General features: G+C 46.2%; 3 protein-coding genes and 1 long non-coding RNA gene across 8 annotated transcripts in view; 2 read left to right on the plus strand and 2 right to left on the minus strand.

Moving 5' to 3' along the window:
• The window catches only part of IKBKE (inhibitor of nuclear factor kappa B kinase subunit epsilon), a 287848-nt gene extending 263705 nt beyond the window's left edge, over window positions 1–24143 (minus strand). Inside the window, exons 1-2 of the mRNA XM_078644578.1 lie at window positions 23897–24143; window positions 21851–21933 (exon numbers count right to left, since the gene is read on the minus strand). The gene's annotated coding sequence lies outside the window, so the exon portion shown is untranslated. The remainder of the gene's footprint in view (window positions 1–21850; window positions 21934–23896) is intronic.
• Window positions 24144–174368: 150225 nt separating this feature from the next.
• Window positions 174369–707315, minus strand: SRGAP2 (SLIT-ROBO Rho GTPase activating protein 2). Of its 4 annotated transcripts, XM_078644579.1 has the most exons (23): window positions 707182–707315; window positions 702855–703273; window positions 516549–516741; window positions 478085–478247; window positions 428268–428330; window positions 408429–408644; window positions 394280–394408; window positions 385093–385314; window positions 331258–331359; window positions 322154–322351; window positions 310059–310143; window positions 300796–300823; window positions 299844–299871; window positions 274402–274462; window positions 273673–273750; window positions 254590–254724; window positions 236890–236995; window positions 194223–194444; window positions 190719–190798; window positions 188474–188654; window positions 187433–187582; window positions 186469–186805; window positions 174369–179612 (listed from the first exon to the last, which is right to left on the minus strand). In XM_078644579.1, exons 2-23 carry the CDS (start codon window positions 702919–702921, stop codon window positions 179235–179237), a joined length of 3222 nt encoding a protein of 1073 aa, XP_078500705.1. In that variant the 5' UTR covers window positions 702922–703273; window positions 707182–707315; the 3' UTR covers window positions 174369–179234. The 4 variants fall into 4 exon arrangements, with proteins under 4 accessions (XP_078500705.1, XP_078500706.1, XP_078500708.1 ...); XM_078644580.1 differs by lacking the exons at window positions 702855–703273; window positions 707182–707315 and adding an exon at window positions 526632–527004 and having other exon boundaries at window positions 177005–179612; XM_078644582.1 differs by lacking the exons at window positions 428268–428330; window positions 478085–478247; window positions 516549–516741; window positions 702855–703273; window positions 707182–707315 and adding an exon at window positions 421925–422062 and having other exon boundaries at window positions 177005–179612.
• LOC144753687 (uncharacterized) lies at window positions 548526–549121 on the plus strand. The gene is made up of 3 exons (XR_013594480.1): window positions 548526–548679; window positions 548787–548813; window positions 548998–549121. It is a non-coding gene; the product is annotated as an uncharacterized LOC144753687 (long non-coding RNA).
• Window positions 707316–708247: 932 nt separating the features above from the next.
• Window positions 708248–776308, plus strand: FAM72A (family with sequence similarity 72 member A). 2 transcript variants are annotated; one of them, XM_078644584.1, is made up of 5 exons: window positions 708248–708383; window positions 712345–712510; window positions 754690–754767; window positions 755534–755658; window positions 770034–772119. In XM_078644584.1, the coding sequence occupies exons 2-5, from the start codon at window positions 712359–712361 to the stop codon at window positions 770126–770128; spliced, it is 450 nt and encodes a 149-aa protein (XP_078500710.1). In that variant the 5' UTR covers window positions 708248–708383; window positions 712345–712358; the 3' UTR covers window positions 770129–772119. The 2 variants fall into 2 exon arrangements, with proteins under 2 accessions (XP_078500710.1, XP_078500709.1); XM_078644583.1 differs by having other exon boundaries at window positions 708323–708383; window positions 712310–712510; window positions 770034–776308.
• The last annotated feature ends 377125 nt before the right edge of the window (window positions 776309–1153433 follow it).

A 1153433-nucleotide genomic window follows, 5' to 3' on the forward strand; every position in this document is an offset into this window, starting at 1 on the left:
CCCTATTTACAAGAGCAGCGTAAATGGGAAGCAGCGCCAAAATTAAGGCCAGGGAAAACCTGGTCTTAACTTGGCGAAACAATGAGAAATGCTTCATTTCTCCTCGTTTTTGTAAAACGCCTTGGATTGTTTATGTTCAGGAAGGCGACCCTTCCTGCACATAAACAATCTTTAAAAAAAGGAAAAGACATTTTGTAACTTCCATGTGTGATGCATTAAGCAGTACACATAGAAGTGACAAAATGACATTTTAAGATTGTTTATGTGCAGGATGGGGGACCTTCGTGCACATAAACAATCTTCCCCTGTTAAATGTAGCGCCAGCGCAGGGGAAACGCAGGGCTGCACCATATTCTTGTAAATATGGTGCAGCCTTGCGTTTCTGAAGTAGTAGAGTGTGTTGTTAAGCCAAGGAGGCTGGTCTGGAGAAGCACAAACTCAAAGAGTGCTGGTCTGGAGAAGCACAAACTCAGGATTCAGAACATAACACAGTGGTTAGTATTGACTTTAACAATAAAAATTTATTTCCACCCAAAGAAACCTTTTTAGAAGCATCAGGATACTGAAAGATTGAAAAAAACATGTCACTAACTTGTACCTTGCAGTTTGCAAGCAGCTGTTTGATGACAGTTTTTTGGTCACTGTGCTAGATTACGATTGTCACTTATGAACTGCACTGTAACAAAAGAATCTCTCTGACAAAAGCAGTAACCCACTGACCGATGCATATCAAATACTGTTTTTTAAAATGCATGGTACACTTCTTTGCAGTAGGCATATTAACCCTCCGAGTTACATTAGTTCAGTCACAGCTGCCACTGGACAAAACTCTCATGTCTCTCCAGCAGGGAAATTAATCACCGTTGTTATCTTGACACTTTTATTGTTCTTTGAAAACTGCTAATTAACCAAGATACTTTGCAGTGCTTTTAAAACTGCTGCCTGCGGGCCCCCTGGGAATGTGTCAGGGACCCCTGGGGGTCTGCGGACCACAGTTTGGGAAACACTGCTCTAGGGCGAAGAACCAATGAGTCACTGATTGCTAGTATGGTAGGGGGTTTGTGTAGTAAGGTGGGGTTTGGTACACCGTAATTCACTGAGGTCCTAAGTCTTTATGCACAGTTCTGTGTATGAGCAGAAATCCTGCAATAGTAGTTACAACAAAAAGGCTCGATAAAGGGCTTGCACTTTGAATATGAATATAAAATAGAAGAATAGTTGATAATCACAGCTAAGGAATGCAGCAATTAGATGTGTGTATGTGTAGATGATGTGTAGATTGAGTGGAAGATGAAAAACGTGAAAAATAAGAAAGGCTGGAGAGACGCAAACTACCCACTGCATTGTCAGTGAAGTAGATCTTTGGATTTCCAGGTCATTACACAGATAGGGTGTTGGATTCGGCTGTGGGAGCAAGAGAAACTAGTACCATATCTAAGTAAGAAAGGCTGGAGAGATGCAAACTACCCACTGCATTGTCAGGTCAGTGAAATAGATCTTTGGATTTCCAGGTCATTACACAGATAGGGTGTTGGATTCCGCAGTGGGAGCAAGAGAAACTAGTACCATATCTAAGAAAGAAAGCTAGTGCATACAGTACACACAGTTGGGCAGATTTACAAGGTCGTGGGAAAAATGATGCAAAAGGGGCGCAAGGGGTTTGTAAACCTGCCGCAGTGTGTGGTAGAAAAGACGCAAGAAAGGACGGAAGTGTGCAAATTACCCACTGCTATTCACGGGTAGTAGTTACCAAGAAGGCTGAATAAAGGGCCTGCACTTTGAATTTGAATTAAAGAAGAATAATTGATAAGCTCAGGCAAGAATGGTAGCAAGTAGGTGTGTGTATTTGTGATTGTTGTGTTGTTTGTGTGGAAGATGACTAAGGTGAAAAATTAGAGAGGTTCTAGAGATGCAAACTTTCCATTTCTTTGTAAAGGAAGTGGGTGTTTAGTTTTCCAGTGCATATATATATATATATTCACTGAAAAAACCATAGGTTTCAGCCACATTATAGTTAGGAATAAGCATTTAAAAAACCTTAGAAATTCACTGAAAAAACCATAGGTTTCACCCATGTTATTGTTAGCTGGACATTTCTCTCATACAAAACCATTGAAATTCCCTCGTTATAGTTAGTTCAGCTAACTATAAATCGCGCGCCCGCAATGCACTGCTGATGACGTCACATCACTTTAAGGTTTTTAAATTTGTACGTAAACTCAAATTACGCAAATGGCACAAACTTAAGAGATTAGGTCAAAACTACTCCACCGGCAACAGTAATAACACTATCACCTCCGATTTCACAATTGGAGATGCAGAGACATTAGCTGTTATGGCTGATCTTAATGAGAACACTGACACTTGTAACAATGACCTACCGATGCCTATCACACAGTGCCTCGATGAGATGAGCTTAACACAAGATGCACATGCAAAAACCACCTTTAGAGCCAAGTCAACATTTATGCCCACACTTCCACATGACAACATAGACACTTTTCATGACTGCGTCATCAAGGGGTTGGTGGGCCTTAGGAAAAAGAAACATACATTCAACAAAAGAGGTTTGAATAATAATCTATCTTTTTCCCAAAGGAAAGCACTCAGGGCTCTATATGAGGATAACAGCATAGTGATACGTCCTGCTGATAAGGGTGGTAATATCGTTATCATGGATCGCGAAAGCTATGTCAATGAGGCACTCAGACAACTAAGTGACACCAAGTTCTATATCCCGATCAACATTGATGCCTATAATACGAGCATCACCGAAATCTGGGAGAAATTGGAGACATGGAAAGACAAGGGGCTCCTGGTTTGGGAAGAATATCGCTACCTAAAAAAAGATTTCCCTAGACTTCCGATTCTGTACTTACTTCCCAAACTTCACAAAAATGCAACAGCTCCTCCAGGACGCCCCATAGTGTCCTCTATCGGGAGTATCAGTGAAAGTATCTCCAAGTATGTAGATCATTTTCTCCGAGACTATGTCATCTCATTACCCAGCTATATAAAAGACACTAAAGATTTTCTGTGTCACATTGAAGAAATTGTGTGGGAACCCGAATACAGTTTTGTTGTTTTGGATGTGCAATCTCTTTACACGATAATTAATCACCAACATGGTCTTCAAGCTTGTGAACATTTTTTGAAACACAGACCCTTATGTTATCGTGAACATTCCAAAATGATAATGGAAATGATGAATTTTTGTTTAACTAACAAAAATTTTTCCTTTGATGGCGCCCTCTACAGGCAAGTCAGTGGTACTGCCATGGGTTCTTGCTTCGCTCCTAGTTTAGCGAATCTGTTCATGGGCTATTGAGAGCAGGAAATCCATGGTAGTATCACACTGGCAGAGGATTTTAGGAAGGTCGTCGCATGGCTTCGTTACATCGACGACCTTTTTATCATCTGGAGTGGTACTAAATCTGAAGCTGAAGAGTTCATCAGGAAACTTAATTGTAACAGCTACAACATCTTTCTGTCTGGCAACGTTAGTGACAGCCAAACTGAATTTTTGGATGTCAAACTGGAGATTAGAGACCACAAAATCTACACCTCACTGTTTCGCAAGGCCACGGCGGGGAATAGTGTGCTTCACGCACAAAGTAGCCACCCTGAGGCACTGAAATGGAGCATCCCCTACGGGGAACTGCTCAGGGCCAAAAGAAATTGTAACACTAATGATGCTTACCTGAAAGAGCAGACAACCATCATAACCAGGTTTGAAAGCAGAGGTTATCCCAGTTGGGTCCTTAAAAAAGCCAAAATGAGAGCAGATGAAATAACAAGATCTGAAACATTAACTGACAAGGAGACTGCTGACACTGTGGAGCAAGATGAATCCACCAGACTCATCTTAACTTACAGTTCAGAGGTTAGTCAAGTCAAAAAACTGTTATCCAAAAATTGGGATATTCTCAAGACTGATTCCATTCTGGGAAACAGTATACCTGATCGTCCTGCCATCACTTACAAAAGATGCAGGAATATAGGTGACTTAGTGGTCAGGAATGACATTACTCAATACACCAAAACTAACTCTGAACATGGTCTAGTGGGTTTTTACCCATGTGGCCATTGTAAAGCTTGCAAGCACAATAAATACAGAGGATCTGTAGAATACAATAACATCACCAAAAATCTGACCTCTTTCTTTACCTGCAGCACCACATTTGTGATTTATGCCATCGAATGCTCCTGCAAACTGTGGTATATAGGCAGTACTAGCTGTGCTGCCAAAAAAAGAATCCTTGAGCACCTTAGGGCCATTACCAACAAGGACCCCAAATACCCTGTGGCACGTCATTTTGAACAGAAACACTATTCCAATACCTCTGAATTAAATTTCTTTATATTGGAACAGGTCCCCAGACATCCGAGAGGAGGTGACAGGGTACTCAACTTGAGACAACGTGAATCCAAACTCATAATTGAGTTCCAAACCAGATTCCCGGGAGGCCTCAACATGGATGAGGAACTGGCAATTCACCTGAGAGAGTAGTGTTTATCAACCTCGCTAATCGCCAGTATTATCTAGACCTTCTCAGCATATTGTGTTATGATGTAAAGCACCGACTCCGCTCATCGTCTTCTGACATGTTTTAACATAATTGTTATTCCTATTATGTTGTTTAGTCATATTTTTCTCATTTGTCTGTCTTATGTCATTGATTAGTCACATTTTTACTTTTAATTTTATTTTTGTTCTGTTTCATTCCTTAGGAGGAAAGGAGGGGGCCCACCACTGGATCACACCTGCACGGGCGCACCCAACCTTTGCACTCCTGGAATCACTGCTCGAGTTTGTACCACACGTCCAGACACCATAGTTTCAAGGTTTGACTTTTCCAGTTATATAAGATTTTGGCCCATTGTAGAGAAAAAAACAGCTTTGGGCAGATACAACTACCAGGTATTGTTTGAATTTCACGGTTGGGTCGATGTTGACACTGACTTAGCAGCACTCTCCTTAGCCGTCCCCCGTAACCGTGCCTATTACAGAGGCCTCTGATGGACTTTACAGACTTCTATCATACATATATATATTTTTGGGTGGAAGAGATCCACGCTATGAAAGTGTATTTTACTTTTTAGGCTGAACCATTATATTTACAAGCTATGCAGCATTTGGCGCTGCTAGCTTTGATACGAGTTGTTTTTTCTCCAGCGCATTGAGCCTGATTTCAACATTGCAGAGATTGCTCCGCAGCCGTGGGCTGTTTGCATGTACATATATGTGTCACACCAGAGCTAATGGGACAAATGCTGAAAATTTTCCTGGCAAAAAATGCAAATTATGTGCTTCATTTTCTCCTTTTCATGCCACTGGGCTAACTGAGTAGCCGGTATTCGGATATTTGCATACATGTTTTTTCCCCAAAAAAAAAAAAAAAAAAATTTTAAAAACGGGATTTTCCGCTAAATATGTTTTGTTTAGAATTTACACCATTGTAATTATTGATTTGCAAACTGCATGAATTATCAATCAATTGTGTGTACTATTCACCGAATAATAGCCAGGCACTGCAGAACGATGTATATTCCGTTTTGACCATTCCAATATGTCTGCCACATAACCACCTTTTTGCCAGTCCTACCTTGTTGTTGACTATGAGCCTACAGCACAGCAAAACTTTATTTATACTCGGTGTCTGTGAGTGTGGGGTTGCACGTGAACAAGGCTTTCTTTGCTGAAACGCGTTGTGCATTAAACTGCATTATCAACTATTTTGACCCTCTTTTTGCCTTCTTGTCCGAGAGCGCATTCAATTCACTTTGTGAGAGACTCCAGTTACATATATATATATATATTACCTACTGGCGGTCGCCAGTAGGTATATATAGTTAGAATTTTCAAAAATCCCATAGAGAAAAAATCCTATGTCTAATAACTTTGGCGTTTGTGGACGGAATTGGCTGAAATTTTCAGGAAAATGGCACATTTTGTTTCTGAGCAGCCCTTGAAAATTTGGGGGGGGTTTGTCAAGGGGGGGCCGAGAAAAAAGGGGGGTCCCAAAACGTGTTTTTAACATTGAGTTTTCCATAGGGCGGTTGGCCTCACTTTTAGCCCGAACGGCTGAATGGATTTGCACGAAACTTGGCAAAATTGTAGGGACTGGTAGCCCGATGTGCCTTTGCTAGGTCTCAATATATGTGCTCCAGTGGATTTTGAGAAATTAACGTTCAAAAAAAGATATATATCTGTAACAGCGGACCGGGCAGCGCTCCGGTTCGCGGACTTTACGCGTAACGGAACTTCGCGTAGCGAAGCTGATTGGCTCTCCGGCGTCTGTGAACATTCCAAACAGTCCGTAGCGGCCGCCATCTTGTCTCTCGGTAGGATCGAGAGACAAGAGGAGGCCAAAGCGAAGGGGCAAATGACCATAAGGGGGCATAGTAGATCCTCGCTGACCCCCTAGGTTTGATGTGGAGGTTTTAAAAGGGTCCCGCGGGGCAAAAAAAAAATAATAATAATAATAATAATAATCGAACGGCTGAATGGATTTGCACGAAACTTGGTAAAATATTAGGGACTGGTAGCCCGATGTGCCTTTGCTAGGTCTCAATATATGTGCTCCAGTGGATTTTGAGAAATTAAAGTTCAAAAAAAGATATATATCTGTAACAGCGCTCCGCTTCGCGTAACGGAGGTTTGCGAAGCTGATTGGTTCTCCGGCGTCTGTAAACATTGCAAACAGTCCGTAGCGGCCGCCATCTTGTCTCTCTGTAGGATCGAGAGACAAGAGGAGGCCAAAGCGAAGGGGCAAATGACCATAAGGGGGCATAGTAGATCCTCCTTGACCTCTTAGGTTTGATGTGGAGATTTTAAAAGGGCCCCGCGGGGAAAAAAAAAAATAATAATAATAAAACGGCTGAATGGATTTGCACGAAACTTGGCAAAATTGTAGGGACTGGTAGCTCGATGTGACTTTGCTAGGTCTCAATATATGTGCTTCAGTGGATTTTGAGAAATTAACGTTCAAAAACAAGATATATATCTGTAACAGCGCTCCGCTTCGCGGAGTTAAAATTATATCTGTATTACCTAGCTGTTGCTAACACCAGTTAGCGACGGCTAGTAGGAGATAGGGACCATCTTGGGCCCCACTTTGCATGTGAGTGATATTTATCACTAATGACATGCAAAGTGGGCATGCCAAGATGTTAGCGACTGGAAACAGTCGCTAACATCGCTATCTCCTATTATCAACTTTTGGAAATATTCGAGATAAGCGCGAATATCTCCAAAAGCTAGCACCTGCCCTGAGCAGTTCTTAGCCATGTTATCCAATGGGAGGTGGATAACATGGCTAAGAGCATTAGCTCGGTAATGCATGAATATCGCTGAGTTTTCAGCGATATTAATGCATTGCGGTCGTTTATTATCGTATTTGCGATAAACCTTGAATAATAGCAAGGTTTATCTGCGATAATTTCTGACGATGCTTAGCGGTAAAAAATTCGTTGCTAAGCATCGTTATGGATAAATATCGCTTAACTTTGGTAATATGCCCCAACGTCTGTTAACGTTCGATGCGAAGTAAATCAGGAAGTGTTGAAAAACAATTGTCTGCGCCATCTTGTCTTTTTTCAAATGCCACACTTTTGTCGTGCACGGCAGCCATTTTAGATGCCTTGACCAGACCCACTCTGTGCACGCTGTCGATCCTTAGCATGGCTCCCCACCCTCGCAAGCATCTCCCCCAGGCAGTGGTCACCCCCGCTCTCTGTCTTATGCATGGGTAATAAACCTCCCCCCATCTGCGCTGCTCTTCCCTGAGAATCACACCCTGTGCCCGCCCGACACCTCCCTTTCGCCCTATTCACTACCGCACCCTCTGACACTCCTTTTCCTCTGTGTCCGATTGTCCAGGCTGGTCCTAGGGTATCAGCTAGCCCTGCAGATGTAGTTTATGGCCCCAGCTGTAAAGAATCACCCCTCTTCAAAGGAGTTATAGTAGATCAAGGCCCACACTCGATGAGATCCGTCACAGCAGACGCGTTCCTATTATCTGAAAACCATCCTGTATTGTGATTGGGGAGGGGACCGAGCCTGAAGCGGAAGATTCCAGGGATGACTCTTTGTACATCAAAGTTTTTACAATTATGTGTCACATTAAAAATATATAGCACTCCGACAAAGTAGTAAGATTATAAAACTTTAATAACTTATAAATATATACAAGAAAACAAAAATAGTAATAACATATAAACATTTTTAGGGAAAAACAACGAAGTAGCGGTCGGCTGTGCGAATAGTCCCAACGCAGCACAACGTCCAGATTTCCGGCGTGGGGCGTCGCTGGGGGTGGGTCATCAGTAGCAAACTGTTGTGCGAATAGTTCCAAGGCAGCAGAATGATGGCACCAAGGTGATGTCCAGTAAGTTGCCGCACTGGTTTTGGTATCCTACAATGCTGCTCCGAATAACGGCGTGGGGCGCCCCGGGGGAGGCGGCGTGAACGGGCCTCTCCAGGTGGAGTGTCATCTGTTGTAGTGGGGCGCCCCTTTACCGTTTCAGTTGCCATTCCGTCCGTTTTTGGTCCACTGTGTCAAAATCCGCCATTCAGCTGAGTTGCGCCCACTCTTGCGGTGCAGCGATAGGCGGCTGTCACAGGACTCTCAAAATGGCGGCAGGCTCTTTCCTTTTTGGGCCTGGTCCACTGAAATGGCCCTGGGACACCTTGGAAATCGGACGCTTGTCTGCTAGGTCTTGGACCCCATTCTCGAAAGCGTCCCCTCCGCCTTGAGGATTCATCAAAAGTTTTGGGGGCCCCCGACTCCTGTAGGCTTCTGGTGGGGAGCGGTTGCCATGATTGCTCGCGGAATGACCACGACGGAGCTACGAGATGGTGGTGCTCTCATGCTGACGCCAGCTTCAGTCTGAAACATCCAGAAACAAGGTGGGGCTTTCATCGTTTGGGGAAAAAAAAAAAGTTTTCATCCAATGAAAAGTGTTGTTTTTAGGTCATATGATCAAGCCTTCCATCATTAGGAAACCAAAAGTAAAATGAACCAATGAAAAGTTTTATAAACAAGTCACATGACCTGTTATGCGGCATAGGGTATAAAATGCGGAGAAAATACGTTGGCACGTGAGGCGGCGTCAGTAGCGGACCGATGTGCGAATAGGCCGAAGGCAATACAACGCGCCAAGATCCGGATGGCACCGAGGTGGTGTCCAGCAAGTTGCAGCACTGGTGTGGCCATCCTACAATGCTGAAAGTCGGCGTGGGGCGCCCCGTTGGCCTGTGAGTTTGCGTCAGTAGCAGACCGATGTGCGAATAGGCCGAAGGCAGCACAACGCGCCAAGATCCGGATGGTACCGAGGTGGTGTCTAGTAAGTTGCCGCACTGGTGTGGCCATCCTACAATGTTGAAAGTCGGCGTGGGGCGCCCCGTTGGCCTGTGAGATGGCGGCAGTAGCGGACCGATGTGCGAATGGGGCCAAAGGCAGCGCAACAATATTTTCGGAATAGAAGACACCACAAGGCGCTGAGATGCCAAGATCCGGATGGCACCGAGGTGGTGTTTAGCAAGTTGTGGCACTGGTGTGGCCATCCTACAATGGTAAAAGTCGGCGTGGGGCGCCCTGTTGGCCTGTGAGATGGTGTCAGTAGCGGACTGATGTGCGAATGGGGCCAAAGGCAGCGCAACAATATTTTCTGACTGACACCACAAGGCGCTGAGATGCCAAGATCCGGATGGCACCGAGGTGATGTCTAAGTTGCGGACCGATGTGCGAATGGGGCCAAAGGCAGCGCAACAATATTTTCTGTATGGAAGATACCACTAGGCGTTGAGATGCCAAGATCCGGATGGCACCGAGGTGATGTCTAGCAAGTTGCTGTACTGGTGTGGTCATCCTACAATGCTTAAACTCGGCGTGGGGCGCCCCATTAGTCTGTGAGATGGCGTCAGTAGCGGACCGATGTGCGAATAGGCCGAAGGCAGCACAACGCGCCAAGATCCGGATGTCACCGTGGTGGTTTCATAGTTGAGAGGCACTTCATCTGCAGTGGGGCGCCGAGATCCGGATGGCACCGAGGTGATGTCTAGCAAGTTGCTGTACTGGTGTGGTCATCCTACAATGCTGAAACTCGGCGTGGGGCGCCCCATTAGCCTGTGAGATGGCGTCAGTAGCGGACCGATGTGCGAATAGGCCGAAGGCAGCACAACGCGCCAAGATCCGGATGTCACCGTGGTGGTTTCATAGTTGAGAGGCACTTCATCTGCAGTGGGGCGCCGAGATCCGGATGGCACCGAGGTGATGTCTAGCAAGTTGCTGTACTGGTGTGGTCATCCTACAATGCTGAAAGTCGGCGTGGGGCGCCCCATTAGCCTGTGAGATGGCGTCAGTAGCGGACCGATGTGCGAATGGGGCCAAAGGCAGCGCAACAATATTTTCTGAAGAGAAGACACCAAAAGGCGCTGAGATTCCAAGATCCGGATGGCATCGAGGTGGTGTCTAGCAAGCTATGCAGTTGAGTTGTGTGCGCACTTGCGGCGAATAGGTCGAAGGCAGCATAACAATGTTTTCTGAATAGAAGACACCACAAGGCGTTGAGATTCGGTTACCACCGAGGTGATGTCTAGCAAGTTGCCGCACTGGTGTGGCCATCCTACAATACTGCTCCGAATAACGGCGTGGGGTGCCCGAAGGGGGGGGGGGGAGGCGGCGTGAACGGGCCTTCCTAGGTGGAGGCTCGTCTGCTGTAGTGGGGCGCCCCTTTACCGTTTCAGTTGCCATTCAGCTGAGTTTCGGCTGCTCTTGATGCTACAGCGACAGGCGGCTGCAACAGGACTCTCAAAATGGCGGCCTGTTCTTTGGATTTGGGCCTGGTCCACTAAAATGGCCCTGGGACACCTTAGAACTCGGACGCTCGATTTTTTTTTTCCTTTCCTGTACATGCAAAAAAAGGTAAATGCCCGGTACGTTACACGCTTCATCTGCCACGATGAACTCTCCAGAGGAACCGAAAAAATATATAGTTATGGTAACTATACCATGCATCGTCATATGGAGAGGTGGCACCAATTAATTATAGTGCAGCATAAAAGAGAGATTTGGAGGAGAACCCCTGACCTGCTAGTACATTCATCAAAGAAGTGGCACTGACAGCATCAGAGGCAAGGGAAACGGTCCCAAATATTTAGAAGAACTTTGGAAAGATTAAAATGACATGTTTAGATTGTGGCAAATTAATTTCATGTGGACAGATGAGTGTTACTCTAATAAATACAGCATATGAACATCATCATAGTCGATGGTTGGTAGAGACATTTTGACTATATCCTGGACCTGCCCGTCCTCGCCCAAAATGGCGCCGGAATAAATGGGACTCGTAACTCCTTGTTGTGTACTGGTTGCAGAACCTTGAAATCACGAGATACGTATGCAGTTTTGAAGCACATGGCGGGCGGGGACGAGAATTGATTGAATATTTCGACATCCCTATTGATATTAAGTTCTGATGTGTTATTGATTACTGTACTATTGAAAGTTCGAATTAACGTCACCCATGGTACTTGCCCGCAAATGTATATCTAGATAATTTTATTGTAACTGGCCCTGTCGTATTTTAATTATAAAATGTACGTCCACCGATTCCGTAACTGTTAGACACCTTAGTTCTTGCAACCTAATGGCCCGCCCGTTACGTTCCTCTACAGTGTAAATGTCTACTCATCATATACGATTACAGTTTGCTCCGTGGCCGGCCCACGTGGTTATAGGCTCGTATTTGTATAATGAAATTTTCATAATAAAGGTTTTTAAAAGAAAACATGGTAGTAGTATATACATTGGTAAAGTTTTTAATAATAGTCACTGTTTTAGAATCATTAAAAGGCAAGTGAAATAAAGCAGACCAATTACATGAAGGGTAAAAGGTATAATACGAAGGAACGCAGTAAAGATAAATGGTCAAGGGCTGTTGTGTTTTCTATTCCTGCAACATAAAGTGATCGATAAGAATCTCATATTCAGGCGTATCGGCGACTAAGACAGCAGGTCGACCCTCTTTTGCTCAACGGCTCCGTCATGGGACGAAGAAACGCTCTTTTTTTCGAAAAAAGAATATATTTTACTTGCAGGACAGTTGTAAATTTTCCGGGAAAGTACATTAGCCTGGAACATTATAACATATATTTAAGAAAAAATAATGTTCGGAAGTAATAAAAAGCGTAATTTTTAGGTCATATGACCAAGCCTTTCATCATTAGAATAAGAAAAGTAAAATGAACCAATGAAAAGTTTTATTAACAAGTCACATGACTTGTTATGCTTACGTTACGCGCTGCGCGCCCCGGATGACTTCCGGATGCGCTAACGCGGCGCGTCATATGACGCATTACGCGACAACGCAGGTCCAGAATATAGTCAAAATGTCTCCACCAACCAGCGGTCGGAACACAACCCCTTTCAGCAGGCTAAATAGTTCTGTTAAATGACAACAGAAGGGACAGGCAACAAGAACCATCAGTCAAAGAGGGGAGGGCTAGTTCTTCTCTACCGGGTTACATTGGGGTGCTACCGGAACTGATCGAATTGGTAGTCTACAGTGTTTCTGGATGTTTCAGACTGAAGCTGGGGTTAGCATGAGAGCAGTACCATTTCGTAGCTCCGTCGTGGCCATTCCGCAACCAATCATGGCAGCCGCTCTTTATCGTTATTTCGGGCGGGGTGGGTGGCGGAGCCGAGCTGTTTTGCAGCCATCATTGTGTGGAGTTCAGTTCATCTCACTAGTTTTGTATTTGTCATGAGGAGTTGTTCCTAATGTTTCTATTTTAGCGAGGTCAAAAAGAGATCCCGTTAGTGGCCTACTGATTTTGCTCGATTCCTTTTCTTTTTTACACGATTTTTCGTTATCTGCAAAGACTAAACAGAGTATTGCGACTCTGTGTTTGTTTGTAAATAGAGAATGAACCAAAGAGAACCAATTCTAAAACAGTAAATACTTGGATAACAATCAATCAAATGGAGAGAGAAGCAGGCACGACGTATTACAACGGGGGCAAAGGCCTGCGTTAACTACCCTTCACTATGTGCAAAGAGAGAGTACTCCTAATAGAAATGAGGGGGGGGGGCACCATTCAAAGCAGATCAGTGTGCATAAACACGAAAATGTTTTCACTTACCACGTACTTGACATTCGACAGCTTATGATATTTGCTATTAAAAAACCATTGAAATTCACTGAAAAAACCATAGGTTATAGATCATATATAGTTAGGAATTAGCATTTACAAAACCTTGAAAATTCACTGAAAAAACCATAGGTTATAGACCATATATAGTTAGGAATTAGCATTTAAAAAACCTTATTTTACTCACACAAAACCATTGAAATTCCATATATAGTTAGTTGCACTAACTATATATCGCGCACCCGCAATCCACTGCTGATGATGTCACACATTACATCATTCATGACATGGTCAGTGACATCACTGATGACATCACTGATGACATCTCAAATGACATCACTGATAACATCTCAAATGACATCACTGATAACATCTCAAATGACATCACTGATGACATCACTGATGACATCTCATTTGACATCAATGACCACATCACTGATGATATCATTCATGTGACAATACAATGCATCTCCTCACACTTTAATATAACCTCTGTTACACCCAGTGTTAAATACAGAGTATAATTTTTGAAACCATTGACACACCAATACTAGTTACTACATACGCACTCAGTGATTCCTATGTTTACACACACATTCACTCATTTACCCATACAATCATTCATACATACAATCACTCATCTTTACAACACTATCATATGCACTCATACACCTATACAGACACTCACACTCTGTCACTCATCCATGGAGTTACTCACACACCTAGTCAGTCCTGTAAATAATCAATCACACTTCCATTTTCTAATCTATACAGTTAAACATAGAGCACCTTACATTTTGAAACATATACTAACACATACTTACTCTCTTATACAATCATTGATACAAGTACACATTGATCTGCACAGAGTCACACACCTCCCAGCCAGCCACACACACACACTCAGTCTCCCATACAAATACTTGGGCAATCAATCAATAACCCATATAGTTACTCATATAGCTACTGACCAACACATGCAGCAGTTTACAGAACAACAGACATAATGATGCACAAATTAAGACAGTTTAGTCACTAACCCATGCACTCAGTGAGACACATTTAATCACTCACTCATACAGTCAGTCACGCACCTACTAAATCCTTCATCCAGACACTTCTACATCTACTCATTCTTCAATATGTAAAACATATTTAAACTTTACAGAAACACACAGTCACTGGATGATGTCATCAGTGATGTCATTTGAGATGTCATCAGTGATGTCATCAGTGATGTCACTGACCATGTCATGAATGATGTAATATGTGACATCATCAGCAGTGGATTGCGGGTGCGCGATATATAGTTAGTGCAACTAACTATATATGGAATTTCAATGGTTTTGTGTGAGTAAAATAAGGTTTTTTAAATGCTAATTCCTAACTATATATGGTCTATAACCTATGGTTTTTTCAGTGAATATATATATATATATATATATATTTTCTACAAGGACCCAAAATACTCGTCAAAACTACAGTTTGCTGAACACAGAGCTACTTACTAATTAAGGTGCACAGTGACAGAAGGTAACATACAAAGTTAAAATGCTCTTAGCAAGTTCCGAGGTCTGAAGAGGATCAAGTGAAATCTATTTCTGAAACTACGTGTGGTGGACTTGCACCCAGGGTATTGTTCAGGCCTGTGCTTTCTGAAAGACATGCACCAGGAGCTAGCCCTCCAGTGACCAACTCTCCAAAGTGGAGTCTCTCCCACAAACCAAAGAAACCTGTTGGAGAAGAAGAGAAACTGGGCAAAGGAGAAGTAGCATGGAGACAAACTCTTCCTTAATTGAGGAGGTGGTACTGAGGAGGAGAGTAGGCCTGAAGGCCAACTCTTTCTTTCAAGGAGTTGGATGGAGCAATGGACAAGAGCAGTATCATTCATTCAGAAAAACTTTATTTCGGTCATTACGACCTTAAAAAGTGCAGCGCTTAAACAAACATGTACAGTAATATAGTTGATTCTCAGTATCAAGAATGGGGGTACAACAATAGTTTAAAAGCTCAGTTATCCATTACAAAAGATAGAGTATATTAAGACAGACAAATTATACTATATAAATCTGGAGTTGCTTAATAAAGGTGAATAAATAATTAAAAACTACTGATCTAAAAAAAATTTCAAGCACATTATAGCAACTTAATCATGATTTAAAAAGACAATTATAAAAAGTTCTAGTAAAATAATTGCCACATGCCCTGAACCTCATTGAATAATTTTTAGTAGGGCCCTTCTAGTACACCACATAGAAAACAGAAATCTAGAGACTGAAAACACAAATCGGGGTACTAAGGTCTGATTTCAAAATCCGAAAAGCTTCCAGATGATTCCTGGAGCCAGTATTTCTACAGATCTGTACCAACCATCGCTTTTGAGCCTTGTGGTAGCCTGGGCAAGCGAAGAACACATGTAGAACTGTTTCAGCTGGGAAACCACATGCAGGGCACTGTGCCTTATTATCCTTACTCCATTTTACCGTATAGGAGCGGAGTGGAAGGACCCCAAACCTAAATTGTAAAAAAATCTTTCTTGCCTCTGCCGGTGAGATAATGTCCTGTATTGACTCAAAACGGGCAACGTCCTTGACTTCCAAGAAAGCCATGGTTAATTTGCCCATCCTGGGGCAAGAGTGGAGTTGTGCACTTCTATATTCTACAAACCGGGATTTAGTAACATTTCTTGTGGTTTGGGGGTAAGCGTGTTCTGGGTCCGACCAGCAGTTGCCCAAGCCCAGGTTGGTTAATACAGACTTTATATGTGCGAACCAGGGAAGGTTTACGCTATCCTGGGTGCATCTAGATCTTTTGCCATTGCGAGTTCATTAATCAGCCCATTAATGTAGAGGCTAAATAATGTTGGTGCTAAAATGCACCCCTGGCGTACCCCTCGGTTAACGGGGATTGGGGCAGTGAGTTGGCCGTCCTTCCCAAATCTAATTTGTGAATAATTGTCATCATGCAATCTCCTAAAGAGATTGATGAGATATGCAGGGACCCCCATTTCTGAAAGAACTGTCCATAGCTTTCCTCTTGGCACCAGGTCGAAAGCCGACCTCAAAGTCTACAAATATCAGGTATAAACATCCCCCCCGTAGGCAAACTGTCTTCCAATATAAAAGCTGGAGCCTAAGAATCTGGTCCAGAGTTGAGATCTTTTCTCTGAACCCCGCCTGGAGAGGGGACAGGACCCTGTTTTCTACCATCCAGGTTTGTAGCCTGGCTAGCAAGACCCTAGAAAATAGTTTCTGAGATATGTCTATTAGACTTATGGGTCTATAATTTGTTGGCAATAGTGGAGATCCTTTTTTGAAGATTGGAATAATCTCCGCTCCCAACCAGCTATGTATAATCTTCATACCCTGGATTATGGCATTAAAAAGACCTAAGAAATACGGGGCCCCTTATGAATGGTTCGCTCCTGTATAAGTCCCCGGGGATCTTATCCAGGCCGGGGGCTTTACCTGAGGCTATTTTTAATAGGGCACCTTCGATCTCCTTTAAGGTTATAAATGGACAGGTGGTAGTACCAGGGTTTGCATCACAGACCAGAATGCTAACACTATTCTCCTCTGGTAGAGTTATCTTTAGAGGTGACCCCATCTCGAAGGGTACTGGACCAGGATTTTCATTAGTGTAGAGGGTTTTGAAGTGCACCCGCCATACCTCTTCGCTCAGGTTTGTTTCAATTGCTGTATTGGCAATGGGGGCACCTGTATGGACAATGCTCCAAAACGTCCTCATATCCCTGTCTCCCAGTGCCGTTTTAAGTAGATCCCAGTTCTCCCTTTCCCAGCTCTGTTTCACCTTTTGAATCATTTGCTTTTATGACTTCCTTAAGATATTAATAAGGGAATGTTTTTTACTTTTAATAGAATCCAAAAGTGCCTTTTTTGCCCTTCGGCATGCGCTGTTAAACCAGGGATGGCTGAGCGGCCTATTTGATCGGGGGGGAACTTTAGGGGAAAAGAAAGTCAATGGTGCCTCCATTAATTTGCTGTAGTTTTTATCTACAGCTCCCAAATCTAGGACCGCATTGCTTTGATACAAAACTGACGCCTCTTCCAACACAGGAATGAGCACTTCATATAGATTGCTCATCCTATCTTGTGACTGGAGGAACTTAGTCCAACGTACTTTCCTCCTGTAGTTAGAAACAGTTAGACCAAGATTATTCGGACCTTCTATAGCGATATTTTGTAGACTAGTGACCTTTATTTCCATTATTAGAGCGTGATGATCGCTGTCCGGTCGTAAAATAATTTTAAAATCAATCATCCTATCCCAGGAGTTTGAATTTATTAGAATGTAGTCAAGTATAGACCCACGCTTCTTGCTATAAAAAGTGTAGTCAGTGGATGAGTCTGAACTTGATCTCCCATTGCATGCTCTTAAAGAATGTCTTAACCCCTTGCATGCTCATGACGAGCTCAGCTCGTCATGCAGTACACTGCTTGTGTGCTCATGACGAACTGAGCTCGTCATGAACAATGGAATTCAAGGATCTGCAGCACAGAGGATGAATTGCTGTAGCATTGATGTGGTTAAAACCAAGCAGTTCAGCTGAATCGCTAGGGGAGACCAATGTTTAACTAGTGGGCATCTGGTTTCCGGAATTGCCAAAGTGAGGTCCTCATCCCCAATGTTCTCCAGGGACAAGCCCTCAAGAGGCTCAAATTGGCAATTTAAGTCCCCACCAACTATAATCACCTGATTTGGGTCAATAGAGCACAAAAACGTTGATAGCCTCTCAGCCGTGGTAGATTCTTTACCCCTGGGGTTGGGCTAGAATATATATTAATTAAAATAACAGGAGGGTTATATGGAAACTGTAATTGAACACAAAGAATGTCAATGGACCCTGATTCAATTTGTACCACCTTACATCCCAGGTGAATCCCTATCCAGGTCATAAGCCCACCAGACGGTCTCCCTACACTACCTTTTGTTGCCGGGATACTAAAAATGGCATTGGCTGGGTTAATTGTCTCTTCACAAGCCCAAGTCTCTTGAAACATACATACCTCGTAGGTCTATAAAAGCCCCCCAATCTGCATCACCCAATTTATTTTTAATGCCTGCCACATTCCATGACAGGACCTTAGTTATTTGTCTATCTTGTGGGGGGGGGGGGATCTGGGTGGCGTGATAAGAGGAGGCACCGACGAGTGAGTTGTCTAGCTGGTATTTGCCTCTTCTTGTGACCTAGTGGGAGGCAGAGGATCTGGTGAATCCCGCTGGGCAGAAACTCCTGGAGGGATAGTATCACTTTTGCTAGGGAAGCCGCTCATGCTTCTACTAGCAGATACCTCCCTTTTACTAGAGTGCGCCCTACTATGCTTTGCCCCTTTAGCCTGGGGTAGAGAGGGGGTGTTCTCCTTATTATGGGGGGGATGCTCTATTTAGTCAGTCCACCCCATCTAGTGGGCTATATCTATTGCCTGTCGGGACATTAAAACAGAAATCAGTTGTCCAGTATTGGCCTCGCGATGTTAATCTATTGTGTGTAGGTGGAAAGCTCCTACCCCTCCTCTGGTCATAGTTCTGATTACTAAATCTGTTAGGGGGATAAAAGTAACTTAGATGAAGGGGTAGGATGTTACTCATATTCCTCCTGTACTCATTTGCTAAAAAACTATGTGCTGTGTGGGGATTCCTAAAATTGATTATTATGCAATCTCCTGATACGTCCTTACTTCTATCGCCTATCCAGCCCACTCTTCTAGTAGTTAGGATCTCTTCTGAGAATTCATACCCCTGGGTGGTGGTGTTCGCTAACCAATTGATACATTTGTTTTTTAGCTCTTGGTGGCTTTCCAACAGGCCATCTCTTATCCCAGCAAGCACCACGACATATTGGGATGAGGCCGGTGGGAGGTTAATAGTTGGCGGAACATACGTTTTGGTTTTGGAGGGCAAGGCTAAACCATTTCCTTGGGCACTCGGTCTTCGGGTTTTCTGGGCTTCCCTGTTATTTCCAGGCAATGATTGGCTAACATTCATTGCTCTTGTCTGTACCACAGGGGATACGGGGTCGTTTACCCTCCTATCTTGGTGAATAATGGCCTGGGTTGTTGTAGGGGGTTGATCTACAGCGCTTGTGACGGGGTCAGCCCGATTAGTAGCCCTGTTGGCCAGACAAAGTGGGCTGGTTCCTGTATTGGAGACAGCTGTATTTTGCTCTTTGGTTTTTAAGAAAGGGTCCACCCTTGCAGCTAACCCCTCTATCATATCCATTAAAGTACTAAGTTCCTCCTTGATAATGACCCTCACATGCGTGTGTAAGTTATTCACCAGTGTTGATACCCACCCTAGCTGTTCACTAGTATGGTCAACGAGGACCCCATCAGTGTCACCAGGCCTAGGTCCTTCCAAAGAGGTAGGGGCTTGAGGTTGTGTTTTCCTTCTGGCCTGGCGTTTTGCTTTGGGCGTTGATCTTGTTTCATTGCTTCTACCCGGTTGCTTCCTGGTGGGTACCCTCGGTGACTCTATACTAGACTCTAAATCTACGGTTGGAGTGGTAGGGGGATCTAGTTGTGTTACCTCTGTATCACCCGAGAAATTATGGGTCATTGGTTCTATGTCTAGATTTGGGGTAATAGCTAAGCGTCTCTCTGTCCTCTCTATTTCTGTGGTGACAACAGCCAGAGCTTTCGCCAGCATCTGATCTATTAAGGTGGGTTTATGTGATGGATTTGGCACAATCGACATTTGTTTTTTCCCTACACAAACCCTTTTCCCCATTATAATTTTTATCCTGTTTATATGTTGTGGAGTAATAGTAGCCCACTATTTTAGCTACTCGTGATGTAGCCACACATTTGACCTTGGGTTACACGTGAAATGGAGTGTCCACACTTGGTAATCTAGTCTTTGATTGGTCAATGTCCCCAGTTTAAACAGTACCTTTTAGTCCAGGGTATGATGATGATCAGTTGTTAGGGGGGGGCCCCAACCCAGCCTCTTCCTGCTGCTGACGGCCGTAGACGGTCCCGCCCTTGTCCCGGGCTTCTCCCGGCGTCGCCCCACGCGTCCCGCGTTGCGTGGGGCGGGAGCGCTAATGCGGGGAAATCCCGGGGAGATGCTGGCGTCACCTCTTGGCGCTGCCCGGGGATGCTGGGAAGTGTAGTCCTTGCCTGGATGATGGCCGTGCCCCTCACGGCGGCGATGCTGCTGAGTCGCGGGCCGTTTCCCTCACGGCGGTGTCTGGGGCTGAGGATAGCTCACGCCGTTTCCCTCACGGCCGGTAAGAACTGGTGCCCCCAGTCAAGCGCGTCCCAGTCAGCGGAACTTCGTGCCTTCATTCTCCTCACTTCTGTTATTTTGACAGTATTGGCACCGGGTATCGCAGTAGAGCAGGGGTCGCTCGCCGACCCTCTGGCAAGAGCAGTATCAAAAAGTCAAGCTCTTCCTTTTGAGGAGTCTGTGGGACAGAGGAGGGGAACAGTACTGAGAAGACTAACATTCTTTTCGAGGAGTTGTGAGGAGGGGAGTATTAGGGAGTAGACAAATTCTTCATTTCACCAAGCGTGAAAAGCAACAGAAGATTAAGATCCCTGTGGCCGGGAGCCTGCTAGGTTCCTGACAAAGGCAACCAGAGTCCCTGCTTTCCATCCTTTTAGGACAAATGTCAACTAATCTCAAGCAAGCTTATGAGGATCACTATTGCTTGACTGTTAATGGTCACCTCAAACTTGTAGAGCTCCTTCTTGGGCAACTCACTTCACATGATTTGGAACTCTCTCTCTCTTTTTTTTTTTTTTAAATAGTTTCACATGAATCTTTTTCACTCCTTTATATACTGAATGTTCCACTGTGCATGAAGCTGCACCCATGATCACAAGATTTAGCACTGTCATGTGCACTTTAACAAAATTAATGTGCATGGTTATTTGCAACATAAATACCAAATTACAAAAATTGAACATTGTTACAAAGTGAATCAAATGGAACCACTGAGACTTGGTAAAATCATTTGGATCCGGGTGCATGTTGGAATGCAGGGTTTTCCTTGTTTTTTATTACCCTTTTAGACCTCAGTGCAAAATCACGACTTAATACTCTGTGGTTCTAATGAGGTCACCAAAGAGTATTAACTCTTAATTTAGAGAATTGCACATAGATGTGTTAAAAAGTGTGCTGCAATAGCAGTAACGTAGGACTTGGAACATTATTTCCACAGTTTAAACCACCTGCATTTTTGATGATGGGAAAGCTACATGAATGTTCAGGGATTCAGTGTGTGCACCACTGACACACTATTACAGCACAACTAGAAGCATGTCTCTAAATGTGCCCAAAAAATAATTGTGTGGTTATCTGACCCTCTTCAAGCCCATGAAACACAACTGAGTTCCTCTCTTGGTGAGCTCTCGTCAGATATATACCCTGGCTTTACTGTGGTGACTCCAACCAAATGTGAAGATTGAGTTACAGACTCAAGGTGGGCCCACTGTCTGCAGAAAAAGACTGACAAACGCGAGGGCCTCTTCCTCACCCTCTCGTCATCCTCCAATTCGAGACATATTTCTATCCCACACGTCCTAATAGCTATTTTGTTAATAATGTATGGAAGGCAATGCATTCACTTGACATTGTCTTCCTTCCTATCAAAGCACTCTCTCAATAGTTTAGATTTACTTGTGGGGAACATACACTGGGTGAGGGCAGCAATGTGGGTGCGACACTTACCACACTTCCTGTGCGATGGTAGACAGCAGCTCAGACTTCATACATGCATGTCGGAGACCTCGAGCTGGGACAGCCTGAAGAAGCTAAAAAGTGACGTGTAGAAGAAAGATGTCTCAGTTACAAACTCAGGAACATTACTAAAATCCCTTTGAAGCGAACTATAAATTTTTTCTGATGAAAGGGGATGATATAAAGTGCTATGTGCAGAAACAGAGTGTAGAAACAAAATACATCACATCTCACTCCCAAAAAAGTGAGCGGGGATTACTTTTTCCACACAAGATTGAATGGCACATACGGTCAAGACTTTGAGAGAAAACCGGGGCTGCATTATAAGGAACACAGTCGTTGTGGGAACCCTAATATCATAAGCAATTGTGGACTGGATGACACTCACAAATCACAGGCCGGCCCATATAAATGGCCTGAAAAGCTTATGAAATTATTATTATTTTTTTTGCATTTAGGTAGCTGCATTTTTACTATTATTAACCTAAGACATAAGCAGGATAATGGAAATTATGCAATTTTGTGGCTGTGGCGTTTTCCACATAATTATGGATTTGCCACACTTGCCACATAACCATCAACTGATGCATAAACTACAGATTTAAACCAAAAAATTCTTCTTGCCCAACCGGATCAAAAGTTACTAAAAAGACAGCAACAAGTTTTGGTAATTATCTGTTGCCGATTGGTGTGTTTGGATGTCAAACTGGTTCTAATGAGGTACAACACTTGTCCAGATAGTGTTAACATTTATACAAATGACAAAATGATAAGGTAGAGCCACAACAAAATGTGCTGCGTCACGCCGCATATTTTGCCATTTATAGCTGCATAATTTAGTCAACCTTGCAGCATAATTTGGTCCTCCCCTGCCATATAATTCCAGCATGCAAGTGAAACCTCAGGATTGGATAAGACCGGTCAGGAGACAACATGAGACGTCCATAGCTATCAAGTGCCCCGCTTGCCAAATGTCATACAGAAAATATGAGAAAAACGAAACCGCAATCCCAAAACTGCAATGTTCTGCTGAGTAAAAGGTAAAAGGGCTGGTTAAAGAGCCACACACTGCATGGGATCAATTGGCAGCACTGTGGCATAGCTGGGTGTATTAAATAGGCAGTCTTTCCATCTCACAGCAAACCCAGTTTCTGGATGTTGACATTCGTCCTGATAAGCACATTGCAAATACAATTTACATTACTCGACAATGTCTCTCGGTATTCCCTTTTACATGCCAGTGTAATGTGGTAATGAAGTCGCACTAGTCAAAGTAACGTAATCCAAGACTACAACTCCCATAATCCATTAGGACGAAAAATGGAGCTACACTGGCAGCGATCGGTCCGTAGTTCCATGGACTAAGCAAGGAGCCACATTAAACAACTATATACCTTGCTTAAAGTAGCACACACTAACTTCACCGCTGACGACGGGGAGTGGGGGAGGGGGTAGTAAAGAGCCAGGTGAAACATAGGGTAGGACTTCTCAGAGAACACGTTGAAAAACAATAGCCTTCAAAGTAAGAGTCTTTACGCAGCAGATGTTTGTAAGAGGCTCTCGCATCTGTATGCGCCGGTTAGAACATGATTCCAATCTATGCTGAACATTGAAATACCTGCATTTCTTCAGATAGCCCAGCTAGCGGACACACAAGCAGTCGCACTCGGACTCTGCCTTTACATGTAGGCAGTGAGTGGGTTTACTAGGCTCCCCTCCACAGCATTTCTTCCTTCTCCTATTAGGATTCCAGGACGTGTGCCATAGTTTCGAGTTAAAAACAAAGAACTGCAAATACCAGAATACAATGCAGGTACAGTGAGTGGCCTGGACACTCACGATCTACTACTGGGGAAACTCGGGATCGCAGATTAACTGCGCATTTTACAGTAGATGTCAGCAGTGAGTACTGACAAACTATTCGGCGAGTTAAAGGCGCTGTAAAGTAGTCTAAGAAAGTGTCTGTGTGATAAATAAAAAAGCCCAGTAAATAGAGTGAAAACAGAAAGGGCACTGGGCAGTGCCCGAAGCGCATACCTCTGGCTGTCCGTCAGCTGCAGGGTCTGAGACGTAGGTCTGGCTGCAGGGTATGAGACGTGAGGTGCAGCAGACACGGGGCTGGTCGTCGACAGCTCTGCTGCTGCTCTGACCACTTTTGGTTTCCAGTCTCACAATGAATAAAACACTTCCTCCTTTCCTTCTCGGTGACCACGCCTTTTAAAGCCGTACCTCCCCACATACATAGGGACACGCAGCATGTACATACAGTAGAGGCACCAGCAGCGCGAGCTCTCGCGCACAAAGGCACCTTGAACGTATGCAAACCTCATGATAGCTGCAGCAGTCCCGGTGCAGCTGCGCACACGCACACCAACCCTCACCGCAAGCCAACAGCACGCAAAGCTTCTCTGACACACCAAACAAGCGCAACTAAGGCTAAATTACTGTTAGTGCGCGCGTACAAAAATGAACTACAGCACAGTGGGCAACAGTTCAAGTCCCTGTGCCCCAGAATAAAACAACTACAGCAAAGGCACCAGCAGTGCTGAAAGACCCCACCAGTGGCGGCTGACAACGATAAGAAGTGGTAGGTTGGCAAGGAGCGGGGAAGGGGGCATGAATACAGTAAAAAGTAAATATATGTATATATATGTGTGTGTATATATATATATATATATATATATATATATATATATATATATATATATATCTGATTGATGCTCCGAAGAACAAATTTGAGTCGCACTCTGTGTGGAGTGTGAAAGCTTTATTTTGCCGGCATTGTCCTTATATATTTCGGTCTATCCAGACCTTCCTCAGAGGACCGCCGCTTCATCTTCCCAAGCTACATGAAAGACTGTATGCACAGGGTGTGTGGAAACGGCAGCGAAATCATCACCCACGAGAGGGGAGGAATATCGTTACCCTAACGGACCACAAATACCAGCATGCGCGTTTTCCCTACCATCAAGAATCCACCAGGGGGCACCAGGAACAGGGCTGAAAACGCCTACAGCTGGATGTGATCACGTTTTGGGGTCCCGAGATGAAGCGGCGGTCCTCTGAGGAAGGTCTGGATAGACCGAAATATATAAGGACAATGGGACAAAATAAAGCTTTCACATTCCACACAGAGTGCGACTCAAATTTGTTCTTCGGAGCATCAATCAGACATACAAATAGGCGTGGTTCCGCCTACGAGCTCCGCACCGCCGACAAGACCGCCAGCACATATATATATATATATATTCACTGAAAAAACCATAGGTTAGAGACCATATATAGTTAGCTGGACATTTTATTGACATAAAACCAATGAAATTCCATATATAGTTAGTTGCACTAACTATATATCGCGCACCCGCAATCCACTGCTGATGATGTCACATATTACATCATTCATGACATGGTCAGTGACATCACTGATGACATCACTGATGACATCTCAAATGACATCTCAAATGACATCACTGATGACATCATGACACACCAATACCAGTTACTACATACACACTCACTGATTCCTACGTCTACACACACATTCACTCATTCACCCATACAATCACTCATACATACAGTCACTCATTATTACAACACTATCATATGCACTCATACACCTATGCAGACACTCACACACTGCCACTCATCCATGGAGTTACTCACACACCTAGTCAGTCCTGTAAAGAATCAATCACACTTCCATTTCCTCATCTATACAGTTAAACACAGAACACCATACTTCAGTGACATCACTGATGACATCACTGATGACATCTCAAATGACATCACTGATGACATCTCAAATGACATCACTGATGACATCATGACACACCAATACCAGTTACTACATACGCAGTCACTGATTCCTACGTCTACACACACATTCACTCATTCACCCATACAATCACTCATACATACAGTCACTCATTATTACAACACTATCATATGCACTCATACACCTAGTCAGTCCTGTGAAGAATCAATCACACTTTGATTTCCTCATCTATACAGTTAAACACAGAACACCATACTTTTCACACATATACTAACACATACTTACTCTCTTATACAATCACTGATACAAGTACACATTGATATGCACAGTCATACACCTCCCAGCCAGCCACACACACACTCAGTCTTCCATACATCCACTCATTCTTCAATATGTAAAACATATTTAAACTTTACAAAAACACACAGACACTAGATGATGTCATCAGTGATGTCATTTGAGATGTCATCAGTGATGTCATCAGTGATGTCATTTGAGATGTCATCAGTGATGTCATCAGTGATGTCACTGACCATGTCATGAATGATGTAATATGTGACATCATCAGCAGTGGATTGCGGGTGCGCGATATATAGTTAGTGCAACTAACTATATATGGAATTTCATTGGTTTTATGTCAATAAAATGTCCAGCTAACTATATATGGTCTCTAACCTATGGTTTTTTCAGTGAATTTTCAAGGTTTTGTAAATGCAAATTCCTAACTATATATGGTCTATAACCTATGGTTTTTTCAGTGATCTATATAAATATAAATGCATGCATACATATACATATATGCATACATATGCATGTTATTTACATGAAAGTTTTAAAAACACTAATAAAAGCAAAGCTAAAAAGCCACCTCATTACAAACAGAATGGCTTTAACTTAAACGAGGGCGAGATCTATTGCATTTTCAATGCTTGTTTACTTTGGTTCTATCAAGAAGGCATTCAGATGTGTCACACATTTGCCATAAATTCTGAATGTTAGCACTCTAGTTGCTCATTAGATCACTGTAGTAAAGCTAGTGCTCACCAGGGAAGTCTGCTGCTAATCATGGTTTGCAGCCATTTTCCCGCATTTTTTATCCCGCAGACTTTCAGTCCGCATACCATTATCCCGCAAGGTCATTGACCTCGCATACCATTATCCCGCATTTTTTCAAAACGCATGTGCATTTATCGCGCATGCCTGTACAAAGAATTACGTTGTAAAGGCATGTATGGTAAATGCATTTGCGTTGTGAAAACCACGATGACTAGAGAGGTAAGTGGGTTTGTGTTAATTTTTTCGTGGGTTAGTGATTGTGTAGTGTAGTGTAGTGTTGTGTAGTGTAGTGTTGTGTTAGTGTAGTGTAGAGTTGTGGTGGTTGTTTAGTGTAGGGTCATGCTGGGGGTAGTGTTTTAGGGTTTAGGGTTGTGTTGTAGTGTTTGCGTAGTGTAGGGTCATGCTGGGGGTAGTGTTTTAGGGTTTAGGGTAGTGTTGTAGTGTTTGCGTAGTGTAGGGTCATGCTGGGGGTAGTGTTTTAGGGTTTAGGGTTGTGTTGTGGTGTTTGCGTAGTGTAGGGTCATGCTGGGGCAAGTGTTTTAGGGTTTAGGGTAGTGTTGTAGTGTTTGCGTAGTGTAGGGTCATGCTGGGCGTAGTGTTTTAGGGTTTAGGATAGTGTTGTAGTGTTTGCGTAGTGTAGGGTCATGCTGGGGGTAGTGTTTTAGGGTTTCGGGTAGTGTTGTAGTGTTTGCGTAGTGTAGGGTCATGCTGGGGTGTAGTATTTTAGGGTTTAGGGTAGTGTTGTAGTGTTTGCGTAGTGTAGGGTCATGCTGGGGGTAGTGTTTTAGGGTTTTGGGTAGTGTTGTAGTGTTTGCGTAGTGTAGGGTCATGCTGGGGGTAGTGTTTTAGGGTTTTGGGTAGTGTTGTAGTGTTTGCGTAGTGTAGGGTCATGCTGGGGTGTAGTGTTTTAGGGTTTTGGGTAGTGTTGTAGTGTTTGCGTACTGTAGGGTCATGCTGGGGTGTAGTGTTTTAGGGTTTTGGGTAGTGTTGTTGTGTTTGCGTAGTGTAGGGTCATGCTGGCGGTAGTGTTTTAGGGTTTTGGGTAGTGTTGTAGTGTTTGCGTAGTGTAGGGTCATGCTGGCGGTAGTGTTTTAGGGTTTTGGGTAGTGTTGTAGTGTTTGCGTAGTGTAGGGTCATGCTGGGGGGTAGTGTTTTAGGGTTTTGGGTAGTGTTGTAGTGTTTGCGTAGTGTAGGGTCATGCTGGGGGTAGTGTTTTAGGGTTTTGGGTAGTGTTGTAGTGTTTGCGTAGTGTAGGGTCATGCTGGGGGTAGTGTTTTAGGGTTTTGGGTAGTGTTGTAGTGTTTGCGTAGTGTAGGGTCATGCTGGGGGTAGTGTTTTAGGGTTTTGGGTAGTGTTGTAGTGTTTGCGTAGTGTAGGGTCATGCTGGGGGTAGTGTTTTAGGGTTTAGGGTAGTGTTATAGTGTTTGCGTAGTGTAGGGTCATGCTGGGGGTAGTGTTTTAGGGTTTAGGGTAGTGTTGTAGTGTTTGCATAGTGTAGGGTCATGCTGGGGGTAGTGTTTTAGGGTTTAGGGTAGTGTTGTAGTGTTTGCGTAGTGTAGGGTCATGCTGGGGTGTAGTGTTTTAGGGTTTTGGGTAGTGTTGTAGTGTTTGCGTAGTGTAGGGTCATGCTGGGGGTAGTGTTTTAGGGTTTAGGGTAGTGTTGTAGTGTTTGCGTAGTGTAGGGTCATGCTGGGGGTAGTGTTTTAGGGTTGTGTTGTAGTGTTTGTGTAGTGTAGGGTCATGCTGGGGGTAGTGTTTTAGGGTTTAGGGTAGTGTTGTAGTGTTTGCGTAGTGTAGGGTCATGCTGGGGTGTAGTGTTTTAGGGTTTTGGGTAGTGTTGTAGTGTTTGCGTAGTGTAGGGTCATTCTGGGGGTAGTGTTTTAGGGTTTAGGGTAGTGTTGTAGTGTTTGTGTAGTGTAGGGTCATGCTGGGGGTAGTGTTTTAGGGTTTAGGGTAGTGTTGTACTGTTTGTGTAGTGTAGGGTCATGCTGGGGGTAGTGTTTTAGGGTTTAGGGTAGTTTAGTTGTTTAGTGTATGCTAAAGGCATATTCGTTCTAAAAGTTTTCGTTATTTTAATTTGCGGCCTAATAGTACATGCGGGATTTTTTTTGCGGACTGATGGTATGCGGGATTTCGTCATATATTCGCTAATCATACTTTCTATGGCAAAATGAACCCCCTCATTTTGTTCATTTTTAAATTAAATGTTTTAAGAGTTACCACTTTATTCCAATCAAGATGGCTTCAGGTGTGCCATACCTTTGTAATAAGTAGGACTGTTAGCACTCTAGTTGTTCTTTAGAACACTCTGGGACATTCTGTCATTGGGCTATAGTTGGGCTACATCTGGCTGATATTTGGGCTACATTTGTTTTTTTTGTCTCTGGTGGCCATCTTTGGGCTACATTGGGCTACATTGGGCTACATTGGGCTACATTTGGGCTCCAACATATATATAGCCCAATGTAGCCCAATATATATTTTTCAAAGTTAATTTTCGTAAAAACCACTGGAGCCTATATCTTGAGACATAGCAAAGGCACATCGGGCTACCAGTCCCTACAATTTTGCCAAGTTTGGTGTAAATCCATTCAGCCGTTCAGGCTAAAAGTGAGGCCAACCGCCCTATGGAAAATTGCATGGGAAAAACACGTTTTGGGACCCCCCTTTTTTCTCGGCCCCCCCTTGACGAAACCCCCCCAAATTTTCAGGGGCTGCTCAGAAACAAAATGTTCCATTTTCCTGAAAATTTCAGCCAATTCTGTCCTCAAACGCCAAAGTTATTCGACATAGAATTTTCAAAAATCCCATACGAAAAAAATCCTAACTATATATACCTACTGGCTATCGCCAGTAGGTAATATATATATATATATATATATATATATATATATATATATATATTATTATTATTATTTTTTTTTCCTACTTACCTGACGCCGTGTCTTCCTCCTCTCCCAGATGCCACTCCCATTGGTTTGGGCAGCCTGCTTTGCTGCTTAGACGGTGCCTGGAAGTCTGTGGCTTTTCTCCAACTGGCCGTAGAGAAATGCTAAGAGCGTACGAGGGTTTGGCTGGCCTAGTATAGTAGTGCCCCCAACAGCTCTTCCTGAATCTCAGGAGGATGGCTCGGCCCTACAGCCCGGCTACCTAGCAGAAGCAATGATGAAAAAGGAAATGATAAAAAATCATTCACACTTGCCTCTGCTGGGTAGCAGCTGTGGGGCAACGCTCCTCCACTATAGCGGAGGAGCCGCCCCTGGCCCCCACAAACCACAAATACAGCTGAGGCAAATAAGACTTCTTCAGCAGGACCGGTTTTAGGGTTTGTGGGGTCCCGGGCAGAATAGGAACATGCAAGGCCCCTCTAAGATATGACATCACAGGAAGGGACATCAATTGAACATTAATGTTCAGTGATTGTTCAAGCAGCTATCCATGAAGCTACTTACCTAATGTGGATATGACTAAAATAGCAAACAAATCTACATAATCTTAATAAAAATAAGTCCATATTTTAAAGCTGTATAGAGTGGAAATACATTATATTACTCAAACTGCCTGAAAAGGCTAGCCTAGGTCTCTCCAGACTGATATGATTGCTACAATGTTTTCTAATAGCTTCCAGATTAGGACATGATTCAAATTCCAAATCAAATTGTCCCAGAACTATACAGAGTGACTTCAAGTTACTCCCCAGCTCTCCCTTTACGCTAGTGAAGTTCAAAATAAGGCGTTTGTTTTTCAGCAGACATAAGGGATAAAAGCAAGCAGATACATGCTAGCTCGGATGAGTGACCTGCAAGAGCTGCAGCAAACAGAAAGTACAGATTCCACACAATAAGAAAAGGAGACAGTACAAATGTCGTACAGAGGTGGGGTGTCTAATATATTGGCACGCAGAAGCAACAAAGGCTGGCCCACTCCTGCACGCCCAGCTCATAAGCACAGCAATTAGCCTCAAACTCAATTTTTAAGATATGCAATAAGAGGAACTAACAAAGATATACAGGAGGGATGGCTAAAAGGGAAAACCGTTTGTGGGCAGGGAAAAAAGACTGCCAGAGCTAAACTCGAAAGCAGTCACTAAAGAGATAATTTAAAGCAACAAAACAAAAAGAGCTTACTATAGTATAGTCTTTGCAGTTTACAGCTATATGGAAAGGAAATATAGCACGGTGGAATAGGTAGGTTGGGGGAGGTGGGAATTGACTTGCAAAATAACTCTAAAGTTATACCAGAGACTTGCAGTTTGAAATAAATTGTAGTCACATGTCCATAATATCTGAGAAGACACTTGCCAAACAGCAAAGGGACCAGAACCATGCCACTCAACTCATATTTAGCTTAAGAAGAAATAACCAAATTTGCCTGCCCTCAAGTAAAACCACTGGAATTTGGTTAAAGAGATAATTGATTGCAAGACCCTTGCAAGATCATTTCCATCCTTCACAAGTCACTCCCCACATACCTATCCAAACCTTTGGTCTACCAACACCAATGTAAGATCTGCCTCTCTGAATCTCTTGGTTACCTACTCTCATAGGCTCAGTATTTGGCAGATCACTCCATGTACATTGTTGTACTCTATGGAATGCTGCCAAACTTCTCAGCTGCCCTCCACCCGATCGCCTTCATCATCTGTACACTCCCTTCTTCCCCTCTTCTTTCTCAGCAGGCTAATTCTAACTGTGCACCTGAAAATCAGCTATTGCCCAGGCCTCGCTGTCACATCCAGAGGTTTGCGCTTATTTGTTGTGGGAGAGGGTATAAATCACACTGTGCTTGCCCAGGCCGGACCATTGTCATTCTGCACATGACCATGAGCATGGTCAGACTGACCCCTTGTAAACCAACCCTAAGACTGTAGCATCCTTTTGGGTTGTGCACCAGCAGCCAAGCCAGCCCAAGCAAGGAGCCACGTTTATCCTCAGTGATAAACACATCCTCTCACCAAGTAGCCTAGCCATAGGTGCGTCAGTCAACTGTGGATTCTCTGCCTTTCTTACTTGAATCCAGCCCCTTCCTTGGGCCGCACAGCAATCTAGTCTTGCAGGGTGGCATTTTCATTTTGCAGGACACTTTGCACACATAGAGATATTGTAAGATGTTTGTTGGGTGGTGGGGGACCATTAGTCACAGAACAAATGTTTTGTCGTTTCATTCCAATACCACCTGACCTAAATCAGTCCCCTTTAAAAGACATAGCTAGGCTTGCTGAGTAAAGTGCTTATCAGGTATGATGAAAGTGACTTACTTCATTTTACTTCCAACACCTTTTTCACCTTCATGAGTAAACTTCCACTGCTCGATATTGCCACCATTGAAGAGACAAGTTTCTAAAAGGAATACCTCTTTAAGAAAGGAAATAGTCAGTTCTAAAACTGCAATCGTAAACAACGGTGTCCTCCACAGGTGCTGCCAATTAATCTCCTATTGCCCGGACCCAAAAAAAAGGCTTCACAAAATACTTCCACTTTTTTCTTTTTACAGAAAAATATGGCCGGGAATTTGAGAAGCAGGTAGGAAAAAGATGTCCAAAGATGTGGCGAGGGTTTAAGCCTTCTGAAGGGTTTTTTGAGCACAGAAACAACCACAGCTTGTTTAGATTTTACATTGGTTGGAACGTATGACGAGCAAGCAAGATATTGCAAAGGGAGTTCAAGACAGGAGCTATGATCTCCAGAGCTCCGGTCAGGACATGGGCAGCAAAGGGTCCCACTGGGAGGGGGATTTAATTGAAAGGGCGAGAGGAGTAATAGAGAACACAGAGATCAGACTGTAATTCATCAGCAACATTGAGGATGGTTCAATCGCACAACCCTTTATGAAGGATTACACATTCATCTAAAAACTAAGACACACTCTCTTTTACATGAAAATAAACAGTGAATTTCAAAATTCTGCAGAAGGGTCAATGGACTTAGCAGCACACACTGGTTTAACAACATTCTGATCTCTTCTCCAGCCTCTTAGTTGTCTTGCTGATTCCGCCCATTTACATTCACCTCACCCCTCCATGATCTACTTTTCCTCTCCTCTCTTGCCCAGTCGATTACCTACTCTTGCTGTTTCAGCCTCGTTTATATCCCCTGAATCCATAATCTCCTGTTCACCTATCTCTCTGTACGCATCTTACCTTCTCTCTTTGATTCTGCCATTCTTACATCCATGTTTCCCCTCAATACTCTACTCCTTTCCTCTCTTTTTTCCACCCAGCCTGTCACCTGCTCTTGCTTCAACGTTTTTGGTGATTCTGCCCTTTTTACATTAATCACTCCCTTTTCCCCAGCGTCTTCATGCAGGTTCTGCCCCTCTTACATCCACATCTTCCCTCCATATGCTGCTCTTTACCACTCTTCTCCCCAAGCCTCTTACCTTATTTCAGCTGTTCTCTTCCTTTATATCCATCCATCTCTGCCTTCCAGACACACTTTCCAAATGTTTTTTAGGTTTCGCCCTGGCCGTAGCAGTTGCTCCGCCCAGGGCGAAATCTTATGTCCTACATATGGGGCTTTGGTCCCGCCTCTGTCTTCCATTGGCTAGCTCCATAAATGGAGGCTAGCCATTGGAAGAGATTGGCTGTCAATCACGCTTTCCCCGTGAAAACGCGATTCGGGGGCGTTTCTGGGTCTTTTTTTAAGTCCTGCCCCTTGTTTCCGTGTGTCCCGGGTCGCTCTGATTGGCTGCCGGCCCGGGACACCCCTGTGCCGTCATTCCCCGGGCCGCACTGTGATTGGCTGCCGGCCCGGGACACCCCCGTGACGTCATTCCCCGGGCCGCGCTGTGATTGGCTGCCGGCCCGGGACCTGACTTGTTCCTGGTTTATAAATGTAAACGAAGACAGACAGACACTTCTTTTCAAGCTCTGACCCTTAAGACTCCACTTTTCCTTTGCGACAACTTGATCCCTTATTTATGGATGAAATAATCACCCGAGTACGTTTTTTTCAATTCAGGAATGAGTGGGGTCACTGTCGGTGGAGGATATGGCGTAGCGGCCAGCGTTGCTGACCTTGGTGGAGCTGGGGAACACACTGATCTAGTATGGGAACGACCCAACACCTTGTGATTCTGGGCGAAACTCTTAATCTTCCTACGCCTACAAAAAACATGAACATGTCCTTGTGCAGATATGTAACTGGTGCTTATGCAAAGGACTCCAATGCCTGCGCGCTCGAATTCGCGCTGTATAATGCAAAAAAGAAGTGTGAGACGAGGAAGGAGTACCAGACACCTCGATCCCTCAGTTCTGTCCAATAGCCGGTGCCGGGCTGCTACTTTGCATCTCCTCGGGGGCGGAGGGGGGGCGTGTCGCTGCGAGGAGTGTGTTTGTGTAACGTGTAGGATGCGCCAGTGATCCTTTGCCCGCTGGCTCGGCTGACGGTCATGTAGGCTGAGTGCCCCGCACAAGGACCGTCCCAGGGCAGTGGAGCCGGTGACCGAGGTAAGACCAGACCCTCTGCCCAGCACAGCGAGCTGCCCCCTGGACGGCGCCCTCCGTGCCACCGCCGCTGCCAGCAATGAGAGACTATGACCAGTCCATCGCCTTCCTGGGCGAGTGGGGGCCCTTCCAGTGCACCATCTTCTTCCTGCTCAGCGCCAGCACCATCCCCAATGGCTTCAACGGCATGTCCGTCATGTTCCTGTCCGCCACCCCGGACCACCGCTGCCTGGTGCCCGCCAGTGCCAACCTAAGTGCCCCCTGGAGGAACGCCAGCCTGCCGCTGGAGAAGCAGGCGGACGGGACCCTGGCGCAGAGCAGGTGCCGCCGCTACCGGCTGGCGCTTCTGACCAACTTCTCGGCGCTGGGACTCTCCCGGGGGTGGACGTGGACCTGAGCGAGGTGCCGCAGGAGACGTGCCTGGACGGCTGGAGCTACAGCGCCGACGTCTATGGCAGCACCACAGCCACCGAGGTGAGGGGCGGGGAGAGGCAGCGGCAGCATAGAGACATGCCAGTCAGTGTACCCAGCATGGGCAGCGGCGTTACATAACCCATTGAGAAATATTCGAAATTATTCATGCAACATCATCTCATGCAATATACCCAGGATGGGCAGCGGCTGCATCCGCGTTACATAAATCATGAGAAATAGTCGAAATTATTCATGCTGCATCCGACTTTAAACAATTGTCCTAAGTATTCAATAATTTAAATGCAATATTGTTGAAAGTTAACGATTTTCTATATATACAATACCCCTACTTTGAACCATGTCCCAAATAGTTCTGAGTGAGTGGTTGAACGGAGTGAACCTTGCAGCCCTGTAGAAGATTGCTTCCCTGAGGGAATTCTACAATTCTTAAACTTTCTTTTTCCATTCTCTCCATCTTTCTTTCAGAATTGTGTGCTTCCTTCTTACCATCTGTTTTAAGTTTTTTCCTTTTTGATTTCTTTACTTTTTTTCATGCTCTTGGCTTTTTTATGCATTTATCTGGCCATTCATCAAGCCCTCCCATTCTTCTTTGTCCTTTTGCATCTTTCTTCTCACCAATCATCCATTCTTTTCTTTAGCCTTTCTTCTTCCCCCCATACGTCCACCCATCATCTATCCATATTACCTTCCTTCTAGCTTTCCATTCATCATTCTATTTTTCTTTTCATTCCATCAATCTTTCGCTCATCCATCTCGCCTTCTCACCATTCCTATATCCTCCTTTATCCATGTCTTCATCCATCCTCTCTCCATCTCTCCATTCTTATCTGAATTCATCCGTCCATTATCTCTCCATGCTTCTCTCCTAGTCTAATTAACTGACATCCCGCTCATCCACTGCAAGAGGTCGTATTCATGAGACTCCTGTAGACCAAGTATCCAATCAAAGTCAAAGGCGCCATAAACAAGAACTTAAAGGATTCATGCTACACAGAACTGCCCCGTGACACACACCAGAATAAGGTGCTAAAGTGGGGTTGCTTTGTTACGTACATCGAAAAGTAGTCACTTCTTATTGCTGTTGTGGAGCATTCTGGGCCACCGGTGTGGGACTAACATGGCCTTCAATGTGACCCACTCCTAGGCTTAAGTGATAAGACATTTCTAGCCCCAAATGTAGTACTATTTCCTTCTCCAATGGGAGACATTTCTGGCCACCAATTTGTGACAATTATGGGTGGTAATGTGGGTCCGTCCTGACCCCCAGCATGGGGAATCCTGATCTTTTTAAAAACAGTTGTGACCTTCAGTATTGGAAATTCATGGCATTCAGGTGTGACACTCCCTCTACTGCAGTGGGGAATATTCACAGGCTGCGTTGTGAAACACTTCTGCTCCAATGTGGGACAGTCCTCGTCTCCAATGTGAGATTATCCTAGCCTCCAATGTGAGACACGGCCTCCACTGTGAGACATGTGATTCGCCAATGTGGTACAATCCTGGGTGATCATATGGTACTTTCCTGGCCTTTGCGTTGAACATGGGGCAATCCTGACCTCCTGTGTGGACCACTCCTGGCTGTAAATGGGGGTTACAAAATGGCTTCCAATATGTGACACTCCCAGTGACCATTGAGGAACAATACTGGCCTTCATTGTAAGTTACGTCTGCTCCAGTTTTAGGTAAGGCTTGCCTCCAATGTGGGACTGTCTGGCTTCCAATGTCCTTTATCATCCTTCCTTCCAATGTGAGACACACTTACCTCCATTGCGATTCACATCTGGCCGCCAGCATGCCACATTCCAGAGCGATAGTGTTACAAAGTAGTGGCCTCCAACCTCTGTGCTGGGACACTCCTGGCCTCAGTGTGGGAATATTCCGGACCTCAGTATGTGACATTTCTGTTTCCAATGAAGAGCATTACTGATGTGCAATGAAGACACTTATTGCCTCCAGAGTGAGACAACCCTTGCCTCCAAAGTGGGAGTATCCGGGTTACTAATGTGTGAGGCTTCATGGCTCTACTGTAACACACACTCCTCGTCTCCAGTGAAGGGCTCTCCTGGCATCTAGTGTGGGGCATTCATTCACTACAGTGTGTATCACCCCAGGCCTCTGCTGTGTGATCATCCTGTTCTCCAATGGGAAACATTCTTCAATCAATCAATCAATCAATGCATTTTTAAATTGCCCTACATACCCGTGAGGGTCTCAAGGCGCTAGGTGGGGTGGGGGGGCGCTACTGGTCGAAGAGCCAGGTCTTGAGAAGTCTTCTGAAGGCCAGCAGGTCCTGAGTCTGTCGTAGGCTGGTGGGGAGAGCGTTCCAGGTCTTGGCGGCGAGGTAGGAAAAGGATCTGCCGCCGGCGGTGGTTTTTCGGATACGAGGAACTGTGGCGAGGGTGAAGTTGGCTGAGCGGAGGCTTCGAGAAGTGTGGCTCACTGGTTAGAGGCGGCAGACCCGTAAGCAGAGAACGGCCCGGGACCAGGGTTCGATTCCCGACGCGGCAGGGTCGTGTACCAAGGTCAGCGGACTCGATAATTCTCGCCTCGGTGCCTACTCTAGTCAGAGACCACACGCGGCAACTCTGGGCATCAGCTTGCCTCATCTTCACAACGGCCCCCCCAGATCGCCGGGGATGCTTGGTCGCACCTTAGAGATACCCATCTGGGACCATCTCTCAGGGTGAGCCAGGACGGGTTCCCCAGCGGTCGAAGCGTGGAGATACTCCTCCGGGAGTTGATTCCTAGCGCTATATAAACCCACAATTACAATTTTTTTTACAATTTCGGGTTGGGATGTGGAAGCTGAGTCGGTTGTTGAGGTATGTAGGTCCGGCGTTGTGTAGTGCTTTGTGTGCGTGGATGAGGGATTTAATGCGCAGTACTTATGGCCTATTTTGTGGGACAAGCCAGACTACCAATATGAGAAAGTTCTGGACATTAAATGGGGCACTTGTGGCTTGCCTCCAATGTGGGGCACTCATTGGCTTCAAAGTGGAGTAATCATGAGTGCCAGTGTGTGCAATCTAGAGTGGTGATGGGGTCAGTCCTGGATGCCAATGAAGGAGAGCCCTGTGCTCATAGAAGGAAGAAGATATTAATGGATACTCATTCATATTAAAAGGTTGTATCTCTGGATGCCAGTTATGGGCATTTCTGGATTTCAGGAATATCTGAGTGCCTTGGAGTCCCTCTGGCATTTCTTAGAACTGGACATTTGGTCATCTTTTGACACTTCTCGGCACCTTCTGTGTTCCTCCAAAATTGTCAGTAAAAGCAATTGAGTCATTGAGGTGCGCTGGTTTTGTTGAATTGACAATTATTAGCGACTATATTGTGTCTGAAATATCGATGCGATAGCTAACTATTGGAAGGCCTACCGCGTTTCCCCCATCCCATGTCCACTTGTAGTAAGGAGTGTAACGTTGATTTCCCCCTTTTCCCCATTGTGTTTCCAAGAAGTCCAAATTGCTCTGAAAGGGTCCCACCAGATGTGATCTTTTCTGAAGGTAGTGGGGTTGTGGTAGCCGCTCTTCAGCCAGGCTTGTGTGGGCCAAATATCTCCATAGCTGGATAGTTGGCAGGGTGATTACTGCTTCACTTTTGGATTTGGTTCTATACCTGGCACACAGAGGGGCCTGCAGCGGTTTTGTCACTTATAGTAGGTAGTGCCCCTTGCGCTTCTATATTTCTTTCTTTATAAATGTGTATATGTGTGTATATATATATAATGTCATCAGGTGCAAAAGCCTCAAATTGAAACATAATGCCCGCATGTTGCCCATGACCCCTCATTCACATTGCCGAAATGTTCCCGCCTGTTTATTGTTAACTGTCTTTTCCTTGTATTTTCTCACCACCAGCACTGATTATGCATCTCACATGCAAAAATGTATTCTACCACCCAAATTGTGTACGATCTTTTACATTGTAGCTGTGGGGTACAAACAGCATTTCTTGTTGAAATACCTTGTTCTTGCTCATTGAATAAATTCCAGAATATGGAAATCTTGGTCCCCTTGGGCTTCCGTCTGATCTGGTCACATGCTCTTTTAGTTCAGATTGGAGACGATGCATGGCGCCCCCAAAGCCTCCCTGATGCCAACTAGTTATCAGAACTTTCCAGTGGCCATTCACATAGTCTGCCAGTGTGGCAAAACTGCAAACTGGGGATTGTGCTTGGCATAGGTACATATCCTCTGCTGATCTTGCCTAATCCTCAATCAGTCAATTGTATTCCAAGCCAGGCTGCATGATAAGTGTTCACACCATATGACTCTCCTATATTTACTTAGATTGAAACCACTGCAACAAATGTCTTTCATCCAGTACCTCTAACAATCCATGGCAAGTAACCGCTTCCCTAGACAGGCACGTAATGAATGAAGAGGTCTGGCTGTAGCACTAGAACTGTGTGACAGGAGTACCACTAATGATAAATGTATTAAAACAAAAAAGCTGTCAATACAAATATTTGGAAACAAAATGAATGAAGAGATCTGTAACACTGCTGGCCCCCGGAGGACTCTCACAAAGTCCACCGTGCAGATCCCAACTAGCTTCATTCTCTTATCGTTAGTCAATAACTTATAATGACATTTATAGAAGCGGAGACTGTAACATAATCCATCCTAGAAAATCTCTGACTCTTCCCCAAGCCATACCTGCCCGGCTCCGTAGTACAGCAAAGTGGTTGATCCTGCACTGTAGCCAGAAAATTGGTCTGATTGCTGAATGAACTCATAATTGCCATAAAGGACCCAAATGGAACATCAAAGCTGCCAACATACCATAGACTATAACTGCATATTTCTCTCATGTGCGTTCATCCAACTCTTCGCTAAGCACTATGTCCTATAACACCACATAGAATTACAAATGAAAACAACACCCTTCCAGTTACACACCCTACATGGTATAGCACCCTAATACCCTCATGTGCGCCCCATATAACGGCATTAGGCGCTATAAAAATACTTCAATACAATCCAATATAAATTATTAATGGAAAAGACTCTCATCAGAATTTATTTTGTGGCACAGGCTTTACTCCTTCTGCTGTGGTTTGGCTAGCTAGTAATTATCTAAAAGAAAGGCATGTTACTTCCATGTGGAGTAAGATTATTTAGTGTGTGCAGGCACCTATGCTATCTAAAGGAGCAGGTACTTTCAGGCCCTGTGCACAGGCTGCTGCTGAACCACAGGGATCAATGGATAAGGCTGAACAAAAAAGTTGTGAAGATGAAGCGGTTACTGTGATGCTGAGCTCATGCAAGACTTCTTTGGAAGCATCAGGCACATACTTTGAGACGAAAATTTTAGAATGTCAGTAGTTGGTATCTTTTGATGCTAAAAAAGAGCCCACATTGTTTTTAGGTCTCAGCCTGCGAAAGACTGTGCACATGCGCAGTCGAGCTGGCGAGATTTAATGACATAGAGTATTTTCCACTAGTGAGGTTAAGCCCCGCCCCTCTTTTCCATTGGCTGGCGTCACCATTCATGCAAAGCGGTGGCCAGCCATTGGAGAAGAGGTCCTAGTGACGTTCTTCTTTCTCTCTAAGCCCCGTCCTTTTCAGGCTGGCTTACTTGACTGGTGGTGTAAAAGGTTTCTTATCTTCTTTATGGGTCCAACAGATGGCCCCATAAAGAAGATAAGGAACCTTTTACTACAGCAGGAAGTCAGTCTGAAAGGGACGGGACTGTGTCATGGCGAGCAAATGTTTTTTTTATTGCATTTCAGCTAACACATCGATCTAGAAGGGTTTTCTCTCTCACCGTCCCTCTGTGTTGGGCCTCCCGCTGTGCACATTAGTTCGCCTCTGTGACTGCCGGAAACTTTCTGGCCTCCGAAAAACTTCCTGCAACGCCACTGCACACCACGGCGGGCTCTTAGTAACTCATGCCTGCATTACCGGAGCCGGTCACCGTGGGCGACCTCCACAGCTGGCCACGGACCTGGCAGGGGGAATCCAGCGGCGACATCCCCACAACCAGAGGATCGGTGCCCAATTTGCATTAACCGGGCACAGCACAGCATATTGCATGTCCAGTGCAATTCTTAGTCCGAGTCGGGCCGCATTGGGTACTTTCGGGGAAAGCAGTCGCGGTTTTTAAGGACTGTTTACATAATTCTCAGATGAAGCTGCAATTAAGGATCGGTCCGCTACCAGTTGTCCAGCTTTCTGGCAGCCGGTCGGAAAAAGTTTAAATGACATAATTGCCCCAGTGCAAAACACACCTACATAGAGAGGTTTATGTTTTATTAAGCGACGTGAGGCGGATTTGTCAAAGATAGTAAACCCTACCTTACAAAATAATAAAATCTTCAAACTTTAAATGACTTAGTAAAATGATTAATTTTCGGTTTGCTGAATTTACTTGTTATAGAATTTACAGACTTTGTATTGCGGTTGTTGCGTGTACCATAAACACGTGTAATGACTGGCCAGCTGCTTTTCTTACTTTTCTGGTACCCGGGTGTCATTAACCGATCCCCACACTACCTCCACACTCGCATAACTCAGTTACGTGTGTACAGTGACTAGAGTCGGTGCACCGATTAGGTGGCATATGGTGAAACAGCCCCCAAACCCCGGGGATGCGCGCTTCTTTGTTCTGCTCGTGTGTCGGGGCTGAGATCTCGGCATGGTGGTATGGGGGTATATACTGCTGGACCCCACTTGTGCCAGGGGCAGCGGGCATCCCGTGTGCTTGCAGGCGTACATGTTGACAACCTCATGTCTGTGGCACTGTGAGGACCTGTGTGCTGCATTGGGTACTTGGGGACGCACCATGTGTCCATGCTCTTGCGAGTGAGCTCCCAACACGTACATCCCTTCACTGCGCGTCCCATGGGCGGAACAGGTTTAGACACGCCATGTTGTCTCTGATGCAACACTTTTTTTTGGGGGGGCTGGGGGCCATCTCTTCAACATACGCTTGGTAGGGAGCGAGGGAGGATGGGTTTAGGGGTTGCTTCCACCACGTGTGTTGCTGCAAGCTCTTTGCAACCCTGCACCTCCAGTGTGATGGTGTTTTGGCTTTCCTGCACGATTCTGACGTGGTGCTACTCATGTGTCATGTGGTGTGCTGGTTTAAGCATCGAATGAATAAACAGTGCTAAGAAGGTGCGCAGAACTACCGAAGTCCCATCCCTGTAACTGGGGCTCCAGTTACTTCTAGTGTTAGACAGGAATCGGTTTCTTGCAGATGCAATGGTGCTGGACTCATTCATTTAGGCTCCGTTCGGCAGTGAGTTCAGTGGGGGCTGTGTTCATCCCAGGTGGTGAATGGAGGCCGCTCTCGCTTGGAGTGTATGTGAACCCCTCGCGCGGTTCAAGATGAGGCCAGCGATTGGGGGTGGCATTGCCCCTCTTGTGTTTTCGCAGTGGTAGTACTCCCCTCTGGTTTCATTGCGTATTCGGAGTACCATTATACTCCTCTTGTAGTTCTGCTGGGCCTTGGGCCCAGTCCTGCGGTGGCAGTGCAAATCTCTGCTGGTCCTGGGTTGCAGTGCGCCCCTCCTGTGAGTCCATCTTGCAGATCCCGGTTCGCGGTGTCATCTCTTGTGGCATGGGGGCATCCCTGTCAGGCATAGTCCATGGCTTCTGCAGCCGGCGCGGCGGCACCTGGGCATCGTACCAAGGGGGGGCGCCGTGCCCAAGCTCGCACGGCTCTATGTGGATACTGTTGGCAGTTTACTGCACTAGCCAATGAGCCTGTGGCTCGAAAGGAATTAATACATGGGAAATATGCACTGTTTTTATTTCACGTAGTATGCTGCGCCCTCCGTTGTCGCGCAGTAACGCTCCACACAAGCCCCGCCACAGAATGTAAACAGAACTTCGTTTCTGGAAAAAAAAGTTAAACGTGGCTAGATCACTGTTTGAGAGAGCCCTTCCACCAGAAAATTTGAGTACAACAGTCACCGTCAAAGAAAGGCAGTGGCTTGGTGTTGTGTGTGTGTCTGGCTCTGTGTGTATGTGTGTCTGGCTCTGTGTGTATGTTTGGCTGTGTGTCTGGCTCTGTGTGTGTGGCTCTGTGTGTGTGTGGCTCTGTGTGTGTGTGGCTCTGTGTGTGTGTGGCTCTGTGTGTGTGTGGCTCTGTGTGTGTGTGGTTCTGTGTGTGTGTGTGTGTGGCTTTGTGTGTGTGTGTGGCTGTGTGTGTGTTTTGAAACATAAATAAAACGCGCCGTTATTTGCAATTTCAATAGCTCAAACTTGCGTAAATACACGACCTATTGCATTGCAAATGCAATAGATCTCGCATTTGCGAGAGATTAAGCTATTGGCATTGTAAATGACAATGTCATTTATTTATTTGTTTTCAAAACCAACACATAAATAAAAATGTTGTCATTTACAATGCCAATAGCTCTAACTTTTGCAGAGGCGAGACCGTTGCATTGTAAATGCTTGTTTTAATTTTGCATGGATTTTGCCCCTCCTAACATTACTCTCTTTTGTATGCTTTTCTAGGTTGGCACACCACTGTAAACTCTAGCAAGAGGCCTGGATCTGCTCAGCTCACGATCCCCTTGGAACCTCAAGCCGAAAACGAGCTGAGAGTAAACATGAGGCAATAAGGTCTCGTGGCCACTGCTGCCCACCGTGCCTCCAGGGGAGCCAGGCTTCAAACCTGGTTTTGGCTCAGCATCCTATATATCCAGGCAAATGTCTGTGCTGAAAAAATGACTGTAGTCTGTGTCTATTCTGAAGCACTCTTATGCCTATGGCCAATGTTCGTGCTATGTAAAACTGCCAAAAATACAATGTGGGCCCAGCCTGTCACCCAGACTCTAGTCTCATCCTAAGCTTGTATGCTATAAAGAGATACCCATGTAGTTGCCGAATTCCACAGTGAGAAACTGGAAAATATAGGATCAATCCCGGCTTCCCTGCTAGACCAAATTATGCGATCCTATGCAAATCCTTTATTTCACCAACCGCGATTTTGTTCATTTTCACACATTAGAGCACATTCAAATACCTGCAGTCAGGATGTGGGCTGTACAACGCCTCTTGAGTTTAATGGAATAGAATTTAATTTTGCTGCATGTTTAATAAGAATGCTACCCACATATATGTACACATGAACGCTGACATGCCTCCTAGCTAGGGCCACTGGAATTATTTGATTTTGAGGTTGCTGCATTTTCTGCATAATTATAGACTTGCAGCATTTGCCACATAAACCATATGCTCCATAACCTGCAGTTTTTAACACAAAAATAATTGTGTTATCTTTTAGACATCTTTCTTTTGCTTATTGCTGTATTTGGGTGAATGACAAAATAATGAGGTAATACTAACACAAAATGTGCTGCATTATGTCCCATACTTTGCCTTTTCTTGCTGCATAAGTTAGTAAACTCTGCCACTTAATTTGGTCCTGTCTTGCCACATAATTCCTGAGGCCCTGCTCTTAGTTCACTAATACCATTAATATAAGGGAAGGAGGAGCAGTGTTTTGCAGTTGGCGTTTAAAAACCCTCACTTTTACTGAATACGTCTTAATGCAGTGATATAATCTCATAAACTAAGGTAAAACGCTTCTGTGCCCCAAAGAAACCTGCTTTTTTAGGGTCGAACCTGAGAGTGTATGTGCTACCGCATGCGTCTAGCTTGCAAATCACTATTGTTCACAAAAAGGGCTTGGACCCCTCACATTGCTTCAGCGTCGCTCTGCTATGCAGTCTGTAATTGGCTAATCCAGCCGAAACATCACTTCCAGTGCTTGCTGTGGAGTATGGCCCAACACAGACTGATTCAAATTAATCAGCAAGGTCATTGAGGTACTATTTCTTCCCCGCTTCCACTACCGCTGCCCCCTTCATAGTATGGGTGTTTAAAGTAAAAATCCAGCTTTATTCGGTTTAAAAAAAAAACATATTAGCACATTAATACACAATTATATGTATAAAAACAAATACATGCATACTAAGCACAGAATCACATAAAAACCTAACTCATTTACAATCATTTAAAAATGACACACTATAGTACCGCATTGTAATCCAGTTACTATGACAACTATAAGTGCAATAGGTAATGGAATAGCTAAACCAAGAAGTAAAAGGAGGTCTTTAAATTCATGATAATTGATAACCACCCCTGCTCTCTGATTCATTTATCCCACTAAAACAGCATTCATTTCCCAGCTACTCCATGCAATCACAGTTGCTGCAATACATCTATATATAGTAATGCAGATCATCGGAGTCTGGAGCAGTTGCAGATAAAATAGGGCTTGTTTACACTTGCTAATATTGCGATTACACAGAAGTGGTCTCAGAAGGCGATGCCTCGGTTCTTCATGAAGACCACAAAAAAAGAGAAAGTGAAATTGCTATTGGAGCGATACAGAGTTACAGAGACATGGTGACCGGTCCTGTCTGTTATAAACATCAGATGGGTAAGATAACAGGTAATGAGCTGTGCCAAGTCTGAATCTGACTAAAAGAAACCTTTGATGAAGCTGCACTTTGAGCAGATAGGGCTTCATGCCAGGGGTGCTGCACAGTGGAAAATGCACCACTCTAAACTCAAGAGACAGCCTTGCAGCAGTAAAATGGTTTAATAATTCACGATTTACAGTGGCCTTAACGAGCTGAATAATAGTCTGTTGATTGTTATAAAAGTTAATCTCTTTTAATTGCCTGTACGTCATGCCTATCGCGTGTGAACTACACAATCTTATTTGCCCGTTCTAATTGAAGGCTATTGGCAATCACTATTTGATATTTTCTGATTTATATAGCACCCGAATCACCCCGTCAGGGGTATCTCCGCGCTGGGGCAGCATGCTACAGCCAAATCAGTGAGCCTTAGAAAAAATGGGTTTTTAGCAGCTTCCTGAAATGTGGAAGGCTCCGGCAATCGCGTAGTTGATTCAGGACAGAAGTAAGCACTCTCTGTTAGCGCATGATACGGAACTGTCACGGGCTAGTGTTCTCTGGCCTACTGGTGTACAGGCCCCCTGGACCCAGAGCACTGCACACATTCCTGGAGTCTACCGTAGACTCAATCACCTATCCCGACTGCTGCCCTGACTATCGCCCTGTCTTGGACCCTTTTGATGATTTGTAGAGCGAAACGATAGACGAGTCTTCTGGTGACGTCATCGATACCTCAGTTAAGTATAAGTGGAGCGTCTCCCAGTCCTTAGTTTGGTGACCTTAATTTTCATCTAGAGGAAAAGAATGATCCCAATGCAGCCACGCTAATTGACAACTTTCACAGTTTTGGGATGAACCAACTAGTCTTAAAACCCACGCACACAGCAGGACACACCCTAGATGGGATTTTCACTAACAATGAGTCTATAAAAGTCGCATCGGTCCTGCCTGTTCCCTGGTCTGATCATGCAGCAATCATTTTTGACTTAAAAATAAACTTTCCTGCCGCCTGCCGCAGAGACTTCTCGTTACCTGAAACAATACGTCCTTGGAAAAAGCTAGTACCCCACCAATTAGCTAGCATATTAGCCAGAAACTTATCATTACCGGAAACATTTAACAGTGAGACTGGGGTGACCCATTTCCATAACTGGATAAGCCAGGCAATAGATCAACTGGCCCCAGTGGAAATTAAAAAACCTAGGAAATGGTCAGCCAATGCACAATGGTACACTGCAGACGTAAAATCATTAAAACTTAAATGCCGACGCTATGAGCGGATATGGCGTTCAGACTACAGTCATCAAAATAGAACAGAATATACGAGAGTCTTGCATGAGTACAAGACAAAGATAGCACAGGCCAAATCCGCCTTTTTCACAAGAAAAATTCAAGAGGCCTCTAATTCCCCTAGGGAACTATTTAAAACGGTTGCCCATTTGGCAAAGAGTCCTCGTGACATCACCTTTGTTCCTGATCAAAACTTTGTTGACAACATTGCTACTTCTTTTCAACAAAAAGTGCAGACAGTATATGATGATCTTCAAGCCTTGGTAGTTGACAAACCTCCTACCTATCAAGAGAATACAACACCGACTGTCGCTAATTACTCTCAGTTTCCACTGCTAGAAGACACACAGGTCAGGAACCTACTCATTCAGATGAAATCAGGGTCACCCCTAGACCCTTGCCCTCCTTATATACTGCATCTAATTCCCGAAACAATAAGCCCAGCCCTGACACCTCTGTTAGATGTCATTGGATCTGGCAAATTTCCTCGTAGTTGGAAGAAAGCCTGTATTAGGCCCATCCTTAAAAAAGAGTCCCTGGATCCGGCGGAATCAAAACAGTACCGACTGATATCGTGCCTACCTCTGCCAGCTAAGATTCTGGAAAAAGCTATGAATCTAGAGTTAATGAAGTACATAGACCACAACAACCTACTAGACCCCTCACAACATGGATTTCGATCCTGTCACTCAACAGAGTCTGCACTTATAAAATTCCGAGGACATTCGCAAGACAATGGACGAAGGTGGTAGATCGGCCCTTATCCTCTTGGATTTAACAGTGGCGTTCGACACCGTTAATCACGAGGTCCTATTGAACAGACTGAAGGCCCTGGGAATCACAGGCACAGCCCTAACCCTTCTTAAGTCTTTCCTAGAGGCACGAATTCAGCAAGTCCATTGGGGAGGTCTCCAATCCAACAAATGTTCCCTCCCTGGGGGGGTACCCCAAGGCTCGGCAACAGGGTAGTGGCCCTTTCTGCCATCAGCCATCGCGGCAGGGTGGAGTACGTGTGGAATCACCTGCTCTGGGGACACCAGATGACTCCTTACCATAGTCATACTGGCTCCTGTATCCCTCAGAGCTTCCCCTCTTTGGCCATTGATGGTGACCCACTGCCCATACTTAGTAGTATTTGAGGGCACCTGGATCTTAGGAACCATCTCCTGATCTCCCAGGGACACTAAGGTGACTCCCGCCCACTCCCCTCCCTTATCTAAGGGCAACTCCTCCCCGAGCACTACACTAGCTACTCCCAGGGCTTTTCCTCCAGTGGGAGGGGGTGGTCTCTTTGGGCACTTGACGTCTCCTTTATAGTGCCCAACCCCACCACATTCATAGGGGAAACAACCATTACATCGCAACTTTTACAACGCACTACCATTACAACGGAACTTTTACAACGCAAAAACCATTACAACGCAGGTATTTACAACGCAGGTATTTACAACGCAGGTGCTATTACAACGCATACCATTACAACGTAAGTACTGGTAAGTATATAATTATAATTAAAATGTTATATGTTTGTTTTTTAAATGGGGTATTTTTTGGGTTAAGGGTCAGTTTTGGGATTTAGGGTAAAGGGGCATTTTTAGGGTTCAGGGTGAGATTTGGGTTTTTGGGCAAAGGGGTATTTTTAGGGTTCAGGGTCTGTTTTTAGTTATTGGGTAAAGGGGTATTTTTAGGGTTCAGGGTCAGTTTTCAGTTTTTGGGTAAAGGGGTATTTTTAGGGTTCAGGGTCAGTTTTTAGTTATTGGGTAAAGGGGTATTTTTAGGGTTCAGGGTCAGTTTTCAGTTTTTGGGTAAAGGGGTATTTTTAGGGTTCAGGGTCAGTTTTCAGTTTTTGGGTAAAGGGGTATTTTTAGGGTTCAGGGTCAGTTTTCAGTTTTTGGGTAAAGGGGTATTTTTAGGGTTCAGGGTCAGTTTTCAGTTTTTGGGTAAAGGGGTGTTTTTAGGGTTCAGGGTCAGTTTTCAGTTTTTGGGTAAAGGGGTGTTTTTAGGGTTCAGGGTCAGTTTTCAGTTTTTGGGTAAAGGGGTATTTTTGGGGTTCAGGGTCAGTTTTCTGTTTTTGGGTAAAGGGGTATTTTTGGGGTTCAGGGTCAGTTTTTGGGTAAAGGGGTATTTTTAGGGTTCAGGGTCAGTTTTCAGTTTTTGGGTAAAGGGGTATTTTTAGGGTTCAGGGTCAGTTTTCAGTTTTTGGGTAAAGGGGTATTTTTAGGGTTCAGGGTCAGTTATGGGTTTTTGGGTAAAGGGGTATTTTTAGGGTTCAGGGTCAGTTTTGGGTTTTTGGGTAAAGGTGTATTTTAAGGGTTTAGGGTCAGTTATGGGTTTTTGGGTAAAGGGGTATTTTTAGGGTTCAGGGTCAGTTTTGGGTTTTTGGGTAAAGGGGTATTTTTAGGGTTCAGAGTCAGTTTTGGGTTTTTGGGTAAAAGGGTACAGGGTAAAAATAAAGTAAAATTAAATTTAAATTAAATTAATTAAATTAAATTAAATTAGAATTATTTACATGTGTAATTTAAATTATATACTTACCTATACTTACGTTGTAATGGCATGCGTTGTAATAGCCCCTGCGTTGTAAATACCTTCGTTGTAATGCCATGCGTTGTAATGGCACCTGCGATGTAAAAGTTGCGTTGTGATGGCATGCGTTGTAAATGCATGCGTTATAACGTCATACATCCCATTCATAGCAGCGGACAACCCTTGGCTGCTGACTATGGTCAGGATGAGGGTTTTTCGGCGTGTTGGCCCTAGGAATGAATCCTGATGCCTTTCCTTGGAAACTGTTTTGGGGGCCCTTAGAGAACTCCCTTTTCTTGTCTCCCCCCTCTTTCTTCTGGGGAGCGCCCTGACCAGGCCTTGGGAATCCCCTCCAGTCCCCTTTAGGACACCCGGGTACTAGCCCAGATGTCCGCCTCCTCAGCAAGCTTCTGGGGGCTGGTCAGCTTGCTGTCCACCAGGTGTTGTTGCAGCTCGGGTAAACATTTCTCGAGTAGGTGCTCCTTTAGGATTAGATCATACAACCCCTCATAGTCCCCTATCTCGCTGCCTTGCACCCAACCCTCTAAGGCCTTCTTGGCATAATCTAGGAAATCCACCCAGTTCTGTGTAGCCAGTTTGTGGCTGTTCCTGAATTTTTGTCGGTACTTCTCAGGAGTCAGCCCAAACTTTCTTATCAGCGCCACTTTCATGGTGGGGTAGTTAGTCTGCTCCTCCTGCTCTAGGGCCAAAAGTGCATCCCTTCCCACAGGAGGCATGTATTTATACAGACCACCCCCCCAGTGTCTTTCCAATATCCCATGGGCTCTTAGCGAGACCTCATAGGCAGCCAACCATTTCGCAATATCGTCCCCTGCACTGTAGCTGGCGACTACGTCCTTTGGCAAATAGGGTCTGGGTTCCCTGGTTATCTCTGTGGGTTCGCTGCCACAAACAGGAGTACTAGGAATCCCTTGAGGGCCTTGAGGTCTAACTCCTTTAAACTCAATTCATGAGGCATCCTCTTTTCCTCCCTCTCCTTCTCCATCTTAGCTAACTCCCACTTCAACTGCCTTTTCTCTCTCCGGACAGCTAATTCGGCTTCGGTCAAGCTCCTTACAGAGACACTACTGCCCTCCCTCGAAAGTGTCCTAGGACCTGTTAGTAGGTTTCCCCCTTTGGTTTGGTACAGTACATCCACTCCGATGACAGTTTCCCGATACCCCTCTTCCTCCTCCTCCTTCCCATCTGGGTGAGCTGCCACCCATGCTCTCAAGCTGGTTTGGAGTTCCCCCTTTTTAGCACCACGCTTGAAAAACACCCCCTTACTTTGGCAAAATTCCCTGAGTTGGGCCGCAGTGTAGGTCTCCAACTCCTCCAATTCAAATTCCATTTTGCCAACAGGGTCTCTGAGAGTCACTTGGAAGAAGTCAAGAAAGGGCGATAATTAAAAGCTACCTCCACCCACCACCAGGAAAGAATTTGAAAAAAACAAAACTTTTAATAGGGAATCCGCTAGGAGAAAACTCCAGGTGTAGGTGTGTGGTGCACACTAAGCTACTGCTAAGTGGATGCAAGCACAAGCTCTAATCTCACCGCTGCCACCAATATGTTGGACCTGTGGTTACCAGTCCACATAGCTGATAACACGGCTTCGGCGCAGACCAATGCTCAGAACATCCTTAGACATACGGTTGGTTGGATGACTGCAAACCTGCTAAAAATATACCCGGAAAAAACGGAGATTTTGGTGGTTTCGACCGCTGTTTCACCCTGGAGTGACCTGTATTGGCCCCAGGAATTAGGTCCCACCCCGATACCGTGTGACAAAGTAAAAAGTCTCGGCATCAAGATTGACCATGATTTGTCAATGGCCAGTCAGATCTCTTCCGTCGTGGGGACGTTTACTGGCTTGATCAGACAACTTCGCAAGTTAGCTTTCTTTGTCCATGCTCCGTATGATTGTCTCTGTTACAATCATTTCGAGGTTGGATTATGGAAATGCTCTCTGTTTAGGTCTGCCTAAAACCTTGACCAATAGATTGCAGGTTGTCCTGAATGATGCTGCGCGACTATTTTTCAGGCTACCTTGAAGAACCCATGCCACTCCTTTATTGCTTAAGCTACATTGGCTCCCTATTGAGCAGAGGGCGGAGTTCAAAAGCTTATGCACAGCCCACAAGGCAATCTATTGGCAAGCCCCCGCCTATATTACAGAACGTCTGGAGATCTATAACCCCAAATGAATACTTAGGTCTTCTGATACCCAGCTGTTGGTCTGCCCTCGATATAAGCTAGCAACTAAGGGAGGGAGATCTTTTTCGGTTTTGGTTCCACAGATATGGAACAAACTACCAGAACCGCTTCGGAGAGAAGCAAATCTTCTGCGTTTTAGGAAGCTGCAAAAAACGCTTCTATTTAAGGAGGCGTTTGGCCCACTTAAATAGTATTGTATTGTGGGCCTCTCTTACGCTTTGAATCATTGCTGTCTGTCATCGGTCTTGAGCGCCTAGAGAACTGCAGGTGATTTGGTGCTATATAAACCGAAGTTAACAATAACAATAACATAGGGTAGCCTGGCACCGAGTAGGTAAGACTAAACTTAGAGGTAAATTGTGTTACGCTTGCATCACACCTCGCACAGTAATTCAGTGCCCATTCACAAAAAGAACGACTCTACACCAATTTAGAAAAATACAGTCTGCTTTATAAAACTCTTTTCAGTATCTCTTTGTCTCATAGCAGGGTTTCAAATCCATTACAATAAATAACTCCACATTTGCTTTTTTTGACGTCCATAAGGTTTCGCATTACATTTCTTATTATCTTTTTCTCAAGAGGAGAGGTTCTCAGCAATTACCCTTGCACCTACACTTTTCAGCTTTGATATCACAGTGCAATTGAGGTGAATTACCAGAATAATGCTTTTCTATAAGGAAACTGACATGTACATTACCCTTGGGAACTCGGGGTCAGCACAAACTAGAGATCACAGCTGTTCGTAAAACTTTCCCCATTGACACTCTTGTAAAATGACTCAAACAGCTGTGCATCTAAAAGAAAACAGGCAGGTTATACATGTATTTCATATTGCCATATTGCTTGCTCTACTCCTGCAGGGGGCTGGTATGCTTAACACCAGTATATTCTTATGCCTTGAGTAATCTACACAACAAGGTTCCCTGACTCCCGATTCAGCTATATTACCCTGGCCTCCAGTGGCTGATGACTGAACAATCATCTGGAACGGTCTCTCCCTCCCAGATCACACTCACTCGAGTAAGGCAGTCACTGGAATGTACAGTCCAGTACTTAGGGATTACCGTTCGTGATGCAGATTGTCTGATTTCCAACGCCTCAGGTCTGTGTCATTGCCTAGACCCCCAGCTCTCCACCAACTCAGGCCAAGACACATTTGTTTCCACGGCCACGCCCTCCCAGAGTAGGTATCCAGCTTACTTCGTTTTCATTGAGGTATCAATCGAGCTACAAACAGCGCTCGTTCTGTGTTCCTGATCAGAGGAAGGCTCCGCTGATGACTGGATTAACTTGCGTTCCGTTTCTCGCGAGGCAGAGTTCAGGCTTTCCTCACTCCGCTGGCTTGTAGCGGCGTCTGGCAGAACTCCCGCGGTCCTCCTCTCGCTGGCTCCACCCGCAACAGGCTCCGCCTTCACCCAGCCTCCTCCAGCGCCATCCGGCTTCTTCCGATGTCGCGGCTGGCTTCACACGCAACAGGCTCCGCCTTCACCCGGCCTCGTCCTGCGTCTCCACGCCTTCCCCGACGTCACCACAGACTTGCCTCAAGAGGTCAAGATGCCTCCACTGTCCTCCGGCTGCGCTTGCCGGCCCCCGCTACCACACCACAGCAGACGGACTCAGCGTCAGAGGGGAGGGCACCTCCACACAGAAGGGACAGTAGTTGGCCCAACGCGTCCTTCACCCGGTGAGTCCCGCTTCCCTCACACAGCTTGTCCGCGTTAAATTAGGCTCACAGCACTGCCGATTGATTCTTTCCAGGCATAACTAGGGGAGAATCTGGTTCCACGGCTGCGATGGATGTTCCTTCTGAGCTAGCTTCGCTCAGCTTTCCTGCAGCAACACAAGTTCATTTCACCAGGGGCAATAGTAATAAAGAGGGGGGGTATCTTGGAACTAGTTGTGGTTCCCCAATGGCAGGGTTTGGTCAACAGAAGAGGGGTCACGTCAGTACAGAAGAGCAGCCGGCCCACAGGTCAATCTATCCCCTCCTAGTGCGCCTTCCTCCTCACTCAGTCGCCTCACTACTCACCAGTTCCGCCCCACACCCTCTGGTCACTCTAAAATGGCCGCCCTTGCTCTTTACCTTTTATAGGCTGGACTCCGGCTAATGGAACTGCCTGGAAGGTTCTAGAACTTCCCTATGTTGTCCTATGGCTCAGAACCCTGAGGTAAAAAACTTGGCAGTTGCAAGCCACCATTTTGTGTCTCCCTTTTCTCCATCTTAAGAGAGCGCCTAGGCCTCAAAAAGTTATAGGGATAAGGTAGCACCTAACCCCAAGGACAGCACCAAAAATTATAGTGGACATAAAAATGAAAGGAGTTAGGAGGCAAAAAGGGGACAAAAATAAATAAATAAATAGGAGGGACCACCCAAATGGCTGACAGGTCTAACACCGACGTTATTCAACCTGTACGTGACACCTCTTGCAGCACTAATAAAATCTCATGGTCTGCATCTGGTGCCGTACGCCGACGACACACAAATTGTAGTGTAACTTTCTCAGAAGATAGAAATAACAGCAGAATGCTTCAGGAACTGCCTCTTAGATGTAAAAAATTGGATGAGCCACAATTTCTTAAAACTTAATACAGAAAAGACGGAGGTAATAGAGTTTGGCCAGAAACCATCTATCTGGAACCACCTCTGGTGGCCTCCGGAGGCCGGCACCTGTCCTGTCCCAGCAGATAAGGTTAGGAACCTCGGGTTTATGTTCGACAAAGAACTCTCCTGTACCGCACAAATAAACCAGGTGACATCGGCCTGTTTCTATACCATTAAGGTGCTCAGAAAAATCCTACCGCATATCCCACTCACCCTAAGAAAGACAGTGATGGGAGCCCTTGTAATGTCTAGGGTAGATTATTGTAACTCTCTCTACTTGGGTATGGGGGAAAAACAGATGGCTAAATTACAGGCAAACCAAAATGCGGCTGCTAGAGTTCTAATGAATCTGCCAAAACGTCACCCTACCTCCAAAACCATTCGCGAACTTCACTGGCTCCCGGTTAGGCGTAGAATCCAGTTCAAGGCCCTCTGCCTAGTCCATAAATTCCAATATGGGAATGGGCCGGCAGACTTCACCAATCTATTTCCGCGCTACGCCCCACAGCACACATTAAGATCATCTAGTCAAGACCTGGTGTGCCAGCCCAGAATACGTAGAGCCCGCTGGGGTGGGAAATCCTTTACCCACCAGGCCTCCAAACTATGGAACTCTCTGCCCACCGTGCTCCGGTCTGACAAATCCAAATTGAGCTTCAGAAAGACACTAAAAACCTGGCTTTTCTCTATGCCATAGACTCAGAATTACTGCCTGTTTCTGTTCTATAGCGCCAAGACGCCTCGGCAATAGAGCGCTCTACAAATATTTCAGTCAGTCAGTACAGTCCCTGTCCTGGACCATACTGACAACCACAATCCTGATAATATCCACAATCCTGATAATATCTTCAAGGTATTGAAGCCACAATTCCTCATGAACTATTAACGGCAAAGTGCATGTGGGGAGAGACAAAAGTCTGCATAGAAAACAATTTTCAATTACTTGAAAGAGGGAACAATCAGTAAACCTCCACTTCCCTGCACCATACGATGCGACTGAAACCGATCTTGCCTTATAAATGGTAATAGCACATTAATTGGCATAGAGCCTACTTTACCAACAAATTTGAAAAGCACAGCATTAGAATTTTCCATTTGTGTTAAAGAAATTTGCTTTTTTTTAGGGTCGAGCCTGCGAGTGCATGATCTGGCGCATGTGTCTCGCTTGCGAGACACTATTGGACCACTCCCATTGCTTACAATATGTGCGCTTTAGCATCACTCTGCTTTGCAGAGTCTGTAATTGGCTAGTCCAGCCGAAGCATCACTTCTAATGCTTGCTGTGGAGCATGGCCCACCCCAGATTGATTCAACTTAATCAGTGCCGGTACGCTGCTCCCAATGTGATTGAGGTACTATTTCTTCCCTCCTCCCCTTCCTCTCCCACTCCCTGCTGGTTCCTTCATAGAATGGATACTCAAACATTTACTCAGGGGCCACAAAGTTCAATCTGGGAGGTGCTCCAGGTCCGCATTGATGCTAGGCTATCTCCAGGGTGACAGGGTGGATGGGGGATTGTCTGGACAGAAAATAAAACAAATCTTTTTTTTGTTGCACTTTTTGCATACATGCCAAGCTGGTAGCAGCCCTGCCTATGTGTCCCAGGTACATATGTGATGTGTTGCCCCAGGCCAGGTTTTTTCTTTGAATTCTGAGACTTGTGCCATTGTGTATTCCATGGAGACAACGTTTACAACGCAGTCAACACATCGCAGTTACTTTACAACGCGGTCGTTACAACAACTGCATTGTTAGAAAGCGATGCCTTTACAATGCAAGTCATTAAATCAACGTGCTGTAGGGGGCGCTCTAGCATAAGGAATAATACAACTTCCTATTCCAACACCTTCCCTACTGTTGCACAGGCTGGAGTTGGAATAATAAATACTATTCCTAAATCTAGCGTGTCCACTACAGCAAGTCGATTTAATGACTTGCGTTGTGAAGGTATTGCGTTCTAACAACGCGGTTGTTGTAACGACCGTGTTTGTAAAGGAACGCGATGTGAAATCATGCGTAGTAACATGCTATATTCGTATTCCATTACAAAACAGGACTCCAAATCCAAGAATTTTGGCACCTTTGGTAGTGATCACACTATGCATTCCTACCAAAAAAATGCATTTCCATAAATGAATTTAAATTCCATTAACTTTTTATTTAACATATGTGCATCACATTTATATGCAGTTTCCTTTAGGTTAAGGACCAATAAAGTGTCACAGAATTGTTTTTTAAGTATCTGCTCACCCACTGCCCACATTGTCTAACACAGCCTATTATAGTTATATTTGCAGTTCCCATATCTATTCTATACCCTTCTACAGACCATTCAGATAAGTCTTCACCTTTAAGCAGGTCTGTCTACCTAGCAGTAGGAGCTGAAGTAGCTGTAGAAATAAAGCCCATAGCTAGAAGAGGGTAAAAAATGTATTCCAGTAACATTGTTTACTTTTTTTCTGATGATGGGTTTTGTTTCTGCAGTGAATTTAGCTTGTTCTATTAGCAGTGCTCCCTGATCATAAAATAAGCTGAACTAACTATACAAAAAAGCCAAGAATCAAAATACTAACTTGCTTGGTTAACAGGAAAAAAAGGGAAACTCGAGCAGCTTTGTTTCCCTGCTGCTCGTTCCCAAGAGGAGGTCTGCGGGCCGCAAGGAAAGGTCTTCTAGACCGCGAGCAGCACGTGGGCCATACACTGAGGACCACTGCTATATAACACTTTTTTTCCTTGTTTTTCATTATGAGTACAATACAAAAGAGAATCCAAACTATCCCAAATCAAATTGCTCACATTCCGTGATCACAGTGCCATCTATTGAGTGCCATATGTGCATTAATCGGCTTACGAGGCTTATGACATCTCCCATCCTCCTTGAAAGGCCTACTGCCCAATCCAAGGTGTCTGCCGCCTTCTCAGTACAGCAGGTATCACAGTTCTGGCTCCTTATACTTTGAGGCAGTAAGTGTATGGGACATCAATTTAGCAGCATATCGAACAAGCCAAGAGGGTTTCTTTTTCCTAACGAGGGGAGTGGGGTGGAGAGACTTTGCACTGGGTGTGATGTTAGGTTCAGTCAGTGCCCATGCTTTGATCGACCTCTTGGTGTGAGGTATTGGATGCACAAGATATACAGATGCCCCATCACAAAGGGCAGAGTAGATATATTAGGTGTATACATAAGCCCACCAGATGACTCAAATCGCCTAAGACTTTTGTTTAACAACTTACTGTGTTCCGGGAGTTGTAGTTCTACTTCAGTTGGACAGAATTTTGGATTACTATTTATCGAACAGAAAGACATTTGGGATACTGAAGACTGTCCAGAGGTGTTAAACAGTTTTATACAAAAAGGGGTGCGGCAATGAAGTACCGCAACTACCACTATGGTTGGGGAAAATTGTCAAATCACCTTAAATGGTGCTCAGAACCGGAAGATCAGCCCTTTTCACCTTTCAATAGAGCGAAATCTCCATTTAAATTAATCAATCAAAATGGTTCAGCACCACACTTATCCAATGAAAGTCATTTGTTAGGTTTCGCCTACGCAGTGCGCATGCGCTGCTTAGGAGGACCTTTAGCCGTCGCTCTGGTCATTTTCAAGCAAACACTCGTGCTTGTGGCAGCATCCACCTTGCAGGAGCGAGCAGGGGCTTGCCACAAGCATGAGAGCAGTGCTTGGAAATGAGCAGACTGTGCACGCACGCACTTCCCTCACCCTCCGTTAATCTAAATACGCTCATCTCCATTCCCCATCCTCACCCCCCTCTCTCACCCACAGCAGGAATGACCACAAAGCGGGCGCGCTTTTAAAGAAATCTACTTGGATGCTTTGTTCTTTCCCCTTCCTCCCCCATCTATGCCTTGCTCGCAGCTTTTTTTTTTACCAGATGCATTGTCCGCTTCATTGTGTTTGCATTTTTTTTGCCCTCACACTCCGTTAATATGTCTGTCCATTGCACCACATTTTATTCAAGTTAAATGCAGAACTTAAAGACGGCCCCCTCCTATCCGTCTTCCTCTGGATGTCTCTTCCCTATTTCGGAAAGTGGTCCCACGATAGTGCCCACACCGCCAGCGCTCGCTCCGCCTTGCACTTTATACACTTATAACCCAATAAAACTCTTGAGACATAATTGTGGGAAAGCAGTGCTGCAGGTTTATTTCGTACAAACAGGTAGTTGTTAAGGTGGGTCATCTTACAGGCGATCCAATGCGGCAGCCCCTCGCTGACCCGCATGCCTAAGGAGCCATCTTGCACGGCGAGTCGATGCTCTGACGGTGCAGTAAATTACCATTTTGTTATACTCCCGCCCCCCCTGTCAGGGCGGAGCGATGAGGCACACCCCCGGTCGGTTCAGGCCCCCCGACCGCCCGAAGGACTAACGGGACGCCGACGCTGTTTCCTGGGCCTCCTTCGGCTCCAGGTGCTTGGCTCAGGCACCCTTACTGTGCCAGGCAGAGGTATCTAGACTGTATCCTTCTGCCGCAGAGGTACCCTTACTGTCCATCTGCTTCCAGATCGCCCTGTGACTCCGCCTGCAACACAAAACATGACCATTAAAAAATTCACAATCTTCACCCTACCGCTCTGCAGCTGGGTCAGGGGTCAGGGTGGGATTAGCGCAGAGCCTAGAGAATCGTGGCGCGGGAAGAGAGGCCGAGCCAAGGTGCTGCGCCATTTTATACCGCTAGGAACGCCCCCATCCCGGAGTGAGCCCTCCCTATTGGCTACTGGCGCAGGGAGGTTGCTCAGGGAGGGATCCATGCTAAGGGCTCCGCTCGCCCGTCGAGTGGGACTAGGACGCTGTCCCGCCCATGCTCCCCTGCGTGTCGCGCGGTCAGCGGCATAGTGCCCACACCGCCAGCGCTCGCTCCGCCTTGCACTTTATACACTTATAACCCAATAAAACTCTTGAGACATAATTGTGGGAAAGCAGTGCTGCAGGTTTATTTCGTACAAACAGGTAGTTGTTAAGGTGGGTCATCTTACAGGCGATCCAATGCGGCAGCCCCTCGCTGACCCGCATGCCTAAGGAGCCATCTTGCACGGCGAGTCGATGCTCTGACGGTGCAGTAAATTACCATTTCGTTATACTCCCGCCCCCCCCTGTCAGGGCAGAGCGAGGAGGCACACCCCCGGTCGGTTCAGGCCCCCCAACCGCCCGAAGGACTAACGGGGTGCCGACGCTGTTTCCTGGGCCTCCTTCGGCTCCAGGTGCTTGGCTCAGGCACCCTTACTGTGCCAGGCAGAGGTATCTAGACTGTATCCTTCTGCCGCAGAGGTACCCTTACTGTCCATCTGCTTCCAGATCGCCCTGTACTCCGCCACAGCTCTGGAGGAGGCCTACGTCGATGACAGAGCCCCCCACCCACCTAGCTACTTTCGGTCGCTGTTTAGTGCACCTTTATCATAGTACCCTTCCATTTTCTCTTCGTATTGGTACCTGCCCAATGAAGATTTCTCAGATATGGTTCTCAGGTCATGCTCTCAATTACGTAGGCCACACCACTTACGGAGATTTCTTAGGACGGTTCTTAGGTCACGCCCTTAGTTACATAGCCCGCACCTCTTACAGGGATAGCTTAGATACGGTTCTTAGGCCACGCCCTTAGTTACATAGGCCACACCTCTTACAGAGATTCCTTCAATACGGTTAGTTGTTTTTATCCGGACCTATTATACTGGTAATCGGCAAGTGACTATTTGCATTATTGTATCCGCTGATAATGGAAAACCAGTGATAATCGTCCAAGCAAAGTGTTGGGATTATACAGTTAACCTGTAGCCCAATCATTTACTTGCTGCGTGGGCACAGTAGCTGTAATAATCATGAGAGTGAATGTCCAGGCAAATCACTGCAAGATCGTTACTTGAGATTGGTTAGAGCACAAACTAGCGGATGCCCGTAACCGTCAAATGTCATTCCCAGTTCTCTGTTTAAAGTGTTTGCCATTACTGCATTGCTCGTCTTGTACCTGTGTTTGGTACACTTCGGTACATGCCACGCCACTTCTCTCTTATAACACACTGTTTGCTATTTCTCACGTGTTGTTTGCCTTTGCACTTGCAGAAGTGCCACCCTTGCCTACGTAACGTTTGTTCTTGTGCCTGGGTGTCTAGCATGTATTGCAGTATTTGACCTCCATTTATACTGTATTTTCCCTTGTAACCTGCACACTGTTGTACTGTTTGCTACCTCCTGTATTTACCTCATGAACTTGTCTGCATTCCTTCCCGTCTGTACCCACCTTAAGTGCACTCCTTTACTGGAACAGCAGGACATCCAAGCATTTTTCTTGTAAATGGAGCTACATCTTAAGTGGCAAGGAAGATGTTGTAGTCCAATCAGGTGAAGAGGTTATTAAAGCCTTCACCTTGCAAACTCTATCCCAACCTAACTGGATTACTTCCATTGAGGGGGATGTTCTGGCCTGCGCTTTGTGGTGTGTATGTCCTGCAGAATGATCGTGAATCGCAATGTTCAAGTATATCTAGAAAATTGGCCCTATGCAAGGCCCACTGCATTGGTTGTATACCCTTGCACTATGCAGTGCCCACGTCACTATTTGCTCCTATTACCGCTTTTGTTTGCACTCTCCAATTGCTGTTTAAACTGTTGAGGGAGACCAAATGTCCTTGCTAAGCTAAGACATTTCTTTGTGTGAGTGTGGTTGCACTGGACAATTACATGTTTTCCACTTCCTGACCGTGTCATTCCATGAACTACACCCTGCCTGCAGGTGGTGTTCACCTATGCCTAAAATAGGCGGGTGATCCCGCCTCCCATGCTCCTCTGTGTCGTGGCCCTGCAACATGCATTAACGTTTGTCCAACCCACCTTGCCTTTCGGGACTGGTAGATCTCTTATTGACTTTCTGCTTTGCTTAAAATTTCTTACACGGATATTAAAGGGAGTTGCACTGCTGTTAAGTAACAACTATAGCTGGACATCTAGTGAGTTTATACCAGACTCCAAAGTTAGTTATACATTTATATTATCTCAAATGCATATTCCTTGTTTGACGCCCAACAGCGTAAAAGCGAGACCACCGGCAAAGCTACTGTGCTCGCCTTTCAAACGCATCCTCCGAGTCACCGTTAAGTAGTTTACATATGATATGCGAGGTATACTGCCGCGGCCCGCATGGACACTCACAAGTCAGATCGAAGCTGGGACCACCCCAGAACACGGACCTATACCAATTACAAACCAGGGGCCCCTGGTGTATCGAGCATCATTGCATGTGCCCGAGTCTATTCAACATGTCTCTGTGCGAGGTGCATAAGTATTTATACACATAGCACACATGCATTACACAATCCTGCACATGCATCCCGGTGAGGGGAGCATAGGCCCATATCCTACAGAGGCATTGAGCGAGTCGGCACGTGCTGAACGTGCAGAGCATGTCCGTGTACGTCCAGTGGAGCACTGAGTATGTGTACTGTGCCAAGGCTCACAAGGCTTTTCTTTGTGAGCCAATGAGCATTTAGTATGCCTTAATGTTCCCCGGTTTTACTGACTAAATTTCCATGGGCCCAATGTCGCTTTGTGTCTGGTACTGTGTTACGGTGGACTGCCCATGTATAATCAGCGTGTATACCTTGTTCGAACCTGTGATTTGCATACCTATATGCCTCCAGGATTCAGTGTGCATATGGACGTTTCAAACGTTCAATGAGTGGTCCACGTGTTCACTGGATGTCTTGGCGAAGTCAACATGTATGTCACACGCACAGAGATTTTCTACAAGTGCTTCATGTGGCATGTCGCCTGCCCGTGACACGGGAGCATTGAGAGCCTCTATGGGGCCCATTGTTAGCAAATAGATCTTCATGCGCCCAGAGGTTGCCGAATTGAATAAACGCGCTCACTGCACAGCTGCGCAGCGTGCCTTGTCCGCGTTGAAAACTGAGTAGGAGCATGTAGATGCGCGACACGTCCCAAGAACAAAGCCGACCCGGGAACGGCTAAATTAAATGTACCCGCATCCACCGGACATCGCTAAATCCAATGTCCACGAATTACCGGAAACTGAATAAAAAAAAACCCAGGAATAATGTCCGCGCTGTGCTGCTGCTTATTTTTTGTCTTGCTATTGAAGCAGAACGTGTCATGTATGACTAAACTAGTAAGCGCAAACAATTGCATCAGAATTCACCTTCTTACGCGCCTCAGGACTCAAGATGCCTTCTAGTGCTCGGGAGCAGTTCATCTTTAGGCTCTAGGAACGGAACAGGGGGCATTGCAAGGATTGGTGGCGTATCCTTTATGAAAAATTTCGCACTCGCCTATAAACTACAATTAAACCCTGAGTGAAAAAGCAGCGTTTATTTGCGTTCAATATTTCGTCACATTTCGTCACTTTAACTGCATCCTACTCAAGTCTTTCTCAACTTGTTTCACACAAGCGCACTACAGCCATGCAAGGCAACAATGATATATTACGAAGGACAGTTTTAATGTTCCGCCCTCTGTACTCTGAAGTAATGAAGCTCCTTATGCTCAGAGCAAAGAAATTCCTGGCACGTTTAATACAAGAAATGTTGAATTCTAAGGCCACCAAATATTCATTGAATGGACTGCAAACTCCCTGTTCAGAAACCTTTACAGGCTGTCTGCTTCTTAGAGTATTTTTACTATGTATTGGTACTGGATATGTAATGGCAGCAGCGACGCGTGACAAGGCCTTGAATTCTCGTGGCCAAGCTTTAACTGCTAAAGAATCACGGCGTTGCCGCACACAATGTGACATTTATGTGCTGGCATAATAAACCAAGCCGTACAGGGTGTAGATGAACGTGTGGAGTCTGCGGGATCACCAACAGCCCGATACGACAGATTAAAATGCCATATGAGGATATAGACAAGTATAAATTAGGCGGAAGTGAAGTGTGTTGGGTGCCACCCTCTCCCGCCCTTCACTGCAGGGGAACGCGACGCAGAGCGCTGATCCGCCAGGTGACTACTGAAGACCGATAACTATACGGCAAAGGTGTAAATAAGGCAGTTTCCTGAGCATTCTCCCCGCGCCGCCGGCAAATTTAACGTGTTCCTTAACCTTCTTTCTGTTTTTGGAAGAGTTTTGAATATCGCGACTAGCCCCGTTCGGTATCAGTGCGCTTTACATCGCACCAGTTACGTTATATGCAGCAAACCGTCAGGTGATTTGGTTTCAGTGGTTTGCCCACTTCACAGCCGCCAGTGGCTAGCAAAGAACACGCCCTACCTACCTTAGCTAAAGTGGAACCTCATGCCCCGGCGTTTTCGTGACATACTACATACTACTGATAAGGGTCTTTTGAAAGAAACCAAATCAAGATTATTACAACCACAACTCGCTACCACCGCGCATTCTACATACATCGCACCAGTTACGTTATATGCGGCTAAACTGTCAGGTGATTAGGTTTCAGTGGTTTGCCCACCTCACAGACCGCCAGTGGTTAGCAAAGAAGGCGCCCTACCTACATTAGAGCTAAAGTGGAACCTCATGACCCGGCGTTTTCGTGACATACTACATACTACCGGTACATACTACTGATAAGGGTCTGTTGAAAGAAAGCAAATCAAGATTTTTACAACCCTACCACTCGGCTACAACCGCGCATTCTACAATTTCCGAGATGCCTGAAATGGGCCATTAAAGGCCCAGTTCTGCTATTAAACTGGCTATGGTAAAATTACGCTTTCATTAGTGTGGGATTCTTTTTGCTTAGATGGCGCTTCTAGAAATAGCTTGATTCGCCGTGTGAGAAAGATCAAGCATACCGAGGCAATCAAAGTTAATTTACATAAATTTAAACACGGCACGTCTGGATGAAAACTGAGCCTTAGTGGCCTGCTCTCGAATGATGCTAGGCGCCGGCGTCCAGTTGCCCCAGTGCCGAGAGTGGCATGCAAGCTATGCTGGATTCCTGTGCTGCAGCACTCACCCTCTGTGCTGGTTTTGCATCCTGCTCCAAAACTACGGAATCAGAAGTTAAGAAGCGTTCACCGCTGTTAAACGATCCCAGGGTCCCGACGGAAGTGTCAATCAGCTGTGCTATTCCCACATTTTTTCCGCAAACTTTTGTTTAAATTATAAAATTTATCAATGGCAGACAAAGGGGAACGCCCAAGTCAGAGGGCCAGCATGCAGCTACCATTGTGCAAGTATTGGAGTGAGAGAATGCCTCCTCGCTGCCAAGAAGGTATACTGCAGAAATAACGAGTTAAAGTGGCCTGCAGAGTTGCGGTCGCATAACCCTACATCCGTGCATTTCAATTACGTTATCGAGCTCGATGAAATTACCAATCAGGCACCTCATCTAACGAATCAACGGAGGTAAAGAATCAATGGCGAGGTGGGTAGACAATGAGAGCCCCTCGGGGCGCGTCCCGTTGCCAACTGAATCAGCCCTGAAATTCGCGCCAGGTCGGGATAAAAGCCATCTTGATTGCTCGCAACGTCCCCGTCTCACCGCCTAATCCCGGCACTGAGCAGTAACACCGGGGTTACGGACGATAACCGGTTGCTGAAGAACCGAGCCCCGGGCATCCGAAGGGCCTAGGACAAAGGACTAGTGATGGCGGCGGCCCTGAACTTGGCGCCACCCGGACCGCGGCTACCTCAGTGGTAAATTAAATCAGGTGCGACCTTTTACTTTCAAATTCGCGGCGTTATCTGTATCTGTTATGCAAAAAACGACCACCGCAACCACATCAATAGACTGTAACCGGCTTATTTGCCTTTGATTCTGCGCACCGGACTAAGCGCTGCGCGCTTGCATGCCCTCCTCTAATGTGCCGGACGAAGAAATGCGGGGGTAGTCAGCCCACCCTCTGCTCTTCTACCCGCGTGTGCTCCCGGTAAGTGGACAGCGTGCCCGTGCAGCTCCACGGATAACACGCACAATGCCCCACGGCTCAACCGCCCGCCTGCCCATGCGGTCACGCCGCAATTTGGCCACGTCTCCCTCCCCCGTGGTATCGAACCACAGGCCCCTGTGCAACCTGAGCTTGACCCAGGGACGGGGCGGGGGGGGGGGGGGTACAGAGCATGGCACTCACCTACAGACGGCGACACCGAACCGAACCGAACGAAGACGTGCAGCAGGCATGCAGACCGCGCATAGCCGTGGGTGAAACAGGAAGGATTAGCGCAGAGCCTAGAGAATCCTGCCGCGGGAAGAGAGGCCGAGCCAAGGTGCTGCGCCATTTTATACCACTAGGAACGCCCCCATCCCGGAGTGAGCCCTCCCTAATGGCTACTGGCGCAGGGAGGTTGCTCAGGGAGGGGTCCATGCTAAGGGCTCCGCTCGCCCGTCGAGTGGGACTAGGGCGCTGTCCCGCCCATGCTCCCCTGCGTGTCGCGCGGTCAGCGGCAGAAATGGAAGTGCTCAGTTATTGGCACGTTTGGTCCCCCTGAAGTTTCAGGCCACGTTTTCTGCACACTCTCCTGCTTTCTCCCATCACATTCCAGCCAAACCTGGCTTACAACGTAAAGAGGCCTTTTACTCTTCCAGTAATGCTGCCGGTGTCTTCAAGAATCTTCGTTACCTGTGGCCTGTTCCGGGTGGCTTATCCTCGGCTGGACGCGGCCTGAACAAAGTATTCCTCACCAGAGGCACAGCATCGGACTGCTCTGACAAGGCCTCCTCTCCACACTGATGTCATGAAATTAGACATGTACAGTGCCCCAGTGATACTAAGAGCACCCCCTGTCTATGTTATCCATGGAGACACGTTTTATACACCGCAGTACAGCAGCAGTACGCGAGTTGAAAATGCTTCACTTTGCGAACTACGTGCAAGGTTAAACTGTTTCCAGACATTTCCGATGTTCTGTTAGGCGCGTGAAAGAATCCATGTAATGAAAAATGGAATTCATTTTTTGATAAAAAATATTTTTTGCACGAGCAACATTGTACTTTCTTGTCTTCCAATTTCTTGTGGAGAGTTCGTCTGAATTAACACTGAGCATGCATTGGAACAAACGTTCCATGTTCCACGTTATTGTAAGCTGGTTAATACTGATCGAACCCTACAAATGGCACATATGAGGTACTGCGCTCTAAAAGTGCTTTTAGAGCAATGGTTTTGTTTTTGAGATTTCTTAAATGTAGTCACAGGTTGCATCATTTAATCGACAGAAGGAGTCTGCATTTCAAATGTATGTAGGTCACATTTGCCACTTGAAACTGGGCAAATGCTCGGCCCGGGTGAATTTTTAAATTATGCTGGCATAATTTAGGCATGTTCATATTACGCTCGTGACACAAATTCCTGAAATTATGCCTTGCTGCATAATTGCATTGCAGTTGGCAGCAAAATTATAGAGCGGTAGTGCAGTAACAACACGATCAACAAGAATGCAAACTCCTACTGTTAGAAGTACTTGTTTTTACACTTTTTTAGCGCAAAATGCATACTCACATTAAAAATGGATGCAATGACTAATTTTGTGCTAAACAATGGACTTGCGTTTCACATCAATATGTGTAATTTTTCTGAAATTTTGAGTAATTATGCAAAAGCATATTACATGAATTTCGCCAACCACAATACAAAACCTCTGCTACCTGAAAAATAAAACAAGGTAGTAGAACTATTGCTTGAAGAACCACAGTTTATTTAATTTCGTGAGTAGTGTGGCTCACTGGTTAGAGGCAGCAGGCCCGAGAGCAGAAGTCAGCCTGGGACCAGGGTTCAATTCCCGACGCGGCAGGGTCGTGGACCTTGGTCAGCGGACTCGATAATTCTCGCTTTGGTGCTTACTCTAATCAGGGGTTCCACTCGGCAACTCTGGGCATTAGCTTGCCTAATCTCCACAACGGCCCCACCAATTCCGGGGATGCCTGGCTCCACCTTGGGGACTCCCAGCAAGGGACCATCCCACAGGGAAAGCCAGGACGGGTTCCCCAGAGTTATACAGCGCCGGGACGCCCCGTTGCTGGGGCAGCTGTGCGCTTTACAAGTATACTACATTTACATTTACATTTACATCATTTGCTGTAGTCTAATTAGACATAGGTTGCCAAGTGCAGAGGAAACAAGCATTGGCATAGCCAATAGGTCTCGCCTTTGGGACCTTATAAGTATTTAGTTATGAAGCACAATATCCTTACTGCAACAACATTCACTGTTGCATGGCTAAACCCTTATAATGTCCTGAAAGCAAGACCTATTGGCTATGCCAGTGCTTGTTGATCATAGCAGTTCAGCACAATTGAAATGCAAATCAAACACACAGTACATATAATTTTCAAGGCTCCATCAAAATAGGTTTGTAGAAAGTTCTTTATTCATATTCTTCTTATTGTATCCCTTATTATTCTCCTTAAAACAGTAGCCAATGCGTTTTGTCCTCATGGACTTCTTCAGGGCAAAATACATATAGATACAAAAATCTTATTTAAAATATATACAAAAATGTCAATGTATTCAATTATTACAACATAAATGAAATATTTATTATTAGAAAAACATTTTCATGTTCCATAACATGAACCATTTAAATCATAGTGTTGTAGATTATTTTCTAACATCCTCCTTTTACTTGTGTAGCTACCTAAGTGCTGAACTAAAACCATAGAAACACATTTATTTTGTCTATATCACATGTATGAGGGCTCCCTTTTTATCATACAACTACATCTTTGATACTTTGAAACTCCCTTTAGGAAAAAACTGTGGTCAGTCTCAATTAGACAAGTTATTATGTCCATTGAGGTGGAGCTATCTATATTTCTATAGTAATTGTATTCCCATACCTCTTTATCAAAATTCTTCTAACAAAGGTGATGTGCTGGTGTTTGTATCACTCATAGTGTGTCCATTCCCTTGCCGATGTCGTTACATATTAATTCCTAAGAAAAAGTTCAAAACCCAATTATATAACATTTTATAGAGCTAAAAGTTTATATTTGATTATTAAACAGAAAGGCGCAATGGAAAAGTCAAACTGGGCATACCTCTGAGGTTAGACTCAAACATGTCAATCCATGCAATGGACTGCAATGTAGAAGGTTCCAGTTTTCTTTAATGGAAAGATGGTTCATAATTTTTCAGGACTTGTCGATATAAGTTACCTGAATCCTAATAACAAAAGTCACTACTAGTAAATCCATTCGATGTGTAAATGTTAAACAAAACAACAAAGAAAACCGAACACCACCCAACACATCTTAAATTTCAATGTAACAGATGCGTTTTGAATTAATAATGTTGTCACATCATGAGAGAAAGGTCAGTATAGCTATATTACTGTGAATATGCAGCCTCACTATACCCTGTTATCGAGCAAAATCCAATGGGTGCTTCCTGAACTGGTTTAAAATTAACCCAAGTCGAACACGGAAGTGCATATAAATAATTTGAATCCAGAGAATTAAAGGCATTGAAGTTCAAAGTTGTTGGATCACGTTACAGGAAAGAGCGATAATATATCATGCGACTCTCACGCCTCACTATGGCACCTATAAAGCAGAACCGCACAGAGTACTTCTAGGGTCCTTTATGTGTTCTGTGAGTTGTAGTTCTACTTCGGTTGGACAGAATTTCAGTTTACTATTTATAGAACAGAAAGAGAGCTGGGATACTAATGACTGTCCAGAGGTGAGCAATTGGCTCTGTAGCAGAAGAAGAGTGAAAAGGACTTTAACAGGAGGGGCTGCCGGGTCTGGTGGCTCAGTGGACTAATGCCTCCACTGCAGGGGCCTGTGTTCGACCGCAGGGTCACAGTTTCAAATCCTGGCCTGTCCACTCAGCCTTTCATCCACCTGAGGTCAATAAAATGAGTACCATTGAGTTGGGTAACAACAAACATCTGTTATTCAGCGCCAAGATACCTCCGGGTGAACGTTCCAAATACACGTTATGTTATCTCATTAAACCAGTGTAGTTTGATTTGGCGCATGCCATTCCGCGAAGCAAAGGTCACAACACTTAGAGTGTACCAGACCAAATAACATTTGAAAAATGGTTTTGGCATAGATTGTATTTTCCTAACCTATCTAAATTACAACAACATAACATTTCAATTTAAACGGGAGATGGATATGCAGCAAGCAATTGACAGAATGGTGGAGCTTAAGCTGGCAAAAGGGGATGCAAATGGGGGATCTTGCACCCTAGTGTCCACCACTGACCGCTCAGCTGCTAACATATATGGCTGACTAACAATGAATGAGATTTTCAAATGTAACCAGAAAACGGTAGTGGAATCGCCACTGATTGGTCAGAAACATTTAGTTTTACATAAGGTCAGTGACAGTTCAAAAGACTTGTGGGCAAGCAGATGCCAATGATCTATAGTTCCAAATCAAGGGAACACTTAAAATGGATGACATTTCTTTCAATGAGAGACTTTTCCAGCCTCGGAGAATATTTATTTGCATTGTGGTTCCATTTTAAACGTGTTCACTGTCAAGATGAACTGCAATGACCATTTTATGTGATAACTTATTTGCATGCTTCGCTTGGAAGGGGATGTGGTGAGTCAGCCAGAGCCACCGACTTTAGAACTGGGGAACTGGGTTGAGAGTCTCAGTGTGGTAAGAGGCGCTTGAAATTATGTAAACTGTACATTTTACTGTGGGTTTCAGTCCACTCAGAGATGCAAAGCTCCCAAGTGCACAACAGGCTATAAACCTTGTCAGAAAACATTTTCCAAACGAAATATGCAATAAACAAGAGGGCTTAAGGAGAAACAGGAACCCCCTTAGGCGAACCAAGTTGTCATCGCGGCAAGGTCACCTGTTGCATGTTGATGCGAACAGATGATAGATACTTCATGTTGGTTACATATAGATTTAATGTAGGACACAGCCGAGCACAAGCCTCGCCAGCTGACCAGACCACCAACTGACACTAGTGGAATTCTCCAGGTAGAAGTCAGAACATACATAGGCATTGTGGTAGAGAGAGAACAAGAAAACACTAAGAAAGGACTAAGACAAAAGACAACCATATTGCATTAAGAATCAATGTACAACACATCTCCCTCCTTTATAGAAAAGAAAAGAAATAAAGGAAACAAAGATTACAATACAAAGACTGCAACGACGACCACAAAGACAAAAGAGTATTCAGAGACACAGAACGAAACGAAACTCTCAGATGAAACAAAAACACTCAAACAACACCTACCCCATGTTGTACAATAACATCATAAATCCGAAATATCAATACACTCCATCCCCCTCCCTTAGAGATTGGGAGAAACACAACATATCCCAAGAAAGTTAAAAACCCAAAAGTTCCCTTTTTACGGACACACAGACAGTGTAAACATGACCCTTAAAAATAAGGAACAACATAAGGAACCAAGCCTGGTAAATAACACAACTTTCCTTAAACAGGGTACACCTCAGGATAGACAACCAGGGAACTGACATGGGCAATGACCAATAAGAGCAGCACTAACCCTACAACCCATTTCAGAAAAACTAAACCAGACAACTGGAGAACTAATATAAGTATTGATTACTCACCAACTTTTCACCCTCCAAAGTAGGCTACACCACACGACAGCACAGGATGGTTAACCTGGAGATTGACTAACTTCCAACACTATTTCTCCAAAGAAGGGTACACCATAGAGTACAAACCCTGAAACTAAACCTACAGCATGCCATGGGTACCAACAGGCCCCACACTCTCCCCAAAGGAGAGTACACCAATGGATAAAACACCACCATAGGAAAGTACAACAACAACAACTCACACAGGTTGCACAGGGTTCACACCCTGGAACTTATACATCAACATGCCCTACATAGGGTATACCATGGGTACCAACCGGGCCCACACCCTCCCCATAGAAGGGTACACCATTGGTTAAAAGACACCGCCATAGGAAAGTAGAGCCACAACAACTCTCAAAACACTTTCCACACTGACCCCCAAAACACTAAAAAGGTTAAACACACCAGGAAAAACACATAAGTCCTCCTAGATAGTGTACATCGGAGGAAATGGCCCTTCAGACTAGAATGAGACACCAAATGTCAGTGCAACCTCATAATAAAGAATACGAAAGGAGAAGAGACCCATGAAACCGTCATCACACACCTGGTGTTGACCTCTCACAATAATGCAACATTTACTAACAAACTCGGTGACCTAACCACCAACAACACAACAAAACAGGGTGATAACAAACGTTGCACAAGGTTCACACCTTGGAATATATACTCTAACATGTCTTACATAGAGTACACCATGGGTACCGACTGGCCCCACACCCTCCCCAAAGAAGGGTACACCATTGGGTAAAAGACACCGCCATGGGAAAGAACAGCCACACACTTTCCACAATGACCCCCAAAACACAAGTTACAACAAACGTTGCACAAGTTTCACACCTTGGAATTTATACTCCAACACACCCTACATAGAGTATATCATGGGTACCAACTGGCCCCACACCCTCCCCAAAGAAGGGTATACCATTGGGTAAAAGACACCGCCATGGGAAAGAACAGCCACACACTTTCCACATTGACCCCCTAAATACAAGCTACAACAAACGTTGCACAAGGTTCACACCTTGGAATTTATACTCCAACACACCCTACATAGAGTATACCATGGGTACCGACTGGCCCCACCCCTTCCCCAAAGAAGGGTACACCATTGGGTAAAAGACACCGCCATGGGAAAGTACAGCCACACACTTTCCACATTGACCCCCAAAATACAAGCTAATGAGCTGCCTAACAACAAGACATAACAGCTCGTATTCCTGGTTCCTCTCAGAACCTCTCTGTAACAACTCGCCGTCACGAATCCTTAGACCTGGAACATCTTGAAACCCTTCAGTCTCAAATTTACTTCTTGGAACAGGGACTTTAACTTTCTTCTTTAATCAACTTGAAACATCTCTGTCAACATCGTTCCGGCACAGAATCTTCACCTTGCTTCATTGACATGCTTCCGGACTCACAGTCCCAATTCAGATTTTACCAAGTTTTGGAGTCACCATCAGTACAATCTCAGTCCCGGCCACTTGACGGTAAACTTTGTCCTCTCCCAGTTTGACACTGGAATCCATGTCTCTTTCCGGTCCCGAGATACACATCGACTTTTCTCTGTAACTATCTTGGATTCTTCATCAATGTTGTGGACTTACAGTCCAGAGACTCACTTACAACTTGCTGACCAGAGTCTCTTCTTCGTCAATATTGTGGACCTACAGTCCAGAGACTCACTTATAACTTGCTGACCAGAGTCTCTCACTTGGGATCTTTGTCCCCCGTTATGGACTTACTAATCAGAGACTCACTTGAGACTTACTATCCCGAGTCTCCCCAGGAACCTTTCCCCGTTGTGGACTTACTGTCCAGAGACTCACCAGGAACTTTCTGTCCAGAGACTGAGTTGGGACCATTATCCCCTGTTGAAGTCCCACCATGCAGAGACTCTCCTTTGACTTACAGACCAGAGTCTCACCAGAGACCTTTGTCTCTGCTGTGGACCTACTGTCCAGAGTCCCGCCTGGGACCTTCGTCCCCCTTTTAGTTTTTACATCCATACTCTCACCAAGGTACAGGGACAATCCGCACCAACTTCCTGGACAACTTTGCTTCCTTGCGACATCATTGCCCATATTTAGCTTAGGTACGGCCTTTGTCCAATCCAGCATTACTTCTGTCCTCTCGCACGCTTTTCCCCTGCCCTTCGGCTATCAGAAGATTCCAAGCTCCAAAAGTTAGTGGCTATTTGACAATAAGTTCTTTGACTTCTAGATCCAAATATCCTGCTTCTCGACCCAGTTAAGAATCAAATTCGACTTTCTGAGGACTCTGTGCATCGTTAGTAATTGATGATTTATCCATAGATTCTCTTTTTAAATATGAGCTCCTTGTGTACAAATCAGGTCTGAAATGTCATGAATGAGATAACTAACAAGGCCCATAAGATGGCAGACTTGCCAAACATTTCACAGAGTAAATTACATTAAATACACTTGTGAGTGCACACAATAACCACAATGTAGTCGACGAGTATAAGACTCAATGACTATGCGACGAAGCTTATGAATCTAACACGTCCATTTTTTTTATACCTCCCAGATACAAAACACTTCATTTCAGCAGAGCTTGCATTTTTTTTTTTCCATGCTTATTTTCGAGAATAGAGTCAGTTAAAATTATGCACACGCTTACCAATATCGTCCACATTGTGCTTCCGTGTAACCGTTGCTAAGTGAACTACAGATCAAGATGAAAACAAAATGGGCGCTAATGTTGCGCAATGACGCTTAAGACGTCACTAAGGCCACGCATTTAACCTTACGCCCAAAGGGAGCGCTTCAGCCTGTCACTTAGCAACCAGCTTGCGACATCCTTTATCCAGTCACAAACGTTGTTTAGCCTGTTACTCAGGCAGCCAGCTTCACACGTCACTGTCCAGCAACCACCTGTAGAAGTCTTTGTTTATGCTGCACACGCTGAAACCAGCTGTTCGCGTCACAGCTCACGTCACTGCTTCTCACCTTCCTCGAGATGACGTACTCAAGCAGGGAGTAACTTCTCAATTCCTCGGTGACACTGAACACTCCATGTCGCTAATGACGCTGCCCCTCCGCTGAGACTAACTCTAATACCACCACGTCATCATTTTCAAAAATGCCTTGATGAGGAGCAGATCAACACGGAGGCATATGACACTCACCAGCAGTTGGAAACTTCATAACAGACTCACGGTAGAAGCACATTGAACATAGTTTCTTCTTCTCCTCTTACACTTCGTAACAGACTCACGGTAGAAGAATTTTATTCACTCGTAATTTCCAGCATGTGTCCGTTTTCTTATTTGTTTCTCTCATTAATTTTCTCTTGGTTAGCATTCAAAGTACTTCTGATTAAATTCGTGCCGTTTCTCGTGTCTAGCACTTTATTTTAAACAAACATGAAGCAGAGATGAAGTTCCTTGAACTAATTTCCTGCAGTTTGCTATGTGTTTCTTTGCATTTCTCAGCTACTTTTGCTCGTGGTTTAAACTGCAGCCATTTCAGACGTAGTTCAGTTCAATTGTAATCGCCACTTTAGACAGGATTCTTTTCGCTATAATTTCTGGTTGTTTTCACCAATTCTCACTGCGCTGCGGCTGTTTTCTTCTATTCTTACTGCTCTGCGCTTTTATTTTCTTACAGCTTACTACTTGTCACAGTTAAAATTGCGCCGTACTGCCAGAAATGAGTAATGTACTCACAGTTTTTTGTTGCTTTAAATTCCTTTGAGTTTTTCTTCAATCATCTGGTTTCAAGCTTCCTCTGACAATGTTACTGGCAGTAGATAAGTTGACCGTTGTGGGTTCTTTTAGCGAGGTGTAGCTCAGGCTGTGTTTGATGGTTTCTTCCCTGGTCTGGTCAGCAGAAAACGTCGCCAAAATGTTGTATGTTGATGCGAACAGATGATAGATACTTCATGTTGGTTACATATAGATTTAATGTAGGACACAGCCGAGCACAAGCCTCGCCAGCTGACCAGACCACCAACTGACACTAGTGGAATTCTCCAGGTAGAAGTCAGAACATACATAGGCATTGTGGTAGAGAGAGAACAAGAAAACACTAAGAAAGGACTAAGACAAAAGACAACCATATTGCATTAAGAATCAATGTACAACATCACCAAACGCTCAAAGTCAGTGGTGCCTGCGTCAAACATGAGCGAGCGATGCTCCAGGGTCTTGACTTTTAGAAAAGAGAAGGGAACAGAACAGGTGACATTTAGGAAGCTTCATGCGCCTGCCACGGCTATGCAGTTACATTACATAAAGTGTTTCTGCCGATGTCATGTATACCCTGTTCACATCGGTACCTATGGTCACACACAAAGAAAGTTCTCTGCCGGATATGAACATTTCTGAGAAGCACGGTTGACAGTAGTTCAGAAGTACACCAACGCCGCACACATTTCATCAAACGGAAGAGTTGTGAACAGAGAAGAGATACAGGAACCGCAAGCAGTGATGACTGTAGTACAGTGAACACTGCCAGGTCGAAGCATCTTTTAAATTACAGCTGGCGCCCTGATGTCAGAGCTGCTGGGGCTGGACCGTGTTGAAGGAGGTGGAAAAGAAAATTCCCGTAATTAGAGAACACATCAGCACACTAATGTCGAAGAGATGTAAAATGATGGTCACACAATAGAGTAAGGCCACTGAGTTCTCACAGAAAGCATAATAAAACAAGCATTTGCAAAGCCAATACGTTTCACACATGTGAGAGTTGTTGGCTGTTACAGTGTCCTTTACCCATGTCGTGTGTAGCATGGCTACACATAGCGTTTTTTCTAGCTTTTAGCACACAACATTGCTAACAGAGCTAAAAGACATTATGAAAGTCAATAGATCTCGCATAGACAAGATCAATTGGTTTTGCCAATGCTTGTTGAATTTTGATGACGCCTGTCTCCCTTTCCTTCATCCTGGGTGACGAGACATGATTCTTTCTTTCATTGTGAGCTCTGTGGGAGACCCTGCTTTACTTTCACGTGGGGCAGGGCTCACTTCACACCTAAGGGCACTCCAAGCACCCATCCAATCACAGTTTTTAGGTCTCACCTAGCGACGCAGCACATGTGTTGGTCGCCTTGGCAAGACCTATTGTCATCGGTTTTGCTAGCGAAGGGGGACAGGAGATGTGCATGCGCCGGAACAGGCCTGCACGCACGCGCCTGGACTGGAGATGTGCAAGCGTATGGCTCACAGGACAACGAGCGCATGGCACGCTTTCACTTTCCCACTTTCACTTTTATTCTATGACGCGCATATTTGCTTCCCCGGCCCACGCTGGGACAGGACAGGCACAGTGTAGAGTCAGACATTTGCTCCAAAGGTAGCAGTCGGTCAATGAGGGTAACCTTCCCACTAGTGAACTGGGGGGTTGCCAATCAGAACCATACTGAGGACAGGGAAGCAAGGCAAGTCCCTGTAGTGCAACTCTCCCCCTTCCGGGAATTCCATTTTCAGCCCAAGGCTGCTGCATTTCTGCCATGGTTATAGTTTTGCTGCATTTGTCACATAATTCACCATTTGCTGCATAACCTACAGATGTGAACATAAATTATTGTTTCTAGCTCAAACGGATCAAATATTACTAAAATACAGTGTCACGTGTTGCTGCGCAGCGGATAGCCCGTTGCAAACAGTGACTGGTTACCTTTGTTGCTTATTTCTACATTGGGAAGTTACACCAGTACTGATGATGTGAAACCTATGGCCTGGCGGTTTAGCAAGTTTAACAATTATAAAAGAATGGACTGTTACTATCACAAAGCATGCGCCATTACACTGTATAATTTGCCTTGCTTACCACGTGATTTACTCAACTCTACCTCATAATTTTGTCTCCCTCTACGGCATATTTCCAGTCAGTGGCCCTGCCTAGAGCCTATTCATATGGGATTCTCGAAAGGCCCAGACCCTCTTATGTGGGGATGCGCAAGCCTTGTTCGCTATACCACTGACTAAAGACCGGAACAGTGTGTGTGTGGAGTCCAGCTCACCCCAAATCGAATTCCTCCATCCCCTTTTGAGTATACTCTGCCCCAGGGCAAAACTTGCTCATTTCTTGGACCTCACTATCTTTATCTGCCCAGCATAGAAAGCACTTAGAAGCAGCATACATCCGACTTGAAACGCTGCACATACAGAAAAATATCGGCCTTCCCTGGCAGGATGTGGAGGGCAACCTAGGACGTAATCCGGTTACCCATCGTGCCGCACAATATCGAGAAGCTTTTCACTGCCCCGCCCTTTACTTGGGAATTACAAGGTAGCATTTGAAGGGAATGGGGTGAATTGTAGACACGAAGTGTGAGTTCTGGAGACTGCTGTGAAGTGAAGTGAAGGGTGTGACTGACTGAAGCGCTGGTGACTCCCCGGGGTATATTCCAGGCCTGTTTCCGATCCTTGGCTCTGCCAGTAGAGAAGGGCAACAGACGAGTGCAGTCGCCACACCAGGCAGTGTGTTCAGGATTGCAGCTGTGCACCTGGGTCTGTAAACACACAAACACCTTCCGGAAGAAGAGGCACACCACCAAATAAGGCACTTTTTACCAGTCACGTTTAAATAGCATATCAGCAATCTAAAACACACGCTGCTTACGTACTGTCAATCAACTTCTATGCAAAGGATTCAGTCGCCAGAGAGCAGACACCACAATAACAACAACCATGTGACAATCAGCCCACAGCTTTTAAATCTACAGTACACTGAATATAACAAGCATTTGCAATGTAATAGGTCTCGCATTTGCGAGAGTTTGAGCTATTGGCATTGTAAATGACAATGCCTTTTATTTATGTGTTTTGAAAACCTGCAATCAGTGTATAAACACACACTTTGTACTTATAGTAGTAGTTGCTTACGAGAGGCAAGGCTGTCAGTAACTGTGCCTGTTTTACTGCCCGCCGTGCATTTCGTAAGCAAGGACTATAAGTACAAAGTGCATATTTACACTCGCTTGCAGGCTTTCAAAATAAAAGGCCTTGTCATTTACAATTCCAATACCTCAAACTCTCACAAAAGCGAGACCTATTGTATTGAAAATGCTTGTTTTTGTGTCGTCATTTTTTATTGAAACAAAACACTTGCCAAGGTCAATCTATGCAAAAGAAGGGTGGTGTGCAGCAGAATTTGGATGGTGTGTTATGGGCGGCATAGAGGGAAGTCTCTCGGAAAAGGATTCTGGAGTGGTCCGCATGGCCACCAGTCGGACTGGTCTTGACGTGCCAGGAGGGCAAGAGGTGGGTGGAGATCTAATCATGGTTATCATGCAGATGCAGCAATTGAATGTTTGAAGCCCTTTCAGCCAATGCCTGGGAGGGCCAGTGGCGGGCCCCTCCCTTGAGGCTCGCAGCATTGCACCACCGCTGCTCCCTGGGCTTCGCAACACTGAAGGTTTTTAAAATGCAGTGCGGGCCACTTCATTGTGAGCAGGACCAGAGCCCCGGGCATCTTCCCACACTGCCCATGCCTAACGTCCGCCCCGAAACTTGATGCACACATACAGGGCACAAGTCCTAAAAAAAAAAGTGGGGGGACTAACCTAATTAATCAGTATGCAAGTGGCATCACAGTGTGTGACATCGGGGCACGTGACATCTCATAAAGTGGCACCACAACAAGTCACATTATATCTTAGGCCCTCACATATATGTTTAGCAGGTCTATCATGAGTACATTTGAGCACATTTCATGTATATTTGCAAACCCTCCTGATTTAGGCAGAAGATTCACACTTTTGTAAGCTTCACATAAACCAATGTTGCCTTTTGTCAGTGTAAAGCTTCCTCTACCCATAGCGCTTTAAAAGAAAAGATAGTGATATTTAAATTATTACAGCGCCTCCTCATGGGTAGTAAGTGCTAAAAAATGCTATTTAGTGTGTGCAAATACTGGAAAAGATCATCACATATGATGTTCTTACAGTGCATGCAAATCTCCTAAACAGAGCCTGAACAAAGTGAAAAGATGCCTCTCTTAAGTATGTGTGAAGTGCTAACAAGGTGTCAGTGTTTGTTTCACCTCTGCTGCATTTGCTTCTAGGTGTGAGGCCCCTGACTGTTGCCAGCCAGGAGTCTCGAACAAGAGGAGGCCTGATGACCCCTCAAATTCGGCATTTGTTATGGACCCAGCAGGAGTCAGAAATAAGAGAGCCCCGTCCCGCCTGCACGTTGTTGTGGATGGGAACCCGATAACATGCAGGCGCTGCTGAAAGTGTCATGGTGCTTGGAAATTACACTGGAACAAATTCAGCATATATTTCAGTGGGGCCGAACTTCTTGGCAGGGTGGACAGCGTTCACCATGTAAAAAAAAGTGGGTGGACGCCGTCCACCCACGTGTACCCCCGACTCGTGCCCTGCACACACAAGCATGGCAGAAGCTGTGGTACATGCTAGCATCATACACACAACATGTCCAACAGTGTACAGGAGTGTAATCTTCCCTCTTACACAAAACCAGTTCAGCACAAGCAGCACGCAGTCCAAGCTTCCACAGCATGTTGAATAAGTACAGCACAGACCGCAGCAGTGGAACTGCTTGGAACAGAGTTGCCAAGTGGCTTCATGCCATTCCTAACTTCTCCAGACAGTTCTCTTTGGGCAATAAGCACCTAGGATTCAAGAACTAGTTGGTATATACCAATGGCGGCTGGTGTAATTTACAAGTTCTACTGGAATGGTAGTAGTTATACACTTACAATTTTACATTTCTCAGTATTTTAATCCTTTCATTATCAACTTAACTAAGGTGAACATTTCATTGTTTACACAAGGACAACATCAAATTTAGCTATGTGAAGTTTTTGGAGAAAGTTCTACTGTGATCATCAAAACTATCTCATTACCACATTTAAAGGTTACTCTGATAAAGTCAATAAACAACTACAACCCAGGGCAATAGGTTGTGGGGTTAATGCGCCAACTGCATACGTCTGTATGCTCTCAGCAGGTCACAGTCAGTTATCACTAAGAGGGTTAATCGCAACAGCTTTACAGCTCCGTCGAAGTGTAGTGCATCATTCAGGAATTGAATTCTCTTAGCAGGATAGATCAGAGGATAGGAGGACCAGCTGCAGGGGTCCCCTTCCTGAGCCACATGTCTGGTCTCAGTTGAATAATTCAAGGGTTTAGTGCATCGGCTGCAGCGTTCTCTCTGTCTCTGCAGATCTAATTTATTTGGCTTCAAAGCATAGAAGCAGCGGACTGGCTTAGAATCCTCTTTTCCAGATAGACCAGTGATAGTGAAACGTGCCTCTTGGAGCTATGCAGGTTCACTCCAGTAACCTATAAACAATCCTGCAGCTGTTCTCATGCTGGTTTCAGCATGAGAGAAGCAAAAGATTGAATGGAGCAGGCTAAGCGGGTGCTTCTTTTGCGACTGGGGGCCTGTGTCTTTAATCTCATAGCAACATCTACAACAGCTTCGACGAAGACAACCAACACACGGAACCCCCACCAGCTACTCCGACACCCTGAAGCCAACAATTGACAGCAGGACAGCCCTCACCACCAAAAACACACTGAAGACAATGAAGTCAACCCACTCCGTGGCCCCCACAGACCCCTGCCTCCACCACATCTTCAACAGAGCCACCGACAACCTCACACCCATGCTTCACCACACAATCAACCACTCCCTGGCGAACGCCTCCTTCCCCGGCGACTGGAAACATGCCGTGATCAACTCTCTCCTGAAAAAACCCTCAGCGGACCCCACCGACCTCAAAAACTACAGACACATCTCCCTGCGCCCGTTCCCAGCGAAAGTTATTGAGATAGCTATCTACAGCTAACTCGCCACCTTCATCGAAATGCACAACATCCTTGATCCGTCACAATCCGGCTTCAGAAAAAAACACAGCATAGAAACCGCCCTCCTCGCCGCAACAGATGACATCCACTCCCTACTGGACAAAGGAGAAACAGTAGCCCTCATCATCCTCGACCTCTCAGTGGCCTTTGACACGGTATCCAACCGCACCCGAATACGCAGACTCCACGACGCAGGTACCCGGGAAAGGCCCTCGACTGGATCTACTATTTCCTCTCCGGCAGAACGCAGTGGGTCAGACTCCCCTCTTTCATCCCGGTCCCTACACCAACTACCTGCGGAGTCCCCAGGGGTCCTCCCTCAGCCCAACACTCTAGAACATCTACATGGCTCATCTCTCCCCCATCGTCAGAACCTACGGACTCAACATTGTTTCATACGCAGACAACACCCAACTCATCCTCTCCCTATCCAATGAAGCTAACGCAGCCAGACACAACTTCAAAGAAGGCACGGAAGCTGTTGGCAAATGGATGAAAAGCAGCTGTCAACAACAACACCAACAAAACAGAAGTACTCATTATGGGCCCACACCCCAAAGCCCATGGACGCAACCTTGGAATCATCCTAGACTCCAAGCTCAAAATGTACCGCAGATCAACTCTGTCACATGCTCCTGCTTCCACATCCTCTGCCTCCTACGTAAGGCCTTCAAATGGATCCCCCTTGAGCACAGAAAAACCACCACCCATGCCCTTGTCACCAGCAGACTCAATTACGGCAAAGCACTCTATGTCGGAATAAACTAAAACCTCACCGCAAGCTACAAAACATCCAGAACGCCGCCACAAGAGCGGTCCTCAACCTACCACAAACCTGTCATATCTCCCAACACTTGCGCACACTCCACTGGTTCCTCATCGAGGCTAGAATCGCCTTCAAGATCCTCACCCACACATACAAAGCCCTCCACAACACTGGACCAGCATACCTCAACAGTCGAATCAACTTCCACGCACCCCAAAGAACCCTAAGATCAGCCCAGCTCTCCTACGCCGTGGTTCCCCACACCAGAAAGATCAGATCAGGAGGCCGCTCCTTCTCCTTCCTTGTGGCGAGAGCATGGAACGCTCTACTGCTCCACCTCAGGCAGACAACATCACTCCCCATCTTCACGATAAACTTCAAAACCTGGCTCTTCGACAGACCACCTCCTTGGTGGACTGGAACCGGCACCTCCCTTCCTCCCCAGCGCCTTGAGACCCTTACGGGCGAGTAGTCACGCTTAACAAACCTGTGATTGATTGATTGGTTACGCAGCTGCTGGATTGGTGCGGCAGATGTGCATATGTTGGGTTGGCGGTCGACAACCGGCCATTCCAAAATGCACACTTCACACTTGTGTGTTATCCCTGCTGCTGTTAATCAGCAGTTATCACCCCCGCACTCGTCAATAGCAATCACATCCTGGAAATGAAATTGAGGTCATTTTAATAATGTTAACATATTTGTTCCTCCTTTAGGGCAGAGGAGCATTGCAGCAGGCGTGGCAACGACGCTCATCCGCCCTAAAGGAGGAACCCCCGCAACACTAGCAGCAGTGCCAGCTTCCAATACGCCAAACAGTAACATGAAAGGCTGCAGCAGTGCAATCTTCCATTACTAACAGTTTTAAATTGCATTACAAACTACACATATATAGAACCTGCTGCAGAATTGCAACACGTACTAACATTCACAAAAGGTGGCTTACAATCTGTGTTATTGCGAGCTGTACAAGTAGCATTCAAGCGTCCCTGACTAGCAGTGCTGGGTTGGATTACGTGCCAGATTCCCTCATATTCCCAACAAGTGAAGAACAGGCTGTGTGATTGTGGGCTGTATAAGTAGCAGTGCATGCTTCCCTCACAAAGCATAGGCACAGGCAAAGGTAGCAGCAGTCCATTAGTTGCACAGAACATTACAGCACAGGCTGTGGGAGTGTAAAATTTCCACAGAGGGAAAACAGGTACAGTATAGACAGCCAGGGCTAGCTCTAGAGTGGTGCGAGCAGTGCAGCCGTACCTGGCACTGAACTTGAGGGGTTTGGGGTGCTGTGTTTGTTTAGCAATAACTTATGGGTTAAAATCACCAGCTGCAGGGGTCCTTGTGTGTCACACAGGCATAAGGCAACAAACAAAATTTCAAGATAACCCTGGTGATTAAAGTTTCTGCTGGAGAGAGATGAGTATTGTCTAGTGGCAGTTCTGATTCATCATAAAGTAGCATAGAGGGTTAATATGGCTGCTGCAAAGCATGTGTGCCATGCAGATCACATTATTGTGTATTCGTGTGAATAGCTCAGTGGGTTACTGCTTCGGTCTCAGAGTTCCTTTTGTTACTTGCAGTTTCATAGACCTTGCATCTTTTGGCATGATTCCCTCTGTCTTTATGCCTTCTGACCTCCTGTTTTGACTTTGTGCTGGCTGGTTTTAGGACTCTGGGCACTTTTTTATTGCTGACCAGTGCTAAAGTGCATGTGCTCTGCATCTAAAATGTAATGGAATTTGGCTTCTTCATGATTGGCATATCTGATTTACTGATAATTCTTTAGTACAGTGCACTTCATGTGCCCAGGGCCTGTAAATCAAATGCTACTAGTGGGCCTGCAGCGGATTGTGCCACCCACATGAGTAGCCCTTCAAACCTGTCTCAGGCCTGGCACTGTAGAGTCTTTGTGTGCCATTTTAAACTGTCTGGTCGAGCTTGCCAGGCCCAAAACCTTCCCTTTCATTACTGAGATGTTATGGGGTAGGCCCTATGTAGCCCCATGCACAGGAGCAGAGTATTTAAAATATGGAACATGTACTATGGAGTTTTACATACCCTAGTAGTGAAAAACTGCAAAATTCGTTTTTCGCTACAGCAAGGCCTATATGTCCCATAGGTTAGCATTCGAGCTGCCTTGTAAAACTTTTGAAGAGTAACTTCCAATTGGGAAAAGATAGAAAGAGTGGGTTTGGGGTCTCTGGACTCACAATTTAAAAACACATTTTTGTTAAGTTGTTTTTTAAATTGCAGGTCTGAAAAAGCCCCTTTTCAAAAGATGGAATGTTCTTACTTTAACCATTCTGTGCATCTGCCTGTCCCTAGAATACACATCTGGATTGGATGACATCTGGGCTTTGTGCATTCCCTCTAGACAGTTACACACAAATGAAGCGGAAGTGTGCCCTGCATATCTTGAATGGCCCTTCACCAGGCTGATGGGTCTTCCTGAGCTACAGTGAGAAGGAGGACCTGACACTTACACTTGAATCGGGCTGTGCCTGTCCCCACGCAAAGAGCTGCATACCCCCCTGTAGTGTGTCTGGAGTCAGGTCCAGGAAGGGCAGGGTCTTGTGCACTACAAAGACCTTCCTTTGAAGTCTCCCTACTTCAAAGGCTAAAATGAGTATAAGTACTGGACCTATGACATCATATACTCGGAACACTTCTGGACTGAGGGCATTCTGCCCGGAAGAAAAGCTGTTGGACTGCCAGGAGGGACTGACATTTTGCTACTTGCTTTGCTGTGTTGGCCTGTTGCTTCTTGACTGGGGGTGAGAGGACTGGAATTTACTCTCTACATCCTGCATATCTAATGGTTCTCCAAGGGCTTGTTTGGGCTTGCCATCTTTTTTCTGAAGTCTCAGGAATATCAAAGACTTCACAGCATCTTGATAGCAGCATCTGGGCTCCTCTGCTGTGAGTCCTGCTCTGCCGCTGCCAAGTGGTGTCAAATCCAGTCCTGGAACCTTGAAAGTGAGTGTTTGGTGCTGCTACCCAATAAACCAAGTCATCAATACTGAAGCATCTTTCAGAACTGGCATATTTCCTTCAAAATCAACACATTGCCGCTACCTGCACTGAAGCAACGCTCGCCAAGTACGCGACACAATGACTTTGACTTACAACGCAGTCCCAACTTTGCCGACGCAACGCCTCCAAATCACCACAGATATGAGAGTCTCAGACAACGCATCGCCGACGTATGTGATGCCCAGACCCCAACTCTGATGCATTTCCTTCCTGGCACGGCTACTAACCGACACATCGCTTTCTGCCAAGCGTTTTGACAGACACCTCAGAACCAACATACAGTGATCTTGACATCGACGCATCAAAGATTATGCCCAACTTCTGCACCAACGCATTGCCTGTAAGTATTTCAATGCATCGTCCCCAAGCATATCCAAGGAACTATCTGCAGGTCTGCATGACTCCTGTATCCAGCAAGCACTTCATCGCAGGCGGACTGAACTTTGAACTTTTGGATTTTCCAAGGACAAGCGTGACCAGATAGCCCCAGTTGGAGCTATTGATTTCTAAGTACTGCATTTTGATTAAATCTTGCAAAATGTATATCTTGTCTTGTATATGTTGGAATTTTGTCTTTTTGGTCGTTTTCCTCAGATAAATATTGGCCATTTATCTAAACTAGTGTGGAGTACTTTTGTGGTGTTGTCACGGTGTTACTGTGTGTGGGTGCACACATACGTTACACATTGCCTCTTTAGTTCATCTTTACTGCTCTGTGCCAAGTTACCAGAGGATGAGCACAGGTAGGCTTTTAGTGTGTTCCACACTCACCCTGACTAGGGTTGTGGTTTCTGCTTGGATAGGGTGCATATATCTGCCAATCAGAAACCCCATTTCTAACACAGCTCATAAGCTACAACCCTGATATAGCACGGTGGCCTACAAACTACCATCAACGAGCTTCATGCAAAGTGCAAGGAATAGGGTTAGAACCGTATGGATTTCCCCAGTCTTTCATTATCCTAATATTGCTATTTTTTTTAGTTTAGGTAGAAATACATTCTTAGTAGTAAAGCCAAGCCTAACCACAGTAGCACGTTTTAAATCCGGAGTTTGTGCTTATCCATACCAAAAACTCTTAAAATATATTGCCTACTAGCATAGGTGACATGGTTCCTACACCTTGTAATCCTCATTGTCTTATGTAACATTTCCTATAGACTGATTTACGCATGTATGCTTCACTGCCTCTGTATAATGTGTGTGTGATGTAAAGTACTCTGACACCCTACACTGATGTGAGTAGTGCTATAAACATAATGAAGTGCATGCGGGAGCGGGGCTAAGGAAAAAAAATGAGGGTAACATTGGAAGGAGGTAGTGGGAGAATCTGTGGAGAAGGAGTTCATGGGGAGGCACCAAAAACTATTCTTGCACCTTGCGCTACCAGAGCTACAGCCTGCCCTGTAGCCCACAGCAGTGCATGTTTACCTAATAGACAGAACAAGTACCACATGTGCTGCAGTGGTGCAAGCTTCCATCACATTAAAAAAGGAATAGCATAGTCAGAAACAGAGCAAGGTTCACTCAAACACAGAAGAGTTCTCATTGCACTAGCACTGCAATCCCGATGTCGCACTGTCTGGATACAATACATATGTAAAAGTGTGTAGGCTCTGGGGTGTTTTGAGGTAGGCGTAGACGTAGAAAGTGTGGGAGACGCAGGGTATTTATCCCCCCTCAGATTTTGAAGTGGGGGGACAATGACGGGGGGGAACCACTGGACAAAATAATTCTCCCACTCATCTCCACAACTCTCAGAGCCATTAGCACGTGAAAGCTGTACCAATAAGGGCCTTGCTCCTGATCTACTGTTCTACCACCACCCACAGAGCACCTTCAAAGGTGTTGTCACAGCTGCATGCAGCCTGCACCTGTGAGGATAAAGGCGGGAGAAGTAGAAACCAGAGATGCTGTCAGTATCCAGCCTATGGCTATTGAGTAGTATCAGGATCTTCATGCACCACCCCCTGCCTGTCTTGCCCAGAATCATCAAGCTCCAAACCCTTTCTCAGCACTACCCTATCTGTGACTTGAAGTCAAGCCTGCAGGGCAACGAGGAAGCTTCAGCCCTGGTGGTGCTGTTTGCAGGCGGAGATAGGGGACCAAGAGTCTGAAACAACAGGTGATGTCACAAGAAACGTTATCATAACTGAGCTTCAGTTAATTGAAAAGAAGCCCTGCAAAAAGGGATGAGGGGCATCAGGCTGATTGTAACTGTGAATCAGTAACCCTTTGCTATGCAATGACCAAAGCACCTGTCTCTGACAAGCCAGGACAGCTAGTTAAGCGCTCCCTTCTAATATCTGTTGTTCACCTGAAGGACATGGTAAGTTACCATCCCAGCAAAACTAACTCTATTGTTTTTTTTTCTGTTTCCTTTCTTTGTTTTGTGGGGTAGCCCCAAAAGTCCATCCTTTTTATTTAATTCCTTTACTCCCACTTAAACTCTTCCCTCCCCTTTCATCCTTTTACGACTCCCCTCCCCTAAACCTGAAAAAATCCTAACCTCAATTTACCTCTACCCGCCCATAGTTCTAAGAAACCCTGTACCTGTCCCTGCACCCAAACCCTAGAAATCTCTCACCTCCCTTTACACCAACCACCAGAGAACCCTAAAAACCTCTCACCACTTTGTACCTCTACTCACCCGTGAATCCACCCCCCCAGCAACCTTCCCTTGCCTGAATCTTAAAAACCTCTTACTTCCCTTTACCTTTACCCACCCTTGAACCTTAAAAACCCTTTATCTCTACCCGTCTCTGATCCCTAAAACCCTTCCTCCTTTTACTTCTACCTGCTGCTAAACCCTAGAAACCCCCCAGCTCCTATTGCTTCAACTTGCCCTAGAACCCTAAAAAAACCTTACCTCCCTTTAGTAGTACCAGCACTTGAACTCCAGAAACACCTGACCTCCTTTTACCTCAAGCCCTGAACCCTAAAAACCCTAATCTCTACCTGCCCTGAAGCCAAAAAACACCTTACCTTTCCGCTCCTGAACCCTATGTCTACCTGCCCCTAAATCCTAAAAACAAATTCCTCTGTTTACCAATTTCCACTCCTAAGCACTAAAAATTCACAGTAAGAAATTGAGTAATTGGTAGAGGGGTGTAAGTACCCACCTCCAGTAATAATGACCATCCTTGTCAGGGTGAATGTAGGAAAATAGGATCTGCTTCTATGGTTACCCCCACTTTTTGCCTGGTGCTAAGCTGTTATTGACCAGTCTGACTGGGGTACTTCTAATCAGGACCCCAGCCTATATGCTTTTACCCTAAATGTTATGTTCAGTACTTAGGTCATCCCAGATTGGATACTGGGGTACCCTTATAAGTGCCTAGTATATGATACTAAGATACGCAGGACATAGGTACCCCAGAGGGCCCACATGGGCTGAAGCATGCATTATGCCATCCATGAGAGGCCCTGCAAAATGGAACTACAGGCCTGCTATTGCAGTCTGTGTAAGCTGGTGCTAGTACCACTTAGTAAAGATATAGGTTTCCTATATCTAGGGTCACTGCACTTAAAACCTATAAGTCACCCCTATAGCAGGCCTTTGCAATCCTGAAGGCAGGGTGCTTGGTTCTAAGTGAGAGGGTGCCCCTTCAAGAGAAGGACACCCCTACAGCCTACGGAGTCCCTTCTTCCAGGTTGTCAGTGAAGCAGCCATATACTATATAGAGGAGCAAAGTGTAATTACGGGATGACCATTCTCGAAACTGGCTGCAACGCATCATATCATGTTTGGTATCAAACATTTTGAAATCATATCCCCACACCATAAACAGTGTGGGGGAGTATGATTCCAAGCACTGGAAGAGCCCTCCATTAGGCTCTCCATGTCACCGGTACCAGTCTTCCAAACGCAGACTGCACAAAATGGTTGCTGCCGACCAGAGACACGATTCTGCCCTCCTGCTGCTGTGCCAAGCTCGAGCAGGGGAAGGCAGAACAAACGGGATCCTGTCACAAGGAAGTGTGACCACCTCCCAGACAAGATTTAGTGTACTGGGGCAGGGTGGGTGCGCTTGCCAGCGCCACTCAGCCTGCATGAGGGGCACATTTGATGTCCCCATGCATAGTCCAGTTCAAACCAGTCCTGGAAGCTGTTGGCTCCTGCTCTGGCGTGGTGAAACTGGAAAAAAGAAGTGGGAGTAACTTCCCCACTGTTTGACCCTCCCCTGGGAGGGTCCCCTGAATTGTCCCAACCGTTTCTGTTGTGTAGTTCCTATAAACTTATATAGTATTTGCGCATATAGACAACATACATTATAGGATTTGTGTCAAACTGGTTCTAAACACTCCTACCAGGTATGTTAGCCTGGATACCAGCTAGCTCACAGTGCCACTATAAACCCCTCTTACCAAGGAGAAAATAGTTCTTGGCAAGTATCGAACATGACAACCCTGATCCCTCAAGATCGTGGAAGTAGTTTACTACTTTTCGCTCAGCCACTCGTGCTCACTTTGTCTCAGAGACATACACAGAATAAACGGTGGGGGCTTTTTTCAATAAGCATTTATTGAGCCAGCATCATTCTAGTGTGAAATAGGTGTGCTGAAACAACCATTAGACAGTAACAGATATAAATGATTATAAGCACTAACAGAGTAAAAGGATGGTAGATTTCTACCATTGTGCTAAAACAAAGAATACAGGCAAGTATATAAAATACATGAGAGCAGAATGCATACTCCTACGATGCATTCCTAACTAAATGTATCTAAATATACCTAGCATGTATGTGGGTGTGAAAGCCAAGAATCCCTCTAGGAAAAAGACAACCCCATTACCTGAGGTGAGAGACTGTGGGACCCCGTCTTGGTCTCAAGATGGACACCCCGCAAAAGATGTCAGACCACTATGAGCTGGAGTGTCTGCGTGCAGGAACCTTAGCATCTCACGTCAGTGTGTCGGCATGGAAGTCCTTTTCTCCTCTCACTACTTCAGACAGATTTGGTGTACATATATACTCAAAGTGGTATCCCCCTGGGGATATACCTTGCTGTGTCATGTCGGACTAGAATGACGGAAGGAATGACCCTTGTACATTTGTTATTATGCAGGAGATGGTAGGCCTGCTGTCCTGCTGTGATTCTGAGAATCCTCATGCATAATGAATGAGGCTTAAGCTTTTCCGAGAAAACCTCATGTCATCTTTGGACATTATCGTAACTAGGAAAACGGTCAGTACTAAAAATTGTTATGCAGTGTAATGGTAGGGGAGAATATAGGTGAAGGTTAGGTGATTACCTGAGCCTATATTGGGGTGCCTATATGGAACATAACATTTCCTTAGGGTACTTAAGGGCTTACCTGTGGGTGGGTCCCTAGATTCGTCATGGGATAAAATTCAGATCAGACACCACTTCTTCTACCGTCTGTTCACTCTGAACGTCTCCCTTCCAGTTTGCTGCATCGTCTGTGCCTGTGCCTGTGCCTGTGCACCATACAGGAACCTTCCAAGGTCTGTGGGCATCAAAGACACCTGAAGGAATCTCCCTTGGAGTGAAGGAGTCACTCGCCTGCATTCGCAGGCACTGCAACTAAGTCAACTGTTCGGCTTATCCTGAGCTCCTCCGGACCTGAAAGGTTCTGCAACACATGTGGTGGTTTTCCACAGCTCCCGAGGCCTGCCCTGCCACCAAGTTTGAGGTCAGTATCCCTCGCAGGGGTTGCAATTACCGAACCCTTGTGCACCGGGTCAACTTGCAGTTGCAAAGGCTTGTTGACTTCCTTCTACGAAGCTCTTCGGTCTCTAAGTAGCCCCAACCTCAAGCATCTACTGTGATTAGATTCTCCAGCCACACCGCATTGTGAGCCTCATGGCCTGCATCTTTTGGTGAGCTGCTTAAGGTCCTCTTGTGACTCTAGTGCTTTTGGCCTGTGGGTCTATTTGAGGGTCACCTTTGCTTCACTTGGGCTCCCATGATTGCTCGGGGCCTGCCCTGACCCCCCTGCTTGTGGTGAGTGCCCTGGACCTTGCTGGTCCCGAAGTTGCTCCTTCTTCAGCTCCTGCATTGTGTGCATTTGCCAAGGCTTGTTGGTGCTCCCGCCCGCCATCGACCCCTTAGCACTCAACATCCTTCTTGGAACAGCTCGTGCATGGCCCCTGGTCTTCCTCAGCATCACCTGGTCCTCACAGCTGCAGAGTCAATGTCCTTGTCAACTCTCCTGCAACTCCCGACATCGTGGGCATTCGTCTTCCAAGTCTCCTGGGTGACAGACTCGGTCCCCTCTGCTTGCTGGTACCTCTGAATAAGAATCCACCTTTGGATTCCAATGGACACTTTCTCCTCCTTCAGCAGCGGCACTTTCCTGAAGTACTCCTTTAGGTTTGACTGCGGTTTCCGACACCACTTCAGCCCTATGCACCTGGCTTCCCTGGTGTAGGTAACGTGGGTACTAGGGTATCCACGGGTGGGGTGGCCCTCCAACCTTCTGTCTTCCACTAGGTTTCTTCAGGATCCACTGGGAAGGGCCCTTAATCTTTAAAAATCCAACCACGACTTACACGTAGACTTGTACGGAGAATGCAGTCGTGTTTTCACACTGCAAACGCTCTCGGTGGGGATCTTAGTCACTCACCTTGGGTGGTTCCTTGAGTTCCCAGCACTTCTACGTCCTCTCGACCTTGTCTTGACCCGAGTAGTGTTTCTTATACCATTTTCTTGGTATATGGTATGGTCCCCCTCTGGGGTCCACTGTGTATTATGTGCTATTTACTGTGTTTCTTTGCGAAGTATTGAGTGTATTGTGCATATCTCTGGGTAGCGGATATTTGTGTGTTAGAGAGTATTATATAATAAATACATATTTTTATAAAAACCTTGTGTGGTTATTTTTCACGTAATCTATGCTATAAGATTTCATTCTGGTAAAACAAGCTGCTTGACACTTCTTTTGGACTAAGCCTGAAGGCTGCTCTCCACAGCTACCACTTAAGAGAGCTTTCTAAAAGTGTCTCACCATAAGGGTTCCCTGGACTGGTGCAAGGTGTCCACTTACATAAGTGTATATCATATACCAGGCCAGCTTCTCACAGTGAACAACTAATGTCACTAATTAAAACTGAGCTCAACCCACTGGTAGCTTGGCACAGAGCAGGCAGGCTTATCATAAATGCAATTTGTTAAGTGTTTATTCACTACCAAAACAGTAATAAAGTCGAAATGCAAAACAATAAAAATCTCAAAATAGGTTCAACATATGAGTAAATGTTACACAAAATGAAACCAAAATGACAAAAAAACAATAAGGGGAATCAGAGATATGAATTACTACAGTTTTAAGTAGAAAAAGCACCAAGAAGCACAAAGAACAAATGATAGTCAATGGTCACGGTCTCCCGAGAGCTAGGTGCAATTTGACGGTTATGGAGCGTGAGTCGGATGCACCAAGCAGGTTCCTACTGGTCAAAGAATTTGCATTATGACTTTAGTCCTTCAAGTCCCAATCCACCACAAGAGTACACTTCCAAAGCCCGCAGGACCTCAGGGGAGGAACTTAGAGATGCACAGGGTGGCAGTCAGAGTCCAGACCAGGTCCAGTTGGACAGTTGCAGAAAGGGCCTGTTGGAGATGGTTGTATCTCTGTAGCTTGAACAGGAAGTCAATCTTGTGGGTGGGGAGGACCACTGGGTATGCCCTAATTGATAGGGTAGGGTTTGTGGGGCTAACCCTACCTATGTTGGGAATTTACAAGATGGCTAAAGTCTTTGACCACACTGAACTTGGGCTTTGAGGTTTGGGGCTGTGTGTGGTGTATGTACTATGGTAAATACCAGTATACTCCCACATTTAACACTGAAATCCAGTTTCAGGCAGTCCCAGGACCCCTAACGAACTAAGACAGTAGTCTGGTAAAACCATAGCTGAGCTTTCAGTGAACAGACAGTGGATACACACTAAAGGCCTTATTATGAGTTCAGTCCGACTGCTGAAGGTCCTCGTCTGTGACCGCTAGGAGGCTGCTGCACCTGTGGCTTTCAGACTGCAGTATTACATGTGGCTGCAGTGGTCTTGCGATAGAGGGCAATGTATTTCCATATACATCGATGTTTGTGTGTACATTCTGACTGCATATGTGTTAAATGCACACACATGCATGATATTTGTGGAAAATTACCACCCACCCATTGCCGGACTCCGACTCATATATGGGCAGACCTGTTAATGGGTACATGGTGCCAAAAGCACTTACCTGTATTTTGCCGGAGACGGATCACATTCCTCGTGGTGAAGATGCTCCTGTTTGGGGGAACCTGGAGAAAGGGATCCATGTTGAAATTTGCTGGGAAGAACTAGAAAACCTTTGTTTCTATCGACCTTTAGGCGGCAGTCGGACTGCCACGGTCAGCTCATCAGGAAGTCAACTTGTAATACAGATGGCGGTGTTGCGCCTGTGTACCGCCCTATATAATCAGCCTTCCCTGACTGCGACCCCGGTGGTTGGTAATCCAGCCACGGTCTTCGAACAGACAATCTGCCCAACTTGTAATATGGCAGACTGCTCACCACCGTCTGACCGCCAGGACGGAGGTCCACGGACCGCCAAACTTGTAAAAAAGGCTCTAAATTGTTTTGGATTTCTGTTTCTCTCCTTTGAAGTGCAACCCAAATGTTATAAGAAAAGCCATAGCAAATTTGTCAAGCTGAATGTGACATTCTTATGTCAAACAGAATGCTCACTCACAGCCCGAACCCCGGTAGTAACTCTAAAAGAGTTTTGGGGCAACTCTCCCTTCCACTGGTGCCTGGCTTACTAGAAGGACAAAAGTGGAGGCAAGCCCAGGTTTAGGGTTAATATTTGAAAAGAAAGTTTAGGCCTGTTAAAATGGTTTATTTTGACAGTTCGAATTGGCATTTTAAAACTACACAGCCAGGCTGCAGGGGTAGGTCTGGAGACATGCTGTGTGTTGTCACTATAGTGGTTAGCACAAGGGGTGTGCAAGCCAACTGGTAGCATTTAGCTTGCAGACCCTCTGAATACATTGTACTATATATTATATATGTTTAGATAAGTTAAAGGGATCCATTTGGAGTATACCAATTTGACTATGTTATGAGACTTGGCAGGGTGAAAGTGCACAGAGGTCTACAGCCAGCATGAATAGGATTCAGCAAAAAGGTCAAAAATATTCCGGTAGTGGACCTGAAGAAAGTGCATGTTTCAAACACCTCCTACCTCTAGCTGCCCCTTGAAACCCAAAAAGGATTTATTTTGACATATCAAATTGGCAGTTCAAAACCAGACCACAGTTGCAGGCCTGGACACTCTGGCTTTACTCGGTCACTGTAGTGGTTTGCAGACTGAGTGCTGCAGCTCACTGGTGATATTTAACTTACAGGCCATGGGTATACTTTGTGCCATATGATAGGGACTTATGTGTAAGTTAAAAGAGCCAATCAGGAGTATTCAAATTTTAACATGTTGAAAAGAATTAGCATTGTTAGCAGGGGTAAAGTGCACAGAGTTCTATAGCCAACAAAATAGGGTTCAGCAAAAAGTTCAAGAAAATTCGGGGGTAACTCTACAGAAATGGCAAATTTCCAACACCCCCTCCCTCCTATCTCCACCTGCTAATTGAAGCCTAAAAACCTTTTACCACCATTTATCACTGCTTACCGCTGAACCCTAAAAGCCCCTTTAAAAGCCTTACTAGCCTGTATCCTTACCCACACCTGAGCTCTAAAAACATCTTTACTGTGTTTACTACCATCTGAGGTAGTCCACAACAGAACCCTAAAATCCCTATCAAATCCTAAACACCCACACTCTTATAAACCTAAACACGTTTTTTCACATTTGATCTAATTAACTTGCAGCATGTAAATATGTAAATAACAAAAAAACATAATTGCACACTGTGCCTACATACCTGATTTTCTATTTCACTTAAGAACTGTGCAGTTGAATACATTTCTTAGAATCTGTTACTCGTGGGCAATTTTTGAAAGTCCACCAAAGCTCTCCCTGTCCCGCTCAGAAATGTAACGTCTCCTACCCCCCCCCCCCCCCTCCAACCCCCCCCCCCAACCCACCCCCCAGCCCCCCCCCCCCCCCGGGAGGTGGGCTCATGTAGCAGGATAACGCATTGCTCTCCATCAACCAGCCTCCATTATGTCTGCCTTAGAAACACAATACCCTTCGGATTTTAGACTTGCACAAATATAGAAGGACGGTGTCATGTATTGATTGCCTGTGCCTCCAATTACACACATGAAGGACCCCAAATATTCATGGGCCCTGCACACTGACCAAATTACTGTCTGAATTACACATCATTCTTATTGACCCCAAGTATTTTAAAATGTGTTCTGACAACTACACTGGGAGCGAGGGTTTCAATGTTCAGGGCAAATACGAGGTTTTATGTGATCAAATTTCAGTCATCATTTGTCTCCAAAGTTATTTCCTAATTAATCGGGTTTGTGGTGCCGTAGCACGGGGAGGGAACACCTAGGCAGCAGAGTGGGGCTTAAACTACACTGCTTGAAGTAATGCACACAGACACTGGCTATGGCTACGGGCCGAAGACCACGAGCGGTCTCGCGCCCATTTATTTATACCCTTGAGCTAGCCCGCCCTCAGGGTGTAGGGATGCATGCGTGCGTGTGTGTGTACGTGTGTGCGTGCCTGCGGGTGTGGACAGGCTGGGTGGCTCCATCAGTACATCCCTCCAAACTCATAGATGTATAGTCCATTTCAAGGGGGCGCTTGTACAGGACCCAGTGTCCAGGCATAGTCCTTCAGCCGTTGGCTGGGAGTCGGGTTAGGTCAGAGGTTGTATCTCTGACTCCGCTGGCTCTCACCACTCCCCCTCTCTCCAGCACTCTCTGCAGGACTACCGGGTGCGCTTGTCGCGCTTTCGCTGCTCGCGGCTGCCTCCTGTTCCGATCTTGTGGGAGAGGCATCCCTCCCTTGGTTGGCTCGGCGGTTTATCACGAGGGGCCTGATCTCCTATCTCGCTGTCTCCATCTGCGGACGCGGGCCCCTCGTTTTCTCGACCTCTTGTGACACGTTTGATCCAGGACACATTCCGCCTCACAGCTCTGTTACCTCTGATCGCAGACACCATGGTGCCCTGAACATTTACGACTTCCCACACTTCGGGTTCATATGCTGTAAGATATTTCCAGTTGTGGTGTCGATTCTTCAGGATCACCTTGTCCCCGACTACCAGGGACCTGGGTCTCGTCCTCCTCGACTGGTTTGCTCTTTCATTTGTATGTTGTCTTCGCAGCTGGGTGGTGTTTTGATCCATTTTCGGCAGGCGCCAGGAGGGACTTTTCGGCACACAGTCTCTTGAGGGTTTCCTAAACAGCAGGTGCGCTGGTGCGCACTTGGTGGTGCAGTGGGGCGTCTGGCGATACGCACTCAGAAATTGCGACAAACACTCCTCCACCGCTTCTCCTTTCTCAACTCCAATCTGAAGAGCTCGGTTCAGCGTGCGCATGAACCTCTCGACCTCTCAGTTCACCTGCAGCCACTGAGGCGTGATCTTTCTATGGCGGATGCCCCTTGTCTCCAGATACGCTTGGAACTTCCTTCCTTGAAATGGTGGGCTGTTGTCCGACCGTATTTCCGAGGGCAGGCCCATCATGGCAAACGTTCGGTCTAACGCTGCCTAGACGTGGGCAAACGCTGTGGACGGCACTATTTCGACCACGGGGAAGCGGGAGTGCGAGTCTATTAGCACCAGGGTGTGCCTCCCATCCAAAATCAATGCTTAGCGTCGTCCACGGCTCCATACATGGCTCCTCAGTGATGACCGGGTGCGGGGCGGGGTCCTGGCCTGTGATGCTGCACGAATGACAATTCCGCACCTCTTCCTCGACTGCAAGGTGCATGCCCGGGAACCACACTTTGCTGCGCAGCCGCGCTTTTGTCTTCGACACCCCCTGGTGGCCCTGATGCGCGAGGCGCACCACTTCTTTCTGTAGACTCGAGGGGATTACAATGGCGGTGCCGCGCAGGACTACCCCATGGGGTCCTTCGCTGAGTTCGCTTTGAGCCTTCCAGATTTGCTGGCGAAAAGTCTTTTCCTCAGCTGTGAGGGCGCTAGCCCCATCCAGGATGTACTTCCAGCTGCGGTCCGCTAGTGTCGCTTTTGCTCGGCGAAGGCTTTCGTCTTCCTCGGTGGCCTTCCCAATGTCATCGAGTGTGAGGGCCTCGGGGCAAGCGTCCTAGGTCAGCATTCTTACGAACTCTTCCACTTCTTCTGTGTCCTCGTGATCCATCATGGGGAAGGCAGCTTTTGGGTGCCGAGACAAAAAGTCCGCGGGGTTGTCCGCTCCCGGCCGGAAGATGACTTAGAATCGATGTGTCTGCAATTGGACAGCCCATCGCTCTATCCTCGGGGGGGGGGAGGGGAAGGGGGTGAGCCTGTTTGTTCCTGCAAATAGGGGTACCAACGGCTTGTGGTCCGTGACAACTTTGAATTCGTGGCCATACAGGTATAGGTGGAAATGCTGGCAAGCCCATTTGATCGCTAAAGCCTCGCGTTCAATCTGCGCGTAGCGCATTTCAGTGGCCGTGAGGGCACGGCTGGCGTATGCAGTGGGGACCCATTTGTGTGCCTCCGTCTCTTGCATGAGCACCGCACCAAGCCCGACGGGGCTGGCGTCGACCACGACTTCTGTGCGACGATGAGGGCGGAAGTAGGCCATGACCTTGTCGTCGATTAGGGCGTCTTTGACTGCTGAGAACGCGCTGTCTTCCTTCGCCGACCATATCCAGGGCTGGCCAGCTTTGGTCAGCACGCACAGGGGGTCAGCGAGGGAGGCTAGGTTGGGGATGAAACGGCCACGATACGTTGCCATCCCAAGGAAACTCCTGACTTCAGTGGCCGATGTAGGTCTAGGCGCTGCGCGGATGGCCTCCACCTTCTTCGGGTCGACACGCAGTCCGTCTCGGGAGAACACATACCCGAAAAATTCCACCGACTCCTGGTAGAAGGAGCACTTGGCGCAGTGTAGGGTAAGGCCGTGATTCGCCAGGCGTTGCAGGGTGGCCCTGAGGTGAGCATGATGTTCCTCAAGTGTTTTCGAGAACACAAGGATGTCATCGCTGAGATTGATGACTCCTGTTAGGCCAGAGAGAGAGTCTTTGATTGTGTTCTGAAACACTTCGACAGCTGAGGAGACACCAAAGCTTAGCCGCTTGTACCGTCGTAGGCCGACATGTGTCGAGAAAGTGGTTATATTGCGGCTGTCTGGGTGGAGCTCTAGCTGGTGATACCCCGCATTTAGGTCCAACTTCGAGAACCACCTTTCCCCGTTAAGGTCCGCGACGATGTCATCCATCGTGGGAGTGAGGTGCCTTTCTCTTTTGACGGCCTTGTTTGGGAGGCGCATATCCACACATAGACGAATGGCGCCGGGTTGTTTGGGCTTCGGGGCGACCACAAGGGGGGGCACCCAGGGCGTCGGGCCGGATACCTTCTCAATGACGCCAAGTTCCGCGAGCTTCTGCAGCTCCTCTTCCACCTGCGGCCGCAGGTGGAACGGTACCCGTCTGTGCCTCAGCGCCGTCGATCGAATTTTATGGCACGACACGGAGGCCATATTATGCAAATCTCCTTTAGTACCACAGCTCAGTAGCAACAATAGAATGTAGAACATCAATGAACATTCTTAGTAAGAATAAAGTCCCTTAGAAACCATCTCCCATCCTTCTTTGTTGCTGCTGCTCAGAAAGATAAGTAACTCCTCCTTACTCTCTGACCTACTTTACTAATTACCTCTTATTTTATACTATATTTACAGTATATGGTAACTATTACAACACGGACTACTTTCCTTGTTATTCAGCGCATATTCTAGTGATATTTTACATATCTGGCGTTTTAAATTTCTTTCCCGGTTTGTGGTGTACCTGTAACCCCTTTCAACCTTTCCCTTTGGTGATCGGCCTCGCTATTATATCTATACCCCTTCTGGTTCTATTTCGGACCGGTTTCGTTGCCCATTATGTTTTAAATACATGCGCGCTCGTAAACGGAATCGCGCTTCAGCTGACTCACCCTTGCGAGTCTCCCCGCTCTCGGAACACGCCTGATCCTCACCGGGACCACACCGTGAAGACGGCGCGTCCCTAAGTTTACCGCAATGCTCCGACCCCCTCACAGCAATAGCGCGAGAGGGGCCGGATTAGAAAAATTGCCTTGGCAACGCCCGACGCACGCGTAATGCGTGCGTGGCGGCCATTTTAGGCGATTGGGAACTCGACATTGAAGGCCTACCGAACGGCCATTTTAGGAGGCTGGGATCGATCACTACCTCGATCCAGTGACAGTTTAACCCCACAGTCAGCCTCGGCTTTCGAAGATCAACAGCGTTTTTAATCTACAGTACCTCATATATTGTTTCAAGAACCTTACCTCATTATATCTCGATCTAACCCTTTATATATCTTTACTCTACCCCAATATGTCTGACCCTATCCCTAACATTGAGGGACAACTTGAAAAACTAGTCAACAAGGCCTTTGAAAAGGTCCTTGTCTCCATTGACGAAAATATTAATAAGAAACTTGAGGCATTACAATCCCCTCGCCCTTCTACCAGCGCAAATGAATCAGGAGCAACTAAGGCTCCCAAAAAGCGGGCAATCGGAGGTAAAGAACGCAGAGATTCTAAAAAACCTAAGACATCCTCTGCCCTCTCACGCCCACGGGGTGGTGACAAGAATGGTGCCTCGGGCACCCCATTCGGGCAAGATGAAGGCCCAGAGCCCCCTATTAACATTGATTCCGATGAAAACTCAGACCAAGAAATAGATCTATTCTATTCGTCTGATTTTAATACTGATGAAGATGAGACACAAAATAGGGGAACAGGGAGCTCTGATGGGACACCTAAGGTCCTAGATAAAAACATAGCCCTAATAGACCCATTTGGAGACCCTATGTTCGACCCACTCTTGATTAAACACCCTCTGTCCCCCGAGTGGGCTCCCTCCCAACATGTGGGAGAATACCTCTCATTCTGGTTACGAAAAGAGATCCCACAAGAGGTCAGGACAAGATAGATCCGAATGTCCCAGACCTTCCCTACCTAACAAAATAACAACTACACCTGAACTCGATCCTAAGGTGGTAGCGTTCATCTCGAAGACCTCTCGTGACCCTAGAAAAGGACTAGACAAAGGCCTTAGATCCTGCCAAGATCGCCTACTCGACTCAATTGGCCCAATAACAAAAATCTTCGAGATGGCAGAAACAGCATATCTACAAGACCGACAGGTCGACTCCAAAGAATTGAGAGAGTGGGTCCAGAGGGCTATATGTCTGATTGGTAATGCCAATGCTGCTCTTTCCATTGAAAGAAGAAAAGGGATCTTGTTCAAGATCGACCCCAAACTAATTGAGTTAGCAAAAAACGAAGGGGGGCAAAATACGCAAGGCTTCCTCTTTGGGGAAGATTTTATTAAAGAAATGGCAAGATATGTCGGAGCATTTAGCTCTATTCAAAAGTCACAAAAAGATATAAAAAGAGTTTTCCAAGATCGTGTTTTTACACGGGCCGGGAGAATGCGGGGTCGTTTTCCCGGCCGAGGAAACTCAAATTCAAGACCCTTCATGTCTCGTGGAGGAGGCAGATTTAACACCAATAACTCCAGCAACTTTGGACAATTCTACCCCCAAAGGCAAAGACCCCGTGGAAGAAACTTCAGGGGCGAGAGAAGACAACGCTCCTTCTCTACAGGTAAGACTCTTGTCAGACCCTTCAGATACCCCTCCAAAGGTGGGAGGGAGACGACTCCAGTTTGCTGGGAATTGGAACCTAGTAACCAAAGACCCCTGGGTACTCAATACCGTGAAAGGTTACAAAATAGATTTTATAGACACTCCCTTTCAGACAAAGACACCAGGAGAGATTACCTTCTCTGGCAAGGACAAGGTATTAGTTTCTCAAGAAGTCCAGGAACTCTTGAAAAAAGGCGCAATAATAGAGAGTTTTTCTGTGGGTTTCCTGAGCAACATTTTCCTAGTAGAAAAGAAAAACAAAGAGCAAAGACCTGTAATAAACCTGAAAGAACTAAACCAATGGGTGGTTTATCAACACTTCAAAATGGAGGGAATTCACCTCCTAAGAGATGTTCTAAGGAAAGGAGACTGGTTAACAAGACTCGATCTAAAAGATGCATACCTAACAATTCCTATCTGGAAACCCCATCAAAGGTTTCTCCAATTTACATGGGAAGGCCATCTCTATCAGTTTTGCAGCCTTCCTTTCGGCCTCTCCTCCTCCCCCTGGTGCTTCACCAAGGTACTTCGACCCGTCGCAACTTGGTTGAGACAAAGGGGAGTGAGGATGATTATTTATCTAGACGATATCCTCTTAATGGCCCAATCAAAAAAGACTGTCTCACTCCATACGGACCTTACAATACGCCTCTTACAACACCTGGGTTTTGTTATAAATTTAAAAAAGTCATGTATAATTCCTTTTCAGCAAACGCAATTCCTAGGCTTTCTAGTAGACACTGTGAAAACAGAACTCCGTCTTCCCAGCGACAAAGTGAGGAAAGTGAGGAAAGAATTGAGGAAGACACTTCATATGAAAGTCTTTCCCCTAAGATACCTGGCGAAAATCCTGGGCCTTCTTTCCTCCACAATTCAAGCAATATTTCCAGGACCCCTTCATTGTCGGGCATTACAAAGACTCAAGTCAAGACACTCGAGATCCAACGGGTCGTATTCCCAACTAATTTCCCTAGACCAAGAATCCAAAACAGAACTGCTTTGGTGGCTCAAGAATCTAGAGGCATGGAATGGAAGAGCCATTTTCGGAGAACTACCAGATTTAATAATAGAATCAGATGCGAGTTTAGAAGGCTGGGGTGCCAGATGTGGAAACTCGTCAACAGGGGGCCGTTGGACCCAACAAGAAAAAGAATTGCATATCAACTGCTTAGAGTTACTAGCAGGTTAATTTGCGGTTTGTTGTTTCACTCAAGACTCAATGAAATGTTGTGTAACTTTACGAATGGACAATGTGTCAGCAGTTCGCTATGTCAGCAAACTGGGCGGTCCCATTCCAAAGATTTGACAGACTTAGCGAAAGGCCTATGGTACTATTGTTTGAGCAAAGGTATTTCAGTTGTTGTGGAACATATTCCCGGACTGAAGAACGAAGTTGCAGACTGGTACTCCAGGAATTTCAGGGACTCCAGCAATTGGAGACTGAACAGAGATGTATTCCTATCCATCCAATCAATCTGGGGCCCATTCACAACAGATCTGTTTGCAGACCGTATAAACACCCATCTGAAAGACTTCTTCAGTTGGAGACCAGACCCTCAGGCCACGAAAGTAGATGCCTTTTTACAAGACTGGACAAACCTAGCACCTTATGCTTTTCCTCCCTTTTCAATGCTCCCTCGACTTCTCCTCCATGCCCGACGTTACAATCAGAGCATGGTCATGATAGCCCCTCTTTGGAGATCCCAAGCGTGGTTTCCAATTATTCTGGAAATGAGCATAGATTTTCCAATCTTAATCCCTTCTTTCAAGGAAATCCTTCTAGATCCAGAGGGTCATACACACCCCCTTGTAGAGCAAGGCCTTCTAACTCTGACGGCATGGAAGATTTCAGGAGACAATGGAGAGTCCCTGGACTTTCGTCAGATGCTTTCAGACTCATTTCTGAGTCGTGGGCACCCGGAACAAGAAAAGCATATAGACTGGCATGGAACAAATGGGTTCGCTGGTGCATTCAACGGTGTTACGATCCCGTTTCAACTGATCTAGTCAATGTTATCAATTACCTTTCAGATCTCTTTACTTCAGGTCTGTCTTACAGAACGGTTAATGTTTATAGATCGGCGATCTCAGCCGGTCATTCCTTAGTTAATGGGTTATCAGTTGGACAAAATCTTCTAACTAAAAAGATAATGAGAAGCATGAGGGTTCTAAACCCTCCTGGCCCAAAATATACCACACTGTGGGACGTTACTCTTGTACTTAGGACTTTATCTTCTTGGGGAGATAATACTTCTCTTTCACTCAAACGCATCTCTTTTAAAATTATTGTTTTATTATGTCTGGTATCTTTTCGAAGAACTTCAGACGTTAAGGCTTTAGACATTTCAAGTAGGGCTTTTCAACCTGAAGGTGTTTGCTTTTACCTAAAGAAAAGAACTAAGACTCTGTCCTCTACTATTTTCTATCCCTTTCTCTCTACGAATGATAGACTCTGCGTGGTTAATTGCTTAAAAGAGTATGAAAAAAGAACAAAACATTTAAGAATGAATGAATCACAACTCTTATTTTCTTATAGATCTCCTCATAAAGGGGTCTCTTCCCCAACCCTTGCTCGGTAGGTTAAAAATGTTATGCATGAAAGTGGTATTGATACATCCATCTTTGGTGCTCACTCACTAAGAGGTGCCTCAGCCTCAAAAGCCTTCTGTTTAGGAGGTGGATTACAAGACATCCTTAGAGCTGCAGATTGGTCAAATGATAGTATGTTTAGAGCATGTTATTTCAAACCAATACCTAATGTGATTGATAATGTTCTTAATGCACTTTAAACTTGCATAATATGGCCTCCGTGTCGTGCCATAAAATTTAGATTTATTTACAGCCTGCTGGGCAGAAAATCTGGATTTTATTAAGGACACGGAGGCTAATATTATCCCACCTCTTTTTTATACCCTCCCATTTAGAATAAATTTATGATGTTTATTTTTTCTTTCAGAATAACGTGATTCTGGATTTTAACTGTGGAATTTGGATCTTCAAGTTTTTGGATCCTCAAGTTTATCTCACGTTGATCTTTCTTCGCAGTTTTTGAACAAAGAAGGATGGGAGATGGTTTCTAAGGGACTTTATTCTTACTAAGAATGTTCATTGATGTTCTACATTCTATTGTTGCTACTGAGCTGTGGTAATAAAGGAGATTTGCATAATATTAGCCTCCGTGTCCTTAATAAAATCCAGATTTTCTGCCCAGCAGGCTGTGAAAAATCTAAATTGTCCGATCTATGTGTAGTTTGAAGGTTTTGCCTTTGAGGCAACCCAGGCCTCGGAAGAGGGTGGGAAAGTCCTTGAGCATCATGTCTGCGTGCAGCTCGTGCACCTGGTTGGCGAAGAACACCAGTTGAAGGTCTTCGGCTGTATGGCAGCTGAGCTGCGTGCCACGTTTTCCTCCGGTGACGTAGAACTTTGTTTTCACCCGATGACCATTGCTGCTTACCACCACGTCAATCACTACGCGCAGGGGTAGCGGATCATCACTGTCATAGGTGTAGATTTTGGCATTGGACGGAGAGAGAGGTGGGCGAGGGGAGAGGCGATCATATTGAATACTGTCCATGACGTTCACCGATGCCCCAGTGTCGATCAGAGCATGCACCGGGGATCCTGCGATCTGCACGTCACACATTGGTGGCGGCCGTCTTCTAGCGCCATCCATGCCAACGAAGGATACGAAGTACACCTCATCATCGTCCTCCAAGCTGAACGCCGCGTGAGATGCGTCACTGCAAGGCCCAGAGTCTTCAAGCAACAGCTGATGCACTCCTTCCTTGATCGCCGGCGCGCGAGACACAGTTCCGGGCCGGTGGAGAGCGGCCTCCATCTCATCGGCGCGGGCATTAGACAGTTCGTGAGATTGGGCCAGCATGAGTATCTCATCGAGTGAGATGCGCGGTTGCCGAAGGATGAGGCGTCGAAGCTGAACTGATCTGCACCCTTGTATGAGTTGTGCCCGAAGCTCTGCTCTTTGGTCCGGTAGTTCGCAGGCGGTCGCGAGTTTGCGGAGGCGCGCATAGTAGGTATCAATTGACTCAGTCTCACCCTGGCGCGCTTGGCGCAGCTTGAACCATTCATAGTCTGGGTTGACACGTGGGTCGAAGTAGCGGTTCAGAGCGGTAACGGCCGCATCGTAATTGTTGGCCTCACCCCTGTCCGGTAAAGTCTCAAAAAGCTCGTATAGCTCATCACCGCCATAACACATCAGCAGGGATCGCTTGACTCTGCCGTCCGTTTCCCGTACGCCGACAAAATAGTGAACGGCAGCAGCGGGCCGGCCACGCCATGGCCGATGTGCACTGGCGGTGCAGCTGCGACAGGTCCATGGGCACCGGCGTTGACTGGCGGCGCTGCTGCATTCTGGGGTGCCGCGACCTGCAGGGCCTGAGCAGCAGGGCCCGCGGTGCCATCGACAGCGGCAGCCTGATTCATCTCTTGGGCCGGTGTGGGCGTGCAGGCCGCCTGCGGGCGTCACACGTGATATCGTCCTCCCAAGGCCCTGGTTAGTGGAGGCTGCGCCACAAGGAGACAGGCCTGAGGTCGTGCTGTGGCAGAGGCAACGGCCTGGTGGACACGCTGTGGGGCCGGCTGCGAGGGGCTAGATAGCGGGCAGGGTCCAGCAGTCACATGGTGGGTCCTTCCAGCGCTTGGGCGCCACATGTTTCTCCCTCTACGGGGTGCTCGCCGAGCTAAGACCAGAGCGGGGGGGAAACGCGCCCCACGGCCCAACGGACAGGCTCCCGGTCTCACCGGAGGTAATCGGGCGGGTGGCGCCGCCGGGAGCGCCGTCGCCCAGCAGGGGCACTTCGCGGCAGCCGGCAGGAAAGGTTGACGCCTCCCGGCAGGGAGGGCTCACCTGGGCGCCACGCCGGGCGCGAAGACAGGCACGCGGAGGCAAGTCCCCGCCAGGCCACGGGTGCAACGGCCGGCCAGAGCCGGTCGGAGTGGCGGTAACCCTCGGGTAGGGCGCCGCAATCGCCAGGCACGAACACCGAGGCGTGAGCACCGGAGGAGATGGGAAGCGGCAGCGGGCGATCGCGAGGCGTGGGAAGACCCGTCTCGTCGCCAATGTGGTGCCGTAGCATGGGGAGGGAACACCTAGGCCGCAGAGTGGAGCCTAAACTACACTGCTTGAAGTAATGCACACAGACACTGGCTATGGCTACGGGCCGAAGAACACGAGCGGTCTTGCGCCCATTTATTTATACCCTTGGGCTAGCCCGCCCTCAGGGTGTAGGGATGCGTGTGTAAGTGTGTGCGTGCCTGCGGGTGTGGACGGGCCGGGTGGCTCCGTCAGTACAGGGTTCATTGAAAAAGAAATTGAAAGTCTTATTTTTTTATTTCAAGAGGAACATTTTTATTAATATTTTGTCCTGTATAATTTTGAAACAGACCGTTGTTTCAGAAACGTTTGTGTGTCTTGGAATTTCAGAATAGCTTTTTGGCCGTGCAAACGTTAATCAACTACCTCTTAAATCCTTAAAGTCCACACCAAAAAATGATACCCACAACCCCATTTGTAAAAGAATGGTTTGAATGAGTGGTAGAAATTACCTACCTTGAGAGTATTGTGTGAATAAAAGATGTACCACAAGATGGCACTGTAACCTCAGAAAAAAAGTCAACTAAATTTGCCTTTTAGTTTGACAACACTTAGTATTTCATTCTACTTGACAACTGCCACACATGAATCAGACCCGGTAGACTTATAATTGCAGCTCTAGCCATGCAGTGTTTTCAATAAATATGTAATAGGTGGGGGTAATTAGCAGTGCATGGCGAGGGCGCGAGTTATAGTTGCTTTAGGGCCCAAGTTAAAGTTTCTTGGGATAATTAACTGGTGAATTTCAGACGTTTTGTTCGTCTAAAATGGCATGTTTTTTTTTTGTATAATCAAAAGGAAGGAGGCAGAGTGAGAATCCTTTCAGTCTCCGTAGTATAATCTCTTAATCAAGAAGGGGAAAGGATCACTAGTCCTGCTTAAACCATGGTTATGCAGGTCGAAGGTAGGTATCTCCCAAAATATGGCCCTCATACACGTGTATGTTGGAAACTTCTCTAAGCGGTATATACTGTGTCCCCGCTTTTCTTTACACGTGCGTGCGTAATCATTGGGTCATTTTTTGTGTGTGCACCCTCCACCAGGAGGTTTTACCTTAGGTTTAAGGCAGTAGTGATCGTGAAACAGTGGGGGGGGTTTGGTAGTGGTTCTTAAAAAGTCCGGACAGCCAGAAGAAGAATTTTTAATAAATCTGGATTCGGACTATTTATAAAATTGTATGTGCAACCTACGAATTTGATAAGGAATTCAAGTGCACTTCTTTTAAAAATTAAAAAGAGGTCAACATGTTTCAGCCTTGGGTAGTCAATAGTTCAATAGGCTTTCGTCAGGACCAATAGGGGTGAAGAACTCGCTCGGAAACCCATTGGACCCAGGGGCTTTACCTGTATTAAGCTCCCCCAGGGCCGTGCCTAATTCCACGGTCGATAATGGAGTTTCAAGGCGTTCTCGTACGTCCTGTGGGAGCGCGCGGGGCGGAAGGTCAGCTATGAATTTGTCAATGTCCAGTGCAGGGAGATATTCCTGTGGAGCATATTGGGCCGCGAAATAGTGAACGAAGCTGTCCGCTAGCTTCTTCGGGGCCGAAATTGAGGCCTCAGTCTCATCCCTGAGGCCTGGGAATACCTGCGCCTGAAACGTATTTTGGCAGAGTCTATGAAGCATTGTACTTGACTTGTCACCCCATTGATAAATTCTGCTCCTTTTCGCCAGCCATACTTGCCGAGCCTCATCTAGTAGCAGGGACGCATATGATTGCTGCGCCAGAAGTAGCTGTCCCACCTCCTCCCCGTTTCTCGCAGCTCCGCACTGAGTCTCCAACAATTCTACCGCCGCTGCGGCCTTCACCAGCTTCTCTTTCCGTTTCCGACGCGCTTCCGCACACCAGGCAATATACACTCCACGAAGAGTGGGTTTTAGGGCCTCCCATACCGTCCTCACGTCTGACACGGTGCCTAAATTCTCCTCCCAGTAGTGAGCTATGGCCTCCATCATATGATGTTGGTAGTCTTCTTGTTGCAGATTCCAAGCTGAGAGGCGCCATCGAAATGGCTGCCTCACCTTATCTAAGGTTACATCTATTGTGACGGGAGAGTGATCTGACAGTCCGCGCGGTAGGATGGACGCCGAGGTAATCCTCTATATTGCGGCGCTAGGGACAAAGATGTAATTGAGTCTCGAAAAAGATTTATGTACCGCTGAAACGTATGCATATTCTCGTTTATGTGTATGGAGATAGCGCCAAGTGTCCACCCATCCCATGCACCATGTTTCCCAGTTTGGAGGGAGTGTCTGCAATTTGGTCACCCCGGGTCTAAAGCGGTCTAGTCGGCATTGCATAACATCATTCCAATCGCCTCTGATCACTGCCAGTCCCTCCGGAATCTCTCCCAATTACTAGCGACTCCGTGCCTATCATCCCCTTAATGAACACATATCGGCCCTGCTGATCAATCCATTGCGTCAAATGGGCGTAGGACAATCTGCGGTGCACCAAAATCGCCACTCCTCGAGACCCCCTCACAAACCCTGCATGGTAAACCTGGTCGTAGCCGTATCTCTGCAGGCTGAGTGCTTTATTGCCCAACAGATGTGTCTCTTGTAGCAAGAGAATATCCGCTCTTTCCCTTTTCCCCAGCCTTAGCACTGCGCCTCTCTTAATCTCATCAAGCATTCCCGCACATTCCAACTCATCACTCTCATTGAGGCACTAGATGGCCTCAGTAATGCAGCGAAGAGGGTTTTTGTTTACAACTCAGTAATAATGCGGCGCTCTGCCTAGTGTGTACGTCTCAAAGTGTTGATAACTTGGTGGTGGTGTGGTGCGTAAAGAGCGAGCGGAGAAGCCCCTAACCGCTCAAAGGCGAAATTCAAAGAATCCCACTGAACTGAAGCACAGCGTTGCTCTTGCACACACAGAACACAGGGTTTTTCACTAGTAATTGATTAGTTTAAACACAACAACAGTATCATAAAAGGACAGAAGCAGAATCCTGGAAATGTGTCTCAAGGCAGGTCGTTTTAATAAGTCCACAATCAGCCGACACGTGTTTCGTCGTGTGGGTGTAGTTCACAACGACTCTTCAGGGCTTGTGGCTAGCCTGCACATATGCAAGACTAGTAGAATAAATGTTCATGTGGAAATCAATCAAAAGATCACTGGGAGTCGATAAGTTGTCTGGGTTGTAAGGCAAGTGTGTATGCCTCTGTTATTGGTAAGACCGTCGAGTTGAAGATGGTCTCCGTATGCTTAATACGTGTGTGTATTAGGCTGTAACCGGGAGGGGATCCATTAGAAGTACACTTTTTGTCCTCTGGGCGGTTGTATTGCACAGTCCTGGCGATTTATTCTGGAACGTGGTATCCCTGGTTGCCGTTTTCCAGTATACGGACTCCCGGTTACAGCCTAATACACACACGTATTAAGCATACAGAGACCATCTTCAACTCAACGGTCTTACCAAACGACCTGAAGAGTCGGTGTGAACTACACCCACACGACGAAACACGTGTCGGCTGATTGTGGACTTATTAAAACGACCTGCCTTGAGACACATTTCCAGGATTCTGCTTCTGTCCTTTTATGATACTGTTGTTGTGTTTAAACTAATCAATTACTAGTGAAAAACCCTGTGCTCTGTGTGTGCGAGAGCAAGGCTGTGCACTAGATGGCCTCAGCCCGGGATCCTCAGCCGCCATCTAATCGCAAGCATAGCATCGGGTACAGCAATGGGCATAGTGGGCATGAACACACCAAAAGCAACAATCGAGACAACCATGTGCAGTGCAACTCTCCCCCCACCATCCCTCAACCCCCCTTCCACCCCCCTCCATCCTTCCCCCCCTCAAAAACTCCCAACCTGGTGTCCTCCCCCCAACTCCTCCTCAGCCCCCCAGCCTCCCCCCCATACCTCAGCAACGTTGAAGTACCTGTCACGGCATAGGACCTCCCCAGCCCCCAACGGGAGACCGGAGACCGTCTATCCCAATGGATCCCCATGAACAACCCCCCCAATCCCCAACCTATCCCCCAAAGGAATGAACTCCTCTAAACCTGGGGAATGGGTCCGCCCTCCAGTCCGCTCCCCCCCACCCACACCCGCATCCCATATCTGCAAATCCATAGTCCTCTACACAACATTGCAGTGCTTCTCAAAGTCGTCCGCCATTTTCAGCTAGGCCTCATATGACTGCTCACGTTTCTCGTGCTGTGATATGTCCCAAAATGTTAGTCAGTGCTTCTTCGTCCCTTACGGATCCAACTTCTGAGTGCCAGGAGTTCCGGTCTCCCCAGCTCACCCCTCCCTGGAGGGAGATCGCTTCGATGTTCGGGATCGCCAGTTACTCCTACTGCGTGAGCGTCTGGGGGTCCGTGGCGGTACTGCCGATGAGGGCGAGTCAGAGTCCCCGGCCGGCGGAGTATGCGCCCTAACTCAAACCGTCTCATCGGTCCAGGTGAACACTTCTTCAGGAGAGTTAAAGAACAGTGTACGTGACTGGTAGACTACCCGCAGGCGGGCCAGGTAGAGCAAGGCATACTGGATTTTGAGGGCCCTCAGGCGAGCTTTGGCCGCTTTAAAGGATTGCCGTTGTTGTTGCACCAGCCTTGTATAATCCGGGAATATCAGAATTCGCCGATTGTCGCACATAAGGGGCTCCTTCAGTCGCGCTTGTCTCAGGATAGTGTCCCGATCATGGTAATTGAGTAGCTTGGCTATTACCGGCCGCGGGCGCTCGCCAACCGGTGGCTTCTGGGTAAGCGCTCTATGTGCTCGTTCAATTACGAAGCAACTAGAAAGGGACTCCGGCGGGAACCAGCCCTCCAGCCACCAGGTGAGGAAGGACTCCATGTTGCCCTTTTCGCAATCTTCCGGAAATCCAACGAACCTTAAGTTGTTGCGCCGAGCCCGCCCTGCCGCGTCCTCTGCCCGGAGCGCCAGGCCCCTCTGTATCCCTTCCATGCTGGCCACTTTTTCATTTAAAATCGCCACATCATCCTCTACTCCAGTTATTCTGGTCTCAGCTTCTGTAATACGGGCCACGGCATTCCGCAAGTCATGTCTTTAGATTGTGTAATCGCCGCCATGAGAGCTGCATTGTCCGGCCCCTGCACCTGGTGACTTCCCGAGGCTCCCGTGCTCCCACCCGTGCCCGTGAACTTGTCGATTGTCCCCTGTTTCGAGGTGCCACTGCCACTCCCGCCTCTGGTCATGATCATTGGCAGTTGGGCTCACTCCTTCGGGTCCCGCCGTGTGTACCTCTTGGCTCCCTGCACCTCACCACCGGGGGGGCCCCCCTCGCCAACATGTCGCTCGTCCCCCGGGCCCCGCTAGCCACTCCTCCTGCAGAGCACTGGACCCAGATAGCTAGTCGGCCGTTGACTCAGGCCGCAACCAGCGATCTACGGACACAAATATCTGTCGCAGATGCCCGCTCTGCACACTCGCGTTGTCACCTTTTCCTGATTCCCTCGACAACGTGGCTCCAATCTCTTGAATCCAAGGCCTTTACTCCCAGCCTCTGGGCCCTATGCTCGCCTCTGCACGCCCGGACCAGTCTATTGCGCCACTTCCAATGTCCGTATGTCCATCTCCCCATGAACAGGGCGTTATCCCAGGGTCACGCCGCGGTCCGACTCAACCGCCGAGCAGGAGGTGTCCCTGACCCAATGTGGCTGCCCAGTAGCCCGGCTCGGGGGCCCCGGCCACCGCACCCCGCCCCTCCAGCAAAGGCCCACTCACCCCCGTGCAGCCAGGGAGGGGGGGAATGCAAAGAGGAGGGGGAGGAAACAGTCATCTCCGCGCCCGCTGCCACGGGCCCTTTCCTCCGTGGTCCGATGTGACCGCCTGGGTACCCGCAGTTGCCCCTCCGCTCCTGCCACTTCACTGGGCTGCCACTCCGCACCCCCGGGTCGGCTCACCGTTTGAATAGCACCTCCAGGCCCCAGCCATACCTCGGGGATGCTGCTACCGCCTCCGGCCAGCCGATGTCAGAAATTCAGGTCTCGGCTGCGCGGCGCCCTCCCGGTCACCACCACTGCGTCTCCGGATCCACCAGCCGGTCTCCGCTGTTATGTGCGATCCGGTGCCTTACCACTTCACGGGGCAGACAGCTTTCCGGACTATTGTCCTCGATTCTACCACCGCGCCGCAGGCGCGCCCCTGCACACCACCAGCCCGCCTCCGTCACTGGGCGCCGCCAAACTCGAGGTCCCCTGCGCCTCTTCATGATACAGGCCGCTCCGCCTCCGAGCGTGATATTCGGCTTTCCGCGCCTCCAATTCGACCCAATTTCGCTCCAGGCCTGCTGGCTACCCTCCGCTGCAAAGCACCTCGTCGGGATACTCTTGGGTGAGGGGGAAGCAGGATATATCAGCGGATATTGAATCGGCGGGACGGAGCTCTACTAGGCTACGTCCGCCATGTTGGCTGCCTTACCACGCCCCCCGTATAAATGGCATGTTTTGAACTGACGTTTTCACCTAATTATAATGTCACTTTAATTTTAGTTTTTTTCAGTGAATTTGTAAGGTTTTTATTAATGTACAATATGATTAGCATTCTTAACTATAATTTACTTTAATCTTTATTCTTTTTTTAGTGAATTTCTAGTTTTTTGTTTTTTTAAACAAAGTAATATTTCATTATCCAAAATAAAGTCAACCGGCCATCCGCGGTTGGCCACAGTCCCTTGTCTCATGCACGCCTTCAGCCTTTTGCAACGTGGTGTTGGCTGCAAGGCCTGGCCTGCAGCCAGGGCGTGCAGCAACACCCCACGGGCAACACCCCCGCAGCAAATGACCTTTGGCCATGCACAGCGTGGGGTTGAGGGCAGGAGTGTTGCACTGGCCATCACAGTGGGTGCGTGGATCCATAGAACGTTTTTTTTAATTTGATCCCTCCTCCCCCATCACAAAGCCCAGGGGGTCAGGGAACCCTTACCCTGCCAATACCACAAAAGAACCCCAGGCTCTACAGAAGAGGAAAAAGTGCTAACAGAGTGTCCCTTTTAAAGGACAGTTTCCCTCACTCACCCGAAGGTGGCATGCTTCGTCATAGAGGAACCTCCTCGCATTATGAACCTAGTCATAATGCTGGCTACAACCCCCTCTATGAAAGGGAGGAGCTGATGGTTGTTTTTAGCGAGGACAGATATACTAAATACCTTAGATGAACCAGGTGTTATGAGTGGTGCAGAGCATAGTGAATGTGAAACTAAAACTGGCTCCAGATAAAGCATTACACTTTATTGGGGTGCCCCTGGACTAGGAATAAAAACTGCGGTAGAACAGGAGGGAATTTGATCTGCTATAGAGTGAAAAATAGGTCAACATATTTAAGCCTGATACTCTCAACAGAGGTGCGGAGGCCTTCTTCAGGACCCTATATGGAAGCTTCTGCAAAGTTATGTGCAAGCACAGTTATATATCAATACAGTGATACAAAACAATTTGTTGCAAATAGAACCAGTGGTTGGAGTGGGGCTCCTCTTTATCAAGGATCCATGGTTGACCTGAAAGAAACAACATGTTTCAAAATAACATCAACTTCAATTATATTTAGTGAGACATTTCAAAATGTGTAGGTTGCAGGATTGGATCCTGGAATCTGATTCGGGCTACCATGACTAACCAAAACCTCAACCCTGTATATTGGCAAGTAATGATGACTCATAAAAACTCGGCATTTTGCTTATCAAAAAAGATAAAAGTGCATGAGCTTACCCACAGAAGTCAGGTAAAATGCCTCAATTTTACCTTGGTGCCAAGCTCAAGGGGTCATCAAGTCCTACATCAATAAAAACACACGTACAAATCAATTTGTCAAGAGACAAAAAGGGTAAAACAAGTGACTCAATTGTTAACCATATCAATACCCCAACTTTTGATTGATTGATTCTACCCCTACCCTGCCCTCTTAGGATAGAGTCACAGAGTCCTAAGCTGGCAGCCTCAACTTTTCCTTTAGGTTGTGGCCAGGCAATCACAATGCATTATTGAGCGTGATGTGAAATATACAACAGTTTTTACCTTAATTACTCAAAACCTACTTAATGGATTTAGACCAAATCATGAAAAGCACTGTTCCTGGACCAAGATCTAACATTCTGCGAAATCTGGTCTATATCCATGCAGCCGTTTGGGCTGCAGTGGTGTCTGAAGTTCCTATGGTAAAATGAATAGGAAAACATGTTTGGCCTCCACTTGACAAATCACCCCAAAACTTTCTAAGAAGCAGCTAAGGTGAAACATTGTTTGTTTTTTAAAAAAGATTTAAGATTCGTCAAACAGTGCCAAAGATCTAGAACACCCAAAAAATTAATTTTCTATGGAAACACAACCCTGACCTTTCCATAACAAGGGCAGTTTTTGTTTTGCTAATAGGCTTCTTGCCATTTGACAAATCTGCACAAAACTTTCCAAAACCTGTCCACCTCAGCTCCATCCTGGAAGGTTTCAGGCCGATACAGGAAGCGGGGGGCAAAAAACCCCAAAAAAGTGTGATCACAAAACATTGATTTCCAATCTTAATTCCCGTAGGAAAATTCGTTCATCGATATAGAAAAAATGGCTAACCAGAATTACACCAAATTTGACTAAATGTTAGAATTTTATTCAGAAATCTTGCTTTTTGTGATTTGGCATAAATCCATTCGGCTATTCAAGAACCTTTTGAATAAAAGGTGCTTGTGGTTGTCGTGAAAGGGTTCAAACAAATTGATACATCAGGACTGTTGGCTACACAGGAAACACATGTTACTGAAAATTTTAAAGAGTAGAAGCTGCTTATTGGTGAGGGAGCTTTTTATCGCATCTGCAATATTGGTACCGCTGGATTGGTACCATTCCCACTCTACCAAGAGATCTGATAGGCTGACTGCCATTCAGAGCAAAGGTATTGCAGCTGCCATTACAGGATTCAGGGACTCAAATCAGTGTCCTGTTTTTTTGTTGTAAAAAGTAGTAAAAGGGGGCAGGGTAGGATCTCCCTGACCCTCTGGCGCTAGTGGGGTGTACGGCATGAAGAGAGATCACCCAGGTGCTAAAAACTGGAGAAAAGAATCCTGAAACGGATTCTCCTGAGGCCTTGCTGTGAGGGATAGTGTTACATCTGTGGGTGCAGCTTCTCCAGAGAAAGCTTGCACAATAACACTGTCCCAAAGGGCTATAGCTTGAGCACTGGTACCACAGTACCTACAAATAGAAGAAAAGAATAAATTAAATGTGGGTTGGTGTCGGAGGGTGTTTGGTAGTCTTTGGAGGGTTAGAGATAAGACCTCGCCAAAGGCTGTACACACCTAGGGGTGTTGGCTGCAGAGCTTGGCTTGACAGAATGACACCAAAATTGGAAGAAAGATAGAACTTTCCTTAGAAACCATGCTTTTCGGGGGCGCTAGAGGGCGCACGACCGAGATGGCCGCACGTCAGTAAGGCTCCCGCCAGACCGGGCGGAAAACAAATTTAATCCCTATCCTGAAACGATATTAAAGCCAACCACGAGCCTAAACGGAGAGCGGAGACCACAAGGCACGACATGAAGTGATTCGTAGAGGGTGAGCCCCCTCCGGCACAGAAAACGAGATCGGCGAAGTCCTGTGCAAGGGGAGGTGGCAAACGGCTGGAGCGGTGAGCCGGCTGAGGACGCTGGGACAGGCCGATGCTGACGGGGCCTGCGGCGAGAGAGTGAGGCGAGGCGATACTGGGCCGTGACACTGGCGTTGCGGAGCTGCGGCGCACACGGAGGATAGCAATAGAGAAATAGACACGCAGCAGCCGCTGAGATACACCCCCCACCCTGAGAGTGTGAGTGGGGGGCATAGAGACTGGGAACACAGGCGGGCGGCCTCTGAAGCTGACACCAGGACTGAAACCACAGCAAGGAAGCGACGCCTATTTCTATTTGGCGCTGCGCGTAGCAGAGGCAAGGGGAGACTACAATACAGGGCCAGGCTCCAGCAAGAGAGGTCACCCACAGCAATAATTGGCACAAGGATAAAGCACATAAACCTAACTACCTTGCATAGGAATGCAGAGACACAATTGGGACGCATACAGGTAGTGGGAAAGTGAATGCTACATGCACGCTGCTAAACCGCCATTTTAAGAGGGCATATCCACCTGAGAAGAAGAGATCGAGCGGAGACTAACTGAGGCCCAAACAAGGAAATTAAGCAACGCGGGCGTGGCGACTGGTACAGGGGGCTTGCACACATAGTGCAGAATTGAACTCTGCCTTCCAGATTAAACCTCCCTGGAATAGTAGCGATTCAAGCAACTAGGGGACCCGCATACTGGAATACAGCAGGAGTGGACGGACTAGCTGAGGGGGCAAGCAGGAGATACCAGCTCCGGAGAGATCGAGCATCAGAGACACAACATACTGGACTCCAGGCTGAGGGAGGCATGAAGATAATGTTCGCAACAGGAGAGGCCCAATCGCTGGACCCCCTGTGAGGCCCATCCGGACTCGAGCGCCAGTAGGCAGAGAGCACCTACAACTCGGGGTGCCGCTGTAGATCTCTATCCCTACATACTGCCCTTAGCACATACGGACAATCAATATGGGGTGTACCGACACAAAACAGCCGAAAATATTGTTTGACTGTCGCAGACCGCCAAGATCACGATCATCGAAGCGGATGGAATTAGAATCGACTGACCACCAGGAAGACAACTGGAAAGCACTGCTGCTGGGAATGAAACAGAGTCTCACCTCCATTGATGCGGAAACGGACACCATGAACGCCAGAATGGACTCCGTGGAAAATAAGTTAAACCAGGATGACCATCGAATTAAGGAAGTAGAAACAAGGGTATGGATGGATGGGTTTTTATATAGCGCAATATCACCGCCAGGTCTCAAAGTGCTTTGCATTGGGAACCCGTCCTGGTTTTTCCCTGTGAGATAGCCCCTACTGGGTACCCCCAAGGTGAAAGCCAGGCATCCCGCCGCGGGGGGCCGTAGTAGAGATTAAGCAAGCTATTGCCCAGAGTTGCAGAGTGTGAACCTGTGATTCGAGTAGGCACCGAAGCGAGAATTACCGAGTCCGTGGACATTTTGGGCTCAAGACCCTGCCGCGTCGGGAATTGAACCCTGGTCCCGGGTCTGATCTCAGCGTCCGGGTCTGTCTCCTCTAACCAGTGAGCCACACTTCTCCACTATCGGAACTGGAAGATGGGGCAGTGGCAAGCAGAGAACAGGTACTCCAAATGGACAAACTGCTTAAAATAATTGCAGATAAGAACGAGGATTTGGAGGCACGCTCCAGAAGAAATAACATTTGAGTCCTGGGCCTAGCCGAATCCACCAATACTGGCAGAATGGAGGACTTTATGGAAAACCTGGTCATTAAATTATTTGGCAGAGACGCCTTTTCAGCACACATGACTGTGGAGCGGGCTCATAGGTCGCTAGCGGCGCACCCACCACCAGGAGCGGCAACGCGACCTATCATTGTTCGCTTCCTCAACTATCGAGACAGGGATGCGGTGCTACGCCTGGCCCGGGAGAAGCAACCAGTACGATACAAGAATTCCCTGATTTTACGCAAGCGGTACAGGAGGCCCGACGTAAATTTGTTGCAGTGAAGAAAAAGCTTGTGGCACAGAACATACCATACGCCATGATGTACCCTGCGAAACTGAGCATAACACACTTAGGGAAGCAAACATTTTTTGTCAACCCCAATAAGCGGAAGACTATCTCAAGAAGAATCGCCGAGCAGCATCCCAAGAAGCCGAAGCACGTAGGAGATCCAGATCCCTCTCGTCTATGGCTAAACCGGACTGAAGAAATTGACTGTTACTAGCGTGAGCAACACTATCAAGGCACATATACTGCCTGTGAACTTCTCCAAATTGGTGACGTATTATAATGTTTCTAACAGTATATTTAGTTCCGCCCGGACACTGACCTCCATCCCACTGAGGTCGTCTGCTTTAATTGTACAAGTTATCAGGAAGAATACAGGGAATGGCAGACATTACAGAAGATGTAAATGAGCTGAATGTCCCGACTTGGAATGTACGGGGATTGAACAACCCAAGGAAACGGAGGCAGGTGCTTGGGTATTTAGATAGACACCATGTCAAAGTGGTCCTACTGCAGGAAACACACCTAGACCCGAGGAATACGCCCCGGTTTGCAACAAAATTGGCGTCTCACCAGTGTTTAGTGTCATACTCTAGTTATTCTAGAGGCGTAGCCATCTTAATTAAACGGGGAGTGCAGTTCGTGATGGGAGGCTCGGATACGGCTAGTGAAGGAAGATACTGCCTACTCTGGGGAGGTTGAACTCTCAGGAGGTAACATTCGCAAGCTATTATGGACCCAACACGACGACACACACGCTTTACTCATGATATGGAGTAAAATTCAAGAAATAGGCACTACTTATGTTATATGGGGGGACTTTAATACTGTAGTGGACCCGCAGAATGATAGGTCCCGCACCTCTCCCATGCACTATACTAACACGCACCGAGTATTCAAAGACATAATTGACACCCATTATTTATTGGATGCGTGGAGGTATAAGCACCCTTCACAGCAGGAAGGGACACACCACTCAGCGGTACATTAGTCACGGGCAAGATTAGACTACTTGATAGTGTCAGTGGCAATGGCGCACTGGTTGGACAGAGTTGATCATCTAGCCCGCACCTACTCTGACCACTCACCTGTTGTTGCTGCCTTGCAGGCTCCAATCACTCAGACCCCCTATATTAACAGGCGACTTAACACCTTGCATCTACAAGATGAAGTGTTTAAAGCGGAAATAGAGAAGGAAACTCAAGATTTCTTTGAGAGAAATGTGGATTCGGTATCAAGCCTCACAACAGTGTGGGAGGCATTCATAGTCACTGCACGAGGTTTGTGCATCTCTAAAGGGGGAGGTATTCTTAAAGATTTGCGCAGAGACTTACATAAATTGGAGGGAGAGATTAAACTCTTGAGAGGGAACTAGCATCTCAGGGTGAGGTGGATGCTACGAGGGCCAGAATTTGTACCAAAATGACAGAAAATGAGGAAACGGCCGACCGGGAATGAAGGTTCAGGGGGAAATCCCATATGGCGCGGATCTACGGGGAGGGAGACCGCCCAGGGAAGGCTCTAGCTAAAGCTGTGTGCCCTCCCAAATTTGCGAATTACATAGCGGAAATACAGGATGAGCAGGGCCAGACACATAGCAACTTATCAAGGCAATTGGACACCTTTGTCGACTATTATAAAAAACTCTACACCTCTCTCAGAGGGGCCTTTCCCTGGATTTGCAGCAATATTTTGCGGATCCGGCCCTGGCGTGGCCGGGCGAAACCCAGCAAAAATTCCACAATCTGCACCTGGAAGTAGATGAGATTAGGAAGCAATATTGGGCATGAGTTTGGGGCGCGCACGGGGATAAGATGGATTGGCGGTGGAATTCTACAAAACATACACGTCGATCCTCGCCCCCATTCTGAAAGCAGTGTACTATGAGGCACTGGAGGAGGGCAGGCTACCGGAGACTATGAGGGAAGCCCAGATAATCTCACTACTAAAGCCTGGAAAGAACCCGATTTATTGTGATTCATACCACCCCCTCTTGTTGCTAAATTGTGACACCAAAATATTAGCAAAGGTTTGAGCTACCCATCTCAATCTGCTAATGGAGCGATTGGTTCTGCCTGACCAGGCGGGATTTGTCCCGAACCGAGCTACGTCCCACAATCTGAGAACCCTATTAGCCGTAATGCAAGATATAGACCCAAATTGCTCGGCGTTGGCAGTCTTTTTAGACGCCACCAAGGTGTTCAACTCAGTGGAGTGGGACTACTTAATGGGAACTCTGAGGTATGGCATGCCGCAAACCTTCCTAAATTGGGTGCAGCTACTATACCAACACCCACGAGCCATAGTATTACTGAATGGGAACTGATCTGCCAACTTCACCATCTCAAGGGGCACGAGACAGGGGTGCCTGTTGTCCCCAATTTTATTTGCGCTCACTATTGAACCTTTAGCGGCGAAATTGAGGCAGCACCATAATAACAGAGCGCTAGTCTACCCGTCTTGACAGCTACTAATCTCCCTCAACGCGGACGACATGACCCTCTACATAAAACAAAAACAGGAAAACCTCAATCCGGTACTGAGAGAAATCACTAAATATGGGGCTATCTTAGGGATACAGATACATTAGAACAACTCTGCTGTATAACCTTTAAAGAATAAGACTATTCGGCACCAACTGGATTACCCCCTGATCTGGGAGACAGAGGACTTTAAATATTTAGAGATACATGTTACTCGAGATAAAGACGAACTAATGCGAGCTAATTACGGGGCGGCCATACATAAAGTGGCAGATAATGTAGCCAAATGGATAAGGTTGGCCCTGCCGATGGCGGGCAGAATATCCCTCATTAAAATGACAATACTACCGAAATTCCTATATTTATTCATTAACATTCCTTATTACTCAGGAAGGTTCTTCGTTAACACGCTTAAAACACAGATAATACAACTCATAAGGGAAGGGAAACAGGCGAGACTAAATCTAGCCACATTGATGCTGCCTTACCATCAGGGAGGGTACAATGTTCCCAATTTTGAGCAATATTATTACTGTGCACAGGCACATTTTGCTGTCTACTGGAGCCACCCTCCCCCTTTATGCCGCATTTAGCAGTGGAGGATGTCTATATGGCCCGACACCCCCTGAGAGATACCTATTCGTACAGGTGAAAGAAAGAGAAACATTATATTTCTGCTGTACAAGCAGGTTAGACATAACCCTCTCCCTCAACCCTTGCGGGCCAGAGAGGAATGGGATAAGGACCTGGAAATGCGTCTAACAGATGACCAATGGGAAGTCTGTTGCACACAGACAGAGGCAGTCACTAGCAACAGTAGATTAAGACTGATACACTATAATTTCTCCACCGGCTGAACCATACCCCGGCCAAGCTACATAGATTCCATCTCAGAGCAGACAATAGGTGTGAACGCTGTGGGAGGGAAGGAGCGGACGTCATGCACTTAGCTTGGCGATGCCCGAAGGTGGCGGCCTACTGGGAAGAAGTGTTTGAGGGAATGTCTGATATGTTTGGAGAGCAGGTAGAGCCGTCCCCACTCCTGGCTCTCCTGGGCCTGAATGGGGATATAAGGACGGTGCACAAGAAATTCTTGGCAATGGGAATTCTGCTGGCGAGGTGACAAGTGGCATGCAGATGGGGGAAGAGGGCGGGCATCCAAATTCAAGGACTGGATTAAAAACTTGACAATGTGGCAAGAACATCTTCACAATTATGCAGAACTGCTTCCAATTAAATCCCGACCCAAAGATATCTGGGGACCACTGGTTACCTATCTCCTAGCACAACAGGCAGATAGTGAGGGGGAACAAAGAGAGGAGGAGACGACAGGGGGGGAGAGGGAGAACGAGCTCCTGGAAGGTCTTAAGGGGACACTACGTTTCTTGGTGTGGTAGGAGGGCTTAAGGAGCATATATGGAATGAGCACACATTTGAATGTATATACTGGAGGGCGCAAACTGAAATTAATCTGTAATAAGAGAATGAATAAGAGACATTGACGGGACATTGAAGGTGAAGCCCCGTTCCAAGATGTTATGAGAAGCTGTACTCTGTATGGAAGACTCGCTAAAGTACATGGGGTGGGAGACAGTCAAGAGGGGGGGTTGTAAAGAAATAGTAGTTTGAGGAAGTTTATTACAGAAGAGATACAAGGACACCTATAAGAGCATGACTGTAACAGATGTACGTGAACTATCTAATCCTTGTGATGCTGTAATTTGTCAAAAAAGAAACCATGCTTTTCATTATTTGGTGTAGATCTGTTCAGTAGTTTTTGAAAAATTAGCATTTACAAGGTGTTGTGTGTGGAGCATGAAGGGCTTAACCAATAGAAAACGTTAGTGATAGGCTCCGATTAGTCAATATAAATGGGATTGGTCAATCCAGATTCGTTGGCCACAACATGCACAATATGATGTAGCAGCTATTAGAAGACTCAGGACGTTGTCACTGTATCCTGAAAATGAATTTAAAAAACGTATAAGGAGTCGGGGTGAAAACATCCTGGCCCCAGGATGCATGTGGGGAGGTGAGGCCCAAAGGGAAATCTTCCTTGTGAATCACCTCGACATCCTGTTGCAGCCATTATAGGACTCAGGGACATGGATTCCATGGAAATGCATTGTAGTTTTTTTGAGGGTCACAAAAAGGAACACATGTGAATGGTGCCAACAGATTTTAATCACCTTGTAAATCATTTGTTGGTGGTATCATACTAATTTAAGTAATTGTGGTGTGTTCTGAAGGGATTATACGATGTGAAAAATGCTGATCCTCTCCTGGAATTAGATGAAACACATATGGGAGAAAACAGTTTTCTGTCATTATTTTCTCATTGAGGTTTTGGAAGTTGCATCAGAAGCTAAAATGAGAAAAAAAAATTTTTTTTATTTTTATTTTTCAGTTTTACACATACATGTCAATAAGCAATGCTCACAGCGGTACATAGCGAAGGCATCTTCATATACAAGTGTAACGCAATATATGTTACATATTAGAACCCATGGCACTAGTAAGCAATTGATCAGGTATGCAAGCCAAATCATATCACCAACCAACCTGCAGGTCATCCCAGCATCCATCATAGTCCCACCACCCCAAACCAGACCTCACCCGAACCATAGTTGCATACATGCATAGCACAGAAAAATAGTCATGTCATATGAATACAATTAGTTATGTCTCTCCTAGCCAACCCCTTCGGGAACAATTCGATTTGCAACCTGCGTATCCACCTCACTACGTTTCTTGGTAATGGATGCTCTGTATGGGCCCCATATATCCACAGGTCGCGAGGAACTGGGCACGAGGGTCGCATATTCCTCGCAGTTCACTTTACAAAACACCAAACTGCGAAGCCATGCCTGTAAGGTAGGGAATTTCCTACTACCCCATAATAACGTCACCTCCCACTTGGCCAACAGAAATCCAAGTGCTGCTAACTTTCTAACCTTCTTGTGGGAAATTAACCATATATCCCAACAGTGCAATTTGTCATAGAAAGCATGTCTCCCAGTGTGGCGTGTATCTGTACCCAGTATTGTTGTAACTTTGGACAGGTCCAGGAGAGATGAGCAAAGTCAGCATGTGGAGCAGAACATTTCTGGCATTGGTGGGGCCTAGAAGGATCTATCTTGTGGGACAATGCCAGGGTGTGGTACATCCTGTGGAGAAACTTGAAATGTAGCAGCTTATGCCTACTATTCAGGGACACCTTCTCGTGACCCTGTAACATTGCTCCCATTGATCATCAGTAATAGGGCGACCCAAATCCTGCTCCCATGCTGTGCGAATTTTAACGTCGGAGAAGGGGCGATCCATCACACATCATTTATACAATTTGGAAATCAAATGTGCACCAGTTGGACTTTCTATAATTAATGACAGCGGAGAGGCCGGTTCAGGAGCAACCGGAAAAGAAGGGAAGGCAGCCCGTAACATGGAATGCATACGTTGCAGTACAAAGACATCCATAAAGGAGCAATCTTGGAACCGTGCCTCCTCTGAGACAGAAAATATGGTTGTCAGGGGAAAGGTCACCCATCGTGTGAATTTGAAATTTCGCCAGTGCGCTAAAGTTTCACCTGTTATGGGGAGCAATGGGGGATTTGGAAGTGGCAATGCCAGGGAATACAATAGGTCTAATCCCAACAGTCTACGTAACTTCTCCCATGCCCAACAAGTGGTAGATCCCGTATGGATGTCCCGCGGGTCTCTCGGGATCCCTTTAGGTAAAACTGTGGACAATTTCTGCGGAAGTACCAAATCCGCCTCTGGTTTCAAATAGGGGATACGTGCGTCTGGGTGGTACCAGGCATAGGAATAGCAACATTGTGCCGTCAAATAGTATAGATACATATCAGAAACTCCAAACCCGCACCACTCATACGGCAGTGTCAGAGTCTGCCAGCTCACCCGTGGTCTCTTGTCACCCCATACTAGTCGTAAAAGAAGTTGACGCAGCTGTAAAATAAAAGCCTGGGTGAGAGGGATAGGAATGTTGTTAAAGAAATATAAAAATCTTGGGAGGACCACCATTTTGATAATGGCACTCTACCCACCATTGACAAAGGCAGCCGCAACCACCTCTCTACTTGTGATTCCAGCTAACTAATTGCACGGCCATAGTTTAATCTAATGATAGTAGCTGCGTCTAATTGTACATAAACCCCAAGATATTTAAAAGCATCATGGCACCACTCCAGCGGAAATTCCCATTCCCATGCAGTCGTACTGTTTGTTAACGAAAAAATCACGAATTTGTGCCAATTAACACTAAGACCAGAGAACCTGCCAAATTGAATATTTTCCCTAAGAAGTGGTTCGAGGTTAAGTTGGGGCTGCCGAACGTACAGAATAGTATAATCGGCATACAGGGACACAAAAAGAGGGCCGGTACGAAACTGCAAACCACGGTGCAAATGTTTCTCTTGAAAATGCCGAACCAATGGGTCCATTGCTAAAATGAAAAGTAATGGGGACAGGCCTGACGGGTGCCGCGGGACAGGCAAAAAGACGTGGAGATAGTACCATTCAGGCGCAGTCTAACTGTAGGTTCCTGTATAGCAGAGCGACCGTAGAGCCGAAACACTCAGGCATTCCCATATAGCGCATCACCGAAAGAAAAAAGGGCCACTCAAGGGAGTCAAATGCCTTCTCGGCATCAAGGAGCACCACAGCAGCCGGTGTATTGGGGTCTGTCCTATGTAACACTGTAAATAAGGTCCGCTAATTGAGCGAGGTGGACCTATGGGGGACAAAGCCAGACTGTGCCGGTGAAATAATGTATTCCATCAATAAAGACAACCGGATAGCGATCACTATGGCCAATATTTTATAATCAAGATTTAGCAGGGACAATGGCCGGTAGGAGCCGCAGAGTATCGGGTCCTTGTCAGGCTTGGGGAGAAGGATAATGACAGTCTCTCTGAAAGTTGGCGGAAGGATACCTACTTCAAGTGTCTCCGCATACACCTCTATTAACCTCGGAAACAATATATCTTTATATGCTTTGTAAAAACTGCGGAGAACCCGTCAAGGCCAGGCGCCGAGGAACCTTTAAGTGTATCAATCGCCTCCACTACACTCTGCTGGGATATGGGAATGGCAAGGAAGTCCTGCATATTCAAAATAAACCAGAGCAATTTCCGCGAGGTACTCTCCTTGTTCACGGAGGTCCCCAGTGAGTCTAGAGGTGTACAAAGTTTTAAAGTGAGAGAGGAACGTGTTGCATATTTCCGGAGTGGAGTGTAACACCTGGTCATTTGGGCCATTGATTTCAGTAATATAGGCTTTTTCGTGCGGAGGGCGGAGCGTGTGTGCCAAAATCTTACCGGGCCGTTAGCCCTGCCCATATCTTCTGGGAACGTACTGTTTGCTGAGGAATAAAAGTTCTCGCTTCAGTGGCCTCCCAAAACTCCATCATCAAAGCTAATCATCGAGCCTCGCAGGCCTCTGACCCATGCTCAAGCAGTTCCAAATCTAGGGCTGTAATTTCTTTCTCAAACAGCTTAAAGTGGATCGTAGAGCTCTCAGGACCCCTGCATTCTTAGCTATACAAACCCCCTTGATATACACCTTAAAACCCTCTCAAAGCACCGCCCAGGTATCCACCGACCCCGTGTTAATCTCAAAATAGTCCTTAATGGCCTCCCTCACTTCCTCATGAAATACCTGATCTTGAAGTACCTTCCCAGGAAAACGCTATTGTCTCTCATATCCCCAGGCCTCGGAATTTTGAGTCGAAGCAGGACCGGCGAATGGTCTGAGAACGTCTGAGGTAGTACATCTATTCCACTGAACCAACCAGCGACTCCCGGTGAGACCAACCAGTCATCTATTCTAGTCCAGGTGTTGTGGAACCCAGAATAATGTGTGTGTGATTCGAGGTGCGGGTGATGCGTGCTTTCAATATCGACCAGTGAGAAGTGCCTACAGCTGTCTTGCAGCACGAGGCGCGAGCAGTGCTTAAAGTCTGGTGAGGAGGAGGTACTATCCCTTGCAGGATCTAACAACAAATTAAAATCCCCTCCCATTATCAATAGGCAAGGATCCAAAGCCAGGAGGCGCACCTGTAACGCACTGTAGAATTCAGGCGAGTCTACGTTAGGACCATATATGCCCACCAGAGCAACATTATGTCCCATCAGAGAGTCGGCAACGATCAACAAGCGGTCCTCCCCATCAGCAACCACCCTATACAGAGAGAAAGGGACCCTTTTATGGATAAATATGGCCACACCTCTCGCATAACTGTTATAGTTCGAAAATATCTATGAGATCCCCAGCTCGCCGCCATCGGTGGTGTATCGGACTTGGACAAGTACGTCTCCTGCATGTAAACTTTGTCAATGTTGTGTCTAGCAATATAATTGGGGACTTGTCGTCTTTTTTGTGTGTTATTCAACCCCCTGACATTCCAGGACATCAGAGAGAGCCCGGAAGGTCCGGGCTGCCAGCCTAACTGTGCCATTTATTAAATATTACAACAATCATGCGACTTTTCAATCCAACCCAGCACCATGTACCAGTAACCTGTGCAGCAATACCTGAAAAACTATGAAAGAACAGCAAATGTCCCCCCCTTCCCGCCACCCAGCCTCACCCTGTCCCTGGCGAGGCAGAGCCCATCCCCATAAACCAAATGACGGTGCAATTCGAACAGGCTTTGTAATACAGTCATCACATATACACACCGTAAACTTGGCATATTTAGCAAGCAAACCTCGGTGTTCACCATTAGGCGCAGCAACACCACGCCAACCGGGCAATACTGAATACTATAGTGACAAATGGAAAACAATTACAACTATGGTAGTTACATAACAGAGCCTAAAAACATAAAAATGAATCAACCAGTCCCAGGATTAGAAAAGAGATCCATACTGGCCTCCGAACCGCTATGAGGGGGGATGTCACACGTGCTGCGGCTGTCGCTCCATTGTTGTTCTTTTTACACTCTTGGCAAAACTCCTGCGCCTCGGTCGGGGTTTCAAAGATGCAGGATCTGCCGTACACATTCACCTTCAGTCTGGCCAGATAGAGCATACCGTACCTAAGGCCCAGATTCTTTAAAGTGGCCTTCACTCCGTTAAACTTGCGTCGCGCATCTTGTACCACTACAGAGAAGTCTGGGAAAAAGGATAGCCTACTCTCCTGCCACTGGACCTCCCCCCGCTCACGGGCAGAATGAAGGGCTGTGTCCCTGTTCCTGAAGTTCATAAGTCTGGCAATGATGGGTCTCGGAGGCTGCCCGGGTTTGGGCGAGGTCCCAACAATTTGTGTGCACGTTCCACCACAAAGCCCTGGGTGAAGGCCTCTCTGCCAAACAAACCTGATAGAAGTTGCTCCACGAAGATATCCATGCAGCCAGTGGTGGCAGTTTCAGGCACGCCAATAATGCGTACGTTGTTCCGTCAACAAGGGGCTTCTAAATCTTCATTTCTTTATCGCCACTTCTTTCAGAATCCTTTCCACCCTCTCTAGTCGTTTCTGCAATTGCGCCGCTCCGTCCTCCACATCGGAGAACCTAGCCTCAACGACATCTAGCCGATGGTCATGTGCTTGGACCTTCGCACCCATATCAGCCAGTCTCTTATCCAGCGCATCAAATTGGCCGCCAAGGGCCTTGAAGCCAGCCCTCATCTCTTTGAGCATTGCCACAGTGAGTGAGGCAGGGTTGTAAACATCATCATTGCCCTGTGCCCCATCGCCCATGTCTGTAGGGTCATCAGAAGTGGCATCAGGGACCTTGTCAAACTGCAGCATCCGCTGTTTAGGATCCTTCCGCCCCATGGCTCAACAAGGCTGTCTGTGCCCACAAGTACAGGTGGAGAAAGGCCGAGTCGTGCCCCCAAGATCAAGCGTGTGAGCAGGACCACGAAAGTGCAGATATATGGGAAGCAACGATCCTCAGGGCCTAACCATTCAACTCAGCCCCAGAATGCAGGGGGGCTGCAGACCAAGTCAGATGATTTCACATAGCAGTACTGGCCTCGCAGCAGGTCGGAGTCAGTGCCTCAAGGAACGGAGAACTATAGGTTCAAGTAGGTGTAATGCAATTATATCACAGCGCCAATCAGCCAGCCAAAAGAGATGTCGGGCAGTGGGAGTGCGCTGCTCTCCAAACAAGCGCAACAGGTAGTGTAGGGGGTGTGAGCGTTGTTGCCAAAAGTTAACGCCAGTGTGTCAGTGCAGGAGCGCCGGGCACCTCCCCGCCGATCTGGTCATGCCTCAGCAGGATTCAGCCCGACCAGAAAACAGAGGGCATCCTCCCTGTGGTACTGCAGCGGCAGCGCAGAGGCTAAGGATGATGCCTCCCCACGTCAGCCAGTAGATGAGGCCAGGGTTAACAGGGCCCAGCGCAGCTCGAATCTCAGGCCAGGCGTTGAGGCATCAGCTACAGCATACCCGGGCCGATGTCTCACACCGCTTCCAGGGCCATCCGTGGGGGGGGGGAGGGAGCCAGCACACTCAATCAGGCCCAGCGCTTTCGCGACCCCCACAACGAGGATCAGCGGATCTCCCTCGCTAGCCCGCCACACCCCCGCTGCAAAACAGCGCGCCACAGCCCAGCGCGACCGCGAGGCCGGCAAAGCTCCGCAGCTGCCGAGTCCGCTGTAGGACCCAACGCACAGCACTAACAGGGGTGGGTGGGGGAGGGCTACCACTTAAGCGGTGGGGGGGAGATTCCGGCACCGGGCACCAACCAGGGGGCTCCGCTCACCTCAATGATCCGGAGCAGCTCATCTCGCATCAGCGTCGCTCCCAGGAAGGCCACAGGCCCTGCGCACGGGTCTCAGCAGCGCAGGTCCGAGAAAAGGGCGCTCCGCTCACTGGATCGACCCGTCGCCTGCATCAACTAGCTCCGCATCCGTTCCTGGGCATCATAGGAAGGCGTCCGCTAAGTTATGGGAAGCCCACATCGATGAAATCTGGCTTGTACAGTGCCCGGCAGGCAGAGCATCAAGCGCAGATGGCCATCTTAGTTGCCTGCGTGGCCACGCCAATGAGAACACATTTTCTATAAATTCACACTATCTTACTCAGCCATGTAAGAACAAAGTCTGATATTTTGAGTAAAACATTTACCTGCGACACTAGTAACGAGTCGGTCAGTTGATTCCCCTGAATTCTACTGCAGCTTCACCAGTTTTTTAATATACAACTAGAGGGCTAACATTCTATATTTACAACAAAAGTGTTGCACATCTTAACACTATCTTGATAGAATCAAAGCTGTAAAACCGAAAGCTTTTTCTACAGAGGGTACTTTAGCAAATGAAGAAATGAGGGATTCTTTTGGTGATCGAAATTATGGCTAGTGCTCTAAAGAAGTCAAATCAGGACTCATTTTCTGCGAGTCCTGAAATAGCACCTTCATCTGTGTCAATAAAACATTCTGAGATGCAAAGTGAAACATACTTCCAACACCAGCAGCAGTCTGTCAGTTAACTCCCTAGTGATCAACTGCAGATTCACCAGAATTCTAAAGAACAACTAGAGTGCTAACATTTTGTATTCAAGAGAAAAGTGAGGCACTCCTGAATGGCATGTTGCTGAAATCGGAGCGGTTGCATTTTAAGGCTTTCTGGAGGATCAGGATAAAGCAAATGAAGATTGTGGTATTAATATAGGTATGAAACCAGTGGTTACAAATTAGGGGGGTTTCAGCTTTTGTAATTTGAGGCACAATATATTTTTTAAGAGGCTAAAATAGTTCAAGAGGGAGGCATCTGCATAAGTACATTATAAGAAACTGATTTATTATTTTGAAGTTGGAGGGTGAGTGCTCACCTCAAGTAATAACCACAATCCTTTTCAGGGTGAACCACTAAAGTCACTAAATAAACCTGAGCTCAACCCCCTGGCATAGAACTGAAAGGCTCATCTTAGAGGCAGTGTGCAAAGTATTTATGCAGGGCTACAAGAGTAATAGTCGAAATCCAAACCAATAACAATCCCAACATAAATAAAAAATAGAGGAAAATGTACTAAATAAAACAGCGCCAAAATGACAAAAATCCATTAAGGGGAACCAGAGATATGAATTCTAAAGTTGTGAGTAAAAATTGCACCAATAAACACAAAGTGCCAATGGTAGTCAACTGTCACAGTAGAACAGGACCTAGGCACAATACACTAACCAGATTCATCTTGGTCCAAGATGTTGCCTATTGACTTTATTCCTTTATGTCCTAATCCACCATAGAAGTATACTTCTAGGGGACCCCAGGACCTCAGGGGAGGCAATTAGACTCACAGGGTGTCAAACAGAGGCCGACAGGGGGTCCACTCAAGACACAGTTGCCCCAGGTCAGCCTTGTGTCTTTCAGTGTCCTTGTAGCTTTAATAGGTTAGCCTTATGACCCTTAGGGTCCATTTATTTGTATTGGGTACAAAAGGGAGAGCAGGTCGAGGCTTCTAGGCTCTTCTCAAGTCTCAGACAGCAACCTCAGTACTCTTGTGAATTTCCACAGTTCTGGGAATGTTTTGAAGTGGGTGTCTGGAGATGCCACTTTTATTCAACAATTTTTTGTTAAATCCTCCAGTGGCAGAGGAAAAACAAGAGGTAGGTGTGGGTTCCTGGGTTTGGGATGGTAAGTCTCTCAATTAAGATTTACAGAGAGAATCTAATGTACGGCCAACCCGTTGCTACGGGTGGGAAGGGAAATAGACCCTTTTCTTTTTATAGCCCTCACTCACTCTAATAGTGACATGCTTCAGTATTGGGCTCACCCTAACTCCTAAAGGTCGGGGTGGGCTCAACCATCTTCCAGGGAGCACCTAAAATACGGTGTATGGGGGCGTACCATTAAAGATAAAATTCCTCACCCACTCCTAAAGAATTCTTTAGGAAACTTTGTGTGCAGTGGTGGTTGATGCCTGCAGAGGAACCCCATAGTGAAATGCATGTGCATTCCAAGACCCTCACACACCAGAGTGACATCTGTAGATGATAGCCAGTGTCAGCAATGATCTCAGAGGATCATTTTGTTGAAAGTAGATACCTCCATGTCGACTCATGAACACAAATGTCAACTGAGTAGCCGAGTCTTAAAAGAACAGAGACCTTAAGGACAGAAGATAGCCGGCGAAGATGCATGCAATGGATTCTGAAGACCCTGCGGGTCGCTCAACACCAGTGAAAGGATGTACATAGCCCTGAAGTGGTACTTAGAGAAGAGATATTCAGCATCAAGAAACATAACAGGCACTACAATACCTACTTTGAATGCTAACATTCCACCATATAATTCCATTACCTCAAAGCAAGACCCAACACACACAGAATGTGATGGAGTGTGCATTTAGATTGCTGAAGGACCTCCACTGGAGTGATGGGGATCCTGCTCATGCTTCAGACAAGGTGTGTCCTATCAAGCTCATGAAGTGCATGCTGCCCTGTCTGGCTTTGAGGCATCGTTTACTCACAGCTGTTGATAAAAAGAAAATCCACAGGGGTGACAGGCCCTACAGCAGTAGAACAAAAAGTGAGGAAAGAACTGATTCGAGATTATTTTTGATATCACAAATATGTGTTCATACTGTTAAATCGTAGCTTACAAACATGAACATCACCGGCGCCATCTTGCCTAACAAGAGCCACTGTCCTCACTTAAACGGCATCCTTTTTAGGTGCTGCGGCCATCTCGCGCTTTGCGAGTCACCTACGATTCACCCTGACCTCGCAACCATCCCCGGTGCCCTGAATCACAATGACCAAATGCTCTGAGGTCATAAAATCTTGTCCTCGTGACAAGACCCCGGAGCCACTTCCCGCCCTAAACACGTTTGTCCTTTCATCCTCCACACTCGAGCAGGCCCTTCTGATAACCCCCAACTGCACCTGGCCACTTGATCCGGTCCCAGGCTGTAAACCAAGCCTTGCAGACGTAGTTTATTGCCCCCACACAGCAGGACTTGTTGCACGAACAGAAATGCCTGATCTTATCACTTCCATAACCCTTAGATCTGATCGATCCCACACATATACAGATCCTGCCGGAATGTCCAGCTGCGAGATATCAATCACTAATTAAGATCCGGGTGGGGGATGACAAACTGTTGGGACTCTGTGAGAACCTGCTGGGGGCGGGAATTCCTAGGATGTTTGACCACCAATAAAGTTACTGTAAATTGTATAAAAAGGGGAGCAGCGGAGAAGTTGTTAGAACACCTCCTGAAGACATTCCTTGTGTCAGACCCGACGTGTTCTCCTCCGGAGCAATAAACCCGTTCTTGCTTTCCAGTTTCAGCGCCTGCCTCTTTATTTTTGTAACTATCGATATTGGGAATTAGAGGCGTCTTGCGCCAAGCAGCCTGGGTATTCGTTAGTGATTGGCTGTTTTTCCATGATACTACTTCTACTGACCATTCGATTCATATGCACAATAAACAGCACTTTAAATAAACTGCAATGTGTCAACAATTCATTAAGTGAAAAAAACCCTACTGTTCCCAATGTCTTCCTCAGCAACTCCATCAAACACACATGCACAACATTTACACTGGAGTACACAAAAAGGCATGGATGGAATGCTTGCACTGAGCTCTGCTACTGGTAATTAGTCGGCCTGCAGAAGAGAAGGCAACGTGTCCCTCTGCAAGTTGTGCTACACAGCTGGGCATAGAGTTTGCAATTCTGCATAGCACCCTGCAGTATAATAAGCTCTGTGGCTATGGGAAATAGACATTTTGTCATTTTCGACGTAAAAATTATGTTGCGCAGTAAACATTATGCATCAGGTCACAACTTAATACACAACAAAATATGGATTGTGTTGTTGGGGCCTTAACACTCATCCCCACAAATGTATCAGAGGTAAGGGCTCCCCAATGGGGAAGTAGCAGTGATGGATGTGCACGGGGCACACATGACTGTACTCCCCACTCAACAGCATAGTAAAACAAGGGAACTGGCCAGCCATGTACACCATCACACATCTCACACACCCTTTAGACTTCAGTCACCACCCGGCAGCCACAGCAGTGTTAGTGAACAGGATGGGGTAAGCGTTAGGTAAACATGCTGTTGAACTCAAAGGTTCCATCAGCTGGAGTACGTGCAGAAAATGCCACGATATGATGTACCACACTTCACAATGGACATTTTAACTTCATGTTACTTAAACCAGGTAATGAAAGATGCAGGGGTACCGATGGTAGTCCGTTGTGTCCTATATTAGATTCAGGCAAATAGTCTGGGAGACCAAATGCTGAGAACCATGGCAAAGAATAGCTTAAACAGAGTCCTTCACTGGAATCTTTAGAGACAAACTGAAAACTACTGGCATCAAAAAAGGACTTGAACCGATCTAACGCTGTTAACCACAGATCGATTTATGGTAAATCTGATAGAAAGGATGGTCGTCTCTCAGATTTCCAACTTTGTTGAGAAGAATAAACTACACTCAGATCAACAATCCAGGTTTTATTTTCCTGGTAGGGCATCAAAGGCATCTGAGACAACCCAAAATGAACAGTGGACAAAATAGAGTTACAGCTTTATTACTTTTAGACCTAACATCAGTCTTGGACACTGTACAGCATCAACCAATCAATCAATCAGGGTTTTGTAGAGTGTACTACTCACCCGTTAGGGTCTTAAGGCACTGAGGGGTGGGTGTGAGCAGCTCCGTTTGGGTCATTCGAAGAGCCAGGTCTTGAGGTCCTTCCTGAATGGGTGCAGTGTTGGGCTTCGCCGGAGCTGAAAGGGGAGACTGTTCCAGGTGTTGGGTGTAAAGTAGGAGAAGGACCTTCCACCCACTCTGGTCCTGTGGAAGTGTGGGACGGTGGCTAGGGAGAGGTTGGCTGAGCGGAGCTTTGGAAGGAAAGGCAATGTGTGGTGCAAGGTGCAGTGGCCTCCTGACGAGAGCCCAGACACTCATTTTTTACGTAATAAGCACTGCATACTCCCGTTCCTGCCTCGACTTCATGCTCGCCAACGTCTATTCTCACACTTTCTTCTGCACCCATGACTTTGCGCAGCCACACAATCTAGGCATCACACTTGAGCAGTCTGCCACATATGCACAACACCAAAACACTTCCACGCAAGCCACTCTGCAGGCACACGCTTCTATCCATCCTTACACTAGCGTTTACTGCCTAGGCGCCTTATCTGTTGCTCCTTTTGCTTCATGGCACAGGAAGAGTAGGACACTGATACAGTACCTGCATAGGTCACATAGAAAAACATGCTTCCATCCAGAGCACTCCTATGCGGCAGCCTGCTGCCGTTCCTCACATGCACTTTGGCGCCTCTTTGGGTCTGCAAATATAAACCAAAGTACAACACTATCAGTGGCGGCTCCTCCGCTAAAGCGGATGAGCATCGGCGCACTGGTTTTTAGCAGTCAAATAAAGAGAAAATAAAATATTAACTTGTGTTATTATCATTTTATTTTCTCCCACTTCTGCAGTTTTGAGAGAGGAGGCAGGGGCAGGGGTAGAGTGGAAGCACCCTCCTAAGTGTGCAATTGCTGCTTGGCCAGCCCCCTCGGTCCACTCAAAACAGTCTTGTGCACTTCCCTTGTTCTCCATGCAGGCTGCATTACAGCCTGTGTCGAGAACATGCCCAGGCTCCCAGTCGGTGCGAGAACCGAAATATGGCGCTCAGGCCAAGCACAATGCTGCTAAGGCAGCATTGTGATTGGCTGACTGGGAGCCTGGGTGCGCTTCCTGTTCAGGTCAGTGAGGGAGGACTACAGAAGATAGACGCAGAGAGAAAGCAGCGAGAAGGTACGTTTTTAATTTTATTTTTTGCTGCCCACATCCCCCTCCTCTCCCAACCCTGCCACCCCAACCTCTGATCCGTGCTGGCTGCCGCTGCACTCTATGCCTTTAACTGCGAATAAAAGACGTTTTTTTTTAGTGTCGTGTTGGCCTTATTGTTATTGTATCATCCATACGTCATACACTAGTATTGAAGAGTTATCGATTGCGCCTAAGAAAAAGCTCAGATTTCATTAAGCGGATTTATGGCTTCGTCGTGCACACGCCATGGGATTTGACAGTAAACTTCTCAGATGCAAGTGTGTGAATTGCTATTATGTTATTACCGTTAAACGTCTCTCTAAGTGGCAATCTGAAAGGATAGATGTCAATTAGGGGAAGACACGAGTAGCAGCTGCTACCCTGGGGTGTGCTTTGTACCTCTGGCACTGGCCTACCTACCCAGAGTCTCGGGTTCAAGAAGGCAGCATGATGCGCTGAAAGTGAACAGGATCATCAGGAAACTATTTTCTTTCTGTAGTTTTTGACTCCTTGCTTTTCCACCAGACTCAGCAACATACATAAGGATGTTGTGGAGATGTCACTTCCATTACTTCTTGCAGTTTGATGGATAAACATTATTTCCTGAATGTAAATGTGTAAATGTACAGGAATTTATATAGCGCAAATCACCAAGCGGTTTCTAAGCGCTTGCTTAGGGAACCTGTCCTGGTATTCCCCTGTGAGATAACCCCGGCAGGGTATCCGCAAGGTGAAAGCCAGGCATCCCGCCGCGAGGGGCCGTTGTGGAGATTAAGCAAGCTATTGCCCAGAGTCGCAGAGTGTGAACCCGTGAATCGAGTAGGCACCGGAGCGAGAATTGTCGAGTCCATGGACATTTTTAGGACTCAAGACCCCGCCGAGCCTGAATGCAAATTCATATTGAGGCTGCGAGTAGCGATATGAAAATCTGAGAGTGCTTATTCATGCCCCCTTTAAATTCCATCCAGTATTCCTATGCTTCTGAGCTAAGTTTACACCACGTTCTTACATATACATTTAGGAGCCTAGGCAGAACAGAACTTGAAGATGCTTCGGGGACGTCTTTCGCTTTTAAGATGGAAAGTTAGTCAATGCTCCTTTCTGACCAGGAAAAGACAGCCCTTTCTAGCACCACATTAGAGCCTAGAGAAGGAGACATTACGCAAACAGGTGCAGAGGGAGCGACTGGTCACTGTTCCATTTGATGGAAGGGGGATGGTGTTGGCATGAGCGCCTTTCAGTGATTGGGCATTGGCTCCTGTGATGAGCATACTGTGTACAGCGGTGCCTAGGCACAGGCCGGTGGCTTTTCCTGCTATTTATTTCAATTAGTCAACAGAATGTGCATGAAATATAATGCATGACCCCAGGTGCTTAGCCCAGTTATCCACTCATCATCTCTCAACTGTATTACAGTCCACACCACAAAAAGACTCTTCATAACAGCCACATACTAAAGGGGATGCTGACTTACCTATCCTGCCATTTCTTTATTTCAATTTTTGTCATCCCTGCTTTCGGCCGTTGTTCCCATTTTCTGCCTTACTCTCTCTCTAGGTAAAAGTTTGATGATAAAAAACTAAATTATAAATTTGGTCCTCAAAAATAAGGGCTATTGCTGATCACTAACAACCACTGGAACACATTAAGCACTTCACACGTCTTACATTTTTTAACACCAATTTAGTTTTTTCTTTTTGTAAAAAAGTCAATGTTTTCACATCTCTATGCTAACAGGTTGACTTACATGATGCACAAGTCTTTATCTAGTCAACAGTGATCTGATGCTAGGTGGAGAGGATATTACACAGAGTGCATAAAATTGATAACATTTGCATTCCAGCGTACACCACAGCACAAACAGTTGGGGGTTAGGGGTGTGACTGAGCCTCAGTGAGGTACCAGGGTGTTGAAGTACTTTCTAACTGATGAACCCTCTTCTCTTTCAAAGGATGAGGCAGAGCAAAGAAACCTGGTAGAAGGATAGAACATGGAATCGAGTCATGACATTTGACAAGAAGGTTGCCCAAGTCCTCAGCACCAAATTATCACTTATCTGTGAAAAGGTAGTTTATGAATGTTGCCATGAAAGTGCCTTTAGCTCACTCATGTGATGCGCTGAAATAATCACAATGAGGAAGATAGTCTTCAAGGTCAGGACACAGAGAGCAGCTGTGCATCAGCTTGAACCACATGAGGAATGCCATGAGCAAGTTATTGTCCCACTGTGGCATTACAGATGGCTTGGAAGAAAACAGGTCAAATCTTAAATAAATCTCAACACAAAAGTTAATTTGTAGAATGGTTGTTCCGGAAAATATAGAAAGAACAAAAAGGCCAACAATCTTTTACAGTATCCATTGCAATTCCTTGCTTGGCAAAAGACAAAACAAATAAAAGGTCATCTGACAACTTGGTCTATAAAGGTCTGTATTCTGGGCACTGTATCAGGTTACAGATTTGTTCCAGTGTCTGACATAAATGGATTTTGCGGATGGCTGCGTAGCAGTGAGGATGCAATTCATCACCGCAAATGGAAAATCAAATGTAGTCAATTGCCACACATGGAGTTGTAAGTTGCATAGATTTGGGTGTAAAACCTTGCCCGGTTGCTGAGATTAGAGGTCCAAACGATGTGTCAGCCTGATCAGAGGACAGATACTCATGCTCAGGAACTCCAAATATTACACTCTACTGGACCTATTCAGGGCACTAAGATGACTTGCACCAGGTAATCTTTTTTATCTTAAGCACTCAGGGCAGGAGAAGAAGTGTCAGGAAGGCGCGCCTCTTGTTCGATGCTAGCTAGAATGTGTCTCCCAACAAGTGCTCTCACAGAAACTCCAATGTCAACATTTGTGAAACTGCACGTATAACAGTGGTGAAAAGATTTAGCCAGGGTTCCAGGCTCTGGCAGAGGATGCCCTGTGCAACCTTGGGATGCAAGTGCCACTTGTGATCTGCCAGATGACGTCTGCTAAGTTCATTCACTCTGGTTTTCAGGGATCACGCCAGGTAGTTGGTCACCAGAAAGATGCACCGGAACTCCAGCCACCTCCAGAAGGCAAAGGCTTCAATATTACAATGATATTGCCTGAGACAACCTGCACCAGCCTCCCCTTGATGGATTGCAGTAAAGCCTTTCGGACCAGACGAATAGCCCACAGTTCAAGAAGATTGATGTGGAGTTAGCCCTTCACTGGAGACCAACGCCCTATCTTCTCCACCTCACCCACTGAGACACCCCTACCCACAGGTGATGCCTCCATCCACCGCTGCCAGCTCTGGGTGGGGAAGGGAGAGTGGCCTGCCAAAGGGTAAATTGGAGTTGGCTAACCACCACTGCAGATCATGATCTGCTACCTCTGAGATCTGGATGGTATCGGGAAGGCAGCCATGTTGCTGATCACACCTGGGTCTTGAAGTTCCACTTTAGGTCTTGCATGTGCCACTTAATTCCACAATATTGAGGACTGCCCTTATAAATGAAAGCCTCTAAAAGGGAATCAGGATTGTCTTTGGCTCATTTATTGTAGAAACCAATGATGATAAAAGTTCTGCCATCATCCGGAGGTGGTCCATGACTGACTGCTGAAAGAGCTTCTTCAGTAGCAAGTCAGGGTATGGGAAAACAGCAAATACCAACCTCTGAATGGAGAGAGCAACCACCACCTTGACTTTCATGATCATTAAAAATGGCACTAGCTGCTGGTGAGGCCCAAGGGAACCACAGCAAACTGAAAATGCTCTTGGCCCACCCTATACCACAGCTAACACCTGTGGAACTGCCGGACGAGTATATGAAAATATGCATCCTGCAAGACCACTGACACCATCCAGTCCTCAGGGTCCAGAGCAGATAAGATCTGGGCCAATGTGAGTATTGTATCTTTCCGTAGGACAGCGTTGAGGAAACGGAAGTCTAAAATATGGGTTCGCCACTGTCCGTGATATACCTTAACACGCGGTCTTTGGTGAAACACCAGCTGGAAATCTTCCAATTGTTGGATGACAGATCGGTCGACATTCTCCTTTTGTCAGAAACTTGGCTAACTGATGACTCTGTCCCTGACATTCTTGCTGCCATTCCTGTCGGCTACTACATCCTGCAAGCCAATCGACCTGCAGGACAAGCCGGAGGGGGTGTGGCTGCTATCATCCGTTCCCAGTATGTCTTTACTACTTTAGTTTGTGCAGTGATCCCCAGAACTGAGAGTCTCATTGTCAAATTTATGTCCCCTAGGTCTTCCTTTGTTGTTGTTCTTATTTATCGACCCCCCGACTCTATGCCTTCTTTTCCCCGGCAGTTTGGTGATCTTATTTCTCAACTCACTATTAACTATGCTAGGGTCATGATCATAGGTGATTTTAATTACTGGCCCTCCGACCCTCGGGAAAGCCATCTTTCGGAGGAATTCTCTAACCTCTTATCAGGTCTGAACTACCATCAACATATTACAAATCCCACTCACTGCAAAGGTCATATTTTAGATCAGGTGTGGACAACTAACCTAGATATCTCACTCCCTATCGTGACCCCATGCACCTGGTCTGATCATTATTTTATCTCTTTTGCTCTTAATTTGGCTACTCCTTCCCGCCCTCCCCTTTCGACCAACTTTACTGCTCGAAACTGGAAAAACGCCAACTTAGTGGAATTTCATTCCATATTGGCCTCTACAATCCCTCCGCCTTCCACTCGGGTGTCTCACCAGGCCTTCCTCCTGGATCAATGGCTATTATCTGCTTGTAACACCATCGCCCCCCTGAAAAACATCAAGACTAGGCGCCCTCATGACGCCCAGCGATGGTTTACTGACCAGCTGAAGGCAGACAAATTAGCCTTACGCCAGGCGGAGCGCCGTTGGAGGCGTAACTATGACCCTCAGCTGAAAATTGATTTCGTTGATTGTCTGAAAGCCTACGAAAAATCAATCCTATTGGCCAAAACCTCCTATTTTTCCCAAAAAATCATGGAATCCGCCTCTAAAGCAAAGGACATTTTCGCCATTGTGAACAAGCTTTCCCTACCAGACCGAGTTACCCCTCAACCTCAACCTTCTCAATCCTTATGTGACTCTCTTAATGTTTTTTTTATGGACAAAATTACTACTATTAAGAGCAACATTCCTTTGCCCTCATCTCCCCATCCCCCTCTCTTACCTCCTAGTAACCCCTGCTGCCTGGATGTCTTTCCCTCGATCTCCCTATCTGAGTTTTGTTCGCTCGTCCGTAAAGTGAGCTCTGGCTCCCCTACTGATTGCTGTCCTCCCCAGATTCTCAGTGAAGTCTTTTTGGCCTGCCCTGGTTCCCCCCTGGCCATACTTAACAATTCATTGGCCACGGGGGTGGTTCCAGATTCTTTCAAACGGGCAGTGGTGACACCCATCTTAACGAAGACCAATGCCGATCCAACGGTTTTGAGTAACTATAGACCCATCTCTCTTCTCCCCTATTTGGGGAAAATTTTGGAAACTTATGTCACCCGTTGCCTGAGTGCCTTCATTGAGTCTTCATCCTTCTTGGAGGCCCAGCAAGCCAGATTCCACCCTCTCCATTCCACCGAGTCGGTCATCGTGGCGGTCATGGACACTCTCAGAAGGGGTGCCGATAATAACATCTCCCAGGCTCTTGTCCTGTTGGACCTGTCGGCGGCTTTTGACACGGTCGATCATGCTATTTAGAAGAGTAGAGTGGATAGGGGGAAGTACCAAAAAATATAGAGGGGACTGTGTGGTATTACACTTTTCAGATCCTGAGGTGTTGCCAAATGTCCTGGCTAATATATATCCCCCACAGCGTAGATCCACAGAGATAGTCCCCCTAACTTTGGACTTTTTTTATGCAAGGAGAGGTAACAAGCTTAATCCCTCTGTGCTGAGAACGAAATGGAATACAGTGGTACGGAGAGGAAAGCCCTCTGACGCCAAAAGTAGCTGGGGTATGCCCTTGGATAACAGATTTTTAGCCTTATCAGACCTAAACGAGTGTGATTGACTGGATGAGAGGGAGAGTGACTTGTTGGAACGTACAGCCGACATCACATCTGGCGAAGCTGTCATTGTAGAGAGGAGAGTATCTAAGTCCATCCCTCGACTTGCCATTAAATCAGCAGAAGGGAGCAAACGCTCTCGGGGTAAGGTAGAGTATGGTCCAGTAAGGCACTTGGACTCTACTGTCAGATGTCCCAATGCTCATAGGGCATGTAGCCCTCGACTTAACCCACAATATCCTCCCAGTAGCCAAAATTTTTTGCTACCACAAGAGATGGACGGTTTGGCCAAAGAGGGCCTTCAACTTCTATCATGGAATTTGGCGGGAATTTCGAGCAAACTAGAGTCCCCAGAATGGGGGGAGTTTATCCCGCTCCACGACATAATCATGTTACAGGAAACGTGGGCAGTGCTCCCTGTTCACCGGCAAGGATTTCTCAATTTTTTTATCCCCGCAAAAAAGAACCCCAAGGGGCGCCCATCAGGGGGACTAATTATATGGGTTAGGCAATCTCTACAATGTACCACAAGAGCAAGGCCCGTGAATAATTGCGACATACTATCAGTTGTGATTACTTGGGGGGATGGGTCCGAGTTGGCCCTTTTTAACATTTATGCAAGGGGAGTACCTGGGGGTAGAGGTTCAGATGTGGTAACAGCACTAGATAATAACATGGAAGCTCTCCCACAGCATATTACAATCATGGTGGGGGGTGATGTGAATACCACATTTGAACCCTTGGGTCTTGAAGATGGTGCACTCTCCCAGGATGAGGACGCTAAATGGGGAATACTGCAGCTAGATTTACCCCCAATAAAGAAGTGGTCTGAGGCAGCCATTCAATTGAAGAGTATGTGTTTATCCAGGGGGTTGAGGGCTGCAAATGGACGCACCCTCTCAGACCTTCATGGTGCTCCCACCTTTGACAACCTTAGGGCAAGTAGTAGGATTGATTATATCCTTGTAGATATTAGAGTCTGGCACATGGTTAGGGATATGAGGGTCACCCCTAGAGTGGAGAGTGACCATAACCCGTTGTGTCTCCTCTTTCAATTAAATCATGGGGTGACAGTGCCAGGCTCGGATAAGGGGCTCCTGCCCCTGGACCTAATCTCCACTAATAATCTACGCCATATAAAATGGGCTGCACTGCTAGATAGGCCTGAAAAACTGCAAGACCTAAAAGGCGTGGTGGCAAATGAAGTGAGTAATTTGCAGGACCGACACAATGATACTGACTTCTATAAATTAATTGAAGAGACACATCCCAAATTCTTCTCAAAGTTACAGGGGTTCTTTTCAAAGGAGGTCAAACAGAAGAAGGGCGTGTATCCTTTGAAAACTGCAGGATGGTATGACCAAAACTGCAGAAGGGCGAGACAGAATCTAAGTGTGGTATTGAGAAGTAAAAATAGAGGAGAAGTCCTGAAGGCTAGGGATGAGTACAGAAAAGCCCAGATTAGGGCAAAACGTTCGTGGGATGAATGCCAGTGGCAGGAATTAAAGAATGCCTGTGCAGCTAAATAACAAAAAGAATTTTGGGCAATTATAAAATGGAATAGGGGTGGAATAGCTGAATGCCCAAAAAACCATGTGGCTAAAGAATGTTGGGTTGACTACTTTAAGCCGCAATATTCCTGTACAAGGCCCCTTGAGTGTCAACCCATCCCGCCTATAGTATTCTACAAAGAGGAAGTGTTCACAAAAAATGACGTAAGTGTAGCTCTAGACGGGGTGACAAGAGGGAGGGCACCAGGCATCGAGGGTATACCGGCCGACTTATTTTTATCAGACCGGGAGAATTGGTGCCTGTACTTTGCCTGGCTCGCGAATTCTATAGCACAAGGAGCAGAAATACCGGCCTCGTGGAAAGGCGCAGAGATTATACCAGTCTTTAAAAAAGGAGATAAGGCCTTACCATCTAACTACAGACCCATCAGCCTTATCGATTCGGCGCAAAAATTGATGGGTAGAATGATTCAGAACAAAATACAAGACTGGATAGATGAAAATTGAATTTTCTCGCCATATCAAGCTGGATTCCGCCCCCTAACCAGCTCCATCGACCAGGTGTTCCATTTTTTAACATTGTACTGGAAAAATGTCACCTTATTAGATGGCCCATTGTTTGCCGTTTTTGTAGATCTAAAACAGGCTTTTGACTTAGTTCCGAGGCAAAAACTATGGAATGTGCTAGGAGAACTTGGGATTAGCCCTGAACTATTGTCATTACTAGTGCGTATGCATGAGGGGAACTACGCTAAAATTAGATGGGGGTTACAGGGTGAAGTCACTGACTCATTCCCCGTAGAGCGTGGGGTGAGGCAGGGATGTATCCTGGCCCCCACCTTATTTTCCCTTTACATCAATGGAGTAGTGGACCATCTTAGGAAATCACCAACCGATGCACCCATCCTGGACGGGGAGCGGGTCCCGGTACTCATGTTCACGGATGACACCCTCCTGATATCGCGAACGCCTAGTGGGTTACAAAAGTCAATCAATGCCTTTGGGGACTTTTGTATGTCTCGGGGCTTGGAACTAAACACTGCAAAAACCAAGTTTATGAACATGAACCCTATTAAGAAGTTTAAGGGGGCAATGTATTTTAATGGGGCCATGCTAGAAGAGGTGGATGCCTTCACATACTTGGGTATTAATTTGCAGGGGAATATGCAGTGGAAAACACACATTGATTCCGCAGTTCTAAAGTTCCACCAGCTATCTGGGGCTATAGCTCTGAAGCATAAATCTTCATTGACAAAACCTATTCAACCTGTTATGGAGATTTATACCATGAAAGTTCTTGGTGCATGTCTTTATGGAGCAGAGCTATGGGGGTTCGCTAACATCAATGGGTTGAGAGTTGCTGAGAACAAATTCTTACGCAGGTTAATTGGCGTCCCGCAGAGTACCCCATCTATACCTCTCCTCTATGACCTAGGGAGGAAAAAAAATTGAGGACCAGGCTCGGCTGCGTCCACTATTATTCTGGAGGCGCTTAAAGACTACGCCCGAACTGGCCCACTACGCTGCTGCACTTATGGACATTGTCAACTCTGATCGGTTCCACAAAATCATGTGGCTAAAAGAAATCAGGAACCTATTAAACAAGCTCCATCTTGACCACTTATGGACTATTACAGACCCTACAGCCTTTCCCTCCAAGGACTTGTTGAAGAAAATGTACTGGGACATGATACAAAGCTCGGATTTGTCATCTAACCAGCCCTCGGTTTTAACATCCCAGTTTTTGGAACATAAACTAGTCCCAACCTGTGAACATTATTGGGACTTGATCACAAAACCATTGGACAGAAAGCTGTACTTCCAGTTTAGGGTGGGTTGTTTACCGCTTAATGCATTTACATTAAAATGGTCCCCTGGTAATGTCAACACCTGTGCTTACTGTAAGGATCCTGTTGAGGACATCCCACATTTCCTGTTCGCCTGCCCCCTTTACGCGGGTCCAAGACAAAGATGGTTAAAACCTGCATGTAGTAATCTAGGGACTAGAATACATCAAGAAGCGCTTAGAATTCTAAGAACAAATTGTTCCCCTTGTATTGCCATTGCACTAGCCAAATACTTGGGCTGGGCATGGATTATACGCACCCGCACTTTAACCCATGAATTGCCTCAAAACTAGCAGAATGCCCTTAGATGATTTTTTATTCATTTTGACGCACCAGCTTTCTATTTTTTAAAGGTTGTACATTTTTAATATGCCTTCGACAGCATTCTATGTTTAATGTGTATTTTAAATTGTTGTAATGTAGAATAGTATTTATTATGTCTAGAGTAGGGTGAAAATGCTTTTATGACAATGCTGTCGAATAAAGCTTTGAAACTTGACTTGCTATTTTGATCGACCGTGTCAGGAACGCCGGCATTCGGGGCATGGCCTTGGAATGGATTCGGTCTTTTCTGGATAGTCGCCTCCAGGCAGTGCACCTGTCTACCTTTTCTGCCTCTTACTCTCCTTTGTCCTGCGGTGTCCCTCAGGGCTCCGCTTTATCTCCTTTATTATTTAATTTATACATGCAACCTCTGATTTTTTCCCTGCATAATTCTGCTGTTACCACCTTTAATTATGCAGATGATTTACAGTTAATTTTTCCCATCGACACCTTTCCCTCCTCTCGTACTATTTCTCAGTCTACCGTGCTCGAGATCTCCAAATGGATGTGTCATAGCCAACTTAAATTGAACCCCACTAAGACGGAGATTGTCCTGGTGGGTGGAGCAGCCAACCCATGGAATGACAGCTTTTGGCCTCCCTCACTTGGGCTTCCTCCCTGCCCTGCCAAATCTGTGAAGAGTTTTGGCGTAGTCCTCTCCAGTGACTTATCCATGGGGCCCCAGATTGGTGCAGTCACGTCATCCTGCTTTTTCCATCTACGCAGGATACGTAAAATCTGTAGATTTTTCACTAGAGACGCTCTGATCCTTGTCATCATGGCCCTGGTCACGTCGAGAATTGACTACGCCAACACTCTGTACGCGGGTATCCCCGCATACCTTCTTCATAGATTGCAACTTGTGCAAAATCAGGCAGCCCGCCTGGTTTACAACCAACCTCGACACCAGCATGACTCGCCACTACTGCGGAGCCTTCATTGGCTCCCAGTAGCTCAGCGCTGTATTTTTAAATTGGGCTGCACAATTTTCAAAGCCCTTTCTGACCTCGCCCCCATTTTTATCTCTTCTAAATTGACATGTTATGTTCCCTCTAGAGACCTTCGCTCTTCTGGCCACAATCTGCTGGTTGTCCCAAAAATCAAACGGGAAAAACATGGCAGCTCTTGCTTTTCCTTTTGTGCCCCCAAAACTTGGAACTCCTTCCCGTCCGCCCTTCGACATTTCCCCACCTACGATGGATTCCGTAAAATGTTAAAAACCTACCTTTTCCAGTCTGCTTTTTAGTAACACACTCCTCCCTCATCCCGCATTTGTTATGAGCGCCATGAAACCATTTGGTGACCGAGCGCGGTATAAAACTTTTTAACATAACATAGCATAAAATAGGTCTGACACCCCCTAACCTTTCTCAGGATGAGGAATTACCAAGAGTAACAATCTGTGCCTTTCTACGAGTTGAATACCTTCTCGTTGGCACCTTTATAGGGCAAGAGGGGTACCTCCTCCAATAGGATGAGCAGATGCATGTCTGAAATCTGTTCTGGTGTGGGAGGGATTTTGGGTGGGAAGGAAAGAAAAGGTACGGCATAAGGTTTTGAATAATTTGCAAATCCCATCTTACAGATGTGATAGATCGCCATCCCATAAGGATGTGCCAGATCATTCCTTCCACTGCGTGGATATGCACTGCTGAAGGCAAAGTAAAGTGGTTTGTTGGTCACTGTAGGAGGAGTTACTACGCGACCGCCCGTGTTGGCCCACCCATTGCCTGCCAGATCCATGTCCATGTGTCAAAAGGACTGGGTTGTCTGTTGCATCGTTGTTTGGGAAGACTATGTCTGTCTACATAAAGGACCTGTGGACTAGCCTTTAATTTCCAAAACTGGTGCAGGAAGTGTTTGGTAGCTGTCAACTGTCCCAGGGCATGAGCTGTACCTCTACTATCTTTAAAGCATTCTGAAGCAGCGTCCACCTTCCCACTAAAGAGCCAGGAACCATCAAAGGGCATGTCCATCAGTGAAGCTTGCACGTTGCCAGAGAACCCTAAAGGGCATGTCCATCAGTGAAGCTTGCACATCATCAGAGAACCCAGCGGACCTCACCCAGGCAGGCCGATGAAGGACCACAGTGTTGCCAACACCCTCCCAAAGCAATCAGTGGTATCCAAACCCTCATTCTGCTCATCATGTATTATTTAGGCCAACAAGGCCCTACGATCTTCCAGGACGACAAAACACGATCTCGCTGATAATGTCTCAAAAGGCATGGGTGTATCAGCCCAACAGACAGACTGCAATACCAAACTTGCGGAGCAATACACAAGTCTAGCTAAGATGTCATTTCTTTTAGATTCTCTATCCAGAGGAGTGATGGGAAATTAATTTGGATTAACTTTATTGGTCGAGGTCTATACATTAGGCTATCTGGAGGAGGGCGCTTGGTCACCAAGTGCAGGCCTAGGACATCTGTCCATCTGCCTGTTAAAAGGAGGGCAAGAACATTGTTTAATAATAATATTAATCCACATTTGTAAAGCACACAATCACCCGTAAGGGTCTCTAGGCGCTGTGGGCCGTCGGGAAGATTAAGCGAGCTATTGCCCAGAGTCACATGGTGCTGGGCTAACCTGCCGCCGGAGCCGGGGATCGAACCCTGATCCTCAGATTCCAGCATCAGTCGCCCTGGCCGCGGCACCACACCTCTCCCTTGACCAATTAGCCGTCCGAGTATCTATGGGGACATCATTAAACTGAAGTAAAGATTCTTCAGCTGCAGGCCCTAGCTGCAGAATTTCTGTTGAAGCTTGTGCCTCTGTGGACGGCAGCTGTAAATCTTGCACCTTGGCTTCCCTCCAAAGCACCACTTCTAATGAGGCTGTCGCCTCCCTTAGTGGCCATTGTGGAGAGGCAAGATCTGTCTCAGGGGAGGTGTAAATCAAGGTGCAAGGCATCATCAGTGTAATGAGGGGGGGAGGGGAATCGCATCGCTCAACACAATCACCATCTTTTCCATTGTGGATGAGCTGGTCAAACCTGACCGCATCACCATTAAACCTCCCCCATCGCAAACTCTGTGCGACTCTCTTAACAGTTATTTTATCGACAAAATTACTACAATAAAAACTAGCATTCCTGTTGCTATCACTATGCCGGACCCTGCCACAGCTGCCCTCAATCACTTGTTCTATCTGGCATTCCCCATCCTCACTGAGGATATCTTCTTCTCTCTGTTAGGGAAGGTGAAGTCAGGTTCACCTCAGGATTGTTGCCCTCCTGCTGTTAGTCGTGACATCTATCACAACATTCCTACACCCCCTTTAGTCCTTTTGAACAACTCCCTCTCCTCTGGAGTGGTCCCCCTTTCTTTTAAAACAGCGGTGATTTCTCCAATCTTGAAAAAATCTGGATCAGATCCCAACACTCCTTCCAACTTTCGTCCAATCTCCCTCCTTCCCTACTTGGGGAAACTCTTGGAGGCCTATGTGGGCAGCTGCTTGACTGATTTAATTGAATCCTCTCACTTCCTCAATCCCCATCAGGCCGGCTTTAGACCACAGCATTCCACCGAGTCTATCGCCTTGGCCGTTCACGAGGAGTTGAGAAGGGGGCTGATCAGAACATCTCTCAGGCTCTGGTGCTCCTGGATTTGTCGGCGGCGTTCGACACGGTAGATCACTCCATCCTACTTGAACGTGTTGAGCACGCCGGCATCCAGGGGCTACCACTGAAGTGGATCACCTCCTTTCTTCAGGATCGCACTCAAGCAGTGTCTCTTCCACCTTTCTCCTCAGGGAAAAAACATCTTACCTGCGGAGTCCCGCAGGGCTCCTCACTTTCACCACTCCTTTTCAACCTTTATATCCGCCCTCTCATCTCGGAGCTTCAACAAAAATCGGTCACTATCTTCAATCACGCGGATGATCTCCAGATCATCTTCAGCATTGACTCCTCTCCGTCCTCCATACAACATGTCCACTCTGTAATGAATTTTATAAGCTCCTGGATGAATCACAATCAACTCAAACTCAACCCTGACAAAACGGAGTTAGTTCTCACTGGTCCCCACGACAATCCTTGGAGTTCACTTTTCTGGCCTCGTTCACTCAGTCCCCCCACCCCCTCCCCGGTTGATACTGTTAGGAGCTTAGGGATTACCATTTCCAATGACCTTTCAATGAGGGCCCAAATTAAGATCGTGGTTTCCACTTGCTGTTACCATCTGCGTCGCATACGGAAAATCAGCAGATTTCTCTCCCACGAAGCCCTTGTTCAGGTCACCCTGGGATTGGTTATCTCGCGAATTGATTATGCTAACTCGTTATTTGTGGGCATCCCAGCATATCAAGTAAAAAATCTCCAACTTATCCAGAATCAGGCAGCCAGGTTGGTCTATGGACTGCCTAAATCCACTCACACAAAGCCCCTGTTAAAGAGCCTCCACTGGCTCCCTGTGGCTCAGCGCAGCCTTTTTAAACTTGGCTGCTTGATTCACAAAGCTCTCTCCTCTCAGGGACCCGCCTTTATCTCTTCCCTTTTACATCGACATGTTCCTCAGCGCGACCTCCGCTCATCCACTCACAATCTCCTCACTCCCTCCCCTTTTAGGCGGAAAAAACATGGAGGGTTGCGGTTTTCTTCACAGGCCCCCCTTTTCTGGAATTCCCTTCCCCTTGCACTGCGCCTTCTTCCCTCCCATGTCCATTTCAGAAAATCCCTGAAAACTTGTCTCTTTTCGTCTGCATATAATTGAGTTCCTCAGACCAGGTTCAGACAGCTCCTCCTCCCCAGCGCCAAGATACCGTAGGTGAACGTGCGCTTGATAAATACCATTTACCATACCATCATCATCATCTAGGGGTGCACCCTGCTCTAGCACGGGGTCAAATTCAGAACCAAAAATATAATTTAGCCTCTGCTGATAGCTGTGATGCAAAAGAGGCACAGGCTGCATAACAATCAGTTGTGCTTTTGTAATTTCATAGGATGACATCATTCCAGCACAGGCGAATGTCGGCTTGGAGTGCAACTTGGGCATCAGCACCAGATCGTCCTCCAGCGCCAGTTGCCAGCATCAGGGTGATAGGAACCAGTGTGGATCACAAGGCCAGAGTGCAATCCTACTCTGGAGTTGGTAGACGCATGGCAATGGGGCCCAAGAGATTAGACTGCTGGGAATGGAGCTGCAGACTTGAGACCCCTTTGGTTCATTGTGGTCCAAAGCCATACCAGATTAACCCAAAAGTGCGCTGAATATTTGCAACATGGCTTCTTAGAAGGCCTTGATATGTTGTAGGGTCAATGTTTGCCTGAGGAACCTGGGATGTGTAAGGATAAACAAAAGAATCAACTCAGTGAAAGCAAACCTCGACTAAGTGCGACTCACATCGTGATGCCCTCCTGCCTTCCACTTGGAGTCACAGTGGCAAGATATGCTTGAGTCCAACTTCACTTTTTATGCTTGAATTGGACTTGGGCTTAGTGGAGGACAGAGTGGAAATTGCAAGACTTGCAGGAGTGGCCAAGAACTGCTCCAGGCCTGTGTCTTGGTGTGGTGCCTATGCAAGGTCTGCAACTTATTTCCTGCATTTGGTGGCATACAGCTTTACCTCCTAGTCTTGAATTGCTTTCGGGTGCATGAGGGCATGTCCTGTGCTCAGGCACCAAAGATACACCTTGAACGAATCCATGACTGACATTTGTTTCCTGCAGTCGCTGCACGGTATGGCTTGAATCATGTCATTTTCGGGGGATATCATTCCTTAGCACATCATTAAAAGTTTTTAAGTCCTCAGAAGACCTTACAAATTCGTGAACAGAGCGCAGGGTTCACGTAAAGGTGTGGAAAGAAAGTAACTGTGCTGGGGTGACACTTATATGTGGCTCTGCTCGGTCACTTCTGGGGCAGTATGGAGCCAACATGGAGCTGCAAGATGCCACTTAGCAACACATGGGAGCACTGCTATAAAAAATTTCTCTGGGTTCCAGTCTGGCATCTGGGGAATAGTCTGAGGTGAGGAATCTGAGATTGCAAGTATCCATCGGAAACGCACTGCACCTGAACCAGTTACAGCTCGTCCCCATGTAGACACTGGGCAGGGAACCCATGAAATCTGGCAAACAACCTTGGAATGTGTCTCCAGATTTGGAGAAGACTCGAATGTTCAAATTAAACAGACACTCCGACTGGCTTTAGCAGTCCGCTTTGACCATTATAGGGACATATGTAGTAGCACCTTTAGCCAGTACATTGTTTGTTCATTGTCATCTAAACATCGAGAAGTCCTGAGCACAAATAAAACAAATCAGAAGAGTTTGACTATTGAGAGGAACCTTTGCATGGTTGTGCAGAGTATGGAAAAGTGCATAGAACGTGATTACGTCTGTGAACGGAGAAGATAAGGAATACCTCACTGTCTGCAGAGCTGGGCTGCGCCTGCCATGAGGCTTGATGCACAAGTTACTACTTGTGTAACTATATATCTGTAAGAGACATTAGTTAGTGATAGATTCCTTACCTTAGAATATTCCCAGGTGTCAGACTGGATCAGGAAAGTTTTTCGTCAGCAGTACCCCTGCGCGTCGGTAGATGACGTCGTGCAGCTCCGCGTCCGTCGCTGGCGTTGTAAGCGCCGAGATGACGTCACGGAGACTACTTAGGCGCCACCCATGCGCGCTGGCATCAATTCTGTACACGACTTTCCGCGCCAGGAATGCAGAGCGATGCAAGAAACTGAACCCTGTTGCCATGAAACTAGGGTCCTGAAAGGATGACCTTAACTCTAGAAATCCATTTGCAGAACGGGAAGGATGGGTGGGGCGGTAAGGAATCTATCACTAACTAATGTCTCTTACAGATATATCGTTACACAAGTAGTAAGACACGTTAGTGATAGATTCCTTACCTTAGAATAGATAACCCAGCAATACCAACCCCAGTGGTGGGTCTGCGAATAAGATTACACCAGAAAGTCACGGAGAACAGAACGGCCAAAGAAGCTGTCTCTCCCAACTTGACTGTCATGGCAGTATTGCTTGGTAAACGTGTGCAGCTAGGCCCATGTAGCTGCCTGACAAATGTCCAGCAAGGGAAACAAGGCAGTAGTGGCTGCTGTCGCCCTAGTAGAATGGGCACGCAACCCCACAGGAGGATCCTTCTTAGCCAACGAGTAACATGCTTTGATGCACAGGATGACCCACTGAGAAATGGTCCGTTTGTGCACGGCCCGACCTTTTTTGGCGCCATGTCGCCAACAAAGAGCTGGTCATCGACCCGGAACTGTTCTGTGCGCTTCAGATAGAACGGGAGTTGATGTTTTGGGGCCAGACGGTGGAGCCTCTCTTCCTCTTTTGAAGGATGCAGAGGCGGAAAGAAGGTGGGCAAAGTGATGGTCTACCAGATATGGAAGGGCTTGACAACCTTTGGCAAGAAAGAAGGCCGGGTCCTTAAAACCACCTTGTCCGGATGAACAGAAAGAACAGGAGGTTTAGAAAAAAAGAGCCTGGAGCTCACTCAATCTTCTGGCAGAGGTGATCGCTACCAGGAACGCCGTCTTTAGAGTGAGAAGACGTAAAGGACAGTTATGAAGGGGCTCAAAGGGAGCGCACGTCAGATAGGATAAGACAAGATTTGTGTTGAGGCATTATGAAAGGCACGGGAGGAAATGTGTGTATTGCCTTTCAGGAAACGGTTAACTACCGGGGACTTAAAGAGAGAAGGCTGATCTGGAAGCCTTAGAAAGGCGGAGATGGCCGAAAAGATAACCTTTGATAGTGCCCAGAGCAGAGCCCTACTGGGCCAAGGATAGTAGGAACAGAAGGACCTCAGAAAGAGGGGCAGAAAGGGGATCCACAGCCTTTGCTGTGCACCATGCCACAAATGTGTTCCACCTGCAGGCATATACCGACTTAGTGGAGGGACGCCTGGCTGCCAGAATGACATTATAGACTTTGGGAGGAAGATCGAAAGCTGTCGAGTGTCGCCGCTCAATCTCCATGCCTGGAGGTGGTGGCTGGACAGGTTCGGGTGTAGGACCGTCCCCTGCTGCTGTGACAGGAGATCCTCCCGAAGAGGCAGTCGGATCGGGGGATTGATCGCCATGCTGAATAGCTCGGGATGCCAGTATCTTCATGCCCAATCCGGAGCCACAAGGAAAACTTGGCCCAGTCGCACCGAATCTTCTTCATCACTCTGGGCAGAAGTGGTATAGGCGGAAAGGCGTACAACAGACCTCAGCTCCACTCGCGATGAAAAGGATAGCCGAGCGAGTGCCGCCTTGGAAATTCCAACACGCAGAATTGATGACATTGTGCGTTCTCTTCGGTGGTGAATAGATCTAACCAAGGATCTCCCCACTGTAGAAAGAGACCTTGCGCCACGTCAGAGTTCAGACGCCATTCGTGATCCATCAAGCACCGGCGGCTGAGTTCGTCCGCCCTGGCTTTCAGAGAACCTGCCAGGTATTGAACCACCAAGGTAATGCCTTGATGTTCCAGCCATGTCCAGAGGCACAGAGCCTCCTGACACATGGTCCACGACCCCTCCCCGCCCTGTTTGTTGCAATACCATAAGGCAGTGGTGTTGTCTGTGAACACCTGCACTACACTTCCCCGAACAGAGGGAAGGAATGCCTTCAGTGCAAGTCGGAACGCCCGAAGCTCCAAAAGATTGATAAGGAGCCAGGACTCCACCGGAGACCAGAGGCCTCTGATCTCCGCCTCTCCCAAGTGGCCGCCCCATACCAGGAGGGAGGCACCAGTCACCACTGTGTGCTCCGGTTGGGGAAGGGAGAGGGATCTGCCATTGACCCAATCGCGATTCGTGAGCCACCACTGCAATTGTTGTGCAGTGCCCTCCGAGATCTGGACATAATCGGACAGGTTTCCCTGATGCTGTGCCCACTGGAATTTCAGGTCCACTACAGAGCTCCCATATTGGCATGCTGCACTAGCAGGATGCAGGAGGCCATCAGGCCCAGGAGCTGGAGGGTCATCCTGACTGAAACCCGTGATAGAGGCTGAAAGATCAGAATCATAGCCAGAATATCCCAGACTCGCTGCTCGGGAGGATACACCCCAAACTGTGTCGAATCCAGAACCACTCCGATGAAGGGGAGCTTCTGAGAGGGGCTCAGGTGAGACTTCGGCACGTTGATGGAGAACCCCAGCAAATGCAGGTCGGCCGTATTCTGAGGGTGGGTGACGACTGCCTGGGGTGAGCCCGCCTTCAACAATCAGTCATCGAGGTAGGGAAAGACTGACACCCCTGACCTGCGCAGATGAGCTGCGGCCACTGCCATCACTTTTGTGAACACCCGAGGGGCGCTTGTAAGGCCGAAGGGGAGCACGGCAAACTGAAAATGCTCCTGGCCTACAGTGAACCGCAGGTAACGCCTGTGGGCTGGCAGGATGGGGATGTTAAAATATGCGTCCAATGCTACCATCCAGTCTCGAGGGTTGAGGGCAGCCAAGACCAGAGCCAGAGTCAACATCTTGAATTTCTCCTTCCGTAGGAAGCGATTGACGTTCCTGAGGTCCAAGATGGGGTGCAGGCCCCCTTTCTCCTTCTTGGGGACCAGAAAGTAGTGGGAACAACAACAACATCCTACTTCTAGTCCAGGAACGTGCTCGATGGCCCCCTTGGCCAAGAGGTCCGTGACTTCCTGTTGGAGAAGCGCAAATTGGTCCCCCGACATGCGATGGAACTGGGGTGGCATGGCTGGAGGGGCAGATTCGAAGGGGAGGGAGTAGCCCCTTCGGATGACTTACAGCACCCACCTGTCCGAAGTGACAGACCACCAGTGGGGGAGGTGATGTTCAATCCTGCCACCCACCATCGTGGGGTGCACCCCAAAGCTTGGACTTGGAAGGCTTTGAGGTGGATGCTGCCCACTCCGTTCAGACTCGCACTGCCGTGCAAAAGGGCCCTCCAACCCCTCCTAATCATCCCCCTCCTTCACAGCCGAGGCACAGACTGCAGCAGCGGGGGAGGCACATGGGAAAAGAAATGCTCCAACGGCACTGGGAACGGCGCCAGTCAGCGCCGATCCGGCTCCATGTCCCAATTAGGGTCCCAAGCCGGAACAAAATTGCCCGGAAACTCGGGCAAGGGCGGAGGTGGGACGAACGTAACCCATTGTGGCGCCGGGAACGGAGCCGCCGGGGCCAGAGCCGGTGGCAAGCAAGGGCCCTCAATAGGAATCGCGGGGACCAAAGGCGTGCCGGCGGGAGCCTTAGGTCTGAAAAGGAGGTCCATGGCGGCAAGAAACTCTTGCACCTGGGCCGGAGTTGCCGATGGACCGGGGTAGGCCTCGGGACTCTCAGGCTCCAACGGAGCCGTGGGGGAAGGATCCCTGGCCCCCTCGTCCACGTCCGGAGACCGATGGGTGGGAGGTCGGAGAGCGCACATGCTTCTTTGACTTTTTCTTGTGACATCTCTTACCAGATTCCAATGGTTAAGACTTCGACCCCGAGGAGCGATGATCATGGCTCCGCGGTCGGTCCCTCGAATGACCGCTGGACCTCGAACGGCGCGGAGGCGACTGCCGGGCCTCTAGCAGCTTTCGGGACCGCTCCCGCAAAGCCTTCGGAGCCATGGCCAGATAGTCAAAACATGACCTGGAGTCATGGTCGCGCTCCAGACAGTAGAGACAGACGCCATGGGTGTCGGCAGCCGACATTGTACGGCGGCAGGCCCCGCAGGATTTAAACCCAGGCATCCGTACGTGACACCAGAAGTCAAATACTCAAAAAGAAGTAGAGACAAAAGTCTCAAAAAAGTTAGTCAAAAAGTGACTAGGGAACGTGCTCTAACCGGATCTGCGTTTGCTGGCGCGGAAAAAGAAAGAACTGACGTCAGCACGCATGGGTGGTGCCCAAGTAGTCTCCGTGACATCATCTCGGCGCTTACGATGCCAGCGATGGACGCGGAGCCTTACGACGCCACCTACGGACGCGCAGGGGTACTCCTGATGAAAAACTTTCAGGATCCAGTCTGAATCCTGGGGATATTCTAAGGTAAGGAATCTATCACTAACATGTCGCTTTCAGATGTAATTCTTAGAAAGATCACCCCAACGGTCATGCTTACTGGAAGAACATTTGTGTAGACATATCAATGGACAGAGACAGTTCAGAGCCACAAGTAGAAGCCCCGTTATCCAAGTAGAAGCTACAGCGACATCTGGGTTGAGTAGCTTCAGCATTAAGTATGATCTTGTACCATCCGAACCTGCCCTGTGTCCTTAGGGTACCTTACCCTCCTTCTTCAGACTCACATATGGCTTTCACTACTTTGCTGTGGGTTCTGGTCCTGCAGGCTAGAGGCGGGTACCCGGATTCCAAAATTCTTTGAACAATTGTGCTGGGCCATATGAATCCAGAGATATCAACTGCTGCAGCAGTAGTTAACTAACCTTAAACTATCCAGTAGCTACTGGTATCACCCATGAAAGCCATGAGAACCACCATTGATGCATAATCTTAAACATAACCAGCATTTTTAAAGACCTGCTGGGCCCTTCATCATCTCTGCACAGCAGTAAACCCAACTGCGTTCCCTAGTGGGCACTGGTCACCACCCCCTGGGTTTGCACCAAATTTACCAGGAACACCAAAATATTTCTTGTGGGTGGACATCTTGTTCCTGGGGTGGTGGGATGGGGGGGGGGGAGGTGGATGGACAGATAGATACCTCTCCAGAGTACTTCTTATTCTATTATCTACATAGTTTCATAGATCTACTATGTACAGGCCATTTTTAGGGATGCCCTATTTTATTCGGAGCATCTGTTGAGTACCAGGGCAGTACAGCAAAGCAGTGTTTGGAGAATCAATATTGTAAGGAGATGCCTCTTTTTTGCATGTTCACCCATACATTTTGGACTGATGCTGCTGGTTTTTCGACTGAGTGCTTGGAAGCCTGCTAACCAGACCTCAGTGCCAATGTTCAACCCCCTTACAAAGTGTATGTTGAATTGGCTACCCCCAATTGACAAGTACTGACTTACATTATAAGTCCCTAGTATATGGTACAGGGTACCAAGGGCATATAAAGCAGAGGGTCCACTTAGGGCTGCAGCACTGCTTGTCCCACCCTGTGTGAGACAGCCTGCCACTGTAGACTGGAAGGGCAGTTGTCACACTGTCAGTTTTACTTTGCCATTACCATTAATGGCAAAGACAACACTTCCCTTAATGATGTATGCATCTCCCCTAAGGAAGGCCTATAGAGCCCTATGGCATGGAGCTATATAATACTAAGTAGGACATGCAGTTTTATATGCGTCTTAGCAGCAAAACTCTTAAAATTGTCGTTTTGTTAGGGAGAAGTTAGTAACTCCATTGGCTAATACAGGGGTACAGGCTGGCTCCCCAGCCTGTCAAACGTCTGAATGGGACTACCTAATTGGGTGCTGTAAGGTATAAAACTAATCGTGGCATTAAACCAGACCTGATGCCCGATTCAAATTTAATGTCACTATTAAAGTAGGGCAACGTTTAGGAAGTTGCCACTCTGTGACTCAGTTGTCCAGTAACCTCACACAGCCTATGACTCACAGACAGCTTTCTGCCCGCATGGGGAGTAGTGTGAACGGTTCCCAGACTAAGATAAAACACACCCTGTTGCAGGGTAACGCGTTACACCTTCCCTTCTCAGGATCCCACTCCCAGTGTTAGCCCAAAAGGAGATCTCCAAAAGGAAGCAGCCTTTGATGGGCAAATGGTGAGAACACTCCTGAGGGTCTGCCTTTTATACCTATAGACTAGCTGTAAACAGAGGGGGAAAACCCCTAGGTAGCAACATCTCTAGGGTGGGCTACTGAGTTCCTAACATCCAAGGACAGGTCCAGACATCTTGAGAGAGGCCAGAAAGGGGCACCCTGGGATTGCTAGACGGTACATATTGCTGGAAAGGCGTCATTAAGAGGGAGAGTACCTGGCAGCCCATTGGCTAGTAACCACATGGTCCCCTCAGGGCACTTGAACAGGATAAGTAGGGCACCCCTAAACCCTTAAATCACGCTGGATTTGGAAAGAGGATCGAAGGACTGCCAAGCTGCCCATGAAACTGTGCGAAGAGAGGCTGCACCATCTGCTGGACTGCACTTGCTTCACTTTGGGCTAGCGAAGTTTGGACTGTGCCTATGGCTCCTAGTTCAGGGAAAAGTTGATCCCTGGGCCAAAGAAGTGACTTAAAGGATCAGTTTGCTGATCCCCTGCAACCAGCTCCAGGGACAAAAGAGCTGACAAAGCTCAAACTGGCAAGTTGCTAGCCACTGGAGAAGATTCTCTGCTAGCTGCTTTTGGGCACCCTAAGAGACCGATGGACAAAAGTTGCACCTACGTCAGCCAGACCCGGGAGTGCAAAGTCCGGATTGGTCGTCCAAGAGGGACCCTAGCCCCAACTAAATGATTTTGCTCCAACCGCTGTGCATGCAGACCAGCTGGCCTTCTACTGTCTCGAAGAGGACGTCGTGGGACCCCGACCTCTGTGGCCACATTCATCCCACATCACCTCAAAGGTAGTCCTGTCGACCACACCACAACCGGAGCATCTTTTCATCCTGTAACCCCCAGCATCAGGACCTCTCCATTACAGTCTATGGTGGCCGTGCTGTAAAGTTTGAAACTGGACTGGAAAATGCTCTGGTGGCCAGGTAACTGTCCAAATCTACCCCACTACACCCTCTTCACCAAGTCCTTTATTCTTTTGGATTTGCTAGCCAAGCTGGATTGGAGCAGTTGCACTAAGGGATACAAGTGGGATTACATGAAGGACATGGGCAGGGGAGTATCTTGTGAAAATTAGCGACTACAATGATATGTACGAATTTTCACTACACGGCTAAGTTTCCTTGACACATGCTCCAACTCTACGCCGTCCAGCCTCCAGGATGTGGACCTGTATGGCTGTGTATTGTCCTGCGAATTGCATGTAGATGATTCTGTCTTCACTTGGCCTGAAAAGCCTTGAGAACATGTGCCTTCCATAATTTCGCAATAAAAATATTTAAAAAAAAACTAACTTTTGAAAAGTTTCTAAACTTTTTGTTGACCAATGCTTGTTTGTGGGTAAATTAAAAAGAGATAAAAGCTTTAAAAATCTGCATCTCTGGAACCCTCTGGTAGATTATGCTCATCAAGGTCTCTAAAAATTCACAAAAATATGATATATTTTTATAAATTGGTGTTCTGTTTCTCTCGTGTTGTGTGGCTTTCTTATTTCGTTATGTGGTACTGTTAAATTTGTTGTCTAAGCCTTGCAGCTCGAAGCCAGAGCTGTTCTGGTTTGAGCTTAAGGTTTACAAACAAGCCTGACTGGACTCAATAAAGGTTTTGTAAGTGTATTCCATGAAAAGGACACCCAGCAATATCATTTAATAAACCTAGACCCTCACAAATATCATTAGCAATATCCCGCCAACCACCTCATCATTGTTCTTGAATGCTTCTGAAGAGACCTAGGTCAACCCAAATGACCGCCCAAGGGATATCATTGGTTCACATAGGGCTCAATGTTAACTAAAACTAACAATATGATTTGGAATTTGGTGAATGTGGGACATCAGCCAAAATGAGGCATTTGTCCCGCCCACACTATTTAAAGTGTAATTGTGTCTGTGTATTTTAATAAGGATGGGTGTAGCATCCATTACTCTTTGACAGATGTTCTGCACCCCCAAGACTTTAAATAACAAACTTTGTGTCTTGGAGGAGGGTTCTATATAGACATTTGGTGTTGTAACTTGTGCTCAGAAGGGATTCAGACCTCTGGAGTTTCTATGTTTATTTTAATTTTTTAATATACTGTTTACTTGCTTGCCTTTTCTATTTTTATAAAGTAGATCACCGGGTGGGTGCTTAGAGACATTGAGTGCTACATATTGTGTCACACTGTATCCGAGTCTCTAAGCCTCTCCACATCCAAGAGCACCTTTGACAGCTTGACACTGATAGAGTGGGTAAAATGCCTAAAACAAGTTTCTTGGTTATCACGTTTATAAAGTTTGGAGTTCACCAGTATTATGAACAAGTCAGTGGTAACTAACAGTAACCACTAACATCTGACTGCTACAGGACCCCTGGGAAAGGGGCATGGAGCACTGCAAAAATTACTTAATATCATTTAGCCAACCTGTTTATCCCAGCAACGGTAAAGTAGTGCCTCACAAATGCATCCATGAACGCCAAGTGGCTGCCTTACATAGGTCTTGAGAAGGATGTTATGGATGGAAACTTTTCTTGTTGGCTTAACTCTCTGTAAGTATGCTTCAAGTCAGATCATTAACGACTGTCTTGTATTTTATTAACAGAACTTAACGCAATGTATGATCCATATGGCTAAATAATAGTTACTTTTATGATTGTTACTTTACACCCAGGCCGTACACTCTTCCCTGATTTTATCTACCTGGGATTACAGTGTGTATTGTTGTAGCAGCGACCTCAGACAAGGTTTGCTGGCCAGGGAGTTGGAAGCTGCTTCTCCTGTTCAGAATCTCCTAGGAGACAGACCGGCTCAATCCACACTTTGGACTTCTGCAGGTAAAGGCTTCACTAACTCGAAATCTAACAATACTGTTTGAATAGAACTTTACTCCACCTGCTGGCCAAAAAACGAAGTGCACAGGCCCCAGCAATAACAGTTTAAACAGCTCACAGAAGCACCCTCGAATGTAGAATATCCCGGTGGTTGGGGAGGGGGGGGGGGGGGGGACAGGACGGCTGGCCTCACTGACTTGTGAACACAAAATGGTGGCTGGGGGTGCACTGTTTTAACACACAGGTATTAGCACAGAGCAAAGAAGAAATTTGGAGGGAAAACAGATTTGTCACCAACGAATGAGAGGGACAAACTACAGAGGTTGGACTGCAAACTCCACAATTCAACACGTTAAATGCAAGCAATCATGGGCAGGGAAAACCACAAGTTTAAAACACAAAACAGGTGATAAAATACACAATCACAGGCAGGTCAAAACTGCCATTTGAAACTGTAACAACCACATGCAAAGACAGTAATCACAGAAAGGGAAAATCGTTTTTAAACAACTTTGGTTTTGGGAAGAGACAGCACTAGTCTCTCTCCTTACCACTTCCTGGACTCTGCTCACTGCAATCTGGGGCACAGGTAGGCTGCAATTCACAACCAAGAATAATGTGTTGATAATTGCAGCAACCACGGTGTTAAATACAACGAATTCTCGAAAATAACACCTCACCAGTAATAGGTAACTGTAGTAATGAATATCCGAAGGAGAAATTTCTCCAGAGGTTGAAGAGTGCAGAAAACCTTCAGAAAATGAGCACTTGTAAATGTGCCTCTGACAAAAGTCTTATTGAAATATTGCCAAGGAAACGGAAAACAAAGCCAATGCGTAATGACTTAAAAGTGCAGCGTGAACACGTGACGTTTTTCTTTCTGCAGCACGTTCACGAAGCAGCGTGTGACCTCACGAATCTTTCCCAGCAGTGGAATCACACAGACACGGAACTTGGCCACCCGCAGCTTTGAACACAGAAGTCAGCAGGGCAGCTTGGAAATTTGAAGAAAAACGCTGGTAGTAAGAATACTTTTAAACCATGCCAGTAGCTGAAATGGAGGAAACTGGAAACTCTGCAGACCTCAAAAGGGAATGGCAAAGGGAAAGAAGATGCTACGCCCACGCAGCAGCACTGCATATCCAGCACATTTAGGTCAGGGTAGGATAGCACAAAACTAGATAATAGGTATCCTCAAATAAACGTCCAGAAATTGCAGCCAGTTTGAATAAATTCCCAAGAGAGAGAAAAAAAACCTCACACTAGTAGTTCGTTTGGTGGTGCTTCCCCCAGCGTTAAGTAGAAGAGTAGTCAGTGGGATTAATGAAACGCAGGTTTATACCATGAATTGGAAGCACCACCGGATACACGTCTTCCAGCTCTGGGAGGTTCCCCACAACTGTTTGTCTTGACTCGCAGCCTCGATCAGATGTTCTATTCTAGAACATCATGATCGCGCCATGAATCAAGACATTCAAACCAAAACACATACATGTATACACAACACAGAGCTTTGGACACCAGCACTTATTGTTTCATAAATTAAGCACTGCCTACAGGATATACATTGAATATGTAGACATTGACCAGAAGAACAAGTAGTTTAGAAGAAATTATATAGAGAATGTTCTTCAGCAGTGGCAGCTGACTAATATGCAGCTGCTATAATGGTAATCTGACCTGATATGGATAAAATCCCTATCAGCCATAAGAAAGGTGCCTTATTTTCTTGAAGAAATTAGGTGGGGTACCTAGCTATTGAGGCCAAACCAAACACTAATACTCTTATGAAAATTGTTCATTACAAGAACACAATTTGGTACAAGTTTTAGTTGTAAAAGCTTCAAACCATCCGGAAGTGTCTGACTTTAATAAAAGATTATCAGACCGGGCTTACGTGCATCTGGGCTGCAATAATTTGAGTGTTTTCAGAATGTGATAAGCAATTGAACCAGTAAGATCTTATGAGGTTTGCAAGAGACTGAATATATGTTTACTAAAATAAAAGACAGCCAATTGGGTACTCTTATAGAATAATGAAACTAGAGGCCTTTTCCATGAGCAATGAGAATAAATTGTACGTTCCGCTAAAGGTCTGGAACCAGTTCAGGGCTGTTCCTGTGGTACCCACCACAGTAACTAGTTTGATCAGGAGCAGGTATTTGCCATGCTCAATGTAGCATTTGATCCAAGGGTGTCAGCTTAAGGTCATCAAGGACGGCACCCAATGCATACTGTCCATGGCAGCAAGCCAGCCTGACGAGGGTCATGTCTCAGCAATCTGGAGTATGCGGAAGCAAAGATGAAGCTCTAAAATCCAAAGATTCAGTAGAGTCCATGTGGATTTTATTTAGCTGCGGTGTTGCCATCGCCTTTACACAAGCCAGGATACTGTGCTAATAGTTAAAAAGCATTGATGCTTACATTCAGTGATGGCCTATTAATAAAAACAAGCATTTGCAATGCAATAGGTCTCGTTTTAACGCAAATTTAAGCTATAGGCCTTGTAAATGACAAAGCCTTTTATTTATGTTCCAAAAACCAGAACGCAAAAATAAAGGGCATTATCATTTACAATGCTAATAGTTCAGACTCGCGTTATTGCGAGACCTATTGCATTTCCAATGCTTGTTCTTTTGAGCTTCTTTATTCCTCTGATAAATAACAGTTCAAAGCATCCTATCTATATTCATCAGATATTTTTCAGGGTCCGTTTAGTGTTAAAAAATAAAAAAAAGCCAACACGCAATGTTCAATAGTCGCTTTTTCAAGGCTTTATCATTTCTTAATAAACTTCTTCATGAAAAGTGTGCTAAGATTGATGCACACTCAGACTAGGAATTGTTTGGCTGTTGTCAAACCTGCACTGGTAGTTAGATACCAAAATGTTGAATATTTATAGATGGGGAGGTATTTGCTTTAGTGGAGTGGCCATGTTGGGCTCAGATAATGAGTGTGTACGTGAGGCCGGCTCTGCTCGGCCTGTAGGCATATCTAGCCCTGGCGGCGGGAGTGGGTGAGGTGAGTGGAGGTGGCAGAGGGGTGTGTGGACTCTGTGGAGTGAGAACCAGGTGTACCTGGAGGGCAGGACGGAATTGGGAAGGAGAGGCTAAGAGCACAAGGGGTGGGGGGTGAGGGGGGCAGAGATAGAGATGCAAAGGCAGGGAAGTGCGGAGTTCGGAGCGACACAGTGTGATGCCAGATAAAGGGAGGAGCGTTGAAGGGCGGGAAGACAGATGCTGGAGTCCCGAAGAGGGAGACCCACCAACAGGGGCAAGCGTGGAGTTGTTATTCAGAGAGGGAGACAGAGACTTGGGATTTGGGAACGCTGAGATCCTGAAGATCCCGAACAGTAGACCACGGAAGAAAGAGTTCAAGCGAGAGGGGGAGGTTAAGAAAGATGCGACGGCGCTGGAGAAGCCAGAGTAGAGAGAGGGTGAACGGAGGAGACATGGACACGAAAGAGCAGTGACAGGAGGCTAGACGTTGACAGCTGTTGAAAGGGAGAATAGATTTGATTAATTTTTTTATTTACTTTATGCGTTTTTATATAGCGCGGACTTTACCCGAAGGTGTCAAAGCGCTTCACAATGGGAACAGTAGCGTTACATGAGGAGAAAATTACAAGTGGACGTGTTACAAAAGCAAACGTTACATTGCATGAGGCAAAGATGACAATTGTGCATGTGCCAAAAGCAAACAAAATACAAGAGGTAGCAAGCGATACGTTACAAGAGGAAAAAGTGACATGTGTGCAATTACAAGTAGAGGTAAAAAAAAAGGCAGATAACAAGACCAGGGAGACATGGACGAGAAGGAAGACAATGGAGAATAGACGGAGCAAGAAAAGTCAAGGCAGGAGCTGTACGAGGTTGTTCTAAGAAAACAAATCTTCTGGTCGTGACGTGCGATCATTGGAGGGGGTGCAAGGGATGAGGGAACACGGCCTGGGGGAAGCTGGCTCGGGAGGGGGAGGAGAAATGCAAGGAAGTTAGGGGAGGAGAAGCCGAGAAGCCGCAGAGCGCACGCTGGGACAAGCCCTTTGATGTGCTGTGCGGCAAATGGAGGGAGGCTGATGCGCGTTCATGTTTGAACACGTGGTTCACATGAACTGCATGAAAACGCCAGCAAAAAGCTGGTGGTTTCATAAGCATTTTGAGCACTTGAATTCTCGTTCCTCAATGCGCTTGCGCGCATTTAAGGTCACGAGACCTAAAAACCTCACACATTTATACCTACAGCACAGTGCCTGGATACCCTCTTGGGTGATTAGCCGCGCTATACAAGTACTACTTGATTGATTGACTGATTGATTTGATACAGCACAAATGTGGACGGGCTGTTAGTAGATCCAGATTTAAGAGAAACCATTATTACACCTCGGTTTCAGATACCAAAAAAAGGTTCAGCGCACCCAGGGCCGGTCCTAGGATTTGCGAGGCCCTGGGCTAAAAGGGAACATGCGAGGCCCCCTCTAATTTAGATAAGTGCCCCCTTGCAAGGAGGCCAATCACAGACACTGTGGGGGGCCCATTGTCCAGCATTTTTGCGCCCCCACAGTTTTAACTTTTACTCCACAAGCATTTCTCACACCTTCAGTCCGATACGTGTGAGAATTGATTGTGGTCTAAAAGTTAAAACTCTGGGGGCACCAAAATGCTGGACAATGGCCCCCCCACAGTGTCTGTGAATGGTCTCCTTGCAATTGTAGGAGCGTCTCCCTCCCCTATGCCTCCAGACAGACCCCATCCCTGAGAGGCCCGGGGAGGGGGCACCCTCCAATGGACCTTAATTGCAAGGCGACACCTTTTTTAAAAATAGATCGCCAGGGAAACAACAGGACACATCACACCAGTGCGTGCCCCCATGCTGGTGGGCTGAGTGCGAGGCCCTTTGCAGCCGCCCACGCCTAACGCCGGCCCTGAGTGCACCAAGCAATGGAAGGCTATCTAACGTCCTCAATGCAGACAGATTGTTTTTCTCCTTAAATTCTATGTCTTAGTAGGAAACAAGATTATTTAGATTGGAGAGCGGTTCTCGAGGAGCCCTCGTTTAACTTCAAAACAATTTTTTCCTCCAGCTGAAAAAGGATCTCCAAACACCCTTTTCCATAGTCCATGGGCAATGTACAAACGTAAAGTTTTGAGTTACACGAGATGCTATTTTATGCGCAACCACTAGATGGCAGTAGAATCAAAGCATTAGAATCTCCAGTCAGATTCGTGATTCAAAACGAAAAGAACACCAAAACCCCTACGGTGCTTCAAATGAAGGAAATACCATAGTGCGAAGACAAACGAAGATAAGATAACCGTTAAACAGAACTTCGTAATGAATTACATAAAGAAGTTAAAAAGACCTTCTCAAAATGTGTGAGCCTATCGAAAACATAACTTATTTACGAAATCAATCTAGTCCAAAAAGTTGGTTATTTTTCAAATCTTAATGTATCTCCTTCGAACCATAAAACATAGAAAAAAGTAACTACGATATACAAAGAATCGGGAACCCTGACGTGCAGGATTTTGCAAAACAACTAGTTGCATAGGAACAAAATGTGATAGGAACCTTAAATAAACAAGCATTGGCAAAGCGGGCAGGTTTGGGATTCTCTACAAGCCTGTTAACTTTGTCTTTTTTAAAAAAATGTTTAAATATTTTTTTATTATACTTTCAACACACACATTATACAATATACCTTGAAAATTTTTGTTTCATTCACAAACACTATATCATTATGTTGTTACAGAACAGTACAAAGAGAAAAAAAGAAGTAACTAAACAAATTAATACAAGTTATGAGCAAAAAAAATAATGATAATAGCTTTACCCTATCCCATCCCTCCATTTAGCTAAGCGTTCCCATATTCTTACACCCCGAGCTCTTCCTACCCTTCCCTTCCTAGCGTATATAGGTTTTCCCAAATTATATGCAGCTATTAAATTTGCTAACCAAATTTGCATTTGTGGGGGCGTCGTATCTAGCCAAGCCCTTGCTAAGGTTAGCCTAAAGACTGCCATTGCCAAAAACATAAAATCCACATGAACAACGTAATTTCCCTCTGTTCCCATTCCCAGCAAAATCCAGCTGGGGGTTAAAGATACCTGTATCCCCAATGATTTATTCAGAAATCCCTTGACATCTTTAATTAAGGTATATAGTTGGGGGCAGGTAGCGAACATATGTATAATATCTGCCTCGGGGAGATTACATCTTGGGCAAGTTGTGCCCTCAAACCCCCCCCATTTGGCAATCCTTGCTGGCGCATGGTACAGTGAGTATAATGTCTTATAATGCTGGGATTGAAGGGGGGCTGAACACAGGATAGTGCGACCCAGATCTAATGAGTCTTGAAAAGCCTGATGTTCAATCCCTAGTTTCTCTACCCACTTGCTGCTATATTTCTCTATGTCATCGGGTTTACCCCTTACTAAAAACGCATAGGCAGATCTTATTGTAGTCACACCGCCAGCGATAAGATTCTCCATAAAATCATTACAATTATAACCAGCTTGCCCCCCTTGTCTGCTAGATAGAAAACTCCTCACCTGTAGGTACTTAAAGAAACCTCTTCTATCTATATTATGCCTTCTTACTAAGTCCTCAAATTGTACTATTCCATCAGAGTTCCTTAAGTCGCCAATCTGCATAATGCCTTTATCCTCCCAATCGGACATTACTGAGTCAGAGAATATTTCTGGAGGAAAGGATTTATTGTTGTACAATTTAACATATCTATTATATCTACCCAAACCAAACCTTTTCAGAAAGGCGTTCCATATTTTAAGAGCTGCCCCAATAGTTTGGGCCGGTTTCCTTCTGAAGTATCCTAAATCAACATGGTGCAGAAAACAATTTTCTGCCTCTGAGCCTAATACAACTGCATATACTTCTGTGGACATAGCTGTTACTTTCTGTAACATACCACCCCCTCCAATCAACCCCTGCATATATTGTAAAGCAGCCGCCATGTAATACAGCCTAAAGTCTGGAGCATCCCAACCTCCTCTTTCCCTTGGCAAAGACATAAATCTATATGCCCTCCGGGTTTTCCCGGTGGCCCATATAAACCTATTTAAGATGCCTTCCAGTGAATTGAACCATTTAGATTCAAAGAAAAGGGGTATCGATCTAAATAAATACAAAAATTTAGGTAGGATGACCATTTTCACTACATTAGTACACCCAACCAACGAGAGATGTAAATTATTTGTCCTCTCTAAGTCCTTTTTAACCTTAGTCAACAACGGCACCATATTGATCTCCACCATATTATCCAGGTTCGCAGATATTTCAATCCCCAGATATGTTGCTGAACTAACCACCCTCGTATCAATACATCTAATAAACTGGTTCTTAACTATTTGTGTCTTAGATTTATTCAGACTATACCCCGACAAACATCCAAACATATGAGCCTCTATTTCCACCCACCTAATAGCTACATCTGGGTCTGGAGTAAGAATGGCGACATCGTCAGCATAAGCTAGAGATTTGACTGTACAGCCATTCAAAGTCATTGGTGGAATCCCACTGCATCTTTCTAATCTACGTAATAGTGGCTCAAGATATAGTGCAAAAAGGAGCGGGGAAGATGGACACCCTTGCCTCGTACCTCTTGCAATATTCACTGTCTCTGAATGTCCCCTGTTAACTCTAATCTTTGCAGATGGATCCTTATACAAAGCTTGGATGGCGGTTATAAAACTTTTGCCTATCCCACTCCACTTCATTACTGCCCATAGGAAATCCCAGGCGACCCTGTCGAATGCCTTCTCGGCATCAAGAAGAAGTACCGCAACAGGATCGCCCGCGACCCCTGCAGCATCAAACATAGTGATTACTGTTCTAACGTGCTGAGTAGTGCTCTTGCCAGGTATGAAGCCATGTTGTGATGGGCTTACTAATTTTTCAATGCTCCCTGCAAGCCTTTTTGCCAACATTTTGGAATATACTGTCACGTCTGAGTTCATCAGGGTGATAGGTCTATAGGAACCAGGGAGTGTTGGAGGCTTCCCTTTTTTAGCAATAACAACAATGTCCGCTCCTCCCCAAGACTCCGGGGGTAACTCCCCGGTTTGTGTACGCTGCATAATATCAAACATATCTACCAACAGTACATTCTGGAATACCTTATAGAATTCTACAGGGATTTGGTCTGGACCAGCTGCTTTCCCTGAGGGAAGACTAACCAAAGCCCCAATAAGCTCATCCAAGCCCAGTGGAGCATCTAAAAACTCCTTCTCCTCAGGAGACAAAGAAGGGGAGGGAATACCGCTAAGATACCTATCCAACTCATCATTGCTTCTTATCAGCCCCAAGGTGTATAATTCAACATAAAAGTTTCTAAAAACTTCCCTTATTAAGCCCGAATCTGTAACTGAATCTCCCTGTGAATCCAAAATCTCCCTAATGTCAGCTGCAGCAGTACGTTGTCTAGTTCGGACAGCAAGAATATGACCAACTCTCTCACTCAGTTCATATACATCCTGTTTTTTAACTAGATAGTTTTCAGCCATTTTCCTACCAAAACCATCTGTGGCTTCTCCTTTAAGGGCTATCATTTTAAGCAGAAAGGGCTCAAGTGGAATATTCTGTCAGATCGCTGTTGCAAGATTTCCTTCTTCTATAATCATTCTTTGGCGGACTTCTTCTATTTTAATTCTTTCCCTTTTACGTCTGGCCAACACAAAACTGAGTGTTTCCCCTCTAACACCAGCTTTGAAGCAATCCCAAACTATTCCTGGGGATGCAGAACCTCTATTAATATCCCAGAAACATTTTATCCAGGCTTCCATATGTTTCTGGTAGGCCCCATCCTTTAATAGAGCGCGTTCGAAAGTCCACTGTGTGTTCCTACTCTGAACCATAGGTATAGTAACTACTAGCACCAAGGGGCTGTGATCTGAAACAATCCTAGGATGTTTTTCCACTTGGACACCAGGGATTAGAGATTTGGAAATTAAGAAGTAGTCCAATCTAACCAGAATTCTATGGGGGGCGGAAAAGAACGTACTACCATCTAAGAGTGGGTGTCTTTTCACCCATGGGTCAACTAAAGAGTTATGCTGAGACATATTAGCTAATGCTCTGTATGACTTTTTCTTCCTCCCAGTATAGCTCCCGCCCGGTTCTGTAAAAGAGCTTCCTGGGTCATGGATGTTAAAATCCCCACAACATACAATGGGCTCTGGCCACAAGGCCAGCTCTGTATCCATAAAGTGCCAGACATCAGGATCATCTTCAGTTGAGCCATAGATTGTGACCAGAGTAAATCTTACTCCTTTGAGAACTAATTCCACTATAACCCACCTACCCCATTGATCCTGCTTCTTCCGATGGACCACAACATCCCTATGTCTCCCCAAAATTGCCACCCCTCTGGTCCTAGTCCCTTGTTTCGTGGCTGCTAATACTGCGAAGCCTAATTGTCCCAATAAGTAAGCTTGTGTTGCTTCTATATGGGTCTCTTGGAGACATACCAAGTCTAAATGCAGAGCTCTCAATAAACCTGCTACTTTCGATCTCTTATTAGAATCGTTGAGGCCGCATACATTAATTGAAGCAATCCTACAGGACATTAAAAAAATTAAACAGGTCTCTGCTCATAAACTGTTCTATAACAAGAAAAAATGAAACAAATCTATGAAAACATCTTGCAATCCCAATGTACTTTCTGTGCTGCCTATACAATATCTGCCAACCAAAAAGAATGTGTGTTATTTCACCAAAAAAACCCATAATTCTAGCCATTTTTGCAAACCCCAGTACCCACCCTGGTCTACCCTCCCCTACAGACCCCCCACCACCCTCCCCCCCAGCTACAGGCAAATAGGTCAAATATGACCTATATGTGGCCGTTTTGGACTGTGACAGTCGCGCCCCTCCCCCATCGCCACTCTCCTACTGTTTAGCCCCCTAAAGAGAGAAAACCAAAGAGAAGAAAAAAAAAAGTATACACCCTTCGTGTCCCTATGCTCCTATAGAACTCCTATTAAACTTAATTTAATGTTTTTGATTTACCACCTGGCCATCGTTCAAATCTGTGCTTTTTTATTCCATATGCAGCTTATTTTTTCAACTCATCAATGTACTGCTGAGCTTTAATTTCCGAAAGAAACATTCTGACTCTCCCGTTCGTGACTACTTTCAGCTTGGCAGGGAACAGCAAATACGCCTCTGAGCCCAGAGCCTGAAATTGTGATATCATCTGCCTCAGCCTCCACCTTCTTTCAACTGTCACATGGCAAAAATCAGGCCTGGCAAAGAATGTAGTACCCTCAAAAGATCTCTTATTGTCAGGTCTCGCCTTCTCAATAATTTCTTGCCGTAACAGGAAGTTCCCTACATAGACTAAGATAGCTCTTGGAAAGGGCAGCTGACCTCCTCCTCCTGCACCATGCGTTTTCTTCTGAGTAAAGGGAAACCTATGGGCCCTCTGTATCTCCCTGTCCCATTGCCATTGCGACTCCGGGAAAGCGCCCTCAAGTAGACTAATAACATAGCGCCTGGTATCCTGCCCTTCCAGCCCCTCTGCCACACCCAGGAGTCTAATGTTGTTACACCTTTGTCTATTTTCAAAATCCTCCATTTTCCACTGGAAGTCCTCTGACATCCTTTCCTGCGTTGTTTTGAAGGTTTGCCAGTTTCCTAAGTCATCTTCGAGCTTGCTCGTTCGCTCTTCCACCTCCGTTACTCTAGTGACCAGATCCTCATAGAGTTTATTTGTCTTCTTCAGCTTCAGTTGGATTTTTTTAGAATCCTGCCTAGCTTTCCGGCTCACTGACCTAGCCTCAGCTTGCATTTGTTTTAGCATATTGAATAGAAGATCAAACGGGGCGCTGTGCTGTTGCAGAGCAGTTAGCTCCTCTTCCTGATAGGTTTGGGAGGTTGCAGAGTAATCCCATACAAGCTGTTTCTCTGTACCACCTGGAGAAGCTGTCAAGCGTCTACTCTGATTTAATTGTCGTTTTTTTTAGTTACATCATTGCCCATATCAGTCCCTGAAGAGCTAGAGCCAGACAATATATCTTCGTCTGCATCATCTTCTTCTGAGGTCTCCTCTCTGGGCTGAGTCTGAATCCTCATTCAGGGAGTAAAAGTGCTCCCCCTCCACTGAGTCCATATCGCCTTTTTTTTTTTACAGAATCCTGAGTTTCAGAGCTCCCAGCAAAGTACAGTTCTTTGTTGAGGAGACTAACTGAGCTCCCCCATGTAGCCTTATTACTCTTTGCGTCATGCAATTCTTCCTCTAGTGACATGATTGCACTCATCATGTCAGCGCTGCCAGTCCCTCCCTTGGACGCGCCCACTGTCATCTGGAATGTCTCGAGTTGCAAAGGTGCTTCTGTGTCCCTCTGAGATTGCTGTCCTTCTACCTCCTCAGAGCCACCAGCCGCCTCTCCTCGCGCAGCACCTTGGCTAGGGAGTTGCCTAGCAACGACAGGGGAAGCGTTCTGTGCATTCAGAGCGTCCGGAGCATCCACAGCGTCCTCGAGGGCGCCTCCATTATCGCTGCCTGATTGTTTTGCTGCTCCGTTGTTTTGCCCTGCTAATCGCCCTGTGGAAAACACCTCGGATAAGGTAGGCTGCCTAAGGGAGGTTTCCCTTAATTTACTCCTTTCCGAACTCTCCAAAAGCTTCCCGGACAGCGCTGATTGAACTTCAGCAGGGCTGCGTGTATCGGTGCCAGAAGCCGCACTGACCTTTCCGCGTATCTCTGTTTTTTTTCTCATCTGCTGCGGGGCCGTTTTCCTTATTGCTCCTTGATTCTTTGCTGGGAGCATAGTTAATCTCGAAGAGGCATCTTTTCCCCCTATGTCCGCTTGCTCTTTACTTTTGTCCTTTTCTTTAACTTTGTCATTTTTTGCCGAACGTGGGGGCATTTTGACCGGCTGTTGCTGCATTTTTTTAGATCCAAGGGAGCTCATGATTTCAGAGACCGTCCTTTTCAGTGAAAGCAGCTCCGCTGAAAGTTGTTTTTTAAGGCTGCATCGGGTGCATCGGAGAAAAGCGAAAATCGTTTTTACTAACAGCATTCAGGGAAGCATTCAGGGAAGCCTTGGGGGTTCCTATTGCTGATTAGACAATGTTCATCTTTTGGTGATGGGAGAGAGGTCTGGGTGCGACCTCTCAGCACAATCCGTCCGCGGCCATCTTGCCTCCGAAAACAAAACAAGCCTGTTAACTTTGCCAATGGTTTTTTTTAATCATTTATTTTGTAAAATTGCATTGCTGAGGAGCTGCTCAGCTTCACCAATACAACAAAACATTGGCCATGAACTGGCACTGAAGAAAACTACTTTGTGTGCATATGTGCGCTTGTGAAAGAGCAGAATTTCATCACACGCTGAATTTATCCAGTGAATGTAGCCAATGTCTGAAGTTGGTTGTCCCGCTGCCCAGTGGTGTATGTTGTAGTAAGAGGAAGAGAAAATGCAAAGTATACAACAACAAAAAACAGTGAATAAAAAGGCTGGCTGGAACCCGCTATAAGTATATTATAAGTATATTATAAGTATATTATTCATGTAATTTTAGTAAAATCAAAAAGTCGTGACTAACGCAAGACCGAAAATGCTGTTAGAAGGAAACAGATGCCACAAATAGGACCAAAAAGTCTGCCATTACGCTTGGCCGTATAGGTAGCAGTATAGCTAGTTTTGGCCTTTGCACACAGTCTATGCGCCATCCTTTTCTGCTCTGGAGGAGGTGGTTCCACAGCAGACCCTGGGGAAGAGAAAGAGTACATTAGTTTCCAACATACTGCTCCCGATTCACCGTTCTGCCAGGGAATGCTGGACTGTCCATACCCTTCTTTTCCCCTAGTGGAGGGTGTTCCGCACACCTTCCCTAACAGTGTTCAAGAAACCACAAATCACTGGGTTTTAACTTCTCTGGAAAGGTTAATGAATGGAATGGCTCCTTACCAAATGTAGACAGCACCCTGGAAAAAATTTATGGAATATATACATCAATTTTTTTTTTTATGTAGTACAAAATACAGTTTACAAAAATCAAAGGAGCAAAACTCTGAAAATGTTAATTATAAAATTTGTTAACCACATGATGACGTCAATCTGATCCCGGGTCAGTTGCTTTCGCCCTTCTGTGGCGGGAAGGTCTCTTTCTCGCTGCTCCAAAAGCAGCACGAAACTCCATCCCCGTGATGGGGTATCCTCATTCTCTTGTCTCTTTTTCCTCCACCCACAATCCCGAGGCAGCAGATCCAATGAGTGTCCATTCGCAGGATTGCTTCATCTTTTCTTTTCCAGGTGGTGCCTGACTGTTTTCCCTTCCAGATGATGCTATGTTTTGGCAAGTATTGTGAATGCCGTTTATATTACGAATGTTTTTGTGCAGGGCGGTGTCAATTTTGTCGTATTTTTATGTGCTGGTATCCTTGGTCTGCAGTAAGGTCAAGATTAGTCGGGCATTTTACCATCTTTTAGTAGGCATCACCATTATTAATGGAGACGCCTGGGAGGGTGAGGGAGTGGGGGACAGACAGTGGTCTCTCATCGAATTCCAGGGGGGCGTTTACAGCTGGTAGGCTGGAGGGTGCGGGGTAGGAAGTTCCACTTCTAGCAGGCCTTTGGGCCAATCTTCGCACGGGCACCAAGTTGGCATAATAGTCAGGCCCTTGGAGGTAGTATTGGAGGGCGTAGGGGGTGCCCATGCAACAAACTGAAGGGCAACCAGCCTCCTGCTCAAGGCCACACCGGTAAGAGGTGGGACCTAGCACATAGTTGGACAAGTCATGATCTTGCGCGTAGGCTCATCCGGGATACGCAGAAAACATGATTGTACATATTTCAGATTTAGGTTAGGTATGGCTATGTATTAGATACATGTTAAGGTTAGCCATAAAATATGTGTAAATACTTTGTACAAGGAAAATTGTTTATTGTATGAATATGTGTGGGTTTTCTGCATATTGAAAATATATTGAATTTTAAATGTGATTTTTTAATTTAATAAAATTTCGGCCCAGGTTATCCGACCTCTATTCCAAAACATGTGTGTTGAATTTTATCTATGCCTCGGGAGAATTGGGAGGGGGTCCCTTGACGGGGAGGAGATGTCACACTAAGGGAAGGGGACTCTGACTATGCTCCGTAAGGCCAGGTACTGCAAAGTAAGAAGAAGTTTTTATTTGGGAAAGGCGCAAACAGAAAAACCTGCACAAGCTGCTATTCCGAGTTAACAAAGGTGCATAACTGCAGCAGTGGCCATATTGAAATGTACAGATGCTTAAATGTAAATACATAGAGTAGAAAACCGCACCCAAGTAGGCTACCTATGACAAATATATTGTGATGTATTCACCCGCAGAATCTTTACATATTTCACATTATAATTAAGGCTCCCTGTTTTCCGTTTTTACCGATTTTTACAGATAAATACAGACAGAAAACATTCATTTTCTGGACTGTATTTTTTTATAGTGGATAAACATGGAAATTGGGTTGCTTTTTGAGTACTTATTTATCGGCTAAATAAATGTGGAAATCTACTAATTTCAGCTTAATTTTTCCACAAAACCCAAAATAAATATGGATACAGATAAAATTAGTAAAAAATAAATATGGATAAATACAGACAGAAATGGCAAAAACAAATACCATAAAACTAGGATCCCTAATTATAATCCAATACATGGTTCCTTGTAGAGGCTGATTCACGACTGCAGCTTCAAGTGCTGCATGCAACTAGTAGCGGTGGAACAAATTCCTCCTCATAACCTAGAAAATGTGTAGCGATTGTTTCTGGGGTGGAACCACAACGACTCATTGCTGCTGCTCCACCTGCCCATGGGAGGAAGGTTCAAACCCTCTGCTGCTCTCTATCTTGGGGTGGTACCTTCAAGGTGATGCTGCCGCAGAAGCATGGCACAGAGGGCATTGCTGGGCGCCCAGCTCTCAGAATGCAGAATAAGAAGTGAGCAGAGCAAGCATGGGTCTGCTGAAAACCTTTGCAGCGGGTGACAAATCCACTCAGCTACCTTCCAAGAATAGGAACTTGTAAGCCACAGGTTACACCATGATCTCTGCAGCAAATGCAAGAACCCTCGAAACTCAACACTAGAAATAATTCCATGTCACCAACAGGTCACATGAAATGTACTGATGAACACACTAACTACTTGAGATATTTTACCGATGCTGGATGCCGAGACCTGATGGACGCACACAGATTTCAGCAGTCATTGAGCTATCTCATCAACGGATACACTCAACCAGAAGACATGGCTCCTAGGACTCCCAAATGAACTAATATTTCTTCTCCAGAAACACTTCAGCAAGTTTAATATTCGGTATATTTAATACGCCACCTAACTGCAAGATTGAGATAAAAAAAAAACTACACACACACCCTAAGGGACTTACTCTCAAAGGCATTTAGGGAGTATGCAAAACCATAGGGTTGTAGTAGTCTTTAAAATACGCCTAGATGCATTTGTGATCAGCACCGAAATGTCAGTCATTATTAGTCAAAGTGCAAAGAGAGCACTATCCTTGTTATCTGAACTAACTTTATATGAATATTTCCTTTTTCGATATTAAGAGGCTAATTCAAAAAGGCGTACGTACAAGAGTAAAAAAAGAGTATGTGAAAGAGAACCAAAGAAGAACGTTTTTATGTATTCCAAAATACATTGGTGAAAGTCTCTCCAGCTATAGACTATTGCATTTGTAAATGCTTCAAAAATTAACTCGAGTGACCTTTTAAGACATAACAAGCTTGTCATCGTTTTGGAAGCAGGGATTACCATTAGATCAGAAGTACAATGAAAAAAGACCAGACAGAAAAACCTAAAAACTTGTTTTTATTTTGAAATTGCCGTGCTTTGGGTTCTTCCAGTCCAACATTCGTCAGATTTTGGATTGTACAAAGCATTTCCCAAGCATACATACACGACTCCAGTTATTGACAGATTACGTATGTTCCTTTAAGAATATACCATTGCATTGTACAAATACATTACATTACATACAAGTCAAACATCTTGAAGTTCGAATTCCTGTTCCCCGTGGAAGATCGCTTATTCATGACATGACAAAATAAACACACGCACAACTCTTTATACACGCTGGTCCTTTAAACTGCGTTTCCCCAAACACCATGTTCACTTCCACGTTATATGGAATTCAGTCAGTTAAAAAATGATGGAAGGGGAAAGTGGGCCGGAGACCTTTTGCAGCTTTAGAATTTTGGCCATGATTCTTTTCCGTTTTCAAACTAAAATTAATAACTTGATACCACCGATGTGCTAGAAAACAAAAGTGCACGTTTTGTTATAGCCTTGTGAGAAAATACCGGATTATAAACCCAAGTTACACAAGTGGACTTAGAGTAATTCTTTTATCTTCTGTAACTCTTAGGATATGCATTATTTCCAGTTAAGTTCAGGAACATCGTCTTCTTTGAGTTTTAGGCCTAATAGTAACTTTTTTCTTTAGATGCAGTGTGTAAAAGAAGCTGGACTGATCAGAGCTGTGAAATGAAAGGGTGTCAAGCTCACTCAGTTTAATGTAACGCACGGGCTGCGATAACTTGCGAATCAGACTCTAGGTACCTCGTGCAGAAAGCATCTAATGTACAGATATAATTGATACACAAAGGATGAATGCAAGAAAATACCAATAGTTCCAGGAAATATTTAAATAGGAAAAAATGGGACGTTTTGCTTCAATGTATTACTACTCCATGCCACTGCTCTCCAGGAAGACCTGATAACACTATGCGCTCTCCGGACAGCCTAGAGGTGGTGACAGCACCCCCACCCAAACCCTGGAGAAGACTTGTGACACAAATTACAAAGTCGCACGTCACTGGGTCAGCCTGCAACAAAAGAACCGGTCCTTTTGATGCAGCGTAATTTTTCCTTATGAATTGGCACCAATGCTTGAACGTGGAGCACAAGTTACGTTATTTTTTTTAGCTGGTCCCCCCGCCCCCCTTCTATTTTCACCCTTTCATGGAATTTGTTTCCTCATGGTCCCAGAGAGAAGATTCACATGTTGTCAAAGCTCCAGCCATTGGAGGTGGACTTTATTATTCAACCTGGTTTTCAGGTTTGAGACGGGACTTTCTGTAATGACTTACCACTGCAGGTTAGCACTTAAAATAGCTCACCACTCATGTCGCATAGATCTATGCAATGGTAAAAAGTTTGTTAAAACAATGAAAAACTTTCAGCGACTGGTCTTAGCAAGAAAAACAAATCCAGACTAGAAAATCCCAGCTGAACGGTCACATCAACTTTTTAAAGAAGGGAGCTTTCACTGAGATGTGCCTTGTGTAGTAGAAAGTCAGAAGGAACCCAAGAGATTTGAAGGAAATTGAGGCACAAGTTAAATGGCTCGCTTGAGTTACCCTACAATGCAAGATGTATCCACAGTTCAGGCAGCAGCTTGTTAACACTTCTTAACCGCATAAACTGTCTTCATGCACTCAACTGGAGTAGGATTATCAGATTGCTCCATGTCACAAGGACACCAACTTGTGGGGGTTTCTATTTGCAAACTTTTATAATCTGGCACTTTAACCCATCTCGTTCAATTGAAGTGTACTACAACGTTGAGAAAGAAAACTGAACGAAATTCTAGAAAAATACACGATGGGCAATGGTGCGCCTAGTGATACGAGATATCTAGTAACCCTACATAGGCGCAAAAACACATCTTAGCTGCTCACTAAACCAGGCATCCCTCGCGAGAGGGCCCAAGACTGTTTTTACATCACTTTACTAAAAGAGAAGGGGCCTCCCCCCCACCCCCCAACTCAGATAGCAAATATCTGTACTCACAAACCACAAGAGTTGGGGGTAAATAAACCTGTGGCCTTCACGATGCAGCTTTACAATTACTGCTGCAGAATTAATTATACTACTCCCCCCCCATCCCACCACCACCCCTCAAAGAGCAGGTGACTTTAAGAGTTTCCTCACTTCAGTGTTAAGAAGGCAAAACAAAAAATATACAGTTTTCTCCCACCTTAATTAAGCCTTAACTTGGATTTACAGTGCAGAGAAAATGTTAACATTTTTTTTATATACCCTATCACAGCTGAGACTTTGAAGAGAGTCTCTAGGCGAGAACAGTTACCTTTGGTACAGGTACTGTAGTAGTCAACTGAATAAAGTGGCTATGTGTAAACACAGCGACTGCCTCAAAACACCACTGCATCCTCACAGCGTGCTTTACACTTTTCTGACCCACCCAACAATGGCACGCTGGTCAGCAGATGTGGGCTAGGTTTCTAATTACAAATAACACCCAATGTTAAGACTGATTCAAAATAGCAACATAATGGATGCTGCCAGAAAAGTGCCCTTTGTAACATTATAAAATAAAAAAACAATACAAATAAAAACGAAGTGCTAAACAGCATTTTAAAAAGTATTTCATCACTATCATAAAATACTGATGGAACCAGAAATATACGTTTTCAGGATTTCCTTTAATGGTTCTGCACAGATTAAGAATTTGCAGCTCGCCTTTTCCCCTATGACTATTTCCTCTGTTGCAATGGAATAAAGTAACAGAAGAAATACATATATTGCAAACATTGTTTTCCCCTTCACGTTAAAAGAAAACACACAATTACCCGGCTGCCTTCCATTTGGAATACGCTAGAATACATCGAGTGGTTTAGTGATACATAGATCAGTCCTGGAACATCATCACCAAAAACAAAGTTACTTGTATATGTAAATATTAATGTTCCCAGTATATGCCTGAGCAAAAACACAGTGATTCCAGGTTCTGACCAGGTCTTTGTCTTACACAAACTCCGGAGGTAGAATGCATGAGCCTCCAATGGTTGGGAAACCCAACCTTACCACAAGGGAGAAGGGGGGCGCAAGCTGATTTGTCTTTGAGGCTTGACCTATAGAACACCACATTCCATCAGAGAAGACATTCACAGCAGCCCCTTCCTGCAGTACAAATATCACACAGGATCAGTAAGGAAACAGTCCTGCCAGACTTTTCCTCAGTGAGGATACAACATTGCTCAGAGAAGACGCGACTTGAAGTTCTGAGGGAACTTATTTCATTGCTTGGGGGACAATCATGTGGGGTGGAATATGTACTGGATTCTCAGTTGGTTCCCCTATTAAGAATCTGCCATAGATCTAAAATGTGTTTAAATAATTCACTGAATGTTATCTCCAACAGGTTGGCAAGTGAATATTAAAACTGGCATATAAGTTTCTTGTGCACCCAATGAGGATGGTGGAGCAATTCAGAGCACTCCACCTACTGCAGTATTGTGAGCCGATGGCTTGACCCCCACTGAACTTCCACTCTTTACAATCCGACGAATGCAGGTGCACATGGTGTGGAGATGGGACTCTGGGTCAGAGAGTTTTTTAAACCATTCTGTGGTTTGTGTATTCCAGCACCGGGACTCTGGTACAAAAACAAAAAAAGATTGGTACGGAGAATGCAGCTTGAACGGGTTGGCGAGATGACCCTTACCAGATTGTACATGCCCTACTGATCGAACACAACTCCCCACCAAAGTCTCCTATTGTAAACCCTCTACTGACTCCATGTGGAGAGATCTTAAAATTGAGTAGCTGACCCCTTGTCCACCTTGCGTTTGGGAACTTCTCCATCTTTATTGCAAACAATCAGTATTCTGTACCTAAAAACCACCTCCCGCCCCTAAAAATCCCAACTAAAGGATAAGGATTGGTAGGATAAAGGGGTTTCCCAGCTCTGAAGCACTCTAGGGAAGAACTTTCCACCAACAAAGATACGTCCCTCACAAAAGAACATTCTTTTAAGGTTTATTACATTTAACACTTCTTTTGTGAATGTAAGGGCAAGCTCTGTGGCAGGCTTCGGAGGCGCTCCTCAATGCCAGTACAATTTAAGCCGATTTTCCAACAAACAATGCTACCATATCTGTTTCCACGGACAGCAGAGAGCGGTTTCATTAACTAAAAACCATCAATTCTGAGTGACCTTTTGCCAATGGTGCAAATAACATGGCCTTGTAGGCACCTAATTTAATTATTGTTCTGATTTAGGGTGAGATTGGGTTGTAATGATTGGTGATGGGCAACAGAGAATTGCAGTAGTCCCTGAAATCCAACGCCGCGTCATTCTTCATCTTAAAAAAACAGCTTAGCAGTCCTGACACAGGGGCCAGTGTCATCCCCCACCAGTTTGCCAGTGATGTTTTTGCTTATTCCCACCCTCCCCTCACCACTCCTAGATTCTGTGAATATGACACATGGTTTGTGGGGACCATTTTGGAAAATGCCAACCTTTTTAAATCGAGACTCATGGTGGTTATGGATATTTGTAGGAAAAATATGCTTCGCGCGGATTCCTTTTAGTATTGCCCTTCTTTCAGAATTGCCAATGAAACAAGCAGCCTTTTAGTTCTCTTCGCAGCATGTGGCTTCCACCAGCGACCCTGCTCCCCCAAGCACAGTAGATGAAACATGTTTCTCCGCAGTATGGGGCTGACCCTTGACGCCCACTGTAAGACTGCAATAAGTTAGGTGCAACAGTAGAAAAGGCCCCATCGGATCACAATGGAAAAGTACTTCCTCCCGGGGGCGGACGCACCTAAAGTAATTGCTTTAAACGTACGCGAGGTTCCCTCTCTGTGAGTGGCACCAGCAAGGCCTGTCCGGAAGTGCTGGCCGCCGTCGTCAGACAGTACACGACTTGTCCGTCGGAGATGCCGAGGGGCTGACAGAAGAGTTTGGGCCACTGGTTTTGGGGAAGACTGGAGGCTTGGGCCTGGTGGCTGGAGGCCTGAGCGGGGCAGGCACCTTGCCGGACTTGCCGGGCCGGAAGGAGCAGGGGATCTCACCCGCGGTGCTCGCGCTCCGCTGGAAGGGGGGCTCGGAGTCTTTGAGCAGCTGGGAGTGCAGGGGGCTACAAGGCTCAGAGCTGGGGGTAGCGGCTGCAGAGTTCTTCAGGGGCTCCAGTGTGTCCAAGACCACATCGGGGGCATGCTTGGCACTGCTGTGCCGCTCCAATTCCCTCAGCTCGTGCAAAGCAGAGTTCATCGTGGCTTCAATATCCTGAAAAGAAAAAGAAACATGTTTCAGCCAAGGAAAGCAAAGCATTCCAATTAACTTCAGATCTAACCTGCGACATTTTGTTCCGAAATGAAAATTTCAAATACTCTCATGCAAATCACATTTGAATTTCTCTATTACCTTCCATTTTCATGTAATAGTAAATGCAGTCCGAATACTCCAAGACCCGATGGATGGGGAGTAAACGCACAAATATTGGAGGATACATTTTTGGGACATTCATCTAGGCTTGAAACAAATCTGGTCCCTTTTTTAGCAACTTAGATGGTTAAAATGTCCCCTAGAAAACCCCTGTCTCGTAGAATGCAGCGCGTTGGAAGGTGGGCTGGACAGCAATGTCTATTAGTGCTAGACACGGGTAGGAGCCATTACCCCGGCTTTGCACTATGGTACCCTGGGTCTGAGGTGACATGCGGCAGCAGCAACAAAGTAATCAGGAGCCTGAGACCTCTATTTCCAATCTGTAGCTTCCACTTCCCGCGCTTTTGCTATCCCGTCAGCTACCAACAGAATACTGTTTAAGAGCTAACGTTGGAACAAAGGGTGAAACCGATGAAGGTATTTGTGGTGAAAGGGTGAGTGATGTCGTCACTCCTGCTTCCTTCACTTCAAATGGGGCTCGACTTCCGGTCATATAGGGACACTGTATGATGAAAGGTATACACCAAACAAAAAACAATATCCCCTTGCACTTGTTATACGCAAGGGCAAGCCTTAATAATATACTTTCACATCATACAACATGCCTTGTGGAAAATGGATTTTTCGTCAAAGTAAGTTTAATTTTCCTCCAAGCATGATTACATAAAAAAAAGGGAACATGCAAGTTGGGCGGGAAAAGAGATTAAGATGGGAAATCAGCCACTGATAAAAATCAAAACGACTTGAGATCTCTTTTGTGTCAAACATTTTTTTAAATCAAGTTCACCAGCCGCATGCTTGATACACCAGCTGGCAGCTCACTGCCTTCAGCTACCACTCGCCCTACACATCCGCTTAGCCGTCTTATAAAAATCTATTCTACATCAGAGAAACGTGTATTTTGCTATTAGGATTGCAGCTGACAGAATGTGTTCTCCAGTAGTCGCGGATCTTCTCGCTTGAAACAGCCGCACATCTCAGGCCTCTATCTACCTTGCACCTAGGGAGACTGAGTCATTTTACTAAAGGTAACCAAGAGTTGTGTTTTAGACCCGGGGCTTGATTTCACAAACTAACCTAACAAAAATTTCTAATAGATTGCTAATGCTTAATGTCCCACACATAGCAGCACAGCAGTCCCTGGCAGCCGACATCAGTTGTGGAGCCCCCGCAGTGCTAGGGAGCTCTTACAAGAATGGATATACTTTTCAGTTCCTGTTCTGCAGACAATCGTCAGTTGTAGAAAATCAGCCCCCCTTCTAAAAATATAGCCACGGTGCACGACCTCGCAGCCACCTCTGCACAGGAGACCTGCTGTTAAAACAAGTGATCAGCACTGGGGAGCTTGGGTAAACTGAACCAGGAATCCTGATGAGTGAGTTAGATGGACAGGAGCAACTAGGAAATATCAGTTGCACAATTTCTCATCGCCCTGTTCTCAAGAACAGTATAGTACTAAGGTGCTGTATAGATCTGTGTGTGTGACCCTCGATCTAATGGCACGAAAGGATGGGCTTAATGGGCATGTATAGAGTTGCGCCCAAGTTCTGGAAAGCGCAGGCGATGGAGTTCAGAACGGAGGTGCCCTGGCAGAGCTTATACTGAAATAACAAGGACTCACTATAGGAGGAAACAATGGCTGTATGTGTGTTTTAGTGTTGAAACAGCAGGATGTGCTGCAGTCGCAGTTCAGAGTCGGTATGCACCTGCCTAGGGTGCCATCAACCAGGGCACCAGTTTGTGCCCAAAAGCAACACATTTGGCGCAACTACCGGTTAGTTTAGTGCATCATAAATCCAGGCACCATTCCTGGTTTCAATAGAGGTCTTTGCACCACCACTTGAGTGGCTGGGACACAGCAGATGGCAACGGAGGGACTTTAGTACAGACGTTTTTGGGTCTATAAGGTTTGTGAACTCAGTCGCAGCTACAGTGCTGTACCATGCCTTTTTACCTATTTCCAGTTTATGAGGTCTCCTACCTCGAAGATGCTTCAAGTTTACATGGTGCTTTATGAGTGAAAGAAAACCAAGATACCAATTCTAAGACTTACCCTGGCCCAGAAGCACCCCCTCTCTGTGCTTTTCATCTTCCTTGGAAGATAAGTTAATGCGTGACTATAAGGTGGGTAGCAATAATAATTCCCTAAACCCTGCATACATGTGCGACCAACATGGATTCTTTCAATGTTTGAGACCCTCATTTTTAGGAAGTGCGAAGAAAAAAAAAGGCACTCTGACGTGCCAGTCTGGGGAAATGTTTGCAAATCCTGCTCTACATTTCCAGAAATGCTGCTGTCAGAACTTTCATACCCGGTAGACTCTGTCTGGGGCTGGGTACTGTGTCCAGCTCCCAACACTGCCAAATGGATCATTAGCTCAGTAGGTTGTATGACGCAACAACACACGGAAATATTTTGCATGCCTTTACAGCGCACATTTTACTGGACATTTCTGTGGAACGCTCATGCTTTTACAACGCATGCCATTACCATGCATTATATATATGTATACAATAAATATATTACAAAAATGCCCCACCCACAAACCTAACTGAAATGCGTGGTAAAGGCATGCGTTGTAAAGGCATACACATGGTAAAAACCTCATTGTAAAGGTGGTTTTCCGCCCAGTACTGAACGCACTTTTGTGATCTCATCTTGCCCTGCAAAGTATGTGTGCTGGCACCCAGGTACGGCGAAGCTCTGATTGACAGGTGAAGGGCTGCCTTGAGAGGCAGAAGCATCTCTAATACGAGGAGCGGGCCAAAATCCCGGGTTGCTTCCTGTTCCAGCCAGTGACCAGGGTCATTGCCTGAGCAGGACACCTGCGACAGTCGAAGTATATGTGCCATGGCACAGGGGACAACTTGAAATACTACACAACGCAAGTGAAGGTGAGCAGTCCTTAGCATGCTTGTTCTCCCCCAGTACCACAGTCAGGTACCTTGTGCTCCCCTCAGAGGAGCTCCCTAGCCTCTGCTACACACTCAACCTTCACCACCAGCTGCTGTTCCAGGGCGACAGTATCCCGGGGCTGGCAACTCTTGGTAGCCTGTGAGGGTTGTCTGGTGATGCTTACAATATCCCTGGTTCCTGACAGACTAATGGTTCCCCATCACCTGTTCTAAGTTCCTTTGCTCCATGACATTTTAATGAGTGTGTAATATCAGGCTTTCAGGTTTCCCCATTAGTCCTTCAATCAATAAATCAATCAATCAATCAATGGTTTATAAAGCGTGCGACTCACCCGTGAGGGTTTCAAGGCGCGGGTCGGGTGGGCCTTTGTGGGGCGAGGGGGCAGATCCGGATCAGGTCGGCGGAACGGAGGTTCCTTTTGGGTACGTGGAAGGAGACTGTTTTGTTGAGGTATTTGGGTCAGACGTTATGGAGGGATTTGTAGGCATGGGTGAGTAGCTTGAAGGCTACTCTCTTTTCGACAGGGAGCCAGTGGAGGTCTCGTAGGTGGTAGGTCATGTGCTTGTGACGTGGGGTTCCGAGGACGAGTCTGGCTGTGGTGTTCTAGATGGTTTGGAGCTTGTGTAGCAGGGTCTTGTTTATTCCGGCGTGGAGGGTGTTACCGTAGTCCAGTCTGCTGGTTAGGAGTGCGTGGGTGACAGTCTTTCTGCATTCGGGGGTGATCCACTTGAAGATCTTGTGGAGGATGTTGAAGCTTGTGGAAGTGACAGCGCTGATCTGGCGGGTCAGGGTGAGGGAGGAGTCTAGGATGATGCCGAGGTTCCAGCCATGGTCTGTCGGGCTGGGTTCTCCATGAGAGAGTCTGAGCACTGAGGTTCAGTCAAAGAGCCAGGTCTCAAGATCCTTCCTGAATTGGGTCAGCAACGGAGATTGTCTGAGGTGGAGGGGCAGGGTGTTCTAAGTCTTGGCAGTGAGGTAAGAGAAGGATCTTCCTCCGGTTCCAGTCTTGTGGATCTGAGGGATGGTGGCAAGAGCCAGCTGGGGGGAGCAGAGGTGTCTGGTGGGTATGTGGAATGAGAAGCGGTGGTTCAGGTAAGCTGTTCCTGCATCATGGAGGACTTTTTAGGCATGTGTGAGGAGCTTGAAAGTGATTCTTTTGTTGAGTGGGAGCCAGTGGAGTTCTCGGAGGTGTTCGGTGATATGGCTGTGGCGGGGGGGATATCTAACACCAGTCTGGCTACAGCATTACTTGCAGTCCCCAATTTATTAAGACTTCATGACCGCTGATCTAGGTAAACTGTGACTCTTAATAGAAGATATTACAAGATGAGGAGAAAAAAACGACCTTGCTTCACCCTTTGACTTTCCTAGTTGCGGCTCTCAGTGAGGTTTTTGTCAGTGCTTACAACCAGAAGTCTAAGCCTGCTGAGAAGTTAATGGTGCACCACTCAACAACAAACACCCCTAGCATTACCTCCTAATGGGTACCATTACATTTTTGTATTTCAGCCCTAACTCCTAGACATTTTAAAACTCGAACCAACCTCTCACCACAGCAGCTATGGAGCACAGTACAGCACCGCAAGCAGCAAAGCTAGTCCCTGGAATGAGAGAAGAACCACTGGCCAACACGGAGACCCAATGGCTGGCCGACAGGATCCCAGTCCAGTGAAAGCAGCAGCTCCTGCATGTCAAGTTCAGAATCACTGACATGGATGTACGTGGGCCACTGCACTCAGAAAGCAGGTGGTACTGAGTGTCTACATTGAGGTGCGTAAGCGGAGCTGTGGTTGAATACTGCTACAAAAGACAAAGAGGAGAAGCTGTGTTCAAATTAGTACTTAAGTTCAGTACAGAATGCACAGAACTCTACACTCTATGCTAATTACACAACTTCTGAGATTAAATGCTGTTCTTGTGACCTTTACTTTCTCCAAGGCTCGGTTTCAGTGACTATTGCCTGAAGCTTGCCGGCGAGTGAGTCCGGGGGTTGAAAGGGGGAGCAGACCGTAACAGTACACGGCTCAAAGCCTCCTTCACTGGTCCCAGAGGATGGAGCTGGCTCAGGCCACTTTTAGCAGAAACACTATAACCACTATAAGCTCTAACAGACTGTGCTAAATAATGCATCACTACTAAATCCTGTTGCGAGAACAATATGCCGGTGTCTGTCCAGGTCTGAATCTGGCACGAAGGTAGCCAGGATCAAAGACACTCAGCAGCTGAAAGATGAGCAGCCTTTCCAAGCAGATTTACCCATTGCTGTCTGCTGGCAGTCAAGTGTGTAAGATGAGACTAAGAGCAGAAAGTGGGAACTGAAAGGGCTGTTTGTGGCTTCAGGACAGCACAAGAAGGGCTCGTTAGTGCTGTATAACTGCTAACAGGCTGAGTGAAGGAACTGTACATAGATATGGAGTGCTGCATGGAGGACTCATAGGCATAAGATACTGTATAATGAGTGAACGGAGCTGCAGGACGGCACTAACCGGTCTCTCTAGAGATGTAGAAGGGTGTAGGTACAAGGAGGGTTGCAGGAAGATCAGCATATAAATATAGCTAGTATCGCGGACTAGCGTTAAGGAACTGTATAATGGTGTAGGGAATGCAGGGCAGTGTTAGCAGATATTGTTTTATTGGCAGGGGTTACAAATCTGCAAAGACCATGAATTTGAATTTTGTTTTAGATTAAGAATCTACATAAGCATTCCTAGTCAGGTTCAAGTGATGAACTTTTTGTCTTGTACTAACTTTTCAATAAGGTACGAGGCCCGTACTCAATTTTCAAACCAACTAGTTCAATAAACACGCTTGTGCCAGGAGTTTGCCTGATTTGATCTTTATCTTTTTTCTTTTGGATTTTATATCACATTTTCACATATACACGGGACATTTACATACTGCACAGTGCCAATACAAAATAATTAGTGTATAACAACGTTTAGGACAATGTGTGACACTGTGCATCATACCTATTTGAAAAGTTAATACAAGACAAACAGTTCATCACTTGAACCCAAATAGGAATACTTATGTAGATTCTTATTCTAAAAAAAACCAAATTCAAGGTCCGGGAGGCACTTTGCTGTAGATACTTTTATCAATCAACATCATGACACCCGAGTATCCCCATCTTAGAAACACCAAGCCCAAAGAGTTGTGTTCATTTAATGCCAGTGTTGGGGGTCTCCTCGTGCTGCAGGTAGTATCCTACATGCAGCCTGGTGAGTGGACCTTGGTTCTTGAAGCAAGGCCATTCTACAACTACCCTGTGAACGTCTTGGCAGTTTAAGAGGGTGACCCTGTTGCCCAAGTGTGTTCTTACCAGCCCTCCACTTGTGGATGCCAAACTCTGCCAACCTTCAGAAATGACCATCTCAAATGGGCCCTTTCATAACAAGGCAGAATTCCAAGCCACAAGGAGATGCCCTTGTTGTGTCAGAACCACACATCCTCAAATCTCAATCTATTTTTCATGCGACATTAATTTTTCAGTTCTGGGAAGCGTACATATGGCATGGCCTTTATAATCCTTACTCCAAGTCGCACCCAATTGCACAGTCTCCAAAAGCGCCAGATCACATTTCTGCAGAATGTCCACTCATATCCTTTTTACATTGACAGTTAGAAAGAGGCAATGCACAGAATTCCCTAAAACCAATATCTTTGCATTACCAATTTGAAGTTAAGTGCTCTGAAGCCCTTGCGCACAGCTTGTAAGGGTTCACCAGTGCAGGGAAACTTGAGACAATGGCAAATGATTTCTGTGGGAGTCACAAATACCTGAACGATATACTCTGCATCCAATGGCCGGTGGTTATTGAAGCTCTTGGAACGCCCAGCAGCAGAGGTCTTCCGTGCCTGTTGACTGTCTATTCTGCTCTTCATAGACGAGTGCCGAGTGATGGAGTTCATGCTTCCATGGCCGCTGATGGAGCACTTATCTGGTGCCTCCTTCAAGAGGCTTTGGCTCAGGATTGGCTGAGATGATGGCCTGGAACTAGTCACAGCTCCTGGGGATGAAGGCTCGGAGGAGCAGGCTGCGCCCTGAGTTCCGGCATGACTATCACTCTGTCGGAAGGCTCTCCGAATGCTACCAGACTCCGGCCTTTTCCTCTGCCTTTAAGGTACAAGTAAAGAAATCACAGCATTAGTGCTCAAATGTACAAAATGAGAGCTAACAAGGGAAACACGGATGGAGTTTGTAATGCTACAGATGAACATAGGGTCTTTCCTCTATATTGTGTAGTTACGTTCACAGTTCTAACAATCTAAAACATAAACTTGGAAGCCCAAAATCAAAAAGAGAGACAGAGTTCAGGTTTTTTATTAGTTTCATTCAAAGAAACAGGATTCCCAAGGATAATGGAAATAGAGGTCAGGCCTCATAAACGGACATTTCAAATATTCAAGTTTTATGGGCGAAAATAATGTATGTATTTTTGGAAATAAATTGTACATAACTGACCCACATCTACTGCCCTAAAGCTAATTTATTTGTATCACATTTACAACATTTTTAAAAACAGTCTTTTACAATAACACATTAAAAAACTATCTACCAATTTGTGATTTTTTTTCCTCCAAGATAGAGAACTTCAATAACCTAAGCGAATGTGCGCATTAGCAATAGCTACTGAACTGCAGCTGGTCCATTTTCTCTCACTTAAGAGGAAAAGATGGGCAATAGCAGCCTTGTGTAAGTCAAAGTACAATAGTGAGCTCAGCCACAAGAGGTTTTTCTTACTTGTTGATGTTGGCTAGGTAGATATCTGCAACATGACCTCCGCTGGGACATGCAATGGTGGCTCTCGCAGTCACCTTCTCCTCAGGTGGTGGCTCAGGAGCAACTTCCAGCTCAGTTCTGGGGCTCGATCTCTCCAAAAGTGCATCCTCACTACATTAAGGGGCAGGTGAGAAAAATGAAGTCTCAGATGAAATATCATCTATTCAATCCTGCCTGCGATTCCGATATAAATTATTTTATTAACTGTTGACTGAGTTCTTCATGAGTGATCTTTCATAACCTTTCCATTCATGTCTACAGCCCTGCTCTTCTAGATGTTTTGTATGTATTGTGTCACAACCTTTCAATTGAGATCTCTTGTCTTGCATAACCCTCTAATCAAGTGTTCTAGTCATGTTGCCCTAGATCCATTTGGTTGAGGTTATTCTTCAATAACCCTTTGACTGAGGTCAACATTACTATTCTTCCATAATCTTTTGATTAATGTCTACGCCCCTCTTCTCTCCTAATGCTTGAATTTGTGCCTCGTCCTATTATTTTATAAATCTCTACTCCAGAGTTATAGTTAAGTGGTTCCATAACTTTTCAATTGAGGTCTACAGAGCTATCCTTTCATAATTCTTGCATTGAGGTTTCTATTCTTCTTTTCTACTAGTGTTATGATGCCTCTACTGTTTTACAGACTCCCTCAAGGCTGCCTTCGGTAAGACCTCTTATTCAATATCATGCTTCAAGATTGTCCTACATCACGGTCTTCTTCAAAAAAATTGAAGGCACAAATATATCCTGTAATGGCACTCCCTCCAGCTAACTATTCAACAGCAGTTCAACAATTTGAGGTACCAATTCTTTATTGTCTACTCAATGTCATTATTTTATCATCACTTCCTGCTACCTACTCTTTCAACTGAATTCCCTTTGTTTACGTCATTCCTCTATCAATTGACTATCCATTTTTCCACCTCTTACTTCAAACCAACCCACCTGTCATAGGAGAGTAACCATGTTTAGTATAACAGATAAAAATAAGAACCGACTTACGCATCCTGGGGAACAACATACTGGTGGGGGATGAGCCCATCAATCCCGTTGTGACGTCCATCCCACCAGTCTGTAGACGCTCTGTGGCATAGTAGAAGGGATGCCCCCTTTTTGAAGGACAGCTCTCGTGAGGTTCGCCCTGTGTAGTCGAACTTTGCAATGGCTTCGAAGGGCTCGCATTCTAACAAGCAGAACAAGAAGACAATATTAAGTAATACTTTAACTTGCCAAAGACAATCTGGTCATGAACACAAAGATGCTGGGTGTTCAGAGTAAGATGTCAGATCACTGCTTGCTTATGGACACTGCAAAGCACTTCAAAGTTAGCGGTTGGGGAAATAAGCATAGGGTGTTTCTCACATAGCCCATTAGAGACATGAGACATAGCTTGCAATGCTCCACAACAAGGCCGGCATCGGGATCTCAAGTGTAGAATGTCCACTTTACCCACTAAAATGGAGCCAATATAAGATGCCAAGCCCTTTGCACAGTGCCGCAATAGCATTCAAAGACTGTGCTCTAAGCAGCATCACAGCTCACAGTTCCCCAACAAACACAAAAAGAAAACAATACTCCATGCCACTGCAGTCCCAGTCCTCGTACTTGAAGACCAGTATGAGAATGATGCTAACAGAAAAGAAGACTCAACTGAACAAACATTATGCCTGCATTGCCTACTCATAGAAAGCACATAAAACAGCATCTCATGAACCAGACATAAAAAATATAAATACCTCTAAAATCTCCTATCCCTCAGAAAAAAATGAAAATTTATGTATTCCAAATCCACTTAGCACAGTAAAGACCTGCCTCCCTGTCCTCCTAGCCTTGCCCACGCAATGGATGCTCCTGAAACGAGCACCACTACCCATCCTTTGTTGTTCAGCTCCCACCTAGTACCAGTTTTGTTTTACTGTAATATTAGTGTAGCTCTGATGATGTATGCCTTTGTTATTCTGTACTAAAGTAGCCTGGTCTGTTCTTTGTAAGGCACTCTATTTCCCTAGTGGTTAGATCCATGCGATATAAATTAAAAAAAATAAGTGCATTCTAATTGATGCCTAGACATGCATGAATTGTCAACAAGTGGTCGACTATGCTATGCTCGAGACTGCCCACTACCTACAGACGGGTGGGTAGCCTTCTAATCCAAACAAGATAACATGAACAACACTCAAAAGAACATTTACACCAGTTTTGGTGTCGATAATAAAATTCTCTGGTTTCATTTAGCTACTTAATTATGGTCAAATGTAACAGCTACCTTTTAAAACAAAAACAAAAAAAACGAAACTTCCATATTTTAACAGATCCACTCAAACAAACCTATGGCCTCTTGGACTTCTATATAAAATCAGCAAAATCGGAACAGTTATTGTATCATTAACAATTTTGGTGTTTGCAGTTTTACTCTTCATAAACTATATTTGTTTTCGTGTTTTATACTGTAATACCTATTATGTCAAACGCGTGTATGCTTTTTGGTATGGCAGCGCTTTAGGAAAACTTTAAAGAAAATGTTCTTCTCGTGTCAGTATTTTACAGCCACCAGAGATACTAACTCAAACACTGCATCAAAGACAGGGCATAAACTACACGAGAAAGTGGGGCAAACAGTACATAAAGTGTATGGAGTATGTTTCCACATTGTTTACAGTAGCACTTAACATGCGCACTCCAAAGTAACTGGCATGTGAAAACTGACCTTGCATGGTTGCTGGAATGACTTACTCGGCATATTATGGCCAAGCTCTACAACTTAACCGCAATGGAAGAAGGTTTGCTGCTAAGAATTGCCCCCACAGCAACTCACACCAGGCGTAACACCCTTCAATATGTTTTTGTAAACAACCAAACCCAGGACAGTAAATAAGGCATGAGACACCCTTCAGACAAAAGTGCAAGTACTTGCAGTGTCTAAAAACTAACTTTCAGGCTCATATTGAAGCTCCAGAACAGGAATATATTGGCCTCGAGTATTCCTGTCTACATGCTCCCAGACCCACCAAACTTTCGGAAACAGTGGCCTGTCGGTCTAGCATCGGATGTTCCTAAAGGACATGATGCCTCTGGTCATAATAGATAGGACTGAATGTTCATCAGTTGATGTGACCTGTCCATCACAGAAGAATGATTCCATGTCCTCGCCCACAGATACTGCTACTCTCACTGCTACACCCCTTTTCCACAGAGGTTGAAAAGACTATGGAGGAAGCCTTGCAGATCAGGACACACAGATACCCACCATCCTCGCTGGCATGATGCTCTGCGATAATATCGTGCACTGAGTCGTCGACAGAAGTTGGCTCGCCCTGAGAACTTTCACTGCAGGAAAAAAAGAGAGGATTTATGCCACAACAGCCTTCACAAAGTGCTCATGCAAAATGTTCCGTCTACGACAGCGACACATACATCCACAGCCAGGCTGGACAGGACAACGCAAGAACCTCTTTTAAATCAGTTTTGTGCGACCACCACTGCTCGAACCTTCACACATTTCAGGCAAGTGATCAGAAAAGGGCACACTGTGCATAGGAAATTCCCTGGTTGAAGTGAAGGCATTGGAGTCTTAATCATGCACACTTCTTGGGGCGTATAAGGCAAGCCACAGAAAGTGTGACTGTCGGCAGGCATGTGCCTTCTAGTTACAGTTATGGGTTGCACGTATTTTGAGGTAGGGCTGTAGATTGAATACCTGCTAGTGAATCTCGCTGCACGAGGATGACCTCAGAGCACCTACTAGCGTGGAAAACGAAGGCTTACGTAGCTAGCATGACATGTTTTCTTGCAAGCCTGAGGGGGTGGGTTCTTATGGAAATGAATCTGATGAGGCCTCCTGCATAGTTTAATGATTTAGTAATCAGTTGTGGAACCAGGGAGTCCCACAGATCAATTGAAGCCTTCGGCTGAGTGTTATCCTCGCCAACAGTAGGGACAAGCCAGCTTCAATCTTTGCGGTCTCCATCTTTAGCTCTAGTCATAGATACCTAAATGGAGACCCCCAGGTTCAGAGATGGATTTCACGGAGGTCGAGCTCAACCTAGAGGAGAGAACAGCCCTCCTCAGCCCAATTAAATATGCTTGCAGGGAAATGAAATTCCGGTCACCTTACGTCACCTTAACTACTAAAACTCGTGGAGAACCCTGTGAAAGCGAATACACGTGTACACGCAGATCCATATGCAGAAAACTGGAGTTCATTTGGGTTTTTAAGACTCCCAATGTTGTCAAATGAATCAGTTTAGACATAGGCAGGGCCACTAGAATTATGAGGCAAGGAAGGACCAAATTATGTGACAGGGTTGACTAAATTATGTGGCATTAAAAGGCATAACGCATCCCATTTTTGAATAAAATGACCACTATTTTGTTATTTTTAACATGGTAATACTATCTGGCCATAGCGTTCTCCTCATTAGTACCAGTTTTAACATCGGTAATACAGCAATAAGCAATTGAAAGACGGACTTGCGTCTCCCCGTGTTTAGTAACCGTGGCCGCATAGCTCCGGTGGCCCTGGGCATAGGCAAGATAAAGTCATTTCTCCCAAATCACTGCAGGAATCAATAATGGATTTTTTTATGCTGCTGCTTTAAGGCGGCCTCCGGGGGGGGGGGGGGGGGGGGGGGGGGCTCCCCACTCCCAGCCAGTCGCACTTTTAACAGCCTTGACACGAGGTGAATCGGTTCCAGATGTTGCCTTCACACTCCATGGCAGGGCCCCTTTTAGGCCGACCGTGGAGGTCAGATCCAGCCTGAAACGTATTTGCTACTGAAGGGATAAGAAAGAATGTCTGCCTGAGTTTCTACTTTACTTGGGCACGTATTCGGGCAGATACCCTCGCAACAAGAAGTAATAACAAGCATTTGCAATGCAATAGGCCTCGCATTTGCGAGAGTTTAAGCTAGTAGCATTGTAAACGACAATGCCTTTTATTTATTTGTTTTGTTAATTAACACATAAATAAAAGCATTGTCATTTACATTTACAATGCCAATAGCTCAAACACTTGTAAATGCGAGGCCTATTCAAAGAAGCGGCCGCCATTGTCCCGGCTGCTCGGAAAGTGAATGCTGCAGGAAAGCATATCGTGCCTACAGTAGAAGAAACTCATTAAAGAAAATAGTGCTTACAGACTAAAAGAAGATATACCATGTAACAACCGAAGTTAAAGGGCCAGTCCTCATAGGAGGTTACAAATGAAGAGGCGGTACTAAGGAGGGACTACAAAGCCTATTAACGAATCAGAAGCCAGCATTTACGAAGGACAATGACAAATATGGGTGGAGTGTGGGCGGGGCTTCTGTTCCATACAGCATGCAGCAGAGCAGCGCTTGCGTTGCCCAGGCTCGACCTAAAAACTTGCAGCAACCACCTACTTCAGACAACACCAGGCAACCACACAAATGTATACAGACAGCATGAAGCATCAACACAGTCTTGAACAAACAAAAAATCCATAATCGCTTACGACAGCCAATCCAATTAGTCACATACATGCGCGCAAAAACAGGACAGTACTGTACACCGTGTAGTAGCAAAATAGCTCTTAAACAAAAATAAACTGAGCACCTATTGGACAGTCTTTGAAACTAAAAGGGTCAGCCTATTTCCGGGTGGCAGCCTGCTTTATGTGTTGCGGTGGATAGGGAGAGTTTGACACCATAAGAAATTAATGTTCGTGGCTTCGCATGTGTGAATGGCTGAGGGCAGTGACACCGGAGCGTCCGAGAACATGCCTCTGTGGCTTAAACGCATGCAGTACCTGTTTCCTGCCAGAAGTGGCAGTAGAGGGTTATGACTAATGTAAGAGTGGACGTTAGCGCCCTTACAAAAAAAAATAAGGGAGCCGCATCTACTCTGCTATGGCGGAAGTGTCAACCCCTTCACCCCCACCCTCTCCCCAGTTCACTCAAAACGGCAGGAAAGTAAAAGTAAAAAGATAAACACATTTTATTATCGTTTTATTTTTCCTTTCCTGTGGAGTCTTTGGGGACGGGGCCATGGGGGGACGACAGGCGCAGGGGGGAGTTGTAGTGCCATGATCAGTGCTCATGAATGTTCGGCAGCCCAAACAGTCATGCGCACTGAAGCAGTCTCCAACCCGAGCTGCTCTACCAGGTTGAAGAGAGCAGGCACAGGCTCCCAGTCTACCTAGGATTACAAATCCAGAGCACTCAGGCCAATCCGGACACTGCTCTCATGTCATGAGAGCAGAATCAGGATTGGCCGCAGTGGAATCTGGGAGTTTGTGCCTGTGAGAAGAAGAGCAGGACGCAGGCGGACGCAGGTAAGGTTTTTAAAAAAAATATATTGTTCCCTCCCCACCTGCCCCTCTTCCACAGCACTACCCGCTACTGTACCCCAAGCGCAGTACAAAATGCAGTGGGCACAAATGCTTTTGGCTGAAACGCTGTGCCTGTTAGAAAGTCTCCTCATGTATTACACACACGTTTGTGCCAGAGTAGGCACCTCCTATCAAAGTAGAGCTCCTGGTACATTTTCTTTGCTCAAAAACTACTGACTGGGCCGTCCAGCTCTTCAGAAACACGTCTACCCCACAAGTCATACTCCTAGGTCCTTTACACATCTTCTTAGCTTTACATACTAGTGTATGCAGAGTCCTTCAGATCCCCAGCTAATAGCAGGCGTTTCACACCCAAGCATCCCAGCCTTCGTTAAGTACATGTTGCCACACTCCCTCCGAAGGAGGTTACACATACTAGGAATCCAAGACCAGGCCACATACCAGTCATCTGTGCTCACTCCCCTTGTGTAGGTTGGTCCCTCTAGCTCTTTGATCCCTGGAAAGACGTTTTCATGCTGAATTATGATGGTCTTGATGAGCTCGTTGACGTGGGCCTGGCTGGAAACTTGGTCCTGCTCCTCAGGAACAGACATAAGGGTAGGCCCGAAGCAGATTGCCAGGTTGTAGGGGTCCATCATGTTCTCCTCACTGTACTGAGATAAACTGCAGAAGAAAACAGAAGGATTAGGGAGGAAAAATTCAATATGCATCACTTTAACAAACTTGTGTCATCACTTTGTTTTGAGTGGACGGAAAGCATAACTAAACTAAAACACAGTAACATTTACTTAATAGTTTTTCAAGTGCTCTATGCTACTTTTTAGTAATTTATAAGAACACTGGAGATACAAAGTAGGCAATGCACAAGAAGGAATAGGAACAGTGAAAACAGATCATGACAAAATTCGCTTTTAGTCCTATCGGTGTATTTGAAGGGAACAATTATCCAGCACAGTAAGGGGTTCTCCAAGGGTATAACTAATAGAATAGAGATTTAACTACTACGACGGAAAATGCTTGGGATTGAGGAGACTAACCCCCCACCGACACTACTTACCTGAAAGCCTATATATAAGTGGTGTTGGAAGGTCTTGGTATGGGTGAACCCTCAACAAGCGGTCAACAATGCTGCCCTCCAGAGATATAATCCAGTGTGCACTGATCTACATACAGATGAATGGGTAGCCTTCTAACCCAAACAGTGTAAAAATGATCAGTACTCAAAAGAACATTTAAATCAGTGTTGGTATCCATGTAAAGGTGAATTCTTGTGATGAGAAAACATTCTGGTTTCATTTAGACACTTAATTTATGGTCAAATGCACCAGCACAGGAGAAGCCCAATCCAGTTGTTTGGAGACCAGAAATCTGGCCACGTCTAAGTGAAGAGATGGGAACGGTTGAAATAGGTGACCTTGTACAATTCTGAAATGTGATTTGTTCGGCTTTGCTCACATTATGTGGACTATGCGATTTCTATTGACTTCTACTGTGAATTTGTCCAAAAACTGAAACACTTGGACGTGAGCCAGTCTGGTGCGCCCCGTTCTGAAAGCAGAACGGCATAGGTCAGTCTATTGATTTTGACTAGGATTGGTTTTGCTTTGAGACTGATTGCATGTCAGATTCCTTGCTGCATCTGATTGAGCCTTATGCTTAATCCAGATTCTGATTTACCATGCACGCTGATTACCTTCTGTGGGATACATTGCCTCATATGTTATATGTTCTTGAGGTTAACCCTGTATCTGGTCCTGCCCAGGTGCTTTATCTTCAATTGCCTTAGAAGATAGCATCAGCACTTGCAAGACATTTTAGGCCAGACATACAACCGTTTTTTAGCAATCGCAAACGGAAAAGCGGGCTGTTTGCGACCGCTAAAAAGCTTTCATCGTGTACTAAGTCGATAAGCTATTACCGATTCTCAAAATAGGTTTTAGGCCAAGGGTGTCCCTTCCTGATTCGAGTCGCAGGGGCAATAACGGATGTTTTGCGCCTGGAATGCAGTCACAAAACATTCATATTTTACCAACTCCGTGAAGGAAGTGGTAACCCATTCGCAAATGGGAGGAGACCTCCAAGGGACCCCTTCCCATTTGTGAATGTGGGCACCAACATTTTTTAAAGAGCAGGCAGTGGTCCCAGGGACCACGGCCTGCCTACTCTTAAAAAATGTAAATGAAAAGGAAACTTTTAATTTTTCTTTTTTAAATGCATCAAGGAAAACGGGTTCATTGAAAAAAAGCAACTACAAAAAACAATTGCTTTATTTCTAAAGCAACACAGACGTGGTCTGCCGACCAGCATGCCATCATCCCTGTGAGTAGAGGCCATTCCCAATGGGTCACAAATTGTGACCTGCCTCATGAATATTGATGAGGCAGGTCAAATTGCGACCCCATTGGGAATCGCTAAATGTGTCTGAGACATTAGTACATTTAAAATGGTCGTACATCTGGTTACTTTTAGTGGCTTAGAGACCATCCACTGCTTACTATTGGATGGCCTTATTTTTCACTCTAATTTCCTTGCTTTTCTTTGTTCAGTGCGTACCGGCTTAACTTCCCCTTCATATGTTAGTCCCTCCCCTGGAGCACGGCCCAGTTACTGCTTCCTTGGGGAGTGTCCTTTGACTGTGTGAGCTGTGAGAGCCATCTATTTAATTTTTATTGAAGCACTTCATGCGAGTGCATGCAGGGTGACCAAGTGCCCAAGGACCTAGGTAACAATTGATCAAATACTGGTGTGGCCAGTCTTTCCATGGTATATATTTGTTAAATAAAATTATACAAACATGACCTCTGGTTAGCCATGCTGTGTTTTCTGGTAAAATAAGTATAATTTGTATTTCTCTTGTCAGCGTCTGATCAGGTGCATTCACCTAGCACAACTTCAGAGAGGGCCCGTCTTAAAAAGCCTGCATGAATTATTTAGCTATTTAAAAAAATCCTGCTCCATGCAGAAAGTGCTGGAGGTGTTTAATTGGAAGCAAAATGTCCGACACCGAAAAGAGAATAAACTGCATACAATTAATGCTTCTCAGTGACAGTGAACAGGAATCTGGGTTTAAAAGCAGCGGGGTGGGGTGGGGGTCACCCATCCCTTAAACTTTGTTGTTATCTTTGAGTGGCAGGGCAATGGGATTGCTGCGTAGACAAAGTGGGTGAACCACTGAGTTCACTAAATTTAATTTTATTGGTCCCACTGACTTTAATTCCAAGCAGATGTGTCTTGTTCCACGATATATTGAATAATAAAAAAAATGTGGCTTGGGTAACCGATGCATTCACGAGGGCTTGTGTCAGCTGTACCAATACTTTCTGGAACACGAAACAAATCGTTCACCAGGAATTATGCATTTGAGATATGTATTAAAAAGGAAATAGATTGTCAGTTATTTGGTAAACCGTATGAATTCACGTTTTTCACAGTCAGCTGCAGGACGGAAAGTAGATTAAAGTGGATTATATGACATCACAGTGCAATTTAACACATTTGAACCTCTTACATCTGATTAGTGATATTGCGCTGCTGCAGTGCAGTTTACGCACAGATTTCCGCTAACTAATGGTGCGTACAGAATATTGTGCAAAATATACTACAATTAAAGTATTATCACCCGTGTGCTTCTGGCCCCCACCGAGCTCATGTTTCACTCTCTGGTCAGTGTGCTTATGTGCCCCCACAACTTGTTGCTCACGTTCATAGGCGTGCTTCTTTATCCCTAGCTCTCCTTATGCTTCTCTCTACCATTCATGTGCTGCTGCCGCCGCTCGCCACCCCACCCGGGCTCCGTTAACGCAGGTTTTATTTTTAAAAGCACAACGCTGGGTCGCGTCATTGTGCTTATTATTTTACTATTGCTTTTTTTACATACCTTCCCGTCATACTGTGCAGCCTGTATTGATGATGTACCCAAAAAGAAATTGGCTGACCCAATAAGTCTCTAAGGCGAGACTTATTGGCTTTGCCAATTCTTGTTTTTGGAATGTGTGGGGACATATCTTGATAATTCTGTTTTAGGGTGGATTAAAGCTGGGGGGAGGGCAAAAGGGAGGTGGGTTTCCGAACCGGCTACGTGGATGTTAATTTCCATACTGTTTCTTTTCGTGTTGGGCAGCAGACGTGGATCTGGGCCATTTTATCTTGATGTATTGTCAATGACCAGATCAGCCCAATAATAACGGGGCCCCTGGTGGGGTGGCAGGTCCGTGCCTGGCGTAGGACAATGGCCTGCGAAAGCTGCAGGCTACCAGAAGCTGACAGGCAAATGACCCTCGAGGATGGTGGTGTGGCGCTCCCTGGTCAATTTGCAGGACACAACTTCCTTCAATTTCAGTATATTCCGTGGCCCAAGGCCAGGGTTGGATTGGGATCAAAAATAGGCCCGGGCACACCAAAAACAGTGGCCCACATTTGTGAAATGCCTTTCCGCAAAACACTGCTTCAGCCAAGTTTTATGAAAAGAAAGGGGGTGGGGGGCATGTTCTATTAACTTCACTTAGACTTCACTTAGATTAAAAAACAAGCATTTACAATGCAATGGTTTCGCCTTTGGAAAAGTTAGAGCTATTGGCATTGTAAATGACAAAATGTGTATTTATGTGTTGGTTTTGAAAACAGATAAATAAATGGCATTGTCATTTACATTGCCATTAGCTTAATCTCTGCAGTCACTCTGCACTCCCTAGCACTCTGCACTCCCTAGCACTCTGCACTCCCTAGCACTCCCTAGTCACTCTGCACTCCCTAGCACTCCCTAGTCACTCTGCACTCCCTCGCACTCTGCACTCCCTCGCACTCTGCACTCCCTAGTCACTCTGCACTCCCTAGCACTCCCTAGTCACTCTGCACTCCCTAGCACTCTGCACTCCCTAGTCACTCTGCACTCCCTAGTCACTCTGCACTCCCTAGCACTCTGCAGTCACTCTGCACTCTCTAGCACTCCCTAGTCACTCTGCACTCCCTAGCACTCCCTAGCACTCTGCAATCACTCTGCAATCATTTACAATGGCAATAGCAGAGCATTGATATGCGCGTGCTCACACTGTTCACTTCTCACTAGTGGAGAAGTTACGGCATGAGGACATGCCAGGTGAGCGGTGTAGGGGAAGGGGAATCCTTTAAAGAGAGTAATTTTCTCTCTGGATTTCCCTTCTCTTTTTGAAACGAAGGAGCAGCAACATTGTCTTGGTCATGGTCTTGTGTCACCAGGGCTTTAAGTCAAAGCTTTTCCAATATTATATGCAACCCATAGTTGCTGCTTATTTATCTTATGCAACTAACGACTATTGACAAAGTCAATAGTCTCGACTTGTTGTAGATATGTTACTTTTATATATATCTGGATGTAATGACAGAAACAGCAAAATACAGGCCGAGCGGCACACTATACTATTAAGCACAGACTTTTAGTTTACATGTTTTAAGCCACGTCCTTAATTATATTGGTCATGCCCTTTGTGGGAGAGGTGTGGCGCCGCGGCCAGGGCGACTGACGCTGGAATCTGGGGACCACGGTTCGATCCCCGGCTCCGGCGGCAGGTTAGCCCAGCACCATGTGACTCTGGGCAATAGCTCGCTTAATCTCCCCGACGGCCCCCCAGCGCCTAGAGACCCTTACGGGTGATTGTGCGCTTTACAAATGTGGACTTTACTTTACTTTGGAGAGACCCCCAGTTTTTTTCATCCCACTAAAGGCCCAGCCTACACGATTTACTTCTTGCCCCCACCCCCAGAGAAGGCTATTTCTCTGCTCTGATTACTTCATCCAACAGTCACACGCTGCTGCACTCACGCCCATACCTGCACACTCCTCCGGGTTCTTCTTCTCAGTGTGACCACTCGCTGGTATGATCTCTGTGATCGGGCGGAGCGGCCTCTGATGGGAGGGTCCTGCTTCTTACACAACCCGAAAGTGAAGTCCAGCAAAACCCTCCACAACGGCCACAAACCTGTCTGTAGGTGGCATTCTGATCACCACAGCAACGGGGCTGCTGGCGTCTGAGGTCACGGAGCTAGAGAACACAGCAGGGCAGAGATGTCACGACCACTGAGGTCACGGCCAGCCCGTTGAAGATTAAACCGCGCAGTCGAGTTGGCCAGCTGTGACGGGAATGGGGCAAGGGAGAAAGCCTGGACAGAGAGAGGCAAAGAGAGGGAAGGCACAGCGAGGGAGAGGCGCAGAGAGGCACGGAGAGAGGGAGAGGCACAGAGAGGCACGGAGAGAGGGAGAGGCACAGAGAGGCACGGAGAGGGAGAGAAACAGTGAAGAGGGCCGGGGAGGAAGAAACAGACGAGGGGGCAGAGGAAGAAAGGACAGCAAGGAGGGGAGAGAACGGGAAAGGCAGAGAAAGTAGGCATTTATGGGTCATTAAATTCAAAGGGGAGACTGGAGGAAACTCAGACAACACTGGATTTAAAGAAAGAGAGGGACGTGAGGTGGAGTGGAAAGAGAGAAAGAGGCAGAGGGTGCACAGGGGACAGTTTGGAGAGGCAGAGAAAAGAGTCAGGGAGAGGCAGAGAGCAGGGCGAGACCGAGAAAGCGAGAGGCAGTAAACAGGCAGTGAGAGAGGAAAACGAGGGGTGCCTGCGGGGGGGGGGGGGGCACAGAGAGTAGAGGGGGAGAGGGCAGTGAAGAGGGTAAGAGTGAGGCATGAGGAGGGAGAGGCACGTTACGGAGGGTGACAGGCAGGGAGACGGGGAGCAGAGAAACGAGGGCGAGGCACAGAAAAGAGAAGCGTGCAAAGCAGGGAGAGAGAGAAAGGGGCAAAGTGAGACAGCAACATCGGGAGGGCAATGGAATGGATGAGGGAAGGAAAGAACCGGCGAGAAAAACACACTGGTGAGAGAAATGTGGAGGGGGTCGAATGATGGACGAAGAGAGAAGCAAAGAGAAGAATAAGAGACACACACCACACACACCAGCAGTCTATTGAGACTGCGGACACACAGCCTGCTGCAGAGGGCCCCGGGGCCCCACTCAGAATGCGCGGGAGGTGTCTGCAGTCTCAGCTGAGATGACACCATAAGGGACACACACACACCAGCAGTCTATTGAGACTGGGGACACACCGCCTGAATGATATGCTTAGTAAGTCAATGCAGGCACCCTACGCACCCCTCGGCACCCCGGAGGCAGCGACCTCGCTGCTACCCACCTCCAGCACCCAGACTCCTCACCGGGAGGGGCCAGGGGGGGTCTACAAGTCAGTACGCATATGGGAGGTCAGTCCACACTCCCATCCGCCCTGGTTAACAACAAGCCAACAAGAAATTCGGGCCAATCTGCAGTCGCCAGAGCCGGGTGTGTGCCAGTGCCAGCCCCTCTCCTCTCAGCCGTTCCCATACCTTCTTCCTCTACCCCAGAGGAGAACCATTGGCGTTCCCCATACAAACCCTGTACCTTTGCACATTCCAAGCTCTAGATTTCTTCCGTACTCTAAGTAACTGCCCTAACCGTCCAACATCCTCCCAAGGCGGGTTGTCGTCCATTCTTTACCTGCTGTAGCGCGCTCCGGGCCCGTTCTCCTGGCCGTGCCTCCCTGCTCTCAGCGCCGCTCCCTCCCGGGCCGCCTCCGCTCCTCCTCCATCCCCGCAACTCCCACTGTACACCCCCCGCACCCCGTACCGACAACAACATTCGGTGACGTCACTCGCCATCACGTGACTGACCCAGCGTGCCAAAAATAGAATGCCCCCGCCTTCTCTGGAAATGGTGCGTGGCCACAGGCGAGAAACCCGGGCGGGAGGTGGAAGAGAGGGAGTGAGCGCGCGCAAGCCATTTGGAAAAGTGAAGGACAAGCACCTACGAGGACACAGGGGGCGGGAGAGGACACGGACGGCGGGAGGGGGCGGGAGAGGACACGGACGGCGGGAGGGGGGCGGGAGAGGACACGGACGGCGGGAGGGGGCGGGAGAGGACACGGACGGCGGGAGGGGGCGGAAGAGGACACGGACGGCGGGAGGGGGCGGGAGAGGACACGGACGGCGGGAAACGTGCACAGGACAGCGAGGGGGGGCGGAAAGGCACACGGAGGGGGCGGGAATGGACAGACTTTCAGTGAAAGGGGAGGGAACGGGAAAAAACGTAACTCCGCCCTGGGAAAAAATCTCCGGAACGCCCCCGAATCTGGTCCGGCCTTGACGGACAGATCCGGCACTCAATGGCTAGCCTCCATTTATGGAGCTAGCCAATGAGAGCCGGGGGACGTTCCAGAAGTCCTTATTGTCGACATAGGATTTCACCTGCGCTGAAAAGCTGCGCAGAGCGCAGCCTTCGGCAGGCGAAACCCAAAAAACGCACAGATTAGTTCACACTGCTGAGTCACACATGAATGCAAGTGTAACCACTTCTGCTCAGGCCCATGCCCCAGCTCAATCAGCATTTATTATTGGGCCGGCACAGCGAGAGAAAGGGAGTGATACCTCCGCCCATCAGCTTCTAGAAAGGCCACTCAGGCACCCAACGGGCCGCTGGCAGCATCCTAACAGCACAGACAGCCCCCAGGCTGCCCAAAAAAGCAGCCCACAGCTAGAACTCGGCTACCGGGACTTCGGCCATTTCCGGAGTGCCCTCGTTACACACCCGATCCTGCCCAAGGCCAGGCACGTGAAGCTTATACTACACTTCAATTATACTTTTTTGTTTTCAAGATCGAATCAGACCGCATTTTCCCTGCTTGTGTTGGGGTTCATGGCACCTCTGGTGTGCCTCGCCCCATATACTCTGTCGTAGGGTCATACAATAGGATGCAGAGCAGGACGGACAGCGGGAAATGTACCGTGGTGTCTTCATTTACACCAAAAAACACCACATTATACATTCAGAAATAAAAAAATAAAATGTGTCACAGATGACTTTGTGGAAAAGTAAATTTTGCCATGTTCTGTGTCCCTACGTGTTCCCCATCCTATGTTGTATGTGCATGATTAATATGCATATGTATTCCCCATGATCGATTAAAGACGCAATTACAGTTGTGTCCATCTCTAGTATGCCAGTTTCCAGTTCTCGTGAAAGCTACGAGTATTAGGCCTATGTAAAGTTACGTTGCCACGTTTCTCAGTGTGCACGTTATTTCATTGAAAAGTCCCCGTTTCTAGGCCTCAAAAGGGCCCGGACACCAGATTCAGCTCCTGTCTCCTGAGCCCTCGCTGAGGAGCGATACAGCCCCCACCTGTGTTCCTGACCCTTCACTTACTTCCTGCCTCACAGTGCCCGGCCCGGCCTGGCTCTGCCTGCCAGTCTGCCAAGAGTCTGTTATGATTCTATTTATCAGTCCAGCCCTCCTTCTCTGCATTCCTAAATCTACTGAATCGCATCAATAGTTTCCGTCATCGTCTAGCCTTTACGTCTCCATGTAAGAGAAATACTGTATTAATGGTCATTTAATATTCTTCAACACGCACTACATGTAGAGTAATGCATGCACCAGTCTTAGAATCTGTTAGCCTTTACCCCGATAACTTTTGGATTCTATCAACATGTTCTCTAAACATCAGATACTAGATAGTGTTTAGGTACATGTCGCCCTGACTCTCCAGACTTCAGTCTCTGCTCCTAGCGCAGAAGTCATAGCCCCCAGCTTCTCCTAGTAACACGTCATTGTCAGTTTACGCGCACCACTAGGTTAGAGGTCCCGGCTCCTTAGGTAGCCCCCTCCATGTTTCCGCCCCATTTTATGACATATTCTGTTACGTTTACATCACATGTCTATGTTCACGCCTCTTGTTACACCTACTTTCACCCTTATCTTTCGCGACTGCTATTGACCACACCCACTGCTCCGCCTATCGTATGTATTGTAATGCAACTGTTTTAGTATATATGCTTGTGCACTGTTATTAAATGTTACGCCGATTCCGATCCTGCCCCCGGCAGCGCTGCCATCCTAGTCCTGTGCAGGTTGTCCTGTTCCTGTCCTTATGCTGTATTAAACCTGCAAACTCCTACTACCTCGAATCTTGACTCTTATTTATTGAGCTATCTGTTATTACTATATCCAGTCAAAAATAGATCCGGTATTATTTATTTATATACCACATAATGGCGCCCGAATAGGGACCTGCCCTTTCCCCACGCGCCGGTGAAGCCACGTATGCCCCCTGACCCTCTGCAGCCGTGACGGAACTCTTCTGCGCACCGGCAGATATTTCTGCTTCAAGTATCCCTCAGGCCCACGGAGGAGACGGAGGTTGCGGTCCAGCATCCAGACGAGGCGGTGGAGGAACGCGGCGAGTCCCGACCAGAGCCCAAGCCGAGAGTCCAAGGTCCGAGGTATCCGGAGGCCCACCCGTAACTGAAGTCCGAAGTTCGTCCGTCCGGCGTCAAAGCAGTCCAGTCCGAGGCCTTCCGTTCTTGCTGCCCGGTGAGTACCGTTGCTGGGGTAGTATCTAGACAGGGTCAATCTAATTGACTCTGGTCCGTGGGTTTGGTGGTACACAGATCCAACACGAAGTGTCCACTTAGGTGGATGCGGGTCCTGACGCGTCTCTTTATGAGACCGGTAAGTTTCGTACTGTTTTAGCAGTGCATCTAGTTTCTGTTCTAGTCAGTTCTGTTCTCGAGAAAATTAATGTATTCTGTTTTCAGTATTCCAGGTAGTATTTGTCAAGACTTATTTTAAAATGTCATTCATGTATTTTAATGGCGTGGAATGAAAGTGGTGTAATTATCGTGTTTATTGTGTATTGTATTGTGTCTAGATTACAGTCCAGTCATGCCTTTGTTTTCCAAACTACGTCAGTTAAAAACTAGAAAAGGTCTGTTAGAAGAAGCAGTTCCTGTCCCGCCTAGGGACAGTCCAGGTCATTTTATGTATCAGAAGCATGGCATAAGTGCCATATTATATCTAGATTTATGGGTGGAGTACACCAAAGAGTTAGAAGAAAAGTATAAATGGCCCGTATCAGGTACGTGGGATGCCGAGTGCATCATGCGAGTAGAAGAAGCATTATGGAAAAAGAAAGCCAGACAGTCACAGAAAGATGCCATCGAGTTATGGCGCAAAGAATCTCATAAGAGAACCGAAAAAGAAATCAGAAAGTCAGAATTAAGTAGAGAATCCATAGAAAGAGCCCAAGAAAGGGAATTAATCGAGATAGGTGAGCGAGTTAAAACCGAACAGTCAGACAGACAGAGGAATGCCCTCATTAAGGGTATGTATCCTCTTCTTGCCGAGGGCTTGCCAAAAGCAACCCCGGATGCATCCAGTAATTTTCCGCCACCATTAGTTCCGACCAAGCTACGTCACAAACCGACCGCAGCTGATATTTTTCTCTCGTCCTATTTGGACGACACAGTCCCAGAATACACAAATCCTGTTCCACCAGTTCCACCAGCTCCTGTAAATCCTCCTCCAGACACCGGGGTACCTGCTACGGTACCCCCGGTCCAGCCCACATTACAATTTCCCGCCGCGCCAGCACGAAGAGTATCAGTCGACGATTCCAGTTTAGGGGCCGCAGGAGGAGGTCCTCCTGGTACCCCGCCGTCACACCAACGTGTAACGTTAGTCGAGTTACATGAACGTGCGTTACAGCGTACGCCCAAATATAAGTCCGTCGCAGAAATCCGACGAGCTCTTACTGAATGCCGCTATGATCCAGTCGCAGGCGATGATAGTACGGTTATATATTCCATACGTGTAAGACGGGTGACCGGGTATTTGGACACCCTACCGGATATGAAAGAAGATCTAGACAGAATATATCGTTTCATCCGTACAGGGGATGATCCAGAAAGTATTGGCGAAACCATGTCCCAAAGGAAAGCTGAGATCCAGCTCATGATATTAAAGTTTCTGATTAATTGTTTAATAAGGGAACAAGATTACCCGTCCAAAGATCCGACAGAAATGAGAACCCTGACAAGGTGGAGTGATAATATAGCCGAGGGTAAACACAGAACCATCAGTAGTATAGAGAGTATGTACAAGAAAATTCGTAAGGAAATAATAAGGTTACACGAACAACGTAAAACAGCACAAGTAAGCGAGAAAGAGAATGACTCTCCTACAGAAGAGGTAGAGGACGAGAATACCGCCAGAATAGCGTATGTAGGTAGATCTAGATTTCCAGACCGCCATTCACGTTTGGAACACAAGAAAATCTTTCATCCTCCAGCACCAGAACAAGGTTCTCTAGAACAAGTATTTCAAGCTACCGATCACATTCTGAAATCACGAATTGGTTATAGTGAGTTAAGTACTATGCATGAACAAGAACTAGCCCGATCAGCAGTCCGATGGACTACTGATTCTACCACTTTTCCAGACGAAATAGTGGCACAAATGTTTCTGAAACTGCCCCCAGCCGAACAGCGACTGGTGGGTATGTATATGATTCAGCACCTCATCACCTTGTATGAGGGTCAACATTCTGATCCAGGTCCGTTATATGATGTCCTGAACGAGTTACTCCAGTATAGATGGAAAGGTTTAGGTACCGATTTAATTAGTGTCATTCTAGAACAGCGTCATAAATACAGTATGTTTTTGAACCCGCATTTTGTTCATGTCTCACCTCCAGAAAGTAAACCGTTTTACATAGATAGACAGAATCCGTTACGAGAAGTACACCCAGTCAGGACAGCAGATGGTGAAATGCAACGAGTATTTGTTTACACCCCGATTACAAAGATGGAACTCTTAGAGATGAAGAAATTAATTCCCTGTCACGACAAAGATCCAGCAGGGTTCCACCGAGAGTTAAAAGACATGCTCCGTATGGGAGAATATACGTATCCAGATATTATTAAAATGCTAAAGGTCCTGTTGCCCGCAGGGGTATACGAAAAACTCAAGGAAAAAGAATGGGAGGTGGGAGAGAAAAAGATCGATTGGGCAGTTCTAGAAGCTGAAGATAAGATACGAGTACCAGGTACCGGTCTTGGAGAGAAATGTAAAGAATTACCAGAATTGTTAATACAAGTTTTGCCCAGATTGTTAGCCACTAAAAAGGAAGACTGGGATGCAATCTCAGCCTGTAAACAGAAACAAGATGAAGACACTAGTGATTTTTATTCTAGATTTGAAAAATGTTTCATTATAAACAGTGGATTGAAGACGAGTAGCGAGTCATACCCTCATCTTTTTGTTACTAAATTAGTCGAGAATTCAAGTCCACAAGTTAAGAATCGAGTTTTGAAAGTCGAAAGTACATGGCAAGCTAGTACCCCGTCCCAGATGTTACAGATGCTCCAGTATCACCAGAATAGAATAAGAGAAGAGCAAGAACACGAGAGAAGACGTATGAAAGACACGAAAATGAAAGTACTAGTTGCACAATCTGTTCCTCAAGACAGTCAGAAGAGGGGTCCGAATCAAGTCAGTCATCCTGCAGCTCCCGTTAAAGGGACATGTAATTATTGTAAACAGCCAGGTCATTTCATAAACGAGTGTGCAGTTCTGAAACATAATATAGCTACCGGTAAAACTAAAGAAAGACCACGTCCGCCTAGACAAGAACAAGTTTCACAGACTTCTCAGCCACAGAATGCACAACAGACAGTTCCAGCACCGCAGCCTATTGCTGCAACACAGCATGTTACACAGCAGATGTACCAGTATGCTCAGGCAGAGTATCCAGAGTACCAACAGTATTCATGAAACAGCCTAGAGAGGGAGGTAGGCTTGCCTCTCATCGAGATTCCTGTAGATCAAGAAGGTCCCTATATTCATAGTCAAGTATTAGGGAAAGACAGAAAGTTTCTGATTGATACAGGGGCAAGTAGGACTACCATAAGTCACGCCGAGGTTCCAGGGGCTCCGCTCTCAGGCTCTAGAAATTTTTCCCTTGGATTTTCAGGAAAGCCTATTGTAAACGAGATATCTAAGCCAGTTACTCTAGACGTAGGTCCATTGTCCCGTACTACTGATCTATTACTTACGAAGTCATGTCCAGAAAATCTGTTAGGCATTAAGACACTGAAAGAATTAGGTGCAGTTATTTGCTGTTCCCCAGAGGGAATACGGTTGTTTTTACGTGACTTCAAGGGTCACTATGTATTACGAGATTTTGATCCAAGATTGTCAAATGTTCCGCAACATCTATGGGCGCAAGGTCCAACTGATGTTGGTTTCATGCAAATCACACCCCATCGTGTGACTCTCAAACCAGGTGTAGTGTTACCACGAATCAGACAGTACAGATTGCCACCTGAGGCTGTAGCAGCCTTATCCAAAATAATTGACGAGCTCATTGCTCAAGGAGTAGTTGTAGAAACTGACTCCAATGTATGTAATTCTCCGATCATTCCAGTCATGAAACGTACTGATCCAAATGCACCCCCAGTATATCGATTAGTGATTGACCTTCGAGAACTCAATAAATGTATTATTCCCCAGTACCCAGTTGTCCCAGATATCTCTTCCCTATTGACAGCCATTGATTCCGAAGCCACATTTTTCACAGTCATAGACCTCAAGAACGCGTTTTTCAGTGTCCCCATTCATCCAGACAGCCAGTACCTTTTCGGTTTTTGTTTAAATGGAAGGAGCTATAAATTCACACGAGCTCCTCAAGGTTTTACAGAAAGTCCTAGTATTTATAGTCAAGCACTTAAGAGACAACTAGACAACATTCACATGCCAGCTGACACTGCCCTGCTCCAGTATGTCGATGATCTACTGATTACAGCCCGTTCTGAACGTGCTTGCGAGCGAGCATCGCTTACAGTCCTGTATTTCCTAGCCGAGATGGGGCACAAGGTGTCCCCTTCGAAGCTTCAATTCTGTGTCCAGCAAGTGATCTACTTAGGCCACTTACTGTCCAAGTGGGGTAGGCAGTTGACACCAGATCGTATCCAGTTAATAGCGAGTCTTCCTCAGCCCAAGACACAGAAGGAGGTACGTGCTTTTATCGGCCTTACTTCTTATTGCAGACAATGGATTCCTCAGTATGCATTTCTAGCTAAGCCACTGATACAGTTAACGACACAGGAGGCAGCCGTATCGACTGTCCTCCCTTGGACATCTGAACATACACTTAGCTTCAATGAGCTAAAGAAAGCTCTATGCCAAGCTCCTGTTCTAGCTACACCAAACTACAGTAAGCCTTTTACACTTTTTGTTACAGAACGAGATGGTACAGCATTATCTGTTCTCACACAAGATCAAGCAGGACAATACAAGCCTTGTGCTTATTTTTCGAGCACATTAGATCCTGTAGCCCAGGCTCTGCCTGCGTGCCTCAAGTCAGTTGCAGCCACAGCACTAGCTATCAGACAAAGTGATTCCATAGTATTAGGACACTCTCTGACAGTACAAGTTCCACACTCCGTGGAAGTTCTTTTAAACCGAACACAGATTCAGCACTTGACAATTGCACGTTTGACAGGTTATGAACTGACACTGTTCCAGCCACACATAGAAATCAGACGCTGCAATGTTCTAAATCCTGCTACACTGTTACCGTCAGTTAATTCAAATCCTGCCACACACGACTGTGCGGAAGTAGTTAATACTATGACTAAGCCAAGACAAGATCTGACAGATATTCCATTACCAGATCCTGACCTGACACTTTATGTGGATGGTTCATGTATGAGAACAAGTACAGGAGAACTAGTAGCCGCGTATGCAGTGACTACTGACACTGAAGTTATAGAAACACACCGTATTGACACCCTGTCTGCTCAAGCAGCAGAGCTAGTTGCTCTGACCCAAGCCTGCATACACGCCAAGAACCTGAAAGTTAATGTTTATACAGATTCACGCTACGCATTTGGAGTCGTACACGACTTTGGAGTGCTCTGGCAGGAGAGAGGTTTCATGACTTCTCATGGAACCAAGATTCAGCATGGTCTCCTTATTCAAGCTCTGTTAGATGCTATACACTTACCGACATCTATCGCTATCATGAAGTGCAAAGCACACACGAAGGTTACTGACACTATTTCCCAGGGTAATGATCTAGCAGATCGCACAGCCAAGCTTACAGCACAGACTCCAGACATGTCAGTTAATCCGATACCGACACATACTCCAGAACAGACTACTTGTATGACAGTTAAGGACCCCACTCAAGATGTCATAGATATCCAGTTACATGCTACTCCCGATGAAATCAAGAAATGGTCCGAACAAGGAGGGGTCCAGACAGATCAGGGATGGGTAATGAAGGGAAAAGCCACATGGTTTCTCCCCGACTCTATGGTTCAAGTCATTATCAATACCGCACATAGTCCAGCACACTTAGGAGAAAAAGCCATGTTAGACAGTATCCAGAACATTTGGTTCAACAAGCATTTACGAGCTGCAGCCAAGCAGAAAGTCCGTACCTGTATGATATGTTGCCAGTTCAATCCAGGTAAAAGTGTCCCGGTGGAACAAGGTGGATTCCAGCCCCCTGACCACCCTTTTGAAGTCCTCCAGATGGATTATATTCAGATGGAGCGATGTCGAGGTTTCAAGTATGTCCTTGTAGTTGTATGCGCTTTGTCCAGGTGGACAGAAGCATATCCAGTCCCAGATTACACAGCCACGACCACTGCCAAGCAGTTGGTTCGTGAATTCTTCCCCCGCTATGGACTCCCAAGGGTCGTATATTCTGATAACGGCCAGCCATTCTCATCTGAGCTGATGAAACACGTTTCCCTGTTGTTAGGATACCAGTGGAAGTTCCATTGTGTACGCCATCCTGAAGCAGCCGGTCTAGTAGAGAGACATAACCAGACCCTAAAAATCCGCATTGCCAAAGTCTGTAAAGAGAAAGGTGTGGACTGGCTAGTAGCTCTGCCAGTCGCTCTGTTTTATATGCGCATGGTCGCACATTCCAGATCAGGTCTGTCCCCCTATAAGGTCGTATTTGGCCGCCCCCCAAATATGTGGGGTACACCTAGACCCCGAAGTATTACAGATGTTTCAAGTAATATGCTGACAGATTACCTAGCTTCCTTGATGTCTGCCCTACACTCTTGTCGTTCACAGGTTGCCGCCGCATTTCCAGACAATACCGAGGTGGCACCGCATGAAATCGTTCCCGGAAGTCTGGTTCTTGTAAGGAACTTTGATCGTTCAAGTCCGCTGGAGCCTCGCTGGAAGGAGCCAAAGCAGGTCCTCCTGGCCACCCGTACTGCCGTCAAGCTGGAAGGCAGGAAGGGGTGGGTCCATCTGTCTCACGTAAAGAAATTTTATGGACTAAAGACTGTTTCCAAGAACATTTCCGAGGATTTTAAAGACTGCCAAAGTACTATTCTCAAGGACTGTCCCGCAAAAGACACTGATTCAAAGCCCTCCCTGTTAGAGAAAACTCCGCAGCAGGAGTATAAGTCGAAATTAAGGTCTAGTAAAATAAGTCAGCCAGTTTGATTGTCTAAGTCCTCCCCTAGGTGAAACGGTTAGACCGGTTTCTGACATGTATAAAATAGACCCCCATAGAGAGAGAGTTAGTGAGAACTCTAAAAGTTGCATTATTATTTTATGTTTCCTGCTATATCTCAGCCTTATGATTACCTGCACGAGTTATGCATTTTATTTATGTTTTCCTATTTCTCATGTAAATAAGACTTCTAATACTACAGTAGAACACACGTTTAGTGATCTGCCTCCTCATGAACTATCTTATCGTCTTGCTATGCGAAATAATTCCTTTATCCGCATGTTACATTATTCACACCAGACCAGCAATGCCACTAATTGTTGGGTGTGTGGTCGACTCCCCCCTTTTCAGACACCGAAGGGAGTTCTGCCACTATTTCCTTATCCATTCTCACATACTGGTTCGTGTGGAGCATGGTCCACGTTAACGTCATCCTCACCTGATGTGTCCTTCCTGAACAGTACATGTTTTCCAGACAAGCAAGGTCTTCCCCACAGAACAGGGTTAGATCTAGAAAATGAAGTTTATAATTTGGGTAATTATTCTTCGAATTTTATGGTCCTGAATGTTCAGTCTGATTCTACTCCAGTCTTACCTGCTATGTCAGTATTACCAGTCAAAGGCGAATTATGTGTCAGAAATAATGGTTCCGTACATGTAGGACATAGTGATTGTACTACTATTGTCAAGTATAGTGACAGCAGGAAATCTATTTTCAAAGCTTCACGTCATTCTTATTTTGTTTGTGGTCAGACCGCATATGTTCGTCTGCCCCTCGATTGGGAGGGAACCTGTTACATTGCATTCCTTCTGCCACCAGTTTTTCTAGCCCCACCTGACTATCATAGGAATTCCCACCTAGTACATACTAGACACAAGAGAGACCTCCCGATTGTCGATTATACTGAAACTGCTCTAGAACAATACATAGATATCAATAAAGGTGTCTTCCCCTACTTAGGTACTGTCGTGAATAGTAAACTGATACGTAGATTAACCAGAACCCTTGAAGCAGTAGTGATTGAGACTACCTCTGCTCTAGGTAACTTAACCGAAGAGCAATCTTTTATGAGAATTGTCGTGCTCCAGAATCGTCTCGTCCTTGACGTCATACTGGCCGATAGGGGCGGGGCATGTAGAGTCATCGGATCTAGTTGCTGCATTTTCATTCCTAATAACGCGCCGTCTGTTTATTCAGCTATAACCAGACTCCATAAAATTGCCCATCTGTTACACCAAAATCCAGGCACCTGGACATGGTCCGGTTGGTTCTGGAATATAATTTCCGCCTGGGGATGGAAAGTGTTGTCCTTTCTAGGTATTGCAGTAGCGATCACATTCAGTTGCTGCCTCTGTATACAATGTGGCCCTGCGAATGGCGGCATTTGTGCTACCTCTTGTATTCCTAGTCCCAAGTCCCGTTCTAAATCCCGTTCCAAGAAAATTCGAGACGAGCAAATGATACTATATGAAATGATAGATGGTATCATGAATATTGATGTTTCCTGATGGAAACGTAGTGACAAGGAGGGAATGTGGAAAAGTAAATTTTACTGTAATGGGGCGCCATCACGCCCCCAACAATCGCACTGCCAAACGTGCGAATCGCCTTCATGATTCCTTATGTTTCATTTTTCATGTTCATCCATTTACTCCATTTCTGTTTCACATTTGTCATCCTTCTTAATCTGTTTTAATGCGAGCCTGCGCGCTGAGTGTACTTGCTGTTTCCGAGTTTTTACTGTTCACCCCCTGTCTATCCGGACTTTGTGAATGAACAGGACCAAGGCAATAATTCATGTCAGGCAGCGTTTTATTTAAGAAAATACCCAATGCATTTCGGGCTCAACGCCCTTCTTCGGGGGTCACTGTAAACAAATGACAAATAACCACAGTCACTAATTGTGTCATCCACTTTTAAAAAACATTGCTTAATGCTACTTTAATTAATCAACATGTTGCCCAATCTGTGTCCAGCACTTCAGTATATTACGCTGTGCACTGTTTGTTAAACCATTTGAATAATGTGCTTTACATTTAAATAATATGCTTTACATTGCTCCTAATTCTAATCTTTGTTTCATTGCCGCTTTTAAAAAAAGTTGAAACCACCTCGTTCTCCTCCCCACATGAGAACAACTCATCAATCACTCGCCGTCTGCCTGTGCCTCGGCTCTAAATCACACATTTTCCCCTTCCCAATCTTTTTCCATCTCTCTTCGTGCTCGTTTAAACTAACGTGCCCAGTCTCTCACTTAACCCCAACCTCACAGCCATCATTACTCCTAATTGACTCTCAGTACCCTTCCCTTCCTTCTTAGATGTTTTCACCACCAGAGATGAGCCCACGACATGCTCGCTTAACACATACCTGCTGCCCGTTATTTAAAACCGGCCGTCCTTACTCCGTCTGACTTCCTATGTGTGTCCTCCCAGAATCCCTCCCTTATTTAACACCTGGTTTCAACTATCCGATGACGTTACAAAATCACCCTCCCTCACAGCTGCAATGGAGGACTAATCTTCGTGAGTTACTACAACTCCCATAATGCTGTTCAAAATGCATTTAACAAACATAGACATTTTAGCAAGATATTTCGAACTGATCTGCAATATAAGTCTTTCACTTGGGCTTGAAATGTTAATTTGACACTTAGTGCAGGTGAATATCCGACATTAAATGTCATTTGCATCTAAAAATAATCCTACGACGTTTTGCAACACTGTCTTTGATGAACCACATCGATGTTTAAAGCGTGCAGACTCGTGTTTGTTGAAAGTTAGTCCTATTATTCATCTTAGTCATTGGGTGCTATCCTTGTTTGTTGGGCAAAAGTTAAACTGCGCTGTAAGTGGGGGTCAGGATGCACACCTAGACTTATATTGCAGGTGTTAAATAAGGGAGGGATTCTGGGAGGACACACATAGGAAGTCAGACGGAGTAAGGACGGCCGGTTTTAAATAACAGGCAGCAGGTATGTGTTAAGCGAGCATGTCGTGGGCTCATCTCTGGTGGTGAAAACATCTAAGAAGGAAGGGAAGGGTACTGAGAGTCAATTAGGAGTAATGATGGCTGTGAGGTTGGGGTTAAGTGAGAGACGGGGCACGTTAGTTTAAACGAGCACGAAGAGAGATGGAAAAAGATTGGGAAGGGGAAAATGTGTGATTTAGAGCCGAGGCACAGGCAGACGGCGAGTGATTGATGAGTTGTTCTCATGTGGGGAGGAGAACGAGGTGGTTTCAACTTTTTTTAAAAGCGGCAATGAAACAAAGATTAGAATTAGGAGCAATGTAAAGCATATTATTTAAATGTAAAGCACATTATTCAAATGGTTTAACAAACAGTGCACAGCGTAATATACTGAAGTGCTGGACACAGATTGGGCAACATGTTGATTAATTAAATTAGCATTAAGCAATGTTTTTTAAAAGTGGATGACACAATTAGTGACTGTGGTTATTTGTCATTTGTTTACAGTGACCCCCGAAGAAGGGCGTTGAGCCCGAAATGCATTGGGTATTTTCTTAAATAAAACGCTGCCTGACATGAATTATTGCCTTGGTCCTGTTCATTCACAAAGTCCGGATAGACAGGGGGTGAACAGTAAAAACTCGGAAACAGCAAGTACACTCAGCGCGCAGGCTCGCATTAAAACAGATTAAGAAGGATGACAAATGTGAAACAGAAATGGAGTAAATGGATGAACATGAAAAATGAAACATAAGGAATCATGAAGGCGATTCGCACGTTTGGCAGTGCGATTGTTGGGGGCGTGATGGCGCCCCATTACAGTGAAGTTCATAACCCTGTTGCCACGAGGGCATGGCAATAAACTCAATCTGCACGCAATCTGGAGAATAAAAAGACAAGCATGAAAAATAAGAAGTAAATAGGTGTGCATCCTGACCCCCACTTACAGCGAAAAGTAAATTTTGCCATGTTCTGTGTCCCTACGTGTTCCCCATCCTATGTTGTATGTGCATGATTAATATGCATATGTATTCCCCATGATCGATTAAAGACGCAATTACAGTTGTGTCCATCTCTAGTATGCCAGTTTCCAGTTCTCGTGAAAGCTACGAGTATTAGGCCTATGTAAAGTTACGTTGCCACGTTTCTCAGTGTGCACGTTATTTCATTGAAAAGTCCCCGTTTCTAGGCCTCAAAAGGGCCCGGACACCAGATTCAGCTCCTGTCTCCTGAGCCCTCGCTGAGGAGCGATACAGCCCCCACCTGTGTTCCTGACCCTTCACTTACTTCCTGCCTCACAGTGCCCGGCCCGGCCTGGCTCTGCCTGCCAGTCTGCCAAGAGTCTGTTATGATTCTATTTATCAGTCCAGCCCTCCTTCTCTGCATTCCTAAATCTACTGAATCGCATCAATAGTTTCCGTCATCGTCTAGCCTTTACGTCTCCATGTAAGAGAAATACTGTATTAATGGTCATTTAATATTCTTCAACACGCACTACATGTAGAGTAATGCATGCACCAGTCTTAGAATCTGTTAGCCTTTACCCCGATAACTTTTGGATTCTATCAACATGTTCTCTAAACATCAGATACTAGATAGTGTTTAGGTACATGTCGCCCTGACTCTCCAGACTTCAGTCTCTGCTCCTAGCGCAGAAGTCATAGCCCCCAGCTTCTCCTAGTAACACGTCATTGTCAGTTTACGCGCACCACTAGGTTAGAGGTCCCGGCTCCTTAGGTAGCCCCCTCCATGTTTCCGCCCCATTTTATGACATATTCTGTTACGTTTACATCACATGTCTATGTTCACGCCTCTTGTTACACCTACTTTCACCCTTATCTTTCGCGACTGCTATTGACCACACCCACTGCTCCGCCTATCGTATGTATTGTAATGCAACTGTTTTAGTATATATGCTTGTGCACTGTTATTAAATGTTACGCCGATTCCGATCCTGCCCCCGGCAGCGCTGCCATCCTAGTCCTGTGCAGGTTGTCCTGTTCCTGTCCTTATGCTGTATTAAATCTGCAAACTCCTACTACCTCGAATCTTGACTCTTATTTATTGAGCTATCTGTTATTACTATATCCAGTCAAAAATAGATCCGGTATTATTTATTTATATACCACAACTTCAAAATGTGTCAGGCTTTTTTTTCTTAACCAGTTAATATCTTCCAGATTCGGAGAAGATTAACCCTCTTTCCAGACATCATAAGGAAAAGGGCTTGGGAAAGGCAATACGTCCGCTGAGCTGGATTTCAGATGGATGCTTAGATCATGTGTATTATCATTCCCCCTCCTTGCCCCTGGACACACCACGCGTGCGCACACACACAGAATTCAAATCAAACTATGTGTCTGGTAGCAAAGACCTACGCCTATAGGAGCCCAATTTTCATACTGTCAAGCCTTATGCACTAGTCAACAGGTATTTGCCCAACACCACCAGCACAGGGAGGGAAGAGTGAACGTGAATAATCAGCGTATAAATGCTGGCACCATCCGGTTGTGTATTCAATACATTCCGCAGGTCATAACCGTATAGGAACTAAATAACTCCTTCTGATGTGCTTACTCTCAACACTGTAATCCATATCATTGGTCCCTGGTGTGAGACATCACAAAAACCGCCAAACCTTGCCGGAGCAGAAATGGATTCTGCAGATATTCCAGATTCTTTCGTTATGATTGTTGGCTGAGCCACAATCTGAGATGCAAAAGCATTCTCCTTTTTTGTCAGTTTCCAGTTCAGTTAGAAACGAACAGGAATTTGCAAGTAGAAAAGAAGAAAACAAGCATTTGCAATGCAATAGGTCTCGCATTAGGAAAGTTTGAGCTACTGGTCTTGTAAATGCCAGTTTTTTTATTTATGTGTTGGTTTTGAAACTAGCTAAATTAATAGCTTTGTCATTTACAATGCCAGTAGTTATAACTTTCGCAACTGTGACACCGATAGCATTTGTAATGCAACATGTTTTGTATTTACGTGACTTACATGTATTGATATTACAAATAACAATGGCTTTTAATTTTTTTAATTAATTAATACTTAAATAAAAGTGATTGTAATTTATAATGGCAATAGCTTAAACTTTTGTAAATAACTTTTGTGAAGATTATGTTCAGTGTATTTTATTGTGACGAAAATCCAAGAACAGAAGTGAAATATTAACATATTTTTGTGACATTTGTAAAAAAGCTTGAAACTTTGAGAGAACATATTTGAACCAGTTGTTGTTGAATGGTTGCACAGATTAATGCTGTGATGGCGCGGAGTGATGTTGTGGTGGCGACGAGTGATGCTGTGGCGTTCAGTGATGCTGTGGTAGCGCATAGTGATGTTGTGGTGCCCCTGGGTGATGCTGTGGAGGCCCTGAGTGATGCTGTGGAGGCCCTGAGTGATGCTGTGGAGGCCCTGAGTGGAGGCCCTGAGTGATGCTGTGAAGGCCCTGAGTGATGCTGTGAAGGGGGTGGCGCATAGTGATGCTGTGGTGTTCTAGAATGATGCTGTAGTGTTCCTGAGTGATGCTGTAGTGTTCCTGAGTGATGCTGTGGTGGTGCTGAGTGATGCTGTGGTGGTGCTGAGTGATGCTGTGGTGGTGCTGAGTGGAGGCCCTGAGTGATGCTGTGAAGGGGGTGGCGCATAGTGATGCTGTGGTGTTCTAGAATGATGCTGTAGTGTTCCTGAGTGATGATGTAGTGTTCCTGAGGGATGCTGTGGTGGTGCTGAGTGATGCTGTGGTGGTGCTGAGTGATGCTGTGGTGGTGCTGAGTGATGCTGTGGTGGTGCTGAGTGATGCTGTGGTGGTGCTGAGTGATGCTGTGGTGGTGCTGAGTGATGCTGTGGTGGTGCTGAGTGATGCTGTGGTGGTGCGTAGTGATGTTGTGGTGGCGACGAGGGATGCTGTGGTGTTCAGTGATGCTGTGGTAGCGCATAGTGATGTTGTGGTGCCCCTGAGTGATGCTGTGGTGCTGCTGAGTGATGCTGTGGTGGTGCTGAGTGATGCTGTGGTGGTGCTGAGTGATGCTGTGGTGGTGCTGAGTGATGCTGTGGTGGTGCTGAGTGATGCTGTGGTGGTGCTGAGTGATGCTGTGGTGGTGCTGAGTGATGCTGTGGTGGTGCTGAGTGATGCTGTGGTGGTGCTGAGTGATAATGTGGTGGTGCTGAGTGATGCTGGGGTAGCGCCGAGTGATGATGTGGTGATGCAGAGTGATGCTGGGGTGGCGCTGAGTGATGCTGGGGTGGCGCTGAGTGGTGCTGTGGTGGTGCTGAGTGGTGCTGTGGTGGTGCTGAGTGATTACATAGATTGTATTTAACGCCAATAAAACGGAACATAATATACCCAACAGAAGTCTTGCGCTTGGCCTAGATGCGGCTCCCCAGGGGGGCGCGTTACTTCTTGTACCTGGTCGTGCGTAGACTAAGCACATACTGGGATGAGATAATCACCAGGCTAAACAGGGTTACTTGTGTAGGGTTAGATGGATCAGTGAAACTGTGCATCCTAGGGGTTATTCCTAATCCCCAAAACACGGAGAGAGAACATAAATTTGCTCTGCTGTGACTGGTGTTAGTGAAGAGATGGATAGCCATTAGATGGTGACACTGGGGGGCTGTGGGGTGCACTGCTGGGAGAGAGATGTGGTTGAATGGGCTCTGGCAGAAGAAATAAGAATGGGGAGGTCCGAAAAGATGAGAAAACTCTGCTGCTGACATGATACGAGCAGACATGGGAAAGAAGGGAACAAAACCACACAAGATACAGCAGAGGAGACTAGTGTACTTGGATATGGCTGGTGAACCTGAAAAGTGATAAATGCAAGAAGGGAACAAAAGCTGTGGTAGGGAGGGATGCACACTGTGCTCACCACTGTCTGCAATAACCATATAATGTAAAGTCTAAAATAAAATGTAAAAAAAAATGGCTGTGGTGTTCTGAATTTGTTATTATCAATTGTTTCTTAAAAACTTGTGGGGTGGTCAGAGTGCAAGGTATCAAATATGTTGCTGATAATTGCGTCACGCACACGACGCTTCTCAGATCCGAAGTAAACTCTGCCCCGAACTGCAGTGGGGCAGGGCGTTCTCCGCCTCCTTGAAAGCGAGCATGTTACAGGGCGTTTCTCTAACCCTAGCTCGAGTCACAAGCTTGAGGCGCGAGCTGCCAGCTGGCACGGAGCGCATTTACAGTAAGCTGTTTACTTGCTGTCCACCAATGGCATCCACAAAGAAGGAATGTCTGAGCTCCACACAGCTGCAAGGCTTCAGCTGCAAGAAAATGAAGGCCACGGGCAAGCCATCGTGAGAGGATACTGAGGCAAAAAGGATAAAACTCGGACTAAGGCATCCGTTACAGGTCTATATCCTACTGCCTCAGGAGAGATAGGGCGGCATTTCTATAATAAAATCGACATAGAGAGCTCTTTCAGGGTACATTCAGAAATATATGGAGCAAAAGAGGAACCGGAAAATAAAATAAAGTTATCAGGCAAAGGAACGAAGAAAAACACAGGGGAATGAAAGGAAGAACAAATCTAATGCACGAATGAGAAGGGCACAAAAGGAAAGAAGAAGTGGAGAAAAAGAGAAGGAAAAGGAAAGGGAGTAAGAGAGAAGATAAGGGGGAGATGGAGAAAGAAAGTAGGAGGGAGAAGAGGGTGGAAAGGAAATGAGAGAAAGGAAGAATGCAGAGAAACAGAAAAGTAAACAAAAGCAAGAAGAAAGAAAAAGACTTTCGGAGGCGGGTGGGAGCAAATGGCAAGCGCGTGCATGAGCACATGCACTCGACGAAATCCGCGATGGTTTAGCCCTTGGTTTGGCCCCAATACTCTTGTCTATTTATTCCTTGGGGAATATAATAGACGAGACCTAAAAAACACAAGCACTGACAAAGAGAATATGTCTTGCCTTTAAGACCTACTGACTTTTGGCCATGACGTACAGCATCCATGAGGATGTTGAGAATGGTTAAATAAGAAAATAAAAAGGCTATGACGCGGCCAGGTGTGTCATTTTGAAGGTGTGTCCGCTACGTATGTGCGCCTACAAAATGACCCAGCCGCTCACTTTAGTTTTTATTTGCCAATCTGAGTTCGATATGCAAAGAAAAAGAAAACAGGGGGGAAAAGAAAAATAGTGGAGGGGAGCAACAGGGAAGGTGCGAGTGGAGAAAGCAACAAAAGGCGATGAAGAAGAACGACTCGGTGGGACTGGGACACGAGGACAGAAGTAAAATTAGAGCAGAAGTGGGGAGGAGAAACAACCGGGTGAGAGCAACATGGAGAAAGTGGAGACAAAGGAAGACACCAACTACAAAGGGAGAAAAGTATACGAGGGAAATAGCTGGAAAACACATGCACTCTGGTGGAAAAAAAGTTGTGCTTGAAAATCAAGCAGTAAAAGAATAGAAGCCAGCCAAACAAAAGAGATGGTAAAGAGGCTTCGCTCCATGGGAAGGGCAAACAGAAGACTGACAAGTTGGGACACGAATAAGAAGCAGACAAATGAGGCTGACCGAGAAGTAAACCAATTATAAGAAATGGATGAATTCCAAGCCCTTGTGTGTTCTTGATAAGTCCACAATGTGTCTTTCGCAACCGGAGAGCTGTGCTGTCTGGTAGTCGCGACCTAGAAAAGGCTCAGTTCATACCATAGTCAGCAGATACTTTCCCACTAGTGGCCCAGAACTCGGTTTGCAGATTTTTTACATGCGGAATAAGAAAGAAAAAGTGTTGTCACAGCTAACAGGTCTCACCATTCAATGATGTTTCCAGAGCTTTGGGCTTTGCCCTTACTTTTTGCTGATGCTGTTCTGCATGGGCAAAAATAAAATAAAAGCGCAATGATGAATGCAATCATGTGTCATCACGAACACACATCTATGTGTCATGTTACTACGGCAGCTCCAATAATGATGTTAAGAATTACCACGCACGGGCGTGCTTAAGACACAAAAGCATGGCCATGTTTTTATTTTCTTATTTACAGTTTCAAAGTAGTGGAGGTCCATCCTAGAATAGTAAATAAAAAAGAAAATAGAAAAAGTGTGCCAGATAAAAAAGGCAGCTTCGCAGCAAAAAGGATTGGGGAAATTGAGTACAATGGTTTAGTTCGAGGGTGGGTAGGGAGTGAGAAAGCAGGGAGTGGGGTAAGAGTAAGCAGGGATTTGACTGGGGAAGCAACACACTAGGGAGAAAGCAAGAACATGTGCACTACACTGGAGTGCTGAAAAAAAGAGAAAAACATTTCCTACATTTAGTTTAAGGAGGATGTAAGTCATCCAATTCAAATGATGGGCAATGAAAATAGTCTCTAGGATTGAGACAAGCTAGAATAGGAAGGAAAGCCACTGAATGAGACACAAGCAAATGAGATTGACAGGAAAGCCAATCAGAGGTCTAACTCAAAGCCCACTCTACATATTGGCATTATCTACAATAGGTATTCAACAACAGAAAAATAACTATGTGGTGTCAAAAAGGGGACATCTTATTTTTATGGCACACTGCCAAAATCCGTATTCCCTTTGAAAACTGCATGGAAATTGGCAGATTTCCTTTTTAATACCCCATCTTTGATGTCACTACGGTTACAAAACAGCAACAAAAAAAGCATACTTAATTGAAAAGTTGTGCTTTTCTTAGCTAAATTGCGATCTCTGCTACTCTTCTAAGACATCTGCATGAAGATACAAATATAAATTGTGTGCCTTGGTCAAACGTACTAGCAGGGAATCCTCTGGTCACTGTGGATGAGAAGACAGGATCCACACAGAGGTTGAAAGGGAATTGAACTGGGTGGGGGAACACTCCGAGTTGAAGTAAATGTTGAGGCCGTTTAAGCATATTGCTGCTGCCACCTATTCCTATAGCACCAGCACCCTAAGGGTGTTTCCTCCAGAACAACCACCAGATGCCAAAATAACCAAATCGTTACTAACCTGTAGGAGTAGTTTTCCAGACTAAAGAGTTTTTTAGAGTGACATGCTGTGCATCTTTCCACTATGTAAAGGTTGGGTCGGATATTGCCTTTCTACACCTCTTTTTTCATTTTACCCAGTCAACTACTTGGTGTCCTCGCTATCCCTCAGTGATATCAGACGCCTGCCCTGAAAGATGATTTGCATGGGAGCCATAGTCAGATTATTTTTCCTTTTTAAAGACATTTGTCTTTGTCATGGCTTCCTAATTATTTTCTATAATTTGTTAGACATTTTGAGTCCAACAACCTCCTCATTTCGGGGAGGCATGATGACCACATATGAATCCAGAAAATTCTTCAAGCTGCTAAGCTACTCCTGCAGGTGAACCATTCCGTTTTGAAGCATGAATCTTTTTTTTCCATGGAGTGCTAGAACAAAAATAAAAAGGTCGTTCTCTGCATGCATTTGCAGGATACTTGCCATCCAACCAGACAATAGTAAATAATAAGTGCACAAGAGGTGGAGTAACCAAAGAATGTTATGTTATATGTTATAGACATTTATTACGCGCACAGCTGCTCCAGCAAAGGAGCGTCCTGGCGCCTGACAAGGTACCAACATAACACAGCTAAAAAGGGGAAAAACCAAAGGAAAACAGATTAGGGAAATAAGAAGGTCTTAACGGCCCTGCGAAACGAGAGCAGATCACCGAGGGTACGTATCTCTACAGGAAGGGAATTCCACAAAGCCGCAGCATGTACTCGAAAAGAACGGCCGCCAGCACGGCTGCGCTTAAACCGGGGGACTACTGCCAATTCAAGGTCCGAGGAGCGTAGACATCGCTAGGGAGGAAAGCCATCAAATAATGAGCAGGGAAATAAAATCGACATAGACCACTATGTATTTAATGTATTACAGAAAAACGATAAAGTTGTCGGTAGGCAAGACCTATCCCACTTCAATGTCCCACCTCAACCAGAATGTTACAATGTTGCCTGTGCTGCCTTACAACCCTGTGTGGTGGAAGCTAAAAATAAAATGAACCAACCAATTGATTATTCAAACCCATGAAGATTCATCAATATTCTATAGCCACCTATTTTTCATCCTCAATTTAGCTTGTACTGTGTAATGCTTGATGTAATCTTAGAAGATATAGTTGATTTGTCTAATGTGATATAATTTGCAAAATATTGTTAAGGAACAAAAAAAATCCCTTTGTATAACGTTCTATTTTAAATATAGTACAATCTTGAGGAACAATAACACTCATGTACGAATCTCTCAAGGATCAGTTAATGTTGATGGTACTTTGAGGTATGGATACTTTTTGTTTAGGTTTTTAATAAAATTATGAATATTATAGACCAATGTTTTAGGTACAAATTGTGATAATAAAGCATGTCTACTAATTCCTCGAGTGACTTAGCCTTAATAGATTACAATTTTTTAATACAAATAAATTGAGTTGTCTAGGGTTTTTTGTATACAATACTACAGCCCAATATTTTAAGACATATGCCCAAAAGCTCCCATATGTTTCTCTCAAAAAAAAAATATGTATATCACCTACGGTCGCTAGTAGGTAGTTCTAGTTAGGACCTAGTTTCTATACAAAAAGCTTTCTTTTGCCAATATTTTTGGCGCCAGTAGATGATTCTTCACAAAATTTTCAAAACTAATTGGGCGCTCTGGTCAGCGCCTGTCTTGAAAGTGTCGGGGTGATTTGTCAAGCGGGGGCCGAGATAAAAGGGCAGTCCCAAAACACGTTTTCTCCATGTTAATTTCCATAGGAAATTTTTGTTCTGGCTACAGCCCTAACGGCTGAACGGAATCAAACCAAATTTGGCAGAGTGGTAGCTCTTTGTCCAGAGTGCACTCATCGCTTTAATTGGTGTAAATCAGTTTGTTAGTTCCTAAGAAATTCAAAAATAAAAAAGATTATAGATCTAGTGACCGTGGTGAACCCTCCCAATCACGAGTTTGTCTCCGATTGGCTGCCAACACTTCAAACCAAGAAGTGTCGGCAGCCATCTTATGACTCAGTAGAACCGAGTCACAAGAAAAAAGGTGAAAAAACAAGATAAGGGGCAGGGTAGAAACACCCTGACCCCCTAGCTCTTCACAGGGGGTCCCACAGAGACCCCCAAATTTAAAAAAAAGCATTTTTTCGGCAGGATTCGCGTATGTTGTGCAAATCCAGCAAAAAAAAAAAAAAGAAGCGCGGTGTACCACGCTTCATTTTAACAAGTCCCCGGGTGGGAAAGGTCCCAGGGGCAATGAGGAAAATATATGCGGGGGCCCCTGTAGGCCTAAGGACCGCCACCTCCCCGAGGCATGATTAATAATATGTGGGGGGGGATGGGGGTAAGGGGACCCCTGCAGCCCCGGGGACCGCCACCTTCATGGGGCTTTTAAAAAAAGAAAATAATAATAATTGTGTGGCGCTTCTGCCCTTCCATGCTGCCCCGGGGACCGCCACCTCCCCGGGGCGTTTAATTATTAAGGGGGCGTGGGCCTTGTGGGCCCCCCCAAACCCCAGGGACCGCCACCTCCCAGGGGCTTAAATTTGAATAAAAATTGTGTGTGTGGGGGGGAGGAGGTAGGGCGGCTCCTGCCCCTTCCCACACAGCCCAGGGGACCACCTCCCGGATCAAAGTTAAATTAAGGGCGGTGGGCCGTTGCGGACCCCCGGTGACCACCACCTCCCCGGCTCTTTAATCATGAAGGGATGGTGCTGTGTGGCCCCCCTCCTGGAGCCCTAGATGGCTCTGGGAATCACCACCTCCCAGGGCCGGCTCCAGCAATGTTCCGAGTTGCCCACCCCTGGGACATTGCAGCTTGCTATGGCAGGGCGGGAGCATGGCTCCCACCCGGTCATAGCAAACTCTGCTTTTGGGCAAAGGGGGCTGCATGGCAAAGGGAGCTGCATGTCAGCAAAAAGGCAAAAATAAGGCAAAGCCCCGGGGGATGGGGTCCCCGGGGCCAATAATGGCCTCAGGATGAGGGCGCACAGCCCCACCTCATTTTATTGCTAATGACAAAAAATAATATAAACATGTGTAGCCATGCCCCAGAGGATGGGATCCCCCGGCCGAAATCGGCCTTAGGAGGTGGGCCGCGCGGCTCCCTTCTCGATTAAACAAAAAAAAATGTCTCAGGCCCAACAATTGGCAGTTACAGGCATAGAGCAAAGTGGAGGCTTTACTTCTTTTAAACCTGCTTCACAATTCCTTCCCCAAATGACATTTGACGCTATCGATATTTTTGCGGAGTCGGTCATTAAAGATCTGAATAAACAACGCCGCAAACAAAGATTCAAAAGAGGCCTTAACACTACAAAGGAGAACTTTTCATTTAAACAAAAGCAGGCCCTCAAGAATTTGAGTATGGATCAAGAGATAGTGTATAAGCCCTCTGATAAGGGCGAGAACATCGATCTCCAAACCAGGAAGAACTATGAGAATGAGGCATTATGCCAACTCGGCATTAAGGAGACATATACTGTGATCAAGGTTGATGAAGATCAGAAAAGCATTGAAGATTATCATACCCGGATTTCCAAATGGCATAAGAAAGGATTGCTAGAAATGGATGAATTTTTATTCCTGAGACGGCTGAATCCCACTATCCCCACCTTCTACCACCTGCCCAAGGTGCATAAGGACAGGAGTGCCCCGCCACGGAGACCCATTGTGGCATCGCAGGGCAGTCTTACTGAACACATGTCCATTTATGTTGACTTTTTTCTTCTACCTCATGTAAAGGTCTTACAGTCATACATTAGGGACACTAAAGACCTGTTGAGTAAATTAGAGTTATTGCAGTGGGATGAGGGGTACACTATGATGGTCCTTGACATCACTAGTCTGTATACTTCAATAGACCATGAAGATGGCTTGGTTGCTACGAAGCACTTCCTGGGGAAACGTCCCTTGAAGTACACTGAACACAGTTCACTGGTATTGGAATTTGCTAAGTTTTGTCTGGTAAATAACATTTTTTTGTTTCAGACTCGACTGTATAGACAGACCTCCGGAACGGCCATGGGCACCTGCTTCGCCCCAGCTATGCGAACTTGTTTGTACGCTGATGAAAGGAGCAGGTGGCCTGGGCCAATCAGGAATGGACCAATCGTATCATCAGATGGTACTGTTTCATCGATGATTTATTCATCGTGTGGAATGGGACAGCTGAGACAGCTAGAGAGTATATGAAGGTCCTGAATGAGAATCGGGTCAATCTAGAATTCTCGGGCGAGGTCAGCAATGTGTCAGTGAACTATCTGGACCTTAATATTTATGTGGAAGGAGGCCAGCTCAAGACTAGATTGTACCACAAAGCTACTGCCGGGAACTCTGTCTTACGAGCTTCGAGCAGTCATCCCCCTAATTTGGTGAGGAGTATCCCGTACGGGGAACTTTTTAGGATTAAGAGAAATAGCTGGGATGACAGCGAATTCCAAAGGGCAGCTAGAGAAAGCATGCATCGATTTACAGTGAGAGGGTATCGTCAACAAACACTTGATGAAGCCTATATGAGAGCGAATACTATCACTAGGAGGGAATTATTTAAGGAGAAAGATCCTACGCCTAGTGATTTTAGTACCAGTGAGGGTAAGTTTCGCTTCATAACTCCTTTCACTAAAGATGCGAGGGATTTAAAAAGAATTATGAAAAAGAGCTGGCATATATTACAAACAGATGAGGTAATAGCAGATCATCCATCCAATCCCCTCATTACATTTAGGAAGGCAAGATCACTCAAAAACGATTTAGTACAGAGTCATTTTGTGGAAAAACAGAGACCTGGTTTTGGCTCTATGCTAGGCTTCTTCCCATCTGGGAAGTGTAAAGCCTGCAAGGCCAGTAAAAGAGTTCTATCCTATGAGATTCAGAGTATTGGAATCCGTAAAATATTGGCAAGTTTTTGACGAGTAGCACCCCTTATACAGTGTATTGCCTCGTGTGTCCGTGCGGCCTACGTTATGTAGGTAGCACTATTCATCCAGTGAAGATCAGGATTCTCGAACACATGAGGGCGATAGCTATAGGGGATGAGGCATACCCTGTTGCGCGTCATTTTGATTCAGAACATCAGAGCAACAGGGATATTCTGAGCTATTTTTGCTTAGACCATGTGCCCAACAACCCCAGAGGTGGGGACAGGATTTTGAGACTACGTAGGTTGGAGCCTAGATATATTATCGATCTTCAGACTAAGACTCCACGTGGTCTCAGTAGCAGTGAAGAACTTGCAATATATCTTGGAGATAGGTAACTGGAGCCTGCTGTAGCTCATTGATATTTGGAATCTGCTGAAATCTACATACGGTTCCTTTTATGAGTTCCTTCATCATGACATATGACAGTATGTACATTTTGTAAATATATATTTGACTGCAATGCTTGTAAATATATTTTTGATTGCAATGTTTATGAATTTCCTTAATTTCCTCTTTTCTTATTGTTATGAATTTTCATCAGTATGAAAATATTTTCATTATTTAGAATTGTCCTTTTATTATCATGATATTTTCATGATTTTGCCATGAGCCACATTATAGTATGTGGGTGTATTTGTTTAGAGGCTGCATTTAGTCTAACTGGTTTTGATCGTTATGTATATATTTACCGATATTGATGAATTAAGCCCAACCAGGGTGTGATTGATTGGATTCAATTGTAAATACATGGCGGGCCCATTAGCGGGCGTGATTTATTTCCGCATATACTGCATGTATTGTTTTGGAGTAGTGTATTATTTAGACACTCCAATATGGCGCTTATTTAAGCTCCGGTCAGACGCCTCTGTTATGAAGAAGTCCCCCTTTTGTTTCAATGTTGGGACTTGTATGTTTAAATAGTTAGACTTTACGGCGCTTCGGTAGACATAGAAAAAGGTCTTTACCGAAACGCACCTGTTTTGTTTGTGCAAGTTTGCGGAGAATAAACATCAGTGAGCAGCCCCTGCGAGTGCTTTTTTCTTCCAGACGGAGGTCTTGAGGGGAGGAGAGTTGAGCTGTAATTGTGATATGGGAGCACCCCCGTATGCAGAAGCACCCGCCGGTGAGTACACCACGTTACTGGTGCTACGGAGCACACACACATCTAGATCACGAAGAACCTCTCTACCAAAGAAAGGGATGAGCCGCACACATTACGGTGAAATAAAGGATTTCATTTAAATATAACAGTGCTGGCGTTCCTGATGCATTTCAGTCACATTGACTTTTTAAAAGGGAACCGCAGGCATCTTGAGGCTAAAACAACACATTGAACCAATTGCTTTTTTTTCAAGTGTTTGCCCCTGGTGGGCGCTGCGATGGGCTGAATGAATAGAGCATGCTGGTTTGTGTAGTGCGCTGTCAGTCCTGCAATTATTACCCATCAGTGGACAAGGGCGATGCCTTGATCTTGCTGCATTCTCTGGTCACCGTAATTCCCACGTATACCACTTTCAAGTTGCTGGGGTCCCTCAAAGGTCCAATCCCTGGCGGCTGCTGCTGCCCTTAATGCTTTCACATGCTTAACAAACAGGGTCCGATTCCGGGCAGTTTTGGCGCTATTTCATGGTGGTGCGTCGCTCACGGCAGGACCAAGCCGTATAAACATCACAAAGAACCTCTCTACCAAAGAAAGGGATGAGCAGCACACATTACGGTGAAATAAAGGATTTAATATAACTATAACAGCGCTGGGGTTCCTGATGCATTTCGGTCACATTGACCTTTTTCAAAGGGGAGCCGCAGGCATATTGAGGTTAAAACACACTGCTCCAATTGCTCCTTTTTTCAAGTGTTTGCCCCCTGGTGGGCGCCGCGATAGGCTGAATGATTAGAGCATGCTGGTTTGTGTAGTGCGCTGTCAGTTCCGCAATTATTACCCTTCAGCGGGCGATGTCTTAATGATCTTGCTGCATTCTCTGGTCACCGTAATCCCCACGCATACCATTTTTAAGTTGCTGAGGTCCTTCCAAAGTCCAATCCCTGGCGGCTGCTGCTGCCCTTACTGCTTTCACATGCTTAACAAACAGGGTCCGATTTCGGGAAGTTTTGGCGCTCTTTCTTGGTGGTGTGTCGCTCACAGCAGGACCAAGCCGTATAAACATCACAAAGAACCTTCCTACTAAAAAAAAAGGGATGAGCCGCACACATTACGGTGAAATAAAGGATTTAATTTAAATATAACAGCGCTTGCGTTCCTGATGCATTTCGGTCACATTGACCTTTCTCACAGGGGAGCCGCAGGCATCTTGAGGCTAAAACAACACACACATATATATATATATATATATATATATCCTTTCAAAACAGAGTTGCCTCCTGTGGAGGAGCCGCTTCAGGTAGGTAAAATACTTCTTTAATGTGCACGAAGGCTGCATACAGGAGAAAAGCGATGTCATCCAAAATAAAGCGCTTCACTGCCAGACGCGTTTCAAGTCAATAAGACCCTTCTTCAATGGCATCAGCTGCATAAGTATCACAAAACTGGTCCGGTGCAACTGCTTTTAAGTGAATGTTAATTTCATACCGCCCCAGTGGGCGTGGCCGCAGCATTGGCCTTCTGGTCTCTGTAGTTTGCAGTTACACCCAATATTCTCGAGTGAGTCCGTTTAGTGAGACTTTGCTTCTTGCAATGATTCCCAAGTGGGGTGATGTGCACCTGAAATTCTGCCTGCTGCATACTCATTCCTTCGTGGAGAAAACGCTACCTCTCACGCAGGCGATGACATCTGACTTCACCTTGAGAACGCTGCACTCGCAGCGGGGCTCTTCCGCGGCCGAGGCAGGCCGCTATCCATCCTTTCAACTCTGTTTTGAAAGGATATATATATATATATATATATATATATATACACACACATACACATGGGAGAGTGCTTCTCCCCCAGCTACGTGTGTTTACATGTTGGCTGGTGGCAGGAGCACGTTCTCAGAAACACCCACGGGCAGGTATATGGTGCACACGTTGTTGAATGGTAACGTTTTATTGATGACATCTGCATTATATGGCAAGGATCTGTACAATCGGCTGAGAATTTTACAGACACCATTCACGTGAATGATTCCAATCTTCAATTCACAGCACACATCAGTGATTAAAAGGTTCAGTTCTTAGATGTGGAATTGTACATATGCAATGAAACAATACAAACCAAGTTACACAGAAAGGTCACGGCGGGGGAAACTCTACTTTACACGCCTACAGCAGCCATCCTCGTCATCTCATAGGTAGTATTCCCTATGGAGAGTTCTTTAGGATCAAGAGAATCTGTAGTCTAGACAGATCATGAAACCTGTCAAACTGAGGCCTTTAAGAGATTTTTACAAAGAGGCTATGGTTCTAAGGACCTCACAGCAGCACTTATTAAGGCTAACATCATTGAGAGTATTGAATCTAGTGTGATGGTTACAGATCTTGTGCCTTTGAACACAGAGACCAGAGAATCCAACACGGTCAGGTTAATTACCACCACCAGTAACCATAAACATCAAGTTAGAAAGACTGTACTTAACAACTTGCATTTCATTAAAACTGACTTAACTCTCTCTCAAATATTGCCAGATAGTCCCTACATCGCATTCAGAAGGGCCCCCTCTATGCGTGATACTCTGGTAAAAACTAGCCAGGAGGTGATTGAGGTCCCTACCACTTGGCTATCCACCAAAAATGTTTTTTATAAATGCAATTTGTGTAGGGCATGCAAATCCGGTATGAAGAAAACTGACAATATCGATGCGTTTCAATCACAACCTATCTAAATCAAAGGTCGGTATACGTGCCACACAGAATGTGCGGTTTACGTACTAGAGTGCGCATGCCATCTGAGGTATGTGGGAAGCACGAAGCTTCAAGTATATAACCATATCCTTCAGCATTTAAGGGCCATTGTCAACACTGATCACAATTACCCAGTAGCAAGGCACTTTAACCTAGTACACCACAACAATTTAAAAGATCTTACGTACTATGTTATCGATGAGGTTCCCAAGTCACAAAGAGGAGGTAATATAGAGAGAAAACTGCGTCAGCTTGAGTCGCACTACATTCTGACTCTTGCCACCAAGATGCCCAACGGAATGAATACAGGTGAAGATCTGCACAATTATCTGTAAACATATCACTCATACCATGTTGACTTCTATACCTAGATTTTATAAATATTTCAACATGTTCTTTGATATTAATTGTAAGGCAGTCTTTTAAAGTGGTGTTTTTAGCACTCCTTGTATTCCAGTATTTTAAGTTGCGGTCTTTTATCCTATTTTTACAGTTTTTTTTAGCCTTTTCTGTTTTTAGTTGTATTTATGGGAGATGGATGGTTTGGCTTTTTATCTGGTTTTATAATGGAAATGCGTTTTAAGCTCCAATCTTAAAAGATCTAGGAGGTATTCATTCTTATATTGAAATATTCCCTCATTTTTTTTACACCTAAGCTTTACTTCAATGTTGGACATATACTCTTACATGTTTACATATTTATTTATTTATTAAGTGTCCATATAGAAACAACCAATTCGGTGAGGATGTTCTTTTATCATCTTTTATAATCGTTTATGATATGCTGCTGCTATACAAACTCTGAGACTCTTTGACATTGCACACTTTGCACATTTTGCATATTCTGGACTAACTGATATATTGGGTGTTAGACCTGTCAGCCTTTTGGTGATCCCTCCTAATTATTTATTTATTTTGTCCCCTTTTTGCCCCTCAACCTTTTTATTTTTTATGTCTACTGGACTTTTTAGGTGTTGACCTAGGGGTTAGGTGCTCTTTGCCCTCAAAGTCTTTCTCCTGGGGCCTAGGTGCCTTTCTGACTGAAACCTAGGGTTATACAAAATGGTGGCTACAACTGCCACCTGCTTGGCTACCTCAGGATAAAAACCCATAGGAAAGCATGAGGGATTCCAGAACCTTCTGGACTCCTCTGGACATCCTGAGGTCAGCCTATAAAAGGCGGAATGTTGGGCAGCCATTTGGTGTGTGGTGAAGAGGAGAGCGTTCAGTTGGAGTACAGGCTGGGAGAGGAGGAGGCTGGCGCAGTGTGGAGGACTTGACAGCCTCGTGGGGCTGCTTTCTGCTTGCTGACGCTACCCCTCCCTTATTGACCTGACCCAGCAGGAGTATCTTCTCTTCAGGACCCTCAGGATAGGAGGGATTGTTGCCCCTAGCTGAAGACCGGGTTATTAACTGAAGACGGTCAGGAGAGGGCCCGTGGGACTGTCTTCTTCATACAGAAATCGAATCCCTTATACCCGTGGGAACAATCAGTAATGGATTTCTGACCCCTCTGACGTCGTCTGGTTACCTGAAACTCCGTGGACTGCCTGAAGCGGTTTCTTTCCCACTCTTGGGCCAGGAACCCGCCTGTGTGGCGCGGCGGTCTGCCGATCTGGGTTTTCCCATGTTTGGGCGACTCTCTGCGGCGGGCGAATGAGGAAAGATCCGCTGCGCTAGAACTGAAACTGACAGCGCCTTGGGTTAAAGTTTACAGGGGCGTGTCGGTAGCGCCAGAGGAGTAGTGTGAAGCCGACATCCAGGAAGAGCAGCGCGACGTTACCCAGGAGGGGAGGAGCTGACAGCGGCTGAGCGGGCGTGATCTCTCCCCGGTGGAACCAGGAAGGAGGGGAGGATCTCGGAGGCGCCGAAAGAGTAAATCAGAGCGGTTCCTGTCAGGAAAACAGTTGGAACGTGCTCGTCACTCATCGGAAAGCCGCATCAGCTGGAGGGTCTGGGACGGCTGCGGAGGAAAAGAAGTAAGCTGGGGCTATAGACTGGAGGGGAGGGAAAGGTGACCGAAACTCCTACTCCTGGCGTAGCCATCTCCAACTCTGGCTAAGGGTTTGCACTGCAGGTACGGGGTGACAAAGATTTGCTGAATTACGCCCCGACAGGCTTTTCCCCCGTCTTCTGAACTTGTGGCTGAGCCGAATCTCCCGCCTGGGAAGTGACTTTCGGAGGTAAAGGAAACTTCAGGAAATAACAAAGGGAGCTTCCCACAGATTGGGTTGAGGGAAGAACAAGGCTGATCTGGGTATACGCACAGTTTAATAAAAAGAAATATCTTTGTGCAGGTTATCCAGGACCTGGGAGAATTATTGTGCTATAATGTTAAGATAAGGCAGTCATAGAGTGAACCAACCACTTATATGAGATATAGGCTTAGCCTGCCTGTCTCCGTTTAGCCAGTTAGCTGCTTGAAGTTACATAACCAAAAGAAACAACTGGAATTTTCTGCTGAAACCTTAATTCTGTATGTTTAAAAAGACCATGATTTATTGAGGGTACTGTATAGGCTGATTTCTCCAATTTGCTGGTCTCTCCTCATTAACTGTGAAGTAACTGCTAGAAGACTGGTAGGACAAAATTAGCGCTGGACTCTTATGTCTTAGGATAAGAAAGAGAAATATTAAATTGCAATGTATTGTTGAACCTCTAAGTGAAAAGGGGCATAGGGAGAAATAATTGTGTGAAAAGTAGAAGTGAAACAAACTATTTTTATAAACCAGTCCATATTTTTCTACAAATCTGGTGTAGTGTCGTTTTTGAATAGATAAGTACTGGGTTACTGTCAGGGTATGACGCAAACGTAACACTTTTACCTCTAGGTTTGACTGTCTCACACTGGGCCAAGCTACCCTATGTGATCTGGAGTCCCCAGGTCCAACATTGGGGCTATGCATTTATGCTGCTATACATCTCTATGATTCCTCTGCCTCGGATTTGAAACAGGACTATTTAATCACAGGATTTTTATTAGTTCCTATATGTAACCTTTTGTAGCACCCACAGGAATTCATATAGTATTACCGTGAATTTTACCGACATCGTCATGATTAGATTTATCTACTTTATTTATTTATGTATTTGGCACTATTTCATCAGTTGCCGCCTATACTGCACTTCCCATTATAATTACAACATATAGTTTGTGTCATTTTTTTGAACTACATTAGCACTTGCACTTTTTTTTGACATTTTTTCTACATTAATGACCAATTCTTTAAATTAACTTGCTTCTGTATGTAATGTATGCGAATAGTTGATACTTCTTTTCTCCCACGAGAGTCAATTAAAGCCACTTGGCCTTATTTTTTTGCATTTCCATGTTTCTGCAGCTGTTATTGACTCTGAGGGGGATATTCATGACTGTTATATATATATATATATAACAATATGTATTCAGTTCAAACTCTTTAATTTAATTATTTACAAAAGCAAGATGTTTTCCATGTCTATTGTATCTGTAGGAGTGGCTACCTATGTTTATGCACTATTTAAGACAAGCCTCTATGTTGGCACGTCATGTGATCAAGACCGGGGTGACCCGGTCGAAACGCATCATGCTGAGGAGGTCGTGGTGAAAATAAACAGCACTTGATTTTTCACGAGCCAGTTTGTGGTCTGTACCTGTTTTGCCCTTCAAGCCCTGAGGGGATAACGGATGTTTGCTGCAGGATCTGGCGATATATATTTTAAACAGTCTGGAGAAACAGCTAAAGGTGTCTCAAAGGCCAAACCTAAATATATTAAAAGGTGCAGGAGTGACACTGGGTTGCAAGGTATTTCCCCCAAGGACTGGATATAATATGGTAAAATAGTGTAGCAATGGCAACATCCGGCCACAAGAAAAACGCACAAGCAATTCCCTTTGGTCAGAGACAGATACGCTGAGCACTGACTGAACAGGACATCACTTAACTGGAGTAAAAGAGATTGAGTGGATGGAAGAAAAATAGCCACGCCCTTAAATCTGGGAAAAGTATTCTAGTACAGCATCGAAATCCATTAAATTTAGCATTAAGGATAAAACACATTATATTTGTTTTCTCCCAGTCCAGCCAATTCTAATTCAGTTGTCTGCAAGCGATGAGTAATAGAAGTCTCTTTTGAATGTAGAGATCGATAAGTGGTTAAATTAATTAATACGGTCTCCTCAGACACCTGCTGTGATGTGCAGATCCTAAATTTGAATCCCGGCAAGGACAGCTCTGACTTCCATCTTTCCATGTCTGGTAAATTGAGTACCAATACATTGTTTAATTTGGGCAGCGTTTTATGGCCCTGAGAAACTGTAGAAGTACAGTATCAACACTACAGCACAAAACCCTAAATGAAATAAATTACTACCAGACAAAGGTAAAATAGAATGGGATAGAAGAAGCATTTCTCTCTCTAGCAAGTTACCAATGGGGATACATTTGTCTTCAAATAGAAATGCCAGCTTGGCTTCAAAGGAAACTTTGGTTGAGAATGATCGAGAAACCAGGTGTTTATTCTCAAACGGAAGTGAAACTGTGGAATTAAACAAAAGGGAGAGGCAATGTCACCTCTTCAAAATTCGGTCTCTCACTTTGATACCTCTAAGTGGAGATTTACCAATGATACTTACTTTTACATCCCACAATGGCTCCCACCTCCGGTTTTTACTCCCATTACATGTTACTGGCAAGCCTAGTCTCCTGGGGCTGTATTATAGAAAGTGCCCGAGCCGCAAGGGGCATGTCCGCTTGTGTGGCACTTTATTACAGAAAAGGCAGCAGACGCTTGTGTTGCATCCATCTCTAATACTGATAGGGCTGGTGGACATGTAGCACCGGCGCTATCAAGAGGGCGTTCCCTCACTTGCATGGGGGCGTGGCCCCATGCAAATGAAGTTATCTTTTTGCCTCTGTGCCTGCGCCATATTAAGGACGCGGGTGCAAACGGCAAAGAAGCAGTCAAGTGGCGCACTGTCAGTGCACCCTCTGATGGAAGCCCTCTGGAGGGGGTCAAGCGGGTCCTTTGGACCCCCAGACATCCCCTTGCAGGAGGGGCGCAGTCACTCAATGCACCCATCTGTAAGGGATTTCTCTTAAAGGTGAAGCAGGCGCTCCATATTTCACTTTAATGTGCTGCCCTGGGGGCAGCACAAGTTTGCAGCTGACCTGGGGGCAGCATGCTCACTGTAATATGGCACACTAACCCTGTTTGAGAACAGCACGCCTATTTAAAGGTGCGCCGTAGTGCAAACAAGGAAAGGGCGCCATATATGTAACATGGCCCTTAGAGTCGGAATACAAGGATCACTTACAGAGCAAGACAAACTACTTAGCACTACAACCTCAGTGTGGTGGACCTCTGAGCTGGCAATAGCTGCATCACTGTCTTCACCGATATATCATTCGTGGTCAATGCTCCAAAGACTCTGTAGGCATGGGGAGCAACAATGTGCCACTGGTGGATTTACACATGAGCTCCATGTGCAATAGAGTCTCCCAGGGGCCTTTTTTTTCTTTTTTAGACACCGTATGCAGTTTATAACCCCAAATGCTTCACTTTTTTACTTTCATTACTCACGTCTGCTCAAACCAGTGCCAGTAAAGTGAACCACATGACTAGTAGTGGTTTTGCTTATTCCAGGTGGGGTCTTTGATTGTATTTTAACATTCACTACGATGTAATTCTTTCATTGGCATTGTAAATGCCTATGTCATGGCTTTTCCTCTCTGGACGGCACTATACGAATACGGTGTTTCAAGACCTTTCCCAGATACAGACATTTTATCGTTCAAAAGAGGGTGCTAGTTGTGGCAGATGCATTTCATTTAAAGTCCCTCCTTCTAAAGGTGGTGCCTCCTGCAGCATCATTAACAGTGTCCCACTGCAGCATAGTATGCACCCGAATCCATCATTCACAGCACTCACTACATCAGTATTAGCTTTCGGGGACTACCAAATCACTCCGCTCAGCTTCTACATTACTAATTTCGGTCTTCCATCATGTGAGTTTGTCAAGAGCCACACAACCTCAGACTACCTCAGAATGCAGCTCATGCAATGTCACACAAGGCAACAATCCAGCTCTTGTGGTTATAAACCATGGTCTCATAAATCAACACTTACTGGTTCAGGAAGGCGAAGAGATACCTCATGACAATCAGGGTGGACTTCGGCACCTTCTGGAACACTTTCCGCATGTGCTGCGCTCGTTCCGGCAGGTTTTCCATCCCTAGATGGGCAAAAAAAACACATCAATGATGCGCCAGGCACATTAACACTGTCATATCCTCATTTAATTTTGCAAAGCCTAGTTTTTGCTATAACAGCACCCACTATCACCATATCAAAGTATATACCTTGTGACAAGAAGAACAGCTTGAAAGGGTAGGGGTGAAACCAACTACCCTGTTGTCCTATTGGTAAACCATAGGCAGGACATTGAAAAGTGAATTTTCCTTTCTTACTCCACTTCTGCACCAATGCCCCAGCAAACGCCATTGATTTAGAAACAGAAAATGGCGAGCAGAGTAGAGGTGGGCGAGCCACTCGACGCTCAAGCCCGATGTCTGGCTCAGACTCATCTCAAGATTCTCTTAGACCTTGAAGCGTAAAACAAGCTGAGTTTTCATACAATTTCTCTCATTCACCCACACAGCAAACTCATGCACATAGAAGTTTGCAAAAAAACACCCAAGTTTTGTTTAGAGAATTCTAAATCTAAGAAGGATAAATAATCTAGGCACTATGTTTACTGTAACTTAGAAAAGTATCTTAAGCAAAAACGATTACATTTGAGTTGCGGGCATATAGCTGCACATTAATGTCTTAGTCCAAAAATGCATAAATTATGGGTTGAATACAAACAATACAAACAGACAAGATCTAGTATATTTTATATTCAAAATAGCAAAAATATTTATTTGATATACGATTGATAAGAAAGCGAAAATATCATTAGGAGACTATCCATACAGCTATTCACAATCATCTTTTGTGATGAATCTTACAGGATTTCATTTCATGAGCATACAACGGGACAATTTAATACAGATACAATCGGCTGAACATTTTCTCAAGTAAACATGATATTCTATATGACTAATAATGTTAATTCATTGATTATAGTCATTAGGTGATAACAGTACAACATATCAAATTATGGAAGGCTTGAAGATGTAATTACTACGCGTGTTTCGGCGAAATGCCTTCACCAGGAAGCCATCACATTAATATCTCTAAAGGGACAGAGAATAGAGGGATAGTCTTCATATGTAATATGCCCACAAAAGGATGATTAAGTTATCGTGAGAAAAGATCAAATTAAATTAAAAACTGTTGGTGTACTTACCACCAACTTAACCACCACGATAGATGTGTTATATAGCAAAAAATCATTTGTAAATATAAGAAAAGAAGAAAGTCGAGCCGTTACTAACCAGTGCATAGGTAGCGGATTATATACACTAAAAATAATATATGTGAATTAATCAAGTAGACCTTCAAGCAGAGATAACGATGAACCCTTAACATGCTGTTCCATAAGTGATGGGTATACAATGTGCCCTAAAATGATAAGGTGATACCTTTACATAAGCATTGGAGCTATGCCTGGTGGCCCTATGCCACAGACGAGCCAACCGCGGATGCAACCTGGAGATGGATGGGAGTGTGCCCACCGTGAAGATGACAAGAAATGTCGGATGGCACACTGTAAAAGGTCAATAAGAAAATAACTTGATTGCTAAGTACAGGCATCATAGAGTGCAGACCTTATGGGATCTTCCTCTTACTAGGCTTTTTACCGAAATGTACCACCTATACGGAGCAACCCCATGCTTAGCTTCTTACCGAAATGTACTCAAGTGCTCGCTAGTTTATACAGCGATGAAGGTATGGGAGAATGTGGCCTAACAGCTAGAATGGTCGACCTCGGAGCTGGGGAACTGGGTTCGAGTCTCGGAAGGAACACAACATTCTGTGATTCTGGGCAAATCACTTAATCTTTAGCCATGCTACAGGTTTGATTTAATTTTTAATTCATCTTTTCTTTAAATTTCAATGTTTTTTGATGGACTATGTGAACTTTAATATTGTAAGAAGTACTGATACCCTGAGGGTAAAGGCTGTATTTTATAAAAATGCATACATATAAAATTATCAAACATCTTCGGATCTTTATTGTGATCTTCAAGCAACTGGAATACAACCAGATTTCAACCCTCTACACTACACAGCAACAGAGCCCTGTCATCCGAAACCATGAAACCCTGGATCTAGTTGAGGCTTTCCCACCTGTTCACGTTGAGTGGAGACAATGGTGCATATTGCTTTATCCCCACAGAGGGTAAAAAAGGACTCCCGTCATAGTAGTTGGGCATAAGGGAAAAACCTCAATTACCCAGACAAGAGAAGTCATTTTTAGGTCTCGCCTGTCGATGCGCATGCGCATCGAGCAAGGCGAGAGTATTGCGAGTTATCCACTCTTTATCCACACTGCAAGGAATCGTGGCGATTCCTTGCAGTGCCCGTGACTTTTAAGGTCAATGCGCATGCGCATTAAGCTTATGTGCATGCGCATTGACCTTAAAAGTCACGGGCGCGTGCATGTCCGTCTTTGTTTACCCGCTCCGCCCCCTCCCGCCGTGTCGCCTTGCCTACTCTGCCTCCCCCAGCTCCGCCCCCTCACTACTTGATTGCACGGCCGCTAGGCCGTGCCTCCCCTACTCTCCTCCCCCCTCCTCCTCTCCTCCCCTGCCTGCCTGCCGCTAGCCTTGCCTACTCTCTCTCGCACCCTCCCCCAGCTCCGCCCCCTCACTACTTGATTGCACGGCCGCTAGGCCGTGCCTCCCCTACTCTCCTCCCCCCTCCTCCTCTCCTCCCCTGCCTGCCTGCCGCTAGAAAGCAAACAAAATGTTAGCGGTAGCAAGCAGCAGTATTGCTCGATACCCCGACCTCTTCCGGTGAGAATATTAATGAACTCGGGATGCGCCGCCATCAAAGGGGCCGGACGGGGTGGGGAGAAGTGCACATTCTGGCCCTGACTTGGCCGCTTTGATTCCCTGCTGCGCCCATTTAGATTTTGGAATTAATCTGTTCCCAACGCCGCCCCCCCCCCCCCCCCCAGCCATGCAGCCATCTCGCCCCCACGCTCCCCGGACAGGATTCTCAGAGCTTGCAGGGGGAACCGCCGAGAGCCTGAAAACGAACTGCAGGGCAAGACAGAGCTCTGCTGGAAGACGGGAGGGCTGGGGCGGCACTGCCGGCCACGAGCTACTTGGATTTATGTTGCGCTTACTACCCCTGAAGGGGATTGAAGCGCTATCCGAGATCCTGCTTACTATCTATGTATTTGCACGTCTCTCCTTTGCCTCGAGGACCGTGGCTACAGGCCTGAGTGCATCTCGTAACTCACAGAAATCAGATAGCCATTGAATAATTTATTTCTGAATTGTTTCGTTTCTCTCCCTGTATGGAAGTGTGAAGTTTAGAAACTACCTGAAAACGTGGTTATTGAAGCAGGCTGTAAATTCTGCTTTGGTGCTCGCTGGGCCGTCTATGGTGCCAAGAGGTTTCTTCTGGGGGGAGAGGGGGGTGTGGACTGTACTAATGAATGTCCACATTGATAGAAATAACCGCGAATGGTTTCACGTATCCGTTCGGCCTGAAATAGAACGTCTCTGCCTTATGAACATTGCGTTTTGAGAACATTCCCTGTTTTGCATCATTTTTATTGTAATCCTTAATCTGAGCTGTGTGCAGGGTGTGATCAGAGCGCCGAGTGAGCGGGCTGGCCCTTCGCTGGCTGTAAGGTTATGACGGTTTCCACCCAATAGGCCTTGCGGGGTGGGTGGCACCATCTTGTTTTCTGCGGGTTTGTCCCCATCACCTGCTGGTGCCTATTGTCCAGGCTCTTCGGGAGGATTCGAGCCCCCTGGCGGGACACCAGGCGCTGCCTGGCAGGATGTGTCTCTCTCGTCTTTCCGCCATCTTTGAGATGCTAAGAAGTTGCTGTCCACAGCGAGCATTGGTTCACTGGGAGCGAGACTGCCGCACAGGAGGGGTCCTCGCAGCCCAGCTTCAAGGACAGGCTCACCTTCAGATCTGCGGCTCCCAGAATATGTGTTCATTCGTTTAGGAGCCGTCATATTTCAATCAGAAATGTTGTCCTCACACACATCTTACCATATTGTGCCTCCTCATTCCAAATCTTTTTTTGTGTGTGCAAAATATTTACTTTCTGTTCTGTTTTTATGTTTGTTAGCAATTTAAATATTGTTAACTAATGTTTGTCGCACGTGTACATCTGTACATTTGTAAGACTTTCTTCACAGGCTCATGATGGTAGCCTCTAGACTACCCGTGATTTCTCTATGCCCAGTGTCTTCTCTTTTTCGACTTTTTCCACAACTTTCCGTCTCACCCTCACTCACCCTCAACCCCTCACTCACCCTCACTCTTCCTCACTCACCCTCAACCCCTCACCCTCACTCACCCTCAACCCCTCACCCTAACTCACCCTCACCCTCACTCACCCTCAACCCCTCACTCACCCTCAACCCCTCAACATCAACCCCTCACCCACCCTCACTCACCCTCACCCACCCTCACCCACCCTCACCCTCACTCACCCTCACTCACCCTCACCCTCACTCACTCTCACCCTCACTCTCACTCACCCTCACTCTCACTCACCCTCACTCACTCACCCTCACTCACCCTCACTCACCCTCGCTCTCACTCACCCTCAACCCCTCACCCTCACTCACCCTCAACCCCTCACTCACCCTCACTCACCCTCACCCACCCTCACCCTCACCCTCACTCACCCTCAACCCCTCACCCTCACACAGTGCAATAGGTCTCGGAGCATTTGAGTTAGAGCTTTTAGAAATGTTTATGGCTTTTTTTTTTAATTCTTTAGCATTGGCTACAGGAAACAAAAATGCTAAAGATTTACACAAAAACCCATAAACAATTCTAAAAGCACTAACTCTAATGCTGCGAGACCTATTGCATTTCCAATGCTTGTTGGATCTTAAGTAGGGAAGATCTATCAACAGCAAGTTTTCTCCACGCTTCGGAGTTGCTGGAAGCTCCTTGGCAGGGTCGAGTTGAGGTCTACAGATTATGCTGTGAAGCTAGAGTGAATGGTGTTAAAATGTGCTTAAATTATTTTAATTAAAAAAATTTATCTGAACATATGGAACCACTTTTAGGTTACTTGGGCCCCCGAAGGCCAAGCTTCGTATAAACTGTCAAACACATTTTTGGGGTAGGGGGCCTTTGAAAGAGGGAGGACCCCAAAAACATCAGTGTAATGGGGCAAGGCAATCAGACAATGTGCCAGGAATCTTGGTGCATTGACGTGGGAGAGGTGTGGCGCCGCGGCCAGGGCGACTGACGCTGGAATCTGGGGATCAGGGTTCGATCCCCGGCTCCGGCGGCAGGTTAGCCCAGCACCATGTGACTCTGGGCAATAGCTTGCTTAATCTTCCCGACGGCCCCCAGCGCCTAGAGACCCTAACGGGTGATTGTGCGCTATACAAATGTGGATTATTATTATTATGGAGACCCAAACCTGGTCAGAGTCAGGCAAAGCATGACTTCAAGGAAACAAGATGGACTGCAGCCTCTAGAAGCTTAGCAAGGAACGATAAAGATATTGGCATAAAGCTTTAGAGGACAGTTGGGTCAACATTTCGCTTTTTTAAACCGAGGGGTGACAATGGCCTTTTCCAGCTCGTTCGAATGGAGTCAGAACCCTGAGAAAGGGTACAGAACTCGGAGCACTGGAGCGATGAAATTGAGGGCCAACTAAATAATTATTATAGGTCAGGGTTCTGGGGTGGCAGGGTCTCATTGGAAGAAAGGATATATGTTTTATCATTTATAATGGGGGAAAAATGGGAAGAGAATTACCAGAGTTTGCACACTTTCAAGCTTTTGAACTGCAGTACAAGTAAGAGATCAGAAGAAACATAAGCCAATGAGAGAAAAGAACCGGTTGCGAAACAGGTGAGTAGTGAATGAATGCTGACCTGAATGAGATGTGCACACTACACAAATATCTCTGATCCACAGGGAAAGACAGAAAGCACTCTGACCTTGTGACGCCAACAGTGATGCTGCATGGCACAGCCATGGCGAGGGTGAATCCGATTTTGTCAATGGACAACAGGCGACAGAGGGGATACTGTTTTTAGAAGCAAAAGGGCCTGTATCGAACAGCTGCTATATCATACGATGAAAACATGGGATATTCAGATCTACAGACATAAGTGTAATGAAAATGAATATGGGTCTGCAGTTTGGACGAGGAGCCAAAGCTTGTATCCTTCCCACCCATCCCTTGCTGCCAGTAGAATGCTAAAGCTAGAAAGGTGAGCAGCAATTCTCCTCAAACACACCGTTGCTGCCATCAGAGCACCCCGGGGTGCCCCCACCTACCTCTGATGCCTTGGCCAGGCCCGTGTGCCTGAGATGTCCCGCACTAGGTCGGCTATTCCTAGCAGTGATTTAATGAATCATTAGGCAGAACGCAGATCACTCGGGAAGTGTTTGTAATTCATGTCCTCAACTAAGGGCGATCATTCAGACGTGCATGTCTTCATAGGGAAAGGAGGGGGAGGGTGCAGTCTGGCTACATGACCTCCAGCCAGACAGACCTCACCTCCAGATAACGAGTCCAAGAACTAGCATTTGCAATGCAATAGGTCTCGCATTTACGAGAGTTTGAGCTTGTGGCATTTACAATGCCAATAGCTTAAACTCCTGGAAATCAAATACTTATTGCTTTGCAAATCTTTTTTGTGTCAAAGCACCCATGCCGCACTTTCACGTGACCGCGTCCCTTTCTTCAGACAAGCGTGTCTAAAGAAAAGGGCGTGGCCGAGTTTAAAGTGAAACCGCGGCATGGGGGCTTTGACAAAAAAAAGCATCTGTTTGTCAAGTTGATAAATACTTTTTTTTTGTAAAAGCTCCCCATGCCGCGCTTTCACTTTAACAGCAGTCGCGCAAATTTCCTTAGATGCAGCTTGTCTAAAGAAATGGGTGCAGCCTCCATTAATGTGTAAGCGCCGCATGGGCGATAGTAAACAAAACAAATAAATAAGCGTGGCCGCCATTAGTAATTAAAATAAAAGCGGGCGCTGTGCTGCGATGTAGTGGGTGGAATAGGGGCAAATCATTGAAGAAAATAGTGCTCACTGACTACATAAAGCAAACCATGTAACAAGACAAGTAAAAATTCCAGTCTTCATGGGAGGTTACAAATGCAGACAAGGAGGTACCTAGGAGGGACTAACAAGCCTATTCAGGAATGAAAAGCAGCGATTTTGGAAGGACAATAACAGGAGCCAATTGAAAAGATGGGCGGGACATGGGCAAATCTTCAAATCCCAACCTGAATACAGCATGCCTCACAGAGCAGAAAATGCGCTGCCCAAACTCGACCTAAAAACACACAGATGCCAGAAATAAAAGGACACGTGCAATGGCTTGAAGTCAGTCAAACCCCTATTTTGTGAACCATGCTAGTAGCGGTCACACATTGGCAGATGTCAAAACACAATTTCTCAATCAGATGGCAACTAACCTCACAATTCTGTGCGGGAAGCCTAGATGTTTCATGCTTAAGGTGGTAATACAAGTTGTGAAATCATAACAGTTTGACGGCAGGTCAATTTAAATATCATTTCAAAGCTTTATTTATTTTATACCATCAAGCATGGCCCAAGTGTCATCCAACTTTGACAGTAATATAGAACAAACCTTTTGTTCCAATTTATACAGTAAGTACATTTCATAATAAGTGGCAGGATTTGATGAGAGATGGTCACTCAAAGCACTTATTCGTTTTTTGGAAAATGAAACTATTTCACCAGGCCTTCTATAAAGTAGTAAACGGATAGCCCCAGGAAGGCATTCCTAAGGGTGGGGGTCCATCTACAAAGGCAGGGTAGTGTGTTGGGATTTATGTATTGTCGTGATGAAGAAGAGAAAGGCTAGGAATAAGTTGCAGGAATGATGCACTGAGGAAGTAAGAGAAGATACAGTCCGTGGATTAACACCCTTAGAGAATCTACTGAGGCTTTGAAGAACAGCAATAGATTGCACTGTACAGGCTTCTAAAGGGAGGCAGGTGTGGAAGAAGATTTTTTTTTTATTATTATGTTGTCAAGACTTTACAATCCTAGTATCAGTGTCAAAAAATGTCAAGTGGGCCTGGGGAATTGGGTCCTCGAGACCACTATTGGCTCGGGGAGGTTGGCTGCAGGTGGCGGGTTGGACACAAGGCATAGAGCAGACCAGGCCCAGTGGCCAAAACCCTGCTGTGTATTGCTGAAGGCCGCTCGCAGCGTGGGTTTGGCTGCATGTGGGAGGTTGGACGCAGGCCTGGCCACAGACCAGGCGATGTGGCTAACACTCTGCTGAGTGGTGCGCAGCCTGGGGCTGGCTGCCTGTCGGGGGGGTTAGACACAGGTAAGCCATGTGACCAACCGTCTGCAGCGCAGTGTGCAGCATGGGATTGCATGCCTGTGGAGGGTTGGACACGGGGCTTGGCCACAGACCAGGCCCATATGCCAGCCCCACGTGGCGCAAGGCCAAAGGTCATATACAGCGGGAGATTGGATGACTGCCGGGGGGTTGAATGCAGGTGATGGCTGCAAACCAGGGCCCACGCCATACATGACCAACGACCATGTGAGGCGTGGGGTTGACTGCCTGCGGGGGGTCGGCCGGAGGGCCTTGACCATAGGTAATAGGTCAGGCCCGGTGGCCAAACCTGTGCCGCATATGGCTGAAGGCGGGAGGTTTGGTTTTATGTATGGTAACAAAATATTACTTTATGTTGAAAAAAACCTAGAAATTCACTGAAAAAAACAGAGGTTAAAGTAACATTATAGTTAGGTGAAAATTTCAGTAACAACAAAGTTTTAAACATACAAAAGCAATGAAATTCACCAATTATAGCTATCTCTGTTACTATAGCTCATGCCCTAAGGAAACTATAACTTGCACGCTTGCGATGCACTGCTAAGTATCCTGCATATTACATCACTCATGACATCATTGATAATATCACTGCAACATTTGTAATTAAATTATTGATAAGAAAACTGAGCATGGCGAGGGAGCAAGTTATAGTTACCTTAGGTAACAAGTAACAGTAACCCGAGGTAAGTGTTTTTGTATGTTTGAAACGTTACATTGTCACTGAAATTCTCACCTTATTGTGTTTAAAAATTCGCTGTAAAAAAACAAAGTTTACAGGAACGTTAGAGTTAGGAAATATTTTAATAAACAGAAATTGACTGCAAAAACAAATGTTACAGGGATGTTATAGTTAGGAAATAGAATTTAAAAGACCTAAGGAATTCACTAAAAACCAAAGGTTACAGGGACATAATAGTTGGGTTAAAACATTACAGACACAGCAGCAGTTAAAGTTAGAGATATATTAAGTAACTAAAATGCCACCCCGAAGGTAACTATAACTCGTGCCTCCCCTATGCATAGCTTTCTCATCAATAATTTTAGAGCAAATGTTGCAGTGATATTATCAATGATGCTATAGAAGATGTCATGAGTGATGTAATATTTGGCGTAATAAGCAGTTCATGGCAAGGGTGCAAGTTCTAGTTACTTGAGATAACTAACTAGAACTCTTACATTTGTACAGTTTTGTGTGTATAAAATCTGAACCTAACTAGAACGTCTCTTGTAACCTATGTTTTTTCAGTGAATTAATTTTTTTTGTTAAACATCAAATAATATTTAATTACCATACATTAATCCAACCGTGGTCGTGAACTGGGGGATTTGCAGGGCCCTCTAGCCAACCCCTCAAAGGCAGACAACCCGGGTGAGGGGCACACAGCCCTCCTCCCTGGGCTGATTTCGGCTCCGGGGAACATTTTGTGGGGGAGGAAGGCACATGTCTCCATCCCTGGGCAGAATTTGGCCCTAGAGACCCCATCCTCCAGGGCCCGGCACATTTTGAATAGGTAGGGGGCACCTGGCCTTCCCCGGGCAATTTTTGGTCCTGGCTACCCCATCCTTGGGGCCCATCACTGTAATTAGGGGAGGGGAGTATCAGCCACCCTCCCCAGGCCGAATTTGGCACTGGGGATCCTAACTCTGGAGGCCCAGCCATATTGAAAACTGGGAGGGGGCACGAAACCCCTCTCCACAGGCCGATTTTGGCCCCAGGACCCAGCACCTTTGGTAAATCAGGAGGGGGGCATGCCGCCCCATCCTCCCCAGTACGATTTCAGCCCTGGCCACACCATCCACCGGGGCTGGCCAATTAGGAAATGGGGAGGAGGGCATGTAGCCCCCTTCCCCGGGCTGCTTTCAGTCCCAGGGACCCCAACCGACGGGGCTCAGTCAATATTTAAAGGGGGAGGGGGCTGTCCCCCCCGCTCCCCAAGCTGATATCGGCCCCATGGACCCCATCCAATAACTAAAGGGAGAGGGGTGCTGCCCCGTGCTGATTTTGGACCGGGATCACCCCCCCCCCAGGGCCAGTCAACTAAGTGTAGGTGCCCTGGTGTGGTGGGGACCGCAGGGGGAGCCCCATGGCCCCCACGGTCACAGCCGGCTCCCCACATCCAGTGGAATTGCTCCTGCATGCAGAGAGCAGGTAAATGCTTCTCCCTGCAGGCAAGAGCAATATTCAGATCTATTTCCCTGCTCGAAATTACTGCAGGGAGGGAAACAGATCTATAGTCGGCTCCCAGCTGGCGGGAGCATTTTTAAAGCTCCTGCCAGCTGGGATCGGACTTTGTGTTTGCTCTCGCTTATCGGGAGCTTTGAAATTGCTCCTTCCAGGTCAGAGCAGACACAGGATTCCCTGCCCACACTGAAACCGCTATGTCCCGGGGGTGGGCCTCCCACAACATAGTTGGAGCCGCCCCTGGGGAATGGGGTCCCCAGGGCCAGTAATGACTTCGGGAGGGATGCCGGCTGTCCTCCTCCTCTTTGCTTTTGCGGCCGGGCCCCGGGACCGAATTCAGCCTGCGGAGGTGAACCGAATGCCACACCTCCCACTATATATGTTGAGGTTGGGCCCCAGGAGATGGGGACCATGGGGCCAAAATTGGCCGGGAATGGTGGCTGCGTGACCCCCTCTAACTATATCACTATATATTAAGGCCGGACCCTGGGGTCCCCAGGCCAGAAACCGGTCTGGGGACAGAGGCCACACATTCCCCCGTCCCCCAATTATATTTATAAATCTCCCCCGGACTTGGCCCACCCAAGGCGCATAAATGAAAAAAGCAGAGAAGCACTTGCTAGTTTAAAAAAACAAAAAAACTTTTACAGCAGATTTGCAGATTCGCCGCAAATTTGCAGTAAAATGTATATAATATGTCTTTTTTTGGCCTCACCACCAGGCCTGATCCCATCTCACAGATCCTACAGATCTCATCCCGAGATCTGTAGGATCCGTGGCGGCTCAAAGTCACTAGATATATAATAGGATTATGTTACTTACTTTGCAAGCATATGTTTGTGGTATGTAGTGCTGTAGATTCACATGCTTTGAATACTCGTGTCATCTAGTGTTGAGTCCAGATATGTTAAAGTTGTTTTTCTTCAAAGAAGTCTCTAGAGACACTAGGTAAAGTGATTCCTCCTCTCATGATAGTACACATGGACATCAACTCCATTGTTAGATTGTTTTCCCGCAGTTGGGTGAGAATGGAGTGCGAGTAAGTGTTACTAAAAAGATGGACATGCATATGATAGTGTAACTATGCACTGCACGGCCACAGGTGTCCGAAGAGTACGGCGGTGCATGTGAATCTACAGCACTAAATACCACAAACGGATGCTTACAGGGTAAGTAAAATATTCAGTATGATTCACATGCTTTGCATAGACTATAAAGCAGCGCCCTCCAAAAAGCGGTGGTTAACCTGTTGGTGTTGCAGTTGTTAGAAAGAGTACGTATTACTGTCTGTCCTAGATTTGGTTGTTGGCATGCAAAAACATCCACACAGTAATGTTTTGTGAAAGTGTGTGGGGTTGACCATATAGCTGCTTAACAAATTTCACCTTTTGGTATATTGCCCAGGTAAATCATAGATGCTCCTATTTTATGAGCAGAGTGTCCTTTAGGAGTTGTGTGAAAAGTTCTTTTAGCATTGATGTAACGTGTCTGAAAGCATTCAATTATCCATCTAGAGATGACTGATTTTGATATGGGATTTCCTATGTGAGGGGCTAAAAAGGCTACGAAGAGTTGTTTAGTTTTACGAAACTCTTTAGTTCTGTCAATATACTACATTAAAGCTCCTTTAACATCTAGTGTACCTACACCTGAATCAGGCTGTGGAAATAAGACTGGTAATTCAACTGACCGATTTAGGTGAAAGGTAGAAACTACCTTTGGAAGGCATTTCAGGTTAGTTCAAACGACTGCCCAATCCCTGTGTAGCAGGAAGAAAGGTTCTTCAATGGTTAATGCCTGGAGCTCATCGGCACATCTGCGAGAAGTCACAGCTACTAAATAGGCTACCTTCTAAGGTGGGAGTTGGAGGGGGCAGTTACATAAGCGTTCAAATGGTGGACCAATAAGTTTAGTAAGCATAATGTTGAGATTACAAGCAGGTGCAGGGTTTGAAGCCTGGGTGGAATTACTCCTTTAGGGCCTTCCATGAATGCCTTAATAACTGGTACCCTAAACAATGATAAATGCTGTCTATTTTGCAGGTAGGCAGCTACTGCAGCGAAGGGGTACTTAACACCTTCAATGCTATGGAGATTTTTCTCCTGCGCTGAAGATCAATATTTCCCATTGTTCATGACAAGGTCAGCTCGTCATAAGCACAGGTCCAGTGTACTGCATGACGAGCTGACCTTGTCATTAGCATAGAAGGGGTTTTAAGTATACAGTAGTCAGAGAAGACTGCAAATGCAGTCAATAGCAGACAATGTTTTGAACAGTTGCATCAAATGAGTCAATGTGTTTATCACACCAGTAGGAAACAAATATTTGTCACTTTACAGCGTAACACGCACCGATTGTAGGCTTAGGTGCCTCTTTGAGAATGGTCATACATTCTGGTGGGAGATTTAGGTTACCAAATTCTATGACCTCAGGAGCCAAACCGCAAGGTTAAATTCCTTTGGATTTGGGTGCCTGAACTCTCCATGGCTCTGAGTGAGAAGATCCGGATTAAGGGGAAGCTTCTCGTGTGGCACTACACTACAAAATGTTTGAGTAGCGTTGTGAACCATAGTTGTCGAGCACAAGTGGGAGCTATCCGAATGAGAGTGAGAGAGGTTTGCCTGAGCTTTCAAACCACAAACGTAAGACGAGAGAGAGGTGGAAAAGTGTAGGCAAATATCCCTGATCAGTTCATCCACAGAGCATTGCCCTTGGATAGTGGGTGAGGGAGGCTGGAGACAAAGTTTGGGCATTTTGTGTTGACTGCGGTTGCAAAGAGGTCTATATGTGGAGACACCCACCAGTGGAAGTATGAGAAGACGACTGGGGTGGTGTTCCCGCTCGTGGACTTGTTGACGCATCCTCCTGAGTCAGTCAGTCAAAGCAATGTTTATTTAGACCTTGGTCTTTAAACAGTTGTGAAGCTAATTTAAAGCAAAATAAAACATCAGTTTATACTTTCTCAATGTTAAAGAGTTGGTACATTTTCAAAAAATGGAGTAACAATTCCGGATTTCCTGTACAGGGCGACACAGCTCATTATAAGATTATGTATAATTTAAAACGTTATTTAAAATACAATTCATCTTTTTTTAAAATGTTATATTAACCTATATTAACCTTGTACAAAAATTAAGACTGTTTAAAATCTCTAAACATAACGGCTAATTCTCTCTAAGGAAACTTTTAATTACTTTCATATAGTTGCCCAATGCAATCGCTATGTCAAGGTTATGCATTTCTATAAGTAGTTCTGCCGCCTTAATCCATACCTTATATTAAATTTTTAAAAGATTGGGCGGAGGTATCGTTTACGCTACTCTAGTAATGTTACAGAATCTAGCAAGATATGCAATACATTACCTTTAGTGCCCAGTGTACACTTACAATAACCTTCATGATGTAGCATTTTCCTATTGGATTCCTCTTTTACCAGCCAGGGATTTATACCTATTCTCAAATTTAGGATCTCCTGTCTATACCAGTGGTTTGGTAAGATATCCAAATAGGGGAACCAATTTTCATTTCGCCATGAATCCCTCATAAATTGCACAGATTTTTTCCTGGCCAAATATTCCATATCTGCTCTTCTTGAGGCGTCTTGTCCATATATTGTAAGATCACTCTTAGTGAACTCTACCTGCAGGGATTCTTGGGAGATGTTCACCTTCATATTCTCACAGGCCAGTACTAATTTCTTCCTCATCTCATTAGCCCATTTTAGGCTGCTTGATAGGATCTCTTTCCTGCACCGAGGTGGACTAGAAATGCTTTCAATAAAAGGAGAACTGCTTGAAGTTCTAGGTAGTTACGTTTTTCTAGTAGGGGAAGAAACCATACTAGTAGTCCACCGACAGGTGTTAAGTGGGAGGGGAGAATGGAAAGCTTGAAACTGTAAGAATTTTGGAATTGGAGGGTGAGGTACGAGTAGGGGTACCTCTTCTAGGCCCTGTGGAATTATTACCCCTATATGTACCTTTATAATATCCTCTTGAGGAGGAAGTGCGATGCTGTTGCCTAAAGGAATAGGTAGTGGCATCTGATGATGTTGCTTTAGTGCCCAGTTTGTATGTGGGACGTCAAAAGGAACTACGAGGAGTTGGGGTTAGAAGCGCCGCCATTGACTTGGCAACCTCTGTGTATTTCTTCATTTTTTCAAGTGTTTAGTCAATTGGGAGACCAAACAGATGTTGATGGTCAAAAGGGACATTAAGAAATGTCTGCTGTACCTCTGGCTTAAAGTCAGATATACGTAGCCAAGCATATCTACGTAGCAGTGTCATTGTATGTATGCCCCTGGTGGCTGTGTCAATGGAATCAAGGGTACATCTGATGGAGTAATTTGATATTGTTTTACCCTCCAGTACAATCCGATGGTACTCCTCAGGAAGATGTTGGAGGAGTTCCTCCATCTCGTCCCAATGGGACCTGTCGAATCTTGCTAACAACCCTTCAGTATTTGCAATTCGCCACTGGTTGGCTGACTGTGCTGCAACCCTTTTCCCTGAAGCATCAATGAGCTTAGACTCTTTGTCAGGTGGAGATTCATCTGCTGCTGTCTGAGAGTTTCCTCTTTTGCGGGCATTAGATACCACCAGGGAGTCTAGAGAAAGTTGTCCTTTAATGTAAGGGGAATCTGAGGGTGCAGTTTTGTATTTTTTATGTAGACGGTGCAGGTTTGTATTTTTTATTTACACATGATGAAACAATGTGTGCTCGTACTGGATCATTAAATAAGTCATCTGCGTGATGGAGCATTCACTTGAACATGGCCAGATATTGACATGCTATATTAGTAGAGTGCTTCAATAGGAACACATTCTCTATGGGGTCTTTCTGCAAGGGAACCTGCTGATACGCAGCTGCCCTAGCTATAAGTTCTTGGAAGAATGTTGCATCATCTGGGGGTGATGGTTTAGCTGGGTAAAGGTCTGGGCCATTATCCACGGGAGGGTCTATGTCATAGCTGTCCCATGGATCTGTGGGCTGCTGATCGTCATATCCTTAACTGATCCCCATTATCAGACTGTGGAGAACCTTGTGGAGTAATGTCTCCTGTGTCAATAAGAGGGATGTGAGGAAGGAGGTGGTGTGGTGGTGATGTGGTGGAGAGTAATCAGGCAAAGTTGGCTGCAAAGGACTGTCCTTTTTCATGGGGAGGTACAGGTATATCAATGGCCTCCTGAAAAGAAAGCTGATGGGTTGATGAAATAGTACTGACTGAACTGCCTTTGCCAAATCCCTCCTGGAGATTGCTGAATATTTAACTTCAGATAGTCTCTCTCTCATACTTTCAAGGATCGGTTCTGGTGCTGAAATGGATAGTTTCAGTGCCTAACTTGGTTTTTGTTGAGGTGCAGGAGTAGTCGGAGCCAAAGAGGTGGAAGAGTGGGTGCTCGGTGCCAATCCTGCAGCTGATGTTCTCGGTACAGAGATTGGTCGGCTTGAAGTAGTAGGTTTCGGCTTGGCTTTTGGTGCTGGGCTTGATGGCGGGGCATCCTTAGCAGATAGTTGTTACGGACCATAACCTAATGGCAGTGGTGGCCCGGGAGCCATAATTTCGGTGGAAACTGAATGCCTTTTAGTGAGTTGGGCAAGAACATCGGTACTTTTACTGCGCGTTGTGATGAAGGCAAGTACTGTATTTGTAGGCCAGAGTATCTCAGGTTCGTATGCTGAGTCAGAAACATAAAAGTCCTCTTTGTCTACTGCCAAAGCCTTGTGCAGCTCCCCCTCCGTGTGTTAGACAACATGTTCGTCAAAGATGTCGGGCATCTCCTCCAGATCTGGGAGCTGTATTTCTTTCCAGCACGCCTGATGGTCCTGCAATGTTTTCTTTGGTCTAAAAGATCAATAGGCCTCACAATTTTCTTTGTTGCGGTCAGAAGAAAGACACAGATTGAAAACCTGATGAAGGTCTGTGTGTGAGTTTTCTGCATGGCAGGTGGGACAGAACCAAAGAGTTCAGTCCATCAGCAACACACTGTTGGTCAAATCCGATGATTGGAAAACAAGGCCCTCGTGGAATAGGCTTGTATAGGGAGAGGCCCGAAGGCCACGGTTGGAGAACTTCATATTGACGGTCTAGTTCGAGGGATTGCTTCTGTTTTCCAGAGGTAACACGAACGAAAACAACACTGACGAGTAAAGAAGTTGTCAATGAACCGAAGGAAACCCGAAAGCAATCTCGAACCATAGCGCTGAAGAACACGTCCGAACCTGAAGGTGGAAAGGAAACCATCTAACAATGACATTGATTCCCATGCACAATATCTCCGAGAGTCGGAGTCACTTCTTCTCGTGACTTGAGAGACTTCTTAGAAGAAAAACATCTTGCACAAATCTGGGCCCAACACTAGACGGTAGGCATATGCAAAGCATGTGCATCTACAGCCACACATGCCATCAAACATCCTTTTACTAAAGTAACTCCAAAACTACTGAACGGATTTGAACCAAGATCTAGCTTTCTGTCAAATTTGGTGTAATTACGCGCTGCGGTTCACACTGTAGTTGTGCTTGAAATCCCTATGAGAAATTGCATGGGGAAAACACATTTTGTACCCTGAACCCTTTTTCTCTGCCCGAGCTTGCCGAATCACCCTAAAACATTCCAAACAGCAGCTGAAGTGAGTGGAAAACTAGTTATAAAACTTTTGTGAAGATTCGTCAAACAGTGCTAAAGTTATTAGCAAAACAAAAACGGTGTGTGTGTGCGCGTACGCAACATACCAGCCCCTTAGAAGCAAGCAAATTAATATTCTCAGACATATGGATTACAAATTCTGATTGTCGGTTCTGTAGTCTGAATCATTATGGACCTGCTTGTGAACTCTGAAAGGCATCTGCTTAAGCACTAAACCTACAAGGTAGCTATGTTAAAGAATCCAATACATTTATTTCAGCATATGGAAATATTTTAATGTGGACGACTATGCACAAAAACTATTTATGAGGCGGCTTGGTAGTATCTTCTTAGCAGGCACAGGAACAGTATCACACATACTGACAGGCTGAAGAGGAGAGAACATGTCACAGCATCTATGTCACCCCTCTCAAAGCTCCCAACCTTCTCATCAACAATTTTGGGTGCCATGGTGATAAGAGAAGACACAGCCTTCCATATGTATTGAACAGATACTTACTGACACAAGCCATCAGGTCGTGGAAGATTTCCTTGGGTAAGAGAGGGTGCTCGAGTCCACGAAAATAGAGCTTCAGGACCCCTGCAACAGAGTCCATGTCATGGTCATTCTGATCTCCAGCCAGTGGGTCCTCACCTGGAAAGAGAAATGGGATGAGTCGAGAGAACAATAGCTTGGACACCGTTCTCACTGTGGCCTATACGTGGTATGAAGTATCCAAATGCTGAGTCACAGTGAACTAAACACTACTCATGCCTACACTTGACTGAAAGGCATGAATGAGGTTCATCATATTGCGATAAACTGCATGAACACAGAAGCATTTGTCCAATAAGACACAAACACATTAACAGTGACACTGAGGTAAAAAGATATCCATGTTAAAGTACATTGAAACAGAAAATTCTGCATGAGTCCTCTAATACTCCAAACACTTTACTTGCCTCTATTGTTGGTTTTCTGATCGTGGGTTCATTATCCTGAAGCATAGCAACTGGGTATGGTAAGCTCATTTCGTCTCACAAAGTTTAAAATGGTAAGAATCATGACACAACACTGTCAAACAATTCACTACTATAACGTGATCTGGACTAAAAATAATCTGTGCTTTGGGACCATCTATTTGTGCCTCAAATCTCTGGTGAAAAGCCTCAAGTGGTAGATGAGTCCTCCTAAATGGCACTGCCAGATTTTGTCAACTCTTTGCACCTTGACTCTTATAGGGACATTACAAACGAACATCTGTCTCAGGCGCTGACTGATAAAAGACATGAAGTAACTGAGCGGCATAGCGCTGAGCAGGAAATGCCAGCCCACTGAAGGTTACTTTCTCACAAATAGTGCACTTCTTTCAGTCAGGTACAGGTGGCTCAGCAAGAAAAATGAGAGAAAAGAAGAACACACAATAGCCACTGAAAACCCTAGGGACACCCATAGTTACTCTGACAGTGTGCTGAAACAGTGCATTATTTCTGAATAGGGATTTTGCATAAACGTCGATTGTGGCTGTTCAATACAGATGGAAGCAAACTATTTTTATAATGCAAACATCAACAATAAGAAATGAGCTTTCTTCACATGCGTATCTTGCAGCTTATATTTTTTTTATTTTCCTCAAGTCCAGTAGGCACAAGTTTACAAAATTAGGACAATTGTAGAATACATTTTAGGAAGAGCTGATCCGGCTTTGGCTGATCAGGACATTTGCACATAGGAACCAAAGTTGCTCTTTTTTCTTTGGAGGAAGAAAAGAAAAATGTGTTTTGTCGTCCTTTGGAATAATTGGCAGACCAATTAGAAGAATGTTTGACTTTCATTACCTTCAATTAAATCAATCAATCAAGGTTTTGTAGAGAGCACTACTCACCTGTGAGGGTCTCAAGGCTCTGAGGGAGGGAGTGTGAGCAGCTCTGCTGGGGGTCATTCGAGGAGCCAGGTCTTGAGGTGCCTTCTGAATTGGTGCAGTGTTGGGCTTCATCGGAGGTGGAGATGGAGTTCGTTGCAGGTCTTGGCTGCGAGGTAGGAGAAGGATCTTCCACCTGCTCTGGTACTGTAGAAACGAGGGACAGTTCCTAAGGTGAGGTCGGCTGAGTGGAGCTTCCTTTTGGGGGCATGGATGGAGATCCAGTTGTTGAGGTATTGGGGTCCGGTGTTGTGTAGAGCTTTGTAGGCGTGTGTGAGCAGTTTGAAGGTGATTCTTCGTTCTACAGAGAGCCAGTGAAAGTCGTGGAGGTGTTGGGTGATGTGGTCATGTCGTGGGATGTCGAGTATAAGTCTGGCTGTGGCATTTTGGAAGGTCTGAAGTTTGTGGAGGAGTTTTTTGTTGATTCCGGTGTGGAGAGCGTTTCCGTAGTCCAGTCTGCTGGTAAGGAGTACATGGGTGACGGATTTCCTGGAGATGGGGGGTATCCAATTGAACGTCTTGCCAAGCATGCAGAGGGTGTTGAAGCAGGCGGAGGACTCCTGGTGAGTGAAGGGTCAAGTATGGTGCTGAGGTTGCGTGCGTGGTCCGTTAGGGTGGGAGGGGGGCCACAAGGTGTTGTCCCGTGTGGAGGGGGTGGAGCCAAGGATGACTACTTCTGTTTTCTCTGCATTGAGCTTCAGGCAGCTGTTGCTCATCCAGGTCACAACGGCTTTGATCCCTTCTTTGAAATTGTGCCTGGTTAAGTTGCGTTCTTTGGTAAGGGAGAGGATGCGCTGGGTGTCATCGGTGTAGGAGACTATGTTGAGTCTGAGGTTTCGGACTATGGTTGCGAGGGGGGCCATGTAGACATTGAAGAGTGTGGGCTGTGGGAGGATCCTTGGGGAACCCGCATCTGATCTCTGTCAGTTCTGAGAGGAAGAGCGGGACTCTTATTCTCTGTATTCTGCCTAAGAGGAAAGATCGCATCCAGTCTAAGGCTATTCCTCGAATGCCGGCGTCGTGGAGCCTAGGGGCTAGTGTGCGGTGGGAGACTGTTTAAAGTTGCTTATGGATCCAGGAGGATGAGGGTCATCGTGTGGCCTTGGTCGAGGAGGGCACAAATGTTGGTGGCGGCGATGAGACCGGTCTCGGTGCTGTGTTTTCTGCGGAATCCGGACTGAGAGGTGCCTAGGATGCTGTTGGTTGCTATGAAGTGTGCTAGCTGGGTACGGAAAGCCTTTTGGATGACTTTTTCGGCAAAAGGGAGCAGAGAGATGGGCCGGAAGTTCTTGAGATCCGTCGGGTCGGTGGAGGGTGTCTTTGGGAGGGGGTTGACTTTGGCTGGGAATGTGGCGGTCCTCGAGGGAGCAGTTGATAATTCGGCATAGCTCTGGTGTGATGGCAGTGGCGGCCCTTAAAGATGTGCGGCGGTCAGGGGTTGGTAGGTGCTCCAAAGTGAATGCTCTTCATAGTTTTTAAGGTGTCTTCTGTGGTGAGAGGGCTCCAGGTGAGAAGAGTCTGTTGGATGGCGTCATTGGGGGTGGAGTTGGGGTTGGGGCAGTGTCGCGGTCATGGTCGAAGTTGTTGTAGAGCGTCTTGATCATGAGGTGAAAGAAGGAGCGGAGTTTGTTGCAGCAGTCTTGGGAGGGAGGGACATCAGTAGTTTCGCTGTTGAATTTGGCGAATTCCTGTATTGATGGTGAAGAGTTCATTGGAGTTGTGGGCGTTGGGAGGATACTGTCTTGGATGAAACTTTACTTTGTTGATTTGACGAGTTGGTGGTGTGCTGTCATGGCTGCTTTGTAGGTGGTGTGTGCGTCTGGGGTTTTGCTGTTTCTCCACTTTCTTCTCCAGTCGTCGGCAAACGCGCTTGGATTTGCGGAGATCCGTGTGTTGTGTCGTCTCGTGGAGTTCTGGAGGGGGGCGAGTGTGTTAGCGCAGTTGGCAATCCTTTGGTGGAGGTTGTTTGCCACTGTGTTGGCATCCATCATAGCAGGGGGAGGGGTGCAGGTGAGGTGTTCTTCGGAGACTTTGTTCCAGCTTCTGCATGGGGGCGGGAGTGTGCCCGAGTGCAATGGGTTTCGTGAAGGAGAAATTAATGCAGTGGTGGTCTGTCCAGATGGGCCGTGGTGTGGTTGTAAAAAATGTGTGTCCTGCTGTGTGAGAGGGGGTGGAGACAAGTTGCTTCAGTCCTATGTTGGTGAGGTTCTCCAGGAGGGCGGTGGTGTTGGGATCGCTGTGATTGTCCAGGTGGAAGTTCAGGGCTCTGAGTAGTATGTAGTCCATAGAGGAGAGTATGTGGGGTGCGATGTAGTCGGCGATGGTGTTGGTGAAGGGGGTGCGGGATCCAGGAGGTCTGTAGGCGAGTGTTCGGAGCGTTGTTCTAGGGTTGGGCTGGATTTGAAAGTGGATGTGTTCCATGGGGGGGGGGGAAGGTGTCGTCCGAGTTGGTGCTAGTGAGTCGCACTGAGCTCTTGTGGATGATGGTGAGGCCTTCTCTTTAGAAAAAAGGGGACCCCTATAGTAGCAACTAGCTATAACATGGGGAAATAGACCCAGTGTAAGGAAATTATAGCTAGAAACAGATAATAACCAAGAACTTATGTACTGAAAATACCTCTGTATTGAAAGTGAGAACGTGAGAATAATATTCTCACATGTAGATAAACTAACCACCCTATTCTAACAAATGTGCACACAAGATTCAATATCAAAACGAATTTTATTTTCTTATTTTATATATTGTTCATAGTTTACTTGATAAATAAAATATTGACATTCATATTGAATTTATGATCATGATTTCAAGGGAATTATATCATCAGAACAGCATGATTGTACATATATCAAATACGATAGACGGAAGGTTGATGGAGGCAGTGCGGCAGATGTGTACTACGTGCGTTTCGGCATACGTGCCTTCTTCAGGTAGCCGTCTATTGCACATTGAGTGATAGACTCAAACGTTGATGATGTACTATAGCTGCCAAGAATGGTAAATTCTAGTGGCTGAATATGTAGAGGAGTGAGATCACACATATATAGATGTTCACAATATCGCTGTTAATTCCAACAATATAACCATGGGGAATTATCCTGGGATGAGCCGCAAAGATATGCTGTGGTTAAGATTCCAGTTTAAAGCGGGTCATAAGACGGTCGATTGGAAGCAGTGGCGCCAAAACTGAGTATGGAGTCGGGTCAGCTGTGATTAAGCGAGGATGTACTCCTGAAATATCGGATAGGTATAATCAAATCTCCTGTGTAGCCGGGGCGCCGCAGGCCAGGGGGGTAACCGGATACAAAACCGTCTGATGTTGAGGCCTTCTCCTGGGCGGTTGGGGCGGTCTTTCCTCAGGATCTTGTATCCGTTGAGGATGGCAGTTGCAATGTCAGGTGCAGAGCTGGCATTGGTCCAGGTCTAAGTGAAGAAGGCAACGTCGGACTCGTGGGAGTTGAGGAGTTCCCAGATTTCTATGGCATGTCTGTGCAGGGAGCGTACGTTGAGGAGGATTCAGATCAGTGGCTTGTGTGTGGTGGCGTCCAGTGGTTTGGGGGTAGCTGCCTGGGTCCGGAGGAGGTTGAAGGTGTGGCAGAAGTGTTGGCAGGAGATTGGGTCCTGGTGTTGCTCGGTGTTGAGAGCTGGCAGATGTTTTTGCATCCGGGGTTGAGTGCGTGGAGAGTGCTGGGGGGTCGTACCTGGTGCGGGGAGGGTTTGGGGGACCATGGTTCCTGCCACTGGTGGCAGTTTGGTGTAGATGGGCTTGCCTTTGGAGCGCTTTCGACCGGGCATCGGCTGCCATTAAGTAGGCGTAGGGGAGGGTGAAAAGCTGGGAGGCGGGAACGACATGCTGGGTTTGAGGGACCGTGGCGGGGAGCTCAAAGGAAAAGGAGGCAAAGGAAGTCAAGAGGCAATGACAAGGATAGAATAAAGGCAAACCGAAAAGAGGCAGACAGAATAAAGGCCAACAGAAAAGGCAACAGAAGGAGGCAAATAGAAAAAGGCAGACAGTAAACAAGTGACACAGAGCGGACCAGCAGAAGAGCAAGCTCTTCCACTAGACCACCAGGGATGAGACGCAGGCAGGAGCCCGCGGGTGGGGGAGGGCCTCAAACACCTACCTGGCAAGGAGCTCGAGGGGAGTTAAGGTCAATCCCACAATGGTTGAGCTGAGTGGGAGCAGTGACTTTGTCCTGGTCAGAGGTCTTGCTCTTCTTGCCGTGCAGCGACCACCATTAAGTAGAGGTCGGGGGAGGGTGAACAGTAGGGAGCAACACATTGAGGGGGGGGTGTTCGGGGGAGAGCAGTGACTCTGACGTATTTCTGCCTCTTCTTCACTTTTCTGGTGATTTTGGCCACTCTTGTATCAAATACGCCTGCCTTATTTGAGAAATGTCCAGAGTGTGCCAGGAAGAAGGCCAGATCTGATCCACACAGGGTCTGTATCCTGTGTCTCCCTTCTTCTCATGTTCCTGGGACTTGTGAGATCTGCCTGCAGTTTTCCAGTAGGACCCTTAAGGACAGAGAGTAGATCAGGCTCCAAGGACTGGAGCAAAGAAGACAGCAAGGTCAAGGCGGGTCTGGGCAGGAAGGGGCTTCTTCCTCTGCCCGTGCTGAGGCCTCTGTGGGGCTCCCCAGTAAGAAAAAGGCCAGAAAACGCCACCGGACTCCGTCGGCGTCGATAGCCGCAACGTCGGCGTCGAGAGGAATGACCACGGTCTGCTCCCCAGGGCTCTGGGTCGGAGCGACGTCGAGACCTCCGACGAGGTAGACGTCGAGAACTGCTTCGTCATCAAGTCATCATCAACGTCGAGAGGGTTTGAGAAGGCGCAGGCGGTCGACGTCGAGGCGTCACAGTCGTTCACCATCGACGTCGACGTCGAGAAGGAGATCGCCATCGACGTCGAGACGGTCTTTATCGACGTCGAAAAGGCGCTCAGCGTCGAGGAGGAGAGCATCGCCCTCCAGGAGGCGTTACAAAGCCAGGACTGTGTCTTCGGTCATCACAAGTCCACGGTCGCGGCAGTGCCGTCGCTCGGCTGCCAGGGGTACGGCCTCTAGGTCCCCCCTTCAGGTCAGGCGAAGAAAAGGAAGAGAAGGGAAGAGGCTCCGGACTAGGAGCACTCACAAGTTTATTCCCCCACCAAGCCGAGGTCACCTACACCTCCTCCGTTACCTAAGGACCCTCCTCCACGTAAGCCGACGCCGCCTCAGCCACCTGTTCCTCCTCATCGTCCTCCACCTCCTACACCACCACCTCCGCCGACTAGTTCTACAGAAAACCTACAAGCATGGACATCACACGACTGACAGAATATGCCTTTTCAATGAATTCCTAAGTATTCTAATAACTTCTCTAATGGAAGCAGTGCGTGTGGTGTGGAGTGAGTGGTGAATGTCTTTTATGAGCCTATTTATGTTGAATATTTTGAAAACCACTAAATGAATTTAACAGTTCCTGCAAAATGCAATGAAAGAGGTCAAATTCGAGCTACCTTCCAAATTTGATGAACGTTACCCTGGATAAGTGTTGAGATAGCCAGTATCAAAAGGTCCCTGCAGAGCTGTGTGTTAAAGGCGCACATTTGGTATTTAATCTTTACAAAACTTGGTACAAAATACTGCCAAGCAAATTTTGTAGTTTTATGCACTTAAAGAGGCCAAAATTCAGTCTTTTAAAATGATCTCTTCCCATACAGATGAGACTGAAGCCCGAACTGTTGCTCTCCATTTCACTAAGCTAATTATGACACCTATTAAACTATACCTGATAGGTAAATTTTTGCTCCCAGAAAAGTTATATATTAGCTCCACAATTTTAGTAATAAGACAAATTTAGGAGGGTAATTCTCACTGCATGCACTGTTACGAGTTGGTCCATGTGTCCTTCACACTGTCTTTCACTCCAGTCATGGTGACCACAGCAGACAACAGAGTAGCTATTTTGGTAAACAATGCCAAAACCAAGAACTCATAAGTGAAGATGTAATATTACAACACACTATGTATGTATCAAGAGGAAATAGTCGACCTATATACCATGATCATCTGTACCTACAAGTCTGAGTTAAATCTCTTCCTGGTCTAGAAGAGCGATGATTGACAACTCAAACTTCATTCCAATACATTTGAATGTTTTTGTTTTGCCTGCAGCTGTCCACCTCAGAAGATTGGTAAATAAGTATGCCTCCCAGTAGTCCTGCTGATCCAAAACTTCTTAAATGATTTTGGAAGCTAGCTAAGCTGGTAGAACTTCTACGGCAGTGATCTGCAAACATGAAGGTTACATGATGAATTCACAGTGCAGACTCAAACCTTCATCCTACTAAGCTCAAAAAATAAGGATGTGTAACAAGTACACTGGCTACTAAAGCATTGACACTAACCAATTGTTGGCATGCAGAGGGAATATGGCCAACCCTGCAGCCATGCTCTTTTGAAACTATATGGCTCTCCACCCATTTCACAGGGTGCGAAAGAAGAGCATACTCTGACCAGGCCATGCACAGGAGTTCACGGAGGAAAAGCGTAGGTTACTTTCAAGTTTTGAGCGAGGACTGTGAAGTGCGGACAGGTCTGTCCACAGGACATACCGAAGATATGAAGATAGCTGGGGCCCTTCTCATCACATACAGCCAGGGTACACTCGGCGGCGCACTCAGGGCCTTGGAAAACCCTCCAAATAAGATTTTTGTTAACGAGTTTGCAAGAACCAGAATAGAAGAGGGAACGGCGCTGCCAGATGGTCATTGTATTACCGCTGCGTCATACAAACCTGTGAAAGGCTGTCATTGAGAGTACGGGTTCGGCAGACTCTCTGGAGATGAAGGATTACCTTGCAAAGAGTGACTGTCCCTTTCAGTGTCACCCTTGGCCAGATTTGAACTCCGCAGAATGACAGTTCAATGACAGATCGGCCCTCAACAGAAACTGCGTGTTCGTCTCCTCGCGGAGATGAAAGGACATTCCACCGCCCCAGCCCCCCTTGTGGAGTTAATAACACACACGGTAATGGCTGGGCAACGCTCCAGCTCAGCCTCGTCGGCCGCATTAAAGCTCACCTCAGCCCTGCGTGACGTCACATCCGCAGGGAGGCCAAATCACTGGGTCCTGGAGGCGGAGGCATCTATCTGTAATTTATATCAGCTGCTCCCACGACGTGGTCATCCGCGCGCGGATCCGGCTACAGCCACGTTTCCGATGACAGCTTGGGCAGCTTCGTACTCTTAAAATCTCCACTTAAACTACAATCGGGACCTAGAGGGAGAAGCATGGTGGTGATGTAGAGGGCTGGTAGCCCCAAATAATAGGCCCTCGAGTGTTTTCTGGTGGACAAGGGTAGAGACACTAAACGCCCACAGAAAGTGCACGACCCTTCTCAGTGGGGTAGCCTGTGTGTCATGGGTGCAAGGAAGAGAATGCGGCATCCCCATCCGGGGTGTTTGAACTGTGAAATACAACAATAACCATAGTTTAGTCGGCCCCTCATGCCTCCGGGCACTGGTGCGCTGCACCAATGTAGGCCACGCCCCTGCCCCTTCTGCCAATGGGCGACCTCTTGGCAGAAGATTAAATAGCCGAAGCTTGCCAACGGGATTAAGGCTTTTGCCTGGAAAGCATGGCAAGATGAGTTGGCTCTGACAAGAGGGATCGGATGTGCAAAGGTTTAAAGAACGTCTCTCAGTCCAACATCCGCGGTCTTGTATGGTCCAATGCAGACACAGCAGACATGGTGAGCAATGTCTGCCAGAAGCATCGGGCATCCTGGATCTAGGAGCCTCTTTCAGAGCATTCCCATTCCACAGTCTGGCAGCAGCACTGAGCTGGGTCTCTTGCTAGAAGTGTTCAATGAAATTAAAGATGATAAAAATAAAAAAACGTCTTGAGATTACAGCATTTATTAGAGGCTTGCCAAGGGGAAGTGTTAGATCTCACCTGTCCTTGTTTTGTCATTTTCTCTTAATCCCGCCCAGTCTTTCTTCATCTGGTCACTGGTCTCTCAGATGAAGAGTTCATCTTGTGGAGTATGGCATCTGCCAAGGGCTCTTTTACCGCTGTATGCGCATCCCTCCCCTCCCTGCACCCCCATACTCTGGGCTAATCCAAGGACAGCTAGCAGAGACTCCAGTGGGGTGAAGATGTGCTCTGTGAAATGATGGCTCTATAGTAAGGCCCATTGGAATTGTACTACATCTTCACTCACTGACAAGTGAGTGTCTCAAAAGTCCATACTGGTCACTTGCAATAGCGATCAGGCGATTTTTCGCAGCCACAACTTCAAAGAAAAACAAGCATTGGAAATGCAATAGGTCTCGCACCATTAGAGTTAGTGCTTTTAGAATTGTTTATGGGTTTTTTTTGTAAATGTTTAGCATTTTTGTTTCCTGTAGCCAATGCTAAAGAATTACAAATAAAAAAAGCCATAAATATTTATAAAAGCTGTAACTGAAATGGTCTGAGAGCTATTGCACTGTGTGAGGGTGAGGTGTTGAGGGTGAGTGAGGGTGAGCGAGAGGGTGGGTGAGGGTGAGTGTGAGTGAGGGTGAGTGAGGGGTTGAGGGTGAGGGGTTGAGGGTGAGTGAGGGTGGGTGAGGGGTTGAGGTGAGTAAGGGTGAGTGAGGGTGAGTGAGGGTGAGTGAGGGTGAGTGAGGGTGAGGGTGGGTGAGGGTGGGTGAGGGTGAGTGAGTGAGGGTGAGTGAGGGTGAGTGAGGGTGAGGGGTTGAGTGTGAGTGAGGGTGAGGGGTTGAGGGTGAGTGAGGGTGAGGGATTGAGGGTGAGGGGTTGAGGGTGAGTGAGGGTGAGGGTGAGTGAGGGTGAGGGTGAGTGAGGGTGAGGGGTTGAGGGTGAGTGAGGGTGAGGGTGAGTGAGGATGAGGTGTTGAGGGTGGGTGAGGGTGAGTGAGGGTGAGTGTGAGTGAGGGTGAGTGAGGGTGAGTGAGGGTGAGGGTGAGGGGTTGAGGGTGAGTGAGGGTGAGGGTGAGGGGTTGAGGGTGGGTGAGGGTGAGTGAGGGTGAGGGGTTGAGGGTGAGGGTGAGTGAGGGTGAGGGGTTGAGGGTGAGTGAGGGTGAGGGTGAGGGGTTGAGGGTGGGTGAGGGTGAGTGAGGGTGAGGGGTTGAGGGTGAGTGAGGATGAGTGAGAGTGAGGGGTTGAGGGTGAGGGGTGAGGGTGAGTGAGGGTGAGTGAGGGTGAGTGAGGGGTTGAGGGTGAGTGAGGGGGAGTGAGGGTGAGGGTGAGTGAGGGTGAGGGTGAGTGAGGGTTTGAGGGTGAGGGGTTGAGGGTGAGTGAGGGTGAGGGGTTGAGGGTGAGTGAGGGTGAGGGCATTCACATGTACTGCGCGTGGGTGTCCTTCCTTTCCTGGAAATGCTAACTTTACTGTCTTAAAAGAAAGTGAAAGCAAAGCAGACTAAAGATCGAACAGAGATCGTCGGGGACTTTCCACTTCGACGCAAGTGTGGCTTTGTTCAGCTGTTAGGCAGAGGGTGTTTGTGGAGTGTGGGCGGGGCTACCTGTATTTGATGGGTGACATCACCTTTCGTAGGAGTTTGGAGCTTAACATTGGCCACAGGCTAAGCCAATAGGCCCTAGAGCCCTAGTCTTCAAACTTTTTAAGCCCCCGCGTCAATACATTTCATTAGGGCTCCCAGGCGAGCGTGGGAAAGGAGAGGAGGGGAGAGCAGCAGAAGAAGCCGAATGAGAGAGATCGAATGAGGAGAGAGGCGGGGCAGGAGCCCGCTTGTTAATAAATAATCCCCGGAGGTGGTGATATTTCCCGGGATTGTGACAGAACATTTCTCGCTGCACCAACACAAACAGAGGCAGCGAGAGACATGTCACCGGGGGAGGGGGCGGGTGTCTGCGCGCTGCTCCGGGGACAGCGGGGGAGGGGCGTGTGTGCGGTGCTGCTGGGGAAGGCATGCGGGGCTGCTGAGCAGGGACAAAGGCAGAACAAAAACGGAGGTTGGATGGGCAAAGGAAGAAAGAGGTGACACACGAACTGGAATAAATAAAACTAAAAAGTAGAAAATTGGGGATATTAAATAGAAAGGGGTGAAAGAGGGGGAGGCAGGAAAGTAAACGGAGAGCGGTGAGACAAAACGAAGACTACTTTCAGGAGGCGAGCGCGGGAAAGGAGAGGAGGGGAGAGCACGGCGGGCAGGGGTGGGGCGGAGAGGGGAGAGGTGCGACACGGCAGGCAGGGGAGGAGAGTAGGAGGAGGAGGGGGGAGGAGAGTAGGGGAGGCACAGAAAGGTCTTCTGCTCGATGTTAATGATAGCCAAATGGCATATATATAACCCAGACGGGGCTTATTTACAAAGCCAGCGGGGATCTTCAAAGGGTGGCACAGCTCTTGCCCCGGTGGAGCAACAATGGGCAATGCAGCCGTCCAGGACTGTGTAGCTATGGAGAGCACAATATTATACCATTAGTTGCCCGAGGCTATGCCATGTTAGCTACAACTGTAGGGTGTTTGTAACACGAGCTCCAGACATTTGTTTCCACGCTCTAGGCATTGACAGTTATAGCCGCTCAGCAAAGCTTCGTGGTGCCTTTGTCTGGTGGAGCGCGGAGCGTAGATGATTTAAAAGGCAGCTGAGACATGCAGGATGAAAGAGGAGTGTCACTGTAGAATGCTGGAGATGAGAGGGACTGCCAGCCTAAGATCCAGGAGGCGAGAAAGACCGTCAGTGTGGAGTGCAGGATTCGAGAGAGACTGTCAGTGTGGAGTATAGGAATGAGAGAGAGCGTCAGTGTGGCGTGCAGTATTCGAGAGAGACTGTCAGTGTGGAGTATAGGAATGAGAGAGAGCGTCAGTGTGGCGTGCAGGATTCGAGAGAGACTTGTCAGTGTGGAGTGCAGGAGGCGAGAGAGACCGTCAGTGTGGCGTGCAGGATGAGAGAGAGACTTGTCAGTATGGAGTGCAGGAGGCGAGAGAGACCGTCGGTGTGGCGTGCAGGGGACGTAAGATATTGTAATTGCTGGGTGTACGAGGCGTGGGAGACTGTCATGTAGGGTGGGTGCAGCAAATGAGAGAGATTGTCAGTGTGGCGTGCAGGATACGAGAGAGACTGTCAGTGTGGGATGCAGGAGATAGAGACACTGGAAACGAGAGACTGTCAATGAGGCGGGAGAAACGGTCATTGTGGGAAGCCGGAGTTGAAATAGACTCAGCGTGGGACGCCTGGGATAGGAGAGACTGTCGCTGTGAGATGCAGAAGATGAGAGGCAGTGTGAGTGCAGGTGTGTGGGTAGGAAAGGACGGCGTGTACGTCATGAGTGCGGGCACGGTTTCTGTGGGGTGAAAGGGAGAGGAGGGCTGCTGGTCTGGGAGGGTGGTCTGTTGGAAGAGGGGGTCGCCGTGGGAGGCACTGATGACGCAGTACTGAGGGAGAGAGTCCGTATTTGCACCGAGTGGTCGTCGGAGGTGTGAGGGCACAGGCCGCGGTGCCCGTGACATTGTGAGTGAGGATACGAAGCCGGATTTGACGGACGGGATTGTGACAGAACATTTCTCGCTGCACCAACACAAACAGAGGCAGCGAGAGACATGTCACCGGGGGAGGGAGCGGGTGTCTGCGCGCTGCTCCAGGGGACAGCGGGGGAGGGGCGTGTGTGCGGTGCTGCTGGGGAAGTGGAATAAATAAAAACTAAAAAGGAGAAAATTGGGGATATAAAATAGAAAGGGGTGAAAGAGGGGGAGGCAGGAAAGTAAACGGAGAGCGGTGAGACAAAACGAAGACGACTTTCAGGAGGCGAGCGTGGGAAAGGAGAGGAGGGGAGAGCACGGCGGGCAGGGGAGGGGGCGGAGAGGGGAGAGGTGCGACACGGCAGGCAGACAGGGGAGGAGAGTAGGAGGAGGAGGGGGGAGGAGAGTAGGGGAGGCACGGCCTAGCGGCCGTGCAATCAAGAAGTGAGGGGGCGGGAGAGTAGGCAAGGCAGGCGGCTGGGGGCATGTGCACGCGCTTTTAAGCTCAATGCGCATGCGCATTGAGCTTAAAAGTCACGGGCACTGCAAGGAATCGCCACGATTCCTTGCAAGTTGGACAAAGAGTGGATAAGCCCCCATAGTCTCGCAAGCTCGATGCGCATGCGCATCGACAGGCGAGACCTAAAAATGGTTATGCTCTCGTTTATGCGAGGGCCCAGTCAAATCGAATCACAGGAGCGCATCAGCTAGGGTAAATGATGGAGATGGATGTTCGCAACCCCCTTCCCACCCCCAATCCACCCAACAAATTCATCAACATATGTAATCACTGTACGGCTTTCTTATAGTTGCTATGTGGCCACAGGGACATGAAACAAATTTGAGCTAATTACAAAAGGCAGGAAAATCTCATGTTTACAATGATCTCAAACTTCAGGGTTCCTATTCTCAAAACTGGCCAGGGTTTACCCTAGAGTTACTCCGAGGAAGATATGCAAGAGGACCACTGATGTCAAGGTGATTCTCATACATCATGTGAGAGGGGGTGGACATTCACCAGGGAATTGAGTCTCATGCAATCTATGCCAGGACATCAGAAAGACAATGCAAAAGTCAGGTTCACAACCAGAGAGCACTGGCAGTGCAGCTGGCTCGCCACAGACTACACAGCACAAGAAAACAGATAAAAAAAATATCTTTAAAAGATCTTCTTTCTGAGAAAGTATAGACTACCAGATCACAACATTGTTTTTAGGGTTTAAACAAAACTCTGATCTTGGAAAGTTTGGTATGGGGAGTGGGGGAAGGGGGTCAGACGTTGTATTCTAGAAGGTCCCAAAAGCAAATCTCGCTCATCTGGGTTTCAGGTGTGGTCCGAAAGGTTAGGGCCAAGCCCGCTCCCCTTTCTCATCTTCCTTCTGGCTACATGTGCTGTGACTTCGTAGTTTTAAGCTTATCCATGGGACTGTGGGTGGCTATACAAAGCATCCTGCCACTAATCTACTCTTCTTCAATGTCAACAGCTTCTACAGAAGCGAAGATGAAATTGACTTACTAGCACATGGGAGCCAATGTATGTATCGTGGTTTAGACTCTGGAGGGAAAACAGTGACCAATACCTGAGCCTACTACATGAAGTAATCACGCCTCCCGAGTGTGGGCCGGCACGGGCATATCCTCTGCCCAGCGAGTAGATGGACCTACACACCGTGCAGAGGATATGCTCACGCCAGCCCTCACTCGGGAGGCACGATTTTGAATATACTGCGTTACGCATTATATGGCCTTTTCACAGTGAAATGTACATCACAGAGAGAAGATCCTAGATAACTACAGCCCTGAGGAAGTCATAGGGTGACTTTACCCAAAGACTAAACACTTGTTGGCTGGTGTGAGAAGTGTTACTGATTGAAGAAAGGATTTGAGGAACATGACGACTGTCAGATGACTTTATATTGGACTCCAGTTCGCTGGGCTCGGAGCGCTTGTTTCAATTGTTGAAGAAAAGACGGTTTAAGGTAGAACCCTGTGGACCCCAGGAACTAAGTGGTATGATTTAGACCTATGATGATGTGAACGCACCTGAAAGGTGCGATGTTTACACACACCCAAAAAAAAAGCGCTCCGCCACTCCAGAGCTGTGCCCCGCACAGATCTCCCAGTCAGCAGAGTGGAGTGGTTCACAGTGTTGAAAACAGCACTAAGATCCCAAAATAATTCTGTAACGCCGAGAAGGGCCGATTGAATACTGTGACCAGACCAGAAACCAGATTGCGCTGGTTGCAGTAGACCATTTAGTTCGATGTAGAATGAGAGCTGCCTGTTGACGTGTTGCATAATGTACATCATACAACTATTAATAACCCTGAGGCATGTCAAACATTAACAGTGTGGACGTCGGACGGACGGAAGACGCCTCCCGTGGAGCACCCAAAATATTTGAATTAACCTAACATAACAATACTTAAGGATCACATAGACTGTGCACCTGCAAACAGATTGAAACATTAACAGAGACCATTCAAGATCTAGATTAAACCATATTTGGTGAGAGATGGCAGAAACTGCAGAGGTTATCATTCCACTCTACGAAATATGGTCACTATTGAATGCTAGGTATTTTGTTAACCAATAGATCAATTGCACAGACCACTGCTGAGATCCTTCACCTGCCTGCACATCTTTCAGATCACTCTAGGGTCAGTTTAATAGTGGGGTGTCCTCTAAAATGCAATGGATTGACATTGACAGGAACCTTCTGTTAATCCCCAAAGTGCTGTCCAAGATGAGATGAATGTCGGAGGAATTCCTCAGGTCTAATATTGGTCTGCCACACAAGGTACTCCTGGAGTCATTTCAGGCTCTTTTGAGGTGTGTTTAACAAAGGTTTCTATCCAAGGTAAATTAGTGTTGGAGTACTGTCTTCAACAAACATCTGGCATCTTAAAAGACAACATTTTGAACAGTGAAGACAGACAGAGGTTAATGGTGAAATTAGAGAAGGTGAAACCGATTATAAATACAGATCAGACATCCAGGGTCAAACATGGGAACTGAGTTGCCCCCAACATTTCGAATAATGAAAGACTAGTGTTGCGTTGTTCACATGGAAAGTAAGAACGGATATAAAAAGAAACTACAATTCACAATTATGAGAAATCTGGTGACTCCCTGATATTGGATTACCATAAATGCATATTGTTATTTTGTTAAACATCTACACAAAGAAAATATTTCTCCGGACTCCACTATTAAAAGGATGATTAAGTACATTACGATTACCAATAACTACATCAAATTAGCATAAAAATCTTCAAATTACCTGTCCTCCAAGAAGAGATAAGAAAGTTAGTATTGTGACTTAAATCGTAAAAAGCTGCAGGCCCGGGTGGACTTTCTGCCGAATTTACAAAACTCTGCTGGAAATCATTCACCTATTATCTACAATAGTCTATAATGGCATTTGATATAAGGGCTTACACTAGTTTCGACTCTTAACAAGGCCGTCATCTCATTGATCTTAAAAAAATGATACAGGACACTAGAAGTTCTGAATCGTATAGGTCCCTTTCTATGCTCAACTGGGACTATAAACTCTTCAATGGCATCAAAGGACAACACAAGATGTAACGTACCTCCCTGGATTTTGTATATGTTTATTGATCCCCCTTTCACAACTTCTTAGACAAGCTTCGAGAATAACGCCCTTTCAATGTAGAGATTAACTTGTAAGAAGGCCCTTTATGCAGACTATACAGTCATCTATCGTTCAGATCCACCAATTTCGATTATCACAATAGAAAAATGTACTCAGACTTCTCTTTTCTCTCAGGATACATGGTTAGTAGGAAGAAATCTTAAACCATAGTCTGGAATGCTAAATGTGAGAATAAACAAATTCGCTCAGATGTCCGGTACTTTGGTATCACAGCAACACATCATTTGAGCAAGATCTGTTCTAGGAATATGTAAAAGGTTACAATGCAAGTTGAAAAAAATTGTTCTTAATTCGGTTGACTCTGCCTAAATACACATTTCTATTCAGCACTACTCTTAAGCGTTGATAGTAAATAAATGGCTAGTTTGCATGGTAAACTGAACGGCTTTGGGTGGGGTGCTAAAGGAAAAGGCTCTCCTGGGAAAAGTTGAGTCGCTTTACTGGGAAAGGAGGTATTTCCCTAAGCCCATCTCGGCGTTACATAATGCCTGCACGGTCAGCTAGACAAAGGTGACACAGCAGCACTGATCCTTTTGGATTCTTAGTCCTAATTTTAGGTTTCCAAGCTGATGAATTTTAGGTGTTTGATAGATTACGCAAAATAAAATAGATTTGGTTTACATCTCAGGGCAATTGTAACTTGTTTATATAATACTAACTCTCTATAAACATGTTTCCCTCTCAAGTATTTTTAGAAGATTAGATTAAAGCTATTACAACCAGCTGCCAAACTCAGGATAATATTAGAATGGTCTCAAGGATCCTCTACTACTTATGATTTGCAGCAATGTGAGACTCAATGGGAACCCCAGAATGCTTGACATGTGTGCTTCACCGCACATTTCCGTTGCCAGGGATTGAAAGATGACATGGCTATAGATAGTCTTAGATCACGAGACTATGTGCGTGACATAAATGGAGGAATTCTATCTAGGCTTAAGCTTTTTCAGCTTTGAACCTGGATATCAGCAAAACCACTCATTAAGCAAAAGATTCAGCTGAACATGGAGGAGGAATTTGAAGCGCTGCACACTTCTAAAAAAGGATGCGCGATGGTACGGAGGACTATGCGAGGCAGCACAAGAGACGATTTCACAGCATACAAAATACTTTTTTGTACTCAAACGTTTGGGCTAAAACTGTGCAACATGAACTGTGAAATGGTCACATTGGTATACGCTATCCACCTGTTGTGGTAATTTAAGCACTGTATGATGATAACTTCCTCCACTCACAATGGCACTAGCACCCCCCTCTTTTGGTGAATCTCAGAAAAGTGCTAGAGCTGTATGCTGTGGGTCCAGTGCTGTCCATAACACCAATCCCAGTGATCCTGCAGCTACATAGCACCAGGGATGTATGACGTTACAACGCATACCTTTACAACGCCTACCTTTACAACGCATTTTTTACACCGCAACATCCATTACAACGCACACCATTACAACGCATGCCATTACAACGAATTCTTTGAAACTACCTTTACAACGCATTCCACTACAACGCATACTACATTTACAACGCATACCATTACAACGCATTACATTGCATTGCATGTAAGGTAAGTGTTGGATAGTGTAGGGGTAAAAATTACTATTCTAACTCCAGGGGGTGCAACAGTAGGGAAAGTGTTGGATAGTGTAGGGGTAAAAATTACTATTCTAACTCCAGGAGGTGCAACAGTAGGGTAAGTGTTGGATAGTGTAAGGGTATAATGTGTTGTAATGCTATGCGTTGTAATGGTATGCGTTGTAATGACTGCATTATAATGGTATGCGTTGTAGTGGTGTGCTTTGTAGTGTCATGCGTTGTAATGACTGCGTTGTAAATGCATGCGTTGTAATGGATGTTGCGTTGTAAAAGTTTCGTTGTAATGGTAGTGCGTTGTAAAAGTTGCGTTGTAAAGGTTGTATACCAGCACCAGTCTCCCCGTGGGACTCTTCTCCCAGATCCTTAGCATTACTGACCATTCAGATGATTTACCAAGTAGAGGTCGCTGCGGAGGTGGAGGGAGGATCCTTAGAAGGCTACATAGAGAAAGCATTATTTGACTTTCAGGGAAAGTGGTCATCAACCATATCTTCATCGGTGGAAGCCTAGAGTCACTAAACAAGCAATGGGGCTATAATGTCAAGTTGAAATTTATTGCTGGAACCCTCAAAATCAGGCATAAAGCTTCCCAGGGCGTTAGGAAAGTCGGTCTACTCGTCATCTATCGCGGTCTACAGGCCTCTGCACTTTTCAGAGGTGTTTGATCCATCAGGCCTGCACATGGTAGTACATGTTCTGGTTCCATCCACAAAGTGGAGCTTTAAACACAGGTTGGGGATGCAAAAGCGTATCCCAGAATGCTCGTGGGATTTGAAATACTTCACTCAAGAGATCAGAACGCACATGTACGTGCGGAAAATGAGGACACTGATACTTCACATTATAATGCATCGATTGGTTGCATTGTTCAGATATCCTGTGAAAATAGTAAGAGCTTTCATCACTGCATGCGTGGTTATTAAACCGTGTGATACAGCCGCCTCTCACCTCTCTCGAATGCGTTTTTGATGTCATTCACCTCCACCTGAGATCCAGACACCCGGAATATCCCTTCGTGTTGCATCCCTGGGTAGACAAAACAGCAGGTTATGGCATCTTGTTGGTTCATTAATGCTTGTTACCAAGTTAACCAGCGGCTCAAGAACACCTTCTAGCCATTGCATCTTTCAAGAACAGACAACAAAACCTGGCCCAACGTTTAGTTTGAAATCCCCAAGAGCACGGAAATACCAGGTAGAAATTTGTGAGCAGCAAGTAGAACTTAAAATTGAGGTGAGATATGGAATGACACAGTAGATACAAAGACTGTTGCAGGTATAAACTAGGGCAAAATAAATTAGCAGGTGTAACTTAGAAAAACTGTTAAGTTTGAGTTTAAGAAGTACACTGAAGGGGTGGATATGAAAATCTGGTTAGTGAAGGCAAATCTGAGATGTACATATCACGTGCAAGTTTGGAAACAAATTACTAGATGGTAGTTTGGGAAATGGACCTTATGCTAGATTGTGGGAAGGAGGTACTAGACATGCATTTTGAAAAACGTAGCAGTGGGCGAACCAGAACGCACATAATGAAGTGTCTGCTACGCACTTTTAGCCCAATTCCCACCAATGGCGCACTCGGGTTCACAATGGGCCATTTGTTGCTACTAGAGCAATGCACACATCAGAAACTATCCTTTCCTTTGATGGGATTCCGGCCAGCGTGCCAACCTACCATGCCTGCTGATGAAGCGGATGCAGCTCTCCACCACCAATGGAATAGCTTGGCCTGAATCCTGTGTGGGGGACAGATAAGGGCGATTGGTTTTATTTCTACAAGTAAAGATTTTATAGATTGTGTCCTATTGTAACAGCATTGTAAATCATACAAATAATTATCCTCATCTAAAAATACATAAAACCGAAATTTCAATGGTCTGCACAACTTGCAATATTCAGAATATACATTCAGGGCACAATATTTAACACATGCTTACATATACACGCTCACGCATACAAAATCACTACACTAACACGAGTGTATGGAAAAAAAAAGCACGCTAACACATGCATGGCCTCTCTTGGGCATGGTTAACATGCTCTAAAATTCAATTCTTTACGCTCCTTGCACATACATTAGCGCTAAGTTCATTCCATGTATGTCTAGGACACTGAAGACCTAAAGTTTGCTGGCACCTACTACAAGACGTTGGCTTTAAACAATGGTTATCCTAGCCAAGCCATATGAAGAAGGCTTTGAGTGTAGCACAGCATCTTGAACACAGACCTCACTGTCTTCATGATCAGCCTCCATTTCCCACAGCCAAGATTCATATAAATCAATGCATCACACAGATAGACAGTCATGGTCACAACTGATCTGCGTCCGTCTACAAGTACTTGACGCAAGCTTTGGCTCTCTTACAGAAGGTGACCCATAGACTCCCGTATTACCTGGGGCGGCTTCTTAAAGGAGACATCGCATGAGTTGGTTTATTCCCTCTAAGGAAGCCAACGTGCAATAGTACAGACTTGCGACTGGCCTGAAACACCCCTTGCGGCATTTGACAACATAGGTAATATGAAACCACAGCCAATCGATGACTTGAAGGGAAAGCGCCACCCACAGACCGACCAATTTACAGACCTTACCGTCGAGGTGACCCTTCTAGCAGAATACCTGGCATTTACCCTTTTGCATAACCGTACAGATATACATCGTGATTGGCTATTAAATACAGGGCAGCAACTGTGAAAATAAGCAGACTACGACATTCCTACATTAAAATACTTTTTTTTCGATGGGTCAACATGTTGCAGGTGGAAAGGGCTATTATATGGAGGACTGCTTTAGAAGTTAAACAGGCTTACAACCTCGGAGGGTCTAAAAAAAAAAAAAAGACTTAGAACGCTCGCATTCTGAGACACGCCCCTTCCTCCCAAGCCACTTCAGGGATTTTAGCGTGAAAGAAAAATGGACTAGATTTGGTATTGGATTGGAGCTCTGGGACCCTGGTGACATGGAGTCATCTGGTCACCTGTGGATAGAGGGCACCAGTAGAGCCGTGAACATTCTTGATATTACAGGTACGGGTTGAGATGCTCTGACAGAACTGCGAGGGTTAAGAGCAAGAGAAGCAGGGGTGCTGCATGTCAGCAGAGCTTTGTACCAGAATTGTGTGTTGTGTTCAGTGGGTGGAGAGGGGTGACTCAGCAGGGCAGGGTGGAGATGTTCTGACAGACCTGCCAGTGCCTCTGTACTGGAGTAACAGATTGCCTCATGGCGGAATTGGAATAATCCAAGGGTTGGAGTATCAGCTGGAGATACTGATCACGACTGAGGTGCGTCTGCAGAGCCGTGTACAGTGTGGGGTGCAGTGGGTGAACAATACAAATGATGCAGGTCAGGTCTGAGATGCACTAACAGAACGGCTGTAAGGCTTGCAAGTAGAATAAAAGAAAAAGGCCTCATTTATGGAATGGGGTGCTTTAATAAAGCTCCTTGTGATTCCAGGTGAGACTGCGGTGCACTGGTGGGGTGGAGTACGCTGGATGAACATTGTTGCTGGGCGCAGAGGCAACAAGGGAGGGGCTACTGCTGATCAACAGCAAGAATAGCAGGCTCTCAGGAGAGTGACTGTACTGTGCAGTGGGTGAATGCCACTGACACTGCAAGCCTTTACGAAGGTGCACGTTCAGAGCAGCTGCTGTTGACCCCAGGTGAGGGAGGGAAGGGAAGGGAAATGGTGCTGCAGATCAGGACTGAAGTACATCAGAGCGTTTACCATTGCCTTACAATAAGTGGATACTGGTATGTAAATACCACGTCCAAAGGCTAAACGAGCTTTCTGGGTTGACTTACTGCATTACTCATTTAGCATTTCATACCCCTGGCGAGACTGCGAAGCACTATGTTTCCTATCGAGTTCCAGGGTACTCTTTGAAGCCCAGGGATGAACAGTGTGTTTCTAGAATGGCAACATAAAGCATGTTGCTTGGACAACGTGATGCACGCGCAGTCCGCCTAATGTTACTGTGCATAATGTGTTGCCGAGCACATAAGAGTAGACACCGCTGCACATGCAGCTACTAACCAACTTTAGGATGGAGAGTATAAAATGCAGAGGCAGCCTTTGAAGTGCATCAGTTGGATCCCCTTGAGTATTTGGAGCCTGCTCTGGTGCATCAAAAAGATGCAAACCACGGGGGGACGGACGCTATCAAGGCTGTGCCATCTGAAGTGAACTCTGGAGTGGAAGAGGACCAGCCCTTTCAAGGCATGATTAAACCACAGAGAGAGCCGTATATAGAGCCCGCTCCGGGGCTATAGAGGACCAGCTACCTGGATGCACAAGGTACATGATTATCAGTGCTTAATTTGTAAAATATGAAGTGCAGGTGCTCACATTTTTTAAAGAGGCCACACCCACTTCCCCAGCTCCGCCCACTCCCTCCAGTGGCCCCACCCACTTTCCTTTATTGGCTCAAACCCACATCCACAAGCCTCAACACATCGGAGCCACCTCCTCACTTCTTGAGTTCCCCAAGAAGATGATGGCCTGGCTCTTCATAAAAGCACCTCAGGCACCTACACACCTGCCCAAGTCCCTGGATACCCTCCTTGGTGATTAGTGCACCATACAAATCAATATAACATAACATAATATCACATATGTATCCCACTCGATTACTATAACCTGGAACATATGTGGAACATATGTTGCCCCCGGGATATAGTTGTCCAGAAGCTTTGATCTTATTCTGAAACTCACTGTGCCTGTGCCCTTAGCCCTGGTAGATGCCCGTGTATGCTCGTTTTGTAGTAGTAAGGATAGAGCAAGAGCTAGGATAATTAAACGTAAAGAAAGACTAAATGGAACGGAGACGAGGCGCAGAGGGATAATTGGGGCAGAAGGTAAAAAACAAAGAATAGGAACAGGGAAACGAAAATGGCAACAGGTAAAGTCTGGAGGTGAGTGGAAGAATGTAGCAAGAGATTTTATTGAAGTAAAAGTTGGATAGGAGCGTGTGAAACAGAGGTTACAAACAGTCAGTGGACGAATGCAACCAGAGTGTCGAAAGCAAATGATTAGAGAAAAAACTGAAGTGAATCGAGCAACATCGACAAAGCTGCATGGAAGAAACTATAAAGGACAAGGAAACAAGGAGCTGATTCAGAACACCATTTGAATATAGAGAGTACTTCTACAGAGGCACACCCTTATGTACTGTTATATGTCACTGCATGTCAGCCTGAAGCATCCAATCACCTCTTGTAGAGTGGTGCTGAATAGAGTAGAGTGGCTTAGAGTGGAGTGATGCAGGGTAGAATAGAGTAGAGTTATACAGACTAGCACAGAGTGTAGTGACGTACAGTGCATTGGCATAGAGTAACATATAGAAGAGTCATGCAGAATAGACTGCAGTGGCGTAGACTTCAACGTTGCAGAGTAGAGAGGTGTAGAGAAGAGCGGGAGTAGACTATAGTGGCATATAGAGTGGAGTGGTGCACAATAGATTTGCAAAGAGTTCAGTGGCATAGTTTGCAAAGTTTTTGAGTAAAGTGGTATAGAGTGAATTGACATTAATTGTAGTGGTTAGAGTAGAGTGAAGTGGCATGGAGTAGAGTAGTACAGAGTAGAATAGAGTGCCGTTTATGGAGGGGTGAAGCTCAGATTGCAGTGGTGCATAGTAGATTGTTTCAGAGTAGAATAAAGTGATGTAGAGTGAAATGGAATGGTGCATGGTAGAGTGGAGTGGTTCAGGGTAAATTTCAGTAGCATAGAGTGCAGTGGCAGAGTGTAGAAGTGCAGAGTAGATTAGAGTGGAGTGGTACAGAGTAGAGTTCTGTGGCACAGAGTGCAAAGTAGAGTGACATAAAGCAGAGTGGCAAAGAATGCAGTGGTGCAGAGTAGAGGGCAGTCGCATGAAGTGGTTCAAAGTAGAGTGGGGTAATGTGTAGTATGCATGGTGTGGTAGCTCACTGCTATTACAGACCACATCTTCAAATTGCAATGACTATTATATTTGCACTGTTTTACTGATGAAGGTACACTGTGCACATACTATGTGTGTAAATATCATCACCTAGTGCATTGATTCATTTGAATGGTATTAAAATATTAATTTCCACCATATTTTAGAATTACCCCAGTATCCAGCATGATTGTCAGATTTGCATTCTCAATTTGAAGTTAATAAATGAAAAGTATACACCACGCTCCCACGGAAGCTGGGCCTGATATTTAACCTCTGTCTTTAAATGCCGAGCAAATGTGATTTAAAGGTCTAGTTACAGAAAGACAGTACTCGGAGGGGGATACTGTAATAAGGTTTGGGCAAGGGAAGGGACAAACTCAAGCTGGACAGCCTAAAACAAATAAAGCAAACAAGAAAATGTGAGCTACAAACCAAAATAACAATGGTAAGCAACGGGCAGAATGTATTCCCAGGGAAGCTTTCCGAATATCACCAAGATGTCTGCAGTCTGGTAGGCTCCGAACTAAAAATGGGCAAAGTCTTTTCCCATGTGTACCTACTGTATATGAATTTCCCAAATATTCCTATTTGATATGCTTTGCAGACAATCGACAAAGGTATGTAAAAGTATATAAATAGTACCACTGAGTACTACGTAACATACTCCAAATTGTGAATAGGCCATTCATTGTGATTAGGCCTCTCAGACACTTGAAGGAGTTGTGATGAATTGAGGATATAGGAAATCAAAGAGCATTAAATATACCTGGAGTTACTCGATGCGGTCAGTAGACGGTATCGAGTGAAATCAAACAGCGTCATAAATGGGGCTGGGCAGGCAGGGTGAGAAACGCTGTTGGAGTGGGAAGAAGAGTGCTAAGAGGGAAAGGTGGAAGAAAGAGAAGATGAAAGGAGAAGAAAATGAGTTTAAGGTGCAAACATCTGGATAGATAACAGAAACAAATCTCTCCTTTTAGCAGAACGCGGAAAAATAACTCTTAGCAACAGCTCCCCCGAGCTACGGCTGAACTTGGGGCGGGAGCTCATGAGTCATGTTTCCTAATAAAAAATGCACTGCTTTGGGTCAGTGGCGTAACGCAAAATGATGAACACCACCCCAAGCACCTTACATAGAACATGTTTAAGGGTCCCATATACTTCTGTGTCTCATATATATTTATGTGCTTTAGACTAAATATGGTGGTGGAGTTACCCTGAAGGGTGTGGTCACCCCCTGCACCGCTTTTACAGCTCCTTTACGCATTGGTCTGGGCACAGAAACGGCTGACGGATTGATACAAATATATTCATATGTACCCCGTGCAAAGGTTTAGTGAGTACAAAATTGAGCAATCGGATGTTGCTTGTGACTTGCTGGCCCCGGCGCACACGTCTTCGGGGTGTCATTTCCTGAAACGTGCAAAGGTATTTCCAGTAATGGGGAGTTCAGAATGAGTAATCACGGTGACTGCGGGGTGCCAGGCCCTGCCCTGCCTCACCTGCGCTGCTTTCTTTATGTTTTGAAATCATGATGATTAGGGCGCCGGCCTACCCCAGCCCACGCCTGGTGAGCTATGTACTGCAGCAATAGTATACTCCAGGAGTCAGCCAACCTCAACGTCGTCCAGGTCCGACTCCCGCTACTTTGAACGGCGGCATTTAAGTTCAACCACCATTTATTCAGTGGTGAGCAGGGCGAGGTGCGGCTGGGGCGTGCTGTGGCAAAGTTAAAGCAGTGAATGTGCGCGCATTCAATTGCAAAATCTGCGCACGCGTCACTGCCTCTGCCGCGCACATCCCCAGCCCCCGCAGAAGAAGACCAGCCCAGAGCCCATGCAAACCAAAGCCCTGCCCAACTCAGTGTCCCGCCCACTGGGCCACCCGGAAGTCTTGTCAGTGAAAAAACTACAATGAGGAGAAAATGAGAATCGGAGTTTCTTCATCATTTAAGACAGTAAGTTTTTCAGGCATCATGACCAAACACAACCAGTACGGGTAACTAAGTAACAGAAGCAGCACTTACGATACAGCAGCCAGCAGCACACACACACACACGCTCTCTGTGCCAGTGCCACGAGGCACACGACTCATTATAAATCAATTACTGTAACTGACATGCACTTAATGCGTGACTCACTGTAGACCCGGCCCTGATAATTAGGTGCCGGTGCTAAGCACCGGCACAAATTAAGCCCTGATTATCACGCCTAAAGTTGTATAAAGGGAAAAGCAACAGGAGTAAACCCACAGACCAGATTGAGATCTGGGTGTACATATGATCGTGATCGACTGATCAGATCACACGCCGCATTCGACCCCCAGACTTAGACGGCAGCTGTGCATTATTTACCGGTATCCTCATTGGGACCCAGGCAGCGGATCCCTCGACCCTGCCACATTTCCTAAACCATCTCCTATCGCCTCACGGGCCAGAACGGGGCTCCGTTTCTGTGCCATTGCCTAACACACGAACATTCAAGTGGACCCACACAGTGGATCGAGTGTCCTCGACCCTGCCAAACTAATTAATCATTAGTTGCCTCCCGAGCCAGAATGGGGCTCCGGTTCTGTGACATCACCATCTCGAACCTTCGATTGTACCTACACAGTGGATTGAGCGCCCTCAACCCTGCTATACCACCTTTACATTAATTGCCTCTCAAGCCAGAGCGGGGCTCCGTCTCTGTGCCGTCACCCTCTCACACCCGACCACAGACTCTGATGAGCCCCCGTCGACTTCAGCCGTATTCCCTTCAATCGCGACGTGTCAGCAGAGTTCCCATCCTCGCACAAAACACTAGAAACTGTTGAACTACCGGCCCATGACCTCTGCCATAAGCACTCACCCAATCCGGCAACCCGGTCCTGATGAAGATCCTAAAGAGATAGGATCGAAATGCCGTCGACCCTCAATACTGCGCATCATCTACTTTGGTTCCCAAGCAAATACCAATTACTCATCCACTGAGGACAAACCATTGTTTTTGTATATACTGTTCTTTCACTGTATCACCTTGCGTCCTTCGCTGTGTTCACCCACATGTCACTTGCGCCGTCACTCTTTGCTTCACTATCACTTAGTGCACAAAGTCCCCATGGGTTGCCACCGCATTCTATGCCTCCAGTGCTGCTTTTGACTATATTGCATAAAATATGTCCTTAATTATATGATACTTTATGCACTTCTAAAAACCAGAAATTCTGAGTCTCTCCCTTTTTCGTCCAGGTTTTTTGTAATGTTTTGTACATACAAATATATCTGCCGTTTTATTGAATCCAATTGAGATATTGTTGTTTTATGCGTAAAGTTGTATAAAACCACCACTATAAATTGATGGCATTGAAGGAGGGTTTAAATAGGACTGGTGGGCTTTGTTGGGTGCCCTGGTATGACCATGGGCAGTGAAGTAACCCAGCCAACCCTCTAATATGGGCCTATGCTAATGAAGGAGCACAGAGGAGACAAGATATGGTCAATCGGGATGATCGATCGGGTGGAAAAAACAGGGACCATGGTGGTTCGTACAATTACCATTCCTATGTTGCTCCGCTGTAGAACCTGAGACCGCCTAATATGGATGTTTGTATAAATGACCATTCTTCGAATGCCACTCCTGTGTGAAATTCCGTGTGTACATCATAATCAATGGAAGATTGCAACACTCAAAAGGTATTGCCTTTTTCAACCACTGAGCCGCTTTTTACTCTATATTCAAAGTTCTTTAAACTTTATGATACAGATCACATCGAAGATGGAAGGTATTCTGCATGAGCGACAATGACAATAAAAACACTTTTCTTCTTCTCAAAAGTATGCCTGTAGCTCTACATCTGCCACAATAAAGTCTGAGCAGTCTCTGCCACATCCACAACATTGAAACCATTCTCTGACAGGCTACATTACCCTCACACTGTCTATAAAAATAAAGCTTTTAGATCAAACTATTACCAAGTCTGCGCATCGGATGCAACAACACAGCAGTCGTCACTGGTCAAACAAAAACATTGAATACTTTTTTTTTTTACTACTTATGCGAATTAATTTACACATTACAGGCTTTTTTCTCTCAAAACAACTAATGTCAAAGGGGTAATCAAAATATTAAAGTGGGACAAATATACCGCACCACGTTTTAATGTCCTATGTTTAATGTTAGCTATCCTCATGGCTAAATACACTTGATCTATTATCTCGAACTCTGTTAACACCCTGCACCGAGTTGTACTACATGCTTGACCCATTTACTTATTTGTATGAGTTGTCTTATTACTCACGTGATGGGCTTTGCAGCCACCTATCTGTACTGTATGATCTATTGATTTATTGTTTGACTATGTTCCCTCATGTACCCCTCTATGTAAAGCGCTCTGATATCTGTGAAGATCTTGTTCGCGCTATATAAAACTTTGAAAATAAATAAATAAACCATGATTCTTAAAGTGCCTTATACTGAGACACCTACATGAAAAATATACACGGAATAATAAATACTTCTGCAGGGCTGTAAGATGCACATAAACAAAGAGATTCTATCAATGTGTAGTGATTTAATTTTTATTTTGTTTTTAGTGGGTGGTGACAATCTAATAAATAAACTCTCTCTTTGGGTGATAAAGATGAGAGCACAATGTGCTTTTTAAAATACCCCTCACACACTAAAAAAATCCAGTAGTGTCATGCTTCATCATTGGGGTCTTCCCGTCCCTCTACGGGGCGGGGCGTGCTACGACCTGACCGACTACGCGGGAGCACTAGTATGGTGACAGGACTATGTGACAGTGCAAGGTGGGTGGTGTCAGTGAAAGTGTAGGGACCTAACGATGTGTGGGAATTAAAAAAATTAAAAATCCTCTGGCTAGTGGAAAAAAACAATGTATTCACTTCCCTAGCTGGGGACGTTAAGAAGGGGGTTTTGAGGTAGAGCTATTTGCTACAACCTGGTCTACATGTTTCGTAGGCAGTCCCCTACTGCCTACTCATCAGGACCTTCTAATGGTCCCTACTAGAACAGAGCTCAGTTGCTAAGTGTAATAAGCCTGTCGTCCTAAAAACTAGCAGTAAAAATCCACTGTTAGTTTTTGCTTCAGGGCATGAGCTGGCCCCGGCGAAGCGAAAATTTCAAAAATAATGACCTGATTGTGGTCTCTGTAAAGCAAATAGGAAAAAAGGGGAGAGAGAAAAGCACAGATTTTTACATTTGTAACTGTAGTTTTATCTATAGGCACTCATTGCTTTTAGCGCCACAAATACCACTTGTCATTTTCATTTGCCCATTACATAAAGAATAAACTTGAGACTTTATGGACAGAGCGATGGTTCAATCTGCCATCCCCTGAACGTTCGTTTTGTGCCCGAACATTGTTGCGCCCCTTGTAATTAGGGCTGTCTTCATCTCTACACATACACACTCCCATAACTCAATGCATACAGCGGCACCCCACAGGGTTGAAAACGAGGAACCCGACTTTTTATAATGCCAGTAATGGTCTTAGGATCAAACATCAAATCAATTAAAATCCCCAAAGCAGGGAACACCCCAATTTCTGAATAGTTAGCGATACATACTGCTGTGGCGTATGTGATATGCCCCATGAGCTGACAATCGGTAGGTATTCACCGCGGAGCTCTGAAAAAGAGAAACCACGCCCTTAGCGTCGTAAACAAATACACCCGACAAATATTGCAGCCCGTGTCTCAAAAGCCAAGTGTTTTGAGACCTTTGGCAAAGTCTTTAACTCACATTGTCCGCATAATCTTTAAGCCTTACTTCTACCCGTATTGCCGCTCTGCTGAATGATCGCATCTGGAGCGCAGTGATAATATAACCTGCACTGAGCGCCGGTGTCGCGTTGGAAATCTCCTTTGCAAGACTAGCGCGCTGACCCAAAATGGCCGCCATGGATGGAACCAGGGTGTGCCATTGCGGAAGTCTTTCTTCCGTGCCTGTTCAGACCTACCTTAGAGACACCAAGGATGTGCTGAATCTACTTGAGGAGGTGTCATTCGATCCGAACACACAGCTGTTAATCAGCTGCGATGTGGAAAGTCTGTATACGAGCTTGCCCCACAACGAAACCTTGGCAATAATTGAAGACGTCCTATTCGCAGACGACTGGGAGTACCAAACCCCACGAAACGTGGTGATGGAGTGCTGCTCTTTGGCACTAAAGGAGAACTTTTTTGAGCACAACGGCACCCTGTACCTCCAGAAACATGGGACCAGCATGGGAAGCACATTTGCTCCAAGCATAGCTGGTCTCTATGTTCACCATCTTGAGGAAACCAAGATACTGAGTACCAGCAACCCATTCCAGCAAAAGATCTTGACCTGGAAGAGGTACATTGATGATATCCTGATCATCTGGGATGGAGATGATAAGACCGCCCAGCAGTTCCTTACATGGCTTAACTACCAAGACGAGTTCCTCAAATTCACCAGTGTCACTACAAAAACGAATCTGGTATTTCTGGATCTGAACATCTTTCCCAAAAATGGCAGACTGATGACAACAACACACTTTAAGAGTACCTCAAAGAATTGTCTCTTGATGTACCAAAGCTTCCACCCGAGACATCTGAGGGATAATCTACCCTACGGCCAGTTCCTACGACGACCAAGCCTACAAAAGAGCAAGGAACAACTGCAGGGAGAGCCTCCTGGAGGAAAAAGTGAAAAAAGTGGAAGAGCAGAGACCAATATGTGTCACCACATATAACACCAACTCAGATCAAGTGAGCAAAATCATTAATAAGAATTGGAAGATTCTTAATAGCGGGGGTCTCGACATTCCGAAACCTATGTTTTCACATAAAAGAGCACAAAGTGTCAGAGATATACTGGTACACACCAGACCCAAGGACAACAAGGTAAATACCAAAGTGAATCCCAATTTTGTACAAGGACACTACCCGTGCGGCGGATGCAAGGTATGCTGTCTGACCAAAAAGAGCAAGAAACTAACCTTCAATAATGGGACCACATGGGAACAAAGAGCCTTCAGTAACTGTAACAGTTCTAATGTCGTCTATCTCATTACTTGTCCCTGCAATCTTGAATATGTGGGCATGACGAGCAGGGCGGTAAAATTGAGAATAGGCGAGCACAAAAGTACAATCAAGTGTAAGAAATCGAGTACTAAACTAACAAACCACTTCTTAGAAAGTGGGCATAAACCTGAAGATATAACTTGGACAGTAATTGAACAGATTGACAACGAGAAACATCTCCTGGAAAAGGAACAAAGATGGGTTTTTCGTGTCCAGTCCAATAAACATGGACTGAACGATGAAATTCCGTGGGGTCAGCTATAGAATGCGTTTACCCACTCCCCACTGAGAGACACCCCTTCACCTGTGGCTAATTTACACTAACTTTGCTCCCTACCATGAGCCTAGCAAAATCTCCCAGCTGAGTAAACATCCCTCGATACACAGTGGAATGATCATTGTGTATTTTTACATCAAAGTTGCCAAACCTCTCACCCCAACCAACATAATCCAGAAAAGCCAATGGAATTAATCAGCCCATGGTGTTCACCCACATGGGTATTCCCCAAACTATTTCCCATACTGGCCAATTTCCATCCGTGAACCTGTAACAGAATCAGGGTAGAGGCTCCACTACCTCTTATAGTTCAGTTCCCCTATATTGGTATATTTTATCTGCGAGCCTGCCACCTAGCCCGGCACTTCCTTGCTTTGAAAGGGTTTCCAGAAAACCGAATCCATAAAAATACCCCTTTATTTAAAAAAAGAATTGTCACTGATAATTTTAAGCCGATCTGAAGAGATCACATCTCCAATAATTAAGTCTTCTTTATCAATGGGCTGGCAACTTCTGAACAGGCACGGAAGAAAGACTTCCGCAATGGCACACCCTGGTTCCATCCATGGCGGCCATTTTGGGTCAGCGCGCTAGTCTTGCAAAGGAGATCTCCAACGCGACACCGGCGCTCAGTGCAGGTTATATTATCACCGCGCTCCAGATGCGATCATTCAGCAGAGCGGCAATACGGGTAGAAGTAAGGCTTAAAGATTATGCGGACAATGTGAGTTAAAGACTTTGCCAAAGGTCTCAAAACACTTGGCTTTTGAGACACGGGCTGCAATATTTGTCGGGTGTGTTTGTTTACGACGCTAAGGGCGTGGTTTCGCTTTTTCAGAGCGCCGCGGTGAATACCTACCGATTGTCAGCTCATGGGGCATATCACATACGCCACAGCAGTATGTATCGCTAACTATTTAGAAATTGGGGTGTTCCCTGCTTTGGGGATTTTAATTGATTTGATGTTTGATCCTAAGACCATTACTGGCATTATAAAAAGTCGGGTTCCTCGTTTTCAACCCTGTGGGGTGCCGCTGTATGCATTGAGTTATGGGAGTGTGTATGTGTAGAGATGAAGACAGCCCTAATTACAAGGGGCGCAACAATGTTCGGGCACAAAACGAACGTTCAGGGGATGGCAGATTGAACCATCACTCTGTCCATAAAGTCTCAAGTTTATTCTTTATGTAATGGGCAAATGAAAATGACAAGTGGTATTTGTGGCGCTAAAAGCAATGAGTGCCTATAGATAAAACTACAGTTACAAATGTAAAAATCTGTGCTTTTCTCTCTCCCCTTTTTTCCTATTTGCTTTACAGAGACCACAATCAGGTCATTATTTTTGAAATTTTCGCTTCGCCGGGGCCAGCTCATGCCCTGAAGCAAAAACTAACAGTGGATTTTTACTGCTAGTTTTTAGGACGACAGGCTTATTACACTTAGCAACTGAGCTCTGTTCTAGTAGGGACCATTAGAAGGTCCTGATGAGTAGGCAGTAGGGGACTGCCTACGAAACATGTAGACCAGGTTGTAGCAAATAGCTCTACCTCAAAACCCCCTTCTTAACGTCCCCAGCTAGGGAAGTGAATAAATTGTTTTTTTCCACTAGCCAGAGGATTTTTAATTTTTTTTAATTCCCACACATCGTTAGGTCCCTACACTTTCACTGACACCACCCACCTTGCACTGTCACATAGTCCTGTCACCATACTAGTGCTCCCGCGTAGTCGGTCAGGTCGTAGCACTCCCCGCCCCGTAGAGGGACGGGAAGACCCCAATGATGAAGCATGACACTACTGGATTTTTTTAGTGTGTGAGGGGTATTTTAAAAAGCACATTGTGCTCTCATCTTTATCACCCAAAGAGAGAGTTTATTTATTAGATTGTCACCACCCACTAAAAACAAAATAAAAATTAAATCACTACACATTGATAGAATCTCTTTGTTTATGTATATCAGATTGGAGGGTGATTCTGTCAATACCTCTTCACTTCCTCAATTGTTTTGGAAGGGCTGTAAGATGCTTCAAAAGGCCCTCTAGTATTTTTTCTGGGTACATACACTTCAATTTGAGCAGCAGTTTTAAAACAGAACTATAATGTGCAGAAAAATTCGGGCAGCACTGTATATTTTACTTGAACTATTTTACTGGGACAAGGACTAAATAGAATTACAATACTGCGGGCAATTTCCATCTCCTTTGCACCAAATGCAGTAAATTCTGCAGGTTAATTTGATCTCTTTTATCGCTGCCTATTTCTAATGGCTCTGATTATATTTACACGTGTTAAGGTCACACTATATACTGTGGTGTAATATTGATTTGGCACATAACTTAGTCACTGCTGTTGCATAATTCTAGTAGCTCAGACTACTTTTAACTGTATGAAAACCATGTTACCTTGTGTTATAATACAACACAATACATTTCATAGCACGTACAACAAATTTATTTACATGCTTAAATATTTAATGTTATAACCAAACGAATTTTATTGGCCTCAGAGGGTTGAAAGGCCTGCAGGTTATTCGCGGATCTCTCTAGCAGCCACTCGTCTGCAACTTTACAGGTGTTGCACCAGAAAGCATACTGAAGTTTAAGTCCGTCACTCCAAAGGACTCACACTTCAATATGTGTCCCAGTGCACACAGATAGGGCGGGGTGGAATAAGTGCATTCACTGTTTAAAACCGAGCAGCTGTTTCTCCATTCTGCACAAAAATATGCCTGGAAAGCTCTACTTTAAGACACAGAGGCCCTCTGCGAGGACCTCAGTCGAGGCACTCATTCCTGGCTTGAACATTTAAACAGTAGGACACACGTGAGTGGATTAAACTGACCCATCTCCGGATAAATGGAACATTCTAGAAAACCTTAATTGCCAGAAGATTTTTTTAACCGATTCCCACGTTTTTCAATGACGCGGTTTGCCTTATTCTATTAACTCCGATAGAGATCTGACTTAGATGAGGAGGGGCACTTCATCTTTTGGATAAAATGAGGAGTCATTTGCATCATCAATTCAGACAGTAATGTATATGGGGCCTGCGAGAGCGGCAGAAAGGGGCGGTGCTTGGAATCGCGGCTGTTGCCGGCCAAGCAGCATCACTTGGGCTCCGGCAACGGCCCAAGACCAACACTTCTCCCGCTGCTGCTCGAGCGTGACATTTCATCAAAGGGGCCGGGTCTACCCAGCGCCCCGTGAATCGCCCACATCTGCGTCTCATTACCGACAGGGGTGCACAGCGCGTGCCTCCGCTTGGCCAGACCGAGCGAGCGAGGAAAGCCCCGCTATGGCTCCCTCCTCGAGATCAAACCGCAATCAGGGCGCAAAAAAGGAGCCAGGCAAGGAATGGAAACAACTACCAATCCACAGCCAGTCTTCATACATACCAATAGACCCGATTCAATCGGGACATTCCCGATTTTGCAAGCCAAGATGTGCTTACTTTTAGCTGTCTCCCGCATGAAATTGCCTCATTTTCAATAGAAATAAATGGGGAAAATACAATCTTCCGATTCCCCCCCCCCCCCCCCCAAAAAAAAATCTCCCACTTTCCGGTCTTAAAATGTTGACGTGTGTGTCTTGGTCAACTCGGCGTAAGTATCTGGTGATTTAAACGTTCAATTGTCCTGCAGTGGAAATAATGACAGGTTTACGTTTGACAGCTCAGGTGAATCACCACTAGATGGCTGCCGCTAAGAGGCACAGCCCTGACTGTCTCAGAGGGGAGGCGTCACGCGCGCTGGTGGATGTGGGGTCGCGTCACGCGCGCTGGTGGATGTGGGGTTAAACCTTAATTGTACACATGCCTGTGGGAGGAGCAGTGGAGACTGCTCCTTGCTCGGGAGAAAGAGCCCCCAATAACACTCACTGAAAAGGCCAACAGGTCCTGCCTTTCGAATGCAAGAGTAGAAGTAAAAGATTACCCGAAAACACGTCCGCACACACAGTTGTCAACTTGGATTTTTTTCTCTCTCTAAAGCAGAACAAAAATCATTCCAAGCATGGTGCTGGAGCGTGCAGATGTGTGCTAAATAACGACAGCCATCTTGTATTTTTGTGTCGTACTGGATTCTTAATGTACCATTACAATTTGGCAGACAGATTTTTTAGAATGGTAAATAAATACATGCAGAAATGGCATGCAATAAAAAAAAAAAACACATGCGAACCCCCGGCATCAAAAGTTGTAGAAAATAAAAATAAAGAATAGAAACGGACAAGCAGGGAAGTAAATGGTCTGGCAACAGTGTAAAGCTGCTGGTCCTTCGCAAAAGTGATGTAAAAGAAACTTTAAAAAAGTTCAACAACAAAAAAAATCATCATTGAGCAGCGGTGCGACGGATGCAGTGGGGCTGGCAATCAGCAGACTGGGCTAGAGCAAGGAAAGCCGTCCAATCGCATGGAGAACAAAAAGGCAAACAAAACAATGTATTGATGTCAGCAGTGGGAGGATAAACTCATCCAAACAAAAGGATGGTATAGAAGCAGTGCTTCAGGAGCACGAAAACAAAGGGTAGGGAAACAACTGATTCAAGAGCGTTAAACTGAGATGCAATAAAGCTATCCAACTGTGAGCAAGGACCTGACCCGAGGCCCAGTTTATGCATGGCACTGTGAACAATAGGTATTTGACAACAGGGCGAGAGCTGGAACATTTAGTAGTGTAGGGGGTTGCTCGAACGTGAGGTCATGGCATGTTCCACACACATTCAAGACTATATCATACCGCAGCAGTTTGTATTAAGACCAACTCTAAAACAAGCACTGGCGTTGCCAATAGGTCTCGCAGTAGGAAAGTTGGAGCTATTACAATTGCAAATAACAATGCCTTTTATTTTTGTTTTCATTTTAAAAACATAAAGGGCTTTGTCATTTACAAAACCAATAGCTCCAACTTTCCTACTGCGAGACCTATTGTGCACTGCACAGTGTGGGTGAGAGTGGCGTTGCGTGAGTGAGTGAGTGAGTGGCGTTGCGTGAGTGGGTGAGTGAGTGGCGTTGCGTGAGTGAGTGAGTGAGTGGGGTTGCGTGAGTGGGTGAGTGAGTGGCGTTGCGTGAGTGAGTGAGTGAGTGGGGTTGCGTGAGTGGGTGAGTGAGTGGGGTTGCGTGAGTGGGGTTGCGTGAGTGGGTGAGTGAGTGGGGTTGCGTGAGTGGGGTTGCGTGAGTGGGGTTGCGTGAGTGGGGTTGCGTGAGTGGGTGGGGTTGCGTGAGTGGGGTTGCGTGAGTGGGTCAGTGAGTGAGTGGGGTTGCGTGAGTGAGTGGGGTTGCGTGCGTGAGTGAGTGGGGTTGCGTGAGTGAGTGAGTGAGTGGGGTTGCGTGAGTGAGTGAGTGGGGTTGCGTGAGTGAGTGAGTGGGGTTGCGTGAGTGAGTGAGTGGGGTTGCGTGAGTGAGTGAGTGGGGTTGCGTGAGTGAGTGAGTGAGTGGGGTTGCGTGAGTGAGTGAGTGGGGTTGCGTGAGTGAGTGAGTGGGGTTGCGTGAGTGAGTGAGTGGGGTTGCGTGAGTGAGTGAGTGAGTGAGTGGGTGAGTGAGTGAGTGGGGTTGCGTGAGTGGGTGAGTGAGTGGGTGGGTGGGGATGCGTGAGTGGGTGAGTGAGTGGGTGGGTGGGGTTGCGTGAGTGGGTGAGTGAGTGGGTGGGGTTGCGTGGGTGAGTGAGTGGGGGTGGGTGAGTGAGTGGCGTGGGTGGGTGAGTGAGTGACGTGGGTGAGTGGGGTTGTGTGAGTGAGTGGGGTTGCGTGAGTGAGTGGGGTTGCGTGAGTGAGTGGGGTTGCGTGAGTGGGGTTGCGTGGGTGAGTGGGGTTGCGTGGGTGAGTGGGGTTGAGTGAGTGAGTGGGGTTGAGTGAGTGAGTGAGTGGGGTTGCGTGAGTGAGTGAGTGGGGTTGCGTGAGTGAGTGGGGTTGCGTGAGTGAGTGGGGTTGCGTGAGTGAGTGGGGTTGCGTGAGTGAGTGGGGTTGCGTGAGTGAGTGAGTCAGTGGGTGAGTGAGTGAGTGGGGTTGCGTGAGTGGGTGAGTGAGTGGGTGGGTGGGGTTGCGTGAGTGGGTGAGTGAGTGGGTGGGTGGGGTTGCGTGAGTGGGTGAGTAAGTGGGTGGGGTTGCGTGAGTGGGGTTGCGTGGGTGAGTGAGTGAGTGGGGTTGCGTGGGTGAGTGAGTGAGTGAGTGGGGTTGCGTGAGTGAGTGAGTGGGGTTGCGTGAGTGAGTGAGTGGGGTTGCGTGAGTGAGTGAGTGGGGTTGCGTGGGTGAGTGAGTGAGTGGGGTTGCGTGGGTGAGTGAGTGAGTGAGTGGGGTTGCGTGGGTGAGTGAGTGGGGTTGCGTGGGTGAGTGAGTGAGTGAGTGGGGTTGCGTGGGTGAGTGAGTGGGGTTGCGTGGGTGAGTGAGAGAGGGGTTGCGTGGGTGAGTGAGTGGGGGTGGGTGAGTGAGTGGCGTGGGTGGGTGAGTGAGTGGCGTGGGTGAGTGGGGTTGTGTGAGTGAGTGGGGTTGCGTGAGTGAGTGGGGTTGCGTGAGTGAGTGGGGTTGCGTGAGTGAGTGGGGTTGCGTGAGTGAGTGGGGTTGCGTGGGTGAGTGGGGTTGCGTGAGTGAGTGAGTGGGGTTGCGTGCGTGAGTGAGTGGGGTTGAGTGAGTGAGTGGGGTTGCGTGCGTGAGTGAGTGGGGTTGCGTGAGTGAGTGGGGTTGCGTGAGTGAGTGGGGTTGCGTGAGTGAGTGGGGTTGCGTGAGTGAGTGGGGTTGCGTGAGTGAGTGGGGTTGCGTGAGTGAGTGGGGTTGCGTGAGTGAGTGAGTGGGTGAGTGAGTGAGTGGGGTTGCGTGAGTGGGTGAGTGAGTGGGTGGGGTTGCGTGAGTGGGTGAGTGAGTGGGTGGGTGGGGTTGCGTGAGTGGGTGAGTGAGTGGGTGGGGTTGCGTGAGTGGGGTTGCGTGGGTGAGTGAGTGAGTGGGGTTGTGTGGGTGAGTGAGTGGGGTTGCGTGAGTGAGTGAGTGGGGTTGCGTGAGTGAGTGAGTGGGGTTGCGTGGGTGAGTGAGTGAGTGGGGTTGCGTGGGTGAGTGAGTGAGTGAGTGGGGTTGCGTGGGTGAGTGAGTGAGTGAGTGGGGTTGCGTGGGTGAGTGAGTGGGGTTGCGTGGGTGAGTGAGAGAGGGGTTGCGTGGGTGAGTGAGTGGCGTGGGTGGGTGAGTGAGTGGCGTGGGTGAGTGGGGTTGTGTGAGTGAGTGGGGTTGCGTGAGTGAGTGGGGTTGCGTGAGTGAGTGGGGTTGCGTGAGTGAGTGGGGTTGCGTGAGTGAGTGAGTGGGGTTGCGTGAGTGAGTGAGTGGGGTTGCGTGGGTGAGTGAGTGGGGTTGCGTGAGTGAGTGAGTGGGGTTGCGTGGGTGAGTGAGTGAGTGAGTGGGGTTGCGTGGGTGAGTGAGTGAGTGAGTGGGGTTGCGTGGGTGAGTGAGTGAGTGAGTGGGGTTGCGTGGGTGAGTGAGTGGGGTTGCGTGGGTGAGTGAGAGAGGGGTTGCGTGGGTGAGTGAGTGGCGTGGGTGGGTGAGTGAGTGGCGTGGGTGAGTGGGGTTGCGTGAGTGAGTGGGGTTGCGTGAGTGAGTGGGGTTGCGTGAGTGAGTGAGTGGGGTTGCGTGAGTGAGTGAGTGGGGTTGCGTGAGTGAGTGAGTGGGGTTGCGTGAGTGAGTGAGTGGGGTTGCGTGAGTGAGTGAGTGGGGTTGCGTGAGTGAGTGAGTGGGGTTGCGTGAGTGAGTGAGTGGGGTTGCGTGAGTGAGTGAGTGGGGTTGCGTGAGTGAGTGGGGTTGCGTGAGTGAGTGGGGTTGCGTGAGTGAGTGGGGTTGCGTGAGTGAGTGGGGTTGCGTGAGTGAGTGGGGTTGCGTGAGTGAGTGGGGTTGCGTGAGTGAGTGGGGTTGCGTGAGTGAGTGGGGTTGCGTGAGTGAGTGGGGTTGCGTGAGTGAGTGGGGTTGCGTGAGTGAGTGGGGTTGCGTGGGTGAGTGGGGTTGCGTGGGTGAGTGAGTGAGTGGGGTTGCGTGGGTGAGTGAGTGAGTGGGGTTGCGTGGGTGAGTGAGTGAGTGGGGTTGCGTGGGTGAGTGAGTGAGTGGGGTTGCGTGGGTGAGTGGCGTGGGTGGGTGAGTGAGTGGCGTGGGTGGGTGAGTGAGTGGCGTGAGTGGGTGAGTGAGTGAGTGGGGTTGTGTGAGTGAGTGGGGTTGCGTGAGTGAGTGGGGTTGCGTGAGTGAGTGGGGTTGCGTGAGTGAGTGGGGTTGCGTGAGTGAGTGGGGTTGCGTGAGTGAGTGGGGTTGCGTGGGTGAGTGGGGTTGCGTGGGTGAGTGGGGTTGCGTGGGTGAGTGGGGTTGCGTGAGTGAGTGGGGTTGCGTGAGTGAGTGGGGTTGCGTGAGTGAGTGGGGTTGCGTGAGTGAGTGGGGTTGCGTGAGTGAGTGGGGTTGCGTGAGTGAGTGGGGTTGCGTGAGTGAGTGGGGTTGCGTGAGTGAGTGGGGTTGCGTGGGTGAGTGGGGTTGCGTGGGTGAGTGGGGTTGCATGAGTGAGTGGGGTTGCGTGAGTGAGTGGGGTTGCGTGAGTGAGTGGGGTTGCGTGAGTGAGTGGGGTTGCGTGAGTGAGTGGGGTTGCGTGAGTGAGTGGGGTTGCGTGAGTGAGTGGGGTTGCGTGAGTGAGTGGGGTTGCGTGAGTGAGTGGGGTTGCGTGAGTGAGTGGGGTTGCGTGAGTGAGTGGGGTTGCGTGAGTGAGTGGGGTTGCGTGAGTGAGTGGGGTTGCGTGAGTGAGTGGGGTTGCGTGGGTGAGTGAGTGAGTGGGGTTGCGTGGGTGAGTGAGTGAGTGGGGTTGCGTGGGTGAGTGAGTGAGTGGGGTTGCGTGGGTGAGTGAGTGAGTGGGGTTGCGTGGGTGAGTGGCGTGGGTGAGTGGCGTGAGTGGGTGAGTGAGTGAGTGGGGTTGCATGAGTGAGTGAGTGGGGTTGGGTGAGTGAGTGGGGTTGCGTGAGTGAGTGGGGTTGCGTGAGTGAGTGGGGTTGCGTGAGTGAGTGGGGTTGCGTGAGTGAGTGAGTGGGGTTGAGTGAGTGAGTGGGTGGGGTTGAGTGAGTGAGTGGGTGAGTGAGTGAGTGGGGTTGCGTGAGTGGGTGAGTGAGTGAGTGGGGTTGCGTGAGTGGGTGAGTGAGTGAGTGGGGTTGCGTGAGTGAGTGGGGTTGCATGAGTGAGTGGGGTTGCGTGAGTGAGTGGGGTTGCGTGAGTGAGTGGGGTTGGGTGAGTGAGTGGGGTTGGGTGAGTGAGTGGGGTTGGGTGAGTGAGTGGGGTTGCGTGAGTGAGTGAGTGGGGTTGAGTGAGTGAGTGAGTGAGTGAGTGGGTGAGTGAGTGAGTGGGTGAGTGGGTGAGTGAGTGGGTGAGTGAGTGGGGTTGCGTGAGTGGGTGAGTGAGTGAGTGGGGTTGCGTGAGTGGGTGAGTGAGTGAGTGGGGTTGCGTGAGTGGGTGAGTGAGTGAGTGGGGTTGCGTGAGTGGGTGAGTGAGTGGGGTTGCGTGAGTGAGTGAGTGGGTGAGAAAGTGGGGTTGCGTGGGTGAGTGAGTGGGGTTGCGTGAGTGCGTGGGTGAGTGAGTGGGGGTGAGTGAGTGGGTGAGTGAGTGAGTGGGGTTGCGTGAGTGGGTGAGTGAGTGGGTGGGGTTGCGTGAGTGGGGTTGCGTGAGTGGGTGAGTGAGTGGGGTTGCGTGAGTGGGTGAGTGAGTGAGTGGGGTTGCGTGAGTGGGTGAGTGAGTGAGTGGGGTTGCGTGGGTGAGTGAGTGAGTGGGGTTGCGTGGGTGAGTGAGTGAGTGGGGTTGCGTGGGTGAGTGAGTGAGTGGGGTTGCGTGGGTGAGTGAGTGAGTGGCGTGGGTGAGTGGCGTGGGTGAGTGGCGTGGGTGAGTGGCGTGGGTGAGTGGCGTGGGTGAGTGGCGTGGGTGAGGGGCGTGGGAGAGGGGCGTTGGAGAGGGGCGTGGGAGAGGGGCGTGGCGTGGGTGAGGGGCGTGGGTGAGGGGCGTGGCGTGGGTGAGGGGCGTGGGTGAGGGGCGTGGCGTGGGTGAGGGGCGTGGGTGAGGGGCGTGGGTGAGGGGCGTGGGTGAGGGGCGTGGCGTGGGTGAGGGGCGTGGCGTGGGTGAGGGGCGTGGCGTGGGTGAGGGGCGTGGCGTGTGTGAGTGGCATTGCGTGTGTGAGTGGCGTTGCGTGTGTGAGTGGTGTTGCTTGGGTGAGTGGCGTTGCGTGGGTGAGTGTGGCATTGCGTGGGTGAGTGTGGCAGTGCATGGGTGAGTGTGGCATTGCGTGGGTGATAGTGGGCTTGCGTGGGTGATAGTGGGCTTGTGTGGGTGTGAGTGGCGTTGCGTGTCTGAAAGTGGTGCTGTGTGGGTGAAAGTGGCACTGCGTGGGTGTGAGTGGCTTTGCGTGAGTGAGTGAGTGAGTGAGTGGCGTTGCGTGGGTGAGTGGCGTTGCATGTGTGAGTGGCGTTGCATGTGTGAGTGGCGTTGCGTGGGTGAGTGGCGTTGCGTGGGTGAGTGGCGTTGCGTGGGTGAGTGGCGTTGCGTGGGTGAGTGGCGTTGCGTGGGTGAGTGGCGTTGCGTGGGTGAGTGGCGTTGCGTGGGTGAGTGGCGTTGCGTGGGTGAGTGGTGTTGCGTGAGTGAGTTGCGTTGCGTGAGTGAGTTGCGTTGCGTGTGTGAGTGGTGTTGCTTGGGTGAGTGGCGGTGAGTGGTGTTGCGTGGGTGAGTGGTGTTGCGTGTGTGGTGTTGCGTGTGTGTGCATCAGCTAAGCCAACCAAACGTAAATATTCTGCGTGCAGTGGAGCGCGAAGGGCAGCACGAAGAGCAGCACGAGTCTCTAATGTAAAATAAATACGCTGTGAGTAGTGAAGCGTGAAGGAGACCTCGAGCCTTCAAACTGAAAGGGAAAAGGCGCGAGGATCAAAAAGCGACGAATATCTCATGCTGGAAACACATTATATGAAATGCTACTGCTGCTAATTAAATATAAATAAAAAGTGTTTAGGGAGTCACGGCTGCCGAGAGTAACAAGGCAGTGCTGGGAGGGGGGCTGCGCACCAACTGAAGTGCTCTGGTTGCACGGCCTGCGGCCGTGTGAAGTGATAAGACTTTGAAGTATGTCACGGCGCCTGAGGGGAGAGCAGAGAGAAGAGAAGGCGACATGCTGTGACGGAGGTGTGAGAGGTCTGGCAGGGAACAGATGGCCTGGCCGTGAAGCAGGGGGCGGGGCAGCGCTGGGGAAGCCTGTGGGAGGGTGATTGATGCATTTGATGTGGAGAGGGAGGAGAGCCTTTTGCGAGCCTTGTGCTGGAGAAATGCTGCCTGGTGCACCTTTTGTTAAGTAGAGTCTAAAAAAGCATTTTAAATGCACTAAAGATTTATCAAGTCCCACTCTTAAAAGGCGGAGTGCTGCTACGGGCTGGGGAGGGGGGAGGAGAAATTAAAGGAAAGGCTGTGTTTGCGGGGAGAGAGAGGGGAGGTGCTGGTGTGGGAGGAGTGCTGCTACGGCAAGGCTGTGTTTGCGGGGAGAGAGAGGGGAGGTGCTGGTGTGGGAGGGGGGAGGTGCTGGTGTGGGAGGAGTGCTGCTACGGCACAGCTGTGTTTGCGGGGAGAGAGAGGGGAGGTGCTGGTGTGGGAGGGGGGAGTTGCTGGTGTCGGAGGAGTGCTGCTAGGGGAGGAGAAGCCCTGGCCGTGAATGCTCGTGCATGTTTGCTCACGTGATTCACGTGAACTGCAAGAAAACCGCGGCTGAAAGCCCTTTGGTTTGACGAGGATTTTGCCGACTTGAATTCTCGCTCCGCTCGATGCGCATGCGCGCATCGATAGGTCGCGAGACCTAAACAGAGTGCGACATTCAACGTGCAAAAATGACTCCTAAGTAACCACCTGGAAGAAACTAACCGCATTAGGGTGAATCAATGATCCCAGGAGAACAGAGCTATGCAATGCCCTGGGCTCGCCTCTCGTTCTGAACAATATGACACACCAGAGTGCACAGAGAGCCATGCAACCCCACTATGAAGGGGTTGTTCTTTTAATGGAGATGGAAGCTGGACGGGCTCTCCTTCTACATCCCCAACCGCCAGCTACGCTTCGCCGACCTCTCACTCGCCACCGTCCTGTGCATCTGAAGAACAACCACCGGTGGGAGATCCTTCTCCCACCTCGCCGCCAAGACATGGAACAACCTCCCACTGAGCCTAAGACAGACCCAAGACCTGCTGACCTTCAGGGGATACTCAAGACCTGGCTGTTCGATCAGTAGCTACTCAGACTAATGAGGGGTCACATTTTGAGGCTGTAAGGAGAGACCTAGGCTCAGGCTACCTATGGCAGGGCTACACAAATTGCCCCTAAAACGATGTCCTGGAGTAACCCCCCTTGGCTATGGGGAGCGACTGAATGCCTGATAGCAGTCTATCAGAGTTAGTGGTATAGCCCATTTCCTTATCAATAGGGGGTGGTCCACTGAGCCCACAGTGGAAAACCACTATAGACCTCCATAAGAGGAACTGTGTGTGTGTATAAAAAAACCTTTTATAAAGAATGTATAAATGTAATGTGGTTCACCACATACTCTGCTGGGTGGGTGGGTTGGGTGGGTGGGTGGGTGTGCAGCATTCAGTCTACTGAGACCTGTGAGAGTTTGTGTCTTGCTGGAGTCTGGAATAGTTGTGGTAAAGAGGGAGTAAAGCGGTTGATAAACCAACGAAGAAAATAGGGGGTAGAGAAAAAAGCAGTGGGCACTGGCTACCAAAGGAGGTAATTGGGCACCCCCCTGGGGAATCGATTATAGACCGCTATAAGTCAAGCCTAAACAATAAGAAGGTGTAGAAAGGGGACTATTCAGTGAAGGCAAATGGTGGATAGTATTGGGATAGCACAAAATACCTCAAAGGTGCTCCTTGGGTACAAAGAAAGTAGTGTTCAGGCATTTCCTTATACTATATTCTGTTTGAATAGCTGAGGGCAACTGGAAAAAGTAAAGATAGGAGACCTAAAGAAAAGCCTTGATCAGGGCTGCAACTTGGTCAGTAAGATGGGGGGAGCTTTAGATCTTCTAACAATCATGCTGGCATATCATGGACAAAATACATTATATAAGAAGCACGGCATGATGGGTGGTCTTAAGATGCACTCGAAAGGGAGAGGAGTGTAGATTGTTAGGGGTACATAAAGCTCATCATTTTGTGCAATTACAAAAAAATGGTAAAACCTTTAAAACAGAGACGAGTGTGTGTGCGCGCATGTATAACCCACGCTGTGGGGACTGGCTTGGTCCTCATATCGTGTGTTAACCTAGTCAGAACCTGACAAACACTATCTATGTGTGGACCGGTGCATTAGGAGGACCGGTCCTATAGTGAGTTTAGGTACTTTAGAGCGAGTGTATCAAAAAACTAAAAGTGCAGTTATATTTGCCTTGGTCCGATTTGTAACCTTCCCTACTATCAAAGCGTGCTTGGGGTTAGAATAGTAAATACACACTTCATTACAGGCAATGGCTGGTCCTCATAATAATAGGTATGTGTGCGTGTACAGGGGGTGTGTGTTTAAGGGGTGTGTGTGTGTGTGTATGTTTGTAAATCCCAGATGAAACCAGAGAGACGCCTCACCTTACCAGACTGAAAGCACATGTACCCATCTATTTATTAGAGAATATATTTATTGGGGCGGGGGGAGACACTCTTACACCCCCTCCCCCTAAAGCTAAGCACCTGTGCTTGATGTCCGATTATTGTGAGAGAGAGCTGGTGGGGGTTGGGCAGTGTAACTTATAAGTGAACTCATTCTTCGTAGTACTGGTACATTAATAACTCATCTGAGAAAAAAATGTATTCATATAAAGCACCAAAAACAGACAAACCCATCTTGGTTATGTGTAGGCCCATGAGTCCTCACCTGCTTCCTCACAGTAGAACTTCTCCTGCTATTGGTGGTGAATCCAGAACATTCCGAAGACATAGCAAGGATATAAAAAAAAAAGAATGTTACACAAAGTAATGCACGAAGGCAGTTGTTTCTTTAACTACAAAGGCAACATGGCAGGAACCAGCTCCCTCTTACCTTTGAGAGTCTATATACATAAGGGTGCTGCTATAACAGAGGTCACGTGTCAATAGCAAAGAGAAGGAGCTTCCCCTAGACATACAAAATAGGCACAACATGGACCGCAGAAGTGCAAGCTTCCCTCTCATACAGAATAGGTACAGAACAGAAGGCAGCCGTGCCATCTCCAAAGTATGTGACTTCCAAAGCATGAACCTAGCTACAAAGCGACAGGCAGATGTACACAATATACAGACGTGAAAGCAGACAAAACAGGTGAGAGCAATCGCCCAGCATCAAGATTGGGGATTAACTCTCGAGAGGAAATGACAGTGCTTAATTTGAGCTGGTGGGGGCCAGTGGGGATCACTAGCACTCATTTTTGGGGACCACCACTTGATTGTCCTGATCGGACATTTCCTGAGAGCAAGAGGGAGAAAAACACACAAAAGAGAAAGGAGGAGGAGGAAGAAAAAGACGGAAAAAGTTACAAAGGGAGAAAGCAGGAACCTGCGAGGGTGAGATAAAAGGCCATGGCGTAGTGGATTTGAGGCATGAGGTGGGGTCAGGACGACGCATTTGGCGCCAGGCATCTGAACATAGATTTGGGGACCAGCACTTTTTTTTCTCCTTTCTTTTAAACAAATTATTCACTGGGGGAAGAGTGCTGGGTGAGGTTTGTAGAGAACACCAGGAGTGGCCAGCTGTGGGTGGAGAGAGGCAGGGTGGTGGGCAGGAGTACAACAGGTACAGACAGAAGCAGTATACATCTAGGTTGTTTTGAAATGAAGGCATCGTTGCTTACCTGGCAAGGGAGCATTCGGACCTCTGACCTGGGAAAGAAAAGCAAAGACAGTGTAACACCCAAAGAACAAATCCACCTGCAACCGCTACTCCTAGAGCATTCTGAGGACATGATGACCACACTAAAGTGAAGGCACTAAAAAGCAGAGATCACACCAGTGAGGGGAGCTTGAAAGCAGAGGCCTCACTGGACAGAAGCCCAAACAAACCATTACACTTATCTGGGACGCCAACACACCAATAAGGAAGGGGGAGGGGCAATAGTGACATTACTACCCCATTCGATAACAAGGTGGTAAGATCACAGCGCAGGCAAAAGGGGCAGTGACTTCAGCTGCAAGAGCACTGCACATCACATAATTTTGGGAGTGGAGGTCAGAGGTCGCGTACATTCACAGAGTTATAGTCTTCTTCACACTCAGTAATGTTTCATTGGAGTAAAAAGATTCCCAGCAAACACTTGTAAGGAAAAGAGGGGGGTAGGCCTGCACACTGTACAAATCCGAGAGGCGCCAGGCAGGGTCACACTTTAAGCCCTCCCTCCCACCTTCAATGTGCGATAGGGGGAAGGGCACGAGAGAAGAGTCAGAGAGAGCGAGAGAGGAGAAGAGGGCGAGGGGGGTGCAAATGGATAAAGGAAGAGAAAGTTGTGGGAAGGGACTCGGGGCATAGCTTTGGTGTTGCGTTGTTTGGGGGTGTGACAGTCCTCTAAATAAATGCAATCTTGTCTTGGTAGTTGGGTCTGCGGGCTCTGCTATGTTTGTATTGGAGTGCCTTCAGATCAAATGCAAAGAGGTCTTTCATATTTAAAAATTTACTTTCGTCCTCATTTCACGGAGAGAATAGGATTTTGCTTTTTTTTGTAGGGCTAAATGGTTCCTGTTCAGCCCGGATTGAGGGGAGCACTAAGATATGGACAGAGTTTAAGAGCACGGGGAGTCTTATTAGTAGTCATGGAGCCTCTGAAAATCGGTAGGTATCCTGTTTAGACTCTACGCAGTTGTCTTTGCAATGAACGAAGCACCTCAGGTCTTTAGTCACAATTGGTGATGGTAGGAACCAAGAAGTACCTTGTTTAGACACAGAGTGGGTTACTTCTATGACCTTAGCACTGCAGTCCTTCAGTTGCACTTGGTGATGGCAGGTCAATACTTGGGGTGATCAGCGTCACTGTCCTGGCGCACTGTGTGGATGTATACGGGAAAGATAGAGATGTATATAGTCTTTGTATATATGTAAATATAGGTTTCTATTGATGTTTTAGATATTGCTTTAACCCTTGTCCTGAGGAGGCCAGAAGAAATGGACGGCTGAAACGGGTCCGCGTCGACAGCTTTTATATAGAGGAGTCACCACTAATGCAAACGTGTTGAATTATTTAGAAGCACAATTCTGAAAGGATAGGGAGGTGTTGTACCTCGTGTGCTAGAAGGACTACCTCTAAGTGTATCACTCCAATATTATGGGTGAACACTGGTGTTTCAAATTTCTTGTTAGGGTATTGGAGAAACTGTTATATATATATATATATATATATATATATATATACATACCACACCAAAGAGTTCGCTTCAACTCGAGCCGCTTCCGGCGACGGGCCGTGGCGGGTCAGCGACGCCCAATATTCCAACAAATCTGTCGTATTCATGTTACCTCCACAGAACAACAGACCACGGCACCACAAATGCTTTCCAGAAGAAATGTATTCAATAGGCAATCCCTCTACGCGTTTCGGAAAACTCAGTTTCCTTGTTCACGAGAACAAGGAAACGGAGTTTGTATATTTTGTGTTGGGCATTGTGTGTGTGTGTATATATATGTATGTGTATATATATATATATATATATATATATATATATGTATGTGTATATATATATATATATATATATATATATATATATATATATATATATATATATATATATATATATATAGTTTTATGTCTTTTGATCAATTTATTTTTGAAGTGATTTGTGGGTCAAAGACTGGTCCAATGGCATGTGTGTGAAATTAAATCAATTATAACTTGTGTGTAAAACGATACAGTAACGTCAGGCTAATTAATTGTACCCTTACCGAGAATAAGTGTGATATTCATCCCTCCATACTTCTTTGTTATTCATCTACTTGATGTCCTTTGCCCAGGTATAGGAGGGTCATTTGGGCATATCCCTGGTTTACTTTTTCCCTTTCTTCTTTTTTTGAGTCAGAAACTTAAAGCTATATGGTGACCAATAGGGGACAGGATGTGGCCTAATGTCTAGGGTGGTCGACCTTCAAGCTGGGGAACCAGGTTAGAGTTTCGGCAGGGATGCTCAACATCTTGTGATTCAGGGCAAATCACTTAATCTCCCAGTGGCTAACAAAAAAAAATTAATGTGTCCACCTGTAACACAACTAGTGCTCATGTAAAGCGCTACGATACCTTCGGGTCAAGTTGGCACTATATACACACACACACAAACCGTTTTTTTCCAACAAGAACAATTCCACGCGCACTCACGGATATAGTTGGTCTCCAGTTTCTTTATTTTTCTGACAACAACATTTGAAGACAATCCAACGCAGCCCAATGCGTTTTGGTCTCTCGTCGAAGACCTTGATCACAGGTCAAACAAAGCGCTGCAATTCTACCAACATTGTATGCTATCAAGGATTAGTTACATCACTTCCTTTAGTACAGTGCTTTGCATTGTGGTAGGTGTAATGTATGTATTTAGAACCCACCTATATGTGAAAACTCCCAAGCGTCAAAGGTGTACGTTTTACATAAATTTATCCGAAGGGGATTTACTCCAATACATTGCTGGCGCAAAACTCTGACCATTTCCAATGTGGGAAAGGGTCAGTTAGGAGCTTATGAATTCCCAGCAACTCCCAAGTTGGAGGGCAATGACAAACTCTCATGGTAAATCATGGTTGATCACCCACTCCACATTCCTTGTACAGGGTTTCCCATTACATAAATGTACAAAGTTGTGACGGACAATTATGCAGTAGAAAATGCTAGCTATCTTTTGGTGGAAAACCTGACTTTGTGAATTGTCAACATATTACAGGTCGGAGGAGCGGATTGCAAATATCAATGGTCCTCCTTTCTTATATTATTTGGGCATGGGGGAGTGTGAGATGGGACAGAACGACAGACACCCTCCTGGACCTTTCTTACACAGAGGGCACATGTTGCGTTGCCTGTTTGCGCCATGGAGCACATTTAAATAGGTGCGCCCTATTACAGAGAATGCCCTGCGGTGATGGACAGCCGTGAACTTGTGCTGCGGTGGGGGCAGCGCACTCAAGTGAAATGTGGAGCAGCAGCTTTGTAGCCGCTCTGTGTTTCACTGTGCAGACAGCAATCCGCCTGCACTTTGAGGAGGGGTTAGAGATCTCTTTGCCGCAGATGTAATGAGTGATTACACCAGCCTGCAAGGAGATATCTGGGGGGTGGGGAGAGAATCCATGGTCCCCCCTTTCAACCTCCAGAGGGGCGCACTGACTGCCACCTTTTTGTAGCGCACCTTCAGTGCGCCTAATGACAGCCTTTGCATTTACGCTCACGTTCTTACTATGGTGCGGAGGCAGAAAGATTCCCTCATTTGCATGGGGTCACAGCCCAGGCAAACGAGGGAAGGCCCCTTGAGATAGTGCGCGTACATGTAGCTCCCGCGCTATCAGTATTACAGAAGGGGCCGCACAAGTGTCTGCGGCCCCTTCAGCAATACCAAAGAGCACCGTGGGGAGGGGGGGGGGGAGGGGGAGAGGAAGCCACATGCTAATTGCGCCCCTGGGCCACTTTCTGGAATCCGTCCCCAGGTATTTTATACATAATATGGCAGTGCTGGAGTGCGAGCTAAAATCAGCCCTGGGGAGTGTTTAGCCTCAGTCCCTTACTGCAGCAAGTGAGCCCCACACTAGAGTAAAACCCTCTGCAGGACGCCTGGAACAAATCTGGAGCTTAACTACTTGACAGCACAGTTTGCCAAAAATATTCACTGGATGCAAGCCCATGTGTCCAATTAAAAAAGAAAACAATGTCAGAAAGCCGCACCCACAGGTTTCCGCCCTCTCTTGGGTCCTGTACCGCTTGGTCAGCTCACCCTGCCGTCCAGTGCTGTGAGGCTGGGAATGTGAGCAGATCACGGGGACACAGTGATTCGTTCTGTGGAGCATGTCATTGGGACAGAGTGGTTGGATCTGTGGAGCATTTTACTTGGACAGAGTGATTTGATTGGTTGTGTGGAGCATGTCATTGGGACAGAGTGATTGGTTGTGTGGAGCATGTCATTGGGACAGAGTGATTGGTTCCGAGGAGCTTGTCATTGGGACAGAGTGATTAGTTCTGTGGAGTTCGCGCTATATAAAACTTTATAAATAAATACAATAAATATCATTGGCACAGAGTGATTGGGTCTGTAGGGCAGATCCGGGAGACAGCGTGGGTCTGTGCAGCAGATCCGCTCTTCATACGCTGTGATGGTGGGTGTATAGTCGTGGTGTAATGTGCTTTAATATTACACACACATCGCTCGTGTAATAAATAATCGTGGTCCGCCCGCACCTCCGTAATAAAAATAAACGTGAACTGTCTCGCAGCCTGAAATGATCGGGGCTGTGGCGGTGTGAGGGTTAATGTGCCCTGCGAGGGAGCGCCCCGCCCTCCCGCGGGCACCTCTGGAGCCGCAGCAGTAAATCAGTCGCCTGTCCCGTGAAATGATTCAGCAGGCACGGGCTTTGCTTAACCTAATTGAGGATGTACATTAAGGCGTCATTAAGCACGGGCCCACCGACCATTACTCAAGCAGTCACTGCGGCAAGGGGTGGCCAGGCGCTGCTCCCAGAGGAGGAGAAATGATACCTTTCCACAGACCCGGATACAAGTGTTCCCTGAGAGTGGCAAGCAGGGAGAACGATGGGAGTCACTTGGAAAAGAACAGGACCCGCCCCTTAGCATAGGGTGACCAGACGTCCCCGTTTTCCCAGGACGGTCCCCGTTTTTAGGTCTCGCCTGTCGATGCGCATGCGCATCGAGCAAGGCGAGAGTATTGCGACTTATCTACTCTTTATCCACACTGCAAGGAATCGTGGCGATTCCTTGCAGTGCCCGTGACTTTTAAGCTCAATGCGCATGCGCATTGAGCTTAAAAGCGCGTGCACGTCCGTCTTTGTTTACCCGCTCCGCCCCCTCCCCTTCCCGCCGTGTCGCATTTCTCCTCCCCCCTCCCCTCTCTTCCCTCCGGCTTGTTTGTTTATTTGACCCGCTCCGCCCCCTCCCCTTCCCGCCGTGTCGCATTTCTCCTCCCCCATCCCCTCTCTTCCCTCCGGCTTGTTTGTTTATTTGACCCGCTCCGCCCCCTCCCCTTCCCGCCGTGTCGCATTTCTCCTCCCCCTCCCCTCTCTTCCCTCCGTTTTGTTAAAGTCCGTCGCTATGCTACTTGCCCTATCCAAATGGCTCTGAAGTGCCAGACAGCGGAACAACTTGAATTAGTCACTGACAAAGTCGATAGGTCGCTACCATGTTCCTTCAAAGAAGTTTTTGCGTGCTTTGCATGTACGTGTGATTCACAAGAGAAATCGGGGCTCGACGGTGCCTAGTTTGCACAAGTCTGCCTCCCGCTGTGGGTCGGCCCGATGAGAAGAGCTGCGCTGATTGGCAAAGTGTCCCCTCTACATTGTTAGTTGAGCCGGAGCTGTTGCGACTCAAGGTAGGAATCTGTGTGCAGCGAACTCTTATGTTTTACTACTTCGGACTGCTGATGCTTATTCTTGGGAATGTCGCACGGCGCATGCAATCTCCATAAGGTTTGGTGCTTTGAAAACTGGTGCCGAATTCCACTTTCATTCTCAGTTGCACTAAAATAGCCTTGCAGATGATGGTCACTTTTCATCTCAAACGTTTTAATGTCCTTCTATGGTTATACATATGTCTGAAAGCTCTGTTGAACTGCCAGTGCCCTTTTGCTTTTATTCTATAATTGCAATGCTTTTTAATTAACACGCCAATAAAGATGTGACACATGAAATTGTTTATGAAAAACAGCCACAGAGCACACGCTAAAAGCTGAGGCAGGCTAGGTTCAAAGTGTTTCCCCAGCAGGGCTTTAAGTGAGATGAAAACACAGGGGTGGTGGTCTCACAGAGGGCCATGGCCAAAGTAATTAAGTGCGTTGCTTAAACACACCTAAGCTAAAAATCTGTGCTTAGCATAGTGTTCCGCCCGACATGTATTTTGCAGCAATTATGGCTTGTTTTTTTTACTTGCCATTGTTTTTTAATGCGGTACTAGATCTCTCAGATTTGGGTTAGGTTGCTTCTTTTACGAGGCACGCGTCCTGCATCCAGTGGTGGTGGCTTCTCTGTTGCACTTCTTGGATGACATCACTGTCTGGCGCCGCTCACTTATTTCCTGGAAATAGAAACGTACTTTCTGCGGAGAGGCAGGACGTGCCCCTGTAAACGGCGATCCAGCATTTCTATCAGATGTGCAACGTAAAACCTGACCAAGGCGAATGGAGGCTCTTTTGGGGGAAATTAGGGCAGAAAGATTTCATTTTTCCAGACTTTTATTTTTCAAGTTCGCCTGACTTCACATTCCTGGATTGCAGTCGCCGAAACAAAGCGGCCAGCTCTTCTTCCCTGAAGCGAATCCTTCTGGCGCTCAACACTGCCGCTGACGTGCTTTCAAAGGGGCGTTTAAGAATGACCCGACAGGGAGCTTGCTCGGATCGTTACTTTGTTCCCCAATACGGAAGATGGGATGCAGCGACCCTCAACCCCTCACTCTCACTCACCCTCAACCCCTCACTCACCCTCAACCACTCACCCTCAACCCCTCACCCTCAACCCCTCACCCTCACTCACCCTCGACCCCTCCCCCTCAACCCCTCACCCTCCCTCACTCACCCTCACTCACCCTCACCCCCTCACCCTCACTCACCCTCACCCTCACTCACCCTCACCCTCACTCACCCTCACCCTCACTCACCCTCAACCCCTCACCCTCACTCACCCTCACTCACCCTCAACCCCTCACCCTCACTCACCCTCACCCACCCTCAACCCCTCACCCTCACTCACCCTCAACCCCTCACCCTCACTCACCCTCACCCTCACTCACCCTCAACCCCTCACCCTCACTCACCCTCACTCACCCTCACCCTCACTCACCCTCACCCATCCTCACCCTCACTCACCCTCAACCCCTCACCCTCACTCACCCTCAACCCCTCACTCACCCTCAACCCCTCACCCTCACTCACCCTCGACCCCTCCCCCTCGACCCCTCCCCCTCAACCCCTCACCCTCCCTCACTCACCCTCACTCACCCTCACTCACCCTCAACCCCTCACCCTCACTCACCCTCAACCCCTCACCCTCACTCACCCTCACTCACCCTCAACCCCTCACCCTCACTCACCCTCACCCACCCTCAACCCCTCACCCTCACTCACCCTCAACCCCTCACCCTCACTCACCCTCAACCCCTCACCCTCACTAACACTGAAACCCTCAATCACCCTCACTCTTATTCTCACTCACACTCTACACCTCAGCCTCACTCACTCACCCTCAACACCTCACCCTCACCCCCTCAACCCCTCACCCCCACTCGCCCTCACCCTCAACCCCTCACCCTCAACCCCTCACCCCCTCACCCTCAACTCCTCACCCTCAACACCTCACCCTCACTCACTCTCAACCCCTCAACCTCACTCACTCACCCTCAACACCTCACCCTCACTCACTCACACTCACTCACCCTCAACACCTCACCCTCAACCCCTCACCCTCAACACCTCACCCTCAACACCTCACCCTCAACACCTCACCCTCAACACCTCACGCTCAACACCTCACGCTCAACCCCTCACCCTCAACCCCTCACCCTCACTCACCCTCACTCACCCTCACTCACCCTCACTCACCCTCACTCACCCTCACTCACCCTCACTCACCCTCAACCCCTCACTCATCATCACTCACCCTCAACCCCTCACCCTCACCCACCCTCAACACCTCACCCTAACTCACAATCACCCTCACTCACCCTCACCCTCACTCACTCTCACTCACCCTCAACCCCTCACTCACCCTCAACCCCTCACTCACCCTCACCCTCACTCACCCTCAACACCTCACCCTCACACAGTGCAATAGGTCTCAGAGGATTTTTAGTTAAAGCTTTTACAATTGTTTATGGCTTTTTTGATTTGTAATTCTTTAGCATTGGCTACAAGAAATAAAAATGCTAAAGATTTACAACAAAAAACCCATAAACAATTCTAAAAGCACTAACTCTAATGCTGCGAGACCTATTGCATTTCCAATGCTTGTTGGAGAAGTTCCCCGTGTCCCGACACTTTTCTCCAAGTGACTCAAATGTCCCCGTTTTCAAACAGTGTCCCAGGTAAACACAGAAATGTCCCTGTTTTTCATTGTTCCAGTTGAGCATGCGCGTGCATGCTCTCTTTGCACTGGCATTTTCTATCCTGTGATGTTTTATTGATTTTTGGCAAATATATGCTGCAGTCCTTAAAAGTGTAAATGTAATAAGAAGTACTAATGCTGCTGTGTAAAGGAGAGGGGTTCCAATAAAAGACCTCGGATTTGTTGTCTGTAATGCTTCATCTCGGTCTGTGGAGGGAGCTGTCGTTGTTGTCCCTTTTCTATGTCTATGTCTATGACAGCTGTCAAATAATCCTACTTTTAGGTCGATGGTTACTGCAAAATGTAGTCCTACTTCTATGTCTATGACCGGTCCCCGTTTTTTGTTTTGAAAATCTGGTCACCCTACCTTAGCAGGCTACCGGACACACCAACATTCAACATAATATGTGCATTGTAAAGCACCTGTAGACATCTTGGCGCTGAATACAATATGTTTTTTGCTATCCAACTCAATGGTATTCATTTTCAATAACTCATTTTATCGACCTCCGATGGATGTAAGGCTGAGTGAACCCCCACCCGGGATTTGTACCTGTGACATGATGTCTAACACAGGCCCCTGCAGTGGATGCATTCGTCCACTGAGTCACCAGAACCAGCTTCAATCAAGGGTTAGAGTAACAATAATAGTAATAATGCTAATATTATTCTTATATAGAGTAAACCACCAGGTTTACTCTATAGCGAACATAACAGCATCACCGACCTCGGAAGAAATAAAGTCAGATCTCTGAGCACTTTACTTAGTAAGTTACCCAGGCCTCCGCAGCAGGCGCTCAACGCAGTGAGCTAACTCACAACGGTACTGCCCATACTCACTTTCTCCCAGGGTTTTCTGCAGGAGGTCGTGCTTGGCCTGCAGCTTGGTGATCAGGCTCCGCCCTTCCAAGTACTCCTTCATTTTCTGTAGGAATTCACACAAGAAAAGCAATACCAAATTAGGATTCCATAAGTTTGGGATCATATTTTTGGTTTGAGAAGACTCACATGCACCATTCATGGCAAAGATATTGTATGCTATATGTGAATTATTGCTTGTATGTTCACTACCTTAAGCCTGCACAATCACCTGTTTGATGCCCACATGGCAGATTGCATTAGCTCCTGGGGGCATACTGTAGGGCAGTTTGTGACCGCTTCAAAATAACAGACTGCGCAGCAAACTGCGTGACAAACAGCACGACAAACTAACTTAATATGCTTGAAACATGTCTCAATGTTCTAAGTGTCCCACGGAGTAACATGCTACCCATGTGGAAGGCGCTTCAGCACCTCATCAGAGGGCACTTTGTAAATGCCACTACAATACCCTGATGGACTCTGGTTCCGCTATTTTATCAATCACATGTTGGATCCCCCCCCAAAATACTGAATTCAATGGACAGTTTTGAAACAATGTGCTTTCTTTTCCTCTAAAATATATATATATATATTTTTTTTTTTTTCAACCATGTTTTATAAACCAGTATTAGCAAAGCTAACAGCTACTGGCTTTGCCCAAGCTTCTTTATAATTCACAAGTATCAAAATGAGGCCGCAAAAAGTGCAGTGTGTGTGTTCTCCTTCTCCACAGCAAAGAGGTGTCGTAGAAGAAGCACATAAACTGCCCATGAACTTGGCACTTCAGTCTGCAGGATTCACACTAGACCGCACTTCAATAGGGAGAAGAACCACAATAAATGGCCGAAACGCACCGCTCTTCATTTGTGTACTTTTTTTCTCACATACTCAGTGGATGTCAATTTTACCTGTGTTCACTTTCACATTCCAAGAAACAAACAATAATAAATAAAACATTCAGCCCACTAGGCACTAGAGTCTTAAGCTCCTTGCCCTCCCTGTGAAACAGTCTAGTCCCCCGAGCCGTTAAGGTTGAACTTTAAAAGATTAGCGCGTAGTGTCCGCGCTGCAGCTGGCTGGGGGACTCGAAGCTTGTCATCAATCAAAAGAAGGGGGAGAATGAACCACGTAGGTCTCCATACCAGAGTCTCCGGGACAGTGTCTCGTTCACAATCTGCGGAGCATATAATCTGCACTTAGTGTGGTTTGTTAGATAGTGTCATCATAGGGTCTGTCACTTGAGTCCCGTTCTCCAAGTGATCCACCAGGACACGAAGCTCCCACCAAGTGAGTCATCGCATCACCTGCACTGTAGCAAGACTGCCTTTTTGTTCCGCTGCCCGCAAGGCAATCTATGTAACCCCCCCACCCCCATACAAGGACCCAGTTTCTCACACATATGGGTTATAAGAATAACCCGCCCCCCCGGAAATGCCACTACATTCTTGGCCTCCCTTGATGAAACTCTGGCAGCTTTTCTTATTCATTACCCCACTTTCACTCTTCTTGGAGACTTCAATCTTCATCTGGAATCTGACACTAACCCCCACACTCTCAATTTCCGCCACTCACTGGAGATTTTCGGTCTCTCCCAATTAGTCTCCCTTCCTACCCATTGTGCCGGGCACACCTTGGACGGCATTTGTACCAATCTGTTCTCCTTAAATGCCGCTACCCCCGTACCACAAATATGGACAGATCACTGTCTCATTCCCTTCTCCATTAATAACAAAACCTTGCCCCCTCCTCCCATTAAACTCCCTCACACCTCTTTCCCTGTTAATTGGAAAAAGGTAGCTGCATTCATCAAACTCAATCCACAACTGGCAGTACCCCCCCCTACCATCATGGGCGACGCCTCATTAGATTCCACAAACTTCCACCTGTGGATTGAGAGAGTAATCTCTGTAAATGCAAAATCCGTCAGCCAAAAAACCGCCCGAGGAAAAAAGAAACCCAATGCCCCCTGGTATACTCCGGCCCTCGCTGACTGCCACCTCAAGTGTAGGCTTTTGGAGAGAGAATGGAGGAAAACCTACAACTCAACGTCCAGATCCACTTACATTCTCCAGAGAAAGCTATATCTCTCCGACATAAAAAAAGCAAAAAAGGCATTTTTCACTCTAGCAATAGATGCAGCAAAACAGAAACAACATACGATTTTCAATATCGTAAAATCTTTCACTCATCCCAAAGCACTGGCACTTGAAATTCCCCCCTCACAAGCCCTCTGCGATCAAATCGCTGATTTCTTTGAGGAGAAAATCAATAATATCCATAAGGACTTCCCCCCGGTTCCCATCCTAATCCAAGCGTCTGACACATCTACTCCCTCACTAAACCAATTTACAGCAGTCTCCCTATTGCAAACGCACAAAGCCATACTAGCCTGTAAATCAGGTGCACCCACAGATTCCTGCCCCCCAGTCATCTTGCACCACCTCATTGAGTCCGTCAACCCTCTAATCAATGCGATTGTGAACGAATCCCTTGACTCCGGTATTGTTCCTATTGAGTGGAAGAAGGCCACAGTCAAGCCCCTCATGAAAAAGCAAAATAAATCCCCTACTGATTTGTCCAATATGCGCCCAATCTCACTCCTCCCTGCACTAGGCAAAATTACCGAGCAACTAGTCCACGAGGAATTAAAGAATTTTGTGGAAAATCAATGCATCTTACACCCGCAGCAATCCGGTTTTCGTTCCGGCCACTCCACAGAGACCGCTTTGATTGAGTTGTCTGACACCATCAAGTTCTTGCAGGATGAGGGCAGGCAGGCCGTCCTCATCCTGCTCGACTTAACCGCGGCCTTCGACACCATCTCACACACTATTCTAATTAATAGGATGCGTGAGATCGGTGTCTCGGGCTCCGCACTTGCTTGGATTACATCATTTCTATCCAATCGCTCTCAATCGATCTCCTTAGGCCCCTTTGTTTCCGGTGAACGATCCATCACCTCAGGGGTACCACAGGGTTCCATCCTGAGCCCCCTCTTTTTTAACGTGTATATGGCCCCCCTTCTTGCGTTGATTGAATCACATGGGATCCTCGTGACATCCTACGCTGATGACACCCAACTTGTCGTCACTATTGATAAAAGACTCCCGGATGCTGCCATCAACTTCCAAAACTGTCTGTCAGAAGTCTTTTCTTGGCTCAACCTGCACCATTTAAAATGCAACAGCGCCAAAACAGAAATAATTCCCCTCGGTAAAGGCACATTCTTTTCCCCCAAAGACTGGTGGCCTCATAATTCCGAAGCACCACCGAGCGCGGTAGCCTCAGCACGCAACTTGGGTGTTCAATTTGATGCTTCCCTCAGCTTCGATGAACATGTGCGCATTACCGCAGGGCGCTGTTTCAGTCTGATCAGGCAATTAAAGAAATTTTTTAATTTTCTGCCTATCAGTGCCAGGAAATCAGTCGCGGTGGCGCTTGTCCTCTCCCGGCTGGATTATTGTAACGGCCTCCTGGCAGGTATCAAGAAGTCCTCTCTGAAAAAGCTACAAACTGTCCAAAATGCCGCAGCCAGGCTTGTTCTGAAACTCCCCCGCAGGTCCTCGGCCTCTGCAGCCCTCAACGCCCTCCACTGGCTGCCACTCCACAAGAGAATCCTTTTCAAGCTCTTAGTCACTGTATTTAAAGCTAACAGGTGCTTGGGTCCATCCTACCTGATTAAGCGCTTCCAGCGCTATAATCCAACTCGCTGTTTGAGGTCATCGGGCGCCAACCTCATCTCTGAACCCCGTATAAAATTAAAATCCAAGGGTGGAAAGACCTTTTCTTTTTTGGCGGCCAAGGCATGGAACCGCCTTCCCCCCAGCCTGAGGCACGCCCCCTCCGAAAGCCTATTTAGGAAATCCCTGAAAACTTGGATTTATACTCAGTCCGACTCTTCAGTTCTCGCAGCCATTTGATCCATGCTCCCCATAGACGACTTTCTGTGTGCTCAGCGCCAAGATGCTCCCTCCGGAGCGAAAGCCAGCGCTTTACAAATGACAATAAATATCAAATATCAAATACCCCTAGAACCACTGAAACAGAGCTTCCCTTCTGGAGAACTGAGCCCAAGCTGTCTACAGAGGTACAAGCACACCAGCACAAGCAGGTCCAGAGGCCGCCCACAGGCAGAACTGCCAGCCTCCTGAGGTCTATGGAACTGGCCCCAACCAGAGGCCAGCTCAGCCTGGGAGGAGGCCTGAGCAGCTGGCAGAAGGTGGGCTCACCCGCACCACACCAACGAGCACAGAATGCTTCTCCCTACCATTACCTGCAATGCCCGCACAGTGTTCACCTGAACACAGAGCACGGCTAGCCCTAGCTCTTGGGAGGATTAGAAAACAACCATGTTAAGATAAGAGGTGACTTTAAAAACTAACAAACCTATTGTTGTGGAGAACAAATGTTTCTAGTTCATTCATTCCACAGGTTTGGTCAACTTACAGGTGATCCATCCGGGTGTCAGCAGAGAGTTAGAGTAAAGCCGCAGGCACCAGTCCTGAGAAAGCGAGAGCGGCTCCCTTGGTAATGCACATGCACCATTTATTAATTCAAGCTCATTAAAATGTAAAGGTCTTTACATTTCCAACATTTACTTTAATAACGCTCTTTCTTATAAAGGGCCCAATCTTCCTACGGTTTATTGTGATACAGCTCGCAATCTGTCGGAGCGGACAGGGCCAGTCAGGAAGCCAGCTCGCCCTTGAAGATTTAAGGAGGATCATCACGTTCATCACAACTAACACCATAATGACTACTGTGACCTGAGGAGTCCCCTAACTCATCCTAGATGCACTATTTGTAGGCACTTGTTCAATAAAGCTGTAGGCTCACCATGTAGCTTGAACCCAAAAATAGGTCAAGCATCTCGAGCGGCCCTTTAATATATCCTCTGCCTGTAACCCACCTCCAGGCATTGGCATCATCAGGGGGGAAGCAAGGTGAGGGGGGTGTTAACACATTGGCTGCTGCTCTTATGGCACTAGCAGGGAGACAAAATTCCATATATTGCAGAGGAACAATAATAATTTGCTGTCCCCTTTTTAGTCAGCCTTTACATGTGGTCATTTGTGTCCTCCACCTCCAACCCCCCACCCGTCCCATTTGGTGGGGTAGGAAAACTGGAGATAGCCCGCTGGCGTCTGCACTGTGCATAATATATCTATCCTTGGCATACTGTGGCCAGACTTGCCATTAAAGTGGCCATTCCGGATATAGGGGTAGCCCTGGCTTTAGTAGTCACCAAAGTAGTTATTGCTGACAGTCCTGGAATTATGCTGCCCATTCTAGCATCATGGAGTACCTAGTATACAAATGACTGCAAATCTACTTTGAAGAATTGGGGTGCAAAAATGAAAATGCAAACGCATCTCACAATCTTAGGTCGTAGCCATCAGAGCTATTCCCCGGTCAGACAGATCTCAGATTCGTGCACTAAATTTACTACTCCAGTTACAGAGACGTTATTGGTTGAAACTGCAAACATATCATGTTTACACCACACATACATGTTGTGAACAGTAGTGCTGCCAATTTCATGAAAACTATATCAGCATAGATAATAAACCGCCCTACAACATTAATAAATTCGCAGACATAGCAGCTAGTGCCTTCTGGCTACAAAGAAATAAAATTGGCACGGTTTGTTCCATAAATACGTTATGAAAAGGTTATCATTTTGTCTCCAAATACCACCTTGAGATTTTTAACCCCTTCCACGCTCATGACGAGCTCAGCTCGTCATGAGTTACGACGCTCGTACGCTCATGACGAGCTGAGCTCGTCATCTAACGCGGCTTTTAAAAAAACGCAGCGCACAGCGGGAAAACCGCTAGCGCGCATGCGGTTAAAGAAATATGGATACTTCTAAATATGATCTTGAATACATTCAGTTCCTCCATGTTATTAAATTAACATTTTTGTAATCACAAAAAACTGTTTTTCATTTTTAGCCAACTCATAGATTTGATGCTCAAATACATCACAGTGTATTCTCATGCCCTACTGGACCACATGGAGAGGAGATGCCCGAAATGCTCATGTAAGTCCATTACTTGTCAGATGCCCTCTCATTCCAAGATGGATGCGTACACAAAGCTACACATTCACAACATATGCCCAGGGTTGCCAACATTTTTTAGGGTCACCGATATGACTGGGATAGCAACTCCGATGCCAGAGATGAGCACAGTAATGCTTAAGGTACCCAACATGAAGCAAGACCACCATTATACCAGGGATGACCGCCAATGTGCCGGCAAGGAGCACCATTCTGCCAAACAGATTTGTAGACTGGAATTCTACTTCCAATCTGAATGCTGGCTAATAAGTTTAATTGAGGATCCCCTGAAAGAGGCAGTGTGGTAGATGAAAGGAAGTGGAATGTTAAAGTGTAGTAAATTCTATACACACCTTAAAAAATATGCCATGTCAAAAAGCCCATCAAGATTATGAAAAGTGACCGTAGAATCTGTTTTTCTTTACCATTTTGGGGCAACTTTGCCCAAAACATGCATTTTCGACATCCTTTTTTTAAAGTTTTTTTGCAGAGAACCCTCGGGACACCAATATGAAGGGCATACTGGGTTGGCACACCATAACAGTATTACACTATTTCATAAATGACTCCGAGGAAAGAAGCAGCTTAATAGCCATTTTATTTTAAAATTGTACTGCAAAATACTCTGTATGGCTACATTATTTTCAAAAATCGTCCCTCACCTCAGTGAAAGCTGGGCTCACTTGTTTGGGCAAAATCTTTACATTGCCATTTTTCCTTCCTTTATTTATCCTTTATTTTAGCAGTCATCTTTGTGTGTTTAACTATGCCTTTCAGTTACAATAACTTAAACCCATTAGTGTTGTGCCAGTCACAATAAGAATCGTTTTCCAGTGCTGTGCATTGAAAGTAAAAAACACAAGTATCAACTCCTATTTTAGGTACACTTGCTTCCTAGAAAGCACCTGTACTGTTCTATTGAAATATGTATTTTTTTATTTAAAATGTATTGTAAGCGCTTTCGAGTAGGAGCATAAAAAAAATTGTGTGGCATACGCTTCAAATATTAATCCTGAAAAAAACAACCATCGCTCCAGCTTGACAAGAACAGACCTGTTGGCTTTGGTCATTTTTCAGGGTTGACCGCGGCTACGATTGAGTGGGAGGGGCACGTGCGCATCACCTCGCGCGCCAACGGTACGCACAATGACGTGCACGGTTCAATGGAGATTAAGATGACCCAGATGTCGGCCCTTCCCAGAGATCCCTGCGGGAAGGGTCCTCGAGGAAGCCTACTTACTCATCCTCGCTGGTAAAAGATGCGCTGTGGTCGCCGTCCCGTGGGACAGCGGAGGAGAGAGCAGACAAGACAGCCCGGACATTAAATTATATTAATGGAAAAGATGCAAGGTTTATTCCCAGAAGCCATTCCATTACGGGTAGCTATGGAGATAGCACATATACATAATGCTGCCAGTGCAGCTCAAGTGAGCATCACCGCGCTGTCCTCGAGCACCGCTTGGCTCGTGCTAAGTATGCAGACACACGTTTGTCACAGTGTATGGGGTGAACCAGCCCACACTCCCCTGAAGTCTTTCGAAACCCCACCTTTGCCGTAGGATGTTCCTCTATGGGCAGACAGCGAGCCTTTTATCAAAATCCGTGAATACACAATTGTTTTTTTATTAAAGTGCCAAATGTCAGCATTTTTCAGAAAAAGAACAAAATTAGAAGCAGTCTTTAAGGTAAGCTAGATAGAAATGGCAAAGCACATCCACTGGCAGGAAGCCATCTTTGACGGGGGCAGGAAGGCTTATCAGACTTGTCTATGTGGGAGATTGCATGGCCATGTCTCTGCAAGGCCTGTAGGACTGGACAAAGATGGAGGTTTGCAGGACAGTGTACTAGTTCTGCCCCAATCCTTCAAGCCTTTCAGAGGCACAGATATCTTGGGAAATCTCGTGTAGGCAAGCGGGATATGAGGAGAACTGGGTTAATAGGCCAGGATATCTGTGCTTCTGGGACCATTAGATAGAAAAGGCGCGGAAGGTTCGACATAAAATGGAAGTTAGACCACTAAAGGCAGCAATCCAGACAATCCCTAAGCAAAGACTAGAAGGTTGTAAAATTAAGGACCACTAGAGACAGCAGTCCACAGAGAAGGAAATAAAAAAAAAATGTAAAAAGATGAGCGGTGGGATGGCCGGGCCAGTGAGAGCGCTTCAGAGAGGTGAGTGGTGCTCAGTGCTCTGAGAGGCACATCTGAGATCTGAGCAATCGCTCTGAAATGCAGCCCTCCTTGAGCATGGGGTATCCTCAACAAGTGAGGGAGATGACGGCTTCTGCAGATCTCCAAAAAAATCGCAGAGTCCGTCTGGTTGTCTTCTTCTCCATTACTTGGTCTGCAGACCCTTCCTCCACACGTCCTAATTCCCTTTACCGTCTCGCTGCTGAGCTCTGGACTCGTTGGAGAGTATTAATTTCCTCGCGTGCTCTAGCAGTAGGGGAAGAATCTTGCGAGCAGAACGAAGTAACCCTATATAAGTGCCCGCTGTCTTTTTTGCTTGGGTCCTGAATGTGAGGAGAGGAGAAGTCAGGCAGGGTGGCTTTTCCTCTCCTTGTAAATATGGAGGAGCCCCCTGCGCCACCAGTACGCCACAAAAAGTGACGTACTGGTGGCACAGGGAACTTGTAAATCTGCCCCATAGTATTTGTTTTTTAATGTTTTTAGAACACGCTACACTACTTTGCACCCTTCGATAGTAGCTGAGAGGAGGGTGGAACATCCGCGCAAACTCCCCTCGAGTCTTGAAAGGCACAGAGGAGGCGGGCGGAAGTGTAACCCCACAGAGAAAGGTCACAGCACAGGCAGCAAGCAGTGCAGAGCTCTCTGCGCACTGAAGAGGTTCAGCGGCCGCAGCAGCACCACACGCCCTCGGCTCACAGCCGCACAAGGCACGGGGAACAAAAGCTTCCCCAGGCACGCCGAGCAACCATTCCTAATATAAACAGACCATATACGCTATTAATAACGGAAGTACACAGCCCCTCATCCGCAAAACTACAGCGTGCGCACCCAAACCGTGCACCAAAGGCAACAGCTGTGGATGCGTGCAAGGACAGCACTACAATCGCAATTCTACAAAATGTGAATGAAACCGGCGGCTCATCTATAAATAAAAAATAGAAAACATGTCTAGAGCAGATTACACACGAGTTGACATTTTACCGCCTGCTTCTATGAATAGAATATCTAGACACACACACACATTATTCTCGCCTGGTCTCCGGGGCCCTCTCTGGGGTGGTTACATCTCTCCTTCCCCCACCCCCACAGCCAGCATAAATCCCCACCGCTGTTTGACTTCAGGCGTTAACGAGACAAGACGAATGGCTCCCCTCACCACCCCCTGGATTTCACGGCGACGGGGGCAATATCCCCCATGCCCTCGGGAGCTGCTTTATGGCATTCGGATATGAACGGCATGGCGCACAGTGGGCTAATGAGATTAAAAAATTGGCGAGCTTGGGCGGGAGCCTCTCACGCGACATATTGGGGCGACTAATCATTGTAGAGCACAGACTGATCTATGCCCGCCAATTAGAGGTGCAGAGAGCATAATGGGGTGGGAAAGGCAGCCTCGTGCCCACACAGCGCCTCGATGCTATTGTGACAGGTAAGGCTTTTTTTTTTATTTCACCAAAGCGCAGCACCTCTATTTGGTTTGACAGACCGAATGTAGCACGTGAAGAGATTCAGCCGTCAGCCTCAAACTAAAAAATATAAAATCACCGTAAGAGATCGTCAAGAGGGATGGAAGGGAAAGCGGGCCTCACGTCATTGACGTCTCACAGCTGACAGACTGCAACAGCAGCAGAGCAACTATGGGAACCGTGATGGACTCTCTCCACTCACTGTGGTGTGATGTGGACTTGAAATAGGATTTCCGCTCTCTGCTTTTATCGAACCGTAACGGAGATTACGCCATAATGTAAACAAAAAAACAATTACTTTCATCTAAAGTAACCCATTCTGATCAGGACCCTCTCAAAGTCTTTCAGCTGGACTTATGTCCAATGCCAGGACTCATCTCTATGCACCACAGCCTTTAAGGAGCATTTACCACTTCTAAAGTTGGGACTGCGGGATCTCCTCATTGGCCTAGATTCTGGATACTGGACCGTGGTTAAAGAACTACATGGTAGCAATGGTCGACCCGTGAACCAATAAAGCGATTAGGCTCCAGGGGTATTATGCCAACAGAAATTGATAGGTTAAAATAAACCAATGGCATCCAGGGTTTCCATTTGCCAGTTCTTCAGTTTATCATATCCAGAGATTAATCAGCCAATGTAATGGAATGATCCAATGGTAATTTAAGGCTTATTGCTAACCAATGGACCCATCAGCCTTGGAGCTGCCCTTGGTGCTGAAAGTCTTTACAATGGGTTTAAGGGGTGACTCGGGAGGTCGTGAAAAGGTAGTTTGTATGGTTCGGGGGGACAGGGTGGAGGGATCAATTTATTACAGTTGTTATTGCTTTTTTTCTTGCTGTCACAATAAGAGGACTTTTGAGATAATTTGCAAGTTAGTGAAATAGGTGTATTCCTGTTATCCGATATCCATGTTCAAGTTATTCTTCGGGCCCCTTAGCTGGCCAAACCTTATATATTTGGAAATTAGAGTTCAGGTCTCGGTAACAACGTGTCTGGTACTCAGATAAAGGAAAGAGGGAGACAAAATGTGCTAATATGTAGGTTCTTGCTGGTTCCAGTAAGAATTAGCACTCTACCAGGCTTTATAACTTGCGAACCAGGGAATGAGGTCAAACGGGAAATAAAGGGGAAAGAAATAGAAACAATGCAAGGTGCAATTGTTGCTACTCACAGCTTTGTATGTTTGCCCCACAACGAGTCACATCTTCTAAACATCCAGATTTTTTTTGAGCCAAAGGGACTGAGCTGGTGTTATATTATATATATGTTTTTTGCCTTGTACGGTAAGGCGGCACACAGACAGGTCCCAGAATGCAAACTGTTTTTGGCACTTTTACAGAGGAAAATAACTGCAATGCTACTCATTTTAAACCTCTATGACAAGATATTTTATGTTGTCTAAAGATGAGGCTTATAATGGCGTTAAATCAACATGTTTTTCAAGGGGCTGGAAACGGGCAAAACATTGCTCGTGTGAGAACAAGATACGATAAACAGAGGGAGCAGTTCCTCAGGGTAAGGCACAGGACATGCCCTATTAGGTGGAATCAAAGTTCTGACCGGACGGATCACAAAGGGATCGGAGTGATCAGATCAAAGTGCCCTCACACACCTGGTAGGGGTGTCATGCTTTATCATTGGGTGCTCCTCATAAATCCGGCGCTACAATGCCGGACGGGCCTCAGTGAGGGCACTTTGATCTGATCACTTGGATCCCCTTGTGATCCAACCGGTCGGACCTTGGATTCCACCTAACAGGGCATGTAGTGTCCCTTACCAGAGTAACTGCTCCCTCTGTGTTTATTGTAATTTGACTTTGGAGGAGTAGGGTGCAGGACCTCGTTAAATATCACTCCTCGTCCCTCTTTTGATTATTTGCGGGAAAACAAGATATTCTTAAAAAAATTATGTGTTTACCACAGCTTGCTAGACTACAGACACGCCTCTACCATCGCTCCATTCGCAAAGGACACATTTTCCAGTGCCCAGATTCCCTGTGATGAGTCAATGTTTAGGCTCCAGATTTGGTTCAGAAATGCAGAGCGGAGGCCTATCCTATGGAACTCACTTCTATTTTCAATGAGAGCTGAAAAAAGCATTTTCCAACTTCAAAAATCTGGTCAAAATCTGACTTCATGCTCACTGACCACGTCTTGCTTTTTTTTTTTTTAAGTAAGATTCATCATTAGCGCCAAGACACTACCTATGAGTGCAAGTGTGCTTTATAAGTAATATAAAAATACAAAATAAAAATAAGGATGCTTCCATCTGCCTGCACCAGGTTGCACAGTTTGACAAAACAGCCTGAGTCAGTGAAATCTTAGGAAAAGATGCAAGCCGTGATCACCCTCCTTACCGTAAAGTAGAACTGCTCTGTCTCCTGCTGGTTGGCCCGCCGCTTGGCAATGCTGGGCTTGCCGAAGATGGTCTCTGTGACTGCAGACTTGACCGACTCCATAGAATTGCTGTATTGGAAGCAGTCTGCCACATCAAAGTCCTGGATAGTCACGATGTCCTGGATGGTCTGCAGGGTAGCTTCCATGGTCTTCTTAACCTGTGATCATGAGGGATAGCACGCAATTGGCATTGTGGACAACTAGGTGTTTTATGACCGTTTGACCCCTTTCAAGGGCACCTCAATGTAGAAGCATTCAAAGTTAAAACAATGACAGATGTAGCGGAGTAGAGACGCTGTCAATTTCTAAAGCGTGCTCACAGAAACAGGAGTCTCATAATCTAATCCCAGCTTTCCAATTTTTCTAAAAGTGTGTGCTACCATTAAAAGATATTGCAGATAATATCTTTGGGTCAGGGCGCTGTTCAGTGGTATTGGACACAGAGGCCCGTGGTCATCTTCAGATTAAGGCTAGGGGACTGCTATGGTACTTACCTGCAAGGCTAGTCTGGGCACATCCTCACACTAGGTAAATGAAAGAATGGAGTGAACTTCTACAGCGCTAAAGGGCGGTGTCCTAGCACCGAGGAGTGACAGTACTGAAACAGACTGGAATGACATGAGCCTCAATTTATTTAGTGAAACTTCAGATTTAAGACCCTATTAAATGCCAGATGATTTAAAGGTTCTCTGAGCAGGACGCAAAATATTTCAGGTCTTGGGAGTTAATTGGGAAAATAATCCACCTCCGCAGATGAAGGTTAGGGGCAAGAGGTAGAGACAAAAGGCACCCCTATTAGAAGAAAAAGGTCACTCGGTGATGCATAGAAGCAAGCCCACCACAAAGAGCCTGCACCGAAGATGGTCTTCTCACTTGCAGCTTGTCACTGTTGACACAGCTCTGCGCAGTCTCAAGTGCATGGCTGGTCATGGGCTTCAATGTGTTCTATGCAGCTCCTCCAGTGTCTTTGGGGTGACTCATGTTTCTTTTAAGGCATCAGAAAAGAGGAGCGCCATGGAGACCTCCAGGTTTGGCACAGCCTATGGAGGACAGGCCGCCCCGGTCCAGGAAGCACCGGCAATGCATGCATGCCCAATCCAAAGTAACTGTTAATGTTTGTTTATTTATTTATTTATTTATTTATTCAAAGTTTTATATAGCGCGAACAAGATCCTTACAGATATCAGAGCGCTTCACAGAGACAGGGGTAGGGGCAACAGGAATGAACAAGATAATGGGAGCAGTATAGTAATCAATAACATACTAGGATAACAATAATATACAGAAACATATCAATTTACAAACAGGTAAACAAGTAATATAAGACGGCACAAGTCATTGATCCCACTACAGAAGGGTTCAGGTAAAACCTTGGATGTGTGGATGGCTTATACCAATTTCTTAGGATAAGAAAGCACTGGGTGGGGGCAACGGGAGGGTGATTCAATGAACCAGAGTGTATCATATATTGGGTAGTGTACCATCAAGTAGAAGTATAGTGCCAAAGAGCAAAGTGATCAGTGATACAAAGCGATGCAGAATCTCAGATCCAGTACCTATAAAGTTCAGGAGATCTTGGCCAGAAGGATTGTTTTCACCTCTTTCTTGAAGAGTGCAGTAGAGGAGATAAGCCTGATTTCCGGAGGGAGCGCATTCCAGATCCTGGGTGCCATTCCTGAGAAGGAGCGCTTGTATGTTTTCTCTTTCCGGAATCTACGAGGTTTCAGGAGTAGGTTTTTTGTACTTCTATTGGATCTCGACCCTCCTGATATAGTCAACTTTTGAGCGATGTAGTTGGGTGCATTGTGGTGCACGGCCGAGTGTGTCATAACTGCAATTTTTAGCTGTATTCTGGCTTCAAAAGGCAGCCATTTTAGAGATTTTAAGTCTGGGGATATATGCGAATGTTTTCTTGAGCCAGTAATGAGTCTCGCGGCAGCGTTCAGGGAGGCCCTTAGGGGTGCTGTTGTGGATAGCGGGAGTCCGCTGAGGGCCACAATTCCGTAATCTATGCGAGGGATGACTAAAGCTTGTACAGCAGTTTGGAAGTCTTTGGCAGGGAGGAAGGGCTTAAGTTTCCTCAGTGTGTTGATTTGGAAATTAGCTCCTTTTGTGGCTTTGCTAATGTGCTGTTGCATGTTGAGCTTGGCGTCGAGTGTGATGCCTAGGGATTTCGCCGAGTCCACGATGGTAGGTTGGACATTGAATGCTGTTAGGTTATTGAGCCAAGTTTGGGTGGTGGAAATTTTCGCCGGGGGTGAGATGAGTAGGAACTCAGTTTTCAGCGCATTTAGTTTGAGGTGATTATCAGCCAACCAAGATTGAGTGTTACTAAGTGTGGAATTCAGAAGTTTGATGTCTTCCGGGGATTGTAGCTTTAGGTAAAGTTGTGTGTCATCGGCGTACATATGGAATTGAACATTGGATGCTTGGAGCAAGGTGGCGAGCGGTTCCATGACGAGGTTGAACAGTGTGGGGGAGAGGGAGGATCCTTGTGGAACACCAAGATCTGCAGGCACCGATGTAGATAGCACATTGTCGATCTTGAACTTCTGAGACCGGTTATGGAGGAAGGAAGAAAACCATTTGAGAACAGTTCCCGATAGACCCATTCTAGTGCTTAGCAGCTCCAGTAAGTTCTCATGTTTGACCGTGTCAAATGCTGAAGAGAGGTCAAGAAGGATGAGGAGGCAGGACTCATTGCGATCAAGGATTTGGAGGGCGTCATCAATTGTTATGTTATGTTATGTTAATGGTTTTTATACCGCGCACAGCTGCCCCAGCAGAGGGGCGTCCTGGCGCCAAGAAAGGTAAACACAACATCACAAAATGCGGCAGAGTCAGTTAGTTTTATTAAAAAGAAAAGTTTTGATGACACGTCTGAACCTGGTTAAATCTTCCAAAGCACGGATATCATTAGGGAGAGCGTTCCAAAGCTTAGCGGCTACTACTCGGAAGGAGCGGCCTCCAATCCTGCTCAGCAAAAAGCGAGGAGCAACAGCCAAATTCTGGCCCATCGATCTCAAAGAGCGAGAGGGGACATATGGGGTCAGAAGGTTCATGAGAATAGGTGGAGCCATGCCTTTCAAAATTTTAAAGGCCAGGCAAAGCACCTTAAACTCAATCCGCCGAGCAACAGGCAACCAATGGAGTGTTTGCAATGCTCTGGACACTGAGCAACGTTTGGGCAGCCCAAATATCGCTCTTGCGGTGGCATTCTGCACTCGTTGTAGCCGCAGAAGTTCAGCCTTGTTCGTGCCTGCTAGCAGAGCACTGGCATAATCTATCCTGGATAGTACCGAGGCCTGGACCACAAGCTGTCTAGTGGGGGCATCGAAGAATTTGCGCACCGGCCTGATGCCCCTAATAATGCCAAAACAAGAGGCAGCCACCCTCTTAGTCTGGCAAGTGAAGCTAAGTGAAGGATCCAGCCAGACCCCGAGGTTTTTTAACTCCATAGCAGGAGAGGGGATCATTCCTAACTCGGGGGGCCACCAGTTGTCATTCCAGCATCCAGGTTGTTTCCCAAACACCATCACCTCTGTCTTCTTTGTGTTCAATTGGAGACAATTCTGGTTCATCCAATTGGCCACCGAACGTAGCCCCTCACAGAAGTTGAGGGCGTCCATGGCTGAGTCCCCACTTAGTGTGACCGCCAGCTGCGTATCATCCGCATAGGACACCATTGTCATGCCCCAGCGTTTGACTACCGCAGCCAGCGGCCTCACATAAAGATTGAAGAGAGTGGGGCTCAGAGATGATCCCTGTGGGACCCCCAAAGTGAGTGGGTGAGAGGTGGATTTACCGGGTGGTATCGCAACCTGAAAAGATCTATTGGAAAGGAAGGAGCGGAACCAGCCTAGTGCCAGCCCCCTAACCCCAGCTTCCTCTAACCGCCGCAACAGGATTTCGTGGGACACCGTATCAAAAGCGGCACTCAGATCTAACAACAGGAGTGCCGCTGTTTGCCCGGTGTCCAGCACCATATCATATCTGTTTCCGTGCTATGTTTCGCTCGGAAGCCTGATTGGTGAGGGTTGAGGAGGTCAAATTGGTCAATGTGTTTTGTTAGTTGGAGTTGGACACATTTCTCCAGCAGTTTGGCCAGGGTGGGGCTATTGGTGATAGGCCGGTAATTATTCAGGTCTGACTGGTCAGCTGTGGGTTTCTTGAGTATAGGCGTGACTTGCCCCACCTTGAGGGAGTCTGGAATGAGACCTTGTTGAAGGGAGCTGTTGATGATTTTGGTCCAAAGAGGGAGGAGCAAGGGGATGAAGTCTTTTACTGCATTAGCAGGTAGGGGGTCTGTGAGATGATTAGAGGGCTTCAAGGTGCAGAGCAGTTTGTGTATTGCTTCTTCCGAGTAGGTGTCGAAGTACAGCCAGGATGCCTTGTTTTTAGGTTGAATGTTAGACATTCTAGTGTGGTTGGGGAATCGGTTTACATCCATGATGAGGTCATTTCTTATGCTGTCGGTCTTAAGCTTAAAGAAGGCAGAGAAGGCTTCACAGTGTGGAGTGTCGCTTGTTGCGCTGTTTGATTGTAAGGGTTGTGTCTTTGTTTGAGTCTTGATTAGTTCGAACAGTTTTCTTGGCCTGTTTTTTGCTTGGTCCAGCTGGCGGCTAAAGAAGTCCGACTTTGTGCGCTTTATTTTCCTAAAGTAGGCATTTCTCTTGTTTTTAAGCGTTTTTAGATGCAGTGGTGAGGGGTCAGATCTCCAGGTACGTTCTGCCATTCGCATAGTATGCCTATCGTCATTGAGTCTGCCGTCATACCAGGGGTTAGAAATTTTGGTGGAGACTTTCTTCAGTTGCAATGGAGCGACTTCATTGACTATTGAATTCATAGAGTCAAGGTAGTGGTCGGTCAGTGATTGAACATCCGAGGCACCTGAAGGGGGAAGGAGGAGACTGCCGATGTGGGGAGGCAGGGTAGTGGGGTTAAGATTCTTCATGTCCCTTTTCCAGGTTTTGGATTTGGTGGGTTGAGCCGGGTTAGGTTTAACTTTTTCATTGATAAAGAAGGTGATAATGTGGTGATCTGACCAGTCGCAGGGTTGGATCGCCTCCAGTTGGGTAGAGTCCTCTTTGGCGATGATGAGATCGAGTATCGAGCCTTTGTCGTGTGTTGGTCTATCGCATATTTGGGTGAGGTCAAGCGCATCAAGGAAAGTTTTGAGACTATTCACCGCTGTGTCTTCTGATCATTCCAGTGGAGGTTAAAGTCACCCAGGTAGACTTGGGTGATCTGCCGACCGGCATTGGATGTGATCGTGTCCATGAGTTGTTGGGTGAATATGAGGTTGTCACCAGGCGGGTGATAGATGAGATGTAAAGCACAAACTTGTTTGCCCTCGCTGGTGATATCGAGGCAGAGGAGTTCACAGGAAGTAGGGGAGGGGGAGGTGACTTTAGTAACGGAGAGGTTGCTCCTAAAAATGCATGCAATTCCCCCGCCCGTCTTGCCAGACCTGTCCAGTCTAATGATGTGATAATTGGGGGGGGGGGACTAATATGTCCATTATCGGGGTAGAGGCTTCAGTAAGCCACGTTTCAGTCAGGATGCCAAGGTCCAGATCCATTGCTGAGACGAGATCAGCGATGTCGGAGGAGTGTTTCTGGGCCGATCTGCAATTGAGTAGGATGCATTTGAGTTTGGGAGTGAAAAGGGTGGTCGAGCCTTCTAAAGAGAGGGGGACTTTTCTGAGGTTGTTAGGGATGGAACCTCTGTTGCTATGGGTTGGGAGCCTCAGAGGGTTTGAGAGAATTGTGGGTATGGGGATGTGCAGGTTGGATATGTGTTTTTCCGGACCTGGGCCATAAGAGCGTAGGAGAGAGCATAGGTCGCAGTCAGTGAGTTGAGGACACGGCGGGGGCGGTGGGAGTTATTGCGAACGGGGATAGTCGGCCAGCGTGGGGGTCGTTGGAGGCGAGGGTATGTAGGGAGGGTGCGTCGTTTGTAGGGTAGTGGGATGGTGGGAGGTAGACTGGGCTGTGAGAAGAGAAGGTCTTTGATTGCGCGGAGATCTTTTTTGACTTGTAGGAGATCCCCTTTGACTTGTTGGAGGGTGGATAAAGTCAGGTCAGGAGGAGGGTTGGAGATGGCGTTGGTGGCGAGAGCCATTGGTGAATGGTTGAGTAGTGAGCTGGAAAGCGGGCAGGGTATCGAAGGGGGGGATATACTAGCGTTGTTGGAAGGTTCTACGGTGATAATGAGTGGGATGGCATTCGGAGTGTGGGCGGGATTGTGGGCGAGGGGTGTGGGTGAAGTAGGGGCAAGTTTGTGGGCGAGGGGTGTGGGTGAAGTAGGGGGAGGGTGGGAGGCATAGGTAGTGTCGTCAGTGGGAGACGGTGCCGGTGAGTTGAAGAGTGAGTGAAGGCTGAAGACAGTGGGGGTGGCAGAAAGGTAGTGGGGGCTGAGAATGGGAGGGGAGAGAGGGGGGGATGCTAAGGTAAGGGAGGCGGTATGTTCTGTGGGACTGGTTGGGAGGGTGGGGGTGTCGTGAGTGAGCGTGGGGAGGGAGCTGGGGAGGGAGATGGATCTGCCGAGGGGGGGAGGGAAGGGGAGGGAGATATACTCCGGACGGTGGTGTGTTCAGAAGCGTTCATGAGGGGTGTAGCGTGGTGGGAAGGGGGCGTGGGGGTATCGAGGATGTGGGTGTATCGAGGATGTATGGGGGAGGGTGTACTTACGTGGGGACTGAGAGTGGGGGGGAACAAAGGGTGGGATTTGTCATTGCGCGTGCTGTTCTGGTGCTGATCTAGGTAGGAGGTGTTGTGGGTGGGGGTTGTTGTGTCAGGGGAGAGAGGGATGGGGGAGGTATGAGTGGGGGTCAAAGGGGTATTGTTAGAGGGGCGGCTAGTGTATGAGGGGGAGAGATTGGTGACTGCGCTTGGGGAGTGTGGGGCGGTAACAGCAGGTGGGCTATTGACTAGGGTGCTGGGGGTAGAGGTGAGGTGCGTGTGGATCCGACGCTGAGCTATGTTAGAAGTGTTGTGGGTGGGGGCTGCGACGTCAGGGGTGATAGTGCTGGTGGAGTTCTGGGTGGATGTCCGCAGCTTGGAAAGGTGCTCTTTGAACTTGGGGAACAGGTTGTCTAGAAGTTCCAGGTTCTTGTCCGTGGATTGAATTAGGACAATCCCGTTATTGTAGATAGTAATGGTGGTTCTGCCAGGGAAGAGTTGGGAAGGTGTGATAGAGAGAGTTATGCAATGAACTGTTTTCCTGGTGGTGGAGACGGTGAGTAGTGTTAGAAACGCTTTTCTCCATTGGGCTGTGCGTGAGGTGTGGAAGATGATATCAGTGTTTAGGGCTCCATTGCCCGGTGAGAAGTAGGTGTCAGCAAAGGGTGTTTCAGGGTGCGACCTCAAGAAGTTATGTTTAAAGTGTTTAGCGGCATTTTTGGTGAGAGTGGAAGGGTAGTTGATTCTATACGTGTGCTTACCGATGAGATCCATGTTAGGATGGCTGTAATGTTGGGTGTGGGAGAAGAGACGACAATAAAACTGTCAGCCGTTGGTTACAGGGCACAGGAGTGACAACTAGTGAGTGGCCGAAAGTAGCCAAAAGTATAAGAGGTAGCAGTCGATGCAATCCAGGAACAAACAATGCGTAGGAGCAGCTTACACAATGTACAATATATGAGAGGTAGCAGTCAGCTTACACCAAGTACAATATATGAGAGGTAGCAACCAGTTAGGTGGAGCCAAATTGACACATCATAATGTAAGGGGTAGCAACGGTGTAATGTTAACTAAACTTAACTAAACTTATAAAGCGCACAGCTGCCTCAGCAAAGAGGCGTCCCGGCGCTAACAGCAGAGAGACATGGAGGCTCTTCTTATAACTGTAGCATCCTGCCAGTTTATATCCACAGGTCATGGCAACTGGACCGCATCCACACCTGAGCCCATGTCAACATTAATGCACAATAGGCCACAGGTCTAGAAACCTAGAATGGTGTCTCACTCCACTGACCAAGACCAATACGTCAGCTTGAAGAAGATACGATGAAACAATTGCAATTTTCATTTCATATTAGATACTTTCACCCATATCATCTTTCAATCCCCACTGGCACTCAGTTCATTGGCACAAACCAGATCGTGTCTGCACCATGTATGTATTTAAATATGAAAGTGGTATGGATTTTTTTTGTCTTTGCATACCATAGATATTGACATAGCTCCATTTCTGTGGTCATCGTGAGTGGCATGTGTGATGCACCTATAGGTTCCACTAATTGAAACAGCAGTAGACACTCACCAAGTCACTTGTGTGTGAATGCTTCCAGGCTCAGCCTAGACACTGGGGTGGTGGTCAGTTGTTTATCGAGCTCTCCTAAGGAGACGGAGTGGTCCACAGTAGCTAGAGCCACACAGCTAGTGATGGACACCAGTAAGCGACCTGAATTCATGATCCACTGGAGGAAGGGACATTGTGCTGCGGGACTTTGGGGGTAGGGGGACACAAATTCATTCTTGTTATTTGAAGTATGAATTCTGGTACAGGATTGTGTCTGGATGTTGAAAAGTAGGCTGTCCTGTAGAGGTTCATTGTGGACTTGATATACAGCTGAGTTTCCAATACACAACTTCCTATATGCTGTTGGGCAGGTTAGAGGTGCGCTGTGCTTACTCTACGCACCCGACCAGCAATGGGAGCAAAGGATGGGGTCATGCGTTTCTCCTTGTGGGTTAATAAATGGCATGGACTGCGATATTTTGTTTTTACAATCGGTCTACAATCAAACCTAGATTTACTGTTGCCAAGTAATGGACCCCTTGAATGTTCCTGCTAAGTTCCAGAGTAGTTTTCCCCCACGTATTTCAATTAGCACCGATGGGAAACACTATATTGAAAGAGGTTTTAAAGTCCAAAAAGTGCTATTTTTTGTTCGAAAGTTGAAACGAGCTCTAGAAATCAAGGATGTAGATTTGGGTTTCACCTGGACTACGCCATTGGTTAAGTTATTTCAGTATACCACTGCAGCTTTCAGAGACTCACAAGGGAGGGACTGGCTGCAAGAGAAGGGTTCAGTTTTTACACTGGCTGCTAATCTCACCTCTTCATTTTCAATCCTGTGCGACGAGAGGCGACACTGCAGCTTCTCGCATCTCTCCGAAAGTTCAGCCTGGACCGGCTGCTGGGCACACAGCTGCGAAGACTGTAATAAACAGACAATGCTGTAAACAGAGCTGCAACGAGACGGCTTTATAGAGACACGATCTTACCTGTAACTATCAACCTCTCACTCCTGTTTCATCTGCAAGGCATCATGCGTTAATATATTCCAACTAAAAGGGTGGGACTGCTCAGTAACAGGTGAAAAAACTCTTTTTAACTTATCTGGATGTACCCACAACAGTACACTGGACAACAACGTTGAGCAACTAGTAAGAATAGAATACTGTGTATATTGTATAGTCAACGTTCTTTTACTTCTACCCAGACCCTTACCACTTTTCTGATTCACAGTTGCAGAAGAGCAGATAAGTCTCAAAAAGGCAATAAACGAAATTAGAAAAGGCAAACCAGTAAGTACCCTGCATGTACACCACATGGACAGGAATCAAATACAGTTTAAGGAAGGTAAGAACTAGTTACGTACCTGTAATAAATCCTCAAAATACCTTTCTTGCACCTGTAGCATCTGTAGAGGCTTTCAAATGTTTCCAATTACAATTTCAGTCAGTTTCTAATGGGCACTATTGAGGGTGACAATATGCACACTTCACAAGACATCAGGACCAAAACTTCTAATATGTTCAACCCCTCACTACAGAGTGCATTCACTCTCTAGTGAGGTGTGCTCTCCCACTGAAGTGTACAAAAGGAGAAATGGGCAGCTGTAGGGGGCTGCCAAACTCCCACAGACCTAGCCTCGATAGTCATGTTAACATAAGCAGAAACACAAAAAAGAAACAAGCTACTTACCTGTAGACCAAGTTTTTTTAACCTTCGGTAATGCTCTTGCTGGTAGAGATTCTTGTCGCGTATTTCTCTCTTTTCTATTACTCCCAGGTGTCAGACTGGATCCAGAAACTATTCAGCAGTATCTTTGCGTGCTGGTAGATGGCGCTAAGTAGCACTGGACCGACGCCGTTCAACTTCGGAAAGGACATGCAAAGCCTAAATAGGTACCACTCCCGTGCACTGATGTCAATTTCTTTCAAGACTGTCTGTGATCCAAGCCCCAATAGCACATTGGTTGAGACCAGTGTGTACATTCCTAGACTTGGGATCATATTATTTAATAGAGCCCAATCAAAGAACTAGAAGGACAGGATGGTCAGTGAGAAATCTGCAGCTAGACAGAGTCTCTACCAAAGGAACTGTTACCAATGGTAAGTAACTTGTTGTTCTGATCGAGACTTTAAGCTGCAGATTCCTCACCTTTTTAATAGATACCAAAATTAATAGTTTTACCTGTCGGTGTTGTTTTGCAGCTTGAAGATCTTTCTGGATTGACTATGCTGTGCATTATTCCGCGGTCTAGTGGTTGGGTCTGGAATCGTAGTCTTGTCTTTCTTTTTTTTCTTTTCTGTAGCCCGGGTGGGCGTCGACGTCCCACTTCCTGATGTACTTCCTGTGACGTCTGCACGCTTCCTGCGGAAGCTCCCACCTTTGGGCGCCATCTTCGGATTCTTTTTTCTTGTTTTTGTGTTCTGTTCGTGAATCCTTGGCCATGTTTTCCAGTTCTTTCTTAAAGTTAATTAATTTTCTCTTTGTCCCTTAAAGTGTCTATTTGTATTTTATTCCTTGTATTTCCACCTTCTTCTCCTGCCTCATCTTTCTGGCGGAGGTGGGTGGGTTCACTAGTGAATCCAGAAAGATCTTCAAGCTGGCAAAACAACACCGACAGGTAAGAAACTATTAGTTTTGCGGCGTGAATCTTTCTTGATTTACTATGCTGTGCATAAACTTTGCGGTTTTTTATGTTTGTGGCGGCTGGGTGGAAGATGAGCGTTGGTTGTTGAATATATGTTGAAGCACTTTCTGCCCTACTTGTGCTTCCTTGTTCATCTGTATATCCACGCAGTAGTGCTTAGTGAACGTGTGCACTGAAGCCCATGTTGTCGCCAGGCATATGTCTTGAATGGGTGTGTTAGCCAGGAAGGCAACTGTTGCTCCTTTTTTCCTAGTAGAGTGGGCTTGTGCCCCCTCTGTTAGTTCTTGACCTGCCTGCTTGTGGCAGAATTGTATTGTTTGTGCGATCCATCGTTCAATGGTGCCCTTTGTTACTGGTCTACCCAGGAAACTGCTTGCGAAGGACACAAAGAACTGCTTTGTTTTCCTGTGCTCTTTAGTTCTTTCCATGTAATGCATTACTGCCCTTCTAGCGTCCAGAGTGTGCAGGGCTCTCTCTGCGCTTGTGGATGGTTCCTGAAAGAAGCTTGGTATTTGTATTGTCTGGTTCATGTGAAACCTTGACACCACCTTTGGCATAAAGTGTGGATCTGTTCTCATGACCACCCTATCGTTGTGTATTTGAATGTAGGGTTCTTGCAGTGTTAGCGCTTGCAGTTTGCTTACGAGGTGGTTGCCACTAGAAAGGCTGTCTTCATTGTGAGCATTTGTAGTGATGCCTTATGAATGGGTTAGAAAGGCGCCTTCATAAGCTCTGTTAGGACTGAATTAAGGTTTGATGCCGGTGGTGGCATCCTTTTGGGTGGCGCTATTCTTTTAGCCCCTTCCAGGAATCTTTTTACTACTTGAGTAATAAAGAAGCTCTTTCCTGTCTCTCCTCTTGTGTAGGCTTCTATTGCTGCTAGGTGTACCCTCAGTGAGGTGGAACTTAGGTTTGATTTGAGTAGGTGTGTTAACTATTTTAGCACCGTTGATTCCCTTGTCATCTTCTTGTACAGTTTCTCCTTGATACACCATTGTGTGAATCTTTTCCATTTTGCCACATAGCACTTCCGTGTGGGAGGTCTTCTTGCCTATCGTAGCACCCACAGTGTGTTTTCCGGCAGTTTCAGTTGTGCAAACTATGTCTTCAGGAGCCATGCCACTAGGCAGAGGCTATCTGGCTCTGGGTGGAGTACCTCTCCGTTTTGAATGGAGAGTAAGTCCCTTCTTTTCCCGAATTTGTGAGGCGGTCCCTGCGCCATCTCCACTATTTGCGGGAACCATGACTGCCTGGCCCACTGTGGTGCCACCAGAATCAGCGTCATGTTGCTGGTTCTGCATTTGCTGAGTACCCTATGCATCAGTGGTATCAGGGGAAAAGTGTGGGCAAATGTTTTCGACCAGCTTATCCATAGGGCATTCCCTTGGGATTGTTCCCCTGGTTGCTGGATGCGAAGTATCAGCATTTTGCATTCTGGTGTGTTGCAAATAGGTCTATTGTCAGGGTCCCCCACTTCTTGAATAACCTTTGTATTTCTTGTGCATTGAGCTCCCACTCGTGGGATGCCGATGTCTGTCAGTCTGCCTCCACAGACATCGGCATCCCACGTTGTCCTTACCTGGTAGGTGTATAGCTAGGAGGTCTATTTTGAGTGGGATGGCCCATCTTCATATGTCCTGTGTTAGGTTGGATAGTGCAACTGATTGTGTTCCTCCCTGTTTGTTGATGTAGAACATCGTTGCGGTGTTGTCGGTCTGTATCAACACTCTTTGCCCGTACAGTGGTTTCTGGAAGGCTTTCAGGGCGAGGAACACAGTCTTTAGTTCCAGGTAGTTGATGTGCCTGATCGCATCTGTTGGATTCCACAGGCCCCGCACCTTGAGTTGGTTCATGTGTGCTCCCCATCCCTTCTGGGATGCGTCTGTGGTGATGGTCACTGTTGGGTTTTGTGGTGTCAAAGGCTTCCCCTTTGTTATGTTCTCCTTGTTCCACCACGCTATCTTCTCTTGCACTGCGTGCGTTACAACCACTAGATCTTCCCAACACCCTGTAGCTTGTGACCATTGTTGTTGCATCCATTCCTGGAATGGTCTAATGTGTAGAAGTATATTGGGGACTATGTGTATGCAGGACGCCATCATCCCCATGATCTTGCTCGCTGTCCTCACTGTCAGAGCTCACCCCTTCTGGTACTGACGTGTCACCTTCAGCAGAGCAAGTGTTCTCTTGTCGCTGGGGAACACTTTGCTCTGTATGGTGTTGATCTGTACGCCTAGGAAGATCTTCACTTGCTCTGGTTCCATTGAGGATTTCCCCCAGTGAATTGAGAATCCCAGTTCCGTTAGCGTTTTTGTGACCCATTGTGCATGCTCCTTGCATTGTTTGTAGGAACTTGCTTTTATGAGCCAGTCGTCGAATTAGGAGTATACATGGATCCCTTCCCTCCTTAGGTGCGCTGCCACGGCAGCGAGGCACTTGGTGAAGACCCTTGGTGCGGATTTAAGTCCGAAGACCAGGGCGGTGAACTGGTAGTGTGCTTTGTTGATGGCAAATCTCAGTAAATGTTTGTGCTGTCTGTTCATGGGAATGTGTAGGTAGGCGTCCTTTAGGTCTATGGTGGACATAAAGTCTCCGTCCCTTATCTGAGGAATGACTTCTTGAAGAGATGTCATCTTGAATTTTTGTGTTCTTATGAATTGGTTTAGGAACCGTAGGTCCAGGATGGGTCTTAGTGTTTCGTCCACTTTTGGTACGAGGAAGTAGTTCGAGTACACTCCCTTGTTTCTTTCTTTGAATGGTACTGTTTCTATGGCTTCTTTGTGGAGGAGTTCTTGAGCTTCCTCTGTGAGTAGCGCTAGTTCTTTTGCTGAGTGCGTTTTTCTTTTTGGTTTCCTGTTTGGTGGTTTCCTTTCCAGTTCTATGCAGTATCCGAACTGTATGATGTTCAGTATCCATTTGTCTGTTATTTTCTTCCATTCGTGGAAGAAGTGTTTTAGTCTGCCTCCTACTGGTGTTGCATGTTCGTTGATCTTTTGTCAGTGTGACCCTTTTTTTGCAGACTTTGTTGTGCCCCTCCCCTAGAGGTGTCATGTGGGTGGGTACGGTTGGTGGTGCGGAGTCACTTCGAAGTGGATTGCTGGCCTCCCCTTCTTGTTTGCCCTCGTCCATTTGCCCTCCCTCGAAAGGACTGGCCCCGAGGTTGGTATTGCCAGGTTTGTTTTTGCTGGCCCTGCTGTGCTTGGTTATCGCCCTGGTAGCCCTGCTGGAATGGCTGATGCGACGTTCCCGGCTGGTTTCCCCCTCTTCCATTTGGCCTCCGTGCCTCTCCTCATTCCTCTGAATTGCACGGCCTTGATGGACCTTGCAGTTTAATTTTCCTTTTTGAGTTGGGTGAGTTTCTCATCCACTGGTGCTCCGAACAGGGTTTCACCATTGAAGGGGGTGTTCAGGATGTTATTTTGTACTTCCGGCTTGAAGCCTGATATTCTCAGCCAGGCATGCCTTCTCTGTGTGACCCCGAACATCATGAGCCTGCTGGACGTGTCTGCCGCATCCAGGGCTGATTTTAGGCATGAGTTGGCTATATTCTTGCCTTCCTCCACCAAATGTGTTGCCCTTTGTTGGTATTGCTCAGGGAGGTGTTTGAGCACTTGTCCGACCTCGTCCCAATGCTGGCACGTATGCCTGTTGAGTAGGGCATTAGAGTTGGCAATGCGCAAGTGTACTGCTGCATTCCTCTCTATCTTCCTTCCAGTGAGGTCTATCCTCTTACTCTCTTTGTCAGGTGGTGGGCCTGAGTTTGTGGGAACATTGGCCCTTTTTAGGTCGAGCAGACGTACTCTCAATGCGTGAGCATTGAGAGTGTCTGCTCGACAACTAATGTTGCCCGTTATTGGGAATGTGGACACCAATGTGTCACGAGCGTTTCCTTTGCAGTTTTCACCGCGGGAGCGCGCGTCTGACCCGCGCATGCGCAGAGTAACTCCCAGCCATTTTGTTGTTTTTTTTCAGACATACAGGCACACGGCACAGACACTCGCTCACACACCCCCCCCTCCCCCACAGTCACACACACGCACTCCAAGACACATACACGCACGCACGCACACACACACACACATACACAGCCCGCCCGCCCCCCCCCGCACTCGCGCGCGCGCGTGCACATGTCCCCTCCCCCCCCCTCACACCCCACTCACCGAGTTCTTTTCGTGTGTCCCTCTCTCCTTCGGCAGGCAGCGGCAGGCAGCGGGTCATCCTCAGCAGCAGGCGGGGCTCTCCACGAGCACGGGAGCCCCGCTAGCTGACGCGCAAATCTTCCGGCAATCTTCCGGCTGACGGGCACAGGAGCGCTTCAGCACAGGAGCGTGGGGTAGGCTCCCGTCGGCTTCCTGTCTTTTTGCGGCCCCGCCCCCGTCCCAACACAGGTTGCCTGGCTTCCTGTACAAGCCGGGCTGCGGCGGTGAGTTTTTATTGTACTTGTTTAACCCGTCTCTCTTTGTTCTTGTCAGCTTGTAGTTGCGCCCTTCCACCCTCGCATTCAATGTCACTTTATTTATTTGCGCACAGCCGCTGTTATGTTATGTTATGGACATTGCATCATGTATTTTTTGTAAGCACAATAATGGAATAAAAAAAAAGGAAACGCTACACAATTATGTGGTTATTAAAAGCTGGGTCAGAGGGAGGAGAGTGAAAACACCAGCCAGGTAGCAAACGCTGAAGATTAAACATACTTTTCCCAAAAAATTAAACAGTTACCTGTCTGTCCTCCTTCTGTTCCGGCATTTGTTCTGGCATTTAATTTAACTTTTGCGTGCGATCAGTTGTAGCAGTTTAATTTTTTTGCAAACTAAGGTTACAGAAATTGTGTGTTTAGGCTAACTTTTTAAAGTAAATGTTTTACACTCTTTTAGTGCACATTTCGGTGTCAGTGTTTTAGTTCAACAGCTACAATGCTTAATTAGCAACTTTTAGCTGAGAACAGAGGCCGCGTAGCTGTAGGCCTCTGGGGCTAAGCATGCAGTCCAGTAGCTGTCACGCCCCTCACAGTGTGTGATAGCACCGTGATTCCCCTTGGTCCGGAGAGCAGACATGGCAACCTCATGGAAGGCGTCTCCTAGTGCCTGGGTGGCCGCTGCAGTGCTCTGCGTGGTTGATGCTGTGTGGATGCAGGAGGCTGTAAGCTGAGGAGAAGGCATGTGAGGTCTAAGTGCGCAGGAGAGAGGGGCTCGTCGGGCCCTGCATGTCGCCATTGTAGTTTTGCAAGGATCAGATCATCCAGTTAGAACACCGGTACACACTCTAGTAAAAGATTACTACACTGGAAGAAGTGACTTAAAATGAGCCCCTCCACCCCCCAGTAGACTCAAAGAAGTACCTGACTACACGCACACTCATGCTGGTGATGAAGCACACTTTGCAACAAAATGTTGCTTGAAGTTTGTGGAGTCAAGGCCTATAATTTTAATAAGTCTAACATGTGTATTGTCTGTCAAATTAACTCAACCTAGTTTAAAAATGCATCTGTACACACGACACGTGGGTTTAACAGGAGCCTTTTTTGTTTGCATATGTGGTGATTAATTTTTGTAAACTGACCTACAGTCTTTGACAGTCTAATAAAGCGGCTGTTTTACTTTAAAAGCATGAGCTATATTTTTCTGTGCACTTGTCCTGTTTTGCTATGTGATATTGGCTGTTGTCTTATGCAGCCATTTGTAATGCATGATAGTGTTTCATGTGCTTTTTGCTAGGAAATCTAGTTAAGGGGTTAATATTTAGCAAGTGGGGTGGGTTGATTCTCGTTATATTTCTATATACATATGGAAGGGATATGAATAGATGTACTGCAAGAGTCACAGGAATGTTAGAGTAGAAAGGTCTACTGCATATACTAGTGAATACAGTCATCTCTATATACAGAAAAAATGAGTTATATTTAGAGGGGTCGGAGTGGGACACAGTGGGTGGATGGATGCATGATGGATGGATGTATGCATGATGCATGGATGTATGGGTGGATGCATGGATGGGTTGTTGGTTGGATGGGTTGGTGGATTGCATAAATTGTTGAGAGATTGGCTGTATATATGCATCTATCCATACACCCATCCATGCTTCCACCAACTCATCCATGCAAGCATTACAACAAGAGCCCGCAGCTCTCCTTCGTCTCTCCTCGCCCCCCCTTCCCTGAGCCCGCAGCTCTCCTTCGTCTCCCTTCCCTGTGCCCTGCCCTGATATTGTAAATGAAAATGCCATTTATATATGTTAAATAAATAAAAAAAATGTCAAGAGCAATGCCAATGGCTCTAACTTTAACAAAGACAAAACCATTGCATTGTAAATGCTTGTTGCTTGAGCCGGCTGTTTTTTTGTCACCGTCCTTATCGTAAGTGGATCAAACAGCGCCACAAGTAGAGGTTACAGCAGTTTTCGATAGAGGTTAATTTAATATTTGGAAATATGTTCCATGCACCACTGAAACAGTACTCACTCCAAATATGCAAATCTCTACATTTAATCGTTTGTATTGTCTACATAGAAGTTGCTAACAGGGAAGTTCATTCTTTTCTGCTTTTCCCTGTTTCCGCCACACACTCCACTCCTTTGTGTCTCCTTTCTGGCCCCTTTCCTACTTAACTTTTAATCCTTTCTCCTTTAATCTCATTTCCACCATCGAGCACTGTTATCTTAACCTTTGTGTTTCTCTCTGTCTTATGATGTCCTGGCTGCCACCATTTACTTCGGACCCTTCCTCACCCACCCTCCCTCACCCACCCTCCCTCCCTCACTCTCCCTCCCTCACTCTCCCTCCCTCACTCTCCCTCCCTCCCTCACTCTCCCTCCCTCACTCTCCCTCCCTCCCTCACTCACCCTCCCTCACTCACCCTCCCTCACTCACCCTCCCTCACTCACCCTCCCTCACTCACCCTCCCTCATACAACACATATTGCATTACAAATGCTATAGGTGTCACATTTGCGAAAGTTATAACTATTGGCATTGTAAATGACAAAGCTATTAATTTGTCTATTTTCAAAAACAAAACATAAATAAAAAAGTGTCATTTGCAATACCAATAGCTCAAACTTTCCTAATGCGAGACCTATTGCATTGCAAATGCTTGTTCTGACTGTTGCTGCAATGATGGAGTCAGCTGTGACGGATCCCTGGATGTAGGGAGGATCCTTAGAGGAGTGTTTGTATTTTTTCTCTGTCCTGGGTGTGACAGACCTGCAGCTTGCTGGTTCTATGAATGCCTCTCTCCTCTTGTCCAGGACACTTGGTAGCATGGGGCTCAGGAGTTTTCGGCGGCTCTTCGGCCTCGAACTCCTCCTCGACTTCGACGATCGGCGTCGCCGGGATGGTGAACCTCTTCATTAGTTTGTCGAATTCTCTTTTCCTTTGCAGAACGTTATCCATTTCAGCCTCGAGCCTTCTCTTTTTCCTTTCCATGTCGGCGACCTGTTCGGCGTCGAGTGTTTCGGACGATCTCTTCGACGTAGACGTCGACTTCGAAGAAGCCTTCGGGTCCTTTTCCTTCGGCGTCGAGTGCTCCTTTTCGGGGGGGTGCTTCGACAACCTAGGCTTTTCGTGTGTTTTCGCCGCTTGGGAGTCCTTTGCGAAGTATCCGCTGGGCTGTTTGTCCCTGGATGCAGCTGCGGCCGTCGAAATTTTTGGCGCCGGTGCTCCTTTCGTGGACTTAGACTCTGTTTTTCGAGAGTCTGTCGGGGCTTTAGGGGTCGACGTCTCTCCTACCTCTTTTGTAGTTTTCTTATCGGTCTCTACGACCGTGAAGTCATCTGGTTCCTCGGCGATGTTGTCCTCTTCGTCACTTGAGAGGCCCAAGTCCCGAAGCGACGGAGGTTGGCCTTTTCCTTGCATGCTGTGGTTGGCTATCCTCTGTCTCTCTCTAATCCTGAGAGTCTTCGGGGTGAAGACGGAGCAGACGTTGCAATCCTTGCTTTCGTGGTCGACCAGCAGGCAGAGGTTGCCAACAGTGTACTGGTCCTTCTGCGCGTACTTGTGGTGGCAATTGCAGCAGAATTTGAACAGGGTCTTGTCCATTCCTGCGCTCAGGGGGCTCTCTGTGTGCGCATCCTCCGTTGGACGTCGAAGTATTCGAAGTTCTCCTCCTCCTTCCTCGTCCTGGCTCGGAAGTCTTGTTCCTGGATGTATTCTCCAAACTTTTTCGGTAGATTTTAGCTTTTTCCTTCTTTTCTCCAAAAACTCAGGAACCTCTCTGACGATCCAGACCCAACAGGGGAAAAAAGAATCTGAAGATGGCGCCCAAAGGTGGGAGCTTACGCAGGAAGCGTGCCGACGTCACAGGAAGTACGCCAGAAGGTGGGACGTCGACGCCCACCTGGGCTACGAAAAAAAAAAAGAAAAGACTACGATTTCGGACCCAACCACTAGACAGCAGAATAATAAACAGCATAGTGAATCCAGAAAGATTCACGCTGCAAAACAGCACCTATTGGGTGGTGGGTCTGTGAATAAACTCAAACCAAAAAGCCCTGCGGACAGAGTGAGCAAAATACCCCCTCGGCAAACGGGACTGTCAATAGAGCTTCATGATCGTATGGAAAATGCCCACATAGTCTCCTGGCAAATCCATGACAGGGACTCGTGTGCCAATGAAGTTATAGGAGCCATGGCCATGGTAGAATGCACACAGAGTCTTTCCAGAGGCTGCCTTTTTGCCAGTGCATAGTCAATCTAAATGCAAAGAACGATCCAGCCAAAGATGTTTTTCTTCTGCACAGCATTTCCCTTTTCCATTCCAGAGAATACCACAAAAGCTGATCATCCACTGGGAGTGTCCTCTGGAAAGACCAAGTTAAAAGTTAGAGCTCTCTTGGTGTCTGTAGGAAGGTGGCTACCTGACTATGGTTACCCCAGATTTTTTGCCTGTGTTTAGCTGGTTTTTTGACTTAGTTGACCTGGTTCCCTGCTAATCAGGGCCCCAGGCCATCTGCTCTCTCTGTAAAATGGATTCCATGTACCCTAGGTACATACCAATTGGAAATGGACTCCTTGTCAGCCCCTGTAGAATGCACTATAGGTGCACAGGGCACAGGAGCCACTAAGGCCTACCAGGGGCTGCAGCATATCTTTTGCCACCCCTGGCTGGTTCTTAAATTGACACAACTGGCTGATCACTCAGCTGGGGTAAGGTGGTGTACACACCCCTTGCTTAGATATAGTATACCTATGTCTAAACCTATATCTGGACACATGTAAACCTGTGAGCCACTCCTATAGACAGGCCTCACCAATCCTGGAGGCTGGGTGCATGGTTTTTATGTGAGATGGAGCTCTAGCATGAGCTGAGCCTGTCTGCAGCCGTCGGGAACAAATCCCTAAGCTGTTTCAGGATAATGCCATACCATATACTATTAAGTGCCTTATAATCCTCGCGGTTATTTAGCAACTCTGGTTTGGCTTTATCAAAACATGTCGTGTAAGGTGTCATACGCTTTGGAATACCATCCCCTCGCCAGTTCTGGCGACGGGGATGGCATTCCACCCCTCTAGAGGGGTAAGACATGTTACTTCACTTTAATGCGGTTGATTTCTCCAAAGGCCTTAAGATCCACAAAATGGATGCCTCTGCCACAGACAAATGTCTGGACCCCTGGAGCTGACCGAAACCCAGTCAAGGGGGTCCTGGACAAAGGGTTTCCTGTCACAGGAGGGTGTCACCGCCCTCCAGACAGGAGATAGTGTATTGTAGCAGGGAGGTTTGAAAGAAACCAGACACTGCCTGGGGCGCACAAGGCTGCCCCTTGCATAATCCGGCCAAACCGGTTCTGGGGCACTCCAGCCCTCGTGCCAGGGCGGCCTGGATCAAAGGAAGGGGGTGTATCCACCCACTTCCTGGGTCCCACCCATAGGAGGGGACCTAGCAGGTAATCACGCCCACCAGATTCGAATAAGAGTGGGAGCAGTGCCAATGCACATCAGATTTCCTGGAAGAAACATTTGAAACGATATTCTGGACCCTTCGCCCTCCATCTCAACGTGGAAGCCCGAAGAATCTCCCTTGTGGTCAAGGAGTGACCACCCTGCAGCAGCAGGCACCATCCAGCCCTCGACGTCTACTTGGTTGCAGTTCCCGCCGGAACTCGAGCGACTGAGATCGACGAGATCAAGCCTGCCCAGCTTCTAACAGCCCGATCCACAGTCCCTGCAAAGCTGAGACCCGTGGAGGCGACCGGAAGCGTGGGGCACGCCATCTTGAAGTGACCACGAGACGCTGACCGTGCAGCCCACGAGTGACCCTCGAAGCTGTACACCGGGGTTTGAGAAGCCCCCACCCTGAGCTACTCCTGAGCCGAAGTTCAGCCCTCCACACTCGACGAGTGCTGCGTGGGGCCCTTTGGCACGATTTGGCTCAACGCGTTGGCCCGGTCACTTGCCAGCTGGCTTGTGGTCCCTGTGCCGACGAACTACAAAAGAAGACTCGTGATTCTGGTTGCTCCAGATCCACACCAGCTCCCCTGAAAGGGAGCCCCGACTCTGACCTTCCTGGTCCGAGTGAGACGCCATCTTCCAATCCCGCGTGGATTGCTCTTACCAAGGCTTGTTTGCTCCAAACCGGAAGCCGACTGCACCGACGGTGAGAGCCTGCGTGGGACAGATCGTGACCTGCTCCTGGACGTCGCAGATGCCCCAGAGCCCACGTGACAGCGAAGAGAAGCGCCTCGACGACCACCTGATTGCGCCCGACATTGCCTGGTTCCGTCCTGGTTCCACCCTGGTCACTGCTGAGTGACCCAGACTCTGTCCCCTCTGCTTTCAGGTACTCTACAACTTGAGTCCACCCTTGGACTCCACCGGACACTTCGTCTTCACCCTGCCTGCAGCCCTTTCAGCTTCAAGCACCAAGAGCCTGCGTGTCAAAACCCGACGCCACTTCGACCCTGTGCACCCACTTCCTGTGGGTGAGGTAACTTTGCTCCGCCGGTGTTCCCACACTGGTGCACACCTCTAGGGTCTGTGTGTTAAGTTTTGTTCCTCTAGGTTCAGCGGAAGTGTCCTTAAACTTTAACTATTTGACTTTTACGCACCATTGGTTAACATTGGTGCATGCGTGCGCTTTCCGCACATCTCCCGAATCCCGAGGGCCATTCCCGACTTCAGCATTGCTTGTCCCGACTGCTCCCAGCGATTCCCTAGGCCCTAGGCCTAACCACTGTTCGAGTGGCCTCTCTTATACCACTTGTTTAGTATATGGTTCGAGTGGCCCCCTGCCCTCATCCATAATTGTGCAACTTTGTATGTTTAAACAGTGCTTTTGATTTAACGCTTGTGCCCCTTTATTCATAAAGAATACTGGGGATTGTTTTTAGTAATAAACACATATATTTTTATAATATATACTTGTGTGGTGTCCTTTCATTTGGTATTACAGGATTGTATGTGGTAAAACAGCTCGCTTAACACGACCTCTTAAGTTAAGCCTTTAGGCTGCTTAGTCCATGCTACCCCTAGGATAGCTTGTCTAATAAGGTTGACTTACAACCAGACACCATAAGGGGATTGTTTGGTCAGGTAGTAGGTGGTTCCAGAATTGGAAACATCCCCTACCAGGCCAACTTCTCACAGTGTCCAAACATGGAGTCTCTCCTACTCCTCAGATGGGTAAGGCAGAGCACAGAACGCCAGCAAGATGATATTTTGACCGATTTGAGGTGTCACAACTTTAAGCAAGAAAGATTTCAGTGCTTCGAAAACCAGATTTTCTGGCAAGAAGGTGGTATACAGTGGGTTGAGACAGAGCGTGAAGCGGACTCACACTGCCCTATTGTTATGGTGACGAGGAACACTATTTTGAGGGTGAAAAGCCTCAAGGAACAGCTGTGAAGCGTCTCAAAGGGAGAGCACCTCAGAAAAATGAGGACCTGATTAAGGTCCGACTGTGACATGAAAATGGGAAAGTGAGGAAACAAATGTTATAAACCTTTCACAAAGCACATAAAAACTGTAGACTTAAACAATGACTAATCCAGCAATCAGCAATCGCAAAAAGGCCGAAAGGTACCCTTCAACAGTGCCCAGAGCAAAACCTAGCTGGACTAAGGACAAAACAAACTGCAAAATGAGGAAAATCTTTGCCTGTATGGGTCTATCTGCAGAGAACAACACCAAGCCACAAATGTGTCCCAATGACAGGTATATAGGGATTTTGTCGAGAGACACCTGGCTGCCAAGATGATATCAACCATCCCGAGAGGAAGGTCCAAGTTGTTCATCTGCTGCCACTCAATCTCCAAGAATGAAGGTGGAGATGGCAAAGGCCAGGGTGCAGAACCCTCCCTGCCTGCAACAGCAGATCCTCCCATGAGGTGCAACCTGATCGGAAGGCAGGTGCTCAAGCCCAAGAGTTCTGGATACCAACTTCAGATCCCACTGCAGAACCTGCAGATTGCACCTGGTGTGCTTTGCCAGCAGGATGCAGGTGGACATCAGTCCCAGCAGTCTCAGAGTCAACCTCACTGAAATCCAGGACCAAGGCTGAAAGATAAGGATCGTGGCCTGAATGTCCTGGACTCTGTCCCGGGGATAAATTACTAACCGAACCATGCCCAGAATGGCTCTGATGAAGGGGGCATTAGATGAGTCAAGTGTGAATTTGATACATTGATGGTGAACTTCACAGATGTCTGGAGGTAGCCAATGACTGCCTGGAGTAAGCTTTCTAACAGCCAGTCATTGAGATAGGGGAAGGCTCGAACACCTGACCTCCATAGGTGTGCTGCTTCCACCGCCATCAGTTTTATAAACACCAGAAGGACACTGATGAAATCAAATAAAGCACAGCAAACTGAAAATGGTTCTGTCCCATTACGAACTGCAAGTAGCATCAATGGGACTGCAGGATGGGTATATGGAAACAGGCGTCCAGCAGGTTGAACACCACCATACAGTCTCCAGGGTTGAGGGCCGCCAACACCTGGGCTAGTAAAAGTAAAGTCCACATTTGTAAAGCGCACAATCACCCGTAAGGGTCTCTAGGCGCTGGGGGGCCGTCGGGAAGATTAAGCGAGCTATTGCCCAGAGTCACATGGTGCTGGGCTGACCTGCCGCCGGAGCCGGGGATCGAACCGTAGTCCCCAGATTCCAGCGTCAGTCGCCCTGGCCGCGGCGCCACACCTCTCTTCAATTTTTCCTTCCAGTGGAAGGCGTAGTTCTAAAATGAGACAAAGCCCTACGTCTTTCTTGGGTCCTAAAAGAAGCAGGAAAAATAACGACATCCAACTTCTGTCATGGGCACCCTCTCGATAGCCCCTTTGGCCATAAGGGCTTGCCCTTCCTACGGAAAAATGTATAGATGGTCCTCCGTCAATCGTTGGGGGGACGGTGGACAGTGCATCCGTGTTGAAAGGAAGAATTGAACAATTTGCAGAACTCACCTGTCGGATATGACCTGCCAATCCAGCAAGAAGCGTCGGATCCTGTATTCTCCCGGTTGGCTGTGTTCTACCAAGGGCATGCTAAATGGTTTTGACTTTGGGAGGGGTAGCGGGGTGAGGACTGGACTGGGTGGCTTGTTGGCCTTGACCACAAGAACAGTGGGCACCACAGCCTTGACTGTGAAACGGTCGCGCACCTTGTTGAGGCTGGATTGGTTGGTGGTATAGGGCATCTCTCCCGAAGCTGTGAAATGAGCGATTGTGCTGATATGGTGGGTGAGGTGAGTCACTGTTAGAAGGTGGTTCTGACACTATGGGCCGCCCGGATTTTTTGCTTTTTGAGCACCTAATTGTTGAGCTGTTACTGTGGGGGGGCCTCATAATCTGGGACTCACCCACAGTGAACTCATAATGAAGCAGACTGCATGGAGATTTTACTGGTGTCCCCCTGGCTTGAGTGCGGAATCACGTTCAAATTGGTTTCTAATTATACGTCCGAGCAAAACGATTCACGCACCACCAACAATCAAATACAAAAAACATGCAATTCGCGGAAATTGCACACACCACGGAACAAAGGGCAGAAACACTAGTCTTTACAGAGGAGGATACCAATCACATTTATTCCTTAATTGAAGAAACAGAAGAAATAAGTCCTGGTACAGGTTCAAAAGAATCTACAATTAAACAATTGTTATACATATCCAAACGAATAGTCAATCAAAAACTACACGCGAGCACATTAATAAAGTATCACAAAACGCAAAGGATTCCACGAGGATTAAGGATATCTTTAAAATCAACTTTATGTAAAAACAATGCAAGGTTAACAGAACGTTGGCATGCAATATTGAATAAGTGTTCACTCGATTTGATTTTACTAATAATAGAAGAGTTGGCCAAATTAATAGAGGATCTTACAAAGGAAGTAAATCAAACCAAAGAGGATGTGTCAAAATTAACAACTAAAGATGAATGGAATCAAGTCTTAGCAGACATTAATATAAAATTGGATGAATACACAAAAGAGATAAATGATAGGAAAGTGCGCAAATTCAAAAGGGACACTACTGATTACCGCCTAGGAGAAGTATACACATGGGCGGAAATCTACGCAAAAAGACGCCAACAAAAACCTAATGCTTCAACGAGTGAAACCTCGTCAGACAGTTCTGAATACAAAAGACCAACTTTTGAAAGAAGACCAAGAACAGGTCAAATAACACAAAAACAATCAGGCAAAGGAGACACACAAGAATCAATTAATGTGGAAGCACCAACAATTTCACAAACCCCTGTCTCTTTTTTGGAGCCAGGTCCTGGACCTTCGGTAGAACCCGGAGGAGCAAAAAAACAAACAAACATAGAAACAGTGGCTCAAAACACCAGGAGTCAGAAACCCTAGTCATAAATATCTCAAAACATACTTTGAGTGACACAGAATTAAAGACACTGCAAAAAGGATCATCGTACGTTCCAACATATCATTCAAACCTATTAGAAACCAAAATTTGTTTGTACAAATTTCTAAGATCATTACGATTAAGACATTTTTTTAGCAATGTCGTTGATTCAGGAGTTTCAACAGGGAAAGAGAACACCTTAATGGGACTGAGATCCAAAAGTAAATTCATGGCTCCAGTTAGCCATAAAGTATTAGATGCTTTTGAAAAAGTGGTAACAATTGAACTTGAAGAAATTTTCAAACGTCCCAGACCCAAACATACCAATTTATCTCCAAAAGAAAGAAGCACACTACAAAACTTAGCTAACAATCTCCGGATTACAATCAGACAAGCTGATAAAGGAGGCGCTTTAGTAGTGATGGACACGACATTTTATGAACAAAGTGTAGATACCCACGTGAATGACATCAACACTTACACAGTTATTACTTCTGATCCAACGAAAGAATTCATCAAAATACTAAAGACCATAATTGAAAAAGCCATGGATACAGGAACCATCGGTTTAAAAGAGAAAGAATACCTAATGAAGACCAACCCGAGCATACCATATATATATATGATCCCCAAAATTCATAAGAACGCAACAACACCACCATTGCGTCCAATTGTATCAACCATCGGATCAATTCACGAACCAGTGGGAAAATATATTGACAGACATTTGCAAAACATCGTTCAGAACAGCAGTACGTACATAAAGGACACAACCCATTTTTTAAACATACTCGAAGAAGAAAAAGACAAATTCACCAGAGACATGCTCATGGCAAGTATAGATGTAAAGTCGTTATACACTTCCATACCTCACAACCTTGGTATATCAGCAGTAGAAAGTTTTAGTGGATGAGGACAAACCTGAAACATTGAAAGTGTTCATAATGGAACTATTACACTTATTATTATTATTATTATTATTATTATTATGCGTTCTTATATAGCGCTCGATTACCCGTAGGCATCTCGGCGCTTGCCTTGGGTACCCGTCCTGGCTTCCCCCAAGGTGAAAGCCAGGCATCCCGCCGCAGGGGGGCCGTAGTGGAGATTAAGCAGGCTAATGCCCAGAGCTGCAGAGTGTGAACCCATGATTCGAGTAGGCACCGAAACGAGAATTATCGAGTCCGTGGATATTTTGGGCTCAAGACCCTGCCGCGTCGGGAATTGAACCCTGGTCCCGGGTCTGACCTCTGTTTCAGGGTCTGCCTCCTCTAACCAGTGAGCCACACTTCTCCACTTCACGCTGTATCACAGCTACTTTAAGTGGAAGGATACATTTTACATACAGGCCTCCGGTACATCCATGGGCAATTGCGCAGCTCCTTGCTACGCAAATACCTTTATGCACAGGTTTGAGATCGACCATATACTCAATAATGAACAATGGCAGGAGAATCTCATCATCTATAAGAGATACATCGACGACATTTTCGTCTTATGGAAAGGCAACCGAAACAGTTTAGAACAAGCCTTAAAGAATTTGAACGAGGTAAATGAAAGGATCCAGTTTACCTTTACCATCAACAAAAAAGAACTATCATTTCTGGATGTACTGATAAACAACAAAGAGGGAATAATTACCACCAGTGTATTTTCAAAACCAACCGACAGAAATAATTTACTACACTACAAGAGTTTTCATCAAAATTCACTCAAAAACCATCTACCGTTTTCTCAATTGCTGAGAATAAAAAGAATAGCATCAACTGAAGAACTGTACCAGAAACACAAAAAGGAAACATTGGACAAATTCAAAAAACGAGGATATCCTGACACCATCTTGGAATCAGCTGCGGAGAGAGCAGATAAACTTCAAAGGAGACATTTACTCACACAAAAAACAAAAGAGGATGACCAGAGAATGGTATTTGTGTCAAAATACTCCACTAGAAGTGGAGAAATCAAAAGAAGCATCAAAAATCACTGGCCACTCTTAACCCTTGAGGAAGACTTTAAAGGCATTTTTAAAAAAACTCCCATCTTTGCGTATGAAAGAACGAAAAACGTCAAAGAATTAATTAAACAAACTTCTAATCAAATGATATCGACATACAAAGGCACTTTACCTTGCCACAATTGTGGCAATTGCTCAGCAATAATAAAAAGTAACATCATCAACCACCCTACAAAAGGAACACCCATTAAGTTGAAAGTAACAGGCACGTGTGATTCGAACAATCTAATTTACATGTTAAGATGCCCATGTGGGATGTCATATGTGGGTAAAACCCAACGTAAATTGAAAACCAGAATAATCGAACATAAAAGTAATATCCGATTAAACAACCAAAAATCACCTATTGCTGTACATTTCAACGAAGCAAATCACAATGTGAGTCAACTTCGATTTTGTATCTTGGAAATGGTGCCAATCTTGCCAGGAAGAGACAACAACAGCCACCTGTTAAGGAGAGAAACTTTTTCGATAAATTTTCTTAACACAATGAACCCATTTGGACTCAATGAAAAATTAGATCTGAACTGCTTCTTATAAATCAGTTTTTCCAACTAAAGATGATCAAGTCTGATGTAAATAGTACTTTGAATCAAGATGAAATGTGCTGCATAACATTTTGTTTTCGTTTTTCCAACTTCTGTTAAAACTTTACTTAAAATTGTAATTTTGATTGCCTAAAAAGTTTGGGTATGTTTTAATACACACTTCGTTTACCAAACACACTCGAACATTTCCACAGCCATTCACACGTAGAACCCGATTGACTTTTAAAACTATGACCATACACGACTGTTAGAAGAAACACGATTGTTCCTGCACAGAGTCCTACACTTATTTTTAGTCTACTCGGGACAACACGTCCCTTTTCACTGTTCACACTTCCGACATCCAATATGAAGCGGGTTCCGGTCATAGGATCGGAACTCGCAAACAAACGCGACAAACCCGTAGACCCGCCAAAAGACGAGAACGCATTGACCATCGCGGGTAAAACGCCGTGCGGCGTAATTTTGACTACGTTCATACAGATTACTGTAGAGTTTCATATGTAAAATTTTGACGGCCGTACATTTACTTTTTAGATCGTGATTTCGAACTACGAATCTGTTTTGAAAACTTTTGACGACCGTGCAAAGGTTAGTCCCCCAAAAAATGTTTTGGCCATCACGTTCACAGACGGGTTATAAGGTCACACATTATATAAACCTCACTCAAAAAGGGAAACAAATGTTGTTTACAACAAACGCAATTTACTACATGGCTTGTGGTTTTTTCTAAATAATTTCGAATTATTTGGTGCAAACAAAGTGTATGAGATTATAACATGAACAATTGTATACCAGACACTTAAAATTTCTTACATTAACTGTTTCAGAGAAAGAATCCCCTGAGGAAGGGCTGTATTGCTTGAAATGCATTGGGAATCATGAAATGCATAAAACATTGTATGAAAATAATACATAAGAAAGAAATCATGATCATTGAAAATAATGACAATAATTGAAAATAAAATATGATGAACAAGATATACTCGAATGGACTAATTATTTAAGGAAAATATAAAGGAGTGCGAGGCAGGAGTGATTCTTGAGTGCCAGGAACCACAAAGGACGTCCCCCTGGCTTGACCAGGCCGCTGCGCAGCAGCTGGAGTAAGGGACACCGGGCTGGTTACATGCAGACACAGGTGTACATGCGTGTGCACACGTGTAGGAGCTGCGCAGGGGAGATTCCTAGTGTGCGCAGTCCAGGAGCAGCTACAGAGTGAATGGCGTGGCCAGCTTATGCAGAATTGGGCGGTGACATGGAATAGGCTTTATACCCTGGGAAGGAACATGCCAGGGAAAGTCAGTGTGTTTTACTGTGTTTTTACTTCATTATTTCCCTATGAGGATGTGGGAACCATGGCTAAAATGACTTCCACAAAGCCTACAGATTCCAGACACGCACAAATGTCCAGTGTAGCAGATGTGAAAATGAGTATTCTGCAAAGTCCAAAGTCATATTTGTACTGCTTTTGGGTCGTCCAGAAATGTCATATTTCTCTGAGTCCCTGACTGGGGTCTGGCCATGGCAGGTTAGATTAATGACCTTTCTTCCCAGAGCAAGAACTTCCCTCCAAGGAGAAAAGATAGGTGGAGCTAAAGCCAATCCATCAACTGCTGTCGCTGGGTGCCAGGCACCAGTTTGCACCCAGGAGAGAAGGCAGTGAAGGGGGAAGGAGTTGGGTTTCAGAGGCCATGTGGCCAGAGACACTGGACTACTCCATTTTGAACTACGCAGAGGCTGGACAAGAAGGAGGTAGGGGGCAGGGGAGTGATGCGTCGCTGTGTGATAGGACACACAGAGACTTCCTGCCAGCCCCCTACTCAACTTTTAAAAAGTACTTGCACAGGAAGAGAAGCTCTCTCTGGGGTGTGGTCTGCGGAGGCGAAAGGTGCTGGAGCCTGGTGCAATGGGCAGTTGGAAGGAGGAAACCCCTGACTGCCCCCCAAGCCCCTAACAGCCCCAGAAGAAGAGCCTAGGATCGTGGCGCAGAAGAGGAGGCCTCTGCGCAGGGAGAAGAGAGGCGCAGGGAGGACATGAAAACCGCTCCCTGCAGAATGCACCCTCTTGGAGACCCGGAGGACGAAAGAGAGTGCTCCCAGAGGCTGGGGGACACCACCAGGAGCGAGAAGACGCGAAAATGGGGCAGAGCGGACCCCCAGGGGCTGAGATATGGCCCACGGAAGGTGAGCGACCTTTGACCCCTAAGAAGACCGACGACGAAGCGCGTGGGGCTCCGCCGCCGGTCCCAGAGATGCCCCCGGGGTGGGTCAGGTCCTGGGGGCTGCCCCCGTAAAGCCGGGGTGCGCCGTCGCGCACCCCGTGAATATGCCCCCGCGGGGTGCCAGGAGCCCACTCTGGCGCCCCGCCGAAACCTGCGCTGGGAAGCGCCGTCGCGCTCCCCCTGAAGCGGTGCGGGAGTTGAGGGGCCCGGGAGCCCAACTCCGGGCCCCGTGTGAGGAGGCGGGAGGCGCCGTCGCGCCCCCCGCAAAGAAGATAGGAGGAGGGGCCCGGGACCCCATCCCCGGGCCCCGCGGCGCCTGAGTGAGGGGGAGCTCCGTCGCGCCCCCCCGAACGAGTCCGGGGGCCCGGGACCCCATCCCCGGGCCCCGAAGTCAGGAGGAAGGAGGGGGGGGGAGTGCCGCTGCACTCCCCCGAAGCCAGCGGGAGCCGCGCTGGTCTCCGTGTCTGTCCGCCGGCGCGGGCAGACGAGAACTGAAGGGCCGGCTCCCGGGTCGCACACAAGGGTGCGGGCCGAGCGGGGAGCCGGCGGGGGCAGCCAGGGGTGGGCTCCTTGGACTGCCCTCCAGCATGGAAGGCCGAAGGGGTCCCGGGTGGGACCAGGGCCCCCAGAGAAGAGAAGGAGGAGCCAGGGGCCCGGGTGGGACCGGGCCCCCAACCAAAGCGCCGCGGACCCTTACCTGGGGGTCCGGGTGGGACCGGGCCCCCCAACGAGGCCTGAGGATGCGGCGAAGCCGCCGGCGGATCAGCGCGGCTCTCCCCAGCACAGCGGGAGAGCCGCTCATCCAATATGCAGGAAAAGGAGCGAAATCGCCCCAGAATGCCTTGCAAGGCATTAGGAAGTCGGCTGTTTCTGGTGCTGGTGGCCCCCAGAGGAGGGGGGGTCACTCAATTGTTGAAGGAGGGGCAGGGGGAGCGGCAGGAGCAACGCAGCCTCCCCCAGCCCAAAGAAGAAAAGTCCCACCCCAAGTGTCTTGGGGGTTCTAAGGAATCAACCCCGCCAGGGCTCTTCTGGCAGTTTACACCTTCTGGGCTGGAACTTTTGTTCTTCAGCTGAGGGTGTTGTGGATACTGCATCAAGGAGTGAAGGGCTGAGGTGGGGATGCCTAGAAGGGCATCCCCTGGAGGTGAAGAGGTGTAATTGCACTGAACTGCGATTATCAATGGTTATTTCTTATAGAGGGACTGACTTTCACCTGGTTACTGTGAGGTGCTGGTGCAAGGTGATGCCATATGAAAAATAGATTTAAGTGGCTAGACATTCCTGCTAGGGTGTCTGACAGTAGATACTTAAACCTGTGGTTTTATCTGTGATGCCTTTAGGGGCTGTAATTGCAATGCATTCTAATGATATCCAAATGTGCTGAGTACTGTCATTCTAAAGTGTGCGTAAACATGTATTCTTGCAGCTGCGCTTAGGTGAAGACCCCAGACTGTTAGCCCTTAAGATGAAGAGGTGAATACTGTATGGTCGGTAGGAGATGCTCAGTCAGGGTCATGTGTCACCAAGGCAGGTGTCGCCTGTTTAATGCTTGTGGAGGTAATGGGGGCGGGGGGTCGCCATTGGGATGGTGCCAGTGTGCAGGGCCCTCGCTCCAGATTAAGATCAATTCACTGCATTGGGGGCAAGATGATGTGCATACATGGGAGTGGTGGTACTGGACCCCCACCCCCCCTGTGGGAGGGGTGGAGATGTTATGCAATGTCACAAAGTAATTCCATCAGCGTCAGGTGCTGCCCTAGGGTGTTTGGTTCCCAGTGAAGGACAAATGTGTCATGTTATTTGTGCAGGCCTCACAGATACTGCCTCGTTTTCCAACAGTCACATAAGCACAGGGGGCATGCCGTGGCCCTACTCTCCTTGTACAACTCAAGAGAAGGCTCTGCTTATCCCCAAAAAGGGGAGTCCATTCAAAAGGCATATTCACCCGCTGTCTTAATGGGACAGTTAGTCCTCTTCCATGACACGTCCGACCTCTCAAATTCGACAAATCATGGAGGACATCTCCTTGCTACAGGGCTCACTGTAGCAAAGATATGCGTCCCCCGTCACTGGAGAGTGTCACAATGACCTACACATAACAAATGGCTGGCTCAAATGGAAAAAAAAGCCTTATACGAATGGGTACAAGACAAGTCTGCCGCCTTCCTCCACATTTGAGAACCCTTTAAATAAAAAAAAAAATAGATGAGAGCTGAGATGGTCTATCTCCCTACAGGGAATGGACTTCCGGGTGGAACATCGGCCTGGAGTGGACCACGCCAATGCAGACGGTCTCTCCAGGTATTTCCGCCTTAGTGATGAGGACTCCCAAGGGGTTGGGTAGCTCTCCCCACTTTCAGCTGGGGGGGACGCGTGTTAGACCTGTCTGGCCCTTTGCGTAGTCCCTCCAATTTATTATTTATTTTGTTCCCTTTTTGCCCCTCATAACCTTATTCATTTTTGTGTCCACTAGATTTTACAAGGTGTTGGTCTAGGGGATAGGTGCTCTTTCGCCCTTATAGTTTTTCACCTCAGGCCTAGAGGCCTTTCCTGACAGGAATTTCTTTGGAGTCACAAAATGGTGGCTACCAACTGTCATAACTGACATACTTAGAACCTGTCCCATAGGATAGAGTAGGGCATTCCAGAACCTTCTGGACTCCTGAGGGTCAGCCTATAAAAGGCGGAATGCTGGGCAACCATTTTGTCTTGCCAGTGAGGAACAGCTAGAGTGAAGGCTGAGGTCTGGAAGGGGTAGGGTCCTTAAGGGTGGACTGCTCTACAAGGGTTGCCCTCTGTCTGGGTTCCCCGCCCCCCATTCCTGCTGTCCTAGCCGAGTTAGTTTCGTCCTGCTGACCCTGGTCAGGGAGGTGCCCAAGTTAGGTGAAGGGGTCAATCCCAGTGGACTGTGGAGCTGTGGAGATCCCTGCTGTGGGAACCAAACAAGGAGTTCTCCTGTGCACCTGTTCCTGTCCAGTATGGAGGGTTAGTGGATTACTGCTGTAACTGGAGATCTGGGGGCCCAAATGTGAGGGATTCCACATCTAACCCCCTCTCTCCATGGTGTGAAGCAGGTTCCTGCCCTGCGTGACGCCGAGACCCCCTTACCGGTGTTTGGTCCTGCAGCGTGTGAGCAAACCTCCCCACTCGTGAGGAGAAAGAGTGGGGTGACAGGGTTATTGGGGCTGAGCCGTCTTCCCTGATTCCGCCGTGAGCGGGACCCCTGGGGCGCTGATCGCGCTTCCGTGACAGCGCTGCTTTAAGAAAGAGAAAAAGGGGACTAGCGGTATAGTGCCCGGCGCCACTGCGCATATTCCAAGTTGAACTGGTGATCCATCACAGGAGGGGCCTAGGACCGAGCAGGCCGCTGCGGAGCAGACTGTTGGCTGGTCTGCTTACTCCCCGCGCATGCGCGATTGCGTCCTCGCGGGGGAAATCCTGTCAGCAGCCGGTGAGGAGATCTTCGGGGAGCAGCCGCCGAGCACCGGGCTTCCCGCTTAAGCGCTGGGAGCTACATCAAGGTGGGCCCCTGCTTCTCTGAGAAGAGAGGGAGCGGGCGGCCCGGTTTCCAAAGGAGAGCGCACTTCAAGCGGAGAGGTGCGACTGGTGTGTCCTCTTTCCCTGACTCCGCGCTAATGAGGAGGAGGGACGAGGGGCCGCAACTTCGGCCGGAGGAGTCTGGGTCCTTTTGTCTTTTTCCCCCCAGCAAACGGAGACAACGGCCGGTGGGCCCAACATAAAACAAAGTAAGGAGAGGTCGTGAGGGGGATCTTGGAGGCTTTAGCGTCTCTCTTAAAGGAGCAAAGACTTCCGGTTGGCTATATTAGGATTGGGCTAGTACTGGGTAATGCCCATCTAGGTTCTTGAAAGGATCTTCTGAAACTTAACTTTGAATGTAGGATGTTCCCCGTTTTGTGATTAAATAACTATATTCCAACCTCCCCTTGCTTAGAGAAACTAAAGTGAGTGAGGCTAGCCCATTCTTCTGGAGTCAAAGGTGGAGAGGGGGTAAAGGTATAAAACCCTTCAGAGGAGTCAAGTCTAGCAAAGTTTGGAGACTAATGTAATGTGCTGTTAATGCTGATTAATGACATAATTTGGCAACTTTGAAAATCTTCATAATTTCATGGATAAGTGTAATGTACTGAACTGTGATATCTGAAGACAAGAGAGCAGAGAATATTTTTATAAACAAGTTCGTATTTTTACACAAATTTTGGTGTAGTGTCATTTGTGCGTGTTATTGCATTGAATTACTGCTGGGCGGTCTGCAACCTTTACACATGTGCCTCTAGTGATTTTGTCTTACCCTAGGCCAGGCTACCCTAGGTGACCTGACATATTTAGGTTCCAACAAGACTTCACACCCCTAGACCGCTAATGTAGTTCTATACTACCACTGGTGGTAGTGCTGGACCTCTTGCTCTTGGTCACTTTCCCCACTCTGCCATTGGAGCAGATCCCTCTTTCTCTCTCCCCATTCCTACCTCCACCTCCCCGTTTCCCCCCCCCCCATCACCACTGTTCACTGTTCTTATGAATGTCTGGGTCCCTCAGGTTTTCTCCTGACAGATTAGCGTTTTCCCTCTGGTTCTTGTTCTGCTTATTGATAGGGGAGCTACTAAAATCCTTGATGAGCCCTTCTAATGAGCCACACTGCCCCTATTATGTTTATACTTGTCAAAAGTGTTTACTTTTATAAATGAGGAAAATACGCCCCCCTTTTCTTGATGTATATGCTATACCGGGATTTGTAATGTACTCTAACTTGCCTCCATCTTTGTTTGACGTGGACTCAGTGAATGGTATGTATATGGGATGGTGACTCAAAGAATTACTACAAAAAAAAAAAAAAAAAAAAAAGGCATGCCCATGAGGCATGTACATGAGTTGATCGCAAGCCAAGCGTGGCAGTGAATGGCGATACTGGTGCCAATTGTCAACCGATGGAATCAGTGGTGAAAAGGCACAACAAATTGTGAACTTGGCTGAGTCATGCCCGTCCTGTATAGCCTGGACAGGGACAGGTCTGAGATCTTCAAGAACACCTGAGAGGACTTGAGCCACCATGACCCAAAGGGCAGGGGAATCAAGCCCCAGGAGGAAGCTGCTCGTTACAGATCTAGCCGCCACGCTAGAGGACGTGAAGACTCTTTACAAAGATCTCCACCAATTTGGACTACCTCTTGGGAAAGTAGTTGGGAAGGTGCTTGGATTAGTCCTTCTTGTAGACACCTGCACCACCAAGCTTTCAGGGGTGTGGTGCGGAGATAACACTGGGTCACCCAGGACAGGGCAGTAGCATTGTGCAATTTGATGTTTACCTGGGGTGGGAGGCAGAGCACGGTTTAGCTCATGGCCCACAACAAGGTATCCATAAGTGTCTCATTAAAAGGCAAGAGGGGCTCAGTGGATGTTTGCCCCAACTAGAGGATTTCAGTCTAGACATTGGTCTTCACCCCAAGGTTAGAAAGTGGACATCAAGTCCTTTCGGCCGCTCTACGAATTTCCATGGCATAAGAAGCACTCTCCTCAGTGACCGGACTTGGGCATGAGGAGCCCTGACTCAGGGGAGGGATGAAGGCCACTAGCCTCCCGAGGTCTTCATATAAAGTAAAAGTAAAAGTAAAGTCCACATTTGTAAAGCGCACAATCACCCGTAAGGGTCTCTAGGCGCTGGGGGGCCGTCGGGAAGATTAAGCGAGCTATTGCCCAGAGTCACATGGTGCTGGGCTAACCTGCCGCCGGAGCCGGGGATCGAACCCTGATCCCCAGATTCCAGCGTCAGTCGCCCTGGCCGCGGCGCCACACCTCTCCCACTCTCCCACTATATCAATACTCCTCATGGTATGTCTAGAGAATCTCATCACCTGCACTGTAGTCATTGTCTGAAACTAGGACAGAGGAAATGTAGGAAGTGCATTCTTCTTTGTGGAGGTGGCAGATCCAGTGGAGGAAGAGGGGCCTCTACAGTGGCTGAGTGTGGCCTCAGTTGAGCCCGAACCGGTGACGACTTTGCGTCAGAGAGGACAAATTTGACCTCCTCTTCCAGCATCGATGGAGTCAGCCTCTGCGTCAAAGTACAGGGACCAAGCATGAACAATGGTGCCGGAGTCAGAACTGAAACCAGAGGCGGCCCTGTGATGGTCGCCGAGGATCCAACCAGCAACAAGGGCAAACCCATTGACACTATTCCAGATGGAGAACCTTCTGGTCCAGGGGCTCAGAGGCGTGCCAAAGTGAGTCAGCAAAGATCCAAAGAGTCGGAGTATGGCATCATGGAACTCTTCGATCTGTGTGAGTGGCGGATGACCCCGGATACTCTGGTTGCTCCAAGATAAGTTGTGGGATAGGCTTCAAAATTGAGCGATTTCTGAAGCTAGATCTAGATGTATAGTGGCATTCCTGTGCCTTCTCAGTGGAGTATGAGTGGAGGGAAGAGGCATAGTCCGCTTAGATTTCTTCTGCTTTTTCTTCAACTTGCTCAATGTCTTTGAACGAGAACACCGAACTCTGGAAAGACTCTCCTACAACTTCTGGATCTTTGGCAGAACCAAGACCACACTTTCAACTTGGACCAGTCTCGTCACAGAGTCTTGGGAATGTGGAGTTTTGCCCTGCGATCTCGTATGGCCCTCAGGGTCATCAACACGCAGTCAGTGTAGGCCTTAAAGTCGTGACAGGACCGGAGGCACCACAGGCAAATCTGATTAGGTTATGTCCCAGACATTTGTTTGAGACAGCCCTTACAAAGTTTAAAACCTGTAGTTTTAGGAGGTGAAATTTCCCTTTCACACTAAAGTTGAAATTATAATCGAGGTAACTAGTAATTTGAAATTGTAATTGAGGTAAGGGTCTCAGAGACAAGCGATACCTCTGGACCTGCATCTGGTGGCATGGAAAGAAATGAATTAATGCCAGCACAGAGACGCACAGCGCCACCTACTCGCACACACAGATACTGCTGAAAAGTTCCTGGATCCAGTCTGATGCCTGGGAATATTCAAAAGATAAGGATTCTGCAGCTAGAAGTCTGTGAGAAATTCTAGTTTAACAACCTTAAAACATGTACTAGTGTCACATGTTGTGCCTTATACTGCAATTTACTAGTGGTGTGTTATTTGTGTGCTTTTCTGTTAGGAATAGCTTTGTGAACTGAAAGATATACAAACTGTTACAGATGTTTCTTTTAGCCACCAGCTCAGTTAGAGTGGGCATATTCTGGGAGCACTGAGTCAGTGCAGGATTTTAGCAAGGTTCCTCCACAACTGGTACCTCTCTCCCTTGGACTATGCACCTTTCATCACAATAGGAGGAAAATGTTGCTGCTAAGTGATACCACCAGCATTAAGCCTTGTATACACCACTGCCTATGAGATTCAGTAAAAAAGATGATTTCTAGGTGAAATATGGTATGAACACAACATTTCCTGTAGGTTTCTTCAACTGAACATGCCTCTGAAGTCACATAGAGCACTGCATCATATACACAGTGAAGAGATGTTCTCAATTCTCCACTACCACAAAGGAACGCCATAAAATACAACGCAGACAATTGTAATTCAGCGCCCATGGTAACTATTTAGGGTGATGGGTCTGTACAGGGAGGGGTCAGTCTGCTTAGGTTTATGTCATACTCTCTAACTCGCACATGCAAAACCAACAATAACCACACACTTGCACAAACTAAAGCAACGCAGAAGAAATGGAGCCCTACCAGATATAAAATAACCACAAACTTGGGCAAATGGAGCCAAGAGAGGAACTGGAGCTCTATATAAGATATAAAATACCCACACACAATTGTGAAAAATGAGCCAACACAGAAAAACAGGAGTCCTACTAGATACAACAATCACACATACTTGGGAAAATGGAGCAAACACAGAAGAACTGTAGGCCTACCAGATAATGCCCTGTATTATGCAGTCTGTGTACACAAAACCAGACATTGAAGCGGCAAGCTGAGACACAGTAACTAAAGCTTTGGTTTCTGAAATGTAGGCCTGCGATAGTGTGTGTACAGTTTTGTGAGGCATAATAGTAAACTTCACAAACTAGACAACCACAACCATCTGTAGTATTTAGGCCATGTGGAACTATTTGAAGTAACAGAAGCGGAGGCATGAAAGCTTGTCCCAGTTCTCCAAGTCTATTTTGGCACTTAGACCTGTGTTAAGAAAACCATTTAAGGAATGTGTGCTGTGATATGAAAATATACGCACAACCTCTCCCTCTCTCCTTAATTGTCCTTCTCTAACGCTCTTCCTCTTGCCCTCTTTCTCGCCCCTTGCTGTCTGCATCTCTCTCCCTCTCTTGCCAAGGACAGGTACAATAACAAACATAGGTGGCACATTAGTAAACACCTGGCCACAAAAGTGGATGAAGTTCGGCAGCCTCAACGCCCCGTCCAGACTCTGGTGCAGAAAGGCGCCGCGGCAGCATCTACGCCGACAGTAGTAATCGCGAACAGAGACGGGAGTCACCTCAGGTCAGCAGCAGCGCAAACCTCTGGAATCCAAGGCCCTTCCAGCTCGTCTGAGCCCTCCGCACAAGACTTCCCATCTATCTGGACTGCTTTAGTTTATTTTTTAACCAGGCAAGCAGAGTGGGTTTTAATGCCAGAGGATCACTGTTTCATTTTGATCCTCAAATCCTGTGTTTTCTTTTTTTGTTCCAAATTCCTCAGCGAGGTGCTGATTTCGACTGAGGTCATGTGGACGGTGCATGGGGGTTTGTGGGGCCTCGTCTGTGCCGTCGGGTTAGGGAGGAGGAGGGGTATATGTTGAAAGTGCCATTCCTGGTCCACTAGCATGGATATGGGGCATAATTGTAATTGCATTTATATAGTGTTAGCTTACTACCCCTGACGAGGCATCGAAGCACTTTTTCGGCGAGTAGCACACTACTCCGGAACCCATAAGGATTAGTGTTGAATAGTGAAATATGAAAGTAATTTTGTGTGGCGCTGCACCTGTTTTAAGGGCGCAGTGTGCGTAATTCATGGGTAGTGTGACCCGCAGCGTTATGGTATGTTACATAGACAGTGGTATTTAAGCAACACAAACTTACAAGCTGAGCAGCGATGTAACTGGCCAACGACATTGGGGGCATATTTATGTATAATGCATCACAAACTTGGGTCCATTTAACATTGCGGACGTGCGGTTTTGATGCACTAAGGCTGATGCGACCAGACGATCAGTGTCCCTCCCAGTGCGCACTTTTGCCCAAGAGACTTCCTTTCCTGAGGTGCAAAAGTGAAAACACCAGCCGTGCCCCAATTCTGCAGTAAAATTATATTTCAAGGCCTTAAGTCATGTACTTTTGTTCCTCTTTTATGTTCTTTCCTATTCAACGCTTTTGTGATTCCATTTGTGCAACAGCTAATAGACGCCACATCCGGGTACGTGTACATGTTTGTGGCCCTAGCATGGTTTAAGATTTGCAGCACAAACCTGAAGAATGTATGACTTAGACGAGCCATGAAAAAACCTGGTGTCGCTAAAGCTGCGCAATTTTAAAGTGTGATGCAAAAGGAGCTCAAGAAAGTAGCTTTTCCCCCCTCCTTCCAAACCTGGGCCTCAGAGTCCAGACAAGGACAGTGTGTGTCGGTAGGCCACAAAAATCTACGCTGTCAGTTTCCTTCTATGCATGCACAACTGTTGCAAATAAGTGCCAATCAATTTTGCACTTTGCGCTGTACAAAAAACAGCTTTTGTGGAACGTGAAACTAGGCACGTTGTTTGCATTGTTCCTTCAAGCAATTTCCCATGTATTACATTGTATGAGAAACCACAGGTGAACACGTTAACAAAAACAAACAAGCATTTGCAATGCATAAGGTCTCGCATTAGGAAAGTTTGAGCTATTGGTATTGTAAATGACACATTTTTTATATATGTGTTGGTTTTGAAAATAGCAAAAATAATAGCTTTGTCATTTACAATGGCAATAGTTATAACTTGTGACACCTATAGCATTTGTAATGCAATATGTGTTGTATTCACGTGACTTAGATGTATTGATATTACAAATAACAATGGCTTTGAATTTTTTTAATAATTAATACTTAAATAAAAGTTTTGTAATTTATAATAGCAATAGCTTAAACTTTTGAAAATAACTTTTGTGAAGAATATGTTCAGTGTATTTTATTGTGACGAAAATCCAAGAACAGAAGTGAAATACTAACCTCTTTTTGTGACATTTGTAATAAAGCTTGAAACATTGAGAGATCATATTTGACCCAGTTGTTGTTGAATGGTTGCACAGATTGATGCTGTGGTGGCGCTGAGTGATGTTGTGGTGGCGACTAGTGATGCTGTGGCATTCAATGATCCTGTGGTAGCGCATAGTGATGTTGTTGTGCCCCTTAGTGATGCTGTGGTTGTGCGATAGATAGAGTGAGTGGGATAGATAGATAGAGTGAGGGCGATAGAGGGAGGGCGATAGATAGGAGTGAGGGCGATAGATAGGAGTGAGGGCGATAGATAGATAGATAGAGGGAGGGCGATAGGAGTGAGGGCGATAGATAGCTAGACAGATAGATAGAGTGATGGCGATCAGTATCTAAATAAATAGAGTGATGGCGATCAGTATCTAAATAAATAGATAGAGTGATGGCGATCAGTATCTAAATAAATAGATAGAGTGATGGCGATCAGTATCTAAATAAATAGATAGAGTGATGGCGATCAGTATCTAAATAAATAGATAGAATGAGGGCGATAAATAGATAGAGTGAGGGTGTTAGGTAGAGTGAGGGTGTTAGATAGAGTGAGATGTTAGATAGAGTGAGATGTTAGATAGAGTGAGGCCGATAGATAGAGTGAGGGCGATAGATAGATAGTGAGTGCAATAGCAAGATGGATAGAGTGAGGGCAATAGCAAGATAGAGTGAGGGCGATAGATAGAGTGAGGGCGATAGATAGAGTGAGGGTGTTAGATAGAGTGAGGGTGTTAGATAGAGTGAGGGTGTTAGATAGAGTGAGGGTGTTAGATAGAGTGAGGCCGATAGATAGAGTGAGGGTGTTAGATAGAGTGAGGCCGATAGATAGAGTGAGGGCGATAGATAGATAGTGAGGGCAATAGCAAGATGGATAGAGTGAGGGCAATAGCAAGATGGATAGAGTGAGGGCAATAGCAAGATAGAGTGAGGGCGATAGATAGAGTGAGGGCGATAGATAGATAGAGTGAGGGCGATAGATAGATAGAGTGAGGGCGATAGATAGATAGAGTGAGGGCGATAGATAGATAGAGTGAGGGCGATAGATAGATAGAGTGAGGGCGATAGATAGATAGAGTGAGGGTGTTAGATAGAGTGAGGGTGTTAGATAGAGTGAGGGTGTTAGATAGAGTGAGGGTGTTAGATAGAGTGAGGGTGTTAGATAGAGTGAGGGTGTTAGATAGAGTGAGGGTGTTAGATAGAGTGAGGGTGTTAGATAGAGTGAGGGTGTTAGATAGAGTGAGGGTGTTAGATAGAGTGAGGGTGTTAGATAGAGTGAGGGTGTTAGATAGAGTGAGGGTGTTAGATAGAGTGAGGGTGTTAGATAGAGTGAGGGTGTTAGATAGAGTGAGGGTGTTAGATAGAGTGAGGGTGTTAGATAGAGTGAGGGTGTTAGATAGAGTGAGGCCGATAGATAAGAGTGAGGCCGATAGATAGATAGTGAGGGCAATAGCAAGATAGAGTGAGGACGATAGATAGAGTGAGGGCGATAGATAGAGTGAGGGCGATAGATAGAGTGAGGGCGATAGATTGATAGATTGATAGATAGAGTGAGGGCGATTAGATAGATAGAGTGAGGGCGATAGATAGATAGAGTTAGGGCGATAGATAGATAGAGTTAGGGCGATAGATAGATAGAGTTAGGGCGATCAGTATCTAAATAAATAGATAAAATGAGGGCGATAGATAGATAGATAGATAGAGTGAGGGCGATAGGTAGATAGAGTTAGGGCGATAGATAGATAGAGTGAGGGCGATAGATAGAGTGAGGGCGATAGATAGATAGAGTGAGGGCGATAGATAGATAGAGTGAGGGCGATAGATAGATAGAGTGAGGGCGATAGATAGATAGAGTGAGGGCGATAGATAGAGTGAGGGCGATAGATAGAGTGAGGGCGATAGATAGAGTGAGGGCGATAGATAGTGTGAGGGCGATTAGATAGATAGAGTGAGGCCGATAGAGTGAGGGCGATAGATAGACAGATAGAGTGAGGGCGATAGATAGATGGACAGATAGAGTGAGGGCGATAGATAGATAGAGTGAGGGCGATAGATAGATAGAGTGAGGGCGATAGATAGAGTGAGGGCGATAGATAGAGTGAGGGCGATAGATAGTGTGAGGGCGATTAGATAGATAGAGTGAGGCCGATAGAGTGAGGGCGATAGATAGACAGATAGAGTGAGGGCGATAGATAGATGGACAGATAGAGTGAGGGCGATAGATAGATAGATAGTTGTGTGTGGTTGTGGTTGTGTGTGCGTGGTTGTGTGTGTGTGGTGTGTGTTAGGCTTTGTTTTGCTATGTTTTGTTATGCTATGCTATGTTTTGTTGTGTTTGGTATGCTATGCTATGCTAGGCTATGATATGTTTTGTTTTGTTATGCTATGTTTTGTTTTGTTATGCTGTGTTTTGTTAAGCTATGCTGTGTTTTGTTGTGTTTTGTTAAGCTATGCTATGCTTGGTTAGGCTATGCTATGCTATGCTTGGTTAGGCTATTCTATGCTTGGTTAGGCTATGCTCTATGCTTGGTTAGGCTATGCTCTATGCTTGGTTAGGCTATGCTCTATGCTTGGTTAGGCTATGCTCTATGCTTGGTTAGGCTATGCTCTATGCTTGGTTAGGCTATGCTCTATGCTTGGTTAGGTTATGCTCTATGCTTGGTTAGGTTATGCTCTATGCTTGGTTAGGTTATGCTCTATGCTTGGTTAGGTTATGCGCTATGCTTGGTTAGGTTATGCGCTATGCTTGGTTAGGTTATGCGCTATGCTTGGTTAGTATAGGTTATGCGCTATGCTTGGTTAGGTTATGCGCTATGCTTGGTTAGGTTAGGTTAGGTTATGCGCTATGTTATGCGCTATGCGCTATGTTATGCGCTATGCGCTATGTTATGCGCTATGCTATGCGCTATGCTATGTGCTATGCTATGCGCTATGTTATGCGCTATGCGCTATGTTATGCCCTATGTTATGCGCTATGCTTTGTTATGCGCTATGTTATGCGCTATGCTTTGTTATGCGCTATGTTATGCGCTATGCTATGCGCTATGTTGTGCGCTATGCGCTATGTTGTGCGCTATGTTATGCGCTATGTTATGCGCTATGCGCTATGCTATGCGCTATGTTATGCGCTATGTTATGCGCTATGTTATGTGCTATGCGCTGCGCTATGTTATGCGCTATGTTATGTTATGCGCTATGTTATGCGATATGCGCTATGTTATGCGATATGCGCTATGTTATGTGCTATGTTATGCGCTATGTTATGCGCTATGTTATGCGCTATGCGCTATGTTATGCGCTATGCTATGCGCTATGCTATGCGCTATGTTGTGCGCTATGTTGTGCGCTATGTTATGCGCTATGTTGTGCGCTATGTTGTGCGCTATGTTATGCGCTATGTTGTGCGCTATGTTATGCGCTATGTTATGCGCTATGTTATGTGCTATGCGCTGCGCTATGTTATGCGCTATGTTATGCGCTATGCTATGCGCTATGTTATGCGCTATGTTATGCGCTATGCGCTATGTTATGCGCTATGTTATGTGCTATGCGCTATGTTATGCGCTATGCGCTATGTTATGCGCTATGTTATGCGCTTTGTTATGCGCTATGTTATGCGCTATGTTATGCGCGATGTTATGCGCGATGTTGTGCTCTATGTTGTGCTCTATGTTGTGCTCTATGTTGTGCTCTATGTTGTGCTCTATGTTGTGCTCTATGTTGTGCTCTATGTTGTGCTCTATGTTGTGCTCTATGTTGTGCGCTATGCGCTATGTTGTGCGCTATGTTATGCGCTATGTTATGCGCTATGTTATGCGCCATGCTATGCGCTATGCTATGCGCTATGTTATGCGCTATGTTATGCGCTATGTTATGCGCTATGTTATGCGCTATGTTATGCGCTATGCGCTATGTTATGCGCTATGCGCTATGTTATGCGCTATGCGCTATGTTATGCGCTATGCGCTATGTTATGCGCTATGCGTTGTTATGCGCTATTTTATGCGCTATGCGTTGTTATGCGCTATGTTATGCGCTATGTTGTGCGCTATGCTGTGCGCTATGTTGTGCGCTATGCTGTGCGCTATGCTGTGCGCTATGCTATGCGCTATGTTATGCGCTATGTTATGCGCTATGCACTATGTTATGCGCTATGCACTATGTTATGCGCTATGTCATGCGCTATGCTATGCGCTATGCTATGCGCTATGCTATGCGCTACGCTATGTTATGCGCTATGCTATGCTATGCGCTATGCTATGCGCTATGCTATGCGCTATGTTATGCGCTATGTTATGCGCTATGTTATGCGCTATGTTATGCACTATGTGCTATGTTATGCGCTATGCTATGCGCTATGTTATGCGCTATGCTATATGTTATGCGCTATGTTATGCACTATGCGCTATGTTATGCGCTATGCTATGCGCTATGCGCTATGTTATGCGCTATGCGCTATGTTATGCGCTATGCTATGCGCTATGCGCTATGTTATGCGCTATGCGCTATGTTATGCGCTATGATATGCGCTATGTTATGCGCTATGCTATGGGCTATGCTATGCGCTATGCTATGCGCTATGCTATGCGCTATGCTATGTTATGCGCTATGCTATGCGCTATGTTATGCGCTATGTTATGCACTATGCAATGCGCTATGCAATGCGCTATGCTATGCGCTATGTTATGCGCTATGTTATGCGCTATGTTATGCGCTATGCTATGCGCTATGCTATGCGCTATGCTATGCGCTATGCGCTATGCTATGCGCTATGCTATGCGCTATGCTATGCGCTATGTTCTGCGCTATGCGCTATGCGTTGCGCTATGTTATGCGCTATGCGCTATGTTATGCGCTATGCGCTATGTTATGCGCTATGTTATGCGCTATGTTATGCTGTGTTTTGCTATCCTATGCTTTGCTATCCTATGCTTTGCTGTGTTTTGCTATCCTATGCTTTGCTGTGTTTTGCTATCCTATGCTTTGCTGTGTTTTGCTATCCTATGCTTTGCTGTGTTATGCTTTGCTGTGTTTTGTTATGCTGTTTTGTTGTTTTACTATGATATGCTATGCTTTGCTATGCTATGTTTTGTTTTAAGTTATGTTATGCTATGTTTTGCTATGCTATCCTATGCTTTGTTTTGCTATGTTTTGTTATGTTCTGCTGTTTTGTTCTGCTGTTTTGTTGTGTTATGTTATGCTATGCTATGGTTTGTTTTACTATGCTATGTTTTGCTATTCTTTGTTATGTTATGCTATGGTTTGTTTTGTTATGCTATTCTATGTTATGCTATGGTTTGTTTTGTTATGCTATTCTATGTTTTGCTGTGTTATGCTATGTTTTGTTATGTTCTGCTGTTTTGTTATTCTATGTTTTGTTATGCTATGATTTGTTATGCTATGATTTGTTATGCTATGTTTTGTTCTGCTATGGTTTGTTGTGTTATGTTATGCTATGTTTTGTTGTTTTACTATGATATGCTATGTTTTGCTATGCTATGTTTTGTTTTGCTATCCTATGCTTTGCTATGTTTTGTTATGATCTGCTGTTTTGTTCTGCTATTTTGTTGTGTTATGTTATGCTATGTTTTGTTTTGTTTTACTATGCTATGTTTTGTTTTGCTATTCTTTGTTATGTTATGCTATGGTTTGTTTTGTTTTACTATGCTATGTTTTGCTATTCTTTGTTATGTTATGCTATGGTTTGTTTTGTTATGCTATTCTGTGTTTTGCTGTGTTATGCTATGTTTTGTTATGCTATGTTTTGTTATGCTATGTTTTGTTATGCTATGATTTGTTATGCTATGTTTTGTTGTGTTATGTTATGCTATGTTTTGTTGTTTTACTATGATATGCTTTATTTTGCTATGCTTTGTTTTGTTATGCTATGGTGTTTTGTTGTGTTTTGTTATGCTATGCTTTGTTGTGTTTTGCTATGCTATGTTTTGTTGTGTTTTGCTATCCTATGCTTTGTTTTGTTATGCTGTGCTTTTGCTATCCTATGCTTTTGTTTGTTATGCTATGCTATGTTTCGTTATGCTATGCTATGTTTTGTTATGCTATGCTGGTAAGGGTATGTGAGGGTGTGTGTGTGTGTGTGAGCGAGTGTGTGTGAGGGTGAGTGAGGGGGTGAGGGAGGGTGAGGGGGTGTGAGGGTGAGGGTGTGTGAGGGTGAGGGGGTGTGAGGGTGAGGGGGTGTGAGGGTGAGGGGGTGTGAGGGTGAGGGTGTGAGAGTGCGTGAGGGTGAGTGAGGGTGTGTGAGGGTGGGTGAGGGTGTGTGAGGGTATGTGAGGGGTGTGAGGGTGAGTGTGTGAGGGTGAGAGTGTGTGAGGGTGAGGGGGTGTGAGGGTGAGGGGGTGTGAGGGTGAGGGGGTGTGAGGGGTGTGAGGGGGTGTGAGGGGTGTGAGGGTGAGGCAGTGTGAGGGGGTGTGAGGGTGAGGGGGTGTGAGGGTGAGGGGTGAGTGAGGGTGAGGGGTGAGTGAGGGTGAGGGGGTGTGAAGGTGAGGGGGTGTGAAGGTGAGGGGGTGTGAGAAGGTGAGGGGGTGTGAGGGTGTGAGGGGGTGAGAGGGTGAGAGGGTGTGTGAGGGTGAGAGGGTGAGTGAGGGTGAGAGGGTGAGTGAGGGTGAGGGTGTGTGAGTGAGGTGGTGTGAGGGTGAGGAGGTGTGTGAGGGGTCAGGGGGTGTGAGGGGGTGAGGGCGAGTGAGGGGGGTGAGGGCATGAGGGTGAGTGTCTCCAATGAATGTCGCTGCTTCGCCTTCTTTGAAAATGTTCAGTGCTGCAAATAGAGCATGCCGCCCTAATTATCACAGCATGAGGCCCCAAAGTGATAATAATCACAGCATGCAGAGAGGCGCCCCACGCTGCTGGAGCACTCAACTGTGCATTAATTATAGTTGAGTGCTCCAGCAGCCTGAGGCACCTGTTGACATGCTGTGATAAGTGGGTCTCATGCTGTGATAAGTGTTGCGGTGCCTGAGGAAGTGGAGACTCCTGCTGGGATAATTGGTCTTGTGGCCTCAGGAAGTAGAGTTTCATGCTGGGATAATTGGTCTGGCAGCGCTTGCGGTGCCTGACGTCCAACAAACGTGCACAAGCTGCTCAACCTTGAAGCACGTTCACAGACCTGGGTCGGCTCGTGCCCAGGTCTGTATCGGGCTCGTTCACAGCTGTTACTCCCTTGACAGGGATGAAGGCGGCTATAAGTCTCGTTGGCGGCAGCGCTTCGCGCTGCAACGCCAGCGAGACCTAAAAATACAAAAAGGAAAATAGATTTAAAAAGTGAAAATAGACCTGCAAATTGGCATTGGCCCAATTTAGAGATCACAAAACCACGGCATTCGTTTAGTCCTGGAACTCACCTATAACAGCAAATTCAACACCATCACATTATGGGCTAAGGGAAACTATGGACACATAGAACCCAAAAAAGTGCCATGTCATGAATTTTGGATCAAAACCAACCATGACAAAGAACACCAACAAGTGTGAAGTCATGAGTCTGGGGTCCAATGGACTTCCTGTCGAATTCTCTGGCACTTACATCTCCCTGCGTGTCCCTTTATTTTTGGAGCTATTTAATAGAGGTACTGGGACATTTCTGTCCACCCTCCGCCCGAGAGGTGCGTTAGTGAACCTTCGGAAGAAAAGGTGGAGACCCTGAAGAGGTGTCGGCACACATCTTTTGATGTTCTATTTAGATGATAAAATACTGAGTACTATCCTCGCCGCCAGACTGCTGCCCCTAACACAGAAACAAATACACTGTGACCAGTGCGGATTTACTCCAGGAAGAAACACTGCCACGACCATAAGCAGAGTGATGTAATTCTCTTTCCCCCACAAGCTGCAAAATTATCGGTTGATGTTGAAAAGGCATTCAATATCCTAAAATGGAAATATCTGTATGGAGTGAGCTATGGGAATAGGGGGGGTTACAGAATGGACTGGACTGCTGTACACGAAGTCCACAGCAAGGGTTTGCACTGGTGATCTTCGAGGCAGATAAAGTGGATGGAGCAAGCAGGGATTTCCATTTTCTCCCCTTCTCTATCACAATAGAGGCGCTAGCTTCTAAGGTCACATATCTTTCCAACCTTGTGAAAACGGAAGCGGGTGCATAGAACCATACAATATCTAGGGGAGCAGGTTTACAGCACAGAGGAAGACTTACCAGATAGAAATCTCAAATATGCTCCAACAGCAATAAGGGGAGTAGTTTTGAGTGAAACTTCCCATATCAGTGGCTGTGAATTATTGCAGTTGCGAAAATGGTGGCCCTCCCTAGATTATTACACTTGTTTACTGCAGTGCCAGATATAACACTGAAAGGGTGGTTTGGAGAACGAGGCACCATCCTCACAGATTTCACACCGAATAGCCCTAATTAAGTTCCAACTACCCACACAGGAAAGGGGATTGGCAACAGTTGACAAGGAAGCCTATTATCTCTGTCAGACTACAGTAGCTGACAAGGCGGTTATCCGACAGCATACAGCAAATGCAATAGACAGAACTAATGGTGTCTCGGCTTTGCTAGAACTGCTGATGAACCTAATGGCTGCAACCCAGCCCCCACTCCAATCACAGGGAAGAAGCTGGAAGGGGCCGGGGGTTTGAGGGTTGAACATGTGGGTGACCAAGGGAACTGAAACAAGTCAGACATGTACAGAGAGGCATTGATGGAATTTAGGAACTAGTAGAATTCGCTATCCCTAGCAGAGCACTTACTACTTTGCTGAGCGGTGATTGAATCACTGAAACCAGAGAGGAGAATATGTAACTGAGAATCACTGATTAACCAGGGTCTTAAAGTAAGAGTCACCACTGTTATGCAGAATCCTAGTTAGCCCCAAGCTTCCCCCGAGGGAGAAGAGGGCAGCAGATATCCAGGAACCAATCGCAGAGGACTGGGACCAGGTACTTCAATAGGCCCCGAACGTATCTAGGAATACCCGTTTCAGACTGATTCACTTTTATCATGTCCATAGGGGGGGCATCGCTCCTGGCAGGTAAATAAATCTCACCCAGGGGCCCAAGCGAATTGCCTGAGAAGTAAGGAGGAGGGAGCAGATCTTCACATGGTATGGCAGTGTCCCAGGCTATGAATTCCACTGATGAAGCCACAGATAGGCGCATTCCGACAACACCAGAACCTGGTTTCCCTGGCTTGTACCCTAGGCCCAAATAGAAAAGTGTGATTAGCAAATTAATTACCCTAGCATTGGCTAAAAGACGGGTAGCCCCGAGATGGAAATTGTCAAAAGGGCCAAGATTTCACCTTTGGAAGCGAGATTTACATAAATGGGCCGAATTTAAGCATATGGTACTACAGAGGGACACGAAGAAAGGGACGGGGAAAAAGTATACTAAGCGGGAATGGGATCAGACAATAGCTGCACTGACCGCGATAGCAAGTGAATAACTTAAAAATCTGAAGCGGAACATCGGCCTACAAGACGAAGCTAGGTCGAGCTACACATTCCACGTGAACTGGGTATGATAAGGAAAATGCAAGGAAAACGCAAGTAATCCGGTAAAAGCCAAGAACAGGAGGGAAAGCTATGCTCGCCCGAAACTTAAACACAGGAAAACGAAAACATTGCTACCCTCTGCTCATTTTTAGATGTTATAAATTGAATTTTAAGATATAATAAGTTGAATTAACTGTTCTTTTTATTTAGCTTGCTGGTCAGATGAGCTATCGGAAGTTAAAGTGTACCAATGGGGACTAGCCAGGCAGAAGATATCCCTAAAGGGTGGCTTTACGTACTGCACTAGTCGCCTGATCAATCTTATGTTGAACTGTACAAGGCGTTGTAACATGGTAAACTTTGAAGGTGCTATATGTTGACAACCAAAATTTTCATTTTCTCAGAAATTGATAAAACAGGTTTATAAAAAGTGTTATGCCATGAATCAAGGGACGATGACAACTGTGAAGATATGGAACCCTTTAACTGTGAGGCAGTTGTGAGGACAAAGAAACCCATCAAGTGTGATCTGGTGAATTACAGGACAAAGTTATCCGTGAAGACACAGACACAATCAACTGTCATGCCATTAATAATGGGGCCGAGACAACTGTAAAGACGTGGAACCCATTAACCGTGAGGTCACAGAACATCACAGAGTGTCATTTTTACAGACTTCTGCACACTATAATGTCAACAAACCATGCCCACTTTGGCATCACAGAAGCCAACCAAGTGTGACAACCAAAGAACACTACAACAATCAACCATTTTCGGGACACTTTCAACTTGACCTTTTACATTTAACATTTGGCAGAGTATGCCAGCAAAAAGCTGCATTTATTTTAGTTTTCCATCACAGAAACCCCCCACCAGCTGCGACAATGTGTACAGTGAAGTTATAGATTCATACACATATTTAGTCGCGTACCCACAAAAAATCTCCAGCTCCACCAACAGAAAAACCTGTGATATGAATTGATTATCAGGTGATTAATGCTCTGGATTGTGGTACAAGTCCGAGCCAACACACCCCTCATTAGACCCTCCTCAGTGGCCTAACCTACTTCAATTGAACTAATGCAGGCTTCATCCGTGCAGTATTTAACCAGGATGTGTTAAGAAGCATTGGCCAGAGCAGGCCTTTCACGACCAGGCGAGCTTTCCACATGCGATTCTCATTTACTTGGAACCAATTTCGCTCTTCAGTGTGAACTGATCTTCACCACCAAGAGAGCGCGAGGGAAGTAGACTTGAATTTCCGAAACCGCAGCGATGAAAGAAGGCTGGCAGGTCATGGATTCCCCCTTTCACAACCCCTCGGAGTGCACTGCTCATTCCTCAGATGTTCCGACAAAGTCGGATACCAAAATGATGACAAAATCTCAGAAGAACATTCGGCATGCATGTCTGTGCCCGCGCAGGATGCACTCCTGGGGGTTGTGGTTGATGCAAAGAGCAATACTGGTGAGTGGCTTAGCATTATGATATAGGGTTACCAGATGGCCCCATGGGATCCGAGATGCAATTTTCCATACTTGAGCTCTCCTTTAACAATCTACTGTATTGCATTCTGGGAGTTGTAATCCTGGTTCATGTCAACAATAATTGGAGTAACACCTCTAAATAAAGTTTAGAAGGGAATTCAAGGGCTAAAGCACGGAGTTTCTTATGACATGGATTAATCAGGTAAAGTTTCTTTGAAAATGCACCAACAAAGATGAATGCGCCTTTTAATAGAAAGGGGACATCAAATCCCCAAAACAGGGTATCGAAGTAGTAACCATCCACTGGTCTCCACAACACACCAAAACACATAACAGCGCATACAATTAGCACAGATTAAAGGAGCAAAACCTCATCAGTATTAAGCCAAAAAGAATAATCATCACACGGAGTCTGTCTACAGGGAAAAGAACACGTACGCAGAACATTTCACGTACAGAGTTTATTAAAGCTCCCTTCTGTAATCGAATGAGTCAGGGGGCGATTCCGTTGTTTAAACTATAATGGTCATCAAACACCATTTTATTCAGACACATTTAAAGACAATAGCACCTAACAATGCAAATTACTCACCGACAACGGAGTTTGATAAACACTGAATGCACAACCAGAGCTCTAATGCCCATGGTACTGAGATAGTGAATTTACTCATATGTGCCTTAACACACATAGGTTTACTAAGAAACACTAATGCTCATGTGTGCCTTAATGTGTTGAGTTGTATTTTATTAATTTAATACAGTAATTTTATATCAGTTTGAAAACTACTAAAACCTCAATACTGTAGCACATTTGCACACATATTGGTTGTGTAATTCCATGTTGTACAATGCACACTTTATTGAGCTGTGCTAGTGAAGCATAGCCGCCTTGTGATATTGACTCAACGAAGCGAGGCCTTTTGCTAGTAGTAGAGCCAGCTCCTGTTAGTGTTACCTGTATCTCTCGCTCAAGGACTTCACATCCCTTCGCACAATAGGTTACTGGCACCTGCCCAATAGCAAGTATCCACAACTTTCTATTTGTCACATGTTCCGCACCTATTCGCTTGCATTAAGAAAAAATGTACAACAATGACAGAAAATTGTATGGATTTTAGCATTACAAGTTCCAACTGATCAGGGACAAAGCTCTAACTCGTTGAAATGGCAATCACATTGCATTATGTTTGATTGCTCGTTGGCTATTTTACATTAAGAACGTTCGACGTTGTTGGCTGTCCTGAGTGTCTTGTGGATGTTACTGTAAAAGAAAACACAACAGAGTCTTTCACCAGGGACTCCCTTTAAAGAGTGGCATTCATAGGACAAAACGATTCCACGGAAAGCGACAGTGTAATGCACGCAGTACACATTTTGACTTCTCTCAATGCAATTGGAGCATCCAGGCACCAGAGTATTGCAGCGCAAAACCACATACCATACCCTAGTGGTTTAAGCCAAGGGTAGAGATGGCGGGTACTGTCTTAGAGTAGCGTAAGAAAACAAAGCCCCTGTCATTCCTGGCCCAAAGACTCCATGCTAATGTTTTAACAAATTACCAATGGCTTACAAGCAGGTCACAATTAAAACTAAGTAAAAACCACTTTAAAAACTGGGCATTTTTAAATCTTCATATGCAGCCTAATTAGTTGAGCTGAGAAGACATTCTCCCCCGAGAGCCTTCAGGTTCTGTAAGCTATCTGTGACCATAGATTCCTCAGCCTCTTCTCACGATCACCCCATCCCTCCCTTCATAAATGCACTCAGTTCTCGACAAAGCTCTCCAAAGTGGCTCAAAGGTGTGCTGCCTTCCTGGTAAATTATGTAAAGGAGTTCCAATTAATTTCATTGTAAGTACATTTACCCTATGTGGTGGTCCTGAAAATTTAGCATGGCTTTGGCACTCTGATCTATATTGGCCTAATTTATTTTCCATAGGATTAAGCCAATTGGTCTTGTGCAGTAATGTAGGGAACAGGTTTATGGGCCTCCAGGTTAAGTGTAATGCTAGGTACACCTTCTGACTTAGATGCCACTAAGTGATTGCAGCAGATTGCCCTTACCACAACTCCATAAAAGCATTCATGCAATATGTGGAATGTAGGAGATAAAACCAAAAACACTTCTCTTCAGTCATACTCCATAAAACACATCACTGTTGGTGTGCTTTTACAGACAAGCTGGGAGAAAGTGGGGTGCAACACAGCTCGTAGAGGGGAGAAGTTTGCTTGAGAGGGTGAAGAAGCACACAAGGGAGAGAGCTAGAAAGCACATGCACTCACAAACAGTTTTGAATGAAAATTAAAAGAGAAGCTCCCTTAATGTGAACAGTCTTAGCATACAAGTTAGCCAATCAAAAGGGTCACAAAAAGGCTATGCTCCAAGGGAGAGATAAACACAAGAAGGGGTAGTCAAGCAGTCAAATAAGAGGCAAGCAAATACAAGTGGCAATAAAGTCAACCAATCGTAAGCAACAGGCAGGGTGTAAATCCACCCTAAGCTGACAATACATATTTTAATGTTCGGTAGGTGAGATCTAAAAAAGCTGCATGAGGGGACAGGAAATATCAACACATGGTAGACAAAGTTTTTTTGATTGCAGGCCAAAAGTGGATAATCTACCACTGAACTCATTTATGCAGGGATGCACCTTTCAGGTCTCACAAAAGCCATTTCACTCGAGAGTGCACTCCCTGCAGCAAGAAGTGCCGCAGGGCTCCTCACTGAGCCCAATCCTTTTCAATGTCTACATCGGCCCTCTGGCGGAGGTCACTGAGCGATATGGTTTCACCATTATATCATACGCTGATGACACACACTTATCACCTCAACGGGAAGCCAACACACCCTCAGCCAGTACTCAAACGGTGTGGAACAGCACAGACTCATGATGAGAATCAAATGGCTGTAGACCACCATTAACAAATTCAACTCATCGAAAACCACATGGACTGGCTGGACAACGAGGACCACTGCGCCGGACATCATAGGGAAATGGGAATATCTCCACCAGAATTGGCCACGCTGCTTCGTGGAAGCTTCCCTCACACCAAAACAAATACAGGAACTCATATTCCAGGTTTAGCTCCGCATATCAACCAAAGTGTGCAGCAATTAAAAACAAAACAAAGGGCAGATAAAAAAATAGAAACTGAAGCCTCTAAGAACCAGCTGAATTAGCAAAAAAGGCGCACATATCTGGGTAGTACACGTGAAGTCAGTATACATTAGCGATCAGAAACTTACATATGCAAAGGGTCAACACCTGCAGAGCAAACTAGGAAATGTCAGAACTGACTGCGGCAGGCCCTCTGTGGAATTCACAGCTTTAAGTGTGGCCGCTATCCGCACTGTTCTAAAAGGGATCCGGAAAAATGGAGCACCAGGCCCTAATGGCTTGTCCCTCCCTATTCAGGGAGGATACCAACTTCTGGTCTACAAATCTTGCAATGCTGTATGCAGAATGTAGGCTTTCAGAGGATGTGACAGACTCTTGGATGGGTTCACTGATGCAACCGATTTTTTAAAAAGGTGCAACCACTGACCCCAGGAACTAACGGATGATCGCTCTGCTGGACATAGAGGGAAAGGCATACGCAAGCACCCTTTTGCAGGAACTAGAAAACTGGGTACACTCCAAAGGCCACCTGCCATTTTATCAGACCGGGTTAAGACAAGGTGGCTCTAGACAACATCACAGTCCAGTCATATCTAGCCCAACAAGCTGTTGTTCACCCCTCCCTTCAATCTTCGCATGCTTCATTGAGTATTCAGCAGCCTTTGATGGGGATGACCGAAACATCCTATGGCGGAAACTGGTGAGGTGCAACATCTGCCAGAGCCTACTGCAAGCCATTACATCATTGTACACAGGAACTTGGGTAAGGATAAAACTTTCCAGGGAGTCTGCTACAAAACAATTGCCACCGATCGGGGGATAAAGCAGGACTGTGTTTTAGCACCACTACTATCCAAACTATACACCGCCGATCTGGGCCCGGCACTGCAAGGGAACTCCCGCGCCACCCCAAAAATTGATGACAAAAAAATCCATCTAATGCAGTATGACGACTATCTAGTTATTTTGGACCATACACGAACAGGCCTCCAAAAAGCTCTCAATGTCCTAGCTGAATTAAACACCAAAAACGAGCTGCCAGCTAATGCGAGCAAATGTAAAACTGTGATCTTTGGAAGCTGCCCAAAGAAAAAGCTCATTAAGTGCGTTTGGGTACTGAGCCTGGATTGTGTGCAAAGTTACAACTACCTAGGTGAATGGCTAAGCAAGAGTGGCCGCCCCTCGCTACAAAAACTGTGGCTGTAAGGAAAGATGTCACACACTCCCTTTGCAAGCTGCATGCCACTCTAGATTGCCCAACAACTATGGCTAGCTGAAGGGTATTGCGGGCTAAACTGCTACCGACACATAATTACGAGCAACAGGCTTTCCCAGGAATGCTTGCGGCAAACCTGGAGAAAATATAATGCGCTGCGTATAAAAAAATATATTGTTTTCCAGCATCCACAAGAAACACCTTGATCCGCCTTGAGTTCGACCTCATCCAACAAAAATTAGAAGAGCTGACCACCTTAGCAAAACACTACCACCTGGCAACTATGGCCCCAGCTAACTCCATGAACGCAGTCATAAAAACCATTTTCACAAAACCAAACAATTCCTGGTCTACTAAACTTTCAGCAGCAAATGAGCTATTGCAGCTAGCCACTGAGAATCGGGACCCAAGAATAACAGACTATGCCACCATCAAATCTATACTAATATAATAAAGAGAGAGCCCAAACCTTTGAGGCGGGTAATCTCAGGAACCACAGCACCAATCACAACACCCAATACAGCATTGGAAATGACAGTTGCAGCAGATGGACATAGGCTATACAGCTGGCCACCATATACATTCAAAGGGTAAAAGAACCTTAGGGGCAAAGTAGTCCCTTGTGGGCGTGGGCATTCTGCTCGGGGCGTTGTGCTGGGGGCGTGTGCGTTGTGGTGGGGGCGTAGCCATACAGCAATGGGCGCAGCATTCGCTACGTGTTAGTACTTCCTTGTGGCCGTGTGCGTTGTGCTGGGGGCGGAAATCAGGTAAGACAAGCGTTTGCAGGGATCCCATGTGTGGGCGTGGCTAACGCTACGTGTTAGTACTTCCTTGTGGCTGTTTGCATTGTGCTGGGGGTGGAAATCTGGGGGCGGAACTTAGGCAAAACAAGCGTCTGCATTGTGCTGGGGGCGGAAATCAGGTAAAACAAGCATTTACAGGGGGTCGGTTGTGGGCATGTGGGGGGTGAAAATCCTGCAAAACAAGTGTTCACAGGACTCCGTTGTGGGCGTGTGCATACCAGGACAACGTCGGGACGGGCTGCTAGTTAACTATAAAAAAGCAACTGCGTTTTTGCTCCCGCAAACTGGACATGGAATCCCTTGCTGTCAGGGACTTCCACAAAACTCTGTGCCTTCCACAAGTCCTACAAACGACCAGGCGCCACCTCACGCATGCCATAGGGAGTCAAGAATTATATCAGATTTTAGCCACGAGACTACATCCGCTTCCCATAAAAGAATTCTATCCAACTTGGAAAACGCTTACAGATAACAGAGTGTCGTCTAAGTGACTATAAAAGGGAGTCCCTGGCACATATACTCCTATGCTGCCAGGCTCTGCGGCAAGCCCGCCGATTCTACCTCAGACCCACACTCCTCTAATTGGGCACTCGCACAGGATGTGATCTGCCAGCTCTACACCTTGGACACAGTGAAGGATATGGCCAATTTTTACGAATTCATTCACCAAACACGTTCACTCTTGAAAGGAAAAATGGCACACGGAGAGAGTGACTAACAGTCTGACGTGCTCAACTACATCAGAACCCCACCCGCAAGGACCACTTTTCCTTAGGGACTCAATAAAAGAACTATATTGACTTCTTAACCCTACTTGCCAACTACACAGTCCGCATCGGCTGTGTACATACCCTTTCGCTGGTACGATTTTAAAGCTTCATTCCATTTTTAATTCATGCTATATGCTTTTAACATCATATTGTAACGCATTTAAGTATTCACACAATAAATGTATTCATTCACATCTTATCACCATCTCTCAGAAGAGCAAGCTCATGGGCTCTTCCCTCTGCTCTTGCCCGTCAGAGGTCGCTGCCAGGATGGACCTACACTGCTTGAAGCTGAATGCTGGGATGATGAAGGTATTGGTCCTAGGCAGGCACTTCAATATCTGGCCAAATGCATGGTGCCCCAATAGCTCGGTACTTTACTACCTCCCAAGCCAAAAACATTTTGGCATCTGGTTTGATGAAAAACCCCTTTGATGCCCAGATTAATGCCCTCTCAGGAAAATGTTTCGGGATATTGAGATCCGTGAAGCAAATTCTTCATCTCTTACCTGAATCCGCCCAGTAATCTGTAGTCCAGGCACTAGTCATATCCAGGCAGGACTACTGTCCTCTACTTGGGCGTATCTCAGTCCCATTTGAACAAGCATCAACTGGTCCAGAACGCTTCAGCTAGGGCCCTGATCAGACTCCCCAAGCGGGCCTCCATTAGCACCGCTCTGAGAAATCTGCACTGGCTGCGAGTGAAGCAAAGAGTTAGGTTCAAGGTTCTATGCTACTGGTACAAGGCTCTGGCCTCTAAAGGCCACACGTATGATTACTCCTTATTTTCTGACTAGGTAACTAAGATCGGCAGACACAAATCAGGCCATCATCCCCAAATTCAAAAGAGCCAGAACTGGAGGCAGTGCCTTCAGTCATCTTTGCACCAAAGATCTGGTACTCTCTCGTGGCTGCAATCTGGCCATCTTCTTCCGAAACTCTTTTCAGGAAGAAAATTAAGACCTGGTTCTTCATAGCGGGTTAACACCTCTCCAGCGGTAAGGGCAACTCGTTTCTCTGAAATCTGTATCCCAGCGCTTGGACTCATTGCAAGAAGCAGCCATACCCTTTACAAGTCACACTACTGTTACTGAATTGTTTAGTAAAAAGTTGTAAGTATTGCATAAAAAACATGCACTAGGCCCTAAATCTGTTACTCTGTATGATATAACATTGGCTATGAAGCTTGGTATCACCCAAACCTCAAACACCCCACGGCATTTGGAGGAAGTGGTTTAAAGAGGGTTAGTTCTGGTTTATAACCACGAGATGTCACACAGGTTGACGCAATAGTTACAGTCCCTGTACCAGTGAAGCTTAATGATTCATTATGAACCTCGATGGGGTTCGAAAAAAATGTATAAAGAGCAACTGAAAGTTGCGCCATTTCATATTTTTCAACCCGAATTTCCCTTTAAAAGCTCAGATTGAAAGAAGACAACTATTTGCAAGACAGTCATCAAGTATTTAAAGACATGCCTTTACAGATTACCACATTTTACTCAACAGGGAAGATATATGTGGTCCTGTCCGGGGGCCTGGTTTAACACTACTCCCTCTGGACCAGCGTTTGTCCGCATGCAGATATAACAGTCTGGGCCTGGGATCACTTGTACAGTTATAAAAATGTATATTTGCAAAAACCTTGCAAATCTTTCCCCCGGAGCATCTTTTAGAAACTATTTTCAAACCAGCGTTGTTTACAAGCAAGAAAGACTGATGAATGTAAAGTTCACATCCAAGAAGCAACTCTTCCTACTCCAGAAAAAACAAAAGATCCCCTACTACTCCAACCCCCTCCCCCCTCGTGACCGAAGGGGGAATAAGAAAACATCAAATTTCCGGGCAAACACAGCCACGCAGTAGAACACGCTCACCGAGCTGGGGAAGCTCGGCTTTAAGGTCTTTTTTTCAGGTTTTTTTTCTTTTGTTAATAAAGAGTCTTCGCATTTTTTTCTTATCAGATGCACTCGAAATCTGCTGCTTTGTTTCACTGTGTACCACAAAAGGTTTTTCCATTAGATTTTGATTATTGAATAGCTTCTCTTGTAACTAGACAATTTGTGCGTTATCAAAACACTAAATACATTTTTCAAGTCAATTTGATTATCACGAAAAAAATCAATTAATGACAAAACAAATTCGTTTTGTTCGGAATCAATTGCTTTTAGTGAATCGATTTGTTTTGCGCTTCTTCAAACTGAATGTATAATTTAGGTGAAATGTAGTGCGTCATTCGCAGCAAAACAAATTTGTGACCAAACCCGACTAACCAGCTTCTTAATTAATCAAATTAATCCAACCCTATCCTTTCAAATTCATGTGCATTTACCAACACAGACAGCCTAACCCAAAGGACATCATATAAGGAAATAAACTTTTCAAAAAAATGTTTTTTTGGGGGTACTTTGTTTTGATAGTATAGTGTTTTCTTCGAAGTCCTTGCTCTCGCATTCAGATCTTCTGGAGAGTCAGACAGACTGGCAAGAGTAGCGGGTATTCTATGCCAAAATCCTTTGAGATCCCAGGGCAACACGTGCAATGACGAGAGCGCAGATTACCAAGTGGTCTTTCCCCCATCATGGACGATCATAGCTAAGTGGTCATTAGAGCATGGTAATGATGCATATACCTGGAAGCACTGAGCCTCCACCCATCTCCCAAAGGAAGCTATACGACAACTGCCCCATAAGGCAAAGTGTCTAACTATTACTTGTTGGACAATCGAAAGCATATCAGTTAAACTAACCAATCAACCATATAGTATCCATATGGTGTTTTATGGTTTTCGAATCTTTAACCAAAAGAAGGATTTTCCGCTCCGCCCATTTCACTGTCAGAGCCCTTTCTCCAGTGCAACTCACCAGGGTCTCTAGATATACCTGCTTTATCCCTAGTATTTTCTGTAGTTTATGGCCAGGCTTAGTTTTCTTTTGTATGCAATTGTTACAATAACTTCAAGTGGTTCATGCATAGATATACTGACTATTACCAAAGATGGTAATGGTATATCATCACAATGGGTACTTTCGGTTTCTGAACGGGTGTAGTGATTACGCGTAAGAGTCTTACTTAAAAGTTTTTTCATTTGAGCAAAAACCTCCCGTCGTAAAGAGTATTAAAAAAAAAACCAGCATGCAGTCAAATGATTGACCATATAAAAGCCAAATCATAAGACAACATCATACATCAGCCCCCACACAGAGAAATACATTTTTCAAGAGAACCAAAACATGGACTGAAACACACAAGGGCCGGAGTAAGAGTTCCGATTCTCAAAAACCGCTTGAGTAAGCCTGCCAGCCTAGATATGAGGAGACGTAACTCTTATGGGAATGAAAGGGTAAAGGATCCCAGGGCTTGCCACCAGTCCCAATCGCGAGGGGGCTGAAGTCCAGAGGTCCTTCTGCCCACCTTGAAGTGAATGTGGCGATCACGCATATGATAACAGATCACGAGCAATGGGGGCTTGTATTCTGAGCTTCGAAAGGAGGAAAAGGAGCTTTCCTTACAGAGCACTCCTGTCATGAAGCCATGTCAACTCAACCTGGCTTAGCTGCTGGCCCGAGTAGATGGTGAAGGTCCAGTCCTTCTGCATTACAGAGGGGCATGCATATCCAGACATGCCAAGGGCGCATACATGAGCTATTGAGAAAAGACACATGCCATGACTGGGGATACCTTACACCGAGCGCGCAGGACAGGGATTGTGAATAAGGTACTTGTAATACTTCTCTGAAGCTCACTGCATGATAACCCCTTTCTAAGCGCGATGCACTGGAATTTAACTGGTCATCAAATATACACTCCATGTTTACAGGTCAAGGGGTAAAAGACAACACCAGGGTGCATCTCTAACTCGCATGGTCAGGCTGAGCTCTCACTGAACCTAGCAGACAGGCCCACTGTGGAGAAGGCTGAAGCAAAGGCCAATGTACGTCCATTGCCGCCTCAGACTATAGCGGGGTAGACCACAGAACGTTGGAGGAAGGACGATATGGTCTTCAATGTATAGGTCGCTTAAGGAAACAGTCACCAGGCAGAATATTAAATACTGTCCTGCATTCAGAGTCCATCCGAAGATGGAAACAGGAAAGCTTTGCCGCTCTGTCTATTTAGAAAAAGTGTAGTCCTGCAGCATCAATAATGTCAGTGCGGGGGATTAACAACAGTGGGTTGACTTGCAATTTGAAAACAGAGAAAATCAGATTATTAAAAAAACGACAACAAAAATCAAGTAATACGCAAACAAGCATTGGCAAAGCAAATAGGTCTCGCTTATAAAAAAGACCTAATGGCTTTGCCAATGTTTTTTTAGCCATGCTGTAAAAGATGTGATGTGGCCACCGGGTTATGTTGGCGGCGCACGCACTAGTTCACCATGAATGCACAGTTTACAAATGGATATATATATCTATCTGTTTTTATCTACCAATCTGAGATGGACAGGTAAACAAAAAACAAAAAGTAGTACAAAAGCACGCTTTTAAAGCTTAGTGTGAAACTGCTTTAAAAAAGTACGTTTTAACAAAAGACGGAGTGGGTTGGCGAGGGGATGGGGACGAATCAACATGTCAGCCATCCTTTACAAAGCAAGCAAATAAGAGTGACAGTAAACCAACCAAAGGTTGCAAACCTCTGTACGTCCTTGGTAAGCCTGCAAGCTTGCGCTGTCTGGTAGGCTCAACGAAAAAGATTAGAAACAAGTCCATTTTGTCACTGTATTGATTTTTGAGCATTTACACTGGATGAACAAATATGGCCACAAATTGTAACTCTCCCACAGATCTTTGTTTATGGCGGTGTGAGCACAACTCTTTCCTGCTATCCTTCGTAATGCACCCAATGATAAGCTGGAAGCTTTGCTTTCAGATTACAGCAGCTGAACATTTATCTGGTATATGTATGTCCATACGCTCAATATCGACTTTCCTTTTCCTCCAATAGTAGAGATGCTTTCCCCATTGTCTCATCACTTAACCATGGGATAGGCCGGCGAAAATATTAAAAGTAACTTAGAAAAGGCGCTGACAAGTCTCTGCCACAAGTGTGCTCACGCTGGGTCCAGTACAACAGACCCATGGCAGACTAAGGATAACCACAGACTATTTCAATGGTTTCCATTTAATTTCACTGTATGAAAATATATTTAAGTGGCTATCATGAAAATCTGATATGGATCCGGCCCTCTAGTGTAGATATTGGATCCCTGAATTCCACCCCAATCATAGCAGTTTGTAGCCTGCACCCACATATTTTTTGTGCGAGGATGTGAGTGACAAGTAGACATGGTTTTCCGCCAATCACAAGCTTGGAAAGATGAAGAGAACAGAACTGACCTCGTCCCCCATGTGGGGCTGGAATTCGAACTTCATGGGCGGGCAGAAGACATTGTTGCTCATCTCCATCAGGCGCTGCTTGTCGCTGTTGGCATCCAGGTTGTCCACAGCGTGCTCCAGGGTCTCAAGCCCCTCATGCTTTGACTGCTGGCAACTGGACTCGGAGGAGAGGTAGGTGCGCAGCGCCCGGTTCAGGCTGGCGTGGTAGCCCAGGTCACAGCACTGCAGGAATGAGAGAAGGGAAAAAGGTATGACATGCTACTGACTCTGGGAACCTTTTTCTAATGAAGGAAGTAGCTTCCTTTGACTCCTCCCAATTCTGCTTGGAACTCTTCTCTTATTTAGACATCCTTCACTTTACACAGAAGCTGGATGGGTATGAGGAATGGAGGGAGGGTGGAGGGGGGATTCTTAACTAGATAATACCTACAGAAGAGGCTGAAGGGTGGTGGTAGAGCCAGGCACATGACAAGCCCCTCCCCCGACCTGTGACAGACTCACCCACCCCCGCCCTTTCAGCAACCAAGAAGAATTCACCATATCTTGACAACTCAAGACTTCTTCTACCCCAGCAGGTCTCTCTTCCATGAGGCATGGACACGCTCCTCCTCCAAGACTCTTCCTTTGACTCCATAGATTCCAAAATTTTTCTCTTCGCAGCCTCCCCTTTATTTCATTTTCTCTGCTCTAGTTCTACTCTAATCCAAATTAGATATGTAACCTCCCACATTTCTGTTTTTGCAACCTCACTCGCTGAAACATTCCTTCTTTCCTTTGATTCTCTCATGCTTTCTGCTCAGCTCTACCCACCTAAAAGGTCTTTGGCCACCAGCATATAATCAGCTACCCTCGTGTGATGTCCTGTTTCTTAGCGTTCATTTATGGCGTCATTGTTCTAATTTCTGTAAACCAGAGCTTTGCTTTCCTGCACAATGACAAGAGGTTGGACTTATCTTAGAAGAAGGGTGAGGACAAAAATGGAGAGCCCCATAGGGACCCATCTCAGCATCTGCTTTTAAGTACTGCCGGTGCTGAGCACCGGCAGTACCCGGCCCGCTTAAAGCCCTGCCTTCAACCTTCTACTGCCCAGTGCACACTGTGTAGCCTTGTGGCTTTTTATGTACTTGGACTTTAATTTCTGGCAAGCCACAATCGAGATGCACCAACAGTGCAGAATGTTATTGATTTACAATGGGGCCAGCACATCAAACCAGCCCCTGGGCAAGATTTGGTGGTGGTAATGTCCTTGCTGGGTGTGGTTCTGTGGTGCTGGCATAGTATAATTTCAGTTCCTGTACTGATGTCCCATTTTAGGTCTGCCTTTGGTACGGGGACTGGTTCCTTGGAGTGTGTCAGTTTCACATCAAACACCTTTAATAAAGCCACTGACTGGAGTTTAGGTTTCTGAGGAGATTCCACAGTCGATGTCAGGTTTTTGTGGAGAGAGGTCTCAGAAGCCGGGACACTATGGAGTGGTGTGGCTCACTGGTTAGAGGCGGCAGACCCAGAAGCAGAGAACGGCACGGGACCAGGGTTCAATTCCCGACGCGGCAGGGTCGAGGACCAGGGTCAGCGGACCCGACAATTCTCGCCTCGGTGCCTACTTTAACCAGGGATTACACTCGGCAACTCTGGGGATTAAGCTTGCCTCATCTCTACAACGGCCCCCCACAGACGCCGGGGATGCCTGGTTTCACCTTGGAGATACCCAGAAGGGACCATCTCATAGGGAAAGCCAGGACGGGTTCCCCAGCGGTCTCCAGCGCCGGGACGCTTACGGGCAGCCGTGCGCTTTACAAGTCCAACACATTTACATTTACATTTACTATGGGTACAGAGCGCCAGCAGTCTGTGGCTTGGATCCAGAAATACGTAAAAAAGTTTGGAGGTACCCCTGCTTTTGTACAGGGTGGGGGGTTCAAACAGTAGAAATATCAAACATACCCTGTCTTTAAAAAAAGGCCAATGGCTGGTGTAAGTACTACTGGAAGTGGTCTGGGTAAGGGAGTCTACTATTCACCAATCACTATATGGTCAAGATACACCTACTAAATCACACAATTTTACACCATTTAGATGAACTTGTAAACACACTCAAATATATCACGCAGAAGAGTTTTGTGTCTTGTTAAAAGATTACTCATCAATGATTTATTTACCTCCCACTGGGGTTACAATCTAACATGTTATCACTAAATTAAAAAGAATTTAAAAAAAAACTCATACATGATTATACATTCATAAAATAAGTCAAAATTTAATCAAAAAAACAGTCGACGCAGCGTTTCGGTGCTTTTTCTCTTTTACACCTTCTTCAGGACTTTACAACATTTTGACTCCATTGTTTCTGTGTTTTATTAAAAAATGAAACATTTTGAATCTGCAGGCTGCTCAGGTTTTTCAGTTTCCTTGAGCTGAACTACTCTGTATCTGACAATAAGGTGGTGTATGAAAAACCAGTAGAAGTTTTATTTTGATTGATGGTGGCTCCTCCGTACAGATAGAACACAGAGATACTCAGATACAGAGTAGTTCAGCTCAAGGAAACTGAAAAACCTGAGCAGCCTGCAGATTCAAAATGTTTCATTTTTTAATAAAACACAGAAACAATGGAGTCAAAATGTTGTAAAGTCCTGAAGAAGGTGTAAAAGAGAAAAAGCACCGAAACGCTGCGTCGACTGTTTTTTTGATTACATTTTGACTTATTTTATGAATGTATAATCATGTATGAGTTTTTTTTTAAATTCTTTTTAATTTAGTGATAACATGTTAGATTGTAACCCCAGTGGGAGGTAAATAAATCATTGATGAGTAATCTTTTAACAAGACACAAAACTCTTCTGCGTGATATATTTGAGTGTGTTTACAAGTTCATCTAAATGGTGTAAAATTGTGTGATTTAGTAGGTGTATCTTGACCATATAGTGATTGGTGAATAGTAGACTCCCTTACCCAGACCACTTCCAGTAGTACTTACACCAGCCATTGGCCTTTTTTTAAAGACAGGGTATGTTTGATATTTCTACTGTTGGATCCAGAAATGACACATCCACACCCCACATGAAGACAGAATTTTGCATAGATATGATTTTTTGAAAGACTATTAAAACGTAGATTAAATTGACCCTAATTGTGCATTTCAATTCAAAGCTAAACTCTTATTTTTCAATTTATTATTTCAATAGAAAAAACACAGTACTGGAAACGATTATACTCCAACTTATTTCCAGCGCTTTTGTATTTGGTATTAATATTCCCCAACTGAATAGCACTCATTTCATAAACCACAAAATCAGAGCTATGCGCATTGTCCATCTCCGCAGTAAACTCCAGCCTGGTTTTCGGAACAGCCACAATAAATATGAATGAGACAAATGCGCACATGAATTTTACCTAAGATAATTTTCTCACTTGTGGCTTATTCAAAACACGGACTGGATTTTACGATTTCTTGGGATGACAAGGCCGGCCCTAACCGGAGAGATGAAAAGTGAATGTGCCGGCCAGGGTTCCCACATGTAATCTGCAAGCATGGATCCCAACACCCCCCCCCCCGCCCCCACCCCCAATCCAAACCCCCCCCCCCTCAACCCCCCCCCCAATCCCCCCCCCATACATACACATGCTATTCTGTTTGTTAAAAGAGAAAACTTTGGCTGACGTTCTCTATACGCCATTCCAACTGACACAGCTTGGAAGAACATAGGTCCTTAAACAAATACTTGTTTACATTCTGCAATATACCTTCGTATTGCAATCAACAAAATCCATGGGGGTGGAAAAAGGGAGAACCCTGGACAGCATGACAGCATATTTCACCCGTTAAATATTTTACAATGGCACGAAACGCCATATTCATAAAAAGTGTGTCAGCCCGTGAGCCGCAGCGAGGTTAGATAAATGTTTGATGGGAAAGGTCTCTGGAGAAATCGCATTTTTAATCAGGATTTAATGATGGCGCATCGGAACACTTTCTTCCAGACGGACCAGTTAACCTCTTTAGTGCCAGGAGGTCGCATTTAGCACAGCCGCCGGGGGCCACAAAAACAGGATCGGAGAGAAGGGCAGAGGCGGGGAAAGGAGAAAGAACACTGGAATAACAAAGAAAAAATGGAAAATAAATGGGGGGGGGGGGGGGGGGGGGAGAGGGGTTCACACTACACACCAGCCCGATAAAGGGACCTCTCTCGTTTTTATAGTTGCATGGCCCAGTGCATAAGAGCAAACCCTTCGCGCCCACCACATCATAATACGGACTGGAGACCAGAGTCGAGAAAGCGAGTTAGAAGGCGTATACGAGGTGGAGCTGCGTTTGGAACCATGAAAGTCCAAGCAATAAATAAAGATGTATTTAAATTGTGTATTTATCTTGTCACGTTTGCTGCATTTCAAAGACAGAGGTCAAATACCAGCCTATGATTCTGTCAAAGTGCTGCTTATTATTTTAACATGGGGATTGATGTTTACAAACCCCTATCACTTTGCAGTCCTAGAAAGAAAAGTAAAGTGAATTGTGTGACAATTGTGCCGCTGTATAGTGAATTTGAAAGGAAAGGCTCTAGGATGTCTTTTTTGTAATGCAGCAAACATAATGTAAATACCTGTAAATTAACTGTACACATTCAGCAGTTAGAAAGCAAAATTCAAGCACTTTTTTGTAATTCAGCAGTGCGACAGAAACAAATATTAACAGGATCAAAACAAATCAGGCACTTTACTTGGTGATGCACAAATGATAAATATTAACTGAAATGAGATTTGCACACATTATTACTTGTGTGTTCTATAGATCTACCAGGAAAACTGTATGTCTGTGCAAATTTTATTGCAATTTCAATGGTAATGTGTGGCCTGTAAAGGACAGTGCGCTACCAGAAAGTTTTAGTTACATATATATATATATATATATATACACATATATTTTTAGGTCTCGTCTATTCCACTCCGTAGGGATGGTAGGCGAGATTTATAGTAAGGCTTCCGAAAAGTCTACCCAAGTGCAGATCGCGTACAGTTCATGTGAGCCAGGCGCGTGCACAGGAATTCGCTCCCCCTACCCCTCCCACTAATAAAGACAAGACAAGAACATCAAAGGGACCGCGGCCGCTCTCATTCCATTTGCCACCAGCCACTTCACGCGCTCCGCAGGTCATAAACAGGACCATCTGTTTGTGAATTGGAATGCTGGCATGGTTGCCCAGCCCCCCTCCCAGCGCTGCCTTTCCTCTGTCATTCTATGGTTTCCAATATGTCTGACTAAAACCTAGTTATCTATAGGTAATTTTTTTTAGGGGACTTGTTTGCATGTTTTGACGTGGCTGAGTGGGAAACAAATCGTTTCTCTCATTGCAGAAGAAACCTTTCAAATATGTGTTCCTTCTATCCACATGAGTTGGAAATTACGTAAAACATGCTATTTCTGTGAGAAGGGCGGTGGTTAGGCTTCGACTCTAGATTTCTTCTTCATGGTTTCCTACAACACTTAACACTGACAGTAGCACTCTACCGCGCTCACTCTACCACTCTACCGCCCTCACTCTACCACTCTACCGCCCTCACTCTACCACTCTACCGTCCTCACTCTACCACTCTACCGTCCTCACTCCCTCACTCTACCGGCCTAATTTTACCACTCTACTGCACCCTCTACCGCACTCACTCTACCGCACTCACTACCACTCTACCGCCCTCAGTCTACCGCCCTCGCTCTACCACTCTACCGCCCTCAGTCTACCGCCCTCGCTCTACCACTCTACCGCCCTCAGTCTACCGCCCTCGCTCTACCACTCTCCCGCCCTCACAACCTCACTCTACCGCCCTCACAACCTCACTCTACCGCCCTCACTCTACTGCCCTCACAACCGCACTCTACCGCCCTCGCTCTACACCTCTACCGCCCTCGCTCTACACCTCTACCGCCCTCGCTCTACACCTCTACCGCCCTCGCTCTACACCTCTACCGCCCTCGCTCTACACCTCTACCGCCCTCGCTCTACACCTCTACCGCCCTCGCTCTACACCTCTACCGCCCTCGCTCTACACCTCTACCGCCCTCGCTCTACACCTCTACCGCCCTCGCTCTACACCTCTACCGCCCTCGCTCTACACCTCTACCGCCCTCGCTCTACACCTCTACCGCCCTCGCTCTACACCTCTACCGCCCTCGCTCTACACCTCTACCGCCCTCGCTCTACACCTCTACCGCCCTCGCTCTACCACCCTCCCGCCCTCACACTACCACTCTACCGCCCTCACTCTACCGCCCTCACTCTACCGCCCTCACTCTACCGCCCTCACTCTACCGCCCTCACTCTACCGCCCTCACTCTACCGCCCTCACTCTACCGCCCTCACTCTACCGCCCTCACTCTACCACCCTCACTCTACCACCCTCACTCTACCACCCTCACTCTACCACTCTACTGCCCTCTCTACCACTCTACCACTCTACCGCCCTCGCTCTACTGCCCACTCTACTGCCCTCTCTACCACCCTCACTCTACTGCCCTCTCTACCACTCTACTGCCCTCTCTACCGCCCTCACTCTACTGCCCTCTCTACCGCCCTCACTCTACTGCCCTCTCTACCGCCCTCACTCTACTGCCCTCTCTACCGCCCTACTGCCCTCACTCTACCGCCCTCACTCTACTGCCCTCACTCTACCGCCCTCACTCTACCACTCTACCGCCCTCACTCTACTGCCCTCTCTACTGCCCTCTCTACCGCCCTCACTCTACTGCCCTCTCTTCCGCCCTACTGCCCTCACTCTACCGCCCTCACTCTACTGCCCTCACTCTACCGCCCTCACTCTACCGCCCTCACTCTACCGCCCTCACTCTACCGCCCTCACTCTACCGCCCTCACTCTACCACTCTACCGCCCTCACTCACTCTATAGCCCTCCATCTATCTACCGCCCTCCCTCCCTCCCTCTATCTACCGCCCTTCCCTCCCTCCCTCTATCTATCGCCCTCCCTCACTCTATCTATCTATCGCCCTCCCTCACTCTATCTATCTATCGCCCTCCCTCACTCTATCTATCTATCGCCCTCCCTCACTCTATCTATCTATCGCCCTCCCTCACTCTAACGCCGCCCTCACTCTAACGCCGCCCTCACTCTAACGCCGCCCTCACTCTAACGCCGCCCTCACTCTAACGCCGCCCTCACTCTAACGCCGCCCTCACTCTAACGCCGCCCTCACTCTAACGCCGCCCTCACTCTAACGCCGCCCTCACTCTAACGCCGCCCTCACTCTAACGCCGCCCTCACTCTAACGCCGCCCTCACTCTAACGCCGCCCTCACTCTACCGCCCTCATACCCTCACTCTACTGCCCTCACTCTAAAACTCTACCGCCCTCACTCTACCACTCTACCACCCTCATGCCCTCCATCGCCCTCCCTCCCTCCATCGCCCTTCCTCCCTCCATCGCCCTCCCTCCCTCCATCCCTCTCCCTCCCTCGCCCTCCCTCCCTCCCTCCCTCGCCCTCACTCCCTCTCTCCATCGCCCTCACTATCGCCCTCCCTCTACCGCCGCCCTCCCTCTACCGCCGCCCTCCCTCTACCGCCGCCCTCCCTCTACCGCCGCCCTCACTCTACCGCCGCCCTCACTCTACCGCCGCCCTCACTCTACCGCCGCCCTCACTCTACCGCCGCCCTCACTCTACCGCCGCCATGCCCTCACTCTATCGCCCTCACTCTATCGCCCGCCCTCCCTCACTCTATCGCCTGCCCTCCCTCACTCTATCGCCCGCCCTCACTCTAACGCCGCCCTCACTCTACCACTCTACCGCCCTCATGCCCTCACTCTACTGCACTCACTCTACCATTCTATTGCCCTCACTCTACCACTCACGCCCTCCATCGCCCTCCCTCCCTCCATCCATCGACCTCCCTCCCTCCATCGCCCTCCCTCCCTCCATCCATCGCCCTCCCTCCCTCCATCCATCGCCCTCCCTCCATCCATCCATCGCCCTCCCTCCCTCCATCCCCCTCCCTCCCGCCCTCCCTCCCTCCATCCCCCTCCCTCCCTCCATCCATCGCCCTCCCTCTCTCCATCCATCGCCCTCCCTCTAACGCCCTCCCTCTATCTATCTATCGCCCTCCCTCTATCTATCGCCCTCCCTCTATCTATCGCCCTCCCTCTATCTATCGCCCTCCCTCTATCTATCGCCCTCCCTCTATCTATCGCCCTCCCTCTATCTATCGCCCTCCCTCTATCTATCTATCGCCCTCCCTCTACCTATCTATCGCCCTCCCTCTACCTATCACACTCACTCTATGCGCTACCACAGCATCACTCGTCGCCACAGCATCACTTGTAGCCACCACAACATCACTCAGCGCCACCACAGCATCAATCTGTGCAACCATTCAGCAACAACTGGTTTAAATATGTTCTCTCAACGTTTCAAGCTTCATTACAAATGTCACAAAATGATGTTAGTATTTCACTTCTGTTCTTGGATTTTCGTCACAATCAAATACACTGAACAAAATCTTTACAAAAGCTATTTACAAAAGTTTAAGCTATTGCCATTATAAATTACAATAAGTTTTAAGTATTAATTATTTAAAAAAATTAAAAGCCATTATTTGTAATATCAATACATCTAAGTCACGTAAATACAACACATATTGCATTACAAATGCTATAGGTGTCACATTTGCGAAAGTTAAAACTATTGGAATTGTAAATGACAAAGCTATTAATTTAGCTATTTTCAAAACCAACAAATACAAAATTTGTCATTTACAATACCAATAGCTCAAACCTTCCTAATGCGAGACCTATTGCATTGCAAATGCTTGATTAAATTGTCCACCTATGTCCATTACAGTTAGGTGGGTTGCAATTGCAAAAGTTTATTGTTCTAAAAATTGGATTACAGTTCTTAAAGGTTTGGGAAGAAGCACTAGCTTACAGGGTTTGGAGGGTGCTGAAAAGATCTGCGTCTAATTTGAGTTTATGGGTTCGATGAGCCTTAGCGGTTTATTCTTCAGAGGTTGATCAAATGAAGTGCATTCAGTGTGCTAATAATACAAGTTGGTCAAAGCACCACCTACAGAGAATACCTTTGGTGGTTTGCACCTTGTAAATGTTTATTTTGCCACTGAAATAAATCTGGTTTCTGCAGGGCAGCTGCCTTGTGATTGGTCATGCAATACCTGGCAATAGTTAAACTTACGTCCATGAGATCCGACAAGTCATGTATGTAGTATTTGAAGACGCAGGCGTTGCTGGCCTCAAGCGTCAGCACATACTCGTTCCTCGCCTTGATGGCCTTCAGCTTGTTTTCTGTGTATTTTGCTTGCCTCTAAAAATTAAAACAAGAACAATTTTTTAAAAACCCAGCAAAAATCAACAAGAACTGTTTTTTGTTTTGTTTTAAATTGGATATAATGGGAGACCGGATGCTTTTCTGTTACCATTAAAAGACAATGTACTCTAATTTGAACAGTAGCACTGCAGAGCTAGCAATCCCAAACACTATCTTATGTTTGAAGCATTCTGTCCTGCAGAAAGGTCCACTTAGCTTTCTAGTGATTTAGGATTGCTGCATTGAATATAAAGAAAGTCCCTGCTAATATGATATGATCCCAGTTGCCACTATTGCAGGTCAACTCCGAGGAAGAGCAGACGGGTGAAGTGCTGTTCACAACTATCCAGAGGGACACTTGTAACAAGCACTGGCAAAGCCAAAAGGTCTGGCCTATGCAAGATCTATTGGCTTAGTCAATGTTTTTTATACATGTGGCACAGCAGCACAAGCTGCTTTGCAACATGGCTCAAAGTTAAGAAAAGAAACTGACTATGCAGTGTCATGTAGCTTTTTTAAAGCCATGTTGCACTGCAGCCGTGCTGCTGTGCCAAATGTTTTTAAAAGGCGTGAAAAAGAAGCAACACAAGGGAGGCGTGGGCGAGGAGGGTGTCAGCAGCAACAACAGGAAGGGGGAAAGCAACATGCGAGACGAGGGAAAGGGAGGAGGAAGAAAACTACTACCTGAATCACTGAGCAAGTAGAGAACGGGCACTAATTAAGTTGAATCAACCTGTGCTTGCCTAAATCCAACAATTTAGATAAATTGCAGGCAGGTGAAAACTTCATTGAGTCAAGGGAACGATGTGGCCCTGTGAACTCAAGTTCTATTCCCAGCTTACCACTTTTAGCACCAATCACCTCATATTCTGAATTCTTGGTCCTGATGTGGTTAGGGTCAGTTCTCAATTGAGTGTTTTTGCACGCCAACCAGTTTATGGCCTGGCCCTATTTTATGCTGCCAATGATTTACCGCACAAGATTTCCATTCGCAGAAGGCTGCAAAAGCACCTGCCTCGTTAATATTTTAGAAACAGTACCTCTTTTGTGACCAGCAGTGAATGTAGCCTATGAGGGACAGCAGACATTAATCCTAGCATTAACATTACCCGACTACCAACAGTTTTTTGTTTTCCCTTTTAAAGCATTCCCTTTGAGGTACAGGGACTGCTTTGAACAATAAAAGTAGCATTTAGTGAAAGGCATTTGGGGAAAACGCAGTGGCCACAAATTGAAAGCTAGCAGTCAGAGACAGCTTCAAATTAGTTAATGTGTTACTACCCCTTTCAATCTTCTATGACTGAATACTTGGTTGTGACTAAAATTGTGGTTGCAAACCATTGATACCGCGCATGCCTATTCTGAAAGAAAAGGAAACACAATGCAAGCCTGCTTTTCTTTTTCAATTAATACTGATTGTAAAACACACTATGTTTGAAACACTTTTACAAGATGCAATGTGTTGTTTGTATGTTGCAATATTGTTCTCAAAGCTTGAGATTTAGATTTAGTGACTCATAGGATTTGTTACCACATAATAGTTTCATACATCAGGCCAAAAATTCCCATAAAATGCAGAAAAATGCAAGTTGTAAGAAACAGGAATCATGCAGTATTGTGAAAGAAAACCGTCACTGTAAGAAATGTAGTTCTTAGTTGAAGGGAGTAAGCACCCAAATCAAGTAATAATTACAATCTTTGTCCAGGTGAACCACTTTTGTCACTAAATAAATCGGTAACTACGGTACAGAGCAGACAGGATTAACTTAGAGGCAATGTGAAAAGTATTTATGCATCCCTAAACAGTAATAAAGTCAGAATGCAAAAGAATAAAAATACCAAGATGTATTACAAAATAGAGTAATATTTAACACACAAAAGGACACCAAAATGACAGAAATCCAATACAGGGAACTAGGGATATATATATTTTTAAGTTTAAACTAGAAATGGGGTCAAGAAGCACAAAGTGCAACGATAGTCAATGCTAGAGTTAGCACAAGATCTAGGCACAATTTGACACTGACCACGAAAGAGCATGGGTCGAATATACTAACCAGTATTATGGTGGCTAAAGATTGTATCTTCTAATGTAGTCCTTTAAGTCTCAATCCACCACAGGAGTACACTTCTAAAGTGACGCAAGACTACACGGGGACACAATTTGAGACCCACAGTTGGCAGACAGAGGCCAATAGCAAGGACCAGTCCAAGTCTAGTTGCAACTGGTCATCTGGCCACTTGCAGCTTGTTGTTTCCATGCAGCTTTAAAAGAAGGTCAGCCTTATGACCCTTGTAGTTCACTTCTGGGTACACGAGGGAGAACAGGTCCAGTCTCCTAGGCCTTTCTCAGATCTCAGACAGCAGGTTGAGTCCTCTGCTGATCTTCCACAGGTCCAGGAGTGTTCTCAAGTGGGTGTCTGGTTAGTCTCATTTACGCTCGGCACAACCTAGTGGGTGGAAATAACCTCTGGGGACACTCAAACCAGTGGGGGTAAAGGTTCCAGGGGCTACCTCTACCTACTATGGGCATTTTCAAGCTGGCCAAACTACTTAGCCTTAAGCCTTAAACTTGGGCTTGGAGGGCTGGGGGAATACTGTGGTAGTCCTAAAGTCCTTCCACATTTAACACTTGTCCGGTTTTAGGCAGCCCATGTACTCTCGACAAACTCAAGAGACAAAAGTCTTTTTGGACAACGCTGAGCTTCCAGCAACCAGACAGTGGATGCACACAAAGGGTTTTGGAGCTCTATTTTACTCTTTTTAAGTGAGCTATATGAAATTCACCATAATACCGATCAAGGAGATCTTGAAACTATCAGGATCTAACGCTGCAATGTCAACAAGAGACCCACTGTGATGGAGATTGGTCTGGCTGGAGGGACAATAAAAGAGTGTTGGCCTGGGCATTAGTTACATCTGCTTGTGAGAGAGCAGGCCTCTTTAAAGTTAACCAAGCCGTTGGGGCTAGCTCACTCGCCATCCTGTCAAGGGCACAACACCACCACTCCACCCCAAGGCCTTTTGTACCTGTCCTGGGAGTAAGTTCACATCTCATTCACACCCATTGAACTACTCGTTAATGGCTGGCAGAAGGAAGAGAGCAAAATGTAGATTTAGATTCCAGGAACTTCAGACAGGGTAAAGGTGACTTTTCAAGAGTTATTAAAAAAATATTTAATTACACGCAGACTTCATCAGTGAAATGGGTTTGAAGAACAACTTACTTACCTTCAGAAATGCCTTATCTGGTAGAGACAATATCTAGCCGCAGCTTCGTTACCGCGTGAATTTCCTCTGGTGTCAGACTGGATTTTTGTGAGCAGTACCCCTGCGCGCTGGTAGTTGGCGATACTTGGCTCCTCGTTCATGCCGGGTGCAACGTCACCGTACCTATATAGCTACCCAGGTGCGCTGACTTCAGCTTCTTTTTATGACTTTTCATGCCAGAAGCGCAGAGCCATGAAGAACATTGACCACTGGTGCCCTAGGGCCCTGAAAGGGATTATCCCTCTTCCTAGAAATCCATTTGCAGAGTAGGGAGGATGGATTGGCAGGTAGGGAATCTGCGGCTATAGTCTACAAGATAAGGCGTTACCTAAGGTAAGTAACTTGTTAATCGGATAGAGACTTCTAGCCGCAGATTCCTTAACTTGTGATTAGATACCCAAGCAATACCATCCCCCGAGGAGGGTCTGCAAACTAATTTCAAGCAAGAAAGTCCTGCAGGACTCAACGGGTAAAGTGCCCCATGCCTGCGGACCAGACAAAAACGTTTGGTGAGCGTGTGAAGAGAAGATCACATTGCTGCCTGGCCGATATCCAGAACTGGAACTCGGCTTGCTAACACAGTGGACGCAGCTTTAGCTCTGGTGGAATGAGTCCGCAAAACTTCAGGAGGTTGCTTTTTGGCCAGTGAGTAGCAGATTGTGAAGCAGAGCACGAGCCATCTGGAGATGGTGCACTTATGCACAGCCCGACCTTTCTTTGCACCAACATACCCATGAAGAGTTGGTCACCCACCCAGATCCCTCATGTGCAGTCAAGGCAGAACGGCAACGCTCTTTTTGGGTCCAGACGGTGGAGTCGCTCCTCTTCTTTAGAGGGATATGGAGGAGCATAAAAGGTAGCCAAGGTGATAGATTGGCCTAAATGAAAATGGGTGACCACATTTGGTAGAAAGGAGGCCGTTGGGCGAAGCATTACTTTGTTGGGATAGACTGAAAGGTAAGGAGGCTTAGATGCCAAGGCCTGCAGCTCACAATGGGCATATGTAATTGCCACAAGGAAGGCTGTTTTTAGTGTGAGAAGCCTGAGGTGGCAGTTGTGGAGAGGCTTGAAAGGAGTGCACATTAAAAATGGCAAAACTAAATTATGGTCCCACTGAGCCAAAATGAATGGCAAATGTGGAAATACATGAATAAGACCTTTGAGAAACCTGTGTAAAATAAGGGACTTGAACAGAGATGGTTGGTCAGGCAACTGCAGAAAGACAGATAGCCCTTAAGAGCTCCCATTGTAATGTCCTGCGGGGCTAAAGAAAGATTGAAGAGTAAGACTTCAGAAAGAGGAGCAAAAAAGGGATCAATCGATTTTTCTACACACCATGCCACAATTCTTTCCAACAGCAGGCGTATACCATCTTGGTGGACAGCCGCCTGCCCGCCAGAATGCCGTTACAGACTTTGGGAGGAGAGGGGTTGAAAGGGGTCATCTCTCACCACTCAATCTCCAAGCAAGAAGGCGGAGAGGGGACAGGTTCAGGTGAAGGACACACCCCTGCTGCGACAGAAGATTTCTTCCCTCTCCTACCCCCCCCCCGCCCCCGAAGGGGCAGCATGATCAGGAGATCGATGACCATGCTCAGTAGCTTGGGATACCAGATGACTTGGGCCCTGTCGTTCTTGATCTTCTTGAGAACTCTGGGTAGGAGTGGTATGGGAAGAAAGGCGTACAGAAGGCCTGAACTCCACTTGAGACAAGAAGCATCTCAGAGCGAGCGAGAGCTATCTCGAAACTCTAGGGTGCAAAACTGCCGACACTGCCCTGCTATTCCAGCCACGTCCAGAGGCGCAGGGCCTTTTGAAAAAGGCCACAACCCCACCTGCCCTGTTTGTTGCTGTACCACATTGAGGTGGTGTTGTCTCTCAACACCTGCACCATCCTTCCCTTGATGGAGGGTAGAAAAGCTTTCAATACCAGTCAGATCGCACGGAGCTCCAGCAGGAAGATGTGGAGTCCTGATTACGCTGGAGACTAGAGTCCTTCGACCGCCACCTCCCCCAGATGACCGCCCCATCCCATGGAATGACACATTGGTCACTATTATGAGATCTGGTTGGGGAAGGGAGAGGCGCTGTCCTCTGGCCCAATTGCGGTTTGTTTGCAACCACTGCAGACCCTTCACAGTTCCCTCTGAGATCTGGACCAGGTTGGAGAGATTCCCCTGGTGCTGGGCCCACTGGAACTTCAGGTCCCACTGCAGTGCCAGCAAATGTGTCACCAAAAGGAGGCAATAAGACCCAGCAGACTAAGAGTCGGTCTAACCGAAATCCAGGACAGAGGCTGAAAAATCGGTATCACAGCCTGAATATCCTGAACTCGCCATGCGGGAGGATAAGCCTAAATATGTACAGTGTTCAGAACACCTCCAATAAAAGGAAGCGTCTGAAAGGGAGTCAGGTGTGCCTTCGGCATGTTGATAGTGACCTCCAGCGATTGCAGAAGGTTCGCCTTAATTTGAAGGTGGGAGAAAACAGCATGGGATGAGCCTGCCTTCAGCAGCCAGTCGTTGAGATGGGGGAAGACTGACTGCCCCCCCCGATCTCTGCAAATAAGCTGCAACCACCAGCATCATCTTGGTGGACACCAGAGGGGCGCTGGTAAGGCCAAAGGGGAACAAGGTAAATTGAAAGTGCTTGTGGCCTACCGTAAACCATAGATAGCACAGGTAGGCAGGCAGGAATACAAAAATAGGGGTCCTGCAACTCCAACGCTACCATCCAACAACAACTTCCTGGGCCCAGGGCAGACAAGACCTAAGTCAACCTGAGCATTATGAATTTCCCCTTCTTGAGGAAGAGATGAAGGGTTCACAGATCTAGAGCAGGACAAAGGACTTTGTCCTTTTTGGGAACCAGAAAGTAGCGGAAATAGCAACCACAGCCTACTTCTAGCACGGAACCCTCTCTACGGCTCCCTTGGCCAAGAGAGCTGTGACCTCCGTGGGGAGATGGGACAGATGATCCTCCAACAGCCAGTTGTGAGATGGTGGCATGAAGGAGGGGTAGTCTCGAAGTAGAGGGAGTAGCCCCTTCGGACAAAATATTCCAAACCCACCTGTCCGAAGTTATGGACTGCCAGTGGGTCAGGTGATGGAGAATCTTGCTGCCAAGTGGGTGGCCATGGTGGCTAAGGGGCAGACTAGGAGGTTTTGGAGGTTTTTTCAGTGGGGGGTGTTGGGGGTGAGAAGGAAAGCTCTCGTCCACGCAGGGGCTGGGGAGCATGCATAGCGGCTGGGCGGGAATTTTTCGTGGCTGGAAGCCCCTTAATTAGCCACAAAAGGAGCGAAAGGCAGATTGGGAAGGATGGGGGAGCTGCCACAAGGCCCAAGGAAAGGCTCGAGTACCGAATCTGCCCTGACTCCGAAGAGATGTGTGCCACTGAAGAGCATGTACATAAGGATTCTTGGACATCCCCACAAAAGCCAGTTGTCCACAGCCAGGCTTGGTGCCTAAGGGCCACTGTTGTGGAAACCGCTCTGCATAGCGAACCAGTCATGACAAGTCTGCATTGAATTGTGAACTTTGCTGCATTTCCCCCATCGATGACCACTTGGGAGAGTACGGCCTGGGCCTCTTCGGAGACCTGTGGCACCACTTGCGCAACCATAACCCACAGAATGTGGGAATAACAGTCCAAATGGAATGCAGTGTTCACATTCCGCAATGCCAGGCTGGCAGAAGAAATCATTCTTCCCAAATGAGTCCGGCCTCTCGGATTCCCTAACAAGGGAAACACCTTTGGAGGTTGAGGCTTGGACCTTCAAGCTCTCTGGGGTAGAGTGCACCGTGAGGAGGTTTGGTCCCCAGGCGCGGACCGATGGTGGACAATCGTCCTATTCTCAGGAGCCCTTGTGCTGGGTTTGGACCGGGTACTCAAAAGGACATCACTAAGGGCTAAACTGGAGCAGGGGTTCGGACGTAGATAATCCTGGTTGCAGCACATCTGTCAAGAGGTTAGTATTGACTTCCACTGAGCGGAACTTAAGGTCAAGGACCTCAGCCGCCCTCCGCACCACCATTGCGTAGGAAGCTCCCTCCTCTGTAGCCACGGTAGAGGGAGAAAGCAGACCACCACCTGGAGACTTATCTAGGCAGCTGGCCTCATCCAGTGTCTCACCCTAGTCCATAATCTGTTCTTCCTCATAGGGCTGGTATTCTAAAGAGTCCAGGGACTCCTCCCAGTCTTCCCCGAGGCCTAAGAGAAGAGAATAGGGCTCAGGCTCTGATCTAGGAGGCAAGGCCCCTACCAGCATTGGCATCAGGCGATGTAAATACGGCTCTTTGTCGGAGTCGGGGATGACGCCACAAGGATAGTATGTCTTGGTGCTGGGTAAGGTCTAGATGGTATGACCGGTGTTTGTATGGATCCACAAATGGATCTTTGGGGGCTCTCCTCCGGCACAGAACCAGATGGAGGGCCTCCTATGACTTCTCAGAGCCCAAAGGGGTTTCATCACCCTATTATGAGGTGCATGGCCTCACAAAACTCCTTCAGTTAGGCGGGGTTGCTTCAGCTTCCAGAAATTCAGAGAGGTGCAGAGTCGCCATGGGGGAAGGTTCCGGCGAATGAGTGCTAGAATGTCGATGCTCCCTCGTTGTGCCAGCCGATGGACGATGAGAAGTCGAAGAACGATTCGACAACTACCTTTTCTTGTGCCTCGACGTACATGAAGGCCAGAGGACTGAGTGGGATGATGTAGACTTCAGGCTAGGCGACCAGTCCCGGGACATTCCCCTCAACCAGCACTCTGACTTGTGCAGTCCCTACATGAGCTGTAGGGACCACTTCCTCCAAGCCTTAGGGTGCATGGCCCAGCAATCAAAGCATGACTTTGGGTCATGGTTGCATCCCGAACACCACAGACAGAAACGGTGCAGTCGGTCACCGACCTCGGGCAGTGACAGGCTCCGCAGGACTTGAATCTTGTCTTTCGCTATGACATCCTGAAACACCAGGATGAAAAACCTTAAAACCTGTCAACAAAATGTCGAAAATGTTGTCAAAAACTGACTGAGGGCTAGCTCTTCTCTAGGATCAGCCCTGGCTGGAGAGGAAAGAAAAGAACGGACGTCAGCGTGCCTGGGTGACGCCTATATAGGTACTGCAAGATCATTTCCGGTGCGGACGATGCAGACTAAAGACGTAGAACCGAACTACGCCACCTACCAGCGCGTGGGGGTCCTGCTGACGAAAAAGCTTCCAGACCCACTCGGAGGCCTGGGGAAATTTATAAGATAAGGTATCTGCGGCTAGAAGTCTCTATCAGATATAAATATTTTAAGAAGTCAGAAATTAAATTTGTAGTGGACTCCTAGGTGGAGATAACCTTTATTAAACTTAATATTGTAAACTAGTGCTTTCCTGTGGCACAGCCATGCATGCTACAGCGAAAATAGCTTTGAGGGCCTTTTTACTGTAAGGATGTGTTTAACATTAAGCTTTTACATGCCTTACTTTTAAATACTATGCATCCTGCCCTATGGCAATGAAGCCTACTTAGGAGTTATTTATAAATAGTTAAAAGAAAAGTTTAGGCATGACAAATAGGGGTTATTTTGACAGGTCGAATTTGAAATCCAAAGCTGCCCAGCCAGGCTACAACGGTAGGTCTCGAGAGATGCTTTCGCTTGTATGATCAATTAGTGGAGGGAGGAAGAGTGAAGATCCTTTCAATCTCCTTTCAGTAACTCAAAATCAATATAGAAAGGATCACTGGTCCTGCATAACCAAGGTCTGCAGGTAGGTAAATAGGTGTCTCCCAAATAAAAGACCCTCATACACGTGTTTTTAAAAAGTTTGGAAACTTTTTAAAAACATGTGTATGAGGGTCTTTTATTTGGGAGACACCTATTTACCTACCTGCAGACCTTGGTTATGCAGGACCAGTGATCCTTTCTATATTGATTTTGAGATACTTTCGCTGCCACTGCAGTGGATGGCAAAATAAGTACTGCTGTCCACTGGTAGCATTAAATGTACTTGTTCTATGTATATTTGGTACCATATGCAAGGGCCGCATAGGTGAATAAAATAAAGCAAGTGTATAACAACGTATTCATGTTGAAAAGGGTAGAACAAGCACTTTATCACTAGTTAGCAGATGTAAAGAGTCCTACAGCCAGCAAAACCAGAGATGAGCAAAAAGGAGGGGGGGGGAATCAAGGGTGACCCTGTAGAACGGGTACATTTCCAACATTTGCCAATGCCAGATAGCTCTGAGACTACTTAAAAACAGCTTCTAAAGCACGAGAACAAAGTGAAGGCTTCAGAGGCATTTTTAAGAAGGATGAGGTTCCTGATGAAATTAACTAAAAAGGGTCAAAATAATACTCGATGCAATCCTACGTAAAGTAGCTTTTCCTAAAAGTATAAAGAGACAGAACGAAAGATCTTGCACTCGACCTACAGGACAGGTGTCAAGCAGGCCCCGTCACAGGACCATTACATACCCAGTCTCCAGCAACAGAGGAACAGTCTCTACCTCTACACAGATGCCAACTGTCCAAGGACCTCAACTCATCTTTGCAGTAGGGCGGCAGGAGGTCTATAAGGCCCATGATGCACTCCAGTGACTAGTAAGAGCAACACCAAGGAGCTCGCCCTGTACGCACTATCCCATTAGAGAGTGGGGAACTTTCCTTTGAATGCTGTTAAGAAATGTTTGTGGGGATTTGGCAGTGACCCGGAAACAGTGCTGAGGCATGGGGGTAGTGTGGCAGACTTTGCCTGACTTGTGACTTGCAATGCCCAAAGGGTTGGGGCAATGACCTTTGCTACTGAGAGTAACCTCCACTCTGACACTAGCAAGTCCTTATAATATAAGACGACAGTCGGTGGACCAGAGTGCTCATGGATGCATGGTGTGGACAATCGAGTATGACATGGTGAGTAGAGAGCCTGCACTTATGAACCCAGACTGAATTCATAACCCCTGGTAGCGCCAGAACTAGAGGCGCATTGGATACAAGGCCAATTTCTTGGTTATGTGAGTGAGTACAAAGCACATTATATTATCCATATTGATCAGTACTTTAGATGGAAACACAGAAGCTCAGGAACTCACCATTTAGAGTACCCGTTTGTTTATGTAAAGTGCTGGTACTCTCCCATTAAACGTATTGCAGGAGCGGTAAGTAGTGCAGCAACTCTTCCCTTTCAAATGTAATTTAAGAAGTGCAGGTACTCAGAACCGTACAGTACCTGCCCGCTTAAAGCAAGGTCAGCGCTGTAAATCGAAGCTTGTGAGCATCTTTTCGATATGTTAACTATTAACTGGCTGCTTGATAAATTAAGGTTGTTTCTTTTTATTTTTTATCAAATACTGCAGATTAAACATACCATGCTGTGTGCAAAAGTCCCACGATCTAAATGGCACACGCCTACAGAAAGCACATTATCAGGAGAGAGAGAAAGTGTGGGGGGCCGCGAAATAGAGCAAGTGGAAAAGAGGGGTTACATATGAGAGAGTATTAAAAGAGAAGGGGGGGGGGAGTAGTGCGGGAACAAAGGAAAGGAGTGAGAAAGCCTTAGGGAGGAGTAAAGGGAAAGATGCACAATAAGGGGGGAATGTGATAAAGCGGAAGCAAGCAGTAAACAAAAATGTGCAAAGAGGTAAAACTTCAAACGGAATAAACAGATTATTAGAATAAGGTAGAAAACCTGGGAGGGAAAGCAACAAAGATTGTTCGGAAAAAAAAATCAGAAAAGAACGAAGGAAAAACATGTGAGGAGGGTGGTGGTGGGTAAGTAATAAGACAAAGTGAGAACGGCACAGAAATCACAGCAGAGTTATGTAGGAGTTAAGAGGAAATCTAAGTGCAAATCAAAGGAGAGAAGAACTGAAAGAAAAACCACGAGGAAAAAATAGAACTTGGAAGGAAAATAATTAAGAAGATAGAGGCAGAGCCGACTTAAATTATCAACTAGGTGGTAGGAAAACAAAATCACACTTAATCTGCATAAAAGAGCCCTTCCCTACATTTCCTAAGTGAACCATGCAATATTTTCAGAAGCACTAGTTAGCTCCCGCTTTGACAATGGCCAGCATCATTGCCACAGAACATGTAAAAAACCTGCAGAAGGCTCACAATGCAGTCTAATTCAGCTTTTGGCTAAAAAAACTTCAATGTGTGACATCAACTAAAGGCCTACCCTGACCCCAATAAAAAAATAATTTAACAGAGTTCAATGGAATTTACTATAACTACTAATGCTTGGAAGGATCCACCATCATACACTTTAAAATAAAAAACACCAACCACCATGCCCCGCCCCGCCTCTTCGGTCCACAGAAAACAGCCAACTTGTCAGTTCTAGATTCTGAAGAAAAGCAGAAGAGGCAGCTGATTTGTAGAGGTGGCACTGTGCCTCTGGAACAAGTGGTGCTCAGTTATCCACAACGCTCCATCTCATATGATCTTGATGTCTATACCTTTGTATCCGAGGCTGCACAAGAGCAAAAAAAGGGCAAAACTTGGATGTGTGAGGCGATGCCTTGGATATTGAAGCAACAACTTGACGATTAAGTGATCATCAAGTATCTAATTACGGTCTCTGGGTACGCGCAGACTACGTAGATTTGGTTTCTTGCAATTCCAGCAAGACTTATGCGAAGCGCAAACAATAAAAAGGCGAACACAATCACAAATGCGGCTAAAAGCATCACGCAAAAGGTCAGATCAAGTCAGCATATCCAGGGAGCATAAAAATCGCTCCCAGTAAAGGGCGGATCAAGCCTCACGGTTCACATTTGGCACCGTGAGCACCGCTGAAGGGAAGGTGCTTATGGGATGCACTGAACCGACCTTCACAGCCGCAGCTCCCACTGAACTAAGCAGACATTCCTCTGATAACCTTTGTGTATCCAATTGACCTCAAAACCTGTCCTTCTAAATGTTTTCTCTGCAGTTTCCTATACTTCAAAAGCAACATTCTAAAACATGAAAATAAAACACTAAAAATAATTTTGTCTCTCAAAGCACCCCCTCAATACAAATATCAAAATATTCAGTCTTTTTTCAATTTACCACTAAATACAACTAGGCCTCTTGTGACTTTTCTGCACATCGTTGATCCTCTAATATTGAATTTAAACAATGGCAACCGTCTTTCCGCAAGCCCCCGCTTGACCTTTCTAAACATTTTTAGCACATACAGAACGCCGCAGCTCACAGAGGCAACTTCACAACACCACTTCATCGCAGACGCCACCCTACTGGCTGTAGGCGAAGGAAGCAGTGTCTGCTCATTGCACCTTTTTTTGGTGGGAGGGGGGGTCACATATGTACTAAAAACAGGGGACACCCAATTACAGACCATACACACATGCCTTCTCCAAAACAAAGGCTGATCTGCCAGAAAGAACTGTCCCTCAACTCGTTCGTCAAAGACCAGAGGTAGACTGTCCATCAACAGCCAGGTCTGCGTCAAAAGAGAGCCTGGGCAAGCTCCCATGTTGGATATCCTTACCTGCAAAGCTTCCAGTCTAGAGCAATGAACCGGGGCACAACAGATGAGGAAAAGATTCTTATTGAGCGAATGGAATATACTGAGGGTGCATGTGCTAAGGTGAGGGAGTACAAAGAGGTGGAAGGACACGTTGGTAATGATGTTAACAGCACAGATCCCTCCCAGCCTGGCTTCCGCACACAGGTTCACATTCGGAGTAGCGTCCATGCCTGCTTCCCACTTTCCATAAAGTTAGTGTCTGGACAAACCATGGTTAATGCCCACACGATCTGCCTACAGGTTAGCAGAGCTAGTTTCAGCACTGTGGAAAGTAATCACGTTTAGGACATGCTAATAATTCAGTTCACCTGTAAGCCTCGTGAACCCTGATCTTCAGCATCAGCGATGCAGTTTCAAAATAGGATTAAAGTGCTTCTCAGGCATTCCAGTGTATTTGACAGCCATCAGGTCAATGTTCTCACTTGGCAGAGTCCTCATTCTCTTTAACACCTGGTCATGAAAACATTAATGCGCACTTTGTGTATAGGCCCCCAAATGTCCAATTCCGTTAGTAACTGTGCAAAGAGGGAACAGTCCCCTCACCTAGTTCCCATTTTTTTTCATCTTCTGGGGCAGTTTCACAAACTCCTATTAGACTACAAAAAGTAGCACCACAGGACTACTTTGCATCCTTATAAAGGTCTTTGTGAACCCGCCACATAGTTTAATAACCAGTAAGGTCACTAAACAAACCATAGCCTAAGTGTACCATATAAAAATAAACAATAAAACAAAGACGCCAGAAAACAACCGAAAAGGGAACCTTTCCATCAAGACCAGCCTAAATGCAGATAACAAAGAAACAAACCTGTAACCATTGCAATCTATTGAGTCTCTAGATTAAAAGGTAACTTCATAACAGTCCTAATATTTCTTATCTCCTGCATTATTATCCGATTTACCAACTTTTTCTTATTACAACAAATCGAGAACATGTAGCAAAATGTTCAATTGTTTAAAGTGTACCTACTCCACAGAGCATTTTTCTACTTCATGAGTGGGGTCACAAGCTTTTGGCAATAATTTGAGATCGAAACCCTTGAATTAAAAACAATGTCTGATCCTCCTCTAACTGCCATCTCCCCCAGTTGAAAGTAAAAGCTGCTCATACCAAATCAAAACTCTAAAAAAAAAAAAAAAAAAAAAGCGTATGGGGAAAACAAGTATACAAATTCAACATGGCCGCCGACAAAACCATCTCAAAATAAAATGTCATGCTCCTCACCTTTTCCTTCATCTTCTCAATCTTCTTGACCGAGCTGCGCCGGATGTGCTTGTCCTCAGGTCTAGCGCTGCTTGTGGCGTCCGGCGAGCGAGGAGTCTGCCGTTCCTCCTGCTTCACCGACCGGCCAATCTGCTTCTCCTCCTGCTTCTCAGCCTCCTTCAACTTACACTGAGCACTGATGCTATCTGCATTGTACATGTGGTAGGTCTTCATCACCTGGAAGCACAATTAGTTAACAGCGTTAAATGAGAAATTAGTCACTGGGCATGTCACTTTAAATGTAGGAAGGTTTTGGAATATCTGGCAGATGTTGTAATGGCTCAGCACAAACGTCTGACAAAAGCACTGGTCCAAGAATAAGCATTCTGTAGAAGATTATTTAATTCCCTGCTAGAAAAGCATCCCCTGATGTGGTATATGAACAAATATTTCAAAACGCTGGAAACAATTCACCACATGTGCTAATGTTTGGACACATATTACCAGACTAAGATGAAAATACATTGCAGAGATTGGGTTATTGAAATATAATGTGTACCCGTGGAGCCTCAGGTGTATTTTCTAAATAAGGGAACAGTTTTTCACTGATCCCTCCAAATCCATCTCCCCATAACATTTGTGACCAGGTTTGAGGTCTTACACATCAGACTATAGTGTCTGCTCTGTCTTGTAATCTGTTATCCGACTCATAAAACGGAAGTCCGAAGAATTTAGACTGCCACCTGACCCAACTAGAGAATTCGATTTTTTTTTTCATCATGAGAGCTATTTCAACCAAAAGTTTTAAGTATGTGCAATAGGGGATTGATTGCTTCCCAGTGTGGTGCATGGCACAATGTCTGCACATAGGCTTTTCAATGCTAGAGAGCCGCTTTCGGCTGACTGACAGGGCTTGGACAATTGCAGCTCTTCCGCACTAGGTCCTGCTGAGCCCTTGTTGTGGAGTCAGGCTTGACAGAGTTTCCCACAAGTTAAGGAGAGCTTCAAATAGGCTTGTACAGCTGGTGTAGACAATACAATTACTCTTCCCTGATCAGTCTTCAGTACAGAACGCAACCCAACTAGTGAACCAGTGCTACGTTACTACCTTAACTGGTGAATTTTCTATCAGCTTAGACATTGCGTCAAGCTTAACTAAACTCCTGCTGAAGTCTTTTCACGGCAAACTGTAAGCTTGTTCAACCCTTTCTCACCACAAGATGGGAGATCCAGGTTGTGAGGACTATACCATGGGGTGGGCCATCCACCAACCATATCACCACCTCATTTTGCCCCATCTTGATGATTTTGAGAAAATCTCCAGCCAGACACTGAAGGCACATGCCACCCAAATTCCTGCAGTGGGCATGTAAAGGATCTATCCAGCATGGAGGGATTCACCATTGTGCCACAGTCTTACTGCTCTAGTTAATTGCTAAAACATTCATCCCGCCCCAGATCCTATGCGTCAGTATCGTACCAGGGAAGGGATTATTGCTCAGGTGGGGTTTCCTTTGCCACTGCTGCTCAGTCCATCTGCCCAGTATGCCTGTTGGGCAAATTGTTAATATGGCCTCAGCCTAGGCTGTGCTGGTCTTATTTGGGCGATTTCATCTCATTCCAAAACTCTAAATAACGCACACGGTCTGGCTCAAATGTACATATACATTCTTAAGCTGACGTCCTACCCATTTCAAGTATTGAAATTGTTTTTTTTATCTTACATCTAAAGAAGTGTTGTAGTTATTTTATTGTTTAGGAGTCATTAGCTAAGATATTTAGAGAGCTAGGCACGAGGGATTGGTATATTCTTCTCTTGCAGATTCCCGACTGGCGAGTAGCTCAAGTGTCTCATCACCTCTCTCTTAGGATAAAATGCAGGCACTGGGTGAGCACGGCACAGGGTGGGGTCCATACGCCCAAACTCCTCTGGATACCCTTCTGTTCTACACATCTCTTACCAACACTGGATCTTAGGAGAGTGCATTGGTTATAGATCAGCCACACATAGCCAAAGCAAATGTGACCAGGCCACAGAAGAACCCCAATTGCCAGCTATATGTGCAAGTTACCAGAAAAAAACAGGTCTCCGAAATGTTTACTTATCGAATTTTACAAGTTGCTCTCAAAGGATGTTAACTGAGAGGCAGCATATGCAACATATCCTTGATCACTTGCACAAGCTTTCACAGGCCAGTCTTCATGTGAAAGAACCACTGGTGGTCTAGCATGCCTTTTTTCACACCAGGTGCTCAATGTGTGGCAGCAGGCATCCACTGGCACAGCCACACTTTTAACATGGTTTTAACAAAGTATGAATGGATAAGGACAGAAGCATCCTTCTGGACAAACAATGCCCAGTACAGACTCCTCCAACACGATCTTTGAAAGATGTAGAGAAAACTAAAGAAACTGATTTACAAATAAATTCTTTAGGCAGCCTTCTATCCCCTTCCTACTAGCCCCACTCGCTACTGTGTGCAGTTCTCAAATTCAACCAGGATCCATTCGAGTGCCTTGGAGCAGCCATCGGGTAGCATGCAACAGTTTACTAGTACTAATACAGGATCGTAATGAGTACTCTAAATAAAAATAAGAAAAAACATACCTTACATTTTCTTTAGTAAATTTCATCAGTTTGTTGTTCATTATTATCCATCTGAATATGTTGATGTATTACAGGGAATATATTTGAAGCGAACAGGAGAATTAATTTGAGGAACAATTTTGGATCCAGGGGCTCATTTAATTTTTGGGTCAGGGAGTAACAAAATATAAAAGATAACGCTGTAAAAGTTATTCAACATTTTGTGACGTCCGAATACCTCTCTGCATAATTTAAGAACCAAATGTATCACATGATAAAAACCTTAGAAAGGCCCAAAGGTTGAAAGACCATTTATAATTCCCCCAAGATTTGCAATTGAGTCTCTGCTGATGCTCAAAGTAAAAACAAAAAATGTGTGTGGAGGGTCAAGGGGAATATTTACCGACCTGTCTGTTACCACCCCTGTTCCAACTATGCAATATACAAGAAAACAGATCAGGTCTGATGATGGTGTGTGCCTAAAACAGCGTCTAAGAAACAGATAGAGTGCATGTGTGCCTCACTGTTGTGGATAGTTGTAGGCAACAAAATAGCTAGAAAAAATCCCATCAGACCACCCTTGATGGTGGAGTTTACGTCATGTGGGAGTCAATGATCATTCAATCGCACACATGGCCATATAGTACCATGGTGGGAAAGGATGTCAGAAAACTAGCCATAAAGTTTGCCATGAAGTGGACATTATAAAGTGCAGTGCTCAAGTGATATAGTGAAATAAAATTGACTACTTCAGTTCTGACATAGTGTATAAACAGACACTTCAGTGCCAAACATTAAAAACGCCTGGTGAAAAATCTACCCTTTGGCGCTATGCAGGACGGTCGACATGTTTCAGCCTATGGGACATTGTCCCTGCTTTCTTCAGGACCATAGATAGAAAAAAACTACTGCAACAACAACCACAAATAATGTGTTGGGGAAAACCCTGATACATATCTACCAGATGTTTTTGGGCGTCCACTGGTGGGAGAAGATTCTCTTCTTCCCAGCTTTGTGTGGGTGAAGACCTCACCTCACCCGGCAAACGCTCGGGAGTAGGAGGCCCCGCTCTATCCGTCGGTGCCACGGGGTATAAGCCGAGCGGAAGGGGAGGTGGTCAAAGTACCCACCTCCAATCACCTGCGAGTAAGGATCAGGTTTAAGGAGGTAACATTAAAAGTTTTCTTCTCATATAAAGAGAGCATCTTTTGTGAAGAGCCTGGAACTAATAGGGCAACTACAATTTGGAAATACAATTAAAGGATGAAACTCAAAACCTAACTAATATCAGATTTCCAATCTTATGCTTTTTAGTGATAGTTTTCCAGTACTTTTTTGTGGTCTCTGGCCCCAACAGCCCAAAAGGTGCTGTTGTTACTGACCCCGAGAACAGGGATGCTGGCTGTTTACACACAGAAGATGCCCTCTTTGAACGAGTATGAAAGGGTAAGGGTACCTTCAAGGGATTTTATTTACGTTACGTTAAAAACATTTATACCGCGCACGTTCACCAACGGTTTCATGGCGCTCTTGACATAACGGTGGCTGGAGCGGAGGAATTACTCAAATGCTGACTGAAACAGGAAGGTTTTTAACAGTCTGCGAAAGCGATCGTAGCTGGGACAGAGGCGGAGTGGGGTTGGGAGGGAGTTCCAAGTGGTGGGAGCCATGACAGAGAAACTCAGACCTCCATGCTTTTTCCGTCTGGATTTGGGAACAACAAGGAGATTAAGAGATGCTGAGCGGAGATTTCTGTGGGGGACATACCGTGTCAGGCAAGAAGAGATAAATGCAGGGGCCAGGTCTGATAAGGCTTTGAAAGAGGTACAACCAAGTTTGAAGATACAGCGTTTGATGATGGGGAGCCAATGAAGGCTACGCAGGAGGGGAGTGACGTGCTGATGTTTCGGCTGGTGGAAGATCAGGAGGGCTGCCTGGTTCTGCACCAGTTGCAGCCGGTGGAGATGGATTGCTGGAATCCCGGCATACAAGGTGTTAGCATAGTCGAGTCTGGAGGTGATAAGGGCTAGGATGACTAAAGTCAGGGCATCTCTGGTGAGGAACCTGCTGATTTTACGGATCCGCCTTAGATGGAAAAAACAGGATGAGGTGACTGCGTTGATTTGTGGCCTCATAGAGAGGTCCTCAGAGATGACCACCCCCAGACTCTTCACAGTGCTAACAGGACTAGGTGGCGCCCCAGGGAAGAAGGCCAAAAAGTGGAATTCCACGGATTAGTGGGACCCCCCACCAGAACCAGCTCAGTTTTTGTGGGGTTCAATTTCAATTGGCTATGGAACATCCACTCTGCAATGTTAAGCATGGTAGAGTGAAAGTTGGAACGGGAGGAGGGAAGAGAATCAATGGGAAAAATTAACTAAAGATCGTCTGCATAGTTGAAAATAGTGACCGGGGTATTGCGGAGGGAAGCTAGAAGGGGCTGTAAATACAAATTAAACAATAAAGGTGAAAGCGCAGAGCCCTGAGGGACCCCGCAGGTTAGAGACGAATAGGGCGCAGAGAAAGTAGACAAGTGGACTGCCTGGGTCCGATGGTCCAGAAAGGATCCGAGCCAGTCGAGGGCCACCCCCTGGATGCCGGCATGGTTGACACAGTCGATCAAGATAGTGTGATCGACCGTGTCAAAAGCTGCCGACAGGTCCAGGAGGACAAGGGCCTGTGAGGTGTTTTTATCGGCACCTTTCCTAAGGGCATCCATGACGGCCACTATGACCGCCTCGGTGGAGTGGAGGGGTCTAAAGCCCGCTTGTTGGGCATCCAGGAAGGAGGAGTTCTCGATGAAGGTGCTCAGGCAGCGGGTAACATATGTCTCCAGGATTTTTCCCAGGTAGGGGAGGAGGGAAATGGGACGTTAATTACTTAAGGTAGTAGGGTCAGCATTAGTTTTTTTGAGGATAGGTATGACAGCTGCCTGTTTGAAGGAGCAGGGGACCTCCCCAGTGGCTAGAGAGTTATTGAGCTGGGCTAATGGGGGGCCAGGGCATGCCAGGAAAGCCTCCCTAAGAATCTGAGGGGGGCAGCAGTCATTAGGGGAACCTGATCTAACTTTGAGAAGTAGCGAGGAGAATTCTTTTGGAGAGATTGGCGGGAACTGTGTCAGACGACTAGGGTTCATGGGAGGGAGAGGTGGAGGAAAAGGGGATGAGGGAGAAGGGATGTTGTTTTTGATGGTAGTAATTTTATCTATAAAGTAGGAATTCAGGGAGTCACACAAGGTTTGGGTTGGTTGGGGTTGGGGTGTGACCCTGTCGGGCAAGGAAAGCTCGTTGACGATGGAAAAAATATCTTTTGCTTTGGTGTTGGAGTCCAGTATTTTTTGGGAGAAATAGGCAGTTTTAGCTGATAGAATGGATTTTTTGTAGGTGTTCAAAGAATCTACATAGACAAGTTTAAGCTGGGGATCATAGTTGCGCCTCCAGCGACGCTCAGCCTGCCGAAGAGCAAGTTTGTCTGCCTTAAGCTGGTCGGAAAACCACCGCTGAGCGTCATGAGGACGCTTGGCTTTAATAGTTTTGTAAGGGGCAACTTTGTCACAGGCAGATAGCAGCCATTCTTCAAGATGGACAGCCTGGGCGGCCACCGAGATCGCAGGTGAGGGAGCGGAGGAAGCCAATAAAGCATGAAAATTAGTCATATTAGCTGTCTTCCAGTTTCGAGCAGATAAGTTATTGATAGGAGGAGGAGGACGGGGTGTATAAAGATAAAGAGAGAAAGATATAAAGCAGTGGTCAGACCAAGGACAGGGATGTACGGAGGGAGGGGAGATATCAAGATTGGACGTCCAAACTTGATCCAGGATGTGACCCTTACGGCGAGTTGGGATATTGATGTGCTGGTGAAAATTCATGCCTGCTAAAAGATCAGTGAACTCCGCAGAGAGATGACTTTCGCGGGCGTCGGATGGCCAGTAGTTGAAATCACCAATGATCATGATGTTGGCATGATTGATCGTAAGTTGGGAAATGGAATCGCCGAAGAGCTGAGAGAAAAGGGGCATGTGGTCGGGGGGCCTGTAAACAAGGACGCAGACAAAGGAGGACTTGGATGAGGAGAATTTAAGGGTGAGACATTCAGTTTTGGGAATAGGGGTCATAGTCAACTCTGAAAATTTATGTTCAGAGCGAATGATGGCCGCCACCCCGCCACCTGTCTTCCCGGTAGGTCGGTTGGCTTGCATGATATAGTAACCAACAGGGATTGCTGCGAGGATGTCAGGACCTGAGTCCTCGGTTAGCCACGTTTCGGCTAAGAGGAGAATGTCAATGGCACTCTCGTGCAATAATTGGAAAATTTCGAGCTGATGGCTCATTAAGGAGCGGGTGTTAAGATAGGACACCATCAAGGGGGCAGGTATCGGGAACGTGGAGGTGGAAGGGGAAGGAGAGTAATCATGGGAGGAAGGGGTTTCCAGAAAAGGAATATCAGAGGGGGCAGAGATACCGCAGTCTTGGGCGACCCTGGCAGCACGACCAAAGATAGGCCTTGGGAGGTTCAGTCGATGAAGGTCAGTGGAGGAGTACGCAATAGAATGGACATTACGACTGAGCCCTGGGCCCGGTCGGTCGCGGACGGGCGCAGACGGGCTTGACTTATGCGCGACTTCGGCGCGAAGTCGGCGCTCCCGCTGCGCTTCCGCCATGTCGTCATTTCATACAAAAGGTGAGGGAGCACTAGACCGCTAACCTGCGATGAGTAGGTGCAGGGCGGAAGTGGTGTTACGAGCAGGAAGTGACGCTCCTCTAACTGACCCTCCGCGCAAACGGCACAGAGCCGGGGCGGAACGGGGTCACGAGCGAGTCAAAGTGCAGGTAGGTGTGAGCGCTACAAAATGCACAGCATAAATGAAGAAATAAGTATTTCAAAGTTAATTTTTCAAAGTGCTATTAAAATCAGCAATTAAAAAGTAAGCAGCATCCACAGCAAACATACAACCGCAGCCTAGCTCGCCGCGTTAGTCACTGGGCGGGTGCTGGAATCGTGGGATAAATACACGCAGGCTCGGCAACACTAGACCGCTAACCTGCGATGAGTAGGTGCAGGGCGGAAGTGGTGTTACGAGCAGGAAGTGACGCTCCTCTAACTGACCCTCCGCGCAAACGGCACAGAGCCGGGGCGGAACGGGGTCACGAGCGAGTCAAAGTGTAGGTAGGTGTGAGCGCTACAAAATGCACAGCATAAATGAAGAAATAAGTATTTCAAAGTTCATTTTTCAAAGTGCTATTAAAATCAGCAATTAAAAAGTAAGCAGCATCCACAGCAAACATACAACCGCAGCCTAGCTCGCCGCGTTTATACTGTTTATAACATTTAGTTACAAATGCTGATTTAGGACCCAAATGAATGATAGTCTATTGTGCAATTACGCAACGATGGTTATTGATTCAGTTTACAGTCGTCACAACAAGGGATCCAAACATACAGAGCAGAGCAAACGGGTGTATATAAGGAGTTTGTATTTAATACAAGTTAAGAATCAAAAATAGGGTACAGAAAGTATATATCAACAATGTTGCAAGAAGCATATATTGTCAAAATAAATAAAAATACTTCATTGGAACAATTGTAAACGCTTTTCTTCCTTGATGCAATTGGTGTAATAAATTTAACGAAGAAAAAGCGTGGGTCGACGTTTCGGCCTCTATAAATTGATTGTTGAGACCATCTTCAGGACAAAAACGATATATCTGAAGACCCCTTGAGATAAGCGTGAAGTGGAATTTGTATAGTAATAGCAGTTGTCTTCGCAGAGATCCCTCACACTGTGGGATTCTTAGTTAGTATGGATCAGCTCTTCACAAAAGTTCTGGCTGTTGTAAAAAAATAGGCACCTTGAATACAGAGGTAAGGTCCCCCAGATTAATGTGAATCAGCTCCTCGCATAAGTCCTGGCTGTATACATCGGTGAGTCACCTCAGTCTAGTGAACGCAAAGTCGACACAGATATCAGAGAAGGTCGAGGGTCTTTGTGCCTTACGTAGTGGAGATTGTATGATCATAACATCCACCAGCTCGAGAAATAGCATTGCTATTTCTCGAGCTGGTGGATGTTACGATCATACTTTTTGCCCGAACCCTCAAGGGTATATTGGGTTGCTCGCTTCTTCTGTATCTCTTTGAACGAGAGCCTAGACTCTTGACTAGGTTTTGGTTATGTAGTTGATGTCTCTTGCCACTATTGTGCAGTCCTGTGTACACGACGATCCCTCCACTAATACACAATGGAAATCTTCCACGACCATAAAAGGGGCGGTTGTCTCTGAATGGCAGCAGCACAGAATCTGCAAACTTTCCATCCAAGTCACAAGTTGTCAAGGAGGAAATCAACGAAAACGTTTCTACCTAATTGGCTAGTGACTTTTAAACTTTGGCCCAGCTTCAATCATCAGTAAGCATTGTTTAGTTTCCAGTTCCCTGGTACATCGTAAGTGATGGAGCTCTCCAGCCAGTATTCAGAGTCACTGTGGGGACCCATGTGGATCTGATGATCAGGGACTCAGGTGGTTGTCTTTCTCTTTCCGGCTTCTGGTCACTCCGTTGGGACCATGCTCGTTGAAGTTCTCTCCAGTAATTCAACTGTCTGCAGTGCCAACTGCCTGTGATGCACCTCCAGAGAAAGGAGGCAAGAGACTCACTACCAGTCTGCTGGTCCTCATTGGCACAAATCTGCTGACAACTCATATGAAAATTGAGTCACTGAAAAGCAATCTGGTCTATAAATGAAGGTGAGAGGCCGAGTGGTGACCCAACTTGAATGGCACGCACTAACGGCAACAATGAACCAATTAAACCATACACAATTCCCTCCTCACAACAGCGTCTGCAGCCTCTAAAGAAAATCCATGCTACATTTCATCTTTCTGTAAAGGGTACCTCTGAGAATCTCCTTCTGCAGCACAACTTTTTGATGTGCCTGTGGATCATGTTGAATAACCAATGGACATTAAAATACTAAAGTTCCATATTTCCTGGTAATATCTGTAATGTGTACAATAAAGAAACTTGGGATTCTGAACAGCTAAAAAGATATTTGGAATCCATATTTTCTGTATACTGCTAAACCACAAACGTTTAACACTCAAATGAACGAATCGCGAGCAGCAGAGTTGCTATTTTAAACATTTAGAATGTGTTACTGGTGTAGAGGGTGATAATTTTGGGCACGTTGCATGTTCCCACATTATGTTTGCCATACATGTTTATTATTAATATGTGCACTCTGGTATAGATATTAGCAATATAGAAAAGAATTAGAATGGCAGGCATCCTTCTTGGATACTTCAGACGTTCATTTTAATTCCTTTAGGAACACATCTAGGATGCAGGAATTCTTGCCCAGTTTTGAGCTATTTTATTAGCAGTCTACTCTTTATAACTCCAGTTCAGTTAGGACCATTAATTCTCTTAATGCTGGGCAATAATAAGAAGTAAAAATCTTAGCATCGACACTGAGAAAGATATTTGTCTTTACATCTCACAACTTTTACATTTTTAGTATTAGATTAAGACTGACATAACGAAGATGTGATTTCCAAATGTTGACAATTACTACAGAGCAATCCCATCCGGCTTGAACTAGGCTAGAAGGACAATGATGGGTGCATATATATGCTGGGGTGTTTAACCTACTGGATACCCGAATTCATTGTTTCTGGCTACTAAATATCAGAGCGGCTCCTCCATGTGGGCGGAGGAGCGTCACCCCACTGCTTTCTCGCAGAGCGAGGAGCAGAAACATAAAATGGTACTATAAATACCATTTTATATTTCTGTTTCTCGCACTGTGTAAAGCAGAAGGGTTTGGTTGGGAGTGGGCAGTCCTGCTGTAGGGCAGGGAATGAGTGGCTTGCCCACTCTGAGGGAGCTGATTGATCTGCCTCAGGGCCGACCAAACCAGTCATACGCACTCTGCCTTGTCTCCATGTAGGCTGCATGCAGCCTACATGGAGAAAATGTCCTCCACACAGACGCCAGTGTGGTCGACATTCCAACCAATCACAACCCTGTCATTGCAGCGTTGTGATTGGCATATGGGAGGAAGGCTGCCTGCTTCCTGTAAGGAGCAGAGAAGCAGAGACGAGTGAACGGACCATTTTTAATAAAAATGTTATTAATCCTCCCATCCCCCCGCGAGTCATGCCAGCTGAGACTAGGAGAAAAAAAAAACCTACACCCCACATTACGGTACAAAGAGATGGAATAGTGTTAGTTGTATACTCAGTACAGCAACAATTTTCATTTCAGGGCTTGGATTTGTGATAATACAATGATTAAAACAGGAGACTAATTATACAGAAAGTGCGTCCTGAACATCGAATCTGCAAATTAAATTAAGAATGGATGGACATTATCCTACAATTGTAAGAACTAACTTGTTTATGCAGTACCAGAACTTGAAAGTGTGAACCATGGTTAGAAAAGAAAAAATAAATAAATAACTCAGACGTTGGTTAGTGAAGCTAATCTTCAGCAGAGCATTATATGTGGTAAGAATATCCAGGTACACATAACTAACAAAGCGACTAAGCGTTGTCAAGGGTCACTACAGACATAATTGACAAAAGTTGGAGATATTTTCATAGAGGAAATGTGAGCTGGTTAGTTTAATGAAATTAGGTTTCTAAAAAACAGATTTGAAATATTCATGAATGAATCAATCATAGACTAAAATAAAATGAAAAAATGCTGGAATTGTAGGAGAGAAGTCAGTACTCGGACACATGCTTGGGTTAAATCTTGCAGAAACTAATGCCAAAACTATAGGAATTCGTTACGGCAGGAACTGTTCTGCTTTTGAGGACTTGCGACTTAAATGTAAACATTTATGTTTGGGAAAAGCATGGCAAAAGCACACCGAGTAATTTTAAAAAAAATGAAGATCTTCCCAAAGCTATACATTGAGCTATGAGGGGCAGGCGTAGGCAAGCAGCGCGGGAAAGAGTCCCTCCTAAAATGAAAAGCACACTGTACAAGTCGCATTTTACTCTTTTTTACTATAACCACAGTTCTTTATGATGCACCTTTGTGAAATGAATTCCTACTTTCCTCTGTCTTTATCCTAAAAAACACTACTCACCAGTGAAATATCAACAGCATACTTAAAAGAAAGAGGGCTACCAGATAGCCACAAACTTCAATGGCAGTATGTCAATAAGGCACATCAAAAACGTAGTTCAAAACTACTGTAGGGGAAAGTAACTGGATTATATCATCGATGAGGCAGGATAACTACTGCTTTCTGAATGCCTTGGCATGAACTTGTTGTGCACAAAAGAAAAGCGACAAGGAGGACCTAACACTGCCGCCCTACTGACCGTGTGTGCCCTCTGCGCACACCTGGCCAGGGGCACTGACAATGGAAGCTTGGATGGGCCACCGCCCCATATACGAAGGGAGAGACACACTAATTGGACCGGTCCTGTGTCTACCCTGTGGCCACAAGCTGATTCACTTTCTGGCTGCACCAAAGGGCAAAAAGGCAGTTAGTGAGTGGGAGCATCGAGTGTACAATCCAATACCTGCATGCCCACTGAGAAAAGGGCTGAGCATGCAAACTAAATTTAGACTCTGTTCTTAAGAATGTCTAATAGAGTCAAATTTGAACGAAAGCTGTGCTATACTGTTGTGGCCCTGGTATGCCCGGCATAAATGCCAACTGTCCAGTAACAAGTGGTCTAAACTGGAAAGAGATGCGTCATGTGGACATTTAACTGTACAAATTCAGTTTAAAATGAAAAGAAATTCCACGCCAAGTACCAACCGACAACAGTGACGTGGCACTTCCCAAGTGCTATCCGGATGTCCAGAATTGTCTTCATGCCATGTTCGTACCATACATGCCGGCATATAGATGTGAAAACACATTTTTAATTTGTCAGCTGGAATTTGTATGAGGGATGAAATGAGGTCACAATCATTTTGCCAACCTACAAAAAACTGAACACAATTGTCAGGTGGTGGGTGCCCCGGCAGAAGAGGAGACCCCAACTGCGACTGTGAGAGTCCTTCCAGTGTATTCCGGGGCATTGCTGGTGGTCGATAACATTCATCTCGTACACTAGAAGCTGCTTGCTTTCCATGAGCGATGGGCCTCCTTAAATTCAAATCGGCACGCAAGGCTGAGTGGGCTCTTCACTGACCGGCACCACGAGCAAAGGAGACGGAAACAAGTCCCCAGGGTGCGGGTATCAGACGGCACACAGCCACATTCTTTGGCCGGTTCGAGAAAGTGCCATGGATGCAGCCTGCAGGGCTTCTGCTTCCTGCTAAGGGGACCTCCAGACCACAGAGTACGTCGGCTTCGAGTACAGTTGGCGGCCTGGGACGTAACGCCACCACGTTGCGTCAGGCACGCGCTCTGTCACCACAAACACACGACGTCTATATCGTTAGTATTCTAACCCCACCACTGTCCTCTCTGACATCATGAAAATTAAAACTGGAGAATCGACCCAGCTAAAGGAGCATGAAGGAACGCTTTACAGCGTGAGATTTAACACAGCCATCCTCGCTGAACTGAAGAGGCGCGTGCGAACCAGAAAATCAGACTTTAGTGGCGGGACGAAGAAAGAATGTCTTCAACAGGATGTTTAAGACCAAGGAAAGCCTCCATTCTGCTAAAAATTCAAAGCAGGAAGTCAAAGACTTAAACAGATTGCAATGTGCTTAAAATATCTCTTCAAGATGAACAGCATTGGAAGCACTGCTAAACTGGCTGATGGCCTGCAGTGCGGTCACATTCGAGTCACTGTGCTACTCCTCTATGTGCCCTGAATGGGTTTTTTAAAAACCCGATTAGATGCCCTGTGGCCTTTTCTTACTGGGATTTTAATAACGAAAAGCATATATTTAGCAAAGTACATGGTCTAACCTTTTGTTTTACATTTTTAGTTTTGGCGAACAAGTTACTTACCTTGGGTAATGCTCTTTCTGGTTGTAGAAGCGAAGCAGAGGGTTTCTGGATTCCAAAATGAAGATTTATTCAAGGAATAAATAAACAGCTTAACAACCACTAGGAAGAGAGGTCCAAGGAGCAACCATCCAACTGTAACTCTCTCCTGCTCTCTCCAGAACAATAATCCCCGTACATTCTACTATGACCCACAAGCATTCTAACAATGACATACTAAGAATACTACACTGGTGAATACTCTATCTAACCGCAGATTCCTATTTTTAGTATATCTAGATGAGAGACAGGATCCTGATGATTTTTCACCATAAACCCTGTGTGCCGGTAGGTGGCATTCATGCAATTCTGTGTCAATTTGATTCTGCTCGGAAGTGACAGATGGAGACACATTTAAGCACCACCCATGCGCTCAGACATCGCCTTCTTTCTTGACACTGTCCGTGCCGTCTGATTGGGGGTTCCAAAAACCAATGATTAATGCCAATGTGCAGATCTCGAATTCGGTATCTTTTCACATGGAGAAGAGATCATTCTACAGTACTGGGAGATGGGAGGGTGGTGCGTAATCTTCAGCAAGAAAGTATCCACCAGAAAGAGCGTTACAAAAGGTAACTTGCTCTTCTGATAGCTACTTCTTACCGCAGATTTGTCACCTTTAGAATGGATACTAATGCTATACCTCTCCAGGTGGAGAGTGGGGTGGCTTAGAACAAAAAGACCTGCAGGGCAGAATGGCCAAAATATCCTTCCTGTCGAACCTGGCTGCCAAAGTAGTAATGCTTTGGGAACGTGTACATGGATGCTCATGTTGTGGCAGGACAAATATGCCATCTGTTATAGTCGACAAGCATGGTGTAATATCCGAAAGAAGCCTCCGAGCCACCCTCACTGAGACCCAGAATGAAGGCTGAAACATTGGTAACATAGCTCAAACATCCTGGAGTCACTGATCCGGATGAAAAAAAGGATAACGCAACATATCCGAGGAGGCTCCAATGAAAGAGAGCCTCTGGGAAGCAGCCAAGTGCGACTTTGGCATGTTGATAGGAAACCTGCACGATGTTAGCAGGTTTGCCATCATCTGTAGATGCTCCACAACTGACTGTGGCAAGCCCACTTTTAACAGCCTGTAGCAGAGGTAAGGTAAGCCTGGTATACACAACCTCCAAAGGTACACGGCGACCACCGCCATCACCTTCATGAACACCAGAGAGGCACTGGTGAAACAGAAGGGGAGCATGGCAAACTTCTAGCCCTCCTTGAGCAGCAAGTAGCACCTGAAATTGAGATGTTAGATCCAAGTTAGGAATAAGGCCTCTGCCCTTTAAGACTAGAAAATAGCAGGAATAAAATTTAGTTCCGATTTACGAGGCAGGGACTCTCTATACCTCCTATTGGCAAAAAGAGAACTACATGCAGTAAAATGGAAAGGCGCTTCTCTGAAAGACACTCCGATGTGGGTGGGAGATGTGGTGGTTGGTAAGGAATAGCACGGGTAGGAACCAGGTTTTGCAGAGGTGCCCATGAGGGTGGCAGTCAGGGCATTGTTCTTGAAAATCTTTTATTAATCAGTTACCTATTACACATTGCTATATTTTGACAATGCCGGCTACAATTGGGCGTCTTGGTAACTTGGTAACTTCTTTAGCAGAACACATTATAACAATGCTGAGCTTTCACACTCCTTACCCACTGTACCCACATAGTACTCCCTCCAGGATTGACAAGTTCCAACCTCCAGTACTCAGTAGTTTCTATATTTTTTCCACATGGCCCAGGTTTTTCTCATTTTTTGGGGCATCCTCTACTCTCGTAGACCACTTTTTCAGCCTGCGGAAACAGTCAGGGGATTGTTAACTGGCAGTAAGGGCTTGGACGAAGTCTATCCAGGATGCAAAACCTTAATGAGTAAATACATTTGTCAGGGGGTCCCTATCTGCCACGAGTCAGATACTGATCAATGTCCCTCTTCCTTTCCACCTCGGCGAGAGCAGGACGGCCATGCTCCCTTTAAGGCAGCCTGGGCTTACCCGGAAGACAGAGCTCCGTCAGTGACGTCATCCCCATCTATCCAATCGGAGACGACGACGAAGACGCAGATAACGCGGCGTCTGGAGGAGAACGGCGCGAACGCGGAAAGAGAGGAAGAAGCGTCTCAGGAGTTCGCCATCAGACGGGAGGACACCGAAGCTGGCTTGCCGTCCCCAGAGACCGGAGTGGGTCCAGACACCAGGTCGTCGCAAGAGAAGCCGGTAGGCCAACGGAACAACGCTCCGCCCAGCCACACTTCAACAGGAGAAGTGTGGCTCCGCAAGGTACGGGCGAAAATACGGGGAGTGTTTTCCACGGAGGGAAGGAACGGGTAGAGGGCGGCGGGGTGGTCACGGCAAGGGAGAGACTGCGTGCAAGCGCCACCACCTTCACGGGTCGAAAGAGCACGGTTGTGGTCCCTGGTGATCCCCTTCACGTCCTTCCCCCCCCCCTTTCCATTACTTGGTATCGGTCACGCCAGTAACCCGGCGAATTCTTTCTTTTCCTTTTGAGTGTCTACGACGTCTGAAGATCTTCAGTTGGACCCGACCCGGGGAGTTCTGAAGAAAGACGAGCAGCAGGCAGACTTTTGAGTTGTTGTCGAGCTACGAGACTTTTGTTTTGTCGTTTGGTTGAATTGTTGAACTGAACTTATCTTAATAAATCCAAAGGATTGAACAGCTCGTTCGTTTTGGCGATACCTTCTCTTAACCCCCCCCCCACGACAATCCTTACAACATTTTCACCTCAACAGATGGCAAGTGTAAGTCCAGGACTTCAACTGCTTGTCTACCAAGTAAAGCAAACGAGGCTTTCTTTTTACATTGAAGGTCAAGGGCAGAACCCAGCACCATGTCAGGGTAGGTGTCCAATCCACCGACCTCTTGAAGGTCTAAATACAAACTGACATCATGATATTGTGTGGGGAATTCATTTCCATGATCTCCATCGTCACCAAACGTTGGTTTACTTTGGCCAGAGCCCAGTCTAAAAAGTTGTAGGCATGCTGAAGTGCAGCTCCTAGGCAAAGGTGCTGTTTTATATGACTCAGAAAGAACTGGGTTAGTCACATCTGAACCGTTCCAGAACGCGAACTTGGTTGAGATGGGTTTGGTTCAGAGACAGACAGGACATTAGGATCAGCATCGTCATATGGCGTTGACAGAGAAAACAAATGTGGATTGTGATGACAAATGTTGACTCCGCTCCGGAGTCAGAGCTTAAGCTGAATGGGTTCAGGAGGCACAGAGGATTGATTTTCCAGCGGTAATCAGACTGGAGGCAACCATGGATCCACAAGGCCTGAAAGGGGACCAGAGGGAGCCGGTAGGGTGCCAAAGATTAACAAAATGGCTTATTTGAAAGCCTCAATCTGATGTGACTAGGCTGACGGCCCTGGAAATCTGGGGGCATTGGGATCAGCTGTGGAATCAACTCCTCAGTGGGACTAAAGGACAGTTCTTAGACTTCTTCTTGCCCGAAGACTTGGATTGCGATGAAGCCTGTTGCATGAAAGACCCCGATAGCAAGAAAGGGTACTCTCGACCACTAGCAGGAATGGGGCTTACATGCTCCATACGGTGTTTGGTGAAGTATAGCTTGGCTTTGTGATCTCAGATTGCCTTTGGAAGCCTAATGGTACACTTCTTGAACGATATGGAATTGTGGTCCGATTCCAAACAACAGACACACACCTTGGGAGGGAATCACTTGTCTGGAATGCGCATACAGTGTGGTGATAGCATGCGTCAGTGAAATAAAGCGACCAGTGGCATCATGTCTTTTTATTTACCGATGTTGCACACTATTGGAAAAATCGTATTTCTTCTCCAGCACCACAACACTGTACAGCATCAGGAAAAGCCATTAGCTAAGCAGATAGGTCCTAGTCCCAGAGGTGAGAAATATTGGATTTGCCAATGATTGTTCTATCCGATGTAGGAGAAGCCCAATAACAAGTAAACTCAAGTTGATCAAGAAAGAAACATTTAGGTTCCTACAGGACCTATCCAAGTCCATGGTGACATAGTTGATCTAGGTAGCTTTTCTGGACGACAAGGCTCAATTTCATTTTACACAACCTTGAATGCTTTAAAAAAAAAGCTCTGCACAGAGCTTCTGTGTATGGGCTCTGTATGCGGAACTCCTATGATGCCTATCTTTTTGTATATCCTCAAAGTTTAAAACACAAAACTGTAATGCTAAGCCATGGCCAAAACAGATAGTGCCGAAGTACCCAAGCAGAGTCTCCAGCCCAAAGGGCCTTGGTATCAATGCACAGCTCAAGACTCCGGTGCAATGCAAGATCACTTGACACAGCTCCAGACCTTTGCCTAGGGAGCCAGAACTAGCAGCCAGGAGCCACTCGTCCCAGAATGAATGTGCTCATAGTCGGGGGTAATCAAAAAGTCAAAGCCACAGTTACTTAAAGACGGTCCATCTAAGCTAGGCTGCCACACATGAAAAAGCCCCTTACCTTGAAAAAGCCAAGAATGGGATTCAAATAAGCTTTGTAAATCAAGTGATACATAAAACGTAATGGAAATATTATTGGCCAGTTTGTGTATGCTTTCTAAGAGAGGCAGTTGGTAGCGTCTGAGTATTTGGACGTTTTTGAACTGCTAGGACGAAACATTCTGCTGCATTTAAGAAATGGTTACCAGTGTCTGATGCTTTTGGCTTCAGGCGGTGCTTTTATTTAACCAGTTGAATTTCCCGTGCACTTTCACCAGGACACATTTAGCTTAATTTTCAAAACCATATACTGCAAGAAGGTCCAATGAAACCACTTGTAACCAAGCAACTGGAATTTACACCAGGGAGCATGAAGTTACCTTTTTACTGACTGGGGGTGAATGTTTTGATTTGTTCTGCATTTCGTCCATCAATTGTATGTCTTTTGTTACCTTATTACTTCACAAAAGCAACAGTTACCGCCCCTCCCTTTATCCAGACCCTGGAACCTTTCTTTTTAATAAAGTATTTTTGTTTTGCGAAGTTGTACTGCATTCACATAGGTACGGTTCCTGTGCTGAAAAAAATATTAACGGCTGACGAAAAGGCACAGAGGAACAGAGCTGCAGTGAGAGCCTTATAGGGGAAATCAGACAGCTAAAGAGGTAAGTCGCAATGCAAGAGGGATTGGGCAAGCGAAGCAGAGACTGCACAGGGACTAGCAGGCCCCACAGAAGTGAGGACAGCAAGACCGACCTGACACTGTGCATGGAACAGGCCAACTGAAAGTTGTGGACCTCACAGGCACAGCTGAATGAAGTCCCAGCCAGTGGAAGCAGAGGAACAGACCTAGCCAGGCAAAGGGGCACCGGGTTCACACATAGGGCAGCAAAGCAAGCAGGACCAATGAGAAGTATAGATCCCACACCCAGGATGCACTTCCTGAATGTTTGGGTGTCCCACTTCCCCACTGGTTACTCCAAAGTAAACACTTCGGAGACCTGTAAAGCACCTGCCCCATGCTGGGTAATGAGATCTGCGCGTAGCCTTAGCGCGGGCTGGGGTCTGTAAACATACTGTGTGGGTGCATGCACTGTGACCAGATTTTCAAAACAAAAAACTGTGACAGGCCCTAGACATAGATGTAGACATCAGCTTAGCAGTGGTTATGGGTGCGTTCTAAGATGGCAGCAACGGAGTCCACAGAGCTCCCTGAATGGGCATGTGGGCAAGATTTTGACTATTAAATGTGAAATCAGATTTGCCAATTTGAGTGTATTACACTGCCAGGAAGGTCGGTTCCATCAAGTCTTTGACGGATGCCGCAGCACATCTGGGAAACCATTAGACACACTGCTGAGTTCGGATGTACATTGCGTGTAGATGGGACTTGGGGTACGGGCTCTCCATAAGCCTAATGCAGAGTGGGTGATTGAGGGCAGTTTAGAGCCTGGGCACTGACTCTGGTCTATCCGTGCTTTGCGTTGGATGAAGAAAAGTGATGTAGCACAAAAACCTGTTTTTTTAAGCTTCCCTGACAAGCTGATCACAATCAGGCGCGAGTAGTGAGGCGAGTAGTGAGGCGAGCAGAAGGGCAAGTGAGGGCACCCCTCCCCCTCTGAAAACTGTACCTTGCATTTTATTTTTTGCAAAGGTTTGGGGATGGGGGGGGGGTTTATTTTAGGGGGGGGGGTCCTAAAATCGGAATGTACTAGCAAATCCGTGTCTGGTGACCCAAGTGTGTTCAACCTAACCAGCTAGGATCCCTCCCATCCTGCCCCTGGGTAGCAGTGTTCCCCACCTGTCTGAGCCATCAAGATTGCCCTGCCAGCTCTTCCAACCTCCAGATGCTACTTACCGAGTACAGCTCGTTCAACACCTTCATCAGGTCCTCCTGGAGCTGCAGGCCCAGTTCTTTACTCTGAAAGAAGAGAAAATGCGAGTTAACCAGGAGAGCAGAGCAGGAGTTTCAAAAGAGGGTGGGCGAGTCTGTAAGGCTAGAGATTAGGGCTGACCAGTGACACATGGCCTTGGGCTCCCCTATCACCATTCGGCATGGGGGTCGGAATCCTAAGGCAGTGGTTTCCCACCTGTGGTCCGGGGACCCTTTGGGGTCTGCAAAGCCCGCTATGGGGTACATGACTACTTAGAAAATTAAATATTATTTGCATATTAATAAAGTGTATATAAATTAAGCTAAATGTACAATTGAACATTTTAAAACATACTGTAAGTGTGAAGGAATTCGAAATTGGAGGCTAAAAATTAAATTAGTATCCTCAGATTGATTCGTTGGAGCACAAGTGCATCAAACAGAATATAGTATGGATGATGGGTGTCCTCAACTGAATTTAGAAAAGCTCCAATCTTACTATTAATTTTTAATTTTACGTTTTTGAGATTTAAATAAAACGTATCATCATTTGTGCATTTGTTTCATAAATGCTTTTTCTGTAATTATTTGTGCACTGTTTTGCAGTGCAAATCATCGACAATGCTTAGGCCGGGGTCCCTGGCTTCAGGTAATAACTCGGGGGGGGGGGGGGGGGGGGGGGGGCGGGAATCACCAGAAGTCAAAAGGTTAAGGACCGCCACCCAAGGGTATGGGGGATATTTATCCCCACAGATTCTGGATGGAGGGGGGAGCAGAGGACAACATCTCAACCCCAGATTTAGAAGGGGAAACTGAAGAATAAACAGCTGCAGATAGAGCAGGTCTCTCTCGAACCAGGCTGCACACCACCTGTCTCCCTGAGCAGCTGTAACCTGCAGGGCAAATTATGTGGGGGCCCAGAGTGGTTGATTTTGTTAATTATTTAATTGTGATAATTGAGGAGATAGATTCTCCTAAAATTGTGATGGGCAAGGAAGGCAAGATGGAAGGGTAAGGAAAGGCATGATTTTCAGATTCTGTGGACACACTGCAAAGAGAAAAGCACACTTTTAAAAATTAGGACTACATACATGTGCATAGTTTTAGTGTGATTTAAGGTGCAATAGGTGTATTTATTGAACCCCATATACTAACACTATTTGAATGACAATAATTGAAAAAAGTGAACAGCTAGCTGTTTGGTGTTAAATGGATAAGACAAGGAAATAACCCTAGTCTCTAAATTGCACAATGTATAACCTGGAATTCTGGGCTGGCATCCGGGGATATTCACTTGACCCAATTGTGTGATTCACAGTCTATTGCTTCACTCCACTATGCATATTTTCCTTTACCAACCAGTTTGAGAGCACACTGAAGAAATTCCTTATAGGCTTTGCACTACACAAAAATCTCACTGATACACGATTCGTATGAAATACGCTTTGTTCATATGTAATAAAGCACTGGCTATATAAAGAACATGGCACTTAATTCAGTGATAGAATTGCATGTTCTTAATTGAGACAGTGAAAACGTTGAAAAATATTATTTATTATTTGAAAAACTATAACCTTTTTCACAACATTTGTTGCTTCATTTAGTGTTTGAAGGCTCGACTCTTGTTTTGGCTCTTAGAGACAATCCAGATCCCTGGTTCAGCTCGGCCCAAGGCTGTCCGAGTCTCACCCAGAAATGTAGTGTCTCCCACACCCTTGTCTTTCAGACAGGCATTTATCTACCAGAACGATGGCTCATCTGGAACTCACTTAATATGATGAACAATGGCTCATCTGGAACTCATTTAATATGATGAAAAAAGGCTCATCTGGAACTCACTTAATATAATGAAAAAAGGCTCATCTGGAACTCACTTAATATGATACAATAAGTTTACAGTGAAATAGCTGTGTGCAATAAATATATACATAGAAGCCAGCCATGCATGCAGATAAGATAAGCAATCTTTTCAACTCCGTGAGGGGGAAAAACAGAGAAAGCTAGGCGAACATGTGGTGAAGAAATTGTGTGTTCACCCAACACATGTCTACCACCTAAGACAAGCTACTGATTGCTACGCCGTTTCAACCTCTTTTGTAGTGCTGAGGTCCCATCAGGGCAGCAAACAGTCACTTATTTACATCCCTGGTCCAGGGAATGAATCTAAAGTTTGAACCCAAAAAGTGACACCCAGGCGGATAAAGTTAAATGCACTTCCTCCTGGGTCCATGCAAGAAACCCAGGAGTCGTTTCATATGATGACTAAAAGTGGTGTCTGATACAGATGGAAGGCTGTCTTATGTTCGTTTGGCGTGGTCCAAACTGAGGGCGCGTAGTAGCACAGTGGGTGTGGGTCGCATGGAAAAAGCGCACACTAGAGCAGGGGCACGTGATTATTTCACCAGTGCTCAGTATGGTTAAACAGCTCTGTCAAAACAGAGGCTTTTACAACAAATATTGCCATACATAGAAATTGGGTAAAATTAGTGGAATGGACTGGAAATCGGCCAAAATTGGCAATGCAAGTGAACAAGCACCACCGTTTTTTTGTTAACAAGTAGTGAAATCCTTCTCCTTGGACTGCAGAATGTGGGGAGCAGAGGCTCAGGCTACCCATCTTTATGCAAAACATATACATACATATTCCGATTGGTTCTAAAAGGCGGCCACCCAAAATATCGATTTACTGAGGACCATTTTCAGTCGCCAGTAAATCTAGTTAAACATCACATTTGCACTGAACATTTTAAATGTAAATTACAAGCAAGGTACAGCTCCAAACATACAAACTCAAAACACATCCAAATAACAAGCTGACCCATGTTTAAATCAAAAGAGTGAAATTGAACTATAAGTAATTCCACACCATGTAAACAGCAACGTCTGACACCAACTATTCTGGAAAATCTCTCATGCCCATTTATTGTGTGAATATATACTGTGCGCTACATTTAGTTAGCCTTGAAACATGTTATTTGCTCGCAGTTATTACCTTCCATATAATAATAATAATAACAATAATAATATAAACATTTAATAGAGCACACAAATCACTCCCGAAGGAGTATCTCAGCGCTGCACTACTAAGCAGGAGGAACTTTCTAAAACCGCCAGTTCTTCAAAGCCTGCTTGAAAGCAATTGTGTCTGAGCCTAAGCAAAGATTATTGGGGAGTTTATTCCAATGATAGGGGACATTGTAAGAAAAAGATCTAACCCCTGGATTTAAGGTCCAAATGTGGGAGATGGTCAAAAGAGCCATATCCGAGGATCTAAGGCATCTCGCGGGTTATAAGGAATTAAATGTGTGGACAAACGGGCAAGGAGGGATTTGTGAAGTGCCTTACGTGTCAGACAGCAGAGTTTAAAAATGCCCCGTTTTCTGATAGGCAACCAATGGAGATCCCAAAGAATAGGGGAAGAAGGGGGAACGAGAAGGATGATTGCAAATAAGTCTAGCGACAGTGTTCTGTACCACCTGCAACTTTGTCAGCAAAGAGTCATTTACAGATGTTAACAGAGCATCCCCATAGTCCAGCTTGGACCCGAGTTTTTCTGGCACTGTTGGGGAGCCAAGGAAGAGCCTTTTTTTGCACCTTCATAGAGGGCAAGCATGAGCCGCAGATGGCATTGACTTGGTCGTTCATGGACAGAGACCGATCCAGCTTCACTCTGAGATTTTTCACACTGTTTAGGGGAAGGGGCTAGGCCCAATTCAGGCGGCCACCAGTCAGCAGACCAGAGCTCTGATGCTTTCCCAAAAAGCATGATCTCAGTCTTGTTGCTGTTCAATTGAAGATAGTTAATAGACTTTCATGCAGTGACTTCCCTCATACCATTAACAAACTTGCTTTCCACTTTGTCTGGGTCTGATCCAAAGGAGATGAGAAGTTGGGTGTTGCCAGCATACAACACTATCTCCACATCACAGGCTTGCACAATTCGGGCAAGAGATGCCATATGGATATTAAAAAGGGTTGGACTTAGACACGAGCCCAGGGGTACTTATCAGCTTGCGCTGTCTGGTAGGTGAGACCTAAAAATCACGATGATGTATAAGTCACCCAAACATAACAGAAAAAGAAAGCACCAGGCACGAGGAATACAGACACATTGGTAATAACCCAACATAGGCATAAAAACCACCTTAACAGAAATAATTCTGCAGCAGCTGTGAACTCAGTCAAGAGTGAAGAGATCTCCAGAGTCAGACCATAAAACAGCCACAAATAGAAGCTGTCCCAATCTTGTTTCTATTACAGACTGAAATTCTTCTGCAAACCCAGCAGCCCCAAATGTCTTAACTAGACCGCTGTCTATGATGGTGCGTGGGATGCTTCCTTTCTTGAAACAATTGTATTTCAACATTTAAGACAGCTGTGCTGAACCAAAATGCATCCCAAGGCCTGATCCCAGAGTTGGGGAAGCAGTTTCAACCATAGCAAGACCTTAACAGTGCAGCTCTCCTGGGCGTTGCAAGCGGCAGAAGCCTCCCCTAACATTTGTGTACAGGGAATGGAAGAAGGAGGTTTGCTGGACTGGTGGTTCCAAACCCAGAGCCTCATTAGATACCGCACCACAATAAAATCGTCCATGCAGGATTTTAGGCGACAATCAAGTAGGGCTAGCCTGCTGAGGGCTATTTTTTTTTAGGATGGCACATTAATTGCATCTCGTCGACTATACCAAATACTCCTCAGACTATCCTAATCTAATGGCTGACCAATTCTAACCCAGCCCATGAACTCAGAAAACTAATTGTCAACTAATGTCAGTTTTCTCCTCTGTACTCACATCAGTTTACAGTAAGATTACTACAGCGTCAACAACCAACTCCAGCCCGAATCTGGACACATTAAGGTCATTGTATGTCCTTATTCCTAAAGAAGCCAGTGTGACTCAAGTTCACGACATAAAACAGAAAATGTATAACCAACATATCTGGCTAATGTGTGCTCAAGTGATGGATTGTCAGGTGAACTATTGCAAGCTAGAGACAAGAGCATTCCCCGCTGAGCATTGAAAGCCTCAGTCTGAGCATTCAATGTGCTTTACAGATCTTTACAATCTTTACAAATCTGTTACAGCCTACGGTGGATGTAATACATCCGCATTTTGCACAATACAATAGCGTTGATCCTTTTCAAATTAACCCTCTAGAATGGTTTTCATCGGGGCTCATTTTTCATCTTCACACCATTATTCCGCAACCCTGCTTAGAGTCACTTTTTGGGCAACACTAAGCTCTAAAATGGTAAAAAATTAATGTATGCTCCAAGATGTAACCTTTCATCAAACACCTTGCTTACCGAGATATTCTGCAGAGACCTTTATTTCTGTGGCTGGCCTCAGCCGCCGAGTACAGACCCTCCAAAATGCACCACAGTCAATTCAAACTTTCAGCCTTCAGACAAATCTAACAAGCATTTGCAATGCAATAGGTCTCACATTTATGCGACTTTGAGCTATTGGCATTGTAAACGACAATGCCTTTTATTTATGTTTTGGTTTTTAAAACATAAATAAAATGCATCGTCATATACAATGCCAGTAGCTTAAACATGCGAAAATGCAAGACTTATTGCATTGTAAATGCTTGTTTCCAATTTCTTTACATCCTGAAAGCAACCGCCGTTTCCTTTTGTTTTCATTACTTTTGTTAAAATCGCGTCAACTGCACGGGTGCAACGAATGCATCAAAAGTGAAGAAAACTAAAGGAAAAGGCAGGTGGCCACTTTCAGCTTGTAAAGAAATAGGAAACAAGGGGCTTTTGACACGTTAAATGGAATACCTCATTAAATCATGGCAACTTGGAAATATGAAGAATCGAGAGCTCCATAAAAATGATCCCTTCATTTCTCAATTTCGGTTTAATAACTTGACGGTATACACGTTTGCTAGTGATTTCACGCAATGCAACTCGTTAAATGTTTATAAATGTATGAAAAATTATTGAACTGTAGACCCAAGTATTCCCTAAAATAGCACCTTCTTTTCAATTAACACACAAGAATGCCGACATAAATGTGTGCCGTGGTGCTGGAACAATTATTAGAGTGGGATTACTGGCCAAAATATCACCTCGCCTAAGGCCCAGGGAATATGTGGCAGTCTTGGAAGACACAACAAATGCTACCAGCAGAAAAACATTCCTAGGACCTCTTTATTGTTTATTCTGCATCTAAACTTTCAAGTTTTATGTGCCTGCTGCTGCACCTCACACCTGAATGTGTGATTTAGATGTGAATACATATGTTGTACATGAAAATTCACATAGCGAAGATTCTACCTCAACTTTAACTGCCAATTAAGTAACTTTCCATAAGAGCATGGGTAAGACAGAGTTTGCCCGGAAGAGCTAAGATTAGTTGGACATTATGAGACGAGTGTAGAGAGCCCCAGAAGAACAAGATGTCGACCATAGTTAATCTATAGATAATAACACAAGTCCAATGTGAAAGCCCCTAGTTAAAAGGAAAATCAGATGTTGAGCTAGAAATAGCCCATTGTAAAGGATATGTCAATAATGATGGAAGCACCCATAATGACTGTTCTAATTATATATGAGCAATGTGTGACCATACAAAATATACTGTTGTCACTCTGGCTGATTTGTTAATAAAAATGTAATAAAGTACATTAAAAAAATGAACGTGGGTATGACATTTCTCTGGGGAAATCTATAACTGTTAGCATCTGGTGACTGGTGCTTATTGGTACTTAGTAGTGGTAAGTGGAGTGGAGATCTGGTGAATAGAGCAGAGTGAGGTGTGAGGAGAACTAGTGTGAATTTCCAGTGTTTGGGGTTCACTGGTGACTCTTGCAGAGCTAAAGGGCCTGCAGTAAATTGGAGTAGCTAGTGATACTAACAGTGGCAGATGGCCACTGCAGGTTATGTGTGCAGTGCGGTGATGGCTGCTAGTGAGTGGAGCACAATGGAAGAGATTAGACATGTGGTGTTTGTTTTGAATGGAGTCGGTTGATGTTTACTGGTACTGACTACTGGTGCCGACTCGACCGCAAGCATCTTGAATGACAGTGACTCATGGTTGCTGATAGTGAGTAGTGGTATATGGTGGCAGGTTTTGGTGATTGCAGTAACTTTTGGAATGGTGGGTGATTAAACACTGGAAGTAGGGGTGTGGGGTTCTGTAGCACCCCCAAAATAACCATGCTGTAGTTCAGAAGGTGAATGAGCAATAACGATGCCTTTAAATTATGTGCTGACATTTGCTGTGCGTTGAAAGACAAATGGCGAATGCCAGGCTATATCTTCTGACTAATTGCTGCTTTCTCTTTTAACAGTGAAACCGGTGTGCTCTTTTACAAAATCTTCTCACTTTACAGTCAGAGAAAGAAAAGTAATCTAGGTGACAATCTTGCTGGGTTACAAGGAGTATAAAAGGAAAGGCTGTATGCAGGCTGTCAATTTGTATTCAAACACAAAAATGTAAATACCTGTAAATGAACTAGACACATATTTCAAAGTATATCATCAATTAGGAGAGCAAATATGAAGCACATTCTAAAGTGTGATGGAAACAAAGATCTTAATAGCAACAAAGAAAATCAAAACACTTTACGTGGTGATGCACAAATGACAAATATTCGCCGATACCCGAATTCCACACTCTATTTCGGCTGTGAGCTACATAATTTTATCACTAAAACTGCTTGTCTGTGTAAATTTAGTGGCTATTTCCCCAAAAATGCACCATGTCTGTATACCACACCCCAAAAAGTAAAGCATATTTTTTACACTTGGTTTATTTGGATGACGCTTGGATTTTTCACAATCCCTACGATTTCAGCGATGCAACAATGGTAGCATCGAAAATTGTTTCAGCACCACTGGGCCAACGGTAACTGGCATTTAGTGATGGGTAGTGATGCCTAACAGTGGATGGTAGTAAGTGGCGGCCAGTGGTGAATGGTGCCAACCTCAAGCAACTCAAAGGACTTTTATTAGCTGATGGTGGCATGTGGTGAACGGTGGGGGTGTACATTTTATCTAGAGTTGGATACCCCTGGCCACTGGTGTTGAAAATGAGGTGGTACTGCTCGTCGGCGAGGGAGCGGGGGTGTCTGGCTGCTTCTTGTCGCCCCTCACAGCCCTTGAAGAAGAAGGCCCATGACCATGACTTACCTCCGAGTAAGCTCCCGGGGCGTCATTCTCTGCTCTCTGCTGGACGCGCTGTGCTCGCCTGTAGCAGCGCCGTGGGCAGGAGGGCGCAGAGTCGGCTGCGGAAGGAAGTCACATCCTTTCCTTTGAATACCAGCGTTTCTGGCAGCTGAGAGGAGCGGAGAGAGGATGAGAGAGGGCCGGGACGCGCAGGGACGAAGGCTGTTCAGCAACTCATTCTCTTTAGGCAACAATCTTCCACAGTAGTGGACGAGGGCGAATGATGCTCGAAGGGAGACCCTTGCACAGCACTCAGCCCATCCAATCTGGCCGGCAGCAGGCGTCTTCTATTCCAGCACACACAACACGCTGTATTCCAGTACTGGGACCCACGCCGCTCCGCCGATGCACCTCATTCCTCGCTCAGCAGTCACTGCTCTTCTAGCTCTGAAATACTGAGAGCTCGGCCAGGCCCGCTGCCTGTCTGTATCCGATCTCTCCAGTACTGAGACAGAAGAGGGTCGGACCCTCCAGCGAGTCCTAACGAGAAGTGTTAAAAGGTGCCTCTTGTTGACATTTCTTGTTTATATAGCTGCGCATCGCGAAATAAATGCCCGCTCTGATACACTGAGAATATTTTAATACTCTATACCTTTTTTTAGCCACTGCAATCTAACGGTACAGGCTGAAAGGTGCAGTTTGAAGTCGGCGGAGCCTGCGCTGTGACTTCACCACTGCAGACAATACGACATGCGTGTGCATTCCTGAAACCGAAACCTGTGGTGGGGCAGGACTTCCGTCTTCTGAAGCCCGCGCCCACGGAGTGCCTGGCCAGAAAAGCAGGGGAGCGGGGCTCCCATGCCTGAGGGAGAGCCCCACGGAGGCTGAAGAAGTCCGGAGTGGCGCCGATGAGGTGAGTGGGGCTTAGTTGTAGGGGGGTCTCTGTACGTGTGTGTGTGTGTGTGTGTGTGTGTGTGTGCTTGTGTGTGCGCGCGCGCTCGTGTGTGTGTGTGCGCGCGGCGGCGGGGGGTGTCTATGTGTGGGGGGGTGTCTCTATGTGTGGGGGGGTGTCTCTATGTGTGCGTGCGTGTATGTGTGTGTCTCTGTGTGCGCTCGTGTGTGTCTGCTTACATGGAACTAAAAGGGAAACAGGAGATGGTGAACGCGCGCGCAACCTGATCCGGCTCCTGAAGCTGCGCCTGCACATCTCTTGTCTCCCTTAGCTCCTTGTAAGCAGAACCGCCGACAATAGGCCTCGCAGCGACGCGATGCGTCGCAGGTGCGAGACCTAAAAAAAACATCTGACCCCCAAAATGCAGATATCCTAGCAGACGTCCAGGTGGGCTTCTCATTCATTTATGTATACATTCATTCGCATAATAGGTTGTGGTTCCTCCAGGTCCTTCCCCCATGTTTTCTGTGTGAGGCTGTGTACCTAAAGATCCATAAGGAAAAGGAGGAACAACCTACCTCCCAACAGAAGAACTGGGAAATAACCATCTGCTTTCAAATCACAGGAGACGGGAAATAAGAGCCTCTGCATGGGTATACGGCATAATAACAAACCATTCACACCACTGATAGTGGCGTAAACCTGAATTCCTTCGGGAACCTGTGCTACATCCACAAAACTCAATTAGGGTACGGTGCAACACAGCTCAGCCTTTAAAGTTCTGCACAGCGTCAGGAGTGGCCTAATTTCATATAAACTGCTTGCTCTAAACTGCAAATTGTCCCTGGATGTCGCCACCAAATTACTGTCATCACACTGGGCCCAAGCCTGAACTTGAGTTCACACAAAGAATACAGTGAAGAGTGCCTTCTATAATCTAAAACTCCTAAATAAAAATCAAGCCCTTCCTCCATCCGAATGAGCTCAAAACTGCAACACAAGCTCCGGTTCTGTCCAGACTTGACAACAGGAACGCTACCCTCAACAGTACTGCGTAGCCCCACTTAGCTCCCCTAAGAACGACTCTAAATGCAGTAGCAAGGATGGTCACAGGAGTCAAAAGACACAATCGCATCTCCCCCTCCCAAAGAGATCTAAAGTGGCTCCCAACTGAAGCTCGCTGCTACTTTCAAACTGCTTGTCTCACTCACAAAGCCCTTCGCACTGGTAAACCAGCTTACCTGGAGGCCACACTTACATAGGCAGGCAAGACAAGAAACCAGAAAAGCACTAATACCCTGCTTCTCATCCCCCCAAATCACAAACAAAAAGCCCTAACTCACACCTTCTCGGACAGTGCCTCCAAAATCTGGACCTCAGGACTAACCCCTTCTTCACGAACTTTAAGAGACAATTAAAGAATCTCTGCCTCAATCTGCACCTTTACCCTCCGGGCAGTAAAACGTAGCGCATAGTTGGAATCTCTACTCTAATCTATGTATATATTATCTTATTCTGCTCTCAACTTCAATCCTAGATGCGACCCTCGACACAGTCATTTACGTTAACTAACTCGGTTACTGCCTTTGACAATGTTGTAAAATGCTCGGATTCACTCTGGTCTTGTCAGTGCTATATAAAACTATTTTAATTAATTTAAAAATTAAAGATTCTTGTGACAATAGTCCCTCATAATACATAGTTGGTATCTTCCAATACACTGTGACTGGTGGTGCAAGGGGGCGCACCTCAGAACACTACTGTGGTGGGAGAGGTGTGGCGCCGCGGCCAGGGCGACTGACGCTGGAATCTGGGGACCACGGTTCGATCCCCGGCTCCGGCGGCAGGTTAGCCCAGCACCATGTGACTCTGGGCAATAGCTCGGTTAATCTTCCCGACGGCCCCCAGCGCCTAGAGACCCTTACGGGTGATTGTGCGCTTTACAAATGTGGACTTTACTTTACTTTACTGTGATGCAAACTCCTTGATTAGGACTAGAGCAGATCTCGGGCCAGCCAGGCCATATAGGAAGGCAAATGAGATTACAGGCCCTCTCAGAAACCAGATGGGTAACATAGGTCAAGCCTGAGATCTACATCAGACCATGAGCTGTGATGGATCGCGGTGGTATGTGTACTCAGAAGAATCAGCAAAAATCTAACACCCCAACTTATTTATCCAAAACACATAAAACAAGCTGGAATTCTCAAAGCATAAGTAGCTTGGAATACATTTCCAAGACTAACTCATATGGTGTTTCCATGCAAAGACAGTCTGGAATAAATTCCTGTAGCAAGGAACAATCAAATCAAGGATTGGCAATGTCAACAGATCTGGCTTTAAACTAATGCTGTATGGTAATGTGAGGCATTACAAGTACACAACTTAACCAATGTTACTTTATAGTTCTTTGAGTGGAAGCAAAGAACTGTAGAATAATATTGGTTAAGGTTACAGGGCCAGATGACAGTGGCACTTTCAAACCAGGCATAAATATCCAAGAAGGTTAATGACTGCCCTCTTCCCATCTGTCCTGCTGCCAGAGAAAAAAAATCATAAATTCTCTAGTTATATGACACTTTAATAGCATTACATGTCATATGTGTGTCCCTTAAAAAGTTAAAGCTCAGGCAGCTGGATAAACAAAATGATCACAGCTGTGTGGAGGTCAAGCGCTTCTTTTGTGGAAGCACACGACTTCTGCCCAATCAAAACATGTACTCCTGGCTACCAACTTGTGGGCGGTGCCAAAGCCCTTCTCCAGTGATCCTCAAATTGTCTGGCAACAGCTGCACTGTCAAGCAAGGCTAACTTTTCAATCATATAAAATGCAAGAGAAAGGTAGCCATTTATGAAAAACTGACTCATTTTAATTGTGTTTAATTAAATCCAGACAATTTAGGTTAATTAAATAAATGAGATAACAATAATGATGTTGAAGCAGTAGGGCCAAAGCTAAATCTTAACCTACAAATATCCCACTCAATGTTATGTGTTGGAAACTTGTAAAGCGCACTGTTACTCTACCAGAGTGTCCTGGCGCTGTAGACCGCTGGGGAACCCGTCCTGGTTTTCCCTGTGAGATGGTCCCTTTCTGGGTATCTCCAGGGTGAAACCAGGCATCCCCGGCGTCTGTGGGGGGCCGTTGTAGAGATGAGGTAAGCTTAATGCCCAGAGTTACCGAGTGTGTTCCCTGGTTAGAGTAGGCACTGAGGCGAGAATTATCGAGTCCGTTGACCCTGGTCCAAGACCCTGCCGCGTCGGGAATTGAACCCTGGTCCCGGGCCGTTCTCTGCTTACAGGTCTGCCGCCTCTAACCAGTGAGCCACACCTCTGCATCCATAATCCCCAGTTGCTCTAGGATCTGGCTACAACTTATGTTCATATATGTATTGCTATTTCAACAGACCACCAACTACATTCACAAAAACCAACAAGGTTGGCCATGGACTAGTAAAGACTGACACAGCTAACACAAAAGCAGCTCTTGAGTGCAGCATCAAATTATCGATTAATCTTCTGAATTTCACTACACACAGGGCAACACATTTTTTTTTTTACTTAAGTTACATTTCAATGTCATTTTTTCAGTCTCTGGCATGTATTTGGGCAGAAAATGTAGAGTATTGTTAATTGGTTATAATATTTCACTATGAACACTCCATCTAAATTGTGATCATCCCAAAGTTCATTTCTATGTTTTACATAATTTTTGAATCCCCATAAGCTTGTAGAGAGTAAGAATTACCATTCGACAAGCCTCAACAACAGTCGAAAATGTCAGTGTTTAATCTATTACAGAAAGGCTTGGATGGTATTTTACCAGTCATTGTGTGAAAATATTGTTCTTCAAATGGTGTTTGCTTTATTCAGTTTAGGAGCAGACAGAAAACAGACTTTCGAGCAGGTTAAAGAGTATTGTTGTCCTTTCGCTTTTCATGCGCTCTCTCGTACTTTTAAATATTTCCCGTTTTATATCCCAGGGGCCAAGACTCCTATATTTAGCTTGGCGGCCTGCTCCGTGTCTTCCGGAATCTATTCTTACACCGGTGAGGTTTTAAAGTCCTTACGCCCTTCTATATATTCTGACTGCACATCCTGCATTCCACTGATGCATAATTTTAAATGCGCAGGCTGTAATTTCTTTACTGGTAAAATGTCCAGATGTAAAGCAATGAGTCAGATCCGAACACGAGGTAGGCGGAGGGGAAACAAGCATTGGAAATGCAATAGGTCTCGCAATAACGTGAGTCTGAACTATTAGCATTGTAAATGATAATGCCCTTTATTTTTGCGTTCTGGTTTTTGGAACATAAATAAAAGGCTTTGTCATTTACAAGGCCTATAGCTTAAATTTGCGTTAAAACGAGACCTATTGCATTGCAATGGTGGTGGTGCTGCGGAGTTTTCTCTGAATCTGCACTCTGAATCTGCACTCTGAATCTGCACTCTGAATCTGCACCCACAATCTGCACCCACAATCTGCACCCACAATCTGCACCCACAATCTGCACCCACAATCTGCACCCACAATCTGCACCCACAATCTGCACCCACAATCTGCACCCACAATCTGCACCCACAATCTGCACCCACAATCTGCACCCACAATCTGTGAGTGGCGTGGCGTGTGTGAGTGGCGTGGCGTGTGTGAGTGGCGTGGCGTGTGTGAGTGGCGTGGCGTGTGTGAGTGGCGTGGCGTGTGTGAGTGGCGTGGCGTGTGTGAGTGGCGTGTGTGAGTGGCGTGGCGTGTGTGAGTGGCGTGGCGTGTGTGAGTGGCGTGGCGTGTGTGAGTGGCGTGGCATGTGTGAGTGGCGTGGCGTGGCATGTGTGAGTGGCGTGGCATGTGTGAGTGGCGTGGCGTGGCATGTGTGAGTGGCGTGGCGTGTGTGAGTGGCGTGGCGTGAGTGGCGTGGCGTGGCGTGGCATGTGTGAGTGGCGTGGCGTGTGTGAGTGGCGTGGCGTGTGTGAGTGGCGTGGCGTGTGTGAGTGGCGTGGCGTGTGTGAGTGGCGTGGCGTGTGTGAGTGGCGTGGCGTGTGTGAGTGGCGTGGCGTGTGTGAGTGGCGTGGCGTGTGTGAGTGGCGTGGCGTGTGTGAGTGGCGTGGCGTGTGTGAGTGGCGTGGCGTGTGTGAGTGGCGTGGCGTGTGTGAGTGGCGTGGCGTGTGTGAGTGGCGTGGCGTGTGTGAGTGGCGTGGCGTGTGTGAGTGGCGTGGCGTGTGTGAGTGGCGTGGCGTGTGTGAGTGGCGTGGCGTGTGTGAGTGGCGTGGCGTGTGTGAGTGGCGTGGCGTGTGTGAGTGGCGTGGCGTGTGTGAGTGGCGTGGCGTGTGTGAGTGGCGTGGCGTGTGTGAGTGGCGTGGCGTGTGTGAGTGGCGTGGCGTGGGTGAGTGGCGTTGCGTGGGTGAGTGGTGTTGCGTGGGTGAGTGGTGTTGCGTGGGTGAGTGGTGTTGCGTGGGTGAGTGGTGTTGCGTGGGTGAGTGGCGTTGCGTGGGTGAGTGGCGTTGCGTGGGTGAGTGGCGTTGCGTGGGTGAGTGGCGTTGCGTGGGTGAGTGGCGTTGCGTGGGTGAGTGGCGTTGCGTGTGTGAGTTGCGTTGCGTGTGTGAGTGGTGTTGCTTGGGTGAGTGGCGTTGCGTGGGTGAGTGTGGTGTTGCGTGGATGATAGTGGGCTTGCGTGGGTGTGAGTGGCGTTGCGTGTCTGTAAGTGTTGCTGTGTGGGTGAAAGTGGCACAGAGCCTTTGATGTGGCCTGGCGCAGGAGAAATGCTGCTGCTGCTAATCAAATACAAGAGCGGCCGGGATGCGGCCGGGAAACACAAGTACGGCCGGCCACATAATTAGGGGAGGAGAAGCCGCACAGCACACGCTGGGAGAAGCCCTTTGATGTGCTGTGCGGCCGCGATGCGCGCTCTGTGCTGGGGGAGGGCCATTAGCCTGAACTCGCGGCAAGATCAAACGAAGGGTGGGAGGGACATTGAGGAACAGATGGCCATGAAAGTGTATGGGCCAAAAGCGCGTGCCTGTAGCCACGTGCACTCGAAGAAAACGCCACAAAAAAATGCGGTGGTTTGACAATCAGTTCGAGCACTTGAATTCTCGCCATTTCCCATTCCTTCGGAATGGTAAAGGACGAGACCTAAAAAACTCCTTTTAGCTGCCCCACACTCCAGTTTTGGAGTATTAATTGCAGGTCCCTCCCAAAACATAAACAAAACATCTACGACTTCATTGTTGATGAGTAGCCTGATGATATATTTCTTACTGAAACTTGGCTCCAGGAAAGCTCTGGTCCTGACATTGCCATTGCAGTTCCCAACAATTATGTTATAGTGAGGCAGGACAGAGACTCCGGAAAAGGGGGGGGGTGGGTGGGGGGGGGCATTGCTATAATTTTTAAATCTATTTACAGCTGTAAGCTTGAAGCCTTTCCCTTGTCCGGATGCGAAGCTGCTTTTTTCAAATTAGCAATTAATCCCCAATTTACTTTGTCGGGCCTTCTGGTTTATCGCCCCCCCGGTAATGCTAACACCTGGACGTCCTCATTTGCTGAGACCATAGCTCCCTTACTTCTTAGGGCGGCAAATTTCACCATTTTAGGTGATCTCAATTTGCATCTTGAAGATCCTTTATGCACCACCAGCAAGCACTTCCTATCTGATCTGGAAGTTCTCAATCTTTCGTTGCGTAATTTTGGATCTACTCACTCTGCTGGACATCAATTGGATCCTATTCTTTCCAATCTCCATTTTGATTGTTCACAGAGTGCCCGCCCGCTGGAGTGGTCTGACCACTTCGCAGTCCATTTTTCTTTATCTTATACTAAGAACTTGGTAAAGAATGGCTGCGTTAAGGGTGAATTAATCTACTGGTGGGGTAAACTTGATGTTACAAAGTTAAACCAGTACCTTTCGAACACTTGCCCTGAGGACATTGATGTTCCTGTTTCGGAACTGAATACCGCTGTATAACACTGGCTCACTAATGCCGTAACTACTCTTCTTCCTTTAACACCGAAACATTCCAGGTCTCTCCCCGGCACCTTGGTTCTCTACTGATTTGAAGATCTTACGAACCAATTGTAAGGCCCTTGAAAGGAAATGGAGGCATTTTACTCTGCTTCTCGGAAAGCTGCCTATAAAGAAGCTTTGAAGGGATATCACTCACAATGTAAAACTGCGAGAGCTGCATACACTGTGAACACAGTGACGCAAGCACAGAATTGCCCGCGTACTCTTTTCTCTGTCGTCAAGAAGTTGACAGGAGCGGATACTGTCCCGACCCCTCCAGCTTTGGAGGAAGTCCAGTGTAACTCTATTGCTGAGTTCTTTATTGCCAAGGTCGAACGCATATACGATTCTATGAGCATTCCCTTGACAGCAACTGAACTCCGATCGAGACAGTCTGTGGCGACTGAACAACCCCTTCCAATGGCGAAAGTTACAAACTGGCAACAGTTTGATGATGCCTCGTTCCTCTCCTGCCTGAACAGTGTTAGATCTGGATCACCTCGTGATCCTGTACCTGCGAAAATCCTAAAGTTACTGGACCTTGAACCCCGGCGGGTTCTCATGAGACTCCTTAAGGCATCCTTAACTGAGTCTCATGTGTTACAGGAGTGGAAGCATGCGATGGTTGTCCCTCTCCTAAAGAAGGCAGGAGCCGACGTGTCCAATCTCGTTAACTTTAGACCCATATCTTTGTTGCCTGTTCTCTCAAAAGTGCTGGAAAGGCATGTGAACACTCAGCTAAATCATCTTGTGGAAAGCCCGGGATTTTTACATTCTTCCCAGTCCGGCTTTCGAGCGCATCATTCCACCGAGACTACGCTCCTTGGGGTGACTGAGAGTTTGCGGCACGGTATCGACCGCGGGGAGACATCTGCACTCATCCTTTTGGATTTGAGTGCGGCGTTCGATACCGTGTCCCATTCCATCCTTTTGAACTCTCTCCGGTCCCTGGGAGTAGATGGTCCTGCGTTAGCCTGTATTGCCTCCTTTTTAAGTGAGCGCACTTTCCAGGTTTTTTCCACGAAAGCTGTATCTGCTACTCGTTCATCGGCGTATGGCGTTCCCCAGGGGTCTATACTCAGCCCCTTACTATTTAACATCTATGTTAGACCCCTGGCCACCATTGTGGAGGACGCTGGGCTGACCATATTCTCATACGCAGACGATACTCAGATTGTTTTCTCCCTTTCCAGTAGTGAATGCAACAATATATCGGTCTTAAAGGTCGGATTGTCACGTGTGGCTGAGTGGATGCAGAGGCATCTCCTCAAGTTAAACGGTGACAAGACCGAGATTGTCATCTTGGGGAAGAATAAAGATCTTTGGGGCCCTCAGCACTGGCCTAACGATATGGGACCCCTCCCCCAGCCGGCCCCTGTGGTTCGGAACCTCGAATTTCTTATAGATGACAAACTCTCTATGAGGCAGCAGGTCACTAAGGTGGCCTCCGTCTGTTTTAACACCTTGAGATGGCTCCAGACAATCCTATGGATGTTGTCCCATGCCACCCAGAGAACCGTTGTCCAGGCGTTAGTAATCTCCCGCCTGGACTATGGAAATGTCCTCTATCTCGGCGCCGACACTTCTACCATCAATAAACTTCAGGTAGTGCAAAATTCATTGGCCCGACTTCTTTGTAACATTCCGAGGAGATCTTCGACCTCACAGGCTCTTCGTGACCTACACTGGCTTAGGGTCCCGAGCCGTATTAAATTTAAAGCCCTGTGCGATCTTTTTAAAATTAAGCAGGGCTCGGCCCCAAAATACCTACAGAGTCTTGTCCAGACTTACAAACCCAGTCGCACACAGAGATCTTGTGCAAACAGCGATTTTGTTGCTCCAAGATTCAAACTTGTAAAGATGGGGGGTCGGTCCTTCTCCCATCTAGGTCCCAAATCCTGGAACGCACTACCTATCGCCCTGAAATTAGAGACGGATTTATTTTTCTTTTGGAAAAAACGTAAGACCTTGCTCTTCCAATAGATCTGTCTTGTCGCTCTAGCTGGTTCCTTGTACTGTTGTTGTGTTTTCTCTTTCTACTTTTGTCTATCCCTGGCGCCGGGAAACCCATTGCGGGTAGCTGTTGCGCACTATAAGTTCAAATAAATAAATAAATAAATAAATAAATAAATAAAGAGTGTCATTGGTGGATTACAAATGAGTTTTAATGTAAACACGATCCACCTTCACTGTACACATCCCCGAGTTCCGGTCTTTGCTTTGAATGCGTTCTCTGGTGTTTGATGCAGTAGTCCATCTTTCATTTCCAGCAAAATTCAGAACTTTAGCAAGTAACTCCTTAAATTATAGACATTGAAATTTTACCCAACTCTTCAAGATGACATTTTTTTGCTGAAGAAATTTATCAGCGGAATAAAAAGCATATCCCTTTCTAAGAGTCCGCAGGCATCACAGTCACAGAAAAGACATTTGCGTTCTTTGAAGAGGCAAAAAGACTAGTCACTGGAATACACTGAATAATGTCTTCTCAATGTTTTCATTTGGTACAACTGTAATGTATCCACACACATTCCCATTAGCAGAGGACGTGCAGTTCTGACATGCAATTGACAGAATAACCAAAATAATACTCATTTAGATCCCAAACCCCCTGTTGACATCACCTTTCATTATGTGGAATACATTCAACAGTGCAGGCATGGAAAAGAATATTTGCAATTATTTCCCTTTTACATAAAGTTCTAAATTCGAAATAAAATATTAACCCAGTGAGTGATTCTGCGGAAAAATAAATCTTGCTATACATAGTCTTAATAAGACTTGGCCATCAATTCTCCCCAGTTGACGTAAAAACAAAATAAATGAGTAACTTTGTGGTGATAAATGCACTGATCCTATTCAATTCCACCATTTATTGTAATGGTTTGTTGTGGAAGATAAAGTAGAAAGCTTGCCTAACGGTACATAAATAATGCAACTGAAAGACCTGCAGTTACCAACTAGTTTGTTAATATCAGAAGCTGGACACCGGAACCAGTACTGTTTAGAAACGTAACAGACATATTTTAAAGCAAAAGGCTTATGTCAAACTCCTCTGAAACCATTATTTCCATTTTCACTCCTCCACTGGCGCCTACACCACTACAAGCAAAGAAAATCCAGCCCACAGTATGACACACAGAAACAAACGACAGCCCAACATAATGGAAGCAGGCAGGTGCAGAACAATACAGTCCCTGTGAAAAGGGACTCATTATGACTGAGAGGGAAAGAGGATTTGTCGGTCTGTTATAAGTCCACTCAATACATGCAACTTTCACAGAAAATGTTATCGCATTCCATATATTTAGAATGGTTGAAGCGGCTACATGTCGGAAGTTTTTCAGGTCCAGGGACAATGCCTTTTCAGATGCACAGACCCTCACCCACCAAGTTGGTATGCTTCCTCATTGGGTTGTACTCCTCATTAAGTGGGGTGTGCAATATCTAATGGTCTCCTTTCAGAGCTCCTTAAGGAGATCTTTTCTCATGTGCTGGTACATCAGAAGGCCGTTCCAACATGACCCCTTACAGAGAGATTTTTCTGCAGGAGACTGGGCCTGGAGATTAAGATGATCTAAGGAAAATATTCAACAACTTGTGTTCTTAATGGAATGTGGATCCCTGAGGCTGGAAAACGTCCCAATATAAACCTAAGCCAGCCAGTTGCTACTGTAGTGGCTAGTCTCCAACACGCAGTACTATGCTCACACAAAATATGAAAAGTGAATGAAAAATCCTGACTTCGAACTCCTCAATATTTTATAGGATCCTAAAGCATGTTGGTCAGAACCCCATGGAGTGCGGGGGCCTGGTGCAGTTCACAAGAAAAAAGCACACCGGCAAGTAGCCTAAATTGTGGAGTCCACGATCGCCCCCGGATGTCTGTGTATCCTGAAAATGGATCGTCCTAGGACCTAAAGAAACAGCCTCCCTGGAGCGGCCTGTGAAAAGACAATGGGACCGAAACACCTCTGCAGACCAAGAGCTGAAAACCATGCTTCCTCTGAAAATACGCTACAAGCAAAGAGCAGACAGCAGGCGGCCACACAACAATACAGCTCCAGATAGAAAAGAGCACAGTCAGATGAAAACAATGCAACAAGGCAGACGGAAATATGGCACTACAGAAAAAAAGCAGAAAAATAGGCAGGAACAACAATTTTGCATGCCCTCTGTGGGGAACAGAGACACAACTAGAGGCCAGAACAGAGGCAATGGCACTAATGAAAGTGGGTGCTTCCTATTGGGCATCGTTATTTTGCACACCATACCACCTCACTTTGGACCCTCAGATGGACTAAGTGGCCCGAGTAATTACCAGTGGCTGAGATTAATTCAAGCAATTCATCCATCATGTTTTTGTATACTTTAGCGGGTCAACTTAAGAGGGACAGGGGGGTATGCCAAGAAGTGGGTCCGGTGCATACTGTGTCCCCTGTTATCTGACTGATGAGCCCGAACTAGGGCGAAACTGGTTTGCTTGTGTTCTGGTACCGGGAGGACCTTTTCTGGCAGTTCGGGCTGCACTGTTCCTATTGGAGCAGGGTCACTATTGATTTGCATATAGCGAGTAAAAGCGGAGGTGGCACAGTGTGCAAAATAATGATGGAGCGGGACGCAGCCAGATTAATTAAGTACCAGTGGCTGAGATTAATCCAAGCATCCATCCATCGGTTTTTGTATACTTTAGTGCACTTCAAGGCAGCAGTGTGTGAATCGATGCAGTAATCAAATAGCCCCTTTTGTTTAACGCAATGGACAGAATTCTTGTTGAACAGTCCTACTTCTCAGCATTAAGTGGCTAAACACGACTGCGGCAGACGTGCTCGGAGGACCCGGGTGGCTGTTACTTCTGGCAGGTCGGGTGCCTGGAAAGCATGAGATGCGGAATCACATGGAAAGTGACCGGAAAACATTGATATCACTTTTCCTTGTTTGGAATGGTCGGGGCCACCTACTATCCCGTGTTTTGGGCCCGCATCTTGAAACTACTCCCTTGCTTTATAGAGCCCTGGATAGGACATTATCACCACCACATTGTCTTCAGATCAAGTATCCTGAAATACCCCTTGCACGCGCACTTGCCTAGCACTTCCTCGTGCCAGCATCGCATCGAGGGGCTGTGATTGAGCGGCGAGGCAGCCGTGAGGTACTAATGATGTAGAGGAGGGGGTCCTGTCTGGAAGGCTTAGTCTGGCTCCACCTTGGGGCACCGAACATCACGAATCGGCATCACCGGAAGCGCCGCGGACTTCAATGAGCCAGGAGATCTCTGGATGGGAGCCCGTGATTGACAGCTCGGGGGATAATGGAGTCTGGCAAGCTGCTGCCTGTGACGGGCGGTCTGCGCTCCCAGCGCCTTTGATTGGAGCCGGCACCGGCGAAGACCGTGGGCTCGCGCGAGAGATGAAAGAACGCGGAGCCCGTGGACCAGACGGGATCATTACAGGTGGCAGATGATGGGGAAAATAGAATGAAGGCGAGCGAACGTCTATTCTCGCCATAAAAGATGTGCTCTTCTTTTGAAAATAGAAATGCGACTAGAGAAGGCGCCACTAGGTTTCACGAGCTGCTTGACGACGAGGGCAGGGCAAACGGAGGCTTTCACCTCGAGGTACCTGTCGGCGAAGGCGAGCGCCGCTCCGCTGGGCCAGTGACACATGAGCTCTGGACCTATTTGGATGTGTTTGTGCATCCATATTTCAATTTTTCTCACTGAACTCATTTAAGCCCATGAGCTCCAGTCCTGCCGTAGTTGGCTACTACGGAGCAGCCCCGTTTGGGAACGGCACTCACCTGCAGGGGAAACGTTTTACATTTCGCTCCTTTGGCAGAGTGGGCCTTGATGGTGCACAGAAGCAGAGGGTGTTCATCCGCGCAAAAGTGCCTTAGCAAAAGGGAAAGTAGAGCTTGCAAGTGAACGAGACAAACATCACTTGAGACCCTGTCTCTTAGTCTTGTCTAAAGGACGTATGTTTTATAACACCACAAATACTCAGATTGATATCACCCGAACCTTCTTCCCCCTATCAGGGATTACCCCATTCTCAAATTCATGCTGTTGTGTTCATTTATGGTTGGTGTATACAACACAAGTCTACAAGGACCGGTTCCATGCCGCTTTTCAGGTTGGCCTCAGACTATGGAAACAACTTCTATTTCAATTAACTGTATGTAAATTAACTTTACGTGGATATCCTGAAAATCTGGCATAGATGCTTTGAATACTGGACAACTTCGGAGGCAACACTGAAACTGATGAAGGGCCTACTAATAACAGTCAGATTTGTCCCCACCCCAAGCGCGGCAGCTTTCAGTGATGCTATTCAGGCCAATGGCCGGGTATTGAGAAGCTGCACTTGTTGGAATCCCCTCTGTCATCTTCTTCAACCAAAGAGCCTGTTCTAATGGCAGAAATGATTTCTGTGATCACACTGGCTGCTGCCACGACCAATGGGCACTCACTGTATTTTACTGACCCACAACTGATCTTTGTGACTTCGACTGACTGCCTTCTGTAAAGGACTGGCATCATCACCAGAGTGCCAAAAGCACCAAGGATTGCCGACAGCGTAGTTTAGTCTCAGGCCTTCGAGGCACCAAAACCCTAGACTGAGCATTACACAGGTGCAGTCTTTCTAGTGCCTCTGCTCCTTGGTGACTCCTTGCTTCACAGATACACAGTGACCCCATCCCACCACTGCCTCCCAGCCTTGAAGCACTGACCTTTGTACAACTCAAGGATGCCACCCACAGGCCTCAGAACATGCATCGCTCAGCTCCAGATGGTTCAGTCTCTACCCACCCGTGCTCTCACTCTAATCCGCACATTTCCAAAGTGCTAGTTAGTGCTTCAGATACCAGTTAAATTGTGGTACTTAATGCCTTGCTAATGGGACTGCTCAATTACGCCCATTCACCTAAGACCATGAATCTATTTTATCTCATTCCTTCTCGAGCATAAGACCAGATGGACCCTTCAAGCCTCTTTGTGATATTGTGCACCAGGCGAAGAGTTTGTAAGCAGTGTGTCATCTATCGAACATCAATATTGTAACCAGAAGCAGCAACGAAGGCTTGTGTGCATCCAGCTGCCAGAGAGCCCATAGCTTGGCTGAGGCGGACTCTATCAAAACATAAGGATAATCACCAGCAAAGTTTGCACTTTCCGTCAAAAGCCAGGAATGGATTAGGTACGCAGCACTTGGACTGGGCTTCCTGTAAATCAGCATCCACTGAACAAAAAACAAAAAAATGACCATCCTGAAGAAGGGACGGACACAAAGCACAGGCTATAGCGTAACTGAGAGAAAGAAATTAGAGCTATGAAAATAATAATAATATATTGTTTTTATTAAACAATTACTTCATATTGCCATAAACAACGGGTGATACGGTTACATAGTTTAATGGTACTCAATCCACACCTGAGAAAATAAGGAGCTGACAGATTGACTGTGGTCAAATTTGTGGGTAGCAAGTCATACAACTGTTATGAATGAGTTTGCTACGTAACATAATATTCACTTTCAAATTACACCATCATATCGGTCTAGTTGGCAACACACCAGCCCACTTCCTCTGTCCGGTCTGATGGATCTTCCGTGAGGTCCAGTAGTTGTAGTTACCATTACATGGAGCCTCATCTAACTTAATCTGCCAAAACTTTAAACTTTCTCCCCTTGAAGGGCTCAAGCGCCGCTACTAAATGCATAACTGAAAAGTAAGTTAATCTAGCGGACTCTAAATTCACAACTAGGACTCTTGATCAATGACATAAGCAATCGTTCAAGTCCTTCTGCAGCACTCCTAATGTAAGGCACAAACTGTCTAAGTAACAAAATGCTACACTGCAGCCTTCAGCCCCTGGACAGTTCATTCAGCCAAGGCCGTATCCCATCCCAAAGGCGCTGCACCTCGAAGGAGGAATCCTTTCATTCACATGCAGAGTATCATGATGACCAAGAGACAGCTTGTGAAGACAGACATATAGAATACCCACCACCCCTTCAGAGCACATGTCATATCTTACACATGTTTCATTTAGAGAACACCCACTACTTCAAGCCAAAAATAGACCTCAAGCGTGTAAATAACTACAGGGGCAACCCGTAGACCCACGGAGAACAGATGTATCGTAAACACAGAAAGCAACATCTAACCAGGTAGCAACACTTCGAATATGGCAAGATTAATAAGAGAAAACAATTCTATCTTCTTACAATCAAAAAGCGTAAACCGTATATCAAATTTCAAACACGAAGACCACATATGCAACAAAGAAACCTTATAACAGTATATGCGTCAGTGGTTATGCAATGAAAACTGTGCTTCATAGTGCAAGTGAAGCAAACAAAACCAAGAAAGCCTTATACATGTGATCTGATAAAAATAGTTGTAGACGAGATGGCTAATTTTGAACACGTTTATAAACTGGAGCACATAGATTAGTTCAATAAAGATTTTTTTCAAAAGGAAAATTCTGTGCTCCTTAATAGCCAAGTTGGTTTTTGGAAAAAAGTATTTGTGCTATAGTGTGAACAATGTTTCGACCCTAGCTCATTTGGGGTCATCATCAGGACGAAAAGAATGTGACAAGCACACCGTAGGCCCTAAAAATGTATAAAAGGAAAACGTGGTATGTATATATGCAGTATACACTTAGTAAAGAGTTGTCATACATAGAGTCTCCTAACAATGGATGAATAGTTACTGAATATCCACTGGTGGAGATGTCTGCAAAATATATTGCGTACAAGAAAACGATTGAAGGTATTAAGAATTAAAGAAGGGCGAAACAAGGTACAAGAGACTCATCTGGTGCTAAAAAGTGGCACAAATCATAGAGGATATGATTTACAGTGGATTATCACAAGACTTATGCTGGTCTCTGAGACCTGTAATGTAGGAGAAAATCATAAAACATGGGCATGCGAGCAAGCGTGCAGCAGCAATCTGAAAGCCAGAGTAGGTGCACTTAACTTATTTGAGAAAGAAGGTTATATTGCAGCAACAGTTGACTGTGGAAGCCAGAGTGTGAAATATTAGATCTGTAGTGCCTGGGCAGCGACAGCTATAGCACCAAAGAGTAATCCAAATGTAAGTAGCACCAAGGGTCCAATCTATTGGTGTTAGATGCAAAAAGGTGCTGGGATCCTGCGTTTCCGTAGTTTTCTATGCCACCTATTAGTTATGTATATAGTGCAGTGTGGCAAGAGTCATTCCTATGTGGCTGTGTGAGTGGAGCTTGTGGATGGGACAGGATTGATAGATGTGGATTTCAGTCAGTGTGAAATTCTCACAGTGCCGGTCAGTTGATCATACAGGGGTTGCGATACATGCTCATCCAATCCATGGCATTTCTGCAAAGCACTCAAAGCAAAGGTCAAGTGTGCCAATTGTAGCTTCAAAATATTGAAGGCAAAAGTTAAAGAAAATGCAGTTCATACCGGTGAAGGAGCATTGGATGCATGAAAGAGGGTTTTGCTGAGGGGCAAGGAGATGGAAGGAGAGAGTGAAAGGAGGGTGCTGTAAAGAAAAGATTAGTTGTGAGATATGCAGTGTTTCAGAAAGATTTGAATAGAAAAAAAGAGTGTAAATGTCTAACAAAAACTGCAGAAGCTAGAGGTGTGAGGAGAACAGGAGTGATTAAGACACTCTGAAGACCTCGCTAATTCACAGATCAAAGTAATGTTTAATTCAGTCTGCTTAGAAAGATTTAAATAGTGTGTGGGAGTGAGAGCAAGGGTGGGAGAGTGTGAGAGAGAGTGAGTTTTTTACATATATATATTACCTATGGGCGGTCGCCAGTAGGTAGTTCTAGTTAGGATCTAGTTTCCATAAGAAAAGGGGTTCTTGTTTTGCCAATAACGTTGGCGTCGTTTCACGAATCCTTGTGAAATTTTCAAAACGAATACAACACTCCCTTCAGCTACTGTTTTGAAAGCTTTGTGGGGATTATTTAAGCGAGGGCCAAGAAAAGGAGTGAGGAGTGGGGGGTGGGGGGCCCAAAATGCTTTTTCCCCATAATAATTTCCAAGGAGATTTAGACACAAATACAGCCCAAACAGCTGAACAGAATCTCACCAAATTTGGCAGAAAGGTATCAGTTGGTCCAGAAAGCGACCTTTTGGTAAATTGTTGGAAATATTAAGGAAAATCCAAATTTGTATAAATACGGACGTGGATCTTCGGAGGAGCAGACACCATGCTGAAATGTGATTGGCTGCCAACACTTCAGCCAGGAAGTGTTGCCTGCCATCTTGGGACTCTACTTCAGCCAAGTCCTACAAACAAACGTAAAAAAAAAAAAAAGTAGGGGGCAGGGTAGGAATCTACTGAACCCTAGGCCTCTTGGAGGGGCGGGGGGAGCTTCGCTGGGACCCCCGCAGGGCAAAATATATTTTTTAAACCTTTTCCTAAGGAGACGTGCAGGATCGCTGCTCCCACCAGGAAAAAAGTGCAGGCTCTCCCGCTTCTGTAATGTTTAGTTCCCGGAGGGGTTAGGCAACAGGCCAACTACGGGATCCCTGGGCGGAGATGGTGATTTACTTACATAATAAGGAGAGCCATGTATAGACTCAGGTCAACTATACATAATCTGATCAAGCAGTCGTGCTGACATGGCCTTTTACTCTGATATTAAGGTGGAAACAAAATTCAATGCCACACACAGACTCTACATATAGTCCTGAAGAAGACCCCCCCATTAGACAAACAAAATATTGCAATAATATCTGGCGTCGAAATTTAGACGCACACTTTGAAGTGTTATTGATCACCCATAATATTCAAGAATAACCAGATCGATTATAAGTCGGGTTGAATCAGATTTTCATTTTTTCTCACACTGTGTTTAAATGTTTGTCTTGAATATATGTTCATTTGATATTGTGTTGTGATATGTAAATAGATTTCTTTGTTTTCACTTCATGTTATGTGTCAATAAGTGTAAATACACATCCTACATCTTTGTGTGCATATATATGTCCTGTTCTTAATTTTTGAGTACGAAGTTTTCACCAAATTTGTTATAAAATCATACACTAATTCAGAAGTACATCAGTTTCTGCTTCTTGGGCTTTATTTTGATTTTTTTCATTGAATGTTAGTCTTATCCGAGGAGAATTGATAAAGGGAGCACATATTCAGCAGTGAGTGAAAGTCAGGAAGGAGGACTGCCCCAGCCCTTCTGACTGCAGGAAAAAGTGAGTTTCATCCTAACACCAAGAACTCAGAGCTATAGCGTGGGTAGAATTCTCAGATAATTCCCCAGAGCCAGCAGAGAATAGTGTAGACAAGAATGATAATATGGTGGCTTCAAACTCAAAACAGAGAAAGAAAAACATGCACTTTAAAAAAAAAACATTTGCAAGAAGTGTGATGCTTGTTTCTTTTCCAGTTCCTCATACTGCGACGTGTTGGTTTGCCTGATGTCCCCCAGGTGGGTGTGGGACCCCTCCCCTCCCCAACCCTGGAGTGATCACCGGATGGTGCATCCTGTGGCTGAACAAACCATTCTGACCTCCAAGACCGATGCACTTATATCATAAACATGAAGATAAAACGCAGTTATATTTTTAAATGCAAGAAGGCTGTGTGTCTTTCAGACAGGACTGTTTGTTTAAAAATAAAAAGAACAACAAAAATGTTGTAAAATTGAAGTGAAGAAGATTGTTTTTCCCTTTTAAGAGGATGACGTTGCCTTTATTTTTTGGCACAAAAATATATGTTTGCCTGCTTCAACAGTAGAAATTCCAGTATTAGCCAACTGAGACATTAGGAGCATTACTGAGTTCATATGCTTGATTCTATTTGTATCATTTATTTTCTGTATCCATCAAACATTTATTCTTGCTGAGTATCCAGATATACATGAGCTATTTCTACATGCTTTGAGATGATTATTCATACCTGTGCTTTCAGTTGATAAATGCAGTTTTTCATTTATAGTTGTGCTTTCAGTTAAGAAATGCAGTTCTTCAATCATACTTGTGCTTTCACTTAAGAAATGCAGTTTTTCAATCACAGTTGTGCTTTCAGTTAAGAAATGCAGTTTTTCAATCATAGTTGTGCCTTCATTTAAGAAGTTCAGTTTTTGATATATGTAGGTGATGACAGTCAAAGGTAATGGGGGAGGAATGTAGTGCTAGAGGCACTCTTGTGGTTTGACACACAATGATTACCTTTGACTACCATCATTTTAACTGACTTTAGTGTGTTATTTCATCCTAGCCTGAATGTACGATGGTCCTGCATATGCCTTGCTTCTTTCTTGTAATCGTGCAGTCTTTTAGTGGGAGCTGTCACGGAGTAGAACAGCCTTGCCCAGAGCAGAAAGTGTGTGAAGTTCTTACTGTTGGCTTTGACATGGCCTCATGACATCCTTTTTTCCTGGCTTTGCCTTGCTTCAGCTTTTCTGCGTGCACAGCAGTGCTTGCAAGTTGTTTGGGTTATTCACAATGTACTCTGAAAGGCTTTGTGAGCTTCGTCAAGATAAAAGCTTGAACATGTGAGTTTTGGAGAAGGGGACGTGTGAGCTCCTTCCTGCTGTGGGAATGCTTGCTTGGAACCTGGCCAGTTCTGGTAAGATTCTTCTGGCCTTGTGAGGTCTTTCTCTAAACTTCTAGTGTGTTTAAAGGGGAGGGTTGCTGACTCGGAAACCAGGAGTTTTGGAATCTGAGTGAGGGCAGACACGTCTACCTCAGAGTGGAACTCTGGTTGCTGAGGCTCTCAAACCCCAGTGGTTTTAATTTCCCCAGTCAGCAGTGGGTGAGATGCGGTGTTTGCACCAGGTGATGTATTGAGTGATTATTGCCATTGTGATGTGAGCCAGTAGCTGTGATCATTTGATGTGTTGTCTTTGTGATGTGTGAGTGAGTCTGCTTTCTTTGTGATGTGTGAGTGAGTCAAGGTGCTCCTCTAAAGTTATCATTTGATCTATTCAGTGTATATATCTTTCTGATCTTTTGCAGGACGTTTAGTATATTTTCTTGAGTATTATCTCATATTATTTGCTGCTTGTTTATTCATCAGTATTATTCATGCCTTATATATGTTATTATTGCTTGCAAATAACCATACATATCTCTTTGTGTATTTGAATCTTGTGCATTTGACATCTGGGAAAGCTTTTCTGTCAGAGAGCATTGTGTAAAATAAAACCCCAAGCCTTATTCTAAAAGAGAGTCTCCTTGCATTTTGTAAAATAAAACCCTTTTCTAAAGGTGCGGTGTTAAAGTTTTTACATGCGCCGGGTGTTGGGCTACCGCGTGGAATATTCTGTATTATCTGATAGGCGCAATCAAAACACCTGTATACCGGGCGGGCTGGTGAATTACTGTAGACCCTGTATCCAGTATCCCGGGCGGGGCTGGTGAATTACCATAGACCCTGTATCCCGGGCAGGCTGGTGAATTACTGTAGACCCTGTACTCGGTCTCACAGGCGGGGCTGGTGAATTACATCCCACATACATAAACAGAAAAAAAAGAGAAGGGGGCAGAGTAGGAAAACACTGGTCCCTATGCGTCTTGGGGGGAGGGGGGCTTCCAGGGACCCCGCAGTGCAATAACATAATTTTTAAACATTTTCCTAAGGAGACTCGCAGGATCCGCGACTCCCACCGCAAGAAAAAAGTGCAGGCTCTATCGCTTCTGTAACGTTTAGTCTTGGGGGTGGGGGGGGAGGAGTGGGGGCAGGTGCACTACGGGAGCCCTGGCATATTACTGTAAACCCTGCATCCAATATCACAGGTGGGGCTGGTGGATTACTGTAGACCCTGCATCCGGTCTCCCGGGCGTGGCTACTGAATTACTGAAGACACTGTATCCAGTATCCTGGGTGGACTGGTGAATTACTGTAAACCCTGTATCCGGTATCCCGGCGTGGCTGGTGGATTACTGTAGACCCTGCATCCGGTCTCCCGGGCGGGGCTGGAGAATTACTGTAGACACTGTATCCAGTATCCCGGGTGCACTGGTGAATTACTGTAAACCCTGCATCCGTATCCCGGGCGGGGCTGGAGGACTACTGTAGACCCTGCATCCGGTCTCCCGGGCGGGGCTAGAGAATTACTGTAGACACTGTATCCAGTATCCTGGGTGGACTGGTGAACTACTGTAAACCCTGCATCCGTAACCCGGGCGGGGCTGGAGGACTACTGTAGACCCTGCATCCAGTCTCCCGGGCGGGGCTAGAGAATTACTGTAGACACTGTATCCAGTATCCTGGGTGGACTGGTGGATTATTGTCGACCCTGCATCCCAGGCGGAGCTGGTGAATTACTGTAGACCCTGCATCCAGTATTCTGGGTCGGCTGGTGAATTACTGCAGACCCTGTACCCAGTATTCCGGGTGGGGCTGGTGAATCACTGTAGACCCTGCATCCAATATACCGGGAGGGTCTGGATAATTACTGTAGACCCTGCCTTCAGTATCCCGTGAGGGGCTGGTGAATTACTGCAGACCCTTTATCCAATATTCCGGGTAGGGCTGGTGAATTACTGTAGACCAAGTATCCTGTATCCCGGTCGGGGAGGGGGGTGGTAAGTTACTGCAGACCCTGTACCCAGTATTCTGGGGGGATGGTAAATTACTGCAGACCCTGTACCTAGTATTGTGGCTGAGCTGGTGAATTAATGTAGACCCTGTACCCAGTATCCCGGGCGGGGCTGGTAAATTGAATTACTAGAGACCCTGCAGCGAGTATCCCGGGTGGGGCTGATCAATTACTGTAGATCCTGCATTCAGTATCCCGGGAGGGGCTGGTGAATTACCGCAGACCCTGTACCCAGCATTCTGAGTCGGGTTGGTGAATTACTGCAGACCCTGTACCCAGCATTCTGAGTCGGGTTGGTGAATTACTGCAGACCCTGTACCCAGTATGTATTCTGGGTGGGGCTGGTGATTTACTGCAGACCCAGTATTCTGGGTGGGGCTGGTAAATGACTGTAGAACCTGCATCCATTATACCGGGAGGGGTTGGAGAATTACTGCAGACCCTGTATCCAGTATCCAGGGAGGGGCTGGTGATTTACTGTACACCCTGTATCCAGTATCCCGAAGTGGCTGGTGAATGGCTGTAGACCCTGTATACCGGGCAGGCTGGAGAATTACTGTAGACCCTGTATCCTGTATCCCGGGCGGGGCTGGTAAATTGAATTACTAGAGACCCTGCATCCAGTATCCCGGGTGGGGCTGGTGAATTACTGTAGACCCTGCATTCAGTATCCCGGGCGGGGCTGGTGAAATACTGCAGACCCTGTACGCAGTATTCTGGGTGAGGCTGGTGATTTACTGCAGACCCAGTATTCTGGGTGGGGCTGGTGAATGACTGTAGACCCTGCATCCATTATACAGGGAGGGGTTGGAGAATTACTGCAGACCCTGTATCCAGTATCCCGAGAGTTGCTGGTGAATGGCTGTAGACCCTGTATCCTGTATCCCGGGCGGGGCTGGTAAATTGAATTACTAGAGACCCTGCATCCAGTATCCCGGGTGGGGATGGTGAATTACTGTAGACCCAGCATTCAGTATCCCGGGAGGGGCTGGTGAATTACCGCAGACCCTGTACGCAGTATTCGGGGGGGTGAACTGCTGCAGACCCTGTATCCAGTATTCTGGGTGGGGCTGGTGAACTACTGCACACCCTGTATCCAGTATTCTGGGTGGGGCTAATGAATTACTGCAGACCCTGTACCCAGTATTCTGGGTGGGGCTAATGAATTACTGCAGACCCTGTACCCAGTATTCTGGGTGAGGCTGGTGAGTTACTGCACACCCTGTATCCAGTATTCTGGGTGGGGCTAATGAATTACTGCAGACCCTGTACCCAGTATTCTGGGTGGGGCTGGTGAGTTACTGCACACCCTGTATCCAGTATTCTGGGTGGGGCTAATGAATTACTGCAGACCCTGTACCCAGTATTCTGGGTGGGGCTAATGAATTACTGCAGACCCTGTACCCAGTATTCTGGGTGAGGCTGGTGAGTTACTGCACACCCTGTATCCAGTATTCTGGGTGGGGCTAATGAATTACTGCAGACCCTGTACCCAGTATTCTGGGTGGGGCTGGTGAGTTACTGCACACCCTGTATCCAGTATTCTGGGTGGGGCTGGTGAGTTACTGCAGATCCTGTATCCAGTATCTCGGTGGGGCTGGTGAATTACTGCAGACCCTGCATCCAGTAGCCCGGTGGGGCTGGTGGATTACTGCGGACCGTGTATCAAGTATTTCCGTGCTATTCCGATTCTGGCTTTGCTGGGTGTTCCCTGCAAACCATCGGATCTGGTAAAAAAATACATGAAAAAAACACCGGAACAGAATACATGTAAACCATAGCATGTGTATAGTACACACAGCGGGTGCTACACAGGAGACCGCTTGAGATGTACCAGGGGCGAGGGTACAGAGGCATTCAACAACGAGCACGACTCTTAGTCGGTACTATAAGAGGCCCTGGGTGAAGACAGAGTAGTGAAGTAAGAAACGACAGTTGAAACAGCACTAGAGGCTCTCCGCTCCTGTGCCACCTCTGCCACCCCTCCCCGCCTCACCCGCCGCAGCAGATAACGGGACGGGGGGCGCACGTCAGCCCGGAGAGGGAACCGGCCTCTGTGCGTGGAGATAAGAGACGCCGGCGTGAGGAGCTCTTTATCTGCGGGGATCCGTAGCTCGGGGAAATCAGAGCAAGAAACAAAGGGGTGGAAAGGGTGGGCTGAGGAGGGGAGCAGAGGAGGGCGGAGGGGAGCAGAAGAGCGCGGGGACAGGGAGCGTGGAGTAGAGTGCGGCCGCATAGAGGCAGAGCGGGGAGAGTGTGGAGAAAGGAGACGAGGTGGAGGAAACAAAGGGGGGAGAGAGTGTGTGCAGCTGAAGTGCAAGTGCGGCAGTGGGAATATGGAGGCACGGGATGTTTAGGATAATTTGGTATATAAACCCAGATCTGCGAGGGGCACAGAGACAATGACAAAAGCAACACACCAGATAAACACAATTGATTATCCAATTCAGTGATCGTTGCTGCCCACCAAGCAAAGGTCTTCAAAAGGACAATCTTCAAGTTCAGTAAGCAAAGGGGCCCACCTGTCATCAGGTTTAACAGCCCAGCCAGCCACGCCCCTGCTCCCATCAGGACTCCTGCTACAGCGCCTTGAGTACGGCACAGACCGCAGAGGCTAGAGCGCCAGCAATCACCAGAACCGACGAGCGAACCTTATAGCTGAAGTAACTCTCCTACACAGACCCACATTTAACAGCCAGGATGACAACCACGCTCACTGCCAGCTTCTGGTACTACTTAAACAACCTCACAAGATTCTACTCCAGCACATGGTCTGAACCTTACATTTCCCCCCCCCCCCCCCCTGAAACCTGAGCCTTGAAAAAGCCCCAGGCCTGCGATCCACAGGGGGCAAAACACGTGCTGGAAGGTTTTCTATAAACAAGAGTGCTAACTACAGTAAACGAAATCAGAAAGCCTGCCCTCAAACAGGCAACTGGTTGTTTCTGAACAGTTTAAGAGGAAGAATATTTGGAATACTACTGAAGAGATTAGAACTGCTGCTAAAAACATGAACTAACTCTGGGATTAATTACCGGATTACAAATATAAAGAAAGGGCATTAAGGTTCTATATATCCCACCTAACAGCGAAAGTGCCAAGCCCTCTCCACTTAAGCATCTTGCGTACAAGTCTTCCGGGGACATACAACAAACACACACCACGTAGGCACCCATTTTGTGCGCAGCGCTCATTCTCTGGTGCAATATCCATCGGTGGTACAGCATCAGCCTGCTCTCCTCCCAACAGACTCTGCCAGGCTGCACGTGGGACTCTAAAGGCCTCACAGTTCCCTTGCTGGGCCTTTAAAGGGGCTGGCAGTCGGCCAGGCTACCTCGGAGGGTGACAGCAGCCCCGTCAGATCTCATGCCATCCCTGGAACGAGATGTCTTCATCGCCAGCAGTCCCTGGCACTGCGGTAGGCTACATATTGCGCGGGTGTGCACACTATACGGAGCAGAAAGCAGTCACTCACTGTAAGGGAAGCCAAGGGCTGAAGTGGGCCCACCCCGTGCTCCACACTCAATGCTTCGATGGGTGGGAACAAAAAGTGAATGACACTAAATCAGAGCCATGGATGAAAAGGGCCGACTAAACGCCCGTCATTATGTGTAGTACAGATATTTTACTAAACATTGTCCTTGCACAATGCCAGAAATAAAAAAAGACTGCTCGCTCAAATGAGCTGGCAATCACTCCATACAAATCAAAGACTAGGACCTTAAATAGTGTTGGATATTCAACTACAATAGATATATTTCAAGTGGATCATACAAGATAAACTCTAGGACGAAGCACATGGCCATTTGCAACTATTTTAGATTCTAACGAAAAGGGGACTTTAATTTTTCTCTCTGAATTCTGGGGAAATCAACAGAAAATGAAAGAAAACACTCCCTACCATGGAATGGCCGGGGCAGCACCTTGTGCTTCGAGTTGCAGAAAGTGCCTGACAGAACCTGTCGCTCTAAGGTCCAACATACATCTCAGAGTCACTTCCCATTTTAGTCATGTTGTACTCTCTGATGAGGGTCCTTCTGTCTGGAAACTATACCGAATTACTAATACCCTGGAATTCAAGGAGGGGCGTCTCTTGATTGGCTAACCCTTAGGACCACTCCAAATGTCATACTTCTAATCTCAGAATGAAAAGCTGTGTTCAAACATGGAGATAAAAGCGAAAGGAAGGAACAACTGACACGTGCAATTTCAAGGTGTAAATTAAGAGTCAGCTACACACCTTACTATTCATAACTTACACACCGTGTCCAGGCCTAAGCTACTAATATCACCACAGGGGAAGCGAGTAATAAAGCAAAAGCCTCTTTGTTTATTAAGAGCCCTCAAAAAATGCAGCAGCTACCGAAATCTCCCCATTTAGTCTGCCCGGATCCGACCCTCCTCCAAACCGCAGAACACACCTGGTTTGTTGAGTTCCTCGTCATCTTCTAAGACTATGGCTTGTGACCATTGCGTGCCGCTTAGAGCTACGATTGGACGTTGCTCCCACCAATCCTGCTGGAGGAAAGTCTGTAGAGTCACCACTACTTTCAGTAAGGAGTTCCCATTTGTGTTACTTGTGCTCCCCTGGACCCCAGTGTGGGTGCAGGGCGAGGAGCCCAGAGTTCACCTCTCCACTGCTGTAGCACTATGCGCTAGTACCTGCTATCGGTGTGTCGTGCTTCTCCTGCTGGTGTGAGCTTGCAGCCACGTGGGCTGTCAGAGGGTTAGTACCTCCTAATGTGGAATTTCTTGCAGACCGATTTGTGAGTAGCGGGTCTGTGCCTCCTGTCACAGTGTAGCTAATAATGATACTGACCATTCAAAAAAGAACTAGTCTCTAGTGCTTAAATGATGGGTTCAATTATTACTGAACATGAAGATCACCTTTCATCATTCAGATGGTCCCAAAGAATAGTACGTACTAAAATTCAAATGTGGAACTTGTGAGTTGCGCTGATTTTCCTGTGGATTGCAAACACTTAGACACTCTCTTACTGACTGAAAGAGCTGGCCTCGCTAAGGCAACCAGCACCATGCCTACCAGAAGGTTTCGGCCTTGTCCACCATATATTAAAAGGTGTAAATTTTGAGAAAAAAACACGACTGCCAAAGTACAGCGAAAGTATAAGACGCATACGTCTTTAATCCACGCGGGCGACCTACATCTCACAGTTCCATCGCCCCCCTTTCTCGTTCCATCATCCGCACCATACTGGACCATACCGGACCAGACGAGCCTGACGGCGCAAGCCTCGGGGGAAGGTGGCAAGTAATAATTATTTCATGAAGTTTTTTTAATACATTTTCTCTCAACTGGGTCACTAAATGGAAAGGGATAAATTCTTTATAGCTCATCACACACGCCTCAATGAGGCATGGCACCACTGCCCAGAGCTGCAAGACCAGGTCTAGATTCTCCACTCACAATACTATTTGTTCAAATGCCTTGAATTCTGCTCACAATGAGTGTGAACTTGAAAGTCTGTCTCCCTCCCAGAGCTAGTCTGTCTTAAAGGAACCCGAATGAGTTTGTCTGTAGCACCCTGCATCCCTGCAGGGGTTTCGCGTCACTGTTAGACCACCATGGATCGGGCAGACACGAAGCCAGTGAGGATGGGCCCTTCCATCACCAGAGTTCCCGTCTCCCTGCAGGCCAGTGTGCCTCTGCTCAATAACGCGCACTAGAATGTGCCACCCTAGCTCGGATTGGAGCAGGGTTCCAGCTCCCGTGCATGCAGCCCCACATCACACACAGTAAACAGAAGCCAGTCACATCGAGTGGCATAGTGGCTAGATTAAGTGACGTGCCTGCTGATGGGATCGGAGTGCAACCAGTAAATCACAGGATGATGCCCAGAGAGGCTGATTCGGTCTTTCATCCTTTCGAGATCGTTAAAATGAGGAGCACTTTAAAGCTATAAGCTCGTGGTATGTAACTACGGTGAACTGCGTGGTGCTGAGCACGCCCTCCATCTAAATAGAGTCCTGGTGCAATCTGGCTTACACAAACAAAATATGAATAACAAATAAAGGAAAAGCTGGCACAGCAGACTTCATCCGACTGGACCAATGCTCGGTGCTTCTCACTTCCGGCCGGAAATGGAAAACAATGCAAGTTCTTTGGAGTCGGATACATACAATGCACATCCTCAACTCAGAGGACCTCGTGCGCAGCGATGGTGGCTGCCCTCGGTTTTTTCTATGGATGGTGCCAGCGTGTCCTGTCCCACAACTGCGAAAAATACACACAGCGGGTTCGAAACAAAGATTTAGGAAAAAAGTTTTTTTCTCGAAAGTTTAATTTAGGATTTAAAAAAGCCTCTTCGCAGCTATACTCTCCATGCAGCTGATCTATGCCAGGACCAGGGGCATCTAGCCATCGGCCACTACAAAATGTGTTCACACAATGGCACTACTGCACCGTCCATTGATCGGTCACGGTTTCACTGTGTGCACCAGGCCTCATGCACAAGCCTTTGCTTGGAGTGCTCTAGGATCCAAGAGGGCACTGCTCCATGCACCATATACAGAACAATGTCTGAACAATGGTTGAACAATGGTTCAACAACAAAGCATGCCTTTTGGATGCTCTGTGGCCTCTGGAAATCCCTTGGCTTGTCATGTTCTTTGGCCTCAGGGATTTTGATTTTCACTGTTCTCATGAATACAGGCCCTTAGTTCGTGATGTTCAAAGACCCCAGACGCCCCAACAAACACTGCCACAGTGTTGACCCACGCTCCACGGTAGGACCTTTCATCTGCACACACTGCAACCTCACCTGCCTCTGCACACACACCAGCCCACTTACCAGCCCTACCCCAAACACACCACAGACACCACCTGAACACAAGACACCAACTCGCATGTACACATCTCAACACACATTCAACTATGCAGGCATTCCACTGAATTATGGACCTAATCGCCTTCCTCGTACCAGATGGTCTTAGTCACTGACACCTGGCTCAACCCCACATCTGCCACAGAGATTGCCACAGTGATCCCCAATGGATTTAAATCACTCACCAGGACTGCACCAACAAGCTAGGAGGAGAGACAGCCATCATCCACAAAGAGACCATACAGTGTGCCACCAACACGGACCACAAGACAACCATCAGAGACACCCACGCATACAGACTCTCAAGCCCGTGCCCCAGCTTCTGCAACATCATTGCAACCACAGCCTTAGATTCCAAGAACTACATCTTCCCCAGCAAACTAAGTTTCCACATCGACAACCCTAATGACGAAAACACCGCAGACCTCCACGACAGTATGAGCAGCTCTGACTGACCCAGATCGTCCACGACCCTAACCACACTGCAGGGCACATGCTGAACCCAATTTTCACTTCCAGCAATCGCGTCAAATCCAGCCATATCACAGAACTCACATGGACCGATCACTCCATCGTCCACATCAGCATCTCCAGCCCCCGCACCGCCACCCCCAAAATGACCAACACCACCCACCGGAGGTGGAACAAAATCTCAGGCCAGCTGGGTGAACGTTGTCAACACCTCCAACACTGCTACCACTACCAACCTCAAACAAGCAGTGAAAAACCTAAAACGCCTTAATCACCAATTGCGCAGTCAGCATCATCCCCAACAAGAGCAACATCCAGACAAAATCCTCCAAAAAGGCCAGCTGATAGAACTCAGAACAGCAAAACAAGACAGCAAACGTTTGGCGAGGAGATGGCGCAGAAGCAAGGACACCTCCAACAGGGCAGCCTTCAAGACCTCCCTTAACCTCTACCACCGCCTGCTGAGGGCAACAAAGACATTCCTTACTGCACGCATCGAAACCAGCGCCAACACCGCCAAGGAACGTTTTAACATTGTTGAGGAATTATCCAACCTGGCTGCCAGCGGAAACATCACACCCTCACAGGAGCTGTGCGACAACCTTGGCCACTTTTTCCACGACAAGATCATAGCCATATACAGAAACTGAGCCCCAAATCACACCTACGGATTTGTGACAGGTACACTCTATGAACCACACACTGAGCACCTGGAATATCCTCTCCTCTGAGGACACCCCCTGCACCATGAAATATATCCAATCGGGAGCTCCCACAGACCCATACCCGCACCACATCTTTTACCTCGGAAACCAAACGATTGGTCAGGCGCTCACCACCGGACACAACATCTATCATCACAGTAACATTTTCAGATGCCTGGAATCATGCAGAAGACAGACTACTCGAAAAACCTGCGGCCGGAGGCGTGGACAAGCCAAGCATCAAGATGGCCGCGTAGTCCGTCGGCTCTGCCGACCGAGCATCAAATCCGCCGATAATGTTCAATTTTGCCCAAACTGGGGCTTCTCCTCTCACAACTGTAACCGGAAGGGCTCCGGAATCAATCGCTACCTCCTGCGACTGGATCAGAGGTGTGAAATGTTAACCACAAGACCTACGTCATTGCCACAGAGAAACTGCTGCGCGGCCTGGTGGCTGTGTGAGCCCTGGATTGCGTGCGATCCTTGGGGCACCTATCCCTGCACCAAGACTGTTGTGAGCCTGCAGACGGCACCAAGCTGAGTCTAGCGGGGTGACCCTAAAACGCCGCGGTCGTCTGCTGTGAGCCGCGACTCATTGGGGGCATGCCACAGATGCCCCGGTGTGGAGACGGGCTGAGAGCGGAGTGAGCTCCGGAGCGACCTGTGGCTGCAGCGTCTGACAAGACACCCACATCGGCCGTCGCAGCGGTGTCCTGGTGGAGTGATCGTGGTGCGGTGACGGCCCGGCATCGGCCAAAAGCAATTTTTGGGACTGGGCTGCACGTTGTGCCACTGCAGTGACGTCCCGTGGCTCCGTGCATCAGGAAAGCACGGGGCCGTTGTTGCAGCGCTGTTGCGCTGCCAATCCACCCACACAGCATAGCACTTGCCACAAGTGTCCACAATGAAGGCTGGCTGAGGCCTGGAACTGTTTATTGGAACTGGCGGCATACCTATATAATGGGCTCGTCAGCCTCGATGCTACAGAGACCCGTACGGCTGCTTCGTGCCATCGCATCGCGGCCCTGCTTTGTTGGCCGCATGGTCGCTTTGGGGATGTGAATGGACCTCGGCTGAATTGCTCCTGTGGTGTGGATCCTCCCGCCCCAATCGCGGATTCTTGTGCGCGGCGGAGGTGCGTTCCCTGTGCGGTCTTGGCGCGCATTCGACGTTCCCAGGTACTGGATAACTACAAAGGTTGGGGACCTCAGACACGTGCCACTGCTATCGTGGGGCGGCCGTAGGTGCTCTAACTGCTTCTGCCGCGTGTGATATCTGGTCCCAACATCGCACCAGCTCCGTTGGCGAGATCTGCCACTAACATGGTGGGGGCCGCCACTCAAAGTCTGCGCTCCAGACCAAGCTGTCTAAATACGCCTGGTAGGGGGGCCCTGGTGCCAGCCTCAAAGGAGGACTCCCTACATCCGACAAATCCGAGTCCGGTGGGAAGAAAAAGAAGCCAACGCTTCAGGACATTCTGGAAGCCATCACTGTGAAAAGTTGGCCTGGTATATGATGTTCACTATTCTAGTGAGCCCCTTGCACCAGTCCAAACAACCCTTATGGTGATGGTTGTAAAGTCAACCTTATAGACCAGCTATCCTATTGGTAGCATGGACAAAGCAGTCTTAGGCTAAACTCAAGAGGGCATGTGAAGCCAGCTGTTTTATCATATGTAACCCCTTTAATACCAAATGAAAGGACACCACACAGGCTATATATATATATATATATATATAATATAGATGTATTTATTACTAAATTAGTCCTCTGAACTCTTTATGAGGTCAGAGGCACAAGCACATAACAAGATACTTAATCAACATACAATAAGTTGCACAAAATACAGTAATGCCCTAGGGGCACTTCGAACCACATACTAAAATAGTGGTATAAGAACCACGTCACGAACAAAGGATAGGCCTAGGGCCTGAAGAATCGCTGGGGCTACGCTGTACTACGAAAGGGAGCAGGAGGCCCACGGGATGCGCGTGCAGTGTCTTTACACACACGCGAGTTACCATAGATTTATCATGGTAACGAAAGAAATGGAAACTAGTTCTTTTAGGTCACTTCCGGATGGACAAGGAGAAAGCTACTTGAAAGTTAGACACTAGGATAGTAAATGCCCACAGGAGCACCGAATTACTCGCGTTACCTCACCCACAGGAAGCGGGTGCATAGGTGTCAAAGTGTGTCGGGTTTCGTCGCTGAATCCTATGGAGCCTTGAAGAAAGATGCTGCAGGCGACCAGGAAGGAAGTGTCCGGGTGGATCCAAGGGCGGATCGAGGATGAAGGGTACCTGAAAGCAGAGGGGACAGAGTCTGGGTCACTAGCCAGTGACCAGGAAGGAACCAGGAAGGAACCAGGCGATGTCGCGAACCTTGTCTCTGCAGCCACGTGGACTAGGAGGTGTCGACGACGACCAGGAGATGGATACGGACTGTCCAATGGAAGGCTCTCACTGTCGGCGGTGTCGGCTTCCGGATTGGAGTCAACAAGCCTTGACAAAGGCAACCCACGCAGGAATCAAAGATGGCTTACGGATCAGGCCAGCAAGGTCTGATGGGCTTCTCCTTTTCAGGGAAGCAGGGGCCAGTCTGGAGCAACCAGACCAGCGGTGTAAATTCAAAGGTTTGTCATCACAGAGGCCACTAGCCAACGGGCAAGTGACCGGACAGACGCGTCTAGCAGGAAAATGGAGAAGGGCCCCACGTAGAACTCGTGGAGTGTGGAGGGCTGATCTTCGGTGCAGTTGGTGCTCAGGGCTGGGGCTTCTCAATCCCCAAATGCACAATTTCGAGGGTGCCTCAGAAGTTGCACGGAAAGCAAATCGCTGGCTTTCCAAGATGGCTGGTCCCACGTCTCTCGTCGCCTCCGCGGGTCTCAGCTCTGCTGTGACTGTGGATCGGGCTGTTGGAAGTCTGGAAGTCCGGGTCTTGTCAGGCTCTGTGCTCGGGCTCCGGCGGGAGCGTCGACAAAGCAAACCGTTGATCGTTTGATGCCTGCTTGCACAGGGTGGTCACTCCTTGACCACAAGGGAGATTCTTCAGTCTTCTATCTTCAGGTAGAATGTCGAAGGTCCAGAGTTTCGTTTCAAGTTTCAGTCAGGATAAATCTAAAGTCTTGGGACTCAGCTCCTACCTATATACCAAATTTAGGGGCTGGATTACCTGCTAGGTCCCTCCTATAGGTGGGACCAGGGAAGGTGGTCGTTACACCCCTTTCCCTTTGTCCAGTTTCGCGCCAGAGCTGGGGCTGGAGTGCCCCAGCACCGGTTTGAACCAGACTATGCATGGGACACCTTGTGTGCCCCAGGCAGTGTCTCATTTCATTCAGCCCTCCCTGCCCTAATACACTATGGCCTGTCTGGGGTGGTGCTAGCACCTCCCAAGACAGGAAACCTATTGTCCAAGCCTCCCTCGCTGGAAGGACTCCCAGCAGCAGGAGGTCAGACGTGCGTCTGTGGCAGCAGCATCCATTTTGCGATGCTGAGGCTCTGGTTAACTTTAACCGGGATTAGTAGGAACAACATGCCTTCTTCCTCTAGGAGGGTGGAATGCTACCCCCGTCGCCAGAACTGGCGAGGGGGTAGTATTCCAAAGCGTATAACACCTTACACGACATGTTTTGATGAAGCCAAACCAAAGTTAGCATTCAACCACGAGGATTATAATGCACTTAAGAGTATATGGTATGGCAATATCCTAGAACAGCTATAAGGACATGGTTCCGAAAGCTGCAGACAGGCCCAGCTCATGCTAGAGCCTCATTTCACATAAAACCAAGCACTCTGCCTTCAGGATTGTTAAGGCCTGCCATAGGAGTGACTTATAGGAGTATATGTGTCTAGATATAAGGTTAAATATAGGAATACTATACCAAAGCAAGGGGTGATTACACGAGCTTGCCCCAGCTGAGTGATCAGCCATTTGTGTCAGTTTGGATGGCCAGCGAGGGGTGGCAAAAGATATGCTGCAGCCCCTGGTAGGCCTTGTGTGCACCTATGCCCTGGGTACCTATGGTACACTGTACAGGGACTCACAAGAGTGACCCAATTCCCAATTGGTGATGTACCTAAAGTACATGGTGTGAATTTAGAGAGAGAACAGCAGGGCTGGGGGTCTGATTAGCAGGCCCACAGCCACATTCAGTCGAAAACCAGTGAAGCAAAAAGTAAAAAAGTGGGGTGACCATAGGAAAGCAGACCCTACTCTCCTACAATCACTACTGTCCGCACGTCTTTGGAGTCGCGCATCGACTCAGTGTCTACCGAGGTATCCCTCATCAAGGAGGATATGCGATCAATGAACTTGCGCCTAAAAGATGTCGAAATCACGGCGACCTCCGTGGTTGAGGACACGTCAGAGTTGCAGAGGAAGGTGAAGGACCTGCAACAGCACGCTACGAAGCTCGAAGCCCAGTTAGATGACTATGAGGGACGCTCCAGGCATAATAACGTCTGCATTATTGGGGTCCCGGAACGCGCAAAGGGGTCTTCGGTGGATCTTTTCGTGGAAGAGCTGATCACTACTTACCTCAAGTCGTGGGGGTCACTCCAACTTCTTCTCGGTGGAGCGGGCGCACCGGGTCCCTGAGGGTCGCCCAGGAGCCCCCACGCGACCGCTCCTTGCCAGGATCTTCAACTTCTGCAACAGAGACGTCATCCTGCAATGTGCCCGCTCTGCACCACCAGTAGAATTCCAAAACAGCCGCATCTCCTTCTTCCCGGACTTCCCCCTCAAGGTGCAGAGACAACGACGAAGCTTCTTGGAAGTTAAAAAGGTGCTCCGCGACAAAGATTTGAAATATGCAATGATGTTCCCAGTCAAGCTGAGAGTGGAATCGGATGGAAAATCCTGGTTCTTCTCCTCCCCGGAGGAGACCTGGGACTGGCCCGAAGGGTGGCGTACGGCGAGCCGCCACAACAATCATGGACGTGGTGTGAGGAGGGAGGGAGACGCCAGAGCTTCTGGCGGTGGCTCACCACTGCAAGACTTGCATGGCACGGCGGGAGGTGCCGAATGACTGGTCTGTATGTTTTTTCCCTGGGGGTGGTGGAATTGACCGGCATCACTGGAGACGACGTTAAAACAGATCCCACACTAAAACAGAGCTACATCAAAATGAAGATTACCTGCCCTTCACGCAAGTCGGATTAAAGAATTACCCGACTAGAGCCATAAAAGATCAACAAAAGTGTTAAGAAGAAACTGACCTGCCTACATCGTGACCCCATATAAGAATAATAAAAGAAGTGCAGGTGCGAGAAAAACCTATCAAAGGCCAACATAGATACAAACATTCAGAAGTACCCTCCACGTATCTAGATAAAATTGCAATTAAAATTTGGAGTGTTCTGAGATAACGCCTGCGACAAGGAGAACCTAAAGAAAAGCTATCAGTTTGTAAATAGAGTCGTCGTCGCTAAAGGAGAATTGACATCCATAAGAAACGAATATTTTATATGTCACTTCAGTCTTACTCTTTGTATGTGTTACACGTTATTATGTTCGTAACGTATGAATGACGGTCACCTGACGAAGGCCATCTGGCCGAAACGCGCGTAGTTCCATTCCACCGCATTGCCTTCATCCAATGTTCCATCGACTGGTCATATTGTATAGCACTTTTGTATATTATGTCATGTTTAATTGTTGAACTGCACCTTTAATTTAATATATGTTCACTATATGTAATTGATTGTTAACCTATATGAATTTGATGTAACTTTTATAAGAGAGAAAAACTGAGACCAAAAGAATCAATAATATAACAAGTACAAAAACAAAAATATGAAATAAAATAAGAAAATGTTTTTTGGATACAACATTGTCTCTGAAATTTCCTGCTTAATGTTGTACAGTGCTCGTTAATGGATATATGTCCTAGGGCAGTATATACCTTTAGTTTGCTAGATAATTCCTTTCCCTAAAATTGGAATTGCCCGGATGGCCAGAGGGGTGCAGGTATAGACTTTTCTCCGCCACAAGTGTCGAACCCTGTTACTTTGAGCTGTCCTGTCATATACAACTTGGTTGAATTGTTCTCCCCGAGTATGCTTGTTCCCCGATTGAACACGCAGGCATCGTGGGATGTACCCTGGGCCCTAGCTATTGCTCTAGTATAAACATGTTAGATGTTTAAGGTTACTGTTGATATAGTGATCATTTCTCAAACATATATGCTCGGTCTGGCTGCACGACCCCGTAAGTTTTTGGACGGGGGTGGGATAGGCACTCTGCTAGTTTGGGGGGGCGGGAGGTTTGTTACCGACGAGCAGGGAGGCAGGGAGGGGGGGGGAGGGAGTGGGGACGTATGTTGGGTCTGTGGGGAGGGGGGGTGGGGTTTGCATTGGAGTTTTTAATTCAGGTATGTCATATTCAATGGGTTTTGTTTTTGTCATGTTTTGCACCGGTACACGCTATTGATCACCTCTTCACTCCACTCTTATGCTCCAGTCATCTGTTACTGTGGGAAGGGGCATCCACCTGGACTATTCCCAGCCATGCTTGACTATCCAACACCACTCGATTCCCATTAGACGCATGTGATGACACGAGGACTGACACTTCATTTGTCCACTTGGAATGTTAATGGATTGGGTGACAAAATTAAGCGGGGGCATTGTGTTGCAGTACGTCAAGCGGAGACACACCTGATTGGCAACTCCTGTGGTGCCCTGAACAGGAAAGGATACAAAGTGGTGGTCCACTCCGGCTTTACCTCGGGCTCCAGAGGAGTGGGGGTTTTGCTTCGGAAGGGTTGTCCCTACATCATCCACAACACCTGGACTGACCCCCAGGGCAGATACGTGGCAGTTTGGGCTCCTGGGAATTTAACGTTGTCTCTGTTTATGCACCCCCCGGTCTGCAGCGCCCGCGCTATGTGACTTAGGGACCCTGCTACTCGACCTGCCACTTGGGGTGTTGGTGTTGTGGGGGTTTTCAATCTCACGATGGAGGGTTCTCTCCACCGTCTACCTCCCCGGGAGGACCCATCGAGAGGGTTGCACCTGTTGGAGTTTGCGAATGCTCTAGGGGTTGTGGACGTGGGGCGGTGGTTCAACCCGTCGTATACCCGTTTCACGTTCCAATCCAGGGTGCACGGTAGTCAGTCGAGGATAGACTATGTATTTACTCATGGCCAAGACATTCAACTTTTCACAAGGTCCAGTTGCCTGGCCCATGGGATCTCTGACCACTCTCCCGTCCTGGCGACTCTGGGTTCTCGCTGTGGGGGACGCCCACACTCCATTTCTGTGCAATGCGTGGGCATTAAAAATTCCGCACATTAGAGACGCTCTCCGCAAAGACACTGAATTATATTTTGTTGAAAATATTGGTTCAGTGACACTGTGGGGGGCCTTTGGCAGTCGTAAAGGGCAGGGCTTTATCACTCATGGTGGGCCACAGGGCGAAGAGAACCAAGAGAGTATTGGAATTGGAGGCCAAGGTCTTGCGATTAGAGGAGTCGGTAACCCGGGATCCTGACCCCGCCACAGCCTTGCACTTACGAGTCAGGACTATCGACAGCTTCTCTTCGAAGACGTTGCGACGCGCTCGCTAGCCTCCTGAGACAGGATCTATGAGCAGGGTGAACGGACAGGTAAACTCATGGTGTGGCTTAAGCGACTGGAACAGGCTACTAGATGAGTCCGCGCTATAGCAAATCCGGACCGTACCCTTATTACCGACCCTCAACAAATAGCTGACATATTTGCCAGCTACTATGAGTCTCAGGCCTCACTGTCTGCTGAAATCTTGGTTATGCTCGATATTCCCATTATTTCCCTGCAAGACAGAGAGACCTTGGAGGCGGACATCACAGTGACTGAGGTTCAAAAGGCTGTACAAGACGTTCGCTCCGGGAAACCTATGGGCCCTAAAGAGCCTCCAATTGCGCTCTTCAAGCCCATGTCAACTCTATTGACACCTCACCTGTTAAATCTATACACTGAATGCTTCGAATCGGGTGTCCTCCCAGCAGAGGTCCACACTGCAGCGATTGTGGTCATCCACAAACTGAACAAGCCTGTTGAGGAGTGCAAATCGTATCGCCCCATATCCCTTTTGACGGTTGAGGCTAAAATCCTAGCCAAACTCCTCACGAATCACCTCCTCCACTATAATACTGAACTGGTCAACCCGGATCAATCCAGGTTTATGCCAGGATGAACTATATGCATGCTACATAATATCTTTAAGTGGCTACTCCTACACACAAAACACACAGTGGAAAGCCCTCATCATAGCCGACTGGATTACGGTAATGCCCTCTGCGCAGGAATCACCACACACCTCCTACAAAGACTTCAGACCAACCAGAACGCCACAGCCAGACTGCTCTTCGGCTTTCCCCGATGAGCTCACCTCAGGCAACTCCACTGGCCCCCCACCCAGAATAGATGCCAATTAATTCTGACCCACGCATACAAGGTTCTACACAACCAAAGACCTGCTACATTAACCACTACCTAAACATCCACCAACCGTCGAGAAGCCCAATTTCCTTTCACTTGCCCATAATCCCCACATCTATCAAAGCAGAAGTAGAGGACACTCTTTCTCCTACAGTGCAGCAAAAACCTAGAACAGCCTCCAAACGCACCTCTGAACCATCGCGTCACTTCCGAAATACACTTTATAAATCCTGACTGAGCCTTGATGGAGGCCTTTGCTTCATGTGGTGTTCTATAGTACGATCTTCAGTTGAATCTCTGTATCACCATCAGCTATTAGCTCTTTCTTTACTGCAGTGCAAGCCTTGCTTCCTCAAAGAACAGGTAAAACATGGAAGTAGCAAAGCAGAAAGCGCAATCTTCCCTTCCCCGCCGAACAGATTAAGAAGGCCAGAGTAGTAAAAACTTTCATCGCTCACAGAACATGCACAGTTAAAGCATGAGTGGCTTATAGGTTACAGGCAGATCCCAGGAGTGGGGGATTAACTCACTGATAGGAACGTATAGGTGAAGGAGTGGGTGAATGTGCAATTTCTGGCAGCATTCTCACTCATATCAGCATCCTGAAAGTCCTGCTGCTTTCACTCCGAGACCTGCTGTAACTTTCTTAACATTTGTCGAAGACTGAATTCTTCCTATACCGGTAGGGAGACCTTCCTTGCTCATCGTCTGAAAGGGGATGGAGGGAGTGACAGGTGCTCAGTATGGCCAGTTTAAAGCAACAAAGGCAAAAAACACACATCTCTGCTGCTCTTTTGTTCTTCTCCCACCATTGCCTTTTCGTTCACTATAAGGCCCCTTTCTCTATTAAATATCCCTTCCTCTCACTATTTCTCTCAATCCAGCCCCCTCCTCTATCCATCCTCTCCTTTCCTACCTTTTCCCTCTGTCATTTGCTTACCCTTCCTCTCTCATTTGTACACCTCTTTGACTTACATTCCTTTATATCTATTCTAAGTTTCTTTTCATGTTCTATTGTTTAACATTCATTTGCTTTTTCACTCTTTTCTCTTACTCCAAATGCTGCCAAGATCTTCATTCATACCTGCCCCCTCACAACCTCATCTATCCCAATTTACCCTATTATACATTCCTCTGTCCCACTCTTCTAATTTTTACCAATCTCTCACCCCGCCCCTCCAATTCCCCCTCTTGTCTCTCCTTCTCTTTCTCAGTCTTTCTTACTTGCCTCTACTTCTTCTACCTCCACCTACACCCACCCAGGTCCAGCACAAGGAATGTTGCCATTCCTAGATCAAGATTCCCCTGTGATTTCTATCGAGAGACGCTGCCGTGAATTACCAGATTGCACTGATCAATCTTCAAGTAAATAGAAGCTGCCTTCAGAGTCGTTAACGATTGAAACGCTCAACCTTAAAGATCAATGTGACAATATAGACAGCAATTGCTGCAGAAATTAATCATAATATTATCCCATGACAGTGATCTACTGTCATCAGACTGGTTTCCCTGTCAGCTTCAAAGCAAATTGTCCTGAAGATGGTCTGAGAGACGAAAGCGGAACAGACCGAAACGTCGACCTCTGCATCTATTTCCAAGTGGAAATCTATTTTCCTGAAAGTTACATATTTTCAGTCCTGAATTGTTGTGACTTTGGTTATTATATGTGGAATAGTTGTTTTATTTATGTACTGTTAGCACAATCTGATTTCGGCTTCCTTACATAAATTTGTTGCTGTGAATAACCTTTATCTGTTTATTTTGTGTACCCTATTTTTATATCGAATGCCTAAATAAGATTGATACTCTTTTTCAAAATACCAAAAGGTTTCCCGTGTTTCTTTTCATTCCTCTGCTTCCATTGTTGTTTTTGTTGTCTGCTGACACTAAGAAGTTATCTCCAGTTGGAGTGACATTCCTGATTAAGCCATTTAATTCAGTGGAGTTTTTCTGCTTAAACAAAATCCCTTGCAGGTACTGTTCACTTTATTATTCCTAGATCAAGGCACAGTTTTCTCTAACGCCCAACTCGAGCAACAGTGCCACATTTGCCGTTTGCACTTGAAATATGACACCTCCTGCAGTTGGCATCTCAGACCTCCACCTAGTATTCTCTTCCCCAAACACTGACCTTGTTGATTGAAAGCATGAGCCTCACTTTCTCTTCACAAAACTCCACTTCCTTTCTCCATGTCACAAACCGTCCTATCACACTTTCACCCCTCTCATTTGCACACCCATTTTTGTCCATTATCTGACACTCATCTCTCTTTATTCTAACTTCCTCCATAGCCAACTCGACTAAACATTCCATTACTTCAGAAAAAAGGGTATTAGATGCAGTAGTGTTCCAAAATGTTGGTGTGTCAGGATTAAGAACTGAGAAAGGGTTTTTCATTTGTGTATGACTTCCATAACATTGACACTTTTTAGTAAATCAGGGTCTAGAAGGCAGGCCTTGCAGGTTATTCCAATAAACATCAAATGAGTTAGAAGCCACATTTTCGACATAAGAATATCTGCAAGGCAGGGTCTGGATGGAACTGCTGCAGTGGGTGTGCAAGAAGGCTTGGTCATGGCCCAGTGGACAGCTAGCATAGAAGAACGCTTGCAGCTTTTAAATTAAACAAAGAACAGACCAGAAAACTACCTGGATTAGCACCTCCCAAACAAGCTAACTTGCACAACATAGTCCTGAACCCCACATGAAAACAACCCACAACTGCCTCAAGACTGGCAGACCAGCTTTGCCAAGAATGGATGCCGCTTGGTGCCACGTTACCTTCTTGAAGAGCCGCCCGGAGTCCTCGCTGACCTGGCCGAAGCGTGGGATGATGTTATTCAGGTAGATGTCGCTCAGCGTGTTGTGGTCCCGGCTCTCGCGCTTCACCTGGCTAAGCAGCAGGTTCCAACAGTTAACAGGCGAGAGGATGTTCTGTTCCTTCCTGGGGAGAGAGGGAGGCAGAGGGGTTAACATTGCAGTCTAATTCAGGCAATCGTGTACATTATCATGACACCCCATCCATAGCCGTCACTCACTGCTGACCAAGCAAGAAGAACCCAGATGCTTTGTGATCTGGGCAGAAGAAGGGTGGCCTTCTCTGAATCGTATCCCAGGATACGGATTCCGACCCCTTTCAAGACAACCGCACTGTCTAAAGAACATAAACAGCAACTAGTGAGGTACGACCCACACCGTGCAAGAGAGATGTGGCCTTGCAGCACGAGCTAATAACTTTACAACTGAGGAATCTGGTTGGAACCCTGGCCTTGACTCAACAACCAGCGACTCTGGCCAAATCACTTACCCTCCCAGGCCTTAAAAAAATGTATAACCTCTGGTTGGTTTGCATGCAATTAACATATATTCGCAAAGTGGAGTGACAAAGTGGCATGGCAGAGAGTAGAGTGGAGCGGCATAGGGGATAGTGGAGCGGCACAGGGTAGGGTGGCTTAGAGTCAAGTGGGGTAGACAAGATTGGCGTAGAGTGGCATAGAGGCAAGTGGGGTGGATTACATTGGAGTGGAGCAGTGCAGAGTGGAGCGGCTCAGAGCACAGTGGCACAGAGTGCAGTGCTGCAGAGTACAGTGGCATAGAGTGCAGTGGCGCAGAATGCAGTGCTGCAGAGTAGAGTGGTGTGGAGTGCAGATTCAGAGCAGAGTGCAGTGAGTGGCGCGGCATAGGGTAGAGTGGCGCGGCAGAGGGTAGAGTGGCGCGGCAGAGGGTAGAGTTAAGTGGGGTAGACAAGACTGGTGTATAGTGGCACAGAGTCAAGTAGGGTAGATTAGAATAGACTGGAGCGGCACAGACTGGAGCGGCGCGGCACAGAGCAGAGCGGCGCAGAGTACAGTGGCATAGAGTGCAGGGCTTCAGAGTTCAGTGGCAGAGTGCAGTGATGCAGAGTAGAGAAGCACAGAGTACAGTAGCATAGAGTGATGCAGAGTAGAGTGCAGTGGCACAGAGTAGAGTGCTGCTGTGCACAATACAGTGTAGTGGCATAGACTATACGGTAGGGGATGGGTTGAGTGGGTGGAAAAAGTTGTAACATGAAAGGAGACAGTGGGAGGGAATAGAAGCTACATGGTTGGGGATGTGGGAGATGAACTGAAAACACAAGCACCCATACTGAGTGCTTAAATACAAAGGAAAAAGTAGCTCTAAAAACAGAAGAAGTTGATGGACGTAAGTACTTGCTCGGGCCAATGACATGGACATGACACCTGCATGCCGTGACAAATGGGGGCTAAGGAAAGGAGAGCAACAGTGGGCTGTAAGTCCACTACATGTAAACAAAAGTCTCGCAGGATCAGCGCATGCGCTATCTAGGTGAAACCTATAAACGTCTGTGTCTCAAGTAAAGCACTCCAAAGCATTTGGGCCAAGTTAACGCTATATAAAACTGCAAAATCTTATTTACAGGGGGCATGGGTTAATTAAATGTATTGGCCACTTTTAAATTGAGAATTCGGATCTGTTTCATGCCACTGTTCCCGCAGTTCCAGTGTGTCTGTAGAGACGTAGCACAGATCTATTTTTATTTATTCATTTATTTATTTTTAAAAACCTATATTGTAGCATTCAATAAAAATACAAGCATGGGCCTACAACCGCAGGAGCCGGCCGCTGAACAAAATTAAGACCCCCCTATATCACAGTATGACACAGCTTATCAGCCTACAACCCTGAGGTCCGGCAGCGATTCAGGATAGAACTTGTATTAGAATGCACAACTGAGTCCCAGGATGAGACAGAGGTTCCATTTTATATTATTTAAGAAAGGATCAGGTGCCATACAATCAAACAGAAGATTACGGGGGACAGGGCAAGAGACAGGATATGCACGTAAGAACCGCTATAATGGAACATTGGCGCCAAAGCATATGGATCGATGCAAACGACAATACAATATACATTCAATGTTGAGCGCCAGTTCTCAGGGCCTGCCCACCCGGGAATCAGGATATCATAAAAGGCATAAGCACTAAATACAAGTACACAATAAGGATCCGAATGATTCACAAGCTATACTGATCCTTTAAGAAAGAGAAAGGGAAGGAAAGAAAAAGGCCATAGAAATTAAAAAAAAATAGAAAAAAAAAGGCAAAATAAAAAACCCTTTCCAACCCCCCACCCTGCACCCCTGCAAATGGCTACAGCCTAACCCCACTAGCAGCGTGCCTGTCGCCCCTAATAACTAAAACCCTAAAAGTAGGAAAAAGAGTGGAGGAGGGCTTATCCGTTTGGGCTCCCAGCCCCTCTAGTCCCCCCGCCAGCAGAAACAGACACCCCTATCACTAAAAGACAGATCTATTTTTAATTGGCACTTGTAGCACCTGTAATTGTGGGGCATCGCAGCACCTTTCTTTTGACTAAGAACGTGTAAGGTGCAATCAGAGACTAGGCAAATTACACACACACACTTAAAGAAATTGTAACCTAATTTGGCAGCAATAGGTTTTACATCAACTGCTTTGTCATCACTTGATTTGAGCTCTTTCCACATATCGCTAGCACCAAGGTGTCCCGCATGCCATTAACAATGGAAATAGTCATTTTGACACCTGTACAGTGCAGCTCAGAAATATCCCCTCTTGGATAGCGCACGACTTGTAGATGTTTTTTCACCGAGGGCCTCTGAATGAGCTTGAGTTGTTTATGAGGTCAATCAGACCACCACCTCCACCGAGGTGAAATTCATCACTGTTATGCACATTTCATCCATCTATAATTGTATGTTTTATATGGACCCCCAAATAATCTGCCTTTGCTTGGAACATATATGTAAGGGCGGAGGAATAATATGGCAACCATCAATACCGCCCAAAAAACACCTTAAAAAACAAGTTACTAAAAAAATGTGCCTAATGCCACCACCGTAGAGATGCCCTTACCCAAACAAAAAATTACCTTAGCTACTGCCACCCATCACCCTCCAAAAAAACACTCTCCAGCTCCTTTCCAAATACATATGAAAAGAAATTGACTTCCGACCGCCACCAGCTACACAAACCCAGCCCTTCCCAACCAAAAGTGGAGTTCTCCGCTCTCACAGAGCGGAGAGCAGCCACCACCCGGGCAGCGGTCCTGAGAGACGCCTGTCAGCGCCGCTTCATATCCCCCCTTAGCAAGGGTCTGCGGAGACTGCCACGATGAGGCGAGTGACGCAGGCGCAGTCTGTGGAGACCAGACACTAGCAAAAGGCAGGTCAGACTGTCAGCCACCATCCCGCTGTCACGCTTTGATTTGGTCTCTGGAGACCCAGGCTTGGTGGAGGAACAAGGGGGACGCAAGTGCTTCCCTGGGTAACATCACAACAGTGTTTAACCACGGCTGTGAAGTCACTGCAGTGAATAGCCAGATGCTGATCCGGTCATTCACGTGAAAGTCTTCCAATGGAAGCCATGAACACCACCACCAACACAACAATGACACCAGCACCATCTCCACCACCGCGACCACCAGTAATAATAATGTCAATATCAACAGTGCTCTGCATTGGAGCATGTGCACTCTCCAATCATTCCACCTTCAGGTCCCACAAGTCCTGCCACATGCCCACGCAGCCAGAGTTTAATTCAGTGAGTTGGGCCAGTAAAAAGCAGGGCATCCTTCAGGCAGAAACTCAAGGTCACAAGAGAAAGCCCTTCCAAACTATGATTTTTCAAAAGCTGATCACTGAGAAAGCGAAAGAGATCAATGTGCTCAAAAGCTAGGACGTCCAAGCTGTTCCACTCCTTTGAAGGACTTCCCTTCTCAAGCTGCTGTAAAATCATCTGAGGGCAGCCAGTGAGTGCCAACAGCTCTGAGTGCCAGACCCTCCTTGCCCAATCCACTCCTAAAAAGTAACATATACCTTGTGTAACTTCAGGTTTCACATCACGTGTGAGCTCATGGGCTGGCAGGAATGCGCAGTGAAGGGGGAAATTCCACTGGGTCCAAAACTGGTTTACCAGGGACGACCCCTTTAGTGAAAGCTGAGGGCTCTGCGCTATATTTTGCTTGAGAGGTAAATTGGTCCAACCAGGGAAAATCCCAATGGAAAAAAACGAATAGTTTTCTTACCTGTCGGTGTAGTTTTGCAGCTTGAAGATCTTTCTGGATTCACTATGCTGTGCATTATTCCGCGGTCTTGTGGTTGGGTCCGGATTCGTAGTCTTTTCTTTGTTTTTTTTTTGTTTTTTGTAGCCCAGGTGGGCGTCGGCGTCACACCCCTTTGGGTGTATTTCCGGTGACGTCGGCATGCTTCCTGCGGAAGCTCCCACTCTTGGGCGCCATCTTCGGGTTCTTTTTTTCCGTGTTTCTTTCGTTTCCGAAGTAATGGCAATGTTCTATTCAGGTGATATTTTACCGCTTTGTACCTTCAAAGTCTTTTCCACTTTTCTATTTCCACCTCTTCTCTCTCCAACCTCATCTTTCTGGCGGAGGTGGGTGGGTTCGCTAGTGAATCCAGAAAGATCTTCAAGCTGCAAAACTACACCGACAGGTAAGAAAACTATTCGTTTTGCAGCGTGAATCTTTCTGGATTCACTATGCTGTGCATAGATTTTGTAGCGGTTTCTCATCTCTGTGGCGGTTGGGTGGAAGATGAGCGTTGGGTATTGAATATGTGCTGTAGCACCTTCTGTCCAACTTGAGCTTCCTTGTTCATCTGTATGTCCACACAGTAGTGCTTCGTGAACGTGTGCACCGAAGCCCATGTTGCCGCCAGGCATATGTCTTGTATGGGTGTGTTAGCCAGGAAGGCTATTGTAGCCCCCTTTTTCCTAGTGGAGTGGGCATGTGTCCCCTCTGCTAGCTCTTGTCCTGCACGCTTGTGGCAGAGTTGAATTGTCTGTGCGATCCATCGTGCAATGGTCTTTTCGGTTACTGCCTTTCCCATGTAACTGTTGGCGAATGACACAAAGAACTGTTTTGTTTTCCTGTGTCCCTTCGTCCTCTCAATGTAGTGCATGACTGCCCTTCTGGCGTCCAGGGTGTGCAGAGCTCGCTCTGCAGCAGTTGTCGGTTTTTGGAAAAAACTCGGTATCTGTATAGACTGGTTCATGTGAAATTTAGATACCACCTTCGGCATGAAGTGTGGGTCAGTCCTCATCACAACTCTATCATTGTGTATTTGTATGTAGGGCTCTTGTAGCGTCAGAGCCTGAAGCTCGCTTACTCTGCGTATGGACGTTATTGCAACCAGGAAAGCTGTTTTCATAGTTAGCATCTTTAAGGACGCCTTGTGGATTGGTTCAAAGGGCTCCTTCATGAGTTCCGTTAGGACTACGTTTAAGTTCCATGCAGGTGGCGGCACCCGCTTGGGTGGTGCGATCCTTTTCGCTCCTTCTAGGAATCTCTTCACCACCTGTGATGTGAAGAAACTCCTGCAAGTTTCTCCCCTTGTGTAGGCGACTATCGCTGCCAAGTGAACTCTCAAGGAGGATGAGCTAAGGTTCTTCTCTAGCAAGTGCGTCAGGTACTTTAGCACTGTGGAGTCCTTCTTCATTTTATTGTGAAGTCTTTCTTGTCTGCACCATATTGTGAACCTTTTCCATTTCGCAACATAGCACTTCCGAGTGCTAGGTCTTCTTGCCTCCCGAAGTACCCTCAGGGTACTTTCTGGCAATCTTAAATGTGCGAACTCTATGTCCTCAGGAGCCACGCTACTAGGCTCATGTTCTCTGGCTCTGGGTGGAGCACCTCTCCGTTCTGCATGGAGAGTAAGTCTTTCCTCCTGCTGAATCTGTGGGGTGCACACTGTGTCATCTCCATGATCTGCGAATACCCTGTCTGCCTCGCCCACTGTGGTGCGACCAGTATCAGTGTCATGTTGCTCGCTCTGCATTTGCTCAGTACTCTGTGCATCAGTGGTATCGGGGGAAAGGCGTAGGCAAATGTCCTTGACCAATCTATCCATAGGGCATTCCCTAGTGATCCTTCCTCGGGCTGCCTGGATGCGAAGTTTTAGCATTTTGCATTCTGGCGTGTGGCAAACAGGTCCACCGATGGAGTTCCCCACCTGTCGAATAGGCGCCTTGTCTCCTGAGCATTGAGCTCCCACTCGTGGGATGCCGATGTCTGCCTGCTGAGCCAGTCTGCTTGTATGTTGTCCTTCCCTGGCAGGTGTATGGCTAGCAGGTCTATCTTGAGAGGGATGGCCCATCTCCATATCTCCTGCGCCAGCGTTGAATGCGGGGCTAACTGGGTGCCCCCCTGCTTGTTGATGTAGAACATCGCAGTGGTATTGTCTGTTTGTATCAACACCTTGTGTTTGTACAGTCTTGTTTGAAAGGCTTTCAGTGCAAGGAAGATTGTCTTCAATTCTAAGTAATTGATGTGCTTTGTCGCATCTGTTGGTGTCCACAGACCCCCCACCTTGAGCTCCTCCATGTGAGCGCCCCATCCCTTCAGGGATGCGTCTGTGGTGATGGTCACTGTTGGCGTTGGGGGCGTTAGAGGCTTTCCCCTTGCTATGTTCTCCATGGTCCACCATGTCATCTCCTTCTGCACTGCGTGCGTTACAACCACTAGATCCTCCCAACTGCCTGTAGCTTGTGACCATTGCTCCTGTAGCCATTCTTGAATGGGTCTCATGTGGAGTCGTACATTCGGTACCAGGTGGATGCATGATGCCATCATCCCCATGATCTTGCTCGCAGTCCTCACTGTCCGAGCTTGTCCCTTCCGGTAGAGGCGAGTTTCCTTCACCAGCGCCCTCGCCCTCTTCTCGCTGGGGAACACCTTGCCCTGTAAGGTGTTGATCTGTGCTCCCAGGAAGATCTTCACTTGTTCTGGCTCCATTGATGATTTCTTCCAATGGATGGAGAACCCCAGGCTTATGAGCGTGCTTGTCACTGTATGTGCGTGCAGCTTGCATTTCTGGTATGAGTTTGCTTTCACCAGCCAGTCGTCCAGGTAAGGGTATACGTGTATCCCCTGCCTTCTTAGGTGCGCTGCGACTGCTGCGAGGCACTTTGTGAAAACTCTTGGTGCTGATTTTAGACCGAAGGCCAGTGTCGTGAACTGGAGGTGGCTTTCTCCGACGGTGAACCTGAGCATGTGCTTGTGCTTTCTGTTCATTGGAATGTGCATGTATGCGTCTTTGAGGTCTATTGTGACCATGAAGTCCCCGATCTGCAATTGTGGGAGCACCTCTTGCAGGGAGGTCATTTTGAATTTTTGCGTTCTTATGAATTTGTTCATGAACCGTAAATCGAGAATGGGTCTCATTGTTTCGTCTACTTTTGGTACCAGGAAGTACGTTGAGTATACTCCTGTGTTTCTTTCCTTGAAGGGTACCCGTTCTATGGCCTGCTTCTGCAGGAGTTCTTTTGCTTCTTCCTGAAGGCACTGCAGCTGCTTGCTTGCTAGTGGCTTTCTTTTTGGTTTTCTGCTTGTTGGCCTCCCCTCCAACTCTATGCAGTATCCGAATTGGATAATGTTTAGGATCCATTTGTCTGATGTGATTTCTCTCCACTCTTGGAGGTGGAATCTTAATCTTCCTCCCACTGGTGTCGTGTGGTCGTAGGTGTCTAGTTTGTCTTGACCCATCTGTACGTGCTGCCCCCTGGGGTCTTTTTTGTGGGCGGGCACACAGATTTTTTTGAAGTCACTTGGAGGTGGGCTGCTGCCCCCCTCTTCTATTTTGTCCCCGTCCATTTCTCCCTCGAAAGGACTGGCCTCTTTGTTGGTACTGCCAGGACTGCTTCTGATGACCCTGCTGAGTCTGCGAGTCTGCCTGGTGCGTTTGCTGGAAAGCCTGGTGTGATGTACCTGGCTGGTTTCCGCCTCTCCCGCCGGGACTCCGTGACGGGGTGCCCCTCTTGTTCCCTCTGAACTGCAATGCTCCCATGGATCTTGCCGTTTCGTTATCTTTCTTCAGTTGGCTGAGCGTTTCATCAACTGTTGATCCGAAAAGCGTGCTGCCGTTAAACGGTGTGTTCAGGATGCTGTGTTGCACCTCCGGTTTGAAACCGGATATCCTGAGCCAGGCGTGCCTCCTTTCCGTGACGCCCATCATCATGAGCCTGCTGGCGGTGTCTGCCCCATCCAGGGCCGTCTTAAGGCAAGAGTTTGCCGCGTTTTTTCCCTCTTCAACCAGCTTTTCGGCTTTCTGTCTGGCATCCTGGGGCAAGTCCTTCACCAAGTGCCCCAGTCCCTCCATGATTTGGTACATGTGCCTGTTTATCAGGGCGTTGGAATTAGCCATGCGCCAGTGGGTCGCGGCATTCCGTTCGATCCTTCTGCCCACCAGATCCATCCATTTGCTCTCCTCATCCGGTGGTGGGCCCGAGGTAGTGGGTACGTTAGCCCTCCTCCTTGCTGTGGCCGTGATAATGGAGTCTGCGGAGACCGTGCCCTGAATGTAGGCCGGGTCCTTAGTGGCATGCTTGTACTTCTTCTCAGTTCTGGGAGTTACTGCCTTGCATGTTGCGGGCTCCCTGAAAGCTTCCTTCCCCTGAGCCAAGACGCTCTCGAGCATTGGAAGGAACTGGCTCCTCGTTTGTGTTGGGAGCAATGTTTCTAGAAGGAAGTCTGCTTTCTGCTTCTCTTCGTCGAGCTTGAGCTTGAAAGCTGCTGCGGCAGCCTGTATCACCGAGTTGTAGGCCCCGATGTCGTCCGGCGGCGAGGGCCTCGAGGGGTAAGTGTCGACCACCTCCTCGGGGCTGTCGGTGTCGACATCTATGTAATCTACCTCCTGTAGGTCAGAGGGTGTCGAGTCTGCGTCTGTCCTGCTTTCTTCCTCCCCATAGTTGTAACTATCGTAGGGATTCTCGTACTCCTCCTGGTCGTCGATCACCTCGACGTCCTGGTCTTGTTCCTCGACGACTTCGGCGATCTCTTCCTCCTCCTCGACTGCCTCCACCACCGGTGGCTTGGTCTTGTGAGGGATCGTGAAGGCCTTCATCTTTGCATCGAAATCTTTCTTCCGCTGCATGATGTTCTCCATTTCGGCCTCGAGGCGCCTTCTCTTCTTCTTCATCTCTGCCGCGTGTTCCGCGTCGGATGGGTCGGCCGTTCTTTTTGGCGGATGGTTCGTCGCCGTACCTTTCGGCGTCGAAGTTTTCGACGTCGGACCGGATCTTGGGTCTCTGGTCGTCGTCGTCAGTTTCGGGTCTTTCTCCCTCGGCGTCGATCGATCCTTTTCGGGGACGAATTGCGACGTTTTCTGCTGATCAGCAGCCCTCGCCGCCGGGGACTCCTTCTCGGAGGATCCGCTGGGCCTGGGAGTAGTCGCGGACGCCACCTTTTTTGGCGTCGGCGCTTTCGGGGTCTTGCCCTCGATTTTTCTAGACTCAGAGTCTCTCGGGTTCTTGGGGGCCGAAGAGTCTCCTACCTTGTCAGAAGTCTTCGTGTAATCGGTCTCTACGACCGTGTAGCTGTCGTCTTCGGCGGCAGCGTTGTCTTCTTCCTCGGAGGACATCCCCAGCTCGTAGAGGGACGGAGTCGGGGCCTTCCCCTGCAGGGTGGCGTGTGCTACCCTCTGCCTCTCTCTCACATGAAGGGTCTTCGGGGCGAAGGCGGAACAGGCGTTGCAGTCTCCGCTTTCGTGGTCCACCGGTAGGCAAAGGTTGCATACCGGGTGCTGGTCCTTCTGCGCGTACTTGTGGTGGCAGTTACGGCAGAACTTGAACGGCGTGTTGTCCATCATCGAGCGTCCAGGGCCTCTCTGGTCGCGTGTTAGTCGACGGTCGTCGATGATCTCGATGAAAAACGACTTCTCCTCGCCGGCTTTTCGTCGATGAAGTCCCCTGTAGTCTTCAGATGACTTCTCCTCGTCTTTTCTGTATTTTCTTTCTTCTTTCTCCAAAAATGTCTGGAGCCCAAACGGGAACGATCCAGACCCGACCGCGGAAAAAAAGAATCTGAAGATGGCGCCCAAGAGTGGGAGCTTCCGCAGGAAGCATGCCGACATCACCGGAAATACACCCAAAGGGGTGTGACGCCGACGCCCACCTGGGCTACAAAAAAAAAAAAAAAAAAAGAAAGAAAAGACTACGAATCCGGACCCAACCACAAGACCGCGGAATAATGCACAGCATAGTGAATCCAGAAAGATTCACGCTGCAAAACTGCAGTAACTCTGAATTTCCCACGTAATGTCCACAAAGTGGTGCCTGGTAAGAGTGTTTGTGAGCCACTTAATGGTTTAATTAAATGTGAGACAATCGAGAAAACCTACTTTGAAAGAGTCCAGCACCACAGACTGGGAGCTACTGCACACAGAAGACTGGACCCCACCAGTTCTCTTTCTCCATATCCCACTTCTTCATATACTATAGTCATGTGCTCGTAAACATCTGAACCACTGCACTTCCAACCACTGGGGGAAAACTGCATCAACTGAATAGCTCACAGATATGCCAAATGGCCATGGAGATGTGGCTCAACTGAGTCTATAGTTTTCTAATTCTACCAGATGCTCTAAACAACCCACTGCCCTACCCAACCCACTGTGCGAGGATACACAGTGCCATTATGCTCAAGAGCCTGAGAACCTTCAGAACCAGAAGCTCTGCAAATGGGCAAAGCATCAGATCATGACCTGAATGTCATGATCCTTTTGTCTGATGGAAACACTCATTGCGGAGATGTATGTAGAACTTGGCACATTGAAAGCTGTATTTCAGAACACGGATGGCGACACCTAGATGGTAATAGTCTGACAACAGTTGTCATGATCCACAGTGATCAATCGGTTCAGGTACGGGAACACAGGCATACATAATCTCCATACATCGGTGACCCCCATAGCAGGGCTTTGATAATAACCTGTGCTGCTGAGGATAGACCAACAAGGAGGACCTAACAGTCTGTGCCCATCAGGAATCAAAGATACAGCTTGTGGGATTGCAGAGTGTTACATAGTCATCTTGCAAGTCAATATACACCATCCAATTCAGCTGGTCCAAGGCCTCCAGAATACAGCCAGACAGCATTTTGAATGTATCCTCTCATGAAAGAGAAGAGACCACTGAGATTCAAAATAGGGCATAACACATCACTCTTAAGAACAAGGAAGTAGCTGGACTTGCATGCCAAACCACCACCCACCTCTGGAATCCTCTCTATTTTTTGCTTTGCAGAGGCTCCAGATAATTATGGGCATTAAGGGAAGACTCATTAGACTTCACGCAGGAAGGCTGGTCTGCTGTCTTGAAGGCTCCACAGGGAGTGTGTGAGTGAGGACCGACTGACACTTTGTTTCTTTAAAGTATCACACGAATCCCAATGGACACCTGACCACTTGTACCGCTTCAATATGAACCTTGAATCTGCTTGCAGGTATGTGGTCAAGAAAAGGGTGACATTCTGCATGCCTTGTGAGGTACTAGGGCTCGATAATTTCACTCTCGACTACGATACATGTTGCAATGTAGAGATCACGTGCTTAGGATTTTCCGTTAATGGCCACTATGGTCAATTACATGATATTTCTGACATCCTGGGTATGACTCTGCACTACAGAAGATGGTTTGTAGCTCCTTGGCGGCAGACAAAAGGGGCATTTTGAGACGCTAGAAGTCTGTAAACCTGTCCTCCAGGAACAACTGGTATAAGGAAATAGTGGTTATGGCAGGTCTTGAGAGGCAGATCTACAGTCAATGACCAGTTGGCTGTTTTTCCTAAAATCTTGGGCCACTCCCCAGGTCCGCAGATACAACGAATATCTGCATCTTAGATGAGAGCTCTAAGTTTAACCTGTCCTTGGTCAGGTGAGTGGATGGTTGACTGTCATGTTCTCTTTGCAAGCTGGGTTTGAATGTGTGGTTCATTCAGTGGGCCATACCCCCTCCCGCCTTACTTGGAAACCATCCCACTTTAGGGGAGGAAGGCGCCGAGACAAACCTTCTGAACTCAGAGCACACACCGATATTGGTCTGATGTTGTGGTGATTGCTTGCAGCTCACTCTGGGGGATAGGTCAGTGGGAAGGAGTGCACCGCTGCCTCTAGCCAGCTGGGTTGAACTGTACAATACAGTTTCTGGTTGTCTGTCAGATGGAAGGGGTGCACCAGGTGTGGAAACGTGCTATTAGTCGACCATACAGACAGGTCACTGTGGAGTCAGTCATGTCACAGTAGCAATTTATTTAGTGCTGTGAGTACTGATGGTGACCTGCCTCCTCTCCAGTATTTCACCTCCTCCCCTTCAAGCAGATTGTGTCCCCATGTTGATAGGCCAATATTGTCTTTTTATCAAGGGTCGAAGGAGGAGTATGCATGTTCTACTACAGACACAAACCATTTTGCCCTCCCCCCACCCAGCATTATATTTCTACATTTCTATTTTTCTGGCTTTTATTTCCCCCCTTTCCCGCTTTTTAGGTCGAGCTTGAGCAGCACATGTGCTGCTTTATGAGGCATGCTGTATTCGGGTATGGACTTGCAGCTCCGCCCACTCTCCACCCATATTTTTCATTGGCTGTGTTATTGTCCCCTGTAAACTGTGGCTTTTCACTGGTCAATAAGCTTAGTAGTCCCTCCTTAGTACTGACTTGTCTCATTTTGTAACCTCCCATGACACCCCCTGTTACCGGTGTTGTTACTCAGTAGGCTTTAATTACTGCCTCCAAGCACTTTTTTCTCAAAAAGCTTTGTCCTGCCTGCTGTTGCAGGCAGAACACACTAACGCTTTAAAAAACAAATCTTTATAGCACGGACGCGAACGCATTTGCAATTAAATTGGCCTTGCATTAGTGAGAGATTAAGCTATTGGCATTGTAAATGACAATGCCTTTTATTTATCTGTTTTGAAAAAAACACATAAATAAAAGGCGTTGTCATTTACAATGCCAATAGCTCAAACCCTCGTAAATGCGAGACCTATTGAATTGCAAATGCTTGCTTCCTTTATGCTCCTGGTGGAGTCCTACGCCAGTGGGTATAGTAGTTTGTAATAGCTGGACTCCTGCATCTTGTTGCTAGCGTAATGCCTCCCAGGTCTGTTTGCGAGATTTTGGTTCACTGTATAGTCAGGATATTAGGTTGTTTGATGATGGTTTGTTTATGACCTAATCATAATCAACACGGGGGGATCCTACACTAGATTGAAAAAATGTCCAAGTCATTTACAGGCACTGGTGTGCTTAGTTAAGAATGGATTCGGAAAAAAAAGGAAAAGCCTACTTGTTGTTCTTTTCCATCTTGCACGTCTTGTCTTCTATCAGGCAATGTCCTGGCTCCTGCATATATAAATATGTATGTGATGGTACTTACGGGCGCAGACTTACTGAATAGGTAAGGCCAGAAGGGCACCTGCTACTTTATTAATTCTGTCATGGCTCAAGACCCTGGACATGTAACATTCATGTGTCTGTAACTGGCCCATAAATGCGGACACCTATGAATGCACAAACATGAACTGGGAACAGGGAATGTACAGTGATCGGCAATACTGTGTAAGGCCAAATAGGATGTGGTTAACCCCTCAAATATACAGGCACCAAACCCGCTGTGCTGCCTTCAGCATTGTGTTACAGGTAAGTAGATCAAGCTTTGAATTTGAAGGCACTAGGCAGGTGTGCAGTGTTTTACTGCTCAATAGATTCTATTTTAAAGTGACAGTGTACCTCCTTTCCCCATTGTTGTAAATGAAGTAGCCAGCAGTGTAAGTCAGGGCACAAGTCCTAAAAAGAGAAGTGGGGGACTAACCTAATTAATCAGTATGCAAGTGGCATCACAGCATGTGGCATCACGGCGCGTGAGGGTCATGACATAACGGTGCGCGACATCACAGAAAGTGGCATCACAAGAAGTGACATCAGATCATAAGCAAGCGTAAAGCTTCCTCTACCCATAGTGCTTTAAACGAAAAAAATAGTGATATTTGAATTATTACAACGCCTCATCAGGGCTAGTATGTGCTATATAAATGCTATTTATTTTGTGCAAATACTGGGAAAGATAAACACATCTGACGTTCTTACAGTGCATGCATATATCCTAAACAGATCCTGAACCAAGTGAAAAGCTGCCTCTCTTAACACCTTCGCTGCGGGGCTAATTCCCCCACGGCTCAGGGGGGGGGGGTCGCGCGCAGCGCCACGGTGCTCGTGACGCGCTCGGCTCGTCACGCTGCACGGTGGCGCTGTGCTCATGACGAGCTGAGCTCGTCATGACTACGCCCGTTTCTTAGAACGCTCAGCACCGCGGGGGAATTAGCCCCATGTGTGAGCGCCGCGCGTGTCATGACGGCCACCGTGCCTCATGACAAGCTGAGCTTGTCATGAGCACGTAAGGGGTTAAATATGCGTGAAGAGCTAACAAGGTGTGAGCCTTTTTTTCCCCCTCTGCTGCATTTGCCTATAGGTGTGAAGCTCCTGACTGCTGCCAGCCAAAAGGAGGCCTGATGACCCCTCAACTTCGGCCTTTGTTATGGGCCCAGCAGGAGTCAGAAATAAGAGAGCCCATCCCGTCCACGCCTGCACGTTGTTGTGGCTCGAAAGCAGCGCAATGTGCAAGCACTGCTGAATGTGTCCCAGAGTTTGGAAATTACACCGGGACAAATTCAGCATCTTTTTCAGTGGGGCCCAACTTGTTGGCAGGATGGACAGCGTACACCCTGTAAAAAAAGTGAGTGGACGCTGTCCACCAGCATGTACCCCCGACTCGTGCCCTGCTAAGCTATAAGAAGTGGTTTATTAAGACTGTTACATTAAGTTCCAGGACACCAAACACCCATCCCTCAAGAAAACAATTTTACAACACAAAGACGGGGGCGGCTGGCAAAACAAAGAAAAACCGCACAGTTACTCAGTAAATGGCCACGTGCTTCCCTTATTAGATGTACCTGCTGCCTTCATTCCGCTCTCAGCCCTCCATGGAGATCTCGCGCTCCTTCTGAAGCGCGAGACACCTGCCAAGCGCTGAAGATGGCGGCGACGCCTGCTCATTACAGATGTTACCTCTCACCAGTGCCCACCGCCTTTGAGGCAAAGGCCTTCATTCGCACGCGTATTCCTGGTCAGAAAAGCGTCCGCTTTTGGGGGATTTTTAAACCATTTTCACTCAATTTTGCAACAGGCGTGAGGCTGCTTCAGTAACGAAAACCAGGTAGCTCTGAAAAAGCAATCTTAAACACCTTCCAAATATTAATCTGTGAAAGAACCGTCAATGCGGAGCAAGAAAAGATTTCAGCAGACCTACAAGCTGCACTTTAAACCTTTTTTAAAAGTATATGTACTGAGAATAGCAGTAGTATGAGCTCAAACCTTCATCCTCTGGGGTCGATCAAATGACTCCAAATGGGTTAGGTAACACCCACGTATTAGCGGGGCACCTAGAAAGAAATCCGCTTGTGTTTGGCACTTCATGCTATGATTATATATTCCAGAACACCTCCATGCCGTATACGGAGACGTGTCTTTAGGCAGACCCCTGCTGACTCAGACACAATGGTCAAGTCTCAAAAAACAAGCCCCCTCCCCACGATGGTCAGATAAATAGTGAAATTCTTTATCACTTTTGCTGCTACTTCACTTCACGTGACATGGGCAGAGACCCAGAGAGTACACAGACTCCGCAGTCATCGATAAGTGCCGGGTACGTAGCTGTGGGATACAACTGACAGCAGGGCCCAACCAGATGTTTGTCTCAGATCACACCCCAGTGTGTTCCAGGAAGCGCCCTTCTACGAACGGTATGATGCCCTCTTCCCGCCAGATACTGCAAAGTAGATGGTCACTGCGTCACGCAAGTTCTGCTAGCCTTCTGGGGCGGCTCCTCAATAGGGACATCAGGGCGACGACCCACCACCTGCTGTGCCACCGACTGCTTGGCCAGTTACAACTTTTACATGACCTTGATAACAAATGATCTGGATAGTTTGTTTGTAAACCCTGTAATGTCAGGTAGGCAGCGGTAGAGGGCTCCACTTGTATTGCGCATGTGTCAGGCAGGAGCTTTTCCACCCAGCTTCACACAGTCAATACATCTCCGACTTGCTGCACTAGCGTCACACAGTGCAGCATGTTAGATAATGGGGTTTCAAGACTTGTCAATCATGCCCTCTTGCCCGGTCAAAAGTTGCACAAAAATAAAGTGTCTCAGTCCAACTCTATCTCCACTTTTGATTGGGTGGAAGCTGGTGGGAATTGTTCTGGTGTGGTTCTCGCCGGAGGTGGGAGATAACAGCCAGAATTGTGGGCCATGCAGGTAGAAGAGGCCTGCCTGAGGCAAGTTTTGTGTTCCGCTTGTGCGTTTGTATGGGTGGTGGGGTGTAGTTCTTTAATGTGTGTATGTTTCATAAGGTCGAAATCCGATTCCACCGCAAAGTGGATATCATCGACTACTGCATCAGATTTCAAACCACTGTTCTAATTTTCAATTTTAATGTCCAGGCAATAGGTAGTGAAATTAAAAGGGGAGGATGTGTTCCTGATTGTCTTAATAGAATTGCTAGCTACCAAGCCTCTCTCAAGGGTAATTTGATATAGAAGGAAATTGTCTTAACAATCTACATAAACGTGTGGAGTGATTTTGCAAACCATATACATGGCCCAAAAAGCAAATACAGTTAAGGACTTGGGTCTAATGAATTACAAAACTCAGATTGGTTTGCATCCATGTTTTTTCAGGTCTTGTTGTCAAATTACTTTTTGTGTCATAGTGAAAATAGAGGTGATAGACTGCTCTGTCTTCTGCTATTGTGGTTTCCCGACTTATGGTATTGCTCTGAACACATAAGCCATAGTGAGAGTGGCTGATCGCAATGCTTTCTAGTAGATTCCTTCAAAGACAGGTTTGTCAGTGATCTTTACCATCCCTGAACAAAGTGATATTGGCACAAAGGAAGCTTCCATTTCAGGAAGATAAAGTGTTACTCCTTTCAGTAAATGATCTTCAAATCTCTAAACTGATCATTTTGCATAAACCCAAGGATGGCGCTATTAACCGGCATATTCTATACATGAAAGAAAGGTATTTCGTTCCTGCTGTGAGTAATGCTATTTTGTGTGCAGAAAATTCAAAGGGCCTGATTCACAAAAGTAGCCAACTATTTACACGCAGAGGTTTCTGGGGGACTAGCACCTGAGCACCCATAGAGAGGCCTACACCAACATTTTGTTAGATTTAATATACATTTTAATACATAAATTGTCACAAAAATCAGGATTTACAGGCAGAAGTGGCAAAAAAAGGAAACTTTTCAAAATTCACGTATACTGCAAAAATTAAATCTTTGTAACATGCACTTTCCTCATCTTGTCTGCGTACATAAAAGACTAACTGATTTGCGCTACCCAAATCAGCATTGTCATAGGCAGCAAAAAAATGGTACAAAATACACAAAAACATATCAATATTGCTTATGGTGCCTTAGCTGGGTTGATATGAAACATGGTGCAAATTGTATACGACTGGGTTAGTATGTTGCTTTTATACTGCAAATATAGCAGGGAAGAAAAAGTGCTGAACAAATGGAAGAGGCAAGTTCTATGAGTGCAGGATCAACTTTGTTGATTCAGGGTAATCTGTGTGAGTGGAGAGTGAGCAGTGTTGCTGTGTGAGAGCAGGGCGAGTTGTGTGCCTGAGCGAGGGCAGAGAGCTCTCTGTCTTGAGTGGAGGGGGAGTCTTCAGTCTGTGTGTCATGGGTCATGGCCAGGCGAGAACAACTTTCCTAGGCAGTAAATACTGTAAATATTACATTGGTCTACTTAGCATGATGTGGGGGATAAACTCCGTGCAATCAATTGACAACTGTTTAAAACATGTTAATTCTTCTTTTATTGCGATTTTTTAAAAAAAGTGTGGCATATGAATATTCAAAAGACATTTGTGCATGAGTGCTTAAACATCAGTTACGGTGTATTTACCATGAGTTACGAGAGGTACGCACTTTATACACAACAACACAATAAAAATCAAACATAATACATGTACAACATAATGGACCACGATTCAAATAAACAATTGATATATTTTAACTTCAGGTACAAAATTTCACACAGTTGATATTTGGTGGCTAAAGGTGACAAAATCTCTATGGGTCATGGCCAGTGCAGGAGGATTTTGGCATGTCTCCCGGTCCCTGCTCAACGAGCAGTGGTCCAGTTTCTCGTGATCTCCAGGCTAGGCTACAGCAATGTTTTGCATCTGGGTGTTGCCAAATCTTTGCTGATATGGTTCACAATTGTCCAAAAACAGGCAGGTTCACCTGCTCAGCCAGTTTTCTACATACTCGACATTGGTTGCCTACTAAGCAGAGTCCCATTTAAGACCTTATGCTATATGCACAAGGGCCTTGCTAATACACGGCCATGTATCCGAGACCTTTGGTGTCTGGATACATTCCAAACTGTGCACTCCAATCCAGCCATCAGGAGCTGGCAATGGTTCCTAGGATGAAGAAGTCTTGACATGGTGGCCGCGTATCTGGGCCCTCGGCTTCGGAATGAGCTGTCCCACTTGCTGGGAGCCTGTAAATCGCTCAGTCTTTTGGAAGCAGATTACATCTTGGCTGGTTCCACCTCTTCAATTGCAATCGTAAATGTTTGATTCTCCTTGGTTTAGTGATATGGTGAGGAGGCAAGCGCTGGGAAACCTTTTCTAGGAAGCCATGAGTTCTACACGTCGCTAATAACAATAATAATTATTCCATTTGAACCCTTTTATTAATAATATATTGTAGGAAGGTTTCTTGAAATGCGTTTGGTTAAATACACAATTTGCACCCAGGAGAAACAACTCACCGGGCAGCTCCTTGGTTGTTTTGCTGCATTAACTAAACTAAAGTGTTTTACTAGTGTCAAACCGTTTCATCCCACCTCTTTTAAAATTCCACCAGCCGCCACTGGTCGACAACGCTTGGTGACCGTAACAAGTTGTTTGCTGTTTTACGAGAAGTCCGAGCCAAGGCGAAGTGAGGCGGTGTACCCTAGAGCGCAATAGCAGTTCGGGCCACTCTGATGCGCATGCATGTGGAGCTGGGCAGCGCTGTCACAACAGATGCTAGAAACCAAGTACAGTTCAAATCTGTGCAGTTCAAATCTGTGCAGTTCAGTAGCCCACTCCAAAAGCGCACACATTAGAGCAAAGAGGACTTCCTTCATGCAAGCATTGGCAAATACAATAGGTCTCACCTTTCAGACCTTTAAACTGAACTTTTTAAGATTAAACAGAAAACTATTTACAATAAGGATTACCATGGTTTACTCTTGGAATAAAAATAAAAGAAAAATGGAAATCATTGCTTGAACTTGATTGGATGGTTCTTTCATTTGCGGTGCATCCTGGGTTAGGGACTTGACGAGGCTCTTGCTGTTGCATTGATTGTGCACAGACGGAGCGTATTCCAGAGTGGCACGTTTCACACTGCCTTGAGCATCACTAAATGTTTTGAAGGACATTATATATCTGTGTGCATTCTACTTTATCTTGTGATCAAACTTATCCTTTTCGATCCACGGTTTAGTTTGCACCCATCCTTGAAACCCCTTTGAGAGACCACCCTCTCCCCCCCCCCCGTTTTTCCATTCCACTTAAAGCCCTGCAACACGTGATGTATTTGATAAATATCTCACACTCTTGCTGGGTTTTAGCAGAGCATACATGTATGGTTTGGAATGCTTGGGGGATCACATCGGTGAAGGTATGTAGAATTCACAGTTGCATCGTACTTAAATGTTGGTTTGTTGCAGTCACATAGTTTGGATTCACAAGGAGTGTTGCCTGTTTATTTTAAGGTTTGCGTTTTGGAGAAAGCACATGGATGCAAGGCAGGCATGGGTTTTAAATTAATCACGATAGGGGCATTTAGGATGTTGTTGGAATGAGAGTATCATTCAATTGCATAGAGAGTGCTACTTTTTATTTCCGGTTATTAAAAGGCACAACAGGTTGCAGGAAGTTTAAAAAAAATGTTTAACTTAAAAAAAGAAAAACTTTTCAGTTACAGCTGCTATGCGGTTCTCATTTTCATTATGGTTCATCCTAAGGAAGGACAGTTGTTTGCCCAAAATGCATTGAGATGGTCATCTTCACTTTGAATTATGAGGAATTTTGCACTTCTGTGTGTCTTGGAGTAAAGTCTGACTGGCATTGGTTGAACCTGTTAAGATTAAACGGAAATGTATTTATAATATGGATTATCATGGATTTCTCTTGGAACAATAATAAAAGAAAAAGTGAACTCATTGTCCGAACTTCATTGGATGGTTCATTCGTTTGCTGTGCATCCTGGGTTAGGTAACTTGACGAGGCTCCAGCTGGTGCATTGATTCCACATGTGCACGGACAGAGCGCGCTCCATGGTGGCACACTTCACACTGCCTTGAGCATCACTAAATGTTGTGTAGGACACTGTATGTCAGTGTGCATTCTACCTTACCTTGTGATAAAGCTACTGGTTAGCCACAATCCACCACATCCTGTATGTTATGCAGCATGGCTAAAAAGTTTTAAAAAAACAACAACAAAAACGCCTTTGACACATCCGCGCTCTTCATTCTGTTGGTACGCGCACCATGCATGTGCACGCCTACAAAATTATGCGGGTGCCTTTTTGTTTTGTTTAGTTACCAATCAGAGTTCAATCTAGAACTAAAAAGAAAAATGTGTAAAAGCATTTTTTTGTTTTTATTAAGGTGGGTGGGGCAGAAGCAACAGTTGGTGGAAGCAACACAGGGCAGGGCTGGGATACTCTAAAACAACACCGGACACATAGGCAGCATGGGGGAGGTTGTTTGCAGAAAAAACAGAGACCCAAAAGCAATAGGGGGGGGAGGAAAGGGGTTGAGAAATTAACACGCGGGGCGTGGGTGGGTGGGGGGCAATAAGGAGTGTTCGGGAAAGCACACAGGAGCACAACGGGAGGGACAGGGGGAAGCGCACTAGTGAGAGGAACATGGAGTGTGTGGGATACAGTGTGAGGTTGCTGTATCAGCAGCATTCCAACTCCTGTAACATGTGGTGTTGCTGTGCAGGTTTTGTTTTTGTACATCATTTGTGATAATAAACATAAGATGGGAGGCACTCTGACGCCCTTCCGGATTTGGTTCACGCTTTATAAAACGTTCCAAAATTATAGCTAGAGGTCCGGGATGCATGGAAAGAGTTTTCTTGCTTTTTTAAAATCCCCAATTGTGGGGCCTTATAACCCCAGCTCCGGTCAAGCACCAAAAGCAGATTCTCTTCACAGAGGCTGGGCTGGTGATGCTCTATACCCCACATTTTTAATGTCTACACAACGCCTCTTCCAGGCCTGTTGGACTCTTTCAACCTTGCATGGAACAACTATGCTAGCGGTACTCAGAGTGTGTTACAACTGAAACAACCTTCTTAAGTCAAGGCCTCCAGACTTTGCCAGTGCCCAATGGGCATGGAACTTTGAACATTACAGACTTCTAGACTTTTATCTCTAGTAAAAAATTACCTCCTTTTAACTGTGTTTTGTCACTTTCACATTTGTCATATTAAAGGCAACAAGTACCTCGCACATCCCCTACACCACTCCCCCCACCCTCAAAATCATGGTCAGTGCAGTCACTATCGCTCAACAAGTCAACTGCTTGAACATTCATGCAAAACTGACAAATTCATATACCAATGTTACCCATTCTGACCTTGGTTTAATATCTAGGTTGCCCCACTTTAGTAAGTACGTATCTATTAATATATATTAGGCACCACCAACCCGTAAGAGACATTTCAGGGTGATAAAGCACACACAGAAATTATTTTAATCTTTACGTGAGATGTTGTGGTATCTCAGATCAGAGTCTAACACATACACCTGGGGCTTGGTCACCTTAAAAATAGTACAAGTAGTGCTTTCTCACTAAGGACCCGACATACCTGCAGGACTCTTGGGGCCCGATTATGAGTTTGTCGGTGCTGGAGCGGACCGCCATGCCAGCTTCCTGTTCCCGCACCACAAACCAGTGCTTGGGCCACCACCCTCCTGTCTGGAGGGCTTTCTTTGGCGTCCCCTGGCAGTGCCTCAGAAAATGGGCATCGCAATGAGAATTCAAAAAACTGTTCCTGCACGGCATGGACTATAAAGTCCATGCCGCGCAGACACTGTGGTGCGTGCATACAGGGGCGCATATGTTTTGCCCCCTGCATTCAATCAAATGGTGTGAGGCACAAGGGCTTGTTTCCTCTCCACCATGGTTTTCATGGAGGAGGAACCGCCTTGAAAACCGTGATGGAGAGGAAACTCTTAACATGCTTGGAGGGACCGCTGCGGTCCTACCAAGCAGATCGCTGCCTCTACCCCTTGGCACCAATGCATGGCGGTTCCCTGGTGGCAGCAGTCTCAGGGAAGTCTGCCCACCCGACTCGTAATCGGGCAGTCGGACCGCCAGTGCGACAGAGGCTGGACTGTCATGACACCAGGAGTCTGGCGGTCCTCAGACTACCAGACTTTTAATCAGGCTCTTAATGTGACAACACCCAATACTGGCTCCTGTTGGGTTTACATTAAATGAGAGCTATCACTCTCTTTCAGGACAACAGGAAACATTTTCTAAGCTTGCTGTGGCCACAGGAACGGTTATGTTTACAGATCAATATATGGTGGCGCTGATAAACCACAATTCCTCTTTACAGCATCATTGACAGCACGGTGGTGACTCGGTGCCAGTGTGTTATATTCTATGTCCAACATTGCACTCTTTTGCTTTAAATAGGAGCAGCCCATTTGATGGAGTATCTAAGGAACTCTGAAGCGCTGCAGATGGATGGTGGCTATCTCAATGGGACAATTTCATGGCCCTTTGTCGCTTCAAATTAAAGGTGTTTGAAAAAACAGATCATATAATGAAAGGAGAAAGGCATTCCACTGCCAGCACCAAATGAGTCCAAATCCAATTTACTAAACTGATCAAGTCGATTTCACCCCCTCCCCTTTCACCTAAGTACATCTGCATCAGAAGGTCAGTTACACTCGTCAAAATGAAAGAGGTAGGTGAACGTAAGCATCAAAAGAGAGCACTTCAGATCGTCATAGAGGCCTCCGTCAGTACTATTTGTGTTTTCATTCACTTTACTACCAGCCCTGCATAATGGTTTATAGCTATGTCAATACATCAGCACCACAGACAGTACGCGAGGCATTAGAAAACAAGCAAAGAACTGTTGTGGAGCTTTCAAGACTCCCTGGTTACCTGAAGACCTTGCTGCTCCCTACTAGGAAAACAATTGCAGGAAAGGGCACCTGCAATAAAGCTAGGTGGAAACAATGGGCATGATTGACAACGAGCAGGGGATCAGGGAATTCTCTTGTACTGTTCACTGTCTCTGCTGCCTCCAACAACAAAGATCAGCCACCCATGAGCAGCACCCTCTCCTCTAGAATGCGTTTCAATAAGATTGCTTAGCATCACTTCACTGCTTTATATAGTGAAGGCTTTTCCCCTAAATCTCAGCAGAGTTCCACTTGACCCCCTCCCCACCCTGCCTAATATGCTGCAACCCATTTGAATATAAATCGAACGAAGGTTGGTTGGTGGGATCATGTCAACCCTCCAAAAACTCAATTTGTTCCCTTTACCTACATGTATTATCTTAAAAGTTTGCTGAAACTTTGTTGAATATCCCATCATCTTTTGCAAGTAAAATCATGATTTTAAAGGCTTGCAACAACCACAGCCGCAACATTATCAGGCTGGAAACGAGGAGGTTAGAAACTGCAGGAAAAGGGGAAAACACCCATCTCCTTCTGCTGAAACTCTACCTAGATCCAGCAAGCTCTGAAATAATCAAAAAATGACGGTGAGGGTTAAGACCAGGTATGCACAAGGGTATATTCCAGAGAGTAATCAAGATAAACAATTTGTATATCTGTTGTAGCACTCTACTTCCTGTGGTTCACCGTCCAAGCCACAGAATTATCTATAAATATAAATAAGAAGGGAAGGAGTGCCAAGATCAGAAAAAAAGGTTTTTCAGTCCAATACTGTAGTCTACAGTATTGGACTGAAAAACCAGCAAGCTCTGACCCTTCTTAATTTTCATAGGCAGCTAAAGACTTATCACATTAAGCAACATTGTGCCCTACAGGAACCCTCTCTGATGGGACAGCAGCAACCCCCACTCTCTGCAGCTCCCAAACTTCTAACCGTCTAAGCTCTTCTAGAACCATATCATGCTCTTATGTGCCCAAATGCGAACCTTTCAACCACACTCCTGACCCTGTATACTCTCCGGTGAAGCCCCTTTTTATCACAACATTGTACAGTGCAGCATTGCTTTAGGTTGTCTTTTATACTGACACATGGAGGATTAGAGACCAACAAGTGGTCAGGGCTCCGGAAGCCCCTCTTACCCTTCCTTGAAGGACTACATATTTTTAATGAAGGTATTGTGCAACACAAAAATAAATAAGACAGAACCATAATGTAAAATCTGAAATAAAAAGTTAAACATTGTGCTCTTACACAAATTATCAACCTAAGACAAAAGCAGGTGTTGCAGATCACACTGATAATCTATTAAATTTAAAAAACAAATATAAAAACCAGGGTGGTTCAAATTATTAAAAAAATGCTTGGCCTCAGCCAGTTCTCAAACAGAGTATAGTTACCATATAATATTTGAAAATGTCTGGATACCCTGTAGCTTGTAATAAGGGTCATATCTTTCAGAGATTGGTGTCGAGCTATATAACAAAGAGGAGGAATATAAACCTATTCATTTGGGTCCGAGAAATCTAGCCAAACAGTGAAATCGGGTTTACCGATGTTTTTTAGAAACACCTTCCAGAAGCAACTAAATGAAGAGCATGTTGGCAACATGCATTTCAAATAGGCACCCTTAGTCACACCTGTCCCTACCCATGATCCCTACCTGCCAAACTTGCCTGGGTCATGTACATGTTATGTAGATTTGGAGAGCGCACTGTCACCCGGGAGAGTATCCTGGCACTGAACAGGTGTGAGTCTAGCCAAACCTAGGGCAGAGTGGGATTACTTGAAAAGCCAGGTCTTCGGCTTTCTGCGGAATTTAAGAAGTGAGGAGGAGGCTCTGATGTGTAGTATCGGGTCACGATTTTGATCTTGTTGATGTTCCGCTTTAGACAGTTGGTCTTCCTCCGGTGGGCGATTTCAGTCATGCAGGCACTGAACTTGATCCCGGTGCTGGGCGTCTAGTCCATGCAGGAGAGAATGAGTTGCCTGTCTTTGGTACAGGAGAGGATGCTGATGTTGCGAGAATGAATGATGCTGGCTAGAGGGATCATTTATGTGGTTAAGACGGTCGGGCTGAGGGAGGATCCTTGCGGAACTCCCCAGATGAGGTTGCAGGCGTTCCTAGGTGTACACATTCTTAGGTATTGTGATTATTTGCTAGACTTACCTTCTGACAGTCTCCCACCACTTCTATAAAAGCTCTAAAATAAACCTTGAATGAACTTGCCCATCAACACAATTCCATAGCTTTTAGGTTTTGCAGAGGAATCTTTTCAACTAAATGGATCAGGACAGAATACACCCAGAAGCAAAAAAAAATAATAATCACTTGATAATGATGTATCCAAATTGTAACCTAAAACGAACTACCAAGGCCATTAATGTCCATCAACTTGCCCAATTCAAGACTGCCCTCAAGTGAGTAAGTGCGCGGCACACCATAGTTATGGATACCGGGAAAGATTTAGTAAAACCAAATGAGAGAGTTCCCAGAGATGTGGTAAACTGTACATCCCCTGTGGGTTCAGCCCCAACAAACCGTCTCGCCTTATTTTCTGCAAATAGCGGCAAGGGCCACCATAACCTTCGCATCTCGTGCACTGCGCTATTATCCCGCAACCTATCCAACCTCTAGAAGTCTGCATGTGGTTAATTTATATAAAATTGATCAACTGTCAGTAGCTTCTTCCTGACTTTGCTGTGTTTGTTGGTCTTTTGTGCTGAAATGCAGTGCTGTAACTCCCCTCCAATTCCTGGATCTGTCATGACACTGCTTATTATCACTGCAAACCCAAAGAATTCTAGGCATGTGCATTCGCCAACACTTTCCAGCTACGACCATCTGCTGTTTACGAGCCTCTCCTCCTGCGCCGGTGCCAGATCTGATGCCATCCGTCCTGCCAGGAGTGAGGATGGCGGAGGGGAGGCACAGTGTCATGCAGCATGGCACATGCATGTCTGCCCACCCCCACCAGCTCATGCCACTCTGTGCCACAGCTTCGCGAAGTCCCACATTTCTTCTGTTCGTTCTATATCCATTTACACAAAACTGTATTTTTCCACACCTCGGTAACAATGTAAAAGCAACAGCAGATGAGCGGGCCCAGCTGCTGGAAGACAGTCACACATTTTACATTTTAACACAAGTTCCCCATTCCAAAGAGACTTCTGAGTAAAGCAATGTTAAGGGGAGTTTCCAAAAGATTACAGTTTCCGCTCTGTGAAATGTTGCACTGTCGTCAAGGCAAAAGATGTGGAAAAAAATAATGCGTCTACACAAACATTTTTAAAATATCATGTTTGGGACTTTAAAATTAGCAGCTGCTTTGGGTGGCTGTCGCCGACATTCCTGTGAAACCATAACCAATTGACAGTGTGGAGGGATTTGCCAAGGGGCTTTTGGATATGCCCTACGTCTGAAAATCTGAAAGGGCAAGAATGGGTACCTCATACCCATGTCAACAATAATACCATGTTGGCACCACTGGGCATGCTGCCTACACGTACTCAATATCAGTGTGTTAACAGTATTAGTTCAATGGAAGAAACCAATACAAGAACACTGCACTAAATGTTCACACAAATGCCCATTAAGTGGAACCTGGGATCTGATACAATGAATCTAGTTTGTCACCCCCAGAAGGTGTGTAATCAAAAACAAATGAAAAGAGATTAAATCGAAAATTTACGGCTTTACGGATTCATAAACGGGTTCATAAACCAGATAAAAGATACAGGTTTGCAAGTTTTCACAAAGTACCAGCAGCTGTGATAGTCTTTCTTAAGGTGTGCAAGAAGGTAAATTGTGTCTGGAATAAGTCTATTTACATGCCAAATAAGGCATTAAGGTATACAAACAAGTTAGAAATTATGAGACAAACTAAAAAAAAATTCTCATTTGGTATCCACTTTTTCCTCTTCCATCAATTTATCCTACATAAGGAAGAACAATCCTGCTTTAGTCCTGTACAAAGGGCAGCTGTTCATCTCTGCTATAGTCTTTCTTTCCTTTCTATTGCTTTTTAACATACTTGTAGGAGGAGTCTCTGTTAAGGAGTTGCTATGTCATCATCACAGAGAAGTGGAAAGTCATGCCATCTTTGATGATGCCATGCGCATCAGCATCCCACATAAGCTCCCGCACCCAATCTCTGCTGGATCGTTGGATTGTGGTACTGCAGCCGATTAATCCAATACAAACTTCAGCCAATACTTAATTTCCGCCACCAAGTAAAATCACAGGGGTCGAGGCATACGCTTCCACAGTCAAAGAATGACAATGGATGATGGAGCATAACGCTAATAGTCACTGGTATTGCCTTGTTGATAAACTCATCCTGTTGACATAAATAGATTTAAACACACAAAAGGTGATGGGAGAAATACTTGGAAATAGTTCAACCACAGACAATCGCTCTGGGTAGCATTCCAAACCATCGTTTTTCGACCACAAGGCTACTGCAGCCGGATAACCATCCTATGCGCATCAGTACTGCCAGGCAAGGCTCCCTCTTGAAGGGAAAACAAGCAACCCCAGGACAATTTGGAACTTGTTAGTCCTCATCACTGAGGTACAGGTTGGATACAAGTGAGCAAAGGACCCGCGTTTAAGTAGACCCTTGGCCACTTTGGCCGTCAAATGAAAACACACAACATGTTATGAGAGGGTTTGTGGTAGGTCAGGGTCATTAATAGGGCAAAAAGGTCCAAAGCATATTGACTTCAGGTCAAAAATGGCACCAGTGGGTCACTGCCACCCAATGCCAACAGTGTAAGCAAGTCTAACAATATTGGGCATCGGTCTTCTCTCATGGGCTTCTTCAATCCATGGCTGAAGGTCTCCTTCAGTCTGGGACTGGAGGCCCCACTGTGACAGCTAAAATCATGAGGCACATCTCAAAACGCAGTGCGGTGAACGGCAGGCTAAGCAGATCACACACCCTGGAGACAAATTGCAACGAGATGAAAGCTAGATACTAGTGGATGTTGTGGGATGCTCCTTAAGAGTCCACATAAAAACCAATGTAGTAATACTACAGGGGGCAGTAGTTACCAATGGCCTCACTTGTAACTAACTGCACTTGGTCATTTTTTGCCAATTGCCCACGATTCCACATGAGCAAACATTGACCTACGCCAGATTTAAAGATTGTGAAAGAAGTTTTCTTGCGGATTTATATCCCACATACAGGTGTACAGTTTTGGGAGAGAGAAAGCTAGATAGAAAGCGAGAGTAAAAGAAAAAGCGATAGAGAAAGCGAGCGAGTAATAGAAAGAGAGTAAAAGAGAAAGCGAGAGTGTAAAAGAGAAAGCGAGAGTGTAAAAGAGAAAGCGATAATGTAAAAGAAAGCGAGAGAGTAAACGAGAAAGCGAGAGAGCGCAAAAATGTTGCCCTCGACCTAATATACCACCTAGTGCGTTTAGGCTCCCAAGGGCTGGGTTGCGAATTGATAAGGTCAGTACCACCTGTGCGGCACCCTGAGAAATGAAAAATTACTTTCAAATGCCACAGCCTCCAAAACCACAACCACGACAGAGGGGACATTTTAATAGCTTCCCCACCACACTGTCAGTGCCACAGGAAAGCATCACGGGAGGCAAGAGAAAAAGGTGCGCTTAAAAATAAAATAAATAAAAAGCATAAACAAAACCGTTTTAGCACACTTGCCCCCACCTGCCATTCTAAACAAAAACCCACACACGCTGTTGGGCAGACAAACGCACTTTCTCCGCTGGGGCACACATGGTTAAAATACGAGGACAGGTGAGCAGACCGGGCGCCCCTTTCCCTCACATTTTTCCTGTGTTTTTTGCGCTTCGACCGTGTATAAATGAGGCTGCTGGGTGTTTTATCAATACATCATTATAAGATGTAACCCTTGGAATGAGGAACAATGACCAGATTTGCCTCATTTCCAGCATGGTGCATCTGGATAAATTCCACCTGCTTTCCCAGCGGCAAAATGCGTCTGGGGAATTTTTTGTGAGGCGCGGGTTTTCCCTCACAACTCACACTCCGAATTGGACGGCAAGCCCCTTTGCGCCCAAACGGGGATTTACAGAAACTGGTAATGAAGCCCTGAGCGTCACGAGCGCGGACTACGTATACACAAGGAGTAAGAAAGTGAAAAATTACAGGGAAGTTACAGTCCGAAATAGCAGTGAGTCACCAGACAGAGTTCTGCAAGCCCTGCAACGTTGCCGAGTCAGCAATAACGAAGGCTGACAGTAAGTACTGCAGGGCCGGCTCAGGCTGATGCCTCCACATTTACACATCACTACGGACACGTCCGTGCAGTGGTGCACACAGCGAGCCAGTACAGAGACGCCTGAACATCAGGGACTCACACAAATACGTCTTTAGAAGGAGTGTATAATAAACAACAACATGGGACGTGGCAACAGTCGTGCAAATAACATTTTGCAGACCGTGAAAAGGACACTTTTCAGCAGCTTGGAGTAAACATAGAGGCTCTACGGGCCGGATCAGAGCGCCTGTTATGAGCCCCGGGCACAGACTTAAAGGGAATCTGAGCCTCGGGCAAAGTCAACGGAGCCCGAGAAATTGGTCCCCTATGGGTACATCCACCCATGCAACAGAAACACCCGGAAAGCCTTGTAGTCTCGCAAAGTGCAACAAACTAGATGATCATGTATGTAGCCTACAAGCCCTGCAGGACATTCAAACGTCTTATTAACCGCACAGGTTCAGATATTTGAAAACAAATTGACACCCATCATGGAAACTAAGGGCCAGATGTAGGTGGCCCGTTACCGGTCGGTAAACCCGAAATTGGGTACATTTCAGGTTTACCGACCGGTATTGAGCCAATTGTGATGTAGGGGAGGATTCGGTTAATAACGAATCGGTATTTACCAATTCGGTATTTACCGAATCATCATTTCCCGATTCAGTATTTACCGAATCGGTAAATGACATGTAGGAAGCACTTTAAAGAGTGCTCATGTGCTTTAAGGATTCGTTATTTACCACCAACTATTAATTGGTGGTAAATAACGAATACCTTTGAAAATGCAAATCTGTGCATTTTCAACGGTGCCATTTGACAGATATACATGCCCTTAGGGCATGTATGTGTGCCACATGTGCACACAAGCACTATTCAGGGGTGCAACAGGGTGTCAATGTGACACCCTGCCACCCTTGAAGCTTTCCCTATTTTACTGAATTTCACATTCATTCCTATGGGCCTCCAGGAAATTACTGAATCGGTAAATACAGATTCGGTAATTATCAAATTGTACCGATTCGGTAATTTTTACCGATTTTTTAGCTACATAGCATTTACCGATTCTAAAATACAGAATCGGTAAAATTCGGTATTTTAGAATCAGTAAATTTCAATTACCTACCTCTAGCCCTAAGTTAAGATCGGAAGTAGTGCTTGAGGTGCTACCGTAAAAGCACCAGTACTGCCGCAGTATGTATTACTGACTCATTTCGTAGCTGGTGTTTCTGACGGAGAAGTGCCATGAACTAAAAAATTAATTTAAAAAAATGCACCAGTAATCGCCAATAGTGGTTGCACATGGCTCCACCGACTTCTGTCAGTATAATTAGACTATGCAGACAGAGCTTTAAGTGGGCCGGGCTGAGCACCGGCAGTTTTTAACAGGGGGGCTCGAAACGGGTCTCTATCGGGCTCTGTTTTGTGCCCTGACACAGGCGGTCCGTTTTGTTCCGGGCTGCAGTGACAGCAGGCACATCATTGTGCGCTGCTCACACTGCTCCCTCCTCACTAGTGGAGTAGTTACGGCATGACGTCATGCCAGGTGAGCGATGTAGGGGAAGGAAAATCCTTCAAAGGGAGGCATTTTCTCTCTGGATTTCTCTTCTCTTTTTGAAACTGGAGCAGCAACATTGTCGTTGTATCACTAGGGCTTTAAGTGTAAGCTTTTTCGATATTATATACAAGCCACAGTTGCTGTTTATTTATTTTATGCAACTAACCACCACTGAAAAAGCCAGAAGTACTGATTTATTGCAGGTATGATGTTACTTGTTATCTGGATGCAATGACAAACCGCAAAATACAAGTCGGGCGGCACACTTTGCTAAGCACAGATTTTTAGCTTACGTGTTTTAAATACCAATGATTTGTTTAACAATACTTTTTATTCAGCAACAAGATGCCCCAAAACGGAGCACGTGTGCTTTATAAACACACGTTAATTTAGTTACTACATTGATGAGGAATTACAACAGAACTGTGACTTTCACCCACACTATGGGGAATTACACCATAAATAGGACTTGTACCCAAGACATCAATGACCAGTTCTTACGTATCAAGGAGAAATTCTTCTTAAGATGTGCCCATGAATTAAACACAACTGCCATATGCTTGCATTGAAATTTTAAAGTTTAGAATCCCTTTGCAATTTTAATGGACATCACAGGAAAGAAAAAATTACTCGTATTGGTACCAACAAAAGATGCTATTGGCTTCCAATCACTACCGGACGAGCTAGTTCAAATACGAAAGGTTGAGTAACAAGAATAAGCATCAGCAAAGCCAATAGGTCTCACATATGCAAGAACTATTGGCTTTGCCAATGCATGGCTGCTGTTCAGCATGACTAAAGTTAGTGCGGTGGGGAAGAGTGTAGTAGAGCGGCAAAGAGAAGAGTGGAATGAGGGGTTGAACTGCAAAGAGAGAAGTAGAGTGTCGTGGACTCGAGTGGAGTAAAATAGAGTGGCCTACAATGAACTGGCGAAGAGTGGAGTAGAGTGGCATAAGGTGACGCATGCATGGCGATTTAGCCCCTTCCTTATAGACAACACATTTTCAATTGAAGCACATACAGTTTCCATGATAAAACTACACAGCGCACAATCGATAATGTGTGCAAATGGCATTACCTAGTGTATTGATCTGTTTTGATTGTATTAAAATATTTGTAACCACAACATTTCAGAATAACAAACATTTGCTTCATTTGTGCTTTCGTAATTCGGATACATTCTGAAATATTTGCAGTTTATTTACAGGCACTGAAATTTTGTTGCATGCTAGTAAAATCCTTTTCTTTCCAGTGCCCAGCAAGATAGTCAGATAAATCCTTTCACTTTCAAGTCAGTGAAAGAAAAGTAAACACGAAGCTCCCTGGAAGATAGAGCTTAGCATTTGACCCTTGTCTTTTAACGCACAGCAAATGTGACCAGGATAACATTTTAAGGGCTTGTTTACAAAAAGCGAGCACTTGTGAAATAATGCAGTAAACCGGCAATGCTCCATAGGAGGGGCAAAGTCATGCTGGACAACGTAAAAAAATGTAGTCGGCAAATAGATTACAAACCAGAAAGCCAATAGTAAGCCATAGGTGGAACGCATTCCCAGGGATGCTTTCAGAATGCCCACAATAAGGTTCTTTACAACCAGACAGCTGCGCTGTCTGTTAGGTTTTGGCCTAAAAAGAAAAGCTAAAGAATGGAAAGAAAGCATTAGAAGAGCAGAAGTATTCACGCACCACCAACAGCACTGAAGTGCATTTCTTTAAAAGTAGATGTGCCCATGTAATCAGGCAAATGCCATCACTCACAGTACAAGAAGGCCAATGACTGAAGTGGGACGACTTACCGCCCCATGCTGAATGCGGAGATGGGGGGGGGGGTAGTAAAATGTGAACGGCGTGAACAGAAGGCTGGATGAAGAGGGCTGACTTTAGTCCAGCTGTATATGTATATGTATGTTATTTTAAGTATGGCCTTTGTGGCAGCTTTAGTCATCTCGCCAGACTGTTTTTCCAAACAAAAATCATATACATTATACTTATATAAAGGGGTTCTTGTCATTGAGCTTCATCCATTAGCCTGTTAAATTGTCACTCACATTAGCACACACCATTGGGCAAAGGGCCTGTGACAGCACAAAGGGCCTGTGAATGCACAAAGCCTGTGCATATTGTTCACATCCACTTATATTAGTTCCTTTCTCTTCAGTGACAGACCTGCCTCAAAGAGTGTTCTTATTTTATTTACCTTTTAATATTAAACTTAAAAACGGACTATTAATTTTGCCTGCTCTTTGGGTACCCAGTTAGATTAGTGCTTTAAAGTTTATCTTCTACATCCTTTGTAAATGGTTGTGGCATTTAAAGTGGCATTGCAGCAATGTAGCTGTCTGTGATACGTGGCATTGCAACATTGTAAACTGTCTGCGATGTGGGTCCTTGGTTAGGTGATGATTTATTGTGTCCTACATAAATAAAATATATGCTGCACATCTGAGAGGCGTCTTATTTAAATGCATCACTAGCAAAACAGCCACATGAATAAATGTTCATTTTTTATTTAAACCAAAGATTTTTATTGCGAGTATAAAATGGGCACGTATAAGTGGCAGCACTTTAAAAAAAGAAAAGAAAATGGTGGCATTTGCTTGCCAAGGCCGAAGCTATTTGCTTTGTGAATACTTTGTATTACAGAAAACTAGAGACAGAATAGCTTTCTCTAGGCCGGACTTAAAGGTTTTTTTATTTGCTGTAACACCCATTTTCCTGATTTGTTTTATCAGCACTCATAAGGCAGTGCTGCTTGCTGGCTAAGTATAAACATGGCAGTCATCTTGGCAAGGTATTCTACATACTCTAGTTTTGTTTTACAATTCCATGATGGCTGTTCTATTTATATTCATTGAGAATAGTGGTGCAGCAATGGGGAATAAGCAATGACAAAAGCAACTGAAAAATAGGTGCTACAAAAAACAAGAATTGAAGATTTGCTTCAAAAAGCAATATACATAATACTTCAAATTGTCCTTACAATGGAGCTTTGAGTCAGTCCCTTGTTCATGATTGGAATTGCCCATTCTAATTCCCTGCTCGCCATTTGATGACTTTTCTCCCTATTCTTGTGTTTGTCTCACCATTGTAGCATGTTGATTTAGCATGTTTGATAGGATGACGTTTATCCTTTCAATGCTGACGTCAGGAAACTATTATTTCCTTTTGCATTTTCTACAACATTTTAGTTTTAGCATTCAATCGGACTATGTGGCACGTTTTCTTCTCGTTGCACCTGGACGCTCACTCCCACTTTCCCCTGCAGGACAACTTTTTCTTGGCGATTTTTCCACTCTGGCCACTTGCGTGTTTCCCCATCTTAACCTAAAGTCCATTCACTCTTAATCCCAAAGCTGCGCCCTTTCACCCGAGCAGGCTCTTGACACTCCAACCTGCCGTGGCTATCGGCTTTGCCGATGCCAGGACAATTGTGGCATAAGCATTAGGTAGGCCAATACCATCAGGAAGCAAATTTGCAAATCTTATTTTCAATTGTTTATTGTAGTTATACTATTCCAAGATGGCCACCACATAGGATGTAGACACAACATAGCTACCACCGTGGAATAGCAGAACAAAAACTACAAAAACAATAAAAAAAATAGAAGCCTAGAGGGTCAACTCAACGGAATTGGCTTTGCAAAGGGTTGCATCACACATGCACTGGTAAAGCCAATTCTGGTGTCAGCAAAATGAGTCTAACTAGCTTTGCCACGGTCTGTTTCTCTAGCATCTAGATGTTTTGTCATCACGCTCACCTTTCCACACAACTAAACATTGGGCAAAGCCAATAGCAAACATTACAAACCACAATCCTAGTGGCTTTGCAATGTTTGTTTTCATTACACACAGGAGTACAACTGTCAGGAATCAAAGAAGTAGGAATCTGGATTAGAAGAGCTCCTAACACATGACAATTTAAGATTGCGTGATTACAGCGGTGATGTCACCAATAGGCACATTTATAAAAATGAGCGAGTGATAATTCCACCCAAACTCAAATTTACTATGCAGCCTTAATTTTATTTTACAACCATGCTGGACCAGCTGAAAGTTTCTTTTGGGGGGGTTAAATGGCACACACCCCTGAATATGTATGACTGTAGTGATGAAGAAACCGGGTGCTCCACTGCCAAATTGTAGGAACCTACTACCCAGTGATTGTAGCTACTGATTAAATATCACAGGGAGAACTATCAGGAGCAGGGCTTGTCGCTCAGCCACATTCATCAATAAACGCTCTCCCAGTGCAATTACTGGAGAAATCAATAGTCCATTGATTATCTCATTCAATTCACCACTAATAATTAGAGGTCTTTGTGCTCCTATTACGCAGGCTATGTGACTGGGGCTGGGGTGTGTTGTTCCTCTCCAACCCTGAATTCTGGTCCCTGCGAGAGCGTCTGAAACCATGCAACTCCAGAAGAGAGCAACAAGCTCCTTCGCAGGATTCCGGATGGCAATGACCCCGGAGAGATCTCTGTGCTTGTAGGATCCTCGAGACATTACCTCCCATTACACGCTTAGGATCGCAGAAAACCTCAACATCTGGGGGAAGATAGAAGTGCTCCTTGTTTGGATCTTAGAGAACCTTGAGGGATCACAGCCTCGGACATTCCTGAAATCCAACACGATCCCGGCTCTCATTATGGTGATCGTAAAGGTCACTTCCAGCACATTAATAAGGAAAAAAGTTGGTTTCTTACAGAACGCTAGGAGTAAAGTCGAAAAAATAACAGCTGCTACACATAGCACTTCACTATCAGACCCTCCTTTGGGTTCCCCATTCTCTTTCCAGGGAAGATGAGAAAGAAATGAAAGTTGACATGTTCAGCATTCTCACCTAGGAGAAAATTAAAAATGGAAGAGCAGAAATAAACACTCGAAAAATAAAACACATTTTCAAACTATGCAACAGGATAGATGCCCATATGTACCACAGACGTGAATAGAACAGGCTCTAAGTATGCTGTATGAACATTTACGGTTTACATATGCACTATAATCATGATGCACTGGAACAGGGCAATGTATGCTACTGAAGCATATTTGTGATTTCAAAGATGAATTATGAAATACACACCTCCATGGTGCACAAAGCAATAGAAGACCGGAAAGAGGAAGGGCTAATAAAGCCTGGTGCAGAGTTAAGACACATCCAGGGAGGGCCTCCAACCCTCAGGAGAAAGTCACCATAGAAAACTTTCCGATCAGGGAGAAGCTAAAAAGTGTAAAATTCAACATATTATGTGTATAGCAGAGTGTTATTACACTGGACGTCATCTTGTATAGATTGGGTCTCATACTGCCTCAAAGTATGAAAGGATGAATGGAATGTGGCTTTTGCGGAAAGGTAATATGCCGTGATTGAAAATGAGTTGTTGCATCCATCGAACATTTCAGAAATCCTATTCAAGCCCGTTAATCTGAATGAAGATCAAACCATGAAAAGCTCGTGAATCTTCTTCCCCTGTAAAGAGGGTCTGGGAGACTCCGCAGCACATAGAAACAGACTATATTACAGCAGTACATGTGCAACGCCCTCTATAAAAAAGTAACATTAGGGCTCAGTGGATATCCATACTTCTAAGTGACTCTACTAGTTCTCATAAAATCAGTGTCAATAGTGGGAGACTAGATTGGTGCAGAAGGCCAAAATTGGGTATTCAACAGGCAAACAGCAACTAAAGGCAATGGGGTCGCAGAGACCGATTCCAGGAATTGACCTGATCCATGGAAGCTTCCAGGTTCATGGAAAAAAAAATAGAGCGCTTGCTGGATTCGAGTGGAGTAAAGAATTAGAAAGTGTAGACTGAGGTTGGCATTCTAACGGTATACAAGAGGCATGGTTGGGTCAGCACTAAAGAACCAGGATGGAGAAGTGTACCGCATGATAGTCTGACAAAGGAAGAGGGATTCCAGGCAAGACCACAATTTTCGTGTTGGAGCAGAAGAATACGAAGTCCATGGAATGGCCAACAAAATGGATGAACCAGAGATTCATGTTTGACCAGCAGATCTAGATGTGTTAAATCATTTTTCACTTGAGAAAGTGTGAGCTTCAAGGAGTGCTAAAATACTGAGGAACTTTTCGCCATACATGAATCAGCCAGAGGACTGTAAAGGAGAATACAAACTACTGTTTAATAGGGGAGTTCTGCATAGTATTTGCTATTTATTCAGCATATTTTAGTGCTTTCAATTTGAGATACTACAAAAGTGTTGCCTAATATAATAGCAATGGCGCTAACCACCACTGAAAGGTGGCCCGCTTGGATAATTCTGTGACCAGAGGGCACACCACGAGTGAAATCTGCAGTGGAACATGGCTGAAGGTTGGCTGGCAGTCAGCAAGTCAAGGTTTCTCATCAATTTGTCACAAATTAAAGTGATTCTGATATGACATTATTTATTAAGTTTACATCCGTGTGGAAAACTCATCTCAACATATCCAGTGTTCAAGCATGCCCCATTTAGGTTTAAAAGCACTTTGACGGTGTCTTGGTGCGACCTGGGGACCATCTTGCTTTCCCTTCCTAAGATGGCGCAGGAGAGTGGGTAAATCCCAACTAAGGTACCAAACATTGTCCATCATCCACAAGCAGCACTTTGGGTATAGAATGTACTAATATCTTTAAAACTCAACAGGTTTGCACAAAATCTTTCTAGTGGGCCCATGTGGGAAATGGTTCTGCCACGGATGGGCCGATGATGGGAGTGGAAGAGGAAGCTCCTGCCAGTCACACAGACACTGCACTATGTTCTGCAACGCTGGTGAGGTAGGAAAGATACTGATATACAATAAAAGGATGTTGGTTTCTTGGCATCAACCCAATGCGACAAGCTTTCATGGTGCATCCTCCTGTTACTTAGAGCTGTCAACTTGCTCAGGCTTAAGTCTGAAGTCCCAGGGGTGCAAGTTGAGACCTCACATGTGAAAACATCCCATCGATGACGCCCATCAACACATTCCACGATAAGGTTACTTGTTAAGTAGCAGCTGTTCTTCAAACTGTCATCCTTGTTTCTGATGACGCATATTTGTTAATCACACTTTGGATGAAATTTTCAGCAGAGCTAGAATTTCTAGGACAAGAAGCTTTTGGAAATATGAATTACAAGCTGAAATAACGTTAGAAAAATGTACCCATCACATTTATCATCCAAAACAGAATATAATGTTCTTAAACAATACACCGAGGACATTAAAATGTTCTGCAAACAATGCCCAACATTTCATGCCAATAACCAATTAATTCAAAATCTTTCATGTGATAAAGATATGTAAATCCTAGTCTACGAAGTAACAAATCCAGTGAGCACCTACTTCAACTGCTGGTCTTTGGTGCTCCTAGTTTTTGCCAGGAATCTCTCAGCCAGCTTCTCCAGGTTCCTCGAGTAGTCCATCTCGATTTCTGCCTTCTTGCGGAAAAAGTCCTGCAGATCCTGGAGGAGCTGCACGCGCAGCTCGCACTGCTGGTCCAGGCATTTCAGCTGCTCCAACAGCTGGGCACGGATCTCTGCAAGTGAGAGGGGAAAATAGAGATGAGCAAAGTATCAAGGTGCGCTGCACGGAGAACCTGCAAGGAAGCAGGATGTCAAAACTTACAAGTAGGGGGCCACAGAGCTAAATCACAGGACTAACTGGCTCTCAACATTAAATGAGCCTTGTTCAGTTTTCAGAAACCAAGCATATATTAATCTATTTAATGGACAACAACCATCAAAACCACAAAGGAAAACACCCAACGACCAGAGTCCTAAGGGTACAAACACCCCATCTCATGACCCCCATGGCGCCAATCACCCAAACCTTGGGGTTCTATCAAAACAGCCAAGTATCTCAAGAAGGATCACATCCTACAAGGCATGCCCAACGAAAACATGCACCGAAGACCTAAAGGCACACTGGCCTAATCAACTGTACCCAGAGGGGACAAATATCTGCCAATACCCAATCAACACTGCCCTTCTGGGAAATTCACTTAACCACCTATGCTCTGAAAATACATTAATCACCCATCACCCAAGGAGGCAAATGCCATCTGTAAGTGCTCTGAGAAAAAACATCTAGGAAAACAATGCCTATGGTCAGCATGCCCAAGGGTCAATGCCCCATTTTGACTCTCAGGTAACCGGCAGCACATCAAACAGAGGCGATGAGGAAAGGAGGAATTCACCCAGCCAGTGATGTATCAACAACACACTATTGCCAGACTCTCCAGGATGAACAACAACCACGTAATGCTGCAATAGGACCTGCTTAGCAACACATTCATGGTACAGACATACCAAAGCATAGAACCAGTCCCAAATTAATCAGTTGAAAAGATATGCTGCGCACACAGGGTCATTCAAACACACACACACACACACTCGAAGTCTACTTTAGCTCTACCTACAAAGAGACACTAGATAGAGGTGGAACCCCAACACTAATGCAGAGCTAGCCTGCCTTCTCCCAACACCTCACAAACGTATAGCTGATCCACAGTTATCCATTATGAGATTAGTAGTACTTAGAGTGGCGAGCCCCTGTGCAGAGCTTCCGAACTAAGGGGCCGATTAGGATGGCGGACGGACCTACGTCCGTCCGCCACCCCAGAGGTGGAGGGACCGTCCGCAGGGGCAGCGGCGGTCCCTCCATGCAAATTAGGATGTGACCGCCACCCTGGCGGTCACATACTGTATGTTTAACATCGCGGCGGGTGCTGCTTGAAGCAGCACCCGCCGCAATATTAAAACGGCATGTTTTACATTTACATGCACAAAGCGGCAGGCACCGCGCGGTGCCTGCCGCTTTGTGCATGTAAATGTTGGGGCGTACCATAGGTACCCCCCATGTGCACCCCCCAACACCCCTGGTGGGCCCGCAACGGGCCCCCAAACACCAATGTCCTCATGCTTTTCTACGGCAGAAAACCCACCGTGGAAAAGCATGACTGCCGGCATCCTAATATGGCTGGCGGTGTCTGATAGACACCGCTATATTAGAGCTTTTCCGCCGCGGTCGGAAGGCGACTGCGGCGGAAAAGCGGCGGACGGAAACATGACCCCCCCCAGCCATCCTAATCTGGCGGGGGGTCTTCTTTGTGTCCGCAGCGGTGAATCCGCATCCTCCGGTACAGCGGTGGGTTCCGCCAGCCCGGAGGATGCGGATTCACCGCGATCCTAATCGGGCCCAAAGTCTCCTTATCCAAGAGTTAGGAAAAGTTCAGAGGCACTAGGCGAACAACTTATTAGAGTAATGGAGCCTCCTGAATGCGAAGGAATGCGTGACTAGAGTTACAGGAGGAGGCAATTAAAGTAATGGGTTGAACGCGGAAACCACTGTTCTTTTAAGCACTCTTGGATGAGGAAGAGGTGGGAGCAAACAGATGATTAAATAGACCACACAAAACATCAGGCGTACACCTGTGACTACAACCACCACGAAGCAATGCCAAATGAGATTACTGCAAGGGTAAAGAGAGGCAGGGTGCAGAGGGGTATGCATGGGGCATCTGTTTATACATGAACAGATGAGACAGAGGTGGAGAAAGATAGAAAAGATGAGCACAAGAAAAGCGATTGTGTAAGCAAGGCAGGGCTGGTTCCTTATAGCTTACACCTCATAGTGATGCTTGATTTTTTTCTCTTGCAATCAACCCTCCCCCGCCCTCCCAACAAACAAAAAAAACGTATTTCTTGCACAGATTTCATGCATACCCTGGTGATCGGAGCAGTGTGTCACAGAAAACTAAGCTGAGCTCGGTGATAGCTGCAATGTCAGGAACCGCGGTGGAGATTTCTAAGAATCAGTCGAAAACGTAGAAAGAGGGCCCTTTCAAGGGACGGCGAGTTGGATTGAGTACCTCTAGGGGGCTGGGCTGCACAGCACACAAGCCCAGACTCACACGTATGTAAAGGTGAATTCCCCATCCAGATATGTTGTCCCTATTTTTCTCTTGTACAGTGCAGTTACAAACGCAGAATGACGCCAGTATAGTAGAATTTCTGTATTCACCGTTTTATGAGTTGGAACAGAATTGTGGTCTTTCCTAGTAATGTTCCCTGCCGAAGTAGGTGAACAGTCAAAGTCATGCATTATGGGAAGTTGCATACCTCTTGCGAGTAGTGTTCTGCCTGTCCAAGGAGCAATCCTACTGTTTCCATGGTTGGAGTTGGAGCCTTTCCAGGGTGGAGAGGGGATGTTTTATGGGGTTGAAATGTCCACATGCACGAGTGTAGAAAAGTGACGTGTGATAATGAATCTTTGTTAGTCATAAACGTATGCTAAATTGTCTATGCATATATTCTGCTTTTCGGAGCACCTCAAGTAAATCCACGACAGCCATATATTTCCTAAATTAATCATTAGATTCTTTAGGAATCCATTTAAAGTCAGAGGTCTGCTTTTTTGGGCTGGAGAATCGCTAGTACAGCAGCTTCCTAGCTCTTACTTAGGAGTTGAATTGGGCACTGTGAAATAGTTTGATATTTTGCACGCCAATAAATTTATGGAGCTGAGAAGAGTGGAGAAGTTTTCAAGAATCTTCTGGCACACCGCTTACAAAAGTTGCTCAGCAGAGGTCTCAGGGGACCCATGAATGATGGTAGCTGCCTAAAACTGCCAACTTTCAGACTGGGCTACCATTTGGAGAGTGCCACAGTGAAGTGAATGAGTGAAAATGTAAAACAAGGTGCCTCATGCCGCTAAAGACTCCGGTCTGATGCATATCCCAGCCGAGCCAGGAGTGGTGATCAATCCCCATAATCTGGAGACATTTGTTTAATTCATTTGTTGGCCACAGACAGCGCGGATTGCCCATGTGCTACAACACAACATACACACCTACTATTGGTCAACGCTGCTGTGCTGAGGGTGAGTGAGCGGCTGGATGAAGGCGCATGAAGCACTCGACCAGAAGCACCTTACACATTCTGTGCCCAGAGAGTAGGCCTGGATGCCACTACCAACAGTTGTGCACTAGTGTTATCACCAGGACTACCAATCAGAGCCCTTAATTAAGTACAGAGAAGTAGCCACTAATCTCGCACGGACATCCAGAGCTCATCCCTTGACCCCCTGGCAGTTAGCCTCGTCCCACGCTTGATTTCAAATAACTATAACTCCTGTCCTAACGTAACTATTAACTCGCATCCTCGCCACGCATTGCTAAATACCACACGTATTACAACACGTATGTCATTCTATGACATCACTGATCACTACATCATCTGAAATGGCACCATTGATGATAACTTTGTGCATGACGGGGGAGAGAGTTATTGTAGGGCATCTACTTGCAAACCCCCCCCCCCCCCCAAAAAAAAGAGTAAAGCAAGCATTTAGTGTTCTGTTTAATTGGCAATGAAACACGTTACGCTAGTAGCTGGCTTGGTGGCAAATACTTGCGGCTCTGATCAGGTTGATTCCATTACTGACATATTTGTGCTTTTTCGAGCCCGTGAGAGATAAAATGCTCTGTCAAACGTGTGCTGTTTAATTCAATGTGACATCTGCGGTGCATCCTGTGGTTGGCATTCTGTTAACTCACTCTAATGGCGCATCTGTGCGGCAGGTTCTGAGGGAGTGACTGAGTGGCGCGCGCGCGTGCCCACGCACAGGCCTGTGCGCAGCGCGAGCGCGTTCTGTCAACTCCCGCGTGAGGCCACAGCCCAGGGTCTGCGCAACTCCCTCGGTCGCTCCTAGCGCTCAAGCATTTGTTCTTCTGCAACCCGAGCAGGTCCCACCCCTCCCTGCAGGGCCCTGGAGAGTGGGAGAAACCGAGAGTAACTCACTGAGCTCAGCTGTGGGAAGGCGGCGGTATGCGTCTGTCGGAATGTGCAATGCTGTGACAGACACGCAGCATGCATACTTCCACAGCCCCCGTTAGTCTCTGCCCACGGGCCCATCTATTCCCTTCGCCAGCTGCCTCGAACCGCCAGCTTTAAGACTGGGCTGCCGTCTGGAGAGGGTCACGGAGGAGTGCACGAGTGAACATGTATCACGCGCTGCCTCGTGGCGCTATGCACTGGCGTCTGGTGCATGTCCCAGATGAACCGGCTGTGGTGATCAATCTCGATCATCTGGAAACTTCTGTGCAACTAATTTGCTGACCACAGGCCGCGCAAAATGCCCACGTGTTACACCAAAAATATATACAACAGCCATTGGCTAACGCTGCTGTACTGATGGCATGTGAGTGGTTGGACCAGGGAGCATGGACGTAGGACCAGATTCAACTTACGCATTCCCTACACCAAGAGTAGGCCTAGGTACTGCTAGCAATAGTGCTCCAATGTTAGTTACATGTGCTGATTTGACTACCAAGCAGCGCCCTTAACTATGTTCCGTGAAGTACCCACTTATCTTGCACAGGAATCCAGACAGGGGCGGCTCCTCCATTAGGGCGGAGGAGTGTTGCCCCTCTGCATTCTCGCAATGCGAGAAGCATAAACATAAAATGGTATTTTAAATACCATTTTATGTTTCTGCTTCTCACGCTGCGAGAAAGTAGAAGAGTATGCCTGGTTAGGGGTGAGTCGGGGAGGCGTGGGCAGAAGGGTATGCCTGGTTGGGGGAGGGCGGGTGAATGGGTCGGGTAGGGTTGGCTTCTGGACCCTGACCCTGACTGTTGGTCAGCCCTCTGGGGCCGACCAAACCAGTCATGCGCATTCTGCATTTTCTCTATTTAGCCTGCATGCAGCCTAAATAGAGAAAATAGCCTCCCTACAGAAGCCGGTCGCACCAAACAATACTGCCATTGCAGCATTGTGATTGGCTTAGGGAAGGGGAGGGAGGATGCCCGCTTCCTGATGCGGGACCCGGTCAGGAGCGGAGGCAATGCGGGACCCGGTAAGTGAAGTTTTTTTTTAAATTTATTTTTAAATCCTCCCCATGCGAACACCCATGTGGCCCCCACCTCCCGCGACTCATGCGAGCTGCAACTGCATCCAGAACTCATCCTTTGGCTCCTGATGGTTGACTTCTTGTCCTACCCTTGGCCCACCAATGGCTTCTATTTGCTGCTTAGAGTTTAGAGAAAGGACAAGAATTAGAAATCCGAGAATATAAACAGGTTTCTGATAACCATGCTCATTACAGAGAGCAGCGCTAGAGTTAAAGGAGGATGGAGGACAATCAGGCGTAGCAGCTGCTACCCGTGGTGACCCTTAATTGACCTCCACGGTAGAGGTATATAAACATTTATCTGAATTCAGTTTTAGAAATTGGCTTCATAACACGAGTGTACTGATCCTAAGAAGGAATTCTAGGTGGTTTTCCCAACTTGTAAAAATGTACAGTGAAGAAGGACGTTCTTGGAAGATATAGCTATAATTTTTATAATATCACAAAAAATATGAGGGTCAAAGACCAACACTGTAGTTTTATATTGGGTAGTAAACCATCAAGATTAGGGTTTGACAGTATACCTATTGATAGACCATAGAGGTCTTGACCTGGCACAATTGGCAATTAAAGGATTTACTGTCAAACAGCTCTCCTACTGGGCAGGTACTTATGGTTGTAGTTGTAGAAAACTTGTGAACGACGCTAGAATCATTGCAAGGCCACAAGCAGTCGGAGAGCAGGTCCATGTGGGCCACTTAGAGCATATCTGTCAAAGATACAATGACATCAAGAGCTAGCTGAGAAATTGACTCTCCGCTGCCAGCAAGTGCAGCAAGAATAAATGGGCTATCATTCACAACTTGAAATGGCACGATGCTACCGAGCTATAAACCTTACATAGCTTTTCTTACAAAAAGTTTCTCTGACAAACATATATACGCTATTTACTTACATCAACTGAAAGTGTGATGAAAACAAAAGTAAAAAGTCGATCTAAACTAACTGCAATTAACACGCACCGGGACACCCTGTTCCTGTATTGCTATGCACTTTACAATCTCGTCATTCATAGTATTCCGATAGGCTAAATTCGACACTCCAAAAACAAATCTATTTTGAAGAATTATATTGATATTAAAAAGTGACATCCTATGCATAATAAGTTGTGTGACAAATGAGAACTTTATGTATGACGAGAATTGATTAGCATGATTTGCCAAAACTATGGGTTATTGGTTACATGGGAATATTGAGCAACAGAGCAAAACCGATATCTTATTAGACCGCTCATATATTGTATTGTACATAAATCAAAGAAATAACTCTTGAAGATAAGATCAGATATTTGGTGAAGGTGTTTGAGACCATAGTAATTTAGCCCATATTCTGAGGAAATTGTCTAAATAATTTTGATAATGTGGTTAAGTGTTTGAGTTGTGAAGAAAACTCATGGAAAAAATAATCAATTTGAAGCCCGTTTCATTAATTGGAAAATTGCCGGACTGTTAAGGCTGCTTCTCCATCAATTGTGCAAATAGCCGGTTTTACAAGTATGGAACAAAGCAAACTACAGGGATTTGGAGTTAGTAAAAGAATAGTTAGTGCAGAGAAGAAAACCTCCTTACTGTGCGCCTAGAGCAAACTTCGCTTATGCCATTAGCAAAAAGCACAAATCCTATATTTGGGCCACCCGTCAGTCAAAGGGCGTATGAGTGAACAAATGAATGTATGCAGTGAATGAGGTATACTTGCATGAAAAGGGTGGACCAAAAAAAGCAATGGAAATGTTAAATTAAGCACAATAATTCAGATGAGCACATATTTCTAAACTATAAATTCACTATTAGTATTAGACACCTGGTTGTTCACAGTTTCAAGAAATGTGCAGCTGTATATGAATCTGCTGGTGGGTTGCATGAATGTTTTAAATAATATTGTGTATGGGGAATCTTAAACATATCATTGGCATATATAACTATCTTGGTAAACGAGCACTGTCAAGCTACTTGTTTTGGATTGCATTTCAGACCAGGCTATAAAACATGAACAATTGCTTACCATACTAAAAAAACGAGTGATTTCACCAAACAATTAATAATTGTGATAAATAATTTAACATGCGATGACTATGATCTTTTAAGGTGTAAAACAGTTTCCCATACCTTCCAATGCAAGCACTTCATAGGAGGTGGAATGATATAACAATCCACCAATAGCAGGAGGCGAGAGAGTGCTACTCATCTAGGGGGAACCAAAGGCCACTCTATATTTTGAAGAATTGGTAACAACAGCATATGCTGTTAGCTGTAGTGCCAAGCCAGAACTCAAAATTATTCGGTATACTGAGTACAACAACATCACTAGGATGAACTGACATTTTAATTATGAAATGTACTATCATATTAATGCAACTAATCATCTAGCTTCTGTGTTTTTTCATACAATATCTAAATATTTTAAAAAATTCATACTGCTGAAAGTTTTTAAAATGTGAAAAAAAGAGGACAGTGTGCACGAACCACCAGCACAATGCTTGCGGTGTGTTCTCTTGTTGAATTTGACATCTATGTAGACGGACACATGCATTTGTAACAAATGAGAGATGTGTGATCTCTGTATGTAAACACTGTGGACCAGAACATCTAGTACGAAGTTATTAAACGTCCAATCTAGAAACAAACTTATGAACCGACCCGAGTTATTCAATGGTCTACCAGTATTGCAGCTTTCCTCATCATGTTTAATGGATACTCATTAGGAACTAGATTATTATAGGCATTATGCACTACGTACCAGTCTCAATCCAAGCATCCTTCACCTTTAAACAATGCAGAATACAACCAATTGCAGTGTAAACCCGCCTCTAACTTCTGTCAACAAATGCTCTCCAACCACACAGGGCATCCAGATTCTGAAAGTGCTTCTGGGACCATAAAATAGGCAGCAAGCGCTATGCTAAGGCACATATCATATTTTGGTCTGGCAAGTGCTTCAAGCATAAACATTACAGAATGCTACTAATGACATTAAAAATTGTTTGTTTTGCAAATACACCCCCTTTTTGCGTCTTTACAAAGCTAAAAGTCACCTCCCAGTGAATTTGTATTTTAAAACCGCACAGCAGTGCAGCTTCCATAAGCTCCCAGTCGTAGTGGGATACATAAAGGTACATTTCACATACTTCATATTTTCATATTCTTGCAGAAGATTCCTTGTACTGATTGAAAAACATTGAGTAACTCCCCAACTCCCCCGATGATGAAACCCTTTTATACATTCAAAATAAAAAGCATATGTATATACAACGCAAACCAGCATCAGGTTCTTTACTTTTTCTTTTTCAATCGGTTGTGCTCTTGAATCAGTCAACGCTATTAGCATAAAAGTTAAGCTTAGAAGCCAAACCCCCCCGTTAGTGCAACATAGTTTCAAAGGCAATAGGGTCGGACTGGGATAGAAAATAGGCCAAGGCACCAAATTAAAATTGGCCCTCATTAGCGAATTACCACTAAATTAGTTGCCAGCACTGGAAATCAGGGCAGTTGTATACTTGTAAACACATGATGTATGTGTGTTTTGCATGGCATACAAGACTGCATGCATTTGTAATTGTGGCAGGCAATGTCTGTGGTAATACTACAGGGGAAAAAAGCCCACCAGACCATAAAACAGGGCTACAAAAAATGCCAAAAAACAGCCCACAGCCAAAAAACAGCCCACAAACTGACCTGTCAGGCCACCCCTCGGGCACTGCCAAACTGTCCTATAGGCAGGGCCACAGAAATGTTGCTATTGTGAAGATGTGGTGTTTTTGACATAATTATGAACTTGCCACATAATCCATCATCTGCTGCATAATCTACAGATTTTAACAAAAAACTTTTTTTAGCTCAAACGGTTCAAAAGTTATTATAACTGCAGCAACACATGCTGCAGCACAGTGGAAAGCCTTCAGCAAAGGTTGACTGGGAACCTTTATGTTGCTAATTGCTATATTTGGTAGTTAAACTGGTACTAAACGGTGCAACATATGCAACCGTGTTAACAAGTGTAATTTTAAAAAATTAAAAAAGTAAAACGATCACAATATGTGCTGCATTAAGTCTCATAATTTGCCTTTTATTGCCACATATTTAGTCAACTTGCTTCATAATTTGGCCCTCCCCTGTCGCATATCTCCAGTAGCCCTGCCTATAGGACAGCCCTACACTGGAGACCATGGGATCCGAGCAGGATCAGGTAACACAAGGCAATCCACGTTCGGAACCCCTCACATCCAGCCACTGACCAGCACCCCCAGCTAGTTTGACCAAATCTTGGACTTCATTTGGATACAACGATTCGTTCACTTATTAAGTCGCAATTAACTTAGTCTCTTTGATAAAATGAGTACCTATCAGTTGAAGTTGCCCCTTGTGATTTGTGCCTAATCCCTGAAGCTGAAAGGTTGGAGAGGACTGACTGGGGCCGCAAATTAAACAAAGATCTCCGCGGTAGGAGCTCAGCTCCCCGAGCTAACCTAACGCCTGGAGTACATTCTCAGCTTCACTTGCGTCCCTCGGGCTGGCTTACCTTTCTTCTGTCTGATCAACAGCGCAGTGATGGCGGTGTCTCTCATAGCGCTTCTGACCTCTGTGCACACACCGTGCACTCGGCAGACTGCCCGTCAGCAGGTCTCAGCAGGGGCACTCCCCCTTCCTTCGCCGCGCCATGTCAGATGGCACACTTTCGGTCTGAGGCGGCTACTAACTTCCCCAGCCTCTTCCTCTTTAGGTGCAGAGGAGGGGGCAGAATGGCGCCAGACACCAGTGCATATAAAAAAAAACGCAAGACACTTAGAACATGTCCAAGTTCACTTCGACCAGCAGGGCCTTGCATCGAGGCGGCAGATGTCGGCGGGCAGTCGAGGAGAGGCCACATTCCGAGGAGAGGTGAGCGCGTTAGTGGACTGGGAGAAGGAGGAAGGCAGCGCGAGCAGCTGACAAAACGCCAGAGGCCACGAGACAGGGAGCCTGAACTTACCCACAGGACCCGGGTTAGCGAACACGTCGCCCTATCAGGCTCTACATGGGGTTGAGGGGAGCGGCTAGTTGTCTAGGCTAGCACACTCTCAATTGGGCGAGGGGCCCGGTTGGTCACCCGTTTAACTAGGGTGCTCGTACTACTTGCGCACATTGCCAATCAGGATGGTGGGGCGCACTAGCTGTCAGTCAAGTCCTGCACCCTGGAAAGGCTAGTACCGACCCTAAACACCACACAAGGGACGGAGACCGTGGGCCGAGGGCCTGGAAGCAGCCAAACTCCGAGCCGAACACATGTACTTAGAAAAGCCGGTGCAGAGGAATGATACACAGGCCCGAGGAGCGTGCGCCAGCCAAGACGGCAGCCAATCCGAATCATTCGGACTAGCTAACCACAATGGTAGCCCTTTCAAGTGCTCGGTTTTTAAGCTGCTGGCTGTTGTGTATACAGTTAATCTCCTGTACTTCTAGACAGCAACTATTACTGTGGTCTGGCAAATTTCCAAGTGCTCCAAATGTTGGCAAATACGAAATAAAATTAGTCACTGGGAGCTGAGTGATTTGCTAAAGATCGGACTACGTTTGTACTACAGGCTCTGGGTTCTATGACAGGCAACAGAGTCATTTGGCGTGCCCAAGGTTTATTCAAGGTATCCCAATGAAGCTTAAACATGTGTAAAATGGACAGCTGTCAAGATGTTGAAACTGGACTACTGACAGGAAGGCTGGGCGGCTAGGTCATCCAGAAATATTCTAGAGCAATCTCCGAAGACCCTCAACGGGACCAACAGCACTGGTTTGACTAGAGGAGAGAACAGAGAAAGACACCACTGCTGAGAGACCAGCCCCTAGACAAGCATCGGAAACCCAGTGGGCCCCAGTGGCACTACCATGAACCAGGCTCCTCTATATCAGGGCCTAGGCCAGAAGACACTGTGGTGCAAATTATACAACAACCGCAGGGGCCATATGAGAAAAAAGCATCTATTCCCCCTATTCAAAGGCCCACACATCACCAGATATAACTCAGCAATGGTGTGTTCTCCCTGGACATGAGCAGATCCATCGATGAAGTGCCACACAACCCGAGTATTACCTAGGACACTCATGGAGAAGGACTGCTCTTGAATCACCAGAAACTTAGCTCAGTCTATCTGCTACCAGGCTGCCCAATAACTTTATATGTACACCAACTATACTGTGAAAATGGATCTCTGGCCACAGCTAAGTAGATGCATCACAAAGCCCAGAGACCACAAACTCAACCCTACTTGGTGACTGATGCAAATCATTGCAACTCAGCTCTCTGTTTGAATGTCTCATGTCTAGGAAGAAACTCTGTCAGGCACAACACACTCTATGTATGTCTTATGCTATGTTCTGGAAGTTCTATAATGTGCACTACCACCCATGGTGTCTCTTGGCGCGCACACAGGGACACTAACAATCAGACTATCAGTGATCAGACACAGACATTATTGAAAAAAAGGTCTGAGTTCCTTTCTGCGATTAATGTGAATGGAAATGGATCATAGTGTCAAAGGCAGTGAGTTCCAAAGAGTAGGGGCTAGGACAGAAATAGAGCAACCTCTTGGACGAGCTCTATGAAACCTAGGCAGAGAGCATTAGTTGTAGAGTAGGGCAAAGTGATCTGTTAGGTATATATCTGGACACCGAGAGGTGATGAAACCCACAGAGAAACCATTGAAGAAATCATGAACAATACAAAGGGATTTTGGATGTGGTTCTGGCACTAATAGGAAGCTAATGCAAAGATTTAAAACTGGGAAGACCTCAACTAAAGCGGGGTGCCATGATACCAGGCGAGATGGAAACAGAAGAACACACTAGTAAAGGTCTATAGATAAAAGTCGAGAGGCAAAGTCGGGTCAAGTTGTTGAGTACGTCTAGGAGGATCACGACAGATGGGAGCTCTTGCACAACTGGGCACAAGTCTGCACAAGTCCATCTTTGATGTTATATTATGGTAGTCACATTTGTATAGTGACAACCATCATAGTTATGGTACCATTACATTTCTGTCTCCGTGCCTTTTCATGCAAAGGTATGAGGAAGAGTTGCCCTTCTCTCCATTCTCTCTCATAGGCTGCCCGCTGCACTACTATAATTGCAGTCATTGGGTATGGACTAGACTAGCGGTTCTTAACCTTCGGACTACTGTTCACTCCCACTGAAGCATTACTCAAACCAGGGACCCCCAATGAGCCATTATTGGAAGCTGTGGACCCCCAGACTCTATACGCTAAATACAAAAAGCATGTGTACCACAAACAAAGTCCCAAATATTAGAATATTTAATTTAATTCACAATCAAATTTGGAAAAGTTCTCAATTTTGCTTCTTGATTTGAATATACATTATTAATTTTAATTTAACATTTTGTAAAACAGTCTCGGACCCCGTGAAAAGGCCTCCCAGACCCCTTGGGGTTCCCCCGACCATAGGTTAAGAACCACTAGACAGGACTTCTCTAATGGTGTCTGCCTAGTCATCTGCCCCTTGTACTCCTCTCAAACCAGCTAAATCACCTCTCCCAACACTCCTTTAAACACAGAATGTGTAGGCGATACGCTTGTCAAACATCTTGTGTCAAAAACATAAGTTTACATTCACTCTGCTCTCAGCTGACCTTGCTCACTTTTCAATCATGAATCTTGAAATTACTGATCTGCTCCATCCTAGCCATTCTGGCTTTAGACCAAACTTCAGTATGGAGACAGCGCTGATGGAAGTCAGCAAACATATCAGAGGCATCCTGGACGCTAGGGGGAAGGCCATGTCGATTATGTCAGATCTGTCAGCGATCTTCAATACGGTCCCTCACTCCAGGCTTCGAATCACACCTTCAATCTATTGGGATAGGGGGCCTGACCCTGAACTGGCTAGCCTTCATTTTGGAGAATAGAGGACAGGAAGTACGTGTCCCTCCTTTTTCCACGAGCATGCAAGCTGACTGTGGGGGTGCAGAAGGGCTCTACTTTGAGTCCCACATTATTTAATGTGTACCTCACTACTTTAGCCCAGCTGTCAGAGGTCTTGGGGGCAAAGGTGATTACATACGTCCATGCCACCCAGTTGCTGTTCACCAGCGAATGGTGAGAAGAGATTGCGGGAGAGTCCATTAAAACCTCCCTTTCATCTGTTTTCCACTGAATGACCACCCATCAACTAAAATGTAACGCAGACCAGACCAAAATACTATTCTTCAGGTCTAATGCCCCAGATACATGGCAGACCTTGTGGCCTAAAGATGCCCCAACCCCAGGCCCTCAGGTGGGAATAGTTAGGCACTTGTGCATTAAATTCGATAACGCCCTCTCTTTTCAACCACAAATCAAGTAAGTGGATGGCACATGTTTTGGGCTTCTGCGACTATTAGAAAAAAAGTCTACCATTTCCTCTCTTACTCTGCAAGAAAGGCGGTCATACAGGCACTCAACTTCCAGGCTGGATTATGGAAATGCCATATATCTAGGCCTACTGGACTATATGCTACACAAGCCTCAGGTGGTCCAGAATATGGCAGCCCGAATTCTCCTTAGACTGCTTCCAAGAACACACGTCCCCGCACCTGCATGCCCTTAACTGGTTTCTGATAAAGAAGAAAATTCTTTTCAAAACATTCGTTTTGGTCCACAAAGCACTGCACCATACAGGTGCAGGTTATCTTAGGGACATAATCCGTTTTTATGCTCCCTATAGAAACCTGCATTCAGCCCACAGCCTTCTTGAAAGGATTCACTCCATGAGAAATGGTGGACAGACACTTCTCTTATTTATTTTTTTTATTTATTTTATCAGAGCGCTTACATAGCACCAGTTACGTTACATGAGGACACACTAGCGCCTTGAGACCCTCCGGGTAAGTAGTGCGCTATATAAATGCCTGTGATTGATTGATTGACTTTCATTTTAGGCACGGGGAGATTAAGTGATTTGCCCAGAATCACAGGAGAATTTTGGCGTCGTTACCGAGGCTCGAACCCAGATCCCCAGGTCTGAGGTCGAGCGCCTTAGCCGTTAGGCCAACTCCTCTCCCCTAATCTTATCTTGGACCAACAGCATGGAACAAACTCCCCCTCGCAGTACACTCAATGTATGTTACCGCACTGTTCAAGAAAAGGCTCAAGACGTGGCTTTTCCAACAAGAGTAGATGAAACGACCACACTCTAGAGGTGACCGTAAAGCACAGCGGTGGGTCACTCAGTGGAGTAGCCGTGCGCTCTACAAGTCGCATTTCATTCATTTATGTATACTTCAATCGCCCTGCCATTATTTTGTGACTCCAGCCATCTAACTGGAAGTATTTGCAGCTGAAAGATCTCAGAGAAACATTGCTCATAGTCTACCCCCGAGCCCAGCAGGGACCTCCATGAATATCCTATCAGAGGACAGGAATAAATAGGAAAACGGAGGAATCTGCTACAGCCACCACCTAAGCAAGCTTTTTATGAGTGGTTCTAGGTAGCCCTATCTTACTGAAAAATCGTGACAGCAACACAACATTGGTCTCGAAAACACAACTGAGATGAGGCAAGTAGCTGCAGAAAGCGACTGGAACGGATACATCTGCCCAAAGATATTGAGACTTGATTGTGTCACCTCTCCAAGGAAAGGATAGGAAAGGACAGCTCACCGATACTATCTCCAGCAGAGAGAAAGGAAATAAATATTCATGGAAATAAATCAAGAAAACGACGTGTGACTCACCAGACAGCAACTTCAGCATTATTTCTGCACAGATTCAATGTCAGCAGGGTATGGATTTTAGAGTGTGTCAAAAGATAACCCCTCTTCCTCAACCCCTCCAAGCAACACACATGCTGGTAAATTAGTAATGCTTCACATCAATTAGAAGCGTCATTATATAGATGTGAAATCACAAATCAGTCTTCAAAGGAGAGCGAGGAAGGGAGGACCAGAGACGCAGGGCAAGGCAATGCTACTGAGAGATAAAGGAAACTAGAAAAGCATAGGCGTTCCAGAAAAAGAAGGAGGGGGACAGAGAAGATCCGAGGGGTGAACATGCGGGGTGCCGTGCTTCACACTTTGGGTAAATGCAGTAAAGGACATGGAGTGGAAGAGGATAAGGCAAGGGGCAATAAATAACTGAGGGGGGGGGGGGGGGGTAAGGGGGTTGGTTCCCGATTGTACTTAATCGCCTCACTTTCTTGTTCGAACCATCTTCAAAACTAGCTGCATCATTTACAAAACCATCATGACCAGCATCCCCAATCGTCCTGCTCACAAGCTCACCAACTCTGATGTTCCTCTACACTCCCAAAGCCAGGGCGCTATAAGACTGCAGACTAAGAAGTGTAAAAACATTTTTAAGAAACAAGGCAGCAGGCTTTTTTTCCCCATCTATTCCTCTAGGATCAGAATCAACATTCTTCGTAGCTAACAGAACCACACCAGCACAACTCCAATTTAGGAAAAATTGAAGACGCAACTCTTTAAAGAACACATCATCACATTGCATTAACAGAGCACAAACCAGCTACCTTTCCAATCACTCATTGACTTAATGCTGGTCTTTCACCCTGGCAGAAGGCCAAATGACCTGGGGCTGTGGGTTGTGGGGTTCTATCAAGAGGAGGAAACAGAAATAGAAACAGAACCTTTTCCACCTTAGAAAAAATAGGGATACAATTTGGGAAGATTGGGAGGCAACTTCTAAAGGAAAATTTGTGACAAAAATGTCCTCTTTATGGCAGTGTAACAATTTCTATGATCACAATCAAATGAGGATAGATAATATGGGCCCAGCAGCAATGCTCAGAGTGCTAGGATCAGACAATGAGGCGTTGAGGTCGATTGGGTGTGTAGAAACTAGGTGGGAACTGCTCAAATTATTGATGCAGTTGAGGGCGGCAAGCTGAGGGGGGTAAACGGCTGGTGGGTTTTGAATTTGAGCTAAAAGCATGAGGAACTTGAATGTGTGTGCTTTTTTAGTTTCTACCATTGACTTAATTAGAGTTTACCATGGGTACACCTCGCACTGCTACTCTTGATCGTATGTAGTTGCATCTGAGCAGAAAATAAACCAGCCTTCTAAAGTCCTAGATGGAAAAAGCTACTGCAGGCAAACACACACTAATTAGCTGAAGGTCAGAGTCCCATGTTCAGACCAGCTCTTAATTTGTAAAAAATGAAGTGCCAGGGCCCTCCTCGGGAGGCCACTCCAGTCTGCAGCACCCATACCCTGCCAATGGCAGTACCCACATAACACCTAACCACTGTGCTCCTCCTACAAGAGTGATAATTCAGACTATCACAGGCCACCAAAAGCTAGAATAATGGTGTGAGAGGCTGGTATTATTCGTTTTCAATGTATATCGACTTAAACCCGGTTGTTGTGCTCATTTGAAAATTAAAAAAAAAACAGTGCCACCATGTGGTGGACTGTCTCTAGAGCCTGTGCTCACAATAAAGTGCTGATGTCAAGCACCAGAAACCACTGGCACAAATTAAACACTGACTCAGACACGTTTGTGGCTTATGTTGAATGGCTCTAAATTTTACTTAATTCCTGGTACAACTATGTTACAGAGTCAGCAACATCGACTCTGTAGATACGACTAAGTTGGTCAGCCCCAAGGAAGGATAATACATTTTGCCCATCTGACAAATATTAAATTTCCCCAAAAAGTATACATAATTGCAGTTTGAGCCTGAAAACATGTGCACAGATAAACTGAGGGTGGTCAGGAGATGTGCTTTTCTCAAATTTCTCTAGGAATTATTTTCTCTACTGCAGCAAAAACTAAACAGAATCGAACCACACACATTTTTTTTTAATTGACAAATTTAAGATATACCTTGGCAATTCTCTTCACGAACTAGTATACAAACTGAAATATGAATTGGATTAACTGGGCCGTAGCTAACTAGACTATTTGGTGACTTCAATGAGTGAAAATGAACCGGAGGTTGGTCGTGAGGTAAAGGGGAGTGAGGGTGCATGAAACAGTTACAATTTAGACAGAGTTCCCAAACTCACCTTTACAGACATGATTTGCAATCTTTTCTTCTTTTCCATACTTCGGGTGAGATAATGTCCCTCTCCTCTATACACATAATTATCGCCGTAACCCTACCCCGACCGCAAGGCAAGTACTAACTCGGTGCTGGTACTAATATGTATTGCATGCCAGCCATGCTCTGTCCCAAGTACCAGTTACCCCAAATACTGGGACCAGGGCTTGGTAAAGGCCCATTAATGTAATCTACCGCACAGACCCTGGAGTAAATACATGGAATAGTTTCCTTTAGAACGCAAGAGTAACCCCAAAAACCAAGGATTAAAAAAAAAACGTAGCTCTTATTCCAGAGCAGTGTAAATCACTACAACGCCTCATCAGGCGTATAAAGTGGTATATAAATCCAATTACAATACAATATACTACCCACACACAAACTAATATAACACTCAGTCCAATGATTGTATTTCATACAGGCTACATAATAATCCCCTTTAACTGCTGGACATTCTTACATTCACATAAAATAAAACTAGTAAGGTTCCAGACTATCACCCTGTATGTTACCAGTGCACAGGAATAAACCACTTATCGCAAACTGAACACACATGTAATAACTGACGAGATCTGCCACATGCCGCTGGCCAACAGAGGACTTTAATTTAGTTAACCACTTCAGGTCCCGACAAGCTCCCTTTATTATATGGCTGCGCAGGACAATAAACTTTAAACAAGATATCTCAGAATGGACAACCCAGCGCAGTAACCATGTAAGTGGATAATGAACATAAAAAAAATACATAAAAAGGGCCATCAGATCTGCAGGCTTACTAAAAATAAACTGCACGCTGACACTTCCATCACTCTGCTAAGTGCTCCATCCCATGGCACAAGAACCACACTTCGGTGGTTATCACACACAACACAAAATCATCACACGCAGCACCAAAACAAAAACATATTTTAAACCACAAACCTTACATGGTAGCATGCTACCCTTGTAGGCAAGCATTTCAGCATCCCATACAGGGACAGTTATCACTACATACATTTTGCAATGCAATCACACATGCCCAATGCTTCCTAGACATATGCAGCCATATCCAGGGAGACAGGATAGAGGACAGGATACAGGGGTTTGGAAAAAGGCCATACCCTACACCTAGTGCATCAATGGCACCAGTGACTGGGTGTATAGCTAAAAGAAAACTCCAGGCTGTTAAAGTATAAAATTACATTGAGCACTCCCACATCTCCCTCTCAGGAAATAAAGACTGAAAAAGGGGTTTGTCAACCAACATTAGGGAGGTCTACTAAAACAACTCGCAAATTAATTTAATAAAAAGAAAGCTTTAAAATACATCCTGAAACAAACAGTAGAAAAGATGCGACGGGCATAACCCAAAAACCTAAAATCATTGAAATTACCTCGATATAGACAGCATGACAACCACCATGTCCTCAAAGCACCATTCATATGATCATGACTGCTGACATCACATCTTCGTGAAAGGCAACATCAAGATATCACAGCCACCACAATCATATTGTTTCACTCCCATGAGCTGAAAATGTTTCTGATCCGTGATTAAGGTCGGGAGAATAACCACTACTTCTGGATATAAATCCAACAACTCATCGGCATAATTCATAATTGCTTTTATGAATCTGCACGAAACTTAGGTTGGAAAAAAACAATGTATTCTTCAATGACATAAAAAACCTTGCTTCACAGAAACAGAATTAGTAAAGTTTCCTAAGCCCCAAGTTTACCTACAGCCATGCAAAGTCCAAGGAATAATGGATTTCCTACCTTTGCAAATTTAAGTTTGGGGAAAGAGTGGTGGTGGGCCTTGCAAAATTCAGTAAGCAAGCATAAAACTAGTACTTTTTTGGGGTATGGCAAACTTCATGCAGGTTGTTTACAATCCTGGCAAAACATGGAGATTTACTCCTGAGAAAATCAGCGAGAAATGCTTTAGGAAAACCGGAAATCACAAGAGGCTTTGGGGTCATCCTGATGGTAAATTTTTTATCATGCAGCGAAAAAAAAAACATTATAAGAGCTACATATGTAAATTTGCGATCCTGAAACATTCTTATACAGAGCTTCAATGTTGTGGAAAATACAAATCAGCACATTTTCAACCTTCATAGATTTCTCCTGGCCCTCTACATAGGTCATAAATATCTGATCAAACCCTCAAGTTCAGCTATGTATTCCAAAACCCACAGAAGTAAATATCAAATGTACACTATTGTCCTTTGTGCATTGGCCAGTATATATTTTCTGCCAAGGTCCCTAGCTGCTGCAACTGTATGGAAGCCATGCTACTCCATTTAAACAGCACAAGTATCCACTGTGCCTGGCATATCAATTTAATGTGTGTGATAATGATTAATACTTCAAAGTATAACTGCAGTAGAGCCTTCTTTCGATCTCTGTGTAATCTCTTAATAGACAATGAGCTGGTGATCTTATAGCTGCAGACTTTAATATCCAGGCCACATTAATGAGGACAACTGTTGAGTGGAATTGTAGCCTTTCCTTTCTATACAAGCTCTGTAGGGATGTCCAATTGCTGGATGTGCCGTTATGCGACGTCATACTCGCGGCAACCAGCGCGTTGCCCAACTGCTCTGCGGTCTCACTTGCTTTGGGGATCCTTCTAACTCACACCCGGGATCTGCTTTGATCCGCTTACAGATTTATTTTGTTTCATTTATAACAATCCTGGCAGTTCATTCCTTTAAGAAGTGCTTCAAATCTTCCTTCTAAAATCCTGATTGGTGAGTTCCAACAGCTCTGAATATCATTTCCATGAGGAAGACCCCACACATTTACTTTGGTTGAAAATGGTGCTAATTTAGTTCTAAATAGCTACTACGCAAAAGTTGAACTGTACCTCTGCTGTTTTATGAGAAGGTTGGTTTATTCCTGAACACTTAACTTTTTTGCAGCCCTTTTGCTATCCACACTGATGACTTCATCTCTTCATAAACATTTATGCCGCTTCTATGTTTTTTTATTGAACCAGCTGTAGCATCTGTAATGGCACTGCCCTGCACTGGTCATAAGTGATTATCAGTAGCAAACAGAAGAGATTTCTGGTTCTAGTCACAAGGTCGCTTAGAATATAGTCTACGAGGGTCTATGCAGTGCACTGTAAGGGCATCATGATTGTGCTGCTCACCATATCTGGGGAATGTAATCTTTTCTTGCGGTTCAGGTTCGTTCGGACCAGCCTTAATCTGGATTTTTTTCAAGGTTTTATTTTTTAACATGGAATAACTTATTGTACCGCCATATTACACGAAGGAAAGCATTTTCAGTGAACAGATATTGAAACGTGTGTTCCATGCGCCATTAAAATAACTGGAGCGTGCAAGAGTGCGCACTGGGGCACATGTGTGTGCCATATGTCAGGAACGACGTACAGGATGTGCAACTGCCTATGGTAGGACATCACATTCCGCTAACCTAATTGGGGCCATCAGGAAAGGTTGTGAAAGAATGGGGGAGAAAGGAGAACGACCGACACGCACACACACACGAGGTTAAAGGAATGACAGTATGTGGGTTTGTCTTTAAAGAGTGCTTGAATTAGATACAGGAAACAACATTTAACTAACTGCATTCGCCTCTCCAGTCTCGTGAGCGGCCAAACCGGAAGCAGGCGGATAAAATCTACCCCTTAAAATAAGGATAAAATGGAGTTGAAATGATGTTAAATCCGATACGTTTGTTCGAACGTCATTAAAAAAAAGCATAACTGGGGAGTTATCTGGAACATTCTTTATAATCTGCAGCGACCTCTCTTACTTTGTTTTTTTATCAAATGTTACATTTTTGTATCTAATGAAGGACTTTGCCACACACTGATATCCACGGAAGTAGTGATATTTCAGAGGACTTTTTTGAAAGTGGGCTGAGGGGTTAAAGTTCACATACAATTCCGGTCAAAGACGGAGGTCTTCAGTCCGACGCAGTTTGGGAGGCCAGTCAAGTTCCTAGTGGGTGGCAGTCGCCTGCACAACCATACCACCAGCAGGGGGAGCCCAGTCTCCTAGAGGCAGCCTCTATGTCACTCAATAGTATAGACGTCACTTCTTTAGCGTAGCTCATCCTCGCCTTCAGTGAATTCAGCTTTACACTCTTAACCAACATAAAATATAAAGGGTGTCCTGCTTCCGGCAAATCTGCATCCCACGCCCAAAGCCTGCTGACTCTTGCATTCAATGAGAAGGCCTACTCGAACGCCTGACTGCAGCCTTCCTAGGCAATTAGTAGGTCCCCAGGCAAAGGGATTTCTCTTAGGTAAACTGTACACATGCTGCATGCATCACTTGTAATGCTTTAAGACTTGACACTCCTTCATACTTTTTAAACAAAGCTAACTGGATCCGGAGGGAATGAAATCTCTATCCCAAATACACACAAGTAGTCCTGTGGGGAAAACAAATGTTCCCCTTACTTTACAGGAAAAATCATGTCTATAGGAGACTACCTCCCACTCAAATTGTAACTCAACAGATTGGCCCATTCCAAAACCAAGGGCACTTAGGATTATGCCTCTCCTTTACCAAGTCCCAAAGATTCTCAAACCAGACATTATGCCGAGGCTCTACCATATATCGTTTTAAGAGCCAGCTTCATCGAATTTAACAAACCTTGTAAGACTTGTTCAAATCCTCACTCTCCCCAAAAACTTTTCAGCCAAAATAGCACCCATTCAAAAAAAAAACACTGGCCAAACCTACACATTCATTTTTGATCTAAACATACCCTGCTTTGTCCTGAAATATGTAGTGTAATTGAAGTTCCTGTGTCAACATAGAACATCTTCAAGCAGGAGCTCAATCTGGTCGGCTGCAGCAGTGAAATAGACACTCTCAAATTGCTGGACTGGACCGCACACTCCACATCAGTGATGAAATAATTAAATGGTAGCATTCTAAACAATTCATCAATAAAAGACCTCCCTCAAACACCTGAGCATAGCATGGGTTTGCAAGACAAGTACTAAACTGGTTCTCATTGCAACTACCAAACCATCATCACATGATAACGCTGGGAAGGGGGAGGTTTCTGGCTTATGTAAATCTTTGCACCTACACTTTTCAACCTTTATCTACAGCCGCTCAGTACATTATAAAGGGGGAAGGTGTCTCCCATCAAAACACAGATGACGCACAACTCAAACAGTTCTCCAATCAGTGACATACGATTCCTCCAGCGTTGCTTGACTACGTTGCAAAACTGGATGTCTAAGAACTTTCTGAAGTGAACTCATAAAAAAATCTGAATTCTTAATCATCACACCAAAGCACAATGCTGAATGTAAACCATCCTTCAATCATGAATTAAAGCTGTATGTTTTTTTTCCCGTCCTACTCGTTCACAATAAAATCTCTGCCTTCACTCTTGACTCTACCGCATCACTAGTCAGCGTATGTATAACCTAGCTAAGGTGGTCACGCATTACCTTCATGAACTTAAAAGGTCAAACAATTCCTTACCATTTCTCACCTAAAACTGTAGCCCATGCCCTCAGCATTTTGCTCTGGATGTTGGTAAAAGTTTATTTGCAGGAATATCTCAATAGCGTCACACCACTGACAGAAGTCCTCTACTCCACCACAAGACTTCATTGACAACAAAAAAATTGACCGCATCCTTCCTGTCTTATGAAAACTGCAGTAACTACCTCCTTAGGTCAAACTTTAATTAAAGATGGTGGCGACTCCCTAGTAACCATGAACTCACTTGTCTTTAAATACAATTCTTCAGTATAGTTTAATGTAATTTAACGATATGCTATTGTAAATGGTTCCCGACTAATGTATGTTCAATACACAGACCACTAATACCATTCTGGTCCAGCAGCACTATAGGGAGCCATTAATTTACACGTTTTAGGAGCCACCTCGCTAAAATACTGACAACTGATTTTAGAAGGTGTTAAAGCATGGCACTTCACCCCTGAGCAGAAATAAACGCGTGACCTGTATGAGCTAGTAAATTGTTGATAATAATTGAGCAGCAAATAGTGAACGTATATATGAGTGAGACTCCCATAACACACACATAGCGCCAAAGCAATGGAATTCTGTACAGTAGCTAAATATACAAGATACGCAGGGGGAGACAGGTGGGACCAAGAAGAAAGTGTAGACGGTGGTTTCCAAGTATACAGAAGAGGGGCATACATGAGAAGGCAGAATTAGCAGAAAGGTGCAAGGAGAGGAGAAGGGACACGAGGTACTCGCTGGAGTGTTTAGCAGTGAACACTGCAATTCAATACTTTAATTGTTGTAGAACCAATGTCACATTTAGTGCTGCCAGATACCTCCATGTACAGGGAATAACGTGTATCGGTTCCAGAGCTTTTCTTCTGCAAATCAGCCCTCGTTATTAAGCATGTTGCTGCAAATGGGTCAAAGGAAGCAAAGAGGCTGCAATTTGCAGAATGCACAGATCTGTATGAAACCCCAGGACTAGAAAAACTGGTTAGCAAGTTTGGATATATTTCTTATTCCTAGAAGAATACTGCAACTTATATACTTTATCTGTGCCAAGTTTTATTTTTACATGAAACACACATTGATACAGGATGTGGGAAATTCAAGGTAATTTTACTTGCTTTTTGGCTTTCAAAGGAAGACATTCTGTTTTGCAACAAAGAACGTTCAACATTTTCATGAACTTACTTGGAGAGAATGGATTACATGCAATAAATATTTGCAGACAAGAGCTTGTTGCAAATCCTAAACTCCATTCACACAAATGGACAATGGAAGCTGACCAAATTGCAATGCATGCACCAGTCCAAAGCCCCTTATTTGACTATAGCTCCAAAAAAGATTTGGGATATGAATGCTGCAAGCACTAGTCATATAACCAAATTTAATTACCTATTTTACCTTTTTGCACTCCAGAAAAGTGCATACCAGAATGCCATTATCTTAACAGCAATATCGATTTTAATCGTTTAAAGCACAACCAGTTGCCAAGTTGCACAGCTGTATTAGCCAAATCATCAAAGGTATTTTAATGCGTTTTATTACTCACACGTAAAACTTATTCTGCTGGGATTCTCAACTGAGGACTTCCTTTGCGGAAATGAGTCTATATTAGATATCGGATATAAATTGATTAAGCAAACTTTGATTTTAGAAGTGGTTGACAAAATTGCCAGCGCAAGTCATTAGCTTGATAAAACAACTAATAAACAAACACATTTCGTTAGTAGGGGCTGCATAACACATATCTCTGGCAGTATTTCTTGAAAGTGGCAGGATCAATTTTCACCATTCCATCAAAGGCACCAGATCACGGGTGAACTCTCAAGTGCTTTGAGCATCTGTTGAAAATGAGTTTCTCTACTTTTATAAACATCCTCAAACAATTCAACGGTGGGGTGCAGTGAAAAATAATCCAGATCTCTGAAATACTTTATCCACACAAACTGCGGCTAGGAGAACATTAATTGATCAAATTCATCCAGTACAAAATGTCCTAAAAGATTTTTAGAAAAGGCACAATGTTACAGCAGTGTGTGACAGACTACAAAGTTTGCAATATATTCAGAAATAACTGGTGCTGTCTACAATGCAGAAAAAGAGTAGTCTCAAAAGTATCAGTTAAGGACCTTTTTTGTAAAATCCCATGGCACTCCAGAAAGCCCTGTAACACCTTAAATAAACCATTGTGCCAGGATGACGTTTTGATAGCTAATTAACGGTTTTTGTATAGCACTAGGACGTGACCTATTAAAGAAAGCCCTACAGCACCCTTTAAATGAAAGAAGGGCTAACTCCTCTCATAACTTGTTGGCAGCGAAACAAACAGTTTTGACTCGGTGGGGTCAGCAGTCAGCCCCTCTGAAAATACATGGCTGAACGAGGTGTGGCGGCTACTTGGCACGTAGAGCTCAAAACCCGTCCAGAGCAAGGAAAGAATGAATTAAGTAAAATAGAAAAAATGATGGGCCTATTTCTAGGCTATTTCTTTAAAGACTGGAAATGATTTGCTTGCCCCAAAAGAATCAAAGACCTACAAATCCTAGATAAATCTCAATTGCCACAGTACTGAGGAACTGCACAGGCCCCTGCCAATAAAAAGACCTCCAGTTCAGAGTCTGATGGAGTGGCACAGTGTCCTTCTGGAACATCATACAACCACCAAACTGCTGAGTGGCCCAGTGGCTGGGGTCCATATTTTTAAGACACAGCGTCTGCGCCAATTGTAAGCGTACCTTTTGTTTCCAAACAGTTACTTAAAGAAAATAACAGGGACTGAGAAGGATAACGTTGTATAGCAAGTACAACATAATAGTTCCGTACCACTAACCATTGTTTTCACTAACATTGCTTCTTACGGGCTCTCGTTTTGTACATTTTAGCCAGCTTCTGTGAATCGGACGTTAAAACCATGCTGTACATTAGAATGGCGTTACATTTGAGTCCAGAATTTTGCTGCTGCTTCAAACTTCTATTTGTTTGCACTGGGTTAACTGCACTTTAGATAGTTAAAGGACTCTCCTCTCTCCTTGGATGACTACTGTGCACTGCACCAGGTTTTCAAAGCATTGGACCATGTATACACAATAGCTTGGAAAGGGCCATAGGTCATAGTTTCCAACTAGTCATTGACTACATCTCGATTCATTCTATAGACACCCACTTTACAGATGAACCCAAATACACTTGAACACTTTCATTCAAACATATCTAGGTCACTCTTCACCATTTATGGAGCGCACCTCAGTGGGTCATTGCAGAAAATAAGACGATGTTCAGTTTTGAACAGTTTCACTTTTTGGTCACATATGCCTCCACGCCCCTCACTGAATCAAAGAGACAGCACACATGAATAATAATGCAAACACACAATACACACAGTCAAACACACTCCACTGTTCTACACAGACTACGTACATTCAGACACTAGCAACCCTAACTGAATGCAACACACTGCACCACACGGAACATATGCAAGGGGCTTTAAAGTGGGATCCACTTTCTGATTGGGACCCAATGCAAATCTGCCAAATGAGCTGAGTTGGGATGTTTGGGAATGTGCAACCGTAAACATGCTGCCATGTTCTCTATTACTTGGAGTAGCCTTAATAAGGTCAGAGAAAGGCCCAAGTACAGAAAGTTACTCTTGTACAGATGCGAAGTGATAATGGTCTGGCTGACGGATTTTTCAGTGGAAGACAGAAGAGCCAATAATATTTTTAACCTAATAATTCTCATCAGACCAAAGCAGCAAGCATCAGGGGGCCAGATCTACGAAATTCTGTTTTCGTATTTCCTAAATTGCGAGTCCTAAGAAATCGCGATTTAGGAAATGCAAAATGGAATGGCCAAAAATAGAGATTTCATAATAGCGATTCCTACTTTGTAGGAATCGCTATTAGGAAATGCTGTTTATGAAATGTGAAACTACTTGTTCCTATGGGCCCTAGGCCAATAGGTACGAGTGGTTTAGAATTTCAAAATGTACGATTTCCTAATAGGAAAACCATGGGTGCCTATGGGCCAAAGGTCCACCCAGAGGCACCCTAAAAAAAAGTGGTACACATGCAAAGCGTACAAATGCCCTAGGGGCAAGTGAGTGCTTTATAGCACTCTAAAAACACATGTTGGGGTGCTTTTTTCAAATTGCACATTGTTACCATCGACTTGGAGTCGATAATAATTGCATTTCTTAAATGCCCATTTCTCATTTAGGAAATGCTTTGTACATGTGTTTAGGAAATCGCAAATAGGAAATCCCCATGTGCGATTTCCTATTTAGGGAATCACAAAATACAATTTCTACTGGGTAGAAATCACAATTTGCGACTCCCTATCTGCCTTTGTACATATGGAAAGACAATTTAGCATTCCTTAACAGACCGAAATTGAGATTCAGTCCATTAAAAAATACTAACTCCTTTCATACACCTGGCCGCTGGTTCTTTGTACGATGATCCATGGTCAAGTTGGTCGACCCGGACTCCCAGATTCTTTACAACAAGATTGAGTTCAGACAAGGGCCCAACATGCCTAGCCACACAAGAGAAAACCAGCGGTAGGACTGACGACCCACCCTCATAACTTCAGTCTTTCGTCCACTTAGTTTTAAACAAGTGTTGCCAATTAGCAGCACTTAAAAAAAAAAAAAGATAAATCACAACACTATACTGTAAATCAAACCGCACTAAATGAACACACAAAAAAAATAATAAAGGTAAAACAAAAGAATTATAACTCAAAACATCACAGAACCGTGGCAAAAAGAATACTAAAATAAATGGGACAGAACAAAGAAAATTGTAAATAAGGAAACAATGCAGGACTTTGGACAGAACAATTTAAAGTCATACAGCAAACCCAAATAACCATCAGAAAATAAATTCCAAACAGAACACTTAACATAAATACACATGCACCGACACACAGCAGTCCAACATGAAAAAATGCATACGATTTCACACGCCATAATAGATCACAAAGCGCTACAAAACAAAAAGAAAATAAGCATTTACAATGCAATAGGTCTCGCAGCATTAAAGTTTGAGCTATTGGCATTGTATATTACAATGTGTTGCATTAATTTGTTATCAAACTCTGAATTGTTTTATAAAGATTGAGTGCAAACTGTCAAATGTTGCTGAATAGTAAGCAACGTTGTGAATAATATTGTTTGCTAGTCATCCTTGGGTACCAGAGTACTTCACTTGAGGCAGAGGTATTATCTTTAGACTACAGGTGCCGGTGCCGCTTGAGCTAGAAACAGGGCCAGCCACTCACTACTCTGCACTCACTACTCTGCACTCACTACTCACTACTCTGCACTCACTACTCTGCACTCACTACTCACTACTCTGCACTCACTACTCTGCACTCACTACTCACTACTCTGCACTCACTACTCTGCACTCACTACTCTGCACTCACTACTCACTACTCTGCACTCACTACTCTGCACTCACTACTCACTACTCTGCACTCACTACTCTGCACTCACTACTCACTACTCTGCACTCACTACTCTGCACTCACTACTCTGCACTCACTACTCTGCACTCACTACTCTGCACTCACTACTCTGCACTCACTACTCTGCACTCACTACTCTGCACTCACTACTCTGCACTCACTACTCTGCACTCACTACTCTGCACTCACTACTCTGCACTCACTACTCTGCACTCACTACTCTGCACTCACTACTCTGCACTCACTACTCTCCACTCACTACTCTCCACTCACTACTCTCCACTCACTACTCTCCACTCACTACTCTCCACTCACTACTCTCCACTCACTACTCCACTCACTACTCCACTCACTACTCCACTCACTACTCCACTCACTACTCTACTCACATAGTGATGTTGTGGTGCCCCTGAGTGATGCTGTGAAGGTGCTGAGTGATGCTGTGGTGATGCGATAGAGTGTAATTATGTGGCGTGTAACTATGTGGCACTGAGTGGTATTTGGAGTGTATGTTGCATTGAGTGCAGTGTAATTATGTGGTGTGTAATTACCGCCTAGGGGAAGTTTACACATGGGCAGACATCTATGCACAGAAACGAAGAAACAAGCCGTATAACTCGAATACAGATACATCATCGACGGAGAGTGACACCACTCAAAAATCTCGTAGACCACCACCAAGTCGAACCACCCAAGAGAAAACGACCATGGAAGAACCCACCACAAGCAAGCCCAGTGAACCGAATCCTTTTTTAGAACAGGGCCAAGCCCAAAAAGGAGACCCAGGAGAAGTATCAGAAAGGGACAAAGAAAGAGACCCACCGACAACACGAAGCACATCGGCCAACATCAAGGAGAAAGAGAAAACGAAGAAAAAGAATCAACCTCAGAGCAACTAGTGATTAACATCAGTGGTAAAAATTTCAATCCACACGAGTTACAAATACTACAAAGGGGGATGTCCTTTGTTCCCACCACCAGCACAGATAACCTGGAACTAGAGGTGAGCTTATTCAAATTCATGAGGAAACTCAGGTTGAGACACTTTTTCGACAATATAGTACCTGAACGACCACATACTGAACAAGACCAACTATTAGGCTTACGACCTCAAAGCTCCTTTCAAGCTCCTATGAGCCATAAAACATTAGATTTATTTGAAAATCTAGTACGACAAGACCTACAGAAGTTGAAACACACTAAACCCAAACAAAGAAATATAACACAGAAAGACTTGGATACACTACACAGAATGGCTAACGACGACAGCATAATTTTCACCAAAGCTGATAAAGGGGGAGCCATCGTTATTATGAACACTGAGATGTACAATTCAAAAGTTATGGAACATATTTCAGACACCCAAACTTACATAAGTCTGAATCAAAACCCGACGTTGGAATATTCAATAACACTCAAAAACATCATTGATGAAGCTTACAGAAAAGGCATAATCACGGACAGAACAAAACAGTTCTTAACAACATTGAACCCTAAAAGTCCAACATTAAGGATGGTTCCCAAAATTCACAAAAACACCTATGATCCTCCGATGCGACCAATAGTATCTACTATAGGTAGCCTCCATGAACCCATTGGCCAACTCATTGATAAATACCTGCAAAAATTAGTACAATCCATGCAAACGTATATCAAGGACACTACGCAATTTTTACACAAACTGCAAAGAATACCAGTGAATGAAACGGACAAACTAATCTTATGTACAGCTGATGTACGCAGCTTGTATACGAGTATACCTCATGATATGGGCATAGAGGCCTTGGAGAATGCCCTCTTGAACTCTGATCTTGACATAGATCTTCAAACATTTCTCATGGAATTGATGCAATTCATTCTCTACCATAGCTACTTCAAAGTTGATCAAACGTGGTACCAGCAGTTAACGGGCATGGCAATGGGCAATTCGGCGGCACCCGTATATGCAAATATATTCATGCAATGGTATGAACAACAACATATTTTGTCTAAACCAGAATGGACAGATAATCTCAAAATGATAGTAAGGTACATAGATGACCTCTTTCTCATTTGGACCAACACCAAGGAAGCTCTAAACACTCAATTGAAGGCATTCAATGACATCGATGAAAGGATTCAATTAACATGGGACATATCAGACACTGAGGTTAACTTTCTAGATGTCAATATCACAATTTCCCCGGAAGGATTCAAAACAGATCTATACACAAAACCAACTGATAGAAATAACATGCTCCTATACACAAGTTTCCATGAGCCAAACCTAATCAAGAACTTACCATTCTCACAAATGGCCAGGGTCAAACGAATCAGTTCGGACGAACAAACACTGAAAATCAGACTTGAACAAATGACCAAAAAATTCACCTCGAGAGGATACCCACCAACTCTAGTGGAAGAAAGTAGAAACAGAATTGAGAATATGGACAGATCCAAACTTCTAACTCCGAAAGAAAAATCTGAGCAAACACGGATTGTAGCTGTCTCTAAATATTCGACCGCTAGCAAAAAATACAAACAATCCATACTGAAACACTGGTCGATCCTGAACATGGAACCGGACTTTAAACAATCTTTCAGCTCCACACCTATCTTTGCATTTACTAGAGCTAAGAATTTGGGGGAAATCCTCCGGAATAAACTTCCGAACATCACCACATACTCTGGAACTAAACCTTGTTATAATTGTGGTAGTTGTAACAGCATTATCAGAGGCAACGAAATATGTCATCCCACACAGGGTTACCCCATCAAATTGAAAGTAAATGGTACCTGTGAATCGTCTAACCTGATATATGGAATTAGATGCCCATGTGGGAAAATGTACGTGGGCAAAACGGAGCGACGGATCAAGACACGCTTAATTGAGCACAAATCTAACATCCGTTTGAAGAACACCAAATCAGCGCTATCAGCACATTTTGTAGAAGCGCAACACAATGCTTCCCAAATCAAGTACACCATTCTTGAGATTGTCCAAAAAATAGAAGGCAGAGACAATACAAAATTTCTACTCAGAAGAGAGAATTACTGGATTTATAAATTGTTTACCCAGAAACCAATGGGCCTTAATGAACGAATCGAATTTGCGTTTTATCTTTAAAACTTTTGCTCTGCAGATTGCTGCTTGTGTATACTGTTGTAAGTTCCATTACATCTGACACATGTACACACATATCCCTTTCGATATCACCAATCCCAGCCATCCCCTTTAGCACAAACACTTAATATGTTGACCTTGGAACCAGGACTCCATAAGTTCGGGGCTCCTATGAACGTTTATTCGATAGTTTTTTATTCTTTATATTTTTCAACAGTTTTATTATTCTTTTTGACTATGCATTATATACATCACGGCAACGTTTTTTCCCCGGTGAATGCCAAACTCGATTGGCACAAAATTGGACACACAAGTGCCCGACCTGAGAGCTATACGCGATAGTCTTTTTTCACTGGCCAGTAACACGTGATACCCCACATGACCGCCTTGTTTTTCAAAATAAGGAAAGCGCGGACTGACCCATTGGCAGCCGTCGCTATGTTGAACCGCTACGGCGAGACGAACAACGAACAGTAAACTGGATGTACCCTTGCACCAGGTTAGTTTTGATGAGAAAGACGCGGTCTCTCTGACTCGCGAGAACACGCTCCGCAATTGTTTTATCTTCAGGCCATAACCTAACAAGCACCCTCCCTATTCTTTTAGATTCGACACTTACATGAAGAAAGGCATGTAAGTAACCGTGTTTTTTTACCCCTGCACGCATATAAAACCCCTTGCCCGTACACCAACTTCACGTGATTACACTGCATGTTTGACTTGTCTGCACTATTTTGCGTTGCACCTTTATAATGGAGATGTAATTCGCTTATGTTTTTTGAATGTAGTAAATGTTACCTCATTTTCGTTTTCACAGTGTCCATTTCCCTGATGAAGGGCATGACCTCATAATGCCCGAAATGCATTGGATATCATATTGTTGAATGACATTGCCTGTATTTCGAATATGTCAAGTGGTGAAAAGATGAAGAAAAAATAACGAAACATGAAAATAACCAATTAAAAAAGCTTTTGTTGACAAATAACAAACCAACAGAATGGAAATCTTTTCTTTCTAGAAAGATAATCTTACAGTGTGCCCAACAAAGGGATGACCCTAGAGATCCTCTAGGTTCACATTATAGTGTGTAATTATGTGGCACTGAGTGGTCTTTGGAGTGTATGTTGCATAGAGTGCAGTGTAATTATGTGGCGTGTAGTGGCACTGAGTGGTATTTGGAGTGTATGTCGCATTGAGTGCAGTGTAATTATGCGGCGTTTAATTATGTGGCACTGAATGGTATTTGGAGTGTATGTCGCATTGAGTGCAGTGTAATTGTATGGCGTGTAATTATGTGGCACTGAGTGGTATTGTGTGGAGTGTGTGTTGCATTCAGTAGAGTGTAATTATGTGCTGTGTAATTATGTGGCACTGAGTGGTATTTGGAGTGTATGTTGCATTGAGTGCGAGAAGCAGGCAGAGTGGGAGCTTGGAGAGTGGAGTGAGGGTGGGGGAGGGACAGTGAGGGCTGACGCGAGTGCGCCAGCGCAGTGGGGAGTGCTGGAGGGCGAGTGTGTTGCACTGAGGGTTGTAGTGAGTTCAGGAGTGGGAGTGTGTTCCAGTGAGGGATTTAGTGAGTGCTGGAGGGTGTGTGTGCTGCAGTGAGAGTTGTAGTGAGTTCTGGAGTGGGTAAGTGAGTGCTGGAGTGAGAGGGCGATGCAGTGAGGATGGTAGTGAGTATTGGAGGGTAAGTGAGTCGCGGTATGGGTGTGACTGGGGCCTGACGTTACTACGATCGGTTTCACTGGCGCTGTGTTACACTGAGCAAAGTGCAGCAGAGCACAAGTGAATGCTGCTGATTTTGGGGTTCATTTATTTATTTCATGTGATTTTCTATAGCGTGAAGATTACCCGAAGGTATCAGAGTGCTTTATAAAAGAACCAGTTGCGATACATAAGGATTTAGGATTACATGAGTTACATAAAAGATAGAAACAGGAAAAAAATTGCAAATGTTCAGGTCTGGCGCTCAGGCCCGTAAAGACGCCTGTAACGCACAGAACATGTGTGTACAGTGCATGTTTTGCATTCCGCACACACGTGGCGTTGTTGGCTATATGTACATTCTGGCGTGCAGAGTATTGGGTACACGAGGGGTAGTCACTGCTATAAAGCAACGGAGCTTCGCAGGCGTGGAGGACAGGTGGATGACACGCCATGCACACACTGCCGCAAAGACTGTATACAAGTGACAGAAACTGTACTGCTGTGTTCGCCTATGTGTGACGGCGTCAGACCATTTCTGTGCACACAGTACTCAGCGCCAGAGGCTCGCTGGGCCGCGCCTTGAGCACACGCGATGCGGCGTGAGCTCGAATAGCCCAGGATGCCACCAGTATCCCTCGGGTACCATATACTTTGTGGCACAGTACTGGGCCTTGCATGGCGTACGTACTCACCACCACAGTTTACCATAGGCTCGCTGGGCAGGGCGTTGTGCACACTCTGGGTGAGGTGAGATAAAATACGATAAGATGTATGCTGTATCTCTCGTGGTCCACTATAGACGGAACCAGCGCTTATTTTGTAAAAATAATATGTGCCAAGACTCTCTGTTCTGCCAAAAATAGTAACAACACAACTACTAACCAATTACGAATTACTAGTAACTAATTCGGACTATTTCAGGCCCCCACAGCTATAAGAATGGCTTGGGCGGCAGGTCATAGTCATTTCTAATGTATATTGAATTGATAATGAACTAAATTAGACTGATTGTGCCACAAGCGCCGGTGTTGACAATTAGTGGCTCCTGTTCAAATTAAGCACAGGACGGAACCCAGCAGTGCACACGTACTCACCGCGAGAGACTCGCCGCGCTGTGTTGTGCACACGCGATGCCAGGTGAGCCAGGATGCGCACAAGATGTTGACGATACTCAACATTGCACTCACTGCCAGAGTTTGAGTCCCATGCGCCTAAGGTTTGGGGTGAGGGATGTCACGCGGGTCCTCAAGGGAGGGAGGTGCACTGGGTCTTTTGGTGCACACCATGGCACTGCACGATTCCATGCGCACGGATACCCGGTGCCAGACACTTCCCAGGTCGTGCTGACCTGTGTCACAAACGTGTGGCCTTCGGTGCTGGAAGAGGCAAACAGTGTCCAAGTGCAGGGTATATGTTGTGGCACAGGGTGCCTTGGTACCCACCAGCGCAGCGTGCCTAGGGCTTTGTAGAGCTTAGCGCTGCACTTGCGTAGCAGGAGTGCAGGTTACATATGTGCAGTCCAGGAATATCGGCCTGCACAGGGTGGTACATTGAAGGTACACAAAGGAAACATCGGGTTCAACTTCAGTACAATACTCACAGTGCTAGGTGCTAATGGTGTTGTGCATACATGGTGCATGCAGTACAGACTGGGGTACAGCACAGTACTCCCCGCCAGAGGTTACCATGGGTTCGAAGAACTTGGCGCTGTGCACCTGAAGTGAGTGCTAGGCGTGCACATGGTGGTGCATACCAGGTGCACACGTGGTGCTGGGTGTGCACTGGGCACTACATACAGTAAACACTGGGGGTCAGTACTCGCCGCCAGGGCTTGCACAGTACTCACGCAGAGCTGGGCACTGTGCATGTGACATGAGTGCTACATGTTCACGAGTGGCGTATACAAGGTGCATAGAGTGCACATTAGGGTGCAGTACGCACCGCCAGAGCTTGCCCAGGGGCTTGCTGAGGTCGGCGTTGTGAACATGTGGTGGTAGGAGCTCACAGGTGACCTATACAAGGAACGTAAAGTAAACACTGGGGGTCGGTACAGCACAGTACGCACCGTCAGAGCGTGTAAAGGGCTTGCTGAGCTCTGCGCTGTGCACACGTGGTGCAGATGCTCAAGGGGTCCTTCATATACACTACGTACAGTAAATACTGAAGTGCAGTACTATGACAGAGTTTGCTCGGCACTGTGCACGCGTGGCGCTGGAGGCTCACACTGACCACGGGGGTGCACACAAAGTAAATACAGCAAACACGGGGTACAGTACCCACCGCCAGAGCTTACGCACGGTGGTGCAGAGCTCGGCGCTGTGCACAAGTGGTGCTGCACACAAGGTACACACGTAGACATGGGGTACAGCACTCATTACCGGAACTCGTTCGGGCTCGCTGTACTCGGCGCTGTGCACAAGTGGTGCTGCATGCACGGTACATACATTACAGTAGACATGGGGTACAGTACTCGCTGTGAAGACACGGGGCTGCATACAATGACTAATCGCCGTAATACAAGCACTCCTCCCCTCCTTACAGAAGCGCCGTTTAATGAGCCGCGCTTCCCAAGCAATTCACTCGGCTGTAACTACCGACCCAGGGCAGCCGGAGAGGCTGTGTGGGCGGAGAGCGGCAGAGCAGTGCACAATACACTCCTGAAAGAACATTAGTACATCGAGCGCCTCGTGCCAAATTGTGCATTTCTTAACTAGGGGAGGCGGAAAAGCAAAAAGACTGCGAGTTGTTCGGTGATTGATTGATTCGAGCCCTGTTCACAGTAACAGCGTGTTCCTGTTATCTTTATTTAAGCGCTAAGCGTGCCTTCTGTTCTACAATGCTGTGCTCAACTGCCAACGATTTGTTTATTTCTAATGCTGAGGTCGTCACTGTAGTTTGAATATATGTACATCCAAAGCAGCATACGCAGCAGCATTACAGAAGCCTAAGGCGAGGTAAGAAGAACTGCAAGCAACAACAGCACCTACTTCCGGTTTGGCCGGCAATGCTTCCGGGTCGCCGCAGGCAGCGCGGCGGCCCGCCCTGCACGGGGAAGGGAGGCAGCTTTCGAGGAGGACAGCACCTGGCCGCGAGCGCGTTCTCGTGCGCGTGACCTTAACAAATCGCCGCGCGCGGCCAGTGCTGTCCTCCTGGAACGCTGACACGCTCACTATAGGTCTTTGGCGAGAGCGAGCTTCGCTCGCTTCTAGCCGAGACCTAAAAAATACATTGCTTATTTGAGTCCACCCACACTGCACTGCCATAAAGTTTCAACTTCTGACGTTGCAGAATATACTTTCTTAAAAGGTTAATTGAAGCTGGTTGTAATATGCAACGGAAAGGGCATATTCAAAATTCATACGACTGTGGTAATGTTCACTTTGGGATCATATGCAGCCAGCCCTGAAAAGTCTAACCTAACTTCAGACTACATCTTCAATACAACGCAAGACACTCTGCATCACTCCTCCGCAATCTGGCACACGGGCCCGCTGCTTGAAGTTTCGATTCAAGCAGCTCTGCCCGCCTTGGGTACTCAGATCAAGTTAGGCTAACCTTTAAAGAACTTCCATTGTCTCATAACTCAAGACTAGAGAAAAGTGCATCAGAGTCATAATTTCAGACTTTTTGGAGCCCTCGTTTACCGCAATCAAACCACTTCACCTTCAGGAAGATGCTGAAGGCACACCTTTTCCAGCAGCACATCCCAAAGAGAATGCCACCCCAATATATTGATTTAACCCCTTCCCTAATCCGGTCCTCAACTCTCTGCCCGTTTCTAAGATGCAGGACCTTCTTAAGCATTCATTTCCGGTTACCTGATGTAGGCCCAAAATAAAAATAAAAAATGCAATCAATTTCAATAAAAATAAAAACACTGCCAAGGATGAGAGCAAGTGCCACAGGGCAACGTAGGTGCAGATATTGGACAGGCGGTCCTAAGTCTGCATTAAAAACGTGATGTCTCTTTCTTTAGTGAAACATGTTTTATTACTTACATTTAAGAGTTTTTGTTCCATGTACAAAAACCGCTCTTCATTCATCCATCCATTTCCGGGTCGGGTCTGGCTTTAATGGCATTTGCATGACTCAAATTAACAGACTCACATCTGAAACTGCTTCCTGGTGGGATAAAAAAAAGAAACTGACCGCTCCACCACTTCCTGCTCTCGAAAAATAAGAAAACTGCGACTCTTCAAAATGAAACATGTACACATGATGTTTGCAGACTGAACAGTTTTTTGTGTGTATTTTTTATGACCGATTGATGTGATCTTGTACTAGAGCACATGGGGCTAGTATGTATTTTACAAATGCCTACAACATTGTTGGGAGTTATTTATATACACCATCTTAATGTAATGTATTTCGTACAAAGTGTGGCGATCTTGTGAGGGATAGAGCGGTTCGACCCATCTTCCTCAGGGCTATATTACAAGGATGTAATGTGAAAGGAAGGCGTGAGACTTGTACAGCCTTTCCAGAATAGATTTCAAGACAGCAACGTGTTTATTAATCACTCACAAGCCTAATGGGTACTGTAATATTCCAATGATTACGCAGTCAACCACGCAACCTACAGTCATGTACGCTTCAGAATTATGCATGGCTGCCCTACACGGCATCCAAGCGCTAGAGAACCGACCACAGAAACAGTGCAACAGACTAATAGACCAGCCACTAAAACAGCCGCATCTTCAGTGGTTTCCTGAAGCTTACCTCATTCGGATCAGGCGCCGATAGTATGGTAAAGAGTTTCAGAGTTTGGTGGCCAAGTATCTAAAGGAATCGCCATCATGTCTAGTTCTTCTGATTCTGGGGACAAAGGACAGTCTTACATTAGAGGACCGGAGTGGCCTAGATGAAGCATGAGGCTGAAAGAGAGGTCACAAGTAAATGGGGCTGTTTTGGAAAACGCGCAAAAGGCAAAGCAAAGGGCTTTAAATTGAATCCCTTTTTCTGATTGGAGGCCATGTGAATCTGTCAAATGGGCAGAGTTGGGATGATATTTGAGATCGTGTAACCATAAACGTGTCACAATGTTCTGTATTACTTGGAGCAGCCTTAATAAGGCCCAAGCATAGAACGTCCTGATGTGAAGTGACAATGGCCTGGACGACGGATGTTTTAGTGGAAGGCAGAAGAGCCCATAACATTTTCAAAACAATATTCTGAACAGACCAAAACCGCAAGCATCAGGTTCTTTGTATAATGAGCCACGGTCAAGTTGTGGTCAACCCAGACTCCCAGATTCTTTACAACAAGATTGGGGGTCGAAAAAGGGTCCAAGAAGTCCAGCCACACAATCGAAGACCAGAGGTGGGGCTGATTATCCATCCTCATAACTTCAGTATTTAATCCATTTAGTTTTAAACAATGGAGACCCATCCAGTCTGCCAAGGCTGATAGATTTCATAGCGTAAGGTCTAATACCCCAACGGGTGAACAAGTCTACGGGGCATTCTGGAGCTTTCTGTAAAGGGGGCTTTCCTTTACAAGGAAATAAACTCTTCCCAGTCGATAAACCTCTTTCCTAAAAACCCCTTGGTTATCAGATTAGGCTCTCTTGTACCCATGGCAGCACCCTGGTTTCTAGATTTTCACAAGTGAGCTTTCATGATCAGTTAAGGCTGGAGACGCCAGGAAAACCTTTCTGTGAAATACTCACAAAAGGTATGCCTTTATAAGTGTTCATAAAAGTTTGATTGGCCACTTCATGTGATATCAATGCCTTTCCATTTTGCTCTCCAGCACATACGTACTCATGGGAAAAAGTCCACCAAGGGGGATGACTTTCTACAAGAGGATGTGGAATTGTTGTCCATAAAATTCCATAAAACCTTTTTTCTATCAATCAGGGCTTAAATTTTACAAATGAAAATGTCACATCTTGCTCAGTAAAGGTATTCTTGAATGCATAACACGTTTTGCGAGTGAAGCCTAGAGTCACCAATTGCATCTACTACATGTCGACCTACTGCACATTCTGCTTTCTTACAAATATCTCATCCACTGCATGGTGCGTGTTACAGTATTCACTATGAGTACTGCTTATTATATGTCTGGAACTTTAGGTCTGCTGCACTTCGGATATTCACTGCATCTTCTAATTTACAAGGCTTATTGTGTATATTGCTTGCTAAAGTCAAACACATTGTGTCTATTCATATTACACATTATAGCATTTTCCGTATTTATTGCAGATTACAGTTTCACACTGTCCTTTGTGTACTATATATATATACACAAATATAGTCCATGACGCTTCAAGCTATAGTCCATGAAACTTTGCATCTACCGTTATTATAGCATTTACAGCTTCTACACGACATTATACTTACTGTATTTATTGTTTACTAGTTTATGACACGTTGCGTCTTATGCATATTACACTCTGGTGCGCATATTCCATCTATTGCATATTATAGCCTATGGTTTCTTATTGCACATTTTACTCCATCTGTTGCAGCTACAGCGTGTTATGATCGATGGCAGTTGCAGCATCTTTCGAACAGTACAGTTCAAGACACTCATTGCATTTTTTCCTTATTATACTTGAATACACTTCATGTATTGCGTATTGCACAACAGTCTTTTTAATCTTAATCCTTTCGTGCAAGGCAAATGTATGAAAAATTAAACATAGCATGGAACTAATTAAAGCATTAATAAACAGATGCCGAAATGGAGTGCTCTCTGCCAAGATGGAGCAGACAAACAGTTGGCAAGGAAGAAGAGGATTGGCTGCCCTGGTGGTGTGAAGGGCAGAACAAACCAGTTCACACAGTCTGTGCCGTAGCAACTAGTAGAACCACAATCTGCCAGCCCTCCCGTGAAACTGGGGTGTGCAGCACACCGTCTGGAAGCTTCAAAAAACCCAAGGCAGTGATCTTGGAAACGCAGATCCTCCTCTGACGGTTCGTAGTATGCTAAGATATGCTGAGCATGGTATTTTACTAAAAGGGTTCTATTGTCCAAAATAGAACCAAAACTCAAGTATAGAATTCATCCCAGTGTATACAGATGCAGTCATTTGTATCCGTTCTTGGAAGAAAATGGCTGTCTGTGCCTAAGTAATGTGTTCAGAACATGATGGGGCGAGCAGAAACGTAGCTTCGGAAGAGGGGGGGTGTTTGGGGTTTTACACCCCCCTAATCAATGTGTTTTGTGATAAATAGTTGGGTGCAGGTGATTTCAGTCTGTACCTTGAGATGTCTGTCACATTTCACTAGGAATATTTACACACAAAAACGAACACACGCTCTCTCCCTCCGTTTTAAAAGTCCTTAAAAATAATTATTTTTTTTAACAAAATATTGTGCTGTCTTTCTTAGTACTCCTACCAATCCGCATTCCTCTCTCTTTCCACTGCCTCTTCGGCCCTCTCATACACTCAGCTTGTCCTAAAATGTATTTAAACTAGGCCTGGGTGGAGTTTGCGGAATTCCGCTATGCAGAACACCGCATAAAAACTCAATGGAGTTCCGCAAGTGGCAGCGTGCAGCACAAACTGCTGTTTGTGCTGCAGATTTTACTGCCGCTTGAGAAGAAATTCTACCCGAGCGGCAGCTCGCACTCGCCAACTTATTGTTGGCGAGCAGGAAAAAAAAACGGCTGCACAACGCTGAGCGAAGTTTTCTGCACTTCGCAAGCTCAGTGGAGCTAAGGGTGCAAAGAAAGCCGCAAACAGAGCGGAGTTCACCGCCCAGGCCCAATTTAAACATTATATGTCAGCCCGATTGTTGGAAAATCTGAAGCTCACACACCCTCAATCCTACTACGCCCTGGGGACGAATGGCCACATACGGGTACGGTTTCCTGAGGTACCGAATAAACTCAACTGCTAAATGTAAAAGGTGGTCACAACACCAATCATCTCCATTCCACTTATCCATCCTTTGAATTATCTGCAACGGTTCTCAAGAAGGCTTCTTCAGGGTTTAGAAAGAAGCGAGCATTTGTTTCTTCAACCTGACAGTAGAAGAGAGCATTTGTTACCACAATGTAGAAGTACATCAGTGTATTTTCTCCACCCGTGCTTAGTTCAAAATTAAAAAAAGATTTAATCGTTCTATAGGTTGAAGAAAGAATTTGCGGGAGGTTTTTCTTACATTTGTCCAACTCTGACCAAGCGACAAACGATATATCTAAACATAAAGGTAGGTGAGTGCTCAACGGCTTCCAAGTACACAACAAGTCTATAGAAGGGCAGTCCACTGTGAACCACAGAAAATCTGAAACCACAAATATAAAACTCAGCAATACACTTTTGCCTTAGTAGAGAAGATGGTATTTGATGGATCTGAAAACGCCACCTCGTCCTAAGTATGTCTCGGGAGGCTGGCTGTGGCCACAATAAGGTAATAAGTCCTCAGCTAAAGGCTTTTCATTAGAAGCCACTAACCATGTCCTGTGGTGCGATCCCGTCACAAATAGCAAAACTGATGGCACATTGTCTCAGAAATATGCTAGAGCCAGAGTAAAACATTTCCATCAAGAACACAAACCCAACACAAACGCACACAACTCAAAATGGTAACACATAACCCACAGTAACCAGCACAAACACTAACCATCAATACTGCCCCAGTACTAGTTTGATTTTGGTTTGTACCCAGAACTCGCATCCCTCACTTCTAGGCGTCCTCATTTAAGCAGTTTTGTAATCGAGTTTTAAGAGGGTTTGCATGTCTAACAAATGCTTTAACTTTTGAACGGTCGCCAGTGTGGACAAGCAGTAATACACAAACTAACAAAGGCCCCTGCCCCCTCTAAAGATGCTCTCCAAGCTTCACATTAAAGTGTCTGCCCAAAACATCTCCAGATCTTTGCCAAATTGCTCCACAATGGCATCATTTAGATCGATAACTCTAATTTGTCAATCTAAATGTGATCTTTTTTTGTATTAGGTCACTAAATCATTTATCTTGTTGTGCAACTGACACATTAAGAGGCGCATCTTGCTACGGGATGCAGCAATCTAACCCAGGCCGCACAGGTGGAGCACATTCATGTGGTCAATTCAGGAAGGACCTCGAGACCTGGCTCTTTCACTGAACTGCAACCCCCATTCCCCTCCAGCCCCCCACATCCCCCCCAGCGCCTTCAGACCCCAACGGTGATTAGCCACGCCCTAAAAGAACCCTGATTGATTGAATATTGCATAGGCCAGATCAGACTAGAGCGGGCAGATCACCCCAAGATAAAAAGAACCAAGCACTGGCAAAGCCAATAGGTCTCTACCTTAGGACCTACTGGTTTTGCCATTGCTTCTTGGTGATGCAGTGTGCACACAGATGCGTCATCATGCTTACACATCTACAACATGACGAGGGTGCCATTTTATTTTGTATTATTTACATATCCGAGATGATCAGTAAATAAAATCATTAACGCTCTCTTTCCTCAAGGCAGCGTGCCAGTTTGCACCGTCTGGTAGGCACGACCTAAAAAGTAGTAGGTCCAATAGTATACACAATGAGTGAGCAACTTAAGCAATGCACCACTGGAATCAAGCTAGCCGGGCTGATGAGAGGTGCTTGTTCTCGGATGCTTGTTTCCGTTCTGGGAAGGACATGGCTTTTGTAGTTCGGACTGGACTGTTCCCATGGGGCACAGGGTCAGCGCTGATTTGCATTTCGCCATTGTCTAACCCAGGGTGGTGTGGAGTGGAAAAACGATGGATTTGGGCCCAGATCTTTGGACTGGGGTGAATGTGTGACATTGATCCACATTCTGTCCATCACTGTTGTGTTTGCAATGCACCAATTAGAACATAACATAAGAACGTTGCTCCTTGAACAAGACTGCGTCTTCCCTCTGCATGCAGGTAGATTGTGAAACCCAATACCTACCACTCTTCAAGCTGCCATGAAAGATTAGTCTTTGTTTATCTGCAATGCTGAATATCTATATTTCCTGTCCAGATTGCTCTAGGAGTCTTTGAACTAGTCATTGCACAGCATCTTCTAGAGCCCTGATGCAGATCACAGACCGACCGCATCAGGGCCGGACTGGCCATAGCGGGCACCGGGCGTTTCCCCGGTAGGCCGCTAGGGTGGGGGCTGGTTTTGTGCCCGTGGGGGGCAGGTTTTGTCACTGGGGGTCGGCATTATTGCCCCGTAACAAAATCGGCCAAAACCGACCCTCACAAACCGCTCAGCTGCACTCCCCCCTCACCCCAGGGGGAGGGGGGGGCAGCCGAGCAGTTTGCCAGGGCCGGTTTCTGTTCCCAATCCGGCCCTGGACCGCATGCTCTGTACCGGTGCTCTTCTGGCCAGTTTACTTTAACCCCATGTGACTAGGAGTCATGGCAGTGATCATTCATTTCAGTCCCTCTAACTACAGCTGCCGAGGAACAAGATAAATACGAACCAACAGTGGTGTTCTGTATCTGGGAGGATGGCAAGCCTCACTTGGCTATTGACAAGCCTGTTTCCTATCACGGTGTACTAACATATAACACCAATGTGTATTCAATGAAAATATTCTCTATAAAATCGTACAACAGCCTGGTACTGAAGTCAAGGTAAAGAGATTTATTTCTGTGATCTCTTGTGGTGGAGTGACCAAAATGCATACAACGTTGCGCCCTGTGAGGTCCTAATGGGGAGTAGTCAAATGGCACGTGACACCACTACTTCCATTATTTTGAAGAAAGTTTTAAGTTTCTCTCAGCAGTGACAGGAGTTAAGCGGAGGAGCAAGGATAAAAACTCTTGGTTCCACAATCCATAACTTGGCCACATCTCCCATCCCAATTACACACTCTTAGATCTTGGAGTTTACCAAATACCCACCTCCTCTCCCCTTTACCTCATTTCTGGTGTCCGACTCATCATTCCTTCCCTCGCTTCCCATGTTCCAACTTGTATTTCCCCAGCTCATTTCATTTTCGACAACAGATTCAGACATCACACAGTAGACTGACAAGACAGGACTGTCATCTTGAAGGTGGTGTGGGTACAGCACCGCGGTGGTCACCTACACATCAAGGAGCCCGACGCATGACTGACTGCCCCAGCGAGTCTTGAAGAAGCAACTACGTGGGAAGATTATACACCAATTTCAAAAAAGGCGAATCACCAGATTATGCTATGTTAGAAGTGCTACAATATTCCAGCCCTTGGCTTTCAACCAACAGCCTAATGCATCGTGTAAGGGGAAACAGCCTTTAAAACAAGGTTTTTACCTCGTTTAGCCTTTACCACGCATTTTTTAGCACACATGTTTTTACCACGAATATGCTTTTAAAACGCATGCCATTGCCACACATTTAAGGTAATTTGGGGGTCTCCCCCACAAATAGTGTTTTTAAATATAAAAACAATGCATGGTATTGGCATGCGTTTGAAATGTATTTTCGCAGTAAAAACATGCATGCTAAAAAATGCGTGTCAAAGGAATGCGATGTAATTGCATGCGTTGTACCATCGTACAACCTCTGTAAGCAGTAAGAGGGTCGACTCAAAGAAAGCCTTTTTGATCAAATGATGGCAGCCAGGGAAGTCTGTGCTGTGCCACCCTAAGTGGTCACTCTTGTTGAGACACCAGTTGTCCACCTCCAATAACCAGCTGCTCATTGGTCACGCAAACATTAAACATATGAATGAGAGGCTACAAAGGACAAAAGAACTTTCAAGGAACACAATTTTTACAAAAGTAATGAAAAAAACAGACTAGTATGTCCATATGATGTGTATCTGTTCTTTAAATGTATTCTTCTTCAAAGTGCACACACGCAGCCAACACGTTTCGCCTTAACAAAGGCACAGGTGTACACAATTTTACACACCAAGTCATAGATGTGATGTTGTATCGGGCAACCAATCCTCAGAGTTACACTTGTCACAGAAGGTAATGGCAACACCTTCAAGTAAACCACTTCCTAATCTTAGTGCAGGCTCTCAACTTGTCCACAAATTAAGCATTAATGCTTTTCGAATGTTGAATCTACGTGCTGTTGTATGTGACCCAATTACGAGCCCGGCTTGGATGGTGGACTCGTGAACAAGTGACCGCCTACACTAAGATTAGGAAGTGGATTACTTGAAAGTGTTCTCCCTACCTTCTGTGAATACCCTCTGTAATAAGTGTGCATCTGAGGACGTATTGCCCGATACGACATTGCATCTATGGTTTGGTGTGTAAAATGTTGTATACCTGCCCCTACAAAGCCTTTTTGTTAAGGCGAAACACGTTAGCCGCATGTGTGCACTTTGAAGAAGAATACAATTAACGAACGAAGGAATTTTATAGGGACCTACTAGTCTCATTTTCATTACTTTTGTAAAAATACTTTTATAGTCTCTCATGCATATAATTAACTTAAAGAAAGTCATCAGGACTCAAGCTCCCAACTGTGACAATATGTAAAGGAAAAGCCCAGTGCTTGTTGTACATGACCTCGATGATAACTAAAAGTCACCTGGTGACCTTACCAACAGGCCAGTCGTGCACCACCCACCTAGCCCGCCGCACACAAAAAGCTGAAATGTTCATTTTTTAAAAGCACTGCCATTCCTACCGACACAAGAAACGCGTGTTTTGTAGCCTCCCCGAGCCACAAAGTCCTCTTCCCCTTTCCCCTCCTCACTCCCTACAGACGGATTTCCTGCCCCGGAAAAGAAGCAGATGGCTGTGCGGCAGACACGCATGTGCCAGGTCCCCGCGGCACGCGGCGGCCTGCTTCCGCTTCTGAGGCACAAAACAAAATGTAGGACACAATCTTACCAGCGAACGCCGCCTTGTGTGTTATGGGTCAAACAGGGCATCACTAGAGCAAAACCAAAGCAACTTACCCTTCCACAGTCCATGTTCTGAAAGCGCTCGATGTCGCTATGCCTTAGACAGATGGGAGCAGCTGACTGGAAAGGTCACCATGTCACCCAACGTCTTTGGATGAAAGGCAGAGCTGCACTAGACGGAAACAAGCTCTGCAAGCCTCATGTGAACCAACGCCAAACTGTGCATTAACCCACTGCACTAGCTCAGTAACCTCGAAACAGGGGAGGTGGGATAGCATTGACACAAAAGAGGTAGAGGCTAGAGTTGATGAACATTTGAGAACTATGCTACCTAGTGACCCCGCTCTATGGTCCAATCAGACTAGAGTCGACCATCCCAGCATCCTGGATGGGCAGCGTGGGCCTGGCTGTTCCTATTGGAGTAGAGCCAAGACTGATTTGCATAGGCTGGTTCCCTTCTTAGGTGGTATGGCGGGTAAACAATGATGGACTTAAATGAAAATCTAAGTAATCGCCAGTTGCTGAGATTAATTCAGGCATTCCAGACACCACTTCTTTTGTTTTTCTCATTGCATCCGATCATAGGTACATCTGTGTGTTGGGTGAGACAAGAATAAAGGACACACCTTCCGCTCCTTTAGAAAGGGTGGTGAACAGAAACACCGAGGGAGCTCCGACAATTTACTGTATGAAAAGGCCAAGTTCAATTGTTGTTGTCAATTTGATTTAAACATGCATTGGCAAAGCCAATGGGTATAGCATGTGTATTGCATGTGCAAATGTCTTACAAACATCGAACCTACTGTCTTTGCTGTTATTTGTTTGTTTGGCACAGAAGAGCAAACATAGGCGGAAGAGACAGAAAAAATTTGATGCTACAGGAAATTATGGGATTTTTTTTTGTAGCATCAATTTTCAGAACCTCAGCTCCCTAATGCCAGCAGGTCACTCATTGATAATAAACACAGCAACCGTCTTGGAACTGTAAAACAATAACAGAGTATGTACAATAACATTGCAAGATGGCTGCTATATTTATAATCAGTTCGTGAGTGGGGCACTAGCACTGGAAAGAGTAGCCCCTTCTGGCATCCTGGCTATATACCTGATCTGAGACACTACCTGCACATCCACGCCGACATGCGGACACACAGGCAGCCCTGCAAATTCATCATGGTCGCCTTGCAGTCCAAAAATCACACGAAAAGTCCAAGGGTCAGATGAGAATTCTGTATGCCACGTCACACTATGGAGAGACCATCATGGGAGCAGAGTCCATCAAAGTGTATTTGGTATACTATCCGCATGAAACAAGGCCATGGTCGCCCTCCATACAAAGACGCCCCGCTCCTCTCTGGCAGTTGTCTCTATGTACCACTCCTTCCCTTTCAGGCAGCTGCAACACCCGCCAATTATATCCTCCACGGACGCGCATCTTTCTTCTTCGCGCACAATGCAAGAACTTGGCTGCACGTGGCACAGTCTCGCTCGGCTGTTCTGTTCCAGGCGGGTGGCGGCCATGGCAGTGCACGCGGCTGAATTATTCATGAGACCTTATGGAATCCCATTGCTATTTCTGGCAAGCATAAACCGGTCTTTTTTGTCAAAGCTCTTTTAATGGTTCTTGTAGGTTGGCGGTAGGTAGGGCTCCGGTGGCGCAATCCGTGGGGGCACAATATACTCCTATGCAAACTGTAGGGACGTCTGAGCTGTCACAAGTCTGTCATGCCCATATCTACACATGGCAATGTTACACGGCAAAATACATGAGCTGGATGCAGGAGAGAAACCATCGCCACTGAGACGCACCAAGTTGAAGGCATTTTTAGGAAGAAAAGTATTAACCAATGTTCTGATTCCTTTGCGAATGCATTTCCACAACTCCACACGGACCAGCTCCATCCCAGGCGTCATTTACTCTTAAACACAATGTAAATGTGTTTGTATTTATATAGCGCACTTCTACCCGGAGGCCTCGTAGCGCTGTATTCATACCGCTGTGGAACCCATCCTGGATTTCCTGTGAAATGTCCACTCCTAGGCACCCCCAAGGTGAAGCCAGGCATCCAAGCGCTGCTGGGGCCATTGTGGAGATTAAGCAAGCTATCGCCCAGAGTCACAGAGTGGGACCCATGATTAGACTAGGCACCGAGGCGAGAATTATCAGGTCTGAGGAAATTGAGCCCAAGGCCCGCCGAGGCGGGAATTGAACCCTGGTCCCGGGCCAGACCTCTGCATCAGGGTCTGCCGCTCTAACCATTGAGCCACACGTATCCATCAGGAATCCTCTCGTCAACGCATTAGGTACAGATGTGGGGAAAGAACTGAGTGGGTGGGCGGGTGAGAGGGAGGTTCAGCCACAGGGATGGGCGGGTGGGATGGAGGTTCAGCCACAGGGAGTGGGCGGGATGGGAGGGAGGTTCAGCCACAGGGAGTGGGCGGGATGGGAGGGAGGTTCAGCCACAGGGAGTGGGCGGGATGGGAGGGAGGTTCAGCCACAGGGAGTGGGCGGGATGGGAGGGAGGTACAGCCACAGGGAGTGGGCGGGCGGGATGGAGGTTCAGCCACAGGGAGTGGGCGGGCGGGATGGAGGTTCAGCCACAGGGAGTGGGCGGGCGGGATGGAGGTTCAGTCACAGGGTGTGGGTGGGCGGGAGGGAGAGAAGCCACAGGGAGTGGGCGGGAGGGAAACCACAGGGAGTGTGTGGGAGGGAGGGAAGCAACAGGGAGTGAGGGAAGCAACAGGGAGTGGGAGGGAGGGAGGGAAGCAACAGGGAGTGGGAGGGAGGGAGGGAAGCAACAGGGAGTGGGAGGGAGGGAGTGAAGCAACAGGGAGTGGGAGGGATGGTGTGAAGCAACAGGGAGTGGGAGGGCGGGAGGGAAGCAACAGGGAGTGGGAGGGCGCGAGGGAAGCAACAGGGAGTGGGAGGGCGCGAGGGAAGCAACAGGGAGTGGGAGGGCGCGAGGGAAGCAACAGGGAGTGGGCGGGCCGGAGGGAAGCAACAGGGGGTGGGCGGGCCGGAGGGAAGCAACAGGGGGTGGGCGGGCCGGAGGGAAGCAACAGGGGGTGGGCGGGCCGGAGGGAAGCAACAGGGGGTGGGCGGGCCGGAGGGAAGCAACAGGGGGTGGGCGGGCCGGGAGGGAAGCAACAGGGGGTGGGCGGGCCGGGAGGGAAGCAACAGGGGGTGGGCGGGCCGGGAGGGAAGCAACAGGGGGTGGGCGGGCCGGGAGGGAAGCAACAGGGGGTGGGCGGCCGGGAGGGAAGCAACAGGGGGTGGGCGGAAGGGAAGCAACAGGGGGTGGGTGGGCGGGAGGGAAGCAACAGGGGGTGGGCGGGCGGGAGGGAAGCAACAGGGGGTGGGCGGGCGGGAGGGAAGCAACAGGGGGTGGGCGGGCGGGAAGGAAGCAACAGGGGGTGGGCGGGCGGGAGGGAAGCAACAGGGGGTGGGCGGGCGGGAGGGAAGCAACAGGGGGTGGGCGGGCGGGAGGGAAGCAACAGGGGGTGGGCGGGCGGGAGGGAAGCAACAGGGGGTGGGCGGGCGGGAGGGAAGCAACAGGGGGTGGGCGGGCGGGAGGGAAGCAACAGGGGGTGGGCGGGCGGGAGGGAAGCAACAGGGGGTGGGCGGGCAGGAGGGAAACAACAGGGGGTGGGCGGGCGGGAGGGAAGCAACAGGGGTGGGCGGGCGGGAGGGAAGCAACAGGGGTGGGTGGGCGGTTCGGGAAGCAACAGGGGTGGGTGGGCGGGAGTGAAGCAACAGGGGGTGGGCGGGCAGGAGGGAAGCAACAGGGGGTGGGCGGGCAGGAGGAAATCAACAGGGGTGGGCGGGCAGGAGGAAATCAACAGGGGGTGGGCGGGCCGGAGGCAAGCAGCAGGAGGAGGAGAAGCAGCAGGCAGGTGAGCAACGGCAAGCGGTGCAAGCAACAGAAAACTAAGCAAAGGCAAGGTAAGCCACAGGTAGTGAGAGGGGAAAAGCAGCAGATGAGGGAGACGGCAACACAGTGTGTGGTGGCAGATATGTGGCTGGGCGAGAAGCGCATGACAGAAAGAGCTGGAAAACACAAGTACTCTCATAAAGTGCTTAACCAACAAAAGTAGCGCCCAAAAAAAGGGTAGTTAAAGGATACAAGTAAACCAGTCAAAATATCGGTAAAGAGGCTTTGCTACAGAATAGGGACAAACACAGAAGAGTATTGAATAAGATGCAAGCAAATGAGTGAGAAAGCCAACCAGTGGTAAGCTCCAAGCCCACTGAAGGCTCTTGGTAAGCACACAATAGGTCTTTCGCAAGCTTGAGTGGTCTGGTGGACAAGACTTAAATATCAGAACTGTATAAGCTGCTCAATCCTGACACACAGCAAGTTGATATCTCTGTCATCACACTGCGCAGATGTCCTGTACACCAACGGGTGCTTTCTAAGAAACAAAATATAGCAGGGAATAGTTTCAAGAAAGTTTGACAAGTGCTATAGTTCTGTGGAATACAGCTCGGAGACGAGCGGGTTTACAAGAAACAAGGAAAGGATCAGTTGTATCGATTCAGAGAGTACTGCGGATCAGCACGGCTCAAAGGGCCTACCAGCGGTCGCATTGCTTGCTCCTGCCTGAGAGTATAGTCGCTTGATGAGAAGAAAAGAAATCCAAAATTCCCCGTCCATGGCGTCAGACAACCATAGAAGAGGGAACAGCCAGGCATACGCATGTACAAACCGTCCCAGTTATTTGAGCCAATCAGCATTCAGTGGATGGAGCATGTGGACAGCGAAGGGCAGATGAAAGGAACCAAGCAAGAAAAGGAGCTACGTAGGGAGAGGGAAAAAGGGCCAGTGGGAGGCCCACGCAGAAATCGACGGCTTTATATCTAAACGTCGTGTTGCTGACCCAGATTACATGCATCTTCCTAGAGACGGCTGGCACAGCCTCAGAGCAGAAGGGAAATTGTCAGGTGGCTGCAGCCTAAATAGATATGCATAATTAGGACAGTTTCACTAAACCCTCCAATAATGTGGAGCGACAGTAGGGGATCCAAGACAGCAAGAACAAAGACAGCTGCTGCCTGCAGATTTCAAAGACTTCAACAAAGAATTGGAAATAAGTGAACACCAGTGACCAAAATCCTATGTACTAAAGTACACTACTACCCCTACTCAAACAATACCCTGGTCTCCAAAGAGACTGCTACATTCTGGTTCTCGTCCTTCCTCAGTGACCGCTGCTTCCAGGTCTTTGAGGGAGACGTGGTATCCTCTAGACTACCCCTGAGCTGCGGGGTGCCGCAGGGCTCGGCTTTGAGCCCGACGCTCTTTAATATCTATACGAGGCCTCTAGCAGATGATACCCAGCTAGTGGTGTCTCTACACCACAATGAGGGTTCATCTAGCACCTTGGGCCCCTGCCTAGAGGCAGTGGCCAGGTGGATGGAGCTCTCCTATCTTCGCCTCAACGGAGACAAAACAGAGATGATGCTGTTGGGTAATTCATCACCTATCACCTCCGTCGCCCTGTGGCCGTCATGTCTGGGTCCCGCACCTCCCCCAAAGCCACAGATAAAGAGCCTTGGTATGTGGCTTGACAGCGCCCTCAATTTTGCATACCAAGCAACCGCACTTTCCTCAACCTGTTGTGGATTGATGAGAATGCTTTGCAAAATTGTCCCGCTCCTTCCCTTTCAGGCGAGTAGAATCATGGTTCAGGCACTAATATTGTCCCACCTGGACTATGGGAATATTTAGTACCTTGGAGCCCCGCAGTCCACAATCAACCAACTACAAGTAATTTAGAATTGTGCTGTACGGATGCTCCTTCAGACCCCACGGTGGCAATCGGCAAGACCAGCATTAAGACAGCTGCATTGGCTACCGATATCAGCCAGGGTACAGTTTAAAGCTATGTGTCTGGCACATAAGGCTATCTGAAGGACTGGTCCACCTATCTTACATCCGCTAATAACATCATATCTCCCGTCAAGAACTTTACGTTCTAGTTCTCTATATCTGGCCACCACTAAGAAAATAAGGAAGGCGAGATGGGGTGGACGCTCCTTCTCATTTACCGCCGCAAAACTGTGGAACTCCCTCCCCCAGGCTCTGCGGGGGAACAACAACCTGCTGACCTTCCGTAGGCTTCTAAAACCCATTTGCCCTTCTTTTTCAGTGCTACGAGGCCTCCGGGTAGTTAGGCGCTATATAAACACTCTTCCATTCCATTCCATCCATCCATCAATGACAACGCCCAAGCTGGCAACATTTTCTTACCAGCTTTATTCCCTCTCATCAAGTCGAAAGGTATCACCCCTGTAACTCAGTTCTTCGTTGTGCAATAAGCAAACACCAAATCAATTATCACAGTACGGACATCCTTCTTATTAGTCAAAGCCATCTGAATAGCACCCTTCATCATGCGATTAACCCTCTCCACAATACCAGTGGCTTGAAGGTTGTACAAGTGAACGATGGATAACACAGGAACTAAAAAAAAAAAAAAACTATTTCATCAGACACCAACTGAGTGTCATTGTCAATTATGAACCTAGAAGGAAACCCTTCTTCTCTGAAAATATCCTGCAAAGTGTTTACAGCAGCTCTGGTAATCCTTTTCCTGAGCAACTTTAAAACCAACTGTAGGAGGCTGGCTTAGTATATGGTGTGCACACTTTTTTAAGTGAAGGACCATGCACTAATCCAGACAACCTTTATAGTGACAACCATAGAAAGGACTCTCAATCGTAGCTGTGGACAGCAGCCTTCAGGCTTCCTCCCAAAGAAGTGTTAAGCTGCTTCTTCTACCAGATTTAATCAAGTAGTGTAGGTTAAACAAAAAAAGAACAACACAGTGTATACATAAAAATACGTATTTATTACACAACACTCAATAACACATTGGTATATCTCCTACCCGGAGATATCACCACAAATACACAACAATACTTACATTGTAAACATGTAAGTAAGCGCAATACACAGTGGTCTCCAGGGGGAGACCAAACCATATACGAAAAAAGTGCAATGCGAACTGAGACCGCAGACGGGACTTTTACCAGGAGACTCAGAAGAGCTGGGGACACAAGGAACCACCAAAGGTTAGTACCCTGGAACCCCACAGAGGCTGTGTGCACTGTGGAAACAGACCCGCATACTCAATTAAAGTCAACGGGAAAGTCACGGTTGCACTTTTGAAGACAGACCCTTCCCAGTGGACCCTGAAGAAACCCAGGGGAAGACAGAAGGTTGGAGAGTCACCCAACCTGTGGAAACCCCAGGAACCCGGACACCTACACCAGGGAAGCCGGTGCATAGGTGTGAAGTGATGTCAGAAACCGTTGTAGACCACAATGGAGGACTTCAGTAAAGATGCCGCTGGCGAAGACTGTGCAAGAGTTCGGTGGAATCCAAGGGTAGATTCTTGAAGTGAATAACCTGCAAGCAGAGGACACAGTCTATGCCACTCGGAGGTGACCAGGAGTCACAGAAGAGCAATGCCCACTGATGACAGATGATGCAGGATGGATGGCGGTGACCTTGTTGCTGCAGCTGTGAGTACCAGGCAATGCTGAGGAAGACCAGAAGCTGTGCACGAGCTGTCCCACGTCAGAAGCCGAGAACCAGGGGGTTGATGTCCAGTGGGAGCACCAACAAGCCTTGGCAGCTGCAACAGGCGTGGAAAGTGAAGAAAGAGCAACGTTGGGACTAGTAAGGTCCAAGGGGCTCAGCACAATTAGGAAAGTCAAAGCAGGCCTGAGGAAGCAGGGGCGCAGACTGAAGGAGATGACTCTCGAGAGGACCCACAATTAAAAGGCACAGGAGCCGCAAGAGGATCTTGAGCTGCTCACCAAAGATGAAGGACCGCGGTGCAAAAGATGCAGTCAGGCGAAGATCTTGGGAGGAAGAAATGCTGGAGGCTGGAGCTTCTTGTTTGCCGAAAATCTTGACAGTGCAGCGCCAACAAGCCTTCACAGTTGCAAGTCGACGCGGTGCACAGGGATTTGGTCCCCGTGGTTCCGACAAGGGATACTGGCCTTAAAATTGCAGAGAGGCCAGGTCAGGCCTCGAGAGAGTTGCAGAACCAGCACCTGTGTTGCTGTGCCTTTCGAAGTCTGTGGAACGTCAGGAGCTAGAGACGAGTCAGTTTCTCAGCAGTGCCTGCAGATCCACGGAGTGACTCCTTCACTCCAAGGGAGATTACTTCGGGTGTCCTTGAAGCCCACAGGTCTGTTGAAGATCCTGGAAGAAGCACAGACACAGACGATGAGGAAGACTTGCAAAACAGCAAGACCAGGAGCAGCGGGAGTCTCCCTTAATGCAGCCTTGATTCCAGGTGAACTACAGCGAAGTCCAAATGTCCAGACAGACAAAGAGTGATGTGGTTCAAGCTCGAGTCTTTTCCCATGACGAATCTGAGGACCCACCCACAGGTAGGCCCCTTTATACCCTAAGAGAGGGGTCAGGACAACTCAGGGGTCCTTCCCAGATGAGGGGCTGGACAAAGGGGAGGATACTCCCATGTCCTTTGTCCAGTTTCACGCCAGAGCGGGAGCCAGAGGGTCCCGGAACTGGTTCCAACTGGAGTATGCAAGGAGGGCACCAAATGTGCCCTTCAATGCAGTCTGGTGGCGTTGCCTAGCACCCCCACCCCAGCCTAATACACTAAGTCACACCTGCCTGTGACGGGAAACCTATTGTTCTACCTTCCCCTGCTCGAGCTCAACTCAACAGCAGGAGGGCAGAAGTGTGTCTGGGGTGGGCAGCAGCACTAGCTTGCTGGCAGCCTCTGGAAGGCTCTTACAGAAGTACTGGGGGCTTCCCAGAGGAGCCCCCTGGTGCATGGAATCATACTTCAACACCGGTTATGGTGTTGGGGAAGATTCCAACATGTTTGATGCCAAACACTGCCAAGTTCGGCACAGCCACTATAAATAGTTAGACATCGCGGAATGACGGATGGTCACTATATGTAGCAAAATGGCGGAACGCACTTACAAAGCCTGGAGAAGTGACTCCGGGGTTTGCAGAGGTGTCCTACTCATGCAGGGGGCAACCTCACACTTATAACCCTGCCTTCAGAATTGAAAGGTCTGCCTTATGGGTGACTTATAGATTTTAAATGTATTGACCTCAGATAAAAGAAAACACATATATGTCGCAAGAGGTGCTAGCACCAGCTTACACAGTCTGCAATGGCATGGCTGTAGTCACAGTTTGAGAGGTGTCTCATGGATGGCACAATACATGCTGCAGTCCATGGAAGACCCCTGGTGTGCCTATGCCCTAGGTACTTCAGTACCATATACTAAGGACTTATAGGGGTACACCAGTAGCCAATTGTGGAGGTACAAAAGTATTTACCATGTCAAATTTAGGGAGGAAACACAGTAACTGGGGTCCTGGTTAGCAGGATTCCATTCACACTACTAAAAAACAAACAGACGGATACCAGTGGGGGTAACCATAAAAGCAGATTTTAACTTTCCACCAACACCACCCAACAATCCAATAAAATACATACACATACTATGCCACACCTTACAAGGATCCAAAATCTCTCCCAGAACGGCTTCCTTTCCAACTTCCAACCTTTTTTCACCCTTCCTTACAATCCACACACTAGTCCACCCAAACATCCATATCTCCACCCATGCCAGGCCACCAAACATCTTCTCTGCACCTCCCCTTTAAGGTCTGACCCAAATGACCTTCATGCACCAGCCTAAACAATTTCACATTTTCTGGAGGAATAAACTTGACGCCTGTCTTTTCAACCCCTGCAGAAATAACAAACAACGCATTTAAAACTTTCAGGAATGGTAGTTCTTAAACATTTAAAGCACTCTCCCTTGTGTTACCTTTTAAAACCAAATGCATTACTTCTTTTAAAACAAAGTCATCATCCATTCCCCTACACCATGATACAGCATCTTGTGTGCACTCAGTCACATCACCAACATACGCCACATCCCCTGCCTTTTAAAAAATCTGCACGTTTTCAATTTCTACATTTTGCCAATGACAAACAGTAAGAGCTTCAATGTTATGCCAACCTGAAATGTATTCAATACAGTGCTGGTATTCTTGCAAATAAAAGGCTAACAGTACCAATCTTGAAACTTTGATTGCACCCCTGGTCAAAGTATTGCCCCAATGGCTTGTGGTCAGTGCAAAGCGTTAACTTGCAGCCCCAGATAGAAGTTCTAAAATACTCAATTCCCCGAGCTGCTGCCAATGGCTCACTTCAATTACAGAATAGTTCCTTTCTGTGTGCGTTAGTGATCGAGAGGAGAAAGACACTATCCTTTCCCCATTACCATAAACCTGGATAATACTGTACTACTGAGGGTCTCCTATACCAATCACAGTTGCACCCACTTCACACTTCCTTCATAATGAGTGGGTGATAGCCTCCGTGAAGCAAACAGTCTAGATTTGATCAACTTTAGTCTATACTTCAAAGGATCCAGGTAACTCATTTGTAGAAAAATATCCTAAATGATAAGCAACAGGGCCATGCAAGTTTATGTTGGAGGGTTTTGGGGAATTGGGGATGGATGGGGAGCAACTGGCATGTATCCCATCCCCCACATTCCAACACAAGACAATGACATTTACCAATAAAACAACATGCCTATTCATGTGTCAAAGTCCAAAGAGATGTGCATGAGAAATGAGTGCATGAGGTGGTGGGAGGAGAGTTCATAGACCACAGAGTAGGAGTGTGATAGGGCTTTAACCCGTTGGCTGCTTCCGCTTTTTTGCGGCAGTTTTAAAAAACGTGCGCGGCTGCGTCAGCCATTGGCCGACGGCAGCACCAGCGAGGTGGCAGCAGCCAACGAGTTAAAGACCTACAGCAATCGAGATGATGGACGTGCCCAAAGGGGGAGGAAGAAGGTCCCAGTACGGCATATAAAGACTGGAAAAGGAAAGAAAAGGGTCTTTATACTCTAAGAACAGCAACATAACAGGGTACATGTTAACACACATGGTAATACATGATGGAACCTGTATGTTAAAAGCAAACCACAGTGGCTTCTCTTACAGAAAGTGCACCTTCCCTGCCTGTAATGCCAATGATGGAGGTAAGGTGCCATGGTTACAGCTGCAATATCGGAAGCAGGATCTCTTCTTTACAGATGTTTCACCAAGAAAAAACGAATTCATCATCTATGCTTTATTTTACTTAATGAGGAAAACAAAGAGGAGATGGGTGGAATGCCTGAATGGATTTCAACCACTCCGGAAAGCATAGAGTCCACCTATTCTCTCTCATTATGCTACTGCAGGCAGGGGTCAGAATTCTGTGAATGTTTCTTGGTCCTGTCCAGTAGAGAAAGTCTGGCCTGAACTGCTAGGCCTTTTCCCCTCTGCTGGGATCATAAAAGTCCCCTAAGTGGCCCCTTAAAGAACACAACCTGGAGGCTAGAAACCATTGAGCTCAAAATTAAATGCCAATTTTAAAAAATCCAGCCAGAAAACTCAGGAAACCAAAAAATTCTAACAAAGAAATTTTAGTTCACTAAATTGTCATGGGCGACAATGTAATTGGTGTAAACAATAGCTTTTTGTTTATCAAAATGATATCGTCTAAACCTATCTTTGATAGGTTTTAAATCAAAACAATTACCCAGGCTATATATTTAAGTGAACGCGGTAGGAACATCTCCCTCCCCTATATCCTACTAAACCCAATATAATTTGGTTGCAAGGCCAGCGTACTGCAGCAGAGCTCTGCAGGCATAATTAGGAGACATGAACAGCCTACTCAGCAAAAAACAAGATTTCAACGCTTCGCATCCACCTGTCTCAAGCTTGCAACTCTAATGTATTGCTTCAAAACCACTGCAGCACCATTGTAAGCACAACGCCACTCAACGACAAAACTCACCCTGAATCAGACCTGCAATGCAGAATTTCTAAAAAAGTAAGGAGTCGAGCACAGCTGCAGCCAACGGGGAAGTCGGTGGGTAGAAATCCAGATATAACTAGCATTTGCAATGCAATAAGTCTTGCATGAACCAGATTTTAAGTTATTGGCAATGCAATAGCTTAAACTTTCGCAAATCCGAGACCTATTGCACTGCAAATATTTGGGTTGTTTTACTAGCACCCATGCATTGCTTTCACATTCATGAAGGCGGTGCCCCTTTCTTTAAACAAGCCCCGTCTAAAGAAAGGGGTGTGTCAGACATTACAGTAAAACAGCAGCATGGGAGCTTTGACAAAAAAAAGCATCTGTTTGTCAAGTTGACGATGGGCGATAGTAAACAAAATTAATTAAATAAGCGCGGCTGGTAAATGTGCAACGCGCTTCTAAAATAAAGAAAAAAATAACCGCAGCCGCTATAGTTAAAGCTGACCGCCATTAGTAAAAATTAAAATAAAAGCGTGCTACGAGGTAGTGGGTGGAATAGGGGGGAAGAGCATTAAATAAAATAGTGCTCGCCGACTTATAAATAGGGCTCCCGGTTTTATGGTATTTATTTTTTTGACATTTTCGTCTGTATTTATTTTTTGTTAATTTTATTTGTATTTATCCATATTTATTTCGGGTTTGGTGGAATAATTAAGCAGAAATTTGTGTATTTCCACATTTATTTAACCGATAAATATGCACTCATGCTTGAACCCCTGCCAGGTTTCAATGATGTAAACACCTGCAGAAGATAAATCAATGCACTTTTATGAAAATATGCACATTTCAGGATCAACCTTGTGCATATCTACTGGTGTTAAAGCCTCTTTATTAAAACTCCTTTCTTTTTTAATCCCCTTACCCATCAATTCACACAGCTATTGGCCTGGCAGTCATGGCAGACAGTATTTAGAATTACTCAAAAAGCAACCAAATTTCTGTTTTTATCCACATCTAAAAATAAATAGACAAGAAAATGAATGTTTTCTGTCTGTATTTATCTGTAAAAATCAGTAAAAACGGAAAACAGGGAGCCTTACTTATAAAGCAGACCAATTAACACCAGTAAAAGGTCCAGTCATTGTGGGAGGTAACAAATGTAGACATGGCGGTACTAAGGAGGGACTAACAAGCCTAATAACGACTCGGTAGCCAGCATTTACGAAGGACAATGACACAAGCCAATTACAAATATGGGCGGAGAATGGATGGGGCTTCAAAGCCATACTCCACTACTGCATGCCCTACAGCAACGCATGCGCTGCCCAGGCTTGACCTAAAATGAAAAAAAATGGGCATCATCATCTTTAAATAAAATTTCTGTTATTACATAGGTCGTGGACCATAGCTTACTTCTAACTGCTTCCAATATTTGCACGGAATGGAACTGAGGGACCCGTGAGTAAGCAATTTGCCCAGGATCACACACTGAGGTCATTAAGCATAAAAAAAGGTTTAGCACCCAAGTTTTCTAGTTCTACAGCTGGCGACTTTCAACTTCTCCTCCAAGTGATGTCTTACAACACCATCAGACTGTGATTTGGCAGAACTACTAGACAACTTTTGTGCATGGATAAGAACTGTTACCAGAGATTCTAGTGCAGTATTTGCAAGAAACCCATTACAAAGACACAGTTTACTTGCCACTGAACACTTCAGTAACCGTATCCTCAGTTCTAAAAAAAGATAAACATCCCACCAATCTAATTAGGTCTAACTGAAAACAGATAATTTAAAATGGCTGCTCGCTCTGTAAGTAGATCTGGCCAGCGTGGCCTGCGGACACTGGGTAACTATGCAGAAGGGACGATTCGCTTTTATTTGTATTTTGCTGGATCAGCAGAACATTTTAATCTTCCCAGAACAACCACATTACTACTTATATACGGTGCCAATATCGCCAATGTGTAGGGAAGGGAAGTAAAGCACATGTTCAGAGTGCCTACCCAGCAATAATGATTGAGATTTATCACCCCCAATATTTTTTTTTAAGTCCTTCCACACAAACTCAACTCCTTCAACCTCCTTAGGTTCTCCTTGACTCAGAGTTCATAGGTAGGCATGAAGTAGGCAATGTCTCGGTCATATCTGCTGCAACACATCTATAGGAGGATTAAGTACTTTAAATAGAGCTATCTTTCTGCAAAGTAACATGTATCTTTGGCATTCCCTGGAGAATTCATCAGCCTGGTCCTCATCCATTCTCACGGACTCATCTTTGAAGCCCATTATATCTTCAACCTGTACACTCATGGTCCTCAATTTTAACACCTGCGTTGTCATGGCAATAAGATGGGTCTTCCCTGCCAATTCTTAAGAACTTTGCCACAAATATAACGTATGCATGACCTTCAAAACGACGCAGATCCTCAGCTAGCCCTGTTCAGGATGTGTACCCAAAATGTAGATTTAGTTCCCACCAGAGCTACAGCTGGCATCTTCCCCGGTCGCACAAAACCTTCCCGCTTAAGAGAAACGGCTCAAAAGCAAGCAACAACCTTTTTACGCGCAGCCCAGCTAACGTTGGGAAGACTCGTGCAGCTTCAGGTTTGATCCCACTTACAGTCTCCTCGGCAAATGTCTCCCACCTTCAGGTCACTTCCTTGGTTCTTTAACAGATCTATGCTAATGGCGCAAAGGCCAGTACCCTACTCCGCATAGAGTGCTTAGGCATTCTCTACTCACCTGGAGACTTATAGCCCTCTTACTTTATTTATTTATTTCACTGCCGTCAAGCCAGCAAATCTTGCGCTTCTCCAGCCACAGATCCCCTGTTCGGGGGTATCTCTGCGGGAACGTCCATGGAGCTTCCAGCTCCAAGGTGGCTTTGCTCTTATGTTTTCCTTTCATTATTTAACAGGTTCCGTGCTCGCACCGGCCGTTGGCCGACACGAGTACTACCTCCCTGGTGCTGCGCACGACTGTTGGCCGACACAGCCCTGCCCACCTAATGGAATGCCCGCACCGCGGCGGAATTTGCGCCGCGGTAAACGGGTTAATCTTGAGCCTCCATGTCTAGTACAAACTAGTGCCCACTATTCATTCATATTTTCCACGTTTGCTGTTTTTTTTCCACCTCCTTTTCACACTTTGCCAGTTTGGATATTTTGGCGTGTCTTTTTCTACAGGTAATTGGTTTACTTTAGTTCCGAGTGTTTCTTTATTCTTCCTAAGGAGATCTCTAGATCTTCATTGATGTTTTACTATAAAGCACACTTAAACATAACCAGGCAGAGTCAGGTTACATAAAAAAGTGAAATAAATAAATCCCATTTCACTTCCAACTTACACCCATCCAGTTTATTCCTTCTGACCTTCACACAACACGCCTCTTGCTACACTGAAATGAGCCACAAAATATTCTAGCTTTGTAGTAATTTGCTTCAAGCTCGCTACCTCCTTGTCACTGTGTTGCTGTACTGCTGCCACTCCTTTTTAGGTCGAAGCCTACCAGACAGTCAATTAGTCTGGTTGGCTTAAGACATCTTGGAGACTTTCAGAAAGTTGACCTAGGCATGCCCTCTGCCCGTTACAAACCATAAAGTCAATGGCAAGCAACTTACATTTTCTAGCTTTCTATTTGCTGGATTTATTGGATTCTGGCTGTCCAGTTTGAGATGGCCCCTCCCCTGTTGCCCAAACCTGGTTTACTGTATATTTCCACGAACTCATTTTCTGTAAAAAGGCCTTTAAATCTTGTTCTTAGCTTGTCCAGTTGCTGTGCATTCAAATACCTAGGTCAAATATTAGGCTACCTCTTACAGGGAGCATGGTGCTTATTTTACTTTCTCGGACTTCAAAGTGAAAGAAACGTGGCAATCCTGCTGAATACCCATGTACAGGGTTTTGGAATTCAATAGGATATCTGCTTGCCCATGGAGCAGATTGCTTCATAAATCTACTTGTCCTATAACAAAATCCACTTGTCCTTTGAAAACCATTTAGTGAGGTGACTAATTAGGGAAGAAATCTCATTATATAAGAACTGTGATATAGCCTCGCCAATTATACCAGGGCTAATACCATAGAAGGGTTTGAATGCTATCAAGTCCCTTCTTTTGCCACCTCTCCGCAGCTCTACATACTGGGGCTGAAGCTATGGGTAAGCAATAGTTCCAGGGTTGGAAAGCCATTTTGATTATGTGCAAACCTACTAACTAGCATATCATAAGGGTTTTCATCATCTCTTTTCTAATTTTTTCCCATATTGAGAAGGGCAGGAAATTTACTCCTGACAATGGCAGACGTAAAACTTCTTCCAGGGTTGGGGAAAAAGGCACTGGAGGAAAAATGAACTTGCAAACACTTAACAGATTCTCCCTTCAGCAAATCTACACAAATAGGTTTCTCTCTCATACACAAGGAGCATATCAGCACACAAAAGTAGTATGCTATGATAGCTGGAAGCAATGTAAATGTCAGAGAGAAAAATGGAAGAATAGTAGACTAGTGCCCTTTATGAACATATGTGTGTGTGTGTGTGTATATATATATATATATATATATATATACACACACATACATACATATATATACATACATATACACACACATATATATATATATATATATATATACACACACACACACACACACACATATATATGTATGTATGTATATACACACACACACAAACTTCTATTTTGGTGTTGTGCATTTATGGCTTCTTTTGTCGAGCGAAATAAAGTATTTGATACGATAAGTATATATACACAAACACATTATTAAATAACTGTTTTATTACTAGCGCCTGTCAGACAGCTGAGAACAGATCCTAGCAAGAATTAATACAGTGCAAATCTTCTACCCATAGAGTTTATCAGAGGGTGGTAACCACCACCAAAATCCTTCCCTACAAAGGTAATCTTTCATGTAACATAATGGTATCAGTAGAGAGAAATAACAATTCATCCTTAAAAACAAAGAGTTTAACATTTAATTTTCACAATCAATGTCAGGGCTACTGCGTTTTTCATAACTTTTTGTAATAAACAAAACAAGTCTACGTCATTGGAAATATTTTCCAAGTGAAAAAAAATAGGCCTCAGGCAGTTAGAATTGGCTAGTCACCATAAGCAACTGAGGCCTTCTGTATGGAGTGCAAGCTTTCCAATAAGGCAAACAAAAAGGGCATACAGTCATATAAAATGACAGCGTATAAAATTATAGATGGCAAACCAAAATGCTTTCTATAATAAGAGGCCTGCATAAGAATTCTGACAGTGCAAATCTTCTATACCCATGGTTTGGCAGAGGGAGGTAACCAAGACCAACCCCCATTTCTACTTTCAAAATATGTAGCTGTAGGCTTTAATACAGAGTAATAACACATCTACCCTTAATTGCCAATTGACTTTAACGTATGGCTTCCACAAGCAATATATCAGGCCTACAGTGTCTTTATCATAACTTTTCGTTACATAATAATATATCCCTCCCCACCCCATCTCGATGCCTCATCCTGTAGGAATATTTTCTTCATAATCCACAAATTAGGAGACCTCTTCCTGTGAAGTAGTGTGTACAAAAGGTATATGGTGTCCTACTTATTTTAAGGATAAGAAGGGCTATCCAGAAATGTGTAATCTCGGACTACTTGCCTTTAATGGCAAAGCTAACAACGCGAAGCTGGGGGAGGTCTTGGTACAGGGATGTTTCAATAGCCATTAATCTGGCACCGCCGTCGCCCATATCACTGGGGGTGGAGAAGGGGGGCTCAGCCTCAGGCAGGTAACTCCAGCGTACCGTATGAACAGCAAATACAAACTTTTGCATCACTTTGCCCGGCAGCACCTCTCCTCACGACCGGCCCTTAGAGAGTTGCCTTAGACGTAGGCAGCGGTTTTATTTTCCGCTCGTTTCCACAGAGCCCAGTCGTGGGACTCCCAGAGTCCCAGGCCAGAGTTTCTTGCTTAGCAACACCGCGAGGCAGCATAGTGGCACAAGGCACCCCTCCCAGACTGCCACCTTCCCGCTCATCTGTTGTGTGTGTGCACTGCAGTAGTGCACAGTGTACTGCGAGGGCGCGAGCAGTCATAGGTGCATCCCCAGAGCCAGGCTAGGACCTGCAGGGCCACCCGATCAAAGGCAAGAGGGTGCGAGTACGGTGCTCGGAGTACCAATGGGGCACGTGGGGGTAACGCGAGGGTGAGGACTGAGAATGCCCGGGGAGGTGAAGGCCTGGTCTCGAGTGCAGCAGCATAGCTCGGACTCCACGGAATTAGAAGAAACTAGGTGGGTTGGGGAAGGGGTAAGAGTGAGGTGCGGGAGGCGCGTGCTGGAACAGCTTGGCGCCAGCGGAGAAGGGTGCACGCGCACTGGGAGAGGGGCAGCACTGGGAGTGCACGCGTCTGGTTTCAGGGACCGAGGGACGCTTGCAGACCCCTATAGGTGGAGTGCGAGCAGTGGATTAGCAAACTATGGTGGGGCCCACGAAACCTGCACCTGCTTTACCGAAAATAGGATTCCCACCCCCCCCCCCCCCCCCCCAACCAACCCAGCCCAGTTGGAGACAGACTATTTTGTTACAGCAGAATTGACACGTGTATCATTATTAGCATGCAAATGCCTTAGTAGAATAAACTAATGTGCACTACTAAATATTACATCTGCAACCATAAACATGATCTTTAAAATCCAATGGCAGCCCTTCCGTTAATTTGATGTCTCCAGTTTCCATAATTCATAATACAGGTTCAGGAAACTTAGAAAAGCTTTGAAATATAAAAGGTAAAACTTCCGCTGACTAAATGACAATCTACGGGACAATGGACGTATGCCTGGGGCAGGGAAGAGTCAGCGTAACGTGGGTTACTGTCGAACCACCCTCCGAACCCACAATCGCAGAAATCAGTCCTACGGCAGCTAAAGAAAACTTGGCCAGGAGCACGCCCAAGCGAAAAAGCAGCCAGCAGTCAGAACCAAATAGAGCATGTAACATAGCAAACCAGGCAGTGTTTTTGCTATTTCGGTTTCAGGCCCGAGCATATATTCCAATTGCACGTCTGCCGCGATGTTGTACTTGCTTGATGTAAAATCTAAAACCTATTTTTTTAAGTCCTCCAACGCACGTGAGAGACTCTCCCTTTGAGCGACAGGACAGAAACTGCCCCCCAGCACGGCCGGCGTGGAGAAGCTCACACGGGTCAGCCCGAGCCGGGCCTCCGCCTCCCTCCAGCGCAGCAGCTATCTGAACCCATCAAACCTCGTACACGCACAGCAGCTTAATAAACACAGACAGGCAGTAACAGCCACCATCTTGGCTGCCAGCAGCTGCCATCAAGACAGAAGTGCTTGTTTAACCCGGCTGGGACCCCCGAGAGCTCTGACAGGCCGCGTTAGATCCGAGCCGCTGCACTCCGGGCACTGCAGCGCGCGGGTCCGGCAGAGGGAGGTCACTCGAGGTCCGTGCAGAGTGGCAGCGCCCGGCGCAGCTGCACCGACCCGCCACACACTGACCACATCACAGACATCTTAAATGTAACAAACGAAAACAAAAAATGACGACAGGCAGGCATGGAGTCCATCGCTGGACCAGACCCCCCTCCCTGTCTGCTCTACACTCACAGGTCCGCCGTGGTCACCAACGTGTGATCTCAGGTCTGTGGGGCCTACCGTGACTGAACAGGCAATCTGTGTCCACTTCTCAAAAAGTGCTCAAACGCCCCTTTCCATATATTAACAGCACACTAGAAACCAATCCTTAAACTTGTGCTGTCCAGCACCGGCACTATGCGGATTCCTAAAAAATGCACAGGTTGCCCAAAATAAATAAATACGTTCTGGATCGGATAAAGTGGCAGACGTCAAAAGGCTGCAAGTGCTACGATAAGGCGGCCTGTTAAAGAGGAGGCGCCTTGTGCAAGATTGCACAAGTTTGACAGAAGAAAGCGGCCATTTGGGAAATAAGTTTGTAGCAAATCTGGCTGAACGGGTGACCAGACGTCCCGGATTTGCCCGGATAGTGCCAGTTTTTCACCAGCTGTCCCGGCAGATTTCGGCAATTTTGGCTAAAGTCACGGTTTTTAGAAGGGATTGACTGAAAATAGTGAGAGGCACTTTTTTGGGTGTTCTAAAGCTTTTCTAGTTAGCAGCTGTTATAAGTAAGCAATTTAATTAATAGGTATGATTTGGGTTGTAGAAATTACATTTTATTTACTTTCTTAGTGCATCATCTGTGATCCTATGTTGATGACAGCTGTCATTCTGTGCCATTCCGTGGATGAAAAATTGTAGTCCTTCTATTTTTCCCAAATGTCCCGGTTTTTGGTTATCAACATCTGGTCAACCTACTGAACGACCCATATGGAACACGGGGAAAAGTGGAAAACTTCCGTGTACGGAGGACCAGGGGTGCGTGGAGGGTTCATCAGCTTTCCATTCCAAAAAGATCCCAGTTCTAATACACAATTTGCTTGTGGAGACATGTTGTTACCCAAAAGCTCCTGGAGGCAGTCAGAGTGTCGTGTGGGCGGCCACGGGGCTTTCGATCATTCTGGGGCCGGTTCAGGCAGGAACCATCTCTGGAGAGGCACCTGAGGCCCACAGTGGCTTCATTTTACCGTCTGTGGGAGGGGTGGGGGTGCTTAGAAAGGCGCATGGAAATACCGGAAGTCAGATATGACGCTTCTTGATAAGAGCCAGATGGGGTGGAATTGAGTGAGGAGAGGGGCCCGTGCAGGGGCAGATCAGCCATGGGGAAATATGTGCGTTTTACCAACTTCTCCTAACTTCAGAGAACAGTATTCATGACAGCGAGAGGAAAAACACGCACTGAAGCGACTATCGCATCCGAAAAAAACACTTTCATTCGAAAATGTAAAGCGCGTGAAAATAGTTCACTTCTAGGAAATGAACTTTGTGAAACTGGAAGAGTTTTACACTATAAATCAAGATATATGTAGGGAACGTAAATGCCAAGGGAGAGGAGCCTGTGAAGCGGGCGCCCCGGAGGCTAACCTCTGACACGGGTGGCCTCAGGAAGCCCCCCACACTGTGTCATGTGTGTGGAAGCCAGTCATGGGGACGGCAGGGCGGTGAGAGGGTGAACAATGAGGCCTTTATGCCAGGGAGCAGAGGGCGCGCTGGGCTGATACAGCCACCGGGAAAAACACAGGGATGCGTAAAAGGCGGTCTCTTTTCAGAGCTGGCCCCTTCCGCCGGACCTATATGTTTTATCCGAATAACAGTCTATCGCTCTCTTCCAGTCTCGGACCACGGCAATCCCAGAAACGGGTAGGCCATTAGGCAAAAGGGCGAGTTTCTCGACAGACCCGTACCGCTGTGTAGACGGAGTAAGTCTTTTCAGGCACATAACATGGGAAGGAATCTGCCAGCACTGGTCGAGGCCTGGCGGGCCGACATCAAAGCGCTTCCCATGCAGTAGCTACTTCTAAAACAGTAGGAAAGCAGATTTTAAGCTCTGCCAACCCCCTACAACCACAAATCCGAAGCTCCCCATGTCACGAGTGAGTCGTTTATACAGGCCTAGCTGTTTCGCTCGATTCTGGTACCTGGAGAATGATTTTTTTTTTTTTAACACTCACCCCTCTGTTGTAGACAGCAATTGTCTACACTTATCAAACACAATTATGTGTAAGATGGTTCTTCGCCTTCACAAGTGGCAGGAGAAGCATAATACGCAAAGAAATACGTAAAAAATAAATAAGTAAACAATAAACAGTACAGACATCCAAACAGGGTTTTCTCCCAGGAATGCGGCAAATGGATTGAGTCGAAGAAATGTACTAATGCTATTGAGTTGCAAGTCAGTTAGCGCCCGACTGAAAACATTAGCGGGAAAAAGCTGAATCCATCTTGGGTGGACCAAAGGAAAGGATAACAAATATTGCCAGTTTGGTACTGCACACCGACCACAAAATGAATAATTTGTTCCTAAAACAGGGTGTCTCCCAAGTGTGCACATCCACCACAGGAAGAAGCTACGACCACCATTCCTTGGCAAAGGACGCCAGGAGTGTCCTCCGACAGGCTCCAGAGTGTCACCATGTGTGTTCCAGATGTGTTCTGATCACTACATGCAGAGTGTTCTCAACTGAAGATGGGCAAGGCACAGTTGGTGGCCTGCCACAAAAGTGTGCCACATCTGCTCCACATCACAGGCATAAGACCTCTTGCCCAAGTGTCAAGGCTTGCTCTGTTTATAGATTGTCTGATGTTGGGCCTACAGCAGCTGGTCTGCCTTACAGCTTTCATCAAGGCTGGGAACGTCGGTGTGAAGTATACCTGTTATTATTTACACGGAACGAATGCCTTTGTGTCAAAACATCCTTGCCCAGAAACCTGCAATCCCATCAACAAGGTGTATTCTAGTGTCCATAATCACACGTGCGCAATCGGTTACACAGGGACTACTAAAAGGCATGGAGTAATTAGAAATTAATTTTAAGTATGGTGAGTAAGCGTTAGGCAGACCCTTTGGATCCAGTAGCCAGATGAGAGTTTAACACGGTTGTGTGGTACAGTGTGGTCCCTGATATGCCTAGTCAGGTTTTACATGAGCTGCCATTTTTCCAGGTGTTTCACTGTTCATGTTACGGTAACGTGGGCCTGCCCGGATTTAAGTTTCATCAAGATCAGTTTAACTTGTTTTTGATAGCTGCAGAATCATGCGAAGCTGCAGGAGTTCACAGTGCATACATCCCTCCCTACCCGCAATGCAGGTACAAAACTCGGTCTCCATTTCCCTTAATAGAGGCGTGTTGTGGCGTCTCTGGTCAACTTTCATAACGGAATGACATAGCAGCCCTACTGTAATAGGTTATTACAGTGGAGTTGTGATGCAATACAATGCCTGCCCCTAGAACCAGGCTATCCATGACTGAAGAGGTCTAATCATTTTGCAATGGTCGTGGGCTGCCTGTGTTCTGGTTCAGAGGAGAATTAGCTCAGTTATTCCCATCTGAGCAGGACCCAGACTGATCTCCAGGCTCTGGCCTCTGCTGGGCTACGCAGAACATCTTTGCAGGCCTACCTCGCCAAGTGATGAATAAACGCCAAACAATGCAATATAAAGATACTACACTAGTAGACCCGGTCACTGCTTAGCTGGACAGGTCTAGACAGCCTAGTCTAGTCACTATTTGGCTTACCAGGTCTAGGCAGCCTGGTCTGGTCACTGCTTGGCTGACCAGGTCTTGCCAGCTTTGCGAGCCCAGCACTACCCTCGCCAGGCAGGCACTGCAGCAGGGTTAAGGTTCCAATTTAAAAAGGTCAAGGGATGTAGATGTTTTTCTTTCAAGACGCAGAAGAGCCGGGGGATTTCGAGCTAACCCTGATCGAACCGGCTTTGCGAGGTTCACGGAAGGCATCAGCAGCTGTTGATTTTCTCCGTGTTTATCAACCGCTGCTGACACATGGACATTCCTGCGCAGCAGCAGCACCTCCCCCTGCCCTCGCGCCACGTGCTTAACATTCATGAGATGCTTCACGCGGCCAGGAGCTTCCCGCGCTGTGATGCTGGCCATCTGACAACCTGCGCCAGCGCCTGATCAGCGGCCACGTCCCCTCTAATGGGCTCTTGATTGCATCTTGCCGGAAAAGCAAGTTCGCTCTGTCCTCTGACCCGAGCCCAGGAGGATGCGCGCGTGCAGGTGGCTGCAGCCAGCGCGAGCCCACGGAGGCCTAATGAATGTGGACAAGGCCTGGAGATCCGCGCGCACACCCAAGACTTGCAGCAATTAGAGAGAGAGAGTGCAGTTGATTTAACCCGGCCGCTGAAGCCCGGCTCCTGGGGTGGATGCACTGAGCATCTGCCTGCAGCAGGCGGCCACTGTACCCAGAGAGATGGCTGGATCACAGGCAGGTGCGAAAGGACACCAACATTTCCGGTTACGACGCAATTCATTGTACAGTCCAGTTTAAGGTTTCTGCATTACAAATAATTGTAAATTTAGAATACATTTTACAATTACATAAAAATGAACTGCAACTCCACATCAATATTGCTTTAAATGTTACCACAGAAATTGTCAACAGCTTTGCAAGAAACGATTTGATCGCCTATATCATTAACACCAAAAAGAGACCGAGTTGTAATTGAATCCGGCTGTCTTCATTCAAAGGAGAGACTGCAGGAAACAAAGGCAATTCAATGTTTTTCAAATAAAGACCACTTTAGATCTGCTTGGCAATGCAGCTAGCTGTGCGCCACACAACATGAAACCAAGACTTTCAAATCTACTTAGGGTGGGCCATGGCAGAAGTAAAATGGTCTCAACTTTTTCTATTGACGGTTTAACATATCATTCTGACTCCTATACGGTGCCTACTTTGCAAATACATGGGGGACTGTGTGACACATCAAAAGTATACTAAAACATCATGCATGACATTTTTTAGCTCAGGAATGCAAGATCTATCGAAAAAAATCGCTTTTATTTTGGGGTTTTTCAATGCAGCACATTTTGTTTGAGTTTTTTTAGTCGAGACTAAAAATGCAAGTTACACTTTCTTGTTATGCCAATGCATGTTATGGAACAAGCTCTCACAAGCCTTTACTCCCACCAGTATTGGGGTAACATGTTCTCACTTCTTTAATAAAAGAACCTTACTCGTTAAAGAAAAAGTGACTTGGGTACTACTACAGTCACTGCATGTCAGGCGCCGTTAGGAAGAAGACTGAAAATATCTTTAACACTTAAAGAAAATATAAAACCACCTTTACGAGCACTAGGTAAGTAGAAGACTTCATATCTCCAGACACCTACTTTTAAGTCCTTGGATTCCCTTTTATAAACCAATTTACCATGGTACTTGATTTTCGCTTGGTTCAATTAAAGTTGGCACGCACTACAAAACCCAAGATGTATTTCTTTAACAACTGTCAACAGACCAGGAATGAGAACATGGTGGCTCAGAAACAGAAGACACATGATGCATCCACAAAGGATAGGCCGCACCTTCTGCCTCGAAAGAAAAGCCAGCACATAATTTTTATAGGAAAAGCAGAAACTAAATGCCACATTACGAACAAGCTCTGCATATAGCACATTACACTGAGTGCCAGGAACAGATGGCTCTAGACAAGGGCAACCGTATAACGTGGTTGACTTCGCTATATCCCTTCACCTTTTGGCTGAAGAATATTGCTTAGATGCTTGTTTACCAAACTTCGCTGCATCGGACTGTCTTCATGCACACACAACCGTGTTTCACTAGGAGGTACTCAAAATCTGCGACTTCTGCTGCACAACTGCTTGTGTCGAAACTTCAATGGTGAAAATGCTGCAAAAGTGTAGATCGGCTCAGCGAAAAATATTGCACTTGACGTTTGCCACGTGCAGATAATGCTTTTACCAAACCAAAAGTCACCAGGGGTCCTAGAAAATGTTAGCTTTGCCGCTTAGAACTACCAGACTGGATGAATACTCATGACGTCACCAGCTGTCATCTGCTTTAGGAGCCTCTAAATGCTCTGTCTCTTTTATCCGTTGGCCAGAAGTCAGACCTAGAGACAGCTGTAGATAACTCGCAAGCCTCATGTTTGCAAAAAAAAAAAAAAAAAAAAAAAAAAAAAGAACACATGTATGTCTACATAGAGGGGCATTTAGTCAACTCTCTTCATCCACTGGACTGTGCATCTGCCATTTACATTTTGCTTTCACCCACCCCAGCATACAGCGTAGAGCAATGCGCGAGTTCACTTTAGACACTGGCTCTTGTGCTGGGAGCGATGGCATTTGCCTGGCCATTTGTGCACCTCCACCTAAAAGGGTCACTTAAGTGCCAGGAAAGATGTGCCTACTACTTTATTTTTAAGTTTGCAATTTTGTTTTGCTTGTTGCGTATGTTTGAGAAAGAAAAGCAGGCTTGTCAATGCCATACTACTGGCTTTGCCAAAGCTAGTCTTTTTTCACCCAACACATTGGCTTTAATTGCTTAATTCATTTCTATGGAAAACAGGGGCAGACTGATAATGACGTCTAACCTAAGGGTCACCAAAAATTACATTATTTTTTCCAGCAGAATTGTTGAGAAGAGACCAGTAAATGCGAAAATGCCAGCTGACTCTTCTCCCAACTTTTGACCATACAAAACGTCCCCAAGTACAGAAGGGAGATGAATGAATGTAAAGTGTTTGGCGGTCACTACTCCACAGCTATGCAGGGCCGCTCTTGATGAACCACCATATCGGAGGACTTCACGAGAAGCACTATTCCTATATTTAGGCTACGTGGGAGCCATTGTCAACATAAACTAGCTCAGTATCATTGCTACCGCAGGGGGTATCTTTGAAGCACAGTATGGGAGGGAGACCAGTATGGGAGGGAGACCAGTATGGAAAAGAAAGGAAAATGGCCACAAAGACAAAAACAATGAAGCCAAGCAGGACAAGTGCTGCCCGCAGTATGCAGATGAATGCTCAGGAATGCAAGCATCCTTGGTGGAGGACTTACTTTGAAGGCATACTTCTGACCCAGGTGAGAGACGCACATCCACATCAATGACGCAATCAGCAGCCTCTACACCAGTAGGATCTTTGGCACTCCTCAGGGCGTTGCAAGTAGCCTTCACTGGCTCATGCTCTGTACCTTTCAATGAATGTCCAGACCTTGTCTCTCTCAAAGGGTCATGCCTAGGTGTTGCAAGTTAAGTCTCTATGGAGGACTGGCCCATTCTGGATAATGTATTTTCAGCCGGTACCACTGACCCGGATAACCAGCAGAGCCTAAAGGAACAAGTCTGAGGATAATGGCTTACCTCACTGCAGGGCTGGCCTGTCCAGGGCAGCCCTCGGGTTCCAGTCTTCGGATGTATGCAATTTTTGGCTCACCATTGTTCCAGCTTAATTTCTTGGATGAATTGGAGCGAATGCCCATCCCAGTCATAAGCCGGCCTATGTTCTAGTCCCTCAGAATTATGCATTGTGCCCAGCACGGGTTGGAAAAAATGGAGGATGAATGACTATAGAACCAATGGTACCGCAACCATCTGAACTACAAGGTTTTCAACACTGGGAGGTTCTCCCGCCCTGGCTTGTGCCAAGTCCACATAGTGTTATTCAGATCAGAAGGAAGACCTTTTAAACCTGTGATACTCTGGGGCCCGCTCAACCCAGGAGACCATGCTCAAGCCCTCGCCCTCTTCCGAGATTAAGTGCATAATGGAATTAAACTTCTTCCGGCAAACTAAATTCCTGTATGCAAAAACAAAACCAGTGGGGACTTCACCACAAGATGACATCCGTCTTTGCTGTATCCTACAGAGGAATTCTACATTCACTGAAGGGAACAAACACTCCTGCCAGGGCACAGATGGGGGTAGGCAGTATCAAAGTCACAGACTACAAGACTAACAGTTCAACGCAGTTTGAATCACACCCCTGTTGTCATGCCATGCTGGACTCAGTGGTGCGCCATGAAAGTAAGTTCGAATCAACAAAGTACTTTTAAATGTAATGCTATCTCAAAAATGCAAATGTTAGATAACATTCATGCCAACAGTTCATCTAAAAATATAGATCTTGTTAATCCAGAACTAAAGTTTAGCATTAAACAGGCAGCACAGATAGACTTAACTATCAAGCAAGCACCCATAACGCTGGCAATTTGTTGAAAATATATATTTTTCTGCTTAAGGTGACTCAGAATAATTTTTTGGGGTAAATGTTGCACTTGCTACCATAGGACTAGATCGTGGGTGCCCACAGGAAGGGGTAGTGTGTGCAGGAGTCAGAAGAAAGTCAGGTGGCATTGTGGAACCTACAAATGTTATCGGTCATCTATCCCAGGGTTCTCCAAAGTCGGTCCTGGAGGGCCAGATCTATGCCAGATTTCAGGATAACTACATTTATCTAAATGGGGATATGCTAAAAATCTAGCATGTATCCGGCCCTCCAGAACGGACTTTAGAGAACTCTGATCTAGCCTAAGGACTAGCTAAATAAACTACAGCTCGTCTGTAGCCTGACCTGAAAGGGGGAGCACCACCAGCCTCCAGGCTGTGGCCTCAGCAGTCCTTCAAACGTGGCTTCTGTGCCTCAAAGGCAGCAGGCACGCCGAGGTTATCCAGTTCAATGCTATTTATCTTAGGTCTGAAGAACACACAGATCAGTTGTAACCGGAAGAGCATCAGTCGCCTGAAATGGTCTCACCAAATATACCCTCACTGCTGAAGATCGCTGCTTCGTTGGACTGCTGTAAACATGCCAAAAATCAAAATAAACCTTGCGGCTTTTCGGCGAGCTGGAGCTTTTTTTGCATTCTAATTTTATGTTTTGGCACCAAGAATATACTTTACTTGGGTGGAGATATCTTTACAACTAAGGAGAAGCTTCCTATGTTTTGTTCCACCAATTAGATTTTTTTCAAGGATGTTTTGTCGAGTTAGGATATCTAAACAAGCATTTTTCAATGCAATAGGTCTCGTATTAGTGAAACTTTGAGCTATTGTCGTTGCAAATGCTAGTTTGTTTCGGGTTTTTTTTTAGCTGTAAAGTACTGTTAATGCAAATGTAAACAGTGTGATTGTTAGTTTTCGTTTGGAAAATTCAAAAATGTTTATTTAGAAAGCTAAATAAACATAAATGGTACATTTTTTTAAAACGCTAGCTGACAAACATTTCACTTCTAATAAAAACAAAACGAAACGTATGCTTAGATGTAATGTATATGTTTATATTTGCACTAAGGGTGCAGTATATTTGCATTAAGGGTGCAGTACTTTACAACTCCACAGGGACACCTAATACTAGCCTGTTGTACTGCATCCTTTCCTTTAGATCCAATATATAAATGGAATTACGCAGTGGGTAAAAAAAAAAACAAACACAAAAACAGACTTTAGCATTTGCAACGGCAATAGATCAAAGTTTCACTAATGCAAGGCCTATTACATTGCAAATGCTTGTTTTATGTTGGTTACCGATCCGTGTTGTATAGGTGGAAGAGGTGTGGCGCCGCGGCCAGGGCGACTGACGCTGGAATCTGGGGATCAGGGTTCGATCCCCGGCTCCGGCGGCAGGTTAGCACAGCACCATGTGACTCTGGGCAATAGCTCGCTTAATCTTCCCGACGGCCCCCAGCGCCTAGAGACCCTAACGGGTGATTGTGCACTATACAAATGTGGATTATTAGGTGACTAAAAATAAAAGAAAACGTGCGTAATATATTGGCACGTATGGACTTCTGGTGGGTAAATGGAGAAATATTTCATAACGGTGCAAAGGACAGAGCAATATGGATGAAAAGTGTAAATTAGTAAGGGCAATAGAATGAGTTTCATGAAAGGGTGATTGACAAGAGTAAACGAAAGAGGCGTTTAAAAATGAGAAATAAATAAATACATACCTGAATGAATGGTTATTCCAAAGAGAACTTACCTCAGCACCGAGAACCTATCTTTTATCTGCAAAGGAGCGTTGCTGCACTTCTCAGCACTGCTGCAATTCATTTTGAATGGAGAGTACCACCACTTCTCAGGAGCAAACAGGTGCCATACATAGCCAGTACTTGACCTGCACTTCTAGGTTTCAATTTAAAGCACTGCATGAACCAATAAAGGTTTTATAATGTAAAATACTGCATTTCCTGATTAGCTTCATTTTTACTTTAAGGTGTGTTATTCCAGATGTAGTTCCCTGAAGGCCCAAAAAATAGTTGAAGAAAATGTTGAACTTTATCCACTCCTTTCACCCCGTCCTCACGCTCGCTGACTCTACCCCCAATTACACTCATCACAGTTTCCATACTTTTTTTAATGCACTTCGATCACTGTCCTCATCACAACTCTTCCCGTCCTGCACTTTTCAGTAACAAACTTCATTAGGGAATTGGTCTGACAGTTTGCCAAGCGCGAATATCATGAAGCGCGCCCTTAGGACCCGGGCCCCCCGGGCCACGCCCCCGGTCACGTGATCATGGGCGGCCGGTCGCCCAATCGGCACTCGGTCGCCCAAGTACTTCCGGGTCAGGCTTACGTATGTCCGGCTGGGGTGTCGGGGGGCGGAGACCTTTGCCCTATTTAGGGTCAGGAACCGTGGCTTCTGTCTCTCTTTGCCCTCTGCCACCCCAGCTGACGACCTCGCCGGGCGACTCCCTTTTTCCACCCCCTCACCATTTGACTTAAACTTAATTTGACTTAGATTGCCCCTCGTCCCCCGACGCTCGCACCTCCCGTTGGATTGTCGAGGGAGTGCGAGGAGCTGCTTGGAGGCGGTGATCCGGAGCCCGGCGGCGAGGCTCGGCGGCTGTGAGGAGAGACGGCGGAGATCAGCGCGCGCAGCGAAGAGAAGCCCATTGTGCCAGGTAAGGGGCCGGGAGTTCTGGGGGCCTGCTTGCAGCCGCTGATTGCGGGAGGGGGTTCGCCGGTTTTTTTTTGGGGGCTCACTTCCGGTGGTTGGTGGCTGCCGGTGGGGCTCCTGGGGTCCAGGTTCCTTTGTGGCGGCGTGGGCGGCTCGGCTAGGGGAGACCGGGGAGCGGGGCTGGTACTTGCACAGCAGGAGTCCGGGCGGGCGCACGAGGCAGCATTGGCGAAGTTAGTAGTAGCGCTCACCTCGAGGGTACAAAAGTCAGTTTCCCGCGCTAAATCGCGTCGTGGGAGCACCGGTCCTCACGCAGAGAGCGATGGCCCCCAAGAAAGTTAGCCATAAACGGAAGGGGAAGGACCCCGAGCTTGCGCAGTTATTAAAACTTGTATTAGCTAAGCTGGGCAAGGATCAGGAGAGTGCGAGTGATAGCGATGCCTCGCAGGATGAGCCAGAGCAGGAGAGCATTAGCGAGCGCCCGCGCAGGGAAGGGGTGCCACCCAGGGCTGCTTTCCCCCCCCTAGTAAAGAAGCCTAGAGCCCAGCAAAAACGTAAAGGGGGTACTTCACAGAAAGGGCGGAAATCTCGTGGCAGGGTAGCTGAGGACGAGAGATCAGTAGGTCCCGTCCCCCCTCTGTTAGAGGAGATACCTGCTACCCCATTAGAAGATGTACTTCCTACTGCTCCCATGCCAGTCATACCTAGGGCGGACCTACCTCTAGGAGCAGGACCTGTGGGGGGAGCACCCATACCTGCGGTAACGCCAGCTGACGCGGTGGGCTCAACATTGGCAGAGATCAGGGAAGCACTGAAAGCATTGGCCCCGGGGAATCCACACCAGGCCGTGGTGAATGTGCCAGCACCTCCCCCCCCTCAACCAGTGGTGGTGGCGGCAGCAGGCACACAGGACCCGATGGCTGGGCTTTTAGCATCTGTGGCTAACCTAGTGGGACAGCTAACACCCCCGGCAGCGGGGCAGACTCCCAGCACAGTAGCGGCAGCCCCATGGGCACCTGGGCAGGCTGTAGAACAGGGGGCGCTGTTAGAAATCCAGAGGCAGTTAGCACTCGTAGTAGAGGCGCGGAATGCAAAGCCCAGTGGGACTACAGGAGCGTCACCAGCAGTAACAACGGTACCTGTAGGAGGTAAGGCATGCGAGGTGGCGACCAAGGGCGGGGAGGCAGAGATAGCGCCGAGGGGGGTGCACGGGAATGTGTTATCCCAACCGGGAATGTTAGCCACGCATGTGTCCACGGAAATGAGAGAGAAAATCTGGAAAGGGACATATGTGGATATATTTGCGCTCATCAGGCCTACTAGGAGGGACATGGAGTTCAGGGAGAGAGAAGGTAAAGAGGGCTCCTTCAAAGACAGGAGGCCAAGGGTGGAGGAGTCTCTCACTAATTGGCTCTTTGGCTTCCAGGTGTACACGACGGTGCTGTTAGAAAAAAGGCCAGAGTTAGCGATACCATTGGTTTACTACACAAATAAAATTGTGAAAGCGCATGCGACACATGGGGGGTCTGCATGGCTGGATTATGATAGGGAATTCCGGTGGGCTAAAGAGGAGAACCCGAGTATTGGCTGGGACCAGGTGGAAATAAATGCCTGGCTTGAGAACGTTAATGGTGGGGGGCACCACACGAAACAGCCTTTTCGGACCTCACAGGGTGGCCCAGGGGAAAAGAAAGGAGCCTGCTGGGCATTCAATAGAAAGTCATGTAATTATCCCGCAGGGCAGTGCAAATTCAGACATGCCTGCTCCTATTGTGGTCACTCCTCGCATCCGGAGTCTAAATGTAATAAGAAGTTCAAAGAGCGCGGGGGGGCTGGGAACAAGGAGCACAAGCCTCCTCAGCAATAGGCTTCCTTCTCCTGTGGACCTAGGGAAATTGATTTACTGGCTCAATCAGTACCCAGATAGGGCAGCAGCCAAGGTTTTGTTTGATGGTTTTTCTGTAGGTTTCCGCATTCCCGCCCTAGGCGTTCCTCCTGTTGACCAATGCAACAATCTCATGTCAGCTAGAATGCACCCAACAGTAGTAGCAGCAAAGGTAGAGAAGGAAGTGGCCTTAGGCAGGGTCGCTGGCCCTTTCCCCGCTCCTCCTCTAGCAGGTTATGTTTGTTCCCCCCTAGGAGTAGTGCCTAAGAAGGATCCTGGGCAGTTTAGGATGATACATAACCTCTCAGCTCCTAAAGGTTTCTCTGTGAATGACTGCATTGACCCAGCTTTGTGTTCTGTGACTTACTCATCCTTTGATACCGCTGTGCAGCTGGTGAGGGAACTAGGGCGGGGGGCGATGTTGGCAAAAACTGATATTGAATCTGCCTTCCGTCTGTTGCCAGTGCATCCCGAGGATTACAAACTATTGGGTTTCCAGTTTCAGCAGCAATTCTACTTTGATAAGTGCATGCCCATGGGTTGTGCGGTGTCTTGCAAGTATTTTGAGACCTTTAGTTCCATGCTGCAATGGGTTTTTTCACGCAGGACAGGTTGTGTTAATGTGGTACATTACCTGGACGATTTCATGGTGATGGGTCCGGCAGAGTCAGGGGAGTGCGCCAGAGCGCTCAAGGAACTGGTGTCAATGTTTCGGGAGTTCGGGGTCCCCCTGGCCCCGGAAAAAACAGTGGGCCCGGCCACGTGCATGTCCTTTCTGGGGATAGAAATTGACACGGTGGCGGGGGAGTGCAGACTGCCTTTAGACAAAGTTCAGGCCTTTTCCCGAGCGATTGACGCCACTCTGGCGGGACCTAAGGTTACTCTTCACCAGCTTCAGGTACTTGTTGGCCAGCTCAATTTTGCCCTAAGAATCATCCCCATGGGGCGCCCTTTCTCTAGATCCATAGCCAGGTCAATGGGGGGGTTAACACACAAACACCACCGTGTTCGGCTGAGGGCAGAGGTGAAAGAGGATCTGAGGGTTTGGCACAGTTTCCTCAGAGATTTCAATGGTAGGGTGGTATGGCCTGCCCCTCCGGTGTCCAGCTCGGAACTCGGCCTGTTTACTGATTCGGCCGGCAGCATCGGTTTTGGAGCCATTTTAGGTCCTTCCTGGTGTGGGGCAGAGTGGCCAGCAGAGTGGCACAGGACAGGCCTGACAAAAAACATAGCATTCCTAGAACTCTTTCCTATAGTTGTAGCGGTGACAATTTGGGCCGACCGCTTCAGAGACAGGGCAGTGATATTCTGGTCTGACAACATGGCTGTGGTGGAAGCTATTAACAGGCAGGGGGCCTCCTGTGTGCATGTGCTCAGACTATTGAAACAACTGGTATTGGTATGCTTGAAGCTGAACTTGACTTTCAAGGCAGCGCATATACCGGGGGTTGACAACAATGCTGCTGATGCTTTGTCTCGTTCCAAGTTGCAGGAATTCCGGAGGTTCCACCCGCAAGCAGAGGAGCGGATGACAGAGTTCCCACCATCACTGTGGACAATTGGTGCCCCGCATTAGCGGGGCTGGTAGGTGCTTCCCTGAACGATCGCACCAGGAAATCTTACCAAAGGCATTTTAATTCCTACAGGTCGTTTGTGGATGAGGCTGGGTTGCCTCAATTGTTTGCTCCAGATGCTATTCATGGGTACCTACAGAAGTTAAGGGATCAGGGCAGGGCTGTCTCTTTCGTTAAGGCTAACTTGTCAGCAATAGGCTTCTTTGCAAAACTTGCAGGGGTACGCGACCCGGGTTGCTCTTTTTTAGTCAGGAAAGCTGTGGCGGGCTGGACTAGACTGGAGGGACCTAGGCGGGATTCTCGTAGGCCTTTGAACATCCCGACCTTATGTGCTATGGTGGACCTCCTGCCTTTGGTTTGTGATTCCCCCTTCGAAGGCAATCTGCTGGGGGCGGCCTTCACTCTAACATTTTATGGGGCATTCCGTCTGGGTGAAGTGGTGGGGTCCTCTAGAGTTGACCAGGAAGGGGGCCTCCAACATAGGGACATTTGCCTGTCTTCAAATAGTTTGGCAGTGACTTTAAGGAGATCTAAGACCGACCAATTGGGCAAAGGGGTCACCATTCGGCTGGGTCCTGCGCCAGGGGTTTCGGCCTGCCCGGTAACCCGGATGAGAGCGTATCTGGCCCTGCGCCCAGTTGGGAGCGGGCAGGCCTTGTTTGTTCATGAGAACGGGGATTGTTTGTCTCAGTTTCAGTTTAAGGCGGTCCTGGGACTGGTGCTAGCGCGTTTAGGTCTGGGAGATGCAGGATATTCGTCTCATTCATTCAGGATTGGCGCAGCTACCTTGGCCGCAGGGGCGGGCCTGCAGAGCGATGCGATTAAAAGGGTGGGGCGCTGGTCGTCCGATTGCTATCTCAGATATGTGAGGCCTGAATTGTTGTGATGATGGATCAATGATTGACTGTGACTTGTGCCTGACTTTTCCATTTCTCTCCTCTAACTTAGTATGCCCGCGAAGCTGGTGTGGGTGTTGGGGCACTCGTTCGTGCGTCGCGCTACGGTGCGTTTACATCAACGGCGAGTGGTGAAACCGGCAGACTTGGGCGGGTCGGAATTCCTGTGGCGAGGCGTCGGGGGCATGAGAATTCGTCACCTAAGGCGGCTCGTGGAGGAGTTAAGAGATCAAGAAGGGCACAAGTCCCCAGACTGGATTATCATTCACTTGGGAGGAAATGATATGGTTGATCGAGGTCGCTTAGCAGTCAAAGAGGCGTTGCTGACAGAATTTGCGTGGTTGGGGAAAATCTTCCCATCGGCCAGGATTGCTTGGTCTGCAATGATACCGCGCAGGACATGGGGCCCGGGAGTTCGAACAAGGTCCTTGAATGTGTCAGTAAGACGACTCAACGGGGAGATGGCAAGGTTGTGCTCAGTGAAGGGCCGCTTATGTCATATTCCACACCGGATGATCTCGGGAGAGGCTATGTACCACAACGACGGAGTGCATTTGTCGGACTTGGGCACAGACACATGGATAAAAGGACTGTGGTCATTTATACAGAGCGCAGGTGGGGAGGGTGGCAGACCTGAGGGCCTTGGCCACCCTTGTGGCGGAAGAGAGACCTGCGATCAGTGACATTGACTAACACAAGGGACTGCCTTACGTACTCCATAGGCCAGCACTGAGGGGGGAGACGGTAAGCTCTTCGCTGGGAAGATGTGACCACCGGCTGGGGAGGCTAGGGCGACAGATCACGAGCCTCCTGGGTCCCTGGGCAGTCCGGTGGTCGGGGAGTGGGCCCTGGAATTGGCGGACAAGGATCAGAGGGTGGGGCCCACTTCTCTTTGGCGCAGGCGCGGTGCACCTGGCGTGGTAGGCTCAGTGCGAGATGCGAGCCTGAAGGCCCCTTGGTGCTGGGGGGGCGATGAGATAATTTTGCATTTATGATTTTGCAGTTATAAAGAGGAATATTAAAAGTGTCTGTGATGATGATTATGCATGTTACTTTGTTTTTGTCATGTTTATGATATGTTGAAATTAAACATGGCCTTTTTTATAACCCACTCAATGCTTTGAAGATTCAATTGTGGGTTGGTGTGTCAACTAGGGGGGCGGGGCCATGCTGGGGGGATCCGGGTCCTATGCCAAGCGCGAATATCATGAAGCGCGCCCTTAGGACCCGGGCCCCCCGGGCCACGCCCCCGGTCACGTGATCATGGGCGGCCGGTCGCCCAATCGGCACTCGGTCGCCCAAGTACTTCCGGGTCAGGCTTACGTATGTCCGGCTGGGGTGTCGGGGGGCGGAGACCTTTGCCCTATTTAGGGTCAGGAACCGTGGCTTCTGTCTCTCTTTGCCCTCTGCCACCCCAGCTGACGACCTCGCCGGGCGACTCCCTTTTTCCACCCCCTCACCATTTGACTTAAACTTAATTTCCCACCCACCATCCCTGTTGCTTAGGAGTTGGAGGGGGTGGGTTTTTTTGGCGGAAGAGAGACCTGCGATCAGTGACATTGACTAACACAAGGGACTGCCTTACGTACTCCATAGGCCAGCACTGAGGGGGGAGACGGTAAGCTCTTCGCTGGGAAGATGTGACCACCGGCTGGGGAGGCTAGGGCGACAGATCACGAGCCTCCTGGGTCCCTGGGCAGTCCGGTGGTCGGGGAGTGGGCCCTGGAATTGGCGGACAAGGATCAGAGGGTGGGGCCCACTTCTCTTTGGCGCAGGCGCGGTGCACCTGGCGTGGTAGGCTCAGTGCGAGATGCGAGCCTGAAGGCCCCTTGGTGCTGGGGGGGCGATGAGATAATTTTGCATTTATGATTTTGCAGTTATAAAGAGGAATATTAAAAGTGTCTGTGATGATGATTATGCATGTTACTTTGTTTTTGTCATGTTTATGATATGTTGAAATTAAACATGGCCTTTTTTATAACCCACTCAATGCTTTGAAGATTCAATTGTGGGTTGGTGTGTCAACTAGGGGGGCGGGGCCATGCTGGGGGGATCCGGGTCCTATGAACGTAACTCGCCAAAACTATAAGTCAAAGAATGCATAGGATAGTCAAAATACATACCAAGCCTGCAAATGTGTTGTTCAGGAGCGCAATGTTAAGCCTAGTTGGGGTGACAATGTAACAGAGGACTGGAGTGGGGGTTTCAACTGAGAAGGCGGTTGAAGCAGAGGCCGGAGAAGGTTGAATGTAGCAGGTAAACTGAACTGAAGCATGGGAGGGCAACAGACTGAACTGAAGCATGGGAGGGCAACAGACTGAACTGAGGCATGGGGGGGGCACCAGACTGAACTGAAGCATGGGGGGGCCAACAGACTGAACTGAAGTATGGGAAGGCCAACAGACTGAACTGAGTCATGGGGGGGCAACAGACTGAACTGAGGCATGGGGGCAACAGACTGAACTGAGGCATGGGAGGGCAACAGACTGAACTGAAGCATGGGAGGGCAACAGACTGAACTGAGGCATGGGGGGGGGCACCAGACTGAACTGAAGCATGGGGGGGCCAACAGACTGAACTGAAGTATGGGAAGGCCAACAGACTGAACTGAGTCATGGGGGGGGCAACAGACTGAACTGAGGCATGGGGGCAACAGACTGAACTGAGGCATGGGGGGGCAACAGACTGAACTGAGGCATGGGGGGGCAACAGACTGAACTGAGGCATGGGGGGGCAACAGACTGAACTGAGGCATGGGGGGGCAACAGACTGAACTGAGGCATGGGGGGGCAACAGACTGAACTGAGGCATGGGGGGGCACCAGACTGAACTGAGGCATGGGGGGGGCACCAGACTGAACTGAGGCATGGGGGGGCACCAGACTGAACTGAGGCATGGGGGGGCAACAGACTGAACTGAGGCATGGGGGGCAACAGACTGAACTGAGGCATGGGGGGGCAACAGACTGAACTGAGGCATGGGGGGGCAACAGACTGAACTGAGTCATGGGGGGGCAACAGACTGAACTGAGTCATGGGGGGCAACAGACTGAACTGAGGCATGGGGGGGGCACCAGACTGAACTGAAGCATGGGGGGGCCAACAGACTGAACTGAAGTATGGGAAGGCCAACAGACTGAACTGAGTCATGGGGGGGGCACCAGACTGAACTGAAGCATGGGGGGGCCAACAGACTGAACTGAAGTATGGGAAGGCCAACAGACTGAACTGAGTCATGGGGGGGGCAACAGACTGAACTGAGGCATGGGGGCAACAGACTGAACTGAGGCATGGGGGGGCAACAGACTGAACTGAGGCATGGGGGGGCAACAGACTGAACTGAGGCATGGGGGGGCACCAGACTGAACTGAGGCATGGGGGGGGCAACAGACTGAACTGAGTCATGGGGGGGCAACAGACTGAACTGAGTCATGGGGGGCAACAGACTGAACTGAGTCATGGGGGGGCAACAGACTGAACTGAGTCATGGGGGGCAACAGACTGAACTGAGTCATGGGGGGCAACAGACTGAACTGAGGCATGGGAGGGCAACAGACTGAACTGAGGCATGGGGGTGGCCACAGACTGAACTGAGGCATGGGTGGCCAACAGACTGAACTGAAGCATGGGGGGCAGCAGACTGACCTGGAGCATGGGGGGAGGGGCAGCAGACTGAACTGGAGCATGGGGGGAGGGGAAGCAGACTGAACTGGAGCATGGGGGGGGAGGGCATCAGACTGACCTGGAGCATGGGAGGAGGGGCAGCAGACTGACCTGGAGCATGGGAGGAGGGGCAGCAGACTGAACTGGAGCATGGGGGAGGGGCAGCAGACTGAACTGGAGCATGGGGGAGGGGCAGCAGACTGAACTGGAGCATGGGGGAGGGGCAGCAGACTGAACTGGAGCATGGGGGGAGGGGCAGCAGACTGAACTGGAGCATGGGGGGGAAGGGCATCAGACTGAACTGGAGCATGGGGGGGAAGGGCATCAGACTGACCTGGAGCATGGGAGGAGGGGCAGCAGACTGAACTGGAGCATGGGGGAGGGGCAGCAGACTGAACTGGAGCATGGGGGGGGGAAGGGCAGCAGACTGACCTGGAGCATGGGAGGAGGGGCAGCAGACTGACCTGGAGCATGGGGGGAGGGGCAGCAGACCGAACTGGAGCATGGGGGAGGGGCAGCAGACTGAACTGGAGCATGGGGGAGGGGCAGCAGACTGAACTGGAGCATGGGGGAGGGGCAGCAGACTGACCTGGAGCATGGGGGGAGGGGCAGCAGACTGAACTGGAGCATGGGGGGAGGGGAAGCAGACTGAACTGGAGCATGGGGGGGGAGGGCATCAGACTGACCTGGAGCATGGGAGGAGGGGCAGCAGACTGAACTGGAGCATGGGGGAGGGGCAGCAGACTGAACTGGAGCATGGGGGAGGGGCAGCAGACTTAACTGGAGCATGGGGGGGAAGGGCAGCAGACTGAACTGGAGCATGGGGGAGGGGCAGCAGACTGAACTGGAGCATGGGGGGAGGGGCAGCAGACTGACCTGGAGCATGGGGGGAGGGGCAGCAGACTGACCTGGAGCATGGGGGGAGGGGCAGCAGACTGACCTGGTGCATGGGGGGGGGAGGGACAACAGACTGAACTGGAGCATGGGAAGCCCAACAGACTAAAATGAAGCTCTGGCGCAAGGGACCAGAGTTTATATGAAGTCTGTGGTAGGGGAATCAAGGAGACATGGCAGGTTAAACTGAAGACTGGGTGGATAAGTTCCACTGAAGGCAGGGGGTAGTTCAGCTGAAACGTTAAACTACTTTTACATTTTGATGTAGTTCTGCTGATGGCTGCATTGGAGGGTGACTTGAAGATTGTGTGCAGTTTGAGCGGTGACACTTCAGTGTCATTACAGTAAGATTACACGGAGAACCATATTAAAGTTAGGAGTCATCAATGGGCCAATTACAAATTTTCATTTTCAGTGAGAGGTCAATTACATCATGCAATATAGTGCGTAGGAAAATTGGTGAATGACATCTGGCAACAAATTTAATTACAGAGTTATGACATACGACAAAGGTCATTTAGAAATTCTATTCTCAATAACGAAATGAAAGTCATAGCATGAAGTCAATGCCTGTTTGAGATCGCAGGTAGTGTTTTGACAGTACTGTGGTGGGCTGTTCTATCAAGCTCTGAGTATTCACCACACACCTTCAGCACACTCACATCCATGGCTCGAATCTCACGGCTAGTGCCCTGTCCCCTCCTTCAGATAGCCGGGACAATCTCGGCCCCTGTGCCACCATCTGAGACAGCTGCGCCGCCATTGCTGCAGGATCCCAGACGCACATGCATGAATATCCCTCCCCCTCGAAACAGAAACATTCCCTTGTTGTGTACTGCTTGTGTCAAATGAGAGATAGAAACAGATGAAGGACCACAACGAGGAAATCCCTACAACTCGCGTGAGAGAAGCATTTTTCAATGCAATAGGTCTGGTATTTACGAAACCCTTGCAACTGCGAGACCTATTACATTGCAAATACTTTTTTTTGTAAAAGCGCCCCATGACGCGCTTTCACGTTAATGGAGACTGTGCCCCTTTCTTTAGATGAGCAATGTCGAAAGGAAGGGGCGAGGTCGCCATTAAAGTGACAGTACGGTATTGGGCACCTTTACAAAAAAAAAGCATTTATCTGTCAAGTTGACAGACAAATGCTTTTTTGTAAAAGCACCCAATAACGCGGTTTCACTTTAATAGCAGTTCATCTACTGAAAAGGGCCTGGCCTTCATCAAAGTGAAAGTGCGGCATAGGGCGCTTGTAAACAAAACAAAATAAAAGTGAATGAATAGGAGAAAAAAACATGCGGCTGAGTTGAGCGGCGCAAATAAACCAAAGGCGCAGCCTGTTGCATGCCGTGCCATAAAAAAAAGCGAAGGAGAGAGCGTGTTTTGCCTGCAATTGCAAGCAGGTGAAAACAATTTAACAAAATAGTGCTCGGAGACTATAATTAAAGCCTACTGAGCAACAACACAGAGGGTCAGACCTTATGGGAGGTTACAAGATGAGATATGGTGGTTCTAAGGAGGCACTACTTATCCTATTGACCAAAGAAAAGTAACGGTTTACAAAGAACAATGACACAAGCCAATGAAAAATATGGGTGGAGAGTGGGCGGAGATTTAAGTAGTAAAGACCTGAATAATGCATGTCACGCAGAGCAGCACATGCTGCCCAGGCTCGAACTAAAAAAAGGAGTTGGTCTGGGACTGTAGTTAACCACACATATGTCAAAATGCACCTTTAAAGATAGTTAGGAACTAGTAGAAAAATTGCTTTCATTGCATGTGTGAAGATAATTGAGGTGCGCCCCTAGTGGGCCTCAATAATTGAAGCAAGATAGGAGGAACCCCAGAAAAAGTCTTCCACACCACACTGACCCATTCAGCAGTTAAATGCTAAATGTGAAACGGATATTTAATGAGAAAAATAACCAACCATGTAAAAATAAACATCTTCACCCATAAACACACAGTTGCTACTGGTCCCCTTTCATCTGGAGCGCTTTTAGCCCCCACAATCTTTTTAGCCAGCTGCACGTTGCATGCTGGTCCTTGTAAACCTGTACTTGTAACAGAAAACGGCAGACTGGAGGCTGCAAAGTGTTACTGACTAAAAATGTAAAATAGAATGAATGAATGTATTAATCATGGCGAGTTAATTCAATCCTTACGTGAGAGGACAGTATACATAAAAGCAAAAGTAACAAGCATTGGAAATGCAATAGGTCTCGCAATAACGCGAGTCTGAACTATTAGCATTGTAAATGATAATGCCCTTTATTTTTGCGTTCTGGTTTTTGGAACATAAATAAAAGGCTTTGTCATTTACAAGGCCTATAGCTTAAATTTGCGTTAAAACGAGACCTATTGCATTGCAATGGTGCTGCTGAGTTTTGGCACAGAGCCTTTGATGTGGCCTGGCGCAGGAGAAATGCTGCTGCTGCTAATTAAATACAAGAGCGGCCGGGAAGCGGCCGGGAAACACAAGTACGGCCGGCCACATAATTAGGGTAGGAGAAGCCGCACAGCACACGCTGGGAGAAGCCCTTTGATGTGCTGTGCGGCCGCGATGCGCGCTCTGTGCTGGGGGAGGGCCATTAGCCTGAACTCGCGGCAAGATCAAACGAAGGGTGGGAGGAACATTGAGGAACAGATGGCCATGAAAGTGTATGGGCCAAAAGCGCGTGCCTGTGGCCACGTGCACTCTAAGAAAACGCCACGAAAAAAAGCGGTGGTTTGACAATCAGTTCGAGCACTTGAATTCTCGCCATTTCCCATTCCTTCGGAATGGTAAAGGCGAGACCTAAAAAGGGGTTAAAAACAATAAGTAATAGGCCAGAGCCCAGCCAATGTGAGCTTTTAAGACGCATTCAATCAAGTCTCTATATAAATGTGCAAGATGTCCGAAGCAACGATAGAGGCTCTTCTGCCAGCAGATTATTATAACAGCGCAGCGCCATGACACAAGAAGACCAATTCTTAAAGAGTGAAACCAGGGATGCGCGAAGTACCCAACGGGGCTATGTCTGGGGTGCACTAACATGAAATCTGGGGGGGGGGGGGGCCGGCATGGTAACTGCTCCCATTTCTGAAAGTGGACTCTACAAAGGGCAAGGCTAGACGAGCCCGCCTTTAGGGCCCGGCCCCCCGGCCCACACCGCGCCGCCATTGGCCATAGGTTCGGGGTGGCTGCCCTATGGGCAGCCAGCCCGCGAAGTACTTCCGGTTCAGGATGGGTGACGCACGTCCGGTGGGGGCGTGGGGACAGAGGCCATGACCTATTTAGGTCTGGGCACGGACAACTCGGCCTCTTTCCCCGCCAGCACCGGACCTGCTCGCCCACTCCCAGTCCCCTTGGTAACCCTTATCGAATCTCGTTCGAGTTTCTCACGATCCTGTAGCTTCCCCGCCCCGTAGTCAGCCCCCACGCCGGGAATTTGGAGGAGAAGCGGCGTGTCGGCGATCCGAGGCGAGCTGAGGCAGAGAGAGCGCCGACCAGGTCTTCAGGTGAGGTGCCGGGGTTAGCTGAGGCTGCGGGCGGGCGCGGGTGTCCGGAACAAGGTTTTTCGCCCCCTCCCGCCACCTCCTTTGAACGGTGCACGGAGCGGAGGGCGTCGTGCGGGCCCGCGCGCGCTCGCAGCTGCCTCGAACGAGGGTAGTTGGGCTCCGGCGCCATCGCCTGGCGGCGTGGTAGGCGGGGGGAAGGAGAGTTAGAGCAGGGGGCGCGGCGTGCACAGGAGCTGACCGGAAGCGGGTCCTAGCTGCCATCATGTCGGCCAGGGGGCAGAGCCACAAGCGCAAGGACAAAGATCCTGAAATTGCGCAGCTGCTGTCCATGCTGTTACAGAAGTTTAGTAGGGATGACGAGAGCAGCGAAGGAGAGGCCGAGGAGCTTCCTTCCGAGCCTGAGGGAGAGCCCCCGAGCACAATAGAGCGCCCACGCAGGCAGGGGGTCCCGCCCAAGGCAGCGTTCCCTCCTTTGCCCAAAAAACCTAGAGCACAGAACCCAAAGAGCAAACGTATGCAGAAAGGGAAGGGGAGCGGTGGGGGTAAGGGAGCAAACCCTCCACCTAGGGTTCCCTTGGAGCCAGTAATAACTATTGCCCCCCCCCTCTACCACAGTTGCCAGTAGTCCCTCTGGCCACACCAGGTACCCCGGTAGTACCCCCGGCCACAGAGGCACCTGGGGGGATCTTGGGGGAAATTCTGGGAGCCATAGCAGCGCTGGGATCTGCCCCGGTGGTGCCTGAGAAGGCGGCTGTGCCCCCTCCTTGGGAGGGGAGCCCCCCCCTCCCCGCTACAACCTGGGGGCGCGGGGTCTGGGGGCGCCTTGGGTGAAATTCTAAGTGCATTAAAGGCCATCACTAAAGCGCCGAAGACTGCGCCCCCTCCCCCTCCCGTAGCAACAGTGCCAACTATAACAGCGGCAGTCGCGCCTTGGGCCCCAGGGAAAACAGACGAAGGCCCCCTGGGTGAGATTAGAGAACATCTAGCTTTGTTGGTTAAAGCACAGTCCTTGAATGTCCCTGCTGCGCTTCCAGTGGAAGCGGCCTCTACAAGCGCTCCCAGTTCTTCAGGAGGTAAGCCTGAGGGTAGGGACCCGGAGCCCGGTGGGGGGGCCAATGCTGGAGGAGGCCAGGGATATGTTTTATCGAAACCAGGCCGCCTGGCCACTCACGTATCTCTCGAAATGCGAGAAAAAATTTGGAAGGGAGAATTCGTTGATATATTTGCATTGATTAGGCCAAAAAGAGTAGAGGTGGAGAGCAAAGACAAAGAGGGGAAGGACAGCTCCTTTAGGGACAGGAGACCAAGGGTTGAAGAGTCTATTACAAATTGGCTCTTTGGTTTCCAGGTGTTTATGACAGTAGTCATTGAGAAAAAGCCGGAGTTGGCAGGGCCGCTGATCTACTATATGCATAGGATTTTGAAAGCGCACACGACGCATGGTGGGACTGCTTGGCTGGATTACGATAGGGATTTCAGGTGGGAGAAGGTGCAGGACCCAGACATGGGTTGGGACCAGGTGGAGGTCAACGTATGGCTAGAAAGTGTGAATGCCAAGGCATACGGGTCTCAGAACAATAGGCAGCCCTTTCGGACTTCCCAGGGGGGGCCTGGGGAGAAGCGAGGTACATGCTGGCAATTTAATAGGAAAGTGTGCACCTGGCCCGCCGACAAGTGCAAATTCAAGCACGCATGTTCCTTTTGCGGGCACCCCTCTCATCCCGAATTCAAATGCATTAAAAAAGCCAAGGAGCGGGGAGGAGGGGGCAAAGAGGTTAAACCCCCTGTGGAAAATTAGTACGGTCTGGTAAACATTATCTGCGCCATCTTGCCTTTTTCCCCTGATGCCACACTTTTTTGTCGTGCGCACCCGCCATTTCAGGTGCCTCGATCAGAACAACCCTTTTGCATGCCACTGGCCCCCAGCATAGCCCTCCTCCCTCACAAAGCCCACACTCTGACAACCCCCGCTCGCACATGCCTTGGGTCATAAACCCCTCTTCAGCGCAGCCCTGCCTCAGAACCCCATCCTGTTCCCAGCGCGACACTTCCCTTCATTCCTTTCCTGGTCCCAGGCCCTTTGATGCAAGCCCCTTTTTCCTGTGTGCCCGTTTGTCTTCCTCGTTCCCAGGCCACCACCTAAGCTCTGCGGATACTGTTTATTGCCCCCCCGTACAGTAGGAAGCTTCCCTCATTGAAGGACCCTCGAGTTGATCAAAGCCCCCTCCCTATGAGATCCGATCAAACCCCCCACATTCCGTGAATCGGCGGAATGTCCAGCTGCGCGATAATCATCACCTGTTGTGACCGGGGTGGGGACTTCTGCTGTGTATGTGTGTGGGAACGGGCTGGGAGCAGGGGTTCCGAGAATGTCTTTCCGTATATCAAAGCCTTGCCAAGAATGTGTTGTATGTAATAAAGCAATAAACCTGTGTATAAGAGGCCAGGCCTCAGAGATGTGTGTAGAGCACCTCATGATGATACCTGCTGTCTGAACTGATGTGTTCTCCTCCGGAGAGAATAAACCTTGTTTCCTGCCTTCCCGTCTCCAGTGCCTGCCTCTTCATTGATTAATAATTCGTGGGTTAAAGAGGCGATACCGCCGGGCAAATATCGATTGTCCCTTGACCATAGATGTAACACCCCCCAGCCATAAGCTGCCCACTCCTGTAGACATTGGGAAACTGGTTTTTTGGCTGAATCAGTATCCTGACCGGTCAGCAGCCAAATTATTGTACTTGGGGTTCTCGGAGGGGTTCCGCATTCCGGCATTGGGAGTCCCCCCTGTCGGGTATTGCAATAACCTGTTATCTGCAAGAACGCTGCCTGCTGTGGTGGAGAGTTGAAAGTGGGGAAGGAGCTCGGTTTAGGGCCCCCCCGCTCCCTGGCTTCGTCTGCTCTCCACTGTGAGTGGTACCGAAGAAGGAGCCGGGTCAATTTAGAATGATTCATAACTTATCAGCTCCAAAAGGAGAGTCTGTGAATGATGCTATCGACCTGGCCCTTTGTTCGGTGACTTACTTGTCTTTCGACATAGCGTTGAGTAAAGTGAGGTCACTAGGGCCCGGCGCCATCATGGCCAAGACGGACATAGAATCGGCTTTTCGCCTGTTGCCTGTACACCCCGAGGATTATCACTTGTTGGGGTTCCAACTGAACCAACAGTTTTACTATGATAGGTGTATGCCCATGGGGTGCGCGGTCTCCTGCAGGTATTTTGAGACTTTGAGTTGCATGCTCCAATGGTTGTTTTCACATAGGACAGGGTGCATGGATGTGGTGCATTATTTGGATGACTTCATGGTCATGGGACCAGCCGCTTCAACAGCATGTAAACAGGCGTTGGACCAATTGGTGGCCTTGTTCAGAGAGTTTAATATCCCTTTGGCCCCAGGCAAGACTGTGGGCCCTGCTACATGCATGACTTTCCTGGGAATTGAGATTGACACAGTGGTTGGGGAGTGCAGGTTACCGCCCGACAAAGTCCAGGCTTTTTCCCAGGCCATTGATGCGGCCTTAGCAGGCCCAAAGGTGACACTGCACCAGCTCCAGGTCTTGGTTGGGCAGCTGAACTTCGCACTCAGGATCATACCCATGGGTCGGCCTTTCTCTAGATCTATTGCCAGGGCGATGGTGGGCCTAACTCAGAAGCACCACAGAGTGCGTCTCCGGGCAGAGGTGAGAGGGGACTTGAGGGTGTGGCGTGACTTTTTGGCAAATTTCAATGGCACAGTTGTCTGGCCTTCCGCCCCGGTGTCAAATTCAGAGTTGGGACTATTCACGGATGCTGCAGGCAGCATCGGTTTTGGGGCTATCCTCGGGCCTAAGTGGTGCGGGGCAGAGTGGCCGGAAGAGTGGCACCAGAATGGATTGACAAAAAACATAGCCTTTTTGGAGTTGTTTCCCATATTGGTGGCTGTGTCCGTGTGGGCAGAGCACTTCAGGAACAGATCAGTGATATTTTGGTCAGACAACATGTCGGTGGTCGAAGCCATTAACCGGCAGGGGGCCACTTGTAAGAATGTGCTGAGATTGTTGAAACATCTGGTGTTAGCATGTTTGAAGTTGAATTTGATGTTCAAGGCTGCACACATACCGGGTGTTGACAATCATGCTGCTGATGCTTTGTCTCGTTCCAAGCTACAGGATTTTCGGAGGTTCCATCCCGGAGCAGAGGATCAGAGGACAGTGTTCCCACCATCACTGTGGAGGATTGGAGCCCCGCTTTAGCGGGGCTGGTAGGTGCATCATTGAGTGACCGCACTCGGAAAGCATATCAACAGAGTTTTTTGCATTACAGGACATTGGTGCAAGAGGCGGGTTTCTCATGTTGGCACACTGATCAGGCAATGTTTCACTTCCTTCAGCAAATCAGTGATCAGGGCAGGTCACTCTCTTACGCCAGGACACACGTAACTTCCGTAGGGTTTTTCGCCAGATTAGCAGGCTTGTATGATCCAGGGACGTCTTATGTACTCAAAAGAGCCTTAGCAGGGTGGGCCAGGAGGGAAGGCCCCAAGCGAGACAGTAGACGGCCTTTAGATGTGGGGACCTTAAAAAATATGCTAGACGCCCTCCCTAGACAGTGCACCTCTACTTACGAGGGCACATTATTTTCAGCAGTCTTCTCCTTAGCCTTTTATGGGGCATTCCGCCTGGGGGAGATCGTGGGAGCATCCCGCAGCGACCACCGTGGGGGGCTCCAGTTTGAGGATACCAGTCTTAGAGCAGGGACCTTGGAAATATTCCTGAGAAAGTCTAAGACCGATCAGCTAGGGAAAGGGGCCGTGATCCAGTTGTGCCCTGCGCCGGATGCGCCTATTTGCCCGGTCGCCTGTATGCAGTCATACTTAGCCATACGCCCCGGGGGGAAGAGTCATGCCTTGTTCATTCATGAGGGGGGGGGGGGGGGGAGTGTGTGTCGCAGTACCAATTCAAAGCTGTTCTGCGGGTGGCCCTGGTAGATCTGGACCTGGGGGATTCTGGTTATTCATCCCATTCATTCAGGATAGGGGCTGCAACGTTGGCAGCAGGGGCAGGGTTGTCTTTCAAGGCTGTGAAGAAGGTGGGCCGTTGGTCGTCCGACTGCTTTAGGCGATACGTAAGGCCTGAATTACTATGACGTCATATAATGCCATGCTCTTGCCTGACTTTTCTATTTCTTCTCCGATTACTAGTATGCCAGGGAAGGTGGTGTGGGTATTGGGACACTCGTTCGTTCGGCGAGCAGCAGTGCGACTGCGACGAGTGCGGAAGCCACCTGGGCTGGAAGGGACGGAATTTTTGTGGCATGGTGTGGGAGGAATGCGGATCCGACACCTGCGGCGGCTCGTGGAAGACATCAGGGGACGTGAGGGACATGAGTCTCCCGCATTGATCATCATCCACTTGGGCGGCGGGGCGTGGCTTGGACGCCGATCGGGATGGCGGCGTGAGCTCGTAGCTCCGCGCAGGATCCCGCTATTTCTCCTGTTTTCGGAACCCTAGGCGACCCGGAGACGATCCTCCTGCCCTCTGAAGTGCGAGGGGATAGCGGGGTGCACTTGGTGAACTGCTGGGGGACTGCCGCCCCCGAGGAGACCGTGTCGAAGCAACGGCTGAGGTGTTGCCGAGGGTGCGAAGAAAATGGCGGCGGGGAGATTGGAAGGCCCCGGACTTCAGCCCTGAGCCGAGTTGTCGCCGACTGGCGAGGGATCCTGCCGGGAGATCCTGCATTCCGCTGACTGGGGCGCTAGGGTCGGCGGGGCTGTGCTCTGCGGCCGCGGCACGCAACCTTGGCTCGTCCGGAGCTTGGGGACCCTAGCTGGACACCGCCCTGGGACTTCTCCTCTCCCCCTCAGGCTCCCGAGGGGAGCGGCCGAGTGGAGTGTGCGTCGCAGGCCGTGGCTTTTGTGCCTGTGAGTGTTGGTGGAGACATTGCATTGCCGGCGACCGGCGCTGCCCACGGGCGCTGATGATAACCGAGCTCTTGGACTTGTGACGCAGCACTCTGGAATGGCGGCGACGAGTGGGTCGATGGCCGAGGGACGCACTGAGGGGGACTCGGGGATTTCCACCCAGCTGGGCGAGAGTCCCTCCCCGGAGCTCGATCGAGACCTGCGGCTGAACCAGCGACTAGATGCCATACTTGATGCGATTGCCTCGACTAAGGACGTGTTGCACCAAGACATCGCCCAAGTGGCCGTGGGCCTGGGGCTGCTGCGCGCAGATCATGCGAAGCTAGCGGACAAGGTTAAGGACCATGACCAACTATTGCTGGACCTGAAATCATCGGTGGTGGCCGCGGAACATAAGATCACTGATATGTTGGCCCGGTTGGACTCGTTGGAACGGAGGGCAGAGGATGCGGAAGGCCGCAATAGGCGGAACAACGTGCGGGTCGTAGGCCTTCCGGAACGGATTGAGGGGGAGGATGCAGTGGCCTATATGGAGAACTGGTTCCGCACTGTGGTGGCGCCGGAGGGGCTCACTCCTTTCTTTACGCTGGAGAGGGCCCACCGGGTACCTGCTCGCCCGCCGGGGCTTGGTCGCCCCCCCCGCCCGATGGTGGTGAGACTCCTCCATTACAAGGACCGGGATCTTCTCATTCAGCGGGCCAGGATGTCGGGCCCCTATGACGTGGAGAATAGTAGGGTTACGATCTTCCCGGACTACACCCAAGCGGTCCAGAAAAACCGGGCATCGTTCCTGGCAGTGAAAAAGGAGCTCAGGGAGGAAAGCATTCAGTACTCCTTGCTCTACCCGGCTAAGTTGCGGATCATGTTGGATGGGACTACGCACTTTTTCCAGACTCCGGACGAGGTCTGGCACTGGCTGGAGTTGTACAGAGCGGGTACGGATAGATCGCATAAAAGCAGGCGAGATGAACCCAAGCAGCCCCGGGTGAGACAATCGCAACGCATCCGATCCCGCAACAGGCGCCAGCGGGAGAGGCGGGAAGCTCAAATGGCGGCGGAAAAGAGGGATGCACTCGCAGCGACGGCGGCCATTACAGGGTCGCAACAGAACAGTGAACGTGCGGAGACTGACTCGGGAGGTGACGGCGGCAGGTCGGGAGAGGAACTCTCGGAAGCGGACAGTTCGAAGGGGCCGGAGGTGACCCCACAGACCTCGGATGGTATCTTTTGTGGCTGACATTGGATTGGATTACGCTAGATCGGGACTTCATGGTGGGGTGGTATCCTGTTGATAGGGGCCGGGATGCCGGGAGGGGGAGTTCTGTGCTTCAGGAGGGATGGAGGCGCGGGGCGTGGGCTCCGCTCGCTGGGGTCGGCGGTGACTCACCCCCCTTGGGCCCTTAAGGCCGCCTGTGGTGGAGACCACAGGGTAAGAGTGTGAGGAGTTGTTTCAAGGTTTGGATGGGGGCGGACATTGGGTTCGTGTGCTCTGTCCTGGGGAGAGGGGTTTGGGAAGTTTTTCTGTTTTGGGTGTGTTCGGGGAGGGGCAACTGCACTGGGGGGGTTATAAACATTCGTTATTTGATTCGGACTGTACGAAGTTGGAATGGGGACATTACCTAATCTGAAATGCCTAACGTGGAATGTCCGGGGGCTGCGAACTATGGTGAAACGTCATAAAGTCCACGCATATCTTGTACGCAGGGGGGTTCAGATTGCTATGCTTCAGGAGACTCATCTCACTAAGAAGGAATGTACTGCCTTGCAGAAACGGTGGCGGGGCCAGGTGTTTGGCACCACCTACTCAGCGTATGCCAGGGGGGTGCTGATCTGGGTGAGGGCGGGGATACCCTTTCAATTGCTGAATCAAGTCGTGGATCCGGGTGGCCGGTTTGTGGCGGTAGAGGGGAGGTTATATGGACGGGATGTGGCTTTCTGCTCTGTGTATGCACCAAACACTGATCAGGCTCGATACCTTGATAGCCTCTCAGGGGCGTTAGCCTCCTTCCTGGCGGGCCCGATAGTGCTAGGGGGGGACTTTAACTCGATTACGGATGTGGCTCTGGACAGGTCCCATCCCCCTCTGGTGGACTCCCCGGTGCGCAGGCTGACCGCGCACAGGAAGGACTGGCAGGATAGGTGGGGGCTGCTGGATGTCTGGAGGGAGCGGCACAGGGAGGCCAGGGATTACTCCTTTTACTCTGCACTTCATGACCTGCATGTCAGGATTGATTCGGTGCTCTGCGGTGGATCCCTAGCTCCGTTGGTCTCCCATGCGGAGTACTTGGCTAGGACTATCTCAGATCATAATCCCCTATTGGTGCACATTCAGTGGCAGAGGGAGCGCTCAGTTATTCCAACGTGGCGGCTTCGGCCGGAGACACTTGAGGATCCCGTCTTCCAAGACGTGGTTCGGCAAGGCATTGATAGCTACTTCGGAATGAATGCGGACTCGGCCTCGAGTAGGTCCATTGAATGGGATGCGATGAAAGTGGTGGTGAGAGGAGTGTGTCTGGGCAGGTTCTCGAATGCTCGCACGGCTGTGTTGAATGACCTTGTGACAGCGGAAGATAGGTTGAGGGACTTGGAGCGCCGCAGGCCGGCTAGACCGGACCTACAAGCCCAGCTATTAGAAGCGAAGGAGGTGGTCGCCACTGAGACGGAACGTTTGCGATGCTATGACTACAAGCAGTATATCATCAGGGCGCATGCGGAGAGGGATAAGGTGGGTACCCTCTTGGCCAGACTGGCCAACCCGGTACTTGGGGGCTCCCCGATCCTCGGCATTCGCACTGCGCAGGGAGAGATGGTGTACACCCAGGCGGCGATATTGGAGTGCTTTAGGGGGTACTATGAGGAACTGTATCGGAGTCAGCTGGAGGTGGGGGTCCAGGCCATTGCGGAATACTTGGGGGAGAGGCAGATTCCGGTCCTTGCTGAGGAGGACGCGAAGGAACTGGGCGGTCCGGTAACGCTCACGGAAATACGGGCGGCCATAAAGCATATGGCCCGCAACAAAACGCCCGGGGTGGACGGCCTACCGATTGAATTTTATCAGCTGTATGCGGATAGTTTGACACCCAGGTTGCTGACGGTGTATGCTGAAGCTTTCGAGGCTGGGGCACTGCCCGGATCCATGCAGGAGGCCTTGATTGTGCCGCTCCTGAAGCCTGGCCGGGATGCAGCAGACGTGCGGTCTTACCGCCCACTGTCCATGCTGACGGTGGATTATAAGATTCTGAGCCGGATACTGGCCACCAGGCTGGCCCCGTATATGACGGGCCTGGTACATAGGGACCAGGCCGGGTTCATACCCACGAGGAGCACGGCGCTGAATGTTCGCCGACTGGTGGGGATAATGGACGCCATCTTGGACGGGGAGGGTGCCCCGGCGGTCCTGTCTGTGGATATCGAGAAAGCCTTTGATAGTTTGGAATGGCCGTTCCTAGACGGAGTTTTGGAGAGGTTTGGAATGGGCGAGGGGTTCCGCAGATGGACAAGGGTCTTGTATGTATCGGCGACGGCGAGAGTACGTTTGGGCGGCCTGGTGTCTGCGGCGTACCCGGTGGGCAGGGGCACACGGCAGGGGTGCTCTCTGTCTCCCCTGTTGTTTGCTCTGGCAATGGAACCTTTAGCGGTCCATGCGAGGTCGGGTGTCGAGTACATGGGGATAGCCGGGGGCGAGCAGTGGCATTATATATCGCTTTATGCGGATGACTTGCTCCTGTACCTGGCTGACACCTCCCGGGCGTTGGCCGGTGCTATGGAGCTGCTGTCGGAGTTCGGCCGGCTGTCGGGTCTTAAGGTCAATTGGGCGAAGACTTGCGTGTTCCCGCTGCGAGCGGGATCACCTGCTCCTGACGGCGACTTGGCCGTGGTGTGGGAACCGTCTTGTTTCACCTATTTGGGTGTTCGCATTTATCATGCTACCGCGGACCTATTGGAGGGTAACATTGGTCGCTGTCTCCGGGCACTGCGGGGCAGCTTGTCTTTCTGGTCGACCCTCCCGCTGACGGTTCTGGGCAGGATTGCCCTTTTGAAGATGGTGGCACTCCCCCGTTTTCTCTATTATTTCCGGACGCTGCCCATATGGATTCCCCAGGGGATCTTCAGAGACCTGAGGTCGATGATTATTGGCTTTCTGTGGGGGCATGGTCGCCGCAGAGTGGCCCTGAACACGCTCCTCCGCCCTAAGATGGAAGGAGGTATGGCTGTGCCTGACTTCGAGCTGTATTATCTAGCGGCACAGCTGCAGGTTCTTACACAGAATGTGGCTAGGGTGTTCAGGGGTCCGGAGGTGGACCGGGATCGGGGGATACGACGCCATGTGTTATCCTATATTATCATGCAGCAGAGGCTTGAGTTGCGGGCCCTCACCGTGGAGGAAAGGACGCTCCGCTTGTGTTGGCAGAGGAGCCTTCGGAGAGCGAGGGCTTCGCGGCCTTATGCACCGGAGATTCCGATCGGCATGCTGACGGCCTTGTCGCACGGGGGTGATTGGTCCCCGTTGCTGGCCTGGGAAGAGATGGGATTGCAGATGGTTGGCGATTTGTACATAGATGGGGCGTTAGCACCGTTTGAGGTACTCCGGGATCAGTTTGGGCTGCCTGACGGGGGGTTCCTCCTACACGCGGCGGTGGTGGCTGCCGTACAGAAGCACTGGAAAGGGGGGCTCGTAGAACCAACGACGACTATGGCGTGCCAATATGTGGTGATGGCAGCTGGTACGGTTAAAGCTGTGACGTGCCTCCATAATAGGATGCTGCATGAGGGTCTGGAGCCACTCCTAGGGCTCAAGACTAAATGGGAGGAGAGCGTGGGCCGCCCCATACCGGATACGGCATGGGGACACATCCTGCGGCGTACGTGGAAGGGCACGAGAAATGCGTGCTTTCAACAAGTACATTTCTATGTGCTTCATAGGGCCTATTTAACCCCGGAGAAGTTACAGAGGTACTTCCGGGTGCCGGATGCCCGCTGCCCACGGTGTTCGTCTTTGGGTGCGGACATGGATCATCTGTTTTGGGGTTGCCCGCAATTGGGGACCTACTGGGCAGAGGTAGGGGAACTCCTGAATGAAGTGTCTGCCAGGGAGGTGGACTTCGATATGGCGGCGTGCCTGTTGCTCTGGTTCCCGCACACCAAACGCACCAAGGTGACGAGCAAATTTATTGACCTGGGTTTGATACTGGCGCAGAGGGAGATATCGTGGCACTGGAAGTCTAGGGGGGGGCCCTCGCTGCGTAGGTGGAAGAATGAACTGCTGCGGTGGTCTGCCTGCGAGAGTGTGCTCCGGATGAAACAGGCTGTTAAGTTGGGGAATGAGAGGGTTTTGGACGCGGCGCGTGCATGGGAGCAGGTGGTGCAGGCCCTGCGTGACTCGATGGTGGATGACGGGGATGGGGAGAACTGAGCCGGTGGACACCACGGGGCACACACGGGAGAGTTAATTTCCGCGCTGTGGTGGATCCATCTAATTCGACAGGGCGAGGGGTACTCCTTGCAGTTGCCAGGGGGGGGGGCTTTGGGGGGGACTGGTTTATGGGACTTGGGGTGGGACGGAAGCCATTAGGGGGTGGCTCGTCTGGGTGCCTAGGCTCTATTAGGGAGGCTGCGTGAGGTGGAAGTAGGGGAGGGCTAGGGGAGCGTCTAGGCGGGTTGGGACGGGGGCGCTTAGGGGTGGCCCCGAAGCGCGGGATGTCACTGTATTAGTTTTGGGATGGCTGCCGGAGATTTTGTTGTGGGGGGGGGGTAAAAGCAGATACGTACGATGACTTTTCGACCATGGTCCCTGTGGGACTTGCACTGTGATTTTCTCCTACTGCTTGGAACAACATGCCGCCCGGCCCCTGGGATGCGGGCTGAATGGCTGTGTACAGTTTGGATTTATTATTGGACGGTGGGGTGTCACGAGGGCACTGGTTGATTGTTTGTCTCCTGTGGTTTCTAACTCTGCAATAAAAATATGTTTAAAAAAAAAATCATCCACTTGGGCGGCAACAACATGGTAGACAGGGGCCGCCTTGCAGTCAAAGAAGCACTGCTCACGGAATTTGCTTGGCTGGGGCGGACCTTCCCCCAGGCCAGGATAACATGGTCGTGCATGATCCCGCGACGATGGTGGGGAGATGGAATCCGGCCGTATCCAGTAAATGTGTCGGTGAGACGTCTAAATGGGGAATTGGCAAAGATGTGCTCAGGAAAGGGCCGCTTGCTACATCTCCCACACAGGATGATCTCTGGACCTGAAATGTTCCACCAGGATGGGGTGCATTTATCGGACATTGGTATGGATGCGTGGATTAATGGCATTTGGTCGTTTGTGATGAACTTGGCTGCTGAGGGGAAGGGCGACGGACCTGTGGGCCCTAGTCCCCCTTGTGGCGGAAAAGAGACATTTGAACACCGATAGACTGGAAAAATGGAGTGGAGTCCGCCTTGCGCACTCCCTAGGCCAGAACTGAGGGGAGAGAGGGTAAGCTCTCCGCAGGGGGATGGAGACCACCGGCTGGCTGGGGAGGCGAGGGCGTCAGGTCGAGCCTCCTAGGCAGCCTGGTGGATGAGAGGTGGGACCCTGGAAATGGCGGACAAGGACCCGAGGGCTGGGGCCCATCGCTCAGGGGCGCAGGTGGGTTGCACCTGGCGCGGGCATCTCTACCTGGGGAATGCGAATCTGAAGGCTCCTTGGTGCTGGGGGAATCAAGAAGTTATGAGCAAATGCAAGTTGAAACGTATAATAAAAGTTGAGAAGAAGAGTTGATAATGAAGGAGAAATGTTGCTCATAATTTGAGAAATGTATAATAATCTGCATGTCATGTTTATGAATTTGTGATTAAACATGGCCTTTTTTACACCCACCATTTTCCAAGTGATTGTTAGGTGGGAAGGCGGGTGTGAAGCATGCTGGGGGATCCGGGGCCTATGCGGCCATCAAACAGTTGCAGCGGCGGAGCACGGATGTGTGATACCAGCCACTTAAAGTGCCAAGGCTTGAAAGGTGCACTGCGGCCTGTGCCACAGGGGCTCGCCGAGGATCTTAGTTCGATCGTAAAATGCACTCTGGTGTGAACTGAAAGTTTAAAGTGCGCTCAAGTGAAATGTTCAGTGACTATTCTGCTGACTGATTTGCGTGCAGGGGGCATCGCGGCCGCTAGGCTGTAGCGGTGTTGGTGTGATAAGGGTGGGGAGCCACGCAGTTAAAGTGCAACGTGCTTGAAAAGTGAAACCGGGATGTCCGAGATGCACGAAGATGGTACGGATCCTAAGTGGGGCGGTGTGAGCAACTGTGCACCTCCGGTCTGGAACTTTCCGATAATGCCATGGCACTGTCCATTCATTCCTGGGCGCAGCCACTCCCAAGGCCATGCTCTCTGGTTCAATTCTGGCAGACGTTGCATCGAAAGGTCGGTGTCTCGTGTGCACTGACCTCAGGCCCTCACTGCCTCAATCCAGGCTGATGCGAATTGGCAAAGAGCGAAGTGTCAAAGGGCAAAGGCGAGTGGTGCCCCCCGGGGACCCCTTCGCGCGGGTCTCGCCTGCGTCCAGATGGGACGCGCCAGAGCCGGGGAGAGCGGGGCAGGTGGAAGGTCCAGCAGAGAGGGGCGGGGAGGGTTACAGTCCACCCCCACTCACTCCGGGGCCCTCGGATGAATGGGCTCACGTGGACACGTGGCGACAGGCCGGGACCTCGGGCCACCTGGCTGTTTTCTGCAGTTCCATGAAACACCTCCGTGGCCAGCTCAGCTCTGGCCTCACTCGCCGAGAGGTCGGGCCTACGCCCTGGCGGCAACTCAAGCCGGGCCTGAGGGGCCCTATGACTGAAGTTTGGCTCTGGCGCGCCACATCTGTTCTGCACAGCTGGTTTCAGGGTTTAATAATCGGACAGTACAGCACGCAGCACTCTGTTCCTCGACAGATTCCCGCTCCAACACGCCAGGTATCTGCTGTTCTATGGACCACCTCCGACCAGGCCGGCCCCTTTCCCCCGCCTACTCGCTCCTGGGTGGAGGTCACATAAGCGACCCCGGGACGACGTTTTAGCTCAACACAGGTGTGCACAGTAAAAGAATACAAAATCCGTTCACAAAACCATCACTTTGAGAGTTCGCAAATTAGGCAGTTTCTTTCACCCTGAGCAGTCCGTTTTCCCCCCAGGTATCCCAGCGCCAGTTACTAATGTAGTCAGCTAGAGACCCAAAGTTACTCCCTTTGTACGTTTGCTCGCTAGCTCCATTTACCTTTCTAAGTTAATGCTTACTACAGGCAGTGGTAACTGGTTTGCACTATGACCCCCAACCACCAACCACCAACCACACAAAACGTGTCAATGGCACGTCAAAGCTATACAATTTAAAATAGTATAAACTAATGCTTTGTTTATAGCCCTTTCAAAGGATTTGAAGGTGTCAGACAGGATCTATCAGGTTATTTAGAAGCGCCTGGTGGGCCCAAGGCGTTGAGTAGTTGCAAAAATACTCCAAAGTCAAAAAATATTTTTCACATCAAAAACACAAAAGCAAAGTTAGATTCGCAGACACATAAAAAAAATATGGTTTTAGGATGCCAAAGATCTGATCTAAAGTCAAGCTCCAGAGTTAATTTTATGGAAACAGCAGGGATGCAGCGGTCAACAGCAGGAGTGTCCGGCCCCAAAAGGACACATCTCTGCAAGAGACTAGCAAATAAGGTTTTAATAGGCAGAGGAATGCTGTTGGACAAGGCTGGCACGAAGAGCTGGTGTCTCTTGTGAGCCAAACCTTAAAGGCCGCACTAGCGAACAGCTGGTTGCAGTCTAAATTATTGAGTGTAGGAAAGACCCACAACACCTGGGCTACTAATGGCCCAATTGTTTCCATGAGCAACGGAAGAAATGTAATTGAAACCACAATACCTCTAGGGCTGTCTGAGCTAAAGCAATGGTTCAAACAAACAGTAGCTAAGATTAGTGGCTTCGATTCCAAAACCATGACACTACCCAAAACATAGAATATAAGGTCATAAACCTCAAGCTCCACTCCAGTTGGAAAATAGCACTTGACACAAAGTCAAGAAATGGTAATTAGTGGGGCACGGTTGATGTGGGCGCCTAACAGCTGCACCCCTGCAGTAGCTCCTACGGGTCCCCAACCTTTTATCAAAGGAGAGGTCTTCATTTTTGCTACTCGCCAACAGTTCTGCCAGGTTTTTGTGGAATCCGCGTGACTCACTTAGTCTTAATAACCTCAACACCGGTGTCATCTTGGCCTGGCTCCTTATGTTCCTGGTCAGAGGTCTGCTTCTCTCCATGCACTAGGTAGCACGGCTTCCTTTACTCCAAATGTGGTCACAGAAGTAGTGCAACTTACACACTCCCAAGCTTGCTCATAGTATTGAGGAAAACAAACAATAGTCCTGCACTTGGTCAGATATTCCTGCATGTAATGCGGAAGAGCTTCTCCAGAAGTCCATATAAATATAATTTACTTGGCAAGATGCATTTAAAAATGGGACCATGACAGATAGCCAAGGCACCAAAGTTAGAAATGCCAGATGGAAAAGGAAAAAAATAATTGCAAACCAAGTTTCGCGCATCTTCAAAATAAGGGAAGGCAAGGCACCGACTGGTCGACAAAATGTGTATTCCAATAGAGGCACAGCCGAATCCACAAGTTATTTACCCCTGCTTGGCAGTACACAAAGCAGGGAGGTCTCAGGATTTTGAATGGGCCTCATACAAATTAGCCACCCTGGACAGGGTAATCCCAAAGCACATCTTACAGGTAGAGATGTCAAGCAGTAGAACCAGTCTTGGTCAGTTTTTTCTGTTCAACAAAGTGCTTGGATGAACGAATACTGCAGGTGCAAAATTAGACAGTCTGTCCTGTCTCCCCAGCAGCACGTGCTACCTCACATTCTAAATACCTGGCAGAACGCATGCGTATTAACCCCGACAGCACCCAATCAATATGGAAAGACATACAGCTATAGCCATAAAAAAATATACAACAGAGATTTATCAATGATTATGACATGCCTACAGGAAACAGTACAACCACTATAGCTCTGCCAGTGAGGATATCATTTCACAAGTCAAACTGGACTCCGGTCCGCAACGGCACTCCAGGCTCCGTAAGTACTTCAAGGCAAGGCAGTGTGCTGTACACACACCTCTGAAGGAAACACAACAGGGCATAGAGAAAGAACAGCAAAGGCCAGTGACAAGTGGCTAAAATTAAACAAACCTTTAACCAATGATGCACGAAAAAGTCAGAAGCAGGGAAGAACTGAGTGGGGGATCTAGGACTGTCCATAGGAAAGAGCTTTCTGAAACCATTTCTCTACATAGCAGACAAAGAAAGACAGACAGACTGGCGTACCAACTATCCGTTACTTCATATAAGTCACCTAATGGCCTATTGTGTGTAGGTGCTCAAGCTGCCCAAAAGGGTGCATCCGAAGGCTACTGCTGGACATGTTGGTCCCAGCAGGAGACTTAATGGGAGAATCTCGAGTATTATTGGAAGGTCTATTTTTCATGCAAAATGCCTAAAAGTTTGTGAGGTAAAAGGTGCCTGCATAATTAGCTTAACCCAAAAAATAAGCAATCATTAAAAAAGGCTGGTAAATGGTATCTGGGTAAGCAAGAGTAAAGCTGCAAACCGTATTGCGTTTGCGACACAGCGAAGTAGGAACGATCCATGGTAATTTAAATGGAACTATAGAAGTGCAGGTACTCATTCGTTATACCCGTTTGCTGATGAAAAGAACTGGTACCCTCCTATTACATGTATTGCAGCACTGCTGAGTAGAAGTAGGCGAGCCAACAAATGAATTGGGAGAACCAAGCCAAGGGTCTGACTCAGACTTTAGAGCCCATGCCTGAGCTGAGCCCTGAAAATATTTGCAAGGGCGTAGCTTCAAGGGGTATTTGGGTTGTTACACCCGTCTAATAATTGTATTTTCTGAAAAATAGTTGGGTACAGGTGCTTTCAGTCGGGTATAGTGAGATGTCAGGTGGATTTCACCAAGGATTTTTACATACACACTGCAGACAAAAACGCACATATACTCTTCTCTCTGTTTTGAAAGTCCTCAGAATATTGGTTATTTTACAAAATATTGCGTTTTATCTCCTAGTACCCTTACAAATCCCCATTCCGCTCTTTTCACTGCCCCTTAGGCCCCTCTCATGCACCCCTACTTGTCCTATAATGTATTTAGACATTATCACACTCCAATAAGAAGTACTTAATAAAAGTGATTATTTTGAACAAGTGGTAGTCTGAACTCACATATTTGAAAGTGCTTTCATACACGACAATGAAGAACAAAGAATTTTGGTGAAATAAAGTATTTGCTTAAGATCACCCAATTTAAGCTGGAAGCCTCGATTTATTCAGGCTTTCTGGTTTCACTTTGTACAAATCAGACAGAAAAGCAATTTGTTTTCCTTATTTTAAAAGGAATTGGGTCTTTTTTCTTTTTACCTCATTTGTTAATTTTCTGACGTTTTTAAATACCTTTAGACTAAGTGCTTTACATGAGCACCATCATTACACAAGTGTACAGGCATTGTGGGGAAATTACGTGATGTGCCCAGAATCCCAGGATGTTGAGAAGACGCCGAGACTAGAACCTTGTTTCTCAGTTCCACATTCTGCAGATCCGACAGTAATGCCACACACCCTGGGTAGAAAGAAAAAGGCAGGCAGAAGCCACGTGAAATCTGAGTTTATTATGGGCTCGAGATTCCATCTGGACAACGAGCCGAGCCAGAGCCAGGCTTCAGGCTGGAGCCTGGCTCGAGCTTTCAGTGTCTCACCCACCTCTAGCGCTGAAAAGTGCAGGCACTCTCTCTTTCCAATGAAAGAAGGACAGGAAGTCAGTGCTGGGCAATACCTGGCCATTGAAAGCACCGGATCCAATCTGAGCTCGTTTAGCGTCGCCCCAATGTACACGGACGGCTACGCCCCGACCGACGCACCCACCAGACAAGGAGCTATTTGTACCCGGTTCACACACCACATATAAGACATTCCAGACACGTGCATCCGACAGCTGCTGTCTCTTTAATTAATACTTTTCTCCTTCAAAGCCTGCACGCTGCACAATGCGCTCTGCTGATGGAGGCGCATACCAACGAGTGAGGCAGACGATGTGCAGGTGTGACGCAGCTGGCTCAGTGGCAGACCCCTATATTACAGCAACAAAAGGCCCACGGGCAAGGCAGCGCGAGGAGCCGCTCTTGGCGGATCTAACATATACTTTCGTTAGTTCCAACCCATACACATTTACATAAAACATTTCTCGGGGAAAGAATGAGATTTGCAACTCACCGCCTGGTGAGGGATATCGATATTTACAAATGTCAAGATTTGTGTAGATTGTCAAGACTGTCGCATAGTTGAAGCTAGTTTTGCAGTTCCCAAGAAAAAAACTCTTACTGCTTAGGCGGGAGAACCCTGACCTCGCATGGAGTTTTTGGTGGCATTTAAGTGAGGCGATCGGATTCAGAAGTTGATTAAATAACTCTTTCTACAGAGCTCTTCTTCCCAAACACGAGTCTATCACTTATTTGCATTTAGGATGGTGGTGTTACCCAGAGCTCCCACCGGGCTCTGTGGGATTCAGTTAGCAACAGGTCTCTAGCCCACTTTGTGGTTTTGTGATTTTGGAGAATGCGACAACTTCCACAGTTTCCTACACAAGAGTTCGAACAGAACCCCATCTCCCTCCTCGGAACCAGGTGGAGGCATGTGGTTAGTGTGAGTATTTCAGGGCTCAAGGACAGATTGAGGAGTGCATTTTGATGGGTTTGTGGTAAACCGACATAGCAGCAGGAATATATGGGCAAAATGTCTAACTTAGCGAGTGCTCAGAGCAGTAGGCCTACTAACCAAGCTCAAAGAGCGTGGGACCCACGGAGCGAGCACCGAGAGCTTGGGACCCACTAAGCGAGCGCCGAGGGCACGAGTCCCACCAAGCGAGCGCCGAAGGCACGAGTCCCACCAAGCGAGCGCCGAAGGCACGAGTCCCACCAAGCGAGCGCCGAAGGCACGAGTCCCACCAAGCGAGCGCCGAAGGCACGAGTCCCACCAAGCGAGCGCCGAAGGCACGAGTCCCACCAAGCGAGCGCCGAAGGCACGAGTCCCACCAAGCGAGCGCCGAGGGCACGAGTCCCGCCGAGGGCACGAGTCCCACCAAGCGAGCGCCGAGGGCACGAGTCCCACCAAGCGAGCGCCGAGGGCACGAGTCCCACCAAGCGAGCGCCGAGGGCACGAGTCCCACCAAGCGAGCGCCGAGGGCACGAGTCCCACCAAGCGAGCGCCGCAGGCACGAGTCCCACCAAGCGAGCGCCGCAGGCACGAGTCCCACCAAGCGAGCGCCGAAGGCACGAGTCCCACCAAGCGAGCGCCGAAGGCACGAGTCCCACCAAGCGAGCGCCGAGGGCACGAGTCCCACCAAGCGAGCGCCGAGGGCACGAGTCCCACCAAGCGAGCGCCGAGGGCACGAGTCCCACCAAGCGAGCGCCGAAGGCACGAGTCCCACCAAGCGAGCGCCGAGGACACGTGTCCCACCAAGCGAGCGCCGAGGGCACGTGTCCCACCAAGCGAGCGCCGAGGGCACGTGTCCCACCAAGCGAGCGCCGAGGGCACGTGTCCCACCAAGCGAGCGCCGAGGGCACGTGTCCCACCAAGCGAGCGCCGAAGGCACGAGTCCCACCAAGCGAGCGCCGAAGGCACGAGTCCCACCAAGCGAGCGCCGAAGGCACGAGTCCCACCAAGCGAGCGCCGAGGGCACGAGTCCCACCAAGCGAGCGCCGAGGGCACGAGTCCCACCAAGCGAGCGCCGAGGGCACGTGTCCCACCAAGCGAGCGCCGAGGGCACGTGTCCCACCGAGCGAGCGCCGAGGGCACGAGTCCACGAGCGAGCGCCGAGGGCACGAGTCCCACCGAGTGAGCGCCGAGGGCACGAGTCCCACTGAGCGAGCGCCGAGGGCACGAGTCCCACTGAGCGAGCGCCGAGGGTACAAGGCCCACTGAGCGAGCGCCGAGAGCTCGAGGCCCACCAAGCCGGCGTCGAGAGCTCGAGGCCCACCGAGCCGGCGTCGAGAGCTCGAGGCCCACCGAGCCGGCGTCGAGAGCTCGAGGCCCACCGAGCCGGCGTCGAGAGCTCGAGGCCCACCGAGCCGGCGTCGAGAGCTCGAGGCCCACCGAGCCGGCGTCGAGAGCTCGAGGCCCACCGAGCCGGCGTCGAGAGCTCGAGGCCCACCGAGCCGGCGTCGAGAGCTCGAGGCCCACCGAGCCGGCGTCGAGAGCTCGAGACCCACCGAGCCGGCGCCAAGAGCTCGAGGCCCACCGAGCCGGCGCCAAGAGCTCGAGGCCCACCGAGCCGGCGCCAAGAGCTCGAGGCCCACCGAGCCGGCGCCAAGAGCTCGAGGCCCACCGAGCCGGCGCCAAGAGCTCGAGGCCCACCGAGTAGAGTAGCGTAGAGTTCAGTGTCTTAGAGTGCAGTATAGCAGATAGTCGTAAAGTGCAGTGGTGAAGAGTGGCGTGGGGAAAAGTGGCATAAAGAACAGTGGTGCAGAGAAGAACAGAGTGGCATAGGGTGAAATAGAGTGGATCTGTGAAGGATAGAGTGCAGTGCCAGAGTGAGGTGGCGTAGAGTGTTGCAGACTAGAGTGGGGTAAAGTAGAGTGGCACAGAGTGCTATGGTGTAGAGAGCAGTGGTACAGAGTAGAATAGCCTGGCGTAGAGTGCAGTGGCGCAGAATAGATTGGCACAGAGTGCATTTGAGTTAAGTGGTGCATAGTGCAGCAGATAGAGTCGCGTAGAGGGGCTCAGAGTAGATGGGATCAGAGCAGAGTAGATGGTTTCAGAGTAAAGTGCAGTGGTGCATTGGCAGGGTATAGTAGCAGAGTGAAGTGGCGTAGAGTGGTGCAGAGTAGATTAGAGTGGCATAGAGTGAAGTGGCATGGAGTGCATTTGAGTAAAGTGGTGTACAGTGCAGCGGATAGAGTGCCGCAGAGTGCAGTGGTGTAGAGTAGAGTATAGTGGTGTGGTGTGCAGGAGCGTGGAGTGGCATAGAGAGCGTAAAGTGGAGTGGCTCACAGTAGAGAGGTGTAGAGTGCAGTGGTGTAGTGTAGATGATTTAAAAGTAAAGTGGGGTGGCTCAGTAGCAGAGAGTAGTGGCTTAGAGGGTTGCAGTGTGCACTCGCGTAAACTTTAGTGGTAAACAGTAGAGAGCATTGGCATAGAGTTCAGTGCTCACAGTGTATTGTTGCAGAGTGGAGTGGGTTAGAGTTGATTGCTGCAGAGTAGAGTGCAGTGGGCATAGAGTGCTCTGGGCGTTAAGTAGAGACGCATAGATGTGAGTGGTATGGAGGGTAACAGAGTGGAGTGGAGTAAAGTGGCACATGCATGGTGTGGTAGTAGTGCACTGCCATTAGCACAACACATTTTCAATTGAAATGACAATTACATTTGCACAGACAAACAGTTTTACTGTTAAAAGTATACAGCGCACAAACTATAATGTGTGGAAATGTCATCACCTAGTCTATTGCTTTTTTTTATTCTATTAAAATATTTGTTTTCACCACACTTTAGAATTACTACAAAATTTTTCATTTGCACTTTCTTAATTCCGATATATTCTTAAATACCTGCACAGTTTATTTGCGGACATTTACAATTTGTTGTGTGCTAGAAAAAAATAATATAAAGCTTTTCTCCAGCACACACCAAGTAGCCAGCCTGACTGTGGCATGAATCTACTTTTCTCTCTCTGACTTCAAAGTGAGAAAAGTAAACAACAAGCTCCCTTAGAAGTCATAGCCTGACATTTGATCTCACTCTTTAAATGCACAGCACAAAAGAACATGATTTAAAGGCCAGTTTACAGAAATCAAACACTGGTGGAAGGACACCGTAAACAAGGTAAGCTCCACGGGAGGGACAAACTCAAGCTAGACAGCTTAAAACAAATATAGTCAGCAAATGGAAGTTATGCAAATGTGAGTTAGAAACCACAAAACCAGTGGTAAGCAATGGACGGAATGCATTCCCAGGGAAGCTTTCTGAATGTCCTTAAGATGTCTTTAGCAAACCAGACAGCTCCCTTCGATCTAAAAAGAGCTACAAGTGAAGCAAATGCACTTGGACGGAAAAAGGGAAATTATCTTTTTAGAGGAAGTGCTTTCTTTGCATTGCGAAAATGCAGGGCTCAACAGGTCCTCCAAATGGCTCACTGAAAGCGGACAATGATTTAACTGTTTTGTCTCATTGCCAATCACTAACAAGCATTTACAATGCAATGGTTTCGCCTTTGGAAAAGTTAGAGCTATTGGCATTGTAAATGACAACATTTGTATTTATGTGTTGGTTTTGAAAACATAAATAAATGGCATTGTCATTTACATTGCCATTAGCTTAATCTCTCGCAAATGTGAGACCTATTGTACCCTACGGACAAGCTCAGCAGACAGCAGTTACTACCACACACACACACCCAGAGCCACACACACACACACCCAGAGCCAGCCACATACACCCAGAGCCAGCCACACACACACACACCCAGAGCCACACACACACACACACCCACCCATAGCGCCACACACACACACACCCACCCAGAGCCACACACACACACCCAGAGCCACACACACACACACCCAGAGCCACACACACACCCAGAGACACACACACACACACCCAGCCACACACACACCCAGCCACACACACACACACATACACACACACAGAGCCAGAGCCACACACACACCCAGAGCCAGAGCCACACACACCCAGAGCCAGAGCCACACACACACCCAGAGCCAGCGCCACACACACACCCACACACCCACACACCCAGAGCCACACACACCCAGAGCCAGAGCCACACACACCCAGAGCCACACACACACACACACACACCCACACACCCACCCAGAGCCACACACACACACACACACACACACACCCAGAGCCACACACACACCCAGAGCCACACACACACACACACACACACACACACCAGAGCCACACACACACACACCCAGAGCCACACACACACCCAGAGCCACACACACACCCAGAGCCACACACACACCCAGAGCCACACACACACCCAGAGCCACACACACACACACCCAGAGCCACACACACACACACCCAGAGCCACACACACACACACACACACACCCCCAGAGCCACACCCACCCACCCAGAGCCACACACACCCACCCAGAGCCACACACACCCACCCACCCAGAGCCACACACACCCACCCACCCAGAGCCACACACACACCCACCCAGAGCCACACACACCCACACTCAGGGGGCGGGGAAGCAAGCACAGCGAGGGGGCAGGGAAGCAAGCACAGCCAGGTGGCAGGGAAGCAAGCACAGCCAGGTTGCAGGGGAGCAAGCACAGCCAGGTTGCAGGGGAGCAAGCACAGCCAGGTTGCAGGAGAGCAAGCACAGCCAGGGGAAGGGGAACCAGGGGGCGGGGGAGCAAGCATAGCCAGGGGGCAGGGAAGCAAGAACAGCCAGGGGGCAGGGAAGCAAGCACAGCCAGGGGGCAGGGAAGCAAGCACAGCCATGTTTCCAGTGCTTGGCTATTCTGAACAAACCATTGGTGGATTCCCAATCGGCAACCATCCTCATCTATATTTCCAGCGGCCGATAAGGTGGGCGTTAAGTTAGCTCCCCTGCACCATGTGACTCCAGGCATCAACCCACCCAATCTCCTTGCTGGCCCTGGTACCTTGAAACACTAAGATGCTATGTCTGTGCTCTACAAATAGGAATTAATAATAAATGATGGTTGTTTTGTGTGCATACCTATAATCGACGAGTGATAGAAGGGGGGCAGAGCTTAGTGTATTTCCAACTGTCTGTGCCTAGGTTACCTCTGTGTCTCTGCCCTATACACCTGGTCCCAACGAGCAGTGCCTATACCAACCGGCGGTGCTCCAGGTACGGTCAGCTGTCCCACTAGAGGAAACATTCTAAAACACATCACCATTACAAATTATGGAAATAAAACTGAACAAAGAGTCTGGGGAAGTAGCAGAGAAGAGGACCGCCTCTTGTGAAACTGGGCACAGTCAGCTGTCCCACCATAGGAAACACTCTAAAAAAACATCACCACCACAGATTATGGAATCAAAACTGGTCAAAAAAGTCAGGGGAAGTGGCAGAGGAGAGGACCTGCCTCGTGTGAATCAGAGGAGCCTCCCTTCTAGATGTGCACTGCCCACGCTGAATCGCACCTTTGCAGGCGCTCTACACCTATGTAACAGTGACTGACCCTCCGAAGAAATCAATCAACAAACACGCAGAGCTCCACAAAAAGCCTCAGAACCAAAATATAATCTGCAAATAATTCTACAATCGAACTCACATAAGCATTAAAAGATAGGCAGACGCGCGACTCATCGTGGCTGAAGCACTCCATAAAGACATGCTAAAACGCAAGCGGTGTAGTAAGTAAATGGATCCCTATTTAAAAGTTCATCCCTCCCAATCTTCAACTCAGCCAGAGGCCTCCTATAGACCTGTGTGCCCTCCCATCTTTTTCAGGTAGCTTCATCAAGAGTCACTCACGATGAGGGACAAGAAACAGCAAAAACTTCTGCTACAGAGTAAAACTGTTCCAATGCGATGTAAAGGTTGTGCAGGCTCTAGGCAGTCCTTCTCAGAGGATTAGGTAGGACAAGTAGAAAGCCAGGTCCAGCGAAATACCAAAGAAAGCAGTCCAGAGGAATACAAACTATCACAGGGAAAATGTATTGTCTGCCTCCCCCATCCTGCTGCCAGGGACATGAAATCTATATGGTCGAGATTACCCTGGGTGGCAAACTGCAAATGAATCGATGGCGTAATTGCGTGCAAAGCCAAACTGCGGGACAGTCAGCCGTAGCCGACACAAAAAAACAACTGATTACCCAAAGGAGGGATACGCCACTCAGCTGCAGCTCGACTTGGTACGATCGCCCCCAAAAACAGCAGATCACCTCCCCAAAGACCCACACCACTGTACCTCAGCTCATGCCCCCCTCTGCTGCAACGTGCATAAATCAAAAAATTGCGGGATGGCCAGACATAGATAAAGACAAACTCCCGATCGGTCCAGGGAGAGACATCCCTTCGCTGCAGTGCACACATCTGATCTGTGTGCCGATCGTACTAAACAGCTGATCACCATACTATACCTCAGCGTGTACACTCCGGCATGCGGGACGGCCAGCCGATCGTGCCATGCCGAGGGCGGGAACAAGAAAGGGGAAAGGACAAATTAAAGGTGATGAAAAGGGACAGAGGGGGCGGGAAGGGGAGGAGAGGGGAGGAGAGGGTTGGTGTATTTATATTTTAAGTAGTGAGGGGGCAAGGATATGAGGCACGACTGTAGGGGGAAAAGACTCATCATGTGCCTGTAATCTGAAGTCCTCAAGGCTAGGAGTCTCAACGGCTAGGAGTCTCAACGGCTAGGAGTCTCAACGATTTAAAAATGCTGCCGCTCGATTAGTATTTCTGAAAATATCAATGATGGACAAAGCTAAAAGGGTGCCACTCAATAATAACCCTGATAATCTCTGTTGGTTGAAAAGATGCTAGTAACTAGTCACAAGGTTCAAGATTTCAATGGATAATTGCCTAATGATATTTCAAAGGTATTCCAAATAAAGAAACGCTGCGACATAAGTGGTCTTGAGATGTTGAAAGACGATGTAATGGTGAAAGGATGATTCACTACCTGCGAGCTGAAATGCCAGATCTAAACAGTGAAAGAAAGCAGGTAACGGGAGACTATAAAAGTGGATTCGTATTTGCGTCCACAATGGCATAGAATGCAGGCAACAAACTAATTACCTGTAAGGCAATGCTCCTTTCTCGAATCCGAGAAGTGTCCAATTAAAAAGCCGTAGTGGGCAGGTTGATGGCGTCGTTGAAGGTAACTATGATTCCCGAATATATTAAATGCTTCAATTAATGATATGTGGAAACTACGCTTAGTACTTTCAATCTATTATATAAAGTTATGATGCCTACTAATGTTTAAGCAGTCAGATATAGGGAAGCAACATAATAGAAGTGTCGAGCAACGGCCGACGCCCCGCAGCGGTGCTCCTCCACTCCAATGGCTGCCAGGCACTTTTCGAGCCCTCCATCTCGGGCCTCGGTGCCTCCGCCTGCCGGCAGTCTCCACGGTTTCATCCGCGGCCCCGTATACGGAGGAAAAAGACACTCAGCAACACGGGAGGGGGCGGAGATGTTCCTAATGCCGTGGTTGAACCCGGGAGGGGCGGGAGAGTACACGAACGGCGGGAGGGGGGCGGGAGAGAACGAGGGGGGCGGGAGAGTACACGAACGGCGGGAGGGGGGCGGGAGAGGACGAGGGAGGCGGGAGAGTACACGAACGGCGGGAGGGGGGCGGGAGAGGACGAGGGAGGCGGGAGAGGGGCAGCTAGGAACAAATAAGGAGACCCGTCCCGAGCAGCAAGGGAGGTGCCGGCAATGCCGGAACAGACTCTGGGGGCGTTCCCGGCGTCGCGTGACGTCGGCAAAAGGCAAAGAATGTCGGGAACGCCCCCGTGTCTGGTCCGGCATTGACGGACAGGCCCCTCGTCCAATGGCTAGGCTCCATTTATGGAGCTAGCCAATGGGACGGGGGGGCGTGTTCCAGAGTGCTTACTGTACTCAATAGATTTCTCTGGAGGAGGAGCCTAACGGCTCCGTCCCCCAGCGAAACCTAAAAAGTACCCAGGATGAAAACCATAGGACTGTGATATGGGGAAATGGTAGAGCACTGCTTTTAAAGGGGTACAGTAAATGATGGATGCCACATTATGTATTAAAACTCAACCAGGCACCAGCAAACAAAGGACAATTCTAGAATGCCCATTGCTGTTAGAGATGCAGGACTGAGTAAAGAAAGAACTGTTTTTTCCTCTCTAAGCTCGATGGCCCAGTGATTTTGTGCCGAAATAGCCTGGATAGACATCTGCAACAATAAACTCCTTATTGCTCGGGCACCAGGGGGTCATTCACCAGGCACTCGAAGACCACCCAAGAAGGGATACTGAAGCAAGAACCATGACTGGGGCAAGTCTTGTATGTTCACCCTTGGACTTGCCTCCTATTTCAATCTTTTTGTTGCTATTCTCATTTTTTTTGGGTGTTGTAGCATCGCTCAGCATCTATTAAGTATTGGGTAGACACCTGGTCAAAATTTAAATATGCGCTTTAATCCAGATACTTTCAGATTACCTATATAAAGACATATAATGGACAGCGTTTATTTCATTCGGATTTCGATTTTTATTTTACACAACTGTTGTACAATAAAATCCACCCTTTTCTTCCAATTCAAGGCTTTGATTACTTGGGTTTTGCGGACTAATTTAAAAGGAAAAAAAACGATTCGGCTCTATCCTGATCTATAGCCGAAAAGACGCTAAACAAATTATCAAAATAGTATGATTTTCTGGGTTTCTTTTTTTAATAACCACATTCAACTCCTAAATACTGTGAGTTCATTATAAGCTTTTTATTGGTCTAACGGAAGCAAAGTCAACGGTAGGAGATGTAACTGGTTTGTGGACTACTAATGCATGGTGAGGTAGTGTTCTTTATTGAGATGTGTCTTCAACTGTTGCCTAAATTGGAGCAATGCAGCTGTAGCCCTGATAAACACAGGGGTATTGTTCCAGATACTAGGTGCATAGGCCTCCCTTGCTGGTTTGTTTATTAACATTCCTAACATTGCACTCTGATGGTGTCCTGGCTGTGGATGTAACAAGAATTGCAAGAGGTAGTGAGCTTATATGCAATATATATGAAGCGGTACCGGTTATGAAGGTTTTGTATATGATGCAGCTATTTTTCAAGATGGTGCGGTCAAGCAATCAGAGCCAATGAAGTTCTACGAGGATGGAGGATGATGTGATCATATTTCTTCAGCCCTGGATGAGACGTGCTGCAGAGTGTAAGACACCCTCAGGCAGTGCGAATGTGGAGGCCATGGGGTAGGGGAGTTACTACCTTCCAAATGAGGGAGTATAAGGGCTTCAACAGAAACAGTTTCACTTTCTTCAGAAGAGAGAGCTGACAAAAGGCAGTCTGTTTTTGGCAATATGTTTCTTGAGGGAGAGGTTGGTGTCCAAGTTGAATTCAAGTGACTTGGTATTCAGTGAACATTGGGACTCCAAGTCGTAAAGGTTCATATAGTTGAGCCAGATGTGTTGTATCTGGTTTGTTGCTCTTGGCAAATAAAAGAATTTCTGTCTTGATTGGGTTGCGCTTCAGGTTGGCGCTGAACATTTGGGTCTGGATGATATGCAGGCAGTGTTTGAGGCTTTCTTTGAATGTCTGAAGCAGAAGAGACATTTTCAAGGAGAATTGTGTATCATCAATATATTGGTGAATCTTGGTGCGGTTTCCCAAGAGTAGAGCATCAAGCGGCTCCATTTCGAGGTGGATTATGGCAGGGGACAAAATAGAACTCGGAGGACTCTGCAGGCGATCAGGACCTTTTGGAACCTGGAGGTGCCCATGTGATCAAACTGGTGGTGGTGGAAGAGTAGCAGGAGGACCAATGAAGGATATGTCAATGAATTTAAAACTCCAGGGCGTGCGAGGGTGGGATGGTCGACTGTTGAAGGCAGCTGAGAGGTCCCAGACACTCGAATAATGGGATGGGTCCCTGCAAATGAGCATGGTAATGACTTCCTCAAAGAGTGAACGACAGGGGGAGGTTTCAGTAAGTTGCCTCAAAATTAGTTGATATTTAGATCCTCCTTCTCCTTGTCACAGACAAAGTCGCTCCTAGTTAGGGCCATTCGAATTCTGAGATTATGCAGCAGCGGTGTTGTATTCATAATTATAACTTTGCCTCCGTCACGAAGTGCCTGGACAGGTGGAGAGTGAGAAGGACCGTGAGGATGCATTCCCCCCTTATGTCTCTCCTTTCCTCTGTTTATAGTCTCCCTCGGTTGCGGCTGTTTACGAGGTGCAAGGCGCCTTTAAGAAAATGGACTTCCTGAACTCCACAACGGGTCATGTGAAGGGGGTCACATGAGCCAATCGGAAGCCCCACTGACACAGAGTTGCTTTATAACCGGCTTTCCTCGCTGTGAAGGCGTCGTCCAGAGTACAGAAGAGTACTCGTCCACGAGCGGCAGCGAGAAGAGAGGAGACACCACGTCCCAGACAGACTGGTGTCCACCGAAGGAGACTGGGCTGAGGACTTCGGCAGCTGATCCAAGAGGGGAGCCGGACCTAATCTAGCACCACAAGCTGTCCCACCGCATTCCCAAAGGAGAGTTGCTCTCTGAGGTAAGTGGTCGCCTTAGGGGACCATTAGGCAAGGGGACATGGGGGGGACCCAGGGAGAGCTGTGCGCGAGCCGGCCTCTCCCTGGGTAGGTTCGCGCGAGGGCTGGCCACAGGGACAGGTGGCAATTAGGAAGGTAATAAGAGAAGGAGGCAGAGGGCATAAATAGGAGCGGCAACGGGGAAAGGAACAGCGGAGGCGGGTTAGAGGAGTTTGTTTTGCCCCACCCTCCCTCCCCTTGTTTGCTTTATTTTCTCTTTTCTTTCTTTCCCCTTAGGTATTAGGTTTTAAGCTTCTAGGGAGGTTTGTTAGGTTTGCCATGCTAAGACAGGTTTTAGGTTGTTTTTTATCAGCTTAGGCGGGTTTTTATGGGGGGTGGGCAGCCTGGAGCGGGTTGGTCCATCCTCAAAGGGCAGTTAAAGGAAAGGAGGGCGTATCAACAAGAGTCAGTTGCTTCTGGGTTTGTTGGGGTTAGCTTGGTGGAGGGGGTTTCCTCTTTAGTAAGAATGGTAAGTTAAGCTGAGAAGTTTTTGGTTCATGAAATAAATAATGAATTGAAGATGTTTGATCAGTATATGGTTTACACCGGTCTTAATAAAGTGGCCTTTCTTGCTAACTAAGAAGTTGTGGACAGTGAGTTCTTGCGCGACAGACGTTAGATCATCTGAGTTTGAGAAGGGAAGGGGTTGAGGCTGTTTTGTGTCCAGGTGATAGCGCAGAGTGTATGAACCTGTTCAAGGCTAATGACCGGCACGGTGTACCTCGCATGTAACACAACATGGGTGACGGAAATTGGGTGACTAGCAAAAAAAACTAAAAACTCTCCTTATTGCCCACTAAAGCAAACAAAGGGCAATTTAACTCATTAGAGCTCTCTCTTTTCCGCGAGGGACGGCCTCCACGAAGACAGCAGGAAGGACCAAGCTTCCCCTCCCCAGAGGACAGAGAGTAAGGAGAAAGACTTACCTTTATGCTCTGTAATTCAATAAAAAGGCATGTACCTAGCATAAAACCTCTCAGTTGTTGACTCAAGTGCCACAGCCTCATATGCCACATAATCCATCATCTGATTCATAACCTGCAGATGTCAACAAAAAATAATATTTCTACTTCTAATGTTTCATAAGTTACTAAACACAAAGAGATGTGTTGTCAGGCAGAGGAAGGCCATCCACAATATAGAGTGGTCACCTTTCTGCTGCTTATTTCTTTATGTGGGTGTCAAAGTAGTACTAATGAGGTCAAACCTTTGCCCAGATAGCGTTAACATATGTAAAGATTTCAAAATAATGAGGTAACACAAACACTGAATATGCCTCATTACACCGCATAATTTGTCTTTTCCGGACACATAATTTAGTCAACCCTGTCATATAACTTGGTCCTGCCCTGCCACATAATTCCAGTGGCCCTACACATAGTCCTCATCTACCTAAAGAAACCTGTAGTGAATCAACCTGATGAGATGCAACCAACCACACAAGGACCACTTTCAACAGACCATGGATATGCCATTGCTGGTGACACTTGCACGGCCCGGAGTTTAAAAAAAAAAAAAGGCATATGACTGATGTCAGTGATACGGATGAGAACAGAGGCGACCACATGTTTCATCAGGATGGTGTGCATTTGTCAGACATTGGGACTGATGCGTGGATCAGGGGCATCTGGTCATTTGTGCAGAATTTGTTCTGTGGTGGGGAGGGTGAAGGACAAGTGGGCCCTGCTCACCCTTGTGGCGGTAAAGAGGCCACAAAAAATTTGACTCACATGGTTAACAGGAGTCCTACAACATACTACCTAGGCCAGCACTGAGGGGGAGAGACCGTAAGCTCTCCGCAGAGAGAATGAGGACACCGGCTCGGGAGGCAAGGGGGCCAGGTCACAAGCTGGGACATGGGGCAGTGGCCCCTGGTTATTCCCTACGAGCCTCCTTGGCAGCCTGGTGGTAGAGGGGGGGGGGGAACGCAAAAATGGAAGACAAGGACCAGAAGGCTGAGGGCCCACCTATCAAGGATGCAGGTGGGTTGCGCCTTGCATGGTTCTCAATTGGGGGATGAAAGCCTGAGGGCCGCTTCATGATGGGAGCGATATAAGGTCTAAAAAATATTAAAGTCAGGAGGATAGGCTGATTGTTTATGATTGCCAATATTAAAAGTGTAAATATCGAGTTATGCAATTTGTAAATAAGTCATTTTAATTTGTCATGTTTATGGTGCGTTAATGTTAAAATAAACATGGCTGTTTGTACCCACAGTATGGAATCAAGTATCGATTGTGGGGTTGTCTTGGGTGTGGTGCCGGGAGCATCCTGGGGGGTCCGGGCACTAGTGCCAGAGTCGTTGGTGAAGACTATGAGAGTACAACGTGCATCAGTGACGATTTACAGATACAGATGTAAAGACAATCAAGGACTCCAGCTCGGTCTTTGCTCAGATAGCCATTTCCTGAACCCCAGGAAGTTTCTGAAGGTCACTCAATGTCAAGCTCTCCTCCAATGCATCTCCCTTGGTAACACCGTTCCACCTCTGCAGAGGCATGGCAGCTCCTGCCTTTCCATCTTTCTATCCTCTTTATTTCCCTTGCCAACCTGTTGGGTATTCTGAAGTCTAAGCCTGGAGGACCCATGCCAGAAACTTCAAACGGAGCGCAAAACGGGGACTCTGCGCTCCATCAGGCATCATCCACTTATCAAGAGCCTGCGCTTCAATTATGACATTATTTGACTACAGGCCTTTCTTAGGGAAACGTACGGCTTCCAAAGTCATTATCCATGCCTTTGATGTATGAAAGGACGCTTCCACTGCGTTCGCACATTAAATACATCGCACATACATTAGGCGAACAGCAAAGCGCTTCAGCCATCATGGGAGCGTGGTGATGTCACGACTGGGCTTTGTGCAAACTGGAATGGGTTCACAGGAAATTCTCAGATGCGTTAGGTCAATAGTGCAGAGGTAATAGTTTACAGAAAAAGTAGTGTAAAGAGGTCAGAAGCTATTGAAAAAAAAGAATGTGTACAGCACAAGCTAATAAAACCCTGGGTGCATTGGAACACTAAATGACAGATTGCTTTCCCAATTTAACGGATTAATTTAATCAACAAGCACAAGACATGGGTTGGGACTTGTACATGCACAGAGATATAGCGGAAGGCACGCATCCACAGGGCTTTTGTTGCAGTCCATGATAACAGGATTATGGGAATGCTCTTTCAGTGGGCCCTCTCGATTAGCAGGTGACAAGGCTTCAAGTTGCTCAAAAATCTGCAATCTGGCTCATTATTTGGTACACGAGTGCTGAGTTATTGCCGGCCCCGACTCTCTTTCTGTAACTGTACAGAAAGAAAAGTAACTCACGTTTGGGGTTACCCAGAAACCTACCAGGGGTTGAACCTCTCGACTGGTATGCGCTATGGTGGTCGATTGAGGTTGTGAAGACAAAGTATGTCCTAATGCAGTGGCCTAACCTGTGACGCCCTGAAGAAATTGCCTGAATTGGCATTGGCAATGAAACATGTCGGCAAGTAGAGCATGGCTAGATAGGTATTAGCCTTCCTCTCCTTTTTAACTTCCCGCAACCAACACTTAATTAAGAGAATAAAGCTAAACCTTGTGTTGTTTGTGTGGCCTTTATATGTTTTATGTTTGACACATTCTTTTGTGTTTTTGTCTGTTCTCACACACTGCATTCTCTCACAAGCACTGTTTTGTTTGTTTTTTGGACACAAGTCTTTCTTTTGAGCTTGATGGTGCCAATGATGAGAGCAGGGCAATCCTGGTGAGTACCTGCCAGGTTCCCGTTGGTGGTTCGCCCGTGAGGCGCCATCTTGCTCACACACACTTTTCTCTACTTGCCTTAATTTGACACTTAAGTGTGTGTTTTGTTTGTCTCACAACTGTTGTCTACTTTTCCATGGGACTGGGCAGATGTTTTAAATAAGGCATAACCTGGATGTACCTCCTACGTCATTCATTAAAAGAGAGGAGTGGTTTGCAAATGATTTGCATATGACGGTACACCATAAAGGGGTTTAAGATTTAATGCTGAGGTGGTCTAGGTCTGGTTTGTGAATATATCATTATTTGGTACACCCAAGCGTGATGGTGTCTCCCATCAGAGGCAGCTCTCCATTGGTTGCGGGTGAAGCAATGAATGAAATGTAAGATTTTGGCTTTAATCAAATGCCTGCATGTTGCTGCACCGAATCTCTGACCTGTAGGATTTAATGGTATCACCCTGCACACCTCTCCCTGCTGAACAAAGTACCCTTCTGGGGAGTCATGTGGGTGAGAGGAATCAGATATTCTCCATGGTGGGACCCAAATTGTGAAAGCGACTCCCTCATCACACGAGGGCATGCCACTTGTTTTTAGGAAAATACTAATTTCTGGTTGCCTTTTGCCCCTGCGGTGGGCGCTCCTGTCCCACACTTAATCAACATGAGTGGATAGAGTACGCATTACAGAACAAAATAAAGACAAAGAGAAAGGCTTCAGATATTAAGGCTCTCAGGCAATTGCTTCAATCATGTGAACTCAATCTCTTTCTCATGCCCCGTGCATGGGCTGGTCGTGCACAGAGGGATGGTCATGCTGCACTCGTTACTGGCGAATGTACTGGATTTGCAGACCACGGGAGCCTGAAAGCACTTGGGTGTTAACGTTGTAACAGGTCTCAAAACACAGGAATCCTGGATTAATCTTAGCTTTAGCTAGATGGTCCCTCTACCTTACTCGGTACAGTAATGAGGCCCACTAGGATGGTGAATGTGACAGAACAGTCACTGTTAAAATCATGAACAATGCACAGTACCATTGGCCTGACCCCTGGCCGCTAGAGTACCAGCAAGCGCAGCGGACATCTTTTAAAGGGCCGTGTGTTTGGCTCAGACAGACCCTTGAAAATGGCGTTTCCGTTTGGGTGCAAGATGCCACTTTGCAAGGCGAACTATGTTAAAGAGATTCAATAGAGTGCGTATGTAACTTTGTTATAGTGAAGGGAAAAGATTTGAAAATGTAATGTCTCTTTTCAAAATATCTGCATGGCGAACTGGCCCAATACTACCACACTCCCCCGCCTATTTAGACTGTGAAGCTTTTATGCCACCAAGACAAAATTTGGGGCGTGGGGATTGCAGGAAGACTTTAGGTCTGGCATTTTAGCACAACTATGTCGCTGATCTATTGCTATAAGGTAGTTAAATTATATACACAGTTGTGTTTGGGTCATTCTAGAGGTGTAAAACTTCCACCTGATGCAATTTGTCTGCTTGGTGCATCATTTCGCCTACTTATTACATTGCAAAAAGGAATATTAAAGTGTCTTAAAAGTATTTTTTTGGGTAGGACTTAAAATAGAAGCCAAAATTATTAGCTTTGCAATGCTTGCTTTTTCTTGCTGCCTAGTTTCCTTCTATTGCCGTTTATGCAGCGCGCTTTACATCTTTAATTGTGACGTTTATCAGATTGTATACTGGAAACAAGGAGGCTCAAGCGTAGAGCTCAGTTTAAAGGCGCATGCGCATATCACGTGTCTGTGCCATCATTCTCGATGGAAATCTGTGAATACATCATGCGCAGGATGGCAGGCTGCATGGATCCACAAAAGATGCAGATTTTCTACAGATGTTAGTCCACGGCCCAGCGCGAGCCACATGATGGTTGAGACAGGGCATGCGCGCGCCAAAGGTCAGGCCACACTAGAGGAATCCGAAGTAGTCGGAGCAGCAAGGGGCAGGACCCTCAGGTCCCAGGGGGAGCCTGCAGGCCTCTCCCATTCCTACCCCCATTAACGCCGCAATCGATAGAACAGATAGTCAATTAATTTAAAGTGACAGTTTGATCCGGGGAAGATTCATTTCCATTAGTAAACAGGTCAGCAAAGACGGGATGTTTTGACTGATCGGCCCTGGACGCAAAACAACAGCGCGCGGGGACAGAAAGGCGCAGCAATGGAGGGCGAGGTAGGGTGGAGTGCGGGGGCACTGTGACTGAGGACTAAAAGTGCTGGCAAGATTTGGAATGGCTGATGGGAAGAAGAGGGAACAAAAGGGGCAATAAGAAAAAAAATATTTTGCATAAGTTTGACAGGTGAACCATAAAAGCACTTAAATGGACGTAGAATACCAACGTTTTGTAGCGTGTCAACTTACACTACTACATCCGTTTATGCATGCACGATGCTAACTGGTAGCTGAGCTCGGTGGATGGAATGTCTTCTGCGAGATTTTCGAAGGTAATCGGGGCGAATGCTCAAGAGATGGGAGGAGATTAAACTGCATGCTGCAGGTGTCTTATTTAATTTAATTGTATGCACCCGAAAGCAGAGTGACCCGGAAAGGAGACCGTTGTACGTAACCTGCAGGACACAGAAGGGGATTCAAGAAACTTTAAGCAGTTTGGTCTTCCTACAGACACTTGTGGTGCATACACATCTACAGTGAGGAAGGAAGAGAAAGGAAAGGAAAGCAAGCGAAAAAGTAAGAGGGGTCACATGAGAAAGAAAATCCAGATATAAGAGCACTGTGTGAGGAAAGAGCAGAAAGAAAGGGTTGCGAAACGAGTTAAGTAATGAATGGGAAACATCAAGAACGGAGTAGAAGGCGACGAGTGTAGGACGGGGGTGGTGGGAAGGGGAAAGATGCCGAGGAAACGGAAGGCATAACATCAGGAATTAACAAAATTAGGCTGGAGCCCAGAACACAAAAGCCAAATTGCCAGGCTTCAATTAGTGCATTTTCCATCAAAGAACTGAATATTCAAGACTTTCACATCTGTGCGTGGAGACCTCCCCAATTATCCCAGCCAGACATGGAATGAATAACCATGGAAGGGAAAAAACAAAAGGGAAACAGACTTTGCATAAAACTGGGGATAAACGCCTTCATCGGCATTGAAAAGAAATGTTAACAGAAGAACAGCCGGCCCACCCCCGGGAGAAAGAAAAAGAGTAAAAGCGAGGAGTCTGAAAGTGGCAGGCTGGGTAGAGGTGGTGCCCACGGATTAGCAGCATGGGAGGCACAAGAGGGCACGTGTTCCACAACCATGGCCTTGGCATTTCATTACTGCGGCGAACTCTTTACAATGAGGTAAACGGGCTATCGTTAATTAGACAAACGTGCCTGTCCAGCTCCCCCTGTGTGTGGATTAACTGATGCCCGAATAGGGCAGAGAATGGAGGCATTGATTGCCGAATAAAAGCAACAAGAGTGTCACAGGGTTCCAAGGTATCCAACTACTGCCACAGAGACCAAAGTACCACCAACCCTTCCCTACCATGCACCGAAGGGCGCCCAGAAGACCAATCGACCTCCCAACACATTCACCTGGACTATCCCTTTTATTTTAGCAGGTAGGCCTCAGTGAAGTCAACACTCGTAGCAGACGGTCTATTCAGACCTCGAAGGCAACTATTTAAAGACAATTCATTCGTTTGGCAAACTCAACTCCTGCGATAGTCCACAGTATTACTTCCAGCTCATCAAATACCTCCTAAACACGGACATCATTTACCCTACTGACCAACAGACAAGCGAGTTGGATCAGAAAAGCAGGATCCTAGTAAATAAAGGAATATAATGTCCAGCCACTTACATCTACTGCATAAAGAAATATTTTTCCCTGTGTATTGCCAAGCGTACAGACCTCTTAGTGCTCACCTCTGAAGGCCTTTGAAATAGCTCTCATAAACCGTGTCATACAGCCAGAGGACACACAAGAATCATCACTCTAAGCACCTATCCAAATGCTGCTATGGTCTCTGCAAGCTCCCAGTGGTGCTTTGTCCAAGATCCCACCAAAGCACCTACTTAACGATCCCATGAACTATTAAATTTGCTTCTCTACTGTCACTTCCCCAAGTAAATATCTGCTGGTAAAAGCTCGATCTCTCAAACAAATTAATAAAATACGCCTCCTCCTCTTCCAAAAATGATCCATGCTCAGATGCTTTCATTACAATGGGTGTGAAGGCCAATATCTTTGCAATGCTGCATGGAGATGCTTCTAAAAGGCCTGGGTAGGCAACATCACCTTATATATACTTGTAAGAGATCATTGCACCAGGTAAAGATCAAACGTTCTCGGCACTACGCATGGAAGACAATGAGGGGTGTTTGGTAATTAATGGGTTTGAGAGTCTGGCGGTAGAAGCATCTTAAAACAGCTATAACTGTAGCATAGAATGATTCCCCACAGAGCAGTGCTTCAGATAAATCTTTCTGGGTGATGCTAAGGTCACAAGAGCACAAAAGCCTACAAAAAAGACGCTGAAAAATCAAAGATTCCAATAAACTGGGTTTAAAACAGAAATTGAAAAACTGGAGTCCAACATGGTTAAACTTCCCCTCGAATGTTTCTCAAGTCCCTGCTTCTTGTTCCCTGGTAAGGAATCCTAAAAGTCTGCCGCCAGTGTTTTTTTAAGGGCGTTTCACCTCCAAACTCTAACTAGTGGCTACCGTTTCTTTTGCAAGAAAGTAACTTACTACAGAGTTTTTATGTATCAGCACTTTTGGGCTTCCAATAACCATGGATTGACTTGCAGTTGCTTTTGGCATGAGAGCTAGAATCAAAACAGTACAAAATGGTGGGACATATGCATATTTATTTCAGCTTTCGATGTACTCTAGAACTGTATCGTGCTATAAATACAAAGTTCTTTAGGAAACAAACACCCTGATTTGATACTATAAATACATCCTAGTTGGGGGTTCTTTATAGGATTGAATCAAGCTCAAAAGGAAAATACATCCTTGTTTGTTACTCAGAAGAAGAGACCAACAGTTTTGGATCCCAACTTGGAGAAATATTTAAATTATTTAGTTCAAATGTTTTAATTATTTTATGATGCGTTTTAAAACATAAAAAAACAGATACAGCTACTACATAAAACATCTATATTTTGTGAGATTTTTTTGTATGCCTCCTGATAGGCTCCCTCCACCAAGCCCATGTGTAAATTGATCTACATACCTGGTTACTCAAGAAGCCCCCTGACGCGTTGAACCTGCTGTGCAAAATAAACGAAGGAAAGACTTTTAATTTATAGTTTTAATGTCTGCTTAATGCAGTCCATTCACCTGACATTTGTTAGCAGGCATTTGAAAACCAGGTGCACGTTTAGTTCAGTCGACGCATATCAACCCAGAAAATATCAAAGTCAACTAAGGTTTTGGCTCAACCAATGCGTATGCAGATTACCCCCCACTGAAATGAATTGCGTGTGATTTCACATTTTACATATTCATAACTGTTATCCTGAAAACCAGAGGGAATTTTACTCTTCAGGAGGTCGAGTAGCCCAACCCCAAGGCTAAGAAGCCTACAAGACAAAGCGACTTCGACTTTCTATATGCTATTTCCAAGTACACTCTGACAAAGTTTTAGTTAACGCAAAAGAAACAGAAGACGTTTTGCAGAAAAGTAGAACCTGTAGGTCGTATGACTAAGAACAAAGACGGAAGTAATACCTGCTTCAAGGTAAGTCAAATCTTGTTTCAAGGTGTACCTGTAGAGACTAGATGACATACAACCAATGTTACAGCATGTAACCATGAACATGTTGAGTAAATAAAAGTATCACGTTGAACATAAGCTGGTACAATAGCAATTATAGACTGAATTGTGGCATGAGTATCTAGACATTTTTGAGAAAAGTCACACTAAATTGGGTCATAGTAGCCCACTGCAAGACTGTGGATTAAAGTACCACAGTATAAATAGGCGTTACTACCATCTCTGGTTTTACTGACCAGACCAAACAATTTACCAAAATATGAAAGGAAAGGGTGAGGAATTAAAAATGTATGGCAATTTACTGCACAGTGTCGCAGTTCTAGCATTTTAAGATACCGTGGAACGAAACTGTGATTCCTCAAATTACATCTGAATAAACGGCCACACAAAATAGGTCTCTGTGTTTGGAAATGGGAGCTTCCTGTGGCAACACCAGGGAGATCCACAAATTTTCTACGTTGCAACTGTACCGAACCTTCTATATTTGAAACCTCTGAAAATTGCATTCCATCAGTTTCCAACGAGGCAAGGCAAATAACCGATAAATTACACTAACGCCGTTTATTAAATCATTCTGTCTTATGCTTTAGTCGTCCCGCTATTCAAACAAAATGCGCTCTGCGATGGAGTATTGATTGCAAACGGCGCAATCAATAGGTCCGTTTATCCAGATAATGACGAGCGGCTGCAGCAGCCCGTAGTTATTGTGCAAGAAATGGGGGATGTTTCACAGGCCTGCTATGGTCTGTTTGTCCTTCGTGATCAGTTTGTACCTATGCTCAGAGGCTCTTGTAGGTTTATTGCACAAGAGGCTACAGCTGCCTGCAACTTTTTTTTCCATTCAGATGCCATTGCAGCCTATTCTAGACTCAGATATTTCATTGCTGCCAATGAGAACTAGAGAAAATTCATTTACTCAGATGACCAAGTCGTGAATTGGTTTTGAGCAAAGCACAAATTACTACGCAAACTTTTCACACTCACCCCCAGTCACAGATGCTGGTTTCCAGTTCAGGGAAGACCTGGCTTGGCAGTTCGGATGAGGAACAGGGTCAAGACTGATTTGCATATAGCTGCTCTGAACTGGGGTGGCGAAGTGAGCTAAAGAACAATGATGGATTCAACCCAGATCTGTGACTCGGGTCAACTGTATGAAAAGTTTCAACGCTCCGTTTGTCATCTCTGTGTTTGCGCAAAATACTAATGCCACGATTCAGCATATATATAAATATATATCGTATTATATGACTGTTCAATTGTAATAACCATGTATATTTAATCCAACCGAATTGTGGATAAAATAGATCGATTCATGACTCTAGAAATTCCATAATGTAGGGCATGCCCCCAAAACACCTCAAGATTTAGGGTGACTAGCTGGAGTTTCATGGCATTAGAGCGGATCGTAGCCAGTCAAAGCAGCATGAGAACAGTAAAGATACCAGAAAACAGGCAGGGATTGCTCAGATGCCCATTTTCAGAGATCAATATACCGAGTATAAATTTGGATTCAGAAATTTGCATTAGAAAAACCTTTTTATGCATAAAATTCTAATATCATTACAAGATTAAAGTGTGGTCTCCAGAACGGAGTGCAAACGAAACACATTTATTTATTTATGGGTTTATATCGCGCTAGAATCCACTCCCGAAGGAGTATCTCTGCGCCCAAAAAAACGCCAGTAACAGATAGAAAAGGGGGGGGGGGGTAGCCAATCATAAAAGAAAGAGGACCCTAGTGGAAAAATTCAAACCCGTGTCAAATTTGAAATAAGAGAGTTTTCAGCCTTTTTCTAAAGGTCAGATGGTCCGGACACTGCCTCAGCAAAAGTGGAAGCTTGTTCCATAATACAGGCCCAACCACTGATAGAGCTTTGCCTCCTTGCCTTGCCGTTCTAATCCTGGTAACTCGCAGGAGCAGCTGATCGCTCGACCCAAGGGTACGGGCAGGAACATACGGGGTACATTTCTCTGCTAGGTAGGAGGGTCCAAGTCCATGTAAACCCTTGTGGACAACACAGCAGGTCTTAAACTTCACTCTTTGGCGGACTGACAACCAGTGCAGCTTTTCCAAGAGGGGTTTTGAAGGAGACCTGGAGGGTGCATTTAGGACCAATCTGGCAGCAGTGTTCTGCACTACTTGAAGTTTGCCCAATACTTCTTCATTTGCGGATGCCAATAGTCTGTTAAAATAGTCGAGCCGGCTGAGTATCAGGGCCTGCACCAAAGTTTTCCTTGTAGAGTCGGGGAGTAGCGGAAATACTTTGCGGAGGAGTCCTATCACATGGAAACATGATCCTACTATATTATATCCGTGCTGCTTTAGGGATAGCTCCTGATCTAAGCGGACCCCTAGGTTCTTCACCACCTGTTTTGGTTCGGGAACCAGGCCAAGATCTGGCGGACATTGTAATAGATGTATATGTGATTATATGCAGATCCTTTTACAGCTGGAGAGGAACTCGGTGACTAAAGAAACATGACTAAATGCCTGGAACACATTCTACTTGAGAATGATTGAAAGATGTATCTGTTTAAACAGGGTGAAAAAAGGCGGTCTGCTTTGGGACTGAATCAAACACCAACTCACCCTTTACATTGCCTTCTGCACTAGGACTGTCGCAGGGTTTCTGTTCTCACACAGAACTGTGCACAGAGGATTGGAACCTCTGAGAATTAGGGTGACCCAAAACTCACCTAAGTACCCAACAAACCCCTTACCGAGCTAGCTACAGTGTCTCATTGGTAATAACAAACTCCCAATGTTTAGACAAACCAGAACATGAACTTACAGTACCTCAGGATACGTGGAACTCATGAACACTCTTTCGTTATACTATCATTACAAACCAGAACATGGAGTAAAGAAGAACACATGTGCATTTGAAATGTTTATTTACTAATGCCGTCTTCTCAGGCGCAGTATCTTAGATAATACAAGTAAACATATTATCAATAGCAAAGTTACCAGCATAGTTACTAGTACATAAACAGCGAACGGTGACAGCATGATAACATGCTGTAAATGAATAAGAGTTAACAACACTTATATCTCACCCTCCCTAACACACATATTATATTTATTAGCTAAAAAGGTCTCTTTGGGTTGTATTAGGGCGGGCCCATACCTTAGTGTCCTAGCATGAAAGAATCACATCAGCATACACCAGCTCTCTCTTCATGTGAACCGCATCAAGTGTGTATTTGTGCCTCAAGCAAAGCAATATAAAACCAGCCTCAAGCCCAAAGTTGGCAGAAGCTGCACTTATGTTATGTCTATGAAGCCGTGAAGATCAGACCTCATAACAAATCTGTATTGTGTTGTTCCTGAAACTTCAGCACTCTCTGTACAGACATAGTTTATTAAGCAAAGCTGATATCAGAGTAATAACATATTATTCTCATGTAAACCACAACGAACTACTAGGGTGAAAGCTAAATCAACAATTAAGTGTCGTGTGCAGAAGTTGCAAAAAGGAAAAATGGCGTTTAAACCTCTAATGAGCCTATGCTAACTTAACACGGTATAAAGATATTCAGTAGCTACATGACACCCCCCCATGATCCGGGAACGGACTAAATAAGATAACAGAAGTGCCATCACATGAGAGCAGAGTGCAACATTATATGAGCATGGTTCTCAAACTAAACATTAAAAATACCTCAAAATTTGTAATAAAATTTAATGCTAAAAAATAGCCAAAAAAACAATAGTGGCTCAAGCCAATAGGCAAGGGAATAATAAAAAACTGCGACAGATAAGTCAATAAGTGTCAATGACATGCTAGCACTTCAGCACGTCAATACACGGAAGTGTCTAGGACATAACTGTGTATGCAAAATAAGCAGCAACAGCCTCCAACAGGAAATCACCGTCTTCATCCGAAAACAGTTCAGCCATCCAATTTAAAAGTGGAAAAGAGCATACGTGTTCTCCCAGCACCGGATCCTCTATCACCATCAGAGGACAGCTCGGTGGGTTTTCAAGAAAGCTCAGTTCCAAGAAATCCTGTGCTGCTGCCAGTATATTCCAGGGACCAATCAGTCCATGCATAACTGCTAAGGCCATAATCCTTTCGCCAGGACAAACCAACTCGTGAGTAATGATAGGACTCATCAGCTGATTAAAGTCGACGTCAGGAGAAACCGGTCCGCAGAGACACAAATCAATGGCCCAATCGAAATCACAGGCCAGGCAGTGAAATACAGGCTGGACACAGGTGAAGTAGGAGAATCGAAAAGATAATCCATATGCCGTGCTCAATATCGCTAACGGCAGCGTGCCATAATATTCAAGCATGCGATTGCGGAACAGCGTCAGCAGCTGCCGGGCGGTGCCTTGTACAGGAAGGACATCCATATTTAAAGATACAGAAAACCACTAGAGCGCCCGCTGCTAATGCAAGTAAAACTGGGAATCCATCAAACAAAGATGAAAAAATAGAATGAAAGAAAGCAGGGATGACTCCAAAAATTGTTTCAAAGGAAGTCACGAGACCACTGCTAACAGTTTTAAAAAAATGTGCCAGGCCCTTTGTGGAGGATGCGTTAAAGATAGTACGAATCATCTCGCCGAAATGTAAAGGCAAATCAGTATTTAAAAGGGCCTGAACCTCTGTACGGGTGTTCGCTACGTGAAGAACGAAAGTTTCACGAGCCGAACTCAAGGCCACCTCCTTCTGGGACAAAAGAGCCCTTATTCTTGCCATGCCGCTGAATTCTGCTCTCAAGGTTGGTATCTGTGGCCAGATGGAGGACTCCCTATGTTCATGTGTGGGTGGATACAGAACATTCCTACAGCAAATAACACGTTCACTTACTGTTACAATATAAGGGACACCCTTTATTAACCCGCAACACTCTTCATTATTTAAAAGTAAATAACTACCATTATCTAATGAGGTAAATGTGGGGATGATAGCAGGAACCGGTGTGCCTTGCAAAACACAAGCCAAATTCGGTCGGTGTTGGTTGCATGAACCGTGTAATTGTATGTGTCTACACATCAATGAATGATCTGGTGTCTCAGTACACTCGTCCCCATTTAGATAAACTTCTTGACCATCTTTGTAACACCTGTATGTGTATGGAAGGGACCAGACTTCACGAAGAAAACCACTACCCAATGGTTCATAACGACCAATTGGTACATATTTCATACAATTTGAAAATTTATATAAAGCAAAAGGCAGCGTTATTAAACCGTGGATAAGCCACGTTGCAGCAGTGGCCTCTGCCACGGAAAAAGGCAAAGATTCTAACCTCTCAATATGTAACATACTAAAGGTAGCATCACGCATTGAAAGCAAGCGTTGTTTGTCAGTCAAATTAAACGGGGCAAAGAGTGAAGAAACGTTCATGTACGTCCAGGGAACCTTATTATTTTTCAGAGTCTGAAGGGTCCATGCAAATTGCATGATTGACCGTAACTGATTTTGACCATGGTACAATACTGACACTTCATCATGCACAATATCCACAACGGATGACACAATATTATCTAAAGTGTAAATACGGGAGGAAAGCACGTTAATACTATTGTCAACAACTGCAAGCACTTTCTCCAAATTCGCCTGATCAATGGCCCTAAGGCGTGTAGCAGCCTCAATCTGTGATGTTTTCCAAATTTCATTGTAAACTGCATATATCCACCTTTTTGACCTGCCACTAGCCGGACCTTTAATGAAATCATTCAAATCCACGTCTGCATTCAGTTTAGAAAGGTGACTTTTAACTGCAGGTAAAGTAGAATGTTTCAGCCAATTTTGACACAATTTGCCTACAGAATAAGTTGTGACAGTGTGGACTAAGTCAAAACGGGGATCAGACCTAACAGTTTTAAACCCGTCAGATAAACCTAAGAATCGATGCTGACAAGAATCAGCACCACGGTGCCAAAGCAGCCAACCTTTTGGATCCAAACTGTGAATGTTAAAGGAAGAATTAAGGAGTAGGGCCTGTAATTCTCTAATGGACAACTGAGTAAAATTACTCCAACCATCATATTCCTCCAAATCCGGGACAGTAGGGGTGTTTAATTTTTTAGAAGTAGCCAATCCAAAGCATGTGGTCTGGGAAATAGTTGCATTCAAAAACAACATATGATTCGGGATGAGACATGCACGGTGCAAAGCCTCTATGCCTTGTACCTGCCAGGCTCTTGAACCCCAGACTGATTTAAGGTCTATTGTTTCCTTCCATACATCGTAGCCTCCAATAACTAATTGATCAAGGAAGGCCTTCGAGTACAACAATTTAGTATCGGTAAGTCTAACCTTGGACATTGGCATTTTTATAAATTTAAAATAAAAGGACTCGGGATTGGACTGGTTAAAATCAGTGAAATAAGTATACTTTTTCAGAAAAGTTCCTGAACTGCCTAGTGCAGGCGCTGGGCAATGTTCCCACTGTGTAAAATTAACAGTATCCCTTTGTGATGATGTTTTATGTAAGAAGTGGTTGCCATAATGTTGGTATTTACAACAAGGGGTGGTGATGGACAGAGTCTCTGAATTAAGCAGAATACTCTCACCCAGTCAAGAGATCAGGGCTAGATCCAACACCGTTTTTTAGCTCATTGCACCATCCCAGTTTCAGAACCTGGCTGTATGCAAATTAGTCTGTCCCTGGCCCAGTGCATCATGGGAACAGGGCAGACCAGACTACAAAAGCCAATTCTTCGATGGTGCAGTGAGCTAAAAAACGGTGTTGGATCTAGCCCTGATCTCTTGACAGGGTGAGAGTATTCTGCTTAATTCAGAGACTCTGTCCCTCACCACCCCTTGTTGTAAATATTTTTGTCCACCCTAAGCGTGGAAGGGTATACTCAGACATGAGTCCCTTGCTCATTGCATCATCAGGATTCAAGCAAGCCGGGCCGAAGACGGCTGTAATGCCAGAAACCGGTCCCCGGAAGCTTGTTTCCTTCCCAGTGTAAGAATTGGCTTTTGTAGTTTGGTTTGCCCTGTTCCCATCATGCACTGGGACAGGAACAGACTAATTTGCATACAGCCAGGTTCTGAAACTGGGATGGTGCAGTGAGCTAAAAAACGGTGTTGGATCTAGCCCTGATCTCTTGACAGGGTGAGAGTATTCTGCTTAATTCAGAGACTCTGTCCCTCACCACCCCTTGTTGTAAATATTTTTGTCCACCCTAAGCGTGGAAGGGTATACTCAGACATGAGTCCCTTGCTTATTGCACCATCAGGATTCAAGCAAGCCGGGCCGAAGACGGCTGTAATGCCAGAAACCGGTCCCCGGAAGCTTGTTTCCTTCCCAGTGTAAGAATTGGCTTTTGTAGTTTGGTTTGCCCTGTTCCCATCATGCACTGGGACAGGAACAGACTAATTTGCATACAGCCAGGTTCTGAAACTGGGATGGTGCAGTGAGCTATAAAACGGTGTTGGATCTAGCCCTGATTTCTTGACAGGGTGAGAGTATTCTGCTTAATTCAGAGACTCTGTCCCTCAGCACCCCTTGTTGTAAATATTTTTGTCCACCCTAAGCGTGGAAGGGTATACTCAGACATGAGTCCCTTGCTCATTGCATCATCAGGATTCAAGCAAGCCGGGCCGAAGACGGCTGTAATGCCAGAAACCGGTCCCCGGAAGCTTGTTTCCTTCCCAGTGTAAGAATTGGCTTTTGTAGTTTGGTTTGCCCTGTTCCCATCATGCACTGGGACAGGAACAGACTAATTTGCATACAGCCAGGTTCTGAAACTGGGATGGTGCAGTGAGCTAAAAAACGGTGTTGGATCTAGCCCTGATCTCTTGACAGGGTGAGAGTATTCTGCTTAATTCAGAGACTCTGTCCCTCACCACCCCTTGTTGTAAATATTTTTGTCCACCCAAAGCGTGGAAGGGTATACTCAGACATGAGTCCCTTGCTCATTGCACCATCAGGATTCAAGCAAGCCGGGCCGAAGACGGCTGTAATGCCAGAAACCGGTCCCCGGAAGCTTGTTTCCTTCCCAGTGTAAGAATTGGCTTTTGTAGTTTGGTTTGCCCTGTTCCCATCATGCACTGGGACAGGAACAGACTAATTTGCATACAGCCAGGTTCTGAAACTGGGATGGTGCAGTGAGCTAAAAAACGGTGTTGGATCTAGCCCTGATCTCTTGACAGGGTGAGAGTATTCTGCTTAATTCAGAGACTCTGTCCCTCACCACCCCTTGTTGTAAGCCATAATGTTGGTAGCAAAATAAATCACCATAATTAGCAGATTCTAAATATAAATCCTCAGCATCAAAGGCAGCATAGTATTGCAAATCAGAAAACAAATTTTCTACTGTATTAACATCCCAGTCATCAGAACAAATGTTTTGTTTCACTACATCCCCCATATTCACTCTAAGTACATTAGGAACTTTAACGACTTCCGTTGGGCCATGAATTTGAAATCGAACCGCATCCCACACAATTCCATCAAGGACAGGCCATGCTGTGATGTTAACCAAAGTTAAGTCTCTCTTCAATCTGTGTGTAGAATGAGACGAGGACAGTGGGGCCAAAGTTCCATTTAGATGTGTAATGCACGTTCTTTCCTCGACATAGTGTCCATTGATGAGTCGAAAAAAATAAAACACAAAACCAATTGACATAAAGAAGTAAACTGAAAAAAGGAACAGCCAAATGTATGTCCAAGGGGGAATCAAAAAATGTTTTTTAAACAGGCTGGCATAAACTGCAATACGAGAGGGTTTCTTCGAGGCAAGGGAAACTGAGTCAAATGAAAATCTGGATTCCGTGGCTAAACGTGCTTGCAGGTCAGGCATGGACAAATCAGTGGGGTAGGTATAGTCTATCTCATCATTGTTAGTTCCGGGTAAAGTATTTAACAAAGGACTGGAAACAGCAGGTAACTCGATGGCCACTTCAGGCTCAATATTAGAAGCAGTGGGCATAACTGAATTTCTCACAATGGAAGGACATGAAACAGCCGGTGTCATGTTAAGAAGAATCGGCCACTCTGTGTATCTTGACATTGTCAATTGAAATAAACCTTTTTTCCTTACGACCAGGAAGTGGTGGTAAAATGACTGTTCTGGTGCCCTTCACTCCAAGGACTGGAACCGGAGCTCGATAGGAAGGACCAAATTCTTTCTTGTTATCGATCTTCTCTCGAACCAGTTCTCCAACTTGGGGTAGCCAGCCGACTACCGGGATCTGCAACGCATCATCCGATGAGGAGGGCAAATGTTCCTTTGCAAGACTGTCTCTGGTCTTTTGTAGATTCTGTAAAACATTGCAATGTTCATCTGCGTCAAAGGAAGTGGCGCGAACCACACAGTCTAGACCGTCAAGGTCAGGGACGTACATCTTGATGCCAAAGAGCATTTCGTATGGGGTCCGCCCACCCAGAGACCTTCTAGGGAGATTATTAAGAGCACGCTGCACGCCATTGAGGTGGGTAAGCCAGTTTCTGCCAGTGCCTATAACTCGAGCTGTCAATGATTGCTTTAAATCACGGTTCATTCGTTCCACCACACTGTTACCCTCAGGTCTGTAGGGAGACGAAAACTTGACTTGGACCCCCAACGAAGTCATGGCATCCTTATACGCCTTAGAGGCGAAAGCCGGACCCTGATCCGAATGGAAGGTACCACAGGCAAAAATCCCTATAAAGACACGCAAATCTCTAATGACAGTCCGTGAATCAGCGCTGCGATGGGGCCATACCCACACAAAGCGTGTGCATGAGTCAACTGCTACTAAGATGTACTTATACGCAGTATCAGATGAAAAAGGACAGCAGTGATCTAAATAAACACAACCCAGTGGTTTATTAGAAACGTACAACCGTGTCTGTGGCGGACGCGTAGCAGTAGAAGGTTTAATCTGTTGGCATATGTCACAAAGAAGGACATAATCACGCGTCTGTTTGTACAGTCCCCGCCACCAGAAACGTTGTTGTAATTGAGATACAGTGGCCGAGAAGCCCGCATGCGCAGATGCCACACCATCATGCGCCGCTGTAATCAAGTCAGCCCTGCGATCCGAGTTGGGAATCAGACGTTCCCCAACGTCAGGAATTGTCACAAAAGGAATCTTTTCGGGACTTAAGTGGTATTTGTACTTCGAAGGGAATCCCGAAGGATGTTTACCTCCCTTCTCACAGGCAGCAACTGCTGCTAAGATGTCGCTATCAATCTTAGTTTTGGACCTAGTAACTGCTGCAACTAAGTATGTAGATACTGCTGATTTCGCCGCTTCATCTGCAAGCGAGTTACCGACAGCGTGAACCCCAAGACGCTGATGGCCAAGAGTATGAATTACATAAACGAGTGGTAACTTATCCTTAAGTTCAGCCACTCGAACCCAGATCAATTTATGTTTTATTGTGCTACCCTTGGAATCACGAATGTCATTCTGAATCCAAAAGAACAAGTTTTCATTGTAAGACTGGACACAGTAGAAAGAATCACTTACAATAAGAGTAGTAACACTAGGATCTGCGTACTCCAACGCAAGTAAAAGAGCACGAAGCTCTGCCAATTGTGCGGTGCAATCTCCAAGCGGCAACGTGTGCACTTCCCTGGATATGAATTCATCGTTCAACATAGCACCGACCACAATGGCGCAAGCGGAAACGTAGGCATGTTTAGAGCCATGCGCAACCTGCGCCGAACCATCAGTGTAAATGATGCAATGGAAGTCCTCCAAAGGTCGCATAGCTAGAGGAGCAGGGTAAACAAACTCATACTGCAAGTACTCCTGCGACCGCAACGAGGCGTCAAAAATAAACGTGACATCCGTGGACGTCAAGGACGCAGCCCACTGAATCCACCGAGGGTGCAAAGCTTTTGAATTAGGTACACTGGCTTTCGTGACTGCCTCCAAGTGAGGACAGGGTGTTACAACCAACATGCGTTTCCCTTGTGACAGAGCCCGTTCCTTAAGAATAGCCATCTGTACAGCTGTTAAAACCTTCTCCACAGTGGGAAACCGCATCTCAGCCGAAGTGTACAAGTGTGACTTGTAAGCAATAGGTACTGTGTCTCCTTCATTAAAAGTGAGGTACGTGAAACCCACTGTCCCTGGTACTATTCTTATCACCAGGTTGGTATGGTTATCACGAGTCAGCAAGAACTTAGAAGCGAGCAAATCAGCCTGCAAGGATTGCAAAATGGCGGAATGCTCAGGCAGCCAGCATGATTTCGAAAAAGTTGGTTGTATCAAAGCATACAATGGCTTGATACGCTGGGCATATTCCGGAATGTATGTTCTCCCGAAATTTAAGAAACCCAGCAAGGACTGTAATTTTTTCAGTGTTGTCGGAGCGCGCAACTGTGCGCACTTCTCTAAGAAGTGAGGAGCCAAACCTCTACCTTCATTGTTGAGCTCATAGCCCAAAAACAACACTGTGTGTTCAGCAATGTGCCATTTTGCAAAGTTAAATTTGTAACCCATGTCAGCGAAGTTACAAACAACCGAATTTACACGACACAGATGCTCCCAAATATAGTCGTCTGTGAGATATATATCATCCACATACGAACAAGCATCTGGGTCGAGTGCCTCCAGAATAGAGACAATGCGAGCGGTAAATATACCAGGACTATTCTTATAGCCCATTGGGAGACGCCGGAATTGTTATTGGACCCCAGCGCACGTAAAACTGGTCCATTGGGAGCTAAAGCTGTCCAATCTGTGGGCATAAAAACCGTTGGATATGTCAAGCGTTGTCTTGAAACGCTTTCGCACGAGACTATCCACAAGGGCAGAGCCGTGAGTATTCTGTACTGCACAGTTACGGCAATGCGAGTTTAAATGCCGGTAATCCAAAACCAAACGATATGATCCGTCAGGTTTGTTCACAGTAAAAAGGGGATTATTCATCGGTGACACACACGTTTCAATAACTCCCTGATATTCCAATTGTTCAAGGATTTCCGCGACGGAAGATTTTGCTTCACGCCGAATGGGATATTGAGGTTGAGGCTGCGGCTGAGACCGCAACGGAATTTCGTGGCAAGGCGACAATTTATCCCAACCACATTGGTTACGGTACAGAGCCGGCGCGAGAGCCCGAGCCCACTCTTCTGCAAAATGCTGCGCATGCTCTTTCGAGACAGTGTTCGCGAAACTGGGGAGGATTACCTCCTCTCCTCGCGGTGCCGCGAGCACAAAAGGTGGGGGCCAGTCAGCCTCCGAAAGCAAAATATCATACGTAGAAGACAGATTTTCCCAAAATACCCCTTTTACGGTACGCCGTATGTCACCTTCAATTAACAGGACAATTTCATAAAGTCTTTCAGGGGGAGCAAGTCTCGTATCCGCTGTTTCTATCACAACGTAGACATCAGTCGCTGTCACCCTCAGTAGTGGACGCAGCGTCTCTCTGACTATGCTTATCTCCGCCGCGCTGTCCAGCAAGGTCAGAGCCCACGTCAGATTCCGAAGCCGCGTTCTCACTATCTGTGGCATATCGATGCGCTGTTAAGGCTGCGACTTTCTTTTTCGCAAACTGCGGTCTTTTTGGCGTAGAATCCTCCTGCTTCCATGCGCCTTCTGTCTGGCGGGGCTGGCCACGTCCTTGTTGGCTACCACGTCCCCGTCCGCCTCCTCCTCCACCGGTCTTCGGGGCCGATGAGTCCTGTAAGGAACGAGGAGAGCGTTGATCAGAAACCTGAAATCGATCAGGTGATATAATCATCGCGCGATCGCGCAAATCATAAACTTTCTCAGCCGGCGCAGGGACCTGTGACGCAGGATATGATTCCTGAGTTTGCTGTTGTTGCTTCCCCTGTTTCTGTTTCTGAGGCCAATTCTGTTTTTTGGACTTTGGTCGTACATCTGCCGCAGCAGATTGCACTTGTGGTAGTTTCTTCTCCTTAACCGCAAAGTACTTCAAACCCTTACTAGTGCGACCGATAGTTTTATAAGCGGCCACCACAATCTTCGCCAACTGGCGGGGCTTTTCGGCATCGGGTAACGCCGCCAGTGCATTAAAAACCTGGAAGTTCACAGCATCTCCCTTGATGTTGGAGAGTATGAGATCACTTACAATCTCAAAAGAACCACACAGGCGCATACCCAATTCAACCGCTGCCTCTGGACCGTGATCGTTTAATGATCGTAGGCAGTACAGCCATAGATGGGGTGCCGCAACACCTCGCATAAACAGCCGCAAAAGTTTTACCCCAACTTTCACAGTCAACGAGTTCGGGAGTGATATCCTTAGGTAAAGTAATCGTCAACATTCTATGTTTATCAGCAGGAGTAGAATTGGGAAACACGGCTTCCAGTTGGTCAAATTTCTCGGCCAGCCAAAAAGGAAAATCATCTTTATTATCAGGGCGTTGCCCAAAAACCGAATTTACCATAACTGGATTGAGCCGTAAACCACCATGTTCCGTTGGAACGGCCGCAACCCCCTGGGGACCACCCGGGAGATGTGGACCTATGTACTGCACTAAAGCTCGAATCACGGAAATTGAGACTACATGTAGCCTTCGAATTTCTGCAAGGGTACAAGCCCCATGATTCGGGTGCGGGGTAAAACCACCCAACGCAGGCCAGTTAGTACCTGGAATTGAGAGTGGACCTAACCTCGCAGCGGACAAAGAGTGGGGGAGGGCGCCATCAAACCAAACTCGATGCTGCCAATGATCAATAGGTATTTCCAGAGCCCTGTACGGTGTATACTCAGCCGGTACAGGGGAGGCCGTGTAGGAGTGGAACAAACCAGAAGTTGCGTCCACAGCCGGAAACGTAACCCAAGAGTAAAACAATTCAAAAGGGAAAGCCGGATCAGCACATACCACTAAAATCACAGCCATCCCATCCACCGGGACTTGGTACGTCTGTAGATGTGTGCGCACCGCTACGCGACTATGTTGCGCAATTGCCACCGCCGCCATGATAACACTGGAATTACGGAAAAACAAAGAATACTTTGTAGCACAACTGGGTAGTAATTCAAAGAAACCGTTTTAGTAAGAATCAAGCTTGAAAAAGACCTATTACCATAAATAGGTAGGTTTCACCGACACCCCGTTTTCCGGAAACGGATGTGAAGGGGTTAAGGTTCGAACGATATACTACTCGAGTGTCATGATATAAGACCACCGAAACCGTTGGGCGCCATGTCGCAGGGTTTCTGTTCTCACACAGAACTGTGCACAGAGGATTGGAACCTCGGAGAATTAGGGTGACCCAAAACTCACCTAAGTACCCAACAAACCCCTTACCGAGCTAGCTACAGTGTCTCATTGGTAATAACAAACTCCCAATGTTTAGACAAACCAGAACATGAACTTACAGTACCTCAGGATACGTGGAACTCATGAACACTCTTTCGTTATACTATCATTACAAACCAGAACATGGAGTAAAGAAGAACACATGTGCATTTGAAATGTTTATTTACTAATGCCGTCTTCTCAGGCGCAGTATCTTAGATAATACAAGTAAACATATTATCAATAGCAAAGTTACCAGCATAGTTACTAGTACATAAACAGCGAACGGTGACAGCATGATAACATGCTGTAAATGAATAAGAGTTAACAACACTTATATCTCACCCTCCCTAACACACATATTATATTTATTAGCTAAGAAGGTCTCTTTGGGTTGTATTAGGGCGGGCCCATACCTTAGTGTCCTAGCATGAAGGAATCACATCAGCATACACCAGCTCTCTCTTCATGTGAACCGCATCAAGTGTGTATTTGTGCCTCAAGCAAAGCAATATAAAACCAGCCTCAAGCCCAAAGTTGGCAGAAGCTGCACTTATGTTATGTCTATGAAGCCGTGAAGATCAGACCTCATAACAAATCTGTATCGTGTTGTTCCTGAAACTTCAGCACTCTCTGTACAGACATAGTTTATTAAGCAAAGCTGATATCAGAGTAATAACATATTATTCTCATGTAAACCACAACGAACTACTAGGGTGAAAGCTAAATCAACAATTAAGTGTCGTGTGCAGAAGTTGCAAAAAGGAAAAATGGCGTTTAAACCTCTAATGAGCCTATGCTAACTTAACACGGTATAAAGATATTCAGTAGATACATGACAGGACAAGACCCTATTACAACTGTAAAAGCAACAAGCATTGGAAATGCAATAGGTCTGGCATTAGAAAAGTTGGAGCTATTGGTCTTGTAAAGGACAAATATTTTATTTATTTGTTGGTTTTTAAAATAGCTAAATTGATAGCTTTGTCATTTACAATGCCAATAGTTATAACTTGTGCGAATGGGACACCTATAACATTTGGAATGCAAAATGTTTTGTATTTATGTGACTTAGATGGCAGCTCTGGTCGTTAGGCCACATCTCTAGAGAGCATGAGTGCGCAGCAGGGGAGAGAAGCACAGCAATGCAATAGGTCTCGCATTAGGAAAGTTTGAGCTATTGGTATTGTAAAGGACACTTTTTTTATTTATGTGCTTGTTTTGAAAATAGCGAAATTAATAGCTTTGTTATTTACAATGCCAATAGTTTTATCTTTCGCAAATGTGACACCTATTGTAACACAATATGTGTTGTAGCACTGAGTGGTGTGAGTGTGAGGGGGGTGAGGGGGGGTGAGGGTGAGTGGGTGTGTGAGTGTGTGAGTGTGTGAGGGTGAGTGAGGGGGAGTGAGGGGGAGTGAGGGGGAGGGTGTGTGAGGGTTAGGGTGTGTGAGGGTGAGGGTGTGAGGCTGAGTGTGTGTGTGTGTGAGAGAGAGAATGTGCAAGTGTGCATGCCTGTGTGTGAGAGAGAGAGTGTGCATGTGTGTGAGAGGGGGAGAGACAGAGAGCAGAGCCTGCATGTGTGAGTATGCGTGTGTGTGTGTGAGTGCGAGAGAGCGTGCATGTGTGCCTGTGTGTGGAGGGCTCAGGCGTGCAACTGCTTATCAACGCGTCCACAGTAGTGGCACACACCTGCTTTAGTTCTTTCTATTCCTGGTGGATGCCATTTCAACAAGTTAACCCCTTCAATTTCAACTGGGTTGGGGCCCTTGAAAAAAACTTTTTTTAATGAATCGGTTGATCCCCAGGCCCATTTTTATTCTTGATGCTGCCGAACAAATAAGGTAGAGCCATCAGGCGTGAGAAATAATTGGCTACCTTGGATGGGTCATCTCAACTATGTTTTGATGGTAGAGTGTCAGGTTTCCATGGCAGTGTAGTAGTTCCATATAGTAAATGTATATGTTATGAATTGGAAGCTGTTGCGCTGAAAACTAAAACCATACGTTTTTTTTAAAAACTTGTATACGCACTTCAGGTCATACATTTGTACAGAAGTCTTTATGAATCGGGCCATTAATGTGTTTCATGTGACGCTGTTAATGGTTTCTGCATGTTAGTGACAATGGTATTTTTACTGGGGATCATTGTTTAATGTTTTTTTTATCTGCGATACGTAAACCAGCTGATTGAATCAATTGCTAAATTAAGGGTTTGTTGTACTTTTTTTGCCAAAAAGGAAGGTTGCACTAACATCTGCTCGCCAAGTCTAAGCAGCGCTCTGTAACAGTCCACGTCATCAACATAAGGTGCTACTAAGCAGTTTTGATGTATGAGAATGTGTAGCATAAAATATATTCACTAACATGTCTTACATCTCCATTCAGATTTCAAAGAGACACATTTACCATAAGTTCGCAGCCACAAAATGTGTTGATAAAGTATATGTACCTCGACATGATGTGCTGTGTCAGGCTGTGCATATTATGTGGAATGTGTGCCATCTTGTTGTAACAGCTGTCCAAGGGATAGTGTTTTCAACAAGCAAGTAATGCTACATCTGTACTAACAAGGCGCTACCGGTCTGGTTATAAGTGCCCGTTAAATTGTGAACACTAGACAAGCACCTATTTGCACAGGGGTTGTAATTAGAATAGGAAGGATGATTATCGTATCGGGTAATTACCAGGCGCAGTAAAGTTTGCAACCCTGCTAACCATTAAATGTCAAGAGGTCGAACCTGCCGGACTGCATTAGGTAAAGTGATTAAGCTGTCTGAAACCACGAAGAGACAAGAATGTAATTCTGGATTCTCACTTGGGGAAAGTGTGTGATCCTGGGAAAATCGCTTTCACCTTCCGCCTAAATCACCTAATCTGCTGAAACACGGGAGGCTGTGAACCTGACTAAACCGCATACGACCTATATAAACTACTCCTGTATGCTTGATTTAATTCACAGGCAACATACCACGTGCAGCGTTACCCTGCCAAAAAGCATGGTTATGGGGCAGTCACTACCCCTCTGTGTTACTACGTCTCCTGTAGGATATGCAGGTGTGAAGGGGTATTCAGAAGCCATCACCAGGGGTCTGTGGATGAGCCCGTAGGTGTGTGACTCCCTGGCGCCAGGGACGGAGGGGTAGCTTGTTGATCAAACAGCCCCCTCTTTATTGTGCAAATGGTGCTCGACTGAAGGGGACAATAGCCGCCCGGGCAGGTGGGCCAGTCGGAGGAGTGATATCAGAGCCCACTTCCCGTTAGGAGCATTTAATGTGTTCATTAACCCAAGCACTAGACACCTTCAAAGCTCCCCCGCCCCAAAGCCGGGCACCTTTCCCAGGCCGAAGCCGGCCCGCAGGATGGCATTTATAAAAGTGCAGATTTTCACATCAAAAGTGTATTTGTCCACTGGGGGCGCGAGCGGGTTAACAAAATGCAACAGCTGACTACCACACCACTTTAATTTAACGGTGACGCCTGGGGGAGGGTGTGGAAAAGAGTGTCAACATCCTAAAGAATAGCGCTACAGTCTCTTCCAAGGAAGGATAATAACAGGTCGGTTGCGATGCTGGTCTCAAATGATGTTATTATTGCTCATTCAGACAGAACGAGACTGCTGCAGCTGGCGGAATAATGCGCGAGAGCGCCGGGGAAGCCTTGAGGAGACAGAGAGCAAAAATAAAGGCGAGACGGGGGCACGCTGCGGGCAGGGAGAGAAGTGCATCGGAGGACTTGAGGAGAGAGAGAGAGCAAAACAAACACGGCAGAAACGAGAGTCACGGCCGGCCGTCAATGTGAAAGTACGGCCGGCATAAGCAACAACACAAACAAGTTTAAAAAAAAAAAAAAACTGGGAGGGGGGAGGAAAAACACGAGAGACGGCCTGCGGCCGTCAAAGTGAAAGTACGGCCGGCATTGCTATGGGGAGGGGGGAGGAGAAATGCGGGGGCCTTTGAAGTGAAGCTTCACTTGTGTGTGAGAGGTGTGGGAGGAGTGCGGCTCGGCTGAGCCAGAGCGCACGCTGAGGGAAGCTTGTGGGGCGGAGCTGCTGGGGAACAGATGGCAGATGGCTGGCGATTTGATGCTGTGCACGCGCATTTTAGGTCAATGCGCTTGCGCATTGACCTAAAAGCGCACGGGCACAGCACCAAATCGCCACAGTTAGTTAAACTTTGTTTAAAGCCCTATAGTCTCGCTTCTCTCAATGCGCATGCGCATTGATAGGTCACGAGACCTAAAAATGTAGGATTTTGGTACTGAAATGTCCACTGATCCCCAAATAAACCTATTGGTTAAAAGTACACATCAATAACCATCTGTGCTTGCTGCTCACTTCTAAAGGCCTGCTTCTTTAACAAAAAGACGTATTCTTATTAAGACTAGACTACTGCAACATCATATATCGGCCAATAAATATCACAAAACCAAAAGCCGAAAATAATCACGTATCAGGATACCAAAATGTGCGCCTTCATAAAAAATCCTAAACATCACCCCTGCTCTGGGTCCCTCCACTCACTCCTGCTGCACCGAAGGGATCTAGAGCAAAGAGTAACTATGCAACTTTCATAAGGCCTTCTGTAGTAGAGGTTCTTCTCATCTCCAAAGTCTGACCTCACACAACCAACCTATAAAGAATGAGTCGATCAAGAACGCCACTCGGCTCTGCCTACATAAACTCAGACTTATTACACCTGGAGGAAGATCCCGCAGTACTGCACCGCTGCTTTGGACTTTACTAGTCCCATCTTTAAGAGGCCAAAGTACTACCTCGAGTCGCTTTCAAAACACCCTGAACATATCAGTAATTGAACAGTCCCTAACCTAGGAACAGACCCCTTTAAACATTGAAAACTTCGGAAACAGAAAATGTAGCCCCATTTCACGATTGCCCTTCCAGTCTAAAAAGCTAGAGAAAACTGTGTTCCTCCACTTACAAGAATATGTGGAGACAAACTTACGTCTCTACAATCAAGCCAGCTTTAACCCAGGCAGATGTATGAACTAATAGTGGTCTCTGTGTTGGGAGATCTTAGGAGAAGGAAGGATGCCGGAGAACCAGGGGCGTTTGTGCACCCGGACCTCTCAGGAGAGTTTCAAACCATGCATCACAATATTCTACTCTCTTGATTGGTAGATATTGGAATAGAGGACTGGCACTATGAAAAGCTGAAATCCCTCACATATGAAAGGACGCAAACAGTCTCTATCCTCCCTTTTGCATCCAAAACAAAAAGCAGTTAAATTCGGATTAACTCAGGGGGTCTATTCATTCTCAACTACTGTTTAATACATGTGCATACTGCATCACTTCTACGTGTCATGGAGGCAGAGTATTTCATATATACATATGACAACCAACTTATTTCTGGGGTGGCTCAGGAACAAAGCTCTCATAGAGAATAATCTACTTTCAATAAAAACACAACCTAAATTAAGTCAACGTTTCATTTCAAAATTACCACTGCAACTTACCGTGGCAAGGCTCTCCCTCGCTAACATGCCACGTGCAGACTAGATAGCTTTGCTCTTGCTTCCAGCAAGACTGTCTGAACTGTTCCAGTTGCATAGAATTTTTGGACTGAACTATTCAACTCCTAGTGCTCTACAGTGGCTTCAAAACAACATGTTTTAGCACAATGCAAAACTCCTTAAATAAATAATCTGACCTAGGAAGCCAGCCTTTTCCTTGGGATGCCACCCTCATACTACATTGCCGAATGTTGTGGTTTCTGGATTTGGAAATATTTGGGAGAGAAAATAACACAATGATGACATATGAAAGAACTCTGTAAGTTAAAGTGGTAACCACCTATACTTTTGTAGATTGTTCACCAATACAGAAATAGCAGCATCGAATAACACAATAAAAATGAAAAACACATAACTGCAATGAGAACTCTGAAAGTAGAGCGCAAGCTAAAGTAAATGATCCTACACAGAACGCTGTGTTGGTCACCACCAGTAAAAGAGGATGTAAGGAGGAAATCATGCATGCCACTAAAAATAAGAGGAAATCATGCATGTCACTACATATTAAGCTTCATTTTACGCCCCAGACAGTCGCCAGGCACACAAATTGACAGAAAACAGACGGGTGTGCACACACAGGCACCCTGAACTAAATGAAACCGGTGTCCAGAATGAAAAACTCAAACCTAATGAAATATTATGCATTATTCTGGATTCTGAAGTTAATTTACCGTTTGCATGAATATATAGATTAATACTCAGCAGAAGGAGCACTTACAAATGAATTTGAAAACCGTTTCTGCATTTACTGTCCAAAGGATTTGTGGTGTTCATACCACAAAGGACACGCAATATTTATCAGGATGTCTAGGGGCATAGCATCTGCCTTGGGGAGCAGAAGGCTACTCTCTGAAACCAAGAGATATATATATTTTTTTTTAAACATGTGCAAATGTAACCGGTTTTTGGTGTATAAAGCACCGCCAGGACAGAAAAGAATTTGGTAGCCTGGCTGGGTGAAGAAAAAAGCAGGGCTGCCTCTTTACATGGCTATTGCTTTAAAGAGGAGAGTTGACTTTGGTAAGTTCAGTCCTTGACAAAGGAAAGGTTTGGTTGTTCTATCTAGACCTACATATCCAACTAGGAGCCCTCCCTATCATGATCTCACAATCTCTGCCCAATGTCTTTACCAAACTACAAAATAAATAGATTAATTCTATAAAGAACTGCACAGCTCATGTTGGATATTTCAGAAGGTGGATTGGCTGTTTGTCATATTAGTATACTCTAGACTAGATAGGGGGAGCTAAACGTCAAATCAGATACACTGTGAAATTCTTTCGATGTTCTTCAATCACAACCCCTATGAAGTTCAGGTGTAAACTACTTTGAGGAGTTTTATTTTCACAGGTTTCCTGATCGGCTCTCAAGTATGGATTTTTTTCAACTCCAGCAAATAAATCAAAAATCTGGGGCTAGATGTACAAAATTTCCATTTTCAAAAAAGTTTTCACAAATTGTGCACGGACTCCTTTACAAGTGGAAAAGAACGTTGCAATCCGATCTAAATGCCAATAAGAGATGCTAGAAGTCTTATCCACGGACCTGAGACTGGAGGGTATGGGTTCTGTCATTAGGGAGTTCTAGCGAGTCATGTGGCCTCCCAATCTAACCTGTGCGAAAGTAAAACATGTAATAGGTTTTCCTCTGTATGGTGATTCGCAGTGGGGTGAGGTGAGGTGGAAGTGTTTCGGTCTAGAGGCCTTTTATGTAACCCAGGTCATCTATGGAAGGGTTTCCACCTACGTGTTTGGGTGGCCGAAAAGTGCAAGGTTAGTGGATCTTCATCTGGGGTGTACTGTTTCTGATCTAGGTTCTAATGTTAAAATGCCAACATGAGGGACGAGATTTGGCCAGAGCTGCCGACTCTGGAACTGGTGAGCCAGGTTTGACGTCCCTGCAATGGGTCAACATCCTGTGATTATCAGCAAATCTTTTAATCTCAGTGATTAAAAAAAAAACAACAACAACAACAAAAACCCACCCTTGTGTAGTGTAATCTGCTACTCATTTAAAGCACCCCAATACCCTTGGGTCAAGGTGGAGCTATACAAAAACTTCGCAAAAGGAAAAAAATCTGGGTTCTTTTTTCCTTGCTACTCCATAGTAACAGCAGGCCTGTCTATATCTTCCAATATTTCTTTTGTTCTTGGGTGAACCCTGCCTGTGTTCTTGTGCGTTTGTTTGCCAGCCCCCGCGCCTTGAGACCCTCACGGGTGAGTAGCGCGCTCTTTAAACCACTGATTGATTGATTGATTGAATAACGATGATGATGATGATCCGGTGCGAGTCCCTCTGTCACAGTGTCCTCTGTACCCTGATCTCCCGGACCCACCAGAGCTGCACCCGAGGTCGCCTTTGCCTACAGTAGTCTCAAGTTCTCTTTCCCTCAGGTCACCTGCTCCTTGGCTCCCAGGTAGACGATAGCCAGACCGAGAGTGCATGTAGCCAGGGATATCTCGGCAGAGCTAGGCAATGAAGCATAGCTCATCCGTGACAAGGAAAAGGTAACTGCTTCTGAGCCACATAAGCGATAGCTCTGCAGTCTGCAAGTAGTGAAATATGAGCAGAGAGTTGGAATGATTTATTGCATTGTAGCTGCATTTATACATTGCGTCATACCCTGACAAAGCATGCAGCACATCTGTGGGTTGATAGCACTGTATGTAATAAAGTATGCGTGGTTGCAAGAATGTAGAATCGCACTGTGGTTTATGAGGGAAGCATTTTGATATTGACTCTTTGGTTGCTTGTCCCCCAGACGCAGATTTCCAGCACAATACAAGCACACTTAAGTACAAATGTATTAACCAGTTTAGAACAAATAATCACGCATACCAAAACAAAAGGAAATAATTAATCAGAATACACGACTCGTGTCATCTAAAGACAACCTACAGAGGGGAAGCTCCATTAATTGTGGCAGCTGCAGCTGGGCCGAAGTGCAGCTTTTAAATCCCTTTCCACGTCCGTGACAGTATTGAATGGTGAACATTCAGAAATCCCTGATGCTGCTGAACATAGTCCCACCCCCGCCCCTCCCCCAAGCCTGCAGATTACTGGGCTGTAGTGCTGAGCGCTGCTGTATTAGGCACTCTGCTTTATGTCCGATGGGGAGGAAAAAACATTGCACAGGAGGACGCAATGCCGGGCAATCTCTGCTTTATGTAAAAGTACCTTTTCAAAGGCCGTGATCAAGCTTTCAATAAATAAAAAGCGATGAAGACGCTACGCAGCTGGCGTAAAAATGTAAGCAGCGGAAGTACCAGAAACACACAATAAGACCCTGTCCATCGCGGTTATTTACAATCTGGATACATTCTCGAGGCTCGTAAAGCCCAAAGTCTCTATTTTTGATTTATTCCATTTTAGAGGCAATGCGAACGAGGTATTTTACGACACTGCACATCCTTGCAAAATCCACACCTCTTCCTTCATACCAGACCCTCTCGGTCAGCGGCTTCTAGTGGACAGGATGAGGGAACGGACTGGCTCTGTGGGTACCAGACATCCCCACCGCAGCCACTTCACGCAACACCTCCGACAACTCCACTGCGGGTACCGAGGAGAGGGGTCAGAGCCGCTATTGATGCATCGTAGGAGTGCAGTCCTGCGTGGTCCAAGACCCATGAAGTTTTAGGAACCCCTAAGCTTGTAGGCCTTCAGTTTTCATGCAACACGTGGAAGGCAGGAGATAAGACAGGCAAACCTATAACCTTTAGTAAACCGGTCAAGAACATGCCTGTTGCTGTGCTTCAACAGCGCGGGGAAGTGAGATCGAAGTAGTACACCGGGACAAACACAAGAAAGACACAAACTCTCATGGAGTGTTCAACGAAAAAAAAACAAGTGCCGTGATGGGAGCAGTGGAAGGATACAAGCTATCCAACGGGATGGTGAGGATGCTATGCTCCAGGGAAGGGATATACACAAGAGGAAGGACATCGCATAGGAAGAAAGCAAATGAGACTGACAAGAAAGCCAACAAATGGCAGAAAATGGGCTCACTTAGAGCCCACCCCAAGTATTGGTTATGTACATAATCAATCAGGGTTTTCTATAACTGGCGCTGTGGAAGAGGGGGGGGAGCTTCTGACCCATCTGGGCGTGAAGGTTCAGTCGAAGAGCCAGGTCTTGAGGTCCTCCTTAAATTGGGTCAGCGATGCGGACTGCCTGAGGTGGAGGGGCAGGGTGTTCCAGGTCTTCGCGGCGAGGTAAGAGAGCAACCTTCCTCCGGGTCTGGTCTTGTGGATCCTGAAGACGGAGGCCAGGGCGAGTTGGGAGGATCGGAATGGTCTGGCGGGTACGTGGAATGTGAGGTGTTGGTTCAGGTATGCCAGTCCTTTGTCATGTAGAGCTTTGTAGGTATGAGGGAGGAGCTTGAATGTGATTCTCTTGTTGACTGGGAGCCAGTGGAGTTGTCGGAGGTGTTGCGTTAAGTAGCTACGGCAAGGGATGTTGAGTACCATTCTGGCTGCTGCGTTTTGGACATTCTGTAGTTTGAGCTGTTTCTGGGTGATGCCGGCGTATAGTGCGTTGCCGTAGTCTAGTCTGCTGGTGATGAGGGTGACAGTCTTTCTGGATTCTGTGGGGATCCACCTGAATGTCTATCGAAGCAGGTGGGGCGTGTAGAAGCAGGCTGAGGAAACTGCATTGATTTGGCGGTTCATGGTGAGCGAGGAGTCCAGTATCATGCTGGGGTTGCGTGCATGATCCGTCAGGGTAGGGGGAGGTCCCAGAGTGGCTGGCCACTAGGAGTCACCCTAAGTTGAAGGGGTGGGTCCCAGGATGAGTACTTCGGTCTTGTCTGAGTTGAGCTGGAGACAGCTGTCTTTCATCCAGGGAGCAACGGCCTTCATTCCACTGTGGAAGGTGGTTCTGGCGGTAGTGGGCGAGGGAGAGGATCAGCTGGGTGTCGACGACATATGAGACTGTGTTGAGTCCACAGCTTCTGACGATGGCTGCGAGGAGGCCATGTAGATGTTGGGTGGGGCTCAGGGACGAGCCCTGGGGCACACCACATCGTATCTCTGTGGGTTCTGAGAGGAACGGTGGTTGTCGGACTCGCTGAGGCTGGCCATATAGGAAGGAGTGGATCCAGCCCAGAGCCTTGTCGCAGAAGATGGCATCAGAATTAGGGTACGCTGGGAAACTGTGTCGAAGACGGCCGAGAGGTCTAGTAGGATGAGGGCTGCGGTCTCGCCCCGTTCTTTGTCGACAGAGATTTCAAAGCCATCTGTCCATCTGTAGGCGAGATCAAAATCATTCAAATGTGTGCAAAAGCTCATTCTGAACTAGCATTAATAAAGCCAATATATATCCCTTTTGAGACTTATTGACTTGGTCAAAGCCATATATTAATGCTGTTCAGCCCCAGCTGTACAGCATGAACGAAAGTTTAAAAAAGAGGAAAAAAAAAAGGGAGAGAGAAAAAGAGAAGGAGAGAGAGAGAGAGAAAGAGAGTGAGTGAGAGAAAAAGGGGAAATTATATATATATATATATATATATATATATATATATATATATATATATATATATATATATATATATATATATATATATATATTTATTCCGGAATGGCTCCAAGATTCGCAAGACCCCTGGCGCTTCTGTCTTCGGTGCGGTACTTCTCAGCCGAGCCCAGCCTTCAATTATTCCGCACACCCCTTCACAAGGAAGGATTAAGTACGCAGTCACAAGGTTATAATTTTCCCAGATTTTTAGTTTATTTTCACGATTTCCAGCATCTCAGCACAGAAAACCGACGCGTTTCGCTGCACACACACAGCTTGCTCACGGTTAATCATTAGCCATTACGAGCCCCTCCTATTTCTACCATAGGAGAAATAGGAGGGGCTCGTAAATATCTTATATATATAAAGCACTTATATAAAAAGCAGAAAAATAACTTCAAATAATGAAAACAAAAACAACAATGAGATGGGGGCACAAGAAGAGCAGGACACAGTAGCAGCTGGTATCGAACGGGTGTGGGGTGCCGGGCAGAGTAAGCAGAGGGGGAACAATGCAACCTGGGTGCAGAACATGCAAAGTGCGGATGACTGGCCGGCCAAAATGTCATACGCACTTAGAAAGTGCCTACCACTCCTCCCCAGCTCTAACCAGCCCAGCCCCGCCCACCCACCCCAACCAACTGAGCCAGTATGGTCAAATAAAATGATAACGTTGGGTTATCATTTTATTTTTCCGTTTTGAATTGCTCAGTGAGCAGTGGGGCGACCACTGGCAGGACAATGAAATAGTGGGTGGGGGCAGGAAGTAACAGGGAGTTGGGGGAAGCAGCACACAAGGAAGAACAATACTGGCAATGGGGAGAGGTACACAAGCGAGACAGCAGAATGAAGCACACAGAGAGAAGCACATAGGTGACAGTCAATACAGGGAGAGGGAGGAAAGCACATGGACAAAAAGGGAACAACACAGAAAGCAAGGGACAGAGAAGCACACAAGGGAGACAACTGGAAAACACAGGCACACCTATGGAGTGCTAAAAAAAAAGTAGTTCCCTACAAATGGCCAGTGGAAATAAACTAGTAAAGAGCCTATGCTCCAGGGGAAGGACCAAGACAAGATGGACAAGACAAGCCATTGAATAAGAAGTACATAAAAGTGACAATAAAGCCAACCAAAGATGAGCAACAAGAGGGCGTCATTGCCACTGTAAGTTCTTGGTCAGCTATTGTTTTCAAGGCTCGATCTAAAAAGGAGTGGCTACATACAGGTGGTATCTGGTACACCTCATTGGAATTACAGGAAGAAATTCAGATTTGGTTTCAGCTTAGGGGATATATGCAACACCTTGTCCAGGAAGTACCATGTACCTGAATGGCACGATCTAGTATGAATATTGCACGTGTTAAAGTGAACCGTATACCCTAACTTTGTCAGTGGGCTGCTGGCTAAATTGCACTGTCAGTTTGAATTCAGTATTCGAAGTGTGGTGCCAATTAATAAGGATGCCTGGATCTTTTGCAGCCACTATCACAGATGAGTGTCATACGTTAATCTTGGAGTAGACTGTGTGTGTGCTCCAGATTCAAGCCAGGCATGAGAAGGACAATTACATAGAATTAATTTTCTTCTGACACTGCAGGCCAGATTTTGGCATGTCATCCAATAGGTTCTTGCAAAAGCTGCCTAGGTTTAAAGATTATTGATCTGTGGAGCTGTGTACGATCTACCCACTGCTCCCATGTATCCTGACTTACCTGTTGTGCTTCTCTGGAGCCTGGACTTTCAAGGAGACAACTGGCATACCAGATGGCGGGTCCGGAGCAGCCGATCTACTGAGGCCATCCATCAGGCTGTTCCAGCTGCCACAGTGGTGGATGGTGTGTTGTCTGGCAGGAGAGCCCCTGTGGTGAGAAAGCCCCATTTCTCTGACTGCCTGGGAGCTTGCGAATTCTGGATCATCCACAAGTCCAGAGGATCAGATGCGGCCAGCGGTGATAGTCGTAGAGTCCTGGCAGAAGGATGGGTCTGACTTGGATTGAGGGCGTACATTGCGACTGGCATCCATGTGGAGGGGAGGCGGGTCTGAGTGGCTCTGAGGGCGTACATTGCGACTGGCATCCATGTGGAGGGGAGGCGGGCCAGAGTGGCTCTGTTGGTGGTCCATGAGGCAGCTCTGAAAGAAGGGAGGCCAGACCCTGTGGTGGGTGAGCTCAACGCCAACTGGCTGTGGTCTGTAGACAATCTGCGGTGCCCGGGTGCAGGCAAGCTGGGTGACTAACAGAATACCTGAAAGCATACTTTTTGACAACATTTCTCCCCTTTGACTGGCTTCCCTCATGCTTGGGGCCACTTTGAGATGAAGCAAGGAGCTACCGAGGACCCGCTGTGGACCCAGATGTCAGTGTCAGCTGCAAGGGATCTGGGTGACCTGGAGACCCCCCCCCCCCCATCTGGCTCACCTCCTTTTACGCTTGGTCTCCCAGTGGTCAGCCGCCACTGATTGGCTATTGTCTGCTCATGAACCCTATACTTGGAAGGCGGGTCAAGACCTGGACTCGGGGACTGCCCTGACCCGGTTTCTCGTTGCCAGTGGTGGTAGGAGGAAGCCCCCTGAGCATTATGTGCTCTACCAGACTCGGAGTATGGGGCTCCTGCAGGCAGCAGTACAGAGCTCTGGGGTGGCCATTACTATCACCCGAGTTAATGCTGCAGATCCAGGTGAGATGCTAACCAAGGGGAGAGAGAAATCAGACTCATCTCAAACAATCGAAAATGAATATGTTCACAACCTCCGACTCGGAGGCCCCCAAAATACATAGATGCTGGAGACACTCACCACAGTTGTTCTGACCCTACAGACTCTGGAGCACTTCTGCAAGACATACAGAAATCACGAGTGGTAGAGGTCAAAAATCAGGGAAGTGGTCACAAACATCTCACTGCTGCGCCAGGTCCTGTGCAATGTGATAGGCAGTGTTTCCAAAGCAGAAAAGCACATTTCAAAACTGGAGGACACTGCCCACGAAATTAATAAATGGCATGCCTGACTGCAATGTCACAAGACTTGGAAGCATGGGAAGATGCTGAAAACAGCGCCAGGCAGAGCAATCTCAGATTTGTAGGGTTTCGCGAGAGGTCGGAGGACTTTTTCCCGGACAGCTTCCTGGAGCACTGAATGGGTTCCTCCAGACTTACTCACAAAGTGCTTCATTATCGAGAAGCCCACAGATCCTTGAAGGCGAAGCCACCGCCTAAGGTCCCACCTCCCATGATCGCTAAAGTGGTGAACTTCAAAGACAGAGAGGTGATTCTTCGGGCAGCCAGCAATGCAGAAACACGAATGTTTCACTTGTTTAAAATCATGGTCTTCCTGGACTACACCATACAGGATCAGTGGCAACGCAAATACTTCAGGCAGTAAAGCAAAAATTACGTGCTTTGAACCTCCTGTAAATGCTCGTGTTCCCCGCCAAATTCATAATTATGAATAACTCCATGACTTTCTTCTATGATGCCCCAGAAGTGGCAGCGTGGGAGTGAGAGACAGAACAGCACCCCCTGAAACCTAACCCAATGCCTGACTGAAATGTTGTGAGCCCAGAACCATGGGGGCCTAACAGAGCTGGTTCCCAGAGGCACCACAGGGGGTAAAGGAGAGGCCAGGGCATCCAACTGAGTTCTTGGTTATCTTCGGAATCAGACATGAATCAGCAGAAACTGAAAAGGAGAAAATTCACCTGGTCCGCCAATGGGCCTAGAAGCACAGACTTGACCTTGAATAGCGCCGCAGTGGGTTCCGAATGCAGGTGATTGTGAGGCTACGATTCCAAAGAACTGGGCCCAAACCTGGTGGACTCTTCCCAGCATCCAAGTACCACTCAAATATACAATATGCCAGCAGTATGTAATCCTTCTTTGCCAAACACATACAGGGGGACCCTGCGATCTAAATGCCTTTATTTTCTCTCTAATGGTGTTATTTTTACTGGGGCAACAGATGCTTCTAGGGTGGAAGTGTAGCGTGATGGGGTTGGGGGGGATGGGAAGTTTGGATTTGACCTGGTTTCTGTGGTTATGCAATGTTCCCTAAAGTGCCTTTTCTTATTAGTCACGCAGTCTCTGCGCTCAACTTGAAGGGTATGCGAGCCTGCAGTGGGCACAGCCACCAGCTCATTTTGCCCCCATTACACTTGCCAACTATCCCAATAAGACAGCAAAAAGGTCTGCCTACAACAGCATGGCTTGGAATATTAATGGCCTACTGGAATATATCAAGAGAGAGGCAGTCGTCAGATTTACATGTATACACCCCCTTGCAATCCCCCCAACCCCAGTCCTCATGCTTCAAGGAGCACACCTTGAAGCACCTTGGAGCACAAGTGTCCACTCTTAGCCAGGGATGGATACCACGCAGGTCACTCTAGGAGGGTCTAGGGGTGTAGAGATTATGCTCCACAAAACATTTCCAATGGTGGTTTTGTGTGTTATGTCAAAGGGTATGTGGCTCTCAAGGGTCGTCCCTACAATCTACTTAGTGTCTATGTCTCCCACACCTACCAAAGGTGGCCCTGGAAGTAATTAAGGCTGTAGCTACCCCAGAGGAGTACACTTGCAGGTGGAGACTTTAACATGATGTTGTCTCCTGCCTTGGATTCCATGGGGTCCAGACAAGTACATGGGAAATAAGTACAAGGAGGAGAGGGGGGGGACACTGCCCTGATGAACTGGGTGACAGGCCTGGGGCTTTGAGATGCATTGGCGCATCTGGAATCCAGAGGCTAGATGTATACTTATACCTCAGCCGCTCATGGCTCTAGCTCACACATTGATTTTATTTTTTCCCTCCTGCTGCGGATCTCCTGGAGACAGCTGCAGTTCACACCCTTCTGAATATCGGATCACTCCCCGGTCATGGTCAGCTTTAGAACACTGGGCAGCACGGGACAGCCTGTTTGGTGACACAACACTTGGTGTCTGGTGGACAGGTCATGTCCTTGCTTCCTGAAAGAAAAATTACGGGGATACTTTGATCTTAATAAGTGCTCAGTAGATAGACTTCCGAGCACCTTGTGGGCAGCTGGGAAGGAATATATAGGAAAAGTGGGCAAGTCGGACCCAGGAAGCTGAGAAACAGAAACAAATATGCTATTGAAGCACAGATTTAATCTCTTGAAAGGGAGGTTGTAGACCTGGTGGACAAGGGCGCAGCTCCTTGAGGCACTCAGTAGGGTGACACTGCGCCAATTGGAGCTCAAGGAAGCCAAACAACGCTGGTTTGCGTCTTATGAGAGGGTGTACAAATTGAGGGGGTAGATAATCCTGAGAATTATTCACCGACAGGAGGTAGAGTTGTGGAATCCACTGCTATTGCTCCAGCCTCAGCAGAGTTTTTACCATACTCACTCTCCAGGAGGAGAGAGACTGCATAGGGACTCCATGATGCCACCTATCACTGATTTGAGCCTTCAGGCCTTTCTACCTTTGGGCAGAACTGAACCAATCCCTTACACTGGAGGAATTAATAGAGGCTCTAACAAGAATGAATCCAGGGAAAACAGCATGCTCTAATGAATTCCCTCTTGAGTATTATCAAAGATTTGACAAGCTCCTCTCGTCTCCTTCCTAGAGATGTACAAGTAGGCGATTGATGACCTCACATCTTGACCTAACCACCATAGTTGTGCTTCACTAACAGGGACACCTCCTCCTGCACCTGAGAGATGCACCTCCTACTGGCCAATTTCACTTATGTTATGGTGTGAGTGTTTGATTGGTTCAGTTGATCCGTCCATCACCACCCCCTTTTGTACCGCTTTGTTTGCCAGAAGTTGGCAGGGTATGCTCAGACGTGAGTCCCTTGCTCACTTTGCTACTGGATTCAAGCAAGCCTGGCTGAAGACGGCTGTAATGCCAGAAACCTGTCCTAGGAAGCTTGTTTCCGGTCCAGGGAAGGAAGGCATGGCTTGGCAGTTCGGGCTGGACTGTTCCAATGAGGCACAGGGTCAGACTGATTTGCATATGGCCATGTCTGAACTGGGGTGGCAGAGTGGGCTAAAGAACGGTGATGGATTAAAACCAGATCTGTTGACTGGGTGTGAGTGTTTGATTGGTTCAGATGCTCTGTCCATCACCACCCCCTTTTGTACCGCAATTTCACTTATAAACATCGCACTTAAACTATATGCAAAGGTTTGTAAACAGGCTTTTACGGATAATGCCCGGATCGGTTCACCAGACAAATCCAGCTTCATCCTTCAACGTAACATTGAACATTTAACTTGGCGGTAACATGCTGTAGTAGAGCATTGCCGTACGGGTCCCAGTAAGTGGTAGCACCTCCCCTAAGGCAGAGGAACATCGCCCCACTGCTCACGGAGCAGTGTAAAAGAAAATGATAATAACAGAAGTTATCATCATTTTCTTTTTAGTATCGTCACAGGAGGGGCAGGGCTTGGTTCCCCTGACGTCAGGGAGGAGGAGTGGTTGCTGCACTCTAAAGTGCACATGATGCTTTCGCCAGCCGTCTCGGACTAGATAAAGCATTATGCACACTTTGCATGTTCTCCATTACAGCCTAGGCGGAGAACATGCCCAGGCACCAAGGCCCTGTCTGAGTTCAGAACCGGACGGAGTGGGATTGCAGGCTCACTATAGAAACTCCTCTTTGTCAGAGCCGGTTGCTGAAACAGGTAGCACAGCTATAAGACTTCCATAGATGGGACCTCATAGGTATTTCACTGCTGGGGGATATCATGCAAGGAACGCTTATGAAATTCCTTCAGGAGCTGATGGTAGAGTCCCAACTCCACAATTCTCAATTTTATAAACAACTCCAACTCAGTCATGCCCTACCGCTGTATTGCACTGAGCTGAAGGAACTCCCAAAGTACAGCCCGCTAGAGGCAAAGGACCTTATGGGCCGATTGGGAAGGGTGGTATTTCTCACATATATAAAACCCTGGTCATTACTTCTCCAGACCTCTCAAACCCCTTCGGGAACTGAGGGAAGGATGGGATGGTCAACTAGACAAATATGATTAGAGGGATTCCAAAATGGCTTGTTGATTACTGGCCATGCCCTTCCGCCTTAGAGTAGCACACTGAAGTACCTTCACTTTACTTACTGTACTCCACTGCAACTTTGGCGAGCCCACACACATCCTCCCTCAAGATGTTTTCGGTGCCCGGAGGACATGGGGGAATTCTTAATATAACCCGTTCCATTTACGTGAGCTACTGGAGGGAACTTTTCAATATACTCTCACAAGTACTGGGGCTCTCTATAGAGACTATATCCCCTAATGTCGCCTCCCTCCAACCAAAGGACTGGTGTGTCAAGCAGGAGTAGCCCATCAATGAGGTGAAAGGCTGCCCTCACAAATTTCATGAGGCAAGTGGGGGTCTTTCTACAGACTGCAATGATTGAGACACTGAATCATGTGACCTTCCAGGTGTGATGTGGAACTACACTACTGCCTTCACTAATGTTTGATGCTGTTTTTCCAGGTGCCTAAAACTAAATAAATTATATATATATATAATTATTATTTTTTTATCAATAAAATTGGTTTCTAATAAAAGATTTAACGTTTGCCTGTATAAAATAGAGTAAAATAACAGATTAGAAAATGTGAATCTTCAGCACAGTGGTTAGAGGGAGGGCAATGCCATGAAAGGGAATGGCAGCAGCATGCAGTGATGTTGGAGAGCACTGCAGGTGGCATACCTGTGGAAGAAATTAAACTAAATTAAAATAGTTGGATGAAACCGCTATTCCAATCAACTGAAGGTTTTTTTTGTTCTACAGTTGTGAACGTACTTTTTAGAAGAATACAGTATTTGCTACCTGTTGGAAATATCCTACATTACAAACGTTCTAAACACTAATAGTGAAGTGGTATGCATTCGTCGTCTAAATTAGATGCAATCTTAGTCCTCTTTGATATAGTGGTCTTAAAAATTAATTATATTGTGAGAGAAGGATTTTTTGTCAAAGTTGAGCAAATGATTGTAATAGAAATTTCTCCCACTTTTGGTCAAGCCATCTTGTACGTTTGGGTACAAATGAGAAAACTGCCTTTTGCTTCAATGTCAGCGAAGGAATCAGTTGACCAATAAAACAATACTAGCAAAAATGTTCACACAATGTACTGTATGCTAGAGCATTATTAAATATGAACATAATAGTTGATGTGCACATAAAAAACAGTAGATGAGGAAATATTGAATGGTCCAATTCAAAGTTCGAAAATAACTAACTGTAAACATCACCAAATTGGATTCTATTAATGAGCACATGTATTAATCCATCCTTGGTCCCTAACTGGGTCCTCTTCAACCCAAAACCGAAGCTAGAGAGACTACGAGCCGCGTATGCAACAGGTTTGCCATGTCCAATAAAATAATTGGAGTCGGCAGCCAACACCCAAGAAATGAATACACTGTAATCCACGAAACCAGTGATTTTTAACCTGGATCTGCACTACTTGCTCAGAGATCTGCGGCGATTAAGAAAGTTCTATCATATTTATTACATTGACAACACATGAACATGTGTTAGGAGCAAAAAAAAGAAAGTGATATGCATGATTGTAGCACATTGCTTAGTTTTTTTTCTAAATAAACAACATTTTGTAAAGCTCCAACTTGCCATTAAAATGAACATCTTTGTTTTTTGTATTAAATAATTTCTTGAGTTGTGCATCTGTTTGATATATACTTGTTTCTGTGTCTTTGTGTATTGTTTTCAGGTTCAAATTGTAGAAATTGCTGGGGGGGGGATTGGCACAGAAATAAAAATATTGAGAACTATCGCAGTAAACTACCTTCATGACTGTTTCAGGCTAGATCAATTCAGACTGTATTTTAATTGCAGACCTTGAAGCCTGGCGAGTTTACAGAGAATTATAGTGTTGGAGCACCGATTCTTTTAGATCAAGGAGTACCTATCAAGAACATCAACCACCAAATTCTTCTGCAACGCTTAAATCAGTTGGGTATTCAGCAGTGAACTTGGATATTTACTCTTCAATAGAAGTTCTGTATTCTTCCCCTTGAAAAAATATTTTACTCTATTATCTAACCAGTGGAATTTCTAGGGATTGCACTTTGTCCCTCATTCAATATATACCTTGCCCCACATTGCATTACATCTTTCAGTCCATTGTCTGTAATTACTCTGACAATCCAGGAAGATTTAGGCCCAGATCTCCGTACTGGGGTCTATTTTTGAGAACGTTCACCATTTCGTCCATCATCTTTTTGTATTGCTATAGTCATCCATAGTGGAATGGGTATGCCCAGACGTGGGTCCCATGCTCACCATGCCATTGGATTCAAGCTACCCTGGCTGATGAGGGGTGTTGCCCCGAAACTAATCCCAGGATGATAGTTTCTGGTCCAGGAAGGACCTAGCCTGGCAGTTAAGGCTGGACTTTTCCGATGGGAGCAGGGTCAAGACTGATTCGCATCTGGTTGGGTCCAAACAGGAATAGAATGGTGAGAGACAGATTTATGCACCGATCTTCTCTATACTGGGGTGAATGTTAGACTATGTTCAGCATTCCGTCCATCATCTTTGTGTGGCTATATTCCAGGGAGGGCGCCAATAGTCTGGCGCAGCTGGACATAGCGGGCTCTTGAATGATAGGTTGCTAGGGGGCGTTCAAGGCTGGTAAGCGAGAGGAACATTGCCCCCTATCCTGTCTGTGATGGCCCTAAAATCCACGGAGGGACCCCAATACCCCTCCCATGATGGTCGTGCATTATATCTAGCCACTGGTCCCTTTACAGCTCAATCATCATGCGATCATGTTATGACGGGGGAAGAGGGATGCCTATGATGTTTCAACATGACTAAGCTTAAGTCCTTTGTACAATAACTGCTGCAATAATTGGTCAGACGTGCCGTGGCCAGTGTCTTTTTTATCATGTTTATGCCTGGGTAATTCAGTAAATTATCTTGGTCGAACTCTGTTACAGGGACCCTGGACGGAAATAAGTAGCCAGGGCCAGGAGTAGAATTAGTTGCACTGAGCACTTTGCCATGCACTATGCACTTTATAGTGTGATATTTATGTGGCTATGTTCCAGTTTTGTAAATATGCTGCTTTTCGGAGGGGTGGGAGGGGGATCCATATGAGACCTGTCAAAAGATAAGTGCAGTAATTTTGTCACCATACGATGCCCTGAAATCGGTGAGGCCTAAGCCCTGTGTTTCCCATTTGCTGTTATGGTCAATCTGCCTTTATATGTGTTTTAATTCTGTGCTTCTATCATGCTCTTATGCTTTTAAATGATCATTTGGTCGATAGTATGTTTATGGTTTGTATTAATAATAAACGTATTTCAACAGCTACTCTGACAATACACTAATTACCTTTCAGGTTAAACCAAGCTGCATGGAACCACCTCTATTCATCCTGTGCACTTGTCATGTGAACTGGATGGACAGACAGGGGTGCATAGTTAGCAGGCAGCGTTTCTGCAACACATTACTTATCACAGTGGCCACATTGCGACAATTTCTTAAACCTTATACGGTGGTCAAGAGCATAAAAGCTTAACTCACTTCAGATGCATCAGTCTCACAACAAAGATCTTGAGTTATAAAATGTGTTCTTAACACATGAAATCTAAAAGACATCATGCATTTTTTACACTCGTCCAGCGAGTCCAGAGAGCGATGGCAGCTATAGCAGGGTTACTGCAAATTAAACTTTTACTCCATCTGAGAGTGCTTGATTCACAACATATTTTGACGACAGAATATATTTGTACCACGGTGAACTCCAGCACGGGGAAGTCACCTTTTGCGATGATGAGGGGCAGGTCACCAGGCACGAAGCTGGTCCCTTGATGGATGAGTGAAGTGGGACTGAGGATAGCAACTCACTCTCATGACAGGTGGACCTGGGCATGTGTTGTCTAAATTTTGGGGCCTGTATAAAGTAAAAGCTATTAGAGGTGATTGGGTGAAGTTAGAAGCTAGGCAAACATGGACTCTGAGAAGGGAAGCTTTATTTTTAAAAAATTGAGCTCTTTCTCAAGTGTAGGGGGAGGAAGAAGGCTGTGGTAGTTGACTTTTTATGAAGGGTGCAGACTTTCACAGGAATGGATCCACAAACGAACATGCAAACATGATTTTAGAAGAATGTGGAGGAAGCTGCAGGAGACTCTAAACCATCACTTGTTGTTCACAGGCCAATGGAGGATTTGACGATAAAGGGGCTTCTTCTAGCTCTGGGTGGGTGGAGGATTATGTCTGCGAGTACGTTTAACTCCACAATTTATTCTGGTTTTGTTCTTGTTGCTTCTACATTCTTGCATTGTTTCAATCTGTGTTGCCAGTTAGTGCAGTTGTAGGGCCAATGTACTTTCATATTAATGTTTTGACTCTGTTTTATCTGGGTGTTCTTTTAATGACTGTATAGTCTTGTTGTTTGGGTGGGTTTTCCTCTGTCAGTTTTAGCGTTTGTCTTTGTCTGTGCGTTCAGATTGTGTTTGATCTTATTACTGTTATTTGTGAAAAGGAGATGTGAAGAAACCTCAGCTCGATGGGTTTCTTCTCATTACTGAATGAACCCGGACTATGTTATGGAATCCTGTATGTGTCACCAAGAGTTCCCGATTTGTTTATGTTGCAGCTGCCTTGGTTAGTTGGTGTGTTACCTGGCCTTATGGTGTCAAAGGGTTGCAGAAGATTAAACTTCAACTTCAGCTAAGCGTTTCTCCCGGAGTGATTCACAACAGTTCACTTCTGCTTGGATTACACAGACAGTATGCCATGGCCTGCCAAAACATACACTGGCAAGCAATGCTGTAGCATCTACAGATATTTGTAGCCATGGCCTTGTCCAAAATATTACAAATAGACCAGATCTCTCATTTACGGGATGCTCTTCTATAAATAAAGTTGAGTTTGATGCCACGTGCATAAGCACATAGTACCTTCTACAGATGTGGACCATCCTGGCACGTTATCTTTCTAGAAATGCAATATATTTCCATGTTGGCAAAAACCTGTTCTTAGAAATTTGTACTTACATTAGAAAATCCTAATATTTTAGATGCTACATACAACAGTCCCAGAATGTAAATAATTGATGTTACTACAGCCTCTTAATGGAAATTAACTGGACATAACTACTCCATGTTATATCGTATTCATCCTGAACATTCAGTTCAACAGCAAAGGCAACTTAGTTGGCTATCAGAAAGGCTACCCCCAGGTACCTGGCCAAACAACTAATTAACTGAGGTGTGCATGCCAGGAGATCGATCAGGCATGAGAAAATCCGGGAAGTCAGCGTTCTCCATCTACAAACAGAGGATCCAGAACAACATCACCATTGACATAAGTGCGCTGACCCTCCTGCAAATCAGGAAAAAATTTAAGACAAATTTCTTCAATGGAGTACCCCGCCCACAGAAGTCCTCACCTGCGACCTGCCAGGCTGTAATCAATCTGAATCGTAGCCTTGGGCTTAACCCATATTTAGTGCTTGGTTGCTTCCCAATTAGGTTAGTGCAGTACAACCAATGTCACATATATGGAACTAGAACACAAAATATGGCCGAGAGCATATTAATGGAAAATAGTTGCATTTTAGAAATACAGATCATACCGGAACTACACAACATACAGTCAGAGAAAAACGTTCTTTACAATATTGGAATAGGGAGTGATTTGGACAAAGAGGCCATATATAATGTTAATGTAAACAAACAGTGGCATATTAGCAAGGAATTGCGATATTTATTGCAAAACGCGCTTAACGCATTTGTTGTTATAGCAGCCTATCGCTGGATATGTTAGCGGAGAAAACATGCTATTAGCAACGTTTATCTCCATTGTGCTAATATATCCAGCGACAGCGGCGAAATGCCTGAATATCGCTGGAAATCCAGCGATATTCACGCATTAAAGCCGATGGGGACTTAACTGTTTCTTCAATGGGAGGTGGATTGTCAGGTTAAGTCATGTTTTTAGCAGGCGTTGGATTCTAGCGATAATCGCGCTTACCGCAACTTTTTTTTTTTATCGCTTCGCCTGCGATGCTAATAGGCGATAGCTGTGTTAGCGACTGCTTTCAGTCGCTAACAGTTTGGGTACACCCACTTTGCAAGTCATTAGCGATAAATATCGCTGACATGCAAAGCAGGCCCCAAACTGGTCGCTATCGCCTGAAAGCTGCCGCTAACTGCTGTTAGCGACAGCTTACTGATAGGGCGATCAAAATATCGCTGCTTTAGCGGCAAACAGTGGCGATATTGCCCTTGCTAATATGCCCCCAAGTTTGATAATTCAGCATAGTGCACAAAGACATGCATCCTCCGATCGGTACAGACCTTTGAAGCATGGCGCAGTACCCTGCCATGCTAATAATATTGATACAACTCCAGGCCCAGTGTTAAAAACGTGGTGCGCTTCTCTTCCAAAAGTAGTAGATTGCCCTCATATGTTTAGTGCCCTTAAGGACTGGAAAATGAATTAAATCCTGTACCGAATACTGCATTCTCAAGTAAAGATTTTTTGGTACAGTACGGAATCCTTCTGGTGCTGGGACACGTGTGGCTGAACACGAGCAAGTGTGGCTGAACACGAGCAATCTCTTTTCCGATGGATACTCCTAAACGCACATTACTCACCTTTAGAATATTCCCTAGGCGCCAGACTGGATCTGGAAGTTTTTTCAGCAATGCTCCTGGCACGCAGCTATTAGAGTGGTAAAGTCTCACTATAAACACCATCCCTGCATACCAAGGCCAGTTCTTTTCTTTCACTGCCTTCCAGTGAGGATCTAAAGTTCCGCTCCTACATTCGTCAGCCTTTGGATATTCTGATACGAAAACCAGTTTATAGGTAACTATATCCCCTCGAAGAACATCAGGCTTTAAGCCCTGCTGTGACTGCAGAAAACAGATGTTGGCCACAGACCCGCATGAGGAGTATCTCTAGTGTCAAACGTGTGTGACAATGACACACTAAGGTGATCCAGGACCTGGACGTGAACTTTAACATTGCTGAATATCTGACGAAGTCAAAAACTTTGCATAGGTCCTGCTCTCACTCCAGTTCGCTGGTGCGGCAAAGGTTTCACTCTCTGGGCTTTTCGCGTGAGAAGTCAAACTCATGGTCGAAGTCCTCCAGTAAATCCAAATCGTAGTCAAAAAGAAAACAAAAAGTGTGAAATGGGACCCTCCTGCAAATTAGTTCCCAAGCAGACACGCAAGGGCGGTGCGGTGTTAGTCAGTCTCTTTAGGGGTCCCTGAGCATAGAGCATATTCCTCGGCTGATCCCAATTCGCCCAGTTTCATGGGCCATCAATGGCACTGGAGCAAATTGATGCCTTCAAAGAGGCCATGCTACAGATTTTCACGGCTTTCCATCTCCCTCTGGCTCCAAGGATCTGCTGGGGCCTCCAGTCTGGTTACCACAGGTAGGTACTATCCTGGCACTGACAAAGCCCACGGAAACCGTTCCTCTGTCCAGTGTAGACTCTGATCAATGTCAGCGCCAACATTGTGGGACGCATATAAGATACTGGTCCTGATGTCTAATACTGAAGCAACTTCCGTCTGATCCCAACCAATGTCGCACTAAAAAATTACTAAAGTGCAACTGGTCATCGTACAGTTTGATTCTGCTCCAATGCCTCTAACAGGGTGGTCACGCCAACAGAGGCTTCATTACCTTTTTGGCTCCAATTCCCACCCAGGTACACCACTAGAGGAAGATGATGGCTGTGTTGAGGATGGCGAACCTCCTCTTTATAATGCTGACAATTTCTATACAGATTTACAATTGGAATCGCCACTTCGGCCACCTTCTGAATAGAGTGTGCAATTTACGGTTGTGGTCTGAATGGCAGCTGAGGTCCTGGATTTACAGTTGTCCTCTGTTGAGACCAAAACTAATATTCTCATGGAAATTCTATGCCCATGGCCTGATAGGTCTGAACCCCTGCTCTCCTTCATCAAGGGCCTCTGATACGTTGATGGCACTTAAAAAAAACATGTGTTCCAGCCTACCAGTGAATAGGTAGGCAGCCAGAAGTCAGTCTGGCACCTGGCGAACCCCAATTTTGTCTCTAAGCTTCCTACTCCAGAGAGCCTAGAGGCACAGGCATCAACCAGTAATGTTAAGTCAAATTCTTTCCAGATGACTCCATCAAAAAGACAGCCCAAGAGAACAAATGTTCTTTTTGGCCAGCTTACTGCAGAGGTCAGTCAACGCAGTCTGTTTGCTGGGCTACTATATGCATGCATTTTCTGACATATCCAGCGAGATCTTGCTGGCAGATGTATTATACCTTCGGGCCTCTCTGGCTCAGACAATCAATGATGGACAGGATGGAGCCAAGTACATGATTTTTGCTGGCCTAGCCGGTTTGGGGAAGGCAGTTGGCACGAGTGTTGTGCTCCACTGCCACGTATGAATGTGGCCCACAGGATTTATTGCCATGGAAATGCCCATTGATAGCTCGTGCTTTTTTGGAGGAAACCTGGATTCTGCCCTTAAACGTTTTAGGAAGTTTAGAGCTACAGCACACTCAGTATGGCTGTTGACCACTTCCAAGGAGTTCCCTCGTCATTTATAAAATTTAGGGGCAACTCCAAAAGGTTTGCCTACAGACCACACCAGTTGCCCAATCCACTACAGCAGTCAGCTCGGCCCTTTTGAGGCCTGGGGCAAACATTACGCAAGCAGTAGGGGTACCAGTTCTCCGTCCCTTCACCTGCAGCAACTGTCTCTGTGCTGCTCAAGATTACCATTAGCTATGTACACCTATCTTGTTGGGGGAAGAATTCAATTTTTCCTCCCAGAATAGCGACCCATCACATCCGACAGATAGAACATACAGAGTGATCAGCAGGGTTAGTCCCTACCCTTTCGCTCTGCTCCACCACATCTCCCCTACATTTGTTTGACTTTCAGATGAGCACCCCCTCAATGTCCTATAGGTGGATTGAGTGTTGTTCTCCAAGGGTACTATTGAGAGGGTTCTGTACTTTGAAAGAGAGAATTTTTACTCTTATTTCTTAGTGCTGAAAAAGGAAGGAGGCCTCCAGCCCATATTGGACCTTCAAACTCTGAATGCCTTCTTGCAGAAGGACAAATTCATCATGCTCAAGTTGGCCCAGATCTTGTCCGCACTGGACCTAAGAGACTAGACAGTGTCAATGGCTGTAGCACCAGCACACCTTCAAAGGGTGAAACGCTTCAGCGGCTAAAAAAAATATTCTTTTTTAATACACATTATAATATTTTTATATGATTTTTGTTGATTGGTTTATGCGGAAATTAATTTAAGGGCTCGGCTTGTGCACGGATTCTTAGAGCAAATCCAGACCCTTGGCTCGGCTCTTGCTGGTAATCTGTTGGCTTGCCCACCTCTAACACACACACAGAGCACACTTTGAAATCTCACTAACATTAGAATGTTTGGCACAAAGATTCTCCAAAGATGCAAGGAGTCCTTCCACAGCCCATGTACTGCAGCAGCTTTTTGAAAAGTGATTCAGAAGAGGAAATCAGGTGAGCTACTACTAAGCAGCATGGGCACCTTTGTAAGGACACTTCAGTCCAGGCATGTAACTCCTCCGCGGGAGCCAAGAGCTTCTTTTCAAAGAGCAACCTCAACTTTTAAACGTTAAGTATGACTGGGACTTTAAAATACTTGTCCGATAGTCTCACCCGGACACCGGTATCCAAAAATACTGGTTGAAACAGAGAAACTGCCTGAACTGGAAGCCTGGTCCTTGGACTCCCAAGCTGCAGCCCCACCCGCTTCCTTGGCACTCAAACTCTGAGCTTGGTCCATTTGGAATTGGTCCCATAGTTGAAAGGGGGGCTAAGGTGGAATTTTCAGAATAGACGGTTACAGGAAAACAACTCCCAGAGAGATGCCCTGTCCGAACAAAGATGTTCACTTGTTTATTTCCCAGTGTCTCAAACCTAATGAGGAAAATGTAATTCTGAAGTAAATCACAATTGGAACTTCAATTTTTGTTCAAAAATTGCTGGCAACAGAAACAGAACGGTTGCTAGTTGGGAATTCCAATCCTTCCGCTGTTCAGTTCACACACCATCCAGGCACAGGAGGGTAAATATGTACATCGATACTGATGGTTGGGTTCACCAATTGGAAGGGGAAGCCTCTCTTGCAGATAGGGCACCGGAGAGATAAAGCTGTTTGAACAGAATGAAGAAGACTGTCTCCGAGTGGCAGACAAGGAAAAACACTCCATCGCCTTGTTTCATATTTATTAAGTTTAGCCATATCTCATTCTAGAAAAAACAATATTTGGACTTCTTCTGCTATAGGAGTTTCTGGAAGTGAAGCAATTGTGTTCAGCCCAGAGGGAGAAGTGTTACAAAAATTATCTATTGTTAAAATGTAATCTCCAACATTAACAATGCCTCACACAGCACCGCTCCCTGAAGAACATGATAACTTATCAGACAAGAGGAATGTGTTTCTGACACAAACAGCGTCCAAAGGAAACCATATGCTGTACTTTAGAAAGTGGTATCGAGGAGGATGTAGGGCGCGGAAAGAGTTCCTGCGCAATATTCACCTCGCCTGTCTTATCAGAGCAGTCCCACACTAGTGTGACACACATCAGCAGCCACTTTCTAGCTGCCACCACCACCATGGCTCTCAGCCATGTCATCCACCACTGTGGACACCTTACAAAGTGGAACCACACAAACATCTCATCACTATACTTCACAGTCTTTAAAAATCACATTTTTTTTTAAACCTGCATCCGAATATTTGAGCAGCAACAGGGTATGAGGTGCAGCAAAGACATTTTGTTTTTTCTTTGACTGGGTCCAAAATCTGCGGGTACAGACCAGAGGTCTCCGGACACGGACTGGCACAGCCATTTTGCACGGATGTCAGACATTGCAGCACGCACAAGGTGTGCTCGGTAGGACACAGATGACCATTAATGAGTGGATGCTCTGGTTAACCTACGCCTCACATCTGGTTCTAGGGTTGCACGTTATCAGATTCTATAGGTAGTGGCATAAATCAATAGAGGTTTATCAAGCTTGTGAGGATCAACCATGCTCAAATTCTGGTTTAAACCCAATACCCAAATGCCCCCTCATGCTACTGGAAACCGCCCTGATACAAAAAAGTCTAACATTGCGAAGGCACCTCACTGTAGGGTAATAGTTTGTCCTCCCCTATGAAATCTCCACGCAGACAGTTTTTATCAAGTTAAGCAAGTACTTCTGCTCAGCTGGTGGCTCAGGGAGGAAGGACTTACTTCCTGTTTTTGAGCAGCAGTGGGAGCGGGAGAGACCGGAAGCGGCGTCAGCCCTGCAGATGCCTTTCCGGGAGGACTAGGGGAAAGGTATGCCGCCACGAGGAAGTAAGGTTCAGAGGAAATGAATGCTGCAGCTCTACACACGTGTGGACAAAACACCCGATTTGTGAAATCCACGCACAGCCCAAACCCGTGAGGTCATTCCATTCAAGGAATTATAAAATACTTCCATCTCAAGTGACCTCCCACTCGCCCCTTCAGAGAGCGTCGAAGGCTTCGCCTGACCCGTGCATGCAGCCGCACAATACTGCTCATCCAGGGGAGGGAGGAGACGAATAGCCTGTGTGTAGCTTGCCCTGTTGAGGCAGGCGCTGCTCCCGCTGGCTTGTACCTGTGCTGCGCTCGAGTGAAGCTTGCATGGATAGGATGCTGCCTGCTGTGTGTGTTCTGTGTGTTAGTGATGCTCGCGCTGCTCTATCGCAGCATACATATATCGGGCTTCATCGACCCACAGCCCGACATATTCACACGGAATACGAGCATGTTACAATTTAAATTATAAAAAAAGGCCTCTTGTTGGGGTTAACCTCGATACAAAACCACGTATGTCCAGTTCATCGCCATGGCAACACCAGCCTATGCCTTAAATGAAATGCACTGGTCACCTAGGTGATGGTATGGATTTTAGGATAAAAGGCCTTCGCGCACTTCTGCCTCATTGGAAGTATTAAGGCCACTTCCGGATTCCAAGAGGAGTACAAAGCGGAACTCAGCCATGCGCTGGGGATTCAATTCAAAGGAAGCTCTTCGTGTGTGGCACAAGCTTTGGTCGCCCACAAGTGGATGACTACCCACCTACCCCCCAGAGAGAGACAGATGCACTCACATTCCCCCAGAAAGACCTGTTGCACAGGAGAATGCACATCCAAATAAACAGTCCCTGGTCTGGAGAGCCTACTTTAAATGCAAGAAGTTTACTGCAAAGTGACGAAGGCATGAAAAGGTAAAGGGAGCTGGCCAAAATCATTCTCACTCTGCTGACAACAGACCCCTGTACTCAGGATCTCAGACTCCCAAACTATGTACATCACTGATGCAAGAAATCAGGTTATTAGTTGAGGGGGCAAGTACCCACTTCAAGTAATAATCATAATTGTCAGCGTGAACCACAAAAGTCACTAAATAAACCTTAGCTCATCCCCCTGAAAGTTATGGCAAAGAGCAGACAGGCTTGACTTGGAGGCAATGTGTAATGTATTTATGCAGTACTAAAACAGTATTAAAGTCATAATACAAAAAATACAAAATCCTAAATTAGAAAAATAGTGTAAAATTCATTAAACAAAATGCCACCAAAAATTGCAAAAATCCAATAAGGAGACACAGAAATATGAATTTTTAAAGTTAAGTAGAAATAGCAATAAAAAGCCCAAAGTGCCAACAACAGTCAATGGACGCGGTAGAACAGGACTTCGGTGCAATTTGATGCAGACCACGATTAAATGCAGTCTGAAACACTAACCAGGTTCATCCTGATCCAATACTGTACCAATCCACCACAGAAGTACACTTATAACGCAGTCTTTCCTTCTCCCCCTCCCCAGCCCAGATGGAGGGTCATCTCTGACCATTCAGGTCAGCCTATTGTGCACAATGCAGATTTCGCTTCGAGGGAAATCAGGCAGTACAGAGGAAACTTTCTAAAAGTTACTTTTCCATAATATTTACAAAACATCAGACAACACCACTGAATTGGATTTTTAAGATCTACTAAAACAGTTTAATTATTTTTCTAGAAAGTCCCATTACCGAGGCGCAGTATTGGTATTTCATATTTGGATACACGTGCTTTCCTATAGAACAGCCAACTCTGCTGGAGTGAAAATACCTTTAAGGCGCTTGTCAATGTAAGGACAGATTTAACATTTCCTATTTTTAAATACCATTCACCTTCATTATTGGCAAAAGGGCCTATTTATAGGGGGGGCATATAAATCTTTAACAGAAAGATTTAGGCCTGTCAAAGGAGGGTAATTTGATAGACTCAGTTTGCAGTTAAAACCTACACAGTCAGGCTACTTCACTGGTACTTCATCTGAAAAGGCTTTGAGGAGCATTCCCAAGCACCCCTAACTAACATGTTACATCCTGCTGAATGATAAAAATTCATACAAAGGTCTAAAGATACCCGGCAATCGCTATGCCAACAATGGCAAATACTTTGACACTTGCGAGTAAACAGTGTGTTCCCCTCGCCCCCTTTATGAGGTCAGTTGCAGAGAGTATATGTCACTGTATTACATTTTGTGCAGTCTTTGTACTGCTCTTGATCATAAGGTAGAGCAGTAGCAAGAAATGGGACTTGGCAGGCATTATGCACTTTTTGGTTGATTCTCAGTGAGGGTGCAGCATCTTTAGCTAAACCCGTCATGAGTGTTGTTTCCAGAACGCAGCTGGGCACTTCCCATGGGCTGGGCAAGGGACACGAGGTGAGAGGATCAAAGAGTGTGGCAGAAGACACATTTACTAGGAGCAGTCGTTCCCCACTAAGTTCCACGTCAGGCACCCTGAAGGCACTGCTGAAATAAGTGAAGAATTTTGAAGAATAGCCTATGTGAAAATATAAATATCTTGTGACGGTATGAACTGGGACTTGACTCACTCACTGGACAAGTGTGCATTCATTGCACGGGACTGAGGGGTCTGGGAAAGGCCACACGTTTGTGAGAAAGTTCACAGCAACGGTGGTCAGGCTAAGGATTCCATTCTCGAACTGAAATGTGAGAGCCCAATGAAGTGTTAAGTTCTGTGATATTCCCTTTACTAACCTAATTCTGAAAGAAGTGGGAGGTTGTAGGGGCAGAGAAGGGGTGGGGGTCACAGAACAATTGTGTGGAGGAGATGTTGGCGGAGAAAACTCTGACTGACAACTAGGTTATAAAAGGGAACTGCTGCAATAGCAGGATAAATGTGGATGTTACCCAACTCCTGCCGAAGTAAGGAGAGGCGGGCAGGAAGGAGGTATTCTGAAGTAATCTACAAATCATGTTTTACCCATGCTTTACGTTCCCATTTTCTGTAATGAGGACACTGAAATGGCCATGTGGAACCTGGTTTAGCGTAATATGCTCTCTCCTAAAAGGGAGACACCTTCCAATCCTTCTTACAAGAAGTCTCTTGAACAGTGGCAGCTGCTCGGCTAATGCGGAGGACCGTCGCCCCACTGCTTTTCAGTAGTGTAAGGAAAAGTAAAACATAATAACTCAGTTATTATCATTTAATTTTTTCATGTTGCTGCAGCTTGGTGGAGCTGCTCTGCAGACAGGTGGGGAAGAGTGGTTTTCACTCCCTAAGTGCGCATGAATGTTTGGCCGGCCGCCTCGGGCGGCCAAACTTTCATGCGCACTTCGAATGTTCTCCACCCAGGCTGCATTACAAACTGGGTTGAAAACATGCCCAAGCTTTCATTCCCTTGCTGAGCGCCATTCCACGGCGCTGACCAACCACAATGCTGCATTGCAGCGTTTTGCTAGGACAGGGGATCCTGGGTGCTTCCTGTTCCGGCCAGAGGGACGAGGAGGAGAGGTACGACGAGGAAACCAGTAAAACCTCATTTTTTGTTTACCCACTTTCCCCCCTGCCCACCACCCCCGATCTTTGCCAGACAACACTTCTGGTGAACATCACACTTACACATAAACAAGCCCCGGTTTAAACACTTGCCAGTTTTAGGTTGCCTACATCAACGTAGCTCAAGATTAACCACATAGGATCACTAAGAACGCACTGGAAACAGCGCGTGCCAGGTAAAACGAACATATGGATAGTACCCTTAACCACAGTGTCAGTGGTTTTTCAATTGCACTCTCAATGGAAGAATATCATCACATACCGTTGTTCCGTGACATACCTTCAAATGGGCATCTTCAAATAGCATATGTTAGACTAAACTCTTATGCACCCCCTTCAGGCGCACAACATGGAAAGTTAGCCATTTTGGCAGCAAAATGCAGCTAAACTAAAGTCACTGTCACAGATTATAGTAACCTACACCATAAAACCACTCCAGTAAATCCAGTATAATTACATCACCGGCATACACACAATTTCAGACCAAATACCCACCTGAACTAAGATGAATAGATTGAGGACAATGTACACCGGACGAGCAATGGACCAGTGACCACCCAGAGAAAGTCTATCGTCCTTGGTACATCTTTTCATACACATAAAACCTCAGCAAAGATCAAGGATCAAACACAATCTACCTTCACAGTGAACTATGCAAAAAACATATTAACTAAACATTGAATGATGTTGGTATTGTTCTCTGACAACCAAATGCCAAAAAACATCAGACAGTTGATGGAGGGCTTCCCATGTGTAGAAAAAGACGTACTGACAAAAAAAACAATATGATTCATGGAAATAGCAATTAGCACTAAGCACATGCAAATAACACAACAGTTTTAAATATGGAAAAACTGGAGCTGATGACGCAATGCTGAAACATTCAGAGCATCAGTGAGATGTCTGAGCAGAAAGTTTGCATCTACGTAGTTCCAGCCTCAACTGCACAAACTGAATACTATACTATAAATCCATTCGGAACCACCATTTGGTAGGAGCTTGGACAGACCAACGATTTGATGTAAGAGTCCCATTCCAAGTGGTTGTCTAATAGAGGGAATAACAAGGGATGGGTTTCTGCAAATGAACAGTATATCTGCTGGTCAAAGGAGGTTGGTAAATGCTTGCAATGTGCACAAGAAACCCCTATTGGCCTGATTCGGGTTAGGTTATTTTCGTTGGTTAATATGCTTTCCGCTGGGCCAATTCTCTTCTGATACCATCAATACTTGCCCGTACGATGAGCACTCTAGCCAAACTTCCCAGCATTTTGTTTTCTTTTGTCAATTCTATATCCCGTTCACAAGGAGGTTTTTATTACCATTGCTGCACAGACACAAATTCGCTAAGTTGAAGGCTGCTCTATTCTTTTTATTACAACTGTACGATCGAGATACAGGTTACCTAGTTGCCAATTTTCTGAAGTGCACTTTAGCCCTGAGAAGGAGCTCAATGATTTACATTTTTATTGTATAGAGAGCTATACGTTTTAGGGATTGCTAGCTCTCTCATATGATGCCATTTCTGAACTAATGCACTTTATTTTTTCTATAGTGCCTGTTAGGGGTTGTAACCTTATTTGATTAACAGATTTATTCTTGTATTGATTTTTAGACTTTTTACCTCTTTATATATTGTCAATAATGAATGTTATCATAGATGTGTTTTTAAACATTCTTATCTTATTTTTTCAATGGTTTCTTTTTGTGTATCTTTTAAGATCTACTCTTGGTTGATCGATTAAACATTAGACGGATTGGCTTGCAAGTGTCCCAAACAGGTTGACGAGCTTTAAGACCTTCTTCAGCATTTATCCCAAGATTCCTGCTCCTGCTCGTAAACACGATCAGGTGAGGCTAGCTGTTACATTTTCATTCAGATGATAAACTGTAATTAGAATTTCCGGTGCAGCCCATCTTGAACCAAACATAAGATAAGGTGTCTTAGTTGTGTCTGCATCCAGGGTATTTTGTGTTCCCAGGTTTGTGCAACTAGGTTGGCATTATGAGGGTTACTTGAAGGGAGGGTGAGCTCCCTCAAGTCCCAGTCACAACTGATTTCTCAGAAAGAGTACATTGAAGGGTAAGGTGTCCAGTGCGGGGAGAAGGAGTGAGGAGGGGGGTAGCAATAAGTCTCAAAGGAGGCAACAGCTGATTCAAACAGCCTTCTTGAAAATAGGAGGGACCACCAACATATGTAAAGTGCACCAAAACAGATGATCACTAATAAGAGCTTAATTTTAATCTAATGCTTAAAGAAAAAAATGATACGGTGTTGTCTTATAAATGACGGCCACAGTTACTGAAATCCGTGCCACTACTAAACCATTTCTGAAAGATAAAAAACGGAGTCAGTCTTTCCAGGATAAAAAAATGGGGCCCACATGATTCAGACAAATTCTGGGATAGACGCATGACTCTCTGAACTACGGCACAGACTGGCAAACTACAGTGCATTTCCAAAAGAGACAGAGTGTAATTTTTGAATAGGGGATGCATGAGGGGATGCTTGAGGGACTGGATAGTGCCTCTGAGAAACAGCCGTGGGGGCATTTCCAACATCCCTGGAGCCAGTTGGATTCCTGCCAGATACACGGTAGATGACACAGGAAGAATCCCAGCCTCCCCACCACACCGGCACCACTTATTTCCTCCAGAGAGTACATCTTGCCAGGGGCGCTACCTCAAAGCTGTACAAAAGAAGAACAAATATTATGAAACAAAGCAAATATTTAGAATGGTAATGAGCCTACTTCAGTCATACTTGACGCGTTGAAGGCCTCCCAACTCCTTCACTATAGGAATGTGCCTGCGGGGATGTGACGAGGGAATCATGCTACGAAAAGGAACAGCAAGCAATAGCCGCATGCCACCTTACTTCGGGTGTGCAGATCCCCAACTAAGTCACACATTGGCATATAGATACGATGTGGAGATCAGTGGGTCTTCCTCCCTTTCAACTGGTCAACACAAAAGAGAAGTAGGACTAATGCACATGAGGCGTGGCATCCAACTGGTCTTTCGCGCCATAACCTCATCTATGTGAACTAAGTAGGTCTGTTGCATAGAAGGCATGGTATCCACTACGAGTATCAGTCGGCCAAAATATTTGGCATTTCTATTCGGCAGCTACTCCTTCAATCTTAAGTCCTCTCTGTTCCACCCAAAGCATCCAGAGATGGCCCTCGAAATGCATGACAAGCTATACGAATCAAATAAGCGTGATTGGATAGCTGTGAAAGGACACTCTTTACCCTAGATCTGATTGCAATTGAATGACTGGCATTAAAAGAACAACGATTATGCTGCTTCAAAACCATTAAATGGTACGCAGTGGTCTTTCCACCACATACACCTCAGACCTGTTACTAAGAAAACGTGTGGCAAGAACTTTAAATTCATAACCTGCTAGCTAATTTGCACAATCAGGGGCAAACATCAAACCTTCTGATAGTGCACAGGCCCATTCAAGAGTATCAAAGCTCAGCGTTGGGTACAAACGGATGCTGCATGGTAGAAACAAAAGGAATTTAAAACTATTACATTTATAATAAATCAGGCTGAAAGTTACATACACACATTGAAGAGCCCAGTTGGCTGGCCTTGCAATCACAGCTCCATATGTACACCCGTCCATCATCTTGGCCACATTAGGTGATTTTACATCATGAAGAGGCCTACATCACCTGCTTCAGCATTGCAGTTCCTTCTAGAGCCTATTTGGCTTTCTCCTAATAGACTAATTACCCCAAATCTAGGAATATGCCACTTGCACTAATACAATTCACTGAAGAGTTTCCCTCAAAACTAGCATAACCTCCATATCTGATGAAGGCCTCTAGAAATTAATTCTGCATACATGATACATTGTGTATATGGGTGATTTGGAGTATGCATGGTTATAAAAGCAGATATACAACTAACTTGAGAATCTGAATAAGAGCGATGTTTGGATCGTAGGGCGATGTGTGAAGTTATAAGCAAACGCTAACTCTTCTACAGGAAAGGTCTGCAAGTAAGTCATAACGAAGCAAACAGATTAAGACAAAGGATGACAGAATGTGCTGCAAAGAAGGACCACCAACCCACCTAGTCTCCTATTAAGTGCCTACTTTCGGCATAGAAACCAGGCTGTAGATGTAGTAAGTGTCTACTTCATGTGGATGCTTTTCTAGAATGCAAACCAAAGTCATGTCTGGTTTCCAGAGTGCCATACAATTAGCAGAATTGACAGACCATCTTATATTTTGGCATAGTTTACAAATTAGCAGCACAGTACAAATATTTCAGCTTTGTTAATGTAGCAGCAACAAACAAAAGTCTAAAGGAATGATGGGGACTGGCTAAGTAGAGACACCCTATAGTCTACACAGATCACACAGTGCAGTGCATATCTTCAATTCCCATATCAATTTTAAATTAAAGTTATGATCATCCTTCCCAAAAACATTTTTGATTTATTCTGGACATTCAACATTACACGTTCTCAGGCATAGTATGATGCAGCTATTACCTACGGTGTACCACACTGACAGGCCAGACAATCCATCCTTAAAGCACAGGCTAAGCGGTCCACCCATTACCCAGGGCAGCTATCCTACCTTCATACCAGGTATTCCACCATTGGCCCAGGCCAGGCGCACCATTGCTGGCAAATGGAACCATGTGTATTCACTAGGTTTCCAGGTTTCTCTTTACCTTCCTCTCGCTGTTGAACTCCTTTACCTCGCATATTAAGGAGCTTTGTTCTTTACACGAGCCAGTTTTAGTTCGATTTTAATGGTGCCAGGCATTCGGATTCTTAGCTCATTTTGCAAATGTGTGGACATGCAACCACACAAGTCATGTATTCAGGATAGAATTGGGTCACTTCCAACACCAGCCACAGATCACTCCAACACCAGCCACAGATCACGGGCAGAAAGGTGGAGATCCCAGCAACTAGAATACAGAGGAACTCTGAGGCTGTTTCAATCAATTACGCTACGGACTAGAGCTGGGCTTTAATAGTGTTTTTGACTGTGCTCTAATAGTGTTTTTAACAGTGCTCTAATAGTGTTTTTAATACCGGCTCGTAGCTTGTCCTGACACTGACGCACACTAGATCAATGGATACAAAGGGCATGGGTGCAGTGCTGCCTGTGTGGGGAGTGTTTTAGTGTCTTGTGTAAATAACAGAGAGGGGGATAGCCACCACCAATCACCAATTCCGAACTCTGCGGAGAAGGTGAGACCTTTCATCAGTCATCGGTCAAGCTCAACTGGAAACTACAGATGCAGCTCTTTAGCCGTTTGTCTCATTGTGCATAGTGCCTCGTTCATGCACAATGCCAGATGAGGCTCAGTATAATGGTGAAGAGATTGCGTGTTGGAAAGGCCAACAAACGAGTAAGGGTTAAAAGTATGACAGAACAGAGACTGTGTAGGTCATTAACAACTGAACTGCAGAGTAATCATTTAAGACAGACGGTCGACTCGTTAGTATTTAAATCCAAATAATTATTGTGCCCTTTATGTCTACCTGTTAGTGAACTGTGAAAGAAAGTGTTTTTTTTCTTCGGGTAATGTCATCAATTGAGGTGTCATCTACCAGGCAGCTTATATTGAACCATACTAAAAACTTAGTGGTCTTTGAGCTCACTCATTGCTTACCATTGACTGGCTTTATTGTCACTTTAATTTGCTTCTTTCTTATTTAGTGACTTGCCAATCTTTTCAAGCGTTTGTCCCTCCTCTCCTAGAGCATAACCTTTTCAGGATGGTTTAGGTTGCCTGACTTGTATACGTTCACTTCTCAAATTTAGGGAACTACTTTTTTCTTTTTCTTTTAGCATACCATGAGGGTTCATGTGTTTTATAGCTCGCTCCGGCTTCCGCCGCCAAACACCTGCCCTCCCCTCACGTGCTCCGTTTTGCTCCCTTTCCAAGCTCGTCCACTGACTCCAACCCCGCCAGGTTTTTTTTCCATTAAACTTTTGGGTACCTTCACCAGCCCCTTCAAAGTGCCTCTATCTTCCCCTTGCCCCCACCCAGCCCACATTGCTTCCCCACCCGATTCTCCTCTTTTGTTCCCCAAACCACTCAGTCTAACATATTCTTTTATTATTTGTATTTTTTACTATTTTTTTCCAGTAGCAAATAGCAGTTGTGGCTGCTCGAAAGGACACAAAAGTGCTTTGGTACTACTAAAATTATTTTTTTAATTTAGAAATCCAAATGGTGTCTGCCATTTTGAATCAGTAATTAAATAATGCTCTGAATGTCATTCCCAAGGCCCATGCATGTGCGCATAGGTTATTATGCTGCTTCCAGTAGGAGATTCCGAAAAGGTATTATTCGCTTTAGTTCTGTGACAAGATCCTTCGACTAATGACGGCTTTAGAAAGGGTGGTATCAACTGTAGACAAGCAGAATGACTGAAATCAGGGGTGCAACTGCAGAGGAATCACCATGCCATCAGAGAGGGATGCCTCTAGGATACAAGAGAGACTTGCTTACATAGTTAAGAGTTATAAAGGGTCATCTAACATTCAAGCACTCTCGATCTCCCAAAAGCCAACATGACGTGCTTTAACAAACATGTAATAAAAATACAGACGCTATAGGTCGCCGGTGGACACATGGTGGCAGACAGAGGCGAACTGGAAACTTAAGTCAGGCCAGGCAATCAACATATGTTCAAACCAGCCCCAAGCTGCAGGAGACCATGACTAGAATATAAAGCAATGGAGATGTCATGGTTGGGTCTCTACAACCTATGGTGCTCTGAAAGCAGCCCCAGGAAAACGTGAAAGTTGCAGAACGATTTTTCCAGTCCTGGTGCAGAAAAAGTGCAGGGTTTCCTCGATTGTTTTTTTCTTACAGGGGTTAAAGTGCAACTCACGTTCACTACAATGAACAGAACTGAGGCACACAGACAGCGAGACAACATTGGCACAAGTACAGAGTGTGATGAACTTATAGCACTTGGACAATCTGTGGACCTGAGGCACAAGGATTGGCAATGCAAGGAGCCTGTGGCACATGGACAGAGTGTAGTGAACTCACTCTGAGGACCTGGGGTACATGGACAGACTGTGTGGGGAGCTCACGGCTCAAGGACCGAGTATGGTGAGCTTAAAACTCAGAGAGCTTGAAGAGCTGGAAGAACATGGACAGACAATGTGAGCAGCTTCAAGTACATCAGCGGTGTCAAACATTGATCCAAACAGGCTAGAACCAAGTCAGATGTTATCGACATCCAGATGATACACTTACATACAACTGATCCAAACGGGAGTTGTTTACAGTCTGCAATTAAACTTAAACATTCAGCATTTGTAGAGGCATATAGTCTGTCTTTAACACTTCACCACCCAACACAATACTATGAACTGCGCCCTATATCACAATAACTGCACCTCAGTGGTTATCACGCACAACATACAAACACTTCCCACATGGCATCCCCCAAAAAATTCCTTCCAACCACACACCCTCCACGGTGTGGCGTGTTACTCGTGTAGGCAAGTGATTCAGCGCTCCATGTAGCGGTAGTAAGCAGTATAGAAACTGCTACAGTCCAATATATAGGTTTGCACCAACATTGAAGACCTCCGACTCCAATGTTCACCTCTTTTAAGTGCCTCAGAGGGATTAAGGTCACAGTATGCACTGTATGAATGGTGTACTCAGTTCACTACATCACTTCATGCAATACAGAGACAGACCTCACTAGCTTAAGAGGTAGACACTATATTTGAAGAAATATGCACCTCAATATAGCCAGCAGAGACCCAGTTAAAAATCCCACTTCAAGGCAAACGGGTAGTCTTTTTCAACGTGTACTTCTCCGGAGGTTATAAAAGCCAATTTTTAATGTCTTCTAGACTTCTAGTGCACAGGCGGATTAAAGGCATCTGCTGTCAGCCATAGGGCACACAGAAAGGAAGATTAAGGAAATTTACGACAACTTCAACAACCCATACCCAAGACCCTCTCACCCTAATCGCAACCGCTGCACATGACACCAGACCCTGATCAGTTGGACTCTCCTCACCACTGACGACACCCTCAATATCATGAAGAGCATCCACTCAGGATCCCCCTCGGATCCCTGCCTGCACCACATCTTCTGTATCAAACAACAATGTCTCAAGGGTATTGTTTCAGGGGGCAATTATACATATATGTGTAATGACACAATTACTTAAAAGTGACTTAATCGCAACACACTCCCGAACTCTGCCACAGCATCAACTGCTCTATGAACTCCACCACATTCCCAGAAGACTGGAACCATACAGAGCTCAGCCCCCTGCTGAAGAAACCCTCTGCCGACCCAAAGGACCTCAAGAACTTCAGACCCATCTCTCTGCTCCCCTTTCCAGCCAAGGTAATTGAGAAGGCAATCAACGCCCATCTTTCAGAGTTCATCGGGGCGAACCACATCCTGGACCGCTCTCAATCCGGCTTCAGAAGCAATCACAGTATGGAGGACTCCCTCCTCGCTGCCACAGGCTACGTCTGCACCCTCCTCGACCGTGGCGAAACCGCAGCCCTCATCCTCCTGGACCTCTTGGCCACCTTCGGCACCATCTCCCACTGCACTCTATGCACATGACTCCACGTCTGCAGCATCTGCGAAAATGCCCTGGTATGGATCCGATCCTTCCTCACCAGCCGAACACAGTCAAGCTACCACTGTTCCACTCAGAACCCACAGAAGTCAGCTGCACTCTCTTCAACACCTACATGGCCCTGCTCGCAGCCCTTGATAGGAAGCATAGACTCAACATAGTCTCCTACATCGACGACACCCAGCTGATCCTCTTCCTCACCAATGAACCCACAGTCGCCAAGAGCAACTTCCAAGACAGGATGAAGGCTGTTGCCACCTGGATGAATGACAGCTGCCTCAGGCTAAACTCAAAGAAGACCCAAGTCTTTATACTAGGCTCCACGCCCTCCGTTTGGGACGACTCCTGGCCTCTATTTGGGACGACTCCTGGTGGTCTGCAGATTTTGGACCTCTGCCCACACCCACAGACCACGCACAAAATCTGGGCATCATCTTGAACTCCTCGCTCACCATGAATCGCCAGATCAAAGCGGTCTCATCATCCCACTTCGACATGCTACATCTGCTCTGAAAGATCTTCAAGGGGATTCCCACCGAGTCCAGAAAGAAGGTCACCCACACACTCATCAGCAGCAGACAACTACGGCAACGGACTCTATGCCGGCATCACCCAGAAACTCCTCAAGAAACTGCAAAGCATCCAGAACGCCTCCGACAGGCTTATCCTCAACATCCTCTGCCGCATCTTCAGCCACCTGAGAGACCTCTGCTGGCTCCCAGTCAACAAAAGAATCACCTTCAAGCTCCTCACACACGCCTACAAAGCCCTACATCACACGGGACCTGCATACCTCAACCACCGCCTTTCGTTCCACGCACCCACCAGAGACCTCTGCTCCGCCTAACTCGTCCTGGCCGCCATTCCACGTATCTGCAAGACTAAGGCCACGGGAAAAACCTTCTCCTGCCTAGCAGCAAAGACCTGGAACACCCTGCCTCTCCCCTTAGGCAATCACTGTCACTGCCCCAATTCAGGAAGGACCTCAAGACATGGCTCATCAACTGAACCACAGTGCCTTGCAACAGATCGCTTTTCCCCCTCCCTCCCCCAGCACCTTGAGACACTTACAGCAGAATAGTTGTGCGTTACAAGCCACTTGATTGATTGAAACAGCAGATCTCTACCTCCATGCCACAAAATGCCAATTATGCCTGGTGCCAAGCATGTGACCTGGCAAGGCTAGCAACGCCTACTACGTACAAGCATGCACCACCTGACCTTAGAAGGCATGAAGTACAGCACAACTGGCCTGACGGTTAGTCCTCACATGTCATAACTGGAGGAAGGCACTTTTCCATAAGCTCATTGTCATACCAAATGTATACCTGTGCCTAGGTGCTCCCTGCAGGGTAAGGTTACTACATCAGACCAATGCATGCCCTAAACTACATGTCTGCATGCATACGCTCAGCAGTTGATACCTTAGCTATCTAAAAAGTTAGTTAGATTTGTACAGTGCGTACTGCCTTTTGTATAGTTTTGTACCACTTTCAGACTCTGGAAACCTTAAGTAGTAATGCATGAAAATTCTTGAATTCCTCTAAACCACATGTAATTGTTCTGGATGTAATCCATCCCACTGTGTCACTTCTTTGTTCATAACCAACATGGACCAACTGTATGCAATTCAATCATGGTCTCGACCTGAAAGGTACAATTCAGCCAGGAAGAACTACTAAGCCACACCCCCTGCTTAGGGGCTCAAAAGCAACCCCTTACTGGGCCTCATTGGGAGCATGCGGTCTATGGCACAGTGAGCATCTGATAGCTGTGCCACAATGGATGCATGATAGGCACAACCTACATAAAAATGTTAACAGCACCTAGACATTTGTAAATATTTTTTATATTAGTGCGGAGTCAAATTCTACGTGATTGGGTGTTGGGCAGAAAATAGAAGGGGGTTGCAGGGAGAAAAAAAACGTTCGCCAAAAAACACACACTAAGATCACATGCGCAGTCAAAGATTTTGACTTTTGTATATAAAACGCTTCTATTTTCCAAAACTATTCCTCTGCAAGCTAGACATCCCGACCTCCTTCCGCTCTGCGACTAACAAAAGTGTGTTGCGGTGCAATGATTCTCCAGTTAGAATAAACAATTTAGGATCCTGCTAGCCCCTACCCTTTGTGAAAGGCAGACACATACATTACAGCCGAAGCCCCAGTGGTGTTTCTGTATATGATAGACATATATTGTATATACTCCCACACACCTCGAACAAGCCTGAAGGATATTGACCTTTATTTAAATACCAGACCTGAGTCAAGAGGAGGAGTGCACCTCTTATTCCCAACAAGGGTCCCATTTTTAAAGAGACAGGTCTCCCAATAAACAAATGCAATCTGATAAATCGTATTAGTGTTTCTTAATTCAGTTCCTTTGTGTGTACCAGCTGTTTACTGGTTAAGTCCAGGCACGATAAGAAGCGCTCAAAAAATAAAAAAAACATGCATAACGTGCACATTCGTCCTAATCAAGATCCTGCAGTAATGCATACCAGGCCAGGGGCCGCTGACGTGACTCCTAGCTCAATAATCCTCAATAGAATGAGAAGCAATAAGAGACATGCCTCGCCCGCAGGATGAATATGCATGCTGCGCTCCTGGCCTAGATACAGGCAGCATGTCCTATCATGCTCCCGGCAGGAGGCACCTGTCAAGCAGCCTCCCAGCAAACAGGCTGCTCAGCCTGAGGACGTCACATTTAAAAACGCCTCGCCCCAAAAAAAGGGGAAAAAAAAGAAACAAAAAAACGCAGTGGTTATTGGTTAAGGCATGCCAGGACCTATCCATTAATACAACAAAATGTCACTGGGAAAAAAAAAAACAACTGAGCATATTTTGGATTCGCAACGCACACAATGCACCCTTTCTTATACGCCCAAAGATATGGCAAAGCATAGTTGTAACATGTAAAGAAACAGCTCTGCAGCTTCTTAAAACAGCACACACTAGCTGCAGCCACCACCAAATACATGACTAGATGCAGCGAAATCTGCAAAGTAAACAGTATGCATGACTGAAAAAAAACGTAAGGAGCACCGCACCCCCACTCCCCGCAAGCTTCTAAATAGGGGCAATACAGAAGTATCCTACACAGGGCGTCTCACAATGACCAGAGTTGGGGCTGCCAGGACCCCAGGAAAGATGCACAAGCAAGGAAGAGCACAGCCCGTGCGCCTACCTTTGACTTGGGCGTCATATTCTGCCAGGATTTCCTTGTCCTTCTTAAACCTGGCTGGAGACGTCATGTTTACAGCGTTGTCAGAAAAGGCAATCCGTTTCCTGACGATGCCCTCCAAAAACAGGCAAAGGTGGTTGGTGGAGGGAAAAAAAAACCTCCGAGCCGGCGATTCTGGGTGTTTCCCTTGGTGTTATCTCCCCCAGATGGAGCCGTCAGTGCAGGGGCTTGGAGAACGACGCAGCTGTTCGCGGAGCTGGAAGCAGGCAGCGCGTATATGCGACAGACCCGGGGCTTCTCCTGCAGCGCCCCTACCCCGAGCACTGGTCTTGCCCCTCAGAGGGGGTAGGTACCCCACGCAGCCGCATACATCATGTCCGCTCCCCGATGAGCTGCAGGGGCGCAGTCCGGTGCAGAGGAAGCTGCAAGAAAAAAGGGGAAAAAGGCTCAGCAAGGCTCCCCCCTCTGTCTGAAACAAAGAAAAGTGACAATCGCTAAAGTGTTCGGATGCAGGGTTACCAGGGGATAAATAAGGCGGCATAAAACTGCAGCATCGCACACAGCGCCAAGAAGTGTCAGTAACTGACGGAACAACAGTGACGTAACCGTAAGCAACAGTAGGTTCACAAGTAGAAAGATAAAATCACAGTTACAATTGGTAGTATCCGTACATTCCAATACACACGCATTTTGTTTTGTCCAAAAAACATAAACGTGATTTTGGAGAGGAGCTACTTTTTTCACACGCACTTGTATTACACAAAAATAGCGCTCCGAGGTAACTGCAAGATGACAATCCTAGCTTCAGAAAGCACCTAAAAAGGGTAACTATAATAAAAAGTGCAGCTTTCACGACCTCGCGGATCCAGGCTCGCCCACTCTTGGCAGTACACTGCCCAGAATATCAACTGCGTCAATAACATAGGAGTCTCATCTGAAAAAAACAAATGTACCTTTGGGTGGGTTACATGGTACTCCCACCATGTTCACACTTTTCTACCTTTTGAGTTCAAGGTATACATGTATTTTATTAGTGACTTACTTGTGTATTTATAGGGCACAATGGATACCTATGAGGGTGTCCTGGCGCTAGCAACAGCCATGTTATACTGCACGGAAACCCTCCACAGCAAGTTAAAGAGCATAAAGACAAGTCTTGAAAGATTTCCTAAATGGCCGAAGTTCCACGACGCATGCATACATTCCGTGTTGGCGGTCCTATGACTGGCGCCTCTGTAACTAAAACCTTGAAAACAGCATGCATTGTCTCTCGCACAAGAAAGGCCAGAGCTAAAAATACACGAAAACAATTCATGTGCAACACCCAAGCCAGGAATCCGGCACATGTTCTGCCGGCACTTGGAGAAAGTGCAGCACAAACGGGGGCATAGAGGCCAGATTCTTTGCGCAAAACGTGGTGTTTAATGGTTTACTTGTTTCATCCCACCACTGCCCCTCACAAACATCAAAGTTGGTGTGCAGCCAGAGCGAGGAAGCCCCTCAGCTGAGCCCTTGAGCCCCGAGCGGCTCCCAGCATGGGCACAGAGCCAGCTTACTACTTTTTCAATTCTCTCTTTTTTTCTGTTTTTGTTGCACGCTTCTCCTTGGCAGGGGAGCGAGGAGGGGGGAGGGGCTGGGCTGTAAATCCACACTCGCTGCGAGTCACTGGGTCTTAGACATCAAAGGGTAGGGTGGTCAGAGGCAGGAAATGGATATTAAGGGGACAGAAAGAGTTAGGAGTGACTTTCTAAAAACACATTGGCAGACTGTACAGTTCAGCAAACCATTGGAGAGAACAGCTCGCTGAGGCTAGTCAGTCTGAGGTAAAGGGCAGGGCGTGGGGACCATGCGGGCCCGCTTTCACCTATTATTTGAGAGGGTGCTGACCACAGCAAGCAGCACTGCCGGGTGAGAGGCACGCAGCTTGCCATTTCTTCGAGAGACAGGGACATTGTAGCCGCCCACTGCATGTAATAGATATAGTGAATAGCGTTACTGAATGGCAGTTGCACCCCCTTGCCCCGCCCCTTCACAACAGCGACCTTCCCCCAGCCCCCTGCCATGGATGCTTTAAGTCAGACCTGCATTTAAACAAACGAGCAGTGCTCTTATTTAATAAGTAACTCGCTCAGTTGTAGCATGCAGCTGCCGCCCTTCACACACAGAGCTCGTCACGCCTGCAGCCATTTCACGCAGACATGCACACCGATTCAGATCTTTAGGCATACAGCTTGCACATTCCTATAGTCGTCTGTAAGCACCATTGCACATCCGTTTCCACAGCCCTTTGCCCAAAGTCAAGACGACAGGTATAGCCATGTACAAACGGGGGTGCGCACTCCTACAGCCTTTTGCACACACTTTTGGAGCCCTTTAAGTACACGTATTAACATTTCTTAAGCCCATCACACACACACTTATAATAATCTATTAATGAACCCTTCACTCAAAGGCATGCACTTCTACATTTTTTCACACACCTTAGTCCTGAATCGCGTACCCCTAGCCATTTGCTCACACTCATGCACATCTATGCTACCACCTCCCTGTAGGTATATACACACGCTCTTTACTTATAAACAGTGGCAGGTGTACACTGGCATACCTACCACCCTCCCTTTGCCCACCTTTCTCGTTTTCGCTCGCAGCTTTTCTCCCCTACATTACTTACGTTTCTGTAAAAGTTATTTCCCCCCCACCCTTCCTTCCCGATGTCCCATCTCCCACACTCCGCGCACCCATCAATCATGTACCATCCACTCCCGCCATCCATGCCCCTCCTACGCACATCCTTCATCCCTGCTGCCAAGGCATTCCATCACACAGCAGGGAGCAGCACTAGGACCTCTCGGGTGGTGTAGGACCCCTCTGCAAACCCCCGAGCACAGAAATGATGTACCCCTCTGCACTGCCCCCTGCTACAGAAGTAACAGACAACGTATGCTTTCTCACACAGCACAGTGTTGCCTCAGGGTTTCTAACAGCAACAAAAAGGCTGTACCGGAGTCCTTTGCACAGGATGAGCTCGCGGACACAATGTATCTCCTAGTATGGCATGCACAACCCCAAGGTACAGGGCTCACTGCTTCCCATAAACACCCCACTGACACACAATGGAGGCACAAGCACTTATCAGCTCAGTGACAGTAAATTGATATTTGTGCGCAACACCCTCTGTTAACCGTGTTCCCCACATTGTATATGCTGTGGTCTCATAGTACATGCCCAGCAGTTCTTTCCCGAATGTACACACAGGCACCACACTGGTCGCTGTGCAGGTTACATGCAGTGCCGCCTTCAGCACTCAGCCTTTAGGTTACAAGCTTACAACAGTTCGCCACCATGTACTGTATGTACAGATCACATGCCTCCGCAGCTGCCCTCCTTTCTGTAAATTATGGGTCAGTGTCGGCTACTCCAACACTTTCCCTGAATTTTTCACGCAAAAAAGCTACGGTGGTATACAGCCTATGGGTGACACCATGTACACGCACATGCAGTGCTACGTTCTACATATGTTTGCATACAATACCCTCACAGTTAAACTGTTCTTCTCCATGTATGCTACATTCAATCACAACCCTGCGCTGATCGAGGTGTGCTTACACTGTATACGGCAAATTGCTATACGCATTGTCCGCGTCACACACTTTTAACCAACATCCTTGCCAAATTGCAGATTTCGTTTTATAAGTTACATGAAGCACCTTATTCGTAGACACCATGTGTAGCTACCATCCCCTCTTGAATGGTGCATGCAGCTCCCCCCACCCGCACCGACATTCAATGAAGTTTCCATTTCCGACCGTGAACAATTCTTCTGCCTGATCCTGTCCCTGTACATATTACAGCGCAGCCACGCACTGTCCAGCCTCATCTTCTATGCCGATACATTGGAATCTGATCCAAGTGCACACACCCCACTCACGAGTAGCCGTATGTACATTGCACACAGGCGCCCACTCTTTTTCCGGTTAAACACGGAATTGTGCATGCACCCCTGCAGAGAACCATCTCCTCCCGGATTACGCGCTGTCTCCCTCACACCACGCTGAGCTCCCACCTCCTTGCCCATGCACACACTTCACATGCAGTCCCCCGTACACACCACCCTGTGCACAGTAGAGCCCCACGCATATTGCACGTAGCCCACTGTACAGACCCCCCGCTAGACATCACATGTAGTCAGTCTCGAGCACACTGAACTGAGTAACCTCACCCTGGCCCCAATACACATTACATGTCCACTATACCCTGCACAACACACCGGTGGTGATTCTCTGTCCACCGCAAGGCGCCCCCTTCATCGTATGACATGAATGCCCTGTACCTTGCTCTCCTCCTGGTTTCTGGGTCCTCCTGGCCTCCCTTCTCACTTTACCTCAACTTGGGCTTCGCCCAGAAAAGAGCAGATTTCCAAACTTCTATTTTTTTCCCCACTCCCAAATCTAGGGCTGTCTGTTCCCGCCCCATTTCATAGCGTCTGACCAATAGAGATAGCTTTCTAAAGCAAGTGACACTAGCTATGGCCATTCATGAAAGAGGGCGTAACCCTGCTCCTTGTAGAAACTCCAATTGGAAACGGGGGAAGTCCTCAGGCATGCTGGAGTCGGTGTGGTCAAAAGAAGGGCGGTACCTGAGAGGGCGGGCTGGCAGCCTTTTAGGACCAATCAGGAGGATGAAGGCGCGGCACGTCGATAACAATGGGGCTGCCTACACAGCGATGGGTAGGCTGCCATATTGGAACTGTATCTGGTTCCATTGAATGTACCACTGACAAAAGTCTAAACAGTGTTATTTAGCAAATAACGCGCACACTTTTTCAAAATGAACCGTTATTACATATACTTGTTAGCCATTTTTAAAGGCGTAAATGCGTTTCCTAAGTTACATGACGTTATTTTGTTATGCAGTTATTTCCTCTTTTTTTTTGTTGCAGTTGTATGTAGCGCGAACTCGAACCGAAGGTATCGGAGCGCTTTACATGTACACAAGTTGTATTTACAGGCGGACATATTAATATTAGTGGTATATTTTGGATTCGATTAAGGGCACACACCACATGCCAAATTTGGAAGCAATAACTTCAAAGCCATAAACCTGTCTTGGCTACTTCAAACATGACGGACCATTTATAAGGCGGTATTTTGAATTAAGCACCCACTCCAAAAAATATCTCAACATCTCTAAATGGTTCGCTAACCCACGCTATAAGTGGGACAGGTCTTTTTAAATCGCGTTGCATCGAACTCAATCTATTCTGTGTTGTTTTCTTCCTACCTACAGTTGCACTTAATGCTAAAAATGCTTGTTTCGAGATAGTTGTCAATACCAAACCAGGACCCCTCCCAGTCCTCTTTTGATGTCAAAATTCGGCCCTTATAGAATGTGGCTGTAAAACAATGGGAAAGACGGACCAATGAGAAGACGTCGCGCGCTGCCCTAGTCCGCCAATGAACATGCTGACATTTAGATTCAAACTAACCGGAAAAGAAATGGCAAGATTAGAGTGACACTGACAGATGTGAAAAGGTGTGTATAGTGTGTGCGGAGCGAGACATTGATGCACATGACTAGGAAGGATCATTTTTGAAAAGTGAAGGTCCCTCACGATTGGCTCAGGGGCGTGAAGGAGAGTCAAGGGCAGATGTCACAGAGGGGTTGAGTTTGAAAAAAGTGTTATAAAAGGGCCATTGGTCGATGTGAAGAGGTGATAAAAGGTTGACACGCGAGGGGCGTCAAAACGAGATGACTACTCTGAAATGTGAATAGTGAGGGGTGGGAAGTGGAAACATTTACAGATGCGAATGGTGAGAGGCGAGCAGCTGGGAAGATGAGGGCTCAGGAGGAGGGGGCGGGGGCGGGGGCCTGTGGGAGAGCAGTGTTTGTGTCGGAGGAAAGTGTCTGAAAGGGGTGTAGTGAGAAGCACTGACAAATGTGAGGAATGTAGAAAGAAAAAGTAACATACGCGGAGAGAGGCAAACGCGTCCCACAAATGTAGCAGCGTGGTGACAGGAAAGGGCTTCAGGCGTATAGAGGAAAGTGAGCGGTAAGGGAGACTGACCGAGGGGAGAGTGGAGGGACATAAGAGAAGCATGTTGGACAGATGCGAGCAGTGAGAGGAGGTGATCGATGACAGGTGGGTTGGGAGAGAGGCAGGTTATGCTGACTATTGTGGCAACTATGGAAGGCACAGTATGGAGTGTGGGGGACAGAGTCACTGACATGTGAACACAGTGTAGGGTGAGGTATGAAAGTGACACATTTGGGGAGTCCAGAAGGGAAGTGTTGGTTATAGTAGCAAAGATTGAGGCGAGGTAAACTGAAAGATGTGAGAGATGTGGCCGGATAGATAAAGGGGTGTGTGCAGTATGCGAACACTGTGAGGAGAGGGAACAAGCAATTGCTATGAAAACGGGGGGGGGGGGGGGGGGGGGGGTAGGAAAAGCACACTAACATGACTGAGGAGTGTGAAGAGCAGAGGGACATACCGATGATTATGAGGAGTGTGGCAAGGAAAAAAAAGTCTCACCGGTGAAAGGAGAATCAGAAGAATTGGTGGCAAATGACAGATGAGTTGGGCGGGTGGTGCGAGGGAATGGCTAGGGGAAATGGTATGTCCATCGTTAGGAGTTGAAAATATATAGAAGTGAGGAGTATTTGTGACAATTGTTGGGAGAGGAGAAGGATATTCCAAGAAGTGACGTGAGTGTGAGGTTAGTTTTAGCTTGTTATATTAAGTTGTGGTTTTGCCATCATGGCATCGTACACCAGACTGTCAGTTAGGGTAGTGCTGCCAGGGTAGAAGGGGCAGAGTAGGCAGCGAAACAGACTTGTAAGGAGGGAGAACGTGGACCTGCAACTGGTTTTTCGCATAGCTCTTCAACCCCCACTACTGTCATATTGCGCTATAAATAGCAGGTGTTACTGTTAGAAGTAAGTATAACATTTACTGACCATGGAAGGTTAAAGGCAGAGACGGCCTTGTCAGCTACTGCCTCAGAGCCAGAATTAAAGGACTGCAATGATTTGGGGCTGGCATAGATGGGGAGTACCAAGCAGCCAGGTGCCTGGATAGCAGGGTAGATGGGCCATAGACTCAGAATCTGCTGTGTCTACCTTTAAGAAGGTACACTTGGTTGCAGTAAAAGTCTTGAAGTTGATTTATTAGTTGTAGAATGAAGATAAAGTGAAGAGTCCACAAAGACCAGGCAGGAGCCGATGAAAACTCTGCTGTCCAGTCAGAAAGTCTGAATTGAAATTCCCAATGAACAACAGTGGAAACCAGGGCAGCAGAGCCCACATGACCATACTATGAAAAGTATACAATCTATTTAAAGCAATATTCATTATCAGCATATCCCCAATACAACAGAAGCATAGCAGAGAGGCCGGCTATTTAGTGGAGTTTGGCTAGTGCCACAGCAATGGAGAAGTTAAGAGCCCATATGTGAGAAATCGGGTGCTAGAAGTGAGGAGACCCGAGTAGCTCAGTAAGGGAGAGCGCATGGTCACTGGGCAGACACAAGTCCAGGTGGGAGCACAGCAAGTGGAAGTCCTGGGCCACTGTAGAGGGGAGGTCTGAGAGAAGGCCGGACAGAGCAGAAGTAATGCAAATGGCAAGTGTGTTATAAGAGAGGCCATTGGTGCAATCGCTAAGAGGCACTGGGCATCAGAAAAGAGTGGAATAGGCACATTGATGTAAAATATTAGCACACTGGGCAGAAGGGGGTGCTAAAAAAAGTGGAGCTTGTAAAAGTGGTACGGATGGAAGAGTCCATAGGGGCTATAGTTACTCCAAGCGGCTGTGCACTACGCTTGCCCTCCAATATTCTCTGGCAACACCTGTCCCTGGAGCTTTATGTAACACAGGAGTTTGGGAAATACACGGTCGGGTATGTTTAATCGAGAGGGAGAGTTCTTTCCCGTTTCCATTTGCTGTTTCGGCCTTGGCATCTCACCCTCCCCCTTCCTGCTGACGGGGGCGGGACTTACCCTAAGCACACGAAATATTCAGTGTCCTCCGTATGAAGTTTGTTTCCTTAGTAACGCGCACCCGTATCCCATCCAAGCTTCTTGGATCCGGTGCGGTCACACCTTGACATCACAGACTCTCTATACTACGATGTTATTTGCCGTGATAAAGAGGCTATAAATACAGTGTAGTATGTGTACTTCTGAACTCATACTGTTTCTTTAAAGAATCTCTAATTAGGAATCTTTCATGTACATTCTGTAATATGTCATAACTAATTCTTAGAATGTGATGTTTCTAATGTTACCGTTATTATAATCCTGTTGATCTTCTGAGCTGGTCGTGGGTTACCTTATCTGGAATAAAACCTTAACTTCAATCTCAACAATATCAGGATTCCTTACTTATTTAGTATACAAGTGCATACTACATACAGGTGTTATTTTAATCCAAAATAAACATAATTTCGTGCAAACTATCCCGCGCTCCAGCACAAGGATATCACGTGACTTTGGCAATATTGGCGCTAGAAGGCTATTCTTGGACAATTTCACACACGCTGTTTGTACAGACTGTGGGGCTGAAGGGTACCTGGCTGAATCGCGCTGCCATACACGTGCCATGCTTACTGCACGCATTTTCAGCTCCATTCCCTAGCTTGAGACTGGCACACCATATAAAAATCAAAATACATTTTCAATTTTAGTTTGTGTTCACGTTACAGGGGTAGAACCCGGTGACACCCGACTCGCGGCGCTTTAATGGCAATCTACACAGAGCAGCGCACAATTATGCGGTTTTGGGATTAGGGGCACCGAGTCCTGAGAGAGAAGTGGCGTGCAAATGCGTTTATTGGGAATTGAGGAATATACTTTTAAGCGGCTAGAACAAGATCACACCATGTAGGGAGGGAGGCCAAGACTGCGCCACAAGCCTCCTGTTACAAAGGCGGAGCACCTCTTACCAGTCAACCCTAGGGCCTTTTTATTTCTAGAACGGTTGTTACAATGTCTTTGGATGGGGGGGAAGGTAGGGGGGGGGTCTCTTCTGGGAAAGATGCTGCAGCCCCGTCACATCTATATCACCCAGCCCGTCTTCACTTGTCACTGCTCCAAACATATTAAGTGTGACGTATACGGTTAACCTAGACAGAGACAAGCTTTTAGCTCCTCTCCAAATTAGATTAGAAAGTCGTGTCACAGCAATTTTTTCGAGTGAGCTCATGCAATGGCCTTGGGCAGAGTTCTTTTCTGGAATAGTAAGATAGATCAGTGTGTTAACCACCTGCCACTGACATCTGTGGTGGGGCAAGGGTACGTTTCCGAATAGACAGAAAATAGTTATTAGTCCGTCTCCCAAATCAATTATAAATTCGTGTTGCTGCACTTCTTTCAAGATTAAAGCATAATACAGACTTTATTTACGCTGCTTCGAGGTTACAGTTAGAAACTGTAAATGCAATATTATTTGGCAGTACTCCCAGATGAGGTTCCCTCAATCAGAGTTTGATTTTCCTAGGCAATCGGTGGACCATGTCTAGTGACGCTGGCAGCTTTAAGAACAGATGCGTCTCCATCCTGTACTGTGGGTTTTGTCACCACGTGCTCAGCTGCAGGGGTATGAAGGCCGTGCTGCTGGCAGATACGGAGAGAGACCTCTATTCCACAGACATCCCTCCACACAAGTAAGTGCAAAGTGTACATCTATTTTATTAAACTGCATTTATATAGTGTTACTACCCCCTTTTGAAGCGCTTTAAAAAAAATGAATAGTTTAATTTTGTGGTTTAATTTTTTTTTTTTTAAGAGCCACTATATGCATTAAATCTAGGTTTTCGTTGGGGAGATTAATTGAGTTTAGAGTAGTTAGGTAGAAGATTAAACATGAAAATCTATGAACACAGCAGCAGACCACGGTCAAGCACCTACACCCCTTTAGTTTCAAAGTTTAATGAAGTTTTTTCTAGAAGATTAAACAGGTAGGTGAGTAATTCATTAAATTAAAAAGACTGGAAAAGGCAAACGCAGGTAATAGTTGGTGCGAGCATGCAATGCAAAGTGAGGGGAGTAGAAGATTAGTGCGAGCTTAGAAAATATCACTTGGGAGGGTATATATAGGGTTAGAAAGGCATTGGAATTCGCTTTCGTCGGTATATAATGGTTTGGGCATGTGGTAAAAAAGCAGGTGGGAAGAGAAAAACCTTCCATAGGCTGATTTCAGAGTGCTTTTCATGCAGAGGGATTGGAGGGAGACGGGATGATGGTTGTTACATGCTGTAAGGTTGGGTGCTTTATATTGCAGCATCTGGGGTAGTCAGTGTGACTGGTGATGGTATTGAGGCCCATTCTTGGACACAATCATGTTAATGAATACTCTTATACTTCATACTTTCTAATGTAGACTGTTATCAAGTTAACTCACTCACTCGGATTACGCTGATCATGGATCTGGCTGAAATAAACCTGGAAAGGATTATACAACTGGTGTTTAAATTGTTTAGTTCAGCTGCAGGCTTAATTTAGCTAGATGCTGGACGACTCCCATGCATTGCTGAGAATGGAAAAAATATGTATCTAGGGTCCCATAAATTGGGACTCGTGGTGTGGTAGAAGTTGAGTGGAATCGCTGGGGGTCTAGACCTGAAGAGCGGAGAAGGAGAGTGAATTTATACATTTCTTTTTTTTAAACTCTGCCTCAAACAAATTGGCAACACGGATAAATGTGACAGTAAATCTGCTCTAAGTTACTTAATTGGTCACAAACAGGCTGCATTTGAAAATATCTTACAGGGTTAAGTCTCCTGCTGAATAGATTTTGATGGGTAATAATACCAGTAAGATAATTTCTTGGTTAATGCACTTGCTTCAGAGATCTGTGTTTTGTGTAGTCACAGGTTTGACTCCTAAAGTAGCATAGACGGTTATTGTGCCTGATGCAGGACACTACATGTATCGTGCAGATCATAGATTTTTATTTCATGTAGATAGTTTAGTGGGGTTACTGTTTTTGCTACAGAGATCATATTATTACTTGTAGTTTATAAATTACAATCCTAATATAGCAGTGAGCTATGAACCGGAATCAAGGAGCCTCATGCAAACTGCAAAGCATATTTTTTAACCCTATTGTTTTTTCTCAATCTTTTGTTATTCTAACGTTGCTAAGAAGGGTTTGTTTGAATATAAAGAAAGTCTTGTTAGTTCAGACAACCACAGTCACTGTGTTTTGTTTTAAATCCTGACTTTGTGTTTCTTCAGACCAAGCAATCCTAACATATAATGCTCCCCTGTATGGATATGTGACCTCTACACCTTGCAGCCCTCCTTGTGTTATGTAACATTTTCTGTACATTTATGTAAACACTTGTATGAGTAAATGTCTCTATATACTGTATCTGATGTACCTTGCACCCTACCTTGGGATGAGTGTGGCTATAAAAGAAGGTAAATAAAAGACAAATTAGTAAGTGCTATTTAAATCATAATTAGTGTAATTACTCATATGGGCAGATACATCACACTTTCCTACAGCGCATGCTTATCTCTTACATGTGACTTTACTGTCGTTCCTCCTGTATAATTGTACTTAAGTGTAATGTTCATTGGTACCTGTACTAGGCTGAGATACTAAGTAAACCCTGCCAATATCAGGTGCCCTCGTGCCAGCATACACATAGAAATGTTAAATCGATGATACGTCTCGGCTAGACACTCCTCTTACTCCCCTTCCTTTCTCTTTTTTTTCTTTTTCCTTCTTTTGCCTGTCTTTTCTTCTCCTATCATTGATTGCTTGGGTTAGTCCCATGTTATCCATTAAGGTGCATTGCCCTCACTTTATGACTACATATGTAAAACCTTGCCTTGGATACCTTATGCTTACCCTGCTTTAAGCTTTCTGTATACCTTGTGTTAACCAATAAAGCATTTTTGGAATAAAAAAAAACAAAGTAAAAAACCTGGCTCCACATTACAGTTTCTCATCAGGACTTGTGAAACAATAACAAGTTGAGTTCTTTAGATTCCCTTCATTACATTGTCATCTTGGTTTTAGACTCCAGGTCCCAACCAGAATTAGACTTCAACAAAAGAAGGGCAGATAGCACTTTAGAGGAGTCCTGTGTGTTGGGGCCAGATGGAAGTGAAAATAAGAAACCGCCCTCGCTCCCTGTAGGTTGGTGCTCTGAACGGAAAGCAAACAATTTGCAGTTACTACTGAAAGTGTCCTGAATCGGCAAATTACACTAACATAAAAGCAACTTTTTCACTGGTGCCAGCCCAGATTGTGCTCAGTAATAGATACTGGATCTCTCATTTCCTTCGCTGCATTTTTTTTGTCACCCAAAAGCCTTTTTGTTAGATCTTAATCTTTCAGCATGTTTATATTCCTTTGCATGTATTCTGCCCATTATTAACATTTTACTTCGATGATCCAAAATAATATATCCAGGATCTGAAAAGTACATTATATAATATTGTAACAATTACTTTGGCTGGAAGTACAAAGTGAAAAACACTTAACTTGGATCCAGATAAGAAACCCGGAGTGTTTTATGGTATGACACCAAGCCTCATTGAATGGAAGCCCTGGCTTATACAGGGTGTGCCCACTGAATATCGAAACCACCAATATCGATAGGGCATCACAACGAGGACACAATATCGAAAATAAAACATCAACAGGTAAGCAAGTCTAGATTATCCTTACCTAGCTCCACATATATGTACCTACATGGTATATATTTCTTCAAGGTACATAAATGTGGCATTAGAACTAGTAATCTATACTTCCCTTTAAATACTTTGTTCCTTGATATTTTGTCTTCGATATTCTTGTACCACGATATTGCTGGTGTTGATATTCAGTAGGGCAATCCTTACACTGGGGCCCTTCCAATCGCACAAGCTGTCACTACCGTGTGGGGTTCCTCAAGGCTCATCCCTCAGTCCGACACTATTTAATATCTATGTGTCGGACCTGGCCTCTGTCATCAAGGCCCATGGGATGAGCCTTACCTCATACGCGGATGACACTCAGCTTGTGCTGGCCATCAATGGGAATGGTGACAAGGTAGCTGAAAACTTCCAAGAGGGCATGCGGGCGATCGGTGAGTGGATGGCCTCTAACTGCCTAAAGTTAAATGCTGAAAAAACGGAGGTCGTCATTTTTGGACATCTCTCCCCCGGATGGTCAAACACCTGGTGGCCCCCTACGCACGGAACACCACCTACACCAGTCATCACCGTCAGAAATCTGGGGGTGATTTTTGACGATAAACTAAATTTCATGGCCCACTCAAATAAAATAGCAGCAACAGCTCATCATAAACTCAGGCTGATCAAGAAAATCATGCAGTTTCTACCAACCTCAGCATGTAAGACGCTGGTAAGCGCTCTCGTGTTGTCATCTCTTGACTATTGTAACGGCTTATTCACCAACGCCCAAGCAAGTGTGACCAACAAAATGCAGACCATCCAGTATGCTGCAGCTCGTCTCCTGTCTGGAATCCCAAAGTTCTCACCAATCTCTGATACTATAAGGGACTTGCATTGGCTTAAGATTCGAAACAGGATTAAGTTTAAAGCGCTGTGCATACTCTATAAAGCACTGCACAACTGTGGTCCACATTTCCTGAAATCCCAACTCAAATACCAGTCCTCCATAAGATCGCTCCCATCTAACAATCTGAAAATCCTACAAATACCACGAACAAAAACAGTCAACTGGGGCGACAGACGCTTCCTTGTGGCAGCTCCCAGATTATGGAATTCCCTGCCAACCTCCATCAAAGACAGCCCATCCTTGATGCATTTCCGCAGAAAGATAAAGACCTGGCTGTTTGATCAAGAATAGTTACCGGCCTTACCTTGGGAACACATTCATAGTTTCTAGCGCCGAGATGCCTACGGGCAATTGTACGCGCTGTATAAATCTCAAAATAAAACAAAATAATACATTATACCTTTGGTCTATTCAGATTATTAGAAACATGGGTGGTGGGGTAGGCATTATCTTCCACTTGTAGCTCATCACAAAAGCACAAGAAGAGATCGACATAGAAGATGAACTCTAAAGATCTATTTTTTACCTACTTATTTGATCAGGCTCAGCTAATGTGCCTGCTGGAGTGTGTTGGACTGTTCCCCAGAGACTGTTCATCTAGGGGCTCTGTTGCTGCTGCTACTGTAACAAAGTTTGGAGTAAGCACGGGTTGCAACACTTCAAGCTGACGTACTTTCACTAGTTTACATATTCATTTATTTGCTTAATCCTATTTAGACTTCAAGCACAGCCTATTTCTCGTTTTGTGAAAGCCTACTAAATTTCAGACATCAGTAGTTCATTATGAAATAAAGATGTGCCTCTTCATTCTGATCTCTTCTCATACTTTGTATAAGAATTCCTCGTGTATCTCACACTGCAGTCTGAATGGTTTAGTGCAGGGGTCTCCAACCTTTTCTGTAATAAGAGCGCGTTATGTTAAATGAAAATCATCACGAGCTACTAATACAAGTGATGTAAAAGCGAACACCCCATCCAAGAGTGCCAGCAGTGATCTCATTGATGCATTAGGCAGGGTTTCCAGCAATAATGTAAAAAAGGTTTTGACAATTTGAACTGAAATATTACATGGGTAGTATATAGAAACAATAGCTGCAATCCTCCTGCCACCAAGGTATAACTGAGTAATAAATCTCTCCAACTCAAATAATAGCTTTAAACACATTTTGAAAATTCAACTATTATTCTACAGACATCCGCGTATGAAATACACACATTTGTGTCTTGAATGCTTGTTTTTTTAATTTTGGTATACGTCTAATAATTAATCCAAGCAAAAGTTTACATAGTCGTAGGCTGGGATGCACACAGGAGCACTACTCACAGGTAGCGGGAGAGTTTTTTTTTTGCTCACAAACTACTCGTTGGAGACACCTGGTTTAGAGGCACTTTGGAGAGCTCATTTTGTGGGCAGAAGGTGCCCTATTAGCAGTGCATGGGTCTGAAGTCATACACAGCAGTGCGCACCTCTCACACTGATAAAGGTGCCAAACACCCCTTCTCCTGCAGGTGATAGTGAAGCTCACTCTCCGTGCCTATTTGATCCCCATACTCGTTTCTGAGATAACTACTAGAGGGCCAGTTGTGTGCCAAGAGTGGTGGTGTTTTTTATGGCACTTAGAGTAGCAATATTTACAACAAGGGGTGGTGATGGACAGAGTCTCTGAATTAAGCAGAATACTCTCACCCAGTCAAGAGATCAGGGCTAGATCCAACACCGTTTTTTAGCTCATTGCACCATCCCAGTTTCAGAACCTGGCTGTATGCAAATTAGTCTGTCCCTGGCCCAGTGCATCATGGGAACAGGGCAGACCAGACTACAAAAGCCAATTCTTACACTGGGAAGGAAACAAGCTTCCGGGGACCGGTTTCTGGCATTTCAGCCGTCTTCGGCCCGGCTTGCTTGAATCCTGATGGTGCAATGAGCAAGGGACTCACATCTGAGTATACCCTTCCACGCTTAGGGTGGACAAAAATATTTACAACAAGGGGTGGTGATGGACAGAGTCTCTGAATTAAGCAGAATACTCTCACCCAGTCAAGAGATCAGGGCTAGATCCAACACCGTTTTTTAGCTCATTGCACCATCCCAGTTTCAGAACCTGGCTGTATGCAAATTAGTCTGTCCCTGGCCCAGTGCATCATGGGAACAGGGCAGACCAGACTACAAAAGCCAATTCTTATACTGGGAAGGAAACAAGCTTCCGGGGCCGGTTTCTGGCATTTCAGCCGTCTTCGGCCCGGCTTGCTTGAATCCTGATGGTGCAATGAGCAAGGGACTCACATCTGAGTATACCCTTCCACGCTTAGGGTGGACAAAAATCGGTGATGGATCAAGCCCTGATCTTTTGACTGGGTATGAGTGTTCTGTTTAACTCAGATGCTCTGTCCATCACCACCCCCCTTTTCTGAATCGTTTTGGCCACTATAGGAGTGGCAGGGTATGCTCAGACATGAGTCCCTTGCTCACTGCACCATCAGGATTCAAGCAAGCCGGGCCGAAGACGGCTGCAATGCCAGAAACCCGTCCCCGGAAGCTTGTTTCCTTTCCAGTAAAGAATTGGCTTGGTAGTTTGGTCTGCCCTGTTCCCATGATGCACTGGGCCAGGGTCGGACTAGTTTGCATATAGCCAGGTTCTGAGCTGGGATGGTGCAGTGAGCTAAAAAACGGTGATGGATCAAGCCCTGATCTTTTGACTGGGTATGAGTGTTCTGTTTAACTCAGATGCTCTGTCCATCACCACCCCCCTTTTCTGAATCACTTAGAGTAGCAAAACAAAGTTGAGAGGGTACATCCGGCTACAGAGTGAGTTCTCTGTGTATAGCCTGGACACTGGGTAAGGATAAAAAGATGAAGACCGAAGCTTTCAGAGTGAACTGGTGGTAGTAGTTCAGTCCCCATTGGGTTGTCTAGATTACCAAATGCCTGCTTGCCCACTAATTGGGTACTATGAGGGCTTCAGAATGCAACCCTCTTGGTTTGAAAGCATCACACATCCTGTCTCTCACATAAAATAAAGGCAGACCTGTTAGAAATAAAGGTTACTACACACTTCAAGGGGAGTAGTTCCTCTCTAGGGGAAAGTTCGGCCCTAGATCTGGTGGAATCACAAGGCCAACCGACAGGATCACAGGGGATCTGAGTGTTCAGATCCTAATGCCCTCACACAACTGATGGAGTGTCATACTTTATCATAGGGCGCGCCTTGTCAAGCCAGCACTGTAAGGCCTGACAGGTCTGGGTGCTCTTCATCAGAGATCTTTTGATATGGACCAAAACGATGAATCCTATCCTATACGAATTAGTAGGTCACCCTTAAAATCATGGGTGTCCACTACAGGATAAAAATACTGCACCTGGGTTGATGCAGGGGTTAGATTCCACCTGTAAGTATGGAAGAAATTATCCCTTAACAGACGCGCAACGCCCATTGGGCTCAAAGGGCTTTAGCCCAACACCCCCCCTTGTTGTGTGTGGCAGCCGGGACTGAGAAAGCCTCCCGGGCACACACACATTCCCACCCGAGTACTTCACAGGTCTTTAAAAGATCATTTGCTTGTTAACAAGGTTTGTTGTGTTTTCATCCCGTCTTAGAGCCCCTGTATCTCCACTCTGCCGATTGCAGGAAGATTTAGCCCCCCCTTGGTATTTTTTCTTTTTAGCACCCCCCTCCTCACACCCGAAATGTGGCTCTAGTTGCGCCTCTGCCCCTTAGGTAAGGGAGAGAATCTCAGCGTAGATACATGAAAAGAGATCACCACTGGTCATTCTCCCTGGACCTACCCTTCTCCACCTGCCTGTAGGTGGAGACATAAAGGTTAGTCATATAAAGATGTGCAATAGGGAGTCATTGAACAATTTATAGTGTCCCATAAAGGGTCGTCCAAAGGGTGGCTTGTCATCTTACACTGCAGCAGACCTAAAGGCCCAGGCAACACAGCTGGACCTAATTCAACCATGGATGCTGGCAGTGAAGCCGGAGGACTGGTTTAAAGATACAAGCTACCCTTTAATTATCTTAAATATATACGTCAATTCGGCCGCTTCAGAAAAACCTGAGGTAGAGGCAAAACTGAGGTCCCTGTTAATAAGTCTAAAACGGGACACAGCACATCCGAATTTATACTAGCTAGTGACTAAAATGTAAACCTCATCCAACAGGTTGCCAATGAACACATTACCGTACAAGATCGAAGATGGCAGGTTTCAGATCAAAAGGCAATCTCGGAGAGAAGCCACAGTAAAATCAGTGCTTCTATTCTGACGGCATGCACCTTTTTTATAGGCTTTATGGTACTAAATGGAACATTATCCGAGGTTCGGCTGCCCCTCAAAAATGGTAATTTCCTTAAAATCCAGTGCAACTGTTGACTACACCCTGGCACCTCTTAAATTGTTTAATCAGATAACCTCCTGGAAGATTGATATATGGTTTGAAAACAACCATTGCCCCCAGTTAATGGGATTAAGAACAAAGATCAGCCCACATTCGAACACTCCTACTTAACTAAATTCAGTGACCTCTGTAAAGCTAACAAGACTGCAATGGAAAGGCCAAATCCCACGTGATATAATAGAGTAGTGTGCACACTTTTACATTCACAATCACTCCTGGATAGCAACCCAGTGCAGGCGTGGAAGTCAAACATGGAAAAGCTGGTGCACCAGTTTCTAAATCCAGAACATCAAAAAGGACAAAATATTAGCAAAAAGAAACAAAAGTCAAAATGGTACACTCAAGCTTTTAAGGATAGTAAAAAAGCACATTGAACCATCAAAAAAGAGAAGTGAAGGAGTGTCCCGCCAACTGAACCTTGTCGGAAAAGTTTAGAAAAACCAGACAAGTGTACTAAAAAGCTACTTGTGCAGCATAAAAAAAGAGTATAATGATGGTTTGTGGGCAAGAATCCTTTATGAACAAACATTGTAGACCATTCCGGAGACCTGTAAAAAACTTGAAAGGGGACCCTCACACTACCAACGATATCCATATCAGCGAGTTAGCCTGGGTACAGTACCTCACAGCTCACAATTCCATCCAGTCAGATGAACCTGTGATCTCAAACCAAAATAATTATCCACCTCTATTTTTCCAGAGGGGAGCCTGGTCGACTCAAACACAAAAATCTATCAGCAAAGGCAAATTGAGAACCTGATTATTAAAACTAAAGCAGATTGCGCCCCTGGGCCAAACCGCCTGCCGCACACTCTATTGAAATCAAATTTGACAAACTGGGTGGATTACATAACCCCACTGTACAATTTTCGCTTCGCTCACAATACGATTCCAGATTAATGGCGAGGTGCGCTCCTCCACCCTTAATATAAAAGTGGCAGCAAAAGTGTCTCCGCAAATTATCGCCTGATTGCCCTATACATAATGAGGCCAAATATTATGCAGGGCTCTTGCCTCTTGGTCCACATGAATGGGCGATGAGCGGCAAATACTGTTATTCAATCAGACAGGATTTCACCCAGGGGTGGGTACACTGGCCAATCTGACCGCTTTAGGCTTGATGATAAACAGAGCCATGAACATTCAAAAGCTCACTTCAATCCTGCTTCGTGGATCTGAAGTCTGCCTTTGACAGTGTTGATAGATCAAGACTGGACCACACTTACAACATGGGATCCCAGAAAATCTATTGAAGGCAAGCCAACTACTCCATGTTGAAAACTGGATATGGATAAAAATAGGAAATGGATCAAGGGTCTAACGCAAGAACCAACACCACAACAGGCCTCAAACAAGGCTGTGTACACACACCAGCCTTATTCAATGGGAGATCGCCCATTAGACCTCGATTCAACACATTCTCCTGTGCCCAAATTTGTGGCAAAACCTTTAACAAGCATGGTATATGCAGATGACATCATTCTCCTCAGCAGAACAAAGGTGGGCCTTCAAGGACTGCTGCATAAACTAATTGAATATATACCACTATTAATTAGGCAGAAGGAAATCCATCTTAACAAAGCAAATGTGTTCATGTTCAATAAAAGACCTAGGACCGCTGGACCCTGGTTTATAAACCACTAGCAGCCCGTCCCGACGTTGTCCGGGAGCAATTAGGCTTCAGGGCCCCCGCCCGGCCCGACGTTGTCCGTGGGTCCCCCGGAGCCTTCCTCCATATATTGCAGTATTATACCTCTATGTTTACTTTGTACGCTTTTGTAACCTGCACACGTCGCTTTTTCCTCCTGTAATGCACCGTTTGGCTCACTTTTGTAATGCACCGTTTGCTTCCTCTTGTATTTTGTTGGCTCACGATTGTCATTTTTGCTTGATTTAAAGTAACGTTTGCTTACTTTGTACTCTTTTGTAACCTGCACACGTCACTTTTTCCTCCTGTAATGCACCGTTTGGCTCACTTTTGTAATGCACCGTTTGCTCCCTCTTATTTTGTTGGCTCACGATTGTCATTTTTGCTTCATTTAATGTAACGTTTGCTTTTGTATTTTGCCGCCGCTCACCGCTCCTAAATAAATAAATAAATAACCTACCTCATCCGCCGCTCACCGCTCCTCCCCGCCTGTCCGCCGTTCCTCACCGCCTGTCTGCCGCTCCTCCCCGCCTGTCTGCCGCTCCTCCCCGCCTGTCTGCCGCTCCTCCCCGCCTGTCTGCCGCTCCTCCCCGCCTGTCTGCCGCTCCTCCCCGCCTGTCTGCCGCTCCTCCCCGCCTGTCTGCCGCTCCTCCCCGCCTGTCTGCCGCTCCTCACCGCCTGTCTGCCGCTCCTCACCGCCTGTCTGCCGCTCCTCACCGCCTGTCTGCCGCTCCTCACCGCCTGTCTGCCGCTCCTCACCGCCTGTCTGCCGCTCCTCACCGCCTGTCCACCGCTCCTCACCGCCTGTCCACTGCTCCTCACCGCCTGTCCACCGCTCCTCACCGCCTGTCCACCGCTCCTCACCGCCTGTCCTCCGCTCCTCATCGCCTGTCCGCCGCTCCTCACCGCCTGTCCACTACCCCTCACCGCCTGTCCGCCGCTCCTCACCACCCCTCCCCGCGCTCATGTCTACCTCTTCGCGCTCCTGTACGCCGCTCCTAACGTCAGCATGCACGTCGCGGCCGGCGCTTCTTCCAAGGTACTACTTTTTCTTTGGGGTACATTTTTGAAATTACGTATATTTATTAAGTTTATATAGCCTATGTCCATCTGCACACCCTGACGATTACAACGATGTATCGGGTGTGTGGATGGCGCTGTGGTTGCCGAGTTTACCCGCCTCAAAGTTCTTCCTTTATAATAGTAGTATAGATAAATTAGCCCAACAGCAAGATTAGAAGTATCTATGGGTCATAATCGCCACAAAACATACCTATCTTGGACTTAAGGCCTGATTGAAATTAAAAGCAAAGGTCTTACTGGCAGCCTTTCGGTCACTTAAGAAAAGGCTGAGAGAGTATTCCCTTCTCCCTATTTTGGAGGTTATTAGCAAAACGTTTCTCCCCACTATTGCATATGGCTGCAAAGCACTTTGTGACTGTGAATCGGAGAGATTGGAAACTCATAAACTCAATACGTACAGGCAGATTTTTTATCTGCCACGTAACCAATCTCCAGACCAAATTAGGCTGGAATTTCGTTTTGTGAGCAAACATATGTAGCACAATGTGTCTTTATTAGATTTTGTCAAAAATAAAGAGCTGGCAAAAGCTTTAGTCAGAATTATCCACCGATACAGAAAACTGTACTTTTAGAGATTACCTAGGGACCATTATAAGAAACTTGCAAATCAATGGGCTGTAGGAGCAGCCAAAATCATTTCAAATTTTTAAGACACTGGCCAGTAGAAACATGCGGGAACTGTCATTACTGGATGATAAAAATGTTTTTGCAAAGAGAGCTCATGCATGGAACATCCTACACTCTTCTAAAAAAAACACTAGTGCAACAGGTGTATCTCTGCAATTGTTATTTCCTTTCCATGAAAATGTAATGAATGTGGTAGAGCCCATTAGATTTCCCTACCTTGGAGCTATGTCCCAAATGGCTTGTTAAAGGAAACAACCAAGATTGTGGATGGTACAAGTAAGCCAATTAAACCATCAATCGCATTGTTTGTACATGTCGAGACTTAGCAACAACAACGTTTGTGTCATCTTTTGAGGAAACTGGGAGTGCGAACATGTCGGCAAGCAGTAATAGCTTACTTCAATGGAGAAAATACAACACTCAATACACAAACTAGTAAGTTTCTCATTCAGGCAGAAAAAACCTGCAACTAATTGCCTCACATGGACATAATGTTGCAATGATGTATCTTGTTTTAAACTCTGCTTAGCAGATATCAATCAATCAATCACAGCATTTGTAAATCGCAACACTGTCACCCAAGAGGTATCTAGGCGCTGTGTCTCTGTCTAAGAGCCAGGTCTTGAGTCTCTTTCTGAAGTCTGCAAGTGAGGGGGATACATGGAGCTGGAGGGGAAGGTGGTTTCAGGTATTGACGATGATGTAGGAGAAGGAGCACCCACTGCTGTGGCTGCTACGGATACAGGGGATGTGAGCGAGTACGAGTGAGGAGAAGTACAGGTGTCTAGAGGGTTAGAGGAAATTTAGTCGATCGTTGATTTAGGTGGGTCCTAGGCCGTGGAGGGCTTTGTATGTGTGTGTGAGGATCTTGAACTGGCATCTCTTCTGGGTGGTGGGGGGGGGAGGTCCAGGATGAGTCTGCCTGCGGCGTTCTGTGGGGTCTGGAGTCTTCTAAGGAGCTGGGTGAGAATGCCAGCGTAGGTGGTGTTGCCGTAGTTGAGGCGGCTTGTGACGAGGACCTGAGTGACAGTCTTTCTGCTGTTGGTTGGGATCCATTTGAAAATCCTGTGGAGCAATCAAAGTGTGTGGAAGCAGGTGTAGGCGACTGTGTTGACGTGTAGTTCATAGTCAGTTGGCTGTCGAGGATGATACCGAGGTTGTGCTCATGGTCGGTGTGGGTGTATGTCCGAGTTCTGCAGGCCAACAGCTGTGGTCCCATGCAGAGGTGTTTTCCCGAAGAACAGTACTTCAGTTGAGTCGGAGGCAGTTGTCTCTCATCCATTTAGCTACGTTGATCATGGCATTGCAGAAATTGGTTTTGATGTTGGAGGGGTCCTCGATGAGTGAGAGAATCAGTTGAGTGTCATCTGCGGAGGGTACTATGTTGAGTCTGTGAGTCTGCGAGGTGAGTCATGTAGACGTTAAACTGGGTGGGGCTGAGGGATAAACCTTGTTGTATGCCTCATATGATGTCTTTGGGGGCAGAGGTGACAGGAGGCAGTCTGATGCTCTGTGTGTGTCCTGTAAGGTAGGAGACAATCCACTTGAGGGCGTGTTGCTGTACGCCTATGTTGTAGAGTCTGGTGAGGAGTGTGTTGTGGGAGACGGTGTCAAATGGCACGGAGAGGTCAAGGAGGATCAGGGCCACAGTTTCTCAGCGGGCCAGGAGTTTTCTGATGTCCTCTGTGGCGGCAATCAGAGCAGTCTCAGTGCTGTGGTTGACCCAGATTCCTGATTGTGAAGCATCCAGTAGGTGGTTTTGTCCCAGGAATTCAGTGAGCTGCTGGTTGATGGCTTTCTCCAGTAATTTGGCTCGGTATGGGACCAGGGAGATCTCACAATCATTTTTGAGACCACTGTGGTTAGCTGACGCTTTCTGTAGGAGGGGTCTGACATCTGAGTGTTTTCATCTGTCCGCTGTAGGTTGCTGTGGAGATGGAGGTGTTGAGGATGCTGACAAGTTGCGTGCTGATCGGGTTTGTTGCGAGATTGTAAATTTGGTGGGGGCAGGGGTTGGTAGGTGCCCCGTAGTGGATGGAAGACATGATGGCTGAGGTGGTCAAGGCAGCAGGCGTGGACCAGGTGGTAAGGGTTTGACTGATGTTCGCTTGTTAGTTGAGGTCGTCTGGGTTGAAGGTGGCGGGTTAGAGGGTGAAATTGTTGTAAATGTTGGTGATCTTGCTGTGGAAGTAGTCTGAACGTGTGTAGCAGAGTTCTTGGGAGGGGTGGATGGTGTTCTCCATGGCTGTTGGGTTGGAGAATTCTTTGACTATTTTGAAGAGTTCCATTGTGTCTTTGGCCGCAGAGTTGATGCAGGTAGTGAGGACTGCTTTCTTGGCTTCCTTGATGTGGTGGTTATAATAGCTACAGTCTGTTTTATGAGCTGCCCTGTCGGCTGGGTCCTAAGTGGCGCCCCATCGTTTCTCCAGTTAGTAGCAGTTACGCTTGATGGTCCTGAGTTCCAGGGTGTACGAGCCGGCATGTTTGGAGATTTTGTTGTATTTAGTAGGTATCAGTGGGGCGACTGTCAGCGCTGTTGGTGATCCGGCCCGCAAAGTTCTGGTTGGCTTGGTCTAGGTCTGTTGAGGCCTCGGGTTGGGAGGTGGTGAGGCCATGAGACCACTGGGTTTCGGTGACCTTGCTCGAGCTACAGTGGGGGGGGGGGATCTGACACCCGGTGATGGTGTGCTGGGCATCAGTGATGGTGACATGTACAATGGTGTGGTCAATCCAGTTGAGTTCTGTGGTGTGACTGAATTTGATTCTGTCACTGGAGGTGAAAATGGGGTAGAGATACAACTCGCCGACGTGGCCCATGGTTTTCATAACTTATAGTGCTCGAGATCAATTATTTTAATGTAATGTTGATGGAATGGTCCCTGGATTTTATATAACAGCTAGTTTTCAAGTACATTTTTTAATGTGATATTTTTTGATATGGTTTTTAATAACTGCATTTATAATATTTGAAGTAGTGTCCCTTAACATAACTAACAAGCATTAGAAATGCAATCGGGCTCGGATTTATTTGAGATTGAGCTAATGGCATTGTAAATGCCAATGTATTGTTGCTATGTGTTATGGAGTGTGTTCATGTGGTGTGTACTGCCAGTGATCTCCTTGTGAGTGTGAGAATATTGCACCGTTACTGCCTGTGATGTCCTTCTTGTGAGTGTGAGAAGCTTGCACCTCTGCCGGTGGTCTCCTTGTGAGTGTAAGAAGCTTGCACAGCTGCTGCCTGTGATGTCGTTCTTTTGAGTGGGAGAAGCTTGCACCTCAGCTGCCTGTGGTCTCCTTGTGAGTGTAAAAAGCTTGCACAGCTGCTGCCTGTGATGTCCTACTCACTACTCTACTCTACTCACTACTCTACTCACTACTCTACTCACTACTCTACTCACTACTCTACTCACTACTCTGCACTCACTACTCACTACTCTACTCAGCACTCACTACTCTGCACTCACTACTCACTACTCTACTCACTACTCTACTCACAACTCTACTCACAACTCTACTCACTACTCTACTCACTACTCTACTCACTACTCTACTCACTACTCTACTCACTACTCTACTCACTACTCACTACTCTACTCTCTACTCTCTACTCACTACTCTACTCACTACTCTACTCACTACTCACTACTCTGCACTCACTACTCACTACTCTGCTCACTACTCACTACTCTATTCACTACTCACTACTCTCCACTCACTACTCTACTCACTACTCTACTCACTACTCACTACTACTCACTACTCTGCACTCACTACTTTACTCACTACTCTACTCTACTCACCTCACTACTCACCTCACTACTCTACTCACTACTCTACTCACTACTCTACTCACTACTCTACTCACTACTCTACTCACTACTCTGCTCACTACTCTACTCACTACTCTACTCACTACTCTACTCACTACTCTACTCACTACTCTGCACTCACTACTCACTACTCACCTCACTACTCTACTCACTACTCACTACTCTGCACTCACTACTCACTACTCTACTCACTACTCTACTCACTACTCTGCACTCACTACTCACTACTCTACTCACTACTCTACTCACTACTCTACTCACTACTCACTACTCTACTCACTACTCTACTCACTACTCTACTCACTACTTTACTCACTACTTTACTCACTACTTTACTCACTACTCTACTCACTACTCTACTCACTACTCTACTCACTACTTTACTCACTACTCACTACTCTACTCACTACTCTACTCACTACTCTACTCACTACTCTACTCACTACTCTACTCACTACTCTACTCACTACTCACCTCACTACTCACCTCACTACTCTACTCACTACTCTACTCACTACTCACCTCACTACTCTACTCACTACTCTACTCACTACTCACTACTCTGCACTCACTACTCACTACTCTACTCAATACTCTACTCACTACTCACTACTCTACTCACTACTCACTACTCTGCACTCACTACTCACTTCACTACTCTACTCACTACTCTACTCACTACTCTACTCACTACTCTACTCTGCACTCACTACTCTGCACTCACTACTCTACTCACTACTCTACTCACTACTCTACTCACTACTCTACTCACTACTCTACTCACTACTCTACTCACTACTCTACTCTCTACTCACTACTCTCTACTCACTACTCTCTACTCACTACTCTACTCTCTACTCACTACTCTACTCACTACTCTACTCACTACTCACTACTCTACTCACTACTCTACTCACTACTCTACTCACTACTCACTACACTACTCACTACTCTGCACTACTCTACTCACTACTCTGCACTACTCTACTCACTACTCTACTCACTACTCTACTCACTACTCTACTCACTACTCTACTCACTACTCACTACACTACTCACTACTCTGCACTACTCTACTCACTACTCTGCACTACTCTACTCACTACTCTACTCACTACTCTACTCACTACTCTACTCACTACTCTACTCACTACTCTACTCACTACTCTACTCACTACTCTACTCACTACTCTACTCACTACTCACTACTCTACTCACTACTCTGCACTCACTACTCTACTCACTACTGTGCACTCACATCTCTGCACTCACATCTCTGCACTCACTACTCTGCACTCACTACTCTGCACTCACTACTCTGCACTCACTACTCACTACTCTGCACTCACTACTCTGCACTCCTCTGCACTCACTACTCACTACTCTGCACACTCACTCTGCACTCACTACTCACTACTCTACTCACTACTCTACTCACTACTCTGCACCCACTACTCACTACTCTACTCACTACTCACTACTCTACTCACTACTCACTACTCTACTCACTACTCTGCACTCACTACTCACTACACTACTCACTACTCTACTCACTACTCTACTCACTACTCACTACTCTACTCACTACTCTGCACTCACTACTCACTACTCTACTCACTACTCTGCACTCACTACTCTGCACTCACTACTCTGCACTCACTACTCTGCACTCACTACTCACTACTCTACTCACTACTCTACTCACTACTCTACTCACTACTCACTACTCTACTCACTACTCTACTCACTACTCTACTCACTACTCACTACTCTGCACTCACTACTCACTACTCTACTCACTACTCTGCTCACTACTAAGTACTCTACTCACTACTTTGCACTCACTACTCACTACTCTACTCACTACTCTACTCACTACTCTACTCACTACTCTACTCACTACTCTACTCACTACTCTACTCACTACTCTGCACTCACTACTCACTACTCTACTCACTACTCACTACTCTGCACTCACTGCTCACTACTCTACTCACTACTCTACTCACTACTCTACTCACTACTCTACTCACTACTCTACTCACTACTCTACTCTACTCACTACTCTACTCACTACTCTACTCACTACTCTACTCACTACTCTACTCACTACTCACTACTCACTACTCTACTCACTACTCTACTCACTACTCTGCACTCACTACTCTACTCTGCACTCACTACTCTACTCTGCACTCACTACTCTACTCACTACTCTACTCACTACTCTACTCACTACTCTACTCACTACTCTACTCACTACTCTACTCACTACTCTACTCACTACTCTACTCACTACTCACTACTCTACTCACTACTCACTACTCACTACTCTGCACTCACTACTCTACTCACTACTCACTATTCTACTCACTACTCTGCTCACTACTAAATACTCTACTCACTACTCACTACTCTACTCACTACTCTACTCACTACTCTACTCACTACTCTACTCACTACTCTACTCACTACTCTGCACTCACTACTCACTACTCTGCTCACTACTCTGCTCACTACTAACTACTCTACTCACTACTCTGCACTCACTACTCACTACTCTACTCACTACTCTACTCACTACTCACTACTCTACTCACTACTCTACTCACTACTCTACTCACTACTCTACTCACTACTCTACTCACTACTCACTACTCTACTCACTACTCTACTCACTACTCTACTCACTACTCTACTCACTACTCTACTCACTACTCTGCACTCACTACTCACTACTCTACTCACTACTCTACTCACTACTCTGCACTCACTACTCACTACTCTGCACTCACTACTCACTACTCTGCACTCACTACTCTACTCACTACTCACTACTCTGCACTCAGTGCTCACTACTCTACTCACTACTCTACTCACTACTCTACTCACTACTCTACTCACTACTCTACTCACTACTCTACTCACTACTCTGCACTCACTACTCACTACTCTACTCACTACTAACTACTCTACTCACTACTAACTACTCTACTCACTACTAACTACTCTACTCACTACTCACTACTTTGCACTCACTACTCACTACTCTACTCACTACTCTACTCACTACTCTACTCACTACTCTACTCACTACTCAACTCACTACTCACTACTCGACTCACTACTCTACTCTACTCACTACTAACTACTCTACTCACTACTAACTACTCTACTCACTACTCACTACTCTGCACTCACTACTCACTACTTTACTCACTACTCACTACTCTACTCACTACTCTACTCACTACTCTACTCACTACTCTACTCACTACTCTACTCACTACTCTACTCACTACTCTACTCACTACTCTACTCACTACTCTGCACTCACTACTCACTACTCTACTCACTACTCTACTCACTACTCTGCACCCACTACTCACTACTCTACTCACTACTCACTACTCTACTCACTACTCACTACTCTACTCACTACTCTGCACTCACTACTCACTACACTACTCACTACTCTACTCACTACTCTACTCACTACTCACTACTCTACTCACTACTCTGCACTCACTACTCACTACTCTACTCACTACTCTGCACTCACTACTCTGCACTCACTACTCTGCACTCACTACTCTGCACTCACTACTCACTACTCTACTCACTACTCTACTCACTACTCTACTCACTACTCACTACTCTACTCACTACTCTACTCACTACTCTACTCACTACTCACTACTCTGCACTCACTACTCACTACTCTACTCACTACTCTGCTCACTACTAAGTACTCTACTCACTACTTTGCACTCACTACTCACTACTCTACTCACTACTCTACTCACTACTCTACTCACTACTCTACTCACTACTCTGCACTCACTACTCACTACTCTACTCACTACTCACTACTCTGCACTCACTGCTCACTACTCTACTCACTACTCTACTCACTACTCTACTCACTACTCTACTCACTACTCTACTCACTACTCACTACTCACTACTCTACTCACTACTCTACTCACTACTCTGCACTCACTACTCTACTCTGCACTCACTACTCTACTCTGCACTCACTACTCTACTCACTACTCTACTCACTACTCTACTCACTACTCTACTCACTACTCTACTCACTACTCTACTCACTACTCTACTCACTACTCACTACTCTACTCACTACTCACTACTCTACTCACTACTCACTACTCACTACTCACTACTCACTACTCTACTCACTACTCTGCTCACTACTAACTACTCTGCACTCACTACTCTACTCACTACTCACTATTCTACTCACTACTCTGCTCACTACTAAATACTCTACTCACTACTCACTACTCTACTCACTACTCTACTCACTACTCTACTCACTACTCTACTCACTACTCTGCACTCACTACTCACTACTCTGCTCACTACTCTGCTCACTACTAACTACTCTACTCACTACTCTGCACTCACTACTCACTACTCTACTCACTACTCACTACTCTACTCACTACTCTACTCACTACTCTACTCACTACTCTACTCACTACTCACTACTCTACTCACTACTCTACTCACTACTCTACTCACTACTCTACTCACTACTCTGCACTCACTACTCACTACTCTACTCACTACTCTACTCACTACTCTGCACTCACTACTCACTACTCTGCACTCACTACTCACTACTCTGCACTCACTACTCTACTCACTACTCACTACTCTGCACTCAGTGCTCACTACTCTACTCACTACTCTACTCACTACTCTACTCACTACTCTACTCACTACTCTACTCACTACTCTACTCACTACTCTACTCACTACTCTACTCACTACTCTACTCACTACTCTGCACTCACTACTCACTACTCTACTCACTACTAACTACTCTACTCACTACTAACTACTCTACTCACTACTAACTACTCTACTCACTACTCACTACTTTGCACTCACTACTCACTACTCTACTCACTACTCTACTCACTACTCTACTCACTACTCTACTCACTACTCAACTCACTACTCACTACTCGACTCACTACTCTACTCTACTCACTACTAACTACTCTACTCACTACTAACTACTCTACTCACTACTCACTACTCTGCACTCACTACTCACTACTTTACTCACTACTCACTACTCTACTCACTACTCTACTCACTACTCTACTCACTACTCTACTCACTACTCTACTCACTACTCTACTCACTACTCTACTCACTACTCTACTCACTACTCTACTCACTACTCTGCACTCACTACTCACTACTCTACTCACTACTCTACTCACTACTCTGCACTCACTACTCACTACTCTGCACTCACTACTCACTACTCTGCACTCACTACTCTACTCACTACTCACTACTCTGCACTCAGTGCTCACTACTCTACTCACTACTCTACTCACTACTCTACTCACTACTCTACTCACTACTCACTACTCTGCACTCACTACTCACTACTCTACTCACTACTAACTACTCTACTCACTACTAACTACTCTACTCACTACTCACTACTCTGCACTCACTACTCACTACTCTACTCACTACTCTAATCACTACTCTACTCACTACTCTACTCACTACTCACTACTCTACTCACTACTCTACTCACTACTAACTACTCTACTCACTACTCACTACTCTGCACTCACTACTCACTACTCTACTCACTACTCTACTCACTACTCTACTCACTACTCACTACTCTACTCACTACTCTACTCACTACTCTACTCACTACTCTACTCACTACTCACTACTCTACTCACTACTCACTACTCTACTCACTACTCACTACTAACTACTCTACTCACTACTAACTACTCTACTCACTACTAACTACTCTACTCACTACTCTACTCACTACTCTACTCACTACTCTACTCACTACTCTACTCACTACTCTACTCACTACTCACTACTCTACTCACTACTCTACTCACTACTCTACTCACTACTCTACTCACTACTCTACTCACTACTCTATTCACTACTCACTACTCTGCACTCACTACTCTACTCACTACTCACTACTCTGCACTCACTACTCTACTCACTACTCACTACTCTGCACTCACTACTCTGCACTCACTACTCTACTCACTACTCTACTCACTACTCTACTCACTACTCACTACTCTCTGCACTCACTACTCACTACTCTGCACTACTCTACTCACTACTCTACTCACTACTCTACTCACTACTCACTACTCTGCACTCACTACTCTACTCACTACTCACAGTACTGGTAGTACTGGTGGTGGTGGTGGTACTGGTAGTGGTAGTACTGGTGGTGGTGGTGGTACTGGTAGTACTGGTGTTGGTAGTACTGGTGGTGGTGGTACTGGTGGTAGTGGTACTGGTAGTACTGGTAGTGGTAGTACTGGTAGTGGTAGTACTGGTGGTGGTGGTACTGGTAGTACTAGTGGTGGTGGTGGTGGTGGTGGTAGTGGTAGTACTGGTGGCTGTAGTAGTGGTAGTACTGGTGGCTGTAGTAGTGGTAGTACTGGTGGTGGTAGTACTGGTAGTACTGATGGTGGTAGTACTGGTAGTAGTGGTGGTGGTTGTGGTACTGCTATTACTGGTAGTGGTAGTACTGGTAGTGGTAGTACTGGTGGTGGTGGTAGTGGTAGTTCTGGTGGTGGTGGTAGTACTGGTGGTGGTGGTAGTGGTAGTACTGGTGGCTGTAGTAGTGGTAGTACTGGTGGCTGTAGTAGTGGTAGTACTGGTGGCTGTAGTAGTGGTAGTACTGGTGGTGGAAGTACTGGTAGTATTGATGGTGGTAGTACTGGTATTACTGGTGGTGGTGGTGGTACTGGTAGTGGTAGTACTGGTGGTGGTGGTAGTGGTAGTACTGGTGGCTGTAGTAGTGGTAGTACTGGTGGCTGTAGTAGTGGTAGTACTGGTGGTGGTAGTACTGATGGTAGTACTGGTAGTAGTGGTGGTGGTGGTACTGGTAATGGTAGTACTGGTGGTGGTGGTACTGGTGGCTGTAGTAGTGGTAGTACTGGTGGTGGTAGTACTGGTAGTACTGATGGTGGTAGTACTGGTAGTAGTGGTGGTGGTTGTGGTACTGGTAGTACTGGTAGTGGTAGTACTGGTGGTGGTGGTTCTGGTAGTACTGGTGGTGGTGGTAGTACTGGTGGTGGTGGTAGTGGTAGTACTGGTGGCTGTAGTAGTGGTAATACTGGTGGCTGTAGTAGTGGTAGTACTGGTGGTGGTAGTACTGGTAGTACTGATGGTGGTAGTACTGGTAGTGCTGGTGGTGGTAGTGGTAGTGGTAGTACTGGTGGTGGTGGTAGTGGTGGTACTGGTGGTGGTGGTACTGGTGGTGGTGGTACTGGTAGTACTGGTGGTGGTAGCACTGGTGGTGTAGACACTATAAGGTTTTCAAGCTGGTTCAGAAGAGTAGACGACTGGCCTCGTATCGTGTTGTTGCATGAGTGAATCATTCCAGATACGTTCTCCTTTATTTCCTTTTTATTAATAACATATTACGCGGCTGAGACATGAAAATCCACACACTGACTGGTTTGACTTTGAAACCGTAGACGAAAAAGGCTGCCCTTTTTGAAAGGCCTTTCGTGTGCTGCGCCGGAAATCCTGCATTGATGCACAAACACAAGTTTATACAGAGAACCAGAAACTACAGACAAAAATAGTGCAGCGCAGCGTGCGAGGAAAGGAAGGAAATGCCGGCCTTTGGAAATGAGAGTATTCAGGAAACACAAGAACTACAGTGTGGACGAGCACGTATGAGTCATCTTCTGTGAGCCTCGCCTGCTGCCTCGCCTCTCGTCATTTTACATTGAACGCGCTCACCGCTCAGACCATCTGGATTGCATTACACGGGCACTCTGACAGCTCCTAATTAAAATTAATGGTCTGCCGTGCGCGTAACCGCACACAATATGCCAAAAATGGCCGCCGACCATTACATATACCCTATGGCATCAAGACTACTAAAGAAACAGCACCGCGACGACCAATCACTATTAAGATAATAAAATAACGCACTGAAAATGCACGAGCAAAGAAAAATGTATCCAGCATGAACGAAAAAGCCGCAACAATACGGCTCGCAGCTCCTTCTCACTTCTGACGAAGTGGTGACGTCGCCGAGCCCGTAAAAAGGCACTTACTGTTGATCATAAAGGACAATGTCCAATGCATAAGAAATATGAAACAGACTAGTTGGTGGCTAATTAAAAAAAAGCCTCTTGTCTACCTTCTTTGTATACACCAATTGTTGTCTGTAGCCATATGGAGGCAGACTGGGCTGATGGGAAATCATGAATTTTCCCAAGATGCGAGTGACTCAGAAAGGGTGGTTGGATTGGGACAGAATCTATCAAATGTTACGCTGTGTCTCTCGTCTGATTTACTCTTAAAAGTATTGTGATCCCCCACTACAACGACATAGCACCACATAGATAAAGCTACATGAATACTTGCACTTCACTGACACAAATGTATTTATTCCCATACATTGGCATGCCATAACTTCAATGCTGCTAATATTAAAAGTAAGAGTAGCTTTAGGTTTAAAGTTCGGTTTGGGGAAAGGGGTAGGTTTGGTTCAGAGTTAAGAATTAGGCTTAGGTTATTAGGGTTACATTATTAGGTCGGGTTTAGGCATGGGAATGGCATAAGCTCCGTGGTAAAAGGGTGGGATAGGCTCGAGTTTGTAGGCATAGTAGTTTAAAGGACCCCACTTAAATTTATGGTAGGGTTAAGCTTAGAGTAAGGGTTAGAGGACAGAATGGAAATTGGGTTACATTTAGCTCTAGGATAGCCTTAAACGTAGTTTTAGATTTGAGGTAGGGCTAGGCTTTTGGTTCTTAGGATTATGCTTGGTTTTAGGGGTAAGGTTAGAGTCCGGGTTTATATATTTGGACCTATGTCCTCCATTTGAGTTAGTACAATTCAACTAAATAGAGTAAATGGTCAATTAACAGGAAAGTATCCGTGTTCTGATGTGTGGCTATTATTATTATGGGTACTTGACTTTTGTGCTCAGTCTGCTTTCATAGTTCTCAAATATATGGCATTGTACCCTTTTCTGGAGGCCTCACCTGGAGCTTTCTTGGTGATATTATGAGCCGTGACATGGGTAGTATCTCAAGTTTTAAGACCACACTGAAAAAGAACATTCCTCCCTAGCATAGTGTCCAGTTCTGGATATCCCATCAAAAACCGCCTGAATATTACCTCAAGTTCTGAGTGCCACATTCATTGCATTGTTGCTGTCTCTATAAACTTCATCTGGATTATATCATCTGGTCCTATATTCTTTGTCTGAAGTACTTGTTTGGTTCTGCAGCCACATCTTCAGTACTGTCCGGTCTGTGAACATGAATTTCTGTGTTTGTGTGTATGCAAGTGACATCTTAAAGGCAGGGTCTGTTTCACTAGTCCTCAGCTTAATGTCCTATTCGAGAAACCTCGACTGAAGTGTTTCCTGGTTGTACTGTAACATATGGAGACCTGTGCCCCATTCCGAAGCCTCATTTTGGTCTTTGTTTCCTGTTCTTCATTTCCTTGTGAGTTCCGAAGAATAACTAGCATTTGCAATGCAATAGGTCTCGCATTTGAGAGTTTGAGCTATTGGCATTGTAAATGACAATGCCTTTTATTTATGCGTTTTAAAAGAGATAAATAAAAGGCATTGTCCTTTACAATGCCAATAGCTTAAACACTTGCAAATGCAAGAACTATTGCATTGCAAATGCGTGCTTTAAAAGTAAAAAAAAGAACTAGGAGAGAGCTTGTCCCAACAACAGTCAGGCCAAAGCTATTTGAGAAAATAGTGCTTGAAGGCTGTAATTAAAGCCTACTGAGCAACAACACACGTAACAGGGAGTGTTGCCATGGGAGGTTACAAAATGAAACAAGGCGGTACTAAGGAGGGACTACTAAGCCTTTTGACCACTGAATAGCCACAGTTTACAGTGGACGATGACCCACCAATGAAAAATGTGGGCAGAGTTTTCCCTACCTCAATACAGCATCCTTCGCAGAGCAACCCATGCACCGCCCAGGCTCGACCTGAAAACAGATCCTGTAACAAGCAGGATTGGATTGTTGCTCGGTTTAAAACTCAAGTCCTGGCTGAGAGGCTAAAACGTTTAAATAAATCTAATTGGAGAAGAAGATGGACGGGGCTATGATGGAGTGATCCACATTGCTGAATGGAATAACCGTGTAAGCGGTCAAGAATCGGGGGTAAAAAAGTTATTGAAAGAGCAAGGCAAACGTTTGAGTCCCTGTAGAGTCGGTGAGTAAAGAGTTGACAGGTAACCTGGATTGGCTTACGGCCCTAATCATCTGCTCCCATCTTTTTTCTTTGGTAGCTACAGTGACTAGCACCTTTTTTGTCAGTAGTATTTACCGAGAAAGGAAACTGCATTGTTCACCATGGGATTACATACATCAGAGTAGTCCACACAAGTAACTGGGGTCGTGCTCCTGCCCAGATGTGTCTGTGAGATACCTATTTGATGGGCAAGTAGAGGAACATATATTGACAGCCTACTTTTAAGCTGTTTGAGTACCTACTTTAATGCAGTAGTGGACAATTATAAATCAAGAAGCACATTATAATATTTTTATACTTGTATGAAGACTAGAGTAAGCCTTGTGGGAGCCCTGATTTTCCACACATCATGGATGAAACACGTGTTGGCTAAAAAATCGTGTTTAACTATACTCAACTCCTCAAAAGAAGTGTGTACTCCTCTCTTTTAACTGAACGTGAATATGAGACCATTTATATAGTGTACTGTTGAACAACGAACAGATTAATAAATCGTTTGATATTATTTGCAGTGTTGGTAATAATTGTAGTGTGCAACATTTTTTTATGTAATTGTATAGGCTTACTGTTGTACTCCTCTAGTCCCTTTTTGGCAACGGCTGTCCTTTGCCAAGTAGCACCCGTGGTACTGAAGTTGAATGATGTGGAACTGTGGTTTACTCTGCAGAAGTGTGCGTTTCAAGTTCGCATGTAGGTGCCTCTTGTTGTAATTAATAGTTCACTGTGGGGCCGTCTGCATGCAATGTGGTCACTTACCATCCAATAGATGGCCTCAGACCACAGTGGTGTAGCCTATGGCAGAGCACAGCACCCAGATGATGCCAACAGTGTGGTCACTGCACACTTGAACTCTCTAGGCACAGGTGGCCAGGAGGATAATGTCTAGGGAAACCAGGACTAGTCTTCCACTTCATTCATTCACGCAAATGATGGTAGTCTTGCCATGGTGTCAAAGGAGCAGCTGGAGGGCACATGCTATGTGTGACACTAGGGATATTGGCGGCTCTAGTGACGTCTTCTTGATACATCTAGTATGCGCGTGGACATCCTAGTATTATTGAATATGATCCAGGCCTGGAAAGCAGCATCAAGATGCAAGTAATGACTCCATCGAGCAGCGTTAGCAGCAAGCTTGGGCCTCTTAAACATGAGCATCATTAGACAGAAGGGAAATATAACTTACAGGTTGTTCACAAATAATGCAGTTTTAAGGTTACACCTGAAAATGGCAAGTTTTGGTTGTTTCCGCCAGGGGTCCGGAAGGAAGTTCCACATCTTGGCAGCATGGCCTGGAGAACGACATCTTGTATGGCCTGCATTTCTGACACACATCTCATAGATGATCGGTAGCGTGGCCATTTGAGCATCGATAATCTGAGACGTTGAGCATAGGAGAAAGCAGAGCTGTCATGACTGGTTGTGGACACGCTGGTTTAGCGGTTACCATCACTTTTCGTTTGACAGCAACAGGCTAACTGAGAACGTTCAAGCAAGCGGCGTAACTTTTCTATCCGCAAACCACGGGTTCCTTCCCGACTCCCGGAAGCTCTCCCAGTCTCTAGTGACGAACGAGACCGCGCCTTTCAGAGTCGAAGCCTCGGAAATTCAACACCAGGGCATGCCTCAGTGATGCCTGAAGCGGCCTCTCCAGGGCTTAAATCACTGACACACTAAGCTGCTCTTCTGGGGCATGTTTTATTGACACATAAATACAGCCTGTCGGTTTATGTCTCACTGGCACATGATGCATCTCTCCTGCCTCACTGGCACATGATGCTTCATCTACAGGACATGTCTCACTGACGCATGATTTATTTATTTATTTATTCAAAGTTTTATATAGCGCGAACAAGATCCTTACAGATATCAGAGCGCTTCACAGAGACAGGGGTAGGGACAACAGGAATGAACAAGATAATGGGAGCAGCATAGTAATTACTAACATAGTAGGATAACAAAATGTACAGAAACATATCAAGATACAGTCAGGTAAACAAGTAATATAAATACACCAAAGAGTAACATATATTGGTCGGTAGTAAGAGAGTAGCGTAGTAGTGACCCCATAAGGTAGGAGTATAGTGTCAGAGAGTAAGGTGATCAGTGATACAGAGCGATGCAGAGTCTCAGATCCAGTATCTGTAAAGTTCAGGAGATCTTGGCCAGAAGGATTGTTTTCACCTCTTTCTTGAAGAGTGCAGTGGAGGAGATAAGCCTGGTTTCCGGAGGGAGCGCATTCCAGATCCTGGGTGCCATTCCTGAGAAGGAGCGCTTGTATGTTTTTTCTTTCCGGAATCTACTAGGTTTCAGGAGTAGATTTTTTGTACTACGATTGGATCTCGACCCTCCTGATATAGACAACTTTTGCGCGAGGTAGTTGGGTGCCTTGTGGTGCACGGCCGAGTGTGTCATTACTGCAATTTTTAGCTGTATTCTGGCTTCAAAAGGCAGCCATTTTAGAGATTTTAAGTCTAGGGAAATATGCGAATGTTTTCTTGAGCCAGTAATGAGTCTCGCGGCAGCGTTCAGGGAGGCTCTTAGGGGTGCTGTTGTGGATAGCGGTAGTCCGCTGAGGGCCACAATTCCGTAGTCTATGCGAGGGATGACTAAAGCTTGTACAGCAGTTTGGAAGTATTTGGCAGGGAGGAAGGGTTTGAGTTTCCTCAGTGTGTTGATTTGGAAATTAGCCCCTTTTGTGGCTTTGCTAACGTGCTGTTGCATGTTGAGCTTGGCGTCGACTGTGATGCCTAGGGATTTCGCTGAGTCCACGATGGTAGGTTGGACATTGAGTGCTGTTAGGTTATTGAGCCACGTTTGGGTGGTGGAAGTCTTCGCCGGGGGTGAGATGAGTAGGAACTCAGTTTTCAGCGCATTTAGTTTGAGGTGATTATCGGCCAACCAGGATTGAGTGTTGCTAAGTGTGGAATTCAGTAGTTTGATATCTTCCGGGGATTGTATCTTTAGGTAAAGTTGTGTGTCATCGGCGTACATATGGAATTGAACATTGGATGCTTGGAGCAAGGTGGCGAGCGGTTCCATGACGAGGTTGAACAGTGTGGGGGAGAGGGAAGATCCTTGTGGAACACCTAGATCTGCAGGCACCGGTTTAGATAGCACATTGTCGATCTTGAACTTCTGCGACCGGTTATGAAGGAAGGAAGAAAACCATTTGAGAACAGTTCCCGAAAGACCCATTCTAGTGCTTAGCAGCTCCAATAAGTTCTCATGCTTGACCGTGTCAAAAGCTGACGATAGGTCAAGAAGGATGAGGAGGCAGGACTCATTGCGGTCAAGGATTTGGAGGGCGTCATCGATTATGTGTGTCATAGCTGTTTCCGTGCTATGTTTCGCTCGGAAGCCTGATTGGTGAGGGTTGAGGAGGTCAAATTGGTCAATGTGTTTTGTTAGTTGAAGTTGGACACATTTCTCCAGCAGTTTGGCCAGGGTGGGGATATTGGTGATAGGCCGGTAATTGTTCAGGTCAGACGGGTCAGCTGTGGGTTTCTTGAGTATAGGTGTGACTTGCCCCACCTTGAGGGAGTCTGGGATGAGACCTTGTTGAAGGGAGCAGTTGATGATTTTGGTCCAAAGAGGGAGGAGCAAGGGGATGAAGTCTTTTACTGCATTAGCAGGTAGGGGGTCTGTGAGGTGATTAGAGGGCTTCAAGGTGCAGAGTAGTTTGTGTATAGCTTCTTCCGAGTAGATGTCGAAGTGCAGCCATGATGCCTTGTTTTTGGGTTGAATGTTAGACATTCTGGTGTGATTGGGGAATCGGCTTAAATCCATGACAAGGTCATTTCTTATGTTGTCGGTCTTTTGCTTAAAGAAAGCAGAGAAGGCTTCACAGTGTGGGGTGTCGCTTGATGCCGCCCTTACAGGACATGTCTTACAAACACATGATGCATCCCTTCAAGGCATGCCTCACTGGCACATGATGCTTCATTTACTGGGCATGCCTCACTGACACATGATGCAGCCCTTACAGGACATGTCTTACAAACACATGATGCATTCCTCAGGACCTGCCACATTGGTACATGATGCTTCATTTACAGGACATGCCTCAACAACACATGATGCATCCCTCCAGGACCTGCCTCACTGACACATGACGCGGCCGTACAGAACATGCCTCACTAGCACATGATGCGTTCCTCAGGACCTGCCACACTGGTACATGATGCTTCATTTACAGAGCATGCCTGACTAACACATGATGCATCCCTCAGTACCTGCCTCACTAACACATGATTCGGCCCTTACAGCCCAGGACATGCCTCACTGGCACATGCTTCCCTTACAGGACATGCCTCACTGACACATGATGCGGCCCTTACAGGACATGCCTCACTAACATATGCTGCAGCCCTCCAGGACCTGCCTTACTAAAATATGATGCGTCCCTTACAGGACATGCCTCACTAACACATGAAGCATATCGCCGGAACATGCCTCACTAGCACATGATGCAGCTTCTTTAGTGCATGTCTCACTAACACATGGTGCCGCTCCTCTGGTGCATGTTTTATCGGAACATAAATGCACCCCGTCAGTTCATGTCTCACTGATACGTGATGCAGCCTCTTCAGTGCATGCCTCACTAACACATGATGCATCCATCCAGGGCATGTCTCACTGACACATGATGTAGCCCTTCAAAGGCATGCCTCACTGATACGTGATGCTGCCCCTCCCCGCCAAAAAAACATGTTACACTGACAAGTGATGTAGCTCCTCCAGTACATTCCTTCCTGCAGGGCTGGCTCCACCTTTCATCTTTGCCATTTAGTGAGTAGAAGCAAGACATCCTACTTACAGATCTGCGGCAAGGCTTATCAAGCAGTGATCCAGAACCCTCTCTGAATCAGATTGTAAGGATATTTAGCCTAGATAATTGTAGGTAAAGTAATTTAAATATAAATCATTGAGATTCGAGTCCCAAAATGTAGCATGGACTCGGTCCTCTGGGACCAATGCTGGAAGTGAAGTCACAAAACTGTGCCGCCAAGAACTATGTGGAAAAAAAATATTTGCAATTTGCACTTTTCTCCAAACTCACATAGCGCTTCTTCACACAGGTTAGCAAGGGGTTGGATATTAAACAGAGTAAGAAGTCTGCCCCTGTCCATAGCAGATTTCATAACATTATTTTATGTACGAAGACTCCGGCTTCAACATACAACTGAAGGAAAAAAGACATAGTACCAGTTTATAGCGCTCCAAAGCCAATGAAGCACTTGATCTTGAGCATCTCGCCAGCTTGTTCCCGTTTACTAGATTTGTGTTGCTTCTGGTGAGGGTGTCAAGGCCTCGTGATCAGGCACCTCTCTGCTTTATAGGAGGCATTGACTTACTCCCGCCCTTCACCCCCTCCATGAGGAGTTCTGCAAGGGGTCGTTCCCGCTATCAAAGGCCCGTCGATTATATGCCTGAAATTAATCATGACTGCCCTAAACCCTATTGACGGATTCTCTGCAGTGAGCTTTTGAATTAATTGAAACACATTTCCTTTACCAAAGAGAGGCCACGCCAGGGACATGCCTTGATCAAAGGAAGCAAATGTAACAAAAGTGTAAAATCTCACCTGAGATTGTGCCCCACTCCCTGCATCCTCTGAAAATGCCATCATATTGCTTTCGCAAACAAAAACAAGCATCGACAATGCCAGCAGTTCTGGGTCTAATGTGCTAGCACATGGAGAGTTGGCACATCAGAATGAGGCACATTGGAGGGAGGCAGCAAGAGTGGACAGAGAGGGCTGTAGCTGTAAAATAGTCAAGCATGCAGTTCAATGCAAACACTTGAGAGGAGGTGGAAGGATACACACAAACAGCCAATAGCATTACTTGAAAGATGAATACTTCACTGGGGTGAGCAATGACGTTATTGATAAAGTCACAAGCCAACAGCTGAAGAAAGCCAAAGGTTGAAACGGGTGGACCCAAATCCCACTCTATGCATAGAGTGCTGTCAAAACCCAGAGTTAAACAAATTGCGCACAATACAAGGCAAGCAGTTTTGCATAAGGCCTTGTGTACACGTACTAGTCTTTAGGTACCCTTTGTGGGAAGAGCAGGAATTGTAATTTATTAAAAGCCTGCTGGTCACATACTTGCATACTAGTTCTCTGAATGATGGTACATTTGAATTTGTTTTTTGTCTGAACCCTGTTGGGGACAACCCTGCTTTCAACTATGAAACAGTTTCAGTGTGTAGACTCTTGGCTACAGCCATCAACTCTGAGTTATCGTTGCCTGTAGAAGTCTGGTGTGTCAATGACAGTGTCTTCCCTTTGTCCTAACTATCCTCACTCAGCGGGCGTATCATTATTGATGATGGTCCATGATACCTTTCTATCAAGTGTAGTCAGAGTAAGTCGTAGCGCGCAGACCCATGCTACACCTAACCTACACGACAGCCACTGACTGTATAGGATATTTATTTTGATTTGCTCTATTTAAAGTTCTCTTATGTGGATACCCCGAACACCTGGCATACATCCCACCCTTAGGGCATGTGTTAGATATTACTGCCAGTGAGCTTACATTGTTAGGACATGAACAGGGGACTCTTTCATTGTGACTGGTGCCACGGTCTCCTGATACTCTGCATCCCAGAAACAAGAGCGCTTGAAAAAGGGAAGCTTCCCGGCTCTCAATCTAGCAAGATGTGCTCCTATCACCCCCGAAACAGCGCTTATAACCAAATCTTGAAGAAAAGAAAACCTTTTTTGTATTTCGATAGGTTTACCCCCCCCAATAAGTTCACCGTAAAAAGTAATAAAACATTTCAATTCCACACTTGAGGTCCTCATCAAATTTACCTTCAGATAAAATGCAAGGACAAAACTGCCCTACAACGGAACCACTTCCCATAGCTTTAACATCAGGCATAACCACGTGGGCAGTTCCTTACACATCTATATGTAGAGTAAAATTGCTAGTGCTCATCCCTCTTTGGCCATTGTTTGCTCAGGGGGGCAGTCCCAAGCAATCCTAGAATATGCCCTGGTGACTATGCCCCATTTAACCTTTGGACCCCTGGATTAGTGGCAAAGGGATGGGAGGCATGTACCTATGGCTCAAAACAGCACCCAGGACCTTTTTCATGCATGATGCGGTCATGCCCTTTCCACAGAGAGAGAGAGTATGAAGGCCTCCTGGAGCAACTCCTAAGGTGGACCTTGTAGACTTTCTCATCCACTCCAAGGATTGCCTCACATACTAATGACCAACCACGCACACGCGCTGTTTTGGGATGGCGGTATTAAAGGAGAGCAGAAACCTATAGAGTCCTTACAATAGCTCTGGGAGTGGCTACCTCTTGTAGCAATCTGAGGCCTTCACCTCCGACAGGGATGAGGTACAAATGGGACAGGTTCACGCCTGTCTTTTCCAGGAGCAAGGTGCCAACACTGACAAACTGAAGATAGAGCTTTGGAATGCCATCTTATGGATTAACTGGTAGAAACACATATTGATGGAAGAATCGCCACGAAGTAGTTGTTGTGGACTCTGGGGGTGAGTCTTTACTCAGGGCGCTGCAGCTTAATTTACCACCTGCAGCCTCTTGGGGCTTTTGAGTCTAATTAGCAGGCTCCCATTCCCTATCTGGCATCTCTCAACCGCATCATCCTGCCTATAGTAACCTTTGACCTGGGCACCATATCCCCCCTTATCGAGGCAGCACTGCAGTAGTGGCAAGGATGTGATCCGGAGTCAAGGTGTGAGGTGCTCAACATAGGGTGGAGGGCATTTAGCTCCCTGATTACTCTCCCTTTCACTAACCAGAGGAGTGAGATGACACATTTCTATTCCTGGCAGTGCAAGACCTGAAGGAAATGGAAGTGAAGAGGACATGTCATACACTTCCTGAAGATTGTGGGGGAAGGTACCGGTACGCCACCACTAGGCCCAGCCTACCCACTCGGCTCCTTATTTCAGCAGTCTTTTAATTTAAAATTATAAATTGACTGTGTTGCATTCACCTATGTGGGGTGTCCCAACGTAGCGCCATCCATTGCAGGTGCTTGGGATAACCTTAGGTTATCTAAACTACTTCCATTTACAAAGTCAAAGTCAAAAAGCTTTATTTCGATAAGTCATTATCATAAAAGCAGCTCAATACATAAAAATTCATAGTTAAGAACAACAGTAATACGTTTTTGAGGTTTTTTATATCGCTATACCAAAAATTTTAAAAAGACAATAGTTTCAATAAAAAATATTTGTACAATATTAAACTAGCCAACTAATTGATTAAGTTTTACAGGTTTAAGCAATTATGGCAATAAAAAAAGAGAATTAAACAGATTGTTTTAGCTTTTTGGCTCGGATGGCCCAGGCCCAAGATAAAAATTTGGCCAAGGCGCAGGCATAAGGTACACTACTGTCCGAAATAAGTATCCTGATTGCCACATCATGACTCCTAGTCCCCAGCTGACGACATAGATTTTTAAGCCAAACCCTCCTTGGAATAGCATACTCGCCGCACACAAACATAAAGTGTGCTAGTGTTTCAGGTTTAAGAAGACACGATGGGCATAGCTCAGATATTTCCATAAAGGATTTCCATCTTTTAGTAAAGGTATTGAGTGGTAGAGTTCCCATTCTAAATCTAAGATACAAGGCCCTATCGAAGGGTTTTCCAATTGCATCCAAGTAGAGTTCCCGCTTTGGACAGTCTTTGAACCTCATGAAGTCCTCTGTTAACCTACCCAGGGAGGTACTAGAGTTTCTTTGAGAACAGGTCCAGTCCCAATAGAGCTTTTTAAGTGTTTGCTTTGGAGGTGAAGATCTATTTAACCATGATTCAAGTTGACCCAAGTTAGATAATAGGCTTTTCATGTCCTTCAACCATTTAATTTTATGCCAGCTTGGTGATGACATGATTTCCTTGAGGCCTCTGGCATATCCGCTTAGTTCTTCTACCCGCCAAATGCGAGCCCATAATAGTAAAGGGCGAAATTTCGCAATTTCGCTAATCTGAGTACAACCAAGGTCCATAAATAAAGGAAGTGTCGGGGTACCTTGTGGAAGGGACATTATTTCTCTGCAGAATTTGTTCTCCGATTTTCTGCAGAGCATCAGTGGACGAAGAACCCCAAAGTTCCGCCCCATAAAGGGCAGAGCTAACACCTTTAGCTGTGTAAATCTCAAGGACTGTTCCTATAGGCCTTGTTGTGCTGGAACGTTGCTCTCTCAAAAGGGCACCTGTAATCCTTTTGTGGCTCAACAGCATTTTGTCTAGGTGTGGTGTCCAGTCCATTTTGTCCGATAGGCGTATCCCAAGGTAATCAAAAATCTTTACCCTTTCCAAAAGCTCAGCATTAAGGGCAGGGGGACGCACATGTTGTTTCGGAGGATTGAGGACAAGGTACTTCGTTTTATTTGTGTTTATTACCAGGCCTCGCTTGGTACAGAAGGATTGGAAGTTGTCTAATAGTCTCTGGAGTCCCATTGGGGATTTGGAGATTAAAAGCGTATCATCCGCGAAGAGGAGGGTCGGTATGCGTTCACCAGCCAGGGATGGCTCATCAGATGGATGTTTGAGTAGATGCTCAACCACCCCGTTGATGTAAAGAGAAAAAAGGGTGGGAGCCAGAACACATCCCTGGCGGACTCCTCTCTCTACCGGAATACTGCTCGTCTTCTCACCTCCAGGGCCCCACCTGACTTGGGCAAAGCTGCCCTGGTGCAACCTAGCTAGTAGAGATAGTAAGTAGTATGGCAGCCCCATGTCAGCAAGTACTTTCCATAACAGGTCCCTGGGTACAAGGTCAAAGGCAGTCTTTAAATCGATAAACGCGAGATAAAGACTGCCCTTGCCCAAGACCACAACCTTCCAATATACCATCATGAGCCTGAATGCTTGCTCAATTGTTCCAGTGCCCACTCTAAATCCTGCCTGGAAATCGGAAAGAATTTTATTTTCTTCTGCCCAATTTAGGATTCTAACTAACAGGACTTTACCGACAACTTTTTGGCTGGTATCTAGCAAGCTAATCGGCCTGTAGTTAGATGGGTCATCCCTCGAACCTTTCTTGTAGATGGGGACCACCTCAGCCCCTTTCCATGAGGAGGGAATAGGGGCACCCTTACAGATGGCAACAAGGAGAGAATGAATCAATTTGCCCCATTTAGCGCTATCGGATTTTAGCAGATCCCCGGGAATCCCATCAGGTCCGGCCGCTTTGTGTGGAGTGATAGTACTTATTGCATATTCCACTTCCTTTAGCGTAAAATCAAAATCGGTGGGGCAAGGTACATGCTTTATGGTTAGTTGGAATGTAACAGGCCCTCTCCCATTGGGGCCGTCATAACAGGAGTAGAGTTTGGAAAAGTGATCCTCCCACGCACGGCTCGGGATATTGCAGGTTAGCAGGTCACTGTCTGGTCTATTACGCGCCCTTATAGTGTCCCAAAACCATTTAGAATCTTTTTTCAGGCTGGCTTCTTTAAGGGTTTGCCAGTAGGCATCTTCCCACTCCCTTTTGGCTAGCCACAGAGCCCTTTTGTATTCCCTCCTAGCTAGTTGAATTGATAGGGGGGACTTCCCTTTAACTGCCTCACTTAAACATGTCTTGGCCTTCCTGCACAATGCAGAATACCAGTCATGCCTGCCTTTGGGTTTAGTTGGAAGTTTGGTTTTCCCTATAGTCCCTTTTACCCAAAAAAGGTCCCCTACGATTTTTATGGCTACTTCGTAGATAGTTGTTACCTTATCTGCTGCCTTCAGTAAATCTATAGAGCTGATTTCATCTTGCGAGCCTTTAATCACCTCTTCAATAGTGGACAGTTTGTTAGTGTTACACAAGATTTTATTCCACTTAAGGCGTCTTCCACAAGAGGAGACATTGATCTCCTGTGGACAGCTCGGTGCTACTAACGGCACTCCAGTGGACCAGGGATTCATTAGGGTTAGAGAAAGTGAGTTGTGATCACTCTCTATAGTGGGAATAACAACCATATCAATGACCGAACTCCAAAGCCCCCGTTCTAGCAGAATATAGTCTATCCTTGTGGAGTGACCAACCCTGTTGAACGTTGGGGCACCCATCTGGTCAGAACGTGTGCGGCCATTAGCTGCTCTTAGGCCATACTCTAGTGTAAGTGCATTGAGTTGTATTGCACTACGAGTCCAGCGCTTAATGGGTGGAATGGAGAGGATGGGAATACCCCACCTACTGTCCTCTTCTCCTAAATCAGGTATTCCTTCTAAGGGGAGTGGCTCATATGTGCAGTTAAAATCTCCTGCTATTATAATATGGCCAGGTTCACTATGGTCCCCTAGTTGGGCCTCAAGCTCCGATACTGTTGGTGAGATGCACCCATTTTTGGAGCCTCTAACGTAGACATTGTAGAGATCCAAAAATAGTCCCCCACGTTGGCCCAATAGAGAAATACCAAGGATATCTGGGTTTCCTGCCTTCTTTACTGTTATCCGACAGTTGAGCGAGATGCTTATCCAAATGATGAGCCCCCCTGATGGCCGCCCTTTCCCTGTCTTGGGTTTTACAGCTGGTGAAAAGAAAGTAACAAACCCGACACGGTGCAGTGGCTCAGTGACCCAGGTCTCTTGGAATGCACAGATCTTATGAGCGTCAATCAAGACGTCCCACTCCGGGAGGCCTAATTTCCTAGACATCCCCGCAAGGTTCCAACTAAGAATTTTTATCACGTCATGTGTTGGTTCACCGTCGGGGATGGTAATAATTTTAGAGTTTGGTGGGTCAGTACTATCCCTAGTTAATATATGCGAGAGTGGTATTGACGATGCCGCTATTGGGGATTCAAGAAGTGTGGGGAAAGGTATGGCTGGAAAAACACTCTCCATATCATTATTGGTGGTAGTGAGGTTTGAATCTGAAGCTTTGATAAAGCTGAGTCAGTCTACCTCATCTAACACACCATATCTGTTAGGATGAGCGAATTGTGAGTACGAGGGATCAAAAGGAGGAGGCAAGTCCTGCCATGATTGTTGCCACTGAGGTTTAACAGATTGTGGGGGCTGAAAAGGTTGCTGCCACTGATGAGCAGACTGATATAAAGGTGGTGGATAATGAGGAGGTTGTTGCCACTGAAGACTAACATGGTGTGGAAAAAAAGATGAGAGATGTGGTGGTTGCTGCCAAGGTTTGATGGTATGTTGCAGGGGATACACAGACCCTCTATTACTTGGGAAAGTAGGGCGAGAAGGATTTGGTCTTGGTGGTATGGGAAGAAAGTAGGACAAAGGGAGTGGATTAATTTGGGTAGCAGGACCGCTGTTGGGTGTATTACATATGTAGCTGGCTGCCCCTATATCCCTAAAGTTAACTGTAATTACGTCCCCTACTATTGTTTTCTTACTCCTGCCCACCCAGTCCCCTCTACGCACAGTAAGAATTTCACCACTCATATTGCTAGGTAAAGGTTTGTGTAAGTGGAGCCACTGGGCGCATTCATTTCTTAACTCTACAAAGGTTTCTTTTACTCCCTCCTTCAGTGGGGGAACGGCTGTCAACACAACCACAAAAGGGGAGACTTCTGGAGGCAGGCTGATTGACTTAAAGCGTGCCTGCTTTGGCTTAAAGCCTTCAGGCTTGTTTGTAGAGAGAGGAACTGAAGGGTTGATAGACTTTCCTGCGACATCTTTTGCTTGTGAGGTGGTAGTTTTATTTCCATCAACAGAATGTTGATAAGCCGAAGTAGAACCCACCACCTTCGGAGTAGATAGGGGTGGGGGTTGGACAGAGTTATTCCCTGTTTGGGACAGATGTAGTGTGGCTGGATCCCTGGAAACTATAGTTATTTGTGCATTATTTGATGCATCTTTAGAGAGCTGGACACAAGATAAGCACTTGGGGACTGCTTCTTTGATCCCTTGTGGCTGAACAGACCCTGGCCCATTCGTCTTATTAGGCCATTTCGAGTGCATTAATGACGTGAGTCTGTCAAGTTTTGAAATTAAAGGCTTAATTTGTGCTGCTATTGTGGCCTCAAGGTCCAGTTTAAGATCTGTTACCATATTTTGAACCCAGCAGGGTATACCTGGCGCCAATTGCGGGGTAGGTGATATCAGGTTGTGATTCCTGGCTTTAACTTTAGGTTTTTCCTTAGCCTTGCTCTTGGACGTAACCTTTAGAGGAATAGTAACCCTTCCCCCAGAATCAATAAGTACAGGAGCTGTTTCCAAATCAGTTGGCCCATCTTGACTCGGCTCCGCTTTGCCGGGTGACTGACAGGCTTCTAGGTCTGGGGTAGCCTCAAGATCGACATAAGACGGATCCGAGTCAGATTGGGTAACTGACAGATCGACAGCATTCGGTACAGTGAATGCGCCAGCGGTGGGCAAGGATAGGGGTAAGGAACAGTTATTCAAGGGCTGCTGGGAGGGTGATTTTGCATTTGCAAGAGAACCCAAGGACGAGCGCTTAGCGTTCGCGAGATCCAGGGAGACTCTTTTTTCCAGCAATACAATGCTTTTGTCGATGGTCTCATTCACCCGTGAAATGAAGAGATCTATGGGTCCAGTCACCTGTGCTACCGCCGTGGCTCTTTTAGTACAGCTTCTAGTTCTGTTGCGCATGGCTGACATCTGTGACGCAAGGGCAGTAGAGGATGATATAACTGGGAGGCGGCCACCAGTGTTTGAGGAAGAGATGGAAAACACAGTTCCGCCTACCTTGTCGATGGATTAAGGGCGATAAGACAGGGGTTCAGGGCCAGGGCCGTCCTCTGCCGTCCTTGAACGGCCTTAAACGGCCCGCTCTTTGCCCGGTCTTCGCCCCGGCCTTAGCCCCGCGCGCGTCCCGCGTGCGCGTTGCTGCCACAAATTATATCAGAAGGTCAGGTGGAGGGGGGGGAAGAGGACCAGCTGCGGCCGATCAGCGCCGCGCTGCACGCTGGTCCTCGCAGTCCCGCCTCAAGCCTTGGGGTGCAGATGCAGGCTCGCCGAGGTCGCGTTGGTGCTCCTATGCACTTGGGAAGGTCCAGGAACAGGTATCTGGCAAAGTACTTGGCCTGCGAGCGGCACCCGCGGAGCGGGGGCCGCGAGGCGTAGCTTAGCAAACAGGAAGGAGAGTACACGAAGAGAACAGCACTCACTGCAGGTCAGCTCAAAGGAAGTGCCCAGGCTGCTCACACACCGCGATGTTTTTGACGGGTGGAGGGGCGGGAAGAGGACCAGCTGCGGCCGATCAGCGCCGCGCTGCACGCTGGTCCTCGCAGTCCCGCCTCAAGCCTTGGGGTGCAGATGCAGGCTCGCCGAGGTCGCGTTGGTGCTCCTATGCACTTGGGAAGGTCCAGGAACAGGTATCTGGCAAAGTACTTGGCCTGCGAGCGGCACCCGCGGAGCGGGGGCCGCGAGGCGTAGCTTAGCAAACAGGAAGGAGAGTACACGAAGAGAACAGCACTCACTGCAGGTCAGCTCAAAGGAAGTGCCCCATTTACATGAATGTTAAGTAAATCTATCCCATGCAGGTATCCTGAAAATCTGGTGAATCAGAGTTGGACATTCTTAGGGGCGGGAATTACTATCTTCTTGTGGCTGGAGGGTGTTTGCCAAAGTCTCTAAAGTGAAGGAGGAGGAGACAGGGTCCCTCACCCACAGAATTCCAATGGGGGTCTTGTTAACAAAGGGATGCTGCTTAGTTCTTCCTGAGCACTGCTGCTTGGTATATTGTGCGCTCGAGGTACGGGACTGCAGTTTCTGTTCAAGGTAAGGATGTTTGTAAGCAAGACCCGTCCTTGATTACTGCTTCACAGGAAGGCTGAAGACAGCGACATGGAGGGATCTCACATGTCACTGTGCCCTTGTTTTGAATATTTCTGCTCAGAGCCATCCTCCTTCTTACTGCTAGGAGAGGGATGTATGACGTTACAACGCATGCTTTTACATCGCATGCCTTTACAACGCGGTTTTTACATCGCATACCATTACAACGCATAGCGCTTTTGGGTGTTGGATAGTGAATAGTTTAATTTACTATTCCAACTCCAGTCCCCGTGGACACTAGGGAAGGTTATTGGATAGTAAATTAACCTATTCCCTATCCTAGAGCGCCCCCCAGCGCAATGAGATGTAATAGTTTGCGTTGTAATGGTAGTGCGTTGTAAAAGTTTCGCTGTAAGTGATGTTTCCCCTGGGAGAGCCGCCACTGTGTACAACGGATGTGTCCGAGGAGCTATAGAAAACTAGTTCTGAAGCCCTAGCCAGTGCAGCCACTTCCCCTGTCTGGAAAATGTGTAGAAAATGTGATCCAATGTTCCCCAGTGTTCTCCGATTCCACGCCGATCATGTCCAATGAATGGAGTGCTACGCAGAGTACTCAAAGGACTGTTGTGTAACCAGGGCTGGTACCTACATGACAGCCAGTCTCCCAAGATGAGGACATCACCGAATGTCTGCGCTGTCTGTGGAAGGAGCTTGTAGTCTGTCTAGCAGCCAATCTGCCTGGTCCTGCGGGAGGAGAGACTATCTAGGAGAAGTCCCGGGTGTACCCAGCATTGTGAACAACGAGAAGGTGGGCAACTGTAAGGAGGTGAAGCCAGATGCAACCTGTGTGTGGTGTGGTCCCCAGTCTGCCTGAAGGTAACTTGTACCAAGACTTCCAACAGTGCTTAACAATGAGTGTGAACCAAGCCAGTCTTCAGAGTGAAAGACTGGTGCTGCAAACATCAGTGTTGGCATATTTTATAGCTGTGGAGATCGAAACTACAGAAGACACCCACATGTTCAGGATCAGCCTATAGACCATAACTGCCTTCCCAGTGCCTTGTCTGCAGACAAGAGCCGCCACACTGCACCTCCCAGCCTTCAAGGTCTGAGTGTGGCTGCTGCTGCAGCCCTACAGTTCAAGAGTTGCAGCCAAACCGCTGCATACATCTGTCCCGCACAAACCGGACTGCAACCAGGACATAGGTAACATCTGGGCCAAAAACTGTGACTGGATTGAGAGACTGAGGGAGGAGACCGAGGCCTGAATACGAATTACTTTATGCTGTGCGATTAAAGTAATTTTGTTAACGGTAAGGATAAGCACTGGGCTGGACAATATGTTTTTGTGTCTGTTGGTTGACTGTTGAATTCTGAGCTCTCTGCGCTTTCTCCCTAAGAAGCCTTTGAACTGCGTGCTCTTACTAACCTGAGAATCAAGGGCAGAAAGGGTGTACTCGGAGCCAGTATAGCAGGGACCCCAGGACACGAGGGGAAACTAACCCCAACCACCATAGTTGGGGCCCAGTTGCCGTGGTCTGCCCTGTGCTCCCCGAATGGGGACTAACATCCAAGAAGGTAAACACTCTGTTAACACTGGAGTATGTCTCAGCCCCTGCTGCTCAAGTAAACACCGTGCAGACAGTAAATCAAGCTCAAAGTCAGTAGTTCCAACCTCTCTTGACACCAACTCGTAATTCTTGCTCTCTTGGTTCTTCCTCGCAGTGCTGTGGACTTCGTTGGAAGATGCTATTTCACTGACATCTGTGAATGCAAGCTGAAGGATGTTGCCTGTTTGAAGTGGTGAGTATGCTCCTGTTCCCATCAGCCTGTCAGCTGGCCTCATGCAGGGAGCAGCACTGGACGCTGTCTGGCCTGAAGCAACACACGCTGCTTTATATGGGCTTTATTACATTTCACACGCCGTAGTAGATTTCGAGCCTAGAGTCCCACATATTAACTTCTTACAGAGGCTATAGTTTAAAAAAATTACACAACGCATGTTTGTTCGCGGAATCTGTCTGCTCTATTTAGTTTCGCTAAATAAAATGTGTGATTGTTTGTAAAAAAAAAAAAAGTGCAGCTAACACATCTGAAGTAGATTCTTGTGCTAAGATTGTTGAATAAGCCTGTGTTGAAAAGTGTATACATTTTTCCAGTATGAAGACCCAATGTACACTTCTGAGTTGCGTTTTAGTGGGTGTGATTATACTTAGAAAAGTTGGGGATACATCGAACCAGCCCCTTTCTAGTCCTCTTTTAGGAACATCTAACCCTCTAATCTGAAAAATGAAATTATGCTGTACATACAGATGTGATTCTGAATTATTTCTGTGGGAGTGTGTTGTGCATTTGCCTGACATAAGTTACATTCTCCACTCCACCCCCACACTGAAAGTGAACATTCTGCTTCCCTCTGCTTCTATACCAGCCTTGTTTTTCTAGACCAGGAAGGCCCTCTCCTCCCAGTGGCTGCTTGGACAGCTGCTGGGTGTTCAAGGGCAGCGGGGTGGGTGGTTCTGTTATGTCTGTCTTCTCACTTAACATGCTGTTGTCTTTGCTGCTCCAGTGGTAACGTCGTGGGGTACCACGTGATCGTCCCCTGCCAGCCCTGCCTCCGGTCCTGTAACAATGGCCATTTCTGGATGTTTCACAGCAGGGCTGTGTTCGGAATCAACAGGATGGATCCGTCTGGTAAGAATGCTTTTTGTGACGCTGGGCACTTGGCCCAGTATCTGTCCACCTCTGGATTCGCTTCGGTTTGTCAGCATTATCTCTAAGTTTAGCGTGATTTAAAGTCTCCAAGGCCTGTGTCTCTTTGCATCCCAGGAAATAAGTCGAAAGTTTATCTAAAACTTGATACCTGTCGTTGAAGATCGAGTCCCAAATACACAACTTAAATATACAGCCTAAAAATAATAGAATTGATGTTACCCTTTAAACAAATGACCAGAGGAGCGAGGATATGGTATAACGACCAGCTGCGGATGCGGACTTTGGAATTGGGGAACCAGGTTAGAGTCCGGCGTCGGCTCAACATCCTGTGATTCTGGCTAACTCACGTAATCTCCCCGTGCCTAACAAAACATTAATGTGCTCTTGGTAAGCGCCCCAATGCCCTTGAGAAGAATTCATACTACATACAACTGCAAAAATAAAAACACACACTCATAATTCTAAAATCAAATATTCGTGCTTGTGTGTGCAATATTAAATAAACCATTTTGTGTTTAATATTAAAAGGCCTTATAGCATGTATATAGCCTAAATCAGCTACTTGCATCCCAGGTACCATAAAAGAATAGAAGTTCATCTTTCTCGGTGTAAACGTAACATAAGCTGTGTATTTGTAACGCGCACGTTCACCCCAACGAGGTCTCTTGGCACTCAATAACAGATGTTTATTGTTACCCAACTCAGTGGTACTCATTTTATCGACCTCAGATGGATGAAAGGCTGAGTGGACCCGCCAGGTTTTGAACCTATGACCATGAGGTCGTGAGACAGTGAGGTCGAACACAGGCCCCTAAAGTGGATGCATTAGTCCACTGAGCCACCAGACCCGGGTGTAAAGAAATGCCTTCTTTTGCATATTATTCACCCCCATATTTTTGGACTGATGCTGCTAGTTTTTTGAGTCTGAGAGTGCACCGAGGCCTAATAACCATACCTCAGTGGCGGTGTTCTAACCTCTTACAAAGTGCATGTAGAATTGACTACCCCCAATTTGCCATACTGACTTACTTATAAGTCCCTAGTATATGGTACCCAGGGCATGTAAGGCACAGTACAACCACTCACACGGAAGGGGGCCCCTGATGTGAATAACAGGCACAGAAAACAGGGGGAGACAGAAGGCTAATCAAAACAATAATTCTCTGCCTGTGAACAAAGTCATATAGAGCTAATAGTCACTGATACAATTCAACAACCTGAAACGCTGAACCTTCCAAAGTATAATACACAAAACTTTTAAGTACCAAACATATCAAAATGTATTTATAAATTGTGTTTTTGCATTTTAGATAAAAACATAATCAGAATGATATCCCTATAGTCCAAGCACATCCTACATCACACTCACGCATACGTTCAACCAGACATAGAAATACCCACACGTACTCATGCGTCCTACAGTATCAGGCTTCAATATTTCACAGAAAATAAATAAATATACACAAACCAATACCCCCACACAAAAATGTAAATAAATGTATAACTATGTGATGTTATACAATGAATAAAATAGGTAACGTCCAAAGGTTAAATACTACACATGGGGAAATTACATAGGGGAATTCATCAATTAGTAGTACAATAAATGTTTTGAATCCCTGCTTCTTCTCCAGGAAGAGGGGGGCGTCACAGTGCCAAGAAGAGCTCCAGCGCCGACGCGCGTTTCAGTGGTTGACCCCTTTGTGGGTCTCCCCTTCTTCAGGGCGCACTAATAGTGTACAAAAACAGAGACGGACGTGCCTGGAATAGGGGACTGCAAGATAGGCGAAAAAGAATCATGTACAGCACAGAATCTCAAAGTGCTCTGGGTCCGAGCTGACTGAAAAAACACATCCAAGTTCCACAGTAGAAAAAAAAAGTCTCCTGTTCGGAAATGTGAATGCAGGGACGGAGATATAACGTCCCTTGCAGGCACCATCCCTGCTTTAGCAGCCAACCCAGATGGACGCACATAGCAACCTGTCCCATGATTATTTGCCATGGACACTAATGCAAGCAAGGAGAATGCTTTACCCCCCCTGTCCCCTGGTTTGGAAGTAAATAAAAACATAAGAATTGGGGTGCAGTAGGCCCTCGTAGCGTTGGCACCTGGTTCCACTTTACCTGCAGCATGGTTAATAGCTAACCCCTGCTTACAAGCTCCCTCAATCGCTACAATTTGCAATAGGCTGAGTCTAAAATGAATGAATGAATGATAACCTGTCTCATTTCAGGAGTGTTACACCAGTATACTTATCTTGAACTTTTCCTACACAAGCTGTAGTTATAACTTATGCAATTTTGCCATGCTTATACGCTGTTTTAAGTTAGCAATAAGACGCACTTCCTTCCCTTTAATAGAAACAAAGGCTGAGATAATTCTTGTTCAAAAATAGATTAATCAGTAAATGAGATGATGCCTTTGTTAGTTTTAAAGGTCCAAGTCTGTAACTTTTCATTTGCTTAACAAGGCTGTGCAACTGCAAGTTTTCTCGGACTGGTCTCTTAGAGAGACTGATAAGTTGCAGCCTTACATGGACTGAGCAGTATTGGGTAGAACCATATGGGATCTAGGGCCAGATGTACTAACTTTGGGAATATGGATTTCCAAATGTGTGTGTTTTTCCGAATCGCAATTAGGAAATCGCTATTCCTAATGTATTAATCCTTTTTTTAATTTTTTTTAATTACTGATTCCTAGTGGGTCGCAAATCAATCTACCTCGTGAATATTAACAAGGTAGGTCGCAGTTTGTGACCCATTAGGATTTATGGCCATCATAGGGATGGTGGCCTTCTGGTGTCAGCAGACCACCATGTCTGTGACTGCTTTTAAATAAAGCAAACGTTTTTTTTTAATGCAGACTGTTTTCTTTGAAGAAAAATGGGATATTTAAAAAAAAAAATTAAACATTGAATCTATATTTTTTCGACCACAAAAGGCTTCCTATGTCTGGCCCAAAGTGAAGAAATTTAAACAAGATAGGCCTCGCGGGTGATACGCACTCTTACTAATATCACATCAATTGTGTGGGATTCAGTGACAAAATGTCTGCAATTAACGTCATTCCCCTCACCGCATTCCCCCCTGTATGATAATCCGGCACTGGCACCTGACCTATTTAATAAATGGAGAGCATGTGAGTGCCTGACAATATCAGATATGTTCTGGGGTTTGGAGGTTTGGTCCTTTGAGATATGTAAAACTGTTTCATTTAGATGAAACCAAGTTTTACCACTATATGCAACAGTGGCACTGGATGCTGAACCCAATTGTCAAGAATGCTGCCTCCAGAAACATAGCTCCAATTAACAATTTTGTCCAAAAAACTCATATGGCATGAAAGAGATGTTTTTCGCCTGTCTATAGTATACTCTTGAAGGCACGTTTTGCAACTGCACTAATGTAGAGCAAAATTAGGTGACCTCTTATGGATAGACCTAGGCGAGATTAGGGGAAATACTTTGGTCTAGATATCCCCTAAGAGTCCTATATCTCGCTGGGAGGTGAAGCACATTATAAAATCGAATTTTTGGTACCTTAGTCCAATCAAATGGCACAAATGCTACCCAAACCCTAGCACATGGTATAGAGGGGTTGTGGTTTGCTGTCCGACCTCAACTATAGATGGTGGGACTGTTCATACTGTCCAGAATCTGGGGACGACACCCGCGCCCTGTTTGCAGGCAAAACATTTGGGAGCGTGGTTAGACACCAACCTCTCCTTTGACTATCAAACCAGGTGGGTGGCACCTGTTTTGGGGTCCTGAAGGTCCTGCGGAAAACTCTGGACATATTGCCTGCGGCGGCCAGGAAGACCTTGGTCCATGCCTTGGTGACGTCGCGCCTGGATTATGGCAACATTCTTTATCTAGGTGCGACGACCAAATGTATGCTCCGTCTTCAGGGAGTGAAGAATGTGGCAGCCCGCTTAATCCTGATGTGCCCTAGAAGGTCGTCTGCGAGGGCAGCACGGGCTGCGCTACACTGGCTCCCGATAAAGGAAAGAGTCATAATTCAAGGCACTCTGTGTCTGTCACCGGATCCTGCAGGGGAGTGCTCCATCATACCTGTCTGATCTATTGACCCCCTATGTTCCCAAATGTCAGCTGAGGTCGGGTGGGGTGGGTCTGGTGTGTGTACCCGCTGTCAAGAGAGCTAGAGTGGGGGGACGGGCTTTCCGCTTACTGGCTGCTAAGCAATCAAATGCTCTCCCGCTGGGTCTCCGGATGGAGGTCCAGGAGAGCTGCTTTAGGAAAAACTTTAAAACGTACCTCTTCCCCCGAGATAAGTAGGGTGGCAGTGGAGGGTAGCAGAATCTTGGCAACGTTACCGCAGCGCGGGGACACACTGGTCTTAGTGTAACCCTTGCGCTTTATAAATGTGCCTATTATTATACATAAAATGTTGGATGCAATAAAAACTGTTCTGTAGTATCCCATCTTGCCTTTGTATTGTTGGGCCTTCGTAGTCCCCTTTTACAAAATCTAACCCATAATGACCGCATTTGGTTGTGAAACAGTCTAGGGGTGACCAAATTCACTTTGTGTCATACTGGAGGAAAAAAGCCCCCCCCCCACCACCACCATACAGTGGAATCAGTGACCATGATCCATATCAAGCATGGATATTGTACCCTTCCGTTCCCAATGCCTCCTGTCCACGGTGATATGGCCCCTGCATTTATTCCTATACGCGATCCTGCAGTAGGTGGATGCCCTGACATGCCATGTTTTACAATGAGCGAGTATATACCTGTGCAACTCTCCCACTCAATATTTCTTTCAATTCCTCTGCCTTCTGGCTGATCTTACGTAATTATTGAGCCTGCGTCTCCTATATGTTTTATGTTGATTGTTTTTGGTATAGGTGTAACTGGGGGCAATTTAAATGCATATGCTGCAACCATTCATTTTCGGTACTGTACGACATGAAGCGAGTATCTAAACGGGTATTGTTGCAGGACATAGTTTACTATGCAGTGCTTCAACAACTGATATTTAAGTAAAGATGATACGAATTAACAAGTAAGCAATGGTAACCGTCTCTTAGTCAGTTTAATAAAAATAACGTGTTTTAGTAGGTGCCAGTAGGAAAAGGAAGAATACTCAATTCTTGTGAAAATCGACCGGAGAAGACCAGTCTGGTTAGGCCGGGTGTGTTATGTAACATGGCCTCCTGATTTTCATCAAAGTCAACTTCCTTTACCAATGCTGGCTGATAGACTCTCTTTAACTTCCATGATCCTCATCTTGAACTAACACTTGCATCAAAGACAGAGCTTCCCAGGGATGAGGCGGTCTTGGGTTAAGAGCCCCCAAGAGCCGGTTGCACAGACCTTTTTCTACGGTCAATATCCCAAGTCGTTTACGGCTAGTTCTACAATGATTTTTAACTATTTCAAGAATACTTCACGGAAAATTGACTTATTCATCGTAAACAGTGTAAAACAGTCAGAATTCCTGGTCCCCACTCCACCAGCCTGCCGACACATCTGTGATGCACTTTGTGCGCAGACCTGCCACCAACACAAAATGTCTGCTGGTACAGCTGTGTGTCCTGCCTTTGGGAGTGTGTAGCTGCAGGGCAACCAGCAGGTATTGAGGAGGTGAGGCCCTCCGCACCTAAGCATCGCTGTGCACCTCTTAAAACCAGAGCTCCGAGCTATATCCCAGTAGACCCAAAATACTTTGGGGCTCCTTCACCAACGTAAGCTGTCACTCTGCACGATGTCCTCCTCAATTTCATTTTTAAAAAATGCTGTGCAGGTAGCTGTTTTTTTGTCATTGGAGGCAGCGAGGTGGTTTCTGAGCATCACAAAGGCCAAGGCCGCTCACACAGGCATTGTTAAGCACACCACTGAGTGAGACCCCTAAGACGGCATCTGATGGAGGCTTCTTGGTGACTGGAGGACTGTGTTTTGTGCACAGATAACTAGTATCCTGTATACATGCTGCAGAATTTACCAAAGAGTAGGGTGACCAGACTCCTGGATAGTACCGGTTTTGAGAGGACTGTCTCGGTGTTCGCGGCACTTCTTAATTTTCAAGAAATTACCCAGTTTTTAGGAATAACATTAAGTCATCCTGCTAAACAGAATTTACACTTTTACTCCCCTTTCAAGAGATGGGTATAAAGTGATTTTATTTTATTATCTGCCTTTTCAAGCAACCCAGAAGTAGGTCGGCTGCCTACGCACAGCAGAGGAAAGACAGAGTGGGGGGAGGGGGTGTTCGGGGTGGAGGACCTGCCACAGTTTTAATAAAAGGTAACCTTGTACATGCGTGTGAAAATATATAATATATATTCACACTCACATGCATTTACATATACATGGATATGCAAAAACCGGACCAGGCCTGACCCAAAATGAACATGAAAGACTTTAGTCCTACTTTTATTTCTAACCTGTCTCTGTTTTAGCTTCTCAATATCTGGTCACTCTACCAAAGAGAGAGGTAATGAGGTCAAAGACTCTTGCCCCTCACCTTTAAGAGTGCTTTTGCCTTTTCATCATTGCCTCCTCGGCGGACCTCACCCAAAACTGACTGTAAAATGTGCCAGAGGTAGTGGTTTTCTGTGACGTGCAGTCGAATGCCTTTGGAAAGCGTTTTTAGCACCTTCTTCCATTTTCTGGCAGTGTATCTGGGTCGCCGCTGCAGATCATCTTGTGTTTTCTGTCTGGTTCCTTTTTGACACCAGAACTTGTCTTGATTTCACACCCCCCACACTGTTTCCACTCTTGTCCCTTGAACCCGTGTAGACCCGGGTGACTTTCTACAGACCGTTTCCCTCCTTTTTGCTGTTCTTAAGGAATGTTGGGTGGAGTCAAGAAATGCAAGGGGAGCAGGTGTGCATGGGAGGCATCTGTGTGTGTGTGTGAGGAGGTTTGGGACTGCGACTAAATTACTAAAACAGGTGGGCAACATCTATTGTTCTTTCTCTGGTAATAACAGGCACATATCGGTGCCAAGACAGGAAGGCCAGAATACCTAGCACTGCCTTCTTCCGGTTGCTTGCTCCATAAACTAATGACACACATCACACACGTCCTCTGTGTTTACAAAGCACATTAATTGATCACTCTTTTGTTCTGTACAGTAGTAATCAATAGACAGCCAGTGCACCACACCCATTGGGTATTCGGATCTCAGTGCTCACACGCTTGCGTTCTGCAGCTACTTGCCCTGCATGAATGATTGCAACACATCACGTCTAATAAGCGGCTACTACGTTGCAAAATGCCAGCTGAATTATATGACCTTTCGGAAGTTTACAGAAATGGTCTTAATATAGATATTAGAACACAGGCAGACTAAAATATTTGAAGAAAGGTATGGCTGCAACAGGTATGTGCGTCCTCAGCCAGAGCCATATATTATAATTATTTTTTCTTTTTGAAAAAGGCCTAAATAATGTGAAGTTAAATTGCATCTAGCTTGGTTTATTTCTAAAACCATTTTAGTACGGAAATGTCATATGCATGGTAATTGGGTGTGTACCCCTATTGCGAACCAGAATGCATGTGAAACTGATATCCTGCCTTTTTGTTTGGCCATTACATCACGTTAATATAGCATGTGCACAGTGGTTTAGGCCTAATATTGGTAATGTGAGGTTCGAACCTATCCTATGACCTGAGTGGATGTATAAAGAGTGTCCTTAAAGCCGGCATAGAACTACTCTTTGGGCCGGTGTAAGTCACATGGAGCAGTGTTGGTAGACGACTGAGTGTTTGTGAATCTTTAGCATGACAAGACCTTTTTCTCTGTGTCAATAGAGAGTGATGTCTACTGGCCTCTCTCATGCAGAATTCCACTTTATTGTGAACCCAAATCCTGAGATCTTGCCCTGACATTCCTTGTGTATGTGAGTGTGTGTAGCACATGTATGGTAGCAGGGGTCCCTGTTAGGTGTTTCACAAGTGGAATCCAGTTTGGATGGCCGATTGTTTAGCATGGCACACGATGGAGAGTTGTACAGCTTCCCTAGATGTTGGATGTGTACTGCCTGCATTCCTGTGACTGGAGGATAGAGGCCCAGACACCGAATGAGGGAGGATGGAAATAGAGCTTTCATTATAAATTCAATGTAGACCTTGTTAGCAAAGGGCTGCTAATTAGGCCTGCCTGAGTACTAACATTTAATATATGGTAGTGGTGAGAGGTGGGACTTGTTAAATGTGAGGTAATTTATAAACATGACCTGCCCCTTACGACAGCTTCAGGAAGGGTGATGACAGCCAAGTACAGGGACCCCACCCTTCAAAACAAAGGCACAATGGATACTCGTACATGGATCGTAAACAAAATAGAATCCACTCAAAAGTAACAGTGGTCCCTACTGTGGTGGGGAGCACTTAGTGTTTTTAAAATACCCCTCACACACCAACAGGCCCCTTGGTGTCATGCTTCATCATCGGGGTCTTTGCACCCCTCTACGGGATGTGGTGTGCTGCGACCGACGGATGCGTGGGAGCACTGATATTGGACTATGTGTGGTGTGTGTAGGGTAATAGTTGTCCGTGAGTAGTGAGGTTTGGATAAGTGAAAGTTAAAAAATACCTGGCTCGTGGGGTGAAAAAAAAATGTTTTATTTAGCCCCCGGGATGGTATTGTTAAAAATGGTGCAGTGGGAGGTTATTTGTGTATAATTATGTACATTAACCTCATGTGTGCGTCTACATGACCATGTTTCGGAGTCTAAAACTTCTTCTTCAGGACAGGGAGCACAAATCCCCATCTTACTCACATGAATGTAAAAGTGTATAATACAAAAAAGGGGGTGAACTATAGGATATATGTACCTAATTCACAGTATAAAGTAGTCCGTAGTCTTTTCGTCCAATTGGCGTTAATTCAGAAAGACCTAAAGAGGAGAGAAATCATGCATTGTAAACAGTATTTACAAGGATAATCAAATATCATCCAGGTTGCAGTGACCCTATAAAAAGTGATGGGTTGCTGATGTCTAGATATTATAGTCATTCTATAAGTGATCGTGCACCCTGAAAAAGAAATGACAGAGACAAGACAGACAGTACATTAAACAGAAAACACGCTTCTATATTCTTTTGGTTCCATAAGTTCCTGTGATATGGGGAAAAATCAAATGATGTGATATCTTACTCAGTACTTTAGGTTAATAGACTCCATGAGCCTCCTGACGTTTTTTGGGAGTTCCCATTTTGTCAAATTTGCAACCTGTAAAGATGCGAGGAAAAAACTTGCTCAGATTTCTAACTCACAATGTCTTGTTGTTACCATCCTTGTTTCAAGTCTATTTACTCACGATTACTCTGGGCTCGGTAAGTCTCCCTCCCGTCAACGCGGCTCCGCTGGAAGTGCCAGTCTGAGTCGGCAGGGCCTTTTTATACTGGATTCGGCCCTCTTAATTGCTAAATTGGCGGTTAATTGAGGTCGGAAGTGTGCCCAAACATGGGCAAACCAGGAGTTTTGCGCGTAGGTCTGAATTGTTTTCAAACGCGAGGTAGGAGAGCTTCCTTGTAGGGCCGTGCGCATGCGCGGAGTCCGTCCGAAGTTGTGCGCATGTGCGGGTGAGAAAGGTTTTGCTCTTTGGGACGCGCATGCACGGAAGTAATATACTTTTCAGCTCGCATGTGTATTGGTTAGAAAGCAGATTTGAGGGCTTAAGAGTCTCTTCTTTGCCTAATTTAACATATCGTTCGTTAAATATGAGGACAATAGAGAATGCAAAGTATTCGGAAAAAGATATATACAGTATTGTAGGTACCCAGAAGGTGCCCACTGACCTACAGGGCTTTATTGGTGATCAGAGCACTGGTCGCTCACATGATAGTTTGCAGGCACATTGTGCCTTGTATGGTAGGTCCACATGAATAAAAATGAAAAAATGAGTGGGTGTGTCAACAGCATCCTAAGCTATCACAATACTTTAACAGAGACATTAACGTAGGTGGGTGTATATAAACCCTAGTTACATTGTGGTATTTCTGGTATCTTAATGCTTGTTGATATGTTTTGTATACCCTTCCTTTTTAGGATTGGGTACTGTTACTCAGCGGAAATGGCCCAAAGGTATGTCGTCATTGAGACCCATTCTGTTGGTTCCTAGACGGAACACCCATCTCTGTTCTTTTTCAAAAAGACCCTTATCTGATGGTAACTGCTCGATTATTGTCCAGTTGAGGTCGTTGAAACAGTGTTGTTCCTGTAGGAAATGGGCTGCCATTTTAGTTGTATTCTTTTTACACCTTATGTTGCTTTTATGTTCGTTCATTCTTACCTTGGCAGCCCGGGTGGTCATTCCCACATACTCCAAACTGCACGGGCAGGTGATCAGGTATACTATGTTCCTGCTATTGCAATTAGGGAATTTGCGTTGCTCCCATTTACTTCCATTCCTGAAGGTCAAGTTGTGACTCTTTTTTTGTAAGGTGGCAACTGCTACAATTGCCGCATGGATGGTGGCCTTGTATCCCTTGCAACCTTGGTTGTTGTTGAAATGTGGTCTGTGGGCTGGTATGTACTAGAATATCCTTCAGATTTTTTTCCACGTTTGTGGGCAAAAAGGGGTTTGTCCAGATTGAGTTCGCCACTAGTCAGAATTCGCCAATGTTTATTGATCATCTTCGACACCTGATTGGAGTGTGTACTGTACGTGGTTACACATACAGGTCTGTTCTTGTATGTTTCCTTTTGCACCTTGTCTTCCAAGAGGGCTTCGCGATTATTGTTGCGTGCCCTCTTCATTGCGGTGTTTATAACCCTTTCCGGGTACTTCCTCTGTTGTAGTTTCTCTTTTAAATCCAGTGCTTGTGACTTGTACTGGCCTATGTCACTGCAATTGCGACGTAGGCGCAGGAACTGGCCATAGGGAAGATTCTCTCTAAGGTGGCGAGGGTGGAAGCTATCAAAACGTAGCAGACCGTTCCTTGCTGTAGGTTTAAAGTATGTCTGTTTTAAGGGAACCAGCTTCACAGTAGATGTTAAGGTCCAGGAAGACCATTGACTTATTGGACACTGAATGGGTGAACTTCAAGTAGTCATTTTGGTTGTTCAGCCATGCTAGAAAGTCAGTGACCGACTGTATGTCCCCTTTCCAGATAACCAGAACATCATCTATATACCGTTTCCATGTGTGGATTCTGTCTCTGTAAGGGACAGAAATGTTGATTTGGGTTTTAAACCTGTGTCTGAGTTGTTAGGAGGTGTTTCTCGGTTGTGGAAGTAGGCTTTCAATTTTATACTTCTTTTTTTTTTTTTTCACTCCACGAGCCAGGTATTTTTTAACTATCACTTATTACTTTTCTAAACCTCACTACTTACGGACAACTATTACCCTACACACACCACACATAGTCCAATATCAGTGCTCCCACGCATCCGTCGGTCGCAGCGCGCCGCACCCCGTAGAGGGGTGCGAAGACCCCGATGATGAAGCATGACACCAAGGGGCCTGTTGGTGTGTGAGGAGTATTTTAAAAACACTAAGTGCTCCCCACCACAGTAAGGACCACTGTTAACTTTTGAGTGGATTCTATTTTGTTTACGATATATACCCGGGGAGACCGAATCCACTTTTATTCTCTCCCTCCCTCCTTTGTTATAAACATACTCATACATGGAGCCAGCATCAATGCTACCTACTATAAGTGCTATCACCTTGCAAAAAGGCTGTGTCTGAGAAGCAGCCATAAAATTGCAAATGAAAGGAAACCACTACAAACTGGTTCTGCAACCTTAGACAATGCATTCATATTCCCTGTATGGAAAAAGAAGAATAAAAGTGGGAGCCACATCCCAGGATGTTCCAGTTCCAAGCTCTTCTTCATCATGGAACGGAGTACTCTGCAGAGTACTCGAAGGACTGCTGTGTGACCAGCCAGACAGGTGTCTTCTTGACAACCAATCTTTCAGATATCAAGGGGTATCACTTGAAATTTGCACTTTCTGCTGGAGGAGTTGAGGGTCTTCCTAATCCCTAGAAGTCTGCCTGTCTGCTTAGAATGTGATGGATAGAGTCTGCCCCTTCAGGTGAAAAGTTTTTTTCCGGTGGGGAAGACCATCATATTCCTGACATGAGGGACACCCTGAAGATGCGGACTACCAATTGGGACCAAAGAGATCCAAGTTGTAAATGTGGACCTCCCTTCTCCATGAGCAGTTCTTGATGTGAACTGCGGTAAGACTTCCTTTATAAGCAATTTTTTTTATTAGTTTTGAGTATTAAGCAATAACATTAGGCATTCTTGGCACACAATAGTTATATCTCTTATATAGTTTACACATTTTATAGTACAGTTAATTTTTCCATCTAGCTCAAGGTCACATCAATTTGTAAGTTGTCTCACCAGCGCCAGGACTTTTAAATGCCAGTCATCATTGTGTTGTTAGAAATCCTGCGGTGTGCCTGAGAGATTGGTGTTGCTGACATTAGAGATTTATCTTCTCCGCCCTAGAGTAAGCCCTGATCAGCCCAGAGGCTTCAACTGTCAAAGACATCCACCACTGACAACTAGCCCAGTGGCTGCACCTGCTGTATCCTTGAGTCCATCTTTGTTTGGTCCTGGGAGGCTTAAGACTAGTGCTACTATGTGAGCTTGTCTTGGTGATTTCTCCCAACCATCACGTTCTGAGTGAGGTTATGGCCGTGGCCCCTGCAGTTACAATGGCTGCCACCATAGGACCATTTTTTGCCATGAGATTAAAGTACTATCTTTCGACTAAAAGATAAGCACTGTGCTGGACAATATGTTTGTGTGTCTATTGGTTGTCTGTCGTGGATCTGCGGTCTTGCCACACACTTCCCAAGAATCCCTTGCCTGCTCACCCTCGCTACCCTGAGAGTCATGTCTGGAAAAGGTGTACTTGGCCTAGTTTGCAGCAAAGTTGTACAGATCCCAGTGACAAATTGCTTCCAATTATCACAGTTAGAGTCCAATACCCCCGCCCCCTGAACTGGGCCGTACAAAGAATTTGGGTTTTAATATATTTGTAGTAAGTTTGGTGCAACCTCAAAGCTTTTTATGAAAAAGAAAAACTTTGATATTTTGGAACCTCTATAATCTATTTCATCCAATGACAATATTTTATGTTATTGAGAAAGATTTGCCTTAATGCCAAATACTGCCAAGACCACACAATTGGAGGGAATGCACTAAAGAACTTGGAGCTTTAGTGCCAGTTTGTAATGATGTTTATAGTATATTTTTCCTACTGGAGTAACATAAAAGCATATTGTAAGTTCTTCATGATGGCACAAGGACTTTAACAAGAAAGCTAATGCCACCTGCAGTCCGAACTGAAAAGGCACTAAGATTTGGTTAGAAGAGGACAGTTGAAAAATCTCCTTTGTAGTACAAACAAGCAACCCTGTTAAAAACAGTCGTGATAAGAGGTCTTAAGAGACAGAACATTCCCTGTGGCAGCCAGCGAGCGTCTCCCCAGGCTCCACAATGTATCCGGTTTATTAGATATGTGATAGATGCCAGAAAAGAGGACCCTTAGAACAGGAAGAGTTTCAGGTACGTCTCCATATAGCCCAAGCGAGTTGCTGCATACTGATGCTATGTAGCCAGCTGTTGGCTTGATCTTGCATGTCTTAAAAGGACATGCTCATGGCCACGGCTTGGCATGGGCACATGAAGTAACTTTGTTTTCAGTGGAACTCATTTACAAAGTCAGTGGTTATCCTGAAATTCTGATGTGGATCTGGCCTGCTCATTGGAGCCATGAATCGAGAGGCAGATGTGGACCGTCCTTAAGGGCTATGGCTATCTGAATATTTAAAGTGCCACCATGGGTGTTACAGTAAGAACTGCGGACTGAGCCTTTTACATGTCAGGCATGACTATTGTGCTCCCAAGCCCTACTAACCTTTAAACATGGTGTCTTGTCATGAAATCTCACATACCTACAGGCTAATGAGCCCCATATACTAGGTTCATGTTTATTTTTTCAGAAATTGTGTTTAGCTTCCCAAGTATGATACATTATATACAGTCAGAGGTGACCAGGTATCAATTTTGCTTTTTTTTCATGGTATGGTACAAATTAAGGCATGTGTCCCGAAGATCAGGACCTGTGGAATGAAATCTGAACGCGCATGTAAACCTCCAAAACAATATATGGTTTTACGGTAGTGCTCCTGATGTTATCGCATTTGTATGTCTGGGACTTTAAAAATGCACTGTATTTAGTTCTCTGTAATTAATTCTCTTACACAAAAGACTGAGTCATGGCAGCTCGTTTACAACCAGTTGTTCTTGCTTCTCTCCTTCCAGCCCTCTGTCAGAACTTGCATTTGTTGTTCTTGAAACGGTACACCTGCAGTGTACATACTGATTTGTAAATGTCCAACTTGTGTTCCAGGCCTGAACTTGCTGCTGTGGGGCAGCCTCCCAGAGACGGAGGAAAGTGTGGACGAGGAAGCAGTCAACATCTCGGACGAGGCGTACATCAGATGAGGAGCCGTCCGAAAGCATGTGTAGAAGTGTACGTCCAGAGGAGCACATATGGACATTCATGTGGACCTCTCGGTGGGAGTGTGCATTCTATAAGGTTCCACGTGTACATCCTGAAAGTATACATCAAAAGGAAAGGTGCATGTACATGTCTGTGGAAGAGTTCACCCGAGGAGAAGTTGTGTTCATCCCTGCAGATGTATAATCTGATCAAAAGCCATGTGCATATCATATGTCGAGCCACGTTTAGCTCTCTATTGAAATGTATATCAGATGCGTAGCCATCTTTGCAGCATACGAGAAGCACATCTGGGAATTCTACATCAAGTAAGAGGTCAGTAGAAGTGAGAAGTAGTGTGTGCACCTCTGTGGAAGCATACATCCAGCTAGCAGGTACCTGGACGGGTGTGTGGATATGTGCATCTAAAGAGAACTGATGGGTTGATCTCTGTGGAAATGTACATCCAATGAGTATGCATTCAATGAGATTTCATGTGTACATTCCTGGAAATGTTCCTCAAATGACAAACTCCTCCAATCTCTGTTGAAGTGTACATTTGAGGTGAAGTCCTATACACATCTTTGTGAAAGAGTTAATTCAGTGGGATACCAAGTGCACATCTCGGATGAGAAGCGTATATCTGCATATGTATGTAGGTGTACATCCAGCCAGAATGCGGTGTAAATCTACTGAAAAGATTGTGCACATCTCTTTGAAAGTGGCCATTCAACACAGAAAAGATGTATTCAAGGACAAGCTGATTGTAAATCTCTAAGGAAGTAAACAACCAATGCGGCTGCTTATGTACGCGTTTATGGAAGTGTACAACATAGACATGTGAGCATCTGTTGCTTTGTACATCTGAAGAGAAGCCTTGAGAAAATCTCTATGGAAGTGTATATCAAATGTATCATTTTGACATTTCTGAGGAAACGTAGCTCAAATGGCAAGTACCTAAATCTATGTTAGTGTTTGCCCCTAATAAGGCACCATATATCCGTATCCAAGGAGATGGATGTGTAGTGTGCATCAGAGGTTGTGCACCCAATCACCATCTGAGGATTTGCACAACCAGTGACAATTAGTGTATCCCAAGCAAGGATTCATAGACATCCATTGTACTCCTACTTTCATTTACCAATCTGTACCGGTTGCCCAGGAGATACACATCTGTGTATACGTCTCTGGAGTGGTGCACTTTCCATATGATTCAGTGAATGCCTTCGCTGTGAGTATGTGTGTGTTGCTCAGAATACCTGTGTGCATAGGAAGTCTAGCATGCACCTCTTGGAAAGCGCATTTCGCACGAGAAACCATGCATCAGGGTCTGGGAGATACACATTTTATGGTAATCCATGCATGCATCTTTTGTTTTAAAGACATGCTCCCACCACTCCCACTACTCGTATCTGGGGAGGCACATGCCACCTAAAAGACTTCTCAATGACATTGAAAAAGGCGCACATCCCATGGAAGAAATCATTCGAAGAGATGCCATGTGTATTTTTTCCCAGAAGATCCATTGTCTTTCGTTATTCTCAGGAGCTGTGGGAGGGTGATCTATTCAAATGCCTTGGAAGAGAGTGCATATGTGTATTTCCTTGCCTACCCATAACCACGGCTAGTGCTACATCAAATGAAGCCATACATGTATTCTGCCTTTGATGAGAGTGCATATGTGCACTTCCAAGTACACCAGGGAGGTTGGTTTTCTGTGGAGGAAAAGGAGCAAATTATGAGGCGGGTTTGCTAAATTATGCAGCAATTTTGCGGCACCTCTGTCCAGCACGAAGCAGCTCTACAGAGCAGGACAGTACATTTCATAATTATTTTGTACATGTACCACCGGCAGATACTGTAGGATATTATCTCTTTCTAAGGTCCAATGTTTATGACAGAGAAGGAATCATGCTTTCCACATTGTTTGAATTACATTTTATTTATTTATGACTTTTGGTTCCTGCTGCACACACATGACGTTCCCCAGTCCTGCAAATGAGATGTTTACACCATCCGGGCAAAATTGTAACATCTTTAAATGTCCGATCACAGCAATCAACGTTAGATGTGACCCGTTTACTTTTTCAAAGTTATCTGTCGTATCATTGCACACCTAGAATTTTTTTTGTTCAATTCCAGTCTGATTATTATGGAGCAGATCATGGATTATGAGGCAAGTGCAGCACATTCATTATTACTTGGTAAACGTGGTAATATAATCTCATTTTTCCTGTGGCTCTGCCTTGACTCTTTGGAATTCACGCACAGCTCTTGGGGGCATACATGGTATGAGAATCCACATATACATCTCTCGGACATAGCATTTCAAAAGATGTAATACACACGTTTCTCAGGGGCTGGACATTCTGCACTCGTGTATACTCCATGCATCCCTTCTGAAAGTACAAGTGGGCATTAATTTACTCAGTAGACTAACTCACTAGACTCCATGCACGTCTTACCTTCGATATAGCCCTCTTACATGCTACCATAGCATGGTGTATGTATCCTTTACCATCACACTTGGTAAGATCACTTCTGTGGCTAAAGCGATCCACCCACAGGTCAGTCTTTATTGGCAGTGGATAATGACAGCCAATCCGCCAAGCAACAGCCTACTGCAATCCACCATGGTCTCCAGATCTGCCATTGCCCTCACTGTATGTCTCCTCCCTTGTGCATCTTACGAGGCCAGTTTGTGTTATTGGAACTACCGCATCGTAGAACGTTCATTGATAGTCCTAAATAGAATAATATTCTTATGCCCACACAAGGGACAGAGAATGTTTTTTTCCATATATAAAATAAGTTCTTAAGGAGCGAAACTATTTTATTTTTTTATAAAAGCAGAAAAATAAATAACAGACTATCAGAGTTAATGTTCTGATTTTTGTTATATCTAATTACATAAAGATTTATATATAAAACAACAATGCAGCATAAACACTTGCCTTGTTGCTCAAGGGAAGGAATAAAACACATAGTAGTTAAGGAGCATGGAGACAGAAGAGCAGCATCTATAAGAAAGTTAAAACACCCACTGCTCCCTTAAGAATTCCCCACATCCATATTCCACCATGCCTTGTATTGGCTCCACTGTCTCAGTTCCTTTTTTGCCTCGCATGGTTCATCAATCTTTCATTCTCTGGTTCAGTTCTATTTGGGTGATGCAGAGAATGAAGAATAAGACCGACATTCAAGGCTTTAGGACAGGAAGAGAATAAAAAGGTTTTTAAGTTCTCCTGCACGCAAGGGGACAGGCAATACCACTATCCGGATCAGAGGAGGGTTCAAGTCCCACACTAGTCAAATCAACAGCAACAACAAGACCCATCTCATCAGTCCACGCAAGATTATCGAGGGGCAGAGCATCACAACATCAGCCTTCCCCTACAGGAAAAGCCAGCGCCAACTCACAACAATTATTTTCCCTGCTAGGATGCTCTATACCTGTGTGGGAAACATCTCAAATCTTCTAAAAGAGTGGCAGAGCATTTCCAAAGATAGATGGGTGCTGAATATTGTGCAGAAATGTTATTCTCCTTGGTTCAAGTCTCCAACTCTCTCAGTACTTCTAAAAAGCAGTAGCGGCTCCTCAGCTATGGTGGAGGAGCGTCGGCACACCGCTTTTAAGCAGTGCGAGAAAGGGAAACATAACATAATAGCTTTCAGTTCTGTTATGGTTCCTTTGCGGTTGGGTGGGACTGTTCTGCTCACGGAGCAGGGCAGGGGCGGAGTGGTTTGCCCATTTAAGTGCTCAATGACTGTTTGGTCGGCCCTATCGGGCGCCCAAAGCTGACATGCGCACTTCCCTGCTCTCTATGCAGGCTGCATTACAGCCTGCATGGAGAACATGCCCACCCCTACAGCCCCTGGCTGGTCGCCGTTCAGACCAATCACAACGCTGCACTACAGCGCTGTGATTGGCTTAGGGGAGGGAGCCTGGCTGCCTGCTTCATGTTCCTGGAAGCAGACTCCGGAGAGCAGGAGCATAGAGGATGTGGGATATGGCCTTGAGGAAATTTATTTATTTTTTATTTCTGAACCCCCGCTCCACCCTGGCGCGACACTCCCTGGGACCCTCCCATGACTCCCCCATGGCCCCGCAAATGCAAACCCCCCCCCCCCCCTGCTAAAAAGACTCAAGCTACATCTTGAGGTACAGAAAGTACCCCTTCACAGAAAAGAAAAGGAATTTACTTATGATACTTCCTAATCCAAAAGATTTCTCTGAAAAAGGAACGAGCACACGTCTGTACTAGACCTACAGAAGGCCATCAAACGGGCCTAGTGAGAACAAATATGCATGGTTGCTGTCCATTAGATTGATCACCAGCTTAAGAAGAGAGACTGGGTGCATGCAGCTGATGTACAAAATGCCTACTTTCATATCATAATTGGAAGAAAATACTGAAGGTTGTGGTAGGAAACTACAATTTTTAGCACCAGATGTTCCCATTTAGTCTCAAATCCTCTCCTCAGACATTTTCAACTAGTATGGAGAGAGTGGTTGCTCACCTGAGGAAGCATAACATTTATGTCTGCGAGTTTCCTGATAATTGGTTGTACGTCTTGTAGTGTGGAATTTATTATTTTTTCCCCTTCCCTTATGCTCCGCCCTGAGTGTGGCTACACCAGGGCGTATTGTAAGCAGGCCCGATGATAAGGCATGTCACACACTTCGGTGTGTGAGTGAGGGCAGTTTTCTCAAACAGAGCGATTTGCCTGTTTTGTGTTCGTCTTCGCTGTATACTCTATAACCCCCTTTTGTGTGTACAATTGCTAATCCAAGCAAGTAACACAGAAAGTTCAGTTAGATTTTCACATTGCAATTTACCTTCTAAATCGGCTTGGGCTCCTAATCAGCTATCTAAAATCAATTACAGTCCCAGCCAGAAGCTAATATATCTACATGCTTCTCTGGATACACAACAAGGAAAAGTGTGCCCTTTACAGCAAAATGTTCTTTTAGTCCATCAAAAATTGCACTATATTCAGAACTTCCAAGGTTTCCGCTCTCCGAACCCAATGGTATCATGCATCTTCATCATCCAATACTCTAGTCTCATATATAAAATCTCATCAACAATTCTTAGATTAATGGTCTCAACTAAATGAATGTTGGTAGTATGAGCTGACACATGTCCCTGTCTCCGGTGTCTTCAAAGCATTCACAATTGAGTCAGACAAGATAAAGGTGTTCTCCCACCCAGCCAATTAAAACAGATGCATTATTGAGGAGTTAGGGAGCCCATATAGGTGTCTAACCGTGTGAAGTCACAAAGGAAACCTCCGTATTAGATCAGTCTCTTAGAGTTCAAGTGCATTCCACTTAGCCCTTTAGGCTTCCCTATCCTCTATCATTTCTGTTGATGGACAAGTTTCTGTTTCAGACTGATAATACAAACACCATGTATTATTTGAACAAACAAGTTGCTAAACAATGCTGTAAGCCCAGGCAAACTGGAGGTAGTTTATGTCAAGAAATGTATCACTAAACATAGTTTACCTTCTCAGGGTTGAGAATATTCAAACAGATGCTCTCAGCGGAATCTAGCAGGAAAATCACCAGTGGTTCATCTGCAAACATGTCCTTCAAGACATTCCAAAAACCTGCAGAGAAGTAATTTTGCCTCATCTACTTCACCTGGCAGAGTCAATGGTGCAATTACTGTCAGTAAACATATTCAGGGTAGCAAATTCCGCTCAGTTGAACAGTCCATCTTTGATATTCTTTTTCACAATTCCGGTCACAAAAGATTTCTTTGAGGGGTAAAGAAAGTTTATCCCCAGTTTAGTAAACTGTGTCGCAGGGACCATGTTTTGTGTGGTGGAACCTTTTGAGTTGATACAAAAAGTTAATTGCAGCGCTTGTCATGGAGAGAAGTAGTCTTAGTGGCCCATACACCAGCCGTAGAGTTAGCAAGCATTCTGTGTTAGTAACTAAAGAACCCTATGCTACTTTCGATGCCAACCAGGTAGTGTTAAGAACAAATGCCCCATTTCTGCCCTATGTAGTTTCAGAGTTTTATGTGAATCAGACTGTTTCTTTGTCAGTATTCTTTAGCAATCCTACCTCATGGGAAGAGAGATCTCTCCATATCCTAGATGTAATGAGGGTCCCCACATAGAGTTTTTTTAAAGATGATTTTAAAAGAATATCATTTTTCAATAAAAGAAAAGGCAAAAAGAGTGAAGTTGTATGGGTTAATTAATATGTATTCCAATTGACCAACTTGTGGACAGTGGTGCTTATTGACTAACTGTTTACCCCACAAGCCGAGGACCAGGACCCAAGTAGGTTGAGGAGCTGGGTGAGATCTCCAATTGAAGACCACCCACAGTATCCTTCCGGTCCTATGTGATACTTTCAGCTTCCCCGAATTGGATGCAGGTTGGCAGGTAACACATACATTACATATCACACATTACGAGGAGCAGCTACTCTGCCATCGAATCACGGATAGGGACTTCCCTTCCTTAATGTTTCCTCACAGAGGGGGTAAACCTCTGCCCTGAAGAAAGTCCAGGACCTTTATGGGCACCCAGGACTGAAACCTGTCGGCACCAGGGTCTTAGGAAAATAATACTCGAACAGACCCGTCTTTTAGATTTTTATAATAAACCAGACCGACCCAAGAATAAAGGGAAATCAGGGGTCTGCCTAAGGTATTTTAATCTTTAACCCCCTGGTCTTCATTTATCTAAAGAGCTCCCAACACTGTGGTTGAGCCCACCCAGACTTTTAGGAGTCGGGGTGACCCGATGATGAAGCATGACACCACTAGGGTGTGTGAGGGTAATTAAACAAAAAGTGTTTTTCCCCACATTCTTGGCTGAGTTAGGTACAACCTTTCACTAGAGAGGCTCCCCTTCCTCATCTTTCCATCCCTTTTATCCCCATTTTTCTCACGCACAGTTAGTCAATAAGCACCACTGACCACAAGTTGGTCAATTTGAGTATTTTTTGTGATTATTATACTACCTAGGGAGGACATACTCCGGTTGAAAAAACCTCTCAACCCCTTAAGGCACTGGTTTTTCCCCCAGTACCTTTTTGTGTTGATATGATTTAATTAATATGTAGCTAGTTGATAATGGCTCCCTGCTGATGTGTATATATGTGGTTGGGATTTGCTTACTATCCTCTTCTACTGTTAATGACTTTCAGTGGTGAGCCTAAGAGGTCCAAGAAAAAGTTACATTCTTGTAATCCTAATTCTGTACCATAGGGCTCCTTATTGAAACTCCACACCCACCTTCAACACTACACTGGGATGGTAAACTATTGGACAGTAAGGATCCAATAAACCTATCAAAAATAACTGAGATTGTGGAGTAACTGCCAGAACGAAGGGACATGCTGTAATATGGACGCTGCTGGTTTCTTAAATGAGCAGCATCTGTTATCACTTTCAAATAGATGATGCCTATGTGGCTGCATTTCCCTTCACTTACTTATGTTTTATTCCGTTTCGTTAAGCCACACAGTTAGGGTTAATGCCTCAGTGTTGTTTTATGTAATATTTTCCTGTTAAATTAATGAAGTATATGTAAATATGGTAATTTTTCTCCCTTATAAATTAGCTTATATACTGAAAAAATTCTCTCAGGCATTTGATTTTAGCCAATATTCCACAGTGTCACTTAAATGAACATTTTACTAGGATGCTGACCCACCTTTGCAGGTAATTTAATTTTCCTTCCAATGGATTCTTGTATAAAAGGGTTTCCTTCAATCAATCAATTAATCAGGAGTTTGTATAGCGCGGCTATTCACCTGTGAGTCTCAAGGCGCTAGGGGTTCTGCCGATCCGTTTGGGTGTCGCCAGCATAGAGTGCGTTGCTGTAGTCCAGTCTGCTGGTGATGAGTGCTAGTGACCATCTTTCTGGATTCTGTGGGGATCTATTTTAATGTCTTTCAAAGCAGGCGAAGCGTGTGGAAGCAGAAGCTTTGATTTGACCTTTCATTGTGAGAGAGGAGTACAATATGATGCCAGGGTTGCGGGTGTGGTCGGTAGGGGTGGGAGAGGTTCCCAGTGCAGCGGGCCACCAAAAGTCATCCCAGGATGAGTACTTCGGTCTTGTCTGTGTTGAGATTGAGGCAGCTGACTTTCATCCAGGTGCGACTGTCTTCATTCTGCTGTGAAAGTTGATTCTAGCGGCTGTGGGTTTTTTGGTGAGTAGGAAGATCAGCTGTGTGTTTTCGGCATAGGAGAGTATGTTGAGTTCGTGGTTTCTGACGATGGCCGCAAGGAGGGCCATGTAGACATTGAAGAGGGTGGAGCTTAGGGAGGAGCCCCGTAGCTGATCTCTGTATGTTCTAAGAGGAACAGGGGTAGTCTGATTCACTGTGTTCAGCTGGTAAGGAAGGAGTGGCTCCAGTCCAGTGCCTTGTGAAGATGCCGGCGTTGGGAAGTCTCGTAGTTAGGGTGCAGTGGGAGACCGTGTTGAAGGCGGCTGAGAGGTCCAGTAGGATGAGGGCTGTGGTTTTGCCCCAGTTGAGGAAGTAGCAGATGTCGTTGGCAGCGAGGAGTGCAGTCTTGGTGCTGTGGTTGCTTCAGAAGCCAGCTTGAGAGGTGTGCAGGATGTGGTTCTCTTTGATGAACTCGGAGAAATTGGCATTGATGGCCTTTTCGGTGATCTTGACTGGAAAGGTGAGGAGGGAGATAGGTCTGATGTTCTTGAGGTTGTCGGGTCGGTAGACGGCTTCTTCAGCAGGGGGTTGATCTTGGCTTGTTTCTAGTCATCGCGGAAGGTGGCGGTTTGATGGAGCTGTTGATGGTGCGGCAAAGTTCGGGGACGATGGAGCCGGCTGTTCTATGGAAGATGTAATCCGGCAGGGATCTGATGGGGATGGAGTGGATGCTCTTCGTGGTCTTGAGTGTGTCATCTGTGGTGAGTGGAGTCAAGTTGAGCATAATCTGTTGGGGTGCGGTGTGGTTGCGAGCAGGGGTGGCCCGCTTTGTGGTAGGGTCTTGGGTGTCAGAGCTGTCATAGATCTGCCTGATCTTGTGATGGAAGAAGGTGTGGAGTGTGTTGCAGATGTCTTGTGAGGGTGGGACATTTGTTGTCTCGCTGTTAGGCCTGGCAAACTCCTTGATGATGGCAAAGAGTTGATTCTGTACTGGAGTGCCGTTTTCTTTGTGGTTTTAAGGAGAAGGAGGTGTCTGTTGATGGAAGATTTGAAGGTTGCGTAGGTTTCCGGGGTTTTGTTGATCCTCCAACTCTTCTCGAGTTGTGTGCAGGTGCGTCTGGACTCATGGAGGGTGGGAGTTAACCAGCATGCTTTTTTGTTGTGTTGCTTGCCTGGTGTCTTCTAGAAGGGTGCCAGAGTGTTTACACAGTTGGAGATCCATTGGTGAAGGTTTCATGCTGCGGTGTTGGCATCTGGTGGTGTTGGGCGTGTAATCGACCTTTGTGGGCACTACCATATTTCTGGGTTCCGCGAATTCCTATTTCAGGCCCCCCTCACCCCCAAACACACACACACACCTTTCAAGCATTGCTGCCTGATTTACAAATGTCTCCAGCTGCAAAACAAGAAGATTTACGCCCAAAAATGCTAAATGAGTATCTTTTTGCTACAGCCACAAAATGGGCCTGTCACAAAAATACTGTGGCCCAGCCAGCGAACCAGAACTGTGCAGCAAGTATAAGCTATGGAAAAAATGTCTGAATGCCAGGGTACAGTTTAAACTTTGCAGTCTCTCTGGCGCCATCTATCTCTTCCCAGCGTGACATACATTCTACTGGAGGGAACTGTTAATGAGTCCTCTGTACTCTCCTTTCATCGAAGTGTAAGGTGTGAGGAGGGTGGAGGGGGCTACTGCAACACCTGCAGAAGTGTTTCACTGCACCAAGAAGGAAAGGAGAAAGCCTGCTAAACCTGCATATTTGCAGTGTCCCTCTCTCAAGCAGTCTTTCTACGTTTTGTGCAGGACTGGCGCAGCTTGCTTTGAGGTCTTGGAGGCAGGTTCTGCCTCCAGGACGACCACAATAACAAACAAGACAACAGCCTGCCTAGTTAGATGATGGGGCAGAATATCTCGCCTCAATGTGGAGCATTAAAGCGTCACAATAGAGCCAGGTTATTCAGCAACTACATATTCAAAAAGACATACTTTACTTTGTTTTTCATAAAATATTATTACATCATTTTTATTCCAAATTCGATATAAAGCTTTTTAACACACACACAATGAAGACATATAATATCCCATAACGTACACACACAGAAAAACTCACTCTGTGAATGATTATACATTACCTCCCAACCAAAACACTCATACTCACTCATATGTTACACGCATACCTGTCATACCACAAATATCATTCATGCAGGAAACACCTAAAAAAAATGACAGAAATAATTATAGGAGGTCACAAGGCCCAAGATAACTTGTCCAATCTATATATATATATTTGTCTTGCAAGTCTGCCATGCATTCAATGCTTCATAATAATTCAATGAAATCCGAACATTAATAAATTCAAATATTCTGGTCCTTGTTTTTCCGTTTTAAGTATGCGCATAATTAAGAAAGAAAAACAAGCATCAGAATATTTGAATTTATTAATTAGTATTTATTATGTAGCACTGAATGTGTGGAAGACTTGCAAGACACATATCTATAAATAGATTGGACAAGAGACTGTTATCTTGGGCCTTGTGACCTCCTATAATTATTTCTGTCATGCTTTTATAGGTGTTTCCAGCATGAATGATATTAGCAGTATGTGGCAGAGTGAGTTTTACTATGCATTGTATTTTTATATGTGTGTACCTTATGGGATTTCATATGTATTCAGTTTGTGTGTTTACTTGAAAAGCTTTATATCGAAGTTGGAATAAAAATGATGTAACAAAATTGTATGTAAAACAAAGTGAATTGTCTTTTTGTATATCTATTTGCTGAATCACCTGGCTCTATTGTGATGCTTTAATGCTCCACATTGAGGCGAGATATTCTGCCCCATCATCTAACTACGCAGGCTGTTGTCTTGTTTGTTATTTTGGTCTTTAACCCCTTCGACGCTCATGACGAGCTCAGCTCGTCATGAGGTACGCCTGTCGTACGCTCATGACGAGCTGAGCTCGTCATGTAACGCGTTTTTAAAAAAAACTCAGCGTACGGCGGAAAAATGCGCCGCACGCATGAGGTTAAACCCCTGTATTCTGCGCCATTATATGAATTTGACCAGAGGCCCTCTTCTTTTTTGATCTGCCTTCAGGAAGCTTAAAGTGACAACACAGAGCAGGAGAGAGAAAATGAAAACACCTCTCTCCTGCTCACCCTCCTTTTATTGTCCCAGCTCAGCAGCTCAGGGTCAATAAAAAGAGGACCACATAAGCTAGTATATCTTTTTTTAAATAAAGATTTTGTGGGAGCTTTGGTAAAAATTGCAGAATTTTTACAATATTCCTAATTTCGCAAATGGTTAAATCCTGGGGGTCCCTTAATTGTCAAAAGTACTGTGTGTTTTAAATTTTAAGTTTAAAGCAGATAATGATGATCTTAAAACAGTAGTACAATCTCGAGTCCTCTCGAAACTTGACTATGGCAATGCCATTATCTCTGGAACTCCGATAAAGTCACCTAGCACTCATAAGAGCACTCTCGAAACTTGACTATGGCAATGCCATTATCACTGGAACTCCGATAAAGTCACCTTGCACTCATAAGAGCACTCCTCAATGCGCCTGCTAGACTCCTCAACAGTTTCACATCTCACCTGCCCTCAAAGGTTTCAGTTGGCTTCCCATTGAAGGAAGATGCACCCTCAAGACAGCTTGTATCACTCAGCCCTTCATACAAAAAACCCCAAATAATTAGAAGCTAAACTATCGAGAGCAGGATGAGTCCGGGTCTTGAGAAGCTCCAACTCACTTTTACTCATACCTCCAAAGCTGAAGAATAAATCATCCCAGGCACGTACTTTCTCAGGAAATGCTCCTAGGATTTGGAACTCACTACCTAAGAATCTCTGCTGTAAATCCGCCTTCACTTGCTTCAAACGAGACCTCAGTATCTACTGCTGAACAACTACTTCAACATGCTCTCTAGACTGAACTATATTTCCCAAAGATCCAGCCCCCATCGACAGGACCGTTCAAGGCAGTCACCTGACTCGCTCAGTCTCAAATTTGTCGCTAACGCCGTTACCTTAATGCTGGATTTTCATATACTTTTGTGACGGTTTGTACTTCCTTAATGCTGTACTCTTTTGTTGACTGTTTGGACCCACACAATTCTTGGCATGTAGCTTGATTAAACTTTTTCATATAACATGTAAACTGCTCTGATACCCTCGGGTCTAGCTACCTCTATATAAACTCAAAGTAATCATAATAATAGCTTTTTTTCACCCATTGACTCGTCCTCGGAACCCCAGACATTAGCACATGGCCCAGCACCTACAAGACATCTCCTGGCTCCCCATCAAGGAGAGAGTAACCTTCAAGCTACTCACCCACACCTACAAATCCCTCCACAACTTCGGACCCAAATACCTCAACGAAAGAGTCTCCTTCCACGTACCCAAAAGGAACCTCTGCTCTGCTGACCTCACCCTGGCAGAGACCCCACACATCTGCAGAACCCGAGCAGCAAAGCCTACGTTGCAGCAAAGGCCTGGAACAAACACCCAGTCAACATCAGACGCTCCCCCACTCTGCACACTTTCAGGAGGAGCCTGATCGGGAGCTGAACCCCCCTCCCACACTTCCCCAGCGCCTTGAGACCCTCAGGGGTGAGTAGCACGCTTTAAAACCCCTGATTGATTCATTAATTGATGGTGCTGCTGCTGGGTTATCAGCTTTATTTGGGTCTTTCTTCCTAGCATCAAGAAAGCCTCTGTACAACCAGTAGACAAAAGTATTACACCCTTAAACTGTTGTATGGCGTTTTAGATTCCGAATGGATTTTCCCGATTCATACCCTTATATAGGTACAATTCACGTTGCCCTTATATAGGTATAGAAATCAAGCCCTCATTCAGGCATAGCTCATGCTGTGCAAATACAGGCATGGCTACTCCATCCATTCACCAAACGTCACAACGATTTCTTAGAAAACCAGCTTAAGCCGGTAGGGACTTTCCCTTGCTTGAATATTGATTTCTCCAAGAACTCAGTTAGTTTACAATCAACATCTATTCCCTAGGGGTTCATTCATGACGATCATATACCCGACTCTAAGTCAAACATGGCATTCCTAAACACCTTCAAGGTATAAATATACCTTCACTTTCTATGGCAACGCACGGTGGTTCGTGCAGTTCTGCGACCTACTTGCCCGATGCAGCTCGCTAGAGCAAGTGCCGAAGGAAGCGGACGCTCCAGCTGATGCACTGATCAGGAAGCTGCCCTCCTCTGCCGAGAAATCCAGCTCCAGTGTTTCTGACTTCCCTTGCAGGTGTTGGGAAATCGAGTCCCGAGACAGAGATACCAGACCTCCTTCATTCTAAGGTATGGAGCTGATTAGAACCTTGAGAAACCTTTGGCAAATTCTTGGCAAAACTAAACCTATGCTAAAGACCTTAATTCTTCCCTCGTACTAGACCTCGGTTAGGTACATTGGGGTAGGCGTATTTTAGACGAACCAGTTGCGTATTTTAGCCTGTGTATTTTATGTATGTATTTTTATATGGCTTAGAAACCATACAATGCACTTACAGTATTATTTCATATGACTGTTTATGCTGTACACATTATACTTTGCATTCTGCCTAACGATTGTAGCAGTTCACCTCTCTTGCATGAGAAAGAAGACTGTTCAATAAACCTTTTATTGAAAACGCCCGTCTCACTATTTCTCTGCAACAGTGTAGAAATGAAACATGCACGATTGACTGAGTGAAATACTCATCTATTGTTTCCACAACTCTGAAGATAGTTATTCCAGTGCTAGGGAAACAAAGTTGTCATGTTTATGCGGTTGTCAGAAACGAATCCCTTCTAGTGTATTCGAGAAAGTTTCTAGTGACCGCTGAGCTAGCTGGCACTCACAATTAAGTTTAGTATATTCGATAGAGACCTACTGACCTAAGTCCTACATCAGATCTATAGGATATATAATTCCAATGCGCAGAGCCTATTGGGAATATAGGAACAACACCACATGGCGCCCAATGTTTGGTAAGGCACTAATTTAACACTAGATACTAAAGTAACTCAGTCATGCTTTTCTCAGAGACCCCTTTTTTCCTGTAAAATACTCCAATAGACGTCTGGAGTGGGTAAAAGGATAATATCCGCCATAGCTGAGTAGGACGAAAAATCCTGTGTATTAGCTTTTTGGTTTGTTCAACATTGAAGGATACAGTGTTCCAAAATATTGTGCACCTTAACTTTGTTTCCTTAAAACTAGCTCTGCAAACGTTCAATCAACAATATGACAGTAAGCGACAACAGCACCGAGAACGGTGGAGCTGCGGTTGATCCAGCAGCTTTTAACATAACAGGTTTCCAAGAACCCGACGAGGACGCTATAATCATTCCTATCAATTTAAGGAAAGCCATCACTATAAAACATGGCCTAACATCGAGAGGTGGTAGGATAGTTTTTGTGATAGAGGCACATGAATATCACCAGACAGGTATTCTATTCATGGATAGTCTTCCCTGAAGCAAATCCAGTGACACGTGTTTAACTTCTTCAAAGAAGATGAACCACCAACGGAATACATTCCTTTCGAGGACATTGAAATTCCACTAACATACCAGGGGCATGCGCTCTGGTTTAAAGGCGCTCTAAAACATATAAATCACATTACCAGACTCGGTCCACTAGGTAGACCAGGAGCAACATGGCTAGCTTAAGCCAACTGCAGACCTGGCCCAGACATTGAATCAATGTCGGATGAACAATTACTTGGTAATATACAAAAATTAATAGAATTACACAGTTAAAGGTCTTTACTGAAAATATTCCTACTACTTCTAAAAAGAAGTGGGAAAACACTAAACAAACTTCTAAAGAGAAGCGTTCTCATTCCAGGGGTAGGTCTCCTCAAAAGGAGCCCTCTGAAAGGAGGTATAACCTCAGGAATAGGGATAATTTGAGAACACCTGATAGATATCAAGATACTGATACACGTTCCTCTCATACCTTTCAGACTTCGTCACAGAAATCTGAAAGAAGAGGACAGTCAGAAAACAAGGAAGAAAGCGTGAAGTCCAAAGACGATCAACACGTTAAAAAAAGCATGAATGGTAGCAGGTCTAAAAATCAGACATGCCGAGGATCTTGGGGACACAACTCAAGAACGGGAAATGGGCTCAGACAATGTTGGAAAGCACAGCAGAAGTCACGGTAGCTCGCAAGAACTCGAAGGTTTTTCTGAGACAGTGGACTTGAGTGAATTCATTCAAGGTGAAACTGCAGATACCATGGTTAGTTGTCCACATAAGTTATGTGAAATAACATTCCGGATGGAGGGAGACATACCAAGAAAAATGGGAGCACTCTTTCGGGAGCGACTTTCTAAGGGCTATGACATTCTTCTAGCAGAACAAGACTGGCCACCAGAATTTGTCAGAGATTGCCTACATGGCGAAGACATCATTATGCCAGCCTTCTCCAACCACACTCCAATTCATTTAAAATAGACCTATGCCAGGAAATGAGCAGTTGCCCAAGCTCCTGCATTATACAAAATCATGTAGGATGGGAAGAGGATTCTCCTTACCATAAATTCCAGTTTAAAAAGTCAACCAACTGCATAAAGGCAGAATCCAGTTAAGCAAGAAGCTAAAATAAACAGGTCAGGGAGATCTTAGATCTACTTGAATACCATGGGGTGATTGAAACATGCACCTCATCCATGAACAATTCTTTGATTCCTGTCTCCAAACCAGACAATACGTATTGTCTAGTTTTGAATTACAAACACGTAAACTCTTGTTGCAAAACTTTTGCAGTACAAAATGCACATAGTGCAGCATTAATGAATAACACTGTGCGTAAAAAATACAAAACCACTTCTAACGATTTCTTTCTGTCAAAACATTGCACCAGAAGTAGGTATTTGACCGCTTTCTCAATTATGGGGACACAGCGTCACTTCGGTTGTCTCCCTCAAGGATGCAAGAGTAGTCCTGGGTTATTTTCAGCAAGGGTAACAGAGTTACTGCAAACGTATGATGATGAAGCATTATCATATGTAGATGTCATCTATCTAACAGACGATGACTTGAACAGGATAAATACCATCATACTTGGCTATGCCTCTGAAGGGTATGAATTCAATTTTAAGAAATTGAGAATTGCCATCCTCAACGTCCTTTTTCTGGGATATGAACTATCAAGTGAAGGCAAAAGCCTGGCAGCAAACTTTCTAGAAAAATGTGCGCTGCTCCAACCTCCAAAAAACGCTGAAAAACTTAGTCAATTCTAGGTTTCCTAAATTTCAGAAGAACATACATTCTAAACTACACAGAAAGGGTTAAACCTCTCTACGAATTAATCAAACCTGATTTTAAAACAGTTAATTGGACACAAACACACTGAAATTTTGCGTTCACTCCAAACAGACATGTTAGCAACAAAACATTTGCAAACATGCATAAACATATGCAACTTAGTGATCCGAATCATTCCAGGACAATGCGGATTCACGTACTTTACTTTTAGCCAAAGAGAAAAAGTACCAATAGCTTACAAATCGCACTTGTACACACAAGCAGAAATGAAGTTTACTTCAACAGAAACAATTCTCACAGCGGTTCAGACTGCTGTAGCAAAAGAGAGAGCCCTCGCACAGGGAAAACGCATAATGGTCGTTACACCTGTACCTGCCTTAGAGGCAGTGACAAAAGCGAGCATTCCTAATGCTAAAGCTTTACATCCAAGATGGATACAATGGCTTAATTCTCTTGCTGCAACAGACATTGAATATGTTTTTGATCCATATTTGAAAACACAAGCATTTCTACAATATGAACAAGAATGTCCTCTGCCTACTGAAATTCTGCCACTAGAGCAGCATGAATGTATAATTTATACTGACGGATCAGCTTAACCCGCTACGGTGGATAAACAAGCCTATGGTGCGGCGTGCGCGATCGTTAAAGGTCGCTGGCGCAATGGCTAATTCCGACTAATGGTCACTAAAACTCAATCTTTAGGAGATTGTACAGCTCAGCGAGCTGAAATACAAGCATTCAAGATAGCACTTGAAAATACAGATCGCAAATTCCCCACACTCATAGTGTGCGATTCGTATTATTGTGTTCAATCTTACAATGAATACTTGCAAAACTGGATTCTAAACGGTTACAAAGATGCACAAGGTCGCACAATCAAGCATAAACTGCTTTGGGAACAAGTAGTTCAGTTACAACAAGGACTACAAAACATTCATGTGATACATACGCTGAGTCATCAACGTGATGAATGTTCGCGTTGAAGGGAATTCATTGGCTGATGAAGCCGCGAAGGCAGCTGTGCAAACGGCTTCCGTAGCTGCAATCACTCGTTCAAAAACGAAAATAGACGGTGAAATAATGCTAGCTGTCAATGCTTCAAGGAAAGTCAACGGTGCAGCGTTACCTCATAAATTTCCACTCATATATAATTGATTCAAACTCCATTCCTTTTGCTAAAATCCCTGGAGTGAGGGATAGAGTGATTCCAAACAGGAAACGTAGAGTAGCTTTGATATACAAAGCACATTTGGGAGAGGGTCTGATACATCAAGGGATCTCCAAGACAATATTAACTGTAAAAGAGACGTACTGGTGGCCATGAATGAATGCTCACATTCATATGTTTGTCATTGACTGCTTAGACTGCAACAGAGATCGAAGCACAGAACGCCACCAGATACCTGACTATAGCATAGCATAGCTAGCCCAGTACAGACACCATTGTTAGACAGCATTAGACTTTCTACACGCAGACGTCCCTGTAGACAAATGCAGTCCCACAAATATTAAGACAAGATTCATTTGGATGTGCCCTCAGCGCTTGGCTGACGCTCAAACTGTTATTAAAGATTTGCAAGTGCTTATCAGCACATACGCAGTCGGCACGCTACATTCTGACCAGGGTCCTGCGTTTAGCTCTTGAGCTTACAAGAAGGCCATGGCCAAATTGGGCGTTGCATTGCGGTACTCTAGTCCATTCCATCCTGAGGGAACTTCGGTTGTGGAGTGGAAAAAACGGGACAGAAAGCAATCTATAGGAGCTAGGGTATTAGGCTCGGGTGACAGGTGGGTCAAACATCTAATAAGTGTCCAACATAGTCTTAACAATCTGCCAAGAAGTTCTCTAGGGGGTATCACGCCATATGAAGTCCTTTTTGGGACCAGAATGTTAGTATCGGACCTCGATTTTCAGACTTCAGTGGTAGACCAGAAACCATTTGATATCAAAGTACGTTTGGCTGTTTTACAGGACTTAAATGAAATGAGAACAAAACAAAGTAACGTGTTCCTGAAGCCAACCACCACTGAAGAGAAACCGACCGTCCCAGCAAGGCCTGTCTGGACCCCAAAGCTTGGTGATCTAGTCAGAGAGAAGATCGCGAACAAGAAGGAATTTGGGCCTTCTTACAGACAACCGGTACCTGTCCTAGCAATCCACGGATCAAGAACAGTATTACTGCCGCCCCTTGCTGGTAAAAAGGAGAACAGGTTCGTGTTCATCGACCTGGTCAAACCAAATCATGTGGCCGATCATAAGCAGTAGGGCAAGTAGACTCCGCCAATGTAGCAGACGCCCAGCTCTGGCTACTATTCAAGAGGTACAAACTTAGAGACTCCTCACCTTTGAAGAATCTGCAGTGCGAAATCAAGGACTAAGCAACAAAGCTATGGAACTTGTACCTCTTGAAACCCAAATAACAGTTTGTCAAGAAACACCTGTCTACAACGAAGTAGCATCTGACTAAACAAATGTAACAAGTGATCGAGTGGTTCCAGCGATTTCAACAAATCCTGATGCAATCCCTACAATTGACAGAACTGCCTCTAGCAATTCAGAACTTTCAAAGAACAAGCAACAAATCTTTTTCTTCACCTGGAAAAGACGTATCTGGTTTCACCATGAATTGAACTTTGGATTGTGTTGGGTGTAATTTTTACTTCTAATTTGGTTGACTCCTTTGGAAATGCTGATAAATGGAAGATATGTAAAAATGGACACAGCAAGTGAGAACATCAACTTACTCCTCAAGCCACACAAATCATCTCATCGTGAACAAAGAGACTTGTCATCAGTGAACATTACAGCCATTCCTATACCAGGGGTATAGCTTGGGACGGAACTGATTATGAAATTTTTGGCCCTGCGGAGCTGTTGAAGATTCCACACCAGTTCAAGATTTCCTTGAATGACTTTGTTTCATCTAGAACCTTTTTTGATGATTGGGACTTCGAGACTGTTAATAATATGATGTCAGACTCAGAAATGTCTGCTGTTTTTACAAAACATGAATACTTAGAAGGTACCTCAGACTATGAACAAATGTATTGTTATAATCACTATGGTCATCATTTCTTGCACAAATCTGCATATCCTAGAAATGTATTTATGTACCAATGGGAACACTCTCCTACGCCACCAAAGGGTAGCTCGAAAACATTTAATGGAACATTTCCATAATTTTCAGGTTTTAATGTATCCAATCTAGAATCATTTTACTTTAAAAATGTTAACAAGATAGGAATTAAAAGTATGTTGACAAATACCAAACAATTTTATTCTGCAGCCTTTTATGCTCAGCTGTCTAAACTAGGTTTCAACTTTTGGAAAGACAACATTGAGACAAAAACTGTCTGGGGCACAAAAGATTGGCAAGTGCAGGGGATAGAAGCTTTATTTAGAGCCTGCATCATCCCTGAACAAATTATGTTTTTGAATGACACTGTCCAACAGAGAGTCTTGTCTTGGGTTAGCCAAGATAAAAGACCTAAACAATCCGTCTACACCTACACCTGCTAGTGATAACACTTCAGAGGGGGAGGTTGACGTACACACTATTTTGCTTCACAACAGAACAGATCCAGATTGGAAAAAATGGTTAATCTGGCCCACAGACACAAACATCTGTCAAGATAGATTCTTAAATAAGACACAGGGGTTCACATTCACCAGGCCAGATCCAAGATATGTTCAAAGACAGCATCCAGGAATAGTAACAACATACAGTGTAGGGAAACTGTGCCTTGAATGGCTACATAGATCTACACTAAAGGATGTAAAACAACACTTATATTTACTTAAAGATGGCGCTGATCTTAGAGAATTCTTGCTAGGTCCATGAACACCGCGTCATACACATTTTATATATGCCGGTATCTATGCTGCTTATAATGAAGCATGGAAGATTACGCAAGCAGAGACTGCAGAAAGACTACAAGAAATTGATTGTATTAACCCTCTCTGTAGTTGACAATGGGTTAACGACTCTGTCGTCCAGGGTATATTCTTTGGACAGCATAGTATCTTCTGCCATAGACATGGAACAGGACTTGGTCATGTTGCAACATGGTCAGTCGCAATTACGTTCTATCACGCTATTAAGCTGGACGTTACAAAACCTTCGTTCAGGCCTAGGCGTCTAATGAATACCACGTCACTGTTTTCAGAATTCAATCTCACTTATAAACAGATCAAACTGGCTCAGAGGGGAGCATTGAAAAACTGGAAAGATTGTCATTTACTGTCGCTGAAAAACCAGCTACAGAATGGATTATACACGGAACAATCACTCTGCCTGTTACAATTTTCCATTTTCAATATTGCCTAAAACACACACCAGCAGGCACATATGAAAGGTTGGGTAAAGAATACATCAAGACATCCTGGGAATGACCATACACTTACAGATGTTGGAGTGGGGGTCGTGAAGTGTTTCTTAGTGGGAAAAACTGTGAAAACGCACTAAGCTGTTCCCTCCTTTGTCAGGGTATAAGCCAACACGGGGCCTGCAATGGTTCCTCTAACATCTTACACCTGCAAGGTTCTCCGGCTGCAGTGATTGATCCACTTTTTGGACAACTTTCAAATGGAAGATACATTATGTTGAACGATCACAGTTGCCAGGAATACCATATCTAGTAACTGTGTCAGCCAGGGTCACTTACTGTATGCAGGTATTATTTCCTTAAACGAACACAGACCGGGAGTCGCCTTTATTGCCTTCAGTGAACATCTCTTCTATACAAATTGATACTTTAAGCAGAATGAAAGCCATTCTTTTGCAAAACAATGTGCCACTGACTTCGGCCAAAGAAACCTATGATCTGCAAGTCGCAAGGACTTCTGCAGAGATACATGCCCTCTTAACTACAAATTGCCCTATATATTTCTCGGAAATGTTAAGTCATATCTTAAACATGTCTGATATGAGTGGTATTGTACATGTATTTAAGACAGTATTTTCTGGACTGTTAGCACCTTTTGAAGCAGTCCTAGGAATATTTCCATACTTCGTGCACTCTGTGTTTGGTGGATTGCCTCTCATTTTGGGACTCGCTGCAGGGATACTATTTTTGCTCCTACTGCTGCGATATGGCAAGCCAATTAACCAGCGACACCCAGTTCACCATGGAGACCACTCTACTGGCGATGAAGTGTTGTTGCCCTCATTGTACTCTGCTGATCTTATTCATTTAGAAATATACAACATTTTGATATATAAGGGTTATATTGTGTACATGTAAATTTGTTAATTTGTTTTGACTCTATGCTATACCTAACATACCGGTTATCAATATAGCAGCTTTAAAATAGATGACCGTTTGAGATTGCTTCCTTCTAAAACAAGGAAAAGGGACTCTTGTTTTTGTTGAACCTCGTTAAGACTACATCCTCCACCTCTGTCGGAGTTGATGATACCAGGGGTACCAGTAAATCTGGAGAGGGGTTATAGGAATTTGATTTTCCCTGTAGTTTCACACAGAGTATTCTAGTGAAAGGTCCTGAGTCCCCACTTTTGCTGTGGGCGACTTTGCTATTTATTCCCTATACTGAGGGTGTAGTCCGGCAAATGGACTTTGAATTTGCTTAAGAGACAAGTAACTTTATTACCATTCTCATCTGGAATTGCAGAGATCTTTTAAACGTTCACTTAAATGTTTTACTAACAATTTTTAAACTCCATCTACCACACACCATTGCTGCATTGCTCCTGTGCTTCAGAAAAGAATCGGAAGCCTTACATCTTCATCACCTTAAACAACTCAGCTCCTACATCCCCCCCCCACCCCTATGAAAAACACCTGACTGACTAACATCATGGTTATGTTTTATTCCTCCAGGGTAAATCAAGAATTATTCCATGTTATCTTATACGTCCTGTTTGTTTCCATAAATAAAAACATGCATTGGCAAAGACAATGGGTCTCACCTACCAGATAATTATTTGCTTTGTCCCTGGCTTTTAAGCCGCAACACGGACAATATAGCATTTTTTTTATTACTAACAGGGGAGGCGGCAGGCAACATGTAGGGAGTGTGGTGGGGGGCAACACAAGAGGATATGTGAAAAAACCAATACGACACGAACAGTGATTGCCGCTCCACAGCGTTTTTGTGCGTTTATTCCAGGGTGGGAAGCAGAAGCAACATGGAGGGTGGGGGGGGGGTATGAGGCTACAATGGGAGGGAAGGAGGAAGGAGCTGGAAGCAAGCACACAAACAATGGAGGGTCGGAGTGAGGGGCCTTGAGCCAAGCTGATGACCACAGAGTGTGGGAGGGGGACAAGCAAAAGGACAATGGAAGGTTGGCAAGGGAGAAGTATGAAGGGGTGGTACATATCTATGGAGACAGCTCAAAAAGATGCATTCTCATAAAGACAAAGAAAAAAGCAGTGCCTAAGAAAATGAGAAGTCGAGATCACAAGTAACGCATTTATGTTCCAGGGGAGGGAAAAACATGCCAAGAGGAAAGAAGCCTATGACAGCTGACCACTAATAAGCAAGAAAATGAGTGACAACAAAACCAACCAATGGTAAGCAATAGCTCACTGTTAGGAAAGGTCTCAAAGAGACCGCGCATGCGCGGTCACAGGGAAGCTGTACTGATGTTAAGTGGACTCTACCTTGCTGCAATATGAATGCATCAACTGCATGTTGAACATTTATTTCAGGAATATGCACGTAAAGCCACGGAGCTGTATGACCTGCTTCAAAAGTACAGTTCAGTTAGCCACACTTGTAACGCCACCACCACACCCACCGCTCTTCCCCTGATCTGCCAGTAAAATTCCGCTTCTGCTCCGAAATGCAGATAATGGGCGTGAGTGCCATCAACCCCATAAGCTGTGTGTGCGGCACAGGCTGTTCTGTCCTGCTCTCGTATCATTTCCCCAGCCTGGACAGAACCCCTGTTGTTAATTGATCTGACTTAATGGCTGTTTCCAATCTCACGTTTCCTCCCTACAGCTTTGAAAAGCAAGTGAGGCTGTTGATCAGAAGCAAAGAAACGGGGAGACAAGCTAGCGCAGAGAAGATGACGGTCAGGAAGACATGATCACTATAGGGTACCGAGGCCACACATGATGAATGGATAAGTGAAACTATCTGGGAAACCCTCACCAGATTCCAAAGGCAAGCTGATTACTTAGTATATTCATTTTCCCATTGTGGATATCTGTGATTAAAAAAATGTAGAGGTTTGAAACCTGAAAGGCTTTACTCAGCCTTTTTTCCTTTTGAGCTGGATAAAAAGAGTACCACCACATTACAAAACCTGTTAGTAGCATCAGAGAGTAGCTGAGACACTTGGACAGAAAGCACGATACAAGAAAGTATTCGCCACTGATAGAAACACTACTTGAAATTCTGGAAGTATTGTATAGCTTCCATTCACTCACCATCTTTTCGAAATCTGAGAATTAGATTAGGGGTTTGTATTTTGTACGACCACAGGTTTGCACTCACAAATACATTGAATCCAATAAATCTGGAACTTTAAAATGAGTAAGGCAGGTTTAACAAGTCCTAACAGTGTCCATACGTGCTTCATGGGTGCACAGAGGCACTGAGCTGTAAGGCCTGACACTATGGTACACCTTATATTGATAAGTTATCTCTGAGTACCAATGAGACACCTCAATAGCTTACACTGTGTGTATTTCTCAGCTGACTAGGTTGAATCTGGGCAGGCTCATATTTTCATCATTCGAAGGGTAATAAAAAGAGTACAGCTGAATTAACCAGTAATGCCAAGAATAACGTATTGTCTTCCCACTGTGTGTTACAAGGGTATTGTAAATCCGAGAACTAAGGTGAACATAGAGAGAAAAAGGAACAAGGCTACTCACTTCCTTTATAAGGTCACAAAACGTAGAGGTGTAATATTCTTTTTGGGCCTGGCATAGAGATGGTTTTAGCTGTCTTGGTGGCCCAATCTAGCTAAGAAAAATCATGAATAAAAAATCCATAACTAGAAGTGGCTTTGGGTCAACCATCTTCATCTTTTGTTTCTGGTCAACTGTTTTTTTAGATTTTGCCTCCTTCCTCCACAGCCTAGAACACGGGGCAATGGTCCAGCCCACTCTAGCCTCTGAATCTCTATAACAATGAGTAACAGCATTATTCCTGTTCACATGGGAGAACTTCCCTAAAACGAAGCACATGTCAGTACCAGGACTCATGAGCCAATACTTTCTGTTACCGCAGCTTTTTTATTCCATTTCTTATTCTTTTTTTTTTTTTTATTCCTTTTTCTACTTTTAAACTATGTATTTGGTTTATAATAATTACAAGTTAATAGTACATTTTCTTTGCAATAATAAGAATCACATTTTCCTGTGATCTTCATAAAATCTACAGAAAGGGTTTGTTTCCCTGGTTCTAAGTGCATCTACCTGCTACGAAAGATCCATAATGTTCCATTGAAATTACTCGCCAGGTTAATTCATTTTAAATTTACAATTTGTTTTGCAAGCATAAGGGTGCCCCATTTAGGCAGCTGTATGTTTTCTTTTATTTTCTCTTTGTGAGTAAAAGAAATAAAATAAACATCTGACCACCTTTCCAAGGGCAGACACAAATTATTTGCTAATACTTGTTAGTTTTGGTGCAGAGTGTCTGTGCTGAGTATTGCATTAAAAAATATAGTAATCCAAGTAGTTATGGTATGTCTGTCTTCCACATTTGTAGGTCTTGCCTGTAGGCACCTACCTGCAGGCCGCAGGCTCATGAAGGGAATACCAACAAGCATTTACAATGCAATGGTCTCGGCATAGGTAGAGCTATTGGCATTGCTCATGACTTTTTTTTCTTTTTTTTTTTAAAACATAAATAAATGGTATTGTCATTTACAATGCAATAAATGAGCATTAGAGAGTAGTAGAGAGTATTCGCGGACACAGAGCCACACACACACAGCGAGCCCCACGCACACACACACACACACACACACACACACACACACACACACACACAGCGAGCCCCACACACACAGCGAGCACCACACACACACACAGCGAGCCCCCCACACACACACACAGCGAGCCCCCCACACACACACACAGCGAGCCCCACGCACACACACAGCGAGCCCCACACACACAGCGAGCCCCCCACACACACACACACAGTGAGCCCCACACACACACAGCGAGCCCCCCACACACACACACAGCGAGCCCCCCACACACACACACAGCGAGCCCCACACACACACAGCGAGCCCCACACACACACAGCGAGCCCCACACACACATGTACTAGCATACTATTGAAAGCTACAGTATTCATGGGGCTTCTTTTCTTCCTCTGTGGTTTTCCCACATTTCTTCTCTCTTGGACCGTCTGTTCCATCTCTCCTGTCCTCCCTCAATGTGTCCAACAAATAAGCAATGCAATTTCACAATGTCTCTGCCCTTGCACCCTCAAAATCACCCATTCTACCGTCCCACAAGCATAGCACTTCACAAGTTCACACTATGTTACACCCTTGCAAAGAACTAATACTTGAACACTCTTCCAACCTTTACAGCTCATAATCTAAACGCATCTTTAACACGTCAATAGAGTTAGCGCTCTGGTGCACCAGACTGAACATGAGCCGCTTTAACTACACCATAGCACTCCTGTATTCCACTGAAGCAGCGCATCTATGCTGTCCCAAAGAATCGAAGCTCTGAACTGCCTTCCACTTCACACCACTGCCATGGATGTACAAGCTCTTCCTCACAGATACCAGCAACCTTCTGTTAGAAGTGTTACCTCCTCAGACCTGTACAAGAACCACAGGGCCCTCCTAGCTGTTCACCACGACAATGAAGTGCTTATTTGAATGGAAACCATAAAGCCCATTCCCACGTTCTATTTTGTCCTTCTCACATTCCTCAGGGTGCATAACCAACAAGCACTGTAGCATTGTGTGTCTGTCTACCTGACCATCCTACATTCAAGAGATGAAGAGACGCTCTATCAACAGGAAAATGTGTCTATGTGTGAAAAGGTGAGCCTAGGATCTAGCTGGTCCACTCTGCATGGGATGAGACATGCACTTCTCCAGAAGAAACACTATACACATCAATATCTGCATTTCACAGTCAAAGCCTTGAAAAGAAAACATACAAAATCATTATTTAAGTATTAAGTTGGGTACCAAGGCTCGCCTGACTGCTCATGAAAAGTATTTTACACTGTTGCAAAACTAGGTTTTCGTATCATACTGCTGGGCATGAGGCCTGTGACCTGTGTGCTCATTGCAGTTCTGATCTAGATATCCTGGGGCGAAACAGGCAGTATTATGTGCACTGATTTCTAGCTACTGCCCTAGTCAAACAAAGAACCTATAAGGGATTAACAAAGAGGTCAGACAGGAAGAACAGGGTGTGGGTCTTGAGCACTGAAAGGACAGTCCATGTCCCACTATGCAAATGTGCCTGCCAAGCCATCTGTCCCTAAAGATTCATTTCTGCCTCAGTCCCCCCCACAAGTCTGCAGGGTCAGATTGTCTTTCACCCTTTCACTGCCTCTTCTGCCGAAGTCCTAAAGATATCTCTAAAGAATCCAAATGAGAGGTCCATCTGTGGACTTAAAAGATGGAGGGAGGTCAGTTTCTTGGCTCCCTGTAGCCCATCTAATTCCTCTCGAACAGAGCAACAAGACTTCAAAACTCTTGTTTAGATTACTCTTAATGTCGCTGCTTCCCCTGCCATTTGACTTTATTCGCCCTCTTCTACATCTTCTAACTCCTGCTGCCTTTCATGGCAGACATCATTGTGGGCTACCCTAAATGCACTATTTTTGCACCCTTAAAGAAGTTACCATTTTGATAAAGACTAATCCACTCTGAAGACTCTTTCCCAATCTTGCCTCCGCGTTCCTTCACCCTCTCCCAGAACCTGTTGCATCTGTCCCTCTCCCCTCTGAACGCCAAGGGAAAACTGAGCGGCATGAAGCACTATAGAAATAACCATTATTAAACACTGCCCCGTGGCACTACATCAGTGTTACAAGTGGACACAGAACAGCGTGATCAACTGAGCTCTCCCCACGTGTCAAAAGAATACAAAAACTGACCGATCGGCGGAAGCACCCTTCAACCCCATCACCTCCCATTCCCAACAAGCTGCCACGAAGCACAACTAGCAATTATAAAAACTGAGAAATGCATGGCGCCGATCATACCATGTTTATTTCTTTTTACAATTTCCTGCATGCGTTGCCTTTGATCAAAGCACCCTTTCAAAGTGAAGTCAGGCGTGACATTATATGGTTTGCAGGTGAGACCTTGCTGCCGGACTGGCAGCAGATCAAGCATAAAAGAACATTCCAAGGCAATACTTTATTTGCAAGCATTCATATAAGCCTGCATAACTTAAGTTTCCCAGACACTTTTCCTATAAGGCGCCTAGTTAGATGCGTACAAGGACCACCACAAAAAAGCAAGGTTGGATATAAGATGGGGCCTCCTACGTGGGACTGGGGAGCGCTATGGGCCCTTACCTGCCGCCTCCTCTCCGGGCCCCTCTCGCCGCTCTGAGCCGCAGCGGCCTGTACGGCTTTTAATACCCGTCGGACGAACCATCAGAGCAGGGGAGCGCGGCCCTTTGTGAGAGCTGTCGGGTGGATATCTCTGCTCTCCCCATGCGGCTCCTACCTCGGCGCCCTCATTCTGCACCGACAAGGGTGTGCAAAGGGCCAAACCTTTCTCCCAGAAACCCTCCGAATCAGCCCGGGAGTGGCGAACGCCGCCCGCACACACTGGATGGTTCGACCGGAGACTGGAGCTACCAAGGGATGTCCAGGGGCTTTGGGACGATCAGGGAAAGGGGTGCCTCGGCACGTAATCTCCGGCAGCCCGTCTCCAGCGACAGGGGTGATATCGAGCCAGTTTCTCCAAGCGCACCAACAGCTTTGTCGGCAGGAACAGATCTCCGAGCCCACCTCCCCCGCTGGGCAGGATGGAACCGACACGGCGGGAACGAGGACAGCGAGAGTGGCCGACCTCATCAGCGGGAGGGGAGCGGGAACAAAGACACGAACGGCGGGAGGGGGGCGGGAAAAAGACACGAACGGCGGGAACGAAGACAGCGAGAGAGGCCGACCTCATCTTAACGAGCAGCAAAATGGCAGCCGCTAAGCTCCGAACATTTTCGGATTCGGGGGCGTGTTCTTGGCTTCTGAGTGACGGATGACGTCACAGGTGGGAAGAACGCCAAAAACACGCCCCCGAATCCGAAAGAGACGGGGCTTGATTGGAGTGATGCCCCTCTCCTTCAATAATTTACAACAAGGGGTGGTGATGGACAGAGTCTCTGAATTAAGCAGAGTACTCTCACCCAGTCAAGAGATCTGGGCTAGATCCAACACCGTTTTTTAGCTCATTGCACCATCCCAGTTTCAGAACCTGGCTGTATGCAAATTAGTCTGTCCCTGGCCCAGTGCATCATGGGAACAGGGCAGACCAGACTACAAAAGCCAATTCTTACACTGGGAAGAAAACAAGCTTCCGGGGACCGGTTTCTGCCATTTCAGGCGTCTTCGGCCCGGCTTGCTTGAATCCTGATGGTGCAATGAGCAAGGGACTCACATCTGAGTATACCCTTCCACGCTTAGGGTGGACAAAATAATTTACAACAAGGGGTGGTGATGGACAGAGTCTCTGAATTAAGCAGAGTACTCTCACCCAGTCAAGAGATCTGGGCTAGATCCAACACCGTTTTTAGCTCATTGCACCATCCCAGTTTCAGAACCTGGCTGTATGCAAATTAGTCTGTCCCTGGCCCAGTGCATCATGGGAACAGGGCAGACCAGACTACAAAAGCCAATTCTTACACTGGGAAGAAAACAAGCTTCCGGGGACCGGTTTCTGCCATTTCAGGCGTCTTCGGCCCGGCTTGCTTGAATCCTGATGGTGCAATGAGCAAGGGACTCATATCTGAGTATACCCTTCCACGCTTAGGGTGGACAAAATAATTTACAACAAGGGGTGGTGATGGACAGAGTCTCTGAATTAAGCAGAGTACTCTCACCCAGTCAAGAGATCTGGGCTAGATCCAACACCGTTTTTTAGCTCATTGCACCATCCCAGTTTCAGAACCTGGCTGTATGCAAATTAGTCTGTCCCTGGCCCAGTGCATCATGGGAACAGGGCAGACCAGACTACAAAAGCCAATTTTTACACTGGGAAGAAAACAAGCTTCCGGGGACCGGTTTCTGCCATTTCAGGCGTCTTCGGCCCGGCTTGCTTGAATCCTGATGGTGCAATGAGCAAGGGACTCACATCTGAGTATACCCTTCCACGCTTAGGGTGGACAAAATAATTTACAACAAGGGGTGGTGATGGACAGAGTCTCTGAATTAAGCAGAGTACTCTCACCCAGTCAAGAGATCTGGGCTAGATCCAACACCGTTTTTTAGCTCATTGCACCATCCCAGTTTCAGAACCTGGCTGTATGCAAATTAGTCTGTCCCTGGCCCAGTGCATCATGGGAACAGGGCAGACCAGACTACAAAAGCCAATTCTTACACTGGGAAGAAAACAAGCTTCCGGGGACCGGTTTCTGCCATTTCAGGCGTCTTCGGCCCGGCTTGCTTGAATCCTCTCCTCCAATGGCTGGCCTCCGTTTAGGAAGCCAGCCAATGGAGGAGAGATGGAGGAGAGAGGCGGGTCAAGCCCCGTACTCAAAAACACTAAATCTCCGACCGGAGACTGCGCAAGCGCAGCCTGTAGGTCCTCGACCTAACGCACAGTGACCTTAGAGCCTGCCCGCTGCCTACCATTGGTTACTTATTCAATGGCTTGCCTTCATCTTCTTGTGTTTGTGCTTCATCTGGAGTATATCCTATTTGCTTTCCTCTTGATTGGCTGACTTCCACTGCCCACATTTAGAGAACAACCTTTTTTCTATTTTTATAAGCACTCCATGAGAGCGATTGTGCTTCAGGAGCTCTCCCTCATGTGCTGCACCCACTCAACCATATCCCTGCATCTCCTTTCTTGAGAGCTCCGTGGTACTCCCTCCTCATGTGCTGCTTTGTATTCCACCCTACAACTTTGTTGCTAGCTCGCCCCCCCAACCTGTTCATTGCTTCCCCCTCTTTGGCTTTTTAAAATATTTTCTCAATGATTCTTCCTCCCTCTCCACAGCCGGCTCTCCATTGCTTCTCTCCCACCTGCTGTTTAGTTGATCCCCATTACATAACAAATCTATTTATTGGAATGCTGGGCAGCTGCCAAGCCCGCTCGACTTTAGTACAGGTAGACCTTTTACTTTTTGATGTACCACTCATAGTGTCCTCCATCTTGGATCAGTCAATTAAAAAAATATAATAAAGAAATAAATCTGTACCCACGCTTATCAATAGGCATGCATGCATACATGCGTGCCTCTCAATATGGCAATTTCAGTCCAGAATGGCAAATATCTTTAAACCCTAGCAGAACAAAATAGTTATTCTCTAGCTTCTGCTCAGGTGGTAAAAATGTCCAGAATGTATATGCTAGTACAGAGAAAGGAAGGCCAACTTGATGCTGATGCTCATAATGATGTAGCCCTAGCAGGCACTGGGCTGGTGAGTGTAATGCATGTCTGGGTGGTTCTGCTGCAACTCAGGAGCTTGTTCATGGAAGAATGTTGGGTCTGGGCAAATAGCCTTGAACATTTCCCTCAGCTTAACCAACAATTACTTCTAAACTCTGATGTAGTGTAAGACATTGTCATGATGCAGGGTGTTTGAAATACCTCTTTTTGTGTTGGTAAAGCTTGAGAAAACCTTTCTGTTGTACACAGACCACAACTGTTTTGCTTAAACATGGCATGAGGGAGCATATTATCAAGAACGGCGTTAAAAATTATCGCTGGTTTAGCGGCAGAAAACTGCCGCTAAAGCGGTGAGAATGGGCTTGATAATATGCCCCGGAGAATTCCAATAGAAGCCCATGTTCACACCAGAATGTGGGCTTCTATTGGAATTCTCCAGGGCATATTATCAAGCGCATTATCGCCGTTTTAGCTGCAGTTTTCTGCCGCTAAACTAGCGATAATTTTTAACGCCGTTATTGATAATATGCCCTGATGTGTTTGCTAAGGATACATTCTGGCCCTTAAAACACACCCGCTGCACCGGCTGCACGTGCTTTGTGTTGTTGGCTCCCTACTGTGCACTTCCGGCTGTGGATGTGCCGACAAATGTTGAATCTGTACTGTAGAACTAAAACCAACCAATGTGCAGCCTGCAGGCTGCGGCAAGCAAATGTATTTGATGGAGGTGACTTTAAATACTGGCTGCCTGTCTTGAAATATTTGGTAACGGACAGATCTTTGCTCTTTTATCGTGACATCTAGACGGTCACTCAAAGACAAGAACAGAAATGTACTTCAATAGTTAATGACTGTGAACTGCTAGGAAAATAAATCTGAAAAGAGTCCATTGTTTCAATGTATATTTATCTAGGTGCAGTTTCCTATTCTCAGGAAGATGCATGTGGGACTCGGTCCAAAGCCTGACTGACTTTTGACACAAGAACTGAGATAATATTGGGGTACTTTGGTTGTCCTAAGATGCACGATGTAATGATCAGGAAATTATATTTATTTCCCATTGAAGACATTAACTAGTGTTAGCCACTCCTGCAATTATGGTCCACCCATGGTAGGGGCCATAGTTAAAGAATAATAAATCCAACAGCTCTTCATGCCTGGCAGCAGAAGGGCAATAAGGCTGTTGGCACCCATTCCTATAGCAGGACCAGCCAACTTGTAAAAACTTAACACCGTGTGAGGGAAGGCGGCCTAGTCATGAAGGGGGAGGGGCATTTCAATTGGCTTCCCCTATCCAAAATAAAGCTTCGACAACTGCTACCTATGTCCTGTGGAAGATTCAAAACCCAAATGAAGACAGTAAATACCTAGGCAGTTAACTGGTCAAACAAGGACCTATCACAATTCATTGATATATGAAATGACTCAGTGTACTAAACATTTACATTAAAATATACATTGTATTCTTATATAAGAATAAAATGTATATTTTAATTTAAATGTTTAGTACACTGAGTCATTTCATATATCAATGAATTGTGATAGGTCCTTGTTTAACCAGTTAACTGCCTAGGTATTTACAGTCTTCAGTTGTATTTTCCGTGCCCTAGAACGTATTGTGCTTTGCAGGGGGTCCCTGTGTCTCAGTGAAGTTTCAAAACCTGACATCGGCTGTGCAAAGCCTTCCACGCCCACACTTTGTGCGGGGGGATGGGGGGGGGTGAGGATGTCCAGATCACCTTGTGTCCACTGTGAAATATTTGCTTCTCACTAGATGACCGTGTGAAAGACATCGATATTGTATGTCATATGGTGCTACTGTGTGAGTTGGAAGGTGTGGTACAGCTCATCACCCACAGATGTAGGCTTGGGCTGACTCCTCTATTACAGGACACTTTAATGTACCCAGAAAGGCTTAGAATACAGGAAAACACCAGTAGTTGATGATTGTTGTCTAAATAATCTCATTGTTTAAGTCAGGGGTCTCCAACCTTTTCTATAATGCGAGCTACCTATGATCAGTGAAAATCATCATGAACTACAGACAGCTCAGTAACTTGTGCATTGTAACTAGACAACCCCCACCTAGCTTTCTTGACTTTAAGGCTAATGTCCACAGAGCCAGATACTCTGTCTTTGTAAAAAAATACTTTGACTAGGGGGCACTTTGACAGGGCTGCCATATGTGTCAGTGAGAGCGTTGTCTTTGGGGATGTATGAAGATGTGTGCGTATAAATTGGATAGATGTGCATAGGTGACTGAGAGCGTGTGTGGTATGTTCGTTTGGCACAGGACATAGCTGTTGCCATATGGAGCACCGTTACATGTATAGCACAAACATACAACCATTTCATTTTATTGGAGAAATTTAAAGTGCAGCGAAATGTTCTGAAACAATGTTCAAAGTATGGAACATTTTTCTGCACTTTAAAATTCTCCCACTTAAAAAAATTACTGTCTCTTTCAGTTATACGTATGGTGCAGTGCCAGTGGGATTAAATACAACACTTCGAAATGGGAGAAAATGCAAATGAAGAATTAACTTAATCATTAAGGTAACTTTTCATTTTTATTTTCTCCTATTTAAAAGCATTCAGAAACATCATTTTGTTCTCACTGTCCAATATTGAGTTGACAAGGACTTTTATGTAAGAATTAAATACCTCAGTGCTTCAGTTCGTCCTCTCTATGCCCCAGTTCCAGCCTTGGTCATAAGTCTGACTGAGCATTGCTCATTATCAGGCCCTGCTATCCGCAGCCATATAATAATGTTTAAATTCCTGCAGAGATGCTAAAGAACACTTACTAGCTTATGGGAGGACCTATGAATCTATACAAACCTTTTTGAAGAAAAAGGTGCTCCTTACAGTGTGGTGGAGCAGTGTAAGTGACAAAGTAAATATAGGTGAATATAAAGTGCACTAGTGCTATACAGATTGCAGATATATACTTGTGACTGATAATAATGGATGGATATGTACAGCCACACCCTGGGTAGGAGTGTTGGAATCCTGAATCAAATTAAGAAACAGCCCACAGTAAAGATTGTTCATGTTTCAACCCAGATCAGGATTATTTATACGAGGGCCATCATCAAATATATATATATAGGAGATACCGGAAAGCGGTGGCAAAGAATCACAAACTTGAAGGTGAATGTAATGGTCTTGGTTAAACATCAATGTGGTTTACATCTAGATTTTCAAGACTTTGGTGTAAGTAACATACACTGTCCGCAGATTAGTGATGATATGAATGGAACTTCTTGTTGATGGAGTTGGTGCTAACGGAACATCATCATTTTTGGCATATGAATTGGGAGACCGATGCAGTAAATGGACAAATCTTCAAAATTGTTTTTTAAAGTGCCCCAGTGATTCTAGTTGTGATTGGGAAGTTTTGGGGCGATCTGTCAAGAGGGGGCCAAGAAAAAGGGGTTGGAGGAGTGTTAAAAATGGTGTTTCCTATGTTAGTTCCCATAGAGATTTTAGACACAACTACAGCCCAAACCACTTAACAGAATTACACCAAACTTGGCAGAAAGGTTGCTCTAGGTACACAAAGCTCCCTTTTTAAAAAAAATTGGTGTAAATCCATTCAGTAGTTTTTGAGATATTAACCGAAATCCAAATTTGTATAGCTAGGGAAGTGATGGCTCCGTGAACCCTGCCGGTCTCGTGCAGAGATCTGATTGGCTGCCAACACTTCAAACAGGAAGTGTTGGCAGTCATCTTGGGACTTGGCTTCTGCCGAGTCCCAGAAAAAAAATTCTGGTCCTGGGTACCCTTGTAAGCCCGAAGGGGCAAAGAAAGCATTAAAAAAATATTTTTGGGCTGAAAATTGCTATGGATCTGCAACTCCGGCAAAAATAAAATAAGAAAATAGGCACGGCCTCCCGCACTTGCTTTGAAAAGAGGCAGGTCCCGGGAACATGTTATTAATTAAATATGAAGGAGAAGGGCACACAGGGCCCCCGTTCTAAGTCTTTTTGAGCTCCCGGGACCACCACCTTCCTAAGGCTTGCTTTTTTTTTTTAAAAGGAGGAGGCCATGTGGACCTTCCTCCTGGCCTTCATAGAAGCCACGGGGACCAGTGGCGTAACACAGGCCTGGAAACCCCTGCGGTGTGGAAGGGGCCCATGGGCTGCAGAGGGTCTCTAGCCCGAGAGCTCCTGATTAAATCCGGAGCGGGCCGCTCTATGTACCTTGCAGGAGGGCTCCCTCAAGTTTCGTTACACCAATGCCGGGGACCACCACCTCACCGGGCCTCTGCAATATATAAAACTGGGAGGGGGCCATGCGGCCCCCTTCAAGGGCCATATATGGTCCCATGATCCCACCTCCCTTGGGCCAGCTCATACACACGGAAGGAGAGGGGCCATGCAGCCCCCCTCCTGGAGCCATTAATGGCTCTGGGGACTCCCACCCCACAGGGCCAGCTCCTTATGTCCCTTGGTGTCCACCCCAGGACATAGCTGTTTGCTCTGACTTGGAGGGAGCTTTGACAGTTCCCGCCAAATCAGAGCAAACAATAACTCCCCTCTGAGCAAGTTGGAGCTGTCAAGCAGCTCCCGCATGCTGGGAGCGAAGTTTTTGTCTGTTTCCCTGGCCGCTGTCATGCCAGCAGGGAAACAGATGAAAGGATTGCTCCCACAAAATTGGAGCTGCATGTTTAGAAGCAATGTCGGCTCCCACTAGAGACGGAGAGCTGGCAGGGACGGTGGAGCATTCAGGTTCTCCCCGTGGTCCCCAAAGGTGCAGACTGAGTGCCCTAGGCAGGACCCAGAGCACCCAGAATAACTACGCTGGGGGATGGGGTTCCCAAGCCGAAATTAGCCCCAGGAAGAGGGCCGTGTGGCTCCCTCCCTATTCAATTGAAGCCAGGTCACCAGGAGATGGGGTTCACAGGGCCAAAATTGGCCCAGGTGGGGGCCTGCATACTCCCCCAATCCCATTGGTTTAAGGCAGTGAGATGGGGTCCCCAGGGCCTGTTTCTGTGTAAGTATTATTCAAAGGCCTTTCCCCTTTTCCCATATTGATGGACAACCTAACGAAAGGTCTCTGAACGTGATTGCAGCCAATTTTGATGACGCGTTATTGATGCAGAGGAATACAAGGACATCTCCACCAGACAAAGAAGCACTTATTTCATTTAGTTCCGGGGAAGTACCCCCTGTTTGGTGGAGAATCACCTATTTATAGCCTCATTGTCTTCTCTTGACAAGGATTCAGATTTACAGATTTGTGGATGAAGACGCTTGAGGAATAATCACATCGCCAAAATTACATGCACCCAAGGTCCCTGGAAATATTACCCTGTGGTTCTTTACGGAGCTGTAGTTTAGAATATGCCAGAGACACTTACCCAACGAGGTAACTAACCAGATGAAAGTACTGGGGCGCTAGAGGGCGCACGAGTGGAATGGCCGCCATTAGGTGAGGCTCCTGCTCCCCGGACCTTAAATCCTACATTTATCCTTCCATACTGGGACGGAAGCAAACTGCTCTGAGCTAAAAGTGTCGTTGACCACGGACTCTGTGCTCGGTGAAAGTTTGGCGGAGCTGAGATACTGCTGGACCGCTGGCGGGGGCTCTCAAGGTTTGCCCGACTGCGACGCTGGAGCCGTGGAGGTTGCGCTGAGCGGCCACTGGGGACAGGAAAGACCGCGGCTTGCCACGATGGCGACAGGCCCTACGGACACAGCGGGGCCGCTGCAGAGAAACGCGGACCAGCCTGTGAAGACGCGAGCGCTAGCGGTCCGTCACTGAGCTGGGGAACAAGCAGCTGCTGCGCTCATGGGCTGTGCTATGGGGGCAGCATGATGGACAGCTGTTAAGGGCATACTGGATCGAAACATAGGCGAGGAGCCTGGCACCGAGGGCTGACGTGACGCATGTGTGCAGGGAGCTGCCCCGGGCTACGAGCTGATAGCGGTGATGTTCGAGTTGCAAGGTATAGTGCTAAGAGACTCTGGTATATGCAGGGTGACCCCCGGGACGAGAAATTATTTCCAACGTGCATTGGCAGCAATGTGAGCCACATGACAGAGCGTGCCATCTACCGGACGCCGAGACTTGCCATTGGTGTGTGACTGGCTTTGCAGAAGGCTGCGTGTGGTGAGTGAAGTCCGGATCTCACTGCGATAGACTTATATGGGCGGACTGCTGACCCCCAGGGGAGCTCATCCTGAAAGGAGCGGACTGGGCTGTTTCACTATGGCGGGGCCCGGCCGCAGATTGTGCAGATGAAAAAAGGAACCCTGCTGGCGGACGGCTATTAATTATATACAAAGGACGCATGACGGTTGCCCCGTTCTGAACGCTAGGCCACTGAGGCGGATGATGGTGTAGTGTGATGCCTAAAGAGTACTAAAGAGTGCTAAGAGAGGCTGTACGGGTGCCAGGGGAAGAGCCGAGAAGGAACTCCGACGGCGTGATAACAGCAGAGCGCTGCATGGTGGCACTGAGGACTAGTTCGCTCTGAAAGACTTGACGCTACTGAACGTGCCGCCGGCGCGGCGTGTGGAACTGGAGACCAGGGAACCCTGTGCTAGAGCTTTGGGGGTGGCTGCGGGCTGGATAGGGGTTATTGACGACTCTGAACACCTAGAAGCAGTCTGAGCGCCTAGTGCCGGCAACTGGAACTGACCACACAAACCTGACATGATGGGGAAACCGGACACGCGGCAGCCAAAGTTAACGTTTGAAACGGCGAAGAAGGGGCCTAAACCGCCGGCTGGTGAGGTTGCTTCGGTAAGCCCAGATGTACAAGGGAGTGGCGAAGGATCCTCAGAGCTCGACATGTGCCAAATCTTACAGGAGATGCGGCAAGGCTTTGCCACTATTGTAGATAAGGTGGACCGTATGTCCTCCATGATGGATGCCCTAGTCCACAAGGTGGACCAACACGATGATCGTCTCAAAGAAGCGGAGAGGAGAATATCGGAGGCGGATGACACAACAGCCAGACACATCACGCAACTGGCGAGGATGGACAAACTCCTGCGTGATATAGCCGCTAAGAATGAGGATTTGGAGGCCCGGAGTCGGCGCAATAACATCCGCATCACGGGAATTCCGGAATCTACAAACACTGGGCGAATGGAGGACTACATAGAAAAATTATTACTGACTTCTATAGGCCCTGAAGCGTTTTCTACGCAGTTCATTGTGGAGAGGGCGCATCGCTCTCTCGGCCCTAGACCGAAACCTGGAGCTCCTCCAAGACCCATTATCGCACGCCTACTGAATTATAGAGACCGCGATGTAGCACTTCGGGCTGCACGACTGAAACAGGAGCTCACATATGATGGAATAACATTTTCCATATTTCCGGATTTCACCCCAATAGTGCAGGAGCAACGTCGCAAATTCATTGAAGTTAAGAAAAAATTGCGTGTAGTGCAAATAGATTACGCATTATTGTACCCTGCTCGCCTTCGTGTGACGCACCAGGGGACACAGCGTTTCTTTACAAACCCTTAACAGGTGGAGGACTATCTGCGTTCACTGCGGAGAGCAAACAGGGGTGGAGATGCACGGGATGCTGCACAGCGAGAACGTGAACATGGCACGGATGATGAGGATTGATCTATGGTGATGAACCTTTGCTGACATTTTTGACTATACTTGGCACCCATGGCGGCTGTAGATACTGGACTCCGTATTGCTTTCTTGCATGGCGCAGAGACCAACAGACTTGCAGAAGTACCAGTGGTAATGTATTCCGGGGACTGCTCTCCCTACCAGTTTGGTGGTACAGGTCCGAAGGCGCAACGGGGGAGGGCGGTTGTGTTGCTCTCTGGAGGATCCCCCAGTGGGTATACCCCTAAGGGGCATTATGTTCTTCTTGATGTTGTTGGGGGGGGGTTGGGGATGGGGAATGGAGGGAGGGTTACACAGTCTGGCAAGTTGGGGACGCTTCAGTGGGAGGGGGGGTGTTCCATGGGGTACAGGGGGAGGGGGAGCGGTTGACCACTATGGTCAGGGCACTATAAAGGCACAACACGAGACAGAAAAAATGGTGGTGATGAAGGGAAAATTCAATCTTTGATACTATTGCTAATGTGGGGACCCAGTCTAGATACTATTTTTGCCTGGCGAGACTGACAACAAGTTATTGACGATAATATCGTGGAATGTCAGAGGCCTAAATGATCCTAGAAAATGTAGACAGGTATTGTCTTATTTGGATAGGCAAGGAGCACAGCTGGTGCTGTTACAGGAGACACACATTTCCCCACGGACCACTCCCTCCTTTGCAGGTAGATGGGCAGGGGGTAGATACTTCTCTTCCTACTCTTCCTACGCTCGAGGGGTTGCAACACTAATAAGCGAAACATCCCATTCCTGCTCCAGGGTAAGATAAGTGATGCTGCAGGACGATATGTGATAGTCTGGGGAAGACTGGGAGAGGCTACGCTCACAGTAGTGAATTGTTATGCTCCAAATGTTGATGCACCAGAATTCTTTGTATTGTTGTGGGGTAAAATATTGGACATAGGATCTATGAGTGTGATCTGGGGAGGGGATTTCAATGTGTCATTGATGCCGGCAGTGGATAGGGTGGATGGACTAGCACAGTATCACCCTAAAACACGAGAGGTACTGCGGGACATAATGGAGGAAGGATTATTGGTTGACTGTTGGAGACACCTACATCCCCAAACACTGGAGGGCACACACTTCACATCTCACACGGGAACTTGGGCGCGGTTAGATTATTGTCTATTAACACATAGCCTGGCAGGCGCTGCGACAGCTGCGAAACACTTGGCTCGCACGTATTCTGATCACTGCCCTGTAGTGGTTACCTTGAAAGTTCCGGGCCTGGACTGCCCTAGGCCACACTGGCGGCTCCAACCTACGGCGCTCCTAGACACGGTTTTTAGGGAAGAATTGCGGGAGGACATTACTGACTTCTTTCCGCGAAATAAGGGTTCTGTCGAGAGTGTTGAAAATATATGGGAGGCCTTTAAGGTCACTGTACGCGGATGGTGTATAGCGAAAGGGTTTGGAGTATTACGAAACATTCAACGTACGATCAGTCGATTAGAAGGCGAATTGAGAGATTTAGAACATCGAATGCTGCAAGGGAATAGTCAGGAAGCTCAGGCTGAGTTCAGAGTAAAACTAACGGAATATGAGATTGTAGGGGAGCGTGAAACACGATTCCGCAGTAAATATTGGAGCGTAGACATTATGGGGAGGGAGAACGGCCTGGGAAGACGCTGGCTACCTTTGTACGGAATGCCCGAGGAACCAACGCTATACTAGAGATCACTGATTGTAATGGCAACATGCGGAGGGATACTGCCCAAATTGGGGAGGTCTTTACTAGCCACTATCAAGCGCTTTAAACCTCTAAAGCCACGAGTAATGTAGACTTTGACTCATTTCGGGGGGATGTGGCACTGTGCTGGTTGAGCGATATACACAGAAAATATTTGAGTGCCCCTCTGGAATTGGATGAAATAAAAGATGCGATCATGTCCCTGAAAAATGGCAAAGCACCGGGACTGGATGGTATTCCGGTGGAATTTTACAAGTGCTATATAGATATCATGGCCCCGGTACTACGCAGAGCCTTTGAGGAATCACTGGAAGTGGGCATCCTGCCTCGTACCATGCGTGAGGTGGTGATTACTTCACTACTGTAGCCCGGTAAGGACCCCTCACAGTCTGACTCCTACAGACCACTGTCACTTATCAACTGTGACGCAAAGATATTGGCTAAGGTACTGGCCACCAGGCTGTCCCTGCTCATGACTCAAATAGTACTCCCGGATCAATCGGGGTTTGTCCCATCAAGGGCTACAAGTCATAACCCTCGTACCCTATTCTCCCTTATCCATACAGTGGCACCAGATTTCACGTTGGCTGCCGTGTTTTTGGATGCTTCGAAAGCCTTCGACTCCCTTGAGTGGTGTTACCTATTCACGGTGTTACAAAAAATGGGCTTCCCCCCTGTTTTTCTGGCATGGGTGAAACTATTGTATACTGCGCCCACTGCGCGGATACTTGTGAATGGTCACCTGTCACCTGCGATATCACTCACGAGGAGCACTCGACAGGGTTGCCCATTGTCCCCTCTTCTATTCGCAATCGCAATAGAACCATTGGCGGGCAGGATACGACAGATGCATAGGGATAGCGCTTTCCGTTGTTTTCAAAGGCAGATATCTGTGTCACTGTACGCGGATGATGTCACACTCTATGTCATGGATCCACAAACAAAGCTGAACGAGCTATTGTGAGAATTCCTGGTGTTTGGCCAAATATGGGGAGTGAATATAAACTGGAGTAAATCCCAATTCTTACCACTGATGCCTGCTGTAACCAAATTCCCACTGGATTATCCGATAGAATGGTGTGATACTGACTTAAAATACCTGGGGGTGCAGGTCTCAAGAGATAGGGAAGAAACATTGCGCATAAACTATGGCACGGCCGTTATGAAATTAAAGGATACCATTACACGCTGGATAGCGCTGCCCTTGTCAATGGCGGGGCGCATCTCGCTGGTCAAAATGTTAGTACTTCCGCGCTTCCTTTATCTCTTCCTCAACATTCCTTACTATCCGGGTACTTTTTTCTTCAAAACTCTGAGATCGGAGATTATCAGACTGGTATGGGGGGGTCAACAACCTAGACTCAAATGGAGTGTTATAGCGCAGCCTTATGCAAAAGAGGATTTGATGTCCCTGATTTTGAGGCCTATTACCTAAGTGCCCAGGCACATTTTCTGTACCACTGGCTCCGACCCACTAAATATATGCCACATCTGGCAGTGGAGGACTGGATAGCGCAACCACTGCCCTTAACTGGCATTGTTCATGGACCGGCTAGCATCCTGGAAACACCACTCACGACAGTTTCTTGTATGATAGACGCATGGCATAGGATACTGCGCAGATTGCAACTCCCCATGCTGTATGCACCGTGCATGCCTATGACATATCACCCACACTTGGCAGTATTGCACGAAACTGGGTTCCAGCTCATGTGCAGGAGATTGCAGAAAACCACATGGGGAGACATATTTTTCAATGGAGTGTTCTGCACTAAGGAGCAGTTTTTGGTGATACTACCCCACTCCCCTTGAGGTTTTTTACTACGTTCGGCTCAGAGAAGGGATGAAAAACCTTGTATCTGAGTATCCTATTGAACCGGAGGTGGTCCCTCCCCTGGCCGTGCTACTCATTAGCACCAACGGCATGCACCTAGTATCTAGTATATACGGAAGTATTCAAACGCACACATCAGAGGTTGGTGGTAAGGCACGAAGCTACTGGGAAAGGGACATAGGAGAGGATATCCCTGATGAGACCTGGGAGTATTGTTGCGAATTGACAGGACGTATTACGTCCAGCTGCAGATTTAAGATCATCCATTATGAATTCCTACATTGCATTTATTATACCCCTGCCCGGAAATATCAGTTTCGTTTGGCAGACTCGGACCGGTGTGAGAGATGTAAACAACCAGGGGCCGATTTTTTCCACCTAGCCTGGCTTTGCCCACAGGTAGGGGCTTATTAGGAACAGGTGCATGGAGCATTGGAGAGCATGATATCTGTAAAATTGGCTAGGGACCCCTTGCTCTTCCTATTGGGCTACACGGCACACATACCCAGAACATACAGGAAATTTATTGATACAGCTCTTCTATTGGCTAAACGGAGACTAGCATGTAGATGGGGGAGGGAGAGGGCCCCGAAATTCAAGGAATCGATGAAAGATATGTTGTATAGCCAAGACCAATATAGTTTATATGCTGAAACACAACCAGTCAAATCGAGACCAGCAGATATCTGGGGACCGCTACAATCCTACACATTGCAAAAGGAGGCAGATGATACAGAGGAGGAGTGCCAACGGGACACTGAAGCTTTAGAGGGGCAGAGGGGAGAGGTGGGAATGTGATGATCTTTGATTATTGTTGCTGTATTCCATAATTAATAGAGGATACTAAGGCCAGACATTGTTACACCAGAGTAGTCCTAGCTACCTATGACAATGCACGATGACTGTTGAATTGGACCTTTACTGTCATAATTGGCGATGATTGATTGGAACACTGGTAAACTGTCACCCTACCGCATGAATCCGCATGTATGAAGTAGACCCTTCACTCACTACCTGAATGTTTTGCTTGATCGACTATGTATTGTAGACTTGAATTGCCTTATCGATTGCCCATTGTCTATGTATGTCAAAATGTTATAAATAAACGTTTAAAACCCCCCCCAAAAAAAAAACAGATGAAAGTACTCCAGTTGGGTAGGTGCTTTCAGCAAAATTGAGTACTCTTCTGGGAAAGAATGATGTTCCAGTCTGACTCAGGTGCGCATTTTACAGAAATTAAACCTCAACGGGAAGAACTTACAAATATAAACATAGCAGGTGGCCCAACACATCCACTCACAGACCCATACAGCCTATCACAGACCTATCCAGCCACTCATACCCCAACTCACCGAGCTACACAGCCACTCACATACTCGTTCTCAAAGTTGACAGGTTACAATTAAGAAATAAAATTAAACAAAACATAGAATTTCCCTGAAAAAACAAAGTCATAAGTTGTAAGTCCCGCTTGCATAACATAATGTTTCCACACACCTGGGCAATGTTAAATGAGATACATTTTATTGTGTTTTTGAACTTGTTAATAGTACCAAATTTATCTTACGAAATGTATTATAAGATATATATTATTATATGCAATTGCTCTAAATGAGAAAGTTCATAGTATTTTATGTTCATTATGCAGTAAAAATAGTGGTACAAAATAACAGGTTTTTAGATTGACAATGGCTGTTGATCAGCCGAAATGCGCCTGTATTTTTGAAGTTGTTGGATCCAATAAACAGGCTAATCTTCTCCTGTCTCCGAGTGCTTGTTTATGTAGCATTTTACAGCGCTAGCAGTAGCGGCTTTCCATGCACCACCAGCATTCAGGTGCAGGCCGGCAAACCGCAGTTCTTTAGAGAAAAATAAATTATATATATAAATTATATATATCTAGATATATATATAGCTATATATATATACACATCTGTATATATATATATATATATATATATATATATATATATATATATATATATATATGATATCTAGTCAAGATTTCCAACAAAATAGTAGAAAACAGTGGCACACCATAGTCCAAACAAGCAGTTTTTTTATTGCCACCAAGAAGGACTACGGTGTGCTGCTGTTTTCTACTATTTCGTTGGAAATCGTGACTAGATATTGCAAAATGGAGGAGCAGATCATCACTGGCACCTGCAGCGCCAGGCGGGGAGCAGCTTGCTTGCTGCCACTCGCTGTTGCTATATATATATATATATATATATATATATATATATATATATATATATATGTGTGTGTGAGTGAGTGTGTGTATATATCTGCCCAAACGCCGATATCCCGAACGATTGAAAATGACTTTTCTTGAGAAACATTTGGATTTGGATTATCATGTCCTATACTTTGGAATTTTTGAAAGACTGACTTTGAGGATGCTATAAATTACTCAAGTCTGCCCGAATTGTGTGGGTAAAATTGATACCTAGTCACTTTGAATAAGAATGTACTTACGACTCGTCTAACATTTGGAAGAAATATCTAGTTATATGACAACAGGATACCGACTTAACTTGAAGGAAATAAGAACCCCCTGAAGACGTTCTGTTGTACAGAACGAAACACGTCGGCTGGCTGTGGTACATAAACTTAAGGAAAATAAAAGCATTTGAATATACACCAAGATTCAGCGCTTCAATAAGGACTCTAAGTGATATGATTTGATTGGACTTGTTGTGCAAGTAGTGCTGTGCCAAACTTTGGAATATTCTCCACTACTCTCTATTACTCACTCTCTACTACTCCACTACTCTCTAATACTCACTCTCTACTACTCATTCTCTACTACTCTCTCTCTACTACTCACTCTCTACTACTCACTATCTACTACTCACTCTTTACTACTCACTCTTTACTACTCACTCTCTACTACTCACTCTCTACTTCTCACTCTCTACTATTCTCTACTACTCACTCTCTACTACTCTCTCTCTACTACTACTCACTCTCTACTACTCACTCTACTACTCACTCTCTACTACTCACTCTCTACTACTCTATCTCTACTACTCTCTACTACTCACTCTTTACTACTCACTCTTTACTACTCACTCTCTATTACTCTCTACTACTCACTCTCTACTAATCTCTCCAATACTCTCTACTACTCACTCTCTACTAGTCACTCTACTACTCACTGTACTACTCACTCTTTACTACTCACTCTTTACTACTCACTCTCTACTACTCACTCTCTACTTCTCACTCTCTACTACTCTCTACTACTCACTCTCTACTACTCTCTCTCTACTACTCACTCTCTACTACTCACTATCTACTACTCACTCTTTACTACTCACTCTTTACTACTCACTCTCTACTACTCACTCTCTACTTCTCACTCTCTACTACTCTCTACTACTCACTCTCTACTACTCTCTCTCTACTACTACTCACTCTCTACTACTCACTCTACTACTCACTCTCTACTACTCACTACTACTCTATCTCTACTACTCTCTACTACTCACTCTTTACTACTCACTCTTTACTACTCACTCTCTATTACTCTCTACTACTCACTCTCTACTAATCTCTCCAATACTCTCTACTACTCACTCTCTACTAGTCACTCTACTACTCACTGTACTACTCACTCTTTACTACTCACTCTTTACTACTCACTCTCTACTACTCACTCTCTACTTCTCACTCTCTACTACTCTCTACTACTCACTCTCTACTACTCTCTCTCTACTACTCTCTCTCTACTACTACTCACTCTCTACTACTCACTCTACTACTCACTCTACTACTCACTCTCTACTACTCACTCTCTACTACTCTCTACTACTCTATCTCTACTACTCTCTACTACTCACTCTTTACTACTCACTCTCTATTACTCTCTACTACTCACTCTCTACTAATCTCTCTAATACTCTCTACTACTCACTCTCTACTAGTCACTCTACTACTCACTGTACTACTCACTCTCTACTACTCACTCTCTACTACTCACTCTCTACTACTCACTCTCTACTACTCACTCTTTACTACTCACTCTCAACTACTCTCTACTACTCACTCTCTACTACTCACTCTACTACTCACTCTCTACTACTCTACTACTCTCTCCCTACTACTGTCTACTACTCACTCTACTACTCACTCTCTACTACTCACTCTCTACTACTCACTCTTTACTACTCTCTACTACTCACTTTCTACTGCTCTCTACTACTTACTCTACTACTTACTCTCTACTACTCTCTACTACTCACTCTCTACTACTCACTCTCTACTACTCTCTACTACTCACTCTCTACTCTATTACTCACTCTCTACTCTCTACCTCTCTCTACTTCTCTCTACTTCTCTCTCTACTAGTCTCTACCTCTCTACTTCTACACCTCTACCTCTCTCTACACACACACATATATATATATATATGCATATGCATTTATATATATGTATGTGTATATGTATATATATACATATATAAATATATATAATCTGCATATCAATATAAATACAAATATAAATGCATGCATACATATACATATATGCATACATCTGCATGTTATTTACATGAAAGTTTGAAAAACACTAATAAAAGCAAAGCTAAAAAGCCACCTCATTACAAACAGAATGGCTTTAACTTAAACGAGGGCAATATCTATTGCATTTTCAATGCTTGTTTACTTTGGTTCCATCAAGAAGGCATTCAGATGTGTCACACATTTGCCATAAATTCTGAATGTTAGCACTCTAGTTGCTCATTAGATCACTGTAGTAAAGCTACTGCTCACCAGGGAAGTCTGCTGCTGGTATTCAAAGTGCATGTTTCAGTCTGCATGTCAGAATATTTTTAATGAAATAGAAGAGGATTTGATAAATCAAAATGTGCCCTAATTTTTCTTTCTTCAGCACTAATCATAATTTCTATGGCAAAATGAACCCCCTCATTTTGTTCTTTTGCAAATTAAATGTTTTAAGTGTTACCACTTTATTCCAATCAAGATGACTTCAGGTGTGTCATACTTTTGTCATAAGTAAGACTGTTAGTGCTCTAGTTGTTCTTTAGAACACTCTTGGACATTCTGTCATTGGGCTATACTTGGGCTACATCTGGGGGATATCTGTGCTACATTTGGGCTCTTTTGTCTCTGGTGGCCATCTTGGGAGACTTATTTGTTATGAAGTTTCCTAATTTCCTCATTTACTACAGTCTCCTCAGTAGAAAATACTTTCAGGTTTCTTCTTTGATTCCAACAGGAAGACATTCAGATGTGACACACATTTGCCATAAATTCAGAATGTTAGCACGCTAGTTGCTTATTAGATCACTGTAGTAAAGCTACTGCTCACCAGGGAATTCTGCTGCTGGTATTGAAAGTGCATGTTTCAGTCTGCATGTCAGAATTTTTTTATGAAATAGAAGAGGATTTGTGAAGTCACTCAAAATGTGCCCTAATTTTTCTTTCTGAAGCAATAATCATACTTTCTATGGCAAAATGAACCCCCTCATTTTGTTCATTTTTAAATTAAATGTTTTCAGACTTACCACTTCATTCCAATCAATATGGCTTCTGGTGTGCCATACTTTTCTCATAAGTAAGACTGTTAGCGCTCTAGTTGTTCTTTAGACCACTCTGGGGCATTCTGTCATTGGGCTATACTTGGGCTACATCTGGGTGATATTTGGGCTACATTTGGGCTCTTTTGTCTCTGGTGGCCATCTTGGGAGACTGCATGTCAGAGTTTTTTAATGAAATAGAAGAGGATTTGAGAAGTCACTCAAAATGTGCCCTAATTTTTCTTTCTGCAGCACTAATCATACTTTCTATGGCAAAATATACCCCCTCATTTTGTTCCTTTTTAAATTAAATGTTTTAAGAGTTACCACTTTATTCCAATCAAGATGGCTTCAGGTGTGCCATACCTTTGTAATAAGTAGGACTGTTAGCGCTCTAGTTGTTCTTTAGAACACTCTGGGGAGCTGCAGTAGAACACAAAGGAATCAACTGACAGTCTCTGTCCTTGTTGGATGTACATTTTTTACTGAGAATGTCAGACTTCATTCTCACATGACTGAGAAAGATAATGTGAATTTACAGAAAATATGCTTTCAGTTTAGCTTATAGATCCCCTTCCAAACCACTGTGGGAAAAGCATGAGATAATAGTTTTCTTTCAAACATGATTCATGATATCCCAGCAGAAGGCTTTTTCACATGGTAAAATCACCTTAGAACACACCACAATTCCTAAAATGAGTATGGTGCCATCAACAAATGATTTATAATGTAACTAAAGTCCTAAAACCTTCTATTAACTGCAAGGCTTTTTAATGAGGTGCTATCATGTATATTGGTCCCAAGATGGCTGCCAACACTTCTTGGATGAAGTGCTGACAGCCAATCAGATCCCACGATGAGATTTGTGGTTAGGCTCCGCCCAGATATATAAATTTTTTCACATTTGATTTTCTCAGGAACTACTGGAGGGATTTACACCATTTAACCAAAAGGGCGATCTGCGTACCAGACCCTACCATTTTCCCAAATTTGGTGTAATTCCGTTCAGCGGTTCGGGCTGTAGCCGTGTCTAATCGTCCTATGGAAAATAACATTGGGGAAAACACGTTTTGGGACCCCCTTTTTTCTCAGCCCCACTTGACAATTCCCCCCAAAACTTTCAGGGAAGGAGCAGAGCGGAGCGGGCCATCTTCTTTGACAAATTTGCGAAGATTCTTCAACCGGCGCCAGAGTTATTCCCAATAGAATGTTGCGGATTTCCTATGGAAACTAGGTCCTAACTATAACTACCTACTGGCGACCGCCAGTAGGTAATATATATATATATATATATATATTTTGTGTGTGTATTTATAGACAGACAATATTAGTCAAGGGATCCTGAACCTTCAGCTCCTAAGTGCTATTTAGAATAGTGTTGCCACTAATCCGTCGTGATTTTAGTTCGCTGAATGGCACTGGGGCCCGGGATCACTCATGTTACACTATGTAACATGATTATAATAACCCACTATTGTGCGTGAGTGTTATTACAAATTGGGTAGAATCTACTGATCTATATGTCACCCCCCTACCTCCCCCTCAATGGCATCATTGTCATCGTCAGAGATACAATTCCCAACCTTTCCCGCATTCTGGGGCTGCTGTACCTTAAACCCAATGGCAGCAAATCATCTCCACAATGGGAATAGCGAGGCAGGCCTATTGCCTTTTTCAGCATTTGTAATATAGAGAGTCCTGGCGAGTATTGAAGGTGCTCGGTTTAATGTTTCTATCGACTATATAGAAAAATAAACACCTCACATGCGTGCAGTCTAGCAGTTGGACATATTTCCACGTGATACGCCTATTCTGGAGGGGTGGCGAGGGGTTTGTACACTCTGTTAAAACATGACACCTCTGTAGATGTCGGCCCGGCTCTGTTTGTGATATACAAATCGCAGGGCAGGTTGGAAGCGTCAGCGTTGGGTTTTCTGACCTGCAGCAGAGCACAGCAGTCCTTTGATGGACGTGGCATTTACCTTTAACCAGCAACAGCTGCGCTCCCGTCATCTCGCTGACTTGCTATGGCGTCTTGTACGTATTTCTGACAGGTGTTTTTTTTTCTTTCCCCTCATCATTTTTGTCTGGTCTTGCTTACTATAACGCAAGAACAAACCGGGCACATGCTTTACAGACCAGCAGAGACTTGTGAGCTGCTCTGAGACAGGCAGCCACGTTGCAAAAGCAAGAGAGGCGGTTGTCTCGCAGCCTAGATTTTACATTTCTGTATTTCCACTCAGGTCAACAATGTAGACTGTTGAATGTGTCCCAGGATAGCAGCTGGCCTTTTTTGCATGAGTCGTACCAGTTTGTGGGTAGCTTAATCTTAATCTGGGAGAGTGCCTGTGGAGTCCTAGTTTGTCTAACGCATGGGACATGGCCTGCTATTCAAGGAATGCAACTTTAGTGGCTTTTGGTTCGTGAGTTAATGGCTAGATGTACTAACGATTTTTGTTAATGTTAATGAGGGCTTATAAACCGCGCATTTCCCATAGTCCTGTTGGCACTAGATGACTAGCTTATCAGAGGCTCATAGAATAACTCTGTTAGATACCACACACTTGTTTAACAAACCAAGTCTTCAGACTTTTCCTAAAGGAAAGAGTATCTGTTGCAAGTTGGATGGTTCTCTGCAAGAAATTCCAACGAGTAAAGGCTCTAACCGAAAACCTTCGGCCTCCAGGTCTGCTCTTCCTGTATTATGGAACAGTTAGCAACTTAGTGTATGTTGACCTCAGGTTGCAAAACGGAACATTTTTGTAAAATTTCTCAGAAATGAATCTAATAGCTCATTTATTTAAGCTCTTAAAACGGGGTGACAACGTTTAACTTGTATTTGTTGTTTGATTGGGAGCCAGTGCAATTCTATTAGGGGGTAATGTGTATATCTAGGCTTCCTGAAAACCTCCTAGCTGCTTCGGTCTGTATCACCTGAAGTCGATGCAACACAATACCAGGTAAGCCTGCGTGTATTGCATTTGCATAGTTCAGTCTAGACAAAATGGATGCAATAATAATCATCTTACATGCTTCAAAGGTCATAAAAGGACCAACTTTCCTCAACATCCTTAGCAGAAATGAACATTTGGATACCACTAAGCTGACTTGGGTGAGTATTGTGAGATTTCCATCTATTCCTAACTCCAAGGATTTAAGCCGCCACTGAAGGGGAAGGAAGTGGGCCCAAGTCATCAGATCAGTAGTATAAATTCCAAGCCTGAAAGTTATTGTTCAGAAGGACGACTTTAGTCTTGTCAGCATTTAGTTTTAGTTGGTTTAGTTAGTATAGCTGCATTGCACTCTCTGTTCGCCAATTTCTTCACCAAAGGTTTATGTAAAGCTTAAACAGCTGGGGACACAGAGATAACCCTTGAGTGACACACATCTCAGTTTTATAGTCACAGGGGTAAAATGTCCCAATATGACTGATTGTGTGCGATCCAGCAAAAATGATTTGAGCCACTGCAGGGCCTTGCCTGAATCTCGGCACATGTAGATTGTCTGCATATTGGAGCATAAATGTCGGAGTGTGGGTGTTCGATGATACTTGAATTTGTATATTAAAGTAAAAAGTAAAGTCCACATTTGTAAAGCGCACAATCACCCGTAAGGGTCTCTAGGCGCTGGGGGCCATCGGGAAGATTAAGCGAGCTATTGCCCAGAGTCACATGGTGCTGGGCTAACCTGCCGCCGGAGCCGGGGATCGAACCGTGGTCCCCAGATTCCAGCTTCAGTCGCCCTGGCCGCGGCGCCACACCTCTTCCTATATTCAGTTATACAGGGACTGGGTAGGGTATGATCTGCTGACAGGGAAGATTTGTTGTTATCTTGCATAGCATATGGACACGTTGATCAAAACTTCTGTTTGTTTATGTAGCAGAATTTATTTTTGTGTGTCCCTTTTTTAGAGGCTGGCATGTTAGGGTGTCGATGAGGGTCAGGTAGGAAAAAGCTAGATTTTAAGCATTGTTCCGAATTACATTTGGTGATTCTTGGCCCTTATTTGTGCTGTGAGAGTGCTCCATAATTTGGCACACTTTATGGAGACAGTAGTGCCACGCCACCGACTGTTTTCTTTTTTGCAAGGTGGAATGATTAATCGTGGTGCTAGCCTGAAGCGTACATTTCTAGGTTTGGAGTATTTGTTGTATTTCATCTGGTAGGACATAGACTTAAAACTTAAATAATCAATCAATCAATCAATCAATCAGGTCATTTGTAGAGCGCACTACTCACCCGTAGGGTCTCAAGGCGCTGGGAGGGGGGGTGCCGCTACTGCTCGAACAGCCAGGTCTTGAGCTTCTTCCTGAAGGAGAGGTGGTCTTGGGTCAGGCGCAGATTGGTCGGAAGTGAGTTCCAGGTCTTGGCGGCCAGGTAGGAGAAGGATCTTCCTCCTGTTGTCGCTCTTCGGATGCGGGGGACGGCGGCGAGGGCGTGGTTGGTTGATCTGAGGAGGCGCTTGGGAGTGTAGAAGTTGATCCGGTTGTTGAGGTAGCTCGGGCCTTGGTCGTGTAGGGCTTTGTGCGCGTGGGTGAGGAGCCGGAAGGTGATTCTCTTGTTGACCGGGAGCCAGTGCAGATCCCTCAGGTGTCCGGAGATGTGGCTGCGTCGGGGGATGTCGAGGATGAGTCTCGCCGAGGCGTTCTGGATCCGCTGGAGTCTCTTCTGGAGTTTGGTGGTGGTTCCGGCGTAGAGGGCGTTGCCGTAGTCCAGTCGGCTGGTGACGAGGGCTTGGGTGACCGTCTTCCTCGTCTCGGTGGGGATCCACCGGAAGATCTTACGTAGCATGCGCAGGATGTTGAAGCATGACGAGGAGACGGCGTTGACTTGTCTGGTCATGGAGAGGGAGGAGTCCAGGATGAAGCCCAGGTTGCGTGCGTGGTCCGTCGGTTTGGGTGCGGTGCCCAGGGCGGGGGGCCACCAGGAGTCGTCCCAGGCGGAGGGCGTGGAGCCCAGGATGAGGACCTCCGTCTTGTCTGAGTTCAGTTTCAGGCGGCTGGTCGTCATCCATTCGGCTACGTCTCTCATCCCTTCGTGCAGGTTGGCTCTGGCGGTGTCGGGGTCGTTGGTCAGGGAGAGGATCAGCTGGGTGTCGTCAGCGTAGGAGATGATGTTGAGGTTGTGTTGGCGTGCGATGGTCGCGAGGGGGCTCATGTAGACGTTGAAGAGGGTGGGGCTCAGTGAGGATCCTTGAGGGACGCCGCAGATGACTTTGGTGGCCTCTGACTTGTACGGTGGTAGGCGGACTCTTTGTGTTCTTCCGTCGAGGAAGGAGGTGATCCATTCCAGTGCCTTCTCCTGGATTCCGATGTTGCTGAGGCGCTGTACTAGGGTGCGGTGGCAGACCGTGTCGAAAGCCGCGGAGAGGTCCAGGAGGATGAGGGCCGCTGTTTCTCCGTTGTCCATCAGGGTTCGAAGGTCGTCGGTGGCGGCGATGAGGGCGGTCTCGGTGCTGTGGTTCGCTCGGAAGCCGGACTGTGAGGGGTCGAGGGATCCATTCGTCTCGAGGAAGGCGGCCAGCTGTTTGTTGACGGTCTTCTCGATGACTTTGGCCGGGAACGGGAGGAGCGAGATGGGACGGTAGTTCTTGAGGTCGGTGGGGTTTGCTGTTGGTTTCTTGAGGAGAGCGCTGAGTTCGGCGTGCTTCCAGCTCTCAGGGAAGGTGGCGGAGTCGAAGGAGGTGTTGATGATGTCCCGCAGGTGGGGTGCGAGGACAGCGTCGGCCTTGTTGAAGATGTGGTGAGGGCAGGGGTCAGTCGGAGATCCGGAATGGATGGAGTTCATGGTGCGGATGGTGTCTTCGGTGCTGATCGGGGTCCAGGTGCGGAGGGTGGTGGTGGGTGGCGTCGTTGCGGTTGTGGCTTGCGTTGGTTGGTTGTTGAAGCTGTTGTGTATGTCCGTGATCTTGTTGTGGAAGTAGGACGCGAGGGAGTTGCAGAGGTCTTGCGATGGGGTGATGTCGTTGTTTCCGGCGCTGGGGTTGGAGAGCTCTTTCACGATGTTGAAGAGTTCCTTGCAGTTGTGTGCGTTGTTGTCCAGCCGGTCCTTGTATGCATTTTTCTTGGTGGCGCGGATCAGTTGGTGGTGTTTCCGGGTGGCGAGCTTGAGGGCAGTCATGTTGTTCGGTGTTGGGTCTCTGCGCCAGGCTTTCTCGAGGGCTCGACAGTTCTTCTTGGAGCTCTTGAGTTCGTCGGTGAACCATGGTGTTTTTCTGCTGCAGGATCTGCTGGGTGGGGTTCTCAGAGGGGCGAGTTCGTCTGCGCAGTCGTTGATCCATTTCGTGAGGTTGTCGGCGGCCTGGCTGGGGTTCGCTGAGTTGGCGGGAGTACACAGCATGGATATTTATGGAGGCAGGTCACTTTTAAGGCTCCATCCACTTATATCCTCAGATCAATGCAATATAGGAAGATGCTCTCTGCCTTTAAACTGCAGGCCTCACTAATGACTGCAGCACCAATCGAAAAGAGTCAAGTATCAGGTCACCACGCCACCTGCCTCAGTCCTATTCCACACCACAAAGGTTACATGGTAGTGGTGTCCGAGAGCCTTTCCTCACCTGATAAAGCAAAATAAAAAATAAAAAATGTAATTGGCTAGTAGTGCTGCAAACGTTTCTATAAAATTATGTTAAAGGATTGTCAACCCATCTGCATTCTAGCCAGTTCAATGACAAAATCTACAACAGACTATGAAGCCAGGCAAAACCCTAATATTTACACATATTTGCCCTTTAGACTGGCCTCAACCATTTCTCTTCTTGGCTGCCCATCCTGCTCAGTGGTGTATTTGAATAGGTGCTGTAAGTCAATCATTTAATAGTGATCCGATTCATACACAAAGAAACGATTTTATGGGATAACATTTATAGCAAAGGAAGCACCGTTCCAAAGATCACTTGGACCGTCAGCAGCAGGGCAGGAGTTAAACACAAATACACCCAACCGCAAACAGAATTTATTAACTATTACTACATCTTACAAATGCTTCCAGGACTGAAAAGTGAGCAAACAAACCCTTATTCCCGGAAGCCATACCCAGGCAAAAGTAAACACCGTTACAAAAATATATTCCGTGATTGTCTAAGTAAAAAAAAGCATTTACAACCTCATCTGGCACCCAGGTGGCATGGCGGGTGTGATTTATACCAAAACCGTCTCATAGTCATAGCTCACCGCTTCTTGCTCGGATTGTGTCCAGATGTGGTAAATACCCAGGGTTATCCATAATAGAGAACCTAGAGTCCTCAAAAATGTCCTCCCTTCAAAAAACATCCGATCGAGCAGGAGGTGAGATGTGTGTGCTCCTTATAGCTTTTCTAAGTGCAGTGTAGGAATATGAGGTTCAGTTAGTATATCCAAGCCAAGGTTCCAACAAGCATTGGCAAGGCCAATAGTTCTGGTGTTGGCTGACGGTCTTGCTTGCGTTGTAATTCTTTTTCTTGTAAACTTTTTTGTTGGGAAACTGTTATAAAAAAAAAAAGGAAAACACTGGCTAAAAGCAAAAAATCAGTTTGGAGCTCAACATGCACACATTGCACTGCATGGGACTTCTTTGTGTGTGAATGTGTTTCTTGTGAAACAGAAGAATGCATCGCTCACAGTGAAGTTAGCGAATGTCAGATGTGTGCTGACCCTTTGTCCCATGCTGTATGCTATAGTGGATGGAATGAGATTGACACAACACCAGACAATGTAAGAAGAGGGATAACCGAAAAGCCCCTATAAGTTAAGTTTATTACATGTGTAACTTTAGTAAAATCAAAAGGTCTTGGCTAATACCAGACCTATTAAACATTAGCAAAACCATTAGGTCTGGTGTTGGCTGCCAGTCTTTTGGCTTTGTTAGCAGTAGTTTTGTGTTTTTTTACAAAGGTTTATCGTCGGCAAAGCTGCAAGGCCATATTATACATACAATTGTAGTAAAATCAAAACGTCTCAGCTAATGCCACACCTAAAAATGTGTGCATTCCTACACTTTTGAAAATAGCTTTGAATTGGATGGGTGCACACCTCTTTTAGTGTCTTTTGGGTATTTTGCTTATATATTTAAGGTTCTCCACAAGTGACGTCGTGACCCCCTCAGACGTCCTTTAAGTAAACATATCAGTGGTTCCAGTGGTTCACTGGAACCATCCCTGCGGGAACTCAAAATTCTCCTCTCAATCACAAGGGGATTCCACTACAACTTTATCGTTTTTAAATGCAGTTCAAATATTTATTTTTCAAAGTTCATCTTGTTATTCTTGATATTTTCAACACATAAGGCATTATCAATATTACTTCATATCCAATGCGTTTCGGGCATTCACATAGCCCTTCATCAGGGGTCGATACTAGTAATGAAAAACATAAAAACATGAATGTCACTCACTATTATAAATCATCGAATCATATTAATTATCAGTCAAGTTCATTGAGTTCATGGTGAAGTAAGAAATAACGATAAGTGTAAAACTTACATGCCTGCTCTGGTCCTAATTCATATGTGCTGTAAAAAATAATGTAACAAATCGGAAAGTTAGCACCTGTGGGTTTGTGTGTGTGTAAGTTTCAGTCTGGCTATCTATTGTGTTAGTCTCCTGATGTTTACTGACCTTTTAGGTGAGGTTTAGCGGCCTCGCAATAGTGTCTCTATGTGTGTCTCCGGTTCAGAAGCAGCCACTATGAAAGTGTGCGCCATTATGGTAGTGTGTTTGAAGGTGTGTTCCGATCACGTGGTATGCTGTGACTGTAGAAAGACTATCCGTGTGTTATCGTTTGTGGGGGACTATCGGTATCAATTATCTCGTAATACATATGTTATATGTTGGTAATATAGGTGAATGGTGTTTGAGAAATAAGAAATAAAAATAAAAATGAAAATGAAAAGGTTTGAACCAAATGTAAAAGCTGGAATCGAACCCAGGTCTATGTGGGTTGTGTGAGTAATGTTCTATGGCCGTGTGCTATGAGCTAATTGTGATGATTCAGGTGAAATGTGCATCCATGTAGATAGTGATCACAGTTATTCCAATTGGCACCTTGGAAACGTTACTAAAAATAACAGGAAAATTCGATTCTATCATTAAGTCCATATGGCTTTTGGGTGGATAATTTATATATCCAAAAGTTTTCTCTCTGTAAAAGAAATTTCGTGTTGTCTCTTCCTTCAATCTTTGTGACACATTTTAAAATGATAAACTTAAGTTGTGAAACGTTATGTTTTTCTTCCATGAAGTGTACAGCCACTGAGGATTTGGTATTCTTTAGCCGAATGTTGGACTTGTGTTCTGTGAGTCTGATCTTAATACGACGTTCTGTCTTTCCAACGTAGAGTTTCCCACATGGGCATTTTAATGCATATATAATATTCGTTGTGTCACATGTTGCATTCACTCTGAGTTTGATTTCATGGCCCCTCATGGGGTGATTGATTATACTTCCTTTTATTATGCTGTTACAATTGCCACAATTCAAACATGCTTTGGTTCCCCTGAAAGTTTCTGTTTCTTTGATGTGAGGTTGGATCATTTCACCCACATTTCTCGCTCTAGTGAAAGCAAACATTGGAGGTTGTTCAAAGATGTTGTTAAAGTCTGGTTCCAAAGTTAACATGGGCCAATGTTTTAGTATTATTGTTTTGAATTTGTTACTTGATGTGGAGAATTTTGATACTGCTACTATTCTAGTTTGCTCATTCCTATCACTAGGTTGTAATAGTTTTTTTCTGTCCAATTGGGTTATCTTGCTTCTTGATTCCTCTATGATCTGTTCAGGGTACCCTCTTTGTCTGAATTTCATGCTTATTTCTTGTATCCTTTGTTCACTTTTGGTGTGGTCTGATGTGATTCTCTTGACTCTTGCCATTTGTGAAAACGGAAGGTATCTTTTGAGATTCTGTTCGTGAAAGCTGGTATAGTGCAACATATTGTTCCTGTCAGTGCTTTTAACAAAGAGATCAGTTTCAAATCCGTCATCCGTGAGGTTAACTCTAACATCCAAGAATGTCACTGTTGTGTTGGATATCTCCCATGCTAGTTGTATTCTTTCATCCACCTGGTTGAATTCAATTAGGGCTGTTTGTAAATCTTCCTTTGAACTTTTCCAAACAATGAATATGTCGTCAATATACCTTATAAATAGTTTAAGGTTGTCTCGCCATTTGGTTTTAGATAGTATGTGTGTCTCTTCATATTCCTTCATGAATAAATTCGCATAGACCGGCGCTGCCGAATTGCCCAAAGGAGTGCCCACAAGTTGCTGATACCATGTGTCCTTGTACCTGAAGTAACTTTGGTATAATGAGAAGATCATCAATTCCATCAAAAATGTCTGAAACGCAACATTTAAATTTGTGTTCATTAGAGCTTTTTCAATGGCCTCTATGCCTAAAGAGTGTGGTATGACCGTGTACAGGGAATGTACGTCTGCCGTGCAAAGAATCAATTGTTCATCCGGTTCTATATTAATTGCTTCCAGCTTTAGTAAGAAATCGATTGTGTCCTTTAAATACGTCTTCATGCCTTTAACAGATGGTTGTAGATATTTATCCAATAGTTGTCCTATTGGTTCGTGCAGGCTGCCCCGGGTAGAGACAATGGGTCGTAGGGGAGGATTAGTTAAGTTTTTGTGTATTTTTGGTACCATTCGTAACGTTGGACTTTTGGGGTTCTCCTTAATAAGAAATTTTCTTGTTCTATCATTGATAGTGCCCATTTCGTATGCCTTTTCAATGATCATCCTAAGGTTTTGCATGTATTCCATAGTCGGATTACTGTCTAATTTCATGTAGGTATTGGTGTCCATGATGTGTTCATTAACTTTGTCTTCGTACATCGTGCGGTCCATTATAACTATGGCACCTCCTTTATTCGCTTTAGTGCAGATAATCTCTTCCTTGTTGGACAATTTCCTTAGGGTGTCCAAGTCTTTTTGTGTGGTGTTCTGTTTGCCACGTTGATGATGTTTAATGTTTGAGAGATCCTGCTTAACCATTTTCTCAAAGATATCTAGAGTTTTGTGGCTGATGGGTGCCTGAAATGAACTTGGTGGTCTTAGTCCCTGTAATTGGTCTGTTTCCTGTGTTGTGGGTTTTGGCAATACATTATCAAAAAAATGACGTAAACGTACTTTTCTCATTAGCTTAAAAAAACTAACTTCCAGCTCTAAGTTATCAGTGTTGGAGGTTGGCACGAAAGATGTTCCCTTTTGTAGTAAACGTTTCTCATGGGTGTTTAATGGATAATTGCTGATGTTTATAACTAGTTGTTCTATACTTTCTTCTCCCTGTCTTTGTTGACTCCCGCTGTGCTCCTTGTGGTTGGTCGTTCTTTTTCCTTCTCTTTTTCTTTTGGTCTGTCCTCGCCTGGATCTCCCGTTTGTGATTGGCCTTGTTCTAAAAAAGGATTAGATTCTGCTTGTACATTCATGGTTGGTTGTTCTGCTTGTTCAGTATCAGGTCTTATTACTGGTTGGAGTCCACTAGTACTTGGCCGTTCCGTTTGTTTGGTTAGTTGAGGTGCTCGTCTAGTTCTTTGTGTTGTATCACTATCTGATGAGGAGGTTTCAGTATGAGATGTGTACGGTTTGTTGGCTCGTTTGCGAGCATATACCTCTGCCCAGGTGTATACCTCTCCAAGGCGATAGTCTAAGGTATCCTTTTTGTATTTCCGGATTTTTCTCTCATTAATATCCCTGGTATGTTTATCCATTTGGGTTTTTATATCCTCCAGGGTTTTTTTCAAGTTCCTCTTTGGACATGAGATTGTTAACGCGGGATTACTGGTTACTAGTTACCTTACCAGATCCCAAACCAAGTCGACTGGATCGTTGGTACCTGTCATTGAGTAAAAGGCAATCTAACAATAAGTCAATCAATTAAGAACTTACACCACTCTGAATGACCACTGACCAGGATTAAGTTTTGAAAATTTAATATAAAACCAAAGATAACTGAAGATACAAACTTCTTAAGATGAGATTCAAAAGGTAAACTGGTATCACTATGAACATAAATTCTTTGAATAATCTGAGTCTACAAAACAGAATAATGAGTACAAGTTCAAAGATCATTAGGTTTGCAAGGATAGATATGAGTTGCAACCTAAGAGTCATTACAGAAAAGAAAATTCAAGTTAGTCTGTCCCTACACTAGACTAAGTGACATCCCTACTTAACAAGATCTTTACCCCCAAAAGGTGTCAGCCGTGGTGACTTCCTAAGAAGATCACGCACTTCTCTTTGTCTCTTCTCTGATAATGGGTCTCTCCTGATCAGCCTATCTGCCTACCCATCCGCTTCCTTAGGCTCCCAAAATCATCTGCTCTCTTCTCCTCCCGGGTCACTTTCCCTAATACAAAATCACATTTCCGATAGGAACGCCCCTTGGGACGCCCCTCACGTGGTACATCTTTGCGCGGTAAACTCCATGATGGTACTCTTCAAGACCCTCGTTAAAGTTGACCTTGGTTCCCAGGCTTCTTCTCCAGTGCGCCGATACCCCCTGAAATTCCTGAAGACTCCTACAGGCCTGCGCCAAGCGCCACTGAACAAAGCTCCATTCATTTCGACTGATTAGGACCCCTCGCACCTGCATACAGGCCATCCTACAGTGGGCCTCAAATTCCAGACTCCACCATATCTATAGGTCATAAAGCATATGGAAAGCACAGTACTTGGCGCCTCTCGACTTCTTCTCTAACGAGCACATTTCAGATCAAAGAAACATCATTATCAGTTCGAGCCTACTTGATTTACATGAAGCGGGTCCCTGCACTCTGAAAACATTTAACTTGATTTAAACAGCATTCTTAACTAACATACGTTTCTTAAAGTACACATCTATAAAGCATATATTTCAAAACTAAATTCGATAATACATTTTGGAAGAACCACGTTAACCCCACCTCACATTATTTTAGCAGCACGTTTAGATTTTCTGTGAATTGCCATGAGGCCTACACAATTGAACTGGTTTGCAAGGTTCCACTTAACTCTTACATGATTCCTTTAACATGAGAACGTGAGGTTTTCATATTCATTCCAACATTTCTACATTAGTCTCACACTGTTATGATTATTGTTACCCTAATTGAACACTCTATACATTTCACTACTGTATATAAGACACTCTGGTGCAAGGCATATGTTAACTAACTACGTGCTTGTAAATATGATGCACTTATACATTTTTTCTCAGACTAGTGCTCTCTCAGTCCCCCCATTGATGACCTTCAGGGGTCATCACCATCAAAACACCATCACAAAAATGTAGGACTCTTCAAAGTGAAGTCGTGGCAGTACCACTTCTTTTCATTGTCTCCAATGCCTTCAGACTCTTATATTGTGTATCTTGCATCGCTGTCAACCTTTTCTCCTGTTCTCTCATAGATCTCTGCAATCTGTTTGCTCTATACCACTGATACAAACGCACCAATCCCCACAAAGTGATTACACAGATCACAATTATGATGATGGGTTTCAGTATGTACCAAACGATACCCTTTCCTAGGTTGGCAAACCAACCTCCAACTTTACCCATTCCATGACCTACTTTTTCCCACACGTTTATCTTTGTCAGATCCTCAATTTCGTGGTGTATGGCAGTGATGTTTCGTATGTACTTTTCTAAAGGTTTTGAATTGTCCGGAATGTAAGTGCAGCATTCCTGGACCTTCAAAGCCTTACAGACTCCGCCCTCTTTGGCTAACAGAACATCTAAAGCAAGTCGGTTCTGAAGAACCATTGCCCTTATCGATTGCATCTCACCCTCCACCAGCATTAATGATCTAGCAGTACTGGCAGATAACCTATCTACGACTGTAGCCAATCTCCTAATTTTGATGTCATTCAGTATCACTCCTAGGATAGGAAATGCAGCACCGAATACATCCCCAATTACTTCTGCTGCACCTAGCCCTCTCTTCCCTCTAGTTGGTATTCCTGTCTTTGTCGTTTCTAAATTCTCAACATGATATATTTTGGGGAAGACAATTGCCAGATAGCATGATCCGTACCAATTATCTGGTAGCTTCACATAGGCATTTCTTCCACATACAAAATATACATTTGGAATTGCTTGCATCTCTTTCAGAAAGTCTTTGGAGTAGTACTCCAATTGAAAAGCATGTTCACAACTGACTTGACCTACATACAGATTCTCATAATAGGAGTAACTCCTGTGAATGCACAGTTTCCCCCATTTCTCCTTGTCTAAAGCAATTGGACCAAAGCTACCCTTTCTTTGGTGTATCCTTTCTTCCTTGGTCCAATCTGTTTCCCATTGCCCTGAAGCCTTTAGAATCTTCTGCCTCCTGTATCTAGTATCCACCTGCCCTATAAACTTTTTCTCAATTTCTGACACTTGACAAGTCAGATTATTTCTCCGGGCATGTGAAGTATCTAACGTTTTCCATGGAATGAACCATTTGTGTAATCTGTCTTCGCTCTTGTAATAGTCCCACTTGTTCAGATGCTTGTAATTTGGGACCTCTGGCAATGTCGAATCAAAGTTCAAGAAGTAATACTCGAACCCCTCTCGTCCATAGAATATGCTCAACAATAAACTACATGTAATTCCATATGTCAATGGAAGATGATGGTATCTGATACCCTCCTCCACCGAAGCTGGTAATTGCATACAAACGTAGCAATTCTTCGCCTCCATGACATCAATGTATTCGTAAAGCAATTTGGCATAAGCATTTGACCTGAAGTTTCCCTGTGATTCGTCTGTGTGTAATCTTTTTATTTCCGCATCTAACAACGCTTTGTCTTTATCATTGATGTTTCCCTTACTATTAACAGTGATTGTTCTCTGTGTTGACACTCCCTTAACTTCCTTGACTGCAGGTGCATCTCTCTCATGTCCCACTATGTATGAGACAGTAACCACTAAAACTATAAGTGAAATCACCACCCCTAAAAGTGTGCCAACTATACATTTCGCCCTGCGGTTCGGGTTGCCAGCCTCCATGATCTCAAACAATGTAGCTTTGGATGTTCTTCCAGCATCAACTTCTCCTTCTCTCCGAACAAAGACTTTCTTTCAAACAATGTCTCTCCTTTGTACACTTAGAAGCTGACAATTTGCTCCGCAAAACAGTTTAAAGTCCTGTAGGAAATAGACAACCCTAGCCCTTCTCCATCCTCTAAAAGGGAGACCCTCTCATTTTCTTCTTCCACTCGGCGCTAGGTTATCTTGCAGCAATATTTTACAAAGTCCTTTTCAAAAGTCTTTTATCAATCAGAATCTATGAATGTTGCAAGGAGTGACACTACGTCTTCATAAATGTCCATTCGAAGAAACATTCCCTCAAGTATTGGGCATTCCTTGCAGCAACATGGGAATTCAACTGTCTCTAGGATTATTCTCCTTATTTCACTCTGGACCAGGGGACGAACAAAATGAAGAGTTAATGTCTTTTCAATCTCCACTCCTGGTACTATCAGTTCTACATCCACAGTTACAAAGGGGTCCGTTCTGACCAGGATCACCTTCTTCACTTTCCCAGTTCTGCGCCCCTTTGAAGACATTTACAACAAGGTATTAATCCAAGACAATGAGTGTTCCAAGAACTTCCACTACTCGCTCAAGCATTTCCAGTCGAAGAAGAGTTCCCTCCAACACTGGATATCGTGAACAGCAAACCGGAAAATCAACTGTCTCTAAAATCAATTTTCTTATTCCGCTCAGGAGAGGAGGATAGACGATGTTGAGTGTCAGCAGCCTTTCGGTCTCCGCTCCTGGTAGCAGGAATCTTATTTGCACTGTGATGATCGGATCAGTTCTGATCAGGCTCACTTCCCTGATCCTCCCGGTTCTGTGTCCCACGGACATCTGCAACGAGGTAGGTCCAATCGGGAGTAGAGTACCTTCTGTTAGGCACTCGCACCCTCCTTGATCTTCTAAGACCTTCCTCGGCTTGATCCTGGGTATCTTCTTCTGGATCCGAGTCTTCGGATATAGGAGCAAGTGTTTCTTCCTGAGCCGACCTTAAACTTAGCCTCCTTCTTCTTTCCGGCCAAGTGGCAGCTCCAAGCCTTGTTCTCCTATTTCTCGTCCTCACACTCGGTTCTTGGTCGCTCTGGTACTGATCTGTGTCTGAGTCGTATTCACTACAGCTCTCCCCTTCAGTTGCGTCTTCAGTCTCACTGCCGTCCTGTCTTCTCTCCTCTTCTGGATCCGATGCGTTCCCACCTTCTTCCGACACCCCCTCAGCTGATCCAATCCCCTCTTGTGACTCTTCTTCCACGACTGAACTTTCATCTGGGATAGGAGCTGTTTCTTCTAGAGGTGCTGGAACTCTTCGAGTATGGGATGCATGGATCCAATTTGGCAGCCCTCCGCACTTCACCGCGGTGTTCGTGATCAGGATTACCTGAAAGGGCCCACGCCAGCGTACATCTAGGCAGTTCTTCCGGACGTGCTTCTTGACCAACACCCAATCTCCTGGGTTCAGATCATGACACAGATTCCTTGATGCTGGAACTTCAGCCGCCTGCACCTGAAGGGACACAGAATGGATGGCGTCAGACAGTCCCTTACAATAATCCAAGATCAGATCATCTGTGATATTCAATAGGGCAGCAGTTGGAACTGTGGGAAGTCTCATGGCCCTCCCCATCAGAATCTCGTGTGGAGAGAGACCTGTCCTCCTGTCAGGTGTGCTGCGCATGCTCATGAGCACTAAAGGAAGAGCATCTGGCCAACTCAAAGATGTGGATGCCACTACTTTAGCCAATCTATTCTTCAGAGTGCCGTTTACTTGGTCCACAATCCCTGAGGCTTCTGGTCGATAACTACAATGCAGTTTTTGATCGATCTTTAATGTGGAGCACAACATCTTCACTATTTCGCTGTTAAAATGTTTTCCTCTGTCCGATTCCAGAGAGGCAGGCACCCCGAAGCGCGGTATCAGCTCCCTGAGCAACAATTTAGCTACTGTGAGTGTATCGCACCTACGTGTAGGGTACGCTTCAACCCATCTGGAAAATATACATACAACCACCAGCACATACCTAAGGCGGTTAACTCTTGGCATTTCAATAAAGTCTAATTGCATTCTATTGAAAGGCCCCCCTGACCTCCCAATGTGACTCAGTGTGACTGGTGTCCTTTTGCCTATGTTCAGTTGTTGGCAGGTAACACATCGCTTGCATACTGATTCTGCTGCTATTCTAAATTTTGGGCAATACCAAGTCTGCCTAAACACTCTCATCATAGCGTCTCTTCCTAGGTGTACAGGACCATGTATTTGCCTTGCCATGAGATTCGCTAGTTCCTCAGGTAACACAGCCCTCCCATCTGCTGAAATCCAAAAATCCATTTCACTTCGCACACAACCTGCTATTTCCCATGCCTTTTTCTCTGCTTCAGGTGCGTTCTCCTGCATCACTCTCAAATCCTCCCAAGTGTCTACAGTCTCTAACATCATGCTTAATTCTGTCTTTTCTTCAGCACCATCAATTTCCACTTTTGAAAAAGAATAATCTTGTTCCGCACAATAGCGTGCGACCTCATCAGCGTACCTGTTGCCTTGTGATACAAAATCTGTATTCTTAGTATGAGCTACACATTTTACTATTGCTATGGCAACTGGACCTTGTAGTGCTTCTAACAACAATCGCACAAATTCTCCATTTCGAATGGGCGAACCAGAGGAGGTCATGTAACCTCTCTGAGACCACAACTGCCCGAAATCGTGAACCACACCGAAACCATATTGGCTGTCAGTGTATATGGTGACTCTCTTTCCGTTTCCTGCTATGCAGGCACGGGTTAGGGCAATAATTTCTGCTACCTGTGCGGAATGTACTCCTTCCAGGCAAGCGGCTTCCACAACTCCAGTAATGGTACAAACAGCATAAGCTGCTCTCAACCGACCAGTATCGTCTCTTAAACATGAGCCATCGACAAAGTAAATCTCATCAGGGTCAGACAACGGCTCATCCACAATATCTGGTCTGGGTTTCGTGCATAGTTCAGTCACATCAAGGCAATCGTGGTCTTCACATCCTTCGCCTTCTATTACAGTAGGTAATGGCATCAAAGTAGCAGGATTCAAGACAGAGCATCTCCTGAGGGTCACGTTCTCCGCGGCAAGAATAACTTGCTCGTAGCGCGTGAGCCTGCTATTAGTCAGATGCTGCGTCTTCGTCCTGGTCATTAACAATTCTACAGAATGCGGTACATACACCACTAACGGATGTCCCATCACAATACTCTCGCTCCTTTCAATGCTGACACCCGTTGCAGCAACGGATTTGAGACATCCGGGCAACGCTGCGGCTACTGGATCTAATGTAGCCGAAAAATATGCAACTGGTCTACGGGCATTTCCGTGGGTCTGCCAAAGACTGACAAAGCACATCCCTCCCTCTCACAGCAATAGAGTGAAAATGATTTCTCGTAGTCGGGCATCCCCAGAGCCGGAGCACGACACAAGTCGTCTCTCAGCTGCAAGAACGCCACTAGGCATTCGTCATCCCATGGTACCGGATCACTCACCTCCTTGTGCGTCAGTTTCTGTAAGGGTTTTGCTTTCAGTGAAAAGTTAACTATCCACTGTCGACAATAACCAACCATTCCTAGAAACATCCGAACTTCTCTCTGTGTCGTAGGCGCATTCATCTTCATTATTGCCTCAATCCTCTCTGGGGACACCTTGCGTTTTCCCTTTTCTAACCGGTGCCCCAAATACTGTACTTCTGTCAGACAGTACTGCAACTTGCTCGGAGATACCTTATGTCCATTTTCAGCTAAATGGTTCAATAAGGCAATGGAATCTACTTTACAAGCTTCCTCAGTCTCTGACGCAACAAGTAGGTCATCTATGTACTGGACCAGAACCGAATTCTGCGGCAGTACTAGATTTTCGAGATTCTTCTTCAACAACTGGTTGAAGATAGATGGGCTGTCTGTGAATCCTTGTGGGATTCGACACCATGTTAAAACGCGATCTTCCATTTTAAAAGCGAAAAGATACCTGCTCTCTTCATCCAATGGGATTGAAAAGAAAGCCTGGCAAAGATCTATCACTGTGAACCATTCTGCTTGACATGGTATTTGAAACAGTATCACTGATGGATTCGGTACCACGGGACAACATGAAACGACTATATTGTTAATTTTTCGTAAATCCTGAACTATCCTGAACTTCCCGCTAGGTTTCTGCAAACCCATAATCGGGTAGTTACAGGGACTACCCACGATTTCTTTCAGTATTCCCTGTTGAGTCATTGACTCGATCACAGGTTTTATTCCTGCAATCGTTTCCTGGAACAATTTGTATTGAGGCGTTCTTGGAAATTCGGCATTTGGCTTTACCATTATTTTTACTGGTTCTACCCCTTTAATCAATCCTATTTCTTCTCCTGTGAAATCCCATACCTCTGACGCTACTGTATCTCGTAAGTCTTGGGGAAGATCTTCTACTGTCAGAGTAGGATATAGTTCTACACAGGATTTTGAATTGGCTACCTTGAAAGTAGCATCTTCGTCTGTAGTCTGTACCTCCACTCCTTGCGGGGTGCAGTATATGGTGCAGTTCAATTTGCACAGTAAATCCCTTCCTAACAGACATACAGGACTCGAATCACAAACCACAAACTGATGTTCATTCATATGGTTTCCTATCTTCACAGACACTGGTTCTGTCAATGGACTAGTCAGCCTTTTGTTTGTGACTCCTACCACCTGAATTGTTTCCCCTGACATCGGCAAGTCTGGAACCACCGCTGATCTCAGCGTTGATCGAGTAGCTCCAGTATCCACTAAGAACGTTGTAGGACACCCTGCCACTTCTGCCTCAACAAACGGCCCTCTCTGATCCACCTCTAGGACTGCCCCGAGGGTACAGTCCTCTTCACTACTCACACGTTGTCCTGTCAATGGATCAATATAATAACACTTTTCTTCCACGATAAAGAGAGGCATTTGTTTAAAGACCTTTCCCCCTGTCGCTATTTTCGGTGGCTGTGGGAACTGGGCCCGTGGAGCCGAAGTCCCCCCTTTGGCCACCTTGCTTCCTGGAACTGTCACCTTTGGAGCTGGAACTTCTTGAACCTGCTCTTCTACTTCTAGCTCTCCATTTTCAGGGTTAAAGGGACACTCGCGTCGCCAATGTCCCACCTGGTGACACTGGTGGCACTTTGTCGTCTTTTTAAGAGTGGCAAAGTCTACCCTAGGTCTCTGACCTTCTTCATTATCCTTGTTCTGACCACTTGACTTCCGTCCCATTGTCCCCGTTCCCTGTTTCTGCTGTCCGCCCTTCCCGGCTGACTGCATTTGCACCACCATCAATTTCTCCTTTAGATTCTTGGCTTTAGAATCTATTTCGTCACTACAGTATCTCGCATACCGCAGGATCTCATCTAGTGGTTTGTTTTGCCAACATATTAAATGTTGCTGAATCATCAAACAAATATCAGGTCTCAACCCCAAGACAAACTTTGACACAAACTGCCCTATATCTTTGGGATCCATTACATCGAGTCCACTGTATTGCTTGAATGTTTTCAACAACCTCTCATAAAACTCATGAACGGTCTCCTTTGGTTCTTGTCTCGTTCGGTCTATTTTTACCCAATCTATGTCCTGTGGTGGTACCTTATCTTTCAGCCAAGCTATTACCCTTTCATACTTTTGCATGACAATCTCGGACGGTCCATTAGTCCGAGCATCCCTCACTGGTTCAGTATTCGGCCATTCAACACTAGTCTTGCATGGTGTCCATAAGTCAGATGGAACCACGATGTCAAACAACGTGTTCAAATCAATCCACAATACCTTCGAGATCTTTACAAACCTTTCTACCTGCTTATACCACTCTACTGGATTGTCCCTTAACTTCGGGAATGAGTTGGTAAACGCAGCTAAGTCTCCTCTACTCCAGGGCATATGTACATAATTTCCGTTCGATATTTCTCGCAAAGGGAATGCCTCCATCTGCATTACCCTTCCCTCTGGGGTCATCACACTTGTACTCCGTCTAACAGTGCCCTTTTTCGACCACCTCTCTTCCCATTTGTCCAGTTCTCTCCACACTCTTATTCCTGATACCAACTCTCTTATGTGTGTTTTTAATCCAGTAGTTCTCTTCTCATCTAGGTCTTGGTCTGAGTACTGCAATCTGTGGTTACTCTGCAATGCCCTTGTCCTAGATAAATCTACGGCATATCTGTCTGCCAAATTGGTCAGTTTCTCATGAAACGCTCTAGCTTTCCTAGTAATATCCTTTGCCATGAACAACAGCTCATCCTGTTCATACAATTCTATCCTTTCTAAAGGCAATGTACCATCAATTATCTCATCGACATCTGATTTTAAACTGGTGACATCAAGTCTCTTTGCCTTAATTTCAGCTTTCAACACACTAAATTTAGTTACTCCATCCGCATCTCTCCCATCCCAGCTCCGAGATCTACGTTTAGGCTCCAGTGAGTTATGCGGAGTCTTCCCATGCTCCCACCTCTCTAGATCCCAGGCTTTTCCATCCTCTCGGGGTGGATGGTGAAATACTCCATTGCTTCTCACATTCCCACCTTCCCCGTTCTGCCTGTTCTCTCTGGATGTATAGTAAGGCATTCCATTACTCCCCCTTTCCTCACTATTTCCCTGTGATTCCTGATTACTCGAGGCATGGCGGGACCTATCACTGTTCTCCTTTCTCCAATGTTGGACGTCTTCTCCGAGTACATGATGAAGGCACCTAAACCTATTCTGAAAAGCATGTACCATTTGGTCTCCACCTTTCTCCCAGAGACGGGACATCTCCTCACACTCTACACTCCTACTATTTTGCTCCTGCTGTTCCCTCTCATCCGTAGGACGTGTAACTCCTCTATTCTCCTGACTTTGGCCTTCCCGCCCCTGACTGCTTTCGCTAGCCCCACAATGAGATACAGTCCCGTTACCTCTGCTTTCCCATTCTGGTTCTGTTCTTGACCTGTTACTCGGGGTTACTGCGGACCCATCCCATTCCCTCAAATCAGCTCTTAATTCTGTATAGGACTTTGGCCGCGGTCCCCTTAGGTCCATCGGTCCTCTCTGACCTCCCTGTCCTGTGTTGGGACCTACAGTTGTATCTAATGGGGTGTTCCACGTTACCGAACCTGGCAATTGCTTCCATGCATTTGTCACGTTATTCCTCCTTTCCATCTCGATCCTTTCTCTATCCAATTGCCTCTGTTCTTCCTCTCTATCTCTCTCAGGGTTATAGATCGATACTATAGGTCCTATGGTAACAGGCACTTGAAGAGCGTCTGGCAATCCAAAGGACTCAACCCTTTCGGTGGTTGGCGTTTTCTGCACCACAAACCTTCCCACTACACTCTGTACTGTACTAGGTTGAGGTGTCTCCCCACCTTTGATAGGTGTCCATTCCGATATAGGGAGTGGTGTATACCCCTCTATGGCATTCCCATCTTCCCTTGCGAGCCCTCTATCTTCAATTTCCTCAACTCTCGGAGGTGGTCTGTCTATCAATAATCTATTTATCACATTGTCCTCCGACTCGCTCTCCTCATCCTCTTCCATGAGGTTCCTCCCACCTACCACCTCCCTCATTGGATACAACTTCTCTACCTCAATCGCCTGTACCCTCCATCTCTTTGCCTCCTCGTCCCATTTGGAATCTCGCACTGCTCTTACCGATCGCGTCAATCTTTGTTGACGCCTGTCCAAATTTCTATCGTGTGCCGCCCTAATCCATGCATTAAGGGCCTCAAACTGTGTTGGTCTAGGTGAGGGTTTCAATGAGGACATGGTTGCTTTTAGCCGATGTAACACCTCTAGCTTAAACGTTCCGTACTTTGGGAACTGCATTTCCTCATTTCCTTCCGTAAGCTTATTCCAAGCCCCAATCCATAATATCGTATGCAGCCCCACATTCGTTGCCATATAATGAGCTGGTGTACCCTCCGGCGGTGCCTCTTCCCCGTAATAATGTTCACTTCTTTTTCTTTTAAAAATCCCTTTCAAACACTTAAAAAACTTCATGATTTCTCTTTTCTCCGCGTTTGTTAACTTCCTAATGACAATCTACCAATCGCCGTGCTGTTCTCGCTAACTGGCCTATCCGAGCGCGGCTTTCCTCCTACGTCACTCTAGCCGCCCAACCAGAGCGCGGCTCTAGCTAACGTCACACCAACCGCTCAATCACAGCGCGGCTCTATCCGACGTCACCCGTCCCCCTTCGCAGCAGTTCCCCTCCTTTTTCAGCTCGTCTCCTCGGTCACGCATGCATCTCATTCATACTCTGAAAAATGATTACTTCCGTCCAAGCGATCACCTTTCTTGACTGTACGCCCACAGTCTTTTCTGTAGTTGTCACCTTAACTTGACGAAATGTCTTTCCGTTTCCAGACAATCGCCTTCTCTGATAGGTTACTCACACACAGTAACTTTCGACCAGCGTCCGTTACTCATACGCTCACTCTTACACTCCCCCTATCTCGGTCCCACGGCGGTCAATGGTACCTCGTGACCTCCGTACTATGGTCGACAACTACTCTGGATGTTCGATACACCCAAAACCACTTAAGCTCTGGCCTGAACTTAAGATTTGCCAGTTCACCCGTTTACCAGGTAACCGGTTCACCAGGTTGCGCGCGCTCACAACCTTCTCTCATTCACACTACAGGCATTCAACTCCGCAAGACATTACAATACAAATACAACACAAAACACCGCAATCTGTTCACGCATGACCCTTGTTATACTCACTCTCCTCCGATACTGCTGCTTTTCTGGCACCGTCTGCACCTTCGGCGCACAATTCTTCCGCTGCTCGTCTCTCGATGTCTAGGGGCCTTGGGGGTAAACTAACCTCTCTAGATTACCTTCCTCAAGAAGATAACCATCGTAACTGCTACCAACTGTTAACGCGGGATTACTGGTTACTAGTTACCTTACCAGATCCCAAACCAAGTCGACTGGATCGTTGGTACCTGTCATTGAGTAAAAGGCAATCTAACAAAAAGTCAATCAATTAAGAACTTACACCACTCTGAATGACCACTGACCAGGATTAAGTTTTGAAAATTTAATATAAAACCAAAGATAACTGAAGATACAAACTTCTTAAGATGAGATTCAAAAGGTAAACTGGTATCACTATGAACATAAATTCTTTGAATAATCTGAGTCTACAAAATAGAATAATGAGTACAAGTTCAAAGATCATTAGGTTTGCAAGGATAGATATGAGTTGCAACCTAAGAGTCATTACAGAAAAGAAAATTCAAGTTAGTCTGTCCCTACACTAGACTAAGTGACATCCCTACTTAACAAGATCTTTACCCCCAAAAGGTGTCAGCCGTGGTGACTTCCTAAGAAGATCACGCACTTCTCTTTGTCTCTTCTCTGATAATGGGTCTCTCCTGATCAGCCTATCTGCCTACCCATCCGCTTCCTTAGGCTCCCAAAATCATCTGCTCTCTTCTCCTCCCGGGTCACTTTCCCTAATACAAAATCACATTTCCGATAGGAACGCCCCTTGGGACGCCCCTCACGTGGTACATCTTTGCGCGGTAAACTCCATGATGGTACTCTTCAAGACCCTCGTTAAAGTTGACCTTGGTTCCCAGGCTTCTTCTCCAGTGCGCCGATACCCCCTGAAATTCCTGAAGACTCCTACAGGCCTGCGCCAAGCGCCACTGAACAAAGCTCCATTCATTTCGACTGATTAGGACCCCTCGCACCTGCATACAGGCCATCCTACAGTGGGCCTCAAATTCCAGACTCCACCATATCTATAGGTCATAAAGCATATGGAAAGCACAGTACTTGGCGCCTCTCGACTTCTTCTCTAACGAGCACATTTCAGATCAAAGAAACATCATTATCAGTTCGAGCCTACTTGATTTACATGAAGCGGGTCCCTGCACTCTGAAAACATTTAACTTGATTTAAACAGCATTCTTAACTAACATACGTTTCTTAAAGTACACATCTATAAAGCATATATTTCAAAACTAAATTCGATAATACATTTTGGAAGAACCACGTTAACCCCACCTCACATTATTTTAGCAGCACGTTTAGATTTTCTGTGAATTGCCATGAGGCCTACACAATTGAACTGGTTTGCAAGGTTCCACTTAACTCTTACATGATTCCTTTAACATGAGAACGTGAGGTTTTCATATTCATTTCAACATTTCTACATTAGTCTCACACTGTTATGATTATTGTTACCCTAATTGAACACTCTATACATTTCACTACTGTATATAAGACACTCTGGTGCAAGGCATATGTTAACTAACTACGTGCTTGTAAATATGATGCACTTATACATTTTTTCTCAGACTAGTGCTCTCTCAAGATCAGATAGTTCGGTTGATACTTCAGATATTTCCCTAGATAGTTCTTCTAAAATCTCTGATAGCTCCTCTATAATTAGGAGAATAAGGTCCAGCGAGCATTTATTAAGAATTTTATACCAAACCTTAGGATGATCATTGAAAAGGCATACGAAATGGGCACTATCAATGATAGAACAAGAACATTTCTTATTAAGGAGAACCCCAAAAGTCCAACGTTACGAATGGTACCAAAAATACACAAAAACTTAACTAATCCTCCCCTACGACCCATTGTCTCTACCCGGGGCAGCCTGCATGAACCAATAGGACAACTATTGGATAAATATCTACAACCATCTGTTAAAGGCATGAAGACGTACTTAAAGGACACAACCGATTTCTTACTAAAGCTGGAAGCAATTAATATAGAACCGGATGAACAATTGATTCTTTGCACGGGAGACATACATTCCCTGTACACGGTCATACCACACTCTTTAGGCATAGAGGCCATTGAAAAAGCTCTAATGAACACAAATTTAAATGTTGTGTTTCAGACATTTTTGATGGAATTGATGATCTTCTCATTATACCAAAGTTACTTCAGGTACAAGGACACATGGTATCAGCAACTTGTGGGCACTGCTATGGGCAATTCGGCAGCGCCGGTCTATGCGAATTTATTCATGAAGGAATATGAAGAGACACACATACTATCTAAAACCAAATGGCGAGACAATCTTAAACTATTTATAACGTATATTGACGACATATTCATTGTTTGGAAAAGTTCAAAGGAAGATTTACAAAGAGCCCTAATTGAATTCAACCAGGTGGATGAAAGAATACAACTAGCATGGGAGATATCCAACACAACAGTGACATTCTTGGATGTTAGAGTTAACCTCACGGATGAAGGATTTGAAACTGATCTCTTTGTTAAAAGCACTGACAGGAACAATATGTTGCACTATACCAGCTTTCACGAACAGAATCTCAAAAGATACCTTCCGTTTTCACAAATGGCAAGAGTCAAGAGAATCACATCAGACCACACCAAAAGTGAACAAAGAATACAAGAAATAGGCATGAAATTCAGACAAAGAGGGTACCCTGAACAGATCATAGAGGAATCAAGAAGCAAGATAACCCAATTGGACAGAAAAAAACTATTACAACCTAGTGATAGGAATGAGCAAACTAGAATAGTAGCAGTATCAAAATTCTCCACATCAAGTAACAAATTCAAAAAAATAATACTAAAACATTGGCCCATGTTAACTTTGGAACCAGACTTTAACAACATCTTTGAACAACCTCCAATGTTTGCTTTCACTAGAGCGAGAAATGTGGGTGAAATGATCCAACCTCACATCGAAGAAACAGAAACGTTCAGGGGAACCAAAGCATGTTTGATTTGTGGCAATTGTAACAGCATAATAAAAGGAAGTAAAATCAATCACCCCATGAGGGGCCATGAAATCAAACTCAGAGTGAATGCAACATGTGACACAACGAATGTTATATATGCATTAAAATGCCCATGTGGGAAACTCTACGTTGGAAAGACAGAACGTCGTATTAAGATCAGACTCACAGAACACAAGTCCAACATTCGGCTAAAGAATACCAAATCCTCAGTGGCTGTACACTTCATGGAAGAAAAACATAACGTTTCACAACTTAAGTTTATCATTTTAGAATGTGTCGCAAAGATTGAAGGAAGAGACGACACGAAATTTCTTTTACAGATAGAAAACTTTTGGATATATAAATTATCCACCCAAAAGCCATATGGACTTAATGATAGAATCGAATTTTCTTGTTATTTATAGTAACGTTTCCAAGGTGCCAACTGGAATAACTGTGATCACTATCTACATGGATGCACATTTCACCTGAATCATCACAATTAGCTCATAGCACACGGCCATAGAACAGTACTCACACAACCCACATAGACCTGGGTTCGATTCCAGCTTTTACATTTGGTTCAAACCTTTTCATTTTCATTTTTATTTTTATTTCTTATTTCTCAAACACCATTCACCTATATTACCAACATATAACATATGTATTACGAGATAATTGATACCGATAGTCCCCCCACAAACAATAACACACGGATAGTCTTTCTACAGTCACAGCATACCACGTGATCGGAACACACCTTCAAACACACTACCATAATGGCGCACACTTTCATAGTGGCTGCTTCTGAACCGGAGACACACATGGAGACACTATTGCGAGGCCGCTAAAACTCACCTAAAAGGTCAGTAAACATCAGGCGACTAACACAATAGATAGCCAGACTGAAACTTACACACACGCGAACCCACAGGTGCTAACTTTCCGATTTGTTACATTATTTTTTACAGCACATATGAAGTAGGACCAGAGCAGGCATGTAAGTTTTACACTTATCGTTATTTCTTACTTCACCATGAACCTCAATGAACTTGACTGATAATCAATATGATTCGATGATTTATAATAGTGAGTGACATTCATGTTTTTATGTTTTTCATTAATAGTATCGACCCCTGATGAAGGGCTATGTGAATGCCCGAAATGCATTGGATATGAAGTAATATTGATAATGCCTTATGTGTTGAAAATATCAAGAATAACAAGATGAACTTTGAAAAATAAATATTTGAACTGCATTTAAAAACGATAAAGTTGTAGTGGAATCCCCTTGTGATTGAGAGGAGAATTTTGAGTTCCCGCAGGGATGGTCCCAGTGAACCACTGGAACCACTGATACATTCCTACACTTTAACACGTGATATGAAACGCTCTTATAAAAAAACAGAAAAACGAAGTAAGAACAATTGTATTTATTAACGAGTGTTTTACCTTGTGATGCCTGTATAGACAACTCTTTGAGGCTGGTTCTTCAAGTTCCACCTGTAAGTGGAGCACAAATACATAAACAGTAAGTACCCCAAGAAGAAATGCATTATCTGTTTTCCTAAACCAGGCTACTCTATTGTTATTATACATTTAAGTATCATGCTCTTGTCGGGTGACTTCAGAAAGGTCAAAGTATAATAAAGTGTTGTAAATACAGTGCATTCTGCCACTCTTTCTGTAACACAGTAATGCTATAAATAAGGCCGCTAGAATTACTCAGCGGGAAGACCAAATTATGCAGCAGAGTTGACTAAATTATGCACCTAAATGTGGCACATTTTGTGAAAGTATCGCTTTATTATTTTGTCATTTTACACATTAATACAGTCTGGGCAAAGTTTTCACCTCATTAGTATCAGGTTAACATCCAAATGCAGCAGTAAACAACTCAAAAGGTCGCTAGTCAACCTTTGTGAAGGGCCTTCCACTGCATTTGGATGCCACTGCATTTTTAGTACCTTTTGATCTGATTAAGCTAGAAACCATTGTTTTTGTTGAAATCTGCAGATCATGCAGCAGGTGCTGGATCTCTGGACAAAGGCAGCAAATCAATAATTATGCAGAAAACGACACGACATCCCACAATTCCGGTGGCCCTGACTATATATAAGAGACGTTCTAAGATTGTAGTGGTGCGAGAATGGATAAGATTTATCGCTCATAATAAAGAATAACATGTGGCAAAGGACATCAAGAATCTACAGTAGCCGACACACAGGTTAACATGAGCAAAGCAAGCACTGATGAAGCCAATAGGTCTGACTTTTCAAGTGTGGGTACTTTTGTACAGAGGGACTGGATATGCTTCAAAGTGCGCCCAATTATACGCGGTGTTGTAATTGGGCCAGGCAGTGAATACGGGGGGAAGCACAGTAATGCCTGCCAAGCCAATGCGTTACAAGTTTGGTTGAAGAGTCTGCAAAAGCATGGTTCCACTGAACAATAAGGCAGGGGTGTTTTGGGGTATGGAGGCGGCCGGAGGTGGGCCCTGCTGAACATTTTAAATTTGTGGGCAAATGTCAGGCGAACTATTTGTTTTGTAGTTTGCATTGTCATAGCTCCAGGGCCAGCGGTAGCCATGGGGAGTGTGGGCAGCTGCCTAGGGCCCTGCTCCTGCTCACAACCCTGGCACCTCCAGGGTGCAGCAGAGATGCAGCACTGCAAGTCTCATGGGAGGCAGGGAGGGGGCATTCTCCCCTAGGGCTGAAATGGCTTTAGGAATCTAATTGCTGCATCAGAATGATAACAGTGATTCGATGGGTGCTTGGAGTGCCCTTAGGTGTGAAGTGAGCCTTGCCCCTGTGGCGTGAATGAAAGCTGAGTGCCCTGCAGGGCTCACAACAAAAGAAAGAATCATGTCTCATCGCCAATGGGCATTACCTAGGATGGAGCAAAGCGATATATGCCATCAAAAAAAGAAAAGAAAGCATATTTCTTTAACACACAGAAATGTTTTATCTTAGTACATTGGCTTATTTTGCTCCATTGAAATGTATTTATTAAAAGTGAGCGTTTATAAGCATGAACTGAGAAACATTCCCCAGTGGCGGCTGGTGACATTTGAAATTGGCGGGCCGTAAAATTGGCGGTGGAGAAAAGTCCATACAGGAACAAACACCAGAGGCCATTAGAATGTTAGAGAAAAGTTGGCCGGTGATTTCATAATATGCGCCGCACGAGGGTCTCTGAGGATGGCTGCAGCCCGTTCTGGCACTCCGGAGATTTCTAATTTAAAACCTCTTTTAAATGCAGGCCATGTTTTCAAATCTGTCTGACTCTTGCACAAGCTTGCCTGAACACCTTCACACTTTCACTGAGGTGAAAACCTATACACGATAAAACGAAGACGATAAAATAAAAACAAACTGCAAACATGAAAGAGGGGCAAACGTGATTTCGAGTCAGGGTGCTCAAGTGTTGGTGCAAGTGTTGCATAAGGGACGCTGCTTCTAATTGGACAATTAAGGTTCTTCATTCCCACCCCGTAACCTCACGCAAATCAGCCAAATATGCATTTCAAGTGCCTGTTTCATGTCTCTGCCACTGAACTTAGAATACAGGCAAACTACAATGAAAAGTGCCAGCATTACATTGTGGTTTGTTGTGCCAGTCTAAGCTTTACACATAGAGTTCCCATATCAATTTCGAACTGCTTCTAACAATTGATGTCATTGTTTACAGGCATCCGCCCCCACACCTGTTCAATCTCGCGCTTCAGCAGCAACAGTAACTAGGCGCCAACCATCACAACGGCCCGTTAATAACAGACTCAGAAATGAATAATAAAATAAATATAAAAAACTTACCTTGGCTTCCCGCGCTGAGTCCTGAGACTGCAGACTCCGAGTCCCGCCGTCCTGGATTTTGAATTCCGCCGCTGCGTCTGATGTGGAGTGGGCTCTCGTCGCTGAAGGCTGCAGGCAGCCTCCCTCCCCTCCATGGCAGCCGGCGCTGATTGGTTCGGCCGGCTGCCCTAACCGCGTCATTTCTCCTAGTCTGCATCCTGCAGACCGGAGAGTGGGAGGTGGCTTGGGGGAGCGGCTTGCCCACTGTTGCTAATACTGTCTGTTTGGACAGCCTCTCAGGCTGTCCAAACAGTCAGTATTAACAACAGTGGGCAAGCCACCCACTCCCCCAAACCACTCCCCCCTGCCCTGAGGCTCGAGTAACCAGGAAGTTCTGCTGACTGCTTTCTCGCCGTGCGAGAAGGGCAGGCAGAAACAAATGGTAGTTATAAATAAATAACTACCATTTGTTTCTGCCTTCTTCTCGCACGGCGAGAAAGCAGGGGAGGCGGCGCCCAAACGCCCCCATGGAAGAACCGCCACTGACATTCCCGCCCCGGAACTAACTGCAGGGCCCCTGGAATAATGTGGCCAGAAAGGATCAAATCAGGGGGCAGGGTTTACTAACGTATGTAACAAGGAAATGCTAATTATTTGACATAATGCAGAATATTTTCTGATAATATCATCTCAATAGTTAGTAACTTTTACATGTTATTACTGTCTAGGCAAAAAATTCATCTCATTAGTACCAGTCTGACACACACATACAACAATAAGCAACAGAAAGATCACCAGTCACCCTTTGCGAAGGATTTTCCACTGTTCAGCAATAAGTGTTGCTGCATTTTGTTTTTTAATTCTCTTTATTTGCATGTAAACCAAAAAGAAAACGGGTGACATTTGGTACAAGCATGATGGTAAAAAGTTACATTGGCACATTATGGTACATATCCAGGTAGTTTCTCATACTTCTTTCTTACAATAGAGAGTGAGATAAGCAGATCAGTTGCAATCTCCCAAATACTATAGCATCACAAAAGGCAACTGCTGTGGTCTGTTTCTCCATTACGAATATGCAGAGTGTCAAAGTTAGGGAAGGTGGGTGAAAGAATAAATCCAAGGGATCCCAGAAAGCGGTCTGTCCTTCCTCAGAACAACTTCGGATGGTGGGGTATCCAAAGATATTGGATTCTGGGATCGCTTGGATTTATTCTTTCACCCACCTTCCCTAACTTTGACAGTCTGCATATCTGTAAGGGAGAAACAGACAACAGCAGTTGCCTTTTGTGATGCTATAAAATCTCATACTTCCCGGTCCCGCACCCTGTCCCCAGCGACTCTTTGACCAACAAATACATCCAACCTTTTCCAGTCCCAAGCATTTTGTGTGCCACTTATCCCCCGCATCTGTATTCATCTGTAAAAATCAGTAAAAACGGAAAACAGGGAGCCTTATTTACAAGTGTCGTGGTCCCCGCAGTACGGTAACCACATGCTTCAGATGTGGGCAAGGTTTCTGGGGCTCCACACTAGGCAATCTGGTCTCCAGACACAAGTCATTGGTCCACCCTCACACCACACTACCAGTTTGAATTTAGTAGCCGAGGTGGGAACTTGAGAGGGCATCGCTCTCTAGATGTCACAGGTAGATGGTATAGATCCCTTGGGGAGATCTTTGAAGTCCCTGAGATCTCCAGGAGAACAGGAAGCCCACAATTGGGCCTTTGGAGAGCACACTTCAGCAGGTCCTCAGCCCAAGCCAGTCTCTATATGGACAGTTATACTCCATATGCACAACAGAGTCCTCTGACAGTGTGCACCATGCAGTCTGGGATCTCCAGTGCCACTACCCCACAACGGTATCTCACCCCTTGCTGGAGGATGGCACTCATTATACTGTTGTCTGTCTTTGAAGTCGGAGTGGTTTAGGCGTTTTGCCTTTGAACTACAGATGTCTCCCCTAAATTGTAGGCCTATCTGCCATATGATCTTGGAATGCAGACCTAAATCTTTAGTGGGGCCATGATCCACCCACTAGAGGCTAAGTGTCACAACCTCTATCTTCAGTCTATCCCATTCGGCCCTCAAATGGTCTGCAGTTCCTGTGAGATGCCCATGTTGTATGCCCATCAATCGGGGAAAGCACAGATGTGCCCTCCAACCCCTGGTGTCCACTGGAGCCAGACACCGTGGTCCTCGAGACTCTTGGAGCTTAGAAATGTCCATATTCTATAAGTGCAAAAAAGAACAATTGATGGAAAAAATTCTGAACAATGTGATACATTCACCCCATTAACTGAGATCTGGGCCTAAATCCATAGTTTTTTTGCTCCCCATGCCATCCCAGTTTAGACCCAGCATTTAAGGAATTTATGGCAAAGACATATGTGTGTTAAAACTTTTCAGCTAAGGGTAAGTATCCCGATTGCTGCCCCCCACTCTGAGCCCTAAAATGGCTCCCAATCCCCCACCCTGAAACTTAAAACCAACCCCTTCCTCCGAGCACTAAAAATATCACTGCCCTCCCAAGCTCTAAAAAGTACCCCGACCCCTGCCTCCACCCTGAGTCCTAATATATTCACTAAAACTACTGCCCTGAGACCTAAAACTACCCCTCACTCCTGAACACCAACACCCTCCCCCCAAACCCTCAAAACTTCCCTGTACCCCACTTAGCCCTAAGAACTACCACACCCCCAGCCCTAAACACTTCCAGATCCCACCCTAAGCTCTAAAAACTACCCTGACCCCCATGAGCCCTATACACATCCCACCTGCTCTGAAAAAAAACCTGACCCCCCAGCCCTGAAAACTACTCCTAACCCTTAAGAATTACCCCAACCCTCCCAAAACCCAGCCCCACTTCCCTCACCATGTCCTCTACCGATCCTTCCTGCTCCCGCCCACTTCGACAGCTACACTGCGCACTGCCTTAACCATGCATCGGTGTGGTTAGGGCATATGAATGGTTGGGGCAAGCGTGGTAGCACTTGCGTTGTTGGAACATGCACGGCTCTGCCTGCGTTGTATTGTGTGTTTCCCTTCCTCACTACCTTGGCACACATGCGCATTGCGCACCCCGACCTGCGATGGACACAGGTTTAACCAATATGTGTCTCTGAGTGCATGCACTAACCTGCATTTGCAGGCAGCACACATAATCACGGGCACCATAGGTGCGGATGTGCACTCACAGCGGCCTACACTGCCAAGCTGCTCATGAGTTTACCCACGAAAGATACTAGTGTGCATCCACCGATCTGCAATGACAGATCAACCCGTGTTTCAGAACATGGAATCAATGCCATTTCCCTGCACGGATAGGAAGGGCATGCGCACTTCCACATGGCAAGAATAGGCCAGGCACATGGCTTACCCACCCGAGCACCTTTGGTGCCAGCACTCACACACCACCCTGCTCGTCCAGCCGGACATGGATGGACCCCCTCATGGTTATGGTTGCGCACTCATGACCCTCCTTGAAACTCGGTCGGTCATGTCACGACTTAGCGTGATTGCCACAGTAATGAGACCACGCTTATAAACCCATGCCTGCAGGTTGTAAATTCCCCTCTACGTTACGCTCTTCCTCTCATGACCTCATGACGTTGTAGTCATGGAAACGATTCCCCGTCGATTGTGTATATTTTACTGATTGACATTCGTTTATATCTTTACTTCACAGTGTTGCCCCAGAAGAAGGGACAGTAAATGTCCCGAAACGCATTGGGCTACGGACATCTGCATTGTATAATCAAGAAAACTGCTATGTTTGCACATATTCATTGAATTTTATTATTTTTGAAATTTGGTACACATCAAGGATAGGATGTACATTCTTGTTGGAAATAATACTTAGAGGATGTATAACTCATAATTAAAATGTTCAAAGAACAGTGAATGAAATTTCGATTATGTTTTTGTTCAAACTTTAGTTAACAATTGTAAATCACTTATAGTTGTGCGTGTCTGAGTCCAGCAGGCAGTGTAGCAGGCTGGCCACCCCTTTGAGTTTATATTGAGTGTAGTTAGGTACACACCATCGGGCACAGCACACTGATCAAACTACTCAGATGAAATTTGAAAACGTTTACAAAAATTGGAGTGCGTAGACCACCCACCATTGACTTTTAGAAGGATAGCATTTTCTTACTTAATCTCTTCAGTGGCTTCTACCTGTCTCTGTAATATTCGTCTAGGTTGGGAGACAGCTGGGCTTTGTGCCTCTCTAGACAGTCACACGCAAAGGGAGCTGAGGTGTACCACTCACATCCTGATTACCCATCACCAGGCTGATGGGTCTTTCTGAGCTAGAGTGAGAGGGAGGAGCTGACACTTGCATCTAAATAGGACTGTACTGGTCTCCACACAAAGGACTACATACCCCCTGTAGTGAGTCTGGAGGCCAGAAAGGGCAGAGTCTTGTGCATCACAAAGACCTTTCTTTGAAGTCGCTCTACTTCAAAGGCTAAAATTGGTATCAATACTGGATTTGTGACACCATGTAGTCAGACAATTCTGGAACTGAGGACATTCTACCAGGAAGAAGAGCTCTCATGCTGCAAGGAGGGGCTGCCACCTTGCTGCTTGCTTCACCCTGTTGGCCCACTGCCTGTTGTTTCATGCCTGTGAGTGAGAGGACTGGACGTGACCCTATACACCCAGCAACTCTAAAGTTACTCCAAGGACATATTGGTATGCTTCCTGTTTTCTGAAGCCTCAGGGATATCAAAGTTGTACTGAACTTTTGGATTTGCCCCGGTCAAGCGCAACAAGATAGCCCCAGTTGGGGCTACTGATTTCTAAGTACTGCATTTTTGGTTAATCTTGCAAAATTCATATCTTGACCTGTGTATATTGGATTTTTGTTGTTTTGGTCTTGTTTTAGTTAGATAAATATTGGCTACTTTTCTAAACTGGTGTGGAGTAGTGTTTTCACTGTGTTATCGTGTGATTGTGTGTGTGTGTGTGTGTGTGTGTGTGTGTGTGCACAAATACTTTGCACATTGCCTCTTTAGCTTAGCCTGAATGCTCTGTGCTTAGCTACCAGAGGGTGAGCACAGGTAAATTTCATGTGTACTACACTTACCTTGACTAGGGTTGTGGTTCCTGCTCTGCCCACCAATAACCCAATTTCTAACACTTATCTTGAACGTTTACTCGCGTGAAGGGAGAGCTGAGGAGTCACCTGAAGTCCCACTTTATTGTTTTGGGACAATCTGACATAGAATGTTCATCATGCCCTAATCCGGAAACAATTAGCGAACATTGTTGTAATCATATTTGTTTTGGAGAGACCTAGACCCAGCTTTTTCATCCAGTTTGATTAATGTAATGTATTTCCATGTAATAGAGCTTTTAATATATGTACTTATTTTATAGCATGATTATTTATAATTTTATCCATTATAGTGGTATCTACAATAGGTAAGTAGTTTCTTGCAAAGCTGCTTCAACAATGGCAGAAAATTAATGTTCAATTGATGTCCCTCCTGTGATGTCACTTTCTGTAATATCATATCTTAGAGGGGCCTCATGTGTTCCTGTTCTGCCTGAGACCACGCAAACCCAAGAACCAGTCCCACATAGCCCTGATACTGGGGATCTTTTTAGATCAGTGTCTTCCATTCTGTGATTGCATCCTCGCTGGCCCCTCCTTCATACCTAGTACAACGGTCCCAGACATTCCAGGATGACAGCGCTCTGATGGCTGGAAAGCTGCTGGGTTCCTCGGCCGTGGAGAGCTCCGGCTTCTCGGGGAGCGGCCATTTTGTGTCTCCCACCTATCAGCTCCGCCACCACCCTCCATGATCCCTGCTGTTGTTGGCGCCCAGCTCAGCTCATGCATGGTGTTCAGGTGAGGTGGTGGGGGTCTTTTCAGTTCGGCAGGGGGTAGGCACGCTTCCGGGCGATGCACCTGCCAGAGAGAGCGGGGGAATAGGTAGCCTTTTTATGCTCCTTGGCACGCTCCTAAGCAATCAAACATTGCCCAGGTTGAATGTTTTTTAAAAGGACAAGGTGGGCTATTTTTAACGGATGGACAATTTGAATAGCAGCAAGATTTATTCAATCTTTGAATAGCAAAAGTGTGGATGAGAGAATCATAAACGTTTTTTGAGTAATATTTTGGCAAATGCATTCAGTGCATGGTGCAAGAGTTATTTGTCTATTATTGACAAGCAGTACTGAATAATACTTCTGACCACAGTAGATGAAAAGAATAACATTTCATATCCACCAGGACGTCCCAATGCTGCTACAATTTAGGAAAAAGTTGTAGACGCACCTCTTTATAGAACACTACATCACACAGTAAGCATACGCTGCTGCTCCCAGAATCCAGTTGCCTCTTGTATCACTTATAGACTCTATGCTTGCCTCTGACCCTGTACAGCGCTCCGCTGCATTTTGGCTAGGTTCACGGTTTACAAATACCCCATACATACATACACACACACATTACCTCCTTTTCCCTCTCACTTATCAACATTATGCAATGAGGCCCCTGTGCCTTGTGGACACACCCCCTAGCAATATAAAAAGGCCCGTCCCCCGCCACAACTCCTGTTCTTTTTTGTCTGTAGACAGTGAAGGGTGGGTGCGGGGTGCTTGCTCCAGCGTAGATTGCTTTGAAGGGTTAGCTCTTTCTTCTTGCTGGCTCCTTTTTTCTTCGGAGATGTTTCTGTAGCCTGGTATGTGCATTTTTTTCTGCGTGATTGCATTTTTTCTTTTGTGAATCTGGCCGGTTTGTGGCCGGTGCCAGTTTGTTTCTTTGGAGACTTTCCCAGTGACTCGGTGTCTTCTTCATAGTGCCTGTTCCCTGGGCTGTTGGGCCATGGCCAGGAGCAGTGACATTGGGGTATGGTCATGGCCATTTGGAGTCTCTGGAGTCCCTGCTGCATGGATTCAAGTTCCACCAGTAAAGGCACGGTGTTGTCAGCCCGACGCCCAGGACATATTGTTTGGGGTCAAGGGCAACAAGTATTCATCTGTATTTTGTTCCTGGGACAAGTAAGCCCATTCCCCTGCAGCACAAACACTTTGGATGCCAGTTTGCATTACCACATTATGTTTCAGGGAAGGGCACTGTCTGCAGTTAAGGTAACATTTTTGTCCACATGTTAATGCTGTTCAAATCTGTATTCATGGTCCATTAATTGAAAGCCTTTATTATTAGGGTGAGCGCTCTAAGTAAATGTTGTAAGCTCTGACTGCACTACTGACAGTGGTTCCAGATTAAAAATGTGTACACACGTTTTCAAAGTTAAGCAATATGAGGCAATGTAAAATGCTCCCAAAATGCTCTCTGATTTGATGCAAATATTTGCAGAAGCTTGAAAGTAAGGTTGATGATGCTTTGCTTTAAAAATAAAATGTTAATAAAAAATGAAAGCAGGAAAAAAACATTTTGCTAAACTACTGTGAAATTTCATTTGCCATTTCTTTACTGCATCTTTTAGTAAGATGTCTTGATGCATGCTACTATTTCCCAAAAATATTCACAATGGAAAATCAGTGTAATAAGTTTCAATAAGATTATGGGAAACAAAAATAAACAAGCATTTTCAAAGCCAGTATGTCTGAAATTGGTGGTCATGTTTTTAGTTTTGTCAATGTGTGACTTGCTTTGGCATGGTTTTTGTAAACCCTTATTGTTGTGGGAGCGTCCGGGGCCTTACCATTATAAAAGAAAACATTGGCAAGGACAAATATTGTTTTTTGGTCACAAAAAGCATGCACTGTCACAGTAGTTACTGGCACTGAACAAACCTACTTTGTGTGCCAATATGCTGTCACTCACAGAGAAGCCAGCTAATACAGATAGAGAGAGAGAAGGGGGGAGATAGAGGGAGAGAGAGAGAGAGAGAGAGAGAGAGCGAGAGAGAGCGAGAGAGAGAGAGAGAGAGAGAGAGAGAGAGAACAAATGTTTATAAACACAAAAGGTCATGGTCAACGCCAGACCAAATTAGGGGCCCATTTATTAAAGAAAGTCTCAAAAGTGCACCCATTGTATTTGTCCATGCATTAAGTGCATCTATACGGTTTTCGTGAATTCTCAAGAATTTACAGAAGTAGGACAAGAAATAGTACTCCTAGAAAATATTTGTGAACTGCATTTTCCCATGAGCAAATGTGCATGCGTAGATTTGCTCATGCAAAAATCTGAGTGTTTGCAAGCTCACTTTCCCTTCCAACCACTTTTTTCCCCAACTCTGAAAGAAGGTTTACGCCTGCCATTGTCAGGAGTAAATTTCCAACATTTCTCAGTATGGGTAAAGATTAGAGAAGAGTTGTTGAAAACCCTTAAAACATGCAAGTTAGTAGGTTGGCACAGCCTCAAAAGGGCATTCTGATCCTGGAACTATTGTTTACCACTACCTTGAGCCCCAGTATGTAGATCTGCGGAAAATTGGCAACGTAGAGGGATTGCAAGTATTCAAACACTACTATGGTATGAGCCCTGGCATAATCAGAGAGGCTATATTAAAGCTCTTATAAAATGAGATTGCTGCCATAATTTGTCGCTGCACTACATGGCACCAAAGGGGCAAGTGAATTTTGTTACAGGACTACTAGATATATGAAGCAACCTGCCCCATGGACAATTAGATATTTTATTAAATTCCACACCCCTGTGGTGTGCTGCCGGTACTTCTTGTGCCAGTCCATTTTCTGGGGCCCGTGGGACGTCTGCACACAGTGTGGAAGACTTTCTTTTTTTGTTTTACAGGGATTCTTTCTTTTTCGCATGGCCAAAGGTCTGCCTTGCATTCCTTTGACTGTGGTGGGCATGGCCTGTGGCTGGGGCTGAGTTTGCCTGGCCGGAGGTTTGCTGTGGATTACTCCGGCCAGGTTGTGTGTGGGGCAGTTTTGCTAGTTGTGGCTCGGCAGGCTCCGCAGTATACTTCTGGGGTCCCCTAGGCTGCTGTACCCCTGTGGCTTGTGGCTTTGTGTCCGCTTTCCTGGGAAAGTAGGCTGGGTGCCGCTTCCTTATGTCCCTGGTGTACGCTTGTTGTTCTGCAGCACCTCTGTGACGTGCTTACAGTGTGGCTGTGGAGGCGGCACGGTTTCTGCGTCTCCTGGGCTGCTGGGTGCATGTGGTGGGCGCGAAGGGGGGTGTCAATGTGTTCTCTGACCATGTTTGTGTTGCGTAGCAGGTGGGCTGGGAGCAGCTAGCTCAGGGTCAGCTCGGCATGGTTCTACATGTTTCTTTGCCTGGTGGGTACATGGTCGCTGGCCATGTCCGGTCCTCTCCCCTGTCATGATTCTGTGGTTGGTACTTCCTCTTTGTGTTTGAGGATATTGTTTTTTCTCTGCCGCTCTTTGTGGTTTGCGCCTGTACTGGCACTCCTGGATTGGCCATTACTCTTCGTCTTGTGGGCAGTTTGTTGTATTCCTTATGCATGCTGCAGGGGTCTGGGGATGTTCCTACTTGCGGCACGGCAGGAACCGCTTCGTGATTTTGTTTCCCTTGGATGCCTTGCCCCTTTGGGGGTTGCAATGGTTGGACCTGATGCCATTGCCATGCTTCCATGTTTTCTGCCTGAATTTTGCTGCTGTGTGGAAGGCTAGTGGCAAGTGTCCCAGTGGGTAGTTTTGCACCTGCTGCAGTACCTTTTGTATGTGCCATTTCCAGTTAGTGCGTGGCTGTTGGCTCTCTTGTGGTGCTCCTAGTGTTTTGGTGTGGATTCATGCAGCCTTGGGCTTAGGCTCAATGGTGCGGGCGCTCATCTGTGGTTCGGCGTCTGCTTTCAGCTTGAGTTGCTTTCTGTGTTAAGCCTTGTTCTTCCCGCTCTGCCCGACCAGTGGTCTGCTGTGCCTTTCTCTGGTTGTGGGGTATGTGTGCAGTTGCCGTGGCTCCCTGCTGATCTTCTGTCACTCTAGTGTGGCAGTCCCCACTACTGCACGATTCGTTCGGCCTGTCTGTATCCAAGTGAGGTGTTAGTGGCTCCTCGTCTCTCTTAATCCAGGGATGTAGCCTGTTGGTTGGGCTTCCAACTATGGACTTGGGGGAATGGTCTTATGGTCTCTCTCTGATGGTTATGTTTGCATGGCTTGCATCCAACCGGTGGTCTGCGGTGCCTTCCTCATGCTGGCATGGGCATATCTGGGTTGCCAGGGTGGCGGTGTCTCGTCAGCTGCCAATTGTATGGCCTGAGCGTCTCTGTGTTGAGCCTCTCCGGGTGGTCTGTTGCCAGTTGACTACCTGAGCTGTGTGTAGTTTTCAACTGTCTTCAATGGGCCTGACTCCAGGGGAATCCTTCACTGCGAAAATCCCTGGACGTGTTGGGGAACTTTAGGGTTGTGCTCTGACGGTTGCTCTAGCAGGATGGGCGAACTGCAGCAGTGTGGAGATGCACGCTTTCAGGCATTCCTTTCCGCATGTTTCCGGTACATGCTCGGCCTCTTGGAGAATGCAGAGAGTGACAGCGTGAGGGGGATGCAGTGCTCCTTGCTGATAGCAATCTCGTCACTGATGGTTAATCCATTGGGGGGCTTTCTTGCACCTGGATGACCTCCATTGGGTTGTGTGCTATCCCTCTCACCACACTATTCCTTCTTGTTGTGTGTGGACCTCCATTGATGCCCTTATATTATGTTGCTATCTGTTTGCTCCTGGTGTACAGTGTTTTGTGGCTTTCTATGATTGAGTTTGGCCTTTACCCTCTTTGTGTTTTATGGTGAGGTGGTGGTCTCCGTCTCCTGACTCTACTGTACATTAGTGATAGGGATAATGCTGTTGCCACATTCATTCTGGTTGGTTCCTTCTTGGCCCCTCTTGTTGACAAAGCTTCATTCATTTGGTTTGGGCTTTCGGTTCCTGTGATTCTCAGGGTGGATGAGGCCTGACAAAGTTTTTCACGGGTTCTAGTTTGATGCTATGAACTGCATAGAATGAGGCTTTGATGGTGATGTTCTTGGTGAGGGATTTTGTGCCTCTGGCAGGGTCTATATCGGAGGTGGAGGTTTGTTGGATGTCCAGGTTCATATGGTTTACCATAGGTTGACAGTTCTTGTTCATGGCATCTATGACGTCCTCCTTTGCTCTCATGGTCTGACAGTTCCTCTGGTTGTGAACCTGGTAGACAGCTATGGCTGTACTTTCTTAGGTTGCCGTTGGGGGTGCCAGGCTTTTCGGTGAATGCTTATTTGGTTTATCTGGCTGTCTGGTGTGGACTGGTTGCACGCCTGGTCCTGATGGTCCTCTCCCAGTGTTTTTTCTTGCTTGGATGATTTGGTGCCCTGGACTTTCCCACGTGCGGTTCCCCTTTCCAATTCTTTCTGTAGGGGCGGATTATGCCCAGGTGGGGTTGGTGGCAGGTTATCCTCCGTTATGAGAGTCCCTCTGGCAGAGCTGCTGGATTGGGTTGTCTGGTGTGTGCATTCCCTGTGGATGGTTCAGTGCGGTGTTCCTTCTTGCATGGGTGCTTGCGTTTCCTTCTAGTGGGTGTGGTGGTTTTATCAAAGATGTCTTCTCATCCACTTCATCTCGTCTTCCTTCCTCATGTTACGGGTTTCTCTTTGCTCCAATCCCAAGGTGGGTCATCCCGATTCCACTGGTTTGGGTCAGGGGTGGGAGTTTTTTTTGTATCCGGTCTGTCTCAGGGTGTTTCCCCTGGTGTTGGATCTGTGGCACTTCATCTCTTGGGTGATTGGTTCATTCCATTTAACTGCTATCCTTCTCGCTACTACTTCCTCCTGGGGGTCATCGTGGCTGCGATCTTATTGCAGGTTGCATTCCTTCAGGTCCCTGTTTGCCTGTGTCTTCTGCAGTTTCTGAGTTTTACTGTGGGATCACAGCCTTCTCAGTCCCTCTTGGGCTTTCCATCTGGTGTCCCCCATTTGACTCTCTCTGGCTGAGGGACCTCAGCTTGTTTTCTTGTGTGTCTCCTTTCTTTCCTGTGTTTGGGGCCGGTTTTGGCTCTGTGGTTCTGTCTGCTGTGTTGGAGCTGGACTGTCTTTCCTGTTTGTTTTCCAATAAGCTGTGCATCTCGTTTGGGTGTTCTGGGCTGATGCTTGGGCAGTTAGCCTGGTCTTTTTTGGCTTGGTATGTCTGATTGCATAATGAAAATAAGCGAGAGAGAAGAGCAGGAAAGGTCTCCATTACTTACCGGTAATTTCATTATTCCTAGTCCTACTCTTGCTCATCTCCATTATGGCCCTCCCTCCTTCCCGGTTGTCAAGCCAACTGTGTCTACGGTGACTTAGTAGGTACAGGAGTTGTGGAGGTGCGGGCCTTTTTATATTGGTAGGGAGTGTGTCTATGAGGCATAGGGGCCTCATTACGTAAGCATATGCAGCTAAGTGAGAGTAGGACTAGTAGTAATGTCATTACCGGTAAGTAGTGGAAATAGTGCTATTCTCCTTGGTGAAGCTTGTTGTTATTAGAGCGATTTATCCAGTGCTGTTTTTGAGGGTGTGGTTAATCATATTTTGATTTTGCTGGTGGTAAAATATTTGGTTGTTTTACATAATATGCTATTCTGACCCGCTTGGTACACAGTATATTGAACACTTTAGTTGCATTGTCTTTTTCAAGGAATGTTTGAGAGTGAGGCTGCTCAGTAGTAATGCCACCTAAACAGGTGAAGAGGAAGTCATCTCTAGTGGAGGGGGGATGCCAACATTGCACAGGTTGGACAGGCTAGATTCTATTAAAAGTTGCATGCCTTGGGGTGACCGACACTAGCTGCTACTGCGGCTTGGCTGCAGGTTGAAGATCAGTGCTTAATTTGAGCAAGTGGTTTCCGGTGCTCAGAACGGTACTTAATTGCCAACACCGACACCTATGACATTCTGGTGCTGTTTGTCTAATTTAGAGATTAGCACAACAACAGTTGTTTGTTTATTAATTCAATATACCTGAAAATGACTAATACCTGCTGGCCAAGCCATTCTAATAGCTGTGGGGGCCTGGAATAGTCTGAATTCTCACACTTGTGGAGCAAGACCTTTCAGTGGTTGGTGTCACTGATCTCCCCGTGTGCTGCTTCACCGGTAAGGGTCTGCTCTTGAGTCCGAGCTCCTCACTAGGTAGGTGTTCAAAGCCCTCCTCCACCCGCAGGCTCCTGCCTCTGCCTTATCCCTGGTGGTCTGGAGGAAGAGCGCCCTGATTTTCTGCTATTCCACTCTGTTCTGTGTCCTCTGTCTTCTCTTTTGCCTTTTTTCTCTGCTGCATCTCTTTCTCTTTCCCCCCTCTCTCTTTCTCTATTTTACCTCCTTGCCACTCTGTCTCTCGTTTTCTTTTGCCTCTTTTGCCACTTTGCCACTTTCTCTCTTTTTTGTCTTTTGCCACTTTGCCACTTTTTTCTCTTTTCTCTCGATTCACTCCCTCTTCCCACGCTCCCCGCCACTGCTGCCCCTGCGGCCCCTCCCCACAGCGGGTCACTCCCACTCCTGCCTCCCAGTTGATTGCCCTCCCTAACCCCTGCATAATCGCGGCTGCGCCAAAGCCTGGCCCATCTGCGCCAGTCCGTAACCCGACCGCAACCAGCACCAAGAACCCTGGTCCTCTAACTCCCCGCTGCTACAACCTCGGCACCCTCCACGCTCTCAACTCTGGAAGCTACAACTGCTGCTAGCTCTCAATGCCGAGCAACACCCAAGGCCCGAACTCCTGCCGACACTGCCACCACAGCTTCACCCACCTCCGGACCCCAGAAGTAGCCCCCAGCCCACCGGACGCCAGCGCACACAAACTACTCAACTGCATCCTCCTCAACGTACGCTCCCTGCATAGACACGGCATAAAAATCTGTGAACTCCTCAATACTCACATGCCCGACGTCACCTTCCTCACAGAGACCTGGCCCAACGTCAGTTCCGCACCCGACATTGCAACTGCCATCCCTGACGGATACAAGATTCTGCAGAAAGACCGCCCAACCTGCCCAGGAGGGGGCCTCGCCATCATCCACAAAAGCTCCCTTCGCATGACCACCACTAACTCGGACAATGCCTTGCCCCCCAGGGAACACATCCACTTCCAGATCCAGACCAAACCCAGAACAATGCTCTGTGGAACCCTGTCTACCAACCACCTAGCCTCCGCACTCCGTTCAACAAGTCATCACTGACCTCACCGCCGCAGACTACATACTACTCGGAGATCTAAACTTCCACCTGGACAACTACGATGACCCCAACACCACCGCCCTCCTAGAAAACATCATCAACATAGGACTGAAGCAACTTGTCTCCACCCCAACTCACATAGCAGGACACACACTGGGCCCCTTCTCCGAAAGAGGAAACTGCATCTTCTTCAGCCACACCGTGGAACTCCTCTGGACTGACCACCACTGCATCCACTTCTCCTTCAGCAAGCCCACCACACACAAGCATGCACGCTGCCTCCCACACAGAAACTGGACAAAGTCTCCGAAGAACACCTCACCTCCACCCTCACCTGCACTCCACTCACAACTACGACAGACGCCAATTCTGCTGCAAGCAACCTCCACCAATGGATCGCCAACTGCACCAACACACTAGTTCCCCTCCAAAAGACTAAAGGAAGATGCAACAAGAAAGCAAACTGGTTCACCAAAGCACTACTAGAATCCAAGCGCTCCTGCTGACGACTGGAAAAGACGTGGAAAAATAGCAAAACTCTGGAAACACACACCACCTACAAAACAGCCACCAAGGCTCACCACCAACTCATCGAATCCACAAAGAAGAATTTCCTCCAAGACAGAATCCTCTCCAACGCCCACAACTCCAAGGAACTCTTCTCCATCATACAGGAATTTGCCAAACCCCACAGCGAGACAACCTGTGGTAAATAAATAAATAATACCTCTATTTTTGACTGGATATAACAATAACAGATAGCTCAATAAATAAGAGTCAAGATTCGAGGTAGTAGGAGTATGCAGGTTTAATACAGCATAAAGGACAGGAACAGGACAACCTGCACGGGCAAGATCTGGGATGGCTAGCAACTTTTAATAACAGTGCACAAGCATATATAGTTAAACAAAATACATTACAGTACATACAGTAGGCGTAACAGTGGGTGGGGCCTGTAACAGTCGCGAGAGATAAGGCAGAAAGGAGGTGTAACAAGAGGCGTGAACAAGGCGTATACATAGACATGTGATGTAAACGTAACGGAATATGTCACAAATGGGGCGGAAACATGGAGGGGGCTACCTAAGGAGCCGGGACCTCTAACCTAGTGGTGCGCGCAAGCTGGCAATGACGTGTTACTAGGGAGAAGCTGGGGGCTATGACTTCTGAGCTAGAAGGAGAGACGAAAGTCTGGAGAGTCAGAGCGACATGTACCTAAACACTATCTAGTATCTGATGTTTAGAGAACATGTTGATAGAATCCAAAAGTTATCGGGGTAAAGGCTAACAGACTCTAAGACTGGTGCATGCATTATTCTACATGTAGTGAGTGTTGAAGAATATGAAATGACCATTAATACAGTATTTCTCTTACATGGAGACGTAAAGGCTAGACCATGACTGAAACTATTGATGCGATTCAGTAGCTAAGGAATGCGGAGAAGGAGGGCTGGACTGATAACTAGAATCATAACATACTTTTGGCAGACTAGCAGGCAGAGCCAGGCCGAGCCGGGCACTGTGAGACAGGAAGTAAGTGAAGGGTCAGGAATACAGGTGGGGGCTGTATCGCTCCTCAGCGAGGGCTCAGGAGACAGGAGCTGAATCTGGTGTCCGGGCCCTTTTGAGGCCTAGAAACGGAGACTTTTCAATTAAATAACGTGCACACTGAGAAACGTGGCAACGTAACTTTACATAGGCCTGATACTCGTAGCTTTCACGAGAACTGGAAACTGGCATACTAGAGATGGACACAACTGTAATTGCGTCTTTAATCAAACATGGGGAATACATATGCATATTAATCATGCACACATAGTATAGGATGGGGAACACGTAGGGACACAGAACATGGCAAAATTTACTTTTCCACATTCCCTCCTTGTCACTACGTTTCCATCAGGAAACATCAATATTCATGATACCATCTATTATTTCATACAGTATCATTTGCTCGTCTCGAACTTTCTTGGAACTGGATTTAGAACGGGACTTGGGACTAGGAATACAAGAGGTAGCACAAATGCCGCAAATCGCAGGGCCACATTGTATACAGAGGCAGCAACTGAATATGATCGCTACTGCAATACCTAGAAAGGACAACACTTTCCATCCCCAGGCGGAAATTATATTCCAGAACCAACCGGACCATGTCCAGGTGCCTGGATTTTGGTGTAACAGATGGGCAATTTTATGGAGTCTGGTTATAGCTGAATAAACAGACGGCGCGTTATTAGGAATGAAAATGCAGCAACTAGATCCGATGACTCTACATGCCCCGCCCCTATCGGCCAGTATGACGTCAAGGACGAGACGATTCTGGAGCACGACAATTCTCATAAAAGATTGCTCTTCGGTTAAGTTACTTAGAGCAGAGGTAGTCTCAATCACTACTGCTTCAAGTGTTCTGGTTAATCTACGTATCAGTTTACTATTCACGACAGTACCTAAGTAGGGAAAGACACCTTTATTGATATCTATGTATTGCTCTAGAGCAGTTTCAGTATAATCAACAATCGGGAGATCTCTCTTGTGTCTAGTATGTACTAGGTGGGAGTTCCTATGATAGTCAGGTGGGGCTAGAAAAACTGGTGGCAGTAGGAAGGCAATGTAACAGGTTCCCTCCCAATCGAGGGGCAAACGAACATATGCGGTCTGACCACAAACAAAATAGGAATGACGTGAAGCTTTGAAAATAGAGTTCCCACTGTCACTATACTTGACAATAGTAGTACAATCACTATGTCCTACATGTATGGAACCATTATTTCTGACACATAATTCGCCTTTGACTGGTAGTACTGAAATAGCAGGTAAGTCTGGAGTAGGATCAGACTGAACATTCAGGACCATAAAATTCGAAGAATAATTACCCAAATTATAAACTTCATTTTCTAGATCTAACCCTGTTCTGTGGGGAAGACCTTGCTTGTCTGGAAAACATGTACTGTTCAGAAAGGACATATCATTTGAAGATGACGTTAACATGGACCAGGCTCCACATGAGCCATTATGTGAAAATGGATAAGGAAAGAGTTGCAGAACTCCCTTCGGTGTCTGGAAAGGGGGGAGTCGACCACACACCCAACAATTAGTGGCATTGCTGGTCTGGTGTGAATAATGTAACATGCGGATAAAGGAATTATTTCGCATAGCAAGACGATAAGATAGTTCATGAGGAGGCAGATCACTAAACGTATGCTCTACTGTAGTATTAGGAGACTTATTTACATGAGAAACTGGAAAATATAAATACAATGCATAACTTATGCAGGTAATCATAAGGCTGAGATATAACAGAAAACATAAAATAATAATGCAACTTTTAGAGTTCTCACTAACTCTCTCTCTATGGGGGTCTATTTTATACATGTCAGAAACCGGTCTAACCGTTTCACCTAGGGGAGGACTTAGACAATCAAACTGGCTGACTTATTTTACTAGACCTTAATTTTAACTTATACTCCTGCTGCGGAGTTTTCTCTAACAGGGAGGGTTTCGTATCAATGTCATTTGCGGGACAGTCCTTAAGAATAGTATCTTGGCAGTCCTTAAAATCCTGGCAATCCTTGGAAATGTTTTTAGGTTTTAGTCCGTGAAATGTTTTAACATGAGACAGGTGGACCCACCCCTTCCTGCCTTCCAGCTTGACGGCAGTACGGGTGGTCAAGAGGACGAGCTTCGGCTCCTTCCAACGAGGCTCCAGCGGACTTGAACGATCGAAATTCCGGACGAGAACCAAGCTTCCTGGAACGATTTCATGCGGTTTCACCTCAGTATTATCTGGAAATGCGGCGGCAACCTGTGAACGACAAGAGTGTAGGGCAGACATCAAGGAAGCTAGGTAATCTGTCAGCATATTACTGGAAACATCTGTAATACTTCGGGGTCTAGGTGTACCCCACACGTTCGGGGGGCGGCCGAATACGACCTCATAAGGGGACAGACCTGATCTGGAATGTGCGACCATGCGCATATAAAACAGAGCGACTGGCAGAGCAACTAACCAGTCTACACCTTTCTCTTTACAGACTTTTGCAATACGGATTTTCAGGGTTTGATTATGTCTCTCTACGAGACCGGCTGCTTCTGGATGGCGTACACAATGGAACTTCCACTGGTACCCTAACAGAAGGGAAACGTGCTTCATGAGCTCAGATGAGAATGGCTGGCCGTTATCAGAATACACGACCCTAGGGAGTCCATAACGGGGGAAATATTCACGAACCAACTGCTTGGCAGTGGTCGCGGCTGTGTAATCTGGGACTGGATATGCTTCTGTCCACCTGGACAAAGCGCATACAACTACAAGGACATACTTGAAACCTCGACATCGCTCCATCTGAATATAATCCATCTGGAGGACTTCAAAAGGGTGGTCAGGGGGCTGGAATCCACCTTGTTCCACCGGGACACTTTTACCTGGATTGAACTGGCAACATATCATACAGGTACGGACTTTCTGCTTGGCTGCAGCTCGTAAATGCTTGTTAAACCAAATGTTCTGGATACTGTCTAACATGGCTTTTTCTCCTAAGTGTGCTGGACTATGTGCGGTATTGATAATGACTTGAACCATAGAGTCGGGGAGAAACCATGTGGCTTTTCCCTTCGTCAACCATCCCTGATCTGTCTGGACCCCTCCTTGTTCGGACCATTTCTTGATTTCTTCGGGAGTAGCATGTAACTGGATATCTATGACATCTTGAGTAGGGTCCTTAACTGTCATACAAGTAGTCTGTTCTAGAGTGGATGTCGGTGTCTTGTTAACTGGTATGTCTGGAGTTTGTGCTGTAAGCTTGGCTGTTCGATCTGCTAGATCATTACCTTGGGAAATAATGTCAGTAACTTTCGTATGTGCTTTGCATTTCATGATAGCGATAGATGTCGGTAAATGTATTGCATCTAACAGAGCTTGAATAAGGAACCCATGCTGAATCTTGGTTCCATGAGAAGTCATGAAACCTCTCTCCTGCCAGAGCACTCCGAAGTCGTGTACAACTCCGAATGCGTAACGTGAATCTGTGTAAATATTAACTTTCAGGTTCTTGGCGTGTATGCAGGCTTGTGTCAGAGCAACTAGCTCTGCTGCTTGAGCAGACAGGGTGTCAATACGGTGTGTTTCAATAACTTCAGTGTCAGTAGTCACTGCATACGCGGCTACTAGTTCTCCTGTACTCGTTCTCATACATGAACCATCCACATAAAGTGTCAGGTCGGGATCTGGTAATGGAATATCTGTCAGATCTTGTCTTGGCTTAGTCATAGTATTAACTACTTCCACACAGTCGTGTGTGGCAGGACTTGAAGTAACTGACGGTAACAGTGTAGCAGGATTCAGAACATTGCAGCGTCTGATTTCTATGTGTGGCTGGAACAGTGTCAGTTCATAACCTGTTAAACGTGCAATTGTCAAGTGCTGAGTCTGGGTTCGGTTTAGAAGAACTTCCACGGAGTGTGGAACTTGTACTGTCAAGGAATGTCCTAACACTATGGAATCACTTTGTCTGATAGCTAGAGCTGTGGCTGCAACTGACTTGAGGCACGCAGGCAAAGCCTGGGCTACTGGATCTAATGTGCTTGAAAAATAAGCACAGGGCTTGTATTGTCCAGCTTGAACTTGGGTGAGAACAGATAATGCTGTACCTTCACGTTCTGTGACAAAAAGTGTAAAAGGCTTATTGTAGTTCGGTGTAGCTAGAACAGGAGCTTGACATAAGGCTTTCTTTAACTCATTGAAACTAAGTGTATGTTCAGATGTCCAAGGGAGGACAGTCGATACGGCTGCCTCCTGTGTCGTTAACCGTATCAGTGGCTTGGCTAGAAATGCATACTGAGGAATCCATTGTCTGCAATAAGAAGTAAGGCCGATAAAAGCACGTACCTCCTTCTGGGTCTTGGGCTGAGGAAGACTCGCTATTAACTGGATACGGTCTGGTGTCAACTGCCTACCCCACTTGGACAGTAAGTGGCCTAAGTAGATCACTTGCTGGACACAGAATTGAAGCTTCGAAGGAGACACCTTGTGCCCCATCTCAGCTAGAAAATACAGGACTGTAAGGGATGCTCGCTCGCAGTCACGTTCAGAACGGGCTGTGATCAGTAGATCATCAACATACTGGAGCAGGGCAGTGTCAGTTGGCATGTGAATATTGTCTAGTTGTCTTTTAAGTGCTTGACTGTAAATGCTAGGACTTTCTGTGAAACCTTGAGGAGCTTGTGTGAATTTATAGCTCCTTCCATTTAAACAAAAACCGAAAAGGTACTGGCTGTCTGGATGAATGGGGACACTGAAAAATGCATTCTTGAGGTCCATGACTGTGAAAAATGTAGCCTCAGAATCAATGGCTGTCAATAGGGAAGAAATATCTGGAACAACTGGGTACTGGGGAATAATACATTTATTGAGTTCTCGAAGGTCAATCACTAATCGATATACTGGGGGTGCATTTGGATCAGTACGTTTCATGACTGGAATGATCGGAGAATTACATACATTGGAGTCAGTTTCTACAACTACTCCTTGAGCAATGAGCTCGTCAATAATTTTGGATAAGGCTGCTACAGCCTCAGGTGGCAATCTGTACTGTCTGATTCGTGGCAAGACTATACCTTGCTTGAGAGTCACACGATGAGGTGTGATTTGCATGAAACCAACATCAGTTGGACCTTGCGCCCATAGATGCTGCGGAACATTAGACAATCTTGGATCAAAATCACGCAAAACATAGTGACCCTTGAAGTCACGTAAAAACAAACGTATTCCCTCTGGGGAACAACAAATAACTGCACCTAATTCTTTCAGTGTCTTAATGCCTAACAGATTTTCTGGACATGATTTCGTAAGTAATAGATCAGTAGTGCGGGACAATGGACCTACTTCTAGAGTAACTGGCTTTGATATCTCGTTTACAATAGGTTTTCCTGAAAATCCAAGGGAAACATTTCTAGAGCCTGAGAGCGGAGCCCCTGGAACCTCGTCGTGACTAATGGTAGTCCTACTTGCCCCTGTATCAATCAAAAACTTTCTGTCTTTCCCTAATACTTGACGATGTACATAGGGACCTTCTTGATCTACAGGTATCTCGATGAGAGGCAAGCCTACCTCCCTCTCTAGGCTGTTTCATGAGTACTGCTGATACTCTGGATACTCGGACTGTGCATACTGGTACATCTGCTGTGTAACATGCTGTGTTGCAGCAATAGGCTGCGGTGCTGGAACTGTCTGTTGTGCATTCTGTGGCTGAGAAGTCTGTGAAACTTGTTCTTGTCTAGGCGGACGTGGTCTTTCTTTAGTTTTACCAGTGGCTATATTGTGTTTCAGAACTGCACACTCGTTTATAAAATGACCTGGCTGTTTACAATAATTGCAGGTCCCTTTAACGGGAGCTGCAGGATGACTGGCTTGATTCGGACCCCTCTTCTGACTGTCTTGAGGAACAGATTGTGCAACTAGTACTTTCATTTTCGTGTCTTTCATACGTCTTCTCTCGTGTTCTTGCTCTTCTCTGATTCTATTCTGGTGATACTGGAGCATCTGAAGCATTTGAGACGGAGTATTAGCTTGCCAAGTACTTTCGACTTTCAAAACTCGATTCTTAACTTGTGGGCTCGAATTCTCGACTAGTTTAGTAACAAAAAGATGAGGGTATGACTCGCTACTCGTCTTCAAACCACTGTTTATGATGAAACATTTCTCAAATCTGGAATAAAAATCACTAGTGTCTTCGTCTTGTTTCTGTTTACAGGCTGAGATTGCATCCCAGTCTTCCTTTTTAGTGGCTAATAATCTAGGCAAGACTTGTATTAATAATTCTGGTAATTCTTTACATTTCTCTCCAAGACCGGTACCTGGTACTCGTATCTTATCTTCAGCTTCTAGAGCTGTCCAATCGATCTTTTTCTCTCCCACCTCCCAATCTTTTTCCTTGAGTTTCTCATATATGCCCGCAGGCAACAGGACTTTTAACATTTTAATAATATCTGGATACGTGTATTCTCCCATACGGAGCATGTCTTTTAACTCTCGGTGGAACCCTGCTGGATCTTTGTCATGACAAGGAATTAATTTCTTCATCTCTAAGAGCTCCATTTTTGTAATCGGGGTGTAAACAAATACTCGTTGCATTTCACCATCTGCTGTCCTGACTGGGTGTACTTCTCGTAACGGATTCTGTCTATCTATGTAAAACGGTTTACTTTCTGGAGGTGAGACATGAACAAAATGCGGGTTCAAAAACATACTATATTTGTGGCGCTGTTCTAGAATGACACTAACTAAATCGGTACCTAAACCTTTCCATCTATACTGGAGTAACTCGTTCAGGACATCATGTAACGGACCTGGATCAGAATGTTGACCCTCATATAATGTGATGAGGTGCTGAATCATATACATACCCACCAGTCGTTGCTCGGCTGGGGGCAATTTCAGAAACAGTTGTGCCACTATTTCGTCTGGAAAAGTGGTAGAATCAGTAGTCCATCGGACTGCTGATCGGGCTAGTTCTTGTTCATGCATAGTACTTAATTCACCATAACCGATTCGTGATTTCAAAATGTGATCGGTAGCTTGAAATACTTGTTCTAGAGAACCTTGTTCCGGTGCTGGATGATGAAAGATTCTCTTGTGTTCTGGGCGTAAATGGCGGTCGGAAAGTCTAGTTCTACCTACATACGCTATTCTGGCGGTATTCTCGTCCTCTACCTCTTCTGTAGGAGAGTCATTCTCTTTCTCGCTTACTTGTGCTGTTTTACGTTGTTCGTGTAACCTTATTATTTCTTTACGAATTTTCTTGTACATACTCTCTATACTACTGATGGTTCTGTGCTTACCCTCGGCTATATTATCACTCCACTTTGTCAAAATTTTCATTTCGTTCGGATCTTTAGTCGGGGAATCTTGTTCCCTAATTAAACAATTGATCAGAAACTTTAATAACATGAACTGGATCTCAGATTTCCTGAGAGACATGACTTCAGCAATACTTTCTGGATCTTGTCCTGTACGAATGAAACGATACATTCTGTCTAGATCTTCTTTCATATTCGGTAGGGTGACCAAATACTCGGACACCTGCCTTATACGTACGGAATATATAACCATACCATCCTCGCCTGGGACTGGATCATAACAGCATTCAGTAAGAAGTCGCCTGATTTCTGCAATGGACTTATATTTAGGCGTACGCTGTAACGCACGTTCATGTAACTCGACTGCCCCTAGACGTCTACTTGGCGGCGGGGTACCAGGAGGACCTCCTCCCGCGGCCCCTATACTGGAATCATCGACTGATACTCTTCGTGCTGGCAGAGTGACTGATGTGGCGGGAATTTGTACTACGGGCTGGACCGGGGGTACCGTAACAGGTACTGCAACAGGTGCCCCGGTGACTGGAGGAGCAGGATTTACATTATTTACAGGAGCTGGCGGAACAGGATTTGCATATTCTGGGACTGTGTCGTCCAAAGAGGACGAGAGAAAAATCTCAGCTGCGGTCGGTTTGTGACGCAGATTGGTCGGAACTAAGGGTGGCGGAAAATTACTGGATGCCTCCGGGGTTGCTTTTGGCAAGCCCTCTGCAAGAAGAGGATACATACCCTTAATGAGGGCATTTCTCTGTCTGTCTGACTGTTCGGTTTTAACTCGTTCACCTATCTCGATTAGTTCCCTTTCTTGGGCTCTTTCTAAGGATTCTCTACTTAACTCTGACTTTCTGATTTCTTTTTCGGTTCTTTTATGAGATTCTTTGCGCCATAACTCGATGGCATCTTTCTGTGACTGTCTGGCTTTCTTTTTCCATAATGCTTCTTCTACTCGCATGATGCACTCGGCATCCCACGTACCTGATACGGGCCATCTATACTTCTCTTCTAAATCTTTGGTGTACTCCACCCATAAATCTAGATATAATATGGCACTTATGCCATGCTTCTGATACATAAAATGACCTGGACTGTCCCTAGGCGGGACAGGAACTGCTTCTTCTAACAGACCTTTTCTAGTTCTTAACTGACGTAGTTTGGAAAACAAAGGCATGACTGAACTGTAATCTAGACACAATACAATACACAATGAACACGATAATTACACCACTGTCATACCACGACATTGAAATACATGAATGACATTTAAAATAACAGTTTTGACAAAATACTACCTGGAATACTGAAAACAGAATACATGAATTTTCTCGAGAACAGAACTGACTAGAACAGAGACTAGATGCACTGCTGAAACAGTACGAAACTTACCGGTCTCATAAAGAGACACGTCAGGACCCGCATCCACCTAAGTGGACACTTCGTGTTGGGTCTGTGTACCACCAAACCCACGGACCAGAGTCAATTAGATTGACCCTGTCTAGATACTACCCCAGCAACGGTACTCACCGGGCAGCAAGAACGGAAGGCCTCGGAATGGACTGGACTGCTACGACGACGGACGGACGAACTTCGGACTTCTGTTACGGGTGGGCCTCCGGATACCTCGGACCTTGGACTCTCGGCTTGGGCTCTGGTCGGGACTCGCCGCGTTCCTCCACCGCCTCGTCTGGATGCTGGACCGCAACCTCCGTCTCCTCCGTGGGCCTGAGGGATACTTGAAGCAGAAATATCTGCACGTGCACGGTATGGTTCCGTCACGGCTGCAGAGGATCAGGGGGCTTGCGTGGCTTCACCGGCGCGTGGGGAAAGGGCAAGTCCCTGTTCGGGCGCCATTATGTGGTAAATAAATAAATAATACCTCTATTTTTGACTGGATATAACAATAACAGATAGCTCAATAAATAAGAGTCAAGATTCGAGGTAGTAGGAGTATGCAGGTTTAATACAGCATAAAGGACAGGAACAGGACAACCTGCACGGGCAAGATCTGGGATGGCTAGCAACTTTTAATAACAGTGCACAAGCATATATAGTTAAACAAAATACATTACAGTACATACAGTAGGCGTAACAGTGGGTGGGGCCTGTAACAGTCGCGAGAGATAAGGCAGAAAGGAGGTGTAACAAGAGGCGTGAACAAGGCGTATACATAGACATGTGATGTAAACGTAACGGAATATGTCACAAATGGGGCGGAAACATGGAGGGGGCTACCTAAGGAGCCGGGACCTCTAACCTAGTGGTGCGCGCAAGCTGGCAATGACGTGTTACTAGGGAGAAGCTGGGGGCTATGACTTCTGAGCTAGAAGGAGAGACGAAAGTCTGGAGAGTCAGAGCGACATGTACCTAAACACTATCTAGTATCTGATGTTTAGAGAACATGTTGATAGAATCCAAAAGTTATCGGGGTAAAGGCTAACAGACTCTAAGACTGGTGCATGCATTATTCTACATGTAGTGAGTGTTGAAGAATATGAAATGACCATTAATACAGTATTTCTCTTACATGGAGACGTAAAGGCTAGACCATGACTGAAACTATTGATGCGATTCAGTAGCTAAGGAATGCGGAGAAGGAGGGCTGGACTGATAACTAGAATCATAACATACTTTTGGCAGACTAGCAGGCAGAGCCAGGCCGAGCCGGGCACTGTGAGACAGGAAGTAAGTGAAGGGTCAGGAATACAGGTGGGGGCTGTATCGCTCCTCAGCGAGGGCTCAGGAGACAGGAGCTGAATCTGGTGTCCGGGCCCTTTTGAGGCCTAGAAACGGAGACTTTTCAATGAAATAACGTGCACACTGAGAAACGTGGCAACGTAACTTTACATAGGCCTGATACTCGTAGCTTTCACGAGAACTGGAAACTGGCATACTAGAGATGGACACAACTGTAATTGCGTCTTTAATCAAACATGGGGAATACATATGCATATTAATCATGCACACATAGTATAGGATGGGGAACACGTAGGGACACAGAACATGGCAAAATTTACTTTTCCACAAACCGTACCCCCCCTTGCAAGACCTCTGCAACAGACTCAGCTCCTTCTTCCACCTCAAGATGAAGACACTCTACGATAACTTTGATGACCAAGACCTCTGCACAGCCTCAACCCCCACCCACAGCGACACCACACAACAGACCCTATGCACCTGGACCCCACTCACGACAGAAGACACCCTAAAGACCATTAACAGCATCGACTGCAGAGCACATTCAGATCCCTGCCTGCCACACATTTTCCACAGGACTGCCACAGCCATCGCACCCGAGCTATGTCGCACCATCAACTGCTCCCTCGAGATGCACATTCCCCGACAACTGGAGGCGCGCCGAAGTCAACCCCCTCCTGAAGAAAGCCTCTGCAAAACCGTCGGACCTCAAGAACGTCGGGCCTACCTCGCTGCTTCCTTTTGCAGGCAAGGTCATCGCAAAGGCTGTCAACACCCAGGGAGCATACTTCATTGAAGCCAACAACATCCTAGACAACTCCCAATCCAGAATCTGCAGTAACCACAGCACTGAAACCGCCCTCTTTGCTGCCACAGACGACATCCGCACCCTCCTCGACTTAGGCCAAACAGCAGCCCTCAGCGACCTAGACCTATCAGCAGCCTTCAACGCCATCTCCCACCGCACATCAACCACCATACTACACAATGCCAGCATCCAAGGAAAAGCCCATTCCTCACGGGCAGAACATAGAGAATAAGACTACCGCCCTTCCTCTAAGAACTGACAGAGACCAGATGCGGAGTTCCCCAAGGATCCTTCCTCAGCCCCACCTTCTTCAACATCTACATGACCCCCCTCGCAACCATCGTCAGAAACCACAGGCTGAACATCGTCTCCTACGCCGATGACACCCAACTCATCCTCTCCCACACCAAGGAACCGGATGTCACCAGGCACAACTTCCAAGAAGGGATGACAGCCGTCGCAACCTAGATGAAGAACAGCTGCTTGAAACTCAACTCAGAGAAAACAGAGGCCCTCATCCTCGGCTCCGCACCCTCCACATGGGACGACACCTGGTGGCCCCCCGCTCTCGGAAACCCACCCACCCCAACAGACCATGCACGTAACCTCAGGATCGTACTGGACTCATCGCTCACCACAAATCACTAGACAAATGGCGTCTCTTCCGCATGCTTCAACACCCTCCGCATACTAAGCAAAACATTCAAATGGATACCCCCGACTCCAGATTAACTGTCACTCATGCCCTCATCACCAGCAGATTCGACTAAGGCAATGCCCTCTATGCCGGAATCAATAAAACACTCCTCTGCAAACTCTAGACCGTCCAGAAGAGCATGGCTAGACTAATCCTCAATATCCCATGGCGCAACCACATCACCCAACACCTCCATGACCTCCACTGGCTTCCCGTTGAAAGAAGAATTCCATTCAAGCTGCTGATGCATGCCTACAAGGCCCTTCACAACATTAGACCACAATACCAAAACAACCGCCTCTCCTTCCATACGCCTAAGAGAAACCTCCGCTCAGCTGACCTTGCCCTTGCCACAGTCACACCCTTCTACAGGAACAGAGTTGGAGGAAGGTCATTCTCCTACCTCCCAGCCAGACCTGGAACTAACTCCACCTCCGGCGAATCCCGACACTTCACCAATTCAGGAAAGACCTCAAGACCTGGCTCTTAGAATGACTCTAACGGAGCTGTATACACCCCCCCGCCCCTTGAGACCCTTACGAGTGAGTAGTGCACTTTACCAACTCTGATTGTTTAAGTGAATGACTTGTAGGAGTGTGCGGGTTTTAGATGTGCTGGTACTGTCACTGGCATTGCTGGCAGGGGTAGTGGGTGGTGCAAGCTGCAGAGACCTGTCGACCAGGGCACTGGCATATTTAAAAAAAAAAAAAAATTAAGTACTGTTGAAGATGTGTTTTCAGGGCGGGAGCGACCGGGGAGGTCAAGCACTACACCTAAAGCAGCGTTCCAGCCCTAGGGAGTCTGAATCACCTACAAATGCTAGTCAGGGCCAATCAGACAGGGCTGCATCAGTGCTTTCTGGGCAGAAGTGACCCAGGAGGTCAAGCACTCCATCTAAAGCAGCGTTCCTGCCGTAGGGAGTCTGAATCACCTACGAATGCTAGTCAGGGCTAATCGTCCAGGGCTGCATCGGTGCTCTAGGCAGTTGCAACACTTCAGGTACTAGAGTGGCCTATCCTAGTGCCCCTTGAGCCTCACAAGGCAGTGTCGGCCAGTCTGAGGTAGGCTATCTTCCCAGCCTGATGTGTTACAGAGTTTGGCGCAAGTATTATCTTAGCTGTCGAAGTTGGCAAGCTTAAAAGTATTAGGTAATGGGGTGCTTCAACTTTACAGCCTAAGGAGAATAACTTGACTACTGCCAAGAAGTTGGTGGATATGCTTGAGCTATTATTCTCCCTCGAGTCCCTGATCTGGCTCACCTGAGGAGGGGAGAAGTCATCTGCCTTTGCAAAAATAGGTATTGGAGCATTGGCCTATGCAAACGTAGCTGGGATAGGATTGCGCTAATTTATTTCACATAAAAAAGACGTTGAGTGGCTGAGCGAGGCTTGATGGGGGTAAGCAGGATCTTAGGAAACCCACATACCTAGATAAGTTGGTGGGAAGCCTCGTGTGGTCTGCACCTCTTCATATGAAGCTGTGCAGTTCAAGGCGGTTTACAGCCTGGCCTTTTATTGCCCCTTTGCTGGGTAATTCTTGGCCCATGTTGAGGGAGTAGTTAGCCAGGAAACCAAATTATGGCCGTGTTGCCAGAGCTTGGGAAAGGTGTCCGGTGCCAAGGGATCTCAATGGGAATGCCTCTGACATGGTTATTCAGCGCCCACATCTGAGCTGGCCTTGCTCCCTGGTCAGGAAATGAGTGTTCACAAAATTTGGTAGGGCCCCTTGGTTTACACAAGGGGATGGAATATGCTGTGCGAGGAAGACCTGTTCGGGAGGACGGCTATCACGTGCCAAAACTTGCTGGCTATGATTTTTGGAATCTTTCTTTCTAGAGGACACTGTATATATTTTGATACACACCGAGTTTGTTTTGTGATGTAAAAGCTCTACACTCTTAAAGATTTGATGTTTGCAGGGGCGGCTTTTCGAGAGCCTTGGAGCACCACCCTGCCTGCTGCGAGTGCAGCAGGCACACACAAATAAGTACAAGCATTGGCATAGCCAATAGGTCTCGTCTTTGGGACCTTGCAAGTGTTTAGCCAGAACTGTTGGCTTTGGCAATGTTTTAAAGCTATGTTAAGGATGTGGACAGAGACAAATGGAGAGCAATAGGCAACAAATAGGTGGAGTCCAACTTCCAAAGCATGTACAATAGGTCGGTAAGCAACAGCTCAAGCGCTGTTTTGCACGACCGAAAAATGCCCCCGGCAACAGGCATAAGTCCTGGGAAACATAAACGAGGTTATGCGTAAACCTGTGTGTGCAGCTGTTTTTTTGATCGACATGACGCGTGGTGTGTTGGTCTGCTGTACTTGTAATTACTTCTGCCCCTGCTGGTGCTGGTCAAGACTGACTGGTTCTAATCAAGCGGAAATAATCCTCCTCTTCAAGCCCACTGCACTTTCGGATGGAGTTGTGTAATCTTAAAAACACTGATACTTAACTCCCCCCCACTACCACACAGCCTCGTGAGCAGGGGGAAGCAAAGCCAGGAGGCAAAATCCTGTGCAGCAGGGTGACCCTCCACTGCTGGTCCTCATGAGCTGCCTGTGCCCCGTGTCTAATCGCAGCACTCCTTGGTGGGCAGGGTGTGCGTCCCCAGGGAGCCACAAACATGGGGAACACCCCTTAGGCAGGAATCAGGCTTCACCGTGCCGCAGCTCCTCACAAACAGCTGGGCTGGGAGACTGGAGTCTGCGGAAGCCTCTAACACTCCGGGCACCACACTCACAGCAGAGCCGATCGCTCCGCAATCCGCCGCAGCCCCCACATCAGTAATAGGTATATTGGGTATCGTAATAAATAATATGGAATCTAAACCACAATGTATGGACAGCGGAGTGTGGGCAGGGGGAAGAGGGGTGTGAAAATACACGGAGTGCTCACAGAGGCCACCCGAGGTCAACTTGTTAAACCGGCAGCGGGGATGGGTGGAGAATTAAACAGGCAGCTGTTTATTGTGGTGGGAGGGAGGGCCCCCTACGGGGAGATCGAGTTTTGAAAATGAAAGCATGGCGCTCATGAAATGGGCGCTGCACTGAATAGTCTAAAGTGTTATAAAATAATGAAGCTGGGCAAGCCGCACCGTGCAAAAAGAAAAGAAAATGGTGTTCTGCCGAAGAATACCACCTTTCTCTTGTGCGCCATGGAGAGCCCCTGCTCCGAAGCATGTCGTGCATGTCAGCGCCGTGAACAAACAAGCGCAGCCAAAGCGGACTGCGCTGACAATGTAAAGAAAAGAATGCTTACTGTCTTTTAAAGGACAGTGTGTAAAGCCACCAGTACACGTGGGTGTGGAAAAAAAGTGGACAGGGTAGTAACCAGGAGGTACTAAAAAACCTCCAGGACAATCATAACACCCCGTTTAGCATAATTGGTGATGCAAAATGACGCGCACCAATGGAAAACACGGGCGGAGCGGAAAGTGAACATCTGAAATCGTATTGATTTCAAGAAGCCCTCGCAGAGCGTGCAGCTCATGCACACTGCAACGCTAGGCGAGACCTAAAAAACGGCACATCAATGCCATTTTACTTACAAGCAGTGGTGCAAGTGCAGGGGGCCGGGCTGAATCCTGCGATTGCTTCATTACAGCTAACCCTACCGTGCATATGTCAGTCTGGCCGGCTGGTTAGCCACGTCCAGCCCGACGTGTGCAGTGTGTGCACAGCAATCCCAAGACTGTGAAACTGCCGGGGGGTTGCTGGCACAGGCCCCCAGCCTCAAAATGAGTGCTGGGAGAACCAGCTCCCACCAATCCTGGAGCTGCTTTCATGCTGATAGCAGTTCTAGGATTGGCTGTTGGTGTTTCCCTGAGCAAGAAGGAATCCTTCCTTTTCCTGCTCGAGGTCGCCCATATGGGGAGAGAAGTGCCGCACCGGGGTGCAGTAAATATGGTGAGGTTGGCACCATTGCGCCTCACCATATTTTTTTAGTTCAGAAAATTTTTATTGAAAGAATATAACATAAACTTACAGAATAAGACAAAAAAGATAACAAGCAAAAGTATACATCAAGATAATTAAAGGCATTAATATAAGCTACAAAAAGAAAACCACAAGAATTGAGAATAAATATAAGCAAAAATTGGCAACTGGTATGATAGAAGATAACAAAAGAGATATTAAATACACAATATAATTACAAGAAAAGCCAAATTAATAATAATATGATCAACAAATTACAGGAATTCATGGAGGTTTAGGAACTTCTTGTTGTAACGGGGACAAAGGCAGAGAATTTTGAGCACTGAAATCAAAAAATAATGTAACTGGACACCACAATTCCTTTCGCTTAGCAGCAAAAGCCAAGGGGTAAACAAAAGTCGTATCTAACCTGTGATTATAGCAAACAGCATACCACCAAGCTTGATAAGATATTTTGGTAAAATCTTTCCAATTTTTAGTTATTTGTTAGAAAGCTACTGCCAACAATAAGTCAATTATTCTAACCCTGAAAGTGCAATGATCCCAGATGGGGGAAATACTCCCTAGGAAAATGTGAGCGAAAGAGAATGTGTGATTAGAGGAAAAAATCTTGTTAATTTGAGACCAAACTTGTCGCCAAAAATTATGAACATGGGGACAACTGAAAAGCATGTGGAAAAGATCTGCACCTGGGAAGGAGCAGGACCAACACTTATCAGAAGCATCTGGATATTGTTTAATAAGAACTAGTGGTGAAAATAGTAAACGATTATAAATAAAAAACAATGTTTGAGTAGTATTAGCAGCTCTGGAAGATCTACGAATCTTAAGCCATATTTTGTCCCATAACTCAATAGGCCAAGAGACTGCTAGATCATTTTTCCAGGCTTCCTCAGTTGTGGTTTTCGTGTGGGATGAAGACCGAGTTTGAAGAAAAGCGTAGAGTTTGGAAGCTTTAGGTTGCTTAAGAAGTAAAAAACTCAGGGAAGACATATCTGAGGGTATGGGATTTGATGGAGGAGGTGCAACAAGGAAAGCATCATAGGCAAGTTGTAATGCGTGTGACAGTAATGAATATTTAGCTCGAAAAGCGGGAGGTAGATTGAAAGAAGTAGCAGCTAATGCAAATTGGATGATCTGGTTTTGGTGAAACAATTGATGCATCCAGATAAGGCCACGTGATCTCCAGGATTTCCAAAAGATCGGCTTATTGTTAATTAATATAGATGTATTGTGCCAAATAGGTTGATCAAAAAAGGATGAAACGGGAAAGGGAGGAAGGATTTTGGAGGTATATTTAAGAATAGGAGTAGATAAAGATTGAAGTTTACGAGAAAACATAAGATATTCTTTGAAGGAAAAGGGAAATATAAAAGACTTTTCTAAGGCCAACCAGAGAGGAGAGGATGATGCGGAATCCGTAATCCAGTTCGATACTTGATTTAATAAAAAGGATTTATGATATAAGGCAAAATTCGGAAAAGAAACTCCACCCTCTCTTTTAGAACGCATTAGTTTGGACAAGGACATACAAGACTTTTTTTGTCCCCATAAAAAGGAGGACAAAATAGAATTAATTTTCTTGAAATACTTCAAAGGGATAGAAAACGGTATGTTAGATATTGTAAAAAGGACAATGGGAGAAAGCATCATCTTTATTGTATCTAATCTCCCCCACCACGATAAATATAGAGGATGCCATTTGCTAGTGAGAGTAGTTAATTTTTGTAAACAGTCATCCATACACTTAGTAACTGTGCCTGAAAGAGAAGAAGTAAAATGGAGACCCAAATATTTAATAGAGTTAGGGCTCCAAGTAAAGCCCGAAGCAGAGAAATCGTCCTTGAAAGTAAATTTGGTAAGTGGCAAAATCTCACATTTATGTTTATTTAATTTGTAGCCAGACACTTGTGCAAAAGAGTTAACTTCATCTAAAAAAGCAGGAAGGGATTTGTCTGGCTGGGAGAGAAATAATATTACATCGTCAGCGTATGCTGCCATCTTAATATCAGAGTCGTGAAAATTAAAACCATGTATATTAGAATTTTGACGTATTTTCAAAAGGAAAGGTTCCAAAGCAAGATTAAATAAAAAAGGTGAAAGTGGGCATCCCTGTCTAACCCCTCTATTAAGAGAGAAATAAGAAGATAGGGTACCGTTCGCCGAAATTGCTGCTCTAGAGCGGGAATAAAGGAATGAAATCAGGGTGGAAATCTTTGGACCAAAACCAAACAACTTCAGAGTACTAAACAAATAGGGCCATTCAACTCGATCAAAAGCTTTCTCTGCATCCAGGGCTATAGCTGCAAGGGAATGAGAGCTATGCGAGGTTTTAGAGAGAATGTCAAAGAACAATCTAGTATTATCCGTCAGCAGTCTGCCTTTAACGAAACCGGATTGCTCTTTCCCTAAAAGCTCGGGTAGATAAGATTCTAAACGCAATGCTAAAGCCTTTGAAAAAATGTTATAATCGATATTTACTAAAGAAATAGGGCGATAATTTTTACAATGTTGTGGACCTTTACCTGGTTTCGGGATAATACAAATAAGGGCATCAGAGAAAGAGACAGAAGCAGAACCAGTTTGAAGAAAAGTGGAAAGAAGAGTATGTAGTTTGGGAATAATAAGTTTTGAGAAACAGGAGAAGAATTCAACAGTGAAACCGTCAGGACCTGGAGCTTTAACATGTTTGAGAGAGTTAAGAGCTTGAAGGAGATCTTTCTGCGTAAGGTCTGATTCTAAAGAGGAAAGGTCTGGAAGAGTGTCAAAAGGAGAGGAAATTTTGGACAAAAATCGGGAAATGTCTTGTTCAGAAGAAGATGATTCAGACGAGTATAATGTTTCATAAAAATGCAAAAACTCCTGCAGGATGTCTTCATTTTTATGTTTTAGTGACCCATCAGAACTATAGATAGATTCAATATTGACCTTGTTCTGCTTTACCTTTAGATAGTTGGCCAGCCATTTCCCAGCCTTATTCTGTCCGCCATAAAACTTGGCGCTAGATTTTAAGAGGAAATTGGAGGCACTGTACGTGGAATCTTTATTAAATTGAATTTTGGTGGCGATAAGATCATTTAAACAATCCTTTGATTTGGAAGTGTAATATAAGTGCTCTAATTTTTTAATTTTAGAAAGGAGATCATTGGTGGCTTGTTGGGCAGTCTTCCGTTTGCGAGAAACAAAGTGAATGATGAAATCTCTAGCGGATGCTTTAAAGGCGTCCCAAACTACAGGGAATGGAACTTCATCCGTGTGATTAAACAAAAAATAATCATGAAAAAAGGATGTGAAAGAAGAAACAAACTGTGGATCGAGAAGGAGAGCATTATTGAAACGCCACTTTTTAATAGAAGTAGGTTTCTGTAGGACATCTAAAACAATGGAGACTGGGGCATGATCAGAAATTAGGATGGAGCCAATGTCAGAAGAAATAAGGGATTGGGTAAGTTGATGAGAGATAAAAAAATAATCTAAGCGTGATTAAGTTCGATGAGGGGGTGAAAAGAATGAGTATTCTCGCAAAGTGGGATTGCAGAGTCTCCATGCGTCGGTGAGTTTGTATTGTGTAATGAGTCGTGTAAAAGATTTTTGTGACTTATGCGAAATGTATACACTAGCTGAGTGCCTATCCAAAAATGGGTCAAAAACTTCATTGCAGTCACCTACATGGATGAAATTATCAACGTAGGACTGAGTGATAAGCGGTGCAAGGGAGGTCCAAAAAGTGGCATCGCCACTCGCAGGAGCATAAACATTTAAAATAGAAATAGGGACGTTATCTAGAATGAAATTCACTAGCACCCATCTACCTGAAGTGTCTGCAGAGTGCGTTACTACTTGAATTGGAAGAGATTTTCGAAATAAAATCAAGACTCCATTACGCTTGCCATCACCTGGGGAAGAATAAACTTCACCCACCCAGCCCCTCTTCAATTTAGCAGATTCATCAGCGGACAAATGTGATTCCTGTATACAAGCTATATCTGCGTTGAGCTTGGCTAGGTGGGATAATACTCTCTGTCTTTTGATTGGTGAATGTAAACCTCTAACATTCCAAGATAATATTTTCAAAGGCATAACATAATTTTAGAAAAGCATATCAAAAAACCAGTTGAGGGACAATTATGAAGCAGAAAAGTAATTAAGGCGTATGAGCATAAGAAGAATAAACACCAGAAGTGAAGGAGAAGAAATACATTAGAAATAGCACAGTAAAAGTCAGGTAAATAATGGATGGTAAAATTAAGAAGAGAAAAGAGAAAATATAGGAAAGAAGTAAGTGAAATAGAAAGAAAATGAGAAAACCAGATCAATAAAGCGATAAATAGAAGAAGGTGAAAAGGGAAATAAATATAGCAAAAGAAGAATTGAGATTTAAAAACCCAATAAGAATGCAATATATGCCAATTAACAAATATTTGGAAAAAGAACTTGAAAGGAAACAGAAAAAGCAGGAAAGAGAGGAAAGGAAGGAAACTTAAAAGAAAAAAAGATATAAAGCAGAGAAGATTTAAATTTAGAAAAAAACCTAAGAGGAAGTCGTAGAAATACACCAAAAACCATTCAGAAAAAAACAAGAAAAAGATAGAATAATAATGCACCATGAACCAATTATGAAAAAGGATGACGAACTGGGGAAAAGAAAACAGATATCTTAAAAAGAATAGAGAGAAGAAGCAAAGATAAAACAGGAGGAGGGAAAAAGAAAGAATTGAAGGATCCAGCACATCTGAATGAGAAAGAGGAGAAGGAAGAAGGTGCAAGTGCATATGAAACCATAAAGAGAACCAAATAACAAAAAACATTAGGAAAAGGGGAAAGACAAAAAACTTACATAACATCTGGAACAAACAAAGGTTGGAAGGGTGGAAGCCACGTGAAAAATGGTACGACCACAGCTCAAAGGGGAAGACGAAGGGAGGGAACAGACCCGACGAACCTCAAGAACATGGGGAAGGAACCAGACGACCAGGAAAAGGATCTGTGTAAGAAAAAAGGAACGAAAGATTAATCTAAACAACAAGTAATATACCATATTAAATATACTGTGGAACTAAAGTAACTATCATACATTGTAACTACAAAACAAAGAAGCAAAACTGCTGCATTGACGGAAGATTACTGAGAGCCTGAGGCAGAAGCAGTATCCATTGTCTCGTTGGAACGCGCATAGAGAAAACTTTTCAACTTCAATGGGTCATCATACGTGATAGTCTTATTGTTAATAGTGACTTTAAAAAGGCAAGGGTGAAACAACCCATATTGTGCTCCCAAGGAACGCAGTTGTGGTCGAAGAGACAAGAATTCCTTACGTCGATCTGCTGTTGATTTGGCATAATCCTGTGAAAAGAATAAAGGATGACCAGACCATGTGATACGATTCAGAGCTCTTGCTGCAGATAAGACTGTGAGTAAGTCAGTATACTAGAGGAAGTACATAATCACTCCCCTGGGTTTCCTCGATGGTGTAACAGAAGAAGTGCCTCTAATTGAGCCCAGGCGGTGTGCCCTTTGTATATTGAGATTAGTGCCTTCTGGCAAATGAAGGAGCTTTGGCAAGAAGGATTTGAAGTAAGCAATGGGATCAGATCCCTCCAAACCTTCCTCAAGGCGCAGGTTATTCCGCCTACTCCTATTCTCCAAATTTTCTATCTGCTTATGTAAGAGCGCAACTTGTGTACATACTGGGTCAACCTTGGATACAGAGGACTCCATTGAGGCAATATTTTGCTCGATAACAGTGATCTGTTTATCCACAGAAAGCCATTTGTCTGAAAGTTGTTGGAGTGTAGATTGGGTCTCTTCAATAAAGGGACGCAAGGCCCTTATCTCATCCAATAATAAGTCAATTGTAGTTGGTGAAGGCTCCTGTGAAGAAGGCGAAGGAGGGTCTTTCTTTAATCTTTTGATTGTGCCTTTTTTGGTAGCAGGTGTTGATGAAGTTGAGGATGTTGAACCCTTCGAAGATGGGGCGGCAGGTAAGTCCTCCATCGCTAAACACTGATAGCGAGAACCTGTGCGGACTAAAAGATTTTTAACAGTGGTAGAGGGTTTGCGTAAATCTTCAGATAATCTCCCCATACGGAAAGTGTGAAGGTCAAAAGTATGAGATTGATGAGAAAAAACCTATGCAAACTGACTCAAATAAGCAGAAGTACAAAATGTACAGGTAAGTTAGTAAACTGCTCTAACCACACTTGAAAAATGCCCCAACAAGCCTAAGAGCGCATAACCCCAGAGTTCATAATATGTAAATGCATGTATATATGAAAGCAAGTCTGCAGGAAAAACAAGCAGAAAGCAGAGGTAAGTACACGCAGCAGAAGTAGTGGTGCATCAAATCATGCTAATAAATATAGTTACATTAAACATGAATGAGGTAAAATATGACTACAGATCCCATAAGCGCACATAGTAAAAAGCTTGTAGTATTATCAGCACCTGAAAACTTTAAACACATGTAAACCTGTGTTATAGATAACAATAAGAACCAACACGAGCATTAAAATGAGTAAAAGAAAGCTGCAACATTATTCAAAGTAACAGCCAAAAAGCGTAACGTTGTTATAGAAAACAAGCATAAGAGTGGGAGAATGAAAACAGTCCATTGGATTAGCATGAGAAGAAAAACATGCCTGTAGTGACGAATTTGCCAAATTGAAGCCGATTAGAATCTATTGAGTCCTGAGGAGGCAGTCCGTAATACACAGCGGACAAAATGGCGGCATTCCGTTATGAAAGGCAAATTACGAAGTGAAGGGACACTGAAAGAGCATCCCACGATGAAAGGCATAAAGGTGGCATAGAATTCAAGAAAATTGAGCCTCCATAAGCGCCGCTACACAATAGGCAAAAACCACGGGGGTCCGTAGAAAAGACAGCTAGGAGCTTCGCTCCGTCAGCGGAAGGTTAGAAAATGGCGGCCACTCGTTCGGCGACGCCACAGACACTCACTTGTGGTCTCGTGAAAAGATATGCACAGCAAGGTCCCAAATCCAAGGAGGAAGGCAGCAGGAAACCTTCCTACAACATGTCCGCAATTAGGAAGCGCCTTCCGTAGCTGGGGAAGGAGCGTCGGGCTGGCTTCCTCGCCTCGCCTTGCGGAGAGCTACGGAGCCGCGGCCATCATCAACGGGCGTAAGTCACGCCCATCCCTCACCATATTTTTAAACTGGATGTTTTTACTAAAATACGGCTGCGATGTAATCTCTAACCACAAAAATGTTATCAGTCTCGTGTCTTTCCTTTCTGTTGTTCTTGCTCTCTGCCCCTCCTATGTGGTTTGGAAAGTGTTTGTGTTAGTGGATGCATGTGTAGTTGGTGTGTTGGTGGTGCTGTCTAAGAATGTTAAATTTCTGCCATTTGTATAGTGCTTTCAACTACTATCTTGACCTGTAGCGCTTTCTTAATCTGGGCACACTTTCGTGCGGATCAAGAAGTGCTCTTATTTACTCATGAATGCTGTTTAGTTGTGCGCGGTTTGCAAAGCACCTGTGTTAACGGGAAAGTAAAGTAAGTTTGATGTTGGAAAGATTACTGTGGTTTCATATATGTATGAATAGTTGTGCTTAAGAACTCTGTATTTGGGTTGTCCATTATACTGCCGGATTTAGTGTTTTTTATGCAGGCTTGATAATCCTGGTCGGTGACCTGCGTTGTTGCATTGTGTGCGAGAGGGTGAGGTCTGTCTATGCTAGTTTTATCTGAGTATTTCTAAGGAGTGTGTTGGCGTGGGGTGTGAGAGTATTGTTGATTTGACAATGCTTTGCCAACTATCCGTCTTTGGTGCCATGCTATTTCTATGTTGTTGAGAGGCGGTTGGTCTACTTGCTGCTTTTATAGGCTAAACTGCAGTGTTGTTTTAGTTTTGATTTGAAGATTGTAATCAATACAATACACGTATTGGATTGATTACAATCATTTACAACAAAAATACATTTACAATAAAATCAATATAATAAATGTATTGCATTGATTAAAATCATTTACAATAGAAACATAAACAGCCTAAATACCAATTGAAATTAAAGTAAATTAAACAGTATTGAAGCTGATCGTCCATTTCCAAAATCTAAAAACAATTAGTCACTGCCACAATGTATTTCTTTATTACAAACTGTCAGAACCAAGAAAGACTAGTTTATGATTTGATACATTTGATATGAATTATGATTACAATTCTACCATTTATATATTAATTTAGGGTAATATACATTGGAGCTAATGGCACTACTCTGGTGGCAATTTTCAATGACAGAATTAATGTCTGCACTCAAACTCTAAGAAGGGTAGTGAAAAATATTTTCTCAAATGAATCAACAAGGCAATAAGGAAAACAAGGTCTGTTGTTTCTAATGATAGATTACAAAACTGACAGACCATATTGTTTGATGCCAGACCCACTCTAAGTGAATTTAAAATGTACAATTGTAGTATGTAGTAGAAAAATGCATAAACATTTATGCAGAACAGCCGCTGTGAAAGTAGAATCTAGATGCACGTTTTTTACAGTTGTATAATTCTGTAAATAACCGACGGTTATATACATTGACTGTTGGGCTTGGCCCTTTCTACAGGGAAAGTCCCAAGCTTTTTGCCTTCACTCCTTCTATTTTCTTAAGATTTATTTTGTTGGCCTTGGGGCTCTGTGCACTTTATTACTGCTGACCAGTGCTAAATTGATTATGCTTTCTCCTTAAAACATAGTAGAACTGCCTTATATCCAATTACCATATTTAGTTTACTTGTATGTCCCTAGTAAAGTGGCACTACATGTGCCCACGGCCTGTAAATTAAATGCTACTAGAGAGCCTGCAGCACTGATTGTGCCACGCTAAGTAGTCATTTACCGGTCTCAGGCCTGCCAATGCAACCTACGTGTGCAAAATAAACCTTTCGGCAGGTCCAAATATTCTTTTTTCCCCAACGCCCCCACTTCAGCCATTGAGGTCACCAGCTGAGATTACTCTAATCATCACTCACCCAGCCTTTCCAAATCTTATAAAAAAATTTTAGGGCATCCTCTCCCCTTATAAATCACCTTTTCCTGCACATAGCAATTATTGATTTCTGTTTCCTAATCTATCACCACTGGAACCACTGAGGATCCACATTTTCGTGCCACTTCTCTCTTAGCCAAAAGAAAACTCAGATCAAATAGCAGCTGGTAATAGGAAGATGCATAAGATCTGCTCCATATCCCCAACAATATTAGTTGGGCCCTCGGCTCACCCTGAATGTCAGTGGCGTCCGCCAACCTATGTACTCACGGAGAGTCGGACAATCCTACAGTTTATTGATGAATGTGCCCCGCTGCCCACACTTTCGCCAACACTTCTCTTCTGGTGGCTCTACCTAGCTTATGTTAGAGGACCCTGGTATAGTATACCCTATGCAAGATCTTAAGCTGTTGCGAGTCTTAATCGCTACTTGTTTTGGAACTACAGTACATCTCATCAGTCCTAATCCTCTAGTTCCCCCACATCCCTCTGCCATCCCGCCCTCAGAGGTTCTAAGCCCCATTGGGTATTTCTCATCAGGGTCTGCTAGCTGAAATAGATCACTTTGGTAAGCATTGGCCCTTCCAGCAGTCTTTACTCCAGACGTGAGATCTCCATAACGTCCTCGTCTGATGTCACCCTTGCCCTTAGCGCACGTCGCAATTGGAGGTACTTAAACGCTTGGGAGGGATCATCTCATATTCCACCATGAGATGATCAAATGGTAGTATCCCGTTGGCATCCCAGTGACCCACACATCCGCCAGTGTACTGAGCCTATTAGAAAGCTACAAGTGGTTCCGTTAGATAGAAAAAAAGGTTACCTTTTAGAACCCAACATTCCTTTTCAGACACAATAATTATCAACTACATTCACAATGGTTAACAAAACTATATGCAGCACACCCATGACAAATTACAATGAATATTTAATTGAAGTTTTTATCAAGTGAGTTTCTTCACAAAATAACTATGAGCTGTCAAAATAACACAACAAACATTAACATTACAAAAATAGTTAAATAAGTGACTGATGTGACAATAGGTGAAACAAATCACATGTCAAATTCAAACACAACAAGACAATAACAAATTCTGTCATTTTCTGGTTTTCCACCATAACACGCAAAGACTATTTATTTCATAGTTACATTGAAGCTGGACATGAGCCTCTTTTACGTCGACTTTTCGACCCTGGAAATAATGTGCGTTTTCAAGGATTTACCTGAGGACCCGACGAAACTCACTCACCTAACGACCGACAAAAATTGGATGTTAATACATTGTTTAATCACAAATCTAAAAACACACAGACTATTCGCTGATGCTATGATGATGGATTGTAACGACTAGCCTTGAGAAAGTCCTGGCTCTACCTGCCACATAGGGCGAAACACGTGTCGGCTGTTCATTTTTTTCCCCACACTCTAAATTATGGAAAAATCACAAATGAGTGAAACGGACACAACCATGTGGTGAATATAAAGAATCACTTTCACGCAAACCAACTTGGAGTATTGTGTTGATTGCAAGCAAGGAATTACCCTTTTGATACGAATATAACACTGGAAAGGAGGAACACCTGCTCAAACCCCCCCCCACAACTGCCTTTTCAAGGCTGTCAAGGTACAGAGCCATGAGCAAAGTTCCTCCATGCACATTAGGGATTCATATCCAGTATCAGGATCTCTGGGTTGTTCATCCTTCCTTTAACTTCATACAACCATCTCTGTCGGGCTAAGCATATCTGTCTCACCTCATTGGTCGCCACTGCTTGATATTCCTCCAATCTACGTACGAACTGTAGACTCAGCTGTTCGGTTAGGGTCTGGACATACCTGTCCTCTAAAAGTCAGATATCTCTCTCCAGCTCCCAACCATCTCTCTCCCTTTACAATTGTTTGCCACTTCTTCTGAAATTATTCCACCCCTCACAGTATGTTTATAGGCCTCCCATATAGTGGCTGCTCTAATGGCCATCAACCGCAACTTCTGAAAAGTATAAACATGTGGCTCTAGAAAGTCTTGACAACGTTTCGTGGGGAATTAGCTGCCAGGTCACAATCCACCACTCACTCACCCACTGGAGCGCAGGGCGTTCACATAATTTTCAGTGGGGAATGATCTGATATACCTCTCACTTTAATGGCTGCCTCGGTCAGTCTAGTGAGAGTCAAGGCGGATGCTAAGAAATAATAAATTCGGGAATGTGTATTAAGCACCCCGAGTGATAGGAGTTCCCCCCTATCATGAACATTTAGGGATAGCCAAATATCCTGCTGGCCTAATGCCCTAACAAATCCTTTTAGTTCCACCCCATGGGTTTCTGTATCAGTCTAATATATGTCCAGTCTAACTGTGAGTCCATGATTGTGTTAAAATCGCCCCCCTGTAGGGTCGTGGCCTGCGGCACCTCTGCTATAACACAACTTAGTACTTGGAGCATGCCTGTCTGGAGCCCAGGAGGGATGTACCCATTAATCAACACTAGTATTCCACTCTCCAAGTCTCCCAGGACCACTATTTAGTGGCCCAGGGTAACCATCCACACTTTGGTCACTGTGAGCAGAAGGGAATTTTTGACCAATGTTGCCACCCCTCTGGGCCAGGTAATGAACCCTGCATGCCCCACCACCTTATATTTCCCTTGCCCTAGTGCTGGTGCGTGGTTTCCCCTCACATGTGTCTCCTGCAAGAATATCACATCAGTGGACTTTTGTGTGAGCTCGTTTGCCAACAGCCACGCTTTACTTTATGGTCCAACCCATTAACATTCCAAGTCAACAAGGTAAGATTATGTGTACCCATTCCTGCTGGTAGTGTTTAAGCCATCCCTCATGTCATCCCTCTTCAAGCTCGGTGACCTCCCCATCTGTATCTCCCAACCCTAAATATGGCAAACTTTTGAACATTTCTCCAACTACCGCTCCATCCTACTTTACCGTGCTGCTGTCTTAAAACTGGCTGCACACCTCCCTAATTCATGGTACGTCATTTGCTCCACCAACCCAAAACCTGTTTTAATCCTCATTGTCTGCCAAAATGTGGGAATCTGTAGCAATGAGGCAGAGTCTGTGAGGTATAATAATATCCCTTCTGATTCCAGTCTTTCCACACCTCACTGTTGTTACCTTATCCAGGTGAGGGAAGAGGCCATCTCCAAAGCTGCCTGGGACCCTGGCTCAACTTGGGTGATTTCCCCCAAAGTCATTGGTGTTACCTCTAGTGGCAGTATCTCTTCCTCTGAGGCTGCAGTCCCTGACTTCTCCTCAAATTAGTCCTCCACACTGACCCATATGACATCCCATCTGGTGGCCAAACTTTTGTTTCATTGCTGGTGTAGCTCCTCCACCACTTTTGCTCTCTCAGACTTTGCCTGATTCCCTGGATAGCCTCTGGGACGATTTTCTCCCCGGCCTGTGGCGTTGTGTAGCTTCTCTTCATTTCAATGCGGATTGGTCATCCTACTCCCCTTTCGGGGGTGGGTATCCTCTGTGTTCGAGACGCTCCCACGCTGGCCTGGTGAAAAAGTACATGTTGCCATCAAAGGTGATGCAAAGACTGACAGGAAAAACAGTGCAAAATGTATATCTAAGGTTTTGAGGTGTCTCTTAGCAGCTATGAACGTCTCTCTCTGCTTTTTACACATTGTGGTGTAGTCTGGATAAATATTAACTGTGGCCCTCTCCGCCTCCCAGGGGCCATGTGCTCTAGCCCTTTGCAGGATCGTCTCTCTGTCTCTATAGTTCAGGAGTATCACCACGATTGCCCTGGGAGGGTCCCAGGCTACGGCGGTCTGCCCAGTACCCGGTGAGCCCACTACACTGTAAACCATTTGGCGGTTTTCCCCTTGCAGGACTACCATTGCAAGCCAATCCTCTAAAACATTTCCATTGACAGTCCTCCTGCCCTCTCTAGGAGGCCCACCACCCTGATGTTGTTCCTTCGCAAGTGGGCCCTCTGCATTACTGACTTTTCCCTGCAGCACCAACAGTTCTTTATCTAGCTGTGAAATGTGAGTGTCATGGTCCAAGACTGTTGGTCGAGTGTGCGCTGAAGTTGATTCAGTTTCCTCCACTCTGTTGACCACTTTCCTGTGTCCTCCCTAAGGAGGTTCACATCATGGACCACTGCTTCAATTTTCCATTCCAGCACCTCTTTAGTATCTTTGATATCTGCTAATATAATTGCCGCGTGACATTCCAGCCCTTTCTTCGCTGCTGGCGATGGCTGCTGGGCCAGTGCCCCCATTGCGCCCTGAACGTCCTCCCCTTTCAGAGGTTGCACAGGTATATTGTGCATCATCATTGCCCCCTCTCTCCTCCCAGGGCTGGGTATGGAAATCACGCCCCCCCTCCGATTAGGGGCACTGTCAGGCAGGGCTCTCTGTTGCACGTTGAGGCCTTACCGTCGCACTATAGTGTAGGTGTTCTCAGGGCTGCATCCGACGGGGCTATAGTCTGTCTATGGGGCTGCAACCTGCCATCACTTCCACAACTGCTACTCCCTGGGCATGTACACCTCTCACCTGTCCTCACCTTCCTTGAGGCCATTTTCCAGTATCCCCAATTCTCTGTTGTACTCTCTACTCCACCCTGGGCTTTTTGCCTCTCTCTTTATAACATGCACCACTGAAGTCTCTTATTCTCACTCTAGGTACGGTTCTTAATTAACAAGGAGGTGGTGGTCTTCTTCCCCCCTCTATTGACTGCTTTTCTGATGTCATCTCCTGTTAGTCACCCCTGGAGTCCCCCAAAGTCCAATTACAGATCTACTTGTAGCTGGGTGGGGGTTGGTGGGGGCTCCAGGTTCCTGCACCAAATAAAATGGTCCCAGTCAACTCAGCTTGCCTGGGCTCGGACAGGGTCTCTCCTCTTTAGGCTCCCTTCTCACCAGCCAGTCCCTTAACGCAATTTCCGTGGCCTTGCCCCCATAGGGTGAGGCGATCTATTCTTCAATGCACCATGCAGGATATCCTTGCAAGGTGGCTGGAGGGACTGGGAGACCTTCACTTTAGATGGAAGGAGGGGAAGGTTTTCTTCCCCTCGCTAAGTCAGGGCCCAGTGCACACGCCACTTCAAAGAAATCCCTCAGGGCCCTTCAAGGGCACGCTAGTCTACTGACCATGTCGGGGATCACTGCCCAGGGCTCAGTTCCTGATGTGCAGTACTTGCTAAAGTCCTTTCCTGGCCCCTGTTCCTTTTCCACCACCTGGGATCCAATATGGACCTCGTGCGGCGCAACCCCCAGACTACGCCCAGCTCAACTTATTTGCCAGCGCCATCTTCTTTTGTTTTTCCGGGGCCGTGCCACTGGAGCTTCACCTGTTAGCACCTGCTGCTACTCTCTTGGCCTGCACCATCTTCGGAAGTCGGACAGTGCCTGCCCCCACTCAGGTCTCCAACCTCTATTCGTTGGAAACAGGAGAAAACAGGAAAATTTGCCTCACATCGGCCTCGGAGCACCGGAGCTCAGTGGTCACGTCCCCAAAATGTCTTTTTTAATACATGAAAGTCGCCCCTAGTGTAAGGCCTGGACAGACCAGAGGGCAGGGTGCAGTATATTTAAAAAGTTGGACATGTACTTTTAATTTTTACATGTCTGGTAGTGAAAAAATTTTAAATGTGTTTTTCACTACTGCAAAGCCTACCTCTCCCATAGTGCCACCCCTGTCCTGGACCCCTGGAAGTGGTCTGACAACCTCTGTGAATCCAGCAGAACGGATGCATTGGATGTACGTCATTACGACGCACACTTTTACAACGCGTTCCATTACAACGCGGTTGTAACAACGCAAGTCATTACAACGACTTGCGTTGGGGGGGCGCAAATTAAACATTTTTTATTTACTATTCCAACACCAGTCCCCGTGGATAGTAGGGAAGGTGTTGGGATAGTAAATTAAATGATTTACTATCCTTGAGCGCCCCCAGCGCAATTTGTTGTAACAACTTTCGTTGTTATGACCGCGTCGTAATGGAACGGCGTTGTAATGGTTGCGTCGTAAACGTCGCATACCGATGCATTTCCTGCATGGCGCAAACCCAAGCAGAACCGACACCACAGCTACTGCGTGATTTGGATCGGTCACAAAGACCGGCATTGCATCACAGCCCATCGGACCGGCTGCTGCATGATGCAATCTAGGCGCAAGGCCAGCGCATCTCTCTTCGAAGCCAGCCTTGACATCGATGCCGTACTATGTTCGCTACCTCGCAGTTCTTTAGAATCAATACATTGCCCGACTGCACATCGGCTCCTCGACACTGGACTTCGCATCGCAAGCTCCGTCGACGGGATCATTGACGATGACACAGGCCCTCACGTCGCAGTTGTGCCAAATCCTGAAACCGATGCATCGGTTCCGCTGTGTGACATATCTTCGGCGCAGATCCTCGCAACGCTCCACAAACCAGAATTAAAAGGTACTTTGTTCAGCTGGCCTTACTGGGTTTCCAATAACCAGCCCACACTCTGCCGCGGTTGGCCTGAACTTGCAACTTTGTCCCGGTCTGGTCCAACTAGATATCTACAGTTGGTGCGCTAAGCTTGTAGAAGTAAGATATGTTATCTGTTTCACTGGTGCAGGGCCACCCTTTGTCTACGGGTTCACAAAATGAGGATCGACACTGGAGTGGAACAAAACACAAGTTTATTACATCTCATGAGAGGAGTCCGTCAGGGAACTGATAAGCATGGTTTCAAACCTATCTTTTAAACATTTTTGGTACAGTAAGACAAGCACTAAAACCCCTTCGTCATCGTCACATAATGCTTACACAACATTTGGCATTTTTACATAATGCGTACATGCTGAACTGTTGAATCCTGATAAACCCCCTCCCACGTCACTTTCATAGATAGGCAGGGGTGGATACAGGCATCGGTGGGCTTGTAGATAGGAACACCTGCGTGCTCGGGGCCTTTTGGCAGGGCAGGGCCTCTACTCTGGCACGTAAGCATTATCAGCACAACCAGCTTTCAGTGAACATGTAGCTTCGGACTTTGCAAAAAGAGGCCCCATAGAAACACAAAATGGGGGCTGGTAGACAAAATGGAAGAGGAATAGAGGCTAACTTAACAGAATACATGTTTTACCGTTCAACATGCTTTTCAGCCGTATTTTTACTAAAATCTTTAAAATTGCATATCTCTTGTTCTACTGATTGGATTTTGGTTGTTTTGGTCTTGTTTTATTTATTAGAAATTACTCTATCTGTCTAAGCTGGAAAACTGGATCCTTTTTGTGAGGTGTTTTCACTTTATTACTGTTTGAAGTGTTGCACAAATACTTGACACATTGCCTCTAAATTCAGCTTGACTTCACTGTGCCAAGCTACCAGAGACTTGAGCACAGGTTAATTTAGGGTTGGCTTGTGCCTCACCCTGACAAGGATTGTGTTTGCTGCTTGGCCAGGGCTTACACCCCAACCAACAACCCAATTTCTTACATTGACCTGTGCACTGAGTAAACTTCCAAGGCTTCTTGTATAATTGCTTTAACATAATGCTTGCATTCTAGTATAATTTTGGAGAAGTTTTTCTCACAGTGGTAATTGATATTCTGCTATCACTGTGCCAACATACCTAAAGAATGGAGATTCTCCAAGTTTGGTATTACATACACTGCTATCACCATATATCATGGTATTTAGTATGTTAACTCCTGCTCCACTGTACATACCCAACCAATAAGATGTAAAATACAGTTGATACTGGGGACGTTGCAAAATGACATCTGTGGGGTGTAGGCAATCCTAATATTCTCAAAACACAAAAGCACAAGAAAACTAGTCTAGTCTAATTTCAAATTAAAATTTAGCAAAAAGCTGTGCACCTGTACAAATGTACAGGTAGGTGTTTGCAATTAACTGCTGTCAAGGGCTCTCCTAATACTATTCTTTCAGAAGCAGCAATAACTTGTGGCTTGATATAAATTTTGTTAAATGTAATTTCCAGTTTGAATTATGATATATTAATTGTATACTCCTTGACTAAACTATCAAGCTTCCACACAAATTTCTGTTTCACCTTCCCAATGGACATAGCCTTGATTTTAGAATTAGGGAGATTTACCACAGGTAATTGGCCCTATTGAAGTTTTGTATTTGCATCAGTTTGTCTCGAAGACCAAGTATCATGGTTGAAAGAACAAGATAGGCGGTGTAAGCTAGATGGGAAATCTGACTAATTTAGAAGCATGCCTTTCCGAAGCAATGAAGAAGTCTGGTAATTCTGCTGTATATAACAAAAATAACAGGAGGGTCAATATGCGCACCTGCTTTTGTCAATTGGTTGACCTATGTTTTGGTGAAACAACCTTCTTATCATAGAGCTTAAATCTGACCCAAGTCTGAGAGAGCAATTCCATTGTGCAGAGTACATTTTCAAAAACAGTGTAAGTAAGTAAGTAAGTACATTTTTATTGTTTGGTCAATTAAAATCGTAACAATATAAACAGGTATAAAAATAGAAGTTAAAACATTAAAAAGGATTTCATTATTTAACAAATATTTTACCACATTATTGACCCTTAACTGAGGTCAGTCCTAATAACGAACTTTTGTGTGCCTGTGCAAAAACTTTGAGAAATCTGATCAATTTACAGTTTAATTGTGTGTCCGATGGATTTAAACATGCTATTATTGCAGCTCTACAGGACCTGATGCCTCTATCTTTAAAAGTTTGTCTGAGAAGAGTGGCTTGAGCATTATGGCGTTGGTTGCATATACAAATTACATGAATGAATTCTTCTTAATGGTAACCGCAGAGTCGGCATGATTTTGGCCCTTTGTATACCCATATAGGCTGATCCGCTATTGTTGGTAATTTTCTGAAGTCTATAACCATTAATTGTTTTTTCAGGTCAATCAATCAATCAATCAGGTCATTTGTAGAGCGCACTACTCACCCGTAGGGTCTCAAGGCGCTGGGGGGGGGGGGTGCCGCTACTGCTCGAACAGCCAGGTCTTGAGCTTCTTCCTGAAGGAGAGGTGGTCTTGGGTCAGGCGCAGGTTGGTCGGAAGTGAGTTCCAGGTCTTGGCGGCCAGGTAGGAGAAGGATCTTCCTCCTGTTGTCGCTCTTCGGATGCGGGGGACGGCGGCGAGGGCGTGGTTGGTTGATCTGAGGAGGCGCTTGGGAGTGTAGAAGTTGATCCGGTTGTTGAGGTAGCTCGGGCCTTGGTCGTGTAGGGCTTTGTGTGCGTGGGTGAGGAGTCGGAAGGTGATTCTCTTGTTGACCGGGAGCCAGTGCAGGTCTCTCAGGTGTCCGGAGATGTGGCTGCGTCGGGGGATGTCGAGGATGAGTCTCGCCGAGGCGTTCTGGATCCGCTGGAGTCTCTTCTGGAGTTTTGCAGTGGTTCCGGCGTAGAGGGCGTTGCCGTAGTCCAGACGGCTGGTGACGAGGGCTTGGGTGACCGTCTTCCTCGTCTCGGTGGGGATCCACTGGAAGATCTTACGTAGCATGCGCAGGATGTTGAAGCATGACGAGGAGACGGCGTTGACTTGTCTGGTCATGGAGAGGGAGGAGTCCAGGATGAAGCCCAGGTTGCGTGCGTGGTCTGTCGGTTTGGGTGCGGTGCCCAGGGCGGGGGGCCACCAGGAGTCGTCCCAGGCGGAGGGCGTGGAGCCCAGGATGAGGACCTCCGTCTTGTCTGAATTCAGTTTCAGGCGGCTGGTCGTCATCCATTCGGCCACGTCTCTCATCCCTTCGTGCAGGTTGGCTCTGGCGGTGGCGGGGTCGTTGGTCAGGGAGAGGATAAGCTGGGTGTCGTCGGCGTAGGAGATTATGTTGAGGTTGTGTTGGCGTGCGATGGCCGCGAGGGGGCTCATGTAGACGTTGAAGAGGGTGGGGCTCAGTGAGGATCCTTGAGGGACGCCGCAGATGACTTCGGTGGCCTCTGACTTGTACGGTGGTAGGCGGACTCTTTGTGTTCTTCCGTCGAGGAAGGAGGTGATCCATTCCAGTGCCTTCTCCTGGATTCCGATGTTGCTGAGGCGCTGTATTAGGGTGCGGTGGCAGACGGTGTCGAAAGCCGCGGAGAGGTCCAGGAGGATGAGGGCCGCTGTTTCTCCGTTGTCCATCAGAGTTCGAAGGTCGTCGGTGGCGGCGATGAGGGCGGTCTCGGTGCTGTGGTTTGCTCGGAAGCCGGACTGTGAGGGGTCGAGGGATCCATTCGTCTCGAGGAAGGCGGCCAGCTGTTTGTTGACGGTCTTCTCGATGACTTTGGCCGGGAACGGGAGGAGCGAGATGGGACGGTAGTTCTTGAGGTCGGTGGGGTCTGCTGTGGGTTTCTTGAGGAGAGCGCTGAGTTCGGCGTGCTTCCAGCTCTCAGGGAAGGTGGCGGAGTCGAAGGAGGTGTTGATGATGTCCCGCAGGTGGGGTGCGAGGACAGCGTCGGCTTTGTTGAAGACGTGGTGAGGGCAGGGGTCAGTCGGAGATCCGGAATGGATGGAGTTCATGGTGCGGATGGTGTCTTCGGTGTTGATCGGGGTCCAGGTGCGGAGGGTGGCGGTGGGTGGCGTCGTTGCGGTTGTGGCTTGCGTTGGTTGGTTGTTGAAGCTGTTGTGTATGTCCGTGATCTTGTTGTGGAAGTAGGACGCGAGGGAGTTGCAGAGAATAGAATAGAATAGAAAATGCTGTGCTCATATAATGGGCTGGTGCAAGTGCCTTGTAATTGTTGATCACCATCCAGGCATGCGACCTTGTCCTGAAAATGTTTTTGTCAATTAGTAGTGAGTGGGTTTTGCTACTTTATTTATTGTTCGTTTGAAGGACTGGTATGGCAGGTTTTTATTCCATAAATCATTGGTGCAAGTTATAGACAAGGATTTGTTTAGATATTGATTATAGGGTGATTTTCTGTTATCTTCTAGTTCAGTCCAGAGGGCTTTATTGATTGGTGATGTGGTTGCATTCTGTTTCAGCCGGTACCAAAGCTTTACAGTGGCATACATTCTCCCTATTTTTTCATTTATTAGGTCGAATTCAAGGTGAACCTGTGTTGGAGAGGCTGACCATTCTACCTGAAAAACTTTTTTGTACGTGGAAACTATTAGTCGGTTTAGAAGCTCTGCATCCTTGCCGTGAAAAGTGGCACTCGCATATGTTATCGTGGGGACAATTTTCGCCGTCATCACCGCTAGTCGGGGTTTGTGTGTTGGACCTTTCAACTTTTTTGCCAGCTGACTGAAGGCGAATAGGAGTGCACTGGTTCTCTGTGTCATATACTTTTTTTGCTCTGTATGATTTTGAAGAATATCTATATACAATCCCAGATATTTGTTGGTCTTTACTTCCTCTAATTGACAGCCTTTAAGCCAGATGGTCTGTTTGCATTTTTGTCGACTTCCAATCACAATTGTTTTGGTTTTTAATGTATTGATTTCTAGTTGTTCTCTGAGATGCAGTATGACATTTCCTTTAGGACTTTTTGCAGGCCAATCTTTGTTAGACTCATAAACACCACATCGTCGGCATACGAGAGATGTGTGAGTGCTAGCCCTCCAAGTTTCGGCGGGTGTGAGTTTGTGCTGTCTAGCCTCTGAGCCAAGTCTGACCAGAACAAATTAAAAAAGATGGGGCACCAATACGCAACCCTGTTTGAGGCCTTTTGTCGTATTTAGCTTTCTTGATAATCTGGTGCCGTCTCCTATTTTGATTCTAATCCCTGTATTCGAATAGAATAATAGTATTCCCTGTAGTATCCTTTCGGGAATGTTCCAGGTACGCAGTTTTTTCCAGAGGAGATGGCGGTCTACACTGTCAAATGAAGCCTTCAAGTCTATAAAACAGAGGTAAAGTTGTTGTTTCCTCTGTTTACTTTTATTTGCCATCAAGTTTATTTGTTTGATATTGTCCCTATACCTTGTCTAAAACCTGTCTGATTAATTGGAATAAGATTAAGGTTGTCTGTCCATTCCTTAAGATCTTCCAAAATGAGTACGACTTGATATTTAGCTTCGACGTCCAGGAGGGCGATTAGCCTGTAGTTTGATAGGTGCACTCTATTTCCTTCTTTATAGATAGGTGTCAGTATCGAGCCTTGCCAATTCGGTGGGACACAGTTTAATAGCTCTATTTCATTGTATAATTTGAGTAAATGCTTGCTCCAAAAAGATGAATCGTTTTTAAAAATGGCTTGTGGTATTCCATTAGGTCCTGGAGCGCCATCTCCTCTGCCTTTCATTATTATATGTTTTATTCCGTCAGCTAACATGGAGGACTCGCTTATCTTTGCTCCGGGTTTTGCTTCCATTGGAATAGGACCTGGGGCCTTTTCTTCTTTTCTGCAGCATATTTTATCCACTCCTGTATTGTTTGTGTCACTAGTGCGCTGTATGATGGTTTCAGTTGTATTTCTTTCCTCTGGGGGTTCCTTGGGCTTTGCCGCTAATTTGTCGTGGGTTGCTATTTCTGTAAACTTTATGGATAGAAATCTAGCCCACGCATGTTCTGGAATATTTGATGATAACTCATCACCGGTCGTTGTAATATATTTATTATTTTCCAAAAAGAGTTTGAGTTAGTTTTCTTAGCACTACAAAGCAGTTCAGCCCAGAATTTATCGTCGCTTGCTCTTTTTTCTTCCTATTTCTGTTTTTTATAAGTTTTCCTCAAATGACGTACCTTGTCCCTGGCTTCTTGGTTATGACAGGTTATTTTTACCTCCTAATGACATTATCAAGCTCATTTTTCAAATCTCCTAATCCTTTCGATGGTTTTTGGTTAGATTCATTTCTGATTTTTTTTTAACAATTCTTTTTATTGAACAAGGCATCAAAACAGAACACAGTACAGAGGAGTCAAGTTATAGGCAATATAACATCTGCGGAGGTACAGGAAATCAAAATACAGACATATCAAAAACTTTACGGGGATGGGGGTACATCAAAGACGGCATCTCTAGGCCATTTCTGATTTTTTGATTTCTGTTCGGTTGTTGACTGATTTTCATTGATGTTGTAAGATCCAAGGTTACTTTTACCATAGCTTGCATTTTGTTCGGGCCTCTAGTTCACTAGCTGTTATCAACATCTTTAACTTGTTCTGAAGTGTATCTATCGTTTCATTTGACCATTTTAAGCGTTTTAGGTCAATTGTATGGATGCTTCCTTCTATTTCTGTATTTGCTTGATGTTTGGCGATCTTTAGCCTAAAATGTACATGCTGGTAGGAATGATCGCACCTTGTTGTATACTCTATAGAGAAGTGAGCGAGATATGGCATCAGTGCTACTGAAATAGCTGTATAATCCAATCTTGATCGTGTCTTTCCTCCATGAAATGTGTGTTTTGGTGGGAAATCGTCCGTTGTTCTACCATTTATTACTCTCAGGCCCAGGAATTCCAGGGCGCTGACTAGTCGCCGACCTTCAGGGTCCGATGTTGATCTCCTTAACTGATATTGCCGTGGGACATTCCAATATATATTGTCGGCTGATAACTCCTCATCTTTGTCCTGGGTGTGTATTAGGTTAGATTTAAAATCCCCTGTCAATACAATGTCCCATGGGATGTGTACTCCTTATATCTGTTATTATAGTAATCAACTGGGCATTATGAGCTGTTTTCTTCCGTGCTAATGGATGTGCATATGTATTTATCAGCAGGCCAGTTTTTGTTCTGCCGGTAGTCCCAGAGGAAAGTTTTAGCAATTGAATGTTTGGATCTGAGGAGGCAATTTGCTCTGATTCAATTTTTAGTGCTAAGGCTATGTATTCTGCTAGTCCTCCTTTAGGATGTCCATCATTTTTTGTTTTTATTGTAGGAACTGTGAGGTGTGTGTATTTTCACATTTATCCCAATTTTGAGTCTGACAGCCTTTTTCTAGCCATTTTTTTGCCCTCGCAATGTTCTATGAGAGCAACTGTATAATTCCTAAATCTTGCTTATCTGATGTTTCATCCAATGGTCAACGTCCTTTTTCGGAACTTAGCGCTCCTGGCAACCAACTCCATTTGTCCTGGCGTGGGTTAATTTCGGTTATCTGATCATTCAGCTGTCGTTTCCTCTACAAAGCTGGAGGGTTGCTAGCTATAGCTCCTTTCAGGACTGTATATTTATTATCATTATTTTCTTTTTGATTTTGTCCGTAGTTCTTATTGTTATTAGAGTTTATGATCAAAGGACCGGAATATGGTGGTGCTATTGGCCTTGATAATTTAATTCCCCAAGCTTCAAATTGTAGGTTGGAGTTCATAATGAGCTGAGCGTCTTCTTCTGACTGCCATGTGGTTAGAGTTTGCTCTATGTTTTTTTGATTTCCTTGTTTTATAAATTAAACAGCCAGTAGGTTTGATGAGTTTATATGTTTTAAGGTTGGGATATTTGCTGTTAATTTCAATATGTTCCCCCTATTCAGCGTGTCTTGTGGCCCTTTGGAGTCATATTCCGGTGTCAAGAGTATTTGCTGTTTCGGGAGTTTATGCTGTCGTTCTATCTGTAACATTGGGTCCTCTTTCTCTTTAATGGCTATGATTTGTTTCTTTTCATCTTTATTTCGGACTCTTAGGTTTTCGAATTGGATTTTGTTTCCCATTCTGGTGATTTGGACTGGGATTTCTAATGATGCTATGTTCTCCAGATTGATCTCTTTGTTAAGATTGGTTGCTAATTCTTGCCTTGAGTTTCCTAGGACGTTCTCACATCTGCAAACCGATTGTTGTTTTGATGGTGTTTTTTCTTTCGGGCTGGTTTCTCCATTGTCGAGATCAAGTGCCACAGTGTAGTCCGTTTTCTTTTCTTCAAAGATGCTATTTCTGTGGTTGAGAGCTTCTTTGTTTGAATTCACTTTTTTTTTGTGTTCCATTTTCGATTCTCGCTGTCCAGCCTCACCGGTTTCTTCTAGTTCATGTACATTTTCCGGACTTCTTTGACTATTTGCGGCCTTATTCGCTGCACTTTTTTGAGCAGGAGTACTATGTTCCAGTTGTTCAGTTCAGTTCTTTTAATTGTTTCGAAGGTAAAAAACCATCATGAAAATACATAGTAGTACATGATCACATAAAAACATACTGAACAACATAACGATATGTTTGACAAAACAAAGCAGAAAGTTAAAAAGGGATTTGATTCCTCTCTATTTTTTTTGTCTGATCATCGATCATCTATTCTCCATTTTTGGGAACAATTCCTTGCCTTCTTTTTTTCTGTAACTGTGTCCTACTAATTTCCTTTGTCAGTTGTTTATTCCCTGTTTTATACTCTGTAGATATGAGTTTTGTCTCGGTCCATGTATTTTTTCTTCTTTTCGGTTTTTTGATCTCCTGGAATCCCCCAAGTGCAATTACCTCTTAGTGAGACCTTCCGGACCCCCCCTGGAAACAGGTGTTGCACAAACAGTAACAGGGGACGGTTACAAGAATCACTGATGCCTCGTCCAAACTCTACAGTCCAGGAGACCAACTCCCGGGTCCAGAAGTCAAGGCGGCACCTTCCACTCAAAGCACCGCTCAATCCGCTTAAAATACCTTTCAGTGAGCTGCTCAGCTCGGCACCCCGCTGCCCTACCTTGATGTGTTTCCGCACACACGCCCGCCCGCCAGCCGGTTCGCCTTCACCACGCCCCCACCCAACAGCCTGGGAACGGGGGCGGGGGAGACAGGCAGGCAGGCTGGCAGCAGCAGACAGGAACGGACCCCAGCCGGTATCCAATGGACTCACCAGCTGTACAACGGCTCTAAGGATCAGACGGCTTCTACGCAGCAGACAGCAGACAATCCATGCCAGCTGCGAGAAGGGCAAAGGGCCGAGGGGGCGGGCACCGGCTACCGCTGTGTTCGTGGCTAAATTCGAATAAGCCTGCCGGCCGCCCACAAACACCACGGCCGCGGTCGCTCCCAGCTTCAGGAACAGCCTCAATAACGCCTCAGGAACCACAGCGACCTCACCTCTCTGCCTCAGAGCTTCGCTCGGTCCTGCGATCTGCGGTAAAACCAGCACTGGATTGCACTGACTTGCACAGCTCACAGCAGCACACACTCTCCCACAAAACAGTGTTACAGTCTATGTACCATACATAGAGATTACCAGCATATTTTTTTTATTTTTACAACAAGCTCAAAGCCCATGATATTACCAGAGGTCGAATAGTTCTTCCTAAAAACAGTATGTAAAAACATAAGCTACTTCTTTTCCGAAACCCAGTCCATTGTTCTGGATAACACAACCTTGGTGGGAAACTTGCCTTTTGTATCAAGTATTGCAATAATTCGATAGCTACTTGGGTCTGAGGTAGATCCCTGCTTAAAAGTAGGTTCAAAGAAGAATTATTTCCACAAATGAGGAATAACTTCAAAGTTAGCAAGCATTAGCAAACTTTTGTTTTTGAAAATGCTTGTTTTGCAATGGTTTTGTGTTATTAGATAAATTCTGGACAGTCTTGAGAACCCAAGCAGTAGCTGCATTATCATGAGGCTTGAGACTAGAAAGTGCAAGAAGGACAGGATTAAAGTACAGACGTACTCCTGCAAGAATCTAGAACGTCATCATACCCACCGCTTCAAGCAACACGTCACTGATGTATAACATTCCAGTTACCAGACCTTCACAGGAGAGAGCCCTTCTCTGTTCTCCCAGCTCTGACCTCTGCCCCATGCCATTGCATAACAGCTCCTCTCCACTCTTTATACTCCTTCCATATCTGTTTTATCCCTCTTCATTTTAATCTATTTCATGTTCACATAAATACAGGGTCCTGCAGATACCTGCTCTGCTCCGCCGACACTTATAAATGCAGTACTGTTCAGTACGGCCATGTTGGAACCAGGCACATGCACACTATATTGATTACAGTCCCTATGCCTGAAGCTAACAGGTGGTGGTGGAAGCACACATGATGATTAAATATCCAACCCATTAATCTGGAAACCACAATGCAATGGCTTTATAAGGTGGAATCCTAACAAAGGTTCAGTATAATATTTAAAGAAATAAAGAAATGCAAAGTAACATACCAAAAAGATTGAAATTACGCAGGAGGGAAAAAGAAAAAAGCAATAGAGAAACCAACAAAATTTCTACTAAACATGAAGAAAGTGCTCAGGTACTATTTGGACAAAGGATACCCATGTATAAATTATTTCATTAGATAGAAATATATTAATTAAAATCAGGACAATTATAAAATGATAATGGCGCTCAACAAGTTACACAAACAATGTTGAAAATACAGAAAATTCAATGTGTAATCAAAAAAAGTGGCTGAGGAAAAAGATATACAATTAAGAAGTTCAGGACGGAACAAAAACAACACACAGCAAGAATGGGTCCTCTTCAATTAGGGTCACATGTAAGTGTTGACGGCGTTTCAAGCATAATAGAATTAGACAGTCATTATCAGGACAAAGCAATGATTATTGGACCGTCCAAGAAAATTCAATAAAACATCTATTCCGAGACAAAGTCTGCAGCAAGGAATAGAGTGAAGTCCATTCACAGTATGTACAAAACTTTGCTGCACATTTAAGATGTCGCCTTATCCAACATAATGCTTCAAAGGACTTGTGTATATGTCTGAATCCAAAAAGAAACGCCCCCAAGCAGCTAGTCAAGATGAGCGAGCTGCTTCTTCAAATAAAGCAAGGATCCCCACTAGTTTGTGGCGAATCAGGGGACTTATTGGCATGAATCCGCGTCCAAAAGGATCAGGAAGGACTAACTCCTGGCAGCTGGTCAAGATAGTTAACCACTATTCAATAGAGGCCAAGCTTCCCACTCAGAGCTTTTCGTTAAGCTAGCATGCCGGTAAACTCCACTCCAGGACCAAAAGCTGTAAACTGCCCATCACAGTCCATGTAAGGTACTTAAAATGCCTTCACCTTGAAAGCCAGCTAATGCAGAGACACCTAAAAAGAGGTTGTAAATGAAAATTGAATATTCGTGTAACTGTGACCACCTCAACCATGTTTTCTTGCTGTAGCTAACAAAGCCTAAGCAGGAATGTATATATATATATATATGAGCGCAAGTCCTCCTAAACTTGGCTCACAAGGCCAGAAATGTGTTATTTAGCTTGCCCAGCCAAAAAGTTGTATCCATGATACTTTTGAAGAGCGTCTATCTCTTTCCACTGAACTCAGCCTACTGCACGTGCAATACTCCCATTGTTTAATGAGATGACACGAACTTGATTAAAAGCCCATTTATAAATAAATGGGTCGTTGGGGGATCCTATGTCGGACGTAATCTGTGAGTCACAGATATATTTTTCTTAACGTTAATAAACATTAAAAGACTTTGGTTGGCATGTGCATGGATGTACTTTAATCAATTTGTCTGCTTTTGGGATTTTTGAGCTGCTCTTTTGAATACAAACTGTAAGAACGTAGTCTCCTGTCATGATAGGGCGTAATGGGTTTTGATTACGATCTAGAACGCATATCTTTGCAGGTTTGTGCTTCATGTTTTTACTAACACAGTTTAATGTCGCAAAATGCTTCGAGCTCACAGAAGCCAGCCTGGAAATGAAAGTCTCTGCTAAATATCCTGTCGTTGAAGGTACCCAGAGACAGTTATATGACAAGTTCTTTAAACAAAAATACGGCCAATGTGCATGCCGAGCAGTAATGGGGAGCTGCCTTGAGAGCAGTCCGCTGTGATTCTCAAAACTCTATGTTTTTTTAACTCGTGCAGAGTCAAAAAAGTTGAGGAACAATCTAAAACAAAAATCAATTAATGTTTAAGGGCACCTTTGGGGTAGCCAAAGTCTAGAAAAGAGGTCACAGTGACAGCTATAGAGAGGTTTGAAACCCGTAGCCCAATAGAAAGTTTAATTGATACCCTTAGAAGGCAATAAGGTTTTTTTTTAAACAAGTTTGTCTCCCTTGTCTCTTCTGATCTGTTAGCGGCAGCAAACTGTAAGCCTCCGTACTGACATGCCTGACACTGCCTCCTCTCCCAGCCCTATTGCCCTTACACAACTGCCCCGGATGTAGTATCGCCTGAGATAGGTTGCCCTTACACAACTGCCCCAGATGTAGTATCTCCTGAGATAGGGTGCCCTTACACAACTGCCCCGGATGTAGTATCGCGTGAGATAGGGTGTCCTTACACGACTAGCCCGGATGTTCTATCGCCTGAAATAGTGTGTCCTTACATGACTGCTCCGGGCGTTGTATCGCCTGAGATAGGGTGCCCAGAGGAACTCTGATCTACAGACCCCCCCCGGACCCCGGCCCCAGTTCAGCGACTTCATCGCCGACTTCGTCAGCACGCACGCCCTCGCCTCCATGGACTACATCCTCCTTGGAGACCTGAACTTCCACCTCGAGAACACCACCAACTCCGCCACCCTAATCGACAACCTTGCCAACCTCGGACTCAGACAGCTTGTCACATCGCCCATCCACTCCGCCGGCACCCCGCTTTATCCCATCTTCCACGCTAGCTCCCACGTCTCCTTCAGCCACAACACCGAACTCCACTGGACCGACCATCGCTGCATCCATTTCACCTTCCGGAAACCCACCATGCACCACCGCACCCAACAGATCCCCCATCGCAGCTGGAGCAAAATCACTGAAGACCAGCTAAACACTGCCCTTGCCCTAAGCCCACCCACAGACTCCACCACCGCCGCTAGCAACCTCAGACGTTGACTGCGCCAACACCCTCGCCCCGATCAAGAAACCCTCCAACAGACTCACCAACAAGAATGCCAACTGGTTCTCCACGGAGCTCCAGACCTCCAAACAAACCTGCCAAAAACTAGAGAAGAAATGGCGCCAAGAACAGACACCAGAGAATCTCGCAACCCACAAGAACGCCATGCGCCAACACCATCACCTCATCAGATCCACCAAAAAGTCCTCCTTCAAGGACTGCTTTGACAACAACACATACAACAGCAAAGAGCTCTTCAACATCATGAAGGAACTCTCCAATCCCAGCTCCAACACCAACGACATCCCACCAACACAAGACCTGTGAAACTCACTAGCCTCTTTCTTCCATTACAAGATCGCAGACATCCTTGACAGCTTTAACCACCAGACCACCACGACAGCCAACGACACCTCAGACTCCACGGCCACCACCCACAGCACCCCCTGCTCACCTGGACTAACATCAACGACACCATCAAAATCATGAACACCATCCACTCCGGCTCCCCGTCAGACCCGTACCCTGACCACATCTTCAACAAGGCCAGCACCGCCATTGCACCCCATCTCTGCAAGGCCATTAACATCTCCTTCGAGACCGCGACCTTCCCGGAGAGCTGGAAGCACGGCGAGATCAGCACCTTGCTCAAAAAACCCAAGGCAGGCCAGAGGGCCCATCTCCCTGATCCCGTTCCCAGCGAAGGTCATCGAGAAAACCGTCAAACAATTGACCTGCTACCTCGAAGAGAACAACATCCTGGACCTGTCCCAGTCCGGTTTCCGCAGCAACTACAGCACCAAAACGGCCCTCATCGCCACCACCGATGACATCAGGGCCCTCCTGGACAACGGCAAGACCGCGGTCCTCATCCTCCTGGACCTGTCAGCCGCCTTCGACACGGTCTGCCACCACACCCTAAGCACACGCCTCCACAACTCAGGAATCCGAGACAAAGCACATGACTGGACCACCTCCTTCCTCTCTGGCAGAATCCAGAGCGTCCGCCTCCCCCTTTCCGATCCAAAGCCTCCAAGATCATCTGCGGCATACCCCAAGGATCATCCCTCAGCCCAACACTGTTCAACATCTACATGGCCCTGCTTGCCCACATCGCCAGACTACACGACCTCAACATTATCTCCTATGCTGACGACACACAGCTGATCCTCTCCCTCACCAAGGACCCACACACTGCCAAAACCAACCTCCACGAAGGAATGAATGCCATTGCCGAATGGATGTAATACAGCTGTCTGAAGCTGAACTCGGACAAGACGGAGGTCCTCATCCTCGGCTCCACCACCTCAGCCTGGGATGACTCCTGGTGGCCGACCGCCCTGGGAGCAGCACCGACACCCACCGACCATGCACGCAACCTAGGGTTCATCCTCGACTCAACACTCTCCATGACCAAGCAAGTCAACGCCATCTCATCCTTCTGCTTCAACACCCTCCGCATGCAATATCTATAGGTGGATCCTCACGACACAAGAAGAACGGTCACCCAGGCCCTCGTCAGCAGCAGGCTGGACTACGGAAACGCCCTCTACGCAGGAGCCCCGGCCAAACTGCTGAAAAGACTGCAAGGCATACAGAACGCCTCGGCCCACCTGATCCTCGACATCCCTTGACACAGCCACATCACACGCCACCTGAGACCTGCACTGGCTACCCGTCAACAAGAGGATCACCTTCAAGCTCCTCACCCACGCACACAAAGCACTCCCCGACACAGGGCCAGCATACCTCAACAGACGACTCACCTTCTACACCCCGAACCGCCAGCTCCGCTCCACCGACCAAGCCCTCGCCATCGTCCCCCGCATCCGAAGAGCGACCTCCGGTGGCAGATCATTGTCCTACCTCGCCGGAAAGACCTGGAACACCCTCCCCATCCTCCTACGGCAGACCCAAGACCTACTAACCTTCAGGAGGCTACTCAAGACCTGGCTATTCGAGCAGTAGCAGCACCCCCCTCCCCCAGCGCTTTGAGACCCTTACTGGTGAGAAGTGCACTCTACAAATTTCATGATTGAGTAATTGATTACACGACCGTCCTGGATGTTGTATCCCCTGAGATAGGGTGTCCTTACACGACTGGCTCGGATGTAATATCCCCTGAGATAGGGTGCCCTTACATGACTGGCCCGGATGTAGTATCGGCCTGAGATATGGTGTCCTATCACGACTGGCCCGGATGTAATATCTGGCTGAGATCGGGTGTCCTTACACGACTGGCTCGGATGTAGTATCCCCTGAGATAGGGTGCCCTTACACGCTTCCCTGCCCCGCACATATCTGACATTATTACTGAAGGCCGCACACGTCCTTTTTGGCAAAAGGTATGATTGCTAACAATTTCGTTCAACCCATTCGTTGTTCACTTCTTGAACAGTGGTATAGGATTACTATATGGATGGAAATTACGCCTGGACGGGAAATATAAAGAATATTTGCAGTCCCAGAAGCATACTCGGTTTCTTGAAAACCTGTGCAAGCCTGGTTTGCAGAGTAGTAGAGCACATATTTCACGTATCAGAAAAATAACTTTAAAGGGGGCGGGGTGGAGGGGGCTGGAGGACAGCAAACAGGGCAGTTTGGAGAGAATTTCATATCCTGAGTCCTTAGTGTAGAGTGTGTGGGGCCACCAATAAAGACTCTGGGGCCAGTAATGCTTCTGGTGTATTTATTTCTATTATTCCCTAAAGAGCGCCGAGCCTAATGCTTGTGCTCCGGCGCTGCGCTCACTTTCCCGCTCTGGTGCGCATGCGCAGGCAGCCGAGCATGACTGCCAGCACGTCACGTCGCCGACGTGACGTGCAACCACTAGACCGTCTCTACATATCTCCCCTTTTTCCAACACAAACATTATTAACTTACAGTCCGTCGCTCAGATCATAGTCTCTGAATCTTGTGGGCTTGACCACCGCCCTGCCACGCCGGGTCTGTCTTACCGGGGTGGTGTGGCTCTCTCCTTCGCTGATTCTACTGCTTCCTCTTGCTTCTGCTTGTCCAGTTACCTCACTCTGGTTCTCTCCGGCCCTCGGCTCCTGCTCGGCGCATCCCGCCTTCACCGGTCGCTGTTCTTCTCCTCTCATATCAGGTTCCGCCTCCAGATGCTCTTGTTGGCCGAGTTCAGTCTCTCCATCCTCTTCATCTGCTCCCTCATGGCTCCAAGATAGAATTTTATTGCATCTCGCCATGCGGTCCAGTGACCATATATTCCCATCACTTAACCTAGCCGCTCTGCCCATTATTTCCTTCACTTGCATGGGCTTGCTGTATTTGCTCTCTCCCTTCCTTTGTAGCGTGGGCAACTTCACTCTCACCCATTCACCTTCTTCCAGCTCATTGTCTTTCACGTTTCTCCTCCTGTTGTAGTGTTTTGTGTAGACTGCTTGTGCTTTCTCTATGTTGGCACGCACCACTGCGGGTGACCATTCACTCACTATTGTTTTCTCTTTCCACACCCGATTGTCTTGGGTAAATGGTTCTCGGCCGCGCAATATCTGGAAGGGGCTTGATCCCGTGCTTGTGGGAGTTATCTTATACGCCCATAACATGTGCCATATGTCCTTCTCCCAATCCTTGTTGTCCGCAATGGCTGCTTGGATTGACCCCATCACTACTCTGTTGAAGCGCTCCACTTGACCATTCCCCGCCGGGTGATATATGGATGTGTGCTTCGCTGTGATGCCGTTCCTTTGCATGAAGTTGTTCCATTTCTCCAACCTGAACTGGGGGCCGTTATCGCTGAGGATGGACTTTGGAATGCCTTCCCTCACAAAGGTATCTGCCAAAAATTTCACGATGTTTTCTTCGATTTTCACTTCTGGCCATTTCGAGTACTTGTCTACTAGGACACACACATACTTTTGTACTCCTGTGTGTCTAGGATCGGGCCTAGGATGTCTACTGACAGCTCCTCCCATGGATTCCTTGGAGGTTCGAATGTACCTAGTGCTGGACGTAGTGGCTTGAGTGTCTTGTCAGCACCCTGGCACCTTGGGCACTCTCTTACATGTCGCTCTGCTCTTATATCCATTCCTGGCCACCAATAATCTTGTTTGGACCTCAACTTGAGTTTTCCGATTCCCATGTGTCCCTCATGTAGCATGTCCAGCAGTCTGGGGATAATGCTAGTTGGGGGAACGACTTTTCCGCCTCTGTACATGAATATTCCTTGGTCGTCTATGGATAATTCTTCCCTGACTTCGAAGTAGGGGTTGAGTTCCCCACGAGTGTGTCTCTTGTCAGGCCAGCCTTGGGTGATGTATAGCTTCACTTCCTCTAACGTTTGGTCTTCTGCATACGCCTGTTTCCACTCCTGAAGGCTGATGACCTTCTCATGGTCCTCCATGAGTGCGACCCATTCTTCTGCTCCCACCTTGTCTTCCTCACTCGGATCCATGGCCGCCGCTCTGCTCAGGTAGTCTGCCACTCTGTTCTTGCTGCCCGGGATATGCTCCACGTCATACCTGAATTCAAGTAGTTTCAGTGTCATTTTGGATATGCGGGGCGTGGCATCCGCGTGCCCGCTCGACGTTAGCACCTTCAGTAATGGCTTGTGGTCCGTCCGCAATTGGAACCGTGTGCCCCACAGAAATTGTCTGAATCTCGTGGTGGCCCACACCACTACCAGCATCTCTTTCTCTATCACGCTGTACTTCTTCTCCGTTTCGCTCAGCGTGCGTGAGGCAAAGCTTATTGTTTCTAGTCATCCCTGTCCCCGGTCTTGCATGAGGACGGCACCCAGTCCTTTGTCGCTGGTGTCTGTGGTTAGTACGGTCTTTCCTTGGGGGTCGTACCCTTGGAGCGGTATTGCTCCCGCTACTTCCTTTTTGATGATGTCAAATTCCCGTTGTGTCTCCTCAGACCAACAGAATTCCGTGTTCTCTTTTGTCAGCTGCCTCATGTGATGAGTCTTGGAGGCAAAGTGCTGTACGAACTTGCCATAGTACTCTGCCATTCCCAGGAATGATCTGACCTCTTCCTTGTTGGTGGGTGGTGGTGCTTCACAGATCGCTCTCACATTTTCTGCTTTAGGAGTCACGTCCTTGCACTCCTATCTCATGCCCTAAGTATGTCACTGAGTTCATCCCTATCCGGCATTTGGACCATTCCGCTGTGAGTCCTTTTCTTTCTAAAGTCCTCAACACTTTCCCCAGCTTCACATCATGGTCTTGCCTGTCTCTCCCCATTACCAGGATGTCATCCTGGAAGTATTGGACGTCGGTGATGTCCTTGAACAGTTGGTGCATCAGCTTCTGGAACACCGCTGCCGCAGAGGCCAGTCCAAATGGCATGCGGCGGAACTGGTAGCACCCGAACGGGGTGATAAACGATGTTAGTTTCCGGCTTTCCGGATGTAAAGCTATTTGATGGTACGCGGAGGTCAAGTCTATAGTGGAGTACCACTTGATCCCCCTTGTGCTAGCCAGCATCTCCTCTATCCTGGGTAAGGGGAACTTTTCCACCACAATGTTCTTATTCAGTTCCCGCAAGTCGACGCACAGCCGGACCTTCCCGCTGGGTTTCTTGACTACTACCAAGGGCGCTAGCCACTCAGCGCATGTGATGGGCTCAATGATCCCCTTCCTTTCCAGGTCTTGGAGTTCCTCCCGTACGGCTTCCTTCACTGCTAACGGGATGTTTCTTGCTTTGTGTGCTACAGGTAGGGCATCCTCCTTTAGAACGATTTTGTGGGCGAACTTTTCCAGCCTTCCAATTGTGCCCCCGAACACCTTGGGGTATTCATTCCTCCATTTGTCGAGATCGGGCCACGCTTCCTGGTCCGTTAGTAGTATCTGTTCCTTGCCTCCCGGATCCAGCTTAATGCCCAGGTCGCCCTGATCGAGCCATCCTAGGACGGATGGGCCTCTCTCCGACACATAGAGCTTACAGTAAGCAGATCGGCCTCGGAATTCAAAAGTCAACGGTCTGAATCCCGCCATTGGAATGCGATCTCCGTTGTAGGTGACGGGGCGAATGTCTAGTTTTTCTAATTCTGGGCCTAGTTGCGGTACGAATTTCTCCTCCCACACTGCTCTCTGGACGATGGTGAAGGGCGAGCCAGTGTCTGCCACCACGCTGATTGTGATTCCTCCTATTGCCATTTCTAGGACTGGTTTCATTGTCCTTTTCCCGTCTGCTCCCAGGACTTGACCGTCCGTGCTAAACACCTGATCTTCAATATAGATCACCGTGACGACATCCTCCTCTGCGTCTTCGTCTTGATCTTCACTGCCTTGGTCCACGTATCTCACCGTGCCCTTGGAGGCCTTCTTCCGACAGACCTTTTCATAGTGGCCATGTATTCCGCAGTACATGCATTTGGCGCGAAATGCGGGTCACTTTCTGTCGTGCGCCTCATGCGACCAGCTCCCGCATCTGTAGCATGGCTTCTTGCTGCTCCCTGCTTGTTTCCCCTGTGGGCTTGTGTTGCTTTGCCACTTGTTGGGTCCCCTCTCCATCGGCTTCTTGTTCTGATATTTTCTGCGGGGTCGTTCGTCGTCTACCTTGTTCACCATGGCGTTGGACGCAGTTTCTTTCCTCGTTACTTCTGCGCATCGTCGTGCTAATTCAGCCCTTTTGACGATGACCAACACCTCTTTCAGTGTAGTGTCTCCACTGGCCCACAGTTTGTCCTGCACTGACGTACACGTGGTATGCATCACCACCTGGTCTTTAATGAACTCCTCTTCCCAGTTGTCGTATTTGCACGTGGATGCCAACCGCTTTAGCGCCGCCACGTATTCCTCCACCGTTTCTCCCTGACGTTGCTTCCTCTGTTGGAAATTGAACCTGTCCACAGAGACGCACACTGCCGGCCTGAAGTGTTCGCTGAGGTCGTCAAGCGCGTGGGCGTATACGTCGTCGTCTGTGGTAGTTCTCTGTTTCGATACTAGGCTCTTGTAGAGTCTCAGACCTTCCGGGCCCAGGTTCAGTAACAATATGCGTTTTTTCCTCGCGGGTTTAAACACCTCTTCGTTCTCATCTTCCAGGACTCCTATGAAATTGTCTATATATTCTTTCCAGTCCTCCCACTTCATAAGCGGTTCTCCGGGGCGGGGTAAAAATTGTACCGGCGCCATTGCGTATCCAGTCTGCGTGCTCATGTTCTCTCTCTTGACCTTGGGTTGTGCGCCCCCTTGGCTTCTAGGACTCCCTGGTGCGTCGTCGTGCTCTTCCTCGCTCGTTTGGACGTGGGGACTACCTGCGTCAGCCCACTCGCTCTTCGGTGGGTTATCCAGCGCAGTTCCCCTTGTCTTCTGGGCTGCTGTGTGGGTTGGCGCGCTTTTCTGCTGGTCTCTGGGGTCTGTCCCCTCTTTGTCGTTCCTCTGTACCTCTCCTTCGGGTGCTCTTGGGCTCTGCCGCGCTCTTTAGGGTACCTTCGTTGTAAATTTGAGGTCTTCCTTGTCTCTCTGTACTTTGGGCTCTTGTTTGGTGGGGCTGGTGACACTGGTGCTCTCCGTGTTGTGTGTGGCTCTCTGGTGGTCTTTTCTTGCTGGGGGGTCGTCATCCCACCCTCGTCGCCATTGTAGAGTGTGTGGGGCCACCAATAAAGACTCTGGGGCCAGTAATGCTTCTGGTGTATTTATTTCTATTATTCCCTAAAGAGCGCCGAGCCTAATGCTTGTGCTCCGGCGCTGCGCTCACTTTCCCGCTCTGGTGCGCATGCGCAGGCAGCCGAGCATGGCTGCCAGCACGTCACGTCGCCGACGTGACGTGCAACCACTAGACCGTCTCTACACTTAGGCCCCAGTACTTGGCCGCTCGCTAGCGGATGAAAGTGAAAAATCTAGCGGACGTACGGGGGGGACATATGTAAGGTTGCCAGTGAAATCGTCCTGAGGGTAAGGGCAAGAGTGGAGCTCTCCCCAATGTCTCAAGCAGCGTCATAGTGGAACGTAACACAATACATAACTGCAGCTTCGGGGTCTCTCTTCCCTCGAAGACCGGCAATGATGACGCCCGCCAACGGGAAAACCAACACCGACACGCCTGATTCCTAAAGGGGCATCAATAGATGTTGTTCTACCACTGACCACTAGAAAGAGCTGATGCACCACTATCTCGTATTCAAAATCCTCGGCTTTTCATTTGATTGTTTTATTGGCCAATTATGTGTCGCTGCTTCACCAACCTTAGTTGATCATGATGCATGCTCCAAATGCTTTACTAGTTGTGACTTCCCTCACCGAGCCATCTGCACATTGGCCTATTATATATTCTAACTAGTGTATTTGTGCTTCTGCATAAGTGCTTGTATCCTTCGAGAACTCAACCTATTCCACGCTGCAAACCTGACTCTGGCAGACTGCCCTCTGTTTCTACCAGGATCTCAGCTGATGGTTCAGACCAACTGGTCCGCTAGCCTTTGTGCTATAGATACACAAATGACGGCAAATTCTACTTTGCCACAAGGCGGCGCTGCTGCGCCAGTGTCCCCGAGGCCTGTTCTTGGAGTCCTTAAAAGACAGCAGCATCTCATTTATATTTGTAAACAAAGGCCGTATTTAGATCAGTATACTGTCAAAACAACCCAACAAGGAGATAACTCAAAATACAATTTAATACCGCTACTTATGAACCTATGGCAGGAAAAAAACGAACAGCCAAAGAGGTAGCGTGCAAAACCTCCCTCCTCAGAACAACATTTAAAAATTGATGGACGAAACTTTCTACAAGTGTGAACAACACCGAACAGAAAAGAATCTTTCAGAACAGCAGGAGGACAAACATTGCCTCATTCCAGTGGGGAATAGAGGAAGCGGAGCATTACACAAACAGAGAAGATTGCAGTAGAGATAGAAATGCCCAAAAACTACCCACGCGCCACCGGAAACGCAGGAAGAAATACCCCTGAGGCTGAGTCGAACTGCTCGAGCTGGCTACGCGTAGAGTGATCAGGTTTCCTCCGTGTTCACAAACAGCTTAACTTAGTATTTCCCACCCTACCTGCCTGAACAATCACTCTTCAACCATTTTACACAACAAAGCTTAGCTACCCCTCTGAATTCGCATTATTGGCACGTTCCAAACAGGGGGAGCGTGGGGAAGGGGGCAGTAGAGATCGATGAGCCCTGTAGAACTGATATCCTTGGAGTGAGTTTCACTGCCGCTCGTAGTGCTCATGTCGCCGGCTATCTCAGATGTCCCCTTGCAGGGTGTGAAGCCCCCTCCCTTGGTATCAGGAGGTGCACGCACGGTGAGGGTCAGGGCGGGCTACTGGAGGGAGTGAGTGTGTTTCCCTGGTGTAAACGAGATTGGAGCGGCTCTTCCGTGCAGTGCGCGGAGGGCATGACTGCTTCACAGGAGAGTGGGCTGTGTGTGTGGGTGCTGACTCACTTTTGAACAATGGGCCTAGTGTTGCTGTGTTTAGACTGGAAGATGGGAACGCATTGTGTGGCTGATGACATGGTGGGAGACTGCTAGGTGTGACACGTGATACTGTGACCCTGCAGGAATGAAAGGGAGTGTATGACGCATTTCATACCGCAATCTGTAGAATGTGCTTTGGGCCTTGTGTCCACGGCAGACAGCAGGGCTCATCCAGGGACAGTGTCTGAGAGAAAGTCACGAAATCAAGAAGGTGTCAAGCCAGGGAATTTATGTCTTATGTGCAGTGCTTGAAATAGAACCTGCCTGTTTCTGATAAGTGCCGGTAAAAAAAGTGTTACGTCTATCTTAAGAAGCGCAGGTGCTCTCCAATTAAAAGTGATACGTCTCTCTTAAGAAGCGCAGGTGCTCTCCAATTAAAAGTGTAACGTCTCTCTTAAGAAGCGCAGGTACTCTCCAATTAAAAGTGTTACGTCTCTCTTAAGAAGTGCCGGTGCTCTCCAATTAAAAGTGTTACGTCTCTCTCAAGAAGCGCAGGTGCTCTCCAATTAAAAGTCTTACGTCTCTCTTAAGAAGTGCCGGTACTCTCCAATTAAAAGGGTTACGTCTCTAACTTAAGAAGTGCAGGTGCTCTCCAATTAAAAGTGTTACATCTCTCTTAAGAAGTGCAGGTACTGTCCATCTCAAAATAAAAAAGTGCCGGTACCCAGTACCGGACAGTACTGGCCCATTTTAAGCACTGCTTATGTGGGTTGTCGTCTTCATTTTAAGTCATTAGACTTCTTTACTTGAGGTCCTCAGATTAGTTTGGCCCTGCTGCGTTCAGGGTTGGCTCCCAACTGGGGTTTGGCTACCTCAAGTTCAACGTGGAAGGAACACCTTTCACAAGTTTAAACTACTTCAGGAGTAATGTGGAGGGGCAAAATTCAGAAGCACCCACTACTTCAGCAGTTTTATGAAAGGAACCCCCTTTAGAGGGTTGTGTGACTTCAGGAGTATTGTGGAAGCGACTATCTTCAGAGTTTCATGCTACTTCAGGAGTATTGTAGAAAGGACAATCTTTAGAAAGTCATGCTGCTCCAGATTACTTAAAGAAGAGACACATTTTGTTGCTTCCACATTCACTTCGAGTGCAGCCTGGAAGGGACATCTTTCAGAAGCTCATTCTACTTCAGAAGTCTTACAGAAGCGGGAACCTTTAGAAGGTGATGCTATTTCAGAAGCCTTGAAGAAGAGACACTTCCTGTGGTCATGTTGTGAGCTCCGATATCAGAGAACCTTTGAGGTTCTATCTCCCTCTGTCTGGAACAGTCTGCCTTCCAAGTTGTGTTTTACTCTCTCGCATGGTTGGTTCCGTAAACAACTAAAGACCATCTGGTCTGTTAGTCCCATTTCCCCTTGTTTCCACGTCTGGCTGTCCTACCACCATGACGTTTTCGAGTCTAAGTAGAAATAAATAATAATAAGGATACTTCAAGTGCAATGTGGAAGGGCAACCATTGAGACTTTCATGGTACTTTGTACGTATTCTGAAGGGACATTCTTCATAGGTCCATGCTGATTCAGGCACAGCGTGAAAAGGGCATCATTCTGAAATCCATGCTGCTTTAAAAGTGCTGTGGAAGGATCGCCGTTCTGAAATCCATGTTGCTTCAGAATTTTCATGGATGGGACATTCTTCAGAAGTCCATGCCGCTTCAGAAGTACTGTGGAAGGGGCATTCTTTACAAGAACATGCCGCATTAGAAGTACTGTGGAAGGGCCATTCTTTACAAGAACATGCTGCTTCAGAAGTACTGTGCAAGGGGCATTCTTTACAAGAACATGCTGCTTCAGAAGCAGGCGCGCAACGCCCATTGGGCTCAAAGGACTTGAGCCCCCATGTCGATGGTCAGCCCGGGCTGGTGACCATCTTATTGCACCTGCAATTGAGTAATCTCCACTGTGCCTATTGCTGGAAGAATTAGCCCCCCCCCCCCGGAATTTTCATTCTTTGCAAGTTCATGCTGCTTCAGAAGTGCAGTGGAAGGGGCATTCTTTACAAGAACATGCCGCTTCAGAAGTGCAGTGGAAGGGGCATTCTTTACAAGAACATGCTGCTTCAGAAGTGCAGTGGAAGGGGCATTCTTTACAAGTTCATGCTGCTTCAGAAGTACTGTGGAAGGGGCAGTCTTTACAAGTTCATGCTGCTTCAGAAGTGCAGTGGAAGGGGCATTCCTTACAAGTACGTGCTGCTTCAGAAGTGCAGTGGAAGGGGCATTCTTTACAAGAACATGCTGCTTCAGAAGTGCAGTGGAAGGGGCATTCTTTACAAGTTCATGCTGCTTCAGAAATACTGTGGAAGGGGCAGTCTTTACAAGTTCATGCTGCTTCAGAAGTGCAGTGGAAGGGGCATTCCTTACAAGTACGTGCTGCTTCAGAAGTGCAGTGGAACGGGCATTCTTTACAAGTTCCTGCTGCTTCAGAAGTGCAGTGGAATGGGCATTCTTTACAAGTTCGTGCTGCTTCAGAAGTGCAGTGGAATGGGATTCTTTACAAGTACGTGCTGCTTCATAAGTGCAGTGGAAGAGGCATTCTTTACAAGTACGTGCTGCTTCAGAAGTGCAGTGGAAGGGGCATTCCTTACAAGTACGTGCTGCTTCAGAAGTGCAGTGGATGGGGCATTCTTTACAAGTTCATGCTGCTTCAGAAGTGCAGTGGAATGGGCATTCTTTGCAAGTTCATGCTGCTTCAGAAGTGCAGTGGAATGGGCATTCTTTTCAAGTTTTTGCTGCTTCAGAAGTGCAGTGGAAGGGGCATTCTTTACAAGTACGTGCTGCTTCAGAAGTGCAGTGGAAGGGGCATTCTTTACAAGTTCATGCTGCTTCAGAAGTGCAGTGGAATGGGCATTCTTTACAAGTTTTTGCTGCTTCAGAAGTGCAGTGGAAGGGGCATTCTTTACAAGTACGTGCTGCTTCAGAAGTGCAGAGGAAGGGGCATTCTTTACAAGTTCATGCTCCTTCAGAAGTGCAGTCGAAGGGGCATTCTTTACAAGTTCATGCCGCTTCAGAAGTACTGTGGAGAGGGACATTCTTCAGAAGTCCTAGCTCCTTAAGATGTACTGTGGAAAGGGCATTCTTTACAAGTTCATGCTGCTTCAGAAGCAGGCGCGCAACGCCCATTGGGCTCAAAGGACTTCAGCCCCCACGTCGATGGTCAGCCTGGGCTGGCGACCATCTTATTGCACCTGCAATTGAGAAATCTCCACTGTGCCTATTGCTGGAAGAATTAGCCCCCCGCCCCCCGGAATTTTCATTCTTTGCAAGTTCATGCTGCTTCAGAAGTGCAGTGGAAGGGGAATTCTTTACAAAACATGCCGCTTCAGAAGTACTGGGGAAGGGCCATTCTTTACAAGAACATGCCGCTTCAGAAGTACTGTGCAAAGGGCATTCTTTACAAGTTCATGCTGCTTCAGAAGTACTGTGCAAGGGGCATTCTTTACAAGAACATGCCGCTTCAGAAGTACTGTGCAAGGGGCATTCTTTACAAGTTCATGCTGCTTCAGAAGTACTGTGGAAGGGGCATCCTTTACAAGAACATGCTGCTTCAGAAGTGCAGTGGAAGGGGCCTTCTTTACAAGAACATGCTGCTTCAGAAGAGCAGTGGAAGGGGCATTCTTTACAAGTTCATGCTGCTTCAGAAGTACTGTGGAAGAGGCAGTCTTTACAAGTTCATGCTGCTTCAGAAGTGCAGTGGAAGGGGCATTCCTTACAAGTACGTGCTGCTTCAGAAGTGCAGTGGAACGGGCATTCTTTACAAGTTCCTGCTGCTTCAGAAGTGCAGTGGAATGGGCATTCTTTACAAGTTCGTGCTGCTTCAGAAGTGCAGTGGAATGGGATTCTTTACAAGTACGTGCTGCTTCAGAAGTGCAGTGGAAGAGGCATTCTTTACAAGTACGTGCTGCTTCAGAAGTGCAGTGGAAGGGGCATTCCTTACAAGTACGTGCTGCTTCAGAAGTGCAGTGGAAGGGGCATTCTTTACAGGTTCATGCTGCTTCAGAAGTGCAGTGGAATGGGCATTCTTTGCAAGTTCATGCTGCTTCAGAAGTGCAGTGGAATGGGCATTCTTTACAAGTTTTTGCTGCTTCAGAAGTGCAGTGGAAGGGGCATTCTTTACAAGTACGTGCTGCTTCAGAAGTGCAGTGGAAGGGGCATTCTTTACAAGTTCATGCTCCTTCAGAAGTGCAGTCGAAGGGGCATTCTTTACAAGTTCATGCCGCTTCAGAAGTACTGTGGAGAGGGACATTCTTCAGAAGTCCTAGCTCCTTAAGATGTACTGTGGAAAGGGCATTCTTTACAAGTTCATGCTGCTTCAGAAGCAGGCGCGCAACGCCCATTGGGCTCAAAGGACTTCAGCCCCCACGTCGATGGTCAGCCTGGGCTGGCGACCATCTTATTGCATCTGCAATTGAGAAATCTCCACTGTGCCTATTGCTGGAAGAATTAGCCCCCCGCTCCCCGGAATTTTCATTCTTTGCAAGTTCATGCTGCTTCAGAAGTGCAGTGGAAGGGGAATTCTTTACAAGAACATGCCGCTTCAGAAGTACTGTGGAAGGGGCATTTTTTACAAGAACATGCCGCTTCAGAAGTACTGTGGAAGGGGCAGTTTTTTACAAGAACATGCCACTTCAGAAGTACTGTGGAAGGGCCATTCTTTACAAGAACATGCCGCTTCAGAAGTACTGTGGAAGGGGCATTCTTTACAAGAACATGCCGCTTCAGAAGTACTGTGGAAGGGGCATTCTTTACAAGTTCATGCTGCTTCAGAAGTGCAGTGGAAGGGGCATTCTTTACAAGTTCGTGCTGCTTCAGAAGTACTGTGGAAGGGGCATTCTTAACAAGTTCATGCTGCTTCAGAAGTGCAGTGGAAGGGGCATTCTTTACAAGTCCGTGCTGCTTCAGAAGTACTGTGGAAGGGGCTTTCCTTACAAGTATGTGCTGCTTCAGAAGTGCAGTGGAAGGGGCATTCCTTACAAGTATGTGCTGCTTCAGAAGTACTGTGGAAGGGGCAGTCTTTACAAGTTCATGCTGCTTCAGAAGTGCAGTGGAAGGGGCATTCCTTACAAGTACGTGCTGCTTCGGAAGTGCACTGGAACGGGCATTCTTTACAAGTTCCTGCTGCTTCAGAAGTGCAGTGGAATGGGCATTCTTTACAAGTTCGTGCTGCTTCAGAAGTGCAGTGGAAAGGGATTCTTTACAAGTACGTGCTGCTTCAGAAGTGCAGTGGAAGAGGCATTCTTTACAAGTACGTGCTGCTTCAGAAGTACTGTGGAGAGGGACATTCTTCAGAAGTCCTAGCTCCTTAAGATGTACTGTGGAAAGGGCATTCTTTACAAGTTCATGCTGCTTCAGAAGCAGGCGCGCAACGCCCATTGGGCTCAAAGGACTTCAGCCCCCACGTCGATGGTCAGCCTGGGCTGGCGACCATCTTATTGCATCTGCAATTGAGAAATCTCCACTGTGCCTATTGCTGGAAGAATTAGCCCCCCGCTCCCCGGAATTTTCATTCTTTGCAAGTTCATGCTGCTTCAGAAGTGCAGTGGAAGGGGAATTCTTTACAAGAACATGCCGCTTCAGAAGTACTGTGGAAGGGGCATTTTTTACAAGAACATGCCGCTTCAGAAGTACTGTGGAAGGGGCAGTTTTTTACAAGAACATGCCACTTCAGAAGTACTGTGGAAGGGCCATTCTTTACAAGAACATGCCGCTTCAGAAGTACTGTGGAAGGGGCATTCTTTACAAGAACATGCCGCTTCAGAAGTACTGTGGAAGGGACATTCTTTACAAGTTCATGCTGCTTCAGAAGTGCAGTGGAAGGGGCATTCTTTACAAGTTCGTGCTGCTTCAGAAGTACTGTGGAAGGGGCATTCTTAACAAGTTCATGCTGCTTCAGAAGTGCAGTGGAAGGGGCATTCTTTACAAGTCCGTGCTGCTTCAGAAGTACTGTGGAAGGGGCTTTCCTTACAAGTATGTGCTGCTTCAGAAGTGCAGTGGAAGGGGCATTCCTTACAAGTATGTGCTGCTTCAGAAGTACTGTGGAAGGGACATTCTTTACAAGTTCATGCTGCTTCAGAAGTGCAGTGGAAGGGGCATTCTTTACAAGTTCGTGCTGCTTCAGAAGTACTGTGGAAGGGGCATTCTTAACAAGTTCATGCTGCTTCAGAAGTGCAGTGGAAGGGGCATTCTTTACAAGTCCGTGCTGCTTCAGAAGTACTGTGGAAGGGGCTTTCCTTACAAGTATGTGCTGCTTCAGAAGTGCAGTGGAAGGGGCATTCCTTACAAGTATGTGCTGCTTCAGAAGTACTGTGGAAGGGGCAGTCTTTACAAGTTCATGCTGCTTCAGAAGTGCAGTGGAAGGGGCATTCCTTACAAGTACGTGCTGCTTCGGAAGTGCACTGGAACGGGCATTCTTTACAAGTTCCTGCTGCTTCAGAAGTGCAGTGGAATGGGCATTCTTTACAAGTTCGTGCTGCTTCAGAAGTGCAGTGGAAAGGGATTCTTTACAAGTACGTGCTGCTTCAGAAGTGCAGTGGAAGAGGCATTCTTTACAAGTACGTGCTGCTTCAGAAGTGCAGTGGAAGGGGCATTTTTTACAAGAACATGTCGCTTCAGAAGTACTGTGGAGAGCGACAATCTTCAGAAGTCCTAGCTCCTTAAGATGTACTGTGGAAAGGGCATTCTTTACAAGTTCATGCTGCTTCATTGGGCTCAAAGGACTTCAGCCCCCACGTCGATGGTCAGCCTGGGCTGGCGACCATCTTATTGCACCTGCAATTGAGAAATCTCCACTGTGCCTATTGCTGGAAGAATTAGCCCCCCGCCCCCCGGAATTTTCATTCTTTGCAAGTTCATGCTGCTTCAGAAGTGCAGTGGAAGGGGAATTCTTTACAAGAACATGCCGCTTCAGAAGTACTGGGGAAGGGCCATTCTTTACAAGAACATGCCGCTTCAGAAGTACTGTGCAAGGGGCATTCTTTACAAGTTCATGCTGCTTCAGAAGTACTGTGCAAGGGGCATCCTTTACAAGAACATGCCGCTTCAGAAGTACTGTGCAAGGGGCATTCTTTACAAGTTCATGCTGCTTCAGAAGTACTGTGGAAGGGGCATTCTTTACAAGAACATGCTGCTTCAGAAGTGCAGTGGAAGGGGCATTCTTTACAAGAACATGCTGCTTCAGAAGTGCAGTGGAAGGGGCATTCTTTACAAGTTCATGCTGCTTCAGAAGTACTGTGGAAGAGGCAGTCTTTACAAGTTCATGCTGCTTCAGAAGTGCAGTGGAAGGGGCATTCCTTACAAGTACGTGCTGCTTCAGAAGTGCAGTGGAACGGGCATTCTTTACAAGTTCCTGCTGCTTCAGAAGTGCAGTGGAATGGGCATTCTTTACAAGTTCGTGCTGCTTCAGAAGTGCAGTGGAATGGGATTCTTTACAAGTACGTGCTGCTTCAGAAGTGCAGTGGAAGAGGCATTCTTAACAAGTACGTGCTGCTTCAGAAGTGCAGTGGAAGGGGCATTCCTTACAAGTACGTGCTGCTTCAGAAGTGCAGTGGAAGGGGCATTCTTTACAAGTTCATGCTGCTTCAGAAGTGCAGTGGAATGGGCATTCTTTGCAAGTTCATGCTGCTTCAGAAGTGCAGTGGAATGGGCATTTTTTACAAGTTTTTGCTGCTTCAGAAGTGCAGTGGAAGGGGCATTCTTTACAAGTACGTGCTGCTTCAGAAGTGCAGAGGAAGGGGCATTCTTTACAAGTTCATGCTCCTTCAGAAGTGCAGTCGAAGGGGCATTCTTTACAAGTTCATGCCGCTTCAGAAGTACTGTGGAGAGGGACATTCTTCAGAAGTCCTAGCTCCTTAAGATGTACTGTGGAAAGGGCATTCTTTACAAGTTCATGCTGCTTCAGAAGCAGGCGCGCAACGCCCATTGGGCTCAAAGGACTTCAGCCCCCACGTCGATGGTCAGCCTGGGCTGGCGACCATCTTATTGCACCTGCAATTGAGAAATCTCCACTGTGCCTATTGCTGGAAGAATTAGCCCCCCGGAATTTTCATTCTTTGCAAGTTCATGCTGCTTCAGAAGTGCAGTGGAAGGGGAATTCTTTACAAGAACATGCCGCTTCAGAAGTACTGGGGAAGGGCCATTCTTTACAAGAACATGCCGCTTCAGAAGTACTGTGGAAGGGGCAGTTTTTTACAAGAACATGCCGCTTCAGAAGTACTATGGAATGGCCATTCTTTACAAGAACATGCCGCTTCAGAAGTACTGTGGAAGGGGCATTCTTTACAAGTTCATGCTGCTTCAGAAGCAGGCGCGCAACGCCCATTGGGCTCAAAGGACTTCAGCCCCCACATCGATGGTCAGCCCGGGCTGGCGAACATCTTATTGCATCTGCAATTGAGAAATCTCCACTGTGCCTATTGCTGGAAGAATTAGCCCCCCGCCCCCCGGAATTTTCATTCTTTGCAAGTTCATGCTGCTTCAGAAGTGCAGTGGAAGGGGAATTCTTTACAAGAACATGCCGCTTCAGAAGTACTGTGGAAGGGCCATTCTTTACAAGTTCATGCTGCTTCAGAAATACTGTGGAAGGGGCATTCTTTACAAGTTCATGCTGCTTCAGAAGTGCAGTGGAAGGGGCATTCTTTACAAGAACATGCTGCTTCAGAAGTGCAGTGGAAGGGGCATTCTTTACAAGAACATGCCGCTTCAGAAGTACTGTGGAAGTGGCATTCTTTACAAGAACATGCCGCTTCAGAAGTACTGTGGAAGGGGCATTCTTTACAAGAACATGCCGCTTCAGAAGTACTGTGGAAGGGCCATTCTTTACAAGAACATGCTGCTTCAGAAGTACTGTGCAAGGGACATTCTTTACAAGTTCATGCTGCTTCAGAAGCAGGCGCGCAACGCCCATTGGGCTCAAAGGACTTCAGCCCCCATGTCGATGGTCAGCCCGGGCTGGCGACCATCTTATTGCACCTGCAATTGAGTAATCTCCACTGTGCCTATTGCTGGAAGAATTAGCCCCCCCCGGAATTTTCATTCTTTGCAAGTTCCTGCTGCTTCAGAAGTGCAGTGGAAGGGGAATTCTTTACAAGAACATGCCGCTTCAGAAGTGTAGTGGAAGGGGCATTCTTCACAAGTTCGTGCTGCTTCAGAAGTACTGTGGAAGGGGCATTCTTTACAAGTTCGTGCTGCTTCAGAAGTGCAGTGGACGGGGCATTCTTTACAAGTACGTGCTGCTTCAGAAGTGCAGTGGAAGGGGCATTCTTTACAAGTTCATGCTCCTTCAGAAGTGCAGTCGAGGGGGGCATTCTTTACAAGTTCATGCCGCTTCAGAAGTATTGTGGAGAGGGACATTCTTCAGAAGTCCTAGCTCCTTAAGATGTACTGTGGAAGGGGAATTCTTTACACGAACATGCTGCTTCAGAAGTACTGTGGAAGGGCCATTCTTTACAAGAACATGCCGCTTCAGAAGTACTGTGGAAGGGGCATTCTTTACAAGTTCATGCTGCTTCAGAAGTGCAGTGGAAGGGGCATTCTTTACAAGAACATGCTGCTTCAGAAGTGCAGTGGAAGGGGAATTCTTTACAAGTTCATGCTGCTTCAGAAGTACTGTGGAAGGGGCAGTCTTTACAAGTTCATGCTGCTTCAAAAGTGCAGTGGAAGGGGCATTCCTTACAAGTACGTGCTGCTTCAGAAGTGCAGTGGAACGGGCATTCTTTACAAGTTCCTGCTGCTTCAGAAGTGCAGTGGAATGGGCATTCTTTACAAGTTCGTGCTGCTTCAGAAGTGCAGTGGAATGGGCATTCTTTACAAGTACGTGCTGCTTCAGAAGTGCAGTGGAAGAGGCATTCTTTACAAGTACGTGCTGCTTCAGAAGTGCAGTGGAAGGGGCATTCCTTACAAGTACGTGCTGCTTCAGAAGTGCAGTGGAAGGGGCATTCTTTACAAGTTCATGCTGCTTCAGAAGTGCAGTGGAATGGGCATTCTTTGCAAGTTCATGCTGCTTCAGAAGTGCAGTGGAATGGGCATTCTTTACAAGTTTTTGCTGCTTCAGAAGTGCAGTGGAAGGGGCATTCTTTACAAGTACGTGCTGCTTCAGAAGTGCAGTGGAAGGGGCATTCTTTACAAGTTCATGCTGCTTCAGAAGTGCAGTCGAAGGGGCATTCTTTACAAGTTCATGCCGCTTCAGAAGTACTGTGGAGAGGGACATTCTTCAGAAGTCCTAGCTCCTTAAGATGTACTGTGGAAAGGGCATTCTTTACAAGTTCATGCTGCTTCAGAAGCAGGCGCGCAACGCCCATTGGGCTCAAAGGACTTCAGCCCCCACGTCGATGGTCAGCCCGGGCTGGCGACCATCTTATTGCACCTGCAATTGAGAAATCTCCACTGTGCCTATTGCTGGAAGAATTAGCCCCCCCGGAATTTTCATTCTTTGCAAGTTCATGCTGCTTCAGAAGTGCAGTGGAAGGGGAATTCTTTACAAAAGCATGCCGCTTCAGAAGTACTGTGGAAGGGGCATTTTTTACAAGAACATGCCGCTTCAGAAGTACTGTGGAAGGGGCATTCTTTACAAGAACATGCCGCTTCAGAAGTACTGTGGAAGGGGCATTCTTTACAAGAACATGCTGCTTCAGAAGTGCAGTGGAAGGGGCATTCTTTACAAGTTCGTGCTGCTTCAGAAGTACTGTGGAAGGGGCAATCTTTACAAGTTCATGCTGCTTCAGAAGTGCAGTGGAAGGGGCATTCTTTACAAGTTCGTGCTGCTTCAGAAGTACTGTGGAAGGGGCATTCTTTACAAGTTCGTGTTGCTTCAGATGTGCAGTGGAAGGGGCATTCCTTACAAGTACGTGCTGCTTTAGAAGTGCAGTGGAAGGGGCATTCTTTACAAGTTTGTGCTGCTTCAGAAGTGCAGTGGAAGGGGCATTCTTTACAAGTAGGTGCTCCTTCAGAAGTGCAGTCGAAGGGGCATTCTTCACAAGTTCATGCCGCTTCAGAAGTAGTGTGGAGAGGGACATTCTTCAGAAGTCCTAGCTCCTTAAGATGTACTGTGGAAGGGGCATTCTTTACAAGTTCATGCTGCTTCAGAAGCAGGCGCGCAACGCCCATTGGGCTCAAAGGACTTCAGCCCCCACATCAATGGTCAGCCCGGGCTGGCGACCATCTTATTGCACCTGCAATTGAGTAATCTCCACTGTGCGTATTGCTGGAAGAATTAGCCCCCCCCCGGAATTTTCATTCTTTGCAAGTTCATGCTGCTTCAGAAGTGCAGTGGAAGGGGAATTCGTTACAAGAACATGCCGCTTCAGAAGTACTGTGGAAGGGCCATTCTTTACAAGTTCATGCTGCTTCAGAAGTACTGTGGAAGGGGCATTCTTTACAAGTTCATGCTGCTTCAGAAGTGCAGTGGAAGGGGCATTCTTTACAAGAACATGCTGCTTCAGAAGTGCAGTGGAAGGGGGATTCTTTACAAGAACATGCCGCTTCAGAAGTACTGTGGAAGTGGCATTCTTTACAAGAACATGCCACTTCAGAAGTACTGTGGAAGGGGCATTCTTTACAAGAACATGCCGCTTCAGAAGTACTGTGGAAGGGCCATTCTTTACAAGAACATGCGGCTTCAGAAGTACTGTGGAAGGGTCGTTCTTTACAAGTTCGTGCTGCTTCAGAAGTGCAGTGGAACGGGCATTCTTTACAAGTTCGTGCTGCCTCAGAAGTGCAGTGGAAGGGGCATTCTTTACAAGTTCGTGCTGCTTCAGTAGTGCAGTGGAAGGGGCATTCTTTACAAGTACGTGTTGCTTCAGAAGTGCAGTGGAAGGGGCATTCTTTACAAGTTCGTGCTGCTTCAGAAGTACTGTAGAAGGGACATTCCTCCCAAGTTTGTAGAGGACTGTTCTATACAAGTGTTTGAAAATGTGGTAATCATTTGATGAAAGTAGAAAAACATTTAACAATCGATGCATGTAATTTTTAGTTGATTTCTTACAGAAGATAAGTAAATGCAAACTTTATTACAGTGTTATTCTTTCATAGAAATATATATTTAAAATATCATTGATTTCTACATTAGCAGCTCTTTTGCATTTCTTGAAACTGACGCCCTCTAAAGTATTAGGTCACCAAGGCATCCTGTTCTGCACAGAAGACTGACACGGAGTGCAGAAGACATTGGTCGCCTCACACAAGCCTAGCGCTCCGAGTGCAGTTGCCGTGGGCAGTGCCAGATTCCAGTTTAATCCATGGTCGTCCTTGAACAGGGCGGTTTATTCTTCTTGGTAATAATGGTAAAGGTTGTGTTTTCTACTCAATGAAGCCTGCAGCCACTCTTTCCTCCAGGTGGCTTAGCCACTACTTCCAAAGATGTTGCTGGGAGAGCGCATTGGACAAGAAGTGTGAACATTTTCTGCAGATGAGATTGAGATCGGTTGTCTTCTCCTTGTGGTGCAGTATATATTCTGTCTAGATCACAGGTTGATGCGTTGCAGCGTGTTTGTCAAGTGATTCTCTACCAGTTAGGTCTACATCCAGGGTCGGACTGAGAACCAAAATCGGCCCTGGCAAAGTGCTAGGCCGGCCCCCCCAACCCCCAGGGGGGGATGGGGGTGCGACCGCGCTCTTTGCCAGGGACGGTTATCGGCCGATTTTGTTACAGGGCCGTTTTTGCAGCAATGCTGCAAAAACGGCCCTTAAACAAAAACGGCCCCCAGGGGCCCAAAACCGGCCCCCACCCTTGCGGCGCACCGGGGGATTGCCCGGTGCCCGCAATGGCCAGTCTGGGCCTGTCTACATCAGTCCAACCCTCTGTGTGTTCTATCAGTCAGAGAGTACCTCTCCACCATGTGATGTGTATATTCCACTGAGCATGCATAGAGTGGATATCTTCTCCATTTGATGTGGTATATTTCACAGACTAGAGCAGTTTTCATTTATGTTTGATATTCTTCAGGTCATGGTTAAAGTAGTAATCTTTTCCAGGGCACGAGTCGGGGGTAAATGCAGGTGGACTGTGTTCACCCACTTTTTTCACAGAGTGGACGCCCTCCATCCCCCCACTGAAAAAGATTCTGAATCTGTCCCGGTGTAATTTCCAAACACCAGGACACTTTCAGCAGCGCCTGCACGGTGTTATCTGCTTTTGATTGCAACAACGTGCAGGTGGGGATGGGGCTCTCTTATTTGTGAGTCCTGCTGGGCCCATACAAAGGCCGAATCTGTGGGGTCCCCAGACTTCCTTTTGTTGGAGTCTCCTGGCCTGCAACAGTCAGGAGCCTCGCAACTAGAAGCAAATGCTGCAGAGGGTAAACACAGGCTCACATCTTGTTAGCACTTCACACATACTTGAGAGGTAGTTTTTAGGTCTCGCCTCTCAATGCGCATTGAGCGGAGCGAGAATATAGGGGCTTAAACAGACCTTACCTAGACTGGCGATTTGATGCTGTGCCCGTGTGCTTTTAGGTCAATGCGCAAGCGCATTGACCTAAAATGCGCGTGCACAGCATCAAATTGCCAGCCATCTGTTGCCCAGCTTGGTGCCGCTCCACCCCCTGCCGGATCAAAGGCTTTTCACGGCCGGCCGTGCTTTCAGTTTCATGCCGGATCAAAGGCTTTCACGGCCGGCCGGCCGTGCTTTCAGTTTCCCGGGTTTCTGTGTTACTACTTTTCACTGGACTTCTCGTCATGCTTTATTTTTCTTGCCCATCTAGTCCCGCTTATCCGATCCCCTCCATGTCATTTTTGCAGGAATCATTATAACATAATTTACCGTTACCGAGGATGATGCTTCAATAATCTTCTAGGTAGAGCTATTGCGAAGTTAACCACCGCCAAATGGTTTGTCAAACAATTTGTGATAAAGCCTGCATGCCAACCGTAAGTCGATATATAATTGGGCTGCTGTACGACTTTATTTGTGTTTACTCTTTGCAAGCTACTCCTTTGGTATGGGAACTAAGGGCTCTTCTGAGGTTTGGAAAAAATGCACATTCTTATGAAGATATCTTTTGGCTCGCTCACTCCGTAAACAGCGCTAACTGGTTTGTGTCCGTCATGAAGCAATAGAGGTGTCTGATGCTGAATGAAGATTCAAGTCCTATTTCTGTGATGCTCTTCTTGCCCAGGCTACAGTATGTTTATGATTCAGTCCCCAGTGATGAATGTCATGAAGCCGTTTAAGCTCTGTGGTGTTAACATCCCTGACCACACTTTCTGTGTTAATGCTTTACTGTGGCGTTCTCTGACGGTAAAACCTTGTTTACACTTTTGAGGACAGCAATGCCTTTAAACCCACTCCGGTTTGTATGAGCACAGGCCTTTCATTCCACCGGGCATTTACCTTGGGCCACTTCTTTCGCGCACGCCGCCTCTGCTGCCAGGCTTCAGCACACCAGTGTTGAGTTGCAACGAAGATCACTTCAGACGTTTCCTCTTGAAGACGCTAACTCCCAACTCCCTCAAGGATCAACCAACACAATCAGGAAAGATATGAAACCCTGACTATGTTAACTAGTCCCCAAGGGAAAGGGTACGTGGATGAGAAACAAACAAACGACAACAACAGTTGTTTCCTGTCGATGTCTCTCTTGGAAGTGTTCTTGGCTGTTGTAGATTCTACGCAACCTGGTCTCACGTAATCCTGCGTTACAATAAATGAATTTTACAATCCTATTTCTTTTGTTAAGTTCTCTTACAAAGGTCTCTTCATTTAACACTTCTGAATACTGACCATTTTAACCAACAGCCTTTGTTCACACTTGCTGGAAATTTGAGTCTAGCGTTGAAGATTAACTTTTCTGACTCCTTTAAAAAGTTAAAATAATTTCAGTAAACAATTTAGTAACTTGAGAGTTAGTAGGTTAATGCAATTAGACTAATTCAACTCAGAACTCAGAACCCATGCATGAAACCATACCTGAAGATTCCTGTCTTCTTCAGTATTAATGGGGGTCTGCAGTTAAAAGGAAGCAGAAAGAAACACACAGCATCCTTCTCCTACTTTACCAATTAATTAAGAGCTTGAGTTAACTTTCTGCTTTTTTTGGCTTTTACATTTCTAACTATTTACAAATTGTCCAAAATCCTCATTAGGATTTTCTTTTAAAAGAAATATAACTTGAACCAACTAAACCTACTGATTTTACCAAGGCTTGTTTGATTCTTTCAGTCTCAATACTTTTCTTTTACTTTAAGCAGTCTAACGATTTAAATCAGTTCTTAAAAGGAAAAAACGCCTCAGCGCTAACCCAAACGACAATTTGCTTCTGTGTTTAGTCAAAAATCTTACTCTCCTTTTCTAGTCGTTTCCGGGAGCAGGATCGAAGAGCAGTTCCGAAGAAGGAAACGTCGCGTTGGAAACTGACTCTGTAAACTGTGCATGTTCTTTCGCTCCGGTCTTCGATTTTCCTTCCTTCGGCCAACTAATTAATATTTCAAGGATTTTCAAAGGTCTAGATTGCTGTCAGACGGATGCGAGACTGTCAAGAGGTCTCGAACTCAGAGAAAGGGTAGGATCAGGGTTTTCCGGTCAACAGGGTCTCGGAACGGCTCGAAAACTGAAGCGCTCCTCGTCACGTCTACTTCAGACGAAGCGCAGAGCCGTTAAAAAGCTTTTCTTTTATAGCCTCAACTCACGAGAAGCCGCACGTGACAATCGCTGGCTATCTCGCGCTGAGACAATACTTTCATGTTACCAATCACAAAATCATTTAACAAACATTGGCAAAAACAAATCTTTTTAGATTTACAAACGAATAGCGAAATGACATGAAAATGGCTCAAGTTTCTAAATAATAATTATCACAGAGAATTACAAGATCATCTAATAAATTAAAGAGGGTCTACAAGAAACTTAATGAGCCGAAGAAATACAGGATTACGTGGGCAGACCAGTTGCTATGGGAACACCCCTAACAGTCGTCCCCCCCCCAAAGGACGTCTCACAGGTCTAGGTTTGTCTGGATGTAAAGCATGAAAAGACCTAATGAGTCTAGGGGCATGGATATTCTTATCAGGTTCCCAAGATCGCTCTGAAGAGTCATAGCCTTTTCAATCAACTAAATAGTACAAGGTTCCTTTCACCCTTCTAGAATCCAGAATAGCTTTAACCTCATACTCTAAATGATCTCCTATTACTACTGGAGGAGGTAGATTATCAGGTCGAGTGGAGGGTTCAAAGGGTTTCAAAAGGGACACATGAAATACAGGATATATTGAGTAATCTTCAGGCAATTTTAATCTCACAGACACTGGGTTAAGAATTTTTTCAACTTCAAAGGGACCTAAATACCTTGGTTTCAATTTTCTTGGACCTTCTAACTGAATATTTCTAGTGGACAACCAAACCAACTGACCCTTCTCATATAAAGGTGATGATATACAATGAGAATCTGCAGTTCTCTTCATAATCTCTTTACTCTTAATCCATTGTTTTCTAGCCTTTTCCTGAATATCTAACAAAGACGTTGACCTGTCTGAGACTGCCGGTATAGTTTGTTGTTCGTCAGGTAGAAGTATTGGAAGGGATCTAGGATGTTGTCCAGTAAGAAAATAAAAGGGTGAACAGCCTAAAGCTAAATGTGTAGTGATATTATAAGAAAATTCTGCCCACGGTAGAACCTCATCCCAATGACTAGACAAAGTTGCCAAAAGACAACGTAAACCTTGTTCTAAATGCTGATTAACCTTTTCAGTTTGACCATCAGTCTGCGGATGAAAAGAAGAAGACAAGGCCAACTCAATACCAAGCTGTTTACTAAGCTGTGACCAAAACTTGGATACAAATTGAGGACCCCTATCAGAAATAATTTTAGTGGGCAAACCATGAAGCTTGACAATATTTGATAGAAAAACTGTGCTAAATTCTGCTGCTGTTGGAATCTTTTGCAAAGGAATAAAATGTCCCATCTTGGATAACAAATCCACCACTACCAGGACTGTTGTATACCCATTGGATTTTGGAAGATCCGTAATAAAATCTAAACTGATTGTATGCCAAGGCTGCGGAGGGATTGCCAATGGTTGAAGTAAACCCATTGGAGCTGAATGTAAAGCCTTCTGACAAGAACAAACTGGACAAGCCTTAACAAACTGCTGAATTGCGGGTACCATTTTGTTCCACCAAAAATGACGTTGACACAACTCCAAGGTCTTATTAATACCGGGATGTGCAGCAATTGCCAAATCATGATTCCAGTGCATCACTTTATTTTGTAAATCTTTTGTGGGAATGAACAACTTATGTTTATGAAAGAAAAGCCCTTCTCTAATTGAATTACCCTCCTTAGATAACCACTCTTGAGTATTGAAAATCTTCAATTCCTCTTTAATTGAATCTAAGAAACTTTCTGAATGAATTTCAGCTGCAATTTTCTCTTTTGGAAGAATACTTGGTGGTTCTTTATTTAAATTAGAATTTCTTTCACAAACTAATCGTGATAGTGTGTCAGACAACAGCTGTTTGTTCCCAGGACGATAAGTGATTAAGAAATCAAATTCACAAAAATATTGTAACCACCTCATCTGTCTAGGAGTGAAAGCCTTCACAGTCGAATAAAATTGCAGGTTCTTATGGTCAGAATATACTGTGATTGTATGTTTTGCCCCTAAGAGATGATGTCTCCATTCCTGAAACACATCTTTAATAGCTAAAAGTTCTCTTTCTGCAATGGTATAATTCTGTTCAGCTTTTATTAACTTTCTTGAATAAAAAGCTTTCGGATGAAAATGACAGTTTTCAGGATTTTTCTGAAGCAAAACACCCCCAATTGCTGTTTGAGAAGCATCTGCTTCAACATAAAAAGGTCTATCTGGATCTGGATGAACCAAAATAGGTGCGGTGGTGAAAGCCTTTTTCAACAAAGAAAAAGCTTGATTTGCTTTCTCATTCCAAGAGAATGTTTTCCCCTTTTTTAACAATTGAGTAATAGGGGTAACAATTTCAGAAAATTTAGAAATAAAACGTCGATAAAAATTAGCAAACCCTAAAATTCTTTGAGTGTCCTTAATGGATGTTGGAATAGGCCAAGTTAAAATTGCTTCAACCTTCTTGGGATCCATATGAATTCCCTCTGGAGACAAACAATAACCCAGAAACTCCACCTTGGTGGCATGAAATACGCATTTTTCTAATTTTGCAAATAAAGAATGATCCCTTAATCTCTGCAAGACTGATCGAACATGTTGCACATGCTCTTCGGTATTCTTTGAATAGATCAAAATATCATCAATATAGACAATACAGCAAACATCCAGCAAATCATGTAACACCTCATTAATGAAATATTGAAAAGCTGCTGGAGCATTACAAAGACCAAACGGCATGACAGTATACTCAAAAAGACCAAACTTCGTGCGGAAAGCCGTCTTCCACTCATCGCCCTCTTTTACACGAATCAAATGATATGCCCCTCTGAGATCCAATTTGGTGTAAATACTGGAACCTTTAATTTGATTTAATAACACTGGAATTAAAGGCAAAGGGTACCTATTTTTGACAGTTGCTTTGTTGACTGCGCGATAATCAATACACACCCTCAAATCCCCAGTCTTCTTCGCAACGAAGAAAAGTGGCGACGAGACGGGCGAAGTAGAATGACGGATAAACCCTAAATCTAAAAGTTCATCCAAATTTTTTCTTAGATAATCATTCTCAGGTTCAGTCAAAGCATAAACTCTACTACAAGGTAATACAGCCCCGGGAACTAAATCTATCCGACAATCATAGACTCTATGAGGTGGAAGTGGCGTGGCTTCTACAGGATCAAAAACTTTTGCAAAATCCCCATACTCTTTAGGTAAACAACAATTTTCAGACTTTAGAGTTGCACAAAATAACGGCATTACTGGATCCTTAACCTCCTGATAACAATGTAACTTACAATAAGAGGATTCCAGGGTGACTGTTCTCTTAATCCAATCAATTTTAGGATTATGTAATTCCAGCCAAGGAATTCTTAAAATTACTCCAAAGGTTGGTGTGTCACTTAAATCAAAAATTGTTTTCTCTGTGTGACCATTGTCTGTTACTATGGTCAGAGGCTCAGTATTAAAACGAATCATACCTGAAGTTAAAACTGATCCATCTACGGCTCTTACCGGTTCAGGTTCTTTCTTAAGAACAAATTTCAAATTTAATTTCCGAGCTAATTCCAAATCAAAAAAGTTCCCAGTGGCCCCTGAGTCTAATAATACTGGAATGCTATGTCTTTGTAAAGTGGTCAAAATGAAAACCATCCGAATAGTAAAATCTTTAGGAATGAGGGAGATTACATTAGTAGCATACTGTGAGATCTTGGAATAAGATTCACTCGAAGAAACGATCTCAACTTTCTTCGAGGATCCTAGTTTTCCGACTGCGTTTGAGAAACGGTATCTACCACCACAGCTTTCTTTTTAATTGGCTTTACTGTACAATCTCTAGCGAAATGCCCAGATTTACCACAATACAAACATAAATTTCCCTTACGTCTTCGCTCCTTTTCTTCTGGAGTCAAAGGCCCCCTGATTCCACCAATTTGAGTTTTTTCTACCAAAGATCGCTTATCTTCAGACTCCTTCTTGTCTACTCTAAATTGAGGATTTCTAAACTCACTTCTTGGTTTCTCATTTCTTCGCTCACCCAATCTATGGTCCAACTTAACCACAAGGTCTTGAAATTCCTTAAAGTCATCTGGCAAATTAACAATATGAGCAAGAGAATCTTTCAGATCATCCTTGAGACCTCTATAAAACAACGAAATTCGCTTCTCCTCAGGCCAACGAGTCTCAGTTAGAAGTCTATTAAAGGAGGTAATATAGGAAATAAGATCTTTAGATCCCTGACGTAAACTCAGTAGCTCATTATCAGATGCTTGAATAAACGTGTGTTTTGCAAACAATTTGGACATGGCTAATTTAAAATCTAGTAAATTATGAAGCAAAGGATCATTACTTTCAACCAAAGGCAAAGCCCAGTCAGCAGCTACTCCTCCAAGATAGGAGATTATGAAAGCTACCTTGACAGAATCAGTGTTAAAAACCAATGGTTTACACATAAAATGCAATTGACATTGGCTAATGAAGGTTGTGTATCTATTACTATCCCCAGAAAATCTTTCAGGATTTGCTAAAGGTACTGGTGTGGGTGCAACTACTGAAACTTGAACTGATTGATTACTTGACTGATCTTGTAAAGTAGGGGACTGGTGAGAGGTTGTTCCTAATTTAGTTGAAGTAAGTATTGGTTTCCTCTCCACAGTTGGATCTCTCCAAACTGTAAACCCCGCTCTAGTTTAGTCCTACTCTTGACGAAGGGATTGATTCTCTAAGCGCATTTCCTCCATTTCCAAATTCAACTTCTGAACTAACTGTGTCAACTGAGAAACATCCATGAGGGTGAGTTCACGAATTCAAGAGGGAACGATTTTTTTTTTTTTTAAATGGCATCGTCTTCTGTTGAGTTGCAACGAAGATCACTTCAGACGTTTCCTCTTGAAGACGCTAACTCCCAACTCCCTCAAGGATCAACCAACACAATCAGGAAAGATATGAAACCCTGACTATGTTAACTAGTCCCCAAGGGAAAGGGGAAGTGGATGAGAAACAAACAAACGACAACAACAATTGTTTCCTGTCGATGACTGTCTTGGAAGTGTTCTTGGCTGTTGTAGATTCTACGCAACCTGGTCTCGCGTAATCCTGCATTACAATAAATGATTTTTACAATCCTATTTCTTTTGTTAAGTTCTCTTACAAAGGTCTCTTCATTTAACACTTCTGAATAATGACCATTTTAACCAACAGCCTTTGTTCACACTTGCTGGAAATTTGAGTCTAGCGTTGAAGATTAACTTTTCTGACTCCTTTAAAAAGTTAAAATAATTTCAGTAAACAATTTAGTAACTTGAGAGTTAGTAGGTTAATGCAATAGATTAATTCAACTCAGAACTCAGAACCCATGCATGAAACCATACCTGAAGATTCCTGTTTTCTTCAGTATTAATGGGGGTCTGCAGTTAAAAGGAAGCAGAAAGAAACACACAGCATCCTTCTCCTAATTTACCAATTAATTAAGAGCTTGAGTTAACTTTCTGCTTTTTTGGCTTTTACATTTCTAACTATTTACAAATTGTCCAAAATCCTCATTAGGATTTTCTTTTAAAAGAAATATAACTTGAACCAACTAAACCTACTGATTTTACCAAGGCTTGTTTGATTCTTTCAATCTCAATACTTTTCTTTTACTTTAAGCAGTCTAACGATTTAAATCAGTTCTTAAAAGGAAAAAACGCCTCAGCGCTAACCCAAACGACAATTTGCTTCTGTGTTTAGTCAAAAATCTTACTGTCCTTTTCTAGTCGTTTCCGGGAGCAGGATCGAAGAGCAGTTCCGAGGAAGGAAACGTCGCGTTGGAAACTGACTCTGTAAACTGTTTACGTTCCTTCGCTCAGGTCTTCGATTTTCCTTCCTTCGGCCAACTAATTAATATTTCAAGGATTTTCAAAGGTCTAGATTGCTGTCAGACGGATGCGAGACTGTCAAGAGGTCTCGAACTCAGAGAAAGGGTAGGATCAGGGTTTTCCGGTCAACAGGGTCTCGGAACGGCTCGAAAACTGAAGCGCTCCTCGTCACGTCTACTTCAGACGAAGCGCAGAGCCGTTAAAAAGCTTTTCTTTTATAGCCTCAACTCACGAGAAGCCGCACGTGACAATCGCTGGCTATCTCGCGCTCAGACAATACTTTCATGTTACCAATCACAAAATCATTTAACAAACATTGGCAAAAACAAATCTTTTTAGATTTACAAATGAATAGCGAAATGACATGAAAATGGCTCAAGTTTCTAAATAATAATTATCACAGAGAATTACAAGATCATCTAATAAATTAAACAGGGTCTACAAGAAACTTAATGAGCCGAAGAAATACAGGATTACGTGGGCAGACCAGTTGCTATGGGAACACACACACATATATATATATATATATATATATATATATATATATATATATATATATGCACACCCCCTCACCCCCAGACACTTCATCCGCGCCCACTTCACACGCACTCTGCATGTCATAAACAGGACCATCTGCTCCACTACCAGCGCTGCATGACCTTCTTCAAAAAAGCCAGCTTGTTATACATTTGCAGTGGTTGCATCCCTTCTTCCTCATCTTGCTTAGCTGGCAGAATGTTGTTGCAGCGATGACTAGGAGTTGATTATAGTTGAGCTTTTTTATTTCAGTTAAACAATGAAGTAACATTCGTTCGGCCTAGATTCAGGATGCAGGCTGCCTCCCTGCCAACATTTTAGGCATCCCTGTTTTTTAAGCCTGTTTTTTTTTTAAATTAGCAGAACAAAGAGCATATAAGCTAAAAATGTAAACTGTATTAATTGCAGTGTTTTTATACTGCTTAATTTGAAAGGAAACGTGCTGGTGCTATTATCAGATAGCAATTGTCTGCTGCTGCTGAGCGCCACAACCCACCATCACCTCCACATCCACCTCCACATCCACCACCACATCCACCACCACATCCACCACCACATCCACCACCACATCCACCATCACATCCACCGCCACATCCACCGCCACATCCACCACACCCACCACCACCACATCCACCACCACATCCACCGCATCCACCACCACCACCGCATCCACCACCACCACCGCATCCACCATCACCTCCACATCCACCATGACATCCACCGCCACATCCACCACCACCACATCCACCACATGCACCACCACCGCATCCACCACCACATCCACCACCACATCCACTACCACACCCACCACCACCACATCCACCACCACATCCACCGCATCCACCACCACCACATCCACCACCCCCACATCCACCACATCCACCACCACATCCACCACCACTTCCACCACCACCACATCCACCGCATCCACCACCACCACCACATCCACCACCACCACCACATCCACCATCACCTCCACCTCCACATCCAACTCCACATCCACCACCACATCCACCACCACATCCACCGCCACATCCACCGCCACATCCACCCCCTCATCCACCACACCCACTACCACCACATCCACCACACCCACCACCACTACATCCACCACCACCCCATCCACCACCACCACCGCATCCACCATCACCACATCCACCACCACCACATCCACCGCATCCACCACCACATCCACCACCACATCCACCGCATCCACCACCACATCCACCACCACATCCACCACCACATCCACCACCACATCCACCACCACATCCACCACCACATCCACCATCACCTCCACATCCACCGCCACATCCTCCACCACATCCACCACCACCACCACATTATTTACAAAATTAAAAGCCATTGTTATTTGTAATATCAATACATCTCGGTCAAGTAAATACAACACACATTGCATTACAAATGCTATAGGTGTCACATTTGCGAAAGTTAAAACTATTGACATTGTAACTGACAAAGCTATTAATTTTGCTATTTTCAAAACCCAACACATAAATTAAAAAAGTGTCATTTACAATACCAATCGCTCAAACTTTCCTAATGCGAGACCTATTGCATTTCCAATGCTTGTTTACTTTGTTCTGCATGCACTGTAAGAATGTCAGATGTGTAGGTCTTTCCCAGTATTTACACAAATAAATAGCATTTATAAGGCGCCTACTACCCCTAAGGAGGCGCAGCACTATGGCTAGAGGAAGCTTTACGCTGAGAAAAGGCAACATTGTTTTATGTGTAGCATACAAAAGTGTGAATCTTCTGCCTAAATCAGGAGGGTTTGCAAGTATGTGCGAAATGTGCTCAAATGTACTCATGATGCACCTGCTAAAAATATATGTGAGGGCTTAAGATCTGATGTCACTTCTTGTGATGTCACACACTGTGATGTCACGGGCCTCACGGGCCATGATGTCACGGGCTATGATGTCACGCGCTGTGATGACACTGGCATACTGATTAACTAGGTTAGTCCCCCTACTTCTTTTTTTAGGAATTGTGCCCTGATCTTTTCTACGTGGTTGCTATGTGTTTTCTACAGGCGTAGGGCAGGCAGTTGGCTCCGTGCAGTGGTGTATTTTGCAGCTCAGAAATATGTATTTTTTCCCGCTTGAATATTTGTCTTATTCGTGTGACTGCTGTGTTGTGTAATGCAGAATTAGAACAGTCGTATTATCCCATCCCATGATGTGGTATTGGGAAAACAAGGGCAGAAGTTAAGTTATATGCAGGGATCTCTGGAGCCCTCCTACCTCGGTGGGCTAGAGAGGCCGCGCCTCTAGTATGATGGCGTCGGGTCACACCCGGATACAGCCACTCCGCAGCACGAGCTCTGCCGCGTTTCAGAGGTGGCCAGAGATGGAGTGCACGGGTGGAGTCCTGCCCAAGCATCCCCAGGCCCGTGTTGGGTGAATGAGTCACTGGGCACTGCCCTGCGCTTCGGCCCTTTTGTTCTGGCTGCCAACCTGTCCTGACGCCCAGAGAGGCGGACAAAAGAAGGGCCGCGCGCAGCAGTTCAGAGCGGCCGCCCAGGCAGTCACACCACGGCCGCGAGACAAAGGCCTGCTCCCAGCCCACTGCGGCCTGTCAGGGCAGCCTTTGTTGTAGTAAATGGGTCGCTTAAGGGACACTTTGGACTGTGGTACATGGGAGAGAGACAGGAAAAGAGGGACTGATAGAGAGGGAGAGGGGAGAAAGAGGGAAAGAAATGTAGAGAGCAGAGGCACAGAAAGAACCAACGTGACAAAGACTAAGGCAAAACACGAGAGAGAGAGGAGGAAGGTATTTAAAGTGTGTGAGGGCGGGAAAAAGTGGCAGATACACGGTGGACACAGACAGGGTAAGACCATGTGTGCTCCCAGTGCTAGGCAGAGCGAGCCTCGGAGCTGCACAGCAGCACTTGAGGAAGCCTGTTACCCGGTTTTGGTGACCTGTGCTGTGTGCACCCTCCGAGGCCGATTGATGTAGTTCACAACCCTGAGGCGCTCCTCGGTGGAGAGCTTGTTTAGGTCTTAGTGTAACACCTATGCTGACAGGTGTTTGAAAGAATGTACCTTCTGAGAACTTCACACTGGAGATTTTGGGCCTGATTTAGAGGGTAGTAACAGAGTACTTGCCAGTAAAATGTCAATACTCTGTCCACTTCCCCAGAAGTACAAATACCCTGAACAAAAAAAAGACCCGATTTAAGTATCCCAGGTGAATAAATGAATGAATGAAATTAAATTTATAGAGCACAACAAATTGCCTGAAGGCGTCAAGGCGCAGAAACTGCTCTGGCTCTCCGATCAGCTAAAGTCCAAACCTGACATGGGGGGCGACACAGCCACCCAATCTAGGTTGTAAATGGGGACACACTTTCAGGCAAATGTAAGCATAGTGTTCTCAATTTGTAGGGATGTAGCCCCTAGCATGATATGAAGATTATTATGTGGCACTGACAATGCCAAAGTCCTCACACTTCCTGATTTCTACCAATATTCACTGACCTTAGGGGTTGTTCGACAAAGCGTTTTGCCTCCAAAGTGATTCCTCCCATGGCAGATATTACCCAGGGCACAAGTCCTAAAAAATAGAAGTGGGGGAACTAACCTAGTTAAGCTGTATGCAGGTGACATCACGGCGCGCGACATCACGGCACGCGACATTGCGGCGCATGATATCATGACGTACGACATCACAGCACATGACATCACACATGGCATCACAGGAATTGACATAATCGAAAGTGGCATCACAAGCCACAACTTTACAGGAAGTGGCATCACACGAAGTGGCATCAGATCTAAAGCCCTCACATATATGTTTAGCAGGCCTATCATGTGTACGTTTGAGCGCATTGAGAGGATAATAGCACAGTGAGCTATGGAAGATGATATGTGACTTCTACACCTTGTAATCCCCCAGTTTTATGTAACACATTCTGTACATTAATTTACAAACTTATATAATTTATTGCACATGTAATATGCACATGTTGATGTAAAGCGCTCTGATTGGGATGAGTAGGGATATTCAAGAAAAAATAGTGATACTTAATTATTTCAACACCTCCTCAGGGGAAGTAAGCTCTATATAAATGCTATTTATTTTGTGTGAATACTGGGAAAGACCAACACATCTGAAAATCTTACAGTGCATACATATCTCCTAAAAAGGGACTGAACAAAGTGAAAAGCTGCCTTTCTTAAGTATGTGTGTAGTGCTAACAAGTTGTGAGCCTTTGTTTTCCCTCCAGATTCATTTGCATCTAGGTGTGATGCTTCTGACTGCTCATAGCTAGGAGACTTGAACAAAAGGAGGCCTGATGACCCCTCAAATTCGGCCTTTGTTATGGGCACACCAGGAGTCTAATATGAGAAAGCCGGTCCCCGCCAGCACGTTGATGCTTGTTGCAGATGGAAAGCAGACAACGTGCAGGCGCTGCTGCAAGTGCCCGGGGTTTGGAAATTACACCGGGATGAGTTTAGCACATTATTCAGTGGGTTCCAAATTTTTGGCAGGGTGGACGGCGTACACCCTATGAAAATAGTGGGTGGATGCCGTCCACCCGCGTGTAGCCCCGACTTGTACCCTGATATTACCAATACGTTAGAGAAACCTTTACTTCCCTGGCACCCATTCAGAAATATGGCAAGTGTTCACTCGCCTTCTTGACATAGGGTGTACGTTTTTCAACACAGCAGACAGAATTTCTGTTGTTCATCCTTTAAATAAGCTTGTATCTGGAATAGTGAAAGAGTTACTCTTGTTTGCATGCTTCAGCTGGCCTTACTGGCCACCAGATCTGGTAATAGTCAGTATGCGCTAACCTGAATTTCAGATCCAAAGGTAGTATGAACTTTCATACAGTCTGTTGGTTGGGGAACAAGGAATCAGGTAATAGAGATACTGGATATCACCACTTGTTACTGAATTTCTCTGTGCCAACTTCATCTTCTCATACCTTGCTATCTAAGGAAAACAAAACCCTCCAATGCTAATCTAATTAGGGGTTCACTCTCCATACCTTCCTGCAGTAGGAAAAAAAATACAAGCATACACATTCTACATTGAAGGTTAAGTACACATTAAAACAAAAGCAAAGGTGCAAGACCAAACACAGACAAGGAAGAAAAAGATTTTTGAAACCATGTCCACAAGTATAATCTTCAATGTTCTTTTCTTTATTTTGATACAGGTTTTAAGACCCGATCATGACGATCAAACAACGATACAGCCAACACGTTTCATTCTTATGAAAGGACTTCTTCAGGGCTGTTAATATAACAAACATATACAAAACCATAAATATATATAACAAAAAGGAGAAAAGACAAAAACATTGACACTATACAAAAGTACATTTTTAAAAACAATTGTTCATTTTAGTACAGGCCTTATCCTATACCTGGATGATGTGCAAATTACATGTTATTGTTTTGCTACTGTCAAAATCACAGGAGGAAAGGAAAAACAGATTACATATTTAGTAAAACAACAGAGAGTTTACATAATTACACATTCATGATCTAATAGTTACAAGGTGTAGGCGAGAAATAAACCTACTTTTTATGTTTCTTCTTTATGCTTGCTAGAGATTGAGAAAAAGAAAGGGAAAGGAGAGAAAGCGTGTAAGTCAACGAATGGAAACCAAATTAACATAGTGGATGGAAAAGGAAAAGCAAAAGTTAAGTGAAAGACAGCCCTCTGTAGATGTAGGCTGAGATTAGTGCTTATAAAGAGAATCGAAACACCAAATACATGATGTGACCGGGGTGCGAGTGCAAAACAAGGTCAAAACAAAAGGAAGACACTTTCCCAATAGATTTTATAAATGTAAGATGTACCTACCACAATGAAATATATGTTTGGGCCGTGCGATAGTCGGACCAATGAATGAGAATAACCAAAGCGTGTAGTATACCTCAGTCAGAATGTCTATCTAAAAAGGAAGGAAAGCCTTGCATATAGATTACTAACCTTTCTATATTATTGTTGAATTGGCCTAGAAAGCAATTAATATGGGGAACTCCTCCATACTCACTTTATAAGACAAGCAAGGGATTCCTCGTGAGTTTAGAACGAGGGAAGTGGTCCAAAACGGTAAACAGTCCAATAAATGTAAGTAGCCAGAAGATGTAAATTACTCCTATCAGCTTGTCTTTCTATAAAAGAAGCAAAGGTTACTCCCTTGTCCAAAATTGCCCAACCGTTTCAATGAATCTAAAATTAAAAGGGAGATATAAGTAAGAAACCACTTACAGAAGTAAGTAACTCCCAAGAACGGAATATGAAAGAAGGGACGTGGTCCCAATACTTACTTCTTTATTAATGGAAACTATCCTCTGTAATTGTACATGCTTCAGGTTCTGATACCCATTTCAAGGTAGTTTTATAAACTGTCATATAAACAACCGTTCATCAAAATTCTATAGTGCACTCTGATACCAGTTAATCACTTTTCCAAGTGTATACCACGACCTTGAAGAACGTACATAAAGAGTTTGGTGGTAAGGATCCTTCCCGTTCCTCATGGCTTAATAGCCAAAAGCCCAGCAATCAATGTAATATGTTTAGAATCTATCAAGGTTGTCTTTGAATAGTAGTTTACACTATTCAATTTTGTTCCGAAAACATTATTAGAATACTTCTCAATTTTCAGCTTTGACCAAGGGCTGGTATCCAGTTCTGGTTTCAGAAAACAACGTATTTTAATTGTCTAATTAAGAAGCTTTTGACCAAGAAGAAGTTTATACTTGATCTCTCCTAAATGAACGCTGCTCGATTGCCTAGTAAGAATACTCTGGATAATTAAGAAATGCACTTGGTTTCACCAAAAGGACATATATCCACAAAGGAGCAACAGAGGGAGAAGAAAAAACCAGGTCACCTTCCACTCAACAAACATCAAAACACCAAGACCTGGTTTCTCAGGCGCCTTTTTTCAAATTCAAAACTTTATTAACCGGGTGCTAAGTACTGTCATTTACTGAATTCTGCACACTCCTCTTTTCTATTTTTTATTTGTAAGGTAGTCACAACACGTTTAGCCGCCTTTTTTAAAAAAACCTAATTTTTGCAATAGACAGTCCTCCAAAAAAGGGGGTTCTTTCAACTTAGCCTAGTGTGAACCCCAAAATCACAAAATGTGCGAGAAAAAATGTGGAGAGACAAAATGACCCCTCACGTGCGCACCACCAATGGGATAACTGGTTGGTACTCACCAGTTGTGCCCACTTTTGTTATCATCGGTGGTCATTTTGTCAAGAAAGAAAAAAGATAAAGTGTCCAAACGAAAGAGAAAATAAGAATCAGGTGCAGTGAAGTGGAACAGGTCACATCCCACGATGTACCCAGCTGTGGTTTAAAATTGAAAAAAACACTCACAAAATTCTCTCAACATTCTGTGGCTTCACCTGGGTAGTCCTTGAAAATGTAATAGGGAACCCACAGAATGTTGAGAGAATTTTGGCTTCTAAAGAAGCACGCTGGATATTCCAAGAAAAAAGTGACCAACATGGGCTTAACCACCTTATTGAGTGGAACAGAGTTGGTTAAGGTCTAGAGTAGGTCCAGTGGTGTTGATAGTCGGAAGCCCGTCATGAAGGTGGGACATTCTACAATTGTGCCACCATTGGGTTCCGGGGGGTTCTTTTTAGGTTTCGCCTGGCGTCCGCTGCGCAGCAGCGTTCGCGCAAGCGAAATCTGTTGATCTACAGTAGGGGGCTTTGTCCCGCCTCTGTCTTCTTTTGGCTAGCTCTATAAATGGAGGCTAGCCATTGGAAGAGATGGGTGTCTGTTACTCTTTTCCCCGTCCCGGCGCAATTTGGGGGCGTTTCTGGGTCTTTTTTTAAGTCCCGCCCCTTTTCTCTCCGTCATTCAGAGGTAGGCGTTTACTCATTTCCCCCGACCGCCGCCTCGGGTGAGTGCTTGTTGGCTTTAAAATTCTGGTCACCCTAGCACAGTGGTATATAAAAAAGTTGACAGCTATGTCCTAGAGACAGTGACAATTATGTGGGAAAAAGTACATTTTTAACAACTGCTGCCGAGCTTGAACGACGGACGGGTACATTAAGGTTTTGGTGTTAGTAATTAGATTTAAATGAATTAGAGAGTGTGTACAGAAGACGGTAGGAAAGCGGTGGCATCATATCAACCAATTTTATAATATTCTTCTGCCACCACAGCTGTGCTTGGATCGGGGATGCTCTTCCTTGTATTTTGTTTACCGGTGACTAATGCAAGCATCGTTTCGAAAATGATTTGCCAGCCTGGGAGCTGTAGTCTTCTAGAGCAGGTTACACGCACACAACTCACGCAGGCAAACTACCAATCCCAGGATGCTGAGGTACTGGGTTTTTAAGAACCGGCACAGAACCGGCAACCCAGCGGTGTCAGGGTACACCCAGAGACCTCGAGTCCTTCCTGATTCAGACCACAGAAACTCAGAGTCTTCTAGGTGAAGTCAAGGATCGATTTTATTGGCTGCAACCAAGGTAACAAGTGTCCTAGAAGTACAACACACGGGAAGTATATTCTCAGGAGATTGCTCGAATTTCCAAAGTCAGGCTTCTCCTTTTATACAAATTTTTAAGCTTCAGGCAAACTTTCTTGGTTTTACAGTAGATCATTGACATATTTTTAATACAAAGAAAAGAGCAGAGTCATGATGACATGTCCATATTTCACTTCGTGCTGCCTACAACAAATCACCCGGCAAGGCCCAACCTTTCATCAGATATCGGTGGACCCCCAATAAAAACGGGCACCTCCCCATCATAAAGTAAGTGAGAGAAATGAGCAGGGAAAAGATGTGAGCAAGATTCGGCAGGGTGTGTGTGCGTTAAGAAGGTTTTATGGCTTGTTGAGCCTTGATGCTATCTTGTTCGGACACTGGAGAGGACCTGACCTAACAGGTTTGGCCTGGGGCAATGGTTCCAACTTGCACAGGTCATAGGAAAGTCGATTAAGGTGTACGTGTCCTTTTGGAATTGAATCTGGCTGGATTTAGGCCTATGTAAAGGGCAACTCACAAAATGGCTGCCATAAATAAAATGGAAGCCAAGGGTTTCAGAACGAAAAATGACGATTTCGAGGTGAAATCGTCACTCGAATATGCTGAAAATGCTTGTACATGGTGTACTCGTCATTCTCGGTCTTTTGATACTAAATTAGTCATGTTACGATAAAGTTTTTATTCTCGAGTCCAGAATAATTACACAAGTCCAGAATTTTCAGAACCACAATGCTCGGGGCTGAGCTGTCGGAGAACCTGCGGGCATGCTCAGTACAGCTGTGTGGGAGTAGAAGCTCCTGTGTTGGCTGTATGAGAATGTTCAGATTGCGAGGCAGTGGTAGGTGCTCTTACTCTTACATTTCGTCTTTTTATTCCGTTTTTAATAACAGGTCGGCATTGCATTTGCTCTTGTGGTCTTCTGAATGAACAGCCAGCGAGCAGAAGTCATTCATTGATTTCATGCTTCAAGCAAGGGGGCGCGGGGGAGGAGATTCGCTCATTCAATGATCATTTTACAGGGTGACTACCTGATGGAAGCCCGGAATGTGAGCGTTACAGCATGCAAGATTCCGAGGCTACCCCCACCCCCATTGCTGACCCATTTACGGATGGAACGTGTTTCATTGTGGTCTTTGAAAACCTGCACGCTGTAAATCACCGCAGCCCCGCAATTCTCGCAGGTTAGAAGAATTCGGCGCAGTTTGTAGCTTTATATGAAAGACGCTCTGCAAAATAGGCCCAGATCAGCTGATTTTACGTTTTGACTTGAACATTGTGTTCTTGGAGAACCTTCGGTCAGTTTAAATGTGGTGACTTGTTTTCCTGCGTTTCTACGGTCTGCCTTTGCATCATTGATTTCGGTGTGTCATCTCGTGTGCGTTGTGGTATTAAAACAAAGGTGTGGCAAGATCTGCGAGGCCCCAAGAGGCGCGGTTGTGTTGGTGTTGGACTGCTAAATGCTAGCTCTTTGGAACAAGGTGATAGTCTCCGGGCTAAATGTATTAACTGAACACAATGTGCGCCGATACACGTTATAGGCGTCGGTAATCCATACCTTAAAATAGGATTTAGCACTATGAGTAGGTTGTGAGTGAAGGTATTTTGTAAGGTGATGATACACGGTCGACTCGCTGAACAGTCCAATAATGTGAATGACTTGGTTATTCAATGGCCTCCTGCAGAATCTAGTTGTCAATTAGGTGCATTTTATTGTACAACTTGCACTAGTCTGCCTCGGAGGAAACTGCGGGTTAACTTTTGACGCAGTGTCGAGGTAGTGAAGTTGTGTGTGCATAGCACACCCCTGTCGTAGGATTACCACCAATGCTACCAAAAAGCCTTGCTGTTCTTTTAATGCAGTAGCTGTAACCTAGATGGCCATCTGTTTAATTGGGGTGTGCTGTGCCTCAACTGAAAAAGTCTGCTTTTGAGGAACTATTGATAATATGTTCTAATGGTCTGCCCTGTTCAGGCACACTCTAATTCTGAAGCCCAGGAAGGCCCGGCTGCTGGGGAAGCAGTGATCCAGAACAGGACCCACCGTCAAAGGCATTTGTTATTACCTATACGTGTCCTGCTCCGAGGGATAAAGAGAAATTAAATAATAATGTCTAGTTATGGTATTGTGTGATTAGGTGGGATTTCTTTTTCGTGAGTTGAGATATGGACAAAGGCAGGTGTTAATCAACTTTTTAGTTAAATCGCAATGATTTACCTAAGTCAAGAAACATTACTGCAGCGGTCTTTTGATTCCATGCAGAACAGGAAGTGGGTGGAGTTAAACTTTGAGCATCTTGTGTTCTCCCATGCAAAGGTAGTTTGGTTGCAAGTTGTTATTATAGGTTCTTCTGGTTGAACTTGATCATAGAACAACACCTTTAAATAGACCCTAGGTACTCAAAGTACGGCCCGCGGGCCACTTGCGGCCCGGCAGACCTTTAGATGCGGCCCCCGTGTGTGAAACAACGGCAGACGCACGTAGTCAGCAGTCATTCCTCGGGACCGCATTCACAGTAAAAAAACAAAACGGCAATCAAAGAAGCATGCTCAAGAAATGAGTGATTGCCTCCTCACATGTGCCCCCTCCCCTTCTTGCTCAGTGACGTGAGATGCAGGGGCTCTAAGAAGGGGTGCAAATACAATAAAGCCTTGTTAAGAAGCGAATGGTCTTAACGACCTGTGAGGTACTAGGGTGCGGCTGGCAGCGCAAAAGCTGTCTCAGCCGGGCTGACACACACAAGGGAGGGAGAGGGGGGGGAGTTGAAGCCCTTTGAGCCATATGGACGTTCCAGTCCAGCATAGACATCAGCACCAGCTACTGGGGGGGGGGGGGGATCAAATACTGCTGTGGTGCAGATCATCAACATCAGTCAGTCATATCTGTGCCACAGGCCTTTTCAGCAGCACCAATCTGTGCAAGTTTTGAACCTTCCCATGGTAAAGGCGTGCTTTTTATCCATGTTACCACGCTATGCCTGTCCAATAGTTCTCTCTCCTTCACCTCCCAATGAAGACATGTAATTATAGTGCCTTTTGAATAAGACACCTGTAGTTTAAGCTACGAGCCTCCCTGGTACCAACCCGGTGCCCCTCCTTAAAGCTGGAAGGCCTCTGTAAACATTCCTAGATTACTGTTTGAAGCATGCATTGATTCTGCCTTGTTCTTCAAGCAGGTCTCTTAGAGATGTGGTGCGGAGCATGGTGTTCACGGAGGGATCCCAGATGCTCAGTGAAATTTAGTGTGATTATAGGTACTGTGTCTGTAGCGCCACGCTAGCCACTGAGCTTTACACAAAGAGCAGGAATGCGTTCAAGTGTGACCCGGTGACGTGTGCCTTAGTGAGGGCGAAGTTGACTAATATTTGATTCTGGTCCCAGCTGTAGATTGGGGGCAACCATGAATCAATTAATGAAACGAATGGGCCTACATTTATACAACTCGACCAGCAACTCAAAGGGCAACCCCGAACTAGCTAGAGTGGACTCTTACATGTAAGAATAACCGACCTAGATTAATCTTGCTCGAAAAAAACAAGTTTGCATTGTTTTTCTCAAAGGTGCAGATTCAGGGCTTTAAAATCCCTGCCACTTGCAATGCTGCTTCCGATCTATACCTAGTTAAATCTGTGCAGCCCCATGACTCATCTGTGCTGTATGGCATGCACGGTATAGTGCCCTCGCACCCCTGCTCGTACACTACAGTTCTGTGATGCATCAGTGCCTCATACAGCACACTGCCCTTGCCCCATACACTACATCTCATCGACCATCGGTACCTCATGAACCTTACAGCTCAAGGCATTGACATCCCTGCCCCATACATTACAGCTCTGTGCCCATACCTGCCTCATGCACCATACAGTCAGGACCCTTGCCTTCCTGCCCTGTACACTGAAGATTTGTTTTTATTTTAGTAGCCAGGCCCCCGTCGCCCACGACCTGCTCCTCCCGTCCCCTTCTACAGGCTCATCAGTGCGGCCCTCGGCCACAAGCCAGACTGTACTTTTGGCCCCCGAGAAAAAGTTTGTGAGTACCCATGAAATAGACCATTGGAGTTTCGCAGCCCAGGTGTGATTGCGGCCCATGGAAGGAGTCTTTGAGGTGTAACTTCCAGCGATCTGACGCAATATGTAAAGTGATTATTCAGTGTTGCTGTAAGTTCATAAATACGCCAATGTCAAAAGGAAGGTAGGTTTTCTTTTGGCTTGAGATGTAACTTCACCTCTGTTTGAGCTTACTGATGGGATGAGCCTCTTGTTTTCCATTTTATGTTTTTAGGTCTCGCGTGGCGTCGGATGCGCACTCAAGCTCACGAGATTTAATGACTTTGAGTAGCGAGGTTAACCCCGCCCCCTTCTCCATTGGCTGGCCTCCTAAACGGTTTCAGCCATTGGAGAAGAGGTCCCAGTGACGTTCTTCTTTGGATCTAAGCCCCGTCGTTTTCAGATTGGGGGGCGTGTTTTTGACATTCTTTCTAGGCTGTAAACAACAGTCAAAACATGCCCCGCAGTCTGAAAAGGACGGGCATAGATAGTAAGAAGAACCGTTTGTCTGTAAGCCCCGTCCTTTTCTGACTGGGGGGCGTGTTTTTGACTGTTGTTTACATGCTAGAAAGAAAGTCAAAAACACGCCCCCCAATCTGAAAAGGACAGGGCTTAGAGACAAAAGGCGAGCGCTTGTTTTATGTGGCATCTCTTATTTTAGAAGTAGCTCAGTAATATTTGTTTTAATATTTGGTTTGCCCCTGTAGTTGGTGGGTTTTGTTTTTCTGGTGCTTCGTTTACAAACCTTTAACTTTTACAGAAAAGAAGACGAAAAAAACAGGAGACAAACACATAGCAATCACAACATTCACAGTAATTTACGTGTTGAGCTATAAAAATAAAATACGTACGTGTACCATTGCGTATCTTCTAAAGAGGGGGTGCACTGTAGGAAGGATCTGTTTTTCAGTCTAGATGCAAAGTCCCATGCCGCAGGGGAGGGAGCGCGCGGAGTGTGAAGAGCTCCAGCCGAAGGATAAAGCGCCTTTTCGGGCTATACTCGGGAGTGTGACCCTGCCCGCCCTCTTGGGTTGAGCTGGTTCCTGGGGCAGCGAGAGGCCGCTGGGTAGGATGCACCCGACGGGGATGTGGACGATTCTCCTGCTGGTACTGGCGGCCTGGACCCTGCCGGGCTCCCGGGCGGACACCTCCATCTGGACGGCCTACTTGAACTGCACCTACACCAAAAACAACCACACCCGCTCCGACGTGGTGGAGCTGGGGATGTTCGGCCAGCACTCGCCGAGTACGCGGGTGCAGGGGGTGGTGGCAGTGCCCGAGGACGAGGGCTACACTGCCTGCTTGCCTGGCGCCAACTTCACGGCGCCCCCAGAGGGCGCCTGGATAGCGCTAGTCCAGCGGGGCTACTGCACCTTCTGGGAGAAGATTGAGAACGCAGCCAGCAAGGGCGCTATGGGGGTGGTGGTGTTCAATACCGACCCTGGAAACAGCGTCACTACCATGTCCCACCCAGGTGAGTGTGGACCTAAGACCAGCTGGTCATCCATCCTGCTAACAAGCCACACTGAAGATAAAGAGCCCACCAGGGGCTTGAGGATAGCCACCAAAAGTACACGGCATAAAACCGTATTGCAACAGTGTTCAGAGTACATGTGGGAAATCATCACCAGCCCAAAATATAATCCAGTAGCCATACCTGCAGACCAAAAGGCCTCCCTATGTGGGTCCCTCAGCTAAACTGTAAGTTTCAGAATGCTGTTTTGTTACCTCCTGAGCCAGGACTAGCTCTCAGTGTCACCTCTTCACAGGTCTACTTGGCAGCTAGGGGTGGTAGTTTCCTTTGTGTCCCAGTATTAGTAACTAAGGCTTTCTCATAAATTCACGAGACATCTAATATATGGGATGGATTACCCTTTTCTGTGTGTGTGTGGTTCTGTGTGTGCGGCTCTGTGTGTGTAGCTCTGTGTGTGGCTCTGTGTGTGTGGGGGGCTCTGTGTGTGTGGGGGGCTGTGTGTGTGTGGGAGGCTCTGTGTGTGTGGGGGGCTCTGCGTGTGTGGGGGGCTCTGCGTGTGTGGGGGGCTCTGCGTGTGTGGGGGGCTCTGTGTGTGGGGCTCTGTGTGTGTGGGGCTGTGTGTGTATGGCTCTGTGTGGGGCTTTGTGTCTGTGTGTGTGGGTCTGTGTGTTTGTGTGTGGCATTTGCGAGCGATTAAGCTATTGGCATTGTAAATGACAATGCCATTTATGTTTTCAAAAGCAACACATAACTAAAAATGTTGTCATTTACAATGCCAATAGCTCTAACTTTTGCAAAGGCGAGACCGTTGCATTGTAAATGCTTGTTATTGTTAGGGGCCTCTGACATGTTAAAGGATCTTTTAGGTATAATTTTTTGGTATCAGTGGTAAAAGTAGAAAATCATGAATCCCACTATGGATTTCGTAAAATGTGCTTTGAGGAGACATATTGAAAAAACCCAGTAACAGGGTTACGAGCATTGTCTCACAGATCAATATAGCTAGATGCAAACTGTAGCTTGCAACTACTTGTATAGACCATTATAAAGCAAGCGTGTGGACTGTTGCCCTGATGACAAAGCTTTGGTATGCCTGTGATCGCTATTGACCCTTCATTTGGAAATCGCTATAGTATTTTAAGTTTTGTAAATATGGTATGCGATTAAAAAGGGTGCTAGTCACACTGAATAAAATTAATCTTTAACATGAAAATCAATTTTTACAACAAGATTGAAAATGCTACACGAGGACGGCATAGAAATGTGTGGTTCTTTTTGATAAAATTCGTATGTTTGGTGAGTCAATGTCGAGATTTTATTTTTGAAGCATGGGACCTTAGGAGTGTCATGAAGGTGCAAGCAATTGCGGTGTTTCTTTGGAGATATAATTAATTTGGGTTGCCGGTTTTCCCAATGTAAAATTGCGCTCTCTACTATACGCTACGTGAGATTGACGAAACTCCCTGCACGTGATCACACGTACCCACGTGATCGCCAGGGAGACGTTCAAATGTGGCGTGTCCACAAAGGGAACCTACGGGAGCTGACTACGCTCTCCGTGTGGCCCGAGAGGTAAGGAGGTATAGGGAGGTGTGTACTAATTGTATAAGCGGGTGGCATCTGAAACGGGCGAGAGACCTAAGGGACCTGCTTTTTACTAATATTGGTTACACCGTATAAGCGACAGTTTTGCTGTGAATCAGCAGTACATTAAAAGGGGGTAACGATATGTGAGCGTGCTGCTTTGGAATATAAATGGCGAATTGCTCCTTACTTTCATATTGGCCAGTCTGTATATTCGTGCTCCGTTTTTTGTATGTTGCTAAACATGTTTTATTTCCTTTTTGGTTCCACTCCAGATTGACATAACACTTGCATGGTCAATCAATAAGGAGGACTCATATGGAGTTTTCTAGTTGACCTCAAAAGTGGAAGCCGGTACAAAAGACATTGGCTATCTGAGGGTAAATATCATGAAATTAGGTTGAAAATGGAGCTCATTCGTACATTTTCTAATTGGTACAGAGGTGAGTGACGCAGCATGTTGTGTGTCTTTTTTGCATTTGATAGTCTTCCATAACAGTGTGCCCGAAACGGGTGCTTTGGCAAAGTGCTTTGGCCCTGAAGAATTTGCCTAAATTCCTGCGGCAGAGAAACATGTTGGCATTGGAAGGGGTATGCATGAATGGCAACCTATCCATTTTAACTTGATAAAAAACACTCAGTAAATAATAAAAAGATTGCTTTGTGAGTGTTTTTTTCAATTTTAAACCACAGCTGGGTACATCGTGGGATGTGACCTGTTCCACTTCACTGCACCTGATTCTTACTTTCTCTTTCGTTTAGACACCTAATCTTTTTTCTTTCTTGACAGAATGACCACCGATGATGACAAAAGTGGGCACAACTAGTAAGTACCAACCAGTTATCCCACTGGTGGTGCGCACGTGAGGGGTCATTTTGTCTCTCCACATTTTTTCTCGCACATTTTGTGATTTTGGGGTTCACACTAGGCTAAGTTGAAAGAACCCCCTTTTTTGGAGGACTGTCTATTGCAAAACTTATGATTTTTAAAGAAAGGCGTCTAAATGTGTTGTGTCTACCTTACAAATAAAAAAGAGGAGTGTACAGAATTCAGTAAATGACAGTACTTCGCACACGGTTAATAAAGTTTTGAATTTGAAAAAAAGGCGCCTTAGAAACCAGGTCTTGGTGTTTTGATGTTCACCAAAATGACCACTCCCATTCTAAACATATGAGAATACTGCAGATTCGAGAGAAATGTAGGTTTCCAAGTTCTGCATTCGGACCTCTATGCATAGTGTATCCTTGTAACAAGGTCCTTGAAGGAAGTGTAGTGGTCCAAAGTGCGGATCCGGTGCTATCCATGGGCCAATACCCACTTCTGCACTTCTTACTGGTGTGTTTGCTACCACCACGAAAGTTGGCTCCCATAGTAGGCATTATGATGTGGGTGGGGCAGCATTTCTAGGGAAATCATTGCTGGAAAGCCACACCTTAAGGCAGCGGTTGGGCAGGTACCTGCTTCAAGGGAAGCCCAGTGCTTACCGCAGGTACCATGGTAGAGAAGCAAGATTGGAAGAGGGTGGGAATAATTATTTTTTCAGATGGCAGACACAGAGGAAGGACAAGGCTCTTTTAACCTAACAGCAACATCTGGGCACCACAACAAGGAGTGGCTAAACATGGAAAAGCCTATAGGAAATAAGCACGACCTTGAAGGGAGGAGGAGCAGTTTTCCCCTATCAGTATTTAAGGGATGTCTGATAGAATATCTATGACAGCAATTTCATTTGGACAGAATATTGTGTCAAAAATATCGAGGACCAAAATATGTTGAAGGTAAGTGCAAATAGGTAAGTATAGATTTACTATTCTTAACTCCACATCTACGTACTTTGAAGATACATATATCATCAAGGCAAGAATATGTATTTAATTTAATGCGATTTTATATAGCGCAAACTTTACCCGAAGGTGTCAGAGCACTTTACATAAGAACCAGTAGCAAAACATAAGGACTTAGGATTATATGCGTTACATAAAAGATGCAAACAGAAAAAATTGCAAATGTACAAGATGTAAAGTCACACAAGGAAGAGATACAAACGGATATACTCTAAGAGTCACATAGGAATGGTAGAGAGTACAAAGGTCTACTGCATATACTAGTGATTAGAGTTATCTCTATATACATATAAACACATAGTAGATTTTCTCAGGTCAAGACCCCCCCCCCAAAAAAAGAAAATAAAATACCCCAGAAAAGCAGAGTTCCATTAAGTGGGGTCGGAGGGGGGACACAATCACAGCACCAAGGGAGGGTGGGAGGGATACAAGGGTATGGAGAAAAGGCAAAATAGAAAAGGGAAGAAACATTTGAGGATCGTCAAGGGGGAAACGAGGGAAAAGGGTAAAAGACGAGGGAATGGACAAGATGGCGGGTCGGGGTCCAGAGAAAAACAGCCGAGAACAGCAGCAAAATGGCGGCCAGGACAAAAGAAAAAGTAAAGAAGTCCGGACACCATTTCCAAAAATGGCTGGATTCACAAAAGTCACCAAAGTCAAAACCTGTACTTGTCGTTTCTGTCGTCCTCGCTGCAACTGCCCCCTCCTTCCTGGGAACCACCGTGATCTGCACCTGGACGCTGCGCTCGGCGGCCGGGCCAGCACTCTCCCCCTCACTGCCGCCATTGGTGACCAGGATACGGCTACTGCCTCTGCGGGGTGCTAAGCCACCGTTGCCCCTCTCGCCGTCAGCTCCGATGTCCACGGTGCCTGCTTCGAGGGTCAGGCTCACCTGCCTCTCGCTCAGCGGATCGCCTGAGCCCTGCAGGAACGGGTTTAACACGCTCTCTGCCGGTGGCCCCATCTCAGAGCGGCACGCGACTGTTGAATGCTTCCAGGCCCCGAGGCAGCCCTCCTCCACCACTTGGCTCTTGTCGGTACAGCCCGGGTGGGCGCCTCCGCCTCGGGGACGCTGGTGACCTCTAGTAGGGTTTAGTATAGTATAGTAAAACTTTGCTTTCCCATAGAAAATTATCTTCACTATTTTTTGTCTCAATATTCTTGACACAATATTGTGTCCACGTGATATTATTTCCTCTATCTTTTGGCCAAACACTGTATTTAAGGCTCCATTCGGGTCAGACTTGGAGATGCAGGATGGTGGGAGGATGTATGCCTCTAGCACTTGTTTCTTGTCGGGGATAATGTTAATAAGAGTGGCGGTGGGGAGGGGGTGCAGAATGGGAGCATGATGCACTGCTTTTCTTCTCCTCGGGTAAGGCGGAGATAATGCTGGTCAGAGTGCTGAAGGTGATACAGGATGGTGGGAGGATGGATGCCTGATGCTTTGCTTTTCTTCTCCTTCGGGTTCATACTCCTATCAGAAATAGATACATCTATCAAGGGAATAAACTACAGATGCCACCAAAGCACATATTACAAAGTTGGAGAACATTGATATGGACCTGAGGGAAATACTCAAGTAACAAGTGAGAGGATTACCTCACACGATATGAAGATATATCCCATCACCTTTTAAAGGAACAAAAAGAGGAAATGGTTCTTGAGACTTTGGTTATAAAAGTAAATGTTGAGTGAATGGGAAAATAAATGGGACACTGAACCAATATACCTTCGATTGGCACAACCTTTACAGTCCTTCCAAGAAGCAGAGCCTTTTAACAAGTGGCTCTGATGTTCTCGGTGCACTGCCAACCTTTCAGTTCCCATATTAAATGCAGGACTAATGAATGTTAAGCATCGCACTTGCACACTTGCCTAGCCCAGAAAGGTGAGTCTGTGTAATGAAAGAACTTGTCCAAAATATTCAACCAGTGGCCTTTTGCCTCCTTTAAGTTTCAAGACCGAATAGCTGAAATAAAATCCAGGCTCTTCAGAATAAAGGCTTCAAGCACATATGACTCCTGTGAAGGTCTCAAGGAATGCAAGGATGTGGTTATATCCTCCCTGGTTAGCAGGCGTGGTGCTTGGAACAAGAGGCAATGCTACCGATGTCATAGGCTAAAATGCAGGGTTGGTAGAAGAGCCCTTAGCTCTGTCTTCAAATCCTATGTGTGGTTAGGCTGTAAGAACTTCTTCTTAAACTGGCTGAGTGGTGCATGTGGTGAGTAATGTGCACTTTGTACTGGTAGGGCCTCTGGTTATTTGATGCTACCGCCCATCACATGAGTAAGGGAAATACCATGAGCCAGCCTGATGCACACATGGTCCTGGGGAAGCTCTTGATGCTGACATTACGAGCTGTGCATGATTTCCAATTATGGCATAAGCAAACCCTTGCCCATTTTCTATGTCTATATATTAAAACACAAAGGTGGTGATATTACAAACATGTAAACTGAGTAAGATTGGCATTCACTGAAACAGGGCTTCCAAGGCACCGATTAATAAAATTTGGCCGGCAGACATTACTCACCAAGAAACCCACAGTGTAACACCTCACAACATCTTCATTACATAAAAAATAATCTGCTTCTCTTCTTTACCAACCTACATCTTTAATGTGTTATATAAAGAAATCATGATTAGGGTCACCTGTCGCACCTTATTACTGTCAAAGATCTGTAAAATATTGGGCCAGCTAGTCTAGTGCAGCAAAACTATAGTCATGTTTCCCATTAAGTCAGACAAGAGCAACTCTGAGATCTCTTGAAACATAAAAGTAATAGCTAGAAAAGATTATAGGGTTGATGAACCTTAGTCAACCGTGTTTCTGCAAAAATACTAGTGACAGTGCACAGGGCCATCAAATACTGCAAAGGTGATTGGAGGAATGCTTGCAAGAAGTCTCACCACTGGCAATCACTCTGGGTAGTATTCTAAACCGTAATTCATTTGCCCACCATGCCATCTCAGTTTGGACACAACTGTATACAAATCAGTATCAACTCTGCTCCAATAGGAACAGTCCAGCCCGAACAGCCAGGCCAGATCCTCCTTAAACCGGAACACAAGCAACCCAAGATTGTTTTCTCCTTGATGAGGGCTCATCATTTGGGTTGGCCAAGAGTAATTACCAGTGGCTGAGATTAATTCAAACATTTCACCCTTCACTTTTTTGTATTCTACGGGACATGAGCACTTTCCTGAAAGTGGACGTGGCTTGGAGAGCCACGACGGTGGACATGTTATAGCGAGGCTATGTTACAAAGCCTGCTTATCCTGTAGCTATCCGCTATTCGGTGCCGCAACGGACACCAACACATAGCCGCATGTGATTGCACTCTGAACATGCCTACTGCCAGAGTGTGGAGCAGGGGGAGCTGCAGCGGAGTAGGCCTTAGCTGCTGGCTTGTGTGGCCAGAATCTATTGAGGCGCTCTGAAGAGGGTGGGCAGCATGTGAGGCCAAGCTGAGCTGCAGGCGCTAGATGAACTGCTGATGTGGCCACCCTGCTGTGCCTAGGTGTGGACGCGGTGGCCCTCAGACTTTACCTGCTGGCTAGCCGGGCCTTCTACAGGACATTCTTGAACAGTGGCGGTGAGTGCTGCTGCGCCCAGGAGCGAGCGCGTGGGGCCAGGGCCTGTTGGCATGCTCCTCTGGCACTGCTTAAACTGAGGCTCTGCCTGGGCTGCAGTGTGGGTCGTTCTGGAGCACGCGGTTCCATTCTGAGGCCGGGGGCCAAAAACAGATGCCAGCGGAGCTGCGGTGAAGTTGGAGGCTTTTCACCTCTCATTGATTCAGCCCGCCATTCTCATAGACTTGCCCGCGATATAGCTCTCCCCCACTAAAGGACACAGAATGCTTGCCCCGCTGGGACCACATGTGAGGACCTGGACCTTGTTGAACTGCGGTGTCCAGAGTCCGGGGACTGGCTTGTGCCAGTTGGGGTTCCCTGGACTGCATCATTGTTAAATCTGGACTGCGGTGGGGTGTCCCATACGCCTCATGCTTGTCTACTGCACTGGTACTAGGTCTGCTTTGGTGGGCTCACACTGGGACACGAAGCGGTCTCCTACGTGGAGCGATGGATACGTGAACTGATCCCATCTGAGGTGCTCTGCAGTTTTTTCCCATTAAGCGCTCTAACCAGGTGCCGGCATGACCTCCACCGCCTGGAATAAGCCCGAGGCCGGTACTGTTTCGGTTACTTCACTATGTGGATAGAGACAAGAGGCAAGAATGCTCCCCGACATCGCGATGGAAAATGCTAAGATAATGATGTTCCTGCTTACACCATTACAATGCAGAAACAGAGAAGCTCCTTCATGTCTGTGAAGTGTCTGTTACACATCCTCAATTTTAAGTATTCTCTTCTTTTCCCTCCATGATTGAGGGTTGTAGCTCAGAGGAAAACATGGTTCTTTGATGCCCTTAAGCCGCCTGGGAGCGGCTGAAATCGGCAGGCCTGGCTCACCAGGCGAATGTCCCGGGTGGATCCCAGGAGTCACTGCCCCACCGTTCTTGAGATGGGAGCAATGCAAAAATCGCCTTTCACGGTCAGATCATGATCCTGACCTAGAACAAATTGTTGGCGATCAGCATTGGGCCCTACAGACAGCGGCAGCTATCAGAGGTGCCACACAGACTTTATACCTCGAGTTCCCCTTCTCTGGTCAGGTTACAGCACCAACAAACTCCAGAATATAGGTCTTATCATTAGCTCAAAAGGAAGGTGGCAACTGGATCAAGCCGATCACTGGTAAGTGTATCTTTAGCATTGGTTTACAGAGTTCCCTAAAAGTCAACCAAAATACAACTTGGAGGCCCACTACTCCACTTTAGGGGACTCTGGTGGGAAGATGAGGTGTACTAAATTACAAGCCTCCTATAGAATTTAAAATGAACATTTAAAAACCTCCTCCACTAGTGAAGTTGTGCAACTTTTTCCCGTGTCCTGATGGAAGCACGCATTTCCAGGTATTTAGGGTGGGCCAGACTGGTCAGAACTGATCCAGGTCATTTGTAGTTTAATCACAGCCCAGATAAGCCACAGATCTCCGACTGAGAGGCATTGCAAAAACGTGGGGATGTGTGGACGATTCAGGGAGAAGAGAAACTTGAGGACATATTTATTAGAAAATGACGCAATGCTGCAAGCCATCTTGCTGCGCCGAGCTGCGTCATTAGGAAAGTGCAGAGATGCGTCATATTTACAGCAATGCGATGCGTCCCTGTGCTTTCCTCTGCGCTGGTGCACAATTTGCTGCCAGTGCCAACGCAGGCACCTTTGCACCATCTGTATGTGTGCTGCAGAATGCAGCACACATAGAAAGAGCAGAAAATGAGGAGAAATAAAGGTGTTTCTCCTTGTTGGGGCACTTTGATGCCTCTCATGGGGAGGTGTTGGAATCTGATGCATTCCCAGGTTTGCAAAACCTTGTAAGTCTGGGAATGCGTCAGAAGCCATGTGTTGCCTAGGAACACCCACAGCAACCACCATGGAATGCCCCTTTCACGCAGAGTAATACGTGAAAGCGGGCCATATTTACAAGGCCATGAAAAGCCATGCATGATCAGCATTGTGCGCTACTGGAGCGTCAAAAAAGTGATGTTATGGTGGCACAGGGGTCTTATAAATTTGCCTCTTCGGCTCCAGTGAAGAGTTGATAATTCTTTTCCACTTCCTAAACTGCTCTAGTTTCTGAGAGCTTCCTTGAGCAAAGGAACAGGCTCAACAAGGTGGTAACCAGCCTGCACTTGGGTCATAGTGTGTGAGTTACACACTATGATCCAGAGGAACACCTACGTAAGTACAAGGCCACATGAATGTGAAACATTCACACCACAACAGCTACACCGAAGAGGAAACGCAAGGACAGAAGCTGTATCACCACCATGGGTACAGTTGAAAAGGTCTTTAATCAGTGGCCGCCACAGCCATTCAACTCATAGCCTAATATGTGCGGCAAATGCCACTCTCACTATGGCTGGGGTGTACTATGGGTGATCCCCTTCTTTAAGTTAAATTAGGCTCTGCTGGTGAGCATCTCTTGAAACAAGGTAGATACCTCCACTGGGCTCGCAGATTGTCAAGGACAATGGGGTGAGAATGCTAATCAGTTCAGAATATCATGAAGCGTAGCCCTGTAAGGAATAATACCTGGCACCAGGACTCTGTTTTCTCCTTTATCCTAGGGTGTAGGGCTTCCAGGGGTAAACTGGAGTTGCTGAACATTGTGCACATTACAGGCAACAACAAATAGAGTGCTTGAACATAAGCCATTTTAACATTAATCCACAATTGGGTTTTACTAAAAGATACAGGTTATATGGTACATATCATAATATACCATTATCGGGAGCAATTGAATATCGTGCCTTTGACACTCACTGACAGCATTATTCTCTTCAGCTTAATTATGTGTCTAAATTGCCGTGTTTCCCTGATCATACTCTGTAGGCTGAAAAATTACTTTGTTCTGTTGGCAAGGCATTCTCTAAATGTATTTGGAGGCACAAAAAACAAAATACGCTTTTCAATCCTTAAAACAGCTACGCCTCAGGGAGGGCTTGATATTATGTATCACACAGTTTCTCAATGTCAAAAGATTGGGTACCGGGGATGATTGCCCATCATGGAAAGAAATTGAAGCAATAGAACATCTTGACGCTATATAAATTGAGCACTTAAGTATTATTTTAGTGTCTCCCCGCCTCTAGAGAGCAGAAATCGCCCTGTATTTGGCCAAACAACTGAATCGCTGTAAAAATTGCTACAGAAAGGTGGCACAAACCCAAAAAAACTGCGTTCATCCGCGTCAAGGTAGTAATGTGCCTGAAGCTAGAGACTGATATATTCTCACACAACCAGACAACCCCTTGAACATTAAAAAAGGTCACGGATCCAATGTTTCCAACTCAAATGTGCTGCAAAGGGTGGACTGAAAGGACATCTCTAGAACTTTCAGCTCCGGTCAAGAAAGCAGGTGCAATGTGGACAAAAATGAAATTCCTAAAAAAAAGTATTTGTCATGTAGCTATTGACAATATCATATTGATGGAGAGGTCAACATGATACCCATTTCTTAATTCCCTGAAAATACCAGGCAGTCCCACGCTTCTGGGGATGGATAAAGACAGGATACTGTTCGTTCATGGGGATACGTCAATTCTGGATATTGGTTTAGTGGACCGACCACAGTCTTATGATTCTGTTATCCACCCTTGGGGCATTTTACGTCTCCACTTGAAGACGGCCTAGGTGTATGGCAGGTCGCAATTGAATAGCAGTGAAAGATGTAGCTTTAGGCACCTTTGTCAAGAAGAAGTGGTTGATCAGTGATCAGAGCTATAGGACTCTGAGATCTGCCCCATCATTAAAAGGACACAAGAGGGAAAGCGGGTCATTGTCTATCATGGAGCATGCTAATATGTCACGAGAGAATGGGGGGAGTAGGACTAATTTAAATGTTTAAGGTGCATTACTTATGAGGGAAATGCTTGATGTTAAACTGGAGTGGTCTTAACGCACAATGAAATGCCATTCATGCAGCAAGAATAGGTTATTTTGCTCCCTGCAGAGATAAGAGTAGTCATGTTTTTCAAAGCTGCTATGTTTTACTTCACTATTGCAAATATCCTGAACTGTCTGTGCGCATACTTTTTTATTTTAAATATATATATCCTGTGCCACGTTTTTGCTTGATTTTGACCGTTGACAAGTTAACATACTAATATACTTGTTGTCTCGAAGCAAGTCCACCATTTGGTAGGGCAACTGTAGAAACCGTTTTTCTCTCTCAAATGGCAATCTCCTCTAGATGAACTACTGCCCTTGTCAATCGGCTAGGGGTGGGGAATGGCAGGGCAGGTTGGGCTAGAGAGCAGGACGGAGAGAAGGAGGGGGAAAAGAAACGTGGGCAGGCGGTAATCAGAAGAAACAGTGACGTTAGATGAAACGGGAGCGATTGGGCGTGCAGAAGTAACAGGGACTTGGTGTGAGGGGGCGAGAAGAAGCAACATGGGTGGGAGGAAAAAGAAGCGACATGGATGGGTGTGGGTCAGAGACAACAGAAGCAGCATGGACTCGGTAAAAGAAACAAAAGAAACAACATGGACGTTGGCAGGTGCGAGTTAAAAGAAGCAACATGGACGGGGCAGGTGGAAGGAAAAAAATCAACATTGACGAGGGGGGGGAGGGAAACGCATCAAAATTGATGGGGTGGGTGGGAGGGAAAGGAATCAATATGGACGGGGTGGGTGGGAGGGAAAGGAATCAAGACGGATGGGGTGTGTGGGAGGGAAAGAAAGTAAGATGGATGAGGTGGGTGGGAGGGGAAAGAAATCAAGATGGACGGGGTGGGTGGGAGGGAAAAGAATCTACATGGACGGGGTGGGTGGGAGAGAAAAGAATCTACATGGACGGGGTGGGTGGGAGGGAAAAGAATCTACATGGACGGGGTGGGTGGGGGACAAAAGAATCAACATGGGCGGGGTGGGTGGGAGGAAAAAGAATCAACGTGGGCGGGGTGGGTGGGAGGAAAAAGAATCAACATAGGGAAAAGAATCAACATGGGCGGGGTGGGTGGGAGGGAAAAGAATCAACATGGGCGGGGTGGGTGGGAGGGAAAAGAATCAACATGGGCGGGGTGGGTGGGAGGGAAAAGAATCAACATGGGCGGGGTGGGTGGGAGGGAAAAGAATCAACATGGGCGGGGTGGGTGGGAGGGAGGGAAAAGAATCAACATGGGCGGGGTGGGTGGGAGGGAAAAGAATCAACATGGGCGGGGTGGGTGGGAGGGAAAAGAATCAACATGGGCGGGGTGGGTGGGAGGGAAAAGAATCAACATGGGCGGGGTGGGTGGGAGGGAAAAGAATCAACATGGGCGGGGTGGGTGGGAGGGAAAAGAATCAACATGGGCGGGGTGGGTGGGAGGGAAAAGAATCAACATGGGCGGGGTGGGTGGGAGGGAAAAGAATCAACATGGGCGGGGTGGGTGGGAGGGAAAAGAATCAACATGGGCGGGGTGGGTGGGAGGGAAAAGAATCAACATGGGCGGGGTGGGTGGGAGGGAAAAGAATCAACATGGGCGGGGGGGTGGGAGGGAAAAGAAACAACATGGAAGGGGTGGGTGGGAGGGAAAAGAAACAACATGGAAGGGGTGGGTGGGAGGGAAAAGAAACAACATGGAAGGGGTGGGTGGGAGGGAAAAGAAACAACATGGAAGGGGTGGGTGGGAGGGAAAAGAAACAACATGGAAGGGGTGGGTGGGAGGGAAAAGAAACAACATGGAAGGGGTGGGTGGGAGGGAAAAGAAACAACATGGAAGGGGTGGGTGGGAGGGAAAAGAAACAACATGGAAGGGGTGGGTGGGAGGGAAAAGAAACAACATGGAAGGGGTGGGTGGGAGGGAAAAGAAACAACATGGAAGGGGTGGGTGGGAGGGAAAAGAAACAACATGGAAGGGGTGGGTGGGAGGGAAAAGGAACAACATGGAAGGGGTGGGTGGGAGGGAAAAGAAACAACATGGAAGGGGTGGGTGGGAGGGAAAAGAAACAACATGGAAGGGGTGGGTGGGAGGGAAAAGAAACAACATGGAAGGGGTGGGTGGGAGGGAAAAGAAACAACATGGAAGGGGTGGGTGGGAGGTAAAAGAAACAACATGGAGGGGGTGGGTGGGAGGGAAAAGAAACAACATGGAGGGGGTGGGTGGGAGGGAAAAGAAACAACATGGAGGGGGTGGGTGGGAGGGAAAAGAAACAACATGGAAGGGGTGGGTGGGAGGGAAAAGAAACAACATGGACGGGGTGTCTGGGAGGGGAAAGATACAACATGGACGGGTTGGGTGGGAGTGAAAGAGGCAACATGGACGGGGTGGGTGGGAGGGAACAGAGGCAACATGGATGGGTGGGAGGGAACAGAAACAACATGGACGGGGTGGGTGGGAGGGTAAAGAAGCAACATGGATGCGGTGGGTGGGAGGGAAAAGAAGCAACATGGACGTGGTGGGTGGGAGGGTAAGAAGCAACATGAATGTGGTGGGTGGGAGGTGAAAGAAGCAACATGGATAGGGTGGGTTTTAAGGAAAAAAAGCAACATGGATGGGGTGGGTGGGATGGAAAAGAAGCAACATGGATGGGTGGTTGGGAGGAAAAACATGCAACATGTATGAGACACGTATGTATTTTAAAAGAGGCAAGACGGACAGTGGCGAATGGGATGGAAAAGAAGCAAAATGGATTGGGCAGGTGGGAAGGAAAATAAAGAAACAAAAACAAGAAGACCTGTCGGAGGAGAGTGATGCCATGTCTCTGCACTTGAAAAAGAAAATAATCTACTTCAGTTGATGTCAAAATGCAGTGGTTCTGAGCCACCAGCCCCTGGCCAGTCATCTGTCTACATTCAGTGCTGCGGTCGGGAGGCTATAAGTCTGCAAGATAATGGAGCGACTTGATGATGACTGCAGCTAGTTTTGTAACTAAAGCAGGAGGACCACCTGAGGAGCTAATGCATCATAAATATGCCAACGGGATGGTAAAAAAAAAATCTGCTATGCGCAGGCCGCATCATATTACTTTTTTTCATTATGGCAGTTGGAGGTGGGAGGGAAATAGGCAAGATGGTGGGCAGTGGCAGGGATTAAGCAACATGACTGGCATAAGAAGAATAAGCAACACAGACGGGATGGGATGGGAATAAGGAACATAGATGGGGGCTGGGAGGATAAGAAGGAACTAGGAATGCAGTAATGGTGGGCCTCCCTCTGCGGGCGCTGTAAAAAAAAAAAAAAGAGAGGAGGGACGGAGCGCTGAAACTTTTCAGACACTCTTCCACCACTCACAGATCTGGGTTGAATCCATAATCGTTCTTTAGCTCAGTTCGCCACCTCAGTTCAGACCCAGCTATATGCAAATTAGTCTTGACCCTTTGCCTCACGGGAACAGTCCAGCCCGGACTGTCAAGCCTTGTCTTCCCTGAACCGGAAACAAGCATCCTGGGACCGGTTTCGGTGTAACTTCCCTCATCAGCCAAGTTAGCTTGTATCCAGTGGCAAAGTGAGCAAGGGACCCACGTCTGGGCATACCCTGCCAACACAAGGAGATGATTGACTTAGCGCTGAAACTGTTCAGACACTCACCTCCAGTCACAGATCTGGGTTGAATCCATCATTGTTCTTTAGCTCACTTCGCTACCTCAGTTCAGACCCAGCTATATGCAAATCAATCTTGACCCTGTGCCTCATGGGAACAGTCCAGCCCGACCTGGCAAGCCACGTCTTCCCTGAACCGGAAACAAGCATCCTGGGACCGGTTTCGGGATAACACCTGTCTTCAGCCAGACTAGCTTGAATTAGCTGTAATTGAGGCAGGGGAAGAAGAAGGAAAATAATTTAAAAATAGTACCTGGATCGCAGCGCCAGCAGTGGAAGGAGCCTAATCAGGATAAAGCATTCAGTACTTGGTCCATGCTCCAGCCAAAAGTAGAGGAAGTGAAGCCAGATTGCGCTATCCAATTAAAAGGCAGCAAATGAGAGCGACAATGAAGCCCACCAATGTAATGCATGGGGCAGGCTCCAAGCCCTTTATTCAACACAATATCTCTTGCAAGCAAGAGCGCATTTGCTAGCTCATGCTCAAGCCGGTGAGACCTATAATGGAGAAATCATATATTACCTTTATATTTCAGGTTATCTTAATGCACTGCAAAACATATTGCTTTGAGTCTGGAGAGATCATAGCAACTACCCTTTATTTTGTTATTTTTAGCAATAAAAGCACTATGGCTGTGTAACATTTTATGAGCTCGTTTTTATGAGCTAAAGATTTACTAAACAATATGTGTTTGTCAACACCATTTTACTGGAGAAATTGGTGCATTTTGTGGTGTTTAGAACGTAACTGGTCTTTTTTTGTAAAAATAATGGTCACCTTTATTCAGCAATTATAATGTTTATTAATTAATAATGAGCCAGATAATTCAATGAACAAGTACTTGCACAGAGTCTGAACACCTCAGGGATGCAAAGTAGGAATAGCGTGTAATGATGGCAAATAGCAGACTATGTAGCTCAGGATCTTCAACATGGGCTGGTCCTTTCTCCTCCTTGGATAAGCATTTAACCGCATGCGTGCGGGCGGAATTCCGCTCGTACGTGGAGATTTTTAAAAGCGCATATTCGTGACGAGCTGGGCTCGTCATCAGCGTGCGAGGAGGCTACGCCATGACGAGCCCAGCTCGTCATCAGCATGAAAGGGGTTAATGATATGCCCATCTGATGGGGCCGGCTGTCAGGCTTTGAAACTATGAGAGCCTCCCTGCTTTTAGACCACTCTGAGGTGCCACCTCGCCCTATATCTGAGCTCTTGCTTTGAAGGAGCCTGCTGCCAAGCCCATGGCCGGAAGGCATATTTGCTTAGCAAGCTTCAACCGCCAGATGCAGCAAAACCTGCACTTCTCGCTTGTGTACTAACCCAGGATTGGTTTCATGGGCCCTGCTGTCCTGTGACAAGACCCTGTGCATTGTGGGGCTTAGGTAGTGGGATTCGGGATTGTGGGAATCTCAAATTTCCCCAGCTAAAAAACCAATAGGCCACAGGGTGAATCGGTGAGATGATCAAGATTCAGGATGGACTGTTTCCATGAGTTGCATGGTCAGTATTGATTTGCATTAGGTGGGCTTCTGGGGTGGATTTAGAGTTTGGCCAACATGTTCTCCATTGCAACAGCAAGAGTTGCCTGTCCTCCAAACTCAAGATCTGCCCACCTGCTGTTGAGTCAGGTGGATAGCAAGTTTCAGGCGAACAGAATAAAATGTACTTTTTTAGTATAAAACTTCCCCGATGGAGTAGGTACCTTCGGAGGTAAACAAACCAACTGCCCGCCCTATTTTGAGTGGACAGTCAATGGATTTGTTTTTTACTGCACCTTTCTGCCTGGTATATGCTGCAAGTGAGGGACGGTAGAAAAAAAGAAAAACAACCACAACACCATTGGAGACTACACCATTGTGTGGGTGTCTTCAGTTTTTTATTTTCAAAAACAAACTTTATTTTAAAAAAACTAAAAAAACTTGGGAAGCGTTTGACAGCCAGCCATCATGTCTGTAGGAGTTATCTGTCAAACATTTCCTACATTGATATGAACCATCATGACAGTGGACATCTCTAAATTTGGCGGGTGGAGTAACGGCACGGTGATAGGTGAAAAGTCCTCAGCCATCCTGTATGCCTTTACTCTGTCTGTCAAACCCAATCAGGCCGTCTGTCTAGAGTGGCACAGTGGGCCACAGTGGTTTAGAATGCTACCCCAAAGGATTGCTAGTGGTTAGACTATTTGCAATTTGGACGCATTCGTCAATAGTATGCCTGGGAGCTTGAGAATGGCGTACGTTTCCAAGCCTACTACTGCCAATGTTTGTGAAATCTAAAAAGTCATAAATGTTCATCCATTGAAGGAGTGCTTCTATGATGCAAATTTGCTACTTTTTTTAACCTGTCACTATATATATTAAAGTTCTTTACTCAAAAAATTAACATGTGTAAACTTATTAGTGAAATCAGGATGACTAGAAAAACTGACACAGACATAACAGACTCGACATAGGGCCCCAGACCCAACTATCAAGCCAAGAATGCATTTATTTGGGGGTGTCACACCCCCAATACCTCCCCTGAAGCTACGAGCCTGTGGTTAATTTGAGGATGGTGAGGAGGAGAACATGTGTTGGCGTAAGCTGTCAATAACAAAGATCATATTCAAATACCTAATTGTGTGCCTTTTTTCTTCTCTTTCTGCTTCTGCCTGTGCAGAAATCCTCACCCTCATATATTGTTGACCGTTTTACCATATGGTGGTCTTAATGCAGGGAGTATTACTGTTATATCTCAGCTGATGTTTTCGCAGGAACGATTTGTAGGATGTAGAAGAGAAGGTCCCAACTTCCCTCACCCACCAAGTATGCCCAACCTAGTCAAAGCAAAACTGGTGTACTGGGGAAGAGGGGCAACAAGGGAAGGAAAACAGAAGAAGTTTCCTCAACGTAACCAGTGAAGCAGGTAAGAGTCAAATAAGTTGTATGTGTTCCCTGTATGTAACGAGCAAAGAAGGAGAATTAGTATATGTACTATCGTAGTTTATGTCTTAACAATTCTATGTAGTTGTATCTATGGTGAAATAGGCCTTCCCTACCTGTTTAACTTCCCTCTTCCACTCTAATCCTATCCTAATCCATGCAGGAACATAGATTCAATCTATATACAAAAGAAATAAAGAACAGAGATGGTTTCTGTACTATTACTTTGGCAGAACAACTATGCAATCATAAATACATGGAAAAAACACCCACCAGCCATTGAGAAGTAGCAGTGAGTAAATACGGCCCAAACAATCATATAGCTATAAATCAACTGCTACAGGAGAATATAACAGGGTATATAGATCCTTATTTTTAAAAATAAAGCAAAAAATACGCAGGCTATAAATAGGTCTCCTTAACTTCAGGAAACATTAATCGTGCTGTTTCTTAATTTACAGCTTTACACCTTGTGCAAAACAAGAATATGGACCATAGGAGAGCAATCCGATAAGTAAATGTGCCTTTTAATTTTAGCATGCTAGCGCAAAGTGCGTTACCGCCATTCATTTGAATTTAAGATACTTCAGATGAATTATCCCTTTGCTTCTTCCAGGATCGAAGAATGTGGTTTCATGAAGGAGAGGGACAACAGCAGGATCCATTCATCTTGGTGTTGAGGCACCCAGCATTACCTGCTGCTTCATGCTTCCCAGGGTCGTGGGAGGAGGCTGGGTGTGAACCAGCCAGGCCGGCACTCTGCTCTGTGCCTGTGCCCTCGTGAGCCGATGGGTTTGACAGGTGCACTTCCACACCTGCTAAGATAAAGCACAGGATTCTCGCACCTGTTAATTTTGGAATTGCCTGGGTCAGTATCCACTCTGGATATGCCTGTGAATTCAAATATTTACTACTGAAACTATTAGACGCTCCTTACGCGCATGAGCTGATGGAAGACCAGGAAATCATAAACAGATCCCAATGCCAGATTGAACTATTGGTCCAGTGCTTAATTAAAAAAAAAAAAAAAAAAAGTACCAGGGCCCTCGACAGGAGGCAACTGCAGCTTGCGACACCTGTTGCCCTTGTCAATGTATTCAATGACCGTGGCATTATAACTACTAAACGTCAAACTGCTACAAATGTGACAAATCAGACTATTTCGTGACCCCAATGGCCTGGGAGGCAGTTACTGGCCATTTTTACGTTATATTGAACGAATAAACAACTGTGCTCGCCCTGATCTCTAAATGAGATATACAGCGTCACCATGTGGCAGACTTTCAAAAGTACTGCTGCTGACAATTAAGTGCCCGTGTCGAGCACCAGAAATCACGGGCTCAAATTAAACACTGAGTTGACACACTACTCTGCAGTATGGGGGTCCGGATCCTCCTCCTGTTAAGGCGTCCAATGACGATGACACTGACAAACATACAACTACTATCTTTGATAGCAACACCACTCTGACAACTCACATCATGTGCTAAGATGAAGAAAGAGAATTATTTCAATTGGTTCAAGGAGTTGCCTGGAAAATAAGTACCTTATTTATCAAGAATTTCTTTAACTAGCAGCCATCTGTCAAGCCACAAAGTTGTCTCTAAAGTTTTGAATTTACTTTTAAATACTTAACAAACCTGAACTTAAAATAGGACTCTAGATGGTAAAAGGCCAGGTCCGCAAAAAAGAGCTATGTGTCCTGTAAGGCATTTGCGCTGGGATTCTTTCCCTTTTAATAGTACTCATCCAAAAAGGGATGTCAGCACAGTGTTTCCCAAGGACGAATGCACAGTGCACACTTCAAGGTCCTGCTCATATCCACAGAGCAGTCACCACTGACCAAACTTCTCTTGTTGGGTGGAATTATCGTCAAAAATCACCATAATGTGTCTCTCTAGGTTTGCTTAATCTTAAAGTGTCCTGCAGAGCGTAACCCATAGAGGACTTCCACAGATCACCAATAGTTTTCATTTGCAAACATTCCCCTGTACCGACAGCAGCTGTTGGGATTTAAGGGCTGTCCCTGGTCATTGAGGGGCTATCACACACTCACCTAAGAGGCTGCAATGTTCACTTCACTTCCCAATCTGATTTACTATCTTCCAAGCCGGGAGTCAAGTTGGGCAGTTGCCCAGATTACTCTTCAATTAAAGCTAGCTTGGGAGCCATTTTTGGAATAGTGAGGGCTGTCACACTATCCTGAGATACCAAGTCCAGAAGGAGTGTTTCTGGCCCATGTACTAGAGCCATAGTAGGACGGACACCCGAGGCAAATTACCCCATCCACCACAGTTGTGCCCCTGCAGCCGCTGCTCGCTGTTTGTCCCCTTGCACACAGTCTTGAAGTGGGTGATCCAATTGCACCTTTGTGACAATTGGGTGAAAATTAGGGTGACCAACTGACCTGGGTGTAAATTCAGGACAGTAAGAGTAAAAATTCAGGACTAAGGGTCAAATTTCAGGACAAAAATTCAGGACAAAACTTCGGGACAAAAGGAACGTTTTGCAGACACATCAGAGGAAGTTGCGCGATTGTATAAAAGTAAGTAAATGGACAACCAAAAGTAAAAGTCAAAATAAGTTTATATTAGGTTGAGATGATCGTGCACTTCAAGTTTTTCGGTATGCATGCAGCTTTGAGCAACTGTGCAGGTCTTTTTGTGGTATTTCATATGATAATAATCTATTTATATGGTTACTGCACTGGATTGTACAGTCTGATATTTTGTTTACAACTCATGGTCATGAGCACGCATATTTGATGAGAGAAGTGGTTAGGAAGATCTGCTCGGATAGACTTTGTTACTAACATCTCATATCTGAGTGCCATTGTGAGATGTAAAGAGGCACGGGTAGTTGAACTAAAGGGAGGATTGCTGTGATGAATCCACTATAGGGAACGCTTTATGGGTGTTTTAGCAAGTGGAACTTAAAATATGGAATATGACTTTGCTTATGGGGGCTTCGCAGAGAGTTGCACTAGCTGATGGAAGTCACAAAGGTGCTTTTCCCTGCAGCTTTCTTAAAGAAGGCACTCCGTATACACTATTACATAGTTTATTTTAGACGCATGGCCTATTGCTACAAACACAATATACATCTCAAGCACAGCTTATGGCACTATGAGGCTCTCCCTAAAACCTTACACCTAAAACAAAACATGCAAACATTAACAAATACTAGTGTAAAGTTCAAGTAGCAGTTAGGTGTCATGAAAAATGTTATATGCATGATGTATAGCTCTCACACATAGGCATACAGCAAATACAGAATAGTAACATATGGGCAAGGGAGTAGCCGGAAAATGTAAATACCTCCCTCTTTGAACTAAAGCTTTTATGGCACCAAGAAAGCAAAGTAAGTCACTACAACCCTCCTCAGAAGAGCTCTCTTGTCCAAGGATCTAGCCATTCATCCTTCCATCAAACCCCTGATATCCACCATTTCAAACTTACATTCTGTCTTCTATTAATTCTTTCATCCATCATTCAGTCTTTCACCATTAATAATTATGTCCTTCCATCTGGGTGCCTATCCATATCCAAACATTTCAACCATTTGCAAACCTATCCATCATCTATCCTTCCATCCATCAGTTCACTCATCCATCTCTCCAGCCACCCTTTCACTCATCCATCCCTCCATCCACCCTTTCACTCATCATCCCTCTATCCTTCCACCCAAACCATCCTGTCACTCACCCATCCACTCTTTCACTCATCCATCCACTCTTCCACCCATCCATCCACTCACTCATCCATCCATTTACCCGTCCAGCCATCCTTTCACTTACTCATCCATCCTCCAAGTCACTCATCCATCCACCCAATCAACTTTTCACTCATCCATCCTTTCTTCCAGCTCTCCACCTTCCCTTTCATTTATGTATGCATTCTTTAACTCATCCATCTTTACATTCTTCTTTCACTCATCCATGCACCCATTCGCCCATCCATTCTGCCAATCATTAATCCATGCTTTCACTCATCCATCCATCCTCCCTTTCGCTCTCCATTCCCCTTAGCCACCTATCCTTCTATCCACCCTTCACCCAATCATCCATTTACTCATCCACTCATAAATCCACCCATCCATTGACCCTATCACTAATCCATCCATCCTTTCTCTCATCCATCTACCCTTTCACTCATTTATCCATCCTTTTGTCCATCTACCCTCCCTTCCACTCACACGTCCATCCTTACATCCACCCTTTCATTCATCCATCCATTTATTCACCCCTTCACTTATCAATTCATCAATCATTTCTCTCATACATCCACCCATTCACTCACCCATCATTTCACTCATCATCCATCCATCCATCCTTTTACTGATCCATTCACCCTTTTACTCATCCATCTACCCTTCCGCCTATATATCCATCTATTTACGCGTATCCATCCTTCCACTCATGCATCCATCCATCCTTTCTCTCATTATCCATCCATTCAACCTTTACTCATCCATTCATCATTTCACTAATCCATGCAGCCATTTACCCATTCCCTCACTTATTCACTAACTCACCTTTTCACATTAATTATGAGCTGAGCCTATGTCTACTGAGTTGCAGACAGAAGCGGCCCATAAATAATTTCACCCTCGCTGTAGTTCCCAAAGCAAGGGGTGGGGAAGGGTTCACTGTGCCCCTGCACATAGGCAATCTGAAAACTTAGAAGTCATGAGTCATGCATGATGCACACTGCCAGGACATGAGGTGACTGTGACATGGTGTTGTTTCCAGGGCTTTAAATGGGAAGTAAAAACTGGGTGTCTCTCCAAGGGGCGTGCCTGGTGTAATTAAGGGCATGGCTTAAAACACCTAAGCTAACAATATGTGCTGAGCATAATGTACCACCCGACTGGTATTTTGCTGTTTCTATCATTGCATGCGGTAACATTAGACCTTCAACAAGCCATGACTATTGGCTTTTTCAATGCATGTTAGTTGCATAAAAGAAATAAAAAAGCGGGAACTATGGCTTTATTGTATATAATATTATATATACTTCAGCTCTGAGATGAGAAGACTGTGTAAAAACTATAACCTCTTCTTTTTAACTTCTTTCACCAGCTCCTTTTCATGAACTGGCACATAGCAGCATGGGCGTTTTTGTACATTTGTTTTGTAAATTTGTTTTTGTACATTACTTCCATCTAACCCTAACAGAATGCCCTGCCCTAGTCCGTGGCAGGAGGAGGCCACACACATGCACAATCGTCATATTCGCCCGTTGTAGGTGGCTGCTAGTGTGTAGAGGTGGTTGAGCCACTGAAAGCTCAAACCAGGATCGATCCTGAAGCCTGGTTGTAGCTCATAATGTAGGAGCTCAATTATCACAGAGTACTTTAACCCCTTGCGCGCTAGCGGTTTTCCCGCTGTGTGCTAACATTTGCGCAAAGCCGCGTTACATGACGAGCTCAGCTCGTCATGAGCATACGACAGGCGTAACTCATGACGAGCTGAGCTCGTCATGAGCGTAGAAGGGGTTAAGGCCAGTCTGGTAGATGCAGTTTGGTGTACAATTACTTCCATCTAAATAACTCGCAATAGTGCAATTTCACTTCAGGACATCTTTGCATGGTGGAAACTTGTCAGCAAATGTTTGTAAATATCCGCAAAGTCAGGAGTTTTCAAGAGTTCACTTACTTTGCAAGGCATCCTCATACTCAAATGTCCACTCCCTAGTCATGTGAGAAGACTTGCTCACACCAATATTACATAATGCTGGTTGGACAGTGCATGTAAGTAAATCTGGTTGCGAGTTCCTTATGTGAAAACAGAACATTGCTTTCACTCCTAAAACAATCCATCTGCTCATATTAGTAGAGTGGCCAAGATGCATTTTCCCATTTTGGCAGGGTTTGATCAAGAGGGAGAGAGAGGCTGGGAGTGGCACACTCGGGCTTCCTTTGGTCTCCCTCCAGTACAACCGGACAGGACAAAAAAGGCGGCCACCACATGCTGGAACAGCTCAAACTGGCCCATTATCATTCTGTATGTGGCAATCAGCCGCATACAGAATAACAATGGGCGGGGTGGGGCTGCTCTTGTGCTGGAGGAGGAGTGCGAGGCGGCCCCATCAGGAAGCTGAGGCCTCTTGCAGGAGAACCGCTCTGTTACCTGTAAGGCCCAAAATTACGGACAAAAGGCGTCCGTAAGAGGGATCCTCACTGACAACGGATATGAGGTCCAAATTATGGATGGTCCGTGAAATGTACGGACGGTTGGTCACCCTAGTGCAAATATAAAGTTTCCAGTTAACAGGTAACTCTAAGAATATTCAGAATAGTTCGAGCAGGGCTGCTGATAGGCATGAGTCTAATTTATGGCTGATTTACCAAACTCAATTCTTGCTTCACAAAGCTTTGAAGTAAATATTTGGGCTGCCTTGAGACAGACAGATGAGGCCTTAGATTAATTATTTAACGTTTTCCTTTATTAACCAAACTTTCGTTGGTTTACAAATGTTTTTTCAATATTTAAAATGTCCTCTTACATAACACATGCTTTGTCACACCGTATACATGATTGTCGCTTCGGGAGGGCAAGGCTAGTTGTTTTAATTGCTATTACATACATATTTGGAACAAGTATGTATGCATAATGTAGGTAAAGAAAATGTATTGAATGATAAAGGTGGTTATAATACAATATGGGAAAGAGCACAGAGCAGAAAGGCTTAATTTAGGGGAATATGTAAAGTATTTATGTGGTACCAAAACAATAACTGTCAAAATGCAAAACAATAAAAATCCCAAACCAAATTAGAAACAGAAGTAACATTTAATAAACAAAATGACATCAGAATAATAAAAATTCAGTAAGGGGAACCAGAGCTATGAATTTTTTAAGTTTTAAGTAGAAATATAACAAAAGAAGCGCAAAGTGCCAATAATAGCCAATGATTGCATTAGACTGTGACCTAGGGGCAATTTGAGGCTGAGAGTGATGGAGCGCAGGCCAAATACACCAACAAAGTCAAAGATTTTACTTTCAGTTACTTCTTTAAATCAAATCCACCATTGGAGTACACGTCTAAAGCCAGCAAAAAAAAATAGGGTCCAGCAAAAGGTGAAAAATCGGGGTTGACCACACAGGCTGATTTCCAACAATCATGAATAAAGATTATGATACTATCCAAACTAATTTTCAGGTATTCACAATATACAATCATACCATGGCTAATTTTCTTTTACCAAATTATTTAGCAGACCAGTTCACAAGGAAGTAAAATCAACACTCTTTCACAAAATCTTCACCATTCAATTTCATTCCACTAATATCTACAAATCTATACTATATGGAATTTAAAGTGCCATTCATATGGTTATCACTTGATTTGTTGGGTCCGGTGCGTAATTAATTATTGCTTATTTAAAACTAAGTAGACATAACCATTTTTCATTAACCGTACCCTCACATGAAGGTTGATTAAAATATAATTATCTCAGGAATGCCTCACTTAAAATAATATGCTTCTGTTTATTATTGTGATGATATTAATGTCCTGGCTCATTGAACTGATCTTATAACAGGTATTTTATCATTTTATTTTTAATCACACACTGGGTACGGTAGTTAAACAGACTATACAAGCACATTGCACCATGTTTTAAGAAAGATACAAATTAGAAGTAGCAAAGACGTGTGATCGTCTCCAGACATTCAGTATAGTGAACAGTATTCGAACACCTGTTTTTAACAATTACTCTCATCTCCCATATGTTGCGTATGATAGCCCCGCTTCTCTTGATCAAAGAAAGCTTGCAGCTCTGTCAGAGTCCATTGTACATAGTGGCAACCATTTTGAGAGATGCGCCATGTGCGAGTGGTGTAACCAATCCTATGTTGATTTGCGTTATAAAAACTATTGATTAATTATAGACTAGTTTTTGAAGAAAAATGAAAATATGTCTTTTTTTATATATATTATTTGTACAAATTGAAAATCATATCTGTGGTATGAACACCAATCCTCAGAATTGAAATTGTAACTTACCTAACCGTATGCTATTCAATATCTGATTGTTATTCACGGTGTAAACGACTATCAATAGTGTCAGAAACTGAAAGCTTAGCCAGGGCTACATATATAAGTAATCCTAACACAAGGCACAGACTATTATTCCTGTGCTACTCTTCGAAGAGACTATAGTCTCCTTCTATATCACTTTTCTTAAACCATTCGGGTCTCTATATTATGTGATGTAAAAGTTCCTGTGTATTAAAGATTTGTGATCTGAATCATTGATAAAAAAATTCTGTTGACTAATTTTAAATGATTACTGCACAATCATAAAAAATTTTGAGACTAAGGGGCGTATTATGAGTAAGTACGGGTGAAATTTGCGAATTCGCGGTACGCGAATTCACGCGAAAGTGAATCCGCGGTGCACAAAATCCGCGAATTTGCGGATTTTTTTTGCGTGTTCGCGGGGCGCTTTGCGTGTTTTCGCAGGTTTTTTTTCAGCGCGTCGACCGCAAAGTTACCCATGCGGTCGTACATGGGCGCGGCCATCTTGTTTTCAGTGTTCGCGTTGCGTATTTCCGTTTCCGGGTGCTCGTTGCATTCTCGCGTTGGGCATTTCCTACGTGCGGGGCACAATTACGTGTTCACGTGCGTTTTTGCGTGCTCGTGGGGGAAATATCGCGCAATCTTACCCACGTTGTCGCAATGGGCGCGGCCATCTTGTTTTTCATTCATTGGTATGGTTCTGGGCATGCTTTTTCAATCCTCCCCTAATCTTTGCAAGCCTTTGTTTATTTGAACTTTTTTTAAATCTTTTTTACTTATCTATCCCTCTATTGTTCTACATCTATATTTTGTGTTTTTTTCAACTTTTCGTTACTTTAAAAACTACTTTTTTTACCTCTTTTATTTTATTTACTTTTTCCCTATTCTTTCCTATTTTTTATTTAACTTTCCTGTCCAGGACCATGGCAAAGGGAGCCGGGAAGAACCAGAAGGGGAAGGGTCCCGCACCCCGTACCCGGCTCCCATGCGGGCGCTTAAGGGGGGAGGCAGTAACAGCCCGGGAGATTTTCAGCACGGTGGCGGTGGCCGCACTCGTTTTCTATGTCCAGCGCCACCTCCCCAAGACCGTCGCGGCAGGCGGTAGGCCCGGTACCGGGTACGGGCTCCGGGAGTGTCGCAAGCTATGGGCGAAGGTGTGCCGGGCCATGTATCGGGAGTCTGGGGTCCGGCGCACCTACAACCAGGCGACGCACCGGTGGTCCGACGTCCTGGAACGGGAACACGACCTGCTCGACCTGCTAGGCGTCGAGATCCCTGGGCTTGGTGAGTAGTAGTAGCTATTTAATCACTACTCTGTTTTCTCCTGCTCTATGTTATCATATTGCAAATGTTTGTTTTTTCCGGAGAGCAAGAATGCTGCCGATTACATTGCAGGTAAATTATGTTTCAAAATCTTCTGTGATTGCAGGTGCTCACCTGCTCAGTGGCGGTGCTACTATGCTTACTTGTTTTCAATTTTGTGCTCATCTGGCCTGAGTGATTATGTAGGAGTGTACTTTACAGAACTGCGTAATGCTAGACACTGGAGATTACATTGCAGGTAAATTAGGTTTCAAAAGCTTCTGTGATTGCAGGTTCTCGCCTGCTCAGTGGCAGTGCTACTATGCTTACTTGTTTTCAATTTTGTGCTCATTTGGCCTGGGTGATGATTATGTATCAGTGTACTTTACAGAACTGCGTAATACTAGACATTAGAGACTCGAGTCCAGTCCTTCCTTTGTACTCCTGCCACTAAGAAGAGATAGTGGTGTTGATCATGACGGAGTGTGTCTGTCACTTCGTGTGCTGCAGAGTGCTGCCTGCCAGTCCTAGTAGAACCTTTTTGTAGTTGGTTTAGTGAGTTACATAACTTTCCAAGTAGAGGGTCTGCGAATCCAGCAATACTAAAATCCTAGTAGACCACATCAGATAGGTCAATAACTTTAGTGCAATTGTTGTCTATTTCCCCGAAATAATGTGTTATTGTTTTTTTTAAATGTTTGATTTGGTTGACAAGAACCATCCATGTTTGTGTCTTTCTTTCATGTTGTACATCAGCTTCCTATGTAAACAAAGAGATTCTATCAACATGGAATGATGATGTTTTTTATTTTTATTTTTATTTGAATGTGTTACAGTGAAAAAAGGCTCTCTCTTATACAATGGAAAGATGAGAGCATTAATGTGCTTTTTAAAATACCCCTCACACACTAAAAAAATCCAGTAGTGTCATGCTTCATCATGGGGGTCTTCCCGTCCCTCTACGGGGCGGGGCGTGCTACGACCTACGGACTACGTGGGAGCACTGGGTATTCGTAACAAAGGCTATGTGATGGTGCAGAGGTGTCAGTGAAGTGTAGGGACCTAACTAGTGAGAGTGAAATTTTTTTTAAAAAAATTAAAAATTCCCTGGCTAGTAGAAAAAATAATGTATTCACTTCTCTGGCTGGGAATATTAAGAAGGGGGTTTTGTGGTAGAGCAATTAGCTTACTACCTGGTCAACATGTTTCGTAGGCACTCCCCTACTGCCTACTCATCAGGACCTTCTACTGGTCCCTACTAGGAGATGCTCGGTTTATAAGTTGATAAGCCTATTGTCCTACAAACTGTCAGCAAAAATAGGCTGGTAGTTTGGGCTATGGGGCATGAGCTGGCCCCATTGGAAAATAGTGATATCTTAATTATTCCATCAAAAATATTGACCTATTGCAGTCTCTGTAAGAGAAAAATGGAAAAAGAAACAAAGCACAATGAATATACTCATGTTGGATACTTATGCTCATAATTTGGTATCCATAATGCCACTGGTTGTAGGCAAGATCATATACATGAAGCACACACTGCAGGCTTCATATGTGAGGGTGTGAAATAGTGTCACTTCCCTTGATTGATCAGTTCGTTAGCCTCATTTTTGTGTGGCTATGTCATCTCTGAATACACACACACTTGTCACTCAATGCAGACACACAGCACTTCTAAAAAGGAAAAGTTCATAGGAGACCGAATGCACTCTCAATTGGAAAACAAAAATGCACATCTTAACTATGTGCGTAAAGTTACCCGGGAAAAACTAAAGATGTTAATACATACTCGTTGGACACAAGTTTCATGCCCCATGAGCCGGCAGACGAGGGGTTATCCGTTCGGTAGACTGTAAAAGAAAACCGCACCCTTTCGTAAATCACGGAACCCTCCGTAAATCGTTTGTTGCCTCCAAGACCAAAATTGTTAGAGACTCGTGGTCAGAGTCTATTACTTACATACACCGCCTGAGTTCAATGCCTCGTTCCTACCCCTGTGCCGCTCCGTGGATTACTGATGTCTTGCTCTCCGCGGCTTTTCAAACAAACAGGTTGCATTGTCATCCGGTGCGTCTCGTGTGATTCAGACGCTAGACTGCTAACCCAAGATGGCCGCCTTCTGTGGCCCAGCGGGAGAAAGAGGAAGTGGGGTTCCGGATAGTCTTTCTTCCGAATTAGTAACCTGTAAATCTAATGTTTATTCCAGAAACCGAATGGGAGGCTTCCTCTAAATTAATAACCTGTAAAAAGAGTTCTTATTCCAAAAAACAAAAGGGAGGCTGAAATAGTTTACCATGTTTATAAAACGGGTTTTTTATGTAAATAAACGCATTGTGGTTCAAAAATCTATAAAAACCCATAATTCGTATTTGAAAAACGGGGTTATTTTGTGAGTTTCTATAAATAAACGCTTACACACCACTTTGGTTGTTTGTATAAATGGTGTTAGTGAAGTTGCCTCTATATCGTACATGGAGGGGGGGCAAAGCGAAACCTAGTTCAAATTCAACGCTTATTCTTGCACATTTATTTGGCACAGGGAGGATTTTCTCGCACAGGCATTAGGGAGTCACTAAGGACTTTTACATCTAACTGGTTGGCAAATTCGACTCTGATCACAGTTGGCCCCAGGGTATTTCATCGTTCAGACCAATTTTGTTGGATTTGATTTGAAAAACCCACCGTTCTTTTTCGAGAAGGTAATTCTCATTATCCACCTGTTCTATGACAGTCCAAGAGATGTCTTCAGGTTTGTGACCCTTCTCTATGAAGTGGTTGGTAAGTTTAGTGCTGTTTTTTTTGCACTTTATGGTACTTTTGTGCTCGCTTATTCTGATCTTCACAGCTCTGCTTGTCATACCGACATACTCAAGTTTGCACGGGCAGGTAATTAAGTACACAACATTGAGACTGTTGCAGTTGCTGAAGCCTCTCTGTTCCCATTTCGTTCCATTGTTGAAAGTCAGTGTCTTGCTCTTTTTGGTTAGGCAACATACCTTGCACCCTCCGCATGGATAGTGTCCTTGTACAAAGTTGGGATTTCTAGATTGGTAGGTTTTTTCTGTTTTAGGTCTGGTATGCACCAGGATGTCTTTGACACTTTGCGTTTTTTTTGTGAGAAAAGATAGGTTTAGGTATCTCTAAACCTCCACTGTTCAGAATTTTCCAGTTCTTTGTGATGATTTTGGTTACTTGACGACAACTCATTTCAAAAGCACTTCTAAAAACTGTCTGCTCATGTATCAGAGCTTCCACCCGAAACACTTACGGGACAATCTACCATATGGCCAGTTCCTGCGCCTTCGGAGGAACTCCACAGAAATTGACAATTTTAAACAACAGTCAAAAGACCTAAGAAAGAAATTGGAAACCCGCAGGTACCCAAGCAAAATCATCGATCAAGCTTATAAGAGGGCCAGAAACAGCTGCAGAGAAAGCCTCCTTGAGGACAAAACATCGAAGGAAGAAGAACGGAGACCCATCTGTGTCACCACTTATAATACAAGTTCAGATCAAGTAACCAAAATCATCACAAAGAACAGGAAAATTCTGAACAGTGGAGGTTTAGAGATACCTAAACCTATCTTTTCTCACAAAAAAGCGCAACGTGTCAAAGACATCCTGGTGCATACCAGACCTAAAACAGAAAAAACCTACCAATCTAGAAATCCCAACTTTGTACAAGGACACTATCCATGCGGAGGGTGCAAGGTATGTTGCCTAACCAAAAAGAGCAAGACACTGACTTTCAACAATGGAACGAAATGGGAACAGAGAGGCTTCAGCAACTGCAACAGTCTCAATGTTGTGTACTTAATTACCTGCCCGTGCAAACTTGAGTATGTCGGTATGACAAGCAGAGCTGTGAAGATCAGAATAGGCGAGCACAAAAGTACCATAAAGTGCAAAAAAAACAGCACTAAACTTACCAACCACTTCATAGAGAAGGGTCACAAACCTGAAGACATCTCTTGGACTGTCATAGAACAGGTGGATAATGAGAATTACCTTCTCGAAAAAGAACGGTGGGTTTTTCGAATCAAATCCAACAAAATTGGTCTGAACGATGAAATACCCTGGGGCCAACTGTGATCAGAGTCGAATTTGCCAACCAGTTAGATGTAAAAGTCCCTAGTGACTCCCTAATGCCTGTGCGAGAAAATCCTCCCTGTGCCAAATAAATGTGCAAGAATAAGCGTTGAATTTGAACTAGGTTTCGCTTTGCCCCCCCTCCATGTACGATATAGAGGCAACTTCACTAACACCATTTATACAAACAACCAAAGTGGTGTGTAAGCGTTTATTTATAGAAACTCACAAAATAACCCCGTTTTTCAAATACGAATTATGGGTTTTTATAGATTTTTGAACCACAATGCGCTTATTTACATAAAAAACCCGTTTTATAAACATGGTAAACTATTTCAGCCTCCCTTTTGTTTTTTGGAATAAGAACTCTTTTTACAGGTTATTAATTTAGAGGAAGCCTCCCATTCGGTTTCTGGAATAAACATTAGATTTACAGGTTACTAATTCGGAAGAAAGACTATCCGGAACCCCACTTCCTCTTTCTCCCGCTGGGCCACAGAAGGCGGCCATCTTGGGCTAGCAGTCTAGCGTCTGAATCACACGAGACGCACCGGATGACAATGCAACCTGTTTGTTTGAAAAGCCACGGAGAGCAAGACATCAGTAATCCACGGAGCGGCACAGGGGTAGGAACGAGGCATTGAACTCAGGCGGTGTATGTAAGTAATAGACTCTGACCACGAGTCTCTAACAATTTTAGTCTTGGAGGCAACAAACGATTTACGGAGGGTTCCGTGATTTACGAAAGGGTGCGGTTTTCTTTTACAGTCTACCGAACGGATAACCCCTCGTCTGCCGGCTCATGGGGCATGAAACTTGTGTCCAACGAGTATGTATTAACATCTTTATTTTTCCCGGGTAACTTTACGCACATAGTTAAGATGTGCATTTTTGTTTTCCAATTGAGATTGCATTCGGTCTCCTAGGAACTTTTCCTTTTTAGAAGTGCTGTGTGTCTCCATTGAGTGACGAGTGTGTGTGTATTCAGAGATGACATAGCCACACAAAAATGAGGCTAACGAACTGATCAAGGGAAGTGACACTATTTCACCCCCTCACATATGAAGCCTGCAGTGTGTGCTTCATGTATATGATCTTGCCTATAACCAGTGGCATTATGGATACCAAATTATGAGCATAAGTATCCAACATGAGTATATTCATTGTGCTTTGTTTCTTTTTCCATTTTTCTCTTACAGAGACTGCAATAGGTCAATATGCTTGATGAAATAATTAAGATATCACTATTTTCCAATGGGGCCAGCTCATGCCCCATAGCCCAAACTACCAGCCTATTTTTGCTGACAGTTTGTAGGACAATAGGCTTATCAACTTATAAACGGAGCATCTCCTAGTAGGGACCAGTAGAAGGTCCTGATGAGTAGGCAGTAGGGGACTGCCTACGAAACATGTTGACCAGGTAGTAAGCTAATTGCTCTACCACAAAACCCCCTTCTTAATATTCCCAGCCAGAGAAGTGAATACATTATTTTTTCTACTAGCCAGGGAATTTTAATTTTTTTTAAAAAAATGTTCACTCTCACTAGTTAGGTCCCTACACTTCACTGACACCTCTGCACCATCACATAGCCTTTGTCACGAATACCCAGTGCTCCCACGTAGTCCGTAGGTCGTAGCACGCCCCGCCCCGTAGAGGGACGGGAAGACCCCCATGATGAAGCATGACACTACTGGATTTTTTTAGTGTGTGAGGGGTATTTTAAAAAGCACATTAATGCTCTCATCTTTCCATTGTATAAGAGAGAGCCTTTTTTTCACTGTAACACATTCAAATAAAAATAAAAATAAAAAACATCATCATTCCATGTTGATAGAATCTCTTTGTTTACATAAGATTTTTTAGGAGGGTGATTCTATCATTGCCTCTATACTTCCTCATTTGTTTTGGAAGTACATCAGCTTCCCCCAGGGGCAAGAGGACACAGGAGGAGATAGCGGCGCCGGCGGAGCAGGAACAACACCAGGAAGGCCAGGATAGGTCCGCCGAGGGCTCCTCTGCTGGCCCCAGTAAGTTTTCCTGTTGATATTAATAATTATACTTCCCTATCTTTTACAGCACCTATTTCTTCCAAACGTTCCTCATTCTATTTTTTCCTAAATCGTCTTTGATCATCTTGTAGGCGGTTTCTAAATTCTTATCCTGCCTCTACTATGAATCCCTGTGGTACTACTAGATTATTATTAGTCTGTCTGTGTAGCTAACTAAGCTTGCACAGTTGGCAAAAGGTGTTAAACAAAACTCCTATTCTATTCAGCAATAGCTCTATGCACTGAGTGCAGTCCTCTGGGTTGACAATAATGTCTATTGAAGTCTTCTAAATGTTTATGCTTTGACAATTCCCAACAATAAAATGTCAATGGTCACCAAGAATAAGATACTAGTTTACTTTTTGATTCGATAGGAGGACATTCCATACTACTACTGTTGCAGGGACTATTCTGTACGAACAGAACTATGGACAAGAAATAGGGCATTGGTTATAAATTATAATAGGCGCAGTTAGACTTTCCACATACCTCAGTCATAACAGAAGTTGAACCCCCAATCTCCTTACTGACTAGCTAGTGTGTCAGAGTCTTTATTTAGCTCCTGAATGCAGCGATGCTCCCCAATGATTATGGAACCCAGTACATAAGACTATGGAGTCAGAGTCCCAACCTCTCAGAGCCACGGACTCATGCTTGAAAATTGCAAACCCTTTCGCCCACTCACTCATGACCAAAAAACAGAGTCTATGTAAGTTTTAAAGCTTTATTAAAAGTAAAAACATTTATTAAAATCAACTTCATATAAGATAAACAGTGAAGGATTCAAAACTGAAAAGTGGCTGATTTCACACATTAATTGTGGGAGAGCTCTCACCTGGTTGGAACTTAAAGTCTTGGTGGGGATGAATCGTTGACGACTCCGTCCAACATGATATGATGATGATCTTGCTCTTGTTCTTGGAAGGGAAGCTTCTGTCTGTTATGAGAAAAATGGTGCGTGTTAAAAAGCAAGCATTCATCAGTTGTGCCAAAAAGTGTAGCATCACATGTTATGGCTAAGCATAAATAAAAAACACCCTTCCCTGAAGAAAGGGACATTTGTAGTTTAGACTAGAGTCACAAATTATTAAATTTGTTTATGTAGTACTAGTACCATTTTTTCATTTCTAGACAAATTGGGGAGTGGTGTATATGGCATCTAAAAATATGAAATGTATTTTCTAGGCGGAACATCGGCACAGCCCAGCACCAGTGCCGGGGCCAGCGCGGAGGTGGGCACTCCAGGGTCGGATGCGGTGCAACAGCCATCAGGAACTGCTGTGGGGGATGCCACGGGAGTGGTGGGCAGTGGTAAGCTATTATATTTCGTTACTTATTGAGATTGCAGACTGCAGAGTGGGCTCTCTGCAGGGGTGTATATGTTGTACAGTACAAGTACACTTTACTGTTAAGAAAACTTACACATTTAGAACTAAGTTTTTGTCAACCAGGTAGAAGACATTCACCCTTGACTTCTCATTAGCAATAGCATTAGCGGCGGGAGTTGACGAGTAACCAATGGCCTCCTCTAAATTTGACTTCAACTCAGCTGTGAAAGTTTTATCGAGAAGCCAAGTCAGATCAGAGATGAGCTTGATGGATGGGATGAACGAAAAGGGAAAGAAGGGTGTAAGGAAGGACGAGCGAGGTAAAAGTAATGACTGGCAAAGAATGATACGTGTTTTTGAATGCTGCCAGAGGTGGCTGGGAACATGATGCATGGCCGGTTGAAGGCTGAAGCAAGGATGGGTGTAAGGAAAAAGAAAAGAGGACTGCCGGGTGGGTGAAACAGAAACTGTATGTGTGCGCAATATATCCTTTGGTTCAAATTCAAATGCAAGTCAAGCATGGATGCATGGCTGGCGGTTTCCAAAATAAAATAAAAAGGTTGTTTTTCCGTGAGAAAAAGTAAGGTTTGTCCAGTTGAGGCATTTAGAAGAATGATTGACATTTACTTTGAATGGATGGATGCCTGGATCATGGTACTCGGGTGCAAGTTGACTGCGCTGGCATTATGCCGGCTTCCACAAGTTTATGTATCAATTTCGCTAAACAAGAGAGAAGAAGAAGACTGGTGTACTATCTGAGTCTAATGTAGTGAGTCCATATAGTGCTAGTAGAATTCCTGAAACTCCCACTAATGTTAGAGCAGAGGCCGACGAAGTGGGAAGTTAGATAGATACAGGCCATAAATGTTATGTACTGTGCTTGCAAGTTGCTAGTGCTACTATGACACAACTTTCTGCTGAATTATTTTGTGTTCATCTTAAAGAGCATTGGTTACAGTATGTTTTTCTTTCTACATATAGATGCTCCTTCCACACTAACATGGAAGGAGCTGGCTAGACGGGCACGGCAACGGAAGCTGGAGGAGATTGTCGCAGATTATCGGCAGCTGGTGGCCCAGGAGGAGGAGGACACGCAGTCTCAGTCGACATCTACAACATCCATGACTGCTGCATCCTCCTCCGCTCACCCTGGGTCATCCAGTCAGCGCAAGCCTTCAGCGGTACGGAGCCATGGTACCGCAATCACCCACCACCGCCAAGCAGCAAAAAAATCAGCTGCGCCCACAGCAGGTGCAAGGCTCGTCTGCACCGCTTGACCCTCAGGGTGTCCACCCTTGAGCAGTAGGTGGAGAGGCTAAAAACCCTGCTCAAGGGCCTCCGCAGGGAGCATTGGGACCACCCGGGAATTGAGCGTTGGGGTTTTGGAACTTTTCTTCGGGAAATTTCATGGACATTGGTTGGGGTTAGGGAGGGGGGTGGGTCGGGTCTTGTGGGATAGTTTATTTGTGTTAGGGTGTAAATAATTATTTATTTTCAACGTAAACATAGCATACGCATTTTTACTGTTTTGTGGGGGGGGCAGGGGGTGGGGTTAACTCAACTGTACGTTTGTTTTCCTGAAACTTAACTGGCTGGTTGATTCAAATTGTCTAATCGCCCACATTTTTTGAAAAGTGCCACTGACAGAGTTAGTGAATTCAATTGTCCTACTACTTTACTAGTACTACCGTCAGTCTCTCCTCTCCTCCTACTCCATTATTCTTCCTCCCCCAAAATGCTTATCTTACCTGTGATTCGTGTTTGAGAATAGGGCTAGGCACAGGGCTGGGTGCATGGCAAATGGCGATTAAGGTTGAATCCTGGACAGATGAAATGTCATCGTTGTGGTGGTGGTAGTTTTAGTAGTGGTACACTGGCAGTAGCAGCATATGAAAGAAAAGGAAATGAAACATTGAGTGCCCTGTGCGTAGCATTAGAACAGTACGATAGATAATACAGTACACAGTAAAAACATATCCTCGGATTCCTTCACCATCCTTGAAATTTATTTTCTGTTGCTTTGAACTTATCCTACCCAGCAAGTGTGTGGAATTATTGTTGTAATTTAGTCACGCCTTAATGAAAACCACACAGCCCGGGGGAAGAGGGTTAGGGTTTGAAAATTGGATGGGAATGGGGGTTTTTGGGAAGGTTTTGTGGAGAGAGGGAAAAAACACAGCATGGACAAACAACAAATGAAGAAAAACAAATCTTTGGATACGAAGATATCCATAAATCTTTAAAGGGACATAAAAGAAGTGCATGCACTACTGCATGCATGAAGTTGTTTGCTAAATGGATGGTTAGGTTACTGAAAAGTACTACTTACTACAACTTACTAACTATGAAGAAACAATGTGACAGTCCAGGGCTGCAGTAATTACGCAATTTCACTTGCCTATCTGCCCTCAGAGAGAATAAACACTTATTAGTACATTACATTAGTTTTAAAAATAGCAAAGAAACTTATCAAATAGCTGGAGGGATGAATTTGAAGCAGAGAGCAAACAAACGCACATAATCACACTCATAGAAGTTCACAACAATAACATTATTTAAAAGATAAGGAGAAGTGAAGAGGATACTGTAACTGTATGTTGTAGTTGTCCTGTTCAATTTGGGAAGTTGCATGCATCCAGCCATTCCTCTTATTCACGGTACTCCTCCATTCCATCTGACGCTCCGTCGATCAAATTTGATCGATCTATGCCACCGCCTCCCACCAATCCCTGCATAAACTGCAATGCTGCTGCCCAGTAATAGAGTCTAAAATCCAGGGACCCCCACCTTCCTCTAGCCCTAGGTAGAGTCATAAACCTATATGCCCTCCTGGTTTTCCCGTGCGCCCAGATGAATTTATTCAGGAGTGCCTCTAATTAATTAAACCAGTTAGCCTCAAATAACAGGGGGATTGCCCTAAAAAAAATATAAAAACTTAGGAAGAATTAACATTTTAATTACATTTGTGCGCCCTACCAAAGGTAGATGGAGATTATTCATCCTTACTAGATCCACACTAACGTTAGACATTAGGGGTGCCATATTTCGTTCCACTACCGTATCTAGATCTGCCGAGATCTCCACCCCCAAATAAACTGCAGCACTGACTACCCGAGAGTCATTACGCAAAGCGCAGGAATTTTTAACTATCTGAGTTTTGATACTATTAAGCCTATATCCTGAAATCTCACCAAACCTTTGTGCTTCCAATTCTACTTCAACAATTGCTAGGGAGGGATTGGGAGTAATTATTGCCACATCGTCCGTGTATGCTAGTGTTTTAAACTGCATTCCATTTATGCTTACAGCGGAAATTTTTGGGTTACCATCTAGCTTGCGCAGAAAAGGATCCATATAGAACTCAAACAACAGAGGTGACGAAGGGCAGCCCTGCCTAGTCCCCCTCCTGATCTGCACCAGTGACGTAAGCCCCCTATTGATCCTAATCCGGGCTGTCGGTTCCCTATACAATGCTTGCACCGCTCGAATATAGCCTTCCCCTAGGCCGTACCATCTCATTACCTCCCAGAGGTAATCCCAAGAGACCCTATCAAACGACTTTTCAGCGTCTAAAAATAAGGCTGCAATAGGGTCTCTTGGGACTCCGGTGGCATCAAACAAAGTAATGACCTGCCTAATATGCTTGGTGGTGCCCTTGCCTGGAATAAACCCATGTTGTACGGGACTGACCATGCCCTCAATCACTCTAGCCAGTCTTTTCGCTAAAATTTTAGAAAAGATCTTTGCATCTGAGTTCATTAAAGTTATAGGCCTGAAGGACCCTGGAGCTATGGGTGGCTTACCTTTTTTAAGAATAACTATTACTTCAGCCCCTCCCCATGAACCTGGGATTGAGTGCCCCTGCTGGGCCTACAAAACTGTATTTAACAAATCTGCAATAAGGACTTTCTGGAATACCTTGTAGAACTCAACCAGGATTTGATCTGGGCCTGCCGCTTTTGCTGAAGGGGGACCTGCTATTGCGAAGGTCAATTCCTCTAGATTGATTGGGTATTCTAGGATTACCTTCTCCTTCTCGGGCAATTCCGGGGCTAAATTGTAATTGAGATTTTCCTTAATATCCATAATTCCACATCCCTCTTCTGTGTCATAAAGATCTGTGTAACACTCTCTAAACACCTCTCGGACGCCCTCGGGATCGGATATCGTATTTCCTTGCCTATCCAGGATACCCTTAATATCTCCTGCAGCTGCTTGCTGCCGAGTGCGGATTGCCAGGATATGTGTTCCTTTTTAGCCAGATAGTTAGCTGTAGTCTTACTAGCAATGCCTTCTATTGCTTCAGCTTTTAATGACATAATTTTTAATATTTGCTGTTCCAAGGGCATACCCTGTTGGATTAGTAGGTTCAGCTCTTCCCCAGCCTTAGTTAAGATTCTAACTATTTCCTCCACTCTACTCCTCTCGGCTTTCTGCTTATGAATTGAGTATCTAAGCGTCTCCCCTCGGACTCCTGCCTTAAACGCATCCCAGGCATTACCTGAGGATGTGCTCCCCCTGTTATTAATCCAGAATTCCCTAATCCAATTGTTCATATAGCTAATATATCCACTATCTTTAAGAAGGGCTCTCTCGAATGTCCAGATATTTTGTTTAGCGGCTGCCCCCACTAAGTTAATAGATAAGATTAAGGGGTTGTGGTCCAAATTTGTTCGGGGGAGTTTCTCAATTTGGGCTCTGGATAATAGAGAGTTAGAGATCAAAAAGTAATCTAATCTTACAATAATTCTATGTGGGGCTGAGGAAAAGTACTACCATCCAGCCGCGGGTGTAGATTGGCCCAGAGGTCTATCAATGCATTGTGTTGTGCCATAGCTGCTAAAGCACGAAATGATCTCTTCTTTCGCCCAGTGTACCCCTGTCCAGTTTGAATCTCGGACTCTGAGGGACTATTAATGTTAAAATCCCCACAGCATATAAATGGCTCAGGCCATCTCGCTAATTCGGTATCCAGAAATTCAAATACGTCCAGATCGTCCTCTGTGGAGCCATATATCGAGACCAGAGTAAACCTCTCCCCCTTATATACTAATTCCGCTATGACCCACCTACCCCACTGATCCTCAGTCTTCCTAGTCACTAAGCAATCCCTCCCTTTACCCAGTATAGCTACCCCTCTTGTCTTAGAGCCTTGCTTTGTATGAGCTAATAAAGTAAACCCTCGCTGCTCAAGCAGAAATCCTTTCCTCCCTCAACATGCGTTTCTTGTACAAAATCCAACTTCATTGCTTTCAGCAGCGCAGACACCCGAAGCCTTTTCTGCACCTCGTTCAGCCCACAAACATTAATTGAAGCAATTCGGCAAGATATTAAAATATGACAAACGGTTGTTGTAACTTTCTTGCCGACTTTTCATTTTAAAAAAAAAGGAAGTGCTGTGCTGTAAGTGCTGTGCGTGCCCCATATCTCAATCCCCCCAACCCCTTTCCCCCCTCTCCCCTGAACCCTTCCTCCCCAGTACTCCCCCCCCCCCTACGGGCAAATAGGTCACCCATGACCTATGTGTGGTCGCTTTAGAATGCAGCTGTCGCCTCCTCCTCCCTCCCTTACGTACTAAACACCAGAAAAAAAAAGTGAAAAAAAAAGTGATCCTCACCTTGAAGTTTAACATTTACAAACCCTGTGTCCTCTATGAAGAGACGCTACTGTCAGGCCTTTAGAGAGCCATTATTCTCAGCTTCCCCCTTCCCTGTACCCCAGCACATCCACCATGTACTCCTTTGCCTTAATCTCTGAGAAAAACATTTTCACCTGCTCTTTGGTAATCACTTTCAGTTTGGCTGGGTACAGCAAATAGGCCTCTGATCCCAGGGCCTGCAGGGGAGCGATAAGCTGTCTCAATCTCCACCTACGCTCAACTGTAACGTGGCAAAAATTGGGCCTAGCAAAAAAAGTAACATTGTTAAAGGAGCGCTTGGCCTCCGACTTTGCCTTCTCTAAAATTAATTGTCTCAACAAAAAGTTGCCTACAAGTATGAGAATAGCTCTAGGTCTACCCTCTTGAGACCCGGACTGCCCTCTCTTAATTGAGAAGGGGAAGCGATGCGCCCTCTGTATTTCTACCTCCCACTGCCACGAAGATAGCTCCGGAAAGGCCCCTTTTAATAAGCTCACAACGAATAGCCTGGCATCTTGTCCTTCCAATCTCTCAGCCACCCCCAAAAGTCTGATATTATTGCGACGTTGCAGATTTTCATAGTCCTCCATCTTCCATTGCACATCCTCCACCACTTTCTGCTGATCTTGTTTAAAGGTCTGGAAGCTACTGAAATCATCCTCCAGCTTCCCTGTCCTCTCTTCTACTTGAGTGACCCTCTTCGCGACCTCATCATAGAGTTTATTCATCTTTCTTAGGGTATTCTGTATCTTTTTTGCCCCTTGTCTCGCCCTCCGACTCTCGACCCTGGCCTCACTTTGCATGCATTTGAGGGTACTAAATAGTAAGTCCAATGAGACTGGTTGAGGTAACAAATGGGGTGAGACCTGACCCCCGGATGGAAGTGGGGCACCGTCCGGGTCTTGATATGTCTGCGAAGTGGCTGAATAGTCCCACAATAGTTTCTTAGATGAGTCCGAGGGGCTGCCTGGGGGATTGGGCTTTCTCCTGGATCTGCGTTTTTTTGTGTGAATTTCGGAGCCGTAGAGCTACTCCCTGAGTCAGTAGTCTCTCCTGAGCTGTCCTCATCTGTGTTCAATGATTCTGAGTCTTCATTGACCGAATAGAAACGGTCTGGTGAAGCAGCTCCACCACCAGCCCCACTCTTGCAATGCCTGGCTAGAGCCGTTCCTAGTTGTGAAGCTGCCAAAGCCGGATTGCTCCCCCAGGTACTCATCACGCCACCTCCACCTTGTCACCCCTCTGCCCACTCAGAGCCTGGTGTTTTGCCCTGGAATTTACCTGGGGGGGATTGAGCTGTGTACTCGGGATAACCAGACTGCCTACATTGCAGCCTCCATCTAAGCCTCCACCTCCGCTCTGATCGGTGAATCTGTCTCCGGCCGCCTTTTTACTCACATTGCCCCCGGTACCAGTATCCTCCGTCAAAGCCTCCGGTCCACTCTCCAGACCTTGCACCGGCTTCTCTTCCGACGCCATCGCCTGCCCCGGTTGCTTAGTTACCGGTGTGCCGGCGTCCACGAGGACGTTCTGTAGATCGAGGACCTTTCCGCCGCTCCTCGCATTCCCGACTGTGTCCTCAGTGATCTCTGCAGGTTTGTTCGCAAAACTCTCTGCCACTGTGGGCTGCCACATTGTATTTTCTCTCAGCTTCGATTTAGTCTGTGTGGATCGAGGGGGGACATTATCGCGGGGGGCGCCAGGGGTAGGTACTGCATCATTACCATCCCGCATCTCACCCGTATTCTTCCCCAAGGTTTTTTTTGTAAAATTAGTATTGCTGCCCTTCTGGACACCAGAACCAGTTGTTGTTTTAGAGTCGTTCTTGTTCTTATCGTTGCCAGTGATATCTTTCTGTGCCGCCACATTTTTAGCCTCATTAGCTTTCATTGCGCGTGGTGGCATACTGAAAGCTCCTTTAATGACCAGCGTGAAGAGAGCTGTTATTCTTTCCTGGGCTCGGAGGAGTGCCTTTTTAAAAAACTCGCCGGTATACTGCCTCCAGGATGCGATATCCGAACCGCTGGGATTGCTGCTTAGATTCTCGTTTTTAGGACCCCAGGGATCCGATCTCATCGCCGTGAGAGGAGTCACTTTCCGCCCATCAAGAAGCTGTGGAGGGGAGGAGGAGTGAGATGCGACTACTCACTACAGTCCATCAGTGGCCATCTTGCCTCCTCGTTGGCCATAGTTCTTCTGTAAACCAACGATGATGATCCATCCATCCCAGTGAGTGACTGTAAAGAAAAAAGATATTATGTAACTTTGATCATCAAGACTCATCATTATCATGCTATATTGGCAAACTCAATGTTGTTCATGCAGTCGCAGTCTACACACATAGTGAGTCCAACGACATTTTGCATATTAAAAAATGCAACGTAGTGGCCCCTGCAGTAGAAGAATTTGAATTAAACAAGGTAATAAAACACAGAGTAGACTTGAGTTACATTTAGTGTGTAAAAGATTAAATAATCACAGAAGACATATGATGATTCATTTCATGCACAACAAACAAACAGCAATTGCTTTAATCATAGCCAGACAGCCAGTGCTGTCCACTGCATGCCATCTCATTATTCATTACCTGTTCCACTTTCAGGGCAGCCTCTCGCGTGTGTCAATTTCAGAAGTAACTCTCAGCAATCAGCATATAGTCAGTAATTCCAGTCCCACTTCTTTTGAGGGGACTCGTCTACGAAGCGACAGTTTCTTCAGTCTGCGTAATCCAGCCATCTGCCTTGAGGGAAATGGATAGGGGGAGTCTGGAGGAGGAGGATAGAGGAGCATGACTGACTTGTGAACTTCAGGATTGCAGACAGCGGCACCTTCAATAAAGAAATAAGACGAAGACAGTGCTGCTGATGGGTTTGTTGTGATTAGAGTTTTGTTGTGGTAAAAGTTGCAAAACAAAGAAAGACATACAGGAGTAAAAGTGAATAAGGAGTCAGGACGAAAAAAAGGAAGTCAGTTTCAGGCTTAGGTGTCAGGGAAGTAGAGCTTGTCCTCAAACTCTGTGAATTGAGATGGGAGTAGGTCAGCTAACAGAGAAGAACTTTCGTCACCTAAGTCAGTTTCCTCTTCTTCCTGGGTGGATTCACGTATTTTGTAATCTGGTGGTATGAAGTGCTGATTCATCTTGATCATTGTTAACCTCTCCACATTTTTGGGCGCGAGGCGGGTCCTTTTTGAAGTTGCAATGGCACCAGCAGCACTGAAAACACGTTCAGAAGACACACTTGCGAGTAGGCAAGACAAATAATTTAGAGCCAGGTTGCTGATCAGTGGCCTTGGACCCCTTTTCCCATACCAATACAGCATTGGGTTCTGATTAAAGAAGACCTCTGTTGGGTCATCCAGATAGGCCTGCACCATCCACTCAAGGTTCTCCAGGGGTGCTCCACTTTGTGTACCATCTGTGGCCTTTGCATCAACGCTGGAATGAGCAAACCCTTGATGAGTTAGCCAATCCGCTTCCCACAATATTATGGCTGGGCCTGGTGCAGGTGAGGATGATGATACGGTTGCTGGTGTCGGTAATGGCTGTGAGGGAAAGTCACTGCCTTCGGCCACAGAAGTGGACCTTGACGCCGAATGGCCTGCTGATTCAGTAGTACTTCTGGCGGTTCCTTCAATTTCCTGCCGCTCTTTTTCGAACCGAGTGGCTGACAGAGCTTGCCAATGTTTGTACTTTGAAACATCTGCTTCATCCAAAGGAATGAATGCTTTGCTGGCCACTGCCTTTTTGTACCGTGGATCCAGAATAGTGGCACAAATGTAATGTTCTTTAGAATGTATTTTTTCAAGCCTTACATTGTCAAGTAGGCGGGTTAATAAGCTCTCCGCCAACTGATATGCGTCTTGCTTCTCAGTATCATCTTTGAACGTTGAAGACACCGCCTTCCGTTGGTGCTCTAGCATGCGCAACAATGGGATAGCTTTGCCCAAAGTACAGTCCTCCCTGATGACTTCACGCGTGAAGACCTCAAAAGGACGAAGCATGTCTGTGAGGCTTTTAACTAGGTCCCATTCCTCCATCTCTAGCCTCATCTATTTCATAGTAGAACCCAGTGCATAGACATACTCATTAATTACCAAGCACTGCTCAGACAGACGCTCAAGCATGTAGAAGGTTGAGTTCCAACGTGTTTACCACCTCCTGGATGAGTCCTCTGACTGGCAGTCTACGTGCACATTGCAGGTTCCTCATATGCTTCCAGGCCTTAAAAGAATGACTGAAATGTGTGCAGATTCTTCGGCAGGTGGTCGGTACCTTGCCGACTTTGTTTTCTTTTTTCAAGAAATCTTGAACAACTAGGTTAATACAGTGCGCCAAACACGGCACTCTGAAATAGTCACCATCATTCATGGCCCTAACTATATTACTGCCATTATCCGTGGAAACATAACCAACCATGCGGTTTCTTGGGCGCAGCCATTAATAGACCTTACTGTTAAACTCATCCAAAATGTTTGATGCAGTATGAGATTTCTCCATGGCAAACATGGCTACTGTTGCATGTTTCCGAGTTGCTTGAAAAATTGTGTCTGTGTCAACACCTGCAGATAGCTTCTCTATAACCCCTGCAAAAGAGACCCAGTGATGCACATGTAATCAAGGGCTTGGCAACTGGTCCACATGTCTGTTGTAAGATGGATAGTGTGAAGAGCACTCTTCTGCAAAGCTGCCCCAATCACCTCCAGCACATCTTGATGTAGTGCTGGAACCGCAACTCTGGCAAAATAGGAACGGCTAGGAACCTTCCATTTAGGGCAGACTGTTGCCACAAATTGTAGAAAAACCACCCCTTCCACGAAAGAAAAAGGGAGACGGTCCAGCGCTAACATTTTAACCAGCATTGCATTATAAAGACGTGCAGTTGGGTGGTTGCGTTCAAATGGCGCCTCCGACCAAAACATGCTTTTAATGGTGGTCTGGACCGTTTTCATACGTGATGATGATCCAGACTTCTTCAACCCAGTTAGGCTCATTGATTTAGTAGTTTTTTGCATTGGTGTCTCTCCCAGACTCTTAGTCTGCCTCATAGATGTTGCTGGGGTAGAGGGTGTGGGCGCTACCACTGCAGTGCTGCTGCCAGGGGTAGTGGGTGTACCAGAAAATATGTCTGTCGCTTCTTCACCTCCCCCTGCTCGATCAGCCCCTTTTCATCATCACATGCAATGTCAATGGATACATTTGGATTTCTTGTACTTTTGGCTTCATGGATCTTACTTAGGTGCGCCTCCCAAGAGATAGTGTGGTGTTTTTGGAGATGACCTCTCTGGCCTCTGGTACCATAGTTGCTTCCAAGCTTACCCCGACAGCTTTACAAATCGAACAAACTAGGTTTTCCGCCTTTTTGCTGACACTAAAAAAGTCCCAAACTGGGGAGTTGTGATATCTGGTGGTGGAGGTGCTACTTTCAGTTTCAATGCCAGATGAAGTGGAGGATGGGCGTGGCCGAATTTGACCCGGTTGTGCACTTACAGTTACAGCACCACTACTAACGGAGATTGAGCTGGATGGAGGTCCCTGTCGGCCCTTCTGAATAGAAAATATGGCAGCTGTAGGTCGTGTTGGTGTAGTGGTTACCTGTGTTGGTGGTGGTACCAGTGCCACGCCGTCCACATCCCGCTCAGCAGCAATTCGGGATAGGGTAAAAATGTCTGTCTGCTGCATGCCCGCTGAGGCTGGAGTGACGACTGTGATGACTGGGTCATCATCGTCAGACTGTTCATCAGCAGCAGAATACACCACTTCTACTTCTTGTTCGTCGTCATCATCCATAAGTGGAAGCCTTGCGGGAACCTTCCTTTTAGGCTTAGCTACCTTTGTGGGCTCATAGCGTGCCTCCCTCTCAGATGGTGGGTTCCAATCTTGATCAAGATCATCAGAAGTAAGGGGGTTTGAAGAACTTGTACTAGCCCTCCTTGACCTTTTTCTTGCTGGGGATCTGGAAGACAATGGTTCATCAGGAGGAGTGGCTTGCTCGGATGATACCTCAGCTTCAATCTTGATTTCCTGATGTGCCCCTACTTCTGGAGGAACAAGCATTGTGGGCAGTTGCGCCTCTCCTTGCGCCTCTCCTTGCGCCTCTCCTTGCGCCTCTCCTTGCGCCTCTCCTTGCGCCTCTCCTTGCTCCTCTCCTTGCGCCTCTCCTTGCGCCTCTCCTTGCGCCTCTCCTTGTGCCTCTCCTTGTGCCTCTCCTTGTGCCTCTCCTTGTGCCTCTCCTTGCTGCACCAGCTGTGGTTGCGGCTGCGGTTGATCACTCGTCAGATGAGTTACACCCTGTGTTCATTGGATGCTACTTTCTTGCGATGAGTCAACGCCAACATCACTGGTCGATGGTCATTGTGAAACTAAAGTGGCTGCCTCTGCGGCACTCATGGCCTTGGGCCTAACTTGGCGTGGTGGCACTGAGACCAATGAAGCTGAGGTGCTGCTCCCAGCTTGGTCCCCGGCTGACACCGCTGCTGCAGGCGTAGTTTTTTTTCCCCAAAAAGTGTCTGTGGGCACACCAGTCTCCTTGGTAAGTGGCGCCACTTGCTTCTTCTGCTCCTTCTTACTGGCAGTGGCACTGGCAACTTTTTTGCTAGAGGCGCTACGGCCACCCTTCTTGGAGTCCATCTTCTTCAGATGTCAGAACAGCAGGCCGCAGTTGCACGAGTTGCAGAGTTGTCTGTGGCTACACGTGAAGTCACGTCACGTGACGTTGTGCTGCACACACCGCAGCAGGACTTCTTCCTGGCACTGATGATGAACGATGACTGATCTTGTGCACCTAAAAGCAAAGGAAGCCAGAGGAACATCAGTTAAATAAATGTTGCATATGTCGTGCTTCAATTAATATTTGCAACTAGACATTTATTTTTACAACACACCCAAAAACGGAAAGACCCAAAATAAAAATTGCAATTCTAATGAAAAATGGAAGTTTGTTTACATTAATAGAAGAGAGACCACACAGACAGAGTTGTTTCGTGCACCACTGAGTACCCCTGGGCATAATTAATGAAAGCAAGGCAAACTGGGTGCAGGCCTAAGCACACTGCCTGGCTTCAAAATGGCCCCTTGACCCCCACCCACATGGCCAGGCCCTGCCTGTACCAGGCCTCAAAATAGCCCCCACCCACATGGCCAGTCCCCAACAACATCCCAAAAAGTCGAAAAACACACAAAAATCACCACAATCCAATGCCATCCGTGCCCTCAATGATGTTTAAGTTCAAGACACCCCACAGAAAGACTTGGTCCATGCACCACTGAGTACCCCTGGGCATAATGGATGAAAGCAAGGCAAACTGGGTGCAGGCCTGAGCACACTGCCTGGCTACAAAATGGCCCCTTGACCCCACCCACATGGCCAGGCCCGGCCTGTACCAGGCCTCAAAATGGCCTCCACCCACATGGCCAGGCCCCAACAACCCACCAAAAAGTCGAAAAACACACAAAAATCACCACAATCCAATGCCATGTGACAACCCACAGAAAGACTTGGTCCATACACCACTCACTACCCCTGGGCCTACTGGCTAGTGTGGCTTTACAGGCACCCCAAAATGGAAAAAAATATCCACATATAACAGTGAGCTAAAATTACATGCCATAAATGAGATTTAAGTTCAACAAAACTCACAGAAACAGTTGTATCATGCACCCATGACTAACCCTGGGCTACTGGATACAGTGGCTACCCACAATATATATTTTTTTAAGTTGTGAAAAAGTTTTACAATTGTAGTTGCAGCAACTGCAATGCCCCAAACAAACAACACCAACTTACTTGTAAAATCTCAAATCCAAAAGTGATCCCTTCCAAAGTCCAAAAAGTCCTCAAATACAAATATCCAGCAGCAGCCACAAAAAGTAATCCTTCCAGCTCCAGATCCAAATGAAAAGTGACCAGGACATGGACAAAGCACTGGGAGGAGCCTGCTGGACAGGAACAGGAAGTTGGAGACTCTGGGTCACTTCCTTCCTCCAACCCCCCCCCCCAAAATGGACACCTTGCACAAAAAAGTGCAGCCAAATGTCAATCTGAGGAGTTATTCTGATCAAAATCATCATTTTCAGGAGGTTTATGCTGCCTGCGGTGGATTTCTTGTGCAGAATTGCAAATTTTGCAAGTTCGGGAAAGCGAGCTTTTCAAATTTCCCGCCAGAAGTCAGCTGGCGCCGCATCTACGTGTTTGCAATTGTTAACTCCCGCGATGCGTGTTCGCGGGCCCTTATGACGTACTTGTGTTGTCAAACTCTCGCTGTGCAAGATGGCGGGCCGCAATGACGTACTCGCGATCATAGTTGGGAAAAGTCGGGGAGACGTTTGATACCGCTAGTGTGTGGTGCGGGGCCAAACGTGCAGGGCTTCTATGCGTGTTCACATGACTCTTGTGTAAAGGGTCAGAGAGCGAGCAGGGCAGCAGGAGAGGAGAAAGCAGCCTCCTGGTCACAGGAACTACAAGGGGATCATGCTCGAGAAACTCATGGATGGAAAGACCTCCCCGAAGTATTAAAGCTAATTTTCGACGGCAGAGACGGGGTTAAAGCACACTTGCCCAGCCTTGACCGTGCTCACTAATGTTTTGGGCTGATTAAAACGTTACTGAATTTGAGCTTCAACTCGGGCACCTGCTTTATATCTGTAAGTGCTTCCTGTTGAGGTTTAATTTTTGTGACAGGAGGCTCGTGCCAGAATGAATCCTGCCCTGCATAGTTATCTACGAAGATGCCACCGTTTTGTGCAATACCTCTACTCAACTGGAGTACTTTTACTGGCTAATCAGTAAGTGCTACCTCGTTGGGTACATGTATAGTGCTTTTCCTACACTGCAGCTGCGTAAGGGGCCAGAAGATTTGCCTCCAGTGACCCTGTGTGCCTGTAACTTTGCCACCACGCCAAAGGGCGCTGAGGTCCCTTGAGTGAGCTGTCCATCATAGTTGGAAAAGGGTGGGAAGACGTTGGATACCGCTAGTGTGTGGTGCGGGGCCTGTTCACATGCCTCTTGTGTAAAGGGTCAGAGAGCGAGCAGGGCAGCAGGTGAGGAGAAAGCAGCCTCCTGGTCACAGGAACTACAAGGGGATCACGCTCGAGAAACGCAGGGATGCAAAGACCTCCCTCGGGTATTACAGCTAATGTTAGACGGCAGAGACGGGGTTAAAGCACATTTGCCCAGCCTCGACCGTGCTCACTAATGTTTTGGGCTGATTAAAACGTTACTGAATTTGAGCTTCAACTCGGGCACCTGCTTTATATCTGTAAGTGCTCCCTGTTGAGGTTTAATTTTTGTGACAGGAGCATTGTGCCATACTTGTAACTATTCTCTGACCCTGCTTCGAGGGTCACAGCAGGGTCAGAGAATAGTTGCAAGTAGGGAACGAACTCTCTGGAGGCGCCGCTCAGGAAGCACTTACAGAGTTACAGCAGGTGCCCAAGTTGAAGTTAATTTCTTTGTAACCATTTTGTAAATGGTTACAAAGAAATTAGCTTCAACTTGGGCACCTGCTGTAACCCTGTAAGTGCTTCATGTACTGCAGTTTTGGAAAATCCGTCCCACTCCCGGATTTGCGGATTTTTTTGCAATTTCGCGAGATTCGCGGATCGCGAAATTGCAGAAAATCCGCAAATTCCGCGAGCGGAACAAATTTTCCGCCCACCGTTAATTATGAGTTTGGCGGTCTGACCACCATAGGACCACATCCTCCCCCTGCCAGCAGCACACGCCGCTGGTGGTCCAAAGACCACCATATTACAAGTTGACCACAAGGCCGGTGGTGTGGAGGCAATGATCTTGCAGCGGTGGATTGTTTCCAAATATGTTGATGCCTGTGTGTGTATTTCGACTGCATATGTGTTGGATGCTCACATATGCATAATATATGTGGAAAAATACCATATACCCATTATTGATGTTCAGCCCACATGGGGGCAGTCCTGCCAATTGATATAAGGTAGGAAAAGGACTCTCTTGTAAAGCTCCGCACACAGAGTCGTAATCCTCGGGGTGAAGATCCTACTGTGAAGGAATTACCTGGAGAAAGGGATCCACTTTGGATTCTGCCTGGAAGAACACGTGAGTACGCAACCCACATTCTACTCTACTGCCACCTTGAAGCAGGCCGTCGGACTGCCGCGGTCCACTCGTGGAACAGGCAACTTGTATAATGCATGGCGGTGCAGCTCCCCTGTACCTCTTTATGGCGGCTGCTTTTCCCCAATCGCGAATGCGGCGGTCTGATGGCGGCCTCGGCAATTCAGTGGCAATCTTCACAATCTGCCTAACTCGTAATACAACGTCGGACCACCGAGCTCTTCACGCTCAGACCGCCACAGCCAATATGGCGGTCCACCAGACCGCCAAACCCATAATAAGACCTTTATATGGCTGTTTGAATAGGCCACCGGGGCATGCAAGTGCCTGGATACCCTATCAGGTGATTAGCCGCATATTATAAATCCTGATTGATTTATTGATTGAAGTGATGTTGCTTTTTGATTCAAAATGTCATATTGCACAGTTCTTTATGCAAATGTCAACAGGTATATACATGTTCCAAATCTTTTTCTTTGCAGATGGTTTAGTGTTGATTGATTAGTATCTCATTGAACGGCAAAGGAAATTTGGCTGCCCACAAAAATATTGTTCATCCAATAAACTAGTGGTTAATACTGAAAACAACTAAAGTGATGGTATGTGGGAAGTGGAATTCCTAGTAATGGTTAGACAAAAATAAGCTGAAAATCATAAATAATTCAACATCAATTAATCATTATTTAATAGAGATTCCTTACCTTAGAATATTCCCCAGGCAGAAGACTGGATTCGGAAATTTTTGAGCAATTCCTTGCATGCCGGTGGGTGATGTTTGGCTCCATGTGACATCATCCGCACCGAACGTGACTTGCTCAAATTATAAATAGGTGCCACTCCAGTGCCCTGACCAATGTTCCTTCTTTTCCACGCCATCATCGTGGATCCAGAGGAGGTCCCTACAGACAACTTTTTACTGGCTTTTTTGATGTTTTGTCAAAGTCAACAAGTGCACCTTTTTTCTATACCTATTTGTCAGGGATGTTCCCGCAGAAACCCACTGAGCCCAAGTCTTGTGGTGCCTGTCACAGATGAATGCAACTGACCCACACTTGGTGTGTCTGTGGTGCCTGGAGCGGTAGTACGACTCCATGACCTGCTTGGAGTGCAAGACCATGAACCCCAAGGCAATCCTGAAGCTTTTGGCTATTTGCAAGGAAAATCTGGGGCTTCTCCTGGAGTCTCTTGAATTTATCCTCATCACGATCCTGGACTTCTTCAGGTAAGTCTCACAAGAAAAAGTCCAAGTTGTTGAAGCGCTCTTCAACTTCTCCATGTCGGATGATGTGAGGAAATGCTGCCACAGATCCAAGCCTCGCCCCCAGGTTATTTCAATGGAGGCAGTGTATGACACTGGGTCTGCTGCTCGCTTCCCCAAATATCCCAAAGCCGGATTGACCCCCGTCCAACTATGAACATTTTATGAGGCCATGAACCTCATTTTTTGGCGGTCAACCGTCTCTGGAGCACTTTCAGGGTCCATGGAAGGGTCACCGATGGGAGCTCTGCCAGCAGGTTTGCCCTCAATGCAAGTAGGGCCCTCAGGATTTATTGGCGGATATGGATTGCTCCGGCCACAACTTTGCAACCTCCTTCGGGGACAGTTGCAGAGACGTTGTTCCCAGCGCCACCGATGTCTATTAGTGGTGCCTATTCCATCATGATTCCTGGCTCTGATAAGGAGTCAGAGCAGTGTCTCTAAACACTGAAGTGTGAGAGCTCACCTGGGTTTACTGCAGGGACGGCATGGATGAACACAAGGCTAAACCACAACTTCCCTCACCCACCTCCTTAGCCCAACTTAGTCAAAGCAAAGGAGGGCAGAAGGGAAACAAACAAGGGAAGGAAGAAGGAGTGGTTGTCCGCTGAATCTTCTGAGAAAGTCTCCTAGAACCCTCAAAGAGAAAGCACATGGTGAGTGCTGACTATTCACACAAGCAAGATAGCTACATACCCTACTATTTCTTAAGGGATACCTGGGATAGAAGAAGCTAATATGCGTGAAGAGACAGCTCCTAGGAACGCCAATCAATAAAGTGTAGGATTAGAGCAGTTGGCATATGTAACTAAGAAGGCAAAACAGCGAGAACTAACCTAGGGTAAAATCACCATAGGTATGTAAGACCCCCAGTAAGACAAAAATACATCCGTACTCCTATACGCAGGGAAAGCCCCAAAAACTAATTTCCCTTCACAGGAGGAGGTACGGGGATATACGATAAAAATAAAAATAAACGGGTCTAATTATGCAAATGATATAATGAAGATATGGACTCCTTTATAATGCCAATATCTCTTTCCTTCTTTTATAGAGACTGGAAAGCAAAAATAATCACCAGAAATGCTCAGGGGAACGCAGGACCATCAGATAAGCACTGTTGCAAAAAAGTAAAGCTTTGAATCCACACATAAGCAAACCAAAAACAAGATATTGATGCTTTAACACCCTAAGCTGTTTTCTATGTCTTGCAGGACCAGACTGCCAAGGGTTCACATCACTGAGTCTAACTAATAACTATGTAACATCACTGAAAAGCAGAAAGCTCTGGAAGAAGACCCCTGAGGACCCAGCAAGAGGAAGAGCCCTTCTGGAGACTGAGAGCAGGCAAGCGACCAACAGGGATCCGAACTGGAACACAAAGGACGTTTCCAGCATGGATCCCGTCCTTAAATACCCCTTAGGCGCCACCCACCCGCTTCACCCTTGGGTGGGAAAGCACACCTTGTGGAGTTACACTAAAGTTGTAATTAGTGCAACAACCTGGCACTGAAAGCCTTTCTTCCTTCCCTCAAAGGGAAGTCTGGTTCAGGTTGTCACGGACAACATTAACGCCATGTGGTATTGCAACAAGTCAGAGTGGGGATGTGGACTCTGTGTCAAGAGGCCCTGCGTCTCTGGACATGGCTGGAACATCAGGAACATATTCCTAGTGGTTCAACATCTGGTGGGTTCACTGAACTCTAGATCTGACAAACTCAGCCGTGGATGCCTCATGGATCATAAATGTCCTCATCCAGAGGTGGTGCAAGGTCAGTTCAGAGATTGTGTAGAACCTTGGTTCTATCTATTTGTGCACCACTGAGAATGGGCAATGTTAGCACTTTTGCAATCTGGAGTTTCCAAGGAGGCTCTCGCTCGGAGATGCATTTTGCCCTGAGTGGAGCTCAAGACTCCTATATGCCTTTCCACCAATACCACTCCTGTTCAGAGTTCTCAAGAAGATCACAAATGACCAGGCCCAAGTCATCTTAGTAGCCTGCACAAGGAGAGTTTGATATCCCGAACTCCTGAACATGCACATTTGTTCTCCGATCAGGCTGCCCCTTCGGGAGGATCTCCTCCCACATTAAAAGGGCAGGGTCCTACACCCAAACCTGCACACACTCCACCTACATGCATGGAGATTGAGCGGCGACAGTTGAGGGCATTTGATCTCACTCTTGAAGTGTGTGACATCATCTTGGCAGCCAGGCATCCCTCCACAAAAATGATTTACACCTGCAGATGAGAAACATTTGTAGCTTGGTGTGGAAACAAATCTGTTCATACTCTGCACTCTTGTCAGAAGTTCTTTTGTTTGTCTTATCCCTGGCACAGAAAGGGTTTGTTTTGGGAACAGTTAAAGGATACCCTTCTGCTAATTCTGTTCTCCTGTGAATGCCAGACCAACCTTTTCTGTTTAAGTCACCTGTTGTGACTCGTTCCCTAAAAGGTTTAAAACACGTTTCCTTCCTACGCCCTTCATTATGCCCTCATAGGACTTAATTATGTCTTCACTTTTCTCATGAGATCACCATTTGAGCCTGTGCACAGCTGCCCTCTAAGAAAGCTGATCATCAAAATCATCTTCCTTGTTTCAATAGTATCTGCCTTTTGGTTCATCCCTGCCAGTTTGGCTCTGTGCTTCACGAACTGAGGTCAGTGCTCTGGGATGGTGCCTATATAGGCACCGCGCACGCCACCTCCAGTCCGGAGGCTGCTGTCGACACCACACAGAGCTGAACTATGCCACCTACCGGTGTGCAAGGGTATTGCTAAAAAAATTCTACATCCAGTCTGATGCCTGGGTATATTCGAAGGTAAGGAATCGGTGACTAGATAGATTCTCTACCAGATAAGGAATTGCTCAAGGTAAGTAACTTGTCTGTCTAGACACACTATTTACAAAAACTTTGTAATGGTCCTTGTATATTAAAAAAGAATGAAACAAAGTCCTTTGCAACATCAAAAGGCTTATTACATTTTAATAATGGATTTGGTGGCCTGTAAACTCATTCAACAGTCAGTATAATAGATCAATATATTTCAGGTACAATAGTCAATAGCAGGTATAATTACTCCAGTAGTTTTATATGGATGTGAAATTTTGCTGTTAGGCAATAAAAGGGATTATTTTATTAGTGAAAGGGAGATTATCAACTAGGCCTTGGGCTTATCATTAAGTGCAATCTCAAATAAAATAAGGTTAGAAATGGGGCTTCCATCTTGGCAGTTTAATGCTGAAAATCGATACACACATTATTAGGTCTCACCTGGACCAGTGCATGCACTATTAATTGAGTCTATTGTTCCTTAAAAAAAATCTAAAAGAGCTTAGAAACCAGCCATTACTTACCATTTGTAGGCTTTCTCGTTACTCTCATTTCCTTTGTTTTCATTGGTCAGCAGCAGCTCACACTCTCATTTATGTTGTTTTTATTGGTCAGCTGCAGCTGGTTTAATTTTGTCGTTCTTGCTTACCGCAGATTACTTTGGGAGGATTTCTTTTTCACCTTTTTTAGAATCAACACATAGCAAGTAAAAAAGCATTGGCAAAGCTCGAAGATCCCGCCTATGTGAGATCTACTGTCTCTCAATTTCTTTGTGTTTACCTCCATCCTCTGCATAGGAATGGGGACAAGGGCAAGGTACTAAGAAGGAGTTGATCCGATTGAATAATTTACACCTGACTATTGGGGGTCGTTGTAATGTTATTAAGATGATTTTTTTGCCCCGTTTTTTATATTTCTTTCGAACCATTTGTCTTGAGTTTTCTCCCCAAATATTTAAAACTATAGATTCTATGTTCTCAAGTTTCATTTGGGGATATAAGAAACCTAGACGGGCATTAAAATGGATTATGCTACCAAAGGAAAGAGGAGGATTATCCCTACCTAATTTTAAACTTTACTATTGGGCCACCGTCTTAAAATACTGTGTCAAAATGATATCTCATGATTGCACCGGGCAATTGATTCCGACCCCACAAGAAATTATACTAGAAGAAGATTGTACTGGTTGCTTTTGGCGGCATGTAAATGATAGCTATTTTAAGAAAGTTAAATTTAAAACTATTGCCGGGGTGTATAAAGTGTGGAGCAATGTTCGTAGGCTTTTGGGGTTTGGGTGATACTCATACTATACTCCAGTGAGCCATAATAATGATCTACCTGAAATATTTCATGATAGCTGTTTTAATAGATGGGTATCGGCTGGAATAGTACAGTTGGGCTGTTTTTATGCACGAGGGGGCTTCAAGCTGTTTAGAGATTTACATGCAGAATATAATATTAGCCAAAGGGATTTTTTAAAGTTTCTGCAGGTTAGAGACTTTTTAGCAAAGAAAAATGGCGGGCGATGCAATTTTCAGAATAATCAATTGATTGATAATCTCTGTAAAAAAAACGCATCCAAGATTGGGGAAATATACGAAGCCCTTAACCCCTTCGCTGCTGGCCCGCTTCCACCGCTGTGCGTTAAACAAACGAACAGGGCGGGCCGTGACGAACCCCAGCCGTCATCAGCACACGAGCACCGCAGAGCGTGACGGCTGGGGTTCGTCACCAGCATGCAAGGGGTTAATTTAGTTTTTCCACATGATATGGACAAACATTACTCTGCTTGGCAGATTAAGTTGAAAGTGCAGCCTACCATCCCCCATCGTGCCTATGAGTTAGCCCAAACATCGTTAATGTCGATCAAATTACAGGCGCAATGCTATAAAACGTTTTTTTGCCTATATTATACGCCTGAGAGAATGGCCAAATGGACAATAGGGAAGGGAACTTCATGCCCACGGTGTGCGTTGTTTGAGGCCGATATTATACATATGTTTGCAACATGTAAAACGCTTAATATTCTGATCAAAGATATATCCGGATTCTTGTCCGAGGTGTGCCAAATAAGAGTGGATGTTACAACCGAGGAAATTATTTTGGGGGTAGCAAATTGTGAGCGGCAGAAAAACATCCAGGGGTTGATTTTTGTGGCCATGGCAATCCTTCGACTCTGTATTGCCACAACTTGGCTCTATCCTAATCCTCCTGCCTTCCAACAATGGAGGGCCAGGCTGCTTGCAACTTGCAGCCAAGAGGTCGCAATCTATAAAAATAAAGGTTCTAACAAAAGAAGAAAGGGTATGCAGATCTGGGCACCGCTTTTGCAATGGATTCAGGGATATACATAGGTTGCAATGTATTTATTTTTCATTATGATTTTATTTTTATGATTTTGCTGTCACTGTATATGTCCTAATGAACTCTAATGTATTAACTTCAGATTTATGATTGTAATAAGTCTTCTCGTATGCTAGTGGTCTTGCGCGGGGGGTGGGTGGGGAGGGAGGAGGATGTGTATATATGGGATAGAAAACTGTCAATAAAAAGTAAAAAAAAAAAAAAAGGAATGGGGACAAGGTTATCTGTAATCACCATGCCTATCTTCAGCGGTGCAGGCCAGTCGAATACCTCAAGTAAGGAACATAATTGTTTAATAGTGCTGGGAATCTCTTATTCTTTCTACTAATTTTGGTTGGGAACTTTAATCCTATAATTAGCATCAAGCTATAACCCAATAATTCAAACTTTACTACTACTACGGACGCACCAAGCTATGGTCCCAGCACTTATACTCTCACCCAGCTACACCTCATGTGTGATGTACAGTTCATATTCTCTTCCAGCGCAGAGACTCTCACATAGCTCCTCGGATGCACTTCATGTATGGTGTGCTGCTCATTTTCTGTTCCAGCATTGAGACTGTCACGCTACTCTGCTGATGCATCTCATGTGTGATGTGCAGTACATCTTCTGTTCGCACACTGAGCCCCACCTCAGCTTCCCTGATGCACCTCATCTCTGAAACACTGCATTCAATGGCATTCTACCTCTGAAACCCACAAAAGGGTTCTTCCACTGAGGTCGATTCTGATGTGCCTTACCGACTGCTATTCTGGCATTGATACTCAAGCACAGCTCTCACTATGCACATAATTTCTGAAATGCATCACTATCTGCTATTGAAACACTAAGAATCGCATAAAGCTCTTCTAATGCACCTTCTTTTTGACGTGGAGTACTCTCAGTTATTTCACCACCAAGACCCCAAGCAGCTCTTCCAATGCACCGCATTCTGACATGCACCATGACATACAGTATTAAAATCGCAGAGAGGTGCACATTGGAATGAGGTGCAATGGAAACACAAAATCCCACACACATCTGCTTCAATGGCTCATAATTTTTAATGTGAAGCAATCTGTGCTAATTCAACAGTCCGGTCCACAGAGAACCCTTCCTATGCACCTTTTTTCTAACAGTCGACACTCTACAACATGGAAAAAATGGACAAAGCTAAAAAGCTCTATTATTTGGCGTTGTCAATGTTTTTTAAACTATGTTGTAAAAGAGTGTGGCTGCTGTGCAGTCTGGTTGAAAGTAAAAAGCCATAAGATGCTTCCAGCATTGACCACATCATAGCATTTTGGTTTTTAACTTCCAACTATGCTGCTGTGGAACATGTCTAAAACAAATGACAAAGCCAATAGATCTCACCAAGATCTAGCCAATGCTTATATCAATTAATGAATGCCAAAACCACAACAGTATATGTATTTTGCTCAGCTGCAATTAGATCTTATGTAAATAAATGTTCGACGCCTCTGTCTCTAAGACTAGATAAATTAGTTCAAAATGGTAATATTGTTGACAATTTGGGGAAGTTGGAATGAAAGAAATTATTAAGGGCCCAAAGAAAAGCCATTGATCTTCAGTATTTACAGAATAAAGACCCTGTAGTCGTTATCAATGATGTCTGGGGCTTGATGGGCTAGAATATATATTGGTAGATCCCCAAATCCTAGGATCAGACACAAGTTGCTTGGGTGGAAAATCAAGATTTTTACGGGCTGGTCTTTACCAGGTTTGTTACTTTTTTACAGCTCAATCTTGGTATATGTCTATCTGCCTCAGAAAGAAAATGTACAAGGGTTCACCTTGTTTTGTCTTAAAAAAAAGAGAGGGGCCCTTTTAAACCAAAGGTGTAGGGCAACAAATAGACCACAGTCAAGAAAACAATCCCCTTTGGGTAACTGAATCACATAACTTTCATGCATACAATTTTCTTTTTTTATCACCAAAACCTTCTTTGGGGCTGGACATGGCTACTCCTTTTGCGTCAGTGTCCAATGTTTTTGAAGTATGGATCTTGTAATTGTAAAGATGCTGCTGTTATTTTATGGCAAGTTCCTTTTTGTGATGTGGGTTTTGTATTAGGGAAATACCGCTATTATTCGGAAAGTTTTTTTAATTGTCAGATACCGGCTTTATTTTAATTATGGTTGCGTTTACATTTTCAAGGCCAGCAGCCAAAGAAATTTAGTAAACCTTTAATTTATTTAGTATTAACTATGAGCTGTAATATGTCAACGAAGAAAGAGGGGTAGAAAAAAATGTAGATATAAGAATGTGGTATCCCTCAGCAGAGTACATAGTTTAACTGGCCAGGCTGCACAGCGGGTGGAGTGGTGGGTGAATGTAGAAAGGAATTGAACCTTAGGAGAAATTACTGCACTTGAAGAGTAGACCAAGTTATAAAATCTTCACTGTGTATAGTCGAAAAATCCATACTGTGCCACACGGTCTGCCTGGTCTCATTTGCTCATGTAAATCATATAATTTCGTTAATTTAGTGCTGTATGCTTTTAATTTACTGTATCAAGGTATCTATAAAGATACTGCCAAGACTCTTCATTCTACATTGGGTAGGTTTTATGCGGAGGTGTCACTGACCTATACACAGAATACAGATGATTTAATATTTTAATTGCTCGTACTTCTGTTAAACTGAGAATAGTGATTTGAGGCACATGGAGAACAGCTGTCCTTTCAGAAGCTGTGGTCCAGTAGTTACCTAGCATTGGAGAGATGGTTCACCAGATTCTAGTGCTTACCAAAAGTACCTAATATAGCACTATCTCACATGCAGATGATGGTATGTCTTTCTACAGCTTTGCATGCTATATCAAAAGCTTCCATATTATCCCCAAAAACCCTGTGTGAAAAACAGACCTTAACTTAAAACCTCTGATTGTCAACTATCCTTTTCCTTTCAAATTACTCTACTGCCTTCCTTTCCATCCTCTGCATGCCTCATCTTTCTGAACACAGAAGTCACATCCATGTTTATCTTATTCTCTTGTATTCAATTTCTGCAAATGTCCTACTCCTCATTTCAAGATCACAAGCTCCGTTTTCAAAGTCATACCCTTGCATTCTAAGAATGCTTACTCTAGCTCATCTATTAATCCCACCAACCATCTGCATAAACTCATATATACACCACTAATGATCACACCTAATTACGATCAACTACTACTAACAACCAAAAGAAACTGGAACAAATGTATGGAATGGTTTCTTTGAGAGGACAAGACCAAGGGACACATGCATCAAGCTATTTTATGAATGCAAACAGTACAAAATTGCAAAAATCGTCCGTTTCGATCACAAAATAGCCATAAGTAATGCATCAATCAAATTCGCAGATTACCCCTTGTATTTGCAAAATATAGCGATTACCTATTTACTGAATGACAAATAGCAAATCCGTATAAGCAATTCGCTATTTGGTAATCACAAACCTATGCATGAAAAATTTGCAAATTGCGAATGCCCTGGGAATCGCAATTTGCACTTGCAAAATAGCACCAAATCATATCAGGTAGTAACCAGGTGAAAGCCATCTAATCAGGTGGGAACCATTGGCAAAGCATTTAAACAGGCCCAGAAGGCCTCTGAATGTTCCACAATGGCAGCCCTCTACGTCACGGCGAGGAGGATGAGGCTCCGAGCAGCAGCACAGAGAAGAAGGAGGATACAGGAGCGCATTTTTAGAGTACGCGTTACATTGTTGGGACAGACAGAGGAAGAAACATATGACAAATATAGGTTGAATGCAGACATGAGCTATGATCTGATAACTGAATTAGATCCCTAACTGCAGCATCAGACTAGCAGGACACATGCCATCCCCACTCATATGCAGGTCCTATGTTCACTGCACCTCCTAGCGTCAGGTAGCTTCCAGGGTGTAATAGCTGCAGCTGCAGGTGTTTTTCAAAGTGCCCTATTGCGCTTTTTCAACTCATTCCTTGATGCCACGTTCCAGAGGATACAGCACCACATAAGATTTCCCTCAACACCACAGGAATTGCAGCAAACCAAGTTTGATTTCTATCAGGTAGCCCAATTTCCCCACGTAATTGGTTGCATTGATGGGACGCATGTAGCCATATGTCCCTCCTCAGTGAATGAGTACATTTACAGTAACAGGAAGTCATTCCATTCACTGAATATTCAAGTCATCTGCAATTCTAAACACATCATCACAGACAGTGGCCAGTTTGGCAGTACACATGATTCCTACATCTTCCGACACTGTGGCATACACACTCGTCTCCTTGGAAGTGAATTTGGCAAAGGATACTTGCTTGGTAAACATTTGTAGAACTGTCTTGCAGAGTCTTCGGTCATGGTGATACATAGCAATGAGTAATCTGTTGCTTTTTACCCTGTATGTGACAGCGCATATGCTGTGCGCACCTTCATACGGACGCCACACCTAAATCCAAGTACCCCAAGTGAGCAGCGATATAATGTAGCGCATATTTCCACCCGCAACGTGATTGAGTGGACCTTTGGCTTACTTAAAAGTAGGTTCCACTGCCTCCACAAACCTGGCGGGGCATTGCAGTACAGGCCAGATACCTGCTGCAAAATTGTGGCCACTTGTGCCATGTTGCACAACATTATAACTTCTAGAGAAATACCCATGGAACTCTCTGACAGCAAGCCTGAGGAAGACAATCAGCCAGGACAACCAACTCCAGCAGCGCGCAGGCTGGGCACAGCAGAGGGGAGACAGAGACATGCAGAAATCACACAGCATTATTTGTTGGGTGGGTAATGATGAGACAAGACACTACATACTTTATTTGTTTCGGATATTTATTTTCAAAAAAATGTGGTAGTGGTAATGTACACATACCAGGTGCAAACTTGCATTATGACAGTCAAAATTAAACAACATGACGTTGCCATGGTACTTGAATGTCACCCCTGATAAATCGCATGATACTGGTTACCTCACCAGATTCTAGTTTGCCTCTCAATGCCACACTACTTTCTGCTGCCATGCACTCCCATTCTGTGGGCTCTGCCACATCCCTTGTGGAGCCTTCTGATGCAGAGGTGCTCCTAGTACTGCGCCTCCTGCATGTGGTCACTGGTGCAAAGAGACTACTTAGGCTGGAAGACTCCCCACTCTCCCCTCCACCCAGTACATTGTTGCCCCCAACTGCAGCAGTCTGTATTTGCTCGACAGCATTGGTGACCTGTACGAGTCCCCTAGCCACATCCCACTGCAATGGGTCATTTCCACCTGCATGCCCACTGCACGACGGGACAGCAGAGCTGTGTTTGTGCTCAGGTGGTTGATGGCCCAAGTGTACCCATCTAAGCGCCCTATCAACGATTGATGCCTTTTGCGTGGAGATCCATGGTCTTCATGCATCACCTTGCACAACTCATGAATGGCTTGGCCAACATTTGTAAAGTTCTCATTCATGTCTCTCTGTCCTTCCACCACTGCTGTTGTGAGCTCCTTCATGCTGTCCCTAATCTTTGTCATGTCTGTAGCCAAAGAACCAAGCTGTGCCCACATTAAACACATGTTCTTGCATTGCAGGCGCTTCACCTTCAACATTTGCCTCTCCATCTCACCCCAGACAACAGAACCACCATCTTCAGAAACTCCCATGTGAGCCCTTGCCCTGCACCTCTGGTCATGGACGTTGCTGTGCAGCATCTGTACTTGGGGTCTTGGTGTGGGGGTATGCCCAGCCTGTGATGTCTGAGGGTCAGGTTGGCTCTCCTCTTCTGTGTCAAAGGCAGGTAATGGTGCCACTGTGGTCCTGCGTCTTGTGGGTGCAGGTATTGGGGTTGCTGGGGCCACTTGTATCTTCTCCTGACTGGGCCGGAATCTCCAGGGAGTCATGGCCTTCACCTTCATCAGACTTCTGCGCAGCTTCATCTGTGATGTTAAACAGTGCGAGTTCAGTATTTTTGTTGGACATGTATGTCACATTGCGCATGGCATTGTTAAACAAAGTTATTTAGTTCCACACAGTGCCTACATTTTACTTGCTTGTTGTGCTTTCAAAACCAATGCTGTTTTGATCCCTCCTTGCCTTTCCTATTGGAGTTGCTGTCTCCTAATCCCATAATGCATTTGTGTGTAGCAAGTAAAATGTGGACTGGAGTTGGATTTGCAACACTAAGCCAGATCTAATTTGAGGGGTATTTTTCTAGATTTAGCATTGATAGGCTATTTGCATGCATCTTACCTTGTGAAGTACTGGCCTGTGCCGAGGGATATTACTACAGCTTCAGGCTGATGTGTTGACTCCACCATGTCCTCCAGGGGTGTGTTGGGAATTTGGGTCGGTGATCCCCCTCCAGTCTTCTTGGCATTTGCACGCCTGGGGGCAGCCTTTTCCTTGGCACGGCTCCGCAGGTCATACCAGCGCTTGCGCAGGTCTTCTATAGAGCGCTGTGTGACCCCCCCACTGCATTGATTCTGGATTGGATTGCAAGCCGGATTTTGCGTTTCTCCGACTCAGGGACCTGGAGTGAATGCTTCCCAAAGAGTTTGTCATGGCTCTTTACAACTTCCTCAATGAGGACTTTAAGCTCCTTCTCGCGGAACTTCAGCTTTCTCTTGCACTGTGCTGCCTTCTTATCAGTTGTTCCAGAAGCCATGCTGCTTTCCTTGCACAGGTTCTGGTCTCCAAAATTGCTTCCTTCTTCTGTGCTCCTGCAGTCTGTCTCCTCCTCGGTCTCGCTCAGTAAACAGGTGACAGCATGTCCTGCATCACTTCCTGGTGATGTCATCAAAAATATGGAATCGCTATTTGCGATTCGGTAATTGCAGATTCACTTTTTTGCGATTCGGTATATGGCAATTTTCTAATAGTGACTGCAATTTTTACCAATTCGCTAATATTTAGAGAATTTTTTGATGCATGTCCATTTGCGAATATAAAATAGCAATTCCTAAAAAAATCGCTATTTGGTAATCGCAAAATGGAACTTTGATGCATGTGCCCCTAATTCCCTTAGCACTCGCCAATGTCTTGTGAGCTGAAACTCTTAGACAAACCAGCAGCGCCATCTGCTGGTTAAAGGAGAAAACAAGCAATGTTAGGTCTTTTTCTACCTACATACATATTGAGAAACCTGTCTTGCCACCGAGAAATGACTCTTGTACTCTGTAAACTTGGTGCTCCCACAATTCATTAGCTAGAAAAAACCAAAATACAATATCTCAGAACTGCCTTTTACTTATGTAATTTTCGGCAAATACATTATTCTCTCGATTACTGGACTTGGTGTAAAAGCCATATCAAAACCAATGTTCTGCTTTGATCTGTGTGCCCACGCAGTATTATTATTACAAAAAGAATACACACATTTATATGAGCCGCATACACGCAGGAGTCGGTTTCCATTTGTGTGGACTGGTGCCCCATGAGAACGGCTTCTTCCCAGAGCACCCCTGTGTTCCCATTCTGGAACCATTACTGCAACTCCCATAGAATGGACTTACACCTGCAACCGCTCCATTGAGGTGTGGACCTGGACTGCAGTTGTAATACTCTGCAAACGCCCACCCTCTTCCCCCATTTAGCCAGAGGGCAAGAGTAAAGTTGAGCTGCTTCTGAAGTTTGTGACTCAAGGCGTCGACACACGTTGGAATATACTGGAAGTGTGTAATAATGTACCTAGTGCATTGTGAAACACGTAATGAATTTTCATGGATGCGAAGTGACTCCAGATCATGTAACACCTTCAGACAGCTCAGGTCTTTAAGCCAATATTTATTTATTTATTTATTTATTTATTTATTTATTTTAACGACTTGTAGAGCGCCTGGTGACCCGAAGGCATCCCCGCGCTGTAATGATTTTGATATCCAGATGAGATGGAGGAGAAAAGGAAGAAAAAAGGGGGGGGACGTTATTTCGGAAATAGAAGAGTTTTCAATTTTTTTCTAAAAATAAGATAGCTGGGTTCCAGTCTGAGGGAACGGGGGAGTGAGTTCCATCTGGTGGAAGCTTTCACAGAGAAGCGTCGGCCACCAGTGCGTGTCTTTTTAAATTTGGGGATGATGGCTAGATGTTCATTCTCGGACCGCAGGGATCTGGGAGCTATATAAGGCGTTACCAGGTCGCTGAGAATCGGGGGGCCAGCTCCATTAATCAGTTTGTAAGCCGTGCACATGGCTTTGAATTCCACTCTTTGACGCACCGGGAGCCAGTGCAGGGCTTTGAGGGCAGGTTTAGCTGACACTCTGGAGGGAAGGTTCATGAGTAGTCGGGCTGCAGCGTTCTGTGTTCGTTGTATTTTAGCCAAGGTGACCTCAGGGGCACCCAGGTAAACCATGTTACTGTAGTCCAGCCGTGACAATATTAGCCCTTGGACTAGGAGTTTTCTGGAGGTGGGCGGGAGTAGGGGAAGAATCTTGCGGGTGGTGCGCATAAGCCCAAAACAGGTTCCTGCAGTTTTGGCCGCTTGTGTTTTCATTGATAGCTCGGGTTCTAGCCAGACTCCTAGGGTCTTAATTTCTTTTTTTGGGGTGGGAATTTCCCCGAACACGTCTGGCCAGGCTGATGGGGGGATGGTCACCCATTGCTTTCCCATGAGCATCACTTCGGTCTTCGACCCGTTTAATTTGAGTGAAGATTCACACATCCAGCTATAGATTTTCGTAAGGCAATTTGCCAAATTGTCTGGGTGATCATCTAGTTGGGATAGGGAGACGACCAGCTGTGTGTCATCCGCGTAACTCACAATTTTGATGCCGAAGGGTGTCACCACGTCTTCAAGGGGGGCCATATAAGCATTAAAAAGCGTAGGGCTTAGAGATGATCCCTGGGGGACTCCGCTCGTGAGGGGGAGGGTGGACGAGTGGTGATTGCTGTCCCATACCTGGAACGTGCGCCCGTCAAGGAAGGACTCTATCCACCTGAGCGCCATCCCGGTGAGCCCTGCTGCCGCCAGCCGTTGGATGAGGACACGATGGTTGACTGTGTCGAAGGCTGCACTAAGATCCAGGAGGATCAGTGCCACTGACCCTCCTGAATCCAAAATGCGCCTTGCCTCCTCGATAACGGTCAGAAGGGCGGTGTCCGTGCCATGACCCGGGCGAAACCCAGTTTGGGATTGCCGTAAGATGTTATTTGCCTCGAGAAACTGAGACAATTGTCCGTTGACCAATTTCTCAGCTACCTTGCTGATGCCAGGGAGGAGTGAGATTGGTCGGTAGTTTGCCATGTCTGCTGGGTCTAGCTGGGGTTTTTTAAGGAGTGCTTTCACGACTGCGCTCTTCCAGCTATCGGGGACAGATCCTTGGGCAAGCGAGCTGTTAATAAGCTCTGTGATCGTGGGAATTATGACAGGGGCTACGGTTTTGAGGAATCTAATTGGTGCTGGATCCAGAGGTGATCCGCTTTTCATTTTGGCCAAGGTTGCATCTACCTCGTTGCAGGTTACTGCCCTAAATGTAGCTAGTTGGGGGCGCATGCTGCTTCCTGGTTGGCTGGAGGGTGATTCATTGTCCGTGTGACTAGAGGGACAGGGGGGGGGAAGGGATGTTAAGATTCGGGCAATTTTGTCATTAAAATAGGTGGCTAATTCGTTGCTTCGGTCAACAGGGGGGGCGTTGGAGGAAGGAGTGGTTGGTACTTTCAGTAGCTCTTTTACGATTAGGAAGGATTCCCTAGCTAAGTTGGTAGATTCTCTTATCCGAGTGTCGTAGTGGGAGGCTTTAGAGTGCTTAATGGAGGTTTTGTAAAATCTAACAGAGTTCTGGTAGGCTTCCTTGCTGGCGTGCTGCCAGTCTTTCCTCCATAGCCGTTCGGCTGTCTTGCATTTTTTACGTAGTAATCGAAGTTCCGGGGTATACCACGGGGCGGAACCTGGTTTCCCGTTTTTGTCCTCCCGGGTTCTAAATGGGAGTACGGAATCCAGGGAGGTAGTAATCCAGTCTCTGAATTTACTATCGGCGATAGCCGGGTCTTCTGCATGGGCGGGGATAGTTGACTCTAGGGTCCTGGCCCAGTCTTCGGTGGGGAGCTTGGACCAGGCCCTGTCCCTGGTGTAAGAGGAAGGTTTTTGAGATTTCCTGAAAGGTCCTAGTAGTTGGAAAGAGACTAAAAAGTGGTCCGTCCAGGGGAGGGGGAGGGACTCGTTGAATTGCATGGTGGGGGTGCTTGTAAACACCGGGTCCAGCAAGTGACCTTTGTTGTGTGTAGCTCCGGAGTTTAGGAGGTGGAGGTCGAGAGCCGCTAGATCGGTGATCAAGTCGGCTGCCCCAGTATCTAAAGGGTCATCGAAATGAATGTTCAGGTCTCCTAGTATCATGAAGTTGGTGATGGAGTGGGCCTGAGTTGCTACCGTGTCCAGGAGAGCGTTAGAAAAGGAACCAGGGTGACCGGGGGGGCGGTACAGTAGGATGCCTGTGAGAGAGTTAGTCGGGTCTAACTTAATTGTGAACTGTAGGCTTTCAGAGTCGGGAACCTGCGCGTCGTTGAATTTGCAGGGGAGATAGTCCCGGTGAATAATGGCGACCCCACCACCTCTGCCTAAAGGGCGAGGTAGGGACTGAATGAGGAAGCCCGGAGGGGTGGCTAGAACCATGTCTGATGCCGAGTGTGTGGAAAGCCACGTTTCCGTCAGAAATAGAACGTCGATCTCATGGTCTTCTATAAGATGGTTGATAAGCGTCGCATGTTTAGGGAGAGAACGACAGTTCAGAGACGCAAGTTTGAGGGCTGGGGGTTTGTAGGGTTGGATGGGGAGTTTGAGTAGGACTGGGTGGCAGTAAGTGCAGCTGATAAATGGTCCCTCTAGATCGTGAACAAACTCACAAGAGGAGGCGATGGGGGGTCTGAGACTTAGGAGGTCCCGACGAGAGTAGGTTATCTTAGGGGCAGTTTTATCCGACAGGGGTTCTGGCCCTAGGCCCGGCTGTGCGCAGATGGGCGCAGACGGGATTGCCTTAGGCGCGTCTCCGGCGCGCAAACGGCGCTCCCGCTGCGCTCGTCCGCTGCGCTGATATGGCCTGCACATTTGTAGTGAGTGTTATGGGCGTGGCCTCGCAGAGGGTGTGGCTCCTCCTTGGGCCCGCGCTGGCGGTGTGGGCGTTTTCCCCTGTGTCAGCGCGTGAGAAGTCAGCGCTTCAGTGCAGGTATACTCAAAGCTTTTTAGATCAAACATAGAGAAAAATGACAGTTTTCAAAATCACTTTGCTGCTTTAGCGCGTGAGAGTCAGCGCTTCAGTGCTAATATCAAGCACAGAGAAAATGACAATTTTTAAACTCAGCGTCACGATAAAATAGCATATCTGACATGATATCAAAATGAGAGCAAGATAAGTATAAAACAATATAGATGTGATAGCATATGATAGGTAGAGTAGATTAATAAATCGGATAAGAATAGAAGTTATACATAATGACGTAAAATAGTAAATAACACAATGAACATTCCAAATAGCGATGAGAAGAATTAGGAGGCGTCACAATACAGTAGCATATCTAACAAGATAACAAAATGAGAGTAAAATAGGTATAAGACAATATAGATAAAATGCGATAGATATATGATAGGTAGAATTTGATTAATAAACAGGATAAAAAGTAGTAGTTAGTTCACTGCGTGTGAAGAATATAGATAGGGGAGAATTGAAATAGAAAAGAGTGACAGGGAGTAGTAAGATGTAAAGCGGAGTAAGAGTGATAGTGGGGGTCATAGATAAAATATTTAAGGTGATGGGGAATAAACAACGGTGATTATTGAATAAAATCAAAGGCATCTCAGATAGTCCTCTGTTTGTTTCTATGATTATAGATAGTAGGGGAGAAGAATAAGGTAGTCCTCTGTTTGTTTCCTGATCCTGGGCCGGTTAGGATAGTCCAGTTTCTAGCTTTCTGAGTGACTGGGTGGGGAGTGCAAGTCCTATTTCTATTTTGATGTAGCTTATAGCCAGTGGGATTGTTATTCAGGCTTGTGTGTGCCTGGTAGAAGATGAAGGCAGTTTATTGCTGTATTTTATGGCCCCGGCCATTTTGGGCCATAGTTTTCGGTTGAATGGGAGTATCTTGATGTCCTAGATCAGCAGCGCGGATCGTGTAGGTGCCGGTATGACAATGAAGGTGCCGGCAAGATGCGGGAGACGTCGCCCGATGCAGTGGGAGCCTTGCGGGGTCTGCAGCCTCAAGGGGGATGAAGGGTGTCTCCGGGCAGTAGTGTAGACAGCCAGGGCGAGGAACGAAGGACGCCGCCCTCATGGGCGGAAGCTCAGCGGTGTCCGCGATCTCCGGGCGGGAGCCAGACGCAGAATGACGGTGCGGCAGTACTATGTGCCGGTTCAGCGGTGTCTGCGGTCTCCGGGCAGGAGCCAGAGGCAGAATGACGGTGCGGCAGTAGTATGTGCTTTCTCAGCGGGTCAGGCGTTAAGGGTCAGGCATTGTATCGATCCCCATACAGATCCAGATTCTGTTAGGCCCCTCAGCACAGCTTTACTTAATCAGGTGAGCACCAGTGGGTACACCTTGTCTTTGGTCAGGGCCTCAGAGTCAGCACTCAGCCTCCGGCTTGAATTCCTCGTCACGAAACGTCACGATTGTCGGCCATTTTGAGGTCAGGCAATTTAGATGATAGACAGCCTGCCAGTTCTGTGCGCTATGTAGCCAACCCTAATCGTTATAATTAGTCACACAATCCCATTGCTGTTTGCCCACATAGGAACAATCCCTCTCAGGGTATGGGGTCGTATTTAGATCGGCAGAGCCCCGCCGGTATTTTTAATTATCAGGAGTCTCCCCTCAACAGCGTGCGCATATGAGCGCTATTTTCAGGGTTACAGGACATGCCCCATATCGCGTAAGCGCTTGAGTCTCTTCTGTGAGCTGCGCTTGGATGAGCGAGTGCCGGCAGCCTTCTGTGTGGGTTTACGGTGTCGGGCTGGGATAAAGTATGGCGGCCGCCATTTTAAATCAGAGGAGCGCGGTACCTTAGATCGTTAGTCCGGCGCTAGTCACCACCCCTGCACACGGAGTGATGATCAGACTCCTGGTCAGCAACGCCCATCCAGCTTGCGGTGGGTGCGCTTCTCCACAGCTACCCCGAAGCAAGTGTAGTCTTCTTCGCCGTGGACTGGGCGGAGTCCCGTAATGGTCTCTGGTCGGCAGGTCTCAGGGGCAGGTCAGATCCCCAGCCGCTCTCTCCTGTTTCAGGTGGTCCCGTTCACATCTCCTCATTCCCTATGCATTCCGACACCACATCAGCCAAATTGGTGTTGCCAGTGTCTGCGGCAGAGGCTACAACAATTTCGATGAGCCAGTCGCCACGGAGGAGAGAAAGGCTCAAGCGGCCATCTTGCCCGGTGAGTCCGATGATGAGTTCCTTATACACTGAGTCGCATGTAGGGTACACTTCCCTGCTTCTCTACATTGGGGTTATCATCTCTTTCTGGATTATTCGTAAAATGAGTGCCCTGCAAGGTTCACTTGACTTTTCTCCTCCCCTGCAGTCGGGTTCACACTACGCCCATACAGGGGTCTCGGCTTCCAGTCCAATTTACATCTGAGTCTTCCTTACAGCTGTTGCGACGTGCAAATATTACTTTGGCTGAGGTGATACTTGTTTTTGTTGGTTTGTTTTTTGTTTCCCACTCGTCATGTGGGGTTACTTGGCAACTGTGCTTTGTAGCTGTGTGGAAACTAGTTTACATCAAGGGTATATTTCTTTGCACCGGTTCTGCTTGGAGCCTGCCATGTTCTTGCCACCTCCTAAGGTGGTGAGCCTATCGAAAGTGTAAAAGTGTAAAAGGCCTGAGTGAAGGAAATGAGAGTGTAGTGGGATGTGATGTGGGGGAGAGGGGACTCACTGGTGACACCTTGCTTCTTGCTTCATGTCATCACGTCGTGTTTTACTTTTCAGCCTTAGACTTTTCTTTTAAAAATCTGTGTTATCGAGTGTGCTTGTTCAATGGACGCTCCCCACGACTACCACTCCCAGCATGTATTCATTTGTCAAAGGAAGACCCCAAAGGGAAGACTTACAGTCAGTTTCATCAAGCAAAATTGCGATCGCAATAGCTGCGAATTAGCTATTGCGATCGCAATTCAATGAAAAGCAATTCATGAAAGGAAAATGTAAAAAATTGCGAAATCGCAAAATAATTCGCAGAATCTAGGAGGAACCCCTATAGCGATTCGGATTTAGCGAGAATCCATGGAATCTGCTAAATATTTAGTGAAATCGTGAAATAATCGCAAACGCAATTCATGAAAACTCGCAAATTGCGAAAAATCAGAAAATCGCATTTTGCGAGGCGCAATTTAAGGAGAACCCAAACCAGGTGGTAACCATGAAGAAAAAATATGGTAAAAAACAAAATCAACGAGCCACAGGTGCAGGCCTCATCAAACACACTTAAGGAGACACAGTAGGAGCATGAGGACTCTCATAATGCCTGGACTCTACATGGTGGTCAGACGGCGAAGGCTCCAGGCTGCAGCAAGGAACAGACGCAGGATCCAGGAGCGAATATTCCGCCAGCGGATCACCCTTCTGGGCCAAACTGCGGAGCAAATCTACTCCAAGTACCGCCTGAATGGGGCAATGATCACTAAGCTGATCCGGGACCTAGACCCCCTGCTGCAGCACCCAACAAGGAGGACCAATGCCGTGCCCACCCATGTCCAGGTCTTGTGCAGCCTGCACCTCCTGGCCTCCGGAAGCTTCCCGGGGATAGTCGCTGTTGCAGGGGGGATCTCCCAGAGCACCATGTCCCACTGCCTAAGGAGTTTCCTGGAGGCTATGCTGACCCGGCTACACCATTACATCACATTCCGCACCACCCAACAGGACTGTGGAGTAGTGTGGCTCACTGGTTAGAGGCGGCAGGCCCGAGAGCAGAAGTCAGCCTGGGACCAGGGTTCAATTCCCGACGCGGCAGGGTCGTGGACCTTGGTCAGCGGACTCGATAATTCTCGCTTCGGTGCTTACTCTAATCAGGGGTTCCACTCGGCAACTCTGGGCATTAGCTTGCCTAATCTCCACAACGGCCCCACCAATTCCGGGGATGCCTGGCTCCACCTTGGGGACTCCCAGCAAGGGACCATCCCACAGGGAAAGCCAGGACGGGTTCCCCAGAGTTATACAGCGCCGGGACGCCCCGTTGCTGGGGCAGCTGTGCGCTTTACAAGTATACTACATTTATATTTACATTTACTTGAATCAAACCAAGCTTCATTTCTACAACGTTGCGCAATTCCCACATGTAATAGGATGCATTGACTGTACCCACATCCACATCTGCCCACCTGCACAAACCGAATACCAGTACTGAAACCGCAAGTCCTACCACTCCCTGAATATCCAGATGGTGTGCAACGCTAAGACAATCATCACGGACATAGTGGCACAATACCCGGGGAGCACACATGACTCCTTCATATTCCGGCACAGCGGCATGCACACACGACTGGCCAGGGGAGACTTCTGCGAAGGACACCTACTTGGTAAATACACATGCCACCAAAATCTACACTGTGACCATGTAGCTGCGCATAACAGGCACTCACCCTCTGCTCCTTACACTCAGGTGACAGTGCCTACGGTCTCCGTGAGTACCTCCTCACCCCATACCTCAACCCTGCAACACCGTTACAATGCTGCACACATACGCACAAGAAATTGCATTGAGAGGACATTTGGCCTTTTGAAGAGCCGATTCCGCATACTTCACAAGACTGGTGGGGCCCTCAAATACGAGCCTGAGGTCTGCTGCCGCATCTTGGCCGTGTGTGCAGTACACCACAACATTGCTACCAAGCGCAGGATACCTGTAGAGATCTCTGGAAGTGAGTCGGAAGGGGACAACCGCCCACCTGCACATGTGCGTCATGCACGCGGGGAGAATCCTGCAGAAGGACACAGGCGCCGCAACCAAATCACTATTAACTGTTTCTAGTGCACCCACTCCCCTCCCCAACTCTTCACTCATCCATGACAATTGAAATAATGATATGAGTCAGATTAACTGGTACTGAATATTTGTTATTGTTTTGTTCACAATAAAGTGGGAATTTCTCACACAGTAACATGAGAGCTATATTGAGTCATATGTTCCCATGTATTTGAGGAGGGCATGCTTGTCTCAGCAGCATGGCCCTTCATGGTACTAAAGAAATGGTCAATGGCGCCTCTGGGCGGACTCTCCGAGTCATCTTTCCAGCTCTTCCTCGGGATTTGCCCGTGAGGCAGCAGTGGGCCTGGTGCTGCGGCGGGGTACTATCACCAGTGGCACCGATTGGCTGCTGTGGCTTGAATTTGCCTCACTAGTGTCATCCCCCCCACCCGCCTGGCCATGGCCAGTTGCCTGCAGACCCTGCACTGCAGTGGTAACTTGCTCCAGTGCCCTTGCGACATCCTGGCAGCACTGGACCATTTGCACTTGCATGGCCGACGAGCGTCGTGAGAGTTGGGAGGTGGCTTTCCCTATTATGTAGTTTGACCGCGTGTACGCAGACAGGCGGGTCAGCAGCTGGCGGTGGTGGCGCCGGTTGACGTCCCGCTGGCTCAACATGGCCTGGGTGTTGTCCTCCACTGCAGCGGTCATCCTCTCCATCCTGTCTGACAGCTGTCCCACATTGCTAGCGGTCTTGTGCAGCTGTAGGTGAATTGCTGCGAGATGACGGGCTTGTTTCTGGTGTATGCAGAGCATACGGTGCTCAATAGAGAGCCCAGGTGCCCGCACATTCACCCCCCTGCCAGCACGTGGTGTTGTGTTACGCGGCTCCCTCACCAGTCCGCTGGACTGAGTTCTCACAGCGGCAGTGCGCCGGGTTTGTTTACGTGCTGCAGCTGTTGTGGTCAGTCCCACTGGCATGTATGTCACACGCTACGGTTGTGGCACGCCTGTTGGCGCTGAGGTGGCACTGTCCACAGGGGCAGGTGGTGGTACTACTGCTGGTGCTTCAGCTTGCCCTGATGGTCCTGGTTGAGGGGATGGATGGACGTCTCCCTCTGTGTCCTCAGGATCATCAACTATTTGCAGTGCCTCGCTGTCAGTGCTGGGTTCTGCAGCGCCACCTGTGATGTAAAGTGGACGATGATTACGGACATATATCTTGCACATAGAAGGTTGCTACATGCAGGCAGGCTAACATTCCCTGACTGGCTGTAGGATTGACTCTCACTGGACAGGACTGGCTGTATGGGGCAAGATGGAAAATGTGGTCAGACTACATGCCCCATAATGCAATAGGGCTTGTCTGGTGTGCCTGGTCTGCATGACTGGGGTTGCTGATGGGTTGCTCTGGGGTCATGGCCATTGTCAGGGGACTGGGTCGCAGTCGCATGGCACTTACCTTGTGAATCTTGGGTGGGTCGGGAGGAGTCCAGCTGGGTTACCCCCACGCATGCCTGGGGGTTCAGGATGTCTTCCACGAGATCCTCAAGTGGGGTGTTGGGTGGGACAGTGACCTCTCCTCCTCCTGTTGTGACACGCTCCCCCAGCCTCTCTGTGATCCTCTCCTTGGCACGCCCTCTGAGGTCGTACCACCTCTTCTTTAATTCTTCTATGGAGCGCTGGGTCACTCCCACGGAATTTACTTTGGCGCGGATGCGCATCCATATCCTTCTTTTGTCCGCCTCAGGCACCCTCCTTGAGTCCTTCCCAAAGAGACGGTCGTGGTCTTTGCTCACTCCCTCTATGAGGTATTCTAATTCTTGTTCAGCAAACTTTATTTTCCGTTTCCTTTCTGAGGTACTGCCCCCTGCTGCTTCCTGGGACATTTTCTGCACTGGAAGGCTCCTGATTTTGAGCTGGAGGTGGTCTGGAGTGGAGCTCTGGTCAGTGCTGCTTCCACTTCAGGCTCAGTATGCAGAATGAGGGTGGGAACTGCCTGCTTCCTGGTTGTGATGTCATCACTGTGCTCGAAATGCGACTTCCCATTTTTGCGATCTCGCAATTAGCGATTTTGGTAATTGCGAGATCGCAATTTCAACAGGGGAAACGGCCGATTCTGCGATTTTTATGCGATATTGGGAAAATCGCAATCGGCAATTGCGGCCGATTGCGAATCGCTTTTTTTAATCGCAATTTTTCATGCATCCCATTCTGGGATTTCTAAATTGCGATTCGGTATTTCTCGCAATTTACAAATCGCAGAATTCGGGTTTGATGAATCTGGGGGTTAGTGTCTTAGCAGCACGGATCCCAGTGGAAACACGCCTTTAAGAATGTGTGACCACATTAAACCCTGCTGTCTGTCAGGCAGGAGGAGTTCGTAAATACTGGGGCCGAGCACCGAAAAGCACCCACGCACCTCATTGTATTTCATGAACATCTCAAATAATACCATTATAGAAACATCAGGACCTCAGACAGCTCTAATCGAGGAAGTAAGAGAGGAGCATGTGACTTATTGCCCTCACTGCTATCTAATCCTTAACTGTAGAATGCTATTTGTGTGCTGCAAGCTTCCCTTGACACTTTTAACAATATGCCTGCAACATTAGATACGCATTTTACTTAAGTATTTAATGCCGAGGTACTTAATGGAAAGCAGGGGTTCAGAGCACATTATAAAACCGAAGTGCCGCACAGCCCTAGAGAGCCTTGCTCAGTGGCACCCGCAGCTCTCATTGAAAGCAGAATGACGGGAGACTGAAGAAACCCCAACAGTTACAGGGGTCGAAGTTCAGACTTTAAGGAATATGAACAAAGTAGCGAGCAAGAGAACAGGTCATTAAAATGTCCCCCTAAGTTCCTGCATTCTTGTAATGGAACACATTTTAAGCGAAGCTCACACTAAGTCAGGCTACAAATATTTAAGCAGCATTGGAAAAGCCAATAGTTCGTGTGATGCTTATGCGAGAATATGCCACAAAAATAAGATTAAGAAACGAAAATCGAATGCACTACTGCTCGAATACGGTAGCCCTATGCTTCCTATAAAAACTTGAAGAAAAAATAAGATTGCATATAATTGTAATGGAAAATGTACGGGTGCTTCCGAGGCAGAACAGAACAGTTATAAATGCCCCTTTTAGCTTTATTGAGCACCACAAGGAAATAGGATTATGATTGACACAAAGAAATAGTACTTTGGATTAGAATTGCTGTAAATTTAAAACATAGTTTAAACACACAAATTAAATAATGAAAATGAAAAAAGCAATGGCAAGGTAAAGCTTTGGTGGATGCATTCTTGTTCGGTGAGTGTGCACATGTGATATAAAATGTCATGATTTACACTGCTAGAGAGCCATTGGCTGAAGTAGACTGTCCCACTGCCCCAGTCTGTAAGCCACTCTCTGCTTCTTTCCCTACTGTTTGGGGACCTCCAAGCCTCTCTTCTATGTCCTGCAGTGTTTTTTCATAATATACAATCCCTCTTTTTTCTAAAATTGTATCATTTGAATTTGATTCTCACTTCTACACTGTTGCTGTTTCTCCTCCTTTTGCACATCTTTATATCAGCGTGTCCCTGCTTGTCTTTATGCAATTGAAAAGAGGAGCACTTCACACTTCCACAAATTCAACCTGAAAAACAGAGGGAGATTATTTTCTTCCCTTCTAATTCCTCACCTATTCCTCTATCTATATATTTTCCCGCAACACAATTATCTTTCTCTTCTGATCATAATTTGAACTTACTCTTTAATTCATCTGTTCATTTAACTCAACATATGTCTGCACTTACAAAATCCTGTTGGTTCTATCTGTACAAATCAGGGGGTCCTTGTTACCCACAAAATCTATCTGTACAACACACATTATTTTGAGGGATGGGCTGGTATGTGCTACAAGTAATTACCAATAAGAGAGATTAATTCAAGCATTCCATCCATTACTTTTCCGTTTTCTCAGCAAGACTCCCTCAGTGTAACCGATATGCCATGCTTAGGTCCCTTTCTCACTGTGCCATTGGACTCAGGCCGCACCTCGCAGATGAGGCTCAAGCAGCCTGAACCCTGTTCCTGTCTGGGGGGACCTGGCCTGGCAGTTCAAGCTGGAATGCTCCAATTGGAGAAAGATCCAGGCTGGTTTGCATATTACCGATTCTTGTCTGGCACCCTGCTGTAGGACAACGAATGATGGATTGCGATGCAGCCCAGTGTAACTACCAGTGGCTGAGATTAATTGAAGATTTTACCCATCACTTTATTTCTCTCAGTAAGACTCCCTAAGTTCAACTGATAAGTGTAGGCATAGGCCTCCCTCCTCTTCTGTCTAACTCTGGGTAAACGCCAATCTAAACAAGCAATGGTAACACATCGGTTTCACCTATGTGATGAGTCAGGAGCTGGCTTTATCATACGTCATTCGGGAGAAGGAAAGAGCTCCATCACAAATAACACAGGAGTGGAGGGGATGTGGAGCAGTGGCCAGAGCTGCTAACTCGATAGCTGGGGATCCCGGTTTGACTCTGGGTGGCACAATACCATGTGAATGCAGCCAAATCAAAAATAATTATCTTTGGGTCTTTTCCGAAAAAAAAACTTCTAAAATGGAGGATAGGAAGGCTGATGTTGGACTGCACACAACAATATAACTATTTGGGAGTTTGGCTAAGCGAGACAGGCGGACCGGGAGTTCACCTGGACAAAATACGGGCAAAAGGGAAATGCATCTCATACGCCCTTGGGAAGCTGCATGCAACTCTACACAGCCCTACTACAACAGCTATTCAAAGAGTAGTAAGGGCTAAGTTAATACCGTCTTTGAATTATGCACAGCAGGCCTTTCCGGGAAAATTATCCAATACCCTGGAAAAAAATACACTGCTCGACTTATAAAAAACTATTCCATCTACCCTCTTGCACCAGAAACACCTTAGTGCGGCATGAATTTGACCTGAGGCAACAAAAATTAGAAGAATTGGCCCTAATGAGCAAATACTTTTACCTTACTACAGCGGCACCAGTGAACTCCTTGAAATTTAGAATAAAGAACATTTTTCTGGAAGCAGGAAATCCGTGGTCAAACAGCCTCGCCGCTGCCAAAGAAGCCTTGAATCTTGCAGTGGATAATTGGGACCCCGAACTAATCAAATACCCTGCTATTAAAAGCGCGACAAAAAGACAGGTTCGGCTTTGCTCACGTTCAACTGACTTGGAAGCATTGGAAGCAAAAGGCTTCCATGAGTCCCTAATCCTCCTGCAGACAACACAGACTTCGAAACTCCATCTTACCCAAGCAGTGGACAAACAAGCAGTCAATAGGATCCTAGCGTTCAGATTACACCCTCTCCCCCTTAAAGATCTTTATCCCGCAAGGCCAAATGCGACAAGGCAGTCGGAGTGTCGCCTATGCAAATATAAACAAGAGAGTTTCGCACATATCCTATTTTGCTGCCCAGGGCTGTCTTCTGAGCGCACCCGCTATTTAAAGCCAATTTTACTTAGACACGGAATTGGATCTATAAAGGAAGCCGTCTATCATCTATTCACAATGGAAACAGTGAAGGACATGGCTGTGTTTAGTAAATTTATCCAACAGGCACGCCAGAAACTGATGATCCCACACAGTTAGCTCATTAGCCTGGAACAATGACTCTTAAATCTTCGTGATTGGCAGAAGTAGACTAACGAATCAAGTTTTTAATTTTTCTGTTGTTTTTAATTACTTTTACTTTAATTTTAATCGTTGTGTGATTCTATATTTAATGGTTTTAAGTAACCACAAATAAAATTCTTATTCATTCATTCATTCAATACCATGTGATTCTATGCAAATCACTTAATCTCTTGGGTGATACATTGTTATATAAATATTGCTGCAAGAGTAAAAACCAAAAAGAGGCAAAACTTTATGAAAAAATAGTTCCACCAAAGTGGATGTTAACAGCATTTCAGCTACGGGAAACTGATAAGCGAAGCAGACTAGGAACAAGCATTGGTAGATGCAGGAAAATATGCTGCAGACAATAGAAATGAAGGAAAAGTAAGTAGCATGCACAGGAACCAATGAGAAGCCAGGAAAGAAAGGAGGCTGGATGTAGGCCCCTTTTAAGTTTATATTAAAAACAATATATTTCTCAAGCACGCTGTGCAGGCAAAACCTAAAAACGAGTTCCTGTGTTCAGCGCCTGTAACCAATGGCACAATTTGAGCACCGAATATCACCAGATATATTCCAACATCCAGTCAACAATTCAACCTATTGTCTAATCAAGATTTCTCTGCTCCTGGGTTTGTGTTAGCTTAGATGTTATACTTGTGGTTATACTTGTGTCATCTATGTTGTTTTCATTTTCCAGGCCCATACAGAGCCCTGGTGCACAGTCTGCAATGGTCTCTGATCATTTCCCGCAGATTTCACTATATGATGAACAACTATGTAACAAACAGTTATAACAATTACAAGCTACTCATTCCTTGTCGGGGGTCCCTATTATTACATCAGTCGGCATTTGCTAGTCTCAACAACTAATACCATTTGTCCTATCAGCTGGAGGCGGGGGAAACGAGGGGGCAGCACTAGGACTCTGACCAGCTCCAAAATGTTTATGATTCCAGGGCCTGGCTTCCTCCAGACTACATTCCTTTCACATTGGCTCTTAGTGGCTCGATTGGCTGTCCCTTGCTGTACCAGGAGGGGGAATAGGGGAATGCTCAATCTCTTCTGACATAGGGGGGTCCTTCACTTTTGCTTAGTGCCTCATTGGAGTCTCTAGATACCCAGTTTCTCAGTATTTCTGCCTAGGGTTCGGCCAGAGGCTTATGCCATTTTGTTATCTTGTTTTCTCTTATCAGAGCCCTCTCCTCTGCCCTTGCCCAACTCGAGAGCTCCTGTTCCCAAATGTCTACCCTAGAGTTTCTCTCTGAATTCCATTTGCAAGCTATTTGTCTCCTTACTAGCACTAGAGCTTGGTCTATAAACCTATGCCCAAGATTTCGGGCCTTGGGTCTGGGGAATAGCCCAAGGAGGCATATCTCCGGATTGAATTCCAGCTCGCGTGCCAGGACCCTGTTCAGAGTTTCCATTATCTTTAGCCAGTACTCTCAGACTCCCGTGCAGGTACACATCATGTGTATCAAATCTTCTTCGTCACATGGGGGCATGCCTTATCAGTAATCCCATATATGACGTTGAGCCTCTGAGGTGTGAGATATGTCACGTATAGTATGTTAAACTGTATAAATTTAAAATTCGAATTCTGGGATTCCTTTCCAATAGGTTTTAGGGATTTTTTTCACACAATCTCCGATAAGGGTCTACCAACTAGTCCCCCCGACTTCTCTTGTATGCATGTCGAATTTACTTTAGTTAGTTCCATTATTGCTTTGTACAGCCATATCACCAGCTGTCTGGCCGTTCCCAGGGTTACCATTGCTTGTAGTACCAGATGTGTGTCTAGTTCATGCATGTCCCTGCCCCAAAGCCTGGCCATGGCCCTTCTCACTGCGTGATAGTTAAGAAATTGTCCCGGTCCTAGATCATGATATTCCAGGGGCAGTATTTCCTCATCCTGGTAGCAGTCTCAGACAGTGTACACCCCAACATCAGTCCATGCTCTCAACTGGCCTTGAATAATGAAGTCCCCATCTCCCTCTCTGGGTAATCTCACTATGGGAAGGTCCGGTGCCTATAGTGGTTTGTCCCCAGCTTGCCTTGTGTATCTAGCCCAGAATTTCAGGGCCCCCTCCAGTAACACTCCTTTATGCGGGATCTTGAATTTGGGTCTCAGCATTCTGGGTAGGAGAGTTCCTGAGGGGATTGAGCACCAAGTGCCAGTGTCTCACACCCCAGTCCCTCCAACCACTGGGCTAACCATTGGAGCTGCGCTGCCAGGTAGTACGCCTCGAAATCTGGGGCCCATAGTCCCCCCAGGCTCACCAGTTTTTGCAGCGCCCTCAGAGACACTCTGTGCCTTCCGCCATCCCAGATCAGGTCTCTTAGCAAACTGTCCAGAACCCTGAACAATTTCTTAGGTACCACCACCTTGAGGTTTACAAAATAGTAGTTACAACATTACCATTTTGGATAGCGCTAACCTCGCCATTACCGGCAACCTGAGTGATCGCCAAAATGCCACATTCGTCTTTCAATCAATCATGCCATTTGTATAGCGCACTACTCACCCGGGAGGGTCTCAAGGCGCTTGGGGGGAAGGGTATGCTACTGCTCGAACAGCCAGGTCTTGAGTTGTTTCCTGAAGGCGAGATGGTCCTGGGTCAGCCGAAGGTGGATGGGGAGGGAGTTCCAAGTCTTGGCAGCCAGGTAAGAGAAGGATCTTCCTCCGGCGGTGGCTCTTCGGATGCGTGGTACGGCTGCGAGGGCGAGGCTGGTGGACCGTAGCTGGCGGGTGGGCGTGTAGAAGGTCAGGCGGTCGTTGAGGTACTTGGGGCCCAGGTCGTGGAGAGACTTGTGTGCGTGGGTGAGGAGCCGGAACGTGATCCTCTTGTCGACGGGGAGCCAGTGCAGGTTCCTCAGGTGACTGGAGATGTGGCTGCATCGGGGACATCCAGGATGAGTCGGGCGGAGGCGTTCTGGATGCGCTGGAGTCTTTTCTGTAGCTTGGCTGTGGTTCCGGCGTAGAGGGCGTTTCCGTAGTCCAGTCGGTTGGTGACGAGTGCCTGGGTGACAGTCTTCCTGGTCTCGGTCGGGATCCAGCGGAAGATCTTGCGAAGCATACGCAGGGTGTTGAAGCACGATGAGGAGACGGCGTTGACTTGTCTGGTCATCGAGAGGGAGGGGTCCAGGATGAAGCCCAGGTTGCATGCGTGGTCGGTTGGCTTGGGTGCGGTGCCCAGGGCTGGGGGCCACCAGGAGTCGTCCCAGGCGGAGGGCGAAGATCCCAGGATGAGGACTTCCGTCTTGTCCGAGTTCAGTTTCAGGCGGCTGTCCTTCATCCACTCGGCGACGTCTTTCATCCCTTCGTGTAGGCAGGTTCTGGCGGTGTCGGGGTCTCTGGTGAGGGAGAGGATCAGCTGGGTGTCGTCGGCGTAAGAGATGATGTTGAGGTTGTGCTGGCGTGCGATGGCTGCGAGAGGTTTCATGTAGATGTTGAAGAGGGTGGGGCTGAGTGAAGATCCTTGCGGGACGCGGCAGATGACTTCGGTGGCCTCGGAGCGAAACGGGGGGAGGCGGACTCTTTGTGTTCTTCCGGTGAGGAACGAGATGATCCACTCCAGTGCCTTCTCTTGGATACCGATGTTGCTGAGGCGCTGGACTAGGGTGCGGTGGCAGACCGTGTCAAACGCAGCGGAGAGGTCCAGGAGGATGAGGGCCACTGTTTCCCCCTTGTCCAGCAGGGTCCGGATGTCGTCGGTGGCTGCGATGAGGGCGGTCTCAGTGCTGTGGTTGGCTCTGAAGCCGGACTGCGAGGGGTCGAGGGATCCGTTCGTCTCGAGGAAGGCGGTCAGCTGTCTGTTGACGATCTTCTCGATGACTTTAGCAGGAAAAGGGAGGAGCGAGATGGGGCGGAAGTTTTTGAGATCGGTGGGGTCCGCTGTAGGTTTCTTCAGGAGGGCGCTGATCTCGGCGTGCTTCCAGCTCTCCGGGAAGGTGGCGGTGTTGAAGGAGGCGTTGATGATGTTCCGGAGTTGGGGTGCGATGGTGGAGTCGGCCTTGTTGAAGACGTGGTGTGGGCAGGGGTCGGTCGGTGATCCGGAGTGGATGGTGTTCATCGTGAGGGCTGTGTCTTCGGTGGTCACCGTGGTCCAGGTGCGAAGGGTGGCGGTGGGGGGCGTTGGTTCGACGGTTGGGTGCGTGGGTGGGGCGCCGAAGCTGTTGTGGATGTCGGCGATCTTGCGGTGGAAAAACGAGGCGAGGGAGTCGCAGAGGTCTTGTGACGGAGTGATGTTGTTGGTGCCGGTGCTGGGGTTGGAGAACTCCTTGACGATAGTGAAGAGCTCTTTGCTGTCGTCGGCGTTGTTGTCCAGTCGTTCCTTCAGGGATTTCTTCTTGGTGGTGCGGATGAGCTGGTGGTGCTTGCGGGTAGCGTGTTTGAGGGCGGTCATGTTGTCGGTGGTCCGGTCGAGGAGCCAGGCTTTCTCGAGGGTGCGGCAGGTCTTCTTGGAGTCCTTGAGGTCGTCGGTGAACCAGGATGCCTTCTTGCTTCTGGGTCTGCTGGGAGGGTTCTTTAGTGGCGCGAGGTCGTCGGCGCAGGCGGTCAGCCACTGTGTGAAGTTGTGGGCTGCTTCGTTGGGGTCCGTTGTGTTGGCGGGTGGGCTCTGGCTGAGGGAGGTGGTGAGCTGGTCTGCGGTGATCTTGATCCAATTCCTGTGAGGTACCTGTTGCGGGTGGTGGTGGGTCGTGGATCGTTTGAAGCTGAAGTGGACGCAGCTGTGGTCGGTCCAGTGGAGTCCGGTGGCGTGGTGGCTGAAGGTGATGTACTTGCTGGAAGAGAAGACGGGATCAAGCGTGTGGCCGGCGTAGTGGGTGGGGGTGTTGACCAGTGGCTTGAGTCCGAGGTTGGCGAGGTTTTCCAGCAGGGCGGTGGTGTTGCGGTCCTTGTTGTTCTCCAGGTGGAAGTTGAGGTCCCCGAGGAGGATGTAGTCGGTGGAGGGGAGGGCGTGCGGGCTGATGAAGTCTGTGATGTCTTCGCTGAATTGTGTGCGTGGTCCCGGGGGTCTGTAGACGAGGGTGCCTCTGAGGGTCGTCTTAGGGTCGGTGTGAATCTGGAAGTGGAGATGTTCGGCTGCGGCGAAGGAGTCGTTGACGTCGGTCGTGATGCGGATGGTGTTCCTGTGGACGATGGCGATGCCACCTCCGGTCTGGTTGATGCGGTCCCTCCTGATGATCTTGTACCCGTCCGGGATGGCGATGGCGATGTCGGGTGCAGAGGAGGCGTTCATCCAGGTTTCCGTGAGGAAGGCGACGTCCGGTGATGTAGCGTCGAGGAGGTTCCAGAGTTCCACGGCGTGTCTGTGGACGGAGCGGGTGTTGATCAGGATCTTTAAGGCTTGGACCGCCCTCCCTAGGTTATCCTCCTGTAAATCCTCTTGGTTATGAAATATCTGTACCCCTATGTATGTTATGGAGGTTGGCTTCCAGGACAGTCCCTCTGGCAGGTCTGGGAGTCTAGTTAATGTGGGGTTCACTGGGAAAATCTGAGTTTTGAGTTTGTTGATGTTGAGTCCCAACAGTTTGGAGAACTCCTCTATAGTTTGGAACGCTGTGTGTAGAGAGTGGCATAGACTACATTGGCATAGAGTTGAGTGGTGTAGAGTAGAGAGGTGTAGAGTGGTGCATAGTAGAGTGCAGTGATCTAGCATGGAGTGGAGAACAGTGGAGTGGTGCAGAGTAAGTGGAGTGGTGCAGAGTAGAGTGGAGTGGCGTAAAGTGGAGTGTGCATGGTTTGGTAGCGTCCTGCCATTTCTGAGAATACATTTTCAATTGAAATGACCAGACATTTGCATGGACATGCAGTTCTACTAATAAACTAAACAGCGCACAAACAATAATGTGTGGATGTGTCATTACCTAGTGTATTGATTTGTTTTGATTGTATTAAAATATTTGTTTCCACCGCACTGAAGACGTACACAAAACATGGGCTTCATTTGGGCTTTCTTTATTTGGCTATATTCTGAAATATCTGCCCCGTTCATTTACAAACATTTAAATTTTGTTGTGTGTTAGAAAAAAGTAAAATCGTAGAGCCATCCTCCAGCATACACCCTCAGTACCCGCCATCCCCTCACTTTAAAGCCACAGAAAGAAAAGTAAACATCAAGCTCCCTTGGAAGACAGAGACTGACATTTGACCTCTGTCTCTGAATGAACAGCAAATGTGACAAGATAAGAATATGATTTAAAGGCTTGTTTAAAGAAAGAAGCATTTGTAGAAGAATACAAGGGACCCTTGTAAACAGGCAATGCTCCACAGAAGTGATGAATTCAAGCTGGACAGCCTAAAACAAACAAAGCCAGCAAATAGAAAGCAAGCACATGTGAGTTACGAACCACAAAGTCAATGGTAAGCAATGGGTGGAATGGATTACCAGGGAAGCTTTCCAAATGTACCCAAGATGTCTTTATCAAACCAGAGAGCTCTGCTGTATGATGTGTCTTGACCTAAAATGCTTGACAAAAGCTGTCCTCTTTTCTTTGTAGACAATGGTCACGTCTTGACAAAGGAAACATATTTACTCAAGAGTTAATTTAATTATTGTTTAAAATGAAAAAAATGCATGTCGGAAAATTTCGAGGCTTTATTGAATTTAAGGTCTCACTTACAGACAGCATTAAGCGGTCTACAAATTACCTCTTGTGGACCATAACAAAAACATACAGTGGGCTTAGAGCCCAGCCACTGCTTACTGTTGGTAGGCTTTATACTGGCTATTATTTGCTTTCCTCTTCTTGTGTTTGTACCTTTCTTGGTGCATAGCTTCTTTTTCATTCCTTATATCCTTCCACTGCTCAGATTATTGGATCTACTTTTTCATTAAGCACCCTATGAGGGTGCTTGTATTTTTTTCTTGCTTTGTCTCATGTGCTGATTCCCCCCTTTCAACTTCCTACCCTTTTGTTGTAGGAGAGCACCTGTTCCTCAATTGCTCTCCTACCGCTCATGGTGCTTTAAATAACATTTTTAACTTTCATTATTTTTAGAGCTGTGCAGCTACTCTTTGCCTGCGGGCCACTTGGCATTCCAAAAAGCGTTTTATGCACCTTTGTTATTTTTCGCCTACAAATTGTTGCTTCTCCCCTGAGCCCCTGCCCAACAATTTTCTCATTTTTCTTTGGGGGAGTTAGGAGGGGGGGGTTAGGGAGAGGGGCGGCAACTACAATATGCTGTTGTGCCACGCTGCATTCCAAAAAGCACTTTAACCCTAATTAAATGTATTATTTTAGTTACCAGTCCAAGTAGTGTTTACCATTTTAGGTTGGTAAATAAAAAAATCAAATGACGTTTCATTCTAGGTCATCACAGGTGTGGGTCTCCAACCTGGCAACCCACTAATTAGCATTAGCACAGGGTGGGCTAATTAGCAGATGAGGTAAAAAATTGAACCTATACGATACATTTGACTAATGTACAATTCTGGTTGCAGGCTATTGCGTGCCACTCTGTTGGTATTGATTTACTGTTGTTCGACTCTTGGTCTTTTCCCTTCTTTCAATATGATTAGAAATGGACAACATGTTATTTTTTCAGAGTATCATGGCTGGATGTGACTGACATGACCCAGGATCGTGGGGCTTCTTGTGTCATTAATTTTGAATTTTGCTTGTTTGTATCTGGAGGTTTTTGGAACATGTTTTTCGTTATTAATAGGTGAGGATAAAAGTTGTTTTTCTTTTTCCGGTTTTTCCATTTTCTCTAGTGACTCAAGATTGTGTTATGGTGTTTTCTTACTGTTTTTCCCACTTCCTGGTGTGATTTTATGATCGGTCTTTTATCTATAATGGCGTTCCACTTTCGATTTGGCAATCTGAGTGCATTACACCTGGAATTTAAACTGTTCAAATAAATTAAAAACATTTGTTATCTTTATATCTTTCAATGATTGTTTTACTTGTTGATTGTTTTATGGGTCTTAGTTATGTTTTCGAAGAGGAAGACCAGGCTAACAAAATCCCCGCCATGGACAATATCAAATCAGTTAAATGTTCAACCTTGGCTCTCCAAATGAATAAAATTTGTACAGAGCATTGTTTTAGGGCCTGTAATGGACGGTTATCATCTGATAGCTTGAAGAAACCTACCTTTTGTAGGAGGAACTGTAAAAGTAATATAGATTTCGTGATTGCTTCCATACCAACTTGGTCGTATCTTCTTGACTTTGAGGTAAAGGAGAGGCTAGAAAGCGACCACTTTCCTATAGAGCTCAAAATGGAAGCCTCATTGTTAGAAGACACAGGTTCTTCTCCCTCAGTAGAAGAAAGCAACGATGACAATACTGAGATCCATATTAGTAATAATAGACGATCACTTAAATGGCCATTCATACTGGACCATGGCGATATCCTTGCAGAAATATACACACTTTTCGTAGGCTCCTTTGGACCGTATTTAGATCCAACATTGGATGAGGAAAGCAAAATTCATTTTAGTATATTACATCAAAAAAATTTGGATTCTGTAAAACTTTTAGTTACCAAAATGCCTAAGAAAAACCAGCAAAATACACAGAATTTGTCTCATAGCAAACCCTGGTATGGTAGAGCTTGCAGAGAGTCCAAAAGGGCACTTTTATTAGCGATTAAATCCAAGTTACCCTTAGATATCAAAACAGCTAGGAACAATTATAAGACTGTACAAAAGGCTTCAAAAATAGCTTGGGAAGAAGGAAAATGGGCTGACATGCTGCTGGCCGCCAAAACACGTGATAACGCAGCATTCTGGAGGCTGGTAGCTAATGGAAATCATGTAGGGAGAGTGGTTAAGGACGTCTATTTGGATGAACAAACTTGGATTAACCATTTTTCTAAACTTTATAAAAAATATGACGATTCCCACATAGACACGAACGTCCCAAGCTATGAACTTCCAACAGAGTATCTGGACTTTACTTTAGGGGAAACTGAGCTGGCAATAAGCCAAATAAAATCTGGCAAAGCCCCAGGTCTAGACAAGATTCCGGGCGACTTATATAAGCACGATTTAAAAGTATGGGTACCATACATGAACTATCTGTGCAATAAGTTATCGCGTACCCTAGACTTTCCAGAAAGTTGGAAGGGAGCCGAAATTGTTTTAATTTTTAAAAAAGGAGACAGGATGGATCCCTCCAACTATCGGCCAATCAGTTTAATGGATATACTCCAGAAAATGTATGCACGACACATTTTATTCCGTGTCAGTGATTGGCTGGAGGAAAAGGCAATTCTAACCAGATACCAAGCTGGATTTAGATCCAAAGTTAGCACAATAGACCAGATCTTTAGACTCTCCTGCCTTTACTGGAAATACGTAAAAATCAAAAGGGGTCATTTATATGTTGCCTTTGTTGATTTAAGGGCAGCATTTGATTTAGTGCCTCGCAATTTCCTATGGAAAACGCTGAGTGTAGTAGGGTTGCCTAACAACTTATTAGTTCAGATTAAAGAGCTACATGAAGGAAACGTCGCGAGAATTCGATGGGGCCCAAATGGCGAACTAACCCCCAAAATTCCAATTGAGCGTGGTGTCCGCCAAGGGTGCGTACTGGCCCCTACGTTGTTTTCCATTTTCGTGAATGACATTCCTTCACATTTAGAGGGATGTAAAAACGATTCCCCAAAACTGAACGGTGAAAAGGTAACATCCCTATTATTTGCTGATGAGACTATCTTGATTTCCCAAACTAAAAGAGGTCTCCAGGCACTATTGAACTCCTTCAGTGAATACTGTAGTAAGAAGGGACTGGAGATAAATGGGAAAAAGACCAAATGTATGGCCCTAAATTCAACCAAATCTGATAAAGGCTGTTTAACCTTAAAAGGAGTAAAACTAGAATCGGTCCCCCATTTTTCCTATTTAGGGGTGACATTAGACTGCAATTTCTCTTGGAAAGCCCAGATGGAAAAAAGTAAGCTGACATTTCTTCAGAATGTAAAACCTATCCTTAGGGAACAAAGCCTGAGCACTAGCAAAGCCGTGTCTCCGGCGATTGAACTTTTTAAATTCAAAGTACAACCAGCCGTACTATACGGTGCAGAAATTTGGGGCCCTGGGTCTAAGGACAATTTTAGTGTCCTGGACAATAATTTTATGAGAAGTTTGGTAAGGGTACCGAGAGGTACTCCCTTAGTACCCCTCCAACTTGATCTAAACATTAAAAGAACTGATCACCAAATCATAATACGCCCACTGTTGTTGTGGGTTAGATTATGGCGGGTACCTGAATTACAAGACTACAGGGACGGGCTAAAAGAAATTATGGAGCTTGACAATTTAAAAGTCATTCCGTGGTTTAAACATGTTAAAACTTGGTTTATTAAAATAGGTCTGAGACATTTTTGGGAGAACCCGGACCAACTACCATCCAACCCGAAACTAATTTTAAAAAGGGCCTTTTGGACTTTTATTGTCAATATGACCATAAGTGCTTCAACTGGTGGGACCTTAGTAACAAAATTCCTCACTATTAAGGATGTACCATTATTTGAGACTTTCATGGATGAAATAGAGCCCCCTCTTGCCAAGACTTTATTTTTAAAATTTAGATACGGAAATCTCTTAATAAAGACAACTTTGGCACGTTGGGCTAGGGGCTCAAATACTCCATCCATAGTGATAGAAAATGAGCAACATATCCTCTTTTTTTGCCCTGTGTATGCACAGGCCAGGAAAAGATGGATCAAACCAATATGCCTATTGCTAGGCGTGAGATCATGCACACAGGCTCTGAGAATTCTTTCATCTAACACATCTCAATCAATAATATTTAGTGTTAGTAGATTTTTACACTCTATCTTTTTCCAAAGGAAAAAACTGGGACACCAATTGTAATTGGGATCCATTCTAGAGATAGAATTGGTCTACCTTCTAGCAATCAGTGGGGGATCCATCACAGAATTTTATTGTTGTCTGTGTACTGATTGTCTCCAATAGTATTGAATTGTTCTAGCTAATGGATCTAAAGTTTTATGCTGTAAAGTTCCACGCAGTTTTGTTTCTATTTTTCTTAATATTTTTAAATGTAATGTTTATGCATTGCCTCTTTTATGGCAACCAAGCCGAAATAAAGAATTTGAATGAATGATTGTTTTGTGATATAATTGTTTGTGATCTAGTCTAATGAAAGCTTTTTTGAATAGAAGTCTTTTGTCTATAAAGTTCGTTGGTTACTTTGTATTTGAGTGATATATGTTAATTTACTGTATTCATGTTATATATGTGGTTTTTAACATGTTGTAATTTTAATTGTTGTGAGTATTCATGTGCTGTCTTATGTTAACTGTTTTCAGCCCTGAGGAAGTTCTGATGGAACGAAACGCGTTGGCTGATGTCCAATTCTGAATATTGTGAAGAATAAAAGAAACTGTATGGACTTGTTCTAGTGGGTTTGACTTCTTCTCTGGTGCATCCTCTACAACGAATATATTTAGCAGATGCTCATTTAACACCCCATTCCTTGTAATGCAGAATAACATTCTATGCCCTTTCAGATGTGTGCAAAAAGCTCATGTATACTATTTTGTCCCGTCATTTGCACAAGGTTTGACATGTTGCTAGTTACGAGACCAATAAACTACTTTCAATATAATGTAAAAGGCAAAACGAGCATTCCTAAATTCCAAAGATGGATTACAAAAAATAAGCATAAATAAATAAGGGTGTGGTTATAACTGATACTTTGTTTAATGAGAAATGTAACCTTTATTTTTAAACTTGAATGTGAGGTAGGCCATTCTCGGACCTCCTCTGAGAACAACCTTCTCGGATTAAAAAAATATATATATCTTTATTGACATCTGAGACAAGAATATAAGATACGTCCTCTTCTACATATTATGAAGCTGTACATCAAAGGAAGATCAATGAATCGAAAGAAAAAAGGGAAGGAGAGAGAGCCAATGGCACACAAAATGTAAGCATACAGTGCCACATACCTCATAATAGCAAGACGTAGCATATTATTGCTTCCCTTTATCCTCCCCCTCTATATACCATACTGTATTAACAGATGCCACATTTATAAGAAAACCCTTTTATTTAAACTCAACTATCCCCCCTAACGACCTACTCTGATGATCTGGCGACAGCAAGAAATACAGAACTGCCGCTCACTGCTCATTGCGTGCTCTGGTGGACATTGGGGCCAATCAGACGCTGTGTAGTCGCAGTGGGGCAGGCCTCTTGCCATAAAATAACAACAAGTAAGTGGCCGCCCCGGATCAGATTGTGTCCATGGCCATGAGCTGCACTGAAAGAAAGAGACCATGTGGTCCACCCACTCAGAGCCAGGCAGGGCAGCTCGGCTTCATTGAACTGCGGGGAATTATTAATGCTGCTGCCTGCATCACAACGTGGCACCTAATAGAGTGTTGTTGACCAGATAGTAATTAGACAAGAGAGAGGCACTGAGTTTAGGAAGAACTAAGCACACAGCTCTTGTTTGGAAAGCTGAGAGTGGTTAAATCGCACAGCACACCTCGGATGGTCCTTTGGGGGCTATTATGTGTGAATATGGCATTTTTGTGCAGTTATGTGGTAACCAGCACAGAAATGTGTTAGTCTAATTCCTGATGCGTGGTACTTGGCTGGGCCGTTTTACGTTCTATTTTACATTAAAGTATAATTTTTTTTAAATAATACATTTTAATACTTTTCCCTCTACCTTCCCATTGGAACACCAGTGAATCCTGTTGTAGGGTCTCAACCAGGGGTTGGAACATGTAAGTTTACAGTTATGTGTAAATCTACTACTGCACCTATGTGTAAATCTACACGATTGTTATTTACCATTTTCCATGTGTAGATTTACACAAGAGTAAATATACAAATATAAATTTACCTTTGTGATCAGGCCCTAACTGGGTAGATGCAAGTGTTTGATATTTCAGAAGGGATCCATTGGGATGGAAAAGTTCTCTGCATGGTGATAGACGTGTACCCCTGCCCTGAGTGCCCCAGCTCTAGCAATACCGGGATCATTGGTACCTATTTTCCGTCATAGGAAAACATGGGTCATGGGTATCCACCATGACTTTGTCCTGGCTCACGGATCGTGATCTTGTTAGACTGGGAGGGGCACACAAAGTAATGGAAAAAGGCTACTGCCCTTACCCAGAGTTTAGCAGCACACGCCTTTTTAACTGCGTCAATTGAGAGAAGCCTAGTCTAATATCCACCTCATGTAAAGTTCAGCTGCTGTGTACCTAACATACACCTGGCCTATAACATGTTAGTATGTAGAACTGTGCAGCGCATAGGTCGTTGAATAAGCATGCTGTAATATATGCATGTCTGTGTGTGGTAAAGTACATGGAGGCCTGTGGGTTCCTTTTTGGAAGCCCAGGGCCCGGACACAGGCATGTGAAGGTGGAGGAGCCGTCCCAGACAGATCTGTGGATTGCCTGCATTCCTGAGAGCTGGGCGGGACACCAAGGAAGGGAGAGCCAAACTCTTGTGCACTTCAGTTGATTCTTTGATTCTGCAAAGGTCACTGGTCAGTGGGGCCTGGGCACATCTTAGGAAGGAAATGGGATTGATTAAGGAATCATAAAGAATAGGGCTGGGGGCCGAGGCAACACATTTTCCTCTAGTCACACACATGGCCTGTATTGTGGGGCTATCAAATGTAGTTGCTCTTGCTGTGACAGACAGCTTCCTGGACAAAGGAGTGGTCACTTCAAATGGGGCAAACCCCACAACATGAACTTCAAGGACTAAGACACAAAATCACATTTTGTGTCTGTAAAGGGACTATATAAAAGGGAGCTTGAGCCTCCTAAAATTGTCAAACTGGAGCTGTACATCAGCTTGGATAAGCTTAGCATGACTTCTGCCTGTTGTGACCAAGAATGGGAACTAAGGTCTGCTAATCTCCTTGCTGGGTGATTGGACATCACCCATGAGAATGAAGACCACTCAACCTGGACCCTAGAGCACGAGACATCTGCCTGCCTGCCAAAAAACAGATGACCATATCAGGAGGAGGCGAGTGCCTGGAGGAAGCGAGGTCCAGAGGGTATCCTATTGAGTGGAAGCGAGGTCCAGTGGGTATCCTGCTGAGTGGATCTCTGAAGCAGAGTGGGCAGATTGCCCGAGCACTGCTGTTCATTACCTCAGTATGCCAGGTTTAGGCTGTGGTGGAGAAACATGGCCATTGCCTTGGAGCAGAGTGCTACTGCAAAGCATAGCAGGTTGCTACTTGTGGAAGCAGGGCATTGATTCCATCACATGAACCCAGCAACACCCAAAACCTGCTCCGGACTCAGGAAGAATTATTGCATGATCTGATGAACGTCATGGATGCCTGCCGTCTCGCCCAAAGCATCGAGACTGCTGCTAACCACTGGGCTGTTGATGTGCGCTTTGGGATTGCCAAATCTGTGGCTCAAGCAAGAGTAGCTAAGAATGATTGTTTGGCTAATCCCTGAAAGATGAATACAAGGTATTCCAAACCAAAATAACCTACGCCTTTTATTGCAAGCTTATGTAAATGTGTTGTACCGTGTTCCATCACAGAGTGCACTGCGATCCACTTTGAAGTGAAAATGAATTTTCACATGCATATGCAGTAAAAGCGGTGTTTTCAAAATGAACACATGACCCAACAATGTACAAGCAACAGTCTTGGTACATTAGAGTCGATGGGCAATCCTGGAACTGCCCTACAGTGATACTAATGACATATATTTAGGCCTGGGTCAGCGAAATCAACCATCCTCCGTACCTTGCACAGTGTACCATGGTACTGTGCCCACTCACTTCTGTTGTTCAATGCTTATAAATGCTCATCAGTAACAGGACCACCATAAGAGGGAAGGATCGCGGCTGTTAGACCTGGGTCTGCTGTTTTTTGAGCCTATGCTGTCAATACAAAAGTGTTTTAATATATCACAGATGTAGACCTAGCCTGCTTAATTGTTATATTCATGACTAGGTAGGCAATGTCAGCTGCCCTGGGGTTTGCCAGAAGTTTAATGTACATTGAAATGTGTCCCTGAACATTATTTTTATTTTGTGCAATGTGGTCATGCTACCAACAAACCAAGGTTTCATATGACATTTATGGCCCAGGTGTTCTTGTATGCCACAACTTCCTATTGCGGATCTATCATTTTTTTAACACATTTTTTATTGTATAATCAAGTGGTGTATACAACAGTAGACAGGGTAGGGTATTATACCCACACAGTTTGTAAATATGCAGTGCAGCAGTACCCAGTCAATCGCAATGAAAGAATGTATAAACAATCAGACAGGGCGCTTAGTAGTGTGATTATAACAGTCCATTGTCAGGACCGTTGGACCTTCAACACGCTTGGCAGGTTCAATTTGTGCCTTGTCAAACTCATGAAAGGCCACACTTGGGGCGCGTTGTGGCAGAAAAGGAATTCCAAGATGGCCGCCACGGAACAGGCACTGTAGCGGTCTAGCTGTTTATTCACACTTGCGTGGAACCTTGGTGAAGCGTGCTCTCCCTAACGAGTGCGCACTTCACGGAGGCGATTCCCGTGTGCGAACCTATTTATCTCTCGCTCCTTGAATATTAGGAATTCCGTGACAGTGTTTTCCCAATGTCATTTCCTTAGATACCTGAGCCCATAGAGAACTGTTTGTTACCTTATTTTCCGCTTGAAGCAGCTGCCGGTGCCTGGAGGATCGAAGACGTCGTGTGGGCGGCTCCTTGTTCCTGGACTCCTCCCGCCTCAGGTTCCTCGACGGCCGTTAACCCTTGAAGAGCAAGGAAAGAGAATACAAGGAAGAAAAAAGCATTATTCAGCTAAGTGATAATCTCTTGTTTGAATTAAAAAAGAAAGACTGTTGTATAAAGTATATATTATAAAGAATATCTCCACTTACCTTACAAATTTGCAGCTTCAGTTACAACCTGTATATATAAATGGTAAGAAAGAAGTAAGAAAAGACTATCGTTAGTTTATTTTCTACAACAACTAAGAAGATACATTTGTACAGAGAACTATCATCTCTACGAATATTATTTGTGAAAAAACTAGAAAATCTAAAGTTATAACTAGGAACTTACAGTTAAGGAATAATAAGAAGACATCTTTATTTAATAAAAAATTCACACAACAAATTAGAACTACGTTAATGCCTCACAGAAAGATTATTTAAGTGCTATATATTTTGCAGACTAAAACAACACAGAAGAAATGTATATATAAAAGAAAACCTAAAAGACAGCCAGAACGCAACAATAAAGAAGAGAGGCTAGTTCTGAAAGGATTTAGGGGTATGTAAAATTAAAGTTCACATATACAAAGATATAGATAGATGTAGAGTAGATTAGGGTGCTAAGTAATTGTGTTGTGTTTGTTTCCTCAGGTTTCTTCGGAGAGCTAGTCTGTTGATCGGATTGACAGGAAGAGCCAGTTAGGAAAATCCAAAGGTCCAGAGCCAGTCTCTTCTGTTGTTTATTATTTTATCCAATCCCCCTTCCCCCTTTGGGGTTAATTGGAGACGTGATTGTAATCGGTCTCTGAGGAATCCTGGAGAGGGAGTTGGGAACTAGCGTATTCTGTTCCTGTGCAAGTAGCCGGTAAGGGTTCTTGTTTCTTAAAACCCTGACATCCATCACTCCTCAAACAGTAACTCGACCCCTCTCATCTCTTTCTCATCATACATACCAGCATAGTAGTATTCCCCTGTGCAACTTCACTCACCCCACCCGCAGTCATGCCCCTGTCGGCTCTAGTTTCCAAAGCTGGTGTATGTGCCAGCATTTCTGTGCAAGTGGTTTTAGGTTGTTCCCGGTGCCATCGCTGGCTTCGATGGAGTTCCTTCCCTTCATGTCTCCTACGGGTAACCCCATTGTGGAAATCTACTCCCAGATGTAGCCACCTTTTCTAAGGGGTGTTCGGTTCCTCCTCCGGTGAAGAGGCGGTAGGGTTCTGCAACGCATCAACTGACGCCTCCAATGCTCTACCCACATCAAGCAAGCCACACCCTCGTTTGGCCTCACGGAGCCTCACCATACCATATATCATAGGACGTCCACCTTATTAATTCCCTTTTCCGAACCACCAGCCGGGGTCCTCTCGGGTAGATCCAGTCTCTGGTGATCTCTCTGTTGGCAATGAGAAAAGCCAGGTCTTGGAACTTGCTCATAGCCTTAGTTTTGGCAGTATGCTGGAACCAGGACAAGAGACAGTGTCTAGAATCCCCTCTACATGATCTCAGGAAGCACTCTGTAGTATGTTTATGTTATGTTATAATGTTCCCTTTCACCTTGTTCCTAGCTGCTCAGCCAGTGTGAGTGTTCTGTGCGGAATGTTGGTGTGATTGACATGAGTGAAATGCTTGGGTGCCTGGCAGTTGGAAGATGGGCTGAGCAGCTAGCAGGCTGCTCTTGTTGGGGCTGTTACCACACATCTTATGGACTTAATAAAATTCCTTAAAAGACACAGCTCAGCTATGTCAATTATGTCACCTCTATGCATGGGACAAGACAAGACCACTACACACTCTAGTAATGCTCTACCAATAGTTTGTTAACCCTGGGCATTCCCAAAGCAAGTAAAGGAACTAGACTCCCACCTCCACACTTCTCAGGTACCTTGCTCCCTCCACTACGAAGAGCCTATTAACTCTTCCAGGGATGAGCTACACAGTGGTGTAGGAAGGGGGTGCGGATGGTGTGGGCTGCTCCGGGTGTCATTACTGAGGGGGCTGACAAAATGGCAAAAATACTTATGGAGACTTGAGGGACACAGGTTATTTTGATGCTCTAAAATTTGACTGCACAAGATGTTACGAGCAGCACAAAGGTGTCATGGCGACTGCAAAAGACAAAGAAGGACTAGTTGAACACAAGCTGGAGATGGGTAGACGTCAAATTGCCACAGTGCCACTTTGGATCTAAAGGAGCTACAACACAGAATGTGTTTAAAAACGATGATGGAAGCTTAAATATATTCTTATTGTTTAAAATGCATATTGAACTATATATTTAAATTATTATATTGTGTACTATATTTTGAGTTTAAAGTATTTTAATGTGCATAACTTGAAAATATTCTCTGAGTAAAAAGGTTATATCTAAAAAACGTGGTTCGGTGTTTTGCATATGCTGGAGATCCCGCCCCCCATCTACATGGGACACTTGGGTATGATAAGATGGCCGCCAAGTCTACAAGTGTGTTAATTACTCCTATTAACAGAAGTAGTGTGAGTGGGCTGGCCTCCTCCCTCAGGTCTTGCTGGTCTGTGGTCTTGCAGTGTTCTTAGCAAACACACATTTCTGCCAAAAATAAATACCAGAGTAGGAAACAGGTTTTCAAATGAAACCGATTGTTTCAAAAGCTCCGTTGTAGAAATCCTTCTTGCTTTGCATTTACCTTAGCGACTATATTTTCAAATATGCAATAAAAAGATTTCACCTCTACATTTTTTAGGCGATATAACAAGATAATGAAGATGAACGTTCAGACATTCGTTACCTCTCAGAGGAGTAAGCCATACTTCCAAGATGGCGGCTATATTTACTGTGACGTAAATGCATTTCCTCCCATGCTCGCAGGTGACCAGAGGTGCTTCAGCCCAGGACACCCCTCCGCCGCCCAGGGCCACTCCTGGGGCCCACCCGCTGCCAGCTGTCCTGCCCCCCGGCCTAGTCCTCGCCCACCCCTCCCAGCTAGCTGGGTGTGCAGGAGGTCCGGAGGAGCGGGATGGACGCCCTGAAGTCTGCCGACAGAGCCATCCTGCACAACCCCAGCATCACCTGCCACAGCTTAGGGGTCTATTCACGGCATCAGAGTGAGTCCGCCCTCCGCTTGGGGGGAGGGAGGCAAGGGCAAGGCTACATGGTGGTATGTCTCTACACCTAGGCGTGGATGCCCTACTCAGAGCTTCCAGGGGCCACACACGGGTCTCACCAGAGCGAGCGCTTGAAGGGTCCAGGGGCAGACCTCGTGTCAGAGAGCTGCAGGGACCACAGGCCTTAGCAGAGAGAGAGCTTGAAGGGTCCAGGGGCACAATATGTGTAACTATATTTTTTTTCCTTATTTTAATAATTTCTCTCCCGAAAGGTCATCCTGTCCCTCCCTGAGACAGGAATCCCCAAATTCTTCTTCCCAGTGGGCCTAAGGGTGTCTAAAGGCAGCATCATGTGCCCACATCCCTTTATACAAACATGTAACTGCTTTAAAGGTCCCTGATGAAGTGACTAAGTATTGGCCCCTTTTAGTGTGAGGTGGTTCCACCAAGACTATTCTTCAAGGTCTAAGAATGGCTGCAGTTACCACCTCATGCAGGAGGAAGTAGCCCTGAAGTAGATAATGGCTTCAGTAGAAATCCTCAAATGGAATGAGAATGTCAGCCTCATAGAGGGCTCTGACCATCGGAATGGGATGCCATGGGGGCGACGACAACTCCTGCCAATCCCCACCATGTTGGAGTTCTGCTAAGAAACCCATCAGAATGTCAGGGGAATATGGAGACTTTAGCCTCATCTTCTGCAGACTTCTAGCCCAGAAATGGCGCAGAACCTGAAATTCCATAGTGTTTCTAGCACTAGGACTGTGACGCCTAAAAAGTATCTTGGTCAGTCTGGAAAGGTCAGGGATAAAGGGGCCCTTGGCTCTCCTGGGAAAGAGTCTGCCTGTGTTAGCCACTGGAGCTACGCCACCAGATAGTAAGTCGCAAAGTCAGGAATAGCTAATCTTCCCTCGTTTTTGGTCTCTGATGCGTGGCCAGAGCCACTTGCATGCATCCCCACATAGAGCCTGTAATAAGTGTTTCTATGTCTTGGAAAAATGTCAGAGGGCTGCATATTGGCAGCACCACAAGGAAATATAAGCTGGAGGAGGGCTAACATTTTTAGTACTGCTTCTCGACCCGCTAACAACAGAGGGAGTGTTTTCCAAAACTCAATGCTGAATCGGAGTGCTTGAATAGCCTACCCCACATTTCCCGCTAGCAGATCAGCAGAATCATGTTATACCTGCACACCGAGGTAGGGTAGACAATGAGGCTCCCACTGCAACACCCTCAGTCCCTCTAGTGGGCCCCGAAATACCAGCGTTAGGAACAGACAAGATTTCTGCCAATTAACCCGCAGACCAGAAAGAGAGCCAAATTGCTCCAAAAGATCTTGAGCTCCTGCTACAGTTGCCTCTGCATCATGCAAAAAAGCAAGATGTAATTTGGGAAATAATGCTATATGAAGAATCTGGGCTCTCATCTTTATAACCTGATAATCAATGCCAGGCTTGGCCAAACAAGCTGATGGCTCCATCACCAGGTCAAACAGCAGAGATGACAGAGGGCAACCCTGCCTACTACCTCTCTCCACACCACATCTCTCTGAGATCATATGACCCATTCTAACCCTGGCTGAGGGGTCTGTGTACAGCAATCTGGACCAGGCCAGAAAAACTCATACTAGTCCAAAATGCATCATCACTCTTCATTCCTAGCTATCAAAAGCCTTCTTGATATCTACTGTGAAAATCACGGTTTTCGCCCCATCATATGTTTTTGCCTCTAACAACATGACTAGTGTGCAAATGTTAAGGGCTGTGCTGCAGCCTGGGATAAATCCCACCGGGCTTCAATGTATGAGGGTACGCATGTGGTGAAGGAATTGGGTGGCTAAGATCCTATTTAGAACCTTATAAAATCGATGTTCAGCATTGATAGTGGCCAGTAGGCCTTTTTGTCCAAGGCTGGCTTCCCTGGTTTCAATAGGACTACGATCAGGGCCTTCCGTGTGCACGGTGTTAGCAATCCTGCTTCTCTAGCCGCTTTATAGAGGTCCACTAATTTGGGTGCCAGATCTTCAATAGAAGTTTAGTAAAACTCAACCGGTAGTTCTTCCATGCCAGTTGATTTGTTCCAGCCCATGGACTTTATGGCTGTGCAGACCTCTGTGAGCCAGATGTCTCTCCTCAGTTCCACAGCCTCCTCCAATGTAATGGTAGAGAAAGTAACATGCCATAAAAAGACCTCAATGTCTTCAGCCAAACCAGCAGTAGCACTACAGTAGAGCGTAGAATAATATTTATAGAATCCTGGATTGATGCCCTCCTGCCAATAGAGTTTGGAGCCTTGGTCGGTGTCTCAGTCCACAATAACCGAACACTACTTTGCTGGGTTTGTAAGTTATGCTAGTAGTAAGCCAGTGAGTTCTCTGTCTGCATATGCCAGCACCATGTAGTTCTTATAGTTAAAACATCTCAAACGTTCTACATGCTCAGCTACTTACTCTTTAACCGCTAACAGATCGGAGTGTACCTCTCGGTACCCCCGCTGATGTCATTCAATGGTCCCCAGAGCCTCCTCGGATGATAAGACTTCCATCTGCAAAGTTCTTTGGATTCCTACCCACTCATAAATACATCTACCCCTAATCACAGTCTTGAATGAGTTCCATTCCACCTGGGGATTCGACCAAGAACCAGTGTTCTCGACAAAGTAATGCTTAATAGCTGTCCCCACTATGTTGCGGAAGGCCAGATCTTTGAGTGCCTACGGATATAACCTTCATGATGGGATGCAGGGTCGAACTCTCTCATCCTAGCCTCATTAACGAATGGATTAAGATCAGAAATAGTCCTGGAGAGGTATTCAGTGGTTCGGACTAATCCGTGCACATATGGTGTATACAAGAGGGTACCTAGCCGCATATGGATGTTATGCGGACTAGAAAAGAAGAATAGTCCCACTCCCCTGCTTAGTGCAAGCGCCAGGTATCTACTAACCCCATTCCTCCTACCTTGACAGAGAATGCACAGGCCATCAGTATTGTCAGGTAATCCCGCAGAGGGGTGGGGGGGGGGAAGAGAGCGATCCCGCATGGTGTCCGCTACTCAGCTATAATCTCCCCCTAGGATAACTGAATCCACAAATTAGGGAGCCAACACCCTTGTAAGCTCAGCAAAGTATGTCTCCAAGTCCACATTCGGCTTGTAAATGCTGCCTATGGTGAAGTCCTGGCCATCAAGTCGTCCAGTGACCATTAAATAGCACCCTGCTGTATCCGTCATGTGCCCAGTGTCTTGGCCTTGGTGTGAATCCTCCTAATATTCCAGGACAGGACTTTGTATTTGATGGGGGCCACCATTGTGTGTGGTAAAAACAAAATGAATGGCACCACTGGACTCCAGTATTCCACACATATGGAACCCCTCCACTACCGTAGTACAATGAGCTCTTACTCAGGGCAGATACCAAACACCTCCCCTCAACTAGCAAACAAAAATACTCCCACGCCCCAGGACAAGCAGAACAACACCTCTCATCCAAATAGTCATCTAACATCCTTGTATTCATAGGTGCACCCACAGAAAATTCAAAGAAACGGAGACAGTGACCAAGCAAGAGCACCGCAACCAGCTCCCCACCACCTGAACTAAAGGAGGGTACGACCCCTGCAACTCCAACAGCACAACAGATTAGCCCACATTCCTCTAAATGTTCCCCTCCAACAATCAGCACATTTCTTACAGTTTCAGATGAGTTTGTCTGCTATGCCAGATGTGAGTTTACGTAGGTCAGTGTCCAAGTTGTCAGCAGCACTGGTATCACAAATTAGATCTGAGTCTCAGGCATCACCTTCACATAGTGATGAGGCTGGACTCGTTCACCCTCTGCTCATTGCTGTCATGACTTCCACTGCTCTCTGGGCTTCTGGACCGGACAGGACCCCTCCTTGGACAGCTCCACCTTGGCGCCCCGATTTTGTTGATTTGGGTGTTTGTCTCATGGATCCTCACCTGGGCCAACTTGCGGTTGCGTCTTTATCCAGTCCCACACCTCTTGTGGGGTCTGAAAGAATTGCACCCCCCTCTGGGACCATCACTCGTAGTCAGGCCAAGAATAACATGGCATAGGGCAGGCCCATTTGATGCAGTTTTCGCTTGGCATCTAGGAACATAGGCCTCCGACTCTGGACTTCCTTCGTGAAGTCTGGGAAAACCATGACTCTAGAGTTGTCAACTCTGATGTCCCCCTTGACTCTAACCTGGGCAAGTATGTGATTGCGTTCTCTAGAATATAGGAGTCGGGCAACCACTGGTCACAGCAGTGGGCCCAGTAGAGGAGGTTGAGATAGAACACTATGCTCTCTCTCCAGAGCATAAAATAAAGAGATGCCCTCCGGTGCTACTTTGCGCAGCCAGCGCTCGAGGTATGACAACATGCTCTTTCCCTCAATGGGCTCTGGTAGACCTATACCTGGGATGTTATTCCTTGACAATCTATTGTCATTGTCTTCTGCCCCCTGTCCTCCATGAGTGTCAGCCTTTCCTGTATCGTTGCCATACCTGCTGGAAAATCTGCTATTGTTCTCTCGGCCATCGTCACTCTTTCAGTAAGGCATTGATGGCCATCCTTTAGGATGTTCAGGTCTGCCCCACGTGCCTCAATCTTAATTTCTGCTGCTTCCCTAGATGCAGTTATGGCCTGTAGTATGTCCTGGAGAGTGGTCCTCTGTAGGAGACCCACCTGAGATGGTGACAGTGCTCCAGCTAGTACCCCGGAGGTCATTATGGTCATGGTCTGTCCTTCTGCATTCATATTCTTTCTTTTTGGCTACTTTACCCATGACTGTAGGCGGAGCAGCTGATGGCGCAATGCTCTTTGGGGTTATCTTCACTTCTTCCAGCCAGTACCAGCCTTATCCCTGCTCCAAGTAGTCCCCAGGCTCAACCACCAGTGTTCCGAGGTCTAAAGGCCAGGGCAGTGCCCAGCTATTCCAGCCATCCTCTGAGCTATCCACCTGCGTGATCTGTCCCCCCTCCTTAGTGCAACCACCAGAGCTAGACTCCAATTGATCAGTACATGTGAGCTCCCTTGATAGGCCCCCTACAAAGCCAGCCAATAAAGCCCTTCAAAGCACCTGGGTAGGGGACCTGGTAGGCCTCACTCTGCTTTGTTGTCCTGTAGGCACAACTGCCGCGCCGCAGTAGGGTATGGCCCATCTCACCTCTCATGTCCAGTCTGTAGATGACCCTCACAGAACTGCGCAGTGCTCAAATCCCCAGAGGTGAGCTGTGTCCAAGGTGGCTACACCAATCAACAGGCCCTATGGGTGATCTGTGCTCCTCTGAATGTCACTGGGGGCTTAGGAATTCAGTTTCCCGCATGGGCAGAGCACTCCAACAGATCGTGGGGCAATATTGCGGGGGGGGGTAATCCACACATAGACCAAGGCCCTGGCTTCACTCAGGAGGCCTGTGTCCCCCCCTCCCTGTAGCATTCGGCAATATCCTTATGACCCCCCTAACAGTCATCGGCTGCCATCGCTCACCTTCTCCAATTACCGGCCGGACTGCAGCGGCTTTCAGGGGTTAGAGCATAAAAGCCCCCGGTTTGCCATAGCTTGCCCCCGCTCTGCTCCTTCCAGTGTCCTCGCAGGGCTCCATACACTCAAAGCAGCAGGAGCCGGGCCGAACAAACAAACAATCTTCTATCCCCCCCCCCCTTCTTGTGACCAGGCTAAGTGTCACAGGCGCTCCCTCACTGCACTCTCTCACTCACCCAGTCAGGCCCAGTACCGCTGTATCCCCGGGCATGTGCAGGACTCCGCGATCCCCATCCAGCCCTCTGTAGGCAAGGCCAGGCGGGTCTTCGCTGAGCAGACACACTACTCCAGTGCCACCTCGTGAGGTCACAATCAGGGCCGCTTCGGTATGCAGACTCTGTACCTACTACCACTTCTAATGTGAATTTAGAGTTTTTCTGTTTGCATCTTTTATGTAACTCATTTACTCTGAAGTCCTCATGTAATGTACATAGCTGCCAAGGTTTCAGATTACTATGTGTGGCATTTTTATAATTTGACTGTAATTATGAGTGACATTTCAACGACCCTTGACCCTCCTGGGTAGGTCGCTTCCCCACCGCTGCAGCTCCACCTGTGCCTGTGCCCGCCCTGCCTGCCTGCATCCTGCTGAGCAGCTGATTCCTGCCGCCTCGCATTGCCCTGCTCGTGGTCTCACCTGGGGGACCTCACTTGACTGCCTGTGCGCCCGTGTGCCCCTGTGTGCCTGCGTGCCCTCTTCCTTTTTGTACCCCTGTGTGTGTGCGCTATCTTGACCTGTGTCCCTCCCTCATTTGTCCTAATTTTCTCACCTTCGTCGCTGCCCTCCCGTTTTTTTCCCGCAGCTGACTACCGTGTGGCCCCACCCCCCGCGCCCATTCGCCATCTTGACCTCCCGCCTCCCAGCTGACCCCTCCTCCCCAGCTACCCTTATATGGCGGCAGCTGCGCGGTCGCGCCTAAGGCAAGCCCTTCTGCGCCCGTCCGCACCTGGACCGCGCCCAGCGCCAAAAACCCTGCCCCCAGCCGTTGCCAGGGCACCCAACTGAGATACGACACCGCCACCCTCATCGCACTCAACACTGGACGACCTGCCGCCGAGCCACCCCGAGGCGCACCCACGGACCCTTCACCTGCCAAGCCTGCAAATTCACCTGCCTCCGAACCTGCACGCAACCCACCGAACACAGCAACGACAATATCAACCACCTCAAGTGCATCCTCCTCAACACCAGCTCCGTCCACAAACACGCCGTTGAACTCTGGGAACTCCTTGATACTACAGCACCAGACTTCGCCTTCCTCACGGAAACCTGGATGAACGCCTCCTCGGCCCCCGACATCGCCATAGCCATCCTGGACGGCTACAAAATCACCCGGAAGGACCGCGTCAACAAACCTGGAGGAGGAATTGCCATCATCTACAGGAACACCATCAGCATCACGACCAACACCGAAGACATACTCACCGCTGCCGAACACCTACACTTCCAGATCCACACCGACCCCCAGACCACCCTCAGAGGAACACTCATCTACAGACCCCCGGGCCCATGGGCACAATTCAGCGAAACCATCGCCGACTTCATCAGCCCGCACGCCCTAGCCTCACCAGAGTACATCCTCCTAGGGGACCTGAACTTCCACCTGGAGAAAAACAACGACAACAACACCGCCACCCTGCTCGAAAACCTCGCCAACCTCGGACTCAAGCAACTAGTGGACACGCCCACCCACCTCGCTGGCCACACGCTCGACCCCATCTTGTCCGCCAGCAACCACGTCTCCTTCAGCCACTCCACCAGACCACACTGGACCGACCACAGCTGCATCCACTTCACCTTCAAGAAGACCACCTCCCACCACCAGACACTACAGATCCCCCGCAGATGCTGGAGCAAAGTCACCACAGACCAGCTGACCACATCACTGAGCCAGAACGCACCTGTCAACACCCCCGATGCCAACGACGCAGCACACAATCTCGCACAGTGGATCACCAACTCTGCCGATGACCTCGCTCCTCTGAAGAAACCCCCAGGCAAGACGAGCAACAGAAACCCCCCCTTGTTCACAGACGCCCTCTAAATCGCAAAGAAATCATGCCGAACCCTCGAAAAAGCTTGGCGCCACAAACGGACATCAGAAAACATGACAGCCCTCAAGAACGCCACCCGCGAATACCACCAGATGATCCGCACCACCAAAAGGACATCATTCAAAGAGCGGCTGGACAACAACGCCCACAACAGCAAGGAACTCTTCAGCATCGTCAAAGAGCTCTCCAACACCAGCAACAACGACATCACACCATCGCAAGACCTCTGCAACTCCCTCGCCACATTCTTCCACCGCAAGATCGCAGATATACACAACAGCTTCGGACCCCAGACTCCGCCTCCAACCACCAAACCAACGACCCCCACCACCAGCCTCAGCACATGGACCCCGTCAGCACTGAAGACACCACCCGCATCATGAACACCATCCACTCCGGCTCCCCCTCCGACCCATGCCCTCATCATATCTTCAACAAAGTTGACACCATCATCGCACCCCACCTCTGGAATGTCATTAACAGCTCCTTCACATCAGCCACCTTCCCGGGAAGCTGGAAAAACGCAGAAATCAACGCCCTTCTGAAAAAAACAACAGCAGACCCCAAAGACCTCAAGAACTTCCGCCCCATCTCTCTTCTCCCCTTCCCGGCTAAAGTCATCGAGAAGACCGTCAATAAACAGCTCACTGCATTCCTCGAAGAAAACAGCTCGCTCGACCCATCCCAGTCCAGATTTCGAGCCAACCACAGCACCGAGACCACCCTCATCGCAGCCACCGATGACATTAGGACCTTGATGGACAACGGAGAGACGGCCGCTCTCATCCTCCTGGACCTCTCGGCAGCCTTCGACACGATCTGCCACCGTACCCTTATAGCCTGCCTCTACAACACTGGGATCCAAGGAAAGGCCCTGGACTGGATCACATCGTTCCTCTCCGACAGAACCCAGAGAGTCCGCCTCCCTCCCTTCTGCTCCAAGGCCACCAAGATCATCTGCGGCGTACCCCAGGGCTCCTCACTCAGCCCAACTCTCTTCAATATCTACATGAGCCCCCTCGCCACCATAGCCCACAAACACATCATCTCCTACGCCGACGACACCCAACTCATACTCTCCCTCACCAAAGACCCTCTCACCGCCAAAGCTAACTTCCAGGACGGAATGAAAGAGGTCGCGGAATGGATGCGGCACAGCCGCCTGAAGCTCAACTCAGACAAGACGGAGGTCCTCATCCTCGGACAATCCCCTTCCGCCTTGGATGACTCCTGGTGGCCCACGTCGCTGGGCACCGCACCGACACCCACTGACCACGCACGTAACCTGGGATTCATCCTCGACTCCTCTCTCACGATGACCAAGCAAGTCAACGCAGTCTCGTCCTCGTATTTCAACTCCCTGCGCATGCTCCGAAAGATCTTCCGGTGGATCCCCACCAAAACCAGAAAGACGGTCACCCAGGCCCTCGTCACCAGCCGACTGGACTACGGGAACGCTCTATACGCAGGAACCACAGCCAAACTTCAGAAACACCTTCAGCGCATACAGAACGCCTCCGCACGACTCATCCTCGACATCCCCCGCCACAGCCACTTCTCCGCCCACCTGAGAAACCTGCACTGGCTCCCAGTCAGCAAGAGGATCACGTTCAGGCTGCTCACCCACGCACACAAAGCGCTCCACAACATGGGCCCTGAATACCTCAACAACCGCATCTCGTTCCACACCCCCATCCGCCAACTCCGCTCCTCCAGCCTCGCCTTCGCCACTGTCCCACGGATTTGCAGAACCACCTCGGGAGGAAGATCGTTCTCCTACCATGCAGCGAAGACATGGAACTTCCTCCCTGCACACTTACGACTGACCCAGGACCATCTCACCTTCAGGAAAGACCTCAAGACCTGACTATTCGAGCAGTAGCAGCACCCCCCCTTCTCCTCAGCGCCTTGAGACCCTCATGGGTGAGTAGCGCGCTCTACAAATGTATTGATTGATTGATTGATTTATATGTTTTCATTGTGTGAATGAGTGACATTCTCCTACTGAATGTGTGAAACTTCGAGTAGCCCTTCCTAGTGAGTAAATCAAAGCAATAACTATTATTATTTGCGTGTCTGAGAGTTATTTATTACTATAGCCAGATATTCAACACAATAACCAACGTACCATAAAATAAGCCAGACCTGTTGGTGTAACTTATGCTTGTTAGCAATATCAGATGAATGAGTAATTAATACATAGGTTGTTGTGAATTCGAGTTTAAAATGATGCAATTCTGAAAATGTTAGTCTATGATTTAAACATTACTAACGTGTGGAAGAGAAGCAATCTTCAGAGTGCTGGAATCAATCAAGTTTTTCCATTCATACTGTCCTCTGCATTTTCTCACTCTTAATACATTTTCATTCTTTCTCTTCCAACATCTCTTTGAAATTGTCCATAAGCATTTCATGTCTGAATGTTGTTAAAATCTATAGAAACATAAGAGTTGATGAAGGAAAATTGTCTTCAGGAATGCAATATAGAGTAAAACGTGTAAAATATAAACATGTGCTGCGTCGTTGTCATGGATTGCCTTTAGGGTGTTAGTTATTCTTCAGCAATCGTTTAGCACTCGTGGAGAACTTTAACTGCCAGTCACAGTAGCCGCTCTGCTGGTTTTGCTTCAGAGTAGACTGGCCTGGTGTACAATGATCTGCTGTCCACGTCAGCCCGGCTGCCTGAGACCAAAATGATGTTTGAGAGTTAAGGGGGAAGGGGGCGCGGGGGAGGGGGGGCGCTCCACTGACTGCCAGGAGGCCCTTTGGTAATTGCAACGCAGGGGGAAAAACGTCCTGCCAACACCACTTAAGTTAAGTGGCGGGGACAGCCTAGGACTGCTTAGTAAAAAGAACCAAACTGTCCCCTGCCAGCGCTCACCTCTCCGAGCCGGGCCTGGCTCAAATCTACCTCAGCATTGATTCACTCAGTCGGTCGACGGGGTGATTACGTTACTGGCAGCACCCAAAAGCCAACAGCGAGCAGCTCCCTCCAATACTGCTACAGACTGCCAACTCTCGACGAGTGAGTTAGCTGATGGAGGCCGGGTGAGCATGAGAGAGCCCGGCCATCATACCGCCCCCGGGCTAGTGCAAGCAGCTTGCACACTGCAGCGAAACATGAAATGCCGCCGCTCACGCCACCACCCTATTAAAGTGTCTACATAGCCATTTGGCAGTAAAAATGACGTCACAGTTATGCCGGCCGTGTGTTTTGGGCGTTGTTATATTGTAGCGCGGTACTAGTAACAAGCAAATGAACTACCAGCCCTCAAGCCTGCTGGATCACCACACTGAAATACGTTAGACTAACGCCCGATGCGTGGTATTTGGCTGGGCTGAATGTAACAGGTCGTTTAGTAAAGCGCTCTGACACCTTCAGGTGAAGTTTGCGCTACATAAAATCGCATTAAATGAATAAATCCTCAGCCTGGCAAAGTTCAGCTCAGCCAGCCAGGAGCATGCACATTTAGTGCATTTCCAGCTCCTTGCTGCCTGGCAGGAAAGACGTCTGTCAGGCTTGACATTTGCTCAGCCTGACAGACACTCTTCTTCTCTGAAAAAGTTGAGTGTGCGTGGTCCCATAGCCCGTGGCCGCTAATAGCAGAAGACGTTGTAAATTGCTTTCGGTTTTGAATTGATCCTAGTTAGCTTGTTCGTTTTATTAATGCGTTTCCGTCTATACCCACTAGAGAGCAATATTGGCTCAAGAAAGAACACAGAGAGTCAAAGTAGTAAGAAGCCCATCATTGTCACTTTACTGTGACCACATTCATTAGGTTCACCATACATTTAACTAAAGTGGACAGGGCTCGGTCTTCTGCGGCTGCCCTCGGTAATACGAGACAGATTGAGTTTAGAGTAAGGGTTTATTGCTCAGCAGCTGCACGTGCACCACGGAGCGACAGGTGCAGCCCTGTTTTCTATGCTTCGAGGATTCTCCTCAAAACCTGTCAGGAACAGGCGCCGAATACGCCCTCGGGATTCAAGCACGCCGAGATGATGTCTTCAAACAAACGCCGCGTTTCTGGACCCGAAGGGAATAGCTCTTCCATGCATGAATGTTTAAAATGCGGCTGTGCAGAGGGCACATGCAAACAAGCACTGACAACGCAATAGGCCTGCGCTATTATAGGTGAACGAATTCTATGTTGTAATGAAGTTACCTTGAGTGATGTGTTTTGTTGAAAGGCTATTGGGTTTTGCTTCTTGCGTGGCTCAGTGTATGTGTTCGTTGTAAAGAAGGGAGATATGTTGGGTTCTGTTTCTTCTATTTCAATGAAGGTCTGCTGCTGCCTGTAATGGTGTAGGCAATTGTGACCAGGCCCTGGGCTATTAGCTTGCGCAGGGGTGGAAGCGCACAGCGCACACCATTCAGTCTCACTATCAGAGCCCAGTCGGAAGTGCCGTGTCCGAGCACACGCCTTCCATTTATTGATTCCCCGCAGGCCACGCCTGGCCTGCGGATGAGGGGATGCATGCGTGCAACAACTAGAGTGCTAACAGCACTACATCCCTATCCAACTTTATAAACTTTGATTTTGTTCTCGAAAAATGTTCCAGAAATGGGTGCTCAGTCTATCATAGTCTCAATATAAAACGCTGTACTTGCGTGTCCCTTGTTGACGACTTCAGGGACTCAGCTGACAGGCATAGTCCTTTAGCTTCTGACTCGGGAGTGGATTGGGCCGTAAATTGTATCGCAAGGATTGACTCCGACCAGATTCCCGGTGGTGTGGGGTGCTCTTGGTGGGGGTTTGCGTCATTGGGGATCCACTCTCTGGCTCCGGCATTACTTCTGGTGTCCCTGCTGGCGAGTTATTTCCATCCTCTTGTGTCAGGGCCCTGGGCGATGCCCCAGTGTTGTCCAGCGCTTCCGAGTTGTGGGTCAGCCCAGGGGGTACCACTTTGAACCACGAGGTGTTCCTCGACACTTCTTCCCCTTCCTTGCGCGCGGTCACCATCGTTCCTTTTGTGGCTGTCACAGTCCACGGTCCCGGTTCGTAGGGCGTCTGGAACTTCCCTCCAGGACGTCTGTTCCGTATGACCACTTGGTCTCCCCGGCACAGCCGTCGTGTTGTCGCTCTACGACGCTGACTTGCTCGATGATTGTTCTGTCGCCTTCGCTCCTGGGTCTCATCTATGTCATTCGGGGTCAGTCCCATCCCCGGGGCGGTGGGGAGTAGATCCCTGCGTTGTCCTTGGAACATGAGGGCCCACGGGCTTCTCTGGGTGGTGCAGTGAGGGGTCCCTCTGTATTCCCGTAGGAAGTCATGTAATCTCTGTTCAGGATCTGCCTGCTCTACCATCGCTATCCGAAATGTCTTATTTAGAGTTCGCATAAATCTTTCGGCCTCCCCATTTGCCTGCGGCCATTGGGGTGTTATGCGCCGGTGTGTGATGCCTCTGGCCTTCAGGAAAGTTGCGAACTCCGCTCCCTGGAACGGTGGTCCGTTATCGCTTTTGAGTTCTTCCGGGTAGCCAAACATGGAGAACAGTTTTTCTAACGCGGGCCCCACGTGTGTGAAGGCCGTGGAGTCGATTCTTTCAACGAATGGGTATTTCGAGTATGAGTCAATAGCCACCAGTGTGTGTCCTTCCCCCGGGAAGCTCCCGAAGTCTACACTTATTTTGGTCCACGGGGTGGTGCATGCCTCCTCCGTGATGATTGGGGCTGGCCTCTCTGGATCACCCGTCAGTTGACAGGATAGGCAGTTTTTCACATATTCTTCAACCATAGTTTCCAGCTCGGGAAACCACACCTTCTCCCGCATGCGAGCCTTCATTTTCGTAGTGCCTTGGTGGCCGCCGTGGGCGAGTTGCGTAGCTCGATGCCTAAGGCGTTGTGGTACCACTAGTCGTGTTCCCCTTAGTAGCACGCCATCGTCAGTGGCACTGAGTTCATGACGGACGTGCCAGAATTTTGTGAGGGCCTCCTTGTCCGCTGCTGTCCAGGTGTTGGGGGGGTGTAGGTAATTGGCCCAGGTTCCTTCCTGGATGGCTTGCAGCGATCTCATGTATGGGTTGTCATCAGCGGCTGCTTCTTTGATCTCACTGATGGTCAGGCACAGGGGGCAGGATGTGAGTGCCACCCATCGGGCGTACTCTTCGCAGTCATCATCGGTGGAGGCCGGCTCCTGAGGTAGTGGATGGCGCGATAGGTAGTCCGCCGGGTTCTTGGCTCCTGGCCGATACACCACCTCCATTCCATACGACTGCAGCTGGATCACCCATCTTTCAATGCGTGGTGGTGGATGCGGGGCTGTGCCCTTGAAGAGGTGTACTAGGGGTTGGTGATCTGTGACCATAACGAAGGGGTGGCCTTGTAGGTAAAGGTGAAAATGGCTGCAGGCCCATTTGATTGCCAGGGCTTCCCGCTCAATTTGGGCATAACTGGTCTCGGTGGGGGTCAAGGCCTTGCTAGCGAACGCTAGTGCTGTCCATTGTCCGGGTTCATGTTCCTGGGTCAGGACTGCCCCCAGGCCTACCGGGCTGGCGTCGACAATGACCTCGGTGCGTTTCCCCGGATCAAAGTAGGACAGTGTGGCGTTTTCCAGGAGGGCATCCTTGATACTCTGGAATGCTTCATTTTCCTTAGTGCCCCACTGCCAAATGGCGTCCGTTTTGGTGAGGGCTCGTAGGGGTTCACTTTTCGTGGCTAGACCCGGTATGAATCGGCCACAGTATGTGGCCATCCCGAGGAAGCTTCTCACCTCCGTTGGTGACTTGGGTGCTGGAGCGTCTTTGATGGACTTGGACTTCCTCGGGTCGACTTGAATTCCTTCCTGGTTAAATATGTAGCCAAAGAATTCGATCGACGACTGAAAGAATTGACATTTGTCTTTGTGGAGTGTTGCTCCATGTGCACTTAGTCTCTTCAGGACGTTCCGTAGATGTTTGTAATGGTCAGATGCGGTGGACGAATGTATTAGGATATCATCGCTAACGTTGATGACGCCTGGCAGCCCAGATAGGAGTTCCCTAATGGTGTTTTGGAACACCTCAGCTGCTGATGATATCCCGAAGTTGAGGCGTTTGTAGCGCCTGAGGCCGAGGTGAGTGCTGAATGTCGTGATGAATCGGCTCTCCTCCGCCAGGGGTAGTTGATGGTATCCAGCATTAAGATCAATTTTGGAGAACCATTTTGAGCCGTTTACGTCGGCCACTATGTCGTCCATCGTGGGCGTCAGGTGCCTCTCTCTCCGGATGGCTGTGTTTGGTAACCGCATATCAATGCACAAACGGATTTCGCCCGGCTGTTTAGGCTTTTCGACGATGACCATGGGTGAAACCCATGGAGTAGGCCCCGTCACCTTTTCAATAACCCCAAGATTCTCTAGTTTCTCGAGTTCTTTCTCCACCAGGGGTCGCAGGTGGAAAGGTATCCGGTGGTGTCGCAGGGCTGTGGGGGAGATCGATTTGTCGATGTGGAGTTTGATGGGGTCGCACTTGATGCACCCTAGTCCCTTGAATAGTTCAGGGAAGCGCTCCAGCAACTCGTCCACTTGGTGGGCTCGGATCCGGTTGGCAAAGGCTATTAATTTCAGATCTTCCGCCGTGTGGCTACTCAGTAGGGTGTCAGCCTCCCGGTTGATGATGTGGATTGTTGCCGTTATTTCCTCCTCATCTGCTCGGATGGGTACCACGATCTTCCCCTTGAGAGGTAGGGGTGTATCCGCGCCATAGGCAAAGATTCTCGTTTTAGATGGTAGGACCTCAGGGCGGGGATGCAGTTTGTTGAATTGCTGTAGTCCCATCACATTGACAGTGGCCCCGTGTCAATGATCGCCTTCACTTCGCTTTGTCCCATTTGTACCACGCAGGTTGGCTGTGGTCTTCTCCGCTGCTTGAGTTCCCGGGCGAAGGAGACGACGTACGCCTCTTCGTCTTCCGAGTCCGAATCATCATCATAGACCGTGGGCAGGTGCTTCTCTGACTTCTCCGGGCCCGGATCGGCTAGTGACAATTGGCGGACGGCTTTGGTGGGTGTCCAAGACTTCTTAGGGTTTCTCATCTGGTTCTTCCTGCGGCAGACTGATGCGAAGTGATTTGGGATTCCACAGTTCCCACAGGTCTGTCCCTGAGCTGGGCAGTCCTTGGCCGCGTGTGGTTCATGGCCACAGTATCCACAGCGAGCCTGAGGTGACTTCTTTCGATATCCTTTCTGTGCCTGGCCACGTGTCCGAGGCCGCACGGCGTCCGCGCGTTCTATCTTGATGTTTTCCGCCTTAATCGGGGTTTTATGCAGGGCCTGTTCCATGGCCGTTGCTCTGACATCCGAGAGCTCGTGGGACCTGGCCAAGATGAGGATGTCTTCCAACAGGATTCCAGGCTTACGGAGAATCTGACCTCTCAATGTCTTGTCCCGGCATCCCTGGATCAACTGTCTCATTATGGCTCTGGGCTGATCCTCATCGGTGGAGCTGGCCAGCTCCCTGACGCGCGTGTGGAATTGATCCATCGTCTCTCCGTCTCGTTGACGTGCCTGTCCCAACTTGAATACCTCGAAGTCCACGTTCAGTTGGGGATCAAAATGTCCGTTGAGAGCGGTAACCGCGGCAGCATAGCTGTCCGCCGCACCCGTGTTAGGGAGGTGTTTGAAAAGTCTGAAAATCTCGTCCCCTGCGTAGTGGAGTAGCAGGGATCTTTTTATTGCGTCATCCGTCTCACGAGTGACTACAAAGTAGTTCTCTAGTCTTTCTAGCCAAATCTTCCAGCGGGGTGAGGCCGTGGACGGGTCGATCGCTTCGCTGAATGGCGGCAGGACCCCACCCACGGCGTGTTGGAAGGGGATATTGACGACAGGCGCTGCTCCAGCTCCATCCCCCATGGCAGAGACTCCCAACTAGGGTGGCGATAGCTTCAGGTCTAGTCCGTCCCCTCAGGAATTCGCAGCAGCACGTGTACCTGTGTAGGGATCCGCACCGGCCGCTCTCCTCGTGTCGCGGCACCCTCCTGCGCCACGTGCGCCGTGCCTGGCGAGCCTCCGGATGGTCAGGACTGCTGCAGACGAGCTCCCAGGTTTCCAGGATGTTGGCAGTTGTCCCTCCAGGCGTCAGCACACTCTCCAGGGACACGGCAGACCAAAAACGCGGTGCACGCGAGATGCGTGAGGGTTTGTAGGGTCTTTTCCCGCTTCCCACGCGAAATGCGTGAGGTTTGGCAGGGCACCGGTGCCGCGGACCACGCGAGATGCGTGAGGTTTGGCACAGCGTCGCACAACTCCAGACCGGAGCACCGCGGGAACCAGCGGATGGCTCGCACCCTCACCGGAGGGCAGCCAGAGGGGATTGAGGTCGCATCCCAGCAGGCAGGTGCAGTGGTGGCAGGGAAAGGTGCACCAGCAGCAGCAGGCCCACAGGCAGGAGCCAGGGTATTTGCGGTCGGCGCCGCGGAAGAGGAGCGGACTGCTCCGTTGGGTGCTGGTGCACGGGCGAGGGTTGGGCCCCCTCCGCTCGTCGCCAGTGTAATGGTGTAGGCAATTGTGACCAGGCCCTGGGCTATTAGCTTGCGCAGGGGTGGAAGCGCACAGCGCACACCATTCAGTCTCACTATCAGAGCCCAGTCGGAAGTGCCGTGTCCGAGCACACGCCTTCCATTTATTGATTCCCCGCAGGCCACGCCTGGCCTGCGGATGAGGGGATGCATGCGTGCAACAACTAGAGTGCTAACAGCACTACACTGCCCACTCTGGAAAACGCTGCGTGTGGGCTATTAGCGATACCATCTGTGTATGTGTGAAGATGGAGGTCAGTTAAAGGAGAAGTGTGTGGGGCCCAGTGTTTTGCTCTGATGCGGTTGCAGGTTCTACTGAATGTTTTGGGTGCCAAATAACAAGGCTGTGCAGTCTTGATTCCACCTCATGCCTCTTTCGCCCACCTTCAGACACCCTTTAAATTCACCTCGCAGGTTATTTTTCTTCCCTGCTTCCTCCCTTTGTCACGGGTTTCCTGTTTTTCTCTTCCTCCTCGTCTACTTCTGTTGTGTTTTTCTCTCTTTTGCTCTCATTGCCGGTGGCCCTCACCTGAAGCCATTGGCTCAAATTAAGCACTGATTCAGGTCTATAACAGATCAAATGTGAGACTAATGGACCACCATCAACCACATAATGTGTCAATAATAACATCACTACTTAGTATTCGTGTACAGTCCACTCCAACTGTGTGTGCCATTTAGCTCTTCAGCAAACACTGTAAGTAGCCATCAGTAAATGATGTGCAATACACATTCAGTTAAGCAGTGCATGATAGCAGTTTTCTCCATTAAGAAATACGGTTTGGTGCCATGGTTACCAGCAGAAGGACTGAATGACCCCATCAGACAGTACTGTATTCATCCCCACTACCCAGTTATGCTACACTCACAATTTTCCCTTCAAAAGGGAAAAATTGATGGCTCAATGGTTCTCAGGTAATGCAGGGAGAATCTGGAATCTCATTTATTCCAAAGACACTTTCAGAACTAATTCCTTCCTTCTCAGACCCCGCTAGGAAGTACTTTAGTCATTGTAAATTTGTTATATTTATTTATATTTTTGTCTATACATTCTTTGCTTGCTGTGTTTGATATTGTGTTCCTTTTGCCTGCAATGTTTTGATTCTGTGACCTGCTATTTTTGTACGTTCCATTTTTGTAACATTTCTCTCATGTAACGTAACTGGTTCTAATGTACAGTGCTCTGACACCTTTGGGTAAAGTCTGCGCTTTATAAAAATGCATAAAATTATATTAAATAACTTAATAAATAAATGAGGCAGCACACCTCAAGCGAAATTACCTCGGTCTCTGAATGAGATGAATGCGCTGAGCTCCAGATGGCTGCAGTATTGATGTCATTATAACAACCTCCTCCATCCCAGTCAGGCATCATCTTCGCGGCCTGAACGTCCATGAAAGAATAATCTTTTACTTCCAAACACTTCAATCCCCCTTTCCAGGCCACCATGACCCCTCCGCCAGTCCTGTTCACATCTTAGAGAAGCATCAATGCCCCCTTGTCAAACAGATGGCAGCGACCCTCACACCCGGCTCCTTGCAGAGACTCTCACACCCCGCTCCTTGGAGCGACCATCACACCCCACTCATTGCAGCGACCATCATATCCCACTCCTTGCAGCGACCATCACACCCCGCTCCTTACAGCGACCATCACACCCCGCTCCTTGCAGCGACCATCATATCCCGCTCCTTGCAGCGACCATCACACCCCGCTCCTTACAGCGACCATCACACCCCGCTCCTTGCAGCTCCCGAGCTAAGCCTCGCCGTGCCGCTGTGCACCCTGCAGTACCTGTCAGCCTTCCCGGAAACACGCATCTGGGACGAGAAACAACTGCCAGGGAATGGAGATTCTACATGCGTAGTATAAAGAGAATCAAAATTGTATTTAAGACACGGAGGCTAGCATTGTGCATAATTAACTTTTAGAACACTTGTATGTATGTATGTATGTATGTATTTGCATACTTATATAGCGCTACACTGTCACCCAGAGGGTATCCTGGCGCTTTGACTCAGCATAGCCGAAACCACCAATGCAGAAATCACACTGCTCTTGGAAACAGGTGGGTTTTCAAACCTCTCTTGAAGGCTAGAAATTCACCCTGGCTCCTCAGCAATATCGGAAAAGAGTTCCAAAGTCTAGCGGCCGCAAAACTAAACGACCGACCTCCCATCCTGATTCTCTGGACTCTGGGAACCGTCACCAGACACGCAGAGGAGGAGCGTAAGCTCCGAGATGTAGAGTACCATGAGAATAAGTTCTGCAGCAAGACTGGGCCCTGTCCATGCAAAGCTCTAAAAACCAAACAGGATGCTTTAAAAAGGATCCGTTGATGAACAGGCAGCCAGTGTAGATCCAATAGTGCCGTGGTGGAAGAGGCAGTGCGCGGGCGAGACAGTGCCAGCTTAGCTGCCATATTTTGTACCCGCTGCAACTTGCCCACCAGCGTTCTAGGCGCCTCCAGAAGCAGTTCGTTGCAATAACCCAATCTACTTAGGATAATACCCCGCACTACCTCTGGCCTAGCCTGCGCTGGGAGCAATGGTAGGACTTTACGTAGCATCCGAAGCAACATCATACAGGTGGCTACGGTTTTGTTTACGAAAATGTCCAGTTGCAGGTTGGGGCCAAACATGACCCCCAGATTACGAGCAGACTCTGCTGCAGTCACTGCCCCAGAAAAGGAGGAAGGCCAAAAATCATCTGGGAGTGAGCGCGGGACACGGTCATTGGAGCAGTACAGCACCTCCGTTTTTGACCCATTAAACTGGAGGGAGTTGGAACTGAGCCAGTCTGCTGTAGCTGTCATACAGCGGTGAGATGTCTCTAAGGAGACGGTATCTTTTCCCTCCAGAGAAAAGACCAGTTGGGTATCGTCGGCGTAGTTAAACACCGAGATACCGAAGGAACTTATCAGTTGGATCAGAGGGCGGAGGTACAGATTGAATAATATAGGACTGATGGCCGAGCCCTGTGGCACCCCCTGCCCGACTTTCCGCACATCCGACTTAAAAGGCGGCAATGCCACCACCTGCTGCCTGTTGTTGAGATACGAGACTAACCAGTCCCTTAACACTTAAACATGAGAACCAGATAAGTCCATAAATAATGCTCCCACTGAACATTCCTCCTCTTTTAATGCAGCAACTGAATCCTCCTCTTAATTTGTTTTTCTTACACAATTTCCATTCAACATTTCTTCTTCATTCTGTGAAATAGCCAAAATATCATAAAACTTTTCCCTCTTACAAAATCTTCCGTAACCTAATTATATGCTATCCAACAATGACACAGCACTAACAAGAAAAGCATTCACCAATCTAACAAACATATCTCAAGAGAAACTCCTGATTAATCTTTTTTTTTTTTTTAAAGCTACCCACATGGGCAGAGGAGGGTGGGATACTGCTAGCCTCCATGCGTTTAATGAAAGTTTGATTCTCTTTACACTACGCTTGGAGAATCGCCATTTAATTTCAAGACTGGAGGCTACCATTATGCCTATTGAAAGCCCATTATCACCACTTTTGAAACATGCTTATTAGGTCTAAAGTACTACAGCAGCCTCCCTGGGATCCAAACTCCTTTCCAAGCACCAACTAGACCATATTCCCCAAATTCATTTATACCTATTTCTTGTTCCTCTTGTAAGCAACAAACAAACAGCCTCTCGTGAAGAAGTCCAGAGGCCAGAACGCCTATGCAAGAACTGCTCCTCGAGCATGCAGAGGAGAACTGAGCCGCGATCCAGAATGCTTCTGCTCACACCACTCCTCATGCACTAAGCACACAGCTTGAGCTCAAGCAGAGTACCACAGGTAAGCGGTTAGAAAATGTTGCACTTTTTAAAAATAGGTAAAGCATGCATACATAAGCATGTTCCCAGCAATAAATCTGAGTTTCGCCACTCCCAAATACAAAAAATCCTTTCACAACTTTTTTTTTGCAGAACTCGTCTAAAAATAACCAAATACAAACACATTCATACTCAAGCATCTGCTCCCATAAATTAGAAACTAAGCTTATTTAAACACACTCTCAACAAACTATCGTACACTACATTACTTCCATTCATTTCTTTAACTAAGAAAAAATGAGTAACAAAAAGGGGTACTTATCTCCTCAGGAGCAGCAATTAAAAGAGGAGGAATGTTCAGTGGAAGGTTTATTGATGTACTTAATGTTCTGGTTCCAGTGTTTAAGTGTTCTAAAAGTTAAATATGTATTATTTGCTAGCCTCTGGCCTTTGGATGAAATTTACCTGACAGAGCACTTACTTTTCTGTGTTGCAGATGCTCCGATTTGATACAAGTGACCATCAGATTGTCGTGTAGTTCCTTGGCATCCCCAGGACCTGCGCGTTTTGCAGGACCTAACCTGAGGGACTGGTGTCCAAACCGCTTCCGGAAACCCCCACAGGCTATGTTAGCCATTAGCTACAGTGCCACTACCACCCCCTGTATCTTACAGTGGTGTAGGTAGTTTCTGGCAATCACTGAACATGACAAACCTGATTCCTCAGGGATCATGGAAAACAGTACAGTACTTTTCACACAGTCACTCGTGCTTGCTTATTCTCAGAAAATACACAGGATGGCGAGTTGGATGTTTTCAATAAGTATTTATTGATCCAGCACTAGTCTTGTGTAAAACATATTTGCTGTGACAATCACAAGACAGAAGGATACGAAAGAGACCGCAAGTACCAATATACTAAATAGTAGATACATTTCTACCATAGTGCTAATAAGATGAACATAAGCAATTCAGATAAAAACAGTAGCACTGGCATATTCCTAAAATGCGCGCCCTAAGTAATTTGCCTAAATGTACCTAGCCTAGATATGTAGGTGAAGCATGTATATGTGTATATAGCCAAGAAACCCCTAGGGAAGAACCATTCACCTCACCTGATGGTAGAGAATGAAGGACCCGGTCTGTGCTTCGAGGAGGAAACCTTTCAAGGGATGTCAGACCGTTGCTTGTCGTAGATTCAGCATGCAGGACCCTGTGTCAGCTTGGAAGGAATTCTCCTCTAACTTTTATGGGGGAATAAAGGTCTAATATACTAGATTGGTCACTCCAAGGTTTCTTCTAGAATCTATATGTTTTGAAACCAATCATAAATGTTTTGAAAACAATCATAAGTGTTTTTCCAAGCAAATGCGACAATGCACAGCAGGGAGTAGGCCAAGGATGAAAAAAGTGGTGACCCTTATACAGATAATTATGCAGTGCCCGAGGACAGGTTTATGTACGTCAGGTACTGGGATAATGATAATACTAAGAGCTTGGTGTCAAAGAGACAGGAGCAAGCTACTAGGTAAAAGGTCACCTGTTCAAAACCGTTATTTTCGTTGGATAGGACAATGCATGTAAAAAGAGGGCATACATGACAAGACTAGCCTAAAGGACATGACAAGGTTACAAAATGGTGTTTAAAAAATCATACAGAATATTTTTCCTATTTTGAGAGAGTTACCCACATTGGTCCACAAAAGTGGTGTAGTGGCCCTGATACTTCTGGACTTGTCAGCAGCCTTCCCCACTGCATACCACAGGACTCCCCTGCACTGTCTAAAGTCACCTTGTGTTGCTGATGCTCCGCTCCAGTGGAGCAAGTCTCTCTCAAAGGACAGGACTGTAGCAGGTCTGTTGGGAGCCTTCGCTGTGGATGCGCAGGGCTCATCCATTTCCCCTCTTCTCTTCAGCAGTTATACGACACCTAGGCCTCAGCTGCTGTACGGATAGTTTTTTTTTCCTCATGGACGCAAACGAGAGCAGATATTTTGGACATTAGGGGAGGGGAGGGACCCAGCAGCAGACTTGAATATAAACTGCCTCCAGCTGAACCCCTCAAGATCTGAGATCTTATTAACCCAGAGCTCCCCAGTAGTGGGAATTAAACCCTTAGGCCTAGTCAAAAGTTGACTTGCCCCACCCCTTTTAAGGAGGTCAGAAATGTGGGTGTCTTAATACGTGCTAACCTATCTCTTAAGTCACAGACTTTTTTCCCATTGATCCTGTAGGAGGATCTACCCTTTCCCCAGCTTCTCACACAAAGTCTTGGTATGCAACACTTCCTGGCAATGCCAACTTACAAGTCAAAACAGTAAATTTGCCTTGCGAGTGTCCACAGAACCCTCTGCTGCCACAAGGGCTTAACTGAAGGCGAGAAACACAAGCATGCTATTGAATGGAGACACTAGGGAACGCTTTGGACATATTGCAGCACATTCCAAATTCTGCAGTCACGTTGCTGCTTGGATTCAGGACGTTTCACTCAGCCTCCAATCCCATTAAATACCCTGGCTCCCAATAAGGATATAAACAATAGTGCATTATGCACCACATTTTCAATTCAGCTAACCCATGCTTCAGAGAACCTCCTTTTCTTTGTCTCCAGGTATCGGCTAAGGAGATGGAATGGAAGAGCTTTCGGGCGTTAAGGGAGGAAACTCTGGAACACTCTCTTTCTGCTGCTGAAGACTGAAAGAGCACCGTACAATTTGGAAAAAAGGTCAAAACCTTCCTTTTTGATAAAGCTCTCTTCTCTTGTGTCTATCTAAATCTGAACCTCCGATTCTAGAGTTTCCCAGAGTGCCAAGAGACCTTTCTGGGTGTGCTTTACCCACCACCCTGATAGATCAATAATCCAATATGCAAAGAACTTTCATCACTGATCCGGAGGTTGGCCTCATTGCTAAAGCTGCATTTTCCCTAAAAATCCTTTTAGATGCCTTACCTACGTCCTCACACAGACACGCCAGTGGTTATGTGTATTTTTCTCATTAAATCATCATATCCTTTAGAACGGGAATGACAATGCTAGCCGATAGTGGCCGCAAGGGTTTCAGACTAGCCATTGACTATGCAAAAGATTCCCATATAGATCCAGTGACACTATCATTCATGTCCGTGCCTGCGTGTGGGAGCCAGATTGAATTGAGGAAGAGAAGACTTGATGGTTGTCCATTGGACCTGCTTTCTTGTGACGCGGTCAGTAAATGGAGAAACCTGCTACTCAGTTGCATTAGCTCAGTATCCAGGTGGCCAGCATGGTGCTTCTTTACTGTGGACCTTCACAGTATGGTTCATCTTTTTGAGGGTGAGTGATTTGCTCCCTGCTGAGATCTGTAATTTTTGTCCTTAGTACCCGACACCCACATAAGGCTGTTCTCTTTAGACAACTTCCATATTTGAATCAAAGGTTTTGTTCTACTATTTTTTTATGCCATGAGAAACTTCTCCTATACAAGGCTCTGCTTTTGGAATATCTGTTTACTCTCTTATAATTACACAAGTGTCAATTCAGGCACATCTTTTCGTTCTTGAGTGTGTTTTGTGTCACGGAATATAAGAACATCCAACATACAACTACTTTTGAAACTGTGCCACAACTATATCTAAAGAAAAATGCATTGGCATTCGCGTAGACGAGAAAGAACTCCCTTTGGCAAGAAAAGAATAAGAAGGATGCCCTTATGAAAGATACTGCACTCGGATGATCTTAAAACGTAAGTAGTGAGAAGCTGGTTCTGCTGTTCATAATGTTAGGTAAAGTCATGTGCGATGCTGGTCACTGTTGTGCTGAATTAATTTCACTACAGCAGAGGAGAGGTTTGCTTTTAAAATATGGGTATCCATCGTCTCTGAACTGCTTACATGACTTGTTCAGCCATTACATTACATTTTGCAGATGGTTTCGGAAACGATCCCTGTTCCAATGACAGAAGTCTACAAAGGAGTGGTAATAGATATAGAAGAAAACAACCAAAAACATGCTAATTATCCTCACTATAAAAAAATACATGCAGAGTAATAAATTCACAACATAACAAACAATACTCATCAGAACCAAATTTGGATCTTATGAAACAGGCAACAGTGTAAGAGAAATCAAGGAATATAATCACTCAATGACTTTACAATATCCTTTACTCTTGCTTAACTTTCTATCCTCATGTCACATCCATGTGCACCTTTTCCCTACCTTCTCGTGGAATAATGACCTTCCTCACTATAATGGGCAAGTCTCCTAGAGTTCCACTTATCCCAATTCTCAAAAATATCAAAGTTACCCAAAACCTGTTGAATTTTCTTTGGCTCAGAGAATTTTGAATCGCTCTTGGGCACCCCACCTCCTAATATAACACGCACCTAATCATCTCTCTAAAACTGCAGAATGTCTTCTGTAGTCTGCCATGGAAGCATACTTAGTCATTGTGTCTCGTTTGGGACGTCCCGCCCAGCCTAAACCCTCCTATATACTGCTGCTCAGTCACATTCCTTCCCTTATTGACAGTAATGTGTTTTCTTCCTCGCAATAACCGGGCATGTTGACTGACTTGTAAGTGAATGTGGAGTGATCCTGTATCTCCACACCATCTTTGTCCATTCTTCCTTCAAATCCTTTCCTCCCTTGACGGTCATTGGCAAACACTCATCCAAAATCCCAGTTAAACTTCTCTACAATACCAATCTCTTGGGGTTGGTACAAAATTGCCTTATGGTCTGTTATACCATGTATTGGAAAATAATTTTTCATCCTCTCAGAAACAAATGGAAGGGAGCTGTCTGAAACCAACTCCTCTAGAATTCCTTCCCATATAAACAGATCTCTCAAAAAACAGAAATTTGATTCTCCGCCTTTATCTCATCTACCATTCTCACCTCAGGTCATTTAGAGCAATTATTAAATATGATGCGAGTCTCTGCTACTGAAAGTGATTTACCACTCTGCATGCAATCTACATAATCATTTACGCACCTCACCAGAACACAATCCATTCCTGACCACCAACAGTCCGTTCTTGCTTTTTTCTTCGTGGCCGGCATGGCACCATGCCCTTCATGAAATAATAACATCACCTTTTGTTATAAAAATAGTACAACCTGCTTGTCCTCTCTCAGGGCACTACCATTTATCAACCATATTTATGGCCAAATTAATTAGAATTTTCCTAAGACATCCTTCCTCAGCACCTTTTTCCACCCATGAGCAATACCGGCATTCACCCTCACCAAACCTACTAACCTCCTCAACACAGTGTCTCCATTCACCGACAGCCTCACAAAAAAATTAATTCCCATCAATAATCTTCTCTTCTTCAATGCAGACCATTAAGGGCAATCTGCATGAACAATATGCATGCACATTTCGCACACCAGGTACTTATTTCAACAAATAGGAGAATTCCTAAAATCTAAAAAGCCATTTGGCCATGATGGATGTGGCTCTTCCCCCACCCTTTGTGGAAAAAACATTTAACAGAGCCGTGCTGACTGGCATGTCCCGAGCGGGTGGTGAGTCGCGTGGTACAAAAAAAGAGGCATTACAATAAATAAAACATACTTACCTTCCTGCAACAAGTGCAATGTCCTCAATCATCTTCTACCCTCGAGGCAGGCTCCCAAGCCAATCCTAGCCTGCTCTCATGCTCTTAACCAGCATGATAGCAGCAGAGCCCTGATTGGAGGGAGTGTCCTGTCTCGGCGCTTCACAGCGCACAGGAGGCCTGCACTTACTCTCAACCCAGCTGTTTTAAGATAGCAGGGTTGAGAGGTTATGTTATGTTATGTTAAAAGTACTTTTATAGCGCACTTACACCCAACTGTTTCATGGTGCTGTGAGCACTGGGCAAACAAACAGTCAGCAGTGTAGAAAATTTAAGAGAGAAGTGGTTATCCATAGGCTTGACGGAAAAGTAAAGTTTTCAAAAGGGATCTGAAGTGAGGGTAAGAAAAAGTGAGTCTCAGCTCCAAAGGTAGTGCGTTCCAATAGGAAGGGGCGAGAAAAGAAAATCTGAGACCGCCGTGCTTTTTGCGGTTGAAAGTGGGAGTTATAAGTAGGGCCAAGTGTGAAGAGCGAAGATTACGCAAAGGAAAATAGCGGTGAAGAAGAGAAGAAATAAAAGCAGGGCCAAGACCAGCCAGGGCTTTAAAAATGATGCAGCCAAGTTTAAATTCGCTGCGTTTAGCCACTGGAAGCCAATGGAGGTCTTTAAGCAGGGGGCGAACATGAAGGTGTCTGGGCTGATGGAAGATTAGTCTTGCGGCCTGGTTCTGTACCAGCTGTAGGCAATTTAGCTGGTACGCTGGGATGCCAACATAAAGCGAGTTTGCATAGTCAATCCTAGAGACTACAAGGGCCAGCAGAGCCAGGGTCAGGGCCTCCGTGGTTAAAAATCGGGAGATCTTACGGATCTTCCGAAGATGGAAAAAACAAGAGGATACCACGGCACTGATCTGGGGCTTCATGGAGAGGTCCTTGCTAATAATGACTTCTAAACTTTTTGCTGAGTTGACGGGGCGGGGGGGGGGAGCCAAAGCCAGAAGGCCAGAAGTTGGAGTTCCAAGGATTGGAGGTACCACCGACCAAGATCAGCTCGGTCTTGTCGGGGTTAAGTTTTAAGTGATTGTCCTCCATCCAGTTACCAATAAAGCACAAGGTGGACTGAAAATTATAAATTGATTGGTCGGAGGAGTCAATGTCAAAGACATGCTGGATGTCATCAGCGTAGTTAAAAGCAATGACATTGTTACCCCGTGAAGACAGCAGGTTTAAAGCATGCATGTATGGCTGGCCGTTGCAAGACGGTCAGCCAAAGAGACATGCATACTTTAAAAAAGTGCAGAGGCAGCCCACTCTCCTCCCTGCTGCTGCCATTCAGCAAGCTCCGCCACATCCCGACACTCCATTCTGAATGGGTGATGAAAAATAAAATGGTAAGGAATTAAGTTTATTACCATTTTATTTTTCATCTCTGGGGAATTTCAGTGGGGCGATGCTCCCCTGCTATAACGGAGGAGCCGCCCCTGTAACAGAGGTTTATGCTCTGTTTGGAGTTCGATTTTGATGCCTCACAGATGAGTGCAAAAATGTTGCATTCCCCACTAGCAAGTTAGAGCATCTTTTACAATCACTGGATACTTTTCTTCTGCGCTTCTTGGAGTCCTAGCTGCATCATCTACAATTAGTTCACTCCCTTTATCAACTTGCATTATAACTGTCTTTCACACTCTTCTGAGCCTTCATACTTTGTCCCATCCTCAAGTAAAAATCACATGGGTTTGGGCAATTCTTCAAAATGGCTTAGAAATTTGTCATAGTATTCAGCCAGACCTAGAAATGATCTTCATTGCTCTCTATTAACTGTGCTTGGTACCCTCTCATTGGCTTCCAAAGCTTTAGCTTGGGCTTGATACCTTTACCATTGATTACAGGCCATATACATTCCATCTCTGAAACAACAAGTCGAATTTCTCCACATTGGTGGCCAATATCGAGTTTTTTAATCTTGTCAACGCTTGAATCAAAATGTTATCATTGTAACAAACTGATAAAATACTTACATGAGAGTGCAGATTTTTTCCAGTACAATCCTCTTGCGCTTGGCAGCCCCACATGAGCACCTGTGGAAAATTAAAGGAAAACATGGTTAGAAAGAGAAAAAAGACCAGTGAAAGGTAAAGAAAACTGTGAAGAAAGACCAGAAGAAAAGAAACAAAGACGATATTGTAAAAAGTAGAGGAAAAGAATAATAGTTGTTCCATGGGAAGGGAGAGGATGTAAGACGCTGTGTGGAGCAAGCTGGATTGAGGAAAGGCACACCAATGAGTCTGCAACCAAATCCAACAAGTTTGCAGTTGTTGCGAAGATGCAATGGAGTGTGAGATGTTGGAATAGAAAGGACGAGTCTGTGAGGACCAGAAGAGAGTTTCTCTCCCAATGGAAAAACGCAGAGCCTTTCAATGATAACGAGGAAGGAGCTGAACCACTCAAACAGAACGTAAGAAAAGGATCAGCCCATGGTTAATGCTTTGTCGATGTACCAGTGTTCATCAAACTGTATATCCAGTAACTGAAAATCCTCCAGGTGTACCAAAAGAAGTCGAAAAGCCGGCTTAATGTCGCACTTTTCCATCTCCACATCCTTCTTTCCCAACTGTTCCACCAAGTCCATGGCCAAGTCCACCGAGGAATAGGATACCATTGCTACCTTCCCTGGAATTACATCATTGACGGAACTCTCTTCTGGCCATGACAAGAGCTATATGAGGCAACAATTACCTTTTTCCTTTTTTTCACTACCCCAATGGGTGATACGATCGAATCGGGCTACGATCAAGTTCTAAATTATGTGCTATTTGGCCCTCCTGAATTTCCTTCTGTAACGTTTCCCGCACCACCTGCTAATGTGACTGTGTTGATTTCAAGTTCTCCGCCACCTATCACATCGTACCCCAACCTAAACCCTTCCCAAAATCCTTCACTCAACAATTTTGCATCCCCCTAATCATGGTAGTGTGGCAACCAAAATTCCAAGCGTTCCACGTCAACTGGTGTATGAGCCCTTGCTCATATTTCCATGTGTCCCATGTCCTCCCCTGTTTTCTGTCGCCTGATTACACTGTTGACCACTGTACAACCCATGGTGTTGGTTCCATTGGCCTGCCTGCACCCCCTGTCCACTATTCCATACCCCATAGCACTGCACAAGGGCATGTCTACCTGTGCACTTGGAGCATTCGTGCCAGAATTTACAGTAATCCCAGCATGTTCCAAGCGCTCTACCCTGCGTCTTGGCATCAGTCCCCACACCTCCTCAGATGGGGCGGGGCTGAAAGAGCTGGCATACCAATGGTAGGCCACTTGCTGTAAATGTAGTTTTGCTCCTTTAATGTCAAATGAAATTATCTTTCTTTATTCACCTTCAATATCAAGCCTTATTTTGAAATGATGCAATAAATGAAACGTCCCAATCTCCCCAGACTCTTCTGAAATACTTCATTAAATTAATTTTCGCCTCCTCTGTAATGTTTGTGACTACCTTCCTGATCAGGCTGATGTGGATTCAGTGCAATCCATACATTATTTTGCTCTCTCAGTCTCAAAAGCAACCTCCCCTCCTTTACCACATAAATCTTCCAAATGTTTGCTCTCCCTTTGCAATATACAATTGTCTCAAAACATCCCAATATAGAAAGTTTAACTACACAACCACCCACTGGATTGATATTAGACTACTCTAGAGGTACCTTTCCTAGACACGGTCATGTGTGCCATCTATTACCATTGTATGGTGAACATGAATCTGCCCACCTGTCTATGATTACACCTCTATACCTTGCAGCAGTTCTCTGGTGCAAAACCAATCGCACAGCTTCTACAGAACACATCACAATCTTGTTTTGTTTAAAGTTTAGTGACATTAGTTGTGGTATTGAGGACTAATACGGGTTTGTTCTTAATTTTTCTTAAATTTCTCAATTTTAACAGCTTCCCCTGACGAAGGGCCACAAATATGGGCCCGAAATGCATTGGGAATATAAACATAGCTGAATTTCATGAATTACATGTTCTTGACGTGAGGTAGCACGAGGCCTGGATGGGCACAATTATTTTATGTGAAGCTAAAGGATATGTGGACTGTTTCATCGTGTTTAAGCGAAAAATTGGATTATATGTGGACAAAAACGATAAAAATAAACTTTAAACAAAACAAGATTGTGACTTGTTCTGTAGAAGCTGTGCGATTGATTTTGCACCAGAGAACTGCTGCAAGGTATAGATTTAACTTTATTCACATGCGCTGAGGCGAGGCATGCTACCAATCTGCACGCATAAATGGATTCTTTCCCCAAAATCTGGCGAAAAACTGACTAACAGGTGTGCAACTGCTCCTTCTTGTACATTCTCTAAGATTACACCTCTGACAGTAACTTTGAACTTAGTTGGTGTGCATGGTTCCACCATTTCAGACAACCACGCCACAATTACGCCCATGGAATCCCTCACAACTAAAACGTCATCATCCTCACTGCTATACTGTTCTGCCAATTGTACACTCATGTTAGTAGGTTTCCTCTGAGACTCATGATTTTTATACACACACTCAAAAAATGCCCTACATTCACACAGAATCAATACCTAACCTTCAACAACTGGCAAATGACGGTAGGTGAAATGGATGGATGCAACTAAAGCATTGAGCTTATTTTAAGCATTTGAACTGTCATTTTTTAAGACTTCCTCTTACTTAGTTTTACTAATTGAATGGACCTCCTTGGGTACTCCGACACAAATATTCACTTCATATTTCACCTCACATGGTCTTGGGTTAAACACCTATAAATAGGATGATGTACTCTCAAGCCCTTTTTCACAATAGATTCAGCTTTTTCTAAAGTTGGATCCTTTACGCTTAAAACGTTTCTCTTGGATGTTCAAATTGTTTGTGCTGTTATTCAAATGGTACCTTACAATTTCATCCTGTATATCCTTGAACCTGTGTGCAGCAACTAGAATTTGCAAACAACCCATATAATGTTAAACACTCTTTCTCCAGGTTATTGGGTTTGAGAGAAAGAAATTATGCCTGTCCGCTATATTAATTTTTATGAATGAATTATCTTCCAAAGTCTTCAAAGCGCTTTCATATGCATCATCTTCAACACGTTTATTTAACTGAAACCATTGGCTGCTGATAGGCATTGGTGTCAATTTCTCCCCACTTTGCCTCAGGATCCCATGCTAGTTGTGCTACAAACTCCTCATCATAATGTGCCCAGGTGTACACCCCATATGTGATCTGCGGTCTTCTGCTCAAGACTATATTTTTTGGAAAGCGACACACACCTGTCAGGGTATTTTTCACAGTATACACTTGCTAAATGTGATTGTCGCAGGTACCGAAGTTCATTTAGACAACTCAAAGTCCTCCTCCTTGGAACCTTCTTTAGCTCTAAGCTCTCCATGGAGGAGCTCCAGCATCTGTACATACTCCCCTTTCCTTTTCTTTTCCTTGGTTGCCAACATTAAATGAGCACCAAGGTGCTTAGTCACCCTCATATAAGGCAACTTCTTAATCCTGAGTTCCTTACTCTCTTTTAATCCTGTGTCCTGCACTCTGGCCTTATCAAGCCCATCTGCCCCTTCTCCTTTTGCCTGTGGCATGCCCGGTCCCCCTTTTTCCCCATGCTCTGGGTGTCCCGGTCTGTGGTGCCTGCCCAACTACCTCTACTGTCTTCACTTGGCAGACAGAAGACTGTCTGCCAAGTGCAGACTTCGGAAGGCTGTGCCTCTGTACCTACTCTGGCATCCTAGACATACCAACCTTTCCTTAAACATAGTACCCCACTGCCCCTTCTATCCCATAGTCAACCCCACAGAAACCTTCTTGGTGTCTATTGCTTTAGACCTGTAACCCTCAGCACCCTTACCTGGTATCAAGGTCGGCCTCCGCTCCGGATCCAGACGCCTAACCAGCTGCAAAGGGGCACCACTCACTGCTAATTTTAGATGCGCTCCCCGATCGTCATGACACACCAGCAAAATACTAGGGACAACCATATTATCTGAACCCTCTGCTTTCGCCTTTTAGCCACCACCTGTTTTCCTCTTCCGCTTGATTTGCATCATCCACCACTTCACTTGCCTTCAGACTCAATTCCTCATTAACCAACTATAAATGAGCTTCCCCTACATCGCACAGCCTTGTGGGCACCACGACCTGTGTATCCTCACCACTATCTGCAGTTATCTTGAACCCTGCCATGCTTTCAGAGGTAAGCCAGGGGCCCCTGGCAAACCCTTCTGGCTTGTGCCGTTGCTCTGCGCTGCTGCCGGCCTTCCTGGGTGCTGCCCTGAGCCGTCCAGGTTGATGCACTGCCGAAGCCACACCAAACCTTCGTTTGGCAGCATTGTAGCAGTCCCATGCCGGTACCCTGCTGGCCACACGAGACCCTGCTATCTCTTCCCCTCGGGGTCCGTGAGCTGCATAAAGCTCTTCCAAGTCAGCATGTGTTTTGTGCTGAGCCTGCAATATAATAAGGAGGTCTAGAATGCCAAGAATAGCTTCCCTATCTGCCTGCCCCTTGCCCTGTTCTGGCACCCAACACCAGTGCCCCCCTACTTCCCTGTCGTGGAAATCGCCTTCATCCTGGCATGACTCACTCCCGCCCAGTGGCCCCTCTCGCCAGCCAGAGCCTGTCCCTCTCTGTACCTTGGTGCATATATCCTGTAAGGTCACCTTACTTCAAATCTCTGCATCATCCTCTCCTGATACCCGCTCCCTTTTCCGGTCATCCTAACCCTCCTCGTTGCTCCACTCTAGCATTGCTGCCATCAATGCAGTTGCGGACCCACCATGTGGCCCATGGCCTGCGTAGTGCAGGTTCAGTGGCACCACGGGTCACTGGCCTTCCATATGCAAATATCCTGCTGTCCCTGCGAAATCTCCGCAGGGCCGCAAGTGTGAAACCAAGTGGCCTCCTGGAAACACCCACCCTCCCCTGACCATCATGACCGCAGAGCCTGGGGTGCCCTCGCTAACCATTCCCCTGCTGAAATCGACACTGGGGGCCGCCACCTTGCTAACCTGCACACACTATCCCATCTCCTATCTTCCTGCTCTTCCCTCTTCTGCATGCGCCCTGTGCCACTTCCTGTATCACACTCTCTCTGTCCCTCTACCTATTCCCTGCGCCCCCCCCCTCCCGAGTCATGAAGGGCCCTGGGCCCAAAGGACCACCCTTCTGCACATTAATTGTCCTGCTGCTCTGGACCTGCCTCTCTTCCTGTTCCTCAGCCTCCAGCTTCCTGGTCTACGTGCAAGGCCCTTCTCCCAGGCACCAGCTAGGCCCAGATGCCGCCTCCTTCACCCCCTCCTCTCTACTACCTGCGGGGCTTCGGCCAGCGCCGCAGGCCGTGACCTCGCCCTGCCCCCTACTATTAATTCAAGTGCAGGCCGCTGCGCTGTGCCTTGCACAGGGCACAAGCCTTGCGCAGACCCAGGGTCCACTTTTCTCCCTCTCTAGCGGCCCCTGATTCTCACATTAGGCCCCAACTCTTCTGTGCATATGTTACACAATGGCGGACAGGCCAAGATCGCCACTGCCACACCGCTTGCCACCAGTCGCGCGGGTACGCTGCAACATGCATGCCCGGTGTGAGGAGATCCATGCACCCTGCTTCCACAAGCAGGTGCATGGCCTCTCTTACTGGTGCATCTTCCATCATGAAATTAAAGTACGCAAAACAACTTGCTACGTAGCAGCCACAGTGTCACCTACCAAAATGGTGCCTATTTACATAAAATAGCTGCATATATATTGGACAGACAGCCCAACAGACTAAAGCCAACTGTAGCTCAAGGTAGCCCAATTTAGCCTGGGCTGGCCAATTATGCCAAGCTCCCCAAGGGGCACACCTCCCTTCGCTCGGCTGCCCCCCAAAGTCTTTTCTTGGGCATCCAGTACTAATCTTGAAGTGTTTTAAAAAAAAAGGTTCGTTTCATCTATGATTCCTGCACTCCCCTGTTCAGTTCCCAGATAACATCCCTCCATTCTTCATTTGTGTAATCCATGTTTATAAAGTCCTTCCTCACACCCTTGTTCCAATTTATTCTATATTGATCTTCCTTCAGAATGCTGTAGCGCCCATTCCTTTTGCTTGGTTGCAGCATTCCTAAACAGCCACAGTCTTATAGAATCCCTCTAACTGTTATAGCTGTCAACCAGGGGTGTAGCTTCAGTGGAGTTATGATACCCCCAGAATAATTGCATTCTTGTCTTGGTAGGTTGGAGGGACTGGGGACACTCAGTGAGCTCTTCTATCTCTGGTTTGAGTTTTCTCATCCTGAGCCAAGAATGAAAGACAAAACACTGACCTATGAAGTAAACGGGAGAGAGTGAGAAACAGAGATATCCATCTGGTGGCTGAATTTTAAAATGTGAACCAGGTAATCTGAAATCAACACTGGCTCCCCTATTTGTCCAAACTATGTGATCCTAGGCAGATATTTTATTTCATAGGATCTTTTTCTCTCATTATTACCACATATGAATGCACTTTTAAATTGTTGGGGTCTGGATGTGCGCTGTACAAACACCTCTTATATTTGGTATACTAGGCTGTAATGTTGGTCCATCTATAAGAGTCTAGGCCACGCTTACGGATTATCTGACTATTGTCTTGCCTCTTAGTTCACGAATAGCATTTTGTTGGGGGCAATCTATGAATGTTTCTTGAATCTATTACTTTTAATAAATGTATGTCTATGCATGGGTTTAAACTGATGTACTAAGGTGAAATGCTTCTGCGCGTTAAAGAAAAAACACATTTGTGAATTTTGAAGAGATTGTATCATATTGTTACTTTGTGTTTGCTGCAGAATATACACGCCAAACATTTTCATGGCTCAGCTTGTACACGGATTCTTAAGAGAGAAGCAGGGCCGTTTCTGGGTGTTTTGCCGCCCTAGGCGAGAATTGAAAAATGCTGCCCCCTCCCTTTCACTACCATCACTCCTCACCCTGTCAGCCCGGGGTTGGGGAATAGAGGCCTGCTTAGGTGTCTTTCTATCTTGTCTGGACTGACAAATCCTTATTAAAGTAAGTCATCTGTGTCAATTGGTGCGGCTAAGTTATTGCCCTGTTCTGATGGGTATTAACTCAGTTATGCTATCATAGGTTTGAGTTAGAAGAACAGTAGGGCTACTGGCCTCTACCACCTCCAATCACACGCAACAAAGGCAGATACACAGACCCACGCAGAATCAAACCAACCCATAGTATGCTGATTTATGGGGCTAGATTCTCGAGACAGAGCAAGCTTTAACTTAGACAAGATATCAAGAAATGCCAGAATAATCTTTTTCGGGCCGGGCCCAGTACCAGCTGTACAATAATAACACAGGCACACAGGACTATTGGTACTTAACGGGTGGAAGACCCCATGTGAGCTCAAGCATTTGCAATGTAATAGGGAAAAAAATTTAATTGCCTAGATACACAGCATTAATCTTCCTCCATGTGAGAACCATTGATTTTGTGTTTGCTTAGTTAACTGAAACACACTCCTACTGTGGGAGTTTAAGTAAGACAAAAATGTATGTCCAGTGGACAAAGAAAATATGGCGCCCCTTGCCTTTCTGCTCCAACCAACTTCAGTGCATCTGCTGCACTGGTGATGTATACAAGGCATTAAGATCACCGACAGATATGGATTTCGAAATGTGGGAGGCAGTCATTTAGTAGGGGGCCAGAAGCCAACCTCTCTCCTGACGTCATAGGAAGGTGGGCTGACTGCCACACTTTAAATGAGGAACTATATGTGTTAACAAATCTATGCTTCCATGAGTAATTTCTCACTCTGCCAGATCTCAGCATGCATGATTAGAAACTATTTTTGCTCTATTTATCTCAACATTAGACGACACATGATGGACCCGAGGGGAGCCACAATAGAGTGATTAGTAGCTATCATGGAAAGGGTAGTGAATGTATATACTGCCTTCCTTAAGGAGTGGAAGAAAGTAGGAAATAAACTAACTAATTTCAAGAAATTCTTTTATAATGAAACATGGAAGCATTAGCCCTGAAAAACAGTTTTTAAAGTGATCTCTGGGTTTTTTAATTAAACAGACCGGGACGTCACTTGTCGAGTTTTGTGCCAATATATTATGTACACGTTTCTGCTGCATGGTTTTCAATCCGCATTAAATATCCCGAATAGCTGGTGGGACCCCATTGCGACAAAAGTTAACACAGGGACAGCAGGTGACAGTAACGGGGGTCGGGGAAGCACAGCTGCAGTGAGCATTCCCAGAGTACGGAGGCCAGAAGACAGTAATACAGGCTCACAGTGGCAGACACTATTAGCAGAAGGCAGTGTAACATCTGTAAAGGTTCACAGAGCAGGCAGCACTCACGGTACACCTGCCGTCACGATACCTCAACAGTGGAACTGTAAAGGAAGGCATGAATAGAAACAGGAATATAGTGCTGTGAAACTTGAGATGTGGCTTCTAAGAGCCAGCTCTGGTCCAGCAGTCCCTGTGGCGCGATAAGGCTGCAGCCTAGTGGTGTTTTTAGGCACTCGTTTCATCTAGGGTGGAAAAATGCATGTATGCTCCAAGTGAGGCCCTTTGAATGTGAGTGACGGTGGGAAGGGGTGGGCAGGGAGATGGTGTATCCCATTATCACTTTCCTGACCCCCAGCGTGAAGCTCATGGTACAGCACATACTGAACGCATGTGAGACCATATGCAGCACTTTTCTCGTGTCCTGCTGTCGGCACACTCCCAGGAGCACAGGCGGGTTCAACCGAAAAAGGGCCCACATCGCCAGAATCCGCATATTTCTCGCTTTCTGGCCTCGGTTCAGTAGCGTGACAGAAAGTGATGCTCAGCCCCTACCTCCTGCAGATAGTGATGAGGGGCCCCTGACTCTGCCGTACAACACAGATATTAATTTACTCCCGACAAAATGGGGCACTTAGTCCTGAAGGTTTGGGGCCTTCTGCATACTGGGACTTCCTTACGCGCATGTACCCATGTTTAGTTTTTTGCTGCCCTCCCCCTTCTGCCGCCCTAGGCGGCCGCCTAGTGTGGCCTAATGGTAGAAACGGCCCTGGAGAGAAGCCAGATCCATGGCTCAGCATTCATACACATAGGCAGTAGTAGACTTGGAAAGCTGTGCCTATTACACGTTTCTAGACTACTGTCAATCAACCATACAAAAGATGATGGGATGGATACTTGCAATAGTCTAACCAGTGGTGATCGCCCGGGTAGCATTGTTTTTTGCCCACTGTGCCACTTTAAACAGAGGTACTCGCTCAGGCAAATCACTATCAACCCAGATTGCCCCTTTATTAGGTCGAGCCTAGAGTCTGCGAGACTTTATATATCCACAGTATTCAAGCCCATCCACTGCCACACGCTTTTTGCTGTGCCAATGAGAAACGCTGGCCCGAAAGGCTGTTGGAATGTATGAGGGCCCCTCATCCCTCCTCACTGCACAATCATCTTTCATGACTGCTGCAATTACTAAGAGCTTAAAACAAAGGATTCCAAGGACTTTGGTTTTTGTTCTGGCTGGTTAATCTTACACCTTTAACTATTATGTGTTGCCATTTACAACGCCAATCACAATAACTTTTTTTTTTACTTCCTTCCTATCCCATCACATAGGGGCAGGGGCAGTGGTAGCACGGCTCTCTGAGTCAGCACCTAGATAGAGAAGGTCCCATGGACCGTGGCTCATCTCCACAGACGGGTGACATCCGGAACAATAAGGCATGAGCCACGAATTCCGGAAGCCCGCAAGCCGAACAACGACTTGCCTGAACGACGACTTTGCCTTAACCATGTTCCGACATACACCTGTGGTAAATAAATAATTTATTACCGGATCTATTTTTCAGAATAATCAATAAACAGGTAGCTCAATAAATAAGAGTCAAGATTCGAGGTAGCGGGAGTTTACAGGCTTTAATAGGCATAAAGGACAGGAACAGGACAGCCTGTACGGGAAGGGAATGAAGGCAGCTGCCGGGGGCAGGATCTGGGAATAATGCGCTAACTTTTAATAACAGTGCACAATATATATAGTTAAACAAAATACATTACATTCAATACAGTAGGCGTAGCAGTAGGCGTGGTTCGTAACAGTCGCGAAAGATAAGGCAGAAAGTAGGTGTAACAAGAGGCGTGTACAGGGCGGATACATAGACATGTGATGCATACGTAACAGAATATGTCATAAAAAGGGCGGAAACATGGAGGGGGCTACCTGAGCAGCTGGGACCTCTAACCTAGTGGTGCGCGAAAACTGGCAATGACGTGTTACCAGGGAGGACTGGGGGCTATGACTTCTGTGCTAGAAGAGGAGACTAAAGTCTGGAGTGTCAGAGCGACATGTACCCAGGCATATCTAGTATCTGATGTTTAGAGTACATGCTGATAGAATCCAAAAGTTATCAGGGCAAAGGCTAACAGACACTAAGACTGGTGCATGCATAATTCTACATGTAGTGTGCGTGCGAGGAATATTCTATGAATATTAATACAGTATTTCTCTTACATGGAGACATAAAGGCTAGACCATGACAGAAACTATTGATGCGATTCAGTAGCTTAGGAATGCAGAGAAGGAGGGCTGGACTGATAACTAGAAGCATAACATACTCTTGGCAGACTGGGAGGCAGAGCCAGGCCGGGCCGGGCACTGCGAGGCATGAAAGTAAGCTAAGGGTCAGGGATGCAGGTGGGGGCTGTATCGCTCCTCGGAGAGGGTTCAGGAAACAGGAGTTGAATCTGAGTCCGGGCCCTTTTGAGGCCTAGAAACGGGGCAATTCAATGAATTAACGTGTACATTGTAAAATGTGGCAACGTAGCTTTACATAGGCCTAATATTCGTTGCTTTCACGAAGACTGGAAACTGGCATACTGGAGATGGACACAACTGTAATTGCGTCTTTAATCGATCAGAGGGGAATACATGCATATCAATCATGCACATATAGCGTAAAATGTGGGGAACACGTAGGCACATATAACATGGCAAAATTTACTTTTCCACATTCCCTCCTTGTGCCCTACGTTTCCATCAGGAAACATCAATATTCATGATACCATCTATCTGTTCATATAGCATCATTTGCTCGTCTCGAATTATCTTGGAACGGGACTTAGGACTAGGAATACAAGAGGTAGCACACAAGCCGCAAATCGCAGGGCCACATTGTATACAGAGGCAGCAACTGAATATGATCATTACTGCAATACCTAGGAATGACAATACTTTCCATCCCCAGGCAGATATAATACTCCAGAGCCAACCGGACCATGTCCAGGTGCCTGGATTCTGGTGTAACTGATGGGTAATTTTGTGAAGTCTGGTTATAGCTGAATAAACAGACGGCGCGTTATTAGGAATGAAAATGCAACAACTAGATCCGATGACTCTACAAGCTCCTCCTCTATCGGCCAGTATGACGTCAAGAACGAGACGATTTTGGAGCACGACAAATCTCATAGCAGATTGCTCTTCAGTTAAATTACCTAGAGCAGAAGTAGTCTCATTCACTACTGCTTCAAGGGTTCTGGTTAACCTACGTATTAACTTACTATTCTGGACAGGGCCTATAAAGAAGAAGAAACCTTTATTGAAGTCTTGATACTGTTCTAGAGTAGTTTCAGTTTGATCGACAATTGGGGACTCGATCTCCCTTCTAGGTCTGACGTGTACTAGATGTGTGTTTCTGTGATAATCAGATGGGGCTAAAAAAACTGGTGGCAGTAGGAAGGCAATATAACATGTTCCATCCCAGTCAAGGGGCAGACGAACATAGGCGGTCTGACCACAAATAAAATAAGAATGACGTGAGGCTTTGAAAATAGATTTCCCACTGTCACTATACTCGACAATAGTAGTACAATCACTATGTCCTACCTGTGCGGAACCATTCTTTCTGACACATAATTCGCCTTTGACTGGTAGTACTGAAATAGCAGGCAAATCTGGAGTAGTGTCAGACTGAACATTCAGGACCATGAAATTCGAAGAATAATTACCTAAATCATATACTTCATTTTCTAGATCTAACCCTGTTCTATGGGGGAGACCTTGCTTGTCTGGAAAACATGTGCTGTTCAGAAGGGACATATCATTGGAGGATGACGTTAACGTGTACCATGCTCCACACGAACCATTATGTGAAAACGGATAAGGAAAGAGTGGCAGAACTCCCTTCGGTGTCTGGAAAGGGGGGAGTCGACCACACACCCAACAATTAGTGGCATTGCTGGTCTGGTGTGAATAGTGTAACATTCTGACAAATGTATTGTTTCGCATAGCAAGACGATAGGATAGCTCGTGAGGAGGCAGATCACTAAATGTGTGCTCTACTGTAGCATTATAAAACTTATTTACATGTGAACTTGGAAAACATAAATGTAATGCATAACTTGTACAGGTAACCATTAAACTTAAAAACAATAAGAAACTTAGAAAAACGATACATCTTATAGAGTTTTGACTAACTCTCTCACTATGGGGGTCTATCTCATACATGTCAGGGACCTGTCTAACCGTTTCACCCGAGAGGGACTTAGACAATTAAACTGGCTGACTTATTAGACCTTAATTTATCTTTATACTCCTGCTGCGGAGTTTTCTCTAACAGGGGAAGTTTAGAGTCCGTGTCTGGACAGTCCTTAAGAACGGGGCAGTCTGTAGGAATGGAACAGTCCTTAGCAAAAGTTCGTTGTCGGAATCCATGGAATTTCTTTATATGGGACAGATGGACCCATCCCTTGCGGCCTTCTAACTTGACTGCAGTCCTCGTGGTTAACAAGACTAGGCGAGGCTCCTTCCAACGGGGCTCCAGCGGGCTTGAACGATCAAAGTTCCGCACCAACACGAGGTTTCCTGGAATGACTTCATGCGGTTTCACCTCGGTGTTGTCTGGAAATGCGGCGGCAACCTGTGAACGACAAGAGTGTAGGGCAGACATCAAGGAAGCTAGGTAATCTGTCAGCATATTACTGGAAACATCTGTAATACTGCGGGGTCTAGGTGTACCCCACATGTTTGGGGGGTGGCCGAATACGACCTCATACGGGGACAGACCTGATCTGGAATGTGCAACCATCCTCATATAGAATAAAGCAACTGGCAGGGCAACTAGCCAGTCTACACCTTTCTCTTTACATATCTTGGCAATACGGATTTTCAGGGTCTGATTATGTCTTTCTACGAGACCGGCTGCTTCTGGATGGCGCACACAATGGAACTTCCACTGGTACCCTAACAAAAGGGAAACATGTTTCATAAGCTCAGATGAGAATGGCTGGCCATTATCAGAATACACGACCCTAGGGAGTCCATAGCGGGGAAAGAATTCACGAACCAACTGCCTGGCAGTGGTCGCTGCTGTGTAATCTGGAACTGGATATGCTTCTGTCCACCTGGACAAAGCACATACAACTACGAGGACATACTTGAAACCTCAACATCGCTCCATCTGAATATAATCCATCTGGAGGACTTCAAAAGGGTGGTCAGGGGGTTGGAATCCACCTTGTTCCACCGGGACACTTTTACCTGGATTGAACTGACAACATATCATACAGGTACGGACTTTCTGCTTGGCTGCAACTCGTAAGTGCTTGTTGAACCAAAGGTTCTGAATACTGTCTAACATAGCTTTCTCTCCTAGATGTGCTGGACTATGTGCGGTATTAATAATGACTTGAACCATAGAGTCGGGGAGAAACCATGTGGCTTTTCCCTTCGTCAACCATCCCTGATCTGTCTGGACCCCTCCTTGTTCAGACCATTTCTTGATTTCTTCGGGAGTAGCATGTAACTGTATGTCTATGACATCTTTTGTAGGGTCCTTAACTGTCATACATGTAGTCGGATCTGGAGTGAGTGTCTGTGTCGGAATGTCCGGGGTCTGAGCTGTAAGCTTGGCTGTTCGATCTGCTAGATCGTTACCTTGGAAATGACGTCGGTGACTTTCGTATGTGCCTTGCACTTCATAATAGCAATAGCTGTCGGTAAATGTATTGCATCTAACAGAGCTTGAATGAGGAGACCATGCTGAATCTTGGTTCCATGAGAAGTCATGAAACCTCTCTCCTGCCAGAGCACTCCAAAGTCGTGTACGACTCCGAATGCGTAACGTGAATCTGTATATATATTAACTTTCAAGTTCTTGGCACGTATGCAGGCTTGGGTCAGAGCAACTAGCTCTGCTGCTTGGGCGGATAGGGTGTTAATACGATGTGTTTCTATAACTTCAGTTTCAGTAGTCACTGCATACGCGGCTACTAGTTCTCCTGTACTTGTTCTCATACATGAACCATCCACATAAAGTGTCAGGTCGGGATCAGGTAATGCAATGTCTGTCAGGTCTTGTCTTGGCTTTGTCATAGTGTTAACAACTTCCACACAGTCATGTATGGCAGGATTTGAAGTAACTGACGGTAACAGTGTAGCAGGATTTAGAATGTTGCAGCGTCTGATTTCTATGTGTGGCTGGAACAGTGTCAGTTCATAACCTGTTAAACGTGCAATCGTCAAGTGCTGAGTCTGTGTTCGGTTTAAAAGAACTTCCACGGAGTGTGGAACTTGTACTGTCAGGGAATGTCCTAACACTATGGAATCACTTTGTCTGATAGCTAGAGCTGTGGCTGCAACTGACTTGAGGCACGCAGGCAAAGCCTGGGCTACTGGATCTAATGTGCTCGAGAAATAAGCACAGGGCTTGTACTGTCCTGCTTGATCTTGTGTGAGAACAGATAATGCAGTACCATCACGTTCTGTGACAAAAAGTGTAAAAGGCTTACTGTAGTCTGGTGTTGCTAGAACAGGTGCTTGACATAAGGCTTTCTTTAACTCATTAAAAACAAGTGTATGTTCAGATGTCCAAGGGAGGACAGTCGATACGGCTGCCTCCTGTGTCGTTAACTGTATCAGTGGCTTGGCTAGAAATGCATACTGAGGAATCCATTGTCTACAGTAAGAAGTGAGGCCGATAAAAGCTCGTACCTCCTTTTGAGTCTTGGGCTGTGGAAGATTCGCTATTAGCTGGATACGGTCAGGTGTCAACTGCCTACCGCTCTTGGACAGTAAGTGTCCCAAGTAGACCACTTGCTGGACACAGAATTGTAATTTAGAAGGGGACACCTTGTGCCCCTGCTCGGCCAGAAAATACAGAACCATAAGTGACGCACGCTCGCAGTCACGTTCAGGACGGGCTGTAATTAGTAGATCATCGACATACTGGAGCAGGGCAGTGTCAGTTGGCATGCGAATATTATCTAGTTGTCTCTTAAGTGCTTGACTGTAAATACTAGGACTTTCTGTGAAACCTTGAGGAGCTCGTGTGAATTTATAGCTCCTTCCATTTAAACAAAAACCAAAAAGGTACTGGCTATCTGGATGAATGGGGACACTGAAAAATGCGTTCTTGAGATCAATAACTGTGAAAAATGTAGCTTCAGAATCAATGACTGTCAATAGGGAAGAAATATCTGGGACTACTGGATACTGGGGTATGATACATTTATTAAGTTCTCGAAGGTCAATCACTAATCGATATACTGGAGGTGCATTTGGATCAGTACGTTTCAGGACTGGAATGATAGGAGAATTACATACATTGGAGTCAGTTTCTACAACCACTCCCTGAGCAATAAGCTCGTCAATAATTTTGGATAAGGCTGCTACAGCCTCAGGTGGCAATCTGTACTGTCTGATTCGTGGCAAAACTATACCTTGCTTGAGAGTCACACGATGGGGTGTGATGTGCATACATCCTACATCAGTTGGGCCTTGCGCCCATAAATGCTGTGGTACATTCAATAATCTTGGATCAAAATCACGTAATACATAGTGACCTTTAAAGTCACGCAAAAACAATCGGACTCCTTCTGGGGAACAGCATATGACTGCACCTAATTCTTTCAGTGTTTTAATGCCTAATACATTTTCTGGACATGATTTTGTAAGTAACAAATCAGTAGTTCGGGACAATGGACCAACTTCTAGAGTAACTGGTTTCGATATTTCATTAACAATAGGCTTTCCTGAAAAACCAAGGGAAACATTTTTAGAGCCTGAGAGCGGAGCCCCTGGAACCTCGTCATGACTGATAGTAGTCCTACTTGCCCCTGTATCTATCAGAAACTTTCTTGGCTGTGTACATAGGGACCCTCTTGATCTACAGGTATCTCGATGAGAGGCAAGCCTACCTCCCTCTCTAGGCTGTTTCATGAATATGGCTGATAATCTGGATACTCTGACTGGGCATACTGGTACATCTGCTGTGTAACATGCTGTGTTGCAGCGATAGGCTGCGGTGCTGGAACTGTCTGTTGTGCATTCTGTGGTGACTGAGAAGTCTGTGAAACTTGTTCTTGTCTAGGCGGACGTGGTCTTTCTTTAGTCTTACCAGTAGCTATGTTGTGTTTCAGAACTGCACACTCGTTTATAAAATGACCTAGCTGTTTACAGTAATTGCATGTCCCTTTAACGGGAGCTGCAGGATGACTGGCTTGATTCGGACCCCTCTTCTGACTGTCTTGTGGAATAGATTGTGCAACTAATACTTTCATTTTCGTATCTTTCATACGTCTCCTTTCGTGTTCTTGCTCTTCCCTGATTCTGTTCTGGTGGTACTGGAGCATCTGAAGCATTTGTGACGGGGTATTAGCTTGCCAACTACTTTCGACTTTCAAAACTCGATTTTTAACTTGTGGACTTGAATTCTCGACTAGTTTAGTAACAAAAAGATGAGGGTACGATTCACTACCTGTCTTCAGACCACTGTTAATAATAAAACATTTTTCAAATCTAGAATAAAAATCACTAGTGTCTTCATCCTGTTTCTGTTTACATGCTGAGATTGCATCCCAATCTTCCTTTTTCGTGGCTAGTAACCTTGGCAAAACCTGAATCAATAACTCGGGCAATTCTTTACATTTGTCCCCAAGACCGGTACCTGGTACTCGTATTTTATCTTCAGCTTCTAGAGCTGTCCAATCAATCTTTTTCTCTCCCACCTCCCATTCTTTTTCCTTGAGTTTTTCATATACCCCTGCGGGCAACAGGACCTTTAACATTTTAATGATATCTGGATACGTGTATTCTCCCATACGGAGCATGTCTTTTAATTCTCGATGGAACCCTGCTGGATCTTTGTCGTGACAGGGAATTAACTTTTTCATCTCTAAGAGTTCCATCTTTGTGATAGGGGTGTAAACAAATACTCGTTCTAGCTCACCACCCGTACCTCTAACTGGATGTACTTCTCGTAACGGATGCTGTCTATCTATGTAGAATGATTTACTTTCTGGAGGTGAGACATGAACAAAATGCGGATTCAGGAACGTTCGGTATTTGTGGCGCTGTTCTAGAATGATACTAATTAAATCGGTACCTAGACCTCTCCATCTATACTGGAGTAACTCGTTCAATACATCATGTAGCGGACCTGGATCAGAATGCTGAACCTCATACAGTGTGATGAGGTGCTGGATCATATACATACCCACCAGACGTTGCTCGGCTGGGGGCAGTTTCAGGAACATTTGTGCCACTATTTCGTCTGGAAAAGTGGTAGAATCAGTAGTCCATCGGACTGCTGATCGGGCTAGTTCTTGTTCATGCATTGTACTAAGCTCGCTATAACCTATTCGTAATTTCAGAATATGATCGGTAGCTTGAAATACTTGCTCAAGAGAACCTTGTTCTGGTGTTGGAGGAGGGAAAACTTTCTTGCGTTCTAGGCATGAATGTCGGTCGGGAAGTCTAGTTCTACCTACATACGCTATTCTGGAGGGATTCTCGTCGTCTACCTCTTCAGTAGAAGAGACGTCTTCCTTCTCGCTTACTTATACTGCTTTTCGTTTCTCGTGTAACTTTATTATTTCCCTCCGGATTTTCTTGTACATACTGTCTATACAGTTCTGTGTCTTGTGTCTTCCCTCGGCTATATGGTCACTCCACCTGGTCAGGACTTTCATTTCTTCCGGATCTTTATCCGGATAATCTTGTTCCCTTATTAAACAATTAATTAGAAACTTTAAAAGCATGAGCTGAATCTCGACTTTTCTTTGAGACATGGCCTCGCCAATACTTCCTGGATCTACTCCTGTACGGATGAAACGATATATTCTGTCTAGATATTCTTTCATATTCGGCAGGGTGTCCAAATATTCGGTCACCCGTCTTATACGCAATGAATATATGACCATATTACCATCGCCTGAAACTGGATCATAACGGCATTCGGTGAGTGCTCGCTTGATATCGGTAAATGTCTGGATTTTTGGCGAACGCTGTAACGCTCGTTCATGTAGCTCGAGTAATGTCACACGTTTGTGTTGCGGCGGGGTTCCAGGAGGACTTCCCCCCACAGCTCCTAGACTAGAAGCGTCGACGGGTACTGTACGTGCTGGGAGAGTGACTGATGTAGCGGGTACATGTACTGTAGGCTGGACCGGGGGTACCGCAACAGGTGCTGCAACGGGTGCCCCGGTGGCTGGAGGAACAGGAATTACATTATTTACGGGAGCTGGCGGAGCAGGATTTGCATATTCTGGGACTGTGTCGTCCAAGTAGGACGAGAGAAAAATATCAGCTGCGGTCGGTTTGTGACGTAGCTTAATCGGAACTAATGGCGGCGGAAAATTGCATGGTGCTTCCGGGGTTGCTTTTGGCAAGCCCTCGGCAAGAAGAGGATACATACCCTTAATAAGGGCATTTCTCTGTCTGTCTGACTGTTCGGCTTTAACTCGTTCACCTACTTCGATCAATTCCCTTTCTTGGGCTTTCTCTGAGGATTCCTTACTTAATTCTGTTTTTCTGATTTCTTTTTCGGTTCGTCTATGAGATTCTTTGCGCCATAACTCGATGGCATCTTTCTGGGACTGTCTGGATTTCTTTTTCCATAATGCTTCTTCGACTCGCATGATGCACTCGGCATCCCATGTACCTGATACAGGCCATCTATATTTCTCTTCTAATTCCTTGGTGTAATCCACCCATAAGTCTAGATATAATATGGCACTTAAGCCATGCTTATGATACATAAAATAACCTGGACTGTCCCTAGGCGGGACAGGGACTGCTTCCTCGAGCAGACCTTTTCTAGTTTTTAACTGACGTAATTTTGAGAACAGAGGCATAACTTAGGCTGGAGTCTGGACACAATACAATACACGATAAACACAAAAATGACTGGAAAAACAAATCACTCGTACCACGACATTGAAAACACTTTAAATAACATTAATAACAGTTTGAACAGAATATTACCTGGTATACTGAGAACAGAACACATGAATTTTTCGAGAACGGAACTTACTAGAATGACTAGATGCACTGCTAAAACAGTACGAAACTTACCGGTCCCATAAAGAGACACGTCAGGACCCGCGTCCACCTAGGTGAACACTTCGTGTTGGATCTGTGTACCCAAACCCACGGACCAGAGACAAATTAATTGACCCTGTCTAGATACTACCCCAGCAACGGTACTCACCGGGCAGCAAGAACGGAAGGCCTCGGACTGGACTGGACTGCTACGACGACGGACGGACGAACTTCGGACTTCAGTTACAGGTGGGCTTCCGGATACCTCGGACCTTGGACTCTCGGCTTGGGCTCTGGTCGGGACTCGCCGCATTCCTCACCGCCTCGTCTGGACGCTGGACCGCAACCTCCGTCTCCTCCGTGGGCCTGAGGGATACTTGAAGCAGAAATATCTGCACGTGCACGGTATGGTTCCGTCACGGCTGCAGAGGATCAGGGGGCCTGCGTGGCTTCTCCGGCGCGTGGGGAAAGGGCAAGTCCCTATTCGGGCGCCATTATGTGGTAAATAAATAATTTATTACCGGATCTATTTTTCAGAATAATCAATAAACAGGTAGCTCAATAAATAAGAGTCAAGATTCGAGGTAGCTGGAGTTTACAGGCTTTAATAGGCATAAAGGACAGGAACAGGACAGCCTGTACGGGAAGGGAATGAAGGCAGCTGCCGGGGGCAGGATCTGGGAATAATGCGCTAACTTTTAATAACAGTGCACAATATATATAGTTAAACAAAATACATTACATTCAATACAGTAGGCGTAGCAGTAGGCGTGGTTCGTAACAGTCGCGAAAGATAAGGCAGAAAGTAGGTGTAACAAGAGGCGTGTACAGGGCGGATACATAGACATGTGATGCATACGTAACAGAATATGTCATAAAAAGGGCGGAAACATGGAGGGGGCTACCTGAGCAGCTGGGACCTCTAACCTAGTGGTGCGCGAAAACTGGCAATGACGTGTTACCAGGGAGGACTGGGGGCTATGACTTCTGTGCTAGAAGAGGAGACTAAAGTCTGGAGTGTCAGAGCGACATGTACCCAGGCATATCTAGTATCTGATGTTTAGAGTACATGCTGATAGAATCCAAAAGTTATCAGGGCAAAGGCTAACAGACACTAAGACTGGTGCATGCATAATTCTACATGTAGTGTGCGTGCGAGGAATATTCTATGAATATTAATACAGTATTTCTCTTACATGGAGACATAAAGGCTAGACCATGACAGAAACTATTGATGCGATTCAGTAGCTTAGGAATGCAGAGAAGGAGGGCTGGACTGATAACTAGAAGCATAACATACTCTTGGCAGACTGGGAGGCAGAGCCAGGCCGGGCCGGGCACTGCGAGGCATGAAAGTAAGCTAAGGGTCAGGGATGCAGGTGGGGGCTGTATCGCTCCTCGGAGAGGGTTCAGGAAACAGGAGCTGAATCTGAGTCCGGGCCCTTTTGAGGCCTAGAAACGGGGCAATTCAATGAATTAACGTGTACATTGTAAAATGTGGCAACGTAGCTTTACATAGGCCTAATATTCGTTGCTTTCACGAAGACTGGAAACTGGCATACTGGAGATGGACACAACTGTAATTGCGTCTTTAATCGATCAGAGGGGAATACATGCATATCAATCATGCACATATAGCGTAAAATGTGGGGAACACGTAGGCACATATAACATGGCAAAATTTACTTTTCCACACACCCACCACAGACATGTGACCCACCTGGGTTCAAATCCTCTGAAGTGTAGATAACTGGGCAAGAGCAGTGCCGGCTGTCATTGCTGGTATGCAGTGCCTTTGCCCTCGAGTGCTGCTCTGCTGTGAGTAAAGGTCAGGCCAGGACTGCCTCCATGTGATTAGCTATCTCGGTCCTGCACTGGAGTGATTAAAGATGGGCACGTCCCACTGTAGAACTGGTCCGTGCATACGAGTTGGTGCGGGGTTTTTAGGTCTCGCCTAGGCAGCACGCATGCGCTGCTCTAGGAGGGCCATTAGCCATCCGTCTTCAATTTTCAAGCACTCACACTCGTGCTTGTGGCGGCATCCACCATGCAGGAGCGAGCAGTGGTGCGGCCACGTTAATTAAAATCATATGGCTGCTGCTCGCTCCTGCACGGTGGATGCTGCCACAAGCACGAGTGCGAGTGCTTGAAAAGTGAAGACAGTGAAGACGGCTTGTTTACGTCGTGAAGCACTTCCACCAGTCACTGTCTCTCTTCTGTCGCTGCTTTTTAAGGTTTATTTAACCAGAGCGACAGCTGCACTTGCTAAGCCGAATAATGAACAATGTCAGCCAAGCGCTTTTCTTTTCTTTAGCGCTTGTTTGTTTCTAATATTCGGCCTCTTTCTGCTCTCCCATGTGCCCCCTCCGAGATACTCCTCTCCTTCCGCATTCTGCTAGCAACCTCCTACCCAATAGTCGTCCACCACCACTACCACCACATCCACCACCACTACGTCCACCACGTCCACCACCACCACATCCACCACTACGTCCACCACGTCCACCACCATGTCCACCAACACCATATCCACCACCACCACAACCACCACATCCACCACCACCACCACCACACCGCATCCTCCACCACGTCCACCACTACCACGTCCACCACCACCACATCCACCACCATGTCCACCACCACCACGTCCACCACAACCACCACATCCACCACCACCACCACATCCTCCACCACCACGTCCACCATCCCCACCATGTCCACCACCACCACATCCACCACCATGTCCACCACCTCCACGTCCACCACCACCACATCCGCCACCACGTCCACCACCACCACTTCCACCACCTTATACACCACCATGTCCACCACCACCACGTCCACCACCACCATGTCCACCACCATCACCACATCTACCACCACTGTCCTGGCCACCACCACGTCCACCACCACAACATCTACTACTACGTCCACCACCACGCCCACCACCACCACCACGTCCACCACCATGTACCACCACCACATCCACCACAACCACCATGTTCACCACCATGTCCACCGCCACGTCCACCACGACCACCACGTCCACCACCACCACATCCACCACCACCATGTCTACCACTACCACCATGTCCACATCACCACCACCACATCCACCACCACGTCCACCACTACCACCATGTCCACCACCACCATGCCCACCACCACCATGTCCCCCATCACCACGTCCACCATCACCACATCCACCATCACCACGTCCACCACCACCACCACCACCACATCAGCCAACACCTTTCCCATGTCCACCACCACCACGTCATCCACCACCATGTCCACCACCATGTCCACTACCCCCACGTCCACCACCACTACATCCACCATCACGTCCACCACCACGTCCATCACTACCACCACGTCCACCACCAACACCACATCCACCACCACCATGCCCACCAGATCAGCCACCACCATGTCCACCACCACCACATCCACCACCATGTCCACCACCACCAAGTCCACCACCACGTCCACCACCACCACATCCACCACCACCATGTCTACCACCACCACATCCACCATGTCCACCACCACCACGTCCACCACCACCACCACGTCTACCACCACCACATCCACCACGTCCACCACTACCACGTCCACCACATCCACCACCAACACATCCACCACCACCATGACCACCCACCACCACATCCACCACCACATCCACCATGTCCACCACCACATCCACCATGACCACGACCATAACCATGTCCTCCACATTCACCACCACATCCACCACCACATCCACAACGTCCATCACCACCACCAGGTCCATGACCACCATGTCCACCACCACCAGCAGCATGTCCACCACCACCAAGTCTGCCACCACGTCCACCTCTACCAAATCCACCACCACTACATCCACCACACCACGTCCATCACCACCACCACCACCCGTGATGGGTAAAGTGTCACTGGAGGGCAGGGGTAATAGGAGTGTCAACCCCGTCTGTATATGGGACATTTAAGGATGCATTGGGTGCGGGAATAGGAGCTAGAAGTATTACACCAGACACAAGATACATTTTGAAGAGGCCCAATGTCACAGAGGCTCCTGTAAAAGCACTTGCAGCATCTCTACCTCACAGTGGCATACCTGCACGAGCCACTCACTCAAAACAAGCATTGGCCTAGCCAATAGGTCTTGCCTTTGGGACCTTATAAGTGTTTAGCCATGCAACACTTGATGTTGTTGCACCAAGGATATTGTGCTGGACAACTAAACACTTCTAAGGTCCCAAAGGCGAGACCTATTGGCTATGCCAGTGCTTGTTATCTTTACCCACGAGCTAATATTATTTTACCTGTGTCTTTCCTAGGTTCTATTAAACTACCTGTGTCTGCCTTCATTGTCCACGCTAGACGTTTTTTTTATTTGACAGCTTTGTGTGTGACAAATTTTGTAAAGGAATTTTTGTGCTAGGTTTATAGCACCCACCTGGTTGAAAAAAGTGAAGTGCTGTAGGTGAAAAGTGATTGAAAGGGTAAATGGGTTCAGTGGAAGGTACCACAAATAATTCTATATTTGAAAAACTGTGTTAAGTGTTTTTATATTGGAACAACTCTCTGTAGACCAAGCTGGACGTACGGCTCACTGTATTTACTAAGAGTGCTGCACTAGCCCTAACATATAATCTATACTGTTAATGAATAATATGTAGAAGTTAGGACATCATATACATTGGGATGCAAGGGCCAAATGACCGTGGGAGGAGAGGGTGACCCTAAATCTCACACAAAGAAATGGGTCACCCAGCGGGCAGGGCAGGGGCAACGCGGAGAGGAACCGGCCCTGCATCACAGAATAACTGTTTGTTTTTATTAACCCAAGTTATTCTATAAATAATGCGGTCCTGATGCTCTGCAGCTCTGTCCGGTTCCTGTGCTTCTTAACCTGGTGGAGCCTGATGTTGTTGCTCTGTTGGTGCTCTGTTGGTGCCTGTGGTGGTTCCCTCACATTACCATTGTTTTGCGCCGTTGGTGGTTTCACCTTGTTGGTTCACCTGTTATTGTTCTGCTGGAGGTGGTATTCCTACAGTTATGATGGGACATTTATTATTGCTCTAACGGGAATGTCGGTGGTGTTCTGATGGCAATGGTGTTACACGTTGCTGCTCGACTATGCTGAAGCCCTGCGGCTCTAATCATATTGTTCATTTGGTGCTTGTCATTACCATGTCAATTCACTTTTAATTGCCATAGCATACTTCCGATATTGCGTCCATGAAGCCCATTTTCTTGCTCCCACTAAGCCATCACGTTCAGTGTTATTTTGTACTCCTTTTCATCTATAAAATGCGTTAACACTAGGAGTCTTATCACGGTGAAACAGTTTCGCAAGCGTCACTGTATATACATAAAGTTAAACCATGAAAAACACCAAGCATTTCATTCAGGATAAATATCAATTGAAAATTAATAGCGCCTGTGCTGCGTCAGTTTTACAATTGCCACGATTATTTCGAAAGTTTCGCACTTTCGATGTAATCCCCCAGTAGTTCCAATAGTGCAACTATACACATAGATCTCCCAAACAAGCCTTTCTATACCCTTCCCGCTGACTCTTTCCGCTCCAGCTCCCCTTTACTCATCCCAGAACCTCTTCCTACTGCTGTGAGCTCCCAAAAAAAAACCCCACACTTTCTAGACCTTCCCTCTTCCATCCCTCCACTATTCGTTTTCAACAGACTTACATGTCCACCATTCAATTTTATTTCATATTTCCTCTATACTACTTCCCCACTAATCTTGTTTGGTTTCCGGAGTAGCATGCTACCCGTTGAAAAGCGCTTTGACACCTCATCGGGGTAGCAAGTTTTACATAAATGCAAACCCTCTTCTATGCCTCCACCATCAATCCAAATAACAAAGTCACATGTCCACCGCTGAAATTAATATATTATCTCCCTATACTAATTCCCCACTAATCCTTTTTGGGTGCCGGAGTAGGGTGCTACTCGCCGAAAAGGTGCTTTGATGCTTCATCAGGGGTAGTAAGCGCTATATAAATGCAAATACAATTACAATACAGTTTATTTCCTTTCAGAGTCTTACTGTGCCCATATCGTCCCTCATTCAGTGTAGTTTACATATCTTCACATTCTTAAGCTACTTTACAAATTATATAAGAGATTTTCATCCAGGTCTATTTTGCGCTCCTCTTCTACTTAATCCCCTTTAGAATAACAATAATAAATGTCTGTCATTGTTACGTCTTGCCTGAAACAGTACACGCGCTGTTGCTGTGTGGATAGTTTAGAGCCCACCCATTAGTGACCATTCGTTGGGTTTGCCGTCACTCTCGCTTTTCATGATTTCATGAATCAGCTGGATTAATTTTGCCAGTCCCTCCAGATGGCTTTGTGAGGATTTTAGTTTCATCTCTTAGGAACATATATATATATATATATATATATACACACATACACACACACATATACACACACATATACACATATACACACACATATACACACATACACACACACACATGCATACATAGTTACACACACACACACACAAACGCACACTCTCTCTCTCTATGAATCGATATATAGAACTGGTAGGCCTCTTTTCCTTTAGGAGTGGGCTTATCACTAACACAACCTTTTTGTTGCATCGCTGCAGACTTAATTTATTTATGAATGGCTCATTATGAAAAATGTTATAGTGCTTTATGCTTCAGTTATTCAAATTCTACCAACTTTCATGAAAAGATGACACTATATCCCAATACAGTGAAGCTCAATTTAGCTAATCTCTGACCACGGAGGAAGAAAAGATAATCTTATCCGCGAGGAGGCACCGTGTCGAGTCCAAGACAGGGAAAGTCAAATGCATTGGTGGTGAGGCGTGGGTTCAGGTGACGATGTGAAGTTGGCGGGTTCATGGAGTCACTTTCGGCGGTTATAGGTGCCGCAATAACAGGATGCTGGCAATGACTGAGTTGGTGCGAGCGCTAGCTTTGGAAAATGCCGATAACTGCAGGCGTCGGCTGGCGTCTAAGCACGTCTGAATTGCAGTGCATGCCGAGCGGTGCGTCGTGCACTTCCGAAGCAGTGCTCCTGGCCTCGCTGAAGGTTGCAGCATCACAGATTGCATCGGAGATGGATTTTCCTCCAGCTCCCAACAGCAGGAACAATCTCCAGAGGCCCAAAACTGGAATAGGCACCTCTTGGCAGGTCAGAACTCTCAGCAATAGAGTTCAGGTGAGCTGGGTGTGAAGTCTTTGTGACCCTGAGACTTCAGAACGGGAGGCCCATGGAGATTCTTCCTCAAGCAGGTTGCTCAGCAAAGTTCTAGTCTTTCTCCTTTCCTTGGCAGAAACAGCAACTGCAGGCCAACCCCACACAGCACACAGCAAAAGGGGTAGTACTCCTCCTCACAGCTCACCAGCTCTTCTCCTTGGCAAAGGTTCCTCTTGAGTCCAGAAGTGATCTAATGTTCTGGGGTTTAAGGTCTACTACTAGTGGCCCTTAGACAAGAACCATCAATATGGGAATTAAAATTGGGCATTAAAAAATGAAAAGCAAAAAAATCCTACAGTTCAGTTAACATTCTAATCGATATGTTCAAAAACTGCTGACATCCATGCAAGAATCATTAGTTAAACTGTTCACCTATAAACTAGTACTTCAGAGGAATGTGATCTGAAGGGCTATTACAGACTTAGCATACATGTAGAGAACAATAGGCTTTGGCAAAGCCAATGGGTTTCCTCTATGCAAATATGTAAGCTATATTACCTTTGTCAATTTTTTTTTTTAGCCTTTAGCCATGTTGTACAGCACTACAACTGCAGCACAGCTTGGTTGAAAGTACATTTTTTTAAAAGTGTTATAAAGGAGTCAGCGCTGACTGCACCAAATTGGCTTTTTTACTTTTTACTTTTCAACCATGCTGCACAGTCGCCACGATGCTTCAAAAACATTGACAAAGCCAAATAAGCTCTTTGGCTTAGTCAATGTTTACCACGTTATAACACTTTTTTTTTAACTTTCAACCATGCTGCACAGCAGCCAGACAGCTTAAAAAAAAACTCGGATCTAATACATCATGAATAGGCGAGGCCAATTGGCTTTGCCAATGTTTGCTATTATTAGTGTGCTACCTTTGCAACGTTTGGCAAATAGCAGGACCAGTGTGGCTGAATATCGTGACAGGATGAATGTAAATTATACTTATTCAATGTTCTGTTTCCACGGTTTTGCTTACAGTCTCACACTCACAGGCCCCAGGACACCAGTGGCAACCGACCTCAACCACCAAGGTTGAGGCCCAACAGCCCCCCTCTCCTCTACAGCATCCCGAGCATGGTCCAACATCAAATAGTGTGCTTTCAACTACAATATCCGCCTCTGCTCGAGTTGAGATTTCCTTGGGAGAAACAAATCTCACATGTAAACACTCTTTCACCCTATGCAGGTATGTCCAGCGTTTCCAATCCAGTGAACTTTAAAATACACGTTTAGCAGAGTTTTAACCATAGTGCTTTTAAATGTACCTTATGCTATTCCCAGAAAACGATTTGGGTAGAATTCCCAATACACCCTCTTCAATTCTTTTGAAATATTATCCAATATCACTTCTTGGGTGTCCTGTAAAATGATCCAAGTTCCCTTTCTGTCACCATCCGGCAGTTGGTAAGTGCTGGACACCCCTCTAGGTGCACCCTCCCATGGGTGGAGTGTCTCTTTGATGCCATGAAGCTCATGTTAAACTGATTTGGGCTTAGCAGCTTATTCCCTTTCCAAGTGTGAAGGAGAAGGACTACCTTGTTTTGTTTGGGCTAACTCCATACGAGATCCTACATGAAGGGCTACCCTGACTGGCTCCTGAGTCCCTTCATCCAGGGATAGCAATGAAGCTTGTATCTATTCCTGGAGATTTATAGATTCATGCAATAACTTATCCCGGGGCATCCTTGACGAGCCAGTGTCATGGAGGGGTTAATAACCTTGCACTATAAACTGTGTGCAGTGGCTGGCTAGATTGGGAGTATCTATGGAGCACTACTCTTAGCCTTATCATAAACAGGGGAGAGCCAGCTGGTGAATCAAAGCCAGGTTTCTAGCTGTGTAAGCGATGCTTCTTCACGAGCCTGGTCCACCCTGGTAAGGTAGTAAGAGTGGGCTTGGACCAGGAGCATTCGCCACAGCATTCGCAGCAGCAGACGCAAGCTGTCCTATCACCCTGGCCTCTCTGAGTTCTTCCAGCAGAAAAGAGAGGCTTTGTAGTTCCACGGATCTGAAAGCAGACTGGTTGCTTCACCCAGCATGGCAAGAGTTTGGAGAGGTGACCCACAGCTTCTCAAATCCCCTGGGTCTCCCTGCAGGCATCTCTGATTTGAGAAGGGCCTGTAGGTCCACAGAAGCGTATTCATATCTGGTGATGCCCCCTGCTCTATCCAGCACACCAGAGCAAGAACGATCCATAAAAAGTATTGGAACTGAGTTACGTTCTGCACTCTTGTTTCCCTGTTCCTGACGCCCACCCCATGAGTGGTGAACATCTGTCTGCTATAAGTACTGAACAGAAGCAGGCTGCATCATGGTATTCTGGCAGGACATGGTGAGTGCACATCTGTATTCCTTGCAGTATCCTAGCGGAACACCATAACATAGTACTATACAGATCATCACCTTCAACTGGTCCTTTCTGTCCAGAAACACTGTGTGAAACATAGGCCATGTGCAGTATGCCAGAATTGTTCTCACAGTAATACTGTTGGGGCTCACCATGGCCATATCCCCGACTACAGGGAGATATAAAAATCCTAATGTATATATAGACAATAGGAGTGCCGCGTAACCGTTCAAATAGTCACGTCACAGTAGGTGTATAGCAACCACCTGGGGAGTCGACATTGGCAATGTTCTTCTCCTTCTTTGAGAGATCTTCCACTCGCTTGGGAATGGCACTTCAACTATTTACAGCTATGGGGCTTGGGCACCCTTGAGATTCGGTAATTCTCGAGTCTGACTCCATTTTGTTCTGTGCCACCATTTTGTGTTGCCTTCACGTAGGCCCGTAAAGGTAGCCTGGCGAATAAAGTGGCCTGGCCTTCTTAGTTCATGTATACATTAACTAGGTTTCTTTTTGACTCTGAAATGAACTGTAAGAAACTGACCTCTTCACCTGAAACTGACCTCACAAAGCCAATTTCTCTGATCGATCTTTGTCTGAGATTGCCAATCAATGTTCAGGACATCGTTAACTTTTTAGTTTCCTTGCACATGCCTTCTCTTGTTCGGCATCTGTTACTGTTTCTTTTTTATGTTTCTTCATTACATGGGTTATGCTTTCAATTATAGGTTTGTCCGGCTTGTGGAACTTGAATTTGGGACATTCCTAATAATTAACTTTTGGGTTGGGATACTGTAAATTGAATTTTTGCTTTGTGATACTTTGTTTGAAAATGTATCTTATTGGCCTGAATTTTGTGCAGTGGGTGTACATTTATAATGTGAATATTGAGTATAAAAGGAGACGTCTCGCCTTAGTAAAATGAGCAGTCTCCTGAGAATTTACACCGTGATGTATTTCTAGGATCACTGTTACTAGCTGCAGCTAATAAACTTGGTCTCTGACGCCATCCAGAAGTATTCTGTGTCTTTGAATACCAAGACAGGTGAACTCGAAGATCTTTGGCGTGCCCCCGACGCCGCTGGGTTAAACCCCGGTTCTTCAACTGGCGCCCAGCGTGGGGCGACTTCAGTGGTACTGGTCAAAGCCCGAAGATTGTGAGGAGCCCCGTGAGGAAATTCTGGAGGACGGCCGCCACTTCATTGACCCCTGCATGTCGACGTGGACCGAAGGTTTTTTTCTGCGAGGCTTCCCCTTTCCGACGGCTGCGAAGGACTGCTGCCCTGACTGTCGCCCTGTCTTGGACCCTCTTGTGATGATTTGTAAGGGGAGACGTTAGACGGTCTTCTGGTGGCGTGACAGACATTTTGGTTAAGTATAAGTGGGTCGCTCCCACGACTTTGTTTTGTTTCCTGGTTTTGATTCGGCCATTGCAATAGTCGAAGCCGAGGGGTTCGTATATTTACGAGTGTATCGTTTTTGATAACCCCTTGAAGTTTGAAGCAAGACTAGTGAGCTAAAGATGCCTGGTTTTGGCAAAATTAGGAAATGGTTTTGTTGTAGTTGTAATAAGGATTCCCAATTGGAGGATTCGTGTCCGATACCTCCGGTTGGAACCCCAACTTATGAGCTCTATTCAAAGCATGGTGTGGGTCCCATTACCTTTAATGAAGTATGGGTCCGTTATACAAAGAAAGATGGTGTTTTACGATGGCCCCAAAATGGTAGTTTTGAATCAGATGTTTTAGATAACCTAGAGGTTGCGCTATTTAAGAAGAAAGCCCGACCGGCGATGTTTGACTCTTTCCGCCTTTGGCGTAAGGAAGCCAAAGAGCGAGAAATTAAGCAAGCTAAGAGAGATAGGAAGGAAAGGAATATGTCGGTAATGCAAGCTGCTAGGCAGTTTAAGGAAGATGAAGAAGATCGTGCGATTGAAGTGTCAGATAGACAACATTGCATGGCCATTGACAAATGTTACCCGGCTTTGCCACCTCCCCTTTCAAATGTGACTGAAGACCCTGAAAAGGATCCTTTGATGTCACATTTACTGAAATTACCACCCCCTTATGTGCAGGGTGCTACTCCACCTCCGTTACCTCCAGTTGTTGCACCCCTTGTTGTCGTTCAACCCCCTGTTGTTGTTCAGCCATCTGTTGCTTCACAGGTGGTTCTTCCTCCCGCGGCGCGGCCCCCTCCAGGGCCGCCAGCTTTGTCACCAGCCTTGCCTCAAACTCCTTTATCTTCGACTTCTCTTATTTCTGTCCCTACGTCTCTCTTGCCTCAAAACACTTTGTCTCCTGTCCTCATGTCAACTTCTTCTCCTACTGCTCGGCAACGAATGACTGAGACTGTCACTAGTCTTTTGTCTCCTTTCTTTGGGTCACTGAATATGGCCCCTGTTTCTGAACGTAAGCAGAGACGTAGTCAGTTTCCTGGTCCTGAAGGGCGGGCAGTGTTAGATCTCCTTGCTCGTAGATGGGTTTCGAATGCCTCCAAGTAAGGTCCACAAGTGGTTATGGATATCTTCCTACAGTGGGAGGCACCAAAACTAAGTTGTTGTTTTTAACAATTTTTATTTTCATTTCATCAACATACAGTTACAATTAACCAAGAGCAGTCTCTTACAATATAGTCATCAGTTAAATAGGATCCGACAGTTTTACTCATCAATGTTTAGTAGCGTCGTTCTGGTTGTCACCTTCTCTGTACACATCTAACTTCGCCTCCCCCCTTCCATCTCATTAGTGCGAATTCCCCTCTGCCACCCCAGGGACCTCCCCTCATCATGGACTGCTATCGGGTGTCAAGTCTGCGCTTGGTGGATCACACAAGTTTCCTCTGGATTCATTCCATTTCCCCCAGACTCGCAGCCACTTTTTGGGGCACCCCCTGTGTGTGTAGTCCGCTTTCTATGCTACCATGGCAATGTCCATATCATTTTCCCACTGCGATTGTGCAGGTGTCACCCCGGATCCCCAGTTCCGTGCTATATTTTGCTTGGCGATGACCAATCCCAATGTTGCCCACGCTTTCTAAGCCACATTAAGGTCTGTTGGCTGCCATATGTTTAGTATGCAACACTTAACAAAGGTATGTTTTTGATGTCATGTGTACCTTCCTTCGTCAGGAGTGGGAAGATAATGAGTTGGGTTCAATTCCACTGGAATTGATTAATGTTCAGTCTGAATTTGCTAAAGGAACGATAGTGGGTTCCGATGTTGAGGAAAAGGTAGAGACACTACTCACTTTTAGGTCTAGACTTCCACCTCAGTTATTGTTCGGACCTGACCCTTCTGTTAGGAGAAAAGTGAAGCAGCATCCTATGAGAGAGGTTCCCCCTGTATGGAGAGAGGCAGTTGTGGCAGATGCCGCTCATGGTATTGTGGCTGCACTGGCTCATTTTCAGCGAGTGTGGGTGCATGTCCCTTGGAAGAGAGCGGAGGTCCTGGCTCTTCAGCAGACCTTGCCTGACCCCCGTAAAAATCCTGCTGGTTATCACATGGAGTTGTCTCAGACAGTTGATGCGTGTGTTATGAATTTAGCTGACATAGATATGTTGATGGGTAATGTAGTTCCTCAACCCTTGTGGGCGAAGATCCGTCACGAGGATAACGCGCCAGAGTTAGGAGGTACGTGGGTTAATATTACTGCTGCAGATGGTCGGCAGGTAGGAGGTGCCAAACCTGAATGCTTAGTTGCAGAACTACCTGGTAGGATTATTAATTTAATGAAAACTATGATGCCTCCTTTGCGGGTGAATTGGGACAAGTTAGCAGCATGCAAACAAAAAAAAATGAGAGTGTGTCTGATTTCTTCACTAGGTTTGAGGAAACATTCATTGATCATAGTGGTCAGGACATGAGTACAGAAGGTGGTCAGAGGTTGTTTGTAGATAAGTTTGTTTTTAATTTACTTCCTGAACTTTATAATAAGTTAAAGGACTCAGAGTTCATGGGCAGTTTCTTCTTCGGCCCAGATATTGGCTACTGCACAATACTATGAGAATACAGATAAAGATGAGAAGGATAAAGTAGAGAAGAAGACTAGAGAATTAAAAATGAAAGTTCTTCTGCAGCAGGCTTATCCGCCTCACCCTAATCAGCGTCAGTTTCTGCAGCCCCCACAGTTTCAGAAACTGTTGCAGTAGCCCGAGTCTTTTGCTTCGCGACTCCCGCTAGGCCCTAATCAGTGTGCTTATTGTAAAGAGGAAGGTCACTTCAAGAATAGTTGCCCGATCTTGCTACAGCGTGCGAATGGTATGTCTGGTCTGAGAGGTCGTCGTGGTTACCAACAAGTCCCTAGGGGTAGGGAACGTGGTACGTTTCCCCAGAATGAACGTTCCTTTTCCCCTCAGAATTCTATAAATTATTTTGACCAACAGAATGTTCCGACCGTCCAGTCCGCTCAGTACTACACTGATGATTATTATGTTGGAAGTGAGAGTGCTGGTTTTAATGATAGTTAGGACAGTCATGGACAAAGGGAGGGAGTAGTGTCAGTTCCAGTAGACCAGAGTGGACCTTATGTTGAAGTGATTACATCAGGTGTGGCAGAACCTTTTCTTTTGGATACTGGTGCAGCAAAGAGTTCTGTCATGCACTCTAAACTCCCTGGCGCACCCTTGTCTGGCTTGACTAATGTTTCGGTAGGATTTCCTGGCGCCCCAGTTCGTAACCCGGTTTCTTGTCCTTTGCCCCTTTCTATTGGTCCTTGTAAATTGGAGGCTCCCCTTATTCTAACAACTGGCTGTGGTGAGAATTTGTTGGGTTATGACTTGTTGAAAAGATTGCATGCGACATTACATTGTTCTCCTTTGGGAGTACATCTTACAGTGGGTAAGAAAGTGATTTCCCCGATGTATCTGTCTAAGGATCGCCTTCCACTGGAACTGCGTTCTCTCCCTGATACACTTTGGGCTACAGGTCCTAATGATGTTGGTCTCTTGCAGATTCCACCCTACGTTGTTACCCTTAAGTCGAATGCTAAATTACCTCGCATTCCTCAGTACAAAATTTCCAGTGATGGCGAAAGAGCTCTTGTAGCGATTATCTATGATTTGGTTGAGAAAGGTGTGGTTGAAGAAACGAGAGGTAATGTGTGTAATAGTCCTGTTCTGCTTGTCCTTAAGCGTACTGACTCTTCTCAGCCACCTGTGTATCGGTTTGTGATCGACCTTCGAGAGGTCAATAAGATTGTTGTGCCACAGTTTCCTGTTGTCCCAGACATTACTGCTTTATTGACTATGATCCCTGCCTCAGCTGCTTGGTTTTCGGTTATTGATCTGAAGAACGCTTTCTTCAGTATTCCGATTGTTGAGGAAAGTAGGGATATTTTTGGCTTCTCTTTAGGAGGCCGCAGTTTTTGGTTTAAACGCGCTCCTCAAGGTTATTGTGAGAGTCCCTCCATTTATAGTCAGGCTTTGAAAACTCAGCTTGATACTTTTGCATTGCCTTCTGGTGCTACTCTTATCCAGTATGTTGATGATCTGTTGGTTGCTGCTGATGATGAAGAGATTTGTAAAGAGGTTACTCTTTCTTTGTTGCGACACCTGTCTGACCTTCATAATAAAGTGTCACCTTCGAAGTTGCAGTATTGCCGACAAGAAGTGACCTACTTAGGTCATCTCTTGTCGAAGGAGGGAAGACGATTGACCCCAGAGCGTATTCAAGCGATTGCCCAAGTGACTGTGCCATGCACACAGAGAGAGGTGCGTGCCTTTTTTGGTATCACTTCGTATTGTAGACAGTGGATTCCGAATTTTTCTTTGCTAGCGAAACCTTTGTTGGCACTTACTCTTAAGGACACGCCACACCCTCTTCCTTGGTCTGACGAATGTCAGAAGAGTTTTTCTGAATTGCGTGATGCATTGTGTTCTGCTCCGGTGTTGGGTACCCCCGACTATAGTAAACCTTTTACACTTTATGTACACGAGAGTGATGGTTGTGCGTTGTCAGTGTTGACGCTACAATTTGGAGACAAGCAGCGCCCATGTGCGTATTTTTCAGCCACTTTAGATCCGGAAGCTAGGGCGTTGCCTACTTGTCTAAGAGTTACAGCAGCAGCGGCTGTTTCTATCCGACAGTCTTCTGGTTTGGTATTGGATAATACATTGATTGTGTTGGTTCCACATGCAGTGGATACCCTATTGAACAGAACAAAGACTCAACATCTTACCAGTGCACGTTTGTCAGGTTATGAGTTGACGCTTTTGGCTAGCCATGTGCACATCAAGCGGTGCAACACATGGAATCCAGCTACATTGTTGCCAATTTTTGTAGAGACAGATGTTCAGGAACAGCATGACTGTTTTCTCCAGACAGAGGAGGAAACGAAGGGTAGAGTTGATCTGAAAGATACTCCTCTTTCGAATCCTGATGGTACCCTATAGGTAGATGGTTCATGATTTAAGCTTCCGAATGGAGAGATGACTGCAGCATATGCTGTCATAACTTTGCACACGATTGTTGAAACAGCACGTATTGCACAGAATTCAGCACAAGCAGTGGAGTTGATAGCATTGACTAGAGCGTGTGTGTTGTCAAAAGGAAAGAGAGTGAATGTTTTTACTGATAGCCAATATGCATTTGGCGTGTCTCACAGTTTTGGTCGTTTGTGGAAAGAGAGAGGATTTCTTACTTCCCATGGTACGAAAATTCAGCATGGACAATTAGCGAGTGAACTTCTTGAATCACTTACTTTGCCGACCCAAATTGCGATAGTAAAGTGTAGTGTGCATAAGAAGGTTACGGATGATGTGGGTCGAGGGAATGCGTTTGCAGATGAAGTAGCGAGAGAAACAGCGAAAGATGTGACGAGTCGGATGTATGTTGCAGGTCCTGCCAGATGGGTTGTGGAAGGAGGAATGTGTGAAGATACAACAGAAAATGTGAAGATGATTCAGGCAGAAGCTACTGAGAAAGAATTGAGTATGTGGAGAGAGAGAGTACTGGAATGTTGGATTCGACAGGCTGTTGGGTTGAGTTGTCAGAACACCGGCGATGGTTGTTGCCGGATGCATATGTGCTCCCGGTGGTTACTATGGCTCATGGGCTGGCTCACATTAGTTCAAAAGGGATATGTAAGTTGTTGGCTCCGGTATGGCAGAATGGTGGAATTCCTAAGTGTGCTGAGAATTTGGTTAAACACTGCATGATTTGCTTGATGCATTATCCTGGAAAGGGAACCCCAACTCCAGCGGGTCATTTTGCCCCTCCAACGTATCCGTTTGAGGTGCTGCAAATAGACAACATTCATATGGAAAGATGCAATAACTTGAAGTATGTCCTTGTGGTTGTTTGTGCCTTTTCCAGATGGATAGAGGCCTACCCCCTAAAGGATAATACTGCCTTGTCTACAGCCAAGGTTTTGCTCAAAGAATTTTTTCCCAGATATGGCTTGCCGAGGATGGTATGGAGTGATAATGGAAGTGAATTTGTGGGTCAGATTATGAAGAAAGTATGTGCGGGTCTGGGTATTAAACAGAAATTTCATGCTGCGAATCACCCCCAGTCAGCAGGCCTGGTCGAGTGCTATAATGGCACTCTGAAACTGAAGTTGGCCAAGGTGCAAGCGAGCTCTGGTCTTACATGGCCCGATGCCTTACCATTGGCACTTTTGTCCACGAGAACGACAGTACGCGTGGGACTTAGCCCATACGAGATTGTTTTTGGATGCCCGGCGTGTGTCTGGGGTGTGCCGAGGCCTAAGAAGTACAGTTATATCGAGTACCCTATGTTGGTTAACTACTTACATGATTTGACTGCTAAATTGCGTGTTCTTCACCAACAGGTCCATGACACTTTGCCTTCAGTTTCTGTAAACGCAGGCCACACGATTCAACTTGGAACCAAGATGGACTGGTCCATACCAAGTCCTGTTATCAACTCGGACTGCTATTAAGGTGTTCGGCAAGAAAAACTGGGTACATGGTACCCATTGCAAGAAGATACCTTTGCCCTTACCGTACGATAAGTGGGTCCGGGAAGGTGTTGCCGATTCCGAGAGTGAAAGGGTTCCAAGATTTGTACCTTTTAGTGATGCACATCTGGAATGGACTCAGTCAGAACGTTCGGATAAGAAGTCTTGCAAGAAGCTGTGCCGCCGTGTTTGAGATTTGATACTACGCATCCAGAGACAATCTTTCAGGATCAAACTGTGCCTGGTAAAGAACGCTACAACTTAAGGTCTAAAAGGGACAAAGAAAGACAGATTTTTTTTGTGAATTACACTCTTTCAGACAAGAGACTATTTTTCTTTTTCGAGCCACCATCCGGGTTCAGCTGCAGGGTCGTGGTATAAGACTTAAGGGGTGGCCCGCGTATTGACGAAAGGACTGCGGTTCTAGGGACGTCTAGAATGCCTGGACGCACACTTGAGTGAAGAAGGAAAATTGCCGCGAGCAGCACGTTAGAGGATGGAGTCTGTTGTAACTGAAAGAGATGTTGAGAGAATAGATCTTAAGACAAGATTTTGTACATTGATATATAGCAAATGTTTTATAATATTGTGCTTTTTGATGTTTTTAAGTATCACATTAGCTTGTGTGGGTTGGATTGTCTATGTTACACAACAGACATCTGCACCCACCTCCCAACCTATGCTTTCTTTTACTACTGTTTCTTTGCACCAGTTTTATACGTTGCCTGAACATGAACAAACAAGGAGATCAGAATTTGTCAACAACTCGTTCATACAGTTGTTGCATCAGCATCAGTTAGTAGTAAATACCACTAATTGTTGTGTTTGTGGTCTTATGCCTCATACGACAGATAAAGGTATGCCATATTTGGTTTTGCCTTTTTCTTTTAATGGGTCTGTGTGGGCTTTACAGACCAGGTTTATCTATGCAAATGAGGTACGCCCCTTACGTTCCCTTAAAGGTAACTCCAGCAATAGTGCCTTGATAAGCGGAATAGTAGCTATGATCCGAGATATTGATGCATATAATGCTATCCCTAAGGATGAGGTGCAGGCTTATGTTGGTTGGAACGTGACTGGATATAGTACTAGCTTGACAGAGAAGGAGAGACGAAAAAGGTCTCCCCCTATTTGGATTGTACCCCACCGAGGCCATTTTTGTTTGCAAGGTACTGGTCGGAATCCGAAAGCTCAGCTAGGTAAGAGTGTGTGTGCTCAAACCTATGTCTATTCATCCCGGACTCCTCCATCGTTTGTGCCAGCTAAAGGCACATATTTTGTTTGTCATGACAGAGCCTACACATGGTTGCCACCTGATTTTTCAGGAACTTGTTATATGGCGTTTTTACTGCCCCCTACATACACTACTGCTTCAGACTATCATAGAATGAGATATGGTAGAGGTATCTTCAATAAGGAAGATACTGCAGCACATGAAGTCGGAGATTTCTTCAAGGGCTTCCTGCCCTTTTGGGGTCCCATGATCAATAGTAGGCATATTCGACAGCTTGTCCGCGTTGTTGAAGCTACTATTAATGAGACAGCAGGTGCTCTTAGTAATGTTACAGCTGAGCTTCAAGCGGAATCGTATGGTATTAGACATCATACTTGCAGATCGAGGAGGAGTATGTAAATTGATTGGATCCAGTTGCTGTGTTTACATACCAGATAATGCCCCTACAGTGTACCAAAAGCGGTACAGAAGGGGGTGGTGATGGACGGAGCATCTGAATCAATCAAACACTCACACCCAGTCAAAAGATCTGGGTTTAATCCATCACCGTTCTTTAGCCCACTCTGCCACCCCAGTTCAGACATGGCTATATGCAAATCAGTCTGACCCTGTGCCTCATGGGAACAGTCCAGCCCGAACTGCCAAGCCATGTCTTCCCTGGACCGGAAACAAGCTTCCGAGGACCGGTTTCTGGCATTCCAGCCGTCTTCAGCCCGGCTGCCTTGAATCCAGTGGCAAAGTGAGCAAGGGACTCACGTCTGAGCATACCCTGCCACACTTATGGCAGCCAAAAGCGGTACAAAAGGGGGTGGTGATGGACGGAGCATCTGAATCAATCAAACACTCACACCCAGTCAAAAGATCTGGGTTTAATCCATCACCGTTCTTTAGCCCACTCTGCCACCCCAGTTCAGACATGGCTATATGCAAATCAGTCTGACCCTGTGCCTCATGGGAACAGTCCAGCCCGAACTGCCAAGCCATGTCTTCCCTGGACCGGAAACAAGCTTCCGAGGACCGGTTTCTGGCATTCCAGCCATCTTCAGCCCGGCTGCCATGAATCCAGTGGCAAAGTGAGCAAGGGACTCACGTCTGAGCATACCCTGCCACACTTATGGCGGCCAAAAGCGGTACAAAAGGGGGTGGTGATGGACGGAGCATCTGAATCAATCAAACACTCACACCCAGTCAAAAGATCTGGGTTTAATCCATCACCGTTCTTTAGCCCACTCTGCCACCCCAGTTCAGACATGGCTATATGCAAATCAGTCTGACCCTGTGCCTCATGGGAACAGTCCAGCCCGAACTGCCAAGCCATGTCTTCCCTGGACCGGAAACAAGCTTCCGAGGACCGGTTTCTGGCATTCCAGCCGTCTTCAGCCCGGCTGCCTTGAATCCAGTGGCAAAGTGAGCAAGGGACTCACGTCTGAGCATACCCTGCCACACTTATGGCGGCCAAAAGCGGTACAGTGTACCAAGCCATCTCTAGGTTGCATAAGATCTCTGAGTCTATCCATGTAGATGAAGGAGACTGGTCATTGTCGGGATGGTTTTGTGAACTGCTGTCCAAATGGGGATGGAAGATTCTGACATTCCTTGGTATGGTTTTAGCCATCCTTTTCTCTTGTTGTCTTTGCATCCAGTGTGGTCCCGCCATTTGTAGTCTTTGTGCTACTATGTGTGTTCGGAGATCTGTCCCGAGAGAAGTAGAGAATAATAAAATGATGCTACAGCAACTCTTTGATGACCTAATGAATATCGATATAGACCTAGATTCAGATTAACATGAGTCTTAGGTTATTGCCTACGTAATGGCAAAAGGAGGATCGGTAATTCTCGAGTCTGACTCCATTTTGTTCTGTGCCACCATTTTGTGTTGCCTTCACGTAGGCCTGTAAAGGTAGCCTAGTGAACAAAGTGGCCTGGCCTTCTTAGTTCATGTATACATTAACTAGGTTTCTTTTTGACTCTGAAATGAACTGTAAGAAACTGACCTCTTCACCTGAAACTGACCTCGCAAAGCCAATTTCCCTGATCGATCTTTGTCTGAGATTGCCAATCAATGTTTAGGACATCGTTAACTTTTTAGTTTCCTTGCACATGCCTTATCTTGTTCGGCATCTGTTACTGTTTCTTTGTTATATTTCTTCATTACATGGGTTATGCTTTGAATTATAGGTTTGTCCGGCTTGTGGAGATTAAATTTGGGACATTCCTAATAATTAACTTTTGGGTTGGGATACTGTAAATTGAGTTTTTGCTATGTGATACTTTGTTTGAAAATGTATCTTATTGGCTAGAATTTTGTGCAGTGGGTGTACATTTATAATGTGAATATTGGGTATAAAAGGAGACGTCTCGCCTTAGTAAAATGAGCAGTCTCCTGAGAATTTACACCGTGATGTATTTCTAGGATCCCTGTTACTAGCTGCAGCTAATAAACTTGGTCTCGGACGCCATCCAGAAGTATTCCGTGTCTTTGAATACCAAGACAGGTGAACTCGAAGATCTTAGGCCTGCCCCTGACGCCGCTGGGTTAAACCCTGGTTCTTCACCCTCTTGAGGGCACAGACAGCGAATCAGTAAAGCAGTGGCTCACTGGCGTTGGATTGCCGGCCCTATGGCAGTGACGCATGTGCACCGACCAATCATTGACTGCCTTGCAGGTGCCATCTTCATTCCCAGCACAGCCGTAAGCTGCAGAGAAGGTACTAGACCAGGAGCACCTCGGGGACAGTGCTTAATTAGAGGAGGCCGGCCGACACTCATATTTGAGGACAGGGACACGTTTCAATGTCAAAACTTTGACCAAGAACAGAAACAAGAAAGGTAGAAAGAAAGGGGAAGAGAAAGACTGGATTTGGCAATGAGAGAAAGAAGGCATGAATTAGAACCTTCAAGGCTGAGATAAAGGGGCACGCAGTATATGGAGGGGGGCGAAAGAGGCATGAGGAAGAATAACGAATAGGCATCTTTCTCTTCCTAAACACCTGACGATATGCACTTTATGAGTGAACCATACTCCTTGAATCCTTAGGCAGATCAAAACCTTCTACCAGAACATTTTGATTCCCATTCATCCATTTAATCCCAACTTCCAGCATCAGAGGCTCCTCCGCTAAGGCAGAAGAGTGTTAGCCCACAGAAAAAAATAAAATGATAATAAACACCATTTTATTATCATTTTATTTTTCAGTACTGGTGCTGTTGTGTTTCATTTAGGTGTGGGGTGGGGCTGGCCTGCCCACATAAGAGGGGAGGAGTGGTGAACAGCTAAGTGCAAATGACGGTTTTGCCGGACAAACAGACATGCGCACTTAACATGTTCTCCACCTGGCTGCATTGCACAGCTGGGTGGAGAACATGCACAGGCTCCCACTACCTGTCTGAGTGCTGAACCAGGCCACTCAGACCAATCATGACTCTACTGTCATATTGACATATTGAGGACAGAAGCGTCTTGATTATCTTAGGGGAGTCTGTGTGCTTTCTGGATCAAACAACGAGGACGGAGGAAAGGCGGCGGCCGACAGGTAAGTGAATTTTTTTTTTTTAACGCCCCTCTCCGCCCACCACTATTGCCCTGTAGCAGCTGCTACTGACTCCTAGTGTGGTTCATTTTGCAAAAACACCCTCCTGCCTTAAGTCAGTTGTCAGTTACTCTTAAAGGGTCCAGCTCCAGGCCCCAATTACAGTGAGCTAAGAAAAGGGTCGTCATTTATTGCATTCGATGACACCCCAGGGATTGGAATTGATTAGGTGTGATAAATAGCATTCAATCATGATTACTGCCCAAAAAATAGGTATAACATGCAGATATTTGGGATTGCAGCACCAATATCTGCAGTTGCCTTTTTTTACTGGGCATTTTTCCCTCTAGTAAATTTGGGCAGGTTTTACAGACTAGAATGTACTGGGTGACAATGTAGGTGTTGTGGTTTAATGCACAATTATTAATTGCGGTGTGGTGAAACAGCAGTTACCGAACATATGACGATTAAGCAGGCCAACTCTAATCGGGGCATTAGACAACAGAGCTATCTCTCAGAGTGCACAGATCGTAAATCAATCAATCGTTATATAAAGCACTACTAATCACCCAATAGGGTATCCAAGTGCTTGCCGGTCCCCATCGGCTCATTCAAACAGCCAGGTCTTGAGTGCCCTTCGGAATTATGGAAGTGAGGAATTGGTCCAGATTTGCATGGGGAGGCTGTTCCAGTACTTTTCAGCAATGTAGGTAAGGGAGTGCCCTCCACTTCTGCTTCAGTGGCTGTGGAAGGTGTGGGCCAGTGATAGCTAGGTGGAGCTCAGTCTTCTCGACGGTTGGTGGAAGTTCAGGCAGTGGTTGATGTAGGTTGTTCCTTGTTTTCTTAGAGCCTTGTAGGCATTGGTCAGCAGCTTGAATTTTCCTCTTTTCTTTACAGAGAGCCAGTGAAGTTGCCAGAGATGGGGTGTGATGTGGGTCCGACGAATCGGTTCAGAAAAAGGCTGACTGCGGTGTTCTGTATGGTTTGAAGTCTATGTAGTAGGTCACAGCTTTCCAAACTTTTCATGTTGGTGACACACCCTTTTGTGAAAAAAAATTCAGGGACACGGTAACGCGAGGAAGCGCAGCGAGCGAGCCCTAACCACCTATGGTGGGTTCGGACCCCACACACACCCCACCCCACACACACCACCCCACAGACACACCACCCCACACACACACCCCCCCACACACACACCCCCCCACACACCCAACACACACCCAACACACACCCCACCCCCTCACACACACACCACACACACACACACAAAATTTCAGGGACACGGTAACGCGAGGAAGCGCAGCGAGTGAGCCCTAACCACCTATGATGGGTTCTGGCACCACACCCCACACACACAACCCCACAGACACACCACCCCCCAGACACACACACACACACACCCCACACAACCCCCCCACACACACAACCAACACACACCCCACACACACACACCCCACACACCCCACCACACCCCACCACACCCCCCCACACACACCACACACAGAGACTTGAGGGGCACTGTTGAAGGGTACTAGTGAGAGAATCAGTGGCGGAGGTGACCTTTCCCTCCATCTGTCTCCCATCGACTGTCGCCCTCCCTCCCTCCCTCCCTCCCTCCATGTCTGTCTCAATCCCTCTGTCTCACTCCTTCTCTGTTTCCCTCATTCTCTGTCTTCCTCCCTCTATCTCCCTCCCTCTCCCTCCGACTGTCTCCCTCCCTCCCTCTCTGTCTCACTCCCTCTTCCTAAGAAGGAAAATCAAATACTGACCAAAGGTAAAGTAGCTTACGCATATGTCAGTTCACATTTGTGTGTGTCCACGAGCATATGACTGTGTTATTGTGCATCTGTGTCTTTGTGCTGCAAGTGCGTGGTTTGTGTGCGTGTGTTTTAGAGAGAATGCCTGTGCACTATTTTAGCATCTAAAATATTCAGATAACTTAGTCCTGGCACTTATTTAGTCATAAGGTGTGTCCTTGTGCTATGTGAGGCTGTCTACTAGACAAAGGAGAGAGCCATGGAAAAGGCATAAACTGTGATTGCCATTTTTAAGTGTTACTATGTGACTGTCTCAATTTGTTACTTTGTAACTGTGAAAGTGAGTCGAGTATGCAAGTGAATGTGAGTTTATGAACATGACGAAGAGCGTGTGTGAGTGGTATGAGTAAAATAAGATTAACATGGGCGTATGTATGTGAATGTGGCGTCTTTGAGGAAGCGATTGTTAAATCTAGCACATGAGTATTTTCAAAGACAGGTTTACATTAAATATTCTTGGTGACTAGAATCCATTCAAACAATACTTTAGAATCCAGTACCGCTTCATTGCCACCTTACATCTCATTTTCGATTCCTCTCTGTGACCACTACTGTCCTTGGCAATAAAATGTTTCTGGAACAGGTTCTGCCTCCAGATCTTTCAGAGGTCTCGGACAAGGCTTGACGGATTGGACAATTTTCTCGTTTTGAAAAAGCATGTTTTTAGGTTTGGCTGAATATACGCATTTTCACATTTTATGCCCAAGCGTTTGTCATTAGAAAACACACAAAGCAACACAGAGGGTGGAGAGTGGGGCAGAAGCAAAACTGGCGGCTTTGGTGGGACACCTGGCCTCTCACGGGGAGTCCCCCCCCCGTCGTTTTTGGCAGCCCGGGACCGCTCACAGCCGCACCCGAGCACTTCACAGGTCGTTAAAGACCTTGTGCATGTTAATAGGGATTTGTTGTTGCTTCGCCCCTTCTAAGAGCCCCTGCAGCTCGACTCTGCCTATGCGACACACCTACATATGGGTCGCGACACAGTAATGTGTCGCGCGACATAGTTTGGAAAGCTGTGTAGTGGGTACTTGGCGATTCCTACGTAGAGAGTGTTGCCATAGCCCAGTCTGCTGGTGATGAGGGCCTGTGTCCTGGTGCGTCTCGAGTGCAGGGGAAGCCACTTGACGATCTTCCATAGCATGCGTAGAGTAAGGAGGCATGCAGAGGAGACCGTGCTAATCTGTGATTTCATGGTGAACTTGTAATCTATAATGATTCCGAGGTTTCTGGTGTGCTCCGTGGGTATGGGTGTGGGTCTCAGGTCTGATGGTCATCAGGAGTTGTCAGAGGGGTTACTGTTGTTACTGCAGATCAGTACTTCCGTCTTGTCCATGTTCAGCTTCAGGCCTTTGTTCTTCATCCAGTCTGCGACGATTGGCATGCATCTATGACAGTTAGTCCTAGTGGTCATCGTTAAGGGAGAGGATAGGTTTCGTGTCGTCTGTGTAGGGCATTATGTTGAGACTGTGGGATCTAATGATGGTGGCAGGTGGAGTCATGTATTTGCTAAAGAGCGTAGGGCGGAGGGATGAGACGTTGGGGACACTGATAATATCCTTGGGTTTGGAGGTGAAAGGTGGTAGGTGGACCTTCTGTGTTCTTCTGGTGAGGAAGGAGGTGATCCATCTGAGCGCATCCCTAGGGATGCCGATGTGGCTATCACAGGCACACAGGTGCAGGCAGATCTGGAAGAGACAAGCTGCCACTTACTCTGGCTCAATTTCGGAAGTGGGGCGGAGAAGGGGGGGGGACAGAATGTGGATCTCATGGTGACACAGTTTACAACTATCCATATATGTATGGTGCTGTTTTAAAATCAGTTGTATTTTTTGAAAAATTGTGGGAAAATGTTGCTGGAAACACATGACGTGGCTCAACGCTCCCCACCCTCTGATAGACACCCCAAAAATGCAGACATTATTAAATACCTCGTCCCAGTCACGCCCTAACTTCTGCTCAAGGCCCACCCAATCAAATTAGTGAGTGCCTGCACTTTTTCCCCCCTCATTTAAAGCAGTGCCATAAATAAATGTAATTTGCACTTATTTGTCATTTATTGTGTGTGCATTATATTTGACACGCATTTAGCCATTTGCTTGTAGGTGGAGGGCCAACAAAAATGTTACAGAATATTTTGTTCTTTTTAGTCATGTCTCAGACCGTGCCCAACACTCGCTGACCGCGCCCCCATTGTAACGAGGATCACAGTTCCCATACTTTTCTTCATCCGCTCAGAGCGCTGATTAGCACAGCTAGGTAACCAGGACTACAATTCCCAGAAAGCAATAGGTTCATAAACGAAAACCTAGTGCTTGCGCGCTGTATCGTTGATGACATGGAGTCACCCGGTAAAGTCACCAATACAGATCAAAACTCTTAAAAGATGATACTTTTAACAGCAGCCATAGTCTAACTCCCAGTGGTATTTTACAATCGCTCGCCGTATTCAAGTTTGGTCTTGCTAAATAAATAAAAATCTCACAACGACGTGCTACCAATAAATGAATGCTGATTCTCAACATGCTTTGATCCAACCTGCTTCAGTAGGGATCAAAAATTAATTTAAAATGAAATCTAAACTCATTTCGCACTAAAAAATGCGCGTGTGTGAAGTCACCTGCGGCCTGGGTGTGAAGCGGAGCCTGTGATGTGCGAGGGTCGAGGCAGACATCAAACAGCTCGGATGGATGCACACCTGAGGGCCGGTGCGCCGCTCTCTGCGTTCCCGCCAATCTGTCAAGGAGCTGCAAAGCCGCCAGCCTCATTAAAGCTCACGAGCTCTCTCTCCACTCCAGCGGGCGGGACACTCGCGCTAAGCTCTGGAAAGTAATTGGACACCTGGAGAAATCAATCGGATGCACAATGGCAGCCGCGGACAGAAAAGGTGAACACCGTGGCCTCGTGGAGGGGAACAGTAAGGGGAGGACACAGGAGAGAGTGCACACTGTAGGGTGACCAACCTTCCGTAAATTTCACGGACAGTCCGTAATTTCGGCCGGCTGTCCGTTGTCCGTGAAGTATTCTTTAACGGACACCATTTGTCCGTAATTTTACTGCTGGTGGGTGTCACCCTTCCATTTGGAGCCTTTCAATCAACAATCACTGTCTTTGTTAAACTTAAACAAACGTGTGAGGCGTTTCCTCACTCGCCGGTCTTTCTCTCTCCTCCCAAGTTTGCTTACGTTTTACAAATGCCGTGATTCCCCTTCAGACTATGCCTCAGTCTCCAGTGATCGTAGAGAGGGGGGCATGGTCTGAAAGGGAATCACAGCATTTGTAAAAGTTAAACAAACGTGGGAGGAGATAGAGATCGGTGAGCTAGGCCATGCCCCGACTCCCTGGCCTCTCTCTCCTCCCACGTTTGTTCAAGTTTTATAAAAGCTTTGATACCCCTTCAGACTACGCCTCACTCTCTCCGGTCACCGGAGACGTTTCCTCTGCCTGCCGGCGACTGGATGGCTGGTGATTTAAGGAAACAAAACTTTAGGAAACACCATTAAACAGAAAGTTCGGTGCACCTTTTTATTTGCATATTTCAGCGTTCTTGTTTTAGTTTGGATTTTTAAATGTATTAATCAGATGATAAGAGAGAGTGCTGCTAAAGAACTAACAGTGACAGAGTGGTGCGTGTCCTTATGACATTGGCAGGATGCCTTTGCAGCTACTCTCGTCCTAAAACATAGCTTTGATTTAGGATTTTCTTTGCAAGACTATTTTATTGTCTTCAACACTGAAAATCTCTGGGTGTTTCTTAATTCCCTAGCTAAACGAAGCTTTATTGACTTTCAGACTTAAATGATGTGTCTCTACTAGTTACATGCACTTTCCTTATCTCTTCCCTTTTGGAATACATTCAAGGAAGCCGCCTCACTCCCCAGTCTCTTTCTCTCCTCCCAGATGTAAGTTTTACAAACGCCCTTCCCCTTCCGACTATGTCTCGGTCTCCGGTGATCAGATCAGCCTAAAAACAGCTGACTCTCCAGTCACAGTATTATGTTGCGTTGTGTGTTATGTGCATGATATATTAAACTCATTACATTGTGCTTAATAGAGTGCTGAGTTGCATTACTTTAGGCTGAGTATGTGGAGATATTTTTGGTTGAGGTGACACGTTGAACATTGTGTTTGGTGTTGTTTAATTCATTTTTTATTTACTTAGGTTGAGTTCATTTACGTTCAGTTGAGAGGAAGCAGAGGGAATCGAGAGCGGAGAGAAGCAGACGGTATCCTGAGGAGAAGCAGAGATAGAGCGGTCGCAATTCCACCAGGAGCCAGGAGAACCGTTATCTATACTACTATTATAAAGAGAGAACTGTGAACCTTTGAGGCGGGTAAACTCGGGAACCACAGCGCCAATCAAAACACCCAATACAAACACCCAATACAGCGTTGGAAATGTCAGGGTAAGCAGATGGACATAGGCTATATATCTGCATAAAATATACATTACAAGGGCAAAGTACGCTCATTGCCAAAGTAGTCCCTTGGAAGTAGCGCCATGTCTGAGGTGAGCGTGTGCTTTAACGACGTTGAGTGCAGTAGGCGTGTGACGGGTCGGCCATTTTGGTAAAGTAAACCGGAGCGCAATGTGCGCTCCAGCCACAAAGGCCCCTGACTCCTGAGTCACCTTGGGGGACATAGAAGCCCAGAGCAGCACCAGCCCCAGGTACATGCCGCTCCCCCCGGCTCTCACACGCGCTACCTCCTCCGCCCCTTCAGTCCGCTCTTTCCCTGGCTCTGCTGCTCCCGCCGAAGAAGCCCAGAGCAGCACACCCTTTGCACGCAGTTCTGCCCCAGACAATGTCGGGGCGGCTGCTAGTTAACTTATAAAGCACATTACATATGAACATGCCACTTTCAACCTAGCATTACGCTGCATCCCGAATGCCTTAATTTATGAGCCTTACATCCAACTTACATACTCCTGTTCTGTGCTGAGGTGTAATACAAGTGGGTGTTATTTTTGGATTGCTAAACTTTCAGAAAGTTGCATTTTTGGATCTCCATGACTTATTGTGGGAGAGCATGCTCCTCCTTTGCGTAGTACTGCCTCTTGTCCTGAACTTTACTTACTTATATCTAAGGATGTCTTTGCTTCCTGCTGTTTGTCGACCTCACTTTCAATCAATCAATCATTTGCATTTGTAAAGCGCGCTACTCACCCGTGGGGGTCTCAAGGCGCTGGGGGGGGGGGGGGGTCAGTGCTCAAAAAGCCAGGTCTGGAGCTGCCTTCTGAAGGAGAGATGGTCCTGTGTGGCGCGCAGGTGACTGGGAAGAGAGTTCCAGGTCTTCGCTGCCAGGTAGGAGAAGGACCTTCCCCCGGCGGTGGCCCTGCGGATGCGGGGCACGGCTGGCAGGGCTTGTCCTGTCGAGCGCAGGGTGCGAGGAGGACAGTAGAAGGAGAGGCGGTGGTTGCTGAGTTTTGGTCTGAGGTTTAGAAGGGCTTTGTGTGCGTGGGTGAGGAGCCTGAAGGTGATCCTCTTGCTGACTGGGAGCCAGTGAAGTTTCTTCAGGTGTCCGGAGATGTGGTAGTGGCGGGGGATGTTCAGGATGAGTCGTGCGGCTGCGTTCTGGATTCGTTGAAGTTTCTTCTGTAGCTTGGTAGTGATGCCGGCGTACAGAGTGTTCCCATAGTCCATGCGGCTGGTGACAAGGGCGTGGGTGACGGTCTTCCTGGTGTCGGTGGGGATCCAGCGGAAGATTTTGCGGAGCATGCGGAGGGTGTTGAAGCATGCCGATGTCACCGCGTTGACCTGTCTGTTCATGGAGAGGGACGAGTCCAGGATGAAGCCGAGGTTGCGGGCGTGGTCGGTGGGTTGGGGAGTGCTGCCCAGGGCGGGGGGCCACCAGGATTCGTCCCAGGTGGTGGGAGTAGGGCCGAGGATTAGGACCTCCGTCTTATCGGTGTTGAGTTTAAGCCGGCTGTCTGTCATCCAGTCCGCTACTTCCTTCATGCCTTCGTGTAGTCTGGTTCTTGCTGAGGTGGGGTTGTTGGTGAGGGAGAGGATGAGCTGAGTGTCGTCGGCGTAGGATATGATGTTGAGTCCGTGTTTGCGTGTGATGTTCGTCAGGGGGGTCATGTAAATGTTGAAGGGGGTGGGGCTGAGGGAGGATCCTTGTGGGACGCCGCAGATGACTTTAGTAGCTGTAGATCTTAAGGGGGGGAGTCGGACTCTCTGTGTTGTTCCGGAGAGGAAGGAGGTGATCCATCCCAGGGCCTTGCCTCGGATGCCGGCGTTGTTGAGGCGCCGTATTAGAGTACGGTGGCATACCGTGTCGAAGGCTGCGGAGAGGTCCAGGAGTATGAGTGCCACGGTCTCTCCCTTGTCTGTCAGGGATCTGATGTCGTCTGTGGCTGCGATGAGGGCGGTCTCGGTGCTGTGGTTAGCTCTGAAACCGAACTGTGAGGGGTCGAGTGAGTCGTTGGATTCTAGGGCGGTGGTGAGTTGAGTGTTGATGATCTTCTCAATCACTTTGGCGGGGAATGGGAGGAGCGAGATGGGCCGGAAGTTTTTGAGTTCGGTGGGGTCTGCTGTAGGTTTCTTTAGGAGGGCGTTGAGTTCGGCGTGTTTCCAGTTTTCGGGGAAGGTGGCGGTGGTGAGTGATGCGTTGATGACGTCTCGTAGGTGGGGTGTGATGATGTTGTTGGCTTTGTTGAAAATGTGGTGCGGGCATGGGTCGGATGGGGATCCTGAGTGGATGGAGTTCATGATGCGGGTGGTTTCCTCGGTGGTGGTTGGGTTCCAGGTGTGGATGGTGGTGTTGTCAGTGTCGGATTCCGGAGGTGGTTTCGTGTTGGATGTGGAGAAGCTGTTGTAAGTAAATATCAGTGACTTTATGGTGAAAGAAAGCCGCAAGGGAGTCGCAGAGATCCTGAGAGGGGGGGATGGCGTTGTTTTCAGCATCGGGGTTAGAGAGTTCCCTGACGATGCCGAATAGTTCCTTGCTATTGTGGGCGTTGTTTTCGAGCCTGTCTTTGAAGGATGATTTTCTTGCTGCGCGGAGGAGTTGGTGGTGTTTGCGGGTGGCGTTCTTGAGAGCAGACATGTTCTCGTCAGTCTGATTGAGGCGCCAGGTTTTTTCGTGGGTGCGACATTCTTTTTTGGAGTCCTTGAGGGTGGGGGTGAAACAGGAGTTTTTCTTTTGGTTGTCTTTGTGTACCTGGGTCTTTAGGGGGGCCAGGAGGTTGGCGCAGTCTGAGATCCAGTTCGTGAGGTTGGAGGCCGCTTCGTTGGGGTCTGCAGTGCTGGTGGGTGGGTTCTGGGAGAGGGCTGTGGTGAGTTGTTCGGTGGTGACTCGGTTCCATTGTCTTCTTGGTGGTTGTTGGGCGTGGTGGTGTATGGCGTTTTTTTTTAAGCTGAAGTGGACACAGCTGTGGTCCGTCCAGGATAGTTTGGTGGTGTGGCTGAAGGAGATGTGTTTGCTGGAGGAGAAGATCGGGTCAAGTGTGTGTCCGGCGTAGTGGGTGGGGGTGTTGACCAGCTGTTTCAGTCCGAGGTTGGCGAGGTTGTCCAGTAGGGTGGTGGCATTGTTGTCGGCGTGGTTCTCCAGGTGGAAGTTGAGGTCCCCTAGGAGTATGTAGTTGGTGGAGGGGAGTAAGTGTGAGCTGATGAAGTCTGCAATGTCTTCGCTGAATTTTGTGCGAGGTCCCGGTGGTCTGTAGATGAGGGTGCCTCTAAGGGTGGTCTTGGGGTCGCTGTGGATTGAGAAGTGGAGGTGTTTGGCGTCGGGGAGCGTGTTGTCGGTGTTGGTCGTTATGCAGATGGAGCTCTTGTGGACGATGGCGATGCCTCCTCCGGTGTGGTTAGTGCGGTCTCTCCTGATGATTTTGTAGCCGTCGGGGATGGCTATGGCGGTGTCGGGTGCCGAGGAGGGGTTCATCCTGGTCTCGGTGAGGAAGGCGATGTCCGGGGTTGTGGAGTCGATGAGGTTCCATATTTCGATGGCGTGCCTGTGGACGGATCGGGTGTTGATCAGGATGCATTCGAGTTTGTTTCCGGGGGAGTTGTTCTTGTTGGGTGTTCGTAGGCAGGTGAAATGGCAGTTGCGGCAGGAGAAAGGTCCGTGGGCTCGCTTCGGGGTGGCGCGGCAGCAACCCGGTGTGCGTCCGCGGTTGAGGGCGGTGAGGGTGGTGGTGTCGTAGGTCCGGCGAGGGGGGGGGGCACGGGGGCCAGGGGTTGTGGCGCTGGGCACGGTCCAGGCGCGGACGCGCGCAGACGGGCTTGCCTTAGGCGCACCCGCTGCGCGCGTCCGCTGCGCGGCCTCGCAGCGGCCGCCATTTATGGGGTAGCTGGGGGAGGAGGGCTCAGCTGGGGGGTGGGCGGCGGGAGGGTAGGCGGGGAAAAGACCGATTTGCTGTCAAAAAACGGCGGGAAAAGGGTGGCGGGAGGGACGGAAACAGAACGAAGGGGAATCTGTGGGGAGAAAAAACAGTGAACAGAGACCGACAAAGATGGCAAAAAAAACGAAGGGGAATCTGTGGGGAGAAAAAACAGTGAACAGAGACAGACAAAGATGGCAAAAAACGAAGGGGAATCTGTATGGAGAAAAAACAGTGAACAGAGACCGACAAAGATGGCAAAAAACGAAGGGGAATCTGTGGGGAGAAAAAGCAGTGAACAGAGACAGACAAAGATGGCAAAAAACGAAGGGGAATCTGTGGGGAGAAAAAACAGTGAACAGAGACAGACAAAGATGGCAAAAAAACGAAGGGGAATCTGTGGGGAGAAAAAACAGTGAACAGAGACAGACAAAGATGGCAAAAAAACGAAGGGGAATCTGTGGGGAGAAAAAATAGTGAAAGACTGGGGGCAGATGGCGGAGAGCACTGGTGGCGCTGCACGAGGCAGGGGGAGCGACCTACCCTTGGGTCAACACTTTAACCGCTGTGATTCCCCTTCCAACTTCAGTGCTTAGCTTCACACAATATTTGTTATTGTAGACTTGATGTAAATGTTTTTTTAACTTTTGAACCATGTGCGCTAGAATTTTTGTTGTTGTTAAAATCTACAGATCATAACAGATGATGGATTATGTGAAAAATACAGCAAATTCATAATTCTGCAACCACATAACGGTACAATTCCAGGGCAGTTCCTGTCTGGCAATCTGGCAAAAGGGCTGGTCTGAAATGTCAGTTTGTTGGCTGCTTTATGGTTTAGCGGGCCAGGTTTTAGGATTGATTTCCATGGTATTGCCACAAACATTGTCTGCAGCAATCGCAAATGTATGCAGTCTCCCAAACCTTGCAAAACACCTATTCAACCTTTTTCACAAGTTCAAATCACCCCGTTTTGCAAATGTGTGCCACTTTTTAGCTGTTTGATTTGATAAAGGGGGCCACTTTTATTTTGATGCCTCAGTCTATTTTCTGTGCCAGTCAGACCCTGACCAACATGCTATTGTGTTGCTAAGGACAATCCATTACATATTAAAGTCTGCATCTCTGCCTGCTAGTTGAAAAATCCAAGCAACTTCCTATATGCGTTTAACATGCTGTCCTTTAATTTCTATTCTTATACTTTGCCTTTTTGGGCCTGTCTGTTTTGTCTCCCTTCCCTATTCCTAACCTACCAGCCCTTCCTGAACATGATACTAATGGTCCCCAGAGAAGTGTGCCAAGATTTGGACCAGGATGCTCAACTTTGACCCCTTTAAAAAACCTTATCAACCATTTTAATAATGCTTTTGTTCTGACGATTTCACTATTACCCTTCACCTTCCTTTTGTCTTTTTTCTCCCCTTTTAGTTGGTGATCCTTCTAAAATTCTACACCCAAATAATCTCCAGACGGGTTCAAAGTAGGTAAAATATTTCCAATAACAGGCGATATCCACCTGTTTCCCTGTTGTGGATTATTAGTAGTGAAAAATAATGACTTACCACTAGTAATAAGACCACAAACGCAATAAGAGGATCAGTCAAGGCATCAATAAATTATTCCCATGCTCAACCTTTGGTAGCTGGCAATGAGCATGCAGGCATAACTTAGGAGACTGTAACAGGGAGGGTCAAACCAAGAGCAGGGCGGACCTACCTAATAACCGGGGGAATGTGACCACCACCGTTTCCCCTCGTCTGTCTCCGCAGCAGGAGGAGTGGACTGGCCCGGATGTGCAAACCCATGATGATGAGGCTAAAGGACACTGTTTCTTTAAGTGGGAAGACTTCTCTCTAAGCCACGCACCCAGCGATGACTAGGAGGAGGCTTGGCCTGCAAAGGCCAGAAGAAGGCGGATGTCCGGATGTGTGAAGACCGGAGGAGTCGAGGAAGCAGAGGGAATCGAGATCGGAGAGAAACAGACGGTATACCGAGGAGAAGCAGAGGCGGAGTGGTCGCAAGTCCACCAGGAGCTAGGAGGCCAACGACTCCGTATGTCGCTCAGCCACGCTCAAGGAGGAGCGTGGCTCTAGCAGGTAGGCAAGCGTTTTATGGGCTGGTTGGGTAAAAGGGGGAGACCACATTCCCAGCTTTAAGGTCCCCATTTTCCCAGTATTCGCGCCCTGAGCACTGTCCTCACCTAACTAGAAGTGCTGCGAACCGTGTGACTCCTCACTTCCCCTTCCCTCATCATCTCTTTTTTTAAAGAACCACACTTACACCGAGTTCCATTAACGAGGCGGACTCGCGCTGGATTGGAGACGGAGATGACGGACCCCTCCGAGGGACCGAGACGCTCCAGAGAGGCCATCAGAGCCACCTTTACCCTACCATAGACTGGTGTCACGGCGGAAGCGTGTATTAAGGCCAATAAAAGCTTCTGTGACCCCATCTAGTCTCCCGGCTTTTACTCCTACCCCGCAACAGAGACAAATGTGTAAAGCATTTAAAACATGAATAAAATAATTAGGTAAGATACAACACAATAAAAATCATACTACAATTTATAAAAATGAATTATATTTTTATGAAAAAATAGACACCAAAACGACAAAAATCCAATGTAGGCAACCGGAGATATGAATTTTTAAACAATAAATACTTTCTAGTGCTTAAAGACATATAGCACCACTTTGAGACATCTGGTCGTGCTTGACAGGGACAAAGTTAAAGTTGAGGTCAACCATGATGAGGCCCGGCTTGGATACGTTAAGCAGGAAGCCTTGGCCAAAATTTTGCCTTCAGACTTAGACACCTTTCTGGAGGAGTTTTCTCCTGCAAGGAACAGTACCCTCCGGCAGGCCAATTTTGATGCAATGTCGTCGAATTGCTTCTCCACGGGCCTCGGTCAAATCCTGGAAGTCTGGAGCTTTCAGCGGGATGACATGAAACCCGGGTCGCAGTTGAAGATAGCTAGCTTGACTCTCGATGTTGAGTCGGTCATCTTATGGAGCTTTTTCCAAAAGTTGCTTCAAACTTCTGAAAGTTCCTCTTGAGGGTTCACAGTGTCAAACACAAAACCAAGGGTCTGGAATCTCCTAGATGGTCCTTGGAATGTTTGGACTATAATCCCCACAGTTTGTAGGGCTGTAGTATTATATTGTGCAGCAGGTGCAGTCCTTCAGAGTGCAGTCTTTTGGATGCAGATCCAGATTCTAGCAGGGCAGTCCTTCTTCTTCTTGTATTTTCAGGCAGCAGATTTGAGGAGCTACGCAGCTCTTCCATATTTATCCAGTGTTCCTGGGTGTCAAGCTGGGGGACACCGCTGACCAACGGGATGCAGGGTGCCACCAGGTGTATGAGCCCTTCCTCCAAAGTGTGGCATATTCTTCTCCCAGGAACCACTCAAATTCAAAATAGAGAAAGTCTCTCCAGTGGAACTGGATCAGACTAACCCAACCTATTGGTGTGACTAATTTTCCTAAACACTCCCCTTCCAACCATCTCCCTAATCTAATTACAGATGCTCCTGTGTGGCTGGGTCGGTAGGATGTGGGGGTCAGCCTGTGCTGTCTTAAAGTGTAATTCTCCCTTTGAAGACCAGTTTGGCTACCCCTCACCCCCTTCCTGTCATCTGCTCTGCATCTAGTACTTCTCAGCTCACCCGAAACCCATTGTCTCTATAGCATGGCTTTTCACACCTCATTAGCGCAGCCTGGCCACCCTGGGAAGAAGAGACTGGCCAATTAGGAGAGAGCAGCTGAAAGACTGGTTTTTGGCTCACAGAAAACAACATTTAATAACTTATTTTCTGTCATGGTTATTATAAATCTAACATTCCAAGTAGTTGAATTTATCTTAGCTATTCATTTGATACCTTGAAGTATATTTTTTACATTGCTCCTATTGACATTTATACCTAAATAAAATATCCCAAGGTTAGGCATTGGAACCATTCACTACAATGTGGAAAACAGAATTGGGAATTTTTCCCTCACTATGGCTTATAAAACATCTTTAATACAGATCCGGGAAACCCGAGCTGTTTTTTTGCCAATAAGATCATCACTAGCAATAATCCCTCTAAAACCATCTTTTCCCTGTTACAGGACATGGTGAAATCACCGACGCCCAATGAAATCTTTATCATGTCTAACAATCAGTGTGAAGTGCTGGCCACATACTTCATCAACAAAGTGGCGAACCTCTATGATAGCTTTCACATGGTATGTGAAGTTACAGATACGCCAAGGGGTGACCTCACAGGGAACTCCCTGTGCTCCTTTCCTCAGATCACTATTGATGGCCTTAAGGCGCTGATTGCCAAGATAAAATCAGGGTCCCCTGATGACCCTCTTAAACACGAAATAGTTGTTAAACACCAGGATTGCCTTCTTCCCAGCTGTCTGGATCTTATCAACCTCTGCCTCTCCAAGGCTGTGATCCCCCAAGCTTGGAAAAACGCCAAGGTATTCCCCTATTGAAGAAGCTGTCTCTTGATGCTTCCAGACTGGGGAAATATCGCTCGAGCTCTTTGCTACCTTTCCTTGGCAAAAATAACTGAATCCTTTGTGAACGGCCTTCTGACACAGTATCTGGAGTCCTACTCCGTACTGGAGCTGTCTCAAAACAGTTTCTGTTCCAGGCATAGTACTGATTCAGCCTTATTAGCGGTAACTGAACAACTGAGAGCGTCCATGGATGCAGGCAGTATGACGGCACTCATCCTGCTGGACCTCAGCGCCGCCTTTGATACGGTCTCACACAAAATCCTGGTCCGTCGGTTGCAGGAGATCGGTATCAATGGTAGTACTCTAGACTGGTTTGCGTCCTTCCTGCCGAATAGGTCTTTTCAGGTTATCTCTCCTCCATTCCACTCTGAGTCACACTCTGCGCTGCGGGGTCCCTCAGGGGGTCAACATTGAGCCCGAACATGTTCAATATTTATGTTCGGCTATTGGCACTGATGGCCAAAGCTCGTAACATATCTTTGGTATCTTATGCAGATGATGCGCAGTTAGTCTTTTCTTCTACTTAGGACCCCAGCCAGAAAGCGGGCAAATTTCAGGAGGACCTGTCCGCTACAGCAGGCTGAATAGAGGCAAATTGTCTCCAACTCAACGCATCAAAAATGGTGATCCTCCTATTATCCAAAGACCCCCAATTATGGGGAAACAGGTGGTGGTCCTTGGAGTTGGATCCCCCTCCTTTGCCAAAAACCACTGTAAAGAACCTTGGCATCTGGATGGACAGAGCTCAATCTCTCGAGGAGCACGCCAAGACTGTGGCAGGAACCTGTTTTGGCATTCTGCGTGGCCTTAAACCAATTTTGGGCTTGTTCGACCCTCACACTCGCCAGCTGGTAGTTCAAGCCACGATTTTGGCCAGGCTGGACTATTGTAATAGCCTTCTGCTTGGCCCTAATAAATCTGTGATCAATAGGCTCCAGCGCATCATGAATGCAGCAGCCTGCACCCTACTCGCTACACCGAAGCACAGTTCTGCCTCTAGTGCGTTGCGCCACATCCATTGGTTTCTCATTAAGCACAGAATCCGATTAAAAGCCCTCTGTGTCACGCACAAACTACTGGCCGACGTCTGCCCTAAGATTCTCAGTAATCTATGTCTGCCATAAACTCCCACCTGTGCTCTGCGTTCTCTGGGCCACCACCTGCTACGGTGCCACGTTTCCACAGGGCGAGAACCGGGGGACGTTCATTTAAGGTACGAGCACCAACTCTTTGGAACTTGCTGCCACTTTCTAGCAAGAACATCCCCAAACACCTGGCCTTTAAAAGGGCAGTGAAAACCTGGCTGTTCCAGTAGCGGGAGCCTCATATTCACCCTCCCTCTGTACCTTAGTGCTAGTACGTCAATTTGCTGGGACAGCCATGCGCTCTATAACTCGCCTAACTTATAATGTACCTGCTTATAGTTGTTACAAGGCACCCTACCCCTGAGGCAACTAGGGGTGACTTGTATGTAAAAAGAAGGTAGTTTGAGACTTGGGAAATACCTTTAAATCCAACATCGAATTTGCAATTTAAATTTAAGGTAAAAGAGGCCGAGAGGCAGTGCTGCCTTTAAAATGACAGCAGGCACCAAAGTAGTGCACACTTAATGCATTAAGTCTAATGAGCCCCCTGAACCTACATGCCCTATTATATACTAGGGAGTTACAGCTAGGCTGTCGGTACCAATTATAATGACACCTAATTTGCATAACCTGATAATCAGATCCCTGGCAAGCAGAGCCTAGGGTGCAGTCAGCTAGTTATCACCAGTACCAAGCAAAAATGGGTGATCAAGGCAAAAAGGATGACTTTCTCACATGAAGCTGCCTGCTTTATGTGAATTGTCTCCATACCTGTCTGTAGGTGCTTATTGTTACCTAGTCGAGTAATGCCTCAACTAGCAGAAAGATCATTATGCTCTACTGTCAAAATGTTTGCTGGCACCAGTTCAGATACTTCAGTACTTCGAAAGCCAAACAGGGCCGGACTGGGAACACAAACCAGCCCTGGCAATTCTGCTAGACCGGCCCTAGAGGAGTGGCGGTGGGGGGTGACGGCTAGCGAGAAGCAGCACTACTTCCACTTTAGCACTGCTGACGGTTTTCTTACAGGGGGCCGATATTGCAGAACTGCTGCAAAACCGGCCCCCACTGCTTGAAAACCGGCCCTGACCCTTCCGGCCTTAGAAAACGCCCAGTGCCCTCTACATTCAGTCCGGCCCTGAAGCAAAATCGCAGGCCCTCAAACATTGTAAATTAGATAATGTATCAGTTATCCTACTGTCCAATACTTGGATGTCTTTGTCCCTATACAATACATTCCATTTTAAAAACAGTAACACCAGCATCCTCATTAGTTTCACTCACAAATGGAAGGACCATTTATGTTTTTGACCATTGCCTCATTGTCTACCAAATTATCACTTACTGATTCTCTTGCTCTCTTTCCAGGCCCTGAGCCCAACCCCCTGTGGCCAACTTAAAAGAATAATAATAATGGTGCTGTAGTACTTCTGCCTCAATGTCAGTACAGCAATAGTACCTCGTTCCTTACACTTTATTGTGACCTTGCAGTGTCCCTTGGTAGAACAGTGGTAATTGCAACAAGAAAAAGTAAATTACCAGGGGTTGCCTAAGGGGGTTCCCTAAGGACCTACCCCACATAAGCATGTAGATCGGGGTGTGCTCATTCTGCCCCTTGTATGGTATTTGTATTGCTCTTAAGAATTAGGGGGCTGTGTCCTGTATTGGCGACCACAAAATGTTGTCCGTATGTTGTAGTCAGCCATTCAGAACACCCTGGTATTGTGGTTCCCGCTCCAGAACCACAGTATCAAATTTGCTGATGTGAGGAAAACCTCCCTCAGCCAATCATGCTTGAGTAGTTTATATTTTTTGTACAGTGGTGCCAAGGTTCCACATATCTCTCACTTTGTCTGAGTGTTAACCTCTTTAGCACAAACATGAGGCCCTATTTGAATGGTTTTAAACCAAGTAACAACAAGCATTGGCAAAGCCAACAGGTCTCGCCTTTAATACCTCATAAGTAGTTAGCCATGCAACACATTATCCTGGGTTCTACGACATCTACCATTCTTTAACGTGGACGTGTCAACACTACTAGGCATATGATAGCACTGTACTGAGAAGTACTTATTTAAAGTGCTATACTCTTTTGCTCAGTTCCTATTGACAGCGAAATGTATTTCCTTAAAAAAAAAACACAATCACAATAGATGTTCAAAAGAGACAGTCGATAGGAACGGGTCCCTATTCCTCACTGCAAGTGTATCTACTAGGGGACAAATGTTTTAAAATATAAAAAAACAAATGTATGACATAGAAGTTCTAGGTCCAGAAAGCAGGTACGTACTATCCGAAAAGAGCTTTGTTCAAATTGTTCCTACAACTGACCCTCGTTAGGAACCAATGGTAACTAACGTGTCAATTCCTTACGTTGATTAAATACAACAGTGCCCCCCCGCACCCACTGCTTCTTGGAACATGAAGTGATAAGAGTCAATATCTGAAGCGCATTTCCTGCTGAAGCAAGACTTATCAGTGCATGGAGATCCCAGCCGGTGCCACTCAGTGCCTGCAGTCCTATCAGTACCAGGGCCTGCATGGTGACAGGAGGTTCTGAGACATCTGGAGCTCCGGTACCGCGTGCCAGGCAGGGTGCGAGATGCTTCCTGCTGCAGGAGTGGTCAAGTGTGTGGTACCAGTACCACCCTCGGTTTAAGCCCGTGATACTCGATCATTCGTGCCACACCCTCTGCACAGCGGCACAAGTTAATGGATATTAACAGCGGCGAGTTATTTGGGGGCTGGCAAGTGTGTATGAAAGTGCAAGGACTCCGAACAGGAACACGCGCTGGGGAAACCCCCCAATGATCCTCAGGGGAGACACATTCACAGGTGAATTGTCTCTGTTTAATAGAAGATGAGCCACAAATTCGGAAAATCCAGCTTCTTTTCTGAAATGCTTCAAGATATGTTTAGGCGTCTAAGATCACTTACCCGGGATTTCAAGAGTCTTGTATCATGGCCGGTCTCCACCTCTCCTGACTAGTAAAGGAAGTGTGATTATGAATATAGAAGTTTGTTGTGTTCTACTGAATTGTAACACAGGCATTTATATAGTGCTTACTACCTCCAGGAGTTTATTCATAGCTGCAAACATTCTCCCCTGGCCCCTCGCTTAGCATCCTACTTCCATTATTTTGTTATGGGTGTAAAGAAAAAGCATGGGCCGCGCAGCTGTGAAAGTAACGCAGCCGTGTGAAAGTAGCGTGGCCATGAAAGCGATCGCGGGGACATGCTCTATGGCGGGGGAGGGGCAGAGCGAGGCGCATGGGAGAACAAGGAAAGGAAAGGGTGCCGCGAGGAATGCGCGCAATGGCAAAAGCAGGCTGGCGAGTGGTGTGCGTGCACCATGATGAGAAAGACCAGCCATATGGCGCCTCTGCTCATCATTGTGCGCCTAACCGCACGCTCTATGGCTGCAAAAAGCGTGTGGTATCACTTTGAAGACCCACACACTAAATGTCTCACCGAGCAGCTCATACGCTAGCTCAGCGAGACCTAAAAAGCACACTTTCTGAGTAACATTCTAACTTTGTGGCAAATTTGATGTAATTTTGCTCAGCTCTTTTTTTCATATTAGGTAGCAAACATTCCTATGGGAATTAATATGGGAAATTGCACTTTCTGGACCACAGCCTTTTTCTTGGTCCCCACTTGGCGGATTAGCACAAACATTTCTATGAAGAAGCCAAATTGGATTACGTTTTTTTGGGTAAGTTTCATACAGACTCATGAGAGGGCACCAAGGTTATTATGACCACAACAAAATTGCCTTCCCTAAGGAATTCTCACACACATGACTTTACCTGCACTGGTGCTAGCACCAGTACTGTAATATATCGATACACAACCACATTTCTTTATCTTTTTTCTTGACACAAAATCATTTCTGTTACTTTATAATGTGCTACCCACTGCAATCTGCAATGCCTGGGCGGGTAGGAATCAAGGCACCAGTCAGCACAATTAGCACATGTTCACTCTCATCACAGTTTGACTTCATCATGGTTATATTATGCAACAGTGACAAGTTGCACTCAGGCTCAGTATGACAGTGACATGACATCTACGTGCACTGTAGACAGGCTTTTGTCATTTCCTGCAGGGAGTGATAAGCCAGACACTCATGACCAAACATGACATCCAGACGAGCATGCCCAAAGGGCTGCTGCCTTACTGACTGATGCACTCCATGCTGTGCACGCATGCACTGCACAGTGGACTAGGAACCATCAAGCCCTGTGAGTGAGTTGCAAAGAGCGGGCCCCTGCTGGGAAAGTGAACATTAATAGGCTATCCAGCATCCACATCTCTCATACCACATCCCTGACTCCTCATCCATCATACCTTATCTGTCATTCCCCGTTCATTATCCTCATTAATCATTCATCATCCCTCATTCCTCATCCACTATAACTTACTTCTTTTCACACTTCACGGCTCAACCCTTCTCCTCGTTTCAGGAGTAATGAGTAAAATGGTCAGTGATGTTGAGGGATGAAAACTGATGGGTGAGATCTCCTAAAATGTACTGCTATGTGTCTATTTTAGGACATTTCATCTCTCATTTATCACCCCTCACTCCTCAGTTATCATTCCTCAAACTTCCTCCTCATTCCTTCTTGCACTAATGATGAATGAAATTGGTAATGTTATTAGTTGTGCTTATCATAGACGAGCATTCCATGCGGAAAGTGACTTATATAAACAGAGAAGTGAAGGAGCAACTTTAAGTTATTTATTTTGTTTCAATGATTTCAAAAAATGCACTCACATGGCAGATATAAACTTATTTTTCAAATACTGTCCAATCTGTGGATATAAGAGCATAACATCTGTTGTATGACCTCAAATTATCTGTCCATCATTCCTCCTTTGGTCCTTGGTACAGTAATGTAAGGACCAGATGTATAAGTGAATTTTCTGGTCGCAAATCCTACGATCCAGTAAATCAGAGGATTTGCAACAAGAAAATGTGTTTTTCGAATGTATTAAACCCATTTACCGATTTGGTAATGTTATCTACTCAATAAATGGGTTTAAGAAACCAATCGCTAATTGGAAGGGGCATGTTTAGGGCATCCCTTCCAAATAGCAATACCTTATGGAATGTATTCATGTTTTACGACTCTATCCTGGTCACAGAACAATAATATTTGGACAACTACTGAAAGGTGATAATAACCTGATCCCCTTCCCCTTTGTGAATGCTCAAGAAAACATTTTTGGAGTAGCCTACTCTTAAAGAACTATTTAAAAAACTTTTCTTTTTTTTAAACTCATCCCATTTTCCTAAGGAAAAGAGGCTACATTAAAAAAAAAATGTCTTTATTTAAATCACAGACATGGTGGGTTGCTGACCCGAGCATGGCACTATCCCGGTGATAGCGAATAATAGTCGGTTGCAATTTGCAATCTACCCAATTATTGTTCATGAGATAGGTCGAATTGCAGTCCACTGCAATTTGGTATTTTGTGAACTGAACTGTTAGTATATAGTGTGGTTTGCAAAATACCAGAGGATTCACAAAAAGGCAGTGCACAAATTGACACTTTTTTGTATACTATTTTAATACATGTGGTACTCAACCCTTTTGGAAACCGCCAATATTCATCTAAGTTCCCTCCTGCCAGGGTACTATTCCTTCCACCTGAACCTATTTCCCAGCCTAATCAAATGACAAGCTTTTTGTCCCCATTCCACATTACTTGGCTTGTCCCCGTGTAACCACGGGGACAAGCTGTACCAGTTTGTCTCTCCACCATCCAGCATTCTGTCCACTTGTTTAAAGCCAAATAGGCTTCTACACCTGGTCTTGGTGTTTTACTGCAGCATCCCCACCCTAAGTATTGAACTTCCTGGAATGGATGAAAATGTAATCCACGTGACCTGCTGGTATCAGCCTTGAGGATGCCAACTAAAGTAGCCTTAAATTTATTTCCGACTCGCCCGCACCAAATGTATGACCCTTGCTCTTTTTTCACCTGAATAATTCATAACACTGAAGCCAGGCAGGCCGAAACAAAAAAGCTGAGCTGAGCTGTCCTTCTCAAGTCCTTAATGGCTGATCTACTTAAGTCTTGCATTTTCTTACAATACATGGTATCAATCAGTCTGCATTTAAAAAGCCCAACACTGTCACCCCTAGGGGTATCTGGGTGCTGTGTATCCATCAAAGAGCCAGTACTTTCTCTTTCTAAAGTCTGCCAGCAAGATGGCTGTGCGGACCTGGAGGGGCAGGTCATTCCAGGTCTTGGCAGCGATATAGGAGAAGGAACGGCCACCACTGCGGCTGTGACAGATGCAAGGTATGTGTGCGAGGGCGAGTGAAGAGGAGCGCAAGTGCCCGGAGGGATGGTGGAAGTTCAGTTGATGGTTGATGTAGGTAGGTCCGACTTCATGGAGGGCTTTGTTGGCGTGCATGAGAATCTTGAAATGGCATTTATTCTGGATGGGGAGCCAGTGGAGGTTTCCCAGGTGGGGCGATGTGTGTTCGTTTGGAGGGAGGTCCAGGATGAGTCTGGCTGCAGCATTCTGTATGGTCTGGAATCTTCTGAGGAGCTGGGTGGAGATGCTAGCGTAGAGGGTGTTGCCGTAGTTGAGGCAGCTGGTGACAAGGGCTTGAGTGATGGTCTTTCTGGTGTTGGTTGGGGTCCATGTGAAGGTTCAGCGAAACATGTGAAGTGTGCGGAAGGAGGCGACTGCGTTGACTTGTTGTTTCATGGTAATTTGGCTATCGAGTATGATGCTGAAGTTGCGTGCATGGTGGGTCCAGGTGTGGGTCTGAATTCTGCAGGCCACAAGCTGTTCTTCCTGAAGATTAGCACTTCAGTCTTGTCTGAGTGAGTTGGAGGCAGTTGTTTCTCATCCATTTGGCTTTGTTGGTCATAACGTTGCAAAGTTGGTTTTGGCGCTAGAGGGGTCTTTGGTGAGCGGGGGGATCAGTTGACTGTCATCTGCGTAGGAGATTATGTTGAGTCTGTGGGATCTGCTGACATCTGTGAGGGAGGTCATGTAATTGTTGAACAGGGTGGGTCTGAGGGATGATCCTTGTAGAACACCACATATTATGTCTTTGGGTGCTGAAGTGAAGGGAAGCAGTCGGATGCTGTGTGTGTGTTCTGTGAGGAAGGAGGCGATCCACTTGAGGGTGTCTTGCTACATGCCTACGTTGTAGAGCCTGTTGATGAGGGTGTTGTGAGAGACGGTTTTGAACGCCGCGCAGAGGTCGAGGAGGATCAGGGCCATAGTTTCTCCAGAGTCAATGAATGTTCTGATGTCATCTGTGGTGGCAATGAGTGTGGTTTCATTGCTGTGGTCAACACGGAATCCTGATTGTGAGGGGCCCAAAAGGTGGCTTCTCAAGTACTTTGGCTGGGTAGGGGAGCAGGGAGATTGGACGATAACTCTTTAGATCACTGGGGTCAACTGAGACATTCTATGAGGGGTCTGACGTCTGCGTGTTTCCATCTGTCTGTTAGATTTAAAATGTTATTCCCGTAATGCACAGATTTGAAGTGTTCCCTTCACAATGCAAATACTCTATTCCGTGTTAAGTTAGCATTCATGGCGCCATCTTTCTTGGCGCCATCTTGTTTTGTAACTGAGATCGAGCTCCTGTCTTACCATGCTTGCCTCAGCAGAATGGCTGCCTCCCCGCATCCAGCTTGTACTTCTCAAGGTTGAAGCTTCACTGCACTAATGAATGTGTTATCTATTGTTGCATACCTTTGCTGTTAGATAGACCCGTTCCCACTTCTTAGAATAGTAGGAACCGGCCAAGCGGCCTTGGGGTCGAGATAGCATGTACCCAGCCCTGTGCCATGGCTCATCCTTGTTTGCCTTCTTTGTTCACCATGGCCTGAGCTGGAAAATTCCAGTTTGGGTGGGACTTTAGAGATGGTAGAAATTTGTATTTTTGTTACCTTGTGGACGGGGGTCAGTCCCTCGGCAGTCCTCTCAGGAGACTGTCAGACTGGGCTCCGCTGCAGTGTATTAGAAATAAACTAACTGGTTTATATTATCTACTGTCTGACCGACTCTTCATTTATTGGGAAGGCAGAGAGGTGGTCGTGAGTGACCCAGGTGACCCTAACCGGGCCACTTCCTTCATTTGGCACCCCAACAGGGACTCCATCGGGTGTCCCATCCTCGCCTGCAAGCGGGTGTGGAAGACTGGGTCACGTCAGATCGGACAAGCGGATCGGGGTTCCCCACATGACCAAGCTTAGTTCTCGTAGCTGCCCCGCTTGTCTGATCGAGCAGCGCCTCGTCTAGTGGTCATCCCGGCTGGGGTCCTGAAAGGCAAAGCCCTTGGAATTGGCCGTTTGGTCTGAAGAGTCGGCAGTAGAGAATAACTTTGTTCGACCTGTGTGCACCAGGTGAGTTTGTCTTGATTCTTGGTAAATATGGCGCCGTCTTGAATAGTTTTGGATATGGTCTGGAGACCATTTCTTGGTTTGTTTGTGAACTTGATAGGTCTGCAGACCGTTTTGGAGATACAGGGTGTCTGTGGATCCTCTGCCAGGTGGCTTGGTGAATTCGGATTTTTCTTGAAAACGCCTGGGGTTTGACTAGTGTTTGGGATTTGTGATCCCTATGGGGATGAATAGGTAAGTCATTTGTTGGGTACAAGTAGCAAATGTGTTTCTCTGTTTTCTTTACGATGCCCTGTTTTAGCAAGTTTAGCTGTATAGGGTGCCGTTGTTGTTCTGCTGATGCTCGATTGGAAGAGAGGCAGCCTGTGCCTTCCGAAGGAACCCCAAACTTCGACATGTATGTGAAGCATGGCCTTGGCCCTATTATGTTTAGTACATTATGGCACACATATACCAGGGACAATGCCGAGTTACAGTGGCCTCTGACACGTACTTTTGATAAAACAAAAATTTAACTTCTTGCAGGATAAATTGTTTGTCAAACATGGACTGCCTGCTTCTTTTTGCAATCTTCAGGTATGGCAAAAGGAAGCTAACCAAAGACAGATTAGAGCGGAGAAGGAGGCCTGGAGAGGGAAGACACAGACAGTAACACAAAAGGCTATAGTGTATGAGAGAGAGAAGATAGAGAAGGGTATAGAGTGTGCTGGAAGTTTAGATTACAATGCGATAAGTCTTATGTTACACGCAAAGAAAGCGATCCTTTTGTGGAGGATCTGTTAGATGTGCAGCCACCACTCCCTTATGCCCTGCAAAGGGTATGTACAGCAGCCACCTACCACCATGCTGCCACCTCTGGTCTCCCTGCCCCTGACTCTGCTGCTTCAGATGGTGCACCTCTTTTTTCCTCTTCAGCTCCATCGGCCGAGATTACAGTGATTATAGACCAATCTGCTGTGCCCAGTTGCCCCAGGCTTTCCCCTTCCTCTCTCGCATACACCCACCACACAGACATTAGTATCCCTAGTTCCTGTAACATCTACGAGTGTGTCCTCCCCTCACTCCCTTTCCTCGCCCTTGCTGTACGCTGGGACATGGGTGCGGAGACTGGATGATGGGGGCTTCCTTGATGTGCCGGTTATAGTTGCTGAAGGTTGTATTGTGGGCTGCTGTGTTGGTGGGGCTCCATCGTTTCTCCAGTTGGTGGCAGTTGCGCTTGGTCATTCTGAGTTCCAGGGTGTGCCAGCTGGCATGTTTGGAGGTCTTGTTGGACTTTGTATATTTCAGTGGGTTGCCTTTGTCGGTGATCCAAGCGCCGAAGTTCTGGATGGCCTGGCTGAGGTATGTTGAGGCCTCGGGTTGACAGGTGGTGAGGGCCTGTGACCACTGAGTTTCGGTGACCTTGCTCCAGCTGATGTAGGAAGAGGTCTGGTGGTGGTGTGAGGGGTGTCAGTGATGGTGTGGTCAGCCCAGGTAGGTTCTGAGGTGTCGCTGAATTCGATTCTGTCGCTGGAGGTGAAAATGGGGTTGAGTGTGTGTCTGGCATTGTGTGTGGGTTTGGTGACCAGTTGGGTGAGGCCGATGTTGTTTAGATTCTCCAGGAGGGTGGTGGAGTTGGTGTCGTTGGGGTCATCAATGTGGAAGTTAAGATCACCGAGTAGGACGTAGTGGTGAGAGTCGATTGCTAGAGGGGCAATTAGTTCAGGGATGGTGTCGCAGAAGGTTGCACGGGGTCCCATGGTCTGTAGGTGAGGGTGCCTCCATCACTGTAGCAAACAGAGTAAATTCAGATGTCCATGTTTCAATATTCCAGGATGCTCTTGGTCTTCTTGCTAACTTTTATTCCTTTTTAGACTTTTCTGGATTCTCTCTGTAGCGATTTACAAACATCCACAAATACAGCTATCTTTTCTTAATTGAAATCATGAGTGCGCTCCTAACACTTTCATATTTCATATTTAAGATTGTATACTTCAACTATTTTCTGTCCTATGGTCTGATGTGATCTCTACACCTTTTTCCAATCCCTGTGTCCTGAACTGATACTTGTCTCATTTTCTTGTGACCTCCAATTCCATTTGTTGTGTTTGTGAGTTCTTCCTCTAATGTAGAAAAAGCTCTGATCAGGGTCTGTTGCCCCAACAGTTCTACTACCAACTCCAAAACAGTGCTCAACTGTTGTATTCCAGCTTTTCTCTTCAAACTAAATGTTTCTCAGCTTTTAACCACCCCTCACACATCCCTCTTCCCACTGGATGGATTTGCCAAGCATGAAATATCAAGATTAATTTTGCAATTTCCTCTTGCAACAGATTACAGATTCCTGTCAATATATGTTTGAAATGTGCGCCATTTGAATCAAAACAGGTCGCGCTTCTCTGCCACGAAGATGAACACAGTCATCTTTGAAATTTTTAATAAAAATTATGATCAGAGTAAAGACATCAACCGTTAATGAATCTTATTATTTAAAAAGCGCATGTACACCCCGGAAGGCATCTTGGCGCTAAGAAAGATTGCCTGATTTATACTAAGAACTTACAGCAAAGGTGAGTTTTAAAGAGTTGACTAAAAAGAAGATTAGAAAACTGGCAAAATTCTAATCTCAAATTATGGTTTTCTAGAAATCTAGGCTTGCATGTCATGGATCCCAAGATTAAAATCTAAAGAGCAACCTATGTTCCTCTTGGCCAATTATTCAAAGTTGCTCAGGGGATAGTGATTTGTAATCTTTGACACCTCATGGATAATTGTAGGCAGAGCTATTTTAAGGTGTCGGGAGTTGCCCATTGCCCAGACCCTCCAATTGCCCACCCGGTAAAAGGAATGGGCAGTCAAATGTCCCTCTGTAATAAGGATGTACATTAAAAAAATCTGATTCTTTTAAATCTGACAGCTGGGCATGCACCGCTTACAGAAGGTTAGCCTGTATGCATGGCCTGCCCAATCCTCATCCTTGTTATCTCAGGCAGTTGGTGGCTATTTAGTTAAAAAAAGAATCCGGCTTTTTCTATCTATTCAAAGAATCTTGCTTCACCCCTACCACTCTGTGCCAACTTTTACATGTCTACCTCTGCACTTTATGTCAACTCTTGCACGCTCACTCCTCTCGCTGCCTCTCACAGACTTTGCCATCTCCCATCCCTCTATCTATCCTCCATCTACCTCACCTCCCTCTCTACCTCTTTTTTGTACCTTACATCTCTCTCGCTACTTCATCTCTCCTCCCAAATTCTCACTCCAAACTTTCAATTTGCCTCACTGTTCAATTGCGATCACCCCTCTCCACCTCCCGCTTGCTACTTCTTTCCTCTCTACCTCACATCTATCACTATATTACTCTTTCTCACAGCCTCTTTCTCTACATCTGTTTTTTTCTTTATCCATCTCCCTGCACCCGCATCTCTATTTAAACTCACCTTCTCGAACTCCTCTCTCTGCCCCTCTCTGTATACTACTCTCTACCTCCCCTGTCTCTGCCTATCTTTACCTCTATACCTACTTCTCTATCAATTGCCTCATTCTCGACCACACCTCACCTCTGTCTCACTTCTTCACTTCATCTCTCTTTCTACCGTTGTCCTCTTTCTCACTGTCTTTCTCTGAGTTGTTTCTTCCTTTACCTGACCTTTTTCTATTGTTCTCCTCATTTTACCCTTCTCTACCATGCATCTCTATACGTCTCTTGCTACTTCACAAGTCTATCTCTACCTCTCTCTGACTCTATCTTTCTCTCCTTCTAACTTATATCTCTGTTGAACTCTCCTATTTCCCAGTCTCTACATTTCCTTTGGGGCCCATCAGGAGGGTGGGGGGGAGCAACCGACCACAGACAAAGTATTAAGGTGTGACAAAGGCTGCTTTATTGGAAGCAGGTGCACCCTACAGAACAAAACCTTGGCCTGTGCCGAACATAACTAAACCTCACTAAATATGAAGTACCTAACAGCCCCCCAAACCCCTCCCCTAAACGCTCCCCACAATTATCAACATAAGCACAACATAACCACAACATCCCACCTGCAACATGCCTCAGTACCTAACTAAACATACCTTAACATCTGTGTTCCCGACCCCATGGCAAACAACCCAGGCCTCCTACACTTAGCCCCCTTTTATACTAGGAAAAGCGCCAACCTCCTGTATTGCACACCAGCACCTGCTCCAGCAACACAAAAACCCACCAACCTCCATTCTCTGATGCACATGCTCCCAAGAAAACCCCTCTGAGCAGAAAATCCCCCTTTACACCTGAACACGAAAAAACCCCAATTACCTCTCCAGAATTGTAAGGGGACTAAACAGCCTTCCCCAGGAAAAAAACATCCCTTAAAGACCCCAAAATCAGGGAGGGCGGGAAAAAACTCGCACCAAGCCCCCCACCGGCTGCTGTGTCACTGCCACCGAAATGGTGGTCCGTGTCACAAAATGTCCGGTCATATACCCTCCCAGCCCAAGCCCCAGCCCAAAGGGAGCCCAAGAACCTATTGCCAGTCCAAACAGCCCAAAAACCCCCTGTGATTCCTGGCCATCCTCCCCCCGCCCCCTCCCTCCGGGCCCCAACAACCCCCGGGGGTGGCAGGCCTCCCGGTGGTTGGCCGCCCCCCCAAAACCCTATTGGGGCCCACCAGGAGGGTGGGGGGGAGCAACCGACCACAGACACAGTATTCAGGTGTCACAAAGGCCGCTTTATTGAAAGCAGGTGCACCCTACAGAACAAAACCTTGGCCTGTGCCGAACAAAACTAAACCTCACTAAATATGAGGTACCTAACAGCCTCCCAACCCCCTCCCCTAAATGCTCCCCACAATTATCAACATAAGCACAACATAACCACAACATCCCACCTGCAACATGCCTCAGTACCTAACTAAACATACCATAACATCTGTGTTCCCCACCCCCTGGCAAACAACCCAGGCCTCCTACACTTAGCCCCCTTTTATACTAGGAAAAGCGCCACTCGAAAGCCACCTAGTGACTTTTGACCCCCCCATAGGAATCCTGGCCCCTCGGATATCTGCACCCCCCCAAAGCTGCATCCAGGGCCTCCTTCAACTGGACAATGTACAGCTCCATCCCATACCTAGACAAATGGACCCCGTCTTCCCTAAAAAAATACACTGCCCCGTATCTCTGTTCAGGATGATCCATGTGCCCCACCCCTTCCTTTGCACAAAAATACTTCATCTCCCTATTGATCTTTCGCCATGCCCTGTCTATAGCCCCTGGTCGCTCCGCCCCCGCCAAATCCTCCTGGGAATGAACTCAGACCATATTACGTGGCACCCCGCCCATTTCCTCCGTATCTCCAACAAGTTCCTTTTCATTTGTTTTACCAGGGCCAACCCTTTGCACAGCACCAGGTCGTTCTCCCCTAAATGAATGACCACCACATCTGGCATGGCGAAAGATCTGGACAAACCCCTCACCATACCACATTATTCAACAACGGCATCAACTCGTGCCAGCGCATTCCCCCTTTTCCCTGCCAATGACATCTAAACAATCTGTCGTCCAGTTCCAAATTAAGTTTCCGATACTTGTCCCACTCAGCCCTCTGCTCTTTTGACATAGGAGTGTCCCACAATGTAAATGTCCAACACCGCCGCAGCTGACCCTGCCACAGCACCTGCAAAGACACACATGTAAGAGGGCAAAAGCACTGCCATGTCAATGCGCCCCTTCTACCCCCCACAACCGGACATAAGTCTTGTAACAATCCGACTTCCACCGCCTCAATCATTTAATGTCCTCCTTCCCCCAGCCCTTTCTTGCCGCGTCCGTCGCCGCTCCTATTCTAAAGGAATGCATCCCAAAAGCCTTTGGGTCCTCATCCACCTGCCGCAGGACCCACAATACCTGAGCCGCCGTCACCCTGCCATCGCCCCCCCTACCAAACACCTCCCCCACTAACGTCCTCTGCCCGGCCGCCAACCGCCATCCCCACGCCGTGGGACACACCCCGTCTAGCCTCCTCGGCCCCAGTACCACCCACGTCCCCACCCCTTGCTGATCCATCTTGGAGCGCCGCAATCGCAACGCCACCTCTCGTGCCTGAACCTCCATTCCTTCCCACAGTACCCTCCACCCCCCTTTTGTACCCACCAATTCAGAAATCCGAAATGCACCAAAAAACAACCAAGACACGAGTGTGGAAAACAAGAGTCTCCCCCCGTCGCGACAAATTGATGGCAACGTCGTTAACAGGAACCCCAGCATATCCTCTGTAATGGGTCTCCATTGACTCAGCCGCGCTCCCCTCTCTCTTGCCCAACCTTCCAACAGCCTCGCCCCCAACTCCCCCGCCGATGGCGGATAACCCCACCACAGCTTCCCCATGAAGGCCACCGCCGACAACTTCCCCGCAATCACCATCCTCGACAAACCCCTGTCCATCAAAGCCAACAAAAACCTGACCACCTGCTCCTCCCGCTGCCACCGGTCCCCCGCCTTACCGCACCAGACCGCCGAAATTCCTCCCAAGCCTGCACATACGCCTTCCAAGTTGACACCGCCACCGACGGCCTCACCAGTTGAATGACCCGGCGTCTCCCACCGACCACAGCTCCCTCGGAACCGGCATCTTGGTCTCCTCCGCCTCCGTGGCTAGCCCATGGAACCTCTGCCACTGTGAACGAGACAAAGCATCCGCAATGTCATCGTCCACCCCAGGCACATGTCGGGCCTGAAATAGAATGTCATGTTCTAAGCAGCGCAGCACGAACACTCTTTTCAATTTCAGCACCTGCGGGTCTCGTGCCGGCCGCCTCTTAACCACCTGTACCACTGACATATTGTCCACCCTGAACAGGACCCGTTTGTGTGCCAACTCCTGATCTCACACCGCCACCGCCACCACCAAAGGAAACAATTCCAAGAAAGCAATGCTGCGGCCCCCCGCTTGCCACTGCGGTGACCACTGCTCCGCGCACCACCGTCCCACCCAGTACAATCCGAAGCCACCAACACCCGCCGCGTCCGAAAACAGTGTGACGTCCCACTCCCAGTCTTCCGGGGGCGCCATCGGCACCCCATTGAACCGTCCCAGAAACACAAGCCACATCCGCAAATCCTCCTTCGACCCCGCCGACAGGCGCAAGTGATGATGCGGTAACGGCAACCCCGACAACGCCAGACCCAGCCGCCGGCAGAACGTACGCCCCGCCCGCACCACTCGGCATGCAAAATTCAGATGTCCCAACAACACTTGCACTTCCCGCACTGTCACCTTCCGTTTGTCCAACATGCCTCTCACCAATGCCAACATTGCTGCTCTCTTGTCCTCCGGTAGGCGTGCTTCCATGGCCGCCGAGTCGAGCTCTATACCGAGAAAGGACAGCACCATACTGGGACCGTGCGTCTTCTCCGGCACCAGAGGATCCCCCAAGTAGCCCATTAGGTCCATGAAACCGTCCAGCTGTTGCTGACAATCTGTCGAACCGGGCCGTCCCACCAGAAAGAAGTCATCCAGGTAGTGCGTCACCGTCTCAGAGCCTATGCGCCAGGAAAAAGCCCACTGCAGAAAGGAACTGAAACGCTCAAACAACGCACAGGAGATAGAGCACCCCATGGGCAGCGCCTTGTCAACGAAAATGCCCCCATCAAATTGAATCCCCAACAACTGGTGATCCTCCGGGTGCTGTGGTTCTGAAATTCTGGACCCTACTGTTGTCCCGGTATCGAGGTCCGATACCCGTGTCCCGAAACATCAACGTACCATGACGAATTTGGTGTCGACGAACCGATAATGATTAGGACATCATTCCTATGCATTTGCGTCATGATCGAGGTATGCTAACACCCCTGAATCGTAGTTTCCGTCCCGACCCCTCAGACTCCATTTTGTAAACGGTATCCATCTTGTGTCTTGCCCTCATGATAAGTCAATTAAAGGTCGAGCTTGATCTAAAAGGACACGTCCACCTTCCCTGACTTCCCCCTGACCTGTCCCAACTGACTCCCTTGCCTCCAGCCAAACCTGTTTGGGCAGCTCCTCGCCCAGTGGCCAAACACGATAGCATCAATGCACAACATACCACAAACCATTCACCGCGTACAGATCATGTTTTCTACACACATACACACCTGTCCGCGCTCCCTGTTTATGGCCAGTTTTATGACTAGGAGGTGCCTTCTTTTATTGGGGCTTCACCGATATCTGATGGGAGTTCCGGGCCTGGCTAGGTAATCTATCACAAATTGGACATCTAAAATACGGGCTTGCCTACATGACTTCGCTCTTTTGTATTATTGTAGAAATATGTTTATAGCCATATCATAAACTCAAGAATTCTTGCTTGCAGCTATTATTTCTGTATATAAGGAGAAGGCTGGTTCTGTAAAAACGAACAATCTCCTGAGAACACATGACCCGTGCTTGTCGTGCTTCTAGGACACCTGTTACTTGGTAGCTGCCAATAAAACTTGATCTCTGACTCGACTAGAAGACTCCGTGTTTCTGTGGTCCGGAACAGGGAGAACTCAGAGGTCTTCGGGTGTTATCCCCTGGCACCAAACGGGTTCCTAAAAACCCGTTACCTCAGTTGGCGCCCAACTCGGGGCGGTATCAAGCGGGGACGGTCCAAGCCAGATGTTCGTGAGGAGCTTCGTGTGAAAATTCCAGAGGACGGCCAGCCACTTCAGCGACCCCTGTATGTCGACGTGGTTCCAAAGGTCTTTGCTGCGAGGTTCCCCGCGTCCCGACGGCTACGAAGGACTGCTGCCCTGACTATCGCCTTGTTTTGGACCCAGTGATCCTTGGTAGAGCGAAACGATAGACGAGTCTTCTAGCGACGTCACCGATCTTCAAATACTTCAGTTAAGTATAAGTGGAGCGTCTCCCAGTCCTTAGTTTGTCCTTAGTTTTTGGTATCCTTGAGATACGCTTTGATTTGGTACTTGCAAGCCCCAAAGCCGAAGGACTTGTGTATTCACGAGAAATATCGTAACAGATAATCCTTTGAAGTTTGAAGCTAGACTAGTGAGCAAAGATGCCTGGTTTTAGCAGACTTGGAAACTTGTTTTGTCTTGGTTATAGTAAGGACTCCCGATTAGAGGATTCCTGTCCGGTTCCTCCGATTGAAACTCCAACATATGAGCTCTATGTAAAGCACGGCGTAGGTCCTATCACATATAATGAAGTGTGGATAAAATACACCCGCAAGGATGGTGTTTTAAAATGGCCACAATATGGTA

This window comes from Lissotriton helveticus, chromosome 5_1, assembly GCF_964261635.1.
Source record: "Lissotriton helveticus chromosome 5_1, aLisHel1.1, whole genome shotgun sequence".
In the NCBI taxonomy this organism is placed as follows: Eukaryota; Metazoa; Chordata; class Amphibia; order Caudata; family Salamandridae; genus Lissotriton; species Lissotriton helveticus.

Coding starts and splice junctions, on each gene's coding strand:
- SRGAP2 (XM_078644579.1), bottom strand. CDS start 702,921: ATGACGTCTCCAGCCAGGTTTAAGAAGGACAAGGAAATCCTGGCAGAA. Junction 408,645..428,267: donor TGTTGAACGAGCTGTACTCG/GTAAGTAGCATC, acceptor TTGTGCTTCCAG/GTGATGAAGACCTACCACAT. Junction 274,463..299,843: donor GTTCTACTGTGAGGAAGCAG/GTGAGGACTCAT, acceptor TCCCCCACACAG/GATTCAGGCCAAGCTATTCC.
- FAM72A (XM_078644584.1), top strand. CDS start 712,359: ATGTCTAGTGACGCTGGCAGCTTTAAGAACAGATGCGTCTCCATCCTG. Junction 754,768..755,533: donor GATGTTGCCTGTTTGAAGTG/GTGAGTATGCTC, acceptor TTGCTGCTCCAG/TGGTAACGTCGTGGGGTACC. Junction 755,659..770,033: donor CAACAGGATGGATCCGTCTG/GTAAGAATGCTT, acceptor CTTGTGTTCCAG/GCCTGAACTTGCTGCTGTGG.